Below are 1,153,433 nucleotides of genomic sequence, written 5' to 3'. Positions count from 1 at the left end.
CCGGGCATTCGTCATATCCACACCCTGCCATGGATCGTCTCACTGTTTACCGTGATTCGTCACTCCACAACGTTTTTCCACTGTTCAATCGTCCAATGTTTAGGCTCCTTACACCAAGCGAGGCGTCGTTTGGCATTTACCATTGCGTTGTGTGGCTTATGAGCAGCCACTCGACCATTAAATCCAAGTTTTCTCACCTCCGGCCTATGTGTCATAGTACGTGTCGTGGATATAGATGCAGTTTGGAAATCTTGTGTGATGGTCTCGATAGATGTCTGCCTATTACAAATTACGACCCTCTTCAACTGTCGGCGGTCGGTCTGTGTCAGTCAACCGACGAGGTCAGCCTGTAGTATTTTGTGCTGTACGTGTCCCTTCACGTTTACACTGCACTGTCACATCGGAAACAGTGAACCTAGGGATGTTCAGGAGTGTGGAAATCTCGCGTACAAGCGTATGACACCAGTGAAACCCCATCACCTGACCACGTTCGAAGCCCTTGAGTTCCGCGGAGCGCCCCATTCTGCTCTCTCCCGATGTCTAATAAGTACAGAGGTCGGTGATATGGAGTACCCGGCAGTAGGTGGGAGCACAATGCACGTAATATTAAAAAACGTATGTTTTTCTGGGTGTCCGGATACTTTTGACCCCATAGTGTATCTATGCCGCCCGCCTCATTTGATAGCAAATCTGCCGAAGCTCTGTTCAAAGTACTCTTTCAGTATCTGCTTCAATGTCACTTTATACTTACCCGCTCGCATCTCTGCGTTAAACAGTGGAAATTTATCTTGCGCTCTTAATGTTGGCGGCTTTGCTTTTAATTTAATCCAAGTGGGTATCCACTTTTTTATATGCTGAATCAGTCTTTGCGGCGACCATTTGTTCTTAGATGTCTTCACATCTTTCCTGCGGCCATCTCACCATGGCTTCCCTACACTTTCAGTTTATTTCGTTGCAAACTGAGTTCTACTGCTCTATTCCTTGTCTTCTCTCAACATTTCGGCGCTTACTGGTGCCGTCGGTCAATTTAATTACATTTTCTGTTCCCTATGTTTGTCTGTCCAGCTTTTGTGATTATTCTTTCTAGAGATGTCCATTCCTCTTCAGCTGAAGTGCCTGTTGTGGTATTATAGCAGTATACGTTTGTTTCGAGGGTGTATTATTAATATTAGAAGCGATACGTTGTTTACATCCACTCATGGGCGATGCAACTATTATTGCTTTTGGTCTGCGACTTAGCTCTAAGAATACGACGACGTCTAATGATGGTCACACACTGATCAACATTATAGACGGATCTGAATATCACTCGTCAGTGGGCCGAAACCGGTGATCAATAATGAAAATTTGCGATCTTGACGTGTAATTTTCATCCTTACTTGTGTATCTCCCCACTGACAATGACAAAGAATACTGCAAACACTCTTCCGTTTATTCACAGTAAAACTTTTATAATCTTTCAGAAAATGAAAAGCTGAACTATAAAAAAATATCTATTTTATTCGGATATTTAAAAGGGCCAATACAGTAATTGGTAACTTGGAGGTCTAAGATTTTTTACAGGTACATCTTAGTCACATTTCTAAAGAAGGCATAGATAATTACACAGATACAAATTAATGTATACGTAAGATCAGAAAATATTTACGTATACATTTTTACCATATTAATAATTTCATATCAACGGTTAAATATCACCAGTAAGACATTTCGAAGACATTTTAGGGCCTAGAGTTGTCTCAGCGTGCAGTTTACCTGTACGACCACTGACTTGCTGTGTTGAACGTACAGCGTGTACCAAAACTAATAGCGAAAGCGGACATGGGTGAAAGTATTCGATAAAAAAACAGCAAGCTCCAGTAGACACGTGTCAGCGCGCGCACCATGTGCGAGATAATTGCAGATGTGTGGTTACGGGCGACCAGTGACGTGAGTTTGAAATATTGTCCTAGCCAGTAAACGTGTATTTGAAATGCTAATTACGGTACACTCTGAGTAGCACTTAAATGAAGTGACAGGTGTGTTCAGGATCGTGTTGTATATTTCAGTTTCTTCGCATGATGTAGAATGTTATGCAATGTAACACCAAGAAATAGTAATGGCAATAGATTCGAAGGTCTCTGTGAGCCAAAACTGCTTTAGTATTTTGTTGCTACGCAAAGCTAATGTACCAATGCTGGTAAATCCATTGGGTTTTCCAATCTGTAAAGCGACATTTAACCTTGCGTTGATGTTATTCCAGTAAAGAGAAATGAAGATCAATTTCCGTCCAGTCGTCCTGATTCAAGTTTCCCTCAGTGAGTGAAAACGAATTTCGCGATTGATTCCTTCTTTCAGCCTTGTTTGTCTCATCTAACGATTTGTCTCTAGTGATCTAGAGGTAGAAAGCACTTAAACATTTGTAATTCTTTTTCTCCTCCTCTTCATGAAGCAACGCAGCGGGGTGAAAATTATTTTTCGTAAGACGCACTCTCGATTCTCATTTCAAAAGTAGCAACCTATGTTTATCGTGTTCCTTGGGAACCGGGAAACTTATTAAAGCAGATTGTGAACTGTTTCGTGTTGAGAGACATTCATTAAAAACGGGTGCGTGAGTGGTTTCCATCAGCCTCGCTCTGTTTTAGAAACACACGCACACGCAGGAGTACAAACTACTAAGAGGTCGTGATAGTTTGAGACAGGTGTTTGAGGAACGCCATGCTCCTACCACTCCAGAGCACTCCAGTATTGTATTCTAGATAACAGGTATCTCTTACTCCAACTGCCTCCTGTTAAATTTTTTCGTGTAACATTCAAAGCTTTCTGTTAGTCACAAAATAAAACAATAACACCCCAAGAAAACAGTAGCGTTGCGTTAGCTGTTGTAACTTATAGCCTACTTCTCCAAATATCCTGCACTAACCTTAAAGCATTTGCTAAAGCGAGGAGCTCACGTTTGCCTGCTGCTGAAATCCAGACTGTGCTTTCGAATACTCAATCTGTTCTTTTTCTTTTCTTGTTTATTTAATTTCCTCTTTGGGGTGGGGGGGAATGGCCGGCGGCGGTAAGGAGTGGGGGAAGGGAGGGCTGGCAGCTGTGAGACTATCGCCTCCATCCACAGGATATCAATCACATGATCGGTAGAACACTGAAACGTGACACAGTCACAGTGAAAGACACAGCGATCCAATGTTTAATAGTCATTTCATAATAGGTTTCGATCTATTTGATCATCATTAGATATGTCTGCCTCGCTTAAATAATACTTAAATTTTTTTTTTCTTAATCTTCGGGTCAAGATAGGCACCGTCAAAAGATGCAGGACATGATAAAACTGTTCAATAAATAGACGCAAATGACTCAAGGTGAAGATCCTAATGGTGACTACACACAAATGTAAACAGTAAATTTTTGAGAAGCTAGACTGCAATAATTATAAACATGGATAACTAGGTGTTAATTAAATTTAGACGAGGTAATAATAACGTCGACAGGTAATGTTAGCTAAGTGAACATCGCGATAATGTCATTGTCTTCATTGTTATTGTTCACAGAGCTATTGTTGGTACTTTGTGTGATTTCCCTGTACATAACGTGTCGGACAGTTCAAATGATGATATAAAACGCAACATAAGTGGTCACAAATAATTTACTGGATGTAACTAGTCTTAGATAGTCTTTACTAGTCTTAACTCCTCAGCTTCACTGCACCAATTGGATTTTTCGAAATTTTTGTCATTCTGCCAAATTTCTTTCTCTCGTCTCCTTCAATCATCGTAGATATATCTGACAGAGTGCTCACAAATAATTTACTGGATGTAACTAGTCTTAGATACTCTTTACTAGTCTTAACTCCTCAGCTTCACTGCACCAATTGGATTTTTCGAAATTTTTGTCATTCTGCCAAATTTCTTTCTCTCGTCTCCTACAATCATCGTAGATATATCTGATAGAGTCGTACATCCCGGTACAAACAGCTTCATTGCAATCTAGCTAATACTCAGTCCTAGAAGGGATCACATCTACACATCCTCTAGTCGTGCACTGACATATACACACTCTTTTCCGATTATGTTTTATATGTTTCGTGACATCTGTCGATATTGTCAGATTTAATGAAATCCACTTAGCTTTTCCTCTACAAGTGAGGGTTTCTCTCCTGTTCGTACCCCTCGAGTCCTGACCAATAACTGGATACATGTCCCTTTTTACGCCCCCCCTTCCCAACCTCTCTCTGCCCACTCAAATGGGTACATTTATTTTATTTATTTATTTATTTTATTTATGTATTTATTTTATTTATTTACTGATATTTACAAACGATCTGCCACCCTGTTACTAAGACAGGTCGTACTTTCACAGTATAAAAATGTACATGTACAGAATGTGAAAATTGTTTGTTATTTATTATTTTTAATAAGAATTAATAATAATGCAGCTTTAAATACTTACAGACTTGAAAGTAATCAAGAAACGAAAATCTTAAAATTAACAATTTACGAATATAAGATAAGAATTTATGAAGACAGAGAAGAAGTTATGACATATTTTAACTTTAATACATATTATAAATTGGGAAAATCATTTCTAAAACAAACAAGATTCTTGCATTTAAGATGGATAAATAAAAGATATAAACATTTATGAAATTAACCTAATTTGGAAAATCGAAATATAAACCATAACAACATTTTTAGGAAGAATAAAAACAGAAGCTAGGAAAGATGTTAGTGGAAGAATGTCCCTTCACCAAGTGTGGACGGTGGTGAGTGTCTTGGAATTGTCCATCAAGCCGCCAACCGCCAATCACAGCTCTTCATCTAAGTCTAACATCTACTCCAGATTTCCTAATAACTAAACATTAACCTCTAATAATTGTCATCACAATATGTAGTGTGTTCTTCTTCTGCTTGGGTACAGAGTTGTTGAGATTAATTCTTTTTTTATTTTTATGTTTCAGGCTGTTGTTTTTTTTTTTTTTATTTAGGGCGTTTCTTCATTTTCATTTACGATCGTGTCGAGATCATATCATCACCTGATTCCATGTCGGAATCAGTATTGTTTTGCTCCCTGTGGATTCCTTCCTGTCTTTGCATATGGGCTCATTGTCTGGTTCGAACATACTTTCTATAGGTCACTTTGGATACATCAGTGGTCAGTGAGTGTGTTTAACATTGTCCATTGGTCTTCGTGTCTGAGAATTGCGTTTATGGTGTCTTGAATATTGTTTAAGTGGACTGTCTGTCTGATATTGGTATACTGTCCGCAGAAAAAGACTATGCGTTCTGGGGAGCCTTCTTCCCCACATTTTCATGTTCTTGTCTGCCTCAGACTCACACGGCTTAACTGGGAACGCCAGAAAGCTCCTGAAGATGACACTAACCGGGCGACCTAAACGTAGAGTACTGGAAGAAGAAATCCGAAGAGAAAATGACACGGCCTAAACTCCCAGAAGATTTTACTTCTTAGGTGCAGTGTTCATTCACCATGTTATATTGTTCTATTAATGGTTCGCACCCTATGGCACTACGACAATAGCGTAGAGCATTGGGCATTGATACCACACTAAAATGCGACAATTTCCACAATATTTCAGATAGTTCAGCCAGAGAACGCAAGAGGGTCGAATGCGTAATCTATGTCTATGTGTTCGAAGCACCAAATCCGTCTTCTAAACATGGAAATTTATTAACCAGCTACGCAGGGTGTTTGACTGTTATAAATAAAAGAGTCGAGTAGAGGATACCGAATTAAGAAAATAATCCCAACAAACATAGCTCCAAAAACCAATGGTTTCCCCGGTACGACGTATTACGAGTGTTCACATGAACGCTTAATATAGGTTGCGAGGAACGAAACTGAAAGTACTCTCTTTAGGGAAAGACTAGAAAACCAAGTTTCGCCAACAAAATTTTGATTAAACTTTCTGTAGTAAAAACATCTTGAACTACGAACTTTTTGATGAACTGTAGCGCCCTTGGTATTTGGATGCAGAAAATAATTGTAATGATGAAATTTGTAGAGAATTTTATGCTCACTTGGATAGGAAATAGACGTCAAAGAGCTAGGGGCAGAAGGAACAGAGATTTTTTTTAAATGAAAAATTATAAAATTTCAAAACTTTTGGCTAAAGAAAGTTTAGCCAACATAAATTTCGTTGGAAAAACTTTTCAATCTTTCCAACCATATGAACGAGTGAGAAACGTAAAATCCATTACTACACGTTTTGCGAAGTATACGGGGCGAGTGAATACGAGGCCTGTTCAGAAAGTAAGCTCCGATTGATTGCCAAATTGAAGCCACAGTGAACATCAGAAATGTTTTACTTGTAACAATTAGCTACACCTTTCAGCTACTTCTCTACGTAGTCGCCGTTCTGACTTAGACTTTTGTCATAGCGTTGTACCAACTTTTCAATAGCCTCATCATAGAAGGCAGCCGCCAGTGCTTTCCGCCAATTCTCCACGCTGGCCTACACCTCGTTGTCTGTGTCAAAATGTTGTCTTCAAAGACAGCGGTTCATGTGACCAGAGATGAAACTCAGGGGGAGACAATTGCGGACTGTATTGTGGGTAATCTCACATTTCCATTTGAAAACGATGCAGGAGCATCTTCATTGCCCCTGCAGAATGCGGCTGAGAATTGTCTTGAAGAAGAAACAGCACGACAGTTATGTAATGTTAGCTGCATAGCTTCAGGCGAAATTTCTCACCAGGCCCTCGTACTTGGCGGCAGACACTATTTTCTAGACATCTTTACGCACTCACTGCGAGCTCAGAAATGAGAAGAGCGACGTGATGCTAACTGGGGTTATACTAGAGACACTACCCAACACATCTGTGCAAAGCTTTATCGGATTTTCATAGTCGTTTCCATTTCGCGACCGATCGGAGCTTACTTTCTGAACGCCCCTCGTAGTTTCAGTTTGAGTGCGTTGCTGAGGTGTATATGGAACTTAGCGCGACTCCAGTGAGGGTATATACATTACTGGCCATTAAAATTGCAACACCACGAAGATGACGTGCTACAGACGCGAAATTTAACAGACAGGAAGAAGATGCTGTGATATACAAATGATTAGCTTTTCAGATTATTCACACAAGGTTGGCGCCGGTGGCGACACCTACAACGTGCTGACACGAGGAAAGTTTCCAACCGATTTCTCATACACAAACAGCAATTGACCGGCGTTGCCTGGTGAAACGTTCATGTGATGTCTCGAGTAAGAAGGAGAAATGCGTACCATCACGTTTCCGACTTTAATAAAGGTGGGATTGTAGCCTCTCGCATTTGCGTTTTATCGTATCGCGACATTGCTGCTCGTGCTGATCGAGATCCAATGACTTGGCAGAATATGGAATCGGTGGGTTCAGGAGGGTAATACGGAACGCCGTGCTGGATCCCAACGGCCTCGTATCACTAGTAGTCGAGATGACAGGCATCTTATCCGCAAGGCTGTAACGTAACGTGTAGCCACGTCTCGATCCCTGAGTCGACAGATGGGGACGTTTGCAAGACAACAACCATCTGCACGGTTCGATGACGTTTGCAGCAGCATGGACTATCAGCCCGGAGACCATGGCTGCGGTTACCCTTGACGCTGCATCAGAGACAGGAGCGCCTGCGATGGTGTACACAACGACGAACCTGGGTGCACGAATGGCAAAACGTCATTCGGATGGATCCAGGTTCTGTTTACAGCATCATAATGGTCGCATTCGCGTTTGGCGACATCGTGGTCGAACGTACATTGGAAGCGTGTATTCGTCATCGCCATACTGGCGTATCACCCGGCGTGATGCTATGAGGTGCCATTGGTTACACGTCTCGGTCACCTCTTGTTCGCGTTGACGGCACTTTGAACAGTGGACGTTACATTTCAGATGTGTTACGACCCGAGGCTCTACCCTTAATTCGATCCATGAAAAACCCTACATTTCAGCAGGATAATGCACGACCGCATGTTGCAGGCCCTGTACGGGCCTTTCTGGATACAGAAAATGTTCGACTGCTGCCCTGGCCAGCACATTCTCCAGATCTGTCACTAATTGAAAACGTCTGGTCAATGGTGGCCAAGTAACTGGCTCGTCGCAATACGCCAGTCACTACTCTTGATGAACTGTGGTATCGTGTTGAAGCTGCATGGGCAGCTGTACCTGTACACGCCATCCAAGCTCTGTTTGACTCAATGCCCAGGTGTAGGCGTATTAAAGCCGTTATTACGGCCAGAGGTGGCTGTTCTGGGTACTGATTTCTCAGGATCAATGTACCTAAATTGCGTGAAAATGTAATCACATGTCAGTTCTAGTATAACATATTTGTCCAATGAATACCCGTTTGTCATCTGCATTTCTTCTTGGTGTAGCAATTTTAATGGCCAGTAGTGTAAGCACCGACACGTAGGCAAGGGATCACTGTGGCATTCATGTCTTTCCGACATTCGTGTGGTGAATACGGAAACGTGAACTACAGCAACGTTACTACCAAATGCATTCATACATGACCAATGTGCTGATATCCATTTCTTGGCTACCGAAGGACAAACACCAGAGGAAACCCACCGGAGAATTAAGAATGTGCATGGCACAGCACGTCTGTTGAACACTGACGTTGTGGAATGGAAACTGCGTCAAGAGGTGTTTCTGCTTCGGGATAACACACGTTCCCATACCGCAAATATAAGGCCTAAGTTACGCCAACTCAGGCGGCAGACATTCGAGCACCTGCCCTATAATCCTGATGTCACCCTATGTGATTATCACGTCTTCGGTCATTTAATAATGGCCTTGAAGGGTCGACGATCTCTGTCGGACGAGGATGTTCAGCAAGCAGTTACGGACTTCTTCGCGCAGCAGGACGCAGTGTGCCACCAAAACGGCTATCTTCAACCTGCTCCGTCGACGGGATGATTGCCTCAATGCACACGGCGATTTTGCCCGTTTGGCATACCGATTTAGAACTGTACTGCCTTCGGACGGAAACTTTTTGATGGTCCCTTATAGACGTCCTGTTTGACTGGACTACTTGAGGAGAAACACATTAGAACTAGTGTTCCACGTTTCCTGCGAAGGCAGACTTAAGAACGTCCCCTCACTGATGCCAGTACACATTCAAAAATTTCAGGTGTGTTCTAAATGTATTGACAATCATCCACAATGCATTCCTGGAGTTCATCGGTCGACACTACCAACAGGGCTGGAATACACTGAAAAAAAAGCACTCCGTCTTCAGGCCATGAGTGGCCTACCGGGACCATCCGACCGCCGTGTCATCCTCGGTGGAGGATGCGGATAGGAGGGGCGTGGGGCAGCACACCGCTCTCCCGGTCGTTATTATGGTATTCTTTGCCGAAGCCGCTACTATTCGGTCGAGTAGCTCCTCAATTGGCATCAGGAGGCTGAGTGCAGCCCGATAAATGCAACAGCGCATGGCGGCCTGGATGCTCACGCATCCAAGTGCCGACCACGCCCGACAGCGCTTAACTTCGCCTTACTCACGGGGACCGGTGTATCCACTGCGGCAAGGCCGGTGCCGGAATACACTGAAGCTCTTAAATATCCCCACACACAAAAAATTGGAAAAATTCAAGTCATCAGACCTTGAAGACCATGGTATAGGTGAGTCACTACTGATACACTTCTCGTCAAAGATTCGTTCTGCGTATTCCCGGTACAGCCACACGAAAGTGTTCTAGTTTACCACCATGCGTATACTACATACACATCTTTCGCCATAAGGAATATCATCCAGAACGTAGCATTAGATATTAACAGTGATGAAACACTAGAATGACTATACTTGTGCCTACGTCATGTCAGGGAAACCATTGATTTCCGGACCTGTGTTTATTAGCCTTATTTGCATATTACATTGTGCTCTACTCGCCCGTTTCGTTTGTACCTATATTTATCAAACAACCCGTATATAATTCAGTCCCGTAAGTTTCCTATGAGACCCATGAAACAAGGCACGTCGACAACATGCGCGCTATGTACAGTTACAATGTTGTGATGCGTGGCTTAGTGACACAGATACAAAGAATAATGTTTGGTAATTACTGCTTGTAGAGACCCTCTGCCTATTGGTCCATACGAGGTGTGACAACCAGTATACTCATATAAAATATCGTCATAACTATCATCATTATCACCAACTGTCATTCACTGCTCGTAAAAAGTCTTGTCCAAACTTTCCCGTGCATTGCGGTAATCTATGTGCCTCCCTATCGCTCCTGCAAGTGTTCCAATGCTATCCACCCACTTCCTACGAGACATTCAGCTCGGTCTTTTGTTATCTCTGGGATTTTAGATAGCAAAGAATGTTTTGGTCCACTTACCACCCATTCACATGGCTCCTGACCATCTCATTTAGTTTCAGCTACAGTTGTAATTACACAAGATAAACACCATCTTGATCACTACTTCTCTTATTAGTGGTTACTGGTTTCTATCTGTCTAGCAGATCATCCTCAGAAATGGCGCCTAACGGTATAGTTTTCACCACTGGTAAGAACGACGTAAGGCTCAAGAAGTAAAAGAAATAGTGTTCGCTGACTGTAAGAGCTGACGTCTCTATTGCTGAGGTACAATGACAGTTATGAGTGGTTATTACGTTTACCACTGCAGTCTGATCCCTGGTTCTTTTATTTCTTTTCCTTTCCCTTCTCCTAATTCTTAACATGTATGTCTCCATTTGCCGCTTTGCAGCTGTCACTTTTTAATAGCTTTAGCATTAGAAATTTCTCACTTTTATGAGTTCAAATTGATAATTAGTATCCGTAGTTGTATGTTCCATCTGTGCAACTAATTTAGGGCGCTTTGTTTATTGCCACACAGGTTTCACTTCTTTTATTTGTGAGGCATCTTCAGTGGCGATTTACAGCTCTGTTAGCTCATGCGTGTGGTTCTGGAGATGTCTTCATTAGTCTCCGTGCTCCAGTCGACCGACTTCCGACGTTCTTTCACCCAAATTTGATTCAACGCATCGCATACATCATTTGCATTTTGCATTTTGTGTTCAATATAGTAGCACTGGCTCAAAATAAATCTACTAGTATCAAACATAGGTATTAATTTAGGGAAGAAATTTTTGAGAATGTGCGTTTGATGCACATCATTGTATGGTAACAGGCATGGACTGTGGGAAAACCGGAATAGTAGACAACAGAAGCATTTGAGATGTGGTGCTACAGATCAATGTTGAAAATTAGGTGGACTGATAACGTAAAGGGTGAGTAGGTTCTCCGTAGAATCGGCGAGGAAAGGAATATGTGGAAAACACAGACAAGAAGAAGGGACAGGATTATAGGACATATGTTAAGATATCGGGGAATAACTTTCATGGTACTAGATGGTGTTGTAGAGGGTAAAAACTGTAGACGAAAACAGAGACTGGAATACATTCAGTAAGCAACTGAGGACGTAGTTTATTCTGAGATGAAGAGGTTGGCACAGGAGAGGAATTCGTGGTGGGCCAGTCAGAAGGCCATGGCTTAGAAGGTATCCAGACACCTATTAGTGGACATTAATATGGGGTGTGTCCATCCTTCACCATTATGACACTTCTACTGAGATGTGTGAATATCTTTGGAGGAATGGCAGTCCTTTCATCCTCAAGAGTCGAAACCAGACTAGATACTAATGTTGGACGCTGGTGTCTGGAGAGATGTAAAGTGTGATCGTATCCTTCCGCATTTAGCATTTTCTTAAACGCAGTAGTGGGACCACGCCCTAACCACATAAAACACTCCCATACTGTAACATTACCTCCTTCGTACATCGCAGGTGGCAGTTCTTATAATGGCATTCGCCAAACCCTAACCCCTCCGTTGGATTGCTACTGGGTATAGCCTGATTATCACTCTAAATTCCACGTTTTCAATCATCCGCCGTCCAGTGATGCCGCCCGTCACCCCATGTGAAGTGTCGTATAGCTCTGCCTACAGAAATGTGTGGATTATGAGGTCCTGCTCGATCATTGTACCCCGTTATTTTGAACTTCCTACACAGAGTCACTGTTTTAGCTGTCTACTGGTAGCACTTTGGAATGCACGGGTGACATCTGTGTGGTGAGCGTATGGCTGTGTTCATCTGTCTGTCCACAGCAGTCTGCTTTTACCTTACCTTCACGATTGCAATGCACCGTTCCATCGTTCCCGAAATATATCTAGCTCACTGTTCGAGCACGAGAGTGCTTGTCACCGTACCTCCATCCTATCGAGTAAATCGAGGATGAGATGGAGCGAGATGTGTACGCCTTGGATCCCCATACGGCCGCTCTCCTTGAGTTATCAATTTCCTGATCATGACTCGGAAGGGCTCCTTGTCATTTCGTTATCTGATGGATTCTGTGACATGAAACATCCCCACCACGAGGGCATCAAGCACCGGACTCTACATTCTTGTCCTGCTCCTCATTCGCAATTAAATAGCTCCTACTAGGTAGGAATCTCTGTTCCATTTTTCGCATTAGTGTAAAAATATCTTTTTGTGTTGTTGTGCAACTTTTTAAGGAATCAGAGGCGCAGCCACAGCAGCAGTAACACCTAACAACCAGTAGACTTTACTTCCTTTCCTGTCTTCCTTCAATTTCTGATGGACTTCTGTATCAAAGGAATATTCGACTTAGTTTATGTTGCACTGATGCATAGTCTGAATAAGAAACTGATACTTTAAGTAACCTATATTTTGTACACAACCACACTCAACGCGAGCAAAACGAACTAGGATTTGGCACTGTGCACTAAAATAACGCTGTGTCGACATTTCAGTAACATGTTTTTTTAGGATCTAACGATACTTTAATCTGTAGTGCTATGTGGCTTGCAGGATTTTTTCCGATATACAGCGTACAGTATTCGCACTTACTAGCAGTAGGTATAGAATATTCGCTGATCCTACTGGTATATCAGCAGACATGATTTGTTTTGCAGTACACTTTCTAGCCAGCGTTGTGGATAGAAGGAGTCCACATTATTTGTATCTCTTTAATGGGTCATTCTTTTTCAAATTTAACTGTATGTTGTATTCTTGAAACTTGTTTGTATCTAGTGGCCTAAGTGTTTTTCGGTTTGCTTATTTTCACATTTTAAATTTATGTGTAGTATAAGTAAGTTTGTGACACACTCATAATTTAATAGCTTGACATTGCTAAAAACACAGTATTGATTACTTATTTTAGGTATCTACATGACGGGTTCATGTAGAGACAGCAAAATATTTTTTAAAAAAATTAGAAATTACAGTATTTAATATCCAGAAATTCAGCAATCGAGTTCTAAAGTCAAAATCTTAAACATGGCTGCAAATCAGCAACTTATAAATCTGAAGTGGTTGAAAAAATCAGGCAGAAATATCGAAACCTACGTCAAGGCTAATAAACCTTTGTTTTGCAACTGGTTGGCTAATTTTTCCAACCTCTTCTAATTTTAGTGTTTTTTGTTTTTTATTTTTGTGTTTTTTTCAACTCTTAGTGGATAGCATGCTGATGAAGGTGAACCTCTCCTGAACCATTTAATCAATACGGCCGGAATGTCGCTCCATTACTTTAAAGTGACAAATGAGATGGAAAAAGTGCAGCTAGCTTCTTCTGAGAGTTACGAGCATTACGGGGGAGGGAAAGATCTGCCCAGGTAACAATATGGTGTTGGGCGACAGGCTGAAGCTTGCTTTCAGAATAAAACCCTCGCGGTCGTTGTGAAAAGGCGTTTTGTTGCTGCATGAGAAAGAACGCCCTCTGTACCGATGCATTCAGTATTCACACGCTTGAGAAACTGGCTTCACGGAGGACGGAGCTTTCTGTATGTAGGCCCGATCTCGCTCCTTCTGATTAACATATCTTTGGTCCAACTAAAGATGGCTGTAGAGGCCAGTGATTTACTTCCAAGCGAGACCTGAAAGGGGCAACGCATCGGTTGTTCTCTGCCCAGTAGGTTTTTTTTCTGATATCGTAAAGCGTGTACAGCGCCGGACCTCGTGCGTCAGAAAAAAATGACACTATGTAGAAAGACAATTAAAGATAATACTTATCTTCTGCTACGATAAACTAATACTTTGATGTATCTTGTCGTTGCACAGAAGCGCGACTCTCATGTGTAGACTATCATTTAATCTTAATGTTATGCATATTCTGGACATATGGCTGTTTAATGTGACGCTCTACCCCTTGTAAAAGTATGACTGCTGCAGAGAAATTAACCAAGACAGTGGATCAGTAGTAGATGAGGCATCATAATACATCTCCTACAGGCCGTCATTATTGTACCACACGTAAACTGCTAGAAAAATACGATAACTCTTCAAGGACTGTGTTTTGTGGCAGCTGAATTATAACATGTGCATAATAAGCAGTTGTAATATTAGTGAGTCATTTGTCACTGTCATCGGCGATCAGTTAGTGCTTAGGAGGCCTGCCTATGTTTTGACACTACGGTAGTAGCTGTGCTGAATTAGGTGGTGAACAATGTTTCGAAAATTTAGTCTAGGGTGCAACCATACCCCACTGACGAGTGTATACGCCTGTTGAACGTCTTTACCCATTTTAACACAGTCACATTATGGGCCTACGGGAAGCTGGATGGATGTACTTGTATTATACAGTGATCGCTGAGTATGTTGGGCACAATGTATCGGCGGTGTGTCGCTGCAGTGATGAGTGAAGTTTTGTCTGTATTGATTGAGTGATAGATGTACACATATATGGTGCAGACCTCATGAGCTGCCTTTTCCAGCGTACACTCGCCCACGATAAACAGGTCCCCTCCTAGGCTTCATAGTGTGGGGTGCCGTCAGCTACAAGTCGAGATCACATTTGAATTTTTTTGCAGGTTAAACTAACAAGTGGTCACAGGCTGTTATCCCCGAGTCCATGGCATTTCTTGGGCAGAAAAGCTATATGAATTTTCAGCAGGACAATGCACGTCCACATACGGCTACTGCAGCACGTCATGCTCTTCGTGGTGTATAAAACCTGCTTTGACTAGCAAGGTAACCAGATTTTTGGCCAATTGAAAGTGAATGAGACATGATGAAACGGGAACTTCACCGTTCTCCATAGCCTGCAAGAACCATTCCGAATTGCAACATAAGGTGCAGAGGAGAGTACGCTGTGTACTGACGCCACTGTTTCGGCACTCTTTGCTGTGATGTATGTGTTTCATTTGGTATGAATTTGTTGTCATACCCTCCTGCAATGAAGAACTAGCTATCACCTCCCTTGCCGCTAAAGTGACCTTGTCCTTGATGGTGTTGCAGTATACAATTTACTAGAGCGTGCTGAAAAGTAATGACTCCGAATTTTTTATTCTGGTGTTAAATGTTAGTCGGTTCACTTTCCCGCCTCGTTGAAGCAAGTTACAATCGTCTGCCGCTAGACTGTAGAGTGTAACATGGTGGTGTGTGATGTGAGTGCGTGAAAAACAGTGTGCTGTAATCGAATTTCTAAGCGCAGAAGCGTTCGTTCACATATGGAGCACCCTCTGCTTCAGCATCACAATGCCGGACCACACACATCTGCAACAATCCGACGCCTTGGGTTCACATTCATCCATCATCGCCCGACTTGACCCCGTCACATTTTCATCTGTTTGCAAAACTTAAAGGACTCTTTCGAGCACTTCACTTGATAGCGATGAAGCGATGCAAGCAGGCGTGAGGTTGTGGTTCCCTCAACAAAGTCCAACATTCTACTGACACGGTAACAGTAAACTTGTCTGCCGTTCGGAGCAATGTGTTCGTCGCCAGGATGATCGTGTTGAGAAATAAATATGTAGACACGAAGAATAAGGATGCAGCATGTTACTGAGGCTTTTTCTTTAAATCTTTGAGAGACATAAAGTGTCCATACCATAATCTCCTCTCCAGACTCTAGTGTGTAATAAAAATTAAGATGTATTATAACAATAGAATTAATTTCCATCTCCTCCATAAAATTCAATACATGAAAATCCAGAGCACTTACTTCTTTAGATACCTGAAAAACAAAATATCAGTCAAATTACGTGAAGCCTACAAGCTATATCAAAGAGTAAAGAATTTGGCCCCAAATAAGATATCAAACGTAACCAATAATTCTGAGGGGAATGTGAAGCCTATTAGCTTCCGATGTTTTGGATCTTTACGTAAGGGAAGAGGGAAATGTCTTACATACTGGTTGTGTTGGAGTAAATTGTTGCTATTGTATCGTTCGAGTGCAGCCATTGCAAACATAGTGATGGAATTTAGAAAAGAATTATTGCATCACGTTACATAAGCCATGATGTGTCTTGTCGTTTAACGAAACAGTTCACAGGAAATCTGTTTAAACAATTTACCTTTTACACTTCAATGAATAATCTAACATTCATCTTATGATTGTCTGTTTTTCCACTCTTACAAATCTCGTTTACGTAATATTTTATCTGTTGGCTTCAATGGTTAGCTTGTTTTGATTAGTACATCCAGTCCAGACAAATGCATTGTTATTTACGTTTGGTTGGTGGTATACACTAAATAATTAAGTAACCCATTTCCTCTTAAATATAGAATCTGTGAAGTACTAATCTATCTTTCAGACATGGTACACATGATATTTTCCTCTTATTGATCTACAGTTTCTGTGATTTATGAATCAATTCCTCTAATAGCTTAACATACTTGGAACTCTGTACATGTACTTTTACCATTGTCAATTCACCAGTCGAATGGCGACTCAGTAGCCCATTTGTACTTTTAACTTACGGCCTGCCAAACTGCTTATCTCTTGTTAACTATGTGGTTACTGCTTAGGCCGAGGTAACGTCGATAACAATGGATCACTCCATACTTCAGCTGTGGCCAGCACAGTACTTATATGGGGTAACTCATTCATAAGTTATGCAAAATCACTAACCTCATGGCTTTCTGCACACTACGTCTCCTTATCTGGCTTATAATTTTCTTTCCAAAGGTTTCCCTTGAGGATGGAATCTAGAGACAATTATATGTTTTATTTTATTTTCCACTAAAAGTTATTTAATTTCGTGTGAACTGACTTCCTTTATCTGACAGGAGACACGGTGACTTAAGTAATTTGACAAAGTAACTCGGTTGTCAAAGGCCGAATCACACCTTTTGCAACAGTTATGCTTGAAAGGTGTAGCCATACCAATTTACTCCAACACAAACAACAGACTACCTTCATAACCAAATGGCTTGCCTTACTGCTTTCAATGCGGAAGATTTTTCATGACGTAGGTAAATCCACTCGTACACTGTGAGGCCAGATGAGGAGCTGGTTGAATAAAGAAGCAGAAGCATCATCAGGATTCATCTACTGACCATAACCGCTGGAGGGACTGGCGGCATAAAGATCACATACTCCGCGATTACAGTTCACAACTCGTACTGCCCTGTTGGCAGCAGTCGGACAGTTGAAATACGTCCAAGGCCGAATCATGAGTGGTGTTTACTTACTTACTGTACCCTACACCACTAGTAAGTAACTTTCCCTTACACGAAGGGCCATATAAGTCTAAAGCTACTAGATCTCACATTTCCTTCAGTTTTATTGCGTGCATTTGGTATCGTGTTATAAGTGGCAAATCCTTTACTCTTCACCATAGCGCTCACCCCTCAATTATGATTCATGTAATTCGACTATTGTTTGTACAGAAATAATATTTACTAATACGAGGTGCATTCAATTTCTAAGGCCTCCAATTTTTTTTCTAATTAACTACTCACCCGAAATCGATGAAACTGGCGTTACTTCTCGACGTAATCGTCCTGCAGACGTACACATTTTTCACAACGCTGACGCCATGATTCCATGGCAGCGGCGAAGGCTTCTTTAGCAGTCTGTTTTGACCACTGGAAAATCGCTGAGGCAATAGCAGCACGGCTGGTGAATGTACGGCCACGGAGAGTGTCTTTCATTGTTGGAAAAAGCCAAAAGTCACTAGGAGCCAGGTCAGGTGAGTAGGGAGCATGAGGAATCACTTCAAAGTTGTTATCACGAAGAAACTGTTGCGAAACGTTAGCTCGATGTGCGTGTGCGTTGTCTTGGTGAAACAGTACATGCGCAGCCCTTCCCGGACGTTTTTGTTGCAGTGCAGGAAGGAATTTGTTATTCAAAACATTTTCGTAGGATGCACCTGTTACCGTAGTGGCCTTTGGAATGCAATGGGTAAGGATTACGCCCTCGCTGTCCCAGAACATGGACACCATCATTTTTTCAGCACTGGCGGTTACCCGAAATTTTTTTGGTGGCGGTGAATCTGTGTGCTTCCATTGAGCTGACTGGCGCTTTGTTTCTCGATTGAAAAATGGCATCCACGTCTCATCCATTGTCACAACCGACGAAAAGAAAGTCCCATTCATGCTGTCGTTGCGCGTCAACATTGCTTGGCAACATGCCACACGGGCAGCCATGTGGTCGTCCGTCAGCATTCGTGGCACCCACCTGGATGACACTTTTCGAATTTTCAGGTCGTCATGCAGGATTGTGTGCACAGAACCCACAGAAATGCCAACTCTGGAGGCGATCTGTTCAACAGTCATTCGGCGATCCCCCAAAACAATTCTCTCCACTTTCTGGATCATGTCGTCAGACCGGCTTGTGCGAGCCCGAGGTTGTTTCGGTTTGTTGTCACACGATGTTCTGCCTTCATTAAACTGTCGCACCCACGAACGCACTTTCGACACATCCATAACTCCATCACCACATGTCTCCTTCGACTGTCGATGAATTTCAATTGGTTTCACACCACGCAAATTCAGAAAACGAATGATTGCACGCTGTTCAAGTAAGGAAAACGTCGCCATTTTAAGTATTTAAAACAGTTCTCATTCTCGCCGCTGGCGGTAAAATTCCATCTGCCGTACGGTGCTGCCATCTCTGGGACGTATTGACAATGAATGCGGCCTCATTTTAAAACAATGCGCATGTTTCTATCTCTTTCCAGTACAGAGAAAAAAAATCGGAGGCCTTAGAACTTGAATGCACCTCGTATATGATAAACATATTCTGATCCAAAAATGTCTGTAACGATTGTGGATTTACACTGATCAGCCAGAAGATTATGAGCACCTACCTAACATCCGATATGTCCGCTGTGGGCACGGATAACAGCGTCGACGCGTCGTGACATGGAAGCGATGAGGCCTTGGTAGCTCACTGGAGGCAGATAGCACGGCTGGTCCCGGCGATGGTTCGAGTCCTCCCTTGGGCATGGGAGTATTTCAAAAATTATCCCATTTTCCTATCGTGCAATTTATTTAAAAAATTATTCAACTTCAGTTGGATGATTTCGAGTAATCTCTTTATTAATCATCCCAGAATTAGAGGGTTCCAGCTTATTAATTACCATGCAACTTAGACTTCTGTACTCCTCAATACAGTTTTTAATGATTTTTGAGTATTTAATAGTTGTCTGATTTCACCAAATTTGTCTGATATCAATGTTTTCTGCACCTCAACAACTTATTTTATCATGTCCAATACCTTTCAGATGTAATGCATTGTTACCAACCAGTAAAACTCTTTTGTTAAAGTTTTAAAAATAGTCTCAAAATGGAAATTGCCCAGGTTTTCTTCCAAAAAGTGATTGTTTTACTTGTGAATTGACCCAAATCTACTAGTAAAGCAGTTTTTCGGACTTTTATTGTGATTTTCATTTGTGGTTTCATTTTTTTTTTGTTTTTCAAGTGGTCACTGTGTTTGCATTACGCCATAGACGTCTGAAAAACATGTTTTCGATGTCTTAGATCTGTTATTCAACAGCATTCCGAAAATCAGACATACTGATACGACACACTTGTGTAAAATTTGTTCACATTTTTGAAAATATCGTCAAATCTGTGAAATTAGTATATTTTGGTTTAGAGTAGTCGAGTATCTCGATTTGATTCGGTTTTGGGCACATTGCTGTAAGTTAAAAATTTTGGTCGTGGCCCCTCTAGCATAACTAGTCACATAATCAAATGAAAAATCTGTTTTAACTCACACAACAAACCTCAGTCAAAAAATAGGAAAAACGGAAAATAAAACTGTATAGATTATTTCAGAGGTTAGTGATTTCGGTGGGGTATTACAAGAACTTATCATTCACTCTTAGGGTGATTCCCAAACGAAAATGTGCCATCATAATTGCCTAAACGATGAGCTGCAAGTCTTCGACTATCACATCATCACGAATTCTGCTAATATCGACGATGAATAAATTATACACGTGTCGGAAGAGAGTTACATCATTCAGTGTGACTCACAGGGCTTCCTTTGCATTCCCTGTTTCGTGTGAAGGCCACAAAGGCCTCATTCTGCCTCTGAGATCTCTTGTAGGGGTAATCCTTTACACAGCGTGAAAGCTGCCGTGCCGTACTCCACGTAAGGAGTGATAAGGGATGTATGACGGCGCGGTGCTGCCTTTCTGACAGCTATATCAATCATCCAAGCTGAACAAAAATTAAAAAAAAAAAAACTAACAAGTCTCTCAGCTGCCAAGTATCGCTGGCGAAAGGTAGCGTTAGGGGGTCTTGTTAAGTAAAGAAAAGAAAAGAAAACGGGGAGACGAAGATGAATTACTTGTTAACATGACATTTACGTTATACAGATGGAAGAAGCGGTATTGATTTTAGACGTCGAAATAATTGAGTAATATTTTGTCCGTAGTTAACATTGAAAAAGCGTCATATATAGATTTCAGATGATGTGTTTTGTTCGCAGACGAAGCTACGGAAGACATTTTTAAAATGACAGGGTTAGCAGGTACCAGAATGGCAGTTCAATGCAATTAAATGCTTTTCGTGGAGTAAACGTTTAATTCATGCGCTTAAAACGATCGCACACATTAGTGACTGAAGAAAACGGCAGCCTCGATATTCAGAAGCAGTGTACTGTAAAGGATTACTTCAACTGATGATCAGTTATGTTGGTGTTTTCATATTAGTTAGGCTTGTGCTTTGTTTCAACAATGAACGCTTTGTCAGAAAGGACAAACAACTGACCTTTGCGTTGGAAAGTAACTACTCAATAAAAAAATAACCTCTCCTTTTCAAATGATCTGAAAGATATACACAATACTAACTAAGGCCAAATGATCCCTCTAGATTTAACAAATATTTATAATAACATCCCTGGTCATGATGCTATACACGCTGTTAAACAGAGCCTAATAATGTACAAGAAGCTCTTCCCTACAGAAACTACAGAATTCAGTATCCTCTTGGAACTGATATTGAAATGCAATTATTTCTCTTTCAATTTTTCATTCAATAATGTACTGTCAAACAAATGGGCTACCTATTGGTGCCAGCACATCAGGAACTAGAGCCGAAATATTTCTCAACCACCTACAGAACAGACTTAAAAGAAAGCCAACATGCGTTCAGAAAATTCTGTTCTACAGAAGATACATAGATGATACATTTCTAGTTAAAATTAGTGAGAAAACAGTCTAGATCGCGATGTTACTTTATTAAAATGAACTCTTTCGGCCTAGGCTTAGGCCATCTTCAGACAGCACCATCAGCTGCAGTTGACGATGAGTAAGTGTCAGCTGACCTCAGTCGCAGTTTCAGCGAGTCAGGTCGACTGACTGTGTTGCACATCGTCAACTTCATCTGATGGTGCTATCTGAAGACTGCCTAAACCTAGGCCGAAACCGGTCTTGTAATAAAGTACCATTGCAATCTAGACTGTTTTCTCACCGATTTCATATAAGTTACAAGGTCGGTGTTTCTCGAGAATGATATAAAAAATCTTAATCATTTCCAGTTACTGAAGGGGATAACAAGGATGATGTCGAAGATGTCCTCCAAATCTTCCGACAGAATGCGCAAGAACATTAAATTCATCTGTGAGCAGGAAATAAATAATACTATTAACTTCCTTGATCTAACCATCTGCAAGAAAGATGACAAATATGTCTTCCAAATGTACAAGTAAGATACCACCACCATAACGTGCACGAACTAGCAGCATATAACTCAATGATTCAAGGAGGAGAACCTACGGAATGCAATGCGCATAGTAAATCAAAGAGCTCAGCTAATGGGTGTAAATTCACACTAAAGGACAAAAAAAGAAAATGAGCAAAGTAACCCTCAAGTATCCGGAAAATACACTAATAACTACCATCCCCCACCCCTGGTGATTCCTCCTAAAAGTTGCCGATATATTTCAGCGAAATGACATACAAATTGCTTTGAAGACAAATAATAAAATTTGCAGAGACTACAACACAACCTAAAAAGCAGCCAAGATATATTTCCATCCTCTGGCTCATATAAAGTCATCTGTAATGAATGACCAGCTCAGTACATGGGTAAAAAAGGCCACACCATGTTCAAGGAACTCATCAACAGTTTCCGATACATTACGATGATATGCAATAGCCTCTCATTCAAATGATACAGACAGTGCACAAAGCTACGTTAAATACTAAACACATTAAACGAAGGACACAAGACGTCTCTATATGAAGAATTGTAAATCTATATCCACAGAAAGAAACATGGGGAAAAAGGTTCTCACTGACGGTAACGAAACAGGCTCAACCAAATTTTTCAAAGTTTTAATAAACTACTTAAAACATTTTCATAATTTACAGTTTCAATGCACAGCATTTAATTTCCCCTCTTCCATTAATTTCCCAGCAATTTCAATCTACAATAATGATGTATGATCTGCTGTAAACGGTTTTATATACAAGCACTTAAACATAATAAGTGAATTGTGCACATGTTCATATTCTGTTGCAGCACGACACATTTTTTAAAATACGAGGAAAATATGTATTTACTCGTATATATAACCATCTAACATAATAACTGAATTGTGCACATGCACATGTGTTGTAGCCCAGTCATATTTTTAAAATAAAAATAAAACATATTTCTACAATGTAATAATTTAATATACTAACTGAATTGTTATGTACAGTAACCAATAGTCAAGATCCAACAATTGCATCTTTCAAATATCTCTATACTTAATGTAGGCAAAAATATCTCTGAAATATAACATTATCTACAGCGGAGAGCACGTGCAGCAAGTAACAACATGAAGCATTTTTTCGACTCTACTTCCCTCGTAAGTACATATTTACTTTCACAAATTCATGTTTTTTAACTTTAACAGTGATTTTCTAAAAACACAATTTTATCACCAGAAGAAGGTGTAACGTAACCTGTTTTCCGCTTTGTCTGGTGCTGTGGAAATGTGTCTGTGCTTTCCACTAACACTAGCTATGTATTTAAACAATTTGCACCTGGAGATGACGATGAGAACTATCGAAACGCGTAGTGGGAAAATAAATAAGTCACTGAAGCAGAACAGTTTTATTTGTATTTGTCAACAGTCACAGTTTTCATGATGCCTCCTTTATGGTCGAAATATTCGTCCACGAGTGACACTCCATTTTATCCATGCAAAAGATACATACTCCACATACACTGTAATGAAGACGCTTGTTTCTTAATTACATGGTATGGAAAAACTGGCTTAGGGCTGAAGGCACTTGATGCAGGTGTGGCTGTTATAGAATAAGCACATTTTCCCGTACCATCTACCTTTGTTCCTGTTTGAGTAGTTTAAATTCACTAGTGTCTGGCACTAATACCGTTTATCCACAAGCGATCACGGCCAGGTTTATACTTTTAAAAAGTCTTCTTCGTTACTGCCAACAAGAACAAATGAACATAAAATTACTGATTGTAAGGGAATCAAACGGTCACTTATTTCCTTTGTGTGTGGTAGTAAACAACATTAATAAAATGTGATTTGTTGCGTACCGAAAACGCCATCCAAGTAATAAAATGATAATGTACAGTGTGCTCTAAGAATTCACGCAGGTACTTTGCGAAATGAGTTGCTACACACAGAGTATTTTCTTTTCTGACGAACACGTAAATTTTTACTCTTCTTTGTAAGAGATGTGCATGAGACCGTAAGTTTCTGAGAATAAATAACAACAATTGTACATAAACAAAGTTTTCACTAAAGTCATATTCGAACAAACTTCTAAGATGCTTTCAAATACTCAGCATGTGTGATAGCTTACAAGGGAACCTCCCCATCGCACCCCCCTCAGATTTAGTTATAAGTTGGCACAGTGGATAGGCCTTGAAAAACTGAACACAGATTAATCGAGAAAACGGGAAGAAGTTGTGTGAAACTATGAAAAAATTAATAAAATATACAAACTGAATAGTCCACGTATAACATATGCAACATCAAGGATCTTGTAAAATCAGGAGCGCCGTGGTCTCGTGGTTAGCGTGAGTAGCTGCGGAGAGAGAGGTCCTTTGTTCAAGTCTTCCCACGACTGAAAATTTTACTTCCTTTATTTTCGCAAAGTTATGATCTGTCTGTTCTTTCATTGACGTCTCTGTTCACTGTAATAAGTTTAGTGTCTGTGCTTTGCGACCGCACCGCAAAACCGTGCGATTAGTAGACGAAAGGACGTGCCTCTCCAATGGGAACCGAAAACATTTGTTCGCAAGGTCACAGGTCAACCGATTCCTCCACAGGAAAACACGTCTGATATATTCTATACGACACTGGTGACGGCATGTGCGTCACATGACAGGAATATGTTGTCGGCCCACCTAACTTGTACACTTAGCGAATGGATAAAAAGATTATTCTACCTTGCCCGATTTAGGTTTTCCTGTGGATGTGATAATCACTCCCAAAAAGTGATGAAAACATAAGAGTTTATCACATAAACTGAAAATAAAAAATTAAACTTTTCACTCGAGGGAAGACTTGAACCTAGGACCTCTCGTTCCGTAGCTGCTCTCGCTAACCACGGGACTACGACGCTGCTTGTCTCCCATTGTCCTTGATGTTGCCTATCTTCACATGGACTACTCAGTTTGTATATTTTACTATTTTTTTCCATAGTTCCACACAACTTCTTCCTGTTTTCTCGATTGATCTATGTTCAGTTTTTCAAGGCCTATCCACTGCGCCAACTTATAACTAAATCTGAGGGGGGTGCGATGGGGAGGTTCCCTTGTTAGCAATAAAGATGATCCAGCTTTGTCGAGCATGGCTGGATTGAGTTTCATCGAATGATATGTATCCTTGATTCTGGAAAACGGCTCAGCTATAGTGAAATTCGGATCAGTGTACACCACACTTTTTACGTGTCCCCAGAGAAAAATAAATATGAGTTAAAACAGGGAATACGCTGGTTGTGCAACAAGTCCTGATAGTTAGTTACAGTCGCACATTAGTACGGTCTCATCATGTTAGAACCAGAGGTCGCTATCTACTGAAAGCAATGCTGTGTACAAGATTTTCTGAAGTGTACTGTGTAGTCACTAATGGAAAGCTGCTTCAGTTAAGTGCTCTTCCGGAAGCATACGCCCTACAATATGATTACCAACAATTTCAACGCAAACGTTCGCCAGAAACCTATGTTGGTGAAATACAGCACCAATTGCTTTAGAGTTCACATAATCACAATTGTGGTTATTCGGCTTGCAAAATAACAGATATGTGTCAAGTAAGAGTCGTCTATGTATAACACTTATGTGTAGAAGGCACGACAAAGAGCATATTTATGAATAAAGAAGCTGTACAGATTCCACACTAGATACGAAGCGCGGTGGATCCAGTTGAAAACCACCTGTTTTTTACTTAACTAAGCTTAGCACATAACTGGTATGACTTGAGTGAAAATGCCCTGAAAATATTCCCCTTTTTATAGAAAATTAAGGCGATCTGATTGCTATTTGAGTGTGGTTTAGGGGGAGCCTTAACATGTATTCAAGTGTACGCAACATTAGAGTCAACACATCCTAATTTCCTGATACCATCTGCAAATATACAGGGTGTTGCAGGAGGAGCGGTTATTATATAAGGATAAGCACGACAGCAACATTCATTTGGAGCAAAAAACTTCATACGGACAGATTCCCTATTCCGAATCTTTCCCGAGACAGAACATATTTAATGTGCATGTGTTTCTGGGCTAGTGGCAGGCACGTTTCTGTCTTAACCAACCTCCTTGACATTTTATTCTAGCCTAACACATGTCGTTTCTTTCAGCCTCTTTGCTGGGGATGCCTTCCTTCCATTAAACTAGCCCACCGATAGCGCAATGTCCATGGCGTGTTGTGAGAGATGTAGTGCGAGGGACTCAGTGTGGATCAGAAAAAAGCATCGGTTAACAGCGTTTGGCTAAAATTCCACACGTCTACACTAATGACGAATATGCAGATATGGTGCAGTCTAGTCTTCTGCGATGGTAGTGCTCCTGCTGCTGTCGAAAAATACAGCCGGCTTTTCCGATACGTCGAATTCTTAATGGTTGAAAGTTTACGAGAGCTTTCAGGACAATGCGTGAAACAGGCAGTCTTCCAAGTTACCACTTTCCTTCTGAACGTGTAGTTTAACAACCTGTGCAGGAACAGCAACACATTGTTGAAGTAGTGTGGTGTAGCCCTACAACCAGCACACGGCGACTTTCTGCAATTGTCAATGTCCCCTGAATATGTGTACGGCGAACATTACATGCGGAAAGCTTGTTCCCATTTCATATACAGTGTGTCCAGAATCTCACATTGGTGACAATGCTACACGACTTGAATTTTGTCACTGTTTAATGACAATCGTTATTTGCATCCCTTAACACTATTCACTGAAGAAGCCACGCTTACACGAAATGGAGTCAACAACACACGTAATAATGATCAATGCGGGCAGGAAAATCCACCCACTACAGTGGAAACGACTTTCGAAGTTCGCTTTTCGATCAAAGGTTGGCACGCTCAGTCATTTTAGAAGAGCGATGACGTGCCAGATATTTTTTTTTATTCGTTTCGTGAATACATTGACCAGACGGAATGTATTTCCAGCGTGACAGAGATCCTCCACAATTTACCAGAAGTGTGAGGGAACATCTCAACCTCAGTACCCTAAGTGATTGCTAGATTGGTACTGGTAGTACAATTAACTGGCCAACAATATCGCCAGATGTTACGCTATTAAATTTTTGTTTACGAAGTTGTATGAAGTCTGAGGTGTAAAAACGAAAGTTGAAGAGAGACGAACGGCTTGGCCGCACCAAGGACGCAGGTGCCGCCATTAGAGAACGTTCAGAGCTACCCAGACAACAACAAAATACGTTCTCACAAAACTGCACAAATCCATTGAAGCTGATTGCGGGATATTCGATCACTTATTGTGAACTGTACAACAGCTGTAATGTGACGTGTACGATAATGATTTGTATGAATGAGTTAAAAATACGTATTTTTAATTGATACTTTATAAAACGCATTTTGTAATGTTTGCTAACTCTTGTACATGTGTAAACATGACAATGTATTGAATAATACAGGAAATAGATAACAATATACGAGGGCAGTTCAATAAGTAATGCAACACATTTTTTTTCTCGGCCAATTTTGGTTGAAAAAACCGGAAATTTCTTGTGGAATATTTTCAAACATTCCCGCTTCGTCTCGTATAGTTTCATTGACTTCCGACAGGTGGCAGCGCTGTACGGAGCTGTTAAAATGGCGTCTGTAACGGATGTGCGTTGCAAACAACAGGCAGTGATCGGGTTTCTTTTGGTGGAAAACCAGGGCATCTCAGATATTCATAGGCGCTTGCAGAATGTCTACGGTGATCTGGCAGTGGAAAAAAGCACGGTGAGTCGTTGGGCAAAGCGTGTGTCATCATCGCCGCAAGGTCAAGCAAGATTGTCTGATCTCCCGCATGCGGGCCGGCCGTGCACAGCTGTGACTCCTGCAATGGCGGAGCGTGCGAACACACTCGTTCGAGATGATCGACGGATCACCATCAAACAACTCAGTGCTCAACTTGACATCTCTGTTGGTAGTGCTGTCACAATTGTTCACCAGTTGGGATATTCAAAGGTTTGTTCCCGCTGGGTCCCTCGTTGTCTAACCGAACACCATAAAGAGCAAAGGAGAACCATCTGTGCGGAATTGCTTGCTCGTCATGTGGCTGAGGGTGACAATTTCTTGTCAAAGATTGTTACAGGCGATGAAACATGGGTTCATCACTTCGAACCTGAAACAAAACGGCAATCAATGGAGTGGCGCCACACCCACTCCCCTACCAAGAAAAAGTTTAAAGCCATACCCTCAGCTGGTAATGTCATGGTTACAGTCTTCTGGGACGCTGAAGGGGTTATTCTGTTCGATGTCCTTCCCCATGGTCAAACGATCAACCCTGAAGTGTATTGTGCTACTCTTCAGAAATTGAAGAAACGACTTCAGCGTGTTCGTAGGCACAAAAATCTGAACGAACTTCTCCTTCTTCATGACAACGCAAGACCTCACACAAGTCTTTGCACCCGAGAGGAGCTCACAAAACTTCAGTGGACTGTTCTTCCTCATGCACCCTACAGCCCCGATCTCGCACCGTCGGATTTCCATATGTTTGGCCCAAGGAAGGACGCAATCCGTGGGACGCACTACGCGGATGATGAAGAAGTTATTGATGCAGTACGACGTTGGCTCCGACATCGACCAGTGGAATGGTACCGTGCAGGCATACAGGCCCTCATTTCAAGGTGGCGTAAGGCCGTAGCATTGAATGGAGATTACGTTGAAAAATAGTGTTGTATAGCTAAAAGATTGGGGAATAACCTGGTGTATTTCAATGCTGAATAAAACAACCCCTGTTTCAGAAAAAAATGTGTTGCATTACTTATTGAACTGCCCTCGTACATTAAATGTGTTCTATCTCGGAAACCATTCGGAATGCGCAGATGAAGTTTTTTGCTTCAAATGATCATCCCTGCCATACCGCCGAATACTGAACACTCCTCCTAGGACACCCATTCTTTGTACCATTTCGTGTAGAGAAGACAAGTGCAGTGAGGATGTAAAACCTCATCTTGAATGGTCCAACATCCGTTCAGAATGAACGCGAAGTATAGTAATCATTCCGAACATATTCAGCGTCTGCAGAAATTCTCGCAAGTTATCAGCAACGTAAATCTTCCTTCATACGGTAAAATGCATGCAAAGAAACTGAAAATACTTCCGCTGATGGCAGCTTATCTGAAGAAAGATGCTGCTGAATGCAGAACATGTCTAGCGAATTGTGCTCGCATCAGCCGCCGAATTAAGTAAGAATACATGAGCATTTGGGAGCATCCCAGGAAACACGTTAATTTTCAGAAATGAGTGTAAGATCAATATAACTTAAGACTGATTGGCTAGTTGGCTTGAGAAAAGGGACCAAACAGCGAGGTGATCGGTCCCATTCGGATGAGGGTAGCGTAGAGATAACTGAAGAGAATTTTAGAGTGATTTATCATTCAATAAACAGATGAGTAATGGCCATAGGAAGCTCACATTTGCTCAATGAAAAGCAAGCTCATCTCCAGACCGTTTGAGTCCGAGGGATGTCTACCGGCCGTCGTGTCATCCTCTGCCTTGCGGCGTCATGTGGATGCGATATGGAGGTGCTTGTGGTCAGCACACCGCTCTCCCTGCCATTTACAGACTTTCCAGACCACGAAGCCGCGACAGAGGCGAACATCTGTCGTATAACGTGAAGAATAACGCCGCTCGTCATCTGAAGTGGTGGAAGAGAGTCCTCCTCGGTAGTGCGCGGCCAGCGGGTCGCATTGCTCAACGAAAGAACCCGGGTTCGACTCCCGGCCGGGTCGGACATTTTCTCCGCTCGGAGATTGGGTGGTGTTTTGTTTTTGCATTCATACCATCATAAATGACATTACTTTTGAGATGGCTGAATGGGCACGGCTCGAAAGGCAATAAATTAGAAAAAAAGGCAGTACAAAAAGAAACCTCCCCTCAGTAATAATGAATACGGGGGATAGCAACGTGCGCTATGTGCTACCCAAAATTTTTCGGGACTGGTGCTGCCATCTGTTGAAATCCTTACCTTAGGACTAATGGCCACCATCACCCCCGAAGTAGTTCCCATCTGCACGTACACACCGGTCCCAGCGCTTCTGCCACTGGTGAAACGTTTTCTGAAAGTCCTATTCTTTGAGAGAGTTTATCACCGCCAGCGAAGCTTCTTCAAACCTCTCTAGAGTGTGGAGCCGACGGCCTTTCAATTAGAGTTTCCGTTTTGGGAACAGCGCCAAGTCGCAAGGTGCCAAATGGTTCAAATGGCTCTGAGCACTATGGGACTTAACATCTTAGGTCATCAGTCCCCTAGAACTTAGAACTACTTAAACCTAACTAACATAAGGACATCACACACAACCATGCCCGAGGCAGGATTCGAACCTGCGACCGTAGCAGTCCCGCGGTTCCGGACTGAAGCGCCTAGAACCGCACGGCCAAGGTGCCAAATCAGGCGAGTATGGTGGGTGGCGTACAACGGGCATGTTGTTTTTTGCCAAAAACTTCCTGGTGAGCAAGGACGTGTGTGACAGTGCGCGTTGTCGTGATGCAGCAGCCAGGTCCCTTGACGTCACAGTTCGGGCCGTCGTCGCCGCACGTTTTCACGGAGCCGTCGCAAAACGTCACAGTAGTAAGCGGAATTCACTATTTGGTTGGGTGGGACGAATTCTTTGTGCAGAATTTCCTTGGTATCAAAGAAAACGATGATCATGCTCTTCACTTTGCTCTTCACCTGTCTCGCTTTTTTAGGTCTTGGAGAGCCCGGGCTCTTCCACTGGGGCGATTGTGGCTTTGTCCCTGGGTCATAACCGTAAATGCAGCTCTCATCGCCGGTGATGACCCGTGACAAGAAGGTTGGATCATCAGATGCGGACGAAGTTCCCTGCACACTTCAACATGCTGTGCCTTCCATCGTAAAATCGTCACGCACCGAACACAGAGTATTACGGAGATCACTGTGGACACGCAACACGTCCTCCCAGCTGAATGCCACTCCGCACACTGACTCATCAATTATGCAGCCCTCCCCACCTAGCGGTGCAAAGATCTACTACTCCTACTTTCCAGATGGCAGCACCAGTCCCGAAAATTTTAGATTCCACCTTGTACATTTACGGATGAATAAATAGGATCCCTGCTGATCCCATTAGGCTCCCTGAACATGGAAAAAAGCCTCTCGCTCTCAGCAACGGAATGACACTTTCGATAGGGGACCGAGTCACACGTCAGCACTCGCCCATAGGCACAGACTTCATATCTCTTGAACTATGTGTCTTACAACAACATAATTTTGCGGATAAATTCTGTAGTACATGTGGATATCGTTTGCAAAATTTGAGGCCAATAGAGTAAATAGTGAGGCAGTAATACCTCAAAAATCGCATGAGTGTGAGACTAGGCTCCATCTTGGGGAAAGTTTGTCACAAATAGAGTACGTCCATAAAGTTAAAAACTCTGTGAATGAAGTATTATGTCGATGTGTGCATGCAAGCCACCTTATCACCATAAACTGTATGTTATAGCATATAAAATGGGCATCTAAACGAAACATTAGACAAAGTTAACGAAATAGTGTAGACGGCTTCCTCTTAAAGCATCTAGCCCCAACGCTACCGGAAAAGTAAGTGCGCTTTGTCTGTCCTTTTGCTTGGGTAGGCTTTTCAAACTCTGCCGTGCTGACACTTTATTGATTAGATAGTTACTTCTCCGAAACATAGCGTATACATGTACCTTCGTTGTGCACCCAAAGACGGTGGCATTCGCTACAGACGAAACCTGTGCATAGTGTGTCATTGAACCGGCTAATATCTCGAGTAAAGTTAAAATGACATGAAAGACATCTTCTAATGAACGGTTTCCCCTGTGGCAGCATCTTCTGTACGCTGTATTTGCGTAATACCGTCCAATCGATTATCATCAGCATTAGTGGTACGTGCAGTGGCTTGCAGCATGTGCCACTGTACGAGTACTGGTAGAGGGTGCAATAATAATTCTCTTAATCATCCTCAGAGGCCGCCATTTTCATGTTTAGGCCTCCACCACTAACATGCTCAGAACAGAGACCGCTGCTTTTCGACGATGAAGTCAGTTGCCATCTTAATTTACCAGACTGCAACAAAGCAATACCATTACTGTAGTCTATGTCACAAATAATGTGTGTGATGATGTCAGCAAGAGAACAGCCCATTCCGTCGCCATTCTTTGTGTAGCTGAGCTATTATTATAATGTATGAAATCACCTTTACGTCGTCTGTAAGGTAAAAAAAAAAGTTCAAATGTGTGTGAAATCTTATGGGACTTAACTGCTAAAGTTATCAGTCCCTAAGCTTACACACTACTTAACCTAAATTATCCTAATGACAAACACACACACCCATGCCCGAGGGAGGACTCGAACCTCCGCCGGGACCAGCCGCACAGTCCACGACTGCAGCACCCCTAACCGCTCGGCTGATCCCACGCGGCTGTAAGGTAAATTTTCCTGCCTTTTTCCAGAATGATTTGCTTCCGGAAGATGTGTAAGTCGTGCAGGAACTCGTAACGAATACCGTTACGGATAACCTTGATAACTCTTGAGTTGTGGCAAAGGCAGAAGACACCTTGATTTAAATCATAGCTAAGGTCACAGTGACACGCGTTACTATCTCGTGAGGAATGTTCGGAACTGCTGTTCACACTTTGATGTCATCAGATGTTCGAATATCCGTCAACTTCAAGCCTCAATCGTGTTGAATTGTAGCTGGATAATTCCGTTCGGCAAACATAGCGACACACCTTTTTACGTTAGTACTGTGCCATTCTACAGAGAAGAAGGAGAGGAGATTTGGAGCTAACGTCCTGGAGATAGAACACGTGGGGCGAAAGTGGAGAGGGAGGGGGTGTATATTTCAAAGGAACTATACCGGCATTTTCCTTAATCTAATTAGGAAACAAAGGAGAATCTATATTATTTTGTATGGCAGACGGTAATTTGAACCATTCTCCGCACTTGGTTCTTACTGAGAAATATATCCTGATCATTTACATGGTATTTATCCAGTGTTTTCTCAGTAACAAAAAACTGATATATCGACCCTGGAATACAGCTTTCCTACTCTCATTTGGTCAATATAATCTACATTGCAATTAAACTTCTGTCATATCACACACATTACCACCAAATTCTTCAGCGTTCCAAGCACTCGATTCATGAATATAGCTATTTAAATTCAGAGAAGTTACACACTGAGTCGTTATACGTCACTAATTACAATCTTTCATAATTCGTTATACGTAGTTCGATATGGACACGTTTTTAAGAGTCTTTCTCCGTCGTTTTCCTTTCTTTATAGCTGTAGCAATATTATTAATGCGGTGTAAATACAAAACACATTACCATTAATTGCATTTAGTTTCTACGATAAATTATGTGTTTATTATGCACAATATAATTTGCCTAATCTCCTCTATGAGTGGTACTTACGACCATAATGCAGACAAGATTGTAACAAAATTTATAAAAATATACATAAATTACTTCAATGCATTCACTCTCACTGCATTCACTCTCACTGCAAAGAATTCCAATCAAGGTACAATCTTTATGAAATTATTTTTTATGATAGTTTCACTTCAGCGATTTTGGCAGAATCATTCATTCAGAAAATCTGAAACTTAATACTTCTAAGAATAATTGTGATTAACACACCTCAATAGCACTTGCCATAGTGAGGAAATTACCGAATAAATGCGTCTCTACTGAGCTGCAATGGTATTTGCCGAAATAAATAAATAAATAGAAATGTTTCGGGCTATATGATCATGTCTCTAAAACAACACGACGACATGGTCACGTACTCGGAAAAGTTTCATTCAAGATGACAATGGCTGCGGAAAGCTACGCTCGCTTGGATCCTATAACGCCTCACCCAGACTGGAACTGGTTCCGATACTTCTTTTAAATTCCCTCATCGAAGGTCGCCCAGATCCGATGACGCACAGTGAAAATTCCAGACCGTTTATCAATAAAACAGACTTGTGCACAGTGTATACACCAAAACTTCCACTGGAAGTGGGATTTCCGGAGGGAGGAATTAGCACCTTGGGTAGCGAGGGCTATTAAGTCAGCGCATTCGTAGGACCACGGTTTCTAAGTTGCATACCACCGCAGTGAAGAGAAGATGGAAGGAAATGGGACTAGATAATGACATGTGACTATTGAGCTAAGTGACAGCATCATTCGGAAAAGAAATTTTGGGCGCAATGTCCCGCAGTTCATTTGCGCCTAGAAAGGGTTATACTCAGAACAAGTAACCGAAGGCAGTGAATCAAAATATTGACTGTCTTTTGATCAGTTAGTCACAAGCAGCTACACAAGAAACAAAAACGTGTCTTCACTATTACAAATTTCATCTATCGTAAGAACTGAAATAGGTAGGCAACATATAATTACCTTTAATAGGGGTTGATGCTTAGGATATAATACATATTACAATACATATCACACTTCTCCATGTGAGATACATGTAATTTCCTTTAGTTTGGAGTTGACACTTACGATGTAATATTACACTTCTCCGTGTGGGATCTTAACTCCATATGAGCTATGTCCACTCACAAAATCTTTTCTATTTATCAGTTTCATCTTAAAGCAACGTTTCTGTAAGTTTCCTGCTCGTTATACTCAGGCAAAGCATTGACTCAAGACGACGCAATTGCTTTTATTTTAATACTTAGTTTTGACCGAATGAGGTGGCGCAGTGGTTAGCACACCGGACTCCCAATCGGGAGGACGACGGTTCAATCCAGCGTCCGGCCATCCTGATTTAGGTTTTCCGTGATTTCTCTAAATTGCTCCACGTAAATGCCGGGATGCTTCCTTTCAAAGGGCCGGCCAACTTCCTTCCCAATCCTTCCCTAATCCGATGAGACCGATGACCTCGCTGTTTTGTCTCCTCCACCAAAACAATCCCAACTTAGTTCTGACTGCATTTCGAGTTTGATGTTCACCATTACCTGGTGCCCGTGGATGAGTTCATCCAGTGGTAGTTCTATGTTTTTGATCGCAAAAAAAAGCAAAAACATACAGTATATAAAACAATATAAAAGACCTTTGCGATCAAAAACTGACACAAATTCCACAGTTATGCTTATATACTGACGGAAAAACACTGCAAAACGAAGAAGATGTTGTTGGACGTAAACGAAAGTTAGTAGGCGTGTTTCTACATATGAAAGATGATATCTGTTCAAATTTCGCGCCAGTCGCATAAGAGTGGCGGTAGCAACGCCACTATGAGGATGCAAATCAGGTTTGCTTTAAACACACGCTGTAACCCTCACGAGCGTTAGTTATCTTTGAGACTGGACACGGTGAGTTGATGTTAGTCAAGAATGCCTTTAAGGGGAAAAAAGGCGCCATTATCAACATCTCACTGAGTTTGAAAAAAAAAAAAAAAAATTCAAATGGCTCTGAGGACTATGGGACTTAACATCTGAGGTCATCAGTCCCCTAGAACTTAGAACTACTTACACCTAACTAACCTAAGGACATCACACACATCCATGCCCGAGGTAGGATTCGAACCTGCGACCGTATGAGTTTGAAGGAAGTCGTGTAATAGGACTACTAGAAACCGGTATTCTTTATGCGATATTGCACAAATACTTCGCAGGAACATAGACACTGTGTATCACTGCCCATGGATTGTCACGGGAATGTACGGTTTCAAGAATACAACGACCACGTGACACTACCGAGCGGGAAGACCGTCGTGTCCGGCGCAAGGCAATGACGCATCGTACTGCATCTGCAGCAGCAATTTGAGCAGCAGTTGGCATCACAATGACACTACGAATGGTTACAAGTAATTACTTCAAGGACGGCACTGAGACAGACGCCCTATAGCGTTCATTACATTGACCCGAAATCACCGCCATTTGCGACTTCAGCAGTGTCAAGCGCGAGCCCATTGGAGGGCAGAGTGCAAGGTTGTTGTGTTTTCTGATGAAAGTTGGTTCTGCCTCGGTGCCAGCGATGGCCGTGTGTTGATTAGAAGTTTGCCAGTTGAGGGCCTGCCACCAATCTGTCTGCGTGCTACACACAATGGTCTTACAGCTGTAGTTATGGTCTTGAATGGTTCAAATGGCTCTGAGCACTATGGGACTTAACTTCTAAGGTCATCAGTCCCCTAGAATTTAGAACTATTTAAACCTAACTAACCTAAGGACAGCACACACATCCATGCCCGAGGCAGGATTCGAACCTGCGAACGTAGCGGCCGCGCGTTTCCAGACTGTAGCGCCTAGAACCGCTCGGCCACCACGGCCGGCAGTTATGGTCTGGCGTACGATTTCGTATGACAGCGGGAGTACTCTCGTGGTTATCCCACGCACACTGGCTGCAAATTTGTACATCAGTCTGGTGATTCGACCTGTTGTGCTGCTATTCCTGGTCAGCAATCTAGGGGAAGTTTTCGAACAGGATAACGCGTGCCCACATACCACTGTTGTAGCCCAACATACTCTGCAGAATGTCGACATATTGCCTTGTTCTGCTCGATCACCAGATCTATCTCCAATCGAGCACGTAGGGATATCATTGGACTATAACTCCAGCGTTAACCGACCCCGTATTAACCGAGCAAACGCAACAGCTAAGGAACTCCATCGCACAAAGTAACATTCGGCACTTCTACAACACTGTGCATGCAGGTTTGGTTGCTCGTGTTCAACATATAGGTGATTACAGCGGTTATTAAAGGACCAACATTTTATATTCGCAATGGCTTACCTCGCGCTTACATAAACCTGTGATCTTGCAATGTTAATCAGTTAAATATCTTACCTAGACAAATATATTCCCAAACTACATTATTCTACATTAATCACTTTTTGGCAATGTGATTTTTTTCCGTCGGTGTATTTGGGAGCAATTTATCAGAGCTATGATTTCGTCTTAAAGGGAAAGGCTGTTTGCACAAGTTTCTCATACGAGGAAGAAATACACTGATCTGCTTGCTACAGATATAAAATTTCGCTCGTCCTAAAGTGAGAACAGTTGTTCAAAAAGGAAGGCAGTCTTTGCTGTCAATTACACATTAAACTCGACTCTTACTTCGTTGTGCAGGTGGCACTGTATTATGTACACTGATACAAATCTATACACAGATCTGCATCAGACTGCCACTGACACGAAATTGTAAACTGTAAATCTTTACAGGCGTAAATGTCAAACCTACTAAAATATCCCGGGTTGTTGTACCGTGCTCAGATGAACGTCATGTTAAAATCCCATGTCTCGCTTCCTGTCTGCGGAGGACATCTTCATAGGGGGCTGTAGTTTTTTCGAAGGTCTCATCTACACTCCGGCGTCCTACTGAATGAGTGTGATGTCCGTAGTGAGCCATGGTTTACTCCGGCCATTCAAGGAAGCCACTGCATTCTTTGAAGGTATCCTCCGCAAATGGCTACCAAACATTGGCTTTCAACAAGAAATTCATCCTACCACGCGCAATAGGCTGGAACATTTTAATACTTGTGAATTATACAAAAGCTGGACATTTTTACCATCCGAGACACAGGTGGGTATGATTTCGATCTTTCAGGTGTTCGTAAATAGTCGTTTTGCATCATTGTACCAATAAGTTGGTCACAGATAAGCTTCTAAGTTGCATATTGCGTCCAAACAATGAAGCTGTATTATACACATGTTAAAAAGGTTATGCTGAGTATCACTTTCGGTTTAATTTAATCACAGTATATTCGTAATATGTTTGTATGATGAATAGGTGACTGAGAATGTACAGAACGTACTGTAATGAAGGAAAACCAGTGTTTTATATAGTATTAACATCCGAATAACAGATAATAGGCAGCATCCCAGAAGGAGGTTTCATCTTCTGAGAGACACTGGACAAACTAAACTCTACTCGAAAGTTGAATACTAACAGAAGATACACCTTTCTTTTACTTTGGAAAAGTAAACAAGACGTTCATCTGACCACGGAACAACAACCCGGCATATTTTAGTAGGTTTGACACCTTTCTTTTACTTTGGAAAAGTAAACAAGACGTTCAGCTGACCACGGAACAACAACCAGGCATATTTTAGTAGGTTTGACATTTACACGTGTGAAAATTTACAGTTTACAATTTCGTGTCAGGGGCAGTCTGATGCAGTGTGACACATCAACAGAAGTGACTAACAAATATTTCGAATAGCGTTTTCAAGAACCTGAGCTGGTCAGCAAACTAAAGGAAATGCCAAGGGCAAATTTTGCGGAACGTTTGGGGGACAGAGGACGGTTGAGTGGGACACTCCATTGCTAGGCTAGAGGAGAGGAACTGCACTTTTTCGGGAAAGACAGTCAAGAGTTCATTTTGAGTATAAGTAAGGGATATGATGTCGGAGTTTGATAGAGTTTTAAAAGACTTGCGATGAAACGTGGCAGACAGAGTGGTAAAGCCTCTCTCCAGAATTTATGTGAAGTGGCTGGCAAACATTTGTTCAAGGTAGAGTGAATAATCTGCGCAACTGGTTTCAGTCTTTCGGAAGAATATCACCCCCACAGTCCGTAAAGCAGGAGGGCAGAAGATCAGATACGTGCGAGAACTACCGAATAATCGACTTTAAATTTTTAACTTGTACTTTACGGTTTGGATGACATTGTTATATACACACTCGTAAAGCAGCTACATAAAGTAAATGATGCGTTTTAGCATCTCTTTGGTCATATATGGGCCCACAATAACATTAGTCAGCTTGAGAGCACTTGCTTCTAAGCCGCTATGCCTGAAAACGTCGCATGCAGAACTGCGACTTGGTTGGTTCTTGGCGCTCGGGTGAGCAAGGAACATAGCCATTCGAACATCTATTTCAGTATAGCTGTGTTACGGTATATTAAACAGGGTTTGAATGACAAACCACAGCTGTAGTCCAGGCAAATTGTGCGAGTCGATGAAGTCGTTCCGAAAAAGATTTTAACTTTACTCAAATTAACTGTCAGCTAAGGGCACCATTTGCTTGTGTAACGGTCGGATCTACGTGCAAAAACATGCAAAAGAAACAAGTTTTCTGGGAGCTTTTTAAAGCGTGTCTCTTCCATGTTTTAAACATGTACCAATCGTTTTAAACTTTGTGCGAAGGAAGATAAATTGATAACGTCAAGAAGAATAATTCTATTATCCAATAATATTGTCGAGATACGGTGGTTTAATGACGAGCTGAATGTAGCACATAAAATTAATTCTTATGTAAAGTACATCCGATAAACAAAAAATGCACTCTTGCAATAAAGTTGAAAACTCGCTTTCGAAAATTTAGCTTCATTCGGATTTTACACTCAAAAAACACGTTTTTTGTGAGTTTTTCTACGCGTGCCACTGCTGTGTTTCAGATTTGTACGAATCGATCCAAATTTTGTAAGGAGGTAGACAAACATATGTCATTAATAGTTGTCCTGTTATTCTGCGAAAGCTTTATCTGTTACCACGATATACGGAACATTGTTCGAAAGAAGATAAGAAACCTATACAGGGTCAGACGTCGCAGGAGTTAACAAATTTCTACTTCCGTTTCCAAGCTATTTCTGTCCAATGGCAAAGTTATGGAAGAGTAAAAGTTGGAGACGAGATTGAAAAACGCTCTTATCATAGAAAAAAAATAGACGAATATGTCCTGGGCACAGTTAGGGATATAAGAGAAGGGAAATAGCTTCAATAACATTTAAATCAAAACATGTTGACATGTTCGCGCTTTTTTACGAGTTAACCCTACTTCCCCATCACATTGAGGTCTGTTAGTTGCAAGTTGCTCGCACGCCTTAATCTTGCATTTTATAGCCGAATGTAATTGACTACGTGCCCAAAATTCAGAAGATTCGCCAGCCATAGTAACCAACATATGATATGATATAGCTGAAGAGCTTACACATAACAGCTAATAGAGATTGTCGGTGGGGATAAAATTTCTGGAGATTGATATGATCCTGGGGGGGGGGGGGGGACGTTAAAAACTTTTTAATTTCTTGGTCGGGGGAGGGGGGACTGTTGATTCTTTTCCCCGTGGGGACCTTTCTTCCCCCAAATCCATTATCCGTTACATGTATAGTGAGGGGCGTAAGAGCAAAGAGACATAAATTTATGCGCTTCTAGACAGTGGGATGCATCTGCGATAGGAAGTACCCTAGAGTAGAGGTGCACCTGTAATAGGAATTATCCTAGAGTGGGGACGCATACATCACAAAACCTTAATGATACGTTATGTCATGCTGCACGAGGTGACAAATACCATGTTGAATGACACGATGACATATATCATGTCATACGACATGACATCATGCATCATGTTACTTTACTTGAAAGGATGCTTTATGTTACATGACATGGTTACTAATGCTGACAAAAAGCGCGATTATTTCCAGATGTTTTGATTTAAATGTCTTTGAAGATGCCGGGCAAGTCGAAAGGCAAGCTCCCATGACATATCCTTTCCTGTGCTGTGATAGAAGCGTTTTTCATTCTTATTGCGTAAGACTGGAAAAGAAAACTGAGAATCTGTTAGAAATTCACTTTGGGAAAAGCAAAGGCATCAGAGGCAATTCTGATGTTGTGCTTTTTATGGAAGGGAGAGTTAAGAAAAATCAAGACGCTACCATAGGACCTTTTGACCTGTAAACAGCGTTCGACAACATAAAATGGTTCAAGATATTTGAAATATACTGAAAAATAATTTGTAGAAAAAGACAGGTATATACAATGCTGTCACCAAATAAGCCATTACAATAGATATTTATTACATTCTTACAATCAGCAAAATTAATCCGTTTAATTCGGCACTGATTGTAAACGCCGAACTTCAGCGCAGGTTTTAATCAATAAATGTAATTAATACAAACTATATTTTCTAGCTGGATGGTATGAGGGTCATTCCATAAGTCGTGGCAAGTATGGTAAATCGTGCGAACGTGTGGCATCACAGTAAATACATTCGAAAGTCCATGGCAATCATTACCGAAATCAACCGAAAGATTGCGACGGCATTCGAGGATGGCTAGGTGGCAGCCCCTGAAACATTCAGCTTGAGGCTTGCCGTACTGAAAACTGTATCCCTCCCACCTGCCCATTCACCGGATCTCAGTCCAGAAACTTCGGCAACAGGTGGCACACATTGATGGGAATTCAAATGGCATTCATCGCCTCCACCATCGTTGGCAAAGTTGTGTATATGCACTGGGGAGCTCTTTTGAAGCTCAGCAATTCATTTTGATTCATTTTTGTTCCATTTGTACACATGCTCAATAAATTCAAACAGGGTTCCAATGTGTGTGCTTCATTTCTGCCTCTGCCTTGACTTCCTGTTCTGAAACGTTACTTTCCGTTGGCTTTCAGATATGAGGTTTTAATTTTGCTGGCTTCATACATCCTATTTTCAAAAATATTTTAATGCTATTGGTACAAATGTCCCTGACGTATCTTTGCGTTTTCAGATGTTCTGAATATTTAGTTTCTTGATGAGAGTAGAGAAGATTATACGCGTCTTCGAATGCTCAGCGGATTTTTACTTTCGGAAGCGAGAGATCAAAGAATTTGCATTAAAGTTTCATTGAAAAATGGAGTAAAGTGCAGCACCGCATTCGAAACGTTGTTTGTAGCTTTCGGCGAATCTACTAAAAGTAAGACAAAAGTTTACAAGTGGTATAAACATTTCAAAGATGGTTGGGAGGACGTTGAAGATGGCGACAGCCCTGGACGCCCCAGCACATCAGTTGCTGATGACAGTGTTGAAAAAAAAAAAAAAAGAAAAGAAAAGAAAATGGATCTGGAAAATTAATGAATCACCGTTAGGGAGATTGTTGATGATGTCGGCACATCCTTTGACTCATGTTAAGCAGTTCTATCGGATGTTTTGCGCATGAAACGTGTAGCAGCACAGTTTGTTCCGAAATCGTATTTTTCGAGGAGACATCTTGCAGGAATTTCTCAATGAAGTAGACCGCGGTGGAACTTCTAAAGAAGGTTACAACAGGAGATGAAACATGCGTATACGGGTATGACGTTGAGGCCAAGGTCCAATCGTCCCAATGGAAACTGCCTGACCGGCCGAAGTGGCCGTGCGGTTAAAGGCGCTGCAGTCTGGAACCGCAAGACCGCTACGGTCGCAGGTTCGAATCCTGCCTCGGGCATGGATGTTTGTGATGTCCTTAGGTTAGTTAGGTTTAACTAGTTCTAAGTTCTAGGGGACTAATGACCTCAGCAGTTGTCCCATAGTGCTCAGAGCCATTTGAACCATTTGAAACTGCCTGAAGAGCCAAGAGCGAAAAAAATTTGACGAGTTCGGTCACATGTAAAGGTTATTTTCACTGTTTTTTTTCGATTAAATTGGAATAGTTCACCATGTGTTCGTGTCGTATGGTCGCACGGCCAATAAGGAATACTACCTGGAGATTATAGGCCGTTTGCGTGAAGCAGTCCGAAGAAAACGACCAGAATTGTGGCAAAACCATTCGTGGAAATTGGGTCACAATAATGCTTCCACTCACACCTCAATGGTCGTTCGCGATTTTTCTGCGAAAAACAAGTCGTTATGTTGCTTCAACCATCGCATTCGCCGGACGTGGCTCCATGCGACTTCTGTCTGTTCCTGAGGCTGAAGAGAACGATGAAAGAACATCGTTTTCCCATGACTGATGAGATAAAACCAGAAACGCTGAAGGAGATAAACACCTTAACGAAAAGTGAGTTCCAGAATGTTCAAAAATGGTTCAAATGGCTCTGAGCACTATGGGACTCAACTGCTGAGGTCATTAGTCCCCTAGAACTTAGAACTAGTTAAACCTAACTAACCTAAGGACATCACAAACATCCACGCCCGAGGCAGGACTCGAACCTGCGACCGTAGCGGTCTCGCGGTTCCAGACTGCAGCGCCTTTAACCGCACGGCCATTCCAGAATGTAATGGTTCTCTATTTACGTGACCATTACGGCACTCGAAACCCAGTTCTCGATACCAGTAATATCGTACAACTTTTCTGCGAAGTAACAGACATATTTTCGTGACAATATTCACATTTGGTTTTATTAATGTATAGGTACTCCGATGTATCGATATATCACAGTGATATGGTTCTTGTGTGTATTCATTTCTGTGAGACTGTCATAATCTTTGACTTACTTGTAACCGTTTTGGCGCGAATGCGCACAGGGCAGTCTTTGTTTCACTTTGCAGAAGTTAAGTTGTTATTTCGCGTTGTAAAAGAACAGTCAAGTCCTGTGTTTGGTTAAAGTGGAAATTAAATATATGAAGATTGATACAAAACTGTTTTCTTGATGATGTGACAATTAAGAAGAAGTATAAGTGAATTTACAAGAAGTTTAATAAAAATGTGGATCGTGAACACCAAGTCAAATATTGTTTCTACCATACCATTGTTCTGATCTGGGATTGTTTGATCATTAAGAATTTCCTGAAAAACGTATTTGTAAGGTCTTCAAATATTGCTAAAATACAGATCTGGACCTTCTAGCAGTCAAAGTGGAATCACCCTAGAATCAACAAGATGAGCCATAACAACTTCCGACGAAATCTACGTGGGAATCCATTCAAGATAAGTGCCAAAATTAATGACTTTTTTACAGTGACTTCATTATTTCCATTCTGACGATACCATCCACAGTCAATAACTTTGTTGTTGCCCGATATAGCGAACATATGCTGCGTGAGCAACATTATTAATCTGATTTCTAACCTACTTTGCAAGTGGTGGTATTGTTAGAAGAAGTGCATCTAAGATTGAAAAGAGCGCTGGCACAAGTTTATTACATTACTTTGAAGGGACAAAGTTTATCTTGATGAATAATAAAGGTTCTTTAAGAGAAACAAAAACTTCCGTTACTTTTTAATGATACCTCGTACACTATGCCGCTGCAGTTCAGTTCACATCGTGGAACTCTCATGTTGTCACATTATCGGAAGATGTACCATAGTTGCCGTGACTCATGGAATGACCGCGTGTAATAAAGCCATCACTACATTAATAGCTTCCCAGATGTGCATCTAACAAATAATGACTGCAAAGTGCAGCTCCAAGTATGGCTATAAAAATAATCAGTGGAATAAAGAATCATTCTAAACCTAGATAGCAACTGTTTCCTGTACACATTCTTATGAGAAGTGGCCGGATCACAATTCAAACCGTTTTGAGGCTCGTAAAATTCTGGATGCACAAGTCTTTCGCGTTAAGGCTCGTTCTGTCTCTGCGCGGGCCTTTAGTACATTAGTAGTGCAAGAGTATATTACAATGTTCCGCCTTCAGATGTGCTTGCCGTGCAAAATGGGCTTGTCAGAGAGAAAAAGTCGATTCGACGGGCTGCTTGCGACGTTTCAACCGCTGCGGCGTATCCATCTTCGGCAACTGCCGGGTTCGCGCCGAGCTGACGGGCAGCTGCGCGCTGATGGCCAATTACAAGAGTCTGCGGCCGCCGCGCTGCAGCTCTGCCTTATTTATGGAGCGGGGCGCCTGGAACCGGTACCTGACCCTACACTATCTCGCTGTAATTGGACGGCGACTTTTAATTTGTCGTGCCCACCGCAGTTACAACAATTATCGCACATGTCGTACACTTGCAGTTGCGCGAAGCAAAGGCTACACAGTTGTTCCCAGTCTTTTATCTCGAACTTTCGGAACTCAATAAATTTCAGAGCTGTCTCGACCAGCTTGGCCCCTTGAGAGGTTCGTTCGGTTCTCCATTTTCCCGGTTGCTTTTCAGCTGCTTTCTAAGTCTCCTGTACTGCTTGATGTCTTATTTAAACGTCATCCTAGCCGTGAGGCATGTAACATGTACTGCAGGTAAAAGTCTCATTTAGATTTTTTGATGCTTTGAAGTGCAGGAAAAATTTCTTTAAATCGATTCCCTTCCATTCGCCTTGCTACATGGCCTGCCCATCAACTTTTAATTTTTATCGTCATCATCGAGCTAACGCGTTAAACTTATTGGTCTGTTCCACCCCAGAATTGAATAAATCATCTTTTTAAAAGGTGGCCAATATTTCATTTTCTTCAGACACCACACTTCAAAGCAAACGTAGAGACTCTGTTGGCTTCCATTCATTCAACAGATCCCCCCAGTTTATTCTGTTGAAAACACAATAAAGAAAAAAATCGACACCACCAAGAAATTCTCCAAATGAGACCAAAATCGGCAGATGTGATGTACATGCATAGACAAACAAATGATTAAAATTTCAGAAAAACTGGATTCTTTTCAAGGGATATAGCTACACGGATTAAGCGAATCAATAATGTGTTGGTCCACATCTAGTCCTTATGCAAGCAGTTCTTCGGCTTGCCAGTGACTGATAGAGTTGTTGGATGTCCTCCTGAGGAAATTTCTGCCAATTCCTGTCTAAGTGGCGCTTTAGATGCCAAAATCCCGAGATGATTGTAGAGCCCTGCCCATTGTGCTCTAAACATTCTCAATTGGGGAGAGCCCTGGCGACTTTGCTGGCCATGGCAGGGTTGTGAAAGCATGAAGACAAGCCATAGAAACTCTCGCCATGAACTGATGGGCACTAGCTTGTTGAAATGTAAGCCCAGGATGACTTTTCATGAAGGGCAACAAAACAGGATGTATAATGTCATCAACATACACCTGTGCTGTGAGGTGCCTTTGATGACAACCAAAAGGGTCCAACCATGAAAAGAAATGGCACCTCAGACTGTCATTCCTTGTCGCCAGGCTATATGACAGGCGACAGTTAGGTTGGTATCTCATCACTGTCCAGTGGATCTCCCGATAAATCCTTGCCAGTTATTGGGGCACAGTTCAAAGCAGGAATCATCACTCAAGACAATTCTACTCCAGTCAATGAGATCCCAGGCTGAAGACATCTGGAGATGCCCTGGTCAGCGATGGGATACCAGCCTGACTGTCATCCACCATATGGCCTCAACACCCAGGAGTGATGGTCTGTGGACCCATTTGATTTCACAGCAGCCTCCTTTGATGTCATTTGGGGCTCCCTTAAAGAATTCAGAATGTCGACTATATTCTGCACACTGTTTTCTTGTCTTTCATGCCAAACCATTCTGGGCTTACATTTCAACAAGGTAAACCCAGTCCAAACTTGGTGAGACTTTCTATTGTTTGTCTTCATGCTTGTCAAACCGTACCTTCGCCAGCAAGACCACCGAAAATAGGGGGAAAAGCAGGTTCTGAGGCACTTTTTTTAGTGTGGGTTTGCTTACATTCAGGGGCAAGCATACATTCAGAGGTAAACTTGATCGATTTATGACCTTAACCTATTTTTCTGCTAAGTGGTTTTTCATGTTATCCCTCCTACTCCCCCTCCCCTTAACCTATTGTTCTGTATACTGATTAATGAGCCTCTGGGGATACTCCATCATTCGAAGAAAGCCCCCCACTCTTTCCCCTCACCCTCACCCTCCCCTACTCCTCCTGAAACCTCCAACCCTCTCTCCCCCCCTTCACTGCAAAAGTGAGTTTTTATTGGCAATGTTGAGAGGGGAGGGCTGGAGGAGGAGGGGGAAAAATGTGGAGGTTTCTAAGGAGGACAGTTATCTTCAGTGGGTCATACATCAACCGCCAAGGGGCCATAAACCACTTAGCATAACAATAGGTAAAGGTCATAAATCAATCAAGTTGGCACCTGAATGTATACAACCCACATTAACAAATTTTCTCAGAACCTGCTTTTCCAACTACTGCCGAAATTCTCCCAAGTTGACAACGTTTGGAATATCATGGAAATGACCCATCAGCCAGCTCACGAAATTAACGATCTAATGCGCCAATTGGACAGAATTTGGCATTATATCCCTCAGAACATCCAACCATTCTATCAATCAGCGCCAAACCAAATAACTGCTTGCATAAGGGCCAGAGGTCGACCAACTTGTTACTGACTTGCTCAATTTGTGAAGCTCTTTCTCCTGATAATTTATACAGTTCTTCTAAAATTGTAATCATTTGTTTGCCTGTACATGTACATCACATCTACCGATTTCCATTCCTGACGATAAATAAATAAGCAATGCACACCTGATATAATATTATCAATGTTGCGGAATTGTTGTGTAGAATACTTCATTAAATCAATTTCAGTTATTGTGACAGAAAGTAGTAACATATGGAACATCTCCTGGTATGGGGTACATTGAGCGCTCTTTTCACACAACTGCAAGACGTTTTCCGCTTTTCTTCTCTTTCATTCCATTTAAAAAGTTGTAGCCAGGTGCATGAGTAGTACTAAGAAAATAGTGCATTCATTAATGTTTACACTAATCATGTAAACATCATCCTTTAAACTGAGTGGTCTCACATAATTTCGATAAAATGGGCGTTCAAATAATACATGGAATATGTATCTAATTAACTAACTGACTAGCTTATGGGCCATTCCTGCTTGTAGCCTTGATAAATTTGAATGCTGCCATATCAGTATCACCAATCGAGTCTTGCAGCAGTAACTAACGCAACCATCTGAAGACCACCAACAGCTGCTTCAGAGTAATATTGAGAGACTTATACAGTGTTATCCCAAGACAAACCTGAGAAATAAATCTGCAACCGATCGGCCTAGTTAGACTGAAAAATCATGAGTGATTTACTGTAAACAACTGCATCACAAATACTTATTGGATGTGGAGCATCAAAATTTAGTTGTGGAGCATGAAAATTTGTCGGACGGCGCATGGGATATTTGGTGCACCACGTGACTGTTAGCCCTAAAGCTGGAGAACGCAGTGAGGGTGTCGTGCAGAATGGGCGAGGAGAGTGGCATCAGCACAGTTGATCATGAGCTGATTGTGGCTGGCCGTTGGTTATGTTGTTTCATCTCTGAAGTCAACCTGACACAGATTTTTCAAGTAACCCTGCGTCAAGGGCGTTGTTGATTCGGGGAAAATTGTGTGCTAATGACAGGGGTGAGCGTAGACTTTTGTTTATTGCAACGGTGAATATGCGGGACGCAGTATATACAACCACTCGTCAATTGATTACTGGACAACAAAATCTGGCATGTAGCCATATCAAAGTTTTTTATGCAGGAGCCACCATCCCGTATCTGTATCCATGCGCACTGACTGGCACAGTGTTATGAGATTATCACGAGCGCACGATCAGTGCCCTTGACAACTCAAAACAAGGAAAAAGGAATGTCGGTTGGCAGGTCACGGAAAAATTTGTAATACGCCAATGGCGAGATCAACATGAGGCCATGCCTCCTGTTAACAATATGGAACTGTTTAAAGAGTGGTGGTGGTATTCTTCAAGCTTAGCGTACTATCAAATACCCAGTGTGTTTACTACAGCAACCCGCAAGGTGCCTATAGTTTCAGCAAGGCAGTGCACCAACTTACCATTTCCAAATTCTGTCAGAATAGGTTGACAAGGGCTGCATAGACATGTGGGAGAGAGATGTATGCAATGCTTAGACTCAGTACTATTCAATGGTAGTACAATGTTGGTAATTTTCTACACGTAAATGCCATAAAAGACTGTTCTGTTATATGTTTCTTTATTTATTCAAACTTTTGTCAATATGTATCATTACACTAGTATATGCAGGGTGAGGTGGAATTAGCGCACTCGGGTTTCGCAGCGCTACTCCTCACATGCCAGCTATAAAAAAATGTCTATCCCAAAATTTCGTCTGGATAGAATTTTGGGTTAACGTGCAGGAGATCGATGGCTCGATTCCGGGTTGAGGTGTATGTTTTTTATTTGGTAAATGTAGTTCAGGTGGCACGGTATCTGGCATCTTAATCGTCAACGGCGATTGCAGCGGGTGCTCTATAAAACATTTGTACTTACATACTACAATCGTAGAAATGAAAGACCCGTCAGTTTTGAAAGAAGCCCTTTCCAAGTCGTGGGTGTGAATTTATTGGCACCACTTCATCTACCAGATGCGAAACCTGTTTTCCTTGTACCCTCCTCCAATGTTCCCATAGATTAGTACCAACTATTATTTATGCCTCGTTCAGGTCCATTACATTTCGCTACAGTCCTACACTACCAGTCGAACTAGGAACGTGCTTTGCAAATAATATCCAAACTCGGTTACTGTTAGTATGTGTTATCACAATGGTCCCACTAATTAAGCCTTTCAACACTGAGTCTGGTAACCGCATGCTTTTTAGTACGTATCTCAATGCATTACTATTGTTATTATTATCTTCTTTCCGTTCTCAGACCTTAGGTCTGGTTAAAAATGGAAATTGACGCGGACCTTGATCAAGCGTGACTTCCTTTTAACTGTACGGTATATGTTACATTGCATTTAGGAACTTTCGGGTAATTGAACATGTAACAATAATTACAGATTTTTGTAGTTGTATATATACCTTTGGATGTAGCTGTATTGCGTTGATGTTCTGGTAGATATTGTGTGGCATGACTCCTGTAGTTGATAGTATAATTGGTATAATGTCAACTTTATCCTGATGCCACATGTCCTTGACTTCCTCAGCCAGTTGGATGTATTTTTCAATTTTTTCTCCTGTTTTCTTCTGTATATTTGTTGTATTGGGTATGAATATTTCGATTAGTTGTGTTAATTTCTTCTTTTTATTGGTGAGTATGATGTCAGGTTTGTGATGTGGTGTTGTTTTATCTGTTATAATGGTTCTGTTCCAGTATAATTTGTATTCATCATTCTCCAGTACATTTTGTGGTGCATACTTGTATGTGGGAACGTGTTGTTTTATTAGTTTATGTTGTATGGCAAGTTGTTGATGTATTATTTTTGCTACATTGTCATGTCTTCTGGGGTATTCTGTGTTTGCTAGTATTGTACATCCGCTTGTGATGTGATCTGTTGTTTCTATTTCTTGTTTGCAAAGTCTGCATTTATCTGTTGTGGTATTGGGATCTTTAATAATATGCTTGTTGTAATATCTGGTGTTTATTGTTTGATCCTGTATTGCAATCACGAATCCTTCCGTCTCACTGTATATATTGCCTTTTCTTAGCCATGTGTTGGATGCGTCTTGATCGATGTGTGGCTGTGTTAGATGATACGGGTGCTTGCCATGTAGTTTTTCTTTTTCCAATTTACTTTCTTCGTATCTGTTGATGTTATGTGATCTAAAGGGTTGTAGAAGTGGTTATGAAATTGCAGTGGTGTAGCCGATGTATTTATATGAGTGATTGCTTTGTGTATTTTGCTAGTTTCTGCTCGTTCTATAAAGAATATTCTTAAATTGTCTACATGTGCATAATGTAGGTTTTTTATGTCGATAAATCCCCTTCCTCCTTCCTTTCTGCTTAATGTGAATCTTTCTGTTGCTGAATGTATGTGATGTATTCTACGTTTGTGGCATTGTGATCGTGTAAGTGTATTGAGTGCTTCTAGGTCTGTGTTACTCGATTTCACTACTCCAAATGAGTAGGTCAATATTGGTATAGCATAAGTATTTATAGTTTTTGTCTTGTTTCTTGCTGTCAATTCTGTTTTCAGTATTTTTGTTAGTCTTCGTCTATATTTTCCTTTTAGTTCTTCTTTAATATTTGTATTATCTATTCCTATTTTTTGTCTGTATCCTAGATATTTATAGGCATCTGTTTTTTCCATTGCTTCTATGGAGCCGCTGTGGTTATCCAATATGTAATCTTCTTGTTTAGTGTGTTTTCCCTTGACTATGCTATTTTTCTTAGATTTATCTGTTCCAAAAGCCATATTTATATCATTGCTGAATACTTCTGTTACCTTTAGTAATTAGTTGAGTTGTTGATTTGTTGCTGCCAGTAGTTTTAGATCATCCATGTACAGCAAATGTGTGATTTTGTGTTGGTGTGTTCCAGTAATATTATATCCATAATTTGTATTATTTAGCATGTTGGATAGTGGGTTCAGAGCAAGACAGAATCAGAAAGGACTTAATGAGTCTCCTTGGTATATTCCATGCTTAATCTGTATTGGATGTGATGTGATATAATTTGAATTTGTTTGGATATTAAGTGTGGTTTTCCAATTTTTCATTACTATGTTTAGGAACTGTATCAATTTAGGATCTACTTTGTATATTTCCAATATCTGTAGCAACCATGAGTGGGGTATACTTTCAAAAGCTTTTTGGTAATCAATGTATGCGTAGTGCAGCGACCTTTGTTTAGTTTTAGCTTGATATGTCACCTCTGTATCTATTATCAGTTGCTCTTTACATCCTCATGCTCCTTTGCAGCAGCCTTTTTGTTCTCCATTTATAATTTTGTTCTGTGTTGTATGTGTCATTAATTTCTGTGTAATGACTGAAGTTAATATTTTGTATATTGTTGGTAGGCATGTTATGGGGCGATATTTTGCTGTGTCTGCTTGATCTTTAGGTTTCAAATAAGTTATTCCGTGTGTAATTGTATCAGGGAATGTGTATGGGTCTGTAATGTAATTGTTAAATAATTTAGTTAGATGTGAATGTATTGAGGTGAACTTCTTTAGCCAGAAATTTGCTATTTCATCTTTCCAATTGTGCGTAGAATTAATTGCTCAGGTGACTTCATGTTGCAAAATTATCACTTCAGGCATTTGTGGTATCATCTTGTATGTGTCTGTTTCTGCTTGTATCCACCGTGCATGTCTATTATGTTGTACTGGGTTTGACCATATGTTGCTCCAAAAGTGTTCTATGTCTGTTATGTTTGGTGGATTGTCTATTTTAATGTGTGTGTTATCTATTGTCTGGTAAAATTTCTTTTGGTTCGTGTTGAATGTTTGGTTTTGTTTTCTTCTATTTTCACTTTTTTTGTGTCTTCTAAGTCGTTTGGCCAATGCTTGTAATTTCTGCTTTTTTTCATCTAATTGCTCTATCGCTTCTTGCTGTGAGATTTTACCTAACCTTTTTCGTTTTTTGTCTGATATTTCATTTCTTATAAATTGTGTTAGCTGTCCGATGTCTTTTCTCAGTTTTTCTATTCTGATCTGTAGCCTGTGTTGCGATGCTGGTTTTGTGGGTTTCTTCTGTGTGTTGGTTGGTTCTGAACTCTGCCTAGTGTGTATATTTAGTGTAGTCTGCCCATGACAGACTCCAGTGTACATGCGTACACGTATTGAATTTTCTCATTGTAAACCTCTAAACCAGTGGCAGACGTATGGAATATAGAAAAGATGAATTTGTGGATATGCTTCTAGTTCTTGGTACATCTAATATCCGGGATGGTGTTGTCGCTCTTGATTATGCTGCTAGATATCCTCGTCGACGCCATCCAGATAAAAATGTGTTTGCTCGTCCGGAGCTGCGCCTTCGGGAGTCAGGTTCTCTCCTTCCACCTACGCGTGAAAAGGTCGTCCACGGACTCGCCATATTCCATCTGCTGAGGAAGCTGTTCTGGAGGTCGTACACCAACCAAGAAGCTCAGCGAATTACGCAAAGCGTAGCAAGGCAGCTACGTGTCTCGCAATGCACGGTCGTTAACGGGCTGCACGACCATGGGCTGCACCCCTGTCATTATGCTTTCACGCAACACCTGCATCCTGCAGATCACCATCAGCGGATGAAATTCTGTGATTGGTTCCAACAATAACAGGAAGCCAACTGTGACTTCGTGAGCACCGCAATATGGTCGGATGAAGTAGCATTCACTTGTGAGTGTGTCTTCAATATGCACAACGTTAACCTGCACGTCACCCGTGACCGTAGATATCAATTTAGTTTTGGTATCAACGTCTCGGCCGGAATATTGGGTGACGGATGTATGGGCCCTATATGTTGCCTGACCAGTTGGAAGATGTTCCACTACATATTCGGCAGAGAATATGGTTCCAACATGATGATGCACCTCCACACTCTGGTATTAATATGCAACAGTATTTCGACAGAAGATTTCCAGGGAAATGGCTCGCACGTGAAGTTCCAGTTGTATGGCCACCACGTTCACCTGACCTAAATCCCCTGGATTTCTTCCTGTGGTGACACCTGAAGGAGCACGTGTACTCTACTCCGCCGACGGATGTGGAAGAATTGGTAGCGCGTGATAATGCTGCTCTTGTTACTGTGGATGCATCTTTGCTGCAAAGGGTCCAGATCTGTATCCGTACATATGGTTCCAGTGTTGCGAGATTGCCACTCTTTAACGTACTCTTTCTGCCGAATAAACTCGACGGACGAAATTTTACGAGAGAAATTTTTTTATCGCTGGCATGTGAAGAGTCGTGGAGCGAAGCCCGAGTGCACGAATTTCGCTTCAGCCTGTATAGCAACGTGCAGTCATCGAATTCTTGACAGCAGCAGGTGTCACCCCAAAGGAGATTCATCAGGGAATGAAAGCAGTTTATGGTGAGTGTGTTCAGTGAATACTGTGCGTCGTAGGGCGAGTGAGTTTAAAGATATTGAGGCGGGAACATCTAACCTGCGTGACAAACAAAGACTTGGACGGCCTGTAACAGCAACCACCGAGTTTCACAAGCAAAATGTTGACAGCCTGATTCAGGACGATCGTCGTATCATAGAGAAATTGCGAGAACAATCGGTATTTCACAAGAACTCGTGGGTCACATTATTGCTTTGCTTGACTATCGGAAGTTCTGTTCACGATGGGTATCCCGGATGCTGACTCCTGAGACTAAATCTCACCACCGTACGGCATCCTCTATACAGTCCAGATTTAACACCATCTGACTTCCATCTGTTCCCGATAATTAAAGACGATCTGCGAGGACATTATTATGCTTCTGATGATGCTGAGAGAACTGTGAGACTGTGGTAGCGGAAACAGAGTTTCGACTTCTTCCGTAATGGCTTCAGAAAACTTGTTCATCGTTGGCAGAAATGTATCCAAATGGCTGTGGATTGTATGGAAAAGTGAATATTGGTAATTAAAGATCACATTCTAGGGATTATTTCTACGTTTGATGTATTAAATTATTCATGTCCAAACCCAATTAACGAAGGTGGAGGCATTACTTTTCATTCAATCCTCGTATTAGTCTCTCATGAGATTAAACGTCAGAAGTGTCTACATAAGTTGTTCTCATTATGTCAAGCACATTACGCTTAATTTTGGAAATGTGAACAAGTTGTTGTACTGGCTCTTTTGTAGAACTGTGCTAGACATCCTAAGTCTTTCCTACATTATTACTTTTATGAAGGAAGATTGCATCATACTGCTGAACAACACAGGCGCTATAATATCATCTTTACCCACCGTCACCGTGCAAACGAGATTCATTTAAACTGTCTCCCCTGTAAGGGAATATACATAATGGATGTACGATAGCAAGTTGTGGACAAATGGTTCAAGATATATGGAAGTTTAGGTACGACCATGGAACTTGCTCAGATAGCTTAATGGTAAAGCGACCGTTCGCGATAAGCGGAAAATCCGCGTTCTCCGCCGCCCAGCCTGGCACATTCCATTACACAGCTCATGGTTGTTCCTATTCGCAACTGCGAATATATTTCTTGTCTTATTACTTTTCACATAGAGTCGGATGGTTGTTGGTGCATACATATACACAAGGGTGACATAGCGCGACGTTTACAGTGCTAGATACACAGTCTGATTGCCTTATTTCCTACACCAACAACACGAACTTGTACATAAAATATAATTGGTATTTAGACACAACTGTTAATTAACTTATTTTAATATTTCCAATACACAAACTTACCAGGTCATATGCCTTATTTCATACTTATCTTTAACACTGTATTTTTACCTATCGCATGCGTCACATGCTCCTCACATTGAAGAACAAGAGTAACACTATATTTTAAGATGTAAGATATGTCACTGGTTTTGTCTGTGCATTATGGGTTTAATTTATACGTCTTACCTGCCCACTTCGTACTTACAACGGAAGTTTGCGCAGTTATAATTAATAGTTAACACTGTTACGATGCGTGTTTTTTAAGTAAGTACCGTTTTGAAATTAAAAAAAACGTGCTAAGATATCTCAATAATTTTATTTTTACATGAAAGCCTGTACCTTAATCTACTTTTGTACATAATTCCCGTCAATGTTGAGGCACTTGTCATAACGTTGCACCAGTTTTTGAGTACCCTCCTCATAGAAGTCTGCCGCCTGACTTGTTAACCACTGCATCACCACTGTTTTGACTTCGTCATCGTCTTGAAGACGCTGACAGTCCGGGTGTTTCTTCATGTGCAGGAACAGACGGTAGTCGCTGGGCGCAAGATCGGGGCTCTACGGAGGATGATCTAGAGTTTGCCATCGAAAAGATGTGATGAGATCTTTGGTCTGATTCGCCACATGCGAACGGGCATTGTCTTGCAGCAAAACGATGCCCTTGCTCAACTTCCATGGACTATTGCTTTGATTCTGGTGTGACGTAGGCCACGCATGTTTCATCGCCCGTAACAATTTGGCTTAAGAAATCATTACCGTCATTGTGGTACCGTTCAAGGAAAGTCAAAGCAGTGTCTAAAAGTTTGGTTTTGCGCACATCCGTCAACGTTATCGGTATCCAACGTGCGCACAATTTTCAGTAATTAAAGTGCTCGGTCACTATGCCGTACAAAACACTACGAGAAACATTAGGAAAGTCATCCCGCAAGGAGGAAATCGTAAAGCGCCTGTTTTCTCTCACCTTATTGTCCACTTCCTGCACCAAACTTTCATTAACGACCGAAGGACGCCTACTCCGTTGTTCATCATGCACATTTGTGCGGCCACCTTTAAATGCTCTCACCCACTTTCTTACCATTCCATTACTCATAATGGTTTCTCCGTAAACTGCACAGATCTCACCATGAATATCGATCGCTTTTAGGTTTTTAGCACTAAGAAATCTTATAACAGACCGTACTTCACAGTCGGCGGGACTCACGATTATCGGAGGCATCTTAAACACTCAGTACACAACATTAACAAGGAAGAATAAAATTGTAATGACGTCAGTGCGTAGATTAAGGTACAGGCTTTCATGTAAAAATTAAATTATTGAGATATCTTAGCACGTCTTTTTTTTTTTTTGTTTCAAAACGCTACTTACTTAAAAAACAAGCCTTGTAGATACCAAGCTACAAAATTGATCTGCTTTTTGTTTTTTGACGTTCCACTGTGAAAAATTACGTACAAGACATACGCCAAAGCTCCACATTACACAAGTTTCTAATTTTGTACAGTTTCTGTGAGCTATGCCCATGCAAATGAATGGAAATGGAGAAGCGTGGCTTCTCAAAGCTTTCGATGCCTCATAGGAGTGTCGATGTCATCAGAGCGAAAGGAGCTACACTTTGCGAGTCACGTGTGTCACTCAAATCTTGTCCAGTTTTTAAAGCAGTGTGTTGTTGTGATGGTATTGTCATAAACGCTGCCTTTATTAGTAGCTGGCCATTGGTAGGTTGCACCGCTTTGTTGTGAGAGCCTCGAAGCAATAGGATTGAGCGGCGGACGTTTCCGGGCTGAGCAGCAGCCGGCTTCGTCGTGGGCGGCGTGGCATGGCTCGGCACGGCGAGAGGCGTCAAGGACCAGCGGCGGTAATTACGACCAGGTCGGCACGACCGCGACCCCGGGATAAATATTTATCGCGATGGCCGGCAGCCCTCGTATTACTGCAGCCGAGCGGCTAGCAGCAGCGCTGGCATTTATCATTCCGGCGGCGAACTCTGGAGGACGCTGGTTGCCGCAAGGACTCGACACCGGGACGTCGGACCCAGCGGTTGCGCAACCGCTCATGTTTGCGGTGATGTGCTGGCGGGCGTCGCCCACTAACATTTAAATCGGTGGCCAATAGTTACGTGTCAGAAGGAAAAACAGTGTGCTTGGAGATTTGCGTCTACGTCATAGCCAACACAACGCGTGACAGCGATTTCAACAGTTTTCATCACGGTGCGAAGATGCAGATTGTTGGCTGACAAACGTGTTGTTGTCGAACATTACCGTTGACGTACGACATTTAAAGCGGCTGTACTTTCCCTCGGGAAAACGCAAGCGAAGGCTTCGTGATCGTTTGCATCTATTTAATTTGAAAGTTAGCTGTTAAATCGCAGCTTTCAATGCTCAATTCTAGTTTCTCTATATTCTCATTACTTCGCGAATTACTCGTAGTTATAGCAGCATGATTCTGTACCACAGACATTAGCGAATTTTCCTCTCTGTGAGGATGCCATAAGAATGGTCGTCCACTTCCGGGAGGGTAGGACAATGAGAGTGTAGCCAGGCACAGAAGCATCCCGGAACGTAGCCTTCCAAACAATTTCTGCCTGCTTCTTATCGGTAGTCAACGGCCTTGCCGCAGTGGTAACACAGGTTCCCGTCAGATCATCGAACTTAAGCGCGTTCGGGCTGGGCTAGCACTTGGATGGGTGACCATCCTGTCTGCCGAGCGCAGTTGGCAAGCGGGGTGCACTCAGCCCTTGTGAGGCAAACTCAGGAGCTACTTGACTGAGAAGTAGCGGCTCCGGTCTCGGAGACTGACATACGGCCGGGAGAGCGGTGTGCTGACCACATGCCCCTCAAAATCAGCATCCAGTGACGCCTATGAACTAAGGATGACACGGCGGCCGGTCGGTACCGTAGGGCCTTCACGGCCTGTTCGGGAGGAGTTTAGTTTAGTTTAGTTGTTATCGGTAGCTTGCTGTAGTCCATCTGGTGTCGCATGCGGCGTCGCTGGATTGCTGTTTGGTGAAATGGTTCTCTTTATCTGCGTTATCCGAAGTCATTGCTTATTTGCAAAGTTACCTCGTTAATCATTTGTTACGTAGTTATATTTCACGGTTAAATTTTCGCTAATTTACGTTCCTAAATTTACTGCGAATCGGAAATGGGTCTTCCACGTGCTGTTGGAAATTGTTTGCGTCCTTGTGTAGTCGCTAGACTCGAAGCTTGGTACAATATACGACTTTTGACAGTTAATCCGAAGAGTTATACAGTCAAATCAACCATTCTTTCCTTCACTTTAGCGTATTAAATGCTATGCGTTGTCTATGGAAACATTGTTCACATAATAAGTATGCATCTGCACTTTTTGTAGTGTCTTTTGTTGTATGCTATGGACATCTATTTTTTTTCTCAATCGATTTTACTCTGAAGACTCTTCATATCAAAGTTAAGTCATAATGTTCTGAATATTACGAATCACGTTCTGTGCATGAATTTTTACATTAAAGGAAGCAAGTGTGGCGCTAATATGAATTGCAGAGGCACTGTATTTGATTCTACAGAAGAGCAAATGTTACGTATTTAACTCTAATGATTACAGTTTGGCGTTTACACTCCGTGACCGAGTTGCTAACACACTTCCACTATCGCTAGCACCTTAGATTAAATGATTTTTTTGTGTTCACTTATGTTCAGTTTCATACTAGTCTACCCAATATTTGGCGTTGCGCCATTTCAATAGATGTGAGGCGGCACAGTAAGTTCTGTTTTTGCCGTAGTTAGTTTGCCTTCATTATTTGACCTTGCATGACTTGTAACTTAATCTGTGAAAGAGAACAGCTTCTTCAAATCAGAGCATGTTAGGATTCACTTGCAGTACTAATCTAAACTTTAAACTGAGCAGTCTAATTTAAGCTATTATGTTATTCTACTATCTCTCAGTGACTGCATGTTTCCTTCAGCCAACGTTGTCACTATTCTTTATCACTCACACATACAATATTTGGCCAAAAGTCTTCCGAAGAACCTCTAGGCGCGTGCTGCGTTACACGAAGCTATGCAGAGAAGGTTAGATACACTACGTCGAAATGACAGTCGTTACTCCTCTCAAACTAAAACAACAGAGAGAGATGTATGAGATTTAGAACGGGAAATAATTGTTCCGTGGCTCTAAAACTTCCGCCTCAATGTTTTATTTTATTTTTTTATTTATTTATTTATATTTTTTTTTTGTTAATCGCTCTAGGCAAATAATGGAGTATTTCTGGGTTTCTTTGAAAATGGTACTGCCGGTTCCCTGCCCCCTCCACCTCATTGAACCTCACCGTTCTCACCATTTCTAAGGACTAAGGACCTCAGCGGAGGCGGGATGTCAGGTTATTAGACTCCATCTTCCTTTAAAAAAACGCGCAGTATACGCGGGTGGTGTACGTCGGCAAGGGTGGGGGCGTTGAGAGCTTCCACAAACGTCTGCCCTAGTGAACCAAATGTTAGCAAACGCATAACTCGTGTATATGTTATTGTGTCTGTCATTTAAAGCGCCAAGTATGTTGATCTTGAGCACTAAAATGTGCTAAAAAGCGATTCCAAACAGAAAATATTGCACGTTTAACTTCATTCTGACTTCTCGCACCACAGACTTGTGTTACATAGCATTTCATATCCTCTTCAGCCGTCGATTTCTTCTGTAGAATACTTGTTTTAATTTTGCCCACTAATAATTGTAAATATATCGAGCATGCACACCAGCTCGTGTTTCCGAACGACCTATCCTACGGCCTCTAAATTTTCTGTGAAGCAGACCTGTAATTATCTGTGTGGTATGGGTGACATATCCGCCATGTTGTTACCACACTGACGGCCTTACTTTCAGCGCCATTTCTTCCAGTAACTGCGGCATCCTATCTGTTAAGAACTGTACATAACTGTGAATATTTCTAGTCCTACGAATGAAACAGGTACCAATTATGCGATACTTCAAATGTTCGCACCCTACGTTGATTGACCAAGGTCGATTTTATCCAGTTTACGCAACCAGCAAGGATTTTCAACTGACCAGTGGAGCATATTGCGGTAACTGACTTGTTCGTGATTGTAAACGGTCCTCTGTAAACAAAATCTTGCATTGAGACGCCATATCACACTGCAGTTTTTGTAGATGCCTTTCGGAGAATCATATCCGCTTTTGAATGTCATTGCCATGAAGCTACTGATGAAACGAAATCTGGAAAGAATGAAACTATCTGGAATGTAATATTCACATAACACACTTTTCGCCCATCTAACTCAAATATACAAGCTGTCTCGTTGTTTCATACGGATTACGTTTTACTGCTGCTGAAATGTTAGTTGCATTTCTCTCATCAGCTGTTGTTCTGTGTCGTTGGCGTATTTTATTCCTGCAGTTTCTCGAATTTTAATACTGTTTGATAAGATAAGACGTGAGGGCTTAGCACGATCAAGAGTGCAAGCCTACAACCTCATCGCTGCTCTAATAGTTTGACATTTGCCGTAACCCAAAACCACCGCCCACTGTTTGGTCTGACATATACATTGAGCATTGAGGCAGTCCGAATAGCTTGGCGGTCAGGTTGTTTGACCGCTACAACAGCAGAGCACGAGCGGACGAATGTCAAGTAGACAGGTAAACACACAAACCATACCTGTTGTCACCGGTCCTTGAGGTATTGAATACTGGCTCTGGCATCGAATTGACGCCCCAACTGGTCCCACACGTGTTCTGTCCGGGAGAGATCTGGGGATCATGCTGGTCGTGAGAATACCTCAACATGACACATACAGATCACAGAGATATGTAATGTTGGTGGGCGAGCGTTGTCCTGTTGAAAAAAATGGTACCACAATAACACAGGAGGGTGCAGGATATCCGCGCAAGATACAGCGACCGATGCGCAGAGACCTATTTTCGTCCAAAGCGCTGGACGAATTCATAAGTTTGGACAGAAGAGGAGGCCCACAGTATCTGACACGTTTCGACCGGTCAGCTATGACAGAATCCAGGTGCACGCCCTGCAATCTGTCACAAACGATTTTTGGGAAACTAGTAGGTGAGAAAATTTCAGAAGATGTCAACGACAGAGAGAAATGGAGGAGATATAGCAAAACAGCAGACCCCGCAAGTCGGGATTAATGCTTGGAAAGAGGGAGAGAGAGTCGGTAAGAAAATCATTTTTGAGTTACTTGTATCTTTATATGTTGGGTTCAAGACGATGTGAGCATCATTTCGTTAATGGTCGTAGTTATTGTGATATTTACATAGAAGTAAGACACTGCGAGAAATTCAAAAAAAGTTTGCAAATAAAAATAGGGGTCGCTGTGACTGTGCGTTTGGTGCGTGTTACATAATGCGTTGCTGCACATGAAATTTGGCTAACATACCGAATTTTTCTTTAGACTTGGTTGGAGGTCTCTATCTGTTACCAATCTCGAAAAAATTTATTTGAGGTAGCACACTCATTTGCGATCGAGTCACACCATCGGTAAAATCAGAGTGAAATACACACAACATTCCTCACATTTCCTAAACGATTTGAGATATCGAAAAGAAATTTTGGCAAACGATAGCAATCAAAGAGGAGAATATTTTGCCATGCGTTTATTACGCAAAACTTCATTATCTTCTATGTTATCCCACTAACTACAGACTTTTTCAAAGAAAGAATGTAATTTTTTAGGGCGATCGATAGCTGGTGAAACAAGAAGTGCTGTTGTTTTGGGAACAACATATTTGAACACATACACGTCTGTTTTGTACCAAGGATATGCTTTTTCATAGAAAATTCTCCCGCAATTGTGTCACCACAACATGTTAATGAAGTGACAATTTGTGAGCTCCGCTGTATTTTGGTAAAAGAAGCAAATTTTAACATAGCAACAAGATAAATGTGTATGTTTTACTCAAAATTCACCACTTATGACACTTTTCTGAACGTTACAAATGGTTAGCAAGCCAAGGGAAAATAAATATCAGGATTTTCAGTGGAATTCTTTTTAGATACTAACCAAAGCAGAAGTGACAGATTTTTTTTGAATGGTCACCATACAAGAGTGGGCGTTGAGGGGCTCCAGTTAATATTTACAAAAAAATATGAGCGTCAGCTGAGAACGACAATTCCCCTCGAGCACTCGGAATTCCCCTACAGCGCCTGCCCGTAGTCCCCACCACTACCGCTCTCGCCACAGATGCCCTGCCGGCTGCCCACCTTATTTTGCACGAAGTCTACCCTTACACCATCAGAGTTCCCTGTCACTACCTTCCATGATCAAAAGTCATACCCTGCGGCTACACACAACATGGCGCCAGGAATAGCACCCCTGTGCCTCTCCAAAACACTGGAAGACTGGGATCTTTTCCTCAGATCGCCACCACAGTCGGCAGGCGATGGTCATCCGCAGCAGTGCAGAATCGCGATTCACTTTTGAACAAAATGCAACGCCATTCATCAGAAGTCCGTACATCTCGGTCACAGAGCCACTCCGGACACAGCGGTTTGTGCTGTGATGTGAACGGAAAACTAACCAAGGGATGTTAACACCCGGTACTTCAGACTGCTTGACGTATTTACAGTTCGTTGATGGCCTCCACTTGTCATTCATCCTCATCAAATTTCTGCTTTTATTCTAAAATATGTAAACTATTTTATACCTTTGTATTTGTCCTCCTTTTTTACTGCTATAATTCATTTTTAAGATTTTTCCCTCCTCCTACATACCGTCCATCTTCCCCCTTTTTCAACCTAAAAAAAATTCTTTGACCCTTTTCGATATAACGTGGTGATTGTTAGCTTACACTTCATCTGTTTGCTATGTGCATATATTTTGTGCAGGTACGCCACCTATCGATATTTCCTATTTCGTGCATTGCGACTATTTTTTTTTTATTTTTTCAGTCGCTGGATGGCACACGCCATTTACGGGCCATTTCACTGCCTTTTAATTCCAAGTACATTTTAATTTTAGGTTAAATCCAACTTCAGTGGGAATGCTTTTTGTGGATTTTAGTTGTTGTTACTGACGGTCACACGTACTATGTTCCTTGACTTGAGCTTCTTTGCTTTGTCGTCGCCCATGTGTGATTTTACATGTAAGTGATTTGGGTTTATTATATTTTTATACAGTGGTTTTGTACAGCCTTGCATCTTGATAATTCTTTTTTAATTTTGATGTAAAAAGTACCTCAATAGATACATGTAGGGAGACTGGGGCAGGTTGGGCCACATTTTTCCTAAATTTTTTACAGCCTGTATTTTAAATGTAACCATTGATCTTTTTATATGGAAACATGGGTACTTTGTTTCAGCACCTTTACAGCTAAGTAATTAAGATGTCTCGCTGATTTTCTTTTCATAGAAAAGTACTTAGTACAGTACTAACTGGGCCAACCTACTCCACCCTTGGGGTAAGTTGGTCCATATGATTTTATCATTTAAATAGTTACGAAAGTGGTTATGTATCCGAAAATAAATTGAAATTAATACTCACAGATTATTTTAGTATCAATTCCGACAGTTTTATGGAAAAACTATGTTATAACAACAGTTTGACAGAAAAGTATGTCTAGAACTGTTACCGGATTTCGTCTGAATACACTATACGATCTTCACAGTTCAAAAATTCTTCAAAAAGATTTCTTTCGCTTCATTTTTGACACATGACGATTGTGACCACCGCTTACAACTTGTTCATTGAATCCTTTCATCACCTGGACTGCTGTGAGAAAATGGTTTCAGACATAGGACGCGTCTTCATGTCCTTCGTCTTGTAGAACCTTCTTAGAAATACTTACTTCTTTTCTGTGTTTTATTTAAGGAGCTTTATCACGTAATTTAAACTGACTATGTGCACTTTTTTAGAAAAGAGGTTTTATATAGAATATCCACATCTCGCTTTACAGAGTTTTCTTTTCTGTCTGTGGAGGCTTAGTGAACGCGTTGTAACGCATCTTTCAAAGGAGTGTCTGTCAGAATTGCTGAAGTACTTTGTCGTTAGTTTCCTGTCTATCTTTCTTGGTTGACATTTTTAAAATGGCCGCACTTCTTCAGGCGTTGGATGGTACAGTTGGTCACCTGAAGTGACGATCGACTTAATAGGAGTTCAAAAGTTCAAATGGCTCTGAGCACTATGGGACTTAACTTCTGAGGTCATCAGTCCCCTAGAACTCAGAACTAATTAAACCTAACTAACCTAAGGACTTCCCCACACATCCATGCCCGAGGCAGGATTGGAACCTGCGACCGTAGCGGTCGCGCGGTTCCAGATAATAGGAGTTGTCTTGACAGTAAAGGCCTACCATTGTGTTCTGGTGCAGTTGAAGGGACAGCTTGAGCAGCGAAAATACAGCAAACAGCATTAGCATTACGCGTGTCTTTTACGTGCAAAGGCATCGGTGAAAATAACAAAATAAATCAAAATCAAAATCACTTACTTGTTACCGGTTTAAAATCAATACAAGACACAATTTGCTTTCGAAAATGTTGCATTGGATATGGTTTAGACTTTGATTACGAATGTACCTGTTAAATAAGAGTACTTACTTAATTACACAGGGACAGCGGAGGAGGTTGGTCATGTGGGCCGACGTGCCCCCATCTGAGAGGGCTATTGCGCCCCATTGTCATATTGGAACTATTTTAGTTCGTTTACGAAAACATTTTAAACATTTATCGCTGTAAACAATGTCAAAATAATCCCGAAACTACTGACTTTAATAGTTGTATTTATTTGCTTAGTAAGAATGTTTTTCTCAAGTACACAAAAAATTATCTTGAGTAACCAGAATTTACTTCCAGTTCCACTTGTCCGTCCCCGTTCGACAGCTTTACTGCATTGACCTGTTCGTGGTAAGACGACGGCGTTTTTGCTATTAACGTCCCTGGTCGATGGCGTATTTTGGTGGCAATTTAACGAAATAATACTAATTAGCCATTGTGTCCGTTTGACGAATGTGCTCCGGTCTCCCTACTCCTGAAAACACAATTTTACAGTTGCAAACAAGGTCAAGGGTAGTTAACAAACATTTATACCTGCAATTGCTTGGTTGATTTTCTCAAATGATTTATTTACATTCATCGTTGGTGAACAGCAGCTATGTTCAAAATTTTAAAATGTCAATTCCTTAGTCTGGCTGCTGCTGTTCTCCGACCAATAGTGTGGGAAGAAACAGAATATTGTACGGAGTCCATTACTTCTTCTCCGGTGGCGAGCACACGTATGAAAATGACCTAAGTGCACAACACGGCAATACCCCATTGTGGTGGTCACACACGATCGATAGGAGTCTTGAGGATGAATATGCCTGCTCCACGTTCCCATGCAGTCCAACATCGAGCCACCATGACATGCGAATGATCCACAAATTTGGATATTGGAGGCTCAACCATCCGGTCAAATGGAGTTGCACAATGAGGTCCTTTCAAACTACGTCAGGTGCTGATAACGCAGTCTCACACAGGTACGCGGCATATGCGTTTCCTTCAGAGTGATCACGCAACATCTCGTGCCGTTAATCCCTTTATATATTCAACCACTGTCGGTAACAATACCAACACTAACAACGCTAACGTACTATGGTGGCTCTCTACGTGTCACAGAGAACTGCAGCTCTAAAAATTTATACGAGTATATCAACCCATGGCCTGCACATGTACGAAGTTACAGCGACATCCGCCCACGCATTTTGTGCGCCCCACATGTTTGGAAGATGCTGTAGTTCAGTATGTCTTTCTTATCTACCTCTCCTAATACGAGGTCGCTTGGGATGCGAATATATGTTAGAAGTGGTCCAGTCATATCACAGCAAAGCTGTTGCTCTCTTGATTTCGTCAGTACGTTTCCGAGTAAAAATGATGTGTCGGCAGCTGGGCCAACACCTTGTAGATAGAGGTGGCTTAAAGGGCACGCGAGACTAACGCAGACGGGCGTGAAGTACTGGAACAGGATACGTAATTAATGCTACGAAGAAAAGAACGGAGCTTCTCATATACTTATCTTTAATGTCTTCTTGTACATCTCTATGGTGAACACAAGTGAGACTCTAATTACAATCACTGTAAGGCTAATGGCGCCTTGCTAGTTCGTAGCCATTAACTTAGCTGAAGGCTATTCTGTCTCTCGGCTAATGAGAGAGAAAGGCTTCGTACGTCTAGTCGCTAGCTCTGTCGTCCGTACAACTGGGAGTGAGTTCAAGTCAGTCTCTCGAGACCTGCCTTGTGGTGGCGCTAGGTTTGCGATCACACAGTGGTGACACGCGGGTCCGACATGTACTACAGGACCGCGGCCGATTTAAGCTACCACCTAGCACGTGTGGTGTCTGGCTGTGACACCACAAAAAACGCTTCTCCGTTTGAGAACTGTTTCGATTCCATGTCTCGATTCTAGGCCTTATGGTTGGTTCCCATAGTTTGTCCATTCGAGAGTGAATGTTGGTGAGACTTAGTTTCGATACGGTCTGGAGACATAGTTGCAGAAGTGGTCGGGCATCTGGTCTCTAGTTCGGGACGCTAGGAAGCGTTCACAGTTGAAATAAACGTGGTCGAAAACCGCCGAAAATCCAACATCTGGAGTACTAGAGAACGACTGGAATACACCTGCTGCATTCACACATGCTTTAAAAACACTGAAAATCGTAAGTAACGCCAAACGGTAACTTAACCCGTGCAGAAGTTGTTTGTAATCTGAAAAACAAAAGAATAACAAGGGATATATATAGGATGAGGCATAATATCGAGCAATTTTAACAAGCGCGCGAATCAAGCTCCGTCGGAGAGAAGTGGAAGGTATAGCGTCTGTTACGTTTGGCACAAAATAACATTTAATCATAACGGACCGCTGGACGCCACAGCACCGTGCTTACGCTGTCAAAGCATTTTATCAAAACGGCAGTTCGAACCATCAAGCACGTTGTGCGTTCCGTAACCACTTCAACATTAATCGGAATCGGCCGATGCCATCTGCCTGTGCGATTAAGAAGTGGATTGAGAACTTTGAGGAGACGGGACTGAAGACTTTATTTCAAGCAGTACGGTCATCACTTGTTCTCCAACACAGTCAGCACACACATCTTTGATATCGCAGTGCAGTCACCACGACGTCCGCACTCCAACTGAATTAGCCTGTGCGCACACCTGAAAACATGGAACGTGTAGGAGTTGCCATTGAGAGGAGCCCTCGTCGCTGAGCTCGCCAGCACAACACTACACAAGGGATTTCAAACAGAAAGGTAAGAAGAATTTTACACCAAGATTTGCTCTTCACCCCTAAAAAATCCAAATGATTCAGGCCCTGAAGGAAACGGATTATGTGAGCCGAAGCCGGTTCTGCTTAGAATTTTTGAACATGATTAATGAAGACGAGGGCATTGTAAACCGTTTGTGAGTGAGTGCTGAAACTCACATCCATCTCTCCGGTTATGTGAACAAGCAGAACATTCGATTTTAGAGTGACGTTAATTCTAGAGAATTGCATCAGCATCCCCTGCACTCCGCAAAATTTACTGTCTTCCGCGCCATGTCTTCATTAGGTATCACAGGACCTATACGTAATTGAAGATGGCTTTGGCAGTGCTGTAACAGTGATTTCGCAGAGATACGCAAGTATGCTGGAAAACTTTTTTACTCCACAGCTTGCTCACTACGAAGTGAACGATGAGACGTTTTTCCAGCAGGACAGAGCAACCTCCCGCACTGCTCGAGTAAGCATGAATATTGCCAGCCGTTGTTTTCCAAATCATGTTACCTCCCGCAGTGGGGATGTTGCTGGGCCCCCTCTTTCACCGGACCTCACAACATCTGACTTTTTCTCTTGGGGTTATCTGAAAAGCAAAGTTTACCGAGAAAAACCTCCTCGAATAATTGAAGCCCTGAAAGGACTTGCGACAGGAAGTTGTTCAAATCTCACTGGCAAAGCTGCTCAATGTGATGAGCCACTTTAAGTCCGGATGGAGGAATGTGTGCGTCTGAACGGACGCCATCTTGCAGGAGTTATCGAAAAATAACCGTCCAGGTCCCCCGCGAGCACGCGTAAGTACCACGAATTCTATAGGGCTGTCGATAAATCCGTAAGAGTACGAGGGGTTGGAGATCTCTTCTGAACAGCATGTTACAAGGCATCCCAGATGGACTCAATAATGTTCATGTCTGGGAAATTTTGTGGCCAGCGGAAGTGTTTAAACTCAGAAGAGTGTTCCTCGAGCCACTCTGTAGCGATTCTGGACGTTTGGGGAGTCGCATTGTCCTGCTGGAATTGCCCAAGTCTGTCGGAGTGCACAATGGACAAGAATGGATGCAGCTGCTGAGACAGGATGCTTACGTACGTGTCACCTGCCAGAATCGTATCTATACACATCAACGGTCCCATATCACTCCAACTACACAAGCCCCATACCACCGCAGAGCCTCCACCACCTTGAACAGTCCCCTGCTGACATGCTGGGCCCATGGATCCATACCCGCACACGCCCATCCGCTCGATAAAATTTTATACAAGACTCGTCCGACCACGCTAGGTGTTTCCAGTCACCAATAGTCCAATGTCGGCGTTGATGGCCCCAGGCGAGGTGTAAAGCATCGTGTCGTACAGTCATCAAGTGTACACGAGTGGGCCTTCGGCTCCGAAAGCCCATATCGATGCTTCGTTGAATGGTTTGCACGCTAACAGTTGTTGATGGCCAGCATTTAAATCTGCAGCAATTTGGAGAAGGGATGCACTTCCGTCACGTTGAACCATTCTCTTCAGTCGTCGTTGGTCCCGTTCTTGTAGGATCTTTTGCCGGACGCGGCGATGTCGGAGATTTGCTGTTTTACCGGATTCGTGATATTCACGGTACACTCGTGAAATGGTCGTACGGGAAAATCCCCACTTCATCGCTACCTCGGAAATGCTGAGTCCCACCGCTCGTGCGCCGACTATAACACCACGTCAAACTCACCTAAATCTTGATAACCTGTCACTGCAGCAGGAGTAACCGATCTGACACCTGCTCCAGATACTTGTTGTCTTACATAGGCGTTGCCGACTGCAGCGCCGTATTCTGCGTATTTGAATACGCATGCCTATAACAGATTCTTTGGCGCTTCGGTGTTGTGCCTTACAGGCTACTGAAATAGTTTCGTAAATAAAATAAGCGGAACGCGTATGGCGAAAACCGAGCTGTCTAGCTGCTGCTAGTCGAAAAACAGTGCCTTTATTACAACTGAAATTAAATAGCCACTGTTTTACGAATTTAATGATATTTTTTTACTGGCTTGTGCGCTTCAAATTTAGTTACTCTTCAACTTTTAACTTTTCATAATTGTTTCATAATGTGGGGCCATAGTCATAATATATTTGTTTAAAGTCAGTACCGCCATTAGACTGTTTTTTATTTGCAGTGTTACATTTACACCATCATGATTTCGGGTTTAACGTGCTATTATCAAGTGTTTTAATGTTATACAGTCCCATTATCAAGTGTTTTAATGTTATACAGTGCCTAAGATGGCATACTGTCGTATTTAAAATACACTATTAACCTTTAGGCAATGTGTCTAATAGTGTATCTTAGGCACTGTATAACATTAAAAACTTGATAATGGCACGTTAAAGCCGAAATAATGATCGTGTAAATGTAACACTGCAAATAAAAAACAGTCTAATGGCGGTACCGATATTAAGAAAAAAAGTTTTAACTTTTCATTTGGTTTACTACTGCACTGTCAGACGTGACATTTACTCTGTGTTCATGTCTCAGTCAAGATTAGTATGACATATTCTCCATTGTTGTCTACAAAGATTGTAACTTCAGTCAGATAAACTCTAATGGTAGCGGAGTTAGCAGCAAAGCGACTGACTACATAAAACCTTTATAATACATACAGTCCTGTGCTTTCCAATTTTGTTCCAACAAGAAGCTATGGATAAATCAGTTAACACAGTCCTTGATGTGCCTTGTGGGACGATACTAGCAGGACACACGCCACACGCAACCTTTGCAGTGTGACAAGAACAAGAGAGAATCAAAATAAATATTCGATAATATTCATGCCTGTGTTGTTGAGGAGAAGGATGTAATGATCCTTCGGAAACGCATGCCCCTCCGAAGGAACTGGCACTTCGGTGACTGCAGCCGTTCTGAAATAGATGAAATGTATTCGCAGCTTCGAATACGTTGGACCGTCAGCTGTGTGACGGAATGACGACAATGAAAGTTTGTCCGGAGGAACATTACATCGTTCTTCTTAACGACACTGGCACTGCAAAATTTTATTTATTCGCCGATACCAGGGACCAACTTACAATTAGAGCGTCCTCCCCTGTACGAGAATAACAAAATATGTGTACGAGTAAATGTTGTGACGGAGAAACGACGACATATGGAAGTTTGCGTCTGTCCTGAATCGTGTACGGAATTCTAAAGTGGTTAAGGCGACACCTCGCGCAAACGGGGAGATCCGGTTTCAAGTCGCGGTGCTGCACAAATTTTCATCATCGACATTCAATTATACAGCTGCTGGTTGTTCGTGTTCGCAACTGTGAATACATTTCATGTATAAAATAAATACACTACTGGCGATTAAAATTGCTACACCAAAAAGAAATTCAGTTGAGAAACGGGTATTCATTGGACAAATATAATATACTGGAACTGATATGTGACTACATTTTCACGCAATTTAGGTGCGTGGATCCTCAGAAATCAGTACCCAGAACAACCACCCGTCGCAGTAATTACGGCCTTGATACGCCTGGGCATTGAGTCAAACAGAGCTTGCATGTCGTGTACAGGTACAGCTGCCCATGCAGCTTCAACACGATACCACAGTTCATCAAGAGTAGTGACTGGCGTATTGTAACGAGCCAGTTGCTCGGCCACCAGTGACCAGACGTTTTCAATTGGTGAGAGATCTGGAGAACGTGCTGGCCAGGGCAGCAGTCGAACATTTCCTGTATCCAGAAAGGCCCGTACAGGACCTGCAACATTAGGTCGTGCATTATCCTGCTGAAATATAGGGTTTCGCAGGGATCGAATGAAGGGTAGATGCACGGGTCGTGACACATCTAAAATGTATCGTCCACTGTTCAAAGTGACGTCAATGTGAACAAGAGGTGACCGAAACGTGTAACCAATGGCACCCCATACCACCACTCCGGGTGATACGCCAGTATGGCGATGACGAATACACGCTTCCAATGTGCATTAACTGCGATGTCGCCAAACACGGATGCGACCATCATGATGCTGTAAACAGAACCTGGATTCATCCGAAAAAAAGACGTTTTGCCATTCGTGCACCCAGGTTTCGTCGTTGAGTACACCATCGCAGGCGCTCCTGTCTGTGACGCAGCGTCAGGGGTAACCGCATTCACGGTGTCCGAACTGATAGTCCATGCTGCTTGCAAACGACCCCATCTGTTGACTCAGTGATCGAGACGTGGCTGCACGGTCCGTTACAGCCATGCGGATAATATGTCTGTCATCTCGACTGCTAGTGATAGGAGGCCGTTGGGATCCAGCACGGCGTTCCGTATTACCCTCCAGAACCCACCGATTCCATATTCTGCTAACAGTCATTGGATCTCGACCAACGCGAGCAGCAATGTCGCGATACGATAAACCGCAGTCGCGATAGGCTACAATCCCACCTTTATCAAAGTCGGAAACGTGATGGTGCGCATTTCTCCTCCTTACATGAAACATCACAACAACGTTTCAGAAGGTAACGCCGGTCAACTGCTGTTTGTGTATGAGAAATCTGTTGGAAACTTTCCTCGTGTCAGCACGTTATAGTTGTCGTCACCGGCGCCAACCTTGTGTGAATGCTCTGAAAAGCTAATCATTTACATATCACAGCATCTTCTTCCTGTCGGTTAAATTTCGCGTCTGTAGCACGTCATCGTCGTGGTGTAGCAATTTTAATGGCCAGTAGTGTATCATGAAAACACAAAATCTGTTAGTAGAACATTTGTGGGAGGAACGAGAACTGCTTAAATTCCATTCGTGGCAGACGACGCAACAGTATTTTGTTTCTATGCATGCACACTCCATAACGTACTAGGGTTTTATAACTCTCCTCGGCGCAACGGAGTTATCATCGACGTCACCGTTCCATTCGTGACGTGGATGGCCTGGAGATATCTCTGTTTTGGCCAGACAGTCGCTCCAGTGAAACGAGCTTTGATCTATAATGGACACGCACTGAAGCCTGCACTACATTGTAAACTCTCCGTATACCCTCCGCCTCTGATCTGACAGTAGCGATAAATAAGGGTGTTACCGGACGAACGGCCGGACACGTCACCGTGTCGTTGTCTATAGTGGAGAACTTCCTCACGACTTTATCCCTAAACACTTTATAAGGGGCCAACGGGCGAGTTGCTTCGGTCGTGCGGACCGGAAGTGCCGCCATTTCTGTCGCGGCGGCCAATGGCGGGCGACTTCCTGCGCGAGGAGGCGGTGCCGGGTCGCGCGCCGCCCTCATAAATCAGCGGCTCGCGCCACTGCGGGCGCAAGTACTCATTACGCGCTGCCGCTGCCCGTATTTCATGCCGCGCTGTCTAGCCGCCGCGCCTCTGTGCTGGCTAACGAACCGCTCGCTGCACAGGCACCTGCGCCTCTGCGAGAATATGCGTGTAAGCTGGTAGATGGCGTGATCGATGTCGTCAAAATACTAGCTCTGGACTCTGCAATCGACAGCAACGTCCAATACTGGTTCGCTGCAAGTGTAACGTTGTTGAGATGGGCTCTGTAGCTTCTATGTTCGGTCCACAAGACCATAGCAGCTCCCGCATTGGTTCCAAATGGTTGTGAGCACTATGGGACTTAACTTCTGAAGTCATCAGTCCCCTAGAACTTAGAACTACTTAAACCTAACTAACCTAAGGACATCACACGCATCTATGCCCGAGGCAGGATTCGAACCTGCGACCGAATTGGTCGCGTGGTTCCCGACTGTAGCGCCTATAACTGCTCGGCCACCGCGGCCGGCCCCGCGTTGGTCCCATGGGCTACGGCCCCATGTGTGTTTCCTTTCCACCAGGACATGGGGTGGAAAAAACGTGGCAGGAATTCCAGCAAATGTGACGGCCACGCAGAGCAGGGAAAAACTTTCTGGTAGTGGCAGTGGGACCCTTGAAGCAGGTGCAGCCAAAAGCGAAGCTGAAACGTTTGGTGACGGCGCAGTTTCGTCAGGTATCGGAACTGAGTCCTCACTGCTTCCTGTTGCCCTGCTAAGATTTATTCCTGTATTGCACTGATTTAAACTAATGGAACATTCAATATAAAGCTTTAATATGTCTCAATAACTCACTCTCTCAGCTGAAAGTATGACTGGAGAAAGCCGGCCGATGTGGCCGAGCGGTTCTAGGAGCTTCAGTCTGGAAGCGAGCGACCGCTACGGTCGCAGGTTCGAATCCTGCCTCGGGCATGGATGTGTGTGGTGTCCTTAGGTTAGTTAGGTTTAAGTAGTTCTGAGTTCTAGGGGACTGATGGCCTCAGATCTTAAGTCCCATAGTGGTCGGAACCATTTGAACCATTTGACTGGAAAAGATCATTGGCCTGCTATACAGATAAGACTTCTTATTCTTTGCTGCATATCCACTTCTGCCTTCCTGCCATCTTAAGCTATCCTTTCTGCTTATTCTTTACTGCATATCCACTTCTGCCTTCCTGCATTGTTAAGCTATCCTTCCTGCTTTCCAAGTTTTCTGTTCCTCGTTATCTAAAATAAAATTTATATACATTATAGTACGCTCATTATAATTTTCAAAGAATTTTCAGGTATCTGCGATCAGGAAACTCATTCCGTTCACTTCACTTCGAGTTTCTATTTGGTCGTTCTTCGACTGCACGAATTATTCGCCATAATGAGTGTGGCTATATGGGAGACAGAAAAAAATTCACAAAGCAACCAGCAAAGCCGGCCGGAGTGGTCGAGCGGTTCTAGGCGCTACAGTCTGGAACCGCGCGACCGCTACGTCGCAGGTTCGAATCCTGCTTCGGGCATGGATGTGTGTGATGTCCTTCGGTTAGTTAGGTTTAAGTAGTTCTAAGTTCTAGGAGACTGATGACCTCAGATGTTAAGTCCTATAGTGCTCAGAGCCATTTTTTTTTCTAAGTTCTAGAGGACTGATGACCTGAGAAGTTAAGTCCCATACTGCTCAGAGCCATTTGAACCAACCAACAAAAGAAGATTGTGGGGAAATCAGAAGTATGAGATCGAGTTCAATTTCTCACTGATGGGAAGCACTTCATGATTACAAAACCATGCGGATCTACAAGTGAATTCTTGAACTACAAAAGTTATTTTCAATTCTCCTAGTAGCTGTGGCAGATATCAATTACTGTTTCAGATACATTGATGTGAGAGGCTATGAGCATGAAGAAGATTCAAAGTTGTTCGAAGTAAGTTATACTAGACAAAAAGTGTACACACAGACATCAGATTTGGCACAATAGAAACTTCTTCCAAGCTAGTCTACCGATACGCCTCCTTTTGTGGCTAACGAGGCATTTGCTCTGCGCGAATAAATCTTATCCAGCATAAAACTAGACGCCTCAAAAACGTTTTCACATAGAGTCAGGCGTTGGTTGAATGCGAATTTGGCATTTTAGTAGACACATGGCGAATTTTGCACCGGCCACAAGACGTGAACGTTCAGTTTGTTGACGGTATAGTTAAAGCATGTTGTGTACTTCAAAACTGTCTGAGGACTGTTGACGGATACAACTTCGAGGACACTCTGACATGTCGTATGTATGCATGCGGAACTAGCAGGAACACAAGCGGAAGATATGTCAGAGACCACTTTGCTGGCTACCACTGTTCTAGTCATAGAGCAGGGTGTTGCTAAAACGGCTGCACACAGTTAATCGTAAAAGGTTGTCCTAACTGGAATTTTAAGAGGAACTTGCTTGTAAAGAGCAATGAAGTAGCAAATAAAACTTTTCCGTAGTTTCCTTGTTTACCAACTGTACTTGTTTCTCCGGTTCCATTTTCTCCCACGTTCCCTCAGCAATTGCCATGGTAATTGCTTGCCACGTCTCTATCTTCATACTTGTGTTTTTATAGCCTCGGGACCTTATATCATAAATACATTGATATTATTACACTTCCAGAATTAAGAGACCACTGTCTATACACTTCATGTTCCACGTCATAATTGCGTTTTGGTCCGCAACGCGCGGCAGACGCTGCGTGCGGCCTTGGAAACCCGCCGCACCTGTGCAGCAGCCGCGTGAATGCCAGTGCTGTGTGGCAGCCCTCATTTAGACTCTGTAGTTCCATTTATGCAGCGTTTTTCCAACTCAAATTCTGCTGGAAAAAACAAAGGTGGGGCCGCAGAATTAGGAAGAATTTGGGGATAAAGTGGTGAGGAAGTTCTCCACTGTATACAACGAAAGAAGAAGAAATAGTTAAGTGCCCCATCAGTGTTGAGATTATTGGAGACGGTGTACAAGTCTGGATTCGACGTAGATGGGGAAGGCAACTGGCAATATCTTCCTCGAAGGAAGCGTCCCGGCTTTAACTGTAGCCGGTTCAGGGAAACCGTGAACAACCTGAATCTGCATGTCCATGTGGAGACTTGAACCCAGTTTCTACGAAAAGGCGTTCATCTTACCTCTGCAGCATTTCACTCGGTCACTGAGGATGAAATGGTAGTAGGAGAGAGGCCATCTAACTGTTAATTACTGAAAAAGTGCGGGAGATGGTACAATAAGAAGGGGAGCTCTACCGACCAACGAAACCGATGTTAATACCGACAGCAACAATGAAGAGATATTAGAACCAAAACAAGAAGTGTAAAAGTATCTTACGAAGACCACGTATTCTCTTTTCAGATATTGATTACACACTGACGGAAAAAAATTGCAACACCAAGAAAGAATTGGGTGACATAATCGAAACGTATTACGCGTGTCTCTACAATTGAAAGATGATGACTATAGAAATTTCGCGCCAGTCGCATGAGAGTGGCGGTAGTAGTGCCACTATGAGCATGCAAATCAGGTCATCTTTAAATACACACTGTACCGATCGTGGGAGTTAGCTACCTTTGAGATTGGACGTGGTGAGGTCATGTTAGTCAAGAATGCATTTAAGACGACAAACATGTCATTATCGACACCTTATTGAGTTTGAACGAGGTCCTGTAACAAGGCTACGAGAAGATGGAAGTTCCTTCTGCTCTATTGCAGAAAGACGTGGCAGTAACGTAACTGCTGACAGTGGTGGTCACGAGGATATATCGTCGCAAGGAGACTGGGCTCCGGACGGCCATGTGTCACTACCGGCAGGAAAGACCGTTGTGTTCGGCGTATGGCTTTGGAGTATGAGCAGCACTTGACACCACAGTGACGTAACGAACTACTACAAATCGCTTACTTCAGGGACAGCTCAGGGTTCTATGCCCTGTAGGGTGCATTCCACTGACCCCAAACCACCCCATTTGCGACTTCAATGGTATCAAATAAAAAAAAAGGTTCAAAATGGCTCTAAGCACTATGGGACTTGACATCTGAGGTCATCAGTCCCCTAGACTTACAACTACTTAAACGTAACTAACCTTAAGAGATCACACACATCCATGCACGAGGCAGGATTCGAACCTGCGACCGTAGCAGCAGAGCGGGGCCGGACTGAAGGACCTAGAACCGCTCGGCCACAGCGGCCGGCTCAATGGTATCAATACCACCAAATGTACAAATTTACCTGCAAAATTACACCATTGTACCACACACTGATCTGGAGATATGACGTCGTAAAGAATGAGACGCGTGAAGAAATGCAGCATCATAGATGACATTTAAATTTACGACTTCTTTGCTTCTAGTTCTGTTCGCAACACAATTCGCTGACAGTATTCACATATGCCACTGAATTTACCTACTAAATTATATCGTTGTACGGCAAATAGTTGGGGATATATGACATCATAAGCATTGAGCAGCGTGAAAACGAAACTGCAGGGCGGAATTCTTAAGATACAGGTGAAATATTTGTACAAATATGTGTTAAACATGTTAAATATATTTGACACATATGTCACATGTGCATATCCGGACAGAGCCGCAGATAGATATGCTATTCCTAAACCCCTAGATCGATTTCAACCAACTTGGTTTACATATTACTTACTATCTGAAAAAAAAAATCGTAGGGATAGTGGGGATAAGGACCATCAATGTTCTATTGGGGGTGGGTGCGATAACGTGGAGAAAGAGCAGAAGAAGGAAGACATGGACAAAGGGGAAGGACATGAACACAGATATTCGGCAGCAGCAGATGGGCGTAGAGAGCGGTATGGGAAAATGGACATAGAAAGGGAAGAGGATGAGATGAACAAACAGATGGGGGAGAAGTAGATGGAAAGAGGAAGAAAGAGGGAGGAGATGGACAGAGAGAGGTGGGAGGAGGAGTTAGAGTGAGACAGGGGGAAGGAGGAGATGCAATGAGAGATGGGAGAGGTGATGGACAGGGAGATGGTGGAGGGGGGGAGAGGAAATGGACAGAGGAAAAGGAGAGGGGATGGATGGAGGGTGATGGAAGCAAGAGATATACTCGAGAAGGAAGAGATGGACAGAGAATAGAGGGAGGAGGGGATGGACAGAGAGAGGGGGAGGAGGACATAGAGGGGGTAAGAAGGGTGTACAGGAGGTAGTAAGAGAAGGACTTAGAAGGGGAGGTGTAAATGGAGAGAGAGGAACGGAACAGATGGAAGGGGAGGATCAGTTAGACAGAGAGAGAAGGGAGTAGCAGATGAGTGGGAGGACATGGACAGAGAGAAATAGATGCAGAAGGGGGAGAGAGCAAGGGGAAGAAGGACAGTGAAGAGAGTGGAGGAGATGGACTAATAGAAATGGAATAGATATATACCTGGGCAGTACTGGCTACTCATCTAGTAACCACAATAAAAGAGGGCATAGTTGTCCACCTCCACAAAGTGGGACATGGACAACTGCACACATAGTAGGATACTCTGTTTAACGTCTAAGAGACCGACCTCTGTGGAAAAAAATGACCCTTCTTATTTACAAAGATGGTGGGTCAACAAAGAGTAGCAGTAATGGAAAAAAGAAAAATGTTACTTAAAATCCGTCTTGATTGCAATTTTTTTTATTCGTATGACCGGTTTCGGTTCATTCATGTGACGTAGCATGTGAAAGTTGCTGCATTTGGACGGGTTACTCCTGTAACTGAAATATCAGATCTGAAGATGGTTCTGAATGAACCGAAACCGGTCATATGAATAAAAGAAATTGCAATCAAGACGGATTTTAAGTAACATTACAAAATCACTGATTGCTGTTATCCCATAAGACATTATGTCTGTTTTTGAAAAGTGAAATGTCCAGGAAGGTACACTACCGGCAATTAAAATACAACAGCACAAAGACAGTTTGCAACAAATTTCAAATGAAGTGTACTGCATACTTCGAAGTTTCAAATTGCACGTTTAAGGAATCATGAAATGATTGATGCAAGAGAATCGTACAAACATACCGTCGTTTGACCATCGAACAGACTCTCACGTGAACAACATAGTAATAAGCATCACTGGCGTTTACAAAGAGTACTTACTCTACGACGTTGGTCCCTTACTTAGCTTCCATTTATCGCGAATCTCTCTCACAGCGACTAGAAAAAACTGCAGATGACTCCTGTACACGAGAAAGGCAAAATTACGGACTAGTATCCCTAACTCCGGTTTGCTGAAGAATCCTTGTGTGGTGTCACCGCCAGACACCACATTTGCTAGGTGGTAGCCTTTAAATCGGCCGCGGCCTAGCACTCACCCCAGTTGTACAGCCGACTTTGCTAGCGATGGTTCACTGACTAAACACGCTCTCATTTGCCGAGACGATAGTTTAGCATAGCCTTCAGCTACGTTATTTGCTACGACCTAGCAAGGCGCCATGTTAAGTTACTATTGATATTGTGAATCATTCACCGTCAAGAGCGACGTTCACCATTAATGGATTAAAGTTAAGTATTCCACCAGCGACGTCCGTTTTTCTAAATGCTAATTTCCTTGTCCTATTCCAGACCTCACGCCAGCCTGCGTTAGCTAAAACGCGTGCATTTCGGCCTCCTCTAGTAACACGGTGTTGGCTCTCCTGCCAACCACAACATTGGCGACGAGGCAAAACCGCGTTCTTCTCTAAACTGCCCTGATTTACTTGTGTAATGGCTTCACCACAATCTCCAGATGTACTGTCCGAATTTTATCGCTTACAGAATCAGCAGACGCAGGCAATACTGGACGCCCTTGGACAGCTCGTCCAGGGTCAACGTGCAATGCAAAACGATGCGGCAGCCGCCGCTCCACCGCTAACGCAGCCACAACACGCTGTTGCACCAATTTTTCGACCTTTTGATGCTGCACTGGAAAGCTGGACGGAGTGGTCACGCCAATTTGGATTCCATCTCGCCGCCTACAGAATTCAAGGTAACGAGTGGCAGCCTTATCTCTTATCATCGGTCGGCGTACAAATGTACCGTGTGATAGTCAAATTATTTCCCTGACGCGACGTAGCAACTCTGTCCTACGAAGAAATTTTGTCTGCATTACATGCATATTTCAAAGAATCAGTCAATGTAGTTGCGAAACGGTATACCTTCTTTCGTACAAAACGTATGGCAGGTCAGACTAATCGGGAGTGGGTTGCAACCTTGCAAGGCCTTACTAGGGACTGTGCTTCTGAGTGTCAATGTGGACTCCCATATTCAGATACTATGGTGCCTGATGCAATTGCACAGAACGTTTCTGATGTTCGTATAAGGGAACAGATTTTCAAACTAGTCAATCCATCCCTTCAACAAGTGATGGACATATTGGATCGGCAGGACACACTTGACTTTGCTCAAGAATCATTTGAAAAATGGCTCTGAGCACTATGGGACTCAACATCTGTGGTCATAAGTCCCCTAGAACTTAGAACTACTTAAACCTAACTAACCTAAGGACATCACACACATCCATGCCCGAGGCAGGATTCGAACCTGCGACCGTAGCAGTCACGCGGTTCCTGAATGAGGGCCTAGAACCGCTAGACCACCGCTGCCGGCAATCATTTGAAACTTCGCCACCCGTGTGTCAGGTTAACCAGCCCGCCGGGCGAGTTGCACGGAACAGTAAACAGTCCTCGCACCCGGCCGCGCCGCTGCCACCTGGCTCTCAGCCAAGTGTGCCGCGCCGGCAAGCAAATGCAGTGCTAAAATCATGCCCGTGGTGCGCTACTAGACATTTGGGTGAGAATTGCCCGTCACGTCAAGCTATTTGCTTTTTCTGTAATAAAAAAGGACATATTCAGAGTGTTTGCCAGAAAAAACTCAGATCGGAAACTCACAACATTCCAGGCCTTTTGCTTCGCGCCGGATTTGAACCAATTATACTCAGACTCGTGAAACTTCGACCATGGAAATTCATGTAGTTCATTCCACTCCGCTCAGTGCCACTCTCTCTAACAGTGACTGTGTACGTCCCACAAATAGTGTACGTCGACATCGCCGGAAATCCCGTCAAGTGGCAAGTGATTATGTAATAGTGTCAGTTCACGTTGCACGAGACAGTCGCTCTTGTCGTCAGCAGGACAATAAACTTTTTGTAGACTTGTACGTTAATGGCAAGGTGATACCATTACAGCTCGATACCGGATCTGCAGTTTCACTGATCAATCAAGACACATACAAACAGCTGGGCATACCTCCGTTGCGTCCCGCAAATGTTAAGTTAACTAGTTATTCAGGTCAAGATGTCCCTGTGTTAGGACAGTGCAGCCTTCTTGCAACATACAAAGGACAAACAAAACTTGTGTCATTTGACGTCCTTCGTTCTTCTTCTGCAGTGAACTTGTTTGGTTTCGATTTGTTTCAGTTGTTTAACTTGTATATAGTAAATCAGGTCCTATCAGTGAATCAGACTGTGCCTTCCCTCAGTGTTTCTCGTCTATGTGAAGAATTTGCAGACATTTTTGCACCGGGCCTTGGTTGCGCTAAGAACTATAACGCACATTTGGAACTGAAAGTAAACGCACAACCGAAATTTTTCAGAGCGCGCAATGTTCCCCATGCATTGCGTGATGAGGTCGCAAAAACATTACACGATTTGGAATCACAAGGTGTAATTGAATGTGTGCAGGCTTCTCTCTGGGCATCACCCTTAGTAATTTTGCCAAAACCTTCGGGAAAATTGAGTCTTTGTGTGGACTTCAAAGCAACAGTGAATCCACAACTAGTGATTGCAACTTTTCCTTTACCCCGCCCGGAAGATCTTTTTGACAAACTGTGCCCGGGTAAATATTTTTCGAAGTTGGACCTAGCAGATGCGTACTTGCAAATACCGGTGGACAAAGCATCCCAGTGCGTTTTGCTGGTTAACACGCATCTTGGTTTGTATCGATTCAAACGACTGCCATTTGGGTGTGCATCTGCCCCTGCATTGTTTCAGCAATAAGTCCAAACTGTTTGTGCGTCGGTCCCTACTGCAGCAAACTATCTGGACCATATTGTGATCTCTGGAAAGACGGAAGAAGAACATTTAGCCAATATCAGAACATTATTTCAGGTCTTACGACGAAATGGTCTTCGCTTTCGGAAGGACAAATGTGTGTTTTTTACTCGTGACTTGCCATACCTGGGACATGTACTCAATGCCCAAGGCATACATCCCAGTCCCGAGCACCTCCGTGCCATACAAGACTTGCCTTCGCCGCAGAATTTGAAGCAGCTACAGAGTGTGCTGGGAAAAATAAATTACTGTAACAGATATGTACCACATGCCTCTTCCATATCAGCTCCGCTTCATTGCTTACGCCGTAAAGGTGTTCCGTTCGTCTGGACGACGGAATGCGAACGCGCCTTTCGCCAGTTGAAATCGGCGTTGCTTTCCAATACTTGCCTTACGTCATTCGATCCCCAGAAGCCCCTTTTGTTGATGGTGGATGCATCGGATTTCGGGATCGGTGCTGTGCTTGCGCACAAAGATGGATCGCACGATCGCCCTATTGCCTTTGCTTCCAAATTGCTCTCGTCTGCGCAAAGAAATAATTCACAGATCGAGAAAGAAGCATTGACTCGTATTTGGTGTTACAAAGTTTCATGATTTCTTGTATGGTCGTCACTTTACCATAATCACAGACCACAAACCTTTGACATCGCTTTTTCATCCGACCAAGCCTGTACCTCCACGTACAGTGCAGAAATTCATTCGCTGGTCTATTTTCCTCACGCAGTACCGCTACGATATCTTGTATCGGTCCACAGCTAAGCACGGAAACGCCGATGCGTTGTCCCGGTTGCCTGTTGCTGAGGATAGGGCATTCGATTCCTCCGAACTTGCTTGCATGTTCATTGATGCGGAAACCGATGACGTGGTCGAATCGTTTCCGATTGATTTTCGTCGTGTAGCTACAGCCACAGCTGCCGACCCTGTCCTTACTACCGTTCTGCGTTTTGTTACTCCGCAATGATCCTTGTCAAAGTCACGGATCGGGGACCCGTTGGTTCGCTGGTTTTTTGCTCACAAGGAGAGACTTTTTGTTCGACGTGGTGTTTTGCTGTTGCGTTCTGATAATAATCAGATCAGGGTCGTGGTCCCACGTTCGCTACAGTCCTCTGTCTTACAGCTTCTCCACCAAGGACATTGCGGTATAGTGAGAACGAAACAACTTGCTCGTCAGCACTGTACTTGCTTTGTAATCGATGCCGCAATTACGAACATGTGCTCTTCTTGCATGGTGTGTGCCGAACAACAATCATCCCCACTGCGGAAATTCTTTGCATGGCCAAAAGCCACTTCCCCTTGGCAACGCTTACACATCGATTTTGCTGGTCCATTCTGGAATGCTCGATGGTTGGTTGTGGTAGATTCATTCAGTAATTTTCCTTTTGTTGTCCGGATGTGTTCCACGACGTCATCTGCCACCATCCAAGCGTTATCTGCTATCTTTTGCCTTGAAAGTCTTCCACAGACTATTGTTTCCGACAATGGCCCACAATTCATGTCCGCAGAATTTCAGTCATTCTGCAAGGCCAATGGTATTCAAGATCTGACATCCGCGCCGTTTTCGCCACAGTCAAAGGGTGCCGCTGATCGATTGGTCAGGACTTTCAAGTCAAGATGTTGAAGTTAAAAGAGTTGCATTCTTGGGAGGACGCATTATTGCTCTTTTGGTTCTCGTATCGCTCTCAGCCCCAAGATGGTCGCTCGGCGGCTGAGTTGCTCCACGGTCGCCCTCATCGAACCTTGATGTCTTTGCTACATCCGCCGCATCAGGTTCCTGTGCAGCGGCAGAAACCTGCTTTTGCCCCAGGTGACGTTGTCTACTAACGCCACTACCGAGGTTCACGGCGTTGGCTCGAAGGGCGCGTTCTTCGCTACCTCGGACGCGCTATGTATCTGGTTTTGGGGGCCTCTGGTGAGGTACGCTGGCATCTCAACCAGCTGTCGCACGGGATCTGCCGCTCGCCATCTGCTTCCAGCGATGGTGCCGTCCGTTCAGCGCCCTGGGGACCCATCTACTGGCTAGCCTCAGCCCCAGGTGTTACCGACGCTGTCTTCCATTTTGCCCCATGGCGACGCGCCGCCGCCTGTTCTCCCGCCGGCGACGCCCGCAGTGGACGCATCGCTGCAACCGCCGGGCGCCTCCCTGGGTCACTCGCCGCCGATTGCTTCCCGTGACCAGTTGTCCTCCGACATGGAACTCTTGCCCGCTCCGGACCATATATCGTCTTTGCCCGTCGGGTGCCCCGTCCCAATGGAGGTCGACCCTTCGGCCCCTCCTGTCTCTCTGCGGGCGCATACACCGCATGTTGGCTTTTACCCTGGAGCTGGTTTTCAGGCGTTTCCTAGCTCCCCGCGGACCGAATGGCAGGGTGCGGGTGGTACAGCCTCGCCTGTTGTTAGGCTCCCCACCTCGTCGCATATGTCAACATGGGGTCCTCCCCACGGCGGGCGGAAGCCTTGTGCCACAACCGTACGCCGATTTGCGGGGGAGGAATGTGGTGTCACCACCAGTCACCACACTTGCTAGGTGGTAGCCTTTAAATCGGCCGCGGTCCGTTAGTATACGTCGGACCCGCGTGTCGCCACTATCAGTGATCGCAGACCGAGCGCCGCCTCACGGCAGGTCTAGAGAGACTTCCTAGCACTCGCCCCAGTTGTACAGCCGGCTTTGCTAGCGATGGTTCACTGACTAAATACGCTCTCATTTGCCGAGACGATAATTTAGCATAGCCTTCAGCTACGTTATTTGCTACGACCTAGCAAGGCGCCATGTTCAGTTACTATTGATATTGTGAATCATTCACCGTCAAGAGCGACGTTCACCATTAATGTATTAAAGTTAAGTATTCCACCAGCTACGTCCGTTTTTCTAAATGCTAATTTCCTTGTCCTGTTCCAGACCTCACGCCAGCCTGCGTGAGCTAAAACGCGTGCATTTCGGCCTCCTCTAGTAACACGGTGTTGGCTCTCCTGCCAACCACAACACCTTGAACACATTGTCAGTTCAAATGCAATAAATTTTCTTGAGCTCAAGAAGCTTACGCCCACGAATAAGGATGGTCTTAGGAAGCATCGCTCGTGCGAAACTCACCTTACTCTTTTCTCACATGCTACAATGCGAACTATGGGTGAAGGGCAACAGTCAGATTCCAGGCCGACTCCAGTATTTTTTGATTTCCGAAAAGTTTTTGACCCGGCGTCCCATTGCTGGCTGTTAATGAAGGCACGAGCATATGGAATAGGTTTCCAGATATGTGAATGGATCGAACACTTTTTAAATAATAGAACCCAATATGTTGTGCTCCACGGCGAGTGAGTGTGAGAGACGAGAGAGCTACATTGCAGTGTGATAGGACTGCTATTATTTTATATATACACAAATAATCTGGCTTGCACGGTGGGCAAAATCTGCTGTTGTTTGCTAATGATGCTTTGGTGTAAGCGAAGGTGACGAAGTTGAGTGACTGTAGAAGTATACAAGATGACTTATACAAATTTTATAGTTGGTGTGGTGACATGAATGTCAGCCAGCTACAAATGTAGAAAAACGTAAGTTAATGGCAAATCCCTTTTTTTTTTTTTTTTGGAGAATTTAGGGAAAGTGTGGTTCATCTGTAAAACGGAGACCGCATATAGGATGCTAGTGCGACCTATTCTTGAGTACTGATCGAGTGTTTGGGATCCGTACCAGGTCGTACTGTAGGAAGACACCGAGGAAATTCAGAGGTGGGTTGCTAGATTTGTTATTGGCAGGTTCCAACAACACGCAAGTATTATGGAGATGTTTCGGAAACTCAAATGGGAATCCATGGAGGGAAGGTGGTGTTCTTCCCGAGGAGCACTGTTGACAAAATTTAGAGAACCGGTATTCGAAGCCGACGGCAGAACGATTCCATTGCCGCCAACACCCTTTCCGCGAAAGCGCCAAGAAGAAAAGATACGAGAAAGTAGGACTCGTACTGTGGCATATAGACTAACTTTTCTCCGTCGTTACGTTGCGAGTGGAACAAGAAAGGGAATGTCTATTAGAGGTAAAGGGTACCCTCCACCACTAACTTTACTGTGGCTTGCGGTGTATGTACACACATGTAAATGTAGATATGCAAACGATTGTCATTTTAGCACAAAAGAACAAATTAAGTAGGAGTAACGACATGCACACTCTCTACATAAGGAAAGCCTGATGCCAAACGATTCCATATTCGCATGTCAGTCGTGGGATTCCGACCAACGCGTGCAGTAATATAGCGCAATGATGAATTTCAGCCTTTATGGGTCACGATCCTGCCGCTGTCGAATTCCACGCGCTTCTTACACTATGCACAAACCGAACTTCAGGTAAACGACTTCTATGAAACTACGATTTCGGAATGAGAAAGCCGCTGATCCCGAAGATCTCAACTACCTGCTGCCCCATTTGGCGTAGTGAAATGAGAGACGACAGCGTAACAAGTAAATAGCACTTCTCAACAAAGCGATGTAACAGGCCCCAGAAGCTTCATTTAGTTTTTGGATGTATAGGTGACATCGAAAATACATGATAACAGTATTTTGGTAATAATGACAGCCACTGAAAAAGGTCTAAAAAATTAAAATTGGTGACTGCATCATAGTTCTTTATCTACGAACATATAAAGTTCACTAAAATTTGTTGAGGTATTTGAAAATACACTCATACCAACCAAATATTATGCGCAAAATATCTGAAAACAACCAATTCGTAACAAAACGACAAAATCCATGTGTATTTTAATATTAGACGCGTTGTGAAAATGACATGTCTATTTTTTTCCACCTAGCAGAAATGGACCCATGCGAAGCTGTGATATTTTTGACCGTTACTGCCCATGTAGTCGAATTCATGGTCATCTGATTTAACAGTTTTACGTGGTTTCGACCGTAAAACGACGATAAATGTGTTTACTCGAGCGCCCTCGTACCATTACGCCAGTTGTGGGTCAGCTTATTTCAGGACACCCTTCCCAACCGAATTGGTGCATATATGCAGGCCAGAGGGTGTCCAACGTCATTCTGATAAGTGGACTCATGCTGCAAAGTTCTTTCTGTATTCGATTTTGTACCCACTGAAATAACATCATACACCCTCTCAATTCTTGGCGTTTCCTTTACTGCTCTTGTGAGTGCTTCATATTTTTATTTTATTTTATTTATTTATTTATTTATTTTTTGCCAGGCAGTGTAATAGCATCTATTGTTTGCAAGATATCGCTTATGAATGAAGTAAGCTGTGACTGACTCTAATGCCTTTTTTTTTCGAATACGTGCTAATTCTCTGAGAGCAGCTTAAAGCGGCGCATCACGATGTAATTATCAGAATTGGACGGAAATCGAGAGATGTGATGTACACGTTCAGACAGAAAAATGATTACAATTTCAGAAAACTTGAATCATTTATTCAAGAGAAAAACCTTCACAAACTGAGCAAGTCAGCAACGCGTTGGTCCACTTGTGGCCCCTATTCAAGCAGTTATTAGCGTCGGCATTCACCGACAGAACCGTCGGACGTCCTCCTGAGAGATATCGAGCCAAATTCTGTCCAATTAGTCCACTAGATCGTCAAAATACCTAAATGGTTGGGGCGCCCTGCCTCCAGTGTTCCAGTAGTTCTCAGTTGGGGAGAAATCGGGTGACATGACAGGTCAACGTAGGATTTGGTGAACACGAAGATGCTCAGCAGAAAACCTCGCCGTTTTGGGCCGGGCATTAGCTTGCTGAAATGTAAGCTCAGGATGGCTTGTCTTGCAGATCGACAAAACGGGGCGCAGAATATCGACGACGTGACGCTGTGCTACAAACATGCAGCGAATGGCAACCAAAGGAGTCCTCCTGTCAAAAAAAAAAAAAAATAGCACCCCAGACAATACCCCCTGGTTGTCTGGCGGTGACGGGAGACACGTAGGTTCGTGTTGTAAAGGGACACCCACCTCTAGGGTTACTTTTCCTCAACAGAAATAAGCGATAGCGAAAGATATTTACGAATTTTTAAATAGGTTAACACACTACAGGTCATTAAAATTGCTACACCAAGAAGAAATGCATATGATAAACGGGTATTCATTGGACAAATATATTATACTTGAACTGACATGTGATTACATTTTCACGCAATTTGGGTGCATGGATCCTGAGAAATCTGTACCCAGAACAACCACCTCTCGCCGTAATAACGGCCATTTACGCCTGGGCATTGAGTCAAACAGAGCTTGGATGGCGAGAACAGGTTCAGCTGCCCATGCGGCTTCAACACGATACCACAGTTCATCAAGAGTAGTGATTGGCGTATTGTGACGAGCCAGTTGCTCTGTCACCATAGACCAGACGTTTTCAGTTGGTGAGAGATCTGGAGAATGTGCTGTCCATGGCAGCAGTCGAACACTTTCTGTATCGAGAAAGGCCCGTACAGGACCTTCAACATGCGGTCGTGCATTATCCTGCTGAAATATAGGGTTTCGCAGAGATCGAATGAAGGGTAGAGCCACGGGTCGTAAGACATCTGAAATGTAACGTCCACTGTTCAAAGTGCCGTCAATGCGAACAAGAGGTGACCGAGACGTGTAACCAATGGCACCACATGCCATCACGCCGGGTGATACGCCAGAATGGCGAAGACGAATACATGCGTCTAATGTGCGTTCATCGCGATGTCACCAAACACGCATGCGACCATCATGATGCTGTAAACAGAACCTGGATTCATGCGAAAAAAAGACGGTTTGTCATTCGTGCACCCAGGTTCGTCGTTTAGCACACCATCGCAGGCACCCCTGTCTGTGATGCAGCGTCAAGGGTAATCGCAGCCACGGTCTCCGAGCTGATAGTCCATGCTGCTGCAAACGTCGTCGAATTGTTCGTGTAGATGGTTGTTGTCTTGCAAGCTTCCCCATCTGTTGACTGGGGGGATCGAGACGTGACTGCACGATCCGTTACACCCATGCGGATAAGATGCCTGTCATCTCGACTGCTAGTGATAACGAGGCCGTTGGGATCCAGCACGGCGTTCCGTATTACCCCCCTGAACCCACCGATTCCATATTCTGCTAAAAGTCACTGGATCTCAACCAACGCGAGCAGCAATGTTGCCATACGATAAACCGCAATGGCGATAGGCTACAACACGACCTTTATCAAAGTCGAAAACGTGATGGTACGTATTTCTCCTCCTTACACGAGGCATCGCAACAACATTTCACCAGGCAACGCCTGTCAACTGCTGTTTGTGTATGAGAAATCGGTTGGAAACTTTCCACGTGTCAGCACGTTGTAGGTGTTGCCACCGGCGCCAACCTTGTGTGAATGCTCTGAAAAGCTAATCACTTGCATATCACAGCATCTTCTTCTTGTCGGTTAAATTTCGCGTCTGTAGCACGTCATCTTCATGGTGTAGCAATTTTAATGGCTAGTAGTGTTGTACGCACTTGTTTAGGAACCGTACATTCCGAGCATTCTTCCTAAATTCCAGATTATGCCTCGGAAAATGACGCCTGCAGTGGGTCCTCGCCATGAAGGATGGTGCATGCGAATGGCCAGAGGCCATCCCAGCTCCAGATTCCGGACTCCGGTCACGCAAGTAACGGGGCAGCCCGAAATCTGCCGCATCCGGTTGCGCCACATATCTCGCAGAATTCATCGCCTATCGAGAAACCAGCAATCATCGAACACCTACATGCCTGAAATGCCTCTGACGATATTCAGATATCCACCGGCGCACAATTTTCCAGACTTGTTGCTGGGCACCTACGTCCCGGACGCGGCTTAAAAATTTCCCTGGATGATGAGCCTCGGTGACCGTGTTCCAGCTTCTCAGGAAACCTGACTGTGGCAGTACACTCCGTTAGGTCTGAAAAAAAGGTTAGGTTACAGCACAGAGAAGGACCGCTTATGGCTGTTCGATGAAAGGAATATTCTCATTTCATCCGGAATACTAATTTTTATATTTGACCGAATTTCAGTTGCAAATCAATACGCACAGATGTGTTAAGCAGTCCACGGGGCACATCAAACCTCTGCGGCCCTCCTTCCACCCCCAACCCACGTAGCATAGCTGCCTTACGATGTGTTGGTTACAGGATGATTGCACCTTAAACGTAACCATGCGGTATAGTGTTACAGTTATTGTTATTATGTGGTATATGCCCGTCATCTAGAATGTAAAACTGATTGTAAAATTGTACGGTGAAATGTAAAACACATTTTATTACAGGGGAAAGGAAAAAATCGTTTTATGGAACATTTAGGTGATATTTGTAGACAATTTTGTGTTACTTGTTGTCAATTTATTTTTTGCCAATTTTTGTGTTTTTTCTGCCAATTTCGATATTACTTTCTGTCGACTTATTTTGTAGTACCATACGATTTTTCTGTTATTTAATTGTTTTGGTGCGTTATATACATTTTCTTTTTCAGCGTATCAATTATATGATATTTATTGGTGTCTACATCCAATTTCTTTCCGTTATTAAAATAATAGAACCATTTACTTTAAATCAATCAAATCTAATCGGATAAAGGGAAAGTAGCTCTGTAATCATGCAATAGAAAGTTTTTCAAATTAAAAGTGTTGCCATAATTTCAGAGTTCTCTTCTGAGATAACATACTACCGATCCCTCAACGCTCCACTTTTGCATAAAAATAAATACCCTGAGTCTATAATGTAACACGGAAGTCAAAACTGTCTTCATCACAGCATCAGATATTATACGATGTCCATGTTTCTCCGTGGCATGGAAAATCACTTTTTCATTAAAGTAAATCATCATTTCATTAAGACTTGCTATTACAGGCATAGTACATAACAGACTCTCTGCAGATCCTCACTGACAGAGACCGCCATTGTCGTACAATGGCTGAAACGACAGCTTAAGACTGTGAACAAAGGATTTTCTGGATCTGTGACCGCGAAAGTTGTTAAATTAGTCCGGAGTGCGTTTCAGTGTTTCCGTCAGCTACGTTTGTTGTGGTTGTGCCCGTACATTCCTCGGAAGCTTGCCAGTTTCATCGGCAAAAATATCTTTTCTCACATTAGTGAATCAAATTTAACTTGAAATAGAGTTGAGAGTTTTATCCGACAATGTCGTATATGCCGATAATTTTGCGCAACGAAGGGTACCAACAACGGCGTATTTTGGAGATATCTTTAATGCAGACCACAAATTAAAAGTGAATGTTTTCGCATTACACGAGTACAAAGAAGTAAATCATCAAATACGCACTTTAGCTTCACAATCAAATGGTTCAAATGGCTCTGAGCACTATGGGACTCAACTGCTGAGGTCATTAGTCCCCTAGAACTTAGAACTAGTTAAACCTAACTAACCTAAGGACATCATAAACATCCATGCCCGAGGCAGGATTCGAACCTGCGACCGTAGCGGTCTTGCGGTTCCAGACTGCAGCGCCTTTAACCGCACGGCCACTTCGGCCGGCTTCACAATCAAGTAAATGAACATAGCGCCTGCTCGGGTTGCTTCTATCGGCCAATAACAGCACAGGTCAAGATACGTCAGCAAAAGGTGCCTCTGACGGTAAAACAACATTAAGAATGTTCTTTTCAATATTTGTTGTTCTACAAATGAAGTTCGGGGTGACGGCTTGATATGTTACATAATCAGAAGTGCAGATGAGGTTGAAAAGTGGTAATTTGCTTGTGGGCTGGCAAAATCAATGAACGTGATTCCATGAGAAATCATCATACTATTCGTGTAGAATGATTTAAATTTATCCGTCTATCACAATATGTGCAGACGGTAATGTCTCCATTCCGACATGTCTCCTAAATCACCGACAAGAGCAACCCGAGATGACACCATAATGATTTACCGGTCTGAAAAGCTGTATTGCCGTACAGCCGATTTTTATCGCCATACTTGCCTATTACGAAAATATATAGTTCAGTTGATACTCCGCATTAAATATCTCTCAAAAACAAGTCATTTTTGGTACGATTTGTTGTGGAATAGTGTCAGAAATTGTGCTGTCTAATATTAAGCCTGTTATCGGAATGGAGTTCGTTAGAATCAGAAGATTTTCGTTTCACATCAGATCTAGAGTCTTAGTTCTTTACGTCGGAAATGAACCGTCGGTTTAAGATGAGAAAAAAGTCCGAATCGAGTTTCAGTATTCAATCTGCTAGCATATTAATAAACTGCTGCCCTCGGATCTACGACATTTTTACACGGGAACTCTAGAACTCGCCAATTTCGCATTATCGTCAACACGAAATTTATACTTATTTATTGCGTAATTTATTTCTCACTCATACCTACGAGGGTAATCCCAAAAGTAAGGTCTCCTATTTTTTTTATAAGAACATAGACCTGTTTATTTCTACAATGGTTCAAAAAATAGTTGAAATGGCTCTGAGCACTATGGGACTTAACATCTGAGGTCATCAGTCCCCTAGAACTTAGAACTACTTAAACCTAACTAACCTAAGGACATCACACACATCCATGCCCGAGGCAGGATTCGAACCTGCGACCGTAGCGGTAGCGCGGTTCCAGACTAAAGCGCCTAGAACCGCTCGGCTACATCGGCCGGCTACAACGGTTTACATCAGTTTACAGCTTGAACATTTAGCTATTTTTCGACATAATCACCATTTCTGTCGATGCATTTTTGTAGACGCTGTGGCAGTTTTTGTATCCCCATGTCATACCAGTTCGCCACCATGCTGTTCAGAAAGTTATGAACCTCTTCTTTCACCTCGTCGTCGGTGCTGAATCGCTCTCCGGCCAAATGATCTTTTAACCTAGGAAGTAGGTGATAGTCACTGGGCGCAAAGTCAGGACTATAGAGTGGCTGGGTGATTATGTTCAGCTGAAACTGTTGCAGGAGAGCAACGGTTTGCCGAGCGATGTGTGGACGAGCGTTGTCATAGAGAATGTGTAAGCCCTTGCTCAACATTCTTCTTCCCCGGTTCTGAATTGCTCGTTTGAGTTTGCTCAGAGTCTCATAGTACCTGTCAGCGTTAATGGTGCTCCCAGCGATTCAGCTCCGACAACGAGGTGAAAGAAGAGGTTCATAACTTTCTGAACAGCATGGTGGCGAATTGGTATAACATGGGCATACAAAAACTGCCACAGCGTCTACAAAAATGCATCGACAGAAATGGTGATTAAGTTGAAAAATAGCTAAATGTTCAAGCTGTAAACTGATGTAAACAATTGTAGAAATAAACAGGTCTATGTACTTATAAAAAAATAGGAGACCTTACTTTTGGGATTACCCTCCTATTTACCTGTGGTCACCTTTCTTACAGTAGTTCGAACTGTTGCCTCTAACGTAGCGCTAGCACTCACTGTAGTCACCATTGCTTTTCCAGTGGAAATCGACCCACATGGTGGCAGGTAATACCGGCAGAAGGATCCGGTCCATCTCTCACCGCTCCAGGCTGCCGAAAGGTGACCTTGCCCCATTCAACTCCAGTAACGGCATGTGGCACCCAGCTACGAGGCAACCTGTTGCAGTTCACTCGTTTTGATGAACAAGCACGCCTAGCGAAAGCGCTCTAATGTTGCTACACAAGTCGTTACAAATAGTTCATTGCCCTATTTCACTGCCCTTCTACTTGTCAACACCTACCATCTCTCGCAGTTACCAGGACACCCATATGTCACTATACGGAAGTGATGAGCGTCATAGGATAGCGATATGCACTTATTCAGATGGTTGTAGTATCGGTTTACAAGGTATAAAGGGTGACAATTATTGAAATATATGAAATAAAATCGTCATAACTTCTGAATGGTTTGCTTTAGGATGTTCAAACTGCAAGGACCGAGCGAGGTGGCGCAGTGGCTAGCACACTAGACTCGCATTCGGGAGGACGACGGTTCAATCCCGCGTCCGGCCATCCTGATTTAGGTTTTCCGTGATTTCCCTAAATCCCTCCCGGCAAATGCCGAGATGGTTCCTTTGAAAGGGCGCGGCCGACTTCCTTCCCCATCCTTCCCTAATCCGATGACACCGATGACCTCGCTGTCTGGTCTCCTCCCCCAAACAACCCAACCCAAACTGCAAGGCTGGCGGTGGGGCATTTTTGGAATTACCGTGCACACGATTTCGTTTAGCCCACTGTCATTTGGATGGGTTCGTCAATAAGCGAAACTGACGCATCTGAGGGACTGAGAATCCGCGTTTCGAGATCGAGAAATCTCTTCACCCTCAACGGCTGACTGTATGCTGTGCAATGTCCAGTCACGGAATGATCTGTGCGATATTCCTTGATGGCACGGTGACTACTGAACGGTACGCGAATAGTTTTGGAAGATGATTTTATCCCCATGATCGAAAGTGACCCTGATTTTGACAAGATGTGGTTCATGCAAGACAGAGCTCGACGCCATCGAAGCAGGAGAGCGTTTGATGTTCTGGAGGAGCACTTTGGTCGCCGCGTTCTGGCTCTGGGGTACCCAGAGACCACTGTCATGGGCCTCGATTGGCCGTCATATTCTCCGGACCTGAACACAAGCGACTCCTTTTCTTGGAGCTGTATTAAAGACAAGGTGTTCAACAATAACTACAAAACTGTTGCTGAGCAGAAAACATCCATTCATGAGGTCATGGACAGCATTGATGTTCCGAAACTTCAGCGCGTCATGCAGAATTTCCTTATTCGTCTGCGTCACATCATGGCCCATGATGGCAGGCGTATCGAACATGTAATAACTTAAGTCCGAAAATCTGTAGTGACGTTTACGGGTTGAATAAAGTGTGTGCACCCCGTAGTTTGTAATAAATTTACTTTTTTTCCCTTGTAGTTCAGTAACTGTCACCCTGTGAAAGGGCAGTGCGTTGTCGGAGCTGTCGTTTCTACTCATGTGAAAAAGTGTCCTGTATGATTGTGGTCGGTCGAGGGGAATTGACGGATTTGAACGCGAAATGGTAATTGGAGCTACAGGCATGCGACTTGGAAATTGTCAGGGAATTCAATATTCCGAGATTCAAAGTGTCAAGAGGGAGCCGAGAATACAACATTTTAGACATTACCTCTTAAGACGGAAAACGACCGACAGGAGCGGCATCTGAGTAGAATTTTCGGTGTTAACAGAGAAGTAACACTGCTTGAAATAGCCCTAGAAATCACTGTGCGTTGTATGACAAAAGTATCCTTTAGGACAGTGCGGCGAAATTTGTTGTTAAAAGGGTATAGCAGCAAGTGACCGTGAAACCTCCCCTTAGAAAAATTTGTGAATGACTGTGCTGATAAACCTCTTACGTTATTTGATTTTCAAACAGCTGAGCAAAACTGAACGTACTCAGACATTTCTCTCTTTAGTTATTCTGATCATCACTAAACTGACACACAATATTTTTAGCGCAACGCAATCTGACTTCCAATAATCCCTATAAAAGAATGGCCCTGACTAACAATAACCTATACATTTCATGAGTCACTTACCTCACAAAAATCTTTGTTACTCGAACTACTGCAACACAGCGAGCGCCAATACTGCCAGCTAAATAAAAGATTCAAACTACTGAAGGCACTAACTACTGATAGGTATAGTTAGCAAATGAAAAATTTTGATAGAGAACAAACAATGTATTTACCTTAATAATACCCAAAAGTCATCATATATATATATATATATATATATATATATATATATATATATATATATATATATATATATATATATATCAGTTCATGATATCCAATATTAAAAATTTACTCTTTCTGATGACACACGTCCAGATCGTCCGCTCTTAAAATTCTGCCATCTCTCTCCCAACATCCACCACTGCTGGCGCCTAACCTCCAACTGCGCAACGCTACTCGCTGTTCACATCCAACTGCCCAACACTACAATAGCGAATATTCCAACAATGCCAACCAACCGCAGACTGCACACAGCACAACCAGTGATTTTCATACAGAGCGCTACGTGACGTTACCATCATAAAAACCTAAACAGCCTACTTACAACCGATGCAAGCGCCTTCGCTAACAGCACGAAATCTCCTACAGTGCCTCTTCTGGGCTCGTGATCATGTCGGTTGGACCCCGACTACTGGAAAACCGCTGCCTGATCAGGTGAGTTCCGATGTCAGTTGGTAAGAGCTGATGGTAGGGTTTGAGTGTGGCGCAGACCCTACGATGCCAAGGACCCAAGTTGCCAACAAGCCACTGTGAAAGCTGGTAGTGTCTCCATGCCGACTGTAGATACGTGGAATGGACTGGACGCTCTGGTCCAACTGAAGCGATAACTGAGGGGAAATGGTTATGTTCGGCTACTTGGAGACCATTTACAGCCATTCATGGACGTCATGTTCCCAGATAACGAAGTAATTTTGATGGTCGACAATGCGTCATGTGACCGGACCACAACAGTTCGCGATTGGCTTGAAGAATATTATGGAAAATCCGTGAAAATGATTTGCCCATCCATCGAACACTTATGGGACATTATTGAGAGGTCAGTTCGTGCAAAAAATCCTGCACCGGCAACAGTTTTGCTATTATGGGCGGCTATAGAGGCAGTATGGCTCAATATTTCTGCACGGCACTTCCAACGACTTGTGAAGCCCATGTCACGTCTTGCTGTTGCACTACTCTGGGCAAAAGGAAGTCCGACACTATATTAGGAGTATCCTATGACTGTCATTACCTCAATGTACATCTGGTATTCATTAGGGAGCATTTGATCTCCCATCCCGTTGTGCTCCTTTTTCCTACTGAATATTTACAAGTCTGTAAGAGCGACCAATGTTTAAAAAAACTAAAAATAAAAAAGGCCAGCATTTTGAGAGCTAGTTGCAGAAATCGTAACTTGTCTCTTTCGTACACCACGAAAAATTACAAGAGTTAAACCACCTGCTTCAAAGATTTTCGTACGTGTATCATGATGCTCTTAATTTCACGCTTGCTATTTGGCAGTTGCTACATTCTCTGATTTTTTTTTCTCTTTTGCTTTCTCCTATTCGTAATATGCAGTTCGTATCAACTTAGGAAGTATAAGGGGCGTTCAAAAAGAAACAAACCGGGGGCATAATTACAAAAATGGTTCAAATGGCTCTAAGCACTATGGGACTTAACATCTGAGGTCATCAGTCCCATAAACATAGAACTACTTAAACCTAACTAACCTAAGCACATCACACACATCCATGCCCGAGGCACGATTCGATCCTGCGACCGCAGGAGCAGCGCGGTTCCGGACTGAAGCGCCAAGAACCACTCGGCCACAGCGGTTGGCGCATAATTTCAGAAACCAGTACCTGTATGTTAGAAGTATTGACCCTGGCTGCTGTCGCACTTGTCCCATTGTATCACAAGGCGGTGAATGGCTGTCTCACTGCGATGTTAACCAGTTCCGCAGGTACAGCTGGACGTCGTCGTCCGAGGTGAATCGTTTGCCCCTCAGAGCCTTTTTGGGGGGAACCAAAAATGGCGTATTCACAGGTAGAGAGGTCCGGACTGTATGGAGGGTGGCCGAGAACCTCCCATTTGAATTTCTGCAGGAATGCCGCTACGGTGTTGGCCATTTGAGGCTTTGCATTGTCATAGAGCAGAATGACCCTACGGGTGAGATTGCGTGATTTGATCGCTTGGTGAAGGGTGGTCAAGGTTTGCAAGTAACGATGGGCATTCACTGTTGTCCCGTGCTGCAGGAAGTGAATCAGAAGGGGGCCATCTTGGTCAAAGAAGAGTGTCAGCATAATCTTTCCTGCACTAGTGTGGATGGCCTTGGCTTTTTTCTTTTTTCTTTTTTTCTTTTTTTTTTTTTTTTTTTGACGCTGGTGACCCTGGATGCTTCCACTGGAGACTTTTTCGTTCTGATACTGTTTCGAAGTGATGACTCCATGATTCATCTCCAGCCACCACTCGTGCCAGGAACGCATACGCATTCCCTTCCCAAGCATAGCGCTGAAGATGAGCAAGACAATGGTCCATTCGTCATGCTTCCTGGTGTGGTTGAAGACTGTGAGACACCCATTGGGCACACACTCTGCGCATGTGCAGTCGTTCTTCATGATGGTGTTAAGACTTCCGATGCTCAATCCCACCATGACGGCTATGGCTTTCACTGTCACTCGGCGGTCCTGAGTAATGAGTGCATCCACCAGTTGGACGATGTCATCGATAATGCAGTTTGGTGCTCCAGACCGTGCTTCACCGTCTAACGACACCCGTCCTTCCCTGAAGCGCTTGTGCCACGCCTTGACCCTTGCAAGGGACACGCAGTGTTCGCTGTACACTTGTGAGAATCAGCCATTTGTGTCCGTTCCTCCCACTCCTTCTGCTGTCAGAAAACGAACAACACCTCTTTGCTCTTCTGTTGACCCCTCCGTGTCACTGTTTGCAATGCGACTGGCAGCGTTGGACGATTGATGCATGCTGCTGCTAGCTGTGTATAGTCACGTGACGTGCACGCGTACCCTCTAGCAACGGGCTGTGAATTTCCACGCTCTGTTCGGAACGACACCTCGTTACACACGCCACGATATTACCCTCCTGTCACCGGTTTGCGCATTACAGACTAAGGCTCGTTTCTTTTTGAACGCCCCTAATACAATGTGTTAAGCCCCAATGTAAGTAGAAATTCTCTATCTGGAGTAGGCCCAAATACCAAAATACCACTGAGTTTGGATTTACCTTACATTCATGGCAGGCTTTGCAGTGCTGTACCTGGGGCCCCGAGCTAGACCTCTGTCCATGCGTCGGAGATGTGGGGCCTGCATTACAGTCGGCGGTCGTAATTTCGAAGACTTCCTTTGTTTGCGATAGGTCTGTTTTTTATCTTATTTCTTGGTTTCTGCTGTACTAAAATTAATGAACATGCTTTCTGGCCCTGTTCTTGTTCTTCCTTCCTTCTGTTTTGTGTCGTCACTGCTGCGCCTGTAATCTGTTTCCGACCATGCATATGCATATGGTTTTCTATCTTCTAGGTTTTCTCCATCGTCCCTGAGAGTCTGTAACTGCTGTGCTGAAACACGCTGTGTGAGTACCGGCTAGTGGCATCGTGCGAAGCCTCACGTTCGGCCGCGACCTTCAACTACGCACTCTCGTCGGCCCAGAAGATCCACGCAATGCGTTGCTCCGATAATTAGCTAGGAAACGTTTATTGGCGTACATGAGTAAATTCCGAGATAATCAACCCAAAGGTTTGTAGCCTCGATTTGACCTGGTTAAACTTGTAAGTACACTACTGGCCATTAAAATAGCTACACCAAGAAGAAATGCAGATGATAAACGGGTATTCATTGGACAAATATATTATACTAGAACTCACAGGTGATTACATTTTCACGAAATTTGGGTGCATAGATCCTGAGAAATCAGTACCCAGAACAGCCACCTCTCGCCGTAATAACGGCCTTGATACGCCTGGGTATTGAGTCAAACAGAGCTTGGATGGCGTGTCCAGGTACAGCTGCCCATGCAGCTTTAACACGATATCACAGTTCACCAAGAGTAGTGCCTGGCGTATTGTGACGAGCCAGTTGCTCGGCCACCATTGACCAGACGTTTTCAATTGGTGAAAGATCTGGAGAATGTGCTGGCCAGGGCAGCGGTCGCACATTTTCTGTATCCAGAAAGGTCCGTACAGGACCTTCAACATGCGGTCGTGCATTATCCTGCTGAAATATAGGGTTGCGCAGAGATCTAATGAAAGGTAGAACCACGGGTCGTAACACAAGAGGTGACCAAGACGTGTAGCCAATGGCACCCCATACCATCACGTCGGGTGATACGCCAGTATGGCGATGACGAATACACGCTTCCAATGTGAGACCAGCATGATGCCGGGTGATACGCTTCCAATTCACGTTCACCGCGATGTCACCAAACACGGATGCGACCATCATGATGCTGTAAACAGAACCTGGATTCATCCGAAAAAATGACATTTTGCCATTCGTGCACCCAGGTTCGTCGTTGAGTACACCATCGCAGGTGCTCCTGTCTGTGATGTAGCGTCAAGGGTAACCGCAGCCATGGTCTCCGAGCTGATAGTCCATGCTGCTGCAAACGTCGTCGAACTGTTCGTGCAGATGGTTGTTGTCTTGCAAACGTCCCCATCTGTTGACTCAGGGATCGAGACGGGGCTGTACGATCCGTTACAGCCATGCGGATAAGATGCCTCTCATCTCGACTGCTAGTAGTGCGTTTCAAAACCAACGACTAACGCCTTGTAGCTATCAAATTGCATTCAGGGAGATTCCGAGATCCGATCACTGAACTACAAAATGCACATCGCTAACAGTCAACATAACGGCTCCAGCTGGTTGTTAGTAGCTCCCGGCCATGATCCCCACAAAGACAAGCCAGGACAGGTGGTAAAAGTTATTAGGTCAAAAGTCACACAGAAACACCACACGCCACGTTTCAGAGACAAAAATATAATTTATTAGCTTACAACGTCCTCTTGCTACCTATTTTTGTCCGCTGTCTACCATGAGGCCTCTGAAAATGGCTAACCCGACTTCCACGCTCATTCGAAGGAAACACCCTTGCAATACTTTCATAATTTTCGTATAAAAGGTTTGTTCCTCATTAAAGACATTATAAACTTACTTGACAACTGTTAAACACTTCCAAATAGAACCATCCCCACAGAATACACACTATTTGCCTGCTACAACAGGAACGGCTGCTGGCCACGATTTTTCGAGATCCAAGAAACTCCCAAACTTTGAGCCAGTCATAGGAGCAGAATGGAGGGTATTTCTGTTGTATATGTAGTTGGTATGAGGTGGCGTAGTCAGTTAAGCGCACTCCAAACATCTCTTTAACGGATAAAAAGTGAGCGTATTTATTTAGTGTATGAACAAGTAATCAAAAATATAAGTAACTTAGTCTCTTTTCTCTTCGCCATTAGGTCTCACACTATGACGGAAATGTGCTCGCAATAATGTTGATCATGGGCTATTAGTTTCGACCACTGTGAATGGGGTTGTGCTAGTACGTAGTATCTGTCGCACTGCAAGTCTCCCCGTCACCTGCGGCGTGTTAAAAAGTAGCACGGGCTGATAGATTTCCGTACAGTGAGCCGAAGCGAAGACGGTGTCCTGCTGTGGCGTCTGTGACCCAACCCATAGGAAGACGGTGAACCGTGGACAACGCGAGGCTCATTGGCAGCTTTTTTAAATGTCTCATTACGAAACAAATTCCCATTCTTTGGCTGTACACTGACGTCAGTTGTTTACGAGATATGAAAATTTGTGCCAGTCCGGAACTCGGATTCGGATTTCACGCTAATCTCGAGCGGTTACCTTAACCACTTCGGCTATCCGACCACGCCTCCTGGACCAGTTCAAACTTCCATGTGTCACTTAGTCACAACCATTATGCTGGCATAGGGACACAAATATTATTTCTTCATTTTAGCCCGTTGATACATGAATACATCACTGATGATTACACTGTCTGTTGCGTGTCTGAAGGAAATTGCTTTTTACAGATACAAACATATATATTGTAACCGTCAATGACGAATATCTATGATAAATATCACTGTGAATGATAAATGCCTCTTCTTCCGCGGGGATGTAAACGGCACGTGATACCGCATTTTCGTTGCCAATTTCGTCCTCCCGCTGATAGTATTCGCCTGGAAAGCACTGTTTCTGGCAAGATTATTTCCAATAGGCCCTAGGAAAATGCATGGCGTGATGGGACAGTGAGCCCACCGCAGAGGGATTAGGTAAAGGGTAACCCACCAGATCCAGATTTCTACTGGATGACGAATGGCAGCTCTGGCGTCCCCAACAGATGCCCCAACAATACGCTCGAAAATCGTATGTTACAGAATTGTCAACAACTTATTCTCTTCCCTCAGTTGTGAATAAAATGAGCAGGGCCCAATCGGCTTTTGCCTTCACGCATTTCAATGTGTGATATCCCAGCAGAGATGCGAGGAAAGGCAAAGGCCTTTTCTGAATATTTCTTGTTGTGATATTTCTGTCAGAAAGCAAAGCCGCTTTGAGCTTAGCAACCCCAGAAAGTATGGCACTGAAACGTAGATACTCATCATCTTCTTCGTTTCCCCTCTATTCAACATCTGGTCGGGTTGGGGTATCAATGGAACGACGCCACTTTACTCTGTCTTCCCAACATTCTTCTTCCACAATTTGGTTGCATGGCAGGTTTCTCCTCCTTAAACTCATCTTTATTGTATCAGTCCATCTTGTTCTCGGTCTTCCTCTTGGCCTCTTACCCTCAATCTTGAACTCCATATTTTTTCTTGGTATTCTTCCCTCTCCAATCCTCTTCACATGCCTAAACCATTTTAATATATTCTTTTCAATTTTTCAGTCAACTTCTCCACTCCAGTTTCCTTCCTAACATATTCATTTTTCACTCTGTCTCTCCTCGTCTTCCCTAGCATACTTCTCGGAAACTTCATTTCACTGGATTGTATCCTACTCTCCTCTCTTCTAGTCATAGTCCAAGTCTTTGAGCCGTAAATTAGTACGGGTGTGAAGTAAGTCTTGTATAGCACCAGCTTGCACCTCATTTGGCACTTCCTTTCCCCACACCAAGCCCCTCACACACTGGTAAAATGTACTAATCTGTTGTATTCTTTTGCTAATTTCTTTCTTCAAACGGGAATTCCCCATTAATACACTTCCCAAATATATAAAGTTGTCCGCTATTTCAATATCCCGTCTCTTAATATGAATTTGTCCCTTGCCCTCTCTATCCCCTCTGGTTACCACCATGGTCTTGCTTTTCTCTATACTAAATTTCATTCCATATTTCTCAACCTTATCATTTAGGATGTCTGTTTGTTTTTGTACCTCCTTACTGCTTGTTCCCCGCTCCACAATATCATCCGCAAATAGTAACAGCTTCATCTCCCTTTCTCTATGGGCTTCTTTCGTCTCTAGTCAAAGAGACGAAAGAAGCCCGTAGAGGAAGGGAGATGAAGCTGTTACTATTTGCGGATAATGTTGTGGTGCGGGGAACAAGCAGTAAGGAGGTACAAAAACAAATAGACATCCTAAATGATAGACATCCTAAATGATAAGGTCGAGAAATATGGAATGAAATTTAGTGCGGAGAGAAGCAAGGCCATGGTTGTAACCAGAGAGGACAGAGAGGGCAAGGGACAAATTCATATTAAGGGACGAGGTATTGAAATAGTGGACAACTTTAATTATGTGGGAAGTGTATTTATGGGGAATGCTCGTTTGGAGACGGAAATGCGTAGATACTAAATACGAAAAATGTGTCAAGCACACTAATTGTTAAAATGCAGAGGCATTTCCTGAAGGTTTGTAGCTCCGACTCTTCCCTCAGAAGGCAAAGCCCTTTGGAGAACATCAGCCTCTGGAATTATGTTAGCGAAACGTGGATTCTGAAAGCACCAGCATGTATCACACTAAAGGCGAAATGCTGTCTTTTTCTGGAACCTGCTGCTGCATACACCTGGCAAAGTAAATGAAAGCTACATGCAATACAAGGAGGAATGTCTGCATCATATGGAAAATAGCCAATGTTTGACATAACTCGCAATAATATGAAAGCAGGTAAAAAACATTTCAAGGCTGTGGGCCACAAAGGGGATGGTTTGCGTACAAGACTGAGTACAAGATGAAAATAGTTATGAGGGATTTGGCATGTGCGTGTACAATGAGTAGCCTAACGCATACCTTTGTCATGATGGTCCTTCCTGCCTGAGTTAACCATATACAGATGTCTTAGAATAGTAGCCAGAGTCTTGACTTCTTTCCTCACCTGTTCACTCCAAAATTTCCTCATTTCCTATTAGATATTCTACTTAAATTTGAAATCTGTCTTTGGTTAGAAGAGATACGTCGTTTATGAACATTGCATTGGAACCCATCCCGCTGAACTGTTACTTCTGCTTTGTAATATTTCATCTCTACTCCGATATTTATTAAAAATGGTTGCTACCAAAGAATAATAACAATTAAAAGAACAAATAAAGGATAACGTGATGAGGTTTCAGAAAGGACAGGCGTAGAAAAAAGTCTATGGAATCTGGTTAACATAAAGGCAACATAAGCCAATCGTTTACTCCTCTTCAGTAACTGCGTGCAACACGAAACCACGTCCGGGCCGCAGTCTGCGGGACCCAGTTCTTTACGACGCACGCGATCCCACCGCGCGGCGTAATTGAACCACCGTCAGCGAAGTAACTTTTAATCGACGGACTCTAATCAATTCCTCGCACTTCCATGTTAGTGTAACATTATTAAAGCTTTGATTTAATCCGCTACAACGTTATCAGTCACAATTCTGGCACTATGTAACACCCCTGTAGCAATCCAGTTGAAACCAGATAAATTTCAAAATTCAGCCACTACGCTAGAAACACACAAAACTAACAGTCTCCGCGAACTGGTTCTCTACTGTAAGTGAAAGGGATTACGTCCATCTATGAAACTCGGAACGGCGCTAACAGGCTATAGCCTACCTCTGCCACCCGCTCCCTTCTTTCAAGAGGATTTACGACCTGGTCTACCCTTTCGCAAGTTCCGACACTCTCCAGATTTGTTGACCATGTAGGCGTCTAACCTCTGTTAGAATTGTGGGTGCAGTTTTCTTTGTATATTTCACTAGGGTGTAACGTCTCCGTAGCCGAATGGTTCACCGGCTACATTATGGTCCGGAGGAAGGGGTCTGGTGTTTTGTGCTTCAGCTTTTGGCTCTCTTTTTACGGATGTCGTCTGCGTCTATCTATTCATTCACTTTTCTATACGTGGCCGAAGTTTATTACCCGAGGACGAAACACAATGTCGTCACGTGCATCAGAGGCTACGTGACTCATTATTTGTTTGGAAGTGTTTCATAGCTCTCATGGATATTTGGAACTATCTAAACAATCGTCAGGTTGCTACTGTGAAGAATCCTAAGTACAGCCAAAGCTTTTCGAACTTCTAGAGGAGCATCTTTCACGATCCGCCCCGCAGTTGGATCATTCGTGGGAGGAGACGAACTTCGTACATTCGCAAGTAGATTATTGAACAGATAACGATACCAGCGCGACATTACAAGAATACAGGCGTTGAGAATCGACGCCGCATGTGCGGATTTCAGAAGTGTTCCCTTCCGTTTTTTTCCTTTTTCTTGCGCACTTAGTACGTATCCCTTCTTCTTTTAAAATCCTGGCGACAGAGACATGTCATGGAAAAGGCGGAGTTTTTGTCTGTCAATGAAAAATTAGTATTCTCCAGTGGCCATTTAACGATTCCATTTCTTCCTGTTTGGCGGCGGAGACAATGTGGCCATGCCTCGTATGATGACCCCTGCCCACTTTGCCCTCAGGATCATTTCATCTCTTTCTTTTTCTTCTGTTTTACGACTTCATCGGACAAATTCTGTCCATCATTTCCTGCATCTTCTTCAATAGCTTTTTCTTCTGAAATGCACAGTATCTTTTCATTCGGTCTGATTCTTTTCGTTGTTCCTCATCCGTACATACCGTATTTATTGTTTGTCGTTTGTCTGTTTTTGGTTTAAATCCTATTTTTATGTTTCTCAGTTTCTTTAAATTTTCTGTTTTGTTTGGCAAATCACCATTCTACAGGTAGCTCTTTCATATCCTCCCTGATTTCCTTTATCATCCCACCTGTTGCTTCATGTTCCAAAGTTTGTCTATAATTTTCCTTGATAATCTAGTTTCTGTTTCCTCATAATGTGAACAAATAAAGAGTATAGTATCCGTAATGGTCTCCAGTTCGCTGTACATCACTCCCTTTGGCACTGTCCGTCGTTGTCCATCCTTTGTAACACAAAGTCATCAGAGAATCCCAAGTAATTTACGTTCATTTGTTCTTTCTTGGTCTCAGTTCTTTAGTTTTTATGGTTTTCCTTGTACCATTCCTCCGCCACGTACTTGAGAGCACAGCTGTAAAGTGACGGCGATAAACCATATCCCTGTGTTAACATTGATTTAATCGTAAATGGCTTAGATATTTATCCTCTGAACTTTACTTTAGATTTGGTATTTGTATAGAGTTAAGTTTATGATTTTTATTAATTTGGGATGGATGCCGAAATTCCTCAATATCTTCATCATTGAAGACCTGTGGATACAATTATAAGCTTTTTTAAAGCCTACAAATGTTATAACTTGTTGTTTTTGTCTTCTTTTGTAGTAATCCATTACCGATTTCAAAGTGATTATTTGTTCTGGCCAGTTTCTTTACAAAAAAAAAGGTATCAAAAATTAGCGTCGGCGCCTTCGGTGTGGAAGGACCTGGGTTCGATTCCAGCTACCTCCTCGGGTTTTTCAGATGTAGGGAAGAGTCCAACTGGATCCAGGGAACCTCGTGAGACCAAACGAGGAACTGCTTGACTAAAGAAGCAGTGGCACCACCGGAATTCATCTGCCGGCAATAACGGCTGGAGGAACTGGTAGCATGCTGATCACAAGTCCCACGATCATAGATTGTTCCTCTTACACTCTTGTAGATAGCAGTCGGCCTCTCGGAACAGTCCTAACGCCTAATCCCTGAGTGGTGCTTACGTTACGTCTACTTCACACGGGTATTCATATTGTTTCAGCCGTCTCTACAGCTAACAATCGCCGTCTAGTTGGTGCTCTCGCCCATGGCAAATACTTATAAGCTAATCTGGCAAACTTTTTTTTCCCAAGTGATTATTATACTGATGTGGCCCACCTCGACTTCCTCTATTGTCTTGATACAATATTCGTCTCTGCGTAGCACTTACATCCAAAGTCCTCAGTTATTTGGTGAGCATATTCTAATCTCCGTTTTTACTCAAATTTTCCGCCCTTTATGATCCCCTCTGGTACTTCGGAAGTTATTCCCTGATAACACATAATCCTCTTTCTAGGCAATGTTTTGGTCATATTCCTTTACCCGTCGATTCTGTGGAGAACTTTAATTCCCAGTCTGTTCTCAAATGCTTCGGTTCTCTGCTTTTCCATTTTCCCGTAGTCCATGTTTCACTTCCATGCAATCCTGTGCTCTAGACGTACATTCTAAGAAATTACTTGCCCAAATTTTGGCCTATCTTTGATATCAGCAGGTTTCTTTTGTGTGGGCTACCCTTTTTGAATTCGCTAATCTGCTTCTTACATTCTCCTTGCATCGACGCGTTGCGTATTTCGTTTCCAGGGTAACAGAACTGTTTCCCCAAATATAACGCTAATTTTTTCACTAATATCGTTACTGCTAGCTAATTTTTTCACTAATATCGTTACTGCTACTTTTTCTTCCTTTGATTTAATCTCAGTCTGTATTGTGAATTCATTGGAATGGTAGTTACATTCAGTAGATCCCATAATTATTCGACACTCTCTGTGATGATAGTAATCCGAATCCTCAACCTTCCTTTTACTTCTGCCAAAGCTTCTTCGAAGAACAGTATTGGTGAAAGACTGCAATCTTGCCTAACGCCCTCTTTAATCCGAGAAGATGTCTTTTGTACTCAATTCCTAGTCTCTGGACAAACGACGACCAGAAAAGCACACGTGACGCCACGGGATATCCTGTAAGTAATCTGCGCTCTGAAAGCATTAACGGGTAACATACTACGCTGGAATATGGGGAAAATAACCCCGACTGCCTCGAAGGCTGCTGACAACGAAAGTATCTCTGCTTATGTGCAGTTCTGGTTTAAACTGCTTGACCTTTTCTGTACGGGAAACTGTTGCCTACCACTTAACGCATGTGAAATTGTTCCCCAGGGTGAAATCTGGAGCCGGCCGGGGTGGCCGTGCGGCTCTAGGCGCTACAGTCTGGAACCGCGCGACCGCTACGGTCGCAGGTTCGAATCCTGCCTTGGGCATGAATGTTTGAGATGTCCTTGGGTTAGTTAGGTTTAAGTAGTTCTAAGTTCTAGGGGACTGATGACCTCAGCAGTTAAGTCCCATAGTGCTCAGAACCATTTGAACCATTATGAAATCTGGATCAATAATTACACCTCCGAAAACCTGTCCCTACTTCACAGTAAGAGATAAGACGTTTGGCTATAAAATGACGGCAGTATTGTTGTAAAATAAATTATTTTCATATTTAGTTATTGTCATCCTCAGTATACTTCCCTCGTCTACCCTAGAAGGCTCCACACGAATTTTCCACAACTGTTTCCATTGCTGGAAGTCTTCATGCGTGAGCTCCTTGATGACGCGTGCCGCTTTTTCTTTCACTGCTCCAACGGACTGAAATTTTTTTCCTTTTGATGCAGGTTTAATAATAGATAAAAGTCACATGGTGCTAGGTCAGGCGAATAGGGTGGGTAGTCCAACACTCGGATGCTGTATTTCGCTAGAAATCTCATAATAGACAATGTGGTATGAGCTGGTGCGTTGTCTTGATGCAGAATCATGACCTGTTCTTCCACAATTCGTGTATTTTTTTAATATTTTCTTATTTTCTCTCGGAGCTGAGCAATAACCTCAAGCAAGTTACGTTGATGAAAAGTTTAATCTTTGAAAGCCCAGTGAAGATAAACAGTTCCAGTAAAATCGAAGAAAACAATCATCAAAGCTTTGAATTTTGAAATCTGATGAGAGATTTTTCACTATCGGTGAAGTTGGGCCTTCCCAAAGCATGGACTGGCGCTTAGTTTCTGGATCACAAGTGAAAAACCAAGATTCGTCTCACGTTATCACTCTCTCCAAGAAATTACGACCATTTTCAGTGGTGTTCGAATTGGTGTGAGCACAGACATTTTCACGAGCTTCTGTTTGTTCGATCGTAATAATTTTCAGCTTCAGTTTTGTACACATTTCTTTCGTGCTAAATTGGTTGTGTAAAATTTGACTTACGTATTCTTTGTAAATTCCAACAGTTACAGCAACTGATCGAACAGTCGACCGACGGTGAGATCGAATCACATTAGTTACTTTTTCGATATTTTCATCCATTTTGATTTTGAAGGGTGTCATCGGCGTTAGTCACCTTCAACGTCATCCCGTCATCTTGGAAACGCTTTAGCCACCGAAAAACTCAGGCACGTGATAAACAATCTTCGCCATACACTTCTTTCAGGAAAAAGATTGGTTTCAGTAGCAGTTTCTCCAAGTTTCGTGTGAAACGTCTTGACAATTCGTTGCTCTATTATTACGCTTATCATTTCTCCATCAAGTCGCGCGCAGTGGCCGGTTGGTTTGAGGCGACACGTCACGGTTTGCGCGTCCCCTTCCGCCGGAGGTTCGAGTCCTCCCTCGGGCATGGGTGTGTGTTTGTATGCTGTTCTTAGTTTATGTTAGTTGAAGTAGTGTGCAAGTATAGGAACCCATGACTTCAGCAGTTTGGTTCCTTAGGAATTCACACACACATTTTTTCCGGCAAAACTAAATAACAGCTCTTACACAAACGGAGGTCACGGCCACACTAATTTTTCTATAGATATGGCGCAATCGACTGAGAAGATTTCTTCACGCTCCACAGCTATTGGTCGTTCACCCTCAACGCACGCGCACTTATTCTGTAAAAGCATCAGTCCCGTTACTGCATAGCCACATCTGTTTGGCGAAAGGATAGTGTGAATTGACAAAAGCATTCACAAATAGCTAGGTAACCACTGCGAGGAGTAAGGAGAGCACAGTTGCCGTAATTCTCTTTGCTTTGTGATTACCACCCGTGCGAAGTCCCGTGTCGGAGTGAACGGCACCCACCTAAGGCGACATTAATTCTGCAGTTGATACTGACAACTACGCCGGAAGTAATCCGAGCCCCTAAGCAGCTAGGAGAATTGCTACAAAAGTTAGCTCTATGTATGTAAATGTCGCCGGCTGTACCGGTCTACGGACGAAGTAGTGGGCGTCAGTGGGGAAGAGAGCGGCTATAACGGAGCTGTCAGCGGCGTGAGGGGCCGGTCTACGGTACAGTCCGCCACCGCTACACGTCTTCCCCGCGAGGGCGTAGGCGGGTGAAAACCTGATATATGTTCCCTCTGGCGGCCGGGAGGGGTCGTGGTCGCTGCAGAGTTGTTATAACTTCTTGCTGCCAAGACTGAAACACCAAAATTACTAGTGTTAGAACTACGCTTTCAACGAACAAAACAGCTACATTACCATTATCATCATCCTTATCATTCTACACCGAAGCGCCAAAGAAACTGTATATGCATGCGTATTCAAATGCAGAGACATGTAAACATGCAGAATACGGCGTTGCTATCGGCAGCGCCTATATAACACAACAAGTGTCTGGCGCAGTTGGTTAGATCGCTTACTGCTGCAATGGCAGGTTATCAAGATTTAAGTAAATTTGAACTTGGTGTTACAGACGGCGCACGAGCGGTGGGACACAGCATCTCCGAGGTAGTGATGAAGCGCGGATTTTTCCGTGCGACCATTTAACGGCTGTACCGTGAATATCAAGAATCCGGTAAAACATGAAATCTCCGACATCGCTGAGGCCGGGAAAAGATCTTCCAAGAACGGGACCAACGACAACTAAAAAGAATCGTTCAACGTGACAGGAATGCAATCCTTCCGTATATTGCTGCAGATTTCAATGCTGGGCCATCTACAAACGTCGGCGTGCGAACCATTCAACGAAACATCATCGGTATGGGCTTTCGGAGCCGAAGGCCCACTCGTATATCCGTGATGACTGCATAACGCAAAGCTTTACGCCTCGCCATGGCCCTCAGCACCGACATTGGACTGTTGATGACTGGTCGGACCAGTCTCGTTTCAGATTGTATCCAGCGGAGGGACGTGTACGGTTACGGAGACAACCTCATGAATCCATGGACCAGCAGGGAATGATTCAAGCTGGCGGTCCGGACGCTGTGGCCGAGCGGTTCTAGGCGCTTCAGCCCAGAACCGCGCTGCTGCTACGGTCGCAGGTTCGAATCCTTCCTCGGGCATGGATGTGTGTGATGTCCTTAGGTTACTTTTAAGTAGTTCTAAGTCTAGAGGACTGATGACCTCAGAAGTTAAATCCCATAGTGCTCAGAGCCATTTGAACCATTTTGATCATCTGGGGAGTCATTTAATTTCATAGCAGGACGCTTTTAGTTGTCATCCCATAGCGCTTAGAGCTAAGCCGGCGAAGGCTTTGTAATGGTGTGCTGCGTGTGCAGCTGGAGTGATACGGGACGCTTGATACCTCTAGATACGACTCTGACCGGTGACACGTAGGTAAGCATCCTGTCTGATGACATGCATCCATTCACGTCCGTTGTGCATTTCGACGGACTTGGCCGATTCCTGCAGGACAATCCGATACCCCATATGTCCAGAATTGCTACAGTGTAGCTCCAGGAACACTCTTGCGAGTTAAAACACTTCCGCTGGCCACCAAGCTCCCCAAACACGAACATTAGTGGGCATATCTGGGATGCCTTGCAACGTGCTGTTCAGAAGAGCTCTCCACCCCGTCATACTCATACGCATTTAAGGGCAGCCCTGCAGGATTCATGGTGTCAATTCCCTCCAGCACTACTTCAGACATTAGTCGAGTCGACGTCACGTCGTGTTGCGGCACTTCTGCGTACTCGCATGGACCCTACACGATATTAGTCACGTGTTCCAGTTTCTCTTGCTCTTCAGCGTACTTACTGTTTGAAAGGGGGCTGTCCTATTTGTCATGTCGATTTTCAAGACGTTTTGGACATAAATGTGAATGAAGGTCCGAACTGATAAATGTACTCAACCTCTGTAGCTTCGATTTTACCATATCTTCGTATGTCTGTTCCTGAGACGTCTGTAGTATCGATTGTGCCATATCTTCGTATGTCTGTTCCTGAGATCACAGATGTTGGTCAGAGAGGTTATATCAAAATGGTTCAAATGGCTCTGAGCGCTATGGGACTTAACTTCTGAGGTCATCAGTCCCCTAGAACTTAGAACTACTTAAACCTAACTAACCCAAAGACATCACACACACCCATGCCCGAGGCAGGATTCGAACCTGCGACCGTAGCTGTCGCGCGGTTCCAGACTGGAGCGCCTAGAACCGGTCGGCCACCACGGCCTGGCCGAGGTTATATCGTTCGAAGAGAATAGCAGGTAGTGTGTGTTGGACAGTGTGGAAATGTATTCGGTTTGAAAAGGATGGAAGCTGGGTTGCCGTGTAGTGGAGACAGTATTATTTAAAAAGGATTTTGCAATAATATGTTTTGATGAAAAATATGAGTAAGTTGGTTTGTATTAATGGAGGAATTGTGTAAGCCAACATGTGAGGTAACCCATTTTTTTATATTCGTAATTGAGTAATTTGTAATTGTTAGTACATTGCGTGTGACTGAAGTCTGCAGTAGAAATTCTTTAATGCAAGATGTGGTTTTGTCTTACGGTTGAAACAAGAGTTACGCAGGTAATTGATCGCAGGAGAGCTATAGGGAAAGATTTTGCTATCTTACTGAGGTGTGTGAACTTCATGAAAATATGTATCGTTGTCATGGCTTAATGAAGCATAGTTTACCTTGAGGTCTTTGTTCTCATTTATCAGTCGTTAAGTTTGGTTCCTCATTTTCATTTACTTTTATGATTGTTTGCATACTCGCATTGCACACCTCGAGTTGTGTACTGAGAAGCATTTTTATGAAAAGTGATCAGGTACCGTCTTGCATTGCACATCGCAAGTACGCTAAATGAAATTTGGTCTATATCAAAGTAAGTTTCACACGAATTTTTCAGATACCAACCAGACACTTACACGAGTTTCGACACTGAACCTTGAATTAAGGTTCCTTTCCGTTACATTCGTGTACAAAGCGCAGCAATAAAGACTGCTTATATGCTTAATTAGTCTAAAATTGTTTTCGCAGTCCCTACGGAGACTTTACCTACATAGTTGCAGTATGCTACGGTATTTCTCACTTAATACTATTTCTAGGAACTTTTTATGCAGGCTTTCGCGGGATAGTTAGGATCTATCAGCTACTGACTTAGATACATTATGATTTAATGATTACGAGTGCGAAGTCGAAACCACATCTGTTATTTCTGGCTGCATTGTTGATACAAAACATTCTCTTCTTCCTCAAGTTTCCAACTGAAAACTACGTATCTTCATTGACGTATCGCCAGCTAATACGCTCTATTGCCATACTCCGCTTCATTTACGGAATGGCTCACGAACCTTACTTTTTCACTGCTGCGTTAGGATGGTCCCTATTTCATACTGAGAAGATAGCGTGTTAGTTAGTCACTTAAATTCATGTTGAAAACGTAGCATGTTAGTTAGTTACTTGCATGTTCCGTCCATCATACTTACCATAATTCGTTATGATGTGAAAACTGGACTACAAGTTGACCGTTTACGTAACTGTATTCTTACTTGAATCTTAATCTACAGTGAAATTCAATAAATGTATTGCAACAACAAATACCAAGCGAGGTCGTGCAGTGGTTATATTACTAGACCAGCATTCCACAAGACCGTGATTCAAAATCCACGTCTAACCATCCATGTTTATGTTTCCCGTTATTTTCCTACATTTCTTAAGACGGATGCGGCGATGGTTCCTTCGAAAATAACACGACTTAGTTCCTTCTCCATCGTTGCCCAATGCGAGCTTGTAAGAAAGTAAGTTAATACGTTAATATACACTCCTGGAAATGGAAAAAAGAACACATTGACACCGGTGTGTCAGACCCACCATACTTGCTCCGGACACTGCGAGAGGGTGTACAAGCAATGATCACACGCACGGTACAGCGGATACACCAGGAACCGCGGTGTTGGCCGTCGAATGGCGCTAGCTGCGCAGCATTTGTGCACCGCCGCCGTCAGTGTCAGCCAGTTTGCCGTGGCATACGGAGCTCCATCGCAGTCTTTAACACTGGTAGCATGCCGCGACAGCGTGGACGTGAACCGTATGTGCAGTTGACGGACTTTGAGCGAGGGCGTATAGTGGGCATGCGGGAGGCCGGGTGGACGTACCGCCGAATTGCTCAACACGTGGGGCGTGAGGTCTCCACAGTACATCGATGTTGTCGCCAGTGGTCGGCGGAAGGTGCACGTGCCCGTCGACCTGGGACCGGACCGCAGTGACGCACGGATGCACGCCAAGACCGTAGGATCCTACGCAGTGCCGTAGGGGACCGCACCGCCACTTCCCAGCAAATTAGGGACACTGTTGCTCCTGGGGTATCGGCGAGGACCATTCGCAACCGTCTCCATGAAGCTGGGCTACGGTCCCGCACACCGTTAGGCCGTCTTCCGCTCACGCCCCAACATCGTGCAGCCCGCCTCCAGTGGTGTCGCGACAGGCGTGAATGGAGGGACGAATGGAGACGTGTCGTCTTCAGCGATGAGAGTCGCTTCTGCCTTGGTGCCAATGATGGTCGTATGCGTGTTTGGCGCCGTGCAGGTGAGCGCCACAATCAGGACTGCATACGACCGAGGCACACAGGGCCAACACCCGGCATCATGGTGTGGGGAGCGATCTCCTACACTGGCCGTACACCACTGGTGATCGTCGAGGGGACACTGAATAGTGCACGGTACATCCAAACCGTCATCGAACCCATCGTTCTACCATTCCTAGACCGGCAAGGGAACTTGCTGTTCCAACAGGACAATGCACGTCCGCATGTATCCCGTGCCACCCACCGTGCTCTAGAAGGTGTAAGCCAACTACCCTGGCCAGCAAGATCTCCGTATCTGTCCCCCATTGAGCATGTTTGGGACTGGATGAAGCGTCGTCTCACGCGGTCTGCACGTCCAGCACGAACGCTGGTCCAACTGAGGCGCCAGGTGGAAATGGCATGGCAAGCCGTTCCACAGGACTACATCCAGCATCTCTACGATCGTCTCCATGGGAGAATAGCAGCCTGCATTGCTGCGAAAGGTGGATATACACTGTACTAGTGCCGACATTGTGAATGCTCTGTTGCCTGTGTCTATGTGCCTGTGGTTCTGTCAGTGTGATCATGTGATGTATCTGACCCCAGGAATGTGTCAATAAAGTTTCCCCTTCCTGGGACAATGAATTCACGGTGTTCTTATTTCAATTTCCATGAGTGTAGATATGTAGGAAAAACAAACTCGCAATGTTACTTTTGATTATTTCATATCCCGAAAACTATAACACACATGAAATAACATCCACGTATCCGCACAGACTTATATATTTTTAAAATGCTGTCTAACTTACCACAAGGAGATTATGGAAGTTGGCTGGACAGTATTACTCAGTCTCTCAACATGAAGGAAAAATCGGTCGAAATAAATTCACAAACCCAAGATTTAATGGAACTAAGACGTTCACTGCACTATACATTTCACACCAATCAACAATAGGAAAACATTGCTTAATTCAGAGTCAGACTCGGTAAACCTGTGTAATGACAAATGTTATCAAGTCTTGGACGCAGCTGTCTAACGCACCTTCATTCATCCACGCATCTTGTATAACTCCTTTCACATGATCCACCACCTTTCCCCAGTCTTCTAGTGTCACTTTCGCAACTGTCTCCTTCAAAAGGTGTTCCCATTCGGTCAACGTAAATTTTTATTTCCCGTAGCAATATATCGTTTAACCTAAGCCCAAAACAGTTCTGTTGCGTTGAGGTGGCAAAGGTAAGGAGGCAATCCGAGCACTTTATGCCCGTATTTTATGGCTATTTTATCCACGATGTAAACTGGGTTCTGCTGCGACACAAGTTCTAATAATTCTGCCCTTGTCACGTTACTATCAAGCCGTACCTTGCCTTTTTCTAGCCAGCAGACAGCGTTTATCTTCTTCCTTGCCTTTGTGGGCGCCTTGTCTTGTGTAACCGAATGATATGGAGCGTTATCCACACAACAGTTACAGAGCTTTCCGTTAAGTTTTAAAGTACAGTGTCTTCTAACCATATCACAAAAATATTGTGGTTCAACTATTTGTGGTAGTCTGTGGTCTTGTTTCAACTGAATAACAATACTCTTTGACGAAATCACGTCGTTAAAATATCTGGACGCAACGTTGCAAAGTGATATGAACTGGAACGAGTATGTGAGGATTGTGGTAGGGAATCCGAATGGTCGACGTTGGTTTATTGGAAGAATTTTGGGAAAGTGTGGTCCACTTGTAAAGCAGACCGGATATAGTACGGCAGTGGGACCTATTCTTGAGTAGCCTTTCAATTTTTGGGATCTGTACCAGGTCGGATTAAAGGTAAACATCGAAGCAATTCAGAGGCGGACTGCTGATTCGTTACTGATATGTTCCAACAATGCGCAAGCGTTACGGAGTCGCTTCGGTAAATCAAATGGAAATTCCTGGAGGGAAGGCGACGTTCTTTCCGGCGAACATTGTTGACGAAAGTTACAAGCTGTCTGCAGAATGCTTCTAATACCGCAAACATACACTTAACAAAAAGAAAGGAAGGAAGGGTGGGTTTAACGTCCCGTCTACATCGAGGTCATTTGAGACGGTCATACATTTCGCGTAAGGACCTCGAAGATAAGACGGAGGCATACAGACAGCTGTTTTTCCCTTGCTCTATTTGCGAGTCGAACAGGAAGGGAAATGACTCCTAGTAATACAACGTACCTTCCACCACGCGAACTACGGTGACTTGCGGAACATGTATGAAGATGTTATCCGTCTCGCCTTCGACAGGACGTTCACTCCAATCGTCCTTGTTTCTTCAACCATGAATGTACAATGAAGAGCCAAAGAAACTGGTACACCTGCCTAATATCGTGTACGAACCCCGCGAGCACGCAGCAGTGGCCGGCCGGGGTGGCCGAGCGGTTGTAGGCGCTACAGTCTGGAACCGCGCGACCGCTACGGTCGCATGTTCGAATCCTGCCTCGGGCATGGATGTGTGTGATGTCTTTAGCTTAGTTAGGTTTAAGTAGTTCTAAGTTCTAGGGGACTGATGACCTCAGAAGTTAAGTCCCATAATGCTCAGAGCCATTTGAACCATTTTTGAACGCAGCAGTGCCGCAACACGACGTGACATGGACTCGACTAATGTCTAAAGTACAGGGCTATTACAAATGATTGAAGCGATTTCATAAATTCACTGTAGCTCCATTCATTGACATATGGTCACGACACACTGCAGATACGTAGAAAAACTCATAAAGTTTTGTGCGGCTGAAGCCGCACTTCAGGTTTCTGCCGCCAGAGCACTCGAGAGCGCAGTGAGACAAAATGGCGACAGGAGCCGAGAAAGCGTATGTCGTGCCTGAAATGCACTCACATCAGTCAGTCATAACAGTGCAACGACACTTCAGGACGAAGTTCAACAAAGATCCACCAACTGCTAACTCCATTGGGCGATGGTATGCGCAGTTTAAAGCTTCTGGATGCCTCTGTAAGGGGAAATCAACGGGTCGGCCTGCAGTGAGCGAAGAAACGGTTGAACGCGTGCGGGCAAGTTTCACGCGTAGCCCGCGGAAGTCGACGAATAAAGCAAGCAGGGAGCTAAACGTACCACAGCCGACGGTTTGGAAAATCTTATGAAAAAGGCTAAAGCAGAAGCCTTACCGTTTACAATTGCTACAAGCCCTGACACCCGATGACAAATTAAAACGCTTTGAATTTTCGGCGCGGTGAAACAGCTCATGGAAGAGGATGCGTTCAGTGCGAAACTTGTTTTCAGTGATGAAGCAACATTTTTTCTTAATGGTGAAGCGAACAGACACAATGTGCAAATCTGGGCGGTAGAGAATCCTCACGCATTCGTGCAGCAAATTCGCAATGTTTTGTGCAATCTCACGGTTTAAAGTTTACGGCCTCTTTTTCTTCTGCGAAAAAACGTTACAGGACACGTGTATCTGGACATGCTGGAAAATTGGCTCATGCCACAACTGGAGACCGACAGCGCCGACTTCATCTTTCAACAGGATGGTGCTCCACCGCACTTCCATCATGATGTTCGGCATTTCTTAAACAGGAGATTGGAAAACCGATGGACCGGTCGTGGTGGAGATCATGATCAGCAATTCATGTCATGGCCTCCACGCTCTCCCGACTTAACCCCATGCGATTTCTTTCTGTGGAGTTATGTGAAAGATTCAGTGTTTAAACCTCCTCTACCAAGAAACGTGCCAGTACTGCGAGCTCACAACAACGATGCTTTCGAACTCATTGATGGGGACATGCTGCGCCGAGTGTGGGAGGAACTTGATTATCGGCTTGATGTCTGCCGAATCACTAAAGGGGCACATATCGAACATTTGTGAATGTCTAAAAAAACTTTTTGAGTTTTTGTATGTGTGTGCAAAGCATTGTGAAAATATCTCAAATAATAAAGTTATTGTAGAGCTGTGAAATCGCTTCAATCATTTGTAATAACCCTGTAGTGATGGAGTTAACTGACGCCATGAATTCTGCAGGGGTGTCCATAAATCCGTAACAGTCGAGGGGGTGGAGATCTCTGTACAGCACGTTGCAAGGCATCCCAGATATGCTCCATAATGTTCATGTCTGAGGAATTTGGTGGCCAGCGGTAGTGTTTAAACACGAAAGGGTGTTCCTGGAGCTAAACTGTAACAATTCTGAACGTGCATGGTGTCGCATTGTCCTACTGGAATTGCCGAAGTCCGTCGGAAAGCACAATTGACATGAACGGATGTAGGTGATCAGACAGGACTCTTACGTACGTATCACCTGTCAGAGTCGCATCTAGACGTATCAGCGACCCCATATCACTCCAACTGCTCACGCCCCACACCATTACAGACCCTCCAGCATCTTGAACAGTCCCCTGCTGACACGCGGGGTCCATGGATTCATCAGGTTTTCTTCATATCCGTACACGTCCGTCTGCTCGAAACAATTTGATACCAGACTCGTCCGACCAGGCAACGTGTTTCCAGTCTTCCACAGTCCATTGGAGATGATGACGGGCCCAGGAGAGGCGTAAAGCTTTGTATCGTGCAGTACACGAGTGGGCCTTCGGCTCCGGAAGCCCATATCGATGATGTTCCGTTGAATGGCTCGCACGCTGACGCTTATTGATGGCCAGGTATTGAAATATGCAGCAATTTGCGGAAGGGTTGTCCTCTGTCACGTTGAATTATTCTCTTCAGTCATCGTTGGTCCCGTTCTTGCAGGTTCTTTTTCCGGCCGCAGCGATGTCGGAGATTTGATGTTTTATCGGATTACTGATAGTCACGGTAAACTATTGAGATGGTCGTACGGGAAAATCCCCACCTCGTCGCTACCTCTGAGATGTTATGCCCTATCGCTCGTGCGCTGGCTATAACATCAAGTTCAAAGTCACTTAAATCTCGATAACCTGCCATTGCAGTAACAGACCTAAAAACTGCCCCAGATACTTGTTGTCTTATACAGGCGTTGTTGACCACAGACCCTTATTTTGCCTGTTTACATATCTCTGCATTTAAATAAGCATGCCTATACCAGTTTCATAGGCTCTTCAGTGTAACTCGTCCGTATATAAACATTATCAACTCATAAATTCAAGTTTAAGTAGAAGCAGAGAAAGGCCTCTGTTGGATTCCTTTCATGTTAATTTCTTAAATCTGTTGTCATTTACGGCATAAATTCCACCTCTAAATTTACTGTGGTGTTTCTGACTATCTGGGAAGAGACTGAGCAGTGAAACGCGTAACTTTTACACATAAACAAGAACGATCTGTCACAGTACTACACTTTAAAACACAGTTTATATGTAATTCATGTCACACAGTCTCATACGGAACCTACATCCGCTTTCTTTTATATAATGTATGTGATAAGATACTGTCATCCCCCTTCCCTTCTGTGTGAGAGGATGAATGAGCAAATGTATTTCTAGTTGCATGCTTGAGGGTAGCAGACAAGCCTGTCTGCTAGAGAACAGTAGGACCAACGTCGGAACAGGTAGCTACGCTTTCTAAAAGCAGAGAGGTTTCTACTCTTAGTATGGTCCTGTCCGTCCCTTGTCATGTTGGTATAGGAAGATGCCTCTCTGGTCACTTCCGTTTGTATCTGTTAGCACGCTCGGTAGGAGCCCAGGTCAGTCTGTCCGCGGCGAGCGTCTGAAATGGTAAGATCTTCAGCTAAGCGCGTGTCTGCTAAGTCCGTAGGACAATGGATTTCTTAAGTTCAGCCTAACTGAAAATTTAATCACCTTTATTTCAGGTTTAGCTCTAAAATATCTAATGTTATCTTAAATTGCAACACAGTGTGGTTCGAGTGTGCAGTTCAGAATATCTTCCAGTAGTTTCTTTGTCACTACTTTGTGAGTAAAGTGGAACCACGTGTTGATCAGTAACTCTAACTAAGATCATCAATCTTAAATGCGAATGTGCGTGAGATTATAACGTCTCGTCTTGACAATATTTTTCAATATAGCAACTTTTCTTTATGTTCAACCCACATGGGGTGTACTTTGTGAGACCAGTACCACGTGCTTATACAGTTGTTTGACCCATCAGGTTAATAGTAAGACGATAGTAACCAGTTCGAGGTTTTTCTTTTGTAAATTGCTTTTCGATCTAATTTATTTTAATTATCAAAATTATTGTGGAGTACACTCTTTGTGTAAACCAAGTTGACCACTTGAAGCATGTGGTGTAATCATCAAAGTAGCCCTCAGCTATTCTTTTCGGGAAGAGTTCACAGACAATTAGTATGAATTTAGTATACCAGTGTGTGGTAATTACATGACGGACAGGATTGCGCTATGAACGTAACTTCTTTGGGTGAAAATTGAATCGGTTGGTTGTGGTTCATTTCATCTTGCATATGTTTCAACGTTCTTCGTGTGTTATTTTATGAATGCAGTGTTGTATGCAGTCTCCCAATCGTGGCTCCATATTTGATGTGTTCCGTAAGATTACAAACTCACATTTTCACAATCCTAAATAAGGCACCAATTTAGTTATGAATCAAGTTTAATATGCTAAAATTCCAATGATCAATGTTAAAATAAATTTCCAAATATAAACTGATTTATTTCTTTTTATTTAAACTTTCTTTATATATATATATATATATATATATATATATATATATATATATATCACCGGTTGTCGTATGACGATTAAAAGATTATAATTAATGTTAGTCTGGTTGGGAATTTGGTAAGCTAGACTGGATACCTGGTGAAACAGTTGCTCAGTAATGCAAGGTTAACTTCCCCAGACAGCTCACAGCTTTTAACCCACTTTTATGGTCTTGAATATCAGCACCGCTTTCATAACAAATTAAAGCAACAACATTACAGCAGTTGTCAAGTGAAATGACTCCAATTTGAGACACGTCGTGTTTCATCTGTCAAGAAAAAATGCTGATGAACGATTTTTATTCACAACCAGTTTGATATTCTAGGGGTGCGAAGACACGTTTTATAATTTAACTGCCAATGCAATACTCTGTGGAGGACAGACTCACTAAAGCTCTGCTAATATAGTGTCACGCACTTGCTTAACGTTGTTTATAACACCTTATATGGCGCTATTAAAACTATGGCGTCAGATAGCATAAAAACCAACTTACTTAAATGAGTACAAAACATAAGGTAATGGGACTAACTGTGTTCATAGATACAACAAAATACTTAAAAACAATTCATTTGTACAGTATTACCTGCTGTCAGTAGCAAAATACATTACACACTCAATCCTAATATGCACCAACACTGTTAAACTTCGTCTACGTACTAGTTGTATGCCAACTTTTCGTGTGGAGGCAATCTGCATAATGGCTACTACACAGTTCCTTTCAATTTGTTTTTAGAAATTTCATTATCTTACAGAAGCTATAATCCACAAGGGAGATATTCAAATATCGCTATAATTGCATACTTGACCATCTTCTGTCCAAGAGTAAGGTTAAGTTGTAGACAGTGGAAGCTATATTATTTTGTCCAACTGTGATCCTTATGAACGCTACCACTACTTAAAAATTTTGATAGGTTATTCACAAAAAACTGAGTAAAGGGGTAAATGTATTCTGAGACTGTTTTTAATATGTCAAAACGTTTTAAACATTTGACACTGCACTAGATACATCGTTCGCACAAGTGACCCTGTGAACGGGCTACAATAACTCATCGTTGACGGTATCTTAAACCCAAATTTTCCTTCTGTTTGTATTGCTTGTGTAAGAAAATATAAATTCAAAAATGCAAGTATGTATAACACCAACTAGTTGATGTGTTGATCAGCAAAATCAGCAATCACACGGTGAACAAATGTCGCTGAACTCAAATGTTTGAAGAGATCAATACATGATCTGCAATGCAAGTTGAGATAACTATGGACGAAAAGGAATTTTGGACAGAAAGTACAGATAAATCTTGTATTAATTTAAACTGAACATTCAGTCTGACATACTTTTATATTTGCGTGCTGTTTTGTTATTGATACCAGTATTTCCTGCCTTGTCCTGAATTTAATGAATTGCGTCCTTTCTCTAAGATATGTAAGAGACCATTTACTTTAATCACCACAGCTGTGTTGACTAGGGGACGAGCAATGGCAGCGCGCAGACCGTAATTACCAGACAATGCACCAACGTCATCTGTTAGGACCCACACTTCTCCACAAGACCCCGTGGGCAGAGAGCATTAGATTTTAGCCATTGTGATATGTTCGTTCGATGGATGCATCAATATCGATGGTCCTTTCTCATCGTCACATTCGAAGTTACCGCACTATATCTAGCAGTATACTTACTTTTAACATCTCTTTTATTCCCATAATCATTCACAATAGAATAAACATCGTTACAGTACTTCCAATACTTATACCTTACAATGTCTGGTGTTAGACTATGGGAGGCACTAGGAGACCATAGCGATCTCGGACAAACAGATAACATGCCTGAGACAGGTGCTTTGTTTCTGCGTTTCTTACTTGTTTGTATACGTCTACCTTAAATAAACTTGCAGAGTGTGTTAGTACATCGCCGATCCTACGGAGGCAGTCTGGTCGCTCAGGGCAGCTATCAGGCTTTGTAACAAAAAACGTTGAACATACGAGGGCAGGTGTTGCGTCTGAGTGACTCCGACCGAAAATCGAAAGTCGTGAGTGATGGTAACAGGACGTCCCCGCATTACGTAGGATGCGGGCCGCTCTTTTGCTCTTGAGATATTGATTTAAGCAACTATTGTTCTCAAAAACAGGTAAAGGAATTTCAGATGTTCTACAGCTGCAGTGTTTAGGCTGGAAATGGCCCGGAAGCGGGCGACATCCACCAAAAAACAGAAGCCTGCATTGTGTGTGTCAGAATCGCTGTTAGGCCCATGTTAGTTATGATTTCACAGATACAAATAGCCAAAAGTAAAACAGCTCCTGTTCACCTGTATTTAACGATACTGTGACATGATGTCTGTACAAAAAGATTAATAAAGCGTGGAAGTAGTTAAATCAGTATATTGTAAATGCTAGCACTGACACTACTACATTGAAATTAATTTAGTCTTACGGCAGACGCACAGGTGTTTTGAACCATTCATTGTGTTATTGTGTTATAGTTATTGTCGTCTTAGCTCAGTCTTTTGCGTAAGTTGGTAACATTATTGTATCTTCCCGCATAAGATTTTTTCTGTGACACGTTTGCGGTTTTATACATTGAATTCTTCAGATATTAAAAAAGCTGGTGCTACAACACCCTAATGAAGACGGAGCGCCAAGTGACACAGAAATATTCCCCCCACTGGTTTTAGAAGAGAAGCAAATGTTGCAAAATAAGAACAAAATGCTTGTGTGATTCACGGCAATAATTTTTCAGTAGGAAGCACCAGAAGAAAATGGTTCTTTCGTTTTGCCCCATCTGTGAAATAAATGATTCGCAACGTTAGTGACACGAATGAGCGTGAAGCACACCTTCTGAATACGTTAATCATCGAATAACTCCGCTCATTATACCAAGAAAATAATTTGTCTGACAGTTGATTCATCATGGAACATTAGTCTTCCAGGATAAAGCTAATAATTCATTTTATGGCTACCGAACATCTCAACTATAAGGAACGTAACTATTGGGAGACCTTATGTGCTCATTTGTGTTTCCGTGAATATTAGCAACTGTTCCTGTTCAAGGTTGTTTTGACAGATATCCTCCAATTACTGTTGGTCTTAAAGTTGAAGAGTTTGGTTAGTATGAGGTTTCCTTTTGGTTCTTAGAAGAATGGTAGTAGAAGATGAGATCCCTGGCTACACACGGACGTGGTGTTTCAGTCTTACTTACAATGCCTTTTACCCTTGCAGTTAATAACCTAGATCTGTCGTCCTATTATTGATAGTTTACCTGTATTTAATTTTAGTTGCTCTTGACGGTATCTAACTTCCATTCTTACTATCGGTCCGATATTTGAACCACTTGCTACAGGCACCGCTTTCGTATCGTATATACAGGGTGAACTTCCTAAGAGTCGTCAGGCGCATTTTCTCTGGTGTTTCGGTAGATATTTTCAACGTGCTTTTTTCAAAGTGCAGCTGGAGTCAGCTTAAATGAAGATTGCTTATCACGTCTTACATTCTATGTCCAGAACCGACACATAGCATCGGTTTGTTTCTCGTTAAAAAAAAAAAAAAAATAAAGATAAAAATAAATAGATCAATAAATAAATTTAAAGAGAAATTTTATGTCCTCATTTGATAGGGCTATTCGAAAGTAGTCAAGTGCGACATTCCTTTAATCGATATGTTGTGACAAGGATATTACAATACGGAGAATAGCCAGTACTCCAACAGAAGCAGTTCCGCCCCGGGCCGGGCTGACTGCTGCTGCCTGAAGTGTAGCCATTTATAATTTTTGCGATATTTTCATGCAAGAGTTTTTAGCGACCAAACGAATGAAAATGACTCGATCGAAATGGTGAATTGTCGCACGCAAAGGATACACTACAATAGCCACGGAAAAGAAAAATAATTGTTTTGTATTTGAACATTTTTCAAATTATGCATATTTCTGAAAATAAAGAACATTCATTAAGCATCCATCGGTATTGAATGATTGCATCAGGCCGATGTACAGTGTTGGCTGTCGTCATCGTATGGTAACGTTCGACCTCGTACGTACTTCGTTTTAATAGATACAGGTTAGTACTGCAATCAAGGAATAATCAACGATAGAGAGCACATAGCACTCGATCGTTCTGTTACCAAACAATCCGACTCCATTTTAATTAAAACCGCGAGAAATGTAAATGCATATATTTCAAAGCAAGTGACACACTCCCTTGAATGTAATACCTTTGTTATTGACCGGGTAATATACAGTCTGCGGAACCTACGTCTAGTTCAGACCGCGGAGCTGCTGCTGGCGTACTGGTTATTCATCGTGTTTTACTGTCCCTGCTAATATATATCGACAATACGAATATCGTACTGGACTAATTTAGAAACACTGTATTGAATGGAAACGAAAAATTCCGTCGACACCAGGCATCGCACGAAACGCGTGATGAACACTATTCGTATGGACTTACACCAACTGCACATTACAAAAACGAAATTGCAAATATTTGCCGAAAAATGCGCCTGATAACTCTTTAAAGAGACACCCATTATAATTCTAAACATTTACGTCTGCGAATTGATTCATATTGTTTTCCATTCGTACTTAATATATCCTGGTCAAAAAATAATATTATTACTTTTCTTTACAGGATTCTAATTTACACATACATTTTTAATAACGGCAATTTTTAATTAATGTTCCGCATATTTTGATGTTTCTGTGGTTAGAATTTATATCAGCACCTTATATGTTACAAGTAGAGAACGGATAAATACATGTAGGAAACTGTAATTAAGATATAAATTCCGAAAAGAGCACACTTCAATCGTATGCGAAATTCTATTTCACGTAAAAATACATATTTTTGTAATATTTTACGCAAATAAATATTTTATATAATTTTACTAATAGCACATAATTTGTCACTTTTTTGTTAAATTTTTAAATTTAACAACATTTCTCCTTCATTGTTATGTTACGGCAACGCAGTTTGAATGAACTTCATTTGTAAAATTATTGCGTATTGAGTGACCTCCACTACACGTGCTGCCCTGCCGTCTGAAAGAGGGATCCTTCTTGTTTAAGGCAGAGAATTTGGATTTACTTTGGTACGAAAAGAGATATTCGAAATATAAGTCTGCTTTGAAATAAACTTTTGATAATTTTTCTTGCGATAGTTTAGGGACAAAGGAAAAGTACAGACTTTTTCAGTTTAAAACAGCTAATTCTTTATTCCTTGCAATTAATTCGTTTGTAGGTACACGTCAGCGTTTTTCTTTACGAGTGCTAGTAGGCACTAAGCGGAAATGTAATAAAAAAAAACTAACTGTCACTGCCACTTTCCAGCTATATGAACTTTAAATAATCAAACAAATCTCAGCCTCCTCAGGTGTTGACTTCCGCGACCCGCTAATATTCGAAACTCAAAACACAGTACTCAGTGATATAATAAATGGTTCTTGATTTGTCGTTTAGGGACAAGGGGAAAAGCTGTTAAATTAGCAGTAAACTTCAGACCGTTTCTCAGTAAATAAATATTTCGTTGGGTTATCGTTCTCTTTAATATAGACTACGAATTCAGTGCATCCAACAAGATTTCCGGAATTTACTATATAACGAGGCTCACGCCGAAGTCATACAATAAATCCCAACCGAGTATCGCTATTAGTCACTATTCCTCAGTGCTTGCATACATCCATATAACTACAATAATGGAATGCAACTTTACTAGCGCGCGCTTTAATCCTCAACTACAAAACAACTAAACGACTTCGCGTGAACACGTCTCTTCACATACACCATCCAACGAAAAATCTCCCAAAAATATTGAAACACGGTTCGCGTAAGCACGCGTGGCTATTAAGCAACACAACGTATCATTAATCACAAATAGGGGATTTTATGTCTCCATCTGGTCGTCAAATATGTGGTGTCTAGGAAGCCTGCTTACTAGATTCGCTAAACAAACATACAAACAAATTGTATTAATGAGCTTTATTACAAAAAGTAAATGACAATACTTATCTATGACAATTACACAGACATGTCGCAAGAAAAGGGCGACATACGAAATATTATATATTCTTCAGTATAACATTTCCAAGTCTGTGTTACACAGAGTGTACAAGCGAAGTAACGAGCGTTGACGCTTCTATCCAAGTCGTTAGTCTTGAAGCTGCTATCCAACTGGGCCGCCACCAGCCAGTCATGGCGCTTATGTCTTTATCGCATAGGGGCCGCTGCTGTTGCGTTGTCGTCCTGGAGAGGAGTCGGTCAGCGTTCGATTGGCTGACGTCTTCTCGCAACTATCTCTTCTCTGTTGTTCCCGACTGGCCTGCAGGCGCTTGACTACGCCGTAACAGGAGAAACTAATTTCACACTTCAAAAATCAGAGCTTATCCTATGCAGTTTACACTCTACCAAAATCGGCCTAATAATCACTTTCTACACAAGGCGGTAATCTTCTCAAAATATCTTTCTGAACGAATTAGAATTGCTTTGAACACTCTTGAGTTCTATCCCCGTTGCAGACTAATTCACGTATCGTGCCTGTTAGCTTATCTCATTACACTCTTGGGATAATCTCTCTTGAGGCTCACTACCACAGCAATACTCGGATACTCGGATACTGAATTCAAATTCTAAAAGAACCATTCTCTGTAAACAAATACATCACGCTAATTCTCGTTTAACAATAAGCATTTCTTCTTAGCAGTCACCGGCAAACGTTCCAAGCGGCCAGCTGCATAGTAGCTGTTATCTTTGCCACACGCAGCAATTCAGCAGTCGGCTGGGCGTAGCAAACTCACTGAATTGACAGGACATAGCTTTCCTCGACCATCAGGTGCCACATTTCTACAACATTTTAACACAGACATATATGAAAACTATACAAACAACTCCTCAATCTCCTAGAATATAAAAATCGATAGTAAGTTGAGGCGATACAAACAAGTGATGCGCTTTTTTTGGGTTGAATTACATTACAAAGTTTTTTTACCGCTCCTCATAAAAAATGTATAATAATGGAACATTGCATAAAACATGGAATGTAAGAAAACAAATAATAAAATACAGTGAACGAAACAATGCCCAGCTTAATAAAACAGCAAAGGCAGAACTGCACATCTAAACTCCTATGGTCTTATTGATAGCTTATACAAGTTTAGATTTTCTACAAAACGTCGATCCAGACATTATAGATTCTAATCAGGTGGCTATTTATATTTTTACCTTCAATGATTTAGTAGGTGTATTTAGAATGAAACAATTATTTCCTTGACTTATCTATGACTGTAAGATCTACAAATTTTAATATAAAACATAATCGCGATGCACAACGAAACTCATTTATCTGAAATTGAAGCTTCGGATGTCTTGGCTATTCATATTAAAATTGTATAAAGAAATAAACAGTAAAGGAAAACATTCAGTTCACAAGGCCAGGCTGTGTAAGTTTAGGAACATATGAGTTCCTGTGAATAGGGAGGTTTTCCGAAAGCTCCGTGCCCTTGCGTAGTTGTTCCGCTTACTTTCCAGCAGGGCCGTACGGGCTGCTACCTGCACATTTACAGCATATATCGTCCATCTAACGTTAATATTCCCCGAGCTGCAGCAGCCGTGCTCATACATATTCATGGATAGTGCTGGCTGCCAGCAAATATCCAGGAAAGATAGCATCACGGCCCACAGAGTGCCGCATCGCTCTCACGCCGCATGGATGCGGCGGCCACGTCACCAAGGCGTATCTTCCGCTCTTTCAGAGGTGTAGCGTGCATAGATTGTAAAGTATAGGAAACTGGTTTCCGGTTATAGAAATGCACCTTGAGAGATCCCTCTTCACACTAAACTAATGGATTTATTAATCTAATTAACTATATGCCAGAATCCTAAAAACTGTCATGAAGAAACTGATATCTGAAGAAGAAAGAAGTTTCAAGAAGATATGATCAACTAATGACAATGTTTTCACACTACAACAAATTCTACAAAAGAGGCGAGAATTTAATAAGAAACCTACCTTCTTTTATATATTTTGAAAAGGCATAAACGGATCTATGCTCAAACACCGAGACTGTTATAGATATTCGTAACATAATCACGGGGCTATTGAACACTAGCAAAGGAGTAAGACAGGGATGCTGCATTCTCCAGCATTCTTCAATATATACATAGATCAAATCATTACTAAATGGAAAATGGTGAATCAATAACTAACTGTTTTTAGACCGTGACACTAGACTAAACTCAATCCCATATGCAGATGAGCTAACGCTGATTGCAGAGAATGAAGATGATCTTCAGATGGGAGGCGGTAAGTTGCAGTAGATAGCCTCATTTACAGAGTGATTCAAAAAGAATACCACAATTTTAGGAATTTAAAACTCTGCAACGACAAAAGGCAGAGCTAAGCACTATCTGTCGGCGAATTAAGGGAGCTATAAAGTTTCATTTAGTTGTACATTTGTTCGTTTGAGGCGCTGTTGACTAAGCGTCAGCGTCAGTTGATGCTAAGATGGCGACCGCTCAACAGAAAGCTTTTTGTGTTATTGAGTACGGCAGAAGTGAATCGACGACAGTTGTTCAGCGTGCATTTCGAACGAAGTATGGTGTTAAACCTCCTGATAAGTGGTGTATTAAACGTTGGTATAAACAGTTTACAGAGAATGGGTGTTTGTGCAAAGGGAAAAGTTCTGGACAGCTGAGAACGAGTGATGAAAATGTAGCACGCATCCAGCAAGCATTTGTTCGCAGCCCAGGAAAATCGACTCGCAGAGCTAGCAGAGAGCTTCAGATTCCACAATCACATTGCCACTTGGCACTTATCTGTCCGTAACTACCTGAACGTCAACTACCCGAGGCGATGGATCGGCCGCCAGGCAGCCCGTGACAGAGCACTTCATCACTGGCCTCCAAGAAGCCCTGATCTTACCCCCTGCGATTTTTTCTTATGGGGGTATGTTAAGAATATGGTGTTTCGGCCACCTCTCCCAGCCACCATTGATGATTTGAAACGAGAAATAACAGCAGCTATCCAAACTGTTACGCCTGATATGCTACAGAGAGTGTGGAACGAGTTGGAGTATCGGGTTGATATTGCTCGTGTGTCTGGAGGGGGCCATATTGAACATCTCTGAACTTGATTTTGAGTGAAAAAAAATCTTTTTAAATACTCTTTGTAATGATGTATAACAGAAGGTTATATTATGTGTTTTTCATTAAATACACATTTTTAAAGTTGTGGTATTCTAATCATCTTGCGGTGCAGTTCTTCTTGTTGTCTCCGTGCTTGCTAAGAAAATGGGATGAGAAGTTCCGCCTTATGCAAGACACCTTTTTTTCTCTTGTTTCACCCATACATGTTTCAGCACTTTTGTGCTATCATCAGTGGGTTCATTTTTATTTAACTGTAAATTTGTTGTTATCATATTAACATTTTCGTCGTTTACAACATTATGTAAAAGTTGCATTTATAACTTAATTGGCATTGGCGAAAAATAACATACCTTACATTATATTATTGTCCTCTTATTTTGGTAGCTGTTATGCTACACAATATACAACATGTCATCTGCAAACGGCAAAACATAATTTATTTTCTATTTGCTATGTATTTACGAATGGAAATAAGACTATCATGTTTTCTTTCAGTAACTTACAGTTTTGAGGTTGTGGTATGTTTTCCTGTTTTGTTGGCGAAGTAAATGGGCTTACTTCTTTGCCTGTGTTCGTGTGGTAATGCAGTTTTTTGAATACTCAAAACATAAGCAGAGTTTTCGCTGCCATTACGTGTTGTTGTGGCTGTGTGGCGTTCATTTGTTTCGCAGCGTGTTCTGCTAGCTGAGGCGCGCGAGTTTGAATTGTATTTGGTGTTAGTTGTGTGTGGTTTATGTGGGTTTGCTTGTGTGTGATAAGTACTGGGGCAGAGAGAGAGAGATAGAGAGAGAGAGAGAGAGAGAGAGATTGTGTGTGTGTGTGTGTGAGAGAGAGAGAGAGAGACTGAAAGAATGAAATAAAGAAAGAAAGAAAAGAGAGAGGATTTGTGTGTGTGTGTGTTTTACTTGTATAGTTCTTCTATTGTGGCGAAGAGAGTTTTGTTGCACAGTGATGTGTATTCATTGAGTACTTTCTTTCCTTGGGCTATTGATTTTTGGATGTGGTAGTTTTCTTCTATAGTTAATTTTTGGTATAGGCTGCTGCTAGTTTTTAGGATGTGAAGGTCAGTTTCAATGTTTGTTGGGTGGTGGTTGTGTGCTACCAGGTGGTCTGCAAATGTTGAGTGTGTGCTATTGCTTTTCAGTGCTCTGAGGTGTTCATTATATCTGGTTTTGAAGGTCCTGCATGTTTGGCCCACATATACAGATTGACAGCAGTTGCAGGTAAGTTGGTAGATGCCAGACTGGCTGTATTTGTCAGTGTTGGAGGTAATTCTTCCAAGTCTGCTCTGTATTGTGTTGTTGGTTCTGTATGCTATGTTGAGTCCTTGTTTCTTTAGTATATTACCCACCCTGTGTGTGGCTTTGTTGTTGTAAGTCATTATGTGCCATTTGTTGCTTACTGTCTGCCGATTTGTTGTGTGATGAGTTGTGTTTGTATGTGTGTGTGTTTCATGGTTATGTGCTGTTTGTTTTTGTATTTTGTGGTTTATTTTGTTTACTCTCTTTGCATCATATCCATTCTCCTGTGCAATTTGTTTTATTGTGTTCAGTTCTTGTGTGTAGTCATGCTTATTCATGGGTATTTTGTTCAGCCTGTGAAGTAAATATCTGAAGCTGGCTTCTTTGTGGGTTATGGGGTAATTGGATTGGTTATGAATAATGGTGCTGGTGAGTGTGGGTTTTCTGTAGATTGTGAATTCATGTTTGTTGTTTCTCTTGTGTATAGTGAGATCTAAGAAATTAAGTTTTTCATCTGTTTGTGTTTCTATGGTGAATTGTATTTGTGGGTGGATGGAGTTTATGTTATCATGAAGTTCTTTTATGCGGGACAGTGGTTCATCTATTAAGCAAATTATGTCATCTACGTATCTGTACCAATATATTATTTTGTACTGTTTTGGTATTACTATTTTGTCAAAGATTTGTTTTTCTATCTGGTTGAGGAAAATGTCAGCTAGGAGGCCACTGATTGGGGATCCCATGGGTAGTCCATCTTGTTGAAGGTAAAATCTGTTGTTGAATGTGAAGTAGTTCTGTTCTGTGATGAGCCTAAGTATGGCTAATATTTCTTGTGTGTGTGTTGTGGGTATGTTTCTTTGCAGTTGGAGGTTTCTTTCTATTATGTTGATGGTTTCTTCTGTTGGGATGTGTGTGTACATTGAAATTATATCAAATGAAACCAATGTTGCTGTGTTTGGTATGGTTTCATTTTTTATTTTTTCTATTAAGTCACTTGAGTTCTTTAGACTTCTGTTGTCAGTGTATTTGTATATTGTCTGTAGCAGAGTGTGTGTGTGTTTGGCTAAGTGGTATGTTGGTGCTTTGGTGAAGTTGATTAATGGACGTATGGGTATTCCGGGTTTGTGAACTTTAGGCAATGATTTTAGGGTGGGGGCCTTGGGATTTTTCTGTATCATTTTTTTAATCTGTGTTTCTGTGAAAATTGTTTCTATGTTTCTCAGGGTCTTCTGTAACTTACTTTGGTATCGGTTTGTTGGGTCACTTGTCAATTCTGTGATGTTGTTGCTTTGGATGAAGTCTAATGTTTTGTTAATGTATTCCTGTTTGTTTATGACTACTATTGAATTACCTTTGTCACATTTTGTGATGATGGCATTTTCTTGTGTTAATTTATTTTGTAGTTTTGTGTAGGTTTTTTCTTCGGGAGTCCTAGTGTTTTCTTTTATGGTGGTTTTGTTCTCTTTGATTATATTTCTTATTTCCTCAGCAACTAGTTCTCTTGTTAGGTTTGCATTAAATTCAGGTGTGTTTAGTGTTTCTTGTTGCTTTATGATGTTTTCAGTTTCTGTTATGATATTTTCTATTGTCCTATGTGACACCATTGTGTTAATGTTATGTTTGGGACCCTTTTCGAGTAGGCTGCTTTCTTGTTCAGATAATTTTATGTTTGTTAGATTAATCACTCTTTTGTGAAAGGTGTGTTGGCTGTATTGGTGGTGGGATTGGTGGGTGTTTGTGTGATTTAGCATTTTTGTGAGTTTATTTTGTTGGATTGTCTGTTTTCTGCCTATTATGGTCTCAGTGTATGTTCTAATCCTGTATATTAGTTCGTCAAAAAATGGTGGGTATGTTATGTGATTAGCTAATTCTAAATGCAATCTGTATAATTCAATATTCAGAGTCTGCTTTTTGGAATGCAAAGTTACTGAAAGAAAACATGATAGTCTTATTTCCATTCGTAAATACATAGCAAATAGAAAATAAATTATGTTTTGCCGTTTGCAGATGACATGTTGTATATTGTGTAGCATAACAGCTACCAAAATAAGAGGACAATAATATAATGTAAGGTATGTTATTTTTCGCCAATGCCAATTAAGTTATAAATGCAACTTTTACATAATGTTGTAAACGACGAAAATGTTAATATGATAACAACAAATTTACAGTTAAATAAAAATGAACCCACTGATGATAGCACAAAAGTGCTGAAACATGTATGGGTGAAACAAGAGAAAAAAAGGTGTCTTGCATAAGGCGGAACTTCTCATCCCATTGTGGTATTCTTTTTGAATCACCCTGTAGATAGTTAGTTTCACGTTCCATGGATCATTTGTATCACTAATCGTAATGATGCGCAACGAGTCATTTTACTCACATACAAGACTAAAACCTAAAATTATATGCATATAAACGGAAGTGATGGCATCTCAAACATACTGCCAGTAGTCTTGAATAGTAAAACCTTTTCAGCAAATGTAAATGTTATCATGGAGTGCACCAAAAATTAAATACATTTACTTCCATACATGGAGCGATTACAAAAAAGTTTGCAGAATAAAGTCAGGAAAGAAACTCAACTGAAGTTTTACTAGATCATAGCAGTACCAAACCTTACTCATGCAAGTGAAGCACGGGTAACAACAAGACACTAAGAGAATGTAATACAGGCTCACGAAAAGAGGTTTCTAAGGAAGGTGGAAGGAGACACGAGAGAAATTAATGAAGATGTATCGAAGGAATATAGAAATGGTTCAAATGGCTCTGAGCACTATGGGACTTAACATCTGAGGTCATCAGTCCCCTAGACTTAGAACTACTTAAACCTAACTAACCTAAGGACATCACACACATCCATGCCCGAGGCAGGATTCGAATCTGCGACCGTAGCAGCAGCGCGGTTCCGGACTGAAGCGCTAGAACCACTCGGCCACAGCGGCCGGCAAGGAATATATAATCTGGATGAAAAAATAAAACAAAATAGGAGGAAATGAAGGTATGGGAGGAACATGTAGACTGTATGGGTGCAGAAAGATTCCAGGTAAAAACTCTCAATTATAATCGCACTGGAAGAAGAAATGTAAGAAGGACATACTTGGGATGGAATATCGTAACAAAGAATTTGCGCAATAGAAGATATAAAGAAGAAGGAAATAACTTGAGGACAAATTTGCCTCAGATGGATAAAGGTGAGCCGGCCGGTGTGGCCGTGCGGTTCTAGGCGCTTCAGTCTGGAACCGCGTGACCGCTACGGTCGCAGGTTCGAATCCTGCCTTGGGCATGGATGTGTGTGATGTCCTTAGGTTAGTTAGGTTTAAGTAGTTCTAAGTTCTAGGGGACTGATGACCACAGATGTTAAGTCCTGTTAAGTCCCATAGTGCTCAGAGCCATTTTTTTTTAATAAGGCACTGAAAATGTGAAATGCTGGCACATTAATAACCGTTGTAACCGCCAGAATGTTAAATGAAGGCAGGCAAACTAACATGCTTTGTGTTGTACAGGAGCCGAATGTCAGCTTGTGGGTTGGAGTTCCATGCTTGAAGCATTTCATCGGTCACTATAGGGATGGTTAATGCTGTTTGTGGATGATGTTGCACTTGTCGTCCAATGATGTCTCATATGTGCTCGATTGCAGACAGATCTGGTAATCGAGGAGGCCAATGGAACATGTCGACATTCTGCTGAGCTTGGTGGCTTACAACAGTGGCGTGTGTCCGAGCGTTATCCTTTTGGGAAACATCTCCTGGTATGTTGTTCGTGAATGGCAGCACAGCAGGTCGAATCAGGAGACTGACGTAAGAATTTGCTGTTAGGGTGCGTGGGATAACCACGAGAGTGCTCCAGTTGTCATACGACATCGCTCCTCCAGGTGTAGGTCCAACATGTCTAGGACGCAAAAATGTTGTTTGCAGGCCCTCAACCGACGTGCTCCTAGCCAACACGCCAGCATCATAGATATCCACCCTGACCTCCAATGAGTTGTCGCTTGACATGACTGAAGTAGCAAATGGCGGTGGTTTGGTGTCAATGAAATGCATGCTAGAGGGTGCCTGGCTCTACAGGGCGTCTGGCTCGGAGCTGTCCTTGAAGTAACCGATTTGTAACAGTTCAGTATGTGGCTGTGGCGCCAACTGCTGCTCAGATTGCTGTTTCTGCTGCAGATAAGCCAGAGCCATACGCCGAATACGATGGTCTTCCCTCTCGATAGTGCTACGTGGCCGTCTGGAGCCTGGACTTCTTGCGACCGTACATTATCGTGACAACCGCTGCCAGTAATCATGTAAAGTGGCTACATTCCTCCCAAGTCTTCCCGCATTATCGCAGAAGGAATATCCAGCTTCTCGTAACCCTATTACACGACCCCAATGAAACCCAGTGAGGTGTTGATGGCGCCTTTGTCACGTTGCGGCTATTCTTGACTAACATTAAGTCACAATGTTCATTCTCAAACGTAACTAACGTAACGGCGTATGTTTAGAGCTACCAGCGTCCTCTTATGCAACTGTACGAAAATTAAACATACATCATACACTGCTGGCCATTAAAATTCCTACACCAAGAAGTAATGCAGATGATAAACGGGTATTCATTGTACAAATATATTATACTAGAACTGACATGTGATTACATTTTCACGCAATTTGGGTGCATAGATCCTGAGAAATCAGTACCCAGAATAACCACCACTGGCCGTGATAACGGCTTGGATGGCATGTACAGGTACAGCTGCCCATGCAGTTTCAACACGATACCACAGTTCATCAAGAGCAGTGACTAGCGTATTGTGACGAGCCAGTTGCTCGGCCACCATTGACCAGACGTTTTCAGTTGGTGAGAGATCTGGAGAATGTGCTGGCCAGGGCAGCAGTCGAACATTTTCTGTATCCTGAAAGGCCCGTACAGGACCTGCAACATGCGGTCGTGCATTATCCTGGTGAAATGTAGGGTTTCGCAGGGATAGAATGAAGGGTACAGCCACGGGTCATAACACATCTGAAATGTAACGTCCACTGTTCAAAGCGCCGTCAGTGCGAACAAGAGGTGACCGAGTCGTGTAACCAGTGGCATCCCATACCAACGCGCCGGGTGATACGCTTCCAATTCACGTTCACCGCGATGTCACCAAACACGGATGCGACCATCATGATGCTGTAAACAGAACCTGGATTTATCCGAAAAAATGACGTTTTGCCATTCGTGCACCCAGGTTCGTCGTTGAGTACACCATCGCAGGCGCTCCTGCCTGTGATGCAGCGTCAAGGGTAACCGCAGCCACGGTCTTCGAGCTGATAGTCCATGCTGCAAACGTCGTCGAACTGTTCGTGCAGATGGTTGTTGTCTTGCAAACGTCCCCATCTGTTGACCCAGGGATCGAGACGTGGCTGCACCATCCGTTACAGCCATGCGGATAAAACGCCTGTCATCTCGACTGCTAGTGAAACAAGGCCGTTGGGATCCAGCACGGCGTTCCATATTACCCTCCTCAACCCACCGATTCCATATTCTGCTAACAGTCATTGGATCTCGACCAACGCGAGCAGCAATGTCGCGATACGATAAACCGCAATGGCGATAGGCTACAATCCGACCTTTATCAAAGTCGGAAACGTGATTGTACGCGTTTCTCCTCCTTACACGAGGCATCACAACAACGTTTCACCTGGCAACGCCGGTCAACTGCTGTTTGTGTATGAGAAATCGTTTGGAAACTTTCCTCATGTCAGCACGTTGTAGGTGTCGCCACCGGCGACAACCTTGTGTGAATGCTCTGAACAGCTAATCATTCGCATATTACAGCATCTTTTTCTTGTCGGTTAAATTTCGCGTCTGTAACACGTCATCTTCGTGGTGTAGCAATTTTAATGACCAGTAGTGTATTTCAGATGATGAAATACGCCTGACAGCTTTCGTTTATTTCGCACAATTGCTTCTTGCTGTTGTGTTTTTTTCCCGTCGTTGTATGTGTAGATTGTGGGTCACATGAATAATGTGTCCTCTGGTTTAGTTAGATAAATCTCACCCACCTCTTTTATGAGTTATGAGGTTAGATGGATCTCACCCTCCTCTTTTATGAGTTATGAATCTTTTGATTGGTTTGATGGATCCCGCCACGAATGCCTCTCTTGCTGCAACCTGTTCATATCAGACTAGCACTAGCACACTACGTCCTTAATTATCTGATGGATGTATTCCAACCCTTGCCTTCATCTACAGTTCTTACCCTCAGCAGTTCCTTCTACTACCAAGGAGGTTATTCTCTGAAGGAGTAACACATGTTTGATCATCTTGTTCTCTCTTCTTGTCAGTGTTTTGCGTATGTTCCTTCCTTCGCCGCGTTTACGGAGAACCTCCTCATTCCCTACCTTGTCAGTCCGACTGATTTTCAACAGTCTTCTGTAGAAACACATCTCAAACGCTTCGATTATCATCTGTTCCGGTTTCCCCACTGTCCATCATTCACTACCATACAATGCAGGGCACCAAACGTATATTCTCAGAAATTTATTCCTCAAATTGAGGCCTATATTTGATACCAGTTCACTTCCCTTGGCCAGGAATGTCCTCTTTGCTTGTGCTCGTCTGCTTTTTATGTCCTCCTTGCTCCATCTGTCAAGGGACATTTTGCTTCCAAGACAGAAGAATACCTTAACTTCGTCTACTTCGTGACCAGTTTTGATGTTAAGTTTCTCGCTATTTTGATTTCTTCTACTTGTCATTACTTTCGTATTTTTCCGGTTTACTTTCAATCCATATTCTGCATTCATTAGACTGTTCATTCCAATCTGCAGATCGTGTAATTCTTCTTCACTTTCCCTGAGGATTGCAATGGCATCAGCAAATCTCATCATTGATATCCTTTCTCTGTACGACCACATGCGACCTGTAGTATACCATCCACATACTGCAGGTTAAACGCCTCGGTGGGCTGATGGAGCACTTGAGTTTTTTCTCATCAATAGCGACATATCCAACCGCAGTACACCTGGCGCAGTGCTTTACAGCACAAGTGAAATTTCACTGACATCTCACGCATACAAGACATTGTAACGTTTGTCTGACTTTTCGTTAGCTAGAATTATTTGTGTCTCGTTTCTCTCAAATGGTTGAAATGGCACTAAGCACTATGGGACTTAACATCTGAGGTCATCAGTCCTCTAGACTTAGAACTAGTTAAACCTAACTAACCTAAGGAGAACACAAACACCCATGCTCGAGGCAGGATTCGAACCAGCGACCGTAGCAGTAGCGCGGTTCCGGACTGAAGCGCCTAGAACTGCTCGGTCACAGCGGCCGGCTCTCGTTTCTTTGTAAGTTTAATACATCTTTTAAGACCCATCAAATTATTGAAGTTATTGTTACCATCAGTACCGTGAACAATACGCATGCATGTAACTGCTTTTATGTCAGAATATCTAAGCGCGGTGGAAATTTGTGACACAGCATGGGGACAGATAAACTCTCATTTTGGTGTAGCTGTGCTGCCAAGTAGGTACTACGTCTTTCAATTCAATATTTCAGCATTATTCGAATCGCTTAGCTCCAGGGTTACCGCTATTTACGTTTTGTAGCCTTACGAGTTGCCTTTTGAATCGGTTACGAAAGTAAGACTGCGCTTAGCTTTTAAAGAATTCTCGGGCAGATCCCTGTCATTTGTTTCCACGTGAGCGTTACCTTATTCCGCAGCGTAATCAAAACAAGATTTTGTGCGACATATCACAGCCTTATCAAGGTCAACTTAAATGAAGCTGCTTCGGTGTTACCTACTGCTTCGCTTACAGTAACCAGAGGAGTAATTGCTGAGCTAGTGGTCGCATCTGTCTCAACACAAAATAATTTAGTGGCTCAGAAACCTATTACTGCACACCCTTAAACTGATTTTATACAATCTGACCAAAGGTACTGGAATAGTTCATTAACACAATACCGTCCCAACTGCGACGCCTGTTACTGCGAGAAATATAATGGAACTGTCGATACTTTAAATATGGTGCGAGTGGCGAGTGTGCGAGGTCGCGGGTTTACAGTATAAATGGCCACTGAGGCTAACAGTGTAACAAGTTGAGAGTGGAAATAGTTGTTGCGTAATTCCGCGCGGGTCTCGCTTTTCGAGGTTCTCTGGAGTGTTTACGACTCGTCTGATACTTTCCAACCCACACATTCTCAACTCGCAACACAGTAATAACATTATCCCTAGTACAAGCCGCAGTTTCGCAACGACACCACTCACTCGTTCAATGTCCGCAACTTAGACATAAGGTAATCTCTGACATCAAGAAGGTAAATCGACGCAGTGACATGGGAAAGGCAGTAACTGCCAAAAAGAAAACTTTTCAGGGAACGGAAAATCTAATATATAAATTCCCTATCACTAACATTACTAAAGAAATTGCTTGGAATGGAAGGCGTACACTCATGCTTTGTGTTACATATCACAATTTGGCGCGTTATTTTCTACGGATAGAGAGAAATCAGGTAACGTTTCGTTGATTTATGACGCTCAAAATGACTTTCCTCTGTTGGAAACGACATTATATGCTACTCCTACTCAATGCTGGATCATCGCATTTTCAATCACACCTTCTCCGAATATTCAAGATATTATTGTGACCCATCAGATACTTTCCTTGTACATCAGCTGTCTGTTTCCAAAATTCTGATTCATGACAGATTAAAGCTGTGTACCGTGTCGGGACTCGGACCGCGATATTTCCATTTTATTTTTTATGGACTTTAGGCCGTAGTCCATAGGATAATTCTCCGCATAGTAATTAAAAAAAAGAACAAATCAACAAAATAGTGGACTAGGACCGGGAAAACAAAAAAATGGTTCAAATGGCTCTGAGCACTATGGGACTTAACATCTATGGTCATCAGTCCCCTAGAACTTAGAACTACTTAAACCTAACTAACCTAAGGACAGCACACAACACCCAGCCATCACGAGGCAGAGAAAATCCCTGACCCCGCCGGGAATCGAACCCGGGAACCCGGGCGTGGGAAGCGAGAACGCTACCGCACGACCACGAGATGCGGGCCGGGGAAAACATCAGATTGGTTTCTCTCATACTGCGGTTTTAGCAAGGTCTAATAATTACGACGCTAGGATGTACAGAGAAGGCATAGGAATACAAAATCACAAAAACAAATTCAGTAGAAAAGAAGAGGAAATTAAAATAGCCATCTTCTCCCACAAGAAGCACCGTAGTATACGTCTACGCGACTCCGTGAGTGTAGCCAGCAATCTTATGACGTCACGAACCAACCATTGCGTGGGTAGATAGAAACAATTCGCCTTGCTGAGTTTATTTGTGCTGTTAAAGGCTCTGATGACGTCTCCGACACTGGAAGTTGAAATTTTAGGCAAGAATTATGCCTTGGGCCACGACCTAATGCTCATGAAAACAAATATCAGTAATATGTTGCAAGCATGATAAACGCTCAATTATTTCTCTGAACGTTACAGGTGATATGGATAGCGGGATTTTTTGCTCTGACATACAGGACAGCACAAATACAGTTTGGAGAAAATTTTGGTATCTATATCTGAGAATTAGACGTGCCGAAGTCTTAGTGTAATTCACGTCGGAGGTGGTTCTCCGATGTTCTGAGTGCGTTTCCTGTACCTTGAGTTTTGTCCACTCATTCAGGTTACAGTGAGCAAGAATCAAGATGTGTATTTCATTACTGTCGTTGACATACACTATGTGATCAAAAGTATCCGGACAGCTGGCTGAAAATGACTTTACAAGTTCGTGGCGCCCTCCGTCAGTAATGCTGGAATTCGATATGGTGCTGATCCACCGTTAGCCTCGACGACAGTTTCCACTCTCGCCGGCATACGTTCAGTCACGTGCTGGAGGGTTTCTTGGGGAATGGCAAACCATTCTTCAAGGGGTGCTACGCTGAGGAGAGGTATCGATGTCGGTCGGCGAGGCCTGCCACGAAGTCGCCGTTCCAAAACATCGGAAAGGTGTTCTGTAGGATTCACGTCAGGACTCTGTGCAGGCCAGTTCATTACAGGGATGTTATTGTTGTGCAACCACTCCCCCAAATGTCGTGTATCATGAACAGGTGCTCGATTGTGTTGAAAGATGTTGTCGCCTTCCCCGAACTGCTCTTCAACAGTGAGTACAGGAAGATGCTTAAAACATCAATGTAGGGCTGTGCTGTGATAGTGCCACGCAAAACAAGAAGGGGAGCAAGCCCCCTCCATGAAAAACTCGACCACACCGTAACACCACCGCCTCCGGATTTTGCTTTTGGCACTACACACGCTGGCAGATGATGTTCACCGGGCATTCGCCATATCCACACCCTGCCATCGGATAGCCACATTGTGTACCGTGATTCGTCACTCCATACAACGTTTTCCGCTGTTAAATTGCCCAATTCATGCTACTTACACCAAGCGAGACGTCATGTGCCATTTACCGATGGTGATTACTGGGTGTTGTGTGATGTCCTTAGGTTAGTTAGGTTTAAGTAGTTCTAAGTTCTAGGGGACTGATGACCATAGATGTTAAGTCCCATAGTGCTCAGAGTCATTTGAACCATTTACCGACGTGATGTGTGGCTTATGAGCAGCCGCTCGACCATGAAATCCAAGTTTTCTCACCTCCCGCCTATCTATCATAGTACTTACAGTGCATCCTGATGCAGTTTGGAATTCCTGTGTGATCAGGATAGATGTCTGCCTATTACACATTACGATCCTCTTCAACTGTCGACGGTCTCTTTCAGTCAACAGACGATGTCGGCCTGTACGCTTTTGTACTGTACGTGTCCCTTCACGTTTCCACTTCACTACCACATCGGAAACAGTGGACCTAGGGATGTTTAGGAGAGTGGAAATCTCGCGTACAGATGTATGACAAGAATGACACCCTAACATCAGACCACTTTCGAAGTCCGAGAGTTCCGCGGAGCGCCCCATTCCGCTCTCTCACGATGTCTTATGACTACTTAGGTCACTGATATGTAGTACCTGGCAGTAGGTGGCAGCACAGTGCACCTAATATGAAAAACGTATGTTTTTGGGGCTGTCGGGATACGTTTGATCACATAGTGTAGCGTTGCCTTTTCTTCTGTACCTTAAAAATGGTTTAGGCCACTATGATGTGGATATCACTGTATTCCAAGATAACACTGCAATGTTCTCAGGGCTGTAAGCATACGTTCCTGACTTGATGAACATTGAGGCAACGTATAGCGCCTCGATTGACACGCTAAATCACCCCATTTCTGTACTATAGATAATTCCGATTAGTCCCCCATTCGGATCTCTAGGAGGGGCTGCCAAGGATGAGATGATATTGAGAAAGAGATTGAATAAACAACAAAAGTACAACGTTCTACGAGTCTGCGAATGGAATGTCAGAAGTTTGAACCTGGTAGGGGAGCTAGAAAATCTGAAAATGGAAGTCAGTGAAGTTAAATTGAAAGAAGACAAGGATTTCTGGTGAGACGGAAACAGATTAATATAAACAGCAGCAGAAAATGGTATTCCTAACATGATTAGAATTAGTTATGAACAGGAAGGCAGAGAATGAGTTACTGTGAATAGTTCAGTGACAGGGTTGTTCTCGTCAGAATCGACAGCAAACCAATAGCGACAACGATAGTTAGTGTACAAATGCCGACGTTGCAAGAAGGAAATGAATAGATAGGAAAAGTATGGAAGGATAAGAAACGAGTAATTCGATACTTACAGGGAGATGAAAATGTGATTGTCATGGTGGATTGGAATGTGGTTGTAGGGGATGGAGTATAGGGTAGGATTACGGGAGAATGTGGGTTTGATAATAGGAATGAGAGGGGAGAAAGACTAATTGAGTTCTGCAATAAATTCCAGCTAGTAATAGAGAATACTCTTTTCAGGAATCGCAAGAGGAGAAGGTATACTTGGAAAAGCCCGGGATACGGGAATGATCCAGTTAGATTACATGATGGTCAGGCAGAGATTCCGAAATCAGATATTGGACGGTAACGTATACCCAAGAGGTGAGATCGCAATTTAGTAATGATGAAGAGTAGACCGAAGTTCAAGAGAAGCAGCCGGAAGAATCAGTGTGGAGGGAGGTGGGATATTGAAATACTGTGGAATGATGAGATACGTTTGAAGTAAGCTAAGGATGTGAATACTGTGACAAGAAATACCACTGTAGGCAATTCACGTGAAGTGGAGTGGACATCAATAAAGAGATCAGTCACAGATATTGGACAGTCAAACATAGTTACAAAGGTCAAGAAAGGTAACTGCGACGATGCAATGGTTAACAGAAGAAATAATTCAGTTCATCGATGAAAGAAGAAATAAATAACGTTCAGCGAAATTCAGAAATACAGAAATATAAGTCACTTACGAATGAAACAAACAGAAAGTTCAGGGAAGCTGCCGGCCGCGGTGGTCTCGCGGTTAAGGCGCTCAGTCCGGAACGCGCGACTGCTACGGTCGCAGGTTCGAATCCTGCCTCGGGCATGGATGTGTGTGATGTCCTTAGGTTAGTTACGTTTAAGTAGTTCTAAGTTCTAGGGGATTGATGACCACAGAAGTTAAGTCCCATAGTGCTCAGAGCCATTTTTTTTTCAGGGAAGCTAAGGCGAAATGGCTGCATAAAAAATATGAAGAAATCGAAAAAGAAATGGTTGTCGGAAGGACTGATTCAGCATTTAGAAGAGGCAAAACAACCTTCTGTGAAATTAAAAGCAAGGGCGGTAACATTAAGAGTGAAAAGGGAATTCCACTGTCAATGCAGAGCGGATAGGGGATAGGACTTACCTGATGACGTGACGGAAGAAGAAACAGGAGTCTCCAGGGAAGAGATGGGAGGATCACTATTAGAGTCAGACTTTAAAAGAGCTTTGGACGACTTAAGACGAAATAAGGCAGAAGAAATAGAGAACATGCCATCGGAATTTCTAAAATCATTGGGCGTGAGTGGCAACAAAATGACTATTCGCTTTGGTGTGTATAATGTATGAACCTGGCGACATACCATCTGACTTTAGGAGAAATATCATCCACACAACTTCGAAGACAGCAAAATCTGACTTGTGAAAGAACTACAGCACATGATTCCAGGTTGCTGACAAGAATAAAATACAGCTGAACGGAAAAGAAAACTGAGAATTTGTTAGATGACAATCAGTCTGTCGGTAAGACAAGTAAGGCAACAGAGAGGTAGTTGTGACGTTGCGATTGATAACGGAAGAAAGCTTGAAGAAAATTAAGACACATTCGTACGATTTGTCGATCGGAGAAAGCGTTAGACAGTGTAAAATGGTGCAAGATTTTAGAAATGCCAAGAAAAATTGGGATGTCTGCAGGGAAAGACGGGTAGTATAAAACATGTACAGAAATCAAGAGCGAACAATAAGCCTGAAAGAACCAAGAACGAAGTGCTCGGATTAAAAAGGGGTAAGACAGGGACGTAGTGTACTGTTCGATATATACACTGAACAAGCAAAGAGGGAAAGAAAAGAAAAGTTCCAGAGTGGGATTAAAATTCATCGTGAGAGTACATAAACGAAACGATTCGATGGAAAGTGAAGCAGAATTACAGGATCTGTTAAATGGAATGAACAATTTAGTGAGTACAGAATACCGTCTGAGAGAATCGGAGAAAGATGAAAGTAATGGGAACTAGCAGAAATGAAAACAGCGAGAAACTTGACATCAGAATTGGAGACCACGAAGCAGACGAAGTTAAGAAATTCCTCTACACAGACAGGAGAATAGCCCATTACGGACGGAGCAAGGAGGGCATAAAAAACGGACTAGCATTCACAGAAAGGGCACTCCTGACCAAAAGAAGTCTACTAGAATCTAACATGGACCTTAATTTGAAATTTCCGAGAATGTGTGTTTGAAGCCTAGCACTGTGTGGTAGTGAGACATGGACTGTGGGAAAGCCGTAACAGAAGAAAATGGAAGCATTTGAGATGCCGTTCTACAAAAGAACGTTGAAACCGAGGTGAATTGATAAAGTAGGGAATGAGCATGTTATCCGCAGAATCGGTAAGGATAGGAATATGTGGAAAACACTGACAAGAAGTAGGAACAAGACGCTAGGTCATCTGTTAATACATCAGGGAATAACTTCCTTTGTACTAGAGGCAGCTCTAGGTCGTAGAAACCGTAGAGGAAGACATGTATTGGAATACAATCAGCAAATAATTGAGGACTTCGGTTGCAAGTCCTGCTTTAAGATGAAAAGGTAGGCACAGGAGAAGAATTCGTGATGGACTCCATCCAACCAGTCAGAAGACTAATGACTCAAGACACAGTAACCAATTATTCTCAATTTGGTACCTCTTCGGGAATTAACCATGGCTTCAGCTCGATATGGCGTACCTGTATAATCATATGGCCTCTTCCTCACCGAACTCGTGCCATTACGAAGGCCACAGTCTGTGTTACAACGGCTTTAGAGTAATCTCTTCTGGCGCTTAATGATTTTGTGCCCAGCGTGCTTATTTTGTTCATATTCCAGAAGAAGATGACCTATGGTTTATTTACGTTGCAGAAACGCCTAACGCAGAAGTCCATAGAGCGATGTCTACACTGGACTCGCGCTATGGTGGTTTCTGGCAAAGCTGAAACTTACGAAGGGGGTGAAATGAAGCTGACAATAGTACTCGAAAATCTAACAAGCTTTTATTAACTGCACCACTTGACGCTCATCTCTGGCGAAAGACATATCTCTGCATCCCACCAGCGAAAAATCAGAAAAAGAATGCTGACTGCAACCTGCTGGTTAGTCGATGCGACGTACTCAAGGACTCGATAGTAAAGCTTAAACATATCCAAAAACTTGAAATCTCGCTTTATTGACACGAACAACGCTAATAACAGCATCTGGAGTTCACACCCTACTGTGCTTGGTGCTCCAGCTCAGTTCTCAACGCCCATCTGATGGAAATTTTCCTTGTGTTAGCAGGTTTAGGTTTTTAAATTCCGCCTTTTGCAAAACACAATGTATTTCTTTTTCTATTTACCCAAGCACGTTCCGGTACCTGTGTGTCATCTTCTGTTGTTCTCAATTTGTCTCTGTAAAGTCATATTAATGTGACCAACGCCTATGTTCGAAGTCAGTGTGAATAACCGTGCAAAAAGCAGGTAGCAGCACTGGCAGTGGAGGATATAAAGCGTGATGGGGGAGATGCAGAAGAAAGTGCAGTCGTTGACGCAATTCGGAAACGGAGTGATTTGTCTGATGTCCAAAATGGCATGAGCTTTTGCTTTCAGGCCAAGGGTAGAAGCATTTCCGAAACGTCTAACTTCGTAAGCAGTTCATATGCCATCCCGGCTAAAGTAGATTGCGCAGAGCAAAATGGCGCTATCCAAAACCGGCACCATGGCAACTGAGGTGCAGCTCTGGCCATAGATGACAGGGGTGAACGACGGCTGTGGAGATGTGAACGGGCGAATAGAAGTATAGAAGTGCGACTGTTGAGAAACTGACTGTTCAGATGAACCAAGAGGCTACCAACAGTCTCTCATCAACGACCGTTCAGCGAATTTGGTACATATGGGCATCCCTCTACGATTTTACCCTCCACACTGCCCTCCAATACTAAATAGGTGATCCCTAGATGCCTCAGAACATGTCCTACCAACCGATCCCTTCTTCTAGTCAAGTTGTGCCACAAATTTCTCTTCTCCCCAACCAAGAGGTGAATACACAAAGCAGATTCAGAAGGATGTAGGTTGCAGTAGTTACTGGGAGATGAAGAAGCTTGCACAGGATAGAGTAGCATGGAGAGCTGCATCAGACCAGTCTCAGGACTGAAGACCACAACAACAACAATGGGCATCCCCTGGAGTCGCCTGGTCCATACACCCACACTGACTGCTGTTGATTTTTCGACAAAGGCTAGAACGTGCACACCACCGACTGGACGTCCACTGATTGGCGACAGGTCGCCTTTTCAGATGAATCATGTTTTATTCTCCATCGGACAGATGGCTTTGCCACTTGAGGTGTGAAAAGTCTGAAAAAAAGCAGCCTACGTATGTTATGGTCTGGGGAATGTTTTCTTGGTATTCCCTGGATGATCCCATTATTGAGAAAGGCCCAATGCATCAACACATGTATCATTGAGGACCACGTCAACCCCAGTTTGTTTTGCGCCGGCACGATGGCATCTACCAGCAGGGCAATGCAATGTATCACACCGATCGCAATGTACGTTCGTGCTTTGAAGAGCACCAGAACGAGTTTATCGCCTTCCTCTAGCTACCAGTCTCCTTGGATTAAAACTCATTCGAGAATCTGTGGGATCACTTCGATCTGGCTGTTCGCGTCATGCATTCTGCCTCAGCTGAGAAGCTAGCGCAGTTGGCCTCAGAAATGTAGTTGGCATGACTCCACTCCCTGTCGGTACTTTCCAGGACTTCATAGACTCTCTCCCTGCACGTCTCCCAGCGGTCCACGCTGCAAACGGGGTGCTTATTCTGGCTTTTGACAGGTGATCACATCAATGTGACTGGATACTGTATGATAAGAAGTTCATGGTTGCGTTTCTGCGTTTCACCTAAGAGCTATAACATGTGCATATTTTACTTATTTCTATCGCTCACATTTTCTTTTCTTGAGTCATCAGTCTTCTGAGTGGTTTGATGCAGTCCACCACGAGTTCCTCTCCTGTGCCAACCTCTTCATCTCAGAGTAGCACTTGCAACATCAATTATTTGCTGGATGTATTCCAATCTCTGTCTTCCTCTACATCTCCCTGTAGTACCATGTAAAGCATTCCCTCATGTCTTAACAGATGTCCTATCATCCCCTCCATTCTCCTCTCCAGTGTTTTCCACGTATTCCTTTCCTCTCCGATTCTGCGCAAAACCTCCTCGTTTCTAACCTTATCACTCCGCCTAATTTTCAACATTTGTCTGTAGCACCACATGTCAAATGCTTCGATTCTTTTTTTTATTGTGACCTTAAACTACATTAACTGTTTATCGTTCTGCAGCTTGTCACCTGAAAAGTAGTCGGAAGAATATTCTTAAACAGTTATTAATGTCGAAATGCTTTCACGAGAGTATTAGTAGTGTATGAGCCGTACTTAATACTTCTCGTGCGGTTGTGTATCTTTGGTGTGTTTTCTCTTTGTATTGTAATTACTTACACAGTTTTCCAGCACCTTTTTACACTTAACTCTTACATGTTGTCACACGATCTTTACACAAAAAACGTATTTTTTAGAAAACTCTTATGTCACCATACGTATCGAGAGACGCTACCTCGCTGTCGCCACTCACTTGTTAATCGTTTTGTTTCTGTTCGCCGGCCGCTGTGGCCAAGCGGTTCTAGGCGCTTCAGTCCGGAACCGCGCTGCTGCAACGGTCGCAGGTTCGAATCCTGCTTCGGGCATGGATGCGTGTGATGACCTTAGGTTACTTATGTTTAAGTAGTTCTAAGTCAAGGGTACTGATGACCTTACATGTTAAGCCCAAAGTGCTTAGAGCCATGTTTTTATTTGTTTCTGTTCAGCGTGGCGCTAATTTTGAGTGCTTGGTAAAACTTTTTGTGGTGCGTCTGCTGGGGCAGAACTTATCTGATGTGTGTGTGTGTGTTTGTGTGTGTGTGTGTGTGTGTGTCTGTGTGTGTGTGTGAGTGAGTGAGTGAGAGATGGAGAGAGAGATGGAGAGAGAGAGAGAGAGAGAGAGAGTAAGGGGAAGTGGTTGTAGAAGCTGGTGATTTTGGTTAATCGAGGATGTTTGAGATACTATTTCTTTTTTGAGAACATATCTTTGTGTAGTTTATTAAGTATTAGAAACAATGTTTATTGCGTAATGTTATTACCTTGTAGCACTGCTATTTTGTTTGTAGTTCATCATTATTGTAAGTTTTTGGTAGGGACTATTGCTATCTGTGATGTTTGGCACTTCCCTGAACATACAGTGCGCTGTGACGGGACGACGGCGGTTAACCCTAGGCAGAATGCTGATATGAAACTTCCTGGCAGATTAAAACTGTGTGCCCGACCGAGACTCGAACTCGGGACCTTTACCTTTCGCGGGAAAGTGCTCTACCAACTGAGCTACCGAAGCAAGAATCACGCCCGGTACTCACAGCTTTACTTCTGCCAGTACCTCGTCTCCTACCTTCCAAACTTTACACAAGCTCTCCTGCGAACCTTGCAGAACTAGCACTCCTGAAAGAAAGGATATTGCGGAGACATGGCTTAGCCACAGCCTGGGGGATGTTTCCAGAATGAGAATTTCACTCTGCAGCGGAGTGTGCGCTGATATGAAAATTCCTGGCAGATTAAAACTGTGTGCCCGACCGAGACTCGAACTCGGGACCTTTGCCTTTCTCATTCTGGAAACATCCCCCAGGCTGTGGCTAAGCAATGTCTCCGCAATATCCTTTCTTTCAGGAGTGCTAGTTCTGCAAGGTTCGCAGGAGAGCTTGTGTAAAGTTTGGAAGGTAGGAGACGAGGTACTGGCAGAAGTAAAGCTGTGAGTACCGGCCGTGAGTCGTGCTTCGGTAGCTCAGTTGGTAGAGCACTTGCCCGCGAAAGGCAAAGGTCCCGAGTTCGAGTCTCGGTCGGGCACACCGTTTTAATCTGCCAGGAAGTTTCATATCAGCGCACACTCCGCTGCAGAGTGAAAATCTCATTCTGGAAACATCCCCCAGGCTGTGGCTAAGCCATGTCTCCGCAATATCCTTTCTTTCAGGAGTGCTAGTTCTGCAAGGTTCGCAGGAGAGCTTCTGTAAAGTTTGGAAGGTAGGAGACGAGGTACTGGCAGAAGTAAAGCTGTGAGCACCGGGCGTGCGTCGTGCTTCGGTAGCTCAGTTGGTAGAGCACTTGCCCGCGAAAGGCAAAGGTCCCGAGTTCGAGTCTCGGTCGGGCACACAGTTTTAATCTGCCAGGAAGTTTCATTTAGAAAACTATCCACGAAGAATATGTTTGACTCCTACTACCGAATTAATGAGTCTGGTGGGAATTGTTCATATATCTAACCTTTTTTGTTCTGACATTTTTTATTTGTCTCTATCTCATTCCTTAATTTTGTAAATAGATGTACTGGACACGAGATAATCATAGTACTGTGGAATCGTTTGCAAGCTTAGCCCATACTTTTGAGTGTCATGTATATTTCATGTCAGTTTTCTTACCTGGTTTGTCGTGCAGCACGCACTACAGTCATTTAGCTGTACTGCAGACACAAAGAAACTTTTTGGACGTTGAACGTTCCATCATCCTAATGTTCGTACACTTTTTGGAAGAACACTTTAAATATTATCGGCTTACATACAACAATACTATCTCACTTTGCAAAGAAACACGACACAGAACACTAATGTACTAATTTTCTTCGAAGCACAATGAAGGCAGTTCACGAAACCACTATGGATGCCTTGTTTCTTACTGTATTATTATCCACGTTTGGGCCTTAGTGGACTTCGTTATATACAACAAGGGACATTTTCAGCGCTTTGTTTTAGCTTTCCTTTGTGTCCGCATTACTTTCACCGGCTCTGAATGAGCTCTGCCCTGGTCGTCACGCCAGGTTTGCCGGTCTGCGTGTGTTTTTCCTCTAGATGGAATGTCCAGTAGTCAATTTTCTGCCTAAATATTTTCCTGACTTGTCTATCACGTTGTGTTATTCCTGTTCTTCAGCTCATCTTTTACTCACCTATATATTTTATTGGGCCAGTATAGGGTGATTCAAAAAGAAAGAACAAATTTCAGTTGTTTATTACAAAGAAACTATGAAAGACAGATCACATTGCGCATGTCGCTGCATAGAGGAAGGTTCAAAGTTTTATTCTTCAGTTTCAACATTCTGACAGGAACTAGCAACTTTATTAAATTCCTTATAGCGTTCATTAACACTTGTGTCAACAGTTGCAATATTTGTAGCAGGCGACTAGTTTCGAATCTTACAGGTTCATTGTCAAACTCTGATTTTTACTCGGTAAGAGGCTTGTATGGATTGTGGTATTCATTCTGCAAACATTTATAAAACATGTGTTGCCACTTTGATGTTTAATATGAAGATCAGAGACTGTCAGTGCAGCCTCAATAGGACTGTGTTGATAATGAACGTGTAAGATTCGAAACTGGTCGCCTACTATAAATACTGCAACTTTTGACAGAATCGTAAATAAACGATTTAAGAAATCAACGTTTAATGTTCGCAAAGACACAACACCATACACTCAGCATTAGCGACATGTGTTGGTCGAGGAACATCGAAATGATAGTCCATTTAATTCAACACACCAGTCAACCGGTCCCTGTTGATTGAATCGACAACTTCAACACATCGATTTCTCAGCTCTGCAAGAGTAACTGCTATAGGTGGGATAACTATTCTGTCTATTGTGTACCTCCACAGACAAAAATCGTAAGTTGTGAGGTCTAGTAAACTGACAGGCCAAAAGCCTCCTCCAATTTTGCACCATGTCCAGATAATACACTCCTGGAAATTGAAATAAGAACACCGTGAATTCATTGTCCCAGGAAGGGGAAACTTTATTGACACATTCCTGGGGTCAGATACATCACATGATCACACTGACAGAACCACAGGCACATAGACACAGGCAACAGAGCATGCACAATATCGGCACTAGTACAGTGTATATCCACCTTTCGCAGCAATGCAGGCTGCTATTCTCCCATGGAGACGATCGTAGAGATGCTGGATGTAGTCCTGTGGAACGGCTTGCCATGCCATTTCCACCTGGCGCCTCAGTTGGACCAGCGTTCGTGCTGGACGTGCAGACCGCGTGAGACGACGCTTCATCCAGTCCCAAACATGCTCAATGGGGGACAGATCCGGAGATCTTGCTGGCCAGGGTAGTTGACTTACACCTTCTAGAGCACGTTGGGTGGCACGGGATACATGCGGACATGCATTGTCCTGTTGGAACAGCAAGTTCCCTTGCCGGTCTAGGAATGGTAGAACGATGGGTTCGATGACGGTTTGGATGTACCGTGCACTATTCAGTGTCCCCTCGACGATCACCAGTGGTTTACGGCCAGTGTAGGAGATCGCTCCCCACACCATGATGACGGGTGTTGGCCCTGTGTGCCTCGGTCGTATGCAGTCCTGATTGTGGCGCTCACCTGCACGGCGCCAAACACGCATACGACCATCATTGGCACCAAGGCAGAAGCGACTCTCATCGCTGAAGACGACACGTCTCCATTCGTCCCTCCATTCACGCCTGTCGCGACACCACTGGAGGCGGGCTGCACGATGTTGGGGCGTGAGCGGAAGACGGCCTAACGGTGTGCGGGACCGTAGCCCAGCTTCATGGAGACGGTTGCGAATGGTCTTCGCCGATACCCCAGGAGCAACAGTGTCCCAAATTTGCTGGGAAGTGGCGGTGCAGTCCCCTACGGCACTGCGTAGGATCCTACGGTCTTGGCGTGCATCCGTGCGTCGCTGCGGTCCGGTCCCAGGTCGACGGGCACGTGCACCTTTCGCCGACCACTGGCGACAACATCGATGTACTGTGGAGACCTCACGCCCCACGTGTTGAGCAATTCGGCGGTACGTCCACCCGGCCTCCCGCATGCCCACTATACGCCCTCGCTCAAAGTCCGTCAACTGCACATACGGTTCACGTCCACGCTGTCGCGGCATGCTACCAGTGTTAAAGACTGCGATGGAGCTCCGTATGCCACGGCAAACTGGCTGACACTGACGGCGGCGGTGCACAAATGCTGCGCAGCTAGCGCCATTCGACGGCCAACACCGCGGTTCCTGGTGTGTCCGCTGTGCCGTGCGTGTGATCATTGCTTTTACAGCCCTCTCGCAGTGTCCGGAGCAAGTATGGTGGGTCTGACACACCGGTGTCAATATGTTCTTTTTTCCATTTCCAGGAGTGTACATTCCTGTCAGTTTCCTCTGCAATAAAGAAAGGTCCATAAACCCTTTGATCAGATGACGATGCCAAGATTCTGGAACCCTCAGAATCTTACATCATGGTGTTTTATTTTACCCGATAGATAAAACGTCGATTCGTCCAAAAAGACCACTCATTAGGAAAAAGTGTCCTCTCCCGTCTCGTGGAGGACCGAAATCCAAAATTCGTACCTTCTGTTACTGTCGCCGAGACGTATTTGCTGCAGTTTCTCCAACTTGTAACGCTTCATACGCAGGCCCCGTTCCAGAACACGCCTTACGGTTCTTTGAGGAACCTGAAATTGTTGCCTACCTGCCTTGTGAGCTTTCGAGGGCTCCGAGTGAACGCACGTCCGATACGCTCGACATTTTCATGCTTGACCGACCAGTGCTTTTCCCTTTGCATACGCAACCAACTTCCAAGAATTTGGTATGCCCGTCATAAATCTACTTGTGCAGAGGCGGCCTCTTGCTGAATCGATGACGGAATGCACGTGGCACTTGAACTTCGCATTAATTGCAAAACACAAAATGGTTCCTAGTCACCATGTTACTAAAAACAAACAACAGCGCCGCCGTCTCAAAACTTTGAACCTCCTTCTGTCCAGTGACATGCGCAATGTGTTTCTATCTTTTATTGTTTGTCTTTAACAAATATTTGAAATCTGTGCTTTCTCTTATAATCACACGGTATTTATTTTACTAGGAGTTTCGTAGAATTCCACAACCTCCCAAATTAATACGGTTGGTACTATTCTTTTAATATGCCCATAGAATTTTAGCTTGTTTTTTTTTTCACATCCGACACACGTCGGTATACTTTTCAGTATCTTTATAATTATTTTATTATAATTTACTTATAATTTATTTTTCATTTCGTTATTTACCAGGTTTCGTGGGTCATGGAAGCAGTCAGAATATAATTTACAGATCGTTTATTAGAAACACAGAAATTCAGAATCAACAAAACTCGAAAAAAAAAAGAGTACACGAATCAATAACACATTACAGAAACAGGTTCTCTACTACTGTGAGGAAATCCTGTAAAAAAAAGTAGTAGTGTGTCACATAGAAAGCTTTCAACTTATATTCGAAGAAATAGCTGTTTTGGTTCAAATGGTTCTGAGCACTATGGGACTTAACTTCTAAGGTCATCAGTCCCCTAGAGCTTAGGACTACTTACACCTAACTAACCTAAGGACATCACACACATCCATGCCCGAGGCAGGATTCGAACCTGCGACCGTAAAATAGCTGTTTTAACATCTTCAACATTTGTAGTCCTGTCCTCTTCACTTGCGTGTAGTATTACGGTGTATTGATAATTTTAATTTTTGAACCGTCTGACTACAACTGAATGAAACACAATTTTCGTGCCATACGCGTTTCGCCTTTATTCTGTGCAAGGCATCTTCAGTGACAGGTTGCGCGGACGATTTTCTACATATTACGTTTCTGTTCCAGGTTTGGTGCCGTTCCTCTTCTTATAATTGCCACTTGCGGTTTTTTGCATCAAAACAAGTACCCAGTTCCTAATGCTGTGAAATGTGGGAAAAACCGCAAGTGGCAATTATAAGAAGAGGAACGGCACCGAAATTGGAACAGAAACGTAATATGTAGAAAATCGACCGCGCTACCTGCCACTGAAGATACCTTGCAGAGAATAAAGGCCAAATGGGTATGACACGAAAATTGTGTTTCATTCTGTTGTAGTCAGACGGTACAAAAAGTAAAAATTATCAATATACCATAACATATTCGAAGACTTGATGTTTCTCGCCCTGTGCAATGGGGTGGAGGGTAGTAGAGTTGCTCTTAGTAGGTCAGATGTAAACTACATGCAGGGAACGATTACTACGGCAGCAGAGCGTGTGTGGCGGGTGCAAGGGGATTTTTTAGGTTAGCGAATCCCCGCCCCCATCCCCCAGCCCCATGAGATCGGAGATAAACTACCAGCCAAATTCGAAATTACGTCAGCTACTATGTTCTCAGAAAATGCTCGTCCTCGCAAACTGGATGTAGAAAAGTTAATAGACGTTAGTTAAGTGCGGAAGCATCCAAGGAAATTTCCTAGAATTGGTATCGCTTATTGAAGGCTTAATGCCCAGATAGTACTATGAACAGAAAGTGGGCTGAAACCGTGAGTGAACAGCAATGAAATCCGAAGTTCAAACAGTAATATTTATAGTAAGGATAGGTTCGATGCCAATGGTGGTAGCGTATACATCGCAGTGAAGAATTCGATAACAACTAGTGCGGTTATCATGGAACCAGAATATGAATTAATCTGGGTGAAGTTAAGCATCAAAAGTTAGTCAAAATGATGACCGCGTGCTTTTATAGATTTTTTTAATGAACACACCGCTATTTGAATGTGTTATTGTTTATTTAATTACGTAATTAAATAAACAACAATACAGCCAAATGGCGGTGTATTCATTTAATAATTATTGTATGACTGTTCCTCAGCAACATCAAAAACTTTTATATATCACCTGGGTCGGAAGCTGTAGTGGTAAAGCGCCTCAGAGAGCTGAAATTATCCACACTATATGCGTCCAATGGACTGATGACCATAGATGTTAAGTCCCATAGTGCTCAGAGCCTTTTGAACCATTTTGCGTCCAATGTTTCATAATGTTGGCAGCAACTTCCGACAAACTTTAAGCATTATTCCAAACCTTTTATGAACTTCTTCTGTCACACATACTTAATGTCATATATTAAACACATTAACTAATTTGTAAAGTAATAGACGTTTGAAGCTGTTTTATAACTGGCAGTTTGATTATTTAAAGAACGACCGCTTTACTGATGAAGTACTAAAATAACCACTATAATAATAGTTACACAATGATTGTCTTTGAAACATATCTCGTAATAGTCTCTGAACAGTGACCTGCTACTGCTGCTTAAGGGTCACTTAAAAAGTGTAATTAATTTAGGAAACAAACCCTCAATTTGCAGTCAGTTTATATACAAAACTTGTAATGTGCAATTGAAATTCAAAGGCTCTGTACCAGCGGGCAACCATCTTTCTATCATTTTTATTTAACACCTACCATTTCCTTTAAATTATTTGAAGTTTCTATTTTGATAATTTTGTTTTAACTCATTGTTATTACTTAGATTTTTCTTTGCTGAAAACAATGTTTGCGTGTACAATGAAAAAAATTATTTTATTGCATGACAAAAACTGTAAAATGCACAACCTGTTCTAAAGTATCAAAAAAATTGGAATAAATGGTTGAATAAATGTTGAACTTCATCCCAAAATGTTCCTTGTTATACAAAAGTATTTCTCGATCCAAACAAACAAATGTTTCTGTTAAATCAAAGACAATACTTGTAGTTCTCAGCCTATCGTTTCGTCCTGCTAGCGTGTCACATACAAAAGAACGAACTGCATATTTCTTTCCACAAGCCCAGCTGCCAACTTTACGACAAATTGTGTGAACTGATATGTGCCACTACTTCCTCATTCATTATTTCCTCAAAAACTTTCGAAAAACTGGTTGAATAAACAATGACTGGCTCCTGTCTACATTATATCTTTCACGCTTTTCATTTAGTGAATCCACTGCTGAGTATTTCAATCTGTCTTGAAAGTGATCACACCTCATATTTCATCACAGCTGTCAATAGCCATCGAAAACATATTAAGTGAAAGGCAATATGCTCGCTCTCAGGCGTCCCGCTGGTAAATATTGCTTTGTTATTGCTAAGGGTAGTAGAATGGCTTAGAAATTAACGTGGAGGCCCGCGACTTGTAGGCGTCCAGAGAGTGAGCTTGTAATACGGCAGCCACTTACGCGATCCGGCTGCAAACCTTTAGACCGTTAATACCTCATAATACTGGGCTGGCAAGTGCCCATAAAAAATAAATTGTGTCTTAATGACCGAAGGCCTGCCAACTTTCCGTGATTACGCGCCGGCCGTACTGGTGTACCCACTCTATTTAATTGGAGCCGGGGGAGCTACGCCAACCCCCACGGCTAGCTCCGACATTGTTCTCGGTACCTGGAGCATTTACGTTTAAGCACCGTGCGGTAACGTGAGCGGTAATAACCACACGCTGCGTAAATACGGGACATAACGTTCCGGGCTATCGCTTACATTGTCCTGATTCTCGGGTTGCCCAACGCCGCTATTTTCACCGGGAAATAACGGCCGTGATCGATGGCTTACTCAACCGTATGGATAAAAAAATACTTTTAAAATAGCGTTATAGTTTAGTTAACAAAAAGAGATGCGTGAATTGCGGAAAACGGAAACGTAGCTACGTTTTGGAACGGATTTCTACACTGGTATAAAGAGAACTGGCACCTAAAATGCGGATGGAGCAAGAAAGCTCATAGCAAAACGAAACCTCTTTGAGGAAAACAGTGAAGTGTAGATAGAAAATGGCTCTGAGCACTATGGGACTTAACATCTGTGGTCATCAGTCCCCTAGAACTTAGAACTACTTAAACCTAACTAACCTAAGGACACCACACACATCCATGCCCGAGGCAGGATTCGAACCTGCGACCGTAGCAACAGCGCGGTTCCGGACTGAAGCGCCTAGAAACGCACGGCCACACCGGCCGGCGTGTAGATAGAAAAATAAGGTAAACAGAAGATGAAATTCGAAGGTGAAGTGTTACTGCGGGTAAACCCTATCTTCACCGACAATATTTCTGAGTATTTTGGTTCATGGGCCCTATGCTCGTTAGAGGATAATTGAATTTCGTTTGATTTCTTACGCATATTTATCTTTGTACCTCTGTAACACTGGAAATATCAGGAAAAAAAATGCAAATGTGGATGGTATGCGCTGTGTGTTTTTTTATAGAACAGAAGTTCTTCGATTCACTCACCGTACGTTCTGTTCAAATGTGTCTGAATTCCTACGGGACCAAACTGTTGAGGTCATCGGTCCCTGGACTTAAATACTACTTAAACTAACTTATGACAAGAGCAACACACACACCCATGCCCGAAGGAGGGCTCGAACCTCCGGCGGGAGGGGTCGCGCAATCCGTGACATGGCACGGCCACTCCGCGCGGCTACGAGCTGTTGATAACAGTAACACACATCACGTTCAATATGCATTAAATATTACTTGGTTCTGGGTCGGGTTCACCATGTACAAAGGAATAAACCAGTGGTTAAGGCAAAACGGAATATATTCGAAAAATACAATCCTGCAACTTCGCAACAAAATCGCGTGGTAGTCTCGACGTAAGTACCATAAACACTTAACCTCACATAATTATTTACGCTGTATTTCATCGTTTGGAGGTTAGTTGTTTTCACATAGGGCGCTTCTAACACTGATTTTCTACCGTAGAGCAACAACACACCAAAAATACTTCGCCACAGTGGAACAATAAAGATCGAAAACTGACGATAATGTAAAGTGTATCTTGAAAATCATGTGAACAGCCGTCTGATGATGAACTTGCCAGTTCGAAACCGGTAACGGCGCTATTTACCTAAATAAATAGCAGTATTAATAGTGGATGGTTGCTGTTCTCTTCTTTGTAAGAATTAACCTACATTAATTATGACCCCTACCCACCGTAACGTTGGATGGCGCCTGGTGGCGTTGCGGCAACGTCGGGCACGGGACGCGGTAAGAAAAGTGTGTAAGCGGAGCAGACACGGACGGGAGATCACCGTAGCCAAGATAGGGGCTGCAAACGAGGAAGTCCATTGAGACAGGCGACTTTGACACAAGGCAGATTATTATTACGCAGAGCGTGTGAACAAGTGCGTATCTCGAAAACGGCGAAGCTGGTCCAGTGCTCGCGTGCTACTGTCGTGAACATCTACGGAAAGAATTAGGACAGTGAAACCACCACTAGGCCCTAAATGGTTGGACGTCCACGACTCTTCACAGAACGTGGAGTTCGGAGGTTTGTCTGCTCTGTGAAGTAGGATAGACGGTGATCTGTGGCATCACTGCCGAAAGAGCGCAATGGTGGTGCACGCACAAGTGTTCCGGAGCACACCGTTGGAAATTAGAAATTTGTGGTAAGTTCTATGGGACCAAACTGCTGAGGGTATCAGTCCCTAGTATTACAAACTACTTAATTTGACGTAAACTAATTACGCTAAGGACAACACACACACTAATGCCCATGGGAGGACTCGAACCTCCGACGGGGCAACCGCGCGAATCGTGGCAAGGCGCCCCAGACCACACGGCAGCACACTATTCATCGTACGTTGTTAAACGTGGTGCTTCGCACGATACCATCCCTACGTGTTCACATGTTGACCCAACGACATCGGCTGTTACAACTGCAGTGGACACGGGACCATCGGGATTCGACCGTCGATCGATGGAAACGCGTCGGCTCTTCGGGTGAATCACATTTTTGCTACACTAGGTCGATGGTCGTCACCACATACACCGTCACGAGGAGAACAGCAGTTCGAAACGTGCTTCGCAGTCTGGTGGGAGCATTATTATGCTATGGGTGTTTGTATTCCGTCGAGGTAACGAATCTCATCTGTTGGAGTAGTTTCAAATAGGATTATACCTCCATGAGATGACCTGTACAGCCTGAAGAGGCGTACTCACCAGCAGAAACCTCAGAGACATCGGTGAAGCACGCAGCCGTGAACTACAAATTGTTTCGCACGAATGATTGCATATTGTTATTATTACTGAGCTTCTTGGGCGTTAGACCTGTGGCAACGATTGTTTTGAAATACTTTGGAGGTTGATAACATGTAGCTATTTCCTTAAAAAAAAATGTGCTTTTAGACGCTAACACCAGTTCTCAGTTTAATTTCAGTTTCAGACTATCAGTGTTTTCCTAGGTGTAGACTTAAACACTGAAAGGACAGAATAAATTAGTAGTTCGAACCCACAACGGCCAGGAGAACAGTACTATGAAACTTCCTGTAATTCCATTACAGTAACCCATCTCCTGTTGGTGGAAATAGGCGTTCGTGCTGTCCATGAACTCCACCCGGTCAATATATTACGCAAATTTATTTCGTAATGACATCATTTATACTTCATTTTACTTTTTTTTTTAATTTCAGGAGAACTCGCAATCCATCAGGACGAAAAAGGAAGAGATGACGAATGTTCTGTACAAAGTCAACATCGGAGCAAGAGTTTACAAGATTCTCCTCATCTTCAACATCAGGGAGCGATCGGTCGACGGGGAGCAGTCAGCGAGCAGTAAAACGAACGAAGTTTCTTCACACAAGAAAGCGATACAGTTGCTGGCTGAGAGGTTGAAAAGACTGACGATGTACCAGTAGGAAAACAGACAGCTTTGGAAAGCACGATGAATTGAATAATACGTTTCCAGAAATGATGCATTGAGCTGATGCACTGAGCTGATCCATAATACGCATTCACATGGCTTAATCTCATTAAGAATATTCACGACAGGTAACGACCTGGATTTCATATTCCTGTATCAAAATCCGTAAGGTACGTTTCGATGTGCCGTGTATATTTAGCAATCTCCTATTTCCCATACTAGTTCTAACTACGCTATCATGTTCCCTTCGCGAATTGTGTGCGGTCAATAGTACCCTGAATGACCTTATGTTTCATTTTTTTACGATTATGGTCACTTTATCAGTTACACGTGGGAAAAGGTAATGGAACTTTACTTTTTCCGAATGTGTAGTCTTGAGATTTTAAAAGCAAGAGGGAGTGCTGAAAAGTATTGGACCGAAATTTTTATGTGAAAAATCTTAAACCTTTTTAAATAAAACAAATTTTTTAACATTACACATATTTATTCTTCATGTTTACATATTTATTTCTCAAGATAGCCACTCTGGCTACAAATACATTTCTCCCAACAAGAGACCAGTTTGTTTATAACGCCATTGTAGGATGTTTCACTTTCGTGACAGAATCACAACCTCACCTCTGCTTACACCGCTTTATTAGTGTCAAACTGACGTCCTCGAACGTCTTCTTTGAGTTATGGTAACAGATGAAAATCAGATGGGCCAAGTCGGGATAATATGGAGGATGATCGATGGTAGGGAACCCTAGGCGTGGGACTGTTGCAGATGGTACAACGCTCGTGTGTGGTCTGGCAATATCGTGCTGTAGGAGATAGTGTTCCGTGTGTGGACTAACTCTTCAAATTCTAAACTCGGTTACAGCACGCCGTTTCTCACGCACCGACATAGTTACGTTACACACCGCCATATTACACGTCACAATTCGGAGACCTCTAGCGGCAGAGGCCTGCAAGTACGTAGACATGAAGAAAAAGGTTTAAAGTGTTATTAACGTTTGTTTTGTTTAAAAAGCTTTAAGAGTTTTAACATAAAAGAATTGTGAGGCATTGCTTTTCAGTACGTCCTCCGAAATCTCTCAGTAATGACTGCGCTTCTGTAGCTCCTTACAGTAGGATGGATATCTCTCCAGCTCTAAACATACGAAACCGTGACAAATCGTATAGTTCTTTTTTGAAAGTTTCCTATTTCCTCTGTTAATCCCATCTGGTAAAAGTCCCATGTTATGTTATGTTATATTAACAAGGGACCTAGAAACGACGGAGAGGCTCCGTCCCCGCCGCAGCCGCAGTGGTCCGCAACCCCACGACGACTACCGCAGTCCACTTCACCTCTCCGCAGCCCCACACAGAACCCAGGGTTATTGTGCGGTTCGGCCCCCGGTGGACCCCCCAGGGAACGTCTCACACCAGACGAGTGTAACCTCTATGTTCGCGTGGTAGAGTAATGGTGGTGTACGCGTACGTGGAGAACTTGTTTGCGCAGCAATCACCGACATAGTGTAGCTGAGGCAGAATAAGAGGAACCAGCCCGCATTGGCCGAGGCACATGGAAAACCGCCTAAAAACCATCCACAGACTGGTCGGCTCACCGGACCTCAACACAAATCCGCCGGGCGGATTCGTGCCGGGGACCAGGCGCTCCTTCCCGCCCGGAAAGCCGTGCGTTAGACCGCACGGCCAACAGTGCGGGCAGACGTCCCATACTGACGACCAAATTGAAAAAAAAAAAAAATATATCATGAAGGATTTTTTAAGCTCGTGGTTAACTGTATTTTCTTAGTGTACACGGTGTTCAGAAATTACCGTTACAAACTTCTAGGACTTTTAGAGGATAGTGAGTACATAATATTTTGAATACCATCACATATCCGGAAACGTACCGTTTCCGTTCTATGACGGTTTCAGTTTAGGAACTGAATTAGGTTGACACAGTAAAATTATTAGGAAACAGTGCGAAGGAAACATAACGAAACATGAATTTAGCACTTAAGCTCATTTATTTGCTCTAACAATTAAAAATTGCGTGTGTACATTACTCCAAAGCAAAAATGAATCCGGCATAATGTACGTACAGAACAGTACTGACACATTACAACAGTGGCTCCATGTGGCGACCACCAATGTTATTAGACATTGTACCTACAAAGCTTGTTCTGGTATACCCTCTCCATCCCACCAGGTGTCACCTCAGTTTCTAATAAAGCGGTCAGGACTCGTACCAGCAAAACCTCCCCTCTCTCTACAGGAGTATTGTAAATTGAAATTCGCGTATGACCCCATTAGAAGTACATTCAGCCAGAATGATACTTCCTATTTGCATACTCAATTCTACGATCAATTCCTAATCAATTAGGAGGTGGTATTGCACTATTCTTATCAATTAGAATTCCTATAATTTTACCATTCTACAACAAAACACCATTCCGAGTTATTCAATTTTAGCCTATTAATCAGATTTTATTCTGAATTATAGTAGTTGTCGTATGTTTATCAACATGAATTGGTAAACGACCAGTCGGGGTGGCCGAGCGGTTCTAGGCGCTACAGTCTCTCTTCATCTCAGAGTAACACTTGCAACCTACGTCCTCAATTATTTGCTTGACGTATTCCAATCTCTGTCTTCCTCTACAGTTTTGGCCCTCTACAGCTCCCTCTAGTACCATGGAAGTCATTCCCTCATGTCTTAGCAGATGTCCTATCATCCTGTCCCTTCTCCTTATCAGTGTTTTCCATATATTCCTCTCCTCTCCGATTCTGCGTAGAACCTCCTCATTCCTTACCTTATCAGTCCACCTAATTTTCAACATTCGTCTATAGCACCACATCTCAAATGCTTCGATTCTCTTCTGTTCCGGTTTTCCCATAGTCCATGTTTCACTACCAATACAATGCTGTACTCCAGGCGTACATCCTCAGACCCTCAGAAATTTCTTCCTCAAATTAAGGCCGGTATTTGATATTAGTAGACATCTCTTGGCCAGAAATGCCTTTTTTGCCATAGCGAGTCTGCTCGTGATGTCCTCCTTACTCCGTCCGTCATTGGTTATTTTACTGCCTAGGTAGCAGAATTCCTTAACTTCATTGACTTCGTGACCATCAATCCTGATGTTAAGTTTCTCTCTGTTCTCATTTCTACTAATTCTCATTACCTTCGTCTTTCTCCGATTTACTCTCAAACCAAACCGTGTACTCGTTAGACTGTTCATTACGTTCAGCAGATCATTTAATTCTTCTTCACTTTCACTCAGGATAGCAATGTCATCAGCGAATCGTATCATTGATATCCTGTCACCTTCTGTTTTAATTCCACTCCTGAACCTTTCTTTTATTTCCATCATTGCTTCCTCGATGTACAGATTGAAGAGGAGGGGCGAAAGGCTACAGCCTTGTCTTACACCCTTCTTAATATGAGCACTTCGTTCTTGATCGTCCACTCTTATTATTCCCTCTTGGTTGTTGTACATATTGTATATGACCCGTCTCTCCCCATAGCTTACCCCTACTTTTTTCAGAATCTCGAACAGCTTGCACCATTTTATATTGTCGAACGCTTTTTCCAGGTCGACAAATCCTATGAAAGTGTCTTGATTTTTCTTTAGCCTTGCTTCCTTTATTAGCCGTAACGTCAGAATTGCCTCTCTCGTCCCTTTACTTTTCCTAAGGCCAAACTGATCGTCACCTAGCGCATTCTCAATTTTCTTTTCCATTCTTCTGTATATTATTCTTGTAAGCAGCTTCGATGCATGAGCTGTTAAGCTGATTGTGCGATAATTCTCGCACTTGTCAGCTCTTGCCGTCTTCGGAATTGTGTGGATGATGCTCTTCCGAAAGTCAGATGGTACATCGCCAGACTCATATATTCTACACACCAACGTGAATAGTCGTTTTGTTGCCACTTCCCCCAATGATTTTAGAAATTCTGATGGAATGTTATCTATCCCTTCTGCCTTATTTGACCGTAAGTCCTCCAAAGCTCTTTTAAATTCCGATTCTAATACTGGATCCCCTATCTCTTCTAAATCGACTCCTGTTTCTTCTTCTATCACATCAGACAAATCTTCACCCTCATAGAGGCTTTCAATGTATTCTTTCCACCTATCTGCTCTCTCCTCTGTATTTAACAGTGGAATTCCCGTTTTACTCTTACTGTTACCACCGTTGCTTTTAATGTCACCAAAGGTTGTTTTGACTTTCCTGTATGCTGAGTCTGTCCTTCCGGCAATCATATATTTTTCGATGTCTTAACATTTTTCCTGCAGCCATTTCTTCTTAGCTTCCCTGCACTTCCTGTTTATTTCATTCCTCAGCGACTTGTATTTCTGTATTCCTGATTTTCCCGGAACATGTTTGTACTTCCTCCTTTCATCAATCAACTGAAGTATTTCTTCTGTTACCCATGGTTTCTTCGCAGCTACCTTCTTTGTACCTACGTTTTCCTTCCCAACTTCTGTGATGGCCCTTTTTAGAGATGTCCATTCCTCTTCAACTGTACTGCCTACTGCGCTATTCCTTATTGCTGTATCTATAGCGTTAGAGAACTTCAAACGTATCTCGTCATTCCTTAGTAATTCCGTATCCCACTTCTTTGCGTATTGATTCTTCCTGACTAATGTCTTGAACTTCAGCCTACTCTTCATCACTACTATATTGTGATCTGAGTCTATATCTGCTCCTGGGTACGCCTTACAACCCAGTATCTGATTTCGGAATCTCTGTCTGACCATGATGTAATCTAATTGAAATCTTCCCGTATCTCCCGGCCTTTTCCAAGTATACCTCCTCCTCTTGTGATTCTTGAACAGGGTATTGGCTATTACTAGCTGAAACTTGTTACAGAACTCAATTAGTCTTTCTCCTCTTTCATTCCTTGTCCCAAGCCCATATTCTCCTGTAACCTTTTCTTCTACTCCTTCCCCTACAACTGCATTCCAGTCGCCCATGACTATTAGAATTTCGTCCCCCTTTACATATTGCATTACCATTTCAATATCCTCATACACTTTCTCTATCTGTTCATCTTCAGCTTGCGACGTCGGCATGTATACCTGAACTATCGTTGTCGGTGTTGGTCTGTTGTCGATCCTGATTAGAACAACCCGGTCACTGAACTGTTCACAGTAACACACCCTCTGTCCTACCTTCCTATTCATAACGAGTCCTACACCTGTTATACCATTTTCTGCTGCTGTTGATATTACCCTATACTCATCTGACCAGAAATCCTTGTCTTCCTTCCACTTCACTTCACTGACCCCTACTATATCTAGATTGAGCCTTTGTATTTCCCTTTTCAGATTTTCTAGTTTCCCTACCACGTTCAAGCTTCTGACATTCCACGCCCCGACTCGTAGAACGTTATCCTTTCGTTGATCATTCAATCTTTTTCTCATGGTAACCTCCCCCTTGGCAGTCCCCTCCCGGAGATCCGAATGGGGGACTATTCCGGAATATTTGCCAATGGAGAGATCATCATGATACTTCTTCAATTACAGGCCACATGTCCTGTGGATACACGTTACGTGTCTTTAATGCAGTGGTTTCCATTGCCTTCTGCATCCTCATGTCGTTAATCATTGCTGATTCTTCCGCCTTTAGGGGCAATTTCCCACCCCTAGGACAAGAGAGTGCCCTGAACCTCTATCCGCTCCTCCGCCCTCTTTGACAAGGCCGTTGGCAGAATGAGGCTGACTTCTTAAGCCGGAAGACAGTGGCAGTGGCGGGGATCGAACCCGGGACCGAAGACGTTTTGATTAAGAATCAAAGACGCTACCCCTAGACCACGGGTCATCGGTCCTTACGTTAGTTAGGTTTAAGTAGTTCTAAGTTGTAGGGGACTGATGACCTCAGAAGTTAAGTCTCATAGTACTCAGAGTCATTTGAACCATTTATACGACCAGTTGAAGAACCATATATTATAACAGGACAAATTTTAACAATTATCTACTTTACATACTTCTTAATTAATGTCCAGGTTGCAAATGCATGAGATAAGCTAATTAAGGAATAAAATAAATAAGTTAATTAGGTTAGGAAAAGCATATGTTTTGAAAACATAAAACTGGAAGTTTAACTCTTCTATTAACTTTTCTCAAAAAATTTCACTAAACAAATGAAATAAATAAAATCTTTAAACCAAAAAAGAAAATCAAAAAATTATACCCTCTCCATCCCACCTGATGTCACTACAGTTTCTAATAAAGCAGCCAGAACTCGTACCAGCAAATCTTCCTCTGTCTCTACGGGAGTATTGTACATTAAACTTCGCATATGACCCCATTAGAAGTACGAACCCTGTCGCATACCAGGACAAGGAAATCTGAGACTTTTCACTTCCGTCAACAGATGTGGACGCGTCACACATCTGAAATGAAACCATCGTAGAACGGAAACGGTACATTTCCGGACATGAATTCCTATTAAAAATATTATGTAGTTACGCCATAGCTTGCCCGTATTAAACATCCGCCAAACCAACGATTTCAGTTTTCACTCCTTCGCACTCTGGAAACAGATTTTTTATCTCCACACTTTCGCACAGCCACACCGGTGAATACACACAACCAACGACGCCAATCGTCTCTACGCGACTGCGAACTGCTACTTTTTTGGCGCGCTCGCACGCCCAACGATAATGCATTTACAGTTTATTACACTCTTTGTCAATATCTTTTCCCTGACCAGGCCAGCATGTCTACTTACAAAATGTTCCAAGTCCATGCGCATTCTCTTTCTTAGATAACAAATAGCATTTGTTACTTGGCAACATATTTACAAGAATAATGTTCAGCACAACTGATGAAACAAACTTCGCAAAACACGTAGAAAATGTATGATTATCCACAGAGCTGTGGTGTTATAACCCGGGCAACTTTCCAGTCTTTGGGGTGCGGATCATTCGCCGAGGGAGCTGTTGCATATGATTGTTAAGTATGGAGCCATTGCATCAGCTTACTCTGCAATGGACCTCACTCATATACAGTCAGCACCAAACGAATTGCTTTTATTAAGTAATTTAAGTTGCTCTACTACTCCAAGGATATCTGCTTTTAAGTTACTCATGTTGGCAGCTGTTCTTGATTCGGATTCTAGAATATTTACTTCGTCTACTTTGTGTGTGTGCCTGAAAGGGAAGCAATAAAAGGCACAGAAATCGATCCCAAATAAAGTAAACACCAAACAGTCGAGTAGGTAATTCTTAAGAAAAGAGCATGTGTCCACCATGTTTTAAATTGTTCTATCCTCAAAACAGTCTAACGACGTATATAAATTACATTTCAAAGGTAATACCTCATGGGATTTGATTTAACAAAAGTATGGTATTGAGGTTTCACTACACAGAGAATGATAAGGATGTGAAGTTAAATAAGAAAAAATAGTTTCGTTTTGTGAATAATTTATTCTGAATTTTAAAAAGTCTTCCACTGAACATGACACAGGTTCTCGCGTTGTATGTCGATATTCTCTGCGGTTTCTTCCTGCGTCCTCGGATTCCGCATCTGCAAACAGACGACAGGAGATAGGCAGTGCTCGAAGAAGAAAATATAAAAAGGGAAACAAGAAGAGGAGACCGGACTGGTTTCACAGTTTTCGCGATACATCACGTCGGCAGCGGCTCTATTAAACTGGGGGCGCCATTGGTAATTGAAGGTCCGGTCAGTGAGGGCCGCATAATTGCTTTCCGGAGTAATTGCTCCCGCTCAGAGAACGCCGTATCCAGTGCTCCGAGATCGCCTCTCGCGCCCACCTCCTATAGATGGCACACAAAGATGCGCCGCCGAGGAAATTGAGCCGTAAGAGGCAAGCCTAATTTGCGAACGCCATCAGCTGCCATTGTGCTCTTCGACAGCACTCGCCAGCAGCCACTGAGAAGAGATCGTAATGCCAAGGCCACCACACGGATTTCCACTTATTCGTCTTCCTCCCTGACGAATCATAGGCGTCTTTCCCATACACGACTCTTCTTAGGTCATCCTGCACGTAATTTACCGCTCTTACGTATTCGCATTTCGTGGTTACTTAACTCTTATTACATGTTACTGCCTTGCAATACAAATTTTTGTTTCCTACAAAACTGATTTTTATTTTACATTATTTAATTTATTTTTACGTTTTCTTTTTGGATTTTCATTTCACATTATTTTACTTATTTTTAACCTTTTCTTTTTGGAAACAATTAGTTTCTCGACTGGTTTCATACTATCCTGCATTTCCTCGCAAACGAAAATACATAAATTTCTTGACGTACAGAAGTAATTTTTGACGTTTATAGTTGCTATATTGTGACACTTTGTTCTTTTTAATGGAAGTACATTTTTGTGGTGTTCAGGAGAGCCTCCGAAAGGGACTTGAATGTGTGGAATTTGATCAGATAATAAGATAAATGAGCTGAAAACCATTGACCCTTCGTTAGAACAAAATATTTGAAGCACGTCTACTTTACTAAGTTTATGCACACACACACCTTACGTACAGTGGACACGTTTATTTGTCCATCAGCCTGCTGTCGGTTTAATAAGTCATAGATGCAAAATGCTAACATCAATACTTTACAGAAGAATGGAAAATCTGTGAGAGGCCGATCTCGGTGAAGATCAGTTTGGATTTCGGAGAAATGTAGCAACAGCGACGCAATACATATCCTAAGACTTATTTTAGAAGATAGGTTAAGGAAAGACAAATGGACGGCAGCCACAAGAGTTGAGGGGCATGAAAAGGGAGCTGTGGTTGAGCAGGGGGTGAGACAGCTTCGTACTCCGTTACCAATGTGATAAAATTTGTACAATGAGCAAGCAGTAAGGGAATCAAAAGAAAAATTACGAGCAGAAATTAACTTCAGGGAGGAGAAACAAATACTTTCAGGTTTGCCGATGACACTGTAATTCTGTCAGGGTCAGCAAACGACTTGTAAGAACAGTTGAACGGAGTAGACAAAGTCTTGGGAGGTGTGTATAAGATGAACATCAACAATAGCAAAACAAGGATAACGGAACGTAGTCGAATTAAATGAGGTGATGCCGATGGAATTAGATTAGAAGCGAGACACTTAAACTAGTATGAGTTTTGTTCTCTGGGCAGCAGAATGACTAATGATGACCGAAATAGAGAGGATATAAAATGCAAACTGCTAACAATAAGAAAGGCGTTTCTGAAGGAAAGGAATTGGTTAACATCGAATACAGATTTAAGTGTTAGGTAGTCATTTCTGAAAGTATTTTCTTAGAGAGTAGCGCTGTATAGGCCTAGTAGTGAAACATGGATGATAAATAGTTTAGACAAGAATGGAATAGAAGGTTTTGAAATTTGGTGCTACAGAAGAATGCTGAAGGTTAGGCAGGTAGATTACGTAACTACCGACGAGATACTGAACAGAATTGGGAAGAAAAGAAATTTGTGGCACAACCTGACTCGAAGAAGGGATCGATTGATAGGACATATTCTGAGGCATCGAAGATTTCCAATTTAGTACTGAGTGAAGAGTGGGAGGGGAAAGCTAAAAATTGTAGAAGGAGACCAGCAGTAAACAGATTGAGAATGATATAAGTTGCAGTAGTTATTCGGAGATGAAGACGCTCACACAGAATAGACTAAGGTGTAGAGGTGCATCAGACCAGTCTTCGTGGACTGAAGTCCTGAACACCCTACCAAACTGTGACAGATTATTTTTTATTTTTAATGGGAGAACATACTTTTTTCTGACATTTGAAAGAACTATCGAAAGGAACCAGAGTGTGTGGAATTTGATCAAATAGTAACAAGATAATAGTGCTGCAGAGCATTGTCCTCTAGCCAGGAGAAGAGGTGAAACACCGGTCTACTCTACTAAACGTAAGCACACACACACATCTCACCTAACGTAGATTTGTTTATTCATCCATCAGTGTGCGCTCTCCTGTTGCAAGTTGTAGGCTTGCTCGAGAAGCTATTCACAGAATGTTAGGACAATGGAAAAAGCGGATATCGAATGTCTTCAAGCAGCAGCAGCAATGATGCGGTTGTTTGCTGGATGATGTCGTGATCGTGCCAAACACTCGCGATACTTTTTTTTTTTTTTTTTTTTTTGTAAACGCTATAAAGACGGAATCAAATAACGGTGTAAGAGCGAGGAGTAAAATAAACCAACGAAACAGAACAGCAACTGATGAGAAAATATCGGTCAATATTGTAATACAATATACATGTCACATGGCAGTGGCATATTGTATGGTGGTGTTGTTACGATTTGATCAAATTCCTAACATGTTCCGCGAGTGAAGGTCTCTTGGAATGCTTTTTCCATTGCCACAGAGTAACAGGCAAAATAAAAAAAAAGGAAGTCGTTCTCATAATTCGGAAGCTGCTAACGCTAAAAGCTCCTTACGTGAGTCAGAAAATTCGCCACATGTCCCTTATAACTTACCTGAAATAGTACCTTGATCTGTGTATGCGTTCCGGGTGCATTTTGGATAGCCTGTCTGTGCTCCCTCACCCGATATACAAACGTGAATCTTTCACTGCTGGCGGTGCTGTTTATTTCCCACCAACCACAGTCTCATTCCTTGCCGAAAGTCTTCATATCAGTTTCTGTTCAGGCGCCTTGTCCTCCTTCGCTTCTGGAGAATCTATCTGCATACTCTTTTGTCAGTTACTTCCACACTTCCTCTTGACAATTTCGCACAAAGGTGACTTTTATTTTGAGTGGTTTACTACTGCCACCCTTAGCTTTATACATCGTTTTGTGGTGACACTTCGCGTGCCATACAAATTAGTTCTCCCCCCCCCAAGTATCGGAGTACTTTTCAGGTTAACGCTGCACCTTTCTCTGTCACGTTAATACTCTCATAGTATGACTTTTAGGTCATATACTAGCTGTTTTCTGGGCGCAGATATCTTTGTACGTTGCACAGAGTTGACTGGATGTTATGCATATTTATAGGACTTATATTTCAGTTTACATCATCCATACTTATGACGCAATGATTTCCAAATATGTGCGCGGTTTCCAACTCTGTTTGTAAATCTCCATTTTTTAACCTCATTACCTTAAAATATTGTTTCCTTCGCATTGATTGTCAAGCCCCTATTCTAAATACTCTTATTTCAATTTTCGAATCACATCTCAATAGATCCAGTTAATACCGCTTCATCATCGGAGAAAATGTGATTCAAGCCCCAACTCCACTTGGTATTCCCATGTCACGTCATTTTCTTCTCCTCAGAACTAGATGCAAGTACACTGCTGTATATTAAAATTTCAATACCATGAGGGATTTCAAACAACAAAATCTTAGTTATTGTGTGCATATAGCATAGTAATTAAATCTGTAGGTGATTAGGAGACACGCGGGGTGCGAAATTTAGAGTACAGAAGCTCTGACCCGGCTGAGCACGGAGTCGAAGTGGCCTTTGATGACGGATGTGGGTACTTCATTCCACACTACCTCAGCACCGTGTCAGAGTTCATCAGTTATAGTACACGGCGACACCACTCGCTGACTAGGTGTTACCAGGGTAACAGTTAAGGCACCGTCTGTACCTGGGTAGTTCAGCACAACACGGGCAGCATGCGATTTAGCGTTATCTTGTTGAAAGTTAATGTCATCGAGACTTCGAAGATAGGCCATAACACAGCAGAAATTTAGTCGGCTGCTGCCCATAAGCTGTTACCAGCTATTCGAACCAGACGTATTCGTGTTTTGTACCCGGTAGTAACTCGTAACATGTCGCCAGATGATGTGCACATGACGATGACAAATACGGTCTGTCATTTGTGCCACGTCATGGGAATCTGCAACAACGGTCGCCGCCCTGACTGTGATGCTACAAGCGTCACTGCGCTCCCTACATGCGTACTTGTCTTGCTGGAAACAAACGCATTTCCTGACACAATGTACGTGAACCCTCTGTATGATCCAGTGTGGCCAAGTGGAAATACATTTCTCCTCTTGGGCGCTAGTTGTGTGGGCGGTTGAGATCACGTATGGCGTTGCGTATGGACCTCTGGAAGCCATCGATTCCATATTCGCATGACAATCTTGGGATTCCGATCAACGTCACGGAATGATGAAGTGCTGTACCGAAAGGTCACGACCGTTCCTCGTTCCTTCTTACACACGAGGTATTACATGATCCTCTCAAAAACAACCAACATTTACATGAGATATCCGAATGAGAAAGCCGCTACGTAATCATTCCTTTCTCTATGGAACATTGATGATATTGTTGCTGCTTATTTTATGTGGATGCACGGCAATGCTAAACTTTTGCATCTCCAGACGTGTAGTATACTTCATGCCAATGCGAAATTGTTTCATTACATACCGTCTTCATGACATGCGACTCTGAAAATTCAACAACACGCCATTAATATGCATTATATAACAATAAATAGTTTAATCAGTATTTTTTGATTAGTTCATAATATTAATTATGAACAAATAACACTTATTATACGCACGAAGTTACCGAGTACTTAAGCGGCGAAGAGGCTCAAATAAGGCAACTGGAAGTGCAGTAATATACACTATGCGATCAAAAGTATCCGGACACCCCCAAAAACATACGTTTTTCATATTAGGTGTATTATTGTGCTGCCACCTACTGCCAGGTACTTCATAAGAGCGACCTCAGTAGTCATTACACATCGTCAGAGAGCGGAATGGGGAGCTTCGCGGAACTCACGTACTTCGAACGTGGTACGCGAGATTTCCACACTCATAAACATCCCTAGGTTCACTGTTTCCTGTGTCATGCTGAAGTCGAAACGTGAGGGGACACGTACAGCACAAAAGCGTACAGGCCGACCTCGTCTGTTGACTGACAGGGACCGCCGTCAGTTGAAGAGGGTCTTAACGTGTAATAGGCAGACATCTATCCAGACCATCACACAGGTATTCCAAACTGCATCAGGATCCGCTGCAAGTACTATGACAGTTAGGCGGGCGGTGAGAAAACTTGGATGTCATGGCCGAGCGGCTACTGAAAAGCTACACATCACGCCGGTAAATGCCAAACGACGCCAGGCTTGGTGTAAGGTGCGTAAACATTGGATGATTGAACAGTGGAAAAACGTTGTGTGGAGTGACGAAACGCGGTACACAATGTGGAGATCCGATGGCAGGGTGTGGGTATGGCGAATGCCCGGTGAACATCTGCCAGCGTGTGTAGTGCCAACAGTAAAATTCGGAGGCGGTGATGTTATGGTGTAGTCGTGTTTCTCATGGAGGGGGTTGCACCTCTTGTTTTGCGTGGCTGTATCACAGCGCAGGCCTACATTCATGTTTTAAGAACCTTCTTGCTTCCCACTGTTGAAGAGCAATTCGGGGATGGCGATTGCATTTTTTCAACACCATCGAGCACCTGTTCTATAATGCACGGCCCTTGGCGAAGTGGTTACACGACAGTAACATCCATGTAATAGATTGGCCTGCACAGAGTCCTGACCTGAATCCTATAGAACACCTTTGGGATGTTTTGGAACGGCGACTTCGTACCCGGCCTCACCGACTGACATCGATACCTCTCCTCAGTGCAGCACTCTGTGAATAATGGGCTGCTATTCCCCAACGTATGCCTGCGAGAGTGGAAGCTGTCATGAAGGCTAAGGGTGGGCCAACACCATACTGAATTCCAGCATTACCGATGGAGGGCGCCACGAACCTATAACTCATTTTCAACCAACACTTTTGATCACATAGCGTACATAATTAAGATGCAACTTAACGTTTTCTATTGAACACTCTAAGACAAAAGAACCGTCGCACCACGAAGGAATTATCGGACGGAGACGGAAATGGATAGATGTGATGTACATGTATATACAAACAAATCATTACAATTTCAGCAAAACTGGTTGATTTATTCATGAGGAACTCAGTGACGTGCTGGGCCACCCCTGACCCTTATGCAAGCAGTTATCCGGCTTTGCATTGATTGGTCCATTTGTTTGATGGTCTCCTGAGGGATATTGTGTACAAATGGAGAGTTACATTATCAAAACTCCGACCTGATTACAGGGCCCTGCCCATAAAACTCCAAACGTTTTCAGCTGGGGAGATCCGGTGACCTTGCTGGCCAAGGTACGGTTTGACTAGCACAAAGACAAGCAGTTGAAGATCCTGCCGTATGCGAGCAGGTTTTTCCTTGCTAAAACGCAAGCCCAGAATGGCTTGATGAGAAGGGCAACAAAAGTGGCGCAGAATACTGTCAACGTACAACTGTGCTGTAAGGGTGCAATGGGAGACAACCAAAGCAGTCTTGCTATGGAAAGAAGTGGTAGCCCAGACCATCATTCCTGGTTGTCGGGCCCTCTGTCGGCCGAGTCAGGATGGAATCCCACTGATGTCTGAGGCGTCTCCAGACAAGTCTTCGGCCTGGAATCTCTTTGACTGGAGTATAAATGCCTTCAGTGATGAGTCTCGCTTCGAACTGAGCAACGGTGAGCAACGGTTCGTTGACGCCCCGTTTTGTTGCCATTCATCGCAAGGGATCCTTGGCTTGTATTTCAGTAAAATAATGCCCGCCCACAAACGGTAGGAGCTTCGTCTGCCTGTCTTCGTGCTTAAGAAACTATACCTTGGCCAGCAAGCTTACTGGATATCTCCCCAACTCAGAACGTTTGTATCATTATAGGCAGGGCTCGCTAGCGATCTAAGGCGCCAGTTGGACAGAATTTGGCACGATGTCCCGCAGGAGGCCATCCAACAACTCTGTCAATCAATGCCAGGCCGAATAAGAGCTTGCATAAAGGCCAGATGTAGACCAACGCTTTATTGAGTAGCCGCGCGGTCTGGGGCGCCTTGTCACGGTCCGCGCGACTCCCTCTGACGGAGGTTCGAGTCCTCTCTCTCGGGCATGGGTGTGTGTGTTGTCCTTAGCGTAAGTTAGTTTAAGTTAGATTAGGTAGCTCGTAAGTTTAGGGATTGATGACCTCAGAAGTTTGTTCCCATAAGACCTTACCACAAATTTCCAAAAATTTGTTTGTCTGTACATGTACATCGTACTTATCAATTTTCCAAGCCATTTGGATAATTCCTTCAAGGCACGTCGTTCTTTTTTTTTTGTGTATTTTGTATTTGCTGAATCGTGATTTTGCTTGAATCGGTTGGTCCAACATTGATGGAATATAACACAAGATTATTACAGCTCGTAGTTTTTTTCGCATTTTCCCGTGAAAAACGCTTACGTGTAGTTTTGACTGACGACCAATGCCACTTTTCTCTGCTTAAGTTGTCCATCCCATGAGCTGAACAGTCAGTGCGCTGGAATGCCACGCACGGAGATCCGGGTTCGATTCCCGGCTCGGGCAGGAGATTTTCTCCCCTCAGGGACTGGGTGTTGTGCTGCCCTCATCATCAGCCCCGACTGGGAACTCCCGGCCACTGACGCCATACGCTCGTTTCCATTTTCTGTTTAAATTAAATTTTATGTGTGAGTTCTGCATCACTCAAAAACTGGCATACAAACGTGTCATGTCACATCTAGCACTTGACTCTAGAACTCCTGATTTAGAGACCCTGACAGAAAGATAAAACTATTCCTGGATGTTTTGTCTCCGTCTGCGGGTACGTCTTACGAGGTGGAACGGAAACAGCCGACAGCGCCTACTAAAAGTGACGTTTATAATTCATCTCATTATTGGATTTGACAAATCCCCCTAAGGAGAAGATTTGCAGTTCCAGTGAGCTTTCAGCTTTGATTTTAAAAACTGCAGACAAACAGTCTCTCTTGTATAAATCCGTCGGAAGGGCATGTTGCAGTGTGCTACATACTTTCTTGAGCAGAAGTTGAGGACGTGGTCGCAACTTACCGACTGCTCCTCTGCGTCTGCTTTCGTGAATGGAAACTGACGATTGTTTCTGTTTCATTAACTGACATAACATTTGGCTCAAAAGACTCCAGAATCTAATCGAAAATGTCTAATACAGACAACAACACTACCCACTGTTGCAGAATTCTAGTTCTCAACGGAAGGTCTCAGTTACTGACTTGTCGAGTTGGTTCACAGATCAAGAACATCTACATCTACATCTACATGACTACTCTGCAATTCACATTTAAGTGCTTGGCAGAGGGTTCGTCGAAACACAATCATACTATCTCTCTACCATTCCACTCCCGAACAGCGCGCGGGAAAAACGAACACCTAAACCTTTCTGTTCGAGCTCTGATTTCTCTTATTTTATTTTGATGATCATTCCTACCTATGTAGGTTGGGCTCAACAAAATATTTTCGCATTCGGAAGAGAAAGTTGGTGACTGAAATTTCGTAAATAGATCTCGCCGCGACGAAAAACGTATTTGCTGTAATGACTTCCATCCCAATTCGCGTATCATATCTGCCACACTCTCTCCCCTATTACGTGATAATACAAAACGAGCTGCCCTTTTTTGCACCCTTTCGATGTCCTCCGTCAATCCCACCTGGTAAGGATCCCACAGCGCGCAGCAATATTCTAACAGAGGACGAACGAGTGTAGTGTAAGCTGTCTCTTTAGTGGACTTGTTGCATCTTCTAAGTGTCCTGCCAATGAAACGCAACCTTTGGCTCGCTTTCCCCACAATATTATCTATGTGGTCTTTCCAACTGAAGTTGTTCGTAATTTTAACACCCAGGTACTTAGTTGAATTGACAGCCTTGAGAATTGTACTATTTATCGAGTAATCGAATTCCAACGGATTTCTTTTGGAACTCATGTGGATCACCTCACACTTTTCGTTATTGCCACATGCGCAACACCTCTCGTGTTCAGCGCTCCTGTCAGTTGACTGGTTTACATATTTACAGTCAGTCTCTTGAAAACGAATAGGAGAAGTGCTTTCCTTTGATAAAGTTATCATTAGAGACACAGCTCAAGACAGAGAGGGAATCGGACACGTCCCTTTCAGTGGAACTATCCCGGCATTCACCATTATTTTTTTATGGAAACCACTGCAAATCTGAGTGACCGGACGGAAATCTTAAACTACTCCACCCGAGTGAGGGTCCAGTGCTTTAAAACATTGCGTCACTCCATCTTTAGCTTGGGATTAGCAGCGCTGGCAGAATGTGAAACAGCCAGTGATGTAACGTTTAGGTCGTTGTCAAAGCCAGATCTTAGCTTCAGAGGCGTGAGAACTTAGACGAAGTACACGAACTGACGGAGATGCAAACATACATACTGGCAAGTAGGAATGGTGACTGATTGCGGCGAAAGTTCGACAGCCATGAAGTAAATGGACGCAACTTAAAAGATCCGTCGTCCCCACCCGATGGGTTCGAACCACCGCCCGGTAAACGAGACGTAAGCATTCAATAACACCTCAAGAGCCCAATGCCTCAAGGGTTTATCCCCGACGTGGCAAAATCTGGAGAAAAAATAAGATTTTACTAGAACATGGTTTCCGTCGAGAAAAATGTTATGCTGTTTTACAATTTTTTTCTGTACATCCTCTACAAATGGTAGGTAACTGGAAATACAAGAATATGACCAATAAGTACCTTTTCCCTCCATATTTTCAAGAAAAATGTTCCTATTTAAGACATTAATTAGTACAACAAATGGATAATTTCATAGTTTAAACTTCAAACGTACACACAAACAATAAGTCGGTCTTAACTTCCGTCATTATTTTCTTTATTCCTTATTTTCTTTATTCCTTTTTTTGCTCAACACATTATGTTTTGTCACATTCAGTCGTATTCATTTTATTCTTCCATCTCCATTCTTCCCTTGGATAACAAAGTTACTGCTGTGGTATTAAGTCCTAAGACTGGTTTGATGCAGATCTCCATCGCACTGTAGCCTGTAGCCTACTTCATTTACGAACAAGTGCTGCACCATACAGCCTTCTGAATCTGCTTACTGCTCAGTGGTCTCCCTCTACGATTTTAACTCCCCCCCCCCCCCCCCAGCAACGTCCCTCCAGTACTAAATTGGTGATACTTGATGTTGATGTCTCAGAATGTGTTCTAACAACCGATCACTTCTTATAGTCAGGTTGTTCCACAAATTCCTTTTCTCCCGAATTCTATTCAGCACCTCCTCAGTAGATACTGGCTCTACTCATCTTATCTCAAGCATTAATCTGTAGCATAACATTTCAAAAGTTTCTATTCTGTTGTTGTCTAAACTGTTTATCGTCCACGTTTCACTTCCACACATGGCTACACTCCGTACAAACACTTTCAGAAAAGACTTCGTGACACTCACATCCATATTCGATGTTAACAGATATCTCTTCTTTAGAACCTTTTTCTTTCCATTGCCAGACTATTTTTCAATCCTCTCTACTTCGGCCATCATCAGTTATTTTGCGCCAAAATAGCAAAAGTAATCTACTACTGTTAGTGTCTCGTTTCCTGATCTAATTTCCTCAGCATCACCTGATTTAATTCGAATGTATTCCATTATCCTCTTTTTGCTTAGGTAATGCTCATCTTATATTCTACTTTCAATACACTGTGCATACCGTTCAACTGCTCTTCCAAGTCCTTTGCTGTCTCTGACAGAATTACGGTGTTATCGGCAAACCTCAGATGTTCTAATTTCTTCTCCGTGGATTTTAATTCCTACTCCAAATTTTTCTTTGATTTCCTTTACTGCTTGCCCAATGTACAGATTGAATAACATCGGGGATAGGCTACAACCCTGTCTCACTCCCTTCTCAACCAGTGCTTCCATTTCATGCCCTGACTCTTACAACTGCCGTCTAGTTTCTGTACAAGTCGTAAATGTCTTTCGCTCCATGTATTCTACCCCTACTACCTTCAGAATTATAAAGACTATGTTCCTGCCAACATCACCAAAGGCTTTCTTTAAATGTACAAATGCTATAAAAGTAGGTTTGCCTTTCCTTAATCTAAGAAAAGTCCTAGGTCAGTATTGCCTCGCGTATTCCTGCATATTATAGTAATTATGATAAGCAACAAAAATTTACTTGAGATTGATGTGAAAGACTGTATCGTAGAAATTGGAAGAATATCTCGTGCATCGCTTTCTGCTTCAGGGATCATATATTTTCTTTGTTGACTGGACTCGTAGCTCAAGACTCCTGAGTACTATACTATAAACCAATAAAACTATCCGGAACCCCGAAATTTTGTTATGCCTGTTAGCGGTACTGGGAAGTACCGTGACCCGGAACTACTCGAAAAGCAATGGCTATTTTTACTGGTCGCCCTGTTTTCAGTCTTCTGATGGACCCAAATTCCAGCCGGTAACTAAGTAATAAAAACAATTTCGCATTTTACAGCTACGGGCACCGACAGCAACCGACCGCTAACGGTCTGGGCGGTTTTATAGCGCACACACACGGAATAACGAGGTCGTAACAGCTGGCTACTGCTGCCGATACTTGCGGATGATACGAATCATTTTACGGACTTCATTAGCTGATATACCGTCGTTAGGAAGTTATATAGCTATATAGAAACGCTATTGAGTTTTAGGTGAAATGTTAGCAAGGTATCAAGCGAATAATAGTGCAATTTCAATGCAGTTGCTTGGATAGTCAAGTGGTCATCATCTCACCAGATTTATCTCAGAAAATATACTATATATTACCGAAGAAAGAGAAAACTATAAAAATATAATCATGAAGTAATAAATCAGTACTATAAAATGCTTACAAACGAAAGCAACAACGTATATAGGATACATAATTCGGAACGACTGAGAAAAATACGCAGAGAATTTGATGCTGAGATTAACAGTGATGTTGGAGAACCAGACAAAAAAAGTTTAAACTACATAGTGCAGGACAAAACGTAAACAAATAACACGAGTGCATTTGAGGTCTGTGCAACAGAGAGGAAGTGCTCTTAAGCGTTGCAGCAAAGGGGAAAGTTGTTTAATCATTTGGTTTTATGGTGCTCAAACAAAAATCGCATATACAGCACAAATTTTGAAACTGAGTTCGACTACTTTATGAAAACCACAAACTTCCATTCAAAACATTGGCTATTGCAGAACGTCAGCGAGTTCTTATTTTATTAAAATCTTAATTAATACATGGTCAGGCTTTCTACGATCTTCATGACTGGTCAGATGGCGTGTCATAGTTTCCTTCGTTGTCCTTGTCATTATGCACATGTTCCTCTCGCTAAGACTGAGGCACAAAACCAGTGCACCTCTTATTTTTTGGAATAGCACTCAAAAGTTTGCAAACAGAAATAAAAATTATACAGCTGTGTTGCAGGTACCGGAATCCGTGAAGGAACTGCCGTGCCCTGTTATTCTATTAACAAATATTGTCATTTTATATCTGAAGATAAAAGTGTTTGAACAGATCAACACTAGGACACATAGTTATGAACGAAATTCCTTCCACATTTTTCGTTGATTGCGATAGGTTTCGGTATTAGATGCTACACTCTTTTCATTGTATGTTCTAAGATATGTCATCAGCTTTTCCTGCTGCGAATTCTACATGCGCGCTGATGACCTCCAGTCATATCTCAGTGCAAAACCTGAAGACTCAATACCGGCTTGTCCGCAGCTCGTGGTCGTGCGGTAGCGTTCTCGCTTCCCACGCCCGGGTTCCCGGGTTCGATTCCCGGCGGGGTCAGGGATTTTCTCTGCCTCGTGATGACTGGGTGTTGTGTGCTGTCCTTAGGTTAGTTAGGTTTAAGTAGTTCTAAGTTCTAGGGGACTGATGACCATAGATGTTAAGTCCCATAGTGCTCAGAGCCATTTCAATACCGGCTTGTGTGCACTATCAAAATGGACGCAGATTATATGGTTACAGCTCAACCCATCCAAAACCCGAGTGGTGCTGGTTGCCCATTCTTGGTTCATTATGCCGAAACATCGGGAATCCGTAACATCTTTACCCTACATGAAACAAATATCAACTTCTCTCCTTCAACAAAGAGTTTTGGAGTAACCGTAGATCAAAATCTAAATTAGACTGAGCACGTAACTACAAGGTGCAAGAAGGCATCAGCATCTCTCTATGTCCTATAAAAATATAAAAATCTCTTTTCTCTTAAGCTGAAAAAATCTTGTACAAAACCTCATACTTCCAGTTACTGATTATAGCGATGTTATCCTGCAACGGCTTTCTTAAAAGAGCTTACGACTACAGCAGCTGGTTGTAAAATGCCTATGTTCGTTATATCTGTGATGGTCGACTCTTTGATCGTATTTCACCATCATATGCACAGCTATCCAGGCGCAGAGATTTTCATATACTGTGTCTTCTCTGCTGTGTTATCAAGGTACACTGTCCCGCATACCTCTCCTCGATCTTATAGCTCTTGTCTGAACTACGTGGCAGAAGCACCAGTTCCCATCGGAGCAAAATCCTTTCTGTCTCACTCCATCGCTTAACCATATTTTACAAGTTCTTCTCACAAGGAACGCCCTGAGTGCGAGGTCGCAAAAGGTTAACGATATTTACGGCATTCGACGGCCCACGTCTTGTCTACCATGCAACCACAATATTGGCTGCTAATAGCAACAGGGGGCTGGACTGGGGGCATAGTATTGTGAGCACAGCACGAGGCTACAGAACGTAGTAGAACTGCTTAGTGGCCGAGTAGTTATCAACAGAGCTGCAGTGCTAGTGGTGTTGATACAAAGTAGAGCAATGGCAACAATAAAGAAAGCAAACATTAAATTACATCTACAATAACAGTTGTTGAAACTGACACTTCGTCGGAAAGAAACCCAAGGAATTTTACAGAGTGAGAAAGAAGCGGCAGATGAAAATATTTGCGTTTCTGCAAGATGAGTCAATGGACTGTATGGTGTCGTATACGCTCGAATGTGCTGACAACGTACATGAGGAGTACAATGATGACAATACTTGCTTAATCAATGTTGCTGATACTGAAACAGGTGTTGAGGCATGTAGCTCATCATCCTTGTCAGATGCCACAAATCCCGTCTCCAGCGAAACGCAGTAAACGATAATGGTTGTCCAAGGAGCGGGTACTAAAGATAATTGCCTACATGGAAGATCATCCGCAGCATAGTAAAGAAGCAATTATCAACAGATTTCGATGACGTCCACAGCAACGTGACCATGCAGTGCATAAGAAAAACTACGGAAATACAAGGGATGACAAAACGCACTTGTTACAAAAACTGGTGTTTGTGCGTTTTGGTGATGCTTGATACTATTTACAGAATGTGGGTGATAGTCACATACTACGTTAAGCAGACCAAATTGCGAGCAACATAAATTACAGTGATTTGAAGGAGAGCAGTCAATGCTTGCATAAGTTCAAACAGTGTTACAGAATTAGAATACGTAAGACAACGAAATTTCAAAGAAAGAGTCAATTTAACGATGCACAGCAAACTGCGAAATCGGCCCGAAAATTTGCAAATGAAATGAAACAACCTAACCTATTGTTCAATAAGGAATTTGTTTTCAACTTCGACCAATCGGAATTTGTAGAGTGAGCGCATATGAAAGGAACCCTGGAAATTAGAGGTACCAAGAGAGTTATATCAACATCAACCAGCATCAATGCCTTAACCTATCAGCATACAATGATATCGACTGCTAATCTGGATGGGAAAATGACTGGAAACTTATTTATCGCGCTGCGAGAAGTTGGAGGTGATCTGCCCCCTGAGATTCTTCTTTGTGCGTGTTCTTGCGAGGGCAGTAGGGAATATTTAGTCACAGCAAGCAAGAGTGGGAAAATGGGCGTAAGAGAACTACAACTCTGGTATGAGCTCTGCTTCTGGCCAATAGCTAGCCGAAATAACTTGCTTTTGCTTGATTCCTGGTCTGTGTACAAAAATCCTACTTCTTTTGAGCAAGAATATCCTTTTTATTTATCAGAATGGGCACCGGGAAGGAAGGTCGTGCGAAGCCCAGTTCGCTCTGCTCGTTCACGAGACGCAGAAATCAACAGATATCGACGACCAGGCGGATGTCGTATTTCTTGACTTTAAGAAGGCGTTCGATACAGGTCCGCACTGCCGCCTAATGAACAAAATGAGAGCTTATTTAGTATCAAACCGACTGTGTGATTGGACTGAACAGTGTGTATTAAGTAAAACATAACGTATCATCATCAAAGGAGAAGTATCTTCCGACATAAAAGTAGCCTCAGGCGCACCCAAAGGGGGTGTTACAGGACCATTACTTTTCACAGTATACACACACTGTGCAACAAAATCAAAGGATCATTTTATTGGAACCAGTAATTCCCACCCATTGCAGGGCACAAATTTCAAATTTGGCTCAAAAGTGCCTACAACCTTCCTCTGTAGCGGGGCAAAAGCATGGCGTACTGTGACGTCACCCTCGAGCTCGATGACGCCTCAAACAACAAAGTGACTACATATGAGGAAATGAGGCCTCAGCTCGGAAGTTCAACCCTTTTCTAAGGACATGGTGAGCTATTAACCGCATTAAACGTGATCTCATACCCTTGGTGTGCAGCGTGAGCGTAGTTTCTCTCTGTTGTAAAGGGTGGAGCCACTAGGCACCATTCAAAACCGATGAAATTTGAATATGCTTTTTCAGTGCTCCCGTTCCGTTCCATCCTGTGGTAGGGAACGTGTGTGAATAAAACATCAAAAGGTTCCTCTAAGCCCCCTCCCCTTCATTCTTGAATAACCTTGGGGGCACCCACCTCCCATTTGTTGACAGTTTTAAACACGTGCCTTTACAGGAAGAAACTTCGAAGTATTGTTAGGCACCCTCGGGAGACAATTACGAGGTTTCGAAAAGTGTTTGCCTTCGGGAGACAATTACGGGGTTTCGAAGAAATGGTTCTTTAATTCTGTTCCGTACTGTAAACGACCTACCGGGTAACGTCGGAAGTTCCATGGAGATTTTCGTGGACGATGCTGCTGTATACAGGAAGCCGCAACGCTAGAAAATTGTAACGAAATGCCGGAAGACCTGCAGGGAATCACCCCTAATGGAGAGATTGGCAATAGACATAAAAAAATGTAACGTATGCTTATACATAGACAGGAAGACCTCTTATTGTGTGATTACTCGATTGCAAAGTTTTACATCCACAAAATATCTAGGAGTATGCGTACGGAGCGATTTAATGTGGAGCGTCCACCTAAAACGTATCCCCGATAAAGCAATGCCAGACTGACATACTTTGAAAGAATGCTCATGAAATGTAATTCACACACAAAGGAAGTACCTTGCAAAACTCTCATTCAACCAATAGTTGATTACTGCTTGTCAGTCTGGTGTCCGTTTCAGATAGGACTGATTGATAAATAGAGAAGATCCAAAGAACAGCAGTGCCGTTTCGTTACAGTTACATTTCATAAGTGTGAAAGGGCACCAAGGTGCTCATCCCAATTCCAGTGGCAGACGCTACAGAAGAGTTCTGCATCCCGGTATGGTTAACTGTTAAAGTTTCCAGAGCGTACGTTCCTAGAAGTGTCAACGTATATATTACGTCCTCCTAAACATATCCTGCGAAAAGATCTTGAAGATAAAATCTGAGAGATTCGAGCCCACACGGAGGCTTACCGGCAATCGATCTTCCCGCGAATTCATAGACCGAGCACAGACACTGGCTTGTTGCCATCGTGCAGACAGCTTTTTGTCCCACTCCGGAGACCAAAGGATCGCGCCACGGTGTTATTAGTTTTCCCTTGTTACGTTTGGCTCGCCTGTTGTTCTCGGTTTTTCTTATATGCATAAGTGTTGCGGTGTTTTGTTCAGCGTGAGTGGTACTGGAGTTATTGTGATGTCTGATTAAATTTCCACTACGTTTTGCGTCTCTCTCTTTGCTGGACAAGAGTATTTGTAGTTTGGGCGTCTGTATAGTGATAGCGTACTTGTAATTATGTCTTTTGCGTTCTATCTGAGTTGAAGCAGATGCCGTCCTTACTTCAGTTTGAAAAGTCGAGTTTTTGCAGAGGCTCGATTCTTGTTAAAGGAAAAAGGGCGGCTAACCTCCCGTCAAAAACTAGGTTGTTAGAGGCGTAACACGAACTCAGATTAGGGAAGGGAGAGGAAGGAAATTGCCCGTGCCCTTTTAAAGGAACCATCCCAGCAGTTGGGCTGGAGCGATTTATGGAAATCACGGAAACCTAAACTGGATGGGCGACCATGGATTTCAGCTGTCGTCCTCGAGAATGCGAACTCCAGAGTGCTATCCACTGCACCACGCCACTCAGTCGACCGCTGTGTTGACGTGGTTGCTGTGTGTGAGTGGCTGCAGGTGTGTGGTACTGCGCCAGAGCCGCCGTTTTGTTTCGTTGAATCTGTAATGTATATATTTTTGGTGTGCCTGACAGGGGCGCTTTGACGTACCGTCCTCGGAAATCGCACTACAAACGTCTTCCAAGTCTGTACTGCAGTCATAGTGAATCGTCCGTGGAAGTGGTCCTGCACCTGGCTTGCTGGGTCTGCTGTAATCATCATCATCATCTTCTTCTTCTTCTTCTTCTTCTTCTTCTTCTACTATGTCTACTATGTACGGGGTTACTGCGCCAGTTGTCTAGATGCATCCCGAGGCACTTCACCGTGTTTTTTTTAGTCTGAGTAGTATATCTCGGAGGATTAGCTGGATGTCCCTTTTCTCATGTTGGTGATTTTCAGTGAGGTTTATGTGATGGCAGAAAAGGATAGTTTTACTTTTCGTTGCCACAAAGCCGATTTCCATTTTGACATCCAGTCTTCTAGTCTCTTGAGTTATCACTGCGCTTCTTTATCTACACCTTTTGTCCTCAGTGCTGTACGACAGCGACCAGCTTGAAGAAAAATGAAGGCATGTCTCGGATCGATTATACATACGAACAGTAATGATACTGCCACACCTGCTTGGTACCCCTCTTATTCCGCTCCTGACTACATCTTCCCATTCAGAATGAGCTGATGGTTTTTGTTTGCTAGAAAATCTACAACTCTACTGAATATATGTTTCATTGTTCCTTAAGCACGTATTTTTTTGTCGGACGACGGTGCGGACTGTCAACTTTCCGAAGTCGAGAAACATAGAGTCAACCCACACTTCGCTGCCTATTTGCTTTGAATTCTGAAACTGTCACGGATTAGAATGAGTGTCAACACGTCATTATTCTAAATTACTACGTGACATATGAAGAGTAGAGCAGATATTGTCCAGAACCAACACAACACCGCGACTTTCTTTTGGGACAGGACGCAAGAAAACTATATAAACAATATCAACTAAATCCGTTCATGACAATGCGTATTTCGTTTGAACTCTGGGTGTGATTTCTTTCTTACCTCTTACATTACGAATCATTTTTGCCATCTTTATTTGCTGCACTTAAACGCGATATTTAATTGATTATACTTCGACAGAAAATTACTGATTAAATTCTCCTTAGTCGATTGTACATTTCCACCTAGCAGTCTGCATTTATAAAAATTATGCTGCGCTAATTTTCCGGCAAACTGACTTCTCGATTTCTGTCAGCCATGTTCACTGTGAACAGTAATACGTTATCTGTCGTGTGAAATAATTTTCTCCATCGGCACACAACTGTAGTGTGATTTTTTTTTCTCTCTTGTTATCTGATACATTCATTTACTTCAATGTCCGCCTGTAGAGGAAAGCGTATGCAAAAACATTATTTCCCTGGTTAAGTATCATGTAACTCTTTCCCAGTGACCTTTTACTTGCACGGAAGTAATGTATGTCGTATTCTTGCGACAGCTGCATTAACGCTTACAGGTATACATTCTAACACTCCCTCGCTTCTGTTTATAGCCGTATTCAGAGCATGCAGTTCTTTCGCAAATTAAATAGTCTTTTCTGTTTCATTTAGCTCTTGTTATTTGTCGAAATCATGTTATGCCACCGTCTGCTGCTCTAAAAACCTTTAGTACTGCAACCAGTTAAGAAGTTTTTACAGCGCCCGTATGGCTACATTCAAGAAGATCGTACCATTCAATGGACATAATGACAAAAACAAAAAAAATTTAAACATTGTCCAGATAATTATATATTGAGACCTTTTGTCAACTTCGTGTTTTCGGCACTTAATGGTAGAGTTGCGCAACGCCAATTATCGAGAACATTGTCCATATTGCTTCAGTGCGCCTCATGGAAATCTTGTCCGACTACTGCAATGGCTGCGACAAACTGGTAGGCTGGTAATTAGAAATGTTGACTGTGATACTCCACGGACTCGCACCAGGGCTTGTGGACCGTGTGTGTGAAAGCATGCGTCCCCGATAGAGCTTGTGTCGCGACGTGGACTATCTCCCGTAGAGCACACAGGTCAACGCTCACTGCGTGCGTATGCGTACCGTGAAGCAGGGGATTTCAAAGTCAGCCGATTTTCAGACTTATTTTACATCCAGATGGTGAACGCCGGAGAAATGCCCACGAGATACGCGGACAGCAGGGTCTTTCCAAGTTCTGCTGACAACATCTTTGTCAGATAGTGCCCTGTTCAACAATCGTGCGCAATTTAATACAGGTCATTGTTTTGCCCCACCCTGTTTAGCCAAATAGGGAAAAAAGTGTTAAATGTATAGAGATTTATATTAGCACGTAACTAAGTATTGCTACAGATGGACGTCCAGATCACTTAATCCTCTGTGATAATTTCGTGAGACTGACGTGCATTTTACAGACTACCAGTTATACTACAAGGGTAAGTCAATTATTATCCGCAATTTAGTTATGTTTTTGTTTATTTTGGTAGTACTGTCTTTTTACGTTGATGACGCTTGCTTTGTTTATTTGTCGTTATATCTTTGCATTTTTCAAGCTGCTAGCTTAGTTCCGTTATCGCTGCCGTGCTGTTAATCAGGGCTGCTCCGCTGTCTATTTGCACCAAATGGTAGTCGGAAGACGCATCAGGGGCCGAAATTCACCTAAGACTTTCGGAACAGTACGGGGACAGTGTTTTGCCACAACGGAATGTCTACGTATGGATTGAGAAATTCCGAAATGGTCGCACAAGTGTTACGCACAATGAAGGAGCCGGACGACAGACGATTAACTATAGACGAAGTGGCACATCGTCTGCAAATTAATCACGGTTCTGTCTACGAAATCATCCAAAATAGACTTGGGTTTCATAAAGTTTGTGCAAGATGGGTCCAAATACAACTCACACAGTTGCTTCAACAAACTCTCTTGGACATGTGCTAAAACCATTTGGATCGCTATGGTAACGAAGGGGACAACTTCTTGGACAGGATCATTACTGGTGACGAAACGTGGATCCATCATTACGAGCCGGAGAGTAAACGGCAGAGAATGGAATGGAAACATTCAAATTCGCCGTGCAAGAAAAAGTTCAAGACCCAACCGTCCGCAAGAAAACTGATGCTTCCAGGTTTTTAGGACGCGCAAGGTCCAGCTCTGGCACGTTATGGCGAAAGGGGCACAACAATAAACAGTGTACGTTACAGTGAGATGCTTACTGCCAGGCTAAAACCTGCAATTCGAAGCAAACGCTAAGGATTGTTGTCAAAAAGTGTTGTGTTGTTGCACGACAATGCCCGTCCGCATACTGCTGCCCACCGCTTGCCACTACGTTAGTGAAATGTTTCGTGCAGACACAAGGCGCTCATTCCCACATTACGTCGTTTCTATACACCAGGGGTCTCCAAACTACGGCCCGCGGGCAGAAACCGGCCCGCGAGGGCCGGCAAACCGGCCCGCGTTAGCTGGCCGGACTTCCCCGGTATCCGGCCCTCCAAATACACTCCTGGAAATTGAAATAAGAACACCGTTAATTCATTGTCCCAGGAAGGGGAAACTTTATTGACACATTCCTGGGGTCAGATACATCACATGATCACACTGACAGAACCACAGGCACATAGACACAGGCAACAGAGCATGCACAATGTCGGCACTAGTACAGTGTATATCCACCTTTCGCAGCAATGCAGGCTGCTATTCTCCCATGGAGACGATCGTAGAGATGCTGGATGTAGTCCTGTGGAACGGCTTGCCATGCCATTTCCACCTGGCGCCTCAGTTGGACCAGCGTTCGTGCTGGACGTGCAGACCGCGTGAGACGACGCTTCATCCAGTCCCAAACATGCTCAATGGGGGACAGATCCGGAGATCTTGCTGGCCAGGGTAGTTGACTTACACCTTCTAGAGCACGTTGGGTGGCACAGGATACATGCGGACGTGCATTGTCCTGTTGGAACAGCAAGTTCCCTTGCCGGTCTAGGAATGGTAGAACGATGGGTTCGATGACGGTTTGGATGTACCGTGCACTATTCAGTGTCCCCTCGACGATCACCAGTGGTGTACGGCCAGTGTAGGAGATCGCTCCCCACACCATGATGCCGGGTGTTGGCCCTGTGGCCGAAGTGGCCGTGCGGTTAAAGGCGCTGCAGTCTGGAACCGCAAGACCGCTACGGTCGCAGGTTCGAATCCTGCCTGGGGCATGGATGTTTGTGATGTCCTTAGGTTAGTTAGGTTTAACTAGTTCTAAGTTCTTGGGGACTAATGACCTCAGCAGTTGAGTCCCATAGTGCTCAGAGCCATTTTTGTTGGCCCTGTGTGCCTCGGTCGTATGCAGTCCTGATTGTGGCGCTCACCTGCACGGCGCCAAACACGCATACGACCATCATTGGCACCAAGGCAGAAGCGACTCTCATCGCTGAAGACGACACGTCTCCATTCGTCCCTCCATTCACGCCTGTCGCGACACCACTGGAGGCGGGCTGCACGATGTTGGGGCGTGAGCGGAAGACGGCCTAACGGTGTGCGGGACCGTAGCCCAGCTTCATGGAGACGGTTGCGAATGGTCCTCGCCGATACCCCAGGAGCAACAGTGTCCCTAATTTGCTGGGAAGTGGCGGTGCGGTCCGCTACGGCACTGCGTAGGATCCTACGGTCTTGGCGTGCGTCGCTGCGGTCCGGTCCCAGGTCGACGGGCACGTGCACCTTCCGCCGACCACTGGCGACAACATCGATGTACTGTGGAGACCTCACGCCCCACGTGTTGAGCAATTCGGCGGTACGTCCACCCGGCCTCCCGCATGCCCACTATACGCCCTCGCTCAAAGTCCGTCAACTGCACATACGGTTCACGTCCACGCTGTCGCGGCATGCTACCAGTGTTAAAGACTGCGATGGAGCTCCGTATGCCACGGCAAACTGGCTGACACTGACGGCGGCGGTGCACAAATGCTGCGCAGCTAGCGCCATTCGACGGCCAACACCGCGGTTCCTGGTGTGTCCGCTGTGCCGTGCGTGTGATCATTGCTTGTACAGCCCTCTCGCAGTGTCCGGAGCAAGTATGGTGGGTCTGACACACCGGTGTCAATGTGTTCTTTTTTCCATTTCCAGGAGTGTATTTGAGGTGGTACCTACTATACTGCCAACAATTGAGTTTCGAGGCCTATCGCGACCAATACACCGCGACATTGTCGGAGCTCTATCTTTTCAAAGCGAAGGTCATGGTTAAACTTGTGGCTATCCACAATAAACAGTCAGACCATTATCCGTGCGATAGTGAAAAAAAAAGAACGGTTAGCAGACTAGTTTGGCGAAAGCATTTTAAGTGAAAAAATTGTTTGCATTTTATTCCACTCAAGAGTGTGGTGCAAGTCTTTCAAATGGACGCCACTTCGGCGACTAGCCTTAGTAATCAATCATTATGGAAGATGCTTCTTAAGCGAGGTTTCACTTTCTTTTGATTACGTTGTGAAGCAAGTAAATCGTATAAAATATTTTTATTTAAAGGCAATTTCAAGAAAATACAGTACCTGGTGTACATACTGATATTGGATATTTTAGTTGTAACTGATGTACAAAAATAACTGTAATTAATTTATATCTTGGAAACTCACACCGTTAGAGTATTCACGTAAAGAAATTTAACAATTTAGTGATAATCAGTGACTTTTATGTAGCTGTAACTTTCCTTTCATAATTGCCTCCAGTTGTGGATCAAGTTTACTGGTAGAGATAATCATCAGGGACTTCAAATGCTTATCACTTAAATTTGGTCTGTAAATACTTTTTGCATGTTTCATTTTGGAGAAAGTTTTTTCACACAGATATGTAGTGCCAAAAGCGGAAAAAAAGCCACGGACAAATTTACGTAAATTTGGAAAGTGTGTGGATGGAAGACACTTATAAAATTACAGTAATGTTGACTTTGAATGTTTTTCTTTGAAAAAGTCGCTACATTGCAAATCAATAATTTCAAACTGAAGTTCTGCGGGTAACGCTTCTGTATCAACGTCGTCCGCAGCTCGTGGTCGTGCGGTAGCGTTCTCGCATCCCACGCCCGGGTTCCCGGGTTCGATTCCCGGCGGGGTCAGGGGTTTTCTCTGCCTCGTGAAGACTGGGTGTTGTGTGATGTCCTTAGGTTAGTTAGGTTTAAGTACAGCGCTATTACAAATGATTGAAGCGATTTCATAAATTCTCTGTAGCTCCATTCATTGACATATGGTCACGACACACTACAGATACATAGAAAAACTCATAAAGTTTTGTTCGGCTGAAGCCGCACTTCAGGTTTCTGCCGCCAGAGCGCTCGAGAGCGCAGTGAGACAAAATGGCGACAGGAGCCGAGAAAGCGTGTGTCGTGCTGGAAATGCACTCACATCAGTCAGTCATAACAGTGCAACGACACTTCAGGACGAAGTTCAACAAAGATCCACCAACTGCTAACTCCATTCGGCGATGGTATGCGCAGTTTAAAGCTTCTGGATGCCTCTGTAAGGGGAAATCAACGGGTCGGCCTGCAGTGAGCGAAGAAACGGTTGAACGCGTGCGGGCAAGTTTCACGCGTAGCCCGCGGAAGTCGACGAATAAAGCAAGCACGGAGGTAAACGTACCACAGCCGACGGTTTGGAAAATCTTACGGAAAAGGCTAAAGCAGAAGCCTTACCGTTTACAATTGCTACAAGCCCTGACACCCGGTGGCAAAGTCAAACGCTTTGAATTTTCGGGGCGGTTGCAACAGCTCATAGAAGATGATGCGTTCAGTGCGAAACTTGTTTTCAGTGTTGAAGCAACATTTTTTCTTAATGATGAAGTGAACAGACACAATGTGCGAATCTGGGCGGTAGAGAATCCTCACGCATTCGTGCAGCAAATTCGCAATTCACCAAAAGTTAACGTGTTTTGTGCAATCTCACGGTTTAAGGTTTACGGCCCCTTTTTCTTTAGCGAAAAAAACGTTACAGGACACGTGTATCTGGACATGCTGGAAAATTGGCTCATGCCACGACTGGAGACCGACAGCGCCGACTTCATCTTTCAACAGGATGGTGCTCCACCGCACTTCCATCATGATGTTCGGCATTTCTTAAACAGGAGATTGGAAAATCGGTGGATCGGTCGTGGTGGAGATCATGACCAGCAATCAATGTCATGGCCTCCACGCTCTCCCGACTTAACCCCATGCGATTTCTTTCTGTGGAGTTATGTGAAAGATTCAGTGTTTAAACCTCCTGTACCAAGAAACGTGCCAGTACTGCGAGCTCGCATCAACGATGCTTTCGAACTCATTGATGGGGACATGCTGCGCCGAGTGTGGGAGGAACTTGATTATCGGCTTGATGTCTGCCGAATCACTAAAGGGACACATATCGAACATTTGTGAATGCCTAAAAAAACTTTTTGAGTTTTTGTATGTGTGTGCAAAGCATTGTGAAAATATCTCAAATAATAAAGTTATTGTAGAGCTGTTAAATCGCTTCAATCATTTGTAATAACCCTGTAGTTCTAAGTTCTAGGGGACTGATGACCGTAGATGTTGAGTCCCATAGTGCTCAGAGCCATTTGAACCATTTTATATCAACGTCAAAGGGATTTTGAAATATCTTGATATCGTTTGAATTTGCATCGATATCTGAAAAACGTGATTCAAAATTAATTTTTAAAGCGCCCAAAGCTTCAATTGCGTAAGTTACAAGAAACGGAATCTCAGTTTGCTGATTGAATGTTTGGCATGTATTAAAATGCGTGAAGCATACTTTGTTCAACTGAGATTGAAACAAAGCAATCTATTGTCGAAAGGACTTAACATGTGTGTATAAATCAGTCAGAATCAGGTTTTCACCTTGCAATTTTAAATTAAGGTCGTTCATATGTTTAGTTAAGTCTGTATAAAATGCTAGCTTCCACAACCACCCACCGTTCCGTAACTCAGCCAGAGGGCGATTCCTTTCGTTCAAAAAAATTTCAGTTACTGTTCGGAGTTCAAAAAAACGTGTCAGAACTTTTCCGCAGCTAAGCCAGCGCACCGCAGTATAATATGGCAAGTCGGTTTCCTCAATATCTTCAAGAAACTCGCGAAACTGGCGATGACTGAGTGCATGGGATCTGATATAATTAACAACTGAAATAACTGGCTTTAGAAAGGAGAGCAACAATACCTTGATTTTTCCCACCCATGTTTTTGCAACCATCAGTTGTAATACATTTTAATTTCTTCCACTGAAGATTGTTTTTCTGAACTGGCCTTTCAGCTCCTTTAAAAATATCTTCGCCAGTGGTCGTCCCGTGAATACTGTGAACATCAAGGAGCTTTTAGCCACGTACTACTTATTACAATCTTCAGAAAGACTCACGAAGTAGTTGGGGTATAATATTTTATTTTTGTATTGCAACGAAAAGCTCACATTAACATTGAATCAATAACAAAAGAACTATTTGTATATAACCAAAGAATAAACAATCTGTCCCTTGTGCGCGCCGGCACAGAATAATGCTATCCTCCACTGTGCGCCTACGGATGTTCTGCTGGCGACTCCCACAAGCTCTTCATACACTTCATAATTTTTGTCAATCCCTCGAATAAAAAGTAAAGTAGTACTTGAGCAGTATCTGATACATCTGTTGACTCATCCACGGCCAAAGAGAACCAGTCTAAGTGTTGATTTTTGTCACGCAGTTGTGCTGATATACTTTGTGCAATGTCATCTATTCTTCGAGCCACAGTGTTTGCCGACAAACTTATGTTTTTAAATAAATTAACTTTTTCTGGACATACTTCTTCTGCTGTTGCAATAATGCAGTTCTTAATTAATTCACGGTCGGTAAATGGCTTACACTGTTTCGCTAGTAAATGAGCCACACGAAAACTAGCACGAGTTACTGCATGTTGTTCAGCATTTACTTTCTTAAACAGCGACTGCTGGTTTTTTAGCTGGCGTTTCAGAGACTCATATATTTCTAATCGTTCGCATCCTGTAAACTTGGAGTAATTATGAGAGTGCTTAGTCTCATAATGACGTTTTATATTGTATTCTTTGAAGACTGATATTGCTTCATTGCAAATAATACACATTGGTTTGTTGCTTGACTCCACCACGAAATATTGACATCCCCACTGCTCTTTAAAAATTCTGCATTCACTGTCAACCTTTCGTTTCTTTTCCATATTTGTACAGACCTTCACAAAAGATTGTAACCTGAAAATAAAATTGTGCTATTTAATACTAATAAAACTATGGAGTAGTCTGCCTAAACAAAATGCAATGAAATTATTTTTAAGGTACTTTAATTACTAAATTAAATACTCACAATTACGCTGTAGTTCAACTAAAAAATACAGTGAAAAAGTACTCAAGTCGTGCTATACGTATTTCGATTTTCAGATATTCCTTGTCTCTTCGAATTCGAACTTTAAATTGTCCCACACTTCGTCGTCTCACCTACTAGTACAGCGCATAAAACAATAAACAAACTCGTGAGACACTCGCAACATAGACACAATCACGCAACAGAACTATCAAATATATGCTCTGGCTCTGCTACTCGCTACAAGGCGACATAACTAAACTTACTTTTGCGCTGCTTGAAATAACAATGCGTTGACATAGTCTACGTCTGTTACGTCTCGCAGTAATAGTGTTGCTAACAATGATTTTGAATTTCGTTAACTTTGCTGGACGTGAAGAATGTGCTGTGACATACTTTTTTGTCGGTGAAATTCGCCAGAATAAAATACGACAGAATTTCGGCCAGGTACGTCCACCAATCAAAATTATGCAATCAAATAAAAATCGTTGTTCGTTTCAGTGCTAGCTATTCCCACAACCTTAGATTTTTGCAATTTCATCTTTCCTTTAGCCTTACATTACGGTGATCATGGAGTGCTAGGGTGCTTTAGTTCCACTAGGTAATTCTTGGCCCTTATGACTTCGTGGAGGAGTCAATGTGGCCCGCGGACTAAAAAGTTTGGAATCCCCTGCTCTACACATTTGGACGGCTATTAGCAACCTCTGTAAATACGCTTATCAATCGGCTGAACGTGAGTTTGTTAAACCCTGTACTCTTAGAACAATCTGTGTCGGAATTAACTCTGAGACAGATTTACCCTTAAGAATCAGTACTGGAATACATGTGCACAACGAAGTGAATTAACGTTTTAGAAATTTTCGACCTTAGCAGTGAGACTTAAGACGGCGTGTTCACAATCATTTTATACAGAAGCATTGCTCAAGAGAGAAGGTACGCTAACTACTTTAATTAAAATCATTATCTGTGTGACTGAATTTATTGCAAAATTTTATCTGCTCAAAACAAGAAAAACACATGACATGAAATTGCTTCATGTACAATTAAAACTTGACAAAGAATGCAGCTGAGGTAATATAATTAATATATTTGGTGGGAGAGATTTATCATCTCCTTTCCCAGTGAATTTACTGTAGTCCGTTCCAGCATCAATAACAATGACTGTATGGCCTGAAAGACAAGGTGAAGCTATCCTTGCAACTGCGGCTGTACTATTGAACAAGAGAAGGCTGAACCAGTCTTCACTGCTGAGGGGGGCTGCCTTCCATGTCTGCCATCCCAAATCCCCCCCCCCCCCCCCCAAGTAACTCCTGAAATGGAGATACCAAGAGCCAGAAGTTAAGAGTCAAAGTTAACTATCCTGGAACCAAACGTCAAGTCCCCGTTTTTTAAGAAGTTAGAATGGAACCTCCCTGTGTTTTGTGCCAAGAGGATTTTGTCACTCAATCCTTAGAATGTTACATTTCCTCTGACAACAGTGTAACTTTTTTTTAAAAAAAAATATCTCACCAGACTCCACCAAAACGTCAAATACAATTAGCTCATTCTCTGCTCCTCTGTTCTCGTGTCAGCTCAAAGTGCTGCGTCATACTGACATCACACTATAGCCACCAATCAATAGTCTTTTTTAACTGGTAACATAATTTTCTTTGGCCATGTCCTCGCGACAGTCTGTTGGCCACATGCAACCTACAATTCTCTAGAGTCCTATTTCGGTTCATTTTAGGACGGCCAAGAGGAGGCTATCTTGCAGAAAGTTCTTTTTTGACAAAGTCCCGACGGCCATCTGCTGCTTTGCCAAAATTCCTAGCTGCAGACGTAAAGCTTTCAGTGCACCTTTCTCTAACAGGACACAGACCTTGGAAAGCACCGATCCCCAGCTGGGCCTCGATATTTTCCTATACTTCTCCGCCTTGGCTAATATTGTTGTACACAGACTGGTTCTTAGCCGCGGGTACCATTGCCTCGGTGTCCAGTCCTCTTTTTCCTACAAACAATGTGAGCATTCACATTGCCCTCGGCAATTCTCTGAACACCTTATCATTTAACTATGGGGTTTTCTTCATTTCTGTTTCTCTCTGAGTGTTCTATCCCCAGCACACCACAACTTGAAAGTTCTCCAAAAGATGACATTACAACGGCATGTACTAGGTTAATGGTAGTACAGAAAAGGAAACTCAATATTATCCCTTAACAATCACAGTTTTCGCTTCATCCAACATGAAAATTGTGTTTGCACACCCGGCACAAGTTTACCTATATTAAATCAGATCTGCCTGTAAAACTGAATGAAAAGTGACGAGCTGAAATGGCTTGACGCTTTTCAAGTTGATCTCCATTCCATTAGACTCGTGTGTTTGAAACAAACATCATAAAAAATGCTGACTAGCTACGACTATTTTAATTGTGTCAAAAACTGTCTGATTTTCGTTTTCAGAAAATCAGCTGTATTGGGAAAATATATTGCACATTACGTCTCACCATAAGCTCCATGACCTAACACCAGTCGTCGCCGAATTACGTGACAATGCAAGTTTAATCGTTGGACTGAATGGATCTGTCACGTAGTTCTCCTTCGGATTGTGAGAACGCACTAAAGTTAAAATAAAATGAAAATCGATTGATGTCATATATCATTCGTGTCAGCACTGGAGTTAGGAAGCACAGTGTTTTAGAAGATTGAATCCTTCAAATACGCAGAAGTTTCGTTAATTCTAATAATAAATTGAGGAGACTCATTAGCTGTGTGCAATTAAAAAACCGTTGAAATATCTTCATCTTGCTGTCTGACACATCCGTTTATCTACTTCTGCCTATAGGAAAATGTACATCCAGAAACATTATTTCTGCCGTTACGTTTCTTATAACCTTTTCCAAACAGAGAGATGTGGTTTTGCAGTCAGTACACCATTCATCAGTAAACTGCTAACAAGAACATCTAAAAACCGTATTTGCAAAACAGTTATGCGACTGATCTAAATGAATGAGGCCGGGACATAGACACGAAGCAAGGAGAAGAGGAAAATTATTATTTTGGAAAACAATATGTTAAGGAAAATATTTGGACCCGTGTTTGAGCATGGAGTTTCATAAGAAACCTACGTACTGTACGACGAGCTGAGTGTGACAACAGCAATGAAGAGCAGGAGAACTGGACGGCTGTGTCACGCACTCAGAAGAGAAGAAGGTGTGGCAAAAGGAATGCAACAAGAAAAGCCACAAGGAGGGAGACCTTTGGGTAGACCAAATCTGACGTGACAGGATTGACTCGGTATGAGATGGACGCCCTGCGACCTCACAAGAATATGGCCAGAGACAGAAAACATTGGAAGGGTCTAAAATTGAAGCAATGACCCGACTTCAGTTGAGTCATCTGAGCACACTTCACAGACCGAATTAGGCTTCTTCCTGCCTCCATCAACATCACAGATTACCCCCATTACACAGTGCGACTATGAGCTGTGCAACAACGGTACTGTTTACGCGCGGGGCTATTGTTGAGATGGCTGACACTGGTTAGCGGGTCCGCAGCTCGTGGTGACGGCGGCCGAGTTTAGGTTCGTTCTGCGCATCTGACGTCACAAAACACAGTCAGCCAATGAACAGAGAACGACGTTGCCAGAGCTCGACTGCAGTACAGAGCACGAACGAGTGTCTTCAGTTTTAGAAACGTTCAGTCATAAATAAAGTAACCGAACGAAAGCAATGTCTTGATAGCAGACTTTCTTTTATAGAAAGTTTGGAATAAGCATTCTTTATACCAATTGCTTCATATTCTATTAATTAATTAAACCAAACAAGCAAAAACCTCCTAATTCAAGCGATAGCAAGGAAACGTGTTTGTATCATTCTCACTAACGGCTTTTTCGCAATAAAGAACAGCGGTAATTGTTTATTTCCTACTGTACTTAGACGAAATGTGAGTAATTCACAATCATACCAACAGTGTTTGTCGGTATTTTGCGTCCTACTTTAAACTCCTTGTGTAAGTTTATTGAATGACGAGCCACGTTAGCGTAATGGTTAAAGTATTTGGCTACCAAGTGAAAGGTTCTGAGTCCAAACCTTGTTTGGTGCCTAATGTTTTCTTTATTTAGAAACAATATTGAAGTGTCTTACTTCATGAATTTTATTCGTTTGAATGTAATTTTTTGAAATTTCTAGTGGCAACTGAAATCAACCATACGGTAAGTGTACGCTATGGACTTTTACCTCTGCAAACTCTTCAAAATTTCGTGCAGTGGTTTACTACATTTAATGCTGCGCAATAACTGCGTTGAACATCGAGAGAAAATTAAGTCATTTATAGGAGGAAGGTATCAGTCAAGAAGATATGTAAAAATCAAATTTTTCGGCCAAATAATTTTTGTGAAATCGAATGATAAGTGTGTCAAAGCAGTCGGAACACCATGTGTCTACACAGGCGAGCAGTGCAGTGATGACAAAATCGCACACAGCGCGGAATGCGGGGTGCACGTCTCTGTAGCAGCGAAAGGGTTAATGCGGCCGTGGTGGGTTTACTTCATAAACTGCGCGCTCCCCCCAAAACGTAACTTTGCTTGGCGTGTGCAACTGGCAACGCTGCAATCTCCCGCGTCTCGGCGTGCATGCGCGAACCGCCAACATAAAAGAATTGAACTATAGTGGCTAGCGTTGCTGCCTCTGGATCAAGGGGTCCCGGGTTCGTTTCCCAGCTTGGTTGGGGATTATCTCTGCCCAGGGACTGGGTGTTTGTGTTGTCCTCATCATTTCATCATCATCATCATTCGTGACAGTGACTAGATTGGACTGTGTAAAGATTGGAACTTCGTATGGGTGCTGATGACCGCACAGTTCAGCGCCCGACAAACCGGACATCATCAACTGATTAGCGTTGTATAGAATTTATCAAAAGGGAAGCTAGTAGTTACCTACATATGCCGAGCAATGTAGCTAGTTGGTGCCCAACTGGATGCTGAAATGCACACCTCATAAACAGAACAATGTTATAAGCGTCTTTTCTTATTGTTACAATTTACTAACAACTGGCGAAACTGTGTCAGTCGTATTTATGACATATCCTTCGAAGGTACCAACTAGTTACTGCCTGAAGGTGGTTGTCAAGTATGTTAAATAACGGTCAAACGCCATAGAAATTAAATCAACTGACCTTTTTCAGTGTTCTTAATTTATTCAAAGGAATTAAATTTCCTCTTTAAATCCAAATGCCAAGAAGGTCAAGAAGTTCAACGGAGGGAAGTTTGTTTTTTATTATAGCCAAACAGGCGAGAGAGTGTCACAGATATCACCTGCGAAATGGGGTGGCAATCATTAAAACAAAGAATGTTTCCGATGCGGTGATGTCTTTTCACGAAATTTCAATCCCCATCTTTCTCCTCCGAATGCGAAAATGTTTGTTGACACCCACCAGCACAGCCAGAAACGATCATCGTAATAAAATAAGAGAAACCAGAGTTCGACCGCAGAGATTTAAGTGTTCGTTTTTCCCGCAAGCTGTTCGATGGTGCAACGGTATAGAAATAGTGTGAAAGTGATTCGATGAACCCTCTGTCAGGCACTTAAGTGTGAATTGCGGACCATCAAACAGATGTAGATGCAGAAGGTCAGACTTCCGCTAACTGTCAATATCGAGGTGGATATGCACCCAACACTACCTCAGTTTCGAGAAGCTTATGGCAACAAGAGGCAGCGATATTTTTCTCAGAAACTGTCCCTGTATTCACAGAATGTGACTGTGGTGAAACATGCGTGACAGACCTGGATGTCCAGATAGAGATGTCAGACCATTTCGTCCCATTTTTTTGTCAGTGTCTTAACCAACGCGTTTCCTGGCTCGATAATGTGTTAAATCGGGTTATCTTTGTTGGGAACATCCAATGTATTATTGTTGTCGGACTGAAACGTGTACTGTGTGTAGAATAATGACATTTAGAACTGTGATATCGTCTGCTGAGCCGTTATCCTGTATCTTCGAGACGAAAATGATCTAGCCCATCTTATGGTGCTGGTTCGCCGACGAGGACAACACGCGCGGCCGTCTTTTGGAAGTGTTCCTGTTTTTGTGATTGTTCTGCTGCTGATCCTGTCCGCTTTGTGGTTTCCCTCCGAGCAGAAGACACGCCTCAGCACCATCGTCAAAACCCACCAAATCAATTAGGTTGCGGCGACTTTTTCAGCTTAACAGGATCCGCGTTGCTTGTGGTAAGGGCCACTTCGTTCATAAAGAGCAAAAATAACTGTACCTCATTCTGTTCTTTTCTCTCTAACTGACTACGCGTAAGGCGACGGGATGTTCAACAGAAATTTTTATTTCTCTGTTCCAACCCACCTGTTCCCTCTGACTTGTGCATGTGTATTTGTTTGTTTGTATGCTGAATGCACACGCCCGCAGAAAAACTTCGACTCGGAGGGAAAATGAAATTGGAATTTGGAAGAAATGACATCCATAGAGATCAAGTAATTGATTATAGTCTCTTATTAGGCATACCGGACGTCGTCTTTTTAGGACCCTAAAAATGATCCTGGCGAGTGTTCAGGAAAATTAGAAAATATCCTCTTTCCAGAGCTATGCAACTGTTTCAACTTGAAAGTGCGGAAATACAGCATTCTGAAACTCTCACAGACCCAAACTCTAAAGAATCTGACCTTTCTTCCAACAATGTGATATTTTTTCTAGCTTTTCCTCTTGTCTACACTCCGCGCCAAGCTCAAGTTAGGATTTCAGAGCAACAGATATAACTACCGTGGCAATTATTATGAAATGCGATATGCGAGACGGTCAGCTAAAAGCATTACGGGCCCAACAAAGCAAGATACCTCCGCTTCTAATGAGCTTATTGCACTTTACTTAAAGAGAATTACACCAAAGGCATTTCGCTTTTATTTATAAAGCATCTTTCGTGCTTATTGGTGTTTCTTTACATATTCGGCTTCTTCCCTCCTTGCCAGCACCGGTTGACGACGAAAGACTTCGATTCACATATGCACTTGGCAGTTTTTGAAGTTCTGCAGTATGTCTTGCGCTACATTACTCACACTTCAGTTTTGTAAACTGGACCGCATTTACGTGTGTTTCTCTTTCTGCTGCGGAAGATGGCCATGCAAACATATGTAGGGTGCGTGTTTTCAACTGCTCTAATCTCAGATGCTTGTTGGTTGTTGTGCAGTGAAGCAGTGGTAAATGTTTAATCGAAATCATGCCAAAACGCAAATGTGTCTTTAGTGACACTAGTAAACAGAAAACGCGGGATCACACTGTTGCATCTTCATCCGGAGTTGACGACTTTTCTTGAAAAAAGGATTCCAAACTTCTTGATCTGGCTGAAGCAGCTGAAGCACCCTATCTTTTGACACGGTCAAACAACATCAAATTTCAAGTCAATAAATTGTACAGGAAAACTGCGGAAAGCGTCCTCGCACTGAAACACAATAAGTTATTAATTCTCTAGTTTCACCTCACTCTCTTAATGTGTCTGTTGACGTTTTAGAATGTATATCATGGTTCAAATGGCTCTGAGCACTATGGGACTTAACAACTGAGGTCATCAGTCCCCTAGAACTTACAACTACTTAAACCTAACTAACCTAATGACATCACACACATCCATGCCCGAGGCAGGATTCGAGCCTGCGACCGTAGCAGTCGCGTGGTTCCGGACTGAAGCGCCTAGAACCACTCGGCCACCGAGATCGGCTGTATATCATGTTTTGATGTTGCAACAGACGGCAGTAACCAAGGTTCTGTGAAACGGTTTTCAATTGTAAGTCCATATCATGACGTTAAATCTGGGGGAATTTAAATAAAGCTGACATAACTTAAAAGCTCTCCAAATGAAAAATCTGAAATGATTACATGTTACATATGCGACACTCTTAGAACTAGCAGTACTGATAACAAATGCGTTGCTTAATCAGAGCACATTACGAATACAAATTGTGGTGGAATTAGTGGAATTGCTAAGAGTTCGGGAAATATTGTTTTCGTCCAGCTGGAAAACAAGATAACTGATAAATTAGTAGGAACGGACTGTCCTTCTCAAGTTTTACGTAACTTACTCAATCTGTTACTGATGCAGGACTCACATTAGATATTAATTCCGTAGTATTAAAAATATGTAATTATTTTCCTCCTCAAATGGTACGCATTGAAAGTCTTACTTGTAAATCTACAATATATGGTTCAAATGGCTCTGAGCACTATGGGACTCAACTGCTGTGGTCATCAGTCCCCTAGAACTTAGAACTACTTAAACCTAACTAACCTAAGGACATCACACACATCCATGCCCGAGACAGGATTCGAACCTGCGACCGTAGCAGTCCCACGGTTCCGGACTGCGCGCCTAGAACCGCGAGACCACCGCGGCCGGCAATCTACAATATAGTCAACTATTGAGTTATTCTAAGTAATTGAGTCTGTCTCTTTACCTTTGTTTTACAAGAGTAATTGAAATGTATCTGCACTGAAATCATATTTCATTTCCCAGCATAAAATCCCTATTTTGATTAAAATGTTTTTTTTTTCAGAAGGAGTTTAGCGAAGCGCAATTATCGCTTGTTCATTCTCTTACGTTATTATTTCATCGTAATATTTTGTCCCTAGGAAAAGGAAAAAAATTCAGTTGTTGAAATTGGCTTTTTCATGATCTTAGGTCATTATTTGACCACAATATTTTGTATGTAGAAAACCAGAAAAATTCATTTGTAGAAATGATGTATATTCTTGAAGTTGACTGTTCTTCAAGAAAGACAAATCTAGATATTCAAATCATCGAAACCAAAAGGAATTTTGAGAAAAAAGAGGGGTGAAAGTTACGATAGAAGCACAAATAGTACATCGTCACTTGATGATCAAAGGGATCGCTGCGTCAAGAAGAAATCAACGTGTATCGGTCGCTGAGCACTGACCGTATTTTGACGGGTCCAGAGGTGGGAGTCTTCCCATAAGACGATCAGGGGGCTTGAAGATGGCGTAGTATAGCACTGAAACTGGTTGATCAAATAAAATAACAACTTTAAATTTAGACAGCTGATGGTGTTTTGATTCGACATTTTACGTTGAACAGCCGAGGTCCGCAACCATCAGTGTAAACATGGACTCACAGAGGGGCTAACGTTGTTGTGACGCTGTACTGCTACCCCATCTGCGTCTTTTCAAGGATGCATTCTACTCTGACCTCTTTTTTTTTTGTGGTGACGCGCGACTTCATAGAACAACGCAAATGGAGTTGATGGAACGAGAGGATATTCGGCACATGGATTGGCCTGCTCGTACCTCCGACTTCAATTCCATCGATCACTCGCAGGATGCTCTGGGGAGACGTAGTCCAATACGTCCACTTGCACTAACGACCGTCCACCAGTGTGGTCAGCCGCCCATCTACGCTGTGGAGGAATGGTAATCCCTACCACCACCACAAGAACTCTTTGCCAACCCTTTGGCCACCTTGGTAGGATCTTTCAGGGCATGCACTGTCGTCTGTGGTTATCAGACACACTGTTAAGAACCATATCCCGCGGTTTGTAATGTCCAGGGGGCCATCATAAACCATAGTGTACTTATTGTCTTTGAATAAAATTGTCATTTCTGTTCGTCTGATTACGTGTTTCTTTCAGTTACTTTCTGTGTTATACTGTAGCAGTTCTCTCTGTGTATGGTACCAGTTACGTCGAGTTGCTACTTGGCAGTGACATCGTGCGGAAGTTTCCTTAGTCTTTAAATTTTGCACACCCGTACATACATAGGGGTCCAAAAAATGTATCCACTAATGAGATTTTCACTCTGCAGCGGAGTGTGCGCTGATATGAAACTTCCTGGCAGATTAAAACTGTGTGGAATTGCTGATATGAAACTGCCAGGAAGTTTCATATCAGCGCACACTCCTCTGCAGAGTGAAAATCTCATTCTGGAAACATCCCCCAGGCTGTGGCTAAGCCATGTCTCCGCAATATCCTTTCTTTCAGGAGTGCTACTTCTGCAAGGTTCGTAAAGTTTGGAAGGTGGGAGACGAGGTACTGGCAGAAGTAAAGCTGTGAGTACCGGGTGTGAGTCGTGCTTCGGTAGCTCAGATGGTAGAGCACTTGCCCGCGAAAGGCAAAGGTCCCGAGTTCGAGTCTCGGTCGGGCACACAGTTTTAATCTGCCAGGAAGTTTCAATGTATCCACTGTTTAAAAGTCCATAACGGGCAAACTAAGTGACGCAGTTGTCTCATCTTTGGTAGTGTAATAGTTTGTAGTTTCGGCAATCACCACACAAGCGTTGTATTGCGTTGTTTTGTTTTGTCAGATGACAATCGCCAGATAGTCACTGTTTTTTTCTTAGTTGCACCTAGTTACTCGAGTAAACATGGCTGGCGCAAGGCTTACATTCGATGAAAAGAAGTCAGTTTTGAAGTGGTATTTTCAGTACGAAAACATTAATGAGGTTCAACGGCAATGGTAAAATATCAAACAGAGCCACCGACACGTTTAACGATTCGTCGCATTAGAGACAAATTTGAAGCCGAAGGCTGCGTTAAAGGTGTACACAAACAACGATCTGGACCACCTGTAACAGTAACAAGTCCAGCTAACTCACGTCGCGTGTTACAACAGTTCATTCGCTCACCACAGACGTCTGTGAGACAGTGTGCTCGTGTAATTGGAGTGAGTCGCTCAAATGTTCGGCGAATTTTGAAGACAGCAAAGTGGAAGTGCTACATCCCACGATTGCTACATCGTGGAATGGAGTACTGCGAGTGCTTTACTAACATGGTGCGTAACGATGAAGAGTTTGCAGAGATGATTGTGTGGTCTGATGAGGCACAGTTCAAACTCAATGGTACAGTAAATCGCCAGAATTGCATCTACTGGGCCGCCAAAACTCCGAACATCCATGTAGACAAAGCCGTGAATTTGCCAGGAGCAAATGTGTGGCGTGGGTTGTCTTACCGGGGCTTGATTGGACCATTCTTCTTTGACGGCACAGTTACTGGTGAGGTGTACCTTCAGAAGCTTTAGACATCCATTTTACTTGCCATCCGAGACTTGTATGGAGACGGAAGAGTTTACTTTCAACAAGATGGTGCCCCAGCCCACTACCAAAACCGTATCAGGGCGTATCTCGAGGAAAATTTACCAGGAAGATGGATAGGCCGTAGAGGTGGTGTGGAGTATCCACCACGTTCCCCAGACCTAACTCCTCTGGACTTTTACCAGTGGGGAATACTAAGGGACGTCGTTTATCGACAAAAGCCACGTACATTGGATGAACTTCGAGAATCCATCGTACATTCATTTGCAAATATCCAACTGAACACGTTGCAGTCAGTAGTTCGTGCTGCAGTTCGGCGGCATCGTTTGTGTGTGGATGTTAATGGCGACCATTTCTAACACCTACAGTGATATCTTTGAGTAGGACCTCAAGCTACACTTTCACCAAAAATGAGACAACTCCTTCAATTAGTTTGCAAGTTACGGACTTTTAAATAGTGGATACATTTTTTTGGACGCCTCTGTATGTACTTTTGATACATGTCTCAGGAGCTGATGTTTCCGTTCTTTATGTGTGAAGGCTGTAGTATAAATTGGACAAAACACAAATAAATACATTTATCATTAGTATTATAAACATCTTAAAGTGTCATTCTGCTTGTGTAAAAAAAATTTGCCGGAGGGAAATGCGCTTGTTTTTATTTTTGGTTGGGAGAAAGTAATACAAACTAAACAGCTGGGGCACCGATTAGTAAACACCAGTAATCGTCACATCCCAGATTCTTCAGAAAATTGAACACTCATCTATAACGCAGCTTCAATCGTCTGATTACATTACCGGTGAGTTAATGTGCTAAATATTTGACATTAATGACGTAAAACCTTTATTGTTGAAGATGTATCGTTTTAAGAAAAGCTTGTTTTTCAAGCATGTAAATGTTTGCATCATGTGTTCTGAACTACGTTTTGTGCAATGATTTAATTTTTAATGCAAATTCAGCAGCACAAGTAGATACTGTCTGCGGGAAGTGTTACGAATAAAGTTAGTAGGAAACAAATATTACAGCATGTCTGATGCTGAAGTTTTAATAAATGAACAGCGAAGTTGTAGTAAGTGATATTCTTTTTTCATTTCATTATTTTGTAGAGGATGTCAGCGAAAACATTTTCAAAAATGTTCGAAATTATGTCTAAAGTTTCTTGAAACTCTCTAAATCTCTATGCTCCCTCAAGACATATACAAAATTTCTAACTTCAAAATATTTCTCTTACTGTATTAAACCTTTAATGTAAGATTGTAGCTCTTAATAAGTAGCAGCACTTTAAGTTTTTAATTTTGGTCAATAATTATACAAGATACTGAAAATAAAAATTTTGGTGTAGCTGTTATTGTGTGGCCTGTGTGGCTGAGTGACCATTTTAACCTTTCACTAGTACATATTCTTGTGAACACAACAACCTATGATACACAGAGAAGACCTGTTAAAATATACTCTTAACAGAAATATTCAACACAGTGAGTTTTACACACAAAATAATCTTTCTTGAACGAGTATTTTGTCGCTGTGGGAGCTAACAGAATCGAAGAGTTACCCAATGCAATAAAAATCTCTGATTGTCTGCGTTTGTGAGTTGGATCGGTAGCGTGTCGCATACAGTCATTAATCTTCAGTGTAGGGAAGATAGTTTATTGTACTTTTGGAAATGAGATCCCTGCTGCCGTTACCTATTTAATAATCGCCTCACAAATCGGCAATTGTTACTTGCTCTTGATCTCATACACACAGTTGTGGCATAAAATAAACATCTTCATGACTAATATTCAGCGTGTTGAAAATGGGTATAAAAATATTCGGTTTGGATGTAACGAAACTAATCAAGTAAAGCTAGAAAATGCAGATTATGTTTAACTTTCTCTTTTTTAAGACAGTTCTGAGATATCTGCGGAAAGTGAATCTCCTTTAAATTGCTGCAGAAACTATCCGATTATACAGCTACTGTGGTTTAGAGAAGTCAGATGTAATACAAGTACAAGAAATTGGTTTGACTTTCCTGCTTTCAGCTGTGACTACAATACCACGGCAGAATGGTTCAAATGGCTCTGAGCACTATGGGACTCAACTGCTGTGGTCATTAGTCCCCTAGAACTTAGAACTACTTAAACCTAACTAACCTAAGGACATCACACACATCCATGCCCGAGGCAGGATTCGAACCTGCGACCGTAGCAGTCGCACGGTTCCGGACTGCGCGCCTAGAACCGCGAGACCACCGCGGCCGGCAATACCACGGCAGAAGAAAGTCCTTTTTACACTATTGTGTTTGGAATTATGTGAGAAATCAGAACAATATCACTGTTAGAAATTCGAATGTGTATACCACAAACTTCATTCATCATACACGAGAACAGATAGATGTGAACATTAACACAATGTCGCTTACTTCTGTACAGTGGTCTCGGAAGCAATGCTTTATTCATCCGACTAGTTTTTGTGTCATTTATCACATTAATTTATACTACTTATCAGTAGCTGAATGTCTGCTTGCTGATGCGTTAGGGACTGAAGAGGGATATTGCGATTATGACTGATTTTTCCCAAGGTGAAGAGCAGACTTCCCATTACACGTCGTGACCTCAGTATGCAAATAGTATTAAGTAATCCTAAGAGTCTACGCAATGTCGCAGTTAAACACCTCTGACAAAATGTGCTAAATACATCGTAGCACTAGGAGAAGAAGCAGAAAATATAGTGCTGTTATTCAGTTTTTTACTTTGTCACTAGTCGCCATTCCTGATAAAACGAAGAGTCAATAAAATCCTCGTGAGAGAGTCTCCAGGCTTTCCATACCAAGCGATCCAACACATTGGTGTCTCTTTAGTAACGAGACTTTCCATGTAGTTACTCTCTGTAACCTTTACAGTTCTCCATCCAAGCCTGATTGATGCACATTCCTTGCTCTGGGAACATTTTCATCTAATGGCTGAGCGCTCTCGCTGCTTGTTCCTTTCAGTCGTTCTTATTCTGTTTTCTGAAAGTGGAATCCCGTTCCCATTCATGCTACCCAGACAAGAAGATGCATAGGCATTCGCTGGTATGGTGAGTTATTAGTAGTAATAACACAAAAAGTGTCAGCTATTTCCATTCTGTTCAGAACTACGGCTTTCCGCTCATCTCTTCCTTTGCCTTTCCACTCTTCTCTTCCTTTGAATTCTTCATCTTATGATTTGCTTAACAACAAGTATCACGGGGCTATGTTAAAGTGATTTACACTCGTATTTATTCGATTCATTCTTGCAGACAGTAAATGTCCGAGCATGGTACTGTCTGATATGATTTACTAAGAACCAATACCGAAACATATTTAAACTTGTGAAATAAACTGTGATAATGTTAAATTCCTTTATCGAAACGCAGTTTTATTCTTATTAGTTCTCTGCGGGTTAAGTGAACGGTAAATTACGGTAAATAAACATTCCTACGTGAATAATATCTGGCAAGGAGCAGTAACAGTGTAAAATGTGAATATGCTGCTAGGTCTACAACTTATCTTCCGCCGTTTTTTTTCTCAAAGTTCGAGGCTTTATTGTGAAAAACACAAAAAAATTACTATTCGAAGTACTGGCCATCACTGGTCACTACTTTTCCCCCTCTTTTGGGCAGCATACGAATCCCGCGGCGAAAGTACTGAGGGTGTTTTGAGGAGATCCATGAATCGATCCAATTTTGCACTTGTTTATATGACAAGAAGTACTGGTCAGACAGACCGTGTACCATTGATCGAAAAAGTGGTAGACAAAGGGAGCGACGTCTGCAGAGCACGGCGGTTGGGATAGGTCTATCCATTTCAAAGTTTCCAAGTAAGCTGTGAACGGTTTTGCGATATGGGATCGAGCATTGTCATGCTGCACAATCACCTTTTCATGTTTGTGGCTGCGTTGTGGCCGACTCACAAGCATCATTTGCTTTCGACAACCGTCTCCTGTCTTCGTTTCCGTGTAGCTTCGAAAACCTTCTCTCTCCCACCGCTATTCCAATCTTCGACGTCAAAATCACCGTTCTTGAAGCGTTGAAACCATTCTCTGTAAATTCTTTCACTAAAGATTCTTCACCATAGGTCTTAAACAGCATTTTTTGAGCCTTAGCCTCAACTAAAGCAGAAAAGTAATACTTCCTGCAAATGAAGAGAATTAGGCTCGTAGCTTGACATACTCAGTTGACAATAACTCCATGATTCAATCAAAAACTGACTAAGCTTTTTCGATGACGTTGTGTTTACAAACGTCAAAGCTTATTGTGCGACGCTTACGACCTACCACCTGCACCACCAGTGGCCTACTGCCATGCGTTGCAAAACCGCGGAAGCGAAGCTATAGATCTAATAACATCTCCTCCACGATCAGCTTGTTAAATTAAAACGCAACTTCCTAGCACGCCACACTCGGATCTAATCCCCACGGTGTAATAAGAACGGCTGGTCATGTACATCGCTCAGTCTGAATCTGATTTTGGGTGGTTTTCCAAGCTCGCTTCGGCAAATGCCAGGCAGGTCCTGAAAGTTCACCACAGGAAATACGATACACAAACCGTTTAAATTCAATAACGCACAGAACCAAGTTTACACAGACGAGCGCGCTGGCAGTTTATCTCCCTTAGGTTAACTGACTGTGCCGACAAAACACAACCGGCCACAAAGTTAAAGTGAAACAAATTTTCCTATGCATGAAAAACAGTGGAACGACAGGATAAACCCAATGAAAGAGAGATTAACGTCTTTCCCACAAAGAAAACAAACGACTTCTTCCGATACGCTGCAGTTCAAGTGCAGAAAAACAGAACATTTTATTCCACGTGGTCGAACTTCCTTGCAATCATGTCTCAAGTTGACCGATACCAAATAATCGATGACTTTTTGTAGTTTTTCTTTCCCCGCATAAAGCTGATATTTGGTGAAGATTTCAATGAAGATTAGCTCTCAACATGTCTCCTCTGCGTTACGAATTCTCAACAACAGTGCTTAACTAACGGCTTCTAGGGGCAACATAAATCATATTTTCAGTATTTCACATAATTATTGACCAAGTCTAAAAATTACGTTATATGCTTAACACAGCTACTCACCGAGCGAGGTGGTGTAGTGGTTAGCACACTGGACTCGCATTCGGGAGGACGACGGTTCAAACCCGCGTCCGGCCATCCAGATTTAGGTTTTCCGTGCTTTCCCTAAATCGCTTCATGCAAATGTCGGGAGTGTTCCTTTGAAAGGGAACGGTCGACTTCCTTCTCCATTCTTCCCTAATCCGATGACTTAGCTGTTTGATTCCCTCCCCCGAACCAACCAACCAACAAAACACGTCAAGTGTTAAAGTTAGAAACTGTGTACCTATCTCGAGAAAGAGTAGCTCATGCTGCGCAAATTATCCGGAATATAATCATACAATACCTGAGAATGACAGCCTTTGCGGCTTCCAATTAATTTGATAGTTAATTCTAAGCCTTTTAGAAACTTTTACTCGCTCAAAGGTATTTAACGAGCCATATTTTCGCGCTCTGTGAGTGAATGGAACGGAAGGAAAACCTAATACGTAGTACAGTTGGAAAGACACTTCACAATCGTTTCCAGAGTACATATGTAATTGCAGATGTTATAACGTTTATGCAACAAAAAAAATGTTCAAATGTGTGTGAAATCTTATGAGACTTAAATGCTAACGTCATCAGTCCCTAAGCTTACACACTACTTAACCTAAATTATCCTAAGGACAAACACACACACCCATGCCCGAGGGAGGACTCGAACCTCCGCCGGGACCAGCCGCACAGTCCATGACTGCAGCGCCCAAGACCGCTCGGCTAAACCCGCGCGGCTATATGCAACAAATGTGTAACGTAGCTACAACTAATATATGTATGTTCGTCTGTGAAAATGGACTCGATAAGGAACTTGAGCTATCAGAAAACGGAATCTAACCTGCATCACACTGTGTGCATGTTGTATGAGTGTCAGTTTCACTGTCATTTAAGCCCTCAACAGATCGTTACATGAAAAACTTAGAACTAACATTTGGATAAGCTATCTGACTGCGTATTTGAATATGAAAAACCACAGGAACAAATTAACCTGTGACAATGAATACCTAAGTTATCTGACTGCGTTTCTGAACAATAGTTTGCAAGTGATACAGAATCTGACTTGTGAGGTGGAATTTACTGGAAATGTTTACATGAAATGTTGTATAGTGTGTCAGTGTCTGTTTTGGCCCCAAGTTTTGCGCTCACCTATTTAGATGCCTTTTTCCATGTGGTTTACAGCAATTCGCAGCAGCATGCAGCAGCAGCGGCTAAAGCTTATTGTTACTAAGAATACATTGAATAAAAAGGTGTTTGTTTGGGTCCTGTTAACTACTAAATAACTTGTAAGAAGGGATTTCAAAAATGAAGTGTATTTAAAAGCTTCAGAAATCATCATGGCCTAGTATAAATAATAACAATGACAATAACATAGGTGTCAATAATGGCTGAGTGCCAAGTTAACAAATTATTTCAATTTCAAAGTTAGATTAACATTTAATAACCACAGCATTTCTTTATTAATTAGATGTGGAGAATAATTATTACTATTTGGAGGATAAGGAGACTTCTTTAACTGACAAGCAAAAAATGGGACTATTGCCAACTCGGACTAACAATTACGAGTCTAACGCTGCAACTGTTTTTGCGCTGTGCTGCGAATTTTACCTGGAATTCCATATTCAAGCGTAGTTAATCCATCTAAATCTCTATATAAATGAAATCAGGCCTAGACTTTGGCGAGATCTGCTATCACCGACGTGAGGGCAGCAGACACATCTTCTGTCTTGGAGCTCTCGGCCGACACTACTACTTCCACTCTCGCAGACAGACCTCGTCTCACAACAATGCTTAGAATCGCGACCCCATGTTTCACCCTCAGATTGTTACTATCGATATCTGAGTGCTTACACAATCCAAAGAATAGCGTTAAGTTGGCTATATTGTTTTCAGTGTAATGGAGAGTTCCGACACATTCATTACAATGTGGAATGACATATATGTTCAATTTAAGAACGGCTTACGTTAGAGATAGAGAAAGTGGAGAATGAAAGCGTTGGGATCTATGCCCGGCATGTTTTAGGAACAATTCTCTTATCTCCTCTCTGTCCCCTAGCAATGATATGTGTGCATATCATATGTCAGGCAGCCGAGTGGTTTGAGTATTTTTCGCCACATTATTAATTTGCGTCTACACGAAACTGATCTCAACTTTCGAAGTGATTTCTCTGCCTTCACTGAGAAGTGTAAAAGTTTTTGCAAGACTGTAACTGGCACGATTTTATTCGGAGAGAAAATCAAGGACCTCTGCGATTTAGGTGGCGGTCGCCGCATTTTATAGCGCAAAGAGAGCAACTGCGACGTACTGGAGCGGACTAACGGGAGAAACCTTTCCACTCTGGCGAGATCCAGTTATTCCACTTCATGTCGAGTACTCTGGAGTAATGGGATATTTTTACAGAAACTTAATGAATTTTCTCAAAATGTAACCAACTTAAAGCTTTGCTGTGGTCTGGACCAAAATTATGCCAGCTGTTCTTGAAAACTAGCGGCAAAATATGTTTCGGAAATCTTTCTTTGCCGGTGCCAGTCTAGCCGGTGCCTTCCCTGATTCGACCAACCTGCATAATACTTCTCCCCTAGGTAGGAGAATATTGTTTCTTTTTACACTAGTGTATCATACCCAGTTTTGATGTTAGGAAGGTTGTTATTCTTCTACCTCCCGTGCATCATCACCTTCTTCTTTGCTCTGGTTATCCTTAACGATGCTTGTTAAGGATGTTGAATAAGGATGTTCAACAGGTCTTGTACGGTTTCCGTACATCCAGCCAGAAAGCTACGTCGTCTGCGAAGCATAGGGCTGATATGTTTCATTTGTGTTAGGAAAGTTACTTTTTTTTCCTTTCTGATTTTTCGACGTACAAGTTGAACAGCAGTGATGAAACGCTTCAACACGGGCTTACACCCTTCTTAACGATAACTTGTCTTTCTTGACGTTCACGTTTTATTACCTCCACTTGGGTTTTGAAGACATTTTAGTTTATGTGTCTGGGTCTGTACTTTAGCCCCAATCTAAGTACTGTGAGTATATTAATCCATTCTACACTGTCAATCGTTTCCTTTAGCTACGCAAATGTTATGAAGTCATCCTGATATTTCTTCAGTCTGCTTTCCGTTGTCAAGTTTAATATCGGAACTGCCTCTCTGGAACCTTTTCCTTTCGTAAAACCAAACTGACTTTCTCTGTATGTACTCAAATTCTGCTTCCTTTTTTGTATATTATTCTGGTCGGCAGTTACAAGTATGTTTTGTGGTACTAATTGCCCAATAGCTTTCAGATTTATCCACACGTGAACTAGTTTGTAATGTAATGATCTTCTGGAAATCTAGTGGTCATTCATCTCATTGGCTGACACCAAGTCGAATAACCTTCCAACTGTTGTCTCTCACACGGATTTTTGTAACTCTGAAGGTGTATCAACTTCTGCTGCCTTGTTTGAGTTCAAATCATTCCGTGCTCTGTCAAATTATGACCGGGAGCGTTTCCGTCCTCAGATAGGACGTCATATCTACAGAATATCACGAAGTCTAGACTATTGAGTATTCAAGATATAAGCAGTAATTATCATCAGCTTTCACAACGAGGAATGCAATATTTAAGATGTTTATGTAGTTCTGAATTTAAAGTTATGACTGGGTGTTGTGTGATGTCCTTAGGTTAGTTAGGTTTAAGTAGTTCTACGTTCTAGGGGCCTGATGACCATAGATGTTAAGTCCCATAGTACTCAGAGCCATTTGAACCATTTTGAATTTAAAGCATACAGTATGTGATTTAATGGTGCCATAGTGTATATCCACAACAAGTGTCGCGGGCGACAGTGTTGAACGTCATTTTCGGTGGTGAAAACTTCGTGTCACATTGCAACAGCTCGTTTTGTAAATAGGGCATGGACAAGCCGGCCACTGTGTCCCAGGGAAACTTGCAATAGGCTTCCGAAACAGAACGAGGTCGCCACCATTCTTATTAGAGTAGTATGCAGCTATACTCAAATTAAAGTAATTTTGTGATTGACAGGTTGCAGAGTCGTAGACCAGAGTTGGGGTGGGCGAGAGGCGGGGGGAGTAAGGGGGGTGGGGGGGTGCAGCTAACAACGACTAACCCGGCTCTGTAGGTACTTACTAAACAGCCAAAACACAGAGAGCGCCTGACGCTAGAGACCTGGCAGACCGTGGCTGCTCCCGTCAGAGCCCGTAAGACAGCGAGACAGTGATGCGTTCCATACACAAACAGAATGCTTTGCCGCGTGTCCCGCCCTGTCTCTATCTTTTCCCCTTATCACACGCTGCAGATGTTCTTTATCTCTGGCAACTGGCAACGATGGTATACAATCCACAAGGAAGCACCGTCACCGTTTCTGAAACTGTCTCGACCAACTGAGATACATGTTGTTGTGGTCTTCAGTCTTGAGACTGGCTTGATGGAGCGCTCCATGCTACTCTGCCCTGTGCAAGCTTCTCCATCTCCCAGTACCTACTGCAACCGACATCCTTCTGAATCTGCTTAGTGTATTCATCTCTTGGTCTCCCTCTACGTTCTTTACCCTCCACGCTGCCCCCCAATGCTAAATTTGTGATCCCTTGATGCCTCAGAACATGTCCTACAAACCGGTACCTTCTTCTTGTCAAGCTGCGCCACAAACTCCTCTTCTCCCCAATTCTATTCAATACCTCCACATTAGTTATGTGATCTACCCAACTAATCTTCAGCATTCTTCTGTAGCATCACATTGCGAAAGCTTCTATTCTCTTCTTGTCCAAACTATTTATTGTCCATGTTTCACTTCCATACATGGCTACACTCCATACAAATACTTTCAGAAAAGACTTCCTGACACTTAAATCTATACTCGACGTTAACAAATTTCTCTTGTTCAGAAACGCTTTCCTTGCCATTGCCAGTCTACATTTTATATCCTCCCTACTTCGACCATCATCACTTATTTTGCTCCCCAAATAGCAAAACTCCTTTACTACATTAAGTGTCTCATTTCCTAATCTAATACCCTCAACATCACCCGACTTAATTCGACTACATTCCATTATCCTCGTTTTGCTTTTGTTGATGTTCATCTTATACCCTCCTTTCAATACACTGTCCATTCCGTTCAACTCCTCTTCCAAGTCCTCTGCTGTCTCTGACGGAATTACAATGTCATCGGCGAACCTCAAAGTTTTTATTTCTTCTCCATGGATTTTAATACCTACTCCGAATTTTTCTTTTGTTTCCTTTACTGCTTGCTCAATATACAGATTTAATAACATCGGGGATAGGCTACAACCCTGTCTTACTCCCTTCCCAACCACTGCTTCCCTTTCATGTCCCTCGACTCTTATAACTGCCATCTGGTTTCTGTACAAATTGTAAATAGCCTTTCGCTCCCTGTATTTTACCCCTGCCACCTTCAGAATTTGAAAGAAAGTATTCCAATCAACATTGTCAAATGCTTTATCTAAGTCTAAAAATGCTAGAAACGTAGGTTTGCCTTTCCTTAATCTTAGAAAACGCGAAAGCTCTCTGTTATTCGTCGCCGGCCGCGGTGATCTAGCGGTTCTAGGCGCTCAGTCAGGAACCGCGCGACTGCTACGGTCGCAGGTTCGAATCCTGCCTCGGGCATGGATGTGTGTGATGTCCTTAGGTTAGTTAGGTCTAAGTAGTTCTAAGTTCTAGGGGACTTATGACCACAGATGTTGCGTCCCATAGTGCTCCGAGCCATTTGAACCATTTTTTGTTATTCGTCCAATATTTGTTAAGTTCGATTTACACCATTGGCTGAATGCGCAATACTCCTCATCATACGTGTACGAGCGGGAACGTCGAAGGGTGCAGCTTTCGCAGACGAGACAGATCTCCCCTCTCCTCCCCCTCCCCCTCCCCCCCGTAGCACTTCCACCCCTCTCCCTGTGCAGGGTGCGAGATCGATTTTCGATTTTGTCGGCTCAGGAACTAGGCCAAGATTGAAATTTTCTTATAAAATGTTACCATCTTCGTACCTTTAGGTGTGATGAGAGTATTCAGCAACTGTATTGTTTAGTACAGCCGACATAGTGCAAGGACGTCAGGTATTACATAAGCCACAGCGACAGTAAGCTTACAGTTTTTCTAGGGAGGGTGTAATATTTCTGGCTTATTCAGCCATCATATTAGGCTCCAGGAAGCTATTCCCAGGGCAGTGGAGATGCAAGAAGCATAGAGACGACGCAATGTGTGATGAGGTACCGGTGACAGGTGTTAGATTCGGTACCATTCCCGTGAGAAAGACCGCCTGCATGATGCTGCTGCTCTGTGATTGGCTGCTGTGTTCGGCGGTAGGGCGCCAAAACGTTAAACTTCAGTTGCTATTATTAATTAAACCTGTCATCGAAATTACTTCATTTTTTTAAATAAACATCTCTCAACAGCCAGCTATCAATCAGTCATTTGAAAATTATTAAAGTCAAAGTATTACTAACACAAAAGACTGACGATATTACTGCCGATGCACTTCGGTGGCGTTCGGGTCACGCCTTGCTGGCTTGGCGCGCGAAGTGTCTCGGGCAGTCCGGCTCTCCAGTTCTGACCGTTCCAGTAGACAGACATGTTGTCTGTTACAGCAGTATTTGTTTAATGCAATTTTATTTACTACAGTTCCGACCGTCGCTAGGTACAGACATGTTGTCTGTAATAGTAGTATTTGATTCATGTAATTTTATTCTCCAGTTCTGACGGTTCCAGTGGACAGACATGTTGTCTGTGACAGGATGTATTTCATGTTATTTTAGCCAGATATAATGACTGTGGGAAGATATGTTCAATACGTTGTGATCAAGAATAGTTTCTCGTGTCTACATCAATAAAAACGCGAGTGGCATCGCAAATGAGTTATAGCAGTTCCTTGCGAAGTTAATTTCAGCCTCAAGAAAAAGAATCCACGACCTGCGTGCTGGGGACATCATCATCATGAAGACAGCAGGTTAGTGAAGTGTACAAGAACTGATGTATTCCACACAGGGCAGTGCAAACAACTAGGCACCTCACGTGTACTGCATGCCCAGTACAAATGTTCTCAGTGACGCGTCCTCTGCAGTAATGCAGAGGAGGTAAAGAAGGATGAAAGTATTAACACTATCTCACTTTTATTCCTTTTTTCTTGCCGTAAGGGTCAGAAGCAGAAAGAATGCCCAATGTGATACTTCTCGCAGTACTGACAGGAACCAAGACAGGCAACGGCTGGATCATTAAGCGAGAGACAGATACAGGTCATAATCTGGCGACGCCTCAAAAGTGGTCTTCGCTGCTCTCTGCGCAGAACGCACCAAGCGTCCGTCTTATTACTTGCACGTCACTACAGTAACAGTTTATCTGCGGCTAATGGTACAGAACACTACTGGAACACAATATAGGACTTCGAAACATTATCCCCACGAGGATTCAGGCTGTTCCACAAGGTACTTGGCGGTACGAGGTGGGTGTCCATATTACTTGGTGCGGCCTGTGTATATCACGACAGGCGGGGAGGCCGCCGAAGCGCAGGCGCCGATTAGCGGAGACAAATGCGCGCCTGCTGCACAAGATGGACTGCGCAGATGCTATCGCGCCTCCAACAGCTGCGGCCGCACTGAGCGCTGCTTGCGGGTTTCCTAAACAGTCACACTCAGCTGAAACCACTTAGTTGCTGCAAACGTTCTGCGAAACATCTCAGCACCAGGGAAGATCTCGCAAGCAGGAGCGTTACACCGTCCACAGTCGCGAACCCCTTCCAGTCGGTTATAGCTGCTCAGTTTCAACCTGACGAAGTGTTGTGCTTGGAATGCAGTATTACACTGCCTACAGTGGAGACGAGGGCTAGTAGAAATCCTTGGGTAACAGAAGAAATATTGAATTTAATTGATGAAAGGAGAAAATATAAAAATGCAGTAAATGAAGCAGGCAAAAAGGAATACAAACGTCTCAAAAATGAGATCGACAGGAAATGCAAAATGGCTAAGTAGGGATGGCTAGAGGACAAATGTAAGGATGTAGAGGCTTATCTCACTAGGGGTAAGATAGATACTGCCTACAGGAAAATTAAAGATACCTTTGGAGAAAACAGAACCACTTGTATGAATGAATATCAAGAGCTCAGACGGAAACCCAGTTCTAAGCAAAGAAGGGAAAGCAGAAAGGTGGAAGGAGTATATAGAGGGTCTATACAAGGGCGATGTACTTGAGGACAATATTCTGGAAATGGAAGAGAATGTAGATGAAGACGAAATGGGAGATACAATACTGCGTGAAGAGTTTGACAGAGCACTGAAAGACCTGAGTCGAAACAAGACCCCGGGAGTAGACAACATTCCATTGGAACTACTGACGGCCTTGGGAGAGCCAGTCCTGACAAAACTCTATCATCTGTTGCGCAAGATGTATGAGACAGGCGAAATACCCTCAGACTTCAAGAAGAATATAATAATTCCAATCCCAAAGAAAGCAGGTGTTGACAGATGTGAAAATTGCCGAACTATCAGTTTAATAAGTCACAGCTGCAAAATACTAACGCGAACTTTTTACAGACGAATGGAAAAACTGGTAGAAGCGGACCTCGGGGAAGATCAGTTTGGATTCCGTAGAAATATTGGAACACCTGAGGCAATACTGACCCTACGACTTATCTTAGAAGCTAGATTAAGGAAAGGAAAACCTACGTTTCTAGCATTTGTGGACTTACAGAAAGCTTTTGACAATGTTGACTGCAATACTCTCTTTCAAATTCTGAAGGTGGCAGGGGTAAAATACAGGGAGCGAAAGGCTATTTACAATTTGTACAAAAACCAGATGGCAGTTATAAGAGTCGAGGGACATGAAAGGGAAGCAGCAGTTGGGAAGGGAGTGAGACAGGGTTGTAGCCATTCCCCGATGTTATTCAATCTGTATATTGAGCAAGCAGTAAAGGAAACAAAAGAAAAATTCGGAGTAGGTATTAAAATCCATGGAGAAGGAATAAACAACTTTGAGGTTCGCCGATGACGTAATTCTGTCAGAGACAGCAAAGGACTTGGAAGAGCAGTTGAACGGAATGGACAGTGTCTTGAAAGGAGAATATAAGATGAACATCAACAAAAGCAAAACGAGGATAATGGAATGTAGTCGAATTAAGTCGGGTGATGCTGAGGGAATTAGATTAGGAAATGAGACACTTAAAGTAGTAGATGAGTTTTGTTATTTGGGGAGCAAAATAATTGATGATGGTCGAAGTAGAGAGGATATAAAAATGCAGACTGGCTATGACAAGGAAAGCGTTTCTGAAGTAGAGAAGTTTGTTAACATCGAGTATAGATTTAAGTGTCAGGAAGTCGTTTCTGAAAGTATTTGTATGGAATGTAGCCATGTATGGAAGTGAAACATGGACGATAAATAGTTTGGACAAGAAGAGAATAGAAGCTTTAGAAATGTGGTGCTACAGAAGAATGCTGAAGATTAGATGGTAGATCACATAACTAATGAGGAGGTATTGAATAGAATTGGGGAGAAGAGGAGTTTGTGGCACAACTTGACTAGACGAAGGGATTGGTTGGTAAGACATGTTCTGAGGCATCAAGAGATCACCAATTTAGTATTGGAGGGCAGCGTGGAGGGTAAAAATCGTAGAGGGAGACCTAGAGATGAATACACTAAGCAGATTCAGAAGGATGTAGGCTGCAGTACGTACTGGGAGATGAAGCAGCTTGCACAGGATAGAGTAGCATGGAGAGCTGCATCAAACCAGTATCTGGACTGATGACTACAACAAAAACAACAACAACACCTACTACAACCTTTCTTCTCAGATCTAACAAATGATGACATTAAATGTATTCGAAGTTGCAAATATTGGAAACGATCAGCTGTATAATAGAATGACGACACTGAAAATTTGTGACGGACCGAGAATCGAACCCGGATTTCGCTCTTATCGCGAGCGGTCTTGCATGCATGCATCTCCGAAGCAACTTTGACTCGTAATTCGGAATAACACAGGCACTGCTATATCGTATATAACAACTAACTACACTGTCTAGTAGAATTAAAGGTTCACTTTTTCGAAACCCCGTAATTCCCACCCACTGTGAAGCTAAAGTTTGAAGTTTGGTTCGAAGGTTCCTACAACCTTCTTCTGTAATGGAGGCTCTTAGAGGAGCCATTTGGCACATTTTATTCACTCATATGTCAATGTCGCAATCCCCCATGATCATGCCACAGGACACAAAATAAGACCACAGTAAAGGCATACGCATCCTTTACTGCTTCAGATCATGTTCAAATTTCGTCGAATGGTTTTGAACGGCCCCTAGTGGTTCCAGTCTGTACACAAAAGCAAAAACTGTGTCCGCACTGCTCTCCAAACGGTTGTGATCATGTTCCGCGTGGTTGCAGCCCCACGACGTCCTTAGAGAAGGGATGAAACGTCCGACGGTGTCAGCATTGTCAACCGTTGTGAAGCCATATTTAAAGCTTAAGCGCCGCAATGGGTGAAAACATTGGGGTTTGAAAAAAGTGATCTTTTAATTTTGTTACTCAGTCTACAAGACAAATGGTTGTTTCATGTAGGACAATGCAGGAGCACAAGCCATCAATGTATCTGCGACGGTATTCTGCAACTACTACAGCAACTATACTATGTCTAGATTTTCAAAATTCCAATGTCGATTGTCTGCGAGTTCACACACCCCGATAAATGCAATATTATCGAAGAGTATTCGGGATCAATCTGTCTATCAAGCCCAGACCGCAATAGGCAGTTGCAGGGCGGTTTTCGAGCAACAGTACCTGAACTGGTCAGTCAACGCCCTGGCGTTACCTTCTAAGGTTTCAGTTCGCGTTTTCGCACTGCTCCGTGAGCTGTAGCTACTGACACGCCCGTCTGGAGTGCTAAACGGCAAAATGATTTTCTCGTTCTACCAAGCCTCTTCTTGTTGCTTTCGGCTAAAAGCGATACACCACATGTCAGAGTCTGCGAAACGGGCCGTTGTATTATCGGCGATAGGAAACTACACTACTGGCTATTAAGATTGCTACACCAAGAAGACGACGTGCTACAGAGGCGATATTTAACCGACAGGAAGAAGATGCTGTGGTATGCAAATGATTAGCTTTTCAGAGCATTCACACAAGATTGGCGCCGGTGGTGACACCTACAACGTGCTGACATGAGGAAAGTTTCCAACCGATTTCTCATACACAAACAGCAGTTCACCGGCGTTGCCTGGTGAAACGTTGTTGTGATTCCTCGTGTAAGGAGGAGAAATGCGTACCATCACATTTCCGACTTTAATAAAAGTCGTATTGTAGCCTTTCGCGATTGCGGTTTATCGTATCGCGACACTGCTGCTCGCATTGGTCGAGATCTACATCTACATCTACATTTATACTCCGCAAGCCACCCAACGGTGTGTGGCGGAGGGCACTTTACGTGCCACTGTCATTACCTCCCTTTCCTGTTCCAGTCGCGTATGGTTCGCGGGAAGAACGACTGTCTGAAAGCCTCCGTGGGCGCTCTAATCTCTCTAACTTTACATTCGTGATCTCCTCGGGAGGTATAAGTAGGGGGAAGCAATATATTCGATACCTCATCCAGAAACGCACCCTCTCGAAACCTGGCGAGCAAGCTACACCGCGATGCAGAGCGCCTCTCTTGCAGAGTCTGCCACTTGAGTTTATTAAACATCTCCGTAACGCTATCACGGTTACCAAATAACCCTGTGACGAAACGCGCCGCTCTTCTTTGTATCTTCTCTATCTCCTCCGTCAACCCGATCTGGTACGGATCCCACACTGATGAGCAATACTCAAGTATAGGTCGAACGAGTGTTTCGTAAGCCACCTCCTTTGTTGATGGACTACATTTTCTAAGCACTCTCCCAATGAATCTCAACCTGGTAGGCCGGCCGAAGTGGCCGTGCGGTTAAAGGCGCTGCAGTCTGGAACCGCAAGACCGCTACGGTCGCAGGTTCGAATCCTGCCTCGGGCATGGATGTTTGTGATGTCCTTAGGTTAGTTAGGTTTAACTAGTTCTAAGTTCTAGGGGACTAATGACCTCAGCAGTTGAGTCCCATAGTGCTCAGAGCCATTTTTCAACCTGGTACCCGCCTTACCAACAATTAATTTTATGTGATCATTCCACTTCAAATCGTTCCGCACGCATACTCCCAGATATTTTACAGAAGTAACTGCTACCAGTGTTTATTCCGCTATCATATAATCATACAATAAAGGATCCTTCTTTCTATGTATTCGCAATACATTACATTTGTCTATGTTAAGGGACAGTTGCCACTCCCTGCACCAAGTGCCTATCCGCTGCAGATCTTCCTGCATTTCGCTACAATTTTCTAATGCTGCAAGTTCTCTGTATACTACAGCATCATCCGCGAAAAGCCGCATGGAACTTCCGACACTATCTACTAGGTCATTTATATATATTGTGAAAAGCAATGGTCCCATAACACTCCCCTGTGGCACGCCAGAGGTTACTTTAACGTCTGTAGACATCTCTCCATTGATAACAACATGCTGTGTTCTGTTTGCTAAAAACTCTTCAATCCAGCCACACAGCTGGTCTGATATTCCGTAGGCTCTTACTTTGTTTATCAGGCGACAATGCGGAACTGTATCGAACGCCTTCCGGAAGTCAAGAAAAATAGCATCTACCTGGAAGCCTGTATCTAATATTTTCTGGGTCTCATGAACAAATAAAGCGAGTTGGGTCTCACACGATCGCTGTTTCCGGAATCCATGTTGATTCCTACATAGTAGATTCTGGGTTTCCAAAAACGACATGATACTCGAGCAAAAAACATGTTCTAAAATTCTACAACAGATCGACGTCAGAGATATAGGTCTATAGTTTTGCGCATCTGCTCGACGACCCTTCTTGAAGACAGGGACTACCTGTGCTCTTTTCCAATCATTTGGAACCCTCCGTTTCTCTAGAGACTTGCGGTACACGGCTGTTAGAAGGGGGGCAAGTTCTTTCGCGTACTCTGTGTAGAATCGAATTGGTATCCCGTCAGGTCCAGTGGACTTTCCTCTGTTGAGTGATTCCAGTTGCTTTTCTATTCCTTGGACACTTATTTCGATGTCCGCCATTTTTTCGTTTGTGCGAGGATTTAGAGAAGGAACTGCAGTGCGGTCTTCCTCTGTGAAACAGCTTTGGAAAAAGGTGTTTAGTATTTCAGCTTTACGCGTGTCATCCTCTGTTTCGATGCCATCATCATCCCGGAGTGTCTGGATATGCTGTTTCGAGCCACTTACTGATTTAACGTAAGACCAGAACTTCCTAGGATTTTCTGTCAAGTCGGTACATAGAATTTTACTTTCGAATTCACTGAACGCTTCACGCATAGCCCTCCTTACGCTAACTTTGACATCATTTAGCTTCTGTTTGTCTGAGAGGTTTTGGCTGCGTTTAAACTTGGAGTGAATCTCTCTTTGCTTTCGCAGTAGTTTCCTAACTTTGTTGTTGTACCACGGTGGGTTTTTCCCGTCCCTCACAGTTTTACTCGGCACGTACCTGTCTAAAACGCATTTTACGATTGCCTTGAACTTTTTCCATAAATAATCAACATTGTCAGTGTCGGAACAGAAATTTTCGTTTTGATCTGTTAGGTAGTCTTAAATCTGCCTTCTATTACTCTTGCTAAACAGATAAACCTTCCTCCCTTTTTTATATTCCTATTAACTTCCATATTCAGGGATGCTGCAACGGCCTTATGATCACTGATTCCCTGTTCTGCGCTAACAGAGTCGAAAAGTTCGGGTCTGATTGTTATCAGTAGGTCCAAGATGTTATCTCCACGAGTCGGTTCTCTGTTTAATTGCTCGAGGTAATTTTCGGATAGTGCACTCAGTATAATGTCACTCGATGCTCTGTCCCTACCACCCGTCGTAAACATCTGAGTGTCCCAGTCTATATCTGGTAAATTGAAATCTCCACCTAAGACTATAACATGCTGAGAAAATTCATGTGAAATGTATTCCAAATTTTCTCTCAGTTGTTCTGCCACTAATGCTACTGAGTCGGGAGGTCGGTAATAGGAGCCAATTATTAACCTAGCTCAGTTGTTGAGTGTAACCTCCACCCATAATAATTTACAGGAACTATCCACTTCTACTTCACTACAGGATAAACTACTACTAACAGCGACGAACACTCCACCACCAGTTGCATGCAATCTATCCTTTCTAAACACCGTCTGTACCTTTGTAAAAATTTCGGCAGAATTTATCTCTGGCTTCAGCCAGCTTTCTGTACCTATAACGATTTCAGCTTCGGTGCTTTCTATCAGCGCTTGAAGTTCCGGTACTTTACCAACGCAGCTTCGACAGTTGACAATTACAATACCGATTGCTGCTTGGTCCCCGCATGTCCTGACTTCGCCCCGCACCCGTTGAGGGTGTTGCCCTTTCTGTACTTGCCCGAGGCCATCTAACCTAAAAAACCGCCCAGCCCACGCCACACAACCCCTGCTACCCGTGTAGCCGCTTGTTGCGTGTAGTGGACTCCTGACCTATCCAGCGGAACCCGAAACCCCACTACCCTATGGCGCAAGTCGAGGAATCTGCAGCCCACATGGTCGCAGAACCGTCTCAGCCTCCGATTCAGACCCTCGACTCGGCTCTGTACCAAAGGTCCGCAGTCAGTCCTGTCGACGATGCTGCAGATGGTGAGCTCTGCTTTCATCCCGCTAGCGAGACTGGCAGTCTTCACCAAATCAGATAGCCGCCGGAAGCCAGAGAGGATATCCTCCGATCCTTAGCGACACACATCATTGGTGCCGACATGAGCGACCACCTGCAGATGGGTGCACCCTGTACCCTTCATGGCACCCGGAAGGACCCTTTCCACATCTGGAATGACTCCCCCCGGTATGCACACGGAGTGCACATTGGTTTTCTTCCCCTCTCTTGCTGCCATTTCCAATGACTAATAGCAGAATATGGAATCGGTGGATTCAGGAGGGTAATACGGAACGCCGTGCTGGATTCCAACGGCCTCGTATCACTAGCAGTCGAGATGACAGGCATTTTATCCACATGGCTGAAACGGATCGTGCAGCCACGTCTCGATCACTGAGTCAACAGATGGGGACGTTTGCAAGACAACAACCATCTGCACGAACAGTTCGACGACGTTTACAGCAGCATGAACTATTAGCTCGGAGACCATGGCTGCGATTACCCTTGACGCTGCATCACAGACAGGAGCGCCTGCCATGGTATACTCTACGACGAATCTGGGTGCACGGATGGCAAAACATCATTTTTTCGGATGAATCCAGGTTCTATTTACAGCATCATGATGGTCGAATCCGTGTTCGGCGACATCGCGGTAAACGCACATTGGAAGCGTGTATTCGTCATCGCCATACTGGCGTATCACCTGGCGTGATGGTATGGGGTGTCATTGGTTACACGTCTCGGTCACCTCTTTTTCGCATTGACGGCACTTTGAACAGTGCACGTTACATTTCAGATGTGTTACGACCCGTGGCTCTACCCTTCATTCGATCCCTGCGAAACCCTACATTTCAGCAGGATAATGCACAACCGCATCGCATGTTCCAGTTCCTGTGCGGGCCTTTCTGGATACAGAAAATGTTCGACTGCTGCCCTGGCCAGCACATTCTCCAGATCTCTCACCAATTGAAAACGTCTGGTCGATGGTGGCCGAGCAACTGGCTCGTCACAATACGCCAGTCACTACTCTTGATGAACTGTGGTATCGTGTTGAAGCTGCATGGGCAGATGTACCTGTACTCGGCATCCAAGATCTGTTTGATTCAGTGCCCAGGCGTATCAAGGCCGTTATTACGGCCAGAGGTGGTTGTTGTGGGTACTGATTTCTTAGGATGTATGCACCCGATTGCGTCAAAATGTAATCAGATGTCAGTTCTAGTATAATATATTTGTTCAATGAATACCCGTTTATCATCTGCATTTCGTCTTGGTGTAGCAATTTTAATGGTCAGTAATGTACTTAGAAATTGTAGTTTTTGCGCAAACATACACCTTTTAAATGGATCAATGCCTATTGACATTAATAATCTGAAAGCAAGAAAATTATAATGCCAGCGGTGTTTGTTTCAGGATTTTAATGCGGGCCGCTTACGAGAAACGGTATTTGGAAATTTCCCACACCGACATTTGTACAATACTGTGGTAGCACACACTCAAGAACAGCCCTAGTGCATACACTAGTTATGTTGATTTTGACCAGTAACGAGAGAACTGATCATGACAGGTTGCGTTCAAAATGACCACTGACAGCGGCAATACACGCTCCCAGTCTGGTGTGAAACGACTGCTGCACACGTGCTAGCGTTTCAGCCGAGGTGTTCGAGCAGGCTGCAGTAAAACATAGTAGTATATCATCGGGTGTCAGTTTTCTCCCTAAAAAAAAGTCAACGGGCGTCTAAAATGGTTCAAATGGCTCTCAGCACTACGTGAATTAACATCTGAGGTCATCAGTCCCCTAGAAGTTAGGACTACTTAAACCTAACTAACCTAAGGACATCACACACATCCATGCCCGAGGCAGGATTCGAACCTGCGACCGTAGCGGTCGCTCTGTTCCAGACTGGAGCGCCTAGAACCGCTCGGCCACACTGGCCGGCCTACGGGCGTTAAATCCGGGGAAGTTACAGGTACAGGTCCTCTTCGTCCAGTCCAAGGATTTGGAAACAATTTATGAGGACATGCTGTAATTCCTCGTGGACTATGGACTGGACAGGCATCATGTTGGTAACACAGGTTCCTCCTAATTTTCCACTCTTCTGTCGTCACTTGTTTCCTTCCCTTAACTTATCTAGGTGCCACACTATAACTTTCACGTAAGTGATTGAAGGGTTGATAAATAAATGCCTAGATGGTTGACGTCTGTTGGGATACCTTACCTCATACACCGTACAAGAACGAACTGCATTCTTCGTACACTTTCCATACACAGTGAGCAAGTCGGCTTCTTCTGCGCTGGTAAATCTCATTGTCCACTCACGACCTAATGCTTGGACTGTCACACACTAACTGACTAGCAAGTCGCAATGCACTCAAGGAACAGACACACTGTAAGCAAACATAACAACATCGTACCTAGCAACTATGCAAGCTGAATGGCACGAACAACTGTCGGCGTGGAAACTTTTCAAAACACGGTGTCTCGTAAACGAATCGCACTAGAATCCTGCAACGAACACCACTGACATTCTGATTTACCTTAATTTTCCTTTATTGATGTCAATAGGCATTGTTCCATTTAAAAAAGTTCTTGTTTGCACAAAAAATACACTTTATAAGTATTATTACAATCTGTTGATTGGGTAACAATAACGAACCCCTGACTACCAATCCATTCTATGAAAACCACATATCAATATCGCTTCCATTTCCGCAATATTTGCAGTGCAAGTTTATAACAGTGCTGCCTTACCGTATTTTGAAACTAAAGATACTGTTATAACAGCAGAGCTGTTCGCACTGCCACTTCTTTTCCAGAAATCGAGTAAAAATTTTGGAAACTGAGCATCTTGCAAAACATGTGCCACAACGACTGACAATTTGCGGGGAAAAATTCGCAGTAGCAGAATAATGTTTCAAAAACGCGTTCCGGAATTGTTATAATTGTAACGACTTGGTCCCTGACAATTACGTAACGTTAATGCTTGTTTAAAACACCTGTGCGGCAATAGAACTGAATTACGCGGCAATTTCAGTCTCATAAAATAACGAGATAGTTACTTAATCATATCTCTGACAGTAATGCAAGATCGTGCTGTGTAATAATGACATGAAGTTGTCTGACCGGAAGCAAGGGGCTAATTTCTCAGTAACACGGGAGAGGGAAAAACGTTAACAGCATAAATGTGCAAGCAGAAATCGATGCTTTCACTGCCATGAGCGTAGCTTGAAATGAGGATAGACTGCATTTAGCAGCACTTGTCTTACAATATTGAGACATAAGGAAGCGAAAATTAATAACGGATACGTTATTTATGAAGTGATGCATCTTCCACTCCTAGCTGGTTATCTATTGCACAAAAATGATCAAATGTTCATGAAGAATCGTGACGCTCTGCAGACTACTATTATTCTTTCGACCTCTTTTTCGCAACTCCTGAAAATTTTCCCCTGATCACAAGAACCATGCAAGTGGAATTCCCGAGGCAGCTGGTTTGATTCCCAGCTGTACGAGATGTTATCATCGCTCAGATACGATCTGTGGTTCTTAAAGGGGTGTCTGCGCATAGTTCCTTGTCCACAGATTATGAGCCACGCACAGAAGTCAAATTGGAATTCTCTCCGCAATGAGAGAGTAGCTGTGGTGATTCATACATCACGAAGATAAATTAAAGATGCATGGCCATTGTTCTTCACCTGTAAGCTCTATGTCGGCGCCGAATTTCACAATCTCTCTTCTTTTGCTTTTCTATAACCATCCACACCTATAGAAACAGAATGCCAAACTGCACAAGCGAATGACCACAATCAACTTCCAAGCTAATTCGAGCAGTAGTAGAACATTAGAATCGTATTCGGGAAGAAAGTGATTCGAATCCTCTTCCACTAGAGAGCTTCCTTTGGAAGAGTAATAGCAGTTTTCTTCTCTACACTTCCCCAACCCGAGATTGTTCCACGTCTCTTATTACTTCGTCGTCAACGGGACGTAAAACTCTAATCTTCGTTCTTACCCTCCACAATATCCAAGCCGGCTAGGGATAGAAGAGCGATCATATTTACGTATATTAGTGATTATGTAAATTGAAGGTGGAGTTGGGGAGAAGGAAGAAAGAAATGAGAAGTAACTGATACAGCTGCGTCGGAACTTTACGCGGCATCGGCAGCGACGAGAGAAAATGTTGCCGGAACAGGTCTCGAACCCGGGACTGTCTGCTTACTAGGCAGGTGTGTTAACCACTGAGCCATCGGGACAGTATTCTTCGCGAATGTACGGACTGTCTCGTCACGCTTCCAGGCTGACTCATATTCCCACCTAGCGACGCCTACATGCCCATGTCGTCCATGCTCGCTCGTTAACTTTAAATTCCTGAACGATTCTGTGCATCCGGACATGTCAGAAAGAACAGACACAACACATTCACATGATAAGTATATTAGTATTTTCTATGGACTACAACCGAAATGGTCTTGAAACCCTAGCAATGTGCGTACTCATTCGTTACAAACTAGGTTTAGTGTGACAACCATTATATGACATTTTTCAGTACGTGTGTCAAAAGCAGCCGGTCTTTGTGGCCGAGCGGCTCTAGGCGCTTCAGTCTGGAACCGCGCTGCTGCTACGGTCGTAAGTTCGAATCCTGCCTCGGACATGGATGCGTGTGATGTCCTTAGGTTAGTTAGATTTAAGTAGTTCTAAGTCTAGGGGACTGATGACCTCAGTGTTAAGTCCCATAGGGCTTAGATCCATTTGAGCCATTTTGTCGAAAGCAAACTATGATGACTCTCAATAAATTGAATTTTTGCTCACCAAAAGTTGATAAAAATATAGATCTTTGAGAGTGTCTATAGCAACATCAATCACAACGCTGGAGGAAGACACTGAAAACAAATCTTCTAGGGGGTCATTTTCCGTAAGTTGCATTCTACCTCGTGTTTTGTTGAAAAACCATCGCTATCACACACCTGAAACTGTTAATTTCCGTTAATATTCGTATAGTTCACCTATAATCCGGCGTAACATGTATTTTGATAAAAGAATGCAAGCTTTCTGATGACGAATTTGTAAATTCGAAAACAGTAACTGTTATATTTTGAAAAAGAAGAACCAGAAGCAAATTGCACACTGCTACACGCAAAACCGTTCTGTGTCACATATAAGAAAGTCATTAGTTGAGAGAATACTGTCGCGCGGAATGTCCGCGCGGTTTGAGGCGCCATGTCACGGATTGTGGGGCCCCTCTCGCCGGATGTTCGAGTCCTCCCTCGGCCATGGGTGTGTGTGTTCTTTTGTTAGCATAATTTAGTTTATGTAGTGTGTTAGTCTAGGACCGATGACCTCAGCAGTTTGGTCCTTTAGGAATACAGACACATATTTTCAGAGAATACCATGTTATCAGTAGCTCCTTAACAATGAATCAAAGAAAATGTTTTCAGGTGCGTGCCGGAGGCTACCCTGTACCACTACTAGTCATTTCCTTTCATGTTCTACTCGCAAACAGAGCTGTGGAGAGAGACTGTCTACATGCTTCCGTATGACCTCTAATTTCTCGTATCTTTTCTTCGTGGTCTTTACGCGCACATATGTTGGCGGCAGTAGAATAGTTGGCAGTCAGCTTCAAATGCCGGTTCTTTAAATTTCCTCAATAGCACTTCTCTAAAAAAAGGTCGCCTTCCCTTCAGACTTTCCCGTTTGAGTTCCCTAAGCATCTCCGTAACACTGACGTGTTGCTCAAACCCACCGGTAACAAATCTAGCAGCCCTTCTCTGGATTGCTTCGAAGTGTTTCTTCAATCCGACCAGAGCAGTATTCAAGAATAGGTCGCAGCAGTGTCCTATACGAGGTCTCCTTTACAGGTGAACCACTCTTTCCTAAAATTCACCCAATTAACCGAAGTCGACCATTTGCCTTTCTCAACACAGTCCAGACATGCTCGTTACATTTCATATCGCTCTGCACCGTTACTCCCAGATATTTAAACAAGTTGACTGTGTCAAGCAGGACACTAGTAATACTGTAGCCTAACATTACAGGTTTGTTGTTACTACTTATCCGTATTAACTTAAATTTTTCCACATATAGAGTTAGCTGCCATTCATCACACCAATTCGAAATTTTGTCTAAGTCATCTTGTATCTTCTTACAGTCACAAGTTCGACACCTTACCGTACACCACAGCGTCATCGGCAAATAACAGCAGATTGCTGCCCACTCTGTCCGCCAAATCATGTATGTATACAGTGAGCAACAGCGGTCCTATCACACTTCCCTGGGGCACTCTCGCCAATACCCTTGTCTCGTACGAACACTCGCCGTCGAGGACAAGTTACTGTGTTCTATTATTAACGAGGTCTTAGAGCCACTCATATATATATATGAACTTATTCTATATGCTCGTATCTTCGTTAACAACCTGCAATGGGTACTTCTGGAAATCTAGAAGTATGGAATCTGCCTTTTGCCCTTCATCCGTAGTTCGCAATATATCTTGTGAGAAAAGGGCAAGCTACGTTTCATACGAGCGATCCCTTCTAAAACCATGCTGATTTTGTCGACGTAAACTTCGCAGTCTCAAGAAAGTTTAACATATTCGAATTGAGAATATGTTCAAAAATTCTGCAGAAAACCGAAGTTATGGATATTGGTCTGTAATTTTCGTGTCCATTATTTTACCCTTCTTATATACTGTAGTCACCTGCGCTTTTTCCCAGTCACTTGGGACTTTGTGTTGTGCGAGAGATTCACGTTAAATGCATGCTAGCTGAGGATCCAGTGCCGTAAAGTACTCTTTGTAAAACCGAATTAGGATTCCATCTGGACCTGGCGATTAATTTGCTTCCAAATCTTTCAATTGTTTCTCTAGGCCAGGGATGCTTATTACTATGTTACCCATACGGGAGTGTGTCCGATGGTCAAATGACGGTATGTTTGCACGATTCTCCTGTGTGAACGATTTCTTGAACGTGAAATTTAAAACTTAGGCTTTCGTTTTGCTATCTTCAACTGCCACGCCATACTGGTCAACAAGGAAGTGAATGGAAGCCTTAAACCCGGTTAGCGATTTTACATAAGACCACACATTTGCCTTTGATATGCCTCCCACCTTGCCAGTTATTTTACCTTCTCATTGCCTTCAATAGTACTGTATAGTTTCACACAAATGAGCACCACATTCTTGCCAATTAGTTCTATTCTACTTGGCACTGACAACTTACACTTAAAGTGGTTTTCTAACAGAGACAGAGTGGCAGTCCGACATTATCACGATTTGCGTCTTTTGATGCGTCTGTGTTTTTGGATGCGTGCAAGTTTCCTATCTTATGGGATTGAGGTCCTTCGGAGTGGTAGTAGCTCTGAGGGACACTGCAGCACATGGTGAGCATGTTACTGACTTCAGTCTTGTACTCGTTCATTAACAGAAACACATAAACTAAACAAGCATTCGTATTTTTATCTAGGACAAATTGCCTCAGAGAAAAATGAAGATCACGATCAACCTCTCGATTTCGAGCAATGTTTTTCGGTAGATTTACTTTGGCTGTAAGAAAAGTGCCAGAACCGAAAATGCTCTCCCAAACTTACCCAGTTGGGATCCACTCTGCCCTATTCCTAGCTAATTGGGATTTAGCTAAAATGAACCGAACTCTAGCTAGACTGGATTTCAAACAGCGCCGACCTACCCTACGGTTAGAAAAGGAAAGTAACAAATTTAAATAACGAATAAAGAAAGAAAATAGCTTATAGAAAACCAAAGAGGATCAAATGTGGACTAATCTTCGCAGGCTTCTGTAGCTATTCAGTTGTCTGTCTATGAGAGCACAAACTTAGTGCATGTCAGTCTACAGTAGACACGCGGAATGAATGGTTTACGTAACAGAAGTACGCAAATTTCAAGTATACTTTATGAAAAACACATGGCCATCGCATGAGATCAGAAGGATATTCTAAAACTGCATGTACATTTACAAGCGTGAAGCTTCTTACCTTGTGACAGGCCTCATTTTTATAGTCTCCTTATTAATTGGTTCTCCTTCGATCCCAGGCTAGCATCGTAACTTTTCCTCTGACCAGTCCACCTCACTCACCTTCAAGGACAACCCCGCTTTCTGCCAAAATTAGTGCCAGAAAATTAATTGTTCCTGGCACCTCGAAGGCCAGCGAACATGTTATGAAGGTGAAAACACCGCAGTTTTAGTGCAAAATGCGTGTACAGTCACTCACCGTTACGTTTTACCTTGTGGCTATATCTTAAGCGGGAAACTTTACAATACTTTAAAATGATTTCTGTAGAGCCTTAAATCTCATGTGTTTCTTACTGGTAGTACTGCTTTCGAAACGTTGATTTTTTGGGTTAGTTCTCCCAAAAGCTTTCCTGTAACTGACATAGTTCACGTGAATGGGAAATAGACACCGGTAGAGAAACATTCCATGCCTGGCCAAGCTGCAGCTGCTGTTTCAGTTTAAGGCGTATAATAGGTGCGTTCTATTGCCGTACACAAAGGTATATAAAGTAAACGTTTTCAGCAATTATTTATAATAAGTATTTTTGACTGAATCCGATATAATCCGATAGGTGGACTTAGAAATTCGAAATATACATATACAGCTGTCATAAAATCCTCACGTGTGCTGAAGACTATAATTTCACCTCAGTAACACACGGCGTATTTCGATCCACGGTCCAGATGGAGAGGTTAAGTTCGGTGGCCACCTTCTGTGTTATTTAACTAGTAAGCTTTGTGGCGACACTAATGAAATACTACAATAAACACACGATCGCCATGGTTATACAAATGCTGCATCTACTGACATGTGACGCTACTAACAGGTCGAAGAAAGACATCTGTTGACATTTTATTTGCGGGGGTAATTTTATATCTCCTATACAAATAACCCCTGGCCTGTATTAAGGGAATGAAGGGTTCTGTTCATTCGAATTGAAAACTTGGTCATCTGGTGTCTCATATCGAGTACACTTACATTACTGTAAAAATCGTTGACTCAAAATCCAAATCTTCCTGCATGGATATTACAATACAAATTTGTTCTCCGGTTGCACTGCGTGAACAAGTTCCATGCCTGTTGTTCAAAAAGTAATGTTAGTATCGTTTCAGAAGTGATGAATTTTCTTCCAGGTTATCTGTTTGTGAATTCAGTCAGTTTATCTTTCCTTAATTTATTTAGCATTCAATTAACTAAACATTGTGTCACAAGTAACACACATAAGGCGCTTATGGTTAAGTATCTGAATTAAAGTTTATCCACGGAACATATATATGAGACGTGTGAATTTAGTCAGTTTATGTTTCCTTAATTTATTTAGCCTTCAGTTAACTAAACAGTGTGTCACAAGTAACATACATAAGGCGCTTTTGGTTAAGTATCACCACAAATATATCCAGTTTTGCACTGTGTTGATACTAAATAAATGAAAGTATTACATATTAAAAATATTATCACAGGCTTGTGTTCAAAATAAGAATGTCTGTTAAAGGGAAGCTGTATATTTGCGAACATATCCTGCGTAGGTCGCTGTGATAGAAGTCCGCTCGTAAACTTCAGCATTCACCAGGTTGCACGAGAATTCTTCTCTCTGGTATCCAAGCGATCTGAAAACAAAAGTATTATTGTTAATATCACATAGTCAATTTTCTGGAAGTCACATTGAGTCTAACAAATTAATTATGTGCAGGTTGTTAGAAGAGTAATTAGTAGCGTAAGCAAACTTCAATTTTCTAATAAAAAGTTTTATAGTACTGTAATTACTAAGTTGAAAATTATGTAATCTACGTGGAAAACGAGATTTACACCAGTGACACAGAACGGAACATTTTGGAAGCATATGATCGTTTGTTCCGACGTATTTCAACCATTATCGAAAATTTACCAGGATTTATTTGAAACAAAGGGAAACCTTAAGCAACATTAATCAATCCGTGATGAGATCGAGTATACAACAGGTTGGTATCTATAACGTCAAACGAAGATCTGTTGATGCATTAGGCTTACATGCCGAGCTGATGAGTCACTTTATAACAAGCATTAAGCCGAATATCCTTACGACCAAAGAAATCTAAGATTTATGAAAAGAATATAATTATTCAAGTAATTCAAATTTCAACTGAACTAATGGACTAATCAGTGTGAGAAATCTATACATCTCCGTAACATTGCGTCAGTGTCTATGACTGCAACACATGAGCACCAAGATTCTACTCGGCGCTTCCTATTGAACATAGTGTGAGGGCTGGAATCTTGAGTGAAAAAATAAGAAGGTACACCAAGGAGAGGAATAGATTCCGGTTTCATAAAACGACATGTACGATCGCGATAATGTTGTACTCAAACCCCTTCCATACCTCCGTCCAAGGCAACACTGCGTTTGTCTCCTGGACTTCATCACGGAGTTTGTTCCCGTTGTTCAAGGCTTTCCTTGTATTTAAAATAAATTCTTGTCAAATCTGAATGAGGATTCAGTTCTTTTTCGTTATTTCAGGTACGCAGGAACTCAGTTTACTGAAGAGTTTCTAATAATTGACACTTACATATTTCCTATAATCTTGAGCTGTATGACACTGATGGAATTCTAGATTAGCACGAAGATCTGCTTTGAATGGTATTATTATAAAAGCTTTCCCTTTGAAAATTTATGTTTCGGTTAGACAGTAACTGCTGAAATTCCAGTAACTAGTCCTCTTGAAACAGTAACATAACCAAGTGTAATTAATTTCATCTCCCACGACATATCTCATTTAAAAAATCGTTAATGCTCTTTTAAAGAATAGTTTCGCTCTAGTGTACAAAGTACTACTCTGCTTATGACAGCTCAGATAAAAGTGAAACTTACTGAACATTCTTATGGATAACAGAGCTCGGTTTGGGAGTCCTTGTGACGAAGCACTAGGGACGTCGTTTCAAACGGATGTGGTGTCGCTCAGTGGTAAGTGAGAGCGGAACTGGTGCCTGTTTTCTGTTTTATTATGCTGAATATATTTTCCTCTCAACTGTATTGTTTATTTCGATGTTAAAGTTCTACTAGGATTCATATTTAGGTACCTGAATAATCGAGATGAGGCACAAAAACTCCCGGAAAAAACCGGGTGGAATGTAGGAATGTAAGCGTCAATAGATCCTGAAACACAAGGGTCTGAAACCATCAGTGTTCAAACTGGTTTAATGGCCTTCTCCACCTTTCCCTGCTTTGTGCTAAACTTATCGTCTCTACGTAACTACTACAACCAACAAACTCTGTAATCTGTTTTGCTTTTTCTAGTCCTGTGCTGCCTCTAATATTTTTTCCCCCCTACTCGTTCAGGTAGCGCCAAGCTAACTACTTCTGGATGCCTTAGCAGATGTGCCTGTACCTTCTTCTGCTAAGGATCTTTCGTATACACATTTGATAGTATATTCTTTTCGGAAACCGATGATACTACAAGGTGTACAACTTTGCTTCCGCCGTTTTTTCCCAAATATTTGAGGCTTTAATGAAACAAATTGGTTACACAAGTATCATTCAAAGCATTTTCTATCGCTGGTCACTACTTTCTCCCATCTTTCGGGCTGTGTACGAATCCTGCGTCGAAAAAATTGTTCATATTTTGAAACGATCCAATTTGTGACTTCTTCATGAGATCGGAAATGTTAGTCAGCCAGGCCATGCGCCATTGATCTACACAGGTGTCAGTCAGAGGGAACATTGTCTGGAGAATACGGTAGATGGGGTAGGACTTCCCATTTTAAAGTTTCCAAGTACGTTTTGACCTCATTTTCAACGTGGGGTCGAGCGTTGTCGTGCTGCAAAATAACTTTATCGAGCCTCTCGCTGTATTGCGGCCGTTTGTCTTTTAATGCTCTACTCAAACGCTTTAATTGCGTTCGATAACGAGAAACTGTGATTGTTTCACTTCGTTTTAACACCTCATAGTACACGACACCGAGCCGGTCCCACCAAATGCAGAGCATGATCTTGAAGGCGTGAATATTCGATTTGGCCGTCGACGTGGAAGCATGGTCGGGATAACCACATGATTATTTGCGTTTAGGGTTATCGTAATGAACCCATTTTTCGTCCCCGGTCACAGTGCGAAGCAGAAAGCCCTTCCGTTTTTGCCTCTGAAGCAACTGTTCACAAACACACAAACGCCGTTCAACGTCTCTTGGTTTCAGCACCCAAATTCCTTGTTTCTGAATCATGACCATAGCCTTGAGACTTTTTGAAATGGCGAGCTGTGTCACTCCCACTAATCGTGCCAATTCTTCTTGCGTTTGACGCGAGTCTTCACTCAACAATGTCTCCAGTTCTCCATCTTCGAAAACATTCTCTCTTCCACCGCCATGCCGGTCTACGACATTAAAGCCACCGTTCTTGAAGCGTTGGAACAACTCACGACACGTTCTTTCACTAATAGCGTCCTTACCATACGTACTTTAGAGCATTCGATGAGACTCAGCTGTTGTTTTCTTCATATTGAAACAAAACAGTAATACTTCCTGCAAATGACGAGAATTTGGCTCGTAAACTGACATTTTCAATCAAGAACAGCTTTATGATGCAAACACAAATCGATTAACGTTTGAATGAGGTCATGCTGACCGAGGTCCACGCTCACATCTGCGATCTGTTTCTTTCGACCGCTATCTACCGTTGTCGCAATCTATCGGCAAACGGCGGAAGCAAAGTTGTACACCCTGTAAAATCGGTCCAGTACCATTTGAATATAGCAATAAGTTGGTTCAAATGGCTCTGAGCACTATGGGACTTCACTGCGGAGGTCATCAGTCCCCTAGAACTTAGAACTACTTAAGGGGCTCCGGAAAGGGTCAAAATCATGAAAAGTTCAATTTTTACTTTTTTGCGTTTTCTGAATCTGCAGACTATTACCTTTTAATAGATATATAATTTATTCAATTCCGAAGACTACAACTATTTTTAAATTTTTTTTGAAATGTGTTCTACATGGGCGTGACCCACTGTGGCGCTGTTAAACTGCTGTCAAATGGTGTTATTATTAACGTCCGTGTTCATCAGGTACATTTTAGTGATGTGAGATAAAGTATGTGTTGTGGCTAACCTGTGATGGTTCAATATATATCGCTGGTGTGATTGTCGATTGTTTCATGTTTACTTACTCTGTCGTTATCTCGAAAATATTCGTAATTAATTCTGTTTCTTGAGTCTCTGTTTTGTTGAAGTATAATAATGAGTAAAAGTAAAGTTATTAGAAATCCTCTGAAGGCTTTTAAGAAAAGGAGAAATGTTGGAAAGCCAAAGGTATGTGTTATTACTGTAAACAATAAAGACGATAACCAAGTGAGTGAACCTAACCTCTCAAGTACACCTGCCCTTAGCAGTCAAAGTGGGAAAGAAAGTACTTCACAGAAGAAGCTTGGTTCAATGAGTGGAAACTATGAATGTTTTATGGGCGAATCGGATGTGAATGAAATATTTGATATGTCGGTTCTCAAAGGAATTTTTTCAAACTGTGTAAGATGTATTCATTGTAGTGAAGTTGGTCTGGAACTCTCGATAATAAAGCACGTAGGACTTGCTAGTGAAATACAACTGAAATGTGATAAGTGTTCATACATGAGCACCTTTTGGAACAGTGTTGCAGTAACTGCAACTGAAGAAAATGGTAGCAAAATCTACGAACACAACAACGAGCGATGCTTGCTTTAGACAAGGAACGCCTTCGGGCTGCAGACAGGGCTGTAAAGAGTCTAGAAATACAAGCAAGAGTAAACAGGAGGAGGAACAAGAGGAAGCTGGAGGAGGAGTTTGCAGAGGATGAAGATAATCCATCCTATGGACCTGGAATGCACTAAAAAGTTAATCCAATCTTTGTCGCTCGATTCCCAAAACTTTTATTTTCTCATACTAATTACATGTTTTCTAAGGATCTTCCAAACATATTTGTTTCAAACCTTCAGTAAATGTTACATAGTACCTTCTGCATAATTTAACACAGCCTTCTTCCAAAAAACTGTATATTTTTGAATATATAAATAAGAAATTGCAAAAAAATGTTGTGAATTTTCATTACAATTGAAAAAAAATCATCTTTAATAAATGAACTAAAATTTTGTAAAATCCCTGTGTTAAGTTGTAGCCCATATTCCAATAAATAATCTGTAAAAAGTTCAACTTCCTACCCCAAATACTTTGTGAGGAAAGATGTAATTTATAAGCGTTATTTTAACATTGCAAGTATAGGGCGTTCCGGAGCCCCTGGAACCTAACTAACCTAAGGACATCACACATATCCATGCCCGAGGCAGGATTGGAACCTGCGACCGTAGCGGTCGCAAGGTTCCAGACTGTAGCGCCTAGAACCGCTCGGCCACGCCGGCCGGCAGCAATAAATAACATGGCTGAGAGGCAGCTGATAACTTCAGTGATTGCGCCATCATCAGTGAAATACCTCTCACATTCGCAGCTCTAGCTTGCAAATAGTTCTCACCATCTTGCGAATTTGATCACATGTAACAAATCCATGATGTCACAAGTGATCTTAAAACTTTTGCCTGGGTCATCTGCCGTGCACTGAAGGAATGATCAAAAAGTGTTTTACCGAAAATATCGTTTTTACCTGGTGCTTACCGTAGTAAGTAAATTCTTCTCTCGTTATAATTTGCAAATCTTCATCGAAGAATACGACTGCATCTTGTGTGATAGGACAGTCGCTGACGATTGTCTTGCACTGTTACGACGTAGAGCACTGGCTTGCATTTGAATGGACGACTAGGTTTGTGAAGTGATGCTACAGGGAGTCATGTAGGTCACCGGATGCGGGAGCGTGGCCGTGGTTTAGGAAACTAGCGAACCTCCACTGTCCGCTGGCAAGTCAGTCAGTGATTAACTTTCCCAATCTGGACTCTGCTGTCCTGCTGAGAGTTGGCCGCATAACTCATCCGGTAATTAAGATCGACCTTGCGTCTCCAGCGTCGGGTTCCAGTTGCCAAGAAGTGGTGCGGCCTTTCGAGAGAAACCCGTGCGGACTTACCGGTTTCTGGTTCTCTGCTACGTGTCATACGATAAGAGCGCTTGGGGCGACACTTCTCCAAGACGTCGCCTGGTTTAATTGTAAGTCCGCCACGATTTTCCTGATTGAAGTTAATTCAGTTCACCGTTTTCAGAAACAATTTTACTAATGTGAGGAAATTACTACTGGTCTACTTAGAATCTCTCGCCTCTTGAAAGCGGATATGAATTGCGGTAAAAAGGGTACCTGGACGGAAAGACGGAAAATGATGACAGCGATTAGGATCAAGCAGTTTCCACTCCTGTGCTGTCTGCAGAAAAAATATTGTGGAACACTGAAATTTGCCTTGATGTAGGCACACAGTTTGTCACGACCTAAGTAGCTTCTGCGGGTAATTCTCAGAAGCACATGAAATACAGAGGGATACATCGTGAGATTTAGTACATTATCAGCATGTCACGTGTTTCTTAAAGTTTTCTCGGCAGATGAAATAATCAATAGTCTTTCGGGAATGCAGCCGACACAGCAATATTTCACATTCCGATATTTCGGCTGTTACCCCGTACAACAATCTTCAAGGGGAGTCGGTAACTGAATTAAGGCTACCTAAACAATGATGAAATATGGAGTGAATGTGCATGCAACAGAGGTAACACAGCGACAAGATAGCGTCAGACGATAAAACTTTATGTGGTAAAAGTTACACTACTGGCCATTAAATTTGCTACACCACGAAGATGACGTGCTACAGACGCGAAATTTAACCGAGCGGAAGTACATGCTGTGATATGCAAATGATTAGCTTTTCAGAGCATTTACATAAGGTTGGCGCCGATGGCGACACCTACAACGTGCTGACATGAGGAAAGTTTCCAACCGATTTCTCATACACAAACAGCAGGTGACCGCCGTTGCTTGGTGAAACGTTGTTGTGATGCCTCGTGTAAGGAGGAGAAATGCATACCATCACGATTCCGACTTTGATAAAGGTCGGATTGTAGCCCATCACGACTGCGGTTTATCGTATCGCGACATTACTGCTCGTGTTGGTCGAGATCCAATGACAGTTAGCAAAATATGGAATCGGTGGGTTCAGGAGGGTAATACGGAACGCCGTGCCGGATCCCAATGGCTTCGTATTACTAGCAGTCGAGATGACAGGCATCTTATCCGCATGGCTGTAACGGATCGTGCAGCCACGTCTCGATCCCTGAGTCAACAGATGGGGGCGTTTACAGGACAACAACCATATGCACGAACAGTTCGACGACGTTTGCAGCAGCATGGACTATCAGCTCCTAACCATGGCTGCGGTTACCCTTGACGCTGCATCACAGACAGGAGCGTCTGCGATGGTGCACTCAGCGACGAACCTGAGTGCACGAATGGCAAAAGTCATTTTTTCGAATGAACCCAGGTTCTGTTTACAGCATCATGATGGTCGCATCCGTGTTTGGTGACATCGTCGTGAACGCACATTGGAAGCTTGTATTTCTCATCGCCATACTGGCGTATCACCCGGCGTGCTGGCATGGGGTGCAATTGGTTACACGTCTCGGTCACCTCTTGCCGCATTGACTTTGAACAGTGGACATTACATTTCAGATGTGTTACGACCTGTGGCTCTACACTTCATTCGATCCCTGCGAAACCCTACACTTCAGCAGGATAATGCACGACCTTATGTTGCAGGTCCTGTACGGGCCTTTCTGGATACAGATAATATTCGACTGCTGCCCTGGCCAGCACATTCTCCAGATCTCTCACCAATTGAAATGTGTGGTCAATGGTGGCCGAGCAACTGGTTCGTACAATACGCAAGTCACTACTCTTGATGAACTATGGTATCGTGTTGAAACTGCATGGGCAGCTGTAACTGTACTTGCCATCCAAGCTCTGTTTGACTCAATGCCCAGGTGTACCAAGGCCGTTATTACGGCCAGAGGTGGTTGTTCTGGGTACTGATTTCTCAGGATCTATGCATCCAAATTGCGTGAAAATACAATCACATGTCAGTTGTAGTATAATATATTTGTCCAATGAATACCCGTTTATCATCTGCATTTCTTCTTGGTGTAGCAATTATAATGGCCAGTAGTGTACATAGGACAAACAACACGCATTGCATCAAAAGGGTGCACCGAAAGTCAGCGATACACCCGCCTTCTACAGTACAACATATCTGCAGTGGCTAAACATAGTATTTCCGCTGGCCATTCCATGAATTACAGGAGAGTCACGCTTTCGTTGCATTAGGTTTCAGTGGCCAATGAATCTGTGGAAATACTGTTGGCAGACAATTTGCTCAAGCGAAACAACGATCTGCGTCTCAACAATCCATCGAAACCATTCATTTCTCTTCTTCAGTCTCAAAGAAATTGTTGTTTTGAGTTTTCTCTACCTGGAATTTTAACACATGCCGTCCATTTTAATAATTGACTACATAATGTATAAGCACTATGTATTATCTGATGTGGTGCTCGCTATATTTTATTCTTAGCCGCAAAAAGCTTTATCTGTAACTGACTCTGTTGTGCGTACTGTCTTACCCATGACTCACCCGACTTTTATTGCACAGTTTATTAGACACATCAAAAAAGGTTTTGTATCCCCCCAGTTCCCAGAACTCCTGAAGATAGACGTGGACATTGTATCACAGACACAGTCCATTCTACTGTTCAGAGATGTCAGTAAACCCGCCCAAAGATATAAACAACCATGTATGAGCAGCGCCTAAACGGAGGGGTCCGACAGCCCATCAGTTCCAGTCACTCCACCTGGAAGGAGGTACACGGCTCGTGTTGTCTGTAGTTCAATCATGCCCAGACGATCAATACCGCTGTTCGGTCGCGTCCGCATTTTTACTTTGTGCCAGGAAGGGCTCTCTACAAGGGAAGTGTCCAGGAGTCTCGGAGTGAAACAGAGCGATGTTGTTCTGACATGGAGGAGATACAGAGACACAGGAACTGTAGATGACATGCCTCGCTCAGGCTGCCCAAGGGGGACTATTGCTGTGGACGACCGCTACCTACGGAATATGGCTCGGAGCTACACATTTTTCTCTTACACTTTCCTTATCAATGCGTTAGTGTCAGGCTGTTGGCGAGCGTGAATACACAGTTTCAGACATATCTGGCGGCAGATATTAACCTGCATAGTGGCAGAAGAAATGGGCTTCCATATTTGCCATACACTGGTACTTCTTTGTCAATCATCTGCTTCGCAGTCTGTAGTCTGAAAATTCCCTGTCTACGAGGGCAAGTTGCAAAAAAATCATTTTCCATACAGAACATTTGTTTTGACAACTTTGCATCGCTAACATCACAGATCCGCGAAAAACTGTGTACTGAAGACCAGTGTCACTACTACAAGCCAGATTCCCTTCTTTAATATGGGATGTGTTGTTGTGTGTCCGAGTAGGCTGGACTGAAATATTCCCATGGAACTTGACCGAAATTAACAAAATAAAAATGGTCCCAAGTGGGTTCAAAAAAATGTTCAAATGTGTGTGAATTGTCAAGGGACCAAACTGCTGAGGTCATCTGTCACTAAGCCTACACACTACTTAACCTAACTTAAACTAACTTACGCTAACAACAACACACACACCTATGCCCGAGGGAGGACCCGAACCTATGACGGGGGCAGCCGCCCGGATCTTGGGTAGACGCCTTAAACTGCGCGTCTACCCCGCACGGCCCAAGTGGGTTCTTTAGAAATCTTAATAGTATTTGTAGTTTGATAAAGATGCTTCCTCGGTTAATATATCTGTTTACCTAAATGACAGTTAATTGAAATTTGTGAAATGCATGTTTATTGCTCACAGATTCCCCTGCATCAACAGTTGCAACAGTCCATCAGATTGTTTCTCGGTTAACTCATTGATGGACGAGAGTAATGATTATTCGTGAATTGATTTCTCTAGGCTACTGGCTAGCAGCGAATGCATTCATTATCTTTACCGGAGTCCTTGTGCGTTGTGACAGCGGCTGCAGCTTGTTTCCTGTTGCAGGCTGTCGTTTTCTTAACGCTCGCCACACTCGACGACAGCAATTACTTGTAGGCGTCCAAGCCATATCCAGATAGTCTCCCGTGTTCATGTCATTCTGGTCTCCAATCACACTGCCTTCATCGTTAATGAAGTCGTGGGGCTAGTACCTGCAAAAGAACAGAAAACCAATGGATACTTGGTTTCGGGTTTAATATGACCTTCATTATTTCCTTCTACGACAAACAGCGCACCACATATGCTGCGAACGAGTATCTACATTCTGTGTCATTCATAAATGTTCGAGTCTTACTTAGAAATATGTGTTGTAATTGTTTCTTATTTCTGGGAAGGTTTATCAGTTTATCTCTGCTCTATGTAACCCGAGGATTTAGTTGGACATACAGTATAAATTACAGACATGTAAGAAGGAAGACTTGTGCTTAACGTTCCATCGATGACAAGATCGTTACAGACGGAGCACGAGCTAGGTACGCACAGAAGCAAGGCAGGAAATCGGCCGCGTCGTTGCCAAACGAACCTTCGAGAGCATAGCCTAAATTGCTGAAATCGTAAATCTCTATACTTTGAAGGGGTTTCAGTACTGCCATTCCCGAACGCTACTTACGTGTCTTAACCAGTGTATGGTCTTGTCAGCAGTAGGCATGATGAATGTCAACAAAATTCAGTAATTTCCCGAAATCTTGTATTAGTTTCGGCATTAGAAGCTGTAATAGAGTAGTACAAGATACGAAGGGTGTTCAAGTACTAAGACATTTCATTTTTTCTTCGGCCAGTACGGTTGAAAAGATGCAAATTTTGTTGTGGGACACCGTTGAATATTCGCGCTTCAGTCCCTGTAGCTTCATGACGTTCCAACAGGTGACGGCGCTATACCTAACCTTCAAAATGGCGTCTGTAACGGAAGTGCGGCGTTCCAAGCGGAGAGCTGCACTGAGTTCTTATAGCGGAAAACCGGAGCATCGCAGATATTCATAGGCACTTGCTGAATGTCAGTGTAGGCGTGGCAGGTAACAAAAGCACGTTGAGTCGTTGGGTGAGACGTCTGTCATCATCGCGACAAGGTCGTGCAAATCCGTCCGATCTTACAAGTGCAGGCCGGCCGCAAACAGCTGCGACTCCTGCAATGTTGGAACGTGAGGACACTCTCATTCGAGGTGATCGATGGATTACCATCAAACACATCGCTACGTAATTGGACGTTATTTTTGGTAGTGCTGACACAATCGTCCATCAAATGGGGTAGTCAGTGGTGTGTGGCCACTGAATTCATCCCCGCGTAACAGAAGACCATAAAGAACATCGAAGGACTATCTGTACGGAATTGGTTGCGCTTTACGAGGCTCATCGTGACAATTTTTTTTCGAACATCGTCACACGCTATGAAACATGGGTTCATCACTTCGAAGCGGAAAGAAAACGACAGTCTATGTAGTGGCGCCACACCACCTCCCCTCCGAAGAAAAAGTTAAGGCGGGGATCTTCTGGGACTCTGAATGTGTTATTCTGTTTGATGTCCTCCTTCAAGGTGCAACGATCAATTCTGAAGTCTGTTGTGCTACCCTCAACAAGTTGAAGAAACGATAATGGAAACGAACATCTCTTTCTCCATGACAACATAAGACTTCACACATGTCTGCGTAGTCGAGAGGAGCTCATAAAACTTTATTGGATTGTTCTTTCTCATCCACCTTACAGCTCGGGCCTCGCACCTTCCGACTTTCGTCTTTTTGTCCCAATGAAGGATGCACTCTGCGGCAAGCAGTTAGTGGATGATGTGGAGATTGTTGATGCAGCAGGACGTTGGCTCCGACTAGGGCTGCTGATAAAATATCGATATATCGATATTTTTCCACAAAACATCGATATTTACCGGCGATATTTGCTGGCCCGACATCAGAATGCAACATTGAATGTCGATATTATACTTTTTCACAGTTTTCGGTAAATACTTGAAGTTGTTCTTTTTAAGTTGCAGTAGAACCTATTTTTACTTTCACTGTGTGAGGGGGCCTTGCAACTTTTTGACCTTCCATCACGCCCAATCCTTCTCTTTGACTCTGTGAACCACGTACATGTGGCACTAAAGAGGAAGTCCGATTGCACTGTGTGTGTGGGGGGGGGGGGGGGCGGCGGTTTGAATGGAATAACAAGAGTTCCAGTGTGAAGAGATAGCACATCAGTTGTGTTAAATAACAATTATTAATGCAATTAGTGTGCAGTTTCTTCACATCGGTAATCTTCATAAACAGTTGCTGAAAATTATGAACAAAAATCAAAATGACAAGATTGGTCTTTATGGTGGGCGGAGACGTGTGAAGGGAAATGCTGACGTAATCGGCGCTCGGCCCTACCAATATTAACCGCAATGTTTAGCTTCACTTCGCAACTTTGAGACTGCGACTGCTATGTGGCTGGCGTCAGCAGAAATGAAACAACAGGGAAGTCGACACGAAGAGTTCTGGGAACATCCAATAAGTGACGAAACCGAGCGACGGACCTATTGGACATCCTTTATTGTGCCACTTACATGCAGTTACCGTTGTTAGCAAAGTGTTTATCGCCATGCGTGAAAGTGTATCGCTTTCCTTTCAATTCTTGCTCTAAGGGGGACAGTCCTAGAGATGAATCGAATCGGATCTTTCTTGTAGGAAATTTAATGTTGTCTGATATTGTACTGCAACACGTTTTCACTGGAGGGTTTTTCAAGTTTCCAGTTTTCAAGATAAACGTGCAAAAGTGGTATAAAATATGTTCTATATCGGAAACCATTCGAATCTGGGCGTAGTAGCTATGAAGTTTTTTGATCAGAATCACTATTACTATCACTCCTAAAAGCATGTCCCTTTCCTGCTGATTCACCCTGTATATTCCAATGTAAATGAATAGGGGCTGGACAAAAGAATGCTAAAACGATGTTACTTATAATCCGTCTTGATTGCAAAATATTTATTCTCATGACCAGTTTCGGTTCCTCTAGAACCATCTGCAGATCTGCAAATTTCGGTTAAAGGATCAACCTGTCCACACTCAGCAACCTCCTCATGCAGGATGTGAAGATAACTGAATGTGGACGGTTTACTCCTGTAACCGAGATTTGAGGATCTGAAGATGGTTCTACAGGAACAGAAACCAATCACGTGAATAAATGTTTTGCAATCAAAACGGATTATAAATATCATTGCATAAAAAAGGGATTGGGGTATCCCTGCAGATATTACGTCTGTTTTTTTGCAAAATATGGTAAAACCGCGAGAAATTCACGCTTGAACATGAATACAGATGCTACCCAAGCCTGCAACCGACGCTATTGTGTCTGACGAGGAACAGCACCTGTGCATTGTCCTCGGTATTTTGCAAGTGTCACTCGTGGTCAGAACAGTGTACTGTGTAGTCATGAGTGCATTATTTGTCGGACCTAAGTGAATTCGAATATGGGCAAATATTTGGTGCTCGTCACCAAGTGAGCCGAGGTGTTTGGTGCTGCAACCGGTACCGTATCGAAGGTTTATCCCGCTTATATAAAAGCCGAAAAACATGATCCGCTAAGGCACAACACAGAAGAAAGCATTTCTTGAGTGATCAGGACAGTCGATGATTGAAGAGGATTGTGTCGAAAAATAAGAGAACCACAGCTGCAAATGGCGCAGCAGAACTCATTGTCGCACTCACAAACGCTGTCAGCGCCAAAAAAACACAAAAGGAGCAGCAGAAATAGGGAACTGCACGGCGAGTTCGAATTCCATACCATTCATTAGTGATGCAAATGCCTCTACCAAAAAATGTCGTGCTGAAACCACGAAATCTGGACTATGGAGCGATGGAAGAAAGTCATTTGGTCGGATGAATCTTGTTCCACTCTGGTTCTAACTTCTGGCCAAGTTTACGATCCAAGAGTGAAACGTGGCAGGGTTTCGGTTGTGATTAGGTTAGCCATATCGTGGTATTCCAAGGACCTCATAAATACTCTGCGAGGTCGCATTATTGTCAAGAATTATGTGACCATTTTGGTTGATATGGTCCACCACTTGGTACAAGGTTTGCTCCCCTATGGTGATGCTGAGTTCCCCTGTTAACACAGCTCGCATCGACCAGGACTTGTTTTGTGAGCACGAGGAAGAACTGTCGCACCTTTGTGGCCACCACACTCAACAGAACTCAATACAATTGAGTCTTTGTGGTCTACTTTGGAGAGATGGGCACCGTTGCCTGAACTTGCCACTATTTTGCAGTCAGAATGGTGTAACATTCCCTCGAAAACAATACAGGATCTTATTTATCCATTCAGGGACGACCGGAAGCTGTCCTGAGTGACAACGGCTTTTCTAAACCGTGTTAGGTGTGGTAATATGTTGTGTATCAGCTGTTTCCATATTTAGTCCGGCCCTTGTAGGTGCCTCTGCATCCCTGACCACTGTCGCTTGGCATATTGCTAATCGAAAGTGTTTGTTTGGCATTTTGTGTTCGGCAACTTGGTCTCGATCCTCGAGCAATGGTACTTGCGCTTTATCGACTCCCTTTGAGATTTCTTGATGGGAGACTGCCTACGTCATATCCAGACCGTGTTTCATTCCAGGCTGCGCGCTTTTCAGGCTCTGTCCATGTCAAGGCTTCATACCAAATTATATTCTCAAGGAGAGTTCTATGCTCGTTACATTTTAAATATTTCATGTACTCTGAATGCGAGTTTGACTTCAGATTAGTTAGTCACTTGTATCCTACACTTTATAGATGTTAAAGTTTATACGAAGCCCCGATGATATATTCCCTCTATCGCGAACTAATCGAGGAGTTGTCATTTACTCTCCGATAGAAAAATTAGTGTATGTCTCGCCACATATTTTATCCGCTCACTTCTCTCAAAACATGATTTACCAGTGCTCATATGTGTAATATATTTCTGCGTCCAGTTGACGTGATGGTTTAATGCAACACTTGTACGTAATGTTTCATACATCTCCTTGGTGAAACTGCGCAGGGTGGTGAATGCGTATGGGTGAGTAAATAAATAATTAAATGTAGTTTTTGTGACGACAATATTTCCTACCACAATATCCGTGAAATCCACTAACGGCAAAAGTTACATATCTGATCCAATTCCTTTGTCTGCGTTCGAGGGCCGGCCGGATTGGCCAAGCGGTTCTAGGCGCGTCAGACTGGAACCGCGAGACCGCTACGGTCGCAGGTTCGAATCCTGTCTCGGGCATGGCTGTGTGTGATGTCCTTAGGTTAGTTAGGTTTAAGTCTTTCTAAGTTCTAGGGGACTGATGACCTCAGCAGTTAAGTCCCATAGTGCTCAGAACCATTTGAAGCATTTTTTGCGTTCGAGGGGTAATCATTTTATACACCATCACTGCCTTTTAAATTATTAATTACAGATCTGTTTCATTTGATTATTAGATTATTTCAGGCCGTTTTCCTACTTTATCATTGAAACGTCTCCTTATTAATTACTAAAAACTCACTTGCATGGACTGTATCCCTACAAAAATTAATCAAACAGAAGGCCGGAACATGTTATTTAACGTCGTTTTCTAGTCGCATATGAATGTAATTTATCATATGCTTGTCGGGACCTTATTTGTGGCTGACAGCTCTGCAGCCTTAGGACAATACATATTAAGGAAGCTCGTAGTCCTCCCAGTAATTAAAAACGAATTAGTTCCGTACGTACCCCCCACCTTCACTGAACTTGTTTGAGGAGGTAAAGCGACGGTTTCCGACTGCACAGTATCCAGCTTGAATTCTGACGGTGAAAGCGTTACCCAACCACAGTATTTAGTTGGCAAAGGGTAGGGATGCTTAAGGGTGAAACGTATCCACCAAAGTATTCCCAAGGAATCAGTACTGTATCCACTGACCATTAGTAGCTTGAAGACATCGAAATCCTACTCTGTTGATGGCAATCGCTGCATCTGCCAACTCAAAAGTCAATTAGTTCCTGGGTAATATTTCACCAATGGTTTCCAGATAAATGAATGCTTGTTCGGAAATCGAAGTGAATCAAGTACAGGTACCGAGAGAGCTGGTTTAGTGGTTAAGACACAGGACTCGCACACAGTGAAAGTGAGTTTCAGTGATGAGTACGACGAACATGATTTAAGTGTTCCGAAGGTTCCCTAAATCGTCTCAGTATGACGTTGTTGATTTTTTTCGCTTTTTCTTTACAAGCTTAGCTAGTATTGTGCTAATGCTTTAAGGATTCAGTTGTAACGTGAGGTTAACTTCCAAATTTCCAGTGACTACATTTTGCTCAATCAGTAAGGAAACTCCTATTTATCCGCACTGAAACTCAGATATTCGGGCAGGCCGGTGTGGCCGAGCGGTTCTAGGCGCTACAGTCTGGAACCGCGCGACCGCTACGGTCGCACGTTCGAATCCTGCCTCGGGCATGGGTGTGTGTGATGTCCTTAGGTTAGTTAGGTTTAAGTAGTTCTTAGGGGACTGATGACCTCAGAAGTTAAGTCCCATAGTGGTCAGAGCCATTTGAACCATTTGAACTCAGATATTCGATAGTAAGAGTTGCAGTGCTAACGCCACTTAAGATTAATGTTGTACTTGTACAGCTTGCAGTCGACATCAAGAAACCGAAGTATCACTTGACTTGTCATTCAAATGGTATCTGTAGAGATAATGGTTCAAATGGCTCTGAGCACTATGGGACTTAACATCTCAGGTCATCAGTCCCCTAGAACTTAGAACTACTTAAACCTAACTAACCTAAGGACATCACACACATCCATGCCCGAGACAGGATTCGAACCTGTGACCGTAGCTGTAGAGATAATGACCAGGCGGTTTCCCTAAGTTGGCATACTTCTTTCTAAACAGCATCTATTGAGCGTCTCTGGATAACCGGACAGCGACGGTATTGGCAGCGAAAATGAAGGATTTCGGCAGAATCTCGCTTCCTACATTCGGTTGTAATGCAGTCCACAAGATTGGTTGCAGCACTCGCCCTGCTGAGGACAGAAGAACCAGTTTAGTTCCAAAACTTTTCATTTCCTGTTCTGCATCATGAACACCAGGTTTTCTCATTGCAAATTGTCCAGGTTAAGGTGCTGCCACCAGAAACGAAGAAACTGCTAAGAGCCCTGCCTTGTAAAGGGGCAGTTACGTGACGAAACGTCTAAATGGTGCATCATGAAGGCTTGCAATCACTGTCCACTCACAGTAATGTGACCACCTGTCAGAAGCCTGAATAACCACGTTTTGAAGCGCGGACCGATACGAGACGTGCAAGAAGAGAGTCAGTAGTTTCTGCGAGGTACCAATCGGGGATGTGGAGGGCAGCCTTCAGTGCTGTGGACACCCGCACTAGCTTTCTAGGCTGACGATCCATCTCGAAATCAAATTCGGGGAGATTGGTGGCCAGGAGAGAAAGGAAAACTCATCCTGATGCTGTTCGAATCACGCATGTACACTGTACGTGACAAGTCGCGTTGTCCTGTTGGTAGATATCATCGTGCCTGGAAAAAAAAACTGCATTTAGGAGTGGGCATGGTCCCAAAGGATAAATTCATACCTGTGTTGATCGATTGTACCTTCCAGAATGACAGAATCACACAGGGAATGCCCTCCGGCCTGGACCCTTCTGACGATTGTTGCAGGCTCTTTGCTTTCACACGTTTCACGCCGTACACGCCAACGTTCATCTGTCCAATGGAGCATAAAACGTGATTAATCTGCGAAGATCACCTGTCGCCACTCAATGAACGTCCAATTGAGGTACCGGCTTGCAAATTCCAGCCTCTGTCGCCGAATTACATCAGTCAGTATGGGTGCAAAAACTAGGTCCATACGCAGCAACGTTCGCTGAACTGTAGCTGAGAAGACACTGTTGGTAGCCCCTTGGTTCGTTTGGGTGTTCAGATGGTCAACAGCTGCACGTCTATTCGCCCGCAGACGTCTCCGCAAGCGTTGTTCTCCTACCTCCCAGACTTCACAGATCTCCTGCGAAACTTGTGGATGTTATTATTTAGTTATGTAGTCAGATGCCCTTCCTTGTTCACAAGACGTGAAGTTAACCTAAGGGCAGGAAATCGAGTGCGCCCTCTCTCTGTGACCCTTGCAAACTTTGTTCTTTGGTTTATCGTACCTTGACCGTTCTTTTCTGTGCTATAATTTGGATATCAGACCAGAATTTGCCTAAACGAGCCTAAAAACGACACTGAGGCTGGCCGATGTACCGGCCCACGGTCGGTTAACGGCACGAATCTGATCCGGGTCAAGCTCATTTTCTTGTCTTAAGAGTTAGCTCCCAAGTTAAGACTTCTGCTTGATATTATTAGACTTCTTTTAACGTGGAATGGTCTCTCTGCCTGTGCTGATCCACTTCTTACGTCACCCATGCTTCGTCCGTCACGCAACACTCTGCTTCCAGTGTAGGAGAAATCTTTCACTTTGTCTACCATATAGTTCCCCAGTTGTTATGCTAAACTATGCAACTGCTCAATTTGTTTCTTTTTTTGTTCAATTGCATTCTGAGCTCAGTAGGTTGTTCTCTAATTCCTCCTCTGTTTCACACCGAATACCCATGTTCACTGCCGACCATCAAAAATGGTTCAAATGGCTCTGAGCACTATGGGACTCAACTGCTGTGGTCATCAGTCCCCTAGAACTTAGAACTACTTAAACCTAACTAACCTAAGGACATCACACACAGTCATGCCCGAGGCAGGATTCGAACCTGCGACCGTAGCAGTCGCACGGTTCCGGACTGCGCGCCTAGAACCGCGAGACCACCGCGGCCGGCACCCGACCATCAAAATTTCAGCACTAGGAAGATTAGAAAAAAAAACGAAATTTTACTTACTGTGGGTATGCAGTATACCAGGAATCATAAATTACTAAATTTTACGTTATTTGAGGTTATACAGGTTTCGAAACTCGGTTCAAGTAGCTCTTGCGGCAACAGCGGCGCCAACTCAGTTGAGCACCAAGTCGAACCGAGCTCGGATGACAGACATTTGCTGTTCCGTGTTGCTTCAGCACTGCGTCAGGGCTAATTAGTCGTACCTGTCGGCGATTGATGGCACGCCAGTTTCTCGGCAACCCATCACTATATGTTTTCAGTGGATGAGAAGTATGAAGTACGTGTTAACCAGGCCAACAGTCCAACACCCTTTGTACCGCGGAGCACCGGGATAGTATGGGCGACAAGTGGTCTTTCGTTATCTTGTTGAAAGATAACATTACGCAAAACTCGGCTATAAAGCTCAGACACTGGCCTCAACCCAGCAGAGACAGACCGATGAAAGTTTTGAACATAAGGTTTTTCGAAAATTATCGCAAACGCACAAGGCCAGGTATTGACTTAAGAACTCTTAATCACCAGCCGCGCGGGATAGGCGTGCGGTCTGAGGCGTCTTGTCGCGATTCTCGCGGCTATCCCCGTCGGAGGTTCGAGTCCTCCCTCGGGCATGGGTGTGTGTGTTGTCCTTAGTGTAAGTTAGTTTAAGTTAGATTAAGTAGTGCGTAAGCCCAGGGACCGATGACCTCAGCAGTTTGGTCCCATAGTCCTTACCACGAATTTTCAATTTACGATAATCACCATCCACAACAAAAGAGAGGTGCCATTAAAAGTCTTGCCGATAGAGCCAAAAAGGCTTTGCACTCCGGACTGCACACCTGGCAGCCGAATTAAAACATCTGAAGCAGGGTTTCAGAATACAGTTTCTCTCCCTTTTATTGAAAAAGTAGCACATTACATTGGAAAGATTTTACAGAAACATGACATTAGACCGGTTTCTAGACCAACAAAGAGGATAGGTCAAGCATTCCTATTTGTGAAGGACAAACGCCCTGCTCTGTCAGCATGTTGTGTATATAAAATTCCCTGTACGTGTCGTAAAATTTATTTTGGAACAACCGAGAGAAGCGTGAATACACGCCTAAAGGAACGCAAAGGTCTCTGCCGACTAGGGAAAAGCGGTTGTAGCAGAGCATGCTCTTCAGCCAGAAAGTTACGAAGTGTTCTGATAGAAAACTTTTATCTACGACGACGAACTATTATCCACGTCTATGTAGAGAAGCCGTTGAAATATATAAACACTGGGGTAATTTTAATGTGAAGAGAGAGACCATGAAACACGGAGAGTAGCTCTGCAGAATCGATAAACAGTTTTTTATCTTTGACAAGAAGACAATTGATAGTTAAGTTTCATCTTTGACAAGGATCGTCTTTGGTTACAACGTGTAACTCTGGCAACCCTCCTTTTTTCTACAGTATATATGTCGCTCTCAGACGTCCGACCCTGTCATTCGACAGGATTCAACGGAGAAATAACGCCTCTGAAGATGTCCAGCGCTCTTCTGGATGAAACATTTGGAGCAGAAGAGTTTCGTGGAACATGACTTTATATCTCGAAAGGTTTACCAGCATAAACGTAAAAGCCGTTGTCCAAGTTAACACCTATGCGAAACATAGGTGATCGTCTGCTGTATCGAAAAACATTTCACACGTGCCAGACGATGAGCGACGATGATGACCAATGTAAACTGGCCACTGTGGTTATCCTCGGAACCTCCGTGTACTAATAAGTCCATCGTGATATTATACCCACAACAGAGAATCGTCTGGAAAGCCTTTGTCTACTTACGCGTCAAAGGAAGCACCAACGTTGGTTGCCGTGATGGAAGTGTATGGGCCTCCAAACGTCATAGCACAGTCTGCGTGGACATTTACCTTGCTGCAAACAAGTTCATTTTCTGACTCAATGTACCTGACACTGCTTCGCGATCCTGCTTGCCCGAGAAAATTATATCCTCTCGTGAGATAATCGCATGGAGCCGTTGAGATCGTGTATTGAGTGGAATCCTCTCGCGCGCTAATCGCATGGAGCCGTTAAGATTGTGTATGGAGTGGAATATTCCGCTACTGAATCAGTCGCGGCCCTATTCGCATGGCGGGTGTAGGATACCACTCAACACAACTAGCAATATCCCACAACGATAAACTGTAGTTTCAATGTGCCACAATTCTGCCGCTGTAGGATTCCACTTCGTGCTGGAAGACGTTTCTCCTTCTCACAAGAGGCATAATATGATCTTCTCATGAACAAACACCATCAAAATGTTGGCTCAAAATGAGAAAACCACTGCATTACTTTTCCTTATACATATAATGCATATAACACTGCTCCTACCTATTTTCCACAGTTAAGCTGAAATACTAAAAATTTGTATATTCAGGTATTTAGCACACATCATTCCAATTTGAAATTTGTTACAGTTCACCAGAGTATTTGTGTTCTATCGATAAAATGTTGTTTTCAGAGGTACAAGGTGCAGAAAATATTTTTATAACGCTGTACAGTTCATTACACCATACCCCTCATTTATCTGTAGTTCTCGTGTTCTACAATATTTAGCGTTTTCATTTGAATGAAGTTTTATTCACTTTATACCAGAAAATTGGAAGATATTTTACACTGCTACAATTTTGTGCACATACACGGATGGCGGTAATGTCGCATGCACAGGGTAGACAAGGGTGCTTTGGCGGAGCTGTTACTCTGAGAGGCACCCACATGCCTTGCTCATACTGTGGCATCAAGCAGTCAGGCCTGCAAGATGAGTGGTCTGCCAAGCGAGTGGATTCATTCTTATTTATCGAGTAAAATGAACTCTCATACTCACAATTAAGTTACAAATTATCCTCCTGTATCAATAATACGCAACGGAGACGCACATCTGACCATCAGTAATTTACAGAACTCTGACTGTTCACTACGCACTGGCAATACCACATTTTCTTTTTTTTTTATTTAGTGGCTTTTATCAACACGTGACCATCGCACTGAATATGAGTGGCGCACACATTATAAATTCTGGATATCATGACAACATACAATTCGAAGGAAAAGGCCACCAATCTTTTTCTTTTCACTATCTTATTTATTCCGATAAATTCTATAACCTAAACACACAAATTCTATAACCTACAACAATAACCCATGAGAAATTCCGCCCAGTGGGCATGGCTTTACATTGGTGAATCTCTATCTTATGGTCTCGTAATTATTTAACGCTACATTATTATTTCTCACACTTCGACTCTCACAATCATCATCACGAAACTTTCCTCCAGACCGAGCAGTAAAAAAGGAACATGCATAACCCACTACCTCTGAAACTACCTTGCTACTCTCCCATGCAAACCACACATACTTAAATTACATGACATACACCACACTACAACATGAAATACAACACAGGGAATAGCCACAACATTATCACTTTCAGCTTTCCCACTTCAATTAATATTTATCCCAGTTTCACACGACACTGCCCCACTTCGTAATTCTACTTTCCTACTATGAACTCTGGAGATATATGCACGTCTTCCTGTGCAATGCAAGCCTAGTGGCGTTGCTGGATAGACGGCTGACTCACCTTGCTTCTCTCTCAGAGTATTATAGTTTGAATCAAGCGTCACACGGAAACATATCACGCAAAGTAATATTAAGAACATATTCATCACACACACAAGTCCTCAACTGATACCATGGATGAGTACTTCTCTTTATCCTTTGTCTCATACACAAATTGAGACTCACACAGTACTCACCACGTGGAAGTACTCGTCTCTAATTTCAAATCCTGCACACGTTATTTCTTAAATATTTCAACTTATAGTACACACGCTAGTAATTCAGCTTAACTTAAACACACGGAAGTATTTCAACTTATTGCTACATGTGGTTTCATTGTGACCGTTGGTCACTTCCGAAGATCACTACGATCCCATTAATATTAACTGCCTGACATTTAATTCTCCCCACAAAAGTTCCTGAAATAGAGAAATTATTATTGCAAGCTATTCTTAAGTATTCCACATGCATACCATGTCTCCACTCTTTTGTCTTTACGGAGCACACCTAAGAGAGGTCTTAACAACACAAGATCCAGCGGCAGAGTGCTGAAACATGGCTGTTCTTCAGGTCCTCTCGCACCTCTGCCGAAGTGGGGGAGCACCTTGCTACCGTATTGGTCAGCCACATTTCAGGCGCTCAAAGTTCAGGTAAATTTCATCTCTTTGGTCCCACCAAAGGTGGCCAAAGGATCGTCTCAAAGATGATCATATATTCACATTCACTATCTGCGGTTAGCAGACGACCATACATTCATTCATTTCACAGATCTCACCAAACTGGATGTAGGGATTTATTTCGTGGGAGTGCACATGTGACCAATTAAATAAATAAATTGTCATTCTTTCCCACACTGGTATCCGGCTTCGCTGTATTAATTGAAATTGAGTTATTATTAGAAAAAATATGTTGTTCTGACAAGAATAACGAAGAATGTTGTACCTATTTTCAATGTCGGGCGGTACTGTACCCTTTCACCACCGGCTACCCATGCAGAAAAAAATGGCACAGTACTATCAATGCAATGCGAGGGTAGTTCCGAACATTTTTTTAAGAAAACTGTATTAGAACAAACGTAGCAAGCCATCAAAATAACCAGGAGGAGACCTTAGCCACTGGTGACCTCAAATAGACGACCAAATGCTGTTACTTTACCAAATTATTGACACAGTTGTTGTATTATTGTGTTCTCTACAATCCGGAGTAACGTACACATACAAATTTACAACAATCCACATGACAAATAAAACATTACATCATACAAATAAAAAATAATGTTGAGATATAAATTTGCTTAGTTACTGGGATCTTCGTTATTTTTATGAGTAATCCAAACTTCACTAATTCTATGACAAATAAAAAAATACTAATTGTACTCATGAAATTTTAAATAGCTCACCGTCATACACAGAACAAGTAATCTGACATTCATAAATTGCGTTGTAATAATCTTTACACAGCAATGTCTAAATACAAAACAAAATCAACAAAAGAAAAAATTGCGTACACTAGTTCCATGTATAATGTCAGGCTCCATATCAGTACTCTAAAATATACATCAAACCTACAGAGAAATAAAACTGAGAAGAAAAACAATGAAATATACCACAAGTTACATACTGGTTACGTAATATAGTGAACCTAAGACATCATGTCATACCTCATTAACTATCATCACTTACGCAATTGCCACCACTACTCGACTGTGAGTTTAACCTTATCCTTGTCCACCAGTACAAATACCTGCTGCTGAGCTAGTCAGTACATCAACTTTGATCAATACACGCAATAAATAGTTAGCAATAAGTGCTTGAATCCACCAGTAGCTCTCGTATCTTACTCTACTGCTCATTTCTCTGTTGTTACACATTTAGACGACAAGAACTTGCATTTCGACTAGCCTTCGTTACACTTTGATGTGAAATATCACCACTGTGATAATGAAAATAAGTGGCTTCAGTCAATACCCCAACAAGATCATTACTGTCCACGACATCAAAATGCATCAGTTAATTCCGATATTTGTTGAGCAATGCAAACTCTTGTCCCCTGTGACAACCTTACTGACCAATGCAACAAGAGCTGCTACATTCGTATTACGCCACTGGCTAATAATTAAAGCATCATTGTACCAAATGTTCTAATAAACATGCTACGTGAACTTGATAACCCAGAACAAACAAAAAAAAACACTAACTATTCTAAACACAAATGTTACTGAAATACAATTACACTTGCTGTCCCTTCGGGAATGAAACATTTAAAAAAATTTACACAATTACAAGTACAAATACATTTTCCCTATCTTGCAAGTCACACGGACTCATTTCATTCTGTGATTTTCTTGGGGTCAAAAAAGTTGCTGACAGGTTCCCTAGAAACACTGTCTCGGTGTCAAAGCTCTCCCATGGTTACCCGGACGAAAGTCTTTAGGTCACTCAAATCGGCATTTTGAACACGCACTGAACAGTAAACTGTATCTCACATTAAACACAAATGTCATAGTCACTCTCAGAGTACCATCCACACGAATCTGGTCGTCCAGAAATGGTCCTACAACTACTATTACCCATGGTTCTGTCCTTTCAGTTCATGGTGTAATTAAAAGTCGTAAGTTCCAACAAACAGCACTTATTCCCGCACCAATTAAAGAAATGTCTCCTACTACAAATGCAAATGTCAATGACCCACTTTAGTTTCTTGCGTTCATACAATAATTAGTCACCAAACGACAACTGTCCTCTTTAAGTATACCAAGCGTCCCACATGCAATTCACAAAGCACACTTAACAAGTCACTGCCAAAAGTTTATGGATCCCACCGTTCAGTGGTCAAGACAAAACAAAACAATCGTCCTGTCTGCTAAAGACAAAATCTTTTCCACCACTCACAACGTGGAAACACCAGTCTTTCACTTTCCACCTTATGGAGACGTAATGAGCAGTCATCTTGTTTCACAGCTCCACAGTCCAGTACTAGTTAATAGTTGCTGGTAACAAATGCCCGCCGGACTCTGCTGCGCGTCGTCCATTCTGCCGTGGCGCCGCTGCGCATGCCGTTGAGCAGAAGAAACCACCCGCTGTTGCCTCCGCGGGATACTTTCCCCAGTCGTAAGGGTGGCGGAACTTATGAATGGCCAGTGGTACATGCGTGTCGCCCCAGGCTGTTGACCTGCTGTAGCGGGCGCGTGGAGTGTACCTCGACCGGCAGTGGAGTGGGGAGTGCCGCGGCTCTATCACCCGTCGCCATGGCGACGTCAGCTCGGCCCGCTAGCGGTATGGGCGCTACGACACCCAATCAGTCAGACCCTTCCGTGCATCTCGCAACATTACAGACAAAAGGATAGTCTTACAGCATTTAAATACTCATTGATTACATGTATGATCTATTAGATACATTGGTAATAAAAGAATCTTTGTTCTAAAAAACATAAAATTATACACCCTAGTTTTCTACACATACAACATCAACATTTATCCCTTTTCTATATACAGCCCACACTTGTGCTATTCATTGTACCTGTCGTCCCTCATACAAAACATAAAAGTGTAAAAAAAAAAACAAAAGGAATAATAAGCAATCAATACTGCTCATAATTACAATGTCAAATAGTAGGCTACTCTAATATCCTATCACAGTGAAAATATTTGAAACTGTTTATTCTAAAACTACAATATACAGTGAACCTTTGTGCTTGTGACAGACTGAAATTAATACCCCTTGAAAGTGTTCTAACAAAAAAAATAAGAAATAATCTACACAGCTCACAATTACCTACCACATGTTATTAAATAGTAAACTACTTTAACATCCTAACACAATAAACATTTTAGAAACTGATGACTCTAAATCTACAACATACAATGCACCTTTGTGCATGTGACAGACTGAAATTAGTATCTCTTTATATATTTTACCTTTTTATTATATATAACAACATTTCTAGGACATGTATGAACCATCCACATAATGTCAGATCCTGACCTGCCGTCGAGGTTCATCCAAATCAAACAATAAAGCACAATAATGTTTTAGTTATGGATCGGTAGCATCCTCTTTACAGGAGTGTGCGCATTGATCACGCTACTCTACGACTCTCACTCACGAGACATCACATTTTCCTTCTCATTCAATCAATTAATACACTAACAGAATAGGTCTAGAAGTCAGCTAACCTTAACACCACCACACTCACGACAACATACCATATCTTTGCTCCCTTATACTCAACCACATAACACATGAAGCTGTTTCGGAGATAGCATTCCAGTCTCCGAATTCGTCCTTTCACTCTGGCACCTCTCTCCATCGGCTTACCTCTGCATTCACTTTACCGATTATTCATCCTGCTAAATATCAACTTAGAATTGCGACATTTCATCTAAGAACAAAAAATACACGAATTATTCATCCTGCAAAATAACTGTACACATTCTTGGTACCGTTTTGAATAGTTATACTGGCACCAGGCTTCAACAACAACAACAAAAATTACTTTTTTTCATGTTGCAAATGTTATGGTAAGAATTAGATTTACACTTATATTACATCTTACGTCAGTATTCCACAACGTTCACCACCTGAATCTCATACTCCCTTTATATCCCTTCACATTGTGCAGTTGTCCTCATCTCTTCATTCGTATTTCGGCTCTCCGTCCGTCGATTACTCCATCATTTCAAGGTCTTCCTTCGCCATTAGCATCCATCTCGATTGCAGCATACACAGGCCTCTCTGTGACATACATCTAAGATATCTCCACATTATTAATTCTACTCACCTTCATTTACCACTGTTTCATCACGTCGAATATCTCTTTATTAATCACACTGCTTCACGTCGCTTCTCTCCTTAAATATCACCTTTATCAACTAATATTTATCACGTCGCTTCTCTCACTATCTACCATCTTTATCCTCTCATTACTCATCACGTCGTTTCTGCTTGATCCTTATTCATATGACAAAAAATACGTACATACACCACTCTGTCGACTCCTGTTCATGACTCATTCGACCAGTCTATTCCGTCATACTTCCTGACATCCCGCCTGAAAATTCTTATGTTCGATTTGACCCTGCACAACGTTACACACCACAAATAAATACACTGACTATCTACCATAAATTGCCTACTTTTTATCTATCCATAACTTTTCCATAATTTGATGTTAGAAATGTGATGAAGCCCACGAGATTGTTTTCCCTTGATCGTCTCAATCAGTACAGCATTTTCATGGACAATACGCCTCACTCTGAATGGTCCACTATACACCGTAAAGAATTTGCTAGTTAGGAATCTGTGCTTACATGAAAATTAAATGTGTGCAGAGAATATACAAGCTGGGAGAAATGGGACAGCCCAAGTGTTAGAAACTTTGGTGCTAGTGGCCTCTTTCCCTAACACCAGATTCCGAACAACCATATGCAGCACCTCATAACTGTCACTATGACAATGACATACTACCGATCAGATGGCAGCTAATCTAAAAACTTCGGTCACAATGTTGACTTTTTACATTACGTGTTAAGTACCTGCAATAGTCAAATCGCACTAATTAAACTGGACTCATTGGCATTATTACATAACATTTTTAACAACTGGATTTTTTTTGAGGAAACAGTCCTTTTAATTTAGTGTTCGAAATAAAAAATTGCAAATTTTGCTCTGAGAGACCAGCCTAACAGATGCCATTACTGGTGTTTTATTCTCTGATCAGAAGCATACCTACATATCAGTAGAGTATGTCTGCTACATAGACAATTTTCAGTGCCAGCTGCATGTGTTTTAAGGCAAGATGCTGAGGGCTGATATGTTGGATTAGTTTCTCCTATCCATCAATCTATTACGACAAGAAAGAAATGCCAGGATTCCATGCTCTCCTGTTATTCTGATAGTTTCTGCCGTTCCTATCCTCGACTCTGTCTGACCTATGAGTCGTGTCGCCGTTCACAATGTTGCCCTCATTACCCAGTTCCTGTAACGAGTGCGGAAATGACGCAGAATCGTCTACGCCTCTGCCTGCTATCGCTATATCTCTGTGCAGTTTCACTGGCAACTTCGTTATACAGATCCTAATGAGCTCCCCAGGTTCGTATGGCACATCCAAATACCTATTTCGTCTCAGCATTTCCTGATAGCACGACACTGGATCTCTTATACCACCTTCGTTACAATTTGGCATCATCAATATGCTTTGCTTAACCTGGCCCTGCTTACTTTTCGACCAGAATTCATTTAAAAACTTGTCACAAAATATCTCGTAGCTATTACAGTCTTTAATAACTTCCTGCATTTTCGCTCTAGCCTCGTCCCTCAAATGGTTACACACCATCTTCATTTTGAGGAGCTGTCCCCACAATGAAGGTAATGAATTTTGAAATTGAGACAGCCTTGGACTATACCCAGTTGGGTTTGCCACTTGTTTTATCCGACACAACCGTTCTTCTGACTCTCTGAATTCCTCTTCCTCTTTCTGCCTATTTTCGTATTTTGAATTTATCTCACTCTCCCTCTGCAATCTACCTGGTGGCGTGTCACCTTCGCTACTGCACGCTAATTGCAACTGTGCTAGTTCTTCCCTATGTTTCCTACTTATTTCTAATTGCGCTTCTTTAAGCTGTAATAGTGATTGTATCGCCCCCTGGTTGGCATAAACCTCTCGCTGCGTACTGTCAGAGCTTGTCTCACCTCTTATACTGATCTTTTCTACATCTGCACTAATCGTATTCATTCTGACCACTACCTCTTTGATTCGCTCGTCCGGCAACACGTCCCTACGTTCAGTAGTATCACTCTCTATTACAAATATTCGTACCTCCAAATTATTGGCTTTTTCTTTCATGGCGTCACATACTTGCTTCAACGCACCCAGATTCTTCTCCCCCTCATCTAACCGATTATTAACTGCGGGCAGACGCTCATCGATAACTGAGTGTAGCTTCCTCATTGCCTCTTTATTTCCCTTATCCAATGCCTCCATACTTTCCTTACTATCTTTATCCATCAATTCCAATCTTTCCTTATTATCTTTATCCATCGCTTCCAATATTTCCTTAATCTCCCTATCTCTCTCCTTATAATCTCTATTCATCGCTTCCAATCTTTCCTTATTCTCCCTATCTCTCTCCTTATTATCTCTATTCATCGTCTCCAATCTTTCCTTATTATCTCTATCCATCGCTTCCAATCTTTCCTTATTATCTCTATCCATCTTCTGTAAAAACTGTAGTAGCACATTATCATTTGCTACTTTTGGTTTGCTCACCTCGTTCGCCTGAGAAACGGTAGCTTTGCTAAGGGTAGCTACACTTTCACTGCATACCTGACCTAGTCCCGGCTCGCCCACGTCGTTGGGAAAAGCCCCCGACTGCGGACAAAGCCCGCCGCTTAAAGGATCACCTAGCCGCGGTCCCCTGAACAATTCAGCCCCTTCCGAGTGTTTGCCGTTCTCCCTCATTAACCCAAGGTAGACACCTACTTCCTGCTCCACTGCTACGTTCACCCCAGAATCACTATTCTCCATGGTGACTACACTTTTCGACTGCAACCTAGATACTACGGACATTACGCAAAAAAATTATACAACGATCTTCCAGCCTTGGACTACGTAGCAACCGATTACATAAAAAGTTAAAGATCCTTACCAACCCAGAAAGAAATTGCAAACAAAAAAAAAAATTTACTCCCTGGTGCTATCACAATATATTCCATCAAAAAAAATCTTAACAGCAAACCCTAACAGCAAAATCCTGGCAGGGTCGAAATTATGAGAGGCACCCACATGCCTTGCTCATACTGTGGCATCAAGCAGTCAGGCCTGCAAGATGAGTGGTCTGCCAAGCGAGTGGATTCATTCTTATTTATCGAGTAACATGAACTCTTGTACTCACAATTAAGTTACAAATATCCTCCTGTATGAATAATATGCAACGGAAACGCACATCTGACCATCAGTAATTTACAGAACTCTGACTGTTCACTACGCACTGGCAATACCACATTTTCTTTTTTTTTTTATTTACTGGCTTTTATCAACACGTGACCATCGCACTGAATATGAGTGGCGCACACATTATAAATTCTGGATATCATGACAACATACAATTCGAAGGAAAAGGCCACCAATCTTCTTCTTTTCACTATCTTATTTATTCCGATAAATTCTATAACCTAAACACACAAATTCTATAAACTACAACAATAACACATGAGAAATTCCGCCCAGTGGTCATGGCTTTACATTGGTGAATCTCTATCTTATGGTCTCGTAATTATTTAACGCTACAGTGCACTTTCTGGATAGGATGGTGGATCTTTTATTATTTCTCACACTTCGACTCTCACAATCATCATCACGAAACTTTCCTCCAGACCGAGAAGTACAAAAGGAACACGCATAACCCACTACCTCTGAAACTACCTTGCTACTCTCCCATGCAAACCACACATACTTAAATTACATGACATACACCACACTACAACATGAAATACAACACAGGGAATAGCCACAACATTATCACTTTCAGCTTTCCCACTTCAATTAATATTTATCCCAGTTTCACACGACACTGCCCCACTTCGTAATTCTACTTTCCTACTATGAACTCTGCAGATATATGCACGTCTTCCTGTGCAATGCAAGCCAAGTGGCGTTGCTGGATAGACGGCTGACTCACCTTGCTTCTCTCTTAGAGTATTATAGTTTGAATCAAGCGTGACACGGAAACATATCACGCAAAGTAATATTAAGAACATATTCATCACACACACAAGTCCTCAACCGATACCATGGACGAGTACTTCTCTTTATCCTTTGTCTCATACACAGACTGAGACTCACACAGTACTCACCACGTGGAAGTACTCGTCTCTAATTTCAAGACCTGCACACGCTATTTCTTAAATATTTCAACTTATAGTACACACGCTAGTAATTCAGCTTAACTTAAGCACATGGAAGTATTTCAACTTATTGCTACACGTGGTTTCATTGTGACCGTTGGTCACTTCCGAAGATCACTACGATCCCATTAGTATTACCAGCCTGACATTTAATTCTCCCTACAAAAGTTCCTGAAATAGAGAAATTATTATTTCAAACTACTCTTAAGTATTCCACATGCATACCGTGTCTCCACTCTTTTGTCTTTACGGAGCACACCTAAGACAGGTCTTAACAACACAAGATCCAGCGGCAGAGTGCTGAAACATGGCCGTTCTTCAGGTTCTCTCGCACCTCTGCCGAAGTGGGGGAGCACCTTGCTACCGTATTGGTCAGCCACATTTCAGGCGCTCAAAGCTCAGGTAAATTTCATCTCTTTGGTCCCACCAAAGGTGGCCAAAGGATCGTCTCAAAGATGATCATATATTCACATTCACTATCTGCGGTTAGCAGACGACCATACATTCATTCATTTCACAGATCTCACCAAACTGAATGTAGGGAATTATTTCGTGGGAGTGCACATGTGATCAATTAAATAAATAAATTCTCATTCTTTCCCACACTGGTATCCGGCTTCGCTGTATTAATTGAAATTGAGTTATTATTAGAAAAAATATGTTGTTCTGACAAGAATAACGAAGAATGTTGTACCTATTTTCAATGTGGGGCGGTACTGTACCCTTTCAACTTGACTTCATTCAGGGGATTGATGTGAAAAGGTTTCTGACGTGATTGTGGCCACACTACGGGAATTAACAGACTTCGAATGCGGAATGGTAGTTGAAGCTAGACACATGGGACTTTCCATTTCGGAAATCGGTAGGGAATTCAATATTCCTAGATCCAGTGCCAAAAATGTACCGAGAATACCAAATTTCAGGCATTACCTCTCACCACGGACAACGAAGTGGCCGGCGGGCTTCTCTTAAGGAGCGAGAGCAGTGGCGTTAGCGAGGAGTTGTCAGTGCTAACAAGTGGGCAACACTGCGTGAAATAACCGCAACAATCAGTGTGGGACGTACGACTAACGTATCCGTTAGCACAGTGCTGCGAAATTTGCCGTTAATGGGCTATGCCAGAAGAAGACTGACACGAGTGACTTTGCTAACAGCTTGCAATCCCCTGCAGTGCCTCTCCTGGGCCGGCCGCAGTGGCCGAGCGGTTCTAGGCGCTTCAGTTTGGAACCGCGCGACCGCTACGGTCGTAGGTTCGAATCCTGCCTCCGGCATGGATGTGTGTGATGTCCTTACGTTAGTTAGGTTTAAGTAGTTCTAAGTTCTGGTGGACTGATGATCTCAGATGTCAAGTCCCATAGTGCTCAGAGCCATTTGAACCATTTGTTGAGCCTCTCCTGGACTCGAGACCATTACGGTTAGACCTTAGACGACTGAAAAACCGTCGACTCACGAGATGAGTGCCGATTTCGGTTGGTATGAGGTGATGGTAGAATTCGAGTGTGGCACATACCCCACGAAGCCATGCGCCCAAGTTGCCAACGGGGCAGTGTGCACTTTGATGGTTGTTTTATAATGGTGTGGGCTGCGCTGCCGTGGAATGAACTGGGTCCTCTGGTCCAATTGAACCGATCATTGACCGGAATTGGTTATGTTCGGCTACATTTGCAGCCATTCACAGATTTCATGTCCCCAAACAATGACCTCATTTTACCGGGCTACAATTGTTCGCAAAGAATTTTTAACATGTTGCACCCCTGTCAGCAACTGTGATAAATTAATACGTCAAAGATCCCCCTCAGTTGCGAAAAGTTACTGGTCTTTACCCCGGTTTCAGCTAGAGTAATCTAGTCTTCTTCAGAAGCATAAAAAAAATTAATACTTGTCAGAATAAGGCACTGTCAAACACAACAATTGTTCGCTGTTGGTTTGAAGAACATGCTGGACACTACCAGCGAACGATATGACAACCCAAATCGTCCGACATGAATCCTATCGAAAGTTTTTAGCACGTAATCGATAGGTCAGTTCGTGTACAGCAACGTGCACCGGTAACACTTTCACAGTTGTCAATGGCTATAGACACAGCATAACTGAATATTCCTGCAGTGGATTTCCAGCAGCTTTTTGAGTCGATGCCGAGTTGGTGTTCTACGCCGGGCAAAAGTGGTCCGACACGATGTCAGGGGTGTCCCATGTCTATTGTCATCTCAGTGTAATGCATTAGTGGCGGGCCTACGCTTTCATCCAGCTCGTCGCTTGTGGCTGGGCCACGAGGTTAACCGTCCATGATCGAGACCTGGTCAGGCACACACTTTTAACTTTTCAGAAACGTTCTTTTCTGCTTCTATTTTACTGTAGCATAACAAGATATATAGACAAGTAGGCCCCTGAAAAATGAACCTTGTTAGCTGTCGATTACGCTGTCGATGTAATCAGGCGCATTAAAGTCTTTTGTGGCCCGCATAATCGGAACTGGCGCAGTAGCCCGCATAGTACTTGGACCAGCCGTCGGCAGGTCTGCAGCGGTGGTGCGGCTTTAAGTCGGAGGCGATGGCAGCAGCATTTGGGCACCGGATACGGGTTGCCGCATATGGTGAGGGCAACTTATAAATGCCCCAGTTTCCTCCGCCTGCGTTCTGCATCTGTGTCCGAAGGACACCTTACCGTGCGTGGCGGAGTATAATTCGCGTATTACTCGATTTCCATCTGTCCTGTTCCATACGAAAAACGTGTGAGCCAACGATACTCGCTATACTGTGCGTGAACTAGTTCAAAACGACAGATTACCATATTTTTATCTTGTATAGGACCCCTCGTTGCTGAAATGCAGGGGAATGCTTTTTTTTTGTATAGGACATAAAAAATTGTACACTGTCTGGTTCAAAATATCCGGAGACCCCTATGTAATACAGAGTTGACTACTAGATGACACGAGAGGCGGACCCTCCAGTGTAAAAGGAAGCAAGAAGTATTGTGTTGTCAGTAGAGTAGCAGCAACAGCTGAATTGGTAAGTCAGGTGAGCTGACTTCGAATGTGGAATAATCATTGGATGTCATTTGAGTAATAAACCTGTCAGGGATGTTTCAGTCCCAAAGCTGCCCAAGTCGACTGTTGGTGACGTGATTTTGAAGTGGAAACGTGAAGGAACAACAGTAGCAGTGTCATAGGCCCTTGCTGTTCCTGATTTACATATATGATCTAGGTGATAATCTGAGCAGCCCCCTTAGACTGTTTGCAGATGACGCTGTAATTTACCGTCTAGTGAAATCATCGGACGATCAATTCCAATTACAAAATGATCTAGAGAGAATTTCTGTATGGTGCGAAAAGTGGCAATTGGCACTAAACAAAGGGCTGTCAATTCGACTAAATACCTAGAAATTACAATTACGAGCAACTTAAATTGGAAAGACCACATAGATAATATTGCAGGAAAGGTGAAACAAAGACTGCGCTTTGTTGGCAGAACACTTATAAGATGCGACAAACCCACTAAAGAGACATCCTACATTACACTTGTCCGTCCTCTGCTGGAATATTGCTGCGCGGTATGGGATCCTTACCAGGTAGGATTGACGGAGGACATCGAAAAAGTGCAAAGAACATCAGCTCGTTTCGTGTTATCGCGCAATAGGGGTGAGAGAGTCACTGATACGATACGCGAGTTGCGGTGGCAGTCACTGAAACGAAGGCGGTTTTCTTTGCGGCGAGATCTATTTACGAAATTTCAGTCACCAACTTTCTCTTCCGAATGTGAAAATATTTTGTTGACGCCCGCCTACGTAGGGAAAAATGATCATAATAATAAAATAAGAGAAATCAGAGCTCGAACGGAAAGATTTAGGTGTTCCTTTTTCCCACGCGCCATTCGAGAGTGGAATGGTAAAGAAGTAGTATGAAAATGGTTCGATGAACCCTCTGCCAGGCACTTTAGTGTGAACCGCAGAGTAACCATGTAGATGTAGAACATTAGGCAGCCTTTATGTATTGACGGTCAGACGCATATACTAACTGTCCGTCGAGCAAAGCGGGGTGCGCTTGTGAAAAGTCGCAAGAAATCAGACAAGGAACAAAGTGATATCAGCAGTCCACCTAGCACAATGACTGCCCCTAGGCAGATAAAAAGGAAAGGGTACCATCATCGAGCAACTCCTCATAAGACACAATTTTCCGTAGCGATGCTCTCGATGGTGCGAAAAACGGCTCCACTGAACACTGGATGACTGGAAACGAGTGATATGGAGCGATGAATCACGCTATACCCTATGGTAGTTCGATGGGACGGTTTAGGTTTGGCGAATGTCTGGAAGAAGTTACTTGTCGCCATGCGTAGTGCCAACAGTGAAGTATAGAGGCGGTGGTGTTAGGGTATGAGGCTATTTTTCGTGGTTAGGGTGTGGTCCCTCATTGCGCTAAAGGAAACGCCAAATTAGCAACTGCACGAACATACTTTACAGCATTGAGTACTACGTATAGTAGAGACACAGTTTGGAGAGGATGACTGTATAAGCTTCACAGTATACCCTGTCACAAGGCAATATCTGTGATGTAATAGTTTGTGGACAATAATATTCCTGAAATGGACTAGCTTGCCCAAAGTCCCAACCTGAACCCAATGGAACACCTCTGAGATGACATAAAACGTCGACATCGCCCTAAAACACGGCGTCCGAGTCAGTGCGTTCTCTGGTTTCGGCTCTAGAAGAATAATGGGTTGCCTTCCTCCAAGGACATTCAGACACCTCTCTGAATGTTTCTCCAGCAGAGTTCAAGCCCTCGTAAATGCGAAGGGTTGACCTTCCCATATTAATATCCACTAATGGACGTCCACGCGTTTGGTCAGACAGTGTACTCTTGGCTGTCTTATGTCACTGTTCCTCATTCGCTCTTCAAAGAAATTATTGTTTCTGCACTGACTTTTTGTTGTATACAGGTGAAACTAACGTTCACATTATAACCCTGATATGGCACTCATAATTAGAAAGCAACACCTTCAACTTATTTCTACCTAATATTCTTTTATGTTGATCTTCGCTTTTACTGTAAATGCTTAAAATTAGATGATGAGAAATGAAAACTCACTGAAACAGTGGCGCTCCAAAGTACTCGCTTGCGATTGAAATTTCAGTGCAGTCATTCGTCTTTGTCGCGTACCTTCACGCGTTTTTCTGCTGTGACTTTTGCCACTTCTGTTCCCATTCCAAGTATACATCTCTTCTTGAAACATACAGTAAGTCGGAATACTGGAGCAGTATAAATATTCTTTTCTGTGCCATGTTGCTGTCTTTTCCTACTCCATCTACTTCATTGTGAATGCCTCCTTAATCACGTGAACTGAACGGTTTTGTTTCAGTTTCTGTCTGTCACGATGAATTCCACCACATCATGAATAAAGCTATAGGTATACCCGAGAACATATTTTGGTAATGCTGGAAAATTATCATGTCTCATTTCAGTAGCTAAATCTTCCGCTGAAGACACAGTGATTGTTCCCAGACACGGTATTATCTTGGCAGTAACGTCTCTCTTAGATACCACTGCTTTAGTTTCGCTTTCAGTTGCAAACCCGCCTTCCCAAACAAGCAGACCTGGAGTACTGAGTGTGGTGGCGTAATGATAACACGCTTGAGTCACATTCGGGACGACGGCGGTTCAGATCCTGCCCTGCCATCCAGCTTTCGGTTTTCCGTCGATCCCCTAAATCCTTTAAGGAAACAGGTTCCTTTGGAAAAGACGTGACCGGTTTCTTTCCCAAATCTGAGCTCGTGGGTCATCTCGAATGGCGTCAACGTCGACGAGGCAGACCCTAGTCGCCCTTCGAACTCAGACTTAAATTATCATTACATGACTATTGTTCTTAAAACTTACCATGCTGTCAAGTGGTCACTCGAAAATCTTCAAGGGTAGGTTGCAGACACGTGAGTTATATCCTTTCTGTCGTTCATCATGTGCAGCTCCTGCGAAAGAAAAACAAGTTGCTACAATGCACCACAACAGTGGTTCAAGGTAAATAATTCCTTAATATCTGACACCCCATCTGAGCTACGGTCTACGGCTGTGTAACTCCTGTTTTTGTAACACCTGGTGTCATGCCAATAACTCTAACGACTGGTCAAGCACGCTCTGCTTCTAAAACCATGTAACTTAAACAAGTTCGCTAAATACAGGGTGATTCAAAAAGAATACGACAACTTTAGGAATTTAAAACTCTGCAACGACAAAAGGCAGAGCTAAGCACTATCTGTCGGCGAATTAAGGGAGCTATAAAGTTTCATTTAGTTGTACATTTGTTCTCTTGAGGCGCTGTTGACTAGGCGTCAGCGTCAGTTGATGCTAAGATGGCGACCGCTCAACAGAAAGCTTTTTGTGTTATTGAGTACGGCAGAAGTGAATCGACGACAGTTGTTCAGCGTGCATTTCCAACGAAGTATGGTGTTAAACCTCCTGATAGGTGGTGTATTAAACGTTGGTATAAACAGTTTACAGAGAATGGGTGTTTGTGCAAAGGGAAAAGTTCTGGACGGCCGAGAACGAGTGATGAAAATGTAGCACGCATCCAGCAAGCATTTGTTCGCAGCCCAGGAAAATCGACTCGCAGAGCTAGCAGAGAGCTGCAAATTCCACACTCAACTGTATGGAGAGTCCTACGAAAAAGGTTAGTTATGAAACCTGAACGTCAACTACCCGAGGCGATGGATCGGCCGCCAGGCAGCCCGTGACAGAGCACTTCATCACTGGCCTCCAAGAAGCCCTGATCTTACCCCCTGCAATTTTTTCTTATGGCCACCTCTCCCAGCCACCATTGATGATTTGAAACGAGAAATAACAGCAGCTATCCAAACTGTTACGGCTGATATGCTACAGAGAGTGTGGAACGAGTTGGAGTATCGGGTTGATATTGCTCGTGTGTCTGGAGGGGGCCATATTGAACATCTCTGAGCTTGTTTTTGAGTGAAAAAAAACCTTTTTAAATACTCTTTGTAATGATGTATAACAGAAGGTTATATTATGTTTCTTTCATTAAATACACATTTTTAAAGTTGTGGTATTCTTTTTGAATCACCCTGTATAACACAAGTAAGTGCGTATAAGGTTGTACTTTGTACACTTAAAAATGGCTACATCAACCAAATTATGTAGTGCTTAACAACATAAAATAAAAATATAGTTTAACCATAAAAAACAGAGGGGCAAATTGATATCATTCAAAAAATTTATCATGTCTATGAACGCCATTACAAATAATATATTCACCGTAATTCAACTACTTAGTAGTGCATCTTGCTCCCAGTCACTAGAACTCACTGACCGCTTCATAGATCCGTCATCCCACTGCTCCAATTCGATCTCAGTTGATTAAGAGATATTTTGTTTGTTATGCCTTAATGAGAAGGTCAGTTCTCCTCGCTGCAGTCTTCATAGCTTCGTTCATTAGTTCCAGTTCTCCGCTTAGATCTATGCAGTATGGCGTATGCCAGGTCAGCTTTTTTCGTCTCTCAGCCAAGAACTTCACCGAAGATTTCTTTTTTAATTTTTCCTTCGTTATCTTTTCTAGTGTAAGGCTTAAAAACACTCGTGATAACCATCTCCTTTTCTCAGTCCCGACCTTATATCGAAGCTCATCGGAATTTTACTAGTTAACGATTTTCTTAAGCAGGAAAATGCAATTATATGCCTTCCTGTAGTCCACGACCGGCCTGTGCAATTCTTTGTTACACAGTGAATGCTGTAGCTATATGCTCTTACTTTCTTCGTTTTATCTCGATATTCCACATATATTCACATATATTAAAATCACAGTAACTTTTTTGTTCTTCGAGGGCATCGTTCAAAGATTAAAAATATTTTTGTTTGTTATAAAGGAAACAGTGTTGCTACCTAACAAAGACAAATCAGTGGTGAAAGAGTGACACGGCCAAGACATTTATCAACAAAATATTTTTCTGGTTAAAGTGAGATATACTGACGAGCCAAAACATTATGACCACCTACTTAATAGCTTGATTGTCCGTCTTTGGAACGAAATATATCACTGGTTTTGCATTTCTGGGATCAGACTGGTTGTTGGTAGGTTTTTGGACGCATGTGGCATTAGATGTCTACTCACAGGTCATGTAATTCACGCAAGTAACGGACCGTTGATTTGCGTACGCTGTGACGGCGCCCAATAGCAACACAGATGGGTTCCATAGGATTTACATCAGGCGAATTTGGTTGCCGAGACATCAACGTGAGTTCACCATAATACTCCTCAGATCATTGTAGAACGTTTCTGGCTGCCAGACAAGGACAATTATACTGCTGATAGATGACACCGGCGTCGGGGAAGACGTCAACTATGAAGGGAAGCAGATGGTTCGCAGTTGTCGCCGTGTCTTCGGTCAGTGCAAGTGCAGGAGAGTGTCACACATAACAGTGCCCCCACCAGTCCGCGTCCTTCGCGCGCTGCATGTTTCGAGCCCGCATTCACCTCGATGACGGCGCTTGTGGGGACGACCAGTGACCTAGTGTAGCAGGCATGTGATTCACCCGAAGAGCCAACAAGTTTTCATTGATCGGCCGTCGAATCCAGATGGTTCCGTGCCCACTGCAATCAGAATTGCCGATGTTGTCGGGTTAACATGTGAACACGTAGATGTGGTCTGCTGCGGAGCTCCAAGTTCAAGAATGTACGATGAATGGTTTTCTCCGAAACACTTGTGCGTGCACCAGCATTGCGCTTTTTCGGCAGAGATGCCACAGACTACCATCTGTCCTTCACAGAGCAGACAAGCCTCCGATCCCCAAGTTCTGTGGAACGTCCAACCATTTAGCGTCTCGTGGTAGTTTCACTGTCCATCTACCTCTTTCCGTAGGTGCTCATGACAGTATCACGTGAACATTCGACGAGATTCGCCGTTTTTGAGATACTCGTTCACTGGGCTCTGCTTATTAATAACGTACCCGTCGCCAAAGTCTCAGTGGATTTCCCCATTTGCAGCCCATATCTTCGCTATGGTGATGCCCCGTCGTATTTCCTGCTCTTACTTTTTTTTTTACCGGCTCACGTGCTCTCAATGCCAGCAGGCGGCATCCATCGTCGCAGTGGGCAGTGGTCATAATGTTCCGGCTAATCAGGGTATATCAGATAAGACCAACAGCCACTGTGCAGCAGTATGTTGGCGGACAGACAATAGTGTTGACGCCGTTGTGCTCTTCATGATGCAAATATTTAACAATATTTCGTAAAAGTAAACACTTGTCATTAATTAATCAAAAGATCTTCATCTTTTAATCGTGAATGTCCGTCACAGGTGCTGTAAGTAAGCTAACAACTTTATTTGTGCCGCTTAGCTGTATAAGTTTCCGCTGTATTTCGGATCCGTTAGTCAGACGAAAATCACACAACCTTACCCCGCCTGCGGTCACTGATCGGACACGCCTTTTTCTTGTTCGATCAGCGTTGCCTTCTTTTTCTCTAGTTAGCGAACGGCAGAGCGAAGGTATGTTGACAGCTCCATTGACTGTGGGTGCTGATGTTCTACGACTGCCCTCTGGACAGCGTTGAAAATTGGTTGCCACTGCTCGAACGCAAACCTCTTGCAATCCCTATTCGTTAGGTATCGTGTGAGTCTTTTCTACCGCTGATCTTGAGCATGCCCAGTATGGGTGCTGTGAACCTAGCGAGAAAGATAAGTTCACTTTGGTTCCTTTACAGAGGCCGTCGCTGATTTTTTTCCCCATTCTTGCTGAGTCCCAACTTACACTGCGTCACTAATGTCCACGTCATCGACACAGTCTTAAATCCTAATCCTCTTTACTTCTTTTACAATAAAATCAAAGAGTTGTCGATGGAACAACAGCTACACCTTTCTTTTGTTGCTTAGTGCAGCCGAATGGAGTTCAAAGTATCTTATACGTATTCCACAAATTATTCCGTACACATTACTTTCATGATGAAATTTTGCTTCTTGTACTGGATACCTAAATGCAAGCTCACAGTATAGAAATAGTTAGGAAATACTTAGCTTGTAAGCTATGACCCTCCATTGTTCCGGATGTGAGGCTTCTATATGACAATACAGAGAGAGCTTTACGGTCCCTATCCCACTTCCATTATCTATCTTGCAAAGAATTTTTAATTCAGTAAACGTCCTGTGTGCGTAAATGCCGAGTTGCGCAGTGTTTCAGTTTCCACATTAGAATGCTGGTATGATCCCTTTCCTGTGACTCGCTGGCAGACTCCAATCACAAGTACTTCTATTAAGTAAGAATTTATCATCGTATAGCTGTTACAGGCTGAAATGAATTGCAACTAAAATGATTCAAATGGATCTAAGCACTATGGGACTCAACATCTGAGGTCATCACTCCCCTAGACTTAGAACTATTTAAACATAACTAACCTAAGGACATAACACCCATCCATGCCCGAGGCATGTTTCGAACCTGCGACCGTAGCAGCAGCGCGGTTCCGGACTGAAGCGCCTAGAACCGCTCGTCCACAGCGGCCGGCTGAATTGCAACCATCCCAATGTCAGTGCGAGATTCTGTACTAATTGCGGAGAAGAATGAACTGAAACAACCTCCCTACTACGACGGGGTAAAGCAGTAAGGGAAAAATCTAACACCATCACCTAACAATTACATGATAAATTATACTCACTTAGGGGAAAGAAGTCACATTGTGTAGTTGTCCTCTTTTTTCCGTTTCTTGCGTGACGTGCGTAATAGTTTTCAGAGAGCCACACCTTCCCCAACAAGTTGCAATGATCCAGTTTATTGTAATTCTTCAAGCTTTCCTGGCGAGGCGTTGTCATGTTGATTAATCAGGTTTCTGCCGGTTATTCGCGTATTTCCTGCACATTTCAACTGCGTGACTCGCAGTCTTCTTCAGGTGTTTTGCAGTCTTCTTCAAGTGCTGTCTGATACTGGTTCCAGTGTGGAACGAGTCCGGTATTTATGCCTACGTTGTACTATGCGTTCCCTCTGCCGTGCACCGAGCGAGTTGGCGCAGTGGTTAGACACTGGACTCGCATTCGGGAGGACGACGGTTCAATCCCGCGTCCGGCCATCCTGATTTAGGTTTTCCGTGATTTCCCTAAATCATTTCAGGCAAATGCCGGGATGGTTCCTCTGAAAGGGCACGGCCGACTTCCTTCGCTAATCCGATGAGACCGATGACCACGCTGTCTGGTCTCCTTCCCCAACCAAACAACAACAACAACCCTCTGCCGTCCGCGCCACGTCTTGCGCTCTGTCCGTGGTGTGCGCCGCCCAATAACGGCTGGAGGCTAGCATTTTCTTCTAGCCGCGGCTGTTCGGAACGCTGTGCGCGTACTTCGTGATTACGTTTTGTCTTCCGATTGTCGTCATTTGAGTCCTTCTGTGGATCAGGACGTTCTGTTACCGTGATGTGTCGTGTTAGGCGTTCCGTCCGAAGTTCTTGTCCCCCAGAAGCGGCTGCAGCGTCATTTTCATGCCACTTGTGCTCAAATCGTCGCTCGAGACTCGGAAGAGCGTCCTCAGATACTTTGTCTGTTGTCTGAGGTGCCATTTCGTGTACGTCCTTAGTTACATGTACTAGGCTGTCATCTCTAATTCGATCCTTATACTTGTGTCCCTTGGTGCCTGGATGTTGCCTACGCTGCGTCTTCAGAAGATCGAGTGCTGGGTTCCAGGCCGAGCTCGGCTGGAAACCGGTGTCCCGGTTATTGAGATTCTCAGCAACCTTAATCTCAATAGATTCTTTGATGACGCTAGAATCAGTATCAGACAGCACCTGAAGAAGACTGCGAGTCAGGCAGTTGACATATCGTGCAGGAAAGGCGCGAATAACCGACAGAAACCCGATTGATCAACATGATCCAGTTTATTGTATATGTAGAGCGATTTATCTGTATTACGGGGAGCACTAAACAGGTAATGCAACATATTTTTTTCTTGGCCTGTTTCGGTTGAACAAATACGAAATTTGTTGTAGGATATCGTGGCATATTCCCGCTTCAGCCCTTGCAGTTTCATGAAGTTCCGAAGGTGGAGGCGCTATATGTAACCTTCAAAAGGGCGTCTGTAAAGCAGGTGCGTCCCAAGCAGACAACTGTCATTGAGCTTCTTTTGGTGAAACACCAGAGCACCGCACATGTTCATAGGCGCTTGCAGAATGTTAACGGAGACCTGGCAATGAACAAAAGCACGGTGAGTCCTTGGGCGAGACGTCTGTCACCATCGCAACAAGGCCGCGCAAACCAGTCCGATCTCCCGACGGCCGACCGGCCCCACACAGCTGTGACTCCTGCAGTGTTGGGAGGTACGGATACTTATCATTCGAGGTGATCGACGGATCGCATTGAAATACCTCGCTGCTCAACTGCACGTCTCTGTTGGTAGTGCTGACACACTCGTCCAACATTTTGGGTACCCAAAGGTGTGTGCCTGCAGCACTCTTAACCTCCCAACAGAGGACTGTAAGGAGAAACGAAGGATGTGCGAACTTTCTTGCTCGTGACGAGGCTGATCGTAACAGTTTTTTCGAACATCCTCACAGGCGATGAAACATGTGTTTAACACTTCGAAGCGGAAACGAAACGCCACTCCATGTAGTGGCTCGGCACCACCTCTCCTCCGAAGAAGAAGTTCAAAACCTGGCCCTCAGCCGATAAAGATTAGATTAGGTTAGTACTTGTTCCATAGATCATGAATACGACACTTCGTAATGATGTGGAACGTGTCAGGTTAATAAAAGGTGTCTATACAAGATATTACATTACACAAAATACGAGGGCTATCCACAAAGTGCATTACGTTTTGGAATTAAAAATAAATAAAGCATTGGAAATTTTTTTTATTATATACAGATGAAAGCCCCACTTCAATACTACTTTTCTACATAGTTGCCATTTAAATTAAGGCACTTATCGTAGCGATGGACGAGCTTGGAAATTCCTTCGTCGTAAAATTCGGCCGCCTGCGCCTTCATCCACGTGGTTACCTCTTCTTGAAGCTGTGCGTCGTCATCAAAACACTGCATAGCCAACCACTTCTTCATTACTGGGAATAAGTGGAAGTCGCTCGGTGCCAGATCGGGACTGTACGGCGAATGAGGAAACAACTCCCACTTAAAAGATTCGAGAACTTCACGAGTGGCATTTGCCGTGTGGGCCCGGGCGTTATCGTGAATCAGCAAGATCTTTGAGCCCAACTTTCCCTTGCACTTGTTTTGTATTGCTCTTCTGAGGTTGTCCTGAGTTTGGCAATACCTTTGAGAATTTATTGTAGTGCCTCTTTCCAGGGAATCCACAAAAATCGTATTTCTACCGGGTTACTGATTAACCACGTGGTTGAAGGCGCAGGCCGCCGAATTTTACGACGAAGGAATTTCCAAGCTCGTCCATCGCTACGATAAGTGCCTTAATTTAAATGGCAACTATGTAGAAAAGTAGTATTTAAGTGTGGCTTTCATCTGTATACAATAAAAAAAAAATTCCAATACTTTATTTATTTTTAATTCCAAAACGTAATGTACTTTGTGGATAGCCCTCGTATTACATGACACTTAATATTTGTAATTTTTTTGTGGTGGTTGGGGAAATTACCCACTTATTATATCCCAAAATTCATTTAATGAGTAGAAGGAGTTGCCATTAAGAAATTCTTTTAATTTCCTTTTAAATGCTATATGGCTATATGTCAGACTTTTGATGCTATTAGGTAAGCGACCAGGTGGCAGCATTATTTACCCCCTTCTGAGCCAAAGTTAGATTTAATCTTGAGTAGTGAAGATCATCCTTTCTCCTAGTGTTGTAGCCATGTACACTGCTATTACTTTTGAATTCGTTCGGATTGTTAATAACAAATTTCATAAGTGAATATATATATATATATATATATATATATATATATATATATATATATATATATATATATATTGTGAGGCTACAGTGAAGATCTCTAGCTGTATAAATAACTGTCTGCAGGGTGATCTTGGATGAGCTCCAGCAATTATTCTGATTACATGCTTTTGTGCAATGAACACTCTTTTACTCAATGATGAGTTACCCCAGAAAATGATGCCATAGGAAAGCAGAGAATGAAAATAGGCATGGTAAGCTAATTTACTCAGATGTATACCGCCAAAATTTGCAATGACCCTAGCAGCATAAGTAGTTGAACTCAAACGTTTCATTAGATCCTCAGTGTGTTTTTTTCCAGTTCAACCCCTCATCAATGCATACACCTAGAAATTTTAAATATTCTACCTTAGCTACCGATTTCTGATCGAAGTCTATATTTATCAATGGTGTCATTCCATTTACTGTGTGGAACTGTATATACCGTGTTTTGTCAAAGTTTGATGAGAGGCCATTTGCAGAGAACCACTTAATGATTTTCTGAAAAACATCGTTTACAATTTCACCAGTTAATTCTTGTGTGTTGGGTGTGATAGCTATACTTGTATCATCGGCAAAAAGTACCAGCTTTGCATCTTCGTGAATATAGAATGGCAAGTCATTAATATATATTAAGAACAGCAGAGGACCCAAGACCGAACCTTGCGGCACCCCTTTCTTGATTGTCCCCCAGTTTGAGAGCAACGTTTGAGGGCAACGGTCGTCTGGGACTCTGGAAGGGCTACTCTGTTGGATGTCCTCCCTCATTGTGTACCAGTCAACTCTGAAGTGTATTGTGCTACCCCCAGGGAACTGATGAAATGACTTCACTGTCTTCATCGCCACAAAAATGAAAAAGAGCTTCACCTTCTCCATAACAAGGCAAGGCCTCGCACAAGTCTGCGCACCCAAGAGGAGCTCAGAAAACTTTACTGGACTGTTCTTCCTCATTCGCCCTACAGCCCGGATCTCGTACTTTCAATTACCATATATTTGGTCCAATGAAGGTTGCATTCCGTGAGAAGCAGTAGGTGGCAGTAAAACGTTGGCTCTGACGTCGTTCAATGGAGTGGTACCACGCGGGCTACCAGTCCTCCCAGTAAGGTGGCGTAACGCCGTCGCACTGAACGGAGATTATGTTGAAAAATAGGGTTTTGTAGCCGAAAGAAGGAGGAATAATGTGGTGTATCGGAGTCCTGAACGAAAGCAACCTGCACTCAGAAGGAAATTTGTTGCATTACTTATTGAACGCCCCTCCTATTTTCTCCATAGATTACTGAACAATAAATTAACGATACACATTGTTTACAGTTTTGTAACGCGAAAAACTCGGTGTTCTGAGCTCTATGGGTGGAAGTCTTCCTTTGTTAAAACGGGTAATGTACGAGAAATTTTGAAATTTACTGTGATATAATTTTGCTTCGCAGTCGGTCTACACAAGACAGACGAGATAAGAAATTTTTGCATAATGTGACGTACTAGACTGTCAGCCTAGTGACAGCGCCTACTATAATTGGGAGCTTCCCGTTGTAATGTTTCATGCTCCTGTCACCCGGCGAAGTTTCCAGGCCTATACAAAGCTTACGTGTCTAGTTCACTGTTAAATTTATCAGTAAACATGTCGCACATACATGCAAAGCTACTCGTGACTGTATCATCTGTCAAATAAGTCTTCCCACTACAAGTTTCGCAGTAATCCACGTGACAGAGTGAACTATTACGTATTGTTCTCTCTACGCGCTACGTCTTGTGAGGTCTATTTAGACCTAAAGAGATATTTTGCAAAAGCCATTTTACGTGTAGCGCACCATTTCAATGGCGTGGTCTAAATGCCTGTAAACACTGGTAGTGCAATTTGCATGCCGAAAGGCTCTTCGGTTCAAGATTCCAAGATTTATCGCTAGAGCAGTCTCACTGAATGTATAGTTATATGATAAGTTCTATGCACACCACGCGAAGCAACAGTCTCGGATAAAACACTGTCTAGTCATTATTTGTAAAGCCAAGAGTTGTGACCCATTTCCAATGGTTTTAGAAGCATTCGCTCAAAACGTTAATCAGGAAACATGTGGTTTACTCATTGCAGCGTGTCAGTTCTGTCCTTTGAGCTATTGTTATGCGTGATCTGCAATGTAGTGTTGTTTTCTTGTAGTTGTTACGTGTAACTATGTGAATAAAAAGCCAGCAGAGGATTAAATCGTGTGCATCAAATAGCCTACTCCTCTCGGATTTATGAAAGAGCGATACACATTGCAACAGGGATATATCATAAGAAGCGCATTCTGTCATTTACTTCAGTGAGCGCCTGAATATTTCGAAAGAGCAAGTTCAGCCCGGAAATTCAAGCTGTCCACCGGATACTATTAGTGTTTACAAGCAACCCCGTTAGTGCGAAGTCTCAAGTTCAAGCCTTACTAAGGCTCATTTGAAAGTGTTGTGTTAAAGATTATGACATGAAAAATGTTAGCTGCTAATCACTTTCCATGTGCATCAGGAGGGTGACAGAAAATGAGATCCGGAAGGTTCAGAGATGAACCTTCTATGGGATGTATGTATGCCACAAAACGGATATCGTCATTCAAGGAATATTCAAAACAAACCATTCTTGACCCATGAACACTGAGTGAAAAATGGCATGCCGATGTGATCTCAAAGGTTTTCACCGTCCAGATCGAAGGCGAACTCCTTGGGAGTTACAAACCGTGCAGGACGCTCAGCTGGATATCCTTTCTGAAAGAATGCATATAAAATCTTGTTGCTGTAACGTGATAAGAACTAATGGAATATGTTTACATACGTACAACCGAATGCGAAACAGTCTGTCATGAAACTTATCGTGAAACTGATTACCCTTTAAGGTGTAGCTGTATATAGTGCGATAATATGTTTCACGGGCACCAAAAAAACAAACATCCAGAGGCCGAATTTGTCCATTGGTTCCAGACGGTATGAACTGCAATGTCACACACTTTTCTGGAGGGATAGTTTGCTCTAAAGGATTATGATTTCTATATGCAAGCCAATAATCAAGCGAAAGTAAGTTATTTTGGCCAGTTATTGGCCAAAACCAGTGCTGATACCATAGTTGTAGTTCTCTTAAGCCCATTTTGCCACTCTTGCTTGCTGCAACGTAAACATTCCCTACTGCTCCAGCAAGATCACGCACACGAGAAAGAACCGTAGAGGGCAAACACCTCCAATATCCTGCAGCACAATAAATAACTTTCCAGCAAATTTAACATCCAGGTCAACAGTCGGCATTGCAAAATCCGAGAGGAGTAGGCTATTTGACGCTCAGGAATTAACCCTCTGCCGTTTACTTATTCATATAGTTACATGTAACAACTACTAGAAAACAACACCATATTGCAAAATCACGCATAGCAATAACTCAAAGGACAGAATTGGCGCGCTGCAATGAGGGAACCACATGTTTCCTGTTTAAATTTTTGAGGGAATGCTACTACGAGTAAACCCATTGGAAATTGGTCAGAACTCTTGGCTTTACTAATAATGACTGTACAGTGTTTTATCCAAGACTGTTGCTTCGCGTGGTGCGCATAGAACTTTTGTATACAAATGCGTTAGGGTACTGATGTTAGTTGATCTTGGTACAACTCTCTTGGTAACTTTAATTTCCAGGGTTCCATTCATATGTATTTCCTCTTCAAATTCCGATTGGTCGGAGTCGAAAAAAAGTTCCTTACAGAGCGATGGGATGAATTTGTTTATCTTATATATAGATTTTCTGGCCGATTCTGCAGTCTGCTGTGCATCGTCAGGTTGACATATTGTTTGCAATTTTGTTATCTTACGTCCTCCAGTTCTGTGGCACTGAAGTTATGCAACCATCTACTGCTTCCCATGAGATCACTGTAATCTATGACACACGCAATTTGATGTATGTAACGGAGTAGACGTCTATCACGCACGTGCTGTAAATTTTATCGAGCATCCCTGAGACGCTCAAACACTAGTTTTTGTAACAAGTGGACCTCGTCCTCCCTTGAATAACAATAGCTTTTCTTATGCGCTATACGGTCGTATTGCTGCGCACTTATTCGAGGTCAGTTCGTAATTTTTTTTTTACTATATTCTAGTTGATCTTTCACGAACTTAATTATGTTTAGTAGCCGCTCCTTGGACAACGGTCTTCTTTTACTACGTTTCATTGGTGTCGGGATTTCTGGCCCTCTGTCAGACAAGGATGATGACCTAAATGGCTCGACACCTGTTTCAGTTGAAACTTCTTTATTTAATTTTTACTTAAACTGCTGTAACTGAGATAGAATGCAAGTGTCACTTTGTTAATTTTTTTATCGTTTCATTTCAGACCTACAGAACTATTTCTGACAAATTCAACTCAAACTTTTCCTATTCATTAATTACTCACAATATTCCAGCGCAACGCAATATGACTGCTCAAAAATGATAACCTGACTTCAAATAATTAAAACAAAGCATGGTCCTGAATTAGTAGAAATCCTAACAATACACTTCATAAGTCACTTATCTCACAAAAATCTTCATTACACGAACTACTGAAATACAGCAAGCGCCAATACAGTCAATTAAATAAAGGATTCTATCTACTGACGGCTCTAACTACTAATAGGCAAGTGGTTAGCAAAGGAAATATTTTGTTGCAGAGTGGACAAAGTATTTACCTTAATAATGTGACAACCAGTTCAAAAATTATATACTCGTCCATGACATCCATTTACAAAAATTATATAATCATCGACAAATTATATTTCCATGAAGGACACACGTCCAGATCGTCCGCTGGCGCCAACACTTCAAACCTCTAACCTCCATCACCACTGGCTACTCACTCCCAACTTCCACCACTGCTGGCTGTTCACGTCCAACTTCTTCCATCACCGCTGACTGTTAACTTCCAACTGCAAGTCCGACCAGCTACAGAGCCTCTTACAGAGTGCGCCCAGCTCTGTCAGAGTTATTAATGCAGAGCGCTACATAGCGCTGCCAACATACATACACATAAACAGCCAACTTACACAGTATTATTATCACTTGTCAAGCACGTACAACCATCACTGTACTCGTCGTATACGTTGTCCGCACAGTCGAGCGTATACGACACCACACATCCCACGGACTCAGCTTGGAGTAACGCTAATATTTCATCTGACACCTCTTTTTCACTGCGCGAAGTTCCTTAGATTTCTTTCCGACGAAATATCAACTTCGGAAACTTTTGCTGTAGATATAATGCTATGTTTACTTTGTTTATCGTTGCCATTCCTCTGCTTTGTATCAACATCCCTAGCAGTGTAACACTGTTGTGAGTTACTCGTCGACTAAGCAGTTCAAATGGTTCAGATGGCTATTAGCACTATGGGACTTAACATCTGAGGTCATCAGAACCCTAGACTTGGAACTACTTAAACCTAACTAACCTAAGGACATCACATACATCCATGCCCGAGGCAGGATTCGAACCTGCGACCGTAGCAGCAGCGCAGTTCCGGACTGAAGCGCCTAGAACCGCTCGGCCACAGCTGCCGGCCTAAGCGGTTCAACTACGCTCCGTTGCCTCATACCATGCTCACCGTCAGAAACCTCCAGTCCCACCCCCTGTAGCCATTAGCAGCCAACATTGTGGTTGCATGGTAGACAAGATATGAGGCGTCGAATGCCGTAAACATCACTGAACTTTTGGGACCTCGCTCTGAGGGGGTTCCTTGTTAGATGATAGCGCACGACACTGCGGTTCGATCCTTGCCACCTTCCCTAGTCCAATTTATGGAAACCAGACGAGGAACACGTTTAGCGATACTGTCTCTGGCGGGCCGCTTCAATTTGCTCGCGCAACGGCTTGACTGTCTAACCTCAATGCTAATTACCTCGGAAACGGCGCAAAGTATCTTTTTTTTAAAAAACTATTTCTCAGCACAACCTATCCTTCAAAACCTTTACAAGCTTTTCAGACTATTTCTGACCAACCCTGTAAATGGGAACGGCCTGCCCCGTTTTCATGTCACAAGGTGTGCTTCGTTAATGCCAACGGTCGTACCGCAGTGGTAACACATGTTCCTGTCAGATCACCGTAGTTAAGCGCTGTCGGGCTTTGCCAACATATGGACTGGTCACCGTTCAGTTCTGTCGAGTGCTGTTGGCAAGCAAGGTACACTCGACCCTTGTGAGACCAATTGAGGAGCAACTTGACTCAGATGTAGCGACACCGGTCACGAAAACACAACAGCTGAGTGAGCGGTCTGCTGACCACATGCCTCTCCGTATCCGCATCCGGTGACGCATAAGGGCTGAGGATGACACGGCGGCCGGTCGGTACCATTGGACGGCGTGTCTTTTTTATGTGTTTTTTTTAGGCTTCCTTATTCCGGGACTCTACTACCAACTGTTATTAGAAGAGCTGCCAGTTTTTCCGAATATTCTATCTAGTACCTCGTCAGATACAGTATCCTTTTCTCTAACAAGCATGTGATACGATTTTCATTTACGGCCTTATTTGTTTCTTTTTTGTTATTTTCACATATATTCAACAGTAGAAAGTAGAAATTATGATTTTCTTCCCGACATCCACGTACTGATCTTCAGCGCAGTACGTGACCCAATGGTTATAATCCAGCATTCACAATCACGTGAAGTGAGATTCAGATCGCCACCCGGTCATACTGTCTTGGGTTTTCGGTCGTTTTCCAAAACCATGGAATATCGCTTTGCAAGAAAATGACAGTGCCAACTTCCTTCAAAATCCTTGTTCACTCAAAGCATGTACTCAGTTTATGTAACGGGGCGTAAACACCAACCGTTGCGCTGGCCGGAGTGGCCGAGCGATTCTAGGTGCTACAGTCCGGAACCGCGCGACCGCTATGGTTGCAGGTTCGAATCCTGCCTCGGGCATGGATGTGTGTGATGTCCTTAGGGTAGTTACGTTTATGTAGTTCTAAATTCTAGGGGACTGATGACCTCAGCAGATAAGTTCCATAGTACTCACAAGGGAACCTCCCCATCGCACCCCCCTCAGATTTAGTTATAAGTTGGCACAGTGGATAGGCCTTGAAAAGCTGAACACAGTTCAATCGAGAAAACAGGAAGAAGTTGTGTGGAACTATGAAAAAAATAAGCAAAATATACAAACTGAGTAGTCCATGTGCAAGATAGGCAATGTCAAGGATAATATTAGCTACGAACGCCGTGGTCCTGTGGTTCGCGTGAGCAACTGCGGAACGAGAGGTCCTTGGTTCAAGTATTCCCTCGAGTGAAATTTTTTATTTCTTTATTTTCGCAAAGTTATGATCTGTCCGTTCGTTCATTGACGTCTCTGTTCACTGTAATAAGTTTAGTGTCTGTGTTTTGCGACCGCACCGCAAAACCGTGCGATTAGTAGACGAAAGGACGTGCCTCTCCAATGGGAACCGAAAACATTTGATCGCAAGGTCATAGGTCAGGCGATTCCTCCATAGGAAAATACCTCTGATATATTCTATACGACACTGGTGACGGCATGTGCGTCACATGACAAGAATATTTCGTCGACCCAACTTATACACTTGGCTAATGCGTAAAAAGATTCTTCTACCTTGCCCGATTTAGGTTTTCTTGTGGATGTGATAATCAGTCCCAAAAAGTGGTGAAAACATAAGACTTTGTCACATAAACTGAAAATAAAAAATTAAACTTTTCACTTGAGGGAAGACTTGAACCAAGGACCCCTCGTTTCACAGCTGCTCGCGCTAACCACGAGACCACGGCGTCCGGAGATAATATTATTCAAGAAGTTGCCTATCTTATACATGGACTACTCAGTTTGTATATTTTGCTTATTTTTTTTATAGTTCCACACAACTTCTTCCTGTTTTCTCGATTGATCTGTGTTCAGTTTTTCAAGGCCTATCCACTGTGCCAACTTATAACTAAATCTGAGGGGGGTGCGATGGGGAGGTTCCCTTGTCAGAGCCATTTGAACCATTTGAACCAACCGTTGCAACCTTTTGGATTTACCATCGCAGCCATGTTCGGAGTGACCTAGCAGATAACAACCTAGGCAACATCTTTCTTGGTTAAAAGCTATTACTCTACGATTCATTGACAGACAAGGGTAGTCTTGCGCCGTTTTGCTGCTTATGCTTCGTGACTTCCGACATAGTCCCTGGACTGATATCAGATGGTACTAACATGCATTTTGTTGCGATTAGCTCTCTCTCTAATGGAGCAGTATCAGCCTGTCTGCCACGAGATGTTGTGTGTTTTATTACTGCTGTTGCTAACGATTGTAACTGAAACTTCATTGCAGCGCTTTGTTTGCCTTTAATATCGGTCTATTCCTATTAAAGGTTACCGCTATATTTCCTCCCGTGCAAAATTTTGAAGATGTGACGTTTGCATCAGTGACTTTTGTTCACCTGTGTTCGAATCATGTGCTCCAGGCCGTCTTACTTTTATTTTGTAACATACGTTCGCAGGGCCAATACCTCCTCCAACTACGACTGACAGTGTGCTGATGTAACTCCGTGATTACTCCATAAATTTTTCTGTCATATCGCTGGTGCAAATATTTCTATTATAGTAAGCATGTCAATTTTTAATGACAGAATCCTGTTCTCTTTCTGATAATATTATGGATAGGTTTATCTACATGTCTGATAGTGGCGGCGAATTAATAATGCGAAAGAATGTTAGTATTTAAATGTGAACACCTGATGCAAAAAACTATGAACACGTGTGCTTCTCTGCGGAGAACTCGATCGTTACGTAATCACAGCCAGGTGAGGCGGTCTACTCTCAAGGGCTGCCCCATGGCTGAAGGTCATTCGTAGTCCTCGAATGATCCGTTGATATTCCCAGGAAACCTAAGTAGAATGAAAATATTTCAGTATTTCAAATTAGTATGGCTAAAGGATAACAGATAACCAATACAGTTAGCTCTGTGTTGTGAGGAATCATTCGTTGCTGGATTCATTTTGCCGTTATTAGCTGAGGATCTCTAGGGTAACACTTACCAGTAGCCCATTTTTCCGAGCTGGCAGCAAAAGTAACTTTTCTATATTCATCTATCCGCGTACGTTGACCTGTGTGCAAATTCAGTGGTATGGGCATTGTGATAAGTGGACATTAGATATGAAGCGTCTGGTTTGCTGTTCATTTCAGCCTACTAGATGGTACATAATTAACGCTAAAATTTGGTTTCTATGGCATCGTCACAGACGTGTTCGACAACTGAATCCTGAGGACAGTGGACTTGTGGGGTTTTCTGAAACTGAAAACCGTCTTAATGATAGTCAACCAATATGCAAACGACTTGTACGCTGCCAGAGTTTAACTATATGAGCACAAGTTCAAAAATGTGAAATTGTTCACTTCACAAAAAGGAACAAACATAGTAGACTATGACTACAATATCAGTGGGTCACAGCCGGAGTCGGTCAACTCATACAAATACATGTGTATAAGAATTTATAGGGATGTTAAATGGAGTGATCACACAGGCTCAGTCGTAGGAAGTGCAGGCGGAAGACTGTGATTCATTGCTAGAATACTAGATAAGTGAAATCAGTCTACGAAGGAGACTTCATACAAAACGCTTGTGCGACTCATCCTAAAATATTGTTCGTACGTGTAGGACCCGTACCTAACAGGACTGACAGTGGGTAGTGAACGGCTGCAAGGAGGGGCAACACGAATGATCACAGGTTTGTTCGACTCACTGGAAGGTGTCGCGAAGAGACTTGAAAGAGTTGAATTGACAGACGCCTGAAGGAAGGCGCAAACAATCCACTGAAAAACCACTCAGAATTTTTCTAGAACCAACTATATAACTTATGACTCTAGGAACATACAACGCCCGGCCGGACTGGCCGTGCGGTTCTAGGCGCTACAGTCTGGAGCCGAGTGACTGCTACTATCGCAGGTTCGAATCCTGCCTCGGGCATGGATGTGTGTGATGTCCTTAGGGTAGTTAGGTTTAAGTAGTTCTAAGTTCTAGGGAACTGATGACCTCAGATGTTAAGTCCCATAGTGCTCAGAGCCAGCCAATATACAACGCCCTAAGCATGGCTCCCATAGCGATCTTGAGCACAAGATTAGATTAATTACAGCACGCACAGAGACATTAAAAATCATTCTACCCACGCTCATCACGTGAACGGAACGGGAAAAAAGCAGTAATAACTGGCACAATGGGACAGACTCTCTGCTACAGAGTTCGCAAAATATTTTGTATCATTTTTGTATGATGTTAAAATAGTTAAATGAACAAGTGGCCAATTGTCTTTTGTGGCATGTTTTATATTCATCCCTGTATGAACAGAAGTAATTTTACATAATTTATGTAATATTTTTAATTTTTATGACATGTGTTGACAAATTGCCTGTTGGTTTCTGTCTCGCGTTCTTCGACCGTCGTTTGTTTGACAGTTTTTCTGATGTTTCGCCAGCACGACTGGCTGGCACTGTCGAAGCTTCACCCTTCATTGCTGGTGGTGGACTGGAGACGAACTCCTTGTCGCTGATTATATGCACCTGACGCGCCAGTTTCCGAAGGCTTCGCCGTTATCATTACTGTTTGGGTTCTCCCTTTGCAACCAGCGACGGTCGTTCTCTGTAGCACTAGAAATCCAGATCCGTTCACCTTGAGGCCTTCTTATTCCTCGTTGAATCTACTGTCATGTTTGTGTGTTTCTGTACGTTCCCTGAACAGACGGGTGCGATAGCTCTTCTCTACAGCAAGAACTTCCGTGTCGGCGAATTGAATATATGCTCTGCCACGATCACCTGCAACGGCGCTTATGTTCCGTTATCCAGGTGTTGATCGATCGTCCTGTCATTCCCACATAGACTTTTCCACGTTTACTTAGTGTTTGGTATATTCACGACTTCAGTCCACCACCAGCAATGCCACCTACTCGTGCTGGCGAAACTTCAAAAAATTATCAAACAAACGTCAGCCGAAGAACCCGAGACGGAAGCCAATAGGCAATTTGTGAAGCCATTTTCCTGATCACCTAAGTGTTATGAGGTTAATGTTAAACATATTCAGTGGTTTAGGTTCCACACCATTGACAAACCGTAGGTTACTTCGTTTTCATTTAAACGTACGTCATTGCATACATTAATAATGTACTTTTGTGTGTAATAGAACGCTCAGGACAGACATACTTACCTTATATTAAATTTATTGTGCTCGAAATACTGCTCTTTGTAAATCATAACTTCCTATTTTCGCGTAATTAAAATAAAGGCATTAGAATATATTTGGCCTCTCATTCATTACTGTAATAGAACAACTCCATACCATAAAAATCACCATTGAAGCCACAAATATTTTTCAAACTTGCTCAGTCCAGAAAATGAACTGTTTCACAACTCAGAAAGAACTTCGCCATAAAATTTGTAAACAATTGAATGGAATGTTTCTTGTTTGTCCTGAAAAAATTATCAATCGTGAATTGACTCATTCTAAAAATAAACGATTCGACTGTGCGTATTATAATAAATGGTGCAGTCCATGGCGAAAATGTGGTCGTTCGCAATATTCAATGACACTCCCAACGAGCTGGATGCAAGGACAGGAAAGGAACAGTTCGGATTTATGAGAGAAAAAGGAAAAGAGAAGATAGTAGTAGCCTGTTAAGAATCGTAGGAGAAAATGTACTGTGGAAAGCAGAGAATTTTATGCTGTTTTCATTAATTAGTAAATTGCACTATGAAACAAGCTGATAGGTATTTTGAAGACGAAAGGAGAAAATTAGAAGGAGAGACGATTGGTCCAAAACGTATATTTACAAAAGAGAAGTAAGAATAAGGATTGGAAATGAAATGTCTGAAGGAAGCAGCATTGGAAGGGGCTTTAGACAATAATATTGCCTCTCCCCTTTATTGGTCAACTTATACCGGGAAGAGATTTTTGTGAAAGGCTTAGATGGGAAAAGACTGAGACAGAACAAGTTATTATTAGACATTTAAATATCTTGAAAGTCCGCAGCTCGCGGTCTCACCATAGCGTTCTAGCTTCCCGACCACGGGGTCCTGGGTTCGATTCCCGGCGGGGTCAGGGATTTTCACCTGCTTCGAAATGACTGGGTGTTGTTGTGTCGTCTCCATCACTATCATTCATCCCCATTACGGTCGGAGGAAGGCAATGGCAAACCACCTCCGCTAGGACCTTGCCTAGTAGAGCGGTGCGGGTTTCCCACATCGTCCCCTACGCTCTGCAAGGAGTATGTGACTTCATCATCATCATCATCACGGCTGTTGAAGACTTGAGATGCCATCAGGAGGTGAAAACTCGTGTTGCTATAGCGAAGGTGAAGGAGGCATTCAACGGAAAGAGGAGAGTATTATGTGGCAAACTAGCTGAAGGTTTGAGGAAAGGAAAGAGAAGGGTTCCCAGGTAGATGCCGTGTTTCTTGACTTCCGCAAGGCGTTCGATATAGTTCCCCACAGTCGTTTAATGAACAAAGTAAGAGCATATGGACTATCAGACCAATTGTGTGATTGGATTGAAGAGTTCCTACATAACAAAACGCAGCATGTCATTCTCAATGGAGAGAAGTCTTCCGAAGTAAGAGTGATTTCAGGTGTGCCGCAGGGGAGTGTCGTAGGACCGTTGCTATTCACAATATACATAAATGACCTTGTGGGTGACATCGGAAGTTCACTGAGGCTTTTTGCGGAGGATGCTGTGGTATATCGAGAGGTTCTAACAATGGAAAATTGTACTGAAATGCAGGAGGATCTGCAGCGTATTGAAGCATGGTGCAGGGAATGGCAATTGAATCTCAATGTACACAAGTGTATTGTGCTGCTAATACATAGAAAGATAGATCCCTTATCATTTAACTACAATATAGCAGGTCAGCAACTGGAAGCAGTTAATTCCATAAATTATCTGGGAGTACGCATTAGGAGTGATTTAAAATGGAATGATCATATAAAGTTGATCGTCGGTAAAGCAGATGCCAGACTGAGATTCATTGGAAGAATCCTAAGAAAATGCAATCCGAAAACAAAGGAACTAGGTTACAGTACGCTTGTTCGCCCACTGCTTGATTACTGCTCAGCAGTGTGGGATCCGTACCAGATAGGGTTGATAGAAGCGATAGAGAAGATCCAACGGAGAGCAGAGCGCTTCGTTACAGGATCATTTAGTAATCGCGAAAGCGTTACGGAGATGATAGATAAACTCCAGTGGAAGACTCTGCAGGAGAGACGCTCAGTAGCTCGGTACGGGCTTTTGTTTAAGTTTCGAGAACATACCTTCACCGAGGAGTCAAGCAGTATATTGCTCCCTCCTACGTATATCTCGCGAAGAGACCATGGGGATAAAATCGGAGAGATTAGAGCCCACACAGAAGCATACCTACAATCCTTCTTTCCACGAACAATAGGAGACTGGAATAGAAGAGAGAATCGATAGAGGTACTCAAGGTACCTTCCGCCACACACCGTCAGGTGGCTTGCGGAGTATGGATGTAGATGTAGATGTAGAACTATTGATGTCAGCTGCATTGGTACTTTATGCAGAATCAGCAGCGACGAGTGATAATGTGTGCCACACTGGGATTCGAACCTGGGATCTGCTGCATATTAGGCAGTTATGTTAACTAATTTGCAATCTAGACACAGTATTTATCACAACTGCACGGACTACCTCGGCATGGCTCCTGACCGACTCGAACTCCCCCCTAGCGCCACCTTACAGTAGTCCCAGCCCGAGTCCTCCACTCTCGTTAATTTGAGATTCCCGCACGAGGTCGAACGTAACTGTGCATCTGCACTGAAGGTGATGTATTCACTGTCCATCGAGGCTAATCAGGCATATGAATGGGTGGTATCTGTTTTTTCGGACACGTCCGGCCAAATGGCCAGTGGCGTCCAGGACAGGAGCTTTCGCTCTGGCGCCAGTGGAGCTGCTGCAACCAGCTCGACCGTGTCTTGAGAGCGGCGCGGCGTGGCGCTGCGGCCGCAGTAAAAAGTGGCGCCGTTTTTCGTGGCGGCGGCGGTCGGTCGTTAGCGGCAGACGGGCAGCGCTGGCCGGCTCGGCTGCCTACTCGCGCGGCCGCTTTATCGTTTTGTTATCTGGCGGATTCCCGGGCCGCCAGCGCCACGACCGGCGTTCCTCGCTAAACGCGGACGCGCTGGCCTTGGGCGCCCGCAAATATTCCTGGCGCGCTCCGGCGACATGTGTCTGAACCCCTCGCCACCAAACGGCGCCCACCGTGAGGGTACAGTGTCTGATACCGCCAGCGACGACGCAGGCTGATAGCACTATTCAACATTCAGCATATTCGAAAATTACGTCTATATCTATCTCCAACCAGATGCACATAGCACGGTGTATGTGGAGTAGTGTGACCTGGTGAAACTGCAGTCGTCCGGCCATAACGGTGGGTTCTTTCATTGCTTGGTAAGGCGGCATACAGGAACTGCACTGTCAAGGGAACCTCCCCATCGCACCCCCCTCAGATTTAGTTATAAGTTGGCACAGTGGATAGGCCTTGAAAAGCAGAACACAGTTCAATCGAGAAATCAGGAAGAAGATGTGTGGAACTATGAAAAAAATAAGCGAAATATACAAACTGAGTAGTCCCTGTGCAAGATACGCAACATCAAGGACCGACTGAGATCAGGAGCTCCATGGTCCCGTAGTTAGCGTGAGCAGCTGCGGAACGCGAGGTCCTTGGTTCAAGTCTTCCCTCGCGTGAAAAGTTTAATTTTTTATTTTCAGACAATTATCAAAGTTCAGGCACTCACACATAATCAACTTCGCTCTCCAAAATTCCAGGACATGTTCAGATATGCTTGGACATATGCAGGATTTGACGGTCTACACACGGAAAATTTTGAAAACGTTAAAAACATATGTTTTGACAGAGCATAGGGAAAACTGTGCGACTGTGAAACTGTTGCATTCATTTGTTGCAGTTTATGTGACAAACTCTTATGTTTTCATCACTTTTTTGGGAGTGATTATCACATCCACAAGAAAACCTAAATCGGGCAAGGTAGAAGAATCTTTTTACCCATTCGCCAAGTGTACAGGTTAGGTGGGTCGACAACATATTCCTGTCATGTGAAGCACATGCCGTCACCCGTGTCGTATAGAATATATCAGACGTGTTTTCCTGTGGAGGAATCGGTTGACCTATGACCTTGCGTTGAAATGTTTTCGGTTCCCATTGGAGAGACACGTCCTTTCGTCTACTAATCGCACGGTTTTGCGGTGCGGTCGCAAAACAGACACTACACTTATTACAGTTAACAGAGACGTCAATGAACGAACGGACAGATCACAACTTTGCGAAAATAAATAAAGTTAACTTTTCACTCAAGGGAAGACATGAACCACGGACCTCTCATTCCGCAGCTACTCACGCTAACCACGGGACCATGGCGCTCCTAAGCTCACAGTACCCTTGACGTTGCCTATCTTGCGCATGGGCTACTCAGTTTGTATACTTTGTTTATTTTTTTCATAGTTCCACACAACTTCTTCCTGTTTTCTCGATTGATCTGTGTTCAGTTTTTCAAGGCCTATCCACTGTGCCAACTTATAACTAAATCCGAGGGGGGTGCGATGGGGAGGTTCTCCTGTGAGCAGAAAAACTTCGTGGGATGGCGACATGCACATATACAGATGGTGGTAGTGTTACGCACACAGGGAATAAAAGGGCAGACCTTCGGTGGAGCTTTGTACTCAAGTGAGTCATATGAAAAGGGTTCTGACGTGATTATGGTCACACGACGGTAATTGAACGCGGAATGTTAGCTGGTGCTAGACGCATGGACATTCCACTTCGGAAATCGTTAGGGAATTCAATATTCCGTGATCCACAGTGTCGCAACGCAGCGGCCGATAGCTTTCACTTAACGACCGAGAGCAGCGGCGTTTGAGTAGAGTTGTCAGTGCTGATAGAAAAGCAACAAAAAAATGGTTCAAATGGCTCTGAGCACTATGGGACTCAACTGCTGAGGTCATTAGTCCCCTAGAACTTAGAACTAGTTAAACCTAACTAACCTAAGGACATCACAAACATCCATGCCCGAGGCAGGATTCGAACCTGCGACCGTAGCGGTCTTGCGGTTCCAGACTGCAGCGCCTTTAACCGCACGGCCACTTCGGCCGGCGAAAAGCAACACTGCGTGAAGTAACTCCAGAAATTAATGTGGGACAAACGATGGACGTATCCGTTAGAACAGCGCGGGAAATCAGGCGTTAATAGGCTATGGCAGCAGGTGACCGAAACGGGTGCCTTTGCTAACAGCACGATATCGCCTGTAGCGCTTCTTCTAGGCTTGTGATAATATCGGTTGGACCCTATACGACTGGAAAACCGTGGCCTGGTGAGATGATCCCGATTTCAGTTGGTAAGAGCTGATGGTTGGGTTCGAGTGTGGTGCAGGCTCCACGAAGCCGTGGATCCAAGTTGTCAAGAAGGTACTGTGCAAGCTGGTGGTGGCCTCATAATGGTGTGGGCTGTGTTTACATGCAATGGACTGAGTCTTCTGGATGTTCAGCTACTTTGAGACCTTTGAGGCCATTCATGAACGTCATGCTCTCAAGCAGCGATGGAATTTTTATGGACGACAATGCGTTATGTGACTGGGCCACGATTGTTCGCGATTGGCTTGAAGAACATTCTGGACAGTTAGAGTGAATGGTTTGGCTGCCCAGATTGTCCGACACGAATCCCCTCGTACATCAGTGGGACATAATCTACAGGTGAGTTCGTGCACATCATTCCGCATTGGCAACACTTTCGTAACTATAGACGCCTATAGAGGCAGCATGGCTCAGTTATCTGCAGGTGACTTCCAATGAATCCTTGAGTCGATGCCACATCGAGGTGCTGCACTGCGCCAGGCATAAGGACTTCCAGCACGATATTAGTAGGTATCCCATAATTTTTGTCACCATTTACGTAGATGATAAAAAATATTTACTTAACTTGGCTTAGTTCTCTGTTACAGGAGTGCTTCATAATTTGCGACTGGCGTTGACTGTTAAGAAATCACTTGATGCACTATTAACTGAAATACAATGTGCCACATTTTCAAAAGTACAAGTCCATCTTAAATTTTGAGACACTCGTTAGTCCCAGTGCAGCTGAGATCAAAAATTGGGGCAGAGAGTTTCCATGCTCGGCTCTATATTGACTTCCGGTGCGAGGGCGCTGTTGTGCTGAAAGGGAGACGTGGTCTCCAGGAGCGCCTCCGATACGTCATTCGGGATTGCAGGGAGACCTCACGAACGTCTGTGGTATAAATATGTGTTGCCGAATTTGGCGTGGGACTATGAACTCTCAACGATACCACATGGAGGTTAACTTATACCATTGCAAATCATATAAATCTATATCTACAAAACTATTGCAAAATTCCCACTTAAAAGATCACCACAGGCTTCACCGTACCAGCTTCACACTATTTCTACACCGCTCATTTCTCTCTGTCAAAATGAGAGTAATCAGAATATTTGCGCATTTGGAGGAGAAAGAAGGTAACTGAAATTTCGTGAAACATCTTGTCGCAACGCTTTTGTTTTAATGACTGCCATCCCAGCTCGCATATGAAATCTGTGACACTCCTTCCTATTTCGCAATAGTAAAAGACGAACTGCCCGTCTTTAAACTTTTTCAATGTCCTCCGTCAATTTTACCAGGTAAGGATCCCATATCGCACAGCAGTAATCTAGCAGAAGACGGAAAAGCGTAGTGTAGGAGTCTCTTTAGTAGGCCTATTGCATTTTCTAAATATATTGCCAATAAAATGCAGTCTTTGGTCCAGTTTATACACGGCATTATCTGCGTAATCGTTACAACTTAAGTTGTTCGTAATTATAATCCGTAGGTATTCACTTGAATTGACACCCTTTTAGTTTCATGTGGATGACCTCAGACTTTTCATTATTTAGGGTCAATTGCCACTTTTTGAACCATACCGATATCTTATCTACATTTTTTGCAACTGATTTTGACTTTCTCATGACATTGATGATGATGATGAGGTCCCATACTCCGAGGAGCGTAGGGGACGATGCGGGAAAACCGCACCACCGACTAGGCAAGGTCCTGGTGGAGGTGGTTTGCCATTGCCGTCCTCCGACCGTAATGGGGATGAATGATGATGATGATGAAGACGACACAACAACACCCGGTCATCTCGAGGCAGGGAAAATCCCTGACCCTGCCGGGAATCGAACCCGAGACCTCGTTGCGCGGGAAGCGAGAACGCTATCGCAAGACCACGACTTTACCAGATGATAAATGACAGCGTTGTCTGCAAACAATCTCAGAAGGCTGCGCAGATTGTCTTCTAAATCATTTACATGGACTGGGAATGGCAGAGAGCCCGTAAAACTTCCTTGGGGAACGCCAGACGTCACTTCTGTTTTACTCGATGATTTACACCATTTACTACGGAGCCTGTCCTTTCTGACAGCAAATTACGAATTCAATCGCACGGCTGTGACGATACACTGTAGGCACGCAGTTTGTTTAGAAGCCCTTTCCTGTCCCACTGGTGAACGGAACTAGGGAAAAATTGACGGTCTATCCGCTTTCGTAGGAGCTGCGGTTTCCATTATGTCTTCGCAGTCCTTACGCATGATGTGTGTTGGCTGCTATACGATCGTTCTGCAGTTTGTAGTTGATGCCCGTTCTCTTCAGTTTTTCAATAGCGTGTCACGAAAAGACGTTCTTGCTCTTCCCTCCAGGATTACCTATTCGATGACGACGGTGTTTGGTTTGTGGGGAGCTCAACTGCACGGTTACCAGCCCTCGTACAAATTCCCAATCTTTGCTTAGTCCGATCTCGCCACTTTCGTGAACGATGATGAAATGATGAGGACAGCACAAACACCCAGCCATCTCGAGGCAGGTGAAACTCACTGGCCCCACCGGGAATTGAACTCGGGAAGCGAGAATGCGAGCGCGAGACCACGAGCTGCGAACTACTCATTCGAGTTCACCACGTATAGCAGTAAAATTCGCTTGTTGATCGAACCTACCGGTTACAAATCTAGCAGCACGTCACTGAACTCTTTCGATCAGACATGGTGGAGATCTCAAAACACTCGAGCGGTTCTCAATAATAGCTCGCACACATTGTTCTGTATGCGGTCTGCTTTATAGATGAGCTACAGCTTCCTACAGTTCAGCCTATAAATCGAAGTGGACGGAACTTACTCATACGTAGTCGTTCCATACGAGCACTTTGCTACGTGCAAGTCCTCATGTATCCTCCTGCAGTCGCTCAAACACATCACATGCCGTAGACTAAAGCGTCGTCAGAGAACAGCTCGCCTAACCTTCACAGAGTAAGAGCGGTCCTATCACACTTCCGTGGTGCACTTTTGACGATACCGCTGTCTCCGTGAACACTAGTACTCCAGCACAACATACTGGGTTCCGTTTCCTAAAAAGTCTTCGGCTCGCTAACACATCTGACAACTTTAAAATTCTGAACACAGTTGTTGCTCAGTAACGGTGACTGTAAATGAACGATCTGAGAAAATCATTCGCGTCTGAGACCTTATGCTGTATATCTTCATTAATTATGTAAAAAGATTTAAATGAGCTGAACTTCGTTAATCTGTGCCACTGCTCACGAAACTGAAGTAAAAATTCGCATGTCAGCTCTAGTTTTGGAATTACAGTCTTTACCTGTAATTACATTGTCTTTTATCAAATAGTGCGCCCTCCCCCCCCCCCCCTCCTTACATAAGCAGTTGTTGCCACTGCCTTAGCATCTCGTAATACTCCTTCCGTAGTATCGTCACGTTATAGGTTACATGCTCTCTGCAAGTGTTCATCACGTGATCAAACAGCGTTGTGGCCGGGTAAGGATTTTCAGTTGCTGCCAGTTTTACGCTTCTCAAATGGTTCAAATGGCTCTGAGCACTATGGGACTCAACATCTTAGGTCATAAGTCCCCTAGAACTTAGAACTACTTAAACCTAACTAACCTAAGGACATCACACACACCCATGCCCGAGGCAGGATTCGAACCTGCGACCGTAGCAGCCCCGCGGTTCCGGACTGCAGCGCCAGAACCGCACGGCCACCGCGGCCGGCTTTTACGCTTCTCTAAGTGCTTTAATGGGAATTGTATACAAATCAAATATGTGTAAATGTGAGAAACATCCCGATCAACTGTACGAGATACCAGTGGGTACGTTGCAGGCGTTAAGTTGCTGTCATATTATGACTACAATCAAACTACACCAAGTACTGTTGCTTCTTGTTGGCGTAGGATATCTGAGTTCGGAAGAACGCAGTTCACAGAAACGTTATGTCAAGAGACAGTTATTAATTCCTGGAATGAAAAATGCTGTGCGGGGACCATTAATAGAGTCAAGCAAGGGGTTCTTTCTGGCGCTAATAAAAAAGTCGGTCTTGTGAAGGACGTTGTAACAGTTTTAAATGTAAATGGCTCTGCGTTCGCTTACGTCGACATTTCCTCTGGCTCAGTTCCGAAAAAAAGAAAGCAGGTGTGTTTATCCGTAAACCGATCAGGGAACTTTTTAAAGATATTGAGTTTAAATTAATGCTGAAGGATAGGACAAATCAGTGTGGCAAAGCTTTAAGAATTTTTCGCTAGATTTTCTGCGACATGTCAAACCAGAATTTTTCAGACGGATGATCTAATGCTTTAGTGTGAACGACACCAATGTAAAACATCACTAAAAATTCACTCTATGGTACCACATTTGGATTTCTTCTGGTGCTACGAGCGATGAACAGGAAAACCACTTCACAAGCATATATCAGTCTGTTTATTAATTTCTGTTCGAGTCATTATACAATAGGAACAATAAAATAATTATGAAAAATAATAATTTACAGTATTAAAACATACTTAGTTAACGTAACCGAATCAACACATTACAACATGTTAAACAATATCTCATGTGGTAATGAAAATGGTGTCCGCAAAGGTTTTCCGAAATTAGTCCTGAAAGTAACAGCCTTAATAGCCATGTTATTTGCTGTAATCAAGTTATCTATGACACGCGATTCATCTCATGTTCTGCAGATTAGCAAGTTGCATGGACCTCGTAGTTCATCACATTCCCAGCGTTGATCATCATTATTGAAATTTCTCATATTGAGAAAATGTAATGAGCGATCTATAACGTGAAAAAACTTTTACAGTCAAGATCGCATTAATTAATATTTATTAGTGATGGCCACTTTCGACCGTTGAAACTATCATTTCTGCAGAATTTTCATTAATCACCTTGAAAATAAACTTCTCAACAACAAAGACATAATAACCCAGAAGGTACTACACTACTGTAGGTATGTTGATGACACATTCATTGTATACAACGAAACTGATGAAGAAATAGAAACTCTATTAAACAGATTCAATAATTTACACAACAACATCCAGTTAACCATAGAACATGAGACAGATAACAAAATTAATTTTCTATACATGACAATAAGTAACACAGACCAAACCATAAATATCAATGTATACAGAAAACCTACATACACAGTCATTAATAAATCTTCCACACATCCCAACTCACATAAACAATCTTCATTGAGAGTCTTCGTAAACAGAGCACGGAAATTCCCACTTAATGCTGCCGACTATGAGATAAAAATGCTGTCAAATACACTGCACTTAACAACGGCTATCATGAACATGAAATAGACACACTATCACAATGCACAACTAAAGATAACAACAAACAATGTGACACAGCTTCATGGCACAACATCCAAAAACCCAAGTACATAATGTTACCATATTTAGGTGTCATATCAGAAAAAATAGCCAAGCTGTTTAAAAAAAAACCGACATCAGGGTCTCCTTTGCCACCAACAACAACTTAAAAAAGAAACTGATACATGACACCTCACATCCCACAGAGAAACTTAACAAAGCAGGAATTCATAAAATTGTATGCAGTCATTGCAACAAATATTACGTTGGCCAAACGGGAAGAAATTTTAAAACCCGCTTTAAAGAACACATTGACTGTTTCAGAATTGGCAAACCGGATAAATCAGCTATAACGAAACATATAGATGAAACAGGACACAGTGTTACAATAGACAACGATCTCAGAGTACTACATAATTTAGAAAAGAGCTGGAAAATGGGCATCTTGGAAGAAATGGAAATATTAATCCATGGCCACATAGGGAATAACGAGATCCTAAATGAAATGAACGACTTCAAAAATTTCCATTTCTTTTCTAATGTCACTACAGTACTCCTAGAATCAAAGATACATAACATGACAGTCCTTTGACTCTAGCCCCTGCAATAGCTTTGAAATATGTAAAATAAATAGTTTATATCATGATGTGTTCAGTAATATTGTATCAGGTGCTCAATTTGAAATGTATTTCGTCAACCTATATCTGCAATACAATAACAAGATGTGCAGAAGACATGTAAACATCTGACACCACATAGATCGACAAATCGATAGTCAAATCGAAACCAGCTGTATATCGACCGCCATCTTGTCCACTGCACTACAGATTTGTAATCGTGTTTCCAAGTTACTGGTATGTTAGTGACAATTTGTAACAGTGACCAAGAGAGTCCCGGAATTGGAAACACCTCAACGCATCACAACGGGACTGCCACGCCAGAAGAACAAAGATGACCGCAGCATTTACGAAAAGACCATGTAACATCAGTATGACCTTATTGTAAAGTTGTTTTTGTAATGCCATTTAGTCTGAAGATGAGGTATTCCCTCGAAACATGTCGCTAAATAAATAAGTAATACAGTAGTTGACAAAGTTTATGACTGGTAGCGGTAATTTAAAAAACCTTTACATATTTCTTGAGACTGCCACGGTCGAACAATAGTCACAATGGCTTCAAGTTTAACCATGCTCCTGTTCTGACGATTGCATGGTTCGTCTCCCTAAGCATTACTCGACGCATTTACATGTTCTATGTCAACAACTTAATAGTAGTCACGAATGGTCGTGCGTGGTGGTCCCCGACGTGTATATGAGAGGACTTCAGAAGGGCCGGCCGGGGTGGCCGAGCGGTTTTAGGCGCTACAGTCTGGAACCGCGCGACCGCTACGGTCGCAGGTTCGAATCCTGCCTCGGGCATGGATGTGTGTGATGTCCTTAGGTTACTTAGGTTTAAGTAGTTCTAAGTTATAGGGGCCTGATGACCTCAGAAGTTAAGTCCCATGGTGCTCAGAGCCATTTGAACCATTTTGAACTTCAGGAGGAAATTTACACCTTATTATGGCAAGTCAAGTAACTATATAAAGAAACGGTAAACGCATTCCTGGAGACCGATAGGTTTGGGGTCGAATCCTGCTGGAACCACGAATTTTTCAGTCTTTGAACCTGACATTCACCTCTCAATGGTGTACAGATTCGCCAAAAATGACATTTAGTTCGGATGCCTCGTTACGCTGTAGGTTAGATTGCCGGGGCAACTCAGGGACACGCCGAATTGGCTTCCAATTGAAAGACTTGCACCAGGTCACTGAGACACACAAGCCTCTGCCTCATTCACGAAGGAAAGAAGCATATGGGAAGAACTGAAGACAGAGTTCCTGACACAGACGCATTAAACTACGATGTTGTTTTGCAACAGACTTATTTATATTTGTGCCCTTAGACTCAAATTTAACTACTTCTTCATGTAACACTCAACTTATGCAGCGAGTGTTCCGAAGGATAACTTTTTACGACCCATTAATGTTAGCAGCTGGCTGTTAAGCCATGTTCGATATAATTAACGTACGCGCATCTAGGAAATCGTAGGTCACCATGATTACAATTTACAGCTGTCGTGTTGTACGAGATTAAGGTTAACAGTGTGCGAGCGTAGACTTTCGCGGCGCATGTTATCTTCAGTAAAGCATTTCCGGCTTTGTGACCGTGTCGTTATTTATTAAGCTTGTAAGAGACATCAACAGAGCAAGAAAACTTCAAGAAAAGTGACTAGATGATGTAAAAAAAAGAAAAGAAAAAAACATGGAAGTGCAACATGGATACCAGATGGGGTTATAATAGGAATTCTAAGAATGTGTGATCGACTCACGAAAGAGATCACATCGTTGTTCGAACACTGCTTGAGTATTATTCTATGGTCTGGAATCCTTAAGGAAGTTGAATTAACGAGAGAATTGCACGATATTCAAAGAAGAACTGATCGTTTCGTTAGACTCTACAGTGGGCGTGATACCGGTCACAGAGTGATAAGTCGAAATTTCAGAAAAACAGTCTCAAAGTTCCTTCAAACTGCATTTTTACCTGCCAAATGGCAATGTGTATATGTGTGTCGAAGTCATTAACATTAAGGCTGTATTAATATTTAGGATGCAGTAAATATTATTCCTACTTTATTCAGGACATGTAGTTACGACACAACGGAACTGCAGTTCATTTTTATGGAAGTAGTGTGTAACAGAACGATACAGTTAAGGCTGAATACATTAAATAGGATGTTTAAAGGAACGAAGTGGGCGTAGGGACCCGAGTCTGAAACGTAATCCAATGAGATCGCTGAGCATCAAATTTACGGGAGCTAATGTCTGTCGCTAGGCCGCTCTTTGGGCAATAAACAAGTGATTGTACGTTCCATAAAGTTGTGACAGGTGGACACCTTCGGCAGGACGTAACATCCCGAAAGCTATCAGGCCCGTAAGGAAGAGTTCCACTTTCGGACCGACAGCGTACAAACTTACGTTTGCGTCTAAGAAATGCCCCAGCGGCTGACGTTAGCCCTTGAATTTTCTACGCTCTTTAGCCTCCCTGAATGACATTTCCGAACAAGGTTAACTATCCGCAATTTGTTTCTCAAGACAGCGTCAAAAACCCCTCAAAGTCAGTAGATGCCATTCGGTGGCATACTGTATACGACACCGCAGGGACGTTGTTGTTGTTATTGCTGTCCTCATTCCAACGAATGGTTTCACGCAGCACTGTACTCTAGTCCCTCCTGAGCAAGCCTCTTCATCTCTTCGAAGCTACTGCAAAATACATCCATTTGAAGCTGCTTACTGTATTCTCTCTCGGCCTCCCTCCACAGATTTTACCCCCATACCCCTACGTTACTCTCCATAAACCAGTAGATGATGACCTGATGCTACCTCTCCAAAGAAAAGGACTGACAAAGAGGAGCCTACTTCATGATCATCGCAAACACTCGATAACACACAATCCATTTTCAGCTATATAGGTTTCATCCTAAGCACAATCAGGCACATCGCAAACTTAAATCACATAGCAAGGAAAACAATTAGTAAATACGGCTCTCCCAAAATTACTTGGAGTCACTCTGAATCATTTGCTAACGTACAAGCCGCACTACGAGAGTGAAAATGGAAGCTAGAAGTAACTTCCTCCGCAAGATCAGTGATAGCACGTGCGAGTCTTGACCACAAATTGCCTGATCGACAGCCGCCAATAATTTAAAGTGCTGCAGATTATGCGTGCCTAGTCTGCTACAAATCTAGCAATATATGCATAGCTGCAAAGGTGCTAAACCAAACACATTCTTATGACAGGTTATCTGAAACGTTTGTCACTTCTACAACAACACAGCTCCCAGGCGTAGCAGCACTAAATATTGATCGTGAAGCAACTCCGAATGCGAAGAGAATAAATCAGACTCATCAGGAAACCCACCCATTGCACTGGTACGTCCAACCAGCACAAAGGTTGAGGTCCAGAAGTAGTGTCCTCGAATCCACCATTGCGAACAGCAGCAGCTATAGTAAGGAAACAGTTGTGGATTTCTGGACCTTAGATAGAACCAACAATGAATGCGGAGAAGCACAGGCGATGGAAAACCTACTGGATTGTCAACTACTCCCTGCGCTTGCGCCGGCCGAAGTGGCCGTGCGGTTAAAGGCGCTGCAGTCTGGAACCGCAAGACCGCTACGGTCGCAGGTTCGAATCCTGCCTCGGGCATGGATGTTTGTGATGTCCTTAGGTTAGTTAGGTTTAACTAGTTCTAAGTTCTAGGGGACTAATGACCTCAGCAGTTGAGTCCCATAGGGCTCAGAGCCATTTGAACCATTTGAACCTGCGCTTGCACAGAAGCTCGTTTGCTTGGGTCTCCTTGTACAGCTGAAGTTGCAAGATTTTGGTGAAGAGTAGTGTAACTCGATAATTCTTCCGCTTCTGATAGTAATTACCATGTACTTTACGTATCTCTGACTCGAATAAAAATGTTTTCACTGTTGGAAGCTGTGAGTAGCCTAATACGCATTCGTACATGTTCTTCTTGTTATCGTTATTGGCTGAATCAACACAGCGACGTACACTACTAGCCATTAAAATTGCTACACCAAGAAGAAAAGCAGATGATAAACGGGTATTCATTGGACAAATATATTTTACTAGAACTGTCATGTGATTACAAATGGCTCTGAGCACTATGGGACTTAACATCTGAGGTCATCAGTCCCCTAGAACTTAGAACTACTTAAACCTAACTAACCTAAGGACATCACACACATCCATGCACGAGACAGGATTCGAACCTGGGACTGTAGCGGTCGCGCGGTTCCAGAGTGACGCGCCTAGAGCCGCAGGGCCACACCGGGCGGCATTTGATTACATTTTCAAGCAATTTGGGTGCATAGATCCTGAGAAATCAGTACCCAGAATAACTACCTCTGGCCGTATTAACGGCCTTGATACGACTGGGCATTGCGTCAAACAGAGCTTGGATGGCGTGTACAGGTACAGCTGCCCGTGCAGCTTCAACACGATACCACAGTTCATCAAGAGTAGTGACTGGCGTATTGTGACGAGCCAGTTGCTCGGCCACCATTTACCAGACGTTTTCAGTTGGTGAGAGATCTGGAAAATGTGTTGGCTAGGGCACCAGTCGAACATTTTCTGTATCCAGAAAGGCCCGTACAGGACCCTCAACATGCGGTCGTGCAGTATCATGTTGAACTGTAGGGTTTCGCAGGGGTCGAATGAAGGGTAGAGCCACGAGCCGTAACACATCTGAAATGTAAAGTCTACTGTTCAAATTGCCGTCAATGCGAACAAGAGGTGACCGTGACGTGTAACCAATGGCGCCCATGCCATCACGCCGGGTGATACGCCAGTATGTCGATGACGAACACACGCTTCCAATGTGCGTTCACCGTGATGTCACCAAACACGGATGCGACCATCACGATGCTGTAAACAGAACCTGGATTCATCCGAAAAAATGACGTTTCGCCATTCGTGCACCCAGGTTCGTCGTTGAGTACACCATCACAGGCGCTCCTGTGTGTGATGCAGCGTCAAGGGTAACCGCAGTCATGGTCTCCGAGCTGATAGTCCATGCTGCTGCAAACGTCGTCGAACTGTTCGTGCAGATGGTTGTTGTCTTGCAAATGTCCCCATCTGTTGACTCATGGATCGAGACGTGGCTGCACGATCCGTTACAGCCATGCGTATAAGATGCCTGTCATCTCGACTGCTAGTGACACGAGGCCGTTGGGATCCAACACGGCGTTCCGTATTACCCTCCTGAACCCACCGATTCCATATTCTGCTAACAGTGATTGGATCTCAACCAACGCGAGCAGCAATGTCGTGATACGATAAACCGCAATCGCGATAGGCTACAATCCGACCTTTATCAAAGTCGGAAACGTGATGGTACACATTTCTCCTCCTTGCACGAGGCATCACAACAACGTTTTACCAGGCAACGGCGGTCAACTGCTGTTTGTGTATGAGAAATCGGTTGGAAACTTTCCTCATGTCAGCACCTTGTGGGTGTGCGCCAACCTTGTGTGAATGCTCTGAAAAGATAATCATTTGCACATTACAGCATGTTATTCCTGTCGGTTAAATTTCGCGTCTGTAGCACGTCATCTTTGTGGTGTAGCAATTGTAATGGCCAGTAGTGTAAATACTACAGTAGCACGAAGGCGACTTCCAATATTGACAGAAAGGTTGGTACATTTTACAAGATGACCCCGTCTACATCCCAGAATAAAGTTATGCGAAAGAAGAACGGATATCCTCAACATGTTCGTAAATACTCGAGTGTATCATCGGACGTACGGGCCGGGCTGTGACGTTAAGAGGTCCCGGCGGTTCCCGGATACCTGTAACACATATACGAGAGGTGTCACCCAGCACGCGGGAAAGCGAGGGCGCAACAGAGCCCAATTTCCAGCGACGAGCTGCCCTCGCAGGGCACAAAGGGCTGGCCGGGGGCCCTCAATGGGCTCACCCAGCCCTCCTGCGCCTGCGTGCACTCCAGTTATTCGACTGAGGCCCGCGCCGAGCTTTTTTGTCGCGGTGCTCTCGTGTGCCGTCTGCGTTATACGTGTGCGTGTGTGTGTGTGTGTGTGTGTGTGTGTGTGTGTACTGGTGCAGATGCGGGCCGCCAAAGAGGTAGAGCCTATCTCGCGCCCCATCTGCGCACTCAGCCGGCATAACACGGAGTTGCGGCGTGTTTCGCTTTAGGAATTGGTTTTTCCGGATGACGGGGCAGAGTCATGTGACATGTATGCTCTCCGGGAGGGCCGCAGAGCTGATAGCGCACCCTGGCGCTGGCGAGGGTAATGAAATGAGGTGTCTCTGGGCCTTCTCTGTGTCGGCCGCAGCTCTGCGACGCGACAGAATGGCGTATCACGAACGTGTGTAGCGACACCTTGTTACTTCTTTGTAGCACCGGCGCACATTTTAAACTACTGATCTAGTTCAACGTGTACAATTTCGCTTTAAATTCTACGAGATTAAAACACGCGCCTAAGCGATAGCATAGACAACAGCCTGGCACCAAATAACACATAGACATGTTAAAGATAGTAACTGCCAAAAAGAGAACTTTTCAGGAGAATCAAAAAGCAAATTTATTAGTTTCCTAACAGATTGTTACAGATACTGCTTGGAATGGAAGGCATACACTCATCCTTTGTATTAGATATTACATTTAAAACAACGAAAAAATTTGCCCATGATATCCCACTGTATCTCTCTCTCTCTCTTTCTCCTCTCATATATATCCTATCCACTCAGGATTACTATTATTTGTATTTTACACACAAATTTTGCGGTAAAATGCGTTATATTCTCATCGAGGAAGTTCAACGTAGCCGCAACGTATTTTTAAAATATCCACTACAAACTTTCACATGGTCACTGTCGGCGGTTAAGAAATACGTGAAAGGAACTTTACTCCTAGTTAATGCTCTATCATCGTATTTTTGGATCAAGCCTTCTGTGAATATTCACAGTGTCGGTTAAACTCATCAGATATTTCTTTGTACATCAGTTGTCTGTTTCCAAAATTCTTTACGAATTATGTTCTCTTAAGTGAATTCACGGCACTTATAACGCCACTTACTTTTTGCCTAGGAAAGAATTTTCTGTACAAGCGAGTTTGGTTAGATTCACACGAAATAGTGAACCATTAGCAAAGGGTCAGTAATTTACTTACCATTCTAAATGGAGGAGGTTTTGGCAGTATACTGATTTATAAACACAGTTCTATATCACAACAAACACCACTACTTGTTACCAACACGCGTAGACAGTCTCCGTTGGCGAGGCACTGAAAAGGTAACACTATCTTGTCCGCGCGAACAACTTCGCACATACAACTTACGCTCTCTAGCGACTACGTTTGCAGCTAAGTTTACATATAACTAGACATACTACGTTCTCTGTGCCTTTGGCTTGGCCACATACTTCCTTGTCGATACAATACCCCGAAATTGAAATTTTTGGCCTCAGATGACATTTAGGTGAAGACAGGTTATTTCAGCGTACCTGGTGTTCTATGATTAGTTCAGTTCTTCTCCTACTGAACATAAATAACTTAAAATCCATACCTCTGTTTGTCAATGATGGAATTACTGGGTGTGACGGTTCAGAAGAGGGCCTAAGTAACACAAGCGCAGAGTCCCTCATGATGTTTTTCACATGGTTGTCTGGTCACAAATTGAAGAACTTTAGGAATGAGAAGAGAGTTTTTTAAGGGCAGACACTGCACCTATAGAGAGTTGCATCAAAGATTGTAACTCACGAAAGATTGTAACTGACTCACCAAAGACGAGCAACGTCAGAAATCATCGATAGAGAGTGTTATTTACTGGTGAGGGAGTAGCATTAATTTAGTCCCTCTGTAAAAAATAAAAGAAATTTCCTGGATGATTATTTATTTCAGTCACGGTAGCAATTTAAGGCAGGTTACCGGTTTCGGCCGCTATCGGCCATCCTCAGATTTTTCCAACATCACGTTCACTAAATTGTCGTGTTTGGCTTCTTCAATATCAAAATATTAAATAAGATTAATTTTGAAGCAGCGATATACGGCGACGTAGTTGGCGTGTTACACAGTAACTAAGCTGTATAGATCTGAAGATAATAGCCGAAACCAGTACTCGCGTATATTAAATTGTAGCTCCGACTAAAATAAATAATCAGTTATAAAAGCGAGTTTCTGAGCAGATATTCTTATATTTGCAAGTCACACGGAGAAGGAAAGTTGACACTCATTAATTGTTCTGGCAATGTGCGACAAATGTTTTGAATCAGAGTGAAAAGAAAAATTAAAAAACGGATATTACCAGGCAACATAAGGAGTCTCAGTCGGGGCATGTATATTGGTTCAAGAATGGGGTAAGAAGCAATGTAGGACTAACAGTCTGCCAACCAGCTTTTCACTGGGAGGAAACTTCCTAGTTTTTCGTTTTGTTTTAGTAAAGAAACACACAGCCTGTCGGCGAAAAAATTTTAAAATGCAAGATTGATTTGTGTGTCAGAGTACATATTTATACCCTGTACTTACTGTTTTGCTTGAAAGTTTCCTAGCACCTTGTTAATAAATCTGTGACGTCCTCCGTTCGCAGCTTACTTTATTGCAGACGTCTATTACGTCGGATTTGTCTGCGAATAAACGTTTCACTTTGCTTTCCTGACTCGGAAATTCTGCACAGTTATCAAGGACATTGCTAGCTTTTTGCTCGTGTCGTCGCAGACGGAGGTGATGAATGCTGGCGGCGGCAGAGACAGCCGGTGGCTGTCTGGGACCCTCGTTCAGGCGGGCAGGCAGCGGGCGCCTGTTGCTTTTTCCCGCTCCCCGGGCCCGCGCCCGTCCTCATGCAAATGCCGGCAGTGTGTGTATAGCAATAAATCCGCGCTGTCATCCTCTCGGCGCTATAGTTGTCGCGGCGACCGGGCCCCCTGCCTCTCCTACCTGTACACTCTGCTGCTCATCCAACAGCCACCAGCCACCAGTTACCCCGTGGACCACCAAGTGCGAAGGCATCGACACAGCATATTTGCAAAAAATCACGTCCTCGTGTTGGGTTCAATAAGCATATTTTTCGTGACGCTACTAGTCTCTAACATTCAGTTCATGCGACATTTCACATACAAAGCAGTTCCTTAGCAAACGGCTTTAGTCCTATAACGAATCATCTACTCACATGTGTAACAGTTTTTGACTGATACAATCCAGTTCGTTGCATTGGACAGCAAACGTTCCACAGAAAGCATTAGAGGCGCTAATCTTCTCACTATGCACAAATGAATTCACAAAATGGTTCAAAGGCTCCAAGCACTATGGGACTTAACATCTGAAGTCATCAGTCCCCTAGACTTAGAACTACTCGTACTTAAACCTAACTAACCTAAGGACATCACACACTTTAATGCCCGAGGCAGGATTCGAACCTGCGACCGTAGCAGCAGCGCGGTTCCGGACTGAAGAGCCTAGAACCGCACGGCCACAGGGGCCGGCAATGAATTCACACTTATTAAAAGATTCCCGGCTATTTGCCAGTGATCCATTGGCCATTGACCCTCTGTGACAATTCAGACGCTGGATGAACGAACCACAGCGTAAATCGGACCTTCATAGAAGTTTCCTCTTGAAGATGTCCTCCGAAGATGGAGACGAATCGTTTAGTTTTTCCAACATATACACACGACCACGATGTAATAGTCTAGAATATTTTAGTAAGTCGACATTTCTGTTAGGCTAATTGTCTCTGATAATCATTTCACACGACATTTCACATGATAAACAGTGGTTTACCAAACGGCTTTTGACCGATAGCGAAGCATCTACTGATATGTACAATCATTTCTGACAGATACAATCAAGTGCGTTTCATTGGACAGCAAACGTTCCGCAGAAAGGATTAGAGCAACTAATCTTACCAGTATGCATAAATGAATTCACACTCATCAAAAGACTCAGAGCTATTTGGCAGTTCATATGAAGACTCACTACTGAATGATCGAGCCCGGGTGCAGATTGAACCGTCACTGAATATACAACCTCCTTGTAGATGTCCTCCGGTTGGTTCAAATGGCTCTGAGCACTATGCGACTTAACTTCTGACGTCATCAGTCGCCTAGAACTTAGAACTAATTAAACCTAACTAACCTAAGGACATCACACACATCCATGCCCGAGGCAGGATTCGAACCTGCGACCGGAGCAGTCGCTCGGCTCCAGACTGTAGCGCCCAGAACCGCACGGCCACTTCGGCCGGCTAGATGTCCTCCGGAAATTGGGCGAAACTTTGGAGTTTGGTATTCATTCGACGGCAATGTAATAGTTAAGATTACTTTTTGCGTTAGAGGATTTGTGATTTCCTATCTGAAAGTCATTTAGTAACATAGAAGCTACGTCTCGAGTTGCCTAAAGAACAGTTATAAGCCCTCTACTGTTCTCAATCCGTATAAAAGAGTTAAGAAACAATACGACTAGGAGACAATCTGACTATTTTAAATTCCGGTTGCGCGACAAAGCACACAAATTTAAGATTCGTCGTTCCAGCTAAATACTTAGGGTCTACAACTGTGAACAACTTTTATTGGTATCACCAGATGAAAATGTTATGCGGAATGTGAATCACACTCTGAATTTTATTGGTAGAACACTTATTAACCGCAACAAATCCACTAAGAGACTGTCTACACTATACTTGTCCTTCCTCTTACGGAGAACTTTTGGGCGTTATGGTCGCCTTACTAGATGGGACTGACAGAGGACCTCGAAACGTTTCAAAGAAGGCCAGCACGTTTTGTACTACTGCGAAATAGAGTAGATAGTATCGTGGACATTATGGCGGATTGGGGTTCCAGTCGTTAAAACAAAGGCATTTTTTGTTACGGGGATATCTTTTTACGAAATATCAATCATCAACTGTTTTTACCGAGTGCTTAAGTATTTTTTTGTCTCCGATCCACATAAAAATGAACATCGTGAAAAAATGAGAGAATTCAGAGCTCTGACGGAAAGATATAGGTGTTAATTTTGATGTGTTGGCAGAAGAGCCAACACCGTGTTGCTAGAGGAGGCCGAAATGCACGCGTTTAAGCTCACGCAGACTGGCGTGAGGTCTGGAACAGTTAAAGGAGTTGAGTCAAATAAAGTACGAAGCTCTTGGATTACTTAACTTTAATCCATAATTGGAGAACATCGCTCTTGTTGATACATGAATTATAATCTCAATATAAACTGGTAATGGCGCCTTGCTAGGTCGTAGCAAATGACGTAGCTGAAGGCTATGCTAACTATCGTCTCGGCAAATGAGAGCGTATTTGTCAGTCAACCCTTCCTAGCAAAGTCGGCTGTACAACTGGGGCGAGTGCTAGGACGTCTCTCTAGACCTGTCGTGTGGCGGCGCTCGGTCTGCAATCACTGACAGTGGCGACACGCGGGTCCGACGTATACTAATGGGCCGCGGCCGATTTAAAGGCTACCACCTAGCAAGTGTGGTGTCTGGCGGTGACACCACAAATTTTTCCCAAGTTCTAAGAAAGTATAATGGTGGAGACATGTGACAGTAGCTCTACGCACCCTCTACCGATCACTCAATTGTGAATTCTAAAGCAATCGTGTACCTGTAGGTGTTTACAGTCAGAAATGAATCGCCAACATAATAATCAGCGACACTAATTCCTCACTGATAATACTGTCGTTTACTGTACAAGCGAGCATCTTCGCCGGATGATTGTGAAAAAACATACAAGGACTGAGTTTTTTCACTTGTTTCACTGTATTTCAGATCTCCTTAAACTAGAATAAGGCCTAGATAATGCTTACAAATAAGATAAAGAGCTGATGGTACCCGAGTATAGCGTCGTTTATGTGGGTTTCCATATCTTTGAAACAGCCGGGAGTGACACTGTGATGCTGAGTGAAATTGAGCGCCAGAGGTAGGGAAGGAAAATGGAACACCTCATTTTGCACCGGAGACTCTAGGAAAATAAAGTGCAACTGTCAAGGAAAGTACATACAAGTGTCTGATGTGAAGCATACTAAAATGCTATTCCTGTGTTTGTGCTCTTTATCGAGCTGAAGTCAACATATGTAACTGATGTAGTGTTAGCTCCCGCAGAAGGAGAATACGTAAGTGCTAAAGATGATACAACTCCACAGCATCTTTATTACGACTGTGACAAACATACTCCTTAGAAACCTCTCGATACCCAGCACTCCTTCCATGCGTTACTGACAAGGGAAGTAAGTCACTTCGATAGCTCCGAACCGCGCGCAAATGTACTTAGAACATAAAATCCCGGAAACAACGCTCTGAGCCAGTTTGAATGATCACCTATTGAGGGTCTAAGATGTGAACTTTGGTAATGCCAAGAGACAAAGTATCGATGTAATAGATCGAAAAAAATAAAAATAAAAATGTGTGTGAAATCTTACGGGACTTAACTGCTAAGGTCATCAGTCCCTGAGCTTACACACTACTTAAGCTAAATTTTCCTAAGGATAAACACACACACCCACGTCCGAGGGAAGACTCGAACCTCCGCCGGGACCAGCCGCACAGTCCATGACTGCAGCGTCATAGACCGCTCGGCTAATCTCGCGCGGCCTTCAAAAAAATACATACGAGGATATCAATGTGGTGATTTCTTGCTATACTTCCCTCTTTAGTGTAAGTAAGCTATCTGAGAAACGAACTTTTTGTGCTGACTTGATACTGCATTCAAAGTTCGTGTGTGCGACTTCGATAAAATGGTCAAAGGAAAGTGGAACAGAACAATATACAGATCTCAATAAAAGCCTCTTTTTCACATTCAACCTCACTGTCGCAGTCAAGCAGTCCAGTATCAAACGCCACACTAATTACATTTCCAAACGACAATACTGGACTGCTTGAATGTTGACTGTGGAAAAGCAGCTTCAGTCAGGTGTGCATATTGTTCTTTTCCACTTTGCTTTCACCACTTCATTAAAATCCCACACCCACATTTTAAAGACTGGATAGCTGAGCAATATTATCGGACAGATAGCGTAATATGTTAAGCAGAGGGAAATAAGGCAATAAGACATCGCACTTTAGTCCTATTACATCCATATTTTGTTTCTTCACTTTACCAGAGTTCCTCTCTTTGACATTGAAAAGGCGGTAATTCAAATGGCTCTAGTGGAAAGACGCGTAGTTTTGCATACGAGTGGCTCATAACAATGTTTTTAGGATGAGCGATTTACATTCTAAGCGCACTTTCGTGCGGTTCTGAACGTCCGAAGCCACGCACTCCCATTGACAGTATATCGATCGTGTCACTTTTATAGTTGTTGACATGCATTAATACTTTCACGGCATCTTTGATGACCGACTTCAAGCAATCCGAATCTGTGTCTCCTGAAGCAAGATCTTGTGCTTACTGATAAGGCCATGGCTGGTTACACCGAATTTTCTAGATTTTGCTGCTGGTGTCCGGTGCAGACCTGGGAAAAAGTACCGCTGTCACATTTACAAGGGATATCAACGCCGTCTGCTGGGGCTCTGGCAGCGTGATTATCCTTCGCTGAACGCAACATCCACTGCATTTCTTTTACGCCGGTGACGTTTCATACTATGTAATACGTCGATTTCATCAAGAAAATTTTATACAGCCCCAAGACATGTTTTTACTCTCTGTCAGAAAGATAACCAATTATAACTGGTTTTAATCTTAAAGGAAGTTTCAAGCTGCATTAGAAGTTCACAGGAAACTTTGCTTACACCTCCCTTCAGTAATAGTGTGTGGCAACTGTTACGTACCGCTCCATCTCTCCTTGCAGGCTCACACTTACAGTACTTCTCTGCGTAGAGAACAACAATGTAATAAAATGCCTGGAAGAACCCTTTATCAACCTCCAAGATTCGTTGGGAGCAGAATGCAGAGGTCTGGAATGAGATGATATATACTAAACTTGTGAACTACATTCATTAGCAAAAAATACACAGTGATATCGCTGGTATGGATTTTTCGAAGTAGGTGCGAATTAGCCTATTTTATATAGAAGCCTTAATTTTGTCACTCACACTGTGACTTCAAGTGCTCTGACGAAAGTTATTCCCAGAAACATGTGATTCAGGTCGTTATTAGTCCCTGTTCCGTATGTGAAAAGTAATGACTTGTGTATTTGAAGGATTTAGTCACACATTATTGTTACTGAAATATGTCGACATGTTTAAAAAAAAAATGGTTCTGAGCACTATGGGACTTAACATCTGAGGTCATCAGTCCCCTAGAACTTAGAACTACTTAAACCTAACTAATCTAAGGATATCACACACATCCATGCCCGAGGCAGGATTAGAACCTGCGACCTTAGGGGTCGAGTGGTTCCAGACTGTAGCGCCTAGAACCGCGTGAACACCGCGGTCGGCTCGACAGGTTTTCGAAGGCTGTGGTTTAACCGTAAGTCTTGGATGTTAGTACATTATATTCCGTTCCTTTTTCACCTTATAAACCAGAAGAAAACTCATCATAGCGTAAAACTTGCTCTACAGAATCAACATATATGCGTTTCAGTGAAGAATAGTATTCAAGTCTTCGTTCACTCTGTTTCGAATCGCTTCAGGCGAATTTCTCGGATGTCACGACTGATGTGATTCTCATTCTAGGCATTCTTAGTACGCACCACCTCTAATAACAAGGATGCCAAAGGAACAATAGACTCTAACCTTCGGTCGTTTTTTCAGTATCTTAATAAGTCGCAATGAGGGCATCTTTGACATTCCACAACAACGTGATACAGTTTTCTGTCATTGCCGATATAAACCCCACATTTAGTGTCTGGTCTAACAGACTGCGAATTTTTGCAACTGAAAAAACGTTATGTGCAGCACTTTGTTGTATATTTTGACTGTAACATGTAATAGTTTTATATACGGTCAACTTCCTGTGTGTCAAATATTTATTCTAACTGTAACGTTCAAAGGAAAGTGGGAATAAAGATTAGGGAAGAAATGCAGGCCGGCCGAGGTGGCCGAGCGGTTCTAGGCGCTACAGTCTGGAACCGCCGACCGCTACGGTCGCAGGTTCGAATCCTACCTCAGGCATGGATGTGTGTGATGTCCTTAGGTTAGTTAGGTTTAAGTAGTTCTAAGTTCTAGGGGACTGATGACCTTAGAAGTTAAGTCCCATAGTGCTCAGAGCCATTTTTAGCCAAGAAATACAGGACTTTGTAGCCTATTGGAGAAATCGTAAACAAAGTAATCACAACTAAAAATTTTACTTTTGGGGGGGTTCACAGCCTCAAAGTGTTTTGACAATGAAAACATGGTCCGGTATGCTTTATTCTTTTTGTTATCTATGCGATTGGCCAATTTCAACCTTTGGTCATTTTCAAGCACGTATCTTATGCATCCAGCTTCATTTTACATTACTACACGTCGTTAGCACATGTGGATAGGAATATATCTTGTTTATGTGCGTATGATATGTTTCTGTTTGTGTCGGCAAACAGACAAAACGACGTACAATAGTGTATTGTATTTGTGCCATATACGCACAGACGTAAGGTGTATTCATGTCAACATACACCAGGGATATATTATTATGTAAAACGAAGCTGGAAGTTATTTGTTATTTATTGCTACTATTCATATTATTTATTTAATACATTGATAGGCATTCCGACCATGTTTGATTCATTATCAGGCATTTTTATTTCACATTACTAAAGCAAAGTATATATATATATATATATATATATATATATATATATATATATATATATATATATATATATGTGTGTGTGTGTGTGTGTGTGTGTGTGTGTGTGTGTGTGTGTGGTAAGCTTAGATAAGCTCTCGGTTTTGTTTCTACAAAATTAGTACAAGATAATTTTGAGATAAAAGGCTTTTGTCTTATCTGCTGTATTATAATCATTACATTAGATTTCTTCGGGTCGGACGCAAATTAAGAGCTGAAAGAAACGTTAGTCAAGGAGATTTTATGCAGTCCAACTTCTCTCAACAGTACGACAAAAAGTGTTTATATCCTTAATCGAGAGAAAACGCTGAAGATGTACTTGTTAATCAAACAAACCACCTTCGTTTTTATGGAGAAGTTCCAAGTTTCCCTCTAGCGCAAATAAACTTCCGCATCGAAGCGAACAACTTAAGAGAGCGAGGCAGAGGCTAGCATTTAAAAAAAATGTAATAAGAATAAAGAGGTGACTAGAATGAACGTAGCGATATGTAAATAAAGAAAATTAACATATAAGTCATAGAGCCAGCTGACAAGTTTTTGTATTTAGGGCAGCTGAAGACAACGAATGGACGGATACCAACTGAAATGAACCAAAGAGATAAAAATGGCCAGGTATTCGCTTGTCGAACGGAACAGTGTGATGTCGATTATCTGAGAGAGAGAGATGTGATGAATTTGTAGCAATAACGGGTATACAGTGAGAAACAAATAAAGCTCAATTCTGTTGCTTTTTTCACTCAACTAGCAACAGAATAGAAATCTGAGAAGCGACAAGGAAGGGAGAGAGCTCAAAGTCCCAAAGTCTTCGCCCTCGTAAACATTTCTGGGTTATCTTAAGAGTATCCTTGGAGATATCTGAGTCGTAACAGACTGACAGTCGTCCGTAAATACACAAAGTAAGAAAAAAAACCACATAAATAAGTCACTGTCGTAGAGTGCAGGAAAAGATAGCGCTGTGGTCAAATTTCGGCTATGGGAGGAAATACGGAAAAAAGGGTGTGCTCGTATTCATTACGCTATGCCTAATCACTCGCTTGATAGCTGATTTAGCATTTGGCTACTTCGCACAAAACGCAAAGTGAGCTATTAAGCTTCGTTTCGACGCTGGTATGCTATCTGTTTGGCTCTTTATCGCTTGCGGACCTAGTGACTTAAAATGGCATCTCATTTCGCTCTGCTACCATATACCCTCAGAAAAGAAATTTTAAAATACTTTCGATGCTGTTCTTTTTTCAACAAACTACGTCTTACTTTCATATTGATTTCGACTCAAATAATGTTCCCAGATAAAAACTAATCTTACCCTCATCCCAGTTACTCTCAAAACAGCTAAATAACTAGAAAACAATTCTGGGGGATTAGTAAGGGATATGCATATAATATTATTGACTGGATATTATGTGTGATACATTCGGCAACCTAGAGAGGTGTCCTTTCTCTGCGCATCTTTGGTACCTTTCATTCGCAGCATGTAAGAAGATAACTGTGTAACGTAAGTGCAGAGTATATCATCGCAGGTGTGCTGCTGACCAAGATGAGAGAGAAATATAAGACTCTCATGCAACGCTCGGATCATTCTCACCAGCCGTTAACTACCGAGACACTGCAGGGAATTCTGGGCTACTTGGCTCCTTAATCCGAAGAACGGATCGTCACCGCAGTGTCACATACCTTCTATCTCTCCATCAGGAACTGCATAGTGCTTTGGACTCTATAACATGACCCAGAACTACGAGCATGCGACGTCCCTTTTCATGCCGCACGTCCCTTTTAGCGTCCCGCGTTTCTCTTGTAAGTGTCATCCGTAATAGTTAGTTAGTTACGTGTTCCATTGATTAATAGCACGGAAAACCGTTATGATGTGGAACATGTCAATAACTGCGTGGACACAAAATGCCAAAGAAATACAATACATAAAAGCAGCATGCAAGTATTTTTTTTTTGTATAGCTATAAGAGCGTTGTTATTGGCTACTTAGCAAGATGCGATGGAATTAACGCTTGTGAAACAGTTATTCACGAAGCGAGAGTCGCTAAAACTGAAATGAGACAACATGTGAGTCTATGAATCCTCTATAGTATCCAATGTCTCCAGATAACTTAAGTTTAAGCTGATTGGAGGAATATATATCGTGAGTCGAAGGGAGCCTGTCGCGCTATGTTGACGAAGCTGGTAATTCTGAAGAGTGACATTTAAAATGGCTGATGTACTTGGAGATTATACAGTCATAGAGATGAGGTTCATGATCGGTTAATCACTGCCATGAATTGGCATTAATTACACTGTCTCTGAGTATAACAGTATATCAGTAAATATTCTTCTATTTAACAGAATTTAGTTTATATTTTTATTCGTTTGTTATTCTCAATAATAGAGATGGAAGTATTAATGGCTCATTCCAAGTTATCTCACTATTTTGAAAACTGATGCTTGAAACTGATACTATTTGTTGCCAATAGTTCGAGAATAAAACCGAATACATCTCATTTGACCGCCAGTTCCTAAATAAGCACAATAATTCATTCGTTATTTATCGATTTCACGTACTAAATTATACAGAAAGAAAATACTTGAAGCTCTCTAAGTGAAAACAGACATATATCTTCTTTGGAGAAATCTTCATGGTAGCTGAATGAGTAACACTAACATCTGAGGTGAGTTCCGCATTATTATCTGCAGTCGTGTTTACATTTTCAGTAGCTGGCGAAATTATTAGCAATGCCAACAGGCAATTTAACAACCACCCACATACACACATGTAAGCCTATCGTTAGTTTCGCCAGTTATCGCACGAGGCAAAAGAAAATATCGGTGCCTCCAAGTGACCATCAACCTTACGCCACCACTTGACTTCCCCAAATACCAAGATGCGAGAGGTTACCAGGCGACCACTATTCATGGAGGCGGGCTAGGAACTAGATCGTCACAAGAAATGGAAGAATAGGTAGGGTGACACAATGATCTAAACCATTAATTTGAACTAGAATTCATTGATATATGTCGAAAAATACAAAAATGTAAAACCATCGTAAACCCGAATGATGGTTTGGATGCTGCATTGCTTTAGTATGAATTACGTTATTCGAGAAGGTTTGCTCTTATCTTTCTCCGACCCCTGAAACTGGCATACACAGTCTGTTAAGGAGCAAATCTATAGTATGGCGTGGACCTAGAACGATTGTACAACTTTGCAGAAAAGTTTTGATGTAACTGATGAATATGAAGCAATAGTTTATAATTTTGGCTACTTCATCTTTTTTAACAACGCTGTTATTTCTGAAATTATCTGTTCGATAATTGAAACTGGATGAAATTAGTTCCAGAAATACAATTATATTCTAATGCAGTAATTCTTCGTGGCTTTTTAACTTTTTATTTATTAATAAATGCAAAAGACGGCGTATAGCTTGTTCTTTGCAGTGTGGTGCACATATAGCGTTGGGTGACGTACATTCTATGCATATAAAAGAAAACAGTCAGAACAGCTAGAATGAAAGATTCTATTACGAATGACTTCCGCAACTGTGGAGTGACGAATGGATCCTGTTGTCAATAAGCAGACGGAGGAGCATATTTCAACCAGTGCTCATTTACCAAACGACGTAAGTATTTTCCTCTCAGCTGCAATTATTAACCAACACGCGTTTATTAAACAAGAAGCAGTCGATTCCACGTTTAAAATATTTTCAAGTCGAGGTGTACGTATTACATATCCTGTATCACCTACCATCCTACCGTGCTTCATGTACAGATAACTGATAGCTGCCATCCATGTACGTGGGCTGTGGAAGTATGTCATAAATTTCGCAAAATATTTTGTGCAAAAAAGTGCTTCACAGCTGCAGTGTGTTTAAGGAACCGGATCATGCATCCACAAAAAGCAGTTTCAGTGTATATTTGCTCTCAGACAACCAGTTTTGGTGAAGGGAACATGTTCAAGTCACAGATTAATCCTACATCAAGCCAAAAGAAGTTTCTTTGGCGTTAAAAAAGATAACTGTTTTTATTTGCAACATCTGGCACATTTAAATACCCCCATTAAATGTCACGTTGCAACTGACTGTCGATTTTTGCATTTGGGGATTGACGAAACATATATAAAATAATATATTGACATACATGTGACAAATGCTGCAGCTAAAAGCAAGAAATCATTATTTAACTTTATACAGTGTTAATCTGTGATTTCAAAATGGCCACTTGAGGGAAAGTGGGTTTTTAGTGATTTCACAACGCCGTTTTTTCATAAATACCGCATCTGATATACGATTTGATAAACGTACCTTTCCAGCTGGAAATCGCTTAAAGCGGACATCTGCCCGTCGTCTGCAAAAGGCACTGCAGAACTGAATGTCGCCCTCATGTACCCTGTCAGCACCTAAACAACACGAAGGGAGCTCCATATGTTGGGAACTGCAGAGCGACCGGAATTCGCAAACCACTCTTCACTGATACAAATGTCCGTAACAGGAAAACGTGGAGCCAGCGCCACAAAACCTGGAGTGTGGAGCAACGGAAGAAAGTCATTTGGTCGGATGAGTCTTGTTTCACACTGTTTACAGCTTCTGGCCCACTTTACGTCCCAAGACTGTAACATGGCGGGGTTTCGATGTTGATACGGGCAGGCGTATCGTAGTACTCCGTGAGCCCCATAGAGCAAGGAAGCACTACTACGAAAGTAAGGGTGAAAAGCCCGCTGTCACTATCGATACACATAAATGATCTGGCGGACAGGGTGAGCAGCGTCTACTTTTTGATAATGGTGTGGTGTACGGGAAGGTGTCATCGTTAAACGTCTTTTGGAGGATACAAGATGACTTAGTCAAAATTTGTAGTTGCTCTGATGAATGGGAATCAGCTTAGAGCTGATGTTCGAATACAATATTAGCGGTGTGCTGTTGACACAGTCACCTCGATGAAGTATGCAGGCATAACGTTGCAAAGCGATCTGAAATGGAACGAGTATGTGACAATTCTAGTAGTCAAGGCGAATGACCGACTTCAGCTTATTGGGAGAATTCTAGGAGCCTGTGTTTCATCTGCAAAGTAGACAGCATATAGGACGTTAGTGCGGCCCATTCTTGAGTACGGCTCGATTGCTTGGGACCAGCACCAGATCGGATTAAAGGAAAACATAGAAGCAATTAAGAGGCGTCCGGTTAGAAATGGTTCAAATGGCTCTGAGCACTATGGGACTCAACTTCTGAGGTCATTAGTCCCCTAGAACTTAGAACTAGTTAAACCTAACTAACCTAAGGACATCACACACATCCATGCCCGAGGCAGGATTCGAACCTGCGACCGTAGCGGTCTTGCGATTCCAGACTGCAGCGCCTTTAACCGCACGGCCACTTTGGCCGGCGCGTCCGGTTAGATTTGTTACTGCTAGGTTCGAACACACATCACGCAAGTGTTACGGAAATGCTTCGGAATCTCAAATGGGAATCCTTGGAAGGAAAACGACGTTCTTTTGCAGGAACACTGCTGGGAGAATTTAGAGAAACAGGAAGTTGACTGCAGAACGATTCCATTGCCACTAAGGCACTCTATTTTCAAGTGGAATGGGAAGGGAAATGACTAGTAGTGGTACAGGGTACCCTCCGTCACGCACCGGACGGTGGCTTCCGCAGTTTGTATGTAGATGTAGATTATGTGACCATTTTGCCTGATCAGGTCCATTCCATGTTACGATGTTTGTTCCCCAGTGGCGATGTGTCGCCAGGAGACAACCCTCCTGCTCACATAGTTCGCATCGTCCTGGACTCGTTTTCTGAGCACAAGGATCAATCGTCACATTTCCTCTTACCATCATATTCACCAAATCTCACTATTGTTGAGACTTTGGAGATCCCCTTCCATAAACATTACCTGAAATTGCCACTATTTAGCAGGAAGAAAGGTATAACATTCCCTCGGAAACCATAACTCCTCCCGAACAGGCCATGAGAGTCCAGCGGTACCGACCGGCCGCCGTGTCATCCTCAGACTACAGGTGTCACTGGATGCGGATATGGAGGGGTATATTGTCAGAACGCTGCTCTCCCTGCCGTATGTCAGTTTCCGAGACCGGAGTCGCTACTTCTCAATCAAGTAGCTCCTCAATTTGCCTCACAAGCGCTGAGTGCACCCCACTTGGCAACAGTGCTCGGCAGATCGGATGGTCACCCATCCAGTTGCTAGCCCAGCCCGACAGCAATTAACTGCGGTGATCTGACGGGAACCGGTGTTACCTCGGAAATCATACCTCCACTCCGAGACGACGGAAAGCTGTTTTGAATGCAAACGGTGTTTCGAGACCGTATTCATCATAATAATATGCCTGGTTTTATTGTTTCCATTTTTAATCCACCCATGCGTATCCATAGGCGATATGGATTTTGGAATCTACGTTATTGTAGGGGACTCGATATACTTAGATCTCAACATCGGTGTCATAGGCTCTGAGCACTATGGGACTTAACACCTGAGGTCATCAGTCCCCTAGAACTTAGAACTACTTAAACCTAATGTTGTGTACATAGGTCCGCGTAGTCAGCGCGTACACAACTTTCCCAATAGAGCGCGCCCCGCTAAGCACAACAGCGCAGGCGCAGCGCTCGTCGGTCTCCACACTACGAGATGGCGCTGTCTTAGAGACGGACCAAATTCTGCTTCCGCCGATCCGCGTGTTAATATGTAACGCAGCCAATGAGATTGCTGCTAACGTAGAACCTTTTCTCCGCGCGGATCACACTCGCGCAGTGATACCTGAACGCGCGAGGTATTATAACGAGTGTACAGACCTCCGGTTAGTCAGTCTGCATTAGTCTATAGTCAAGTTTCAGTCTGCGCCTAATAAGATTATCATATTCCTGTACATAGCCATGAAGAGAAATGTATAGATACTTTGTCAAGTATCAGAGATATGTGAGAATAAGGTTAACGTACCAAGACCAAAGGAACTTCAGATTGTCAGTTGTAAACAGCATCCAGAATCAAGTTACGTAATATCTATGCTTTTTATTATTTTAATAAATGTGTGTGAAAATTAATCAAGTTCTGCTTAAAGTTGGTCACCGTCAATCTGCTACTCTGAGTGTGCAAGTGGCATTTCTATCGTCTGACCTAACGGCAGAAGACAAACACGCCACGATAAGACCACGAGACCTATTGCTGCCACTCGCCTGCTTCGTTAGAGAGACAAGTCAAATAATCTGATGGTGTGTGTACCGAAGGTCTTACAGTACGCACACCACACCTAACTAACCTAAGGACATCACACATCCATGCCCGAGGAAGGATTCGAACCTGCGACCGTAGCAGTCGCGCAGTTCCGGACTGAAGCGCCTAGAACCGCTCGGCCACCGAGCCCGGCATCAGTGTCATTAGCTCGTCGCTTGTACCTGAGTATCGCAGACCAAAAATCTCGCTAATGTTTGTGTGACGTACGGTCTGAGTAAATCAGATCAAAGGAGTTGACGAGTACAGTAAATTTCGCGTAATGAACGACGCCGTAAAAAAAAAAGCGCCGTCTGGCAGGGTCCTTGCAAGTCGCCAAGGGTCCTTGTTATACCTCCGCACGTTTTCTTATGGGCCTCCGGTTAAAGGTCGTAAAAGTAGGCGCTTCCCCACACACTTACAGTAACGACGAAAAGAATAAGAAAAGGAGAACATGAGCGGGAGCTGAAACGCGGGGGGGTGGGAGGGGGCTGCTTAGATAGTTAAAACTTTAATAAAGAGGGTCGTGACGATCGTCTAGGATAGTGGCTCGCTGCCGTATTTTCCGTAGTTGATGAGCGCGCCGTGCTGGTCCGTTATCTCTGTCTGCGTTTTTACAGGTGCGTAAATCCACTGAAGCCACGACGTCGCCCAGCGCTCGGTGCCCTGAGCGATACGCGCGTCGACGTTAGAGTGCTTCGTGCCAACAAGGTCGGTCTCCTCATGCTGTTCAGTGGCACGCACCGTCTGTAGCAGAGTACCGACTGCCTCGCGTATGCAGAAATTCGTCATTAATCTTGCCGTCGGATGCAAATTGCTGCAGTGTTATACACGATTCTCATTCTACATCTGCATTCTGTAAATCGCCTTACAGTAGCTGACATAGAATACTTTCTATTCGACAATATGTTCAGTCCCACCCCATTACAATAACAGATGATGCGTGGCAGAAAAAAATGATTGCTTACGAAATGTAGTCATAAAGTAGTAATTATCGCCACGAAGAAATAGTTATGTAATTACGTGATTTACGTAATTAATTACGTAATTTAGAATGAGGTGACAAAAGTCATGGGATTATTGCAGGACTATATCATTTAACAGACGTAGAGTGCGGAATGGTAGTTGGAGCTAGACGCATGAAACCTTGCATTTCGAAGTCGTAAGGGAATTCAGTATTCCCAGATCCACAGTGTCAAGAGTGTGCAGAGAATACCACATTTCAAGCACTACCTCTTACCACGGACAACGCAGTGGCCGACGGCCTTCACTTAGCGACCGAGAGCAGCGGCGTCTGCGTAGAGTTGTCAGATCTAACTGACAAGCAACACTGCGTGAAATAACCGCGGAAATCACTGTGAGTTGTATGAAAAACGTATCCGTTAGGTGAGTGTCGCGAAATCTGGCGTTAACGGGCTATGACAGCAGATGAACAACACGAGTGCCTTTGCTGTTACCTAAGAGCATGACGTCGCCCGAAGCCGCTCTCCTGTGCTCGTGACCATGTTGGTTGGACCCTAGACCACTGGCAAAGCATGATCTGGTCAGATGAGCCCCGATTTCAGTTGGTAAGAGCTGGTGGTAGGGTTCGAGTGTGGCGCAGACCGTACAAAGCCATAGACCCAAGTTGTCAACAAGGCACTGTGAAAGCTGATGTTGGCTTCATAATGGTGTGGGCCATCTGAATTGATCATTGACTGGAAATGCTTGTTTTGCTACTTGGAAACCATATGCAGCCATTCACGGATTTCATGTTTCCAAACAACGATGGAATTTTTATGGATGACAATGCACCGTGTCACCGCTGCACAATTGTTCGTGATTGGCTTTAAGAACATTCTGGGCAATTAGAGATAATGCTTTGGCCACCCAGATCGCACGACATGAAACCAATCCAACATTTATGGGACATAATCTGATGGTCAGTTCTGCACAAACTCTTGCACCGACAACGCTTTCGCAATTGCAGACGCCCATAGAGGCAACATAGTTCAATGTTCTTCAGGAGACTTGTTGAGTACATGCTGGACTACGCTTGGTCAAAGGAGGTTCGACAGGATATCAGGCGGTATGTTGTGACTTTTTTCAGCTCAGTGTATGTTTTGTTTGTTTGTGAGTACTTGTCAGTAGTCCTGATATACACTGAAATCCCCACCCCACAGTTCCGTAGGTCACCACTATAGCGCCGAAAGCAAAGTGGCGCCAGCCCGTTGATAAAGCGGAATATCGTGCGATAATTAGTATTCGGCATTGTTGCAGCTCTGTCACAATCATGCAGATGACTGAAGAAGTCATCTCTATCAACTTGAAACAACTGCATCATTTCCACTGCTGCTGAAAACAAATTATAGTAAGATAACCGATTTTGTCAACGTGTTGGCACCATTTTGTTTTGGCTACCGTAGTGGCAATGACGGTAGTGAGGCATGAGGATTTCGATGTGTAGCAGGACAGAAGAGGTGTACCTGTTAATAAATAATTGCATAACAGTATTTTCGACAGTTTTCTTTATGATTATCCTTCGTATATACTTCAGAGTGTGCTGGTGAGATGCACCAGGTCAAGAATATCTCTGGTAATTACGTAGTAAACCGAAACCTGATACGTTTTGAGTAGGATTTTGCACGATATTACGTACATTTCTTCAAATGAGTGGCAATGCGGGTTTATTTCAGCATTTCCGTTACGTTTTCGCATAATACAAACACGTATTTGACCAATTCTAACGCCAGATTGTATTTGATCAACGTCCTCAATAAGTTCGACCTGACCAGTAGTAACATGATTGTCTTATATCGCTTTGCTATTTTAGTTCAGCGTTAAAGAAGTGCGAGAGATCGGCACATTTTTGCTGGAAGTGGAAAGTATTCGATTTCTCGTCATAAGGGAAACCAGTGCCTCCTGGTGTCAGCCAATTTTCGCGGAAACTGGTCCTGTTTCCCGAAATACTTCCTGGCGCTAACCCGCTCACCACAGACGTCGACCCGCCACTCGCCACAGCTTTCCCCTTAGGGGTGCCTCTTGTGGAAATTTGCCTTTCGTTCACACATCAAAGACGAGCCATCTACCAGCGCTTCCCTGGCATGAGAAAGTCGTTGCTTAGCCCCAAAATTACGGACTGTCCAATCCAATCGAAAATAGCGTCCCCCCCCCCTCCCCCAACAGATGCGACGCAGACGAAAAAGAGACAGACTGTTCGAAAGAAGTACCAACGTCATGAATCGTAATGAAGAATGGGAAGTTTCTGCTGTTTTCCCCTCCTCTTATGTAGGAAAGGGAACATATTCATTTGTTAGATTGGCCTCAACAATCAGTCTCCCATCTGAGAGGAGCTTGGGAACTGTGGGCGTCCAGAAGAGAATTTGGTCTGGAGAGGATCACTTCCCAGCTCTCGTCTGGTACTGACCGACGCTCTCTCACTGTACCTGCACTTTCGCTCAAGCAGTATCATAATTCGTCTTCTGAGCGGGTCGCATTTAACTCATTTGGTTACGCATTTTCAGTGCTCAATTGTCTATATTTCACTTATCTTGCTTTTGCGAGCTGCTCAGATGCGGAGGTATTATTCATTTTCGCTTCCTGCTGTTTTCTAATTAAATGCAAGTCCAGCGTAGTTTTCAGTCATTTCATTTTAGTCTGCTACAATTTTCAGAAAATTGCTCTGTTTTATTCATTATCAATTATTCACTTGGTTACAATACATAATGTATTCTCGATATGACTTACATTTTGACGGCCCTAATGTCGTGCAACTTCCATATGGTTATGTGACCCTTAAATAATAAATACAACCAGCTGCATTTCTAGGATGTTTGCTTCATTGTGAGTTGTTCCTGTACTGTGCGGTGGCCAAGCACTATTTCTATGGACAGGCGCAGAGATGCAGAGGTGGTAACAAGTGTCACACACTTATATGGTTTTACAGGAAGAATAGTCGGTACACAAGATATTGAGCCTCATTTCGACGTCTTCCATGTCACTTAAATGTGTCACTATTCATGTTAATTGTGTCGCGTCCCATGTAGGAAAATTTTGTACACTTCGCATTTAATTTCCACTGGCTCTAAATCAGCTCATTACACTCCGATCTTCGCAACATCTACATCTACGTGGATACTCTGCGAATCACATTTAAGTGCCTGGCAGAGGGTTCATCGAACCACCTTCACAATTCTCTATTATTCGAATCTCGTACAGCGCACGGAAAGAATGAACGTCTATATCTTTCCGTACGAGCTCTGATTTCCCTTATTTTATCGTGGTGATCGTTCCTCCCTATGTAGGTCGGTGTCGACAAAATATTTTCGCATTCGAAGAGGAAGTTGGCGATTGGAATTTCGTGAGAAGATTCCGTCGCAACGAAAAACGCCTTTCTTTTAATGATTTCCGCCCCAAATCCTCTATCATTTCTGTGACACTAAAAAAAAATGGCTCTGAGCACTATGGGACTTAACATCTATGGTCATCAGTCCCCTAGAACTTAGAACTACTTAAACCTAACTAACGTAAGGACAGCACACAACACCCAGTCATCACGAGGCAGAGAATCTGTGACACTCTCTCCCATATTTCACTATAATACAAAACGTTCTTCCTTTCTTTGAACTTTTTCGATGTACTCCGTCAGTCATATCTGGTAAGGATCCCACACCGCGCAGAAGTATTCTAAAAGAGGACGGACAAGCGTAGTGTAGGCAGTCTCCTTAGTAGTCGAAACAAAATTAAGTCATTTATGGGGGAAGGTATCAGTCAAGAAGACGTGTAAAAATCAAATTTTTGGGCCAAATACTTTTTGTGAAATCGAATGATAAGTTTGTCAAAGCAGTGGGAACACCATGTGTCTGCACCGGCGAACAGTGCAGTGATGACAAAATCGCGCACAGCGCGGAATGCGGGGAGCACGTGTCTGCAGCAGGGAAAGGGTTAATGAAGAGACAAAGCACTAAAGTTTCAAAAAATTGCATTCAAACGAATATAATTGGTAAAGTAAAGCACTTTGATATTGTTTTTAAATAATGAAAATATTAAGCACCACACAGGGTTTGAACTCGTATCCTTTCGCATAGATGCCCTACACCTTAACCGTTACGCTAACGCAGCTCGTCTGATTGTAGTACGCCATGAGGACTCTAACACGTCACGGAAAATACTGACAAACACTGTTGGTATGACTATGAATTACTCACGCTTCGTCGAAGTACAATAGGAAATAAACAATTACCGCTGTTCTTTATTGCGAAAAAGCGGTTCGTGAGATTGATACAAACACTTTTCCTTGCTATCGCCAGAATTAGGAGTCTTATTGCTTGTTTGGTTTAATTAATTAATAGAATATGAAGCAATTGGTATAAAGAATGCTTTTTCCAAACTTTCTATAAAAGAAAGTCTATCAAGACATTGCTTTTGTTCTATTACTTTATTTATGACTGAACGTTTCTAAAACTGAAGACACTCGTCCATGCTCTGCACTGCAGTCGAGATCTGGCACCGTCGTTCTCTGTTCATTGGCTGACTGTTTTGTGACGTCAGATGCGCAGAACGAACCTAAACTCGGCCGCCAACATAAATGATGCGCACTTTAGTCGTCCAGTGAAGGGCTCCCATATTTTAACGAATAATGGACATTTATCTACATTAAATGCTGATAATCATCATACAGTGATAATGAAAGCTATGTCATGAGGGACAAGGCACACAAGACGTAAAACACTAAAGACCAGTCAGCCTCATCGTTGTAATGTAATGGATGTTCACCAAAGTATGACCAACTGCTGAGAAATGTATTGAAATCAAACGAAGGAATAAGTCAGCTTTATATGTGGATACAGCACAAAGAACCAGCTCCAAGTCACGAACTAAATTACAAAACAGAGCAATGGCTCAAATGGCTCTGAGCACTATGGGACTCAACTGCTGAGGTCATTAGTCCCCTAGAACTTAGAACTAGTTAAACCTAACTAACCTAAGGACATCACAAACATCCATGCCCGAGGCAGGATTCGAACCTGCGACCGTAGCGGTCTTGCGGCTCCAGACTGCAGCGCCTTTAACCGCACGGCCACTTCGGCCGGCTAAACAGAGCAATGTGCATGAGATACTATTTGCTTTTTGTCAATGATTTTGGAAAAGTATTGGTCTGAAATGCAACAAAACATGGGAAGCGGACCTTCAAAAATAAGGCAATAACTTGACCTATGTTAGCCAGTTGAAGAATATCTACATCAGCAGGCCTACTACAGCTTCATTTAGAATACATGACAAAAGCACTCCATCTTCAGGCCACGAGTGGCCTACCGGGACCATCCGACCGCCGTGTCATCCTCCGTGGAGGATGCGGATAGAATGGGCGTGGGGTCAGCACACTGCTCTCCCGGTCGTTATGATGGCATTCTTGACCGAAGCCGCTACTATTCGGGCGAGTAGCTCCTCAATTGGCATCACAAGGCTGAGTGCACCCGGAAAAATGGCAACAGCGCATGGAGGCCTGGATGGTCACCCATCCAAGTGCCAGCCACGCCCGACAGAGCTTAACTTCAGTGATCTTACGGGAACCGGTGTATCCACTGCGGCAAGGCCGTTGCCCTAGAATACATGAAGATGGTGCGAAATTCAGATATGAAAGAAAAGTTAGCCAAGGAGATATGTCATCATCAAGACTGATATCAGCAGCCCTAGTGGAAGTTTTCAGATCCCTGAACCGGAAAAAAAAGGATTATCTGAAAATATCTGAACCAGAATTGTATTGCTCAGAGTATAGTACTGTTCGACTCTATACAGAAAAATTCCAGTAAGTGGTGGGAGAAAAATAATGTAGCACTTTTGTAAACAGGTGGCACAATAAATTACAATAAGAATATATCAATGTAAGTCCAACACAGAGAAGGAAAACCTGCACAAAATAATAGCAGCACAGAAATACCATCACGCACGCAGAAAACTTGAAAAAGACATGTATTCAGCAGTGGATATTAAGTTGCCGAAAATAATAAATAACCCTAATACACGAAAAAATCTTGATATTTTAAACGAATACGCCATTTTTCCATTGCTCCTACTGTTGTGAGGAGAGAGTAGGTAGATATCCCGCACCCGGTCGCCCCTTTTCGTGCCAGCTGTCAGGAGCTTCGCATGGTTGATGCCTGCCTAAATTAACCAGTCCCCTACGCCATCTTTGTGTGGACCGTCTAAACTGTCAGACGCGTGTCGTTGCGTTACTTATTTTTTCCTTGTTGTTGTTGTGGTCTTCAGTCCTGAGACTGGTTTGATGCAGCTCTCCATGCTACTCTATCCTGTGCCAGCTTCTTCATCTCCCAGTACCTACTGCAACCTACATCCTTCTGAATCTGCTTAGTGTATTGATCTCTTGGTCTCCCTCTACCATTTTTACCCTCCACGCTGCCCTCCAATGCTAAATTTGTGATCCCTTGATGCCTCAAAACATGTCCTACCAACCGATCCCTTCTTCTAGTCAAGTTGTGCCACAAACTTCTCTTCTCCCCAATCCTATTCAATACCTCCTCATTAGTTACGTGATCTACCCACCTCAAATTCATCATTCTTCTGTAGCACCACATTTCGAAAGCTTCTATTCTCTTCTTGTCCAAACAGGTTATCGTCCATGTTTCAGTTCCATACATGGCTACACTCCATACAAATACTTTCAGAAACGACTTCCTGACACTTAAATCTATACTCGATGCTAACAAATTTCTCTTCTTCAGAAACGATTTCCTTGCCATTGCCAGTCTACATTTTATATCCTCTCTACTTCGACCATCATCAGTTATTTTACTCCCTAAATAGCAAAACTCCTTTACTACTTTAAGTGTCTCATTTCCTAATCTAATCCACTCAGCATCACCCGATTTAATTTGACTACATTCCATTATCCTCGTTTTGCGTTTGTTGATGTTCATCTTATATCCTCCTTTCAAGACACTGTCCATTCCTTTCAACTGCTCTTCCAAGTCCTTTGCTGTCTCTGACAGAATTACAATGTCATCGGCGAACCTCAAAGTTTTTACTTCCTCTCCATGAATTTTAATACCTACTCCGAATTTTTCTTTTGTTTCCTTTACTGCTTGCTCAATATACAGATTGAATAACATCGGGGAGAGGCTACAACCCTGTCTCACTCCTTTCCCAACCACTGCTTCCCTTTCATGCCCCTCGACTCTTATAACTGCCATCTGGTTTCTGTACAAATTGTAAATAGCCTTTCGCTCCCTGTATTTTACCCCTGCCACGTTCAGAATTTGAAAGAGAGTAGTCCAGTTAACGTTGTCAAAAGCTTTCTCTAAGTCTACAAATGCTAGAAACGTAGGTTTGCCTTTTCTTAATCTTTCTTCTAAGATAAGTCGTAAGACAAAATTGTTGAGGCTTTCGTGGCCACTTGTTGACAAACTGCCTATTGGCTTCTGTCTCGGGTTCTTCGGCCGACGTTCGTCTAATGATTGACCACCGGCAATGGAGGGTGAAGCTTTGACAATGCCAGCCACTCGTGCTGGCGAAACGTCAGAAAAATCATTAGACGAACGTCGGCCGAAGAACCCGAGACAGAAGCCAATAGGCAGTTTGTCATAAGTCGTAAGGTTAGTATTTTTTCCTTATGGACGTCTATTTTCAAGGAAGTGGAAAAAAGTGTTCTCTTGCTCAAGAAATGCCGACATCACTGTTTCTGGCCAGTGACGTAAATCCCCCCCCAATATTTCGAATACGAGTAATCTTTTAATACTACACTCAGCCTCGATAGTAAAAACAAAATTCAAGATTTCACTTAACTTTGCGGCTTTTCATCGGTAATTTTATAGATACTACATATATTCCTGATATGTTCTACATCCACAGATATATATCTTGGCAGTACAAATTTCCGTAAGTGGTGGAGGGTACTTCAGATTCCACTGTCATTTATCTCGAGTTATTGAGCCAATTACTAATAAAGTGTGCCGCAGTGGTGTGGACGAGCGTCAAGGGAGAAAAACTTTCACTCTATATGAGCTCGAATAGTTCTGCCATTACCATCATTATCTTTCCACGATATACCAGGGTTAGAACTTTAATAGTGGCAACTATTTATTTACAGCTCGTACAAAATAGATACGTGTTTCAAAAAATGGTTCAAATGGCTCTGAACGCTATGGGACTTAACATCTGAGGTCATCAGTCCCCTAGAACTTAGAACTACTTAAACCTAACCAACCTAAGGACATCACACACACCAATGCCCGAGGCAGGATTCGAACCTGCGACCGTAGCAGTCGCGCGGTTCCGGACTGAAGCGCCTAGAACGGCACGATCACCGCGGCCGGCTATACGTGTTTCAAAGTTATACTGACCTTCAAAGTAGTCACCAGCATTGTGTATAACCCGTTGCCAGCGATGTGGAAGTCGTAGGATACTCTTAGCAGTGCCAGTTGTGTTGACAGTGCGAGCGGCGCGGTCTATTGGCAGACGAATTTGTAGCAGATCTGAAGCGAATGCCGTGCAGTATTTCCTTCAGTTTAGAAATCGAGTTGACCTTACGAGGGCTTAAGACAGTAGGTGGTATAGCACGTAGCAGCCCCATCAGTCAAAAAAATTAGTAACAGCTTACTCTGTACGTGCTTGAGCATTGTCCTGCAAAATGATGGTCAGGTCCTGCAGAAAGTGTCATCACTTTTGTCTCTATGCTGTTTATTTTTGGAATACGACCTACGACCAGCTAATAGACAGAAGTGATGACACTTTCTGCAGGACCTTACCATCATTTTGCAGGACAATGCTCAAGCACGTGCAGTGCAAGCTGTCACTGATTTGTTTGACTGATGGGGCTGCTAAGTGCTATTCAATCTACTGCACTCCCCTGACTTAAGCCCTAGTAAGGATAACTCGATTTCTAAACTGAAGGAAACACTTCACGGCATTCGCTTCAGATATGCTACAAATTCGTCGGGCAATAAACCGCGCCGCTCGCACTGTAAACACAACTGCCACTGCTAAGAGTATCCTACGACTTCCACATCGCTGGCAACGTGTTATACACAATGCTGGTGACTACTTTGAAGGTCAGTAAAACTTTGAAACTCGTATCTATTTTGTACGAGCTGTAAATAAATAGTTGCCACTATTAAAGTTCCAACCCTCGTACATGTTAAAGGAAATAATAATATGACTGTACTTGGAACCCACAGTCTCGGAGTTTTAACAGTAAACAACATGGCGCTGCAGAACGCTTCACGTACAGCGTCCAACACTGGAAGAGCATGAAAATGTCGGTTAGTTTGTTAAGGAAATGTAATTCAACCGTGAAAGAAGTGGATTACGAAATTTTGGTAATACCTGTTATTGAGTGTTGCTCGTCAGTCTGGATTCTTACCAGGTTGGGTTAATAGAAGAGAGAGAGAGAGAGAAATGTTGAGTCATTTCGACACGGGATGGTTCAGTCGAAGCTGCACGTCATGGGGACGTTTATTGTTGAAATTATGAAAGCGGACAATGCATACTTCCTCCCACACACGTCTCGCAAAAGGACCATGACGAAAAAATCTCATACTGAAGTTTAGTGCCAACCATTCATCCCATGAGCCGTTCCCAAATGAAATGAGCCAGAAAATGTGGACTAGATACTGGTTGTCACTTAGCAACAAGTACAGCGGGGACATTTCAACCCTGCTAAGTTAGCCCAAGTCGCCTGTTGGTGATGTGATAATGATGTCGCAACTGAAAGGAACAACCACAGCTAAGTAAGACGCATGGGAGATCATGCACTGTCGCACAGAGACCGTCGAGCGTTACGAATCGTGGTTACAGAAAATTGCGTTAAATTAGCGGATGGAATGACTTGTGGGTTCCAAAGTGCTACCTTCAGTCAGCCGAGCACTATGGCTGTGCATAGGGGTACAATGGTCGAGCTAGCTCCTCAAAACCCAGCCATATTTTTTGTAATATGTCTCTTGAGGTAGTGTAAAGGGCGACGCCAGTGGAGAGTGGATGACTACAAACGAGTGATTTGGAGTCATGAGCCACAATGTACCCCGTGGCAATACTATGGAAGTGTTTAAGTTTGAAAAATGCCTGGAGAACGTTACCTGCCTTCATATGTAGCGCCAAGGAGGGGGTAGTGTTTGGGCACAAGTGTCTGTTTCGTCAGAGTCCCGATTTGAATCCAATGGAACACCTTTTGGGTAAGTTAGTTCCCCAACTCCGCTCAAGACCTCAGCGTCTAACATTACTAGTTTCTCTGGTTTCTTTTCATAAGGAAGTATGGGCTTCTGTTCTTTCACAGACTGTCAAACAGCTCAAAGAATGTCTCTCCAGCAGAGTTAAGGTGGTCATAAAAGCGAAGAACTGAATAGATCTTATTAATGCCCCATAATTTGCGTGTGGATACCTGTCACCATCTAGTGTATAATTCGGGTGCCTTCCTGAATTGTATAATTTTTGAACTGTTAAATATACTGATTTAGATACAAGTGATCGTGTTTGTATGCATGCCTAGTAATTAATGTTCTTATTGGCTGAGAATGGCGTGTTGTTTGAACTGTTACTGATACTCCGAGAGGGGGAGGAGGGGTTCTTTGGGGAAGAGACCATACAGCGAAGTCATCGGTCTCATTGGATTAGGGAAGGATGGCGAAGGAAGTCGGCCGTGTCCTTTCAAAGGTACGATCCCGGCATTTGCCTGAAGCGATTTAAGGAAATCACGGAAAACCTAAATCAGGATGACCGAACGCGGGACTGAACCGTCGTCCTCCCGAATGCGAGTCCTGTGTGCTAACCATTGCGCCACCTCGCTCGGTGTTGTTGTTTGACCAAAACATATTTTTAATAAAGAAGCGACATACCGCTATTGCGTCAAATCATGATTTCTCAAAAAATATTTATTTACATCTACCGTCTACTGTCAATATTAGTAAGATGCGCTTAGCAACTGAAGGTTCAAATTGTTCAAATGGCTCTAAGCACTATGGGACTTAATATCTGAGGTCATCAGTACCCTAGACTTAGGACTACTTAAACCTAACTAACCTAAGGACATCATACACATCCATGCCCGAGGCAGGATTCGAACCTGAGACCATAGCAGCCGCGTGGTTCCGGACTGAAGCGCCTAGAAGCGCTCGGTCACAGCGGCCGGCTTAACTGAAGATCTCTTTGCATTTCGTAACAAGCTTCCACACATGTCACCTCCTTCTACACAATTACATCGTTTGCAAACAGGCATACAGAGCTCCAGATGGTATTCGCCAGTGCATTCAGTGAAGAGCGCTACCTCTGCTTCTTCTGAAGCCTCCTAACGAAATAAAAATTATTGTCTCTCAATTGTTCTGCCTGTTTTTAGAACTGGCTGACAGAAGTATTACTGTTCCGGAATGTAAGACGTTTTTGTGGTGTGTTGGTGGAAATTTTTAGGAAAAGCTGTCACGGTTTATACTGAAGTAATCTGTGTTGCCAAGGTACTTGCTTCGGAACGCATTCCAACCGTGTAACATTCTTGCGTTTATCTTAGTTCCAGCAGGTGAGCAACCGCGGTGATAAGAAAATCACGTGGAACAGAAGCAAGGCGGTATGCGGAATGTCGCTGTTAGTCATAGTTTAGCTAGTATACTGATGTCCACTCAGCTGTTGTCATGTCACGTTTCCTTACATTTCCTACATTTTATGTCTCTCATCTTTCCAAAAGTGGACTGGTTGTAAGAAACCAACGCATATAAAATAAAATAGAAATCTGACTACCAGAAAATGCAATTACTCAAAAGCAGAACGTAAAATAAGATTTGATGTGGCATTAAAATCTTTTAACAATTAGAAGCAGCTTTCTCTATCGCCATGTCACTTCTCAGACAGTAGAAATTATACGAGGCAGTTTATTGAAGCGGTCTGCGGGAAAAAGGGAGAAAGAGTGTGGTCCTGCTTTCTCTACCCTTCATCGCGGTGTCATATGGCTGCCGTAAACCCCTTTGATGATATTTAATTCAACGTGAGATTTCCGTTCCCGCATGAAATATGGCGCTTTTTATTCCCTCTGGCCTTTTTGCGATAGACTTTCCCCTCTCTGACATGCCTTCGCACAATATTATAACCCGAGGTTTCGTTGCGCTTTGTGTTTCCCGAGACGGGTGAGAAATTTACAAGAAGAAAACGGCTGTTTGTAGCGCAGCCTTTGAACGCCGCTGTCGCGTTGCCCTCTGCGGACAGAAAAACTGCGAGACGCAGCACCTGCGAGCGGAGGAACGCGGTAAACATCTGGCGCAGTCAGCGAGCAGTCGGCTTAGCGGCGAGAACACACGCCGACGGATGCACTGCGGTCTCAATTTCCGAACGTTAGACTACGATAGTAGTGTTACAATGGTCCACACAACTTTTTGAAGAGCAAAGTACTATTCACAGCGGTAAACCGTACTACACACATTATGCTGTTACCTACGAGGGTCACTCCAAGAGAAATGCACACTATTTTTGTAAAAATACAGTTTTCATTCTGCATGTGTGAAAGTTTTACAGTGTGTAGATACATCCTTCCGGCTAGTTTTGAAACTTAGTTGAACCTGTCCCCGTGAGTGGCGCCATCACAGCATGTCTTCAAGATGGCTGCTACATTTGACGTTCGTCAGAAGTAACGTGCTGTCATAGAATTCCTGTGTGAAAACGAGACAGTGGGAAGCATCCACAAGAGGTTGAAAAAGGTGTATGGAGATGATGCTGTCGATCGCAGTACAGTTAGTCAGTGGGCAAGCAGGTTACGTGATGAAAGCGGGCACGGCAATATTGAGGATAGTCCTCGTAGCTGCAGGCCTCGTACTGCACACAATCCAGACAATGTGCAGAGAGCGAATTGGTGACTGCTGACAAAAGCATCACAGTTAATGAATTGTCGCGCTACGTTGGGATAGGGGAAGGAAGTGTTTGCAGAATACTGAAAGTGTTGACGTTAAAAAAGGTTTGTGCCAGGTGGGTTCACAGGATGTAGACAGGGGCTCACAAAGAAACAAGAAAAACGGTATGCAGCGAACTTTTGGAACAGTACGAGAGTGGTGGAGATGAATTTCTTGGAAGAATTGTGACAGGTGATGAAACATAGCTCCATCATTTTTCACCAGAGACGAAGAGGCAATCAATGGAGTGGCATCATGCAATTTCGCCCAAGAAAAAAATAAAGATAATTCAAAACCACACCTTCTGCTGGAAAAGTTACGGCTACGGTGTTTTTCGATTCCGAAGGACTCTTGCTTGTGGGCATCATGCCAAGTGGAACCTCCGGCCGGAGTGGCCGTGCGGTTCTGGGCGCTACAGTCTGGAAGCGAGCGACCGCTACGGTCGCAGGTTCGAATCCTGCCTCGGGCATGGATGTGTGTGATGTCCTTAGGTTAGTTAGGTTTAATTAGTACTAAGTTCTAGGCGACTGACGACCTCGGAAGTTAAGTCGCATAGTGCTCAGAGCCATTTGAACCATTTGAACCAAGTGGAACCACCATAACTTGTGATGCATATGTGACGACACTGAAGAAACTTCAAGCTCGACTGAGTCGTGTTCGACCACATCGGCAAATGAAGGATGTTTTGCTGTTGCACGACAATGAACGGCCACATGTCAGTCAAAAAACCGTGGAAGCGATCACAAAACTCGGATGGACAACACTGAAACACCCGCCTTGCAGTCCTGCCCTGGCTCCATGTGACTATCATATCTCTGGGAAAGTGAAAGACTCTCTTCGTGGTTTGAAGATGATGACTCCCTTGTGCACGCTGCCAAACAGTGGCTCCAACAGGTTGGTCCAGAATTTTACCGTGCTTGTATACAGGCGCTGGTTCCAAGATGGCGTAAGGCAGTTGAGAGGGATGGAAATTACGTGGAGAAATGAAAATATTGTTCCTAAAGGATGTATCTACACACTGTACAACTTTCGGACATCTAGAATAAAAGATGTATTTAAAAGAAATAGTGTACATTTCTTTTGGAGTGACCCTCGTATAATGAAGTACTGTCTGAACAAGGCAGTATAAATACCCAGTAAGAGCTTGCTAATATTTCAAAGTAGTGTGACGATTACCAGCTTGGTTTAAATGTTCTATAAAAGGCCTTTATCCACGCAGTTTAGATTAGATTAGATTAATTATTCATACCATAGACCCATGAAAGAGGGAATCCTCCCGGGTGTGGAACATGTCAGATAAACACATTACAAAAATGTAATTAGAAAAACTTGAGCTTCATTAATTTTAATGATCCTCAGTCAATAAACAGTAAAATTATGCACACGAATTAAATTCAGTGATCCTCAGTTAAGAACAGTCAGAGTATGTACAAGATTTAAAATTCAACTTCCACTGTTTACAGACTTAAGACTTACATCTCCTTTCCATACGTTCATCATTCACACAGTTGGTAGTTACTTGGCTGTTACAATCAAGTATTGTCAAAAATTAAAGTATAATAAATTTTCATTAAAATGGTCTACTGCACTTGTTGAGAAACTCGTGGATGGAATAGAAGGAGTTGGCCACCAAAAATTCTTGTAAATTATATTTAAATTGTGCCTTGTCTGAAACTAAACTCTTAATGGTTGCTGGTAACTTATTGAAAATATGCGTAGCTGAATACTGGCCTACTTTCTGGGCTAGAGTAAGTGATTTTCAATCTTTATGCATATTGTTCTTATTCCTAGTATTGATACTGTGTGCTAAGCAGTTATCTGAAAAAAGAGACATATTATTTACAACAAACTTCATTAAGGCATAAATATACTGAGCAGCTGTGGTTAATATGCCCAATTCTTTGAATGGGTTTCGACATGATGTTCTTGGATTTACACTACTCATTACTCTTATTATATGCTTCTGTACTCTAAAAATTTTTGCTCTGTTTGTGGAGTTAGCCCAAAATATGATACCATAGGACATAATGGAAAGAAAATAAGCGAAATATGCCAGTTTTTTTAAAATTTATATCTCCTATATCTGACATCATTCGCATTGCAAACACACACTTGTTTAGGCGCTTTAGCAGTTCGTTAGTATGTTGCTCCCAACTGAATTTATCATCAAGCTGTAATCCCAAGAATTTTACACTCTCAACTTCTAGTTCCATGTCATCACAGTTTATACTCACACCAGAAGGAAATCTCTTGGAAGTTCTGAACAGCACATAGTGGGTCTTTTCAAAGTTTAATGACAGTGAATTGGCTATGAACCACTTATTAATGTCAGTAAAAATTTAATTAGCTGCCCTTTCTAAATTTATATTTGATTTACTATTTATTGCAATGTTTGTATCATCTGCAAATAAGACAAACTTGGCATCTGTTAATGTAACAGATGACAGGTCATTAATATGCAAATATGACAGTGAATGTCATATGGTTGATGATAGTGTGAGATGACGACGAGTATTAAAATGAAGTGACACGGTATATTAAAAACAAAGACGAGTTTCTGTGAAAGGAGACCAGTGAGCGTACTGGCTGTATCTGTCCATAGAGTGAATCACGAAAGAACAACAAGTTTTATGGCTTTAGGAGTTGTTGTTGTTGTGTTGTTGTGGTCTTCAGTCCTGAGACTGGTTTGATGCAGCTCTCCATGCTACCATATCCTGTGCAAGCTTCTTCATCTCCCAGTACCTACTGCAACCTATATTCTTCTGTATCTGTTTAGTGTATTCATCTCTTGGTCTCCCTCTACGATTTTTACCCTCCACGATGCCCTCCAATACTAAATTGGTGATCCCTTGATGCCTCAGAACATGTCCTACCAACCGATCCCTTCTTCTAGTCAAGTTGTGCCACAAACTTCTCTTTTCCCCAATCCTACTCAATACCTCCTCATTAGTTATATGGTCTACCCATCTAATCTTTAGCATTCTTCTGTAGCACCACATTTCGAAAGCTTCTATTCTCTTCTTGTCCAAACTATTTATCGTCCATTCACTTCCATACATGGCCCCATTCCATACAAATACTTTCAGAAACGACTTCCTGACACTTAAATCTATACTCGATGTTAACAAATTTCTCTTCTTCGGAAAGGCTTTCCTTGCTTTAGGAGTACTGTAATCGAAATATTTGCTCTGTCTGGTACTGGGCGTCGTGGTCGAGGACCACCACAACTACCTCTATTTGTGTGTGTGTGTGTGTGTGTGTGTGTGTGTGTGATGTGGGGGAGGTGCGGCGAGAGGGGCCACAGGGGCAGGTACGGAGGCGCTCGCTAAACGTGCCATTGTGGCGCAGTGAATGGAAGCAGCCGGCGGCAGGGGACGGTTGTGATTTACGCTGGGAACTGGGCGCGCCAATTACCTCGCCTTCATACCTGCAGGGCGCGCCAGCCAGCCCTTTGCTGGGTGCTGGGCCGTCCTCCGCATCTGGAGCGCCGTCTCTGGCTCGGGATTCTCCAAATGTAAGGGGACAGGTCAAGGACACACCGATGCCGTGTTGGAGGCGTGAACTGTGCGAAAAAAAGAACTTTGCAAGTACGGTCTCTTCAGCGAGGTGGTCATCTGAAACCGTGCATTAGACTGGGATCGGACTATCAGTCCCAGTCATAAAAAGCCCCCCAATCCCCCGGTGGAACCTGAGGAAAGCTGACTGGAATAAATACCGATCCTATGTTGAGAAAACGATAAACCGGATACCACCAAAACCTGAGAACTACAAAAGATTCGTAAACTTAGTACAAAAAGCGGCCCTAAATGCAATTCCACGAGGATCGAGAAAGGAATACACCCCCTGCTGGACGAAAGAGTGTGAAACACTACTGGAGGAATATGAGAAGACCGGGGACGAGGAGACTGCAGACCAACTGGTCAACGCCATGAATGAGGATCGTAGGAGTAGATGGAAGGAGGCGATGGAGAATCTAGATTTTACCCACTCCAGCAGGAAGAGCTGGGGCCTGCTGAGGAAATTAGGCGGTGCCACAGCGCCTAACAGGCCGACTCTTGGAACCAGCGCATCTGAGATTGCAGCTGTCCTGAAACAGACCTCCAAAATCCAGCTAAAAACAGCCGAAAAGAGAGAAATTTCCCAAGAGCTAAGCAGTTTATTGCTTAATAACCCAACCAACATGGGCATTGTAAAAGAAGTGGAGACAGAAGAGATATCCCAGGCCTTGAAGCTAATGAAGACAGGAAAAGCAGCCGGACCTGACAACATCCTACCAGAATTCTTAAAGGAATTGGGAACTTTAGGAAGAAGGTGGCTGGCTAAACTTTGTACGGAATGCATAAGCACGGGGGTTGTGCCTAAGGAATGGAAAGAAGCAAAAGTCATCGCAGTGCTGAAACCCGGAAAGACTGGAGATAATCCTAGGAATTACAGACCAATATCCCTGCTGTGTACCTCCTATAAATTATTCGAGAGAATATTGCTGACTAGATTAACTCCATACATCGAAGCCAACCTCCCAACATACCAAGCGGGTTTCCGAGCAGGTAGAAACTGCTGCGATCAAGTGCTGTCCCTCACAACCTATATTGAGAAAGGCTTCCAGAACAAGATGAAAACTGGCCTGGTCCTCATAGACCTCACATCAGCTTACGACACAGTATGGATTGAAGGGTTACTGCTTAAGCTAACTAGAATCATAAAATGCAAGCAGACTTACAAACTACTCAAGAACATACTAACGAACAGGAAAATCAAGGTCTCACTCCATGGCACGAACAGTAAGAGCATGGTTCTGAGTAATGGTCTGCCACAGGGTTCAGCACTAGCACCCGCTCTCTTCAATCTATACATAGCTGACTTGCCAGAAACTAAATCACGCAAATTTGCATATGCAGATGACCTGGCCATCGCATATCAGAGTAAAAACTACAACGATCTCGACGAAACACTGAATGCAGACCTTGAAGTCCTGAACACCTATTGCTCCAAGTGGCACCTACTTCCCAACCCCAACAAAACAACCAGCACTATAATGCACCTCAACAACAGAGAGACACACAGAAAATTACAGATCTTTTCGAATGGCCAAAGCATAAGACATGAGAATAAGCCTAAATATTTGGGAGTGAAACTAGACCGGACCCTAACGTACAGCTCACACCTCGAAGACACAAAGCAAAAACTAAAATCCCGCAATGCTATCCTTTCAAAACTGGCTGGAACAACATGGGGATGTGGAGCGAGCACTTTGAGAACTTCAGCACTAGCCCTTGTCTACAGTGTAGCTGAATACTGTTCACCAGTCTGGAGGAGAAGTGCACACGTATCTAAAGTGGATGTCCAGCTGAGGGAGACAATGCGAATAATCTCGGGAACACTCAGGGCCACCCCCTGTGCATGGCTTCCTGTACTGGCGAACATAGAGCCTCCAGAAATCAGGCGATCACAGCTAGCCCTAAAAACCTACAGGAAAATTATAGACAACCCGGACCTCCCTATCCACCAAGATCTGACACCGACAAACAGGCTTAAATCCAGATCACCCTTTTGGAAAATCGGTGAAGAACTACAAGCCTTTGAGCCGAGAACGGCCTGGAACGAAGTATGGTCGGCAAGTGAATTTAAGAACAAAAATTTAGTACACGATCCGAACAAGAAGATTGATGGCTTCAACCTACCAAGAAGAGTGTGGACAGCTCTAAACCGGGTCAGAACGAGTGTTGGGAGATGTAAACACCTGATGAACAAGTGGGGCCTGGCAGACAGCGCTGTATGTGAGTGCGGAGAAATACAGACAATGGACCATCTACTCGCGTGCAAAGTGTATGGCTATGGTGGTGAACTCATGGACATACATAGACTCAGTGACTCAGCCATAGAGTGGCTCAAAAACATATCTAATATAGTGTAGAATTATATTGTTTTCTTTTTTAGTATATAGTGATAAGAATATTGTAAATTATGCCTCTGTGATGCCGAACGAGTAAATAAATAAATAAGAAAATTGTTAAGGCTTTCGTGGCCACTTGTTGACAAACTGCCTATTGGCTTCTGTCTCGGGTTCTTCGGCCGACGTTCATCTAATGATTTTTCTGACGTTTCGCCAGCACGAGTGGCTGGCATTGTCAAAGCTTCACCCTCCATTGCCGGTGGTGAACTGGAGGCGAGCTCGCGGTCGCAGACTATATGTACCTGGCGCGCCAACGTCCGAGGGCTTCTCCGCGGTCATTTCCGGTGCGGTTCTCCTCTTGCTACCTGCGACGGTCGTTCGCTGCAGTACGGGAAGCCAGGATCCGTTTACCTTAAGGTTTTCCTCTTTCTTGTTGAAACTGTTCGCGTGTTTTTGGATTTCTACAGCTTCTCTGAACAAGCGCGTGTGATAGTGCTTCTCTACAGCCAGAACTTCCGTGTCGGCGAATTTTATTACGTGGTCGGTCTCATTCAGTGCGTGCTCTGCCACGGCCGATTTCTCCACCTGCCCCAACCTGCAATGTCGCTTATGCTCTTTGATCCTGGTGTTAATGGATCGTCCAGTCATTCCGACATAAACTTTTCCGCATGTGCAAGGTATACGGTATATTCCCGACATTGCAAGTGGGTCTCTTTTCTCCTTCGCCGATCTAAGACACTCTTTGATCTTCCTTGTCGGTTTGAAAATCGTCTTTACGCCGTGTTTGCGCAATATACGGCCGATTCTGTCCGTCACTCTGGGAATGTATGGCAGAAAGGCCGTACCCGACATTTCTTTTTCTGGTTCTTTACTTCGCCGAGTGTTTAGCTCTGTTACACTTCTAATGTAATTTGTGGAGTACCCATTGCTCCTCAGAACAGTTTCCAGGTGTTGCATTTCTCGTTTGAGGTGTTGAGGCTCACATATTCGTCCTGCTCTCGTTACGAGCGTACTAATCATGCCTCTTTTCTGGCTCGGGTGGTGGTTTGACAGTTTGTGCAGGTATCGGTCCGTGTGTGTCGGTTTTCGATACACGCTGTGTCCCAGGTTTTCGCCGTCCCTTGTGACCAGCACATCTAGAAATGGCAGTTTCCTGTCCTTTTCTACCTCCATGGTAAATGTTATGTTGGCATGGAGGCTGTTCAAGTGTCTCAGGAATTCACCGAGCTGTTCTTCACCATGGCTCCACACCACGAAAGTATCATCGACGTACCTGTACCACACCTTAGGTTTGCAAGTCGCCGAGTCCAGTGCCTGTGCTTCGAATTGTTCCATGAAGAAGTTGGCCACCACTGGACTGAGAGGACTACCCATGGCGACGCCTTCCAGCTGTTCGTAGAAATCGCCATTCCACGTGAAATAGCTCGTGGTGAGACATGCATGGAAGAGCTTTTTGATGTCTTGCGGGAACATGGAACCGATGTGCTCCAGAGCGTCGCTGAGTGGCACTTTCGTAAATAACGAAACAACATCAAAACTGACCAGGATGTCGTTTGGCGCAAGTTTCAGTTTCTTCAGCTTCTCAATGAAATGTCCTGAGTCCTTAATGTATGTGTCGGTCTTTCCCACGTGTGGCTGGAGCAGAGAGGCCAAGTGTTTCGCCAGTTTATACGTTGGTGAGCCAGGAGCGCTAACGATCGGTCTCAGTGGAACGTTGTTCTTATGGATCTTGGGTAATCCATACAGCCGAGGTGGTAGGGCTTCTGTGTTGCGCAGGTTTCTCTGTATGTCCGCCGGCAGAGAAGACGCCTTGATTAATCGATTCGTATTCCGAGTGATACGCTGCGTCGGATCTGCGCTTAGTTTTCGGTACGTCGTCGGATCTAATAGGTCTCGAATCTTTTGCTCATAATCTTCGGTCTTCATTACGACGGTCGCATTCCCCTTATCGGCAGGCAGTACCAATATACTCTTGTCGGCGTTGAGATTCTTAATGGCTTGTACCTCTTCTTTCTTCAGGTTGCAAGCTGGTGGTTTTGCTCGGCGCAGTATCCTGGCTGTTTCAGTGCGTATTTCCTCTGCCCTTTCACAAGGAAGGGTCCGAATGGCTGCTTCGGTGTTGGCAATGATGTCCTCCATAGGTATAGTTCTCGGGATGATAGCGAAATTCCCTCCTTTTTGAAGGACTGACACTTCCTCTTCGGTCAATTGTCGTTCAGTGAGGTTGACCACTGTGTGTGACATGTCGGGAATCGCCTTGTCGGTCTGCTTCCGGCATCTTTCAAACTTTTTCTTTTGCCGCTCGGTGCAGCGCTCGAGTTCGTTCTGCATGCTCCTGTGAGTGATGCTGTCGATCTTGTCCCAGTCGTCTCGATGCATTCTGCTACTTAGTTGATAGAAAATGTCCAGAAGTTCCTGATCCGTTCTTGCCAAGTCTCTCCGTGTTGTATGTATTCGCTCACGAAGAAAAGCTCGTTCCATTCTGTCGTAGATACGATGTGCTTGGGCAGTGGTGAATAGGCGCTTGCATCTCAAGAACTTCGGTGTAGCACATTCATCTCGGCACCGTGACAGAAAGGCGAGAGAGGACATCAGTCGCGCTTTCTTCTTCCGTCGTTGGTCAAGGCGTCGGTACAATCTGCAAATCTCCTCCCCGTAGAGGCGTAATACAAAATTGTTAAGGCTTTCGTGGCCACTTGTTGACAAACTGCCTATTGGCTTCTGTCTCGGGTTCTTCGGCCGACGTTCATCTAATGATTTTTCTGACGTTTCGCCAGCACGAGTGGCTGGCATTGTCAAAGCTTCACCCTCCATTGCCGGTGGTGAACTGGAGGCGAGCTCGCGGTCGCAGACTATATGTACCTGGCGCGCCAACGTCCGAGGGCTTCTCCGCGGTCATTTCCGGTGCGGTTCTCCTCTTGCTACCTGCGACGGTCGTTCGCTGCAGTACGGGAAGCCAGGATCCGTTTACCTTAAGGTTTTCCTCTTTCTTGTTGAAACTGTTCGCGTGTTTTTGGATTTCTACAGCTTCTCTGAACAAGCGCGTGTGATAGTGCTTCTCTACAGCCAGAACTTCCGTGTCGGCGAATTTTATTACGTGGTCGGTCTCATTCAGTGCGTGCTCTGCCACGGCCGATTTCTCCACCTGCCCCAACCTGCAATGTCGCTTATGCTCTTTGATCCTGGTGTTAATGGATCGTCCAGTCATTCCGACATAAACTTTTCCGCATGTGCAAGGTATACGGTATATTCCCGACATTGCAAGTGGGTCTCTTTTCTCCTTCGCCGATCTAAGACACTCTTTGATCTTCCTTGTCGGTTTGAAAATCGTCTTTACGCCGTGTTTGCGCAATATACGGCCGATTCTGTCCGTCACTCTGGGAATGTATGGCAGAAAGGCCGTACCCGACATTTCTTTTTCTGGTTCTTTACTTCGCCGAGTGTTTAGCTCTGTTACACTTCTAATGTAATTTGTGGAGTACCCATTGCTCCTCAGAACAGTTTCCAGGTGTTGCATTTCTCGTTTGAGGTGTTGAGGCTCACATATTCGTCCTGCTCTCGTTACGAGCGTACTAATCATGCCTCTTTTCTGGCTCGGGTGGTGGTTTGACAGTTTGTGCAGGTATCGGTCCGTGTGTGTCGGTTTTCGATACACGCTGTGTCCCAGGTTTTCGCCGTCCCTTGTGACCAGCACATCTAGAAATGGCAGTTTCCTGTCCTTTTCTACCTCCATGGTAAATGTTATGTTGGCATGGAGGCTGTTCAAGTGTCTCAGGAATTCACCGAGCTGTTCTTCACCATGGCGTCTTCTCTGCCGGCGGACATACAGAGAAACCTGCGCAACACAGAAGCCCTACCACCTCGGCTGTATGGATTACCCAAGATCCATAAGAACAACGTTCCACTGAGACCGATCGTTAGCGCTCCTGGCTCACCAACGTATAAACTGGCGAAACACTTGGCCTCTCTGCTCCAGCCACACGTGGGAAAGACCGACACATACATTAAGGACTCAGGACATTTCATTGAGAAGCTGAAGAAACTGAAACTTGCGCCAAACGACATCCTGGTCAGTTTTGATGTTGTTTCGTTATTTACGAAAGTGCCACTCAGCGACGCTCTGGAGCACATCGGTTCCATGTTCCCGCAAGACATCAAAAAGCTCTTCCATGCATGTCTCACCACGAGCTATTTCACGTGGAATGGCGATTTCTACGAACAGCTGGAAGGCGTCGCCATGGGTAGTCCTCTCAGTCCAGTGGTGGCCAACTTCTTCATGGAACAATTCGAAGCACAGGCACTGGACTCGGCGACTTGCAAACCTAAGGTGTGGTACAGGTACGTCGATGATACTTTCGTGGTGTGGAGCCATGGTGAAGAACAGCTCGGTGAATTCCTGAGACACTTGAACAGCCTCCATGCCAACATAACATTTACCATGGAGGTAGAAAAGGACAGGAAACTGCCATTTCTAGATGTGCTGGTCACAAGGGACGGCGAAAACCTGGGACACAGCGTGTATCGAAAACCGACACACACGGACCGATACCTGCACAAACTGTCAAACCACCACCCGAGCCAGAAAAGAGGCATGATTAGTACGCTCGTAACGAGAGCAGGACGAATATGTGAGCCTCAACACCTCAAACGAGAAATGCAACACCTGGAAACTGTTCTGAGGAGCAATGGGTACTCCACAAATTACATTAGAAGTGTAACAGAGCTAAACACTCGGCGAAGTAAAGAACCAGAAAAAGAAATGTCGGGTACGGCCTTTCTGCCATACATTCCCAGAGTGACGGACAGAATCGGCCGTATATTGCGCAAACACGGCGTAAAGACGATTTTCAAACCGACAAGGAAGATCAAAGAGTGTCTTAGATCGGCGAAGGAGAAAAGAGACCCACTTGCAATGTCGGGAATATACCGTATACCTTGCACATGCGGAAAAGTTTATGTCGGAATGACTGGACGATCCATTAACACCAGGATCAAAGAGCATAAGCGACATTGCAGGTTGGGGCAGGTGGAGAAATCGGCCGTGGCAGAGCACGCACTGAATGAGACCGACCACGTAATAAAATTCGCCGACACGGAAGTTCTGGCTGTAGAGAAGCACTATCACACGCGCTTGTTCAGAGAAGCTGTAGAAATCCAAAAACACGCGAACAGTTTCAACAAGAAAGAGGAAAACCTTAAGGTAAACGGATCCTGGCTTCCCGTACTGCAGCGAACGACCGTCGCAGGTAGCAAGAGGAGAACCGCACCGGAAATGACCGCGGAGAAGCCCTCGGACGTTGGCGCGCCAGGTACATATAGTCTGCGACCGCGAGCTCGCCTCCAGTTCACCACCGGCAATGGAGGGTGAAGCTTTGACAATGCCAGCCACTCGTGCTGGCGAAACGTCAGAAAAATCATTAGATGAACGTCGGCCGAAGAACCCGAGACAGAAGCCAATAGGCAGTTTGTAAATAAATAAGACTGGGATCAACAAAGAGTTGGGAAAAAATTCGTGTGTCCTGTTCCAAGCAACCACCCTACAATTCCAGCGAAAAGCGGTACACTATACTTTCTAATTTGACTTATTCAATATAATTTTAAAGTAAAAAATTTTTATGCCTAGACCAAAATTCTCAGTGTACAAAATATTAAAGCACGATGACTACTTGCGGATGTTTACTACAAACATCATCAGATCGCTCAAATAGTAAAAAGAAAAATGGCGAACATGCATTGAAAAACATTATCATTAACTAAAATGCATTCGTGTTGTGCCCAACGAGACAATGCCAGTATGTAGTTCAAAATTTCGTCATGAGCAAGCCAAACTGTAAATCATAATCTCGCAAGATGACGGTAATAAAGAAGGAAAATTGCCAGATTCGTTAGCAAAACTTGCACCACATACCGGTTACTTTTGAAGTGTCCTGCCAGTCAGGTTACACTTGTTGACATTTTACTTTTAGTCATCACTTGGGCACATTTTATAAAGATGACTAATTTATGATGGATCGCTTTTTAGTAAACCAGGCTATGGAACAGATGACACTTCCTGTAATGTTGCTTATACTGTTCTCAGCACAATGCCTGATGTACAATTGAAAATCACGGGCATGTGGTACGACTTTTCCTCATGCAACTGACAGTTTTCCTTCCTTATCACTGTCACCTTGCGAGATTATGGTTTACAACCTGGGCGATCATGCTGAAGAGTTTACCTACACACTGTCATAATCTTTTTTGTCGACAATACGAATGCATTTCACAGGATAACTTTAATTAATGATGCATGTTCACTGTTTTCTTTACGATTTGAACGAACTGAAGACGGTTGTAAAAAACAAATGAAAGAAGTCATCGTGCTGTAGTTGTATACAAGGAACTGCTGTTTAGGCATAAAAAGTTTTTTCATTTAAACATGAGTTAATTTCAGGCTAGCAACGTGTTTTTGATCTTGGACATACTGCAAATGAAAATCTGTTTCAAATTCTTTTTCTTCTTCTTCCACACTTAACAAACGCCAATTCACACGTCACATTCACAGTCGGTCCTATCTTTTGCTAACTCTTCCAGGATCTCTTCTTCCATTTCGCGTACAAAGACTTATCTGTTTTTGCAATCTATCTTCAGTCATTCTGTTAACACACACATAAAAAAAAATTTTGCATCACCTGGTTCCCAGAACTCCTTAAGATAGACGTTGACTGAGGAGAGTCAGAGATGTCACTAAATCCGCCCAAAGATGTAAACAACCATGCATGACCAGCGCCTATTAGACGGAGGGGGTCCGAAAGCCGATCAGTCATTCCACCTGGAAGGAGGTACACGGCTCGTGCTGTCAGTAGTTCAACCATTCCTAGACCGTCAATATCGCGGTTCGATAGCGTCCGCATTGTTACTTTGTGTCAGGAAGGGCTCTCTACAAAGGAAGTGTCTAGATGTCTCGGAGTGAACCATCATTCATGAAACTGGCGAGATTGGATTGAGCCGGCCGCTGTGGCCGAACGTTTCTAGGCGCTTCAGTCTGGAACCGCTACGGTCGCAGGTTCGAATCCTGCCTCGGGCATGGATGTGTGTGATGTCCTTAGGTTAGTAAGGTTAAAGTAGTTTTAAGTTCTAGGGGACTGATGACCTCAGATGTTAAGTCCCATAGTGCTTAGAGCCATTTGAACCATTTTTGAGATACAGAGAAACAGGAACTGTCGACAACATGCCTCGCTCAGGCCACCCAAGAGTTACTACTGCAGTGGATGACCGCCACCTACGGATTATGGATCGGAGGAACTCTGACGCCACCATGTTGAACAATGCTTTTCCTGCAGCCACAGGACGTCGTGTTACGACTCAAACTGTGCGCAATAGGCTGCATGATGCGCAATTTCACTCCCGACGTCCATGGCGACGTCCATCTTTGCAACCACGACACCATGCAGCGCGGTACAGATGGGCCCAACAACATGCCAAATGGACCGCTCAGGATTGGTATCACGTTCTCATCACCGATGAGTGTCACATATGCCTTCAACCAGACAATCGTCGTAGACATATTTGGAGGCATCCCGGTCAGGCTGAACGCCTTGGACACACTGTGCAGCGACTGCAGCAAGGCGGAGGTCCCGTGCTGTTCTGGGGTGGCATTATGTGGGACCGTCGTACGCCGCTGGTGGTCATGGCAGGCGCCGTAACGGCTGTACGTTACGTGATTGCTATCCTCCGACCAATCAACCATATCGGCAGCATATTGGCGAGGCATTCGTCTTCATGGACGACAATTCACGCCCCCATCGTGAACATCTTGTGAATGACTTTCTTCAGGATAACGACATCGCTCGACTAGAGTGGCCAGCATGTTGTCCAGACATGAATCCTATCGAACATGCCTGGAATAGATTGCAAAGGGCTGTTTATGGACGACGTGACCCACCAACCACTATGAGGGATCCACGACGAATCGCCGCTGAGGAGCGGGATGACCGTTGTTTTGATGAATTTGTCGATAGTATGCCACGACGAATACAGGCATGCATCAGTGCAAGAGGACGTGCTACTGGGTATTGGAGATACCGGTGTCGCAGCAATCTGGACCACCACCGCTGAAGGTCTCGCTGTACGGTGGGACAACATGCAATGTGTACTTTTCATGAGCAATAAAAAGGGCAGAAATGGTTGTTTATGCTGATCTCTATTCCAATTTTCTGTACAGGTTCCGGAACTCTCGGAAACGAGGTGATGCAAAACTTTTTTTTATGTGGGTATATTCTATCCATTTTCTTCTGTAATCGCCCACTCTTTCCCCAACGTTAAAAACATTAAGTTTCGTTCTCATGTCTTCGTTCGTTTTCTGTCTAACCTTGAGCGTCATTTCACCTTTCTGAAATGTCTCGTTACCTTCTGTGGAGACACACAAGTCTCAATCTCACACAATAAATCTGGTGTTTCCACTACATTATAAATTTTGATTCTTAACTCCTTTTTGCCTTGTTATTCAACGGTCTGTTTATAATATTATATGCGTCCTAAAAACTTTGAATTTTAGTTTCTACATATATCTTGATCTTTATTGTAACTGTTCCCAATAGCATAAATACGATATTTATTCTATGAGTTTTCTGTTGATAACTTATCTTTGAACGGAGTAGGTATTTTCTTCGAAATGCCATTACTCTAGTTTTAGGTATCGAAGATTTCGAGTTATATTTTTTGACAGTTTGTTCAGAGTCGATACACAGATCTTTGAAGAACATCATCTCTTTTTTGTATGACAGTAAGATTATCCACAAAGAGTAAAACATTAGTTGGTTTCATGATGTTTTAATTTCATCCCTGAGCTCGTTTCTGATTTCCATTGTTTAACTATCATGTGCGTTGCATAGCATCATGGCAAACCGACTAGGAAAATAGTTTTAGAGGTGCTCAGTGTACTTAAATGAGATCTGGCGCATGGAAAAATTGCATGTGAGTCATGCTGTCATTTTGCTTATATTAAAATATTGCTTTTAAGCCCATTTATCGCTCTAATAAGGACGGAAGACCACAAGTAACTTTGGGTACAGTAAGACAGAAATTTCTTTCTTGTAAATAAGTATTTTTCTTTCCAGCATAAGGTGAGTTATTAAAGCAATAAACATTAAACATTTGCGTAACGTTTAAGATACAGAAGTGCTGATGAACTGAAAGAAACTCTGCTAATAGAGTCTTAGAACACAGTAGAAGATTGATCGCCATACAGTTGTATCCTGTGCGTGTATTACATGAAATTATGTTGAATAAAGAAAATATTTAGCTGGGAATTAGGTGCAGCATTTTATTTGATTCAGGTAACAGCCACATCGGTGGATAAATTTCTAAGATGAGAGTCGCTTGTTATTCTCACGAACAAGTGACATTACGAATGTTATTTCTAAACGTAGGGGTGAGCAATCTTACAGAAGAGAAGTTGGGAACACTTCAATGTATCGTATCATTAACGTGAATGTTATTATACAGCGATCATTATATTAGATGGACAATGAGGTGAAGGAATTTGGCCAAAGCCCAGTTTATGAAAAGTGGACAATATTTTATCTATTGACACCATCGTTTGAGTTGAAACACTTGTCACACATTTGGTTCTCGTCCTGTCATCTAGTTTTAGTTGTGTGTGGTCTCCTTAAGTGAACTAAAGCCAATGCAGGATGATTCATTCGCAGACGAGACCGTCAGTTTTCTACCCTATCTTTGTCTTATAATCAGTTTATATTATCGTCTTTGATAGGGCTGTAAGCCATAACCGTCCATCTATTTGATTCGAAATTTAAGGGAACTGTTGCACGCAGAACGATCTTCATGCGTCGTAAACGTTCGGATGAGATCTAAATACTTCTAATATATACATCGTCTAAAAACAAAGAAGCGAAAAATAATGGTTTGCTTTGTTAGTGCCAATGAGCTTAACTTTTTCGACAGATATCGTTAGCAAAAGAAGGAAAAGAGGTAATGACGACCACAGAATTGGAATTAAGGTACAAGGGATGAAGACGTCTGTCGAAATCAAGCAATTAGCATAGCGGCTAACAAAATACGGGCATATTCGGGGGTGGGGGGTGGGGAGTGTGGGGGTGTGGGGGGGGAGGGTAGTGGACGTGAGCAGGAGTGCGGGTGGGATCAGATACCCACCAGGCTTTACAGATTTAAACTTTCAGTGGTTATTTTGAATCACTTCAGGCGAGTATAGTGTGGTTTTTTTAAACCAACTCACAGCCAAGTTCCTTCCGGCCTTTGCGCTGTTTTTAGCAATTGCAACGTACCGAAACGTTAAACTCTAACTTCCCTTCTTTTACTTATAGCCGACAGTACGGACTTTGCGGAACAGAAATTCAGTTTAGGACAAATAAAGCATAGGCAAAAATGATGAATGGAAGAAACAAAATGATATGCTAAAACATAGAAACTGGAAAAAGTGTGTAATGGAAAAAGTGAAACAATTCTATTTTCTAGAAGGGAAGATTACGCAATATTAGTCTCAGCAAAGAAGAGACTAAGCAGAGGCTGAAGCATGTCAAAATTACCTCTCCGACGAAGGAATTCTGTAGGTAGAAATTGTTGGATAAAGGGCCAAATGTCTGTTGAGTATTTATATTAAGGAGGAATGTTCATCTTGATGAAACAAGACAGTAAAACTCGGAAACATTTTACGTGTGGTATTACAGAAAAATATTAAAAACTAAGTGGAAAACCAAGTAATAATTGAATAAATATTACACAAAATAGGCAACATAAAGTTAGAAGTTACTTCAGTCGTACTCGTGAGAAGTGTAATGCGACCCTTGCCATTAATGTTGATATTAATCTCCTGGCAACCAATATCAAAAGTAAGCTTACTTTTGATATTGTTTACAGATGATGAAGTTATCTATAATGAAGTTTTATCAGGAAAAAGGTACGTAGGAGTATATATTCAGTCAGATGCTGGTAAGATCCTTATGATTCAAGTACTGACAACTTACTTTAATTAATCAAAAAAAATGGCTCTGAACGTCATGGGACTTAACTTCTGAGGTCATCAGTCCCCTAGAATTTACAACTACTTAAACCTAACTAACCTAAGGACATCACACACATCCTTGCCCGAGGTAAGATTCGAATCTGCGACCGTAGCGGTCGCGCGGATCCAGACTGTAGCGCCTAGAACCGCTCGGCCACTCCGGCCGGCTTAATTAATCAGAAATGAAAACTCGTGCTCTTCACAAAACGCGAAAACGTGATTATTGTACAAGTACGACACAACTGAGAAGTTGAAGCACTCATTTGTCAGCTTGTACGAATCTGTGAGGATATAAAATGTCGTGTGGCTAGGGCCTCCCGTGGGGTAGACCGTTCGCCGGGTGCATGTCTTTCAATTTGACGCCACTTCGGTGCCTTGCGCGTCGGTGGGGATGAAATGGTGATGATTAGGACAACACAACACCCAGTCCCTGAGCGGAGAAATTGGTGGGATATCCTTTCAAATTTGTGTTACACACCAAACTATCGTCTAAGTATGCATTGTGAAAATGTAGTGGGGTGGCCACATTGTAAACTGAAAAACGTCGTTTCTTTTTTTCCCACCCCCCGCCCTCACAATTTACGGAGATGCGGTTCGACTTGCGCTCCATAGGCCTACCTCTCAACTGCAGCGTATTTAATCAGTGAGATAAAAAAAGAATCACCAGTATAGACGTCATATGCACAAGAGAACTGGCAGTGAGAACAATGTCCATTTATAGTTGCAACCAAAAGGTTCTTAGTCGAGAAGTGGGTTGGCTAATATGGAACTGCACAGTACAGAACGTCGCGACTGCATATCCTGATGACGAAGACGTGAATTAACGCAAGATAGCTGCAGAACAGTGGTGTACAATGCGTGGTTCTAGCATTCTAAAAGGTGCTTCTTCTTTTATTTTCAAGACTGCTGATAATATGAAGGAAGTTAAATGATGAAGCCTTAAACGACTGCCCTGAAGCATAGTCTGAATGTGTGCACGTGTGCGATCCACCAAAAGGTCACAGCCACAGTGGAAGATACAAAACCATTAATAGAGATGATTCGAAAATTGAACAGCGAATAGAATGAACCGTAATAATGATTATCACAGCAAATTTTAGGGAATGAAGTTTATCATATACATTGCTCTTCATCTATTAGTTCTTCTCGCTAGTAAGGAGACTCAAGGAGCCGAGGTCACTATGACGAAATAAACTGTCTTTTCCAAAAACCGAGTTGACTGTCATATTGGACACGAGGAACGGAGCTGAACATGTTTTAAGTTCCGTTGTATTAGTGTATGTTTAGATACCGGAAAAAGATAAGGACGAAATATGGTGGTGACGCTCATGTTTAAGCCACTCCAGATTTAAACTGTAAAATAGAATATATTTTTCAACTGACAGACAACAGGAAGGCGTTCCACTAAGCTTTAATTTGTCGGCAGTTTCCGTAAAATTAAACAGTTAACGACGATTGCATAGCACTCACCGGATATTAGACAAGTACTTCTTACGTAACCGCTGGGACCATGACGCTTATCTCACACAGGAAATCGAAATCATGTTGCGTAATATTGTCTGAGATCTTCCTTACACTGAATCACTTCGATCAAACGTGTTTTAACATAATGCAGAATGTATCCTTTCTGTATGCAGATCCCCGAACAGGTAGTTATGACGGCCTTGTAAATCGGCACTGACTGTTTTCGTGAACCAAAGAAGACGATGCACTGACTGCAACCACATCGCGCATCTGTCTTTTAACAGACGTAGTGAAAGACTGAAGGAAGCTGTGGGGGCGAATGTGCTGCATGGTCCTTGGAAACTCGCCCCGAAAACTTGACAGGTTCTACAAGAACAGGCAAGCTGTCCAGACTGGGATCTCAAAGAGGACATCCCTTTTTTTAAAAAAAACGAGTATTACAGAGCAGCCTGCCAAATTTCAAATAATGTCACGGAACTGGTGTTACCACACGGGGAGCGATCAGACAGGCAAGCAATCTTGCAAACGAGAACACCAAGTACCGCGCCGTAATTCTGTCTTTCTGCCAGCGACCAATTAACCGCAATCAGTTTTGCGCAGTAAATGTTTAAAAAATGTAATTCTCAAAATACTGGGTCGGTTACAGATACATACGTTATACCACAAAGTTGATAGAAGACTCATCCATTACGACAATGCTGCAACTGGATTAACTCTCTACGATCATAAAATGTTCAGAGTAAAGAGTGCGTAATCTCCCCCCTCCTTCCATCTTCCATCTATTGTCTACATTAGACAATGATCATTTCAATTAATTAAAAAGCAAAGTATTTTATGAAGATTTGAGAGGGGGCGAAGATTATTGTAAACTTTCAAGTTTGCTTACCTTGTAATGTTGAGATGGCCACAGTTCTTCTTGTCTAGGGGTCTGATTCTTGAAGCTGAAAATCTAACATCAGGTCCTCACTGTTGGTTTGAACTAAATAAATTGGGAGATTGTTCTTGCAGAATTTTTTTTACGTAAATGTATTTTCCACTGATTTTCTCACATTTTCGTATATCATACAGTATTTTGATTTTTTTACATTAACAAAGCCGAAATTACCTATTATACAATAATAAGTCCTGTCACATCAGAGGCAAGCTGACGACTCCCACACTCTGCGGAAATAATATCCCAAAGGGTTACAATTTTTGTTAACAAATGAATTCCTACAAGTTTTCATTACATTATTGATTTGTATTATTATTTCATAAATGAATCCAGAAATAAACATAGTAAACAGTACTGGATAGCGTAATTAATAATAGAAATTTTAAGTGTGCGAATAATTCGAAATTTCAAATGTTTCTAAAAAAAATTAACTGTACATTCAGAACTAGTACTTACCGATTGTAACATCGAAACTAAAAAATTTTATAAAGTAATTTCTTTTCATAAATTTTAGCTTGAAATACAACATACTGTGTACAAAATTATAAAAAAGTTTTGAGAAAAGCAACTGAAATAATACTGACCTGTCCGAAATTCCAAAAATGATACTGGTATCGACAACTACTTTTGAGGGAAAGTAATGCTAGAGCAGGATGTCACGTTACAAGTCTAATACAAAGAGATGTAGCTGGTATCATTAATTTTAACTAAGAGCTCATGAAAAATTGCAAATACACGAAAATAAGAAACCTACAGAGTAGTCCGCTTTTCTGAGCACGGTGCTGATCATATTTAATTAGTTAAAACTGTATGCCGTATTGAGAGTTGGACCAAGTTACCTGTCGTTTGCTGGCACTGCACAGCCAGTGGCGACATCCGAAGATACTCAAGGAAAGACAAGGCTAATTTCTATGTTGTAGTCGCGGTCTAGTACACAGTTTTAGCATGTCACGCAGTATCAGTAAATATCAGAACCTTTCTTTTTCTTCTTCGCAAATATCGTCACGCTCCACATCTTTTACTCATACCTACTGTGCTGGGAGACAGTTTCATAAACCTCTACCTCATTTTTATGTTAATGTTGACATTTTTGCTACCATCCTTTATCGTTGCCGCAGTCTCCTGCTTATGTCTCTCTTGTTTCGGTCAATATGAATAATGACTTGTGTTTTAGTTAGCAGGATTCTCATATATCTGTACTTGTGTCTTCCGAGTTTTGATGTTTAACAAGTCGCTGTTTTTCCTCCTATAACTCTTCATCACATCGTACAATGCTTTGTTGATTCTTGAACCAAATTAAGAACTAAATTAGTCTTCTACTGAATAATTCCACTCAGTGTGTCCACAAATAAGTAAAATACCTTGCGGGTGAAACAAGGCAGCCGGCCGCTGGTGGCCGAGCGGTTCTGGCGCTACAGTCTGGAACCGCGCGACCGCTACGGTCGCAGGTTCGAATCCTGCCTCGGGCATGGGTGTGTGTGTTGTCCTTAGGTTAGGTTAGGTTTAAGTAGTTCTAAGTTCTAGGGGACTTATGACCTCAGCAGTTGAGTCCCATAGTGCTCAGAGCCATTTGAGCCATTTTGAAACAAGGCACCGGTAACTCACTACAGTGAATTCCTTACGACCGTCATGATTAAACTTGAAATGAACATGTTGTAGGTTTCGCCAATATAAATTCAGCAAAAAAAAAAAAACCTGAAAAATAGTTAAAAGTTTAAAAAAAATAATGTGGCTCATCTACACCCGCGCTGGGTGTTTTCGACCGAGTGAGGTGACGTAGTTGTCAGTACACTGAATTCGCATTCGGGAGGACGACGGTTCAAACCCCCGTCCGGCCATCCTGACAGGTTTTCCGTGATTTCCCCAAATCGCTCCAGGCAAATGCCGGGATGGCTCCTTTGAAAGAGCACGTCCTATTTCCCTCCCCATCCATCAGCCGATCCGAGCTTGTCCTCCGTCTTTAATGACCTCGATGTCCACGGGACGTTAAAATGAATCTTCCTTTTTACTGGCTGTTGTCCACGGTGTGTTTTCTTATTTTTCATTCTTTTTTAAGTGGACGTTTAGCAGTAACTTCTACCAGTCACAACTGTTTTTAATTATCAGTTACTGTAAAATCTACTTCTTACTTGACGTATGCACTGGACGCGGGAACTTACGGCTCGAGCAGACTCAACATGTGCTGCAGTGTCACTGACATTAATGGGTGAGTACCTCGATTCGCGAAATACCATGGGCGGACACCAGAGTCCATTGTCGTGGAAAACAACGATTGGTAACACATGGTACCATCGACTGTAGCGTCTTGGAAATGGGCATGGTAGCCCGAACCCAGTTATGGCACTAAAATAAAACATTTAAAAATTACTTTCGGCTGGCTAGTTGCGGCATACACGAACTTCTAGAAGTATTTTTCACAAGGTTGTGGCAGCCGCACGTCCGGTTCTCTTAAAGAAGTTTTCAGTTACACAAATATTTTGATCAACAGCAGGTCGTCTGCACCTATACTGGACAAGAATATCTGAATATTTAATGCCACGTTGCAAGTTGTTTCGCTAACAAAAACATGCTAAAGTGCTTGCGTTTAGTTAGATAAAATGTGAAATAGTTGTATTAACTTACATAAGTTCCAGTAGATGGCGATTTGTTTTGTTGTGGTCCATGTAGTTTTTCAAGTCGATGTTGTAAATAGCACAATTATTGCAAATAAATGACTGTGGCACACTTCATAATATTCTTAATGCCACATGTGCTGTACATTTGACGTATTTGTTTACAACCGAAATATCATTAAGCAAACATACAGAGATTCATTCATTTTCTATTGACCACGGAGTTCATAAGATCCAACATGGGTAGAAGTGTCGAGGCTGTTTCCGCTAAACCGCGTAACGACTTCCTGATGACTCCGTAATTAGGACTGATAGCAACTTCCTTCTGGCATCCGATTGCAAAAGACAATTTGCGCACTTAGAATAAAGACGTGTAATATGTAAAAGAATAATGACAGTCATCAGTGAGTGCCTCATGGAGAAAAGACTGATTTGAAAAAGAAAAGGCCATGCAATTTAATAAAGTAGAGGGGCCTGAGGACAATGCGTGTAACCTTAGACATAAGTCGCACGTCATCTGCTGGTGGAAAATGAAATACCAATACCCAGAAGGAGTTTGAGCGAGATAAACTACACTACTGGCCATTAAAATTTGCTACACCAAGAAGGAATGCAGATGATAAACGGGTATTCATTGGACAAATATATTATACTAGAACTGACATGTGATTACACATTCACGCAATTTGGGTGCATAGATCCTGAGAAATCAGTACCCAGAACAACCACCTCTGGCCGTAGTAACGGCCTTGATACGCCTGGGCATTGAGTCAAACAGAGCTTGGATGGCGTGTACAGGTACAGTCCATACAGCTTCAACACGATACCACAGTTCATCAAGAGTAGTGACTGGTGTATTGTGATATTACAGTTGCTCGGCCACCATTGACCAGACGTTTTCAATTGGTGAGAGATCTGGAGAATGTGCTGGCCACGGCAGCAGTCGAATCTTTTCTGTATCCAGAAAGACCCGTACAGGCCCTGCAACATGCGGTCGTGCATTATCCTGCTGAAATGTAGGGTTTCGCATGGATCGAATGAAGGGTAGAGCCACGGGTCGTAACACATCTGAAATGTAAAGTCCACTGTTCAAAGTGCCGTCAGTGCGAACAAGAGGTGACCGAGACGTGTAACCAATGGCACCCCATACCATCACGCCGGGTGATACGCCAGTATGGCGATGACGAATACATGCTTCCAATGTGCGTTCACCGCCGTGTCGCCAAACACGGATGCGACCATCATGATGCTGTAAACAGAACCTGGATTGATCCGAAAAAATGACGTTTTGCCATTCGTGCACCCAGGTTCGTCGTTGAGTACACCATCGCTGGCACTCCTGTCTGTGATGCAGCGTCAAGGGTAACCGCAGCCATGGTCTCCGAGCTGATAGTCCATGCTGCTTCAAACGTCGTCGAACTGTTCGTGCATATGGTTGTTGTCTTGCAAACGTGCCCATCTGTTGACTCAGGGATCGAGACGTGGCTGCACGATCCGCTACAGCCCTGCGGATAAGATGCCTGTCATCTCGACTGCTAGTGATACGAGGCCGTTGCTATCCGGCACGGCGTTCCGTATTACCCTCCTGAACCCACCGAATCGATATTCTGCTAACAATCATTGGATCCCGACCAACGCGAGCAGCAATGTCGCGATACGATAAATCGCACCGCGATAGGCTACAATCAGACCTTTATCAAAGTCGGAAACGTGATGGTATACATTTCTCCTCCTTACAGAAGGCATCACAACAACGTTTCAGCAGGCACCACCGGTCAACTGGTGTTTGTGTATGAGAAATCGGTTGGAAACATTCCTCATGTCAGCACGTTGCAGCCGGCCGGGGTAGCTGAGCGGTTTAAGCACTACAGTCTGGAACCACGCGACCGTACGGTCGCAGGTTCGAATCCTGCCTCGGGCATGGATGTGTGTGATGTCCTTAGTTTAGTTAGGTTTTAGTAGTTCTAAGTTCTAGGGGACTGATGACCTCAGAAGTTAAGTCCCATAGTGCTCAGAGACAACCAGCACGTTGTAGGTGTCGCCACTGGCGCCAACCTTGTGCGAATGCTCTGAAAAGCCAATCATTTGCATATCACAGCATCTTCTTCCTGTCGGTTAAATTTCGCGTCTGCAGCACGTCATCTTCATGGTGTAGCAATTTTAGTGGCCAGTAGTGTATATTAGAAAGATGACGCCGATTCAGCTTTCGCATTTTTCAATCAATAGTGGCGCCAGTAACGCCACCCTGATGTGGCATAGACGGCTTGCTATTGAAAGCCTTCCGATAGAAACGTCTTCCATGTTAAGTGTCAATACGGAAGCTGCGAGTCACTCGCATGGTTCAGAGACCATACACTGAACAGCCAGAATATTTTGACCACTACAAACGTGACGTTGGCGGCGCTGCGGGTATGTGACGCGGTAGCGAGTAAGTAAGCGGGTATGTGACGCGGTAGCGAGTAAGTAAGCGGAGCAGACACGGACGGGGGATCATCCTAGTGAAGATACGGGCTGCAAATGGGGAATCCATTGAGGTAACCGACTCTCACAAAGGGCAGATTATTATTATGCTGAACCTGCGAACGAGTATCTCGAAAACGGCGATACTGATCGAATGTTCACGTGCTACCTCCGTGAGCATCCGCGGAAAGAGGTAGAAGGACAGTGAAACTACAGCTATGCACTAAATGATTGAACGTCCGCGACTCTTCACAGAACGTGGAGTTCGGAAGCTCGTTTGCTCTGTAAGGTAGGGTAAATGGTGATTTGTGGCAACTCTGCCGAAAGACAACAATGCTGGTGCACGAAAAAGTGTTTCTGAGAGCGTCGGGTCGTAGTACATTCTTGAACTTGGAACTCCGCAGCAGACCATCCCTACGTGTTCGCATGTCGACCCGACGACATCGTCAGTTACCACTGCAGTGGCCACGAGATTTTTGGGATTCCACCGTCGATCAATTAAAACGTTTCGGCTCTTTGGGAGAATCACGTTTTTGCTACACCAGGTCGGTAGAAGTCTCCACAAACGCCGTCATCGAGGTGAACGGCAGCTCGAAACGTGCAACGTGCCACGGAATCAGGCTTGTGGGAGCAGTATTATGCTATGGGAAACATTGTCCTACCTTGCATGGGACCTGTGGTTAGAATCGAAGACACGCTGACATCTGCGAACCACTTGCGTCCCTTCATGGTTGACGTCTTCCCCGACAGCGACGTCTCTTATAGCAGTGTAACCGTCCGTGTCTCGTAGCCAGAACCGTGCTACAGTGTTTTCAAATGGCTCTAAGCACTATGGGACTTAACATCTGAGGTCATCAGTCCCCTAGACCGAGAACTACTTGAACCTAACTAACCTAAGGACATCATATACATCCATGCCCGAGGCAGGATTCGAACCTGTGACCGTAGGAGCAGCGCGGTTCCAGACTGAACTGCCTAGAACCACTCGGCCACAGCGGCCGGCTACAGTGGTTCGAGGAGCATTATAGTGACCTCACGTTGTTGCCTCTGCGATCAAATTCGACTGGTGTCAATCCTATGGAACCATCTGGGTCGCTATCGGTTCAAATGGTTCAAATGGCTCTGAGCACTATGGGACTCAACTGCTGTGGTCATAAGTCCCCTAGAACTTAGAACTACTTAAACCTAACTAACCTAAGGACAGCACACAACACCCAGCCATCACGAGGCAGAGAAAATCCCTGACCCCGCCGGGAATCGAACCCGGGAACCCGGGCGTGGGAAGCGAGAACGCTACCGCACGACCACGAGATGCGGGCGGTCGCTATCGGGCGCCATCACTGCATACGCAAATCAGCGGCCCGTTATTTAAGCAAATTTCATGACCTGTGAGTAGACCTCTAATGCCTCATACCTCCAAAAATCTACCAACAAACTGTTGGGTCCCTGGTACGCAGAATCAGAGATGCATTTCGTTAGAAAGACGGAGAAACAAGCATTTGCGCTGGTGGTCATCAGTGCGTAGCCCATGCTGCAGTCTACTCTAGAAGTCATATCTTGTGAAACACGTGTCGTCAATCTGTACTTTGAATGCAGAGATTTGACAGGTGCAGGGTTTCGAGTACGAATACGGCCATGTGGAGACACTCTTCCCCCGCTCGGTGCCTGGATCTGCTAACATCTTTCTCCCTGCTGACGATTTGTCAAGTTTAGCCATTTTGTCTTACTTTTGTGTTACTGAGATGAAAATTTCTAAGCTGCGGCATTCAGAGTTTATAGTGAGAGCGTTGTTGCTGGCGTTCCACTGGCCTAATTGCATGATTTTCAGTTTTGCAAACGTGTAGGCCTATTGATGTGAGCGAGGCCGGGTCTTTGTTCGTTTCGCGTCTTTGCCTAACTTTGCGAAGATTAGTATCTAATTTTGCTTTAGTCATCCATACACATAATTCAGTTCCCTATTCACTGCATAGTATTACGAGGATCTGAAAGCATATGGGGTTAATTTTCTGCTTTTGTGAATGTACCGTGTCGTACATCCACGTGGTTCTGTGGACGACATTAGCATCTACTGTTCGTGAATCTACGTGACTGTTTACTGAATAATGAGTGAAGTTAATTTGGAATCTGTCATAAATTACTTTCCTGCTGAAGTCATCCTTCGGTTGTACAATTTGTAATGCTCAGCTGCACGTGTGTTATAAACGAGCAGATTATTAGGCGGTGCAAGCACAGCTTATTGCGGACGATATGCCTTCTGGAGAATTAATAGTACTATAAATTGCTCTTAGCAGACAAACTATTTTCTTCTTTAAATGCAGTTTTCAGCTGAACAAGGCACATCGACGTTATTTCAGTTTAGGGATACATGCTTCTTGTCGTTATGTATTAGGCCACGCAAAGTGCAGTCACATCTGCATTGTACGCGTCTTTTCTACAAAGAGAGACAGTAAGTATAGATTGAACTATGACTGTTGGAGGTCTGGGTTGTGATTTGGTTTCCTTTAAAAGATGTTAAAGCCCACTTTACTGATTACCTCATGTTTCATTAACAGTAGCCAGGTTGAATTGTTTCTAATTCATTGGATAAATTTTGTACAAAGGGGAATATTTTCAGGGCATTAATACTGAAAACTTTACTGCTATGGATTCTTAGGTTAAACTCTGACAGATTGCAGCAGCTTTGACTTAATTAACAAGCGATGTGCTCTGCGTATCAAGTATCGCCTGGATTTGACATTTTGAGATTGACGTAAGTGAAACAATCCATGAAAATTATCCGTATTGTTGGGAGCTGTATGCTGAAACTGTGTTTAACCAAATTTCTCCTTAACAATCTCACAACTTGCTGACATAAATTTTCGATTACAGATTCTGATCTAGAATCAGCGCAGCTATCCTACTTCTGAACACGAACTCATTTATGCAAATTACTTTTATGATTGTAATTTTAATTAATCGGAAATGCTTCTGATTGTCTGAAAAATAGACTGCACAAAAGAATGATTCGCAAGAGTACTCAGAAAGACTGATTGTTACTCAATTTCAGTGTGCCATATTACAATAAAACATCTGTTGAATATACTTGTAATTTCGCTAATTGAAACTGTTTCTAGCCTACTGTCAAAAATGTTCATTTACGCCCTACAGAAATTGTTACCTTGGAGCGGAGAACTTGATTCTGTTCTGGCTACACTGCAAATGATCATCTGAAATAAATCACTGTGCGCCAGTCTGCCTTCTTATTGTTATTTATATTTAAGTTGTTCTTTAAGAAAATTAGTTTATATTCTTTTCAAAATTATTGATTATTGTTCACGCAAATGTGCAATGTGTAACAATGTAAATTTTACCGAACATATTTGTTTGAACATTGTGAAGAATTATAAAAATGTGGCCGGCCGGGATGACCGAGCGGTTCTAGGCGCTACAGTCTGGAACCGCGCGACCGCTACGGTCGCAGGTTCGAATCCTGCCTCGGGCATGGATGTGTGTGATGTCCTTAGGTTAGTTAGGTTTAAGTAGTTCTAAGTTCTAGGGGACTGATGACCTCAGAAGTTAAGTACCATAGTGCTCAGAGCCATTTGAACCGGTAACCACTGCAGCAAAAATTTTATATCAGTGCAACTGAGACGGATGCACTGAAAAAAATTAGTCAACCTCTTCAGTACTGGACAGCTGCGAACCTAACAACCCGCGGCAGCATGCATGGGAGGAGCAAGGAAATTGTGTTCAGATATCCACATATCACTGCCAAATAAACTTTCCTTTTCGTGAATATTGATAAGGCAGAATCCTTTAACTGCCTCGCAAATTGTGTTACCAGGACAGAGTGTATCTATCCACGATTAAATTTAAATGTTTTACCGCGGTATAAAAGGCAGAAAATTGTTCACACAATCGGCAAAGAAAATTTGCGAAAACATAGTTTCCCTTCTCCTAGGTGTAAGTAAATATGCGAAACGCGTCTGGGACTTTTTTTCTTCGCTGATATATTTGCCGAAAAGGCCATAAAGCTGGCGAAAAAGCGATAACCGCGTGATACGTCCTTTAATACTAGCCATCGCAGTTGGCGAGTTTACGTAAAGTGAGACTCCTTAATTACTTCATTTCCTAATTTAATGTTAGATAACTAATGTAACTGCGGTAAGACTACATAGAATACTGAGCATATGACTGATAGTTCTCTCTGATTACAAGCGTGTATATATTACTGGACTCAATGAAATCATTGCAAAAAGGTAATTATCGAAGTCGCTCTTGCAGCTAACAAAATCAAATGGTTCAAATGGCTCTGAGCACTATGGGACATAACTTCTGACGTCGTCAATCCCATAGAACCTAGAACTATTTAAACCTAACTAACCTAAGGACATCACAGCGTGCTGTTTGACACAGGTACATCGATTAAATATGTACGCGTAACATTGCAAAGCAGTATGAAATGGATTGAACATGTAAGAGTTGTAGTAGGGAAGGCGAAAGGTCGACTTCGGTTTAATGGGAGAATTTTAGAAAAATGTGGTTCATCTGTAAAGGAGACCGCTTATAGGATATTACAGCGACCTATTCTTGAGTACTAGTTGAAGTATTTGAGATCCAGAACAGGTTGGATTGAAGGAAGGCATCAAAGCAGTTCAGAGGCGGGCTGCTAGATTTGTTACCGGTAGGTCCGAACAACACGCAAGTTTCACGGAGGTGCTTCGGCAATACAAACGGGAAGGGATGGCGACGTTCATTTCTAGGAGCGCTGTTGAGAAACGGCGTTTGAGGCTGACTGCAGAACGATTCTCTGTCACCAACGTACAGTGCGCGTATAGACCACAAAGATAAGATACGAGAAATTAGGGCTCATACGGAGGCATACAGACAGTCGTTTTTCCCTCGCTCTGTTTGAGAGGGGAACATGAAGGAAATGACAAGTAATGGTACAGGGTAACCTCCGCCAAACACCATACGAAAATGTGAATGTAGATGTAGCACAGAGTTCCACAAAATTCTAGAAACAGCATCATCTTCCACATGGACTGTTAGGAAACGTGTTATTTATAATACAGATAGTAGCCTTCCGTACCATACTCAGCTGATAGCTCTATGAAGAACGTATGTTCATAATCGTTCCTTTTGAGGGACACGGTACTCATGCTAACATGGTTGAGTAAATGTATTGAACAAAAATCCAGGCGAAAAAAAATTGTCGTCTAAAATATTGCAGAACTGCGAACGCAAGTAAACAGAAAACAATCTCAGACAATGTTATATGGTGCGTCTACGTCATAAGGCATACGCTTTTGCATGCTTGCATTCAAAATTGAGGCGACTACAATGCTAACATACACTGTGTGATCAAAAGTATCCGGACACCTGGTTGAAAATGACTTACAAGTTCTTGGCACCCTCCATCGGTAATGCTGGAATTCAATATGGCGTTGGCCCACCTTGATAACAGCTTCCACTCTCGCAGGCATACGTTCAGTCAGTTGCTGGAAGGTTTCTTATGGAATGGCAGCCCATTCTTCACGGAGAACTGCACTGAGGAGAGGTATCGATGTCGGTCGGTGAGTCCTGGCACGAAGTTGGTGTTCCAAAACATCCCGAAGGTGTTCTGTACGATACAGTTCAGGACTCTGTGCATACCAGTCCGTTGTAGGGATGTTATTGTTGTGTAACCCCTCCACCACATGCCGTGCATTATGAACAGGAGCTCGATCGTGTCGAAAGATGTAATCACCATTCCGGAAATGCTCTTCAACAAAAGGAAGAAAGTAGGGGATTAAAACATCAATGTAGGCCTATGCTGTGATAGTGCCACGCAATGAAAAACACGGCCTCACCATAACACCACTGACTCCGAATTTTACTGTTGGCATTACACACGCTGGCAGATGACGTTCACCCGGCATTCGCCATTCCCACATCCTGCCATCGGACTGCCACGTTGTGGTCCGTATTAATCACTCCACAGAACGTTTTTCCACTGTTTAATCGCCCAATGTTTACGCTCATTACACCAAGCGAGGCGTCGTTTGGTATTTACCGCCATGATGTGAGGCTCATGAGCAGCCACTTGACCATGAAATCCAAGTGTTCTCATCTCCCGCCTTACTGTCATAGTACTTGCAGTGGATCCTGATGCTGTTTGGAATTCCTGTGTGATGGTCTGGATAGATGTCTGCCTATTACACATTACGACCCTCTTCAACAGTCGACTGTCTCTGTCAGTCAACGGACTAGGTCGGCCTGTACGCTTTCGTGCTGTACGTGTCCCTTAACGTTTCACACGTCACTATAACATCGGAAACAGTTTAGGAGTGTAGAAATCTCGCGTACAGACGTATGACACAAGTGACACTCAATCACATGACCACATTCGAAGTCCGTGAGTTACGCAGAGCGGCGCATTCTGCTTTCCCACAATGTGTAATGACTACTGAGGTCGATGGTGTGGAGTACGTGGCAGTAGCTGGCAGCGCAATGCACCTAATATGAAAAACGTATGTTTCTGAGGGTGTCCTGATACTTTTGATCACATAGTGTAGGTTAATATCAATGAGGGTATTTGTGACCTACAGTATACCTTTCTGTACAGAACCTTCTGTGCCTTGACTCCATATTGTATGAATAGCTACCATTAATAACAAGATGTGTGGTTTTAGAAAGGGTGTATTTGCCCGGAACCGGTAACCACGCCGGCCGGTGTGGCCGAGCGGTTCTAGACACTACAATCTGGAACCAGGCGACCGCTACGGTCGCAGGTTCGAATCCTGCCTCGGGAATGGATGTGTGTGATGTCCTTAGGTTAGTTAGGTTTAAGTAGTTCTAAGTTCTAGGGGACTGATGACCTCAGAAGTTAAGTCCCATAGTGCTCAGAGCCATTTGAACCATTTGAACCGGTAACCACTGCAGCAAAAATTTTATATCAGTGCAACTGAGACGGATGCACTGAAAAAAATTAGTCAACCTCTTCAGTACTGGATAGCTGCGAACCTAACAACCCGCGGCAGCATGCATGCGAGGAGCAAGGAAATTGTGTTCAGATATCCACATATCACTGCCAAATAAACTTTCCTTTTCGTGAATATTGATAAGGCAGAATCCTTTAACTGCCTCGCAAATTGTGTTACCAGGACAGAGTGTATCTATCCACGATTAAATTTGAATGTTTTACCGCGCTATAAAAGGCAGGGCAAAGAAAATTTGCAAAAACATAGTTTCCCTTCTCCTAGGTGTAAGTAAATATGCGAAACGCGTCTGGGACTTTTTTCTTCGCTGATATATTTGCCGAAAAGGCCATAAAGCTGGCGAAAAAGCGATAACCGCGTGATACGGCCTTTAATACTAGCCATCGCAGTTGGCGAGTTTACGTAAAGTGAGACTCCTTAATTACTGGCCGTTGCAATCGTTCGGCCAGACATCTGACGATAAATAACCATTATGAAGTCGCGTTATCCATCTTTCGCTATCGCTTCCAAAGTTTACGTTCACTTTTCGCTTTTTTTTAATTTTTAGATTTTTTTTTTTTTCTTCGCCAGCGGTGCGGCCTTCGAGGTTCTTTTAAATATGCAGAGAGTGGCCACCGATAATTGTGAGACGTACGAGCGCCAGCGAACTAGGTGACGATAGGATGTTTATCTCTGTCAATTAAGCGGCGCAGCCGCACGCGGTCGGCCTTCTACCTGCTGTGCGCCCGGGCAGCCGGGGTGGCGCCCTTCCGAGAAGAGCTACCGGCCCACCGTGCGGCAACGGCGTAATCCGGCCAGCGCGGCGTTTTTATCTTGTAGCCGCCCGATGTAAGGGATGCCCGCGCCACCGACAGGACAGCTACAAATGCGACCGCGTAAGAAAGTAATTGTGCGTGTACGCGGCCACTTACATAAATCTGCAGGGAACCGGTAGGTCGGGTTCCACGTTGGCATCGGCTAATTCTACGCCGTGTCCCAATCCCGATCGCCAACCCGCTCCTTAAGCCGTCGGCACACACGGACCGTGCTGTCGAAGGTTAACGTTGAGCGTGCCGAGTTCAACGTGCTGCTGAACGCTCAGGAACGATTCGACTCGTGCATACGGTACGTGGGCCCCAACGTGGTAACCAGCCGTTGTGGCCGAGCGGTTCTAGGCGCTACAGTCTGGAACCGCGCGACCGCTACGGTCGCAGGTTCGAATCCTGCCTCGGGAATGGATGTGTGTGATGTCCTTAGGTTAGTTAGGTTTAATTAGTTCTAGGTTCTAGGCGACTGATGACCTGAGAAGTTAAGTCCCACAGTGCTCAGAGCCACAACGTCGTATACGCGATCGCAACGCACTCCAGCAACAGTTGAGGGATGTTTCTAGTTCGTAAATCACACTGTTTACTCAACGGGCGCGAGTAAAATTCCCACGTTAGCTCTATTAAAACGCACATTTCCTCTATCGTCCACGAAAAGGAAAGTACCATGTCCAGTCAATAAGGACACAAGCTTGTAAAAGTTCCATTACAAACAGTGCGGTACAAATTTGGAATACTTTTCCGCATAAGATAAACTTTACTTCATCATTCCGACATTTTAGTAAAACCCGAAGTTCAGTCTTGTTTAGCCCGCATCTCGTGGTCGTGCGGTAGCGTTCTCGCTTCCCACGCCCGGGTTCCCGCGTTCGATTCCCGGCGGGGTCAGGGATTTTCTCTGCCTCGTGATGGCTGGCTGTTGTGTGCTGTCCTTAGGTTAGTTAGGCTTAAGTAGTTCTAAGTTCTAGGGGACTTATGACCACAGCAGTTGAGTCCCATAGTGCTCAGAGCCATTTGAACCATTTTTTTCAGTCTTGTTTGCCGGCCGCGGTGGCCGAGATATTCTTATAAACCGTAAACTTGTGACCAAGAGTCGATTACATACAATTCATATGGTCGATTCTCCTCTTTGCACAAACTGTGGACTGTTAGCAACGGAAGAACATGGTTTAGTGTGTGGCGCAGCGAGCGACGTCTGGATGCTGAGGTTTCGAATACTGGCCTTCCTTCGGCGCACTAACTACACAGAAATCACACCGGATGTGCTTTTTTCAACCGGACAAGACTTTGTTCCCAAACAAAAGACGTATGCGGTCAATTGGATCGCTGGACACGCGACGAAATATTTGTATTCGTACGATATTAAGTCCGTGATGGATTATTGGATGTATTTACAAGAACAACACGAGCTCATCCGGAGTCATACGAAATACAGGACTTACTTTTCCAATTTTTTAGGAAGTGTTTTTCACAATCCGCCCGACAGCTGGGGTGTCCCAGAACTGAGAAGACTCCTGCAGCAGAACGACTAGAGACAGTACTGCGCGATTCAATTATGTTGGCATATAGCACACTGAGAAGAAAACTGGCCCCAACCTGTTGGCGCCAGTTATGACTGGATTATGTGATCGTAAAATAAATAAATAAATAAAAATAAAAAAAAACAAAAAACACACACACAACGATGGCAAACACCGAAAGCGCCTCAGATTATGGTCCTTCGAATGGTCGACGCAGGAGAAATACATGCCGCCCACACTGGCAGAAATGGTCCAGATTATTTGGCTTTCTGCCAGATTTATGATGCGACACCGCGTGCTGCAGGGATTGTGATGCAGATGATAACTTTATTTTCACTCCCGCCCGTGACTAGGATTGTCATTTACTTTATTCATGTCATAAAAAAAAGAAAAAGAAGAGGACGGCCTTTACGTTGGTTTTATGGTTTCCAAATTGTTTTTGCTGTCTCGATACTTTTCTTATCCCTAGTACAGCACAATTGTACGAATAAAGATTGTTTGTTTACCCTGCCTTAAAACTAAAAAAAAACAAAAAAGCGGTTCTAGGCGCTTCAGTCCGGAACCGCGCAACTGCTACGGTCACAGGTTCGAATCCTGCCTCGGGCATGGATGTGTATGATGTCCTTAGGTTAGTTAGGGTTAAGTAGTTCTAAGTTGTAGGGGACAGTTGACCTCCGATGTTAAGTCCCATAGTGCTTAGAGCCATTTTTTTTTCAGTCTCCATTTACATCTACATACATACTCCGCAATCCACCATACGGTGCGTGGCGGAGGGTACCTCGTACCACAACTACCATATTCTCTCCCTGTTCCACTCGCAAACGGAACGACGGAAAAATGACTGCCTATATGCCTCTGTACGAGCCCTAATCTCTTTTATCTTTGTGGTCTTTCCGCGAAACATAAGTTCGCAGCAGTAAAATTGTAATGCAGGCAGCCTTAAATGCTGTTTCTCTAAATTTGCTCAGTAGCGATTCGCGAAAAGAATGCCTCCTTTCCTCCAGAGACTCCCACCCGAGTTCCTGAAGCATTTCCGTAACACTCGCGTGACGATCAAACCTACCAATGACAAATCTAGCAGCCCGCTTCTGAATTGCTTCTATGTCCTCCCTCAATCCGACCTCATAGGGATCTCAAACTCTCGAGCAGTACTCAAGAATAGGTCGTATTAGTGTTTTACAAGCGGTCTCCCTTACAGATGAACCACATCATCCCAAAATTCTACCAATGAACCGAAGATGACTATCCGACTTCCCCACAACTACCATTACATGCTTGTCCACTTCATATGGCTCTGCAATGTTACGCCCAGATATTTAATCGACGTGACTGTGTCAATGGAGTATTCAAATGGAGTATTCCCACATTACGGGATTCTTTTTCCTATTCATCTGCATTAATTTATATTTATCTATATTTAGAGTTAGCTCCCATTCTTTACACCAATCACAAATCCTGACCAAGTCATGTTGTATCCTCCTACAGTCACTCAACGACGACACCTTCCCGCACACCACAGCATCATCTTGCTTGATCACTGTTCCTACCCAGTAGCAGAATCTTTGTAAAAGAAAAAGGAGTAAAACATCTTTATACAAGTAGCGCAAGCTGTCCTGTAGATTAAGCCAGTCGAACGAAGTCATCCCTCAAAAAAAGGTGAACTTATATTTACATAACATCAAATATTATAGCATATTGAATGTAATTGATGAAAGGAGAAAATATAAAAATGCAGTAAATGAAGCAGGCAAAAAGGAATACAAACGTTTCAAAAATGAGATCGACAGGAAGTGCAAAATGGCTAAGCAGGGGTGGCTAGAGGACAAATGTAAGGATGTAGAGGCTTGTCTCACTAGGGGTAAGATAGATACTGCCTACAGGAAAATTAGAGAGACCTTTGGAGAGAAGAGAACCACTTGTATGAATATCAAGAACTCAGATGGCAACCCAGTTCTAAGCAAAGAAGGGAAGGCAGAAAGGTGGAAGGAGTATATAGAGGGTTTATACAAGGGCGATGAGCTTGAGGACAATATTATGGAAATGGAAGAGGATGTAGATGAAGACGAAATGGGAGATAAGATACTGCGTGAAGAGTTTGACAGAGCACTGAAAGACCTGAGTCGAAACAACGCCCTTGGAGTAGACAACATTCCATTAGATCTACTGATGGCCTTGGGAGAGCCAGTCATGACAAAACTCTACCATCTGGTGAGCAAGATGTATGAGACAGGCGAAATACCCTCAGACTTCAAGAAGAATATAATAATTCCAATCCCAAAGAAAGCAGGTGTTGACAGATGTGAAAATTACCGAACTATCAGTTTAATAAGTCACAGCTGCAAAATACTAACGCGAACTTTTTACAGACGAATGGAAAAACTGGTAGAAGCGGACCTCGGGGAAGATCAGTTTGGATTCCGTAGAATGGTTGGAACACATGAGGCAATACTAACCTTAAGACTTATCTTAGAAGAAAGATTAAGAAAAGGCAAACCTACGTTTCTAGCATTTGTAGACTTAGAGAAAGCTTTTGACAATGTTAAATGGAATACTCTCTTTCAAATTCTAAAGGTGGCAGGGGTAAAATACAGGGAGCGAAAGGCTATTTACAATTTGTACAGAAACCAGATGGCAGTTATAAGAGTCGAGGGGCATGAAAGGGAAGCAGTGGTTGGGAAAGGAGTGAGACAGGGTTGTAGCCTCTCCCCGATGTTATTCAATCTGTATATTGAGCAAGCAGTAAAGGAAACAAAAGAAAAATTCGGAGTAGGTATTAAAATTCATGGAGAAGAAGTAAAAACTTTGAGGTTCGCCGATGACATTGTAATTCTGTCAGAGACAGCAAAGGACTTGGAAGAGCAGTTGACCGGAATGGACAGTGTCTTGAAAGGAGGATATGAGATGAACATCAACAAAAGCAAAACGAGGATAATGGAATGTAGTCAAATTAAATCGGGTGATGCTGAGGGAATTAGATTAGGAAATGAGACACTTAAAGTAGTAAAGGAGTTTTGCTATTTAGGGAGTAAAATAACTGATGATGGTCGAAGTAGAGAGGATATAAAATGTAGACTGGCAATGGCAAGGAAATCGTTTCTGAAGAAGAGAAATTTGTTAACGTCGAGTATAGATTTAAGTGTCAGGAAGTCGTTTCTGAAAGTATTTGTATGGAGTGTAGTCATGTATGGAAGTGAAACATGGGCGATAACTAGTTTAGAAAAGAAGAGAATAGAAGCTTTCGAAATGTGGTGCTACAGAAGAATCGCGTAACTAATGAGGAGGTATTGAATAGGATTGGGGAGAAGAGAAGTTTGTGGCACAACTTGACTAGAAGAAGGGATCGGTTGGTAGGACATGTTTTGAGGCATCAAGGGATCACAAATTTAGCATTGGAGGGCAGCGTGGAGGGTAAAAATCGTAGAGGGAGACCAAGAGATGAATACACTAAGCAGATTCAGAAGGACGTAGGTTGCAGTAGGTACTGGGAGATGAAGAAGCTTGCACAGGATAGAGTAGCATGGAGAGCTGCATCAAACCAGTCTCAGGACTGAAGACCACAACAACAACAACAACAATACTTACATTAAACTGAACCTAATAAAATCGCGAATGTTAGGAAAAAGAATTTGGTGGATTTAAGACGCGAACAACCGTCCCAACAAAGAATTCGATAGTGGACAGTGATGCCACTCATTACGCTAAAACAAAAAAAACGTCTTGTACCTAATCATAATATGTTAGCCGTTGCTGAAAATGTTAATCGTTGATAAGTTACTAATTGAAATTTAATTAAAACAAAATGTACGAAGAACAATGCGTTTTGGGTGGATCTTCAGTGTGTCGCTGCCTTCAAATACCCTACTCTTATAATACGCAAGTTATAATAATTCTTTTGCCACGAATATGATGTTTCCCATTATTTTATTGGAACGAATCACATAGTTATCAACTGGTTTTCCAGTAATTCTCAATTTGCTGGTGCTCAGAAACGGCATATACAGGGTGTTACAAAAAGGTACGGCCAAACTTTCAGGAAACATTCCCCACACACAAAGAAAGAAAATATTTTATGTGGACATGTGTCCGGAAACGCTTACTTTCCATTTTAGAGCTAATTTTATTACTTCTCTTCAAATCACATTAATCATGGAATGGAAACACACAGCAACAGAACGTACCAGCGTAAATTCAAACACTTTGTTACAGGAAATGTTCAAAATGTCCTCCGTTAGCGAGGATACATGCATCCACCCTCAGTCCCATGGAATCCCTGATGCGCTGATGCAGCCCTGGAGAATGGCGTATTGTATCACAGCCGTCCACAATATGAGCACGAAGAGTCTCTACATTTGGTACTGGGGTTGCGTAGACAAGAGCTTTCAATTGCCCCCATAAATGAAAGTCAAGAGGGTTGACGTCAGGAGAGCGTGGAGGCCATGGAATTGGTCCGCCTCTACCAATCCATCGGTCACCGAATCTGTTGTTGAGAAGCGTACGAACACTTCGATTGAAATGTGCAGGAGCTCCATCGTGCATGTACCACATGTTGTGTCGTACTTGTAAAGGCACATGTTCTAGCAGCACGGGTAGAGTATCCCGTATGAAATCATGATAACGTGCTCCATTGAGCGTAGGTGGAAGAACATGGGGCCCAATCAAGACATCACCAACAATGCCTGCCCAAACGTTCACAGAAAATCTGTGTTGATGACGTGATTGCACAATTGCTTGCGGATTCTCGTCAGCCCACACATGTTGAGTGTGAAAATTTACAATTTGATCCCGTTGGAATGAAGCCTCATCAGTAAAGAGAACTCTTTCACTGAAATGAGGATTGACACATTATTGGATGAACCATTCGCAGAAGTGTACCCGTGGAGGCCAATCAGCTGCTGATAGTGCCTGCACACGCTGTATATGGTACGGAAACAACTGGTTCTCCCGTAGCACTCTCCATACAGTGACGTGGTCAACGTTACCTTGTACAGCAGCAACTTCTCTGACGCTGATATCAAGGTTATCGTCAACTGCACAAAGAATTGCCTCGTCCATTGCAGGTGTCCTCGTCGTTCTAGGTCTTCCCCAGTCGCGAGTCAAAGGCTGGAATGTTCCGTGCTCCCTAAGACGCCGATCAATTGCTTCGAACGTCTTCCTGTCGGGACACCTTCGTTCTGGAAATCTGTCTCGATACAAACGTACCGCGCCACGGCTATTGCCCCGTGCTAATGCATACATCAAATGGGCATCTGCCAACCCCGCATTTGTAAACATTGCACTGAGTGCAAAACCACGTTCGTGATGAACACTAACCTGTTGATGCTACGTACTGATGTGCTTGATGCTAGTACTGTAGAGCAATGAGTCGCATGTCAACACAAGCACCGAAGTCAACATTACCTTCCTTCAATTGGGCCAACTGGCGGTGAATCGAGGAAGTACAGTACATACTGACGAAACTAAAATGAGCTCTAAAATGGAAATTAAGCGTTTCCGGGCACATGTCCACATAACATCTTTTCTTTATTTGTGTGCGAGGAATGTTTCCTGAAAGTTTGGCCTTACCTTTTTGTAACACCCTGTATACATACAGGCTTGAAATGAATGCCAATTTGGCGCCTCACATCTCTGTACTGAAGGGAGACGGCGTGCGTGTGACGTAGGTGGCGTTGTGCCATCTCATTGGTCAACGCTCAGACGCACGCTCAGAATATCTGACATGCCAGATATTGCTCTGCACGTTCGGAAAGACTCCCGACCGTGCTATTCCAAGCTATGACGTCAGAAACTCGGCACGCTCAACGTTCGGATGCGCGGTCCGTGTGCCGACGACTTTAGGCGAATCCTATTGTTCTCGTGCTGCTTGAGTAGCGTTGAGTCAAACGTCACTCAATACTATACAAGTTGTGATGAAAAAGTAAAGGAAATTTTTTAATTTCGTTGTATTTACACATACGATTTAAATTTTTTTTATCGTGGTGGCACACAAGTTCCTGACGCATGTTTGCACTTTCAGCTGTTGTCGAACACGTAGTTTATTAATGAGAGTCGAAAAGGTTATACCAGGTGTAATAGTATGAGACCAGAATTTGGTTGCAATAATTACACGTATGTTGCTTGAAACTGATAAACAATATTTTATTCAAAATAATCTCACAACTCTCCGGCAGACTATGAACGCCAATTCAAAAAAAAACATCTTCTTTTGAAGCGAACCAATCAGCGAGCCATTTTCGTACATTTTCAGACGAACTGAAGCGTTGTTCAGCAAGAGCCTGCACCAGTGATGCAAAAAGATGATAATCGGAAGGAGCCAGGTCTGGAGAATAAGCTGCAAGCCCTAGTATTTCCCAACCGGACGCCTCGATCGTTTCCCTGGCCCGTTTTGCTGTGTGTGATAGGGCGTTATCATGGAGCAATATTACTTTGTGTTGCCTTTCTCCATATTCAGGTCGTTTTGACGTAATACTCGATTGAAATCGATCATATGCTCTTGGTAGCAATCAGTGTTAACGGCTTCGCCCGGTTTGAGCAGCTCATAGTAATGTCACCCTTCTGACACCACCAAACACTTCTTTCCAAATCTATTTGGTCTTGCAGTGGATGCCGATTGTTTTCCTGGATTCACCCACGATTTATGACGCTTAGAATTCTCAAAAGATATCCATTTTTCATCACCTGTCATTAATCGATGGAGAAACGAGTTTCTTTTATATCTGGCGAGCAGCATTTCACAAGTGGTTTTTCGATTTGCTTGCTGTCTTTCATTCAGGTAATGCGGAACCCATTTCCCCCTTTCCCATAGCTTTCAAGCGAAAAGAAACGCTATCTGCGTCTAATTAAGTTGTTCCGCGAGTTCCTGTTGAGTTTGAGTATCACATTCATCCAATAAGGCCTGCAATTCGTTGTCTTCGCACTTTTTCGGTGGTTTTCCGCGCTCGTCGTTTCTCACGTCAAAATCACCACTTTTGAATCTTTTGAACCACTCGAAACACTGTGTTTTCCCAAGAGTATGTTCGCCGAAAGCTTCGACTAGTCTTCGATGCGAGTCTGCAGTAGTTTTCTTCAAATTATGACAGAAAACCAATGCTGTCCGCAAATCGCAGTTTGTAGGTACAAAACTCGACATGTTTACGGCTTTCAAACAGATAACTATTTATGGAACTTGGGTTACTGTGTGTTGACATTCGTCGCCAACCGTTACAGGAAGCAGATGGCGCTGCAGACGCAGTCTCTCGGGCCCTACACTGACGGCTAGCACCATCTATAGGGAAATTCCGGTTTCATACCTCTACACCTGGTACGTGTTTTCGAGTTCTCGGCGAATTTTTACATTCGGAAAAGATGGACCAAAGAATTTTCATTACATTTTGCTCGAAAAATGGAATAAAGAGCAGCACCGCATTCGAAATGTTGACTGTGGCTTTTGGCCGACCTAGTATGAGTAAGACAAGAGCTTACTGGCGGTATAAATGTTTCAGAGAGGATCGAGAAGACGCTGAGGACGAAGACCTCCCTGGACGCAGTAGCACATCAGTTACTGACGACAACATGGAAGAAGTAAAGAAAATGGTTCTGGAAAATCGCTGAATCACCATTGGTGAGATTGCTGACGATATAAGTACATCCTCTGGATCACGTCAAGCAATTTTTCGGGGTGTTTTTGGCACTAAACATGTAGGACCAAAGTTTGTTTCGAAATTATTGTATTTCGACCAAAAACGACGTCGCGTACATATCGCTGAGGAGTTGCTGAACGAAGTCGACAAAGATCCAGAACTTCTAAAGAAGATTATAACAGGTGACGAAACATCGGTCTACGGGTTTGACGTCGAAACTAACATCCTGTCGTCGCAATGGAAACTGCATGAAAAGCCAACGCCGAAAAATATTCGACAAGTGTAGCCTCTTCTCACTGTTTTCTTCGATTACAATGGGACAACGCATCATGACTTACTGCCTCATGGTCAGTAAGGAGTACTACCTGGAAGCTACGCGCCGTTTGAGTGAAGCAATACGAAGAAAATGGCGAAAACACTCTTGAAAATTGCATGACGGCAATGCTCCCGCTCACACTTCAGTGCTTGTTCGTGATTTATTGGCAAAAAATTAAAACGTTTATGTTGCCTTAGCCGTCGTATTCGCCGGACATGGCCATCAGAGATTTGTTTCTACTCCCGAGACTGAAGAGAACCTTGAAAGGACGTCGCTTTGCCACCACTGATGAGATAAAAACAGAGTGGCTGAAGCAGCTGAAAAACATAAAGAAAAGTGTGTTCCAGAAGTGCTTCCATGATTGGAGAAAGGGCTGGTACAAATCGATTAGACCTGCGGAGGATTATTTTGAAGGGGGCTAAGTTGATGTTGATCAATAGATACAGATTCTCGAAGAAAAACTAAAATTACCGTTACTTTCTGATCACGCCTTGTGTAGCGGGTAATTCCTTCATTTATATGCAAAACAAATTCCATTCCATCATACACACATCTCTCTTCAACTTACAGCACCAGAAATTAAGATTTTAAAAAAATTAGCTACAATAAATTGCTTCAGATTGATTATATGATGGTAACGCAGAGATTTCGAAACCGTATCGTAAACCATTCCCAGAACAGATTTTGACTCTGACAATAATTTATTCGTTAAGAATCTGCAGAAAGGTAGGAAACTAAACAGATGGAACTTGGATAAACTAAAAGTACCAGAGGTTGTTGGGAGTTTAACATTGTGCATGAGGCAACTTTGGACTGAAGCGGGGAAAGGAATGCGACAGAAGACGAAAGGATCGCTTTGAGAGATGAAATTCTGATGGCAGCAGGGAATAACATGGAAAAATGTCAAGGCCTTACGGAAATCCTTGGAAAACACAAGAGACGTTGAATTAACGAACTCAACTGACGAAAGAGGAAAACATAAAAATGCAGTAAATGAAGCAGCCGAAAGGGAATAGACACATCTAAAAAATGAGATAGACTGAAAATACTGAATAACTACGCAGGGACGCCTAGAGAATATGCATGACCAGAGGAGAGATAATTGCCACCCATAGGACAATTAGAGAGTCCTTTGGAGAGAAGAGAAGCAACTATACAGATACCAACAGTTCAGATTGCAACCAGTAATGAACAAAGGCGGACTAGCTGAAAGGTCGAAGGAGTATATAGAGGATCTATAAAAAGGAAGTGACATTGAGTGCAATGTTATAGAAAGAGAAGAGAAAGCAGATGAAAACGAGAAGGGAAATGTCTTTACAGCACAGTGGTAAGTCAACGATATTCCACGCTCTCTTTTGTTGCCCTTTATGGCGAACCATCCCAGGATTACATTTCAGTAAGATGATGCTCGGCCATACAAGGGAGAGTGCTTGCTGAAGCCTGGCTTGGCCAGCAGGGTCATCGGATCTCTCCCCAACTGAGAAAGTTTGGAACATTATGGGCAGAGCCTGCCAACCATCTGGGGATTTTGATGATCTAACACACCAGTTGGACACAATTTGGCACGATATCTCATAAGAGAACATCCAACAACCCTATCAATCAATGGCAATTGAATAACTGCTCGCATGAGGGCTAGAGTTAGACAAACGTGTTATTGATTTGTTCAATTTTTGAGGTTCTTTCTTTTCTTTCTTTTGAATAAATCATCCAATTCTTCGGAAATTGTAATAATTTGTTTCCACTCAGATGTAAATCAAATCTGCCGATTTCCGTCCCATTCAGATAACTCCTTCATGGTGCGTTTTTTCCCCCCTAGATTGTATTTGAGATAGGGGAAATACCTCCAGACTTCAAGAAAAACATAATAATTCCAATTCCAAAGAGAACCGGTGCTGACCAGTGTGAATACTACCGAACCATCTGTTTGATAATCATAGTTGAAAAATACTGATAAGAGTTATTTACAGAAGAAGGAAGCAACCGACCTCAGAGAAAAGCAGTTTGGGTTTCGGGGAAATCCAAGAATACGCGAAGCAACTCTGACACTACTTATCACCTTAGAAGATAGACTGAAGTAAGATAAACCTCCGTCTGAAAAATCTATAGATTTGAAGAAAGTTTTTGACCATCCTAAGAGAACTACATGCTTTGAAATTTTGAAGATACCAGAAATAGCATACAGGAAGTGTAAAGTTATTTACAGTATTTACAGAATCAATACTGCAATCATAAGATCGAGGGATATGAAAGGGAAACAGTAGTTGAGCAGGGTATCTAAACTATCCCTAATGTTACTCAGTCTGTTCCGCGAACAAGTTGTAAACGAAACCAAAACGAAATTAAGAAAGGGATTCGAAGTTCAAGGAGAAGAGATAAAATCTTTGAGGTTTGCCGATGATATAGTAACTCCATCAGAGACGACAAAAGATGTGGAAGAGCAGGTGAATGGAATCGATAGCGTCTTTGGAAGAGATCATAAGGTAAACACCAGTAAGAATAAAATAAGGGTGATGATATGCAGTCGCATTAAATCAGACGATGTTGCGGGTATTAGCTATGGCAATGAGACGCTATAAGTAATAGATGGGTTTAACTATTTGGACGAAAAATAACTGATAATGGTTGAAGTTGTGGGGCTATACAGACTGAAGGTTTTTGGCTGGAGTATAGACTAACATGAAAGTGAAACGTGAGCGATAACCAGTTCAACCAAGAAGACAATAAAAGGTTCTGAAATGTGGCGCTGTCGAAGAATGCTGAAGATTAGATGGACAAATTGAATAACACGTGAAAAGGTTATATAAAATGTGATAGTCAGCCAACCGGTTGCACACAACTTTTTTAGAAAACACATAACCAGGTTTCGATAGTTCTAAGACTATCTTCATCAGAATGGTAAAAGTCACCTAGAAAAATATATAAGGTTTAGATAATATACATAAAATAGTTACATATGTGAAAATTCTCAACTAAAACCAGAAAACCGTACTTACACGAAATCGTGTAACAACTTTTAAATTTCAGCAACGGTGCTCTCGTCAAATGACATGTTTGTGTTCCATGAGTCAAGAGTAAAAATCGTAATAAAAAAACAGTTATCACTGAATGATAAAACCAAGCGGCGGCCCAAGTTAACATCTGTAGCCGACTAAGAACGGCACACACACAACGCAAGAGGCATCAGACTAAACGGCATGTAAACCGACATTGCCATGAGATGGACACGAGAATTAGCAGTGTCATCTAGTAACAAAACGGAAAACTTATAAACATCTGCGTTAAGACCAAAATTACATGGCTGTAGGTATACATTAGTAACATATAGTATCCAGATAAAAGGTAATATAAAAGTTTGCAAAAATAGTAAATCAGCCTTTTTACAGGTAGATTTAAATAAAGTAAAACACTGACTATGAATGTTGGATCAGGGAAACCACATTCTCGACGCTTCTGTGAGGAATATTCGACAGTCAGGCAGTTCTAAATAACGGCTCTAAACCTTGAAAGAAGTTTTTATTACGCAACTGCAGTTTTTCGTTAAGAATAAAACCGTCTTTAAGCGAGAGGTGTTTGAAAATTTCCATCTCTTCTAGGACACCAAGGCTGAGACCTTTTTTGTCGGAGTGTAGGCTACTGACATCTTGCGCTTCTTTGAGAATATGGTCTGTGATTAAGAAGTGGTCGGCAAAGGTTGAATTATGAATATTAGTACTCTTTTCTCCTATAAGATGTTCTCTAAATCTTACAGCTATAGCTCGCTCTGTTTGTCATATGTAATAGGCCGGCCAAGAGTCACAGACGATTTTATAAACTCGTGACTTTTGTAAGTGAGACTGCGTTGAATCCAAATTGTAAATGAGATTATTTTATAGAGAATTATTGGTGGAGAAAACTACTATGTAATCATATTTGTTGTGCAGAAGACGCTGTATTCTGTAAGAGACAGGTCCAAGACATGGTACGGAAATTAAATTTTTCTAATCATTTCGGTCATTAACGGAAACGCCCAGAGAGGTGCTTCTGTTTTTCGTTTTTTATTAAAAATGTTACTTACTATGTTGGGTTCGTAGATATTATTAACTGCAATAGTTTTGATCATTTTTATTTCTGCTTCAAGATTTTCGTTGGATGAGGGAATAGAAATAGCTCTATGGTCAGCTGAATGAAAGAAGGCTTTTTATGGGACTGGGTTCAAATGGTTGAAATGGCTGTGAGCACTATGGGACTTAACATCTCAGGTCATCAGTCCCCTAGAACTTAGAACTACTTAAACCTAACTAACCTAAGGACATCACACACATCCATGCCCGAGGCAGGATTCGAACCTGCGACCGTAGCGGTCGCGCGGTTCCAGACTGAAGCGCCTAGAACCGCTCTGGTCCGCATCTCGTGGTCGTGCGGTAGCGTTCTCGCTTCCCGGGTTCCCGGGTTCGATTCCCGGCGGGGTCAGGGATTTTCTCTGCCTCGTGATGACTGGGTGTTGTGTGTTGTCCTTAGGTTAGTTAGGTTTAAGTAGTTCTAAGTTCTAGGGGACTGATGACCATAGCTGTTAAGTCCCATAGTTCTCAGAGCCATTTGAACCATTTTTGAACTGATGACCATAGATGTTAAGTCCCATAGTGCTCAGAGCCATTTGACCCATTTGAGAACCGCTCGGCCACCAGCGGCCGGCTATGGGAGTGGGGGTGTATTGAAGTAAAAGGTATTATTTGATCAGTGCAAGTTTCTTTACAGAAGATATTAAAGGAAATTTTGTCGTCTACTGTTGTCGGAGTAAGGTCTAAGTAGTGTAATTGCCGGTAGTTTTCAAGCTCGCAGGTGAAAGTAATTTTTTCGTGTTGTTCATTGAAAATTTTGAATCGGCGATCAGTGCCGTTATTCGGTCTTCTATAAATAATCAAAATATTGTCAACGTATCTAGAACATGAAATAACGCCTAAAGCAGGAGGTGAACAATTTTTAAACAATTTTTCTTCTAGGGAATGTAGAAATGTCTGTTAGAATTCCTGATAACTGGTTTCCCATCGCAAGACCATCAGTTGATATGACTGTCAATTGAACTCGAAACAGTTACATTTAACTACGATTTGAAGCAAATTCATGAAGTCAGTAATTTGTTAGTCGGAAATGTCTTTTTCGAAGAACCGTAATTTTTTTTCTATTATGTCCAACGCTGTTTTGAATGGCACATTCATAAAGAGCGTATGTTAGTTCCGTCACAGTTGGCCGCCTGCTCAGCCTGCGACATCCGACGTCTGTCATGAGGGGTAGCCATCAAACCCATCGACGTCTGGACGTGGTTTCACCTTGGTTTCGCCATGTTGAAGACACTCACCACAGCACTCCTCGAACACCCAACCAGTCGTGGAGTGTCCGCAATGCTCGTGCCGAGCTCCATGGCCAGCACAGTCTTCCCTCGGTCAGACAGACAGATTGCGCGTCCTCCCCATTCTACACGCGGACAGCACACTGCGCGCGGGGCAGCCGAGCGGCCTTGGGGACCTTGTCACGGTTCGCGCGGCTTCCGTCCGTCGGAAGTTCGAGTCCTCTCTCTGGCGCATGGGTGTGTTTTCTCCTTAGCGTAAGTTAGTTTCAGTTAGATTAAGTAGTGTGACCTCAGCAGTGAGGTCCAATAAGACGTTGCCATAAATTTCCAATTTTACAACACGCTCACTGATACCACATGCTCAGCTTTACGACACAGCAACGAAACTCCTCTGTAAACGAGGTCACGCAGCTTGTCACTCGACTGGGCGCATTTAGAATTAGACGGAGGCTGTCAAAGCCTTTCTGAGTTTCTGCCTCGGTAACTGCAAGGCTGAATTTACAGCAGTTTCGTAGTTTAGACGGTAAAGTTGAAACCATGTCTAGGAGCAGGTGTGTGCAAATTGTATCTTTTTCAAAGTCTTATACCGTACAGTGAGTAAACTGACGAAGTGGTTAAGACTTACACTAGCATATGTCCCACCATAGAGATATACACTACTGGCCATTAAAACTGATACACCACGAAGATGACGTGCTACAGATTCGAAATTTTACCGACAGGAAGAAGATGCTGTGATATGAAAATGATTAGCTTTTCAGAGAATTCACACAAGGTTGGCGCCAGTGGTGACATCTACAACGTGCTGACATGAGGAAAGTTTCCAACCGATTTCTCATACACAAACAGCAGTTGACCGGCGTTACCTGCTGAAACGTCGTTGTGATGCCTCGTGTAAGGAGAAGAAATGCGTACCATCACGCTTCCGACTTTGATAGAGGTCGGATTGTAGCCTATCGCGATTGCGGTTTATCATATCGCGACATTGCTGCTCGTGTTGGTCGAGATGCAATGACCGTTAGCAGAATATGGGATCGGTGGGTTCAGGAGGCTAATACGGACCGCCGTGCTGGATTCCAACGGCCTCGTATAACTAGCAGTCGAGATGACAGGCATCTTATTCGCATGGCTGTAACGGATCCCTGAGTCAACAGATGGGGGCGTTTGCAAGACAACAACCATCTGCACGAACAGTTCGACGACGTTTGCAGCAGCATGGACTATCTGCTCTGAGGACATGGCTGCGGTTACCCTTGACGCTGCATCACAGACAGGAGCGCCTGCGGTGGTGTACTCAACGACGAACCTGGGTGCACGAATGGCAAAACGTCATTTTTTCCGATGAATCCAGGTTCTGTTTACAGCATCCGTGTTTGCCGTCATCGCGGTGAACGCACATTGGAAGCGTGTATTCGTCATCGCCATACTGGCGTATCACCCGGCGTAATGGTGTGGGGTGCCATTGGTTACACGTCTCGGTCACCTCTTGTTCTCATTGACGGCACTTTGAACAGTGGACGTTACATTTAAGATGTGTTACGACCCGTAGCTCAACCCTTCATTCGGTCCCTGCGAAACCGTACATTTCAACAGGATAATGCACGACCTCATGTTGCAGGTCCTGTACGGGCCTTTCTGGATACAGAAAATGTTCGACTGCTGCCCTGGCCAGCACATTCTCCAGATCTCTCACCAATTGAAAACGTCTGGTCAATGGTGGCCGAGAAACTGGCTCGTCACAATACGCCAGTCACTACTCTTGATGAACTGTGGTATGGTGTTGAAGCTGCAAGGGCAACTGTACCTGTACACGCCATCCAAGCTCTGTTTGACTCAATGCCCAGGCGTATGAAGGCCGTTATTACGGCCAGAGGTGGTTGTGCTGAGTACTGATTTCTCAGTATATATGCACCAAAATTGCGTGAAAATGTAATCACATGTCAGTTCTAGTATAATATATTTGTCCAATGAATACCAGTTTATCATCTGCATTTCTTCTTGGTGTAGCAATTTTAATGACCAGTAGTGGATGTATTCAGTTACTACCCTCCCTTTGGAAACGGCTTAGCTAATTCCGTTCCCCTTCTCTCCTCAGTTGGAGTGCCTAATGGTCCCACAGTAGAGAAGATGCTACACCGTAATGTTCCCTACTTCTTCCATTCTGTTCCGCATCGAATTTACGACCAATAGCTTCAAATGATTTAATGTGCGGGCGATTCTATGGGATACGAAAAAAACAAATCAGCATCAAAATATTTCTGTTCGAAAGCCGTACACTCCAGAATCGGTATGCAGATGAGGCAAATCGCCGTAAGCGTTGAGGCAATCACCTCACCGACTCACGAGATTGGATACCCGTCTATCAAAACACCGTGTCCTGCTGCATGTAGAGTCCGTAACTGCCTCGTCCGACATGAATCGTTGACCCAATCAGGCCTTTCCCAAGAACCGAAGGTGTGCTAACTGCATGAGGAGAGGAGACGGTTAAAGGACTCGAGCGACTCCTACTTGCCTTGGCGTAACTTCTGCGTTACATTTGCGATAGAGGGACGTGAGTTATCACGAAGCAGCAGCACCTCTTGTCGTAGCAGCTCTCGTTGCCTGCAACAGTGCACGCAAGGAACGTGTTGCCTTCAACACTGAAACGCATCGGGTGCTTCAGGAAAACGGCCATGGATGAGGCTGAGCTCCCAGATCGAAAATGGTTCAAATGGCTCTGAGCACTATGGGACTTAACATCTGAGGCCATCACTGCCGTAGAACTTAAAACTACTAACGTAAGGACATAGCACACATCCATGCCCGAGGCAGGATTCGAACCTGCGCCCGTAGCGGTAGCGCGGTTCCAGACTGACGCGCCTAGAACTGCTTGGCCACACCGGCCGTCGCTCCCAGATCGACCGGCGTCATATGTCGAATCGCTACCTCTGCGGAACTTGGCGCGCCATTCCAAGGGTCCTATTCTGTATCGTTCATACCGATCGGTGTAGTAGGTTAGTCTTGGTAGTGACGTCATTTTTGGTTGTTTATCGAAATATCCTTTTCAGTAAGCTTCTAAGACCTGTTACCGAATGGTCCTCCCACCGATTTTACGACAATTGTACCGAGACGTTTTCGATTTCGGCGTGGCCCTGTCGATCGGTGAGCGGTGGTTTTCGTACACCAATAATTTGTTATTTTAAACATATTTAGCGGTTTTAGCTTTGAATTTAGTGATGGTGTTACTAAAGAATCAACAGAGGACGCATCCAGTTGAAAAGTAAGTTGATAATAGACTATTTTCCTTTGTTAGAAATATGGTTAGGTTAGGTTCTTACTATGTATAATTACAACCAGAAAAAACGTTTTCGGTCAATATTCTCTCAAAATACGAGTTATTTTTATGCAAATAAGAGTTTAAAGATCATTAAATATCAAGACATCGGCTCTGCTTACATATATTACATGAGTGTGAACTGACGTTACTAGTGAGTTTGTGTACTTTTTCCCACAAATGGTTTAGTTAGTTATTATTATTATTATTATTATTATTATTGAAAGCAATTATGTGAAGCCTGATATCGGAAGTCTTCCAAACTATCACGCATTTATGACTTACACAGCACCGTTTGGCGACGAAGTCACCCTACGTTCATCTACAGAATAATACAAGAATTGAGCGCTATGTTTCTGTTGTTTGTCGTGGCTAATTGGTTAGCGCGCGGGCATGTCATATATGCAACACGTTCTGAGACATTGTTATTCATGTAAGTTAAGATTTTTCTGCAATATTCGTTATTACCTACATGTAGGAGCGCACTTCCTCAGTAATGATTTCGTGATTTGTGTGTGTTTAAAAAGCGAAATATGAAATTGCTGGAGATGATATTGCTGTGAGTGAAACAACCGACAGTGACTTTAATATTTTTTCTTATCAGAAATAATTCACCATTTTTTCCGAATATGTAGCGATTTCCGAGTTGCGGTTAGACAGGAATCTAAGAGCACAACTTAAATTACTGGGAATGTAACTAGCAGCAGTCATCTTCATAATCTCGCTTGTCACAACTGTTTATCTGCAATCGAATCCTCAACAACAGTAGACAGAGATGAAAGATCTCCGGCGAAATATTTTTAGACTGTAGCACTATATACGAAACATTTTCATTCATGAGATGCATGTTATAAACTTCGACAAACTGCAGGAGCTCTCGAAAATGCGTTTTTTAAATTTTGTTTTTAAGACCGAAATCGTTGTCGTATCGTATAGGGAAGTGTGCTACTTAATTATTTGGATCTCTAGGGGCGAGTTATAACCACATTCTGTTTATCTTCTTATTCTTTGAAACTCTCAAAATCAATTTTTGGGGTGTTTTTATAGATGTATTAGTACAATGTGGTAGTACACACTATTCCTAACTCATTTTCCGAAACGTAAAATCCAAAACACGATGTCAGTGTGAATGAGAATAAGATGACATAATGTGGCATTTACGAAATCTGCAGAATACAGTCGAATACGCTATAGTTATTATGCATGCATGGAAACATGCGGTCGGGGAAACTGTAAAAATTTCTATGCATTGCAGCTGAGAGTCATGGAAATAGATATACTGCGCCTGATATTGTTAAGGAGGAGGCAAGAGCGATGAAGGCGGGCACGTTAGCTGGATGAAATGCGGCGTCATGCGTTATGGTAACGTAAACGGAATTTTCTGTACTTGAGAGAATAGCTCGTCTGTGTCGTCTGCTAGCCGCTTTGTGTTCGTGGCGCTGTGCGCGCTGCAGTGCGCATGCGCGGATCTGCGGCCGCTTCCTTTTGATTGGCTTGCGGGACGCGAACTGAAAACAGCGCTTCGGTACTCTACCCGAACGGTATCGCTACCGAAATGCATACTGAATAATGCATGGGCTCTAATTCGTGTACTAGACTGTTCGGTGCTCTTGAGTACCGAAACGATCGGCACAATGGCGGAAAGATACGGAACAGGCACCCAGAACGGTGGTTTTCGACACACGTCCAGCTCATACACATTCTCCATTCCCCGATGGATATCTGCCGGTATTTGTCCTTCGGCAGCCAAGAAAAGAATACCGACACGTTAGTCCTGATGGACACATTTGGCAACGATGTCTCCATATTCCATGTTCCGCAACTATCGCCGGCACGTCAGAAAGACATGAATGCCACATTAATACCTTGCCTAATATTGGTGCTTATATCCTCATGTCACAGTCGCGCTACATTGCATATACGCTACAGCAACGCCCTCAAACGCGAACTTTTTGATCACACCTAATGAAATTGTCCCGAAAAACGTTTCACGCGCCTTACGGCAGACAAGGCACATTACATCATTCACCCCAGGTACAGGCAATAAAACTTGGGATGCATGAAATATTTTTCAGGCCGGTTCTATTTTGCTCACACTATATTTGCGTATAATTTGATTCTAAGAACTGGTGCACTCATTATCTACGTTTCACCCCACAATGGCAGCCTTTAGGAATGGTAGATGTACCGCTCTCACAAGAAGAAGTTTTTCTGGGAACTTTTCACTAGTTTTTTCTCCACAGATTCGCGTTGAAGCAGCGATTCTGATGCTTTTTTCAGGAGTGAAGTTGTTAAATCTACCTAAATGTGTCGCAGGATTGAAATTAAGTGCGTTGATCCGCGTATTTCCCTGCAGCACGTCTAAAAGCGCAGCAGTAACTTGAAAAGAGGCAGAGCTTCGGCGAAACGCGCTCCGTGCCCGAGCCATGAACTCAGCGTAGTGACGAACGAAAACATAATCGCAATGGAAGAGACCTATTACTGTAAACGAAATAGCTACTATACTGAATAGCCAAAGAAAAAGGTGCATCTGCTATTATGGTGTAGAGCCCTCGCGAGCACAGAGAAGTGCGGCAACACGACGTGCCATGGACTCGACTAATGTCCGTAGTAGTGCTGGAGGGAAATGACACCATGAATCCTGTGGGGCTGTACGTAAATCCGTAAGAGTTCCAAAGAATCCAAGATATGCTCAATAATGTTTATGTCTGGGGATTTTGGTGGTCAGCAGAAGTGTTTAAACTCAGAAGAGTGTTCCTGGAGCCACTCTGTAGCAATTCTGAATGTGTGCGGTGTCGCATTGTCCTGCTGGAATTGCCCAAGTCCGTCGTAATGCACAATGGATGTGAATGCAAGCCGGTTGATATAGAAGATACGTACGTGCCACCTGTCGGAGGCGTGTCTAGACATATCAGGGGTCCCACATCACTCCAACTGCACACGCCCCATCACATTACAGAGCCTCTACCAGTTTGAACAGTCCTCTGCTGACATGCTGGGTCCATGGATTCATGAGTTTGTCTCCTTAGCTGTACACGTCAGTCCGCACGATACAATTTGAAACGAGACTTGTCCAACCAGGCAACATGCTTACAGTCATCAACAGTCCGATATCGATGATGACAGGCCCAGGAGAGGCGTAAAGCCTTGTGTCGCGCAGTCATCAAAGGCATACTAGTGGACCTCCGGCTCCGAAAGCCCATATCGGTGATGTTTCGTTGAATGGTTCGCACGCTGACACTTGTTAATGGCCCAGTATTGAAATCTGCAGCAATTTGCGGAAGGGTTGCCTTTCTGTTACGTTGAACAATTCTTTTCAGTCATCGTTGGTCCCGTTCTTGCAGGATCTTATTCCGGCCGCAGCGGCGTCGGAGATGTGTTTTACCGGATTTCTGATATTCACGGTATACTCGTGAAATGGCCGTACGAGAAAATCCCCACTTTATCGCTGCCTCGGAGATGCTGTGTCCTATCGCTCTTGCACCGACTACAACACCACTTTCAAGCTCACTTAAATCTTCATAACGTGCCATTGTGGCAACAGTAACCGATCTAACAACTGCGCCGTACACTTGTGTCATATAAGCGTTGCCGACAGAATACGAGTGTCTATACCTGTTTCTTTGGCACTTCACTGTATTTAGGATATCATTGTTTGTTTACCGCACAGTGCTGTCCATGACGCTCTGCGATTCAATAAAGTGCCCACAAGATGTGTGCCCCATCAGTCGACTGCTGAGAAAAGATATCACAGCCCCGATGCTTGTGGGAAATCTGTGAGTCGGGTCGAAGATAACAGATTTATGGACAAAGTAGCTACAAGATATGAAATCTGGGTGCACTATCACCTGTTTGAAACGAAATGAACGAGCAAGTAACAGTGTTATATCTCTTCACAAAACCGAAAATTTTCCGTACTCAGTCATCACCAGGAAAATTCATGATTAATCTCTGTTGGAAAACAGAAGGGATAGTTTTGGAGCAGGCAGGGGGTTATCAGTGACCAGTAAATGCATCAGTCTGTTACGAAATAACTTTCAGGATGCAATCATGGGTAAATGAGTTGGATTTATAATTTCAGGTGTTTTGTAGCAAGACGACAATGCTCATTTTCATACTACCTGCTCAAACATCTCAAAATTACAAGATATCATATTTTAATTTCTTCTGCACCCCTCTTACACATCAGAGCTCGCCCCAAGTGACACTGTGTGTTCGAAGGGTTCTAAGAACAACTGGAAGGCAAGAATTTAAGAAGCGATTAAAAGATAAAAACAGCAGTGCACGAGTGGCGTCATTCATAATGAAAATAATTCTTCTCGTGACGTACCCATATGATTCAGAAACAGTGGAATGCATGAGTTGCCCATCTTAGGACCTACGTTGGGAAATTATACATGTCTAATTTTTTTGTATTACCTCATGTGCATAACAATAAATTATTAAGATTTTCATTTGAATAACACCGTTAATATGTGCATTTTGTGTTCCCACCCAAAACTGACTGGAAGACATTTGCTCTCAAAGCTTCCAGTTAAACTTTTTTTTTCTCGATCACTCCATCTAGAGGATTTGTCTTGTTTTTTATCCTTATTTGCAACGATTCAATACATATACTTGAAAATGTATTTTCATTGTTTTGTATCCCAGATTTCCATGTCATTTTGCAAACATCACTCTTTCAGGACTGTATGCATGTTTTAATAGGTTTATAGTTACCAGACTCACGGCCAGTTTAAATAATTAATTGAACCTGTCAAGCGTAAATAAATTAAATATACTGTAAATTAAATAGTCACTGTGCATTTAAGACACTAAATTTGGCGCTCAACGTGGGGCAAGTCATAAAAGGATGCAGAAAAATTCTTAGTTTTGATTACCTTTGTCTGTTTCATTTACCGAACATAATATTCTACCATATAAAAAAAATATGAAATTACGTACTGGGCCAGGTCTCAGAGTTGACTATTGACATGCGCAGGGAAAAGTACTTACAGCTAAGCAACCCAAACACACAGACTTCTCGACTTAAAGCTCCAGGCGCCCTCTGATATTACTGTGTCGTACTGTGCGTGGATGACAACTAATGTTATACTGTGATGCATATCATTCAAGTAAAGGCGTATAGAAGCAAATTGTAATTAATTTCTTGTGGCGTGTGCTTGGTTTAGTTTATAGACGCCGTTTTCGCGGCTTACCTGAGAGTTGTGTCAAGGAATCGCCGGAGGGGCTTGGAGCCACGCTGCCACACTACACAAGCTGTGAAGAAAAAGTTTCCACGTTTCGCACACCTACTAAACATGTGATTCGTTCACAAACTCGAGGTCACTTGCGAGAAGCACCCTGGTTGGACTGCTTCCAGGGAAGTGTCTCTATCAAGCTGAAAACGAAATAATGTACGAAGTTTCGAAACAATAAAGAAACATTTGTAAGAAATTTTTTTCATTGTGGGTACACCTCCGTTGTCCTGATAAACACTGAAATCCCAGCGTCACGGTACCGTACACGCTGCAAGAGGAGCCAAAATAAAGTGCACAGCCCACTGATAAAGTGGAGCATTGCGCGGAAATTCATTTTCTACATTTGACTGGAAACAAAGCTGCAACAATCCATGTGGAGTTGCTGGAAGTGCACGGCTATAATGCGCCATCATGTGACGGAATTGTGAGGTGATTATACGCTTCTGTTGTGGTGAAACAAGCCTGAATGACGAAGAACGGGGTGGCAGACCACTTCTCTGTAAACGGCTGGGGCTCCTGGAAGTCGGAGACCTGTGTATCATAATCAAAGTCATAACGAAACAAGCGAATCTCAGTCATGGGTCAGTTTTGATCTTACACGATATTTTACGCTGACTTCCGCGACTGCTCATCCCCATTCAAGCAGCTCTCAGCGTTTCCCTTAGGAGCCTAATCGCCATGGTCAACTATGACCCCGAGATAAAGGAGAAAAGCAAGCAGTGCATTCACTACGTTGGCAAAAGGCGGAACACAACCATTTTTTGGAGCCGCCGTAGTGTGGTGCTAGCGTTATATGTTCGTAAGGGCCAAACCGACACTGGTGCATAATACGAGGGGCGTTTGAAAAGCCCGTGCAAAAATAAAAACTACTTACGTGTTTGGGGTAAACCTATTTTATTTTTCGACTTAGTCTCCTTTGAGACGTATACACTTCGTCCAACGCTGTTCTAATTTGTTGATTCATTCCGAATAATTGGAATTGTCCGAGTCTGCAAAATAGCTATTAGTTGTTGCAATGACCTCCTCCTCTGAATAAAATCTTTGTCCCGCCAGACATTTCTTCAAATTGGGGAACAAACAGTAGCCCGAGGAAGCCAAGTCTGGAGAATAGGGGTGATGTGAAACGAGTTGGAATCCTATTTCCACAAATTTTGCGACCACAACTGCTGTGGTGTGTGCTGGTGCACTGTCATGGTGGAAATAGACTTTTTTGCGGTCCAGTCGCCGGCGTTTTTCTTGCAGCTCGGTTTGGAAACGGTCCAATAACGATAACTAATATGCTCCTGTAATAGTTTTACCCTTTTCCAGATAGTCGATGGGGATTATCCCTTGCGAATCCCAAAAGACAGTCGCCATAACCTTTCCGGCCCAGGGAATGTTCTTTGCCTTTTTTGGTGCAGATTCTCCCTTAGTAACCCATTGTTTAGATTGTTATTTGGTCTCAGGAGTATTTTAATGTATCCATGTTTCATCCACAGTGACGAAACGACGCTTAAAGTCCTGCGGATTCTTCCTGAACAGCTGCAAACCATCCTTGCAACACTTCACACTGTTTCGTTTATGGTCAAGCGTGAGCAATCGCGGAACCCATATTGCGGATAGCTTTCTCATGTCCAAATGGCTGGCTCGGAGCACTATGCGACTTAACTTCGGAGGTCATCAGTCGCCTAGAACTTATAACTAATTAAACCTAACTAACCTAAGGACATCACACACATCCATGCCCGACGCAGGATTCGAACCTGCGACCGTAGCGGTCACGCGGTTCCAGACTGAAGCGCCTTTAACCGCATGGCCACACCGGCCGGCGATATAACCAACATCTACGAAAAGTTATTCATAGTTGAGAGTAATGTGCCGTATTGGGGGTGAATGTGAACATTAAGTTTCATAAATATGCAAAGTGAATATGCACAGAAAACCTGACAGTTTTGTGAATATACAAGGATGAATATACAGAGATGGACTGACAGTTTCGTGAATGTACAAGAGTGGATATAAGGAGAAAGGCTAACACAAAGTTTCATGGGTATGGTTTCATTGTTTTCTAGCTGAAGTTAATTCCTAACGTTCGTATATCTGGAGACAGGTATTATTTTCCTGATCGCCGCAGAAGGAGTGACTGCATAGCCTACACGAAAGTCACTAGCCGTGAGTAGTCACAAGACCAAATGCGAAGAAGATCGTCACCTTAGATAAATGGCTCCAAGTGTGCAGCAGTAATCCAGTCAATCACAAAGAAGTTTCGAACAATGTTCTAAAAAAAAGAAAGTCTCATTTTCGAATGCTGTAAATCATTTAAAGTGTGTAATTATTGTTTGCGACTAATTATTTTTTCACGACGTTATTAATTGAGGCACTTGCACATGTATTAAGATAGATAGTGTTGTATATTAGTTTTTAATTGATGACTCCGTTATAACTTAAGTAATTTACACTTGGCTATTCCACATCAGCACCTTCAAACAAGACGAAAAAACAAATAAAAATTCGCAGAATAACAGCAGAAAGAGGAGGTTTTCAATTGAAACTTCCTAGCAGATTAAAACTGTGTGCCGGACCGAGACTCGAAACCGGGACCTTTGCCTTTGGCAGGCAAGTGCTCTACCAACCTTTTTTTTAAAAAAAAATCTCATTTTGTTCGCTTTTGTTCGTTGCATCTGCTAGCGGCGGACGTCGTAAGACATCCGTTTAAGTTCGTTGTTGATCGATTAGGTCAGTTTTCTTTTATAACAGAGGGCTGCTAAACCTCTGAGCGAACACGCTGAGCTACCGTGCCGGCTACCAACTGAGCTACCCAAGCACGACTCACGCCCCGTCCTCACAGCTTTACTTCTACCTTCCAAACTTTACAGAAGCTCTCCTGCGAAACTTGCAGAACTAGCACTCCTGAAAGAAAGGATATTGCGGAGACATGGCTTAGCCACAGCCTGGGGGATGTCTCCGCAATATCCTTTCTTTCAGGAGTGCTAGTTCTGAAAGTTTCGCAGGAGAGCTTCTGTAAAGTTTGGAAGGTGGGAGACGAGGTACTGGCAGAAGTAAAGCTGTGAGGACGGGGCGTGAGTCGTGCTTCGGTAGCTCAGTTGGACCGGCACCCGGCCAGCGGCCTGCCCTACGGGGGGCCCTAGCCATACGATTAAAGCCGGCACGGTTACTCAGCGTGTTCGGTCAGAGGGTTAGCAGCCGTCTGTAATAAAAAAACTGATCAAGGACGAACTGAAACGGGTGTCTTGCGACGTCCGCCACGAGCAGCTGCAACGAACGAAAACGAATAAAATGACAGTAAAAAAAAAAAGTTGGTAGAGCACTTGCCCGCGAAAGGCAATGGTCTCGAGTTCGAGTCTCGGTCCGCCACACAGTTTTAATCTGCCAGGAAGTTTCATATCAGCGCACACCCCGCTGCAGAGTGAAAATCTCATTCAGGTTTTCAATTATAATTTTAAAAAACAAAGTGCATTTATAGCATCAATTTTCCACCCAAAATTCTAAAAACTAAATACGAGTAAATCGAAAGAGTTTATCAGTTCAAGTATTTAGTAGAAACCACTCAGAAGAATGGCCTAAAAAAGACTGCTTACGAATTTCGTAGTCACCAAATGAACACATCCTTCAAAAAAAAAAAAAATGCGTCTCAAAATACATGAAACTGAGACACTAGACACAATCATCAAAATAGAGCGTCTTTATCCGGAAAGGCAATTATCCTAATGGAAATAAAAGAATAGAGGAAATTCAAAAGACATGACAATAAGTAATTACCGAAAGTTTACGCTCTAAATGTACTGAAGAAGGAGCGTGCAGATTAAGAGAAAATTTTAAAAAATGGATAACACCAACATTTATTCGGATATGAAAAAATGCATCCTAAAATTCTATGGACATATTAAACGATTGGAATAGTCCACATTAACTACATGGGTTGTGGAATTCTAAGAAATTCGCAGTAAACTAAAACAGAAGAAATAAGATGGATCGTTGCAGTAAACGAATACTGAAGAAAGGAAGCTCCGTTGGCCAGGCAGGAAAACGTCAGGAGAACGGACCAAATTCTTCTGACAAGCGGAAAGGAGCGCATTCCCACAGAATGAATATAATACGGGTACAAAGAAAAGCTACAACAAAACGTTGAGTGGTGCTGCAAACGTGAATAATACAAATAAATTCGTTAAATTAAAATGGTTAACCACCAGTAATATGGTTTGTCGCAACCTCTCTCCTACTTTTCCATGTATCAGAGAGGTATTCGTGAACATCAATGGACTAGCACTAACGGAATGGAGGAAAAATGTCTTAACACAATACTGAGAATCTTTCTAGGACGAATATTTCAATCAGCAGTTCCGTTTCCTGGCATCTGCGTGCCAAATCGGTACTCGAATAAACCAGGCACCGTTTCGCAGGAAACTGAAAGGATCCTACGTCCTCATACATCATGTTATTACCGATTTTTGGCATTTTAAGATTTATTCTTCAGTTTTTTTTGCATACTGAGAATCGATAGTGATGCAGTAACAGCTGGTTGAGTGGTATGCAGCAGTAATAATAATCTTTGCCAGCCGACAAAGTTTTTTTTTAATTACCATTGTTGTTGTACTGTGCGCGCTGGGCGTAATATTTGAATCAGCCCTAGTTGGTCCGTAGCGGTCTTGAGATGCAGACGCTATGAGGTGTGTGTTTTCATGCAACCAGGATAAAACTGTACACATCTCGCGGCTCTGTTCGTTTTAATCATTCGCGCCACATACCCAGTATACCTGAAGCGCCAGTGTAAATAATTTCATTTCTGTTGTGGCGTACAGCATTTTTCTGATCAAATTGTAGCTTCAAATAGTTTTTGGAGAAGAAACATTGCAAACAATAAACAATGAATTTTGTGATCCGTCATTAATTTTTCTCTATCAAACTGTTTGTTGTTCCAATCGTAATATGCTATTGAAGGAACACGTATGATTCGCCCATCGGAGACGAAACGGATTTAGAGAAGAGTAACGTAGCACTGTAACAAATACACTACTGGGCATTGAAGTTGCTACACCAAGAAGAAATGCAGATGATAAACGGGTATTCATTAGACAAATATATTATACTAGAACTGATATGTGATTACACTTTCACGCAATTTGGGAGCATAGATCCTGAGAAATCAGTACCCAGAACAACCACCACTGGCCGTAATAAGGGCCTTGATACGCCTGGGCATTAGGTCAAACAGAGCTTGGATGGCGTGTACAGGTACAGCTGCCCATGCAGCTTCAACACGATACCACAGTTCATCAAGAGTAGTGACTGGCGCATTGTGACGAGCCAGTTGCTCGGCCATCATTGACCAGACGTTTTCAGTTGGTGAGAGATCTGGAGAATGTGCTGGCCAAGGCAGCAGTCGAACATTTTCTGTATCCAGAAAGGACCTGCAACATGCGGTCGTGCATTATCCTGCTGAAATGTAGGGTTTCGCACGTATCGAATGAAGGGTAGAGCCACGGGTTGTAACACATGTGAAATGTAACGTCCACTGTTCAAAGTGCCGTCAATGCGAACAAGAGGTGACCGAGACGTGTAACCAATGGCACCCTATACCATCACGCCGGCTGATACGCCAGTATGGTGATGAATACAGGCTTCCAATGTGCGTTCACCGCGATGTCGCCAAACACGGTTACGACCATGATGATGCTGTAAACAGAACCTGGATTCATCCGAAAAAATGACGTTTTGCCATTCGTGCACCCAGGTTTGTCGGTGAATACATCATCGCAGGCGCTCCTGACTGTGATGCAGCGTGAAGGGTAACCAGAGCCATGGTCTCCGAGCTGATAGTCCATGCTGCTGCAAACGTCGTCGAACTGTTCGTGCAGATGGTTGTCTTGCAAACGTCCCCTCCTGTTGACTCAGGGTCGAGACGTGGCTGCACGATCCGTTACAGCCATGCGGATAAGTTGCCTGTCATCTCGACTGCTAGTGATACGAGGCCGTTGGGATCCAGCACGGCGTTCCGTATTACCCTCCTGAACCCACCGATTCCATATTCTGCTAACAGTCATTGGATCTCGACCAACGCGAGCAGAAACGTCGCGATACGATAAACCGCAATCGCGATAGGCTACAATCCGACCTTTATCAAAGTCCTCCTCCTTACACGAGGCATCACAACAACGTGTCACCAGGCAACGCCGGTCAACTGCTGTTTGTGTATGAGAAATCGGTTGGAAACTTTCCTCATGTCAGCACGTTGTAGGTGTCGCCACCGCCTGCAGCCTTGTGTGAATACTCTGAAAACCTAATCATTTGCATATCACAGCATCTTCCTTCTGTCGGTTAAATTTCGAGTCTGTAGCACGTCATCTTGGTGGTGTAGCAGTTTTAATGGCCAGTAGTGTATTTTAGTGGCAGTGTTACAGAAAGCTTTTTCCTACTCAATTACTTTAGCAAGCTACTATGTTCTTTTGAGTGTGAGGACAGGTGACGTAGTCTGTTCTGAATCTCGTTAAAGCGAAAGTGAGCTGTCCAGTACACAAAAACAATTCGACTAGCTCTTACTCTCCTCGTGGGCCTTAAGCTTTATTCGGCAATGGCACAGTTGAAACCTTCCAAACCCTTAGTCCTGTCCGGCTAATGGACCGTTTCCAATGACCTCCCTACTGACGGGACTTTAAAAAATTGTAGGCTCTCTCTTGTGCGTGGCTACAGTGGAAATCAAGTGGGCGCGACTTGCTGGCCGGCAGAACCGGACAGCCGCGGACAGCGGCGACCGCAAATTAGTGGCCTTCCGGAATTAATTAAGGCTGAGAAGTGGCGCTGCTCGGCGAAACACGACCGAGGGGGTCCGGAGCGAGCGGCCGTGTCACACGCCAGCGGGCTCACAGGAGACGTTAGTCACAGCGGGGTAGACGCAAAGTGGGGGGGGGGGGGGGGGTCGTCCGGAAGCGGAGTTACCTCTCACCGATCAGAGATGTCGGCGAGTGAGTTTGTGTGAGAAATGTAGGACATGACTGCCAAATGCGACAGTCGGCTGTTCCCCAATCGGTAACGGTATCGCCTGTGTCAGTGTTTGAAAAGGTGGTGCATTCGTTTTCCCTGTCAACTGTCAGGTTGAGTCTGTGATAGCGTTTTTGAGCGCTCCACCACATAGCGACAATTCATCGTTAGCCCCGTTTAGCGCCCGTAGTTCCTCCTCCACTACACCGATGACACCACTTTCGTAGGCCTCTACCAAACATTCTAGAAGATCCAGTGGTCTCTCTAATTATCTTATGTAGTTTACCACCCTCTGAAAATAGTGGCTCCTTAAGGTAAGCCTAGCTACCAAGTGTAGGACGAAACACGCGCGGCCTTCGTCCTCACGACTTCTTCCTAACCATTCACTACCGTTTACCTCGTTAACAAAAACGTTAAAAAACACTCCTCGAAATGGAAAAAAGAACACATTGACACCGGTGTGTCAGACCCACCATACTTGCTCCGGACACTGCGAGAGGGCTGTACAAGCAATGATCACATGCACGGCACAGCGGACACACCAGGAACCGCGGTGTTGGCCGTCGAATGGCGCTAGCTGCGCAGCATTTGTGCACCGCCGCCGTCAGTGTCAGCCAGTTTGCCGTGGCATACGGAGCTCCATCGCAGTCTTTAACACCGGTAGCATGCCGCGACAGCGTGGACGTGAACCGTATGTGCAGTTGACGGACTTTGAGCGAGGGCGTATAGTGGGCATGCGGGAGGCCGGGTGGACGTACCGCCGAATTGCTCAACACGTGGGGCGTGAGGCCTCCACAGTACATCGATGTTGTCGCCAGTGGTCGGCGGAAGGTGCACGTGCCCGTCGACCTGGGACCGGACCGCAGCGACGCACGGATGCACGCCAAGACCGTAGGATCCTACGCAGTGCCGTAGGGGACCGCACCGCCACTTCCCAGCAAATTAGGGACACTGTTGCTCCTGGGGTATCGGCGAGGACCATTCGCAACCGTCTCCATGAAGCTGGGCTACGGTCCCGCACACCGTTAGGCCGTCTTCCGCTCACGCCCCAACATCGTGCAGCCCGCCTCCAGTGGTGTCGCGACAGGCGTGAATGGAGGGACGAATGGAGACGTGCCGTCTTCAGCGATGAGAGTCGCTTCTGCCTTGGTGCCAATGATGGTCGTATGCGTGTTTGGCGCCGTGCAGGTGAGCGCCACAATCAGGACTGCATACGACCGAGGCACACAGGGCCAACACCCGGCATCATGGTGTGGGGACCGATCTCCTACACTGGCTGTACACCACTGGTGATCGTCGAGGGGACACTGAATAGTGCACGGTACATCCAAACCGTCATCGAACCCATCGTTCTACCATTCCTAGACCGGCAATGGAACTTGCTGTTCCAACAGGACAATGCACGTCCGCATGTATCCCGTGCCACCCAACGTGCTCTAGAAGGTGTAAGTCAACTACCCTGGCCAGCAAGATCTCCGGATCTGTCCCCCATTGAGCATGTTTGGGACTGGATGAAGCGTCGTCTCACGCGGTCTGCACGTCCAGCACGAACGCTGGTCCAACTGAGGCGCCAGGTGGAAATGGCATGGCAAGCCGTTCCACAGGACTACATCCAGCATCTCTACGATCGTCTCCATGGGAGAATAGCAGCCTGCATTGCTGCGAAAGGTGGATATACACTGTACTAGTGCCGACATTGTGCATGCTCTGTTGCCTGTGTCTATGTGCCTGTGGTTCTGTCAGTGTGATCATGTGATGTATCTGACCCCAGGAATGTGTCAATAAAGTTTCCCCTTCCTGGGACAATGAATTCACGGTGTTCTTATTTCAATTTCCAGGAGTGTATCTTCAACTAATTATTTTCAGCCTTAATGGCTATGTTTGTGAACCATGACTGTGTTGGATAATTATTTGTTTCAAGTTCTGCTACCAGTCACTTTTTATTTGATGCTTAATCAACATAATGCAACGCGTTTAGAACATGTTCTGTTCATGTTCAAGCGTTTATACAAACATACATACACACATAGAGAAATGTTACTTAAAAATAAACAGTCTTAAACTAGATTAGCCTAGAACACTTTGTCCATTGTTTTTTACTGTAGCTGCTGGTGTGGCATTTGGGGAGGGGGGGGGGGGGAAGGAGGGGGGCAGTGTATATCTAGAAATCGAAATCAGTGATGTCTTCTGCTGGTTTTCTTCTTTGTTGTTGACTATGCATATCACAGGCTGTATCGAATGCAGATGGATTTCCATTAGTTATGTGTTACGAAAATAGTGTGAAAGGCTTTTATATGACAGTTGATCACTTACAATTTCATCATCTAAATGCTTTACTTGCATCACTGGTGTGATGAAATTGTAAGTGATCAACTGTCATATAAAAGCCTTTCACACTATTTTCGTAACACATAACTGATGCAAATCTATCTGCATCCGATACGGGCTGTGATATACGTAGTCAACAACAAAGAAGAAAACCAGCAGAAGACATCACTGATTTCGATTTCTAGATATACACTGCCCCCCTCCTTCCCCCCCCCCCCCCACCAAATGCCACACCAGCAGCTACAGTAAAAAACAATGGACAAAGTGTTCTAGGTTAATCTAGTTTAAGACTGTTTATTTTTAAGTAACATTTATCTAAGTATGTGTGTTTGTATAAACGCTTGAAGATGAACAGGACATGTTCGAAACGCGTTGCATTATGTTAGATTAAGCATCAAATAAAAAGTGACTGGTATAAGAAACTTGAAATAAATAATAATCTTCAACTGACTCTTGACTGTAAAGTAACATAGAAAACCCACCTGCAAACCTTTTAACAGAAAGGCATCAGGTGACTAAAAGCATGGCCGAATCTGAGGATGGCTTCTTTCTTCCATTTTGCACACCAAAAAAATCTGCAATGTCAGCTGGATGTCCATTGCACTCTGTTTCTGCCGGGACCTCCAAATCCCTGAACGCCACTAATTCTCGCCTACCACAGCCGGTTATCTTCCTTTACTCGTATCCTTTACGAACTCATCAAATTCCTGTTCCTTCTCATCCACATTGAAACTCTCGTACACATAACACAAATTCGACTCCCACACCCCAAAACCCACCTACCCCCTTTCCCCTCCCCCCTGCCCTGTTAGGCCTGTCAATCCTGACATTCTACCGATCCAGCATCGACTTACATATCCTCCATATACACTCCCAATATAACTTTAACCACTCCCGATCAGGTGTCTTCTCAGAGAATGAACTCCACATCGACATTTATCGTTCCTGTAAGATATCCCTTCCCCCTTATTTTTCGCACATCACGGTTGCCTTCTTTACCAACTTATCGTTTTATTTCCTGTTCAGAAACATGGCCTCGCCTTCATCCAAGTTACACCTATTCCCTACCCTTTCTCTACCGTTACCCTCTTCCTCACGCAACACACACCAACCTGCAAACTTCATAGCCATTTCTTAGGACGAATTAACTGTTCTGCCCCCATATTATCATCTACTAGTTCAGAATTACTGCTTTTAGTGCAGTGCAGTCAAGTATTTCAGCCTCATAAAGACGTCAGTAAACATTCATCTTTACAAGACAACAGTTTTTAACCTAATCAATGCACAACCGTATTTTTAATGACACAAATAAATAATGTGCTTTGGCTGAAGAGTTAAAATGAGCTGCTACCCGTTCATGCTCAACCAACAGAACGAGGAAATAAAATAACAATAAAGAGGTGCACCCAATGTCCTGACGATGAACAGAAGTCTTCAAAATGTCCATAATGAAGAATGCAGTGGGTGTCAATGCTGAGTGCAGGTGTTGACTGACAACGGAAATGACCGACAACACATTGCTCGCAGCATAACACAAATTCTGTAGGAGATGCTCTGGGAGGTGTCTGACCACTCATTCTGTAGCCCCATTCTCGCTTACACCAAACTGCATCTTTACTTACTTCTAAATAAGTTTTTGTCCGTCCTACATTCAGTGGTGGAGGAACACAGCGGCGGTCAAAAACAGATTACAACAATCCCAGGCAGACAACTTATGTGACCTAATGATACAAATATTGATCCCACGTTGTGATGACTGTGCGGTAATGCGTATGTTAAGAAGTAGCACAGAGGTTTAAGTCATTCCTCTAAGAAATTTTTCTAGGCAATTATGTTTCCTTTGAATTTAAGGCCCACTTTTTGGATAATCTTAACAAATGCTGAGGTGATTTACATCAGAGGATTCATTTAACAGAGACAGAGCAGTGGGGTAATTTCACTGTTTCATGTAAAGATTCATAACGATGAAATACCTTATTTTAAGTGCAATTCATAATTATAAGAATCTTGATTAAAAATAGAAGAAAATAATTAACCTTAGAAAAATGAGTGGCATGATATTGCAAGCAAACCAGTACTTTGGGGTAGACCCCCTGATGACTTACAAATGTTTTCACTACTCCTCAATGTCTGCAATGTCTTTTAAGTTGGTTCAAATGGTTGTAAGCACTATGGCACTTAACTTCTGAGGTCATCAGTCCCCTAGAACTTAGAACTACTTAAACCTAACTAACCTAAGAACATCACACACACCCATGCCCGAGGTAGGATTCGAACCTGCGACCGTAGCGGTCGCGCGGTTCCAGACAGTAGCGCCTAGAACCGCTCGGCCACTCCGGCCGGCTGTCTTTTAAGTGTACGTGAATAAAATGTATGGCCGAGATGGGTTCATTTGGAAATAGCGTTTCATTACTATGACTGACATTAGAGGTGTGAGAAAGGAGAGAAATCAACCGATGTCAATATAAAACAGGCTACCATCAAGTTTAGCGCCGGACTCGAGGATCAATTATGCTCCCTTCATTGTCAGATTTTTATTATATTGCTAAATAAACGTTAAACACCTTACGTGCGTAGACAAATACTCATAAGTAACTACCATTTATAAAATGACATTTTATTACTGCTCCTAATATTTACGTTATTTGTATAGGACGGACAAAGAAAACAGTGACTACCGTGATTATCGTTTCACTGTTACAAGTCGTTTACGTTTTAATTATTTGCCCTCTTTGTAGCTTCTGCCATACGTCAGGAAGGTACGGTAGGGTTTAGTCCCCGTCGACGAAGAGACAATTTCGAGACGCAATGCAAACTCGAAGGGCGCTAACATGGGGGAAACAAATCGGCAGTGTTCTTTTTGAAGGAACAATTCCATCATTCGTCTTGACCTGTCAGGCAAGCTATGGAAACCTTAAATAAGGATGGCGTAACAGACATTTTAACCACGCTCCTTCCGAAACTGAGTCCAATGTGTTAATCGCTGTGCAGTGTTGCACATCACCTGCTGTCTTCACGGGGAATTCATGCGCTACAACACACCGCACCAGTCGTGGAACCAAAGAAAGGAGATTAGTCGGAATTCACGAGAAATTCGAACGTTAAAGACGAGAGTTGACGTGGCCAGACGGGTCTGAAAGTGGGGTGGCATTGAGGCACTCTGCCAAATGTTTTAGGATTTGGAAAGCTGCTCCAAAGTGCTAAAAGACAAACGAAGGTCTGCTTTTCGCATTTTTGGTCTGGACGGAGGTGGGTCACCTTCTGTCTTCACCTTGGGCACAGTCGACAGGCGTGAGCTGGTGATCTGACCGGTGGGACGGGTTCGCCGGGTGTTCCACATTTTTCGAAACGATTTCCTCCAAACAGTACTCTGAGCTAAGACGGAAACAATCTGAAGGCAATTAAGGTGAATGAGGTTCGCCGTTACCCGTGCACGTACCAAGCTGCTCTTGAGGCAGCTACCAATGGCTTGTAAAAACACTTTCAGGGTAGACATTGAGTCACTTCCTAAGCTAGTGAGTAGTACTGCCGTGCTAACCGGCGAATAGTTGGGTAAATTTGTGGCATCGAAATCTAGGAAGATATCTTTTAATGTCTGTACTACTGTAAGGACACATATAGAACTTTTAGATCATTATACAGACAGTTACAAATGCAAAATGTTACCGATAGTGCCAAACAGCTGCGCCTGACTTCCTGTTGCGCCGCAAGTGAAGAAAATTTTTACTGTGCTCAAAATAAACGGCTACTGTGAGCTCATATCACAGTCTCTCTCCATGTAAAGCTGTGCTGCGAATATAAACTTTCAATTAGACTTGGTTACAAATAAAAGGCGGTTGCGTGTTTTGTTCTGCGTAGATAAAATTAACTTTGAGTTCTGCCTTACGGCAGGTCTTGTCATGGGGGAAGCCTCGTCAGAGAGGTCCACCGCATGAGCGTCTAGGGAAGTGCTTCCAGTGGTGGTTTCCCGTTGCCTTCCACTGATGATGATGAAATGATAATGAGGACAACACCCTGTCCCTGATGAGAGAAAAATCTACGACGCAGTCGAGAATCGAACCCGGGTCCCTTGGCGTGACAGACCGCCGCGCTGACCACTTTTTTTCCCTAAGGAATCTTTTTTGTTTATGCTCTGACCACTTTTTTGTGTTAGGAAAAAGGCGTCGTTCAGTTACGACAAGCAAAATTAGAGTTTACATTCATATCAATAACAAAACAAGAGTACCTTCGAAACTATGAAATAGAATTTGAAACTAATAGTAAAATGATAGATAATAGAGAAAGAAATACAAGCAAATCTTGCACGCCATTCCATGTGCATGGCCCATCTGCGCACAAATGCCATGTTCCAAGTTGATAAACATTTCGCAGCGTGTGGAACTCCACACGGCGGCCATCTTCTGCCCGGTACTCCCCAACTGTGAGGGGGGTTGTCGAAGACACTGCGCAAATAGTTCGCAAATAGCTGTCGGTATCGGGGTGTACGCTCAAGTGTGCTATGACTGTCCTGGAGAAATTGCCAGTAATCAAGGACCATCTTCACATCATCTCGAAAGAGGTAGTATATGGACATGCCTTTAAACCATGTAAGAGCGTGAGTCTTCGCAGGCGGGAAATAAGTATCCTCCGGACAAAGGAGGAGCCATGGCTCAATTGGGCAAGGCGCGATACGTAGGTAGCAGGCGAGGATCTTCTGCACTAGCAGCCATACCTCTAATGCCGATCCACATGTTAAACGGTGTTCGTCAGTATCCACGAGGTGGCAACGTGGGCAAAGGGGGCAATCCGTCATCCCAATAGCGTGCAGCCTTTGCCGTGTTACAACATTCCCGTTCGCAGCCTGCTACCACGTGGCTCGCAATCGTGACAGGTGACAGAAGAGACGCCGGCAGCAATTCCTCTAACAGACGTCCCGCAAGGGAAGCATCTCTGTTGGTCCACAGTTTCAGCGTTGTGCACAAGTATAACGCCGTAGCTCTCACCCGTACATTTATAAGTCCCAGTCCACCTTCACGCGGAGGGAGGGTGAGTGTTTCGTAGCGGACTTTGAATAGGAGTCCAGCGGTAAGGTAGTATCCAAACGCTGCTTGCAGTCTGTGTGCCATCGCTGTCGATATTGGTAGAACCTGAGCCATGTGGATCATCTTAGTCGCCACGTAAAGATTGAGGTATTCCACACGCCGTAGAAGATCCATCCGTTGAAGTAGGTTCCGGCGAAATTCTGTGCGTATCGCCTGTAGTAATCGTTTATAGTTCATAGCAGCTGTGCGGCGCACATCCTGTGTAAATGTTATGCCCAAGAAACGGATCTTGTTGACTAGCTCTCCTGTGGACCTCTGCCAGTAGGCATCGCTGCCGACTTGGCCACATTCATGAGGCTGCCCGCTGCCAATCCATATCGATTGATCCATTGTATCACCGAACGTACCTCCTCACCAGATCGGACAAGTAATAGAAGGTCATCAGCATATATCCTGCAGTGAAAGGTGTGATCCCTCAGTGACATGCCCGAGAGCCTGTTTTTCAACCCTCCGACAAGTGGATTATGGAGAGTGGGCATCCTTGGCGAACTGACCGTCGGATCGGCAAAGGACCCGCAATCCGTCCATTCACCAGTACACGGGATGCAGCTCCACGGAAAAGGCGCAGAAAGATTTCGAGAAAGTCAAGCGGGAAGCCCATGCGGGCCACAACTGACAGAAGGAACTTGTGGTGAACTCTGTCGAAGGCGTGGTCGAAATCAATGGAGATCAGAGCAGCTCGAAGGCGACAGGATGTGGCGATGCCTACTACATCCCTGCATTCGCTGGTTGCCGTTTGCATGTTGGTCACTCCGCCCTGTGTCGTTTGCTCGAGGGATAGGAGTAGTGGCAGAACCTTCTTTATGCGTCCGGCGAGTAGTCGGGCGAAAATCTTATAGTCCGAGTTTAGCAATGTAATTGGCCTGTAGGCCTCGACCCTCTGACCTCTGGAAGGCTTGTATGAGGAGACCTTCGACGAATTCAGGTGCCACGTGGAAACCGGGGGTCATCAGTTCCTGGTACATGGTGATCCATCGGGGCATCATTAGATCGCGGAAAGTCCGATAAAAGTCGAGCGGCAGTCCGACTGGCCCGGGCGACTTGAGTGCTGCCTTGTTAAGCGCGTCCTCGATGTCGTCCCGTGTAAGTCCCGTTAAAAGCGACGCCGCTGCTGCATTGTCGAGGGTGTGCGACACGTGCTGCAGTATGTCGTGATCGTCCGCTTCCTCCGTAGTCACCTCTTCGTAAAAACGGCGATAGTGATCTGAAAAGGCTTCTGCAACCGCCGCCTGAGTCATTGCGACCCTACCATCGGGCAAAATGAGGTCCGTGATCAGCTGCTGTCGGCGGCTGTCGAGCACGTTGTGATGCATAGACGAGTTTTCTCCTCCCGCTCGGTCTTGACATCTCGACCGCACGACAACCTCCTCCAAACGGTGCCTCGAAAGAGACAATATTTTACCTTTAATTCGGTGGCTTTCCATTTTTCGGTCTGGTGACGGTGGTTGGGTGGCGAGTTCGCGGAGCATTGTGTAATAAAAGTCCAATGTGTGACGATGTCACGCTGCACTGTCTTTTCCATATTGTGTTAGTACACGCCGAAACGCTGGTTTTGCACATTCCATGCACCATGCTAGAGTCGAAGGATATCGGGGAAGGCGACGTTCGCAATCCATCCATGTGTTGGCGATAATCCGACGGCACATTCAGCTTCCAAGGTCCACGGCTATGCCATATGCTCTGCTGGTGTAGAGTGAGCGTGCATGTGAAAGCGCTATGATCGGAGAAGCCAAGCGGCCAACGTTCGGCGTCCAACACTCCCGGCGCTAGAGCTCGTGAGACATAAATGCGGTCTAGGCGAATGGCTGAGTGACTGGTAAGGTATGTCGGCCCGGGACGGTCACCATGCATTTTTTCCCAAGTGTCGGTAAGAAGCAGATCTCGAACCATTAGCTGAAGTTCTTGACAAGTCGAGAAATGTGGGACTTGGTCTTTGAGGTGGAGCACACAGTTAAAGTCGCCGCCGAAGATGTATTGATCGAAGTGGCTAATAAAGAGGGTAGCGATATCCTGCGAGTAGAACTGTGATCGCTCGCGGCGTTGGTCAGTTCCTGATGGAGCGTAAATGTTAATGATGCGCGTTCCCAGCGCTGTGATCGCCAGGCCCCTGCCTGACGGAAGGTAAGTCACTTCTTCGACGGCAGTTCCATCGCGCACTAGTATTGCCGTACCGCTGCCATTTCGGTCCGCCGGTGACATATATGTTACATAACCGTAGAAGACTGGGAGGGCCGCTATATACGCTTCTTGCAACAGAGTAATGTCAACATCCGAAGAACGAAGCATCTCACGCAGCAACTGGATCTTCACTGCCGTTCTTATCGTATTGAGATTAATCGTGGCGATACGATACCCTTGTTGTTGAAGCGCATGTGCTAAGTTATCCATTAAGATTGGAATTGTCTATGGAGCTTCCGATTGTATCGGCACCTCTGCATCCCCCCAAACCTCACGTGCAGCCGTTTCTAGAGAGCCGGCGCCAGTGGCGTGGGCCCAGTTGGCGTGACTTGCATGGGGCCGTCGTCGTCGTGGTCATCCGCCCACTCACACGGTGAACTCAGAGCAAGATCGCCTTCCCTAGCTGTCTCAGGACATGGCATGGGTGCCTGCACTCCAGAATGTGGTGGGCAGCATCTGTCCGGCATATCGGCTTCCGATTGTGCCTCTGTAGATATGTGTGATTTGTCCTCAGTTCCGTTCGGTGGTGTCACACTGGAGCAAAATGACGGCTGCCTCTGTGGTAGCGTCGTCATTGAAGGTCGAGTCGTCGTCCTCTGGAGGCTGTGTCGCATCCCGTTCCGAAGTTGCTCTACGCCTCCGCTTCCGTCGCTTCGGAGAGCGTTGCTTCCTGGTGTGTCCTTCCGTGTCAGACGTTGGCAACGACTCACGACGTTCCGGCACAAAGGCGGCCGTTGACACAATAAGCGAGTCTACTGCCATGCTATCGTCATGCCTCACGTCATCCGTCGACGGGGGCGGCGCCATCGGAGTTGAATCTGTAACTTGTAGAACGGATGTGCCGTCATCGCCCTGTATTGGAGGATGGAGTGTCGACTCAACAGTGGATATCGGTCGTCGTGGTGAAGTGGTAGCCGTCGTGAGGGCTGCAACGTAAGTCACAGGAAGCAGCGTCGGTTGCGATGGCGGGTCCGTGTCAGCCGGCGGCAGTTGAGTGATTCTACGTTGGATACATTCGAATCTGAGGCGTCCCTCCTTCCCACAACCAGAGCAGGTCTTCGGTTGCCCGTCCTAGATGACGACGGCACGGCAGCCACTGATATTCAGATATGGAGGTACATGTCCTTTAAGTTCTATTCGGACCTGACGGAGTCCGTTCAGCACAGGATATGTCTGGAATTGCGTCCATTTTTCCGCAATATGATCATGGACCGTGCCGTAAGGGCGCAGTGCTGCCACGACGTCCTCTGCCGGTAGTTCGAATGGAAGCTCGAAAAGTCTGATCGTGCGGAATAATCGACGTGTACAGTCCCCACATTACCACCAGCATGGCAGAAACGGAGGCCCTGTTTCATCTCCCGAAGGATCCGTTCATACGTTGCTTTGTTTATGAGCTTGACATATACGATGCTACTCACAATGGACAAGTGAATGCCAAGAACGTCGGTCGCCGGGATTTTTGCCTCTTCTCGTAGGAATCGTTCGACTGCTTTGGGTCGTGCAAATTCGCTGCGGAAAGTAAATTTGAGTGTCGATTTTCTGTATTAATACGCCATGGTGATCTATATGCTGAGTGCGGCACTCGCAAAACGGCCGAGTACGATGTAAACAAACACGAGCGCTCGCTCCGCGGCAGGAACACAGCGTGTCCTCACCGCAGCTCTGCCAAAGGCCAACACTCTCAGCTATCGGGGCGGACTCAGCGTAGGGAGAGACGGAAAAATACTTGCGGCGCCCTCAGTGTGCTTTCTCTGTCTCAGTCCACACGTGAGTGGTACAGAGGTTGGGCAGAAATATGGAACACCAAAAACACAACACATTACCATATGTAAAGTGATGTAGGAAACCTGTTGGTTATCAAAAAAGCTTCAAGTCGTCTCGGAATGAATAAGAGCTCTTATACTACCATTCCTGTAAAATACTCTCAAGTTCAGTTAAGGCTGATGGAGGTGGATAGCGATCGCGCACCCTTGTCTCCCAAGTAGACTATAGAAGCTCAATCATATTGACATCTGGTGATCGTGATGGCCAGATGAGATGCAAATGTTCGTCCTCCTGCTTACAAAACCAGCACTGGACCATGCGAGCTGTGTGAACAGGCCACCTGTCGCCTTCGAACACAGCATCACCGTTGGCTACCAAACACTGCGTTGTGTACATAGTTCCGGGTAGTCAGCACGTACACAACTTTCCCACTAGAGCGCGCCCCGCTAAGCACAACAGTGCAGGCGCAGCGCTCGTCCGTCTCCGCACTACGAGATGGCACTGCCTTACAAGGGGAGGCCGCCAATTGTGAAATTCAGATTCGATTCATACTGAGCATAATAAAAGCTCACGGCCAGAGGTGTAATGTGGCAAAGCACCAAGATGCACTTCTCAGCCGTTGTCGAGAAAATCGACAGTTAAAAGAAACCGTTGTGGTGAAATACTCTCTACGAGTAGTAAATATTCCTACAGCGTGGTGGTGCAGCGGTAAGCGCTCGGGCTCGTAATCTGAAGGCCGCCGGATCGAATCTCGCCCCATGCAACTTTTTTTTTTTTAGTATTAGTTTTTTGTAATTCAAATATATATATATATATATATATATATATATATATATATATATATATTTACCTGCAATCAGTTGCAACAATTATGCATATAATAAGTTGTTGAAAGTCATTTGTCGTGGAAAAACTGGCGACTTCGAACATCATTATGTTTTCAGCAAACAAAATTGTATTTCACAAATGTTATTAATTGTCTTCATAATGTTAACCACGTATAGTTAACGGAAGACGTAGAAACGATATTCCGAAACGAATACGTATAGCTTAAGTGAAACGTTCGAATTAGAATAGAGACCCCACGAACACAAACTTGTTGTGGCAGGTATAATATATAAACTCCGTTACTCGCTCGTTACACTTGAAGGACAGATGTTGAAAGGGCCGAAACGAGCCGCCGCATAACAGCGTAGTTGCCTGCTAAATTCGAAAGAAGGTAGATGCGGTCCCTAGCGCAACTTATAACATCGTCGAAATTCAGTGCGGACGGGACAGCTTTGGTACACCCTGTTAAACAAACGGAAAAATGGAGTCGGTACAATTGGAGAGCAATCCACCTTCACCAACATGCATAAGCAATTCATTAATAGTATATATATATATATATATATATATATATATATATATATATATATATATATATATATATATATATATATATAACTAACAATAAAAAAAAATTGCGTAGCGTGAGATTCGATCCGGCGACCTTCGGATTACGAACCCCAGCTCTTACCGCTGCGCCACGACGCTGTAGAAAACCGTTAATCGTAGAGAGTATTTCACCGCAACGGTTTCTTTTAACTGTCGATTTTCTCGACAATGGCTGAGAAGTGCATCTTGGTGCTTTGCCACATTACACCTCTGGCCATGAGCTTTTATTATGCGCAGTATGAATCGAATCTGAATTTCACAATTGGCGGCCTCCCCTTGTTAGAGACGGACCAAATTCTGCTTCCGCCGATCCGGGTATTAATATGTAATGCAGCCAATGAGATTGCTGCCAACGTAGAACCTTTTCTCCTCGCGGATCACACTCGCGCGGTGATACCTTGTATTGTTGTTGCTTTAATTTGCTATGAAAACGGTTCAGATAAACAATAAAAGCGGTTTAAAAGCTGTGAGCTATGTGGGGAAGTTAACCTTACATTACTGAGCAACTGTTTCACCAGGTATCCAGTCTAGCTTACCAACTTCCCAACCAGACTAACATTAATTATAATCTTTTAATCGTCATACGACAACCGGTGATATATACACTCCTGGAAATGGAAAAAAGAACACATTGACACCGGTGTGTCAGACCCACCATACTTGCTCCGGACACTGCGAGAGGGCTGTACAAGCAATGATCACACGCACGGCACAGCGGACACACCAGGAACCGCGGTGTTGGCCGTCGAATGGCGCTAGCTGCACAGCATTTGTGCACCGCCGCCGTCAGTGTCAGCCAGTTTGCCGTGGCATACGGAGCTCCATCGCAGTCTTTAACACTGGTAGCATGCCGCGACAGCGTGGACGTGAACCGTATGTGCAGTTGACGGACTTTGAGCGAGGGCGTATAGTGGGCATGCGGGAGGCCGGGTGGACGTACCGCCGAATTGCTCAACACGTGGGGCGTGAGGCCTCCACAGTACATCGATGTTGTCGCCAGTGGTCGGTGGAAGGTGCACGTGCCCGTCGACCTGGGACCGGACCGCAGCGACGCACGGATGCACGCCAAGACCGTAGGATCCTACGCAGTGCCGTAGGGGACCGCACCGCCACTTCCCAGCAAATTAGGGACACTGTTGCTCCTGGGGTATCGGCGAGGACCATTCGCAACCGTCTCCATGAAGCTGGGCTACGGTCCCGCACACCGTTAGGCCGTCTTCCGCTCACGCCCCAACATCGTGCAGCCCGCCTCCAGTGGTGTCGCGACAGGCGTGAATGGAGGGACGAATGGAGACGTGTCGTCTTCAGCGATGAGAGTCGCTTCTGCCTTGGTGCCAATGACGGTCGTATGCGTGTTTGGCGCCGTGCAGGTGAGCGCCACAATCAGGACTGCGTACGACCGAGGCACACAGGGCCAACACCCGGCATCATGGTGTGGGGAGCGATCTCCTACACTGGCCGTACACCACTGGTGATCGTCGAGGGGACACTGAATAGTGCACGGTACATCCAAACCGTCATCGAAGCCATCGTTCTACCATTCCTAGACCGGCAAGGGAACTTGCTGTTCCAACAGGACAATGCACGTCCGCATGTATCCCGTGCCACCCAACGTGCTCTAGAAGGTGTAAGTCAAGTACCCTGGCCAGCAACATCTCCGGATCTGTCCCCCATTGAGCATGTTTGGGACTGGATGAAGCGTCGTCTCACGCGGTCTGCACGTCCAGCACGAACGCTGGTCCAACTGAGGCGCCAGGTGGAAATGGCATGGCAAGCCGTTCTACAGGACTACATCCAGCATCTCTACGATCGTCTCCATGGGAGAATAGCAGCCTGCATTGCTGCGAAAGGTGGATATACACTGTACTAGTGCCGACATTGTGCATGCTCTGTTGCCTGTGTCTATGTGCCTGTGGTTCTGTCAGTGTGATCATGTGATGTATCTGACCCCAGGAATGTGTCAATAAAGTTTCCCCTTCCTGGGACAATGAATTCACGGTGTTCTTATTTCAATTTCCAGGAGTGTATATACATATATATATGAAAGAGAATTTAAATAAAAAGAAATAAATCAGTTTATATTTGGAAATTTATTTTAACATTGATCATTGAAATTTCAGCATATTAAATTTGAGTCATAACTAAGCCGGGGCCTTATTTAGGACTGTGAAAATGTGAGTTGGTAATCTTACGGAACACATCAAATATGGAGCCAAGATTGGGAGAATGCATACAACACTGCATTCATAAAATAACACACGAAGAACGTTGAAACATATGCAAGAGGAAATTAACCACAACCAACCGATTCAATTTTCACCCAAAAAAGTTACGTTCGTAGCACAATCCTGTCCCTCATGTAATTACCACACACTGGTATACTAAATTCATACTAACTCTCTGTGAAATCTCCCCGAAAAAAATAGCTGAGGGCTACTTTGATGATTACACCACATGCTTCACGTGGTCAACTTGGTTTACACAAAGAGCGTAACTCCACAATAATTTTGATAATTAAAATAAATTACATCGAAACCCAATTTACAAAAGAAAAACCTCGAACTGGTTACTATCGTCTTACTATTAACCTGATGGGTCAAACAATTGTATAAGCACGTGGTACTGGTCTCACAAAGTACACCCCACGTGGGTTGAACATAAAGAAAAGTTGCTATATTGAAAAATATTGTCAAGACGAGAAGTTATAATCTCACGCACATTCGCATTTAAGATTGATGAAATTAGTTAGAGTTACGGATCAACACGTGGTTCCGCTTTACTCACAAAGTAGTGGCAAAGCAACTACCGGAATATATTCTGAACTTCACACGCGAATTAAACTGCGTTGCAATTTAAGATAACATTAGATATTTTAGAGCTAAACCTGAAATAAAGGTGATTAAATTTTCAGTTAGGCTGAACTTAAGAAATCCATTGTCCTACGGACTTAGCAGACACGCGCTTAGCCGGAGATCTTACCACTTCAGACGCTCGCCGTGGACAGACTGCTGTGGTCCCTTCCTGAGGGGTAGCTCACAAATACAAACGGAAGTGACCAGAGAGGCAGCTTCCTATACCAACATGACAACGGACGGACAGGACCATACTAAGGATGGAAACCTCTCTGCTTTTAGAAAGCGTAGCTACCTGTTCCGACGTTGGTCCTACTGTTCTCTAGCAGACAGGGTTGCCTGCTACCCTCAAGCATGCAACTAGAAATACATTTGCTCATTCATCCTCTCACACAGAAGGGAAGGGGGATGACAGTATCTTATCATATACAGTATATAAAAGAAAGCGGATGTAGGTTCCGTATGAGACTGTGTGACATGAATTACATATAAGCTGTGTTTTAAAGTGTAGTAGTGTGACAGATAGATCTTGTTTATGTGTAAAAGTAACACGTTCCACTACTCAGTCTCCTCCCAGATAGTCAGAAACGCCACATTAAATTTAGAAGAGGAATTTATGCCGTAAATGACAACAGATTTAAGAAATTAACATGAAAGGAATCCAACAGAGACCTTTCAACCTGAACGCGCGAGGTATTATAACGAGTGTACAGACCTCCGATTACTCTGTCTGCATTTGTCTGCATCAGTCTGTCCCAGTCTGCATTAGTCTGTACCAGTCTATAGTCAAGTTTCAGTCTGCGCCTAATAAGATTATCATATTCCTGTACATAGCCATGGAGAGAAATGTATAAACACTTTGTCAAGTATCATATGTGAGAATAAGATTAACATACCAAGATCAAAGGAACTTCAGATTGTCAATTGTAAATAGCATCTAGAATCAAGTTACGTAAGGTTTATGCTTGTTACTAATTTAATAAATGTGTGTGAAAATTAATCAAGTTCTGTTTGAAGTTGGTCACCGCCAATCTGCTACTCTAAGCGTGCAAGTGGCATTTCTATCATCTGACCTAACGGCAGAAGATAAACACGCCACGATAAGACCACGAGACATATTGCTGACACTCGCCTACTTCGTTAGAGCGACAAGTCAAATAATCTGATGGTGTGTGTACCGAAGGTCTTACAGTACGCACACCACACATTGTATAATTGAATGGACTCGCTCAGCCAAAATGGCCTCATAATCCTTTGCGGTAGTACGACCTTGCATAGTAACGATGAGGAGCGTGGAATGCCTCGATATGGCTCCCCAAATCGTTACCGAACCCTCGCCACGTTTCCCTCTTGGTACGTAAACTCGGACCGAAGTTGGAAACAGCAATCAACAAGAGTCATCCGACACAACGACTTTTTTCCATTGCCCCATGGACCAGATATTATGACTTCGACACCACGTTTCCCTGTTACTGCCATTTGCATCACTGAGGAGAGGTTTTGAAATTCCAGCTTGCTCTCGAACGGTTCTAGGCGCTTCAGTCCGGAACCACGCTGCTGCTGCGGTCGCAGGTACGAATCCTGCCTCGGGCATGGATGTGTGTGATGTCCTTAGGTTAGTTAGGATTAAGTCGTTCTAAGTCTAGGGGACTTATGACCTCAGATGTTAAGTCCCATAGTACTTAGAACCATTTGTACCATTTTAACCTAATGAAGCTCCCTTCGTGTTGTTTCGCTGTGAGAGGGTTCGTGAGTACGATGTTCAATCCTGCAGTGACTTTCGCAGCCGTCGTGCTCTTATTTTTCGTCACAGTCGTCTTCAATGACCACCTGTCACAATCACTCAACACGCACTTTCATCCACGTTATGACATAGCAGAGGATTTTTCCACTTTCTCTGCATCTGGTGTAAGTCTTCCGTACGAGGCTATTAAAACACCAAACACTTCGCCTCCCTTGGTAAAGGAAGCAGACCCCATATGGGCATCAACAAGCTTACCACGTTCGTTGAAATGGTTGAAATGGCTCTGAGCACTATGGGACTTAACTTCTAAGGTCATCAGTCCCCTAGAACTTAGAACTACTTAAACCTAACTAACCTAAGGACATCACACACATCCATGCCCGAGGCAGGATTCGAACCTGCGACCCTAGCGGTCACGCGGTTCCGGACTGTAGCGCCTAGAACCACTCGGCCACCCCGGCCGGCTTCCCACGTTCGAATTCACTTAGTTCCGAGATAATGCACTCGCAACTATACGGAACACAGTTCTGACCTAGACTGACGCTTGCGACGTATTGAGCCGTGCGTGGTCAAATACAACAGCGCAACATGCAGGCTTGACGGGCATCTGTATTTCTCGCAGTGTTCCCATATTTTGGTCCAACCCCTAGGCCTTATAACAGAGAGAAGCGCACTACAAACGAGGCCACACTACAAAAATTTTAAATAAAAAATTATTTGTTTCAACACTATTTTACTGGCGCCCTTATAATCGTAAAAGATTTACATGTAATTACTTTGAATGGACTTATTCGACACAAATTTTCACTAGCCAGCTGCCTTGAATTAAGGCTGCATCCACCGCTTAAATCCAGCGTTCCCGCTCTCCAAATTTCCAGTGGCTGTCGGCAAACGCATGGCACATCAGCTAGCAGAATCGCTAAAACATTTAAAAGAATGGTTAAAGGGATTTTAGTAGTAAGTGAGCTGAATATCAAGATAAGGAAATTTGTTCCATACGTCATGTCATCCAGACCACTAGCGATAACTTTTTCTTTTTTCCCTTCGCGTTACCAGATGCGGGTTATCGAGCTTTTAAGACTGAGTAATTCTGTTTTCATATAACTTTACTAGCTAACGAGATAGTGTGGAAACATACACTGAGGAGACATAAGTCATGAGATAGTGATATCCACATGTACAGGCGGTAGTATCGCGTTCACGCTGTATAAGAGGTCAGTGCATTGGAGGAGCTGTCATTTGAACTCAGGTGAATCACGTGAAAAGGTTTCCGATGTTATTATGGCCGCGTAACAGGAATTAACAGACTTCGAACACGGAATGGTACTTGGAGCTAGACGCATGGGACATTCAGTTTCGGAGGTCGTTAGGAGATTCAATATTCCGAGATCCGCAGTGTCAAGAGTGTAGCGAGAATTCCATATTTCAGGCGTTACACCTTACCATAGACAACGCAAGGGCCGACAGCCTTCACTTAACGAACGAGAGCAGCAGCGTTTACGTAGAGTTGTCAGTGCTAACAGACAAGCAACACTGCGTAAAATAACCGCAGAAATCAATGCGAGACGTACTATTAACGCAAACGTTAGGACAGTGTGGCGAAATTTGGCGTTAATGGACTATGGCAGCAGACGACCCATGCGAGAGTCTTTGCTAACAGCAAGGCATCGCCTGCAGCGCATCTCCTGGGCTAGTGACCATATCTGTTAGACCCTAGACGACTGGAAAACCGTGGCCTGGTGAGATGAGACCCGATTTCAGTTGCTAGGAGGTGATGGTAGGGTTCGAGTGTGGCGGAGACTCTACGAAACCACGGATCCAAGCTGGTGGTGCCTCCATAATGGTGTGGCTGTGTTTACAAGGAATGGGCTGGATCCTCAGGTCCAAATGAACCGAACTCTGACTGTAAATTGTTATGTGAGGCTACCTGGAGACTATCTGCAGCCGTTAATGGACTTCATATCCCCAAACTAAGATTTCATGTCAGGCACCCACAGCTGTTCGCGATTGGTCGAAGAACATTGTGGAAAATTCGGGCGAATGATTTGGCACACAAATCACCCGATGTGAATCCCAAAGAATATGGGACACAATCGGGAGGTCGGTTCGTGAACAACATGCTGCAATGGCAACACATTCGCAATTACACTACTGGCCATTAAAATTGCTACACCACGAAGATGACGTGCTACAGACGCGAAATTTAACCGACACGAAGAAGATGCTGTGAATGATTACCATTTCAGAGCATTCACACAAGGTTGGCGCCGGTGGCAACACCTACAACGTGCTGACATGAGGAAAGTTTCCAACCGATTTCTCATACACAATCAGCAGTTGACCGGCGTTGCCTGGTGAAACGTTGTTGTGATGCCTCGTGTAAGGAGGAGAATTGGGTACCATTCCGTTTCCGACTTTGATAAAGGTCGGGTTGTAGCCTATCGTGATTGTGGTTTATCGTATCGCGACACTGCTGCTCGCGTTGGTGTAGATCCAACGACTGTTAGCAGAATATGGAATCGGTGGGTTCCATCAGTCGAGATGACAGGCATCTTATCCGCATGGCTGTAACGGATCGTGCAGCCACGTCTCGATCCCTAAGTCAACAGAAGGGGACTTTTGCAACACAACAACCATCAGAACGAACAGTTCGACGACGTTTGCAGCAGCATGGACTATCAGCTCGGAGACCATGGCTGCGGTTACCCTTGACGCCTGCGATGGTGTATTCAACGACGAACCTGGGTGCACGAACGGTAAAACGTCATTTTTTCGGATGAATCCAGTTTCTGTTTATAGCATCATGATAGTCGCATCCGTGTTTGGCGACATCGCATTGGAAGCGTGTATTCGTCATCGCCATACAGGCGTATCATCCGGCGTGATGGAATGGGTTGCCATTGGTTACACGTCTCGGTCACCTCTTGTTCGCATTGACGGCACTTTGAACAGTGGACGTTACATTTCAGATGTGTTACGACCCGTGGCTCTACCCTTCATTCGATACCTGCGAAACCCTACATTTCCGCAGGATAATGCACGACCGCATGTTGCAGGTCCTGTACGGGCCTTTCTGGATACAGAAAATGTTCGACTAGTGCCCTGGCCAGCACATTCTCCAGATCTCTCACCAACTGAAAACGTCTGGTGAATGGTGGCCGAGCAACTGGCTCGTCACAATACGCCTCTTGATGAACTGCGTCGAAGCTGCATGGGCAGCTGTACCTGTACACGCCATCCAAGCTCTGTTTGACTCAATGCCCAGACGTATCAAGGCCGTTATTATGGCCAGATGTGGTTGTTCTGGGTACTGATTTCTCAGGATCTATGCACCCAAATTGCGTGAAAATGTAATCCCATGTCAGTTCTAGTATAATATATTTCTCCAATGAATACCCATTTGTCATCGGCATTTCTTCCTGGTGCAGCAATTTTAATGGCCAGTAGTGTATGAACCGCTATTGAGGCAGCATGGCACAATATTTCTGCAGGGGACTTCCAACGACCAGTTGAGTCTATGTCACGTAGAGTTGCTGCAGTACGCTGGGTAACAGGAAGTCCAACACGCGAATAGGAGGTATCTCACGACTTTTGTCACCTCACTGTACAATATGTCTTCAGATAGACAGCGTCTGACAAGATGGCTTGCTGAACCTTCACGTCGTACCTTTTCCACAAGATCACCGTGAGGATTGTAGTGGTAAATTCTAACGTCGGATAAACACTTTTTAACCCTATCGCTACCATAGAGACGTGTGTACTGCACGATACGCAGAGAACCAGCGGGCATTCGCTGCATATTATTGCTATCTACTAATGTTCCGCTGCTAAAGTGAAACAGGCCTACTAATAGTTTACAGAAGTCTTATAATTGCAGCTTGCAGCTATAGGCTGTGCTGTGTTCAAGTCTAAGTGATAAGTCTGTTCCGTTGCACTCTGTAGTGTGGCATCGAATCAGTTTGCGTCTGATAATAGGCAACCCAATGTACAGGTTTGCAAAGCGGACTGCTGTCGCGCTTTCCTGGACAGGTAGTATCGTCGAACTGCCGAGTCCGTCCCTGGTAGCTGAGTGGTCAGCGCGACGGAATGTCATACCTTACGACCCGGATTCGATTCCCGGCTGGGTCGGAGGTTTTCTCCGCTCAGGGACTGAGTGTTGTGTTCCCCATCGACACGCAAGTCGCCGAAGTGGCGTCAACTGAAAAGACTTGCACCAGGTAAACGGTCTACCCGCCGGGAGGCCCTAGACCCATGGCACTTCCATTTCCATCGAACTGCCGTATCACAAACGCTACCCGTATTGAGAACTAGTAATGTGAGTTCCATACATGCAGAGATGCTCTATCCATTAACGTGTGTCTGTTTTCTGTGCGTCCATTAGTTTTTGGGTAGTCATCTTCTGAAAATCCGGAGGTACTTATTAATAGCCCTGCTTGTTCCACACCTCCCCTCCCTGGAAAATGAAATTACGAACAATATAGTTTTTAGTATTGTTACTCCTGAGTACGAAATTAATTAAAATGACCTACATTAATGTCTTTCACTCCGAAAAAAAATTTTAGTGAAAAGGTTAAAATAGTAAGTGTGTTCTTGTAAAATCTATATTTCTGTTGTGTTAGTTACTGTAACTGACAGGAAACCAAAAATATGTCAACATCCCCACCTTTCTGGCTCAATACTAGAACTGATAGACGGCTGTACCCAAAGTAAATCTATTACTGAATAAGAGATTTTTTTACATTTTCTGTGCAATTATATTGCAGACTACCACAAAATACAAAATAATCACCGCAGAAAGAATTAGAAATTTATAATCATAAGTGCCAAACGAAAATTATTTTCCTTTTTTTAAGTGTCTTCAATATTTAATCATAAATTATGTATAAAAATGTAATTAAATAACAAACCTTGAGTTGTGCGTCGAAGGTCTTTGATCAAAAAATTGATCCAAAATGGTAACTATCGAAAAATTTGTCCTGCTAGGACCTACAGCCCAGCTTTAACCTAGGGTGTCCAAGGACTGTACATACGACGCTGCTGCTGCTCCACACACTCCCGCTGTTTCTTTCCCTGGTGCCGCGCAACGCTGTGGTGTGCATTACTTGAGGACTTTTTCTGGTCCTCTCTCTCTCTCTCTCTCTCTCTCTCTCTCTCTCTCTCTCTCTCCAAATATGTATATTCTCCGAAAGCAATAGCTATCACTTGTTAACATAGTATTTCTTCTCTTTTTATCACTAAGAACGAGCACTACAATGGCTGTGTAGTATCACCATACAGAGACTAAAACGAAAATAAGCGCTAACTTTCCTACGCTGTTGCGCACGTACATAAAAGGCAAGCTACAGAAAGGAGCGGCTGAATAGCCTTACGTGGAGCTCTGGGCTTCGTCTCCATGCATCGCCTCCATATGTGCGCTGCACTTTGACTACCTTCAACCAGACAGCACTTTATTTTATCAAATTATTCTGACTACATGGAGAATCAAAAATTATGATGATTTATCAAATTACACAATGATCTCGTCCACACCTTCACGGAAGATGTATATTTCTGGTAGGATAAGAGGATAGTACTGAAGAACTCAAACATTCTGTCGATAGTGCTCAGATGACACAATCGCTAAGGGAAGGTCTGTCTTCGAATATCTATGCGACATTCAGTTCGTTTAACACTCGACAGGTCACTTAGCCGCCTAAGCAGCAATGTAGATTGAAAAACTCATTCTGTAAATATAATATAGGCTTTGACTGTACCTACGTCTTAATTCTGAGGTTGTTAGTTTAGACAGATAAGGAGAGGTATGCTGACAGTCTGGAGTGTCGAATGGACTCTTTTGGTGAGTTCAGTAATTTTTTGGTAAAAGGTAGGACGGAAATCGGCAATGCCCTTCCAAAGGAATCATCCCGGCATTTGACTGAAGCTTTTTAGGAAAATCACGGGAAAGTTAAATAAGAATGGAAGAACGTGTATTTGAACAGCCGTATGTGAGTCCAGTGTGGTAGCCACTGCGCCACCGCACTCGGTAGAGTTTCCTGGTAGAGCGATTTTCGCAAAAGGGAAAGATCAAAAGTCGAATCATGAGTAATTTAACTAAACACCTACTCTTTTCGTCCCGATGGCGGTGGTGACGAGTAATGGACAGAACTTCACGAGGAACTCATCTACGACTGTTAAAACTCCGTCCTCATCTCTCGGTGGCAGCTGAATTCTTCCCTACGCTCCGACATCGCGTTCGGCGGTGTTCCATATGGGCTCATCAATGTGGAAGTGAGTTGACCCACTCGAGCCGGAGGTGACACCGTAATGATCATGTAACACTAGTACAGTGATCCCCAAAGGATTCACACTTGATTCCAGAGCGTAAGAGATGCCAGGTAAATGACTGGTTTTAAATTATCGGGCCATAGGTGTCATGATCCTTGCTTGGTGAATCAAGGTGGCATCCCTATCAGTGGTTCCATTTCATCCCATCTAAACTTAGATCACACCAAAATATCTTCACCAGTTGCGTGAATGGCGCTCAGATGTATCAGATGTAGCGAGGTGGCACAGTAGACTCGCAATCGGGATGGCGGCGGTTCAATTCTCCCTACCGCTACCTAGAGTTAGGTTCTCCGTGGTGTTTCTAAAGAGCTTGAATCAAATTCTGAGATGAGTCCTTTGGAACAACACGCTTGATGTCGTTATCCTTCACCAGTCCCAGCTTGACCTGCGTCTCTAATATCGACGGGACTTAATCTTCGTGCCCAAACATCGCTTGCGACGTACTCATTCACTGCCGTCGGCTTAAACTGACGTCTTCAGAGACTTAGCCCACCTGACGTCTAATGTGCTTCGAGGATGAAGTTTCTTCGCATCCGATCGCTATCAAATTCTTCAAAAAGGAAATATTTAGTCTCGTTGATGCATGTTGCAACCCTGGTACCAACTGAGAAACGTCATTTTTGTCTGAGGCTTCCTTAGGAGCAACCCAATCATATTTAAACCGACGAATATCTAGTTTTATTTGTCATATTATGTTTGTCATAATTATTTCGATTGTTCTAGCATTTATTTGTACGACAAAATTATAGTACAGGGTGATTCAAAAAGAATACCACAACTTTAAAAATGTGTATTTATTGAAAGAAACATAATATAACCTTCTGTTATACATCATTACAAAGAGTATTTAAAAAGGTTTTTTTTCACTCAAAAACAAGTTCAGAGATGTTCAATATGGCCCCCTCCAGACACACAACCAATATCAACCCGATACTCCAACTCGTTCCACACTCTCTGTAGCATATCAGGCGTAACAGTTTGGATAGCTGCTGTTATTTCTCGTTTCAAATCATCAATGGTGGCTGGGAGAGGTGGCCGAAACACCATATCCTTAACATACCCCCATAAGAAAAAATCGCAGGGCGTAAGATCAGGGCTTCTTGGAGGCCAGTGATGAAGTGCTCTGTCACGGGCTGCCTGGCGGCCGATCCATCGCCTCGGGTAGTTGACGTTCAGGTAGTTACGGACAGATAAGTGCCAATGTGGTGGCGCTCCATACAGTTGATTGTGGAATTTGCAGCTCTCTGCTAGCTCTGCGAGTCGATTTTCCTGGGCTGCGAACAAATGCTTGCTGGATGCGTGCTACATTTTCATCACTCGTTCTCGGCCGTCCAGAACTTTTCCCTTTGCACAAACACCCATTCTCTGTAAACTGTTTATACCAACGTTTAATACACCACCTATCAGGAGGTTTAACACCATACTTCGTTGGAAATGCACGCTGAACAACTGTCGTCGATTCACTTCTGCCGTACTCAGTAACACAAAAAGCTTTCTGTTGAGCGGTCGCCATCTTAGCATGAACTGACGCTGACGCCTAGTCAACAGCGCCTCAAGCGAACAAATGTACAACTAAATGAAACTTTATAGCTCCCTTAATTCGCCGACAGATAGTGCTTAGCTCTGCCTTTTGTCGTTGCAGAGTTTTAAATTCCTAAAGTTGTGGTATTCTTTTTGGATCACCCTGTACATTAAAAGATACAAACATCAAAATACGAGCTGTTTAAAGAACCCAACATTCGATAGATTATATCAGTCCTGTATATTTCAAAGTAGACGGAGTATTTAAGTAAGTTTTGAAATACGCTGTTTACCGAAATTTTTACTCGGAATTTACGAATTTACCTGATGTTAGCTCTTCACAACCCAAATTTCAGTGCTGACGAGGGAAGAGCTGAATTCCTTCAGTACTTTCACAGTTTCGTTAAAGAATAATCCCAACGGCTTGTTTTTGGAACCACAAAAACAAAAACAAAACAAAAAACAAAAAAAAACTAGTTCATCTATCTGGGATAAAGCGACCTTCAAAATTTATGTAGAAGCCAACCAAACAACTTTGAGTTTTGACACTACGAGCATACTAGAACTCTGGATGGCCCGTAAAACTTTTGTCTTCAGTTAAAGTGAGGGAACAAGGGAAGAGGAGAATGGACTTCAGTGATAATTGTTGATGTACAAACTGTGTAAAACACGCATGAGGTATTTAGGAAGTTAGTTTCGACGCAATGTGCAAAATCAGTAATAAGAGCAATATTGCACACATCTTAACGCAAACAATTATGAAACGCTAGGGGCAGAGTTCGCGAGCGGCGCTGGCGTATAGTGCCAGCGTTACATATGCGTGCACGCACGGACTAGACTGCAAAGACATTTGCTCACTGTTGACAGTCTGGATAAACTCGAATCCTTATAATTAAAGCCCGAATAGGCGAGTCTGCACTATAGCTTGAATAACCTTCTGCATTACTGCAGCCTATTTTACATAGTGAGGGTCACGTTGGATGCGGGAGAGAGAGGTGTGAGGTAGCGGAAAACAAGGTGAATTATTCATCAACAGAACATTCAGAATAAACATTCACATGTGGTATTAAATTTTCTCCCTGAAACAGTTGTAAGCTGCCAGAGCAGCTGTGTCCTTGACTAGTCCAAACAGATAATTGATTTACCTCATATTTAATCTATTCCACTTACATTTCAGTAAAGCTGTTTCCACAATAGAGGATTTCACGTAGACTGTGAAGGGTACAGTGATCCGTTGGTAGTTACTTTATGTTCTATAGAACCGCTGAACTCATGAACGGGACTCGAACATTTTATATTTTCTCCTGGTCGGGCTGCTGCAAGGACATTATCAAATTGAGGAAACATAAATTGAGCCTATGAGCCGGGAAATGAGATCTCTATTCCACGATTATAATAAAAAAGCTACATGCTTGATGAAAGGCTCGTGTTGAAATCAATGTCACATAATGTAGAAAAATTAGACATAAGACTGAGTTGGTCTCAAAACTTGCAAATCCGTGGATTAAAAATTCGTCGCGATGATAAATGTATGAGCAAATCTATAGGCGTGCTGTGACAGTAATGAGATGTGTCGCTGCGGAATGAGTAAACAAGTCGTGAATCGCTCTGGGGACACTCCCCACACACGCCGCATGCAATACCGGGTTGCGCAACATCTCACAACTCACCACATTAACGACGAAACTCTTTATGTCACATGAAAACGTGAAAATACAGCAAACGTTTTGTGATGTTCCTTATTAGTCTGATCAAAGACGACAGAATAACGTGTTTCACTTGCGGTAAGTGTTATACACTGGTGTCCAAAATTAAAACCAGAAACGGAAACTTTGCGAGGCTGCGTTTGTTTTGCCACAAAACAGTATAAACAGGTGATAGCAAAGCAGAAATAAAGAACACAAAACGTAGGCAGCTGCAACACGCATAACGGTAGACGAAAATGATCTTCGTTTTTTTTTCAACTTAACAGATTTGCACACACATTCCGACAACTGGTTAATGTGCTCAGTATGGAGTGTGACCACCTCTGTCAGCAATACGGGCCTGACGACGACGAAACATGCTGTGAATAACGTCTTCAATGTCATGTTGAGGCAATAACGCCCATTCTTCCTGCGGAGCTGCTTGCAAGGCCTGGAGAGCGATTGGTGGATGCTGGCGTGATGCAACCCGTCTCCCTAGTGCATCCGGACATACTCTATTGGATTCAAATCGGAAGGGCGAGCAGAAAACGCCAAGCGTGCAGTATCTTCCGTTTCCAAGAAAACATCAACCGCTCGTGATCTATGAGATCGAGCGTTATCGTCCGTCAGTATGAAGTCTGGGCGCACAGCATCTCACAACAACCGCACATGAGGTCCCAAGATCTCGTAATGATACCTGTCAGCAGTTAAACTTTTCCGATTCATCCGAACAATTTCATGAAGAGATGTTCGAGCGATCAACATAATTCCTACCCACACCATTAACGACCCTCCTCGATATCGGTCTCTTTCCTCAATGTTCAGGTCCCGAAATCGTGTTCCACATTCCCTTCAGATGCGAATCCGACCCCTCTCCAGACCAAATCAAGATTCATCTGTGAAAATAACATTGGCCGACTCTTCGACTGTCCAGGTGGCATGATGACGACTCCACTCTAGACGTGTCCTTCTGTGAAAAGTGTCAGAGGCAAACATACAGCAGGTCTCCGACAAAAAAGGCCACTCTGTCGAACCCTTCTCTACACCGTTTGCCTCGATACAACACATCCAGTGGATGCTGTGAGGGCAGATGTCAGTTACTGCGCAGTACTAAGACGGTACCGTCATGACCTTAACAGCTAAACAACGGTCCTCCCTTTCTGATGCCACACATGGTCAGCCCTACACTGGTCTATGAGATACAGTTTCGGTTCCTATAAATTGTCACCACATACGCCCGAGAAACAACAGAACGATTCACGTAAGCCATCGGACCACAGGAATTTGCGACTGTCCTGCTTCTATTCACCCTAAGGCCCTCAACCACAGAGAGTCTGGTAGGCGTCTTCTCTGTGCCATACTGCACCGCCTGTGAAGGGCTCAGAGCAGTTGTGGATATGGGACTACCCGAAAAACACTAGTCTGTTTGATAGGTGCCCTGACGTCATAATTGGTGCGGTTTTCCGTCGACCGAAATGCCATCTTCGGTGCAGAACACAGTCGTACAGATATCTGTTGACAGTTTGTATGATTATATCGTGAATTAAACACAGGACGGGAAAATCGCGGTTTGTTGCTTTGATTTTGGACTCCAGTGCACTTCTCTGAAGCACGAGACAATTGGACCATTTTTAAAAGATTTACAGTAATCGAGTGAAATTAAAAATAACAGCATGTTCTCATATTTTCATGCACGAGAAATAACCCATACACTTTTTCGTTCATCGACAAAGTTATTTATTTTGTTGTTTAGTTTACAGTTCAAATGGTTCAAATGGCTCTGAGCACTATGGGACTCAACTGCTGTGGTCATTAGTCCCCTAGAACTTAGAACTACTTAAACCTAACTAACCTAAGGACATCACAAACATCCATGCCCGAGGCAGGATTCGAACCTGCGACCGTAGCAGTCGCACGGTTCCGGACTGCGCGCCTAGAACCGCGAGACCACCGCGGCCGGCTTTTAGTTTGCAGTATTGTCTCCACTTCTTTATGATAGAGTTCGTACGTATCGGAAGCTTTTCTGTTTTGTCAAAGACGCTATTCCCGCTCATTTCGCTCATTTGTGAATGGCTCAGGTAACAAAAGACAAGAAGGCCATCCATTGGGATAAACTATGGTGTTCACTTAGAGACCGATTTTTGGAATAAATCGATGGATGACTGGTGGACTTATGTCCAGACTGTAATGAGCTTACAGTATTTCAAAGACGGAAAAGGACTTGGAAGAGTGTTCGAACGGAATGGACAACTGAAACAAGAACACAACATGAACATCAACAAAAGCAAAACAAGGGCAATGATATATAGTGGTTCAAATGGCTCTGAGCACTATGCGACTTAACTTCTGAGGCCATCAGTCGCATAGAACTTAGAACTAATTAAACCTAACTGATCTAAGGACATCACACACATCCATGCCCGAGGCAGGATTCGAACCAGCGACCGTAGCGGTCGCTCGGCTCCAGACTGTAGCGCCTACAACCGCACGGCCACTCCGGCCGGCGAAATATAGTGGAATTAAATCAGGCAATGCTGAGCGTATTAGATTACGAAATGAGACACTTAAAGTAGTAGATGAGTTTTGTTACTTGGGCAGCAAAGTTACTGATGATGGCCGAAGTACAGAGGATACAAAATGTAAACTGGCAATGGCAAAAAGCGTTTCTGAAGAAGAGAAACTTGTTAGCACCAAATATAGATATAGGCTTTAGGAAGTCTTTTCGAAAGTATTCGGAGTGTAGCCATGTATGGAAGTGCAACACGGACGATAAACAGGTTAGACAAGAAGAGAATAGAAGCTTTTAGAATGTGGCGCTACAGAAGAATGCTGGAGTTTATATGGGTAGATCACGCAACTGGGGAGGAGGTAGTGAGCAGAACTGGGGGAGAAAAAAGAAATTTGTGTCGCAATATGACTGAATAAGGGATCGGTTGATAGGACACAGTCAGAGACATTTAGGCATCACAAATTTAGCACTGGAGGTAAGTACGGAAGGGAGCGGCGGGTAAAAATCGTAGAGGGAGACGGAGAGATGACCAAAGTGAAGCAGATTCAGAAGGATGTAAATTTCCGTACTTATTCGGAGATGAAAAGTTTTTCTTAGGATAGAGTAGAGTGGAGAGCTGCATCAAACCCGTCTTCGTACAGAAGACCACGACATGATTTCTAATGTGTGTGAGAGCATTGTTGCAGAGAATGAATGTCCTATCCTCGAATAATTATCATGTCTCGTGTATTTTCATGTACCGATTTTACAAAATACCCCGGTAATAAAGGTAACATTTTGATCACATGGAACTCTCTCATTATTACTCCATTGGGAATGACGTAAATGATAACACTCGTTCGAGTTTTGATTGAACTCATCGACTATGTTTTTTTGGGGGGGAGGGGGAGAGGGAGGAGAGGAAATAACGTAAAAGCTGTTTTTTCGTGTTTCAGTAATTTGTCACATTTTGAAATACTGACGTCAAAGGAATGTCTGTGGCCTAAGAAAGCACTTAGTAAGTCGCACGGCAATCTTTTTCCGAGATCCTCTCTCGTAGTCTCAGCTTACCTTCCTCTGTTAATGTACTGAGCCTTTCTCGTCTTAGACTATAGTTTACGCTTCAACGCACACAACGGGAACTACTAGAAAAACGATAAACTGTACTACAATTGGCAGCTCACACGTCGCAAATTCTACTTACACTACTCTGGGTTTCTGACAGATTTTTTGCCACGTAAAATGTCAACTTTGAAGTACGATCTTTAATATTCTATAGTCTCTAAGAGACCCTTATAGGTTTCTGACTAGCTTCGTGTTACTAAAAAAAATAGACGACGGTATGTATCAAACTACATCCTTCTTCCGCATGCGCATATCCTAAAGCAGTTTTCAAACTGTTACACTAAACAAACCTGCATGTTGCCAAAGTGCAAATTATTTACGAATTTACCATGGTGGTACACCATTTCTTCTAAAAGTTATAATGCTCATTTTATTTCTGGCCATCAGAGCAGTAAGTACGGTGGCAGCTTATGCTAACAACTGTGAATAACAGATGTGCTTTCGAAGAGTCAGTCGTGAGCAGGCAGTGCTAAGCAGTGGACGTGCGACCGTAGTGTCCCCAAAGAAACTGGTATAGGCATGCGTATTCAAATGTAAACAGGCAGAATACGGTGCTGCGGTCGGCAATGCCTATGTAAGAGAACAAGTGTCTCGTGCAGTTGTTAGATCGGTTACTGCTGTTACAATCACAGGTTATCAAGATTTAAGTAAGTTTGAACGTGGTGACAACAGCCGGCGCACGAGTGATGGGACACATCTTCCAGATGAAGAGGAGATTTTCCCGTTCGACCAGTTCACGACTGCACCGTGAATATCAGGAATCCGGTAAAACATCAGATCTACGACATCACTGTGGCCGAAAAAAGAACCTGCAAGAACGGGATCAACGACGACTGAAGAGAATCGTCCAACGTGACAGAAGTGCAATCCTTCCGCAAACAATCAGATTTCAGTTCTGTGCCATCAACATGTGCGAACGATTCAACGAAACATCATCGATATGGACTTTCGGAGCCGAAGTCCCACTCGTGTACCCTTGATGACTGCTCGACACCAAGGTTTACTCCTCACCTGGGTCCGTCAACACCGACATTGGACTGTTGGTGACTGGAAACACGTTGTTACATCGGACGAGTATCGTTTCAAATTGTATCGAGCGAATGGACGTGTACAGGTATGGAGACAATTTCATGAATCCATGGACCTTGCATGTCAGCAGCGGACTGTTCAAGCTGGTGGAGGCTCTGTGATGGTGTGGGGCGTTGAAACTTCTTTATGAAGTTTTTTTACTTATACTGAAATAACTGGGAAGATGAAACTTCTTAATTTTATTCTGAAACTGCTGAGTGAAATTGCTTACTGCAACTGAATCATCTAAAACTGCTGAGTGAAACTGAAGGTATCGACTCTTTGCTTGTCTTTATCATTTCATTTCTGACCTACAGAATTATTCAACTCAAACTTATTCATTTATTACCCACAATATACAATGTTAACGCAATCTGACTGCTCAAATAATTACGCAAAAGAATAGCCCTGAATTAGAAGACATTCTAACAATAACCCATACATTTTACAAGTCACTTGCCTCACAGAAAACCTTCATTACACGAACTACAGTGACACAGCAAGCACCAATACAGCCAGCTAAATAAAAGATTCTAACTACTGTAGGTTCTAACTACTAATTGGCATGTAGTGAGCAAAGGGAAGATTTTGTTGCTGAGCAAACAATTTATTTAGCAAATTTTTCCTTAATAATGTGACATCCAGTTCTAAAAATTATATAATCGACCGTGACATTCAGTTCCAAAACAAATATAATCATCAACAATCTTACATATCTGGGATGCCTTGCATCGTGCTGTTCAGAAAAAATCTTCACCCTTTCATACTCCTACGGTTTTATGGACAGCCCTGCAGGATTCATCGTGTCAGTTCCCTCCAGCACTACTTCAGTCATTGGTCGAGCCCATGCCACGTCGTGCTGCGGCACTTCTGCGTGCTCGCTGGGGCCCTACACGATATCAGACAGGTCTACCAGTTTCTTTGGCTGTTCAGTGTATATCTACTGTTGACAGTTTTATAAATGTAAATACTATGATGTCAGAGCATGTATTATCATGTAAAATTTGTTTACTTGTTATTTGACGGAAAATAAATGAACCAACTGATGATGGTGAAACTTCACCGAAATATGTTTGGGTGTTAAAGAAGAAGAATTTGAGTTTGCTCAAGGCAGAACCATATTTCCATAATTATTTATCAGGAAGTAAGCAAAAAAACGTGTGCTTCAGACACAGCACGAGTAAGACAAAAGTAGGATATAGAAAATCATATGGCAACTCGTGTGGTCAAACGTCAACAGACATTTACCATAAATGTACAGGCTATTATTGTTCACGACTATCTTCCTGGGACATATCTTGTGCCTAACACGCTCGATGGAAGTTACCATATCTTTCTCAATGGAGTACTTCCGGAAATTCTGGAGGACGTCCCGCTACCAGTCATGCTACGATTACGATTCCAAGGTGATGGGCGCCCCGCGAAACTTTGCCGTTGATGTCAGAGAACACTCAATCTATATTCCGCCAATTGTTGGACTTGGAGGGGTGGGTCAGTACCGTGACCAACACGTTGTTCTAACCTCGCTCCTGTGAATTTCTTTTTGTTGGTGGACATGAAAAGATAGGTGTTCTATACATCTATAGACACTCCAGAAGAGCTGGTTGCACGTTTGGAGGAAACTGCAGCCATTATCCGTGAAACACCTGGGTGTTTTGAGAGGGTTGGACGATCATTAGAACGCAGATGCCAGTTGTGCAGTAATGTAAACGGACGATATTTTCAGCAACATTTTTAAAATATTGTTTATCAGACGACAATTTTAACACCGTCTTTGAACACCAGTCAAAATCTTCAAGGACCCTGACGGGGGAAACGGTGCACGAGTGCCATTTATCTCCTGTAAAGACTCTAAAATTCTGTACGCCTGTACGTTGCGTGCACGCATGGTGGTGTACTTGGCCCCTGTGGACAGTGAGTACCTGGTCGACAACCAGCCTACGGCCTTCGCAAGGCCGCTGCCAGGCAGCGGTGCGGCATGCTCCGTCCAGTCGGCTGGACGTAGAGTCGCCGTTACGCCGGGTCGCGGTTCTGGTCGGACAGGCCGCCGCGGCGTCACCTCTGCCCCTTCCGTGTTTTCCTGAAGCGGTTACACTGGTCACACCAGCTGGAAAGCATTCATCATCCCAACGGTCCGGTCCGGCAGTAACGAGAAGATCAGAGGTGAAACTTCGCAATACGAGTGGAGCTGCAATCACTATTACAATGTAGAAATGTGCCTGAACAATAGCACAAAGGAGGTAATCAGCATATACGCCCAGAACACTGGGTTCTCCTGGTATCATTGGAACTTCTACATTAAAATGTTTGTAAATTAAAAATAATTATCCACGAAAAACATTAACATTATATTTTCTTTGGCACAATTACAAAGAGTTTCAACACGTTAACTGTTTCAGCATACAGGACCCTCATCATAACCAGAGGATGTAAGCAACAACGCTAACGACAACGATAGGCAATGCTTTGTCGTATAGGCTGTAATCTCCTCCCTCCTTCTTTCCTCCAGCTGTTTCCACATGAAACAATGCTCAGTGCCGAACGGCACAATAACCCTAGGTTTGCTGTGGGGTGGCGGTGGGATGCGTGGACTGCTGTAGCCTATTGTGGGCCGGCCGCTGTGGCCGAGCGGTTCTAGGCGCTTTCGTCCGGAACCGCGCTGCTGCTACGGTCGCAGGTTCGCATCCTGCCTCGTGCATGGATGTGTGTGATGTCCTTAGGTTAGTTAGGTTTAAGTAGTTCTAAGTCTAGGGGACTGATGACCTCAGGTGTTAAGTCCCATAGTGCTTGGAGCCATTTGAACCATTTGAGCCAACTCACAAACAGACTCTTGCATTCCAACCTAACCTAAACTTCTGGCTATGCTACAGATCAGTCTGTCACCACAGCTAGCTTTTCTGATTTTCACAGTCGTTGGTATTGCCAACTTACAACCAATGTATCGCCGCCAGAGATCTAGGTTAGGTTGGTATTGAATAGTTTGGCTGTGAGTTGGCGAGGCCAATGAATGTGAAAGGAAAAAACCTAGTTGTGCTGACTGATTTATCTGCAGCATAGCCAGAAGTCTAGCTTAGGTTCGAACGCAACGGTATGGTTGTGAGTTAGCGAAGTCAAAAAATGTGAAAGGTAAAAACTAATTGTGAAGACACACTGATTCGTGACATAGCCCAAGGTCTACGTTAGGTGGGATGCATCAGTTTGGTTGTGAGTTGGCGAAACCGACGCATGAAAAGGCAAAATTCCTACTTGTGGTGACATACTGATCTGAAACGTAGCCACAGGTCTAGGTTAGGCTGGAATGCAGAAGTTTGGTTGTCAGTTGGCGAAACCAACGAATTTAAATAAACAAAGCTGTTTCGTGGATGCACGTTTTGTTGGAGTGCAGAGTTTGGTTGTGGTTGGTGAAGCCAATTAATGTGAAAGTAAAAATCCTAGTTGGGTAGACATACTGATCTCTAGTGTAGCCATTAGTGTAGGTTGGAGGGTAACACTGTGGTTGTGAGTTGGCGAAGCGTAATTCACGTAAAGTAAACATAACAGTGATTGTGAAATCGTAGGAAGTTAGGTGTTCAGTGGAATTACGCGAGTGTTGAAAACGTTCTTCCATTAGCCCGTTCGGGAATATTAAAGAAACGATGGTGCTGGGGCGACGATCTTTAGTGACTGCCTCAGTTCATACAACTCTCAACGTACTGAAGGGTTTCAGCATTGTACAGTGAACAACAGTCTGAAAGTCGTTGATTTGAAAGATCGTTCCTTTCACACAGAGAACGTGGAGAGGATGTGGTGGGACGTCTGCGGCGCCATCCTGTGGTATGACAGAAATACAAAACATTTCACTAGTTAGCTAGCTGAGTATATGTTCCGTGGAGCACATCGCCGAAAAGAAACATTTCATCACGTGTTTGTTGAAGAGGGAACACTTAACCCGCCCGGCGGAATTGTAATGCAATAATTCTTTCGATGAATGTTGCAAGCACGACTAGCGACTATAGTTCCTGCCTTTGCTTGGTACTACACACTTTGTACATCACATTGGACTATCTGCTTTATTCGTTTTCCGTTTTTAGAATTTTTTCGCTCTTCTTGTATTCGCACACTACGATTGGCTGATTACATTCCGTGTAATGTGTTCTCATTCTATGTTCTGACTTGCTGAGAAGATCGCGTGTCCTGTGCCTAGATTGTATAACAAAAGTACATCGTACAGCGCCATCTTGATTTCAGTTTGAGAAGCTACTGTGTCGTATTTGATGGAGTTGGTATTTATATTTGCTTATTCCTCAAATATGCTGTTTCAGTGCTACAGTGCATTAAAGATGTGTCCAACAGACGTCCTTTTCTCTCGGTTTATTGTGCTACTGTGCCTGAAAGTGCGATACGGATACATGAAAATTCTACCCTGCAGTCATTGTATCTTACTTTCGTAGGAATCCTGCCTTTATACTAATTCTACATCTACATACATACTCCACAATCCACCATACGGTGCGTGGCGGAGGGTACCTCGTACCACAACTAGCATCTTCTCTCCCTGTTCCACTCCCAAACAGAACGAGGGGGAAAAAATGACTGCCTATATGCCTCTGTACGAGTTCCTAATCTCTCTTATCTTATCTTTGTGGTCTTTCCGCGAAATTTAAGTTGGCGGCAGTAAAATTGTACTGCAGTCAGCCTCAAATGCTGGTTCTCTAAATTTCCTCAGTAGCGATTCACGAAAAGAACGCCTCCTTTCCTCTAGAGACTCCCACCAGAGTTCCTGAAGCATTTCCGTAACACTCGCGTGATGATCAAACCTACCAGTAACAAATCTAGCGTTGCTTCTATGTCCTCCCTCAATCCGTCCTGATAGGGATCCCAAACGCTCGAGCAGTACTCAAGAACAGGTCGTATTAGTGTTTTATAAGCGGTCTCTTTTACAGATGAACCACATCTTCCCAAAATTCTACCAATGAACGGAAGACGACTATCCGCCTTCCCCACAAATGCCATTACATTCTTGTCCCACTTCATATCGCTCTGCAATGTTATGCCCAAATATTTAATCGACGTGACTGTGTCAAGCGCTACACTACTAATGGAGTATTCAAACATTACGGGATTCTTTTTCCTATTCATCTGCATTAATTTTCATTTATCTATATTTAGAGTTTCCGCCATTCTTCACACGAATCACAAATCTACTATTCTACTCACTACTATTCTATCGGATACCTCCTAACAGCGTGTCGAACCTACTTTTGCCCGTCTTAGTGGCATGGAATCCACGAGTCTTTGGAAGTCCCCAGTAGAATAACTGAGCCATGCTGCCTCTGCAGCGGTCCACAACTGCAAAAATATTGCCAGTGCGGTGTCTTGTGCACGAACTGAGCTCTCTGTTACGCCCCATAAATGTTCGATGAGGTTCATTTCGGACCGTCTAAGTGGCTGAATCATTTGCTAGAATTGGAGAGAATGTTCTTCAAACCAATTGCGAACAATTGTGGCCCGGGGAGATGGTGCATTGTCATCCACAAAAATTCTGTCGTTGTTTGGGAACATGAAGTCCACGATAGGCTGCAAATGTTCTCCAAGTAGCCGAACATAACCACTTCCAGTCAATGATCGGTTCAAGTGGACGAGAGCATTCTCTCCATTCCATGTCAACGCACCCCACACCATTATGAAGCAATCCTGCGCTGTTGACAACTTTGGCCCATGACTTCGTGGGCTCTGCGCCACACTCGAACACTGCCCTCACCTCTTGATAGGTATCACGACGTATAATTTTGGTACCTGCATTTTTGCTATCTGAAGCGATTGTGAGAGAGCAGTGATGTTGTAAGATGTATCGTAGAAGTTCAGTGAGTATCTCTGAGCTGCGCGAGGGCGCAGTAGAGCAGACAATGACAGGAGTCGAAGTTCATCTGTGTTAGAGTTAGGCAGTGTTAAGGGGCTCCGGAACGCCCTATACTTGCAATGTTAAAATAACGCTTATAAATTACATCTTTCCTCACAAAGTATTTGAGGTAGGAAGTTGAACTTTTTACAGATTATTTATTGGAATATGAGCTACAACTGAACATAGGGATTTTACAAAATTTTAGTTCAATTATTAAAGATGATTTTTTTTCAATTGTAATGAAAATTCACAACATTTTTTTGCAATTTTTTATTTATATATTCAAAAATATACAGTTTTTTGGAAAAAGGCTGTGTTAAATTATGCTGAAGGTACTGTGTAACATTTACTGAAAGTTTGAAACAAATATGTTTGGAAGATCCTTAGAAAACATGTAATTAGTATGAGAAAATAAAAGTTTTGGGAATCGAGCGACAAAGATTGGATTAACTTTTTAGTGCATTCCAGGTCCATAGGATGGATTATCTTCATCCTCTGCAAACTCCTCCTCCAGCTTCCTATTGTTCCTCCTCCTGTTTACTCTTGCTTGTATTTCTAGACTCTTTACAGCCCTGTCTGCAGCCCGAAGGCGTTCCTTGTCTAAAGTAAGCATCGCTCGTTGTTGTGTTCGTAGATTTTGCTACCATTTTCTTCAGTTGCAGTTACTGCAACACTGTTCCAAAAGGTGGTCATGTATGAACACTTATCACATTTCAGTTGTATTTCACTAGCAAGTCCTACGTGCTTTATTATGGAGAGTTCCAGACCAACTTCACTACAATGAATACATCTTACACAGTTTGAAAAAATTCCTTTGAGAACCGACATATCAAATATTTCATTCACATCCGATTCGCCCATAAAACATTCATAGTTTTCACTCATTGAACCAAGCTTCTTCTGTGAAGTATTTTCTTTCCCACTTTGACTGCTATGGGCAGGTGTACTTGAGAGGTTAGGTTCACTCACTTGGTTATCGTCTTTATTGTTTACAGTAATAACACATACCTTTGGCTTTCCAACATTTCTCCTTTTCTTAAAAGCCTTCAGAGGATTTCTAATAACTTTACTTTTACTCATTATTATACTTCAACAAAACAGAGACTCAAGAAACAGAATTAATTACGAATATTTTCGAGATAACGACAGAGTAAATAAACATGAAACAATCGACAATCACACTAGCGATATATATTGAACCATCACAGGTTAGCCACAACACATACTTTACCCCACATCACTAAAATGCACCTGATGAACACGGACGTTAATAATAACACCATTTGACACCAGTTTAACAGCGCCACAGTGGGTCACGCCCATGTAGAACACATTTCAAAAAAAATTTAAAAATCGTTGTAGTCTTCGGAATTGAATAAATTATATATCTATTAAAAGGTAATAGTCTGCAGATTCAGAAAACGCAAAAAAGTAAAAATTGAACTTTTCATGATTTTGAGCCTTTCCGGAGCCCCTTAAGCAGTGTTAGTAAAGAAGCTATGGCAATATTATGATTCAAATTTAATGTCTCAGTTTATCATTTTGTTCAATCAACATGATTATGAATTGATTTGTGAAGGAAGAAATCTAATGAGATGTCAGGGAAATACAATGATTATGTTTTTTTTGTTTTTTTTTTTTTTTGTTTTTTGTTTTCACTGTTTCTGCGCCATCGAATTAACATGGTTATTGTACTGATAGTTGCTAGATTTGAGAGGTAGGAAAGTGTATTGTTTGGATGTTAAGAAGTTCATTAAATTTAAAATCTGTCTAGAGCACTTTTACATAGTATACAAAAGACTTAGTGTTGTCGTTTATGTGCATATTTAATTTTCTTATCAACCTTTCCGTTATAATTCTTTTTAATGGATTATCCAACCAATTGTGTTCGAAAAAGAGTTCGATTTGAAATTAACAGAGAACTCATCACACCTCTCGAGTGTCTCTGTGCAGATACAGTAATTTGCAGCTTTAGCATAGCGGAGCGCAAGACAGAGCAGTACTTGCAACGCGTTATCCAGATTTGCACAGAAGAGAGGTAAGGAGAAAAGATTATGATTTCTTTTTATTTGTGCAATCAGGGCCAACTTATGTTATTCAGAGACAGATTTTGTGATCAAATTTTGCAAAAGCCAAGTACTCTAGGTTTCATGTCCAAGTTAACTGGAAGTTTTTGGAAATTTGTGGTAAGGTCTATGGGACCAAATTGCTGAGATCATCGGTCCCTAGGCTTACGCACTGCTTAATCTTAACTTAAACGAACTTAGCTAAGGACAACACACACACACACCCTTGCCCGATGGAGGACTCGAAACACCGACGGGGGGAGCCGCGCGGACCGTGACAAGGCGCCTCAGAACGCACAGCAACCACGCGCGACCCCAAGTTAATTATTCAGGCAGTTTATGCTCTTCAAAATTCTTGCAGTCAGATCGCTAACTTTTACAGTATGAAAGCCTTCCCTTTTCATTACGACAATTAATTACTTTTACAGTGCACCTTTGCTTTCTTATTACTACAGTTCATTTATGAACACAGCATTTAGATAATTTTCACTTTTACCATCTCGATAGGCGACGGTTTTCCAGACGTCTAGGGTCTAACCCTTCCCCATGAACCATGGACCTTGCCGTTGCTGGGGAGGTTTGCGTGCCTCAGCGATACAGATAGCCGTACCGTAGGTGAAACCACAAAGGAAGGGTATCCGTTGAGAGGCCAGACAAACGTGTGGTTCCTGAAGAGGGGCAACAGCCTTTTCAGTAGTTGCAGGGGCAACAGTCTGGATGATTGACTAACCTGGCCTTGCAACATTAACCAAAACGGCCTTGCTGTGCTGGTACTGCGAACGACTGAAAGCAAGGGGAAACCACGGCCGTAATTTTTCCCGAGGGCATGCAGCTTTACTGTATGGATAAATGATGATGGCGTCCTCTTGGGTAAAATATTCCGGAGGTAAAATAGTCCCCCATTCGGATCTCCGGGCGGGGACTACTCAAGAGGACGTCGTTATCAGGAAAAAGAAAACTGGCGTTCTACGGATCGGAGCGTGGAAAGTCAGATCCCTTAACCGGGCAGCTAGATTAGAAAATTTGAAAAGGGAAATGGACAGGTTAAAGTTAGATATAGTGGGAATTAGTGAAGTTCGGTACAGGAGGAACAAGACTTTTGGTCAGGGGAATACAGGGTTATAAACACAAAATCAAGTAGGGGTAACGCAGGAGTAGGTTTAAGAATGAATAAAAAAAATAGAGTGCGGGTAAGCTACTACAAACAGCATAGTGAACGCATTATTGTGGCCAAGATAGACACGAAGCCCACGCCTACTACAGTAGTACAAGTTTATATGCCCACTAGCTCTGCAGATGATGAAGACATTGAAGAATTGTATGATGAGATGAAAGAAATTATTCAGGTAGTGAAGGGAGACGAAAATTTACTAGTCATGGGTGACTGGAATTCGAGAGTAGGAAAAGGGAGAGAAGGAAACGTAGTAGGTGAATATGGATTGCGGCTAAGTAATGAAAGAGGAAGCCGCCTGGTAGAGTTTTGCACAGAGCATAACTTAATCATAGCTAACACTTGGTTCAAGAATCATGAAAGAAGGTTGTATACATGGAAGAATCCTGGAGATACTAGAAGGTATCAGATAGATTATATAATGGTAAGACAGAGATTTAGGACCCAGGTTTTAAATTGTAAGACATTTCCAGGGGCAGATGTGGATTCTGACCACAATCTATTGGTTATGAACTGTAGATTAAAACTGAAGAAACTGCAAAAAGGTGGGAATTTAAGGAGATGGGACCTGGATAAGCTGAAAGAACCAGAGGTTGTACAGAGTTTCAGGGAGAGCATAAGGGAACAATTGACAGGAATGGGGGAAAGAAATACAGTAGAAGACGAATGGGTAGCTCTGAGGGATGAAGTAGTGAAGGCAGCAGAGGATCAAGTAGGTAAAAAGACGAGGGCTAGTAGAAATCCTTCGGTAACAGAAGAAATATTGAATTTAATTGATGAAAGGAGAAAATATAAAAATGCAGTAAATGAAGCAGGCAAAAAGGAATACAAACGTCTGAAAATTGAGATCGACAGGAAGTGCAAAATGGCTAAGCAGGGATGGCTAGAGGACAAATGTAAGGATGTAGAGGCTTATCTCACTAGGGGTAGGATAGATACTGCCTACAGGAAAATTAAAGAGACCTTTGGAGAAAAGACAACCACTTGTATGAATATCAAGAGCTCAGATAGAAACCCAGTTCTAAACAAAGAAGGGAAACCAGAGAGGTGGAAGGACTATATAGAGGGTATATACAAGGGCGATGTACATGAGGACAATATTATGGAAATGGAGGAGGATGTAGATGAAGATGAAATGGGAGATACGATACTGCGTGAAGAGTTTGACAGAGCGCTGAAAGACCTGAGTCGAAACAAGGCCACCAGAGTAGACAACATTCCATTAGAACTACTAATGGCCTTGGGAGAGCCAGTCCTGACAAAACTCTACCATCTGGTGAGCAAGATGTATGAGACAGGTGAAATACCCTCAGACTTCAAGAAGAATACAATAATTCCAATCCCAAAGAAAGCAGGTGTTGACAGATGTGAAAATTACCGAACTATCAGTTTAATAAGTCACAGCTGCAAAATACTAACGCGAATTCTTTACAGACGAATGGAAAAACTGGTAGAAGCGGACCTCGGGGAAGATCAGTTGGGATTCCTTAGAAATGTTGGAACACGTGAGGCAATACTAACCTTACGACTTATCTTAGAAGAAAGATTAAGAAAAGGCAAACCTACGTCTCTAGCATTTGTAGACTTAGAGAAAGCTTTTGACAACGTTAACTGGAATACTCTCTTTCAAATTCTGAAGGTGGCAGGGGTAAAATACAGGGAGCGAAAGGCTACTTACAATTTGTACAGAAACCAGATGGCAGTTATAAGAGTCGAGGGGCATGAAAGGGAAGCAGTGGTTGGGAAGAAAGTGAGACAGGGTTGTAGCCTATCCCCGATGTTATTCAATCTGTATATTGAGCAAGCAGTAAAGGGAACAAAAGAAAAATTCGGAGTAGGTATTAAAATCCATGGAGAAGAAATAAAAACTTTGAGGTTCGCCGATAACATTGTAATTCTATCAGAGACAGCAAAGGACTTGCAAGAGCAGTTGAACGGAATGGACAGTGTCTTGAAAGGAGGATATAAGATGAACATCAACAAAAGCAAAACGAGGATAATGGAATGTGGTCGAATTAAGTCGGGTGATACTGAGGGAATTATATTAGGAAATGAGACACTTAAAGTAGTAAAGGAGTTTTGTTATTTGGGGAGCAAAATAACTGATGATGGTCGAAGTAGAGAGTATATAAAATGTAGAGTGGCAATGGCAAGGAAAGCGTTTCTGAAGAAGAGAAATTTGTTAACATCGAGTATAGCTTTTAGTGTCAGTAAGTCGTTTCTGAAAGTATTTGTATGAAGTGTAGCCATGTATGGAAGTGAAACATGGACGATAAATGTGCTGCTACAGAAAAATGCTGAAGATTAGATGGGTATATCACATAACTAATGATGAAGTATTGAATAGAATTGGGGAGAAGAGGAGTATGTGGCACAACTTGACAAAAATGAGGAACCGGTTAGTAGGACATGTTCTGAGGCATCACGGGATCACAAATTTAGCATTGGAGGGCAGCGTGGAGGGTAAAAATCGTAGGGGGAGACCAAGAGATGAATACACTAAGCAGATTCAGAAGGATGTGGGTTGCAGTAAGTACTGGGAGCTTGCACAGGATAGGGTAGCATGGAGAGCTGCATCAAACCAGTCTCAGGACTGAAGACCACAACAACAACAGGGTCTAACCGAAACGGTCACGAACCCAGGCCAGGCGCTCCAGGCGATGTCGTGCTGTTAGCAAAGGCACACGCGTCGATTCGCTACTGCCATTGTCCATTAACGCCAAATTTCGTCGCACTGTCCTAACGGATATGTTCTTCGTATGTCCCACATTGACTTCTGCGGTTATTTCACGCAGTGTTGCTTATCTGACAGCACTGACAATACTACGCTAACACCGCTGCTCTCGGTCGTTAAGTGAATCCTGTCGGTCACTGCATTGTCCGTGGTGAGAGTTAATGACTGAAATTTGGTAATCTCGGCTCACTCTTGACACTGGGTATTTCGGAATATTGAATTCCCTAGCGATTTCCGAAATGGAATCTCCCAAGCGTCTACCTCCAACTATCATTCCGCGTACAATGTCTGTAACTTTTCGTCGTGCGGCCATAATCACGTCGGAAACCTTTTCACATGAATCACATGAGTACAAATGACAGCTCCACCAATGGACTGCCCTTTCATACCTGGTGTACGCGATGCTGTCGTCATCTGTATATGTGCGTATAGCTGTCCCATGACTATTGTTGCCTCAGTGTATTATCCTTCGTGAAAACCAAGAAAACGATTGGTAGTACAGACAGTCAAAGAACTGTATTCCTCCGCAAAACAAATTTGCATAATATTTTACTTCGTATAACTTAATTTTATCTCTATACGCAGTTACTAATTGCTATTGAACTACCTAAGAGAATGGAACGTTATTCACCACATGTAAAATATGGGTGTTTCGTTTTCCTTGACGTTGTACCGCTTACGTGGACTATCAATAACGGTGTCGAGTTTAATCGTAATAAGTACTGAAAGGTCTAAAAATGGATTTTACTCTTGCGTCATTGGACCGTGTAATAAAATTAACTGGTAGGTTACAACTTCCCTCAGCAAATTCATCGATGCGAACCGCTTTAGTGGTCAGGCCACCTCATTCGTAACCGCGAAAAGCGAAGTTCAAATTTCCGCCTGGCCATCCTCACGTAGCTTTTCCATGTTTTTGATAAAACATTTAAGGTAAGTTCTGTGATGATTTCATCAATAGAGTCACGGCCTATTCTATCCTCCATCCTTGTTCCACTGAGCTAGTGTTCCAGCTGTACAGACCTTTATGTCCACAGAAAACTCAGTTCTAGTCTTAATTGATTTTTTAAAATTCATTCTGCTTTAAGTTAAGCCGGACTCACTTGGTATATCCCCGCTCTTATCTCACTGAAACATGTAGGAAAATAAATAAAGAAACAGAAGTTCTGTCTAATCTTGCCGTGTACAGTCTTTTACACCAGCAGAAAGACTATGTTAAACAGCAGAAGATTGCTTGTCTGATTACAACATTGACAAGTTTTATAAGGAAGCCCATCGATGAAACGGAAAGACTCTATACGTGATTAAACATGTCTTCAGGAAATACCTGTAAGGGAAAAGAGAACGCAGACTCATCCAAAGGTCAGGATACCACAGTAATGGACACTCAACACGAAGAAATATTGTCGGTCTTCTCTTCTCGGAGGTCAGTTCCTGTAAATCGGAGATGCGAGCAAACGAGAGACAGGCAGAAGCATAGAGACAGAAAGATATGTAACAATCGCGTACCACTTGATAGCAGGGATCTGTAACCAGATTTGTGTCAGAAATTACATGAAGAAGATTTTCCGACGGTATTTGTTCTCCTATGTTGCGAATGCAGGCAAGGATCTTACTTTAGCGCACTGGCTAAGGACACAACCTGAAGAAAGAGGCGCCCTTTTTCTCTTTCATGAGTCCTTACACACTTCTTGTACGGAGCCTGGTCGGACATAGCTACGCAATACAAAGGAAATTTATGTTCTCATATAATGATACGGTCATAAATCTTCTGCAGACTTCACGGCTGTCTCGTGTCGTTACTCCGTAATGGACGTGCATTCTACATGGTAGTTCAAGAGCAGCTGATAACACTCCAGGTAGAAGTGTAAGATTAATGGCGACAAAGATTTACGCTTGTTTCACATCGGTAATATTTCCACCTTTCTCAGGAATTCGGGTACTGAACTTGTCATTGGTGGTCCAGTATGTTGTACCGTAGCAAGGTACATGTTCTAAACTAGATTGTGTGCTGTTAGAAACAAACGAACTGTCACCTGTTATCCGGTTAACGTTCAATAATTTTTTCATATGTACATGCGTTCCTAATGGAATTAACTTCTGGTCCCATGCTTGCGGGAAATAATAATTGATTAAAAAGGCCCGCCTTCTTCTGTGAATACCGTGTCTGTAACGTAAATGTGCAGTGAAAAGAGCGTGTAAGTCAAATCACTGAAATAGCAACCAGAATTCGCCAATGAGCACGAGAAAACGTCGCTTTAAACATAAAAGCAACAACAACAATGCATTTAATAGCCAAATACTAATCATGTACAGCTCATAACAGGTCATCTGTAGCAATGAGGTGTGGCTGATTTCGTTTGAGAGCCACAGGACACACATGTGTAAGAAAATAAGCAATAAATGGAAAACTTACGGAAGATGTCACAAGTATAGTGAAACATATTTGGCGGATAAAACGAAATTTTGTTCTTACTAGAAGACAGACACTTTTAATTCGCTAATACGTGAGATTAATTTATTTAAATAGCCTGTGTAAGACTGATTCTGTAATTTACTGTCTGTTAAAGAAATAAAGTTCTAGGGAGCACGCTGTTCAGTTGCATTTTCATAACTCAGATAACTATTCTTTGAAGTCATTGTAGAGAACCAATGTTATTTATTGATTGCTGCCCACGGAACAGTTAACGTAAGATCGGTAGTTGGTGTTATAAACGTTGTAGGTGCGTACCGAATACAAATTACACAATCAGTAACAACTAATTAAGGTTTTTCGTGCCAGCTTATGTTTCTACAATATGAATTTCGACAATTACATGTGTTTCGCTGCAATGATCAGTGTCACTGATTTGTTTACTCTGCATTATCCTTTTTTCTACTTATTACGATTACGTGTTCGTGCAAAAGAACGTGTCTGGTACGCAAGCAAAACAGAGCACTTTGAAAAATTTGTATCTGTATTACAGGGACGATAAAAAATTAGCCTATCACTATTTATTACGGAATTCATCCGTTCTTTTGAATTTTTCTCGAGTGTCCGGGTGGAAGGTGTCTTTTACACGGTGTATGAAGAAAATCTAAAATCACAAATTAATACGTTCTGGTTTGTAATCACATTTATGGATAAACACGAAGATATTGTCACGCAGTTTAATTCAACTAACCCACGGGAACGACCAATATCTCATGTTTTCTACATATTCCCAGCGACCACGGTCCAATCTCGCTGATCGCATGCTCACTACAATCGACACTGACGTCATTGAGCCAACATGGGAACACGCAGAAGTTATTTGCTGCGTAACCCCATGTGCAACAATATGCGCTGAATGGTGTGCTCCGAAACACTTGCGCCTCTACCAGCATTGTAATGGTGTGGCTATATAATAACGGGCCTATTGCTGTAAAAAAATTTTGTTTTAAATACATACATATTTAATTATTGTCAACCTAAATATACACCCCTCCTCTATCCCTACAACGCTCCTTGCGAATTTTCCGTTGATGGAAACAGTGCTGGAACTCTTCTTCTGTGCCGCTTTTTCTTTCATTGCTTCAACAGACAGGAATTTTGTCCCTTTTAATGTATATTTGGCCGTCGGGAAGAGGTAAAAGTCACATGGTGCTAGATCAGGCGAATAACGTGGGATGCTGTGCTTCGCTAGAAACCTCTTAGCAGAGAATTCGGTACGAGCCGATGTGTTGCCTTTTTGCAGAACCTATGACTTTTGCTCCTACAGTTCGTATCTTTGTTTTCTTATTTTCGCACGGAGTTGAGCAAGAACTTCAAGGTAGTAATGATGATGAACAGTTTGACCCTCAGGAACCCAGTGAAGATACACAATTCCACGGATAGGATATGGAAAAAACAACCATTGTCGCTTTGAATCTTGATTTGCTCCCTCGAGCTTTTTCTCTCCACTTTCCAGTGGATGGATCGGTGCTTACTTTCAGGATCATAACTGAAAAAACTAAGATTCGCCTCATGTTATCACTCTTTCCAATAAATAAGAATCATTTTCAATCGTATTCCAAGTGTCAGTACAAACATTTTCACGAGGTTCTTTTTGTTCGATCGTGAGAATTTTGGGCACCAGTTTCTCACACACGTCTATCATTTTAAACTGGTTGTGTAAAATTTGACTTATGCATTCTTTGTTAATTCCAACAGTTTCAGCAATCGATCGAATAACCGATCGACGGTCATATCGAATCAGATTAGTTACTTTCTCGATATTTTCGCCCGTTTTTTATGTTAAGGGTGTTCCACGTTTGTCATCTTCAACGTCTTCTCGGCCATCTTGGAAACTCTTGATCCACTCAAAAACTCGCATATATGATAAACAGTTTTCCCTATACGCTTCTTTTAGTAAAAGATAAGTTTCAGTTGCAGTTTTTCCAAGTTTCATGTGAAACTTGACGGTAATTCGTTGCTCTGTTATTACACTCATCATTTTTCTGGCAAAACAAAATAACAGCTTACGCAAACGAAGACCACGGCTACACTGATTTGCCTGCAGACACCAGAGATACTGCTTTCCACTGACAAGGCTTCACGCTTCACAGCTTTTGATCGTTTATCTTTGGTGCATACTTACTTACTCTGTATCAGCATCAGCCCCATTATTTTATAGACACACCTTGTACTCTGTTGTTAGATCAGCCACAGATTGCCTCCCATCCTGATTTACAGGTGGAGCAAGCGTCCGATCTCTACGTTCGCAGATGAGCTCTGTACGCCCGACACCTTATCGCCCACTCACGGCATCTCTGTGCTTTAACAATTTTCCACAGATGATAACTACAGAAGTAGCTACGCGAACAGGTAACCAGCTTCGTCGTTTCAGAGATGTCCGTCCCCAGGCAACGAACCATAACAAGCTGCCCTTTGACAGACTCGCTTATGTCAATAAATTTCCGTATTTCTGAACACGTGTAGTCGCCTGAGTGATTTCCTACTTGTTTCTGCTCCGCTTTATATTTCCTTTTCCACTTCACGTACTCGAAATGCTGCTAGGTGGTGTTCCATCTCGCTGTGGGTCGTTGTAATGTTTTGGCTCAGCGGTGTAAGCGTGGTGCAAGTGCACGATGGCATCAGCTATCCACAGAAATGGCGTTTCTCACGCAACAGTAGACGATCGCTACGAAAAGAGATGTGTTGTTTCAGTCATTTCACCTAAAATTTCCAAATGATTTGTTTTATGTTGTGTGTGCATGAATTCTACTGAACATTTGGCAAGTTCTCTTGTACTCATCGAGTAATGCTGACATGAAGCAAAATTTTAATTTTTGTTTGGTTGCCCATACGTCTAATTGAACAGAGACCGGTACTTAGCGACGACATGTGGGAGCTGTACAGTCTAGGGAATGACATCACGGATGTGAGTTACAAAACTAGGCGGAAATACGCTATGCGGCAAAAAGTTTCCGGACGCCAATTACTGCCATTCCAGCAACGCCACCATGTAACACGTAGCATGGGAGACTTTTTGCTATTAGTAGTGTTCAGTTATTAGAAAAGTTTTTCCAATGAGCTCTGATGCCATGAAGGTGGAGGTTGTTAGTGGTCTTTCTGAAACATCGTGAATACACGGAGTTAATGCTCGTAACTGTTGCTTAAATAATTTATCACTGGCATGCAGCTTCGAACTGGGTTTCTCCAGCTGTTACAGCCGACGTGAAAAAATTGATAGTCAGACATCTCGTAACTTATTTCATAGTTTTATACAAGAAATTCCTCGAATGTTTTTTGTACGAGAGAAAGTTGTTTAATTTAATAACTGGGCGTGTTGTCAATTCGCCATCTTGCGTTTTCTGATAGCTTATTTACGATTTTTACGTTAAAATTTTGAGTCACTGTTATTACCCACTACTCTGTTGCACTGTTCTGTTTTTACCGTTATTAGCTACAAGTGTTAGTAAAGAGCTCATGCTGTGAGACCTATCACGTTGAATTTTTTCTGAAGCTTCTTTATGATGTTAAATCATCATTTCTGCTAAAATTTCTGCTACCATTTCTTCGCTTTCTTAAGCTAAGTATTTCATTTACATCTCCATTTACATCTACATCCATACTCCGCAAGCCACCTGACGGTGTGTGGCGGACGGTACCTTGAGTACCTCTATCGGTTCTCCCTTCTATTCCAGTCTTGTATTATTCGTGGAAAGAAGGATTGTCGGTATGCCTCTGTGTGGGCTCTAATCTCTCTGATTTTATCCTCATGGTCTCTTCGCGAGATATACGTAGGACGGAGCAATATACTGCTTGACTCCTCGGTGACTGTATGTTCTCAAAACTTCAACAAAAGCCCGTATCTAGCTACTGAGCGTCTCTCCTGCAGAGTCTTCCACTGGAGTTTATCTATCATTTCCGTAATGCTTTCGCGATTACTAAATGATCCTGTAACGAAGCGCGCTGCTCTCCGTTGGATCTTCTCTATCTCTTCTATCAACCCTATCTGGTACGGATCCCACACTGCTGAGCAGTATTCAAGAAGGGGGCGAACAAGCGTACTGTAACCTAGTTCCTTTGTTTTCGGATTGCATTTCCTTAGGACTCTTCCAATGAATCTCAGTCTGGCATCTGCCTTACCGACGATCAACTTTATATGATCATTCCATTTTAAATCACTCCTAATGCGTACTCGCAGATAATTTATGGAATTAACTGCTTCCAGTTGCTGACCTGCATCAGAGCTCATTGGAAAAACTTTTCTAATAACTGAACACTACTAATAGCAAAAAGTCTCCCATGCTACATGTTACATACAATCTTTGTTTCTATGTATTCGCAGCACATTATACTTGTCTACATTGAGATTCAATTGACATTCCCTGCACCATGCGTCAATTCGCTGCACATCCTCCTGTCCAGGAGGCTTATACAAGAGGCACAAGAAAATTGTCTGACAGGATAGGCTGACAAATGGCAGATGTCTATGCAAATGACATGCTCATTCCTGCCAGTTACAATTTACCACATTAATAAGTACACACTAAGTTCTGAAAGACGTTATACAGAATCATATTTCACTGCTCTCATGATGAATTCGGCAGTTACTTTTAAGAAGGCACCGTTTTTATTTACCATTATTGTTATACTACGCCGTTTTATTTTAATGAATCGTACAAAACTGCTTGTCGCTTCCGACAGATCTATGTGCCTCCTTTTTAGTATATTTTCATTGCACGCATATTAAGATGGCTGCCCAGAAAGTAATACACCGCACTATTTCCTCAGCCGAAAACAACGCTACGAATGCGAAACGTTACGTGTCTATTATTTGAAGCCTCCTGAGTGAGCGCTCCAAGTTTCCCTCACTTCCGACAGATAGCGTAGCTGCAGGACAGTTTCAAACTGGCGTCTGTAGGTGGCGTACTTTACAAGCAAAGTGCCGTCACTGAATTTATTGCCGCAGAGAAAGAAACTTTGGGGGATATTCACAAATGCTTGTACAAAGTCTGTGGAGCATCTGCTGTCGACAGAGGTACAGTTAGTCGCTGGGCACGGGGGGCGAAATCATCAGAAGGCGGTTCGGCGGAGCTCCACGATTTGAGGCAGTGGGGAGGGGGGGGGGGCATCCAAGGTTGTCACACCTGACAGCCCCCTTGGAATTCCACTTGTTTGGGCCATTAAAGGATGCCATTCGTGGAAGATATTTTGAGGAAGATGAGGAGGTGATTGACACAGTGAAGCACTGGCTCCGCCACCAATGATTGACACCGACAGGGCATACACGGCCTTGTTTCGCGCTGGAGGAAGGTCATAGAACGGGATGGAGAGTACGTGGGAAAAGAATTGTTGAAGGGGAAAAAAAATGCGGTGCATTTCTTTCTGGGCAACTCTAGTAAAACAGATAATAAGGCAAATACGGAAATTTATCCTCAGAACGATTAAATCAAATATGGCGTCTGCTCGCTCTAGTAATTAGATACAGCAGAGGTAATCAACGGTTGTTGATAACTGATATCGAAAAAATGCTTTAACTCCGACAACTGAAATCACAAAAAATAGCTTAGACTTTAAACTGTCTCTAATACGTTCCGCATTGCCGGTAGACGCGCTGCAGTAATGAAGTCGCTGTGCAGCATCGTAAAATTTAATCACGTGTAGGACACTTAACCTGCTAGGTTCATTTGTGTTGTAGCGCGTAAAATAAATGCCTCAAGCAGTGAAATGAAGTACATCACGGCGCTTGGGGCATGGGGGGTGGGGGGGTGGGGGGTGGGGGGGGCAGCTGCTCAACTGTTTGCGACTTAACAAGTCCAGCTTATAATGGCTCATTCCAAGAGGGCGTTACCTTTAGGCGGCTTATATTAGATCGAGGAGTTAATAATCAGCTGAGGAACGTAATCAAAGAAACGAACTTCGAGAGATTTATTAAAGTAGACAAAAACTGTGACGTTTTCCGGACTTTTCACACGCTGACTGTGCCGTGGACATTACAAAAGCCAACCTTGCAGTCTTACAGAGATTGCTTGTGCAGTGGTCAGGTCTCGGAATTGCTATGACAAGGGAACCACCACAGCTCTAACGGATAAAACAGAATAGAAATGATTTTATAATACGGAGAGGCGTCTGGTGTGCCAGCGTTCAGCATTAGCTAATCATCAGCTTACACAAGCAACAATGCACACTAATGACCAAAAGCATTATAATAACCCTGCTTAGAAGTGTGTCGGTCCACCATTGCAACGCAATATACACTACTGGCCATTAAAATTGCTACACCACGAAGATGACGTGCTACAGATGCGAAATTTAACCGACAGGAAGAAGATGCTGTGATATGCAAATGATTAGCTTTTCAGAGCATTCACACAAGGTTGGCGCCGTTGGCGACACCTACAACGTGCTGACATGAGGAAAGCTTCCAACCGATTTCTCATACACAAACAGCAGTTGACCGGCGTTGCCTGGTGAAACGTTGTTGTGATGCCTCGTTTAAGGAAGAGAAATGCGTACCATCACGTTTCTGACTTTCATAAAGGTCGGATTGTAACCTATCGCGATTGCTGTTCATCGTATCGCGACATTGCTGCTCGCGTTGGTCGAGATCCAATGACTGTTAGCATAATATGGAATCGGTGGGTTCAGGAGGGTAATACGGAACGCCGTGCTGGATCCCAACGCCCTCGTATCACTATCAGTCGAGATGACAGGGATCTTATCCGCATGGTTGTAACGGATCGTGGAGCCACGTCTCTATCCCTGGTTCAACAGGTGGGGACGTTTGCAAGACAACAACCATCTGCACGAACAGTTCGACGACGTTTGCAGCAGCATGGACTATCAGCTCGGAGACCATGGCTGCGGTTACTCTTGACGCTGCATCACAGACGGGAGCGCCTGCGATGGTGTGCTCAACGACGAACCTGGGTGCATGAATGGCAAAATGTCATTTTTTCGGCTGAATCCAGGTTCTGTATACACATGATTGTCGCATCCGTGTTTGGCGACATCGCGGTGAACGCACAATGGAAGCGTGCATTCGTCATCGCCATACTGGCGTATCACCCGGCGTGATGGTATGGGGTGCCATTGGTTGCACTTCTCGGTCACCTCTTGATCGCATTGACGGCACTTTGAACAGTGTGTTACGATCCGTGGCTCTACCCTGCATTCGATCCCTGCGAAAACCTACATTTCAGCAGGATAATGTACGACCGCATGTTGCAGGTCCTGTATGGGCCTTTCTGGATACAGAAAATGTTCGACTGCTGCCTGGCCAGTACGTTCTCCAGATGACTCACCAACTGAAAACGTCTGGTAAATGGTGGCCGAGCAACTGGCTCGTCACAATACGCCAGTCACTACTCTTGATGAACTGTGGTATCGTGTTGAAGTTGCATGGGCAGCTGTACCTGTACATCCAAGCTCTGTTTGACTCAATTCCCAGGCGTATCAAGGCCGTTATTACGGCCAGAGGTGGTTGTTCTGGGTACTGATTTCTCAGGATCTATGCACCCAAATTGCGTGAAAGTGTAATCACATGTCAGTTCTAGTATAATATATTTGTCCAATGAAGACCCGTTTATCATCTGCATTTCTTCTTGGTGTAGCAATTTTAATGGCCAGTAGTGTAAAAGCTATTCTCTGCGGTATGGATTCGACAAGTCCCTGGTACGTTTCCAGAGGAATGTGGCACCAGATGTCTAGGCACAGATCATGCAATTCCCGTAAATTATAGCCTGTTTTTTGTGGGCGCGGAGATAGCCCCTCTATCGCGTTCTGGTTAAGCAAATTTGGTTGCCAAGACATAATACAGTTCACTATCGCACTCCTCAAATCAATGTGGTATGATTCTGGCCTCGTGACACGAGCACTTATCCTGCTGGAAGGCGCCACCGCCGTCACGTAAGAGATCAGGCGTGGAAGGATGGAGGAGGTCCGCAATAATGTTCACATAGTGCGCAAGTGTCACGTTGCCTTCATACATCCACAGGACCCATAGAAGTCCAATGGAATGTCCGATATAGCATAATGCTGGCCCCATCGGCATGCTTCCCTGACCCAGAGCATGTTTCGAGTCGTCGTTTGCCTGGATGGCCCACGTTTTGGGACAAGACCATTGATAAGGAGTAGCAAGAAACCTGATCCATCCGACCAAGCAACGTTTTTCCATTGATTCACGGTCGAATGTCGATGACATCGTGCCTACTGCAGTCATAATTGCCGATTTCCTTGGGTGAGCGTGGGGATACGCAGAGGTCGTTTGCTGCAGAACCCAATGCTCGACAACAAGGTGTGCTCCGAAACACTTGCGCCTCCATCAGGAGTGTAGTCTACCGTTAGATCTGCCACAGATCGCCACCTATCCATTTTATAGAGCAGACAAGTTTCTGTGCTCCACATTGAGTGGTGACGTATTAATGTCCAATAACTTTTTGCCTTCTCATGGTTTCGTCATCTTTCGACCACTTTCTGTAGATGCTGGCTGTGTATCATACATTCATGCTCATAAATTAAGGATAATGCTGGTACATGGTGAAACAACACGCTGGTGGGCGGTTTGCCGGTTTAAATCACCTCGGGGTAGGGCGATGCGGTGTATTTGACCTGCGGTCGTCGCACGGTGGCGCTGGCTGCAGTCCACATACGGAGAGGTGTGTTGGTGCATGTCAGAGTACGGTGCAGCGAGTAAGTTTGCAGACGTTTTCAGACGTGCTAATGGTGACTGTGTGTTGAAAATGGCTCAAAGAACACATATTGATGACGTTATGAGGGGTCGAATACTAGGGCGACACGAGGTTGGTCAAACACATCAGGTCGTAGGACGGGCCCTCTGTGTGCCACAAAGTGTGATCTCAAGATTATGGCAACAATTCCAGCAGACAGGAAACGTGTCCAGGCGCTACAGTACGAGATGTCTACAGTGCACAACGCAACAAAAAGACCGATATCTCACCATCAGTGCCCGCAGACGGCCACGGAGTACTGCAGTTAGCCTTGAAAACCGTTTAGAGTCACCGTAATGTTTATCAAGATTCTCTATAGTCTCCTGAGACGTTTTGCCTTTCATAATGTTTAATCACCACAAGAAATTCTTGGTCGTCCATTTTTTGACAACCACTCGACTTCCTTGATTCACACGAATGCCAAACACAAAGAAATAGATCAATATGGCTGAAACGTGGTGTGCGTTCTTTCCAAAGTTGCTACTAACTAAACATGACCTCTATACGCGCCGGTGGTGCCATCTGTCGGACTTTGCACGAACTTTTCAAACGCCCCTCGTATGTGTATGTAGCACACATATTGATTAAAAAAAAGTGACGAATACGTTGAGAGGCGATAGTACTCATTAAAAGAAGAAAAATATGTTTACTTAACATGGGTCCATAAACGCATGCTTTCCGAGATAAACATGTGTTATAGGAAGCGGTGTGCGGCGCTTGGTTTGCATATACGTATTACGGCAGTCGTTGCACTGGCGCTCCGTCAAATGTGACGGCAGGGTTTTGTGATGTCTTGCTCACAGAACCCTATTGCTCTGCAGTCGCTTGTGTGGTTCGAGTCGTTTTGTAGGGTACTTTAGTTTTCGTGGGTCTTTGTGGGACATTTTGTGCAGTACTGTCAAGCCTGGGTACCCGTCTTAGCGTTTTACCTTATTCCAAACGCGGATTCACTTTTGTGTTTACTGTTAATGCGCTGGTTGTACGTACAGATGGTGTGGTACATTTACATTTTCTCTCTTCCACCACTTGTTAGCAATGGAAGCCCACTATTCGACAAGTGAAACGTAGGATATGATATTCTGCTGTGGTATATCAAATGGACATATTCTGCGGGCCCCTGCCCGCTACGCTGAAAAATATTCGCAGCGCCGAGTTCCCTCTGATAAGCTGTTCACCAGACTTTTCCAGCGTCTGAGGAAGACAGGTACACTTGCACCTCGGAAGACAGATAGTGGAAGGCCCTGCAGAGCCCGCACGCCTGACATGCTATTTTCGATGGAAGAAACCCGTGCGTCGATTGTGCGACGATTAGCAGCAGCAGAAGGCGCGTCTCGCTCTCTTAACTGGGGGATATTGCCTGAAAAATTGCTGTACCCATATCATCTACGGCGCGCTTAGCCCCTAAGGCCAAAGGATCATTATGACAGACGGCCGTTATGTCAATGACTGTTGCAGATGTATGCCGCAGATCCACTGTTGCCGTCCAAGATTTTATTTGCCCATCAGACATAGTTCACAAGAGATAGTATTGTGAACGTCCATAACCAGCACGGGCAGGTGTAAATTCCCAAGAAATTCAGAAAAGAGGGCATCAACACCGATTCTCAATCAACACATGGGCATGCTTACTTGGCGATAGATTAACAGAGCCATACGTACAACCACAATGGTTAAATACGGCGCATTATATAGACTTTCTCATTAATGTATTGCCTACCTCGCTGGAGACTGTGCCACTGCAGCAACGAATACAAATTCCGTTCATGCATGATGGTGCAGCAGCACACTTTCGTGACAGTGTCCGCGAACATCTGACGCAAACATTTCACGTTACGAAGGACGTGAAGGGATTGGTCGGGGTTGGGGGGCTCCACATCTTGGACCGCGCGTTCCTCAGACCTCAATCCTGTAGACGTTTTGTTGTGGGTACGCTTGAAGGAATTCTACGCCACGTCATTTAACGATGTGCCGACACTACAGGGTCGCGATTTCAATGCCTGCCAGCAGCTGCAATAATAACTGAACTTACTTCAAAGGGTGCGTCATTCCTTATGCCGGAGGGCGGACTGGGGGACAACGTAGAACACTTGAGGCATTAATACCACAATTTAAACTGTTGTCTATATCTTATTAATATAGTCTCGAAACTTTTTGGACTGACTGGGTATGTACCTAACGTAAGCTATTAAGACACCCATATTTTTAGCAGTAAATTAATAATCACCCAATGATTCGAAATTCCTTTTTGTGTTTCATTGCATTTCAGTTCTAATTTAGAAGTGAAGTTCGAATGCAGCTAATTAGGTTAAAGCAAGTATTTCGTAAGTTCAGTGATTTCACACAACATTAGACTTTTAAAGCAGTTGTTTGTGCTGAAACGGAAGAAAAAATCGTACTTACTTAAGTATGAGTTCAGAAATTAGAGATTGAATTTTTTGCCGTTAGTTTCACTAATTACAATTTCTTTCTAACCTGTGTTCGTCCGGTTAATGAGTAAAACCTTAGTGTATCACATTACCTGTCTAGTACATATGAAGTATCCATTACAGGTGACACAACATCTGTGGGTAATAGCAAGAGCGCCGGCCGCTGTGGCCGAGCGGTTCTAGGCGCTTCAGTCCGGAACCGCGCTGCTGCTACGGTCGCAGGTTTGAATCGTGCCTCGGGCATGGATGTGTGTGATGTCCTTAGCTTAGTTAGGTTTAAGCAATTCTAAGTCTAGGGGAGTGATGACCTCAGATGTCAAGTCCCATAGTGCTTAGAGCCATTTGAACCATTTGAAGAGCAAGAGCGTGCACAAGACCTCAACTGCAGAAAGGGTTGAAGGGGAGGGAAAAATTAACTTTAATTTCGCGGCGATTTAGTGAACGACTAAATAGACGACAGACTGCTATGGATACACCTGCTACGAGCAAATATCCGTTACATGGTCTGGCTTTCGTCAAACTTGCACTGAGGTAACAAACGTCACGGGATATTGCCTAGTATCCTGTCAGACATCCTTTTGCTCGGCGTAGTGCAGCAGCCCGACGTGGCTCAAATGGTTCAAATAGCTCTGAGCACTATGGGACTTAACATCTGAGGTCATCAGTCCCCTAGAACTTAGAACTACTTAAACCTAACTAAGCTAAGGACATCACACACATCCACACCCGAGGGAGGATTCGAACCTGCGACCGTAGCGGTCGCGCGGTTCCAGACTGAAGCACCTAGAACCGTTCGGCCACACTGGCCGGCCCCGACGTGGCATGGATTCAACTAGTCGTTTGACGACGCCTGCAGAAATATTGAGCCATGTTGCCTCTATAGTCATCCATAATTACGAAAATTTTGCCGATGCAGGATTTTTTGCACAAACTGACCTATCGAATATGTTCCATAAATGTTCGATGGGATTCATACCGGGCGACCTGGATGGCCAAATCGAACTGTCCACAGTGTTCTTCAAACCAGTCGTAAACAGTTGCAGCTCGGTAACGTGACATCGTTGTTTGGGAACATGAACTCCATGAATGACTGCAAATGGTCTCCAAGTAACCGAACATAACCATTTATAGTTAATGGTCAGTTCAGGCTGACCAGGGGACCCACTCCCTTCCACGTAAACACAGTCCTCACCGCTTGCGCTGTGCCTTGTTAGTGTGATGTGCGCCACTCTCGAACGTTACTATCAAATGTTCAAATGTGTGTGAAATCTTATGGGACTTAACTGCTAAGGTCATCAGTCCCTCAACTTACACACTACTTAACCTAAATTATCCTAAGGACAAACACACACACATCAATGCCCGAGGGAGGACTCGAACCTCCGCCGGGACCAGCAGCACAGTCCATGACTGCAGCGCCTAAGACCGCTCGGGTAATCCCGCGCTGCGGTACTGTCAGCTCTTAAAAACTGAAATCGGTAGTCATCCGACCAGGCGGCTGTTTTCCAGTTGTTTAAGGTCCAACCGATATGGTCACGAGCCCACGAAAGGCGCTGCAGGCGATGTGCTGTTAGCAAAGACACTCATGTCGGTCGTACGCTCCCGTAGCCCAGTAACATCAAATTTCGAGGCACTGTCCTAACGGATACGTTCGTCGTACGTCCCACATCTATTTCTGCGGTTATTTCACGCAGTGCTGCTCGCCTACTAGCAATGACAACTCTATGTAAATGCCGCTGCTCTCGGTCATTAAGTGAAGGCCGCGGCCACTGCGTTGTCCGCTGTGGGCGGTAATGCCTGAAAATTGTTATTCTCAGCACACACTTGACACTGTGGATCTCGGAATATTGAATTCTCTAACGATTTCCGAAATGGAATGTCCCATGCCTCTACGTCTGTTATTTCCTGTCGTGCTTCCATAATCACGTCGGAGGCCGTTTTACACTACTGGCCATTAAAATTGCTACACCACGAAGATGACGTGCTACACACACGAAATTTAACCGACATGAAGAAGATGCTGTGATATGCAAATGATTAGCTTTTCAGAGCATGCACACATGGTTGGCGCCGGTCGCGACACCTACAATGTGTTGATATGAGGAAAGTTTCCAACCGATTTCTCATACGCAAACAGCAGTTGACCGGCGTTGCCTGGTGAAACGTTGTTGTGATACCTCGTGTAAGGAGGAAAAATGCATACCATCACGTTTTCGACTTTGATAAATGTCGGATTGTAACCTATCGTGCGTGCGGTTTATCGCATTGCGACCTTGCTGCTCGCGTTGGTCGAGATGCAATGACCGTTAGCAGAATATGGAATCGGTGCGATCAGGAGGGTGATACGGACCGCCGTGCTGGATCCCAACGGCCTCGTATCACTAGCAGTCGAGATGACAGGCATCTTATCCGCATGGCTGTAACGGATCGTGCAGCCACGTCTCGACCCTCAGTCAACAGTTGGAGACGTTTGCAAGACTACAACCATCTGCACGAACAGTTCGGCGACGTTTGCAGCAGCATGGACTATCAGCTCGAAGACCATGGCTGCGGTTACCCTTGACGTTGCATCACAGACAGAAGCGCCTGCGATGGTGTACTCAACGACGAACCTGGGAGCACGAATGGCAATACGTCATTTTTTCGGATGAATCCAGGTTCTGTTTACAGCATCATGATGGTCGCATCCGTGTTTGGTGACATCGTGGTGAACGCACATTGGAAGTGTGTTTTCGTCATTGCCATACTGGCGTATCACCCGGCGTCATGGTATCGGGCGCCATTGGTTACACTTCTCGGTCACTTCTTGTTCGCATTGACGGCACTTTGAACAGTGTGTTACGACTCGTGGCTCTACCCTGCATTCGATCCCTGCGAAAACCTACATTTCAGTAGGGTAATCCACGACCGCATGTTGCAGGTCCTGTACGGGCCTTTCTGGATACAGAAAATGTTCGACTGCTGCCCTGGTCAGCATATTCGCCAGATCTCTCACCTATTGAAAACGTCTGGTCAATGTTGGCTGAGTAAGTGGCTCGTCACAATATGCCAGTCACTACTCTTGATGAACTGTGGTATCGTGTTGAAGCTTCATGGGCAGCTGTATCTGTACAAGCCATCCAATCTTAGTTTGACTCAATGCCCAGGCGTATCAAGGCCGTTATTACAGTCAGAGATGGTTGTTTTGGGTACTGATTTCTCAGGATCTATGCACCCAAATTGCGTGAAAATGTAATCACATGTCAGTTCTAGTATAATATATTTGTCCAATGAATACCCGTTTATCATCTGCATTTTTTCTTGGTGTAGCAATTTTAATGGCCAGTAGTGTAGATGAGTAATCTATGTACAAATGATAGTTCCACCAATGCACTGTCCTTCTATATCTTGCGTACGCGATACCACCGCTGTCTGTATATGTGCATATCGCTATTCTATGTCTTCCGTTACCTCAGAGTATACTGCAGCAACATGTCTATTTGGCAGAGCAGAATGTGAGTTTAGTTTGAGGAGAATTTTTTCCTTCGGTTTAAAGCAGGGGGTGGAGGGGGATGGGAAAATGGGAGTGGTGTTGCCCAGCCGTGCTCCTCATCGGGTATCCCTTTGGCTCAAACGAATTGTCACTCAAAGGCTGGAAATCGTCTACATCCATCTGCGTAGGACTTGTGTTTTACATGACGCTCTAGTCAACTTCCAACTGTAAGTCATTAAGTAGTATTTGTGATCAGGAGTGGTGTGTGTTCGTTTTTTTGTAACGTAGCAGATGCCTTTTAACTTTAGTAGATGCCGCTAGAGATAGCACTTCAAGCATAAGGAAGCCGCCACTCACCTGTCACGAGAGCGGATATGACGTGGATTGACGGCAGACTTCATTCCCACGGTCGCAAGGGGGCTTCTCCTGCGAACAAAAACAGTACTATCGTCACCAAAATATCCCCCAAAGTGTGCACGGAATACTACTGTTGATAATGTGGAAAATGAGATGCAGAACAAGAGGTGACCAGGTAGGTAATCTGAATAGGGTGAGCTGCAGCTACCTGGAGATGTTCTCGTACAGTTTAGAGTAGAATTTTCCCATAGTTTGCATGGTCAGTGAGGAACAGTCAAAAGAATACAGTAAACAAAATTTCGATAGCATAGATGTTGGTGTCACACAGATCTCGTCTCGGATTTATAAAACAATGTACAGGGTGAACCAGAATTCCATCGACAAGCTTTTAGAGGAGGCGCTAAGGACCGAAACAAGAAATGAATGTCTAGTGAACGACGACTCTAAAATGCATCCTAGAGAGCTATGAGCACGTGTTTATCTTGGATACTGTAATACACATCTCCTCTACTGCAAGATCTTTGCCTTCTATATTCTGGGAGGAGGAACAAAACCAGAAAAAATGTCCAGTATAGCTTATGAGCCATGAGCACTTCTTCAGTAGAAGAGATGTGTTTCACAGTGGCGAAGATGAGCAAGCGCTCTTTGCTCTTATGGTATGCATTTTGGAGCCCATGTTTACTGGACATCTTTTCTTGTTTTGTTCCATACTACCTCCTCAGGAAGTTTGTTGGCGGAGCTTTGGTTCACCCTGCGTACGTTACAGTACATATTTTTTAAGTGTCTTATAGTCTGGCACGAGTATTTCGAAGCAAGGTACGTTAAGGTGTAACGTCCTGTTGACAGCATGATCGCTAGAGACAGAATTTGAAGAACTTATTAAGTGCGCGATAGGTGGATTTTATATCTCCTCATTTTTACTATCACACTCTAGATGTTCTCCTTGTCAAGCGATATCTGTTTAAGGGGCTCCGGAACGCCCTTTACTTGCAATGTTAAAATAACGCTTATAAATTACATCTTTCCTCACAAAGTATTTGAGGTAGGAAGTTGAACTTTTTACAGATTATTTATTGGAATATGGGCTACAGCTTAACACAGGGATTTTACAAAATTTTAGTTCAGTTATTAAAGATGATTTTTTTCAATTGTAATGAAAATTCACAACATTTTTTTGCAATTTTTTATTTATATATTCAAAAATATACAGTTTTTTTGGAAAAAGGCTGTGTTAAATTATGCAGAAGGTACTGTGTAACATTTACTGAAAGTTTGAAAGAAATATGTTTGGAAGATCCTTAGAAAACATGTAATTAGTATGAGAAAATAAAAGTTTTGGGAATCGAGCGACAAAGATTGGATTAACTTTTTAGTGCATTCCAGGTCCATAGGATGGATTATCTTCATCCTCTGCAAACTCCTCCTCCAGCTTCCTCTTGTTCCTCCTCCTGTTTACTCTTGCTTGTATTTCTAGACTCTTTACAGCCCTGTCTGCAGCCCGAAGGCGTTCCTTGTCTAAAGCAAGCATCGCTCGTACCATGTTAGAACCTATCTTCATTCCCATATTTCTAAATACCTTGCGCCTTACAATGTTGCCATCATTGAAAGTCGCAACAGCATCATACACACCAAAGTGAAGTGTTTCTATTCCAACAAATACAGTCTTGGGGATTCTCGACCATATAACACTATTTACACTTTCATTGGGGTTTTGAGTTTTTCGTGAATACACTTTTTCAACAGTTCAGGTGCTGCTAAGTCTCTGAAAATAGGTTTTATCACCTCCATTATTGCATGAGGCAGACTATGCTTATGAGTGTACACTTCACCAGTTAGCAATCCTTTGTTATATTTACACCACCTGTCTTCTTCTTTGGGACACAAGCTATGTTGGGGATTTTCATCGTCTTTATTGTTTACAGTAATAACACATGCCTTTGGCTTTCCAACATTTCTCCTTTTCTTAAAAGCCTTCAGAGGATTTCTAATAACTTTACTTTTACTCATTATTATACTTCAACAAAACAGAGACTCAAGAAACAGAATTAATTACGAATATTTTCGAGATAACGACAGAGTAAATAAACATGAAACAATCGACAATCACACCAGCGATATATACTGAACCATCACAGGTTAGCCACAACACATACTTTATCTCACATCACTAAAATGTACGTGATGAACACGGACGTTAATAATAACACCATTTGACAGCAGTTTAACAGCGCCACAGTGGGTCACGCCCATGTAGAACACATTTCAAAAAAAATTTAAAAATAGTTGTAGTCTTCGGAATTGAATAAATTATATATCTATTAAAAGGTAATAGTCTGCAGATTCAGAAAACGCAAAAAAGTAAAAATTGAACTTTTCATGATTTTGAGCCTTTCCGGAGCCCCTTAAAATCAATCAGCAGAAGTATATAACTGGTACTCAGTTTATGTTGTTTGAAGCATCGGGTTAGTTTACGACTATCGGCTTCGTGAAATACACGCTCCTCGTTACGTGACCGTTTATAACCAGGCGGAAGCCCAGTCGGATTAGTTCTGCTCTGCGAAACTGCGTATTTCGCTATTATTTCATTGCAAATCTGATGATGCTGTCAACGCGATTCAAATTTCGGTGATCAGAAGGGAGAATGGTAACCAATAATACTAATTAATATTTATATAACTGTCAAAAACTTTATGACCAAATTATTAAATATGTTAAAGTATTGAATTGTTTGTTTAGTAAACAACGTTTATACGATGATTGGAAGCATTCTACCCTATTCACGATAAACAGTGCGTACAAGAAGAGAGGAGAAGCTTTTAGAGTGTGGTGTGCTTAACATTAAATGGGTAGAGCGGGTAACTAAAGAACAGGTTTTGAATCGAATTGGTTAGAAAAGAGCTTTAAGGCAGAACTGATTGACTTAAAGAAGGTATCGGTCGATAGGGCACAAGGTAAGGCGACAAGGCATTCGTAATTTCGTATTGGCGGGGAAACTGTAGAAATATTTGCCTTTTAAAAATCCGTTTTATGCAAAATACAGTATTTTTCTCTGTGACTCGACCATACATATTCCCATACCAGTTTTTCGTCTGCAATCGATCTCGTTTTACCTCTGAAACTTTGTTTAGTTTAAGGATGAGATTATACAGTTTGGCCTGCGTACGTGCATTTTATGACTTGTTAGCATGTCGTATTTTCCGTTGTACTGTACATCTTTGGTGTTTATTTGCAGGTTGTAATTAAAAGCACTGTTTTTCGCACCTTTTCCACTTCCCTTTCACACAGTATCGCAGGTTTCCATATCCAAAACTACATTTAGGAAACATTTGGTAGCCCCATTCATCCAGAGATCTTTAAAAAATCAAATTTAATTCGTAAACACGGAAAAACTGCAACACGTGTTTCCAAACACAGCAAGATGACTTGTAGAGGGAGAGCAAGGTGCAGCTACAGTAAACAAATACAAATCAACATGGTTGTTCTTCTTATTACAAAAGTCCATTTGCCAAATCGCATAAAAGTACACATTGATTACTAGTTTCAGCGAAATTACATAGCCACATTCAGATCATCTCAACAGAAAAAATTTTTACAGGGCCAATCCATCTAGTCGACATTTCACATTAATTGGACACAACCGTAAAAAGAACAATTACAAAAAATTCTAACGTCAAACCAACATAAATTGCATACGAATTCCAAGTAAACATACCTTATAGAGACGGTATTCCATAATACCGTCTCTCATCAAACAATAAGAGAATAACTGTGCGAATACTGCATAATAGTCACTAATATAATACACAAAACGTGTATAAAGTGAATGGTTTTTCTAAACGTCTTATGTACTTTATTTGCGACTTATTTGCGACTACGAGGGGCGTTGGAAAAATCCGTGCAAAGTCTGAGAGATGGAACCAACGGCGCGTATCGAGGTCATGTTTAGTTATCTGCATCTTTGGAAAGAACGCACGCCAAGTTTCAGCCGTATTGCTCTATTTCTTTGTGTTTGTCACTCGTGGGAATCAAGGAAGTCGAGTGATTGTCAAAAAATGGACGAAAAATAATTTCGTGTGGTGATCAAACATACTTTATGAAAGGCAAAACGCCTAATGAGACTACAGGGAAGCTTGATAAACATTACGGTGACTCTGCACCTTCGATTAGAACAGTTTATAAGTGGTTTCAGAATTTTCGGAGAGGCCATATGGGCACAAGTGATGCTGAACCTTCTGGACGCCCAGTGGAGGTTCGGACTCCAGAAACCATTGATAAAATCCATGACATAGTGATGGATGACAAGAGTTAAGGTGCGTGAGGTTGCTAGTGCTGTGGGCATCTCGAATGAATGGGCACATAATATTTTGCATAAGTATTTGGACATGAGAAAGCTATCCGTAACATGGGTTCCGCGATTGCTCACGCATGACCAAAAACGGAATCGTGTCAAGTGTTGCAAGAATGGTTCGCAGCTGTTCAGGAAGTATCCGCAGGACTTTAAGCGTCGTTTCGTCACTGTGGATGAAACATGGACACATAACTATACTCCTGAGACCAAACAACAATCTAAACAATGGGTTACCAAGGGAGGATCTACACCAAAAAAGGCGAAGACCATTCCATCGGCCGGAAAGGTTACGGCGACTGTCTTTTGGGATTCGCAAGGGATAATCCTCATCGACTATCTGATAACGGGTAAAACTATTACAGGTGCATACTATTCATCGTTATTGGACCGACTGAAAACCGAGCTACAAGAAAAACGCCGGCGACTGGACCGCAAAAATGCCCTTTTCCATCATGACAATGCACCAGCACACACTTCATCAGTTGTGGTCGCAAAATTATTGAAAATAGGATTCCAACTCGTTTCAAATCCCGCCTATTCTCCAGATTTGGCTCCCTCGGACTACTACTTGTTTCCCAATTTGGAGAAATGGCTGGCGGGACAAAGATTTTATTCAAACGAGGAGGTGATTGCAGCAACTAATAGCTATTTTGCAGACTTGGACAATTCCTATTATTCGGAAGAGATCAACAAATTAGAACAGCGTTGGACGAAGTGTGTAAGTCTAAAAGAAGACTATGTAGAAAAATAAAAAAGGTTTACCCCAAACACGTAAGTAGTTTTTATTTTTGCACGGACTTTTCAAACGCCCCTCGTATTGTGCACCGTTCGCACAGATATTCTCCTCTATGATGAGATTATTGGAAAGTACAATGCTACGACAAATGTCTAAGTTAAAGCGACAGCTATGTAGGGAATTCTCTAGAAGGTGTAGCAAACTGTTGTAAATAAAACTTTTTTCATTTTCACTGTAATTTCCATATCGCGACCGATCGCACCTTACTTTCCGAATAGCCCTCGTATACAAGCTTTATAAACGAGGATACTGGAATGTAGTCGAATTAAGTCGGGTGATGCTGAGGGAATTAGATTAGGAAATGAGGCACTTAAAGTAGTAAAGGAGTTTTGCTATTAGGGGAGAAAAATAACTGACGATGGTCGAAGTAGAGAGGATATTAAATGTAGACTGGCAATGGCAAGGAAAGCGTTTCTGAAAAAGAGAAATTTGTTAACATCGAGTATAGTTTTAAGTGTTTGGAAGTCGTTTCTGAACGTATTTGTATGGATTGTAGCCACGTATGGAAGTGAAACATGGGCGATAAATAGTTTGGAAAAGAAGAGAATAGACGCTTTCGAAATGTGGTGCTACAGAAGAATGCTGAAGATTAGATGGGTAGATCACATAACTAATGAGGAGGTATTGAACAGAATTGGGGAGAAGAGGAGTTTGTGGCACATCTTGACAAGAAGAAGGGACCCGTTGGTAGGACATGTTCTGAGGCATCAAGGGATCACAAATTTAGCATTGTAGGGCAGTGTGGAGGGTAAAAATCGTAGAGGGAGACCAAGAGATGAATACACTAAGCAGATTCAGAAGGATGTAGGTTGCAATAAGTACTGGGAGATCAAGAAGCTTGCACAGGATAGAGTAGCATGGAAAGCTCCATCAAACCAGTCTGAGGACTGAAGACCACAACAACAACAACAATCACAAGCCTTATAAGACTTTTTTCCCAGTATTTAATTGTTCACAGGCAAGAGCTTTAAAGTCTCTCTCCTACAAGAGTCGTGCACAAATTATGAATTTAACATACGGCATAGGTCTTTATGACCTTCTTTCGGATTCTTTCATCGCTCCCTGTGAGACACGTGAAAGGAAACGTTATTAATGCAATCGGTACTTGAGATCTGGCATACACAATGTTTTTGAGCAGCGAAAGTGGCAACACGGGCCGCGCGGGATTAGCCGAGCGGTCTGAGGCGCTGCAGTCATGGACTTCGCGGCTGGTCTCGGCGGAAGTTTGGGTCCTCCCTCGGGCATGTGTGTGTGTTTGTCCTTAGGATAATTTAGGTTAAGTAGTGTGTAATCTTAGGGACTGATGACCTTAGCAGTTAAGTCCCATAAGATTTCACACGTGGCAACACGTTGGGAGTCGAGAACGGTAGGCTCTCATTTGCGTATTGGTGACGAGAGCAGTCCACCCCCTAGTCCAGTAGGACCATAGTGCTCGCCGCTTTGCTCGCCTCCGGTACTGGGTTCGACGACCGGGGCGCCTCTTTCCCACGGCTCTTAACGGCGGGGCGCCGAAAGTTACGGCGCGCCTCCTTTTTCCCGCGCCGGGCTTGGGCCCCCACGGCTCGTAAACCGTCGTCCAGAGCTCTGGCAGAGTGCGGGCGCCCCCATTCTGGATCTGACCGCAAGAACCTGCCCCCGGCACTCGGCCAAAATTTCCCTCATTAAGACGCTCACAGTTATAGTCTCTAACGGCGTCTCTGGCCCCTTTGTTTCAGAGTCAGAGTGTAATTACTGCCGCCCACGGCCGCAGAAACAAATTTTGGTAGTTCTGCGAAGGGTGCTACATTTTTGCCGAGTGGAGTGGTCAGGGAAATTGTCTTCCTCGCAGGTGTCTTCGCCGTCCGGAGAAAACGCCTCTTCCGTGCCAGGGTGTCGTAAAACGCTTAATTATATCGCTGACCAAGAAATAGTTACCTTCTGCAGTGTCGAAGAAAGAAATATACCGCGATTTGGCAAATGAGTGCTTCTGAGAAACATGCGTTTAGACTCCGTGATTATCTTTGAAAGAAGGTCCACCACGCCCACTGGACCGAGACACCAAACGGATATCCACATTGTCTCTACTTATTTCTGTTTCTTTCAGAATTTTTAAGTCTGTCTGACATAACAGTGTTGTTGCGGTAGTCTTCAGTCCGAAGATTGGTTTGATGCAGCTCTCCTTGCTACTCTGTCCTGTGCAAGCCTCTTCATCTCTGAAAAACTAGTGCATCCTCCATTCTGCTGAATGTGCTTACTGTATTCATCCTTAGTCTTCCTCCACGAATTTTACCCCAAACACTAAACAGGTGATCCTTTGACGTCTCAGAATGTGTCCTATGAACTGATCCCTTCTTCTACTCACGTTTTGCCACAAATTTCTTTTCTCCGCAATTGTATTCAATACATTCCCATTAGTTGTTGTTGTTGTTGTGGTCTTCAGTCCAGAGAATGGCTTGATGCACCTTTCCATGCTATTCTATCCTGTGCAAGCCTTTTCATCCTCGAATAACTTTCTGAATCTGCTTGTTGTATTCATCTTTTGGTCTCCCTCCCTTCATGCTTCCCTCTTTATTACTAAACTGGTGATCCCTTGATGTCTCAGAACGTGTCGTACCAACCAATCCCTTCTTGTAATCAAGCTGAGCCGCGAATTCCTCTTCTCCCCAGTTCTATTCAGTACCTCTTCATTAGTTACTGATCTACCCATCTAATCTTCAGCATTCTTCTGTAGCACCAAATTTCAAAGGCTTCTATTCTCTTCTTGTTTCTCATTAGAAAACTAAACATAGCCCGAATTGGCCATGAAGGCCCAACGTTACCAACCCCGGCCGTCGTGTCATACTCAGCCCACAGGTGTCACTGGATGCGAATAAGGAGGGGCATGTGGTCAGCACACCACGCTCCCGGGCTTATGGAAGTTTACGAGACCGGAGTCGTTACTTCTCAGTCAAGTAGCTCCTCAGTTTTTGCCTCACAAGGGCTGAGTGCACGCAGCTTGCCAACAGCGCTCGGTAGACGAAATGGTCACCCATCCAAATGCTAGCCCAGCCCGACAGCACTTAACTTCGCTGATCTGACGGGAACCGGTGTTACCTCTGAGGCAAGTCCCTTGGCAGATACATGATCTACACATCTGTAGCACCACATTTCAAAAGTCGCTATTCCCATCTTGCCCTCCATGTTTCACTTCCATACATGCACTCCGCACAGATACTTTCAGAAAAGACTTCCTAACATTTAAATCTATATTCTACATCAACAAATTTCTCTTCTTCAAAAACGCTCTTCTTGCTGTTGCCAGTCTGTACTTTATATCCTCTCGCCTTCGGCCATTAACAGTTACTTTGGTGCCCAAGTAGCAAAACTCGTCCACAGTTTTAAGAGTTTCGTTTCCTAATCTAATTCCCTCAGTATCGCCTGATTTAATTGGTATGCATTCCATTATCCTTGTTTTGCTTTTCTTTATGCTCGCCCTATATCCTTCTTTCAAGACACTGTCCATTCCGTTCAACTGCTCTTCCGTGTCCTTTGCTGTCTCTGACAGAAATACAATGTCATTGGAAAACCTCAAAGTTTTTATCTCTTCTTCCTGGACTTAAATGCCTACTTCAAATTTTATTTGGTTTCAGTTATTGCTTGCTCACGGTACAGATCGAATACCTTTGGGGATAGGCTACAACCTTGTCTCGCTCCCTATTCAACCACTGCTTACGTATCATGCCCCTCGACTCTTTAACAGCCGTCTGGTTTCTGTACAAGTTGTAAATAGCCTTTCGCTCCCTGTATTTTACACCTGCTACCTTCAGACTTTCAAAAAGCGTATTCCAGTCAATATTGTCTAAGGCTTTCTCTAAGTCTACAAATGGTATAAAGGTAGGTTTGCCTTTCCTTAACATTTCTGCTAAGAGAAGTCGCAGAGTCGCGTGTTTCTACATTTCTTCGAAATACAAACTCATCTTTCCCGAGGTCGGCTTTTATCGGTCTTTCCATTTTTCTATAAGGAGTTCGTATTACCATCTTGCAACCATGACTTTATCATTCAATAACTGTAGACAAGATGTCTACCGTAGAGATTGATACATACAAATTTTTTAAAAAAAGTCTACATCTACATCTGTATTTCGCAAGCCACGTTTCGTTGTGTGGAGGAGGGTACTTTGTGTGCCACTGTCGCTTTCTCTTGTTTCTTTTGCAGCCACGAATGGTTTGCGAGAAGGAGGATCGCCTGTAAGCCTCCGTGTGAACTCGAATCTAATTTTATCTTCAAGGTATTTTCGCGAGCAATAGATAGAAGGAAGCAATATACTGGCTGACTCCTCTAGGTACGTACGAAAAGTGGAAACTGAACAGAAAAGCACAGCGTGATGAAGAACGCCTCTCTTGCAGCGTCTGCCACTGAAGCATATCTTTGACGCTTTCGCGCTTACTAAATGAATCTTGTATCTAAGCGCGCTTTCCCTCTTTGGATCGCCTGCATTTCATCTACAAATCCTCTCTGGAATGCATCCCAGTCTGAGGATTAATATTCAACTATTGATTGAACGACGGTTTTGATAGCGATCACCTTAGGATGTGGACTACATATCCTGCGTATTCCTATAATTGTGTGTGTGAACTCCTAAGGGGTCAAACTGCTTAGGTCATCGGTTTCTAGACGTACACACTACTTAAACTAACGTATGCCAAGAACAACACACACCCATGCCCGAGGGAGGACTGGAACCTCCGGCGGGAGGGGCCGCTCAGTCCGTTACATGTCGCCTCAAACCGCGCGGCCACTCCGCGCGGTTATTACTATAATTACCTGCGGTATGTTTTACTTGGTCGTTCCAGTTTAAATCTCTCCGCATACTCCTCATGTCACTACTTCCGCGCTTGTTCTGCAAACGTGTAGTCATACAATAAAGAGTATTTATGCCTGTTTATGTGCAATACGTTCCATTCTTTTATGTTGAGGGTCAACTGCCAATCCCTGAACTAAGTGTCGCTCTTGTATAGGTCTTCCTGCATTTCGCTACAATTATCTATAGTTGCGACTACTCTATACAACATCACCCTCCGCGAAAAACCTCATGAAACTTCCAATGTTATCCACTAGGTCATTTAAATAGGCTAATACACTGAAAAGTAATAGCCTAATATCACGCTCTTGGGATACCTCCGAAGTTACTTTTGCGTCTAAAGTAGAGATGGGAAAAAAGTAAATCTTTTTACGGAACCTTTCGTTCTGAGCCAGTTCTTCTTATTGATCTAATTCGATTAACTAGTGGAAATGAACTACAGAGTTCATTTTTAATGTTAAAACGCCAGTGAATAAGAGCATTTAAAAAAACTTAAACTAATAAAACAGCAAGCAAAATTTTGTTGCCTACAAATACTGATGACCTTCAGGAAGAAAACCAGTGCGCATATTTCCAAGAACGTTTCCTTTTTTTCCTTACATGCATTCTCTTTTGAAAAAGGCGCTTTCAGTTGTAGTCCAGGGCGTTAGATGGGAACCTGGGTAGTGGGGAGCACTAAAGATTAAATTATTCTAATTCTAACCAACAGCACTTATCTGCCGCCTACTTCTTTCTCTTATCTGCTAAGGTCTCGAAAAAGGAATAACCCTTTCTTATTCAAAAGCTCACAAAAATTCATTCTTATCTGGGAAAGAGATATTTAGGCTCAAAAGACATAGAAAATCAATCAAACATTCCTTTATCTCTAGCATCACATCTCAGATACTTCGATTCTCTTCTGTTCCGCTTTTCCCGCAGTTCGTGTCCCACTATCATGCAATGCTGTACTCGAAATGTACATACCCAGAAATTACTTCCTAAAATTAGGGCCTATTTTTAGCATTAGTAGACTTCTCCTGACCAGGAATGCCCTTCTTTGCTAGTGCTAATCTGATTTTTTTGTTCTCGTTGCTCCGTCCACCATGTGTTATTTTGTTGCCTACGTAGCGGGATTCCTTAATTTTGTCCACCATATGATCACCAATTCTGATGTTAAGTTCCTCGCTGTTCTCACTTCTGCTACTTTCCATTACTTCCATCTTTCTTCGATTTACTCGCAGTCTGTACTCTATACTCATTAGACTGTTCACTCAATTCAACACACCCTGTAATTCTTCGTCACTTTCACCGAAGACAACAATGTCATCAGCGAATGTTGTCACTGACATCCTTTCGCAGTTTTAATCCCACTCATGAAACTTTCTTTTATTTCCGCCACCGCTTCTGCGATGTATAGACTGAACAGTATGAGTGAATGTCTACATTCTATCTCACAACCCTTTTAATCCGAACACTTCGTCCTTGGTCTCCCAGTCTTATCGTTCCCTCTTGGTTCTGTCCCATTTTGCATTGTCGACCGTTTGTTACAGGTCAGCATATCCTACGGACATGTCTTGATTTTTCTTCAGTCTTGCTTCCATTTTCAATCGTAGCGTGAGCCAAACTGATCGTCGTGTAATAGATCCTCAATTTTATTTCTCCGTCTTCGGTATACTATTCTTACAATAAATGTAAATAAATTTTTTATTAAAAATAATGTTACCCTTATGTTACTAGCATTAATAAAATATTTACTCTATTTTACACTTTAGAGTTCTGACTATTGCATTACACAAAACGTATTTTAGATAAATAGCTTTTGCGTAACTTATTTCTTTTCTCAGTCATTATTTGACCCGATTAGTTCTCAAGGAACTGAGCTAGCTCGTACGCAGAGTCTTTTCGCTACAATTTTTTTGCTAGTGATTGTATATTACTTTTCTTTGTTCTCACCAAAGTCACAGGTCAGACAGCCTGTGTAGAAGTGGTCCAGTTTAGTATGATCCCTACATGTTCCCATGTTGACCCAACGGTATCGTGAATTACGTTTGCAGTGGACACGGTATCAGCGGCATTGTACCGCGAATTAATGGAAACTTGTTACCTGGGCAGATGAATCACGTTTCTTGTTACACCAGGTAGATGGCCATCTCCATAAGTGCAGTCAACGAGGTGAACGGCGACTAGAAGAGTGCACCACGCCACAGACGTAGGCTGATGGGAAAAGTATTATGCTGTAGTAGACATTCTCCTGTGCTTACATGGCTCCTGTGGTAGTATTCAAAGACATTCTGACAGCTGCGGACCACCTACACCCCTTCATCCTTGATGTTTTCAGCCGGCCGGAGTGGCCGAGCGGTTAAAGGCGCTACAGTCTGGAACCGCACGACCGCTACGGTCGCAGGTTCGAATCCTGCCTCGAGCATGGATGTGTGTGATGTCCCTAGGTTAGTTAGGTTTAAGTAGTTCTAAGTTCTAGGGGACTTATGACCACAGCAGTTGAGTCCCATAGTGCTCAGAGCCATTTGAACCATTTGAACCTTGATGTTTTCCCCGATGTCGAGGTCGTATTTCAACTGTATAATTGTCCGTGTCTCAAAGCCAGAATCGTGCTACAGTGGTTTGAGGAGAATGATAGTGACCTCACGTTGATGTCTCGGCCACCAAATTTGCCTGATGTGAATCCGATGGAACCCATCTGAGTCGCTATCGGGCGCCATCATCGCGTACGTAAATCAGCGGCCCGTTATTTACCGGTTTTACATAACTTGTGATTAGACATTCACTGTCACATACCTCCACAAGCCTACCAACGAACCGTAGAGGAGGTGACAAGCAGAACCGATGGTGCATTTCTTTCCAAAGATGGCCCAACAAGCTGTTAAGCAGGTTGTCATATTTTTTTGGCTCGTAAGTGTATGTGTTCCACATAGGCGGAAAGAGTCATTATTGTTCGATTACCTATATGGCAAAGTATCTATGACTGCAAAGCGGTCAGATACAAACAGAGGGTTATTCATAAATGCCTCTGGGGTTTCTGAAGAACTTCAAAACGTGTAAACACAGAAAATGAGTCGATAAAACAATTCTCAAATGTTTTATATCGCATTACAGGTGCTTAACATGAACACTATTTGAGATGTGGTAAACGCGAAAACGAGCGTTTAATTTATTGAAGTTGCTGACACGAAATGCCTAGGAGGACGCAGCATTAGTTAGCACGGTCCGTAGTGTAATGACGTCACAGCGCGTATTAAGAATCGAAGCTTGGAGAGATGCTCTACCCACTGAAATGTGTCTTTTTCTGTATCTTGTAGTTTTCACGCAGACATCTTTTGAAACCCCAGAGGTACCAACAAATAACCCTATAGTCGTAAGAAAAGCAGATTTTAGAAGAGGTCGGTCCTTGCAGAAAAGGTCAACACTGGAACGTAATGGTGCAGAATTTCCGGCGGCACCACCACCCCAAGGAAATTTCATCATATGGGGAGATAAAAAGTGAAAAGTAAAGTCAACTAACAATAATATAACTGTGATAGGGAAGGTGAATGGTCGACTTAGGTTTATTGGGAGAATTTAGGAAAGAGTGGTTCAACTGTGAAGGAGACCGCGTATAGGATGCTGGTGCGATCTATTCCTGAGTACTGCTCGAGTCTTTGGGACCCGTAACAAGCCTGATTGAAGAAGACACTGAAGCAATTCAGAGACGGCCTGCTAGGTTTGTTACCGATAGGTTCGAACAACATGTAAGTGTTATGGAGATGCTTCGGAAACTCAAATGGGAATCCCTGGGAGAAGGTGACGCTCTTTTCGAGAAAGCTATTGACAAAATTCGACTGCCGCCAACATACATTTCCCGTGAGGACCACAAAGATGAGATACGAGAAATTAAGACTCAGCGGAGGCATATAGACAGTCGTTTTTCCCTCGTTCTGTTTGTGAGTGTAACAAGAAAGGAAATGACTAGCAGTGCTATAGGGTACTCTCCCTCACGCACCGTACGGCGGGTTGCGGAGTATCTATGTAGATATAGATGTAAATGTAGATGAACGTGTACAAGCTGTGTAATGATGAACCTGTCGGTTGGAAACCGGTAACGGCAGTATTTGTACAAATAAATAGCATAACGAAAAGTGACTGGCTGCTGTTATCTTCTCTGCAAGTATTAACCTATATTTTGTTCACAATCACGGGCTCAAAATGTCAGTTTTCGACAAAACAGCAGAAGTCGATTTTCCAGAATACTACTAAGGAGGTTATATTCACTCAAGATCCAAACGATTCTTGAATATTGCCTGACACCCTTGCCAGCATTGTCTAATAGAGGAGACAGGCAAGATTTAAAGGAGAGTAACACATGTTTTGACTGGTCCCTTAGAAGCGGCGAGAGAATTACGGAAGTGTTCGTCAAATTCAGGCAGCAAATGCTGCGGGCAGTCCTCCTTCCGATACGGCAGTCACGAATGGAGCACGAAAGGACGAAATGATGAACTGATAGTACACGAAGTTCTCTGCACCAAACGCCGTAAATTGCCTTGCAGGTTATATATGTAGGAATGGTTCAGTGAAACCACGGAGAAGTCAGTGCTAGATGACTGGAGTAAGGGCGAAACCCGATCCTCATCCTCCTCTCCCCCTCCTCCACCACTCCAAACCGTCCTGTAGTGTTTTACCAACAACGCCACCTTGCTGGATTCTCTACGGAAATGCGAAGAGGTACATTTATTGATCCCCAGTAGTTGCACTACGGACCTGATCTAAGCCTCAAACATCTCCCTGTGGAAATGATGCCTCTCTCTGAATCTCTGGTCGCTGTAGTGCACTCCCACAATAAATTAATCGACCTGTGCTCAGTGTCTCGTGTAATAATGCCACATGAGACAGTTGATGATGATCCGTCCGTTTGATGAGGCATACGACACTTTTGATCCATCTGTTCGATGAAGAAAATGGTACTGGTGATGGTGATCCATTCATTCGATGAGACGTGTGACACTGCTGATAGTGATCCATTTGTTCGATGTGGCATGTCAGTGTTGGCGATGATCCGTTCGTCTGCTGACGACACTAGTATTTTATTTCGTAAGATGTTCATTTTCGGCAACTTTAGCTTTCGCTGACATAGTTCTTCCCAATTGAAATATCACGGTCTGTCATCAGAGCTTTTACTCTGACCGTAGTTCTTTTATAGTTCCAAAGGATATATCAATGCGCTAAACGCTCTGAGAAGACGCTTTTAAAAGTGTATCGTTTCATCCTAGAAAAATTATTGTTAATAACATACAAAGGGGGACCAAAAAGTTGCTGTCTGAGAGCTTTACTGCAGCGTATGTGCTAAGCAGCGCGACTGTGATGTGTATCTACACCAGGGCTTCACAACATACGTGCTCGCGGAGCAAGCTGTGAGCAGCAAGGCGCGAGCACGGAGCAGCGCGAGCACGCTACCCCCACTACCGGACCAGAGCGGAGAGTGGGGAGAGTCACGTGGGGCACACAACAGCTGCCGCCAGTCGATGTAAATCCGCGGCCACCTGCAGGGATATCACTCACGAACTATTACTGCGACAAATGAAAATATAAAGGAGAATGTACACATGCCACATAATTTTATTAGCTTAGTGTATGCCTCTACATTCGCATTAATTTGTGAACTGTTACACAATAAAAGGTGTCACTGAAGTGTGGGATTATCGGTTATCTTGTACTTTTTGCCCTTTACAATTGCGTCTATGTTCGGAGTAATTGTTCTTGTGCATTTTAGGCGCAGCATGCAGTTTAAATTTCGATCAGACAACGCGTTTCTCAGGCGCGTCTTGTTACATTTCATTGCAGAGAACAGTTGTTCACAAACATACGTGGAACCGAACATTGATATTATTGTAGCCGCCAGTTTGTGCAAACGAGGAAATCTGTCCTGAGGGAAGTGTCTGTAGAATTCCAAAATGTTTTTCTCGTTCTGAAATTTGTCTCTGTATTCTCTGTCCCTCTGCAGGTCAATAATTTCTTGCTGCAGCTCAGGACGAATCTCTTAAATATTCGCTGAATATGGAGAGAACAGATCAAAATCACTGTCTAGTGCTGTCAGATCTTGAAAGCGCTGATCAACTAAACTATGTGAATAACGTTCACAGTCTTTGTGAACATCTTGCATGGATGATAATTTAGGAAAATGAGCTAGGTTTCCTGTTTCCAGCTGACTCACCCAAAGTGTCAATTTCACTTTAAAAGCTCGTATTCGATCTATGAAATGAGTAATTAGTAGATCTTTACCTTGTAGTAAAATGTTCAAAGCATTCAGATGGCTAGTTAAATCTGCTAAGAACGCGAGATCACATTCAAACGTGCGCGCGCATTTCCCCTCCCTCCCCTCCATCCCTACTCAGCGACCTTGCACCTGCTCGCGAGCACGTGCCTGAGCAGACGCGAGTACTCGCGCTCAAAATCGGCCAGTTGTTAAGCCCTGATCTACACTGATCAGTCAGAACATTATGACCAATCGATGGTAGCCTGTCCAGGCAACAGCAGCGTTACCTGGCGAGGAATAACTGCTAGTCAGACACACACTATGTGCATGTAGTATGAGTGAGCGTGCTGTCCTTGTGTAGAATCGGGAAGGGGCGAGATCTATCTGAGATTCGAGGGCAGCTTGTGATGGCCCGGAGGCTCGGCACGAGCATTTCGGAAACTGCATGACGCGACTGACGTTAGAGGGGTGCTCTGGTGAGTGTTTTCAACACGTCTCAAAACCAAGGTGAAACCACGTCCTGACATCGTGGGTTTGGATGGCCACCCCTCATTACATTCGGACGTTGTAGGCTGAGCAGGCGGCGAACTGTGGCGGAACTAATATCTGGCTTTAACGCTGGGCAGAGAACAAGTTGTCTAAACTCACACTGCACCGAACACTCCGAACGATGGGCCTCCGCTGCCGACGATCCATGCATGTTCCAATATTAATACCACGAGACTGCGAATTAAATGGGAACGTGATCATTGCCACTGGACGTTGGCGCAGTGACAGAACGTAGCATGGCCTGATGCATTCCGGTACCTTCTTCGTTATGCCAATGGGAGGGCGCGAACCTGTCGTCTTCCAGAAGGACAGCTCCTTGACACCTGTACTGCAGGACTGAGACAAACTAGCGGCGGCTCCATTATGCTCTGGGGAACATTCGCGTGGACATGCGTGGGCCCAATGAAGAATGACGGCCAAGGTGTATCGAACATTGGCTGTAGACCATGTACACCCCTTCACGACGATCATGTTTCCCGGCGGCAGTGGTATTTTTCAGCAAAATAATGCTCCATGTCACAAAGTCAGGAGAGCAATGGGGTGGTTCGACGAGCACAATGGCGACCTCCAGTTGATGTTTTGGCCCCCAAAATCACCAGATCTGAACCCGATCGAGCACATCTGGGATGTTATTGAACGTGACGTCAGAGCTCATCGCCCTCTCCCCGGAATTTATGGAAATTAGGTAAGTTGTGTGTGTCGATGCTGTGCCAACTGCCTCCAGCGACCCACCGAGGTCTCACTGCTACAATGGCACGACTCGTCGCCGCTGTTATTCGTGCCAAAGTGGACATACCGGCTATTAGGAAGGTGGTCACAATGCTCTGGCTGATCAGCATACACTGAGGTGACAAGTCATGAAATAGCCATATGCACGTACACAGATGCGGTGGGTCCGCAGCTCGTGGTCGTGTGGTACCGCTCTCGCTTCCCGCGCCCGGGTTCCCGAGTTCGATTCCCGGCGGGATCAGGGATTTTCTTTGCCTCGTGATAACTGGGTGTTGTGTGTTGTTCTTAGGTTAGTTAGGTTTAAGTAGTTCTAAGTTCTAAGGGACTGATGACCATAGATGTTAAGTCCAATAGTGCTCAGAGCCATTTGAACCAGATGCGGTGGTATCACTTACACAAGATATTAAAGGGCAGTGCATTGGTGCAGTTGTCATTTATACTCAGATGATTCGTGTTTCCGACGTGATTATGGCCGCACGAGGCGAATTAACAGACTTTTAACGCGGACCGGTAGTTGGAGCTAGACACATGGGACATGTTGTTGTTGTTGTGGTCTTCAGTCCTGAGACTGGTTTGATGCAGCTCTCCATGCTACTCTATCCTGTGCAAGCTTCTTCATCTCCCAGTACTTACTGCAGCCTACATCCTTCTGAATCTGCTTAGTGTATTCATCTCTTGGTCTCCCTCTACGATTTTTACCATCACTGCCCTCCAATGCTAAATTTGTGATCCCCTGATGTCTCAGAACATGTCCTACCAACCGGTACCTTCTTCTTGTCAAGTTGTGCCACAAACTCCTCTTCTCCCCAATTCTATTCAGTACCTCCTCATTAGTTATCTGATCTACCCATCTAATCTTCAGCATTCTTCTGAAGCACCACATTTCGAAAGCTTCTATTCTCTTCTTGTCCAAACTATTTATCGTCCATGCTTCACTTCCATGCATGGCCACACTCCATACAAATACTTTCAGAAACGACTTCCTGACACTTAAATCTATACTCGATGTAAACAAATTTCTCTTCTTCAAAAACGCTTTCCTTGCCATTGCCAGTCTACATTTTATATACTCTCTACTTCGACCATCATCAGTCATTTTGCTCCCCAAATAGCAAACCTCCTTTGCTAATTTAAGTGCCTCATTTCCTAATCTAATTCCCTCAGCATCACCCGATTCAATTCGGCTACATTCCATTATCCTCGTTTTGCTTTTGTTGATGTTCATCTTATATCCTCCTTTCAGGACACTGTCCATTCCATTCAATTGCTCTTCCAAGTCCGTTGCTGTCTCTGACAGAATTACAATGTCATCGACGAACCTCAAAGTTTTTATTTCTTCTCCATGGATTTTAATGGTTCAAATGGCTCTGAGCACTATGAGACTTAACATCTTAGGTCATCAGTCCCCTAGAACTTAGAACTACTTAAACCTAACTAACCTAGGGACATCACACACATCCATGCCCGAGGCAGGATTCGAACCTGCGACAGTAGCAGTCCCACGGTTCCGGACTGCAGCGCCTAGAACCGAACGGCCACCGCGGCCGGCCATGGATTTTAATACCTACACCAAATTTTTCTTTTGTTCCCTTTACTGCTTGCTCAAATCCAGATTGGAAACATTGGGGAGAGGCTACAACCCTGTCTCACTCCCTTCCCAACCACTGCTTCCCTTTCATGCCCCCCGACTCTTATAACTGCCATCTGGTTTCTGTACAAATTGTAAATAGCCTTTTGCTCCCTGTATTTTACTCCAGCCACCTTTAGAATTTGAAAGAGAGTATTCCAGTCAACATTGTCAAAAGCTTTCTCTACGTCTACAAATGCTAGAAACGTAGGTTTGCCTTTCCTTAATCTTTCTTCTAAGATAAGTCGCAAGGTCAGTATTGCCTCACGTGTTCCAACATTTCTACGGAATCCAAACTGATCTTCCCCGAGGTCGGCTTCGACGAGTTTTTCCATTCGTCTGTAAAGAATTCGCGTTAGTATTTTGCAGCTGTGACTTATTAAACTCATAGTTCGGTAATTTTCACATCTGTCAACACCTGCTTTTTTTGGGATTGGAATTATTATATTCTTCTTGAACTCTGAGGGTATTTCGCCTGTCTCATACATCTTGCTCACCAGATGGTAGAGTTTTGTCAGGACTGGCTCTCCCAAGGCCGTCAGTAGTTCTAATGGAATGTTGTCTACTCCCGGGCACTTGTTCCGACTCAGGTCTTTCAGTGCTCTGTCAAATTCTTCACGCAGTATCCTATCTCCCATTTCGTCTTCATTTACATCCTCTTCCATTTCCTTAATATTGTCCTCAAGTACATCGCCCTTGTATAGACCCTCTATATACTCCTTCCACCTTCCTGCTTTGCCTTCTTTGCTTAGAACTGGTTTTCCATCTGAGCTTTTGATATTCATACAAGTGGCTCTCTTTTCTCCAAAGGTTTCTTTAATTTTCTTTTAGGCAGGATCTATCTTGCCCCTAGTGAGATAAGCCTCTACATCCTTAGATTTGTCCTCTAGCCATCCCTGCTTAGCCATTTTGCACTTCCTGTCGATCTCATTTTTGAGACGTTTGTATTCCTTTTTGCCTGCTTCATTTACTGCATTTTTATATTTTCTCCTTTCATCAATTAGATTCAATATTTCTCCTGTTACCCAAGGATTTCTACTAGCCCTTGATTTTTTACCTACTTGATCCTTTGCTGCCTTCACTACTTCATCCCTCAGAGCTACCCATTCTTCTTCTACTGTATTTCTTTCCCCCATTCCTGTCAATTGTTCCCTTATGCTCTCCCTGAAACTGTACAACCTTTGGTTTAGTCAGTTTATCCGGCTATGGATAAACATGTGGGACATTCGATTTCAAAAATTATTAGAGAATTCAATATTCCGAGATTCACAGTGCCAAGAGTATACCGAAAAATACTTAATTTCAGACATTACCTCTCATCATGGATAACACAGTGGCCGACGGCCATCACTTAATGATCGAGAACAGCGGCGTTTGCTTAGGAGTTGTCAGTGCTAACAGTCAAGCAACACATTGTGAAAGAACTGCAGAAATCAATGTAGAGCAGACGATGGACTCGAGTGCCTTTGCTAACAGCACGACGTCACCTGCAGTGCCTTTCCTGGTCTCTAGACCAGCGCTTAACAACTGGCCGGTTTTGAGTGCGAGTACTCGCGTCTGCTCAGGCACGTGCTCGCGAGCAGGTGCAAGGTCGCGGAGTAGGGAGGGAGGGGAGGGACGGGAAATGCGCGCGCACGTTTGAATGAGATCTCGCGTTCGTAGCAGATTTAACTAGCCATCTGAATTTTACTACAAGGTAAAGATCTGCTAATTACTCATTTCATAGATCGAATACGAGCTTTTAAAGTGAAATTGACACTTTGGGTGAGTCAGCTGGAAACAGGAAACCTAGCTCATTTTGCTAAATTATCGTCCATGCAAGATGTTCACAAAGACTGTGAACGTTATTCACATAGTTTAGTTGATCAGCGCTTTCAAGATCTGACAGCACTAGACAGTGATTTTGATCTGTTCTCTCCATATTCAGCGAATATTTAAGAGATTCGTCCTGAGCTGCAGCAAGAAATTATTGACCTGCAGTGGGACAGAGAATACAGAGACAAATTTCAGAACGAGAAAAACATTTTGGAATTCTACAGACACTTCCCTCAGGATAGATTTCCTCGTTTGCACAAACTGGCGGCTACAATAATATCAGTGTTCGGTTCCATGTATGTTTGTGAACAACTGTTCTCTGCAATGAAATGTAACAAGACGCGCCTGAGAAACGCGTTGTCTGATCGAAATTTAAACTGCACGCTGCGCCTAAAATGCACAAGAACAATTACTCCGAACATAGACGCAATTGTAAAGGGCAAAAAGTGCAAGATAACCGAGAATCCCACGCTTCAGTGACACCTTTTAATGTGTAACAGTTCACAAATTAATGCGAATGTAGAGGCATACACTAAGCTAATAAAATTATGTGGCATGTTTACATTCTCCTTTATTTGTTTCATTTGTCGCAGTAACAATTCGTGAGTGATATCCCGCAGGTGGCCGCGGATATACATTGACTGGCGGCAGCTGTTGTGTGCCCCACGTGACTCTCCCCACTCTCCGCTCTGGTGCGGTATTGGGGGTAGCGTGCTCGCGCTGCTCCGTGCTCGCGCCTTGCTGCTCACAGCTTGCTCCGCGAGCATGTATGTTGTGAAGCCCTGCTCTAGACCATATTCGTTGGACCCTAGTCGTGACCGCAGCATGGTCAAATGAACCCTTTTTTCAACTGGCAGGAGGTGATGGTAGAGTGTGGCGCAGACCCCACGAAGCCAAGGACCTAAGGTGTCAACAAGGCACTGTGCAAACTGGTAGAGGCTCTAGTATGGTGTGGGCTGCGTATACATTGAGTGGACTCGGTCCTATGGTCCAACTCAACCGATCATTGACTGGAAATGGTTACGTTCGGCTACTTAGAGACCATTTGCAGCCATTCATGAATTTCATGTTCCCAAACAACGACAGAATCTTTATGGATGACAATGCACCATGTTACTACAAAGTTCGCGCTTGGTTTGAAGAACATTATGGATAGTTCGAGCGAATGATTTGGCCACGAAGAACACTCGACATGAAACCTATCAAACATCTATGGGACATAATCGAGAAGCAACACTTTTGCAATTATGGACGGCTATAGAGACAGCATGGCTCAGTATTTCTGCAGGTGCTTCCAACAAGTTGTTGAGTCCATTCCAAATCGAGATGCTGCACTGTGCCGGGAAAAAGGCGGTCCGTTACGATAATGAGAGGTATCTCACAACTTTTGTCACCTCAGTGCATAACCACCGCCACCTAGGCAAGGAGTTAGTGTGGCCTTCGAACGTAAATAGACTTCTTGATCGATCTTTACATATATAGAAGCTAAAATTTTATGTTTGCCCGACAGTCGAACATAGATCACTAACTTGAGCGTGACATCATTTTGGATGCAGTTAACGTAAATGTCATTAGAGTTTATACTTCAACCTGTTTGCCTGCGTGGCTCCATGTTATATCATATTTTTCATTTCTACCTGGTCAGTAGAGATGCATTCACGTATTTGTGTCGGCAGCTACTTTCTGCTGTTCTAGAGGGGTAGACTATAGGACGGCGGTACCCTCTAGACTCGGTAGTCACCGTCATTTGCACTAAGCAGTTACACTTAAGAGGGTTGGGTTGTTTGGGGAAGAGATCAAACAGGAAGGTCATTGGTCTCATTAGATTAGGAAAGGATGGGGAAGGAAGTCGGCCGTGCCTTTTAAAAGGTACCATCCCGGCATTTACGTGAAGTGATTTAGGGAAATCACGGAAAACCTAAATCAGGATGGCCGGAAGCGGGATTGAACCGTCGTCCTCCCGCATGCGAATCCAGTGTGCTAACCACTGCGCCACCTCGCTCGGAACACTTCAAGAGGCCACATTACAAAAATGCTAGAGGGTACGATGAAAGAAAATCTGACAGTTTTGTGGTAGTCTGCCACACGAAATCTGGCAGTCATTACCAGTACTAACTCTTTATCTGACTATACCAGATAGGCAGTTGTTATTGTAACTTAGAGAAGATGACGACAAGGGATAACGCTGGGAGAATGTGACGCTAGTAAGGTAGAACTGATTCTTTAGAAGTTCTCGTTAACCTGCAAACTGTAGCGCCCCATAGATTGCCTCTATGTAGACGTGGCCCAGCCGTCAACAGCAGGTATGGGCGCAAGCTGCTAATCGTAGCCTTTGTACGAAAAAACAAGAAATGAATATTCAAGCGCTCTTGTATACGACCTAGTTAAGGTTCCTGCGATAATCGTATTTTACGTGATACCGTCGTCACACTCTTTAATATTCATCAGCAAAGAGGGCCAGGTCGAACGCAGTCCAGAAACTCCGCAGAGATAATTTGGGAAAGAAAAAAGTGACGTTTCTATGGGACTGCTCTGTTCCCTACAGCTTAGCGGACAGGATTTCACATGTTCCTCTGCGCTGCGGAAAAGATATGTTCTTTACAAAAATTATCACTAAGTTGTACATAGCTTTTTTTTATTTTCTCTCGTTACCAGCAGTTTCATGAGTTCACCGTTACGTTTTTACTCTAGTGACCATTTTGAATGTTTAACGGTGAGAAGATTTTAACCAATCATCCGGCAAAGAATCTGTGGCCTAGTGTAAGAATATAAAGGCAAGAGGAACAGTCCAGGCACACCAGTCACGGAACAAACTTTCAAATTAATTATCAGTCGGACTGTAGTACCCTCATATCAGTAATCCTACGGCAATATAGCAAAATACGTTGGTTAACAACTCTGCTTCACGATGGACTGTTGAGAATAATAAGAAACTGTGTGTACACTAAACATGTGAAAATGATAAAAATTGACTTGAAATACGTATCAGAAATATAAAAATATAGTATCCATAGGTTACTGGAAACGGTAAAGACAATAAATAAATTACTTTATACAAAGTAATTCAAAACGAATATAGCGATGACAGAAGCTATAGCTATTTAATGCATAACGATACATAGATGAGAATGACAGAGCATGTAGAAGAAAGTTCCTTTTTCACATAACTTATAGGTGTTCTGTGTGACTGCTCTTGGTCACATGGACAATATTTAAGCGATAATACGAGTACATTTCATGCCATACATTCTCAAGTATATGTGAAGTTCCCTGCTCAAGCGCATTAGAAATAGCGATTTTGAATCATTTGAATCACGGAACACAAGGCGTTTCACACGTACCAATACAAAGAAATCCGAAGATGCCAGTTCCGGCACACAGAGCGTCGGCAAGTCCAGTACGACGGTGTGAAGGTTTGATTTAAAAATGTGTGAACCTCAATATCCCCAAGGTGAACGCTCCACCTTCCTGAAAGACGTCATCCGTAGAAATCTCTGCACTCTGATGATAGAACTACAGTAGTTACAGTCTAAAACGCATAATGCCTTCTGTTCGGAATCCACCATTTTCATTAATGGCGCAGAAATTGGCACTGGTGCATTATTGCGCAATCGCCGACTTCTGATCCACTATGCTTGCGCAACGATGACATAATAGGCTTTCTCATATATTTTCTGTGATTCTTATCGAAGTATCTCTATGTACTGAATAGTAATAGCAGTTTTTCTTCACTGTACGCATTTTATTTGCCTTATATATTACAGTAACCTCTGCCAGTATTCCAAGTCAACGTTTAGTTAGTCGTCTTCTTTTATGAAATACAGAACGTTCGCAAAAAAAAAAAAAAAAAAAAAAAAAAAAACGCGACAAACAATAAAGACTGCCCGAAACCGATCAATCTCGAGCGTTGTGAACAACAGTGTATCAGCAGTAAGTGATAATATTGCAGACAGATAGTGTAACCAGAAAAATCACTAATGAGCCATTAAAGGAGGTGGAAACATGAAAGAACGTGCATCTCTCGTTGTTGAGCGGCGTAGCTAACAATAGCTGGTACTATGGCTAAGGGCAACACTGGATGAAACTTCCGAAGTATATGAGCTTTAATTAGAAGAGCATCCGCATTTGAGCTTCACAGTAGAGCCAGATTATTGCCCGTTTCAGTTGTAAATAGTTTTATTGATTAAATTTTAAACCGACAAAACTATTTACAACTGAGGCGGTTAATCATCTGACTCCAATTTCATAGGTATAAAGACCAGTCTGAGTAGGAACTGGAGTTTCAGGAAGATTTTATAGCCAGAGATATTGCCCCTCATTCAGGTAACCAGGGCAGAAGGCGCTGCTGTGTCCCTGGGCGATAGGTTCGTTCCGCATAACTGTGATATGTTTGGTTGACAACTTGTTCGTTCCAGTCCTTCTGCTGGTACTGTTGTTTCTTTGTGGAGCCGGATGCAAATCGCGTCACTTTACTGTCCTCTGTACGACACAAGCTGAATCTTGTGGAGGATAGTGGATAAAGACATGGTTAGTGTCCTTCTTTATGCCATAAGCGCACAGGGGTCATTCGGCCCACTATAGTGGATGACGGTGCTATCTAAATATTTAGTGTTTGAAGTTTGGGAAACAAATTGTTACGAGAAAGTTCCAGTGATACATGTCAAAGTCACTTAATGCTTCCGAATGTTTCTTGCACTGCCGTCTCTTACACTGATATGCACTTTACTGGATGTAACTTGCAATTTCAATTGCTGAATTACATCTAGATGTGATTTCTGGTCATCTGGTGGTGGCAGATTCTGTGTCGGAGTCGGTGGTGATCTCCTTCCACTACGTTGTCAACCAGAAGACCGCCATTTCTTAGAGTTTTTCAGGCCGAAATGATGGCGAGAGAACTGTAAAAAAAGTACCTCGAAATGTAGTTGCATGTGTAGAACTAAAAATTTCAGTAATATTAATATTAGCACTATTCACATGTGTATATATATCTTGTAATCTGACTTGTTCCACATCATATCGATAAAATAATCGTGAAAATGATCTACGGAACTTGACATAACTAAACTAAATTAAAACTAAAGCTACTCATACCTTGGTAGTTCGCAATCCACACTTTCACGGGTTTCTTGTCGCACAAAATCGCGGTGTCAGCGCAATTCTTCGGAAAGGATACTCTCTGTCTGCATCTTCTGGCGATGTGCTGGTGTGCTATAGGTAAGCGATTAATTGCAATTAACCGATTGATCATGCATGTCAGAGAAAATCGTTGGATAACACGGGCACAGTTGTCAGCTAACAAGGGAACCTCCCCATCGCACCCCCCTCAGATTTAGTTATAAGTTGGCACAGTGGATAGGCCTTGATAAACTGAACACAGATCAACTGAGAAAACAGGAAGAAGTTGTGTGGAACTGTGAAAAAATAAGCAAAATATACAAACTGAGTAGTCCACGGGTCGCATAGGCAACATCATAGACAAAATGAGCTTAGGAGCGTCGTGGTCCCGTGGTAGCGTGAGCAGCTGCTGAACGAGAGGTCCTTAATTCAAGTCTTCCCTCGAGTGAAAATTTTATTTTCTTTATTTTTGCATAGTTATTATCTGTCCGTTCGTTCATTGACGTCTTTGTTCACTGTAATAAGTTTAGTGTCTGTGTTTTGCGACCGCATCGGAAAACCGTGCGATTGGTAGACGAAAGGACGTGCCTCTCCAATGGGAACCGAAAACATTTGATCGCAAGATCATAGGTCAACCGATTCCTCCACAGGAAAACACATCTGATATATTCTATACGACACTGGTGACGGCATGTGCGTCACATGACAGGAATATGTTGTCGACCCACCTAACTTGTACACTTGGCGAAGGGGTAAAAAGGTTCTTCTGCCTTGCCCGATTTAGGTTTTCTTGTGGATGCGATAATCACTCCCAAAAAAGTGATGAAAACATAAGAGTTTGTCACATAAACTGAAAATAAAAAATTTAAGTTTTCACTCGACGGTAGACTTGAACCGAAGACCTTTCGTTCCGCAGCTGCTCACATTACTACGAGACCACGGCGCTCCTGCGTTCTCAGTCTCCTTGACATTGCATATCTTCCCATGAACTACTCAGTTTGTATATTTTGCTTATTTTTTCACAGTTCCACACAACTTCTTCCTGTTTTCTCAATTGATCTGTTTTCAGTTTTTCAAGGTCTATCCACTGTGCCAACTTATAACTAAATCTGAGGGGGGTGCGATGGGGAGGTTCCCTTGTAAGTAAGACATATCATGAGAGCGTGTACGGGCTATCATTGCAGAACTGCGGTACAGAAAAATGTAAGGACGGTGGGTGCCTCAGTTTTCCCTGATGTGTTCATTAACCCGATTCCGATGAGTCTCGTCGGATGCAGTACGCTACCGTCCACCACGAGTCCTGTCACACTCGTTGAAGATGGCACTACCGTTTCCTTCATTACGAGCACGGACAACCTAACGTCGCTCTTTACTGATTCGATACAGTCATCACGGACACACAGCTTTCATTCTTGTATGGGTTTCAATAGGAGGTACAACTCGGAGCCGCCTAGCGGCGGAGGAGTGCAACGTGCGTCAGCGAAGCGGGAATGTCGATCGAGTAACGTTTATGATACGTAATACCTCAACCGGTATTGAGAAAAGAACAAAAACATTCGGAGGCGCTACTTTTCAGAGTGCCCTCGTACATACTCCGGAAGTCACCACACGGTGAGTCGCTGAGGGTATCTTGTACGACTACTTGTCTTTCCCTTTTCCACTCGCAAATGGAGCGAAGCAAAAGTAATTCTATATGCTTCCGTACTTATTCACTTATTCTTTCTTTGCGTTCCTTACACGAAATGTACACTGTGGGTAGCAAAGTCGTTTTTCAGTCAGTCGCAAACACTGATTCTATAAATGTTATCAAAAGAGTTTCTTCAAAAGAACGTCTTCCATTAACAGATTTCCATTTAAGTTCACGGAGCATTTCCGTAATACTCGCGTGTTGATCGAACTTACTAGCACAAAATCTAGCACCACTGCTCTGAATTGCTACATTGTGTCCCATTAGTCTGCCCTTGTGCGGATCCCAAACTCTTAAGCAATACTCGAGAATCGGTCGCACTAGAGTTCTATATACGGTCTCCTTCATAGGTGAGCTACACTTCCCTAGAATTCTACCAATAAACCGTAGTCGACCATTCACCATCCCTCCTACCGATCTTAAACCTAGATTACTAAACCCTAGTAAAATTTACTGTTGCAAGTTGTTCCTGCCATCTGGTATTGTCAGTATAGGGAGTAAAACAAGACTTTTGTGTTTATTTTGTATGTGACACATACCGTGGGAGACGTTATAATTGTAATTAACTTGTGGAAACCTAAAAATGATGACTTCCTTCGAATGAAATACGGAATAGTAAAATTTAGGATGATTACTAACAATGTAACATCCCCCTCCCCCTTTTAGTGTTCTAGGGTTACCGTTTTGGAACGTCACGCTTAGTTTAATTCGACGTGGCTGTGACAAGCCAACGATCGGGGCGCGAAGCGTAGGGGGCACCTGCGCGCAACATTTGTATAAAGTGCGTATCACAATTAGTAGCGAAAACCGAAATCAGGAAAGAGTAAGAGAGATAACTATGGGAAGACGGCGCCAGATTGTAAGTCGATTGGGTGGAAAAATGGTTTCGAACCTGTTCTACGGACGGCACACACTAATACTGTATTCGTACATAAAGAGACGGACTGTGATACATCGGACCCTCGCGAAATGGGAACAGAGAGTAGCATTTTCGAAACGTCGCGATTACACTGCGATCTTACGCGGCTAGAAAGTCGTGAGATTTATTTGCGTTGACATGCTGTGAAATCTTTCATAGACCCGCCTTGGGAGACTGTCAGGGGAAATCTGTCACCATAATATCATGCACTTTAGACATAAACTTTTAGTTATTAGCGCTAAGCTTGAAACTAGCTGTACGAATAAAAAATAGTAGTGCAACACATAGCAGCCGAGGTAATTTTTTGGCAAGATGTTTCCTGTTTCACTATTAAACAGGTGAGGTCCGAAACACGAACAAACTTGTAGTATTAGAAATATGGGCGAAGCGCCATTGTGGGAAGGGAATTTACTTTGAAGCTAAATAAGGATATTTTGTTCGAGCGTCCATTACCTTTGTCTAACGATAGCATTTCCTGACAATTTTAGGCACGTTTGTAATTGCCTATAGACTGGCGTCACTGACGGAATAGCATTTTGTTCATACATGAACAGCAACAAAATTCTTCGCCCTACACCAAACCTAGTCGTCGCTAGTTAAGAGTCGTCCATCGCTTTGTGTCAGTGCCTACAGCACAGGTAAAGCAGAACGCAAGGACACCCTAGGACTTTGGCTACCAAATCTTTTGTGGCCGAGTGCTCGACAAAAACCTCTCGGTTAACTCTCCGCATCAAAGTCGGATAAATTCCCGAGCTTTCAATCTCTGCATCCCTCATCGTCGTCAGGGAATAAGTCCGACTTAGTCAAGAAATTCATCCAAGGTTTGGGATTTTATGCGAATGCGACGAGACTAGTTAACCGCGAACTTTACAACCCTAGTATTTTAATTGGAATTAGGTTAGTGGAGCTGGCATATTTTACAAGAGAAGCACACAGTCAACATGTCACAGCTGCTGCAGTACGATACTCTTCTCAAACATTTGGTAGAACTCGAAAGTTTTTTGAGCCTTTTCAATATTATACTCGTAGTAGCGCTCTAGCCGTCGTGCAGCAGCGTTCATGGCAACCGGCTAAGCCGCTAAGGAGACATCCATTAATTCCGTGAACTCAAAGTGGAAGGGGAGGGCTCTGTGAAAATCTCACCATATCTCATTTACGGGAATAGTGGAAAACCAGAAACGCCATCCAAACAGTCCCGCACGTTCTAACAGTTTCCTCTGATATGCCAACACTGCTCGGAACTTCATTGTTGTGTAAGACAGCTGCAGCCACAGCCAGTGAAACATGTCAAACATTTGGGAAAAAGGACTCGTTGTGTGAAGCTGGATTAGTGTGAGTGTGTGACAATGCCGTATTAGTTACACCAGCGTGTTGCCATTGTTGAAGCGTTCATTCGCACTGCATCTTTTGTGAAAACGAAGACTTTTGTTTCAGGAGAAATTTCCAGGACGTTCTGCGCCAGCAAAAGCGCCTTACAGGAACTGACTGAAAAATGGCGGCCTACGGTATCGATTGAAAGTGCTCCCAGAATCTGCATACGTGAAGAGGCAGGTGCAGACGATAATGACAAGAAGTCCTCATAAGTCAAGCCAGGAGAGTGAGTCAACAGGTTCATGCGAGTGAGGGTAGTAGCAGACGTGTTTTAAGGAAACTGAAGTGAAAACCTTACCAGCTAAATGTTGTGCAAGAACTGAAGGAGTCTGACATGCAGGACAGACTGCATATCTGTTCATGGCTGTTGAGAAATGTTGCCAGTGGTGTAACCACCCCACAAAATTTGAAAATGGACAATAATTAAATGTTAATGGGAATAGAGCCAAGTGTAACCTTCCCGCAATAATGAAAGATAATTTTTAAATGTGAATATTCATTCTGCTAAATGTAATCTCCCCGTAATTATTATTAAATGATATGAATAGAATGAAAATGCAATTAGATCCAAATGTTACCTTCCCACAGTAGTAAAACTCAATGATAATAACAATGTGCAAAAATATTAAGTCCCCACAAAATTAACGTTAAGATCAACCTGCTACATTTTATAAGGTCATCTGCGCTGACCTTAGGCCCTGTGCAAATCTGATAAATTGATTCTGGCAGGAAAAGCATAGGAAGTATTGTTTCAATTGTAATGATTCTTTTCTTAAAAAAGATTGGTTTGAAAACAAAATTATTATTGGGGCATTCTTGAACAAATTAATTACAGTTAATATACATTACATTATCACATGTGCGCAATGCTGCTTCATTACCTTATTTAAAAATATACCTCGTCCCGAATCTTGACCAGACACCCATGTCGACGCCCGCCGACTCCTCACACACAACTCCCACTGTCTCTCGCGCGCTACTAGCACGAACGAACTACATGCTCTCGCGACTCGCTACGTACCACTACTGCTTGCAACTCGCAACTGCAACTACCGACTCCCTACGCGGTCAAGCGCAGACTAGCAACGATAAATAACTCTCTGGTCAGAGATTCTGTCATGCCTCGCCATCGCTGCTACTGAATACATACGTGTTTCAGTGGTGTCTTGGACCCCCTAAGACTCATCATGAGTGACGAGACGTGGCTCCATCTGTCTGGACACATAAATTTCCAAAACAACCGGTATTGGTGGACAGAAAATCCACACGCGGTCCGCCAGGTAGCCTTTCACGACGAGAAGATCGGTGTTCGGTGCGCCATTTCCGCCACGCGCGTTGTGCGGCCCATAGTTTTTGAAATGACAGTGAACAGTGACATGTATTTGGGTATCCTGGAGGAGTTTTATTCAAACTTGACAGAAGAGGAGCGTCAGTTATGTTACTTTCGGCAACAAGCCATAGGTTAGCTGCATCATTGTCCCGTGTGCACTACTTGTTTACACGAGAGAGGACAATCAGCAAAGATTTGTGGCCACCTCGGTCGCCAAACTTGTCCAGTTGTGACTTTTACTTGTGGGGACTTTGACATGACATTTGATTTTTCATAACTATAGCGGGTTGGCTCTGAGCACCATGGGACTTAACATCTGAGGTCATCCGTCCCCTAGAACTTAGAACTACTTAAACCTAACTGACCTAAGGACATCACACACATCCATGCCCGAGGCAGGATTCGAACCTGCGACCGTAGCGGTCGTGCGGTTCCTGACTGAAGCGCCTAGAACCGCTCGTCCACACTGGCCGGCTAACTATAGCGGGAAAATAGCTCAATGACATCTTATAAGGATGGTTCTTCAGAAAAAATTTATACGCAAACAATGGGCATTTCAACGAAGTACGAATACAGTACCCATCAACTGATGGAGTACCTGGGTATGAATAATGCTGAAATCTTCATGAAGCAGCGTCGTGCTATTACCTGTCAACTGATGCAGTACCTGGTTATGAAGAATGCTGAAATCTTCACGAGGTGATATTTCTCTCTGAACCTGCAACATTGTAATAGTGTCGTGCAATCAGTTCAAGTAATTTAATTTTTCACCAGCTGAGGTAACGCCGCTACAGAGCCGTTGGGCGTTCGGTATGGTAGTCTACCGTTGTGTTCCAAGCATGAGGTACGCAACAAATACCGCCAGATTGCGTCACCATACAGCCATAACCACTCGCGTGGCGTTTCAGCCTTCAGACTGCAGTCACTAAGACGAATCTCTTCCTGCTCCTTCGGCCCTCCCTTCAGTGTGTCGTACATAACCACCGATGATAGAAAGTGCTGTCAACTGCAGACTACGTCGCTTTGGCCTTATACTGACGGACATGGGATTCCTTCAGATGACGTGCATCAAGAGCCAGCAGGTAGACATTTCAGTTGGGTGCCAGCACACAGCTCAGTACAATACTGCGAACAGTCCGTATTTACGGAGAGCTACGACTGGCAACAGTGTCTGGGAACTTTACAGCAGTTATACTGACAATATCATAGGCTTCCAAGAGGTACCAAAGGTATGTAGATATCACTGTGTTAGGTTTAGAAAATAGAACTGTGCCAAATATAAGTAACATTTTGTAACTTATTCCTAATAAACGTTATTCTGTGAGAGTTACAGGCTTGGATGCAGCCGTCTCGTGAACTGGCGCTATCTTGGAAATTTTGGCGGACTGCGGTGTCAGTATTAGGGCTGTTGTAAAAGTATCGAAATATCCATATTTTTCCTAAAAATATAGATATATATCGGCGTAATTTTCTCACCTATATATCGACATCGAAACAGCAATATCGAGTGCCGATATTTTTATTTTATATTTTTTTCGCAATTTTTGATGAATATATGAAATTGTTCTTTTTGATATAGTAGTAGAATATAATTTTACTTCCACTGTGTGAAGGAGATTTACTACTTTTTGAGCTCCCGTCACGTCCAGTCTTTCTCTTTGACTGTGTCAAGTAAGTGTAGGTGGCACAAAGTCCGATTGCACTGGGGGGTAGCGGTGGGAATGGAATATCAAGATTTCCAGTGTAGAGAAACAGCACACCGGTTGAATTAAAAAACAGTTTTTAACACAACTAGTGTGCTATTTCTTCACGTCGGCATTCTTCAAAACCAGCTGATGAAACAGATGACCATCATCTAAAGGGCAAGATTGGTTTTTGCGGTGGCCGGGACGTGTGAGAGGATATGCTAAAGTAATCGGCGCTCGGCGCTACCAACAGAAACTGCAACGTTCAATTTCAAAAATGGCTCTGAGCACTATGGAACTCAACAGCTTAGGTCATAAGTCCCCTAGAACTTAGAACTACTTAAACCTAACTAACCTAAGGACATCACACACACCCATGCCCGAGGCAGGATTCGAACCTGCGACCGTAGCAGTCCCGCGGTTCCGGACTGCAGCGCCAGAACCGCTAGACCACCGCGGCCGGCGTTCAATTTCACCCGGCAATTTTGACACTACAGCTGCTAGGTTGATGGCGTTTGCAGAAATGATAAAACCGGGAAGTCGGCAAGAAGTGTTCCAGACAAATCCGCTATGTGGCGAAAAGGAACGACCGATCAATGGGACACCTTTTATTGTGCAACATAGATGTTGTTACCATTGTTAGCAAAGTATTTATCGCCAAGCGTGAGCGTGCATTGTCTTCCTTTAAATTCTTGCTCTAAAGGGGATAAGCAGGCAGCTAACTTGTTGATGTACAGGATATCTAATAGTAAATCAATACTTAAATATACAGTTCTCAAACCTTCAGTACATTCACAATGTGTAAAAGATATTTGTATAGTGCAGAACGTCGATATTCTTTTTATCGATATATCGATACTTCTCTTCGATATACATTAGGGCGGTTAATGTTATCAAATATCGATATACCGGATTGCCGATACTTTAAACATATCAACTGGCCTACTCGGCATACGCTGGCCGCAGAGCGCCTTCGCGCAGGCATTAGTCGAGTCGTGTCGCTGGTTACCTGCACGGACCGAACTGTTTTCAACGAATGTGGTTTCAACATGGAATTTATACCCATTCGGCTCACAATATAGCCCTGACAAATCCGTATTTATTCGTGGTAGGACGTCAGTCACAGTCCTGACAGGTCGACGTAGCGAGGGCTTTATTATAACTGTTCTTACGAAAATAAAGTAGTATAGATTAACAACTCGGTGTTGACGTGTTTCTGTATCTCATGGACCTAGTGCCTGCATAATCTTAACAAATATCAAGAGAGAACCTCCGCCGAGAACGCCAGACCCGTAATTGCCTCATAATTTGTCATTTCTTTGTGCCGCCACATATCCCTTACAGTGCTGCACTATCAACCAGTGTTTCATTGTAAAACGAACAATCGACCACCTTAACAATCCCCTGCCATTCTCAATTCTTTTAGTTTTCATTATACTTTATTCTTCGAAAGTTTGCTTTAAAAAATTGGAAACTGGTGGACGTTACTTTAAGCGCCACGTGAAAACATAAAAAGCGAGAGAGGAACGCTCATGTTGCTTTCAGTTAGCGGGTGGCTAACAGATCACCGCCATGATACATAGTTACTTAGCACGATGAAATGTAGCGAACGCCGTTGTGGTCTTCTGCCGTAATTTCATGTATAAGGGCCGTGTTTGCGACGAAACCATAATACGAAAGAGATTTACAGGAGAGTCACATTCTCTATCTCTTTTACGAATTCCACTTAATTGCTTAGGCTGCGGCTCGTGTATCTTCATTACCTGACGTCGAGGCTTTGCGCAATCAGACGGCGCCCAAGATGCGGTGCAAGCGCTGAAGATGTTATGAGTTATGGACTGTAATGTGCGCGCCGGCATCGATAAGTGTTGTCGACAGGCGTGGGAGTCGCCGCTTATCGAAACGCGCGCGCAGTGGTCGACCGCCCTCGGCAACTCCCGCCCCTTCCCTCCTACCACTCGGGCGACAGTTACTCCCACGGCTCGCCACCGTCGTCCGCCATCACTCAGAGTCCTGAACTCACCGCTAGGGGCGCCACCTGTCACGCCCAGCTACCGGTATTTGGCCGGCTCTAACACGAAAAATTTCGCTGAGGACGTCTGCGTTAAGTTCACAGAGGAGGGTGATTTCAGATTACTGCGCTCACACGTTTTACACTAAAGCGTAGAAAACCTCACCGATCTCGTCAAGTAATGAAATACAAAAACCTTAAATTGGTATTATCAGTACACTTCAAACGAAAAAGTCTAAACTACAGATAAATTCTGCCTTTCACTTTACGCTCCAGGCTGAAAGTTATTTTTCATTGATTATAATCTTATTAATCATTACACTGGTGAGGTTTCTTCCACTCCTCCTTCATGGAATTAGTGCAACAGCCTACCAGAAACTGAAAATCAGTATATTCCTAACACGTATTTTATTCAGGTTACCTTCCATTCAGAACGCTGTTGCACCAAGCGACTGTTATATTGACTTGTAAATCATAGATCTCAGCCATCAGTCGTCCTTTTTAAATTTTATTGGCAGATCTAGATTTCAGCTAGAAACTAGCCATTCTCAATGCACTATCATCCTTGATCAATGCATGTAATGCCTGTTGGTCGGGCTTCATCCAAAATTCATTCAATGAACTGTGGATGAACCCCATTCAACAGGCATTACATGCATTGATAAAAAATGATAGTGCATTGAGAATGGCTAGTTTCTAGCTGAAATCTAGATCTGCCAATAAAATTTAAAAAGGACGGCTGATAGCTGAAATCTATTATTTGCAATAAGTATTTTATTATTCTGTGCTCTCAGTGAACAATTAAAATTTCTAATTTCATGAAGTCTGAACGTGAAAGTTTTCAGGTGAGAAAACAAACGCGATATAACTCTCGAATTTAACTGCAGCAAATGAAAAGGGCTTTGAGCCTCCATAAGTAGCTGATTTATAAAAAAAAATAATAATAAATTATTGTGACTGGATGAGGTATATTACTGTTAAAATTAATTGAATCGTTTAACTCAGCTAACTGTATTTTCATCTGTAGGCTACAAAACAATGGAATATATTTCGAAAGAAGCTTGGATTAAGCACAGTCTGTGTGACTCGTAGCTTAATAGTTGTAGCCGTTGTATAACAGCAGCTCCACTAAACATAATTAAATATTTTGTGCAGTTCGAAAGCACTATACCGAAAGGACAAGAGCTCCAAACACATTTATTAATTTTTTCCGCATTCTAGTTTGTCGGAGTATACAGCGTGTTCCACAATTCCTTTTGCACTCTTCTTAGGGTTGTAGAGGGCACTTAGTAGCTAAAGTTTCGATAAGGAACCCATGTCCGGAATTGAATCGTTTGGATATAAATTATATGCGGCGATCAAAACGTTTCCCTTCGAAGGCCATACATTCCAGGATCGGGCATGCCAGACAGGCAAAGTCGTCGTGAGCATTGAGGCAATCTCCCACCGTCGCACCAGGTTGCAAGATAACCGTTTATTAAGACACCGCGTCCTGCTGCATGAAGAAGTCTGTAACTGCCTGCTGCAGATTCTCATTCGACAACAATCGTTGATCCTTCGAAGCCTTTTTTTTTAAGAATCCGAAGGCGTGGTAATCGCATGGGAAGAGATCATAACTGTAGGAAGGGTGCTCGAGTCTCGTCCGTAATGGATGATCCTGGCCTCCCACGACTTACTGTGTCGAACCGCGACTAGCACGGCGCACCATTCTTCAGTGATGGTTTCGACACGCATGCAGCCCCATGCACTTCCTTGATTTTCCGATCGGTGTCTACCGATGTTTGTCCTTCGGCAGCAAAGAACAGAATAACAGTACGTTGGTCCTGTTTGGACGTACTCATCGCCATAGTTCACGTTTCCGCATTTACAACACTCACGTCGGAGAGATGCGAGTGTCACACTAATACCTTGCTTACACATTGGTGCCCATATAAGCGCATCGGAGTCGGGTTACATTACATATACACTGGAGCAACGCCCTCAAAGGGAAACTGTTTGTTCGCCCCTTATAATTTTGAAGATCGGATTGCTTTCAAATACCCCTCATCATGGTACGCACTAGGGATGGAAAAAACCGGCCTGTTAAAACTGATACCGGTGTTTTGGTTCCGAATAACCTGTATTTTTCGGTATTTGTTTTGTCTCGCTTATAACAGGTGTTTTTTTTTAATTTTTTGCTAAGAACCGAGATAAAGAAAAACGACCTATCAGTTAGCCATAGCAGTAATGCTAAAATATTTCATTTTAAGTAAATCTTTTTTAAAAAAGGAAAAATTTTTATTCGTAAAATTTGCATTGGTTTGAAATATTGCGTTATTATAGAAAATCGGAAAAGCGATCAGTGCTATTTTAGTAAAAATGTCGACAGAAATGAGCAACAAACACATGGCATAAGAATTGGTAGAGCATTGCTGAGACAATAATGTCCCTGTTGCCGTGTGTCATTGCTCAAGGTGTGGTGGCGTAAGCTGTCGCCTGCACACCGGTGAGCAAAGATGTAGCAAGAAGATCGATAGTAGACGCTGGATCAAGCACGACTATCAGGAGAGAGGCCAAAGACAGACTCGCAAGTAACATGCCACCAACGTCCTCTCGAAAGCAAATATTTAAATCGCCGCCGCGGACCGTAGGGCTCAGTCAGTCAGTTCAAATGGTTCAAATGGCTCTGAGCACTATGGGACTTAACTACTGAGGTTATCAGTCCCCTAGAACTTAGAACTACTTAAACCTAACTAACCTAAGGACATCACACACATCCATGCCCGAGGCAGGATTCGAACCTGCGACCGTAGTGGTCACGCGGTTAAAAAATGACGCACTTAGAACCGCACGGCCACACCGGCCGGCAGTCAGTCAGTCTGTCGCAGTCACTCAGTCACTACTCCAGTTGCCGTTTGTTACTTCACTTCACCGGCTACGAGAGTGTATAGCGACTGGGATAGTGTTTATAGCAGGACCTGTACTTCACCAGCAGTGAAGCTTGTATCAAAACACGTGAACTTTCTTAAAGACAAGTAGCTTCCTGTTTAAGTAAATAAAGAACCCTGTTAATATACACTCCTGGAAATGGAAAAAAGAACACATTGACACCGGTGTGTCAGACCCACCATACTTGCTCCGGACACTGCGAGAGGGCTGTACAAGCAATGATCACACGCACGGCACAGCGGACACACGAGGAACCGCGGTGTTGGCCGTCGAATGGCGCTAGCTGCGCAGCATTTGTGCACCGCCGCCGTCAGTGTCAGCCAGTTTGCCGTGGCATACGGAGCTCCATCGCAGTCTTTAACACTGGTAGCATGCCGCGACAGCGTGGACGTGAACCGTATGTGCAGTTGACGGACTTTGAGCGAGGGCGTATAGTGGGCATGCGGGAGGCCGGGTGGACGTACCGCCGAATTGCTGAACACGTGGGGCGTGAGGTCTCCACAGTACATCGATGTTGTCGCCAGTGGTCGGCGGAAGGTGCACGTGCCCGTCGACCTGGGACCGGACCGCAGCGACGCACGGATGCACGCCAAGACCGTAGGATCCTACGCAGTGCCGTAGGGGACCGCACCGCCACTTCCCAGCAAATTAGGGACACTGTTGCTCCTGGGGTATCGGCGAGGACCATTCGCAACCGTCTCCATGAAGCTGGGCTACGGTCCCGCACACCGTTAGGCCGTCTTCCACTCACGCCCCAACATCGTGCAGCCCGCCTCCAGTGGTGTCGCGACAGGCGTGAATGGAGGGACGAATGGAGACGTGTCGTCTTCAGCGATGAGAGTCGCTTCTGCCTTGGTGCCAATGATGGTCGTATGCGTGTTTGGCGCCGTGCAGGTGAGCGCCATAATCAGGACTGCATACGACCGAGGCACACAGGGCCAACACCCGGCATCATGGTGTGGGGAGCGATCTCCTACACTGGCCGTACACCACTGGTGATCGTCGAGGGGACACTGAATAATGCACGGTACATTCAAACCGTCATCGAACCCATCGTTCTACCATTCCTAGACCGGCAAGGGAACTTGCTGTTCCAACAGGACAATGCACGTCCGCATGTATCCCGTGCCACCCAACGTGCTCTAGAAGGTGTAAGTCAACTACCCTGGCCAGCAAGATCTCCGGATCTGTCCCCCATTGAGCATGTTTGGGACTGGATGAAGCGTCGTCTCACGCGGTCTGCACGTCCAGCACGAACGCTGGTCCAACTGAGGCGCCAGGTGGAAATGGCATGGCAAGCCGTTCCACAGGACTACATCCAGCACCTCTACGATCGTCTCCATGGGAGAATAGCAGCCTGCATTGCTGCGAAAGGTGGATATACACTGTACTAGTGCCGACATTGTGCATGCTCTGTTGCCTGTGTCTATGTGCCTGTGGTTCTGTCAGTGTGATCATGTGATGTATCTGACCCCAGGAATGTGTCAATAAAGTTTCCCCTTCCTGGGACAATGAATTCACGGTGTTCTTATTTCAATTTCCAGGAGTGTATGTGTGCAGTTGTCTTGTAGAAAGAGGATACTGCCAGCCACCAAACAACATTTTCTCCCTTGATTCCTGTGGTACAAGGCTCAACATGAGGTACACGTACGAGATACGCCCCCACATGGCCAATATGATAATTGCTATTGCAGAATGGCACCAACCACTATCTGGAAATATTTTTACGAAGTGACGTAGTAATGAAGCACAATGCATCATTTCCTTTAAATGATTTCTACGAAATAATATAGGAGGAAGCTATTATGGTAACAGTAATAAATTAAAAATTTAACAACGGTTCATTCATAACATACAATAAAAACAGCTAACAACTTTTCTACTGCCTGTGTCTTCATTATAAGCCTTTACGTGCTTGCACAGACAAATGAACACGAGAAACACAGAGTTCGTCAACCTCAGTTTTCACCCTTTAGCACTGCTTGTTTGTAATGCACAAATAGTGGCATGATCCCCGATTACTACACGATTTTTGAGCAGAGTTTCAAATAATTTAGAATCAATGCGAGAATACTTGTGGTTTTTTCTAGTACTTAACCACTTATCACTTTTCGAGAAAAGCAGCGAACAGTTGGTAAAGTTTTTTTTTTATTATCCTATTTAATTTAATATTTTCATTATATGTGTCTTGAAACGGAGAGAGTCAAAGTTCTTCAATCTTTGTTGAATTTCTATGTTTATCACGTGAAATAATGGGAATAAAAATGAGAAAATCAGTTATTTCAGAGACTGGTTACTTTCAGCCGTCTTAACAATATTGTTAAAAATTTGGGGGGGGGGGGAGGGTACCGGTATAACCGCTGAAACCGGTATAACCGAAAACCGGTTGTTTCAGCGATAACCTCTATCTCTAGTGCGCACACAAACTGGTAAGTGGGCACCGCCGTCAGTCGATGTTGCTGTTGTCACATCACATACGATTTTCCTCCAACCACAACGGCTGCTGGGAACTGGTACATTCACAACGAAGATGGTGGTCCACTTTCGATTCTGAAGAGGACGCCCTTCGTCACGCAGAAGAGAACCCGAAACATTTGCCCGTTTCATGATCTACTGTAGACCACACAGTCAGAGCTTACTGTCTCCGGTGTGCGTACGACGCGGGAGATCTGAAACTGATGCAATCATCAAACTTACTTTATATCCAAACGGTACACTTTCTGACGTGGGTTCCATGTTAAAACTTTGCCTGCTAAGTCCCCTCTATAACCTGTATAAGTCTGTAAAATGTATTACGAAACACACTGCATAGAAGATTTATTGCTACTGGAAGAGATTTACGGTATCGATTGCAGGCCCGAACGCCTAATAAAAGCGTTATCTTTCCAGTTTAATCACAAAACAATAGCGTATCTTTGTACAGAGTTATAATTTTCCGTCAGTAGGCAGCTATGTTATCTGCATGAGGCACACGACGGCGTGGCCTTCACATAATGGATGGAGTACCGTGGCGAGGTCGTAAGCAAACGCTGGCGTTATAATGGCGTGTAAATTATTGTAATTATGAGCGATAAGACGTGCAGCGTCTGATCAACGCCTCAGACGACAGCATTATGCGAATTTTGCCCATCAAAGATAAAAAGGATACCATTCGAGATAGAATTAAAGTTTTCCACAAATGCCGTTAGGTAAGGAGGTAAATACGTGTGTGAGATCACGCAGTGTTCGAGTGTGGAGATGTTGACTCAATTAGACACAATGAAAAAGGCTCGTAATGCGGAAACGGTGCGATTTACCTAACGTCCAAAAGCGCAAGGAAATTGGCTTTCGAGCAAATCGTGAGAGTATTTACCAAATGACAAAGTTTTTAAATTTTGTACGTGCCATGGCGGTTAAACTATACCGTGCGTGGCAAAATGGTGCTACCCAAATCCGGCCCCCATACATGACAGGGGTGAACGAGAGCAGCAGGTACGTCTGCTGGCGAAAAGACGTGAAACTTTTCAGCAGCAGACCGCCCAGATTAACGAAGGAGCTACTAACAGTGTCTCCTCGACGACCGTTCAGCAAATGTTGCTGTGTATGGGCTTCCGCACCAGGCGACTGCTTCATGCACCTACGATGATTTCTGGAATTTGCACGCGAGTAGCTCAACTGGACGTCCACTGAATGACGATAGATGGATTTTTCGTATGAATCACATTTTTAATTCCATCGGACAGATGGCGTGTACGGCGTGAAACGTTCGGAAGCAAACACCCTGATTTCAGGAGGGAGCGTTATGATCTGGGGAATATTTCCGGGGCATACTCTGGGTTATCTCGTCATTATGGAAATTCCAATGGATCAATGCATTTATCCTTAGGGACCATATCCACCAGTAAATGCAATTTGTTTCTCCTCGGCGCGATGGCATCTACCAACAGGACAACGCAACATGTCACACAGCTCACAGTGTATGCGCGTGGTTCGAAGAGCACCGCGATAAGTTTACCCTACGCACCTGTCCACCAAACTCCCCGTACTTAAATCCAATGGCGAATCTGTGGGAACACCTCGATCGGGCTGTTATCGCCATGGATCCTAAACTGAGAAACCTCGTGCAGTTGGGCACAGTTGTGGAGTCGGCATGGCTCCACATCCCTGTCGGTACGTCCCAGAACCTTACTGATTCTCTTCCTGCAAGCCTCGCATTGCAAAAGGTAGTTAGTGAGGCTTTTGACAGGTGGTTACATTAATGTGACTGGTCAGTGTAATAACCATTAAGAGTATGGGCCGAGAGAAAACTCGCGCACGCGCTCTTGGCATTAAGTTTCCTTCTTCTGCTTCTTCGCGTGGCCCCTAACGGGACGCCGCGGAATCTTTCACTCAGTGATTAGAGAAACAATACAGGGTGAGTCACCTGAAGTTACCGCTGGATATATTTCGTAAACCACATCAAATACTGACGAACCGATTCCACAGACCGAACGTGAGGAGAGGGGCTAGTGTAACTGTTTAATACAAACCATACAAAAATGCACGGAAGTATGTTTTTTAACACAAACCTACGTTTTTTTAAATGGAACCACGTTAGTTTTGTTAGCACATCTGAACATATAAACAAATACGTAATCATTGCCGTTTGTTGTATGTAAAATGTTAATTACATCCGGAGATAATTTAACCTAAAGTTCACGCTTGAAACCTCCGACGTTCAGTTGCGTGTTGTAACAAACACGGGCCACGGTCGGCGAGCAGCATCTGCAGGGACATGTTTACGATGACGACCGTGTTTACGAGTGTGGCTGTAGTGCACTGTTGTGGTTTGGTCTAGCTGTCGCAGTGTCCGCATGTAGCGCTTGCTGCTATTGTTATTCTGCATTCGTCTCCGCACGCAGACCAACTGTAGTACACCGTGTTACCAGACGTCTGTGATAGTGTACTATTGTAGGAACTGTGACCGTGGTGTATTCGAACTCTGAAAAGGCGGAGATGATACTCATCTATGGCGAGTGTCGACGAAATGCAGCTGAAGCCTGCAGGGTGTATGCAGAACGGTACCCGGACAGAGAGCATCCAACGTGCCGCACATTGCAAAACATCTACCGCCAACTGTATGCAACAGGTATGGTCGTAGCACGCAAATGGGTCCGTAACAGGCCCGTCACAGGAGAAGCGGGTGCAGTTGGTGTGTTAGCTGCTGTTGCCATGAACCCACACATGAGTACATGGGACATTGCGAGAGCCGGTGGACTGAGTCTAAGTAGTGTCATGCGCATACTGCATCGTCACCGCTTTCACCCGTTTCATGTGTCGCTACATCAGCAATTACATGGTGATGACTTTAATCAAATGGTTCAAATGGCTCTGAGCACTATGGGACTCAACATCTGTGGTCATAAGTCCCCTAGAACTTAGAACTACTTAAACCTAACTAACATAAGGACATCACACACATCCATGCATGAGGCAGGGTTCGAACCTGCGACCGTAGCAGTCACGCGGCTCCTGACTGAGCGCCTAGAACCGCTAGACCACCGCGGCCGGCTGACTTTAATCATCGAGTGCAATTCTGTCAATGGGCATTAACAGAGAATGCGTTGAAGTTCTACCTGTTTACCGATGAAGCGGGTTTCACAAACCACGGGGCAGTGGATCTACGGAACATGCATTACTGGTCCGTCGACAATCCTCGCTCGCTCAGACAGGTAGAGCGACAGCGACCGTGGACTGTAAATGTATGGTGCAGAATCATTGGCGACCACCTCATTGGTCCTCACTTCATTGCAGGGGCCCAACCAGCTGCAACATACCTCGCGTTTCTACAGAATGATCTGCCAACGTTGCTTGAAAATGTCCCACTGGAAACGCGTCGACGTATGTGGTATCAGCATGATGGTGCACCTGCACATTGCGCAATTAACACTAGGCTGACCCTTGACAGGATGTTCGACGGGCGTTTCATAGGACGTGGAGGACGCATAAATTGGCCAGCCCGTTCTCCTGATCTTACACCTCTGGACTTCTTTCTGTGGGGTAAGTTAAAGGAGAATGTGTACCGTGATGTGCCTACAACCCCAGAGGATATGAAACAACGCATTGTGGCAGCCTGCGGCGACATTACACCACATGTACTGCGGCGTGTACGACATTCATTACGCCAGAGATTGCAACTGTGTGCAGCAAATGATGACCACCACATTGAACATCTATTGGCCTGACATGTCGGGACACACTCTATTCCACTCCGTAATTGAAAACGGAAACCACGTGTGTACGTGTACCTCACCCCTCATGGTAATGTACATGTGCGTCAGTGAAAAAGACCAATAAAAAGCTGTTAGCATGTGGACGTAATGTGCTGTTCCAGTCTCTTCTGTACCTAAGGTTCATCACCGTTCCCTTTGGATCCCTACGTAATTCGGTGCTCTCCGATACACACGATCGAACAGCGGAGGAGTGGTACTCAAGCGTCAACTTTAGGTTACAATATCTCCGGATGTAATTAACATTTTACAATGCAACAAACAGCACTGATTACGTATTTGTTTATATGTTCAGATGTGCAAACAAAACTAACGGGGTTCCATTTAAAAAAACGTAGGTTTGTGTTAAAAAACATACTTCCGTGCATTTTTTTATGGTTTGTATTAACCAGTTACACTAGCCCCTCTCCTCACGTTCGGTCTGTGGAATCGTTTCGTCAGTATTTGATGTGGTTTACGAAATGTATCCAGCGGTAATGTTAGGTGACTCACCCTGTATATTTCGAGCACTCGTAACTTGACGGTATGAGCAGGTACATACTTGAATGAGATTTTCGCTCTGCAGCGCAGTGTGCGCTAATATGAAACTCCCTCGCAGATTAAAACTGTGTGCCGGACCGAGACTCGAACTCGGGACGTTTGCCTTTCGCGGGCAAGTGCTCCTTTCTTCCAGGAGTGATAGTTCTGCAAGGTTCGCAGAAGGGCATCTGCGAAGTTTGGAAGGTAGGAGTTGAGGTACTGGCGGAATTAAAGCTGTGAGGACGGGTCGTGAGTTGTGCTTGGGTAGCTCAGTTGGTAGGGCACTTGCCCCCGAAAGGCCAAGGTCCCGAGTTCGAGTTTGGTCCGGCACACAGTTTTAATCTGCCAGGAAGTTTCAGGCACACACTTCATTGTTATTGTCAGCAGTTTCGATGTAGGAGTCGTTGAGCTCATTGTACGACAATCCTCGCACTTTCCAGCCCTTACTATAATCGAGACTGGGTGGATGATGATTTTGCTGAAAGTCTAAGTCTCCATACTCATAGAATCTACACACCAACTTGAATAGGTGCTTGGTTGCCAATTCCCTCTCCCCCCTCGCCCCCCCCCCCCCCGGCGATTCCCCCCCTCCCCTCCCAGTGATTTTAGAGATTCCTAACGAATCTTGTCCATCATTCTGCTTTATTTGTTCGCAAGACTTCCAAAGCTCTGTTAAACTCCTACTCTAATATTGGATCCTTCATAAGTTCCATATCGACTTCCACCTTTTCTGCAATCACGTTATCAGACAAGAACTCAGTTATTCTTTCTCCCCTCTTATTCTTACTACCAAGCCCATATTCACCAGCAACTTTTTAGTCTTCTCCTTCCCATACTACCACGTTTCACTTCGTCGTGGTTATAAGATACTCATCTTTTACATGCTACATTACCCGATCAAAAACTTCTTTTATTTTCTCTCTCTCTTCATCTATTGTAATAAATTTCAATTACTTATAGCAAATACACTGTTCAAAAATCGCAGCAGGAGCAAGTATACCCGGAAAATGTCTAACGATGCGGGAAGTTTCTTCCGTTTCTCACGTCCACATGTAATCTGAACTATTGTTGTTGTCGTCGGTTTGCTGTCGATTCTGATGAAAACAACACCGTCATCGATGTGCTCTCAGTTAATAAGTCTCTGTCCTACTTCTCTATTCACAACAAATTCTAATTCTGTTATTGCTCTTTCTGCTGCTGTTGCTATTACCCTATATTTGTCTGAACGGATGTTCTTATCTTCTTCCCATTTCGTTTCGATGAACCCTACTGTACCTAGCCTTTGCATTTCTCTTTTCAGATTTTCTATCTTCCCACCACTTTCATACTGCTGACCTTCTAAATTCCGAGCAGTACCCTTTGTTTTGTTATTCCATTTTTTTCTCATGGTCACCTCCGCCTTTGCAGTCCCTTCCCGAAGAACGGAATGGGTGGCTATTCCGAAATCTTTTGCCAAAGGAGAGAGCATGATGATATTCTTCAGTTATAGTTATAGGCCAGACTTTTCGTGTGTCTGTAATACAGCGGTTTCCATTGCGATCTGCACCCTCATGCCGTTGACAATTGCTAATTCTACAGGCATCTAGTTAACACGCGTCCTGACATATCCTTCAGCTCTTCTTTGCAGTGAATCACACATTCTTTCAGGTACACTTGGCTCTATTCGAACTGCGTCGCCCGCATCTCGTGGTCGTGCGGTAGCGTTCTCGCTTCCCACGCCCGGGTTCCCGGGTTCGATTCCCGGCGGGGTCAGGGATTTTCTCTGCCTCGTGATGGCTGGGTGTTGTGTGATGTCTTTAGGTTAGTTAGGTTTAAGTAGTTCTAAGTTCTAGGGGACTGATGACCATAGATGTTAAGTCCCATAGTGCTTAGAGCCCATCGAACTGCGTCACACCCATTGGTGACAGCCTCCTGTGGCGTCAGCGCAATGTCGATAGGTTGGGCATACACCAGTGCGTCTACGATGAATTACTAACGTTAGTGGAGAACTTTATCCTTGCAGAAACTCCAAGACTAATATTTTGCGCGATAAGGCTTCGTTTCATCTGCGCAGTAGGATGATCTGCCCGTTCTCCAGACCTGAATACGTTGGAATACGAATGGAGCCAGGTGTATTTGAAAGACTGCGTGATTCACTGCGAAGAATGGCTGAAGGATTTGCAGGATGTATGTTAATCACATGCAACGCTATCTATAGTGTCTGTTTCTACGTAAGAGACAGACGGAAATGGTCTATATCTCAACAGATACTGGTTTATGGACATACAATTATAGAAACCATTGTTCTCGTTTTGACCAATACTGTCTCCTATAGGAACTTGTCACACATGTTTAAAAACGCCCCGCATATCGAGTGTCTCTTTTAAAAGTTGTCAGTAACATTCTCTGATGTCTCGGCAGATACTTCCAATTTCGTTATAGCAATGTGTAGGTGCAATCAACACAAATAAATGTTTCTGATCACTTGCTCATGAGACTCCAGTGTCAACGAATAACGTCGATTTGATCTCCTTACAAACGATTTTTTTAGGAGGATTTTTATAAACCCGTTCCTTATAGCGGTCTCAAAATAATCTACTTTCCGCTTACTGATTTGTATTAGTAGCGAGAGCAAAATACGACTAATCCAACAGCGACTGAGTAGCGTTGCTGCATGGCAGTACCAGTCAGGCATTACCTTCAAACAAGACGCAGCAATTCAAGCGAGGAGGACCTGACCAACAATTGAATAAGGGTTCGAGATTGCCCTAAAGACATATCGTTGGTACGAATGTAGAACAGGCGCTTAAAATTTCAGCTGTAAAAGAAAGAAAGTGAAACCAGAAACAAACCTACTTTTACAATGACGCTAGGAGCATGTAAAAGGCGTTATGATCGTGTTTTAGTTCAGACACTTGACGAAATTCTTAATAGGGCTATGTGAATTATTGTAGCAGTGTTAATTCTTATTCATCCAATCGTTTAACAGTCCATTCTAAAACAGCTATCAAAACATTTTTTGCATAGCAACATATGTGAGGAAACGGCACCCTTCCTTGATACACGTAATGACAATAAACCCGATTCTCATTTTTATCTTTCGCGCTAATATTGATGTTCCTTTCAAAGCTGCCCCGAAGGCTACTCACATTGAGTGGTTGCCTTCTACGGCCTCGTGACGTCATATGATGTCCTATGTTTTCAGGCTCCCTTCCACAGATTTGATAACCACATCGATAACTAAGGTTATTCAGTGCTGTAGTTCTGATTTTTCCCACAAGAAGAGTTAGTGCAAAACATGCCTCTGATGATTCGTGGAGAAATGTTGTTTCTACAGAATGGCATATCGGCACATTTTGTAGAGTCTGTCCGAGACGAACTTGATGCTAAATTTACGAAAGCTTGGACTGACCGAGGTGGACCACTTGCCTGGACAACAAGGTCCACAGGTTTGACACGTTTAGCCGCTTTCTTGCTGGGATACTTGAGAAGTTTTGTTTACGAGACTACTGTGCAGTTGAAGGTAAACCTGTATGTAATGATTGTGGGTGCAGCGAAATGATTCACAGTGTATCAAGTATTTGTGGATTATGTGTATCAGAACGGTGAAGACACAATGTCTGAAATGAGCTTGGTTATCGTCACATTCTGAGATTTACTATTCAGTTTAGCACGAGAGTGAAACAGGTGAGCAATTTTCCACTGTTTACATGCCACACTTTACACGCTCCGTCCATCTTACATCCTACAGAAGAGTGTTAAGGAAATTGTAGAACACCGGATGGTTAAAACTATGCACCGAACTGGGTGTCGAATCCAGTACCTTTCCTTTTACCATTTACAGAGTAAGTTTTACCATTCACATGTGAGATACGGCTCACAAGCTCCGATTCGAGATGCACTGGCAGTTGTCCTTGCAGTCAACCATTCCAACACTCCCCTCATCCAATCTACGTAAACCAACAAAGACGTGAAGTATTTTGGTCGCATCATGAGTTGCCCGCAGTCAGAAGAACGAAGTACACGATGAGATGAAAGTGCCCTGTGGACATATGGGAGTAACGAAGTCTTAACAGCAAACATCAGCAATCTAACTGTTAGTAGCAGCAGTGTGATAAGTGGGAAAATGTCGGAAATTCGGCTCAGCGCCAAATGGTTCAAAAGCTCTAAGCACTATGGGACTTAACATCGGAGGTCATCAGTCCCTTAGACTTAGAACTACTTAAACCTAACTAACCTAAGGACATCACACACAGCCATGCCCGAGGCAGGATTCGAGCCCGCGACCATAGCAGCAGCGCGGTTCCGGACTGAAGCACCTAGAACCGCTCGGCCACAGCGGCCGGCGACTGTAGCGGTATACCCACTTGACATGCGTACAAAGTATTCCGAATTCTGCTGGAGCGTGTATGATAGTCTAGCAGAAACGAGACCAACGACAAACTGATCAAAATTGAGGAACATATAGTTGACGAAACAACGAAATTTTTCTGCCTAAGAAACAAAATAGTGCATGACGGACTTAAGAAGCAGACTAATACAGACGAAGAGGTAATTCATCGCCAAAAGAAGTGAATTTGTATTCAACAAATACCTTAACTTAAGATAGAAATATCTAGCAGTTACATCTGGAGCATAGCATTGCACGAAAGTTTATCATGCATTGTGAGAAAGCAGTAAAAGAAGAGAATCAGAGCGTTTAAAGTGAATGCTGAAAATTACACTCGAAGAGGAACGGAACACTTTACAAAATTCTAATTAGATGAAGTGACAAGTTGAAAGGTAGTGGCCGGCCGCGGTGGTCGTACGGTTCTAGGCGCTCCAGTCCGGAGCCGCGCTGCTGCTACGGTCGCAGGTTCGAATCCTGCCTCGGGCATGGATGTGTGTGATGTCCTTAGGTTAGTTAGGTTTAAGTAGTTCTAAGTTCTAGGGGACTGATGACCACAGCAGTTGAGTCCCATAGTGCTCAGAGCCATTTGAACCATTTTTTTGAAAGGTAGTGTGTTCGGAAGTCGAGGAGTAACTTCTGTGATGCTAGCGAGAGTCGTAGGGGCAGACAGAAATTTGAATACATTCAGCAAACAACTGAGGATTTTGGCTGTAAGTGCTAATCTGGGATGGAGAGAGCGAAGAAACAAAAACGTTATCATTGTAGCACTGTGCTTGGTAGCACCTGGCTTTGTTGTCACTACTTTGGGGAAACTACCTTAATGTCTGCCTCAAACTCTTTCGGCGGACTAACGACTTACGTAATCTTGTCTGAGGCTTTGTAAGCGTACATTTGTAGCGGTGATCAGTCCTTACGGTTTGGTGCTCATACTTTCTTTTTTCCAATGTAAGAAGTGCCCATCTTTCGTCAATCGTTCATTGGAGTCGGAGATGTGCTGAATACTGGTGAACCTACCGGCAATGCCTGGTCATCGTTATTAGAAGAGACGACTAAATCCTTCATCGGCTGTGGATGATCCCAAACTGATCTGCCTGCCTAGAAACTTTCACCGCGGGTGCGAAAGCGACAGCGTTCTTTCATTCTCATTAAGTATTCGTCGAGATTCGTTGCGGCTTGCGTAAACTCGCAAATGTCGCGACAGGCTGGCCTACAGCGTTCGTGGTGTGTAGAGGAGTGGCTGATGTTTGCTCTCTGACGAATATCAAGAGCTGTCCTACGTACGAAAGGGGTAACAAAGTTAGAACTGACATCCTACGACTTACCTTTAGAATATTCACTCCGGGAGTTCACCATGGACAATAATTCAGCATCTAATGTCTGAAATTAATGCTATACTTCTTAAATAGCTTGTATTACCCGGGCGGTGAATAATGTTTATTAGAATAGAGACTCAGTTGGTAACTGGCAGCCTAAAGTCCAATTTCGTCCACTCCTAGATAGTTTTCTAGTACTTAATTCAACTTTCTTCTTCATCGTTGTTCTATGCATGTGAAAGTTACTTCAGTTTGTAGTGATAAGATTGATGCCCACGTGTCTGCAGGCAACCTGTTGAAAGATCATAGCAACCAGTGACTCTCGGGACCCATACTGCCCCAACTCCTGAAATCGTGACGTGGGGAGCTATTGGATACGACAATAGGTCTGATTTGATAATAGTTGAAGAGAGGCAGAATGCTCGCAAGTATATGGCAAGAATGGCAGACCCTAGGTGATACCCTTCTTGGCCAGGGTAAGAAGTGGTATATTACAGCAGGCTAAGCCAAGGATACACACTGAGTTCGTACAAGGAACTCCTTGAGTAAAGTACAGATGCTTGACTGAGTTGTCCCATTCGCTGATTCATCACCCACAGAGCATATCCAGGTTACCCAGGTTAGACGTACATTTTTCACACCATCCTCTAGCCTTCGTGAACTGACACAGCATATGATTCAGGTATGGCACGAAATTCCTCGACAAGACATTCGTTCCCGTGCAGCTCAAACCTCATATTAAGGTTTTATGAAGGACATCTGTTCCGAATGGAATGGAAGTTCAATCATTTCATAATAGTCGTAATGGGACGAACATCTCCAGAAGATCTGATGAATATCACACTGGCGTTTCGCGGTGTAACACTTTCCATTTACGAAGTGCATGCTGAAAACAACACAGGTTCTCTCGTTCCCTTAGACACACCCGATGTCTCACAAGCTCGCTAGTTAGAAGTCGAGACCGTTCTTGACGACCTATGATCGAGGTCGACGTCTTAAGTCTAGTTTGATAATACGCATCCCTCGTAACGTCAACGGCAGCTACTGGCGCAAGCATTCTGCAGAAAAAAGCACCACGTGACCACGTCACGTTCACGTGCGCCACTCGTGTTAACCGCGTGCTCGTGGTAGCTTTCCCAATCGTTTCAGATTGTTTCTAATGTAATATCATGTTGGTGGCAGTTGCAACAAAGGAATGCAGCAAAGCAAGATATCACCACGCTTGAAGGGCGAGGTCAAGGTAAAGGATTCACAGAATGTAATGAACAAACGGAAATCGCCGTTCGTTACAAACAATGTGCTAATGGTGCAGTCTCAAAAGACGCACAGCTTAAGCTTTTTTCTGAAATAAATACTTCCTACGCTGAAGTGATTATTGTGCGATTTCCTCACACATTGTATAATAAGAAGGACAGAAATAAGCGGCTTATATACGTCGAGGTTAGTAAGCACAAGTTCGTGTTGGTCAGTAATGAGAAAGGAATCTTTGGGGACATCTTCAAAGGAACCATTCCGGAATTCACCAGAAGCGGCTCAGGAAAAGAGGGCATAATGTAAATCTGAACAATCCTAATCTCTTTTGTTCACTCGAAAATGTAAGGTCCCTTCGAAATTAATGCTACAGAATTCAAGAGATTCCTTTTATCTGAAGGAATGAAATTGGCCAAGATTTACTCGGGAATGCTGAAACATCATAATGAGAAGTGTTTTAGTCAAGGAAACGTCTATGAGTGGATACAAAAGCGTAAATTTGTTCGTAAAAGTATCACCGACTATTGAAGCTTCGAACGAAGTGTTACGAAATCGCACAGACGACCTTATTCACTAAAGCAGAGGTATGAAAACCGTCACAACTGCTGATGATAACTGTTGAAATATTAGCGTTGGAACTGTGCGTTCAGTCGCCCGAGAAAACTTAGCTATAGCGAAAGGTTATTAAAATGGCAACGGCGACAGTAGACTTCAGTTCCGAACGACATTTGTTTAAGTAACAGAAACATCTATAAGTGGAACCAGCAGTGGAAATATATACAAGTGTCAGAAGCACTCGGCTATCAGTTCAAGTATCAAACGAAGTGTTACGAAATCTCACTAATGACATAAACAAAGATACAAGTAGAAAAAACGGTAGATATGCTGCATCTTGAAATGTTGATGTTGGGGCTACATACTCAATTATTCGTGAAAAAATTGAAGCAAAACATACTAGAAAAGGGTTCCAAGACAACAACTTTAGTCTCCAACGACACTTATGTTGATAATTATTATTAACTCAAACAACAGCTTTTAACCCAATGGCTGTCTAAATCGTGTCATATGCACATAGTAGAAATGTCTCTGGAGTGAGCATTCGGATGCACAGAAACAGGTTCTTTGTCCACTGCCCAAGTTGTTTTACCCGTAAAGCAGTCCGCACAGTTATGTGTAAATACATCGCTATAAAAAAGAACAGTACGGACATATCCCGTCGAAAAGTACCGTGGATTGTGCATACGGGTCTCGCAGGTATGTAATAAATTGCATTCGATATCTGGAATGAATTTGGACCTACGTCATACCGAGTTAACCTCTTTCTCCACTGCCCAAGTTGTTTTACCCGTAAAGCGGTCCGCACAGTTATGTGTAAATGCATCGCTATAAAAAAGAACAGTACGGACATATCCCGTCGAAAAGTACCGTGGATTGTGCATACGGGTCTCGCAGGTATGTAACAAATTGCATTCGATATCTGGAATGAATTTGGGCCTACGTCAAACCGAGTTAACCTTGTTGTCCACTGCCCAAGTTGTTTTACCCATAAAGCAGTCTGCACAGTTATGTGTAAATGCATCGCTATAAAAAAGAACAGTACGGACATATCCCGTCGAAAAGTACCGTGGATTGTGCATACGGGTCTCGCAGGTATGTAACAAATTGCATTCGATATCTGGAATGAATTTGGGCCTACGTCAAACCGAGTTAACCTTGTTGAAAGTTTACATAAGCCAAGTTAGGATGATAAAACATAGCGAGTTGATGCCTCAGAATAGGCCCTACCAACCGATCCCTTCTTCTAGTCAAGTTGTGCCACAAACTCCTCTTCTCCCCAATTCAATTCAATACCTCCTCATCAGTTGTGTGATCTATCCATCTAATCTTCAGCATTCTTCTGTAGCACAACATTTTGAAAGCTTCTATTCTCTTCTTGTCCAAACTATTTATCTTCCATGTTTCACTTCCATACATGGCTACACTCCATACAAATACTTTAAGAAACGTCTTCCTAACATTTATATCTATACTGGACATTAACAAATTTTTCTTCTTCAGAAACTCTTTCTTTGCCATTGCCAGTCTACATTTTATATCATCTCTACTTCGACCATCTTCAGTTATTTTGTACCCAAAATAGCAAAACTCCTTTACTACTTTAAGTGTCTCATTTCCTAATCTAATTCTGTCAGCATCACCCGACTTAATTCGACTACATTCCATTATCCTCGTTTTGCTTTTGTTGATGTTCATCTTATACCCTCCTTTCAAGACAGTGTCCATTCCGTTCAACTACTCTTCCAAGTCCTTTGCTGTCTCTGACAGAATTACAATGTCATCGGCGAACCTCAAAGTTTTTATTTCTTCTCCATGCATTTTAATTCTACTCGGAATTTTTCTTTTGTTTCCTTTACTTCTTGCTCAATATACAGATTGAATAACATCTGGGATAGGCTACAACCCTGTCTCCCTCCATTCCTACGAAAATATTTTACATTTTAAAATATTGATTTGGCAGATCTCATGTTTTAGCATCCACTACAATACGGGTTAAAAATCACTTTATGCGAGGCCTGTTCAGAAAGTAAGCTCCGATTGATTGCCAAATTGAAACCACAGTGAACATCAGAAATGTTTTACTTGTAACAATTAGCTACACCTTTCAGCTACTTCTCTACGTAGTCGCCGTTCTGACTTAGACTCTTGTCATAGCGTTGTACCAACTTTTCAATAGCCTCATCATAGAAGGCAGCCGCCAGTGCTTTCCGCCAATTCTCCACGCTGGCCTACACCTCGTTGTCTGTGTCAAAATGTTGTCTTCAAAGACAGCGGTTCATGTGACCAGAGATGAAACTCAGGGGGAGACAATTGCGGACTGTATTGTGGGTAATCTCACATTTCCATTTGAAAACGATGCAGGAGCATCTTCATTGCCCCTGCAGAATGCGGCTGAGAATTGTCTTGAAGAAGAAACAGCACGACAGTTATGTAATGTTAGCTGCATAGCTTCAGGCGAAATTTCTCACCAGGCCCTCGTACTTGGCGGCAGACACTATTTTCTAGACATCTTTACGCACTCACTGCGAGCTCAGAAATGAGAAGAGCGACGTGATGCTAACTGGGGTTATACTAGAGACACTACCCAACACATCTGTGCAAAGCTTTATCGGATTTTCATAGTCGTTTCCATTTCGCGACCGATCGGAGCTTACTTTCTGAACGCCCCTCGTAAAATAGAAAGAGTTTAATAAAAGTGTAACAAAGCCAACAAGCGTTAAAAAATGCATTTCACTCTTCTGAAAAGACACGGTCACACAGAAATAAAGTTTCCACGAACTTCTTACAATATATTTATACTTTACGAAACTAATTTTAGTACTCCAGTGCCACCTGTCAAGTGAAAAGTCAATATTTAAGTAACAGGAGAGGGAACAGAATAACTGTCAAGTACGGCTTCTATGCTACGTGGGTACTTCAAAAAGTATTTGTTTTACGTATTAAATGTGTTCTGCCTTACGGCAGGTCTTGGCATGGGGAAAGCCTGGTCAGAGAGGTCCATCGCATGAGCGTCTAGGGAAGTGATTCCAGTGGTGGTTTCCCGTTGCCTTCCACTGATGATGATGAAATGATAATGAGGACAGCACAACACCCAGTCCCTGAGCGGAGAAAATCTCCGACCCAGCCGGGAATCGAACCCGCCGCGCTGCCTCAGCTATTGGGGTGGACTCAAAAAATAAGTTATACGTTATTATGGCTGCACAAGTAACTCTGAAAACAACACTCGGAACGTTCTGTTTGCTTTCAAGTCATCGATGATCGAAACCCTCTCTTAGGTCACCGAATTGTTCGAGAACCACGGTGTCAAATATCCTCATCTGTAGAAGAGCTGATTATCCTTCAGTTTGCAGGAGAGATGTAAGTCTCATGGTGCAAGATCTGGACTGTATGGCGCATGTTTTCAAACCTCCCACGATAAACATAAAGCAAAGCTTATGACGCGCACGCTGCGTGGGAGCTTACGTTGTCGTGCTTAATTTTCCTTGCTTTGCGCCTTTGCAGGTTATACGTATAGCAAAACTCAACGTCTGCACGACTTCTGATGCTAGTGACGATCTCGGACGATGGTATGATCGCTGCATATTGAGATGGGCATCTGCTGAGCGGTGCCAGCCACAGTAACTGTGATACTGCTGCGAATCAGTCTCTCGGTAGGCTGGGCATTGTCGCCTGTGTCGATGTCGAGGGTCTTCCTTCGCGATCAGCGTCACTCATGTCTGTGCGACCTTGGCCAGACTGTTGACGAACAGACACGACATTGCATTTGGTCCATATACCGCCATAATTTCGCGTTGAATTATGTGTGCAGTTTAGACGTTTCGCCCACTAGTAAAAGTACTGCACCGCCTGTTTCAGATTTGGAGTACATGTCCATCTGCTGCGCCGTTTCACTTCCACACTTGAAGCACCTGTTACACATACAGCAGAAGAACTGTGTCTGCAGGAAACCTGGAACGTCTACGCTCGTCTGTAAATGCACCAGTCACGTTGAGCAATGACATTGACGGCGGACGACATGCCTAACTTACTTTCTAAAGTCGCTACGTATTTCATAAACGAAGATTTTAAGCTTGTTAATCTGCTGAGTAAGAAAGTAATCTGAAGTAAAAATAAAAAAGAGCTTCTAAAATTATTGCACAATATGTTTGTTTTTGTTGATTTCTGTTGCTCATTATTCGGATACTAATTCAGAATTTTCTTATTATCTGTCTCTGTCTGTGTTTGTTTCTCACTCACTCTCTCACACATATCGTGGGCGCCCACGCACTCACACACAAGTGATCTTCGTTCAAATAGAAATACACATACGCGCGCGCACACGTGCTCGCTCAAGTATAAACACACACACTTGTGTACACTTCTTTACCTCTCATTTCAGATTAGAGATCTACGATAAAGCTTTGGTGAAAAAACCGAATGAGCTGTCTGGTGGTTGTATGGACACCCTATCGAATCACTGCTCATTATGGCAACTGTCCACATCACCTGGATCTGAAAATGACTAGTTTTGTATGAATAGCGTTATATTTGTCAGTAGTCGTTTATGCTTACTTCCGCGACTGTCGGCTGAAATGCACGGGCTGTTTTATTTCCACGTTACTTGAGGCTTATTACGCAAATCGTCTACAGTCTGCCCGGCGATCACATCTGGCCGCGAGATCAATGGTTGTGGTCTTCTTGAATTCTGAGAAACAATTTTCATGCGGTATTACAGAGTCTTGCAGCAGACAACGTAGAGTGCAGTGACCGCATCCTGAGCAATATCTACAACAGCGTTTTGTCCTGGACGGTAGTGGTCATCAGAGATTAGGGTATTGTAGGAGTACCGCAGGGTAGTGTGGTAGGACCGGTCATTCTCTCTACACATGCGAGAGTGGTTTGATAAGCCTGGTAAAAAAGCAAGAAAAACTGTTTGTTTAGTAACCAACTCACGTAGCTGCTCGACATAGTCTCCACTGAGGGATACGTACTTGCTCCAGCGATCCTCCAGTTGTTTCATCCTATCGGAAAAACAGATTCTGTCAGATTCCGCAAAATACTCGTTGACTGCAACTATAACTTCCCCATTTGAAGAAAATTTCTCCCCAACAGGCCAAAATTCCAATTTAGAGAACCGGAAGAAGTCACTTGGCCATAATTCTGGTGAATAGGGTTAAGGAGGAATCAGTTCAAAGCTCAGTTCAAGTACTTTCGACATTGTTCTCAGTGATGTGTGGTATGGTGACTATTCGTATCAATGATCACTTTTTTGCGTGCCAACTTTTTTTTTCAGCTAACGCAAGTTTCAGACGGTCCAGTAATCAAGCATAAGAGATTCCAGTTATGGTTATACCTTTTTACAGGTAACCTATGAGGATTAATCCTTGGGAATCCAAAAAGAGAAACAGTGACCATGACCTTACCAGCTGTAAAATAGTTGTTACCGTCTTCGATTCACTTTCACCATTCTTTGTGCATTGTTTGTACCGCCAGCTTTGACTGTGGTGTGTAATGATGAATCCAGGTATCCAGGTTTCATCAACAGTCACAAATCAGCGCAAAAGGTCTTGCGGATTGCGGTTAAACATCGCCAGACATTTTGTTGAAATGTGCCATAGGCGCTTTTGGTCTGCTGTGAGCAATCGCCACAAACACCTCGCGCACAGCTTCTTAACAGCCAATTCTCCGTGCAGGATAATATGCACTCGCTCGACTGAGATGCCTACAGTTTCAGCAATCTCAAGAATGTTTATGCGGTGGTCTTGCATTACCAAATCACAGATTTTGACAGTGGTCTCCTTTGTGGTTATCTTGAATGGCCGGAGTGGGATTATTTTCTAACAGACATTATATACAAAAATACTTGCTTCTGGGTCCGAAGTTCCGTTCTGCCAATAGTTTGTAGCATTGTACCGAAGTGTAGATTTCCCTATAGTTTGTATTGTACACTGGTGAGTCCTTCTTCAATCGTGTTGGTGGTTTTTCAATTGCTGCGTTATTCATCGCGGGTAATGAAAACCCATACGCTGTGGTCGTCTTCGAGCAAAAGAACCGATATCCGGTTTGAATCGTACGACAGCTGACAGGTATTTATATGCTACCACCCCATTTGAATGACGCTCCTTACCTCGTGGATTGGAAGAGGAAGTCCTGGCGCATTGTCTGCGTGGTCACCGGCGTTCATTTGAACATATTTTCTGTCCCAGAGGACTTACATAAAGGCGATGCTGTATGAGAGCACACTGAAAAACCGGAGAGGAACTAGTTGATGGTGTCCAAGCTCTCGTCTCGCTACTCAAGAAGCAAAAAATTTGTGAACTATTGTAATGCATAGATTGAATTGATTGAGGCTGAGACTCCGAACAGTTGTTACGAGTTTAAGCTGTTGCTGTAAGATGTAACCTGACGATGTTGAGAAAAAATAAATATTAGTTTTCGATAATTAGTTTCTTACATCTTCCTTTATTAGCTGAATAATTCTGAACCCAAATTTTTACATCCTGTACAAGTGAGTACAAAGAGAATGATGAATCTCTACAGTGTTTTGATATAACTGTAAATACCTCCTGCTGCTGCCATTAATAAAGATTTAACAGAGCTTCTTGGTTAATCAATCTTAACTTTGGCTTTTACACACGTTTCGCCTTGAGCAGATATGTGTGAGTAAATAAAAATCTGTGAGAGGGAATCTATGGAGATTTTTTTCTGGTTTTTCTTCCACATAGAATAAAAAGTGTTAACCATAATCTTCCAATCTTAAATTTACGATTTAGATACCATTCTACATTAATTTCTCCATGGATTTAGATAGCAAACTGTGAAAGGAAAACAGCTGTAACGCAAAATACAGGAAACTGCAAGAACCAAAGTATGTAGTAACAGAGAGCCTATATATAGAAAAAAGTGTCTTTTTTTTAATTTGTGAATACTTCCCCTAAAAACTGAAATTTCAGATATGTAGAGTTACTAAAGAGTAATTTTATTCTTGTTTAATAGAAAAAGAATAATAATCTTAACTTATCTAATGAGGCAAATTCTTCCGGAAGGCGTAACAACATATAAAAAAGTGTAAATATAGATGAGTGAAGGGAGGAGTCTGCTGGAAGGCAAACAATTAGCATGTCTTGTAGGACTTCCTGTTACCATCGGATGAGTCTGTCTATAAAATTCGTGTAGGGTAAGGATGAATCTCAGTCAACACTGTCTGACAAGAAATTCAGCAGACAAACACTACCGAAGAATCAGTTGATACATCGCCTTTTACCTATTATGTTCTCGAAGCACGTCGCTTGCATTTTTGTGTTGGAGAAGACGTGATTGAAATGCAAGTAGAGATGTAAGCATTCGTGATTGCTATAAGTTATGTTGAACACGGAAACGATTGTGTGTTCTTATAACTCGATACAGAAAAAGTCCTCACTTGTATCAGGGTGTTCGCAACATCTTACAGGGGAAGCATAGCAAGTGACTTATTCATTTTGCATTATTAATAGTTCACTAAAGTTAGTATTATTTTGAGCCTACTACATTTAACAAAAATGGTACTTACAAGGGAACCTCCCCATCGCACCCCCCTCAGATTTAGTTATAAGTTGGCACAGTGGATAGGCCTTGAGAAACTGAACACACATTAATAGAGAAAACATGAAGAAGTTGTGTGGAACTATGAAAAAATGAGCAAAATATATAAACTGAGGCCGGCCGCTGGTGGCCGAGCGGTTCTGGCGCTACAGTCTGGAACCGCGCGACCGCTACGGTCGCAGGTTCGAATCCTGCCTCGGGCATGGATGTGTGTGTTGTCCTTAGGTTAGTTAGGTTTAAGTAGTTCTAAGTTCTAGGGGACTTATGACCTCAGCAGTTGAGTCCCATAGTGCTCAGAGCCATTTGAACCATATAAACTGAGTAGTCCATGCGGAAGATATGCAACATCAAGGATAATACCCGCACCGCAGCGTCGTGGTCCCCTGGTTAGCGTGAGCAGCTGCGAAACGAGAGGTCCTTGGTTCAAGTCTTCCCTTGAGTGAAAACTTCAATTTTTTATTTTCAGTTTATGTGACAAACTATTATGTTTTCATCAGTCTTTTGGGAGTCATTATCACATCCACAAGAAAACCTAAATCGGGCAAGGTAGAAGAATCTTTTTACCCATTCGCCAAGTATACAAGTTAGGTGGGTCGACAACAAATTCCTGTCATGTGACGCACATGCCGTCACCAGTGTCGTATAGAATATATCAGACATGTTTTTCTGTGGAGGAATCGGTTGATCTATGACCTTACGATCAAATGTTTTCGGTTCCCATTGGAGAGGCACGTTCTTTCGTCTACTAATCGCACGGTTTTGCGGTGCGGTCGCAAAACACAGACACTAAACTTATTACAGTAAACAGTGACGTCAATGAACGAACGGACAGATCATAAATTCGCGATAATAAAGAAATTAAAATTTCCACTCCAGGGAAGACTTGAACCAAGGACCTCTCGCTCCATAGCTGCTCACGCTAACCACGGGACCACGGCGATACTCGACTAACGCTCTCCTTGATGTTATATATGTTGCACATGGACTACTCAGTTTCTATATTTTGCTTATTTTTTCGTAGTTCCACATAACTTCTTCCTGTTTTCTCGATTGATCTTTGTTCAGTTTTCCAAGGCCTATCCACTGTGACAACTTATAACTAAATCTGAGGGGGGTGCGATGGGGAGGTTCCCTTGTTAGTCGCTTCGTCTATCACTCCTACGACCGAAACGCTGGTAGCCTTCAACCTGTTTAATCGTCATAGGATGTAATGTTTCGGATTCGCAGCCACTTTGCATCTTCCCCGACCATGTCTGAAGAATATTTGGAATTATCTTTAAATATGACATCCAACTTAACGCTTGCTTCAGTGCAGCTTGGTTCGCTAATATTTTAATACTCTCAGTATTACGAGGGGGGTTGAATAAGTAATGTAATACATTTTTTCCTTGGTTAATAGTTTGATGAAGTTGCGATAGGTAGCGGCACTATACATAGCGTTCAAAATGGCGTCTGTACTGAAGGTAGGTTCCAGTGAGAGAGTTGCCACTGAGTTTCATTTGGCGTAAAGCCAGAGCATCGCAGATGTTCATAGGCGCTCTAGAATGCCTACGGGGACTTGGCAGTCAACAAAAGAACAATGAGTCGTTGGGTGAGGCACCTGTCATCATCGCACCAAGTTCGTGCAAATCTGTCTCGATCTCCCGCCGGCCGCACACAGCTGTGCCTCCTGCATTGTTGTAACGTGCGGACACTCTCATTCGAGGTAATCAACCGATGCGAATGAACTTCTCCTTCTCCATGACAACGCAAGGCCTCTCACACGTCTGTGCGTCGACGAGAAGCTCACAAAACTTCATTAGACTTTCCTTCTTCATTCGCCCTACAACAAGGATCTCGCATCTTCCGACTTCCATCTGTTTGATCCATGGATGGTGGTGAAGTTATTGATGCAGCAAGAGGTTGGCTCGACGTCGACGAGCAGAGTGGTACCATGCGGGCACGCACGCCCTCCCAATAAGGTGGCGTAAGCCCGCCCGGTTGGCCGTGCGGTCTAACGCACGGCTTTCCGGGCGGGAAGGAACGCCTGGTCCCCGGCACGGATCCGCCCGGCGGATTTGCGTCGAGGTCTGGTGAACCGGCCAGTCTGTGGATGGTTTTTAGGCGGTTTTCCATCTGCCTCGGCGAATGCGGGCTGGTTCCCCTTATTCCGCCTCAGTTACACTATGTCGGCGATTGCTGCGCAAACAAGTTCTCCACGTACGCGTACACCACCATTACTCTATCACGCAAACATAGGGGTTACACTCGTCTGGTGTGAGACGTTACCTGGGGGGTCCACCGGGGGTCGAACCGCACAATAACCCTGGGTTCGGTGTGGGGTGGCGGAGGGGTGAAGTGGACCGGAGTAGTCGTCGTGGGGTTGTGGACCACTGTGGCTGCGGCGGGGACGGAGCCTCTCCTTCGTTTCTAGGTTCCTGGTTAACATACAATAGAATACAACACAAGGTGGCGTAAGGTCGCCACGTTGAACGGAGATTATGTTGAAAAGCAGGGTTTTGTAGCCAAAAGAGTGGGGAATAATATGGTGTATTGGAATCCACAATAAAACCAACCTGCTTTCAGAAAAAAATGCGTTTCATTAGTTACTGAACGCCCCTCGTAGCTAGACTGATTCCCCCACTTTTGTTATTGTAACCAGAACTTACAGTAAGTGCCTGATAGTTTCGTACAAGTAGGATAACTGGAGTTACCCTATACGAAGTTTTCCTACATTCAACAAAGCTGCGGTTTCTTCCATACGCTGCAGCTCTCGTCATTGTTCTACGCATTTCACCTGCTGTTTTCTTATGTGTATTTGATATTCTAAGCACAATGCGAAGTTCTGTAACAGAATAATACGTAAAAGAATAACATGGTAGGTGTGAGGGCGGAGGTAAAACAGTGTGTAAACCTCTTTCACCTGAAATGGTTTATCATGAATATTGCTTCAACAATGAAAAACGAAGACAAAACAGGTGTTTGATATGTTAATCCGGAATCCGAAAGAGGACACTTATTAGGTGAAAGGTATGTTGATCTTTCCCTTAATCATATTACTTTTCTATATTTACGAAAATTATCCGAGGCATGTAAAAAGTGTAACACTGATATTGAAAAACACACTTTCGTTTTCTGTTGTCATCACCTGGCAGACGTAGAATTTATACTAGCAGATTTCTCAAGAATATTTATAATTAGCTTTGTTTTGGCTGTTAGTAAATGCAGTCATCACCACTGATAATTCCATAACACTGTTAGCTAACACTACTTTTTGTAAGATGGGCGAAATTGGTAGACAGACATTAATTTTTTAGAAATGGCCCATGAGATGTCAGACGGTATCGATGTTCCTCTTGCGTGAACCATCCATCTTTTGACGGAACGCCATCGTACCATGACTTTACAAAGGAAATCGATCTGTCTGTCCCTTGAGACACATACCAATCTTGCAGACCTTCCGATTCGATAATTTCTGTACTTATGAGTTGAATGTGTTAGTACTTTTCAAATTTTATCTTTTTAAATTGATATCCCTCTCGGCATCACATTTTTTTTTCAAAATTCGTGGAAGAGTACTCCATCAAATCAGACTTAATACACCTGTTAAGCAATGTGTTTCACAACAAGGAAGAATAAGGTCAACAAGAATATGAAGCGTATTGCGACTGAGGCATCGTGTATGTAATCGACGTCTCTTGAAGGTCAAACAAAGATGAATTATCCTTGCTGGCAGGAAATTTCCTTCGCAGGTAATAATCATTGCCAACGCATTATGTGCGTAATTTGCGGCTGGTTAGTACGAGGTTAGTACGAACCGAAGTGGGTAGCAAGAGCAGTGCGTAGCCAGGAGAGAAACCAGAGGAGTCCGTGAGGACGCCCTCCTTAATTAAAATGCGCAGTAATAATCCAGGACGAACCACAGGAACCCTACGTGCTGAGAATGGTAACAAGGCCGGGAGTCCCGGCACCTAGTGCTGGGAATTTCCATCTGGACCGTATAGTTCACAGACATTCCAATTTACGCAAGTTTTTATGACTGCAATCATCTCATGACTCAAAATCATTTAGACGCAAATAAACATGCAAGCGACCGCGCGCGAGCCTACACAAGCGCCCACAGACACACAAGGTCGTCCAGGCTCACATCCAGCACACATGCATGCATGTAGGTACCGTATTTCGCCCATAGTATAGGAGCCAATCTGAATACCTAGTTTTCCTACCTAAAACTTTAATTTTTTTATTTAAAGGAAGAAGTTATACTAGCAACTGTCTAAGCAACTTGTAGCTCCCTAACAGTTCGTCATAACTACGATGAATATAATAAACAGATAAGTCAGCTACATGGCAATTCTGCGCTGCATGTCAGCGAAACAAAAAGTGTTTGTGTTATGTCTGTAATGGCGAAAAAAGTAGCTGTAAGTCACAGAAGGAAAGGCATCTTCAGACTCCAAAGTGCAGCTGATAGAGACGTATTTACGAAGATACGGATGCATTGCACCAAATGAGGATTCGCGAAAGCCTGGAACGCGTCTTGGCACAAATAAGGCTTTCTAAAAAGTGGGTGGGTGCTGTCTTTTCATGTGATTCAAGTAATAAAAGAACATCAGGTACTTCTGGCAATAAATTCACTATGACTAGATGTACAGGCGGATGACTACGACATTTGTTTCGTTTTGTTCATTTTTGTCTTAGTTTTGATTGACGATATCGAACTGGTGCATTACTAGCTTGTCATTATTGACGTCCAAACACTATTAAAAACTCTCTCTTTCATCATGCTAAACATACTCGTATACTTGAATTACTTCTGTGAATCACGGAAGATAAATACAGAATGGAAAAGGCCGAAATTTGTGATTCTGTTGCCGCGCGGGATTAGCCGAGCGGTCTGAGGCTCTGCAGTCGTGGACTGTGAGGCTGGTCCCGGCGGAGGTTCGAGTCCTCCCTCGGGCATGGGTGTGTGTGTTTGTCCTTAGGATAATTTAGGTTAAGTAGTGTGTAACCTTAGGGACTGATGACCTTAGCAGTTAAGTCCCATAAGATTTCACACACATTTGAACTTTTTTTGTGATTCTGTTCTTGTGTTTCTCGAAGACAAACTATGAGCTAAGTTCTCTGAGATACGCAGTAAAACTTTATTCCCTTCTCCTTCATCCTCTCTGCATATCTCTGGTATACGAACGAAGAGTTTCCTGATGATCCATTTTTCTTGTTGTCGCGGCGAAAGTGAATAATGTGAATAATGAGTACTGAGGCCATTTAGCCGATAAAGTGTAGCCCCTGTAAGTTACAATATTGATGTCCGAGCGATTTGTATGAAACAGCCTATTCTCCTAGCGTTGAGTGTTTTTCACAAAGGTATCAAGACGTGATACTTATACACTACAAAGTGCCCAGTATTCTACATCACAGTTTAGTGACCCTGCGATGCTTATACACTACAAAGTGCCCAGTGTTCTACATCGCTGTCTAGTGATCCTGTTATGAAAATGGTTCAAATGGCTCTGAGCACTATGGGACTTAACATCCGAGGTCATCAGTCCCCTAGAACTTAGAACTACTTAAACCTAACTAACCTAAGGACATCACACACATCCATGCCCGAGGCAGGATTCGAACCTGCGACTGTAGCAGATGCGCGGTTCCAAACTGAAGCGCCTAGAACCGCTCGGTCACACCGGCCGGCTCCTGTTATGAATTCTTGTTAGAGGTAATAAACATGTTCTCCTACAACTGATTATTAAATGATGATTTCCGAACGGTTTTCATTCCTAGCGCCTATAATATGACTAATATAGAGACGCGAACAGGTTTCCATTGGCTCATTTTTTTTGTATTTTTTTTTTAAGTGAGTCTTTTGGAAGTCTTCATGTTTCTTCAAAATCTGCACCCCCTGCTGCTTTAATTTCTCTCTTGCATGTGATGGAATGCACGACAATAGGAATCATAAGCAATGCCTGGACAATAAACTCTACTTTCATTCAGAATCCCGTGAGAAATACTCACAAAGCAATAAAATCTTGAGCAGTTCATCAAAAAATACATCTTGAAGAACAAGGCTGTAAGTAAAGCTTATCGTTGTACTGAAAAGCGCCTTGTATATGTAACTTCTGGTACTGTGCACTTCTTTTGTGTCCGTTAGTCAAGCCGAGCAGTTAAAGACCAACTGTGGCATGCCGTCTGCTCGCACTATTGACAACGTGAGCTAGGGTTGCCAGATTTTTTGAGAGAAGAAACGGAGCGTTTTCGAAGCTACTCCACTTCTGGAGGAAAAAACCCAGGATATTTTCGAATTTTCTATATTTTTTTAGAGATAAAATGAGTACACACTAAATGCTTCCACATAGGGCCTACTACAATAATGAGATTTGTTTACAAATACGAAAAACATTTATACAAATTCATATAACTTTTATTGGTATTTTGTAAATGTTTTCGTATCTTTCAATAATCTAACTTCATGTTTTACATAGTCAAAAATTTCTTTACATGACTGATTAAAATTCACCATATTTTGGAGCTCTGGCTTGAACTGCTCTGTACTACATCTATTTCTTGTCTCATTCCATTTGTTATTCATTAATGAGAACACTCTTTACACAAAAACATTAGATGCTGGTATACTGGACAATGGCTTGCACCGTATTTTACTTCAGTATCGGGAAAGAAGATATGGTATTACCGCCAATAATCGATATGCATGCTTAGCCGGTTTTTCCTCGGAGAATGAATTTGAATTTAAAGACTTTGAGACAGTAGTCGAAAATCTTAACCTGAGAGATCACCCTATTATAAATATTTGGTACTTTATATTCTGGTACAGCTGAGAAGGGACGTAACCACTTCGATATATCACTATCATCCTTGTTCACACTTTCACATAAGTTAGTCTTGAATTCAGAGAATTCAGCTGTCAATACAAACCTGATCTCTCGGGTTAAGACTTTCCACTACTGTCCCAAAGTCTTTAAATTCAATTTCATTCTCCAATGAAAAACCGGCTAAGCATGCATATCGATTATTGGCGGTAATACCATATCTTTTTTCCAGATAATGAAGCAAAATGTGCAAACCATTGAAATCTGCTGAAACTTTTCTTATTAGTAAGGAGATAAGCTATCAGATAGTTTTATGGCTGTCTTGCAGCCGTAAAAACCATGCTTCTGGTTCTTTATAAGCTTATCAATTAGAAGATGCATTTGTTTGGAGATCTCCAAGACACACAAATCACAACCTTTTCTAATGTTCTTTTAACTGTATCCAGCAGATTTCCAACATTGCTCACAAAATGGAGTTATATTTCTAGCATGATGTCTTGCACAGGGTTTTCATTAAGAAAAACTGACCTCAGAAATATTGGAAACTCGTCAGTACTTTGGAAGTAGCTCTTGATGGCATCCCAGTTCAGAAGGATCCTGTTTACAGCCATAGTCAAAGAAAGCCATCTTGTGGTAACGTCTCTCAGTATCCCTGATCATTCCAAAAGATTTCAGTTCCTCTCTTATTTTTACTGAAACCTGAAATGATTATAAATGTTTATAATTATTCTTTCTTCATCGGTATCTAATTTGTCAATTGCTCTCATAATTGCATTATGGAGTATATGATTAGTGCACCTCGCCTTTGTAATATTTTTCTTCTTATTGAGAAGTGACTGAGAAACATGTATTCGTGTCAAAATTAGCGCTTGCATTATCAGCACTATATGAAGCAACCTTATTTACACTCAACTTGTGGATATCTTAACTTCGCAGTAGAAATCAGTCACTCCAGAGGAGGTACCATCAGCATTTTCACTGAAGCTCAGAAGTCTGTTTTGTACTCCTTTCTGTGATTCAAAATAGCAAATGCAAATAGGAAATATTTTTCTGTTGCTTTTTTTCGTACGCCTGTTGCCACACTTTTAGAGCCAGCACGGTCTTCGCCAACATTACCACTTTCGTTCGCCCACAAGAAATCTTTGAAGCCATAGTAGAATCTTCAAAAATGTTTGAAACGAGCTTGTTTCAACATCCAAAGTGGAGTAACTGTGGCTGTATTTCACTGCATAATATGCTAAGGCCATTTCACTTGAAGCGACATTATGATGTTCTATTGTATTCTTTTTACTTAAGAAATAATTCTGCAGTTTCTTTGATTCAGCACTACGTTTTTCTTTTAATGCATGTCCCTTACATTCTGCGTGTTGGCGCAAGTCATTTTGTCCGTCGTTAGAAATTAAAAAATCATTTCTGCAGAAAACACAGAACGTCCGACATTCGTTCGGTGCGGTTTAACCTAAGGAAAGGTATTTTCCCCAATCTTCACATACACTTGAGTGTGTTAATATTTCAGTTTTTTTTGTGGGAGAAGGGAGTCTTGTGCGAATCTCCGATTCCACGTCTACTCATTCTAACAAAAACTAAAAGAGCCATTGTACTACAATGGTACGTTAATTGCCTTGTTTAATACTGAACGTGAAAATACGAGAACGTATACTTACCAGTTGATCTCGCAAGAAAACCAGTGAATCGGAAATGCGTCTCGCTCTATCTACAGGTGACTAAAAACTGGTAATACTGACAATAAAGCTTAATAATCATAATAGGCTAAGCAACAATGGTTTGTGGCTACTGTAGTCTGTGCGCGTATCCCCGCCCACGACGTGCGGATAGTGGTTGTTGCTGCGAGGCAACGACAATGAAAAGGAGGAAGTATTTCTGTCTTTCTCTCTCTTTTGCACACTGCTCCCAGTACCTACCCCCACGTAACCGATTACCTTCTATGACAGAAATGACAGACGGAGGTAACAACGTTTTCCAAAAGTGCGCTATAGGGTCGTTTATGTTCATATGTGGTACCTATGTGCAATAAGGAATATGATTAAATAAAACCTGTTGTAGTACAGAAGTGCTAGATAGCTACGGATATCAGCAGTTTAAAACAATACGTTGTAGTCACGAAGCCCACCAAACTGTACCAGTAAGTCTCAACAAGAATACGGACAAAACGCCCGCTCTAAGCGCACAGACTGTAGTCTAACGCTAGCCGCTGTGCATTTTTCTCAGCAAGTGACTGGTTGAAAGTCCGCCCCGATAGATGAGTGGTCAGCGTGACGTATTGCTGTCCTACGGGCCCGGTTTCGATTCCCGGCTGGGTCGGAGATTTTCTCCGCGCAAGGACTGGGTGTTGTGTTGTCTTCATTCATCATTTCATCCCCATCCGGAGCGCAGGTCGCCCAATGTGGCGTCGAATGTAATAAGACCTGCACCAAGGCGGTCGGACCTGCCCCGCAAGGAGTTCTCCAGGCCAATGACGCCAAACGCTCATTTCCATTTCCACTGGTTGTAAGTGTTAAACCAACTCATATCTGCAACCTCCATGAACGTTTACTATACCTGTAACCACCGGAAGAACCAATGTATGGTTCCCTAGCGTTTAAACTTTCTGAAATTTAGGAAAGTACCGGGTGATCAAAAAGTCAGTATAAATTTGAAAACTTAATAAACCACGGAATAATGTAGATAGAGAGGTAAAAATTGACACACATGCTTGGAATGACATGGGGTTTTATTAGAAAAAAAACAATGTTCACAAAATGTCCGACAGATGGCGCTGGACAGCAAAATGTCAGAGACTGCGCATGACAATCGTGTATAAAAGGAGCTGTAATGAGAGAGAGAATCTGATGCGCCAGCAGTCGCAGCATGTTGACGTTACCTGAAAGGCGCTTTTAGTGAAGCTGTATTATCAGAATGGGGAATGTGTTAGTTCAGCGTTACGATCCTATCGCCGTAGGAAGGGGATTCGAACGGGTAAAGGTCCGTTGACAAATGCAGCTGTGGCGAGAATGATTTCGAAGTTCGAAGCCACGGGTTGTTTACACGATAGACCCCGTAGTGGCTGACCGAGCACAAGGCGTAATGCCGCTGAGACATTCAGGAAGAAATGGAGAAAGCAGCGGGTTCGTCTATGCTCGGGGAAGTCAGCGCTCGTGCAGTCGCACCGGCATTCCATAGACTACTGTTTGGTTGGCACTTAGGCGTACCCTCCGATGCTATCCGTACAAAATCCATCGCCAGCATGAACTGTTACCTGGCGATTTAGTGAAGCGGAGGGCATTCGCGGTATGGGCGTTTCAAAAGATGGCGGAAGATGACGATTGGTTGAGTAACGTGTTGTGGACCGACGAAGCTCATTTCACGCTCCGAGGGTCTGTCAACGCCCACAACTGCAGAATTTGGGCTACTGAAAATCCTAGAACTGTAGTGGAAACTCCATTGCACGACGAGAAAGTCACGGTATGGGTTGGATTTACCATATCTACCGTTATCGGGCCTTTTTTCTTCGAGGAAATGCGTGATTCTGGTTTTGCAACTGCTACCGTGACGGGTGAGAGGTACGTCGATATGTTACAGAATCGCATCATTCCCAGCCTGGCTGATAAACACCTGCTGGAACGTACGATGTTTATGCAGGATGGCGCTCCACCCCATATTGCTAGACGCGTGGAAGAAAGTTATATAGTTGCAGAATTCTGACTCCACATTTGTAAGGCCATAAACTCAACATTCTGGAAGCCCTAGAAATTAACAAACATCTAGCTCACAGTCCATATCTAATATTAAATGACCAGATACAGCTTAACACTTCCCCTCTCCTAAACTTCACATGATCCTCTCTGTTTTTCATTACTTGCCACATTGTCTGTTCCCACATATTCTCCAATTTTCCTGTATTCATTGACTTCTTTTTTTATTTCAACTATTAAGAACTTCTTTTAACTGGAACTTGTATTATTTTTCCGTTTAATACCTTTCGTAGTTGTCTCATCAAGTATTGTTTTTATTTTACTAGGTTCATTTATTTAACGCAAACTGTTACACAGACACAATTTTGAATATAGTGTTAATGTTTTTCCAGTTTACTCATTTTGTATTTGTGTATTGTTCAACTTTTTTACTTTTAAATGCAGTACCACTACACTCTCGAAGATTGTTTCCGCACACTCCTCAGTTTTCTTGCATTTATTCATTTCTGTTTATCTTATTGATAATGCTTACGATCCATACATATTCTGTAACTACATTGACAATTCTTTCTTCTTTTAATTTCTTTGTGTATCACTCTCCATATTTTATATCTCATGAAGTAGCGTTGTCATGTACTAATTTTATTTTATTTTATGGGTTTTGTTTATTAATATAAATTGTTATGTAGGCTTCCTGTTCATATTTTGTGAAGTTTTTCCTGTTTACTCTGTTTTTGTTTATTTACTATTCAGCTTTTTACGTTTTACATCGCATTACCACCACACTGTCCAAGATGTTATTTATTGTACATTTATGCTTCAATCTAGGTGTTTAACTTCTCTTCGAATGTCTTTTACAAACTTTGTAACTTATTTGGTGACAATAGTCAGCAGATGCCTGAAGAAGGCCCTGTAAGCCGAAAACCGGTCGACATCATAAAAGTAATACTGTAGAATAAAAGCAAACTAGCGCTTTTCATTTATTTTTTCTTTATGATTCTTGTAAAAATTTGCGAATATGACCTTTGGTCTGCAGCGTACTGGAATACCTGCAAACTGCAACATAAAGCATTTCTCTGGCCGCCTTCGGCACATCGTGTGTTATTCGGAAATTTGCTGTATCCATCTCGAATTGAGAATACAACACCTCGACAGGTGTTATGAGGGAGATAACTGTTTTAACTTTGTTTTTATACCGTATTCTGCTCTTAGTGATCTGACCAAGTTTTCTAAAAGTCTCATTTTAGAAATTGAGTATCATATCGCCTATTGTGTGTAATAAAATGAAACAGTATATTCTAAACGCTGTTTTATCAGACTTTATCGAAATTTCTTCCTTTGTGATCAAGCTGTACACCAGAAAACTCTATATTCAAATAGTCTATTTAACAGATATAAGACGACCTTCATACCATTACTCTTGTTATTACTACTATTGCGTATTTAATGCCTTGAACGTTTAAAAAACTACTTACGTACGAGCTACTTATGTTCTCTGAGAAGCCTACGAACTATCAATATTTCGTTCAAAAGGACGATATTATGAAGACTGCGACTGTTGATAAAAACAAATACAACCGTTTTCTACGTCAGTCAGTTGTATGTTTTGCTACTATTTGTTTCGATGGTTCAAGCCATCATCTTTAGGTAGAGAACTGTTTATTTTGCATATTTGCTGTTGGTGAAGAGTACAGGCGTCTGTTCACAGTAGCAAACCGACGGCAGTGTATGTTATGTTGCTTCGTTTGAGTCGTTTGCAGACTTTCTACGGCTCTGGCGTGCTGTAGGCTCTTCATGGTATGTTTGTGATAATACCGGTATCTGACATTAACACAAGGACGATGTTTGTACGGCTGTACCTCATTTGCCGGATTTCCGTACCTAGTTATCTCCTTATTACTACTGAGTTGCAAATTACGGGCAATCTCTAACAACATGTGACTTTCTCAGATTTATCACTGTCGTGACTCGGCGATTACAACGGATTGTTTTGTAGATTATGATGCTATGGTTCCCAAAAAAATTGAATTATTCATTTTCTACTACGGTGAGAGGGTTTTATCTGTAATATGGGGGAAGGTTTTTCATTAATTGCTTCTGCTCTCTGAACTCGGCGACCTTTCCAAGTCTTTTCGGGTGTTCCTTCGGTGGCAGTGTTTGTAAGGTGTGATAACATCGGCCGGCCGGAGTGGCCGTGCGGTTCTGGGCGCTACATTCTGGAACCGAGCGACCGCTACAGTCGCAGGTTCGAATTCTGCCTCGGTCATGGATGTGTGTGATGTCCTTAGGTTAGTTAGGTTTAATTAGTTCTAAGTTCTACGCGACTGATGACCTCAGCAGTTAAGTCGCATAGTGCTCAGAGCTATTTGAACAATTTTTATGATAACATCTCGCTGTAGTCTCCGTACATCCTGCAGTTATCATCCGTTCCTTGGTCCTTCTGGATATATTTCCGGTAGCTGCTCGTCGTAATGGCTTCATCTTGTATCGCTGACAGAGACTCCTCCTTGCGTGCGCCAGCTAGTTGTTCGATGTTTGGAACATGCTATGATCCTGGCTGAGATCGTTCACAAATTCCCGACGTAATTAAAATGAAATGAATACCCCCAGCTGCATACAGGCGTTGATACAAGTCAACGGGGACAGTTGATAAGGTGCGCCCCGACCGGGACTCCAACCCGGGATCTTCTGCTTACATGTCAGACGCTCTATTCATCTGAGCCACCGAGGAAAGAGAGGATAATACGACTGCAAGGACTTATCTCTGGCACGCCTCCCGTGAGAACCCACATTCGTAACTTATTGTCCCGCACTATAGTCATAGTGCCCCTGCCCATTATACTCACTACTCGCGGCTTTTTGCCGATTCCCGTAAGAGTTCGGGCATTGTTTGTGCATCCGCACAGAAGATGGTCAAATGGCCGGTGAGCCTTATATATACTAGGTGTGGCTAGAAAAAAACCGCACTAGTACTGGTGAAACAATAAAACGAATGCAATAAGGCTGAAAGTCGCGTGGCCTGTCACGTGACCCTCGCTCCGCCTACTGCTCGAGTTTCATCTGCCTCCTGCACTCAGTCTGCCAGTGGCGTCTGTTTTAAGTAGTTGACGTTTTGTCTGTGCGTCGGAAAATGTTGAGTGTACAGAAAGAACAGCGTGTTAACATCAAATTTTGTTTCAAACTAGGAAAATCTGCAAGTGAAACGTTTGTAATGTTACAACAAGTGTACGGCGATGATTGTTTATCGCGAACACAAGTGTTTGAGTGGTTTAAACGATTTAAAGATGGCCGCGAAGACACCAGTGATGACACTCGCACTGGCAGACCATTGTCAGCAAAAACTGATGCAAACATTGAAAAAATCGGTAAACTTGTTCGACAAGATCGCCGTTTAACAATCAGAGCAGTGTCTGAGTTAACAGGAGTTGACAAGGAAAGTGTCGAACAAGTTTACCGATTTTTTCAATGTTTGCATCAGTTTTTGCTGACAATGGTCTGCCAGTGCGAGTGTCATCACTGGTGTCTTCACGGCCATCTTTAAATCGTTTAAACCACTCAAACACTTGTGTTCGCGATAAACAATCATCGCCGTACACTTGTTGTAACATTACAAACGTTTCACTTGCAGATTTTCCTAGTTTGAAACAAAATTTGATGTTAACACGCTGTTCTTTCTGTACACTCAATATTTTCCGACGCACAGACAAAACGTCAACTACTTAAAACAGACGCCACGGGCAGACTGAGTGCAGGAGGCAGATGAAACTCGAGCAGTAGGCGGAGCGAGAGTCACGTGACAGGCCACGCGACTTTCAGCCCTATTGCATTCGTTTTATTGTTTCACCAGTACTAGTCCGGTTTTTTTTCTAGCCACACCTCGTATATGAAGATGGTATCTGTCCTTTCGGACATGTCCGAAAGGACAGATACCATCGGTGACCATGCAGCTCGTTAGAATGAAATTACAATTAAATGAATACCCCTAGCTGCATACAGCCGTTGATATAAGTCAAAAGGGACAGTTGGAAATGTGTGTCCCGATCGGGACTCGAACCCGGCATCTCCTGCCTCATGTCTAAAAGAACAGCTACCATCTTCATATATATAATTCCCGATGTACGTCTTCTCTAATTCAACCTACACTGTCGAGATACATTAATGTGACCGCCACCTATGGTCAAAGTCAACGTGCAATAACCATTAACACATGGCAGGTGACGCACTAACAGTGGAGGGTATCTAAAGCGAGTCGGGTGAGGGGGGGGGGGGGACGCCGCAGAAAACAGTGCAGCCCTTGACGAAATGCGGAAACGGAGCGATTTATCTGACGTTCAGATGCACATGTTCACTGACTTTCGGACTAAAAGCGGAAACTTTTCCGAAACAGCTGACAAGGGGAGGCCGCCAATTGTGAAATTCAGATTCGATTCATACTGCGCTTAATAAAAGCTCATGGCCAGAGGTGTAATGTGGAAAAGCACCAAGATGCACTTCTCAGCCGTTGTCGAGAAAATCGACAGTGAAAAGAAACCGTTGCGGTGAAATAAACTCTACGACTAACAATTTTCTACATCGTCGTGGCGCAGCCGTAAGTGCTCGGGTTCGTAATCCGAAGGTCGCCGGATCGAATTTCGCGTCATGCAACATTTTTTTAATTATTAGTTTTTTGTAATTTATAGCTTATGCATGTTGGTGAAGGCGGATCGCTCTCCAATTGTGTCGCCTCCATTTTTCCGTTTGTTTAACAGGGTGTACCAAAGCTCTCACGTCCGCACTGATTTTCGACGATGCTATAAGTTGCGCTAGGGACCGCATCTACCTTCTTTCGAAGTTAGCAGGCAACTACGCTGTTATGCGGCGGCTCGTTTCGGCCCATTCAACCTCTGTCCAAGTGTAACGAGCGAGTAACGGAGTTTATATTTCATACCTGCCACAGCAAATTTGTGTTCGTGGGGTTTCTATTCTAATTCCAACGTTTGACTTACGCTATACGTATTCGTTTCGGAATATCGTTTCTACGTCTTCCGTTAACTATACGTGGTTAACATTATGAAGACAATTAATAACATTTGTGAAATACAACTTTGTTTGCGGAAAACATAATGATGATCGAAGTCGCCAGTTTTTCCACGACAAACGACTTTCAACAACTTATTATATGCATAATTGTTGCAACCGATTGCCGGGAATTATATATATATATATATATATATATATATATATATATATATATATATATGTGTGTGTGTGTGTGTGTGTGTGTGTGTGTGTGTGTATACACACACATTTGAATTACAAAAATCAAATACTAAAAAAAAAGTTTACATGGCGCGAGATTCGATCCGGCGACCTTCGGATTACGAACCCGAGCGCTTACCGCTGCACCACGACGCTGTACGAAATTATTAATCGTAGAGAGTATTTCACCGCAACGGTTTCTTTTAACTGTCGATTTTCTCGACAACGGCTGAGAAGTGCATCTTGGTGCTTCGCCACACTACACCTCTGGCCTTCAGCTTTTATTATGCGCAGTATGAATCGAATCTGAATTTCAGAATTGGCGGCCTCCCCTTGTGAGTTTCTAAACTTCTCGCGTGCCGCCTAGATTAAAGTATACCGTGCATGTCAAAGTGGTGCTATCCAAAACCACTGCCGAGGCTCCTGTGGTGCACCCTGGGCTATATAGATGACAGGGTGATCAAGCTATGCATGGGCGAATAGACGTGCATCTGTTGAGCAACTGTCCACCCAGGTGAACCACGAGGCAACCAACAGTGTCTCCTCAACGACAGTTCAGCAAACGTTGCTGCCTATGGCCCTCCGCAGCAGGCGTCTGATTCATGCACCCATGTTGACTGCTGTTCATGGGCGAGAAATTTGCACGCCAATACTGCAACGGGACGTCCAGTCAGTAGCGACAGGTGACCTTTTCGGATGAATCACGTTTTATGCTCCATCACACGGGTGGCTGTTGGCGTGTACGGCGTGAAACGCCTGAAAGCAAACATCCTGCAACAAATGGTGGAAGGGTCCCGACCTGAAGGCATTCCCTATGTGATTTCGTCATTCTGGAAGGCACAGTGGATGAACACAAGTATTTATGTATCCGTGGGGACCAAGTCCAACCCTGCATACAATTCGTTTTTCCCAGCACGATGGCTTTTACGACCACGTCTAAGCAAAGCACCAGCACAGCGCTCAGTGTAAGTGTGGGGTTCGAAGAGTACAAGAATGAATTTGCACTAATCCCCTGGTCCCCAAAGTCCCCGGATTTAAACCCATGAGAGAGTCTGTGGGATCATTTCGATCGGACTGTTCGCACTAAGGATGCTCAACTGAGAAATCTAGCGCATATGGCAGTGGTACTGGAATCGGTATGGCTTCACATCCCTCTCGGTGCCTTCCAGAACCTCACTGACACTCTTCCTGCACATCTTGAAGCGGCAAGCGATGCAAAATGTGGTTATTCGGGCTTTTGACAGGTAGGCACATTAATATGACCGGACAGTGTATTACCCTCCTGTCATTTATTTCACTGTGAGGCCTTGCGAAAGTTCCGGATGTTTATTCCAGATACAGTGGTGTTAATCAGTGCTACTGATGGTCTCTGGAGTGATTAATTGCTTTTGTGAAAACAGTTTCTCTGGTTACAAACTTGTTACTAGACTATTAGTATTTTTATCTCTAATATTACACTAAGTGCCTTTTTTGCACGTCATCAAGATAAACATCCTTTTGCAATGAAGTTCCGAACGTACATTTTGATGTTATAAATCTCCACCAGTGTTTGACATTACGCAGAAATTTCTCTGTTTGAGTACATGTTGATGGGTCTCCACATTCTGCAATGTGCTTCACGAGTCAGCAGGTGATTTGTAATGTTTCTAAAATGCTTACCTGGTGAAGGGCGTTTTCTGGGCCAAACTGCCGACGTACAGCAGCGTTGTTTGAGCCTTCCTCCAGCAGCACTGTCTGTTACTGAGTGTATGACGTACGTTTGCTGTTACTGAGATCTTTCTTACCTCTGTTTCCGGGATTCGTTATTGGCTGTGTAGTGTTTTCGGTGAAATAAACAGATGTATGACGACATAAAAAAGTCTTTTGTATGTTTACTGTGGCAAAACATCATGGATTCAGATTCAAGTCGTGTTTTACGTATTTGTAATTTGTGTAATTATTTTGAAAGCAGTGAAGGCACCATAAAAGCCTTCGATGACATTTTGAACGCCAATGAACTTTGACGAAAGAAGTGGATGACACGATGATTAAAATTTCGGTTTCAATTCTGTACATGAAAGAAACGTTTACTGAGTATCACTTTCATTAGTAGGAGAAATGAAGAAATTGGTGTTACCCTTTCAACACCTAGGACTAGCCCACATATAGATTTGTAACCATCAAAGACCTAAATCTGCTTAAAAAAAGTTGATTCATTAATTTTTCAGTATTTCGCGAGTTCAATAAGGCGTTTATTTTCTAATGGATGCCTGGTGTTCTAAATTTTCTTCCTTACTGATCTTACCAAACTGTTATCTTACCATGGATGGCTTAGCACCTGAGCCACTAACCTGTCTATTCTTCTCGTAAGGGTTTCCCATTGATATCTTTGTTCTCCAGTATTTCTGTTAACTCTTTGTTTCACACTTTCTTTACCAACTTTATTAATTTTTAGAAACTTTCTCCTGTTCTCGTAGGATACACGTTTCACTTGTATGTAGTGCTGCATTGCATACACCTGCGTCGCTAATGAAGTCATAAATAATACTGTAATATGTGATACCATAAATTCTATTGTTGTAGAAAGTTTTATTCTTTCATTATAATTTGCCGCAATACCCTCCTTGCTTTGATCATGTCGTGTTGTTTTGCTGCCACTACGGGAAAAAGAGGTACAAAAAAGTTAAGCTGTCCTCGGTAATCGGATATGCATCAAGTTTCTGCACTCTCCTGAACTGAATCCACATTTGTATTAAGGAGACAAACCACTTCATCCGACATCCCATGTGTCATAATATTGTGGACGACTAATACAATAGTTCTTAGATATTTAGCATGACACCTTATTATGACGTTCATTCAATTTGTGTGAACTATTTTTCAGTTTAAAAAGATGAAATACCGGTACATGTATAAACAGGTTTTCTCACCACTACCAAATGCTAATAGCAGACAACACAAGGTTACAAGTTCCCACTGGAAGTTGAATGATTATTGTGAACCAGTTGTTTGAGTGCTGAAAAAACACAGAAGCTAAAATGAATGAACTTTTATGACTTAATAGTTACAATCAGCCACTAAGCTATTACGAAGTTGCATATTTCTCTGCACTGGAAAAACTCGAGACAACAATCACACCCTGAAGGAGTCTACGAAGCCAAGATATAACCAGCGAAGTGCCAGGTCTATAATTTTATGAAAGCGGATATGACTACTTTCAGTTTTACGAAGAATGACTGATATCTATAAGATTGATACGCCGTTATAAAAACAATTATTTTATTTATTTATTTATTCATTTATTTATTTAACTTGATGTTATTAGAGCCATCAGGCCCTCTCTTACATCGGATCCGGATTTCACACATACTATATATATATAACACCATAGTTACCGAAGAAAATAACAATTTAGAATGACAATTACTATTAAAATGATTTGAGTGTCTGTGTTTGTAAAGAACATTGACTGTAAAGTAACAAATTTAATACTGGCATTACTTGTGTTACTACAGCTGCACCGAGCGAGGTGGCGCAGTGGTTAGCACACTGGACTCGCATTCGGGAGGACGACGGTTCAATCCCGTCTCCGGCCATCCTGATTTAGGTTTTCCGTGATTTCCCTAAATCGTTTCAGGCAAATGCCGGGATGGTTCCTTTGAAAGGGCACGGCCGATTTCCTTCCCAATCCTTCCCTAACCCGAGCTTGCGCTCCGTCTCTAATGACCTCGTTGTTGACGGGACGTTAAACACTAACCACCACTACAGCTGCAGCCAGTAATAGTGATAATAGTAATAATAATAATAATAATAATAATAATAATAATAATAATAATATAATCACTTTATAATAATAATAATGAAAATTATTGTGACGTTAATAACAATAATAACAGTGGCAGATAAGAGAAGAATTTCTAAGTCTACAAAACGATGTTTCCTGATATAGTTAGTTTTGGAAAAAGGAAATTTAAGGAGACTACATCGGTTAAGAATACTGGAAAATAAGGACTGTCGGGCTGGAGATGTAACGCGCTTTCCTGAACTATTCTTACAAATTTAAACCTCGATTCTACTTCGGCAAAAATGATTTTACTTTATCGCTTGTTAGTCTTACCCGGAATTATTTATTTGATGTGAAATTCCCAAGATGTTCACGATCTTCAAAAATGGCTCTGAGCACTATGGGACTCAACTGCTGAGGTCATTAGTCCCCTAGAACTTAGAACTAGTTAAACCTAACTAACCTAAGGACATCACAAACATCCATGCCCGAGGCAGGATTCGAACCTGCGACCGTAGCGGTCTTGCGGTTCCAGACTGCAGCGCCTTTAACCGCACGGCCACTTCGGCCGGCTCACGATCTTCGTTGAATTTTTTTACGTAAGGTATATGGTAGTGTTGGCAATGAGGTTTAAGTCACGGGACCGTTAGCTGAAGACATGTGATCGTCCATGGTAGGTCACACAAGAAGTAACGAACCGTCGCTAAGAAGCAGGTATATTCTTCTTGACAACAATTAGAGGTTTTCGTTAGCACATCGCGGTCTTCAACGGTCATCTCCGGACCGCGACGTAACGGCTTCTTCCCAGTGAGCTCGAAAGAATGAAATTGGGCACAAGGGCCCAACAGATACGGTGGCGGTCCGAAAGGATTCAGCTGTGTCCACGAGTCGCATCGCGGCCCAGGTGCCGGCGAGTCGCCTGTTGCGCTTCCCACAGAGATGCGCGCGCCGGCAGGGGCACACACACACACACGCGCGCATTTCAATGACAAAGGGCGCGGCCGAACCGGTCAGCGAGTGACCACTTGCCTCCTCACGCTCGCGCTTTTAATATAAACCGCCTGCCTCTAACAGGACGACCCGGTTCCGCTACAACCGCGGCAGCGGCGGCTACACTGCCACCGGCCTCTGAATGGGATCCGAGTGACCACGGGATCAAAGGGGCGCGCCATCCGCCTTTGCTCCCGACTGGACAGTCCGGTTGCGGAGGGAGGCGCCCGTGAGAACCTGCCGGCGCGAAGGGGTTGCGATGACCAGCTGGGCCTCCGGGAGTCGGAGACTGGACAGTCCAGTTCCGCGGCCAAAGGGCTAGCGCTAGGCTGGGCAGGGCCGGATCGGGTTAATACTTAATATCCATCGGCCGCCGGCAGTTTATTCAAAGCGGAGCGGCAGCCCTAGATGGTGCGATACTGCTGTTGGCTGACTAACCTGTTTCCCCGCCGCGACCACTGGGCCCTACCTGCAGATGACCAACTGGACGAGTTCTGCCGTGGGAAGGCGGCTGCCTGCCCGCTGCTGGTGACTGACCATCCGTTGGCACCCAACGTGAATCGGAGCCGCGTTTAAAGGAAAGAACGTGTTTTCTGTTGGAGGCTGGCGCGACCTTCCGAGAAGGGTTAACGGGAACCTGCCACCACCCGTACAATAGACGGGCCGGAATTTTTCGACCATCGCCTCAGTCCACTAGTTTGCCGCCGGTCCCTTACTGCTCCGTGCCCAAATCTTACAGACGAAATTTCAAAGGGGTGACCTTTCACTTCCGGCCAACGGACTTTACCTCTGTCTCTTCGACAATTCTTCGAGTTGACAGGTATTTTGTTTGCTTCCTCAAAGGATAACTTGGACTTATCTTTTTTCCCTACCGCACTACGAGTACTTTCCCACATCAAATGACATAGCTAGACAGAAAATAACGGCTCCTAACGGCAAGATCACGAACGAAGGCCTCTTAAGTGAGCCGTACAAAAAATTTCAATGTCAACGTACTTTACAGTTCCACAGCCAGAAAATTTCGTTATAATATAGATCTAAGGGCAAAACTTGAAGCGCGACTTTCACATACGCTGGCACGTGGCAAATCCAGTAAGGGCCCTAGCAGTATTAACTGTTATATTGTACTGAAACTAAAAATAGCTTCTGGAAAATGAAGACAAAACTGCCAAATAGCTGCATTATCATTTTATTTATTCTACAACAAGCCTCGAGATCATTATATCATCTAGACGACAGTCATACCGGCTTTCTACTACGAACCACTGTTATCATATACCGCGAAGCGTTACACATTTTAAATATCTGTATATGTATCTGTATAGTTCGTGCAGCCCATTGGTAATATTATGTTAATGACTACGCCAAATGTAAAGACTATTTCCTAGCTCGTCGGAATTCGTTACTTCCTTTTTGAAACAATTAGTAGCTCTGGAGCGTCACCGGAACAAATTACATCAAAGTAGTTCAAATTCCGCGGTTCCGATCAAGATTTTCGAGAGACTTCCCTTAGTTATCTGTCGAACGCTGGAACTGGAAGTCCTCTCACAGATATTCACAATTAAGAACCTTTCAACCATACATCCAGCTTGCAATTCGGCCCCTTAAAGGGCAACATCAAGCACGGAGCCCAGTTTAAAGGACCTTTCAAAATAATGTTACATGTTAACGCACCTTATACCCCTTTCATCAAAAACCTTCGTCAGAAATTGGATCTAACACAGGAATTGACTTAATAATATAAAGCTGGAGAGTCAGTTACACCTGGCTGTGGGGAAAGTCGTAGTTTGTCTACGAAAATGCTTGCTTGCAAATCACATTCTCGACCTGTATTGGTATCATGTTCAATAGTGTTGGATCCATATCTCGCTTAATTAATTCGACTGCATACAAGGAACACTGATGCGAATAACCAGCTGGTGTGACAATGGAAACAAAAGTAAACTATAGGCCACATGAATAAAAAATGCCTCGCGAAAACCTGCATCGAAAATTCAGCGCATGGATATTCAGAATTTTATCTTTTAATATTTTTCAGACATGTCCTTTCGCTCCTTCAGCGGCCCCATAAATTAAATAATAGTTCACCAAACGGCTTGCAAGTTGTTACTCTTCCCACCCTCCTTTCGTTGTTTGAACGAAATGAAATATTGTCACATCCCTAAATTAACACATGATGCAGTGGCTAAGGTAGCCTAGTGTACCCACGGCACATTGCCCTACCCTTGTGCAATTCTTGGTGACGCTCCATCAATAGTGATCATATCGATGACGGGATGTTGAAGCCTAATCTTGTTCTCGAAAGGAAAAATTATTCCTCGTTAGGTGATCGTGAAGTATAGAGAACTGGAATGAGACTCAATTGTAGGTGGCTTACCAATATGGCGTTGCCAACAACAACAAAAAAATATTGAGACGAATGACTCGGTGTCATTCTGAAGGAAAAATTTCGATTTTTACAAGATAGTGAATGAACGAACACGAAAGAGTCGTCACGGCTGAAGACGCCTTCCAGATGGAGGGCGCACGCCTCGACCTTCGCTCCGTGGAACGTGGTCGCCGACTGAGAGTAGCCGAGCAGCCACTTCGACTCTGGTCAGAGGCGAACCGGTACCCGCTGGACTGGCCGGCAAGTCTGCAGAGGCCGGCGGAACCTGTGGGTGGCGCGGCGCGAGGCAACGGGAGCAGGTCTCGCGGGTCGGGTCGTGCAACTGCGGAATTTGGCGCCTCGGCGAGTGGTCCAGAACAGGAAGCGGCCGGCGAGCGGAGTGCCTGGCGGAAGCCGGGAGAGGCCGCCGCGGCCGGCTACTGGTTCCAGGAAACTGGTTGCCTTCGCGAGCCCACGCATCCACTTCCAGATCTGTCCCTCTGCAAAACATTGCCAGGTGCATCCGAAAGAGTACTTTTACTGTTAATACGTTGAAGCTCCAAAGAAACTCGTATAGGCATGCTTATTCAAATACAGAGGCATGTAAACAGGCAGGGTACGACGCTGCGGTCGGCAACGCCTATGTAAAACAGCAAGTGTCTGGCGTAATTGTTAGATCCGTTAATACTGTTTCAATGGCAGATTATTAAGACTCAAGTGAGTTTGAGCGTGGTGTTATAGACGTCGCAAGGTCGATGGGACACAGCATCTCCGAGGTAGTGATGAAGTGGGGATTTTTCGTACGACCATTTCACGAGTGTACCGCGAATATCAGGAATCAGGTAAAACATCAAATTTCCGACATCGCTGCGGGCGGAAAAAGATCCTGCAAGAACGGGACCAACGACGATTGAAGAGAAACGTTTAACGTGACGCCGGCCGAAGTGGCCGTGCGGTTAAAGGCGCTGCAGTCTGGAACCGCAAGACCGCTACGGTCGCAGGTTCGAATCCTGCCTCGGGCATGGATGTTTGTGATGTCCTTAGGTTAGTTAGGTTTAACTAGTTCTAAGTTCTAGGGGACTAATGACCTCAGCAGTTGAGTCCCATAGTGCTCAGAGCCATTTGTTTAACGTGACAGAACTGCAACCCTTCCGCAAATTGGTGCAAATGTCAATCCCGGGCCATCGACAAGTGTCAGCGTGCGGATCATTCAACGAAACATCATCGATATGGGCTTTCGGAGCCTGCACGACACAAAGCTTTACGCCTCGCCTGGGCCCGTCAACACCGACATTGGACTGTTGATGACTGGAAATATGTTGCCTGGTCGAACGAGTCTCGTTTCAACTTGCATCAAGCGGATGGACGTGTACGGGTATGGAGACATCCTAATGAATCCATGGACGCTGCATGTCAGCAGGGAACAATTCAAGCTGGTGTGGAGCGTGTACATTTGGAGTGATAAGGGATCCCTGATACGTCTAGAAGCGACTCTGACAGGTGACACGTACGTAAGCATCCTGTCTGATCACCTGCATCCATTCATGTCCATTGTGCTTTCCGACGGACTTGCACAATTCCACCAGGACAATGCGACATTCCACTCGTCCAGAATTGCTACAGAATGGCTCCGGGAACACTCTTTTGAATTTAAACAGTTACGCTGACCACCAAACTCCCCAGACATGAATATCTGAGATGCCTTGTGACGTGCTGTTCAGAAGAGATCTGTATCCTTTCATACTCTTACGTTTTTTGGACAGCCCTGCAGGATTCATGGTGTCAGTTCCCTCCATCACTACTTCAGACATTATGGGACATGCCACGTCGAGTTGTGGCACTTCTGCATGTTCCGGGGGGCCCCTACACGCTATTAGGTAGGTGTCCAGGATCTTTGGCTCTGCGGTGTATTCTTGAAAGTGTTTCTCCTACAATGAGAAACGCATCTTGAGAGAAGTGGCTACTTTAATAATAATTTTTGACCTCATAATTGGAACGTCAGCGATCTTGTATCGTATGTAAAAAAAAAAGTTCAAATCGCAAATGGCTTTATTTTTATGGTATGATGACCAGTCTCATTCGTATATAGACCATCAACAGACAGGTCATGTCTCTGAAGTTAATAAAGGCCCATACCATTAACGTCGATATGTAGGAGTATTTTGGAACAGATATTGTGTTCGAACATTATGAATTACCTCGTAGAAAACGGTATAATGATACACAGTCAACACGGATTTAGAAAACATCGCTCTTGTAAAACACAATTAGCTCTTTCCTCGCACGAAGTGTTGAGAGCTATTGACAAGAGATTTCAAATTGATTCCGTGTTTCTGGATTTCCGGAACTCTTGACACTGTACAACACAAGCGGCTTTTAGTGGAATTGCGTGCTTATGGAATATCGTCTCAGTTATGTGACTGGATTCGTAATTTCCTGTCAGAGATGTCACAGTTCGTAGTAATTGACGAAAAGTCATCGAGTAAAACAGATGCGATTTCTGACGTTTGTTGAGATAGTGTTATAGGCCCTTTGCTGTTCCTTATTTATGAAAGCGATTTGGGATACAATATGAGCAGCCGTTTTAGACTGCTTGCAGATGACGCTGTCGTTTATCTACTAGTAGTCATCGTAAAATCAAAACAAATTGCAAAACGATTTAGAAAAGATATTTGAATGGTGCGAAAATTGGCAGTTGACTCTAAATAACGAAAAGTGTGAGGTCATCCACATGAGAGCTAAAAGGAATTCTTTAAACTTCGGTTACACGATAAATCAGTCAAATCTAAAGGCCGTAAAATCAACTAAATACCTAGGAATTTCAATTACGAACAATTTAAATTGGAAAGGACACATAGAAACTGTTGTGGAGAAGGCTAACCAAAGACTGTGTTTTATTAGCAAGACACTTAAAAAATGTAACAAATCTGGACTGCTTATACTACCCTTCTCCGACCTCTTTTAGAATACTGATGCGCTGTGTGGGATCCTTACCAGATATGTTTGACGGCGTAAAGAAATTTCAATCACCAACTTTCTCCTCCGAATGCGAAAATATTTTGTTGACGCCGACCTGCATAGGGAGAAACGATCACCATAATAAAATAAGGGAAATCAGAGCTCGAGCGGCAAAAATATAGGTATTCGTTTCTTCCGCGCGCTATACGAGATTGGAATAATAGACAATTGTGAAGCTGGTTCGATGAACTCACTGACAGGCACTTAAATGTAATTTGCAGAGTATCCATGTAGATGTAGAAGTGGACCAGGAATAAAACAGATATCCACCTCAAATGACATTAGATAAACAACGCAAAAAATAAAATGAAAATACTTCGTGTATACGCCTATTGGTGACGCGTGGGTGTGAGAAGCTACTGTCCGCAACTGCTAGCTAGCGTATGGACGCCAACGAGCTATAAAGAGAGAGAGCTGCGCTCATCGATCGGCGAGTGATCAGATGCAGAATCAGTACATCTACATCTACATTTTGGAAAGAAGGATTGTCTGTATGCTTTTGTGTGGGCTCTAATCTCTCTGATTTTATCCTCATGGTCTCTTCGCGAGATATACGTAGGAGGGAGCAATATACTGCTGGACTCTTCGGTGAAGGTATGTTCTCGAAACCTTAATAAAAGCCCGTACCGAGCTACTGAGCGTCTCTCCTGCAGAGTCTTCCACTGGAGTTTATCTGTCATCTCCGTAACGCTTTCGCGATTACTAAATGATCCTGTAACGAAGCGCGCTGCTCTCCGTTGGATCTTCTCTATCTCTTCTATCAACCCTATCTGGTACGGATCCCACACCGCTGAGCAGTAGTCAAGCAGTGGGCGAACAAGCGTACTGTAACCTACTTCCTTTGTTTTCGGATTGCATTTCCTTAGGATTCTTCCAATGAATCTCAGTCTGGCATCTGCTTTACCGACGATCAAAAAAATGGTTCAAATGGCTCTGAGCACTATGGGACTTAACATCTATGGTCATCAGTCCCCTAGAACTTAGAACTACTTAAACCTAACTAACCTAAGGACATCACACAACACCCAGTCATCACTAGGCAGAGAAAATCCCTGACCCCGCCGGGAATCGAACCCGGGACCCCGTGCTCGGGAAGCGAGAACGCTACCGCGAGACCACGAACTGCGGACTACCGACGATCAACTTTATATGATCATTCCATTTTAAATCACTCCTAATGCGTACTCCCAGATAATTTATGGAAGTAACTGCTTCCAGTTTCTGACCTGCTATTTTGTAGCTAAATGATAAGGGATCTATCTTTCTATGTATTCGCAGCACATTACACTTGTCTACATTGAGATTCAATTGCCATTCCCTGCACCATGCGTCAATTCGCTGCAGATCCTCCTGCATTTCAGTACAATTTTCCATTGTTACAACCTCTCGATACACCACAGCATCATCTGCAAAAAGCCTCAGTGAACTTCCGATGTCATCCACCAGGTCATTTATGTATATTGTGAACAGCAACGGTCCTATGACACTCCCCTGCGGCACATCTGAAATCACTCTTACTTCGGAAGACTTCTCTCCATGGAGAATGACACGCTGCGTTCTGTTATCTAGGAACTCTTCAATCCAATCACACAATTGGTCTGATAGTCCATATGCTCTTACTTTGTTCATTAAACGACTGTGGGGAACTGTATCGAACGCCTTGCGGAAGTCAAGAAACACGGCATCTACCTGTGAACCCGTGTCTATGGCCCCCTGAGTCTCGTGGACGAATAGCGCGAGCTGGGTTTCACACTACCGTCTTTTTCGAAACCCATGCTGATTCCTACAGAGTAGATTTCTAGTCTCCAGTAAAGTCATTATACTCGAACATAATACGTGTTCCGAAATTCAGTAATGTTAAGACACACAAAACAGCGTGTATAATGATTATAAAATTTCCATACAGTATATGCGTAACATTAAAACGTTAGGTACAAAAGAATTAAGGTAAGTAGTTGTATTACTCCTGGCCTACTTTATTAATTTCAGAGATATTACTGATCTGATGATGGTCTATGTACTACTGAAACCGGTTACCGTGTCGTAAAAGTGAAAAACACTTGCGATCTGGACTGATTGTTTGTTACATATCTACTTTAATAGCTCTGTACAGTCTGCAGGAGTAATAACATTCGAAAGTCAAGAAAGCTCAGGTGTATGTGTGAGGCTGGGTTTCAGCTTATCATCACGGTTAGATCTCGAAGAAATTTGAAACTTATTGTACTGCTCTTTAAGCACATTTATGAGATCCTGAAGACAAATCGGAGAACGAATTTGGTTTTACTACTAGAATATCGAAAATAAATGCTAATGAAACAGGGAACAGTAACTGCTCTTCGGGACCGATGACCGTAGCAGTCTGGTCCCTTTAATCTCCCAAACCAACCAACCAACTGCTCTTCTGTTGTTATATTTCTCCGTTTATATCCCCTGTTAAATTTTAAGCAAGTATTTCAGATTGTTTGGCTGATGTGGCTGATTTAACAACTCTCGTGTGGGGACTGCAAATCTGTCGTTATATCAACACTATGTAATTGCTCATGAAGCAAAATTTCCTGTACAAAATGCATTTTCGTGTAAATATGTATGATTCAATTGAATATCGTATACAGTTTCCCTAATGCGATTTTTAAACCATTTCACCTAGCCAGTAACACAGAATTCAAAACGTTAACATACAATTTTTCATTCGTTTTCGGAGGTGACAAATTAGAAAAATACCCAAGCGCTAACTGGGGAATGAAAACTGAACCTTCTGAGTACTAGCTCCCATCTCAACAAACTGGCCCGGCAACAGACATACCTTTCCATACTCAGTCCGTCATTGTGTATACGGAAAGTGAGAAATTTCTCAGCGCACTCAACTGATAATTGAATAGTGTTATAAGTCTATGAATTGCAAGCGCTGCACCTAGTGACATTTCCAGGGGCTTAGCTTTTCAAATCCACAAGGCGTTTCGATTAGCTTCACTGGGTGATGAAATAAATGGAGCAACATAACATGGTGTTGAAATATACGCAATATGAGATTCATCAGATTCGGTGTAGTACATTCGTAACCTCTGACAACGAATGATGATGTGAACTGAGTAAGTATTCCTTTTCGATATGAGGACTGGTGCCTCAAAATGCTATGAAAGATATCCTCTGGGTGGAAGCAAAGATATTATGCAAAGAAACTTCTACCCTATTCAGCACCATGACTAATTTATCTGCCAGCTATTATCTCACAGGTAATCTTTGGAGCTAACCTTTGGCGTAGTTGGACAAAAGAGATTAACTATAACTTAAACATGAAGTTGGAAGAGATATCGCAGAAAAAGAGATAAAAACAGGCTTCTTTGCAAGTGAACTGCTGCAAGCGAGGCAAGGTAAGCTGTATAGTTGGAACAGTGAAGTTTTCTCTCACGTTAATAAATGTTTCGATGACAAACACAAATAGCGATACGGGAAGAAATTTCTGAGAGAATTAGGCGCAAATCATTGAGTGAAACTCAAAAACAAGGCTGAGAATGTACTAGAGGCGCAGCATTCGTGAACTAGTACGAGAAAGTTTCAAAACTGCAAGGAAACCACGGCCAATATAGAAGTACTCACCGAAGTTGGTGACGAAAATTGTTTGAATAAAATCTGTTCAAATGAAAGGATCCGCCTAATGGAATGATTCGTAAATCACTCGAGGTAACAGGGCTTGGAAAAGCAAATGTAGACTACAGTTTTTATGAGAAACATTAAAAATAACCAGTTTTAGAAAATATTTAGTTTATGGTAAACCTTCAGAGACAGATGGCAATGGACGGAAGGAAATGTAAGAATGGACCGCTGTCAAAAGTTGATGTAGACAGAATGGTCTGTTAACGGATATTAAGAGCAAGAAATGCGTCACTGCGGAGTTTTGATCTAGCCTGCATCGCACAGTATGACGCGCTGTCGATTTACCATATCCGAAATATTTTAAGTGATACACCCTGTTTGGTTGTATATCAGTTTAAAAATCCACTGAATACTTCAGAAAACAAGACGAGTGTCGTTTTAGAAGTCGAAGAGCTAGGCGCAACAAATCAGTACATTCCAGACATGCTGTTTACTTTTTGCGGTAGGAATACAAATAGAGTTCTGTCGATGCCATTACAAGTGAATTCGTATTGGCACAATTTTTCAAAGTCCTTCACGATAATGGTGCTCCAGAATTTTCTTGGAGCATGAGTAACGATGATAAGTGGATCAATTAATGTGGTAATTGGATAATGTCATCTAAGAATTTTAAAAGGTGTTGACAGATTAATGAAATTACAATTTTTTTTAAAAATATTCGCTATCGTAATTAGCGTTACGACGAGTGTAATATGTTGTATTGCCGAAAGCGTTCTATATAACTCTAAATAAATGGGAACCGGTTAAACAAATTTCAACATTGGGTCCGCATGTACAAGAAGTATTTCACCAACGGAGCGCAATAAATAAATATACGCACCTGACGCTCACAATTTTTTTATCCCATTAGCTTGATTATTCATGAAGTATCCTCAAGTTTGCCTTGAGAATTTTTTTGAAAGTTCAGGAATTAAGAATTCAATTTCCTCGCCAAATTACACCGACGTAAATTTAATTCAGAACTGACGAGAAAAATCTTCGGTAGATCAGGGATGTGAGTAAAACCTTTTTAGGTACATGTGAGTTTCAAATGCTCTTGTAACATTCAGATACTATACTGTCCGAAATTACATGAGTGAGATGATATATTTTACCAAAAAAACGTAGTGAATAAAATCTTACCATACGTAAATGTTGCACTGAGATATTCCCTTCGTCTCCACCAGAGCGGCGTTCGTTTGCGTTTGCACCATGGCGTCAAGAAAAACTGTGAGTGCTTTGTATTGACCCATTTTAAGGCGGCGTAATGCTGAATCAACGTCGAGTCTAAGCATAGCTAGGCATAATCAAAGTGGGTTCACAACAGAGGGCAGTAAAGCGTTAGTCAGATCAATATATTGCACTTTTCGGTGGTGTATTTAATGTTCAGGTTCCACTACAGCTTGTTGCCATGGGAAAGACCGAGAATTTCAACCGCTGTCTGGACCCATAAGTCAAATGGTACTATGCTCAAAGTGTGGTACCTGGCAACCGTTACATGCTAAATACGGCTACTACCGCTTTTTTTTTATCAAAGATGATTAATCAATTAGCCTCACTATATGAGAATACGAGGGTTGTTTTTTAAGTAAGGACCGTTTTTATTTTTTAAAAAAGATACAAATACTTTTGTAAAAAAACTTTTATTTTCTGATTCTACACACTTTTACCTATTTTTCTACATAGTTGCCTTGTTTATTTAAGCACTTGTCATACCGTACAACTAAGTTTTTAATTCCCTCTTCAAAGAATTCGGCCGCCTGCTCCGACAGCCAAGAGTTCACGGCCGCTTTCACTTCATCGTCGTCATTGAAGCGCTGCCCGCCAAGATGGTGTTTCAGGTACCGGAAAAGGTGAAAATCGCTTGGAGCAAGGTCGGGGCTGTATGGTGCACGGTCCAAAACTTCCCAGCCAAAAGAATCAATCAAATCCCGAGTCTTTTGAGAGGTGTGAGGCCTAGCGTTATCGTGCAGGAGCAAAACTCCTTTTGTCAGCATGCCGCGCCTTTTGTTTTGAATTGCTCTGCGGAGCTTCTTTAGAGTTGCACAGTAGGCATCTGAGTTGATTGTCGTTCGGTGTGGCATGAAGTCCACTAGCAAAATACCGCGCCGCTCCCAGAACACAGTTGCCATAATCTTGCGCTTTGACAGCGTCTGTTTGGCTTTGACCTTGACGGGTGAGGTATTGTGTCGCCATTCCATCGATTGTCGCTTGCTTTTGGGAGTGATATGGGATACCCACGTTTCATCTCCAGTGACAATTTGACTCAACATGTCATCCCCTTCTTCCTCGTAACGAATCAAAAAGTCCAATGAAGTGGCAAATCTCTTCCCTTTGTGGTCCTCTGTGAGGAGTCTGGGTGCCCACCGCGAACACAGTTTCTTAAAGTTTAGGTTTTCAGACACAATTTTATACAAAACCGATCGTGAAACTTGTGGAAATTCCAAAGAAAGAGTGGAAATTGTGAATCTTCTGTCCTCACGAAACTTTGTTTCGACTGCAGCCACCAAATCATCAGTGATCACAGAAGGCCGGCCGTCATGGACGTTTTGACGGCCATTTTTAAACTCTCTAACCCATTGACGCACTTTACCTTCACTCATTGCATTCGAGCCATAAACTTCTGTTAACTGACGATGAATTTCTGCAGCTGATAGGCTTCTCGCGGTCAAAAAACGTATCGCTGACCGTATCTCACACGCGGCGGTCGATTCAATTTTCGTAAACATTATAAAGTAGCACAGCGATGCGTACACGTCAGCTACAGAGCTGCAACTTGCATCAGTGTGAACGGGAAGGATGCCGGCAAGTGGCGCGGTGGCTTGTTGCGCGGTCCGCGCGAACTATGGGACTATACGCGCGAACGGCCCTTACTTAAAAAACAACCCTCGTAATTTAGCCTTTGCTTGGTTCACTTTATGCGGGAGCAACCCTAATTAAAAGCAACATTGTAGACAGTGGACAAACAGAACTGCAAGTAATTAAGTTAAGAATAAGCGACATCCAGAAAAATCTGACTCACTCGCACAAGCAGTGATATAGCGTGCACAGCTTGTAGTACAGTTAGATAAAGTTGGAAATTGATCCTGAGAGATAAGCAAACAAAATGACTCACTTACTCTCTCCCACCTCATTCGCGGTGAGCTACAACGTCCTTCTCACACGCCTTAGCACAACGGAGAAAGGGTGACAAGTGCTGTACCTGGAATTAAAACACAAAGAAAAAGACAGAGGAGCTAAAGTAACTGACAGGAAAGTGTGACTGGATGACCATCACAAAAACGAGAGTGAACCAGTCCGTAAAACACCTTAAAGGTGCCAAAACTGAAAGTAAAACAAGAAACACGAGAGAAGAGCTAAAATAGCAGCATAGGTTAATGAGACTGGCTGACAACTTACAAAAACCGTTGGTGAGTCAGCGTCCCCGTTAACATATTAAAAACATTCCCCTTAAATTTTAGGAAACGAGTTTGACATATCACGAAACTCTAACCGCTTTCGTTTGTATGTCACTTAAACTAGAGGGCAGATCTTTCGGCAAGCCTGTCGCTGTCCTCTGGTCCGAAAAGAAACACAGTCTAGTAACATGTCGCGTACAGTGATCTGTACGCCTGAAGCACTACACTGGAGGGTCCTCTCGCCGGGTGAAGAAGCCACGCGTCACACGTCTCTGGCCTGTGTGAAGACGAGTACGGAGGCCCTCATCTCAGCTGTGTGTCTGGAAGAAGATACGCCTGGACCGCGTTGTGTGCTTTACTAGACGCAGTTTACTGTCCGTCACTTCCAGCCAGTCTTCCTCCCATCGACGCATGGCTATGTACCTCAACAGCGAAGTGATAACATGCAGGAGGATGGCACACTGAACTACAGAGTCTGCCAGAAAAATGTATGCACACTTTAAGGAACAAAAAGTATTGCTTACGTCTTTATTTTACATTTAATAACTGATCACTCATGTTATATAACCTTCAGTTTAGCACATGGATACTTTAAGCGTTCAAAATGTTCACCGTTGGCGGCTATACACGTAACAAAGCGACGTTAGGCAATGTTACAGTGGAGATCGCTGCACATGTCGCTGTAATCTCTGGCGAAGTTCTTCCAGCCTGCGTGGCTTACGTCGATAGATGTTATCTTTCACAGTTCCCCACACTAAAACTCCATAGGTGTTGGATCTGGCGACCATGGAGGGACCTTAATGGGCCCTCTTGGTCCAATCCAATGCCCCAGAGAATTGTCATCCAGGAAAGCTCGTACGGCTAGGTGGTAGTGTGGTGGCGCCCCGTCCTGTTGGTAGAAGACGTCTTGATCAGCTCCATAAAACGCACGTATACCTGACAAAATTGGTGTGCATAGCATTTCCAGGTACACTTCTCCAGTGACAGTAGCAACAAAGGAAAAGGGTCCTACTAAGCCCCTAGACAGTCCATACCACACATGAACCGTTGGTAGATTGACAGCTTTATCCACATACATAGGCGGATTTTCCGGTGTCCAGTACACACTGTTATGCAGATACACGGTTCCATTAAGTTTAAATTGTGCCTCGTCACTCCACACTATCTTCGTCACAAATTGTTCGTCATCAGTTACCATTTGCTGATTCCATTCGCAAAACTGCATTCGGCGATCAGGATCGTCATCATTAATCGCATTCAGTAATCGTGGAATGTAAACTTCCCACTTTGCACCTTTTATAATTCTTCGTACACTTGTACTGCTAACCCTCACTTCATGTGCACATTGCGTAGCAGACGTCTGTGAATAATTAACAAACGTTTTCAACAAAAGAGTCGACGAAGCAGGACTTGTAGCTGTACACTGTCTTTCTGATCTTTCTTTGTGAATATCACAACTGTCCCATGCAATTCAAACTTGTCAATGATGCGTTTAATTGTTAGGGGGGTTGGCGGTTCTGTTTCAAACTCCCGCATCCACTGAAGTTGCACTTCATCGGCATTATCAAACTTGAAAAACCACTTCAAAATACATTTTGTTTGCTCGAATGTCAAGCGTGCTCCAGCCATCTTGTTTTCTCAATACCGAGATGAAAGTACTAACATCTATTGAGCCAAAGACCGTACTACAACACACTCGCAACTCAAATCGACCGACAATATCGATATCTCGATAGAGCCTGACAAAGAGGGTATACACTTTTCTGGCGGACTCTGTATATAAATGAGGATCAGGACACACCTCCTTGGCTGCTACAACCACCCTTTAGGTCTCAGCAATACCCATGTGCCTTGGCGCCCAGAAGAAAGGCACCTCCTTCCCCAGCATCTGTAAGCGGAGAAGGGCGTCCTGCATTTTCTGGGCCGGCCGAAGTGGCCACGCGGTTCTAGGCGCTACAGTCTGGAACCGCGCGACCGCTACGGTCGCAGGTTCGAATCCTACATCGAGCATGGATGTGTGTGCTGTCCTTAAGTTAGTTAGGTTTAAGTAGTTCTAAGTTCTAGGGGACTGATGACCACAGCAGTTAAGTCCCACAGTGCTCAGAGCCATTTGACCAATTTTGCATTTTCTGGACCACTTTACCTGCCCGATACGAGCGTTGCAGGGATTGAAGAGCACTAATGGAGTCGGATCAGACAAGGAATTCAGCAGCCGCCGCACATCTCATTTGGTCCAGCGCCCTCAAGATCGTGGATAAATCGGCTTCGGAGACAGTGAACTTTGGAGGCAATCGAATCTTGAGGACACGATCAGGGAAAACAGAAGAGCAGTCGACGGAATTCCCCGTTTAGAAGCAACGGCGAATAAAGCTACATAGTTGTGGTGCTCATTGAAACTGTCAGAAAATATCGTGTTAAAAACATAAACATGAATGTAATCTCTCCTTTAGTGCACTAAATCTAAAATTACTTTGGGCGTCTTTAATTTATATCGGAATACGTCTGCAAACAGAAAAGATATAAGTGAAAATGTTTCGCTATAATTCATTCTCGTTTATAAGACCAATCAAATATGGTTACCATTATCGTAAAAAAAATTCCTAGCTAATCACATATCGGAACTAGAGAATGGGTTTGGTAACTAGGAGGTCAAAGTTCGATTATTATTATCAATTTAAACGTTCAAAGAAATGTATAAAGACCACGTAATAAAACATAACGGGAGGAGAATATCTAGAAACGGGGACCTTAGACCTGGGACAAAACATTCTCACTATGTTCAAAGTAAGTGTGACAAATAAACGCCATTACGACTTAAGTTAGATGAATACTCTTCTCATTTGCCCTATACGGAATTGGTTATGCTCAATATCTGTTAACACGGGTGGGGTTCAGTAAGTAAAGCAACATATTTCTTTTCCTCGGCCGATTTCAGTTGAGAATAATGCGGAATCTGTTGTGAACATCGTGGAATTTTTCTGCTACTACTATTACAGTTTCACGAAGTTTCTATAGGTGGCAGAGCTATACGCAGCCTTCTAAACGGAGATGTGCTGTCATTGAGTATTTTTTTTTTTCGGCGGAAAACCAGAGCATCACAGATGTTCACAGGCGCTTTCCGAATGTCTAGAGAGAGATCTGTCAGTGAACAAAAGGACGGTGAGCCTTTGGGCTTGGCGTGTGTCATCATCGCAACAAGGTCGCGCAAATCTGGCCGATCTTCCGCTTGCCGGCCAGCGGCATGCAGCTGTGCTATCCTCAGGAAATGTAAGGAAAGACTTCAGTTTCTACGTCGCCACAAAAATGCAAACGAACTTCTCATTCTCCATGACAATATTAGGTCTCTCACAAGTCTGTGAGCCCGAGAGGAGCTTACAAAATTTCACTCGACTGTTCTTCCTCTTCCACCCCAAAGCCCGGATCTCACATGTTCCGCCAGCCGGTGTGCCCGAGCGGTTATAGGCGCTATCGTCTGGAACCGTGCCACCGTTACGGTCGCAGGTTCGAATCCTGCCTCGGGCATGGATGTGTGTGATGTCCTTAGGTAAGTTAGGTTTAAGTAATTCTAAGTTCTAGGGGACTGATGACCTCAGATGTTAAGTCCCATAGTGCTCGGAGCCATTTGATCCATTTTTTGAACCTCACATGTTCCCACTTCCATCTGCTTGGTCTAATGAAGGAATGCACGTAGCAAGAAGCTGTACGTGGGTAATGGGGAGGTTATTGGTGCTGAAAGGCGTAGGCTTCAACGTTGACCAGTGGAGTGGCACCACTCTGGCATGCATCCAGTTCCAGTAAGATGGAGGAAAGGCCATCGCATTGAATGGAAATTATGTTGAAATATAGTATTTGTCGCTAAAGGATTGGGAATAACATAGCGTACCGGAGTCTTCAATGAAATCAATCTGCTGTCAGAAAAAAAAGTGTTGTATTACTTACAGAACGCCCCTTCTATTATACTCACCATAATGTCACGTGCACATATCAGGATCTAGAAAGCAGTACATAAGAAGAAATAACGTACTTCGTCTTAATATTGTTAATTTTTAATGCCTCATACTAATATGAAAATTCTTCTGTAAAGTACTTCTACGAGAGGTTGTAGGCGATTCAGTCTGGAACCACGCTGCTGCTACTGTTGCAGGTTCGAATCCTGCCTCGGGCATGGATGTGTGTGATGTCCTTAGGTTAGTTACCTTTAAGTAGTTCTAAGTTCTAGGGGACTGATGACCTCAGATGTTAAGTCCCATAGTGCTTAGAGCCACTTGAAAGTAGTTCTATAAATTGTGTTATGAGCTTTCCTTGGTCACTATTATCGCGGATGATTGATTATGATAAACTTTCATAGCCAAATAATTTAATTATTAAAGAACGTATGCCGTCGATATTTAATCGGACAGTGTAACAATGAGAGTAAATACTATATTTGCATGTTTATGTTGTATAAACAGAAAACTTTGTTACCATTATGCAGGAAGTAGTGCTGTTGTTCAGTTACGTGTCCGCCGTCAGCTCCTGCCAATAAGCGGCGCGTTTTTCTTTTTGGCCACGACAACAATCTAAATTAAAGATCTCAAGTGCCGAGATCAACGGCAACAGGTGCGGAATTGCATTCTCCGTAACCCGCGGACGATATTAAAGATGCCGTACATGGAATGTAGTGAAAATGTTACAGAGTGTTTAACAGGAGTATATACGGAAATGATGAAAGACGTTATGATTTTGGGAGAGGAAGATGAACAAGAGGTACAGCTGGATTATTAAGAGGGAAAGTTATATATCGACATAAACATATAACTTTGTGAATGGGGCAAGATGTTACAGATGTAAAGGGAAAAGACAGTGGATTGGAGAGAAAAGGGACTGATTTTAGAGACCATATCAACATCAGAAAGTCAAGGCATAGAATAGAGAAAAGACAACAAATGAATGCCTAGGTTACAGATGGATCAGACAAGGTTGTTGTCTCCCTCTAATCTAGTACAGTATATCTTTCGGAGAATTGTAAAGAAATGCTATGAGTGGAAAAGCATAAAATGTGTAAAAGTTGTTGACAACACTGTGCTTTCGGATGAAAAAGAGCTGGCACTGAACAAAGTGGTAGGTGATATGAATGCAGCTTGTCAAAGTATTAAAGGGAAAACCAAGAGTATGACCACTGGTACAATAAAAGGGAAGAAACAAGTCTAATATTTTGAATATTTAAACACCTTAATAACAGAGAATATAAAATGTTGTCCAGAAATAGAAATGATAACGTGTCATGGTTATGCAAATATTCAACACGAAGAGGAAGCTGCTAGGTGGAAAACAGAACCGACAACTGAGAAAAATACTGGTTAAGTCCTTTGTGTGGGGTGTGGTTTAGTATGGAGCAGAGACGTGGACGATAAAGAAGAAAAAAAAAAGAGTGGAGGCTTTTGAGGTGCGGACATGGAAACAGATGAGAAGATAAGCTGTACAGAAATTGTTAAAATAATTAAGAATGCTGAAATATTAAGAAATGTTGGCACAGAAAAAATAAATAGTACTGGAGATTTTAAAGGGATAAAAGAACTTGTTATGATACCGTCAAAGAATATAACGTTTATTGACAGGTGCTTGAGATGAGATGGTAAAAGAAAGCAAGGAAAAGGAGGAAAAGATACGAAGGTAACAGTGCAAAACAGTTTGTAATTGCAGAAAGAATAGCAGGACGAGATGGACAGCCAACACTGTATAAATATCTGAAGAGGTCGAAAAACCAGCTAGCCAGTTGCATATAAAGGTTTATTAACTCTTGACCATGGCAAAAACATCTTCATCAGAAGTAGTGATCTTACTACATCACATGATGGCACAATAGATTGGATGAAGCCGAGTGGTTCTTGTCATAAACAAATTTGATAAAACAAGAATTAATGGAAGTCATGGCTTTATATAGCGCCACATTACATAGACCGTACTTCAGAATGAATACTCATTAGTTACATCTGCCTAAATGTCAGAAAAATAGAGTAGAAAAGTGAAAATAGAAGATGATACGCAGACCAGTGACCAGTAGTAGAATATAGTTGGCAAACCTGGAGACTGCAGTTTTATCCGTTTCCTTGTTCTATTTATGTGTTCTAACACACTTCAGAGTTTTAATCAGATGATAAGCACAAATTATTATTAAAGATCCCTATCACAAAGTCTAAAGTATTTACCAATGCATTTGTAGGTCTGACGGTCTAAAATTCCGAATACTCAGATTATCTTCGATGATACTTTAAGACTACAGTTATTACTTTATTGGTTTCTTCATGTTTTATTTTAGATATAAGCTTCATCAAAACAACAATGAGTACAAATTTCAATTTAAAGATTTCAGTTTGTTCTTATTTATAAAGTAACCACAATTTAACCTGACGTTTGAAAATCTTGTACTTGGCTGTATGCGCCATTGCCCGAAGCCTATTTAAATAATTTTTTAAAAACTCAGTCATCATTTATAAAACTCAGTCATCATTTATATATGTTACATGTCGTTCCGTAGTTGATTCTGTATTCGTAAAATGTATTCCTTCTTTGCAACTAACTGAAAGGCAGTTTGCTTTGTGTCATACGAATTTCGTTTATTTGTAGAGCATCTTCAGTCCCGGTAGCACACGTTTGTTTCATGTCGATCGTAACTGAGATGTGTACGAATGACAAACAATATACAAAATTTTTCTTGTTGTTATCTTGTTTTCTGCGTGAGAAACAACTATTGCTGCACAAGTTTCGTGATGTCAAATTTCCATATGGCATTACTTACGATTTCTGATCGTATTAATCCATATTTGTTGTGCTGGAGTCATATTTACACAATTGGTCTGCAACCTCGAAGTGACCGCTTTTCGGCGTTTTTTGGGAAACATTTATATGAATGCTTCACTTAAACTTTTCACTGTGTATTGTGTGTGTGTATATACACTGTGTGGTGTTACCAACTGTTGCTGTGTGTTACAATTCATCTATTGTTCGTGTTGTAATGTCTACAGAAAGTCTGATATTTGATTGATTGCTGTATGTGTGCGTGTGCTGTATGTGTGTGCCGGCCGGGGTGGCCAAGCGGTTCTAGGCGCTACATTCTGGAACCACGCGACCGCTACGGTCGCAGGTTCGAATACTGCGTCGGGCATGGATGTGTGTGATGTCCTTAGGTTAGTTAAGTTTAAGTAGTTCTAAGTTCTAGGGGACTGATGACCTTAGAAGTTAAGTCCCATAGTGCTCAGAGCCATTATTTGTTATGTGTGTGAGTGTATGATTCTGTGTGACTGTCTTTTTGTACGTGTGTGTGTGTGTGTGTGTGTGTGTGTGTGTGTGTGTGTGTGTGTGTGCGTTTGGTGAAAGTTTTCTTGTAATGATAAGAGTCTTCTGTTGTAATTCTTCATTCTGGTAATTTTAATATCCTGTTCCCAGTTAGATGGTTCCTGCCCATGATTTATCCCGTTTTCTGCGAAGGCTGAACGGCTATTTTCATACTTCCAGCTTCTTGTATGCTCGTAGTTTTAAAATTTCTGCCGTCCATTCCCAGATACACTGATTTTCATTGTCGACTTTTGTAACTGGCGTACACCGGCTCCAGATGTTTGGTTTATCTGTAAAGTGTGTTTCTTATTCTATAAGCAATGTGTAATCCTTGTTTATTCAGTATATTTCTCCGTTCTGTGAGTTGATTTAACATCGCTTGATTTATGTAAACAACATCTACATCTACATCCATATTCCGCAAGCCGCCTGACGGTGTGTGGCGGAGGGTACCTTGAGTAACTCTATCGGTTCTCCCTTCTATTCCAGTCTCGTATTGTTCGTGGAAAGAAGGATTGTCGGTATGCCTCTATGTGGGCTCTAATCTCTCTGATTTTATCCTCATGGTCTCTTCGCGAGATATAAGTAGGAGGGAGCAATATGCTGCTTGACTCCTCGGTGAAAGTATGTTCTCGAAACATCAACAAAAGCCCGTACCGAGCTCTGAGCGTCTCTCCTGCAGAGTCTTCCACTGGAGTTTATCTATCATCTCCGTAACGCTTTCGCGATTATTAAATGATCCTGAAACGAAGCGCGCTGCTCTCCGTTGGATCTTCTCTATCTCTTCTATCAATCCTATCTGGTACGGATCCCACACTGCTGAGCAGTATTCAAGCAGTGGGCGAACAAGTGTACTGTAACCTACTTCTTTTGTTTTCGGATTGCATTTTCTTAGGATTCTTCCAATGAATCTCAGTCTGGCATCTGCTTTACCGACGATCAACTTTATATGATCATTCCATTTTAAATCCCTCCTACTGCGTACTCCCAGATAATTTAGGGAAGTAACTGCTTCCAGTTGCTGACCTGCTATATTATAGCTAAATGATAAGGGATGGTTCAAATGGCTCTGAGCACTATGGGACTCAACTGCTGAGGTTATTAGTCCCCTAGAACTTAGAACTAGTTAAACCTAACTAACCTAAGGACATCACAAACATCCATGCTCGAGGCAGGATTCGAACCTGCGACCGTAGCGGTCTTGCGGTTCCAGACTGCAGCGCCTTTAACCGCACGGCCACTTCGGCCGGCTAAATGATAAGGGATCTTCGTTCTATTTATTCGCAGCACATTACAGTTGTCTACATTGAGATTCAATTGCCATTCCCTGCACCATGCGTCAATTCGCTGCAGATCCTCCTGCATTTCAGTACAATTTTCCATTGTTACAACCTCTCGATATACTACAGCATCATCCGCAAAAAGCCTCATTGAACTTCCGATGTCATTCACAAGGTCATTTATGTATATTGCGAATCGCAACGGTCCTATGACACTCCCCTACGGCACATCTGAAATCACTCTTACCTCGGAAGACTTCTCTCCATTGAGAATGACACGCTGCGTTCTGTTATCTAGGAACTATTCAATCCAATCATACAATTGGTCTGATAGTCCATATGCTCTTACTTTGTTCATTAAACGACTGTGGGAAACTGTATCGAACGCCTTGCGGAAGTCAAGAAACACGGCATCTACCTGGGAACCCGTTCTATGGCCCTCTGAGTCTCGTGGACGAATAGCCGAGCTGGGTTTCACACGATCGTCTTTTTCGAAACCCATACTGATTCCTACAGAGTAGATTTCTAGTCTCCAGAAAAGTCATAATACTCCAACATAAACAACCGTAGAATGCTTGCGAGTATTTGTTGTAATCGTGCTCTAGCAAACTACAGCGGATTTCCGTCGAGCTTGATATTGAACTCGATACGTATAGCCACAAGGAGAATCATATGGGCTGAGTGAGGACTACGAGGCTTGGTACCGGTTCCCGCTCGCAGCTGAAACGCTGGCGGGCACCAGTTTCAATTAATTCCAGCGGACGTCAACTCCGAGGCTGTCGGACCGAGCCGGTGAGTCCCCCTGACGGCCAGCGAGGCCTTCCGACAGCCGCTCCAGAGAGATACGCCCGGCAACCAAATGAGAACAAAAGCTGCATGTGTCTGAGAGCCGACAGGCTACCCAACACTCAGATGGGGGCCGCTAGCAGGTGAGTCAGACACTCGCAGGCCAGCCTTGATCCCAACCACACACGAGTTCGGGCAGCTTCCGTTCACTTGTGCGTTCCATAAAGAGCAACTCTGGGCAGTGTACGTGTCACTATCCTATGCAGGCGCTTACAGCTGAAGAAAACACACTGAAACTTTGTTTATTGACTACCAGTCACTTTTATATGTCTTTTACACTAAAGCGCTAAAGAAACTGGTATAGGCATGCATACTCAAATACAGAGATATGTAGACGGGCAGAATACGGCACTACGGTCGACATCCCCTATATAAGACAACAAGTATCTGACGCAGTTGTTAGAGCGGTTACTGCTGCTACAATGGCAGGTTATCATGATTGAAAGTGGTGTTACAGTTGGCGTACGACCGATGGGACACAGGATCTCCGAGATAACGATGAAGTGGGGATTTTCTCGTACGACCATTTTACGAAAGTACCGTGAATATCAAGAATCCGGCAAAACATCAAATCTCCGACATCGCTGTGACCGGAAAAAGATCCTACAAGAATGGGACCAACGACGACTGAAGAGACTTGTTCAGCGTGACAGAAATGCAAACTGTTGCAGATTTCAATGCTGGCCTTCAACAAGTGTCAGAGTGCCAACCATTTAACGGAACGTCAGCGATATGGGCTTTTGGAGCAGAAGGCCCACTCGTGTACCCTTGATGACTGCACGACACGAAGCTTTACGCCTCACCTGGGCCCGTCAACACCGACATTGGACTGTTGATGACTGTAAACATGTTGCCTGGTCGGGAAAGTCTCATTTCAAATTGCATCGAGCTGATGGACGTGAACGGGTATGGAGACAACCTCATGAATCTATGGACCCTGCATGTCAGTAGGGGCTGTCCAAGCCGGTGGAGGCTCTGTAATGGTGTGGAGCGTGTGCAGTTGGAGTGATATGGGACTCCAGATACGTGTAGATACGACTCTGGCAGGTGACACGTACGTAAGCATCCTGTGTGATAACCTATATTGATCATGTCCATTGTGCATTTCGACGGACTTGGACAATTCCAGCAGGACAGTGCGACGTCCCACATGTCCAGAATTGCTACAGAGAGGCTCCAGGAACACTCTTCTGAATTGAAAGACTTCCGCTGGCCACAAAACTCTCCAGACATGAACATTATTGAGCATATCTGCGGTGCCTTGAAACAGATTTGGAAGGATGTGTCTTACGGGACCAGAGTTCTGAGGTCATCGATCCGTAGTCCGCCCCCGGTAGCTGAGTGGTCAGCACGGGAGAATGTCAATCCTAGGGGCCCGGGTTCGATTCCCGGATGGATCGGAGATTTTCTCCGCTCAGAGACTGGGTGTTGTCCTAATCATCATCACTTCATCCCCATCGAAGCGCAAGTCGCCGAAGTGGAGTCAAATCGAAAGACTTGCACCCGGCGAATGGTCTACCCGACGGGAGGCCCTAGTCACACGACATTAACATATTATCGGTCCGTAAGCCTACAGACTACGTAATCTAACTGAAACTAACTTACACTATGGACAACACACACACCCATTCCCGAGGAAGGAGTAAAAACCTCCGACGTGGGGAGCCGTGACAAGTCACCCTAGACCGCGCGGCTACCCCGCGCAGTCTCGTAACATATCTCCACCCCCTCGTACACTTACGGATTTATGGACAGCGCTAAAAGGTTCATGGAGTCAATTTCCTCCAGCACTCCTTCGGACATTATCGAGTCCACAGCACGTCGTATTGCGGCACTTTTACATGATCGCGCGGGCCCTTCAAGTTATTAGGCGGATGTACCATTTTCTTGGGTCTTCAGTATATTTAATTTAACATTCGCTCTAAGACGAAACAAAAACAACGCACCGAAGGAGCTATGCAAATTAGTCACAATCTGATATTAAATCGACGGAAAACGCAAAACTGTAAACTTTGCCGGCCACGGACGGATGAATGTGCTACGCTTCAACGCAGTTTCAGAGCGCAATTGGCAAGGGTAGTAAACAGGGGAAATATCGATACCGGGGTGTAAAGTCCTTGCGAATTTCATTCCGTGTTGTCACTTAGACAGTAACTATGCTTTGCAGACAGGTGCGTGAACAATGTACACTGATGCCAGAATTTGAGAGAGCCTGTTGGTGTAATCGGGGAATCGCTCGACATTTCTGTAGGAGCAATGTCAGTATTCGACGGTGTTGGCATGAATGGGTGAAGAAGCGGTCTACCCAGAGAGACGATAGAACGTGAACACAGAGCAATCGTCAGAGAGGCACTCAGAGTCCCGGATTCATCACTATCATCGATCCGACGTGCAACTGGTGCTGCAGTGACCACAAGGATCATTGATAAGAGGCTCAGAAACGGGAAATGAGCTCACGGCGCCCTTTGCGCCGACTACCATTGACCTCCGTACACCAAAAATCAGTGGTGTCGGACTCATTCGGCCTGAAATCTCATTGAATGGAGTAGAACTGTCTTCAGTGATGAGTCCCGCTTCGCAGACAATGTGTCAGCACTCCAACCATCAACTATCAACTGTGATTTGACAGCCGGCCGCGGTGGTCTAGCGGTTCTAGGCGCTCAGTCCGGAACCGCGCGACTGCTACGGTCGCAGGTTCGAATCCTGCCTCGGGGATGGATGTGTGTGATGTCCTTAGGTTAGTTAGGTTTAAGTAGTTCTAAGTTCTAGGGGACTGATGACCACAGCTGTTTAGTCCCATAGTGCTCAGAGCCATTTGAACCATTTTTTTGTGATTTGACAGTTGATGGTTGGAGTGCTGACACATTATCTGCGAATCCAGTAGTGCTGGCAACTGATGGGTCATGCATGGGGAGCGTATCAACCTGTACCACATCAAAACAGCCTGAAGATGACGCAAGGAAGCGTCGAAACTGGTAGAGACAAAATAAAATAAAATCATAAAGACGGCTGTGTTTTTATTTTTCGTCACGATTTTTTGATGACATTCATGGTGCGTAAAATTACCAAAATTTTTATGACTGATGAATGTCATTGTTGTAATTGGTATAATAAGGCAGTATAGGGTTGATTCTGTTGCCATTCTCATGGAGTGGGACGAACTATGTGAGTCAGTGGTGAGAAACTGTGCTCACATTTCAGAGAATGCCAGTTGAAATCTCCGTCCAGCTATATAGGTTTACGTTTCCCCGCAGTTTCCCTAAATCGCTTAAGGCAAATGGTAAGACGGTTCCTTTAAAATGAACACACGCAGTTTCCTCCCCACGTCTTCCCCAACCCCTTCGTTTTCAACGTCTTTAAAGATTCGTCGTCGACTTGTCGTTAAGCACTAACCTTCCTTCCTACTTGTAGACAGGAACTAGTTACGCTCCACTCATCACACTAACACTTCCACATCTACTAATTTTTATTTTTATACTACTGCATGCAAGAGTGATGTTCTGACGTAGAAAAATGCATCTGTGAGTCGCAGTTTGGTCGGTAGACTGACTTAAAAAGTAAAAAAAAAATCGGTGAAGAACTTAGCGTGTCTGTAGTGCATGAAGCTAAAACGGATGGCTGTAACAGAAAAAGCTCCATAAGTACAAAACTTGGTACAAAGTAAAATTTATTTGCTAATTCAATCTATATTTTTTTCACAGCATTTTAATACACATTTTTCGTCATTAACATCAACTTGATCATAAGAAATATTCGTGAAATCTTCTCGGGTGATCAGCCGAGTAAAGGCGTCGTCTTCTCGCAACGTTTCGAAGGGTTTCGTACCCATCATCTTCAAGCGAAGATGATGGGTACGAAACCCTTCGAAACGTTGCGAGAAGACGACGCCTTTACTCGGCTGATCACCCGAGAAGATTTCACGAATGGAATACGCCGAGAAAGTCTCAAATCACATAAGAAATATAACGCCGAAATATTTACATGGCTATCGGGGAAGAAACTGAATGCAGCCCCACCTTAATGAACCATTCTGTGACTAAGAAAAAAATTAAATAAATAATTAAATAAAATAAACAGAAGGGGTATACGAGGACTCCTCTGTGTTTGTGAGGAAGAACTGTAAATAAAACTTGTTCAGTTAATGCGGCTCTCAGAGCGAAGGAGCTGTGATGTTCTTCAAGACAGTGGAAACGATTTAATGCTATCATTGCCGAGCCTGAATTTGCGTAACAGAGTGTCACAGGACAATTCCCTCATAAAAACGAGTTTAGCACTTAATTTAAAAAAAGTGCAAAAAGTCTGCTGCTCTAGTCCGCTATCCACAGTGACAACACAGCGATCATATCGCTCACAGGTCTGAACAGTAGACGATAATGAATGAGTTGTCAAAGTAATGTCCTCTCACAACTCAAGGTAACATACCGTCGTGAATATACAGACGAGAGGTAAAAAAAAGTGGCTGCGCTGCTACCGCAGACGATATTACTAGCGACCTTATTTCCTAATATTAATAAATCTGAATACGGCACAGCATTTAACTATTATTACTGTTCAACTATAACATGCGTCATTATGACGGCTAAGCAACGCTACTTTTTACCCTCAATGTTTTCTCAATTTTTCTCTCTTCTGCTCTTCTGTTTTCTTCTCTAACTCCTAAGGTATCTATATGTATATCGTATTCTTACGACACTGAATAGCTGTGTTGCCACTTGTGTGGTGCAATGTAACAAATACATGTAAAATTACGCATTGTTAAATTAAGTGAAGCAGTTCTCATCGGTCGTAATACGGCTCAAGGAGAAGCGACTTCTCATTTACTCGCACCAAAACAAGAAATAAAAAGACCAAATACTTCCTTATTTTTATATTTTTTACTTTAAATTCATCAAGTTTCCAGATAAAAAAACTACTACTAAAGTTCTAAACCACAATTTAAAATTCATTTTCTTGGATTCCTGTTGCTACGGCTACTGTCCCTGTCACGGCAACACATGTAAAGCTCCTCGTCTCTCTCGATAACGTTTTCTCTTCTTTATTTTTGTGGCAGTCCGACTCAAGTGTGGGAGCTTTGCATAGAGATTATTTTACATAGAGATTACGCGTCGTTACGTAATAAACCTGATCATGAGCCTAATGTTAATACGTGTCTTTTATACTTCTCAAATATTGAAGTTATCCAATTAATGACTTGAAAATGTCACTTTGAAATATTATCAGCACACGTCAAATTACTTTGGTTTATCGTTCATTTTGCAAGTAACGTACTTCCCTAGCAATGCTTCCGTTCATCCAGTCTCGTTTACCAGTCAAGCTTATTTCACACTCACGTTAAAGTAAACATTGCTACGTTGCGTTCCTAATTAAAGAGGTAGTCACTGATCACGAAAGCATTTTCGTTCACGTTCTACTGTCAACATGTTTCTCCACGACAGTAAGTGATTCTCAAACATGACACTGTATCAACCATAAATATTTTAATTAAGCCGCGAAAGAACTCAAAAAATGGCTCTAAGCACTATGGGACTTAATCTCTGAAGTCTTCAGTCCCCTAGACTTAGAACAACTTAAACCTGACTAACCTAAGGACATCACACACATCCATTACCAAGGCAGGATTCTAACCTGCGACCGCGGCAGCAGCGCGGTTCCGGACTGAAGCGCCTAGAACCGCTCTGCCACATTGGCCGGCCGCGAAAGAACTGAAATACCTTCTCTTACAAACCGACGTAATACTTTTACCTATATGTTCTACTTTCTGCCAAACTCTAAACATTATTTATCCACGGCGCTGCAGGGCGCGAACATTCTATCCGGAAGCTCAACACCGATCCTTCCGCCCATGCCACAACGGCGCGCGACCACCAGTGCTGGGGCATTGTTGTCATTCTACAGCAACACAACGTCCCTCCGCTCGGCTCCGAAAGCTCCAGAAGCGAGCGATAAGTACGGAGTACTACATAGATACGTTATGAGATCAAAGATAGCAGTACGTCTTACAAGTGATAGTAATGACACAAGTTAGTCTGCTGAGACACTCGTTATAAATGCGGCTGCGCGGTCGATCGTGTTTACATTTCATTGTGGTTGTTTGGACACATTAAGGTGGCCTGTGACATGTGTAACTGATTAGATTATAACAGTCAACGTTTTGTCGAAATGCTATTTTATTGAAACTGAATTTCTGTTTCGGCTTTTCAGCCATCATCAGAACTAGTAATTACAGTAGCGACACGTAGGCGCGTATTCAATACGTAGTTATGTTCACATTTTACCTTTGTACTCATTTGTGGTTCATCTGTTTTGTACCTTCGACATGGATATTAAGAGTGAGTGAACTGAAGATTTTAACAATGGTAGGTTACTAATTTCGAGAGCGACTCACGCGAATGATCGTAGACACAAGACAGAGGGGCTGTAAGAAGAAATTCAAAACTCTGTCTGGCCATCTAAATTTAGGTTTTCCGGGTCTTATCTAAATCTAAAAAGGCAAATGGCCCGATAGGTCCTTTTAAGACGAAACTACCTTTTTTGTTACCTTTCCTCCTTAAGTCTACGCTTTCGTTCCCTCTGTAATGACCTCGACATCTGTAGGACCACCTGACATTCAGAACGCAATGAGGCTTCATTATAGCGTCACTGAAACAATTCGACATCTTCAGACATTGACTGAAAGGCTCTGATAGCTCATGACGCACGGTTTGTAACAGCAAGCGAAAGGCATTTTGAGCATTTGTGAGGAGTTTATGCCTTGATAACATATGAAAAGTTTTCATAATTTGCTGGAAGAAAAAAGATGATATATGGAACATTTTAAACGACGAACTCGCCTCCTCACTCCTACTATACCCTATTGTTGCCGCTGAATACGGAATATTAACAGTCTTTCTGTTCATTTCATCTCTCGGGGAATGATTACATAACTAAATGTTACGCTGATAACTACTCGTATCTCTGTTACAGAAAACATCGCAAAAAGATACAGATATATATCTCGTATGATGAAACACAAATATTTTTCTCTAAAAAACCTGATTTGTCGATGAGCATTATTTATGACATAGCCAATTCATAGTGAACATGAAAGTCACCCTTTGTTTCATTCAGCTTACATAATTACGACTCGAATCTGTTGAATTCTATGTGCAGTGTAATGTAAATGCACCCGTTTGTTGTATATGGAAAAAGCCATGCATTGTAGGGTAGATGAGTATATCATCTCGGGGGGAGAGAGAGAGGGGCGGGGAGGGGGGGGGAAGAATGGGAGTTGAGCACATCATCTCATTATTTTCGCTTCTTAACGACCCACTTACGTTTCTAAGTTCCAAGTATTTCCTCATCTCTGTGTGCGAAAAGGAATGACAGCTTAATGTGCTGCTATAGAACAGCATAATGTTGTATCATCTTTGAAAAATAGTTGACTGTCTACACGTTCTTTTTCTCGTTGTCGGAATATTTTACTTTATATTTTATTTTTCCTGGCTGACTGTCGTCGAAAGACTTAGCACTTTACCCTTAGCGAGATGTGTCTGAAAGTGAGTGACATGAAGGACACAGAAGAAAATAGTTTTGAGGTTACCCGAAAGGCGTCTCGACGGCGTTGCGTAAGTAACAGCGAAACTCTTCTCTGTATATTTATTGATGCTTGTTACGCTGTAGTACAACATGTCTTAACACTGATGCTAATACATATCGAATATATAACTTGAACAATTACATAATTGCACTGTTTCCGGTAGAGATTCTGGTCACGTCGGCAGTCGTTGATTTCGTTCCCTCTTTGCAAAACAGCGGTGGGTTTTGGAACAACTTTTTCGTTTAAACTTTCGAAAATTCGAGATAGTTATAGTCCGAAAAAGTGAGGATTGAAATAGCTGTTTTAAAAAGGGAAGTAGACCTTCGATAATTGCTTCTCCACAGATTTGTTTTTTGAATAAACGTAGAGCGTTCAATGTTGCTAGGGAAACGTCTGAACCAAGCTGTCAGATTGTGTTACATTATGTAGTAGTATGAGAAAGTGAGCTTTAAATATATTTAACTGGCAACATATTTTGGATCTGTAGGCTCCGGTTAGTACCTCGCAATCAGTTTGCGCCCTAAAAGAAATAATCTATCATTGCGGCTCGAAAATACGTAGCAAATGCTTAAGTTGGTGTGTGTTAGTTTTCACTAAGTACACGATACATAGAAGAAGAAATTACTTAAACTGCAGTTGTTTCAAAGATTATTTGTTTACAAATGATCAGTTTTATGTGTTAATAACTATTATTACTAATGCACTTTCTTTTGGCACTCTTTTTTTGTTTAAAGAATACGCGAGTTTCAAGAAATTATTCTCATTGTCAATTTGTTTCGTTATTTCGTAACATCTCAGACATGAGATCCACCATGTGCGAGTGACTGCGACATTTTGGTCAATTCACATTACACTGAAGCTCTAGTAACTATGCAGCTGTTTCCATAAAACAAAAGTCGCTCTGACATGTAAAATGCTCTTGCAGTTTCAAATAATTTCCGAAACACGTCCAGCGTTGTCTGAAAATAACTTAATCTGCTAGCAGCAAAAATCACTATTTTTGGAGTCACGAGCTTTCAACAACAGTTCTTATAAAACAGAGTAGGTTGACTTCATTGTAAAGTGTTATTTTATTATTTCATTTGTTACTTAACACATGCAAATGTAATACTGTTTACTGCAGTAAATTCCACGGAAAAATTTCAGCTGTCGATGTAAATATTACACAGTAAACTGATTTTACTGTTATCTATAACACTTATTATATGGTTACGTTCATACTGAGTAAAAGCTGAATATAATTTCATAATCGTTTTACTATCTTTGGCATTTTTTTCCATAATAAGTCTGCGCTGCATAAAGTTTCGAAAAGATGTGACTACTTGCCATATGGTTACCATGAAATAACTTCTTTCCGATTCATGCGGCAGGTATTAAATATTACGAATTTTTGCATAAAAGTGTTATTCAAGTTCTCAACCTCATTAGAGTGCGTGATAAATATATACGAATAATTTTTGGTTTGCATGTACTGTCGGAAATCTGAAATGAAGTCCACTGAAAAACAGAACCACAAGAAATGATTTCTTCAATATTTTTCAAAAATATTGAGTGTTATGGTAACAAGTGACAAAACTATTAAACATTAACCGTAGCTTCGCATCTTCGAAGAAAAGTCAATTAAATAGATATTTTACACAGATTCAGGCATTCGAAATGTGTTTCTTCGGATAATTTTTTCATAATAACTACGTTTTATAATATTTAGATGATTTGACTGAGAAAAGTAAATGCATGTTCTGTTGATAATTACCAGGACAAATAATATAGAATACTTTTCTCCTAGAGGTACAATACTTTCTGTGAGATGGTGTAGCATCATGCAAAGGATTTTGAGTGAATAAGATAATAAGTAGTGGAGTACAACAGAGGACGGAAGTCTGTTACAAAATAATTGTGGTGGAGACGTGTGGCAGCGTTCCAGTAGTGATTGAGGATAAACAAGGACTGTTTGGTTGTGGTTATATAAAGACAGTCAAGTGATCACAACATCTGCGATGAAGGCGGTTACGTACTAGCGTAACTGAGCAAACTCGAGTAGATCTACGATACCTTCTGAAAATTATTCGTGCAGTCGTTTGAAGAGAGGCAGCTTTAGCCTAATCATCATTTTATGCCAATTGAAAAAAATAAAATAACGAACTGAAGAATGATACATTTTGTCCGAGTAATTCGTTAACTTTTCGTTAATCTTTATGACAATAAAGAATGCAGTGCTCTTGGTTAGCACGCTGAATTGTACAAGCTCTATTAAAATATGAAAACATAAAAAAAATTTCACAGTATTACTAGATTAGAATAACTGCTATTAAATTTTTACGACAATGTGTGTAGTCCACATACCTCACGGAAATCATGAAAAGAAGAAGACATTAGGTTATCCTTATGTTGCACAACACGTAATTTTTAAAGTTCATGGCTTTCATGCAACGCCTCGCTTAAACATATTCACATTAGGATAAAAAAATGGCAAGTGATTTCTGTTTTGAATGAAAAAAAATTGCTGGTGTAGAGGTAGAATATCTAAGACTATCGTTTTGTCACAGAGGACCGTCTACCCCATTCTTGTACAGCGTTAATGTTCCGGAAGGTAACCCAAAACAGAAGCTCGCTTGATATCAAAAGATTGTATACGACGAATTGCTGTTTTAATCACAGGTAAGCAGGTCGACAAGTTAAAATATCATTTGCAAGAAACGGAACGCAGATCGCGAACCAAGAATTGCGCAGAACTAGCCATGCAACTGCTCCTTAACGGAGGCAAAGATGCCACTACTGGGCAATGGAGAGAGCAGTTGAATGCAATTTAGTCTTAAGCAGATGTATCTAGTTGTAGCAAATGGCTATCATTTATTCGCTAAGCAGGAGCGTATCAGTTATTACCTAGGAAAAAGAGCGGTAACATCAATAAATACTCGAATCATTGTAATTAAAAGGGAAGTTAGACCGCATAGGGGTAAAATGCTATTGGACCTGGTGTGCTCTTACCTTTTTCTCATCGTAGAACTGGCTTACCCACCCAGACCTGTAGTCGAACACGGATTCCCGGCAGAATGTTACCTGCTGTTTTTCTCGGGACCTATTTACTGTAATCCTACACACAATATAACGACTGCAATCGTTTTATCAACACTGTTCGTAAGTGTACTTGGCTGAATGTTCTTTATCAATGAACATCCACTGAATGTCAGAATTTCGGTTTTTTTTATTGAACCTATACATCTTTCAGAGCCGAACTTCTATTCTCTCGGTTCACAAATTTTTTTAGGATTTGGACCGTTAAAGCAATCGTAGCTGAGGGAGGTTACGTTGATAAACGACACATGAACCCTAATATAAAACATACTACTTCGCAATTAAACATCGGCGTTATACAAAAACCATGTCGAATTTCCGATTCATTGATTCATCTGTAAGATACACAAAACGCCAAGACAGATGAATTCATGAAAACTTGACATCATAATATGTTTACTTCATAGAAAATAATTTTAAAGTAGTCTCTTCTGATGATACGCCACATTTAGGGAACAAGACTTCTGGCGAAGAAAGTCCATTTTATTGTTAATTACACTCATTGACGTGGACTGTATATAAACTGGAAAAATAAAGCTTTTATAAATTGACGAGAAAATGATGCAAATAGGAGAATAAGTATGGTTTTTAACGCAAATTTGAGAATTACAGTGTGCTCGCTGTAAGTAAACCTTGGGCAGGCGTTGAAAAACTCTTGAGGCGGGAACAAGTTACACTTTGAAAATCCTCAGAGAAAGCCACAGACTCCTCTTTGTATAAACTTACACAATAAGACAACAATATAAACAAAGAAAACCTAAAATGAAAGGACGGGAGACATTCAGATTTTGCTTTAGGAATACGGACTCTTAAACTTCATAAAATTCCAGCAATGGAAACGAGCAAAGACAGTAAAAGACTCATGCTACGAGCTCAAGCATGTTTCCAGGAGAATAAATTAAGTCCTGGTATGATTTCTCTATGTGTTTTCATTGGTTGTAATTTACGAGCGTTGTTGCCTCTTCCTTCCTTACACTTTCGAATTAATGACTGTCTGACAAGCTCGTACGAGATCGGAGTTTGGTGAATAATTTCGGCGGCTTCTGCAGGCTTAGCAAACAACACTTCGCAATCAGTTACCTGTCTCTCACACGAAACGCTTCTACAGCTGATAATCCAACGATTATGGAAAACATTTAAATATGCCACTAACACCAATATCATCCAGACATGGAAAATTTCACGCAGGAACTATACATCATTTTCTTCGCGGAGCACGCTTGCGACTAGTTACTACCTTTCAAGAATACAGTAAAACATGTTGGATATAAAATATTTTTATACGTTTCTGGAGCTTCCACCATTCCTGAAATTTTGTGAAAGAGTTTTATTTATGTTTTTTATACGGAAGAAACTGACAAAATCGTCACTGCTAATTTCTGTCCAGGACTAGAGACAGCATGCAGTGGTAACAACAAATCATTATTTCTGAAAGTAGAGAAACAACAGAAGTCAATTTTTGCGATATGCATTTTTCTGCGCTAATTACGGGGCAACATGTCAACGTACCGATTACATTCAATTTGCACATCAGGCAAACTGAGCGAAAGAGTCGCGCCGTTAGGCGGCGAATTATAGTTTGAAAATCGTGAATCCTCTTGCGTGCAGTGCCTCGCGTGCACGGGTTTGGAGCTCAGAAATTGTAGAGCTCCTCTCTTGTGATTTAATAAGAAAATTGCGTGCCGAGTTTTACAGTAAGAAGTGGCACTTAGAACACTGTCCTCAGATATCTGAGCTACAAACTTCGGGTTATCAGCTCGCACGTGTTCGGCTCGATGAGTAAAAATGTTGATTCTTGGGCGAGGCGAAGACGTCCGCAAGAGTGGCGACACGAACGTGTGTGCAGTCTGGAGAGGGGGGGGGGGGGGGGGGGGAACAGGTCTGAAAGTAATTGAAGGCTATCCTTCTTGCTTTATGTTTACGTTTGGAGCACGATACGCTTCTTTTCTCAGTCGAGCAAAATCCTCTACAGAGCAAACATGTTCAGCATGGAGAATCATGTTTCACTTTAGGCTTTATGCTGTTGACGTTCATGTCAGACGAATATTTCAGAATAAATCTCTCTTACACAGTCTCTCTTAGACAAGTGCAACCTTCAGGATTTACAGCGTATGTATGCCGAAACTTACGGTGACACATGTTGAAGGCGTAGTCTAACAGAAAATCCATGCGTTACGTGTTGCTGTTACATACGCTTCAATTGTTGAAACTAGTTGACAACAGTTAGTATACTGTAACACGATAATGTGTTCAAATTCTGATTAAAAAAGTCTTAATATTTCAATTTTCAGTGTTTATTTCTATTTTTTTTCTTTTAATTATAAGAACAGTTAGAGGAGACACTCCTTCAACTGATGTTCGTGAAGAAACTAAGTTGAAACACTTAAGAGAGATCGGGTCACTAATCTAAATCAAAGCATAAAAAGCCTGAAACTGGCACAATAAAAACATCAGTATCCCAGAACGCAAAATTAAGGTACCACGCCATAATAACCAAGCTGAATGCTTCGACGCATCGCAACAGTGATTACAGACATACAAAAAGAAAGAAAAAATATAAGGTAAATTTTTCACCTCAGTGCGTACAGAGAGCATATATATAACAAGAAAATCCCACAAATTATACAAATATTCTGAGAAAATCACCTAAACTTCCAAAAAGAAGCGACTGACATTTCTTTCCCACACGATGAGAATGAAACGAAGTTGTCAAACTTTATTGAAAATGCTGTCCAGGCACGTTTATCAGTTTAAGGATACGGATAAAAAAAATGAGCGCCCCTTACTGTACACGAGATTACAAGTATTTCACTACATTACAGTTTCAGTACAATTTATTGTTTTATTCCCAAGAACGATACAACGTGTTTTACAAATCAATCTTCACAGTTTATAATTTTGTTTTTAAAACTTCTTTGATAAGTTCTATCAGCACATCCATCATCCAGCTCCTACACTTGTGCCTTGTTCAGGTATCTCGAAAACGTCAAGTGCGATGGGCTATGTATATTTGCGTAAGAAGGGCACGAGGAAATCGATGTTAGGCTCTTTAAGATTGCCGTTTTTCTGCAGTAGAGGAATTTTCTGATACTTCAGAAACATATTCATTAGGACATTCTTGGAAAACATTCAGCTTATTTGCCAAATTGTAATTTTTCCGGCGTTTAAGTCATACAGATCTTTAAATGAAAGCTAAAGAACAAGTTCACAATTCGTTTATTGATTTATTGACCGTTCTAAGCACATTAGAGCGCGTGTAATGATACAAAACTGAGAAAAACGTCTTCGGAAATGTTCCCTCTTTACTTGTGTTATATAACTCGTTATTTAGTAGCATTGATATGTGTAATCCTCGTCACGAACTATTTGCGAATTAGGCTTGATAGAATCAACAGAATGAAGATACGTGGGTGTTCATTGGAGTGAAAATGTGTTTGGTGTGGGCGTCAATGAAGATGTGACTGACAGAGGTGATTCTGTAGTGAAACAATAGGATCATATTCTTAAGCTCAAGGTTAAAAGACCTTTCCTGATTCAGGATTTTTTATTTTTGTTTGTTTTATTTTATTGAAAGGCATCTTCATACGCAGGTGACTTTAATGGAACAGAAGAGAAGGTTTCAGTTTTTTTCGCAGGAGCTGCCTTAGTTTGGAATGTTCCAGTCAGCTGTGTTTGTTTTTGCTGTTCATTTTTAGAATATTTTATCGATTTCGGAGTTATACAACTCCATCGTCAGCCAACTCTACGATTGTTTTCTTTGTACTATGCAAATAAAAAAAGAGAATTACGAAATGATAACATCTCTGCTCATACGGGAAAGTAGAAAAAGTAGAAAAATTCCTGTCTCGATAAAAATGTAAATCAAATAGACAGTACTCTCTCAGAGGATTTTTGTTTTTTGCTGTAAAAGAATGGAAAAGATGCCTTATTTCTGTTTAAGCGTTGTGATTACCAATTGCTACAGTCAACCTTCCAGAAATCTGTTTGCGGTCTATTCTTTTTTCTTCCCAGAAAGTGTTTTTCTCACGAAGTCCAGCTACTTCGTTTGAGGATAGTTTGTTAACTGCAATATTAAATTTAATTATAAAGATCGCTTGGAATTAGATTAATTTCAAAACTATGCCAAAACATACAACAATGCGTAACGTGAAGTTATTTTACAAATTTAAAAAACATTCAGTGTCTCGTAATTTATAGTGTATACTCATGCCCTACACGGGCCTCGAAGCCTCTGCCTATATTCATAAGGCAGCAAGGTTTGTCTCAAAAACTCAGAAACCTATTATTTGGTGCTGTTCTGATGTCTGCTTAGAGTAATAGCTCGAATGAAATTAAATAAATAGATAAAATAGCCCAAGCATCAAATAACTGTTTGTCACGAGCAAAACAAAAAAATACTGCAAGGTAATGTTGTGAAGCTACGAAGGGAACATTAACCAGCATAACTGCTTTTCTTATAACTTCATTCGTTACGAAGATACGAACAGCAGTACTTTTTTGTAACTGCATGTAATGCTTTTTATTCGGTAACCCACTTCTTCGCCACAAGACTTGTCAGAAATGTATCATAGTGTACCATTCACGTTAAAGTGACGTTATTAAAAATATTACGCAATATTAACTTAGGCTCACTGCAGAGATTATCCGAGGTAATGTAACTCGTTCACTTGACGGAGCTGCCAGTAAAGAAATGTAAACACATGGAAAATGCATATCATTCATAGAATCAACCACCTTCAGCTGAAGGTTTGTGTGAATTAATTTTACATCAAGGAAGAAGAACTAAAAATGTTACTCATTTACAAAAAAATCAGTACCTCTCAAGGATGATTCTGTATCACGTAAAATACAGTACCTGCCAAAATAATATATTCCACATCCTTATTCACATTTAAAACGGTTCGTCGCTTGTTAGCTGCATGAATATTAAACTCAAAACAGTTGGTGGAAGATTCCATGTTTCCTAACCAAGTAGGCTCTGTATTCTCCCCTGAGTTTACACAAAACCATCAGCACTGTAATATCGTTTGCGACTAAGTATACACCACTAGAACTCGAATAACAAGATTGAAGTAGCTCACAAATAATACTCCTTGACACCAAGATTGCATCAATTAACATAAAAAACCTTACATGTTTATCCGGATGGCCATTTTCCGCAACAACTCTTGTATAACAGTGACTATTTACTTTTTGTCCGTCTTCAGCTCACTCCAGTTTTAATATACTGTTGTGCCAGACGTTTCGCGTTTATTGTCAAGATATCATCAGTGGTGAATCTGTAAATACTTTGCAAACATATACGTTATTACATTTTGATTCTTCTGGAGTTAGAAACAGTTTTGCATATGAATTGGGATCCACGTTACGTACTGCCGATAACGAGAGAAAAACCTGTTGTCTTCGAAACGTGTAGAAATAAGCAGCAAGAAAACAGTAACAACTTTAGGAACTTCCAGCATGCTGGATAAACTTGGGTCAACAGCTTCTGTTAATCAGTAGCCGGAAAACCAGTCCAAGTTGCAAACATTTTGTTGACATCATGCCATTTTCGACTCTGTTGCGTTGATTTTGATTTGGAAATGAGTCTCGGCCCGAAACTAGTAATCTAATGAAAAATAAAATATTTGAAACTTGGACTGGTTTTTCGTTCTATTAAGTAAAAAAAGGGTTAAAAGGGTTCTGAGCACTATGGGACTTAACTTCTGAGCTCATCAGTCCCCTAGAACTTAGAACTACTTAAACCTAACTAACCTAAGGACATCAGACACATCCATGCCCGATGCAGGATTCGAACCTGCGACCGTTGCGGTCGCGCGGTTCCAGACTGTAGCGTCTAGAACCGCTCCGCCACTCCGGCCAGCTCCATTAATTAACTTGTGTTACAAATACACCATCTTACTCTAGAGGAGTAATGCAGTTGCGGCGGTACCACTATTGTGTAACTGAATCGCGGCGGAAAACAAAATAAAGTAGACCTCAACAAGGTGACAGATGGAAATATATTAAATGAAAGGAAAATAGGGGTCATAGCTGCAGTTTTACAATTTAATTATACAGTTCTCTGGACAACAAATATTTTCGAGACGCGTTCAGCTACTCGGCATCTATAGGACACGAAATAGATCGATAAAAAAGTAAGAAACTTCCTGGCAGATTAAAACTGTGTGCCGGACCGAGACACGAACTCGGGAACTTTGCCTTTCGCGGGCAAGTGCATTACCAACTGAGCTACCCTAGCACGACTCACGCCCCGTCCTCACAGCTTTACTTCTGCCAGTACCTCGTCTCCTACCTTCCAAACTTTACAGAAGCTCTTCTGCGCACACTCCGCTGCAGAGTGAAAATCTCATTCTGATAAAAAAGTATTTTGTTGATCTTGCCGTTATAAATCAAAAGTCTTTGTACTTATAATTTTTACAGTCAGCATTGACTATCCGTTTCATGTCCTTTTGAAGAATCAGTCAGTCTCGGGGACTGGGTGTTTTGTCCTTACGCTCGTATCGTAATAACTCATGTTACACTGTTGCGATAGCGGAAAGGCCACGGCCCGAGAGCCAATAAACTGAAGAAAAAAATAGTCAGTAGCAGAATCGCGTTGGGAAATTAACAAAATGTTTGTTGTCCCTCCATACATATGAGAAAATTATAAAAGCGTGAAAGTTGGTGTTTTCTTTTTCACCAAGCCGCAACATTGTAGTAGAATTTTTGTTAGTTCTGACCCCGACCACTTAGGCAAATTAAAATTAATTAGAAGCGCCAGTGAGGAGCGTATTAGTATTTAAGGGGGTTGGGTTTTTTGGGGAAGGGGACCAGACAGCGTGGTCATCGGTCTCATTGGATTAGGGAAGGATGGGGAAGGAAGTCGGCCGTGCCCTTTCAGAGGAACCATCCCGGCGTTTACCTGGAGTGATTTAGGGAAATCACGGAAAACCTAAATCAGGATGGCCGGACGCGGGATTGAACCGTCGTCCTCCCGAATGCGAGTCCAGTGTCTAACCACTGCGCCACCTCGCTCGGTATTTAAGGGGGGTAGGACGTCAAACGGGCCGACTTGGAGCAGGAGAGGCACCACAGGACATTTTAATTTCCACTGTCTATACTTTTACAAATAAATTCATAAAACTTTGAAATCATGATCAGGAAGGATTCAGGAATCATACTCATAGTAGTGGAAGCTCAAAAACGTAACAAAATACATTTTTTTACATGTGAAATTTCATCATTTTTTTCTCTTACTACTGGCTGCATTTGTTGTAATAGGTACACTTTTCTTCCTAAGTGAGAGAGATTCTTCGATGAATTTTGCACAGCGTACTAACTATAGTTATGTGTATGAAACTCTAGAGTTTATTTAATTTATGAAAAAATGAATGAACTGTTACATTTTAAAGTTCTTGTTTAGAAAAAAACACAAATTTTAAAGTTAATTATCTCAATTTTTACCACAGTTTTTAACATATTTGGAAAATTCTAGTTTCATACACCTGTAAGTAGTGCTTGTATGCTGTGCAAAATTCATCCAAGAATCTGTCTCACTTAGGAAGAAAAGTGTACCTACAGAAACAAATGCAGCCAGTAGTAAGTGAAAAAATGATGAAATTTCACATGTAAAAAAAAGGTATTTTGCTACGTTTTTGAACTTCCACTGCTATGAGTGTGAGTACTCAATCCTTCCTGATCATGCTGCCAAAGTTTTATGAATTTATTTGTAAAAGTATAGACAGTAGTAATTAAAATGTCCTGTGGTGCCTCTCCTGCTCCAAGTCGGCCCGTTTGAGGTCCTACCCCCGTTAAGACAATCGTAACTGAATCGAAGCTTTCGTTTCGTTTCTTTGTATGTGTGTTACTCTTCTCAGTACGGGTGAATCACAGCCGACAGCCTGCGTTTGTCTTACGATAAAGTGTTAATTTCTAATTTGCTGTTAATGGAAATGCTCCGGCAACATTCCGCAGCTTAGCGAAAGCAATTCGTTCGCAGTTAATTTAAATACAGTGAGATGGTAATGAAAGAGGCCACAAGCAGTTTGGGGGTAATTATCGCATCGGGAAAGAATTGCCTGGCTGCAGTTCCCGGATGCTGGCGACACATGGCACAGACCTCCCGGCCCGCGAGGCTATAATTCAGCGGCGGTGGCAGGCGAGCATGCAAAGGAGGCGGTCGAGCACGGCCTTTTACAATTGCGGAGCGCTTGTTCCGACTTCGCCGTCCGCCACACCGATAACCGCGCGCAGGCGGCGGTTCAGCTGATGAACGGCGAGCGGCTGCACCGCTGACGCAAACGGCCGCCTCCGAGCCGTAATCTGCGGCAAACACCCAGCTGCAACTGCCCTCGCGTCCGATTTCCATCGATTCACGTCACTCCGCGTTCTGCGCGACACTGTGCAATAGCCGCGACAAATGCCGGAATTTCTGCGTTTAGTGGAGCGAGCCATTACCGACGGTCACGCGCGTGCAGACAAGTGGGCAATAAATATGGCCGGTTGCGAGGAAGCTGCGACTCGCGTGCTGGATGCAGCCCGCAGCTGGAAACACAGTGCTTCTGTGCGACCGTCGTCATTGATGAACTTACACCTGACATTTCATAGCTATAAAGGCCTGGTATTTGACAACGGACGCTGCAAACAGAAACAGCTGCACCGACTTGGACGAACTTACTTCCCCTACTGTGAACTGAAGAGGAAGAAGATCTGAACATTGAGTTACTTGGCGTGTCGACGACGGAAAAAAGTGACGGACGCCCTAGTCCTGCTGCCGAGGAACATGAGACAGCGGACTATTCAACGTGGCCGGCCACGGTGGTCTAGCGGTTCTAGGCGCTCAGTCCGGAGCCGCGCGACTGCTACGGTCGCAGGTTCGAATCCTGCCTCGGGCATGGATGTGTGTGATGTCCTTAGGTTAGTTAGGTTTAAGTAGTTCTAAGTTCTAGCGGACTGATGACCATAGATGTTAAGTCCCATAGTGCTCAGAGCCATTTGAACCATTTTATTCAACGTGAAAATGCTGACGGCAACAATAGCTATCAAGATTTTCAGATCATTTTCGAAATCGTGGTCTGCTTTCGGATGTTCAATTGACTCCATGTTATGTAAGACTAGTTGACCTGTGCAAATGATTCGGGCACTATTTTGACCAGACAAATGGTTCAAATGGCGCTGAGGGCTATGGGACTTAACATCTATGGTCATCAGTCCCCTAGAACTTAGAACTACTTAAACCTAACTAACCTAAAGACAGCACACAACACCCAGTCATCACGAGGCAGAGAAAATCCCTGACCCCGCCGTTAATCGAACCCGGGAACCCGGGCGCGGGAAGCGAGAACGCTACCGCACGACACGAGCTGCGGACTTTGACCAGACACCAATAAGTAAGTTAGTAATGGACGTATAACATTTAAAAAGCAGAGATTGTGTTTGTCAGATTAATTTTATTTCTTAAAACTTTTTTTTTACAAAAATTCTTTGAAAACAATTTTAGCAGTTATAATGTGACATTTAGTTTTTGATTGTGTGTGTGTGTGTGTGTGTGTGTGTGTGTCACTGAATGTGCGAACTCGTGAGAAAGCCACTTGTATGTTCAAATGTGTGTGAAATCTTATGGGACTTAACTGCTAAGGTCATCAGTCGTTAAGCGTACAAACTACTTAACCTAAATTATCCTAAGGACAAACAGACACAGACACACACACCCATGCCTGAGGGAGGACTCGAACCTCAGCCGGACGAGCCGCACAGTCCACGACTGCAGCGCCTGAGACCGCTCGGCAATCCCGCGCGAAAGTCACGTGTGAAAAACAGTTTCTGGTTAATACAAACGTGCCCTTTGAAGCGTCTTACCCTTGTGCTTTATTAATGGTCATAGCGAAGGGTACTATTATTGGAAATTGCTTTCGCATCATTTGCAAAGCCGTGGTTTCTTCAGGAGGTGTGAGACGAAGGCAGAGTATGACCAGAGTCTCATCGGAGTTTGTGGATTTAGCAGTGATGATTACTAGCATTAGAGAGTTAGCACTTATCTTGCACCATTAACTAATCCCTGATTAACGTTAAAATTTCTGATTAATATAATAATAGCGTTTTTAATTTAAAACCAATTGATGAGTAGGTAAATTGGATGAATTTAACGAAATCAGGAATTCTACAGGATGCAACTGAAACAGTGTTTATTTCTTCAAGTTGGACAGTATCAGAAATCTTTCCCTCTCCAGGTAACAAAGTATAAATGACATGACAATAATCATTTTTAAACATAAAATTGCTTTTGAATACAACTGCAAAACATTTTGTTCATTGGTTTCTCTGGCATTGACTATGATGGTAATAAAATTATCATAATTATCATGACAACGATTAGGAATTTTGAACGTTTCGTTGAAGTAATCATTCAGTAAAAGCACGATCACAATTTTATCTCATATTTTGAGTCAACTTGAGAATTTTAACATGAGAACATATGGGTGATAGTTTACCTGTAGTTTCGACAAAGGCTTTTTTATTGTCATGTCTAATGACGAGTAATACTTGACGGAAATCTCTACCAATCAGAATTATTTTGCCTCAATAAGGGAGATTATTAGTCACATTGTCGTAAAAGTTGATCGACAATACTTAGCGCGTGTTTGGAAGCAAACAACTCCAACCGCTGTTGCACATTATACTAAAATTATATTGTCAATAGATGGCGCCTTCTAAATCCTTTACACCGACGTGTATGACCGAAATCACGTGGCAGCCAATGCTTGCGCGAAGAATTTTAACAATAGTAAGAGCTGTCGTGCATGTTAGTTAAACAGATTGTCAAATATGGCACCTTCTACCTTGTTTTTTTATATAAAATATAGACTTTAACCAAAAAATTATTTTAAACTGTATATGTATTTTTTGTCATTTGAGGTGAACGGAACCTTGAAAACCTTGTCTCAATCATTAACTTTGACTAATTAACATGGGATGTACTGCGTACCGGCAAAAAGAAACATCGGTGAGAAGTAATATGTATGACATTTGTAAGTATCGTACATAAAAATAGAATCAACAATTTGGCTTAACACCCAAAGGCACATTATCAGTCAATCACGATGAGAAAACCTGAGAGGTCATGTTGTTGAATTACTTTGTGAAATTCTTCCACAGCTGAAAGATAAAACCTTTAGGGAAACTAAACTTATTAATTATAATGATTGCACGTTACTATATGAAGGCAACTAGTGTTATTCAAATACATCAAGGCAAACTCGCGAAGTGGATTTGAAAATTCAGTGATAACCTTTGACTTGCACAATAGATTGTCTGAGTAAACAAGAATGTTTTTCATATGTTATAGGCAGCCGTCTGATTGCAAAAAAAAAAAAAATGGAATTAATAAAACAAAATGAAGCGTTCCTCAGAATTTCTGTATATGTTGGTATACTGCATACAACTTACGTCTGGGGTTTAAGCTCGTTTTCTGTTGTTCCATTGTAACAAAGTAGTGGTTTTTCTTTATAACACAATCATTGTGCCAATAGCGTAAGACGATGTTTATAAACGGAAAGAGAGTGCTTGTCCAACGCGTTAAATGTTAAAACATATGCACCGTTATATAAAGGGGAAAGATTGTTAGCAAAAATCTCGGAAAGTTTTTGACTGTGAGCACTATGGGACTTAACATCTGAGGTCATCAGTCCCCTAGACTTAGAACTACTTAAACCTAACTAACCTAACGACATCACACACGTCCATGCCCGAGGCAGGCTTCGAGCCTGCGGTCGTAGCAGTCGCGTGGTTCGGACTGAAGCGCCTAGAACCGCTAGGCCACGAAAAGTTTTTGATTGATTTACTTCTTACTTTCGGGCGAAATTATGGTATTAACTTTTTAAACAACAACAACAACTTAAGGGTTTTCTATTAAGTCGATTGAGAGGAGAAAATGCAGTGCTGTGTTGTGAAAATTTGCTATTTCGTTTTCTTCTCGCAGTCAATTTCAGCTACGAAAACACCATTCAAACCACTAAACACAGTTTGAGGCTTAAATGCGGCGTTCCAGTAATACTATTACGCAACCAAAATTGTTCAAAAGTCGGTAATGGTACACATTTGCAGATTTAACCTATGAGAAGTGATGTCAGTTCTCACAGATTCAGCAGCTCGAGAGGTCGCTCTCATACCTTGCATTCTAGTTATCCCAATCGATTTACCCATTCATTTTAAGCGATTTCAATTCCCAGTCAACGTTTCGAATGCGATGATAATAAACAAGGCGCAATGTCAGAAATCCAAATACATTGGAAATGATTTATGCTCAGAGTGTTTTCCGCATGATCAGTTGTATGTTGTCCTTTCACGGACTGTTAGTCCAGAAAACCAGTTGACACTCTTACCACAAAGCAACCAAAAAACTAAAAAGTTGTATATTCTAAAGTCCTCTAATTTTATTGAACAAATCATTTAAAAACACCTCAAAAACTATAACAACAAAGAATAAGGCAAAGGACCCATACATATTTAGCAGTTGCGAAGCTTCGCCGGTTTCATTAGTACATCTTTATATTGCAAGGGATGCCTCGGCAGCTACAGAGTAGGTTAAAAAATTATTAATAAAATTACATTGTGGAAGCCAGAAAGAATGGAACCCGATAACAAAACAGGAAAAGATAATTTTTACACTCATACGCCCGATGGTAAATATAATCTGGATGTAAAACTTCGCATTTCAGTCCTGTCACAATCTAGTGTTCTGTAAACAACAGTGAGTTGTGTAATCAACATATAGTTTTTAAACTGAAACAGAACAATGACGGTGATCATATAAAACAATGATGGTTACCCATCAATTGTACTTTTATTTATATATTTTGAATTTCCTCAGTGGAGTGAGTATTTGCATATTTGCAGTATTTTGCCTACAGGGAACTCGCTTTTCAGCTTTTACCAGACGATGCTTCAGGTGAAACGTGACCGTTGCTGTTTTTAAGGTGCTGAACTGCTATTTAATTTCCTGATGTCCTTTTCTAATGCATTGTTACCATCGTTGTACCCTTCTTAGTAGCAAGAAGAAATTTGACAACATGATTATTAATCATGCAAAAATACATACGAAAGTAACTATTTTGTTGTCAAACCAAAATTACCGTTGTAACTTTTACTAAATGCTACATAGAGCCAAGTAAGGTGAACTTTCGTTAACGAACGAATAACGTAATAAAAAAAATTAGAAGATATTTACCAGGTCATCGACTGTAGAGGGAGGCCGTCAGTTTACCACGTAAAGGAAACTACCTACACCTCACGTACTGTGTTGTTAGTAATTATCATAAACAATTCTCTTATGATACAAGTGTAAAACTGGAACAAAATTATATCATTAACAGTTTTAATAATTACCATAATATATAAAATCGCTGTTATATTTGTATTCTTTCCAGGCGCCACAGTAGGAAAGATATCTGAACAGAAATATAGTTTATATAATTTAGAAAACGTGCGTTGATAACTAATAATCCAAAGAAGCTAATAATCGAAAGAAATTCACTTATACTTTGCAATCCACAATCAACAACTGTGGACACGAAATCAACATCCTACATTACTAAATAGCTATTCCGTGGGACTATCATCCATTCCCAGCTGCAGGTTGTCTACTAACGGTTTGCAGGGGATATAAAAATTTTATTTTAAGTATTTCATATAATCATTAGCCGAATTTAAAAATTTAAAATACTATCATACTCTACTCATTAAGACGTATGATCTGACGCTAAAGGCTTAACACAGTAAGTTTACTATTACAGTTAAGAAACTGTGTATATGTCTTGAGGGAGCGCAATTCACAACGCGCAAATTACACAGAGTTTATTCATTCAGATTTTAAGAATGAGAGCAGTTACCTGCTTACAACAAAAGTTACACACAATTTCAAACCTTTGTGAAACTTTCTGTCGCTGACATCCCTCTCAAAATGACAAAAGTGAAAAAGTTTATCGCTTAATACATTTTCGCCGTTCAAGTAGTAAAACGGTATTAGACACGACTTTTTAATTTATTACTTCTTTACTACCTACTCTATTTTGCAGGCAGTATTCATATACACTACTCGATGTACTCACAAAGTTATAACATAGTACGACTCACAGTTCAAGAGATATGACGTCATAAACACTGAGATGCGAGAAAAACAAGCGGAGGCTTAAAACGAAGCGCAAATTACCCGGACTATATTCATCCACTGTTTGTTAGTGAGAGTACATAGCGACTTCAAACAAACTTTTAAGACAATTTGAAACCTCTGAAAAACTTTGCTCGACTAGATGCTTAAGGTCAAATGTGTAACACATTAGTGAAGTAATCAATGTTTGAGAATGTTTTATACATGCGAATTGGATTCAAGAATCGGGGGATAACTGGTATGTTGCTAGATTTGGAATGAAGAATTCTGTTTTAGTTGCTTACCTAGATAAAAAATGTTTTCCCCAGACTCCCTAATATTTAGCAGCAAATTTCCTTTTGTGCATGTGGTTTCTAGCAGTAACTAGATTAACGCGCCAGCGTCAGTCTTACAGAGGAGATCAAATCCCTTTCTTTTTCCAGATTGTGAATCGCTCTTAATCGCTTTAAAGTGTCCATATATTCGATTAAATATTTGGTTACTACGTTTGGCTCAAGAGTGTATTTTAATAATATACGTACGCGACAAAATAAATTCTTATCTATTTAAGAGGTCAGACTCGTCAAGTATGTTATGTCACAACAAAATAATACAAAGTTTGTATGTAAAAAAAAAAGAGAGCGGAGGAAGCAAGTTTCCAGCCTCGAAAAGGTCAGGTAGGAGCAACGTGAAACAATAAGAACGAAAAAAATTGGGAAGAAGAAGCAGAATCAGAAGGAAATGGAGGAGAGGGAGGGGGGACGATGACATCATAATCAACGATTGAGCAAGAAACAGGCAACCATTTCAATGGAAAGAAAACATGGTACTAAGAAGGAAGAAAAAGGCCATCGCCTTCGCATATGAATTAGCCGAGCGAAAAAAAAGATGTGAATCAGAGATGTTGTTATCCTCCCGATCGAAGCGAAATCAGTAGTTCCACACACAGATAGAGACCGCAGAGTGATCAAGACACTGTACGCATAATTGTTCCACCCTCTGTTAGGGTTTTTTAACATCATTGTATTTCAGATTGCACTAGGAGTATGACAGGATGACAGAAATATTTGTTCTGGAGGTGGGACGTTGTTTCAAGCAACAACTGACTGATCAGTGTTTGAGGCCTGCTTTGAGATAACAAAAATACATATCAAATGCTGTTCAAAATTGGTATCAGCGTCAGAGTGGCTCTTAGTATGTTGTTAGGGGAGCCTTGTGATAATTTCAGTTAGGATCTGAGTTACGGAAATAAGATTTTTTGGTGCTGTCTTCAAACAAAAATAAAAAAAAGCGTGGAGGAAAAAAGCTGTGAACATTACGAAGCGGGAAAAATAGAGAATTAAGGAGAAAAGTTACAACGAAGGTAAGGTAGTCCTATCGAGGATTCGAGTCTCATCAATTCTCATGTAGTTAGTTTCTATGACTACCAATTCGCTAGGACGTGTTAGCCTATAACATATTTGATAACATCTTTTGTTCATCGGAGCTCAACGGCAGCTGACTAGGTCATTCCATTTTTGCGCGGCATGCAGTTAATTTCCATCTTTAGCAAGCGCATTAAAGAAACCAAAATTACGAGAGCGTGCTGAAAAGTAATGCCTCCGAATCTTTTATGTGAAAAGTCTTACAACTTTTTAAATAAAACAGACATTAACCTTCTACCTCTTTATTCCTTATGTCTACATGTTTGAAACCCTCTGCCGCTAGAGGGCTCCGAACTGTAGTGTGTAACATGGCGATGTGTAACGTTAGGTACACTGGCGTGTGAAAAACAACGTGCTGTGATCAAGTTTCGAATTCGGAGAGTTCGTCTACACATCGAGCGCCCTCTCTTCCAGCACGACAATGCTAGAACACTGAGCGCTGTGATACCTACAACAATCCCTCATCCGATGTTCATATGTTTGCAAAACTTAAGGAACACCTTCCTAGCCGGCCGAAGTGGCCGTGCGGTTAAAGGCGCTGCAGTCTGGAACCGCAAGACCGCTACGGTCGCAGGTTCGAATCCTGCCTCGGGCATGGATGTTTGTGATGTCCTTAGGTTAGTTAGGTTTAACTAGTTCTAAGTTCTAGGGGACTAATGACCTCAGAAGTTGAGTCCCATAGTGCTCAGAGCCATTTGAACCATTTTTTTTTTACACCTTCCATGACTTCATATACTGATGAAGCGGCGCAAGCAGGAGTGAGGTTGTGGCTTCGTCAACAGAGTCAAACATTCTACTGTGACGGCATCAACAAACTAATCTCGTTGGGAGAAACGTGTACGACGCCAGCGTGACTATGATGAGAAATAAATATGTAGACATGAAGAATAAAAAAAGCAGACTGTTAATAACATATGTGTTATTTAAAAACCTTAAAGAGTTTTCGCATGGAAAATTCGGAAGCACTACTTTTCAGCTCGCCCCCGTAGGAAAGGGCGAGGCTGTTTTTTATAATTTCACTAGAAGCAACGTTGTCTGAGTTGAATGTGGTGGAATGCCAAGGAGACAATGGTTACCTTAGTGAGGCAGGTGCACTCTTTCATCGACTGCTGGTATGTTAAAGGAGCAGGAAAGAGCTGTGGAGAGACATGCCCGTCTACAGAGATGGCTCTTTTGCATTTCTCTCCCTACTGAGTTCATTGTAGGAATTTGTCAGAGGAGGATTTAGTTCTAGGTTAAACATCTGATTTAATAAAACGGAAAATATGAAAAGTTGAACTGGAAGCAAAGAGTGGCGATAGTACTGTACATATTGTGGCCGCTAACATTTTCCTTCAGAATAACTTTTGATACTTTGAAGAAAGCGACAGTTTAATTTCGTATATTTCAGCTTGATTAACTGTCACGAGAGAGTAACATAAAAAACAATGTGTTTCCGTAACTTTGTTGCCCACTAAGCTACAGACATACTTTTTTACAAATTGAAATATGTTGCTTTTAGTTTGATAACAGTGATTCTCGATAAGACATAACAGTTCGAGAAGATTGTTTTGTGGTTAAAAGGAAAAAAAAAAAACAAGTAAATACGCTTTTAATGCTTTGGTTTTGTCGTGTTCTGCTCGAATGGCACAACATTCGAAATTTTACAGATGGGAGACACGAAATCACAAATTGTTGCTCGGAGGGTTTGAAGCTAATATAGTGGAACGAATATCTCTATAGATGAGGTTTGTTGGAAGGTATGACATAATGTGTTTACTGTGCATTGTTCTTTGAAGAAGAAAGAGAGGAAGATTAACGTCCAGTCGGCTGTGAAATCATTAGTGGCGGAGCACAAACTTGAATTACAGAAGGATGGCGAAGGAAATAGATCATTTCCCATTCAAAGAAATCATCTCGGTATTTTCTTGGAGCTATTTAAGCAAAACACAGAAAATTAAAATCTGTAAGGCTAGAAGGGAATTTTAAATGTCATCCTCCCGAATGCGAATGCTGTGTGCTAGCCACCTCACTCGGTTTCTTGTAAGATTTGTGCGTTTGACAGTAGTTGGTGCGCGAATATATTACATTAATTTCAAGAACCTACTCTTACTGCTTCTATGCTCACTCTTATTACTTTTCTAGAAGAACGACTTACAGTTCTGTAAAGTTTTTTCAAAGCTTCGATGGTGTTGGGACAGTACCTACCCACAAACCATTACGGTTCTGTTTCACTGTTCTTGATATATTCTGGAGATATTGTTCACAGGTTAGTAGCAAGGCAGCTGAATATTCGTTCGTGAAAATGATTTTAAACATAAAAAATATATCTTAGAATTAGTGACAGTATTTCAACATAAATATTTTTCACAGAACAAAAAGCAACTGAATTTCTGCTTGGCTCTCAACAAACCCGATTTATATTGAAACTGATTTCCAATCAAAGCAATAACTGCTCGAGCATTAGCTATCTCGGCGAAGGACCTTACCGTCAGGAGAGACACTAGCTTCTAGGCCGTGTGTCGTTCAATTTTTACTCCCAAAGTTTTTTTGTGTTGAGCGTACAAAGAAGTAACATCAAGTTTTCTAATACGGTAAATTTTACTTATGAGTTAAACGGCGGAATAAATACCCGTGAATCAAAATATACACTATTCATATATTCCTCTTCGCAACGTAGAGCAAAAAAGACAGAGCGATACGCCGCTACTGTGTCCGGGCGAGCGGCTGACTGCAGGCCGGCAGTTGGACCGTCGTCGGCCGGCTCGTTTCGTGCCGCGCGCCCGCACTGTCGGCCACCTTCCGCCCCAAGCCTCAATCGCTCTCCCATCTAATCGATTCACTAGTCAATACCGTTACACCGGGCGTGATTGCAGGACATTCCTGCACGTGAGGGGGAAATTAAAGTGGGTGATAGCTGTAGACCGCTTCCACTCACATGACGAACGCGGCACAGAGCTTGTGTACAAGCACATGACGTATGAACGAAGGAAAAGTTCAGGACTGTGAGATTTATTTTACTACGGATTCCGTTACTATGTTGTTTCCACTATAATTCTTATTATTTATTTGTTTGATTGCTATCGGTTACGAAGCTCTACGGTATCGTCTTTAGAAACTTACACATCAGTACAAAATAAAATACTGTCGCCACCACAGCCGGAGGACTGTTTCAGGTAACTGCAGTTAATGTCAGTAGGAGATTACGACGTGTTACGGCTAGCTGGTGTTATATGTTGAATCATAAGTATCGGCAACTTAGTATCGCAACTAATAGAAAAGTTTCTGGTTATGAACTATCGACACTACCTCTATTTTCCGTGAGTGACATTACTGTTTGTGGCGGAGCGTAGAACTATGGTTCCACATGTTTAATTTAAACTAAAAGATGTTATTACATGCTCAAAAACTTGAAACTGCGTGTAAAGTCGCCACTAAGGTTGCAATCACGGCAATAACTCCTAAAATGACCTTGAAAACGGTATTTTTGCGACAGTACTGCTGCACCCTTACGTTCCGAATGACTAATCGAGAATAACAATCCGAGTGAGTTGAATATTCGTTAACATGTACTAGTAATCAGTAATACGATGCCGCCAGTTAATGTTGATGTTATACAAGTATTTATTTTTAAAGTTTCTAACATCGCAATCTGACTCCAAGGAGGTGAATTGCGGGAGGTATCTTAGGTGCGAATAGCCATTCCGCTTCTAGCGGTTTCTAGAACTCGGAAATTTGACTTTAGACTACGCCGATGTATTGCTAAGCAAATACTGAGGATTTAGTCGGTGAATCGCCGCATTCACATTCAACAGGAAAAATGGGAAATTTAATTTCATGGTTGGACTCTTCTTTGCAGAGTCTTCGCTGGACTGAAGTGCTTCGTGTGAAAAACGTACTGCTTGTGGTACGTGCGATCGTTCCACAACCAATGGAATCAGTAGGGAGAAATTCTGACCTTCCAGTTCCCATGCATGTCTCTCTAACTTTGTCTTTCTTACATTTTCTTGGGCATGTAAGAAAAACTGAATAGGAAACACCATTATTTAATTTTACATAAATGACATAAATTGGGGTTAAATAGCAGTTTGTAGGCAAGCTGTGTGCTGCGCTCATTAAATGATTTAAGACTTTAGTGTAACATAAGCAAATGACACTATCACAATAGCCCGGGCAGTCCACGCACCAAATGATTCAGCTCAGTTTGAGGTTCATACACAATAAGAAGGTATAGTTGTATCACTCTCGCTTTACTAGTTCTATGAACACAGATAACAGAAAGAGCGAATAAAATAACAATTCAAAACGTGTCCGCCTATGACTGAACTATATGTTCAATTTTGACTTGACCCTAGTATCTCCTGCAAGTACGTTCTACGAATTTCTCATTAAAAGTACTATAAACTTAAATTACACAACTCAAGAAACGTAGGAACGTAAAAATAGCAAATTCATTATTTTTCATTACTTTACGACCTCTATGTAAGTCCATTCTCTGGAACGTAAAAATGTATGAAAATCTGCCGGTGGCGACGTAATTGATTATACAGTCGAACAATTAAGAAATGGAACTTGTAATTTTACTTGGCGAGCTAAAATATAGAAAATAAAATATTTTGGTTTCCGCAAATTATTGCTTATCGAATTTCTTATTGACGCATATCACGGGAATATGTAGCACGTTTAATAATAGTAAGTGCTTGTCTTACCTGTTACTGAGGTTTGACAAAACGACTGTTACAATTTCGAGAATATTGCTTAATGACTGTGGTAAATAATGGCGTCTAGCTCGAACCAATACAAGGTAGTTATAATTTCGTGTGGTTCAATGGCTTGGTGCAAGTCTTTCAATTGCACGCCACTTCGACGACTTTCGTGGCCCTAACCTACCCCACTTACCCAGACCGGGAAAGCGGACCTACAGTTCAACGTGGAATCCGAAACACGTGTAGTTTATGGCGACTCCCGCGTCGTTGAGAGGTGAAGGATATGTTAAAACGAACACTAAAAAATCCATAGTTCGACAGAGATTCAATACCGCGATCTCTCTGTTTGGAGGCACATACTTTTCTACTTTTTTTACCTCATATTGTTCGTTGTTGTTCGTTGTGTTTGTTCGGAGCCGAGTCCCATGACACCCGTTCATATTCATCGTTGATCCGTTTCAAGTCCATCGTTGATCCGTTCACTCAGTCTTTTATTCCAGAGGGCAGCTAACCCTCTGACCGGACACGCTGAACTACCGTGCCGGCAGTAATATACCACCAGACTCTGCTAATACATTAAAGCGAAGATGGGAGACGAATGGACAAAAAATAATGGAAGTTTCTCAGGCAATGAAGTTTCTTGCTCATGGTATTACTCTCATTGGAAAACTCACTGTCGAACTTGTGTGTAAGGAGTAATTGATACAGTGGGCAAATAATATGTTTTTTGCCTCTATTGTCTAAGAAAAGGAAAACAACATATCACACCTGCTTACGGCGAGTTTGGTGTAGGTAATCTACAATCAGCTACTACTAAAAACTATCGAATAAATTAGTTTGTTCTCACTAACCACAACACTTCCTCATATTAGTGTCTTTATATGCACGCAAACGTCTTGGTTATCCCAATAGATTAAATAAATTCACCACTAATAATATTTAATAAATGGTTTTGTGTAGTGACTGCATAGTCCGTATTTTCTCACAAAAAAGCAGTTTGTCGTAATCTTATACGGATGTTTCACATGTAGGAACCGTAATAGTTTTTTTGTAATAGTTTCATATTTTGCTTTTAAACATGTTTGTTGACAGATGTGCGACTCCATTTAAATTCCTTACGAAGTTTACGTCTTCGGGAATTATCATTTCACAGACTATTATATACAAAGTGTCAGCTGATTACATTCACAACAAGTACATTCTGATGAAACTGACTACAGAAAAGGAAATGTCAGTGAACTTTGGTAAACTATTCCGAAAACAATGTGGAAAGTTTACAATCTATTCTTATCCAATGTGAGAACTTTTTTACTGTTATGGTTTAATACTAATGTTCATTTGGCTGCAGAGTGCTGACAGTTCTTCGGTACTGCAGAGAACGATAGTTTTAGAAAAAACAAAAATAAGTTAGAAACAACTTAAATATAATAAGAACGCAGCTACGAAGAGTTTCGTTATTCTACATCACTTCGTACGATTGTCTTCAAATTTTTATAAGTGACCGCTCTTGAAAATAAGCAGTAAATGTTTGGTGTGCATCATTCTAGCTGAAACTCTGAATTTACAAATAAGATGAAAGTTAACGGAAAGTTTAAACATTCCGTTTCTTCATTTTTGTTTACTCGCCACATGAGAACTGTTCACGAGAGGAATTTCAAGTGTCAAGCTGCTGCACATCAGTTGTCCGCGTGCAAAAAGTTATCAGGGTACGGCCTTTGAATGTTTCAAACTTAAAAAGCGTTCGTGTAGTGACGATCTATTCTGTCGTAACTAATTGGCACATCTGTTGAAATACACACGTATTAAAAAAATTAAATAGATCTGGGGTAAACTACACTACTGAAATAAATAATAAGAGAATGAATACTCCGTAGGAGGCGACACAGTATCGCTTTTTTGGGGCTATTTCTAATCTTTTGGAACTAACATGGTTTAAGATATTTTAAAACCATACAATGTTGACTCTCATGCGTGGTACCTGCAAGTTTGATACCTCGGTTATATGGCCCTTTGACTAAGGCTTAATACCCGAATAACTAAAATCAAAAGCGATTTTTAAAATCTTGTTAATTGCACATGTAGTTACCCTGGCTCTCAGAGCAGTACTGGTATGAAAGTTGTAGCAGTAGGATTACTTAGGAATCGAATATCTGTAATTCGATAAGGTGCAAAATGATTTAAACAAGATATGGTGTGAAAAGTGGCAGTTGACCCTGAACAATAAGAAGTGTGAAGCCCTCCACATGAGCACTGAAAAAAAATCTATTATATTTCGGTTGCATGTAAATCACACAAAATTAATTGTTGTAGTTAAGTTAAATGCTTAAACTGGAACCATAAAGCAGAAAATGTTGGGGGGAAACTGGCGCAAACACTTCGCTTTATTGGAAGAATACTTACGCAAAAAACCTACTAAAGTGAGTGTGCCTCAACGCTTTTCCTTCCTCTTCCAAAGTGTTGCTGCACGGTATGGGATTCTTACCAGGTAGGGTTGCTGAAGGACGTCAAAAAATTCAAAGGAGGTGAGCTCGTTTTGTGTTATCGCGAAATATGGGAGAGGGTGTCACGGCCGCTGCGGTGAGATGATGTCGCGAAATACGTAATTAACTTTCTCCTCTGAAAGCGAATATATTTTTCTGACTCGCACCTACTTAGGAAGAAATGGTAACAGATATCAGAGCTCTCACGGAAAGAGTTAGGTGATCATTTTTGCTATGTTCTATTCGAGAGTGGAATGAACGAAAAATAGAAAGTGTTTGTATGAACCCTCTGCCAAGCACTTAAGTGCGAACTGCATTGTAGTCATATACATGTGGAAAGTGTCAACCCCATCGCTGATACCGAAAATTTCGCCATTCTCAAAACTGAATAGTAATAGCTTCCCTAAAACAGAATGATTATCATTGGAATTGCTCAGGAACACGGTTTAATTGAGCTGGATTCAGTGACGAAGAGAGTGTGTATTTGCCACCTGAAAATCAAATTATTATTTCCTTAGCTACTATCGTCATGGATGAAGCCACCTCTTTTTCATTTTATGTAACCATAACTACATTTTCCGCCTCTCCAGTTAGATAGCTGTTGCAGGAGGTAGTTTTCCTGCCTCTTCTAACAAATTCCAGCATGTTATCTTATCTTTGCGTTGCTAGCTGAAAAACGCTTAGTCTTTGAAATGGAAATGTTGACGGCGAATAACTGAACTTTAGTACCATTTGTCTCAAATATCTCGTGGTCGTGCGGTAGCGTTCTCGCTTCTCACGCCCGGGTTCCCGGGTTCGATTCCCGGCGGGGTCAGGGATTTTCTCTGCCTCGTGATGGCTGGGTGTTGTGTGCTGTCCTTAGGTTAGTTAGGTTTACGTAGTTCTAAGTTCTAGGGGACTGATGACCGTAGCAGCTAAGTCCCATAGTGCTCGGAGCCATTTGAACCATTTGTCTCAAATATCAATACCTAGAGAGCAATATAAATGAGGACTCGCCACGGTATTTCATCATTTTAATGTCCTCGGTTTGCACTGTAATAGCATGTGAATAGTGCGTCATCTTCACTTGTCCGATACGATCTCATGGCTCTATCGAGAATCCCGGATGAAGTGTTTCACGGAATACGTTGCTGCGAACGAGTGCGCAGAGTAACATCTGCTCTTCGCCGAGGCCACATATAAGGCTGGGAACCAGTTTGCCTATCCAACGCTCTGTAAGCAATGGATGCGAGCAATTGTGCTCGCTCAATTTGCCCTTACATCGCATGCTCGGCTGTGAGTACGTGAGAGAATGGACTGAACTCTAGGCGGGCGACACATCGCAGTGTTCAAATGATATAGGGGTTCTTTTCATAAGGGGAAAGGTGGGCAGATACTTGCAGTAGTTTATAATTATCGCTATATGTAAGAGGCAATGTGGCGACTAACGGACTCAGTGACTCATCATCGCTCAGCCGAAACCACTAAGGATAGAAACTTGAAATTTACGGAGAGTGTTGATCTTATATTGTAGGCGTCGTTTAAGAAGGGATTTTTCGATATTCTACCCCTAAGGGGGTGAAATAGGGGATGAAAGGCTTTGCAAAAAATGTGATATTTAAGAAAATTTAGAAGCTGATTTCTTCGTCATAAATAATAAAACAAAATAGTTATGTAGGCAGTTTTAGAAATTTAACTCCTAAAGAGTGAAATAGAGGATGAACGATTTTTTGCAAATATGCTGCTATTAAGGCAATTTTTGAAGCTAGAACTACGAATATTGGTGTTTGGATTTTCGGTCAGAAACAAAAAAAATATGCTTAAACATTTTTGGAATTTCAACCATTAAGGGGGTAAAATAGTGCGTGAAAGATTATTTTGGAAATAAATCATTACTGAGGTACTACTAAAGCTATTTAAAGCTACTTATGTGGAAAATGGTATTTGAATTCTTGGTTAGAAATAAAAAAAATACGTGTTTAATTATTTTTGTAAATTCAACCCCTAGGTGAAACAAGGGATGAAATGAAACTTCCTGGCAGATTAAAACTGTGTGCCCGACCGAGACTCGAACTCGGGACCTTTGCCTTTCGCGGGCAAGATGGTAGAGCACTTGCCCGCGAAAGGCAAAGGTCCCGAGTTCGAGTCTCGGTCGGGGACACAGTTTTAATCTGCCAGGAAGTTTCATATCAGCGCACACTCCGCTGCAGAGTGAAAATCTCATTCTGGAAGGGATGAAATGTTTTACGAAAATAGCATTTTTGAGGCCAAATCTATGAAGATTCGAATTTGGCTTCCGGGTTAGAAGTAAGAAATTACGCGTTTCAGTGCTTCGAGAAATTCAACCCCTTAGGGGGTGAAATAGGGGCTGAAAGTTTCACTAACTCATCACCGGCCAGCCAAAACTGCTAGGGATAGAAATTTGTAGAGGGCGTTGCTCTTATACTGTCAGCATCGTTTAGTAAAAGCCTGTTCGAAATACCAGCCCTATGGGGGAGAGCAAGGGTTGAAGAGTTGTTTTGAAAAGATATCGCTGTTACGGTAATTTTGAATCTAGAACTACGAACATTTATATTTAGTTTCTCAGTCAGAAATAAAAAAATAAATACTTCAGCAGTTTTAGAAATCCAACCACTAAGGGGGTGAAACAGTAGGTGAAAGTTTATTTTGAATATAAATCATTATTTAAGTGCTACTAAAGCATTTTTAAACTTACAGACGTGCATATTGGTATTTGACTTCTCGGTTGCAAGTAAGAAAGATACGTCTTTCAGTGGTTTTGTAAATTCAGCTCCTAAGGAAGTGAAACAGGAGGCAAAAGGTTTCATGAAAATATTTCTTTATATTAAAATATTTTTAAAGCTAAATATATGAAAAGTGACATTTGACTTCTAAAGAAATATGTGTTAAGGGATGCAAATTTCTGTGGAAGTATCACCACAATAATTCAAAAGGCAGGATTAACAAAGACGTCTGACTCCAGTTACCAGAATCACTTTTTTGTCAGAAGTATATTCTGAAAAGACCATGCTTCTATAACCTTAATCAGCGTTAAACGCTTAAAAGATGTGGCAGTTTGCTGAAGAACATATAAATTCTTCATAATCATTACACACTTTTGCTAGTGAAATAATTTTTTCACGTCGCTACGAGCTTCGTCACAGACTCTGGAGACTGAACCACTGTGCTGAGTCCTCACAGAACAAGAGTTGCGCAAAGTATTTCTTTCAGAGGGCGTCAGTACGCTCATACAACTATCTTATGAGGAAACAGGGTGATTTAGCAAAATCCTGTGAACGACTGCAGACAAGACTGTACTTTCCAGTTAAATTATTGTTGTGACATTATAGTGCCGATAAGTGACCAGCTACTGTAGCTGCCTGATAGAGATAAATTTCAAACGGGCGCTTGGAGCAGCCTGTCGCTACCGCCTTACTGGTCCAGTGACAAGTTATTCCGATTCGTTCCGCTACTTGGGGAAAACTAATCTACATATTGTACAAGTGTCAAGAAGAGAAAAATGCTGCGGTATCTGGGGTGCAGCACGAAGGGGAGTCGTAGGTTGTGTAAACTTTCTCTCGCAGCAAACATACAGATTCGTATACAGCGGGTCGTTAGAAATTAGGCCGAGTGAGTAAGGTTTCGAATATGGAGTTTTATTAGGAGATATTCCCTTTATCGGCTACGGTTAATGCAAAATGTAACGAAGTGTATAATTTCTACACTTATGCTGACACCAAAGATTTCTCACAAGCGTGAGTTTTGTCGTGGCGTAACACGGAGGCGTACTACTGCATCTGACAGCTGCTGTCTGCAGTCATCCCGAACAAACGCCTGGGGCAAGATGAATAGCCTGAGAGGGATCAACTGTGGACCTCCCCGGTGTCCGCATTTAATCTAACTTTATTTTTTTCCCGTGAATCTCTTGAAATATGTAACTAACGATGTCCCAATAAAAACGGAAACAGATTGGCCCATATAAAATCTTATCTTAGGAGTCGCGCTCTACATCATCAGAATCGAGAGGTTTAAACAAACAATTCAATTTTGCCATGTTTATAGCAAATAAATCGTACTTTCCGGACCATTCGTTCTCATTCAATATGTCGTACACAAAGGATTGACTACGAAATAATGTTTGTAATTCGAGTATCATAAGACCGTTATCGTCATTGGTAAGTCAATGGAAGATGGCTTCTAAATAGGCTCTTCAGAATTACTTCGAGAGCCGAATTAAAGCAAACTTAAGACAATTAAACAACAAGACTGGTTTCTGTGTTTCAGTTTTGTCCATCATTAGATCGAGTACAATATCAATGTGTTCAGCATTTTGCTGCTTGATTGTTCTAAGTAGAACTGCTTTCTTGTTTACCAGCAAAGGAAACTTGCAAATAATACGACAACGAGTGATTTCTAGCAACTGTTGTTCTCACTGTTTTGTCTAATAAATAGATGTATCGTTTTTCTTTAAAATATGAGGAACAGCTAATTGTTACATTGGAAACGTTCTTTTGTTTTCAGCATTCAGTTTAGTTCCCAGTTAGTTTTACTTGGTCCTTCTCCAGAGTTTAAGTATTTCTTTAAAAACCTACGTACTTCTTGCTATGCATTATCCTCTTAGTTCAAATGGCTCTGAGAACTATTGGACTTAAATTTTGAAGTCATCAGGCCTCCAGAACTTAGAACTACCTAAACCTAACTAACCTAAGGACATCACACACATCCATGCCCGAGGCAGGATTCGAACATGCGTTCGTAGCGGTCGCTCAGCTCCAGACTGTAGCGCCTAGAACTGCTCGCCACCCCGCCAAGCTATCCTTCTTAGTCTCCCTTTCATCTCTCACACGTATGCGTTACTCCGGTATCATGTGACATTCCGTAAAGAATACATTATTAGACTGGCATGGAACGCTAGACTGATGTTCGGGATTGTTCACATAACGTTCGATTTTATTTCTTCCGTAAAACAGGTCAGCCAGGGCCGCGATCATATCGTCAGCAGCACCACAGTCAACTCCACGCTATAGTCATCTCCAGTGAAATCATACCATTGACGGGAGTTTAAATTGCAATATATTTCGTTCATCTAGGCGTATTTGATGATGTATCTACATCAAAATATAGGACGTCTGTTTCTTCAGCTATTTCTTCGTATATACTTTCCTTCGTCAGATATCATATACAAGTGTGAGCATGGAACACGCCGCTCACGGCAGTTTTGCACTGTTGCTTTTTTTCGTAACACAGCTCTACCTATTACCACTCGATCCATTTTCTTGCACAGACGCTCTTGTCTGGCAAATTCGTCCTAAAATTCACGAGTGTCAATTAAATCAGTCGATTAAAAGTGCAGTAAACGTTCTTCTCTTTTAGAAATGAAAATAACTAAAATGTAAGAATAAGTGCGTGCACTGTACGTTGTCAAAATTAAGCAAAGAAACTGAAAAAGAAAAGAAAATAATGTAGATTTCCGAAAGCATACGTCACGGTTAACCGAAACAAAGAGTAGTCAACAACATGCAATATCTTACGTCAGTTAGATGGTAAACCCAAATTTATGACCGGCCTTTGTGGCCGAGCGGTTCTAGACGCCTCAGTCCGGAACCGCGTGACTGCTACGGTCGCAGGTTCGAATCCTGCCTCGGGCATGGATGTGTGTGATGTCCTTAGGTTAGTTAGGTTTAAGTAGTTCTAAGTTCTAGGGGACTGATGACCTCAGATGTTAAGTCCCATAGTGCTCAGAGCCATTTGATCCATTTTTGAACCAAATTTGTGTTAAAGTTGTTGTCTAGACCAGGTGTTCCCAAACCTTACCGCTGACGGAAAATTTTGAGGATTGTGATACTATAATGGAACACCGTGTTTATATTGAAAGTTACTACAATTTACAAAAAAATTGAATATCTTGTTCTATTCAATAATTACTTCAATTTTTAATCATAACTTATAACACAGTTATCATAAGGGAATTTGAAAGAAATAACTGAATATGCCTAAAGAAAAGCCATGTTATTAATAGTTTTTACGATGCCCTTATTCACTTCCCACGGAACACCAGTGTTACGTGGAATACAGTTTGGGAAACCCTGGTCTAGGCACCGAGTGTCGAATTTACTGCTCTGTACTCGGAAAACGTGCAACGCAACATCACCGAGGATGAGATTTTGAAGTAGGGAAATTACTATTGTTGTAACGAGGAGTGGCCCACATCCTTTATTGGCGCTTTATTGACACTGACAGAAGTTGAGGTACAAATATTGTTCAAAGAGAATTACTTGTTTTATTCAGTACGACATTTTTTGTCGCGTCTAGACGACGCTCATTGTTAAAATATCTCATGCGATTACGTCGGATAGTAAAAATAATTTTAAGAACAGTGTGTGCTTGCTTAACGGTGATGGTTATTTTTACCTGTTTGAGACCACAGAGCCCAACATACTTTAGTTTCCGCTTTTGTAGCATTGAGTGGAATCGGTTTAAGGTGTCTATTTTTTGTTTGGGAGTCAGAGATGTACATATCATACCGACTCCAAGTATCCTTGGAAATCAGTGCGAAAGTGAACTGAATAAAAAGTCTTTACCAGACCATTAATCTGAGTAAACACGAATTCAGCAGTGTTATTACAAGAAAAAATAAAGGAAAGGAAATTTTAGCTCACATTTGAAACTAGAATCTGAGTGTACGAAGCTTACCTAATACGAATCTCAAGAGGTCGTCTGATGTCATTAAGTAGGCACTTACTGGCAAATTGTTTAACGGGACCTCCGCTTGCACAGCAAGGATTAGCGTTGTCGTAAAGTGAGTAGCAGTGACTACAGAGTACTATTTCGGCAGTGTGATGAAAGGACCAGTTCATACATTTTGGTGTAGATGTTTAGAGGCAAGAAATGACAGAAAGACAAAGGTATGAAATGAAGTCTTGTAATACTCAAGCTTCGATATTATCTGGCAATATGAGTGGTAAAAATTTAAAATCATGTATACAACATCCAAGAAATCTCGTTCGAGTAAGCAAGTCAACAAGGGACCTAGGATTGTACTGAAATGAAATGTTACTGGAGCGAAAATTGCATACTTCCCATTGACACCGACTCAGGCTTCAGAATGAACAGGATGTGACGTTCGCAGAGTAATGATCCTTTTCTGTTATTGAACGCTCTTGTCTTTGGTACGTTGAAGATACACACCAATGGCCCGCAACTTCCTATTGTGGCAATGCAAAAACTTCTCATTAATTCACGAAACAGAATATCGCACTTTTTCACTAAAAATATATCTTGTGGATGAATTATAAAAACCTGGTAGCGTGTCATAAAACGCGGAGATCGTGGAAAAATTAAAATTCCATTCAGCTGGTGCATATTTCTGATTGAAACAATTACAGTTATGTAAATAGATCGGTTATTACAAAGGGCTGTCGAGAAACTTTTTCATTCTTCTTTTTTTCCCAAACCTTCGCAGAGACTCTTCAACCCATATGCGTTATATGTCGGTGTTAAAGTTAATTTTTTCCTGTTCGCAGGGTATTTTCAGCTTACAGTTTCTCCATATTGACGGTTTCACTACAACTCGCATATTTCGTTCCTCAATCAAAGTGCTTATTCGTAAAATTTCTTGCTAATTGCTTTTAACCCACAGCTTGCATTAATTGCGCCTGTAAACGTCTCGTTGAAAGGAGATTTGTTGACATAGAGCTTGCTAACGATTATGTTCCTATTTGTGTCGCTAACTGAAATTTCAATTCAACCGTTTAGTTCATCTCACATTGATCAGAACCGACGCTTTGTCAGTATTTTTGGACTGCGAATAATACTAGAGCTCACATCCAGTTCTCCGTTATAGCTTTCTTTGTGTGCACTGTTTCTTGATTTTTTTATGTTTAAGCGCTGTCCTTTCTGCAGCTGTTGTGCAGGCATGCCTTCCACTACAATCGATATGTTTCTTAAAAAGTAGACATTTTGCTTTAAAAGAAAAGCCGTGGCAGTGTTTCAATAACATTTACTGTTTTAGCGCTCAGAGGTCGCCAGTTTTCTTCACAACTGACGTCAGAATTGTCACTTACATTACGCCTTTTACCTCGACCTTCTCCTGCATAGGAAGTCTTCCATCGGACACACATTCGTTAGGTGACATTGTGGATTTCGATCTCATCAGCGCTCATTTTATAATTTAGATGTTCTATTATACTTTTTGTAATTATTGAACTCGCATTTCTAAAGAAGAGATAACATATAAACTATTAACCTTAACTGCTTGTCTTAATTTCGTTTCTGAGAATGCAAGACGCGTCGCGAAGACTATTCCAACAAAAACGACATAATAGGCTCAAATATCTTGCGAGGATCGTTGATTTTAAGGAAAATGAAAATAAAAATAGTTAATTGGTGTTCTTGTGTGATCCATCGCAAGAATTCGTCTTCTATAATCACAGTTCTCATTTCGTAAAAAAATTAATAGCTATCGTTTCAATGAAGTGAGCTACCACACTTCCCAATCTTCTATTACTCTATTTTCCTGCCGCTTCAACAAGGAACCTTTCCGCAGGTCTCAGCTAAACGTCCACTGGGGGAATTTATGTGCAGCCATATTGGCCTTTATGAACATCAAAACTTGTTCTGTTAAAGTATTTCTGGGTCTACCGGTATTTCTTTTCTTTAGATTCCTGCGCGGCGTTTTCTCTTTTGTAAAACGTGTTGTCGGCTTTTTCTCCCATCACACTAAGAAAGATCTCATTTAGGAGTGTAAGCTGAATTCAGTATATTAAGAGATGTGTAGTATCAAATAAGGAATAAATGGAAAAATGTGTGCTAGTACGAATATTATTCGCTACATAATAAAGTTAATCAATAGGTAAGGAAAAATTCCATTCCCACTCAAACTGAACTGCGTTATGAATACTACGCAACTCGGTATGTGCTGCTGTTTCAAATGTTACATAATACCTAAAAAAATTGGAATCTTTCTCTAATGACTTTGCATTTATTGAATCTCACATAAAGAGAAGACCTACCAACTGATAATAGTGAATCTATAATTAGAACTCCGTACTACCGTTTGAAGCGTCATAGAGAGAAACTTCCTCCACCGCTAACATTCCTGGCGCAGTGTAATCGAAATTACTCCATTAACTGCAATACAAACAAATTATTCAGATTTAAAATATTTGCTTAACTGAGGATTCACGTTTAGTCATGCTAGAATACATGCGATAGAGTTTCAAAAGGATTCAAGGAATTTGTCTGCCGGATTATTTTGTGTGCTCTTCTGCAGCGCCCGCATCTCGTGGTCGTGCGGTAGCGTTCTCGCTTCCCACGCCGGGGTTCCCGGGTTCGATTCCCGGCGGGGTCAGGGATTTTCTCTGCCTCGTGATGGCTGGGTGTTGTGTGCTGTCCTTAGGTTAGTTAGGTTTAAGTAGTTCTAAGTTCTAAGGGACTGATGACCATAGATGTTAAGTCCCATAGTGCTCAGAGCCATTTGAGCCATCTTCTGCAGTGGCTCGCAATTTGTGTTTGCTGATACAAAACAAAACACTAGCGTGCGAATCTCATTTACATTTCGTGAACTTAGTGACATGTCCGCAGTCAGATCGGGCTAACTTTGTAAGTACCTGAAGGAGATTAGTACCTGGATGCAAACCGGTGACCAAGACAGTAAGAAACAATAGAATCAATAGTTATTTTCGAAAATTCAGCAATTATCTCAATACCTCAACTGTTAGGACGGTAATAAACACTACACACTTTTAGGTTTTTCTACAAGACCGTTAAAAATATATAATGTAACGGTCAGTTCGATGGGAACACTGTTGTCAGAATCTGTAATCGAACTTCGAATTCAAACTGTACTGCTATATTCTGAGTATGAACAACTGTACATATTTGACTTTCCGTATACAATATAAATGCAAACGTCATGTAAGTACAGCTAACGCCATCAGTAACACCATCCCAAAGAAAAAGACAAATGCCTGTGCTTGTAAAGTCAATGGAGACAAATTTGTCTATAAGAGCCTATAGACGATAAAGCCTGTAGCTTTTCGTAGTGATTTACGGACGTTTAAAGTGAATGCCAGGATACATTGATTCCACTAACAAAGAGCTACAAGGTAAAAAAAAGGAATGCAATAGAAACCTGAAGAAAATTCCATGCTTACAAATAAAAAGTGTCAAAACAGTATGAATAGTACTAATTCAAAGTCAAAACGGAACGAGTTAACACTTCATGATCAACCCTGATCACTGTTCGGCATGTTAAAACAGTATGAGCAACATTAAGCTAAAGTCAAAAGGGCACGAAAGAACCCTTCATCACCCAGGCGGTCGGGAATATCAGTAAGGGCTGTGTTCCTTTCGCTGCTTCATAGAGAAATATCACTACTTCACCTGTTACCATTGTTTGTATCTCATCACTTTCAAGTTTTTTGCGCTTTTTGTTCGTACTACGTATCCATTTAAGGAATTCTGCTACAACGGCATGATGTACGGAGTAAGGAGGACATAAAAAAGAGATCAACAATGGCGAAAACGGTGTTCCTGGCCAAAAGAAGTCTGTCAAACATCGGCCTCAATCTGAGAAAAAAATCTCTGGAAATGTACGTTTGGAGCGCAGCACTGGATAGTAGTGAAACATGGACTGTGGGAAAGCCTTAACAGCAGAGAATCGAACCATTTTAGATGTGGTGCTACAGAGGAATGTTGAAAATTGGGTGGACTGATAAAGTAAGGAGAGAGGAAGTTCTGCAAAAAAAATGGCTCTGAGCACTATGGGACTTAACATCTATGGTCATCAGTCCCCTAGAACTTAGAACTACTTAAACCTAACTAACCTAAGGACATCACACAACACCCAGTCAGCACGAGGCAGAGAAAATCCCTGACCCCGCCGGGAATCGAGCCCGGGAACCCAGGCACGGGAAGCGAGATCGCTACCGCACGACCACGAGCTGCGGACAGGAAGTTCTGCGTAGAATCGTTGAAGAAAGGAATATATGGAAAACACTGACAAAAAGAAGGTACAGAATGATAGGACATCTGTTATGACATTAGTGTATAACCTGTTCAGTATTACAGGGAGCCGGCCGGAGTGGCCAAGCGGTTGTAGGCGCATCAGTATGGAACCGCGCGACCACTACGGTCGCAGGTTCGAATCCTGCCTCGGGCATGGATGTGTGTGATGTCCTTAGGTTAGTTAGGTTTAAGTAGTTCTAAGTTCTAGGGGACTGATGACCACAGATGTTAAGTCCCATAGTACTCAGAGCCATTTGAACCATCTGAGAGAGTTTTAGAGGGTCATAACTGTAGAGGAAAACTGAGCTTGGAATGCATCCAGCATATAATTGAGGACGTAAGTTGCGATTACTACTTTTAGATGACAAGGTTGGCATAGGAGAGGAAGTCGTGGCGGGCAGCATCACGCATCAAACCAGTCAGAAGATTGATGATTCAAAAAAAAAAAAAAAAAAAAAAAAAAAAGAAAAGAAAAGTCCGTGAACGTCATGTTACCCAGTCTTATAATCGATAATAGGTGACGTCTACCGCCAGTCCAATCCGTAAACCATGATTTTCAGTGGGAAATAAATTGTAGTTACAATATTTGCATTCTTCTATCCACCTGTTATGCGTCCCAACCATATGGTCGGGTACAATGACATAGATGTTAATGAAGAGCATCTGCAAGTATGTTGTCAATCTATATGAAATCATCAGCATGGCTGAAGAACAGCTGGCGGGGTCCACCGGGGAACAGAATTAACAGGAAAATAAGAACGCTGTAGTTCCAAACTGTTTTTGTCGCAGCAGAAGTTATGTCACGCAGACCGAAACGTGTTTAGAGCAGACATGGGCGAGACGGTGACTGCTCATTGCTTTTATGCGGCATTAATAAGCAAGCAACACCAGTCGTGGAGCTATAGTGGTGTTAAATATTGCTGCTGTAACAATCAGCCGGGACAACTGTGACTACGAGAGACGGGGGGAGACTGTGTGTGAGATGTCCCGCGGCTGATCTGGCCGGACGCGAGTGATAATAATGGGGAGGGTCAGAGGCACGGTTGCACCGCGCCTCGGGGCAGGGGCCGGGTCCGGTCTGCCCGGCAGCCGGCAGACAGGTATGCGGGAACACGGCTCTGCTCCACTACTGTCAACAGCTGCCCTTCCGCAACCATCAACTACCTGTTAGGTGCCGCTGTGCTTATAGGTGGACTCAAACGGCACGCGAGCGGAGAGGTAGCTTCACTTCATATGTCTCGGGAGAGACCTCACACGTAATATACGGCACACAGTTGCTATAAATTACAGAAAAAATGTAGTGAAATGATCGTATGGCATTGGCGGTCGGGCATCCCCACCTGACGAAGTAGACCGCCGAGTTGCAACTCTTTTAAGTTGACGCCACACTGGGTTAGGTTAGGTTAGGTTGGTGTTTAACGTCCCGTCGACAACGAGGTCATTAGAGACGGAGCGCAAGCTCGGGTTAGGGAAGGATGGGGAAGGAAATCGGCCGTGCCCTTTCAAAGGAACCATCCCGGCATTTGCTTGAAACGATTTAGGGAAATCACGGAAAACCTAAATCAGGATGGCTGGAGACGGGATTGAACCGTCGTCCTTCCGAATGCGAGTCCAGTGTGCCACACTGGGTATCGATGATGATGAAATGATGATGAGGACAACACAGCACACATACCCCAAGTAGAGACATTATCCGACACGACCATGAATCGAACCCGGGCCCGCTGCATGGCAGTCAGACGCGCTGAATCCTTTTTTTCTTTTTTCGGCATTGGTCACGGCATTTGGTCTGGGTGGAATGTCACATGACAGCAGGTTCAAGTTCTTCATTGAATACTTCAGAATGGTTCAAATGGCTCTGAGCACTATGGGACTTAACATCTGAGGTCATCAGTCCCCTAGAACTTCGAACTACTTCAACCTACCTAACCTAAAGACATCACACACATCCATGCCCGAGGCACGATTCGAACCTGCGACCGTAGCAGTCGCGCGCTTCCGGACTGAAGCGCCTAGAACCGCTCGTGATTACTTCACTCAGTTTCTTTTATTACAGAGGCAGCCAGCTCTCTGACCGGAACAAGCTAGGGGGGCAGACATTGCGGAAAAATACTAATCAATATACTGGCCGGTATATGTCAGCACAACCTAAGGAATCTTGACGAAATACAGAAAGTGGATGTGGTAAACATCTAAATAACATCCAAAATAAATTATGTGGCACAAGTCCCGCCACTGCCGCTGTCGGTCACTTCGTTAGCTGCGGACGTATGTTTGAAGTTAAATATGAAACAGTGACACTGTCCACAGACAACGGCGATTTAAATCTTACAGTTGTATACAATAAACAACAAGTACCGAACATTTGTAAAACAGTGCGGTTCTATGCGCTGCAGTCTGAAACCGAGCGACCACTACGGTCGCAGGTTCGAATCGTGCCTCGGGCATGGATGTGTGTGATGTCCTTAGGTTAGGTAGGTTTAAGTAGTTCGAAGTTCTAGGGGACAGATGACCTCAGATGTTAAGTGCCATAATGCTCACAGCCATTTGAACCATTTTGTTAAATCATGTGACAGCTCGTTTATGACGAGTAATGTATTAGGACTTGTGTCTCTCCCTCCTCCACTCCCCTGTCCATCAGTAAAAAGACCGTACTTTAACAAAAGTGTAGACAACAAATGATGAAATTTTCCTGCTGGACTGTGCTGAAAATTCAGAACAGTGTGTATTCTTGAAGTTGAACTGATCTTTTAGCAATTATGTAGTGACAGTTGTCATTCCAGAATGACATAATAGGCCGAAATCACGATCACGATCAAATGCGTTTAATAGTAGTGCAGACAGAAGACAAAATATTTTGTAAATTATTGCAGGCTTGTGGACGTAGATAAACACAAAATTTAATTTTAAAATCATGTTGTTTATGTTGATAAGGTACCAACTACCACATTTTCCAGAAGTTGTGTGGGTTTCAGTTTTGGACTACGGGACAGAGTAACAACATCACTGAGTGTATATTTAAGATACTTCAAAGACGCTGTATACAAATCGGGAACTTACAAAAGCAAATATCTTTCTCTCTCTCTGTTGCCGGCCGCGGTGGTCTAGGGGTTCTAGGCGCGCAGTCCGGAACCGCGCGACTGCTACGGTCGCAGGTTCGAATCCTGCCTCGGGCATGGATGTGTGTGATGTCCTTAGGTTAGTTATGTTTAAGTAGTTCTAAGTTCTAGGGGACTGATGACCACAGATGTTAAGTCCCATAGTACTCAGAGCCATTTGAACCATTTCTCTCTCTGTTCCCACGCGTTTCTCACTGGAAAATTTGTTTATCGGCCTGTCAAAGTTTCTTGATTTCCTTGTAACATTTCTCGTGTCCCTGTGATGTTAACGCATGCCTGACAATATACCGTTCACGCTGTTTCTTTAATTAGGATTTTCCCGATTATTTCCCACACACTTCAGAATATTAAAATATGCTTGAGAAACATTTGATGGCTGACTCTGAACTGTCAGCGCCTTCTCTTCGTTCATGCTACCAATTTCTACGTCTGACACTACGGTATTTACACATAGGTTGCCGTAAATGCTGAAAGGCCAAATAATTACACCATTTAAATCAGGAATAATTTCTTTTATGGTTTCCATTGCTAGCAATATTGACAGTTGTATGCTTCGACGTTATTTCACGCATTAGTTGATACTGTACTTAATCATACCTCTTCCTTTGGACTAATTAAAACTTGGAGGAGGGTTGTTCAACGTCGTTCACAGCTCAGAAGTAACGTTTCCAGAGAGTTGGCCACGTAGCAGTATTTCTGTACCTCTAGGCTTTGTGCCAGTTCAGTCTGCGACTTCTTGTGGTTGGCAGCATAGAACTCATTTCGGAAATTTTTCATGTTTAGGTCGTATATGTTCTCCATAACGATTAAAAACTCATAGGAAAAGAAATGCCAGCTGCTATCCTTTGACGGCACGGGGGATAAAACGTCTAAGATCACAACAGCAATATTAAGCACAAAACTGATTTGACATTGAGCAGGATGCAAGTGGATTTTATTGTTTAAGAGCATGAAACTGCTAGGGCAATTCCACTTACAGCTACTCTGACGGCGGTATGGTTCGTCAATGCTATGTGGATGGTACAAATGGTTCTGAGCACTATGGGACCTAACTTCGGAGGTCATCAGTCCCCTAGAACTTGGAACTACTTAAACCTAACTAACCTAAGGACATCACACACATCCATGCCCGAGGCAGGATTCTAACCTGCGACCGTAGCGGTCGCTCTATTCCAGACTGAAGCGCCTGGAACCGCTCGTCCACAGCGGCCGGCGTTCTATGTGGAACCTTGTCGTATGCTACTACACATATGTAGACTACAAACTGAACATAACTACAGGGAAAATATATGTTTGTGAGGCAGTGAAACGCAGAGTAGAAAATTGTACACTGACTATAGGAGGTATTACGTAATAGTTTCTGAGTCTGATGCACGAGACACGTGCGAAATGAAAAAAAAAAAAAAAAAGGCCAGGAGTGGAAAGGTCACTAGTGCACGTTGCGGCCGAACGTGTGTGTCATAGTGGAAGAGTGACGTAATGCACAACGACCGTCCATAGTACTAAAATCAATACCACTAAGATCCGTGGTGATGTATCATTATCTCGTATACGTTAGGTGACACAAAGAAATTTACTTACTGTAGTGACATAGTGGTGCCATGTCATTAAGAAAAACAACACCAAAATTAGTACTGAAGAGGATTTGAGCGCCGGCCGCGGTGGTCTAGCGGTTCTAGGCGCTCAGTCCGGAACCGCGCGGCTGCTACGGTTGCAGGTTCGAATCCTGCCTCGGGCATGGATGTGTGTGATGTCCTTAGGTTAGTTAGGTTTAAGTAGTTCTAAGTTCTAGGGGACTGATGACCACAGATGTTTAGTCCCATAGTTCTCAGAGCCATTTGAACCATTTGAGGATTTGAGCCGAGGGGGATGGTGTAAGAGCAATTGAGTTTCGCCGTGAATATCGAAACAGTCTTGAGATTTTACGGCTATTGGATCTACGTACATTCGTTACTAGTAATCACCTCTGACGTATTCTGTATTTGTTCAAAGTTACACTGAACTGATACGTCTGCCTGAGTGGTGAGGCAGGAAGCGAGTTCGGTTGGCGATTTTAGTTTTGTTTGTCAACACTTACGACAAAGTTGAAATTATTCGAAGAAATGCGAACGGGATTTTTTAGGAAATGATTTTTTTTATAAAGGATAAAGTCAGACAGTAAATTTTTATGATAATGTTGCTATGTTTACCCCGATATTAGAAAGAAATCGAAAAGTTTTGTTTGCAGAAGTTACTAGAGCCGATCAGCTGTCTGAGAATGTAACATGGTTACTGCTTGTCGTTTTATGGCGAATAGCAATTTGATGGCCAGTAATTTGAATCTGCGTATTCCAGCTTTCGAAATTAGCTGCATTAATACGGAATCACCTTTCACATTCTTTCACCCTTAACGAAGAACGACAATACAGAACTAAATCCATTGAATGTCGCATATAATTGGATATACTCTAAATCAGTTCACTTCAAACACCGTAGTTTCTTCTTAATTTCCTTGTCATTAGACAGTCTCTTTGTAATGGTATTCTGTATTGATCCATATTTTTATCATATTAATTTGTACTTCTGTCACTTCTTGGTAAAACAGTTTCATCTCGAAGGTTGAAAAGCGAATGGCTTACCTTTTATTCCGTTGAAGTTTCTTTATTACGAATATATCTTGTGTTAATTAGGTCCTAATCAGTCGACATCTTTTATCATATCTAATTTAATTATATTCGTTACCTTAGAAAAATTTTAGATCCCGTTACTGTCAAATTAAACTGTGAACATCAGGTCGAATTCTTCCACCGTGCTTGTTCCGTGGATGTAATCCTCAGTCCATAATGCCCTCTTCATTGACGTGACGTTAAACTGTAACCAGTCTTCCTTTATTTATTCTATTAGACGTTACTGTATCTTCCAAACTGCGTTGACCTTCGCTAAGTAATTTCAAGGTTGTATGAAATAAACATCAAATTTTCTCACTGATCCACGAGAAAAGTGAAGTATTAAAAAACATTTGATCACTCACATTTAGACACTGCTGACAGTGTCCAGTATGCGATTCTTTGTCACGAAAAACACAGCGCGTATCAAAAATGTGTTTAAAAACTTTTGGGGAGGGGAGTATTCATCAAACCAAAACAGGAAAAAAACGTTATAAAAACGTATATCTGAAAATGGTTTGTTTTTAGTGATTAATCATTTTACTGAGGTCTTTAGCCAGAAAGTCATAGCAAATGCTCAAAATATATCGGCTGTTTCCACATTTTCATGTAATTGTCAGATTACTCACTGTCGCAGTTTTTAAAGTACTTCTGGACGGTATGGAATAGTTTTGCGCGCTTCCATTGCCCGTTGTCGAAGACACTCTGTATCAGCAAAGTGTGCTTCATAAACAGTAAGCCTCTACAAGTGTTCTGAATGATGTTTTCGTAAGGGAGTATAAATCAGAGCTAGGAGAACGTATTAAGCTACCAGCCACTTTCAATTGCGGTATACACTTTAATTTTTGGCAGCTTGTCTTGTGTAACCCGGACTGTACTCTGAGGATTTCCATCCACCTACAGGAGTAGTTGGGAAAATTTGTTATTTCAAAGGTAAATACGTCTCTATAGCAACGCGTCGTCATAGGGGATACACTTAGGAACTTAGGACAATTGACTTGTATCGATAACACCCCTAGATTATCTAGCAAAGTGAATTTTTATTTTTGATTACTAGGTTAAGTTTTATTTTACCTAGAGATGCGTTGGACGCAAACTTTCCGTAATAATTCACAACGGTTTTCGGGCCAATTTTTACCCGTTGTGTTGTGAAAAGTTCGAAGCCAGTTCTTATAAAAGTACTTTTGATTAATCCTGTCCAATATCATTCAGATGTGGGTCTCGTACCTCAGAAGTACTAGGTGTATTTTCTCGTTCTGTCATCTCTTCAGGCCAATAGAAGATTAAAATTTTCCATCAACAGCAGGACGGATACTTTTTTATCGCCTACTGAACCTACTGAGCCTACTGATAACCTTGACGTCGCTTGCACATTAAATTATTCATCTCTTTGAATGAAACACATGTCCAGAGTACGTCAAAAAAAGCTATACTGAATAAGCACAGTGAAAGATTTGTGCAGGAGTTCTGTACACGAAATTAGTATTGAACAGAGGCAGATGAAATGTACATCTGCAGGGGATGAATTTAAAAAGACTGCCTTTCATATATGATAATGTAACTATTGTTTTCCTTCTTATTCTTCTGCAGATTACCTATTTTTCTATGAATTTAATACTGTCCTTAGTGCGTTTTGGTGTCTAAATTTTTGTTGCCAGATGCAGTCTTTGACTTCGGATCGGCTTATCTAACTGTCCTCAGTTTCGTAAGCAACTCACGCATATCACATTGCTGCAATTAATGCAGTCTCCGTTCAGTGCATAGTCATTTCCTTTCGACTGTACTATTACGAGCCTTAGAACGGGGAACGCGGACACTGCTTGCTTAAATCAATCTGGAGACCCGGTTGAAAGTTGCAACCGCACTGACTCTTGTATCTTGTCAGACATCGTTAATCGTTTTATCACTACCTGCTTTCGTTTCCTTTCCTCATAAAATAATGCTTAATACTTGGTGTTACAAGAGCAGGTTGCAGTACGTCGAGGGTCAAACTAAAATAGCGAGTGTACTTTCCCTGATGATAACTGAGTAATGGGCACTGTAGTACATACCGATGAACATGTGTGCAAGACGAAATATGCAGAACGCGCGTCCGCACAGGCGTACGTGATTGTAAAGGCACACAAAATAGTTAGCTCTCAGTCGGACTGTTGCGAGACAGGAATAGTTCTCAGTTGCGTTCATTACCATGAACAACGACGTATTTCTTCGAGTGTGTGATAAGCTGTAGAAAAGGACGCGTATAATCATGTTATTAGTTCTTCGACTATTTTTCCCTCTATCGTTCTTCTCTTCCACCTGATATTATGTATTATTAAGTCGAATATTTTACGCCATGTTGACTGAGCTTGGTGAGCCAGATAACGGTTGACATGTCGAAGCAAATAACGAATGACTTCATACACCTGCTAAGTGTACAAGCGAAGAACACAGTGATATAGGAAACAATAACTGCGGCAAGAGCAAGGAAAGACTGCAAGTACTGTTATCTGTTTACCAAGTTCTCCTTTCGGTTACTGCTTCAGTATTAGCGTGAAGTGTTCATGATTTACTTACAGTTTTGTGGACTGATATTACGCAATAAACAGCAAAACATAGAGAATCCTGGAAGATAAGACCACTGTGAGATAATGAATGTTGTGTGGCCGAATTTTTTGAAGTCGAGTCACAGTCCACTATTTACATGATTTTAAAGTGATTACACAGGCAGTGCCAGAAATATACAGAAACACCTCTTCCACTCAACTCTTAAGCGTTTACAACAACACTAAAATAACTTAGTCCAAACTGGGTCATTAATATTTATTAATCTATAGGTACATTAATACTGATGTATTTTCTCATAATTTCAGGGTATGTGCATTTCGTAAGTAGTGCTCTGACGTCGTACCAACCAAAAACGCAAACTCTCACTTTTCGAATTATCTACCGTGAACATAGAGTTTAGGAGGAAGAATAGATCTATAACAGTGACAAAACAATGCTGTTAGACGTGTTTGTAGTCACTATTAGTAATGCAGCGAAGAATGTCTTTGTCCTCTGGTTTGCATCTTACTTCACGACCTACAAAAAAGATAATTTGAAAAAAAAATTAAAAAATAATTTTAACACAGATCAAGCGTTCTTTTCACGTTATCACTTTTCTTTGTGAAGTGAAATATTTTTCTGTTACTTATTAATTTTATTCTCATTCATTACACGCACCTTTTCAGGAGAAAAGTTCAAACTGTCTCCATATTAATAAAATGTTTGTGCTGGGAACTGCGTGTGTCACCTTCTTAGAGTTTCAATGTAACACACGCCACGTAATCGGATTAAACACATTATAACAGGAAAAAACATAAAACCACATAAACAAACGTAACCTACTGCGCACAAATGGGCGGAAAGATTCATAATTGGCAATTTCACAGTTACCAAACAGACACTGGGCATGACACATCCATTAGGCATCAGAGAGTATGCGTACACAGTGATATAAAGAGGAAGATCCATATAAAACTAATCGTAGACACATGCACAGGCCAGACAGATTCATTGGAAGAGACCTCAGGAAGTGTAGTTAACCCAAGAAGAAGACAGACTGAAAAACACTCGTCCGACACACAGTTTATTGTTCGTCCTCTGGAACCCTTACCGGATGGGGCTAATACAGGAAACAGAGGAGCCCCAAAGAAGACCAGCGCGTTTTGCCACACGTTCATCTAGTAAGCCCGAAAGCGTCGTGGGGATGCTCATGCAACTAACTTCAGTGGCAGATGCGACAATAGAGACGTTGCTCATCACAGTGTAGTATATTGTTAAAATTTTGAGAGCGTATGTTATATTTCACATGCCGACGGCCTTGCCGCAGCGGTAACACCGTTTCTCGTCAGATCACCGAAGTTAAGCGCTGTCAGGCTGGGCTAACACTTGGATAGGTGACCGTCCGGTCTGCCGAGCGCAGTAGGCAAGCGGGGTGCACTCAGCCCTTGTGAGGCAAACTGAGGAGCTACTTGAATGAGAAGTAGCCGCTGCGGTCACGAAAACTGACAGCGGTCGGGAGAGAGGTGTGCTGACCACATGTCCCTCCGTATCAGCATCCTGTGACGCCCCTTCGCCGAGAGGATGACACGGCGGCCGGTCGGTACCGTTGGGCCTACCTAGGCCTGTTCGGACGGGGTTTAGTCATGTTATATTTCACGAGATGACCACGAAGATATAATTATAGACATTCAAGGTCACACGGAGGCTTACCCACAATCTTTCAACCCGCGCACCATTGGCGGCTGCAACATTGATAGGGACGGTGGAGAGGGCGAGTGACAGTGTACATAATGTACACTCTGCCACATTCTATAGCGCGGTTTGTGGTGTATTCAGAAGCAGATGCACTATCGTTTAATGTGCCGTACTACAGTCTGGAACCTCGCGACCGCTACGGTCGCAGGTTCGAATCCTGCCTCGGGCATGGAGGTGTGTGATGTCCTTTGGTTAGTTAGGTTTAAGTAGTTCTAAGTTCTAGGGGACTGATGACCTCAGAAGTTAAATCCCATAGTGCTCAGAGCCATTTGAACCATTTCGAATGCGCCGTAAGCGTCAAGGTCACTAGAAGCGCAGTACAAGCTCGGACTGACGAACAAAGAAATCGGCAATTTCATTTTCAAAGGATCATCCCAATATTTTCCATCAATGTTTCCTGAAAACGCACAAAACCAAAAGCTAGTTGGTCTCTCTAAATCTCACTGGAAAATCATATTTTTGGTCACTACACGTTGAACTAATGAAATTTTCGAAGGGTTTAAGGCAGACGTGCTCATTTGCTAGAAAGGACATTTCACAACACAGACAATTACTTTTGCGTGCTAAGCGACTACATGCTTCGCGACCAGTTTAAGCAGAGCCCCATCATTATATTTCATGTAAGATGTTTGTAATGCACGCATCACTGAGTGAAAGAGATACAGAGATCTGTATTATTTGTTAAATTTTTTAACAGTCTTGATAGTATTCCAAAATATAAAAACATGATTTGTTGATTACCGGTTTCGGTTGACTAACAACCATCTTCAGATCCATGAAGACAATCAGAAAGCTGCCTTTCACTTAATGTGAAATTAACGATCTTTAAAAAACGTGCATTATTTGAAAAGTATTGAAGCATAAAAATAGTAAGAAACATACAATGCTTACTGAAGAATCTGTACCTATGTACAAAGTTGGCAGCAACATTGTCGTTACTAACTGTAGCTTTCTTTAGTAAGGGTGGTACATGTTTCACTATTTTTGTGTTTTAACAATTTTTAGAAATCTATGTTTTCACATTAATTGAAAGACAATTTCTGTTTATTTTCACAGATCTGAAAATGCTTTTTAACAGGCGAATGCGGTAATTAACGGGTTGTAATCATGTATTTTTACTGCGGTCAAGACTGTCAAGAAATTTAATTTTTTTAACACATCATATTTTGATGATAGAAATGTTCTCAATTTTTTGTTGTGGTAGCTACACTAAACAACAACGATATTGACATTTGAAGCAGTAGTGAGCTGTATCTTGGTACTTCTGGCTTCCTTCGTTTACTCTTGTTTTACCGCATAATGGCTCTCAGCACTATGGGACTTAACATCTGAGGTCATCAGTCCCCTAGAACTTAGAACTACTTAAACCTGACTAACCTAAGGACATCACACACATACATGCCCGAGGCAGGATTCGAACCTGCGATCGTAGCGGTCGCGCGGTTCCAGATGTTACCGTATATGACACAAAATTACTTTTATTGTTATATACCGGACCGAAATAGAATAAGTATAATGACCAACTAATTAAAATATTAATTTTGTCGATTTTCATGAATTACTTCACTTCAGTTGAGTAACTATTTACAGCAATCAAATGCTGATTATTTAGTGAAAAATGTAGATTTCACAGCGAAACAGAAATAAACCTATGTTAATTTTCTCAAAACTACAGAGTTTAGATGTAAAAGCAAAAATACGTGTCAACTATTTTCCTGTGATGATAATCTGTAGGAAATTACATCATAACATGTGACCCATGACTGTCCGTCTCCATTTGTCTTCAAAGAGTTCAGTGCAATAAGCGGCGAGACAGTCACTCACCGACGAGTAGCATTCTTTGAAAAACAGAGACTTCAGGGCACAATGGGAAACTGTACAACAAGAAAGCTGATGGAAGCCTTGAGAAGAAATGGCACATCACCTGCTTGTTCGTCTCCTCATTTTTACGTGCGAACAATACCATACGTCAGGCATATGAACAGCACAGAAACTTATTCGTTAAAAGTGATTGTCTGCTAGTGATAATAATAGTAGCCTAATAATAATAACTATAACGATGATAATGTTAGTCAACGGTGAGGGGAAGATTATTGACCATATGTCAGCTAATGCGTCAAAAAATTAATTTTTGTCGAATGTGTAATTATGTATCTTACGTCTGTGTACAGAAAGTATACACAAATGTAGAAAATGGCTTTACCAAAAAAGGATATACTGTCAAATTTAAAACTATACATAGCCACTGGAGAATACAATTCGGCTATTATTGTAGTTCTGCCACTGACAAGGAGAAGATGGTTCACAAAGTTGCAGGGTAGCAGATACTGGATGCTACTTAGGTCAACGTGGTTAGACTTGCCAAACTTTCCTAAGACTCTCTGAGTTGTATGTTAATCTTCCTCCCCGGCACAACAACTCGTAGCCTTGTATAACGTTCATTGTACAGTCATCTTTTAATGAAGTAGAGAACTATGAGATCTGATAATTGTGGTCAAGTAAAGGCAGTTTGTTCCCTCATGATCAGTTGCACCCACAGAAGCGACAGGAAAGAAACACGTCTGTTGCTACACAAACGGCCAGTATATCATTTTAGGCTGACTAGGGTATAGGACGTTGGTTAGTGTTACAGCGGTAGCTTATACAAGAACATTGAATCATCAGCTCAGCATCACCACACAGAGTGGTAACGCTTATGACTTGTTACTTGTTTATCAGTGCCAATTAACGGCGTGAATAAGAAGAGCGGGACAGCAATCCATCAGAAAAACGTTCATCCATTACTGTGCCCTGTCACGTATTTGAGTTGCCGCAGGGTAAATGACGAATGCTTAGTGGTCAAGGAGTTCTCCAGCAAGTAATGGTAAATTGTGTCATTTTCTCACAGACAAGACCGTGGAAGGCTAAGACAGTCAATTAGCGCTTCAGGAGCATACAGCGAATTCGAACCCTGAGACGTGTCGATAATGACAATTATTGTGATTATGCAATTCCACATTTCTGTCTCAGCAGACACTGGGCTTATGATCACCTCGTAAGGTTTGTTCCAATGTATATGAGTAGTCTCCTACTGACTATTTGTTAAGAGTCCTGCTGCATGTATGATTTAGAATCAAATCTAGCGACACAACAGCTGTGGTGTGTATGCAGTGTCTTAAATTACTTTATTCTGTAAGGACGATGCCATACACGGACTTTCACTGACAGAGAGACCGGACAGCAATTGGCTTTTTTGTGATTTTTTTATATTTACGGCACTTGAAGCTCAGAACCAAACAGCAATGGTCCATAGCAATTCAATGCAACTCTCAAAATTTCTGGAGAAAATCGACTTTGAATTTTTCCAAGCGTCTTTAATACCCCAAAGTAAGACCGACTTTTCGACAAGCAGCCTGGCTGTGTGCTAGAGTGCTTGCCTGCTGCGTGGGTGGTCTGTGTTCGGTTCCTAGCCGATGCAATTTCTTTTAAAAAAGCATTCGCGGCAAGCGTAAAAATATAAAGATGGAAAAAAAAAATCGATAGTACTTGAGACTGGTAATGGCTGGTTGGAGCATCATTTTTTCATTATGTTTTTCCTTATTTTCCATTCAGTTGGACATAGAATTCATAAAAAACATGATAATAAACACATATCGTTATATTTACGAAAAATGCGCGTCATGTTATTTCTGATTACTTATCACGTATGAAAATTAAGTTTTCATTGAATTCGTCCTTAATGTCGGTCTTTTATAAAAGACTCTTATTATATTTTGTCTCCATTTAGAAAAGATATTACATATTACATTTTTATATCTTTATATATTTTACTCTTTAAGGAAATGCTCGTACAATATGCATCTTTGTTTATAACATTACCATAACCAGGAATCGAACATATACCGTCCGCCCACGTGGCAGGTGAACCTTCTATCTCAGAGTCACGCTACCTATCGAAGACTCAGCCTTACTTCAACGTATTTAAGACGCTTGGAAAACATCGAAGTCCATTTTGTCGAGAATTTTTGAGAGTTATGTTGATTTGCTTTGGGTGATAGCTATTTGAGTTCTGAACTTCACGTACCATGAGAAAAATCCGATTGCTGTGTGTTTTCCTCGTGAGTGTAAAATACGGTATTGCAGAAGGAACTATTTATTAGCTATGTACTAGCTGTCAGTAATGACTCTGAATTCGGAAAATTTGGTTTCAGCAATCACAGAAATTCCTTTCCCTAGTTTACTACTATGCTTCCTGTTGTAAAACAGAACGTCCTTTGTAGTCTAGTATCATTCCTTTTCATATATACCCTTGCCGAAAACAATATTCCAAAAAATTAAGTGCTCATGTCTATCCTTTCAATTTTTAAAAATCCTTTTATTCTTAAGTTCATTTTTGTTCGTTTATTTCGCGTTGCCATCCTTATGCTTTGATTGCTTGTCAACTGTTACATATTTTCTTCGTGTCTCAGATTACTCATCTCTAAAAGTTTGTTTTACATTACTACTTTATTGCCTATCAAGGAACACTTTCCTATAATTTGGTCATGGCCGGGTAACATTGTTCAGAAGTTGGAAGAAGATGAGGGCACACCACATCCAATATAACCATAACCAGTAAAGCGTTGCTTTACTTGTTAGAGGAAAACGGTCAAATTAATCAGGGGCTAGCACCTGTCAAGCCGGCCGCCGTGGCCGAGCGGTTCTAGGCGCTTCAGTCCGGAACCGCGCGACTGCTATGGTCTCAGGTTCGAATCCTGCCTCGGGCATGGATATGTGTGATGTCCTTAGGTTAGTTAGGTTTAAGTAGTTCTAAGTTCTCGGAGACTGATGACCTCAGATGTTAAGTCCCATAGTGCTCAGCGCCATTTGAACCATTTAGCATCTGTCAAATCAAACGTCAGCCAAATAATCATTTTTCGTAGTTCTTTATCCACCTGTGAACCATTCAACTGGTGTCAGCAGCCGGTCAGAATAATTATTCTCCTTTAGATTCCATCAGCAAACTTCTAGTTGCGATAACTCACAACATCTGGTTCTCGCACCACTACACGGAAGCACAAATTTTAGTCTAGGAAGTTGATGCAAACTAGGCAGCTGAAATAATATTTCATGTCAGCGACAGTTTATTCCACGGAAAAATGCAGACAACTGACGGAACTGCAACTGACACACCCGTCTTGGACATGCATTTCAAAATTAAGCAACAATTGTTGGGAGAAGGTGACGTCATGGTTGATGTCCCAGTCAGCTGTTCTCCCCATGTTGACTTGATTTAGAAATCTATATATAAATGAAAATAGAGCCAATTTGGACTCCGGCAGTGGCTACACCTTGACCCAGAGGAAGAAATGAAAGCAAGGGTTTGCTCAGTTTTGACATTCCAGTTATTATAAAAGATATTAAAAGATATTACAGAGAAAATCTAACAGCGTGTTAGTTAACATTACTTGTTGGACGTAATTCCGCAAATTCTGTAACAGAATTCGTGTTATATAAATTACGCTCCAAACACCGGAGAAATACAGAAACTGTTACTCTGAATCATATTTACTGGTAGGCATTTAAGATTACCTATACCGACTAAATAGTACAAGATGTGAATGTTAACGGCCAGATCAATTGCTTGTAAAATGATATGAGGGTCTTTGGGAACGCCGGCCGAAGTGGCCGTGCGGTTAAAGGCGCTACAGTCTGGAACCGCAAGACCGCTACGGTCGCAGGTTCGAATCCTGCCTCGGGCATGGATGTTTGTGATGTCCTTAGGTTAGTTAGGTTTAACTAGTTCTAAGTTCTAGGGGACTAATAACCTCAGCAGTTGAGTCCCATAGTGCTCAGAGCCATTTTTTTTTTTTTTTTGGTCTTTGGGAACATAATACATAGAGTACATTGTAAACAATATACGAAAGTACAATGGAAGGCAAAACAGAGTTAAATGGGAGAATTTTTGATAGAAGTGTGTTCTAAATAAGACGTAATAATCAATATGTAGGTAGATTACAACAAGAAACAACACGTGAGCTTTGTTCACTTTAAAACAGGATTAAAGACTGTGAATTATTTTCATATTGGAATCGTCTCGTCACCAAACAATAAAGGGATGCACTGCGGTAAATGGAGGATAGCTGTGCAATAGGTCAGTCATAATGTTAAGCATAGATGTAACGACGACACCGAAGGCCTTTGTATATGTGACTATTGTTGGCAGAATTAATGTTCACAGGCCAGAGACGCATATTCTGAACAAGAGCCAATGTAAATAGTGGCATGTTTTGATGCATACAACGTGCGATATTTCACCGAAAAGAATGTAGGCCATTAGGATTACAGGGAAAATTTTGACCTGAAAGGATGAATGAAAGTAGATAGAATTAATAATGGAAATGGATTCTCTCTGTGAGAAGGAAGATCTGACGCCAGCGTAGAAGCTCTTATGGAGATGTCTGTAATGTTATGGTCTCAATAGGACTCAAAGAAGGTCATTGGCAGGAAAACAGCAGCTGGAAGTCAAAAAGCGAGAAGATTACCATTTTCAAGTATTTTGTGTAGTAAATCTGCACATCACTTTGAAATTGTGACTGTAGTCCCCAAAATAAAACATGAGACGTTAAGTCTCGTAAAGAAAGTGAGCTCAGTTGCCGCTTCCGACGTTTAGTGAGATACCACTTGAAACTCAAAAGAAAACTGGTTGGTCACCTTCCGCTCCCATCCACCGTCTCTGTTTCAGAAGCCTCCGACCTCGGAAAGAACGTCCACATCCGGTGTTCGGGGAACCCTTTGCACTCGCGGGCCCTCAAAGCGCCGAGGCTGTGACCGCCACCCGAAAAAACTAGTCTACAGTCCCGGCGCGCTTCCGAGCTCAGGTAGTTGGGGCGCAATCCACACTGTGGCATAAAAGAAAACGCCCTTAAACACTCGGTCCTCAAAGGACCATTGAGAAGGCATCCACTTTAGACACTGTATTTTCGGAAGGTATACGTGAGGCAAGGCCCTGAACTCTGACAAGATAGCCAAGCGCATCGTGGCAACATTTTCTCGTGAGCACCATTGATTGGCAGGGTATCCTGAAAGTGTGGAGAGTAATATCAAAAAGTCCTCTGTTAATTAATTGACTTAAATAATCACTTATAGATGTGGTGGACGACATGCTCGCGTTTATCTTTACCTAGTCGTACATTTGTAATGATACACATATAGCTCATGTTTACAAGTAAACAAGGAAACAGCACATAGCAAAAGAGTCATCACAAATTGAATGACAGATTTCCAGACACTTGACAAAATTTCGGAAGAAAAAAGAAATTGGAGTGAATCATTTTCTAACAACTTCAGTCAAAACACGATACGGCGTCTGAAACTTAATTGCTCGTTCTTTCAGAAACGAAATGTCTCGCTTCGCTCAAAATAATTGTATGTAACATAATATGAACATTGCAAGACAGCGGCGACATATAAAGCAGTCGGCTCGTCATCAATCAGGACAACTGAATGCGGATAAAAATAAATGTTGCAAAACAATGTCGATGTATATGTGAGGCCGAACACATATGTCATGTATATGTGAGGCCGAACACATATGTCGAAGTCGATTCTTGAAAACGGAAAACTCTGTTGGTTACCTATTCCATAGGTAGTATGCTACCTGGTCTGTACTGCGTTCCTACAATGATATTTTCGTTTAACTGATGACGAACTGATAGTGCGAAATGATGGTACACAATGAAATAAATATAAAAGTTAGGAGTTTTCAACAGTGGGAATTGTATATTAGTACGTCAGGATGAAATTAGTAACAGGAAATTATCATAATTAGCACCCTAAAGGCCTTCAATCATTCTCAATTGATCTTCGTGAACTAAGTGTTCTTTTTAAGTTATCTGAGTTTGTTATCGTAAGAGAAATATAAAAAAGAATAAGAAAGGAATCTGTTCGCTAGAATTCCTCTCTTTAGATTGGGTGTACGTAACTACCAGTAGGTCTTCTAAGGAAATGACAAGGAAGCGCAAAGTTTTCCATTGCATGAGGTACGGAGTTTCTATCGTTTGGAGATGATTGTAATTTCTGTACTGGATGAAGTAATTTTCACATCGTGACCCAATCACATTTCTATTTTTAGACGACCGCTTCCGATAGTCCCAAACACTGCGCTGCTGAAGAAGACCATGGTTTGTATAGGATAAAGCTGAACAGCTTTTAATCTACATAAACGATTTCCGATCGAGCTACATTTTCATGATTCCCAACTTTCGTGTAATATAACTTCCTAAACTCTTGTAAGTGACTGTGGAAGAGCTATAAGCCCCAATATTCCGTGGTTATCTGTGTGCCCATCAAGCGAATTCCATGAACCGCACTCTTGCCATTACCACAGGCTAAGACATTTTCGAAACCGCTCTGGTGAAACCGGAGTGTATACAAAACCGCGCTGCAACGTTGTATTTTCAATCCGTAAATCTGATCAAAATCAAAGCTGCATACCGATGGTCCATCTTGAGCAGCGAGAATATTTTTGATCGAATAAAATGATTAAGGCAAAAAACTTTTTCAGGATACTTGACTCTTGTGTTAAGCAATAAGCAAGTAAATGGGCTCCCTCTTTACGCCACTGCAATTAAGTTACTTCTTAATAGATTACAGTGGTGGCCTACTCGATCAGCTTGATGTTAAGGATAGGGTTTCCATATACAAGCATTCTCACAATATTTCGTGACGCTGAAAGTCGGTATCGTCTATAGAAAAGATTCGTGGAGGTGAAAAAGGCAAAATTCACTATGTTTCGGATACCACTTTGAATTGTAGGGTCCATCGTAACTGTCTAGGTCAACCAGTTATTACTTTCGGGAAAGACAACTTCTAGCAGAACTGTGCCCGTAAGAACACTGTTGTTTCCGGATCAGCCTTTGAGATAATGATTTAATTTACTTAAGAATACGCTGGAGGGCCGTTGTGTATATTCGAGGATAGAAAAGTAAGGGAGACATTCAGAAAAGAAGCTTAGGAAATTCACACTTAAAGCAGATATAAAATATTTAACGATGGGCGTTGTACACTCACAAGTCTCCAGTGTTTGGCACTCGACTCACAGCCGCATGGTTCGTGGTTGGCACTACCCCCACCTGCGACGAGAAATTCGGTTATTCACACTATCCCTAAATCACTCTCAACAATTGCTGTGATTATTCCTTTCACAAGTACACGGTCAATTTCGTTTCCCACCCTGTCCAACTGTAGTTGCCCTGTGCCTTTAATGACTTCGATGTCGACGGGGCATTGGACTCCAGGCTTCCTTCCTTCTTCGGGCAGATTAAATATGAGGCCGACGGAGAGATCGTTAAAGACAGGCACAATAAAAGGTAAGAAGGAAACACACCCGAGGTAATTTTAGTGTTGTGCTCCAATTGCATAACTGCCCCATTGGTGAGTTAATCGTAGCTGACAGATACTTGTAATTCGCGAACACTGTGATGGATGGCTGTTATTACTTGACGGCGTGTGCACAGTGATTTACTGGCTGGGTTAAGGAACCAACCAGCAATTTGCGACAAGCACGCCTCAGGGTTCCACACACCGAGCTTGCATGAGCTGTTCGGCGAACACGTTTTCAGCTACGTTTTATGCAGACGGTACTGGAAATACGGCGAACAAGGCTTATGAATCACTGTATTAAATTTGTGGACTCGAAATTTCTTCTAGCAGTAGAAAGAGGAAAATCCTAACGGCCATAGTTTATTTGTCTAACGAAATTCACTAGAGCTTTTTGGCGTAATGATAAAATTCTGGGTTACTAGTTCTGAGGACTCAGCTCGGTTAATTTAATTTAGTCTTTACGATTTTTTCCTAATATTTAGGACCTCATTTCACCGATATATCCTTCAAACAGATCACTGTCACATAGGATAGTGAGGAAAAGCATTGCAATCAAGGCCATGTAAACCAAACCCAAGCATCCGATTGCTAAAATAAGTGACGTTAGGGTACAAATAGCTACGATGTCGAAGTATTTGTTGGCTTTTAAGGCGCCTGGTAAACTTCCTAGTAATGCTATTCGTTGCCAACGTGCTGCCCACCTGCAGTGTCCTCATTTCGTAGGCGTGATGCGAAAATAATATTACACGTAAGAGTATTTACAAATGTTCAATGAGCGCTCTGGTGTTCGGTGACTTCCTTACGGAAGAGAGGACTGTGGATGCACTGACAGAAAAAATCGTTGTTCATTCCGTATGCTTTTAAATCGCTTGTCCACAGTATTTGTTCTCCGGAAGCCACAGCTGATGTGCGGTGAAGAGTATTTATACCAAAGTTCAGCATTTGACGATGCGGAACTGTATCTAATTCTTTCTGGAAATGAGGTAATAAGGCATGAATTAGAGCTACTGCCTTCTGAATATTAGGAAGGAACACAGCGAGATGGAGTTTCATACGACCGGTTCCTGAGAAAACTATATTGCTTCCTATACGCGAGTTCTTCGACGACCTAAAATGTCATAAGTGAGAATAAAATGTCTTTTATTATTCTAAAACACACTGGTGACAGTAAGTCAGGTCTATAGTTCCATGCATCTTATCAGTAAACCTTAATATTGAAATGAATGCTATGCATTGTCTTTAATTATGCAGTATATTGTAAGTCCTTGTAATAGAGTAGTTCAGGTGTGCCATTTTGAGACCGGAAGTAAAAGCAGAATCCAGAATGCTCACAGCAGGTGGCTGCCTCCACTCCCTTTCACTTCGTGTATTAGCGCAATAGGGTCCCCATTTGCATCGTCGGTGATTATTCGCCGAATCTGCTGTTCAAAGTGTCCTAAGAAAGTTTAGCAGAGTGGAGCTCTAGGTTATCTGGCCACGACCTGGGTAACTGACCATACATGCACTGAAGCCAAACCGTCAAACTGCTTTTGTTAGATTACAACAGTTACTTTTGAGTGTGATTAGGCAGGTGTCGCAGTGAAAAAAATAAAGTTGTGACAAGTTTTACGGTAGTATTTGTATATGGAGTCACATTCGATCAATGTAGCAAGGAATTTTCTGTTCTGTTTTTTGTAAAATATGCATAACTCTGCAATATTCAGAGGATTCAGCAATTATCGAGAGGGTAAGATAAACTTCGGAAGCGTACCATCATCACGTCTGAGCTCTTTCTTATACACTGAAGAGTATGTTGAAACAGTATAGAAACAAGTCGCGGAAGAACAAGAGAGAGGGAGAGTGAGACAGAGAGAGATAACAAACAGTTGCCTTGTATGTATCAACAAAAAAATGGTTCAAATGGCTCTGAGCACTATGGGACTCAACTGCTGAGGTCATTAGTCCCCTAGAACTTAGAACTAGTTAAACCTAACTAACCTAAGGACATCACAAACATCCATGCCCGAGGCAGGATTCGAACTGCGACCGTAGCGGTCTTGCGGTTCCAGACTGCAGCGCCTTTAACCGCACGGCCACTTCGGCCGGCATGTATCAACAATGCCCTCTGTTCTGCGCTATAACATTATAATGAATTACTCCTATTATCTCGTATAAAACGACGACAAGAAAAAAAAGAAAAAAACAAAACAAAACAAAAACAAAATCAGAAATGATTTTCAAAAAAGAATCTACATACCGCTCCAGCAGGAGAAAAATATCGGTCTGAAAATTTCCGTATGTGAATTCATTCGATCGCATACAGTACGTTGTCATCTACAGTATAGTGAATTCTGGGCTATAAATGCGATATTGCTCTCGCCTTGAGAACCGAACTGTCACAGAAGGCAAAACGTACCTCTACTGCAACGCTGTTCTAGCCGTGTCGGACAAAGAAATTGCTGCTCAAAAACAAGCAACCTGTCGGCTGATTTCTTCTTTTCACCGTAACTTATGTGTGCGAAAGTGTTGCATCCGATTTTCATAAAACGGCCATAATTGGCGGGCCGAACAGTGAATGCTTTAATTCGCATAGGCACACAAAAACATTTGCACGAAGTCCAGAGACGACAATGGGAGAACGATACCGCAGAGCAAGGCCACTCCGACGACGTTTTCATCGGCGTTACAGTCCTATGTATAGAATTTTGCGTGATGTTAAAATAAAGATGGATTTCCTTTGTAGAAAATAATTGGAGGTCCATATGTATTTAGAGGATAACATTTTGATTTCCCCATTCTGATGAATACAATTTTTGGAGGAAGCACAGGGATGACTAGCAGTTGTAGCTGATTCATACGAGGATTATGGAGGTTTAGAAGCATTTTAAGAGAGATATATTGTAGCATGGTAGACATTTAGAATATCAGAGACAACCAGAACATTACAAACGTCGCCATATGGAGTGATACCTGCAAACCACTGGCTCTCACAATAACGAGGAGAAGAAAAATTAATGGGGACTAATACACGTTTATTTGATGTAGTGCTGGTAATAACAATTGTAAACAAATTTTATTTGCTGATCTAATTGTTTAGTACAGACAATAAAAACTATACACTTATCTTGCCAAAAACCGAGAAGCGATTTTTCTTAGCGTTATACAGTACTTCTTTCTAGGCCCCTGACCTCTCCCTGGGTCTCTAGATTCTTCCTTTCTTTCTCAAGAGATACGACAACAACGATATAGCGCAGTGGTCAAAAATCTATATTTCGTATTGTCCTGATGTTTATCCAGTAGCCCTTTTTGACTTCCAGAAGTGAAGTCACGAGGTCAGAAAAAATGAACGAATTGAATCTGCTCACACTAATTAGTAAATATTTGTTATTACATATTAATGATCAAGTATTTTTTCCACCTCGAACTGTACCCTTAACCTGAGACAAGTCTTATAGACACAGTCCAGCTTAGTCTTAGTTGACGAGTGGTCTGCTACAGACGTCTTCCTTCTCACCACGGGAAGAGAGGAGAAAAAATACTGAGCTCCTCCACAGACTCACGATAAACGACAGACAGAAATACTTTGAGAAGTGAAACGAACGGATGCAGCCGAGTGCGAACTTCAATATTACCGGTATCTTCTCTTGTACACGTGCGGAACTTTAATCTGTTGGCAGCAGAGTCGTCTGAAAAGACTTACGTAAGCTATCTATTTTTAAATTTTGCGTTGCCGAAAATGTAGAGAACCTAATGAGTAACCAGCTACGCTTGCGATAGCATGCGGGATCGGCCTTCTCCATGAGAAGTGCAGATGTCCTTCTCCGAAACACACCGCTTACCACTGTTAAACGCACATTTTCTGGGAGTTTCACGTTCTCCTTGGGAATCGCGGTGTAGTTTCGCAAAGCTCAGTGCCGCGAAGAACATCAGATTAAAACGAAATTCACGCCAGTGGTTCTCTATCTGCACACACATTACGAAATAACTTTAGAATGTTCAATATTCAAAGGCATAGCGCCTGTTTTTAAAAATCGTTTGGAAAACTTGTTTAAATTTGCTCATGCGTTGATCTGGCCTAAGTGATCGCTAACTTAAAGTCGGGGAGGTAGTGCTTGATTCGAAGTCAGGTGGATCACATCCTGATGATTGATGCTATTTTTACCTTTCGTAATTGACCGGAAAGAAATGTGGTAACATAAATAACCAGACTTTGCCTCAACGTCATGGTTTGAGCAGAAACGTCTGTTTCATCGAGGCGGACATAAAATACTGTCATGTTGATCCGTCTCTCGGCTGCGGCGATTTCTCCCTTGCTTTAGATGATTACGCTATGCGCCAGCTTGGTGTCCCTATCAGAAACGTTTCTAGCAGACAATAGGCGACATAGGAAGTAAGTAGGTACGGGGTGACAATTATTGAACTATATGAACAAAAACGTAAATTAGTTACAAACTACAGCGTGCACACTATTTATTGATCATGTAAACGTCACTACGGATATTCGGATTTAGGTTATGACATGTTCGATATCCCTGCCACCATTGGCGATGATGTGGCGCAGACGAATTGCGAATTTCTGCATGACCCGCTGGAGTGTTGGAACATCGATGCTGTCGGTGACCTCCTGAATGGCTGTTTCCAGCTCAGCAATGGTTTTGAGGTTATTGCTGTACACCTTGTTATAATATAGCCCCACAGAAAGGAGTTGCATGTGTTCATATCCGGAGAATATTGCGGCCAATCTAGGCGCAAACCGGTGGCCCCTGGGTACCCCAGAGATAGAATGCTGTCCCTAAAATGCTGCTCCAGGCCATCAAACAGTTTTCTTCTTCTATGGGGCGAGCTCCGTCTTGCATGGACCAGATCTTGTCGCAATCAGGGTAACTTTGGGCAATGGGGATGAAATCATCTTCCAAAACCTTCATGTACTGTTCGGTAGTCACTGTGCCATCAAGGAATATCGCATCGATTATTCCGTGACTGGAATATTGCACACCACACGGTCACCCGTTGTGAGTGAAGAGACTTCCAGATCGCAAAATGCGGATTCTCAGTCCGCCAAATGCGCCAATTCTGGTTATTGACCAACCCATCCAAATGAAAGTGGGCTTCGTCACTAAACCAAACCACACAGCGCATGATAATTTCCATCATGCTCCGTGGCCAACAGTCCTAACGCAAACCGTTTAGAAGTTATGACGATTTCATTTGATATAGTTCAACTGTCAAAATGGTTCAAATGACTCTGAGCACTATGGGACTTAATACATAAGGTCATTAGTCCCCTAGAACTTAGAACTACTTAAACCTAACTAACCTAAGGACAAGACACACATCCATGCCCGAGGCAGGATTCGAACCTGCGACCGTAGCGGTCGCGCGGTTCCAGACTGAAGCGCCTAGAACCGCTCGGCCACATCGGCCGGCAGTTCAACTGTCACCCTGTGTATACCCCAAGGATCAGCGTCCAGTAATTCTAGATAATGTCCCCCGTGAAACAATGTTATATGCATTAATTCCGAAGGTAAGACATATCTCGAATACTTTCACATTACTAAAAGACAGAGAAGTCTCTGCAAGTGTCAGAGTGTGAAAGGGAAACGTTTCGGGCATAAACATTTTGTTGATATTGTAGCTGCCTTTACAATTTTGCAGAAATTGTGCAGCTAGTCGTTGTGGCTCTTATTGAACTGTTATCAATCGGTCATTATCGAAGACCTTTCCTGATTTTCAATGTATTTTTTACTACTCTATCATTACCACCGTATGAATTTTCTGATTCGAAACTTGAACTCAAGACACCTTTTGCTACTGACACTGAGTTAACCCAATATATTATCAAATGTTCCCGACAGCGAAAAAGTTCTAGATCCAGTTGCAGCTGTGGTTGAAGGTGAAAATGGTCTCCTCTTGCCCTCACTCGACTGAATAAGAACAGAAGTTGCTGTAGTCACGTGATATGGCAATATTTTAGTCATATTGTTAGGCTTATGATACTTGTTCCTAGTGTGAGAGTTTTCTACGAAAATAATACTGGGTCTCATTTTCCACTATTTTCGTAAAGTTTCAGACATGCGTGTAGTTAAGTTTTGTAGTTGAAAGTACGTCATGTTATAATACATTGTAGTGATGTAAACAGGTTACTCCATTACGCGTATTATATAATGAAATATTTTCAATATTTGCAGGCTGCAGAGCGCTACATCTATAAGACAATTTTTTTAAAAGTGTAACTGAAGCTAGACTACTGTAATAACTATCCCTATTCAATGACAGTGCACATAAGAAAGAGAAGCTTCGGTAGATACAACACTCATAAAAGAGCTCTCATAAACTAGAATTTTTTTTTGTTTTCATAAAATCGTCATTCTTAGCGGCAGAATAAACCTGCAAAGGAAGTGTTTGTTTTTACAGCCCTTGGGTAACTTCTTTCACTAAATACTAAGCCCTACATTTAATTCGTATATATAGATACAATGTAAAAGAGAAATTGCAATGTGGACCAGTAAGCACTCTTTAATTGTGTTGTTTTAGATGACTACGACATTATTAAGATGAGGAGCACATGTATTCAAGTGCTTAAGTATGTAATAAAAGTCTTTGCAAATATATTTAAGTGGTACAGTCTTCAACCTAGTTGGTTTGCCAAAATACTGTTCGGTTTATGAACTGACGAATGCAGACATTTGTAGGAATACATACCGTTAGCACTGTGTGTGAACCAAGCAGCGTCTGGAATTTTTCACACAGAAAAACTGTAGTTCAAGGTGATAGTCAAATTAACTACCAGAGAGAGAGAGGAAGAGAGAGAGAGAGGGCCGGGTGAAGGAGGGGATTAATAAGAAAAGCTACGTAGAACGGGAATTACACACTAAGGTAGGGACAAGGTCATGTTGGATAATTGGTTTATCCTGTGCGCAAGCGTTGCACAAAAAGGCAATAAGTACTTACTCCAGCTACGACAGTATTTACGGTGGCGTCGTATAGATATAAACTCGTAAAAAGAGATCGGTATGCAAATGAGGGAGCGCTGCAGTCTTAGTAGACATCATATTTCTCTCCTTCCACTGTAGTTCATTCCTCTGGATGTCTACCAGAGCATGTTCTGTGATTACAAACTGAAGATGCTTTCGGGTGAACCTCAGTCTCAAATGACAATTTCAATTTAGGTTTTCCGTCATAGTTTCGCATGTTTACAACGAAAGCGGAAATGGTTGCATACCCCAGACAACGATTGTCCACTTATGACTGTAATAGTATATGATACATCGACAGGACGCGAAATACTGATTTATTTAAATCCTGTGTTGTTAAGAGACTCAGCATCTCTTCCATTTAAATACAGTATTCCCGCAATGCAGACAGCAGTCCATCGAGAGCAAAATTCTTCCAACGACGTAAAAGAGACACCGGTTAAGAACATGTTTAACAAATTGCATCGGGATCACATAGTCTGCCATTTTTAATACGGCCTTTTGCTCGTATAAATGGCTAGCAATTGTTGCTAGAGGAGGCTGCATAGTTTTGCTTTTATCAAATCATACCCCTATATTTCACAAATAGTCTCCTGGAGTACTTGCAGAATGGTTTCCCTTATTAATGAATTGACAGACGTAGCTGACGTAAATGACGTACCTGCAGGCCAAGTCATCAGTTGCTGTTGTTTTGTTTTCTTAATTAACAGGACCACCTTAGACAGTCGACGACCTTGAACGGGTTGGAGGCAATATTCTCGTCTGAATGTTCAACACAAAATATTGCAAAAGACAGTGTATAATAGGGCCAAGTCTCGTGAGAAAACGCACCGGCAGTTATGGAATCACTCTCTAACTTGCGACGGATAAGACTTCGAGGCACTGAGTGTGTAAAGCCTTAGTTCCGATAAGATCATGAAAATAAAACAGAACTCAAGCTTTTCATAGGGGAGGCTGATCTCGCCTTTAACTTTACTGCTCTACTTGTCCGTCTTGAGGCCTAGCGTACTTTTCAGAGAAGGTGGATTTTTTTTTTTTTACCACTACAGTGCCCTGTTTTTAACCCGGCCCCTAAGTAAGTGGTCGTTTAACGGATCAGCGGACGCGCCAACGCTTTTCTAAAACCGACCTCGTTAAGTAGCCGCCCGTGGGTTGCGAAGCACTCAGGAGTCCTGCCCGCTGCGCATCACAGCCAATGGGTGCGACAGCCGAGCGTGAACACTCCATTAGCGCGAGAGCTGCTCATTAGATCCTGATCAGCGATTTGCTGCCAATACCGGCATAAACCCCAATCATGCAAATCATGCCTTACATTTTAGTCGCGCTCAGCTAGTGAATTACGTTATTACCCGTATAAACCGAGGGGAAATTTGGAAAGGGGTATCGACTTTCAGGGAAGAGAAATTAAACATTGAGATTTGACGATGACACTGTGGCTCCGTCAGAGAAGGAAAATGATTTTGAAAAGCAATTGAATGAAATGTTTAATGTCCTTGAAAGAGGTTATAAGACGACGATTAACAAAAATAAAACAAAGGTAGAAGTAACATAGAGGCAGTTTTGACGTTGCGGTGGAAAATGGAAGCAAGACTGAAGAAAAATCAAGACACGTTCATAGCATTTGTCGACCTAAAAAGTGCTCGACAGTGTCAAGTGGTGTTCCAAATTCTGAGAAAAATAGGGGTAAGCAATACGCTTAGAAGGATTAATACGCACCATATATAAGAAACAAGACGGAACAATAAGAATGGGAGACCAACACTGAAGTGCTCGTATTAAAAAAACGCGGAGGATAGAGATGTAGTCTTTCGCCGCTACTGTTCAGTCTGTACACTGAAGAAGCAATGACGCAAATAACAGAGAGGTCCAAGAGTGGGATTAAAATTCAGAGTTGCAGAATATCAATGATAAGATTCGCTGATGACATTGCTATCTTCATTGAAAATGAAGAAGAATTACAGGAGCTATTGATTGGAGTGAACAGCGAACAGCCTAATAAGTGCAGAATCTGGGTTGAGAGTAAATTGAAGGAAGACGAAAGTAATGAGAAGTAGCAGAAAAGAGAACGGCGAGAAACTTAACATAGCGTTGGTGAAACGGATTAGACGAAGCTAAGGAATTCCGCTAACTAAACATCAAAATAATCTATCATTGACAGAACAAGGAGGGCATAAAAAGCGGATTAGCACTGACGAAAAGGTCATTCCTGGCCAAGAGAAGACTGCTAATATGAAACATAAGCCTTAATTTGAGGAAGAAATTTCTAAGAATGTACGTTTGAAGCAGAGCATTGTATGGTAGTGAAACGTGGACTGAGGAAGGGCCAAAACAGGAAAGAATCGAAGCATTTGAGATGTGGTCCTACAGAAGAATGTCGAAAATTAGGTGGATTGATGAGATAAGGAATGAGGAGGTTCTCCGCAGAATTGACGAGGAAAGCAATATATGGAAAACACTGACAACATGAAGGGACAGGATGACAGGATATTTGTTATGATATCAGGGAACAACTTCCAGCGTACTACAGAGAGCTTGAGGACTTCGGTTGCAATTGCTGCTCTGACATGAAAGGTTGGCTCAGCAGAGGAATTCGTGGCGGCCTCATCAAACGCGTCAGAAGACTGAAGACACCAAAAGAAAAACATCTGTCCAGGAAGACTGCAAATAGTTCGAAATTATTCGTTTTTGAGAGAGGAACAGCTGTGAAGTGTGTGGAAGAGGATACTTCCGATTGCACCACCTATTAGAGCCTCTGTCCATTCCATTCACTGATAGAGAGCGGGAAGAATGATTGTTTAAACGCCTCTGTTTGGACTGTACAAAATTGTTCAAATGGCTCTGAGCACTATGGGACTCAACTGCTGTGGTCATAAGTCCCCTAGAACTTAAAACTACTTAAACCTAACTAACCTAAGGACAGCACACAACACCCAGCCATCACGAGGCAGAGAAAATCCCTGACCCCGCTGGGAATCGAACCCGGGAACCCGGGCGTGGGAAGCGAGAACGCTACCGCACGACCACGAGATGCGGGCTTTGGACTGTACTTCGTCTAATTTTGTCGTCTCGATCACCACGGGAGGAAATCCTCCGAAACGCGTCGTAAATAAAAACCAGAAGTTTAGAGTCTGCTTACGTCGTGTTCTTTGACTCACAATTTAAACTGCCAGTCACGGAAACAGCCTTCGAAACACATTTATAGTGCATTTTTCTCGACAAGAAGAGAATTTATGAGAGAACAAAATCATCACGGGTACTAGAAATACTGGAAATAAAAACGCAGTAAACCTTAACTACATTTGGATTTGGCGAGGAATGAAGAAGACGGAAAGGATAGCCTTAAGAAGACGCCACTCAGAAATGGAATACAGTGAAACAGAATCGGAAACACTGAGAGGCAGACAGTGACAGGAAGAAAACGGTTGAAGGACGCACAGGGTGATTTCACTTAATATTTCAAAATAATATACTTGATAAGTTAGATTGAGATGAGAAAGCACAATATATTTAATACGTATTTTGTGTAATCTAAAACTTCAGCTCTACTACTACATTGAAAAAAAAATTCCGCTACACGACATTTTACCTTTGTTGGACTTTAGGACACACACACACACACACACACACACACACACACACACACACACACACATACACTCACACAGGCAGAGAGAGAAAGAGAGAGAGAGAGAGAGAGAGAGAGAGAGAGAATGGGATCCGGAATAACCTCTTGCAGATCCTCGTCTTAAACTTGTGGTACCCTGCGCCTAGCTTTACTAGCTTCAGGTACGAACATGCGTTTAACCCCCAGCACTTGCCTGTGTCTCCGTGTCACCTAAAAAAAAAGACTGGAAGAAAGGATAAGAAATATAAGCAAAGTGGCGATCAGCTACCCGATTACATCGACATAGTTTCGGTGTCATTCTTTATGTATGAATATTCCACGTCTGCCTGTCGCAACGTGAAGTGTATGAATATGCATGGTGGTAACTAAAAACGATCAATCATCCGCTCCGTCTGAGGGCCCGTTCTATCACGGGGGCTCTTTTTCCGATGGCACGCCGCTTAATGCCCCTCCGTGAAATTAAACTCCAATTTTCTTGACACAGCTGTCGTTCGTTCAGAGTACTAAACTCGTAGTCCGGAGAAAGCAATTGCAAATCCTCGTTCCGAGCAACTGAAGGGGAACCACTGGACAAGGCTAAGACCGATTCGCAACTCGAAGCCTGTCATGCTCTACAACGACCTCGCTATTTTCGGGAGGTTAAACACCAGCGACAGGAGTCGAGATAATGGGACATTTTCTGCACGGTTCCTTTTCCGTGACACTATTTCGCACAGCGCCTTTTTAACAGCACCTTTATCAAAACTTTGTTTTACCGAGGCCAGCCTTGTAGCCTTGCTTATCTTTGGTGCCGTACCACGTGTCCTTCGTTGTTCGACTTCCACTTGTCGTTACAGCGTCCTAGAAGAGGGCGCAGAGGCTATTGAGAGTGGTCAGATCAGCAAGACATTGTGTCATTCGACATGTACAGTTTATGTCATAATTTTGATAGTCACAGATATTGATGTTACTGGTAATTAGCGGTGTATTAGCGCCAAAATTTTTGTCGGAAATAGAAAAGGATTTACTTGTGAATCCAGACGCTGTCAACTTGTAAGGAAACTGTGAACCAAACACCAATCGTTGCATAGGCAGAGTCTTTATATGGTACTGCAGTAGAATTGCTGATGCGGAATGCTTCGTGTTACGAGAGCTTACATACCTGGTCACGTTGAAACGGATGTCATCTGAAGACATTAAAAAAAAAACAAGACTTGAAGGTCTACATGTCCCGATACCTTCTCATTCAGAAACCACCGTTGGAACCGAGCATGCACATGTTCATTTAGAAGCTTTAGTTCATCGACAACAGAAAATTTCTGACGATGAAGATGCAGCACCTTTCTGATACGGTTCTGAGACTACGATCTTTTAAGTCCTGCTTGCACAGTTATCCGATGTTGTGCTAGTCGTAGATATTAATATTACCTGTAAGTAAAATTTTACAGACATCAGAATCTTTGCAGGAAATAGAAAGATATCTACTCGTAAAGCCGCATTGTTCTGCAGGATATCGTTGACTGTTTTGTAATGCTAGCATTCGTTTCTGTTGTGTTTCTATCGCTGTCTGTGCAGACTACATTATACTGTCACGAAATCCCGGAAACACGTTTATTTTTCACACCCTATATATTTTAAACGATGCTTCACTTAACGATTCAACATGTGGTTAGCACAACAAAAATGGCATAAAAATGATGGGCAATTTTTTTCTTGAGAGCTAATCAGATACAATCAAAATTGTAAAATACAACTTACGAGAAATCAGACTGCTAGAAAAATAGTGGTTATACAACAGTGTAAACGATAACATGCGAGAAAACGTTAGTCACTTATCTACGAAGAGCATAAAACAGAAGGGAAGACAGATGATACAAAGTATTAACCACTACCAGTTATGAAAATTACTGCCGTAACAGACTCATTGTCAGTACTTATAGCAACATCTAGGCTCGCCAGAAAAAGTTTCTCCCGACGTTGTAATTGACAGGTATCTCAGTTTCATCTCGGCTATTTCACAGACGACGTATCCGGAAACAGTACTGTCAGTTACTCAATGTTGTAAATGTGAAGAAACTAGTTACTCGTGGGCACACTGAATAATAAAAAGTAATCCTACAGCTAGACATTCTCTACAATATATTTTGTATAACTTATTATGAGGTATGCGGAAAGTTATTTATCAACTGCGCGCTAAACAGAAGTAAGGACACTGAAAAAAGATTTCGTCTCCCACATGGCATGAGACTGAGTAAACATCAAAAGTGTCTTAACGGATAAAATACTTTTCTCATCCAACATTCATCACGCATTTGATGACACAGTGGACGTGGAAGGAGAGAGAGAAAGTGACACTGCACGAAATAACTTTTGGCGATCTGGACGCCATAAATGCGAATGTATTAATTCAAGCAGGCAGAAATAACACCGGACTCGAAACACAACAGTAAGTGCTTAATATTGCAATACTATAGCGCACCTGAACTAAAATGATGGAACTAGGATGTATTTATCCACGATGGAATGCAACCGAAGGAATGAGACGCCTGTCCCCTTCTTTACTGGTACGGCGATTGGCTTAAAAGTTGTACCCTCCGACTCACCTTTAGGTGCAACAACCTTCGCCTGTATCTAAGGTTGAGCTCTGCAAAACACTGCCAAATACACCTAACATAATACTTTTTGTGCTAGCAGAATGGTAGGAAATGGCTGCTTATTTTCTTATCAAGTAGACATCGGCAAAAGATACCGAACTAATTCAGAGAAGCGATGTTGCGATAGTAAAGGGTCGGCACAGCACACACGGAAGTGTAATACTCGGGGGAATGTCAGTGGAAGAAGTAAGGCGTAGTTCTCACGAAATCCTGTTGGCGAATTTTGAGAGCCTGTATTCGGTGAAGACTGTGCAACACTTCTGCAGCCACGATCATAAATTTCGTTTAGGGAGCACGAGTGTAAGGTAAGAGACATTAAGTTCATACGGTGCTTATGGACAGTTACTTCCCCTTTGCTCAGTGTGCGTATGGAATAGGAAAGAAAATAATGTTGATAGGCGGTACCCTCCATGTTGCTGTGTAAATTGTACAATAGTTTTATAAGTACTATGTCGCGTAGGCCAGATGCAGTTTCCAAGACTTCATCGTAACGGCGTTACGGTTTGGGTAAGTCGCATGTAAGTTCACTTAGTATCCTACTTATCCTGGCAACAGTGTGAAACCATTTGTCATTTACAAGAGAGAGGACTAACGAAACCCTCGTGCAACTCGTCACACAATTTGATATAATATGCTGATCCGAAACCATCTACGACACGCAAAGAGATTGTATGTGTGCAAACAAGGATGTGTTGATGGGTGTATAATTTTAGGTTTAATGTGAAGTTTTCGAGAATAAATACATAAGTAAACCAGCTCAAGAAAAGATCCGACTGTTTAATTAATACTTCCTTGCGAAATTTCAGAAACCATTGGTGGGTTATAAGATTACTCCAACAGGATGTTACAGGAGAAATCACCATGTGCTAAAGGCCGTTAATAGTCTTAATTGAAAGCATCACGTAACCATATACTCTATTCTCAATGATGTTCGAAGTACAGAGCTACTGAAACTGTCAAGAATGCTAACGGCGTTGGTGGAAATAATTTAACAAATTGTTGTTTGATGTGTCCGTTGCCAGACTGACCTGACAGTTCATCAAAGACGCAGCTGTAAATTTGACTTCATCTAAACACAGCTGTATTGCTAACAGTATCTGTACTTATATTTTTCTGTAGCGCGAGGGCAAGTGTTTAAAAGACGGAAATCAATCCCTCAACCGGTTGTAAATTTCAAATCTGGACTATAGTCTGAAACCGCGTCCATAAACAGCAATTCCGTGAAGGATGGCTGAACATGTTCACGTTTAAGCGACCAACACGACTAATATCGTGAAGTTCAAATTGCTTTATCTTGGAAGAGCTGGAATATGGAATACATTTTCATGATTTTCTCTTCAGGATTTTCCCTGTTATTTCATCATCCATCTGAAACGCTGTATTTCATCGCACTCAAATAAAGATAAGCTTATTCATCTCGCTCTGAGGGCTTCTAGTTATATGGAAGGAGGTATCTATTTGGAAAGGAACCTGTTTCCGGAAGCTTAGCACCTCCACACAACGGAAACTTGGTAAGTTTTTTTAACTGATACTCTTAAAAGCTAAGAGAGTGTTTAGTATCAGACACTGATACCAAGTTAGTCGATTAAAGTGTATGTTTTCTCATTGATGGAATAAACGGAAATCAGTTGTTCGTTTTGTCAGTATGCAGACTATGCCATCTTCAAGAAATGCCAGTATGTGTTACGTCTGTACGTTTTTGATTTTGACGACCTAACAGAAATCCAGGTTTTAAATTGCAGGACATTTCCAGGGGCAGATGTGGGCTTTGACCACAATCTATTGACTATGAACTGTAGATTAAAACTGAAGAAATTGCAAAAAGGTGGGAATTTAAGGAGATGGGACCTGGATAAACTGACTAAACCAGAGTTTGTACGGAGTTTCAGGGAGAGCATAAGGGAACAATTCACAGGAATGGGGGAAAGAAATACAGTAGAAAAAGAATGGGTAGCTCTGAGGGATGAAGTAGTGAAGGCAGCAGAGGATAAGTAGGTAAAAAGACGAGGGCTAGTAGAAATCCTTGGTAACAGAAGAAATATTGAATTTAATTGATGAAAGGAGAAAATATAAAAATGCAGTAAATGAAGCAGGCAAAAGGGAATACAAACGTCTCAAAAATGAGATGGACAGGAAGTGCAAAATGGCTAAGCAGGCATGGCTAGAGGACAAATGTAAGGATGTGGAGGCTTATCTCACTAGGGGTAAGATAGATACAGCCTACAGGAAAATTAAAGAGACCTTTGGAGAAAAGAGAGCCACTTGTATGAATATCAAGAGCTCAGATGGAAACCCAGTTCTAAGCAAAGAGGGGAATGCAGAAAGGTGGAAGGAGTATATGGAGGGTCTATACAAGAGCGATGTACTTGACGACAATATTATGGAAATGGAAGAGGATGTAGATAAAGATGAAATGGGAGGTACGATACTGCGTGAAGAGTTTGACAGAGCACTGAAAGACCTGAGTCGAAACAAGGCCCCGGGAGTAGACAACATTCCATTAGAACTACTGACGGCCTTGGGAGAGCCAGTCCTGACAAAGCTGGTGAGCAAGATGTACGAGACAGGCGAAATACCCTCAGGCTTCAAGAAGAATATAATAATTCCAATCCCAAAGAAAGCAGGTGTTGACAGATGTGAAAATTAACCGAACTATCAGTTTAATAAGTCACAGCTACAAAATACTAACGCGAATTCTTTACAGACGAATGGAAAAACTAGTGGAAGCCGACCTCGGGGAAGATCAGTTTGGATTCCGTAGAAATGTTGGAACACGTGAGGCAATACTGACCTTACGACTTATCTTAGAAGAAAGATTAAGGAAAGGCAAACCTACGTTTCTAGCATTTGTAGACTTAGAGAAAGCTTTTGACAATGTCGACTGGAATACTCTCTTTCAAATTCTAAAGGTGGCAGGGGTAAAATACAGGGAGCGAAAGGCTATTTACAATTTGTACAGAAACCAGATGGCAGTTATAAGAGTCGAGGGGCATGAAAGGGAAGCAGTGGTTGGGAAGGGAGTGAGACAGGGTTGTAGCCTCTTCCCGATGTTATTCAATCTGTATATTGAGCAAGCAGTAAAGGAAACAAAAGAAAAATTTGGAGTAGGTATTAAAATCCAGGGAGAAGAAATAAAAACTTTGAGGTTCGCCGATGACATTGTAATTCTGTCAGAGACAGCAAAGGACTTGGAAGAGCAGTTAAATGGAATGGACAGTGTCTTGAAAGGAGGATATAAGATGAACATCAACAAAAGCAAAACAAGGATAATGGAATGTAGTCGAATTAAGTCGGGTGATGCTGAGGGAATTTGATTAGGAAATGAGACACTTAAAGTAGTAAAGGAGTTTTGCTATTTGGGGAGCAAAATAACTGATGATGGTCGAAGTAGAGAGGATATAAAATGTAGACTGGCAATGGCAAGGAAATCGTTTCTGAAGAAGAGAAATTTGTTAACATCGAGTATAGATTTAAGTGTCAGGAAGTCGTTTCTAAAATGGCTCTGAGCACTATGGGACTCAACTGCTGAGGTCATTAGTCCCCTGGAACTTAGAACTAGTTAAACCTACCTAACCTAAGGACATCACAAACATCCATGCCCGAGGCAGGATTCGAACCTGCGACCGTAGCGGTCTTGCGGTTCCAGACTGCAGCGCCTTTAACCGCACGGCCACTTCGGCCGGCGAAGTCGTTTCTGAAAGTATTTGTATGGAGTGTAGCCATGTATGGAAGTGAAACATGGACGATAAATAGTTTGGACAAGAAGAGAATAGAAGCTCTCTAAATGTTGTGCTACAGAAGAATGTTGAAGATTAAGTGGGTAGATCACGTAACTAATGTGGAGGTATTGAATAGGATTGGGGAGAAGAGAAGTTTGTGGCACAACTTGACCAGAAGAAGGGATCGGTTGGTAGGACATGTCCTGAGGCATCAAGGGATCGCTAATTTAGTATTTGAGGGCAGCGTGGAGGGTAAAAATCGTAGAGGGAGACCAAGAGATCAATACACTAAGCAGATTCAGAAGGATGTAGGTTGCAGTAGGTACTGGGAGATGAAGGAGCTTGCACAGGATAGATTAGCATGGAGAGCTGCATCAAGCCAGTCTCAGGACTGTAGACCACAACAACAACAACAACAGAAATTGGTTTTAATGAAATCCTCTGCCCACAATTAGTGACAGATGCCTTATGACTACCATAGTTTTGATGTACGATCTTCTATTGGCTACGATACTATCAGAACCCCACAGATAGTAATGTATAATTGACGGCATACTACTATCTTCGTTAAAAATGGCAACATGATACTTTATGACACCTAATGATCATCAAAGGAGGAAACTGATAGCAAATATCATAGTGAATATGCTGCTCTTTTAACAAATGCAATTTTATGAAATAGTTTATTACCACTTGATAATAGCCCAGGGGCCGAAACTGGTCGTGAAAAGAAATACAAATTTGAACTGAAGGAGCTGCTATTTAATGAAGTTGATAACAACAGTTGCAAATGGTCTGTGTAGACCATGTTGGACCATACAAGAGGTAGAAATCTAGTAACAGAGTCACGTTGGATTACCGTCAGTCCTCAGTTAACCGACTCAGAAGAAAGGAATATATTTTTTGTATTCCTGTTCACAGGAACTACATACCCGTCCGATTAACACTGGAGGCCCTCAAAGTGTGACTTCAGAAAGCGTCTGTGCGCACTTGATCCTCTGACTACCTGTTTGGGGACAGTGAATTTATTAAAATGTTTATCCAGCCAGTGAAAAAGCCTTCCAGAAAGAACACAGAAAAGCTACAAGAAATACGTTGTTGTGTAGGTTCATCTCCGTCTTTTGCAAGTCTTATTAAGACCAGATGCTTTTCGTTTTATTCTGAAGTATCTTCAGTGGTCAGGTTTTTTGTTGTTTACTTGATTCTTCTTTGAATGCCTCTTCAAAGAAACCTTGCGTCGTAATCAGAATAAAACAGGCACGGAAATATCGTATTTATCTGCCGATATAGGGCAAGCGACTCTCGATTATAACGTCTGACCTGTACGGGGATATACATAGTGGATGTACGAGTACAGGTAATAGACATATGGAAGTTTGTATGTGGCCGTGAGTCATGCACGGGTAGCCAAATGGTAAGTCGAAGCGGAAAACCCGGGTCCGGCGCAAATTTTCACTGTCGTTCCATTCAACTGCTGATGGTTGTCCTTGTTCGCAGTTGCGAATACATCTAATGAAGAAGGATGAAGTGACCAACAAAAAACCTGGCCGCTGAAGGTGCTTTAGAAGAAAGCGCAACACGTCTGGTCTTAGTGAGACTTTCACTACAGGTTCGAAAGATGAAAATTTAGATACACAACTTCTATATCTGCAACTGCGGAAAGAGAGACCGAAAATCAAGGAAGACAACAAATACGTTCTGCATAGCGGGTGACTTATTCAGAAAATTCCATCTGACGTTCGAGTAGCAGTGAAAGATCACACTTTTTGCCCTATGTTTGTCGCATAATCTAATAATGCTGAAGTTAGTGATGTTCGAACTGGCACACTGACCACTGGAGATCTTCCATTCCGTTTACCATCCGCGAAATGAACAAAAAAACAGGTGGGGGAAAGGGGAGGACATTCGATATCCATATCGTACGATGGCTTATGGATTAAAGATGTAAACTAATGTGGTACAATGAGAAATTCCGTCTGCTACTTACATACTTCAGGGGGGTATAACGTCAAAGGGGCCGACTTGGAGCAGGAGAGGCATCACAGGACATTTTAATTTCCAGTGTCTATACTTTCGCAAATAAGTTCTATGAACCAGGAAGGATTCAGGATTCACACTCATTGCAGTGGAAGTTCGAAAACATAACAAAATAATTTTTTTTACGTGTGAAATTTCATCATTTTTTCACTTAATAATGGCTGCATTTGTTACTATAGGTACACTTCTCTTCCTAAGTTAGAGAGATTCTTCGATGAATTTTGCACAGCATACATATCATACTTACAGGTGTATGAAACTCTAGAATTTATTTAATTTATGAAAAAACGAATGATATGTTGTATTTTAAACTTCATGTTTAGAAAAAACACAAATTTTGTAGTTATTTCCCTCAATTTTTACCATAGTTTTTAATAGATTTGGAAAATTCTAGAGTTTCACACACCTTTAAGTATGGTTTGTATCCTGTGCAAAATTCATCGAAAAGTGTACCTATAGCAACAAATGCTGCCATTAGTAAGTGAAAAAAATGATGAAATTTCACATGTAAAAAAAATTACTTCGTATGTTTTCGAACTTCCACTGTTATGAGTGTGAATTCTGAATCCTTCTTGGTCATGCTGACCAGTTTTATGAATTTATTTGTAAAAGTATAGACAGTGGTGCCCCTCTCCTGCTCCAAGTCGGCGTATTTGACGTCCTAACCTCATTAACTTAGATTTACGGGCTGTGAGGTATTTGTAGGCGTACAAGGAGTTTGGTCTGACTTTAAACATTTTACACACGATAATAATGAGCGTATGGCATTGGTGGCCGGGAGACCCTTCGCGGGGCGGTTCGGCCGCCGCTCCACAAGTTCTTTAATGCCACTACGGCGATTTGCGAGTGAATGAGGATGAAAGAGACACAACACCCAGTCATCTCGAGGCAGAGAAAATCCCTGACCCCGCCGGGAATCGAACCCGGGACCCCGTGCGCGGCAAGCGAAAACGCTACCGCAAGACCACGAGCCGCGGACTTAAACGCGATGATCGATAAGTTACAAAACAGTGTGTCAACTGTTCGGGATCCCTGCTCCTAGCGCTAACGACACGTATGCCATTTGTCGTAAGGCAACGAAATTAGATTCACTCACACGGAAACAGATCCAAAGGTCACACACATCACGAACGGTGCATCACGCGGTTCGATTTAGAACGCACTCACTGTGGTATGAAAATAAATAAATAAAAAATAACAGAAGGGACAATTACGAACAGAAGTAAAAGAACAAAGTGGCGCTGGTAGCAGACCGGGGCTTTCGCGGTGGCTGTAGGCGCAGGCGGCGTGCGCGCCGTGTGACGTCACGACCACCACCAGCAGGGCAGGCGGCGGCGGCGGCGGCGGCGGCGGAAGCAGCAACAGGTGAAACGGGCCGGCCCCCTCTTTGCGAAGAGCGCAGGCGCGGAGAAGGCGGGTCGCGGCCGCGTCGCCCCGCTAGCGTCACCATCACCATCTGCGCGGCAGTCGGCGTCGGTAGCGTCGGCGAGCGGCTCGGGTCGGCACTGCGAGATGCTGAGCCGCGCTGCGGTCCAGACGAGGGCGATCCTGCAGCTAGCGCCGATGCTGCTGCATTCTTCGCCGGACTCGTTCCAAATAGCGCCTAGCGAGACCAACAGGTTTTCGGGTCCGGCTCCTCTCTGCTGCTGCTGCTGCGGCGGCGGCGACGTCCGCCCGAGACGAGACGGGACCGACTCGCTACGCCAGGAAATAACTTAACCAGTCTCCACTTTTATTTATCACGATTCCGGATTTTCCGGTAGTGGCGGCGGTAGTTGACGAGACAGTAGTTATTGCTTTCGGGATGGCTGCCGATACCGCTCCGGGCCATGCCTGTTCCCTCCCACAGATACACTGAATCTAAATAATATCTCCGGCTTAACGAGGGGACTTTATGCCCCTTTTTAGGACGTTATCCTCCTACCTCTCTCATTCTCTCTCTCCCTCTCTGTATTCCTAGTTAATTATCACTATCTCCCTCTCGCCTCATCTCGGGACCCACCAATTACTGGGTGTTCAGATAATGGGCAGAGCAAGTCAGACCAGTTCCTCCAATTAAAAACCGCCCGCGCAGCATAAAAAAGATGTCGAATTCCTCCAGCCTCGCCCTTGGCTGGACGTATTCAGCGGTGAGTCATTCAGAAGCAGTAGCTTCTTTTGTCTCCCACGTCATCCGTGCTCCCCCTCGTATTTTAATCATCGTTTCTTTCTTCCTTCTTCCATTCAGTAGGAGGGGATTTCCAGTACCCGTACCATCATCCAGATTTACTTGTTCCGTTGTTTCGCTAAATCATTTGCCGGCCGCTGTGGCCGAGCGGTTCTAGGCGCTTCAGTCCGGAACCGCGCGACTGCTACGGTCGCAGGTTCGAATCGTGCCTCTGGCATGGATGTGTGTGATGTCCTTAGGTTAGGTAGGTTTAAGTAGTTCTAAGTTCTAGGGAACTCATACCTCAGATGTCCCATAGTGCTCAGAATCATGTGAGCCTAAATCATTCAAACTAAATGCTTGGAAGAGTTTCTTTAGAAGCACATGACTGATTTTCTTCCTCTACCATTCCTCCCAACATTAATGATCACGTCGTAGACGGGTAGCCGAAAACCCTTTTCCTTCTATCCGTTTTCCTTACTGTGCCACTAATCTTCGAATTACTTTGATGTTTTCGTTTATGTCCTCCTGTTCAGAAATAAATACTGGAGTTTTGAGTGGTTTTCTTACAGCCATCACCTCGTTTTTATTCCCAAAGCACGGCATTCTGTGGCATATTGAAACATTCATGGTTCCTCCCTTTATCACATTTGCTGGCGTAGAACATTTATCAGTACCTTCCCCCTTCAGATGATTAAGTTTTTACATATACTTATTTCTCCTCTAAATTTATGCTGTTAGCTGTAGATTTACATTTTGTCTGCCACATTCACCATTATATAGTTCCACATAATCGCCTCAGCAGCAGAGATTGTTAACATACGTCAAGTCTGTCTCACTTTCATTTTCTGGTGACAACGTGTGACGAGGTCCTCCCGTCGGGTAGACCTCTCGCCTTGTGCAAGTCTTTCGATTTGACGCCACTTCGGCGACTTACGCGTCGATGGGGATGAAATGATGATGATTAGGACAACACAACACCCAATCCCTGAGCGGAGAAAATCTCCGACCCAGCCGGGAATCGAACCCGGGGAGGTAGGATTGACAGTCGTTCGCGCTGACTATTCAGCTACCTGGGGCGGACCATTTTCTGGTAAGGTGATAGGTTGGTCGTGTGCATTTGTGCGCCACATGATGGAGGAGCAATGCATTGGGAAATATTCACATATTTCGACAGTATTACCCGGATGAGTAACAGAACGCTGCTTGTAATTACTTTACCAGGCACTGGTACAAACTCAGGAACCATTGCGATAAACTTCGAAATAATTGAGCTATGGGCCCACACCCCGCTTCATATTTTCCGATTGTTTCATGTCATATTTCATGCATTTGACATAAATGCAACGCTATACTCCACAGATATTTGTTAGATCTACAAACAACTGCCCATTAGAAGATTTCATGTCGGTTTCTTTAGCTTTGAGATAACATCCACCGCATTACAAAAGACATCGGACGCATCCGCTTGTCAAATTTTAGTGCAAAGTTTTTTCTTTATATTTTTCTTCCGATAAACTAGGACACGTTATTAAATTTCTCGATGGCTTCGGCCGGAATATATAGTTTTTCTTTATAAAGAGCAAAGATCTTTCCTACTCGTCAAAAATATAACTTCCAGGTTTTATCGACAATTACGCACCATCTTCGCGTCAATCCTTTAAAAAAAAGTAGCATTTTATTTAATATGCGATCCATTCTGGCTGCAGCAACAGTGTCGATATTTCAGCCTAAAACATGAGCTTCTACATCAATTACATCAATTAATGCGACTCTCTAACAACTTTCGTATCGCCCAACAGAATCAGACAATAAAATGCCCAGGAACAATGTTGTAATATAACTGAAGTTCATAAAATAAATGTCTCAACAAAGTAAAATCCTCTCCATACCAGTACACGGTACTGCCATGTTCTCTGAGTCACTGTCAATATAAGGATCCCAACTTTGGAACAATCTTCCTCGAAAGATTAGAGAAATTTAAATCATTTCAAACTTGAAGAGACAGCTAATGGCCCACCTTCTGTCACAATAACTGTTTCTTCCGGAGCTCGCTCCCATTAGGTACAGAGTTCTCTACAGAAATTGAGTTCTTTCCTAGCAGCCATTGTCACTATCATCCCAATCCTCGACTCTTTCATTATTTCTTCCACTTCTCCTAATACCAAACAAAGCTTCAAAAGTGCCAAACTAATCAATATCATACTTAATGCCTACATTATTTTACTGTGATGGTTAGTGTTCTATTATTATTATTTTCAAATTATTACTTTTTATTAATAATGCAATTATTATTATTGAATTTGTTGTGTAATAACTAAATAATGTCATCCACTATTTTATCATCATTTTAATTTTATTATTATTTTTATTATTATTAATGTCAGTTATTATTTTTGTTAATAATTCGAATTATTATTATTGCCTGTAACTACATAAAACAGCAACGAGTCACTTTTTTTTTGAAGTAGTTACTTATTCATTCCATGAACCGGTTTTCGAACCTTTTCAGGCTCATCGTCAGATGATGTACAGGATGTTATATAGCTGTTTCGAGCATAATGCTGGGTGAAGAAACAGGACTGGACAAGAATGGGAAAGGAAATCGACCGTGTCCTTTTCCAAGGAATCCTATAGACGTATGGTTTAAGAACGGAGTTCTTAAATGTGGATGGCTGTGCAGTGATTTGAACTTTTCCCACGTGTTAGTTAGTCCACTGTCTTAAGCACTGCGATTCCTCACTTGACCTTTGTCAAAATAAGACTCATTCCTATGAATAAATCTTCTGGTGTAGTCAGAACAGAGAGAGTGAATTAATACACAGAAGAACAGCTGTACTAGTGGCCGATAGGACAGGTACAATGAGCCGGCCGTGGTGGCCGTGCGGTTCTAGGCGCTTCAGTCCGGAACTGCGGGACTGCTACGGTCGCAGGTTCGAATCCTGCCTCGGGCATGGATGTGTGTGATGTCCTTAGGTTAGTTAGGTTTAAGTAGTTCTAAGTTCTAGGGGACTGATGACCTCAGATGTTAAGTCCCATAGTGCTCAGAGTCATTTGAACCATTTGACAGGTACAGTGAGAAAAAGGCGAGCTATTTTGTCTGCCGTGTGGTCAGCCCAGGCAGTAGTAAACTTAAAAATTAATTTTAAGTTGTGTTTTCAACGCCGCCGATATGGTATTATCAGAATAGGGCGTAAAACAGGACATTTTGTACTTATTTTGAATGCGACATACTATTGGAGAACTTGTAATTAAATTATTGCGTAAACTATGATTATGACTGTCTTTGAATAAAGTACGGAGTCCTAAAATTTACACTGGTTTAATAAGGATGGAACATTTCCCCCCTTTAGTGTTCTATGGTTAAGAACTGGAAAACGGAAACTCGTCGATCCAAGGAATAACGAACGATACGAGACGAACGCGTTTAACAGAAGATATGACGCAAACCCAAAATTGTATTTAGGCACTTCACACAAAATTTAGTGGTGTTTGACGAAAAGAGGAGAGTAAAAAAATGCTTCTGGATGAATGAAGGGAGGAAAAATGAAGTGAAAGGATAAAGAGAAATTCGCAACTGAGAAAGGAAGTGGGAAAATGACGGAAATTAGTGGTTTTCCTCCATTCCGTCGCAGCCAAAATCGAAAGATGAAGAAGAAATGGATTTTTTAATGTCGGGTATACACGGTAGTCATTGGGTCACATTATCACTGCCCTTGCTGGAAGAATATTCGCTTGATGTAATGTAGAAAACTCACGAGCTGTATCACCTGTATCCGCAGCCGACCGTAAGCCCGAGATTGCCTCAGCTCATCTGGCAATAGGTCATGTAAATCTTGCAGTCGATAACAATTTCGCTAACGATTGCCAGTGCTCAATAACGCAAATTGATTTGTTCAACAGCAAATTATTTTGTAGCGGTAGTTTTATTGGTAGTGGGCACTGATGCACAATATGTACACACACAAACACACACACACACACACACACACACACACACACACACACACAAGATATGCCCAAAGTTGAAAATAGCGGATAAGCAATGTCAGAAAAACCTCCGAATCCTTGTTTGTGTAGCCTGGTCCTTGCCTATTCAACCCCAAAGCTACAAGATGCTTCTCTACATAACCAAAAAGGGAAGGCAAAACGGCTAAATGCGAAAAAGAGGTAAAGGAGCCAGACGGTTTTCGCGCATCACAAGGAGCTAATGGTGACGTGCGAGACATCTTTAATAGTTATTCGCGCGACCTCTCTGAACCGTCTGCATAAAAAGATGTTTATGAGCCCACGGCTGCCCGGACAGTCTCTGGAGAGTGGCCAGCGGATAAAGTCAGCGGCCGTGACATGGCTTAAGCCCTCATTACGCGCGCTCATAAAGAGAGGCACTGGTAACGACTCTCCTATACGCTGGAATGAGCGAATAAGCAGATCCCGACTGGAATGGCCGCTTGTCGCTTCTCCGGCGTTGAATGCCGAGAATCTGTGCCGGACAGCAGCGTCTAGGGACTATTTTTTATCTTGTCATACACTGCATTTTTATCGTTCCTGTTTTTGTCTCTCAAGGTTCCAAAGTGCTGGTGACGTTTTACCAGCACACTTTTCACATTGTTTGTTGCACACTTCTCTGCAACAAGTGACACTTAGCAGTCGCTTCACACGTGCAAGAAGTCAGGAAGCTTTGAATAAATTAACATCTTTATTATTTTCGCCATAGTACTCTTTAAAACTGTCAGAGAGAACGAACCCTGCCAAGGGTTACAAACTCTCTGGAAATCCATCGAGGACACTGGGTTAGCAGCCGGACATGAAGAACTTGAATAATGATAGTTAAAACGAGCAGCTGTGTTGTAATCCAACGTCGTTTATTCAAAACATGCTACCAGTTTCGACGCCGAAAAGCTTCATCTTCGGGCCTCTGTATACGAAACATGCGTAGCATGATAGTAAATATGAGAATACTGACAACAGAAATCATAATTTGTTACTAAAACAGTAATAAATCACATAATAAAAATATACTGTCGTTAGTCATACAAAACTAAATTCAGCATCTAATTTATGTTACCTTATTTCTTTAAAATCCAATAATCACACACTCCAGTGACGTCATGTACCCGAGGGGACCCACGCATACAACGAATTACACCAGCAAGCAACCGAAGTCTCGTATATCTCCTAATGGAATACCTACGAATGCGGGATACACCAGTCATAAAAAGAAACAACTTAATAACGTAATACCAAATGGTTGGAACAAAAAAATGCAAAAAAGACCTAGTTCAAAGGTTCATTGTACACTACGTGATCGAAAGTATCCGGACACCTCCCAAAACGTACGTTTTTCATATTAGATGCATTGTGCTGCCACCATCTGCCAGATATTCGATATCACCGACCTCAGCAGTCATTAGACATCGTGAGAGAGCAGAATGGGACGCTCCACGGAACTCACGGACTTCGAACGTGTTCAGGTGATGGGGTGGCACTTGTGTCATGCCTCGGTACGCGAAATTTCCACACTCCTAAACATCCCTAGGTCCACTGTTTCCGATGTGACAGAAAGTGGAAAGGTGAAGGGACACGTACAGCACAAAAGTGTACAGGCCGACCTCGTCTGTTGACTGACAGAGACCACCGACAGTTGAAGAGGTCGTAATGTCTAATAGGCAGACATCTATCCACACCATCACACAGGAGTTCCAAACTACATCAGGATCCACTGCAAGTACTATGACAGGCGGGAGTTGAGAAAAATTGGATTTCATGGTCGAGCGGCTGTTTATGAGCCACACGTCACGCCGGTAAATGCCAAACGCCGTCTCATATGGTATAAGGAGCGTAAACGTTGGACAACTGAACAGTGGAAAAACGTTGTGTGAAGTGACGAATCACGGTACACAATGTGCCGGTCCGATGGCAGGGTGTGGGTATGGCGAATGCCCGGTGAACATCTGCCAGCATGTGTAGTGCCAACAGTAAAATTCGGAGGCGGTGGTGTTATGGTGTGGTTGTCTCATGGAGGTGGCTTGCACCCCTTGTTGGTTTGCTGGCACTATCACAGCACAGGCCTGCATTAGTGTTTGAAGCACATTCTTGCGTCCCCTTTTTGAAGAGCAATTCTGGGATGGCGATTGCATCTTTCAAAACGATCGTGCACCTGTTCATAATGCACGGCCTAGGGCAGAGTGGTCGCACGACAATAACATACCTGTAATGGACTGGCCTGCACAGAGACCTGACCTGAATCCTACAGAATACCTTTGGGATGTTTTGGAACGCCGACTTCGTGCCAGGCCTCACCGACCGACATAAGTACCTCTCGTCAATGCAGCACTCCGTGAAGAATGGTCTGCCATTCCCCAAGAAACCTTCCAGCACTTGATTGAACGTATGCCTGCGAGAGTGGAAGCTGTCATCAAGGCTAAGTGTGGGCAACACCATATTCAATTTCAGCATTACCGATGGAAGGTACCACAAGCATGTATAACATACACGACCACGAACTTAGAAACGTCCATATGCAATTCCAATGGAATAAAACCAAGAAGCACATGCGTATTAACGTACAAGAGCAAACAATGATCTCCGAAGAGCCCTAAGAAGGCAACCTCAGATTATAACTTACACAAACGTGACAACCGCCGAGCATATCCTTTCATGTCCTTGCTGACGTGGAAAAATGTGGTGCCATTCCTCATACATAGTCGCGTTCGGCGTGAAGTAATATTAGCCGAAGTGCGTAATACATATGTTGAAGTTACACACACCTAAACTACACTGTGAGAGTGGGCCCATAAGGCACTTCATACAGAGAAAATCGACACTGAACCCACTCTCAGTTGCTAATGAATCAAACTCAACCACACATAAAAAAGAAAGAAAAAAAACAAGTGGCAGTTGAAGTCATCCACCGCAACGAAGTGATAACCGAACGCTGCATAAGTACACACAAATTAGTAAGAGCGCGAACTAATTTGCGAAACAAACGATACACTCACACACCTTAAAAACAGAAAGTGGTCGTTAAAAGTCCAGACTAAATGATCCAAACAATCATTCCAACGTCCGCAGCTCGTGGTCGTGCGGTAGCGTTCTCGCTTCCCACGCCCGGGTTCCCGGGTTCGATTCCCGGCGGGGTCAGGGATTTTCTCTGTGTCGTGATGACTGGGTGTTGTGTGATGTCCTTAGGTTAGTTAGGTTTAAGTAATTCTAAGTTCTAGGGGACTGATGACCATAGATGTTAAGTCCCATAGTGCTCAGAGCCATGTGAACCATTTGAATCATTCCAACGCCACATACTGGGAAACTTGTACATAACACACCCACTAACCTTAAACTAAAAATGACCTCAGTAGCCACTTGCAAATAACCAGAACCACTGTACATGTGTTAACCACCACAATAAACATTTTTAGACAAGCATCCTAAAAAAACCTGAAAGCATAAAAGCTTTAGGAAAACTAAAAACTAAATACATATACAGACCGTGGACGGCAAGTCATAGGAATCATACGTACTTGTTTAAAAACTCAGGACGACAAAACTATTGAATATCTGCAGAGCAACTAGTGGCATACACATAATCAACTGAAGCAATAACACGAAAGTACATCTCAAAGGTAAAATGACACCTCCGGGTGCGAGAAACTATCCACAACGCGATGCTTAGTGATAGACAAACAGGACACCATCAACTCAGAAAGATCAGAAAAATAATAGACCTGCACTGTGAGCCATGACTTAGTCCAGTGCAAAACTCCAGGAGGCCATGTGTGCCATACACAAAACCTACGACTCGGGAAACACCCAGCTGCCACAAACAAAAACGTAGTAATCACGCTGTTGGGACAAATATAAAATACAGTAGAACTGACATCTATAGACGTAAGGCTAAATAGTGCAATAAACCACTATCCGTACCATAATGCCGAAAAATAAACAGTGTCATATAAGCAAAACTGTTAAAGGTTAATACAGCAAAGGATTCTACGTGATCATTATTTATGGACCACTGCGACCGAGCGGTTCTAGGAGCTTCAGCCTGGAACTGCGAGACCGCTACGGTTGCAGGTTCGAATCCTGCCTCGGGCATGGATGTGTGTGATGTCCTTAGGTTAGTTAGGTTTAAGTAGTTCTAAGTTCTAGGGGAATGATGACATCAGATGTTAAGTCCCATGGTGCTCAGAGCCATTTGAACGGGTAGATACTGACGCTGTATGTTACTAATGATTACCACAGCCATCGACACTCTGGTCTCTCCACATGATTCGCCCATGATCAACAAGAATGACTTCGTTAACGCGTTCGTCGAACACTACCGGCATACTTACAGGGAAGAGGATGCTGACGCAAGTCCGGACGACTCAATCTTAGAATATGTCACGTGACCTCACTCACACGGAGCCGATTTCGTTAACAGTGCCGGTCACACGAGACGAAGTCGACTACGCAATCCATAAGTGTGCAGACGGCTTACCGATTCAGTTTTACCGAGCCTTCCGGGGGCTCTTGGCATCGTAGCGGTCGACTTTGTTCCAAGAACTGATGATGTGACCAAGCAGTCCTCCATCATCATTCCGGTCCACAAACCATTCCGCAGTTCGACGGTCACAGACTATCGTCCACTCAACCTACTCAACGCAGATTACAAGATGTTCATCTCACTGGCAGTGCGTCTCCGAACGCTACTCCTTCGCGTCCTTTCCCTAGTGCAAATGACGCCTGGGGGACAGGTTAACATACAGACTGCCACAGGGGAATGCCGCGACTTATTTGCGATGGTGGCGACTTGCATTCTCAGCGCAGCGTTCGTCACTATAGATTTCGATAGCGCCTTCGATAAAATGCGACATCGTTTCCTACTTTCGCTGGCAGTCCGCATGGGCACCCCACCTCCTTTTATCGATGTCCTCCAGTGCCTTTACAGCAGTGCCATTTCCCGAGCAAGTCAGAGGACATTTGGGAGGGCCGGTACCCATCTGCTGCTCTGTACGGCAAGGGTGCTCGCTCTGTACTCTCCTGTATATTATTGCCATAGGGCTCCTCATTGGGGCCCTGCCGTCCTTCATACCTTTCATTGCTGGCCATATGCTGATGATCTGCTACTCCCTGTCCGCTTCGGCTCCTAGATCCGAACTGTCCTCGAAATAATTACGCGTTATGTGCCTGCCGCAGTCAGTGCATTAACGTAAATCATCTGCGATATACATCGGACGAGGCCTCTAAGGTGAAGTGGCACCCCTGTTCCAAGCGCTGACTTCCCAGTACTTGGGCGGTACTTTTACCTCTACCGTCACATGCACAGCAGCAGCGAATACATGCAAGAGCCAAGAGGGAGCAACAACAGTGGAAGATTAAGAACGAAGCGCTCAGGTTAAAAAGGGTGTACGAACTGTAGTCTTTCGTCCCTACTGTGTAATCTATGCTTCGAAGAACCAATGAGGCAAACAAAATAGAAGTTCAAGAGGTGAACGGACATCAGTGATAAGATTCGTTGATGAATTGCTATTCTCAGTGAAAGTGAAGAGAAATTACAGGACTTGTTGAAAGGAATGAACAGTCTAATCAATACGGAACATGGATTGAGAGTAAACCAAAGAAAGACGAAACCAATGACAAGTGCCAGAAATGAGAATAGCAATAAATTTAGCATCAAAATTGGCCATCACGAAGCAGACGAAGTTAATGAATTCTTCTACCTTGGAAACGAAATATCCTTGACGAACGAAGACAGGAGGACACAAAAAGCAGACTAGCATAGACAAAGAGAGCATTGCTTGCCAAAATAAGTCTTCTATTATCAAAAATGTGCCTCAATTTGAGGAAGGAATTTCCGAGTATATACGTTTGGAGCACAGCATTGTGTAATAGTGAATCATGGACTGTAGGAAAACTATAAGAAAAGAGTATTGAAAAATTTGATATAGGGTGCTACAGAAGATGTTAGAAATTAGGTAAGGAATGAGGAGATTCTCCTCAGAATCGGCGAATAAAGGAAAAAAGTGACAAGAAGAAGGGATAGGATGATAGGACATGCGTTAAGATATCCGGGAATAGCTTGGATAATACTACAAGGAACTGCAGAGGGTTACAACTGTAGAGGAAGACAGAAATTGGAATACATCTAGCAAATAATTGAGGGCGTTGACTGGTAGGTTGCAAGTGGTACTTTGACATCGAGAGGTTGGCACAGAAGAGGAATTCGTGGCTGACCGTATCAAACCTATCAGAAAACTGATGACTCAAAGAAAAAAGGTACCTGTATTTTTCGTACGTTTCAATTGAGAAGACCTTCCATACCAACCTGGAGGAAGATGGCGTATTGGCAAACGGCTTCCAACGCCTCTTCATGGACCCAGACTTCGCAGTGATGGATGGTTATGCTCGACCTCATAGAGCACAGGAGGTTGATGACTTTTTATTTGGGGGGGGGGGGGGAGGGGGGCAACGGAAGTTACTGCATGTATGGCGTTGCCTGCTCGCTCTCCCGATTTGAATCCCGTAGAGCATGTCTGGGATGCACTAGGGAGACGGGATGCATCACGACACCATCCACCAACCACTCTCCAAGACTTGTGAGCAGCTATGCAGGAAGAATGGGCGTTATTGCATCAACATGAGACTGATGACATCATTCGCGTCGTTGTCAGGCCTGTATTGGTGCCAGATGGGGGTCAGACCCCATACTGAGCACGTTAATCATTTGTCAGAATGTGTGTGGAAATCCGTTAAGTTGGAAAAAAATGAAGAACATTTTTGTCTATCGTTATGCATGTTGCCGTTGATTACGTTCTGTGTTCTTTACATTTTTTCTACTTTACTATCACCTGTTTATTTTGTTTTGTGGCAAAATAAACGCAACCTTGCAACATTTGCATTTGTTGCTTTAATTTTGGACACCAGTGCATTTCTATCCTGGAAACCTGATATGATTGAACCTTATCATTCACCATCAAACCATTTATTTGGGACATATGCAGTTTCCTCTTAGTTACAGCAGCAATCAGTAAAATAGAGATAAATTACTACTTCTACTTCTTTTTTTCCTCCGCATGAATACTATCAAGTATGGGGTCCTCTGTTCTCCAACATTTGGCAGATTTACTTTAGTTAACTTCTATCGCCGTAGTCGTCAATACCTGAGGGAGGGGAGTCGTGTGAGCTACCTGTCTGTGAATCGTGTCTTTTGTTCTGTATGTGAATGTATTTTGACTTTTTGTGTATCGTATTTTCTGAGGCGGAAACTGGATATCATCACAGCATTTGTGTAAACACGTATGTGCATGCCCGCCACTCCTCATCCCCCCCTCCCCCCATAAAAAACTCCATTTGGATGTCCTGTGGACTGCGCTTAGTAAAGGGCGAGGAAATGTCCACTACCTATTTGTCAGAACTCCTCAACTTGCCCGGCAGGTAGAACAAGAGGGGTCTCTTACGTGGTGTTTCACTTTATAACGACTGCTGATAAGAGCACTGGAGATTCTCTAACAAGCACTGTAATACCAAAATTTTTACAGTCGGAAACTACCAATGTTTCTCGTGCTCTCTTCTTCACCTGAGTCTTTTGTACTTTTAAACAAACGTCACCTGAAGCTCAATATTGACGATCGTTTGATCTAAGCACCTTGCAGTCTTTGGTCTCACGCATTCCTCGGAAATTTCAGTTTGGAACAGTTCCCAATCGCAGTCCTGTCTATTCTGTTTCTCTTTATGACATGCGAGCCAACTTCTTAGTGGACACTTGGCTTAACGCGGATTGCCGTTTACGCAGCTGTAAGCACTAAAGCTCAGTAAAAGAAAGTTACGGTCGTACTAAGGGTGATTGTTCAAGGGGTCATCCACTGCAGTGGGCAAAGACATTCGGAGTGCATGTAAGCCATAGCTTACAAGTGGATGAGGACTTATGGGGAGCAGATAGATCTTGACTTACGAGCAATTTCCAGGACTCATTGAGTCCTCGGTCTTCTGACTGGTGTGACGCGGCTTGCCACGAATTTCTCTCCTGTGCCAACCTCTTCATCTCGAAGTAGCACTTACTCTCTAAAGTTGCATGTTCTATGAGGTTTCGGGATTGCAGCCGTATCATGTTGACTTCTTGCCGCAATGTTCAGGCTGGCGATTTTTCTACCATCTTCAGGTGAATGTGGCGGATACTCACCTGAACATGGCTCAACAGTTGCCAGCCGAGATATTGCGGCAAGAAGTCAACATGATCCGGCTGCAATTAGGAACCCTCATAGAATATTCAGTACGCCGGGAATACTTCAATAATTACACTTGGATGTATTCCAATTTCTTTCTTCCTCCACAGTTTTAACCCTCTAGAAATCCCTGCAATACCATAGAAACTATTCCACGACGTCCTAACATACATCGTATCATACATTCCCTTCTTCTTCTCTTTTCATTGATTTCTTTCTTCGCCTAATTTCAGGAGAACCTTCTCATTCCTTACCATACCAGTCCACATAATTCTTAACATTCTCTGTAGTACACTACCTCAACCGTTTCGATTCTCCTCTTTTCCTGTTTTCCTAAGTTCATGATTCAGTACTATACAATCCTGCGCTCCAAACGTATATTCTCAGAAATTTCTTCTTCAAACGAAGGCCTTTGTTTGATACTAGTGGACATCTTTTCACCACTAACGTCCTCTCCCCCTGTGCTAGTCTACCTTTTATGTCCTCCTTGCTTCATCTGTCATGGGTATTTTGAATGAAAGGTAACAGAATTCTTTACGTTCATCTATTCTGTAATCACAAATTTTGATGGTAAGTTTATTGCCATTCTCTTTCATGCTGCTTCACATCACCTTCGTCTTCCTGCAGTTTATTCTCAATCCGCATTACGCACTCATTAGATTGTTCATTCCTTCCAATAAGTGCTCCATTTCTCTTCACTTTCACTGAGGAAAGCAATATCACTAGCGAATATTGTCATTGATACCCTTTCGCCTTGAATTTAATACCACATTTGAACTGTATATTTATTTCCGTCATTGTTTTTTCGATGTTTTGATTAAACAGTAGGGGCAGAAGTCTACTTCCTGTTAGACTCAGCCGGCCGGTAAGGCCGAGCGGTTCTAGTCGCTTCAGTCTGGAACCGCGCGACCGCTACGCTCACATGTTCGAATCCTGCTTCGGGCATGGATGTGTGTGATGTCCTTAGGTTAGTTAGGTTTAAGTAGTTCTAAGTTCTAGGGGACTGATGACCTCAGATGTTAAGTCGCATAGTGCTCAGAGCCAGCCTGTTATACTCAGTTTTTAATCCCACCATACGAGGATGAACCTGTCGATTCCAAACCAGTAGCAACACTGTTTGCGTAAATGAGTATCTTTATTAACAATTGCCGGTTGCTGAATTGTTTTCTGAGATAATCAAATTTTATTTCCTACACTGCCGCGGTTTCAACAAAGACGGTTTGCGACAAAATAGCAGAAAGAAAGTATTTGTTCAAGTTGTCACTAATACTGAGGCACTATGTTTTATTTGTTATAACACAAGAGCAGAAATACAACATTAAGTTTTTTACAAGTAGAAGTGTAGAGAAGGAAAACTTCTTCTCATATCTTTCAAATTTTGGATATCGATAGGGAAGCGCAGCTTGGCACGTAGACGACGAGCCATCTACTAACGCATAATAATAATAAAAAAATTCTCCATGGTTTGACGGCCGGGGTGGCCGAGCGGTTCTAGGCGCTACAGTCTGGAACCGCTTGATCGCTACGGTCGCAGGTTGGAATACTGCCTCGGGCATGGATGTGTGTGATGTCCTTAGGTTAGTTAGGTTTAAGTAGTTCTAAGTTCTAGGGGACTGATAATCTCAGAAGTCCCATAGTGCTCAGAGCCATTTGAACCATTTCTCCACGGTTTGGCACCTCAGTTAAATAGCGGGACATGCAACATAGTCCTTAGCACACAACAGCACTGAAAATGCGTTAGAACGTTTTCCGTTTCTACTCTTTAGATTTAATTATGGATCATCCTGGAGAACCAATGAGGCTGTCACGGCAGAGGTCACCGGCACCGCGCTGGCCTTCCGAAGTGACGTCGTCGCTTTCGGTTAGGCGGTTCCCGCTAGCGACGCCGTCGCCAGCGCCGCCTTGCCTCAGTTTTTACCGGCTCGCTCCAACGGTCTGCCCGCAGACAATACTGAAAGTGGGAGCGCTATGGCCGCGCGTCCCTTTTCTTGCGCGGCGTCCCGTCGACCTCTAGTTAGGAGCTCCGGCACGCCGCCGTCGGGAATCGCGAGGCGACCCGCGGCCCGCAGTAAATACCCGAGCGCAGCCGCAGCCGCAGCCGCCGTTTCTTTGGGCGCCGCCGCCTCCGTTCCGAGAAGTCCGGCCGACGCCCTACATGGCCGGCGAGCGTGCCCCGGCGACGCGTCTTCCATTATTCAACACCGCCGGCCGAAGCAGCAGCAGCCACCTCCTCGAAAATTGATGCCTCCCTCCTACCCCTCCCATCCCCTTCTCTTCCTCCTCTTCTCCTCATCCTGTGCCTACTCCTCCTCCTCCTCCTCCTCCTCTTCATCCTCCGCCGCCGCCGCCTCCGCCCCGATTACGTCCGCGGCAGCACCGGCGAGACTTTAATTTCCTATTAAAATATGCGGCGGAAGAGGCGGTGCGCCTTGTTCGGGACTCGTATAATCGCCGCTCCTATCAGTCAACAAAATGCGTCCGTAATTTCGGCGCGCTGCTTGCGTACGTCATCGTTGTGCGCTCACCCTTACCCCCTCCCACTACCCACGTAAAATTCAGAGTATTTCGGGGAATAACGCAGTGTCCTATAGCTGCCAGCATCGGATACCGTAAACGGCGTACCATTCACATCTGTCCACAAACTACGAATGTGGCCCTTTGCTTACAAACGACCATGGACGTCACTGTTGAGAAATGACAAAAAAACAAAAAAAAAAAAAAAAAGAAAAAGGTTCAAATGGCTCTGAGCACTATGGGATTTAACATCTGAGGTCATCAGTCCCCTAGAACTTAGAACTACTTATACCTAACTAACCTAAGGACATCACACACATCCATGCCCAAGGCAGGATTTGAACCTGCGACCGTAGCGGTCGCGCGGTTCCAAACTGAAGCGCCTAGAACCGCTCGGCCACATCGGCCGGCGGGAAATGACATTACTACGGTTATTTGTTGCTGTTAAAATATCACCTCATATTCAACAAGATTTCGGGCTTGCAGCCGGTCGTCGTTAGCTTTCATCCACGATATTTCGACTGGACAACGGCCAGCCATCCTCAGGTGAGCCATCGAAGACTGACGAAGACGTCCTCCGTTCCGCAATATGTAGCGTGCAGCGAGTATTCCGCACAAGCGTCAAAATTATATTGACAGACGAACCACACGTCCCGCCGGCAGCACCCTCGCTGGTGGAACTGCTGTCTTCGGCGTTGTCAATTGCCGCGGCCATCGGAGTACTCTGACGTCTTCGTCTGGAGCAGATGTTAGAGATGACGGGGTTCCACGCATTATCTAGCTAGTAGCCATTGTCACGGTTCATAAGATTGTCTGTCATGCGAATTTCCACTGATTCTTTTATGACGGAGTCCCAAAAGGATGTTGCTGCGGCCAAAATTATTGTCTTGTCATACTCCATTGAGTGTCCAGTGGAAATACAATGCTCAGCAATTGCAGACTTGCTAGGTTGCCAAAGGCGAGTACAGCGTTGATGTTCAGTGCAACGTTCTTCCACTGTTCGCAATGTTTGTCCCATATATGACATGCCACATGGCTGGCAGTTGTCCAGTCGAAATATCGTAGATGGAACCTAACGACGACCGGCTGCAAGCCCGAAATCTTTTTCAATATTTCGTTCGCCGGGAAAATTTTAAATTTCATATCACCTCATAGTTTGGTCAAGCAGACTGTTTACAATGAGCCTTGTAAGTAACAGTTGTGTAAAGGATTCGAAATTTATCGCGAAGGTTTTCGCTGAGTGAGTCTTTTACGATTTTCATAACTTATCAGTAATGCCAGAATGAGATTTTCACTCTGCAGTGGAGTGTGCGGTGATATGAAACTTCCTGGCAGATTAAAACTGTGTGCCGGACCGAGACTCGAACTCGGGACCTTTGCCTTCCGCGGGCAAGTGCTCTGGCAATTTTTTTTTCGCGCTACCACTTTTTTTACAATATCCAAATTTTTGACAAATATTTGCTAATTAGAAATTAACCAAGTAAGGAAATGAATTAAATTGAAAATGTCCAAATGAAAGTGACATGATGACATCGCTGATAGTACAAATACAAAAGAAACATGCTCCTCTAGCAATGAAATGAAATTCGTGTCGGGGGCGACACCTGTTCTTCTCGAAAATAAGTAAGGTTCCGTTAAGTGTGATCGATGTCTGTCTCGGCTTACTTCGTCTGTCTCATCTCTCAGCCGTCACACCCCATCTGGCCGGCGGGCCGGTAAATGTCCGCCGCAGATAATTAGTAAAGTCTTGCCTATATTTCTTATGCTGTTGCAGCTTCGCGTGTCCATCCAGGAGAAAATGTCAAAAATCCATTTTGTCATTTTCCGAATCGTTGTAGACGTAGCCCACTACCATTCCCCGTACCCATGTCACTGCATTTGTTTTATGGACCGGAAAATAAGATTCTTGGGGGAAAAGGAAGGTGTCCGATGAAATTGTGTGAGGGCCGGTGCGTAACTGGAACGCCAATATCTGTTGTGCCAAATGCCACACCGGATCCGCCCCATTACATGCTAAACGATGTTCATCAGTGTCCGGTGTTGCACAGCTTAAACATAATGGAGTGTGTGCCAAATGAATCGCATGCCACCTTCGGTTCGTTGCGAACTTCCTATTTACCACCACATACCATGTTGAGCGTACCGACGTTGGGAGGTAAAGGTTCCGAATAATGCGTCACATCTGTCGCCAGTTCTTGTCTGGGTACTTCTTTTCCAGGGTATTCCAGGGGCACCGGCGCAGTAATATTTGGTACACATCTCGCGTTGTTGGTAGTCGTGTTGTTGGGAAGGCGTCTCTTACATAGCTAAGCTCCAAGAAGTAAGACTTGAAATGTGACATCTTCGGTGAAATATGGCCCACATTGACTGGCAGCACCACTGACGTATGCACCACTGCATCTGCCAACGCACTCGAGATGCTGCGAAATTGACCGCGTCACTGTCGAAAAACCGTACTGACGAATAACGCCCGTGCCTTTTCATATTGTAAGTAGGCTGTTTATGTTTTCTTATTGGCAACGTTACGTAGCTCTCTCTATGAAAATCACTGGCTGTGCTGTGTGCAGTCTGCGGCTAGTTTGCATTGTTGTCTGCCATTGTAGTGTTGGGCAGCGGCAGCTGGATGTGAACAGCGCGTAGCGTTGCGCAGTCGGAGGTGAGCCGCCAGCAGTGGTGGATGTGGGGAGAGAAATGGCGGAGTTTTGAATTTTGTAAGACTGGATGTCATGAACTGCTATGTACATTATGATTTTTCAACACTATTAAGGTAAATACATTGTTTGTTCTCTATTAAAATCTTTCATTTGCTAACTATGCCTATCAGTAGTTAGTGCCTTCCGTAGTTTGAATCTTTTATTTAGCTGGCAGTAGTGGCGCTCGCTGTATTGCAGTAGTTCGAGTAACGAAGATTTTTGTAAGGTAAGTGATTTGTGAAAGGTATAGGTTAATGTTAGTCAGTGCCATTCTTTTGTAGGGATTATTGAAAGTCAGAATGCGTTGCGCAAAAAAATCTTGTGTGTCAGTTTAAGCACAGTCATGTATAAATTTTTCTAAGGGGACGTTTCATATGTCGAGCCTTAGCTGAGGATACCTCTCTGGAATCTTCTGATTTTTTCTTGTAGTTTGTGTAATTAGTGTAGCTTTTGTTTATTGCTAGCGCGTAATTATAGAGAGAATTTCTTTTGTAGTTGTAGTTTTTCATTGTTGTACAGTAAAACAGTTGTGGCATGCATGTAGATTTGCAGCAAGTATTTCGCAGCTGCGCTTGCAATTAACGAGATATTATTTTCAGTGCTATGTTAATGTGTTCTCTTATTTTTGCTCTTCAAATTGTGCTTTTCTGTGTTATCGTGTGAAATATTGTGACAATAATGGCGTGTGAAAAACGTAATACTAGGCTCCAAAGTAAACTGAGAAATGACAGTGAAGACGAAAGCAGTGTGTTAGCGCCACCAAGTAATGAATTAACTAATATTCAAAGTAGTAATTTGGTAATTGTGCATAGGGAAATGGAGCGGGCGGCAAATAATGGCGTAGACAGTGAAACAATTAGTGAACAGGAAAGCATTATCGATCGATCGATCGGCAATAGCTCGCCTCAGGAATCCGAAATGACAGGACACAATCTCGCAAATACTGTAGATACAGGTTTTGCGTCCTCACCGTTTTCTCAAATAAGTCAAGACACATTTTCTGCTTGTCAAAATGTGAATGTTACCGGTGCAACTTCACTGCCGAAAAGCACTGAGGAACATGTTTCAGACACCAGTGCATTGTTATTACGGTTAATGCAACAAATAGGACAAAGGCTACAAAAGTTAGACATAATGGAACAAAATCTTCAAAAGTTAGACACAATGGAACAAAATCAGACACAAACACAGCAAAAGCTTCAAAAGTTAGACACAATGGAACAACACCAGAGACAAACACAGCAACAGTTAGACGCAATGGAACAAAATCTTCACACCACGCTTGAACAAACACGTGAAGATTTAACTACTGAGTTACATAAAATCGAATCGAAATGTCAATAAGTCTGTAATGACGTAAAAACACAAATTTGTGAGCGTTTTCAACCTATTTTTCGCGTCATGAAAATGCATTGCAGAATCACGAAGCAGCCATAAAAGAACTGCAAACTATTGTTCATGAAAATCATGAGACATTGCAAGCTAAAATTGACTCAGTTGCATCTACCGATTTGGTTACGCAACTTGCAAAAACTCAGGAAAACTTAAAGGGCACAGTAGATGCTCTGAAAATTAGTTCAGAAAGACACATGGAGGAAATTAGTTCATTATCAGAGAAAGTAGTTGAACTTTCGGATCAGCTAAATAATTTATCTACAAAGGTAGATGATAATCTGAATGACACAAAACCGGTAGTCTTTAATGACGCAGAAGAGTGCGAACAAATTAGGAAATTGAAACAAAATCAAAATCAAATTAATACGCAACACCAAAGAGAAATCCGGAAAGTACAAGATCAGCTGACACAGGTAATACAAGAATTACGTATTTCAGAGGACACTCGCGCCCCAATACGGAAAGAGGGACATAGAAATACAGAGCAGCCACAAAATAATAACACAGCGCACTTCGGAAATTATGAAAGAAATTGGCAAGGTACACCGAATTTTGAGATGGAACCGCCGAAACGACGTAACAATGACCGACATGCGACTCGCCGACATGATGATTTTGACTATAAGCTGTTCATTACTACATGTAAATTCAAAACATTTAAGAATTCTGGCAACGACATTTATCCACAAGCGTGGCTCCATCAATTCTCTCATTGTTTTCCTCGCAACTGGTCATTGCAGCACAGATTAGAATTTGTGTGTGGCTACTTAGAGAATGAACCAGCTGTAAGAATGCGATCGGTCATTCACGATTGCCACAATGAAGGAGAATTTTACCATGCCTTCCTCTCAGCATATTGGTCTCAGGCCACACAAGACCGAGTAAAACATAGCATCATAATGATAAACATTTCGAACAATCTGAATTTTCCAGTCTTGTCAAATATTTTGAAGACATGTTGCACAAGAATTAATATCTTTCAAACCCATACAGCCCTTCAGAGCTCATCCGCATTTGCTTCATGACATTGCCTGAACATTTAAGAAATATTATTTTGGCAGGACGTTGCAAAGACGACATTGAAGGTTTTCAGGGACTCTTACAAGACTTAGAAATTGACACAGACAGTCGCGGGATGCCAAAACAGGAAAACAATCACTACAGGACCCATCCGTCACAATTCCGTGACGACAGAAACAATAACTGAACACGACAAGTCTATTCTTACAACGCAAATCGTGACCAAAACAGACACCACCCATATGACAACCACTGGCATAGTAATAATAGTTACAGAGAAAGATCGCATTTCTGTAGTAATGAATATGACAGAGATTACCATAGAAACAGACAATATGGGAACAAAAACAATTATTATCAAGGGAGACAGAATAACTTCAGACGCAACAGTTCAGCGCGCAGTTACGATGCCGGGAGAAATTCTCCACCACATGACCGACAAACAAGAAACTATGTAAACTATCAACAAAACGACAGACCTGAATTCCATCAGAACTGGTGGGATTCAAACAGAGCAGGGCACTCTCGACAAGGTGAATTTGTAGAAGTTAGGTCTCCTAATCCCAATAACGACGCACGCCAACAAAGAGATAGCAGACAATGACCCACACCGCAGGAAGCCATGTGTGCCGGCTGGCTCAGAGAAAAATAACATAGACGCTAACATTGAGAAAAATTCCAGTATTCTTTACTGACGTATACCGTATGATAATTTGCGTTCAAGTTGAAACTCTGTGTACTAGGAAGAGTAAAGGTTTACACCACATTTCACATATAAAACCGTTTATTGAGAGATAATTTGTTTTTTAATTTAGTCTTTGTTATAAAATTTTTCACTTCACATTACTAGTACTCTTTGTAAGACTTAGAATCTGTTAACATGCAACAATGTTTGAAGTTAAATATCCAATCAAGAACCAAGAGAACTTATTTAAACAGAAATTACGAATTCATTGTTATTGTGAACAGACGACACAGTGTTATTGTGTGTGTACATTCTTGCTTGTTAGTTGCACGATTACGTAACGACTATAAGACTTACATACTTAGAACATTTACCAGTACTGCTAATGAGATTTTAATGCAACATTTTGGTTTACTTGAAAATACATTCTGGATTTAAAGTACTTTCTGTGAGATACCAGATGACACAGTGGTTAGTTTATGTGACAGATACACGATTTTATCACGACGCCACTAATGAGTGACAATTTACAATGTTGCTTTTGCGGTGTTTCTGTTTTATATCTGCACAGTTTTTCTGTATTATTCTGGAAAGTAAAACATGTTGTAGTAGTAACTTTTGTGGTATAGCTTCAATGAGACAGCCTTTTCCGTAGCACAATAATATGTTACAGCACAGTACTTTCTTCATCATGGCACTAAGCATAATAACTAAGATGTCTATACGCAAAGCATTTCACTTTTGTTTATCATGAGGTAAGTACATTGGCTTCTGCAGAACTTAGCTTTCGGAGGACAATAACTACCACACTTCCACAGAGATTATCTTACAGCAAGGCGCACATTTAGTGCTACAGGACACACATTTGAGTGATTAATTTTGTACTTAAACCATTTATTTTTCAAGATTTTTGAATTACAAACAAAGTTTTCCGTGATACATTTCATTCCATTGCTGTAATCTGTAACACCTGAGGGTATAATTACATTTATCCTCAGGGGGTACACGCCTACATCATGTACTATGAGTTTGGCAAGCACAAGGAGCCCTAGCTAATATGGTATTTGCTTTTACAACTTTACACATCGGTACCATATTTCTCTAACACATAAATTACACAGCTATCTGATCATTTAACTGAGACACAAATTTTTTTTTTTTTACTACATCAGTGACAGATGTTCACGTAATTACACAGTTGGATAACTTCACACTTATGAAATTGTATTTTGTCTGTACTTTGTGAACTGTTCATATTTTTTCGGAACCATTGTGATACTATGAGAGCTTTGAATGATATATTTGATATGGGATCATGATTTTTATAGTATGTTTGAGGTAGATGACACTATTTAAATGAGCAGAGAATTTTCTTTAGGTTTTGAAATTATTGCAGAAAGCTACGACGTTTTCAAGATTTGACTGAGGTGTTATGATGTTATTATTACGATGACGATGTGTATTATGCTGCTGAGGTATGTTTATGATCAATAAGATGCTGCTACCGTATATGAGGAATTTGATTATGCTACGTATTTCTTATGATGCAATACTGAAGAAGTGTCGACGAATATATATATGTGTAATAAGGTAAGGAGTAATGAATAGTGGTTAGGGACTCTGACTTGTGGAAAAGGATGTTGGAAACCAAGAATCGTACTTTAAGAGTTATGAAATGTGTGTAAATGCGCGAATGTATCACAATGCCGACGAAAACTTTTTGAACACTGTTATATTAATAGGATTTTGTTTCTACATATTTGCAACACAAATTTTCGACCTGTGAAATTTTCATATGAGACTGTCACTGTAGCGGAAACTGGTGTAGTAAATATTTCAGTAAGAAAGTTAAGTGACCTTCACATAATGCGTCATGGGCACAACGCATTACTTGGGCAGCTGCGCGACAGTCACCTGGAAAAAAGCCATTAGTGTGTGCCTTTCAGAGGCACAGGTGAAGAAAAAAAAGGCCATTATCCTCGCTATTGACATTCCTTTGTAGAAAGCATCGTAAATACGACACCCTTAAACTTGAAAACATGATTACACTGTAGAGTTCTTAATTTATGATACTTACTTAAATGAAATAATGAGAAACATTTCATGTCTATTGTCTTGCTAGTTGAAAGATTGTTTACTGCATTATGAAATGCCATATGCCTAGTGAATGACGTTTCACGCCTGGCTTTGCCTATTTCGTTTAATATCTAGTTTCTAGCTGCACTGCAGCATTGGTTAAAATAAAATTTTATAGATGTACTAATATAAATATTTTCTGTCTACAGATCGAGTGAATAATAATTTTTTTCAAAAAAATTAGGGAGCACAAAAAGACATTTACCTTCACAGGAACTGCATTCATAATTTTCTTTTCAAGTATTTGGTAATTTATTTTGTAGAATAAGTTGTGGTGCACCACTTTAATTACATAGACATTACAATGTAAATATACATTTCCCTTGTCTGCATTGGTGTCTTTAGTGTAATATTTTTTTCTGTTTGAGATTTGTCATGTTTAGATATAAGTTATTGCATTTGCTGCTGCTGTTTTCCAGGCATAATGTTACTGAGTTTGACTTTGTATTACTCTGTTAAGCCAGTTTTACTACGAATTTATTTTTCTTGTTTGCTGCGCAGTGCCTTATATTAGTTGTAATATTACAATTGCTTTGCTAATTTATGCTGCTTGCTTTGCCTTTTGTATTTTTTATTATTGCTGTTTGTGTTAATTGTTTTGTGCTGCTGCATTGCCTCGTTCCTTAGTTTAGCATCTGAGCTCAGTAGATTTAAGTTAGCTTAAGATAGGGTAGGCTATATAAGAGAACGAGTTGTGATGAATTCGAAGAAATGCATTGATAAGCTATAAGAAAATGGTTTGGCCAGAAAAGTATTTTGAAAGAGGATATGAACAAAAAAGTAGGGTTTAGGGACAACAGATTTAGGTAGGACTTTCTTGGAAATAAATGATGAGGTAAGAAATATGTGACCATATAAATTTATTTGGGGGAAAAATGTTGAAATAAGACGAAAGATCTATGGGATGAAGTTCTGGGTTGGACTGCAGTACCAAATGTCACACTGAAAACAAACCTTGTCCTGTATTTTTGTGTTATTACACTACGTGAATTTGTGTTTTTCCTGTCTTTATGTGTTTAGCTAATAAGAGTTATGTTGTAGAATTTTTGTAATACTATGTTATTTACTTTGTAAAGATGTTTAGACATTATTTATTCTGTTCTGTTTTAATGATCATGTGTGAAATTAATGTTTCAAGAACTATTCTCATTATTTTATGTATGTACTTATGTCATAATTCTTGTAACACTGATGTATATGTTTATTTCAATTGTTTTGTAAAGCCTGTACTACAAGTGTTATCTGTATTGTTATGTTCTTTAATGATGTATTTTGTACCTTTGTAATTGTATTCTTATGTTATAAAATTGTAATTGACACCAGTTCATCATATTATTAACTTGTAAGTTCCATTCACTGCACACGTTTCTGTTGGTCATAGTATATGGACAATATGTGAGAAGTAGGGGCTGTTAGTGTTTGCACGTGTGTTAATAATTCAGCAAGGGACTGGATAACAGCATTGCTGGTTCTAAGGACAATTCCAAAAACTTTGTGAGTGCACAAGTGGTGGTTATGGACTTGCTATATTATCCGCAAGACTCTTCAATGGTGATTGTGCACCTGCACAGTCACAACAGATGGCTGCTGGCCATCTCTACAAGGACTACAGTGGGTCTGCATCTTTGATGACCCACAAATACCATTATTTCTACAAGGACTACAGTGGGTCTACACCTTTGCTGACTCACCAGTACCATTATCTCTACAAGGACTGCAGTGGGTCTGCACCCCTGGTGGCCCACCAATACCACAATCTCTACCAGGACTACAGTGGGTCTGCACCTCTGGTGGCCCACCAATACCGTAATCTCTACCAGGACTACAGTGGGTCTACCAATATTCTTCAAAACTGGTACTGACTCTGTGGTGGGTTTGCTCTGTTGTGGCCCATTACCTGTCTGCATGTCAAGAGTCAGCACTGTCTTTCCGTTGGAAGGACAACACTACTTCTTCAAGACTGCGTGGAAATCCACTACTTCCGTGTGCATTCTCTTTTACTGCTCAGACTTTGAAAAAAAACACTGCAATTTTACTGTGATGAATGATCGGGACTGTCTTTATGGACTGTGACAAAGTTTTAGCTTTTGACCAACATTGTATCAATAAGTGTGTGCATTTAATTTGTTTGTTATTGTAATTATGAAAAATTTTATCAAATCATTATTGGCCACTGCCCAAAACAATTTGTAAAATTTTTTGTGGGGAGCATGGGGGCTATGTAAGTAGGCTGTTTATGTTTTCTTATCAGCAACGTTACGTAGCGCTCTGTATGAAAATCACTGGCTGTGCTGTGTGCAGTCTGTGGCTAGTTTGCATTGTTGTCTGCCATTGTAGTGTTGGGCAGCGGCAGCGGGATGTAAACAGCGCGTAGCGTTCCGCAGCTAGAGGTGAGCCCCCAGCAGTGGTGGATGTGGGAAGAGAAATGGCGGAGTTTTGAAATTTGTAAGACTGGATGTCATGAACTGCTATGTATATTATGATTTTTCAACACTATTAAGGTAAATATATTGTTTGTTCTCTATTAAAATCTCTCATTTGCTAACTATGCCTATCAGTAGTTAATACCTTCCGTAGTTTGAATCTTTTATTTAGCTGGCAGTAGTGGCGCTCGCTGTATTGCAGTAGTTCGAGTAACGAAGATTTTTGTGAGGTAAGTGATTTGTGAAAGGTGTGGTGTCACCGCCAGACACCACACTTGCTAGGTGGTAGCCTTTAAATCGGCCGCGGTTCGCTAGTATACGTCGGACCCGCGTGTCGCCACTATCAGTGATTGCAGACCGAGCACCGCCACACGGCAGGTCTAGAGAGACTTTCTAGCACTCGCCCCAGTTGTACAGCCGACTTTGCTAGCAATGGTTCACTGACAAATTACGCTCTCATTTGCCGAGACGATAGTTAGCATAGCCTTCAGCTATTTTGCTACGACCTAGCAAGGCGCCATTATCATTTGTTATTTATCTTGGGTTGCATGTACAGTCAGACCGATGTTCACCAATTGTGGATTGAAGTTAAGTATTCCAGCAGCTACGTACTTTTCTTGCTACTATAAAGACCTTGTCCTGTTCCAGACCTGACGCCATCCTGCGTGAGCTTAAACGCATGCCTTTCGGTCTCCCGTCCATTGTGGATTGGCTGTCTTGCCAGTCCACAACAGTTGGCGCCGAGGATTTTGCGTTCGTCTTGCTCTGCCCCTGATTTACTTGTGTCATGGCTTCGCCACAATCTCCAGATGTACTGTCCGAATTTTATCGCTTGCAGAATCAGCAGACGCAGGCCTTATTGGATGCCCTTGGACAGCTCGTCCAGGGTCAACGTGCAATGCAAAACGATGCGGCGGCCCCGCTCCACCGCTACCGCAGCCACAAAACGCTGTTGCACCACCTTTTCGTCCTTTTGATGCGGCACTGGAAAGCTGGACGGAGTGGTCACGCCAATTTGGATTCCATCTCGCCACCTACAGAATTCAAGGTAACGAGCGGCAGCCTTTTTTGTTAGGATGCGTAGGCGTCCAGACGCACCGTGTGATAGTGAAATTATTTCCCCGACGCGATGTAGCAACTCTGTCCTACGACGAAATTTTGTCTGCATTATATGCATATTTCAAAGAATCAGTCAATGTATTTGCAAAAAGGTATACCTTCTTTCGTACAAAACGTACGGCCGGTCAAACTAATCGGGAGTGGGTTGCAACCTTGCAAGGCCTTACTAGGGATTGTGCTTTTGAGTGTGAATGTGGACTCCCTTATTCAGATACTATGGTGCGTGATGCAATTGCACAGAACGTTTCTGATGTTCGTATAAGGGTACAGATTTTGAAACTAGTCAATCCCTCCCTTCAACAAGTGATGGACATATTAGATGGGCAGGACACACTTGACTTTGCTCAGGAATCATTTGAAGCTTCGCCAGCCGTGTGTCACATTAACCGGCCCGCCGGGCGAGCTGCATGGAACAGTAAACAGCCCTCGCGTCTGTCTGCGGAGCTGCCACCAGGCTCTCCGCCACGTGTGCCGCGCAAGCAAGCAAACGCAGTGATAAAATCATGCCCGCAGTGTGCTACTAGACATTCGCGTGAGAATTGCCCGTCACGCAAAGCTATTTGCTTTTTCCGTCATAAAAGAGGACATGTTCAAAGTGTTTGCCAGAAAAAGCTCAGATCGGACACTCACAACCATTCCAGGCCTTTTGCTTCGCGCCAGAATCGGAATCGAACCAAGAATACTCAGGCTCGTGAACCGTCGCCCATGGAAATTCATGTAGTTCATGCCACTCCGCCCAGTGCTACTCTCTCGAACAGTGACTGTGTTCGTCCCACAAATAGTGTGCGTCGAGGTCGCCGAAAATCACATCAAGTCGCAAGTTATTCCGTACCAGTGCCTTTTCACGTTGCACGAGACAGTCGCTCTTGTCGTCAGCAGGACAATAAACTTTCTGTAGATTTGGACATTAATGGCAACGTGATACCATTCCAGCTCGATACCGGAGCTGCAGTTTCACTGATCAATCACGCCACGTACAAACAGCTGGGCACACCTCCGTTGCGTGCCGCAAATGTTAAGCTCAGTAGCTATTCCGGTCAGCATATCCCTGTGTTAGGACAGTGCAGCCTTCTTGCAACATACAAGGGACAAACAAAACTTGTGTCATTTTACGTCCTTCGTTCTTCTGCTGCAGTGAACTTGTTTGGTTTAGATTTATTTCAGTTGTTTAACTTGTCTATAGTCAATCAGGTCCTATCAGTGAACCAGACTGTGCCTTCAGAAAGTGTTTCTCGTCTATGTGAAGAGTTTGCAGACATTTTTGCACCGGGCCTTGGTTGCGCTAAGGACTATAAAGCACATTTGGAACTGAAAGTAAGCGCAACCGAAATTTTTCAGAGCGCGCAATATTCCCCACGCATTGCGAGATGAGGTCGCAAGAACATTACACGTTTTGGAATCACAAGGTGTAACTGAACGTGTGCAGGCTTCTCTCTGGGCCTCAACCTTAGTAATTTTGCTAAAACCTTCCGGAAAATTGAGACTTTGTGTGGACTTCAAGGCAACAGTGAATCCACAACTAGTGACTGCTACTTTTACTTTACCCCGCCCGGAAGATCTTTTTGACAAACTGTGCCTGGGTAAATATTTTTCGAAGTTGGACCTAGCAGATGCGTACTTGCAAATACCGGTGGACGAAGAATCCCAGCGCGTTTTGGTAGTTAACACGCATCTTGGTTTGTACCAATTCAAACGATTGCCATTCGGGTGTGCATCCACCCCTGCATTGTTTCAGCAATATCTACAAACTGTTTGTGCGTCGGTCCCTACTGCAGCAAACTATCTGGACGATATTGTGGTCTCCGGAAAGACGGAAGAAGAACATTTAACCAATCTCAGAACATTATTTCAGGTCTTGCGACAAAATGGTCTTCGCTTGCGGAAGGACAAATGTGTTTTTTTTTTGCACGGGACTTACCCTATCTGGGCCATGTAATCAATGCCCAAGGCATACATCCCAGTCCAGAGCGCCTCCGTGCCATACAAGACTTGCCTTCGCTGCAGAATTTGAAGCAGCTACAGAGTGTGCGGGGAAAAATCAATTATTATCATCGCTATGTGCGCCACGCCTCTTCCATTTCAGCTCCTCTTTATCGCTTACGCCGTAAAGGTGTTCCGTTCGTCTGGACGACGGAATGCGAACGCGCCTTTCGCCAGTTGAAATCGGCGTTGCTTTCCAATACTTGCCTTACGCCATTCGATCCCCAGAAATCTTTTTTGTTGATGGTGGATGCTTCGGATTTCGGGATCGGTGCTGTGCTTGCGCACAAAGATGGTTCGCACGATCGCCCTATTGCCTTTGCGTCCAAATTGCTCTCGTCTGCACAAAGAAATTATTCGCAGATCGAGAAAGAAGCATTGGCTCTCGTATTTGGTGTTACTAAGTTTCATGATTTCTTGTATGGTCGTCACTTTACCATCATCACAGACGACAAACCTTTGACATCGCTTTTTCATCCGACCAAGCCTGTACCTCCACGTACAGCGCAGAAATTCATTCGCTGATATATTTTCCTCTCGCAGTACTGCTACGAGATATCTTGTATCGGTCCACTGCTAAGCACGGAAACGCCGATGCGTTGTCCCGTTTGCCTGTTGCTGAGGATAGAGCATTCGATTCCTCCGCACTTGCTTGCATGTTCATTGATTCGGAAACCGATGACGTGGTTGAATTGTCTCCGATTGATTTTCGTCGTGTAGCTACAGCCACAGCTGCCGACCCTGTCCTTGCTACCGTTCTGCGTTTTGTTGCTACGCAATGACCCTTGTCAAAGTCACGTATCGAGGATCCGTTGGTTCGCCGATTTTTTGCTCACAAGGAGAGACTTTTTGTATGACGTGGTGTTTTGCTGTTGCGTTCTGATAATGATCAGTCCAGGGTCGTGGTCCCACGTTCGTTACAGTCCTCTGTCTTACGGCTTCTCCACCAAGGACATTGGGGTATAGTGAGAACGAAACAACTTGCTCGTCAGCACTGTACTTGGTTCGGAATCGATGCTGCGATTGCGAATATGTGCTCTTCTTGCATGGCGTGTTCCGAATAACAATCCGCACCACCGCGGAAATTCTTTGCATGGCCGAAAGCCACTTCCCCTTGGCAACGCTTCACATCGATTTTGCTGGTCCATTCTCGAATGCTCGATGGTTGGTTGTGGTAGATTCATTCAGTAATTTTCCTTTTGTTGTCCAGATGTCTTCCACGACGTCATCTGCCACCATCCAAGCGTTATCTGCTATCTTTTGCATTGTAGGTCTTCCACAGACTATTGTTTCCGACAATGGCCCACAATTTATGTCAGCAGAATTTCAGTCATTCTGCAAGGCCAATGGTATTCAACATCTGCCGTCCGCGCCGTTTTCGCCTCAGTCAGACGGTGCCGCTGAACGTTTGGTCAGGACTTTCAAGTCTCAGATGTGGAAGTTGAAAGAGTCGCATTCTCGGGAGGACGCGTTATTGCTCTTTTTATCCTTGTATCGCTCTCAGCCCCGAGATGGTCGCTCGCCGGCTGAGTTGCTCCACGGTCGTCATCATCGAACCTTGATGTCTTTGCTGCATCCGCCACATCAGGTTCCTGTGCAGCAGCAGACGCCTGCTTTTGCTCCAGGCGACATTGTATCCTATCGCAACTATCACAGTTCATGGCGTTGGCTCGCAGGGCGCATTCTTCGCTGCCCCGGCCGCGCTATGTATCTGGTTTTGGGGGCCTCTGGTGAGGTGCGTCGGCATCTCAATCAGCTGCGCCTCTGTCGTCGCCTGGGTTCTGCCGCTCCCCGTCTGCTTTCAGCGACGGTGCCGTCCGGTCAGCGCCCTGGAGACCCAACTACTGGCTCGCCTCAGCCTACCTGCAGAAAATTCCGCTCTGTTATGGCTAACAGGTGCATCGCAGTGTGCGAGTTACATGTCGTGGCAACTGGAAATGTACTCCAAAGTTAAAGAACTCGGGACAGTACAGATCTTGTGGGCGAAACGGCTGTCTTTCATACAGACTACCAGCGGAGTTCTGGCTGTATATGGACCAATTGCAATGTCGCGTCCCGTCTTAGTGGAATGGTGCCAACAATTTGACCAAGGCTGAAAAGATAGTGGGGCAGTTTTCAGTCCCGAACCTTAACATTTGGCAGAATTTTTTTTCTCTTTTTTTTATTTGATAAAGGAATATGCTAATGTTGATGGATGCCACTTCCGCATCCTCGCACAACTTTTAAGACGTAATTTCATTCAGGGTTATGAAATGTTCCAAGGAATACCTGTTAGATTTTAGCCTGTATGCATAGCAGTTATGACTCCAGTACTAGTGCGCAGAAAATATTCCTCCGTGATGGCTGGGTGTTGTGTGCTGTCCTTAGGTTAGTTAGGTTTAAGTAGTTCTAAGTTCTAGGGGACTTATGACCACAGCAGTTGAGTCCCATAGTGCTCAGAGCCAAATATTCCTGTTCTTGTACAAACTTTTGAGCCCTGAATGAACAACAACACCGTCTGACTATTGTCGATGAAATTTTAGGTAGTAAGCACATTTTCATATCTCAACAGAGTATTCGAAGGGGTCTTTTAACATGTGTTGAAATAATAGAAAAGTATACGAGAGTCATTCAACCAATTCAACATAACCTATACGTATAGTTGCGTCTTGTAGAGAAAACCCATGGAATACAGATGTAACCTGAACCTTGTATTGCCTAATTCCTTATAGCAAGAAGCATGAATCACGAAATATATTCACGACTGCAACATGTGTCTCAAAGCTCTCTACTTTATAACACCTGAAAATTGCACGCGAATAAGAAAATGTTTATCTGTTGAAAGCAGTTTATGCATTACGTGAGAAAGAAAATGATGCACCCGGATGACACAATCATATGTCAACGCAACGTTGTACACATAAACACCATCGGCGGGTATGTAAATAACCAGAACTGCAATTCTCTGTAACATATAGAACGCCTACCAGAGTGCATTAGTGTTATTCGTAGGGAATTAACTGTGTCAGATGTAGAGTGATCACAGAGACGCCGCACCGAACGAGGTGTCACCGTGATTTGGACACTGGACTCGCTTTGGCGAGGAGCGCTGTCCATCCAAATTCAGGTTTTCCATTATTTCCCAAAACCGTTCTATGCAACTGCCGGGATGTTCATTTGAAATGGCACGTCCGATTTACTTCTGCATCCTAGAAACATTCCGAGGGTGTTCTCCGTCTCCAATGACCTCGATCTCGTAGGACATTAAAATCTAACTCTCCTGCCTTCTATACAAATCAAAAAATGTTTTGCATCACCTCGGTTACGAGAGTTCCGGAACCTGTGCAAAAATTGGAATAGAGGTCAAGATAAACATCATTTGCCCCCCTTTTATTATTCATGAAAACCACACATTGCATGTTGTACCACCATACAGCGAGACCTTCAGAGTTGGTGGTCCAGATTTCTGTACACACCGGTACCTCTAATACCCAGTAGCACGTCCTCTTGCATCGATGCATGCCTGTATTCGTCGTGGCATACTATCCACAAGTTCATCAAGGCACTGTTGGTACAGATTGTCCCACTCCCCAACGGCGATTCGTCGTAGATCCCCAGAGTGGTTGGTGGGTCACGACGTCCATAAACAGCCTTTTTCAATCTATCCCTTGTACGATAGGGTTCATGTCTGGAGAACATGCTGGCCACTCTAGTCGAGCGATGTCGTTATCCTGAAGGAATTCACTCACAAGATGTGCACAACGGGGGCGCGAATTGTTGTCCATGAAGACGAATGCCTCTCCAATATGCTGACGATATGGTTGCACTATCGGTCTTAGGATGGCACTCACATATCGTGCAGCCGTTACGGCTTAACACATTGTACAGCCGTTACGGCGCCTTCCATGACTACCAGCGACGTACGTCGGCCCCACATAATGCCACCCCAAAACAGCAGGGAGACTCCACCCTACTGCACTCGCTGGACAGCATGTCTAAGGCGTTCAGCCTGACTGGGTTACCTCCAAACACGTTTCCGACGATTGTCTGGTTGAAGGCATATGCGACACAAATCGGTGAAGAGAACGTGATTTCAATCCTGAGCAGTCCATTCGGCATTGTTGTTGGGCTCATTTGTACCGCACTGCATGGTGTCGTGGTTGCAAAGATGGACCTCTCCATGGACGTCGGGAGTGAAGTTGTGCATCATTCAGCCTACTGCGCATAGTTTGAGTCGTAACACGATGTGCTGTGGCAGCACATAAAGCATTATTCAACATGGTGGCGTTGCTGTCAGGGTTCATCCGTAGGTAGCGGTCATCCACTACAGTAGCAGCCCTTGGACGGTGTGAGCGAGGCATGTCATCGACAGTTCCTGTCTCTCTGTATCTCCTCCATGTCCGAACAACATCGCTTTGGTTCACTCCGAGGTGCCTGGACACTTCCTTTGTTGAGAGCCCTTCCTAGCACAAAGTAACAATGCGGACGCGATCGAAACGCTGTATTGACCGTCTAGGCATCTTTGAACTATAGACAACACGAGTCATGTACCTCCTTCCTGGTGGAATGACTGGAACTGATCGGCTGTCGGACCCCCACCGTCTAATAGGTGCTGCTCATGCATGGTTGCTTACATCTTTGGGCGGGTTTAGTGACAACGGTCAATGAGACTGTCTGTGACACAATATCCACATTCAACGTCTATCTTCTGGAGTTCTGGGAACCGGGATGATGTGCGTATATCTAAATCTACCTCTACAAACATAGATACATCTACATAGGTACTACGCAAGCTACTGTACGGTGCGTGGTGAAGGGTACCCTGTACCACTATTAGTCATTTCCGTTCCTATTCCACTCACTTATAGAAGGAGGGCAAAACGACCATCTGTATGCCTCCGTATGGGCCCTAATATTTTGTATCTTATCTTCGTGGTCCTTACGCGCATTTTATGGTGACGGCAGGAGAATCGTTTGGCAGTCAGCTTCAAATGTCAGTTCTCTAAATTTTGTCAATAGTGTTTTTCGCAAAGAACGTCTCCTTCCGTCCAGGGGTTCCCGTTTGAGTTCCTGAAGCATCTCCGTAACACTTACGTGTTATTTGAACCTACGGGTAAACAAATATACCACCCTGCCTCTGAATTGCTTCGAAGTCCTCCTTGAATCTGGACTGATACGAATCCCAAACACTCGACCAGTGCTCAAGAATAGGTCACACCAGTGTCTTATATGCGGTCTCCTTTACAGTTGAACCACTATTCTCTAACACTCTAACAATAAACCGAAGTCGACCATTCACCTTCCCTACCACAGTCCCCACATGCTCATACCATTTCACATCGCTTTGCAACATAACGCCCAGATATTTAAAGGACTTGATGTGTCAAACAGAACAATATTAACGCTGTATCCAAACATAACAGATTTTTTTCTTCCTACTCATCCGCATTAACTAGAATTTTTCCACATTTAGAGCAAGCTGCCATTCATAACACCAACTAGAAATTTCTCTTTGTCGTCTTGTATCTTCTTACAGGCACTCAACTACGGCACCTTACCGTACACCACAGCATCATCTGCAAACAACTGCAGAATGATGCCCACGCTGTTCGCCAAATCGTTTATGTATATAGAGAACAACAGCGGTCCAATCACACTTCCCTGGGGCACTCCTGACGAAACCCTTGTCTATGATGAACACTCGCCGTCTAGGACGACATACTGGGTTCTATTACTTAAGAAGTCTTCGAGCTGCTCACATATCAGTGAATTTATTCCATACACTCGTACTTTCTTTAACAGCCTGCAATGCGACACTGTGTCAAATTCTTTCTGGAAATCTAAAAATTAGGAATCTGCCTGTTGCCCTTCATACATAGTTCGCAGTTTTTCTTTGGAAAGGCCGCATACCCATATGAGACAGAGTTATCAACATCTGAAAAAGTTTGAAAGTATCCTCATTGTTGATTTCCATTTGGGCGACAGATCGAATCGTTCTTTATCTACGTTTATGGCACATTCGGATGTGACTACCGCCCAGTATTGGATTCCACGGTGTCGTGAGCATAGGCATAGCTATCGTCAAGGTTCCGGTCAACCACATCTGACCACCACAGGAAAGGAGGACCTTATTGGGCATCAAGCGCATCCTAACTCATTCCAATCTGCACTTGCCACCCGAGAAAAAGTAATGGACTTCCTGCAACGTTCTGTGCCATCTTGCACCATTGGTTGGTGAGTAACAACAGCCGGACTGGGGAATTATCTCCCATGCGTTTGGGGTGGTGCCGTGATGGGGAAGCATGGATAGCTGATAAATGGCTTCGCATTGTGTTCAGCATTTCTGCACTACACCGGACAATCTTTATCGGCAAGCGGCGGCGACCTTGGTCGACGTCCCATTCTTTGAATGTTTTGGAGAGGCAAAGCAAGGTTACTTCTGGCGTCACGGTGTGGGAAAACTACTGAGTATGAATTCGGGTCACGTTTAGCTGTGACCATAGGAACTCTGAAGGCACAGAATTGTGTTACGAAGATCAAACACTGTCATGTGTTACCTCTCAGGGGCCAGTGTCGTGGCGTAAATTCTCAAAAGGACAATGCTCATCTACACAAGGCACATGTCTGACAAATAAATGAGGGTTCTCTGGTGACCAGCGAGATACCCCGATCTCGCCCCAATAGAACATGTGGGATAAACTCGCACGTCAAGTCTGTCCCAGGGCCAGTTGCTACAGCAGTCAAAGACGTGTTTGAAGGCGATGAATAGGAAATGCAGATCTTTGACAGCATAAAGCGGCGATAACTGCGCAGAGTACTGGAAGAAGTTGGTGTAAGTGCTAAATTAACAAGTCTAATCAGAATGACAATGACAGAGACGGGTGCAAAAGTAAAGGTCCTTAGCAGAACAAGTGAAAGCTTTGACTTTAATACGGGCGTGAAGCAAGGTGATAGTCCTTCCACTGTCCGATTCAAAATAGTCTTGCATAGTGTAGTAAATAAAATAAACAAAAGAGGCATCATATTTGTGAAAACTGGCCAGATATGTGCGTACGCTGATGACATTGCTATAGTACGAAGGAATATCAGTACAGTCCGAGAAACATACCGGGCAATGGAAAGAGAAGCCTTGAAAATTGGCCTCATAGTAAATGAGAACAATAGAAAATATGTGGTAATGTCACAATCTGAGGCCTGAAGAACCCCTAAAGAATTAAACGTCAATGGGAAGTGCTTCAAACGAGTGTCCTCTTTTAACTACTTGGGATCCATAATAACAAATGATAACAGTATTGGAAAGGCTATAAGGGAAAGAACACAATCGGAAAACAGAGCTTACTTTGCAAATATGCAACTTTTCAAAAATAGCCTTGTTACAAGGAAAACAAAACTGATAATATATAACTCCCTAGTCCGCCCAGTTATCACGTACGGGTAGAGATATGGACGTTGACAGAACATGATAAAAATGGACAAAGAGCCTATGAGCGGAAAATACTACGCAAAATATATGGCCCAATAAGGGAGGAAGAGGGCTGGAGAATACACTGCAACGCCGAATTACAGGTGTTAATACAAAGTAGGGACAAAGCAAAATTTGTGAAATCACAGGGAATACGATGGCTAGGTAACGTGGAGAGATTGGCAGAGGATAGAATTCTAAAGAAAACGATCAAAGGTGTGATGCATTTAGCTAGGGGAAAAGGGAGACCTAGAAGAAGATAGACTGACGACGTAATAGTTGCTCTCATCAGTATGGGAGCTCGGGGGTGGAAAAGAGCAGCAATTAGCCGAGAAATGTGTAGGAAGATGGTTGAAGAAGCTAAGGCTCACGAAGGGCTGTAGCGCTACTGAAGAAGAAGAAGAAGAATTTGCTACATCAGTTGTGGGCCTCAGGAGAGGAGATAACGAAGTTCAAATACCCTTCCCAACCGAATCAATGCATGACTATGCCAACGGTCTTACTGAGAAGTGGGTCCATAGTGTCAAATTCTGTGTAAATTTACCCTATTTTTTAGTCATTGAAATAACATTACATACACTGTTCAAACTTGTTATTTTATTTCGTTTCGTAGTACTCTTATTGGAGCTTAACTTCCGTTGTGGGGCAAAATATTATTTATTCTGCTGAAGGCAGGTGCTCGCCTCAGCTACTGAAGTGATTAGAGGGCAAACGAGCTGATGTAGATTAAACATAAAAGTTGTAAACCTGAGAAATGATTTCAGGGGAAACGTGAGATGAGAGCCATGAATAAGCATGAAGGTTCAGGAACAGTAGATTCAGTTTCGTCCAAAGGGCTGTATGGAAATACAGTACCACACACTCTGAAAAACAGAAAATATCCCACATATACTTTCAAGTCGTCGTAATATTATTTATTGAGTAAGGAAGTAAAACGGAAAGCGATTAAAAACTGCAGACCGCTCGAACAAAAATAAGTACAAATCCTCACTGTGTAAGACAAAGAAGCGTCCTAGACAAAAACCCAACCTTGCTTACAATCAAAACACATCTGCGAAGCTGAAAAAATCATTTAATGTGTACAATTACGCCGCAGGAACTCTCACCATGACTCTTGAATACTGTAGCCTAGAAATGCCCATCACAGCAATAGAAAAGACAATAACGTCTGAACTTCAAACGAAAACGATGTTAGCTCCTTCAGGGGCGAACCAGGCTAAGAAGCAGAGAAAGAGAGTATTGCCAAAGGGCCTTCTTTGAACTGCATGTGACCGCCTAATCACGTGACTGGTCGTCAGGGAGTACAAACTGCGGAGATGCTTTACCCAGCAACCAAAGATGGGACTTCCCTGACACACACAAGAGCTCTTAATAGTTTGTCTCTGAGCCACGTGATTAATTTGTAACTCTCCTGCCCATATACACTGAAGCACCAAAGAAACTGATATATGTAAACACGCAGAATACGGCGCTCCGGTCGGTAACGCCTATATAAGACAACAAGTGTCTGGCGCATTTGTCAGATCGGTTACTGCTGCTACAATGCAGGTTATCAAGATTTAAGTGAGATTGAACGTGGGATACTTTCTGTATAGTCAGCGCACGAGCGATGGGACACATCATCTCCGAGGTAACGATGACGTGGGATTTTTACGTCCGACCATTTCACGAGTGTACCGTGAACATCAGAAATCCGGTAAAACATCAAATCTCCGACATCTCTGCAGCCGCGAGAAGATCCTGAAGGAAAGGGGTCAACTACAACTGAAGAGAGTCGTGAACATGAAAGAAATGCAACCCTTCCGGAAATTGCAGTAGATTTCAGAGCTGAGTCATCAACAAGTGTCAGCGTGCGAATCATTCAACGAAACATCATTGATATGGGCTTTCGAAGCCGAAGGCCCACTCGTGTACCATTGATGACTGCACGACACAAAGCTTTATGCCTCGCCTTAGCCGGTCAACACCGACGTTGGACTGTTGATGTCTGGAAACATATTGCATGGCTGGACTAGTCTCGTTTCAAATTGTATCAAGCGGATGGACCTGTACAGGTATAGAGAAAACCTCATGAATCCATGGACCCTGCATGTTAGCAGGGGACTGTTCAATCTGGTAGGGGCTCTGTAATGGTATGGGGCGTATGCAGTTGGATTGATATGGGACCCCAGATACGTCTAGATACGACTCTGACAGGTGACACGTACTTAAGCATCCTGTCTGATCACCTGCATGCATTTATGTCCACTGTGCATTCCGGCGGACTTGGGCAAATCCAGCAGGACAGTATGACGCCCCACATGCCCAGAATTGCTACAGAGTGGCTCCAGGAACACTCTTCTAAGTGTAAACACAACCACTAGCCACCAATCACCCCATACATGAACGTTACTGAGCATATCTGGGATACCTTGCAACGTGCTGTTCAGAAGAGCTTTCTACCCCCTCGTACTCTTATGGATCTATGGACAGCCTTGCAGGATTCATGGTGTCGTTCCCCTCCAGCACTACTTCAGACATTATTCGAGTCCATGCCACGTCGTGTTGCGGCACTACTGCGTGCTCGCGGGGTCCTTACACGATTCTTTGGCTCGTCAGTGTATAAAATGGCAGATGTTTAATCCAACGGATTTCACTGTGCACAGCCATGATTGCCGGCCGCTGTGGTCTCGCGGTTCTAGGCGCTCAGTCCGGAACCGCGGGACTGCTACGGTCGCAGGTTCGAATCCTGCCTCGGGCATGGATGTGTGTGATGTCCTTAGGTTAGTTGGGTTTAAGTAGTTCTAAGTTCTAGGGGACTGATGACCTAAGATGTTAATTCCCATAGTGCTCAGAGCCATTTGAACCATTTGAACAGCCATGATTGAAGAAGATTGTCATGTGATTTACCCTCTGATATAGACCTTTTTAAACGTATATAAGTCTGCAGTACATTCGAAAGCTTATAAAGAGGCTCGTGTCACTTGGTGTAAGAAAAAGCTCAAAAAATCTGACTGAGGAAATGCAACATCTTAACAGAGGGCGAAGGTTAGATACGCAGGGATTCCAGATAGGTAATTAAAATGTTGTCCCATGCCAAGACCATTGGCGACAAGTGTCAACTCAGAGGAGAGTACGTGTTGGGAATTTCCTGCAGACAATTCCGCTCTGTTATGGCTAACAGGTGCATCGCAGTGTGCGAGTTACATGTCGCGGCAACTGGAAATGTACTCCAAAGTTAAAGAACTCGGGACGGTACAGATCTTGTGGGCGAAACGGCTGTCTTTCACACAGACTACCAGCGGAGTTCTGGCTGTATATGGACCAATTGAAATGTCGCGTCCCTTCTTAGTGGAATGGTGCCAACAATTTGACCAAGGCTGAAAAGATAGTGGGGCAGTTTTCAGTCCCGAACCTTAACATTTGGCAGAATTTTTTTTCTCTTTTTTTTATATGATAAAGGAATATGCTAATTTTGATGGATGCCACTTCCGCATCCTCGCACAACTTTTAAAACGTAATTTCATTCAGGGTTATGAAATGTTCCAAGGAATACAGAAAAATAATTAATTATTCTTTAAGAAAAATAACAAGCCAGAAGGTTTTATGTGTTTACATTTACAACTACATTCTATTTTTGTATATCAGAATATTGCTGTAATACTATACGTCTGACAAGCAAAGTGTCAACAAAGATAAAGCAATATTAAAATACTGCCCGCTCTGTGTTCTGTTTACCATTATATTTTGCACATAATGTTATGGTACCAGTAAAAATTTTCCTCAAATGTGTGATATATCAAATCGTGAATACCATCGTCAACACCACTTCCAGCACTGCTGATTGAGTTCATGCTACTTCTTGTGGCTCTACGAATATTCGTACATGTCTCTGACGATGCATATTTACAATATGTTTAGCAAGATAGATTATGAGCCCGCCCGGCTAGCCGCTCGGTCTAAGTGCTTGGCAGAGGGTTCATCGAAACACAATCATACGATCTCTCTACCATTCCACTCCCGAACAGCGCGCGGGAAAAACGAACACCTAAACCTCTCTGTTCGAGCTCTGATATCTCTTATTTTACATTGATGATCATTCCTACCTATGTAGGTTGGGCTCAACAAAATATTTTCGCATTCGGAAGAGAAAGTTGGTGACTGAAATTTCGTAAATAGATCTCGCCGCTACGAAAAACGTCTTTGCTTTAATGACTTCCATCCCAACTAGCGTATCATATCTGCCACACACTCTCCCCTATTACGTGATAATACAAAACGAGCTGCCCTTTTTTTGCACCCTTTCGATGTCCTCCGTCAATCCCACCTGGTAACGATCTCACACCGCACAGCAATAATCTAACAGAGGACGAACGAGTGTAGTGTAAGCTGTCTCTTTAGTGGACTTGTTGCATCTTCTGTCCTGCCAAAGAAACGCAACCTTTGGCTCGCCTTCCCCACAATATTATCTATGTGGTCTTTCCAACTGAAGCTGTTCGTAATTTTAACACCCAGGTACTTAGTTGAATTGACAGCCTTGAGAATTGTACTATTTATCGAGTAATCGAATTCCAACGGATTTCTTTTGGAACTCATGTGGATCACCTCACACTTTTTGTTATTTAGCGTCAACTGCCACCTGCCACAACATACAGCAATCTTTTCTAAATCGCTTTGCAACTGATACTGGTCTTCGGATGACCTTACTAGACGGTAAATTACAGCATCATCTGCGAACAACCTTAGAGAACTGCTCAGATTGTCACCCAGGTCATTTATATAGATCAGGAATAGCAGAGGTCCCAGGACGCTTCCCTGAGGAACACCTGATATCACTTCAGTTTTACTCGATGATTTTCCGTCTATTACTACGAACTGCGACCTTCCTGACAGAAATCACGAATCCAGTCGCACAACTGAGACGATACCCCATAGGGCCCGCAGCTTGATTAGAAGTCGCTTGTGAGGAACGGTGTCAAAAGCTTTTCGGAAATCTAGAAATTCGGAATCAACTTGAGATCCCCTGTCGATAGCGGCCATTACTTCGTGCGAATAAAGAGCTCTGCTGCGTTGCACGAGAACGATGTTTTCTGAAACCATGCTGATTACGTATCAATAGATCGTTCCCTTCGAGGTGATTCATAATGTTTGAATACAGTATATGCTCCAAAACCCTACTGCAAATCGACGTCAATGATATAGGTCTGTAGTTCGATGGATTACTCCTACTACCCTTCTTATACACTGGTGCGACCTGCGCAATTTTCCAATCTGTAGGTACAGATCTATCGGTGAAAGAGCGGTTGTATATGATCGCTAAGTAGGGAGCTATTGTATCAGCATAATCTGAAAGGAACCTAATCGGTATACAATCTGGACCTGAAGACTTGCCCGTATCAAGCGATTTGAGTTGCTTCGCAACCCCTAAGGTATCTACTTCTAAGAAACTCATGCTAGGAGCTGTTCGTGTTCCAAATTCTGGAATATTCCATTCGTCTTACCTGGTGAAGGAATTTCGGAAAACTGCGTTCAATAACTCCGCTTTAGCGGCACAGTCGTCGGTAACAGTACCATCAGCACTGCGCAGTGAAGGTATTGACTGCGTCTTGCCGCTTGTGTACTTTACACACGACCAGAATTTCTTCGGATTTTCTACCAAATTTCGAGACAATGTTTCGTTGTGGAACCTATTAAAGGCATCTCGCATTGAAGTCCGTGCCAAATTTCGCGCGTCTGTAAATTTTAGCCAATCTTCGGGATTTCGCGTTCTTCTGAACTTCGCATGCTTTTTCCGTTGCCTCTGCAACAGCGTTCGGACTTGTTTTGTGTACCATGGGGGATCAGTTCCATCTCTTACCAATTTATGAGGTATGAATCTCTCAATTGCTGTTGCTACTATATCTTTGAATTTGAGCCACATCTCGTCTACATTTGCATAGTCAGTTCGGAAGGAATGGAGATTGTCTCTTAGGAAGGCTTCTAGTGACCCTTTATCCGCTTTTTTAAATAAAATTATTTTGCGTTTGATTCTGGTGGATTTGGAGGAAACGGTATTGAGCCTAGCTACAACGACCTTGTGATTACTAATCCCTGTATCCGTCATGATGCCCTCTATTAGCTCTGGATTGTTTGTGGCTAAGAGGTCAAGTGTGTTTTCGCAACCATTTACAATTCGCGTGGGTTCGTGGACTAACTGCTCGAAATAATTTTTGGAGAAAGCATTTAGGACAATCTCGGAAGATGTTTTCTGCCTACCACCGGTTTTGAACAAGTATTTTTGCCAACATATCGAGGGAAGGTTGAAGTCCCCACCAACTGTAACAATATGAGTGGGGTATTTATTTGTTACGAGACTCAGATTTTCTCTGAACTGTTCAGCAACTATATCATCGGAGTCTGGGGGTCGGTAGAAGGAGCCAATTAATAACTTAGTTCGGCTGTTAAGTATAACTTCCACCCATACCAATTCGCACGGAGTATCTATTTCGACTTCACTACAAGATAAACCACTACTGACAGACACAAACACTCCACCACCGATTCTGCCTAATCTATCTTTCCTGAACACCGTCTGAGACTTCGTAAAAATTTCTGCAGAACTTATTTCAGGCTTTAGCCAGCTTTCTCTACCTATAACGATTTCAGCTTCTGTGCTTTCTATCAGCGCTTGAAGCTCAGGGACTTTCCCAGCACAACTACAACAATTTACAACTACAATTCCGACTGTTCCTTGATCCAAGCACGTCCTGTATTTGCCATGCACCCTTTGAGATTGCAGCCCACCCCGTACTTTCCCGAGGCCTTCTAACCTAAAAAACCGCCCTGTCCACGCCACACAGCCTCCGCTACCCGTGTAGCCGCCAGCTGAGTTGAGCGGGAAGGCGTGCCGGTCCATGGTACGAATCCGCCCGGCGGATTAGTTTCGAGGTCCGGTGTGTCGGCCAGCCTGTGGATGGTTTTTAAGGCGGTTTTCCATCTACCTCGGCGAATGCGGGCTGGTTGCCCTTATTCAGTCTCAGTTAAAATATGTCGGCGATTGCTGTGCAAACACTGCCTCCATATAGACGTACACCATAATTACTCTACCACGCAAACATTTGGGGTTACACTCGTCTGGTATGAGACGTTTCCGTGGGGGTCCACTGGGGGCCGAACCGCACAATAACCCTGGGTTCGGTGTGGGGCGGCGGTGGGGTGGGCGAACAGCTGTGGCTTGCTGTGGGGTTGTGAAACCACTGAGGGCTACGGGGGGACGAAGCCTCTCCGTCGTTTCTAGGTCCCCGGTTTAGTACACAATACGCAAAATAGATTATAAGATTTGCAGCTGCAGTTACTTCGCATGCATGTCATACATCTACATGCTACTGGCTCCATAAATTCAGGAGGGACTACAGAACTCATTGTGGTTTAGAGCATCCATGAGTGATTTCCCACTGTGACAAACCTTAGGATCCAGTTTATGATTTCGGTGTCTCTGTCTGACAATGATGTAATCTAACTGAAATGTTTCCTTATCACCTAGTCTTTTCAAAGTATACCTCCTACTCTTGTGGTTCTTGAATGGAGTATTCGCTACTACTAGCTGAAATTTATTACAGAACCTAATTAATCTTTTTCCTCTCTCATTCCTTGTCCCAAGCCCATATTCTTCTGTAACCTTTTCTTCTATGCCTTCCCTCTAACTGCGTTCCAGTCCCCTATGATTATTACATTTTCACCTCCCTTTATATATTGTATTACTATTTCAATATCTTCATATACTTACTTTATGTCTTTATTTTCAGCTTGCGACGTTGGCATGTATATCTTAACTGTTGTAGTCGGTGTTGGTTTGCTGTCGATTCTGATAAGAACAACCCTATCACTGAACTGTTCACAGTAACATACTCTCTGCCCTGCCTTCCTATTCATAACGAAACCTACTCCCGTTCTACAATTTATTTAAGAACGTGTAACGAATTCATCTCTCTTTGTTGAAAGAAAATTAATAAGCAACCATATATCTTTCCTGATTCATGAATTTCCTTCTTTTCAGCTGTAATGCTTTTCTTGTTGGTAGCCATGGTTGTCTTTCTTTATATAATGCGAGTAAGTATTTTGTTTTTGAATGTAGTGACCATTCTGCAACCAATAGTAGAGCATCGTGAACATTTACTCTTTTATCGAATATCTTCCCAGTGACAGTGTTGACCGAAGTATCTTGTTCAACTAATAAAGGATGCATGTGTTCTCAAAGAGCGAATGTTATTATCTTGTTGTCGTGCGTATCTAAATTTGAGTAACATTTCCCGTCTCTTTGTGAGAAGTGACTGCTGTTCCTCTTAATGTTCATTGACGTGGATACTTCATTATATGTGTGCTGTGAAAGTACCCATCCAGCTATTTGATCAGAAGACAGCGTCACACCTACAAGACCTTTCCCATAGTGCACACAAATCTGTTCACCAAACTTGTCAAGAGGTACAGAATTCTAAAACCGGGGTTTGTGTCAACATACTTGTGCTCCTTTCCTCAGAAGAATTTTCATATGTCCTGGCAATATATTTTCCATTTCTAGTTCATGAATTGTCATGTACCTTGCGTAATTCCAGTGGCCGGCTGCAAAAAGTATGGATGTGCATGCAACGCATTTCGAACAACCAGGGATAAATAAGCATACTTACCCATAACTTATCGGTGGGTTTATCTCTAATTGTCTCCAACGTTTTCTGAAGTTTACGCATATTAGAAAGATAGGTAGTGACCAAAGTACGAAAGAAAGCTGTAACTACCATATGCAAAACTCTAACTCCTTTTGGTCATGCTTTGCCTGAAAACATAATGGCAATACGCGTATGCAAAAAACTAACATCAAACATAGGTCAATTCCATATAATTTTCCAAGGGAATCTTAATCTGCAACAAAAAATAAAAGGTATAATTTACTCCACTCTTAAAGGGGAGGGGGATGGAAAAATGTTTCTGTCATTCTCTTTCCCACTGTGAGTCTAACACACTTTATGAATGACTTTCTTTGATACAACGAGTCGTTTTCGAGATATTTCAATATCGCCAATAAAATTGACCACATCATGCGTTATATAATAAAACAAACTGTATGAAGTCATAGAAAATTATGCTTAAGAGCGCCAAAGTGGCACCCGACAGTATATGAATTCTTTCACGTCTAACTATCATCTAGAAACGAGAGAAGCCGGCCGGTGTGGCCGTGCGGTTCTAAGCGCTTCAGTTTGGAACCGCGTGACCGCTACGGTCGCAGGTTCGAATCCTGCCTCGGGCATGGATGTGTGTGATGTCCTTAGGTTAGTTAGGTTTAAGTAGTTCTAAGTTCTAGGGGACTGATAACCTCAGAAGTTAAGTCCCATAGTGCTCAGAGCCATTTGAACCATTTTAGAAACGAGAGAAAAAACTTTATGTTAAGGCGTCACTAATTGTTACGTTGACCACTGCCGGACTTCGTGGTTGCATTGTTTGGAGAGAACAGTGACTATCACTCACGTTTTGCACAGGATTTCTGGTACATATTATTGAAATCTGAGATACTGTGGAACCTGTAAGTTGTTCCATAAACTGGCAAAAAGGCCGTCGGAAATATGTCGGCATTCGTTGTTGAAGAGGTTAGGTATTATAAAGAAACCACAAAAGCAGAAATGATAAGCTACCTTCACAGTACAGTCGAAATAGTCCCGGCTGGTTGACTAGAACTTCTAATAAAAAAAAGTCGTCTTTCAGGTGTTTACACTGATCTGCCCAAAAAGGGTGACAAATATGAGCCGAATTATTTGTGCTTTTCTTAAGAAGCGCTGAGGTGGGAAGATGCAATGGCTAAGACACTGGCCCCTAATTTTGGGGAAGTACGGGTAAAATATCCATCCAACTTCTCTCATTTAGGTTTTCCGCATTTTCTCAAATCACTTCAGGTGAATACGTGAATGATTTCTGGAGTAAGACCAGACTGATCAACTTCATCTTCGTCTAACCGATCAACAGCACTGTCTCTTACTACTTGGGAGTTGACGAGACTGTAAGCCGCCGTCCTCCTTTCGAGAGGTAGAGCTTTATTTTAGCACGTCATTTTCATTTCTCGGATGGATGCTACCAACGCCGAGACAAAGTAGAAGTATCAATTCGCTCCCTGGCCTAGTAATCGCACAGCCTACAAGACTTTCTCCGCCGAATGTTGAAAATTTCAAAATCTGTCGCAGCCGTTCCTCATGTTCCTTTGCTCCTAGTGTTTTATGAGAATCTAAGTTGTGACTCGGTGAACTCCAGCGTAATTTTTTGATTTTGCATCTTTACTTCTGGGACTGTGAGCAGTCAGTTTCCTTGTTACAGGCGTCCATCTAATTTCCTTGTCAGATACCTAAGGTTACGACTATTAGAGCCTTGCTTTTGAATACGTTAAAACAACGATGATGGGCATAGGGTACGAATTCAAAAAATGGTTCAAATGGCTCTGAGCACTATGGGACTTAACATCTATGGTCATCAGTCCCCGAGAACTAAGAACTACTTAAACCGAACTAACCTAAGGTCATCACACACATCCATGCCCGAGGCAGGATTCGAACCTGCGACCGTAGCAGTCGCGCAGCTCCGGACTGAGCGCCTAGAACCGCTAGACCACCGCGGCAGGCTCATAGGGTACGAATTACTCGATTAAAACTACGCTAATAACAAAAAGTTTTAAAACTACAATTCAAGTAAGTTTGGCGACCACAAACATATATAACGAGGAAAAAGTCAGTAAGTCTGAAATACGACAAAACTATCAGATGCAAGACTGCAACACACACAATCGCGCGCTCACGCACGCACACACACACACACACACACACACACACACACACACACACTCATTGCATTCACATGCGCGCACCGAATCTTACGCACCATATAATTATAGTGAATATGAGATTGTGTACACAGTTTATATCAAAACAGAATATAAGAATAAAAGTAGGAAATGAAATGTCTGAGGGAAGTATGATCGTAAGGGGATTGATGTAATGCTTCTGTCTTTCTCCGTTGGTGTTTAACAATGCCGAGAGGAAATTATTGGGGAACGCCCGTTTGGAAAAAGTGGGTGGAAAGAGAACAGCATGTGTTCGGGCCTCCGGATGGTATGGCATGAGCCGCGCGGGATTAGCCGAGCGTTCTAGGGCGATGCAGTCATGGACTGTGCGGCTGGTCCCGGCGGAGGTTCGAGTCCTCCCTCGGGCATGGGTGTGTGTGTTAGGATAATTTAGGTTAAGTAGTGTGTAAGCTTAGGGACTGATGATCTTAGCAGTTAAGTCCCATAAGATTTCACACACATTTGAACGTTTGGTATGGCATGAAGTGTAAGTAGCGCAAACAAAATGTTACAATGTCTTAATGAGGCCTGTTAATAAAATAGAATGAGGATGAATGAGAGAGAAAAGAAAGTGCGTTGTTATTGTATAATGAAGTAGTACTAAGAAGAAAAGGAGAGAGAAGTCAGTGAGAACTTAAAAAGAAAAAGAAAAAACCCACTTGGTCACATGTTGCGTTGGGACTCTATTATAGTGTACGCATTAGTAAGAGTAGTGCTTGGGAGAAGAGTGAAATGAACGGAAATATAAAAGATGGTGGATGTCATTAGTTGTCCTTGGGACAAGAATGAAATGAACGGAAATATAAAAGATGATGGATGACATTAAAGAAGTGGAAACTATGTGGAAATGAAGAGAGCAGCAGAAGACCGATGGAAATGGAAAACAACCTCGTGAAGAACTTTCTGAAGCCAGAGCGCCACCAATACGTCTGCTAAGATAATTCTTAATTAAATTCCAACATCTAAATAAGAGAAATGTTTTCAGGTATGTGCGGCTGGCTGGCCATTGGACCTCTTATATATCTATATTCCCATAATATCACCAAATCTGGACTATCGTCCTCTACTTCTCATCTTTACGTTGTGTGGGTTTTTTAATTCCCATGCCCCGTCAACATGACAGTTACACACAGACATCGTTACGACGTCGGACACCCGAGGGTTTCGAGTGTTACACTTTTGATGCACCGCTTCCCTTAAAATCTCCTATGACGCCATTCATTTCTCGATATTGTGAGAAGGGGAACGTATAAAGGGAAAGAGACGGCTGTCACGTGAAGTAGAGCATGACCGTCTGTTCTACCGGACAGCTGCGGGCGCCTTTTATCTGCATGGACGTTCTCGGTAGTGTCAAGTGCCACTAGTCGTGACACTCTAAATGTCCGCTAGCTTGCCGTTTTGGTATAGAAGCAGCAACGTTCTCTGTCTGTAGTCGCTGGTTCGAGTGCTGCCTTGGGGACGGTTCTGAAGTGTGCAGTTATCGGGCGTCTATCACTAACTGTACTGAAAGAGTAACAGAAATGATAATCAATAGGGTGAAGGAGCTAATGTAGGTCACCACAGATATGCCCAGAACAAATAACTGGCTGAACCGTATAGTAAGTCCCTGGTCCATCCTGCAGCTACGCTACACTTCTCCTGCGTTGCCAGAATTGCTGGGCATTGCTTGGCCCATTGATGTCAACACAGCCGTAGCAGATGTGTTATTTTCAGGTTAGAACCCAAAACAGTGGCGGTACTATATTTAAGCTGTTGAAATTCTCTTCGAAGTCTCTTTCTAATCCCAAGAGAAACGTACCTAGTTTCGTTAAAGAAATGCAATCGGTGTCATGATTGGGAGATGTAAGTGATAAAATTATTTGTGTACCTCAGATAATTCGCCACATTTGCCTCTGTACATTAGTGAAAACTGCACTTCGATGTATTTGCTCTTTTTGCATGTATTGGTAGTGGACTTTCTTATTTGCCTGACACAATGTACAGTTACGTGAGCTACTGATTCAGACCTCTTCCTTAGTATAATTACGTATTTTCACCCTAATGAAGGTGGTGACTTGGTGTAACATCGAAGCCACGAGACACCAAAGGCTTTGGGAGGTCATCCTGCACCATAATCGCACCATTTCTTCCTGTACGATACGGAAATGGGCCAGAGTTCGATACAATGAATATACATCCGATTCGAATGCGTCTCAGAAAGACACAATAGAGTCACGGTCCTTTGATCTGGAGACTACAGGAGCACCGTCGTATCTGTTGAGTGGCCCTCTAATCAATCTGACTCAGTTCGAGGATGATGAGGAGGAGGTGCGTTGTCTTGCTGAAAGTAACGAGTGCCTGTGTTGTGCTGTAGGCGATTAGCGAATGCACATGGTTAGAGAGTAGGTTTCTACATCATTGGCCCCTGAGGAACAAAAGCAGATGCATCAGTGGACCATCTGAACATTTACCACTTGACAGAATGGTGCTCACGTGGCAAAAAGAATGTCTCGCATAAAGTGGTTTCCAAATCATCGGTGTATACCGATGGGTACTGCCAATTGTCAAGTCAACGAGATCTTTCTGCAAGATTCGAGCTGCCAATGGCGGTTTGCCTTTTGTGACTGAGATGTGAAATGAATTTTGGTACACAAATATGGTGTTGGCTTCTTTGTCCAATATCGAGTTGTTTCAGTATGGCAATGGCTGCTCACGTCCAGCATCGAAATGGCTAGTGATGTGTTGCTCTCTGGCCCTTCTATTAGCTGACGACGACCCATTTTATCTGCATGTTGGCATCAACAGCGCTCTGACAGCGGCTATTTTTTTAAGATGGTGTACCAAGGAAAGGAGAGTGCCTGCTAACTTGCTGTTTGTTGCGCATCGACGTTAAAACCCGCAAATTTCGTGCTTTTAACATCTTGAGCTATAACTGTTGTAGCGTTCCAAAGTTTCCTGGTGCCTTCAGCATACTCAGTTGCTGCCAAATTGCTGAACCAATAACTATCATCCTCTTTCAGTTCGTTGCCATTTCCATAGTGCTTTCTGCCCAAAAACCCTTCAAAATTGATAAAAGATCACTGGGGACAAATCATGGGGCTGTAAGGTGGATGTTGTGAAACTTCCCAAGTAAACTGACGAAGCAATTCCTTGGTCAGCGCATCAAAATGCCGGCGAGTGTTGTTTTGAAGAAGGACAATGGGGCTGGACAATAGTCTACGCAGTTGGTTTTTAAATGTGCAGTAATGTCAGTGCATGGTCTGACAGTGGGCTGGTGCATTTATGATCTCTCCTTTAGGTGTAAAGACAATGAGCAGGGAGCCGTTTTAATCACAAACACTGTAACCTTATTCTGCTTGGTGGTCAAAATTTAAAATTTATTTGGTTTTTTTATTTTGTCGGGGTTATGAATGGCATCATTACATTAACCGGCGTTTTGCTCCTGGACTTCTATGCGAATCTGGGTCCCGTTCTAGCACTAATGCGGTTCCAAAACCCTTCACCATTATTGTACCACATGAGAAAAATTAGTACAGCTCCCATTCATTCTATTTTTTGTGTATGTTTCATGACTCGAGAATATTTTAGTTAAATGTTGGAGTATAAGTGCAACAGCTTAGTACAACACTTCTTGGCAGTAGCGCATGTGTGTACGTGCGGAGTCGCACACGCGGCCAGGACGTTTGCTACGGTAACGCTCTGGACACAGCTAGAAACGGTTATCACTTGAAAGTCTGTCAGGGCACCAGCACGGGATTACCACTCGTCAAAACGCCAACTAAGGTGATAATCGAGACCACTTTCGTGATACGAAGCACCCAACCACCATTATTGGCTATTAGAAGGAAATCAAGGCGAATATGTGTAAATGGAATGTTTAGAAAGATACTGAAGCAGGCCATGTGTAACCCGATCCGAGTGGACAAAAGTTCTTAATAAGAGTATAAAGGGAAAGCTATGGGAAGTACGAAATCAAGACTAGAATACAGTAGAGAAATAAATTTCGTGTGACTAGGACCTCCCGTCGGGTAGACAGTTCGCCGGGTGCAAATCTCTCGATTCCACGCCACTTCGACTACTTGCACGTCGATGGGGATGAAATGATGATGATTAGGACAACACCCAGTCCCTGAGCGGAGAAAATCTCCGACCCAGCCGGGAATCGAACCCGGGCGCCTAGCGTTCTGTTGCGCTAACCACTCAGCTACCAGGGGCGGACCATAAAGTAGATGAGAGCACACCACAAGACAGTACTGCACTGAGGTGACAAAAGTCACGTGATAGCAACATGCACATACACAGATGGCGTAGTATCTCATACACAAGGTACAAAAAGGCAGTGTACTGGCAGGGCTCTCACTGTACGCAGGTGATTCATGTGAAAAGGTTTCCGACGTGATTATGGAAGCACGACGTCATTTAACAGACTTTGAACGTGGAATGGTAGTTGGAGCTAGATGCATGGGACATTCCATTTAGGAAATCGTTAGGAAATTCAGTATTCCGAAATCCACAGTGTCAGGAGTGGGCCGAGAACACTAAATTTCAAACATTATCTCTCACAACGGACCACGCAGTGGCCTACAGACTTCTCTTAAGACAGAGAGCAGCGGCGTTTGCGTAGAGTGGTCAGTGCTAACACGAGCAACACTCTGTGAAATAACGGCAGAAAGCAAAAAATGGCTCTGAGCACTATGGGACTCAACATCTTAGGTCATAAGTCCCCTAGAACTTAGAACTACTTAAACCGCACTAACATAAGGACATCACACACATCCATGCCCGAGGCGGGATTCGAACCTGCGACCGTAGCAGTCGCGCGGCTCCGGACTGAGCGCCTAGAACCGCTAGACCACCACTGCCGGAGGCAGAAAGCAATGTGGCATTAATAAGCTACGGCAGCAGACGACCGACACGAGTGCTTTTGCTAACAGCACTACATGGCCTACTGCGCCGCTCTTGGGCTAGTGACCATACCACCGGCCGTGGTGAAAGAGCGGTTCTAGATGCTTCAGTCTGGAACCGCGCGACCGCTACGGTCGCAGGTTCGAATCCTGCCTCGGGCACGGCTGTGTGTGATGTCCTAAGGTTAGTTAGGTTTAAGTATTTCTAAATTCTAGAGGACTGATGACCTCAGATGTTAAGTCCCATAGTGCTCAGAGCCATTTTTTTCGTGACGATACCGGTTGGACCCTAGACCCCTAGGCGACTGGAAGACGGTGGCCTGGGTCAGATGAGTCCAGATTTCAGTTGGTAAGAGCTAAGGGCAGGCGCATACCCCACGAAGCCATAGGCCCAAGTTGTCAACAAGGCACTATGGAAGCTGGTGGTAGAAAAAAATGGTTCAAATGCCTCTAAGCACTATGGGTCTTAACATCTGAAGTCATCAGTCCCCTAGACTTAGAAATACTGAAACCTAACTAACCTAAGGACATCACACACATTCATGCCCGAGGCAGGATTCGAACCTGCGACTGTAGCAGCAGCGCAGTTCCGGACTGAAACGCCTAGAACAGCTCGATAACGGCGGCCGGCCTGGTGGTGGCACCTTGTAAGTAGGCTGTTTATGTTTTCTTATTGGCAACGTTACGTAGCGCTCTGTATGAAAATCACTGGCTGTGCTGTTTTATGTTTTCTTATTGGCAACGTTACGTAGCGCTCTGTATGAAAATCACTGGCTGTGCTGTGTGCAGTTTGTGGCTAGTTTGCATTGTTGTCTGCCATTTTAGTGTTGGGCAGCTGCGTGCGAACAGCGCGTAGCGTTGCGCAGTTGGAGGTGAGCCGCCAGCAGTGGTGGATGTGGGAAGAGAAATGGCGGAATTTTGAAATTTGTAAGACTGGACGTCATGAACTGCTATATATATTATGACTTTTGATGACTATTAAGGTAAATACATTGTTTGTTCTCTATTAAAATTTTTCATTTGCTAACTATGCCTATCTGTAGTTAGTTTGAATGTCTTATTTAGCTGGCAGTAGTGGTGCTCGCTGTATTGCAGTAGTTCGAGTAACCAAGATTTTTGTGAGGTAAGTGATTTGTGAAAGGTATAGGTTAATGTTAGTCAGGACCATTCTTTTGTAGGGATTTTCGAAAGTCAGATTGTGTTGCGTAAAAAAATATTGTGTGTCAGTTTAAGCACAGTCTTGTATGATTGTTCAAAGGGGACGTTTCATATGGCGACCCTGCCGGGATACCTCACTGGAATCTTTTGATTTTTACTTGTAGTTTGTGTAATTAGTGTAGATTTTGTTTATTGCTAGTGCATAATTGTAGAGAGAATCTCCTTTGTAGTTGCAGTCTTTCATTGTTGTACATTAAAACAGGTGTGGCACACATTTAAATTTGCACCAGGTATTTCGCAGCTGCGGTTGCAATTAACGAGAAATCATTTTCAATGCTATGTTAATGTGTTTTCTTATTTTTGCTCTTCAAATTGTGCTTTTCTGTGTTATCGTGTGAAATATTGTGACAATAATGGCGTGTGAAAAACGTAATACTAGGCTTCAAAGTAAACTGAGAAATGACAGTGAAGACAAAATCAGTGTGTTAGCGCCACCGGGTAATGAAGTAACAGACATTCAAAGTAATAATTTGGAAATAGTGCATAGGGAAATGGAGCGGGCGGCAAATAATGGTGTAGACAGTGAAACAAGTAGTGAACAGGGAAGCATTATCGATCGATCGGTCGGCAACAGCTCGCCTCAGGAATCCGAAATGACAGAACACAATATTGCAAATACTATAGACTCAGGTTTTGGGTCCTCACCGTTTTCTCAAATAAGTCAAGACACATTTTCTTCTTGTCAAAATGTGAATGTTGCCAGTGCAACTTCACTGCCGAAAAGCACTGAGGAACATGTTTCAGACACCAGTGCATTGTTATTACAGTTAATGCAACAAATGGGACAAAGGCTACAAAAGTTAGAAACAATGGAACAAAATCTTCAAAAGTTAGACACAACGCTTGAACAAAATCAGAAACAAGTGGGACAAAACCTTCAAAAGTTAGACACAATGGAACAAAATCTTCAAAAGTTAGACACAATGGAACAAAATCTGCAAAAAGGTAGACACAATGGAACAAAATCTTCAAAAGTTAGACACCACACTTGAACAAACACGTGAAGATTTAACTACTGAGTTACATAAAATCGAATTGAATTGTCAAAAAGTCTGTAATGAGGTAAAAACACAAATTTTTGATCATTTCCAACCTATTTTTTTGCGTCATGAAAATGCATTACAGAATCACGAAGCAGCCATAAAGGAACTGCAAACCATAGTTCATGAAGATCACGACACCTTGCAAGCTAAAATTGACTCAGTTGCATCTACCGATTCGGTTATGCAACTTGCAAAAACTTAGGAAAACTTAAAGGACACAGTAGATACTCTGAAAATTGGTTCAGAAAGACACATGGAGGAAATTTGTTCATTATCAGAGAAAGTAGTTGAACTTTTGGATCAGCTAAATAATTTATCTACGAAGGTAGATGATAATCTGAATGACACAAAATCGGTAGTCTTTAATGACACGGAAGAGTGCGAACAAATTAGAAAATTCAAACAAAATCAGAATCAAATTAATACGCAACACCAAAGAGAAATCCGGGAAGTACAAGACCAGTTGACACAGGTAATACAGGAATTACATATTTTAGAGGCGACGCGTGCTCCAATACGGGAAGAGGGACATAGAAATACTGAACAGCCACAAAATAATAACTTAGGGCACTTCGGAAATTATGAAAGAAATTGGCAAGGTACACCGAATTTTGAGATGGAACCGCCGAAACGACGTAACAATGACCGACATGCGACTCGCCGACATGATGATTTTGATAATAAGCTGTTCATTACTACACGTAAATTCAAAATATTTAATAATTCTGGCAACGACATCCATCCACAAGCATGGCTCCATCAATTCTCTCATTTTTTTCCTCCCAACTGGTCAGTAGAGCACAGATTAGAATTTATGTGTGGCTATTTAGAGAATGAACCAGCTGTAAGAATGCGATCGGTCATTCACGATTGTCATAGTGAAGGAGAATTTTATCATGCCTTCCTCTCAGCATATTGGTCTCAAGCTACACCATAGCATCATAATGATGAAACATTTCGAACAATCTGAATTCTCAAGTCTTGTGAAATATTTTGAAGACATGTTGCACAAGAATCCGTACCTGTCAAACCCATACAGCCCCTCAGAACTCATCCGCATTTGCTTAATCAAATTACCTGAACATTTACGATATATTATTTTGGCAGGAAGTTGCAAAGACGACATTGAAGCTTTTCAGGGACTCTTACAAGAATTAGAAATTGGCACTGATAATTGCGGAACGCGAAAACAGGAACACAACAATTACAGGTCACATCCGTCGCAATTCCGCGATGAAAGAAATAATAACTGGACTCGACAAGGCTATTCTCACAACACAAATCGTGACCAAAACAGACACCATCCGTATGACAACCGTTGGCAGAATAATAGTTACAGAGTAAGTTCGCTTTTCCATAGTAATGAATGTGACAGAGACAACCATACAATCAGACAATATGGGAACCAAAATAATTATTATCAAGGGAGACAGAATAACTTCAGACGCAACGGTCCACCACGCAGTTACGATTCTGGTAGAAATTCTTCACCACATGACTGACAAACAAGAAACTATGTAAACTACCGACAAAACGACAGACCTGAATTCCATCAGAACTGGCGAGCTTCAAACATGGCAGGGCCTTCTCGTCAAGGTGAATTTGTAGAAGTTAGGTCTCCTAATCCCAATAACGACGCGCGCCAACAACGAAACAATGACCCGCACTGCAGGCAGCCACGTGCGCCGGCTGGGATTGAGAAAAATAACATAAGCTAACCTTGAGAAAAATTCCAGTGTTCCTTACCGACGTAACCACATGATAATTGCGTTGAAACTGAAACTCTGCGTACTAGGAAGAGTAAAAGATTGCACCACATTTCACATGTAACACCGTTTATTGAGAGATAATCTGCCTTTTAACTTAGTCTTTGCCATAAAACTTTTCACTTCACGCTACTAGTACAATTTGTCACAATGAGAAACTGTTAACATGCAACAATGTTTTGAAGTTAACTATTCAGCCTAGAACCTAGGGAACATTTTTAAACAGAAATTACGAATGCTTTGTTATAGTCAATGGACGACACAGTGTTATTGTGTGTGTACACTCTTGCTTGTTAGTTGCACGATCACGTAACGACTATAAGGCTCACATACTTAGAACATATACCGGCACTGCTAATGAGATTTTCATGCAACATTTTGGTTTACTTGAAATGACATTCTTTATTTGAAGTACTTTCTGTGGGATTAAATATGACTTAGCATTTGGTTTCTTTGACAGCTACACGATTTTATCACGACGCTACTAATGAGTGACAATTTACAATGTTGCTTTTTCAAAGTATCTGTTTTACATCTGCACAGTTTTTCTGAATTCTTCTGGACAGTAAAACATGTTTTAGTAAATTTTGTGGTATAGCTACAAGGAGACAGCCTTTTCCGTAGCACAACAATACGTTACAGCATAGTACTTTCTTCATCACGGCATAAGCGTAATAACTAAGATATCTATACGCAAAGAATTTCACTTTCGTTTATGATGAGGTAAGTACATTGACTTCTGCAGAACTTAGCTTTCGGAGGACGATAACTACGACACTTCCACAGAGATTATCTTACAACAAGACACACACTTTAGCGCTACAGTACACGTATTTGAGTGATTAATTTTGTACTCAAAACATTTATTTTTAAAGATATTTGAAGTACAATGATACAATGGTTTTCCGTGATACATTTCATTCCATTGCTGTAATCTGTAACACCTGCGGGTATAATTACATTAATCATCAGGGGGTACACGCTTACTTTGTGTACCATGTGTTTGGCAAGCACAAGGAGCCCTAGCTAATATGGTATTTGCTTATACAACTTTACACTTCAGTACCATATTTCTCTAACATACAAATTACACAGCTATTTGATCATTTAACTGAGAGATAAACATTTTTTTTACTTCATCAGTGACAGATGTTTACGCAATTACAGAGTTGGATTACTTCACACTTACGAAATTGTATTTTGTCTGTACTTTGTGAACTGTTCATATTTTTTCGGAACCATTGTGATACTATGAGAGCTTTGAATGATGTATTTGGTAAGGGAGCATGATTTTAAAGTACGTTGGAGGTAGATGACACTATTGAAATGAGCAGAGAATTTTTTTTAGGTATTGACATTATTGCAGAAAGCTATGACGTTTTTGAGATTTGACTGAGGTGTTATGATGTTATTTTTACGACGACGATGTGTATTATGCTGCTGAGGTATGTTTATGATCAATAAGCTGATGCTATATGAGGAATTTGATTATGCTACGTAATTGTTATGATGAAATATTGAAGAAGTGTCGACGAATATGTATATGTGTAATAAGGTACGGAATAATGAGTAGTGGTTAGGGACTCTGGTTTGTGAAAAATGTTGTTGGAAACCGAGAATCGTACTTTAAGAGTTATAAAATATATGTAAATGCGTGAATGTATTACAATGCTGATGAAAATTTTTTGGACACTGTTATATTAATAGGATTTTGTTTCTACAGATTTGTAACGCGAAAAGAAAGGTAAGTGACCTTGACGTAATGCGTTTTGGGCGCCCAGCTGAGAGGTAGTTGTCTGACAAAAGAAAGCCATTAGGTGGAGAGAAAAAAAAGGCCATTATCCTCGCATTTGACATTCCTTTGTAGAAAGCATCGCAAATACGACACGCTCATTACTTGGAAAGATACTTACATCTGCACACCTGATTATGACAAGCGTCTTTCTACGAGAGTTGAGAGAATTTCTACTAACTTATGAAATGTCACATGACTATTGAATGATATTTTTATGCTTTGGTTTGCGTAATTGCTTATTTCATTTGATATCTGGTTTCCAGCTGTGTTGCAGCATTGGTTTTATAAAATAAAATTAAATGCATTTGTTAATGCGAACACTTTCTGTCAACAGATCTATTAAATAATTATTTTATGATCCACATTCTTTGAGAAAGGAGCACTTGGAAAGGAAAGAACAATAAGAAGGGATTAATAACAGTAGCTGCATACATAATTTTCTTCTCAACTACTTGGTAATTTTTTTGTTAGATTAACTTGTTGTGGTGCACCACTTTAATTACATAGACATTAAGTTGTGAATAGACATTTCCCTTATCTGCATTGTTGTCTTTAGTGTAATATTTTTCTGCTTGAGCTTTGTCATGTTTAGGTATAAGTTATTGCATTTGCTGCTGCTGCTTGCCAGGCATAGTGCTACTAAAATTGACTTTGTATTACTCTGTTAAGCCAGTTTTACTAATGATTTATTTTTATTGTTTGCTGCACATTGCCTTATATTAGTTGTAATATTGCAATTGCTCTGCTAATTTAGACTTAATGCTGCTAGCTTTGCCAATTTGCATTTTTTGTCATTGCTGTTGGTGTTAATTGTTTTGCGCTGCTGCATTGCCTCGTCCCTTAGTTTAGCATCTGAGCTCAGTAGATCTAAGTTAGCTTAAGGTGGGTAGGATAAGAGAATGAGTTGTGATGAATGGAAGGAAATGCATTGAGAAGCTATAAGCAAATGGTTTGGCAAAAAAAAGTATTTTGAAAGAGGATATGAACCAAAACAGTAGGGTTTAGGGACAACAGGTTTAGGTAGGATTTTCTTGGAAATAAATGATGAGTTAAGATAATCGAAAATAAATAATGAGGTAAGGAATGTGCGAACTATAAATACAGAAAGCATGCTTGGATAGAATTTTTTTGGTGGAAACAAATGTTGAAATAAGAGGAAAGATATATGGAATGAAGTTTTGGGGTGGACTGCAGTACCAAATGTCACACAGAAAACAAACCTTGTCCTGTATTTCTGTGTTGTTACACTACGTGAATTTGTGTTTTTCCTGTCTTTATGTGTTTAGCTAATAAGAGTTATGTTGTAGAATTTTTCTGATAATATGTTATTTTCTTTGTAAAGATGTTTAGACATTATTTATTCTGTTCTGTTTTAATGCTCATGTGTGAAGTTGATGTTTCGAAAGTTATTATGATCTTTTATATATGTACTCATGTCATAATTCCTGTAACACTGATGTATATGTTATTTCGATTCTTTTGTAAAGCTTGTACTACAAATGTTATCTGTATTGTTATGTTCTTTAATGATGTATTTTGTACCTTTGTAATTGTATTCTTATGTTATAAAATTGTAGTTGACACCAGTTCATCATATTATTAACTTATAAGTTCCATTTTACTGCACACGTTTCTGTTGGTCATAGTATATGGACAATATGTGAGAAGTAGGGACTGTTAGTGTTTGCACGTGTGTTAATAATTCAGCAAGGGACTGGATAACAGCATTGCTGGTTCTAAGGACAATTCCAGAAACTTTGTGAGTGCACAAGTGGTGGTTTATGGACTTGCTATATTGTCTGAAAGACTCTTCGATGGTGATTGTGCACCCGCACAGTCGCAACAGATGGCTGCTGGCCGTCTCTACAAGGACTGAAGTGGGTCTGCACCTTCGATGACTCACCAATACAATTATTTCTACAAGGACTGCAGTGGGTCTGCACCTATGGTGGCCCACCAATACCATACTCTCTACCAGGACTACAGTGGGTCTGCTCTGTGATGACCTACCTACCAATATTCTTCAAAACTTCGACTGACTCTGCTGTGGGTTTGCTCTGTTGTGGCGCATTACCTGTCTGCATGTCAAGAGTCAGCACTGTCTTTCCGTTGAAGGACAACACTACTTCTTCAAGACTGCATGGAAATCCACTACTTCCGTGTGCATTCCCTTTTATTGCTTAGACTTTGAAAAAGAAAAAAAAAAACACTTCAATTTTACTGTGATGAATGATCAGGACTGTCTTTATGGACTGTGAGAAAATTTTATCTTTTGATCAACAATCTATCAATAAGTGCGTGCATTTGGTATCTTTGTTATTGTAATTATGAAAATTTTTATCAAACCATTATTGGCCACCGATCAAAACAATTTGTAAACTTTTTGTGGGGAGCATGGGGGCTATGTAAGTAGGCTGTTTATGTTTTCTTATTGGCAACGTTACGTAGCGCTCTGTATGAAAATCTGTGGCTGTGCTGTTTTATGTTTTCTTATTGGCAACGTTACGTAGCGCTCTGTATGAAAATCACTGGCTGTGCTGTGTGCAGTTTGTGGCTAGTTTGCATTGTTGTCTGCCATTGTAGTGTTGGGCAGCGGGATGCGAACAGCGCGTAGCGTTGCGCAGTTGGAGGTGAGCCGCCAGCAGTGGTGGATGTGGGGAGAGAAATGGCGGAATTTTGAAATTTGTAAGACTGGATCTCATGAACTGCTATATATATTATGACTTTTGATGACTATTAAGGTAAATACATTGTTTGTTCTCTATTGGTTCAAATGGCTCTGAGCACTGTGGGACTCAACTGCTGAGGTCATTAGTCCCCTAGAACTTAGAACTAGTTAAACCTAACTAACCTAAGGACATCACAAACATCCATGCCCGAGGCAGGATTCGCACCTGCGACCGTAGCGGTCTTGCGGTTCCAAACTGCAGCGCCTTTAACCGCACGGCCACTTCGGCCGGCTTGTTCTCTATTAAAATCTTTCATTTGCTAACTATGCCTATCAGTAGTTAGTGCCTTCCGTAGTTTAAATCTTTTATTTAGCTGGCAGTAGTGGTGCTCGCTGTATTGCAGTAGTTCGAGTAACGAAGATTTTTGTGAGGTAAGTGACTTGTGAAAGGTATAGGTTAATGTTAGTCAGGGCCATTCTTTTGTAGGGATTTTTGAAAGTCAGATTGCGTTGCGCTAAAAACATTGTGTGTCAGTTTAAGCACAGTCTTGTATAACTGTTCAAAGGGGACGTTTCAACCTTAATATTGTAGTCTGTGTTTAGGGGAAATTGACTGGGTTCGCTGGTCCAGATGACCCGATCATTGACTGGAAATGGTTACGTTCAGCTACCTGGAGACTATCTGCATCTTAACAACGATGGAATTTTTTGGATGACAATGCGCTCTGTCACCGGGCTACAGTTGTCCGCGATTGGTTTAAAGAACATTCTGGACTAACCGTTCGAATGATTTGACCACCCAGATCACCCAACATGAATCCCATCGAACATTTATGCGAATTAATCGAGAGGTCAGTTCGTGCACAAAACTCTGCACCAGCTACACCTTCGCAGTCATAGACGGCTATAGAGGCAGCATGGCTCAATATTTCTGTAAGGGTGTCCCAACGACTTGTTGAGTCCATGCCACGTCGAGTCGCTGCACTACGCTGGACCAAAGCAGGTCCGACATGATATACGATATTAGGTATCCCACATGACGTTTGTCACCTCAGCGTGCTTGGCCGGCGAAACTACAGCTGATGAAGAGTAGCAGTTTTGCTGCTGACTTTATATATATATATATATATATATATATATATATATATATATATATATATATATATATATATATACTCCTGGAAATGGAAAAAAGAACACATTGACACCGGTGTGTCAGACCCACCATACTTGCTCCGGACACTGCGAGAGGGCTGTACAAGCAATGATCACACGCACGGCACAGCGGACACACCAGAAACCGCGGTGTTGGCCGTCGAATGGCGCTAGCTGCGCAGCATTTGTGCACCGCCGCCGTCAGTGTCAGCCAGTTTGCCGTGGCATACGGAGCTCCATCGCAGTCTTTAACACTGGTAGCATGCCGCGACAGCGTGGACGTGAACCGTATGTGCAGTTGACGGACTTTGAGCGAGGGCGTATAGTGGGCATGCGGGAGGCCGGGTGGACGTACCGCCGAATTGCTCAACACGTGGGGCGTGAGGTCTGCACAGTACATCGATGTTGTCGCCAGTGGTCGGCGGAAGGTGCACGTGCCCGTCGACCTGGGACCGGACCGTAGCGACGCACGGATGCACGCCAAGACCGTAGGATCCTACACAGTGCCGTAGGGGACCGCACCGCCACTTCCCAGCAAATTAGGGACACTGTTGCTCCTGGGGTATCGGCGAGGACCATTCGCAACCGTCTCCATGAAGCTGGGCTACGGTCCCGCACACCGTTAGGCCGTCTTCCGCTCACGCCCCAACATCGTGCAGCCCGCCTCCAGTGGTGTCGCGACAGGCGTGAATGGAGGGACGAATGGAGACGTGTCGTCTTCAGCGATGAGAGTCGCTTCTGCCTTGGTGCCAATGATGGTCGTATGCGTGTTTGGCGCCGTGCAGGTGAGCGCCACAATCAGGACTGCATACGACCGAGGCACACAGGGCCAACACCCGGCATCATGGTGTGGGGAGCGATCTCCTACACTGGCCGTACACCACTGGTGATCGTCGAGGGGACACTGAATAGTGCACGGTACATCCAAACCGTCATCGAACCCATCGTTCTACCATTCCTAGACCGGCAAGGGAACTTGCTGTTCCAACAGGACAATGCACGTCCGCATGTATCCCGTGCCACCCAACGTGCTCTAGAAGGTGTAAGTCAACTACCCTGGCCAGCAAGATCTCCGGATCTGTCCCCCATTGAGCATGTTTGGGACTGGATGAAGCGTCGTCTCACGCGGTCTGCACGTCCAGCACGAACGCTGGTCCAACTGAGGCGCCAAGTGGAAATGGCATGGCAAGCCGTTCCACAGGACTACATCCAGCATCTCTACGATCGTCACCATGGGAGAATAGCAGCCTGCATTGCTGCGAAAGGTGGATATACACTGTACTAGTGCCGACATTGTGCATGCTCTGTTGCCTGTGTCTATGTGCCTGTGGTTCTGTCAGTGTGATCATGTGATGTATCTGACCCCAGGAATGTGTCAATAAAGTTTCCCCTTCCTGGGACAATGAATTCACGGTGTTCTTATTTCAATTTCCAGGAGTATATATATATATATATATATATATATATATATATATATATGGACTATGTCTCTGAGGCAGGCACCCCAGCTAGAGCATTCAATAGTGATTGGAACAAGAAGCCAGGTGGCTGTTGCATCTTCCTCTTGACAGCATGATAAAAGGGGTTTCGATAGTAAAATATTTGGTATCAAGTGTGGCTTACATATATATGTTAAGGGTATTTGTTGGTCATACACCTCACCTAAAATCTATCTAATGGTAAGTAAACCTGATAAAAGATTCACGTCACTTTCCGACTTTTGCAGATCATGATCCCTGTCAAATATCCTTCCCTGTTTCCAACACCAGTGCTAAACATCCAGTGAGGTTATGCTCCCTCTCGACTCCGTTGTAAAAGTTAATGAGGGAAACACAGTCGAACAATATTTTCGTTGACGTCCTGTATTAAAAAATCACAGATAATTAACGACCGTTTCTTCTCTCCGTTAGCGTCGTACTGGTGCCAAAGATTACTAACGCCTACGGATACGGAGGTGTTGGTGGGGTCTTTAGTTTTAGAATGACCCTCGTACAGGATGTGACGACGTCTCAGTCACGTGAAACGCCAAGCTCTTCCATTTACCGTGGCAACTTCATCTAACTTAATTATACATACGTGTAAATGCGTCTCTATAAAACGAAGCTGAATGCGCGTTTGGGTTTTAATTGAACTTGACGAATCATTGTTAACACTAGTAATTAAACAGGTCATCAGAGCGATAGAGCTATTTTTAAGAGCACTAGAGTGCACTGGGACGTGTGATGAAGCAGGTGAACTAGTTGAGGCATAAGTGGATTGTTAGAGCTTTGCGCTGACCACAAGAAATACGGCATAGTCGACGACTGAAAGCGGTAGGTGATAGCTGCCGGTTTAGCCATATCAGTGGTGCAATAGAAATATAAATGTGTCGACAAAATGTAACCTACAAGCACAAGGAAGCGATGAAAGGTAAAGAAGTGGCCGTTGTCAATAATGAAGTGTAAAGGCCGTTACATTAGAAAGAATAGAACGATGTCAGTTAGTTTTTGGTGACGGAGCTCTCAAGAAAAAATACGAGTCAGTGCTTATGTCCTCTAGATTATAGAGAAGAAACTTTCACAACTGAGTGGAGTGTGTTACTAGAATTTTGGTCGCTCGAGCTACGGCCGAAGACTCAAGCCAAAGGAACACTGACGGAAAAAAAGCTCCGCGGCGTGACGGATTAGAGCGTACGCCCACCCGCCCACCGTACAGGCGCAGCTTGTGGTGTTCAGAGGGAGACGCATAATCAATCGGAAATTACACGCCTGTATACATGGTGTTGCGTGGCTCGGGATAGGGCCTTGATTTACGGCGAGGAATCTGCGTAAATTGCCGCACCATTAGTCGGCCCGATTCAGCTGCGTTTACCGCCAAACCACGCCGATTCAATTAACATGGTATTACGCGCGACAGCGCAGTTCAGATTCCGGGTCGTAATTTACGGTCGGGTCACCACGCCCCGCTGATGAATTGCTCACCGATTACATAAAAATATTTACCTTGGACCGTCCGCCAGATGATCTTGAACACGGGACATGTAATGAAGACGCAAGCGCCATGTTCTACCAGACGCCGCGTACTCTCAAGCCAGAGGTCTGCACCGGCTGTTCTGGGAACTAGTGTTATCAGGAATGATGGAACTAGGTGACGCAGTGGTTAGCACACTGGACTCGCATTCGGGAGGACGACGGTTCAAGCCTGCGTCCGACCATCCTGATTTAGGTTTCCTGTGATTTCCCTAAATCGGTTCAGGCAAATACTGGGATGGTTCCTTTCAAAGGGCACGGTCGACTTCCTTCCCCACCCTTCCCTAATCCGATGGTACCTATGACCTCGCTCTTTGGTCCCCTACCCAGGATCAACCAACCAACTAGGAATGTTTGTTTCGAAAATTAACTGGGTCGTAAAATCGGAACAGAAGCAAAATGACAGCCATATGTATCTTGCTAGGAACTGAGTGGATTACCACTTCATATACGCACAAGTTAAATATACGTCGTCCCCAATAATAAAGCTCATAAACCGCTTGTGGGACCATTCCTAGAGTACTGCTCCAGAGTTAGAAATCCTTTTCAAACAGACACGAGGCATGGCAGCAGACATCAGATGAATTTAGAAAGATGTTATGAGGGTCTTAACGGAAATATATTACAGATATTCACGAAAATAAACTACGAATATCAGGAAGAGAGGGGACCTCGCGGGTAAGATAAGAGAGATTAGGGCCCCTACCAAGCCATGGAAGCTTAGAGACTCATTTTTCTTTTGTACATTAGGAGAATTAAATGGGATATCAGTAATACGGGTGAGAAGTACCGTACACTACGCATTTTACAAGTATTGTGGCCTGCAGAGTATATATACGTCCAGTTCATGAAGGTCCAATAGATATCGACTGGCTGCCGTGTCACCCTATGCCATGCGACGTCATGCAAATGTGGCACGGAGGGCATGCCATTAGCACACCGCTCTCCCGGGTGTTTTGCCAACTTTCCAGAATTTGGAGCCGCTACTTCTCAAAAAGTTAGCCCCTCAAGTGGCATCACGAGGCTCAGTGCACCCCGTACTATTCCTCCCACCAAGGATAAATCCTTGGCAGTGCTGTGACTCAAAACCGGGTCTTCTGTATGGCAGCCATGTACACTGACTGCTCAGTTACGGAGGCAGATATACGGGGTGTTAGGGGGATAGGTGAAGATATTTTGATAACTGGTACTTAAATATGCGACTACTTCAGTGTGTTAGCTGTTTTCCTTTTTCTCTTTTTGTCTAACAGTCTTCCATCAAACGGTGGCCTCGCGGTTCTAGGCGCTCAGTCCGGAACCGCGCGACTGCTACGGTCGCAGGTTCGAATCCTGCCTCGGGCATGGATGTGTGTGATGTCCTTAGATTAGTTAGGTTTAAGTAGTTCTAAGTTCTAGGGGACTGATGACCACAGATATTAAGTCCCATAGTGCTCAGAGCCATTTTTTTCTTCCCTCAAACCCATCACACAATTTATTACCTGATGTTTTCTGCACAGTTGTAACTGTGCTATGAAGTGAACTACTGCTGCCAGTGTAGACTAAAAATTTTGCTTCCACACATTCACACTTCAATACCTGACCTGGTGAACAGGGGAAAATAATCATTAGTAACGTACCTGTGCCGCACATACTTGGAGGTACTAACCAACTTAGAAACATACCACTAATAATAGCTATAAGAGTTAGTCTGCAAATAATCACTCAGTCCACTGTCCGCAGTCATCAATCGAAATATCTACACTTATATCGCCGATAATCTGTATATGATGTCCTATTTATCATTGCCACCCCAAATGACCTTTTGTCTAGGAGTAAGATACAAAATATGTAATGTTTAACAGGAAGATCGTTTTTATTTTTTGTAACTTCCTTCGTTAGGAAAATGTGGACAGCAGTACGTCTAATTTAAATATCATCCTTTATTTTTTTATTTGTTAATACACTTCCTCTATTCAAGACCAGTTCAAACACTCGTCACAGTGTGCCATTCGTCTAAAATGCAGTTATGAAAAACATAATACAAAACTGACTTTGACTCTCTTGTACACGTATACATTGTAGCTACGTGGGCTAAAGTAAAGCGTACACTTGTTGAAGTTGACAGAAAACAAATGGCCCGACGATAGTGCAAATTTACAGTCTTCATAACTGAATAGCATTAATAACTTCACTTCACTGAAGGACATTGCACTCATACATACCTGCAACTCAAGACTTGACTGAACAGCCCGTGTGCATATTTCTTGTTTCCATTTGTTTACTGTCAGCACCAGCAAGTCCAAGAGTTGCCTCATTCCAGGTACCTGGAAAATGTGCTAGTATGAGTAAGTGGATTAACGTATGAAAAATATAGGACATTATTAAAAAAAGACGTACTGCTGTTCATCTCTTCCTAACATACTGGTTAATGTCTCCTTGGTAGCTAAACTACGATGGCAACGACGTGAGGAAATTGTTTACATCCTTAAATATTTAGAGGTTCAACTCGTCTAGACGATGTGTTTTTCTGGAAGGACAGAGGGCATTTCCCTGTGGCGCACTATACCAAGGGTTTGTTTATTCAGTATTCTTTTGTATTTACCTTTCGGATAGAAGACTGATACTGACTTAATAAGACGTTACTCCTTTGGGAACAGTATACGAAAGGCTACAACTGATCTTTTTTTATGTCATACCCTGATACTAACTAGGCAATCTCATGCAGATCCTTAAAGTGCTAAAATATAGAAATAATCGACGTTTCGGCTGTATTGTAGCGGTCTTCTTCCTGTCACAGACTAGATCGGCAGGAAAGTTCGGGTAGTATTTTGATACTTTACGTTTCTGATACCCTTTTAACAATATTAACGTTTTAAGTATTTTATAAGATGACGCAGCAGCACAGACAGAGGGACTTTAATGAGACTGGCTCCGGCGGCAGAAGCCTAGATATTTATATCCTTAGCTAGGCAGGTCATCGCTGCCAACCGGCTGGGCGTAGAGACCAAAATCGATTCAAAGTCAACGTCTGAAAATGCTGTAGAGAACGATCGCTGTGACTACAGGCAACCTGAGCCTAAATCAGTACCAATTAAGGCAGAATCGTCTTATGAAACGCTGTACAATCGCACAGAATTTCAAATCTAAGGCGTGGATATATGCGCAGTACGTTTGGAGCACAGCATTGTATGGTAGTGAAACATTGACTGTGGTAAAACCGAAACAGAAGAGTATCTAAGCATTTGAGATGTGTTGCTACAGACGAATGTTGCAAATTAGATGGACTGTTAAGGTATGGAATGAATGGTTCTGCGCGGAATCGGAGAGGAAAGGAATATGTGGAAAACACTGACAAGGAGGAGGGACAGGATGATACGGCATCTGTTAAGACATCAGGGAATGACTTCCATGGCACTAGAGGGAGCTGTAGAAGGCAAAAACTGTAGAGGAAGACAGAGATTGGAATATATCCAGCAAATAATTGAGGACGTAGGTTGCAAGTTTTACTCTGAGATGAAGAGGTTGGCGCAGGAGAGGGATTCGTCGCGTGCCGCATCGACCAGTCACAAGACTGATGAAAAAAAAAAAAAATCGCCGCGTTCTCCGAGTGTGCTTACATATAGCTGGAGTGGCGGAGTGTCTTCCCGAAGCGCAACTCTGTGCAGCGTTACCAACACGCGCAGGAACATTATTTGCTTAGTGTGGCTATAGCTCTTTACAAACTAATTGAAACATCAGGTTCGTTTTATAACTATTTCTTACTCACACACAACACGGAATGCTAGACAAACACTGGCGTATTTCAAAACTTAGTTGCGTTTGATCATAAAAAATAAGCTCAGAAGGAATGGGTTTTACTGACAGTAATATTTTACTGCATACCCACTTTACTTTCTTACATAATCACCATTCACATGTCTGTAACACTGCACCAGCTTCTTTAAGCCCTCTGCTTAGAAGTCTGCCGCCTGGGAACTGAACTAGTTTGTTACGCCAGTCTTGAAATCATCGTCGTTTTGAAATACGAGGGATATTCGGAAAGTAAGTTCTGACCGGTCTCGAAATGGAAAACACTGTGAAAAATCCGATGACGTTTAGCACAGATGTGTTGGGTTGTGTCTCTAGTATGCCCGTCGATCGCGCTTTTGAAATCTGAGGGCACAGTGAGTACGTAAAAATGCCTAGAAAGTAGTGTCTCCCACCAGGTATGAGGGCCTGGTGAGAGATTTCGCTTGATGTTGTGCAGCTCACGTACGGTCAGGCGTTTCGTTCTTCGTGAAAAAACTCGGCCGCACTCTGCAGGGACAATGAAGATGTTCCTGCAGCGTTTTCGATGGGAAATGTTTGGCCACCCACAATACAATCAGTAATTGTCTAGTTCATGGTTTCATTTCTGCTCATATGACCCCCGGCTATGAATACAACATTTTGGCACAGATAATGAGCTGTAGACAAGCATAGAGAATTGACGGAAAGCACAGGCGGCTTCCTTCTATGACGAGGGTAATGGAAGGTTGGTAAAAAGCTACGACAAATATCTAAGTCGGAGCGGCGATTATGTAGAGAAGCAGCTTTAAGGTGCAGCTAACTACTGCAAATAAAACTTTTTGATTTTCTTAGTGGTTTCCGTTTTGCGATCGAGCGGAATTTACTTTCCCAATAGCCCTCGTAGTTCCCCACCCAGCCATTTTTTCAAACGCAAAAAGAGGAAATAATCGCTTGGTGCTAGGTCGGGACTGTACGGAGAGTGCTCAGAAAGTTCTCTACGAAAATCTTTAGTCTTCTCCTTGGTTTTGGCATCGCTGTGGGTGCGTGTCTTGTCGTGAAGGATTACACCAGACGACAGTTCCCCGCGGCGTCGATTCTCTATCGCAGGTCTCAGTTTGGTTAGCGTTCCACGGTATATGTTACCTGTAATTGTTCACCCTCGGTCTATGAAATCAATCAAAAACATGCCCTGTTCGTCCCAAAAAAGGTAGCCATCATTTTTAGATTCGAGAACGGGGATTGCTCAAATGTTATTTGGTTTTTGTGAAGTTGAGTGGCAGCACTGCATTGACTGTTGTTTCGATCTGCGTTGTACAATATCCACGATTCGTCGCCCGTTAAGTGTTAGAAAAACAAGTCTTCTCCCTCTTGTCTACACTGTCCAAAAAATGTCATGCACCACACGTTCTTTGGACCGATCATTTTTGGAATCAGCCTCACACACGTTTTGTGATATCCGAGATGTTCAGTGACAATCGTCTAAACTGAATTCGAGCAATATTTTGAAATTCCTTAGCCAAATCATTAATTGTCAATCGACGATCATTTCGAAGTTTTTGATTCACTTGATCAACAACGTCTTCGCTCCGAATACTGGCCCTACTACTTCGCTTTTCATCGTGAACAATTGTGCAGCCCTTTTGAAATTCTCCACAACAATTTCGAATTTATTTGTCATTCCTTATTGCAGATCCATATACTAGGCATAACTGACGATGAATTTCAGCATCCGACGATCCTTTTACCAGCAAACACCTAATCGAACTGCGCACTTCTCAACAGGCGGGAACTACGATTGTCTTTGCCATTGGAGTATGTTCTCACTGAATGGCAAGCGACTACTGAATCAAAGCACCAACAGAGTCGGTAGACAGCGCCCATGCGTGAAACTTCATTCACAATTACCATCAGTTAAATATTGCTCACCGGACATTATTTCTGCTATACGTCTCGTAATATCAGGACGACTTATTCACTTAATACTGTAATATTATAAAACTATTTATTCTACATACATACTCAAGATGCTAAAGAATACTATGATTAATTTCCCGAAAATTTTGACAAGTAACAGACACAGTTTTGGCACAACGTTGCTTTAATTTTGTCCTCATTCCAGATTCGAAAAAGTGTTTCTGCATTAAATAAATAAAAACCTGTAATTTGCAGTTAAGACATATAAACTATGGAAAGTGACACAGAAATGCGATATAAACAGGGATGAACACGCTGTGTGTCTCTAAAATGGGAGAAATGGGTGGGACTGTTTAATCTTCTGAGCTCATCTGTCTTGATGCAATGTATCGAATCTGTGAGGACGCTGTTCCACACCTCTGGGATTAACAGAAATGTATCTGCATCCCATTATCTAGATACAAGCCGATATTATGCTAACCTGTGTGGTGGAGGGTACATTGTGCATCAAAATTATTTCCTCCATTTCTAATTCCATTGGCGTACACTACACAAGGAAAAAGAACTGTCAAGATCCTCTGTATGAAAGCGAAATTTTCTAATTTTACCACCGTGGCTTGCTTAAATGTTCCCGCAGCCTACGCGCTGTGCTAGAAAGTTAGCTAGTTTTCTCCTCATATTCCGTGTAGTAATGTAACAGGTATGCTACCACATCCGTTGGACTTTCCTCTGTGTATCGAACTGAGCTAATTTTCAGTTTCCGTTTCTGTCACTTCGGGTATACCCCAACAGTGGAATTTTTGTATTAACGGACGTGATATACTTTTTCTTCATGTTTTATCAGCAGTATTAGTGAAAGAGACAATTACCCAATAGCAAGGACGGTGTAAATTTCCAGAGAAACACTGCAAGCCCGACAAATATTGATTCGGGCAAGTTTTTAGTTATATCTATGAAGAGCTGAACCCTTAAAAATGGAGTGCTAAAGTAAATATAAGGATACACCAATATAAAGATTAAATCTCAGCCAGTTTCACGTTAGAGAACAGAGATTCACATTCGAGTCATTTAGTATATAAGCAAAAATCCTAGATTTCTTGAAGTATGAGTGGGAGTGAAGAGGTTTTTTATCGACGTATATCTCACGGAATCCATGTAATTACTGCAAAATACGTAGGCTGTTCATAATGTTTATTCTCTTTGCCGAAAACCATGGATCTTTCCATGGTGGCATTTCATATGTGCCCCAACAATATATTCAGACTGGACGAATTACGGTTCCTTAAGAGGGATTTCAGCATTTTCAGAATGCCAATGGTCAGGGTGATTGACTTATCGGGCCCTGTAATGTTAGACAAGACGATCTTTTTGTATTGGTAATGGGCCACAACTGAAAGGAACTGAAAACAACAGCCACAGTAATTCCCGAAGCTCTCCAGCTGTACCGTATGGCTTAATGACGAGTACCCTCTTGGGTAAACTGTTCTAGAGTCAAACTAATCATCGATTCACATCTCCGAGCGGTAACTACTGAGAAGAATGTTACCACCAGAACTAGTGGGAAGCTGCGTCACACATCCTCTAGACTGAAGACTACAAACTAATTACAACATCTGAAACCTTTGTGTCGTAAAACGTAGAACTACGTTGTTCCATAATTGATAGGTTCTAAGAATTAAACGGAAACAGATATAATTTTCGAAAACACTGGTCAGACAGTAAAAATAAAATTACATTTCCGAAATGCTTCGTACATAAATGAGAAAAATAGTAGTTCTGACTTAAGACAATGCATTACTACTGACATATTTATAACTTAGAAGCGACGCTCAGAGGCAGCTATCAACGGCGAAATATCTACTTCTGCACTATAATCCAGTATTACGCAGAGTCGAAAATAAAATCGTTCCTTGAGCGAAGAATTGTAAATTGCGATAACGGTATCTTAAGCTCAGTAGATATAAGATGGGAAAGAAAATCTGTTTTTGCCAAAACTTCACTTGTTTTGTCTTTTACATTTGTCAGTACACTGTTTTAGGGGGCAGTGCTGTTTTGTGGATAAGAACGTCAGGATTTTGATTTATAGCGCCGATCGTCCGAGGGAGAATGGCCGCTAGGATTTCATCGCCGGCGTTAAGTTGCGCAGAACGTAGAGCAATAGAAGCTGCAAGTGGTTTTTGAAACCGGTATGATCCGACACTTACAGCAAGTTTTTGAAGGTAGTTGGGTCGTTGAAGTTGGCTATCCCTATTTGTTTGCGGGAATCTGATATTTCACAGCACTTAACCGTGAAAAGACTATTTTTTCATAGAGCTCATTATGGGTATGTATTAACTTATTTTGATAAGCGACTGACAGTCTTTCTCTTAGTGGGCACCAAAGACATAAAGATCCTATATGAAGATGTATTTTTCGACTTAGGCAGTAATGTTAATGAAGAGCTCTTTTTAGATCCGCATGTAGTTTCAGTTTTAAAAGCCCATTTCCAGTGTTCATACAGAGCAAGGTGTTCTAACAATACCACCACTTGCAAAGTAGGTTAGAAATTAGATTAATAATGTTGCTCACGCAGCATATGTTCGCTTTATCGGTTAACAACAAAGTTATTGACTGTGGATGGTATCGTCAGAATGGAAATAACGAAGTCACTGTAAAAAAAGTCATTAATTTTGGCACTTATCTTGAATGGTTTCCGACGTAGATTTCGTCGAAGTTGTTATGGTTCATCTTGTTGATTCTAGGGTGATTCCACTTTGACTGCTATAAGGTACAGATCTGTATTTTAACAAAATTTGAAGACCTAACAAATGCGTTTTTCAGGAAGTTCTTAATGATCAAACAATCCCAGATCAGAACAATGGTATGGTAGAAATAATTTTCGACTTGGTGTTCACGATCCACATTTTTATTAAACTTCTTGTAAATTCACATATACTTCTTCTAAATTGTCACATCATCAAGAAAACAGTTTTTTACCGGTCTTCATATATTTAATTTCCATTTTAACCAAACACAAGACTTGAATGTTCTTTTACAAAGCTAAATAACAACTTAACTTGTGCAAAGTGAAACAAAGACTGCTCTGTGTGCATTCGCGCCAAAACGGTTACAAGTAAGTCAAAGATTATGATCGTCTGACAGAAATGAATACACACAAGAACCATATCACTGTAATATATCGATACATCGGAGTACCTATACATTAATAAAACCAAATGTGAATATTGTCACAAAAATATGTCTGTTACTTCGCAGAAAAGTAGTACGATATTACTGGTATCGAGAACTGGGGTTGGAGTGCCGTAATGGTCACGTAAATAAAGAACCATTACAGTGTCATACATATGAATTTAGTTGCGAACTCGCACGATACGTTAGGGCTCGTGGCTGTTTGTAAATAAATCAGCATGAAAGGTACAACATCAAATGAATTCGCTGCCATTTTCATGCGAGTGACACCTCGCTCTGGGTTACCATTCGAAAATGGCATTCTAAGTTGAAATTCGTTGTGTGTGCAACAAGTAGAAAAATGTCGTCTTTATTTAGGTACAGAGCAGTAGTTGACTCTTGTAGAGTTCTGTGTACGCAGTTTCTTAAAGTAGTAGCACTTTGGGAAAGTGTAGAGCATTTTACTAAGGAGCGAACGCAACGAGAAATATAAATATCGCACACATGCGCAACCACGAAGTTGTCGCGGTGCGTGATAAACAGCCATGAAGGAAGGCAAAATGGCGCGTGTGAAGAACATTACGCATGCGCTTGAGCCACGGCCTGATTGGGTGGGGAAGTGGAGGTGGCAGTGGCTCAGTAAAAATGTGGAGTGGGGCTGGCTAGGGGAGGGGAGGGGGAGGGGGATGAGGAGAAAGGACGGCGAGCATCACTGAGAGACGAGTAAAGACGTCATATACAGTCGCACTGTTGGGCACGAAAGGAGGAATTACTGTTGCATTAGGGGATTGTGGTATATTTGACAGCTGACAAAAAGGGTTCAGATGGCTCTGAGCACTATGCGACTTAACTTCTGAGGTCATCAGTCGCCTAGAACTTAGAACTAATTAAACCTAACTAACCTAAGATTATCACACACATCCATGCCCGAGGTAGGATTCCAACCTGCGACCGTAGCGGTCGTTCGGTACCAGACTGTAGCGCCTAGAAATGCAAGGCCACTCCGGCCGGCCACAGATGACCCTGAACTGTTTCGTAAATAGTTGATTACAGTCCCCGATTGTGTATCGTGACAGTAATAGTTCATACCACTGACTATGTAGTTAAAAGTCCACTAGTGTGACTTAAAATTCAGTTTGTGATCTCCGTCCGTGAAGCTGGTCAGATGTGCCGCCGAATACCAAAAGACCCATTGCAGGACAGAACTCGAAAGCGCGGCGGTTAGCTATTCATAGGTCACACGGAACCGGCAGAACAAGTTTCTGGTAAGTTATACTCGGCGAAGAGTTACCTGTCTCGCTAGAAGTGGCGCATCCACCGATCGCTCCTTCCGGTCCCGGCGGGCTCCAGGTGCGCCTGTAGAGGTCCCTGGATGCTGCGCGCGCAGCGTAAAGACGCGCCCAGACACTTGCTCCGCTAGAACCAAACTAGACACGGCTGCGCGGGTACAAACGAGAAGCATTTGGTCTGAAGGAGAGCTATCAGCGCGACTGGTCGGTGGAAACTAGCTAAACCCGCTCGCCCGCATACAGGACGGCCGGTCTTAACGGGCTGCACGCGCCGATCCCGGCCTTTATTGGTTATTCGGCATTTTCCAGCTAGCAGGTGGCAATCGGCCTTCCTGCGGTTCCTGTCGGTCTCCCGGACCGGCTACCGTTCACTAGCCTAGGCCTTGGACGACATAGAGCCACCCACGAACGGGACAGGTTTAGCTCGCTGGGTGCCCTTCCAGCGTAGAGGTCTAAACCACCAACACTAGTACACGCCCGTTGCGTTCAAAACGTCTTTCGCTCATTAAAAGCTACAGTAGTCAAAATAAATGTTGCATGTTGCCGAAACTTTAATACTTAATGTTAAGATCCAGAAATACACTACTGGCCATTAAAATTGCTACACCACGAAGATGACGTGCTACAGACGGGAAATTTAACCGACAGGAAGAAGATGCTGTGATATGCAAATGATTAGCTTTTCAGAGCATTCACACAAGGTTGGCGCCGGTGGCGACACCTACAACGTGTTGACATGAGGAAAGTTTCCAACCGATTTCTCATACACAAACAGCAGTTGACCGGCGTTGCCTGGTGAAACGTTGTTGTGATACCTAGTGTAAGGAGGAGAAATGCGTGCTATCACATTTCCGACTTCGATAAAGATCGGATTGTAGCCTATCACGATTGCGGTTTATCGTATCGCGACATTGCTGCTCGCGTTGGTCGAGATCCAATGACTGTTAGCAGAATATGGAATCGTTGGGTTCAGGAGGGTAATAAGGAACGCCGTGCTGGATCCCAAAAGAATGACAGACATCTTATCCGCATGGCTGTAACGGATCGTGTAGCCACGTCTCGATCCCTGAGTCAACAGATGGGGACGTTTGCAAGACAAAAACCATCTGCACGAACAGTTCGACGACGTTTGCAGCAGCATGGACTATCAACTCGGAGACCATACCATGGCTGCGGTTACCCTTGACGCCGCATCACAGACAGGAGCGCCTGCGATGGTGTACTCAACGAAGAACCTGGTAAAACGTCATTTCTTTCGGATGAATCCAGGTTCTGTTTACAGCATCATGATGGTCGCATCCGTGTTTGGCGACATCGCGGTGAACGCACATAGGAAGCGTATATTCGCTGACGTGTCACCCAGCGTGATGGTATGGGGTGCCATTGGTTACATGTCTCGGTCACCTCTTGTTCACATTGACGGCACTTTGAACAATGGACGTTACATTTCAGATGTGTTACCACCCGTGGCTCTACCCTTCATTCGATCCCTGAGAAACCCTACATAATGCACGACCGCATGTTGCAGATCCTGTACGGGTCTTTCTGAATACAGAAAATGTTCGACTGCTGCCCTGGCCAGCACATTCTACAGATCTGTCACCAATTGAAAACGTCTGGTCAATGGTGGCCGAGCAACTGGCTCATCACAATACGCCAGTCACTACTCTTGATGAACTGTGGTATCGTGTTGAAGATGCATGTACACACCATCCAAGCTCTGTTTGACTCAATGCTCAGGCGTATCAAGGCCGTTATTACGGCCAGAGGTGGTTGTTCTGGGTACTGATTTCTCAGTATCTATGCACCCAAATTGCTTGAAAATGTAATCACATGTCAGTTCTAGTATTATATATTTGTCCAATGAATACCCGTTTATCATCTGCATTTCATCTTGGTGTAGCAATTTTTGTATGTAGTGATTTGTTTGTGTGTATTTCTGGCTGAAACAGCTTTTTTCTCTTTTTTTTCTTTTCCGTGAGGGGTAGATTTTTCACTCTATGGCAACACTGTCACCTGGAAGCATTGCAGAACTTGTACGTGTTGCTACAGGATAGTTCGGACAAGAGTAACGTTAGATCAGAGACTCCGTATATTCACTCTAATGCAGCAGGGAATGAAACAGGTGAACAGTCAAGTGCCAAAGTTTGTGTTATCAAGACGGATCTGTAAAATAAAGTATCAAAATATGATCACGGACTCATTTTCAGACTTAATGACTTCAATTGATAAACCAATCTTTGTCGACTAGCCAGCAGCAGGAGACAATGCTCCTTCCGGATGAGACCTAACTGTATCGTTGAACCGTCAGACTTATAAAGGGCCTTGGGGAGTAGCCGTGTGGTCTTAGGCCCCTTGTCACGGTTCGCGCGGCTTCCCCGTCGGATGTTCGATACCTCCCTCGGACATAGGTGTGTGTGTTGTCCTCAGTGTAAGTTAGTTTAAGTTAGATTAAGTAGCCTATGGACTGATGACCTCAGCAGTTTGGTCCCATTGTCCTTACAACAAATTTCCAATTTATTTATAAAGGCTTTTCAATCATGTTTTCGTATGGAATACGGTATGGCCGCAGGAAACACCTTGTACCAATACGTGGGAGGATGATGGTGTAAAGCATCGGGACATCATCCTTGTTCGCGTAGTGACTTCAATTGGTGAACTTACTGGAGCGGGGTTCACGCTGCTTCACACGCCCGGGTTCCCGGGTTCGATTCCCGGCGGGGTCAGGGATTTTCTCTGCCTCGTGATGACTGGGTGTTGTGTGCTGTCCCTAGGTTAGTTAGGTTTAAGTAGTTCTAAGTTCTAGGGGACTGATGACCATAGATGTTAAGTCCCATAGTGCTCAGAGCCATTTGAACCATTTTTTGGTTCACGCTGATGGACGTCAGTGCGCCGCCCCATAGCCACGACCTTGTGAACGCCTTCCCAGTGCAGCACATAATCAGTAAAATCGAATGACTTCCATATTCTGCAGATGTGAGCTGCATTAGGAAAGCATGGGTCATACTAAATCGAGCGGTTTGCAATCGTCCTGTCCCACCAGAGACCTTACAGGGCGTCATAGAGGCCGACGTTTGGGAAATGACACAATATTTCTTACGCTCATCTGGACAACTTGGTAAGGAGTATGCCTAACCGCATTCAGAAGTGTCTCCAGTGTGTTATGCACGATTACAGCGAGAAGAAACTGCACCGTTTGCAGTGGAATGTTTTGTAAAGTTTCTTTTTGCTCTTATTTGTTTGTCTTTATTAATGGAAATGTGTTTATCTTGTTAATTTTTGTTGTCTTGTGACTGTATCTGACACAAGAAAATTTTTTTTGTCGCCTGTTATGTCCAGTAATGATAATAAAGCAATGTGCAACATTTATTTTCACCACTGTATATTTATTACAGCTAAACTTAACATGGATAAATAGATATATAAATGGCACGCTGTGGAATGAAAGACCTGCTATACAAGACGACTCAGAAAACTTATCTTATTGGGAAGGCGTTGTGTGAAGCGCAATCGGAGAACGCGGTTACTCATGGAAGCATAAAATGACGGCTACTCTTCACGATTTGCAGCGTGTCCCAAACCACAAGCGTCAAAATTATACAGAGGGTAGAACGTCCCAAACAGTATTTTGGTACAATGACGAGCCAAAAGATCATGATCACTGGCCACGAAGAGATTGAATGCTGCCTGGTGGCGTTGCGGACGTCTGATGCGGTAAAAAAATTACATAAGCGGAGCAGGGGCGAATGGGAAATCATTCCAACGGCGATAAGGACGCATATGGGTAAACCCACTTATATAAGATTTTTGACAATAGGTAGGTTATTACGCCCCGGCGGCTGGGGACGAGCATCACGCACAGTGCGAATGTACTTAATTCATTAGATGACAAATTAGAGGCTATTGACTTTTCCGTGACCTGTCAGAAGCCTTTCACTGTGTGAATTAGAATATTATGGCGTCACCGGCAGTGCTACGAAAGGGATCGAGTCTTACCTAACAGGAAACACAGGGTGTCATTGCGAAATACCTGTAGATTAAGCAATCAGTCTTCATCTGATTGGGAACTAATTACGTATGATGTTCTTAAAGGTTCCATCTTGTGTATATTAATGAACTATCGTCTGTTACAGTGCCAGATGCTAAGTTTGTTGTGTTTGCAGATGATACAAACATTACCTTATAAACATTACCATACATAGAAAGTCAAGTATAGATTTAGAAATGGCTGCTAATCAAATTTTCACTGATATTAATAAATGGTTTAAAGCTAATTCATTGTCATTAAACTTTGAAAAGACTCACTATACGCAGTTCAGACTATTAAGAGATTTTCTTCCAGCATAACATATGATGACATGCAGATCGAAGAGGTTGACAATGTTAAGTTTCTGGGATTACAACTCGATAATAAATTGAGCGTGGAAGGGCTTACCACAGAATTGCTGAAGTGCCCAAACGAGCCGTATCTGCAATGCGAACGATGTCAGACATAGAAATATAAATATAAAAAACTTGCAAGTTTTGCTTGCTTTCACTCCATTACGTTATATGGGATCATATTCTGGGTTAACTAGTCAAACCGAGCAAAAGTTTTTAGAGTGCAATAGGGTGTAATAAGACTGATTTGTGGTGTAAATTCAAGAACATCACGTAGAAAACTGTTCAAGGACCCAGGTATTCTAACCACTGTTTCTCAGTATATTTATTCCTCAATGAAATTTGTTGAAAATAATTTGTCTCTATTTCCAACCAATAGCTCAATACACAGTATCAATACTAGGAATAAAACATAAAGGCCTAAAATCACATACTTTATTCCAAAAAGGGTCCAGTATTCAGAAAGACACATTTTCAATAAATTACCAGCTATAATTAAAAACTTGGTTTCACATAAAGCAACATAGTTTGAAAGACTGTTTGATAGACAATTTCTTCTACTCTATAGACGAATATCTTAACAGGGAATATCAGATCAAATTAAGTAAGAACGTCTGTTAAATTTCAGTTTCGACAGCACTTGGGGCACAAGAGTCAATATTAGATGCCTTGTTTACGATATATTAAGAGTGCATAACTATGTTTCATTCTAACATTGTGCTAATTCTGTAGGTATTAACAGTTCCAGTTTACTGTAATGTATTCACATATTTTGACAGTCTCTAGACAAATGATCAGGGAAGCGAGAATTAAATTCAAATGTTCTATTTTTTATGTTATACTTTCTGACATGGCCACGAAAGCCTCAACAATTTTGTATTTCTGACATGTACCATACCCACGAGAATCATCTCATTCTTGGATATGTGGAACGAAAACTGAATCCAGTCTAATCTAATATAATCTGTTCGGCTGTGCGCGTGATGAGGTGAGCATATAGCCTATGGAAACTGACTGAAGGACAATGAAACCAAGAGTAAGGGGGAAAATGCTGGCCATAGACGCCTCACCACAGAACATGGTTTGTTCGCTCTGTCAAAAGGGATGGACCACGAGCCGTGCCAGATGTGACGACAAATCACAATGCTGATGCAGGCAGAGTGTTCAGGCCCGTTCAGCGACACGGTTGAACATGGAGCTGCACTGTAAACGACCCAAACGTGTTCCCATTATGACTGCAGTGGGCACGACATCATCGAGATTGGACCGTGATGATATTTCCGGATATGCCATCATCCATGCGAACAGCAGTTCTGAACGTGCTATGTACCACAGCCGCAGGCTTTGTGCTATGGAAGACATTCACCTGGGCGTCCATGGTACCTGTGGTTGTGATCTGAGGCACGACAACAGCTACGCACTACGTGAAAGTTATTGAGAACCACCTCCATCCCTTCATGCTTGATGCTTCCCTGAAGACGACGGAATTTTTACAGCTTCAGACTTTAATGCCTTTAAAACTATACTGGATATTAACAAAATATTTTCAACATGTAATAAGATAACTAATGAAGTCTTGTTTCCTCTTTCATACACATCTTGTGTGTACCCTTCGTGACACGGATAATGTCTACTTGGAAATTAATTTCTCTCAACTTACGGTACAAAATCTCCACGGTGACACGGTCAGATGCACTGCAAATACGTGTCTTCAAGTCCTGTATGTCTCCAACCTGGGTTCGGTACACCAAATGCTTTACAAATCTCACACGAAGAAGTCTTAAGGTGTGAGGCCAGGGGATCGTGGCGGCTATCGAATTGGATTATCTCGTCCAAGCCACTAATATGGAAGATTTGCAGCTAGAATTTGACGGGTATTTAGGGACCAGTGGGGTGGTGCTCCATCCTGCTTCAATATGACGTCAGATTGCAGGTGTTTTAATTGTGGCACAGCAGACTCTTGTAACATGTCCAGGTAAACATCACAGTTGGCGGCATACTTGATGAAAAAGAATGGAGAAATGATGCCATTGCGCATCAGGCCGCACCAAACATTGACCTTGAGGCTGTCTCTTTCCATTTCACATGTAACATGAAGATGCTGTGAATATCTTTGACGAACGTTATTATGATTCAGTTTGACCGATACATGAAACGATACCTCATCGGAGAAACAAATCTTTTCCAAAAAGTCGTTGTTTGAATCAGTGCTGCCTAGCATATCCACTGCAAAATGATTGCGCTGAGGTTCGTCTGTAGGCTTTAATGGCTGAAGCAGATGCACCTTGTAGAGATATATCCATAACTTCTCATCCATGACATTATGCACCGTTGATCGTCTCATTTCCAACTCTCTGGCTGCCGTACGCACCGTTTTTGTCGAAATCCTTGCAAAAGCCTCCCGTTGGTGTCTGAAACAAATGGGCGACCCACCCCGTTTTATGGAGAGCACGTATGCCAAGCCTGAATATTTAGTCTAGTCGATGGTTACCTTCCAAACGATGTTCAAAAGTTTTATTGCACTTGGGTATCGGAGGACGTCTGTACAAACGTGACGTCTATATTTTATCGGGTTTTCAGGTTCAACTTTGCGTCAAAATTGCATCATCTGGAAGGTATAAAAATATAAGTATCACAGGTTGAAAAAAACCTGCTAATATCTAGTTTAGTTTTAAAATTATTAAAGTCATAAGTTGTAAAGGTAATTTATGGACTGCCTGTAAATAGAGTGAATCCGATGCACATCGAAAAAAATTCAGAGATGTTTTCTGAGTATTTTGATGTATGAAACATGTTGTTCCGTGTGTTCATCACAGAGTAAAAATGTAATTACGATTTATTGGGTTTATTATCCCATTTGCATTTGTTTCTTAGAAAATCGTTTCAGGACAGTGAAAAAGCCTGTAATGTGCTATTATCGAAATGTACAACACAAAGTAGACACATGCAGCGCTATTGTGATGTGGCTGCTGTAGCTGAGGGAACTGCTGAGCATAGCGTTGCTGTACCACCCTTCATTGCATTTAGTAAACTCATATAAGAAGTGTACATAGGACAACTGTTCTTCCGTAAACGTATCCATACTGCTGTTAATATACAACTAACACTGCAGGACAAACAGACCCATGACAGGGCAGCATAGTACCGAATGCTGACGTGAGGGCGAAGACCAAACTGGGACTTACTGTTGTTCACAGCAGGCATTATGAGTCAATAAATCAAGATTGTTTCCACACACTCTGTGCATTCAGTCGGAAACCGCACTGTTGTGCAGACATTTTCAATGCTATTCAGATACTAATATACACTGAAGAGCGAAAAAAACTGGTACATCTGCCTAATATCGTGTAGCGCCCCAGCGAGCACGCAGAAGTGCCGCAACACGACGTGGCATGGACCCGACTAATTTCTGAAGTAGTGCTGGAGGGAACTGACACCATGAATCCTGCAGGGTTGTCCCTAAATCCATAAGAGTACGAGAGGGTGGAGATTTCTTCTGAACAGCTTGTTGCAAGACATTCCAGATTTGCTCAATAATTTTCATGTCTGGGGAGTATGGTGGCCAGCGGAAGTGTTCAAACTCATAACAGTGTTCCTGGAGCAACTCTGTAGTAATTCTAGACGTGTGGGATGTGGCATTGTCCTGCTGAAATTGCCCAAGTCAGTCGAAAGCACAATGGACATGAATGGATGCAGGTGATCAAACAGGATTCTTAAGTACGTGTCGTCTGTCAGAGTCGTATCTAGACGTATCACGGGTCCCATATGACTCCAGCTGCACACGTCTCACCAATACAGAGCCTCCACCAGTTTAAACAGTGCCCTGCTGACATGGAGGGTGCATGGATTCATGAGTTTGTTTCCAAACCCGTACACGTCCATCCGCTCCAATATGAAACGAGACTCGCCAGAACAGGTAACATGTTTCCAGTCCAATGTCGGTGTTAACAGGCTCAGTCGAGGGGTAAAGCTTTGTGTCATGCAGTCATCAAGGATACACGAGTGGGCCTTCGATTCCGAAAGCCCATATCAATGGTGATTCACTGAATGGTTCGCACGCTGACACTTGTTGAAGGCCCAGCATTGAAATCTGCAGCAAGGGTTGTACTTCCGTCACGTTGAGCGATTATCTTCTGTCGTCGTTTGTCCTGTTCTTGCAGGATCCTTTTCCGGCCGCAGCAGTATTGGAGATTTGATGTTTTACAGAATTCCTGATATTCGCGGCACACTCGCGAAATGGTCGTACGGGAAAATCCACACTTCACCCTGCATATTTCAGACGGTACGGAATCATGAATCAGTAATCCCTACAAGGCTAGTGTTTGTAAGCAGACGACCAAATATTCCAGTGACGATCGAATCCACTGGCGACATTTTAAAAGGAAGAAATTTATCTCGGTAGACAATATCCAGTTATTAGTTAGGCGGTTCAAGCTTTGGAGGGGTGGCAGAGGTCGTCGGAATGGAGCTGTGCGCAGAGTGGAATGTGAGAGATGGTATTGGATCGTGTGGTAGAAAGTGCATCACTTTGCCAATGAAATACGCAATTCGACGAACAGATTACCCACGGAGCAGCCGTTACAACCCAGGCATTAAAAGAACCACGTGAAACATGGGCATCGGCAGAAATTTTTCAAAGAGGAGGCAAGATTGTAAAATTACAGTTTTTGATGGAACTGATTCAGTGAGTTTGAAAATATGTCATGCCTGGGAACTAAATTTGAAAGAAGTGCACAATACCTGTTTCATTTCATGTGATAGGTTGTTATCCACTTACTACTCCTAAGGTAGATTGCAATTCAAACTTAGTGTTCAATAATGTGCACGGAGTACAGAGTGCATCTTATGTTCTTAAGTCAATAAAGATGACACATTTTTGATTAACAATTTAAAATTACGACCTTATTTGTTTAAATCGAAGGTATCTAATAAATTATGTGTTATAAAGCCAGAAAGCCTTCACAAAAAGTCATATTTCTATAATATTAGGATGAAACTGAAAATTACAAATGTGAAATAGGAAAGAAAAATCAGAAGTGTTGAGAAAATCCTGTTGGATACCAACAAAAATAACCAACAAACAAAGCAGCATTAATACTCCCCAAAGTGAAGAAAAAGGAACAAACTTCTAGAAAGTCTTATTCAACCTTAATGCCATCTACGACACTTCAATCACATCGCTTCAAGTCTTACTGGATTTATTGCATTACTTTAATGCTTTCTGTTCTTTAATGTTGACGGTGACATCTATATTTTTGGGGATGGTTAAGTAAAGTATAACCTAGGACCAGTATAGGACTACGACTACCAGTATTGAGTTGAGAACGTCCCAATTCCTCGGAAACACATATTATTGACCTTTAAAATTTGACACTTATCCCCATTCTTCCACAGCAAAAATGACCTTTTTATTTTTTCAGCTGATGTTTTTGGGCCCATAAATTGGGTTTAACGTACCGTCGACATCGAGGCCATCGGGGCCCATAGATTAAGTAAAGGTGAACGCACATACAGTATAGCCAGACTGTGTTCTTCAAAGTCTATTACAGTAGCTTTGCGGTGCAAAACTGAATGTAGACTCTGTAGAACCAACAAATCGACTTTGATCTTTTTTTTCGTCCACAGTGAAATGATGAACTACTGTTGTGCATCCTGCGGTAGGGGTAGGGGAGGGGGAGGGGGGCGTCTTGTGAGAACTGGAGACGGATGACGAGCATGTATGTACTGTTGCTAGAAATCTGCGCATGTGGATGCAGATCGGGAAGGGTTGTGCGAGGAAGAGACAGAGAAAAGGTTGAGAACATTATTTCGGCACTGTTCTATGTAGGTTCGCTTCTATCTTGACAGCAGAATAGCTTCGTAAACGCCGCCGTACCATGTAATCGGCATAATTTCCCGTGAACAGCATGACAACCAAAAAATCCCGAGGTATGTACACTCATGCTCATAAATTAAGGATAATTGCAGAATGTGGTGCCACACATCTGGGCACCTCACAAAACTGGCGCTGATAGCATAGGCACATAGCGAACACACACGACACAGATATGTAAGTCCACGGTATTGGTGCTCATGTATCCCGCCATCAGTATGGGATATGATATGTACAACCTGTGTAAGTGTGCATACACGTACACAGGCCGCACAATGGGTTGGCATACTCTGGATCAGGTGGTCGACCAGCTGGTGGGGCATAGCCTCCCATTATTGCACCAGTGCCTCTCGGAGCTCCAGAGGTGTCGTAGGTGTTTGAAGACGTGCTGCGATACGTCGACCGAGAGCATTCGAGACGTGCTCGATGGTGTTGAGGTCTGGAGAACAGGCAGGCCACTTCATTCGCCTGATATCTTCTGTTTCAAGATTCCTCCACGATGGCTACTCGATGGGGCCGTGCGTTATCATCCACCAGGAGGAAGGCGGGACCCACTGCACCCCTGAAAAGGTGGACATACAGGTGCAAAATGACGTCCAGATACACCTGACCTGTTACAGTTCCTCTGTCAAAGACATGCAGGGGTGTACGTGCACCAATCATAATCACCCCACACTATCAAATCACGACTCCATACATGTCTCTTTCAGGGACATCAAGGGGTTGGTATCTGGTTCTTGGTTCACGCCAGATGAAAACCCGGCGAGAATCACTCTTCAGACTGTACCGTAAACATAACCTGGGACCACTGTTCCAATGACCATGTACTGTGTTCCTCACACAAGGCTTTACGGGCTCTCCTGCCACCAGGGGTCAGTGGAATGCGGTTTGCAGGTCTCCGGGTAAATAAACCATGTCTGTTCAGTCGTCTGTAGACTGTGTGTGTGGAGACAACTGTTCCAGTGGCTGCGGTAAGGTCCCGAGCAAGGCTACCTGCAGTACTGCGTGGCCGTCTGCGGGCACTGATGGTGAGATATCGGTCTTCTTGCGGTGTTGTACAATGTGGACGTCCCGTACTGTAGGGCCTGTACACGTTTCCTGTCTGCCAGAATCGTTGCCATAATCTTGAGATCACGCTCTGTGGCACACGGAGGGCCCTTGCTACGACCTGCTGTGTTTGACCAACCTCGTGTCGCCCTTGTATTCTACCCCTCATAACGTCATCAATATGTGTTCTTTGAGCCATTTTCAACACGCAGTCACCATTAGCACGTCTGAAAACGTCTGCAAACTTACTCGCTGCACCGTACTCTAACATGCACCAACACATCTCTGCGTATGTGGACTGCTGCCAGCGCCACCATACGACGACCGCAGGTCAAACGCATCGCATGGTCATACGCCGAGGGGATTTAAACACGCAAACCGCCCACTAAAGCGTTGTTTCACTATGTATCTGCATTATCCTTGATTTATGAGCATGAGTGTAGTAAGTTACTGCTGGAGTCACAGCGTTTCCCGTCGCTCACAGAAATGTTACATTTGCAGTTTAGTAATGTCACAGAAAATCGTTGCTAATAATTCGTGAGAATTATACGATGAATAAAAACGTCTACACTCCCAGATTCCAGGAGGCTGCAAGCGTCCCTTTTCCACACCCCCTCTCCCCGTTGCGGATGCCTCTGAGACGAAATGATTTTAGAATAGTATTTCAGTTCCTCCAGGGGATCATCTAGAGCGGTGGTTGTAGTGTCGGACTTCGTACTATTTGCGTTTTTCAAGGAGGTGAGACCTGTTTCGACCGTATGTCGGAAATGCGAGATGATTTGTCGATGGCTGATTTTAAGTGAGTAATGACTGAACTGCTGCTTACGACACGTTTTGTAGCCGTGAAACTCATGTCGTAAGCAAACCACAACCTCGTAGTGCCCAATGTATCGCTTTGTTCACGGCGATTAGAGCTAACTTCTCCGAGTAAAGTCAAGACAGAAAAAAATCAGTTTCAGCGCTAAAAAACGAACTGTAGTTTCTTGCTATCATTGGTTACTTGAAACTATCTTCACAGTGGCTACACGAGCCACCGCGTTACCAACCGATGAAGAGACCTCATTGGTTGAAGGTTCCATATTATAAATGACACACGCAGATCCCAAACGAAAGGAGAACGACGGTAAGAAAAATAAGAGCAAATACACTCAATACTACGATGAAAATGTCGCAGCAAAAAAATAGAAATAAAACAACTCATTTAAACCAATTATTTGAGTAAAATTATAATAAAAGTCTTTTGATTAGATGTATAAAAAATAAAATAAAAAAGTTTTTACAGTATTTGCCTTCATCTTAACCAATGACCTTTTTCACATGAGGATTATACGCTAACGTTGCGCCACGCCACAACACTTGGTTAAGCAATTAGTAGCTTACCTAATGTAAGCCGATTTCTGTGATTATGGTAATTATGTATGTGACGCTGGATTGCATCTTGCACGGAAGTATCCAGTTGTGTTTGCTTAGTGCTGTGTATGAAACGTGTGTATCTTGTTCAAATGGTTCAAATGGCTCTGATCACTATGGGACTTAACATCTGAGGTCATCAGTCCCCTTGAGTATTTTATTAGCATTATTGTGTGTGTATGTGTGTGTGTGTGTGTGTGTGTGTGTGTGTGTGTGTGTGTGTGCGTGCTGTTTCTGGAGTGATTATCATGTATGATGAAATACGAAATGAAAGCTCCAGACCCGTGATCCAAACCCATCAATTAATGCTAAAATCAATCCTAAAAAACATAAAACAACACTGGAAATCTTAAGGAATGCATTTAAAATACGTATTGATTGGATTTCTGCTGACGTTCACTCTCTTTGCGAGCTCATAATCTATCCCACGTATCAAATAGAGAGACGCAATGACAAATTGACTACGTAGGAAAAATTTAATAGATAAAGCAAATGTTTCAAAGGTTTTCGGTATGTATAAATCTATATGAGAAAAATACGCGGATTTAAAAATTTATGACTATCTCATTTCAGCTACATTGGCCCTTTGTTTCGTTTCATGTCCTGTAGGGAAAGATATCACATATACCTACCAAGATGAAAGAAACTTAAATCCCCAGAAAACTATTTTAACAACCAGCCATGGAGTGATGCACACAACGTAGCGTTTGCTTTTGACACATACTGGAAACCGTAATGAGATGACGGTTCGATGACTAGAATTTAACAACTAATCAACGTCGATACGGACTGCTAGTTCCGACTGTGCCGTAATGAACAAACAATTGGGTGTGATACTGGTAAACAAAACATCTTAACATTCGTTTGATGTAAATTATGATGGCTTCACCAGAATTTGAACCCTTCTTCTCTCGGACTGGAGACGATTGCCTTAACCTTAGGACAAGCTGTACTAAAAGTTAGTTTGATGCAAATAAGCACGATCCTCAACGCTTGAGTCACTGTAGAATGCATATTTATTGACAGTGCCGGGATTGTAAGAGTGATTATGTAGATGACTTTCAGCGGAAAGGTGTTTCTTGTCTATCTGATTATCTGATAAATGTATGTCGCTCCCAGTAATATCATGCAGATTAGTCATCCTGCCTACGCTTTTAAGAAATTTGTGTACAGTCAGCTGAGGTAATCCCTGGTCGTTTCAACACTCTTGATCAGGTAACAAGCTAGAAAGAAGTCATTTAAATTCCGGAAGGTTTAGATGTTAATTTCATGCCAGTAAATGTGAGTTTTTGCATTTTCCTAACCTCAGCTTTTAAAACTGTCTAACATTTATGGATATGAATCTTGAAAATAATTTTCTTAGCACTCAGAAAACTACTTAAGCATAAAGATTATTACCATATGTCATCAACTCATTTTAAGCAGAAAGTGAGCCGCATTGCAGTAAGAGATTTCTGTTGTTGGAGCACTGACACAATGGCACTACTGTAGCACTGTGTAATTTCTAGTGTAATGACCGAGAAGTAATGCGCTGATTCACGCTCTCAATCACAAACTGTTGCCTTAGTCTTGCGTCCTTATTGGCTATCTTCGATTGTTGTTATTTGGCTCTGAAGCTACGACAGCCATCAGTGTGAAAACGGATAACGAATCTTTTTAGTGTTGGAGTCAAATGGCACTTTCGAATCGTAGCGATCTAAGAAATGTACCGAATGAGAGCCGATGTGCCAAATAAGCAACCAGAACGGTGAATTTATACAATGAACGGTGACCGTAACAGTAGTGAAAACACTTGACATGGAGATGTTTGGAAGTTCGTAGATTTTCGTGGCTGAAGTCAATTTCCATTAAGTACTTCTAAATTCTAGATCGTGTCATTTTGTAAATTTATGTACCAAAGTTTCGGCCACTGCCAATATATCATTTTACAACTTAATGCGGGCTACAACGCAGGGGAATTTCATTGAAAATGGTGAATGTTGAGTCTCTTTATGTGAATATAGTTGTACTACCGTCATAGCGTACCAAAAACAATTGGTAATACACAAATCCATCCGAACTTGGAGATTATTTAATACGTGAAGTATGGTTTTCGATGCTTTTGGGCGTTATCTGTTACGAGATTCTGTGCAGCGCTGCTTTTCTTGTTGCAGATAACAGTGTAATAAGCTACGCACGGAGATGTTTGCAGTTAATTATTATGAAAAGCGAATACTAGAAGCAAATAGTGACGGAAAAAAAATCGGAACTCTATATTTACGTCCATAACGTCATGTCGTTATCGGAAGCTATACTACTTAATGGCTAATCTAACGCACAATCTCAGTTGCATGTTGCCTATCTAAAAGCTTCGAGGGGAAAAAATTGAATTTGGATATTTCATGTAGTTATTGGCCAAAGTTAAAAATTTTTAAATGCTGTCGTAATCTACCTATTAATTGCTGCACACTGACGTGACAAAAATCAAGGCATACCTCCTACCATCGTGTTTGGCCTCCTTTTTGCGTGGCGTAGCGAGGCAACTCCACGTTGCAAGGGCTCAACAAGTCGTTGGAAGTCACCAGCAGAAATATTGAGCCATACTGCCCGTATAGCAGTTCATAATTGCGAAAGTGTCGCCGGTGCTGGGTTTTGTGCACGAAATGGCTCAAATGGCTCTAAGCACTATGGGACTTAACATCAGAGGTCATCAGTCCCCTAGGCTTAGAACTACATAAATGTAACTAACCTAAGGACATTATGCACATCCATGCCCGAGGCAGGATTCGAACCTGCGACTGTAGCAGCCGCGTGGTTCCGGACTGAAGCGCCTAGAACCGCTCGACCACAGCGTCCGGCCTGTGCACGAAATGACATCTCGATGATGTCCCGATCTGGGTTACCAAATCATTCACTCAAAGGGTGAACAACTGTGACCCGCTGACAAGGCGAATTGTCATCCATAGGAATCCCATCGTAGTTTAGGAACATGACGAACATCGATGGCTGCAAATGGTCACCCAGTAGCGAAACATCCAGAGGACCCAGTGAATTTCATGTAAACACAGCTCACACATTATCGATCCACCACCAGCTTGCATAATGCCTCGTTGACAACTTGAGCCAATGGCTTGTGGTGTCGAATCCCGCCATCAGCTCTGACCAACCGAGCGAGGTGGCGCAGTGGTTACCATACTCGACTAGCATTCGGGAAGACGATTTTTCGAACACGATTCCGGCCATCCTGATTTAGGTTTCCCGTGATTTACCTCAATCGCTCCAGGCAAACGCCTTGATGGTTCCTTTGAAAGAGCACAGCCGATTTCCTTCCCTTTTTTAGATCAATCCGACCTGCTGTTTCGTCTCTAATTATCTCGACACCGATGGGACACTAAACACTAATCTTCCGTCTTTTTTAGCTCTTACCAACTGAAATCTGGACTCATCTGACCAGTTCACGGTTTCCTATTCATCTAATGAATGTGGTCACGAACCCAGGAAACGCGCTGCAGTCCATGTCGTGCCGTTAGCAAAGGCACACGCGTCGATCTACGGCTGCCATAGCCCATTAACGCTAATTTTTTCCGCATTAATTTAAAGGACACGTTCGTCGTATGTCCCACATTTATTTCTGGGGTTATTTCACGCAATGTTTCTTGGCTATTAGCACTGACAGCACTACGCAAACACCGCTGCTCTCGGTCGTTAAGTGAAGGCCGCCGGCAACTGCGTTGCCCGTGGTGAAAGGTGATGCCTGAAATGTGGTGTTATCGGCACCCCCTTGACACTGTGGATCGCGGAGTAATAAATTCCATAACGATTTCCGAAATGGAGTAGCCCATGTATCTAGCTCCAACTACCATTTCACATTCAAAGACTGTTAATTACCGTCTTGCGGCCATAATCACGTCGGAAGATTTTTCACGTGAATCATCTGTGTCCAAAATACAGCTCCACCAGTGCACTGTCATTTTGTACCTTGTGTACGCTGTACTGCAGATATCTGCGTAAGTGCGTATCTCTGCCCCGTGACTTTCGCCATCTCATTGTAAGATATGTTAAATGTTTAACACAACAAGTCAAGTGTTACAGTTAGTAACTGTGTTTATGTTTTGAGGCAGTGTAACTCACGTCGTGCAAATTACCGAGACTACATTCATCCAGTATTTGAGAATAGGAGCATTTAGCGACTTTCAACAAACTTTACACATGTTTACAAACCTTTAAGAAATTTCTTCTCGCTGACACCCCTCCCTACTACCATAAAAGATAAAAAGGAAAAGAAGTTTATCGCTTACTAAATTTTCGCTGTTCATGGAGTGAGACATCAGCATGGGCATGACGTTTTAATTCATTAATTCTTTACTTCAAATTGTAGTCTGAACGCATTTTGCAGACAGTACCCACGTATACCGCTAAATGTATGTGAAAAATTATGTCAACTCTTTAAAGAATTGTGGTTAAGGATCTTCTGTTGTTGTCAGAGACAGCAAAGTAGAACCGAAGGGGCTTGGCTCACATCCAGGGTAGTAATTATTACTGTATATATTATTAAATTCTATTGCCCTCAAGTGGTCTAATTTGAGTACTGTTTAACCCATTCTCATATTTATGAATTTATATGGCATCGAGAGCAATAGTGGCTGATGACCTCCGGCACAGAAAAGTCACCCTCCTTCTGCCAAAGCCCATGTCAAAATGGGGGGGGGGGGGAGAAGCGGAGAGAGGGTCAAAGGGTAAGGACACTCTCTTGCCCTCGGGGTGGGAAACAGCCCCTAAAAGGTGGATGAATCAGCAGTGAGCAGTGATCAACGGCATGCGGTGCAGAGGGCAGTGGAGCCCAACGCATTAAAGACCCATGCTGTGTATCCATATGACATGCGGCTTGTAACTGAAAAAATGTCATGATAATCTCTCCACTGGCAAAAGATTCCTGACTAGTCCCCCATTCAGATTTCCTGCAGGGGACTGATATAGCGGAGGTAACCATGAGGAAAAAGTGAATAACCAACTAAATTTTAGAATTCTATGGGTCGGGACGTGGAATGCACAAATCTTGAACATGGTAGGAAAGCTAAAAACTTTGAAAAGGGATCTGAAAAGCCTCAATCTAGATATAGTGGAGGTCAGTGAAGCGAAATGGAAAGAAAAAAAAGGCTTCTTGGTCAGACGAATATAGGGTAATATCAACAGCAGCAGAAGCTGGTATAACGAGAGTAGGATTCGCTATGAATAGCTTGGTGGTAGGGTTGTTCTCATCAGAACAGACAGCAAACCGACACCGACAACATAGTTCAGGTATACACGGCGACGTCGCAAGCAAATGATGAAGAGAAAATACATGAGAGAATACTGAACGGGTAATTCAGTACGTGAAGGGAGATGAAAATCTAATGGTCAAGGGGGACTGGAATGTTGTTGTATGGGAGAGAGCAGAAGAAAGGGTTACGGGAGAATATGGGCTTGGCAACAGGAACGAGAGGAGCTCTGCAATAAAGCAATTTTCGTTTTTCACACTTGGTGTTTTGTAGATGATGGACACTAGGTGACTGACAGATTCCGTTTTCATACATTTCATAAAGGGACCGTGCCACACAACCGACAGAGAACAAAGATACATACCCAAAGAGCATCTTTGTAAACATATGACTGTTACGGAGCTGAACAAAGCCGATAAGTTATTTTAGACAGACAGTAAAGCAGATAACGAGAGCAAGGTACCCATAATGTCTACTTGCTACTCAGTTTTTTTTACGGGGTACAGTCCATATAAAATGACTCCATGGTCATTCGGAACGAAATGAACTATGTGCAGCGAGCCTTCAATGTAAGTGGCTCCAACATAATTTGTTGGATAGGAATGAAAACCCGATGGCCCTGAATTACAGCATTAGTATTAAGGCGATGTACACTGTCACATAATAAATATAAAACTTGAATATCCAGAAGTAATGTCATGAAGAATAATGAAGTGGAGAAAGCCATAAATTTTATTACATTGTGAACAAACTTCGATTTGCCTACAAACTACAGATCATCTTAAAAAGAAATTTTTTTATTGAAATTACTCCACTGAATGAAGCCCCAAACTGCAGACCCTTAGACGGAAACATGATGAAGGTTCACTATACGGACGCTCGACGATTAAATGGATGTCCAGAAATGGAATCTTTTCTCTGGAATAATGCTGTAAAAATTACATTTGTCTAAACCATGATCACATCAAATACTAAGGCCATGTTTTGTGGAACAAACATTCTTTATTGGAAGTTCAGATATTTTGCCCTGTTTTCTTGTATAAACAATATGGCAGATAACGTTTGAAGCCCCATGGGGATGTTCGCAGCAATGCAGCTCTATGCAGACAGAGGTTGTGATATAAATTAAGTGATTCCGTGGACGATACAGATTAATTTTCAGTTTGGCAATCTTTAGTTACAGACTTTAGATCCCATATACCCAAGGACACAGAGATTACTTATTTTGATTAGTATTGTATGAGTACGTTTTAGCCAAAGTCAAAAATTTTATCACGTTTTCTTACCTGTCTGACAGAAGCAGCATCGCTAAGACCGTGAAGTTGCGTTGATGAGATAGGCAGAAGCCCTATCCAATAGATGTGGTTTAACGGAAGACTTCTGTAGAGATCTAGCTTTTTTTATAAAATAAGGGGCTTATCTAATACTCGTACAACTTATATTTGAGTCTCGCCTGTCGGTATTCGTAGAAAGAGTGAAAAATACAAAAATTATATAAAACACAGCTGCTATATCGGAGATGCATGTAACTGGTGTGTACGAAGGCATCACGGAGATCCCAAGAAAAATCCAACAAAATATGCTATAGCGAGTGAAGACATGACTCCCACATTCAGAGGGCTGTAGAAAGAGATACAGCTGTGGGTGGGTCTCGTTGTTTAATGACACACTGCGATTTTAGCCACTGACACTTTGAATATGTCGGATGAACTTCATAGGTTCATTCCTGCAATGCCATTCAAGGACACCGCAACTGTGACACAGAGTATTGGTCGAGATATTCCCATTCCTGATTGAAGGTAGAAATCTGCTGCGTGCTTTGTGCGTAGCAGCTACAGTGTAAGCTTAAACAGAAAGCTATAAACCTAGACGACCTCGAGTACTTACAGAGTAAGAGCGGCTGGAAATATTTAGACGCTGAGAGCATCGCTCGACCGAGCTCCAAGGCATTCGGGAATTCTACACGCCTGTGCCCTTGGGATTTCCGACTGAAATGTGGGAAGTAAGTTGTTATAGGACCGGGAGATATTTTCGAGACGAACCTAACGCCAGAACTGAGGGTGACAAAGGTTTCCACATGAAATTTGACAACGCATCACCCGTGATTCTTTTATTGTTTGACGGCGTGATGTATTAGGTTTTCTTTGCGCAATTGAGATGTGCTTTTTGGGTGTACAGCCGATTCAATGATTCCATTTTGTGCGCAGTATTTGAATGACCGACCTACGAGCAGTATTCTCCTAGCTGCCTCCCCGGGAGGCGAAGTCGGCTGTAAACGGCGGCGCGACGACAACAATACTTCAGAGCATGGTTGAAATCCAGGCAGAGAGTACACGTAACCGAAATTCCAACATAAAATTATTTTGGTTTCAATCTCGGTAAAATTTCTGTGCGTGTAATACATCGTCTTGTATGGTGCAGTAGTCTGTGAATATCAATTGTGAGAAAACAATTGAAACTTGCAACACTTGAAGATAATGTTACCATACGTGAAATGGAAAGGGATACTTTTCTGCCGATGCGTACTACAATTATTCATTGACTGAAAGAAGGTAGTCGTTGTAAAATGTACGGGCGTTGTACCGTTACTCTTTAGGTGACGAGGCATTCTCACAAATTTACAGTCATTTAGGCAACTGTTCAGTGAAAACAATAAAAGAAATTTACATCTCGAGAACCTCAATGTAATTCTTGAGACTGAACACCAAAATAAGGGTGAGAACGTAAGAATAATGAACATGTAGTTGTTGAAGACGGTTAAGTATTATTAAATAATTTAAACTCGTAATGGGCTTTGCAATAATATGCATCTCCTAAACAGTTTTATTCATTGAGCAGGCAGTTCATAATTGCTTTTCTGTCATCTGTTAATTAAGCAGGTGGCACCAAATGGTATGAAGACACTCACATTTCATGAGACACGTATGGCGGACAGGTTGTAGTTGTAAATAGCGATAGCTGTTATTTATAAGTGAAAGCATTTCGGGGAAGCTTATTTTTTGATAACATACCTTAACTATGTCTCATATTCTATGTAAAGTAATTTCCGCGTCTGCATTTTTTTCTGTGATGTAAGCTCTACGGGCCGACTAAATTGTAATGTCTTTTGGAACGCTCCAAACACTGTACTGCGTGAGAAGTTGATGAGTTGTTTCTCCAGGAAACGAAACCTACTGTAGTAGGGTTGTGACAGGTTCCCTGCTACCTTCATTAAAATTCCAGCAAAAAAACAATGGCGTTACTATCACATTGTCATGCCGATTATTAATTAATAAACAATATGTGATGCGGCAGGTAAACAAACCGTCGAAATGTGTTCAGTAAGGAAATAAAAAAATCCAGCCAGCTAGTGCCTTTGTGTGAAGACGAAACAATGCATAAAAATGCATGACTACAAAAGTATCAGAGTTTATCTTGCAATAATTTCAAGTTTTGAAGCAGCAAGTTATGTGCAGAATTCACATTTGGGGAACCTCACTTTTCACCCTTTTATTGAGCCTCTACACTATTCCTTTCGCTACCACTTGGTCTCTCTCGCACTGTCACTATCCTCTCTCTCTTTTTCTCCTACTGGAACTCTCTTCTCTCTCTTCCACAGTCACTGTCTCTCTGCTATTCTCTTATAAAAATGCGCAAATATATTCACCTGCCAAAATAGGTAGTAAAGAAGGCGGAATGAGGACTAAGGCAACTGGTTCCCCATTTTTCTCTCAGTCTTTTAAAAAGGGACATATTCGCCTTTTCTTTGCTCCAGCATGAATTTTTTTCCGATTGCTCCCTTACTTTTTCTGGCACAGCGGGGTGTGCTGGCACATAAAACGAATTCTATAGTTCAATAAAGTTTTGACATTTTATTTATATACTTTGACACAAATATATACTTTGACATGTAAACAACGAATAAGTATGCGTAATGTAAGGTTAACACAAAATCTTTGGCTTTCCATTTTGTTCTGGAAACTTTGCTCATCGACCGCCGTCTATCGAAAACGCCCGGCTTGTGATTTATGTCTTAAAACATTAAAAATGTTATTAGAAATATTTTGCTGAACTTGCAGCATTTCTAGTTCAAATTGGTTCAAATGGCTCTGAGCACTATGGGACTTAACTGCTGTGGTCATCAGTCCCCTAGAACTTAGAACTACCTAAACCTAACTAACCTAAGGACATCACACACATCCATGCCCGAGGCAAGATTCGAACCTGCGACTGTAGTGGTCACGCGGTTCCAGACTGTAGCGCCTAGAACCGCACGGCCACTCCGGCCGGCATTTCTAGTTCAATCTAATTTTTGTTAATGCTTTTAAATTCTTTTTAGGCATGTTAGGACACTTGTTTAGACATTTCTTGTCACTGCAGTACCACTTTGGGCATATTGGTATAGGCGTTAAGTGCCCACTATACAGAGCAGCGCGTCATGACGTTTTATGGGTGAAAAAATGCTGACTAAAAACTTAGATCGGTAACCTCAGAAACCCTTTTGATGGCCCGAGAACCCCTGCCATGTGTTCGTTATGTCATTTAAAACTGCATTTACGCCTCAGACCGGGTGTTACGTACATACACTCCTGGAAATTGAAATAAGAACACCGTGAATTCATTGTCAAAGGAAGGGGAAACTTTATTGACACATTCCTGGGGTCAGATACATCACATGATCACACTGACAGAACCACAGGCACATAGACACAGGCAACAGAGCATGCACAATGTCGGCACTAGTACAGTGTATATCCACCTTTCGCAGCAATGCAGGCTGCTATTCTCCCATGGAGACGATCGTAGAGATGCTGGATGTAGTCCTGTGGAACGGCTTGCCATGCCATTTCCACCTGGCGCCTCAGTTGGACCAGCGTTCGTGCTGGACGTGCAGACCGCGTGAGACGACGCTTCATCCAGTCCCAAACATGCTCAATGGGGGACAGATCCGGAGATCTTGCTGGCCAGGGTAGTTGACTTACACCTTCTAGAGCACGTTGGGTGGCACGGGATACATGCGGACGTGCATTGTCCTGTTGGAACAGCAAGTTCCCTTGCCGGTCTAGGAATGGTAGAACGATGGGTTCGATGACGGTTTGGATGTACCGTGCTCTATTCAGTGTCCCCTCGACGATCACCAGTGGTGTACGGCCAGTGTAGGAGATCGCTCCCCACACCATGATGCCGGGTGTTGGCCCTGTGTGCCTCGGTCGTATGCAGTCCTGATTGTGGCGCTCACCTGCACGGCGCCAAACACGCATACGACCATCATTGGCACCAAGGCAGAAGCGACTCTCATCGCTGAAGACGACACGTCTCCATTCGTCCCTCCATTCACGCCTGTCGCGACACCACTGGAGGTGGGCTGCACGATGTTGGGGCGTGAGCGGAAGACGGCCTAACGGTGTGCGGGACCGTAGCCCAGCTTCATGGAGACGGTTGCGAATGGTCCTCGCCGATACCCCAGGAGCAACAGTGTCTCTAATTTGCTGGGAAGTGGCGGTGCGGTCCCCTACGGCACTGCGTAGGATCCTACGGTCTTGGCGTGCATCCGTGCGTCGCTGCGGTCCGGTCCCAGGTCGACGGGCACGTGCACCTTCCGCCGACCACTGGCGACAACATCGATGTACTGTGGAGACCTCACGCCCCACGTGTTGAGCAATTCGGCGGTACGTCCACCCGGCCTCCCGCATGCCCACTATACGCCCTCGCTCAAAGTCCGTCAACTACACATAAGGTTCACGTCCACGCTGTCGCGGCATGCTACCAGTGTTAAAGACTGCGATGGAGCTCCGTATGCCACGGCAAACTGGCCGACACTGACGGCGGCGGTGCACAAATGCTGCGCAGCTAGCGCCATTCGACGGCCAACACCGCGGTTCCTGGTGTGTCCGCTGTGCCGTGCGTGTGATCATTGCTTGTACAGCCCTCTCGCAGTGTCCGGAGCAAGTATGGTGGGTCTGACACACCGGTGTCAATGTGTTCTTTTTTCCATTTCCAGGAGTGTATTTTACATGCGTAAGTACATTAACTTTCACCCTCTGGATAACGTAATAATGGTATCAACGTTCCCCAAGAATGTGATCGTAGGAATATATGGTGAAAATTTCGACGCTCTGCCATGAACAGAAATTGCAGACGTTACCATCCCCACAATGAATATTTTTCGAAACCAAAAATCACGGGGCCGGCCGAAGTGGCCGTGCGGTTAAAGGCACTGCAGTCTGGAACCGCAAGACCGCTACGGTCGCAGGTTCGAATCCTGCCTCGGGCATGGATGTTTGTGATGTCCTTAGGTTAGTTAGGTTTAACTAGTTCTAAGTTCTAGGGGACTAATGACCTCAGCAGTTGAGTCCCATAGTGCTCAGAGCCATTTGAACCAAAAATCACGGATTTTGGGGTTTCCTCAGGTACCGTCTATGAACAGATGATGCTTATATATCTCGTCTAAGGTTCACCATTCATCACAACCAATGCAAATCACCAATCGATTTGTCCAGTTTGCATGAGCTGTAGGAAGTGAGTAAGTGAGTAATATTTAAATTTCGATCCTGTATTCTAGGACAGCTACAGTATGCCCCTTCTTCCGATAGTGACTTTTACAAATGGTCGCTAGGTCAAGGGTTATCTAAAACGCTTAATCCCATATCTCTGTAATCAAAGAACCTGAGATATGAACCCTCGAAAAATCGCATTTTCGCGCGTGGCTTTTTGGAACGCATTTGTACAGAGCACTAAGCAGAAAGAAGGATGTAAGCGGTCTTTTCAACCTGAAGGAATGTTGTACAGGGTGTGTATAAATTAGTTATGCAAAAGTAATCTTTAATTGTGAAAAAGGTAAATGATCTACAGAAATGTTTGAAACTGCACTGAATGCCGTATATCGTCAGGTTTTATTTACAAATGTTCCCTGTGGCTACCTTTCCTGACACTACAAATATCCCATATGTAATCAGTTTCTTGCCAAACTCCATGAAGCAAGTCTTGATGTATGGTGGCAACTCGTCGGCATTTCCTGGAAGCGGAGGAACCAATACTCTGTCTTTAAAGTAACCCCATACACAGAAGTTCGTTGGGGTTAAATTAGGTGGTCGCGGTGGCCAGGATATTGTTGTACCACGTCCAGTCCAAGTCGGCATGTTCCTATGGAGATGCGCTACAACTTCACAATGATAATGTGGTGGCGCTCACATTGCTGGAAAATAAATTCTGTCCCCATAACGTGTTATAATTGAGACATTACATAATATTACAGCATGTCCAGGTAAGACACGTCAGTTACAGTTGGAACGGCAAAAAACAAAGGACTGTAAATCTTGCTACAGCTTACAGCGAAAGCAACATTCACCTTAGGCGAATCCCATACATGTTAGATTACATGACGTGATTTCTGGTCACCCCATATCTCAACATTATGCTGATTTACTTTAGTACAGGTATGGAAGGTGGTTTTGTCGCCACAAAATTACACACAAACTGCACCGTTATACAACTCCATGATGACTGTCGGAATAACTCATTTGTAGATGCCACCTAGCGGGAACGCGGGAACTAACAGTGTTAGGCGGGAATAATAGTTTAAGATAATGTGAATTCAGTGAACTATCAAACATACCTGTAAGGTGATCACCTTTGCCATAGTTAAAGGCTACTTTCGTATAACTAATTTATAAACGCCCTTTACTTTGACGATATACGTGTCATATGGGACAAAAAGATACACAAATAGAATTAAATATTTACTATATTATTAAAGAGTGAACGAATTACTATCATATAGGACCGTCTTTTAGTTCTTAGAGTCATGGCAGTATAAGTAATAAAGAGCAAAACGTTAATGAACCAACAGGGTAACATAAATTGTAAATGGAAAATACAATAATAATTTATGGAGGACGATGGTTATGTCTTATAATTGTCTTTTCTGGAGGCGTGTTATTGTGAGGAGGATGTCTTGAAAATTTTAGAAGAAAAATGCCTGTGTTGCTTCACTTTTTTTTAACGGTTTTTCGAGGTATTAGTAGCTTCTGAATGTAAATCTCTCAGTGTTCAACAAGATTCATCTGTAGCTCTTTGTGAGCAATGTGTAAGACAGAAAAGACTACTAGGACGCAGACAAATTGTCACGTGTGCCACCCAGGGTGCTCATGATGGGCTATGTACGAAGAAAAGCTGGACTCGTATAATTATTTGTCGTAGTTGGTTAATGCCACAGAAACCAAATTTTAAAAAGCGACTGGTTTCATATTAAATGCACATAAATCGATATCATATTAATCAACACATGTCATCCTGCACACGAATCTACGAAAAGTTGGATCTTTCAAACCAAAGAAAGGTGAGCAAAGTTCTGAACAGGGAAGTGTTGACCCAGCAGAATTTGAGAAGATGATGTTGGATCGTGTGGGACAGTATTCACCAGTAAGCGCCCGTCAACTTTTACGTCAAATGTACACTTCAAAGAAAGCAGTTCGCAGAATTCGTATAAACGAGAAAGTGCACACCTAACATAAAGAAATGTGTAAGTCACGGAGCCAAACAATTTTCAATCCAGAGTTCATGTCTGTCAGTGAAATATTCACCGCAGATAACTGCGGTGGCGGAGCCGAACTCCCCGCAAACGGTTTTGTTCATGGATGAGGCCTCTTTCAACTGCGATGAGTTTTTTTATTTCCACATTAACAACGTCTGTATTGATGAATATCAATATGTAACCCTTGTCTCAGACCACAGCAACGGTTCTCTCTGTACGTATGTGCTGGTGTTGTCCAAGGTTGACTTCATAGGACCGTATTTGCTGGACAGCTTGTTTCAATGCTGCGCATCACTTACAGTTCACTCAGGATGTCACCACTCTTGTTGGAGATTGTAGCTCTTGTTGTCTCCGCGAAAATGTCTCAGCACGACGATTCATCATTCTGCTTCGGTAATACACTGAAGAGCCAAAGAAACTGGTACACCTGCCTAATATCATGTAGGGACCCTGCGAGCACGCAGAAGTGTCGCAACACGACGTGGCCAGAACTCGACTAATGTCTGAAGTAGTGCTGGAGGGAACTGACACTATGAATCCTGCAGGGCTTTCCACAGATCGGTAAGAGTACGAGGGGGTGGAGATTTCTTCTGAACAGTATGTTGCAAGGCATCCCAGATATGCTCAATAATGGTCATGTCTGGGGAATTTGGTGGCCAGCGGAAGTGTTTAAACTCAGAAGAGTGTTCCAGGAGCCACTCTGTAGCAATTCTGGATGTGTGAGGTGTCGCATTGTCCTGCTGCAATTTCCCAAGTCCGTCGGAATGCACAATGGATGTGAATGGATGCAGGTGATCAGACAGGATGGTTACGTACGTGTCACCTGTCAGAGTGGTATCTACACGTATCAGGAACCCCATATCACTCCAATTGCACACGTCCCACACCATTACAGAGCCTCCACCAGCTTGAACAGTCCCCTGGTGACAAGCAGGCTACAGGGATTCATGAGGTTGTCTCCACACCCGTACACGTCCGACGCTCCATATAATTTGAAATGATACTCGTCTGACCAGGCAACAAGTTTCCAGTCATCAACAGCCCAAAGTTGGATTTGACTGACCCAGGCTAGGCGTAAAACTTTGCATCGTGCAGTCGTCAAGGGTACACGAGGGAGCCTTCAGCTCCGAAAGCCAATATCGATGATGTTTCGTTGTGTGGCTAGCACGCTGACTCTTTTTGATATTCCTTTTATTCATGGTACAGTCGTGAAATGGTCGCACGGGAAAATCCCCACTACATCGCTACCTCGGAGATGCTGTGTCCCATCGCTTGTGCGTCGTCTATAACATCACATTTAAACTCATTTAAATCTGGATAACTTGCCATTGTAGCAGCAATAACCGATCTAACAGCAGCGTCAGATACTTGTTTTCTTACGCAGGCGTTGCCGACAGCAGCGCCGTATTCTGCCTGTTTACATATTTCTGTATTCAAATCGCAGGCCTATACCAGTTTCTTTGGCGCTTCAGTGTAATATACGTGAGCTCTTGATGAATAGACGATTGCATTGTTGATTTACGAGGGATGATCATGTTGGAATGCCATCGCTGTCGTTGAGTCTCACTTAAAAACTCTTTCTCCTGGTTACAAAACGGTTAGTATAAAAAACAGAAAAAACTGGAGTGGTGCTCTTTGGTACGGTCCTTGAGTAACAGATAGCCTACCAGCTACCTGTGTGGTGTGGTAAAATTCAGGTGTCACTGCGGCATATGCATTTAGTACTAGTGGGCCCCACTTCGAGCAATTGCTATGAGCTAATTTTGTTGCCATAAGGTATGAGTGGTTCGCGTAAATATAAAGAAAACAAATGTTCATCTCTGATCACTAGTTCCATACCTCAAAGCACTAAGTATATTCCTCTGATAACTGTATTCCTTTGGCCTGAAACGTTAGGGACCCCATGTAACTTACTTCGCATATCATTATACAGGGCGAACTCGAAATCCGCCCACAAATTTTGGAAGTTGTTCAGGTATGTTTATTGAGTATTTTGGTATTACGATTTTGTGGTCTCTGGTGACTCGTTACAGAGTAATAATGTAAATACGATTTATTTGGTTTTTTACTCTAATTATATTTGTTTCTGTGAAAATACCTTCAAAAGACTGATAAAGCCTGCAATATGCAGTCACCAAAACAGCACATCGCAATACATCGACTAATGCAACAACGCACAGAGGAAACAAACGGTAGACCGATCCGAGCAGTACTGAATACAAGTCCGGGACCGAAAAGAAACTTTGATATTACTATAGCCAACAGCAAATACCGCAAATGAATGGAATAAATTTGTATCCAAACGAGACACGCAGTGCATAGACGGATATTTGTACTGCTGAGCAGATATTTTCAGATATAGAGATTATTGGGGATGAGAAATCGAACACAATGCAATTACTCTGTACTAAGCCACTGGAAATTCCGGGTCCTTGATGTCAAATTACTAAAAAAAAAGGAATAAAATGTTGTTAGTGGTGTTCGGGTTCGCCCTGTAGTTATGCTCTCTTTTCACAAATGCGTCAAGGCACCGCTGAACTGCTTTCCCCCAGTAAGCCCTTAACGCCTCCTGGTAGTCAACCGTCGCATAGCACGGGGTGAGAGACACAAAAACTCACCAGAGCGCACCACCGTCCAGGTGGCGTAGGGCTTGCGCGTTTAGTTTACACACAGCGTATTACAGGCACTCTGTCTGACCAAATTTCACACTGTTTACTGCTTATTTATTTTTAATCTTATTTATTCTATCAACATCAGGAACGTCAGGCCCTCTCTTACTTCTAGCCAGGCATTCGTTGTACATATTTTATAATCATTACGACACATGTTATAAGACGTTTTATACGAAGGCTGTTCATTTTTTAAGGAGAGGTTTACTATCTTTGGCCGAAAAAAGCATGCTCTTTGAGAATTTTTCAATGGGTATATATTATAGATATCAATACCAAATTTGGTCAAAATGTTTATTGATATTTCCTCGATGAACTGGAATTTTTTCGTCCGAAAATGTCGAAGAGCAAAGGCGGAAGTGCCGTCGGAACGAAACAAAATTTTGATGCAGGCCTCCACGTGCGGTATGTCACAGGTCAGCCGGCTCTTTTAAAATCAAAACTGAGTTGACGTTAGAGAAGTATATAAGATTCTTTAGGAATTGTACCTCGCTTAAGTTATTTGGACCATAGGAAACAAAATGGTGGCCATTTGAAAAAAAAGGGTTTTTTCATCCATTTTTTGACTTTGTCGGCCAAGTAAAAATATTTATACTTGATGGATCGGAATAAAATTGGTACAACTCCTTGACAATTTAGTTAGCTTCGTCGGAAAAAAAGAATCATGCGAATCGTTCAGTAGATTTGAAGTTACTACGCCGGGCGATAAAGAAAAGGTCATTTCGAGAAGATTTGACTACATATAAATGCAATATTATGCAACGTACGTTCAATCTGCTATTCCGGGTCCATAAACTAGCCCTTCCTCTTCCTCATAGAGGACGTTCTGCTCTATCTGGGCCATCCTGCGCTGCTCCAGAGCCACTCGTACGGCCGGTGACAAGCGGTTTTCGGCAGCTTGAATCCGATGGTCGTCCGAATGCTTGGCGAACTGCGTCGAATAGAGTCCCAGGGTGACGTCCATCGTTGTCATGGTCTTCATAATTTCTGAATACTGAAGCTGCTCACTGCCAGGAAAGTCGCAGTCTCCACAGTCTTCGCACCAGAATGCAAATGCTTAGGGGCTAACTTTCAAACACACGTGTCCAAATTGTCATTTGAATTTTGTGTTTCCTCCCAAGCACCGGTGCAATAACTCGTCCTCCGAAAGAAGAAAACTAGTGCGTGGAAAAGGCCGATTTCAGGCAGGTGCATTTTTTTGTTCAGTAGCGAATAATAAACATTTCCGTTTCAGTGGTGGATTCTAAACAATTTTATGGATTCAAAAATGCAATTTTTAAAAAATCGATTTTTTGAGCCAAAAGATAGTAAACCTCCCCTTAAGGTCCGATCGGTCTCGAAATGGAAAGCACAGTAAAAATTCGAAGAAGTTTTGCACAGATGTGTTGGTCAGTGTCTCCAGTACGCCAGTAGATCGCGCCACGTCGCTCTTTTCAGTTCTGTGTGCACATGACAATTCTAGGCCGCATAGTGCAGGGGCAAAGAAGACGCCCCTGCAGCGATATCGAGGGGAAGAGTCTGACCATCCACAATAAGAGCTGCAGACCATCGTAGAGAATCGGTGGAAAGCACAGGCGTCAACCTTCTATGTCGAGGATATTGGAAAGTTAGTACGACACTACGACAGCTGCCTAGTCGGAGATGTAGCTAACTGTTGCAAATAAAACATTTCTGATTTTCAGTGTGGTCTCTATTGCGCGACCAATCGTACATTAATAAACGAATAGCCCTGTTATACATTAGTGAACCCAACACTTAGAAATAACTATGACATAAATACTAGCAGCATGATCAGCTACAGCGTAGCTACAGCAGCATATCGTTCATGAAAGGCATAACAACATACACAAATTACCAGCAGGTAGATTTAAACTGGGAACACTGGCTGCAACGGACGCGAGAAAAGGAGTAGGAGAGGAAGACTCAAATGGCTCGAATGACTCTGAGCACTATGGGACTTAACTTCTAAGGTCATCAGTCCCCTAGAACTTAGAACTACTTAAACCTAACTAACCTAAGGACATTACACACATCCATGCCCGATGCAGGATTCGAACCTGCGACCGTAGCGGTCGCGCGGCTCCAGACTGTACCGCCTACAACCGCTCGGCCACCATGGCCGGCCCGGAGAGGAAGAGAAATAGGAAACCAACAGAACACGAGTAATGAAGAGATGGGAAACAAAATGGATTGGCTGATTAAGAAACAGAAAAAAAATTGCACAACTGCTTTACTGTTTGACGGATGGGATAGGACGTGCATGTCACTCTTTTAGAGAATTGTTATAGAGCGACAAAAGAAAATGATTCAGTTTTTTCTTAAATGAAAAAAGGCACTCAACTGTTCGCAGAGTGAACAGTATCTTGTTCCAGAGGCGGGCAGCAGCAACAGGTGAGTCTGCAAATATTTTTGTTTGATGGGTGTGTGCAGCTATGGTACGAAATACGTGACTTTGTGTTGCGATTATGGTGAGAGGACACATAGTTGATCTATGATGCGACACACTGGGCGAAATGAGCATGGAGGAGTCGAGGAAACAGATGTAACGCTTGGCAGTCACGTGACTTTTTTGACTTAGGCTGAGAAGAAACAACAAAATACTTCTTTAATAACAGTTAAACTTGGCACATTGAAATACAGTCTTTACTAGACTGTACCGTCACGTGAAAGTGACCAACTGTCACAACCTGAGTAACTATCTTTTGCATCGCGTACCGCTGAGAGACGTGCAAGAAGAGAGTCGGTGATGTTATGGAAGGCACCGAGAGCATGTGGAGTCGTGCCAACTCCATTGGCGTGGCTAGCTGCACTAGGATCCGTGGCTCGGACAGCCCGATCGAGATAGTCCCAAATAGTCTCGACTGGGTTTCAATATGGGGAACTCGGTGGTCAGGAGAGTTCGGTAACTCAATCCGGACTGTTAGAACCACGCACGTACAGTGCGAGCTGTGTAACACGTTGCATTTTGCTGCTGGTAGATGCCATCGTGCTGAGGAAAAGTGAAATACATGTGGGGTGGACGCGGTCCCCAACGATAGATGCATCATTGTGTTGATCCATCGTGCCTTCAAGAATGAGATCGCCGAAGGAATGCAACGAAAACATTTCCTTAATGTCCCCTGCTCCGGCCTGGATCTGTCCGACGATTGTTGCAAGGAATTAGAATTACCGTCAGCTGCTCACGGGCGTTGATATATATCAACGGGGACACGTGTAAATGTTTGCCCCGACCGGGACTCGAATCCAGGATCTGCTGCTTACATGGCAAATGCTCTATCCATCTGAGCCACCAGGGGCACAGACCATAGTGGGACTGCAGGGACTATATTGCGCACGCCTCCCACGAGACTCCTATTCTCACCTTGTATGTCCACATACTACATTCGTAGTGTCCCACCCCAACACACTCATTAGTCGTGGAAGACATTCTTGCCAAGTCCCGTAAGAGTTCGGGGAATATGTGTGCATCCGCACAGAAGAAGAAAGTCATGGCCGCTATTGCCAGAACTATATACTTATATGTGTCCGAAAGAACAGACACCATATAAATATAAGTATATTGCTGCAAGGTTTTTGCTTTCAGATAACCGTTTGTCCAGTGAACATAAAAGGTGATTGTTCTGAAAAGGCCACCTGTCGCCCCTCTGTGGACGTCAGGTTGCGGTATTGGCGTTCAAATTCCAGCCTTCGTCGCCGATGAACAGCTGTCAGTATGGGGGCATGAATCAGACGCCTGTTGCGGAGTCCCATAATCAGCAACGTTCGCAGAGCGGTCGTTCAGGAGACTTTTTGGTAGCCTCTTGGTTCATCGAAGCTCTCTGTTGCTCAATAGCTGCACGTCTCTTCGCCCACACACATCTCTACAGTCGTCGTTTAATCCTGTCATCTAAGGCCCGTGGTGGAAAAAAGTTGCCTTAAGCGACTGTTTTGTATAGCGCTATTTTGACAAGCACGATATACACTCATGCTCATAAATCAACGATAATGCTGATACAGGGTGAAACAACTCTCTCTTGTGCGATTTTCGGGTTTAAATCACCTCGGGGTATGACCATGCAGAACATTTGACCTGCAGTCCTCGCAAGTGGCGCTGGCAGCAGCCGACATACGCAGAGGTGTGTTGGTGTATGTTAGAGTACGGTGCAGCGATTAAGTGTGCAGACGTTTTCAGACGTGCTAATGGTAACTGTGTGTAGAAAATGGCACAAATAATACATATTGATGACGTTACGAGGGGTAGAATACCAGGGCGACTGGAGGCTGGTCAAACACAGCAGGTCGTAGCACGAGCCTCCGTGTGCCACAAAGTGTGATCTCAAGATTATGGCAACGATTCCAGCAGACAAGAAACGTGTCCAGGCGCTACAGTACGGGCTGTCCACAGTGTACAACACCACAAGAAGATCGATATATCACCATCAGTGCCCGCAGACGGCCACGGAATACTACAGATAACCTTGCTCGGGACGTTACCACAGCCGCTGGAGCAGTTGTCTCCAGACACAGATTCTACAGACGACTGAACAGACATGGTTTACTCGCCTAGAGACCTGCAAGGTGCATTCCACTGACCCCTGGTCACTGGAGAGCCTGTAAAGCCTGGTGTCAAAAACACAGTACATGGTCATTGGAACAGTGGTCCCAGGTTATGTTCAAGGACGAGTCCAGGTATAGTCTGAACAGTGATTCTGGCCGGGTTTTCATATGACGTGAACCAGGAACCTGATACGAACCCCATAATGTCTTTGAAAGGGACCTGTATGGAGGCCGTGGCTTGAGGTGTGGGGTGGGTTTATGATTGGTGCATGTACACCCCTGCATGTCTTTGACAGAGAAACTGTAATCGGTCAGGTGTATCGGGACGTCATTTTGCACCAGTATATCCGCCTTTTCAGGGGTGCAGTGGGTCCCACCTTCCTCCTGATAGATGATAACGCACGGCCCCACCAGGAGAATGGAGTGGCTTGCCTGTTCTCCAGACCTAAACACCATCGAGCACGTTTGGGATGCTCTCTGTCGACGTATCGCTGCACGTCTTCACACCCCTAGGACACTTCAGGAGCTCTGACAGGCACTGGTGCAAGAATGGAAGGCTATACCCCAGCAACTGCTCGACCACCTGATCCAGAGTATGCCAACCCGTTGTGCGGCCTGTGTACGTGTGCATGGTGATCATATCCCATATTGATGTCGGGGTACATGAGCAGGAAACAGTGGCGTTTTGTAGTACATGTGTTTCGGGACGGTTTTCTCAACTTATCACCAATAGAGTGGACTTACATATCTGTGTCGTGTGTGTTCCTTATGTGCCTATGCTATTAGCGCCAGTTTTGTGTAGTGTCACGTTGTATGGCATCACATTCTGCAATTATCCTTAATTTATGAGCCTGAGTGTACTTTAACGGCGGCGGCACGCGAAAGGTTTACAAACATTGCCGTTTCGGAAATGCTTCCACTACTGGTCCGAAAGCCAATGATTATGCCCTTCTGGACGTCAGATAAATCGCTCCGTTTCCGCATTACGACAACAACTACACTGTTTTCCGCGTCCCCCTCCCCTCCACCCCCCCCCCCCCCCCAACACACCTCATATACCCTCCACTGCTAGTGCTGCCACCTGACGTCTGTGAGTAGTTATTGCACATAGACGTCAAACATATGCAGTAAGATTAATGTGACTGGACCGTGTAGAATGCTTAACGCTTCTAAATGCACATTAACAGAAGGAGAACTATTGTATCTAGCCCAGAATTACAAATGCGAAAATGCTACAGTAACTGTTAAAGTATCTCGAAATCCGCGGACAGGACATACGCTGGTTGCAGTTACGTAGTAAGTACGTGGCCATCCCATATCTACTAAGGATAATATTTCACATTATACGTACTTCTCAGACTACAGAACCTCCACAAAGGTCTTCATTTGTACCATGTTGTTAGTGTTATGTCAGGTGATAATTCTGGACGTCATCAAATTAACCTTTGCCTCTGATGTTCGCACTTGCTCAGATTCCATAACGTAGACACAATCATTTATAAGGGCAGAACTCCTGCATATCATATTCAATTTGGACGATACTGGCATCTCAGGCAGTACGTTCAAACTGCTGTCTCATTTGGAATATTCTTATCATGTCTTAGATAACTTTCTTTACTACACACACAATTTTAAAAAAGAGTCGTTTTAATATCACAATTACAGATTCAAGCCGAAAAGAGTGCTAAATAGTTGTTACTCCCTAATTACGCGCTCATTAGTCGTAAATCTGTCGTAGTAGACTATCCCAATTACACTCACTCCTATTGAAATTTTGTCTTTGATTGTGCTTCGACGACGAAAGCTACAGAGCTGTATTCAGTACAACCTCTCAGTCTGTAACGCAGTTTTTAAATCATTTAGACCGTTAGCAGAATGGTTAAAACTATTGTTATGTCTGCAACAAGTGCTTTATTTATCGTAGTAAGTAACTAATTACTTTATATGATGCAAGACGTGAAAGAAGGGTGAAAACGAAAGAGTGCCGCAAGACTATGATTACTATTATTTTTATTTTATTTACTTCTTTCCTTGTTAAAGCACTCATCCCTTCTTTCCGATCTTCACATCTGAAGTAACTAAATGAAGTAGGTGTAACAGACGTTTGAGAAATAGCACTCTTGCTTCTAGCACTTGCATTGGTACAGTTAGATATGTGTTCTGTTCATTTTCTACACAGCTGTGTTCCGCTACCACTAAAAAATGAGTAACTTTATTACCGCTCTGCTGTTTGCTCACAATACATACCTTTTAAATCACGCACGCTTATACGAATTTTAGGTGTCACGAAAAGTAACGAATCAACACTATATCCGTTCATATTGATGACCCTTGTCACTAATGCTCAGCAAATAGTCATATCACTCCACAACAACTATTCACTCATGGCATCTGTTATATGTTACAATCCAGATGTCTGGATTTTAGATTTCCTCAGTCCTTTGTGATATTGCAGACTGAGATCCAATATTCTACAATCATTATTCAGCAGCTACAAAAAAAATGTTCAAATGTGTGTGAAATCTTACGGGACTTAACTGCTAAGGTCATCAGTCCCTAAGCTTACACACTATTTAACCTAAATTACCCTAAGGACAAACACGCACACCCATGCCCGAAGGAGGACTCGAACCTCCGCCGGGACCAGCCGCACAGTCCATGACTGCAGCGCCCTAGATTGCTCTAGCAGCTACAGACTGTAGGATATTTTCGAACATAAGACGTGGTACAGCAGAGGAAACTGTCCATCATCATGTGATAATACATCTACGACTCAGCAGCGACATTTTGAATTTCACGTGTGGTATTTTAGCTTGTTCCACAGTTTCGTCTAATAATGATCACTTGTTGCAGGTGTAGACAAGTAAAATACAAAATTTCCTTGTGGCCTGCTTTTTCAGTAACTTATATTTAACTTTCACATCATATTACTTCCAGAAAACATTCAGTGCCTTACTTAACTTTGGTCATTACCTTTTTAAAACATACGGAAGACACCATCCTTTAATGTCGGCTTTTAGTCATCATTTTATTTTGTACGTTTTTATTTTCTTTCAGGTGTACTTTCCATTGCTGCTTTTAAGAATATAAGCCTGGTACACTAATTCAAGTCAGTATCTGAGTTTTAGAAACTTGTTCCAGCTGTATGATCATGAGTAAATTTTCAATATGGCTTGATGGGCTATGTGAAGCAGCTAGCGGCACCTAGTAGACACCCCTCTTACCGCGAGGGGTGAGTGACACACAAAAGGCCCGCCAGGGTGCAGCAGCTGAAGGAAGGGTTGTAACCCAAGGGGTCCAACTGTAGCCGCACGGTTATGAAATCAAGCTCGCATCTGTTTTATATGTGTTTTGCGAGTAGGCAACATTTGATTCAAGTGTGTGAGACAATATTGAGAAAATAGGTAACAAATAATACTTTAAATTCTTAATGTCCAAGCTATGCACAGTAATTCAGAAGTAATACGCCATTTAGCAGCACTACTACGTATCAACTGCACTGGAAAAACAATTTAGTGTGAATAAAATTTAAAATGTCGTCGCTTTCTTGACGCAGGTAGAACATCTAAGCGAAAAGTATACACTGTCTTACAAATATTTTCACTGCAGGTATTGGCTGCACGACGTACAAATCACAAAATTAAAATATAAGTATGTCTCGTGAGGAACAAGTACAATGAAATTGCGGCGTAAGTGACGCTGTAAACTGTACGTATGAGCTTAAACATCTCTTATTGATCCTGTATCCTCTACCCTCCATCTCAACATCGGCACTCATGTGAGTTGTTGCTCAATATTCGGTATGATGAGTCTCCAAGAACCAGTACGTAGTTACAGATGGGGGAAAACGGCAAGTAAGGGCATTGAAAGACGCAGGAATGGAGCTTTTCTCAAATGTTTCTCAACATGTAAGAAAAATATGCTTTTCTGAATATTCGCACTTTGTTTCGTGTAATAACTACCGATTGCAGTACCAAGTACCGTCATCAGGCTACCCTACGCTTAAGAATTGAGACTTTTTGCTCTTAGAATGGCCTGATGGTAGTATTTGCTATCGAAATATATATATATATATATATATATATATATATATATATATATATATATATATATATACTACGTTTTCAAAAGTATCCGGGCACCCCGAAAAACATACGTTTTTCATATTAGGTGCAGTGTGCTGCCACCTGCTGCCAGGAACTTTATATCAGCGACCTCAGCAGTCATTAGACATCGCGAGAGAGCAGAATGGGGCGCTCTGTGGAACTCACGGACTTCGTACATGGTCATTTGACTGGGTGTCACTTCTGTCATACGACAGTACGCGAGATTGCCACACTCCTAAACATCCCTATGTCCATTATTTCCGATGTGGTAGTGAAGAGTGGAAACGTGAAGGGACACGTACAGCACAAAAGCGTACTGCCCGACCTCGTCTTTTCACTGACAGAGACCGTCGACAGTCGAAGAGGGTCGTAATGTGTAGTACGCAGACATCTATCAAGACTATCACACAGGAATTCCAAACTGTATCAGGGGCCGCTGCAAGTATTATGACAGTTAGGCGAGATGAGAAAACTTGGATTTCATAGTTGACCGGCTACTCTTTAGCCACACATCACGCCGGTAAATGAGAAACGACGCCTCACTTGGTGTAAGGAGCGTAAACGTTGGACGACTGAACTGTGGAAAAACGTTGTATGGAGTGGCGAATCAGGGTCCACAGTGTGGCAATCCGATGGCAGGGTGTGGGTATGGCGAACGTGTGCAGTGCCAACAGTAAAATTCGGATTCGGTGGTGTTATGGTGTGGTCGTGTTTTTCATGGAGGGGCCTTGCACTCCTTGTTGTTTTGCGTGGCACTATCACAGCACAGGCCTAAATTGATGTTTTAAGCAACTACTTGCTTCCCACTGATGAAGAGCAATTCGGGGATGGCAATTGCATCTTTCAACACGATCGAGCACCTGTTCATAATGCACGGCCTGTGGCGGAGTAGTTACACGACAATAACAGCCCTATAATGGACTGGCCTACATAAGGCACTGATCTGAATCCTTTGGGATGTTATGGAGCTCCGATTTCGTAGGGGGGGGGGGGGAGGGGGGGGGCGGTTCACAGATCGACATCGCCACATCTTTTCAGCGCAGCACTCCGTGACGTATGGGCTGTCATTGTCCAATAAACTTTATAGCACGTGATTGAAAATATGCTTGCGAGAGTAGAAGCTGTCATCAAGGCTAAGGGAGGGCTAACACCATATTGAATTCCAGCATTACCGATGGAGGGCGCCACAAACTTCTAAGTCCTTTTCCGCCAGGTATTCGGGTACTTTTGATCACATAGTATATACAGGGTGTTACAGAAAGGTACGGCCAAACTTTCAGGAAACATTCCTCATACACAAAGAAAGAAAATATGTTATGTGGACATGTGTCCGGGAACGTTTACTTTCCATGTTACAGCTCATTTTATTACTTCTCTTCAAATCACATTAATCATGGAATGGAAACATACAGCAACAGAACGTACCAGCGTGACTTCAAACACTTTGTTACAGGAAATGTTCAAAATGTCCTCCGTTAGAGAGGACACATGCATCCACCCTCCGTGGAAGAACATGCGGCCCAATCAAGACATCACCAACAATGCCTACCCAAACGTTCACAGAAAATCTGTGTTGATGACGTGATTGCACAATTGCGTGCGGATTCTCGTCAGCCCACACATGTTGATTGTGAAAATTTACAATTTGATCACATTGTAATGAAGCCTCATCCGTAAGGAGAACATTTGCACTGAAATGAGGATTGACACATTGTTGGATGAACCAATCGCAGAAGTGTACCCGTGGAGGCCAATCAGCTGATGATAGTGCCTGCACACGCTGTACATGGTACGGAAAGAACTGGTTCTCCCGTAGCACTCTCCATACAGTGACGTGGTCAACGTTACATTGTACAGCATCAACTTCTCTGACACTGATATTAGGGTTATCGTCAACTGCACGAAGAATTGCCTCGTCATTGCAGGTGTCCTCGTCGTTCTAGGTCTTCCCCAGTCGCGAGTCATAGGCTGGAATGTTCCGTGCTCCCTAAGACGCCGACAATTGCTTCGAACGTCTTCCTGTCGGGACACCATCGTTCTGGAAATCTGTCTCGATACAAACGTACCGCGCCACGGCTATTGCCCCGTGCTAATCGATACATCAAATGGGCATCTGCCAACTCCGCATTTGTAAACATTGCACTGACTGCAAAACCACTTTCGTGATGAACACTAACCTGTTGATGCTACGTACTGATGTGCTTGATGCTAGTACTGTAGAGCAATGAGTCGCATGTCAACACAAGCACCGAAGTCAACATTATCTTCCTTCAATTGGGCCAACTGGCGGTGAATCGAGGAAGTACAGTACATACTGACGAAACTAATAAGAGCTCTAACATGGAAATTAAGCGTTTCCGGACACATGTCCACATAACATCTTTTCTTTATTTGTGTGTGAGGAATGTTTCCTGAAAGTCTCACGAAATAAGCGTCAAACGAAAAAACTACAAAAAACGAAACTTGTCTAGCTTAAAGGGGGAACCAAATGGCGCTATGGTTGGCCCGCTAGATGGCGTTGCCATAGGTAATACGGGTAGCAACTGCGTTTTTTTTAAATAGGAATCCCCATTTTTATTACGTATTCGTGTAGTACGTAAAGAAATATGAATGTTTTAGTTTGACCACTTTTTTTTGCTTTGTGATACATGGCACTGTAATAGTCACAAACATATGGCTCACAATTTTAGACGAACAGTTGGTAACAGGTAGGTTTTTTAAATTATAATACAGAACGTAGGTACGTTTGAACATTTTATTTCGGTTGTTCAAATGTGATACATGTACCTTTGTGAACTTATCATCTCTGAGAACGCATGCTGTTACGGTGTGATTACCTGTAAATACCACATTAATGCAATAAATCCTCAAAATGATGTCCGTCAACCTAAATGAATTTGGCAATACGTGTAACGACATTCCTCTCAACAGCGAGTAGTTCGCCTTCAGTAAAGTTCTACATGCATTCACAATACACTGACGCATGTTGTCAGTCGTTGTCGATGGATCACTATAGCATATATCCTTCAACCTTCCCCACAGAAAGAAATCCGGGGACGTCAGATCTGGTGAACATGCGGGCCATGGTATGGTGCTTCGACGACCAATCCACCTGTCATGAGATATGCTATTCAATACCGCTACAGCCGCACGCAAGCTATGTGCCGGACATTCATCATGTTGGAAGTACATCGCCATTCTGTCATACAGTGAAACATCTTGTAGTAACATCGGTAGAAAATTCCGTAGCAAATCAGCATACATTGCACCATTTAGATTTCCATCGATAAAATGGGGGCCAATTATCCTTCCTCACATAATGACGCACCATACATTAACCCGCCAAGGTCGCTGATGTTCCACTTGTCGCAGCCATCGTGGATTTTCCGTTGGCCAATAGTGCATATTATGCCGTTTTACGTTACCGCTGTTGGTGAATGACGCTTCGTCGCTAAAGAGAACGCGTGCAAATAAACTGTCATCGTCCCGTAATTTCTCTTGTGCCCAGTGGCAGAACTGTACACGACGTTCAAAGTCGTCGCCATGCAATTCCTGGTGCATGGAAATATGGTACGGGTGCAATCGATGTTGATGTAGCATTCTCAACACCGACGTTTTTGAGATTCCCGACTCTCGCGCAGTTTGTCAGCTACTAATGTGCGGATTAGCCGCGACAGCAGCTAAAACACCTACTTGGGCATCATCATTTGTTGCAGGTCGTGGCTGACGTTTCACATGTGGCTGCACCCTTCCTGTTTCCTTAAATAACGTAACTATCCGACGAACGGTACGGGTACTTGGATGTTGTCGTCCAGGGTACCGAGCAGCATACATAGCACACGTCCGTTGGGCATTTTGATCACAATAGCCACACATCAATACGATATCGACCTTTTCCGCAATTGGTAAACAGTGCATTTTAACACGGGTAATGCATCACGAAGCAAATACCGTCCGCACTGGCGGAATGTTACGTGATACCACGTACTTATACGTTTGTGGCTATTACAGCGCCATCTACCACAAAGCGAAAAAAGTGGTCCAACTAAAACATTCATATTTATTTACGTACTACACGAATATGTAATAAGAAATGAGGGTTCTTATTAAAAAAAAAACGCAGGTTGATATCTGTTTGGCCTATGGCAGCACCATCTAGCGGGCCAGACATAGCGCCATCTGGTTTCCCCCTTCAAACTAGACGAGTTTCGTTTTTTGTAGTTTTTTCGTTTGATCTTTATTTCGTGAGATATTTGGCCTGGTCACTATCAATGGACCACCCTGTATATACCGATCTCTTTTTCAAGCGGCATTCGCTTATCAGTAAGAAAAAAAGACGAACTGCAGAATGCATTATCGCAAGAAGAAATTCTAATACAAAAGTATGAGTATCAGTAGAAGAAAGAAAAGTGAAGTTCACAATAAGTGGAAAACAAAATGTAATTACGTATTCTGAATGTGAAACTAAACATATGAAACTACGTTTACGTACCGTAAATAGGAAGTTGTATCACAGTGGATGGAAGTCCTACAACGGATATGAAAGCAGAATAGTGCAAACGAAAGCAGCGCTTCTCCTCAAAAGAACGGAGCTTACATCCAATTGTGCCGCCGTGAAATCTAAGAAACGATATCCGAATAGGTACGTGCGTATGGAACGTATCCACGTATGGGCGCTGAGCAAAGCGCAGAAGAAAAAACTACAGGATCTTGATAAGGGGTGCTGGAGGAGAAAGTTAAAGATACTGACGACAGACACTCTAAAACATAGAAATAATGTAAAGTGTAAAGAACGAAGGAATTATGCACATTCTCATACCAGTCACCGACGAGGGAAGCAATGTGAGTCAGCATCTATTCCACAATCCACGTCGGTACACTACACTGTGTGAGTATGTGAGAAACCAGCAAAGATAACGACGGGTGGAATTCTTGGTCGAGATTACAGCTGCTAATAAATTTGAGAGCATCAGGAGTCTAGTTACAGCAAGGGAGGAAATGTGAGGGTGCCTACCAATGTCCGTGTTGAGCAGAAAAGAAAGGGTTACAACTTTAATACGTCTGGACGTTGATGTTTCACGTTTTCTATTTTCAGAGCAGTGCTATGAAAATATTAACGGACTGTGTTATAGAATTGGGTACTACGTTTAGTGCAGATATTCACCATCTTATCAACAGCTTGTGCCTACATTTAGTCCTGTGCAACAAGTAATCATACCGACATCTCATGTAGCACGTCAATAGGAGTCAGTAGGTAGGGCGGAAGGCTACAAAGTTTTGGGTACAGGTATTGACGAAAACTTGAACTGGAAGAAACATATTGCTGAGCTTCTCAAACAGTTATGTTCAGCTACTTTTCCTCTTCGTATAATTGATCATCTTGGAAACAAACTAATAACTGTTGTGACATATTTTGCATATTTCCACTCAATAATGTCTTGTAGCATAATTTTACTGAGTAACTCACCACTGAGAAAAAGTGTGTTGATTGCACAAGAGCGAGCAGTAAGAATAAAAATGGCAAATAATGGTGTATCACACTCAATGGTGTTATTCCCTACAACACAGGAAGAAGTCTATAAAGCAGTCAGCAAACTGAAAAACAAAAACTTAGCTGGTCTGGATGAAGTCCCCATTTTTATAATTAAGGACTATATCAAGAGCCTACTTCCACCTTTAGTTGATATTATAAATCAATCTTTCAAGCAGGGCTACTTTCCAGACTATTTAAAATATGCTAAATTGCTACCTATCTTCAAAAAAGATGATGCAGGAAAAATTGAAAATTATTGGCCAATTTCTCTACTCTCATGCTTTGCAAAAATATTAGAAACTATTATGAAAGATAGGCTAATGAATTATTTAAATAAATACAACTTACTGTCTGTTGACCAGTTTGGATTTCGATCAGGGAAAATCACAGAATGGAGGATGAGATCACTCGTTCGTTACGATTATCTGGAGAAATGTGGTCACGGAACTTAAAGCTCTTATATTTGAAATAGCCCTTCTTACCATCCTTCTTGCCGATCCGAACTGCAATGTGCAAGCCGGAGGGCTTTCGTCTGTTTTATGGGTAGGCCTAGGCGCCGAAGAGAACGTCGCTTATTGCCGTATTTTATGAAGCTGAGCACATATGAGCAGCAGATGATGGCCAATTAAGCTAACGAGCTCAAGTCTTAGAAGAAACAGGGAACGAAGCGGCACCTGCCCACATGGAGCCCCGAGGTGTGTCCTTGAGACATCACTGAGGTCACGAGTCTGATTACAGAAAGCGGCCGTTAGCTCCGGCCCAATTACTGCGCCTTCATGTCTGCTGTGCTGTGCGGGAGGTCACGCCCGTCAAGTGCTTCAGCTGCTGGACGCTAAACCTCACTGCCAGTCATCGATAGTGGTGCTGACTGCTACCAGGATTCAGCGTATCAAATATGGGAGTTGGTAGTTAAACTACATACAAAGCATGCTGCGTTCTTAAACCTTGTTATTTGGTTTATAAGCTACCCCCTACAGCGATGAGTTAACATCCAACTGCGAAAACCCCCCAGTCGCAGCTGGATGTTAGCGCATCAGAAAAGATCGCTAAGTTCTGTAAACTGTTCTGACCTGCCGCCTTCATCCCGAGTACAGTGTGTAGACAAAGTGTGCAAACACCAAAAACACATCACCATGCCTAATACAGTGTACGAAAAACGTTGGCATTCAAAACATCCTTCAGGCGTCTCGGAATAGATAAATACAGGTCCTGCATGGTTTTCAAGGGAATCTTATACCGCTCTTTAAGTAACGATGATGGAGGTGGATATGGATGATGCACCTATCTCTCGAAAAGAGACCATGAAGGCTCGCAAACATTGAGGTCTGGCGACTATGGTGGCCAAGGGAAATGCGACAATTCATCTTCATGCTCACAAAACGAGTCCTGGACGACGCGAGCTATGAGGACAGGAGTTCTGCGTCTTGGAACAATCAGCAGGGGGTTGGATCTGAACAGCCAGAATGCTCACATGATCCTTGGCAGAAATGCGAATAACTATGGGACACAGAGGATACCTCGATACGACTAGCCAAATCATCACGGAACACCCACCGTGTTTTGTCACGGGACGTTATCTCGGCCAGAATTTGGGAACATTGTGAAACAAAACTCATCCGACCAAATGACATTATTCGGTTGTTCCTAAGTCCAGGTTTGGCACAAACTCTTCCTGCAGTTCCCCGCAACTGAAGCCCCACTGGTGTTGTTTAGGTGCTGACAGGATCTGCGAGTGTGACATTCAGTTCTGCAGTGGCTTTTTCTCCTGTCGTCCTCTTATTGTTTTGTCAGAATCCTCCTTACTGACAGTCTGTCACCATCGCTCAACACAGACTTCCGCTTTGTATCTTAGATGATGATGTTCTTCTGCTTTCCCTGTATGCGATATACACTTTCGACACGGTGCCGCTTGAAACAACAAGCACTTCGCCTATCTTGGTTGCAAAAGAATCCACCATACGAGCACCAACAATTTCCCCATGTTCGAATTCACTTAGTTCCAACATAATGCACTCACTACTGTACGGAACGCTATTCTGACCACGATCGACACTTGCAACGTATGGAGGACATTGGGAAGGTGCCGTCCGTGGTCTAATACAGGCTTGGCTGGCATCTCCATTTATGTTCATGCATGTTTTCCCCGCATTGTTTCCATATTTTTGTCGAACCACTGCAGTTGTCCCTGGTTACAGAAAGACGAGGCGTCGTTTCTTGATCAGGTGCTGTTGGCTGAACTAGGAGAACTAACTCAGATACTTAGGTGGAAGGAGACTAAGTGATATAGTCGAAATTTGAAAAGTAACACCACTAATTTTACTTACTTAGTGGTTAAAATAACAAAACCACAAAGTTGTGGGCTCACTTCAGTAGGTGGGCCACAAATCCACGAGCCAGATAATTCACACTTGTAATTAATATACTCTTCATACACAAATGAACAGTCGACGGAAATTTCCCAGTGAGTAAGTGACCTGCTTGGTCGCAGACCCACAGCACGAAATAAATCTTGAATGTTTTCCAGCATTCCGAATGAGACTAGTATCGCGGTGCTATCCTGGTATCAGGATTACAGGACTACACATGCGGGGAGCAGAAAAAGAGACATAACCAGGTTGGTTGGTCGATTTCCTATCGGATTAGGGAAGGAAGTCGGTTGCTGTTCCAAAGGAACCATCCCGCCATTTCCCTGAAGCGATCTAAGAAAATCATGGAAAACCTAAATCACGATGCCTCGACGCGGGTTTGAACCGTTGTCCTTCCCAATGCGGGTCGAGTGTGCTAACCATTGCGCCACCTCGCTCGCCATAACTGGGTTTGATCAGCGTAGGGAAAGTCGGATCGATCATAAAATGCCTAAAAACTGCAGGTCCTAAATACACCGTTATGGAGCTGTAGCAGGAAACGGCAACCACACACTGATGGTTGGCGGTAAAAGTCAAGGCCTGTAAAGCACTATCAGAAGAATTTGTGCGGAAGCGACAGTTATTTATAACATGCCAGAAGATCTGCCAGTCATTTCTTTGAGGATTTCAACTTTGCAGAAATTTAGAGCATTTACGTTAAAAAATAATATTTGGGAAAACTAGAATGTCAACAATCTGATTCCTGTAGAATGATTTATTTTAGTACTTTCTTGATGGAATCAGGCTGCAGTCCAAGGCATATATGAGTGCCTATCGTTTTGGTTCCTAATGCTGCAGACATCCGTAGAGGCTGTGAATGCGTAGTTAGATGATTGTAAGACCTAAAAACTCTCAGAAATCCGATCTGTCCATTCGTAACGCTGCAACGTTCCGTATCCTGCCAGAGATCGTGGAGGCGTGCTGACCAGTGTTATGGAGCTTGTACTGCAGAGGAATTGGCGCTAGCTGCTTTTTTTTAGCAAATAATTTCGACAACGCTAATGTCAGACCTTTCATTATGTGTTGAATTTGCTTCCGTGTTTTCTATTTGCTGTGGTTTCTTCGAATTTCCTGGATCTAGATTGAACTACACAGGGGTGCAGATCTTAAGGACAAACGAAAGTAGCGTTCGCATGATGTGTCACTACCAAGTAAGATAGCTTGATGAAACTTGGATAATACATAGAAAGAACTGCTACAGTATAGTACAAATGGTAACTGAAAGAAATACACAATGAGACGAACAGAAATGACAGTTTTATTCTGCGACCAGTTTCGCACCACTTATCGATGCCTACTCAGGCAATATACGCTATTTATAACACAGTAACGTTGAACATTGCCCTGTAGCCACTCCCCACCGATCACGTCTAATATACCGCTCCAATACGTCATCCCAACTAGACAGAACTGGCAGGCCAGTTCATTCGCCGAAAAACCTCCCGTTCCAGCAGCTCCTCCACATGCGCTGTTCGATGGGAGACGCATTGTAATCCATAAAAATGCAATTAGGGCATAACGCACCTCTGAAAAGACGCGCATGGGAAACGAGCGCAGTGTCACAGTAACACTGACCGATGAGTGTTTCATATTCAGAGATTTGGAGGTCAATACGCGCAAGCAACATCCTGCTTCCCCATCTCATAACATTCGGATCACCAATGCGATAATGTTCGACAATATTCCTAGTTGCCTTATGTGTTCCCACTTCTCACCAAAAGAGGGCATGTCCAGCATTAGTCGAATATTATCGTTTCAGTGCTCCAGTTGTGATGTTGTGGGGAGACATAATGTTGCAGTCTGGAACCGCGCGACCGCTACGGTCGCAGGTTCGAATCCTGCCTCGGGCATGGATGTGTGTGATGTCCTTCGGTTAGTTAGGTTTAAGTAGTCCTAAGTTCTAGGGGACTGATGACATCAGATGTTAAGTATCATAGTGCTCAGAGCCATTTGAGCCATTTGACTACTGACCTCCAAATCTTTGAACACGATACAATCAACGATTAAAATTATTGTGACACTTTACTCCTTTCCATCTTTCGCCTTGTCAGGGTTGCAGTCGATCCTGACTGCATTTTTATGGATGAAACCGCGCGACCACATCGAACAGCGAATGTGGAGGAGTTCTTGGAATGAGAGGCTGTTAGGCGAATGGATTGGTGTGCTCGTTCCTCAGACGTAACTCCCATCGAGCACGTTTGAGATGTGTTTTGGAGACGTATTATAGAAAGTCCACATGCACCATCCAGCAGTGGTCAACCGCGTTGTTGGAGAAATGAAATTCCCTACCATTTACGAACCTTGTGGCCAACATGGGAGCATATTGGAGAAATACGCTGCTGTCTGTGGTGATCCCACATCCAATTGAGAACCATGTCCCGCCTTTTGCAAGATCCAGAGGAAGATAATAAATCGCGTCGACTTCAGTGAAGTGTTGTCTTTGGATGTAAGTGTCTCATTGCTTAAAACATCTTCTTTCAGTTACGTTCTGTATTATACGAGGTGCATTCAAGTTCTAAGGCCTCCGATTTTTTTTCTCCGGACAGGAAAGAGATAGAAACATGAGCATTGTTTTAAAATGAGGCCGCGTTCATTGTCAATACGTCCCAGAGATGGCAGCACCGTACGGCAGATGGAATTTTACCGCCAGCGGCGAGAATGATAACTGTTTTAAATACTTAAAATGGCGACGTTTTCCTTACTTGAACAGCGTGCAATCATTCGTTTTCTGAATTTGCGTGGTGTGAAACCAATTGAAATTCATCGACAGTTGAAGGAGACATGTGGTGATGGAGTTATGGATGTGTCGAAAGTGCGTTCGTGAGTGCCACAGTTTAATGAAGGCAGAACATCGTGTGACAACAAACCGAAACAACCTCGGGCTTGCACAAGCCGGTCTGACGACATGATCGAGAAGTGGAGAGAATTGTTTTGGGGGGTCGCCGAATGACTGTTGAACAGATCGCATCCAGAGTTGGCATTTCTGTGGGTTCTGTGCACACAATCCTGCATGACGACCTGAAAATGCGAAAAGTGTCATCCAGGTGGGTGCCACGAATGCTGACGGACGACCACATGGCTGAGCGTGTGGCATGTTGCCAAGCAATGTTGACGCGCAACGACAGCATGAATGGGACTTTCTATTCGTCGGTTGTGACAATGGATGAGACGTGGATGCCCTTCTTCAATCCAGAAACAAAGCGCCAGTCAGCTCAATGGAAGCACACAGATTCACCACCAACAAAAAAATTTCGGGTAACCACCAGTGCTGAAAAAATGATGGTGTCCATGTTCTGGGACAGCGAGGGCGTGACCCTTACCTATTGCGTTCCAAAGGGCACTACGGTAACAGGTGCATCCTACGAAAATGTTTTGAAGAACAAATTCCTTCCTGTACTGCAAAAAAAAAAAAAAAAACGTCCGGGAAGGGCTGCGCATGTGCTGTTTCACCAAGACAACGCACCCGCACATCGAGCTAACGTTACGCAACAGTTTCTTCGTGATAACAACTTTGAAGTGATTCCTCATGCTCCCTACTCACCTTACCTGGCTCCTAGTGACTTTTGGCTTTTTCCAACAATGAAAGACACTCTCCGTGGCCGCACATTCACCAGCCGTGCTGCTATTGCCTCAACGATTTTCCAGTGGTCAAAACAGACTCCCAAAGAAGCCTTCGCCGCTGCCATGGAATCATGGCGTCAGCGTTGTGAAAAATGTGTACGTCTGCAGGGCGATTACGTCGAGAAGTAACGCCAGTTTCATCGATTTCGGGTGAGTAATTAATCAGAAAAAAAATCGGAGGCCTTAGAACTTGAATGCACCTTGTACTGCAGAAATTCCTTCTATGTATAGTCCAAGTTTCAACGAACTACTCTGCAGAGACACATCATGTAAAAGTTACTTTCATCCCTAAATTTTGCACACCAGTGTATATTGCCTGAGAATCGCACTCTAAGCTGCATAACAAACGTCGACTGTACTTCACGAACTTTGCCAGCGATGGCGTGCGTTCCCAACGCTCTGCGGTTCCTTTTAATAGTTCGGCTTGCTGAGTTTCATTAAGTTGGAAAAGCAACTAAATGTGCTGTTACAGCCTCTGAAGATGTTCTCAGGTAAGGGGACAAAATATTAAGTCATAAAACATGCCTTTGACCACGGCCTAAGGCCCATAAAACAGAAATCTTCAAGGACATAAATACCGGCCATGAAAGCGTGCATTGTACGATCTTCAGTTTTGTTTCTGCGTCACAGATTTTAACCCTGCAAATTAAAGTAGTTACGATACGTTTAGTGTAACTGATTTGGTTGTCAAGCTTTACGCATTAAATACCACAGTAAAATCATACTCAACGAGACCAGCTGTGGATGAGAATTTGAATTTGCTCACCTTTAACAACTGCGTGTGAATGCAATATGAAAGCATGGCCCCGCGGCAATATGAATAAATAGAAACTTCTCGGGCTTCCAGCCGTGTCAGATGGTTCAAATCACACGAGCTTTCGACTGACCTCCCCTCGGCCATTGTCAGGTGCTAAATGACTGCCGGGTCGCCGTGGCCTCGTAGTTACATAGCCACACTGCTGACTGTGACGTCACTGGTGCTCTCTTCCTCGCAAAATGTGGTAATGTTTTCGAGCCGTGTTCGTCGCGATCACTTCAACCTCGCTATGATCGAGCCCTCTCTGATTAGTCTTTTGAACTGCACGAAGTTTTGAAGAAATCTTACAATTAATACTCATTCTGTATTCATTCAAAATTTGTAGGTAATTGTCTGTGCTACATCCACTTCTAAATCCAGCTTGTTCCTTAACTTGGTTAAAATCAAATGTTTTGATTTCCGTCTAACCTGTAATGACTGCAGTCACTTTCTTATACATTATGCAAGGGAGGCTACTGGGTTTGTGGATTTTAATTTGTGTTGTCTGTTATTCCAGTTTCGTGGAGATGTGTTCCTCTGCAGGTATGCGGAACTACTCAACAATCGTCTCTCTGTTTTTACTTACTGTGCAGTCTGTCACATTTACTATTGTAATGTAATATCCATCCGAAGTGTTTTGTTGTTTTCACGCTTCTGTCATTTACCGACATTTTTCTTGTAAATTTTTCTCCTGCACTTTCTCACAAATGGTTATGTATAATTCAGCATATTTCGCTTAATACGGAATCGAGGTCAGATATGATGAAAAACTGGTAATGTGTATGCGGGGGAACCATCATAATTTACTTCGCTTTGTCTGGCACTAAGCCGTGACATGAGTTATGGTTTCTTCCACACCTGTCACAGAAGTTTTGCGACTTAGTATGAATTTCATGTCACGCACTGTGCGAGCGACTGATTTCTTTAGCACACATTAAATTTATTGCTGCAGTTTCTCATAATTTGCACAGATGAAAAACTGACTCTTCGCTCCTTTAGGCAAGTAGACCGCGAGTGACATACTTACCAAATACTACACCTGTCTGTGGTGGTATTAGCTGATGAACGAATTTTGTGTCAGCGCGGGGTTTTATGAGGCGAATTGTGCAATATTTACATCAGTCTTCCATAATTCATTTTTGACTGGTAATGATAATTTCCATAGAAACAAATATGCGTAGCACCCAACAGCAACATAATGAAGGCTATGTAATATTATGCTGCACGAAAATACACACGTCAGTGCAACGGTGGATTCTTTGGTTTGCTCCGGGAGATGAGTGAAACTGTAAAACATAAAATTTTAGTTCACCTTATTACAAAATAGTTATTAAGCTTTATTTAATTTGGTACAATAATTTTTCCACAGGAATGTTCTGAGTATTTACAACTCTCTCTGAATATTGAAGTATCACTTGATATACAGATATTTAGAGCCTCGCCAGGCGGCCGCTGTGGCCAAGCGGTTCTAGGCGCTTCAGTCCGGAACCGCGGTGCAGGTTCGAATCCTGCCTCAGGCATAGATGTGTGTGATGTCGTTAGGTTTAAGTAGTTCTAAGGGACTGATGACCTCAGATGTTAAGTCCCGTAATGCTTAGAGCCATTTGAACCATTTGAAGAGACTCGTCACTTGAATTACAACTGAGTGAAGGTTAACATTAAACTTCTGCGTAAGACGTTTAATACACTGACTTCCTACCTAAGACGACGCTGTCGTCCTTATCGGTGACTGTGATCTAGGCTGAGGTTGCTGTACTCAGCCATAAGTAGACCATCGATTGCAGTGTTGTAGGGAAGGTATAGGAGGAGTAACTACGCCGACGTTCTCCGGACAACACCACACGTAGTTTTGAACGTAAAACAAGTATTTCAAAATGCTTATTACAATCAAAGATCTGAAATGGGTCAGATGATAAAGCAACTTTAATTGTAGTTTTAGTATTTTATGTTTTAAAATGCTCCTTTTAGCGACGTTGAAATAAATTAGAAATTGCTTGAAACCAGAATGTAAGGGACAGCATACTACTGCACGTAACAGGGCGTTGATAAAATACTGCCACGCTACTTTCCGAACGAATCGTTAATTTGTATGCCAGTATTATGTCCACGAAAAGATCTTTTTCTTTTCTATTTCATGTTATTGCACTTAGTAACAGCTGCTGATAGGGAAAAATCCTAGTAAGGAGCTACTAATGAAGTTTCCTTGGCTGCTGCTAGAAGTAGGATTTCAGTATTTTTATCAAAGAGTCTTGGCTTTTTAGGCGGAGAACTTATTAAATGTAAAATAAAGTGCTACAAGGAAAGAAATGAATTGGGAGACGTGCATAATTTTCAAGGATAGTTTCTATGTTTCTGAAGAAGTTGAGTTTGGAAACATAATTGGAGAGTCAATTAAGTTAATGGCTCACTATACGCAAATGTAAAAAAAACTGAGAATGGACATTGTCATTAACCTAGAAAATTTGCTACGTCTGCTTGGTTGAAAGGAAGAAGATTCTAAAGAAAGAGAAAGATTACAAAAGACGAAAGGACAATTCCGGTTAAGGACGCTCTCTTATTGGAAAGCGATTGGCAAAGGAAGACAGCAGAAATTAGTTTCTGAGAAAAACAGAATACACAATAAGAGACAGGAAAGAGAAATGTAGCAACATTGATAGATTTGCAACTACACTGCCGGAAAAATATGCAACTTCCTCAAACACTCTGTTCAGTGGCATCAGGGTGTAGTAGGTCCATACTGAAGGGTTGTAATATTGGTGATTCATTTCTCATTGTCATCGGCGACCAGATGGCACTCAGGAAGTATGTCTGTGCACCCCCTATTTTAACTTTACGGGCAGTAACTGTGCTGAGTTTAAAGGAGAACAGTGTTTGCAACATTCCTTCTATAGCACGAACCTGCTCGCCGACTAATACGTACTCCTGTCGAATAGCTTCAGCCATTTCAACGTGGTCGCATTGCGGGCCTGTGGGGAATTCGATGGATTTATCGACGGACTGCCGTATATATTGGGTACAGTGTATCTCTGGTGTGTCCCCTTTCAGTAGTGGTCTCTAGGACATTCCCACACCTGAACACCACGTCATGGACGTCTGCGCAGTGCACACACACGTCAATGTACCAGAAACGGTGGTCGACCGAAAATCTTCCTGAGACTCATGTTGCAACTGCTGTATAGTATGGGACCATTGGGAACCACCTGCTTGCAGCAGGATTACAATCACGTCTGCCTCTGGCCAGCATGCCCCTGACACCATGATACCGTCAAGCATGGCTATTCTGCTGTGGTGAAAGAATTGACTGGAAAGAGAAATGGCGTTCTAATGTCTTCAGTGATGAGAGTAGGTTCTGTCTGTGTGTGAGTGATCGACGTACACGTGTATGGCGTAGACCTGATGAGCTGTCTATTCCAAAGTGCATCCACCCACTACACGGAAGTCCCATCCCAGGCCTGACGGCGTGGAAGGCCATCAGCTACAACTCCCGGTCACATTTGGTGTTTCTACATGGTACAGTAACCAGTGCCCGCTTCATTGCAGGGCTGTTATCCCCATGCTATTGCTATTTCTCCGATAGGAATGTGCCGCACTTTTTCAGTAGAAGAATGCACGTCCACACATATTTCTGGTACAATGTAACGTGCTTCTCGTGGTGTACAACAACTGCCCTGGTCAGCAAGATCAGCGATCTCTCGCCAGTTCAACACGTGTGGGAAATGATGAAGCGGCAGCTTACTCGTTCTCCAGGGCCTGCAAGAACCATTGCCGAACTGGAACGAAAGACACACGATGCTTGGGACAGTCCCTCGCAGGATACTATTCGTCTTCTTTATGATAGTATGCATACGAGAATACATGCCAGCTTTGATGCCGAAGATGGGTACGATATTTAGTGATATGACTGTTTCGCAACTGTGACATGTTTCATTTGGTCTGAATTTGTTATCATGTTGTTGTGATCTTCAGTGCGAAGACTGGTTTGATGCAGCTCTCCACGCTACTCTATCCTGTGCAAGCCTCTCCATCTCCAAGGAACTACTGCAACCTATATCGTTCTCAACCTGCTTACTGCATTGATCTCTTAGAGTCCCTCTGTTATTTATATCCCCCACACTTCCCTCCAGTGCTAAATTCGTTATCCCTTCATGTCTCAGAGCATGTTCTACCAATCGATCCGTTCTTTTATTCAGGTGGCACAATTTTTTTTACTTCTCAATCCTATTCAGTAGATCCTCATTAGTTACGTGATCAACCCATCTACGAGTAATATTCAGCATTCCTCTGTAGCACTACATTTCATAAGCTTCTGTTCACTGTTCGTCTGACTCGCGGAGTAGCCGTGAGGTTTGAGGCGCCGTGTCACGGATTGTGCGGCCCCTCCCGCCGGAGGTTCGAGTCCTCCCTCGGGCTTGTGTGTGTGTGTGTTGTTCTTAGCAGAAGTTGCTTTAAGTTAGTTTAAGTAGTGTGTAAGTCTAGGGACCGATGACCTCAGCACGTTAGTTCCTTAGCAAATCACACACTTCTCGTCTAAACTGTTTATCTTCCACGTTTCACTTTCATGTCTGGCGACACTCCATACAAATACTTTCAGAAAAGACTTCCTGGCACTTAAATCTGTACTCGACGTTCAATAAATTTCTCTACTTCAGAAACGCTTTTCTTGCCATTGTCATTCCACATTTAATAGCCACTCAATTTCAGCCATCGTCAATTACTTTGCTGCCTAAATACTAAAACTCATCTACTACTTTAAGAGTGTTGTTTCCTAGTCTAATTCGCTCAGCATCACCTGTCTTAAGTAGCCAACATTCCATTAACCTTGTCTTACTTTTGTTGATTTTCGTCTTATATCCCTCTTTCAAGACACTGTCCATTCCATTCAACTGCTTATCACATTTAGCATTCAACCGCGATTTTTATATATATTTTAACAACGCGTTTCGAGAGACAATGCTCTCATCATCAGGTTGTAAAATCTATGTCGCGAAATTAAACGTACTAAAAAGACAAAATACCATCACCAATAGTTGGTGGGTCCATAGAGTAAAAAAGAATTAAAAGTATATTGGACTGTGGGTCCTCGTCTTACATTAAAGTTGTTGACGCAGGTCGATGGCCGTCCCATAGCTACCAAATATGCTGTCGACTGCGCCGGCCCGGGTGCTGTTGTCCGGGTGCTGTTAGTCCACAACAGCACCCGGGCCGGCGCAGTCGACAGCATATTTGGTAGCTATGGGACGGCCATCGACCTGCGTCAACAACTTTAATGTAAGACGAGGACCCACAGTCCAATATACTTTTAATTCTTTTTTACTCTATGGACCCACCAACTATTGGTGATGGTATTTTGTCTTTTTAGTACGTTTAATTTCGCGACATAGATTTTACAACCTGATGATGAGAGCATTGTCTCTCGAAACGCGTTGTTAAAATATATATAAAAATCGCGGTCGAATGCTAAATGTGATAACCAGTATAACGACAACTGCTACCTCGACTCCATAATGGATTATATCAAACCATTCAACTGCTCTTGCAAATGTTTTGCTGTCTCTGACAGAATAACGATGTCATCGGCAAACTTCAAACTTTTTATTTCTTCTCCGTGAATTTCAATTCCTACTGCATATTTTTCATTTGTTTCAAATACTTCCACAATGATGAACTACCTGGACATCACTTGTCAATATAATGACCTCTTCCTTGAGGGTGTAGCATTTTTTTCCGGTATTGTACGAAGAATGAATGGTTATTTGCAGGATTAAGGTGCAAAATGAGGATACAAAACAATATCTGAGCTATTCGCATGGAATTTTGAGAAGTTTCAGGGCACATCACTTGACAAGAAAGTATAAATTATGCTGAAAAAGTTGTAAACTGTAATATTTTGCTATTTTCCAGGTGTTACTCCCTTACTTCCTTTTTATGTTTGTTTCATCTCATCAAATAAGACTTACTTCGCGATTTTTCTGGCTTGCACGTGTAGCTCTTTGCTGATAAATAGGACTAGCAGCCTCCATTACAACTGTTTGTTGTCCTTCATTATTTAACAAATGGTTTTGTAGCTCCCACTTTATGTGCTCATCCAGTATCCGTAAAAGTAAAAAAGCGCCATTATTCCGGTGGAGTTGTCAGAGTTGTCAGACCCATGTCGCTCTGTACTAAAATACTTGGAAAGTGTGTTAGTCCAGCATACTGCTACAGGAAGCATGTGGTACTTCCTGTAGTTAGCACGTGTCATTTTATTCTGCTCATTTACCAAACACACATAGAAATTGAGGCGTGGTCCTTCGCAACAAGTTTTACATGAAAAATATTAACCAACACGTATTACCTTGCTGCTAATGAAGTTCTGCTTGAAAAGTGTTCATCTTTGATACAGCATCATAAGTAGTAGAGATGTCTGCTTCCTTTCACGAAGAATACAGTGCATTGACAACTCACAGCTTATGTTTATTTCCATTGCTTTCCACTAACTCGACCACAAGAGGAATTTATATGAATTAATGAGACATGTATGTATTGTGTATATAGCTTTTTGGTAATCAAACGTCATACGTAAAATACCTACAAATGTCATACACTGATGAGCTAAACCTGTACGACCACTGCCCACTGCGAGACTAAGTGCTTCCTGGTGACATTGCAGGCGGGCTGTACACTAAGGAAATGAAAATCATGCTAGTGACGATACAGGCCGGGAACTGGGAAATTCACTGATATCATTAACATTGACAAAGGGCAGATTGTTACGGTCTGACGCCTGGGAACGAGCACCTCGCAAGCGGAGCTAGTCGGCTGTTTACTTGCTACTCTCAGGAGTATCTGTGAAAAGTGGTTGAAGGACGACGAAACCACGAGTAGGCGACGCCTCATCACAGAACGTCCAGGTCAGAGGCTTACCAGCCCTCCAGAACAAAATAGGTGGTGATCTGTGGCAGACCTGATGACAGGGTACAATGCGATTGCAGTGTCCGAGGGGTCAACGAGGACACGAGGACGAAATGGAAATCCCCTAAGGCCGAGCTATAGTTGAAGTTGATTTTAGATCGGAGAGAGTGAAACAGTTCTCTTGCATCTGTCCAACAAATTCACCGTGCATTGCCTGGAGCCAGCTAACGCTTGCAGAGCTAGCTGCAAAAATAAAAGGCATTTTATGAAACAACAATGACTGTGGTGGACTCGCTGATGAAATCAGTATCGCTCGGCTATGTTCAGCTTAAACATTTCAGATAGCATCGGTTTCATCAATGACGCACTGGTTGAAATTGTTGAGATTCGTTGGACGCATCGATATCAGCTTCACGGAAGTCAGTAACCACAATAAGTTATCTTCCGTTTCGACGGTCCTAAACGTTACAGCTAGTAATAAACCTCTCCATGTTTCTGAGCCGGTAGGTGACGATTACGATGGGAAATTCAACACGAAAATCCAGCAACTTCAGCTGCCGTTGACAATGAGTAGGGCGATACCTGCTTACAATTCGCTAGGGCTTGCTTTGCATTCGGGTGTGGTTTGATTGGGCAGTCGAATATCCGTAACTGGTCAAGGCTATGTGATGTTGAGCACGTTTCGATCTTTGGACTCTTTTTTTCGTTTTTGATGATATTGTCGAAGCTCGACTGTTCTAAAGCTGCCCCTCGCCAGAAGTTGTCGAAGAATATGCGCATGTGAGAGGCCTTCTACCGTTTGACACAGGGAAGCACCTTAGAATAAAAGGTCATCCTAAAACTAAGATTGATCTGCTCTTTCACGTTGACAGTAGCGAGCATGTGGTCTACCGTCCCAAGACCTGAACAAGTTATCAGAATTACACTTCTCATCAAATTAGAAATTGTGGATTTCTTTCTTTCGCACTGAAAAAATAAAATAAATATCATATCACAGATTAAATGAAAGTTCTCTGCTTTCTTTTGATCTATGTACTCTTAATAATAATAGAATACCAACAGATATTTAAATACAGGGTGATTCAAAAAGAATACCACAACTTTAGGAATTTAAAACTCTGCAACGACAGAAGGCAGAGCTAAGCACTATCTGTCGGCGAATTAAGGGAGCTATAAAGTTTCATTTAGTTGTAAATTTGTTCGCTTGAGGCGCTGTTGACTAGGCGTCAGCGTCAGTTGATGCTAAGATGGCGACCGCTCAACAGAAAGCTTTTTGTGTTATTGAGTACGGCAGAAGTGAATCGACGACAGTTGTTCAGCGTGCATTTCGAACGAAGTATGGTGTTAAACTTCCTGATAGGTGGTGTATTAAACGTTGGTATAAACAGTTTACAGAGAATGGGTGTTTGTGCAAAGGGAAAAGTTCTGGACGGCCGAGAACGAGTGATGAAAATGTAGCACGCATCCAGCAAGCATTTGTTCGCAGCCCAGGAAAATCGACTCGCAGAGCTAGCAGAGAGCTGCAAATTCCACAATCAACTGTATGGAGAGTCCTACGAAAAAGGTTAGTTATGAAACCTTATCGTCTGAAATTGGTTCAAGCACTGTCTGCAGCTGATAAGATTAAAAGAATCGATTTCTGTGATATTATCCTTGCTCAAATGGAAACAGATGAATCTTTCGTTTCAAAGATTGTGTTTAGTGATGAAGCAACTTTCCACACTAACTGGAAAGTCAACCATCACAATGTCTGTATATGGGGCACTGAGAATCCGCGGGAAACAACTCAGTATGAACGTGACTCGCCTAAGGTGAACGTTTTCTGTGCCATTTCAGCCAATAAAGTTTTTGGTCCCTTTTTCTTCGAAGGTGCTACTGTAACTGGACTACAGTATCTGGAGATGTTAGAGAATTGGCTGTTCCCTCAGCTCGAACAAGAAGCACAACAATTCATATTTCAGCAGGATGGAGCGCCACCACATTGGCACTTATCTGTCCGTAACTACCTGAACGTCAACTACCCGAGGCGATGGATCGGCCGCCAGGCAGCCCGTGACGAGCACTTCATCACTGGCCTCCAAGAAGCCCTGATCTTACCCCCTGCGATTTTTTCTTATGGGGGTATGTTAAGGATATGGTGTTTCGGCCACCTCTCCCAGCCACCATTGATGATTTGAAACGAGAAATAACAGCAGCTATCCAAACTGTTACGCCTGATATGCTACAGAGAGTGTGGAACGAGTTGGAGTATCGGGTTGATATTGCTCGAGTGTCTGGAGGGGGCCATATTGAACATCTCTGAACTTGTTTTTGAGTGAAAAAAAACCTTTTTAAATACTCTTTGTAATGATGTATAACAGAAGGTTATATTATGTTTCTTTCATTAAATACACATTTTTAAAGTTGTGGTATTCTTTTTGAATCAGCCCATATATTGTATTTCAGTATTTCTGAACACACCTAGTTCAGAAAAATCAAAAAGTTTGAAAAAATGACAAATGTTTTGGAAATCATTTGTCTAAAAATAAGAACTAAAGCAGTTTAGGGAAATAATTGATGTGCCTTTGAATTATGTCTCAAACCATATACAGAAAATGCGATGCTGATTGAGAATTTAAAGTTCAATGTTAACTCAAAAATGGTTCAAATGGCTCTGAGCACTATGGGACTCAACTGCTGAGGTCATTAGTCCCCTAGAACTTAGAACTAGTTAAACCTAACTAACCTAAGGACATCACAAACATCCATGCCCGAGGCAGGATTCGAACCTGCGACCGTAGCGGGCTTGCGGTTCCAGACTGCAGCGCCTTTAACCGCACGGCCACTTCGGCCGGCGCAATGTTAACTCAGAATTATTTTAAAGAGTGTGTGTATTTTGTATTAAACTGGGGAACTAGGAACGACGGAGAGGCTCTGTCCCGCCGTGGCCCTCTGTGCTTCACAACCCCACAACAGGCCGCAGCAGTCCACCCACCCCACCGCCGACCCACAGCGAAGCCAGGGTTATTGTGTGTTTCAGCCCCGGGAACGTTTCATACTAGACGAGTGTGGCCCAAAATATTTGTGTGGCAGAGTAATGATGGTGTACCCATACATGGAGACAGTGTTCGCACAGCAATCGACGACATAGTGTAACTGAGGCGGAATAAGGGGAACCAGCCCGCATTCGCCGAGGTAGATGGAACCATCCACAGGCTGGCCGGCGCACCGGACCTCGACACTAATCCGTTGGGCGGATTCGTGCCGGACCGCTCTGGAAGCAGCGCTTTAGACCGTGTGGGTAGCCGGGCGACTTATTTTAAAGAGTACAAGAGGATACTTACGTGGTGAGTTATGTAGATTATGCACTCTGCTGTTGTGTGGCCTTGATATATTTCTATCACCTACGCCGGATGGCGTACGAATCTTCCAACAATTTTTCAGTCTCAAAAATACTTCTATGGAGAGTCCATCAAATATCAGAAAAGAGAATATATGTGATACAAGAAGTAACGTCTCCCATGTAAGTACTGTCATCATCGCTATTCTCAGTTACTCACTTTTCCTGATAATACTTGGTTTTGACCACCATTCAAAGGCATGTCACGTGTTTCTCTCACTGTAGTTCTTACTTTTGGACAGCATGATTTCACAAATCTTTTGACTGTTTTTTTTTTCAGTTATCTTACGTCTCATTCGCTTTACTCCCGTGTTCACACTTCCAGGCATGATATATCGAAACAGATACACAGACAAACAAACAAACAAATAAACACCCACACTCTCTCAGCCACCCATCCATTCACCCACCCACCCAGCCGCCCACCCTCCCACCCATGCACATACAGACCCATTATTGTAGACTGTTGTTTGCATTGGCTACTTCCAGATACATGCAAAAAGGCCTTTCATTTTTTCTATCGAAAACTGTCCGTAAATATTTTTAATCCAGACATACAGAAAGAAGACGACCTGAACAGGATCGATATTTCAAACTATAGTGGCCACCACGAAAACAGGTCTTCAAGGTCATTTCGCCATCTTACAGCATTGCCAGTTTTTTTTTAATAGTGATAATTTCAAATGTTCGTAAAAATTAAAAAAAATTGGGCAACTCTATTTTTAGTCTATAATATGATGGAGTACTTTCCAAAAGGAAATTCTCACTAGCTGCTAGGGAAAAAAATGAAAACTAGCGTTACAAGAAATTTTGGAGGAAAATAATATTTTACTTCAACCAGTAGTAGTAACAGAATCACTAATGTAATTGGACTGAAAAAAAATGAACATCCTCAAAGTTTACGGACGAATATGCTGCGTCTTTTATTTCGGAAACATAAAAATATTGTGAGATAAAAAATAAAATATTGTAATAGGTGCGAAATCTGTGCCGACTGCGTAGCGAAAAATGTAGTCGCTGATGAATTTTCCTTCTGTAGGACTGCGAAGAAACTTCCCGCGAGAAAGTTGTTAAGAAAACTACAAAATTATTTTTGTTAACATTCCAAACATCATTATTGTATCGTATCACGTACAGAGGCAAATTACTTCTGCGATATTCCGTGGGCAGCAGCGCGCGAGTCGTTGTAGGCCGTCACCAAGAGTTTTGTTCGGACGGCTCGCTTTAACATGACCGAGAACATTCCCTACTTCCCGAAGATATTTTACTGGCTGCTAATAGATATCCTTCGCCAATACACGCCACGTAAAAGTAATTGTAGTTATTTTGAACCCAGTAATTTCACTGAAGTCGAGCAAAATATTTGTTCGAAAGATTTTGTGAAACCCAAGTTTTATCCTAATTTGCTGTAAGCCTATTATTCTCAGCAAGCAATACGTGCTTGGTACACAAAAACCTCGTTCTTACTACTGCAATGTCCCTGTCTTGTGTTACGAATTTCGTCCATCATTACAGTTTCTGAATTAGAGACCAAGTTGGCGGAGAAGACAGTGCATTGAAGTGACTGTCCAGAATAATCAATTTTATCACGGACAGTACCCTGTATTTCTCTAGCCATCGGATACTATCCTCTGTCATACAAAAGTAATACAATTCTACGTTCTAGCTTTTCGTAAAAGTCGTCAAATATCATAGATTTCTATGCTCTTCTCGGAGAATCCGAATGGTTGCTGGGACTGTTTTGATGTTATTGGACTGTTTGTATGTACAGTCGATACAGAAGCACCACAACGTTTTTTCATTTTATGAACTGCATTACCCTTACTATCAAGCAACCATTAAATCCTTCTATGAAAAAAAGGAGTTAAACATCGAATGTACAAGTTAACCAAATGCAGTCAGATTATATCCGAATGTTAAGACATTCGATACAGGTTTTTAGGAAAAACTGTTGTTCATTAATGCGGAATTGACAATCTTATTTTAATTGACAGTTACTGTCGAGTAAACTAATCTCCACCACTAGTATGTAATAAATTTATCAGACGTCTACTGCAAGGAAAAAACATTTGCAATATGTGCTCTACAACTGAAATGAATAGATAAACGCTTAAATCTTTAAATCAAGTCAGCTTTTTACATAGACGGTACTTAACTAAACTGACCGATCTTCTGGCTCCGTGTCTTCAGATTCACTGTCGCTTGTTTCAGCCAGATGTATCATCACAGATTCCACTACGGTGTCTCTTAAACCCTGGTTCAAGAAATCAGTTTTTTGCAATGCTTCTGCGTGTTTTGCGCACCTCTCCCAGTCCTGCTGAGTAACATCGTCAAGAGCTTCGTGTGTTAGCTTCTCGACATCAGCAAGTTTGAAAGTAGTATTTCTTTTCGCTACTTCTCGCTTTACTTGGGACCATATCAATTCAGTGGGATTATACTGGCAGTACCATTTGGTGTCCCATTTAGTTTGCCAGTTGATCTAATTTGTATGTCTTTTTGACACCTACGATTTCTTCCTTAGACAGTCTTCATTTCATCGACTGAAAATGAAACATTCTTCTCTTCTCCATAATATCTGCCTTGCGCCAATTTGAACGTGACAGATTTTCAATCTGAATGGTGAGGTAGCTGCCGTTATCCATCACGATAATTGAGTCATCTTCCAGCGCAGACAACAGTCGAATAAACCAATTCTTAAAAACTTCTCCATTCACTTCTGAATGGTAATCGGATTGGCAAGAACTTTTCTCACCACGAAAAACAAGTTTGGCCTCTGGTATGAAGACTGTGGTTAATGAACCAGCGTGGGCGATGATTAATCGGCCACCTCTACCAGTAGGCACTTCCAAACCGCCGTTTCCTTTGGAGTCCTGCCGTATATATATTATTGGTGTGGTTCCGTGAAACCCAAGTTTCATCCAAGTGCACTACAGGCCTGGTGTCTTCAGCACGCAAGAAGTGCATTGTACGCAAAAACTTCGCTCTTACTGCTACAATGTCTCTGCGTTCCGTTAAAAATTTACATCCGTCATTACACTTCTTGAATCGGAAACCAAGGGAGCGGGGAAGACGAAGAACAGAGGACTCTTAGCCCGTGTAATTAATTTTTTCATGGAGGTCAGCCTGTAGCTTTTTAGCCATTGGATACTCTCCTCTGTCGTAATATCCAAGTACAGATCTACGCACGTGCTCTTTGTTAAAATCGTCAAAGTCAGTTGATTTCCGTTCACTTTCATATACCTTTCTTGCCAATGACACAGATTTGCTTGAGCTGTGTGCGGCTCGCGTTCTTGCCGCTCATAACTTGGCGTCTTGTAATAGCGATAGTGGCGTCTCGTTTCCCTCTTGTGTTAATGGCGCCGCGGAGTTCGCTAGTATTGTTTGTCCGCAAGTGGCAACAGAAGCGGTTATCGATAGCCAGTACTGTGGTACTAACTTTGGAGTGACCGCTCGTATTTCCGGGTCGTCGTCTGTGTCAGGCAGTGGGCCTTCAGACGGAACAGCGAGGAGGTCCGCAGCGCGAGGGCAGGCTGAGACTGCTGGCGGCGCGCAGACACTGTCGGATCGAGGGGCTATAGCTGACGATCGAACCAAGGATGTTTGATGTTGAGCGAACCTTATCCAGAAGCGAACCCTTCACTGCTTGAAATCTCGCTGTTGTTTGCGTGTTGCTGCTTCCGGGGTCAGTGAGACCAACCGTAACGAGTGGAGTCTGTCAGGTTGGCGGAAGCTATTAGCCACCTTCTACTGCTTGATACTAGTTTGAATTTGGTGTTGTTATGGGTCAAATACAACCAGCGGTATCTTACTGTCTAGTGGCCGCTAACGCCCCAGCCCTGCCCTGGAGGTTAGCGTAATTTGGGGCAGTGTACTTTTCCTCGACTTGCCAATGCTGTCTGTCATGGCATGTAATTTGACAACTTCCCCGACTGGGGTATGGAGAATTGTTTTCCTTGTCTACCTCGGTTATAGTGGTTCCTTCTGCCTTTTGGTGTGTTAAATGCTGGATTCAGGAGAGGCAGTGCTGTCTGTCACTTTGCCCTCACCTGAATTATTCCATTGGTTTACTGGTTATGTGGCGTTAGGTGGATTTGGTAAGAGGGCTGATTGGTGTTTCAACCGTCTCTAGTTTGAATTGCCCTCCTTAGGTGAACACTACTCTTGGCTGTCAGTCCGACCTCTTGCACAGCTGTAGCGACGTTCCTCAGGTCGATCCGTGGAGCACTGTCTGTGGATCACTCCGTCTTACTTGGTCAAGTTGTCATAATTCTTTAAAATTTACCTTCATGTTTTAATGTGTAATTGCCTATCTCACTTGTAATTCGGGCCTTCAGCCGTTAATTGTTTATAATATTGCTTCTGGCCTTCAGCTGACAAATAATTTTCAATTCTGTCGTAATAAGACCTTCAGCCATCACAATACCTTGTTACAGTTTATTGAGATTGTTTAGAAAAGATTTTAGTGTTTTTAACATGTATTTCCGAAATTGCTTGTGGCCTTCAGCCGACAAATAATCTTGAATTCTTTCTTAGTAAGGTCTTCAGCCGTCAGTGTAGTAAATTCCTTTAAAAAGATTGTTGAAAATTATTTCCTCAAATAAAGTGTATGTGTTTACTGTAGCCAACGGTGGATGATTACGACCCCATCCACAATCGCTGCCTTATCCTGCCTCCCCCTGACTACCAGGTCACATTGCTAATACGACCTACGGTTGCTTGGAGACACCACATGCTTTAGCAGTAGGTTTATGAATTTGCACAAAATTTAAGTTATTCCTCGCTTCTTCATTGTCGGCCAGATCAGTAAAAATCAGTAAAAAACTTGAGTACATTCGATATGATAATTTTCGATTGTTTACGAACGTCTTTCCGCTCTTTACGCACACCGACCGGAGGAGTACTGTAAGTAGGCAGTTGCTCCTGCATTGTTGTTCACCACCGAACACACGTTAAAGCATCTTTCTAAAGACAGATACTGAGATCAGACGTGAACACTCGATATAGCACGGTAACATTGAGCCTTCAGCTGCTCTGACCTGCCGCACCGCTAATGGTACCTACGTGGCAACAAAGTCGAGAGGCGGGCGAATCTCAGCCCGCAGGCCCTGCTCGCGACAGGCAGCGGTCGTGACCTTGAGGACTCGACTTGCGCGCCGGCCACTTTAGAATTTAAATGTACTGCAGTAAGCCGGCCGCTGGTGGCCGAGCGGTTCTGGCGCTACAGTCTGGCACCGCGCGACCGCTACGGTCGCAGGTTCGAATCCTGCCTCGGGCATGGATGTGTGTGTTGTCCTTAGGTTAGTTAGGTTTAAGTAGTTCTAAGTTCTAGGGGACTTATGACCTCAGCACTTGAGTCCCATAGTGCTCAAAGCCATTTGAACCATTTGTACTGCACTAACATCTCCAGCCGTTTTCAAAGGCCGAAGAAAATATAAACGATCCTTAGGTTCAGCAGCGAAATTGCAGCACTACGTCGAATCTTGTTATCAAGAGGTTGAACGCCTTCTGACATATTGTAGACAATACCTGCTGAAAATGATAACATACTGAACGAAAGGAAGATGCCGTTGGGGTGTACTGGACAAAAACAGAGAGGAAGTGTCTTGGAGTGTATTTCTTCACGTAACGTAAATACTTCGTTTCTGGAGAGGCACTTCATATCATCCCTTCACATAATTATCTGCAGGCGTAAATAAGGACTTGGTACGCCTTCATCCCGAGCTTCCTCGCATTTATTTGAATATTTCTTTCCGGTGCTGACGGGGGTAATTTCTCACGCTCACGGAGCGACTGGTAAGCGGCGTTTAGCACTGGAGGGCGCAGTGTTTAAGCGGGCCGGACAACCTGTTTTATGTTCTCGGCTGGGAGCGAGCATCCGTCTCCCGCTGCGGAGTGCGATGAATGGCCGTCGCTACCCCGCGGGCTCCTATAATTAATTGTACGCACTCGCGGCCGACACGCAAGCTGCCGGCTGCGGTAGCGGCGGGCGCCGCTGCCTCTGCAAACACTCCCTACCCGTTCCCGGCCAAGCTCCGTGGAAGAACGACGTACAAAACCCGAAATGCGATTCCTTTAAAATGTGCAAAGTACGCAACCGTACTTCAGCGAAACAAACGCGAGTTCTTTCGCGCGCGAGGAGAATCTAATTTCACCCGAAAATGATGTTTAGTTGTCCAGCGCAATATTCGACTGCTGGACCGCTGTTGAGTTTCGTGCTGGCACTGAATTTTACGGAAGTTAGATGTGTGTGTGTGTGTGTGTAGAGGGGGGGGGGTCATCGTTGAAGCAACCCTTTACTGTTATACCATTATATTCCACGCCAGTTTAACCTGTTAGAACTGGTCAAAATAACCAGTTTCTGAAATTATCGATTTTCGGTGTATTTTTCCAATTACATCCCGTATTCAACGTAGAAATCTAACGAAGATTGAAAACTTTTAGCTCACTCAGTTTTAAGATAAATAGAATTCAAATGTGAAGTTTAACAGGAAAATACACTGAAGCGCGAAAGAAACTGGTATAGGCATGGGTATTCAATGTAAATAGGCAGAATACGACGCTGCCGTCGGCAACACCTATATAAGACAACAAGTGTTCGACGCACTTGTTAGATCGGTTACTGCTGCTACAAAGGCAATTTTATCGAGATTCGTTTGAACATGTTATCGTTGGCTCACAAGCGATGGGACACAGCATCTCCGAGGTAGTGATGAGGTGGGGATTATCCCGTACGACAATTTCACGAGTGTACCGTGAATATCAGGAAACTGGTAGAACATCAGATCTCCGACGTCGATGAGGGCGGCAAAAGATCCTGCAAGAAAGGGACCAACGACGACTGAAGAGAATCGTCCTACGTGACAGAAGTGCAATCCTTCCGCTAATAGCTGCAGAAAACACTGCTGGGCTATCAACAAGTGTCAGCGTGAGAACCAGCCTAAGAAACATCATCGATGTGGACTTTCGGAGCCAAAGACCCACTCGTGTACACTTGATGACTACACGACTCAAAGCTTTACGCCTCGCCTGTGCCCGTGAACACCGACACTGGACTGTTGAAAGGAAACATGTCGCCTTTCGAACGAGTCTAGTTTCAGATTGTATCGAGCGGATGGACGTGTACGGGTATGGAGACAACATCATGAATCATTATACCTATATGTATATGGTGTCTGTTCTTTCGGACATATCTGTTCTTTCCACCATATCCATATAAGTATATAGTTCTGGCAATACCGGCCATGACCTTCTTCTTCTGTGCGGATGCGCACATATTCCCCGAACTTTTACGGGAATTGGTAAGAATGTCTTCCACGAGTAATGAGTGTGTTGGGGTGGGACACTACGAATGTAGTGTGTGGGCATACAAGGTGAGAATGTGGGTCTCGCGGGAGGCGTGCGCGAGATAGTCCCTGCAGTCGCGCTATCCTCTGTGCTCTCGGTGGCTCAGATGGATAGAGCGTCTGCCATGTAAGCAGAAGATACCGGGTTCGAGTCCCGGTCGGGGCACCCATTTTCACCTGTCCCTGTTGATGTATATCAACGCCTATTAACAGCTGTAGGTATCAATATAATTCTAATTTCATGAATCATTGGTCCCTGCATGTCAGTAGGGAGCTGTTCAAACTTGCGGCGTCTCTGTAATGGTATGGGACGTGTGCAGTTGGAGTGATGTGGGACGCCTGATACGTCAAGTCTCTGACGGGTGACACGTACGTAAGCATCCTGTCTGATCACCTGCACCCATTCACGTCCATTTCGCATTTCTACAGACTTGCGTAATACCTCACACGTCCAGAACTGCTACAGAATGGCTCCAGGAACACTCTTCTGAGTTTAAACACTTCCGCTGGCCACCAAACTCCCCAGGCATGAACATTATTTAGCATGTCTGGGATGCCTTGCAATGTGCTTGCCAAAAGAGATCTCTACCGCCACGTACTCTTACGGATTTATGGACAGCCCTGGAGGATTCGTGGTGTTAATCCCCTTCAGCGCTACTTCAGACATCAGTTGTGTCGATGCCACGTCGTGTTGCGGCGCTTCTGCATGCTCTTCTGCGGGGGCCCTACACGATATTAGGCAGGTGTGCCAGTTTCTTTGGCTCTTCAGTGTACGAAAAAAACTTAGTACGTCCACGATTCAATGCTTTTCTCGAAACTTGGGAAGTGGTTCAATAGTACAAGACATCAACAGTGTTTGCCTGTATTGTATTCATGTACGTCTACATCATAATCCGCAAGCCACTTGAAGGTGTGTGGCGGAGGGTAGTTTTGTACCTCCAACTCTGTTCCATTCGCGAATAGCACGTGGGAAGAATGATCGTCGGTAAGTCTCTGTGTTGGCTCTAATTTCTCGAATTTTCTCCTCGTGGTCATTACGCGAGATATATCTGCGGGAAAGTAATATGTTGTCCGACTCTTCCCGGAAAGTGCTCTTTCGAAATTTCAGAAGTAAATATCTCCGTGATGCTTAACGCCTCTCTTGTAACGTATGCCAGTGCATTTTTTTGAGCATTCTAATTTTTTAAAACTTGGCTCAAAAATCGTGTTGTAATCACGGCTCATACCAGTGTATTGGCATTACGAATAGCTATTGCTAAAGGGGGGAATCTGAAGAACTCTGCGGAATCTGAGGTTGAAGAACTGTTTTTTATTTTTCGTGTAAATTTGTCCGTTTTCAAGGGCTACAAGCAAATAAAGGCACATTATGTAGACACAGGCAGTAGATCGGCTACTTTATATTTTTGGTGTATACCATGAACGAGTTGCTGTTAAGTTTATAATGTCTTACTTTTACCATAATTTCCTTCCTCTTTTATTATTTCATATAAGTGGCAGACAAGTCTTCAGTCTTTCAGAGCAATGGAAGCGTACTTCATTACTGCGTCAGTTCGTAAAAATGTTTCCAGACTAGGGTTAATGCCATTCTGCAATACAAGGAATGTTAAGCGACAGTAGCGAGAAATTATCGCAAAGACCAAGTGGGGACAAGTCTTGCACATTGCACGTACACTGTGTTTTCCCGACCGCACGAGGTAGCCGTGCGGTCTCAGGCGCCTTGTCATGGTTCGGGCAGTTCCCCCCCCGTCGGTGGTTCGAGTCCTCCCTCCGGTATGGGTGTGTGTGTTGTCCTTAGCATAAGTTAAGTTAGATTAAGTAGTGTGTAAGGCTATGGACCGAGGACCTCAGCAGTTTAGTCCCATCTGTACTCACCACAAATTCCCAAAATTTCTTTTCGTTTTTTCTATAACAACGTAGTATTTCAAACCAATCCAGATTTGACAAATAAAAATTAGTGACTTTTTTTTAAAAAAAGCTTTATTAAAATCGAAAAATTTTTGCACAGCTGCTATGGCTAATTGATAGTTCGGTTCTTTTAGCAAAAATACACTGAGGAGCCAAAGAAACTGGTACACCTGCCTAATATCGTGTAGGGCCCCCTCAGCGCGCAGAAGTGCCGCAATAGGACGTGGCATAGGCTCGCGTAATGTCTGAAGTAGTGCTGGAGGGAACTGGTACCACGAATCCTGCAGGGCTGTTCATAAATCCGTAAGTGTACGAGGGGGTGGAGATCTCTTCTGAACAGCGCGTTACAAGGCATCCTAGATATGCTCAATAATGTTTATATCTCGGGAGTCTGGTGTCCAGTGGAGGTGTTTAAACACAGAAGTGTGTTCTTGGAACCACTATGTAGCAATTCTGAACGTATAGGGTGTAGCATTGTCCTGCTGGAATTTCCCAAGTCCGTCGGATTGCACAGTGGAAATGAGTGGATGCAGGTGATCAGACAGGGTGCTTACGTACATGTCACCTGTCAGAGTCGTATCTATACGTATCAGGTGACCCGTATCACTCCAACTGCACGCGTCCCACACCATTACAGAGCCTCCACCAGCTTGAACAGTCCCCTGCTGGCATGCAGTGTCCATGGATTCATGAGGTCGTCTCCATACCCGTACACGTCCATCCACTCGATACAATCTGAAATGAGACTCGTCCGACCAGGCAACATACACTCCTGGAAACTGAAATAAGAACACCGTGAATTCATTGTCCCAGGAAGGGGAAACTTTATTGACACATTCCTGGGGTCAGATACATCACATGATCACACTGACAGAACCACAGGCACATAGACACAGGCAACAGAGCATGCACAATGTCGGCACTAGTACAGTGTATATCCACCTTTCGCAGCAATGCAGGCTGCTATTCTCCCATGGAGACGATCGTAGAGATGCTGGATGTAGTCCTGTGGAACGGCTTGCCATGCCATTTCCACCTGGCGCCTCAGTTGGACCAGCGTTCGTGCTGGACGTGCAGACCGCGTGAGACGACGCTTCATCCAGTCCCAAACATGCTCAATGGGGGACAGATCCGGAGATCTTGCTGGCCAGGGTAGTTGACTTACACCTTCTAGAGCACGTTGGGTGGCACGGGATACATGCGGACGTGCATTGTCCTGTTGGAACAGCACGTTCCCTTGCCGGTCTAGGAATGGTAGAACGATGGGTTCGATGACGGTTTGGATGTACCGTGCACTATTCAGTGTCCCCTCGACGATCACCAGTGGTGTACGGCCAGTGTAGGAGATCGCTCCCCACACCATGATGCCGGGTGTTGGCCCTGTGTGCCTCGGTCGTATGCAGTCCTGATTGTGGCGCTCACCTGCACGGCGCCAAACACGCATACGACCATCATTGGCACCAAGGCAGAAGCGACTCTCATCGCTGAAGACGACACGTCTCCATTCGTCCCTCCATTCACGCCTGTCGCGACACCACTGGAGGCGGGCTGCACGATGTTGGGGCGTGAGCGGAAGACGGCCTAACGGTGTGCGGGACCATAGCCCAGCTTCATGGAGACGGTTGCGAATGGTCCTCGCCGATACCCCAGGAGCAACAGTGTCCCTAATTTGCTGGGAAGTGGCGGTGCGGTCCCCTACGGCACTGCGTAGGATCCTACGGTCTTGGCGTGCATCCGTGCGTCGCTGCGGTCCGGTCCCAGGTCGACGGGCACGTGCACCTTCCGCCTACCACTGGCGACAACATCGATGTACTGTGGAGACCTCACGCCCCACGTGTTGAGCAATTCGGCGGTGTGTCCACCCGGCCTCCCGCATGCCCACTATACGCCCTCGCTCAAAGTCCGTCAACTGCACATACGGTTCACGTCCACGCTGTCGCGGCATGCTACCAGTGTTAAAGACTGCGATGGAGCTCCGTATGCCACGGCAAACTGGCTGACACTGACGGCGGCGGTGCACAAATGCTGCGCAGCTAGCGCCATTCGACGGCCAATACCGCGGTTCCTGGTGTGTCCGCTGTGCCGTGCGTGTGATCATTGCTTGTACAGCCCTCTCGCAGTGTCCGGAGCAAGTATGGTGGGTCTGACACACCGGTGTCAATGTGTTCTTTTTTCCATTTCCAGGAGTGTATTTCCAGTCATCAACAGTCCAATGTCGGTGTTGACGAGCCCAGGCGAGGCGTAAAGCTTTGAGTCGTGCAGTCATCAAGGGTACACGAGTGGGCCTTCGGCTCCGAAAGCCTATATGTATGATGTTTCGTTGAACGGTTCAAAAAAATGGTTCAAATGGCTCTGAGCACTATGGGACTCAACATCTTAGGTCATAAGTCCCCTAGAACTTAGAACTACTTAAACCTAACTAACCTAAGGACATCACACACACCCATGCCCGAGGCAGGATTCGAACCTGTGACCGTAGCAGTCCTGCGGTTCCGGACTGCAGCGCCAGAACGTTGAACGGTTCGTGCTGACACATGTTGATGGCCCAGAATTGAAATCTGCAGCAATTTTTGGAAGGGTTGCACTTCTGTCACGTTGAAGGATTCTATTCAGTCGTATTTGGTCCCGTTCCTGCAGGATTCCGGCCGCAGCGATGTCGAAGATGTTACCTCGGAGATGCTGCCACCCTTCGCTCTTGCGCCAACTAAAACACCTCACTCAAACTCATTTAAATCTTGACAACCTGCCATTGTAAAAGCAGTAACCGATCTAACAAGTGGGTCAGACTCGTGTTGCCTTATATAGGCGTTGCCGACTTGTAAAAACAATTGTTAAAACCAAGGCCAAACAAATGCCGAAAAATACTGGTTATTGAGAATCAAAATGCTGATATCGGTTTTAACCGGTCGGTTTTTCCCATCCCTACTCAGTAGTGGAGTGGCCTGCATTTGAAGGGCCACTATTGTGAAGAAGTTGATGTCCGACGGGTGGTGGAGATGATGGTGCTGGCCGTTGGTGGCTAGGAAAACCCAGATGTAAGGCAAACGCCTTTAATCAACTTTCGATGCTACGACACTCATAGAGCTGTGAAGTCGCGGAGAGGCCCCCTATGTGTGCGGCGTGGAGACTTCGCAGCTGGCTATGACGTGCGTGCCCAGCAGTGTTGACACTTTTTTAGTCGTCTAAGCAATGCGTGTCACAGTTTCCACAGTGTGGCGTTTTACAGAAAATGCCGTTGGCACGTACGACTGTCGTAATAATCGCAGAGACCCTGAGGCACTGGACGAAGAGAACTCCCCAGCGCAGCGATCGCCCCAATGTTGGTGTGGGCTGCCGCACCGTCCTGCAAACAAAACCGCTGCCCTACTAGGCAAAGTTTTGCTGCTGCTGTAGAGAGCCTGCAAGCGGCTCACCTGACGCTCAGTACTAAGTCCCTTGGTGGTGAACGTACTAATGGGAGCTGGTCTGGCGGAGATGGTGGCCCAGACCGGCGTCAGCTGCTTGTTGACTCATAACATGGTGGCCCTCGCCTTGTGTTGTGTGCTGTTAGACTGTTCATCTCTCTGTTAAAATTAATAGGCATTTTTACTAACTAATGGCATGTTTCTAATGCCAACGCAGTCCTTTTAACCATGTACGAATAGACACCTCCACAACAATTTAGTAACCATCTAGCTCGTCCCTCGGCTGCACTGCAGTTCCGTCACGTCTTCAGAATTTCGAGCTCCGGCATGGCCAGACCCGTGGTAGGTCAACAGGCCTGTTGATTAAATTGGTATACCAATGCCTCACAGCTTGTTCGCTGCACATAGCTTTCAACACAGCTATAGCAGACCTGCTATGATCAGTCTAGGGCGCAAACATCATCGGCAGCACTACAGCAATGGTGAGCTGAGGTCTCCCGTTTAATGATATGGTACCGTGATCTACAACTACATGGATGGTCTGCAAATCACACTTAATTTCCTGGCAGAGGGTTCATGGAACGACCTTCACAATAATTATCTATTAATCCACTCGCGAACAGTGCGCGGAAAATCTGAACACCTACATCCTTCCGTGCGAGCTCAGAGTTCCTCTATTTTATTTTGATGATCGTTTCTCCCTATGTACGTCAGGCCAAAATAATATTTTCTCATTCGAAGGAGAAAGTTGATGGCGGCACCGGACGTTGGCGCAGTGGCAGAGCGTTGTATGGTCTGATGAATCCCGGTACCTTCTTCACCATGACGATGGGTGGGCGCAAATCCGTCGTCTTCCAGGTGAACAGATCCTTGATACCTGCATTGCGGGACGGAGCCAATCTGGCGGCAGCTCCACTATGCTCTGGGGAACGTTCATTTGGGTATCTATCGGTAGGTCACGTACACCCATTCTTGACGATCATGTTTACCGACGGCAATGACATTTTTCAACAAGATAATTCGCTTGTCACCCGGCCAGGAGTGTGACGGAGTGGTTCGAGGAAAACAGTGTCGAGTTCCAGTTGATGTGCTGGCACCCCAACTCGCCAGACCTGAACCCGATGGAACACATTTGGGATGTGATTGAACGTGGGGTCGGATTTCATCGCCTCCCACGGGAATTAGGTGACTTGTCTGTGTAGAAGTGGTGACAACTCCCTCGAGTGACCTTCCAAGGACTCATTGCGTCCATTCCTCGACATGTCACCGCTGTTATCCGTACCAAACATGGACATACCAGCTATTAGGTAAGTGGTCATAATGTTCAGGCTGACCGGTGTGAATGTACTTAGTGGGTGCGATTTTTGTACGTGCAACAACAACAGATAAGAAATACAGCATGAAATTCAGACAGTTATTAACAACCATTAGTTTGCAACATGTAGTAATTATTCTTCCTTTCTCCTTTAGGCTAAAATCAAGTGCGCAACCACAAGCAGATTGTCAATCTCGGCGTTACGGGATTTAGGTTAAGCTTAGCGCATTAGTGTAATACGTATTCTTAATTGCTCTCTGACGATGATCTGAGGCTCTGATTACGGAAAGGCATGTTTTATCAAACGAAGAAATATTATTAGTAGATTGTAGTATTTGTACCTGTACAATACAACATTGTTTTTCTCAAAAATCTTCTAAAATACTGGTACTAAAGAAATTCGCATCTAATTTCTACGTTATCGAATACTTCCTTTCTGTGAAGAGTGCAATATACAGTGGTATGCGTCCGCAGCTGAATGGTCGGCGCTGCCGACTGCCGTGCCGAGGGCCCGCGTTCATTTCCCGGTGCAGCCAAGGAGTTTTCCTGGATGAGAGAATTGTACGGGGTGGACTCAGCCTTCCGATGCTAACTGAGGGTCTACTTGACCGAGTACTGCGGCTCCCTGTCACAAAAACTGACAATGAGCGGAAGAGCGGGTTGCTGATCCCACGCCAACTATACCGCATCCAATGACCTCACTGCTGGAGAAAAACACGGCGGTCGATCGGTATCGATGAACCGGTCAGGGCCTGTGGACGAAGTTTACGCTACAATGTTCAGTTATGTGTAACGTGAAACCAGAGTTCAAATTCTTGACGTCGATTAGGTTGGTGCATAAGTTCTTAGGATCTTTGTTTGCCATGTAGGTATTTCGGCTGCTATAGCTTTTTTTAACGAGTGTTATTTTTTTATTTGTAGTTCACTGGTGCTATTACAGTTTACATATCGTCATTTTCTCATTTGGAGATAGTGAGAGGAGATGTGGACGCTAGAAATGGAGAAATCGGAACATTTCTGACATATTCTTCTGTTTGATTTCGGTAGAGAGGTGACAGCAGCATAATACCAATGACATCACACGGCAAGAAAAGGCTTTCCTCCTTTTAAGGAGGATCGTTTTGACATTAGTGATCCTACACATTCAGGACGACCTTAGGAGTTTGATGAAGATCGTTTCGCCGGCCGGTGTGGCCGAACGGTTCTAGGCGCCTCAGTCTGGACCCGCGCGACCGCTACGGTCGCAGGTTCGAATCCTGGCTCGGGCATGGATATGTGTGATGTCCTTAGGTTAGTTAGGTTTAAGTAGTTCTAAGTTCTAGGCGACTGATGACCTCAGATGTTAGGTCCCATAGTGCTTAGAGCCAGTTTTTGAATATCATTTCAAGGCATTAACCCACAATGACCGACGTCAGTGTACTCGAGAAATGGCAAATGTGATGAACTGTAATCATTCCATCATCTGACGACATTTGCATGCAATGGAGAAGGCTCAAAAATCGCGTATGTGGGTACCGCATGCTCTAAGCCAAAATCACAAAGATCAGTAAGTGCCAGCAAATGCATCTCTGCTTGATCGTCATAGATTGCCTCGTGAGAAAAACCGACCATCCCTACACTGTATCTCTTTACTCGTGACGATAAATGGTGTCTTTATGATGACCTAAGGAAAAGAAAGGAATGGTTGAGGCCAAACAAAGCAGAAACACCCATTACAAAGACCTTTGCGCATCCAGAAAAGATAAAGTTATGACTCTGGCGAAATAGCGACGATGTGGTGTATTATGAATTGCTTCTCCGTGGCTGAACCATCGCTGCTGACAACGACCAGAAAGACTACGTGGAATTCTGATACTCCACAATAACACCCGCCCACGTTCTGCTAGACTGACAAAAACATTATAGAGGACTGGGTAGAAAGTCATTCCGCTCCCACTTATTCACCTCATATTGCGACCTGTAATTTTCACCTTTACCGCTCTCTATCGAACAAGGAACTTCCTGTTCGGATGAAAATGCGCTCCAAAAATGGCTCGACGAGTTCTTCAATTGAAAACCATGTGATTTCTACACTCGCAGAGTGGAAAAGTTACCGTAACATTGGCTGATTCTTGTAAATAGTGAAGGAAAATATTACTGACTAAAGGCTCTGTCGTGCGTATCTATTGCGTTTATTAAAATTATGGAAAAACGCCATGAACTTAAGCACCAACGTAATACACACATAAAAAAAAACGTACTGCATCACCCTGGTTCCCAGGACTCCTGAAAATAGACGTTGACTGCTGATATTGTATCGCAGACACTGTCCCTTTGACTATTCAGAGATGTTGCTAAACCCGGCCAAAGACCATGCATGAGCAGCGCCTATTAGACGGAGGGGATCCGGCAACCGATCAGTTCCAGTCATTCCACCAGGAAGGAGGTATACGGCTCATGTTGTCTGTAGTTCAACAATGCCTAGACGGTTAATAGCGCGGTTCGATCGCGTCCGCATTGGTACATTGTGCCAGGAAGGGCTCTCAACAAGGGAAGTGTCCAGGCGTCTTGGAGTGAACCAAAACGATATTATTTTTAAGGGTTACTACCGCGGTGGATGACTGCTAGCTACGGATTATGGCTTGCGGGAACCCTGACAGCAACGAGGCCATGTTGAATAATTCTTTTCGTGCAGCCACAGGACGTCGTGTTACGACTCAAATTGTGAGCAATAGGCTGCATGATGCGTAACTCCACTCCCGCCGTCCATGGCGAGTTCCAACTTTGCAACCACGACACCATGCAGCGCGGTACAAATAGGACCAAGAACATGCCGAATGGACCGTTCAGGAATGGTACACTTTTTCTTCACCGATGAGTGTCACATATGACTTCAACAAGACAATCGTCGGAGACGTGTTTGGAAGCAAACCGGTCTTTCTGAACGCCTTAGACACACTGTCCAGCGAGAGCAACAAGTTGGAGGTTCCCTTCTGTTTTGGGGTGTCATTATGTGGGGCAGACGTACACCGCTGGTGGTCATGGAAGGTGCCGTAACGGCTGTGCGATACGTGAATGCTATCCTCCGACCGATAGTGCAACCATATCGGCAGCATATTGGCGAGGCGGCATTCGTCTTCATGGACAACAATTCGCGCCCCCATCGTGCACATCTTGAGAATGACTTCCTTCAGGAGAACGGCATCGCTCGACTAGAGTGGCCAGAATATCCTCCAGACATGATCCCTATCGAACATGCCTGGAATAGAATGAAAAGGGCTGTTTATGGATGACGTAACCCACCAACGACTCTGAGGGATCCACACCGAATCGCCTTTGAGGAGTGGGACAATGTGGACCAACAGTGCCTTGATGAACTTGTGGATAGTATTCCACGACGAATACAGGCATGCATCAATGCAAGAGGAATTGCTACTGTGCTGCTGGGTATTAGAGGTACCGGCGCGTTTAGCACTCTGGACCACCACATCTGAAGGTCTAGCTGTATTGTGGTACAACATCCAATGTGTGGCTTTCATGAGAAATAAAAAGGGCGGATATGATGTTTATTTTGACCTATATTCCAGTTTTATGTAAATGTTCCGGAACTCTCGGAACCGAGGTGATGCAGAACTTTTTTTGATGTGTGTATTTTGTCGCGCATGTTCAAAACAGGTAGTATCTCGAAACATAAATATATTAAATAAGTTTTATTTTTCCTTTTGACTAGATGCATACCCTTCAGAGATGAGTATCAGTGTTTATCCGACAGGCTGTGTAAACTGAGGCGATTGCAACACGAATCACAGATCTCAGTTCACACACGGTTGGGTTTTCTATCAATGATACCATTATAAACAATCAATACGAAAAATACACAACACAGAGCGGGCTCGGAATGGCGTCATTTTGTTCTGCTTGAACCACAGGTACTACAGCGGATGAGCGGAACTGCGTTCGTAGCAGTGCTGCGGCGAAAAATCGAAACGGAACTTACTTTCCGAACTACCCTCGCGTCAGAATATATAAAAACAGGAATGTCACATACAAAAATTAAAACATCGTAAACGTCATGGTGGTGAATATAGAAGGCCCAATCTCCATAATGTTGATAGAATGGATAGTCATTGAATAAAAAGTTGGACAACAGGAGAACATCCTATGCCAAGCAATAAAGCAACGTTTTATTTACTGACTATCCGTCCTATGGACATTGCGATTTTAACTACAAAGATTTGGCCTTCTATATTCTCCGCTATGCCCTTGACAATGTTTAGTTTTTATAAGTACAATTTGTGGTTTTATCTACTCTCATTTCTAATCATTCACTGTCCGTCCTATGGATATTACGGTTTTAACTATGGAAGTTGGGCTTTCGATATTTTTCGCCATGTCCTATACCACGTTCAAATTTTTTTAAGTAAAATTGGTGTTTTCATCTGTTCTCATAATTAGGTGCTCTTGGCTGTCGTATTACTTTGATCTGTTGGGGTTCCATGCTCTGCCATTGCTTGTTTCTCGTTATTCAGATATGCAATTGATGATGTGGCTATAATTGACGGACGCGTTATTCAGATATGCAGTTGATGATGTGGCTATAATCGACGAACCCGGCAGTGCCTTACTAAAATTGTTTCATGATAGAGCTGTTTGTGGAGCTTTTGCTACAAAATGTACCCGACAATTTTGGATGCTCCGACCAAAGAGTCGTTTTTGTATAACTGCCGTTTATTCATCAAATACAGAGCACCTTTCTGTTCGTGGGCACTACCATCTTACACTCGCATCAAACGGGAGCAGTATTAAATCCGGATGAACCGGAGTTCTGGATTAACGAGGGCCAGATAGACGAGGTTCCACTGTATACTGGAAGTCTTCTAAACTGTCATAACATGTAGCACACGTGCGCCATAACAACTTTAGCGAGGTCCGTGACGTTAAAATCGGCAGCTTCCTGGACGTTAAAGCAGTAGCCAACAGAACACGTGGCCAGATCTAGGAAGTGCGCTGAATGTGAATCAACACGATCCAACACGACTTGTCGGAGCGGCAGGTCGTTATTCATTCCGTGGGAGTGACATTCATCAGGCGTCACACGTCATCCAGATGCGAGACTCGCATTAGTCTACGGAACGGGCCTGCGCCGTCTCTAACGAGATCCGTAATTGCTTAATTACTGATTCGGCTCACGTAGTGCAGACCTCCCTGAACCGGTCGCGCGGCAAAATCGATCATACATGTACGGAACTACGAGGCGTTTTCAATTATGACTCGAGTGCAATTTAAAATCTTATCCCCGTAGCAGACTAATGCCTGTTTTTATTGCATTTCATTATCAAAAGCGTTACCGGCGAAAGCACATTCTTCATTTTAAGCATGGCTGACCCGTCATTCAATATCAGAGAAGTAATTGCTAGAATCGCTATTTCTTTGAGCGTCTGACATGAATTATCTTTTAAATCTTGAAATTTGTTGTAAAAGGCGCATCTTCTGATCGTCTTCACATGGAAGAAGTCTAAAACCTCCAGGAAGTCTATACTAGCAGCAGGTTTCATTCTTCGTTAATATACCCTGAATCGCCAAAGAAACTGATATACGCATGCGTATTCAAATACAGAGATATGTAAACAGGCAAAATAAGGCGCTGCGGTCGGTAACGCCTATATAAGACGAAAAGTGTCTGGCGCAGTTGTTAGATCGGTTACTGTTTCTACAAGATTGGAGTTTGAACGGCGCACGGGCAATGGGACACAGCATCGCCGAGGAACCGATGAAATGGAGATTTTCCTGTACGACCGCTTCACGAGTGTACCGTGAATATCAGGAATCCGGTACATCAAATCTCCGACATCGCTGCGGCCGGGAAATTATCGTGAAAGAATGGGACCAACGATGACTGAAGAAATTCGTTCATCGTGATAGAAGTGCAGCCATTCGGCAAATTCCTACACATTTCAGTGCTGGGCCATCAAGTGTCACAGTGCGAACCATTCAACGGAACATCATCGATGTTGGCTTTCGGAGCCGAAGGCCCACTCGTGTACCCTTGATACCTGCTCGACACAAAACTTTCCGCAAAAAATGGTTCAAATGCCTCTGAGCACTATGGGACTTAACATCTGAGGTCATCAGTCCACTAGATTTAGAACTACTTAAACCTAACTAATCTAAGGACAACACACACATCCATGTCCGAGGCAGGATTCAACCCTGTGACCTGCCGGCCGGTGTGGCCGTGTGGTTCTAAGCGCTTCAGTTTGGAACCGCGTGACCGCTACGGTCGCAGGTTCGAATCCTGCCTCGGGCATGGATGTGTGTGATGTCCTTAGGTTAGTTAAGTTTAAGTAGTTCTAAGTTCTAGGGGACTGATGACCTCAGTAGTTAAGTCCCATAGTGCTCAGAGCCATTTGAACCATTTTTTCAACCCTGCGACCGTAGCGGTCGCGCGGTTCCAGACTGAAGCGCCTAGAACCGCTCGGCCTTGACGGCCGGCACAAAGCTTTACGCCTCAGCTGGGTCCGACAACACCTAGATTGTTGGACTGTTGATGTAAATGTATAGAAGTACACAAATAAACTGTCAAAACTCTACTGACTCATAGAATTATTTTTACATAAGCAGCACCACCTACCGCAGCAGGGAAAAGATGGGAACCAGCTGAAAAATGCAACTGTAGGAGCACAAATAAGGCAACATGTTCTGACAGAAAAGCTGGGAACCAACTGCCTCATCCTTGATTCTCCATCTCCTCACCAAAAATTTTGGCATGCGAACACATTAGGCCTTTTTGGTGATGAAAGAGAGTAGCATAGAGGAAGTGACCGTGGAAGAGAGAGGTGACGATGTCAGTAGAGGGAAAGAGAGAGGAAACAATGATGGTGGGAGAGAAAATGGCAGTGATAGAGAGAGAGAGAGAGAGAGAGAGAGAGAGAGAGAGTGATGGATGAAGACAATAGCAGTTCGAGCCAGAGAGAGAGTAGGTGGTGATGGTCAGTGCCACACAGTGGAATGCACTTTAGAGTTCATGTTTACTGAGCATTTTTTTCTTATTTTGTCCATAGTGCCTCCTTCCAAAATATTTAAAGCAAAGAGCTTGCAGTAGAAGAGGTTTTTTTCACAGTACCGAAGATGAAGAAGTGCACATAGCTTTTAAGGTATCCGTTTTAGAACCAGTGTTTACTGAGACTTCCTTGCTTCTAGCATAATGTACTTTCAACTGTATGCGTTGTCGCCATTAATTATGAAGCATCTTTTATACAAAGAGGGAGAGGGGGATGCTGTATTTGAAGGCTTGGCTACAACGAGAGAGTCGATAAAAGGATTTAGTATGTTCTATGTTAAAAAGCTTGAAATTATTTGCACGCCAAAATCTTTGATGAGGAAGGCGGAATGAGGGTTGAGGATGCTACTTCCATACTCTTCTGTCATTTTAAAGAGGAGTATCTTCCCTTGTCCTGGTGTAAACTTATTGTATTCGCGTCTCAGTTTTAGGTGATAATCCTCTTTATGAAAACTTTTACCACCAGTATCTAGTTCTAGTCAAACATTTGTGCTGAGATGCCGCGGCCAATAAATAAAACTATTTACGTATGGTTACATATATCGACTACGACGTAGCAGTATAGGAGTTTTAGAGTAAGTGAGAATCCTTTTCTTTACATTCACAGTGTAAAAAATTTTTGCAGCAGCACTCCCAACACCACAATTGTTGATCATCGTTTTCAGTCACGTCTCGATCCCTGAGTCAACAGATGGGGACTTTTGCAAGACAACAACCATCTGCACGAACAGTTCGACGACGTTTGCAACAGCATGGACCAGCAGCTCGGAGACCATGGCTGCGGTTACCCTTGACGCTGCATCACAGACAGGAGGGCTGCGATTGTGTAGTCAACGACGAACCTGGGTGTACGAATGGCAAAACGTCATTTTTTCGGATGAATCCAGGTTCTGTTTACATGATGGTCGCATCCGTGTTTGGCGACATCGCGGTGAACGCACATTGGAAGAGTGTATTCGTCATCGCCATACTGGCGTATCACCCGGCGTGATGGTATGGGGTACCATTGGTTACACCTCTCGGTCACCTCTTGTTCGCATTGACGGCACTTTGAACAGTGGACGTTACATTTCAGATGTGTTACGACCCGTGGCTCTACCCTTCATTCGATCCCTGCGAAACCCTACATTTCAGCAGGATAATGCACGACCGCATGTTGCAGATCCTGTACGGGCCTTTCTGGATACAGAATATGTTCGACTGCTGCCCTGGCCAGCACAGTCTCCAGATCTCTCACCAATTGAAAACGTCTGGTCAATGGTGGCCGAGCAAGTGGCTCGTCACAATACGCCAGTCACTACTCTTGATGAACTGTGGTATCGTGTTGAAGCTTCATGGGCAGCTCTACCTGTACACGCCATCCAAGCTCTGTTTGACTCAATGCCCAGGCGTATCAATGCCGTTATTACGGCCAGAGGTGGTTGTTTTGGGTACTGATTTCTCAGGATCTATGCTCCCAATTTGCGTGAAAATGTAATCACATGTCAGTTCTAGTATAATATATTTGTCCAATGAATACCCGTGAATCGTCTGCATTTCTTCTTGGTGTTGCAATTTTAATGGCCAGTAGTGTATCACAGCCTAAACTGGCGGTAAGTCGGGATATGCGTTATTCTGGATCTGGCTCTTACACTGTTACACTCTCCAAGCCCTTTAACACTGTGTGGAGAGAATTTCCATGTCTCTGGATGTGCCCCGACACTGATGCCTTTTCTCGTCTTAATGCAACACAGTTTTCTTGCAAACTATTTCGAAATGATGTGGAGGAAAAATATTATGATCTGAGGGCTCCTGCTTGTCGAGCTCTTACACTTCAATGTATTGATCTAGGAGCATCACGGTTTCACAAAGCATCGCTAGAGAGGAGGAATGGCCATGAGGGATCTACGCCGAATCGCCGTTGAGGAGTGGGACAATCTGGACCAACAGTGCCTTGATGAAATTGTCGATAGTATGCCACTACGAATACAGGCATGCATCAATTCAAGAGGACGTGCTACTCGGTATTGGAGGTACCGGAGTGTTCAGCAGTCCTGAGCACCACTTCTGAAGGTCTCGCTGTGTGGTGGTGGAACTTGCAATGTGTGGTTTTTATGAGCAGTAAAAATGTTGTTTATGTTGACCTCTGTTCCAATTTTCTGTACAGGTTCCGGAACTCTCGGAACCGAGGTGATGCAAAACTTTTTTTGATGTGTGTACTTTGCTAAATGAAAAGCTTACTTTTATATCACAATTAGTATCTCTTTGTATCTTTTGATTATCCATTATTATGTAAAACGTGAAGTACGCGTCGTCGTCTTCCTCCCATCGTCAGACTGAAAGGTTCTGTATCTTATGTAATTGTAACTTTATTGTGAATAATAATGCATTAAACGAGCTCTTTGTTATTACTCAGTGGAATTGAATATATCCATGCGAATTACTTATGATTACGTCTTTTGTATATTTTTCAGTCTGTTAAATACATTTGAAGGCGTCGGTTTGGTGACACACGATCGCGTGTCATCATCACGCTATCGCTTGGAATCTAACATGTTTAAGGAATTCGGTTATTACTGTTGTCATCATGCAAATAATTTCATTGCATTAAAACTTAAGATTAACAGGTTTTGTGTCACCAAGTTCCCAGCCTTACGACCACGATTTCTGTCACTGTACTATCCATGGTAAGAAAAGTATTCCATACAGAACAATCAGGCAGATAATAAAGGAAATATTTCACTTAAAGGTAAGGTGCATCATTCTAAATGATATATCTACATCCGCATTCATAATCCTCTTGCCGCTGACTATGTAATGCTGACTTCCTTCATTTTATTTTACTCTCATGCTTAAAACCTTAACATGGAAATGTCAACCCAATTAAGGAGCCGGCATTTTACTGGTGACCTGTGTCCAGGACAATTATTTCATAAATATTCTATGTATGAAACTTTTTGTAATTGCATTGTTAAAATTTTTAGTAACTGTTTCGTGTAGAATAGAAACGGTGAACACCACAAGTAAACCTATCTGAAATTTGAGGACGACAGCTAATGTGGAAAAACATATAGTAACAAGAAATAATTAATTGAAAATTTTAAAACCAGTGCCTAAAATAATACTTTTGGAATCACATCCATGACCTTCATCACAACGATACACACAAGATAAGGAAAACATTATCTCTCCTGCTTTGCCTATGCGTAACATCTTAACTGGCCGTTAATTTGCTCATTCGGTGTACGTATCTTATCAGCAAATTAATTATTGGATACTGTGTAGTTACGTGTAATAATCTTAAAATGGACTGTACATGGCAATTTTCGTGGCGTGCTAAAATACCCGATTCTACATACGTAAATTCAGCCATCTTTTATATTGTTGTAAAAATAGGGAAGCCCACAAAAACGTACTCAGAAACTCGTAATGAGGTGTAATCGAATTGCGGTGATGGCGCATTCGTTGATGCGGCAATTGAAAACACAGAAACTTCAGTTCGCTTACTTAAAGCGGGGAAATTAATCTAACCATCACTCTTGCGGCAGATCCATTTGCAACATTGTACCGTAGTTTGGAAGCTATGATAAAAACAAACTTCGAACTTTTGTTATTAAAACAGGATGCAATGTCATCAAGTTCAGTGACTAGTCAAGAAAGTGATATATCACCAAATCTGACGATCTGGCAACTGAGGTAACAAACTTATCGTTACAAAAAGTTTCGATGTTGCCTAAGCTGACGAAAATAACAACAGATATCACAAATTTGTCAATACAACAAGGTGCATTAACCACTGAAATAAAGGATCTAAATTCCACAAATAAATGTCTTCTTGACAAAATACGACACTAACCTGATAAACATGCCCAACTAAAAGCATGTGTCGTAAGCTGCACGCAAAAATAAATATTACATTTGAACAGGGCATTAAAATGGGGCAACAGTTTGATGGTCAAAGAGAAAGTTTCTTCCAGGATTTTTCGCAGTGGATTTACTGGAAAGACACACAAATTAAATGGACTCACAACTAAGAACTGTTATACAACAATCTGCCACTGAGTGTTATGTCAGAAAGGCATTTCGGAGTAAATAGTTAAAACCGAATTAAATCAGATTAAAACTGCGTTAAGTAAAGTTTTACCAGAATGGAGGGTCTGTGCCACGTCTCAAATTAGTATCATATAGCAGGAGCTGTCTTTAGTAGTTGTCACGCTGCCCTCCGCTGCTAGGATGAGAGGTGAAAATATTAGTCCTATGCTATATGAGGAAACATATCCAAATGACACTGATCATATGGGTATACTACTTAACCATGTATCCTACAGTGTGGGGGCGCTACCTCCATTACCTCCCATTCCCTGAGACGAGATCTTATTACAATAAAAACAATTTCATATTTTCACACCAAACAAGAAAAATAACAACAGTCGCGGCACAGAATACTCCTCTCCACTGTAACTTTTATTTTACACCCCTGGCAAGCCGAAATGCTGTTGCATAAAGTAGGTAATGCAGTTGGTGTGGCCCATGTAGTTTTAGTAGGAAAAGAAGGTGTAATAACAGATATTACACTGGTTACTACGGTGATGGGACAGGGCAGCGGGAGAAAGTAACAACAGCCATGACTGGATCCACAAATGGGACAGTATTCAAATGCATGAACGTCCAGTACAAAACCATACCACTGACAGAAACTGGCGAACACAAAATCTTACCATAAATGTTACTGAGGTGGAGGTAGAGTTCCACCCAACATTATGAGTTCAACAAACTCAATAATGCTGAATTATGCTCTCCAACGACGATCGTAGGATGGAGTAAGTAACAAATGTATTGCGATGTAACAATGGTACAGCCATTAGAGATGTACTAATTACTGACCGCTACAAATGCCATAATTATATCAGAGAAATAATTCAACCAAAAACATGTACGTTTGATACAACGTAACTGACAGTAGCCTACAACACATCCGTTAGAATGGAAACGGCATGCAAACGTATATTTTTGCCCTGTACTGAACTTTTCTGACTGCGAGAATAAAAACTGTCGATAACTTTAAACCAAACCAAAACTGCATGACATAAAAACTGAATCTGAAGGAAGACTATTGATTTGAAATTCACCCTGGTAATAAAACAACACTTGATCAATTTGAAAATAATGGTCCCTGTGCTTAATGAATGCTATCCCTAATACGACAAAATTTCTCACCTTCATCTGCGCAATGGGAAGGCTCTTCTCACTACTCTCTGTTAGTACTTTAAACTGTATAGTTAGCAAAAAGCTATTGTGCAAGGCTGTTGCTTAGCATACATTTTAGTTAAATCGAATATGACTGAGACAAAAACTTCTTGAGCTAAATAGTTAAGCAAACACGACGTGGATCAGGGAACTGGTATTGACTTGTGGTAAGTAACAATATGGCACTAACCTTGAAACTTGTATTTTGACTCTTTGAAAATTAATAATGCTCACAATTGACACACAATAAACTGATTATACAGGGTGATTCAAAAAGAATACCACAACTTTAAAAATGTGTATTTAATGAAAGAAACATAATATAACCTTCTGTTATACATCATTACAAAGAGTATTTAAAAAGGTTTTTTTTCACTCAAAAACAAGTTCAGAGATGTTCAATATGGCCCCCTCCAGACACACGAGCAATATCAACCCGATACTCCAACTCGTTCCACACTCTCTGTAGCATATCAGGCGTAACAGTTTGGATAGCTGCTGTTATTTCTCGTTTCAAATCATCAATGGTGGCTGGGAGAGGTGGCCGAAACACCATATCCTTAACATACCCCCATAAGAAAAAATCGCAGGGGGTAAGATCAGGGCATCTTGGAGGCCAGTGATGAAGTGCTCTGTCACGGGCTGCCTGGCGGCCGATCCATCGCCTCGGGTAGTTGACGTTCAGGTTTCATAACTAACCTTTTTCGTAGGACTCTCCATACAGTTGATAGTGGAATTTGCAGCTCTCTGCTAGCTCTGCGAGTCGATTTTCCTGGGCTGCGAACAAATGCTTGCTGGATGCGTGCTACATTTTCATCACTCGTTCTCGGCCGTCCAGAACTTTTCCCTTTGCACAAACACCCATTCTCTGTAAACTGTTTGCCCGCATCTCGTGGTCGTGCGGTAGCGTTCTCGCTTCCCACGCCCGGGTTCCCGGGTTCGATTCCCGGCGGGGTCAGGGATTTTCTCTGCCTCGTGATGGCTGGGTGTTGTGTGCTGTCCTTAGGTTAGTTAGGTTTAAGTAGTTCTAAGTTCTAGGGGACTTATGACCACAGCAGTTGAGTCCCATAGTGCTCAGAGCCATTTGAACCATTTTTGTAAACTGTTTATACCAACGTTTAATACACCACCTATCAGGAGGTTTAACACCATACTTCGTTCGAAATGCACGCTGAACAACTGTCGTCGATTCACTTCTGCCGTACTCAATAACACAAAAAGCTTTCTGTTGAGCGGTCGCCATCTTAGCATCAACTGACGCTGACGCCTAGTCAACAGCCTCAAGCGAACAAATGTACAACTAAATGAAACTTTATAGCTCCCTTAATTCGCCGACAGATAGTGCTTAGCTCTGCCTTTTGTCGTTGCAGAGTTTTAAATTCCTAAAGTTGTGGTATTCTTTTTGAATCACCCTGTACATTAACAGTTAGCTTTACAAAATCATTGAATGTGAGTGCTATCTATTGTCTCAATCATCACTTATGAATACGCGCATCGGATTGTAACAAAACAACTTTCCTTAGCTTAAGTATTTCCAGTATGGTATCTTGCAAATTGAATGTCATTACTGCCCGTAGCGAGTAAGTATATATCCAGCACGCATCAGATACAACACGTCTTCACACTTGACAGTCCTCCATACATCTCTCTGTCTAAAGTTACTCTAACACATTACTCATAAAACCTTAAACCGGCAATCGCTGTTGAGCAGCGACGCTACTACACAATTGACGCTGCATTTGACCATCTCTAGTTCAATAAAAATTTTCTTAAATAATTTTACCCTGAATACTTACCTTTCATACTGTACATATCATTGCAGCGAAAATGCTGATTACAGTTGTCCTGAGCACAGGTGCTAAGGTGAATGTCAGCCACTTTAGCAAGATTGGTAAGATCAAAAAGGTACCAACATTTCCTGTACAGAATTGTAAGACTATTGGAGCAGTTGGTTCAGGTTCACAATGTCAAATTGCAGACACTGGTTGAAGTCGTAACAGGAAATGGAGCCATAATCTGTCCGTACCTAATTGTAAGTGGATTAATTGTAGAGTGCGTATTGGTTATGGAGCTGCTAAGAGAGAAGGATGCAGAGATCCACTTCTCCTAGGGCAAATTCTTTTCCTGACATCGATGGAAAAAATATCGTTGTTGACTAACATGGGATCGCAGCTACTCGACATCAAGGTATCACCCAGATTAAAATTAAATGCAGAACTTGGCCAGAAATGAAAATGACGGAAGTGGTAGCTGCAAATGGTCAAGCATTTAAAACAAAATAGCAGGCTGAGCGATGCATGTGGCATTTATATTCACAAAGTTTTCAGCCAGCTGTTAGGTCAGTGGAAAGAACACAGAATAGTAACCTGACGTTCTTGAGGTCCGTCCCCTTTGGGCCCAACATCTTTTATTTTGCATTTTTACATTATTTGCGCGGAAAATAAATCGAAATGCTTAATATACTGTTCGAGGATTGTCCACAAAATAAGGTTTCCAATTATTTTTTGTAATGAAAACATATTTACTGGCATTGAATAATACATGTGTGGAAAGCTTAGATTTTTACCTTATTTTAGCGCCTAATCGCCGGTGAGACCAGTACATTTTTGCCTGTGGTGTACCATCTTCCTTTTGTCTGAAATGTAGAAATCTCCTCAGTGCCACAAACTTAGCTTCAAAGCTCTTCTTTCAGTTCCTCTCTAGATCTGAAATGCATCCCACCCAGGTCTTTCTTCGCTTCAGGGAAGAGATGGAAGTCGGGGCTATGTCTGGGCTATAGGGTGGGTGTATGATAGCATACCATCCAGATATATTGATGAGATTGGTCGTGACAGGGGCGATGTGCCGACGTGCGTTGTCCTGATGGGAAAGCGCTCCCTTCGTGAACATGACTCTCGTCTTTTTTGGATCGCACCACGAAGGTTCTTTAACATTTCACAGTAGCGGTCAGATTAACTGTTGTACTGGAAGGCAGAAATTCAGAAAACAAAAAACCGCTTCCTGTCCTAAAACAAGTTCACCATCACCTTGTCAGCTGACACTGTTTAAACTTCTGTGGCGACGCTGTGGTGACGCTTGAAATTTCCATCGACTAGGTTGTTGTTTGGTTTCCGGTGTTGTATAGAGAACCCAGGTCTCGTCCCCAGTGACAAAAGAGTACAAGAATTCTCCGCCATCAGTAGTGCAGGTCTGAATAAATTCGCGAGCTGCTTCCACCCGTTTCCATTTGTGGTCTTCTTGGGACCCACCTTGCACAAACCTTGGAATACCATAAATGATATGTCAAAATTTTGCCCTTGCTGGGCTTACCGACATCAGTGACCATCTCGCAGGGCTCCCACACGATCTCCCTTCGGTCTTTCAGCGTTACTTCTTCCACTTCCGCAATCGTTTCTTCTGAAACCAATAGCTATCGAGAATGCTGTTGATCACGGACGTCTGTACGTGCGTCTTTGAATTCTCTGCACCATTTGCGCACATGTTGTATGCTCATACACATATCTCTGTAGATTTCACACAGTTGGGAATGAATTCCAACTTGCACACAAAAAACGAATCACAGAGAGTAATTCACACATGACATGAGACGAGTGGGACCTCCTCCTGTAACGGCTGCAGAGTCGAGACTGAGCTTCGCACACAGCTCACCGGGGCTGGAACTGCCAGAGGGAGAACAAACTACACGCCGGTTTTTCTGGATCCCACGTAACAGCCTTCCTTGCGACTGCAGGTCCTTGGGACGCTTATTTTACGGACACCCCTCGTATTTTGTGATATTTTCATAAAAGGTGTATAAAGGAAAGACAGAGGAAGATATAGGATACCAAATAAATTTCCTAGAACGCATTGTGCTCACAGAATCCACGAGGACTTTGTAAATAACTTTCCAAGATGGGATTGTAATTAAAATGTACAGGACTTCATATTCCGTTAGTTACATTTTGACCTTTGAGCAGTGACGTGCATGGTTTGCTGCGAACTATGCAGTGAGAGAGAAACATTGATGAACGGTAAACCAAATTTGTTTTTGTATAGAGAAATTTAACATAATCGTATAATTACAAAACCGCAGCATTTATGATGTATGTAAGTTGCTGAGAACATTACTGCTACCCCTGTTTTGCGATAAGTATAGTTTCAGCACGTGTAGATCATCTATTGCAGAATAATAAAAGGATCTAATTTTTTATACGAAGTTGTCATGTATACCTTACAATCCTTTCCTCAAAAGTAGTTACTGAGTCCTCAAGGACGCTACCTTGGAAATTTATTTTCTACCCAAAATTTTCCTTTACCTTTCCTTTTCATGCCTATTATGAAAATATTAATAAATACAACACAATGAGCTTTGTTCCAGTTTATTTGCAGCGTATGTAACATAAAAATTTAAGATAAAAAGTGGTTTGTTTGGTGATTCGATCCCATGACCTTTTGATTACCATTCTGTGCTCTATCTAATACACTAACTGCTACCTGGAGACCACTCTAACCTAAATCTCTCATGCCTTCCCTGACCTGCGCCAAAAATGTTAGTTTTTTCTAAATAGTTATGATTATTATTCTCAGACTTCCAGCACTTTGATTTCTGGCCAAGCCCTGCATATACTATACATATGGGCGAAATCGATGACAAGGAGGAGGAATGGTCCTCTTATTAGTAAAAACAAAACTGAGCGTGGTAAATACTGCCAAGGCTTGAAGGGAAAGTTAATTAAAACGGAAGTCGCACGCATCAATAGTACGTATTCCCACTGTAATTCGGTCCAGAATAATTAAAATCCAACAAGGAGTAACATTATAGAGTCTACAATCATTGTCCTCTCGCAGCAAGTAGAGCTAAGGGATTTGCTTTTAAAGAACGTACAGGTTTTTTTAGATAAAAAAGGGTACTATTAGGACATATCAGCATCAAAAGGATGTTCACCCCCATAAAGTATAGTGTCAGAATATGTACTCCAACCTATGGAGGAACAAGTGGCGATCACAAAAGAAAAATCAAAGTGCCTGGGTGGAAAACTATTGAAATCTGAATGTCACCAGCCTCTTGCAAGCAGTAGCAAACACCGGTGGAAATGTTTAACTAGTACTAGATGAAAGTGCCATCAGCAAAGTCATTATTCCTGTTCAAATTGGACCAGAGAATTTAGATGAACAGAAGCAAAAGTGCCGTGGTGTTAAGTACTACACCAGCATCGATCTTAGAGCTTCATATTGGATGGTGAGCCTGTGAAAAGAATTCAGAAAATTTACTGCTTTCATATTTGGAGAAAAGAGTTATCAATTTTGTGTATTGGTATTCAAAGGCCTGACTTAGTAGAAAAAGTAACATTGTATGGTGATAATCTATTGCTAGCTACCCATTTGTGTGAAGAGCATATAGATTTATTGGAAAGTACATTACAGTGAGTTTCAGAAACAGGAGTTACAGCAAATCTGCGAAGTCAAATTTTGTCACAGACGTCATTACATTTCTAGATCATATGATTTCGTCTACAGGAATAAAACCGGATCCAGACAAAATTAGCGCTATACAGAATTTTCGTCATTCTAGAACTAAAAAACAACTTACGGAATTTTTAAGATTGCGCTCACTTTTCAGACGATTTGTGCCTAGTCAGGATTTGAATAAAAGCTTTGCTAAACCTATTAAAGAAAAATGCATCATGCGTCTGTTCAAAGGACTTCCAGCAGGATTCTCATTCAGTCAAACATCCATTAGCCAACTCCGAAATTTGTCATCGTCCAAATCTGCCCAAGAATTTCTGTGTTGTTCTGGAAGGACAAGGTAACACAAACCTTGAGCAATCTTAGAGAATAAGCGCAATTAACGAAAAGCTATTACGGTAAGAAACTACACCATATACAAATATATCGGGTAGGGTAAAACATAGTATTGAAATTTCATCCAAAATCTTCACTACTACACTACAAAAATCGTAAATAGCCACTACTTCATACAGGTCCATACTATATTTGATCCCACATGAAAGAGGTTACTTGCTGGCCTATTCCAGAACCCACAAAGTAAATGGATTGTGCTCACATCAAGATCTTACAAAATATCATAAGTGATGATAGTGTTTGTCATTTTTTAATGTTTTTAATGAAAGTAAACGAATAATTGATTGTCTTCTAGTAAATAGTTTAACTTGTGAATTATGGAGAAGGATCATGATATATTTACACATAGCAGCTTGGAAGTTGTCTGTGTAGGTACTGTTTTTTATGCTTTGACACTTGTGATGACGGAAAAATTCAAACTTCTATTGCTTAAGTTAATTATCCTCTGCCACAGAATATACAAATACTGGAGAGATTGAATACTTGGCACTGCACTGGATATGCCACAAAATGACTAACTGCAATATACTTGTATATATGTTGTAGTTATTAGAGATAAAAAAGAAGGGGCTTTACTGTACGTTATCTATAGACTGTGCTGTATGAAAATGGGGGCTACATGGTGTGATGCTACTGTAGCTCCATATACTGAAGCATAAAAGTGAACAAGGAGTCACACTCCCATTAGTAGCTTAGCAGAAATAATTCTGTTCCATTTTAGGTGATAATGGCTTTTTTCAAAAGGGAAAGAAGACATGTGTACATGTGAAGCCAGATGTTTCGCTACACAAGCAACGTAGTATATGTTAGTTTAGAACACTAAATATTTAATTTTGAAAAACATCTTTTAGTTTTTTCGTAGCTCTTCAGTATCAAGTGAAATCCATGATTGGCATACATAACCAATGCATTAGTTAGTGATTATTTATAAATGTGTAACTTATTGCTACAATACTTATATAAGCATTAGATTATGTACTAATAGAATCCACAAACACATGAATAATTACATTACTATGCATGGGCAGATCTTGAGTGAGATCGATTTTGCACTTTCAAATTCTAAAGTAGTTATTCTGCTCTACTTTGACCTTATTTTTTGTCTTTTGTCGTTTGCTGAGTTTTCGTGTTTTGGATTTGACTGAAAGCAAATACAAACTGGCCGATTTTGACCCTTGAACAGGTAGGCCACTACAGATGATGAAATGCCAAAAAATCTTAGGGCTTCACTAATTTAGGCCTGAACAGGGTTGCCATAACTTCTGTCTGACAGATTGGGAAATTTCTCTTAAATGAGTAAAAATGGATGTATTTTAGGAAGCAGAAACTGGAGAGAAACCGGAACACTTCTCTGAAGCTTAAAAAAGTGAAAGATGCAAGCTAATTGCCCCTTTTAGTAGGAAGATTGTGAACTGCTGCAGCGAGCCGCTCACGGTAAGAGGGAAATGGGCCACAGAAACATGTCCTCTCCCCAGGCACCTCAAACAAATAGCTGCCCTTCACTCAGTGAGTAACGCTATGTCCGAGGTAAAAGAAATAGCCACTGCTGTGGCTGTGGTCGTACTAAAGAAAATAAAAAAAAAAGGAAGAGAAGAAGAAGATTGGTTGGTTGGTTGGTTTTGGGGGAAGGAGACCAGACAGCGTGGTCATCGGTCTCATCGGATTAGGGAAGGATGGGGAAGGAAGTCGGCCGGCCCTTTCAGAGGAACCATCCCGGCATTTGCCTGGAGTGATTTAGGGAAATCACGAAGAAGAAGACAGATGCAGATTCATCACATTACTGTTACAAGACTGTAGAGGATGTAGCTGAATAAAAATTTTAATGCAAAGGTATACTTGCATATTTTTTATTATTTATTATTTTGCCGATCAACTGCACTCGGAGGCAGTCAAATTCACGGTGCATCAGTTGGCAATTTTAGGGTTAACTAGTAGAGAAAGTGTCTTTTGCCAATCTAACTGTCAAGAAGCAGTACAGACACGTTATCTGTTATCCCAGCTGTATAGAATTTGGAAGTGGCACTATTCCTATATACCGAGCGAGGTGGCGCAGTGGTTCGACACTGGACTCGCATTCGGGAGGACGACGGTTCAATCCCGCGTCCGGCCATCCTGATTTAGGTTTTCCGTGATTTCCCTAAATCACTCCAGGCAAATGCCGGGATGGTTCCTCTGAAAGGGCACGGCCGACTTCCTTCCCCATCCTTCCCTAATCAGATGAGACTGATGACCTCGCTGTCTGGTCTCCTTCCCCAAAAACAACCCAACAACTATTCCTATATTGTTTGAATTGTCGCGCTTCCATACTAGCGCGTTCATGTTAGTGCGCCTGCTCACACGGTCAGCGTTGCAACTGGTAATCAGTCTATTACAAGTTCGTTCGTCGTTGTAATGCGAGTAGCAGGCAATTTGCTTTACATCTGTCAAGTCAGCTACAGAGCCGAAGCACGGCCTGTCGCCCGCTCTTCAGAATTCTCTCAGTTTATTCAGTGTATTGAGGATTAATTCCTTTAAATGCAATCAGCCCGCATTCTTTCTCGAGGAAGACCCAAAGATGCATTCAACTGATTTAGTGAAATAAATAAATCACAGTTAATACTACTTATTATTAATTTAATAAATCCAAAGAAGAAACGTGATAGTGACAATAGCTGCGACAACATAATAAATCACGCAGCTACTATTTTTAATATCTTTGCAGTATAAGCCACAAAATTAAATAATTAATAATGTTGAAATGTAAAGTTTTGGTTGAATACAGTTAACATAATTTCATTTAAAATTTTCTACACTTACCGGATTTCTGAACTTTCAGGACAAGATTCTGTCTGTGAATGAAGTATAGTAAGCATAAACGCCCGAGCAGCTCCTTTCATACTTAAAAAGATATTTTACTATTGCCTCAACTGGTGATACGTGTAAAGTATTTTGTTCCTCAGTCGAATGGACGTTCATGAGAGAGAATAAGCGTTCGTTGTTAGCTAAAGATGAATTCGCACAGATTTTGTAATTTCGAATACTGGTCTACACATTCACACTGTTCTATGAAATTGGTCCATTTCTTCTGACACGATTTACTAGACCAGTTATCGCCATTCTTTCTGAGCTGTGGTACAGTGAACTAGTTAAGGAAGCAATTCTTGTCCGACATTGACTATCATCTATTGGTAATCCTTTATCTTGTAGAAATATTACTGTCATTGTTATTTCATTCTAAACATGCTCTGAGTCCAGCAACGCGAACCGGGCATCCAACTCCTACAAGATTTTCAGTTGCTTCAGTTTCCAATTTCGCGAACGTATTGTTTGTACAATCTCGTTGGACTCCTCCAAAATTAGTGTTGGCATTGTCACCGCAAAACGCTAACCACGTACTTGTTTCACTTCTGTTTTCCTCTAAGACAGTGACCAAGACGTACTTATTGTAGAGGTAGTTTCATTTGGCAGAAAAGTTAATTTTTCGGTGTAAAATTCTGAACAGTTTATGGAAATACTCGTATTTTCTCAGCTTTGTGATTACTAGCATGTGTAGCCATACTAAAATAAAGGAGCTTTGAAAGATCATTGCATATGGGCTAACACATGTTTCACAATTGCTGTTGATTTTATTCTGATCAATGTCACATTTTTGCTGCGTCAGAATCATTAAACACTTTGGAGCTGCCGTTATTAGTTTGCCCTGTTTAAATACATTTGAATCAAAATCATTCCAGAGTACATGTTTGATTTATGCTTTACCCTAGCGAAATGAGCCTTACCCCATGGGCAATGGAAACACAGCACTTACAAATTAGGCATAATAGTTCAACACTTCCCCCTCATTTTATGGAGAGATATTTTTCTGAATATTTTTCCTGGAATGACTCTTCCTCTTTGGCATGTTGAGTTCACTTGATAGAATCAAACACTTTAATAACAAATTAACCGCATTACGATTCATATAGAGAAACAGAGAACCACATTGTTGCAAATCTTAAACTGAACTGAGATAAGGGACAATAATGGGAACTCAGTAGTGTTACAAAGCAATAATATTCCTTATGGCACTCCTTCGCCTGCAATACTAAAAACTCTCGGTATTTATCTCAACAGCAGGATTTGAAAAGTAGATCCACCCAAAAAATAGATAGTATGAGAACATTTCTCTAAAATTCGAAATCTGGGACAAGCTATCGTTCTGAAAGTATTTTTTAGGACACCAGTTTCTTTCTTTAATCTGAAACTGGGACTAGCGTGACTGGGCATCTGGCAACCCCAAGCCAGAATCATGAAAGATGAATTGTATGGAATGCTATATTATTATGAACTAAGGAATGTTGTTGTTATTGTGGTCTTCAGTCCTGAGACTGGTTTGATGCAGCTCTCCATGCTACTCTATCCTGTGCAAGCTTCTTCATCTCCCAGAACTTACTGCAACCTACATTCTTCTGAATCTGCTTAGTGTATTCATCTCTTGGTCTCCCTCTACGATTTTTACCCTCCACGCTGCCCTCCAATACTAAATTGGTGATCCCTTGATGCCTCAGAACATGTCCTACCAACCGATCCCTTCTTCTGGACAAGTTGTGCCACAAACTTCTCTTCTCCCCAATCCTATTCAATACTTCCTCATTAGTTATGTGATCTACCCATCTAATCTTCAGCATTCTTCTGTAGCACCACATTTCGAAAGCTTCTATTCTCTTCTTGTCTAAACTATTTATCGTCCATGTTTCACTTCCATACATGGCTACACTCCATACAAATACTTTCAGACACGACTTCCTGACACTTAAATCTATACTCGATGTTAACAATTTTCTCTTCTTCAGAAACGCTTCCCTTGCCATTGCCAGTCTACATTTGATATCATTTCTACTTCGAACATCATCAGTTATTTTGCTCCCCAAATAGCAAAACTCCTTTACTACTTTAAGTGTCTCATTTCCTAATCTAATTCCCTCAGCATCACCCGACTCAATTCGATTACATTCCATTATCCTCGTTTTGCTTTTGTTGATGTTCACCTTATATCCTCCTTTCAAGACACTGTCCATTCCATTCAACTGCTCTTCCAAGTCCTTTGCTGTCTCTGACAGAATTACAATGTCATCGGCGAACCTCAAAGTTTTTATTTCTTCTCCATGGATTTTAACACCGACTCCGAATTTTTCTTTTGTTTCCTTTACTGCTTGCTCAATATACAGATTGAATAACATCGGGGAGAGGCTACAACCCTGTCTTATTCCCTTCCCAACCACTGCTTCCCTTTCATGTCCCTCGACTCTTATAACTGCCATCTGGTTTCTGTACAAATTGTAAATAGCATTTTGCTCCCTGTATTTTACCCCTGCCACCTTTAAAATTTGAAACAGAGTATTCCAGTCAATATTGTCAAAAGCTTTCTCCAAGTCTACAAATGCTAGAAACGTAGGTTTGCCTTTCCTTAATCTTTCTTCTAAGATAAGTCGTAAGGTCAGTATTGCCTGACGTGTTCCAGTATTTCTACGGAATCCAAACTGATCTTCCCCGAGGTCGGCTTCTGCTAGTTTTTCCATTCGTCTGTAAACAATTCGTGTTAGCATTTTGCAGCTGTGGCTTATTAAACTGATAGTTCGGTAATTTTCACATCTGTCAACACCTGCTTTCTTTGGGACTGGAATTATTATATTCATCTTGAAGTCTGAGGGTATTTCGCCTGTCTCATACATCTTGCTCATCAGATGGTAGAGTTTTGTCAGGACTGGCTCTCCCAAGGCCGTCAGTAGTTCTAATGGAATGTTGTCTACTCCGGGGGCCTTGTTTCGACTCAGGTCTTTCAGTGCTCTGTCAAATCTTCACGCAGTATCGTATCTCCCATTTCATCTTTATCTACATCCTCTTCCATTTCCATAATATTGTCCTCAAGTACATCGCCCTTGTATAGGCCCTCTATATACTCCTTCCACCTTTCTGCTTTCCCTTCTTTGCTTAGAACTGGGTTTCCATCTGAGCTCTTGATGTTCATACAAGTGGTTCTCTGATCTCCAAAGATCTCTTTAATTTTCCTGTAGGCAGTATCTATCCTACCCCTAGTGAGATAAGCCTCTACATCCTTACATTTGTCCTCTAGCCATCCCTGCTTAGCCATTTTGCACTTCCTGTCGATCTCATTTTTGAGACGTTTGTATTCCTTTTTGCCTGCTTCATTTACTGCATTTTTATATTTTCTCCTTTCATCAATTAAATTCAATATTTCTTCTGTTACCCAAGGATTTCTACTAGCCCTCGTCTTTTTACCTACTTGATCCTCTGCTGCCTTCACTACTTCATCCCTCAAAGCTACCCATTCTTCTTCTACTGTATTTCTTTACCCCATTCCTGTCAATTGTTTCCTTATGCTCTCCCTGAAACTCTGTACAACCTCTGGTTCTTTCAGTTTATCCAGGTCCCATCTCCTTAAATTCCCACCTATTTGCAGTTTCTTCAGTTTTAATCTACAGGTCATAACCAATAGATTGTGGTCAGAATCCACATCTGCCTCTGGAAATGTCTTATAATTTAAAACCTGGTTCCTAAATCTCTGTCTTACCATTATATAATCTATCTGATACATTTTAGTATCCCCAGGATTCTTCCAGGTATACAACTTTCTTTTATGATTCTTGAACCAAGTGTTAGCTATGATTAAGTTGTGCTCTGTGCAAAATTCTACCAGGCGCCTTCCTCTTTTATTTCTTAGCCCCAATCCGTATTCACCTACTACGTTTCCTTCTCTCCCTTTTCCTACTACCGAATTCCAGTCACCCATGACTATTAAATTTTCGTCACTCTTCACTACCTGAATAATTTCTTTTATTTCATCATACATTTCTTCAATTTCTTCGTCATCTGCAGAGCTAGTTGGCATATAAACTTGTACTACTGCAGTAGATGTGGGCTTCGTATCTATCTTGGCCACAATAATGCGTTCACTATGCTGTTTGTGGTAGCTTACCCGCATTCCTATTTTCCTATTAATTATTAAACCTACTCCTGCATTACCCCTATTTGATTTTGTGTTTATAACCCTGTAGTCACCTGACCAGAAGTCTTGTTCCTCCTGCCACCGAACTTCACTAATTCCCACTATATCTAACTTTAACCTATCCATTTCCCTTTTTTAAATTTTCTAACCTACCTGCCCGATTAAGGGATCTGACATTCCACGCTCCGATCCGTAGAACGCCAGTTTTCTTTCTCCTGATAACGACATCCTCTTGAGTAGTCCCCGCCCGGAGATCCAAATGGGGGACTATTTTACCTCCGGAATATTTTACCCAAGAGGACGCCATCATCATTTAATCATACAGTAAAGCTGCATGCATGCATGCAACTATGGGATGAGTTCAATAAAATATGTGCATATTCATCTTGTAAATAAATTTTTCTTTCTATTCCATTTGAGCAGAATACTGAGGTCTGTGGAGATCACGCAGAAGCCCAAGTTGAAACAAATGTGTACTGATAGACTATGATACAATGTACACAATTTCGAAACTGTTATTGTTTTAATGGGCACACGATGGAACTCGGAAACGGTGGTGAACAGGTCGGTGCTAATATGTGTGCTGAGAAGGAAAATCAAAACTAGATTACCAATAGAAACTCCATGGAATATTTTGCACTTACGTAAGCTGTAACCAGTGAACTCGGATTCACTGGTGGTGTTAAATCCAGTGTGACGGTTTTCTTCAAGTGGTAGTTCCATACAGAATACTCTGGCTGGTACTGCACCCCACTCCACTCTTGTAACAAGCGATCTGGAGCTTGTGTGGGAGCAGGGTAAGTGGAGGTCGCCATTCTTGCAGCACCTAGGAGGTAGGAGGTAGGGGAATGGGCAGACGGAAATCGTCTATTGGAATTGTATGCTGTTGCCGGAGGAATCTGGCCATTGCCTCGGAGAACGGGTTGGAAGACTGATCTTGGGGCGGATCGCACAGAGGTGACTCAACGCTGACTCGTTTGGGACTCCCCCATCGACGCGCACCTGGCTGAGACCACAACAATGTGTTCCTAGTCAGAGGACGTAAAGACGGGGTGGCTATTGATTAATTTATGGTCCTTCCTCGAACCAAGGGAGTGGAGAACAGTACGATGCCTAATCGGTTCGAGTGGCTTGCGGGGAAGGGGAGTTTTGGGTCTGTCGGGAGGAGCGAATGGGTAAGCGTTGTTCAGGTGCGAATTTGATCTATCATGAAGAGACGCGGTGGCCTTCTGCAACACAGTTTGCACGCTGCGCTCATTTGGGAGCGGCAAGCATGAATGCACCGCTGCGGCAAATGGGGCTGTCTCAATGTGCGTCCCTTCGTCTTGTGTCTGCAGGTTGTCTTCCCCTTCGGGAGGGAGAGCAGACGTCTCCACATCCATCAGGGACGACACGCTCTCCCGCACGTTGGCGGGGGGCGTGGCTGTCTGGTGGAGGCATCCACCCCCACTGGCTGTCTCACAGTGGACATGCCGGCAGGGGCAACTGTGGCTGGTAAATGCATAGATGGCAGGGCAAACACAGGGGGAATGGTACAGGTGGGGGATGCTGGCAGGCGCTGTAGGAGAAATGCTGAGCGCTGGAGGGGAGGTGCTGTTCTAAACTGAAACCTACACCCACATTTTTTGTAAATATTCGGCCGGTCCACACTTGCATAGCGACCATTAAAAAAGATTTGTCACCTCTGCTTTGATTAGTATTTAAAAAGATTTTCGCTGAAAATGCAGTAATTGATTTTGGCTTGGATTGTTAACTATTTGTAACTCTTAGAGAAGTGTCACGACAGGCAAATTTTGAGTAAAATCTACACATTTCTCTTGGTGCTACGTTAAAATTTGGTAATTTTGTCAAAACACAGTGGAGCTCACACAGTTTCTTCGCACTAGCAAGTTGTGTAGATGCAACTGCGAGATAATTCTGAAACAGCTGTTTATTAGGTGAGGAACTGTAGTGACTTCCCTCTCTTAGTTTATATATTTTTTTAATTTATATTACATATGGTTTAAGAATGAATGATCGTATTGATCTTACTTGGTCGGTGGTTACGCGACCGGAATTGTTTGTAATGATTTACATATACGCGCACCGCAGCTCCTCGGCACGTGAAAACTATGGAATGAATAGAGCGACAAAGAACAGATTATTGCTTTGCGTTTGTCACTGTTGACATTACGTGAGCAAAAGGTTTTGAGGTGTTGCTAAAATTAATCTTGCGAACCAATACGTCTGATAAAGCTGCGCATATATGACGCCCATAATATGAAATTGTTTAGGTTTCCCAACATACGAGGTGCGGCTAGAAAAAAACCGGACTGATGCTGGAAAAAACATTTATTTACAATTATTTACAATTTCATGTTATCTCCTTCAATGTACTCTCCTCCTCGGTCTCTACACCGCTCCATACGAATTTTCCACTGTTCATAGCAATGCTGCAGATCATTTTCGGTAAGTCCATACATTACTTCCGTCGCTTTTTCTTTTACTGCTTCAACAGTCTCAAATCTAATTCCTTTCAAAGCTGACTTGACTTTAGGGAAAAGAAAAAAGTCACAGGGACGTCTTCACTGACAACGCACTGTGAGCTGAGGCATTGTCTTGGTGAAGGATCCATGACTTTTTTCTCCACAAATCTTTCCGTTTTCTCCGTACTCGCTCACGTAGGGTAGCCAGGACGCTAATGTAGTAATGCTGATTCACTGTTTGTCCCTCTGGTACCCAATCAATGTGCACAATCCCTTTGATGTAAAAAAAAAAAAAAAAAAAAAAAACAATCATCATTGCCTTGAATTTCGATTTTGACATTCGTGCTTTTTTTTGTCGTGGAGAACCAGGAGTTTTCCAATGCATCGATTGGCGTTTAGTTTCGGGATCGTAAGTAAAAAACCACGATTCATCGCAAGTAATAACATTTTGTAAGAAGGTGGGATCACTTTCAATGTTTTCCAGGATGTCAGAACAAATCATTCTTCGGCGTTCCTTCTGTTCAATTGTGAGACACTTTGGAACCATTTTTGAACACACTTTGTTCATGTTGAAACTTTCATGAAGCATCTGCCTAACACTTTCCTTGTCAACTCCTGTTAACTCAGACACTGCTCTGATTGTTAAACGGCGATCTTGTCGAACAAGTTTACCGATTTTTTCAATGTTTGCATCAGTTTTTGCTGACAATGGTCTGCCAGTGCGAGTGTCAACACTGGTGTCTTCGCAGCCATCTTTAAATCGTTTAAACCACTCAAACACTTGTGTTCGCGATAAACAATCATCGCCGTACACTTGTTGTAACATTACAAACGTTTCACTTGCAGATTTTCCTAGTTTGAATCAAAATTTGATGTTAACACGCTGTTCTTTCTGTACACTCAACATTTTCCGACGCACAGACAAAACGTCAACTACTTAAAACAGACGCCACGGGCAGACTGAGTGCAGGAGGCAGATGAAACTCGAGCAGTAGGCGGAGCGAGAGTCACGTGACAGGCCACGCGACTTTCAGCCTTATTGCATTCGTTTTATTGTTTCACTAGTCCGGTTTTTTTCTAGCCACACCTCGTACAACATACATTATCGAGAGAGATTGCCAATACAAACCGTTACGTAACGAAAAATTATTTTAATGAAGTAATTCTTATTCTTTGAGCATCCAGAATGAAAAAAACTCCACTGTTATCTGTTCATTATTTGTCTTCAAGTTAATTCTTTAACAAAACATTCACTGTTATCAAATTTCGTCAAGTGAAATCGATCAGGTCAGAGCGTTTTATTTCGTAAGCAAAAAGGATAAAAAATCTTGTGTCGTTACTTTTTATTGTATCATTAAAAGACCAAGAATTCTACTGGTAGAGTTATTCAAGAAGACGGGTGAAGTCCGCAAACTATTTAATAAATATAAGCTATTAGCGGTTTACGGCCGCGATCCAGCAATGGTCTGCAATGGCTTATGGCTATTAGGAAACTCTTATGTATTTGTATTGTATTTTATTGGACAGGGGACCTAGAAACGACGGAGCGGCGTCACCCCAGCTGTAGCACTGAGTGGTACACGACCCCACAACAGGCTACACCAGTCCACTCATGCCAGCGCCGCCCCACACCGAACCCAGCAGTATTGTAGCGGTTCGCCCCCATTGGCCAGGAAGTTTCACATCAGCCCACACTCCGCTGCAGGGTGAAAATCTCATTCTGGAAACATCCCCCAGGCTGTGGCTAAGCCATGTCTCCGCAATATCCTTTCTTTCAGGAGTGCTAGTTCTGTTAGGTTCGCAGGAGAGCTTCTGTAAAGTTTGGAAGGTAGGAGACGAGGTACTGGCAGAAGTAAAGCTGTGAGTACCGGGCATGAGTCGTGCTTCGGTAGCTCAGATGGTAGAGCACTTGGCCGCGAAAGGCAAAGGTCCCGAGTTCGAGTCTCGGTCGGGCACACAGTTTTAATCTGCCAGGAAGTTTCACATCAGCGCACACTCCGCTGCAGGGTGAAAATCTCATTCTGGAAACGTTGGAAGTGGTCAGTTTGGTGGCATACGATCATGCGCCATTGACGCGCTGTCCTTTACGCCACATTTATAAGTGGAGCCTGCAATCAGATGTCTTCAACGAATTCCGATTACTATTGTTATCATCGTACAAATAATTTCATTGGATTGAAACGTAACATTAACACGGTTTTGTGTCCCCAGGCTCCCCGCTTGTCAAGGATGATTTCTGGCATTGAACTACCCATCGGCATTCGAAGAGAAAAATCAGGCCCGCAAAATATGAAATATTTCACTTGAAGATAAAGTACATTGTTATTAATTATATGTCTATATGGGCATTGATCGTCCTCTTGCCGACGACTATGTAATGCTGACACCTTTCAGTTTATTTTACTTTCATGCTTAAAAGCTTAACAGCAAACAGTCAACCCAACAGGAGGCCAGTGTTATATTCTTTACCTCTTTAACAGCTTTTTTTATTTCACCGCTACTGTGTTTCCTTATTTCCTCATTGCCGAAAGTTGAAAACGTTTTCTCAGAAAGGTGCCACTTAAAAAATTTAGAAAAAGGAATCCACTGTAAGTTTTCAACACATAATAGTTCTGGAACGTTCTTTCGACAAAAAAGTGCCGCTTCTGATCATAAAGTTTTCGAAACAAGTCATGATCAAGTAATTATTAATTAAAGGGAGAAACGCAATCAACTGTGACATGGTAGTAGTTATTGAATCACTTTCAAACCATTTAATGTCAGTCAAGAATGTAGAAAAATGCTTAAAGAAATAACAGACATTCTCCAATTTGCATTTGTCACTGGTTATATACTTTGTATTTGCTCGATAACGAGTTGCGTGTGCCACAAGGACTTCCCATACCTGTCAGGCAACTAGTGGTATTCGCAAGCTCGTTATAGACAGTAATTCGCACTCGCTAGCAGGGACTTCCCAAGCTTCGATTGCCACACGAAACGTGGATTCCCTTGTGTTTCATCATTACAACTGTAGCTCGCGTCTTTCGCACAAAACGTCATTATGTAACATTTGAGTGAGCTGCTAGTGATATTTCTTTCAGTGCAAAATTTACAGTTTTCCCCGTGCTAAACCATTGGCGATTTCAAGAATTATGTAACAGAAGTGGTGCCACGCGACAGTGATCTATCCTGTGCAATATCTTTATCATTGATCTGTGCTATGAGATAGACTGTGATTGTCTGGAAAATGTAGGCTAATGACTTGTCCAGATTCTATTCGAATAGCCATCGGGAACGCACATTGATACCCATGCACCTTGAGCTCCGTAAGGCATTCGAAGCAGCATCACACTAACATTAACTAAAGAAAAAAATACATGTGTATCGATTATAGGGAGAAACTGCTGCTGGACAGAACTCAAGGCGTCATTCCCGACATGACGAATTTTACAGACAAAAGTGAAATTTCGGGAGTGTCCCAATATCGTGTCATAAGTACGTCATTGTTTACAATGGATGTAAATGATTTCATGGAGAATGCCAGAAGCTCCGTGAGACTGTTGGTAGATGGTGTAGTCTATAGGAAGACTACGATTCCGGAAGGTAGTGACAAAATTCAAGAAGACATGCAGGGACTGGCTGTTGATCATAAACGTAAATAAAATTTATCACATTCTACATAATTATGCTCATGGAGCCATTAATATTTGATCACGCTATTAGTGCCTAAGTCTCTATAAATTATAAGCAGCGTAAGATAGCTAGGATGAACTATTCGGAACCACCTAACGTCGAATGACTACATAAAAGGAGTTGCAGGAGGAAGAAGATGCCAGACAGATTCACTAGACGAATCTTACGGAAACGTTGTTTATGAAATGTGGCTCGTAAAACACTTATTCTACCGGTTCTTCTGCTCGTCTGTATGGGACCCGTAATAAGTAGGATTACTAGAAGAGATTCTGAATATCCAGCAACGAGTGATGCATTTTGTTGCAGTTCACTGAGTAAGCGCGAGATCTTTATGCAAATGTTACAGCGGGGACTTTTAACTGAAGGGAAAGCTTACTGTAAAAGTTCCAAGAGGCAGTAACGTACTAAAGGAGAAGCCCAATACACCGCGGTCCGATAAACCGCGGATTGTATATAACGTGGTGTAAATTGTGTGCCCCAAAATAAAATACCATTTATGAATGGTTTTTGCACACTCTGTGTATTTTATGAACTTGAAAGGTATCTTATTACAGTCTGCATGTATCCTTTCTGCACCATAATTCACTCCTGCAACTTCCGAGCTCTCTAAACAATAATCAAAATAGATGGACGTAATTAAACTCAACCTTGGATTTGTCTTATCAACATATCAGGATTGTTGCTGGAGAGAAACTTTGAATACATAACTTGCGGTTAAGATGTGATGGCCGGCCGAAGTGGCCGAGCGGTTCTAGACGCTACAGTCTGGAACCGCGCGACCGCTACAGTCGCAGGTTCGAATCCTGCCTCGGGCGTGGATGTGTGTGATGTCCTTAGGTTAGTTACGTTTAAGTAGTTCTAAGTTCTAGGGGACTGATGACCTCAGAAGTTAAGTCCCATAGTGCTCAGAGCCATTTGAACCATTTTTTAAAGATGTGATGCAGTCAGTTTAGTGACTATGTAATAGTGCTAGGTAATAATCGAAATAAGCACAACCATCATGTGGATCGTACATTATCTGTCTTGATTTCTGTGTTCTTGTTACGATGTCGCAGAAACGCAAAGCGTATTCTGTAAGTAATGAACTAAAAATTATTGACGATGTGAAAAATGGTAAAATTAATCAAGTTTATCACGTGAGTGTGTTGTGTCTGAAGGAACAATCAGGGGATGAGTGAAAGAAGAGAATAAACTTAGAGGGTCGGTAACCATAGTTGGAGGTGATGTGTGAATGGACAGAAAAAGGACTAGACTGGGAAAAGTCACTGAACTTGACGAATGCCTTTATAGGTGGTTTTTAATAAAGAGAAGTGAAGGTGTGCCACTTTGTGGGCCAATTATTAAAGCCCACGCTGAAAATCTTCGCTTTGAGTTACATACCAACAAAGAGTTTACAGGTTCTGACAGATAGTTTTCAAGAAGGAAATGTTGCCATAGAATTCGCCAAACGACCATCAAAGGAGAAGCAAAGTTTTTCGACACTGAATCTGCGTCACAGTTTCCTGAAATTCTACACGAACTAACGGTAGATGAAAATTTAAACGCTCATCAAATGCATAGTTGCGATAAACGACGCTTCATTGTCGATTGCTTTCAAGTAGAACTCTCGATATAAAAATTCAGGAAATAAAACCGGTTTAAATATGAATAAAGAGAGAATAACGCCCACCCTCGCCCCTCGCCTGTATGCCACAATTAAATCGGTGAGCCATTAGCTGAAACCCCTTTGTATAGGTAACAATCCGAGATGTTTCTTTGGTATCACAGATCGATACCGCCACCACTGGCGTCTCACATTTGGCAGCAGAAACACACCTTTCGGACAGATCAGGTGGATCCAATGATGTGTGCCCGCTGAGCCACGCCTTCAGCAGCTCCGACTTACGTGCGCTCTCTCCTGCCTCAGTGAGGTTGGCCACAGTTGCAGTCGTTGACAGTCTTCATCTTAGACAGCCTTCGACAGTTCGCTCGTGCACTGGTTAGTGAGAGCCTCACACTGGATTATGCTCTTTGTAATAGGTGGACTTTATTGCTGTATGTTCTTTTGCGAAGTTTCTTCGTAATGCTTGGAGAAAGCTATAAATTACGTAACACTTCTGTTTGCTGTACAGGTTTGAAAATTACACACATCAAAAAAAGTTCTGCATCACCTCAGTTTCGAGGGTTCCGGAACCTGTACAGAAAATTGGAATAGAGATGAAGATAAACATCATATCCGCCCTTTTTATTGCTCATGAAAACCACACATTGCTTGTTGTACCACCATACAGCGAGACCTTCAAAGGTGGTGGTCCAGATTGCTGTACACACCGGTATCTCTAATACCCAGTAGCACTTCCTCCTGTATTCATGCATGCCTGTATTCGCCGTGACATACTATCCACAAGTACAGACTGTGCCACTCCTCAACGACGAATCGACGTAGATTCCTCAGATTGGTTGGTGGATCACAACGTCCATAAACAGCAATTTCCAATCTATCCTAGGCATCTTCGATACGGCTCATGTCAAGAGAACATGCCGGCAACTCCAGTCGGTCGATGTCGTTATCCTGAAGGAATTCATTTACAAGATGTGCACGATGGGGGCGCGAATTGTCGTCCATGAAGACGAATGCCTCGCCTATATGCTGCCGATATGTTTGCACTGTCGGTCGGAGGATGGCATTCACATATCGTACAGCCGTTACGGCGCCATCCATGACCACCAGCGGTGTACGTCGGCCCCACGTAATGCCACCCTAAAACAGCAGGGAACCTCCATCTTGATGCACTCGCTGGACAGAGTGTCCAAGGCGTTGAACCTGACTGAGTTGCCTCCAAACACGCCTCCAGCGATTGTCTGGTTGAAGGCATATGCGACACTCATCGGTGAAGAGAACGTGACACCAATACTGGGCGATCCATTCAGCATGTTGTTAGGCCCATCCGTACCGCTTGGTTGCAAAGATGGACCTCGCCATAGACGTCGGGAGTGAAGTTGGGTATCACGCCGCCTATTGTGCACAGTTCGAGTCGTAACACGATGTCCTGTGGCTGCACGAAAATTATTATTCGAGATGGTGGCGTTGCTGTCAGGGTTTCTCCGAACCATAATCCGTAGGTAGCGGCCATCGACTGTAGTAATAGCCCTTGGGCGGCTTGTGAGAGGCATGTTATCGACATTTCCTGTCTCTCTGTATCACTTCCATGTCCCAACAACACCGCTTTGGTTCACTCCGAGACGCCTGGACACTTCCCTTGTGGAGAACCCTTCCTGGTACAAAGTAACAATGCGGACGGGATCGAACTGCGGTATTGACCGTCTACGCGTGGTTGAACTACAGACAACACGAGCCGTGTACCTCCTTCTTGGTGGAATGACTGGAAGTGATCGGCTGTCGGACCCCCTCCGTCTAATAGGTGCTGCTCATGCATGGTTGTTTACATCTTTGGGCGGGTTTAGTGACATTTCTGAACAGTCAAAGGGACTGTGTCTGTGATACAATACCCACAGACAACGTCTGTCTTCTGGAGTTATGTTAACCAGTGTGATGCAAAACGTTTTTTGATGTGTGTATTTCTGCCCCTGTACAGGTTCCCTACATCCACATCTGCTACACCACTCTGTAGTCCACCTTTCTTTGCCGTTGTGTACGAAGTACTTCACAACAGTTTCAAGCATGTGCACACGTCATCATTACAATACACTCAAAGCCATTCAAAGAATGCTTGGATGATGTGTCACATTTCACCAATTGGTTTCAAGAAGAGTTTGTCCCTTCGGTGTGGAAGCACCTTCGGTTACTTAAGTTGAGAGAAGATGCTCTACTAATCTTTGATCACTCATCCACCCGCTGATGTGTTGCAATCAGAAAATGGAAAACTAAAAACTTTGATTTTGACAAAAAAACGTCTGCACTAATTCAGCCGCTGGATCAGGGCATCATACGAGCATATGAAACTCATTATCGCCATCAACTGCTCATTTAAGTAGTAAATTTAGATGAGTAAATGGAAATGATCTTGAAATCTGTCTGTCTTGTGAGTGTTGCGCATTCAATTGGCTTGGCAAGGCAAAGCGTCGGCCCGACCACTATCAGTAATTGGCTCAAATGGCTCTGAGCACTATGGGACTCAACTGCTGAGGTCATTAGTCCCCTAGAATTTAGAATTAGTTAAATCCAACTAACCTAAGAACATCACAAACATCCATGCCCGAGGCAGGATTCGAACCTGCGACCGTAGCGGTCTCGCGGTTCCAGACTGCAGCGCCTTTAACCGCACGGCCACTTCGGCCGGCATCAGTAATTGCTGGAACGAGTGTTCCACTGAATAAGATGCAACAGATGCACGCTGTAGTGACATAGATTTCAACGGCAGTAACATCCAGCCTGCATGAGGAGAGTGCAATATTAATTGTGAAGCCTTGAACCGTTGGGTAGTCATCGACAACGAAGAACCGATTTCTGAGATTGTACATGACAAGAACGTGATTGAAGCTGTCTGAAATGTGAGTAGTGAAGCAGTCGAGGATGAGGATGATGAAGCTGAAGAAGAAAGAATAGATGATGTCCCCAGTAAACGTGAAAAATTGGACAATATAAATAAAGTGATTACGCGTAAAAAGCAACAAAGTATATCAAACAAAAATGGAGTTGTTGCACTTGATGAGTATTAAACATGCACTGAAGAAATTGCGTGAAATGACCAACCAAAGAAAGCTAAATGACTGCTTTAAAGCAGTGAAATAATGGCGTACTGTAGCCTGCAGACTTTGTAAATTATCATACTATATTTGACAGTTGTACTTTATACATCGTTGTGAAACTCGACTTATTGTTTGCTCGACGTTTGAGTGAAGGTTGTCTGATTGTTGTTTGGTAAGTCTCTGAAATGTTTTATTTCTTATGTACTTTAAATTTAAATACAGTATAGTACAGTATATATAACACTGCATTAAGCGTTTTCCATAACTTTGCATACATGTTTGTCATTATATAGCTCACTCTCGATACACAGCGGGTACGCCATAACGAAGAAGTAAAGCATGTCCCCCGACAACCGCGTTATATCGGGCTGCTACTAGACTTCATTCCGCATACAGGGTGACCCAAGAGTCCGTTAACATTGGAAAACCCACCATTTCACGAAACAATTTAGGTAGAGAGGTAAAACTTGACACACAAGCCTGAAAAGACATGGGGTTTTATTGAAACCAAAAATGAGTGCAAAAAAAAATGTTTAAAATGGCTCTAAGCACTGTGGGACTTAACATCTGAGGTCATCAGTCCCCTAGAACTTTGAACTACTTAAACCTAACTAACCTAAGGACATCACACACATCCATGCCCGAGGCAGGATTCGAACCTGCGACTGTATCGGTCGCGCGGTTCCAGACTGAAGCGCCTAGAACCGCTCGGCCACAGCGGCAGGCGCAGAATTCGGGAACTGTCGTGGAAATCCTATCGCTATACGAGAGAGGTCACAATGTGTGTGGATTTACCGCATCAGTAGTGACCAGACCATATTCCTTCCAGGAAATGCGGGATGCTGCTTTTCAAATAGTCAGCGTGATTTGTGCGAGGTACGTCAATATGTTACAGAATCGCATCATCCATGTTGGAAGGTACGACTTTTATGCAGGATGGCGCTCCACCCCGCGTCGCTACACATGTGAAATATCTCTTGTGCAAATCGTTTAGTGAGGACCGCGTACGGTGCCGCCACTTTCTCATGCAATCACAATCTGTGTGATTATTGGTTTTGGGGTTACCTCAAGTCGCAAGTCTACCGCGAAAGTCCGACTTCATTAGGGACAGTAAGGACAACACCCGATGACAGTTTATCACCATAGCTACTGATATGCTCTACGGTGGTCCCTCGATTTCTGGTATTGTTGATGAATGGCGTCCAGCATGGCGAGCATTTGCTATAAAGAGCAAAATAAGTTGTTATGCTAATTATTGCAAAAAATGGTTCAAATGGCTCTGAGCACTATGGGACTCAACTGCTGAGGTCATTAGTCCCCTAGAACTTAGAACTAGTTAAACCTAACTAACCTAAGGACATCACAAACATCCATGCCCGAGGCAGGATTCGAACCTGCGACCGTAGCGGTCTTGCAGTTCCAGACTGCAGCGCCTTTAACCGCACGGCCACTTCGGCCGGCTTAATTATTGCATTTTTATTACATGTAGCGCTATGTGCTGGTCATTTTGTGCACTTTTTGGTTTCAATGAAACTCCATTTCAAGTATGTGTATTAATTTTCATGTCTCTAGGTACGTTATTCCGCGATTTATTGAGTTTTCATATGTTAACTAACTTTTAGGTCATCCTGTACGACCCACGAAATGGCTACGACGAGAAAATCAGAAAAAGTAGTGGTTATATGGCGGATTACCGACTGTCTTCCATGCACCATTCTCGAATGGGGTAGGAAATGAGAAATAATATGGGTACACTATTTATATAGCGATACACACCGTATGGCTGTTTGGAGTATAGATGCAAGCGGAGTTAATGTTGTTAACGAAGAAGCAGTTTTATGTTGCGTAGGCCCACTTGTTAGAGATTAACAGTGTGAGAACAGAGAAAATATAGACCTGCAAAATTTTTGATGAAACTCTCATGGATATTAAAGATGTTTGAGCTGTAAACTACATTTAATGTAAAGGGTGTTTCAAAAAGATTCACTTGATTACAGATAAATATATCATCTTCGTGATTGAAGACAGAAAATTTGCTGTACTGTATTACAAAGTTTTTATTTCAAAATAACAATCAAGTCTTACAAGGGTATATCTTTTACATTCTTATACATAACAGCCTTGGAGGACTTCTCACAGTATCGTTAGAATCAAAGTTCTCGTTTACCTTTCACCCATGGTCAACGCGCCCTCCACCGGAAACACGAAAACCGTCCAGATGATAGTTAAATTCATTTCCATCCACGATGACTTTTTTTCAACAAGGGTTACGACAGTTACGAAACACGTATTCGTACATCTGGTCGGTTTTCTCGGCAGTATCTGCCATGGGTCATAAGCACACCGAACAAAAAGCTTCTGATCCATCACAACAATACCATTTGAAGCCGGCTGTAGCCTACATAATAGCCCCAGTTTGGCGAGGAATATTTTCCATACACAGATGAATTCATTCCGAGCGAGATAGTCCCAGCGAGATAGCGCAAGCTGGACTTACATTCGGGAAGACGACGGTTTAACTCCCTGTCCAGTCATCCGGAATTCCCCTAAATTGTTCCAAGCACATGCTTGGTATGGTCCCTTTGAAAAGATAGAAAAACGGAAGTGGACATTTTAACTTCGGCGTTTAGGTATCTTGTAAACTCCCCACACGAAATATTTAAATGTTTTTAAATATGAATAATGAATGTGATTCTAATTTAGTGTTACCTCAGAACAAAATTGGTTCCCATTTATAATCTCCGTGCACAAATGCATTCCCATTTAATGTACCCACAAAATTCTTTTCTCATTTAATATAAGCTCGAAATAGAAAAATTCCTAAACCTCGTAATAAAAAATATATCCAGTAACCTGGTAAAATGTGGACGACAGCAGTGCTGCGTCGTGGCCCTGTAAGATCATTCTGAATAAAAAGCAAAAATTCTTACCTCAATACAAACGGCGAATATATCTGCTCTTACATAAAAATTTTTTCGGCACAGCTCCGTGCAATGCTGGCCTATACATTTGTGATTTGTGAAAGGAAGCAACTGTTTTTTTTTTAAATGAATGCTTTTTTTAAAATTATTTTATATTACCAAAGTTATTATTAGGACATTTTTAAGACATTTGGATGACAGTTCAGATACATTACTAGATATGCGCGACGCTGCTTCTTTACCTTATACATTAATACTCCATCTCCAGATTCCCGACCAGAGCAGACTGCAGACAAGCGCAGACAACCTCAGACTAGCGACTAGCAACAACTAACTGCTACAGTTACACAGTTCGTACTGCAGTCAACACTGCTCTCTGGTCAGCGATTCTCATATCGCAGGCAGCGCATACCTCTTACATAACCCTCCACTGGGGGGGGGGGGGGGGGGGGGGGCAAAAATTTGGCAGCGATGGTGAGTCAATTGGACTTGCCATGAGCAACAAATTTTTCTTAATTAACTAAGTTTACAGTCACAGAATATATACATATATATAAGTGCAGAACATGAAATAAAATATATTGCACATGCACTGAGTACAGAACATATCAAGAAATCACAAAATGTATACGCAATGAGTACAAATCATATAAACAAATGACATAAAGTGCGGGCACTGTAGTACAGAACATATCAAGAAATCACAAAATGTATGCGCAATGAGTACAAATCATATTAACAAATGACATAAAGTGCACATGCACTGTAGTACAGAACATATCAGGCAATGACAAAATGTATACGCAATGAGAACAAATCATATTAACAAATGACATAAAGTGCACACGCACTGTAGTACAGAACATGTCAGGTAATGACAAAATGTATACGCAATGAGTACAAAACATATTAACAAATGACATAAAGTGCACACACACTGTAGTACAGAACATATCAAGAAATCACAAAATGTATACGCAATGAGTACAAATCATATTAGCAAATGACATAAAGTGCATACACACTGTAGTATTTTTTTTACCATTTTACAAGAACTAGGATAGGAAAGGGAAGGATTGCATCATGGTTGTAGCACAGTAGGCTGCACGTAGCTGCACTGAAAGTCCATATCTTTCTACAGAAGCACAACACCAAGTGAGACAATCTGAAGTTCTCTTCCCTGAAGTATTAATCAGTGTAGCCAAGACACTGAAATGTCGTATTAATATTCAATGTTATCATTTTGGTAGTTCATTAGGTACACCAAACAGTGGGACCATAATAACATCTCCATCGCTCAACGTGGTGGACAGCATGTCGTATCAACACCACGTTCTTGTAAGGTACACCAACGTAGAATTAGTGCAAAAACCAAATATAGTGCTCCATGATCATGAGGATAGACAGGACAAACGGATATTCCAGTAATTCCTGGTAATTAGGTCAGAAGGTGAAGGAAATTAAGTCTTATTCCAGTAATCATTGAGAATTACACTAGTCTATCAACTGATTTGAGTAATTGGTGGCACTCATCGCCTAGTTACAGAACATTTCTGTACTATGTATGAAGTATTACAGAATAATGTTCATAAGTCATCTGATTATAGTGAACATTGGCACTCATTGCCCAGTTACAAACCATTTTATTGATTATTCAAAAGTGATCATTCAAAACAAGAGTTAATTAATGGCATACTATTTACATAATTCAGCTAGTTATAGCAATCATTGGCACTCATTGGCCAGTTACAAACCATCAGAAGTCATCCTTCAAAACAGGAGCTAAAGAGTGTAGCATCAAGCTACTAGTATTCATATATAATAGCATGTAGGTGACATAATACAAAATTAAAATAAGAAACAGTGGCATTCATTGGTCAGTTACTAAACATATAGCAAGTATTGAATACTACAAATCATTTTTCATCATTCAAGTGACATACGACATATTTAAAATAATTATTGGCACTCATTGGCCAGTTACAAATCATCAGAAGTCATCATTCAAACGGGCATTCAAGTGACATACGACATATTTAAAATGTAACACACTGTAACTATTACTCAAGGTCTGTGATTAGAAAAACATCATTCAGTATTACTCAGAACTCTCTTAAACTGGTAGCATTATTTGGGACTGGTAACACATTTTTTAAAATTTTTTTATACTAGCAATGCATTGCGTTGGGATCGATAATTAATTGCTGGGGCATAACAATATTTACTCTTGACTTATTGATGAAAATGAGGATAGGTAACGTCATTCGTCATGAGTCAGCTGTAGCAAGGTTATGAAACAAATAGAGTATATGTGATCACATTCATGAATGACACACACAAATGGGAAAAAAATGAAAGTACTAGAACAGGTTTAATGACCAACTGCTTATAGCACATTAATTTCATGAATAGCTTCTCCTGGAAAAAATGCAAAATGGACTATTAAGCTGAAAGAAGAAACGCATATTATGCTGAAAAGTAGTGAACTTCGAATTAACAGGTAATGAAATGTGTATTAAATATATATGTTCTCTAGCTGTCCTATCCAAAACCTTCAGTCATTAAACCATGCGACATAAGACATACCGTCAAAACGAACTGCAACAAATACTTAAATAACTACATAGCATTTCTTAACTAACAGTAAATATATAAACTTCATCATTATCCTCATCTGCAAAGAAAAACTTAAAAGTAGTGCGTTTAGTGGCCATATAAAATTTATCACTATCAACACCGGTAAACAAAAACTTCATTATTCATATCACCATAACTTCATTATTATCATCACCTGCAAAGAAAAACTTCATTATTCATATTACCATATTCTTCATCACTATTCATCACCATTCATTATCATCTGCAAAAAGACACTTCATTATTCATTATTCATATTACCATTTACTTCATACAACTATTCATAGTATAGAGTTTCTTATTTCTAGCATATTTCATCACTAAAACTAAGATGTGTAGTTCTGTTTGACAGCCTGCATCAATCGCCTCGTATTCTGAAAGAAAAAATTAGTTAAGACCGCTATCATACGATGTGTATAGTATATTCTTGTTAATGCTTGTTAATTCTGATCCATTTACTCTTCGTGACGAGGTATTGCATCTTCTTTCGTTCATTCCGAAGGTGAAATTCCCATTTCATAGTAATCCACTGTGGTTTGTTTCATTTATTTCATTTACACGTTATTGATTTCTGAAAATGATGAACAATGATTAATGTCTTGCATTTAAATCATATACCCATTAAATGAAAACTGGTTTCTAGTGATATAATTAAGCATACAGCATAGCATGACGGAAAACGTAATATGTCAAAAACATAGACAGTGTTCAGGTGCAAAAAATGTACACAGATTATCACAATGTAGCAGCAAAAAAAATGTAAAAATAGTCACGATGTTGAGATATCATAAGGCAAAATGTCAAAGTCAACTGGTGTTTGTTATATCTTAAAGATTTCATAGTGCATACAAACAAAACAGGAAAACAATCATACATACATGAAGAATGGAAAATGTGCACGGTCTGATGTGTAACGACAAGAAAAGCGATCTGCTAACCTTACCTTGCCGGGCACTTGCCAAGAAAAAATACGATAATCATCAGTAAGTAGTCACATAAATGTAATTGCATCATTGGTCATATAAAAATCAGGAAATGGCATTACAGTGTGATAAATGATAAAGTATATTCATTTAATAAAGGTTTTAATATTGGAGACATGGTGATTGCCTTTACTTTCTCTGGTTCTCAAAGTTTCGACGTGTACTACATTGGGGTGGGGAATGCTGCGTATTCGATATGGACCTGCGTATAGAAGCTCAAATTTACTACACCTATTCTTTCCTCTGTTGGATAAATAGTGTGTACGTACTAATATCTTCTGTCCAATGTGAAAGTCACGGCGTGTACAAACCTGTTTTTGCTGTCTTCTCCGGCGCTCTGCGGCACGTTTGATGTTGTTCAGCGCAATGTCAATTATTTCATGGTGTCGTAGTCGACGAGATGTAGGAAAGGTTACTAATTCTTTAATTTTGTTAGGTTGTTCAACATTTTTCAGTATAACATTCGGAGATAGCATAGTAGATTCATTTGGTATGGAATTAATTACATCTTGGAATGAGAGTATGTGTGTGTACCAATCAATATGTTTTTTTATGGCAGTATATTCTACACAGTTTACCAATTTCTTTCATTAGTCGTTCACAAGGGTTCGAAGAAGCATCGTACCTGGATATATAGATCGGAGAAATGTTTCTAGCTCGTAACATACGTGTCCATATAGCAGATCGAAACTGTGATCCATTATCGGAAATTACTTTCTATACATGCCCTACATGAAATAAAAAATGTTTTACAAATGCTTTCGAAACAGTTTTAGCAGTAGCTTTGCGTAACGGAGTGAAGGTAACAAATTTTGAAGTGAGTTCAACAGCGACAAAGATGTAGCAAAAACCTCTATTAGTTCTGGGAATCGGACCAAAAATATCTACAGCGGCCATGTGTCTCAATTTAACAGGTACAATGGGATGTAATGGAGGAATATGTGGAGTCGTATCTGACTTAGCTCTCTGGCAGATTTTACATGACACTAAAACTCGTCGAATGCATTTCTCCATGTTGTAAAATAACAGTTCTGTCTCAGTATAAGAAAACATTTTCTGGCTCCATAATGTGCGTAACTTAAATGAGTATACCAAATTAATTTGTTAACAAGCTCGTCAGGAATACATAATAACCAATTGTTGCTGTCAGGGTGAGAGCGGCGAAACAGAATATTATTCCGTACAGTGTAATGGTTTCTAATGGTAACATTATTCCTATCTTGCCAAAGGCGTTTAATTTCTTTCCATACGTTTTCTTTACTCTGCTCTTATGCTATGTCTTGAAATGACGACGAAATGAAATTTTCAAATGCAACTTGTTGAATGTACATGACGCTGAAATTTGCTTTGCAGAAGTTGGTTGCGATGTCTTGCTGATTGTTGCTGAGAGAACGGGATAGTGCGTCTGCTACAATATTTTATGTGCCGGGAATGTGAACAATTGTAAAATTAAATTCCTGTAAATAAAGTTTCCATCTGCTTAATCTGTCGTGTGTAAATTTAGCGGAAAGTGAAAACTGTATAGCTCTATGATCTGTGTAAACGGTAGTGTGTCTGCCATTAAGAAAATGCCGAAATCTCGTAAATGCCCAAACAACACATAATGTTTCAAGTTCTGTAACAGAATAATTGCGTTCAGCAGGTGACAGAATGTGACTCGCAAAGGCGATGTTTTTAATTACTGTAGTTCCATCTTCTTCAATTTCCTGAAAAATGTGTACGCCTAAAGCGGTGTTAGAACTGTCAGTGGCAATGGAAAAATTTCTAGTAAGATCTGGATATGATAAAAGTGGTGCGTTCAACAAAGCTTCTTTCATATTCACAAATTCAGAATGTGCTTGGCTATCCCAGGACCAAATAGTGTTTGTACCCGTCAATGGACATAATCTAGGGGTGTCTAAAGCAGAGTAATGAATAAATTTACGAAAAAAGTTAATTAAACCCAAAAAGCTGCGTACTTGTTTCTTCGTCGTAGGAACAGTAATGTCACGTAAAGCTTGAAGTTTTTCCGGGTCAGGCGCAATGCCCCCTGCTGAAATTACATGTCCAAGAAATTTTATAGAACTTCTGCCAAAGTGCGATTTACTGAAATTAACTGTGAGACCTTGTGCACGAAAAGTTCGTAACAGTTGTTCAAGAATCAGATTGTGTTCAGACCAGTTAGCTTCTGCAATAAGAATGTCGTCTACATACGTTGTGATTCTGTCTTTTAATGAAAAAGTGTGTATCGGATGTCGTCAAAAGTAATAGCATTTTCGTGAACAAGATTCTGCGTGTCAAAAGCATTGCTTGCGTTACTGTAAGATGCAACCTGTACTGTATCTAGTCAAATTCTATCTGACGTGCTATTATTTTCGGGAGTATGCTCTGGCATTTCCACTATTTGTACTGTTCTGTTATTTCTTCCTGACGTATTACGTTCGGGATGATATCTACTGTCTGGTTCATTCATGATAATTTGTTGTTGCGGATGACTCTGCTGCTGGTAAGACCGACTGTTATTAAACGTACACTGAAAATTGTGCTCATTACTTTTACGTCTGTCATGATAGTCATTTCTATACGGTGCGTTGCGATAGGAATTGAAATGATGTGTTTTCTGTACGTACTGGTTTCCTTGTTGCGGTGCGTTACTATTTGGTGTGGCCGACGCTATATGTGTAGGCGGCGAAACATTAAAGCTCGGTTGACCTTGTACATTACATTGTTGGTTAGGTATGCTAACCAGCTGGTTTTGTTGCTGTTGTTGGGAAAAACCTCTATTGTTACCAAAATGTGGTTCCTGTTGCTGATAATTTTGACGATACTGATAATTAAAACTTTGTCTGTTATTAAAGTTAGGGTGATAGTTCTGGAGTGTCTCATGAAAACTGTCACTTTCGGTAAAACTCGTCATATCAGATTTCTTTACTCATTCTTAATCCTAGATAGACCGATAGTTGAAGAGTTGTTGTGATAGATATAAAGGATAGTAGAAGAGAAGGCAGCAGTGCAGAAAACTAAAGATGAAATAGCACTACTACGGCTCGGGGCCCTGTGCGCGCTACGGCACATATTCATTGAAGCGTAATGAATCCCCTGAGGTCTATTACGCGCTACAAATAAATTTTAACTTCTGCATTACAGGCAATACCGGTGAAAATTCAATAGCAAATTGTTGTATCCAGTCCAATTCTAGTTTCTGCGTTACAGGCAATGCTGTTGAAGATACAAAAGCAAATTGTCGTATCCAGTCGAAAGAGGGAATCTGTGTTCTGTCATTATTAAGTACCTTAAATTTTTTTACGGATAGAAAATGCTTGTAATCAAAATTATCGTCTCTGAGTGTCTGAACTGGTTCAGGATTGTATAAGAATCTATTTGTCTGTGACTGTTCTGAATCTAACTCACGTTCTCTCTGTAAATTATTTAAGTTATACTGGCTGTGTGGGTGTGAGAAATGTTCGGAACGTGGCGTATGCTGTGACGTGTTAGTGACTGAAACAATTTTCATTTCTGTCACTTTAAAACATTCGTCAATTTGGATATTCCGTATCCAGAGTGCGTGAAACTTCTGCTGACAACAATTTAAACTCGTCGCGTATCTGTGTTGCGTTTTCTGAACATTGTTCTGTGACTGCATTAATTTCATCTCTAAGTGATTCTGTTGTGCCTACATGTGTACTATTTAATTCTTGTGCAACAGGTCTAATTTCTCCACTACTGTTCCTAGCACAAGCCTCAATTTCGTCACGTAATTGTTCTTTAGTATCATGACGTTGCACGGTAACGGCTGTAATCTGTTCACTAAGTTGTTTGTTCTGTTCATTAAGTTGTTTGAGAAAGTCGTCTTGTTCTTTCTTGATTTTTAGTAATAATGCTACAACTTGATCCCAGCCAAAATTTGCGGCTCTATTCTCTGTACTGTGTGATGGTGTATCTGCTTTTGTCGCGTTTTGTGTAACCATTTGGTCATTCTCTGATTCACAAAAAGGTTTGCCAATCGGATGTGCACTGTTGGTCACTACACCGGAATCAAATAAATCTAACGTGTTTTGTGAATATTGTTCACCTTCGTTAGAAACAATTATCTGTTCACTACGTAAATTTTGTAAATTAGGCTTGTCAGACTGGGCAGCGTTCATTGTATCAGAACGTGGCGCGTCATCAATTGTCGTTAAATTAACAGAGGACACAATTGAATTTGTTTGCTCATAATTAGCACTAAAATCATTATTAGTGATCGGTACGCACTGATTGTCTGTAAATGGAGGACTATCATTAAGACACTGAGTGTCGCAAGCACAAAAAAATGGCTCTGAGCACTATGGGACTCAACTGCTGTGGTCATAAGTCCCCTAGAACTTAGAACTACTTAAACCTAACTAACCTAAGCACAGCACACAACACCCAGCCATCACGAGGCAGAGAAAATCCCTGACCCCGCCGGGAATCGAACCCGGGAACCCGGGTGTGGGAAGCGAGAACGCTACCGCACGACCACGAGATGCGGGCGTCGCAAGCACAGGGTTATTACAAATGATTGAAGCGATTTCACAGCTCTACAATAACTTTATTATTTGAGATATTTTCAAAATGCTTCGCACACACATACAAAAACTCAAAAAGTTTTTTTTAGGCATTCACAAATGTTCGATATGTGGCCCTTTAGTGATTCGGCAGACATCAAGCCGATAATCAAGTTCCTCCCACACTCGGCGCAGCATGTCCCCATGTTCGTTGATGCGAGCTTGCAGTTCTGGCACGTTTCTTGGTAGAGGAGGTTTAAACACTGAATCTTTCACATAACCCCACAGAAAGAAATCGCATGGGGTTAAGTCGGGAGAGCGTGGAGGCCATGACATGAATTGCTGATCATGATCTCCACCACGACCGATCCATCGGTTTTCCAATCTCCTGTTTAAGAAATGCGGAACATCATGATGGAAGTGCGGTGGAGCACCATCCTGTTGAAAGATGAAGTCGGCGCTGTCGGTCTCCAGTTGTGGCATGAGCCAATTTTCCGCGGGCTTCGCGTGAAACTTGCCCGCACGCGTTCAACCGTTTCTTCGCTCACTGCAGGCCGACCCGTTGATTTCCCCTTACAGAGGCATCCAGAAGCTTTAAACTGCGCATACCATCGCCGAATGGAGTTAGCAGTTGGTGGATCTTTGTTGAACTTCGTCCTGAAGTGTCGTTGCACTGTTATGACTGACTGATGTGAGTGCATTTCAAGCACGACATACGCTTTCTCGGCTCCTGTCGCCATTTTGTCTCACTGCGCTCTCGAGCGCTCTGACGACAGAAACCTGAAGTGCGGCTTCAGCCGAACAAAACTTGATGAGTTTTTCTACGTATCTGAGGTTTGTCGTGACCATATGTCAATGAATGGAGCTACAGTGAAATTATGAAATCGCTTCAATCATTTGTAATAGCCCTGTATTATCGGTCAAATTATTCGAGTCGGCTATTTCACTCATTGCACATCGCGGTGTACTGTTAACAGTTTTTCGCGGCATTTTTACACAAATCAAAATTAAGCACAAAATGAAACAAAGACGAAGCAAATAATGGAACAAACACATTACAACAAAGAGCAATAAATTGCCGATGATCTGTGAAAGCAAGAGTGACAAATTAGTAAATGCGTTGCGCAGATGCAAACTACGTTTAAGTAAATAAGAGCAGATATATGACTATTTCTCAGAGATTCACAAAGAAATACGATCCTGGCCGGATGTCGCCAAGTGTAACCTCCCCATAAAATATATTGAGATTTAAAATAATTATTATGGATAGCGATTCTAATTTTTGTGTGACCTCAGAACAAAATTGGTTCCCATTTATAATCTCCGTGCACAAATGCATTCCCATTTAATGTACCCACAAAATTCTTTTCTCATTTAATATAAGCTCGAAATAGAAAAATTCCTTAACCTCGTAATAAAAAATAAATTCAGTAACCTGGTAAAATTTGGACGACAGCAGTGCTGCGTCGTGGCCCTGTAAGATCATTCTGAATAAAAAGGAAAAATTCTTACCTCAATACAAACGGCGAATATATCTGCTCTTACATAAAAATTTTTTCGGCACAGCTCCGTGCAATGCTGGCCTATACATTTGTGATTTGTGAAAGGAAGCAACTGTTTTTTTTAAATGAATACTTTTTTAAAATTATTTTATATTACCAAAATTATTATTAGGTCATTTTTAAAACATTTGGATGACAGTTTTACATACATTACGCTGCTTCTTTACCTTATACAATAATACTCCGCCTCCAGATTCCCGACCAGAGCAGACTGCAGACAAGCGCAGACAACCTCAGACTAGCGACTAGCAACAACTAACTGCTACAGTTACACAGTTCGTACTGCAGTCAACACTGCTCTCTGGTCAGCGATTCTCACATCGCAGGCAGCGCATACCTCTTACAATCTTTTACGCAGCAGAATCGTACAAACATGGCGTCATTTGACAATCGCACAGTACCCAGTGTGGAATAAGCGTCCCTGCAGTAGAGAAAGAACTGAAAGAGTTGAAAACAAATAAGTCTCCAGTTCCGGATGGAATCCCTCTTCAGAACTGAGTCCTTACTTAGCTTGCATTTTTCGCAAATATCTCGCCCAGCACAAAGTCACATGTGACTGGAAAAAAATTGCAGGTGGCTCCTATATATAAGAATGGTAAAAGAACATACACGCAAAACTACATATCAGCATCGTTAACGTCGGTTTTGCTGCAGAATTCTAAAACTTATTCTGAGTTCGAGCGTAATAAATTTTCTTGAGACCGAGAAGTGTATTTCCACGACCCAGTACGGTGCTAGAAAGCGTCGGTCGTGTGAAACTCATCTTGCCCTTTTCTCACGTGATATCCTGAAAACTATGGATAAAGGGAAACAGGCTGGTTCCAAATATCTAGATTTCCGAAAAGCCTTTGATACGGTGTAGACTGTTAATTAAGGTCCTAGCATAAATAATATGTTTCCAAATATGTTAGCGGCTCGAAGATTTGTTAAGTAATAGATCCCAGTATGTCGTCCTCGATGGCGAGTGTTTATCAGAGATAAGAGCAGCGTCAGTAGCGCCCCAGAAAATTGTGATAGAACCGCTGCTTTTTTCTATATACGTAAATGATACCGCGGACATGGTCGGCAGCAATCTTCGGTTGTTTGCTGATGATGTTGAGGTGCACGGGAAGTCGTCGAAGGAGACTGAGTCAGGATGAGTTAGGCAAAACTTCTTGGTGTGGCGAATGGCAGCTAGTTCTAAATGTAGCAAAATGTAAGTTAATGCGGAACTGTAATGTTCGGATACAGCGTGAGTAGCGTTCTCCTTGACACAGTCTCGTCGTTTAAATATCTGGGCGTAATGTTGCAAAGCGATATGAACTTGATACTGCATGTGAGGACTGTGGTAGGGAAGCCGACTGGTCGACTTCGGTGTATTTGGAGGATTTTAGGGAAGTGTGGTTCTTCTGTAATGAACGTAGAATGTAGGACGCTAGTACGAGCTATTCCTGAATACTGCTCGAGTGTTTGGGATCTGCACTAGGTCGGATTAAAGGAAGTCATTGAAGCGATTCAGAGGCGAGTTGCTATATTTGTTAGCGTTAGGTTCGAACAACACGAAAGTATTACCAAGATGCTTAGGAAAATTTAATGGGACTCCTTGGATGGAAGTCGACGCTCCTTTAGAGGAACACTATTGAAAAATTTTAGAGAACCAGCATTTGAAGCTTACTGCCGAACGATCCCACTGCCGCCAAAATACACTTCACGCAAGGATCACGAAGATAAGATACGAGAAATTAGGGTATATTTTTAACTCGATCTGTCTGCGACTGCAACAGGAAAGGAAACGTCCAGTAGTGGTGAAGGGTACCCTCCACCAGGTATCGTACGTAGGCTTGGGGGTTATGTATGTAGATGCAGGTGTAGATGTAGGTGTAGAAAAGGGTACGCCGAATTCCTTTACACCCTTTCGTAATCCGAACTTGTGCTCTATCTCTGACGGCGGTCTTCAGTCTTTCTTGTTTTGTCTTTTGAAGCCTGTCATCAACCATTAGGTCATGCAGAGCTACTAAACTACGGGGACACTGACCGCTATGTTTCAACCATTGTTCCAAATAGTCCCAGACATTCTCTGTGTGGTTAAGATCGGGTGCCTTGGCAGGTCATTCGAGGTGCTATAGGGTGCCACACTGTTCTTCAAACCAGGAAAATATGCTCGCTGCCCTACGAACATGGATCTTGTCATATTCAAATACGGGAGTGTTCACATCCTACCTACCATGGAGGCGTAGAAGCAAAGGCAGTACTTCCGCACTGAGAATGTTGAAATAAACTCCCTCTTTCTCGCTCCATTAAATTTCGGAAGTGAAACAAGGCGCATAACTTCCTCGTCTACATCCAATATTTCGGCCGTATACTTCAGAGTGAGCCAAAAATTGACGCTACAGCACTCTCTCCATGCGTTTAAACATTCGGCCACAGATACACAGGTGCCAGAGACATTACTCGGCCGCAAAGTATTGTACAGCTCCAACGTCGCTACTACAGCGCCACCAGCCACTTGACATGTGTAAACAAACTGTGAAACTGTTGGATACTATGGAGTGGTGAAGCCCATTGAAATTGGAGTGAGGTCATATTTCGTTTCTTATTGTGTGTTATAAATATAGAAGGGCGTTTTATATGCTGGGATGAATAATATTTTTATCCTTTTTTGAGGCACTGTGGTACCGATAACAGAGAGAGAGACGGAAACCCACTCTGTTCCTTGAAAGTAAATTAGAACAGTCTGTACTGGTATATTTGCATCACAACAACAAGGACAAGGATGGGGCCCCTCCACGCCCACACCAACGTGGTGACCAAACCAAAAGTTCTACTGTCACCTCCGTAAACATGTTAGTTTTTGAATCAGGCGTCACAGGATGCGGGCTGTGATGTTGTCCATGCGTCTGGGTAAGATTACTCATTAACATGGTCCATCAGGAGATAGTAGTGGTCGAAAACGATTGAAGGGTAGCGGTTGTAAGGGCAGAGGAAAAAAAGTGCCAAGGCAAGAGCCAAGGGAAAAAAACCTCTGCGACAGTAGGACGGGTAGTAAGGGCAGTAGCGGCTTGCTATCTGCGACAGTGCGTGCAAGGTGTGGTTGTGTTAGTTCGAGGTATCGTGCATCGTTACCTTTGTCGTTGTTGGAGCTTGTTGCGGCGCTTGCTGCAGTTGCTGCGTCCCTGCAACAGTTCAAGGTCGTTGTGGATTAGTGGGCGATCGGTCATAGATCGGCTCACAGACGGTGTAGGGGGTGTGTGGCTGGTTTGCGTGCTGTGTACAGTACGGTTTCCCTGCGGTTGCCTGTTTTTCGGCTAGTCGCACATCTGGGTTTCCAGTAATAACTGTGTTGCAGGGGCTCGCCAGTACTGTCGTGTTAGCGTTCTATAGACCATAGATGTTCAGTTCCTAGCCAGTAATGTTTTTGGTCTGTTATGCTTCCATCTATGGTTGTGGTCGTAGTTACCCAGAGAAAGGATAAACGGGTTGCGCGAGTGTCTCGTGTTATTGTACAGTCGTGTGGAGAGTTTTTGGAATACCTGCAAGATAGTATCTAGCCGGTATTCCCGGTGAAGGTCCGCGATGCGTGTGTAGCGCGGAGCGTTGCTTATGATTTTGAGTACTTTGTTCTGTATGAGCTGCAGACGGCGCAGGCGAGTTGGCGCAGCGTATCCCCAGACATGGGCTGCGTACGTCATGAGGGGTCTAATAAGTGTCATGTGTTGTGTCGATTCCCTAAGGTCTCGACACAATGAGTGGCTAGGTGCACGCGAAACTAACGCAGACGGGCGTAAATTCTGAAACAGGAGACTGGATGAAAACTATAAAGAAAAGAAGAGAGATTTTAATATACTTAACTTTAATGTAGTCTTGTTCTTGTTGAAATACATCTCTTGCATAGTAGTAAGCAATTAGCAATGATACACATGGCGCCTTGCTAGGTAGTAGCGATGGACTAGCTGAAGGCTATTTAATCTGTCTCTCGGCAAATGAGAGGAATACTTGGTAGGTCTAGTCGCAAGCTATGTCGTCCGTACAACTGGGGCGAGGTCAAGTCCGTGTCTTGTGACCTGCCATGTGGTGGCGCTAGGTTTGCGATTACATAGTGGCGACACGCGGGTCCGACATGTACTACAGGACCGCGGCCGATTTAAGTTACCACCTAGCAAGTGTGGTGTCTAGCGGTGACACCACATTCCTCCCCCGCAAATCGGCGAACGGTCGTGAGATAAGGCTTCCGCCCGCCGTGGGGAGGACCCCATGTTGACGTATGCGATGAGGTGGGGAGCCTAACAACAGGCGAGGCTGTGCCACCCGCACCCGGCCATTCGGTCCGAGGGGAGCTAGGAAACGCCTGCAAACCTAGTCCAGGGCGCACGTCAACATGAGGTGTATGCGCACGTAATGAGACAGAAGGGTCGACCTCCATGTGGTCGGAGCACCCGACGGGCGAAGACGACATCTGGTCCGGAGCGGGCAAGAAGTCCATGGCGGAGGACGGCTGGTCACGGGAAGCAAGCGGCGGCGCGTGACCCAGGGAGGCGCCATGCGGTTGCAGCGAAGCGTCCGCTGCGGGCGGCGCCGGCGGCGGCTGCGGCGGCGCGACGCCATGAGGCAAAATGGAAGGCATCGTCGGTAACACCTGGGGATGAGGCGAGCCAGTAGATGGGTCCCCAAGGCGCTGACCGGACGGCTCCGTCGCTGAAAGCAGACGGGGAGCGGCAGAACCCAGGCGACGACAGAGGCGCAGCTGATTGAGATGCCGACGCACCTCACCAGAGGCCCCCAAAACCAAATACATCGCGCGGCCGAGGCAGCGAAGAATGCGCCCTGCGAGCCAACGCCGTGAACCGCGATAGTTGCGATAATAGACAACGTCGCCAGGAGCAAAAGCAGGAGACTGCCGCAGCACAGGAACCTGATGTGGCGGATGCAGCAAAGACATCAAAGTTCGATGAGAACGACCATGAAGCAACTCAGCCGGCGAGCGACCATCGCGGGGCTGAGAGCGATATGAGGACAAAAAGAGCAACAAAGCGTCCTCCCGAGAATGCGACTCTTTCAACTTCAACATCTGTGACTTGAAAGTCCGGACCAATCGTTCAGCGGCACCGTTTGACTGAGGCGAAAACGGCGCGGATGTCAGATGTTGAATACCATTGGCCTTGCAGAACGACTGAAATTCTGCGGACATGAATTGTGGGCCATTGTCGGAAACAATAGTCTGCGGAAGACCCTCAATGCAAAAGATAGCAGACAAGGCTTGGATTGTGGCAGAAGACGTCGTGGAAGACATCCGGACAACAAAAGGAAAATTACTGAAAGCATCGACCACAACCAACCATCGAGCATTCCAGAACGGACCAGCAAAATCGATGTGCAAGCGTTGCCAAGGGGAAGTGGCTTTCGGCCATGCAAAGAATTGCCGCGGCGGTGCGGATTGTTGTTCGGCACACGCCACGCAAGAGGAGCACATATTCGCAATCGCAGCATCGATTCCGAACCAAGTACAGTGCTGTCGAGCAAGTTGTTTCGTTCGCACTATACCCCAATGGCCTTGGTGAAGAAGCCGTAAGACAGAGGACTGTAACGAACGTGGGACCACGACTCGGGATTGATCATTATCGGAACGCAACAACAAAACACCACGTCGTACAAAAAGTCTCTCCTTGTGAGCAAAAAAACGGCGAACCAAAGGATCCTCGATCCGTGACTTTGACAAGGGCCATTGCGTAGCAACAAAACGCAAAACAGTAGCAAGGACAGGGTCAGCAGCTGTGGCAGTTGCTACACGACGAAAATCAATCGGAAACGATGCGACCACGTCATCGGCTTCCGAATCAATGAACATGCAAGCAAGTTCGGAAGAATCGAATGCTTTATCCTCAGCAACAGGCAAACGGGACAACGCATCAGCGTTGCCGTGCTTAGCAGTGGACCGATACAAGATATCGTAGCGGTACTGCGAGAGAAAAAGTGACCAGCGAATGAATTTCTGCGCTGTACGTGGAGGTACAGGCTTGTTCGGATGAAAAAGCGATGTCAAAGGCTTGTGGTCCGTGATGATGGTAAAGTGACGACCATACAAGAAATCGTGAAACTTTGTTACACCAAACACAAGAGCCAAAGCTTCCTTCTCTATTTGTGAATAATTTCTTTGCGCAGAGGAGAGCAATTTGGACGCAAAGGCAATAGGGCGATCATGCGAGCCATCTTTGTGCGCAAGCACAGCACCGATCCCGAAATCCGATGCATCTACCATCAACAAAAGGGGTTTTCGGGGATCGAATGGCGTAAGGCAAGTATTTGAAAGTAACGCCGATTTCAACTGGCGAAAGGCGCGTTCGCATTCCGTCGTCCAGACGAACGGAACACCTTTACGGCGTAAGCGATGAAGCGGAGCTGAAATGGAAGAAGCATTGCGCACAAACCGATGATAATAATTTACCTTACCCAGCACACTCTGTAGCTGTTTTAAGTTCTGCGGTGACGGCAAGTCCTGAATGGCACGAAGGTGCTCTGGACTCGGATGTAGACCTTGGGCATTTATGACATGCCCCAGGTACGGTAAATCACGAGCAAAAAACACACATTTGTCCTGTCTCAAGCGAAGACCATTCCGACGCAAGACCTGAAATAATGTCCGGAGATTCTGCAAATGTTCGGCTTCTGTCTTCCCTGAGATCACAATATCGTCCAGATAGTTCGCAGCCGTAGGGACCGACGCACAAATAGTTTGTAAATATTGCTGAAACAAAGCAGGGGCGGATGCACATCCGAACGGCAGTCTTTTGAAGCGATACAAGCCAAGATGCGTGTTGACCACTAAGACGCGCTGGGAGTCTTCGTCCACAGGTATCTGCAAGTACGCATCTGCCAGGTCCAATTTTGAAAAATATTTTCCCGGGCACAGTTTGTCAAAAAGATCTTCCGGGCGGGGCAAAGGAAAAGTAGCAGTCACTAGTTGGGGATTCACAGTTGCCTTGAAGTCCACACAAAGTCTCAATTTTCCGGAAGGTTTTGGCAAAATTACTAAGGGTGAGGCCCAGAGAGAAGCCTGCACACGTTCAATTACACCTTGAGATTCTAAATCGTGCAATGTTCGTGCGACCTCATCACGCAATGCGTGGGGAACATTGCGCGCTCTGAAAAATTTCGGTTGCGCGTTATCTTTCAGTTCCAAATGCGCTTCATAGTTCTTAGCGCAACCAAGGCCCGGTGCAAAAATGTCTGCAAATTCTTCACAAAGACTAGAAACACTGGCGGAAGGCACAGTCTGATTCACGGATAGGACCTGATTTACTATAGACAAATTAAACAATTGAAACAAATCTAATCCAAACAAGTTCACTGCACTAGAAGAACGAAGAACATAAAATGACACAAGTTTTGTCTGTCCCTTGTATGTTGCAATAAGGCTGCACTGTCCTAACACAGGTATGTGCTGTCCTGAGTAACTAGTTAACGGAACATTTGCGGCACGCAATGGCGGGGCGCCCAGTTGTTTGTACGTGTCGTGATTGAGCAAGGAAACTGCAGCTCCGGTATCGAGCTGGAATGGTATCACTTTGCCTTCAAAGTCTAAGTCCACAAAAAGTTTATTGTCTTGTTGACGACAAGAGCGACTGTCTCGTGCAATGTGAACTGAGACAGGTCCAGAAGCACTTGCAACTTTATGGGATTTCCGGCGACGTCGACGCACACTTTGGGTGGGACGAACACAGTCACTGTGAGCTAAAGTGTCACTGGACGGGTGGGAATGTACTACATGGATGTCCATGGGTGAAGGTCCACGAGCCTGATTGTCCTGGGTTCGATTCCGGCGCGAAGCAAAGGGCCTGGAATTTGTGTGATTGTCTGACCTAAGCTTTTTCTGGCAAACACTTTGTACATGTCCTTTCTTTTGACAGTAAAAGCAAATAGCTTGGCGTGACGGGCAATTTTCACGCGAATGTCTAGTTGCACACCGCGGGCAAGATTTCACTGCATTTGCTTGCTTACGCGGCGCACGTGGTTGCCAGCGAGGCGGCCGCTGCGAAGTCGGGCGCGAGGGCCGCTTAGCGTCCCGTGCAGCGGGCCCGGCGGGCCGATGAATGTGACACACTGCTGGCGAAGTTTCAAATGATGCCTGAGCAAAGTCAAGTGTGTCTTGCCTGTCCAATATGTCTATCACTTGTTGCAGGGAGGGATTAACTAGTTTCAAAATCTGTTCCCTTATGCGAACATCAGAAACGTTCTGTGCAATTGCATCACGCACCATAGTATCTGAATATGGGAGGCCACATTCACAGGCAAACGCGCAGTCTCTAGTAAGTCCTTGCAAAGTTGCAACCCACTCCCTGTTAGTCTGACCGGCCGTACGTTTTGTACGAAAAAACGTATACCGTTTTGCAACTACATTTACTGTTTCTTTGAAATAGGCATCTAAAGCCGACAAAATTTCTTCGTAGGACAGAGTTGCTACGTCGCGTCGGGGAAACAATTTCACTATCACACGGTAGGTAGACACACCGACACAAGAAAGCAAAAACGGCTGCCGCTCTTTACCTTGAATTCCATATGCTGCAAGGTGAAAGCTGAACTGGCTGGCCCACTCAGTCCAGCTTTCGGTTGTGGCCTCGAAGGGCCTAAATGGCGGTGCGACAGCGTTGTGTGGCTGCGGTAGCGAAGAAGCGGCTGCCGCCGCATCGGTTTGCAGCGCACGTTGACCCTGGACGAGCTGTCCAAGGGCTTCCAATAACGCCTGCGTCTGCTGATTCTGCAAGCGAAAAAATTCGGACAGTACATCTGGAGAATGCGGCGAAGCCATGACACAAGCAAATTAGAGCAAGTATAACACAAAGACTGCAACGTGGGCGCGGCACCACACCTCGTCGCCAAAATATTGTTGTGTCGATTCCCTAAGGTCTCGACACAATGAGTGGCTAGGTGCACGCGAAACTAACGCAGACGGGCGTAAATTCTGAAACAGGAGACTGGATGAAAACTATAAAGAAAAGAAGAGAGATTTTAATATACTTAACTTTAATGTAGTCTTGTTCTTGTTGAAATACATCTCTTGCATAGTAGTAAGCAATTAGCAATGATACACATGGCGCCTTGCTAGGTAGTAGCGATGGACTAGCTGAAGGCTATTTAATCTGTCTCTCGGCAAATGAGAGGAATACTTGGTAGGTCTAGTCGCAAGCTATGTCGTCCGTACAACTGGGGCGAGGTCAAGTCCGTGTCTTGTGACCTGCCATGTGGTGGCGCTAGGTTTGCGATTACATAGTGGCGACACGCGGGTCCGACATGTACTACAGGACCGCGGCCGATTTAAGTTACCACCTAGCAAGTGTGGTGTCTAGCGGTGACACCACATCATGTACATGGACCTAGACACCCTCCTGTTCAGTGTGCTACGCCTGTTAAGTTGCATCACAAGTCGAAACAAGGAGAGATATAATGCAAGCTGATCGTCGCCAATGATATTCCTATTTCTTCGTTGAAAAGGAAATGAGCGAATTAAAGGACTGTTGTTATTTGTTAAGGACAGACATTTAGCACAATATGATTCACTGAATATGCAACATTAGTAGCCGAAAGTGAAGAGGAATTGGATTTTGCACGAAATATAACGAAACACGTGGTAGCTGTAGGTTCAGATATGAACGCAAATAAGAAGAAAGCGTCACAGGTGGGCATGCAGCCAACAAAGCAAATCTTAAGAGATACACATATTTTGATACCTGAGAAGGAGAGTGGATAAACATGATAAGCACACGCCAGGCACAAGAACATAAAAACTGCGCCTTGTTTTGAATGTATTAAAACGAGTCTGCAATCCGTAAAGAAATTCGCGAAGAGAATTACGTTTTGCGACAAAACATCAGAAAGTACGTGGCAAGCACGCACATGTACTCCGTATTCAGTTGCTTTTGAGCTTAAAACACATCAGGTCCCAATTCATTTCCCGTGTCAAAGGATTTTCGGTGATATTATTAACGACTCGGCTTCTGTGAACTTCCCATTTCAAACTGCACTCACAAGGAATACCTTTACTACGAGATCGGAAAATCAATCTTTAGTGAGGCTCATTTGACAGTGTTATGTTAACAACTACGAAGGGAAAAATAATAGCTGCTAATGACCCACCATGCGTATCAGGAAGGTAACAGAAAATTAGCGTCCGGGAAGTGCAGAGATCAAACTTCTATTGGCTGTGTGTATTACACTTCACAGAATGGACATCATCGTCATTCAGGAAATGTTCAAAATAAACCATTAACTTACACCATAAACACCGAATGAAAAATGGCTCGCCACAGTGATCACAAAGATTCGCTCCATTTAAATGGAAGGTGAACTCCTTGTGAGTCACAACATGTTCAGTTAGGTATCTTGTAAAGAATGCATATAGCATCATATTGGTGTAACGGGGTGATGTGAATTGATAGAATATGATGGCATGCAGCCAAATGTGAAACAGTCTGTCGTGGAGCTTATCGTGGAACTGGCCATCCTTCAACGCGTAGCTGCAGATAGTGAAGCCGGCCGGAGTGGCCGTGCGGTTCTAGGCGCTACAGTCTGGAACCGCGCGACCGCTACGGTCGCAGGTTCGAATCCTGCCTCGGGCATGGATGTGTGTGATGTCCTTAGGTTAGTTAGGTTTAATTAGTTCTAAGTTCTAGGCGACTGATGACCTCAGAAGTTAAGTCGCATAGTGCTCAGAGCCAGAGAGCAGATAGTCAGGTGATATGTTTTATAGGCAGGGAAAAATCGAACGTTCAGAGGCTGAAATTGCCCAGTAGTTCCAGATATGAATTGTAATGTCACGCACTTTTCAGGAGAGATAAATTGCTCTAAAGGAGCATGGTTTTTTTATACACTGAACAGAAATCAAAAGCAAAAGCAAGCTATTGGTCAAACATAGTGTACATACCATAGTTGTAGTTCTCTACGTCAATTTTCCCACTTTTGCTTGCTGTGACGTAAATATTCCCTACTGCCCTTACAAAGGTCACGCGCACAAGAAAGAATCGTAGCGGGCAGAGCGCTCCAACTTCTCGCAGCACAATAAATAACTTTCGAGTCGATTGACCATCCATATGAACAGGTGGCACAACTTTTTACGTGTGCGTGAATGGGTTGATTTTAGTTTATCTTCCTTACAAGCGACTATTAATCAAATTGCGTGCATGTGGCGTATCGTCACAGCTGTGTGGCCGGATTCGTGATTTCCTCTCAGAGAGGTCACAGTTCGTAGTGAAAGACGGTAAATCATCGAGTAGAACAGAAGTTATATCTGGCGTTCCGTAAGGTAGTGTCATAGGCCCTCTGCTGTTCCTGATTCACATAAATGAACTAGGTGATAATCTGAGAAGTCCCCTTAGATTGTTTGCAGATGACGCTGTAATTTACCGTCTAGTAAAATAATCAGACGATCAATTCCAATTACAAAATGATCTAGAGAGAATTACTGTATGGTGCGAAACGTGGCAATTGACACTAAAAAAAGAAAAGCGTGAGGTCATCCACATGGGTACTAAAAGAAATCCGATAAATTTTGGGTATACGATAAATCGCACAAATCTGAGGGCTGTCAATTCGACCTAGGAATTACAATTACGAGCAACTTAAATTGGAAAGACCACTTTGATAATATTGTGGGGAAGGCGAAACAAAGACTGCGCTTTGTTGGCAGAACACTTAGAAGATGCAACGAACCTACTAAAGAGACAGCCTACGTTACACTTGTCCGTACTCTGTTGGAATATTGCTGCACAGTATGGGGTCGTTACCATGTAGGCTTGACGGAGAACATCGGAAAAGTGCAAAGAAGGGCAGCACGTTTCGTGTTATCGCGCGATAGGCGTGAGACTGTCACTGATATAATACGCGAGTTGGGGTGGCAGTCACTGAAACAAAGACGGTTTTCTTTGAGGCGAGATCTATTTACGCAATTTCAATCACCAACTTTCTCTTCCGAATGCGAAAATATTTTCTTGACACTCACGTTCGAGGGGGTGAAAAATAAGAGAAATCAGAGCTGGAACAGAAAGATTTAGGCGTTCCTTTTTCCCACGCGCCATTCTAGAGTCGAATGGTAGAGAAACAATATGAAAAAGGTTCGACGAACGCTCTGCCAGCACTAAAGTGTGAATTGCAGAATAATCATATAGATGTCGATGTAGATACATTTCTCTTGGTACCGTTAATTTCCAGCGTTCCTTTCATACGCATTTCCTTTTCAAATCCTGATTGGTCAGAGTCGAAAACAAATTCCTTACTGAACGATGGGATAAATTTGTTTATCTGATCTACAAAGTTTCCGGCTGAGTCCACAGCTTCCTGTGTATTGTCAAGTTGCCGCTTTTTTTTTTCTTTAATTTCGTTATCCTGCGTCTTCCAATTCTGTAGCACTGTTTGAAGTTATGCAACCAGCCACAGCTTCCCTAGGCATCACTGTAATCTATGTCACGCGCAGTTTGATGTGCATGACGCAGTAGGTCACTACCAGGCGCATATTGTAAATTGTACCGAACAACCTTGAAGCGCGCAAACACCAGTTTTTGTCACAAGTGCGCCGTGTGCTCCCTTGAATATCCGTAGTTTTCTTATTCACGACACATTAGTATTGCTGCGGACTTACTCAAAATCTGTTCATAATGGTTTTTTACTATGCTGTGGTTGATCTTCCTTGTACATAATTATGTTTAGTACGCGCTCGTTTGACAACGATTGTCCTTTACTACGTTTTACTGAAGACGGGATTTGCGGCTTCCTGTCCGACAAGGATGATGACCTACATGGCTCGATACCTGTTTCAATATATTTTCACTTGTTACGCACGTATCGTCATGATTTTACTTCTCAGGTTCATTGTCCGCACAGTTGAACGACGACACCACACATTCCACTAACTCATCTGCCACTTCTTTCTCACTCTGCGAAATTCCTTGGGTTCCTTTCTCACGAAATCCCGACTTCAACAACTGTTGTTGAGATATAATGCAAGTTTGCTCTGTTTATCATTGTCATTGGTCTGTTTTGTATCAACACCACTAGCGCTGTAGTACTCTTGTGAGTTACACTTCGACAAGGGAGCCCAACTGTGGTGTACGTACTATAAGACCTTCGGTACACACACCATCAGATTATTTGACTTGTCGCTCTAACGAAGTAGGTGAGTGTCAGCAATATGTCTCGTGGTCTTATCGTGGCGTGTTTATTTTCTGCCGTTAGGTCAGACGATAGAAATGCCACTTGCACGCTTAGAGTAGCTGATTGACGGTGACCAACTTTAAACAGAACTTGATTAATTTTCACACACATTTATTAAAATAATAAAAATCATAGACATTACGTAACTCGATTCTGGGTGCTGTTTACAATTGACAATCTGAAGTTCCTTTGGCCTTGGTACGTTAATCTTATTCTCACATATCTCTGATACTTGACAAAGTGTCTATACATTTATCTTCATGGCTATGTACAGGAATATAATAATCTTATTAGGCGCAAACTGAAATTGGCTATAGGCTGGTACAGACTAATGCAGACTGGTGCAGATAAATGCAGACTGACAATAGGAGGTCTGTACACTCGTTATAATAACTCGAGCGTTCAGGTATCACTGCGCGAGTGTGATCCGCGAGGAGAAAAGGTTCTACGTTAGCAGCAATCTCATTGGCTGCGTTACATATTTATACGCGGATCGGCGGAAGCAGAATTTGGTCCGTCTCCGCTCGTAGTGCGGAGACGGACGAGCGCTGCGCCTGCGCTGTTGTGCTTAGCGGGGCGCGCTCTAGTGGGAAAGTTGTGTACGCGCTGACTACGCGGAACTATGTACACAACACCAACCACTCTTCGTAACCTCATACTGTGCTCACCATTGGATACACCTGTTGCCATTAGCAGCCATTATTGTGGTTCCCTCAAGGGTTTCTTAGCAGATTTTGTTATTATACACTGAGGTGATGAAAATCATGGGATACTTCCTAACATCGTGTTGAAGCCCCTTATTCCCCATGTAATGCACTAGCTCGACGTGGCAACGACTCAACAAGTCGTTGGAAATCCGCTGCAGAAATACTGGACCATTCTGCCTCTACAGCCGTCCATAACTGCGAAAGTGTTTCAGGTGCGGGATTTTGTGCACGAACTGATCTCTCGATTAAACAGGGTGATTCAAAAAGAATACCACAACTTTAGGAATTTAAAACTCTGCAACGACAAAAGGCAGAGCTAAGCACTATCTGTCGGCGAATTAAGGGAGCTATAAAGTTTCATTTAGTTGTACATTTGTTCGCTTGAGGTGCTGTTGACTAGGCGTCAGCGTCAGTTGGTGCTAAGATGGCGACCGCTCAACAGAAAGCTTTTTGTGTTATTGAGTACGGCAGAAGTGAATCGACGACAGTTGTTCAGCGTGCATTTCGAACGAAGTATGGTGTTAAACCTCTTGATAGGTTGTGTATTAAACGTTGGTATAAACAGTTTACAGAGAATGGGTGTTTGTGCAAAGGGAAAAGTTCTGGACGGCCGAGAACGAGTGATTAAAATGTAGCACGCATCCAGCAAGCATTTGTTCGCAGCCCAGGAAAATCGACTCGCAGAGCTAGCAGAGAGCTGCAAATTCCACAATGAACTGTATGGAGAGTCCTACGAAAAAGGTTAGTTATGAAACCTTATCGTCTGAAATTGGTTCAAGCACTGTCTGCAGCTGATAAGATTAAAAGAATCGATTTCTGTGATTTTATCCTTGCTCAAATGGAAACAGATGAATCTTTCGTTTCAAAGATTGTGTTTAGTGATGAAGCAACTTTCCACAATAACGGGAAAGTCTGTATATGGGGCACTGAGAATCCGCAGGAAACAACTCAGTATGAACGTGACTCGCCTAAGATGAACGTTTTCTGTGCCATTTCAGCCAATAAAGTTTTTGGTCCCTTTTTCTTCGAAGGTGCTACTGTAACTGGACTACAGTATCTGGAGATGTTAGAGAATTGGCTGTTCCCTCAGCTCGAACAAGAAGCACAACAATTCATATTTCAGCAGGATGGAGCGCCACCACATTGGCACTTATCTGTCCGTAACTACCTGAACGTCAACTACCCGAGGCGATGGATCGGCCGCCAGGCAGCCCGTGACAGAGCACTTCATCACTGGCCTCCAAGAAGCCCTGATCTTACCCCTGCGATTTTTTCTTATGGGGGTATGTTAAGGATATGGTGTTTCGGCCACCTCTCCCAGCCACCATTGATGATTTGAAACGAGAAATAACAGCAGCTATCCAAACTGTTACGCCTGATATGTTACAGAGAGTGTGGAACGAGTTGGAGTATCGGGTTGATATTGCTCGAGTGTCTGGAGGGGGCCATATTGAACATCTCTGAACTTGTTTTTGAGTGAAAAAAAACCTTTTTAAATACTCTTTGTAATGATGTATAACAGAAGGTTATATTATGTTTCTTTCATTAAATACACATTTTTAAAGTTGTGGTATTCTTTTTGAATCACCCTGTATTCCATAAATTCTCTATGGGATTCATGTCGGGCGATCTGGGTGGCGAAATCATTCACACGAGTTGTCAAAAATGTTCTTCAAACAAATCGCGAACAGTTGTGGCCTGGTGACATGGCGCATTGTCATCAGCAAAAATTCCACCGTTGTTTGGCTGCAAATGGTCTCCATGTAGCCGAACATAACTATTTCCAGTCTATGATCGGTTTAGTTGGATCAGAGGATTCAGTCCATTCCACGTAAACACAGTTCACACCATTATGAAGCCACCACCAGCTTGCACACTGCATTGTTGATAACTTGGCTCCATGGCTTGGTGGAGTCTGCGCCACACTCGAATCCTACCACCAGCTCTTAACAACTGAAATCGGAATTCATCTGATCAGCCAGCGGCATTCCTGTTGTCTAGGGTCCAGCCGATATGGTCAGCAGCGCAGAAGAGCCGCCACAGGCGGTCGTGCTCTTAGGAAAGGTATTTGCGTCAGTCGTCTGCTGCCATAGGTAATTAACGCCAGATTTCGCCGCACTATTCTAACGCATACGTTTATCGCACGTCCCACATTGATTTCTGTTGTTACGGCTTTCCAGGCACTGTCACTTGTCTGTCAACACTGACAACTCGTCGCAAACACCGCCGCTCCAGGTCGTTAAGTGAAAGCAGTCGCCCGCTGCGTAGTCCTTGGTGAGAGGTAATGCATGAAATGTGTATTCTCGCACACTCTTAACTCTGTGGATCTCAGAATATTGAATTACCTAACGATTTCTGAAATGGAATGTAGAAACATTGTCACATGAATCACCCGAGTGCAGATGATAGTTCCGCCAATGCACTGCCTTTTTATGTCTTATGTCTGTGATATTAACGTTAACTGCATATGTGCGCATCGCTATCCAATTACTTCTGTCGTGTATGTTAACATTAGTAAATTTTAATTACATTTTCCTATTAGTATTGGAAAAATCACCAACCCGTTTAGCGAATGGGAAATAGGGATGTAACAAATTAAAAACAGCATGGTCTCAGTTAATATCAAGCCATTAATCTGTTACTACATGGCAGCTCTTTGGAGCACTTCCATCGCTTCGGCTGTCAAAAGATTGTGTTCTTTTTGTTCCATAGGGTTTTGCGACTGCGGACACAGTGCCCCATCACCCACCCTCCCTCCACCCTCACCTCAACACGTGCGACTATTCTCACCTTCTTCGGAAAATATGAACTCTCAGTCAGTCCTAAAAGATGTATGCAAGGACGTATGCATAGTATGGGTTACGTGTTGCAAAATATTTAAATGTGAACTATTAATTGTAATCAACCTGTACTATATGCCTGTAATTCACACAGAAAATCAAATGGATACATGAAAAGGACATAAAATGAGTGGAAACGTAGAAGTGGCAACAATATAGTTGTAAATAGGTACTGAAATGAGCTGCGAAGATTCACTACAGGCCTCTCAACAAAATACACTCCTGGAAATTGAAATAAGAACACCGTGAATTCAATGTCCCAGGAAGGGGAAACTTTATTGACACATTCCTGGGGTCAGATACATCACATGATCACACTGACAGAACCACAGGCACATAGACACAGGCAACAGAGCATGCACAATGTCGGCACTAGTACAGTGTATATCCACCTTTCGCAGCAATGCAGGCTGCTATTCTCCCATGGAGACGATCGTAGAGATGCTGGATGTAGTCCTGTGGAACGGCTTGCCATGCCATTTCCACCTGGCGCCTCAGTTGGACCAGCGTTCGTGCTGGACGTGCAGACCGCGTGAGACGACGCTTCATCCAGTCCCAAACATGCTCAATGGGGGACAGATCCGGAGATCTTGCTGGCCAGGGTAGTTGACTTACACCTTCTAGAGCACGTTGGGTGGCACGGGATACATGCGGACGTGCATTGTCCTGTTGGAACAGCAAGTTCCCTTGCCGGTCTAGGAATGGTAGAACGATGGGTTCGATGACGGTTTGGATGTACCGTGCACTATTCAGTGTCCCCTCGACGATCACCAGTGGTGTACGGCCAGTGTAGGAGATCGCTCCCCACACCATGATGCCAGGTGTTGGCCCTGTGTGCCTCGGTCGTATGCAGTCCTGATTGTGGCGCTCACCTGCACGGCGCCAAACACGCATACGACCATCATTGGCACCAAGGCAGAAGCGACTCTCATCGCTGAAGACGACACGTCTCCATTCGTCCCTCCATTCACGCCTGTCGCGACACCACTGGAGGCGGGCTGCACGATGTTGGGGCGTGAGCGGAAGACGGCCTAACGGTGTGCGGGACCGTAGCCCAGCTTCATGGAGACGGTTGCGAATGGTCCTCGCCGATACCCCAGGAGCAACAGTGTCCCTAATTTGCTGGGAAGTGGCGGTGCGGTCCCCTACGGCACTGCGTAGGATCCTACGGTCTTGGCGTGCATCCGTGCGTCGCTGCGGTCCGGTCCCAGGTCGACGGGCACGTGCACCTTCCGCCGACCACTGGCGACAACATCGATGTACTGTGGAGACCTCACGCCCCACGTGTTGAGCAATTCGGCGGTACGTCCACCCGGCCTCCCGCATGCCCAGTATACGCCCTCGCTCAAAGTCCGTCAGCTGCACATACGGTTCACGTCCACGCTGTCGCGGCATGCTACCAGTGTTAAAGACTGCGATGGAGCTCCGTATGCCACGGCAAACTGGCTGACACTGACGGCGGCGGTGCACAAATGCTGCGCAGCTAGCGCCATTCGACGGCCAACACCGCGGTTCCTGGTGTGTCCGCTGTGCCGTGCGTGTGATCATTGCTTGTACAGCCCTCTCGCAGTGTCCGGAGCAAGTATGGTGGGTCTGACACACCGGTGTCAATGTGTTCTTTTTTCCATTTCCAGGAGTGTATGTGTAGTTAATTAATCTTCTTGTATGCTATGCTGGGTGTATCATAATTAATGGCGTAAATCAGTTGAAAGTACACGATACTAGAAGCAAAAATTCTCATTAAACGTGGACTCTTAAAACGCATACCTTAACAGCTGTGAGCCCTTATTCAGTAGAAGAGATGTGTTTCACAATGACGAAGCTGAAGTAGTGATCGTAACTCTTAAGGTTTGCACCTTAGAGCCCATGTTTACTGGACTTTTTTCTCTTATTTTGGTGCATGCTACCTCTTCCATAAATAATGGAAAGCAGAGACGCTGCAATAGAGGATATTTGTTTCACAGCATCGATGATGAGGAAGTGGTCATAGCTCTTAAGGTATGCTTTTTAGAGCCCACTGAGACTTTTTTGCTTATAGTATCATGTACTCTCAGCTGTACCGTTTACACCATTAATAATGACACACCACTGAAAGATACCTAGCATGAATAGGGGAAACAAGTTTCCACAGTCAAATAAAACATGCACTTGCAAAAGACGGACATTTTCTTTTCTCTATGACAAAGTGTAATAGGAGTATACGTTCTTTTGAAACCTTTCATAGATGAAAATTATCTACTCAAACGGCACACCACCTGGATTATTGTCTTCTACGGGCAATTCACGCTTAAGGTCTTTCACAATAGCCACATTGCGCTGCAGAACTGAAAAATTCATTTGGACACAAAAATTTGGCATTAGCTAAGCAAAATGGTTTCTTCCAGGAGGAGAACTTCGGGGAAGAGGTACCGACAGAATTGATGCTGTGAATATTAGGCATGCCTGATTCGACAAACACCCGTGAAAGACATGAATCTGGGTTCCATTCCCAATCCAGTACAGTTTTAATCTTGATTGTAGGCTCATAAGTAGAGCGTCTTCGCTCATATCTCAGGCTCTATTCAGCTTACGCTGCATTATTTTGCATTCATTGTTCTTAATCTTAATAACATTTCTTCTACAAGAGGGACTTTAAATAAAGCTTCAACCCAAAAAAAAGAAAAAAAAGAAAAAGAAACGCGTAGTATAAGAACAGAAGACGAGCAGGACATGGCGAACGTTCTTTCGATCACAACAAAATGGTTCAAATGGCTCTGAGCACTATGGGACTTAACTGCTCAGGTCATCCGTCCCTTAGAACATAGAACTAATTAAACCTAACTAACCTAAGGACATCACACACACCCATGCCCGAGGCTGGATTCGAACTTGCGACCGTAGCGGTCGCGTGGCTCCAGACTGTAGCGCCTAGAACCACTCGGCCACTCCGGCCGGCCTATCACAACAAAGGCGTTAAGTATCTATCAGCGCAAGTTACTTCGTGATATGTGTGAATGTAATGCACTACACGTCTGATGTAGTCGAGTGAGAGACCTTGAGTCAATTAAACCCGTACGTCAATTCGATTCGACTCCCGATTGGGCTAGTCACCAAATTCCAGATTCCTACGATCGACTGAACACGTCATTTAGAAATCTTCACATCATTATAGAAAAGACGAGCTCCATCCTGATGTTACCTGGCACCACACGACTTCCTAGGAAATTCATCATTATTAGAAGAGGAAGCAACTTGTCCTTTTGATAATCACCATGCGTTTCCAACACACAATTACCTGACGAACCACATGAAAACAGCTTTCTGATCTGAAATTGGGAACAGTGACGATTCTCATTTTATAGGATGTCGCAGGAAATGTGCAGCAGCTCGTTAAATAGGAAGGGAAGATCATAAAACGGGGGATCCAACCCACGATGTGCCCGTGGACGAGAAAACGGTACCTTGGTAGGCGCGTGGAGTCAGGAAATGTTACCGGACGCATCTCCACCAACTGCGTACCTTAGCAGCTGCGTTGTCGTAAAATTTTTAATTGGGTCACGAAAGTGAAACGCGGACTCCCGGACAAGAGCGTAAATCAACGCCTTAATTAGTAATTACAAAATAAAAAACTCTTAGGTCTGTTGCTGTTTTTGCTACCAGAGTGCCTCTTGAAATGTTTATTTTGGCTCCTTTTAAAAAATACAGAGCATGTGACGTATTTAATGTCAGGAGGCAGCTATACATCAAAGCGGCTAGGAGCTAAAAGGCGAGTACTGCTACACGCGCTTGTTAAGATAAAGGCATTAGCATGCGCCCAAGGACAGAGCCGGCCTGCTCGCCGAGACCTCTGCTCGCGTCTCATACCCGTTGCTGCGTGCTTGTTCAACGATGTCTTTGCAGATGGTGTGCAGAACATTTTGCGTGACAGGCTCCAATATCTGTTTTCTCCTGCAGTTCCTGTCCTCTATGATTCCCTCTAGCACCATGAGAGTTATTCCCCGGTAATCCATGTCCTACCACCCTATCCCTCCATCTACAAGTGTCACTAAAGAGAAATGCACACTTTTTTGTAAAAACACAGTTTTCATTCTGCATGTGTGAAAGTTACACAGTGTGTAGATACATCCTTCCCGCTTGTTTTCAAAATTAGTTCAACCTGTTCCCTTGAGTGGCGCCGTCACCACATGTCTTCAAGATAGCTGATACACTTGACGTTCGTCAGAAGCAACGTGCTGTCATAGAATGCCTGTGCTGTGTAAACGAGACAATGGGAAACATCCACAAGAGGTTGAAAAAGGTGTATGGAGATGCTGCTGTCGATCGCAGTACAGTTAGTCGGTGGGCAAGCAGGTTACGTGATGAAAGCGGGCTCGGCAATATTGCGGATTGTCCTCGCAGCGGCAGGCCTCGTACTGCACACACTCCAGACAATGTGCAGAAAGTTAACGAATTGGTGACTGCTGACAGACGCATCACAGTGAACGAATTGTCACGCTACGTTGGGATAGGGGAAGGAAGAATACTGAAGAATACTGAAAACGTTGGCGTTAAAAAAGGTTTGTGCCAGTTGGGGTTCCCAAGATGTTGACAGTGGCTCACAAAGAAACAAGAAAAACGGTATGCAGCGAACTTTTGGAACAGTACGAGAATGGTGGAGATGAATTTCTTGGAAGAATTGTGACAGGTGATGAACGTCTCACCAGAGACGAAGAGGTAATCAATGGAGTGGCATCATGCAAATTCACTCAAGAAAAAAAATTCAAAACCACACCTTCTGCTGGAAAAGTTATGGCTACGGTGTTTTTCGATTCCGAAGGACTCTTGCTTGTGGACATCATGCCAAGTGGAACCACCATAAATTCTGATGCGTATGTGACGACACTGAAGAAACTTCAAACTCGACTGAGTCGTGTTCGACCACATCGGCAAAAGCAGGATGTTTTGTTGTTGCACGATAATGCACGGCCACATGTCAGTCAAAAAACCATGGAAGCGATCAAAAACTCGGATGGACAATAATGTAACACCCGCCTTACAGTCATGACCTGGCTCCATGTGACTATTATCTCTTTGGGAAACTGAAAGACTCTCTTCGTGGAACAAGGTTTGAAGATGATGACTCCCTTGTGCACGCTGCCAAACAGTGGCTCCAAGAGGCTGGTCCAGAATTTAACCGTGCGGGTATACAGGCGCTGGTTCCAAGATGGCGTAAGGCAGTTGAGAGGGATGGAAATTATGTGGAGAAATGAAAATATTGTTCCTAAAGGATGTTTCTACACACTGTCAAACTTTCAAACATGTCAAATAAAAGATGGATTTAAAAAAAATAGTGTTCATTTCTTTTGGAGTGACCCTCGTAGACAGTGGTTTCCACGTATTCCTTTCCTTGCCGATTCTGGGTAGGAATTCCTCATTTTTTACCTTATTAGTCCACTTTATTCTCTTGGTCCATCAATCGCACATCTTAAATGCTAAGATTCTGATCTTCTCAAGTTTTTCACCAGTTCAGGATTCACATCCACCGAATGATGTACTCCAGGTGGAAATTCAGAGAAAGTTTTCCCTCAGGTTGAGGCCTGTGAGACTGGTAGATTCGTTGTAACGATGAACGACTTCTTGTCCTATAATATCCTGATTCCTTCGTCCGTCACGTGTTACTTTGCTTCCAAGGTGGCACAATTGCTTCAATTTGTCTACCACACAGTCCCCGATTTTCTTGCAAGTTTTGTTGATGTCGTTTTTGATGATCGACAATATTCTCGTCTTTCCTCCGTTTACTCTCAATCCATTCTTTGTGCTGAATAGACCGTTCAAGCCATTAAACATGTCCTGCAATTCTTCCTCACTACCACTGAGGTTAGAAGTGTCATCAGATTATCTTATGATCGATATCCATTCACCTGAAATTGTAATACCTCTCCTGAAACTTTCTTTTACGTTCGCCGTTCCTTCCTCGGTGTACGATTGATCTAAACTGAACTAACAATGCATAATTCGTAATAAATGATCCTGACAAATATTATACTGCGAATTTTCCCATTGCTGGGAAGTGAAAGGACGACGAAAGTGTCATATAAAATACATGCTTAATCATCAGTTGCTTTTTTATTTAAAACCCAAATATCGACCGGTTTCAGTCACAGACCATCTTCAAGGATTACGGTTAAAACAGTTTAGGTCTCAACATCTCATCTCTCAATACTTAAATAATGGCCACATCTCATATGTAGAGCGTGTTATGAATTCCAATATAACGTACAGGACATTTAAAGGCAAACATACTAATAACATGCGTAACATGGCCATTATTTACATAATGACGGGTAAGATGTCGTGGCCGGAACTGTTTTAAGCGTAATACCTGAAGATGGTCTGTGACTGAAACCGATTCAAATAAAACCGCAGCTGTGAAACACGTCAATCAGTACTTAGAAGACAATACATGCTGATTTTACGTTATCCAGTGTAGTCTTTTGGACCCACTGCATTGTATATCTCTTTTAAGGACGTAATGTAATTAAGATTCCAAACACGCTTCAAAGTCAGGTTGATTTATTCGTTGCGGTAGGCCAATTTCGGCAAATATTCATCGTCAGGTTATCTTTTGGTAAATGGTGCATATCTTTTATACAGTATTTCTAACATTATAGGTAAATATTAATTAGAGAACATTATTATAAAATTTCTTGCATACGTCAGATGGAATTGAAATCCATACATTATCGTGGTTCTGTCGCTGTCTCTTTGCTTTAATTATACTCCATAGTTTTCCTGCAGTAATAACAGTTGGTTATACTATATGCGACTTGGTATCGGATATAATTTTCAGAATGTCTTCCTTTTCTTTAGAGAAATAATAACAGCTTATTTGAGAAATGTACCAGCGATATTGTATGGTTACAATCAGTCTTGTTTATCATGCCCATTTACCTCCAATATCATGCTGTAATTTCGGCAATCTATGTTAGTGTATCGTTGGTGGTCTTGTGTAATCTCAATTATTTCGTAATATCTTGTGTCTCTATGCGTTATTTCAAAAATTACATCGAAAACTTAATCGAAATTAGCGGTCAAGAAATCGAATAGAGACACAAAATAATTTGAAACTACCGGAGGTTACACAAGACCACCAACGATACACTAGTAAAGATTACCGAAATTACAGAAAGACCTTGGAGGAGTAAACAAAACTGATTGTAATCATAAAATATCGCTGGTACAGCTGTCAAATAAGCTGTCACATAATTGTTGCTCTAAAGAAAAGGAAGACAATCTGAAAATTATATCAGATACCAACTCGTATCCAGTAAAACCAACCGTTATTACGCCACTAATGTAGTGTAATTAGAACAAACAGACACCGACAGACGCAAGACAACGTGTGGATGTCAAATCCATCTGAAGTATGTAAGAAATTTTATAATAATGTTTCCTAATTAAAAATGGTTGAAATGTCTCTAAGCACAATGAGACTTAACATCTGCGGTCATCAGTCCCCTACTTAAACCTAACTAACGTAAGGACATCACACACACCCATGCCCGAGGCAGGAGTCGAACCTTTGACTGTAGCAGCAGCTCAGTTTCGGACTGAAGCACCTGGAACCGCCCGGCCACAGCGGCCGGCTCCTAATTAAAATTTACCTATAATGTTAGAAATATTGTACCACAAGTATGTACCATTTACCTAGCGATAATCTGACGATGGCTATTTTGCCGAAGTTGGCGTATTGTAGCGACCTGACTTAGAACCATTTTTGGAATCATTACATAATCTATCCATTTTGTTTTGGTTTCTTTCTCAGTGTCAAATGAAATAAAAAACTGTACTTTTCTCCTTCAATAGAGCTGACTGTTGCACCGTTTTAATGAAACTGTTTCATCTACATACGTTCTTCTTCATGCAAGGTGTGCACATTTACATTGTGGAGATACTGGTAAAACCTAAATAATTTTTCGCTTTCAGATATTTGACCAAGTTGATGGAAGATCACTGATGGAAAAAAATCCTTATTCAACCTTCGCAATAGGCCACGAAAACGAAATAATAAAACATTGATTGAGAAGCCACAAAGGCACAAAATCCACTACTGAGTAAGCGCGGCCAGAGTATGGTAGCTTCCAATGCCTGCAGAAGACGGCCCTGTTTCCCGCCAACGTGAACGTCATAATTTTCTTCCCTAGAAAACTTTGCGTCCCATTTTGTTTCGTCGCGGTCCGCTCTTTTCCATTCCGTGGTCAGTCTGTGTGAATTTAGACAGTTGAAACTTATTCTAGAATGTTTTGACATTCCGTCATTATTGTTTCCTGACGTCCGGTGTCTCCCAGCCCTTAGGAACGTTTGCAAAACTTCTTCCCACGTAGGTAGCTGTAGGAATAAACACACATGGCGAGGAAGAAGCAATAATTTTAGTATGACTTTCGCAACTGACGGAGAAACTAAACGCTCCCGTTTAATCGCAACAACAACAGCGATTCGACGTGACGGGGGAATAGAGTGAAGATTGCGTAGGTTTCCATAAGCTAGTGCTTAGTGACCGATAAGTCCTGGGACAACATTATAATAGAGTCTTCTAATTATGGACACATTTTACCAAAGATTGTAGACTTATGACTGTACTTAGGGACACTGTTTTCCTGTCATTATGTTTCTTGATTTAACATTTCATTACGAACAATGATTTTAAAAATTTACTTCCCTTTACAAGCTACTCCGAGCTATCCAGTTCTTTCACAACATGGTAACTGACCAAAGTCTCCCCTCTACAACCAGCTGAAAATTATGATGCTAAAGGCCAATAACAGTTGATGTGCGCGTAGTCACATCATCGTTGAACGTAAAGTGGAGGAAAGCCTCTTCAGACAACTACACATTAACAGCTAACTAAAACTATTTAATTTGTATTTCTTTATGCGTTTTTGAATATTTTTTTCATATCTTTTATAATACATCGTCACCAACTTCGTAAGGGCCTGGTCGCCACTGCTGTGGTGGCCGAGTTGCCACTGTTGTTACGGTAGTCCGAGTTTGTGAGTTCGTGAAACGGCTTCTGATGAAGAACGCAGCTAAGACAATATCCTCTTCCCACCATTACGCAGCTATGCCCGAGGGACAGGTAACAGAATAGGAGAACGAAGGTTCTACAACACTCCAACAACTTAGTAACGAAGTTACACAAATGAGTAAAAAAGGTTTACTTATCATTGTGATTTGTTGAATAAATCGCCGGCCGAAGTGGCCGTGCGGTTAAAGGCGCTGCAGCCTGGAACCGCAAGACCGCTACGGTCGCAGGTTCGAATCCTGCCTCGGGCATGGATGTTTGTGATGTCCTTAGGTTAGTTAGGTTTAAGTAGTTCTAAGTTCTAGGGGACTAATGACCTCAGCAGTTGAGTCCCATAGTGCTCAGAGCCATTTTTTTGTTGAATAAATCGGTCTGCAACACCCCTAGTAATATAACACAAAAAAAGGCCATCAATGTCTAAGTGCAAATAATCGTAGGTAAACTTCACAGCACACAGCAATTCAATTACACTATTGGCCATTAAAATTGCTGCACCACGACGATGACGTGCTACAGACGCGAATTTAACCGACAGGAAGAAGATGCTGTGATATGCAAATGATTAGCTTTTCGGGATATTCACACAAGGTTAGCGCCGGTGGTGACACCTACAACGGGCTGACATGAGGAAAGTTTCCAACCGATTTCTCATACACAAACAGCAGTTGACCGGCGTTGCCTGGTGAAACTTCGTTGGGTTGCCTCGTGTAAGGAGGAGAAATGCGTACCATCACGTTTCCGACTTTGATAAAGGTCGGATTGTAGCCTATCGCGATTGCGGTTTATCGTATCGAGACACTGCTGCTCGCGTTGGTTGAGATCCAATGACTGTTAGCAGAATATGGAATCGGTGGGTTCAGGAGGGTAATACGGAACGCCGTGCTGGATCCCAACGGCCTCGTATCACTAGCAGTCGAGATGACAGGCATCTTATCCGCATGGCTGTAACGGATTGTGCACCCACGTCTCGATCCCTGAGTCAACAGATGGGGACGTTTGCAAGACAACAACCATCTGCACGAACAGTTCGACGACGTTTGCAGCAGCATGGGCTATCAGCTCGGAGACCACGGCTGCGGTTACCCCTGACGCCGCATCACAGACAGGAGCGCCTGCGATGGTGTATTCAACGACGAACCTGGGTGCACGAATGGCAAAACGACATTTTTTCGGATGAATCGAGGTTCTGTTTACAGCATCATGATGGTCGCATCCGTGATCGACGAATCGCGGTGAACGCACATTGGAAGCGTGTATTCGTCATCGCCATACTGGCGTATCACCCGGTGTGATGGTAGGGGGTGCCATTGGCTACACGTCTCGGTCACCTCTTGTTCGGACTGACGGCAATTTGAACAGTGGACATTACATTTCAGGTGTGTTACGACCCGTGGCTCTACCCTTCACTGCCGGCCGCGGCGGTCTAGCGGTTCTAGGCGCTCAGTCCGGAACCGCGCGACTGCTACGGTCGCAGGTTCAAATCCTGCCTCGGGCATGGATGTGTGTGATGTCCTTTGGTTAGTTGGGTTTAAGTAGTTCTAAGTTCTAGGGGACTGATTACCACAGATGTTAAGTCCCATAGTGCTCAGAGCCATTTGAACCAATCTACCCTTCACTCGATCCTTGCGAAACCCTACATTTCAGCAGGATAATGCACGACCGCATGTTGCAGGTCCTGTACGGGCCTTTGTGGATGCAGAAAATGTTCGACTGCTGCCCTGGCCAGCACATTCTTCAGATCTCTCACCGATTTAAAACGTCTGGTCAAAGGTGGCCGAGCAACTGGCTCGTCACAATACGCCAGTCACTACTCTTGATGAACGGTGGTATGGTGTTGGAGCTGCATGGGCAGCTGTACCTGTACACGCCATCCAAGCTCTGTTTGACTGAATGCCCAGGCGTATCAGGGCCGTTATTACGGCCGGAGGTGGTTGTTCTGGGTAATGATTTCTCAGGATATATGCACCCAAATTGCGTGAAAATGTAATCACTTGTCAGTTCTAGTATAATATATTTGTGCAATGAATATCCGTTTATCATCTACATTTCTTCTTCGTGTTGCAATTTTAATGGCCAGTAGTGTACATCAACTGACTGCTCAATTCCAAAAGTTCACTATACAACGTTCCCTGTCCACGTCAGCCCTGGACGATGATCTATAACGTAGTGGGCTAGAGCTGCTCTTCTGGCCGTTGTTGTCTAGTTATTGGCGGATTGTACTCGGCTGGCAATTGGCAGAGTTGAATCGATATTTTCATCCTGAGCGTCGCCCGTAGCGCAGGTAGATATCGCGCAAATGGCGAATCTATGGCACTGGCACCAGTTCGCATCTTTGCGCTTTTGCCCTGGCTGTGTCTTGTTCGCACAACACAGCAATATAATTTTCAGCCAAAAATACAGAACACTTCCGTCGTTCTTTAAAACTGGAAGTCTGGTTTGTAAGTAATTTCGCATTGAGTAAAAGAAATTTAACTTATTAGAAGTACCCTAAAAACACGCCAGGTCATAGCATGTATGGCAGGTGTGGCTTTAGCGGCCGTGCTGTGTGTCAGCCTGTAGCGCGAGCACGCTCGCCTTGTTTACTTCATTCGGCCGACAATAATATGACGCCGTAGCGCGACGAGATCGTGGCGAATCAAAACCGAAAGTCAACAGTGAGATTCGCTTTGAGAAACGACTTTGTTGGACGAAAAGCACTCGATGTCGAGCTCTTTTTAAAGGAAGAGGCCAAGATCTCAACTGACGACGCCGTTGGCATCCAGTAACACAGTCTATGTGTAACTTTTGCTACGTGCGACAGCCGGCCGGTGTGGCCGAGCGGTTCTAGGCGCTTCAGTCCGGAACTGCGCTGCTTCTACGGTCGCAGGTTCGAATCCTGCCTCGGGCGTGGATGTGTGCGATGTCCTTAGATTAGTTAGTTTTATGTAGTTCTAAGTCTAGGGGACTGAAGACCTCAGATGTTAAGTCCCATAGTCCGTAGAGCAATATGAACCATTTCAGCTACATGCGACAGGACTTTTCGAGAAATGAAACAAGGATTACGCTTCTGTCACTCAGACGGAAATGTTGCATTATCGGGGTTACTCACGCCGGACTGGGATTGCGGACTATACGCATATTCGAACAACTCGTCGAACTTCTGGCGGCAGACGTCATGGCGGCGCTCCGCCCTTACGGTACAGAACAGGAACACGAGGCAGAAAAGTGGACGTATCCGGTCCTCAACGGAGTACGCCAGGTGTACGTTGAACTCCTACGGCACGTACCATCATACCTTCAAATAGGGGACTGCCGGGCTACAGTAATTTATATTGGCCAGCTTAAAACGTGTTCCGGATGCGACAAGGAAGATTACATACGTTCCGAGTGCCTCAAACGTCAGATCATACAACTTCGACCGCAGGACGTGGCACCTCGGCCGATGCGGACAATCCACCCAGTAACTACGCGGCGGCGCTCAGGACGTGTCCGTCCGTCCAGACGCAAGAGACCGACGTTGCCGTACCAGAACGACCCGTCACAAACCGAAACCCGGCCGATCAGCCAGACTGGCGGAAGTCCGTCCAACGCCATCGGTACCATGTGACACTACAGGCACCGCCGATAGCAAGAAGGCAATCGGCGCACTTATCGTACGAGCGGAAGCCTTTGTGCCGGTGAGGCGTGAGACAATGCCATTGTCCCACACGGAAGGTCACACACGAAAACAGTGCTCTCCGAAAAGCCGAAAACGACGCCGTAGGACCATGTTAGAACGTGGCAATTTCCAGTCACAGAAGGAAGACGAATTGATCCTCCAGGACGCCAACCATGAGGCTGACACCATTGCCACTGCCTCCACCCCTGCAGAACAGTCGGCGGGGCGAGCGGAGTCCGTCTGCCCATCCTCTGCGCCGAATGGAGATCAACGGAAGGTTCCGATGCAGGCTGCGAAGCCGCTCGATCCCTCCCTATCAATCACCACAACCTTATGGAACATGAACGGACTTAAGAGCCCACATAATGGGCCGAGGACGTCGAGAGTGAGAAGATCCTGGAACCGGTGCTCGCTAATGTCTGAAAATTACAGGGGGGGGGGGCGGTCGACGGGGTGTGGCGTCACTGGCGACATCCACTTCTCTCCACCACCACCCCACCCAACCACAGCACCGCCAGGCTTGCCGCCTGGCTACGATTAATATCAACATGATTAGCTCTCCTGCCAAGATTCACCCTCTGAAAGAGGCAATGCGAGCCATAGGAGTTAAAGTTGCATTCCTGCAAAAAGTGCGAATGACAGCACTCCCGAACTTTTATGGCTACGCAACGTACGTGACGTCACGCGTCTTCCCCTCCTCACGAGGATCAGCGGTAACGGCACTTGACACCAGATTCATTAATGTTTATGCACCATCGGGCAGCACCAAACGTCGTGACTGGGCCAGGTTCTACTCCACTGACATTGCCCCGCCCCCTTTTCTAGGACGGTACGAACACAGCGTCTGCTCAGGCGATTTCAATTGCGCCTTCATTCCAAGGACAAAACCCTTGAGTACGGTGATTCTCAGCCTTCACGTGTGCCGCACGTGGGATACCCAGCGACAGCTCTTGATACATGCATCGGGTAGGAGACGAGTTACTGGCGGAATTGAAGCTGTGAGGACGGGGCGTGAGCCGTGCTTGGGTAGCTCAGTTGGTAGAGCGCTTGCCCGCGAAAGGCAAAGGTCTCGATTTCGAGTCTTGGTCCGGCACACAGTTTTAATCTCCCAGAAAGTTTCACATGCATCTTACCAGTCATTTGGCGAGCCGACTGGATCGCATGTACGACACAAGGTATTACGCAGGGAGTGGTAGCGGACGAACGATGGCCTCTGGCCTTCTCTGATCACAGTGTGTGCACCTCCACCCTCAACAATTCTGACATAGTAGCGGCCTATGGAAGATGAATGTAACACTCCTCCAGTCCGCAAGACCTTTATGCAGTTTAGCAAGGAAACGGTTGTGTGGCACCGGCAGGCCTTGGATTTTTACTATGCCGCGTTCAGGAACCTCGACGCTCTACCCCCATCGCCGGACAGACAACGAGAACGATACCAAATCAAGGCTCACATATTGTCGTTGACGGATCGCTGCCTGGAAGGCTCTGTAGTCCACTCGCGACGACACGACCGAACAGCTGCATAGATCCCCACCAAGCACCACATTGTGGCTGGCATGCACTGACATTGCCGACAGTTAATCATACGCCTTACTCCGCAAGAGGGTCGCTCCTGTACTACCAAAGCAACCATAGTGAAAGCTATGCTGGATCTTTTTCGTTATCTTTACCAGGAAAGATCCGTAGACGCCGAGGCCACTGTGGAAGCATTACAAAAGGTGACACGCACTATTGACTGGACAGTGGCGACGATATTAATGGAGAAAACCTCGTCTAAGGGAGTGGTGGACGCCTTGGACAATGGTGCGGTCAATAAATCTCCGGGGACCGACGGATTACCAGTCCAGTTTTAGTAGATATTCTGTGACATCATGACGACCCGCTGGGTGCCATTGTTCCGAGAAATCATGCCCCTGGACTGCACAATACCGCCTTCTTTCGTCGAAGGACTGTTCATATGAGTACACAACCAGCAGGAGGGCAATCACTCAGTGACTATTGGCCACTTAACAATGTTGAACGTCGACTATAAGATCTTCACCAGGCTTTTGGCAGAAGACTTTGCCAATGATTCTCACCCAAATTAGACGTCTCAGGGAGCTATAGAAGACAAAACCTCCAGAGGAAGATAGTGACTGGAATACGTTCGGCAAATAATGGAGTCCTTATAACAGTTAGTGATAGTCACATATGCCAGTGGAGTCTTAACGTGGTGATAAAATTATCATCCCTGGTAAAGATCAACAGTGAGCGCAAATTGTATTCATTGTCGGAATACATAATTATAATTAATCGTAATTCACTATAAGAACTAATCGATATTGTGTCATTCTTTTCTCACATGGAGTTATTCCGTGTATGGTGTGGTTGTTACAAAAAGTGCGCCAAGTCAGTCCGAAAATAATTTTCACATTCCCTAGCATTCTGTAACTTCTAACAAATATTAGGATAAGTATTTTTCGTTGTACTACCTACTGCACAAAATGGACCTGAAGAAAATTAAAAACGAGGATACATACATTAGTTTTGTTTGGAGAACAAGATTTACATAAATGGAAATGTTTCACGTTTCGATACTGACATACTGCTTAAACTGTAAAACGGTCCCATACAATGAGAATAATGAGTGGAACCGACGTCCTTATGCCAAAATATCGCAACATGTAGACGACGTTACCCGTCTTAGCACCCGAGCGCAGTTCAAGATTATTTGTAGTCACAACTCCGTTTGTTATTTAGCCATCACATCTTTAGAAATCCATAATATGTCCTCAGACTTCTTCTGGTACATGTATCCAGACGGTACCACACAGCTGTTGCTCGTTTATGAATACACACGCACAATAAAGTAATTATGTTAGATGTTCTGATCTCTTTCATCTTTATAAATATTTGTTAAGGGAGCTTATTTGAGGAATGTACGAATGATACTTAAAGTGTTTTAATTTCAAGGGACTTTAAGAATTTCACATATGTACGCTTCTTGGTTAGTTCACTCAAACAACAAACAACAGAAGTTCACAACAAAGGATGTACCCATCGAGGAGCAGCGAGCGGGGGGGGGGGGGGGGGAGGGGATTCTCTGTGTATGTGTGTGTGTGTGTGTGTGTGTGTGTGTGTGTGCTCACGCGCGTGCGTATGGGCGGGGGGGAGAGGAGACAAAGATAGGATGTTGCCCTACGTTGTAATTCTGACGGAAAGAGCCACAGAATATCGCGTGAGATTCACTGAAGACTTATTCGATTCAGCTTACTGACGTAGTCGATTCAAGGCCACTATTGGTCCATTACTATGAGGGGGTACTGTAATGTAATTCCTCCAAATGTGAAAATTCTTTAAGTTTTTTTTAAAAATAAAACAAACGTTATTAACATTCTACACCTTTATGCTTCATGTCAGCATATTTATTTCTCAAAGTAGTCACCCTGTCGACGAACACATTGCTCCCAACGAGAGACCAGTAGACCAGTTTGTTGATACCGTCGTTGTAGAAGGTCTGACGTTTTTGACGGAGCCACACTCCATCTCTGCTTGCATCGCTTCATCGATACCAAAGTGAATTCATTGAAGGCTCTCTTAAAGTACTGAATGGGGCCGCATCGAGGTTGTTCGACGGCAGTGAAACCAAGGCATCGGATTGTTACGGATGTCCGAGCGCTTGTGTGTGGTCTGGTATTGCCATGCCGAAGTAGAGGGTGCTTCGAATTCTAAACCCGATACAGCACGCTGTTTCTGACGCACCGGCATAAATACGTTACACACGGCCACCTCAAACGCTATAGTTTGGATCTCTCTAGCGCCTGAGGGTTGCAAATATGTAGACGTACAGAATAAAGATGTACAATGTTGATAATGTATTCTTTTTTTTTAAAGCGTTAAGCGCTTTCACATCTACATCTACAACTACGTGATTACTCTGCTCCTCACAATAAAATGCCTGGCAGAGGGTTCTATGAACCACCTTCAAGCTGTCTCTCTACCGTTCTACCTGTCTCTCTACCGTTCCACTCTCGAAGTGCCAGCTTTTCCCGAGTGATTTATCGTGTAACTGAAGTTTAACGGATTCCTTTTAGCACTCATGTGGATGACACTTATCGCTAGTTAGAGTCAACTGCCAATTTTCGCACTATACAGACATCTTTTCCAAATCGTTTTGCAATCTATTTTGATCTTCCGGTGATATTACTAGTCGATTAACGACAGCGTCATCTGCAAACAACCTAAGGCGGCTGCTCAGATTGTCACCCAAATCGCTTGTATAGATAAGGAACAGCAAAGGCCCTGTTACACTACTTTGGGGAACGCCAGAAATCACTTCTGTCTTAGTTGGTGACTTCCCGTCAATTACTACGAACTGTGACCTCTCTGACAGGAAATCACGAATCCAGTCACATAACTGAGACGATATTCCTTAAGCACGTATTTGCACTACAAGCCGCTTGTGTTGTAAAGTGTTAAAAGCCTTCCGGAAATCCAGAAATACATAAGCGATCTGAAATCCCTTGTCAATAGCAGTCAGCACTTCATGCGAGTAAAGAGCTAGTTGTGTTTCAAAATAAGGATGTTTTCTAAATCCATGTTGATTGTATTTCAATAGACCATTTTCTTCGGCCGGCCGTTGGTGGCCGAGCGGTTCTAGGCTCTTCAGTGTGGAACCGCGTGACCGCTACGGTCGCAGGTTCGAATCCTGCCTCGGGCATGGATGTGTGTGATGTCCTTAGGTTAGTTAGGTTTAAGTAGTTCTAAGTTCTAGAGGACTGATGACCTCAGATGTTAAGTACCATAGTGCTCAGAGCCATTTGAACCATTTTTGACCATTTTCTTCGAACACAGTATATGTTCCAAAATCCTGCTGCATATCGACGTTAATGACATGGACCTGTAATTTAGTGGATTACTCCTACTACCTTTCTTGAATTTGGTGCGACCTGTAGCTTTCCAGTCTTTTGTTACGGTTCTTAGTAAAGAACACGATACGCTTATTTAATTTACATCGTGATCTATTGAAGCTTCATGCATAACTTCTGTCCACATTACTATTCGTAGCTTAAGTGTCATCTAAAACCAGTGTGTGTGCGTATATACATATATGGAAGTCTACCACATAAAAATCTCATTTGCAGTCGAATAAAGTTCTTTCGAGAAAGTTACAAAAATTATTTTATTTTGTTATGTAACTGGAAGTTTTCATTGTTTAAATTACATTTGCAATTATCATTACTTTTTTCAGCCAACTAGTGGCCACATCAATGCAATTGTCTCTTTTTCTAATCTCTGACTTCTGCGAAGTTTTCTCCATTCGTTTCCAGCGTTGTTCTAATGTTTTTGGGGCCCCTGTTTTCAGATTCGGCTTTTCCCGGATATCTTTAGAAGGAATGTCCAGTGCTCACATACATTTTTGAGCTTTTGTGAATCACGAAAGTAAGTTAATAATCTTTTAGATATCCTTCCTGGGCTCACTCGTGTGACGTAATCATAAAAGTCAAATTTCATTTTCTGAATAGTGTCACTTACCTACTCAACGTTCTCGTATATTAGTATTATTACAGTTAATATGGTTGTTATTATTATTATTTTATTCCGATTATCTCAGTATGGTGCTATTAAGAGAGAGATTGTAAGTGACATAACGGTTGCTGAGTTTGACGCTGAACCATTTCTCAAAAGTATCCGAGAAATGTACTAAAATCGAAAATCTTGCGGCTGGAATAGGTTGTTTCAGTGAGAATGCCTTGGATGGGGCCCTCGTGCCATACTTCGTCATCATATGCAGCAGGGAACAAGGCTACGCTACTACGATAAAACGTGTGTCCTCTTGGCACGCATTATGCAAAAAAAATGTTCAAATGTGTGTGAAATCTTATGGGACTTAACTGCTAAGGTCATCAGTCCCTAAGCTGACACACTACTTAAACTAAATTATCCTAAGGACAAACACACACATCCATGCCCGAGGGAGGACTCGAACCTCCGCCGGGACCAGCCGCACAGTCCATGACTGTAGCGCCTTAGACCGCTCGGCTAATCCCACGCGGCACGCATTTTGCAAGCGACCGTTATATGGTAACCTGTACTGCCCCAGATGAGGCTAAGGACTACTACTTCAAATGAGTGAGCGCACTTATGTGTAAGTGATCAGAATTCGCCAGTCGAAAGGCCTGATACGAAAGCCCCACTTTACATTGCAACAGCCAATTTTGGCCATTTTGTCTTAATTTTATCACGATTCTACTATAGTTTTGTGAAACTACCAACGTCATCATCAACAAGCGTTTTATCGCTGTATTTGTCTTTTCAAGAGCTTTCCAAGCCTTTTAAAAAGGGTATCGTACTACTTACAAAACCAATACAAGCTTCACTAATTTGGTTGATAGCAGAGTTCAGGGCGCTTAAACAAAGAATAAAATTACACATTGCTCTGTGTACTTTCATTTGATCGAAACCGCGTTTCAATACCTTTAACAGTTCACACAGCAAAAGGGCTGTTATGTGTTTCACCACTCACCTCGTACAACAACCACTTGTGGGTAATTGTTTCCATCGTGAAAAAAATCATATCAGAAAACTAAAAGGTAAGAAGAAATTTAAGTGAAGAAACCGAATTTTTTTACGACAGTTTGCTACAGAGTTTTTCGGGTCATTAGAAGCCCTCGTTACAATAGTAATGTGAGTACTAAAATCGACTTTTTAAATGCAGCCTCACAGAACCAACTAGCTATAAAGCGACTTCAGATCTATTTATGTACTTTTACATTAAGACGTAGAAACAACACAGAGTTCTGGTTTCTGGCATTCTGGAAATTTTCCTAAATCTGAAAATAATCTATTGTCTGTCACAATGGCGAAAGTTTCAGAGCGAAATTAGCTGTTTCGGTCGTCACCAGTCCCCGTCAGATCATAAAACACTTGCTGCGGTTCAGTCCCATTCCACTACAGAAACCACTGTGTGACAATCTCCTTTATTTAATCGCTTATCTAACTGTGAGATTTTTTCTTTAACTGTGACTTATTTTAAGTTAAGTTTATCACACTAGTGGGAACGTCGTACTTACTTGCACTTGAGAGTGTAAAATTTCGAACTCCAACAAGTTTGAAGCAAGACCTATAACTTTTCCAGTACCTTAATGAGTCTCTAAAAGACACACTGGGGTCCTTAAAAAATGGCTCTGAGCACTATGGGACTTAACATCTGAGGTCATCATTCCCCTAGATCTTAGAACTACTTAAACCTAACTAACCTAAGGACATCACACACATCCATGCCCGAGACAGGATTCGAACCTGCGACCGTAGCGGTCCTGACTGAAGCGCCTAGAACCGCTCGGCCACACCGGGCGGCCTCACTGGGGTTCTGTTTAGACATGTGCTGAAGTATGTATTTGTCTTTCATGCAGACTATTTCTTTGCCATGTTTCATATATTAGGGTTGGTAATGTGGTGGCACGGGGAGGAGGAGGAGGAGCGGGTGGGGAGCAGCCGGAATTCTGCCCCCGGGATCCGGACAAACGCAAGGAGCCAAAGCGTCAGTCAGTTGCACCAACTGCACATCTGATGCGTGAAATAATGTGAATGAAACACAAATGAGTGTTAAGTTACGAGTGGAATACTATCTTCTCTGATAGAAAGTAGTGAAAAAGGGGAACACGAGGCCCTGTAATACATAGCGTATATTTTCTTCGTTTGTGAACCTTCCATGTCACTAAACTCGCAATTGTAGCACGTAACAGATGAGAGGGGAAATGTGATTCCTTTGAGCCGGTCCAACTTTCTTTGTCTTTATCGACATATTATTACGAAGGGGGCTAAATGGCGTATACGCACAGTTGGGGTACTCAAATTATAAGTAATATATGTAATGCATTTTTTGAAACTGACCGTCGTTACTGAAATTATTATTTAATGGTCCACTTGCAGACTCCCAAAGAAAAGGAAATGTTAACAAAGATATGAAATGAAACTTTCTGGCGGATTAAGAGTAGTTGCTAGACAGGGATTCGAACCTGGGTCCTTTGAGCTCCACTCCCCCACAGAAAGACTTCTGGCAATACATCTGTCTTCCAAACTTCACCGTACCAGGTCGGGTTGACAGAGGAGATAGAGAAGATCCAAAGAAGAGCGGCGCGTTTCGTCACAGGGTTGTTTGGTAAGCGTGATAGCGTTATGGAGATGTTTAGTAAACTCAAGTGGCAGACTCTGCAAGTGAGGCGCTCTGCATCGCGATGTAGCTTGCTGTCCAGGTTTAGAGAGGGTGCGTTTCTGGATGAGGTATCGAATGTATTGCTTCACCCTACTTAATTCCTCCCGAGGGGAACACGAATGTAAAATTAGAGAGATTCGAGCGCGCATGGAGGCTTTCCGGCAGTCGTTCTTCCGGCGAACCTTACGCGACTGGAACAGGAAAGGGAGGTATTGACAGTGGCACGTAAAGTGCCCTCCGCCACACACCGTTGGGTGGCTTGCGGAGTATAAATGTGGATGTAGATGAAGTTCTCCTCCGTACCCCGCTGGGCTAGCACTCTTGGAAGAAAGAATATTGTGGAGACATGGCTTAACCACACATTGTTTCCAGAAAGAATTTTACTCTGTAGCGGAGTGTTCGCCGATTTGAAACTTCTGGGCAGATTAAAATTGTGTGGCAGACTGGGACTCTAGTCCCGCAAGTTATGCAAGGTAACTTCTTTGAAGTCTGGAAGGTAGCAGATGAGGTAATGACGGAACTAAAGGTGTAAAGGGTGGGTCATGAGTCGTGCATGGATAGCTCAGTGGGTAGAGCAATTGCCCACGAGAGGCAGAGGTCCAATGTTTGACTCCTGGTCCGCCGTACGATTTTAATCTGACAAGAAGTTTCAGATCAGCGCACATTTAGCTGCAGAATGAAAATTGATTCTCAAGGTGTAGAATACTCGTGTAGTCAAGTCAGGAAGCCCAACAAAATCTACTCCTTGATTCGTCCTGGCTCTTCAGCGACCTGTGTAGATATCTATAGCGGAATGTTTCTTGAAGTTCGTCCTTTCGTCTGGGAACTATAAAACGGTGAGTTGTTAAAGGTTTGAAAGTCATTCCGTCACTGAGCGATGTGTCCCACTGTTTAAGATATTGGCATGGTATCCGGCAACAGTGTGGTCACATCTTCGGTAGGCCGTCCTGGTTCAGAGTCGTCTTAATTTGCCTAAATCACTCAGACGGACTATTTGAGGTCAGGGCTGATTTCGTGCGCTGCTTTTGCCCAGATGAGCTAATACTTCGTCTCTGTCGACATTGGTGACGACGATATTTTTAGCTTCCCTTCCTTCCATTTCACCATTCAGTATTTAACAGTCCATCTGATTTCACTGTACACTTAACAACTCACGGAATGCATTCATGCACGAAGAATATTAGCCACTGTAACAAGCTCTAGCGTTGCTGAATTCTGCATGTTTCTTCGAATCTGTTTCCACCTTCATAAATTTTTTTAGTACACAACTCCGTTTTCTTTCATTAGAGCTCACTGTCCGCGTTCCAGGAACGGTTCCGTTTGCAAGGGCGCAGCGTAATCCAGTATTGTAGAGATGCCAATCAATAATGAAAATATTTATAGAAACGTCCGTGTAAGATTCCTCGATCAATACTAGACAGGTGCAGTATACATAAGAAGTAAGCACAGAGTTAACACTGCTTGAGACACACCGAAACTTGCCGTGTGCGCCTTCTACAGGGCCTTTTATAGGCGGCTAGAGCCCGGCGCGACAGGAAAATCAGGTATTTCTCCCGAGTTGTGAGACATTCGGTGGCATGACAGGACCCCGTAACGCGAGATAGCTGTAACTTGTTTCCAGACGAAAGCCTGGCCCACCTACAAATCATATCAAGGGCAAGATGGGGAAATGATCCTTTTGTCGAAAGAGTAGAAGTTATAGTCGATTGCAGCACCATGTCGCTTCAGCGCCCCCCCCCCCCCCCCCCTCTAATTGGAACGATACGAGTAAGTTTAATATGCTGCGCGTTACCCATCTTTATTGTGCTAGTATCTCCCATATACTGCAAAGGCTGTGTCCTGTAGAGAAAGCAATCAAAATGTCTATGCCTTCCAATATATATTTTTTTAACTCTAAGTTCGCAAGGTGTAATTCTGCATGGTGAATGGAAGATTTAAATAAACGAAAAAAAAACCTAGTTTAAGATATGGTCTGTATTAAACACAAAGTAGGAAAAAAGACCTAAACCTCGCCATTAACTTCCACTTAATTCTTTGATAACCATCGGACAAAAGTTAAATAGTGGTGTCGTTTCAAACCTCAATTATTTTTGACGATATTTCGTCATTACTATTTACAAATTTACTTTATTAATTCTAAACACTTACTGTATACTTTAAAGAACATTGCAGAAGTATAAGTTACTGTGCCAAACCAGTCTTTTTTCAGATATTTCTTAGAACTGAATAGTTTATGTGGAAGTAATCTCATAAGTTAAATAGTTATACGTTAAAAAGCAAGCTGAAAAATTTGAAAAATATTTGAAAAATAATCATTCAATTTAGTTCCACTGATTCCTCACATCTCTCACCCCTAGTTTGGCAAAACTATGTTCACTCTACACGAAATTATCGTAGTCATTACATATTGTTCTAGTTTTCTTATCTCTGATTCTGGGACTAAATTCATCGTCTCCATTTGGATTTCTGAATGTTGACTTCACGGTGTGACGTCTGCAGCACCTCTCCAAACATTCTTATTGCTGCACAGATGTGAGCATGCTTTCCTGGAATTTCTTTTCCTTGTCTGAGTTATGGTTTTATCATCTCTCGTCCAAGGTTCATGAGAAGTCTACGCAATGGATTTGCATTTTGCAAATCTGGATTAACATCATCTGTTTACCAAACATGAAAGTTTGTGCTGTACAGGGACTGGAACTCGAATTTCCCGATTATCATGAGCGGTCACCTTGACAAATTCAACTATCCAAGCACGCCTCCAGGTCCGACCCAAACTTCGATACGTCACGTAGTCCACAATCATTATGCTCGCACATTTCTTGATTCCCGCTGCACAAATTTTCACATGTCCCCAACAACTGACGTCAATCCAAATTCGCAAAATGCGAATTCATTTCGTATAATTTACCACAACCGTTGTCAAAACAGTGTCTTTTTATTCAGAAGTGCTTGCATATCTGAAGGACATTGTAATATGAAGACACAGACACTGTATAAACACAGACACTGTAACCATCTATAAAGACATTTGTGCCTTGCAGCAGTGAAATTTATGTGGCTCGTATTCAAAGTGGTTTATAAAATGTATGAATTGTTTGGTGCACTATTGATGATGTGGTAGTAAAGAGCAAGTAGGCATCATTATTTTTTCTCTGAAGTGAATTCTGTTTTCCAAGCTGATTAAGTGTGTCTACGTCACCGTCTGTTCAGTCGTAATGAAGTATTATTTCTGGCTTACATGTGCAGCTGTCCATTTTGTCGTTGTGATGTTCAAGAGGAAATAGATAAACAGATTTGCTCTTTTTGGGTACAAAGAAACTAAAGTTGTGTCCATCTGAAAGCCAAAGGTAGGCGACAGTACAGTTGTGTTCCCTGCTAGTTGAAGTAAGCGAGGAATTTCCTGTTTGGTCTTTCGGAATGTTCTATACAATGTAAGATCCTTCTTTCTCAACAGGACACTTGTGAGAATGTTCTCAGTAGTTGAGTCAGACCAAGATAATACACCACGTCTTTTGCCACTGGAGTACATAGGACCTTTTTTTCTGGAAATCCTTGCTTCCCCAAATAAATTTGAGGCGTTGCACAATCAGCCAGTGCCCAGACTTTGTTATCATATATCCATGATTTTGTCTAATGCACAGTCTAAATGGGGTTTTTCTCCTGAATGCGATTAGTTGCTCATAGGTGGCCAAAGATCCATTCTTTCAATGCGGACGCATGCCAAGCCCAATGTTTTGCGGGAAGTAGAAACGGCTAGTGGGTCTACGCTAGGACCGTGCAACAGGCTGGCAATTTGGATAGAACTGTTGCAAAAATGATTGTGTGGACGATGTGGCCTATTCTACACCTTGTTTTAGATCTATGTGACGATGCTGTGCTGAGTATATTTATATGCCTGTACGGCCTTATCACCTTCGCACATGGTGTAGAAAAGCTCTGAGGATGGTCATTACTGACTGAAACCGGTCATCGTCAAAAGAATTGATATTGTGATGAAAGACTGGAATAAAAAACATTTGACAGTATTGGATCACTGTTCATATACTCGACTATGTCGCAGCTGGTGGGACGGAAAGTGTGCTCGGATGGTCGAAGCAATTAAATCGTTAGCAGTACACCCGGGCTCGAGGCCCGATGTGGCAACTTGAATCCTGCAGGGTTTTTCCATAAATCTGTAAGAGTACGAGCGGGTGGAGAGCTCTTCCGAACAGCACGCTGCAAGACATCCCAGGTATGCTCAATAATGTTCATGTCTGGGGAGTTTGGTGGCCAGCGGAAATGTTTAAAGTCAGAAGAGTGTTCCTGGAGCCACTCTGTAGCAATTCTGTACACGTGGGGTGTCGCATTGTCCTGCTGGAATCACGCAACTCCGTCGGAATGCACAATTGACATGAATCGTGAGTGGATACAGATGATCAAACAGGATGCTTACGTGCGTGTCACCAGTCAGATTCGTACCTAGAGGTACCAGGGGTCTCACATCACTCCAACTGCACACGCCCCACACCATTACAGAGCCTCCACCAGCTTGAACGGTCCCCTGCTGACATGTAGGGTCTTTGGATTCGTGAGCTTGTCTCCATACCCGTATACGCCCATCCGCACGAAACAATTTGAAACGAGACTCGTCCGACCCGACAAAACGTTTCCAGTCATCAACAGTCCAATGTCGGCGTAAAGCTTTGTGTCGTGCAGTCATCAGGGGTAAACTGACACTTGATGGCCCAGCACTGAAATCTGTAGTAATTAGCGGAAGGGTTGCATTTCTGTTACGTTGAATAATTCTCTTTAGTAGTCGTTGGTCCCACTCTTGCAGGATATTTTTCTGGCCGTTGCGATGACGGAGATTTGATATTTTACCGGATTCCTGATATTCACTGTACACTCGTGAAATGGTCGTTCGAGAAAATTCCGACTTCATCGCTACCTCGGAGATGCTGTGTTCCATTGCTCGTGTGCCATCTATAACACCACGTTCAAACACATTTAAATCTTGCTGACATTGCAGCAATAGTAACCGATGTAGCAACTGCGCCAGACACTTCTCTTACATAGGCGTTGCCGATCGCAGCGCCGAATTCTGCCTGTTTACTGATCTCTGTATTTGAATACGCATGCCTATACCAGTTCCTTTGGCGCTCCCTTGTATTTTCTGAGTCTTCTAGGAACGGACGCTCTCAGGACTTTGACACTAAACGATACCCTCTTTCAGCGTTTGCCACTGGTACTTATTGACCATCTCTGTGACGCTTTCGTATTTAGTGAATGAACCTGTATCTCCACTACTTCCTCAGTCAGTCCTATCTGGTCCAGATCCTACACTGACGAGCAGTATTCAAGTATTGGTCGAACGAGTGTTTTGTAAGATACTTCCTTTCTTGGTGGACTACATTTTATGAGGATTCTTCGAGTTAAGCTCAGTCTGATTGGTGTGAGGGACCCGAGGTATGTGGTGGCTATTTAGAGAATAATTTCATTTAGATTTACTACTTACCTGAATGTACCTTTGAACATGCATTTCACTGAAAATATCTACACAACTTGACATGCCACCATATACGCTGAGTCTTGTTTGAGAACAAACGTGTTCCATTCACTCACACTTATGGTGATTGCTTATTACTGGCTTTCTTACTAATGTGAAGGTATTTCCAGAGAAAGAAAGGTAATTGGGAAAAGAAATGGGATAAATCATAATTACTTTATTAATGTGTAAACATACGCCGGAAACAACAGTGCCATTGAGCCAAAGTACTAAGAATATGTCCCTGAATAAACTGGTAAGATTTGTTGGTGAAGTTTGGATTCGCAGTGTAAATTATCTTGGTGCATTTGAAAATGATTTTCAAGACCGTACACATATTTTATCCAATCTTTGTTGAAGTTTAAGTGGATGTAAAAGTAAATATACACTGTTGGGAAAAATGCCGCACCCTCAAGGGAGAGATCATTTTATTGACATGTGATGTGATAAGTACTTCATCATTGTACAACAACAAATTCAGACGAAATGAAACGCATATGTCTCAGTAAAGCGTTTCCAGACAGTCGCATCAATTCACCATGTAACCCCCACTCCCTCCCCACACTCTGACTGCAGCGCTGGGTATTGTCGCACGTAAAAGATCATTAAGGTGCGGAATGGTGTCCTGCGGTATAATGTCCCAGGCATTTTGTAGAGATTCGGCGATGGTTCTGATAGGTCCTGGAGAACGAGAAAGTTTCTGCTCCGTCATGTCCTATACGTGTTCAACTGGCAAGAGAATCTTGTGATCTTTCTGGCCAGGGCAATTGTTATACATTACAACAGCGCGTGGTATCGCTGCAGCCTATGTGGACGTGCACTGTCTTGCCGAAAAAACACATCACCTTGCTGTCGGAGAATTGGCAGTGGCGCGGGGACTACAGCCTGTGCAATGTAGCGGGCATTGGTTAGTTTACCCTACAGAAACACCAAACGTGACCCCGAGTTGCAACTGATGCCGCCCGCCGCCCCCCAACCCCCACGCAAAGAAGCCTGGGATGGAGCCTGTGTGAGAAGGACGAATGCACTCTGGAATAGGCAGCTCACCATGTCTATGCCGTACACGTGTACATCCATGCATCACTGTGCCTGCTCTCATCATCATTCCACCTCCCAGTCAATTCTTTCACCACACAAGAGTAGCCTTGCTTGACGGAGTGGTGGCCTGTCTAGAGGCACACGATATCTTAATCTTGCTGCAGGCAGACAGTTCCCAATGATACCTGATGATCCATCAGGTGCAACATGTGCCCGGTTACCGTCCGTGGATGAGGTTCCGTCGGCCATCGCCGCTCGCACATTGCGTCGATCTGGACGTGTGTCTCTACGACGCGGACGTTCAGTACCTGGTCTACCGGTGTGGAAATGTTCCGCTGACCACTCTTGAAAGAAATGACATACCATAGTTATATTGCGTCCAACATGTGCATCCGTTTGTCGATGCGTCCACCCAGCTTCCCACAGGCTCACAACGTGATCCCGTTCAAGTGGCTGAAGCTGTTCAGCAGGAGTAAGTACTCTTCGGTGCGGCATGATTGTACACTAGAATGAATGTTGCCCGTAGTGTTCGTCTCTAAACTCAGCACTGTTACTGCAAAGTCAAACAGAGGGTCCACAAAAAATGGTTCAAATGGCTGTGAGCACTATGGGACTTAACTGCTGAGGTCATCAATCCCCTAGAACTTAGAACTACTTAAACCTAACTAACCTAAGGACATCACACACATCCATGCCCGAGGCAGGATTCGAACCTGCGACCGTAGCAGTCGCGCGGTTCCAGACTGTAGCGACTAGAACCGCTCGGCCACTCCGGCCGGCAGAGGGTCCACAGACAGGCCTCCTGAGGACCACATGATGGTCGTGTCAAATGAAGTACTACATACAACCCCTCAGTGTGCACATACACTAGGAGATCAAACGTATCCGGACACCTGGCAGAAAATGACTTACAAGTTCGTGGCGCCCTACATCGGTAATTCTGGAATTCGGTATGGCGTTAGCCCATCCTTAGCCTTGATGACAGCTTTGACTCTCGCAGGCGTACTTTCAATCAGTTGCTGAAAGGTTTCTTGGGGAATGACAGACCATTCTTCAGGGAGTTCTGCACTGAGTAGAGGAACCGATGTCGCTCAGTGAGGCCTGGCACGAAGTCGGCATTCCACAATATCCCAAAGGTGTTCTACAGCATTCAGGGTAGGACTCTGTGCAGCCAGTCCATTACAGGGATGTTATTGTAATGTAACTACTCCGCCACAGGCCATGCATTATGAACAGGTGCTTGTTCGTGTTGAAAGGCGCAGTCGCCATCCCCGAATTGCTTTTCACCAGTGAGAAACAAGAAAGTGCGTAAAACATCAATGTAGGACTGTGCTGTGATACTTTCACGTAACACAGCAAAGGGTGCAAGCCCCCACCATGAAAAACACGACTACGCCACAACACCACCGCCTCCGAATTTTACTGTTGGCACTACACACGCTGGCAGATGACGTTCGCCGGGCATTCGCCGTACCCACACCCGACCATCAGATCGCCACATTGGGTACTGTGATTCGTCACTCCACACAACGTTTTTCCACTGCTCAGGCGTCCAATGTTTACGCTCATTACACCAAACGTGGCGTCGTTTGGCATTTACCGGCGTGATGTGTGGCTTATGAGCAGCCGCTCGACCATTAAATCCAAGTTTTCTCACCTCCCGCCTAACTGTCACAGTTCTTGCAGTGGATCCTGATGCAGTTTGAAACTCCTGTGTGATGGCCTGTTACACATTACTACCCTCTTCAACTGTCGGCGGCCGGCCGGAGTGGCCGTGCGGTTCTAGGCGCTACAGTCTGGAGCCGAGCGACCGCTGCGGTCGCAGGTACGAATCCTGCCTCGGGCATGGATGTGTGTAATGTCCTTAGGTTAGTTAGGTTTAATTAGTTCTAAGTTCTAGGCGACTGATGACCTCAGAAGTTATGTCGCATAGTGCTCAGAGCCATTTGAACCATTTTTTGAACTGTCGGCGGTTCCTTTCAGTTAACAGATGGGGTCGGCCTGTACGCTTTTGTGCTGTACGTGTCCCTACAGGTTTTTACTTCACTATCACATTGAAAACAGTGGATCTAGGGATGTTTAGGAGTGTGGAAATCTCGCGTACAGACGTATGACACAAGTGACACCCAATCACCTTACCACTTTCGAAGTCCTTGAATTCCGCGGAGTTTTACTCTCTCACGATGTCTAATGACTACTGAGGTCGCTGGTATGGAGTACCTGACAGTAGGTGGCAGCACAATGCACCTAATATGAAAAACGTATGTTTTTGGGGTTGTCCGGATACTTTTGGTCACATAGTGTATTAGACCAGGTTCCACTGATCACAGTTCTTGAGGGTGGTGGACTTTTATTCCGGCAGTGTATAACGGAGCTGTCAAATGAAAACGAGACAGACAAAAAAAACCGTTCTTTATTTCAAAAACATTCGCCATAACGGTTAATCAGAATATCCCACTGTGAGACAAGACGGTCAATGAGAACAAAGTATTTCACGACAGCACTGTCGCATAAAATATTATCGGACTTCTTGCCGAGTCAGTTGAGGTTAAAACCACGAGCTTTCCATAATTAGCTCCATCGTCTTCGTCAGGAGTAACTGACAATGTAAGCTGCTGCTGTGGTGACCGTATAGAGCCCTGAGACGGCTTGTCATCGGTCGGCAGTTACATAATGCTGTCGCAGATGGCGTCAACGTAGAACTGGTCTCGCCAACGCTCCCGTATCTGTATCGAGAGCTCGTTTCCAAGCACTGCAAAAATTATATCCGCTGTCCCAGCTGAAGTTCTTCTCGCACATTTTTCTTTTCAGAGCCTCTTTGTATACAGAAAGCTAGTATGTAGGAGCCTGGGGCAGACATTTTGTTTCTTCAAACAATTTTTTGTGTTTGTTCGTAAGGCTGTGCTCAGCAACTGCAGATTTCTGTTGACGAAACCAAAGTGTTGTCCTAGACTCCTACATATTGGTATTCTATAATTAAACCTTGACAGCGGATATAATGTTAGAGGCGCGTGGAAACAAGCTCTGGATACAGAGAAGAGGCAGAGTTACTCGTTGCAGTGTTTACGCTACTACGGGAGCGGTAACGACACAAGCGGAGACGTTGACTGCATCTGCGACAGCATAACATAATTGTCGGCCAATCACGAGCCGTATAATGGGTACTTAAGGTCAACACAGTGGCAGTTTAGACGTACAGTTGCTCTTAAAGAAGACGATGCAGGTTATCATCGAGTGATGGAAGCGTTTAAAAAAATGGTTCAAATGACTCTGAGTACTATGGGACTTAACATCTGAGGTCATCAGTCCCCTATAACTTAGAACAACTTAAACCTAACTAACCTAAGAACATCACACACATCCATGCCCGAGGCAGGATTCGAACCTGCGACCGTAGCGGTCGCGCGGTTGCGGACTGAAGCGCCTAGAAGCGCTCGGCCACCGCAGCCAGCCAAGCTTCATCCTGAATTGGCACGACAAGAAGCCCGAGAATGTTTTATACAAGACGGTCAATGTCTTCATGGAAAAATATTTGCGGTAGCCTACAGAACCATGATAGTTCTAGGCATGCACCTCTCCGACAGAATCAAATCGTTGGGTAGGCCACGAATGTCTTCAGGGCTGCAAAAGTACGGAAATTGCACGAGGGGAGGGGGAGCGGGGGGGGGGGGGGGGGAGCAGATCGGGACATTATGGAGGACGTGTAAGGGCATTCCTGTGAACCTTTTCTGCAACGTAGTCGAAAGAAACTTGGGAACATTTGCTTCGGACGAAAAGCTGCACTCTTGGTTACAATCATGGATCCGTAGGCAACTGCAAACATTTTTCCATTTTATGTCGGCATTCAGATAGACACTGCTATACCGGTTCAGCCCACATCGTGGAATTCTCGTGTTGTCGCATTATCGCAAGATATACCATAGTTGGCATGACTTATGAAATGACTCGCATATTCGTCAGACGAGGCAAATCTTTTGTGCCAGCAGCTCTGGCCGAGCGGATCTAGGCGCGTCAGTCTGGAACCGCGTGACTGCTACGGTCGCAGGTTCGAATCCTGCCTTAGGCATGGATGTTTGTGATGTCCTTTGGTTAGTTAGGTTTAAGTAGTTCTTATGACCTTAAGTCCCATAGTGCTCAGAGCCATTTGAACCAAATCTTTTGTTGATAGAAGAGTGATGGATTTTATTGCACCTGGTCCTACATGCAAGCTGGCGCTGAATGTCTATCGCAGTAACAGTTATAATGGTCGTAATGGAACTACGCTGTACGCGTGGATTGCCCGGCAGACCACGGGAGGCAGCTGCGCAACGAGAGGTGGCCGCTCCGTCCCCGCCCACCTGCTGCCGACTCCTGAGTGACACGCAGCACTTTTTTTCTATTTTCCGTTTCCTTGTTTTATTTCCCGACGTGTAACCGCTCCCACTTATCAGATTAACTGCCGCCGGCCTGCGCCGTGTCCGACAGAACGCCGCGCATCAGTAATCGGCCCGATGTAGATTAATTCCTGCGCTGAACGCCCATGAGCGATTGGACACCGAAGGGCGGCTGCGCCTCGCTTTTATTTTCTCGTCGGGCTCATCGGCTGAATAGCGGCACCAGGGCGGACCTGGCGAGGAGTTCTGCGACCTGCAGCCGCTGAATATGGAGGAGCGAAGCTCAACTCAGTACGGCGGTCCGTCAAATACAAAGTTGTCCATATTCGTTGAACCATTATGCAGGATGACTTAACTAAATGGGGACAACCAGAACGAAGGTTACAAATGATTGGAAAAGAGCACAGGTAGCTCCAGTTTTCAAGAAGCGTCGTCGAGCAGATGCGCAAAACTATAGGCCTATATCTCTGACATCAATCTGTTGTCGAATTTTAGAACATGTTTTTTGCTCGCGTATCATGTCGTTTCTGGAAACCCAAAATCTACTCAGTAGCAATCAAAATGGATTTCGGGAACAGCGATCGTGTGAGACCCAACTCGCTTTATTAGTTCATGAGACCCAGAAAATATTAGATACAGTCTCCCAGGTAGATGCCATTTTCCTTGACTTCCGGAAGGCGTTCGATACAGTTCCGCATTGTCACCTGATAAACAAAGTAAGAGCCTGCGGAATATCAGACCAGCTGTGTGGCTGGATTGAAGAGTTTTTAGCAAACAGAACACAGCATGTTGTTCTCAATGGAGAGACGTCTGCAGGCGTTAAAGTAACCCCTGGCGTGCCACAGGGGAGTGTTATGGGACCGTTGCTTTTCACAATATATGTAAATGACCTAGCAGATAGTGTCGGAAGTTCCATGCGGATTTTCGCGGATGATGCTGTAGTATACAGAGAAGTTGCAGCATTAGAAAACTGCAGCGAAATGCAGGAAGATATGCAGCGGATAGGCACTTGGTGCAGGAGTGGCAACTGACCATTAACACAGACAAATGTAATGTATTGCGAATACATGGACAGAAGGATCCTTTATTGTATGATTATATGATAGCAGAACAAACACTGGTAGCAGTTACTTCTGTAAAATATCTGGGAGTATGTGTACGGAACGATTTGAAGTGGAATGATGATACAAAATTAATTGTTGGTAAGGCGGGTGCCAGGTTGAGATTCATTGGGAGAGTCCTTAGGAAATCTAGTCCATCAACAAAGGAGGTGGCTTACAAAACTCTCTTTCGACCTATACTTGAGTATTGCTCATCAGTGTGGGATGCGTACCAGGTCGGCTTGACAGAGGAGATAGAGAAGATCCAAAGAAGAGCGGCGCGTTTCGTCACAGGGTTATTTGGTAAGCGTGATAGCGTTGCGGAGATGTTTAGCAAACTCGAGTGGCAGACTCTGCAAGAGAGGCGCTCTGCATCGCGGTGTAGCTTGCTGTCCAGGTTTCGAGAGCGTGCGTTTCTGGATGAGGTATCGAATATATTACTTCCCCCTACTTATACCTCCCGAGGAGATCACGAATGTAAAATTAGAGAGATTCGAGCGCGCACGGAGGCTTTCCGGCAGTCGTTCTTCCCGCGAACCATACGCGACTGGAACAGGAAAGGGAGGTAATGACAGTGGCACGTAAAGTGCCCTCCGCCACACACCGTTGGGTGGCTTGCGAAGTAGAAATGTAGATGTAGATGTAGAAACAGTCCCTGAGAAGACAAGGAAAAAAAAATGATAATTTGGTCAGCGTATTTGCACTGAGGCGGCAAAAGGCGTGGAACACCTCCTAATATAGCGTCCGACCTTCTTTTGACCGGCGTGGTACACCAACTCGACGTGACATAGACTCAACAAGTCGTTGAAAGTCCCCTGCAGAAATACTCAGCCATGATGCCTCTTCAGCCGTGCACAAATGCGAAAGTGTACGATTTTGTAGACGAACTGACACCTCGACTATGTCCCACTAATGTTCGATGGGATTCATTTCGGAGGGGAATTGTTCACAAAACCAGATATTCATCCAACCCGATGAAGTTTGCTGTTGACGTCTTTATGTGTCTGTGTGAGAAATAGCATTTTGGGAGGTGACCGACTAAATTTTCATTGCTTGCGGTTCCTGTTGCAATGTTCTCCTGCTGATGTGTGGGGATGAACCTTCATTCACTGCCTGCAGCAATTGCTGTCGCGTTTGGGAGCGATTTTGATTCACAAGCCTTGAAATGCGTATCCGATCCCTCTGAGTCAGGATCCTTTTCCCATCACAAATCTAATGTCGCGTTTCGTGGGCACGTAGTAGTGGAACACCTTGCCGCATATAAGGCAGATAGTTTGAGAGGAATGCATAATACCTTCGTGCAGTCAACTGGTCAAGCAACATGTACGGGTCCAAATACCTGTCGCCAAGTATTCTGGCCAGACGTGACGTGTGGGCATAGTGCATATTGAAGACACCCTCACGGGTCAAGGCTGCTTCATCCGACTGTGTCCACAAGATCATCATTGGCTTCCTGTTGTTGTTGGAACCATTCACAGAATGGCATCCACCGATGGTGATCTGCACGATGCAGGTGTTGCATGAAAGCATAATGATAGGGGTGCACCCATGCCTGTGGACCATGTTAACGACTGTGTGTTGCGAGACACGCAGCTGTCTTGCTACGCTACTTGCACTTGGTTGAGGTTCTTGGTGTATGACCACCAGAATAGCTTCCTCAGTAGCTGGAGGATGGCGAGTCCATGGACAACCTCTGTCACGCGATCGTGGAAGGAGACAACCTGACTCCTGAAGGCGCATCTCCAGATGACGAAACAGATTTTTACCTGGATGGCGTCGACAAGGCTATCTAGAAGCATATTCACGAGCAGCAACACTAGCCAAGTTATCAGACGCACCAAGGACCAGAATCATATCCACATATTCATCATTTGTGTATGCCATACGTCTGCCACACTGGTTTAGAGGTTTACAATGAGAAAATTCGATACGTGTGTGCATATACATTGTAGTCTGTCAGGTGCGCGTTACTCCGCTCGTAACTAGTTTCTGTCTGGTGGATAGTGCATACAATATAAGCACGGCATCAGTCCAGCGCGCTGTTCCACCTAACTCGCATTACCCCTCTGACAGATATCGTTCAGCACAATTCATCCCAACACCGCTAATTGAGAAATGTTAGGTTTCGAATTACACTGTTTCCCTAACGGTAAGAGACGTGATGTTTCCACAATCCTATTGATAAAATAATAATAATCACAATGCATTGAGATATATGCGAAACAGACTCAGTGTTGAAAGGTATAATTAGTGGGACCATGGTGATAACACATACAAATAGTAACCGAATTTGGATAATATTTGCCGGCCGCCTTTGGCCGTGCGGTTCTAGACGCTTCAGTCTGGAACCCCGTGACCGCTACGGTCGCAGGTTCGAATCCTGCCTCGGGCATGGACGTGTGTGATGTCCTTAGGTTTGTTAGGTTTAAATAGTTCTAAGTTCTAGAGGACCAATGACCACAGATGTTAAGTCCCATAGTGCTCAGAGCCATTTTTTGGATAATATTTGCAAAGCACGTCGCTAGTCCTACAGGTAATGTAAGGCTCTAACAAAATGTAATGGGCCTGAACGAGGCAAGAATAATGGTTGGTACTAATCTATGGGACCATTGGAGGAGGGTACAAAGAAAACAGGTTTCATATCTAGTAGATGGTGCGAATAAATTCACGCCCACGACGTGAGAAGAGCTTCTTTCAAAGCTGACCAATCTTCCATTTCTACGATTGTTGTATGTAAGCGCAAATGTTTTCTAGAGGACCCGCTGCAGCAGCTGCTGACAATTAAGATCCCCGATACTGTACCATCTGGACTACATTTACAAAATAAAAACCATATGTCTCAACCCAGGATCGAACCATCGACCTCCTTCATGCTAACCCAAAACTATACCCACTGCTCCCTTTGTACGGCACGATTAACACCTGCTGATCGAGATAGTTGCCGGCCGCTGTGGCCGAGCGGTTCTAGGCGCTTCAATTCGAAACCGCGCTGCTGCTGCGGTCGCAGTTTCGAATCCTGCCTCGGGCATGGACGTGTGTGATGTCCTTAGGTTAGTTAGGTTTGCAAATGGCTTTGAGCACTACAGGACTTAACATCTGAGGTCATCAGTCCCCTAGAACTACTTAAACCTAACCAACCTAAGGACATCACACACATCCATGCCCGAGGCAGGATTCGAACCTGCGACCGTAGCGGTCTCGCGGTTCCAGACTGTAGCGCCTATAACCGCTCGGCCACTCAGGCAGGCCTAGTTAGGTTTAAGTTGTTCTAAGTCTAGGGGTCTGATGACCTCAGATGTTAAGTCCCGTAGTGCTCAGAGCCATTTCCAAACGTAAGTAACCTAAGGACATCACACACGTCCATGCCCGAGGCAGGATTCGAAACTGCGACCGCAGCAGCAGCGCGGTTCCGAACTGAAGCGCTTAGAACCATTTGAACCGAGATAGTTGCCATACATGTGGTTACATTGTTGCCAGATTGCCACTCTTGAACGTCCTTTTTCTGCCGGATGCATTCGCTGGACGAAATTTCGTGAGAGAAATTTTTTTATCCCTGTATACCTGGCATGTGAGGTGTTGCGCTGCGAAGCCCGAATGAGCGAATTTCGCTTTACCCTGTGCACTTTATATTTTTATTTCTCTCCGTAGGGCATAAGAACTGATTTTTTAAAAATTTTCCCTATGTTTCATTTATACCGAACCAGACTGTGGCCGAGCGAATTCTTGGGTTCTTTTCTGTGGGTGAAGCTGAAAGGCACTGTCTCTAAAGACATACCAACGACATCAGATGATACGAAACGGCGTATTACCGCTGCCTGCGCTGCAGTTCCCGCTGAAATGTTAGAACGTATGTTGTAATCGTTGCATGAGACACTGCAAGCTTGTACTGATTCCGGTGGTGGTCATTTTGAGAGCAGGCTTTGAGTGTATGATGGTTCCCAACGTTTCAGAGCCCACAGACTACTACATTGATCTTTGTCTTTCATTTGTCGTAGGCAATGTCGCATTTAACAACACGACACCTCCGGAGACGTATTAACATCTCTGCAGGGCTGCACATACGCAACCGTGTATAAATCACATTTGTTTCAGCTACCACATGAAACAACGGACTGTCTAGTAGACTCCTTGCACTAGACTCCTGCAACAAACACCACTGATATTCTAATATACTCTCCTTTGCTTGTGCTGTTGTCAGCAGGCATTGTTCCATTGAAATATTTGTACCTTTTGAAAATATGTACACATTCGAAACTGGTAACACTGTGAGTGGGCTGCAGATGCGGGCCCTGACTAGAATTCCAATTCACGTATCAATGGTGCCTTCCATTCCTGAAATATTTTCGATGCAAGTTTTAGGTGATGACCTGAAAGAAGCTACTACTTCTGATGTGGCTACCCTCATCATAGTCACCTCCAAACAGGAAAACATGCCGCATTCCAAATTCAACACTCTCCATTCTCATAGACCACCTTCACGTGTTCCTGACTGCAAGAAAATTGGAACCGGTGTACTGCCAAAGCTCTGCTTTTGCTTCCTGGCGTTTCTTCACCGTCGGTTAGAGGCAGCGCTCTCTCATGTCAAAGAGCTCCTAGTCAAGGCGCCGCCGCCACCTCATCCAAATTGTATCGATACGAAAGTATTAAAAAGCTCGGGAAGGAGAGATAAAAACTTTGGGTTATGCCGAACTATTCATAGGGAGCAAAGGCTTTGGAAGATCAGTTGAACAAAAAAATGGTCCAAATGGCTCTGAGCACTATGGGACTTAACTTAGGTTTTCCATGACTTGTCTAAATCGTTTCAGGCTAATGCTGGGATGCTTTCTTCGAAAGGGCACCGTCGATTTCCTTCCCTGTCCTTCCTTAATCCGATGGCACCGATGACCTTGATGTTAGGTCCTCTCCCTCAAATCAACCAACCAACAAAAGTGAAAGAACGGTAATACTGTGAAGTCAGATTAAAAGTCGGATAATGTGGTGGCATTAGATTAGAAAATCCAAGAAGCATTCTCAAGTAATGGAGACACATTTTTTCTCGGCCATTTTCTGTTGAAAAACTGTGGAATTTGTTGTGGGACATCGTGGAGTATTCTCGCTCCAGCCCCTATAGTTTCATGGAGTTCCGATACGTGGCTACGCTATATATAGCCTTCAAAATGGCTTCCATAACGAAGGTGCGTTCAGAGCAGAGAGCTCTCATTGAGTTTAATTGAGCAGGAACTGGAGCATCGCAAATATTGATAGGAACTTGCAGAATGTGTACGGAGACTTGGCAACGAACAAAAGTGCGTTGAGTCGTTGGGCGAGGGGTCTGTCGTCATCGCAGCAAGGTCGCTCAAACCTGTCCGATCTCCCGTGTGCCGGCCGTCCGCTCACAGATGTAACTCCTGCAATATTGCAACTTGCGGACACTGTCATTCGAGGTTGATCGAACAGATCACAGTCAATCTCCTCGGTGCACAACTCACCTCTGTTGGTAGTACTGACACAGTCGTCCACCAGTTGGGGTACTGAAAGGTGTGCAGACACTGGGTTCCTCGCCACCTAACAGAACACCATATTGAGTAACAAAGGATCGTCTGTGCGGAATTGCTTGCGCATTACGAGCCTGATTGTTACAATGTTTTGTCAAACACCGTCACAGGCGATGAAACGTGGGTTCATTAAGTCCGACAGGAAATAAAACGGCAGTCCATGGAGAGGCACTACATCACCACTCCTAGGAAGAGAAAGTTCCAGAGCCGCATACTCAGCCGGTAAAGTTGTGGCGACGTCTTCTGGGACCCTGTAGGGGCTATTCTGATATCCTTGCTTAGTGTGCAACGATCAACCCTGAAGGGTACCGCCGGCCGGAGTGGCCTAGCGGTTCTAGGCGTTTCAGTCTGGAACCGCGTGACCGCTACGGTCGCAGGTTCGAATCCTGCCTCGGGCATGGATGTGCGTGATGTCCTTAGGTTAGTTAGGTTTAAGTAGTTCCAAGTTCTATGGGACTGATAACCTCGGAAATCCCATAGTGCTCACAGCCATTCGAACCATTTGAAGGGTACTGTGCTACCCTCAGAGAAATCAATGTGTTCGTCGTCACAAAATACAGTAACAAGGCTAGCCCTCACCCAAGTCCGCGCACCTGTGAGTTCACAGAACTTTATGGGGCTGTACTTCCTCAGCCGGCCGAGTTTGCCGAGTGGTTCTAGGCGCTACAGTCTGGAATTGCGCGAGCGCTACGGTCGCGGTTTCGAATCCTGCCTCGGGCATGGATGTGTGTGATGTCCTTAGGTTAGTTAGGTTTAAGTAGTTCTAAGTTCTAGGCGACTGATGACCTCAGAAATTAAGTCCCATAGTGCTCAGAGCCATTTATTTTGTACTTCCTCATCCTTCCCAAACGCCGCGTGTCGCACCTTCAGACTTCCCTCGGTCTGGGGGGAAGCAGTGGGTGGGTGATGGGGAGGTTATTAGTGTAGCACGACACCGGTTCTGACGTATTCCGGTAGAGTGGTACCATGCGGGCACACAGATCCTCCCAGTAAAGTGGTGTAAGGCTGCCGCGTTGTATGCAGATGAAGTTGAAAAGTGGGAGTTTGTAGCCAAAAGAATGGAGAATAATGTGATGTATTGGAATCCTGGCTAAAATCACCTATTTAATGTTACATTACTTATTGAACGCTCCTCGTAAGTTGCTGAGGATTGAAGATTTTTGTGATCTTGCCAGCAACGTAAATGCGGGCAATGGAAGTAAAAACAGATATAATATGCGAACTCACAATTGCAAGAAAAGCTTGTCTTGAAAATGATAAGTACGTTAGCAACGCCGGAGCTGAGAAGTCTTGCCACGTATGACAACGAAACTTAGGCGATAAACAGTACTTACAAGAAGCGAACGGTAGCATTTGCAATGTAAGTCTAAAGACCTACTTGTGTAGCGTATAACCCAGGGCGATAGCTTGCCAGAAATGGAGACGAGTCAGACACGGATTGAGTTCGCGCGGCGGTTTAACAGCTGTTGATGTGATACACCGGCCAGCCTGACAGTGGTTTTTAGGCGGTTCCCCACGCCCGTTTAGGCAAATGATGGGTTGGTCCACAAATTTTGTCTCACAGAATACGATCACGAACAGCTGAAAGGTAATAACACACTGAACAAAGTTTACACGATTCGCAACATAGCGCAAACTACCTCTCTCCCTTAAGCCGCCCACACACATACCGTGCACCCGAATGTCTGCTTTCAACGTGAGAGTTCACCGTGCAGCTCCAAGTCCGTAGAAGAATAAGATTGGCCAGTAAGAGTTCTATGCTGCTATTGGCTGGCACTGACAGCATGTGTCATGGGACCAGCACCACATGTGAGCTACACAGTTTTGTGATATATTAAATACCTACTGATATAATGAATGCAAATTGCTGTTCTGCTATTGCTAGAATGTTACTACTACTGTCTGTAACTTGCCTAGCTTTTAAACAGACGTTGCTGTATTTTTTTTTTTTTAATCGTGCATCTGTTTAATCGATACACGAATAAAAAGGGCTAAGTGTGATCTGTTTTTGCAGTTTTTTTGTCATAGTAAATGTTCGAATTTGGTATGCAATTTTCTAAGCTGAATCTGAAAAAAGTTTCAGCGAGTAAACAAGTGCCTTGTTTGTAGAAAGCATGTGGATTAGCCAATCTGACTAAAACATCTATCAAAGTATCTGGCGGGCAAGTGAAATTGCAGTTGATTCAAGAACGCGAGGTTCACAATAGAGGTAGAGGATATAAGTGCTTTTCCCTGAAAAAAAAAAAAACAGTGCGAAATGGCGGGCAAAATCATCGATTTGTAAACGTCCTCTTTGACCCATCGAACCTTATCGGTCCTTATAAGAAAACTTCTGATTTAAGATGGCAAAATATTTTGCCCAGTATTCGAGTAATTTTTATTAACTGTCATTATCGTGCAGACGCCGTTTCGTTGATGACGAGTGACTTCTTAGATCTCTACTGCGCGCTCGGAATTGCATGCGCGTGTTTTTGATATGGTCATTTCCCCTCTGTAATACTTCTAAGGAATTCTGCACACTGGCTTTATGTGAGTCATTACAAACAAATTCATCTGTAAATGTACTTTTGACAGCACCCTCCCTCCGCGGTGAAAGATTTTCGAAGCCTTCTACGCCTATTTTATGCATCTCATGTTTGTCGAAACGTTTCTGTCTTGCTTCTGTTGCACGTTGTGTGCCATCACTGGCTGTGCTACTACAAGGCAAGTTACATGATGGAAATACATCGCTCTTTAGAACTTGTTTCCGCTATAAATTTAGCAGCTTCGAACGTAAATCTCTCATACAATCACTTTCTTTGAAATGACGAGAGCATATTCAAGCATTTTCAACATACACGGTGTTTTCTCTACAACATTCCGACAGCAAAGTTGTGAAAGCAATAAGCACTACTTCAATCCCTTCAGTGTTGCGATTGTAACAATTAAAGCTGAGAATAGCACAACCTGGCATTGCTTGCCCACACTTCAATAGCAGATCACTCACTCCCTACACGAAAGTAAGTAAAGCGAAAACAACAATAACCACAAAATCATACATCCAGCAACATACAAATATGGGCGCGAAATGTTTCTCTCTGACGTCATGCGCACAATGGCAGAATCGCGTTTGCTTCAGCGCAGCGTTTACTGCGCCCCCTGGAAAAATGGTGCTGCTGAACGCACAGAGACGAGGTGGCTTGCGCATGCGGTACGTGCGCCTCGGCGTCGTATATGCGATGGCTGCGCGCTCCAGCGGCTGTTGAAGCCCAAGTATTTTGTTAACAAAATGGACGGACATAAAATTCCTACGTTAGCTCTACTAAATCCATTGCCTCCCTTGTCCATACACCAGACATGTTGTTCTGTCTGCACTGCACATAAAGAAAAACTTCAATACCCATGAACATGTTATAAGGCAAAAGGGTAATTTCCTTGTGCACTGAGTAAGGACGTCACCTTATAAAAGTTCCATTACAAATAGTGCGATATAAATTCACAATAGTCTTCGACGTAAGGGCAAAATTATTTCAACATTCTCAGTTCTTAGTAAAACCCTAGGATCATTCTTATTTGATCGTTGTTTCTATTCACTTGCAACATATTTAGAATACATAAAAAACAAAAATACAAAAAAGTGAGTGCAAAATATCTTGCTGCGAGTAGTGAAAAATCTCTTGAAGATAAAGCCAATCGAACACACTCCTGAGACACAGCACACTTATATTAACATAGCATTTAAGATAATAGAACGTATTTGTGATATATTAATAAGGAAGTCTCAAAACCTATTAGAAAACACGGTTTTATAACTCTGTACCTCAGTCATTATGCTATGCTGAACCCGTCTAACATGTGACCATGTCTGTGTATTGATACATTATGAACGCTTTACTCACAAATATATTATTAAATGACATTTAATTATAACAAATCGTACCAAGAAGTTATTGATCGGTGTTCAGTGTGTCTTTGTCTTGAAACGGTATACTACCTTAACAGGCAGTTTACAAAAAGGAAAATTTTTAACCACCAATATAGAGTTTCAAGTCATTTGAGGGGTGTGAGGTCGGCGCACCGCTGATTTCTCGTGACCGGAGGCGTTAGTTCTCAGTCAAGTAGCTCCTTAATTTGCCTCAGAAGGGCTGAGTGCACCCCACTCGCCAACAGCGCTCAGCGGACCGGATGGTCACACATCCAAGTGCTAGCCAAGCCCGACAGCGCTTAACTTTGGTGATCTAAACCGGAAAAGGTGTAGTCACTGTGGCAAGGCTGCTGGCATGCCGCAACAAAAAATGGTTCAAATGGCTCTGAGCACTATGGGACTTAACATCTGAGGTCATCAGTCCCCTAGAACTTAGAACTACTTGAAGCTAACTAACCTACGGACATCACACACATCCATACCCGAGGCAGGATTGGAACCAGCGACCGTAGCAGTCGAACTGAAGCGCCTAGAGCCGCTCGGCCACCGCGGCCGGCATGCCGCAACAAATCGTACCAATAAATGACGGGCTGCCAAAAGATCCTCAATTTGCTGTTGCTTTGAAATGGCATACATTCGTAGGACGTAAGTTATAATACAAAACCCACCAGAAAAATATGTGCTTCAACTGGAAGGTAACAAGGCGTCTCCCAACTTCGTACGGGAGAGAGAGATGATGCATATGTTTAGTATGTGACATTCTGGCAGCTGACTGGTCTATAAACGCACATTCAGAGTATCTGTCATGCCTGATATAACTCCGCAGATTCGCAAAGACTTACCTAAGTGGTTTTTCCACGCTATGCGTCAGAAACACGGCACGCTCAACGTTGACGGTCGAATGCTCTATCCGTGTGCCGACGGGTCGTTTATTAAAAATATGACCGGTTTCAGTATCTAGTAGAAGGCTATCTTCGAATCATTCACCATCTGGTTTCAAAACTGCTGACCCAACATAGCGGTTCCAAGCGTCATCATCGTCAACCGGATGGTGCATTATCTGAAGATGGCCTACTAATAGACGCCGAAACCGCTCATATTTTGAATAAATGAATGAACGATCAAGACTGTTTTTTTACTACTTACTCATTGACAGATCGCTGCTCCCAACAATGTTATCTAAATGCGTGGAAGTCTGCGTGAAACCAGTCTTCGAACTGAAGACTCAGACAACAACTAAATTTATGACACTTAACAGTTAAGAAGGTATCCGTTTGAAACTTCGAATAAAACCTTTGAAAAAGTCACGTTTACCGACAGCCAAGCTGCTATACAAGCTGCTATACAAATTTACCTGTATTTTTATAAAATTTAACAGATTTGTCAATCCACACTCTTATGCTGAAGAAGCATACTAATGCGACGGATGACAGATACGCCAGGTGGAAGGTCACAATTCCCACTGACTGAGTAACTGTTGGAGAACGAGGACTTTAATTAGTAAACCTCACCCTGAGATTTACGCTACAAACCTCACCCCTAGATAGCCGCCCGAAGTGGCCGTGCGGTTAAAGGCGCTGCAGTCTGGAACCGCAAGACCGCTACGGTCGCAGGTTCGAATCCTGCCTCGGGCATGGATGTTTGTGATGTCCTTAGGTTAGTTAGGTTTAACTAGTTCTAAGTTCTAGGGGACTAATGTCCTCCGCAGTTGAGTCCCATAGTGCTCAGAGCCATTTGAACCATTTTGAACCTCACCCCTAGATTTACGCTACTCGGATGGTGTTTTTAAACAATATGATTGAAAAACATTGACTAGATCATCTACGGCCATCGTGATATAGGTTTTCCGTGATTTTCCTAAATAGCTTGAGGCAAATGCCGGGATGGTTCCTGTGAAAGGGCACGGCCCACTTGCTTCTCCATCCTTCCCTAACCCGATGGGACCGATAACCTCGCTGTTTCGTCCCCTTCCCCAAAACCAACTAACCAACTAAATCGTCTACGCGGTTAACTATAGAAACTTGAGGTGAATTTTAACTTACACGTCGAAACTAAATGTTTACCTTGTCGCCCGTTGCACTTTGTAACCTCTGTAAGTTGTTGGTTCGCTTGGCTGCCAATAGCGGATCTCCATGACGCAGTTAGTTTACTCGCTCGTTCATTACTTAATATGCGCCGATGTCACAGTGTGATTTCTCTTTTTTTACTATGTAAAAGACTTCGTCTGTGAGAAAGGTGTCTGTTATAATTGGCCAACTTCCATGTATTGTGCACTAACTTGCCTACTAATCGCCAGCAACCTCTGCTGTCAAATCTGCGCCCCCTGATCGAGTTTTCCGTGTATTCACTGCTGCGTTTGCTGACCTAGTTTATCTTGCCTGAAAAATCTTTGAGACAATAGTCGTCTCAGCCAATGTGAAACACTGCACATGGCCTGCACGTCTGAGGGAGAATATAGTCATTTTTCGGTGCTTTTCGCTTCGATCTGTTCGGAAGTAAAAGTCGGGTTTTGATTGTATGTGATATGGGGTGCTTTTGAGTACGGCTGGATTGAATTATACGGAGAAAGATGAAAAACAGCTTCTGGTTTGTATTCAAGAAGTGACACTGAAAATTGTAGACACAATTTTTCCATATGTCTATTCTGGAATACAGAGTAGTTTTTTTCCTTATTTACGACTTAGTGAGCCGTATTAAAAAAAGAATTTAAAAAAATATTTCGTTGTTACTAAATCGGAATGAACAGCTGAGTGATTTCGTGATTACGGTTAATATGGGGCAGCTTCCATTGTACTGATGTGCTGTATTCCTTCAAATTGAGTTTCCCATATAGTATTTCTTTCAATAAAGAGTTTCTGAAATTACAATGAAATGAATACCTCTAGCTGCATACAGGCGCTGATATAAATCAACGGGGACAGTTGAAAATGTGTGCCGCGATTGGGCCTCGAATCCGGGATATCCTGCTTACATGGCAGACGCTCTATCCATCTTTTTTGTTATTAATCTCATTTTGTTCGATTTCGTTACCTGCATCTGCTCTGGGCGAACGTCGTAAGACACCCGGTTAAGCTCGGTGTTGATCGGTTAACTCAGTTTTTTTATTACAGAGGGCAGCTAACCCTCAGACCGAACACACTGAGCTACCGTGCCGGTATCCATCTGAGCCACCGGGGACACAGACGATAGCGCGACTGCAGGGATTTATCTCTGGCACGCCTGCCGTGAGACCCACATTCCCACCTTATTGTGCCGCACTATATTCATAGTGCCCCAGCCAGTTGTACTCATTACTCGCGGTTTTTTGCCAATTCCCGTAAAATGGTATCTGTTGTTTCGGACATGTCCGAAAGAATAGATACCATCTTCATAAATATATAGAGTTTCTGCACTTACTATATCTCATGACTACCCAGAAGATAGTGGCTCGTGCACCACAAGATTCGTGTAATGTTAATCTTCTTTTCCTACGTAAAAACTTTTGTATTCATAGGGAGTTCATAATCGTAAGTCAAAAGAAAATCAAGTATTGTTATATTTCATCGGTTAATGAAATGAAGTATACTTTTCATGATGGTGGTTCTGTGTAATCATGAGTACTTGAAATAATGCCTTGCACAGAAAGAATAAGGGAAATGATCTTGTGCCTTGAACTCAGTCGTGAGTTTGGTGATAACCATTTATCACGTCGTATGAATTGTACGGCCAACAAGAATTTCTTTTATTTTAATAATTTGTTTTCACATTACCGAAGGTACGTTTGCCTCGAAAATTACATACCAGCAGTTGTTCGCCGTACTGATACAAAGTTTTGTGTGAATGATGTGTTTCCAGCTGCGAACAGTCAAGTGTTATAAATCGTAATTTACTCTACGACATGATACATGTCCTTCGTTTCAGAGGCCAAAGTATATCCGTTGCGCCAAGCACGTGTGTTTGTATCGAATCATGCCTGAACGGCATAGTGCTAAATTATATTATCCTTTCTAGGTTTCATTCACTTATTAAAGAAAGCATCTTTAATTAGGGCAGTTTTAACTGGACCATTCCTACAGCAAAATATTTAGGGACACGATACAAGGCCACACTGAACATTTCTGAAAGCTACATGAAAACACTGATCATAATCTAAACTGTACAAAATACTCCAAGTGCGTCAATATGAAACTTGTAACCTTGTGAAATCGGATACGTCTTCCGCAAATGAAAACTTCCTTCTACCGTCCGTAAGCTCAAATTCACTCAAAGTATCTACATTCATTCTTGTAGGTGATACAGTCTTTTGAATTCGGTCGAATTAGTTTCAAACACACTGCGTTCAGTATACGCATCTGGTTCAGCTTATGTTAGGGATTTTACTACCATCAGTTAACATAACACTGTTCACATCGTTTTGTCCCAAGTGACTGAATTCACACGAAATCCATTACTCAATTACTGCAACACGCTCATGTATGTAAACCACATCTATCGAGGAGAGTTTGCGATATTTGAGTGTAAGCACAAAGTGCATACTTGCTGACGCTAAAAGCAAGTTCTTTCGCTAATATGTAAGGTTATTATTATGAACAACTGTCTGTACTATGTTCATTTATTGCTAATCACAGAACTATTACCTTGTATTTTAAAAATTGGCATCACACAATAGCGTAAACTCTTCCATGTTACAAATAAGTTTTGTTTTCAGCAAAGAAAATCAAAATAAAAATTAAGTTAAGACAAACATAAGCTGTAAATTAGTAAAACTAAACCTAAGGTGTTATGTAAAAATGTTAGTAACTTAGAAGAGGTTAGAACAATTCGATTTGACAAGTTTCGTGTAGTTACACCATATATTGAGGATAATTTTTTTTATTACATATACTGAGTTGTGTAGATTGCTTGTATTGTTAGTTTTCTAATTTAGTCGCACTTTTTGAGTTACCGTTAGGCAAAAATAGCTTGTCACTGTATACAGACTATTAACGTTGGAAAATAGCTATCATAGTCGTTGGTGCTGTCTCAGCTTTACGGGACTTATCAGAGAGACACATCTCGGAATGGAGTCACCGAGTTATGCGTTTATGAGCATTAGCTTCTCTATAAAAAAAGTCTCTGTGTATCTGTGTTTAAAGGTATTTCTACATCTTTTATTGCAAATATTATACTCATTTACGCTGTTTAGTAGCTACCTTTGCCTTTAGTGTAACATTATCTTAGTGAGTGTTTGCTTCATGTTCTGCTTCAGTATCACTATATGATGTGTCATTTCCCCTATCAGTACTGCTGTGATTTAGTGTTTAATGGTAGAGAAGTAGTATGAAAATGGTTCGATGAACCCTCTGCCAGGAACTTAAGTGTGAATTACAGAGTAACCATGTAGATGTAGATGTAGTGTCATTGTTACGTTTAGCATGTGTGCGGATCTATAAGGCCTTTCTCTAGCATCTCCTCATAATATTTGAAATAATATTCTGTCTAGGTCTGCTCACTGCTGTTAATTCCGAATGGAACTATGTACGTTGTTTGTCACTCTTTTTTGTCTGTTCGCCGGCTGCCGTGGCCGAGCGGTTCTAGGCCCTGCAGTCCGGAACCGCGTGACTACTACGGTCGAAGGTTAGAATCCTGCCTCGAGCATGGATGTGTGTGATGTCCTTAGGTTAGTTAGGTTTAAGTAGTTCTAAGTTCTAGGGGACTGATGATCTCAGATGTTAAGTCCCCGCCGGCCGGAGTGGCCGAGCGGTTCTAGGCGCTACAGTCTGGAACCACGCGACCGCTACGGTCGCAGGTTCGAATCCTGCCTCGGGCATGGATGTGTGTGATGTCCTTAGGTTAGTTAGGTTTAATTAGTTCTCAGTTCTAGGGGATTTATGACCTCAGATGTTGAGTCCTATAGTGCTCTGAGCCATTTGGACCATTTTTTTTGTTAAGTCCCATAGTGCTCAGAGCCATTTTTGTCTGTTCGGGGATACGGATTCTTGGCTGGGACCGACGTTCATCCGTGGTAACTTTGTTGGATGGGGGCTACGTCGGGTTTGGAAATGTTCACTAGGTGATCAAAAGTATCCGCACAGCTATTAGTGGACGTTAATATGAAATACACCCACCATTCGCCCTTACGACAGCTTCAGCTCTGCTGTGAAAACTTTCAGTGAAGTTTGCATATCTGTGGAAAAATGTCAACTACTCTTCCTCAAGAGCCGAAACTGAAAGGTGGTAGTAACGTTGTAACTGATTCCAAATGTGTTATGTTGAGTTTATATCTGAACCCAGCGCATACCACTCCCTTTCTGGAATTTTATGGCCCAAAACCCATTCCCGTACATGTCCATTTCATGCTGGTGCAGTCATCGTCTCCAGACTATTCCTCTGCTGCACACGGTATTAATACCGAAAACTGGGATCTTATCATACCACGTTTAGCGTTTTCTTAAATGCAATACAAAGATCACAACATATCCGTAAAAACAACCCAATACTGTAACACCACCTCCTCAGTACTTTACTGTTGGCACTAATTTGATGGCAGGTAACTTTCTCCAGGTTCTCTTCAGACCCAAACCCTTCCATCGGATTGCTACAGGGTACGGCGTAATTCATCACTCCAACTCACTCGTTTCCAGTCCTCGACTGTGCAGTGGAGACGGTCTTTTTTACACCACATCAAGTATGGCATAGCGTTGATTACAGAAATGTGTGGCTCATGAGGAGCCGTTCGACAATTTTATATCGTCCCTTGTAACTGCCACAGCACAGTCACTGCTAACTGGACTGTTGGTCGTACTTTGGGATTGAGAAGTGATTCTGTGGTATCGCTGAAAAATCTCTGTGCCACACGTAAGTCGGCAAGCAGCGACGATACCACAGAAGTTATCGATGTCTCGCTGCAATCCGCGCCGATGAATTGGAGGTTTCGGCTGTCCACACCCTCGTTCCCAGTTCCGCAGCGTCACCGCACAGAGGCCGATATACCGTCGAGCAGAGGAAGGCTCTGCCCAGTTCGTGACTTCGGAACAAGAAATCGTCTAGATGGGACACACGTGTTACTCATGTCCTAAACTGACATTGTGAACTTCGTAATTCAAGAGAAACGTTCTGTAAACGTGTGTGTCGAGTGACGCTTTAAGACTCAAAGACAACTGCAAATCTGAGAGAATTATATTTTGCCGGAGAGATTTTGAGTCCACAAGGAGAGAAGCTGAAGCAATGAATTACAATTTATATCAAGGCAAAGACGTGAACCCAGGTCTTCTGCTTACTTTTTTTTTCTTTGATCTCATTTTGTTCGACATACTTTTCGTTGCATTTGTTCGGTGCAGATATCCCATGACTCGCGTTCAAGTTCAGTTGAGCCGTTAACTCAGTTTTTTATTACAGAGGGCAGCTAACCCTCTTCAGAAGATACTGAGATACGCTGTCGTCAGGCAGATGTGCTATCCACTAGACAACTCTGGCCTTGTAGCTAACACATCGGCACAGATTATACTAGCTCAGTATCCTCCCTAATATATCAATAGATCAACTACCCCTGAGGTCAGGTAGATTTCCTCATTACGTACAAACCTGGGGTGCTAGTCCAATATCAGAGAGCCTCGGCAGTACTGACGCTTTAAGAACGAGGGAATCAGTATGGGCTGAGGTGTGAATTGAACTTTGATTGAAGAGTGCAATGGAGTGGAATAACCAGTGCAGGTGTGTTTGCCACAGTGTAGTGGGTAACACTGAAACGTCCTCTTTGGAAAATTATGAATTACTGTGCTGGTAAACTTCTACGTTATTTGATACAAAGACAGCTGAGTAAAACTGAACGTACTCAGACAGTTCTCTCTTTACGTATTCTGATCATCACTAAACTAACACACGTTTATTTTTTTTATTTTTTTTTTTTAGCGCAACGCAGTCTGACTTTCAATAATCCCTACAAAAGAATGGCCCTGACTAACAATAACCTATACCTTTCATGAATCACTTACCTCACAAAAATCTTCGTTACTCGAACTACTGCAATACAGCGAGCACCAATACTTCCAGCTAAATAAAAGATTCTAACTACTGAAGGGACTAACTACTGATAGGCGTAGTTAGCAAATGAAAAATTTTGATAGTCAACAAACAATGTATTTACCTTAATAATGTTCAAAAGTCATCATATATATATATATATATATATATATATATATATATATATATATATATATATATATATATATATATTGAAAGGGTACAGTACCGCCCGACATTGAAAATAGGTACAACATACTTCATTATTTTTGTCAGAACAACACATTTTTTTTGTAAAATAACTCAATTTCAATTAATACAGCGAAGCCGGATAACAGTGTGGGAAAGAATGACAATTTATTTATTTAATTGATCACATGTGCACTCCCACAAAGTAAATCCCTACATCCAGTTCGGTGAGATCTGTGAAATGAATGAATCTATGGTCGTCTGCTAACCGCAGATAGTGAATGTGAATATATGATCATCTTTGAGACGATCCTTTGGCCACCTTTGGTGGGACCAAAGAGATGAAATTTACCTGAGCTTTGAGCGCCTGAAATGTGGCTGACCAATATGGTAGCAAGGTGCTCCCCCACTTCAGCAGAGGTGCGAGAGGACCTGAAGAACGGCCATGTTTCAGCACTCTGCCGCTGGATCTTGTGCTGTTAAGACCTTTTTTAGTTGTGCTCCGTAAAGACAAAAGAGTGGAGACATGGTATGCATGTGGAATATTTAAGAGTAGTTTGAAATAATAATTTCTCTATTTCAGGAACTTTTGTGGGGAGAATTAAATGTCAGGCAGGTAATATTAATGGGATTGTAGTAATCTTCGGAAGTGACCAACGGTCACAATGAAACCACGTGTAGCAATAAGTTGAAATACTTCCGTGTGCTTAAGTTAAGCTGAATCACTAGCGTGTGTACAATAAGTTGAAATATTTAAGAAATAGCATGTGTACCATAAGTTGAAATATTTAAGAAATGGCGTGTGCAGGACTTGAAATTAGAGACGAGTACTTCCACGTGGTGAGTACTGTGTGAGTCTCAATCTGTGTATGAGACAAAGGATAAAGAGAAGTACTCGTCCATGGTATCAGTTGAGGACTCGCGTGTGTGATGAATATGTTGTTAATATTACTTTGCGTGATATGATTCCGTGTGACGCTAGATTCAAACTCTGAGAGAGAAGCAAGGTGAGTCGGTCGTCTATCCAGCAACGCCACATGGCTTGCATTGCACAGGAAGACGTGCATATATCTCCAGAGTTCATAGTAGGAAAGTAGAATTACAAAGTGGGGCAGTGTCGTGTGAAACTGGGATAAATACTAATTGAAGTGGGAGAGCTGGAAGTGATAGTGTTGTGACTATTTATTGTATTGTATTCCACGTTGTAGTGTGGTGTATGTCATGTAATTTGGGTATGTGTGGTTTGCATGGGAGAGTAGCAAGGTAGTTTCACAAGATTAGTGGCTTATGCGTGTTCCTTTTGTACTGCTCGGTTTGCAGGAAAGTTTCGTGATGATGATTGTGAGAGTCAAAGTGTGAGAAATAATAAAAGATCCACCATCCTATCCAGAAAGTGCACTGTAGCGTTAAATAGTTACGAGACCATAAGATAGATGTTCACCAATGTAAAGCCATGCCCACTGGGCGGAATTTCTCATGTGTTATTGTTGTAGGTTATAGAATTTGTGTGTTTAGGTTATAGAATTTATCGGAATAAATAAGACAGTGAAAAGAAAAAGATTGGTGGCCTTTTCCTTCGAATTGTATGTTGTCATGATATCCAGAATTTATAATGTGTGCGCCACTCATATTCAGTGCGATGGCCACGTGTTGACAAAAGCCGTTAAATAAAAAAGAAAGAAAATGTGGTATTGCCAGTGCGTAGTGAACAGTCAGAGTTCTGTACATTACTGATAGTCAGATACGTGTTTCCGTTGCGTATTAGTCATATAGGAGGATAACTTGTAACTTAATTGTGAGTACTAGAGTTCATGTTACTCGATAAATAAGAATGAATCCACTCGCTTGGCAGACCACTCATCTTGCAGGCCTGACTGCTTGATGCCACAGTATGAGCAAGGCATGTGGGTGCCTCTCAATATATATATATATATATATATATATATATATATATATATATATATATATATATATATATATATATATATACTAATTGAAGTGGGAGAGCTGGAAGTGATAGTGTTGTGACTATTTATTGTATTGTATTCCATGTTGTAGTGTGGTGTATGTCATGTAATTTGGGTATGTGTGGTTTGCATGGGAGAGTAGCATATATATTCATGACATTCATCTTTACAAATTTCCTAATTCTGGCGACACACGTCCAGACCGTCCGCTTATAGTAACCTATAAGACTCTGGCATCTCTATCTACACATCCACCACTGCTGTTCACATCCAACTGCCCAACACTACACAAACGAATATTCGAACAATGATTCCAACCAGCCACAGACTACACACAGCACAGTCAGTGATTTTCATCCAGAGCACTACGTAGCGTTACCAATTTAAAAACCTAAACACCCAACTTACAACCCCTGTATCTAGTAAGCAGAAGACCAGGGTTCAAGTTGCGCCTGCGGTACAAATTTTAATTCGTTACTTACGCATTTGTCCTTTTCGAAGATACACTTGTAAATATTCGGCACATTCCTATGGCAATGGGTTGTCTAGAGTTAAGTAAATCTCTTTATCATTCTTGTAACAAAATGGACTACTATTTCGTATGTTGTAGTTCCGATCAACCATCTCCAGGTCATAACAGGTTCCTTCCGCTGATTTCACGCAGTTCTTTACAGTCACACTCTGCAGTGCTCGACGGGCCCTGTTCATTGGTAAGTGAGGTCTGCCTGGACACGGCTAGTCCCGGCGGAGGTTCGAGTCCTCCCTCGGGCATGGGTGTGTGTGTTTGTCTTTAGGATAATTTAGGTTAAGTAGTGTGTAAGCTTAGGGACTGATAACCTTAGCAGTTAAGACCCATAAGGCTTCAGACACATCTGAACATTTTTTTTCTGCCTGGACTTGGTTTCACTGTGGTTGTTTGTTCGTGTTCCCATTTCACAGTCACATCACTAATAATTGACGTGAACAGCCTTAGAAGTTTAAGTGTCTCTAATGGATTCGTTACTCATGTGACATTCAATGCCTAGTCTAAGTTCGAAGTCATCGAGCTCTCATGACCGACCAATTTCGCTTGCTTCTGCTCCACTGGCCACACAATACTATCTACCTTCTTTTATACGGTGGATCCGCATCTCGTGACATATAGTGACCAATTGTGCATTAAATAGGAGTGTCCAAATACTTCAGACTGTGTACCGCTCCACGACTACAAGAGAAGAATTCCGAAATGGGTCGGAGCGGGCGATGCAGCTGCGGCCTGCAGCGTTTTGTGCATCCCTAGCATTGCCCCGGCCGGCCCCCGCAAGAACGGCGCTCTGTGCGCGTTCCTTTTGTTGGTCGCAACCAAATTTATGCGCTGCCGCCGCCGCCGCACAAAGCGTGCGGCCGCCGCGGGCTCGAGTTCGAGGCCCACCGCCGTCGCGGCCCCCCAAAAAAGCTTCCGCCTCTCCTCTCTCCCTTCTCGGTACGGGCGAGGCAGTAAGTCTTGGCCGTTCACGATCTGCGCCGCAAGAAGTTGACGTTACAAGGGGACACAAATCCGGCGGTCCGGCTCCGTGAGAGAGAGCTGAGCCGCAATGCGTGTGTACGTGGAGGCCGGGCGCTGGCCGCTGGAGCGCGGCGCTTTCCCAGGCCGGCAGCCGGTGCGCGCCCTCCGCGGTACCGTTGCAGGCGTGACCGGTACACCAAATATCTGGAGCTGCGAACAAAAAGGGCCTGCGCGCTGCAGGTAGCTGGCCAGCGTACGGGTGAGCGACCCCCTCTGAGCTACCGTGGCGCCTACACAACTTCACCGTCCACTACGTCCGGTCGGGGCGAGACGTATTTCTCATCTTCGCTTGTCGCGGTGCAAAATTTCGCTCCCGTTACTTCTGTTCACATGCAGATGAGCGACCCAAATATCGGAGCAACTTTGCGCGTCGCATCCGGGACCTGCTCTCCAGATTTGGCCAACTAGATTGCTACGTGTCCTGCTCACATTTGACTGCCGCGTGTGTGCTGCCTGGTTCGGCAGGTGACGAGTTCCGTGCTGGTTCTGTGGCAAGTGGCGCAGTGCTTCAGGAACTGGATTCGTGCTCAGCAGGTCCTCGAGTCATTTCTAAACCGGGCCGTTCTGATAGACCCAGACTGTGTATCACATATGAACAGGAATGGGAATCCCTCGAGGGAGGTACTGGCAGACAGGTGCTATGTAGCCCGTGTAACAGGCCCAGATCTATGAATGTATGGATTCTCCGCCCTGTGAACTTTCCGCCCCACTAGAAATCTGCAAACTCTCCGCCTCGTACCTTCGTCCATTATGGATTGGATTGGATTGTTTGGGGGAAGAGACCAAACAGCGAGGTGATCGGTCTCATCGGATTAGGGAAGGACGGGGAAGGAAGTCGGCCGTGCCCTTTCGAAGGAACCATCCCGGCATTTGCCTGGAGCGATTTAGGGAAATCACGGAAAACCTAAATCAAGATGGCCGGACGCGGGATTGAACCGTCGTCATCGCGAATGCGAGTCCAGTGTCTAACCACTGCACCACCTCGCTCGGTTTCGTCCATTATGTCCCGTCCTATCTGCAGCCGGACCGTCCTAGTCACCTTGCCCTACTGTTCCCTGAACTGGGCCGAACTCCACCCGCACAGTCCCGTCCGCCTGTTAGTACCGCTCTAGTTTTCGTAGACTTCACATCGTGCCACTTGGACATTACCATCTCTGTAGTTGTGATATGGAAGTGTCAACGACAATTCGCGTTAAGCCTAGTTGCCACTATGAAGGTTATTCTTACACAGTGATGAAAACGAAGGAAGATTGGACTGTGATTTGGCACTGTTCAAAACAGAAAGAGATGCATTGCCGAGGAAAGCTTAAAACCAAGGATTCTACAGTGCTCTTTTCGCACGAACGTCAATGTGGAGCTCCGGATGGTGCAAGGTTGGAAGTACACAGGGCTCTGAACCAGGCAAAGAAGACGGCACGAAAGGAAAAAATGTCTATTTCCCAAATCTATTCAGAGGAGCTAGGTAGCTTGCATAATCGAGGGTACGACTCATCATTATCATGATCATCATCATCATCATCATTTAAGACTGATTATGCCTTTCAGCGATCAGTCTGGAGCATAGTCCCCCTTATAAAATTCCTCCATGATCCCCTATTCAGTGCTAACATTGGTGCCTGTTCTGATGTTAAGCCTATTACTTCAAAATCATTCTTAACCGAATCCAGGTACCCTTCGGTTAAGAATGATTTTGAAGTAATAGGGTACAACTTCTTGACAGAAATCCCAGAGCAGCGAACAACGAAGAGGACGTTATACATGCAAAGGGCAAAGTCGCAGGGAAGTGAGAGGGATCCAGAGACAAGAGAAGAGATTGAACTTAAAGCAGAGCTATGGTATTAACTAGGAATGATGGCAGCAGATTCCTGTTAAGTGACGAGAATTGAGACAGGATAATAGGTTATGCTTATCCATTATGGATATTTTAGAACCGTGACTGAATATTGAATGTAAATAAGTTATACAAAATTGCAACCAGACACTTTTTTGAATAATTATATTTCATGAACCGGTTTTCGAACCTTTTCAGGTTCATCTTCAGATGGTTGCAGGAAGTTACATCATTATTGCTAGCATAATGCTGCGTGCTGGCTTGCGACAGTATAGGCGGCTTTTTTGGGTTATTGTCCATTTGTCTGCCTCCATTTTGATGTCCAGTTGTTGTATCTCTGCACGCAGTTCCACACAAAAAATATTAATTTACACTCTGAGAGCGAGACTTTTCCAGCATCCAGCTTGTAAAGCGCATGCTCTGGGTGACAACTTCAGGGGGCACCAGACTCGTATTCTCGAAAAAAAATATATATATATTCTTTCACACAGCGCCTATTATCCAGTGTACGTTGGTCTATCGATTATTCATATGATTTTGAAACGCATGCCTGTTGGTTTTTGCACATTTTTGAACACATTCTATGTTGATTTCTGAACGAATGATAAGTTGATTTTTGAATGCGTGCCCAGTGTACGTGATGTCTCTGCTTTTGTATACAAAAAATGAAATTTTTGACAGAAAATGTTTGCCACAAGGCTACACTACTAAGGGCCAGTTGTACAGTCAAACCGGCCGACTGGGAACAGGAAAAGCACCACAAAACATTTTAATTTCCACTGCCCTGGATATAGGTTTGATGGTTTCCATTACTTACACTCCAGAGTGAAATACAGTGATGTGCGATAGAAAAATGCCATGTGAAGAGGTGTGGCACTGCACTTTGACATAATTAAGAGTAAATTTTGTCGAACATGTATGTTTTATATATCAAACTCTTCAGAAAGATGTGCCCTATAAAATGAACATATTTTTGAAAAATCGTTTTTTGTTAAATTCTCAAACACTCGAGGAGGGAGGGGGGCGCTACTATCAAGTTATTGGTTCGGATATATCGTAGATCCATAGTTGCCGCGGGAGGCAAGGCTCTGGGTTTGAATCCCGTACCAGTACATACTGGGTGATTCAATAAGGAGTAACAGGTTACAATTGTTTATTATATAGAAAATATGGAAAATAAGAACATTACACATGTCGATGGGGACAGAAAGGTTCAAAGGTTTATGCCTGCACAGACACTAACCCGGCCGGTCGGGGTGGCCGAGTGGTTCTAGGCGCTACAGTGTGGAACCGCGCGACCGCTGCGATCGCAGGTTCGAATCCTGCCTCGGGCATGGATGCGTGTGATGTCCTTAGGATATTTAGGTGTAAGTAGTTCTAAGTCCTAGGGGGCTAATGACCTCAGAAGTTAAGTCCCATATTGCTCAGAGTCATTTGAACCATTTGAACACTAAACCATACGCTCAACTTTTCAAATGGTTCAAATGGCTCTGAGCACTGTGGGACTTAACATCTATGGTCATCAGTCCCCTAGAACATAGAACTACTTAAATCTAAGTAACCTAAGGACATCACACAACACCCAGTCATCATCAACTTTTCCACCACGCGTTGCTCGTGATATATCGAAACGGCACTCCATTTCATTCCATACTCGAATCAACAGGTCTCCGTTTATTGAATCGAAAGCTTCAAGAATTCGATTTCTCAGCTGTTGCTGCCATAGGTGGGAGAAAGACTCTGTCGCAAGGTGTGAGGTCTGGTGACCTAGGAGGACAAATTCAATAAAGAAGATCTTGTTTTCCACCTCTTCCAGTCCAACATTGTGGGATGTTAGTGTTAAGATAACGCCCCTCAAGGTGAAAATAGGCGGTGCCGTCATGGTAAAAAAAAATGAAGTCACTGAAATCTTCGTGAACCAACCAGTTTTGCAGCATGTCCAGTTATGACATTCCTGTCAGAGTTTTCTCCGCAAAAAAGTGGTCCATAAACAGAAACAGCACAAACAACTTCCAATTTCGATAATAATAATAATAATGTCGTGTGACGAGGGCCTCCCGTCGGATAGACCGTTCGCCTAGTGCAAGTCTTTCGATTTGACGCCACTTCGGCGACTTGCGCGTCGGTGGGGATGAAATGATGAAAACACACAGGCCCAGAGCGGAGAAAATCTCCGACCCAGCCGGAAATCGAACCCGGGCCCTTAGGAGTGACATTCCGTCGCGCTGACCACTTTTTTTTGTGTCAATACCTATCAGAACCTGCTTTATAGCTACTCAGGCAAATTGCTTGTTTTAAGGTCTATACCTTAATTAATGGAGAAGTGAACGCTGTTCACAAGTGATATTTAAAATATTCGATTGGTTTTAAGGCGACAAAATTGCCCATATTTGAAGCTACCCAGAGAAAAAGTAAGTTGCTAGAGCCGCTGTTAGCAAATGTCTGCAGGGAGTTCCTAATTGCTACTGTGGAAATTTAGCACAGAGACCCTATAGTAATCAAGAGGTTCATTTCCTTCATACTCATTACCCTGGCATGTGAGTCTTAAGTGAAGAACAATATCGAAATTCGTATCGCTGATGGTCGATTCGAATTTCTTCAGAGACGCTGGTATTGCGAAGCAGCTTGGCAGTCAGAAAGCCAAGGTCTATGACCATTAACACAACTTACTGAGTCGAGCTACCAAGAGAATTTGATGTGTAAAGGTTTTCTTCCGATTTCGATACAGTATTTTTTCTGGAAATTCGCAGCTCCATAAAGTATATCAGAAAAAAAAGCTCGCATACGCTAGCCCCTACCACGGTTACAACTGACGACTGATTGAGCCGTTCTGACCCGAGACACGGGCGGTACGACCCTTTTTTTTTTTTTTTAAGAAAAGAAATATAAATTCTGGTTAAAGAAAAAGAAATGAAAAAGGAAAAGCAAAAATAAATAAAATTCGCGCAATCTGCGACGCGCTCTCCCATCCGCGGAGGTCAGAAATAGAATAGATCGTAGGCGGTTGAAACTCAGACACCGCCGGGGGAGGAGGGGTTGGTGCCCTCTGAGCCAGGCATCCCCCAATTCAGTGGAGGTCTAACAAAGACCGCTCGAAGATAGTTAGCAAATAATGTTCGGTAACGTGGCGTGTTTTCGAGAGCTGCATGGGCTGTTCGTAAATAGGTCCAGAAGTCGAGGCGGGATTTAGGTCCCTCATGAAAGAGATAAGCGACCGCCGACCCTTTGACCCATGTAATAGCATGACATTTGGCGGCGGGAAAATGTCTGTCCTCCGGGTATAGAAACATTCGAGGTTCGATTGTGTCTGGTGGCACCTGGAGATAGCAGGAAATGATTTGCTGCACGAAGCGCCATACATCTTGCGATGATGCGCATGTCAGACGGTGTTCATCGGTGTCCAGTTGCTGGCAAAGGAGACAAATAGGGGATTCTGACAAGCCAATGTTGTGCAGTCGCTGCTTCGTAGCAAATTTCCTGTTGACTATGTGATACCACAGTGCCCGGACGTTTGTAGGGAGGAAGGTCTGGTGGACGGTAGTCCACACTATGGGCCACTGGATGGAGGGATGTTTGGTCTCCATCACATTCCGGGGAACACAGCGCAGCAACAGGCTGTAAAAATCCTTAGTCCTGGGTGGGCGTGTATCTGGGAGACTGGTATGTATGTAACTGTAGTCAACGAAAAAGGTCGAAATATGGGACAAATGAGGCACGATATGGCCGACAGACACCGGTGGTGAGGTGGAAGCAGGTAGGAGGACCTCAAGCAAGCTGCGTTTTAGAGATGTACCCTGGCCCATCCACTGTTTTCTCATGGTACTCATTTACAAGGCTGCAGCTCGCATACGGACATTGACGAGCCCGACGCCACCATTCCGTGAGGGCAGGTTAAGTATCTCATAACGGACTTTAAAAATTGAACCAGCCATGAGATAATAGCCAAAAGCCGCCTGAAGGTTGCGCCCAATTGCAGTTGGCAGAGGGAGAACTTGCGCGATGTGAACCACATAAAGATTAAGAAAATTCGTTGCTGCTGTGTGTGTGACCGTGGGGGTAAAGGTAATGCCCAGGTACCGGAAAGTCCGCACAAGCGGCAGGGGTGCCACTTCACCCTCCTGGAGGCCTCGTCCAATGTGCATTGCAGAAGATTTTGCGACATTCATGGCACTGCCAGAGGCAGCCCCATAACGGGTAATCAATTCGAGGACTTCTCGAATCTCTGAGCCGGAGCGAATGAGAAGGAGGAGGTCATCAGCATATGCCCTACAGCGAAAAGTGTGTCGGCGTAGGGCGAGGCCAGAGAGCTTGGTCGTCAAGCTCCCAATAAGGGGCTCAAGGGCAATGGCATACAGGAGGGTAGAGAGGGGGCACCCCTGCCGTATCGAACGGCAGATAGGTACCGGCCCTGCTAAACGTCCATTGACTTGGACACGTGAACTGGCACTGTCGTAAAGACGCCGGATGACGTCGAGAAACGGAAGGGGGATGCCCATTCGGGCTGCCACCGAAAACAGGAAACGATGACGCACTTTATCGAAGGCGCTGTCGAAGTCTATCGCGACGACCGCTGCACGGAGTCTGCAGGCCGCCGCCATCGCAATTAAGTCGCGGCATTCCCCTGTGGCAGTCTGTATGTTAACCTGTCCTCCAGGCGTCGTTTGCTCTGGCGAGAGGATATGAGGGAGTATTGTTCGGAGCCGCATTGCCAGTAAGCGCGCGAAAATCTTGTAATCGGCATTGAGTAGGGTGAGCGGTCTGTAACTCGTGACCATCGAACCACGGGCTGGTTCGTGGACTGGTATGATTATGCCCTCAGCAAAGGCGGGTGGGATTGCTTGGTCAGATGTCATCAGTTCTTGATACATAGTCGTCCACTGTGGTGCCATGAGGTCCCGAAAGGTACGGTAAAACTCAATCGGTAAGCCGTCAATGCCGGGCGATTTGTTGACAGCACCCTTGGCGATTGCGTTGTTGACTTCGTCTAGCGTGACCGCCACTGTCAAAGCATCCGCCTCCGTGTGGGGGAGGGTGCGCGTGACGTAATGCAAAATGGAGTCGCCTGCTGCAGTTTCATCGTCTTCCTAACTATATGTACGACGGTAGTGCTCGACGAATGCATGGACGATGTCATTCTGAGTGGTCACCTGCGTGCCATGAGGCGTGGTCAGAGTGCTGATGATCTGCCGACGACGCCGACGTTTGACGGACACTATATGATGCATTGATGGAATTTCTAAATCCGCATGATCGTGGCGTCGCGTCCGTATCACGACCCCTTACAGTTTCCGGCGTGCCAGCGCAATTATCTTCGCCTTAGTTCTTTGCCGTTCCAACTGATTGTCCGGGGTTCGCGGTTGAGCGTCCAGATCTCGGAGAATCGCATAATAGAAGTCAACAGTGGTGCGATGCCAGTCGGCCATGTCCTTCCCGTATCTCATCAGTGTCCTCCGGGTCGCCGGCTTGGCGCAGTCCAACCACCATGTCAATGTCGAGTGGTAGCGGGGAAGGCGTCGTTCGCAGGCTGTCCACGTTTCAGTGACTCGTTGGCGACACGCCAGGTCATGCAAGTGTGAGGTATTGAGTCTCCATGGCGCACGGCTGCGCCATACTGCTTGCGGCGGAAGGAGGACCGTACAGATGTAAGCGCAATGGTCGGAAAAGGCCAGCGGCCAGAGTTCGGCGCCCCGCATCGCAGATCTAAGAGTTTGTGAGACATATATCCTGTCTAATCGGCTTGCGGAATGACTGGTAAGAAAGGTATGGCCAGAACGGTCGCCGTGTTGAACTTCCCAGTTATCGTGAAGCAGGAGGTCTCGCACCACTATACGTAGTTCCTGGCAAGTAGTATAGTGGGGAATCTGATCTTTAGGATGCAGAACGCAGTTAAAATCACCTCCTAGTAGGCAATGGTCATAACGCCCTAAAAACAGGGGAGCGATTTCCTCGGAATAAAACTGGGCTCTTTCATGCCGTCGGTCGGTGCCTGAGGGAGCGTAGACATTAATGATGCGTGTCCCCATGGCAGTGAATGCCATGCCCCGAGCTGATGGAAGGAAGGCGACATCGGTCACAGAAATCCCGAGGCGGACGTAGATGGCCACTCCGCGGCCCATAGGATCACACGCGGAGGCATGTGCGGTATAGCCATTGATATCCGGGAGACTAGCCAAGTGAACTTCCTGCAGAAGGGCGAAATCAATATCCGAAGCCCAGAACATCTCCTGCATAAGGCGGATTTTCACCCTGGAACGGATGTTGTTGGTGTTGATGGTTGCTATCCGGTAGGCCTGGTGTCGGATTGCTGGAGGCTGGTCCACTCCGCTGTCCGCGCAAGGGTGTGGGCGTCGCAGCGGAACGTTATCTCGCTGGCCCGCAGGGGAGTCTGGGGAGAGTATGATTAGTGGTGCGGCCCCGAAGGCGCAGGGTCCCGTAACGGGTCCTGCTCCTCGACCTCCTCGTCGTGCCACGCCGTGGAAGCGGACACTGGTGTATCTTCCATTTTGTCTGCAGAAGATGTTGTAATGGTGCGTGGTGTAGTGTCGCCTGTGATACGTTCATGATTTAGTTCAGCGTCAGAACGGGGCGCAGGCACACCGACAGATGTCTCCGCGCTCATAACGTCTTCGTCAGCAGTAGCGGGTTCGTGCTGGTCGACGGTTGCGTCATCCTCGACTTGTAACGTCTCCTCCTGGCCGGAAACAGTGCGACGTCTTCGCTTGCGACGTTTCGGAGAACGTTGTTTCCTTGTGCGACCCTCCTTGTCCGACGACGGAAAGGAGTCGCGTCGTTCCGGCAGAAAGGCCGCTGTAGGAACGATGAGCGAGTCGATCTCCATCGTGTTTCCGAAGTCAGGGTCAGCGTCCGGTTGCGTCGGCATCGTCGCAGTGGCGTCGTTGGCCGGCCGAGGCGGCGGGCCGTCCGAGGCGCTCTCCGTCGGTGTCTGGTCGGGCTCGTTGGTGGCGTCGTTTGTGGTGACCGGGCGACGTTGCGAAGCGGTAGGAGACGCTAGAGCAACGGCATAGGTCACCGGTAGCACTGTAGTTTACGACGTGGGTGGTTCTTCGGCAGCTGGAAGTTGCGTAATACGCCGTTGTAAGCATTCGGATCTAAGGTGAACTTCTTTGCCGCACCCGGAACAGGTCAGAGGCTGGTCGTCGTATATAATTATTGCACGGAATCCGCCGATCTTTAAGTAGGACGGGACGTGGCTTCAGAGATCAATGGTGACCTGTCGGACCCCGTTTAGGACAGGATACGTCCGAAACTGTGTCCACTTCTCCGCAGTGTGGCCATGGACTGTGCCGTATGGGCGTAGTGCCGCGACGACTTCCTCAGGAGGAAGTTCGAATGGCAATTCGAAAATGCGTATCGTTCGCATACCTAAGGCTGCGTGGTTGACGGTTACCTCCCCCACATTGCTATCAGCATGACAGAAGCGGAGCCCCTGTTTGGTCTCACGTAGTATGCGTTCGCACGCCGCGTCGTTAATGATTTTCACATAGACCGTGCTGCTCACGATTGACAAATGTATGCCGATAATATCGGTCGCCGGGATCTTCACTTCCTCTCGCAGAAAACGCTCCACCTCGAGTGCTTTGGGTCGGGCATAATCGTTACAGAAAGTAAATTGGGTCCGCAGCTCGTGGTCGTGCGGTAGCGTTCTCGCTTCCCACGCCCGGGTTCCCGGGTTCGATTCACGGCGGGGTCAGGGATTTTCTCTGCCTCGTGATGACTGGGTGTTGTGTGCTGTCCTTAGATTAGTTAGGTTTAATTAGTTCTAAGTTCTAGGGGACTGATGACCATAGATGTTAAGTCTAATAGTGCTCAGAGCCATTTGAACCAAAGTAAATTGTGAGAGGCACCCACATGCCTTGCTCATACTGTGGCATCAAGCAGTCAGGCCTGCAAGATGAGTGGTCTGCCAAGCGAGTGGATTCATTCTTATTTATCGAGTAACATGAACTCTAGTACTCACACTTAAGTTACAAGTTATCCTCCTATATGATTAATACGCAACGGAAACACGCATCTGACTATCAGTAATTTACAGAACTCTGACTGTACACTACGCACTGGCAATACCACATTTTCTTTCTATTTTTATTTAACAGCTTTTGTCAACACGTGGCCACCGCACTGAATATGAATGGCGCACACATTATAAATTCGGGACATTATGAAAACATACAATTCGAAGGAAAAGTCCACCAATCTTTTTCTTTTCACTGTCTTATTTATTCCGATAAATTCTCTAACCTAAACACACAAATTCTATAACCTACAACAATAACACATGAGAAATTCCGCCCAGTGGGCATGGCTTTACATTGGTGAATCTCTATATTATGGTCTCGTAATTATTTAACGCTACAATGCACTTTCTGGATAGGATGGTGGATCTTTTATTATTTCTCACACTTTGACTCTCACAATCATCATCACGAAACTTTCCTGCAAACCGAGCAGTACAAAAGGAACACGCATAAGCCACTAATCTTGTGAAACTACCTTGCTACTCTCCCATGCAAACCACACATACCCAAATTACATGACATACACCACACTACAACGTGGAATACAATACAATAAATAGTCACAACATTATCACTTTCAGCTTTCCCACTTCAATTAGTATTTATCCCAGTTTCACACGACACTGCCCCACTTTGTAATTCTACTTTCCTACTATGAACTCTGGAGATATTTGCACGTCTTCCTGTGCAATGCAAGCCAAGTGGCGTTGCTGGATAGACGGCCGACTCACCTTGCTTCTCTCTCAGAGTTTGAATCTAGCGTCACACGGAATCATATCACGCAAAGTAATATTAAGAACGTATTCATCACACACACGAGTCCTCAACTGATACCATGGACGAGTAATTCTCTTTATCTTTTGTCTCATACACAGTTTGAGACTCACACAGTACTCACCACGTGAAAGTACTCGTCTCTAATTTCAAGTCCTGCACACGCCATTTCTTAAATATTTCAACTTATGGTACACACGCTATTTCTTAAATATTTCAACTTATTGTTCACACGCTAGTAATTCAGCTTAACTTAAGCACACGGAAGTATTTCAACTTATTGCTACACGTGGTTTCATTGTGACCGTTGGTCACTTCCGAAGATTACTACAATCCCATTAATATTACCTGCCTGACACTTAATTCTCCCCACAAAAGTTCCTGAAATAGAGAAATTATTATTTGAAACTACTCTTAAATATTCCACATGCATACCATGTCTCCAATCTTTTGTCATTACGGAGCACAACAAAAAAGGTCTTAACAGCACAAGATCCAGCGGCAGAGTGCTGAAACATGGCCGTTCTTCAGGTCCTCTCACACCTCTGTCGAGGTGGGGGAGCACCTTGCTACCATATTGGTCAGCCACATTTCAGGCGCTCAAAGCTCAGGTAAATTTCATCTCTTTGGTCCCACCAAAGGTGGCCAAAGGATCGACTCAAAGATGATCATATATTCACATTCACTATCTGCAGTTAGCAGACGACCATACATTCATTCATTTCACAGATCTCACCAAACTGGATGTAGGGATTTACTTTGTGGGAGTGCACATGTGATCAATTAAATAAATAAATTGTCATTCTTTCCCACACTGGTATTCGGCTTCGCTGTATTAATTGAAATTGAGTTATTTTACAAAAAGAAATGTATTGTTCTGACAAAAATAATGAAGTATGTTGTACCTATTCTCAATGTCGGGCGGTACTGTACCCTTTCAATCGGAGTGTTGATTTACGGTAACGGTTCGCCATGAATCGTACACGGTAAGCCGGCACTTAAGCAACGGCCGTCAGAATGTAAACAAGGCGAGTTAGCGTTCTGCTCTGCCGAAAGCAGACTGCGTCCGCTCAGCTACCGGGGGCGGACTTCAATTTTGATGACTCTTTATCATGTTCGGCGTAGACAGCAATTTGTGACCCTAAATTCTTACAGCATGGCGGTTTGCTTAACCGGATATATGAAACGTGGATTCGTCCGAAAAAATGGGTCGTTCGGAAACCGTGTCCTGTGCCATACCCTGGAGACCTGAAATGGAAAATTCTTTCCTTCTGTTATGGTTGCTTTGATGCAGTAACTGCAACTTGTAAGGCTTTAGATGCGGGCGTCGTTTCAGAACACGCCGCACCGTTGTCTGAGGAAGTTGAAGTTTATGGCCTGCCCGTCTTGTGGACTTCCGAGGGTTTCGTGTGAACGAATCTCGGATACGCTCGACATTTTCATTAAACGTGCGTGGCCGACCAATGATCTTATCTTTGCTTTTACAACCATCTTTCAATAATGTTGTATGCCAGTCGTAAATATGCTTGTATTGAAGCAGCTTCTTGCTGAATCGGTGGTGGAACGCTTTTGTACTTGAACGATGGATAGACTTCACATAAATTCCAACACACACACTTTTTGGTGTAGTCGCCATGTTGCTACGAAAAAAAATATTTAGGCTTACTCTAAATCATTCTTTAACTACAAGGGCAAGCTGAAAAGAAATGCCTTCGAATTATGTGCTAAAACTCTTCAGGGTTTTAAAATAGAACAAAAGCTATCAACATTCTACATCAGTGATACCCAAACTTTTTCTACCTACCGCCCACTTTTGTATCTCTGTTGGTAGTAAAATTTTCCAAACCCCCACCAGTTGCAAAGTAATGTTGATTCATAAAGTAGGAAAGTGAGATTACCTTATAAAATTTATAAAGCAGAATAACAGCAAGGTAAAGTTATAAGTACTTACCAAATGCTGTGTCAAACCTTTATGGAAAAAATAATGATAATGCTATCATGCTGGACTTTTGGAACCAGTTCTAATGCTTGCAGAAACATAACAATGAATGTAGGATGGGTCTGCCTTTTTGCAAGTACGCAAGTTATTTTTTATTTTACAGTGTGACTGTCCTGTGGCTGCTAACGGGATTCAGCCTAAGATCTAAATTAGTACACCATGGCATCTGCAAAACACGAGGGACGTGAGAAAATCGTCTGCATTGAAGTTTTGTTTATTATCCTATCTTGAAAATATATGTTCTTATAGCATTCGTCGCCGTATGCCCGTTTTTGACCTCACCACTGTAGTAGTTGGCTAGCCATAATTTAACATGATACGTAAATCGCATATACAGGGTGAGTCACCTAACATTACCGCTGGATATATTTCGTAAACCACATCAAATACTGACGAATTGATTCCACAGACCGAACGTGAGGAGAGGGGCTAGTGTAATTGGTTAATACAAACCATAAAAAAATGCACGGAAGTATGTTTTTTAACACAAACCTACGTTTTTTTAAATGGAACCCCGTTAGTTTTGTTTGCACATCTGAACATATAAACAAATACGTAATCAGTGCCGTTTGTTGCATTGTAAAATGTTAATTACATCCGGAGATATTGTAACCTAAACTTGACGCTTGAGTACCACTCCTCCGCTGTTCGATCGTGTGTATCGGAGAGCACCGAATTACGTAGGGATCCAAAGGGAATGGTGATGGACCTTAGGTACAGAAGAGACTGAAACAGCACATTACGTCCACATGCTAACACCTTTGTATTGGTCTTTTTCACTGACGCACATGTACATTACCATGAGGGGTGAGGTACCCGTACACACGTGGTTTCCGTTTTCAATTACTGAGTGGAATAGAGTGTGTCCCGACATGCCAGGCCAATAGATGTTCAATGTGGTGGCCATCATTTGCTGCACACAATTGCAATCTCTGGCGTAATGAATGTCGTACAGCCGCAATACATCTGGTGTAATGTCGCCGCAGGCTGCCACAATACGTTGTTTCATATCCTCTGGGGTTGTAGGCACATCACGGTACACATTCTCCTTTAACGTACCCCAGAGAAAGAAGTCCAGAGGTGTAAGATCAGGAGAAAGGGCTGCCCAATTTATGCGTCCTCCACGTCCTATGAAACGCCCGTCGAACATCCTGTCAAGGGTCAGCCTAGTGTTAATTGCGGAATATGCAGGTGCACCATCATGCTGATACCACATACGTCGACGCGTTTCCAGTGGGACTTTTTCGACCAACGTTGGCAGATCATTCTGTAGAAACGCGATGTATGTTGCAGCTGTTTGGGCCCCTGCAATGAAGTCAGTACCAATGAGGTGGTCGCCAATGATTCCGCACCATACATTTACAGTCCACGGTCGCTGTCGCTCTACCTGTCTGAGCCAGCGAGGATTGTCCACGGACCAGTAATGCATATTCCGTAGATTCACTGCCCCGTGGTTTGTGAAACCCGCTTCATCGTTTAACAGGTAGAGCTGCAAGGCATTCTCTGTTAATGGCCATTGACAGATTTGCACTCGATGATTAAAGTCATCACCATGTAATTGCTGATGTAGCGACACATGAAACGGGTGAAAGCGGTGACGATGCAGTATGCGCATGACACTACTTTGACTCAGTCCACCGGCTCTCGCAATGTCCCGCGTACTCATGTGTGGGTTCATGGCAACAGCAGCTAACACACCAACTGCACCCGCTTCTCCTATGATGGGCCTGTTACGGACCCGTTTGCGTGCTACGACCATACCTGTTACATACAGTTGGCGGTAGATGTTTTGCAATGTGCGGCACGTTGGATGTTCTCTGTCCGGGTACCGTTCTACATACACCCTGCAGGCTTCAGCTGCATTTCGTCGACACTCGCCATATATGAGTCTCATCTCCGCCTTTTCAGAGTTCGTAAACACCATGGTCACAGTTCCTACAACACTAGACTATCACAGACGTCTGGAAACACGGTGTACTACAGTTGGTCTGCGTGCGGAGACGAATGCAGAACAACAATAGCAGCAAGCGCTACATGCGGGCACTGCGACAGCTAGACCAAACCACAACAGTGCACTACAGCCACACTCGTAAATACGGTAGTCATCGTAAACATGTCCCTGCAGATGCTGCTCGCCGACCGTGGCCCGTGTCTGTTACAACACGCCACTGAACGTCGGAGGTTTCAAAAAATGGTTCAAATGGCTCTGAGCACTATGGGACTTAACTTCTGAGGTCATCAGTCCCCTAGAACTTAGAACTACTTAAACCTAACTAACCTAAGGACATCACACACATCCATGCCCGAGGCAGGATTCGAACCTGCGACCGTAGCAGTCACGCGGTTTCGGAGGTTTCAAGCGTCAACTTTAGGTTACAATATCTCCGGATGTAATTAACATTTTACAATGCAACAAACGGCACTGATTACGTATTTGTTTATATGTTCAGATGTGCTAACAAAACTAACGTGGTTCCATTTAAAAAAAACGTAGGTTTGTGTTAAAAAACATACTTCCGTGCATTTTTGTATGGTTTGTATTAAACAATTACACTAGCCCCCCTCACGTTCGGTCTGTGGAATCGGTTCGTCAGTATTTGATGTGGTTTACGAAATATATCCAGCGGTAACGTTAGGTGACTCAGCCTGTATAAATTAAATAACAACAAAATCTGGTTAATGATATTCCATAACTTAAACACAATCTGTATGTATGTATTTTAGGCACATAAAAGAAAACAAGCTACCGAGGATGCCACAACTGTGGTGAAACATGTTTGAGTGATTAAACAATAATTTACGTTGTTGCAGAAAGACGGACCCTTCCGTAATTCATTATGACATTACTGGCCATTAAAATTGATACACCACGAAGATGACGTGCTACAGATGCGAAATTTAACCGTCAGGAAGAAGGTGCTGTGATATGCAAATGATTAGCTTTTCAGAGCATTCATACAAAGTTGGCGCCGGTGGCGACATCTACAACGTGCTGACATGAGGAAAGTTTCCAACCGATTTCTCATACACAAACGTTGTTGTGATTCCTCGTGTAAATAGGAGAAATGCCTACCATCACGTTTCCGACTTTGATAAAGGTCGGAGTGTGGCCTATCGCGTTTGCGGTTTATCGTATCGCGACATTGCTACTTGCGTTGGTCGAGATCTAATGACTGTTAGCAGAATATGGAATCGGCGTGTTCAGGAGGGTAATACGGAACACCGTGCTGGATCCCAACGGCCTCGAATCACTAGCAGTCCTGATGACAGGCATCTTATCCGTAACGGATCGTCCAGCCACGTCTCGATCCCTGAGTCAACAGATGGGGACGTTTGCAAGACAACAACCATTTGCACGAACAGTTCGACGACGTTTGCAGCAGCATGGATTATCAGCTCGGAGACCATGGCTGCGGCTACCCTTGTCGCTGCATCACAGATAGGAGCGCCTGCGATGGTGTACTCAACGACGAACCTGGGTGCACGAATGGCAAAACGTTAATTTTTCGGATAAAAATGTTTCAAATGGCTCTGAGCACTATGGGACTTAACATCTGTGGTCATCAGTCCCCTAGAACTTAGAACTACTTAAACCTAACTAACCTAAGGACATCACACACATCCATGCCCGAGGCAGGATTCGAACCTGCGACCGTAGCAGTCGCGTGGTTCCTGACTGCGCGCCTAGAACCGCTAGACCACCGCAATTTTTCGGATAAATCCGGGTTCTGTTTACAGCATCATACTGGCGTATCACCCGGCGTGATGGTATGGGGTGCCATTGGTTACACTTCTCGGTCACTTCTTGTTCGCATTGACGGCACTTTGAACTGTGGACGTTACATTTCAGATGTGTTATGGTTCAAATGGCTCTGAGCACTATGGGACTCAACTGCTGTGGTTATTAAGTCCCCTAGAACTTAGAACTACTTAAACCTAACTAACCTAAGGACAGCACACAACACCCAGCCATCACGAGGCAGAGAAAATCCCTGACCCCGCCGGGAATCGAACCCGGGAACCCGGGCGTGGGAAGCGAGAACGCTACCGCACGGCCACGAGATGCGGGCGCAGATGTGTTACGACCTGTGGCTCTACCGTTCATTCGATCCCTGCGAAACCATACATTTCAGCAGGATAATGCACGTCAGAATGTTGCATGTCCAGTACAGGCCTTTCTGGATACAGAAAATGTTCGAGTGCTGCCCTGGCGAGAACATCCTCCAGATTTCTCACCAATTGAAAACGTCTGGTCAATGGTGACCGAGCAACTGGCACGTCATAATACGCCAGTCACTATTCTTGATGAACTGTGGTAAAGTGTTGAAGCTGTATGGGCAGCTGTACCTGTACATGCCATCCAAGCTCTGTTTGACTCAATGCCCAGGCGTATCAAGGCCGTTATTGCGGCCAGAGGTGGCTGTTTTGGGTACTGATTTCTCAGGATCTATGGACCCAAACTGCGTGAAGATGTAATCACATGTCAGGTGTAGTATAACATATTTGTCCCGTGAATACCCATTTATCATCTGCATTTCTTCTTGGTGCAGCAATTTTAATGGCCAGTAGTGTACTAATGTCAATGTTTTTAAAATCCCTTGGTCTAGCGGTTCTAGGCGCTCAGTCCGGAACCGCGAGACTGCTACGGTCGCAGGTTCGAATCCTGCCTCGGGCATGGATGTGTGTGATGTCCTGAGGTTAGTTAGGTTTAAGTAGTTCTAAGTTCTAGGGGACTGATGACCACTGATGTTAAGTCCCATAGTGCTCAGCGCCATTTGAACCATTTAAAATTCCTACCGCCTGCCGTCCACCAGGAAAGCTGGAAAGCCCACTAATGGGCGGTAGGGACCGGGTTGACTGTCACTGTTCTAAACCTTTATCCTTGATGTCTACATTCTTGCAGACCTCTGCCGCTAGAGGTCTGAGAATTGTAGCACGTAACGTTGTGGTGTGTAACGTAAATATGTCGGTGCGTGAGGAACAGCGTGCTTTAATAGAGTTTCTAGTCGCAGAAGAGTTCGTCCACATATGGAACACCCTTCGGCATGACAATGCCAGACCACACACGAGCTCTGGGTCATCTGAAACAAGCACACACCATGGGTTCACTGCCATCGATCGTCCTCCCTACTATCCCGACCCACCTGATTTTCATCAGTTTCCAAAAGGTAGAAATCACCTACGAGAATTTCGTTTGGACAGTAATAAAGCGGTGGAGGCAGAGGTGTGGTTTTGACTCGTCCACAGATTTCAACATTGTACAGTAATGGTATCAACAAATTCATGAAATGTGTTCAGCGCCAGACTGACTGTCTTCAGAAATGAAAATCTAGACATGAAGAATTAAGATGTAGAATGCTAATAACGTCTGTGTGATTTAAAATGCTTTAAGACTTTCCACATAAAAAACTGCGATACATTACTTTCCAGCACAGCCTCGTAAAAACCCTTTTTCTGAATCTCATCTTTGTAGTCAGTGTTGTGCTCCCTTGTTTCTGATAATAAGGTCTATGCTCCTTTGCAAACTGCATAGGAGTTAAAGTCTCCTTGAATTACAAATCCTTTCATTGTTCTGTATAATAAACGCTTATGCTAAACAAAAAAATTGTGTGTAATCTTATTGGACTAAACCGCTAAAGTCATCAGTCCCTAAGCTTACACACTACTTAACCTAAATTATCCTAAGGACAAACACATACACCCATGCCCGAGGGAGGACTCGAACTTCCTCCGGGACCAGCCGCACAGTCCCTGACTGCAGCTCCTTAGACGGTTTTTTTTAAGGAAAGTAGGAGAAACAGAAACCTTTATTATTCACAAAATTAACATAGTACGTCCTTACACATTATAACTGTCCTGGAAGAAACCTGCTGTCCTACCATGCAGCGTGAAATGACAGCAAAGTCAGAGTGGGGCCACCTCCGGCACCCTAAAGAAAAGTATTTATAGAATGAAAACAACATTTGAAGTACATCCCATTGCTAACTGTGCAAGCGTTAGTTTTTCCTAGGTCGCATACTCGCACAGTAGTTCCTACAAGGGAAGCTCCCCATCGCACACACCTCAGATTCAGTTATAAGTTGGCACATTCGATAGGCCTTGAAAAACTAAACACAGATCAATCGAGAAAACAGGCAGAAGTTCTGTGGAACTGTGAAAAAAATAAGCAAAATATACAAACTGAGTAGTCCATGTGCAAGATAGGCAACATCAAGGACAGGGTGAGCTCACGAGCGCCGTGGTCTCGTGGTTAGCGTGAGCAGCGGCGGAATAAGAAGTCCTCGGTTCCAGTCTTCCCTCGGGTGAAAAGTTTACTTTCTTTATTTTCGCAAAGTTATGATCTGTCCGTTCATTCATTGACGTCTCTGTTCACTGTAATAAGTTTAGTGTCTGTGTTTTGCGACCGCACCGCAAAACTGTGCGATTAGTAGACGAAAGGACGTGCCTCTCCAATGGGAACCGAAAACATTTGATCGCTAGGTCATAGGTCAACCGATTCCTCCACAGGAAAACACGTCTGATATATTCTATACGACACTGGTGACGGCATGTGCGTCACATGACAGGAATATGTTGTCGACTCACCTAACTTGTACACTTGGCGAATGGGTAAAAAGATTCTTCTACCTTGCCCGATTTAGGTTTTCTTGTGGATGTGATAATCACTTCCAAAAAAGTGATGAAAACATTAGCGTTTGTCACATAAACTGAAAATAAAAAGTTAAACTTTTCACCCGAGGGAAGGCTTGAACCAAGGACCTCTTATTCTGCAGCTGCTCACGCTAACCACGTGACCACGGCACTGCTGTGCTCAAGTAGTCCTTGATGTTGCCTACCTTGCACATGAACTACTCAGTTTGTATATTTTGCTTATTTTTTCATAGTTCCACACAACTTCTTCCTGTTTTCTCGATTGATGTGTGTTCCGTTTTTCAAGGCCTATCCACTGTGCCAACTTATAACTAAATCTGAGGGGGGTGCGATGGGGAGGTTCCCTTGTTAGCTGATCACTTTACTTTGTCGGTTTCACAACAACAGCACCGCCGCTTATCTGTGCGCACCCGGCACACCCCTAGTATCGGCTAATCTCGCGCGGCTGCTGAACAAAATTAAGTTGCAACTACCTCTCATTCCATTGCTGAATTTTGGGAGTTCATAATGGTTCAAATGGCTCTGAGCACTATGGGACTTAACATCTTAGGTCATCAGTCCCCTAGAACTTAGAACTACTTAAACCTAACTAACCTAAGGACATCACACACATCCATGCCCGAGGCAGGATTCGAACCCGCGACCGTAGCAGTTGCGCGGTTCCGGACTGCAGCGCGTAGAACCGCACGGCCACCGCGGCCGGCGAATTTTGGGAGTGGCTGCCGGTGTCGAATGGCCATTAGATCATCAAAGACAGAGTGTTCAAAGAAGTCAGCGATCACATACGCTTAAAAAATATTTGCTCATATTAACTGAAAACAGCGCGTTTCGTCAGTTTGCCGTCATCAGATGCAAGAAGAAATAATCTTTACAGAATACATCGTCAAATTTTGTGCTGAATCATAAGCGCCGGCCGAAGTGGCCGTGCGGTTAAAGGCGCTGCAGTCTGGAACCGCAGGACCGCTACGGTCGCAGGTTCGAATCCTGCCTCGGGCATGGATGTTTGTGATGTCCTTAGGTTAGTTAGGTTTAACTAGTTCTAAGTTCTAGGGGACTAATGACCTCAGAAGTTGAGTCCCATAGTGCTCAGAGCCATTTTTGAATCATAAGCATGGCAGTACTTGTACAGTCTACAGATTCGCATAATTTGCAGTTGAAGTGGATAAACAAAGTGAAATCTAGAAAATTCTTGATGTCTTTGGGAACTTATGGCAGCGGCAGTTGTCGATTTGAAAGTCACGCTGCTTCCTGTACTTGCATTTCTTCCATATTCATTTCTACTTCTTGGTTCCAGCACACTTCGGTTGTCTAGTTCACAACAAACTTCAATATCTGATGTGAAAATCTCCCGTCTTCCATTCTAGGGTAAGGTCCTCTGTATTTGATTATAAAGTGGTTCGTTTGTCTTCTATATTGACCGGCTCCTGTTTTCGATGTCGCATTATCGTCCCGAGAATCGGTCGTTTCATAAGCTATATGTTTCTAGGATGCTCTGTTCTTAGAAGGTTCAACCTTTCTGCTGCGTCTAACGCTTTAGGGCGGATCTCTTTCTGGTAAAGTCTCAATCTTGAATTAATCGAAAGCAGGGTTTCTGATTAAGTGCTCCGTGGAAAACTGTTAATAACATGGTGTTTTTCGACATTTTGTCGATACTAATAACTTTTTTAAAATTTTGTTATGACTTCTGTGTTACTAGTAATGATTTATAATTAAAGTGATCACTCTAGGACTAGAAACCATTTGAACATGACCTCCTTTCTGAATGTGAAATGCCATCTTTGGTCTTCAGTCCGACTAACAGCTTTGAGTTTTACCACTTTTGTCCTCCTATCTGCCAAATGTTCATGATTTGTACATATTGGCATTGGAGTTTTTCGTGGTGACATGTATGAATAAAATTTTCTTGATGTTCAAGCCGTCGTATCAATTTAAATTAGAGCTTTCGAAGACACTCGGCATCTTCATAGTCTGGAGCTTTCTTATTGCAGGGACTCGTTGAATTCAAGGGAAGTGGTTGTGCTCGGGGCGTTCTCTTCTGCACCATAATTTTATCCTTGGGGATAGGGGAGGAGGAGAGCATGTACCCTCCCAAATATTCATTCCTTGTATCTACTCATTCAAATCCCTTCTAAGTGGTGACGTCACTTCACCAAGAGTATTTCAAACCACGACGATAGAGGGTGTTTGGCTATTACAGGTACAGACCAAAGGAGATGAAGACCGGACAATTAAACAAGCAAATAATTTTAATAATTGTGGAGTCGGAAACTAATGGTTCCTTCCCCCGACACGACGTATTACGACTGAGTACATAAACACTTTATAAAAGATTCGCAGAGGATACGAACAGCAGACATACACTTGAGGACAAAAACATTACAGGAAGTGTTCCACATGACCACCGCTGATGTGAAGGCAGGTTTCACCGTGTCCCCTCATCGATGTCCTTACATGTCCAAAAATTCCAGTCGTGTTCCGAATGCATTGACAACCGTCCACGATGCGTTACTGCCGTTGGTCAACACTATCAACAGGACTGGCTAGCTCTGAGCACTATGGGACTTAACATCTGAGGTCATCAGTCCCCTATAACTTAGAACTACTTAAACCTAACTAACCTAAGGACATCACACACATCCATGCCCGAGGCAGGATTCGAACCTCCGACCGTAGTTGTCCGCAGCTCGTGGACGTGCGGTAGCATTCTCGCTTCCCTCGCCCGGGTTCCCGGGTTCTATTCCCGGCGGGGTCAGGGATTTTCTCTGCCTCGTGATGACTGGGTGTTGTGTGATGTCCTTAGGTTAGTTAGGTTTAAGTAGTTCTAAGTTCTAGGGGACTGATGACCATAGATGTTAAGTCCCATAGTGCTCATAGCCATTTGAGCCATTGCGACGGTGGCAGTCTCGCGGTTCCGGACTGAATCGCCTAGAACCACACGGCCACCGCGGCCGGCAACAAGACTGGAATAAGCCCAAGATTTTACATATCCACATGGATTTCTATCTGCTGAACCTGAGATGCTGTCGTTTTGGAGAGCCACGACCGATACACTTATCGAAAAGTTATTTACCAGTAGTTTGGTATCTGGAATGATGATGAAACCAAACGAGTGTGATTTATCATTTCGTAAAATTCTTTCTAGTTGCGTGCTTCGAAATAAACTTAGCCCGGAGATTAGCGGTATGTTAATACACAATCATATACTATCATGTCGGATCTCATAGTCCAGCAACTCCACGTGGCAAGGACTCAACAAGTCGAAAGTCCCCTACAGAAATGCTGAGGCATGTTGACTCAATAACCGTCCATAATTGCGAAAGCGTTGCTGGTTCAGGGTTTTGTGCATGAACTGACCTCTCGATTATGTACCATAAATGTTCGATGGGATTCATATCGGGGGAATCGAGTTGCCAAATCATTCGGGCGAACTGTCCAGAATGTTCTTCAAACCAATCACTAACAATTGTTGCTCGGTGACATGGCACATTGTTATATGAACATGAAGTCCATGAAAGTCTGCGAATGCTCTCCAAGTAGCCGAATATAACTATTTCTAGTCAGTGGTCGGTTCAGTTAGGCCAGAGTACACAGTTGTTTCCATGCAAACACAGCCCAAACCGTTATTAAGCCATCAAAGGCTTGCGCTTTGCCTTGCTGACAACTTAGGCGCAAGGCTTTGTGGAGTCTGCGCCATACTCGAACCCTACTATCAGCTCTTACCAACTAAAACCGTGACTCATCTGACCAGGCTACGGCTTTCCAATCGTCTGGGGTCCGGCCAGTAAGGTCAGGAGGCGTTGCAGGCGATGCCGTGGTCTTAGCAAATCCACTCGCGTCGGTCGTCTGCTGCCACAGTCCATTAATGCCAGATTTCGGCGCACTGTTCAAACGCTCGTTCGTCGTACATCTCACATTGGCATCTGCTGTTATTTCAGGCAGTGTTGCTTGCCTGCTAGCGCTGACAACTCTGTGGGAACTCTGCTGCTCCTGAGACGTAATGCCTGAAATTTGGTATTCTTAGCACACTCGTGATACTCTGAATGTCGTAATACTGAATTTGCTAATCATTTCCGAAGTGGAACGTCCCATGCGTTTAGCTCCAACTGCCATTCCGCGTTCAAAGTCTGTTTATTCCCGTCTTGCGGCCTTAATCAGGTCGTATACCTTTCGGCTTGATTCTACAGTTTCAACATTTTGTTGACAGGGAACCAGCAACTTTATTAAATTTCCCAAAGTGTTCATTAAACCAGTGGTTTCAGCGATACGGCTCATGCACAAGCGCAGTCATGCTAATACACTGTGGGGAGAAAAATATAGGAATAGCGAAATGCACTCAGGTGAGTCATGTGAAAAACGTTTATTAGCAATTCTTTCAACAGCTGCAGTTTTTATATCGGGTGACTAATTTCGAAACTTAGAGGTTCATTTTTAAGCCTGTATTGTGGCATTCATTCTGCAAATATGTATAAAGCATGTGTTGCCACTTTGCTGTTTAATACGGGGTGTTCAAAAAGTCTCTCCGCAGTGCCGTATGACTGTTAGCCGCGCGTGCCGTATGCCGCAGTGAATATACTGATATGAAACTCAGTGAAATACAAGTTATTAATTTATTGAATATTCATTTTTACTTACAAATTTTCACATTATATGTTAAAAGTGTCCCCCCCCCCCTGTTCTTGAATACACAATTCAATTCGTCTAATCATACGGCACGCGTGGCTAACAATCATACGGCACTGCGGAAAGACTTTTTGAACACCCCGAATTATGGCCAGGCACTGTCATTGCAGCCTCTGTAGGCCAGGCTTGAAAATGAATCTCTAAGGTTCGAAACTAATCGCCTGGTATAAACACTGCAACTGTTGACAGAATCGTTAATAAATGCTCTTAACATGACTCATCTGAGTGCACATCGCTATCCCTATACTTTTGCCACCCAAGTGTACTGGCGTGACTGCACCTGTGCATGCGCTGTGTCGCGGAAACCACTTGATTTCGGTCGTATGTTTCTCGGATGATTTTCTTCCATTTTCCTGTAGTCAGCTCTTTTGTTTATACCTATAATAGCCAAACAGTCTGTAAAATGAAAACATGCAATCTCAGCAGTCGTCTCCTGGCTATGAAGATGGTGAATAACAGCGAAATGGCTGTTGATATACTTTCCGGGATGTGAGGTCGTGGTCCAAGAACTTTTCTGCTCCTTACGTTTCGTCCAGAACTGCGCTGGACTTCCTCAGAGGAAGTCCAGCGCAGTTCTGAACGAAACATAAGGAGCAGAAAAGTTCTTGGACCACGACATCACATCCCGGAAAGTATATCAACAGCCATGTCACCCGGTCGTGAAAGCCTTCATTCTACAATAACGGCGAAAGCCAGGCTTCAATTCAGCCATGATGCGTATTGTTTTCGGAAGACTTTCAGTCAGCGTAAACTTCGTAAGCGCAGACTACATCAAAAATTTTGAGTATATATTACCGTTTTCGACTTAATTATTAAACGCCGTCACTCATTTTTTTAATTTATTGTGAATGGTACCCAAGGTGCAGAGTACAGTATCTTTCGATCAATTGGTTGTCACAGCTGAATATTTGTCTGTAGACTAAAACTGTATCTGTTCAGGTAATATCGAAACGGATGCATCTAGTGGTAAACTCCGTCCACTAGATCTTTCCAAGGTAATAAGAACAATAAAGCAAAGTGCTGATTATGAGGAACAGAGTGCACTTTTATTGCCTTTTAAAGAAGCATCTCCCGGCGGAGGTTCCAGTCCTCCCTCGGGCATGGGTGTGTCTGTTTGTCCTTAGTGTGTAAGCTTAGGGACTGATGACCTTAGCAGTTAAGTCCCATAAGATTTCACACACATTTGAACATTTTTGAAACAAGCATCTTTTAACGCTATGCGTATGGATACGTACTGAAATGTTTTTACTGTCAGGCTTCAAGACAGACTTTTAACGGTTTTGATCGTGGACTCATTTTGTCCCGAGTATTTCAACTTGTGGCCCGCTATGCAAACCCGCCCCGTCACTCATTTGCAGTCTCCTTCAAGACGTGACCTAATTAACTTAACGAACTGCCGAACGCCCAGCCTGCTGTTCGTAGCGGAACAGCACTTGCTCGGTCCCGTTTTCGGTGTCGAAATACGAGTGCTTCGCAAGTCAGGTCGTAGCTGACGGCATCCAGAAGCGGACCCTGTCCAGAGGCAGTTAACGCCAGCAGACATTCGCTAAAAAAGAAGCAGGGAGAGGAACGATCTTTAAGCTGACACAGACAGGTCGTCTCTGAAGGACCAGGAGGTGCACACGTCATTCGACTCCAGCAAGCTGTAAAATGTTTGAGGAACAACCTACACAAAATATCAGGGCTGGAGAGGCGTTTTGAATAAGTAATGCAGCACATTTTCTTTCTCGTCCAGTTTCGGTTGAAAATATGTGAAACTCTTTGTGGGCCATCGTGGAATATTCACATTCGGCGCATATAGTTTCATGAAGTTCCGATAGCCTTCAGAATGGCGTCTGTAACGGAGATGAGTTCCAAGTAGAGAGCCGCCGTCCAGTTTCTTTTGGCACAAAACCAGACCATCACAGATTTTCGTAGGCGCTTGAAGACTGTGTACGGAGACCTGGCATTGAACAAAAGCACGGTGAGTCGTTGGCGAGGCATCTGTCAACATCCCAACAATGTCGATCAAACCTTGTTCAATCTCCCGCGTGCCGGCCCGCCGCACAAGGGTGTGATTCCTGCGAAGTTGGAGCGAGCGGACACTGTCATTCGAGGTCATCCACTAATAGCAATCAAACACCTCGCTGCACAACTGGACGTCCTCCACTTAGGATAGTGATGTGCGCCTGGTGGGTTCCTAGCCGATACGAGTAATGAAGGACTATCTGTTGGTTATATGAAGATGGTATCTGTTCTTTCTGACAGATAAGGCTTACCGGCCAATGATCTTCTTCAGTGCGAGTGCACTCACATTGCCCGAACTCTTACAGGAATCGGTACATTGACTGCCGCGAGTAATGAATGTAGTGGGCAGGGGCACTACAAATGTAGTGTGTGGACAGTAAGTTGAAAAATGTGGGTCTCACTGAGAGCGTGACAGAGGTATGTCCCTGCAGTCGCACTATCCCCAATGTCCTCGGTGGCTCAGATGGATAGAGTGTCTGCCATGTAAGCAGGAGGTCCCACGTCGAGTCCCTTTCGGGGCACACATTTTCAACATGGTTCAAAATGGCTCTGAGCACTATGGGACTTGACATCTATGGTCATCAGTCCTCTAGAACTTAGAACTACTTAAACCTAACTAACCTAAGGACATCACACAACACCCAGTCATCACGAGGTAGAGAAAATTCCTGACCCCGCCGGTAATCGAACCCGGGAACCCGGGCGCGGGAAGCGAGAACGCTACCGCACGACCACGAGCTGCGAACTTTTCAACATCTCCCCGTTGGTATTTATCAACGCCTGTATGCAGCTAAAGGTCTGGATTTCATTGTAATTCCATATTTGTTTGTTGGTTGGCTGGTTTGGAGAGAAATGGACCAAACTACAGGGTCATCTATACCGAAGGACTGCCTGTGCGGAAGCGTTTGCGCTTTACGAGGCTGATCGTAACAATTATCTATCGATCATCATCACAGGCGATGAAACGTGGGTTCATGCCTTCGCAACGGAAACAAAACAGCAATCCATGGAGTGGCATTACATCCCCTCTCCTTGGAAGAAAGAATTTCAAAGCCGCTCCCTCAGCCGGAAAAGTCATCGCGACGGCTTTCCGGGACTCTGATGATGTTATTCTGTTTTATGACCTCCCTTATGGTGCAACGATCAGCTTGGAAGTGTGTTGTTCTACCCTCTTGAAATTGAAGAAACGACTTCAGCGAGTTCGTAGCCACAAAAATGCAAACCATCTTCTAGTGCTTCTCCTCGACAACTCTGCGCATCCGAGAGGAGCCCACAAAAAATTATTGGACTGTCTTTCCTCATGCACTCTACAGCCCGGACCTCGCACCTTCCGACTCGCATCTGTTTGGCCCAATGAAGGCTGCACTCCGCCGGAAGCAGTACGTGGTTGATGGAGATGTTATTGAGGCAGCAATACGTTGGCTCCGACATCGACTAGTAGAGTAGTACAATGCCGGCCGCACGGGATTAGCCGAGCGGTCTTAGGCGCTGCAGTCATGGACTGTGCGGCCGATCCAGGCGGAGGTTCGAGTCCTTCCTCGGACATGGGTGTGTCTGTTTGTCCTTAGGCTAATTTAGGTTAAGTAGTGTGTAAGCTTAGGGACTGATGACCTTAGCAGTTAAGTCCCATAAGATTTCACACACATTTGAAGATTTAGTACATTGCGGACATACAAGCCCTCCCAATATGGTGGGGTTCAGATTGAACGGAGATTATGTTGAAAAGTACGGTTTTGTAGCCAGAAGAGTGGGGAATAATGTAGTGTCTCGGAATCTCGCATAAAATTAACCCCCCTTCCGCAAAAAAAGTGTTACATTGCTTACTGAATGGCCATCGTATTTGAAGACACAAGTACGTAAAAACATGGAATTATATAGCTGGATAGCGGCAGTCTGTGTTAAAATGTAAAGATCACCTCAGAATGGCTAGTCACTACCGAATGATTGTGTATCATGTGACGTTATATGAGCCACGTTTCCCTTGACGCGGCATCAGAGAGCGGTGCGACAAAGAATGCCTGCACGTCATATGTCCAGTATACAACGTCGCGTTAGAGGTATCCGTGTGTGGAGGATCCGACGAGAACCACGGTTGACGGATTGCATTCGTCAGCCTCATATGAGCCGGCACACAGCGAAATGGTTAGAGGTGCCACTGGGTACACAGCACGACCACCTCTGGTTCGCATAACCAGTAACGTGGACAGCAGTCGTTGCATTTCTCATATGTTAAGGTCTCCGAGGCGTTACCTTTCAGCAACATTAAGCAAGGCCGAATGTTGCCCGTGTTGTGTTGGCTGAAGAGCCAACACCGTGTTATGAATGGAGGCGGAAATGCACGCGTTTTAGCTCACGCAGGCTGGCGTGAGGAGGGAAGGACTGTACTGACGTGAGGTCTGGAACATTACAAGGAATTAGAATTCAGAAAGCGGACGGAATTAGTCTGATACTTTACTTCAATCCATTAATGATGAACGTCGCTCTTGACGGTCCATGATTCACAATATTATCTGTTCAGAATTCATTCTAGTAACTGAATATGGCGCCTTGCTAGGCCGTAGCAAATGACGTAGCTGCAGGCTATGCTAAAATGTCGTCTCTGCAAATGAGAACGTATGTAGACAGTGAACCATCGCTAGCAAAGTAGGCTGTACAACTGGGGCATGCTAGGGAGTGTCTCTGGACTAGACCTGCCGTGGGGCGGCGCTCGGTCTGCCATCGCTGATAGTGGCGACACGCGGGTCCGACGTATACTAACGGACCGCGGCCGATTTAAAGGCTACCACCTAGCAAGTGTGGTGTCTGGCGGTGACACCACAGCCCGTACTATCCCCAACGCAGACGGTGTTCGGATGTTCATTGGTTCAGCAAGTTCGCAGCATGCCTCACTGCGACATTGGCTCGTGGTTTGCCCCTGAGACTGGCACACCACCACTTGTCACTCACTATGGCTGATGAACTCTGGCGTAGAGTTGGAACTGTGTGGAATGGCATACCGCTATCTGCTAACCCTCAGTTCGAGTCGTTGACCAGCGGTGTTAGAACCCAGGGCGTACAGTGATATGCAATGCTGATTACGGTAAAAACTTATTGAAGGTATCGCAATAAAGATTCAGTTAATCACAGTTAAGATCGCATTTATTGATACATACTTGACGTTGAAACGCGCCGGGCTTTATTCAGTCTCGTCTTTCATTTTTTTTTTCTGTGCTCAGCACACTTAGTCCAGCGTCATTATAGGTCTAATTAATCAATAAATTCCGATGTATATGCAGAAGAGCGGTATTACCCCTGGGAGTGGGTGGTGAATGTAGAGGATTTCCTTTAATTTATCTTTATTCTAAAGTACATGCTTAACTCATTCTGGTGGTTACTGGGAAGTGAAAACATGACCCTAACACTTCCTGGCAGATTAAAACTGTGTGCCCGACCGAGACTCGAACTCGGGACCTTTGCCTTTCGCGGGCAAGTGCTCTACCATCTGAGCTACCGAAGCACGACTCACGACCGGTACTCACAGACTTACTTCTGCAGTATCTCATCTCCTACCTTCCAAACTTTACAGAAGCTCTTCTGCGAACCTTGCAGAACTAGCACTCCTGAAAGAAAGGATACTGCGGAGACATGGCTTAGCCACAGTCTGGGGGATGTTTCCAGAATGAGATTTTCACTCTGCAGCGGAGTGTGCGCTGATGTGAAACTTCCTGGCAGATTAAAACTATGTGCCCGACCGAGACTCGAACTCGGGACATTTGCCTTTCGCGGGCAAGTGCTCTACCATCTGAGCTACCGAAGCACGACTCACGACCGGTACTCACAGACTTACTTCTGCCAGTATCTCATCTCCTACCTTCCAAACTTTACAGAAGCTAAGCCATGTCTCCCCAGTATCCTTTCTTTCAGGAGTGCTAGTTCTGCAAGGTTCGCAGAAGAGCTTCTGTAAAGTTTGGAAGGTAGGAGATGAGATACTGGCAGAAGTAAGTCTGTGAGTACCGGTCGTGAGTCGTGCTTCGGTAGCTCAGATGGTAGAGCACTTGCCCGCGAAAAGCAAAGGTACCGAGTTCGAGTCTCGGTCGGGCACACAGTTTTAATCTGCCAGGAAGGTTCACATCAGCGCACACTCCGCTGCAGAGTGAAAATCTCATTCTATGACCCTAACAGTTTAAGTTGCCCTTGCCTTGCCACCTTCAGAGGATGAGGTGGACGACTGGATGCACGCGGGGATGGGGAGGGGGAGGAGCGTTCCTGAGCTCTGCCACCTGGGTCCTGGGGGGTCCTGGGTCAGAGCCAACAGCTGTCGCATTCACGGCGGGCGTCTTGGACGAGATTAGCACTTGCGTGCTGTTTTCAGCGATCTCGCCTTGTCCACGTCAGTCAGCGAATATGAATTCAAAGGGTTTCCCCGAAGAATAGACCTGCAACGCAAATGGCGTGTCCCTTAGGGTAAAATTGAAATGTTATGCAGTAGCCACGGGGCTCCTCAAGTGTGTTGTCAAGTGCTGACTAGCCACAGACGCCTTGAGAATGAACACTGAGAAGGCAAAGTTACGGAAAGTCTTTGACCTGCTGCGCTTTGATAGATGGGAAATCGTAAACTTCGGGAGTGGTGATGTGCCGTAGGGCGACACACGCAAGTTTTTGGAACGAGGAGTTGGGATTGGTTGGCGTTCAGAATCTTCCATAACGCGACGCAGAACCTTCCAGAACAAGCTTGTTAGGAGCTTTCGGATTAGAGAAATAATGTACACGGTTTCAGGTTGGCCAAAAGGGCTCACACCCTGAAGGACCATGAGAGAAAAGTAACGAGTACTTTCTGGTTGCGAGGCGTAGAGAATAGGCTTCTTCACCGCGAGGCGTGGAGGGAAGAGTCTCGGTCGGCGCGGGAGAAGAACAGACCTGGAGAGGAGCATTCGATTCACGAGCACACGAAGAGCACCATGCCAGCGTCCATCTCCAACTGCGACTTCATAGCGCCTCGTCTCCCACAAATGATGTATGAGTAGGTGTCGCAATGGCGTACGAAGTTTGTACGGGATGATAGGCGCGTTGTTTTACACCTTTCGGCCATGATTTCACTTTTTGGGGTTCTATTTCTCGCTACTCATTAATCTTCCGACACAGTTATCACCAACACTTCCACTTCGCGATTAACAGTCAGTTAACACCATTTCTTGTTCTTTCACCTATTTGATAAGAACTTTTCCAGTCCATCCCCTCGCAATAGTCACAGTTATAATTCGTTCATGTTTGTGTATGCACTCGTTCTCCAGTGATGTATCTTTGATCTCTGTTTGTTCTGAGTTGTCATAGGTTCCACAACCGATAAATGTGCATGACTTGCAAACCTTGATTCATTACAGTGGCTGACAGTCCCCGTCACCATTAGTAATTATTAATGTTTAATCAGGACGCACAACTACAGTCCACATGTTAGGGCCATCCTTTCCTTCCGTTCCCGTGCGCACAATTGCTTTTCATACACCTAGAACACAGCAGGGCTTATTTCTATATAAACTCCGTTCTTCTTTCTTGCCTGATGAACTCAGTGATTACGTCATCCCTTAGATTGAGAAGAATATCCGCTTGTATGAACAAAGTGCTAACCCGAAAGACGTTGTTGAGTTTGTATAACCCTTTGGTACTATTTCATTCTTCTTAAAGCAGAGTAAGATGCTTCCGCTGACGCAGTTGTGCTTGGGACAGTAACAATAAGTAAACCTAGCCTTAACACATCAGGCAGAGTTGTAGAGTGAAGTGCCCATATTTCTGGTGGTTACCTAATTCCGCGTAGCTTGTAAGTAGCCTGTTTAAGTTTTTAGCTTGGTAACGCCACGTAGCGCTCTGCATTAAAATCGCTGACTGCGCTGTGTGCAGTCTGAGGCTGGTTGGATTCGTTGTTGGAATATTCGCTTGTGTAGTGTTGGGCAATTAATTGGATGTGAACAGCGCGTAGCGTTGGGTAGTTGGAGGTGAGCCGCCAGCAGTGGTGGATGTGGAGAGAGAGATGCCAGAGTTCTGAGATGTTAATATGAGCAGACGATCTGGACGTGTGACCGTCAGAAAAAGGAAATTTCTTAAACAGGATGTCACGAAATTATATATATATATATAAATAAGTCATATATATATATATATATATATATATATATATATATATATATATATATATATGACTTATGAACACATTATTAAGGTAAATACAATCAATACCAAAATCTTTCATTTGCTAACTATATGCTTATCAGTAGTTAGTGCCTTCAGTAGTTAGAATCTTTTATGTAACTGGCAGTATTGGCACTAACTGTATTACAGCAGTTAGAGTAACGAAGATTCTTGAGAGGTAAGTGATTCATGAAGGGTATAGGTTATAGTTAGTCAGGGCTATTCTTTTGTAGGGATTACTGAAAGTCAGATTGCGCTGCGCTAAAATTTGTGTTTCAGTTTAGTAATGATCAGAATAAGTAATGAGTAAACAGTCTCAGTACGTTCAGATCCACTCTGGAGTTTGAAAATGAAGTAACGTAGAAGTTTTACCAGCACAGTCTTTCTTTTCATTCAAAGGGGAAGTTTCATAAACTAAATATCTCCCTTGTTTGGTGCTCACTCCGACAACCAGTGGCGAAGGTCATTCTGATACACCTTTTTGAGTTTAGAGCTGATGCTGTTAACTTTTCGTTCTGCACAGCTACTTTTGAACTGTGGTCAGGGTAAACATTTTCTACAGAGTTCAGTTGGAAGTCCTTCCTCAAACCAGGTAAGAAGCACTTTCAAAATATTTCATAAGAGACAGAAGTTTGCTCTTTGTTATTTAATTGATAAAAGGTGTCGTTTTGGGCAACTATATTGCAAACAATATCGCTATAGACAGAACTTTGCCAGTTAGAAGGAGCATGTTGTGTCTGTGTTCTCTCCAAATCGTTCTGGTTTCTGAGGTTCAGCTTTTCTCTTTTGGTATTTTACGTACAATACGGAATATATAGATGTTTGCACTGAATGATATTGAAAAGTACATCACTGAAGCAAAAAATTCTGCTGAACGTCAGTTACAAAATAGTTGTTTCAGGATAGCCAGAAATTTAAAAAAACCCTAAGCTGCAATTACAGTTTCATTGTCTGAATTTGAACTTTCAGTCAGTACGTGATGGAAGAATTCAACAAAAGACGCTCGGTGATCTACAGTGTGAAACAAACGGATGAAAAATTACATCGTGTTAGGGGAGTCTTTTCGCTGCAAATGTATTTAGTGCATATGTACTTTTTGGGGCTCTGTGGAAAAATGAACCCAAACCTGTTAACGTCTGAAAAAATAGTATGAATTTTTTACGCAAGAAATGGACTGAGATAGAATTAGAGTATAGCTGTGGCTAGTACACAGATATAGCCTTTGGATATAATTCTTTAACTTTAGCTCTGAGTCCACCCGAATGGCCTGGACTACACCGCGAGATGTTTGCGCAACCAACATAAGAATTAGACCGAATTCGTCAACAATCTCAACAACGTGCTGAAGCAACACATTGGCTGTGATTCTTTCGTTTCTCCCGCGAATTTGTTGATCGAATAGTCCTCGGGTGCACATCATTGGACACTATGAACCGGTAGTACACCGGTCGACTGTCAATCAACTCATTTGCTGTTCTATCTGCACTCACATCAGAAATTTAGATGAGCTTATCGAGAACTTTACTAGTTTCAGAATCGACGTGCCTTAGAGTAGAATTCATTATATCTGATGTGTCGTCTAATAACAAAGTAACAAATGTTGATTTTGTAATTTCTTCTTTAATCTTTTCTTGAAAGTATCACACTGACAGCAAGTATTATGTCATTTTGAGTTTTGTTTGAAGTTCTGCAAAGTATTGTGGACATCTCAAGATGATTACTTAATATTAAATCACACTGCGATAGCAGCTCCATAAGGTCCAAGTAAACACCATTTCTGAGAGAATCTTCTCCCTCATCCAGTCCGCTAAAGGGAAACTCACGAACAGCAGTGACACAGTCAACGTTAATTAATCTCTCCAGCACTTCTCTATTTTTTTCTAACATATTGTTTATGATGTGCAATATCAGTGCGTAACTGGGTATCAAGCTGAATGTCTATTCGAGTAGTGCCGAACATTTTCAGCAAGGAAAAAAATGTGACTGAGATTTCTCGTACTTCCTTACGGTACTGTGTAAATTGTTCAGATTATTATATCCAGTGTTTGACCATACACTTGCTTATTTTGCGAACAATAAACATGACAAGTAAAAAAGTTTCTTAGGTTTAGAATTCCCTGCGATCCATTCTGTCCTGTTATACTGAGACGCATGGATACGTCGAACGAATTCTTGACTTTTGTCTTTATGAGCTGCCTTGAGTTCAAGCAAATCTGGACAGGGTCTATCAAAGGTCTTTGCAACAATTGTTCTATTGCACACTACGACTCTATCATACTGCAAACAAAGAATAAAGAAGAATGTACCTATTGATTGTATTATAATCAAGAAATCAGGGTAATCAAACGTAAAATAAAGAAATCCCATACTTACATTTACTGATACTGTAATACAAACTTGTAACGTCCGGAAACAATAATTGTAATTGAAACTTCACTTTCACTTGAAGAAATGTTTCGCCATGCGTAAGCTAACCAGCTGGCCAGACGAAGACTCGCAGCTTTTCCGCGTCGCTGATTACCATGCCTGGGGCGCATGCGCTCCACCACGTATATCGCACGACAAACAGCTCTCAGATCAGCGGTAACCTCTATATTTTGAGAAAATAGGGGCATGATCAATAGTAAAATTTCATTTCTTTTTCATTCATTTTCAAAATTAGTATGGGCAAGCGGTGATTACTTGCCACCCTCCGGCCGCTGTGACCGAGCTGTTCTAGCCGCTGCAGTCTGGAACCGATCGACCGAGCTACAGTCGCAGGTTCGAATCCTGCCATGTGTGTGATGTCCTTAGGTTAGTTAGGTTTAAGTAGTTCTAAGTTCTAGAGGACTGATGACCGCAGATGTTAAGTCCCATAGTGTTCAGAGCCCTTTGAACCATATGAACTTACCACGCTCGAAATGTACGCTGCTGTTGGTACCATTCATACTGCTAAAGATTGCAGTTCTGCGTACAAAATCTCTGTGTAGTCAATTTAGCACTAATATACAGGGTGTTACAAAAAGGTACGGCCAAAGTTTCAGGAAACATTCCTTACACACAAAGAAAGAAAATATCTTATGTGGACATGTGTCCGGAAACGCTTACTTTCCTTGTTAGAGTTCATTTTATTACTTCTCTTCAAATCACTTTAATCATGGAATGGAAACACACAGCAACAGAACGTACCAGCGTGACTTCAAACACTTTGTTACAGCAAATGTTCAAAATGTCCTCCGTTAGCGAGGATACATGCATCCACCCTCCGTCGCATGGAATCCCTGATGCGCTGATGCAGCCCTGGAGAATGGCGTATTGTATCACAGCCGTCCACAATACGAGCAAGAAGAGTCTCTACATTTGGTACCGTTGTTGCGTAGACAAGAGCTTTCAAATGCCCCCATAAATGAAAGTCTAGAGGGTTGAGGTCAGGAGAGCGTGGAGGCCATGGAATTGGTCCGCCTCTATCAATCCATCGGTCACCGAATCTGTTGTTGAGAAGCGTACGAACACTTCGACTGAAATGTGCAGGAGCTCCATCGTGCATGAACCACATGTTGTGTCATACTTGTAAAGGCACATGTTCAAGCAGCACAGGTAGAGTATCCCGTATGAAATCATGATAACGTGCTCCATTGAGCGTAGGTGGAAGAACATACTGACGAAACTAAAAAGAGCTCTAACATGGAAATTAAGCGTTTCCGGACACATGTCCACATAACATCTTTTCTTTATTTGTGTGTGAGGAATGTTTCCTGAAAGTTTGGCAGGGCCTTTTTGTAACACCCTGTATAACCCGAAAATCACATACTTTTTAGCCATATATTTGCGTAGCATACTGAATAGGCAAAATAAACAAAATTTCGTTATTTGATATACCCCGCCGCTTTGTTACGGTAATGCCACTGGTGTATTAATCTCTAAGCTTAATTTGATACGATTTATGTTTCGAATAAACTCAATTTACAAATTATTTGACTAAAAATAAGTAGCGGATAGCAATGGCTCTCACTTTGCTTGTTGAGGTGCTGCAGTTTTCCACGTCTTCACGAAGTCTAGTTAAAACGAGAGACTATACGCATCAGGCACGCAAGACAATTGACAGTAACTGAGCAAGAACTGTAGAGTTATCTCAAGATTTTGTGCCATGTCTTCCACTTGAATGATCTTGGAAATCAATCGTCTTCTTTTTTATCTTGTTATTATATTTCGTTTTGGCTTACACTTGTGCTACGAGTGTTTTCCCGTTGGCGAATCATTTCATGCTCATCTCCGGACGCACTTTTACGGCTGTTAGTGACTAGAGAGAAGCAGATGATCTGATAAATATACTGTAAGACAAAAAAAAAAAAAAAACCTCGAAGGAATCATCCGCGTGGGACTGAAATCGTTAGATGTGTTGCAAATGTACAAAGAAACAAGTGATCACGATTTCAGGATCATTAGATGATTTATTCAAGAGAAGGAACTTCATAAATAGAGCAAGTCAGTAAGACGTTGGTCCACTTCTCTCCCTAATACATGCACTTATTTGGTTTGACATTGATTGATAGAGTTGTTGAATGTCATCTTGAGGCATGTCGTGCCAAATTCTCTCGAAATGGCGCGTTAGATCTTCAAAATCCCTAGCTGGTTGAAGGGCCCCGCCCCTAATACTCCAATGTTCTCAATTGGCGAGAGATCCGGCGACTTTGTTGGCCAAGGTAGGGGTCCGAGTCACCCCGGACAGCTATCGGAACCAACCCCCGACGGTCGCCAGCCATATGGCCCGACAACCGGGAATGATAGTCTTGGTTTCCATTTTTTTCCATAGCACGACCCCATATGTTGCCGGCACCCTTATAGCACAGCAGTACGTCGATGGTATTTTACGTCCCGTGTTGTTGCTCTCCTGGCAAGACATCCTCGGCTTACGTTTCTGCAAGATAATGCCCGCCTGCACGAGTTGAGAGTTTCTACTGCACTTCTTCGTCTTGCCCGACACTACCTCGACCAGCAAGTTCGCTATATCTCTCCCCAGATGAGAACATTTGGAGTATTGTGGGCAGGGCCCTCCAATCATACCGGGATTTTGACGATCTAACTGACGAGTTGGACAGAATTTGGCACGATATCCATCAGGAGGACCTCCAGTAACTCAATCAATGCCAAGCTGAATAAGTGCATGCATTAGGGCCGAAGGTGGACCGCCATCCCGTTATTGATGTGCTCAATTTGTTAAGCTCTTTCCTCTGAATAAGTCTAATTTTCTTGAAAGTTGTAATCATCTGTTTCTTAGTACATGTACATGAAATGTACTAGTTCCCGTCCCATTCGGATAACACACACATAAAAAAATTTTGCATCACCCCAGTTCCCAGAACTCCTGAAGGTAGACGTTGACTGTGGCTATTGTATCACAGACACAGTCCCTTTGACTGTTCAGAGATGTCACTAAAACCGCCCAAAAATATAAACAAGCGTGCGTGAGCAGCGCCAATTGGACGGAGGGGGTCCAACAGCCGATCAGTTCCAGTCATTCCATTAGGAAGGATGTACACCGCTCGTGTTGTCTGCAGTTCAACCAGGTCTAGACGGTCAATACTGCGTCCGCATTGTTACTTTGTGCCAGGAAGGGCTCTCAAAAGGGAAGTGCCCAGGCGTCTCTGAGTGAACCAAAGCGATGTTGTTCAGACATGGAGGAGATACAGAGAAACAGGAACTGTCGATGATATTCCTCGCTCAGGCCGCCCAAAACGATGTTGTTTTTAAGGGTTACTACTGCGGTGGATGACCGCTACCTATGGCTTATGGCTCGCAGGAACCCTGACAGCAACGCCACCCTTTTGAATAATGCTTTTCGTGTAGCCACAGGACGTGGATGACTGCTACCTATAGATTATGGCTCGGAGGAACCCTGACAGCAACGGAGCCATGTTGATTAATTCTTTCGTGCAGCCATAGTACGTCGTGTTACGACTCATACCGTGCGCAATAGGCTGCATGATGAGCAATTCCCAACGTCCGTGCGCAGGTCCACCTTTGCAACCTCTACATCATGCAGCCCGGTACAGATGGGCCCAACAACATGCCGAATGGACCACTCAGGACTGGCTTAACGTTCTCTTCACTGATGAGTGTCGTATATTCCTTCTACCAGACAATCGTCGGAGACCGAGTGCAGCAAGGTGGAGGTTACCTGCTGTTTTGGGGTGTCATTATGTGGGGCCGGCGTACGCCGCTGGTGGTCATGGAAGGCGCCGTAATGGCTGTACGCTACGTGAATGCCATCCTTCTACCAGTAGTGCCACCATATCGGTAGCATATTGGCGAGGCATTCGTCTTCATGGACGACGATTCGCGCCCCCATCGTGCACATCGTGTGAATGACTTCCTTCAGGATAACGACATCGCTCGACTAGAGAGGCCAGCATGTTTTCTAGACATGAACCCTATCGAACATGCCTGGGATAGATTGAAAAGAGCTGTTTATGGTCGACGTGACCCACCGACCACTCTGAGGAATCGCCGTTGAGGATTGGGACAATTTGGATCAATACCGCCTTCATGAACTTGTGGATAGTACGCCACGACGAATACAGGCATTCATCAATGCAAGAGGACGTGCAACTGGGTATTAGAGGTACCGGTGCGTACAGCAATCTGGACCACCACCTCTGAAGGTCTCGCTATATGGTAGTACAGCATGCAGGGCGTGATTTTAATGACCAATAAAAGGGAGGGAATGAGGTTTATGTTGATCTCCATTCCAATTTTTTTGTACAGGTTGTGGAACCGTCGGAACCGAGGTCATGCAAAACATTTTTGGTGTGTGTACTTTCGTCGTACGTCGTTTTCTTCCGTAGAGTGTATCATGTCCTGATATCTGTTGTGAATGTCGCTGTGGTCCCTCTACAGGCAGTGCTGAAGAACCTTGACGTGAATCTCCTGTTGTCCATCATGGCTGTATGGCCACAGCTGCCATTTTCGCTCTTGATGCTGATAGAGTTTTTAGTAGTGGTTGATTCTGCACACACTATTAGAACTAAACAAGATTTTTCTGGAATAGCCCCTGTAGTATGGATTAAAGACTGCGTCGAAGACATTGAGTAAAATAATACAAAAATGGCTCTGAGCACTATGGGACTCAACTGCTGTGGTCATAAGTCCCCTAGAACTTAGAACTACTTAAACCTAACTAACCTAAGGACATCACACACATCCATGCCCGAGGCAGGATTCGAACCTGCGACCGTAGCAGTCGCACGGTTCCGGACTGCGCGCCTAGAACCACGAGACCACCGCGGCCGGCAAAATAATACAACGAATGCAAGACAAGTATCATCGAGCGTTACTTGTTATGCTGCGTTGATCAATGGCGAACCCCAAACGGCAGAACGAAAGCACACTTAAGAAAACGCTGCCCACAGATTACAGTTTCCAAATAATATTAGTTTAGATTCTGTCGCTGGTAGTGGAAGCAACAGTAGTCAATTAAATGTTCCCCTTTTCTTTTTCAGGCTACATATCTTCACTGCCAAGAAAGTTGATTAATTCGGAGAAATCACTGAAGGTGATTTGACGTGAAAGTAGTTTCCACACGACGCAGGCTAAATGACAGCTGTTCTGTAATCCAGTATCATGCGTGAGGAGTGACTGTAAAACTTTTCATCTGCACAATCTGACAATAAAACAGGAAATCAAAATAGACTATGTGAAGTGACCCCTGGGACTATAAATCTAGTCCTCGTAATTCCCTCAGGAGCACGTCTTACAGCTGCTGACCTCGCGCAGGGTGGCGGGCTATAGCCAGCGGCGGTCGTTAAAGTAGGAGAACAGGAAGCACTGACCGCCTCACAGGTGGACGCGTTGCCCTAGTCTCGGGCTTTTATTGCCGGATGTTTGCGGTTTGTGGCCATGTCTAGTTAATCAGGTACTCCTCCTGCAGTATAAGATAGTTTTACGTTATTTACATTACCTGCTGTTTTCAGTCGTAAACAAAAAGAATGGTTATCCTCATGTACGAGGATATTAACATCGAAATGAGCGTGTACTAGACTATATGATACTGCAGTATCTGTGTTATTCCGACGTGCATGCTTGTCTGAAGGAACAGGCACTGCGGCCACCACAGCCGTTAGGAAGTACATGAAATGCATTTGCAACTGCGAACATGGGCTACGGTTAGACATATAATTGAGTGACGGCAATGAAAATTCGTGCCGTACCGGGACTCGAACCCGAATTTCCCGCTTATCGCGATCAGTCGCCTTACCATTTTTTTTTTTTTTTTGTAATCTCATTTTGTTCGTTTCAATTGTTCGTGGCGGACTTCACCTGACGCCCGTTGAAGTTCGTTATTGATCCATTCACTCAGTTTTTTTATTATTATTATTACAGAGGGCAGCTAACCCACTGACCGAACACGCTGAGCTACCGTGCCTGCGTTTTTTTTTTGTTCGTTTTTGTTCGTTGTACCTGCTCTGGGCGGACGTCGAAAGGCACCCGTTTCAGTTCGTCGTTGATCCATTAACTCAGTTGTTTTATTACAGCGGGCAGCTAACCCTCTGACCGAACACGCTGAGCTACCGTGCCTGCGTTTTTTTTGTTCGTTTTTGTTCGTTGTACCTGCTCTGGGCGGACGTCGAAAGGCACCCGTTTCAGTTCGTCGTTGATCCATTAACTCAGTTGTTTTATTACAGCGGGCAGCTAGCCCTCTGACCGAACTCGCTGAGCTACCGTGCCGGCATACCATTAGGCTATCCGAGCACTACTTACGGCCACACCCAAACTTCCATACGTGCTCAACCACGTGTCTACAACGTGTACTCGTACGTACGTTAAATATAAATAAAGAAGGGAGGAAACTATACAGGGTGGTCCATTGATAGTGACCAGGACAAATATCTCATGAAATGAGCATCAAACGAAAAAAACTACAAACAACGAAACTCGTCTAGCTTGAAGGGAGAAACCAGAGGCGCTATGGTTGGCCCGCTAGATGGCGCTGCCATAGGTCAAAGGGATATCAACTGCGTCTTTTTAAATAGGAACCCACCTTTTTTATTGCATATTTGTGTACTACGTAAAGAAAAATGAATGTTTTAGTTGGACCATTTTTTTCGCTTTGTGATAGATGGCGCTGTAATAGTCACAAACGTGTAAGTACGTGGTATCACGTAACATTCCGCCAGTGCGGACGGTATTTGCTTCGTGATACATTACCCGTGTCAAAATGGACCGTTTACCAATTGCGGAAAAGGTCGATATCGTGTTGATCATGTTTGGCTATTGTGATCAAAACGCTCAATGGGCGTGTGCTATGTATGCTGCTCGATATCCTGGACGACATCATCCAAGTGTCCGCACTGTTCGCCGTATAGTTACGTTATTTAAGGAAACAGGAAGTGTTCAGCCACTTGTGAAACGTCAACCACGACCTGCGACAAATGATGATGCCCTAGTAGGTGTTTTAGCTGCTGTCGCGGCTAATCCGCAGATCAGTAGCAGACAAATTGCACGAGAATCGGGAATCTCAAAAACGTCGGTGTTGAGAATGCTACATCAACATCGATAGCACCAGTACCATATTTCTGTGCACCAGGAATTGCATGGCGTCACGGACTAAGCGGCTGATCCCGGCGGAGGTTCGAGTCCCCCCTCGAGCATGGGTGCGTGTGTTTGTCCTTAGGATAATTTAGGTTAAGTGGCGTGTAAGCTTAGGGACTGATGACCTTAGCAGTTAAGTCCCATAAGATTTCAAACACATTAGCAAATTGCATGGCGACGACTTTGAACATCGTGTACCGTTCTACCACTGGGCACAAGAGAAATTACGGGACGATGACAGATTTTTTACACGCGTTCTATTTAGCGACGAAGCGTCATTCACCAACAGCGGTAACATAAACCGGCATAATATGCACTATTGGGCAACGGAAAATCCACGATGGTTGCGTCAATTGGAACATCAGTGACCTTGCGGGATTAATGTATGGTGCGGCACTATCGGAGGAAGGAGAATTGGCCCCCATTTTATCGATGGCAATCTAAATGATGGAATGTAAGCTGATTTCCTAGATAATATTCCATCGATGTTACTACGAGAAGTTTCACTCCATGACAGAATACCGAGCGAAGTGGTGCAGTGGTTAGACGCTGGACTTGCATTCGGGAGGACGACGGTTCAATTCCGCGTCCGGCCATCCTGATTTAGGTTTTCCGTGATTTCCCTAAATCACTCCAGGCAAATGCCGGGATGTTTCCTTTGAAAGAGCACGGCCGACTTCCTTCCCCTTCTTTGCCTAATCCAATGAGACCGATGACCTCGCTGTCGGGTCTCCTTCCCCAAAAACAATCCAACCCAACAACCCATGACAGAATGGAGATGTACTTCCAACATGATGGATGTCCGCTACATAGCTCGCGTGCGGTTGAAGCGGTATTGAATAGCATATTTCACGACAGATGGATTGGCCATCGAAGCACCATACCATGGCCCGCACGTTCACCGGATCTGACGTCCCCGGATTTCTTTCTGTGGGGAAAGTTGGAGGATATTTGCTATCGTGATCCACCGACAACGCCTGACAACATGCGTCAGCGCTTTGTCAATGCATGTGCGAACATTACGGAAGGCGAACTACTCGCTGTTGAGAGGAATGTCGTTACACGAACTGCCAAATGCTTTGAGGTTGACGGACATCATTTTGAGCATTTATTTCATTAATGTGGTATTTACAGGAAATCACGCTGTAACAGCATGCGTTCTAAGAAATGATAAGTTTACAAAGGTACATGTATCACATGGGAACACCCGAAATAAAATGTTGAAACGTACCTACGTTCTGTATTTTAATTTAAAAAACCTACCTGTTCCAACTGTTCGTCTAAACCTTGAGCGATATGCTTGTGACTATTACAGCGTCATCTATCACAAAGCAAAAAAAGTGGTCCAACTAAAACATTCATATTTCTTTACATACTACACGAATATGTAAAAAAAATGGGGGTCCTTTTAAAAAAAAACACGCAGCTGATATTCGTTTGACCTATGGCAGCGCCATCTAGTGGGCCAACCATAGCGTCATCTGGTTTCCCTCTTCAAGCTAGACAAGTTTGATTCTTTGTAGTTTTTTCGTTTGTGTCTTATTTCGTGAGATATTTGGCCCAGTCACGGTCAATGGACCACCCTCAATAAAGTATCTCAATATTATTGATTATTTCTTACACCGATCACTTCTAAGTTCTTTGAACTACAAAGCCCGTAAATGAATACATTCGCAACAGCCGGTCTCTAAAATGAGATTTTTAAGGGGTCAAATTTCGTGTTCTGTCATCTCCGGCGGTAATTCGCAAGAATACCGCCCTTCGATTGCGACATTTGGTCACTAATCGAAGCGATAGGTTTTTGCAGGTGCCAACAAGCCAGCGAGCCAGCCAGCAGCGGTCCAGCCAGCAGCCAGCAACCAGCAGCCAGCAGTGGTCCAGCCTAGCAGCCAGCAGCGGTCCCAGCCAGCAGTGGTCCCTGCCAGCAGCGGTCCCTGCCAGCAGCGGTCCCAGCCAGCAGCAGCAGCAGCAGCAGCAGCAGTAGCGGCGACGGCGTCCCCGCCAGCCAGCGTCCCCGCCAGCCAGCGTTCCTGCCAGCCAGCGTTCCTGCCAGCCAGCATTCCAGCCAGCCAGTGTTCCAGCCAGCCAGTGTTCCAGCCAGCCAGCGTTCCAGCCAGCCAGCGTTCCAGCCAGCCAGCGTTCCAGCCAGCCAGCGTTCCAGCCAGCCAGCGTTCCAGCCAGCCAGCGTTCCAGCCAGCCAGCGTTCCAGCCAGCCAGCTTTCCTGCCTGCCTGCCAGCCAGCGTTCCTGCCTGCCAGCCAGATGGGTCGCCCCCCGCCAGCAGCAGCAGAGTGGGTCTTCGGCCCCAGTCTTATTCATCGCTCTACATCCTTTTTCTTCTGTTTTTCGTCCGCTTGCCCATCCCTCGTTTGCCTTTGTCCTTTTGTCCTGTCCTGTGTCTTTCTCCTTGTCACAATGTCCACCCCCACCACCACTACTACAGCCACCACTACTGCCATCATCTACACATCGCCCTCCTCCGCCGCAACCACTATCACGTGGTGTGCCCAATCACCCCTCCCCCCCCCCCCCTCAGTCCATCCCCCACCCCTCACTCTCCCATCTCCCTCACTTTTTGTCACCCCATCCCCGACTCCTCCCTCCTGCGCCTCCTCTGATTCCTTCCCTCCACTATCTCCCTCTGCTCCTTCCGTTTCCACGGCTCCCACCCATGCTCCACTTTCACCTTCGCCCTCTTCGTCCTCTACATCATCGCCATCACCATCGCCTTCGCCCTCACCATCTCCGGCGCCCACTCCAGCACCGGGACCTGCCACTCCACGCCTCCTTCCAGTTGCCCCCGTCCCCCACACCTCCTCCGCCACCTTCAAACGCTCCAGTGGCACCCCTGCCCACTCTGCACCTAAAAAGGCTCCGCCTCGACCACCTTCCCCTGCCAAGGATGCCATGGATGTCTCCCCACCTGTACCCGCCCCCTCCTCCTCCTCCACCACCTCCTCCTACCGCTACCTCCTCTCCCGCACTGATCCCTCCCTTCTTGAGGCCAGGAGCCTCACTCTCTTCATTTGTCAGCATTTTTCCAGTGCCCCCATCTCCCTCCTCACTCCTCGTCATGACTCAGTCCTCATATTCTCTACCAGCCCTACCCTTCACACCGATATCTTTTCCCACATCCCCGTCAACCGGTTTGGCCCTAATGCTTCCCTCACCCCTGCCCCTTCCCCAACTCCCTCCCCCCAACCCCTGCGTTGCCCACTGACCCTCACCGCCATGATCACTCGGCTTAGTCCGACGATCTCGGAGGAGGAGGTGTTGGTGGAGCTCAAGACGCATCCCCATCTGGAGGTGCGTGCAATTCGCAGAATTCACAACTCTGCCTGCCTCACCCGCCTTATGTGGGTTTTTTCCGAACACGCCCCCTCCATAGACTGTCTCCTGAAGGAGGGTGCCCTCCTCTTTAACCAACGTTACCAGGTTGACCCCTCCCGCTCCCCTTCTCAATCCCTCTGCTGCCAGAGGTGTTTGCAGTACAACGCACACCCAACATCATGGTGCTGCGAGGCCCCCACCTGTCCACACTGTAAGGGAGCACACTTCCTACGGCAGTGCCCCAACCTCCAGTCCCCTCCCTCCTGTAACACCTGTAACCTCCCTCATCCTACGTAATCCCAAAAATGTAAAGCCCTACCCCCTCCTACCAACCCTGAACTCACCATCCCTGTCCCCCTCTGGACGACCCCACCCCTCCTGGCAATTCCCTTCGCCCCCCCCCCCCTCCTACTGCTGAGGACATCATCAGATACCTTACGATCGTATTCCAAAATATTAACCCTTTCCAGCACCCCCACACCCTCCAACAGATATCCCTCGCCGCCCGTTCCATCTTCCACCTTAAAATGTATGCCATCTACTCCCACAACCAGACCCATTTCACCTTTTCCCATCTCGACACCCTCGTTTAAATCCTTGTCATGGCATGACAGCACCTTATCCTGTTCAACAACATCCGCTCCCTTCCCACCAACAAGACCCTCTTCCTACACACTGTTCCCACCCACCACGTGGATGCCTTCCTCCTAAATGAAACCTTCCTCCAACCCCACCACACCATCCACATTTCGCCCTACCTCCTTCACCGCTCCGATAATCCCTTCCTGATCGCGCGCGGCGGAGTTGCCATTGGTCACCACTGCCAGATCCCGGTTCGGCTCCAACCTCTCCTTTCCAACCCCACCAAACACCTGATCCTTAGTCTCTTCTTCCCCGGCGTTACCGTCACCTGCGCCACCATCTATGTCCGCCCTAACACCCCTATTCCTTTCGACTTCCTCTCCCACAATGACCGTACCTTCTCCTCCTACGTGATCGCCGCCGACTTCAACATCCATAGTTAAGGTGGTAGCATCGGTTCCTCTCCTCCCTCCAAGGCAACCTCATCCCCATTCCCCAGCACAGCCGCCCCGAATCCAACTCCACTCCCGATGTCATCCTCTCCGCTGCTAACCCCCTTGGCCGCATAGCGGTGGATGTCCTGGACCCCATTGGTAGTGACCATCTCCCTGTCCTCCTCACCATTTCAGATGGTCGTCGCCCCTGCCCCAACCCTCGTAATGACCCTCCTCCGAAGTACGTCCATGATTATTCCCGTGCTCACTGGAATGCCTACCGGGATACCCTTTCCACCCAGGTCGATAGCCACCCCTTCACCTACCACCACCCTGAAGATATTACCCATGCCGCCTCCTTTCTCCAGCAGACCTTGTCTGAGGCCGTGGAGGCCCATGTCCCTACTTTCGCCATCCACCCCCACTGTCCTACCTTACCCCCACAGGCCGTCCTCTCCTCCGTGAATCCCGCCGTCTCTACTGTGCCTTCCTCCACACGCATGACCAAGACACATTACGACACCACCGGCAGCTCCAGCGACACGTCCGAAATTTGCTCACGGCTAAGAAACGCCGGGACTGGCGACAGACATGCACCCATTTAAATACTACCCTTCCTATAAACTCGTCCAAGGTCTCGTCAGCCTTCTGTCGCCTTACCGGAACTAAACCCTCCCCCTACTATCCTCTTCTCCATGATGATCACCCCTTCCCTGACAACCTTATTAAGGCCAATCACTTTGCCTCCTACCTCTCCGATGTCTTTTCCATCCCTGACGATCCCCAGTTTGATCCTCTTCCCGGATGTCCGCGATCGAACTGACACCTCTGCCCCCCCCCCCTCCTCGCACGTGGTTTCCAGTAGTTGGACACCATGGCACACACAGAACTCAATGCCCCTATCACTACACAGGATCTCATTGCTACACTCCGCACAAAACGCAACACCGATCCTGGTCACGATCGAGTCACCTACCGCCACCGTCGTGAAGCTTTTGTCTCTTTCCTCTCCATCCTGGCCAGGTTCTACAATGTAGTTCTGTCCACCGTCTACTACCCCGACCTGTGGAAAACCTCCCATATCCTGATGTTCCTTAAACCCGGTAAACCGCCATCCGCCATCTCCTCCTACCGTCCCATCAGCCTTACCTCAGTCTTCAGCAAGGTCCTGGAATCCATCCTCACCCGCCGCATCCACCAGCATCTCCACCAGCACCGCCTCCTTCCCGTTACCCTGTTTGGCTTTTGGCCATCCTTCTCTTCCGATGACCTTCTCCTTCACCTCACTCATCTCCTTTCCGAACAGCTTAATTCCCGTCACTCCGCTATCTTCCTCTCCCTGGACCTCGAACGTGCCTATGACCGCGTATGGCAGTCCGGTCTCCTCTTCAAGCCTCAAACCTTCGCCATTCCCATTAACTACGTCCGTCTGATTTGCTCCTTTCTCTCCCAACATCCTTCCTACGTCACCATCCATAACACGGATTGCTACACCTTTTTTCCCTCCGCCGGTGTGCCCCAAGGCTCCGTGCTCTCCCCCCTTCTGTACCTTTTGTATATGGCGGCCATGCAGCCGCCGTCACCCCCCGGCCACCTTCTCCAGTTTGCCGATGACACCGCCTTCCTTGCCCTTGCCCCCTCCCTGCAGCGTTCCGAACACCTTCTCCAATCACATCTTGATGGATTCACCACTTGGTGCAACCAGTGGTTGCTTAAGGTCAATCCCTCCAAAACCCAGGCGATCATTGTAGGCAAAACCACCCCTTCCTTCCGCCTCCTCGATTTCTATCTAACCATCTATGGCCATCCTATCACCCGCACCCCCACCCTTAAGTATCTTGGCGTCACCCTCGACCGTCACCTCTCCTGGACCCCCCCATCTCCAGACAATCCTAGCCAAGGCACGCTCCCAACTCAGTCTCCTCAAGCTCCTTTCCGTCCGTACGTGGGGTCTGGACCCATCCACCATACTCCACACCTATAAATCCCTCATCCGCCCTATCCTCTGTTATGCTCATCCTGCCTGGATCTCGGCCCCCCCCCCCCCCCTACCTTTTACAAATCCCTTCAGCTCTTTGAACGCCATGCTCTCCGCCTCACCTATCGCATCCGTCTCCCCTCCCCCACACGGATCCTGTAGGACCTAATTCCGTTCCTCCACCTTCTTGGCAGGTCCCCTGACTCGTACACGCTTAGTGGACTTTCGTGCACCGGAAATCATTGCCTCGTGTTTCTGTGAGTGACGTCGTTCGTGCTCCAGTGTTCCAGTGTTATTCGTTTTGTGCTCCAACGTTCGCGTGTTCGAATTATCGTCTCTGTGTGTGTCCACGTGTCTGAACAATTTTATCTTGGACTCTACGCCTGTGAACGTCTCCGTGTATTTTAAAAGTGTGTGTCTCCGTTTATATATCCACCCTGTTTATTCTATGATTGTCTTCATGTGTATCTTTTGTTTTCTCTGTGGCCGAAGAGCGGCGTACTCTGCCGCTGATGGCCTATCTGTAACAAGTATAAAAATAACAATAAAGAAAAAAAATCGTGTTCTGTTGATCTCAGTGACGAAAGGTCAAATTTTTTGTACAGCCCTTGCCGTATTGACCATTTGTATACCTGTCGAACGAACCGGCATACTGTACCTGTCCTACAGTACAGGGCCACAATAGGAACAATACAAACCCAGCCCAGGCACACTGAGCACATAGGTTGGTTCTTTTGCATTAGATGTGGTCTACGGGAAGCTTAAGGCAGGTGATAAAAGCACCTTTTCTTGAAGAGCAGGTCTGAAAAACCCCGAAGACCATGATTCTTGGGTACAAAATGTTCCAGTTGTGGGGATGGCCACTTCTATAATTTCTGTTCATGGCAGAACGTCGAAATTTTTACTATCTATTATTAAGATGATATACTCGGGAATATTCAAAACGTTTCGTTGTCATTATCCCTATCGGGATCCAGAGACTCAGATTTACGAAATTGACGCAGAAACGGCAAAAAAAAGGGTTTTTGTTCTTTTAATACCGTGGGCCCCATCTATCTGACTAATTAACGATAGCAAGTGGCTAAAAGTTTAACTTTACATTGCTTACACATCCATCTAGAAACACTGCTATTCCGTTTTAGCAAATTTGTATCCTTTATCAAGATACACCTGGAAAACTATGGGTTTAGAGTACATAAAGCATCCATGAGTTCGGGGGTGGACACTTTTGGATTTCTATTCATGGAAAATCGTCGAAATTTGTTACTATTTGTCCTTACGCTGATTTTCTCGGGGTACCTTGAAACTTTCTTCGATATCATGTCATTTACGAGATCCAGAGCTTCAAAATTACCATACGTATGCTCGTAAAATACGGTATGAGTCGTAAATGTACTTTTAAGTGACGTGGTGAAAACATTCCAAGGGTTCTGGGGTCATCAGAGGGCTTCTGACATCACCGAACTATGTTTTTTCACCAATGAAACTTTATGTTGTGCTGTGTCAGCATGATAAGCACTTTACGCCTATACAAGCAGTCTTGACTTGAAAATTATTAGAAGATGACACCTGGAGGCGAAGGCACCTTACAAAAATTTATTTTTCTATACAAAATTCTTTGTACTTGCAAATAAAACTCAGAATTTTTTATGGTATACTGTAAGTGTAGCCTAACGAGTTACGCATTTTTATGTAAAAGGAGTGAACTTGCATTGGGCGGGAGTTCTGCGCTCACGTTAAAGTAAAGGAAGCATCTGTTTTGTGGTGTAATCACTTTACACTGTACTTTAGTAGTCTCACTTCAAAACATTTTCTTTTTATTCATCACACGGCGATTTCAATTTTTTTTAATTTGACGTAGGGCTCAATTTGTATTTGGACGAAACGAACGACAATTCCCATTTGACAGAAAAGTTCAGCTATTCTGCGTTTTCTGCGTTCTGTGTTGACGTTATATTAAGCGTACCTGTTTGTTATTTGTTTGTGTCAAAGTATATAATTGTGCCGAAGTACACAAACAGTCAAAACTTTGCTGACCTATACAATTCGTTTTATATAGTTCGCTTACCCCATGAACCATGGACCTTGCCGTTGGTGGGGAGGCTTGCGTGCCTCAGCGATACAGATAGCCGTACCGTAGGTGCAACCACAACGGAGGGGTATCTGTTGAGAGGCCAGACAAACGTGTGGTTCCTCAAGAGGGGCAGCAGCCTTTTCAGTAGTTGCATGCGCAACATTCGGGATGATTGACTGATCTGGCCTTGTAACACTAAGCAAAACGGCCTTGCTGTGCTGGTACTGCGAACGGCTGAAAGCAAGGGGAAACTACAGCCGTAGCTTTTCCCGAGAGCATGCAGCTCTACTGTATGGTTAAATAATGATGGCGGCCTCGTGGGTAAAATATTCCGGAGGTAAAATAGTCCCCCATTCGGATCTCCGGGCGGGGACTACTCAGGAGGACGTTGTTATCAGGAGAAAGAAAACTGACGTTCTACGGATCGGAGCGTGGAATGTCAGATCCCTTAATCGGGCAGATAGGTTAGAAAATTTAAAAAGGGAAATCGATCGGTTGGACTTAGATATATTGGGAATTAGTGAAATTCGGTGGCAGGAGGAACAAGACTTCTGGTCAGGTGAATACAGGGCTATAAACACAAAATCATATAGGGGTAATGCAGGAGTAGGTTTAATAATGAATAGGAAAATATGAATGCGGGTAAGCTACCACAAACAGCGTAGTGAACGCATTATTGTGGCCAAGATAGATACGAAGTCCACATCTACTACAGTAGTACAAGTTTATATGCCAACTAGCTCCGCAGATGACGAAGAAATTGAAGAAATGTATGATGCGATAAAAGAAATTATTCAGATAGTGAAAGGAGACGAAACTTTAATAGTCCTGGGTGACTGGAACTCGATAGTAGGAAAAGGAAGAGAAGGAAACTTAGTAGGTGAATATAGAATGGGAGTAAGGAATGAAAGAGGAAGCCGCCTGGTAGAATTTTGCACAGAGCATAATATAGGCCGGCCGCGGTGGTCTCGCGGTTCTAGGCGCGCAGTCCGGAACCGTGGGACTGCTACGGTCGCAGGTTCGAATCCTGCCTCGGGCATGGATGTGTGTGATGTCCTTAGGTTAGTTAGGTTTAAGTAGTTCTAAGTTCTAGGGGACTGATAACCACAGCAGTTGAGTCCCATAGTGCTCAGAGCCATTTGAACCATTTTTGAACCATTTGAGCCATAATATAATCAAAGCTAACACTTGGTTCAAGAATCATAAAAGAAGGTTGTATACATGGAAGAAGCCTGGAGATACTGGAAGGTCTCAGATAGATTATATAATGGTAAGACAGAGATTCAGGAACCAGGTTTTAAATTGTAAGACATTTCCAGCGGCAGATGTGGACTCTGGCCATAATCTGTTGGTTATGAACTGTAGATTACAACTGAAGAAACTGCAAAAAGGTGGGAATTTGAGGAGATGGGACCTGAATAAATTTAAAGAACCAGAAGTTCTTCAGGGAGAGCATTAGGGAACGATTGAAAAGAAAGGGGGAAAGAAATACAGTAGAAGAAGAATGGGTAGCTTTGAGAGATGAAACAGTGAAGGTAGCAGAGGATCAAGTAGGTAGAAAGACAAGGGGCAATAGAAATCCTTGGGTAACAGAAGAGATATTCAATTTAATTGATAAAAGGAGAAAACATAAAAATGCTGGAAATGAAGCAGGCAAAAAGGAATACAAACGTCTAAAAAATGAGATCGAGAGGAAGTGCAAAATGGCTAAGCAGGGATGGCTAGAGTTCAAATGTAAGTATGTAGAGGCGCATATCACTAGGAGTAAGAAAATACTGCCTACAGGAAAATTAGAGAGACCTTTGGAGATGGTTCAAATGGCTCTGAGCACTATGGGACTCAACTGCTGAGGTCATTAGTCCCCTAGAACTTAGAACTAGTTAAACCTAACTAACCTAAGGACATCACAAACAACCATGCCCGAGGCAGGATTCGAACCTGCGACCGTAGCGGTCTTGCGGTTCCAGACTGCAGCGCCTTTAACCGCACGGCCACTTCGGCCGGCAGACCTTTGGAGAAAAGAGAACCACTTGCATGAATATCAAGAGCGCAGATGGAAACCCAGTTCTAAGCAAATAAGGGTAAGCAGAAAGCTGGAAGGAGTATATAGAGAGTCTATACAAGGGCGATGTTCTTGAGGACAATATTATAGAAATGGAAGAGAATGTAGATGAAGATGAAATAGGAGACATGATACTGAGTGAAGAGATTGACAGAGCAGTGAAAGTCCTAAGTCGAAACTAGGCCCCAGGAGTAGACAACATTCCATTAGAACTACTGACAGCCTTGGGAGAGCCAGGCCTAACAAAACTCTACCATCAAGTGAGTAAGATGTATGAGACAGGCGAAATACCCTCAAACTTCACGAAGAATATAATAATTCCAATCCCAAAGGAAGTAGGTGTTGACAGATCTATCAGTTTAATAAGCCACAGTTGCAAAATACTAACACGAATTCTTTACAGACGATTGGAAAAACTGGTAGAAGCCGACCTCGGGGAAGATCAGTTTGGATTCCATAGAAATGTTGGAGCACGTGAGGTAATACTGACCCTACGACTTATCTTAGAAAATTGATTAAGGAAAGGCAAACTTACGTTTCTAGCATTTGTAGACTTAGAGAAAGCTTTTGACAATGTCGACTGGAATACTCTCTAACAAATTCTGAAGATGGCAGGAGTAAAATACAGGGAGCAAAAGGCTATTTACAATTTGTGCAGAAACCAGATATCAGTTATAGGAGTCGAGGGGTATAAAAGGGAAGCACTGGTTGGGAAGGGAGTGAGACAGGGTTGTAGCCTATTCCAGATGTTATTCTATCTGTATATTGAGCAAGCAGTAAAAGAAACAAAAGAAAAGTTCGGAGTAGGAATTAAAATCCATGGAGAAGAAATAAAAATTTAGAGGTCTGCGGATGACATTGTAATTCTGTCAGAGACACAAAGGACCAGGAAGAGCAGCTGAACGGAATGGACAGTGTCTTGAAAGGAGGATATAAGATGAACATCAACAAATGCAAAACGAGGATAAAGGAATGTAGTCGAATTAAATCTGGTTATGCTGCGGGAATTAGATTAGGAAATTAGATGCTTAAAGTAGTAAAGGAGTTATGCTATTTGGGCAGTAAAATAACTGGTGATGGTCGAGGTAGAGAGGATATAAAATGCAGACTGGCAATGGCAAGGAAAGCGTTTCTGAAGAAGAAAAATTTGTTGGCTCTGAGCACTGTGGGACTTAACATCTATGATCATCAGTCCCCTAGAACTTAGAACTACTTTAACCTAACTAACCTAAGGACATCACACAACACCCAGACATCACGAGGCAGAGAAAATCCCTGACCCCGCCGGGTATCGAACCCGGGAACCCGGGCGTGGGAAGCGAGAACGCTACCGCACAGAAATTTGTTAACATCGGGTACAGATTTAAGTGTCAGGAAGTCGTTTCTGAAAGTATTTGTATGGTGTAGGCATGTATGGAAGTGAAACGTGAACGATAAATAGTTTAGACAAGAAGACAATAGAGGCTTTCGAAATGTGGTGTTACACAAGAATGCTGGAGATCAGATGGGTAGATCACATAAGTAATGAGGAGGTATTGAATAGACTTAGGGAGAAGAGAAATTTGTGGCACAACTTGACTAGAAGAAAGGATCAGTTGGTAGGGCATATTCTAAGGCATCAAGGGATCACCAATTTAGTATTGGAGGGCAGCGTGGAGGGTAAAAGTCGTAGAGGGACACCACGAGATGAATACACTAAACAGATTCAGATGGATGTAGGTTGCAGTAGGTACTGGGAGATGAAGAAGCTTGCACAGGGTAGAGTAGCATGGAGAGCTGCATCAGAGCAGTCTCTGTCTCAAGACCACAACAACAACATGTAAGTTCGTACGTTATCATTTTGCATTTTGGTATTCCGTTTGTTGTGGATTTATTTATCAACTGTCATTTTCTATTTGTAGTTCACTGTAGCTATTTGAGTATACATATTGTCATTTTTTCATCTGGAGATAGTGAGTGGTGCCGTAGACACTAAAAGTGTAGTGCCAAGAAGAGAAATCGGAATATTTCTGTGATATTATTCTGTTTAAGTTCAATAGAGGAATAACAGCAGTGGAGGTAGTCAGAAATGTTTGCGCTGTGCATAGGGATAATGTCACTCGACAGAGCACGGAGAGAAAACGGTCTTTTCGTTTAATGGGTCAATAGCTGAGACGTTTTGCAGAACAACGGCCAGGATGACTGCGGGAAGTGATGCTACTCCACCATAACGCTCGCCTGCATTCTGCAGGACTGACAAAAAACACTATAAAGAAGTTGGGTTGGGAAGTCATTCAGCATCCACTTTTTTCACCTGGTCCTGCGCCCTCAGATTTCCATATTTTGCGCTCTCTGTCAAACGACTTTCAAGGGACTTCCTTTCCACTTAAAAGTACACTCCGAACATGGCTCGACGAGTTTTTCGCCTCAAAACCGCGTGATTTCTACCGTCGCGGAATCTAAAAGGTACCTCAGCGTTGACAAACTATTTTAAATAGTAAAGGACAGTATATTATTGATGACTTAAGTCTCTGTTATGTGTTGCGTATGGAAAAATGCTACGAACTTATGCACCAGGACACCCTGATGTAACAGGTAAAAGACGGGAAAAGCTCTCCTGTCAGAGCGCAAACAAGCGAGATATGTTCCTCTTCAAAAGACTCTGTCTGAAAAGTGGGGAACGAGCTGCTCCAATCGTCATTCCGCCATCCTCACCAGAAATTTTGGCATGCGAACATATTCGCGGTATTTTGTGCTGAAAGAGACTAGCAGAGAGATTGTGCTGGTAAAAGAGACAGTAGATGGTGCCAGTGGCAGAGAAAGAGAGAGGAAACGGTGATGGTAGGAGAGAGAAAATGGTAGTGAAAGAGAAAATGAGATGGAGGAAGTCAAAAGCAGTGGGAGCAAAAGAAAGAGGAGACAGTGGAAATGAAGAATACGGATGGGAGAGCATACATAAGGTTGGGTAGGGGGTGGGGAGGGGGTTTGGATCATCCGAGGTCAGCGAACCTTAACACTTAGGTAAAGGGAAGGGGGCAAATAGGGGAAAAATAAGTTGGTAAGTTGGACCTCCCTCTTCGAATGGTTGAGCTGCTAAGATATGGTGCAGACAGTGGCAGTAGGAAGGAAAGACAAAAGGAAACAGTGCAAGTGAGAGAGGAGGCAGTGTCAGTGGAATATTTGTAAATCAGTGCGAGGAAAAGGAGATATGGGAGGGAGACCTACGTAGACAGTGGCAGTATGGAGATGCTGGATTTGAAGGCATAACTACAAAGAGATACTGGATTGAGAGTGTTCTGTGTTAAAAGAGCACGAATATGTTTACATGCCTAAATTTTTGGTGAGAAACGTGCAGTGAGGATTGAGGTAGCTGGTTCACCACTTTGCTGTTAGTTTTCTAAAGAGGAAAGTATTCGCCTTTTTTGTGCTCCGACAGGAGCATTTTTACGTTGATTTCTTATGCTTTATAAATGGGATCATCAAAAGGTACTGTAAGTTTGGAATTGTCACCTGGCTGGTTCCTTAATTTTTTAGGCTAGAAAAAGTTTAAGTTTTAATGGCACAGTTTTCAGTTTCTTTACATGCATGAAAACAAAATCTAGGAATATTAATTTTTACAATCTCGTGTTCATGACCTATGAACAAATTAACCACAGTCAATTTTTATTGATATTTATGTATCTTACCATGGGTTGTAAGTAGCATTTGCCAAAGACATTTAACATAAAATAAAGAAATTAAACAAAATACTGTCGAGTCCCATTATTATATGTATCTGTTCGATGTGATATTCACAGATACTGCATCATTGTTTACGTCAGATAATGTACACTGAAGAAGTTGGTGTGCCGAGGTTTTTGTATATAACAATATCAAAAACCATATGAGTCAAATTTCGAAAGCGTGTACCAGCAATAAGTGACTGAAATGGCGCAGCTACATGTAGGCCGACCGGAATATCTCTTATAGTAACATAAAGATCAGCGTTACATCTAGCTACACCGATGAAGTGGATGTAACGAACGTAGTGACAGAACCCCCTTAAGAATTCTAAGGGTGCAGTGTAGGAATAAAAGCCACTTCAGCAGAGGTCGAATGGTCTTCAGGAAAAGGATCTGTCATTGTGAGATTTCAGCTTTCATAGGGTGTAGGTTACAGGTTCAACAACGAACCATCTAAGTAACCATTATATAGAAGATGGTCTTACGCATTATGAGAGAATGAGATGACCGCTGTCTTTTCCATGCGGTCGTAACGAAGCGTACTGTTTGTACACTATGTTGGTCGACTTTTTAATACTGTGACGAGTGTGAACTTCTATACATGGACGAGTCGTTGGGTACTGCTCCGTGTTAGAGTCGTGGCAGAAACGCCTTGAGTCAGCTTCCATTGTTCAGAAACGACAAACTTTTCGGACTGTAAAGGCTCTGTGAACTCTGTCGGTGGAATGCTGATAAATGACCTGTTGTCCGACGTGCCCCACTGTAACTTATCCTACAGTGACGGCCTCTTAATCACCGCTGCTGTGATCACAGTCTCGACACTCCTGTTGAGTAACACAAATGCTTTGGAGCACTACTAAAACGTCTTGGCACGGAGAATCAGACAAAATGGCAGATATGTATACAGGGTGAGGCAACTAAGACAGGCCACCCCGATACCCAGAAAGAATAAAAATACATCGAGGTGCAGTTTTCACCAAGTTACAGTGGACAATTTGGCGAATTTCCTGATGTCCGCAAGTATTTTTTATCGTTTATAGTCGCCGAATTTCTTTTTTTCTAATGGAAATACATGCTTTTTGTGACATTTGATAGAAGCTTGTTAGGTAACCTCGACGCTACAGCACGTATGGGGCTTGATCAAACAGTATCAAGGTAACATCACCGCAAACCACTGTCCCGCCGTCAGGAGGAGACGTTCGATAAATGTTTCTACTCTTCTCTTCACTTACTTTTTTCCTTCTATCTCGTTTTCATTTAGCTGCACCTTATATAAGTTACCTGATTTTCCAATAGCGAAGTAGCTACATACTTTTGCAGTGAGTATCCCGTGTATATATAATGAAGTGAAAAAATAGTGTAAAGCAGAAAATAGCGTATTAATGCATGGATTTTTTTATACTCCAACAGGGACTAACGTTACGTCGCTGAACTCTCCAAATAAATGTTTGAGTGACGGGTAACTATTGTCAGTTCAGCATAGGCAAAACACGCTGTTTGAGAGGTATATTAAATATTTTACATTTCAGATACGAGTTTTGTTGCGATATTAGTTAGTGAAAGTATAGAAAACGTAATTAAATAATTAACTTTGCGGCAGGTAAGGCTTTCACAAAAAATTACTCTTTTCAGAGCAACTGTGATTTTACAGTCTACGAGCTGTAATTGCGGAAATGTGCTGTAATAAAATATAAGTTGATAAACCGTAAATGGTGCGTCGAAGAGATGCTAATTTGCGTGCTATATTATTATCGTGGTAATTTTGAATCTTAAACAGAATAACAACAGATTTTTCTCCAGATGTATAAATCAATCGCTTGGACTCCAGATGTGTTAATAATTTTCACATGGAGTCCATATTTCCAAGGTGTCAAGTGGTCGGCATATTTCCTCGTCGCTCATGGACTGTACAATCAGTTGCTCTGAGATGAATTTTTGATGAAAGCCTTACCTGCCACAAAGTTATTTACTTAATTACGTTGTCTATACTTTAACCAACTAATATCGTAAGAAAAATCTGAATCTGAAATATAATAGCTAGAAATTTAATCTATCCATCAAACAGCGTGTCTTACCTATGACAAAGTGACAAAATTTACCGTCCCTTCCGCCCGTTATCTCACTCGCCACTTTATGGATGCACACTTTTGCATAAGGGGCGTTCAAAAAGAAACCAGCTGTAGTCTGGAATGCTCAAACCAGTGACAGGAGCCTAATATCGTGGCATGTGTAACGAGGTATGGTTCCGACCAGGGTGCCTATTCTGTATCTTTCCGCCATTGTGCCGATCGTTTCGGTACTCAGGAGCACCGAACGGTCTAGTACTCGAATTAGAGTCTCTGCATATTCAGTATGCATTTCGGTAGCGATACCGTTCGGGTCTAGAGAACCGAAGCGCTGTTGTCGGTTCGTGTTGCACAAGCCAATGAAAAGCAAGCGGCCGAGGATCCGCGCATGCGCACTGCAGCGCACACAGCGCCACGAGTACAAAGCGGCTAGCAGACGACACAGGCGCGTTGTTCTTCCAAGTACCGAAAATTACGTTTACGTTGCCATAACGCATGACGCCGCATTCCACCGAGCTGACGTGCCCGCCTTCATCGCCCTTGCCTCCTCCTTAACAGTATCAGGCGCAGTATATCCATTTCCATGATTCTCAGCTGAAATGCATAAAAATTTTTACAGTTTCTCTGACGGCATGTTTCCATGCATGCATAATAACGATAGCGTATGTGACTGTATTCTGCAGCTTGTCGTAAATGCCGCATTATGTGATCTTATTCTCATTCACAGTGACATCGTGCTTTGGATATTACGTTTCGGAAAATGAGTTAGGAATAGTGTGTAGTACCACATTGTACTAATACATCTATAAAAACACCCAAAAAATTGATTCTGAGAGTTTCATAGAATAAGAAGATAAACAGAAGGTGGTTATAACTCGATCCTAGAGATCCAAATGATTAAGTAGCCCACTTCCCTATATGATACGTCAACGATTTGGGTCTTAAAAATGAAACTGAAAAAAAAAAGAAACACGCATTTTCGAGAGCTACTGCAGGTCGTCGAAGTTTATATCATGCATCTAATGAATGAAAATGTTTCGTATATGGTGCTACAGAATAAAAATATTACGGAAGGGACCTTTCATCTCTGTCTACTGTGGTTGAGGATTTGATCGCAGATAAATACTTAGGACAAGCAAGATTATGAAGATGACTGCTGCTAGTTACACTCGCAGTAATTTAAGTTGTGCTCTTAGATTCCTGTCTAACCGCATACTTGGAAATCGCTACATATCCGGAAAAAATGGAGAATTATTTGTGACAAGAAAAAATATAAAAGTCACTGTCGGTTGTTTCACTCACAGCAATTTCATCTCCAACAATTTGATATTTCGTATTTTAAACACACAGAAATCACGAAATCATTACTGAGGAAGTAATAACAAATATTGCAGAAAAATCTTAACTTACACGAATAACAATGTCTCAGAACGTGTTGCATATATGTAGAGGAAAAAAAATTTTTTCCTTTCACCTACGCGCGATCCCGTATCCTTTGGTATTGCAATCCCGCGTGCAAACCAGTTAGCCACGCCAATCAAAAGCCACGTAGTGCTCAGTTCTTGTAGTATTGTGTAGAGCAACGTAGGCTGACTTCATTGCCAAACGGTACTGCGTAAGTAATAAATGCGTGATAGTTTGGAAGGTTTCCAATATCAGGCTTCACATATCTGCTTTCCATTGTTACTTGAAAGTTGTTAACACGTTTCGATAGTTACTAACTAACCCATTTGTGGGAAAAAGTACACAAAGGCACTAGTAACGTCAGTTCACACTCATGTAATATATGTAAGCAGAGCCGATGTCTTGATATTTAATGATCTTTAAACTCTTGTTTGCATAAAAATAACACGTGTTTTGAGAGAATATTGACCGAAAACTTTTTTTTTATGTAATCATTCACAGTAAGAACCCAACGTAACCATATTTCTAACAAAGGAAAATAATGTATTATGAACTCACTTTCCAACCGGATGCGTCCTCTGGTGATTCTTTAGTAATCCAATCACTAAATCCAAAGCTAAAACCACGAAATATGTTTAAAGTAAGATATTATAAGTGTACATAAACCACAGTTCACCGATCGACAGGGCCAGACCGAAATCCAAAACGTCTCGATACAATTGTCGTAAAATCGGTGGGAGGACCGTTCGGCAACAAGTCCCAGAAGCTTACTGAAAAGTATATTTCGATAAAGAATCGAAAACGCCGTCACTACCGAGCCTAACCTACTACACCGATCGGTATGAACGATACAGAATAGGGCCCCAGAGCGTAGAAGTTCACAGCCCGTCGGTATAGGGCACGTGTGCACGTCACGTGACTATACAGAGCTAGCAGCAGCATGCATCAGTCTTACCAACGCCGCCAGTCGCACTGCAAACAGTGACATGGAGGCGTCAACAGAAGAGGAAAGAGGAGTTGATCGTTTTCTGACAGCGGAAGTAGTGGCAGGAATGGACATTCATGGACGAATGTCGCAAGTGTACTGCGAACACTGCATGTCCCTTGGTCAAGGCGTGGCACAAGCGCTTCAGGGAAGGACGGGTGTCGTTAGCCGATGATGGACGGTCTGGAGCACCACACTGCATTACCGATGACATCGTCCAGCTGATGGATGCACTCATTCCCCAGGACCGTCGTGTGACAGTGAAAGACATAACTGCCATGGTCGGATTGAGCGTCGGAAGTGTTCACACCATCATGAAAGAACGACTGCTCATGAACAAAGTGTGTGCCCAATGGGTGCCCCACAGTCTTCAACCACACTAAGAAGCTTGAAGAATGGCCCACTGGTTTGCTAATCTGCAGCACTATGCTCGGGAAGGAAATGTGTTCCTGGCATGAGTGGTAGCTGGAGCTGAGTCATGGTGTCAACACTTAGAACCAGAATCAAAACGTCTAAGCCTCCAGTGGAAGCATCCAGGGTCACCACTACAAAAAAGTCAAGGCCACCTACACGAGTGCAGGAAAGGTTAACTGACGTTCTTCTTTGACCAAGATGGGCCCCTCCTGATTCACTTCTTGCAGCTCGGGACAACAGTGAATGCCTAGCGTTATTCGCAAACCTTGACCACTCTTCGCCTAGCAATCAAATCAAAACGACCAGGAAATCTCACCCGTGTGGTCATACTGCAACACGACAATGCAACACAGTCGCTGCACTCCTGCAGAAATTCATATGGGAGGTTCTCGGCCACCCTCCATAGAGTCCGGACCTCTAACCCTGTGTTTACGCCATTTTTGGTCTCCTTAAAAATACTCTGAGGGGCAAACAATTCACCTCGGACGACGACGTCCAGCTGTACGTGTGGAACTGGTTAACATCGCAGCCCCAGGAATTTTATGAGGCAGCCATTCACCGCCTTGTGTCACAGTGGGACAAGTGTCTCAACAGCCAGGATCAGTTCTTCTAACGTACAAGTACTAGTTTCTGTAATTATGTCTCTGGCTAGTTTCTTTTAGAACGCCCCTTAATTAAAGATTTAGTACAGAGGCTAATACTGAAAATGTTGTATGGAATAATAAAGAAATTTGTCACCTGGATTCACTCGTAATTATGAACATGATCTCAAATTTCTTATTACCGACATAATAAGTTCGTAACAACTGAAAAGCTTAACTCGGTATTGTAAGGTCTGCAGCCAAGCGTATAAGTACAAATTTAATTCTAGGCTTCGAAGAAATACTGTGGGCGGGCAAGTGGCAGAACTGGCATCGAACTCCGTTCTCTTTTAGTGGCGGACCTATCCATGTGAGCGGTCGGAATAGAGTTCATAGTCGAACACGACGCTTCACTAACCATTTCACATGTAGTTTCAATAAAAAAATAGTCCTCAAAAATGTGTTATTAATTTTGCATCCTGAATTATCTAGCAAAGCACGTAGGGTTTCGTAATGAAATGGCACACGACTGCAATTTAGTGTAAAAGAAATACTGATAACGAAACACATACTATTCATCGCTTCTCTTAACAAGAAATTACTGCTATCATGGCAGTAGTACCGAAATTCAGAATGCAAAAAGACTTGTGAAGACATTTTAATGCTTGTTTTTCACCAGACATTGACAGAAAAGCATAGTGAATGTTACACACTGAAATAATTAGTGAGCTTACTTGGAGCCAGATTCGTTCGTCGCCTATGTACGCCACGATAACGCAGGCGGCTCACCAGTATCAGTTCTGCCGAAGTTGTTTCCGCAAGAGTTCCAAAATTAACCATTATGTATGTCGATTTGTGTTGTTTCTTCTGTGCCTGTCATATTATCTCCAGATTAGGCGCTAATTTCATCTGATAATCCATCATCGCAATTGTCATTTTCTGCAGACGAACAAGCGGCGAAAATTTCAGCATAAGCCAACATTTGTAAAGAAAAGTCATCAGTGTCATTCCGGTTATTTTTTCAGTCTGATACCGTTGAAGTTTCAACATCAAATTGAACAACAGTTTTTTTTAAATTCTCCCTTATCCATCCTATCCATTGTATCCAACTTTTTGTCCTTGCACACATTTACATTATTTCTCTGTGACAGTATTTTACACCCACAGCAAACGGGACTCAAAAGTACTGTAAAGCTCACGGTTAACATGTTAATTGTCATAATACCAGGATCAGTATATGGTGTCTGGCTGAATTTGATTTTAATACATGTCGTCGTCGAGTGTTGCCGCTATCCCACCTCACAAAGACATTACTTGCCTCTCCTTGGACTCTTGGTAAGACCTCTAAATATAAATCTGATACTGCTGACCGTGGAAATTTATTGTTTTGAATTAAGTGCTTCAAGGTCATTCTTCTGTGACAAAATACACTCCTGGAAATGGAAAAAAGAACACATTGACACAGGTGTGTCAGACCCACCATACTTGCTCCGGACACTGCGAGAGGGCTGTACAAGCAATGATCACACGCACGGCACAGCGGACACACCAGGAACCGCGGTGTTGGCCGTCGAATGGCGCTAGCTGCGCAGCATTTGTGCACCGCCGCCGTCAGTGTCAGCCAGTTTGCCGTGGCATACGGAGCTCCATCGCAGTCTTTAACACTGGTAGCATACCGCGACAGCGTGGACGTGAACCGTATGTGCAGTTGACGGATTTTGAGCGAGGGCGTATAGTGGGCATGCGGGAGGCCGGGTGGACGTACCGCCGAATTGCTCAACACGTGGGGCGTGAGGTCTCCACAGTACATCGATGTTGTCGCCAGTGGTCGGCGGAAGGTGCACGTGCCCGTCGACCTGGGACCGGACCGCAGCGACGCACGGATGCACGCCAAGACCGTAGGATCCTACGCAGTGCCGTAGGGGACCGCACCGCCACCTCCCAGCAAATTAGGGACACTGTTGCTCCTGGGGTATCGCCGAGGACCATTCGCAACCGTCTCCATGAAGCTGGGCTACGGTCCCGCACACCGTTAGGCCGTCTTCCGCTCACGCCTCAACATCGTGCAGCCCGCCTCCAGTGGTGTCGCGACAGGCGTGAATGGAGGGACGAATGGAGACGTGTCGTCTTCAGCGATGAGAGTCGCTTCTGCCTTGGTGCCAATGATGGTCGTATGCGTGTTTGGCGCCGTGCAGGTGAGCGCCACAATCAGGACTGCATACGACCGAGGCACACAGGGCCAACACCCGGCATCATGGTGTGGGGAGCGATCTCCTACACTGGCCGTACACCACTGGTGATCGTCGAGGGGACACTGAATAGTGCACGGTACATCCAAACCGTCATCGAACCCATCGTTCTACCATTCCTAGACCGGCAAGGGACCTTGCTGTTCCAACAGGACAATGCACGTCCGCATGTATCCCGTGCCACCCAACGTGCTCTAGAAGGTGTAAGTCAACTACCCTGGCCAGCAAGATCTCCGGACCTGTCCCCCATTGAGCATGTTTGGGACTGGATGAAGCGTCGTCTCACGCGGTCTGCACGTCCAGCACGAACGCTGGTCCAGCTGAGGCGCCAGGTGGAAATGGCATGGCAAGCCGTTCCACAGGACTACATCCAGCATCTCTACGATCGTCTCCATGGGAGAATAGCAGCCTGCATTGCTGCGAAATGTGGATATACACTGTACTAGTGCCGACATTGTGCAGGCTCTGTTGCCTATGTCTATGTGCCTGTGGTTCTGTCAGTGTGATCATGTGATGTATCTGACCCCAGGAATGTGTCAATAAAGTTTCCCCTTCCTGGGACAATGAATTCACGGTGTTCTTATTTCAATTTCCAGGAGTGTACACTTCTGACTCGTACTCCAAAGCTAAATGCTAAAAGTCGCCGCTTGCAGTGCATTCACAAAGCTGCGATTTTGTGAAAGCTGTTGAGGGTGGAAGGCTGAATAGTGTAGTCTCTGCTGTATACGTAATTATATAAAGATCGCATTACTTTTACTTCTTTGATTTCAATCCTAACTGCTGATCGCAATAACGAGGAACTGAACTAGTACAGTTAGGTTACAAAAATTGTAATTTTTTGAAAGAAGGAACTAAATTTGGTCACACGTTAATAAAACAGTCTCTTGCCTGCACATGAAGGTTCAGATGTTGAAGTGACAGTTGTAGCTGTAGTGAGGACATCACCAAAGCTCACACTATTCTTATTTTGAGAAATAACGTCTTTACAGGATTTTCTCTGTTTGAAAACGGCGTTTTTAAATACCCTCAGTTTGGTTTTAATTGTCGTTAATTTTTTTTCTTTTTTAACACATACGGCAGACAGTTCCTTTTCCAATTATAGTTGGTTCGTCGTTATGAGGACAGTTAAAATACAGAATAACATCACCAAATTGCTGGACGACCATATTCTAGTAATTAGTGTGGAACAAGAGCACTATAGCCGGCCGAAGTGACCGTGCGGTTAAAGGCACTGCAGTCTGGAACTGCAAGACCGCTACGGTCGCAGGTTCGAATCCTGCCTCGGGCATGGATGTTTGTGATGTCCTTAGGTTAGTTAGGTTTAATTAGTTCTAAGTTCTAGGGGACTAATGACCTCAGCAGTTGAGTCCCATAGTGCTCAGAGCCATTTGAACCATTTTTTTTGAACCAAGAGCACTATAACCCGCCAGGGTAGCCGAGCGCGCTAACGCGCTGCTTCCTGGACTCGTGTAGGCGCGCCGGCCCCGTGTCGAATCCGCCCGGCGGATTAACGACGAGGGCCGGTGTGCCGGCCAGCCTGGATGTGGTTTTTAGACGGTTTTCCACATCCCACTAGGTGAATACCGGGCTGGTCCCCACGTTCCGCCTCAGTTACACGCATCGCAGACATTTGAAACACGTCCGCACTATTTCACGATTTACACTCGACGCACACAGTTGGGGTACGCTGATTCCGTACTGGGGGGGGGGGTACAGGGTGGCGGCAGGAAGGGCATCCGGCCATCCCTAACACTAACGCTGCCAGATCGGTTGTAACAGCGCCGACCCTGCGATCGCTGCGGGACTATGGCGTAAGCGAAAAAAGAAAAGAGCACTATAGTAACACTGTAGTCTGGAGTCAAGCATGGCGACCACATTGGTCGGATGTCACTGCCGGCTATGCAGCGGGAAGGAGATGAGGAAGGCGACACAGTTGGTTAGGGCGCGACATTCTATGTCTGTAAACAGTTTATTCCTCGTGAATTAGAACTGGCACAGTTTACGGCTATTATTCTGTGAAGATAAACTGCTGTTTATTAGGTATCCAATCTGAAGCATTTCAATCATGCCATAATGGGATGTTAACGTTCACGCTTTTCACTCTATGGACGTGGGTGACAGCACCAATTTAAACTGACATGCCCGTCACTGACATGGCGTGAAATGACGAAATTTGCAGTAAGCTCCGAGCCACACGAGATTTATTATTCCTTTATAAATAAATATGGTAACAAAATTTTCGTTATTACATACCGTGTCTGTTTTCACAACTCGTTACGAAACTACTTGTAAAGAATTTTTGTACTTGGGGCCTCTCTAGACCTCTTCTCAGCTTGGTGCCCCAAGCAGCCTGTTGCGTTTATTGGGCCTTAAAGTAGCCCTGCAAGTTGGAGTTCTTCACTCATGATGTTTTGTGTAACGGTTTTGCGTGAAATGTGGCACCAAGGTCGTTCAAATGGTTCAAATGGTTCTGAGCACTATGGGACTCAAATGCTGTGGTCATTAGTCCCCTAGAACTTAGAACTACTTAAACCTAACTAACCTAAGAACATCACACACATCCATGCCCGAGGCCGGATTCGAACCTGCGACCGTAGCAGTCGCACGGTTCCGGACTGCGCGCCTAGAACCGCGAGACCACCGCGGCCGGCCCCAAGGTCGTAACAAAATAGCCGAAATTTCTTTGGATTGAGACATAGGCATTTTCGGTGGAGATGAATGCACTACAGTGGTCAACAGCGAAACACACCTATATTTATGTCTGTATCTGTACTTCGCAAACTACCTCATGGTGTACATGATTTATTCACAATTCATACTGTAGACAGTTGTTTAAATACAGGTGTTAAAACTATTAAATATAAAACTAAACGAAGCGCACAGTAGTCCGCTACAGCTGTACTTATTCACGTCGATTGTAGACACACACACAACCTGTTTCCCAACTTTTAAGTTGCATCTTCTGGTGTATATCTGTGCACAATAATTTTTTTTTAAATTAATGCATTGATAATGAGAAACTGAAGTTATCTAAGTATCTTAAAGTACTGAGTGACTAGGTTTTTATCATAGAAGAAAATATTACGCATCAGGTTAGGAAACCAGGTGTGGATCACACACTTCGCACAAAGAACACTACTGGCCATTAAAATTACTAAACCAAGAAGAAATGCAAATGATAAACGGGTATTCATTGGACAAATATACTATACTAGAAATGACTTTTGATTACATTTTCACGCAATTTGAGTGCATAGATCCTGAGAAATGAGTACCCAGAATAACCAAGTCTGGCCGTAATAACGGCCTTGATATGCCTGGGCATTGAGTCAAACAGAGCTTGGATGGCGTGTACAGGTACAGCTGCCCATGCAGCTCCAATACGATACCACAATTCATCCAGAATAGTCAGTGGCGTATTGTGACGAGCCAGTTGCTCGGCCACCATTGACCAGGCGTTTTCAATTGGTGGGAGATCTGGAAAATGTTCTGGCCAGGGCAGCGTTCGAACATTTTCTGTATCCAACATGCGCTCGTGCATTATCCTGCTGAAATGTAGGGTTTCGCAGGGATCGAATGAAGGGTAGAACCACGGGTCGTAACACATCTGAAATGTAACGTCCACTGTTCAAAGTGCCGTCAATGGGAAGAGGAGGTGACTGAGACGTGTAACTATTGGCACCCCATACCGTCAAGCCGTGTGATACACCAGTATGGCGATGACGAATACACGCTTCCAATGTGCGCTCACCGCGATGTCGCCAAACACGGATGCCACCATCATGATGCTGTAAACAGAACCTGGATTCATCCGAAAAAATGACGTTTTCCCATTCGTGCACCCAGGTTGGTCGTTGAGTACACCATTGCAGGCGCTCCTGTCTGTGATGCAGCGCCAAGGGTAACCACAGCCACGGTCTCCAAGCTGATAGTCCATGCTGCTGCAAACGTCGTCGAACTGTTCGTGCAGATCGTTGTTGTCTTGCAAACGTCCCCATCTGTTGACTCAGGGATCGAGACGTGGATGCACGATCCGTTACAGTCATGCGGATAAGATGCCTGTCGTCTCGACTGCTAGTGATACGAGGCCGTTGGGATCCAGCATGGTGTTCCGTATTATCCTCCTGAACCCACCGATTCCATATTCTGCTGACAGTCATTGGATCTCGATCAACGCGAGCAGCAATGTCGCGATACGATAAACCGCAATCGCGATAGGTTACAATCCGACATTTATCAAAGCCAGAAAGGTGATGGTACGCATTTCTGCTCTTTACATGAGGCATCACAAGAACGTTTCACCAGGCAACGCCGGTCAACTGCTGTTTGTGTATTAGAAATCGGTTGGAAACTTTCCTCATGTCAGCACGTTGTAGATGTCGCCACCGGCGCCAACCATGTGTTCAAATGGTTCAAATGGCTCTGAGCACTATGGGACTTAGCTTCTGAGGTCATCAGTCCCCTAGAACGTAGAACTACTTAAACCTGACTAACCTAAGGAATCACACACATCCATGCCCGAGGCAGGATTCGAAACTGCGAACGTAGCGGTCGCGCGGATCCAGACTGTAGCGCCTAGAGCGGCTCGGCCACTCCGGCCGGCTCCGACCTTGTGTGAATGCTCTGAAAAGCTAATCATTTGCATATCACAGCATCCTCTTCCTGTCTGTTACATTTCGCGCCTGTAGCACGTCATCGTGGTGTAGTAATTTTAATGGCCAGTAGTGTATTTAATAAGTACAGTTCGTAATTTCATACCAAAAGAAGGTTACCTACAAATTCTATGTCATATGGTGTGGGGAGTAGTTACAGAATGTCGCAGAATAACATTTGGCGGGGCTAGGCAAAGATCTCAGCCCTCCTCAATTGATAAAAACCATGAACAGTTGAATAGAAAACCACCATCAGTGGTCATCTCTAGAACGAAAGAATAGAGGTATAAAGCAGAACTGATCCTTGATTAAAGAACAATGAAGCATTAACTCATCGTGGGTGGCAAAAGTACTTGTGATACCAACATCAATTCCCGCTTGCGCGATTCCCTTCTCGAATGGTGCAGGGGAAGAACGGAACTCGGTAAATATTCGCATGAGCTCTAATTTTATCGCATTTTACGATACATATTTGGAAGTAATGTGTTGCCCAAATCCTCTTGGAATGTACTAGCACGAAATATGAACAGTAAACCTCTCTGAGATGCGCAGTTCCTGTCGTCTATATATCCCCTTGGAGTTCCATAAGAATATCTTTGATGCTTTCCTGCTTGCTAAAGGATCCTGAGACGACACTCATCGCTCTTCTTTGGACCTTCGCGGTCTCGTCTGTAACTCTACCCATAAGGTTTCCGGATTGTCGAGCTTTGCTTGAGAACAGTTCGATCGATTGTTTTGTAAACCACTTCCTTAGTGAATGCCAAAATTTTACTTAGGATACTGCCAAAGAAACTCAGTTGGCATCGGCTTCTTCTACGTATGTGGTACTTTCACTATTCTTTCCCTAGAATGGGTAAATGTAGACGAACCTTGCTGGCTCGTATCCGTGGCGGTTGTCCATTGTCATCTGTGGCAGGTACTCAGCAATGGGTTCGGCTGCGTCCGTGAGAGGTCGCGAGCTGTCGGTCTGCGAGGGCTCGCTTCTCAATTCGTTGTTTTGGTGTTTGGAGTGGTGCGGAAGAGCAAGGCAGCACGTGCCGGGGTCGCGCGCCGTTGTTGCGCACACTTAGCGAGAGGAAGCGGACAGTTGACAGCACTCTATTCTGCGAAAATGTACGAGCTTCCGAGAGTGCAGGCTAGCGGTAGGCTTTCTCTGGAAGGATAGAGAAACTTGCTGCTGCTGACTCGCATCTCACGTGTCAGCTGCCATCACCAGGGGAATTAAAACTGGTGAGCACGATTGCTTCCGACGTTTCTGCCTTCTGCAAAGCGTGCCTGTTAACACGCATTCTGGCCATGTTTGGGCTGCTACGCTTCGCCAAGTCACTCAAGCGAGCGTTGCGGATACTGAATCGGGTGCCTTGCACAGCCTTGCTTCTTGTCGCATTAGATGCCTGAGAACTTGGATTAATTGACAACGTTATGTGGTTTGGAGCTTGACAAGCTAATTAACTTCAACCTATGTTTTTCCGTAAGATCAAGATTGTTATTTCATTAATTCTGATGGTTATTTTGGAGCTTAACAAGTTGGTGTATTTTCTTACAAAGCTCAAAATCGTAATTTCATTAATTTTAGTGGTTGTTCCCAAGGGTCAGGCAGTCTGCTGATTATATTAATTACGATAAAGCGGTTTCAGTGATATTTGTCGATGTTTTGTTAAGTTTTACGTACTTCTGGTGCTTAAGAGTTCATGAAGATGTTCACCCTGTGTCTTTTGTGTAGAACTATTATGCCTAGGTTTTAATGAACTGTTTTGCAATGTTACAGTACGGTCAGTTACTGCGGAAACTTATCCAGAGAGCCGAGCAGATTTCACATCCAGTACAGGAGCCAGGGGTCGGCTGGTGGTTGTGTGAATTATCCACCTTTCTTTATTGTAAGCCTTTGGGCAATTATTGGTGCTTCTTATGTGATTAATGCAGTGCTCGCCTAAGTCAATAAAATTTTAGTTTCTTTTGGGAAATTATGCTTTTGTGTGACTCTTCAAGCTTCCCCGGCGGGTGTGTTGCAAATAGTCTTCACGGGTTTGCCGCCGGATCACGTTGTGCAAATTCCACAATATATACTCGGAGCAACTGTCTGACATCTTCAGGTGGTTCAGCCTTGCTCGTGGCCAGATACGACTGATGGTATCCGCACACCGACGTCCCGTTTTTAGAACACGCGCGCGAAGAATGCGCAGCCGCGGAACCTCGCGCAAGCACAGTGATTTGCCATATTCAAACTCCCTCTGTCGAAAATCGCAAAGCGGCTGTCCCGCGCGTGCGCTGTACGCTGCGTTTGTCAACAGTGCGGCCAGACGTTACTCACCAACGGCCGTACTAGGCTAGTGTTATGACGGACCTGTTATCGAAGAATCTTGATTTTCGCGTCGTGATTTAATAGCAGCCAATGCAGGGTTGCAGGCTGTGCTCAGTTGAAATCCCGTATCCTTGTTGAGGAGATTATGGGCTGTTCGGATTTGTATTGCTTCCTTAATGACGCAGCTCCAGAAAGATGATGCCGGGGACAAAAATTACGTCTTCTCATGAATCGTACGATGTCCTGTATTCAGGCTGTGTTCCGCAATTGCCTACTTCTCCGGTTGACGAAGGCGTGTATGACGCTGATGTTCATCGCAGAATTCTTGTACTGTGCGGCATGTCTGGCCTATATACGCTGCCCCACACTGACTAGGAATCTTGTAAACACCACATTTCCTCAGTCCAAGGTAATTCTTAACCGAATCCAACAGGTTTCTTAATTTTGCAAATGGTTGAAACACACACTTCATTCCGTATCTCCCGAAGACTCTTCCGATTCTTGACGACGTGGTACCAAAATACGGCAAAAAGGCCAAAGTGGTGGGTGTCTTCGTATCTTCTTTTTGCTACATAGAATGAACTCGCCTGGGCCTGAATGCATTACCTATCTGTCTCTCACAAGGGAACCTCCCCATCGCACCCCCCTCAGATTTAGTTATAAGTTGGCACAGTGGATAGGCCTTGAAAAACTGAACACAGATCAATTGAGAAAACAGGAAGAACTTGTGTGGAACTGTGAAAAAATAAGCAAAATATACAAACTGAGTAGTTCAAGGGAAGATAGGCAACATTATGGACGATGGGAACGCAGGAGCGCCGTGGTCTCGTGGTAACGTGAGCATCTGCGGAACGAAAGGTCCTTGGTTCAAATCTTCCATCGAGTGAAAAGTTTAATTTTTTATTTTCAGTTTATGTGACAAACTCTTATGTTTTCATCACTTTTTTGGGAGTGATCATCGCATCCACAAGAAAACCTAAATCGGGCAAGGTAGAAGAATCTTTTTACCCATTCGCCAAGTGTACAAGTTAGGTGGGTCGACAACATATTCCTGTCATGTGACGCACATGCCGTCACCAGTGTCGTATAAAATATATCAGATGTGTTTTCCTGTGGAGGAATCGGTTGACCTATGACCTTGCGATCAAATATTTTCTGTTCCCATTGGAGAGGCACGTCCTTTCGTCTACTAATCGCACGGTTTTGCGATGCGGTCGCAAAACACAGACACTAAACTTATTACAGTGAACAGAGATGTCAATGAACGAACGGACAGATAATAACTATGCAAAAATAAAGAAAGTAAAATTTTCAGTCGAGGGAAAACTTGAACCAAGGACCTCTCGTTCCGCAGCTGCTCACGCTACCACGGGACCACGGCGCTCCTAAGCTGACATAGTCCATTATGTGGCCCATGGACTACTCAGTTTCTATATTTTGCTTATTTTTTCACAGTTCCACACAACTTCTTCCTGTTTTCTCAATTGATCTGTGTTTAGTTTATCAAGGCCTATCCACTGTGCCAACTTATAACTAAATCTGAGGGGGGTGCGGTGGGGAGGTTCCCTTGTCAGAATAACCGTTTAGTCGGAACACTGTCTTCAAATGTTGTATTTCACTCGACAGGCTCTCAGGACCAGACACCATATGTGGTCTATGAACTAACGTACGGCGCGACTGCTACGGTCGCAGGTTCGAATCCTGCCTTGGGCATGGATGTGTGTGATGTCCTTAGGTTAGTTAGGTTTAAGTAGTTCTAAGTTCTAGGGGACTGATGACCACAGATGTTAAGTCCCATAGTGCTTAGAGCCATTTGAACCATTTGAACTAACGTACGTAATGCACTACCGCATTGTGCAGGATGATGGCAGCTTGTGGCCTACAGATATAGATCTGTGTGCGTTGGATTGCGGTAGGCGGCTGGTCCCGGCGGAGGTTCGTGTCCTCCCTCGGGCATGGGTGTGTGTGTTTGTCCTTAGGATAATTTAGGTTAAGTAGTGTGTAAGCTTAGGGACTGATGACCTTCGCAGTTATGTCCCATAAGATTTCACTCACATTTGAACAATTTTGCTTGCGGTAGACGCTGTGTTCCAATGTTCCATCTGCTTTCCTTCAAATGGCTCTATGGGACTTAACATCTATGGTCATCAGTCCGCTAGGACTTAGAACTCCTTAAACCTAACTAACCTAAGGACAGCACACAACACCCAGTCATCACGAGGCAGAGAAAATCCCAGACACCGCCGGGAATCGAACCCGGGAACCCGGGCGTGGGAAGCGAGAACGCTACCGCACGACCACGAGCTACGGACTGCTTTCCTTCGTACCAAGACATCAAGAAAAGGAAAAGTACCATTTTTTTTCCACTTACGTTGTGAAGCTTATATTCGGATGGAGCGAATTCAGATGCTGAAGAAACGTAGGTAGAGTACCAAGTCCATGTGGTCACACCACAAATGTATCATCCACATACCGCAGAAAATTGTGGAATTGTGGAATTTGCACAACGTGATTCGGCGGCAACCCCGTGAAGACTATTTACAATTGTGCTTTTCTTTGGTGTGGCATCTTCCGCTCGCAGCTCCTCGCTCCCTACCGATCACTAGGTATGTTTTGAGTAATTCATCAGCAGTCGTGTAGTAAAAAAAGCAACAGATCTTTCCGTATATTTACGCGCAATACGATAACATTCATTTAAGTTCACTGACAACTACTAATTCGTGCATCAACAGTCGTTTCTCTAAAGATCTTTCTGGACTTTCCTAAAGTATTCTGGCGTTTGGAACATTTTTATACGCATCAGCAGCGTCCGCGAGAGGTCCCTAGGAGCTTCTGACATTATCCAGTCATTTGTACAGAGTAATTATGAAGTCGACGAAACAATTCAAAAAATCGGTGCAGATAACGACAACCTAACGGATGATACACTACGTAAAAGACCAACTCCCAAAACTTTATTTTACTATAACAGAAACCATAGAAATATTCGTTTTGTAAATAGAAACTGCCTTTTTACTGTCGCCACGTAATTTGTTGTAGACGCGTTTGGTCTTATACTTCAAGGCACAGGTAGGCAATGAGAGAGCCGCCTTCCCGGAGCCACTTGCATGAGTGCGGGTAGAGCCGAGGAGCCAACGACTCGAGACCAGCTGACGTCTATCCAATAGTTTGTGCCGTAAACACTAAATGGCGATATGCGTAGTCAAGGCGCAAGCGTAGCCACAGTAATGTTCCTGGCTGAGTATACAGGGTGATTCAAAAAGAATACCACAACTTTAGGAATTTAAAACTCTGCAACGACAAAAGGCAGAGCTAAGCACTATCTGTCGGTGAATTAAGGGAGCTATAAAGTTTCATTTAGTTGTACATTTGTTCGCTTGAGGCGCTGTTGACTAGGCGTCAGCGTCAGTTGATGCTAAGATGGCGACCGCTCAACAGAAAGCTTTTTGTGTTATTGAGTACGGCAGAAGTGAATCGACGACAGTTGTTCAGCGTGCATTTCGAACGAAGTATGGTGTTAAACCTCCTGATAGGTGGGGTATTAAACGTTGGTATAAACATTTTACAGAGAATGGGTGTTTGTGCAAAGGGAAAAGTTCTGGACGGCCGAGAACGAGTGATGAAAATGTAGCACGCATCCAGCAAGCATTTGTTCGCAGCCCAGGAAAATCGACTCGCAGAGCTAGCAGAGAGCTGCATATTCCACAATCAACTGTATGGAGAGTCCTACGAAAAAGGTTAGTTATGAAACCTGAACGTCAACTACTCGAGGCGATGGATCGGCCGCCAGGCAGCCCGTGACAGAGCACTTCATCACTGGCCTCCAAGAAGCCCTGATCTTACCCCCTGCGATTTTTTCTTATGGGGGTATGTTAAGGATATGGTGTTTCTGCCACCTCTCCCAGCCACCATTGATGATTTGAAACGAGAAATAACAGCAGCTATCCAAACTGTTACGCCTGATATGCTACAGAGAGTGTGGAACGAGTTGGAGTATCGGGTTGATATTGCTCGTGTGTCTGGAGGGGGCCATATTGATCATCTCTGAACTTGTTTTTGAGTGAAAAAAAACCTTTTTAAATACTCTTTGTAATGATGTACACTCCTGGAAATGGAAAAAAGAACACATTGACACCGGTGTGTCAGACCCACCATACTTGATCCGGACACTGCGAGAGGGCTGTACAAGCAATGATCACACGCACGGCACAGCGGACACACTAGGAACCGCGGTGTTGGCCGTCGAATGGCGCTAGCTGCGCAGCATTTGTGCACCGCCGCCGTCAGTGTCAGCCAGTTTGCCGTGGCATACGGAGCTCCATCGCAGTCTTTAACACTGGTAGCATGCCGCGACAGCGTGGACGTGAACCGTATGTGCATTTGACGGACTTTGAGCGAGGGCGTATAGTGGGCATGCGGGAGGCCGGGTGGACGTACCGCCGAATTGCTCAACACGTGGGGCGTGAGGTCTCCGCAGTACATCGATGTTGTCGCCAGTGGTCGGCGGAAGGTGCACGTGCCCGTCGACCTGGGACCGGACCGCAGCGACGCACGGATGCACGCCAAGACCGTAGGATCCTACGCAGTGCCGTAGGGGACCGCACCGCCACTTCCCAGCAAATTAGGGACACTGTTGCTCCTGGGGTATCGGCGAGGACCATTCGCAACCGTCTCCATGAAGCTGGGCTACGGTCCCGCACACCGTTAGGCCGTCTTCCGCTCACGCCCCAACATCGTGCAGCCCGCCTCCAGTGGTGTCGCGACAGGCGTGAATGGAGGGACGAATGGAAACGTGTCGTCTTCAGCGATGAGAGTCGCTTCTGCCTTGGTGCCAATGATGGTCGTATGCGCGTTTGGCGCAGTGCAGGTGATTGCCACAATCAGGACTGCATACGACCGAGGCACACAGGGCCAACACCCGGCATCATGGTGTGGGGAGCGATCTCCTACACTGGCCGTACACCACTGGTGATCGTCGAGGGGACACTGAATAGTGCACGGTACATCCAAACCGTCATCGAACCCATCGTTCTACCATTCCTAGACCGGCAAGGGAACTTGCTGTTCCAACAGGACAATGCACGTCCGCATGTATCCCGTGCCACCCAACGTGCTCTAGAAGGTGTAAGTCAACTACCGTGGCCAGCAAGATCTCCGGATCTGTCCCCCATTGAGCATGTTTGGGACTGGATGAAGCGTCGTCTCACGCGGTCTGCACGTCCAGCACGAACGCTGGTCCAACTGAGGCGCCAGGTGGAAATGGCATGGCAAGCCGTTCCACAGGACTACATCCAGCATCTCTACGATCGTCTCCATGGGAGAATAGCAGCCTGCATTGCTGCGAAAGGTGGATATACACTGTACTAGTGCCGACATTGTGCATGCTCTGTTGCCTGTGTCTATGTGGCTGTGGTTCTGTCAGTGTGATCATGTGATGTATCTGACCCCAGGAATGTGTCAATAAAGTTTCCCCTTCCTGGGACAATGAATTCACGGTGTTCTTATTTCAATTTCCAGGAGTGTATAACAGAAGGTTATATTATGTTTCTTTCATTAAATACACATTTTTAAAGTTGTGGTATTCTTTTTGAATCACCCTGTATTATGTTATCTACAGAGCGTTGTGTAATTGAAATGGCTAGTCAAAGCAACGCGGTAAACCGGTGTTCTATTTCACAGTTCTAATTGGGAGTGTAATTACTTGTTCACCGATAGCGAAGGAAGAACACAATGTTTGGTATGTGGTAAAATATTTGGCATAAAGAAGTACAGTTTCGAGCGTCACTATGAAACGCATCACTTCGAATGGAAGTGTAGGGAGTGAAATACGACTTAATCTTTTTGAAGAAGGAACTAAAGTAGAGGTATGTATTATAATGCTGTAGCTACATACGATATAACTTAATTACGGTGCCTAATGAACCAAATTTTCCTTTGAAATGACAAATTCGTTAATTTTCCGATGTAGCTGCTGGTGCTGCTTACAGAATATCTTTGCTGATCGCCCGTTCTTCCTGTAGTGTCGGCAGACTTGCCAACACTACGCACACTAATTGAAAGAGGCGGCCAAGATGCACGCGCTAACTCACGAAGGATGGAGTGAGGTCTGAAACAGGATACGTAATGAATACTATAAAGAAAAGTACGTAGTTTCTGGACTACTTAACTTTTAATCCATCCTTTGTATACATCGTTCTTGATGAGACATCTGGAGATTCTTAAGATACATGCAATGTTACAAATGGCGCCTTGCTAGGTCGTAGCCATGGACTTAGCTGAAGGCTATTCTGTCTCTCGGCAAATGAGAGAAAGGCTTCGTCAGTGTAGTCGCTAGCAACGTCGTCGTACAACTGGGGCGAGTGCTAGTCCGTCTCTCGAGACCTGCCGTGTGGTGGCGCTCGGTCTGCGATCACTGCCAGTGGCGACACGCGGGTCCGACGTGTACTAATGGACCGCGGCCGATTTAAAGCTACCACCTAGCAAGTGTGGTGTCTGGCGGTGACACCACACTTCCCGACCATTTTTTTGCGGCGAATTTGTGAAACAAGAGTTCAGAAGTCGTAGCAGACGAACTTTGTCCACAATTATCACGTTCTTTCGCAAGTTTAGGTCTGTCGCGGCGCACTTCAACTTATAGTATCGACCGTTTGTCAGGCGAATCATGGACAATTAATGGATGCCATACCGAACGTCTAGGTACTTTCTATTGCATTTGACGAGAGTACCGACTTATCAGACACAGCCCAGCTAGCAATATTTATAAGAGCTGTTGACGCAAACTTCGTAGTAAGGGAGGAACTCCTTCATTTATGTCCTCTCGAAGGCACCACGACAGGTGATGGCATACTGCACTGCGTGACGGATGTATTTATCAGGTTTAGTCTATCGTGGGAAACGGCTGTTTCAGTTGAAACTTCCTGGCAGGTTAAAATTGTGTGCCGGACCGAGACTCGAAATCGGGAACTTTGCCTTTCGCGGGCAAGTGCTCTACCAACTGAGCTACCCAAGCAGGAAGTTTCATATCAGCGCACACTCCGCTGCAGAAAGAAAATCTCATTCTGGAAACATCCCCCAGGCTGTGACTAAGCCATGTCTCCGCAATATCCTTTTTTTCAGGAGTTCAGGTCCGCAGGAGAGCTTCTGTAAAGTTTGGAAGGTAGGAGACGAGATACTGGCAGACATAAAGCTTTGAGTACGGAGCGTGAGTCGTGCTTGGGTAGCTCAGTTGGCAGAGCACTTGCCCGCGAAAGGCAAAGGTCCCGAGTTCGAGTCTCGTTCCGGCACACAGTTTTAATCTGCCGTGAAGTTTCATATGAGCGCTCTGGTTGTTTCAGTTGCCACTGGTGGAGCACCCTGCACGGTCGGTTGCAGAGCAGGGATCATAGGTCGTCTGAGAAGCAAACTACTGCAACACGAAGTGAGTTTCATACCTGTGCATTGTTTGATTCATCAACAAAAACTTTGCACGAAAAACATCACAATGGCAAATGTAACGACTGTAGTAGTGAGTACAGTTAAATCTATTAAGAGACATGGACTGAACCATAGATAATTTACAATTCTACTGCATTATATTGAGTGTGAATTTGGTGATATTTCGTACTTTTGTGAAGTTCGTTGGCTCAGTAGAGGTCATATGTTGAATCGCGTATCTTATTTGTTGGACGAAGGGGCGTCCCGTCCACCAGTTCAGTGATACTGTATGTATTAATGAATTAGCATTTCTGACCGACATCAGATCCCACATGAATAAACTTTATCTTATGTTGCACGAAAGCAACACACGTATTTCTCATGTTGTATCAGCATTACTACTTTCAAGCAAATGTTGGAGTTTTGACAGCGTCAGATGTTGAAAGGTGAGTTGGCTCATTTTACCAAGTTATCAATGCGGAAATCTAGTTTAACTCAAGATCAGTTGCAGACATTTTCATTTACTCCCATGAGTCTTGTGACGAAATTTTCCATCCGATTTAGAGATTGGACGATATATCGATGGGGATGAAACGGTTTGGTTTGCCCTTTTCGGTTACTGTAATAACAGATGACGTTCCGTCTGTTCCGCGATGCGAGTTAGCCGGTCGCTGTGCTCGAGCGGTTCTAGGCGCTTCAGTCCGAAACCACGCGGCTGCTACGGTCGCAGGTTCGAATCCTGCCTCGGACGTGGATGTGTGTGATGTCCTTATGTTAGTTACATTTAAGTAATTCTAAGTCTAGGGGACTGATGACCTCAGATGTCCCATGGTGCTTAGAGCCATTTGAACCATTTTTTATGCGAGTTGCTCACAATTCGATGTGATAGTGAATTAAAGGCTAAGTATGAATTACGAACAAGTCCATCACATTATTACGAACATTTTTCGCAAACAGATTTCCCAAATAGGCACAAAATGGCTGCCAAACTGCTATAAATGTTCGGCTCAACATATCTGTGTGAAAAACTATTCTATCTACAGAATATAAACAAACGTCCACGAACAGCCACTCAGACACACATCTCATTGTAGTCCTGCTAATTAGAAGTGCGAGATCAGTCGCACCAAATATACGAGGGTCATTCAATAACTAATTCCCCACATTTTTCTTTTCTCAGCACATATTTATTGTTAAGAGTCAGGATTTGGTAACAATCTGCATTAACAAATCTTGTCCATATTTTATTTTTCCATGTAGTCTTCATTGCGTTGTATGGCTCAATGTTTTCACTGCATGACTGACACTCTCGTAATCTCCAAAGTGTGTTCCCCGTAGAGAATCTTTAAGCGACAAAAGAGATGGAGGTCCGAGGGTGCCAGGTCTGGACTGTAAGGTGGATGAGGCAATGATGTCCAACCCAATTTGGCAATGTGTTCCCTGGTTCTCAGACTTGTGTTTGGGCATGCTTTATCGTGTTGGAGCATGATTTCAGCTGGATTCTTGTCCGATCGAACACGTCGGAAACGGTTCTTTAGTTTATTCAGAGTCTTCGCGTATTCCTCTGAATTGATGGTCGACCCTCTTGGCATCACATCCACGAGAGTGACACCATCACAATCCCAGAAAGACTGTCACCATGACTTTTCCGGCAGAGGGGGTTGTCTTGAATTTCTTCTTTTGTGGTGAATGAGGATTATGCCACTCCGAGGCAGCGCAAAGTGGTGGAAAAGTGGTGGACCCAGCTTTCGACCCCCGTAACGACCCGTGACAGAAAGGCCTCTCCGTCGGTCTCAAAACGTTCCGACAATTCAGATGAAATGGCCTGTCTTTGAATCTTGTGGTCCGCTATGCGCATTCGTGGAACCGATCGTGAGCACCTCTTTGAATATCCGAGAGTCTCGGTCATTGCAGACGCACTTCCAATGCTGACCGACAACTGTAGAGCCAATTGTCTAGTTGTGATGCGCTGGTCGGCACGAATAATTGCATCCACACGATGTCTGGAGCAGTGGATGTGACAGGACGTGGCTGATCATGGAGCTCTTCAAATGGTTCCAATGGCTCTGAGCACTATGGGACTTAACATCTGAGATCACCAGTCCCCTAGAACTTAGAACTACTTAAACCTAACTAACCTAAGGACATTACACACATCCATGCCCGAGGCAGGACTCGAACCTGCGACCGTATCTGTCGCGCGGTTTCACAATGAAGCGTCTAGAACCGCTCGGACACACTGGCCGGCCATGGAGCTCTGTTTCTGCATTTCCTGAGGCTGTAAATTTCTTTACCCATCGTCTAACTGTACTCCTGTCAACTGCAACATCGCCATACACTGCACACAAACGTTTATGGATGTTCACCATGGTTTCTTTTTCTGCACACTAGGATTCAATAACATCACGCTGCTTGGTTCAAATGGTTCAAATGGCTCTGAGCACTATGGGACTCAACTGCTGAGGTCATTAGTCCCCTAGAACTTAGAACTAGTTAAACCTAACTAACCTAAGGACATCACAAACATCCATGCCCGAGGCAGGATTCGAACCTGCGACCGTAGCGGTCTTGCGGTTCCAGACTGCAGCGCCTTTAACCGCACGGCCACTTCGGCCGGCACACGCTGCTTGTAACGTGAGTCGGATGTAGACGCCATTTTGACGCTGTACTACGGCTCTGCCATCTGCCGTATGGTTCGAAACTTCACCGGCGCACAGAACAAACATCAAATGTGAAGCATCAACAAGGACGTCTGCTTATGTATATTAATGGCTTTTTAAAATAATGTCGATCATTACGTAATGAAAGACGCTCGTAAATCATCTTCTTCAGCGAAAAGAGATGCACGCCTCCACATCATCTGCTGAGTGACATTTCAGATATATAAGAACACACAAGTCTATGTTTTGTTTATGATGAATTATATTTATTTCTGTGCTTAACCTAGGGTTAGTTTGTCGTCCATTGCTTTTGCCGTATTCTAAACATGCTTTTATGTTGGCCTACTGTATTTGGATGACTGGATGACTACAGCTAGTATAGTCAGTGGAGTATTTACTTGTCATATGTCATAGTAATTAGTTTTGTTTCCTATGCATAATCAAATGACAGGAATATAATTAAGCTTATTGATTTAGCACTATAATCTAATGCATTGAATAGAATGAGACATTAGACACCACAACAATGTAGCAAGTTAACATCTAGTTTGATACGCGTCCTTTCTCCAGTCGTTACGGCAATCTGTGCAAGCTGCTACAAGGTTAACTTCCACTAGAGCGCAAACTCTCCTCTTTTTCCTGCCTGAGCTGGAGCGCTGCTCATTAAGCCGATTTCTGCCCGCCTCTGCTTTAAGGCATCCTCAGTGTAATCTACGTAGAAGCATACAGTTTTGTTTTGATATGCGAGATTTGTAGATTATAAAACAGTTCGCATCTTGTTTTTTACGTAAATAAGTGATTACTTACAGTTATTCGAGTTTTTGGCTGGCATCTGATTTTCCTCTCATCTGGCCACGTTCTGGAGGTATCACTTTAATTTCGCTTATGAAACGTTGCACATTTTCACGTTAGGAACGTTTTTCTTCGCACTTTTCATGCCGTTCGCGCTAACTGAAAATTATGAAGAAAAAAGTTCGTGACCTGAAAAAGTGCACTTATAGTGCGACCTCCAGAATGTGAACAGATGATGGAAACGCAGATTCCAGCCGAAAACTCAAATAACTGTAGGTAATCACTTACGCAAAAAGCAAGTTGTGAACTGTGTGATAATCCACAAGTAAAGCATATCAAATCATAACTGCATCGTTCTAGAGTCTACTGAAGATGCCTTAAAATATAAAGTGAAACGCGTCTGGAACAAATAACATATACTGCATCAAGAAAAAAGCGGTTTCTATTTACAAAATGTAAACGTTCTAGGTTTCCATCTTCTTCACAGAACACACATCTGACCGGTAGTCTAGTTCTGCCCATAGGCGACCTATCACATTAGGTGGGATCGTATGAATTGCTACTGCGATTCGATAAGGCAAGGCTTTGTTCTGTGGCAGACGTGGGGAGTAACCTCAATCCTTGATGTACACCCCTCCGCCCCTTCCCAAGAACAATAGCAAAGGGACAATTTCGGCAACCATGGTGGTCCTAGAGTAGTGTCAGGTGAGCGGGTGCAATACGCCCTATCCACCAACGTTAACAATGTCTCATTCAGGTAGTCTCGTACAAAGTTTTGGGAACGTAGAGGGGCGCTGTCTTGCTAAAAGAAGATATCCCTGCTAACAGTTTCATGTTCTGACATAAGCCACAATTCTATCATGTCGAGATAGGTGACACTCTTTACAATTTTCTCAGCGAAGGAGAAGGGTCTTACACTGTCTTGTTCGACACGACGCAGAACATGTTAACTTTCTCGGAATCCCGAACGTGTTCAACAACTGTCCACCATATGCGTGTGTCGTGTCATTTGACCTTTCCCGAAAGATGAAAAGTGGCTGCGTCGCTTACAATTAATTTGCTTGCGGAGTCGTCATTTTCGAGACGGTTCTGCATATGAATACATAATTGCTGACTCTTTTGGATTTCAGGAGCTGCAATTTATACGTTTCACTCTTAATTATTTACGAAGGATTTTCCACACTGTTAGGTGAGGGATGTTGAGTTCTGCACTTGCTTGACGGGTACGCTTTGTGCGACATCGCAACATCACGTCCCTCACGCGGTTCGCTTTCTGTTCTGATACGACCGGTTGACCCGAACATTTTGCATCGCACAAAGAACTATTCTCCTCGAATTTCTTGTACCGCTTAACTATGCTGTTGTAAGTGGTGCCTTGTGAAACTTGTCACGAAAAGCTCTTTACACACACGCTCAGATTGGAAACGGGCAAATTCTAGCACGCAAAGTGATTCTTCTGTCTGGTTCGCCACCATTTTCAGCAACAACGATCAATGACTCCTTGTCGGTGGTTTACCAAACTAACTTGTCAGTGCCACGTCAAAAAACTTTGATGTTTCTCTTTCACGTACTGTATCATTTTTTACGCTCCCCTTATGGAGCATGATTTTCAGTTCTATCTAGTAGCAAGTCCTGAATCCGGTCAAAAAACTAGTCTGTCATTACGTAAGCTAGGATAGTGATCACTAGGTGTCACATCGGACTGCATCGAGCGCCTTCTGGAATTCAAAGGACACGGTATCAAACCTACGTGCCATTATGTACCACCCTCTTTATGTAGCGGACGAAGCGGGCGAAGTATTCATCGATTTTTATAGATGAGGTTCTCGTTCCTCAGAAAGGTCATAACTCTTGAACTTTAAGCATGTTTTTTAATTCTACAACAGAATGGCATCAGCGATGTAGTCCTTATTATAATATGCATTTGTCCTACGACCTTTCTGGAAAACAGGAATGAGCTGCACCTCTGTTTGCAATCGCTAGGAAATCTTCGTTGCTGCAGCGAACTACCATAAACTGCGGATAGAAGGAAAACAAATTCTTTCACAAAATGTACATAGAACCGTTTGGTTATCTCATCCCGTCTAACTACTTTTGCTGATGTGCAGGTAAAATACCTTCTGCACCATCCAAAATTTTTCACCGTTTAATATCTCTTGATAACTAGTAACACACTAATATTTCTGAATCTGTAAGGTTTATTACAGAAACAATATTTAATACGTAATGGATGTAATAGTGTATTTATTCGTGAATGTATATAACTGATGGTAATTGTAAATATTGCAAATCACTGGCTAATCGCCAAGGGAACTTTATTTGAATGTGTCGATGTCAACGACGAAATGGCAGTTGCTGTGCCGTTGTTTATCCTTGCGTAAGAAGAGTCTCTATGGCTCTGAGCACTATGCGACTTAACTTCTGAGGTCATCAGTCGCCTAGAACTTAGTTCTAATTAAACCTAACTAATCTAAAGACATCACACACATCCATGCCCGAGGCAGGATTCGAACCTGCAAAAAGAGTCTCTGTCGCGCTATGAGCATAGAGGAGAAGCAGCATCTTGAGACTTGAAAGAGTGCCGAAGTATTTGATGGGCGCTCCTGTAGACGCGGTGTGCAGTTATAATCGTCCCAGTGTAGGTGCACTTACTTAACGAGTATTAGGCAGCGAATATTGAGAGCACGGTCGGAGTGGACAGGAGGAGGAAGCTGCAGTTCTAAATATGGAAAATAATTTAGTTAAATGAAGTTGCTGGTTAAACAATAGACTAGCAATAACTGTTACGTAAAAAATGACTTTCAGTAGCCTCAGCGTAACGTAATGCAAAATTTGGAAAAGGGAATGCAATTTACCTTTCATTCGTGAGCGATTGAATTGTATTTAGTTTAAGCAAACGAGCAACCGATTTACTTTTAACATAACATCAATAAAATACGTACCAAGTCAGCAGACGTCACTCGCTGAGCTAAATACAGAATATTAGTTTCGGCAGTGAACCTTTACGTTACTTTGAGCGAGCGGATGTAACACTCAAAATTGCGAATTAGTTAAGCCTACGCTATGCAATACGAGAGCCGGCCGCAGTGGCCGAGCGATTCAGTCTGGAACCGCGCGACCGCTACGGTCGCAGGTTCGAATCCTGGCTTGGGCATGGATGTGTGTGATGTCCTTAGGTTAGTTAGGTTAAAGTAGTTCTAAGTTCTAGGGGACTGATGGCTTGAAAGGCTGGTCCCGGCGGAGGTTCGAGTCCTTCCTCGGTCATGGGTATGTGTCTTTGTCCTTAGGATAATTTAGGTTACGTCGTGTGTAAGCTTAGGGACTGATGACCTTAGCACTTAAGTCCCATAACATTTAAAAAAAAAGGCTCGAAATGTTAAGTCCCATAGTGCTCGGAACCATTTGAACCATTTTGCAATACAAGAGTAAACAGTTACTTAGGCACTAAAAGTTTTTATATTAAATATTATGTTGTATCCTCCCCCTCCCCCCTCCCGTCCTCCGCCCCACCACCCTCTGTGTAATTCGTGAGCAATTGCACTAAATTCCACCGATTCCAAAATTATTATCCGTATCTAGATTAGGTTCAGAACAGATCCTTCCTCCAGAAGGCTCTGTTGCACATTTTCCTCCTACTAATTGGTATTACTTTCCTTCGGTAACAATAGCCTTACTCACCGTAAAATTTCATTAGGCTTACGGTATCACAGTCATTTAAATCGCAATCCAGTAAGTCGCTTAGGACTGGGGAGGTTACACTATGCTAACCGATTACAGTTTATATTCTGTTATCGAATTATTTTCTCCGATACCTATCGTTATGGCGTTCGTGCCATGGTAGAAACGACCTGGCTACTGTCTTCTGCAGCGAAACGAATCTGAAGACTGAATTCAGTATTTCGGCTTTCTGTTAGGGATCTTCCGGTTCTCCACCAGTATGATCACCAAATGAATAAATATATAATTTAATCAATTTATTGGCAAATCATTTTAAAATTTTCATTAGATCCACGGCCAAAATTTTTGTTTCGAAACACTGCGCATTTTTCTACTTGTATTAATTTTAATTCTTCCCGTCCACATCGTGCTCATTAGAGACGGAGCACAATCTCGGATTGTTTCAAGGATGGGGAAGCAAAGGGAACGTAGCCTTTCAAAGAAACTGCCCGGCATTTGCCTTTAGCGATTTACTAAAATCTCGGGAAACCCAATTCAGGATTGTCGGACGCCGATTTGAACCGTCGTCCTCCCGAGTGCGAATCTATTTGGCTAATCACTGCGGCACCTCCCTTAGTAACAAGGTTTTGAATTCGCTTAAATGTAAACTGCAGCTCACTTTGCTTTCATAGCAACTTTATAACACCTCTTAGATCACAGTGGTTGTTTCCCACCGTTTAGTCTTTCTCGGCAAGCGTAATTTTTCAGAAGTCCTGGATGTTACTCGTCTCCTTTGTTAGTGTCCCTAATTCGACTACAGTCGTAATTCAGAAAGCCAGTCAGTGCCCACTGTCTGAGATTTACCAGAGCGTTTTGGTAGGCTAGTGTTACAGGCTTTCCCTTTCTATCAGGCGAATTATCTTTGCGTCATTACGAGAAGTATCGTAGCTAGAGGTCCTTGAAGTCGGCAGTACATTCCGCATAAGTGCGGTTATAGGGGGAGACGGGAGGGGGGGCAGAGCCATTGTGGTTGGCCATTAGTGAGTTAAATTGCAATCAAACTGTTGCCACAGTGCTGACTGGCCGTAACATCAAAGATTGCATAAACTTCTGCTGTTTGCTCGTGGCTCGCGAAATGAGTATGACCAAATAAGGCGGAGCGCAGATTGGAAACCTTCGGGAAGTACCGAGGATAAATAGTCGTTTTCAGAAGTTTCTTATTTTTCTAAGTCGGTACTGGTGGCCCACAGGGATCAGCAGACACAGGTGTTGATATTACATTGCCTTGTACGGACATGTCTTTATTAGCAACTGTGAAATTCGTGGCAAGAATGGTGGTTTAGCCTAGGCCTGCACAACTTACACCGCGATTCGTTGTTGCTTCAAATGGCTCAAATGGCTCTGAGCGCTATGAGACTTAACATCTGAGGTCATCAGTCCCCTAGAACTCAGAACTACTTATACCTAATTAATCTAAGGACACCACACACATCCATGCCCGAGACAGGATTTGAACCTGCGACCGTAGCGGTCGCGCGGTTCCAGATTGAAGCGCCTAGAACCGCTCGGCCACAAAAACTGGCTCGTATTGCTTGATTTTGGCAACAGCTAGCAGGTAGATGTGTTAGACGAAGAAAACGAATTGTTGATGTTTGATCGCACAATGCAAGCTTTCCCGACTGGTATTTATAGCCTTCGTAATTTTCAAACGTGAACATATTTAGCTTTCCAAGCCTGCCAAACTCTTTATTGAGAACCGCGGAACGGTCGAGCTGAGATGTCATCCGACCGCTGCTAAGGATCACAGAGTTCGCAAGCGTGTGCTATTGAGTATATACTGGAGAAGAGTGGCTCCGTTTGCGTTATTTATCGTTCCGGCCAAAAAAACTTGTCTAGTGTTGGTCCTTCTTCGTTTTTGTTAAATTTGTTTTTTTTTTGTTTTTTTTTTGTTTTGGATTGCTGTAGACTCTCTAAGTATCTGAGCATTCTAACGATTCGATCATTGACAAAAACTTAGGTCGAGGAATCGAATTTCATGGTTCCCTGGTCCCAAGGTATGATCTGCTACTGCCGATTTATTCTTGTTGCCCAGCCAACAACTGCTCTTGAATTCTTTTAATTGGAAGCTGATGCTTCATTTAGTAATTCTTTTGTTTACCTGATTTATTTGATAGAGATTTTGTATGTTTCAGAGGTGGCAAATGGGATATGTAGGTCCTTTGCAGTGTTCAATTACTCATACACCTTTCTTTACGGTGTCAGTTCCACGCTTTCTTATCACTCTGCTCACTCGATCTATGACTTATTAGGAACGGGAGGAAAACAGTACCTTCAGCTGATCCCTTTTTGCGCCAGAAGCTCCAAATCTTTTAAGCTCCAGAGTCCTATTTATCATAAAGCAAATCTTAAATGTTCGAGGCGTTCCTCCAAGTACTGTCGCCAAATATTATTTAGCCAGGTCCACCAGTGACTTCTCTGCTTCTTCCTGTTTGGCACGGCGATTGAAATTTTGCGAGGTGCCTGTGTGGAGAAGTGTGTGTAAGACTTGGATTCAACTGAATTCGTATGAACTGCCCAAACACTCAACCCCTCTCCCCTTAACTACCACCTCAACATACGCACAATAGAGAAATGAACGCTAAGAGAATTAACAAAATGACCCTGTAGATGAGTAGTGGAAAGAACTGCACAAACGATATAATTTAATGACAAAAGAGATTTATTTCATCTAATAAATATGTAAATATGCGATTTGCTGAACCATGCTTTAGTAGAACAAGGACACGAAATAGTGGTGTTGAGAATAAGTAGTGGGTAGATTTTTTAAAGGGGCCCCTACTCCAAAAAACTGAATACGGTGATGAGGGGGTCAATCAACAGCGACCATGCAAAAACCCGATTGTGGGACGGAATGCCAATCGGGAATGAGAAATCTGTGAAAAATCCACTTGCAAATTCGTGGGTACTGTAGCGCGAAAACGAGAGCATACGATGCTGAGAGCGTCAGGGAAGAATTACAGGTCACTATTACATCGGTGCTGTAAACACCTTTACCACCAAAATGTCAGGCAGTGTGTAGACAGCAAACAGCAGTCGGATGGTGCAGCCGCTGACCATAGTACCGGCCTTTCTGATTATCAATGACAGCGGATAAAACCTGGTGTGATAAATTCTGAAAAGAATCTAATGTCTGTCCGGACTGCTGTGACAAACCTACTCCCAAATCTGTGCAAGAGTACCTCCAGGGAGAGACAATACACCTATTCTCTCAGGTGGCCTAGAGGAGACTATCTCGTGCACAGTATACTGACACCGAAAACTAGAGCTTTGCGGTCGACCACACTTTAATGCTTCCAGTCACTTGCGTTTAGTACACTCCGCAAAATCCCACCAAGCTGGACTGCAAAATTTTTGTACCCATTGTGGTCGTCGCTGCAAATTTTCAGTGGGCCTCTCTGACATCACATCACATCTTCTTGAGTTGTCCAATCAACTCCCTGCGTTCTGCGGGACGCGTGACGTCAATGAAAGTTTAACACTGGCTCCAGAAAGTCGCAGTCGCCGTCGCTTCATACCTAATACCATGGCCAAGAACAGGCTGGCCACCCTGAGGAGCCGCCACACACACATCTACATCTGTACTCTGCAAACATCGTAAGGCGCATGGCAGAGGGTACGTCACATTGCACCAGTTTTTAGGGTTTCTTTCTATTCCTTTCACGTATGGAGTGCGGGAAGAAAGATTTAATAATTTTTTCATAATGCGGGGACACAGTCATAATATATTTCTTCAAAGTTAGTACCGCTATTAGATTGTTGGTTATTTACAGTGTTACATTTACACTTACACAATCATGATTTCGGCTTCAAAGTGCCATTATCAAGTGTTTTAAGTGTTATAAATTGCTTAAGATGGCGTACTGTCGTACTGAAATACACTATTAGACACTTGTCTAAGAGTCGATTTTTCTGGCGGAGAGTACTGCTTTTTTTCATTACTGAGTACACCATCTTGACTAAATGACAGTTGGCTAATATGACAATATGCCATCTTAGGCAATTTATAATACTTAAAACACTTGATATTGGCACTTTGAAGCCGAAATCATGATTGTGTAAGTGTAAATGTAACACTGTAAATAAACAACAGTCTAATGGCGCTACTGACTTTAAAGGAAGAATGATTGTTTGAATGCCTGTGTACGTACAGTAATTATTCTAATCTTATCCTCGTGATCCTAGTGTGAGCGATATGTAGTGGGTTGTATATACCAAGAGACATCATTTAAAGCCGGTTCTTGTAACTTTGTTGATAGACTTTCTCGGGATAGTTTACGTTTTTTTCTTCAAGAGTCTTCCAGTTCAGATCCTTCAGTATCTCTGTGACACTCTCGCATGGATCAAACAAACCTTTGACCATTCGTGCTGCCTTTCTCTGTATACGTTTAATACCCGCCATTAGTCTTATTTGGAAGAAGTTCCACACTTAAGAAATATTCTAGAACTGGTCGCACGAGTGAATTGTAAGCTATCTCCTTTGTAAACTGATTGCACTTCCCCAGTATTCCAGCAATAAATCCAAATCTACCACCTGCCTTACCCACAACTAAGTCTATGTGATCATTCCATTTCATATCATTACAAAGTGTTACACCTAGGTATTTGTATGAGTTGGCCTATTCGAACTGATTCATTGTTATTATAGTCATAGAATACTAAGTTTTTTCTTTTCGGGAAGTGCACAGTTTTACATTTGTGAACATTTAGAGCAAGTTGCCAATCTCCGCACCACTTTGACATCCTATCAAGACCTGACAGAATATTTATGCAGCTTCTTTCAGACAACATTTTATCACAGATAACTGCATCATCTACAAAAAATACAAGTTTACTATTAATACTGCTCCGTGATCATTAATATACAACGTGAACAGCATGGGTCTCAACACATTTCCCGGGGCAGATTTTAATTCTACATCTGACGATGACTCTCCATCCAAGATGCGCCCTACCCACTAATAAGTCATCTATCTTGTCACAAATTTCACTTGATTCCCCATAAGATCGTGATTTGGACAATAACACCGAGGCCAATGTTTTTCGGAAATCAAGAAATATTGCATCTACCTAACTGTCTCAAGACAGTACGTCATGTGAGGAAACTGAGAATTGGGTTTCACATGATTGATGTTTTCGGAATCTATGGTGGTTGAATACAGGAAGTCATCCTGTTCAAAATGCGTCATTATCTTTGAGTTCAGAATATGTTCTAAGATTCTACAACAAATCGATGTCAAGGATATTGGATAGTAGTTTTGTGGATCACCTCTACTACCCTTCATGTAGGCGGGTGTGACCTGTGTTTTTTTTTTCTTCCAAGAACTGGGCACGGATGTTTGTTCGAGTGATCCATGAAATATTATAGTTAGAAGAGGGGCTAACTCAGCCGCAAATTCAGTGTAGAGTCTGATAGAGATACCATCGGGCCCTGGAGCTTCGATCAACTTTAACGATTTCAGCTGTTTCTCAATACCACTGATACCATTACTTATTTCATTCCTCCTTCCAGTAGTACAAGCATTAAATTGGTGCAATTCTCCAGGGGTTTTCTTTCTGAAGGAACGTTTGAAAACCGAGTTAGGCATTTCAGCTTTTGCTATTCTACCCTCCATTTTAATTTCTGTCTCATTCGCTAGGGGCTGCACACTAACTCTGATGCTACTAACAGACTTTACGTACGACCAGTATTCTTGGTTTTTTGGAAATATTAGTTGACAACATTCTGCTACGGTAGTCATTGAAGGCATCACGATTGCTCTCTTGGCAACCAAAGGCATTTCATTCAGCATCTCTGTATCTAGAGACCTACGCATTGTTTTACACCTATTATGCAGTAGTCTCTGTTTCTTTAGCAGTCTCCTTAAAGTGACTGTACACCATGGAGGCTCCTTCCCATTATGAACTACTGGGCACATATCTATCCAGTGCATAGTCAACTATTCTTATAATCTTGAACAATAAGCCACAATTCCTGTACATGCGCCTGCCCTGTGCTGAAAGTTTCGGGCTCCTCATTAAGCTATGAAACTACTGATTCTTTTATCTAGTTACAATATTGCCCATTCCCCATCGTATTCGCTAAAAAGCCGGCCCAGCTCGCGGTCACGTTTTCCTGCCAGACTTAACGCAGGTGCCTCGTCCACCTTCAGACCACCCGCACAAGGACAGAAGAGCAGGTAATATCTCAATAACAGTTGAAATATCACGAATAAAAATGGTAGTCACCATTATCGGTTTCATTTACAGGAAAGACATTTCTCGGTTTGCTGCCACTGAAACACACTAATAAAATGGTATCAAATCAAAAGAAATTGAGAAAAATGAGAGGAGACAGCCTCTCTGTTTTCGTGACAGCATCTCTCTGTATCAGTGGGCTTCCTGTAGACTTTGTGCCAAAAATTAAAACACAACTTCAACAGACAAGAAGAAGACCTGATGGTGGGGAAGGTGTGCTAAATAAAGCAAACAGTGCTCATTGTTCACTGTACAAACTCCATACAGACGTGAACACGAATCCACGATATTGGGAGAGTAGGATTACGTCCCACGTATCAATAAATAATTGGGCAGTTTTGGGAATCTGAACAAATTTACGAATGAAAATAGACTGTCTTTATTATCTCTACAGTAGAGGACGAAACATAACGCAGGCAAGCATGCTTTGGCCCAGCGCCTACTAGCCTGAAAAAGCAATGTCATCCTGTCGTGGTCTGTTTAATACTGAAATAAATCCCGTTGGTTCAGCGAAAACTTTTGTATTCGATTTGGTGTCACCTTTAACCTATCTAGAACTCTACCGCGACTGGAATAAAACTTCTCGGATTACTCGCCGCGCCCGATTCGGATTAAATCAGAAGGTTTTCGATGATAGCGTCCACCATCATTGTCTGGAGCGAAGTCTCTCAGACATGAAACTGGCGAGGTTTCTACTTTTTTACCCACAGGATGGTATCTGATTTGTTAGATTACGTAATCGTGTCACCACAGAGAAGGGGAATGGGTTGAAAGAATGCCCTAGTGTCCAATATCAATTTCATATGTTATCAAGCATCAATTATAATGAAACTTCCAAAAATGTAATCAGGAAGAGATGCTAACAGTGAGGGGGGGGGGGGCACATTGGAGGATTATGATGGTTAGATACCTAGCCATTAGGCTGTAGCATCTCGCCGTGTGGTGTCGAGGGTGGCTGGCGGTTGTTCATGAGGTCCTCTGCAATGGTACGTGTAGACTGCTCCAGGACACAGACTCTGTGAGAGTTCTGAGAGAATGCTCCGTATCTATTGGGTTGGTGTTACCTGGCTGGTTCTAGGTGCCAGCTGTGTCCTGGGAATGTATCCGTGCGCTCCTGGCGTGCTTCTACAAACCATGGAGCATCTCCGACGGACACCGCTTTGTCCGTGACCACCAATAGTTACTGTTCGAAAGGCGTTGCTTCAAAATTAACGTGGCCCAAAATTACTTTTGTACAGAGAGATTGATGGAAACGGCCTTGCCGCAGTGGATACACCGGTTCCCGTGAGATCACCGAAGTTAAGCGCTGTCGGGCGTGGTCGGCACTTTGATGGGTGACCATCCATTCCGCCATGCGCTGTTGCCATTTTTCGGGATGTACTCAGCCTCGTGATGCCAATTGAGGAGCTACTCGACCTCATAACGACCGGGAGAGCGGTGTGCTGACCCCACGCCTCTCCTATCCGCATACTCCACTGAGGATGACACGGCGGTCGGATGGTCCCGGTAGGCCACTCGTGGCCTGAAGACGGAGTACAGAGAGAATGATGTTAAGTAATAAACGTCTCACCGTCGTGTCAGGGATACACAGAAAAGAGGGATTCAGGGTTTTTATTTCAATTTGTAGCTCAGTTCTCTGATATAATATATGCAGTATCATAATGGAATTGGCCGTACCTAGAATAGGTTTTTCCACTCTGACGCGGAGTGTGCGTCATTATGAAACTTCCTGGCAAATTAAAAGTGTGAGGCAGACCGAGACTCGAACTCGGGACCTTTTCTTTTCAAGAGCAGGTGCCGAGCTACCCGAAGCGCGACATATTGTACGCTAATTTTGACATTAATTGCAAGTCATCTTCATGATGTAGCAATCTTAGTAACCAGAGTTGTATTTGAAACGAAATTACTGCGTCAAATGTTGTAGTTTTCCACAGATAGTTGGTGGCCATGTTACATACGCATACTCGGAATATTTCAGCTGGCGAAGAACACAGAGGGTGTTTTAAGCTTCGTCGTATTTATACGGTGCAGACCAGCGGCGGCGAGAGCGGCACGTGTTGGTTTACGCGTGAGCTCAGAGCTGGCGCCGCCCACGTCGCGGCTATCTCGGGGAGGCATCTGGGCTGCGGTGTGCCCGAGAGACACCTGCTGCGGCTGGCCGCGCCGGGGGCTTACGTAACGCAAGGCCGCCGCCGCCGCCGCGGCGCCACGCCGCTCGCACAGCGGCGCAGATAGCATCGCCCGCGAACGCTGCCTGCCACTTGCCAGGCGTTGCGCTCGCCACGCACCCGTAAATACCCTCACCACCGTGCTCTTCACTTCTGGCGCGCGGACGCTCGTACGAGGGTAACACTTTGGAAATATCCCGAAACTTCGTTCTGCTCTGGTTTATTACAAAGTAGTCCGCCACGCATCAGAGGCAACCCGTACGAACTACACTACTGGCCATTAAAATTGCTGCACCAAGAAGAAATACAGATGATACACGGACGAACGGACGTACAGTATTACAGAGAACCTTGCCAGCTGCAAGATATGTAGTGTAGTATATTACACTACTGGCCATTAAAATTGCTGCACCAAGATGAAATGCAGATGATAAATGGGTATTCATTGGACAAATATATTATACTAGAACTGGCATGTGATTACATATTCACGCAACAACCACCTCTGGCCGTAATAACGGCCTTGATACGCCTGGGTATTGAGTCAAACAGAGCTTGGATGGCCTGTACAGATACAGATGCCCATGCAGCTTCAACACGATACCACAGTTCATCAAGAGTAGTCACTGGCGTATTGTGACGAGCCAGTTGCTCGGCCACCATTGACCAGAAGGGTTCAGTTGGTGAGAGAACTGGGGAATGTGCTGGCCGGGGCAGCAGTCGAACATTTTCTGTATGCAGAAAGGTCCGTACAGGACCTGCAACATGTGGTCGTGCATTATCCTGCTGCAATGTATGGTTTCGCAGGGGTCGAATGAAGGGTAGTGCCGTCAATGCGAACAAGAGGTGACCGAGACGTGTACCCAATGGCACCCCATACCATCACGCCGGGTGATACGCCAGTATGGCGATGACGAATACACGCTTCCAATGTGCGTTCACCGCGATGTCGCCAAACACGGATGCGACCATCATGATGCTGAAAACAGAACCTGGATTCATGCGAAAAAATGACGTTTTGCCATTCGTGCACCCAGGTTCGTCGGTGAATACACCATCGCAGGCGCTCCTGTTGTGATGCAGCGTCAAGGGTAACCGCAGCCACGGTCTCCGAGCTGATAGTCCATGCTGCTGCAAACGTCGTCGAACTGTTCGTGTAGATCGTTGGTGTCTTGCAAACGTCCCCATCCGTTGACTAAGGAATCGAGACGTGACTGCACGATCCGTTACAGCCATGTAGATAAGATGCCTGTCATCTCGACTACTAGTGATACTTGGCCGTTGGGATCCAGCACGGCGTTCCGTATTACCCTCCTGAACCCACCGATTCCATATTCTGCTAACAGTCACTGGATATCGACCAACGCGAGCAGCAATGTCGCGATACGATAAACCGCAATCGCGATAGGCTACAATCCGACCTTTATCAAAGTCGGAAACGTGATGGTACGCATTTTTCCTCCTTACACGAGGCATCACAACAACGTTTCACAGGCAACGCCGGTCAACTGCTGTTTGTGTATGAGAAATTGTTGGGAAACTTCCCTGATGTCAGCAAGTTGTCCGTGTCGCCACCGGCGCCAACCTTGTGTAAATGCTCTGAAAAGCCAATCATTTGCATATCACAACATCTTGTTCCTGTCGGTTAAATTTCGCGCCTGTAGCACGTCATTTTCGTGGTGTAGCAATTTTAATGGCCGGTAGTGTATGTACGCACAGGGTGGGCGACAAGTCCTCGTACCTCCTAGTATCGAAAGCTAATTGATTTGATTTGTTTTAAAACAAATACTTACTTACGTATTAAGTGTCCAATACATCGGTATGTTCTGCATCATGCTGAAAACACATTTATATACGCCTCCTTGTTCTCCTTGACATATTTTTGAGCATGTCGGGTGCTGTAATGAGAAATGTATCCCTAACATCCTTGCGTAGTTCATTGTTTGTAACATAAAGACAGGGTGACAATTATTGAACTACTTAAAAAAAACATAGATTGGTTACACACTACGGCTGGCACACACTATTCAGCATGTTGACGTCACTACACACATTCAGACTCAAGTTATGACATGTTCGATATGCCTGCCTTCATTGGCGATAGCGAAATTCTGCGTGACCCGTTGAAGTGTCAGAACATAGATGTTGTCAATGATCTGCGAAATGGCTGTATTCACATCAGCAATGGTTTTGGGATTGTCGCTGTACACCATGTCTTTAATATAGTCCCACAAAAAGGAGTCGCATGTGTTCAGATCTGGAGAATACGGCGGCCAATCGAGGACCGTACCAGTGGCCTTTGGGTACCCCAAAGTCAGAATGCTGTCCCCAAAGTGCTGTTCCAGGACATGAAACACTTTGCTGTTTCGATGGGATCGACGTCCGTCTAACATGAACCACATCTTGCCGCAGTCACAGTCACTTTGGAAAATGGGGATGAAATCGTTTTCCAAAACCTTCATGTACCATTCGGTAGTCACTGTGCCACCAAGGAATATCGCACCGATTATTCCGTGACTGGAAATTGCACACCGCACACTCACCCGTTGAGGGTGGAGGGACTTCTAGATGGCAAAGTGCCGATTCTCTGTCCCCCAGATGCTTATTGACGAACCCATCAAAATTAAAGTGGACTTCGTCGCTAAATCAAACCATATTCACGTCAAAATTCCCATCGTGTTCCGCACCCAACCATGCAGTTGGAATGTCCTAACACAAACTGTTCAGAAGCTATGACGATTTTAGGTATTTCAATGAGTGTCACCCTGTACACGCGCGTCAATGACTCCCTATAACTAGTTGTCACGTGTGGTGCGATGAAGACTTCCTGGTGACCATTTCAGTGCAAAGTGTTCATTCAGGACCTCGCGCACTGCGGGAGCATAGTGACGAAGCGCACCGTTTTACTCCAGCCTGAGCATTCTGTGAGGCCCTTCTGCTCAAGCTGAGATATTAGTAATGTTTGTAATATGTGTAAATAACATGGGCCATTCAAAATGTTTTCAAAAAAATACGGTCCAAATAGATGTTGTGATGTCATTGCTGTCCTGAAGGGGCTCCGGAACGCCCTATACTTGCAATGTTAAAATAACGCTTATAAATTACATCTTTCCTCACAAAGTATTTGAGGTAGGAAGTTGAACTTTTTACAGATTATTTATTGGAATATGAGCTACAACTTAACACAGGGATTTTACAAAAGTTTAGTTCAGTTATTAAAGATGATTTTTTTTTCAATTGTAATGAAAATTCACAACATTTTTTTGCATTTTTTTATTTATATATTCAAAAATATACAGTTTTTTGGAAAAAGGCTGTGTTAAATTATGCAGAAGGTACTGCGTAACATTTACTGAAAGTTTGAAACAAATATGTTTGGAAGATCCTTAGAAAACATGTAATTAGTATGAGAAAATAAAAGTTTTGGGAATCGAGCGACAAAGATTGGATTAACTTTTTAGTGCATTCCAGGTCCATAGGATGGATTATCTTCATCCTCTGCAAACTCCTCCTCCAGCTTCCTCTTGTTCCTCCTCCTGCTTACTGTTGCTTGTATTTCTAGACTCTTTACAGCCCTGTCTGCAGCCCGAAGGGGTTCATTGTCTAAAGCAAGCATCGCTCGTACCATGTTACAACCTATCTTCATTCCCATATTTCTAAATACCTTGCACCTTACAATGTTGCCACCATTGAAAGTCGCAACAGCATCATACACACCAAAGTGAAGTGTTTCTATTCCAACAAATACAGTCTTGGGGATTCTCGACCATATAACACTATTTACACTTTCATTGGGGTTTTGAGTTTTTCCGTGAATACACTTTTTCAACAGTTCAGGTGCTGCTAAGTCTCTGAAAATAGGTTTTATCACCTCCATTATTGCATGAGGCAGACTATGCTTATGAGAGTACACTTCACCAGTTAGCAATCCTTTGTTATATTTACACCAACTGTCTTCTTCTTTGGCACACAAGCTATGTTGGGGATTTTCATCGTCTTTATTGTTTACAGTAATAACACATACCTTTCGCTTTCCAACATTTCTCCTTTTCTTAAAAGCCTTCAGAGGATTTCTAATAACTTTACTGTTACTCATTATTATACTTCAACAAAACAGAGACTCAAGAAACAGAATTAATTACGAATATTTTCGAGATAACGACAGAGTAAATAAACATGAAACAATCGACAATCACACCAGCGATATATATTGAACCATCACAGGTTAGCCACAACACATACTTTATCTCACATGACTAAAATGTACCTGATGAACACGGACGTTAATAATAACACCATTTGACAGCAGTTTAACAGCGCCACAGTGGGTCACGCCCATGTAGAACACATTTCAAAAAAAATTTAAAAATAGTTGTAGTCTTCGGAATTGAATAAATTATATATCTATTAAAAGGTAATAGTCTGCAGATTCAGAAAACGCAAAAAAGTAAAAATTGAACTTTTCATGATTTTGAGCCTTTCCGGAGCCCCTTAACACTACCTGAGATGGGATCCTTTCTACCTCGACTGTATGATGACGATTCTTTTTGGTCCAAACAACAATATACCTACCGGGTGAGCTGCGATGAATTGCACATCCATCTGAAAACAACCTTCGCACGGTTCACTGCATTTCGATATCGAGTTAAAAAAGCACGGCATACTAAAACGCGCTCATTTCAGTCTGTATCTGGTAACTCGTTTACGAACGTCGGTAGAATGGGTCTAACGTTAAGGACTTTTTTCGTGTGATCTCGCACTGTTGTCCTCTGTATACCGAGTTTCGCAGCACATTTGTGTGTCGACTTCATAGGAGGCTGTTTAATCGAAGCAGACTCCGGCACGTTTTTTTTCTCGTTTCTTCTTGCTTGTACTCTGCGACATGTCTTTAATACCGCCAAACCTCCTCTTTCCCAATTTAGAAACGGAGAAAGGTGGTGCAGTGGTTAGCACACTGGACTCGCATTCGGGAGGACGACGGTTCAAACCCGCGTCCGGCCATCTGTTTAGGTTTTCCGTGAGTTCCCTAAGTCGATTCAAGCAAATGCCTGGATGGTTCCTTTGAAGGGGCACGGCCGACTTCCTTCCCCATTCTTCCCTAATCCGATGGGAGCAATGACCTCGCTGCTTAGTCCCCTCCCCCAAATCAACCAACCAATCTAGAAGTGTTACCTTTCGTAGTGGAGACATATTAAACAATTCCTCGAATGCTTCTTTAAGCCGTCCCATTGTCTGCCCTGTGTGTTGTCATTCGTGCACCAACACACTTGTCACTAAGCGATCCTCAGCAATGTAATTATGACCGCTCACATCCACCGTGACCACAGATTAAAGCTCGACTGCCCACTGCATAAACATGTAAACATAAATTCCAACAACTGATAAAAAGTAACAATGCCATCGATCGGCATAATAATATTTGATAATAAACAAGTGTTACAGACGTACAGAGACTTCTCGCCCATCCAGCACATCTTCCGAGAGTCATGGGACGACGGCTGTTACTATACAGGATGATTCCGTGATGACGCTACGAACTTTTAAGGATCATCGAGAAGGATTAAAATATCAGCCTGAGGTTAAGGACTCCTGTCCGGTAGAAACAAAGTTATAATCTAAAGTCATTATGATATAACTGGCAGTGGAATGCATGTACGGCTACTGTTGTTGCTATGACTGTAGAGAAGGCCACTTTCGGAGATGGTAATATGTACCAAAGTGTCTAGTAATCTTGGTCTGTAAAATGCGTACCGTAAGAGCTCTGGCAGTTGTTCAGTAGAAGATATGCATTTCACCGTATCGAAGATGAACAAGTGCTAATACATCTTGGAGTATATCTTTTAGATCCCGTACACTAGACATTTTTGTTGTTGTTTCTGTCCATAAAATGACCTCAGGAAGTTACCTAACCTACAGCCTTAGCAAGAGCAGTACCGATATGCGTATATATTCCACTGTCAGAGGTATCAGAACGAATTCCGCTTTTACTTTTCGACTGGGTCATTTCCGGATCAAGGTTCCTTATCTCAGATCGATAAATTTATCCTTGATGTGTCGGCAGAAGTGCCAACACCGTGTTGTTTGAGGAAGCCGAAATGCACGCTATAAGCTCACGCAGGATGGCGTGAGGTCTGAAACAGGATACTTAATGAATGCTATAAAGAAAAGTACGTAGCTTCTGGAATACTTAACTTTAATCCATAATTGGTGAACATTGTTCTTGTTACTGTACATGCTTCATTAGATACATAGCAAAGGATAAATGGCGCCTTGCTAGGTCGTAGCAATTGACTTAGCTGAAGGCTATGCTAACTATCGTCTCGGCAAATGAGAGCGTAATTCTCAGTGAACCTTTCCTAGCAACGTCGGCTGTACAACTGGGGCGAGTGCTAGTAAGTCTCTCTAGACCTGCCGTGTGGCGGCGCTCGGTCTGCAATTACTGACAGTGGCGACACGCGGGTCCGACGTATACTAATGGACCGCGGGCGATTTAAAAGCTACCACCTAGCAAGTGTGGTGTCTGGCGGTGACACCACAATCCTTCTCCATCATCCATGAAAATTTTTTAACATCACCACGCAATCCCCCTCTTTATGTAGTAGGGATGACACCTTCGGCCTGCATGGTGTCTGTATAGTGACATAGATTGAGGTGGCAAAAGTCATGGAATACCTCCAAATATCTTTTCGGAACTCCTTTTTCCCGACCTTGCGCAGCAAAGCGACGTGGCATGGGCTCAACAAGTCGTTGGAAGTCCCCTGAAGAAATACTGAGCCATGGTGCCTCTATAGTCATCCATAATTTCGGAAATGTTGTCAGTGAAGGATTTTGTGCACGAAGTGGCCTGTCGATTATATACCTAAATGTTCGATGGGATTCATGTCAGGGTGGCCAAATCATTCGCTAGACTTGTCCAAAATGTTCTCAAACCAATCACGAACAATTGCGGCCCAGTGACATGACATCGTTGTTTGGGAACGTGAAGTCTATAAATGGCTGCAGATGGTCTCCATGTTTGTAGCTGAAAATAACCATTTCCCGTCTATAATCGGTTCAGTTGGAACAGAAGACTCACTCTATTCCGTGTAAACACAGCCCACGCCATTATGGAGCCACCACTAGCTTACACATTGTCTTGTTCACAACTTGCGTCCATGGCCTCATGGGGTCTGTGCCACGCTCGAAACCTGCCATCAACTCTTACGGACTGAAATCGGGACTCATCTGACCAGGCCATGGTATTCCACGAGTCCAGGAGGGGTGTTGGAGGTGCTGTCATGCTGTTAGCAAAGGCATTCGCGTCGGTCATCAGCTGTCATAGCCCGACGCCAAATTTTGCCTCACTATCCTAATGAAAACGTTCGTCTACGTCACACATTGATTTCTGTGGTTATTTCACGCAATCCTGTTTGTCTGTTACCACAGAAATTTCTGCGCAAACGCCGCTGCTCTCGGTCGTTAAGTGGGGGCCGTCGGCCACTGCATCGTCTGTGATGAGAGGTGATGCCTGAAATGTGGTATTCTCGTCACGCTCTTGACGCTGTGGATCTCGAAATATTGAAATTCCTAACGATTTCCGAAATGTAATGTCCCACGCGCCTAGCACCATTTGCCAAATCGCTTGCAAAGTCTGTTAGTTCGCGTCGTGTAGTCATAAACACGTCGGAAACCTTTTCGCATGAATCACCTGAGTACAAATGACAGCTCCGCCAATGCACTGCCCCTTTTACACCTTGTGTACGCAATACTACCACCATCTGTATATTTGCAGATCGCTATCGCATGAATTGTGTCACTTCGGAGTACTTAACATCGCAACACTCGGTGGTGACTGAGTCCCAGATGAATTTTGCTCTTCCTAAAAAACTGAATTAGCCTCAATTAATAAAATTCAGTCTGACTACTCTCAATTACGCTTCTCAGGCATCTATACTTAAGTAGCACAATGGACATTATGTTTCACATCTGAAATAAATTCATATTGCCCATTGGTTAAGTTACTTTTACAAAACTAAATTGAATCTTTCTAGTGTTTAGCTTTTCTCTGATTAATAACATGTGGTCCAAATTCGTGCATTCAGACATCTGTAAATATCTATAGTTTTTATGCAACCCACAATGACTTCAAATACCACCAGGAAGATATTCATATTCTCTCATTCTCTACGTGTGTACTACTAATCCTACAGCAAAAATGAACAGGACCTCTTTGCGGGAAATGTAATGTAATTAAATTCTGTAGAGGGATATGTCTTCGCTAGAAGCCGTAGTTTTCGAATTATTGAAGCAAAGCTTACAAAAGTGACTCTTGGTGCAAATGGCTCTGAGCACTATGTGACTTAACTGCTGTGGTCATCAGTCCCCTAGAACTTAGAACTACTTAAACCTAACTAACCTAAGGACATCACACACATCCATGTTGAGGCAGGATTCGAACCTGCGACCGTAGCGGTCACGCGGTTCCAGACTGTAGCGCCTAGACCGCACGGCCACTCCGGCCGGCCAAAGTGACTCTCAAATGGATTTTTTCTTGAACGATTAGAAAACAGTTGCTCCCAGTGAAAACGTATCCCAGTACAAAATTTAACAACATTAAATTTCCTACAAAAAATTACTGTTCATTTTTTCTATAGGACTAACTCTTTGTGCGTAGCAAGTGTGAGAATATGAAAAGATTGTGCTTCGTTTTTGAAGGCATTGCTGGTTGCAGCAAACCCATAGGTAGGGGCAGCTGATTCACCCTGTTTATAACGTGACCATCTTCCGCTATGATGAGCTTGTAATATCATCGTATCACACGACATGTAATCAGAATATGATGCAGCTGCACTGTCGATGTTCTTGATGTGAATTACTATGCATCACCAGCAAGAAACTTAATAATACAGCGAGTGGCTTATTTCTGAATATTCGCTGCGAGCAAGAGTAATGAATGAAACATTAATGGAACTGGCCACGAAAATATTTAGTTAATTACTCTCACACAAAGCATTTGTGCAAGGCCTTGTAGCTACTCGCACGTGTTGCCTCCAAAAACTGTAGTTCATTGAACGGAATAAATCAATGGTATGGATTTGAAAAAAAATCAGATTTATTCTAACTTTAATTACTGTTGTGCCTCATATATACTAATCTGTATAGGTCACATCGATTAAAGTGACATGAAACACGTTCTGTCTTTCCCACACGAACACGAAGATCAGTTCTTCAGCGTTCATTGAAAAATTATGTAACACAGTGTGTTTGGTGCAGAAATATCGACTTGGTAAACCCTGTAGCGAGATAAATGCAGTTCATAAAAAGAACGGAAACCACCCCACTGGATCCTATTCCCGTCAGCCACATTGCCACAACATTCAGTATTTGAGCTACATACGTTTTGACCAGCCAACGCGGCTCACAGCTCGCCCAGATCTAGTAACGCAGAACTGTAACATTTTGTGCAGAATCGTCGCGTCAGAAGAGCGTTGTTGTAATAAAATATCTCACACAAACAACACTGAGGTGAGGAATGTCATGGGATAGCGATATGCACATATACAGACGGCGGTAGTATTCCATACACAGGGTACAAAAATTCAGTGCATTGGCGGAACTGTCAGTTGTACTCAGGTATTCATGTCAACAGGGTTCGGACATGATTATGGCTACACCACGGTAATTATCAGCCTTTGAACACGAAATGGCAGTTGGAGGTATACACATGGGACATTCCATTTGGGACATCGTTAGGGAATTCAGTTTTCCGAGATCCACAGTTTCAAGAGTGTGCCGAGAATACCCAATTTCAGACGTAACGTCTCACCACGGACAACGCAGTGGCCGAAGATTTTCACTTAACGACCGTTTACTTAGAGTTGTCAGTTCTAGCTGGCCGGCTTGGCCGAGCGGTTCTAGGAGCTACAGTCTGGAACCGCGCGACCGCTACGGTCGCAGATTCGAATCCTGCCTCGGGCATGGATGTGTCTGATGTCCTTAGGTTAGTTAGGTTTAAGTAGTTCTAAGTTCTAGGAGACTGATAGCCTCAGAAAAGTCCCATAGTGCTCAGACCAATTTGAACCATTTTTTCAGTTCTAACAGAAAAGCAACACTGCGTGAAATGAGCAAATCGATGTGCGAAAATTAGTACGAGTATTAATGGGTTATGGTAACAGACGACCGGCGCAGGTGCCTTTGCTAACAGGACAACATCACTTGCAGAAACTTTCCTGGTCTCATTATCATATCGATTACACCCTAGACGACTGAAAAACCATGGATTGGTCAGACGAGTCCCGATTTCAGTTGGTAAGAGCTGATGGTAGGGTTCGAGTGTGGCGCAGACCCCCATGAAACCATGGACGCAAGTTGTCAATTAGGCACTGTGATAGCCAGTCATGGCTCCATAATGATGTTGGCTGTGTATACGTGGAATGGACTGGGTCCACTGATCCAACTGAACAGATCATTCACTGCAAACGTTTATGCTCGCTATTTGGAGACCATTAAAGGACTTCTTACTCACAAACAACGACATCACGTCACCTGGCCGCAACTGTTCGCGATTGGTCTGAGGAACGTTCTGGAGAGTTCGAACGACACTGCTCTCCAGACGTGAATGCCATCGAACGTTTATGCGACATAATCGAGAGGTGAGATACAATTTGACTGTATTTCGTGAAATTCGTGAATATTTGAAGGTTTGCCTCATTTGCGAACGAAATTCTAGCGAGTCTGTAATCAGAGAGTCTGTTTAAACAGACACTCGATGCATTCAACAATATCGGCGGATTGTTGGTACCTCTGCTAGAATTTATACTTGAAATTAATATTTTCCATCATTAACAGACGATATTATTCTTTCCCAAGTAACCCGAAAGTAAGCTTTTCATACCAACCAGCGTTCATCTCTTTCCTTCTAAACTCCGAAATATTCTTTGGTAAGTACTCATAGTCGAAATATAAATCCAAGGATATACTTCTGGTTTTTAACACATTTAAGTGTTAAACAATTTTTATACGCATCTAATCGGTTGGGTTAAGTTTCATAATGGATAAAATCAGTGCAGATTTTCTGGAAAAATGTTAAATGGTTCTCCGAGTGACCTATTGCTAATGGATAATGTTTAAAAATTATTGACGTAAGAAACTATAAGGTACACAATCGACACTGTTTACAGAAGTAGGCCCGCACGTGAATGGAAGATTTCCGGCACACTATTTTATTTCCACACTTTTTCTTACTTTCATCACCTCTGCCATTTTCATTGTCACTCTCAAAATGTATTTCGAAATCTGACCGCATAATAATTCCAATCCCAAAGAAAGCAGGTGTTGACAGATGTGAAAATTACCGAACTATCAGTTTAATAAGTCACAGCTGCAAAATACTAACGCGAATTCTTTACAGACGAATGGAAAAACTAGTAGAAGCCGACCTCGGGGAAGATCAGTTTGGATTCCGTAGAAATGTTGGAACACGTGAGGCAATACTAACCTTACGACTTATCTTAGAAGAAAGATTAAGAAAAGGCTAACCTACGTTTCTAGCATTTGTAGACTTAGGGAAAGCTTTTGACAATGTTAACTGGAATACTCTCTTTCAAATTCTGAAGGTGGCAGGGGTAAAATACAGGGAGCGAAAGGCTATTTACAATTTGTACAGAAACCAGATGGCAGTTATAAGAGTCGAAGGACATGAAAGGGAAGCAGCGGTTGGGAAGGGAGTGAGGCAGGGTTGTAGCCTCTCCCCGATGTTATTCAATCTGTATATTGAGCAAGCAGTAAAGGAAACAAAAGAAAAATTCGGAGTAGGTATTAAAATCCATGGAGAAGAAGTAAAAACTTTGAGGTTTGCCGATGACATTGTAATTCTGTTAGAGACAGCAAAGGACTTGGAAGAGCAGTTGAACGGAATGGACAGTGTCTTGAAAGAAGGATATAAGATGAACATCAACAAAAGCAAAACGAGGATAATGGAATGTAGTCAAATTAAATCGGGTGATGCTGAGGGAATTAGATTAGGAAATGAGACACTTAAAGTAGTAAAGGAGTTTTGCTATTTAGGGAGTAAAATAACTGATGATGGTCGAAGTAGAGAGGATATAAAATGTAGACTGGCAATGGCAAGGAAATCGTTTCTGAAGAAGAGAAATTTGTTAACATCGGGTATAGATTTAAGTGTCAGGAAGTCGTTTCTGAAAGTATTTGTATGGAGTGTAGCCATGTATGGAAGTGAAACATGGACGATAACTAGTTTGGACAAGAAGAGAATAGAAGCTTTCGAAATGTGGTGCTACAGAAGAATGCTGAAGATAAGGTGGGTAGATCACGTAACTAATGAGGAGGTATTGAATAGGAATGGGGAGAAGTTTGTGGCACAACTTGACTAGAAGAAGGGATCGGTTGGTAGGACATGTTTTGAGGCATCAAGGGATCACAAATTTAGCATTGGAGGGCTGTGTGGAGGGTAAAAATCGTAGAGGTAGACCAAGAGATGAATACACTAAGCAGATTCAGAAGGATGTAGGCTGCAGTAGGTACTGGGAGATGAAGAAGATTGCACAGGATAGGGTAGCATGGAGAGCTGCATCAAACCAGTCTCAGGACTGAAGACCACAACAACAACAACTCATCTACATCATCTTTTTATTCACTGGGGATGAGGAATACTGCATAATATTACTATTCACTTTGAATCCAAAACTCTAATAAAATTAACACTTCGCCTTAATCTCTTCAACACTGAATATGGAGATGAACAAACAATATTAGATCACTGCAAAACAACGGAAGCAGTGCCTTCTCAAAATGTATTTCGAAATCTGACCGCATAATACTACCGTTTATTTCTGTGGCTCTCAATATTTACATGTTGAACGATTTCAAGAATATTGTGCAGCTTGATATTCCAGTCACGTTTCGAAAAGGCTGTGAGACTGACTGTCAGAACTCCTAAAAGGAATACCAACATACATACAATTTGCAAATGCCCCAGATCCAGATACAGACAAAATCTAATATCGTCACCTGCTTTTGGTAGTCATCTCATTCATGGACATTTCTGCATTTTAATATAAATAAATGTAGTTACCCCCAGAAACACAGCACTTGACAAAACTGAAATAGTATTCTTCTTGGATAAATAGGGTAGTATATATCATTCATTGACTATTAGTTATTTCCAAACACTTTTACTCCGTTTATTTTCACCTACGGTGTGAAACAGGCCACGTAACAAAAGGTCTTGACTGATTCCACAAAAATGTACTAATAGGGGTAAAGAAAAGAATGGATACATTTTTACTGTCATTCATCATATTTCAATATATTCTTTTATTTCATTATTAGATCTTAAGTGTCGCAGCAGATGTGGTACAGCCTCAGGCTTCTCGTTGCGGTGGATGGGTGTCGACCATCTGACTATCATATCTGGCGACGTAACAAGTAAAACGAAACGAAATACTGAATTGTTTGCATTAAACAGAATCTTATTATAATAAACTCATCAGGTTAATTATATACTAGACTACATATGGTGCAGCTGGAAAAGTTATCTGTGATACTGCGCAACTGCTGTATCAGTACATCATTACGCATAGCGGCCTAATCTTATGGAAACATTGTCTGCGATACGTCGAATCCACTCTTAACACCACTGATCTTATCAGGAAACAGTGTTCTCGTGTAATCTCCGATATGCCGCGACCCATGCTTCTAGCACCGATTATTATCCTAAGTGAAAGTAAAAAACTGTTGATATGGTGCTATGTTCACTATGCGCATGTCTGTAACAGAATGCTCCGATATCGTATCAACTTTTAAGCAATTTGCAACTTTTATAAGCAACGTTCAGATGGCATACATGGCTCATCTTCAAATGGGAAGACATTACCTGAGACCTTTGGCTAGTCAGCAGGGACTAACTATAAGCCTCCGACGGGTGGCACGGTTAGTCATACTTGATATCGGATCTGACTCGTTGGATTCCAATACCGTGCGGTTGGCCCAACTTCGCTCTGTTGTTTGGCACATGTGTAGAGCCGCTAGCTCAAAAAACTTCCATGTGCAGTGACGGACGGAGCTGGAAAGAGCTTCCGTTTGCACGAGCCTCTGAAGTTCTTCGCCCCACTCCTGTCTCGTGCGCAGTGATGAAGTCCCGTGGTTATTTCCCGTTTAGTTAATATGTCTCTCATAAAAGTTAATGAAGATGGATACCGATGAATCTGATGGTAAGAGTGCAATGAATGCAGTAACTGAATGCCGGGAAGGATACATATGCAAACAATTTGCTGTCACCATGCTCCGTGACTTGCATGAATTTCAGGAGTATCTTATTTCAGCTGTAATGAACATCCGTATCGAATAGATAACATGTTTTGTTAGTCTTGTACCAATGTTTAGTTGCTATCGCAGTAGGTCAGAGGCAAAGTTTTCCACTTGTTTGGTATTTGTTCTTTTGTATTTTCTTCTCTGTCAATCTCCAAAGTGATGTTCTGGGCCCGAAACATGTCAAACAATAAAGTTTTTAACGCAGCTCAGAGGCGTTTCGTGAAATAAGATGTCCTACCTGAGAAATATGTGGCTTTGAGACCAAGTCAACCCTCAGTATCACAAGAGACATACGAAATAAGGTCTACAAAGGTCTTTTGCAAGTGCATCGTAAAATGTAAGCTATAGCTGCTTTATCGGATTGGATTTGAAAACGAAATGCCATGACTCGATACGAGGAAGGAACACATTAAAGTAACTGCTCATCCACCATCCTTCTTAAATAACTCATTTTAAGGCTCGCATGTATGGGAAGTTTCAGATTGTAGTGATACAAGAACGTAAAGTTATTTGATGTGGATGCACAAAAAAAAAAAAAAAAAAAAAATGTTCGCTACAACTAATGTGAAACTTTTGAACGAGACGGCAAGTAAAATAGAAGAAGATATTATATTATTATCATCGCAGCACCGAAAAGAATCTCAAATTTATTACAACTCGTTGCAGTTCATGCACAGAAGGCAAGGGCGTGATTAAACAGGAACTTTTCAACTGTCCGTCCATCAGCACCCTGATAGTGCGTCTGACAGATAGTAACATGTTTGCAGTTGGACAAACTGACATGGATCCGACAAATCAGCCGTTTGCGTGGACCTGTAAACTGGGGAAGTGTACACTGAGGGTTATTAGGTAGAACTGCATTAGGACAGTGAATAGTTGTTCCCATAGCACCAGTCTCCATCACCTTGTCGCTTGAGGAGGGATGGATGACATTGATGTCTGGGATAAGTTTGCAGCATACGACGAAAGAGCCTGACAGTCAACGTCCTAATCAGTAAAATATTTTAGTAAAACTTTTCGGAAAAACAATGATGATTGGTTGGTTGGTTGATTTGGGGGAGGGGACCAAACAGCGAGGTCATCGGTCCTGTAGGACTAGGGAAGGATGAGGAAGGACTCGACCATGCCCTTTGAAAGGAACCATCCTGGCTTTTGCCTGATGCGATTTAGGGAAATCACAGAAAGCCTAAATCAGGATGGCCGGACGCGGGTTTGGGCCGTCGTCCTTACAAATGCGAGTCCACTGTGCTAAACGTTGCGCCACCTCGCTCGGTGAAAACAATGATGTCAAATTACAAGGACGTAGGCGAAGACCTAACACGCATTTGTTGATGTTACCATCTGTGTATGGATCTGTTACGACTGAAGAGGTAAGAAGATTGGAGATGGCTCAGATTTTTCCAGGGGTAGCCCACACAAAATGAGCAGCGGGGAAGCTCATACGAAACGAGCACTGGTGTGTGTTATAGAATGTAGCATCTTATATGTGGTTCTGACAAGTAGGTATTATGGCCTTGTAAATGTGGACTATGGGTGCATGTTGTTGTTTTGTACAATTGCAGAGCGGGAGCCCATAAGGGCGTCGTTTCTACTTCTGTGCTTTCGCCGCTGTTATCCACAATGCTCTTGTGCTCGTATAGATTTAACACTTCATAACAAGTTTGAGGTAGGCAATGGAAAAGGGCCTACACTAATGCATCACCACAGGGTAAGAATCCTGAAGGTATTGAAGGTAGAAGAAGGTGTGTCCTTAATGCTCACTGGTGGGAATGGGGTTGACTTGGACTCTAAATATTGCACCAAAATTATTTGGCAGTAGGCGAAGTGATCGCAAGAAATGACTTCGAATAACCTAAATATTGGATTCTCGAAGATGCTAACACGCGTCAGCCCATAGCTGGACTGGCATGTCTCATGTATCACTAATAACTGATTTAAAGTCAATACCATCTGAATTATACGCCCGTCAACGATTAAAATATTTAGTGCTTGTAACGAGTAACGTGAGTGATCGTTATGTTTAAGCCGTCTGCTTTTGTATTAATTCTTTCTCTTTACTAATGGCATGTGCACCTGTGACATTTTCTTTAGTTTAGTTGGGTCCATGAGAAGCCATGGGTGGGAGAAAGACACAGGCCAGTGACAGTGTCCGGTAGGGAGTTATGGTTTGGCTTTCCCAGAAGAAATAGTGTGGTATGAGACGAAGCATTCGCTAGTGGCGGATACGCGCGTCAAATCAAGCTTTATTTTTGCCAGGCATCGGGGTGCTGGCAGTTTTCTACACTGAAACGCCAAAGAAACTAGTAGGCATGCGTATTCAGATACGGAGAATGTAAACAGGCAGAATGCGGCGCTACGGTCGGCAACGCCTACATAAGACAACATGCGTCTGGCGCAGTTGTTAGATCGGTTACTGCTGTTACAATGGTAGATTATCAAGATTTGAGTGAGTTTGAACGTGGTGTTGCAGTCTGCGCACGAGCGATGGGACACAGCATCTCCGAGGTAGTGATGAAGTGCGGATTTTCCCGTACGACCCTTCCACGAGTGTGCCGTGAATGTCAGGAATCCGCTAAAACACCGAATCTCCGACATCGCTGCGGCCAGAAAAAGACCCTTCAAGAACGGGACTAACGACGACTGAAGAGAATCGTTCTACGTGACAGAAGTGCAACCCTTCCGAAAACTGGTGTAGATTTCAGGTCTGGGCCATCAACGCCCGAACCATTCAAAGAACCGTTCAACGAAACTTCACCGACATGGGCTTTCGGAGTCGGAGGCCCACTCGTGTAACCTTGATGACTGCATGACACAAAGCTTTACGCCTCGCCTGGGCCCGACAACACCGTCGATGGACTGTTGATGACTGGAAACATATTACGTGGTCGGACGAGTCTCGTATCAAATCATATCGAGCAGATGGACGTGTACGGGTATGGAGACAACCACATGAATCCATGGATCCTGCATGTCAGCAGGGGACTGTTGAAGCCGGTGGAGGCTCTGTAATGGTGAGGGTCTAACATTCTGCTTGGTGTCTGTTGTTCTATGTTGTGTCTCCCTACCACTTTCGCGCAACGACGCTCTGAGCGTGTTTTTTAGGGAATTGACTAGTTTGAACCTGGGACCAGTTGCTGGTAAAGAGACGCCAGACCACACATGACATGTAGAGTTCAGAAGAGTTCAGTGAGACTAGCGATGAAATAACCAAATACTTAATGATTTCAGTGTCAGCTCCACTGCACTCCCTGTAAAAGAATCTTAATACTAACTAAATTTAGTGGAAGGGGTTCAAGGCTTTCCTATTTTTAGTTAGCTGATAAAATAACGTCGAAAAAGCAGTTAAGTTTACCATTGGAAATTTTATTCTACCCACAAAACATTGTTTATAAATTGCACTATTGATAAAAGGAAATGTTTTAATACAGGATGATAAAAACCAACTGTGTTCAACAAAAATGTGAACGAATATTCCCTGAATGGGTTTCCACGTTCTACAATGGATGGAAGGATGACCTATGCCATATCACATCTATAATCTAGGTTTAAATTAAGTTTCACAAAAGAGAAAACTCTCAAAATGGTCTACAGTGACCCTCAATTATCTTTAATTACTTATCTAACTTGTCGTAAATTACCGTGGCTGATGTGGCTTCTCAATAATTATGTAACAGAAAAATCATCGCATTTCAGGTTTTATCTTACGTAGTAAATGTGAATACCATGAGCTTCAATTGACGATCGACACTAGTATTACTTACAAAGGGGATGTAACAGATGAGACTTTTGCAGTTCTGAGTGAAGCCTTATGCGCTCAAAAATGCAGCATCGCATGCATTCATTGTCTTGTCGGTGTTCGTCAGGGGGCGTCGGCCGGCGCAGCTCCATCCAGCTCGCCGTCTCCGAAGCAACTCCCTCCTAACTTCTCGTTACTACAATTTACCGAAGTTGGTTAAAAAAAAAACTATCTGGCTGTGTTTTCATCTCACCAATCAGGGTCTCAATGTTAACCTTAAGCTCCGCCTCCAAAAATTCTGTCTATCCAATGATAAACGTTATACTTTTCGTGGTGGGGCAATGTTTTTAAAGTTAACAATGCAACAGAGACGCGAAAAAAGTCTCACGCTAAAACTTGTAGCTGGTGTGGCCCTTTTAGTGTTATCGTAAGATCTATACTGTTCTTCTGGAGGGCTCTAGCTTTTAACATGGGCTGCAGGGTGGTCCTGTCGGTTAGCTGACGACGTGAGTGTCCGTCCCTTATCGTAGGGCCTTCTAACTTAACACAGTTCTGCTCTCGGCTTCTGTTCTCGTTTCTCCCCTCGGAACTGCATCTGTCTCACGGTGGGAAGGTATGACATGCATTTAGGCATTCTTGTGTTAGTCTGTGGTATTCCATTTGCTCACTCGTTACTCGTATTACTTTGGTTAATTTAATGTCACGATTTATTTGGAGCTATGTGACATACCACTGGATTTGCTTATCATGTCAGGGTTTTCATGGAAGGTGTTGGATTTGCCTGACATCTTACATATCACCACCCTTCGAACTTAATTTTTGCACTGAAGTTGGGCAATGATTGAATCGTTGTCTAAGTCAGTCAAAAATTATTTCGTTATCTAAATTTTGTTGCCTACTGTTCAGCCACGTTATTCTGGTTCTATGCTAGTTTGTATTACTAATTTATATTTTTATATTCTTCCACATTATTACCAAAAATATGTTTATATTGACAAGAGAAGAATATTTTTATATTATTATTATTATTGTTAATTTGTAATTATTTTCTTTGTTTATTTAAGAGTGAAGTTTGTTTTCTAACAAGTTTGTTATCGAAAGTGAGGAGTCTTTCACATCGATTTTCTTAGAAATATTTTTTTTATAAATGTAGTAATTAAGTAAAATCTATTCCTAACAGATTTTTTAAATATCATGTACAAGTAAAATGTTTTTGTTTCTAGACACTCATTTCAACATTGTTGCACTAACAAAAATAAGAATTATTTTCAAGAATTGCTTTTACAAAGAAATATACATACACAAGTATTGAGATATTATCCTAACAAATGGTACAAATGTTTAAAAAAAGGGAAAACATCCAACAAGATAATTTTTTATTCTTTGTTTTTATAAGGAGAAAATAAGTAAAATATAGTTACTCTTTTATTTTTATGAGGAGAAAATAAGTGGCATATGGTTTTAGTGTTTATTATGCCTTACTTTTGTTCTTTATATACTGTCCATTTCAGAACTAATGACTTATTTTTATCGACAGTCTATTTTTTACTAAGTCCATAGTCGATGAGTGTTATTTTGTAGTTTATTAACTGTCTGATGTGCTTAACTTATTTAATTTTTCACACATTTCTTTTTGCACAATTCCTACATCAGATAATTTGATTTCACACATTCACACAATCCTATGAATGTTTAGGCATGAGGTTGGCGAATGTTTTTGCATGGAGATGATGGACTTGAGTGAGATGGATGTGGGCAAGTATTTGATGTACAGCTTCGTTCGTCGTTCCTTGTTGGCTTTGCAAGTGTGTGTTGCTGTTGTGGAGGTCCCATAATGGAATGAGGCTGTGAGTGCAGAATCTCGTGATTTACTGGCTTTGTATGCGTGAAAGTCATCGTTATGTGTTGCTGAAAGTGGTCTTTTTCGTTGTAATACTTCGCAGACGACTAGTTTTCAATAGGATAGGGATTTGGGAAGGTATGTCGTCTATTCTTCACCCATCTTCTTTCTTGGTCTCAATCTTGCGAATTTTCGACTTCTGTTCTTCCTGCTTTTTCTCTGCTTCTTACTTGATTCTTGGTTCTTCTCTAGGCAGGATATGGAAATATTTATTGATAACTAGTCGCTTTGAAGTTCTCCTCTTAGTAACAGTTTGATAAATTGTTTGGGCGTGTCATTTTTACTTTGTGGAAGTTTTCTTCAGTTTCGTGCATCAACGTGCTGTTTAATAGCAATAGTGTGACTTTTACACATATTTTTTGCCGATGGTGGCTTGCCCAAGCGGTCTTCTCGTCAGGGCGTTTCTTTCTCACTCCGCTGAGCTGGGGCGTTCCGAGACCCTTCTGGCGTTCGGTGTCCTGTCGTGTCTCTACAGGTTTCCGCCACTCTGTGGTTCCGTGTTCTGTCCCAGCAGGGTTACGCTTAGCGGGCAGATTTACTGCCCACTTTCGATGCAAGGGCCTTATGTTGGTCTCGCTGTCCTTTCCCTTCTCTTGACGCTTCTGCCTTGTAGGAATTGTGTCTTGCTAATTACGTCCATTTCTTTCTTGAAACTTTATTGAAACTACTTTCTTTTTCCCACCTTCCTCTCTCTTCATTCTTCTTTCTCCTGACGATCTTATCTGCAACATAATCTTGAAATATTGTGCTGATTATTTACCAGTAATAAAATTAATCTTCAAACTTTTTGATATGGCTCACATGGTGAAGTCCTAGGGTTTTGCCGGTTTTACTTCAAACTTGTACTGAAAGTGTTTAATACTGCCAGTCTTAGGTAAAAATACCTCTGCTTTATCTCGTAAAATACCCTCTAATTCTCTTTTACTGTGTTCCGAAATACCTTGAACTTCTTGCAATTTTTTGTCGATTTCTTTATGGACTTCTAACATGAGTTGAGGCGATTCCCCCTTTTGTGCATACCATTACGTCCATTTCTTTCTTGAAACTTTATTGAAACTACTTTCTTTTTCCCACTTTCCTCTCTCTTCATTCTTCTTTCTCCTGACGATCTTATCTGCAACATAATCTTGAAATATTGTGCTGATTATTTACCAGTGCTGATTATTTACCTTTGTGCATACCATTCTAATTCTTCATCCTCTTTATCTCACATCATTCTTAATTGTTTGTTTATAACTGGTTTTCCTTCTAATTTTAACTTTTGCTCAAAGAGAAGTGTGACATTCCCGAATGTTACGCTACCTTTCCCCATATCTATTATCGCTCGTCTCTCATTTAAAAAATCTGCACCTATAATCAAATCTACAGTTAGTTGAGGTATAATCACGAAGTTGGCTTCGATCTTTTGACCTTGGCACGAAAGAGTTAACCCTGTTTGTCTCGTAACTTCCGCAGAATTGTTTCTAATAGGACCTCTTACCTTAATTTTACGTGTTTTCAGAACTGTCAATTCCTCATTGGCATTACACTGCATGAATAAATTTTCTGAGATCGCAGTCATTTCACTTCCGCTATCAATTACAATATTGACTGGGATATGCTTTACCATGGCCTTCACAATTGGTTGAATTTGAAAGGGTTGGTTCTGTTCTTCTTCTTCTTGCATCAACGAATCCTCCACTGAATCATACATGAGTCTTTTCAGGAATTTCCCTTGTTAATTCGAACTTTCTGTAGGATAAGCTTCGACTGCTACTTCTCTCTCTTTTATTTCCTCTTCTCTATTTCATCCTTCACTTACGCTTTCTTCAACATCCTCTACTTTTTCCTCATCCTCGTCTATCCTCTCCTTCTTCGTCACTACTTCCACATAATCGCATCTAAATGCTCTAAATATCACTTCATAACTTCCTTCATTATATACGTTGGGTTGCGTGCCCACTAGTAACTTTATTTTTAAATTCTGTCGACTGCGCATTATCCTCATTGAATTCGCTTTCCCTGGTTTCGATCTCAAATAGCTCTGCAATACTCATTACTTCGTCCTTTCCTCCTACATTCGTTGTGCATGCCTCTGGTAATTCATCTTCCTCGTCAGTGTTCTCCCAATTAATTTCGTCCCAACACGATATTGTTATTTTCCTGTCTTCGTATTCATCTGGTCCCTGGGGTTTTGTTTCTTCCTTCTTCTCTTCTCGTGATAGGGTATTTACTTCTCTGTTCAAGGTGCTGCAATTGTCCTGGGTCGGTGCGTCATTCTCTTTGGCATGGGCGCTTACCTGTCAATTCGAACGTTTTTCGGGGTTTGGTGGTCTTACCTCCACTTCTTCTACTGTATTCTCTTTTCTTGCTCCGCTTGTTGATATTGGTTTCTTTGTTGATAATTTGTCGGTCTATTGGCGCTCCAATACCCGTTCCGGTTGTCGTTATTCCCTCTGTAATAGTTGTTGCCGTTCCTGGGTGAATTATAGTTATTGCCATATTCTCTTCTAAATCCATAACCGGTTCTTTGTTGAAATCTATTGTCGTTTATTGGTGCGAAGTTATCACGTGGTTCGTTATTATTGTTTCTTCGTACTGTGTCTTGTGGATTCCACTGCTTTTTGCTTTCGCTTTCACGTGCGCTTCGTCTTTTTCTTGCATCATCTTCCGAAAATATGAACTCTAGTTCCCTCTGAAATTGTTGCTTCGTTTGCGCTTCCATTTTGACTATGCGGTTATCATATCTTTTCCAGCGCTGCTTTTGTGATACGTTTGTGTAACACACTGTTTTCAACAATTTCGCGCGCTGTACCTGCTGCTTGTCTAGTAATTACGTTTATCTGTTTCTCTAGTTTCTTGGCTTCTCCCTGGGTGTTGTTACGTTATGTTTTGATCTCGTCCTGAATGTCATTACGCAATGTTTGTACGTCCACTTGTACCTTGTCAATGTCTGTTCTCAATTGATTGTGACCCGTTATTAAGTTTCCTATCACTTCTCGAGATTCTTTTGCCTCGTCTTCAATATGACTTAGGTGTAACTGAATTTTTTTGTTTTGTTCTTTAATCTCACGCATTTGTCTCGTGGTTTCTGCATTCTGAATTTGAATATGGTTCGCTATGTCTTTATTTTGCCTTGTCATGGTTTCCGTAATTTGTTGTAATAATTCTGCCAAATTGGTGGGTCCTATTGCGTTTTCTTCCGACGTCCTAAGCTCTGTGTTTTCGCCCAAGTGTTGGTTCGCAACCGATTGCATTGAACTGTGCAGTGACACGTTTCTGCTCGCATTCCTTGTACTCTGTGGTGAGGGAGCTCTGATTACTTGTACTATGGGTTCTACGTATTCAAGACGCAAGTTAGAATCCTCATCGACTGTCTCTCTACTTTCCTGCTCCTCTGTCGTATGCTGACTTACGTTTTCTATGCCTTGACGTACATTATCCTCGTTATGGTGCGTTATACACTCCTGGAAATGGAAAAAAGAACATATTGACACCGGTGTGTCAGACCCACCATACTTGCTCCGGACACTGCGAGAGGGCTGTACAAGCAATGATCACACGCACGGCACAGCGGACACACCAGGAACCGCGGTGTTGGCCGTCGAATGGCGCTAGCTGCGCAGCATTTGTGCACCGCCGCCGTCAGTGTCAGCCAGTTTGCCGTGGCATACGGAGCTCCATCGCAGTTTTTAACACTGGTAGCATGCCGCGACAGCGTGGACGTGAACCGTATGTGCAGTTGACGGACTTTGAGCGAGGGCGTATAGTGGGCATGCGGGAGGCCGGGTGGACGTACCGCCGAATTGCTCAACACGTGGGGCGTGAGGTCTCCACAGTACATCGATGTTGTCGCCAGTGGTCGGCGGAAGGTGCACGTGCCCGTCGACCTGGGACCGGACCGCAGCGACGCACGGATGCACGCCAAGACCGTAGGATCCTACGCAGTGCCGTAGGGGACCGCACCGCCACTTCCCAGCAAATTAGGGACACTGTTGCTCCTGGGGTATCGGCGAGGACCATTCGCAACCGTCTCCATGAAGCTGGGCTACGGTCCCGCACACCGTTAGGCCGTCTTCCGCTCACGCCCCAACATCGTGCAGCCCGCCTCCAGTGGTGTCGCGACAGGCGTGAATGGAAGGACGAATGGAGACGTGTCGTCTTCAGCGATGAGAGTCGCTTCTGCCTTGGTGCCAATGATGGTCGTATGCGTGTTTGGCGCCGTGCAGGTGAGCGCCACAATCAGGACTGCATACGACCGAGGCACACAGGGCCAACACCCGGCATCATGGTGTGGGGAGCGATCTCCTACACTGGCCGTACACCACTGGTGATCGTCGAGGGGTCACTGAATAGTGCACGGTACATCCAAACCGTCATCGAACCCATCGTTCTACCATTCCTAGACCGGCAAGGGAACTTGCTGTTCCAACAGGACAATGCACGTCCGCATGTATCCCGTGCCACCCAACGTGCTCTAGAAGGTGTAAGTCAACTACCCTGGCCAGCAAGATCTCCGGATCTGTCCCCCATTGAGCATGTTTGGGACTGGATGAAGCGTCGTCTCACGCGGTCTGCACGTCCAGCACGAACGCTGGTCCAACTGAGGCGCCAGGTGGAAATGGCATGGCAAGCCGTTCCACAGGACTACATCCAGCATCTCTACGATCGTCTCCATGGGAGAATAGCAGCCTGCATTGCTGCGAAAGGTGGATATACACTGTACTAGTGCCGACATTGTGCATGCTCTGTTGCCTGTGTCTATGTGCCTGTGGTTCTGTCAGTGTGATCATGTGATGTATCTGACCCCAGGAATGTGTCAATAAAGTTTCCCCTTCCTGGGACAATGAATTCACGGTGTTCTTATTTCAATTTCCAGGAGTGTAGATCCTGTAATAATTTCTTATTCATGTACATTTTAGCAGGGAATTTTGTGATGACAGAAAAAGCACCCAGCGCCCCCTTAAACTAACCACGACAAATCCGACCCTGTGAGGGACAAAGGCGCAAGAAAGCTGTTTTATTTCATAGTTAGATGACCAGCCTGCTTGTCATCTCTTGTGAGCGGTAGCAACCATGTCCCAAGGTTGCGAAGGCCACCGCCGTCCTATTGGTTATCCGTGGTGTGACACCTTCTTAGATGCATATGAGCACATGGGAAGCGACTTGACTAACAGCCAATCCAACAGACACAGGTAATTCTGACATCTATTGGGTATGTCAAAAGCTCAGCTGTACCCTCACAACGCTTTGTGTAGCTATGGGGAGACTGGCGATATATATCTGGGACAAATAAAGACACGTTTTGCATATAATGCAGGAGGAACAATGCAGAGATACATGAAGCCCAAGCTGTTCTTGGATGCGACAGCTACCGTTATCAGACCACACACACGCGACAAAACTATCTACTTTGGCTGAAATCTCAAACAACATATTTTGGTATGTCGTTGCAGATTTCTCTTGAAATTTCTCTTCAGGTAACTCAGAAATGAGTTCGGACGGCAGAAGTACAAGATACTTCGTGTTAATTAACCAAATTATCTGTAACTAGCTGAGAAACCAGGTGTTGGCAGAGTCAGAATGTATGGCTTGGGAGAAAGCTTGGGTACTATTCTAGATGTGAGATGCTTACAGAAGTATATCCCGTTAAGGGTATAATTAATGCAGTTAGCCTGTTAGTAAGGTGGTTTGGTCGCGGTGTGTGGTAGTGGGTGTGCGTGGAGGGGAAAAAATTCGCGAAATATGGAGCATGAAATGCTCTCAGGTAAAGATAAATAATATATCGCTTGCGAACTTTACCGTGTATATGAATATCTTTTTATCGTTTCATTCACCATGCAGTGTAATGGTGATAAGTCCTAAACGTGTTTCATGCATACTGTGGTGGGTGGAAGCAGGTGAATGTCGTTGGCAGTTATCTCAATATAGTGTGTGATGTGGAACATCGAGTTCTCTCAGAAAAAGCTAAATTCTCTACGACTTCTGAACTTTACCGTAAACTCGCTTATAAAATCCTAACCCTGTTCCTTCCATACTGGCATTAACATTGCGTTACGGAGACATATTTAACAGCGGGCAACATCACGGGGCCAGTGCTAATTTAGTAATAATGCCTTAACATAATAGTATTTAAGTGAGGCTGGAAGGAAATGGATGTTAATTTCACTAGGCATTTATTTTTCATTGCTCATACACATAAGACTGTGTGAACACAGTTTTACGCTTCGGCATCTTGTTTGGAAAGGAAATTATGTAACGAGTAATACTGAATTATCCACAGTAACTATTAGAAATTTAGTAAGGATTATACTAACGAAGAATAGTGCAAAAGAAGAATAAGAGAAGTGATGACTAAGTAACAACCTCAGCTGCCGACAGGTGTTGTTGATATACCTCGATTCGGACAGCTGAAAATGCGTGCCCCGACCAGGACTCGAACCCGGGATCTCCTGCTTACATGGCAGACGCTCTATCCATCCTTTTTTTAAATTTTCATTTTGTTCGTTTTAGTTCGTTGCATCTGCTCGGGGCGGACGTCGTAAGACATCCATGTAAGTTCGTTGTTGATCTGTTGACTCAGTATTTTTTATTACAGAGGCACGTTACCCTCTGACCGAACACGCTGACCTACCGTGCCGGCGTATCGCTTCCCACGCCCGGGTTCCTGGGTTCCTGGGTTCGATTCCCGGCGGGGTCAGGGATTTTCTCTGCCTCGTGATGACTGGGTGTTGTGCGATGTCCTTAGGTTAGTTAGGTTTAAGTAATTCTAAGTTCTAGGGGACTGACGACCATAGATGTTAAGTCCCATAGTGCTCAGAGCCATTTGAACCATTTTGCCGGCGTATCCATCTGAGCCACCGAGGACACAGATGAATAGCGCGACTGCAGGGACTTATCCCTTGCACGCTTTCCCGTGCGACTCATATTCCCAACTGTCCACAATTCTACATATGTATTGTAGCGTCCGCGAGTAATGAGTGAGTGGGCAAATGTCTATAAGGTACAATACATATGTATAATTGTGGACAGTTGGGAATGTGAGTCTCACGGGAAGCGTGCAAGGGATAAGTCCCTGCAGTCGCGCTATTCATGTGTGTCCTCAGTGGCTCAGATGGATAGAGCGTCTGCAATGTAAGCAGGACATCCAGGGTTCGAGTACCGGTCGGGGCACACATTTTCTGCTGTCCACATCGACGTATATCAACAACACCTGTCGGCAGCTGAGGTTGTTCGTTATCATTTATTCCAGGGAAAAGCTGCACGGTCATCAACAGTAACTGTTCTTTCGAGAACAAGTTACTGTCTTCATATATAATAAGAGAGTGATTGACGAAACCGCGCTAAATTATGCAAAAGGATCATAAACACGAAGAATGAGTGAAATGTTTATTCGAAATCACTGTAATGTGCCGTTAGATTACTCATTTGCTAGTTACGAATATTTTTATATTTGAGTCAATATGGATTTTTTTTTTGCGTCTCTGTTTATCGTCAGTAAAGTGTTATTGACGAAAACGCGCTGAGAGATTAAAAACTGATCTATTTGATATTATACGTCGTTATTAAAATCTGAATGACAGAAAAGCGGAGGCGTCCTATTATGGCGGACGAATGAAACAATAAACACATTTTCACATGTACGGTAAAGTTCGCAAGTCACAGAGGATGTAACTTTCCCTAAGAGGCTTTATTGCTCCATATTTCGCGAATTTTTCTCGCGATACTCATCCACTGACACGCACCGCTACTAAACTCCCTTGCTAACAGCAGGAGGCCAAGTGCTATCTACCGCCACAATCACGATTGGGTTATAGTGGGTGGTCATGGAGAAAACTCTGTCAGCCTTTATTATATAGAACGTATAGACTGTAACCAGTTGCGTTCCTAAATTTTCGCTACTGTAACGATTCGGAACGTTTATTAGTCACGTGTATGGAATGCGGACTGTTGGCTACTGAAGAAATCGAACACATTATTCCATGCACTTCACTGTTAGTAGTTCCTAATTTTCCGATGTAACTGTAGTCGCAAGACCTCCTCAGAGCGCCATGTTATACTTCGCCGGCCAGAGTGGCCGAGCGGTTCTAGGCGCTTCAGTCTGGAACCGTACAACCGCTACGGTCGCAGGTTCGAATCTTGCCTCGGGCATGGATGTGTGTGATGTCCTTAGGTTAGGTTTAAGTAGTTCTAAGTTCTAGGGGGACTGATGTCCTCAAATGTTAAGTCCCATAGTGCTCAGAGCCATTTGAACCATTTATGAATTCATGCTGTCTGTTCTTTCGTACATGTCCGGAACAAAAGACACTACGCATTGCTGTAACTGATTTTCCTCGATCGGCAATAAATCCACAAACTTCTACGTTCGATCTCCAGTGGGAATTTAAAATTAGCGAGCATGGAGGAAATGGAGAGGGGCTGGGAAATGTGGGAATGTGGGTCGGTCGGGGGTCATGCCGAGATAGTCCGCACATTTGATATAAACACTGCGTCTGGCTTGCGCAATACTTAACACAACTGCCTAACAAGCAGGAGATCCCTGGTTCGAGTCTCAGTGCGGCACACATTGTCCCTCATCGGCGCCGATGAGGATTATATCCTAAGTTCCTTTCTTTTTCTTTCCTTTCCACTCCTTCCACCTTCATTTTACATAAAATGCAAATATGTCCTTGGCCAGAATTTTGCAGAGCCTTCTTCACTGGTGCATCGGAACGAGCGTGTAAGAAGGAGGAAAGAATTTTGCTCTGGCAGACAACACTTCCGCTGGAGACACGGAACTATACAGTTGACCTTTGGACATAGAGGAGAGGATAGCAGCTGTAGAAGCAGGGGTGATCTGTGTGAGCAATCGACAGCATTCCACACTACTGCATGCGCAATATGGTGAGAAACTGCACCTTCGGCGAGCAAGGAATGAGAATTACTGAGGGTCGGTAGGCACGTTGCTAGGATCGATTACCTTCTGTGAACACTGAATGGGGTTTTATGCCATTCAGATGAACTCTCCAATCTTTGTTGGCACATTCAAGCGTTTGATTAGTACTGCACCATGTCAATAACTGTCAGCTTTCTTATTTTTGGCATTTCTTCAGATTAAATAGATCCTGTAATAATTTCTTATTCATGTACATTTTAGCAGGGAATTTTGTGATGACAGAAAGAGCACCCAGCCGCCCCCTTAAACTAACCACGACAAATTCGACTCTGTGAGGGACAAAGGTTCAAGAAAGCTGTTTCATTTCATAGTTAGATGACCAGCCTGCTTGTCATCTCTTGTGAGGGGTAACAACCATGTCCCAAGGTTGCGAAGGCCACCACCGTCCTATTGGCTATTCGTTGTGTGACACCTTTTCTTAGATGCATATGATACAGGTAATTCTGACATCTATAGGGTATGTCAAAAGCTCAGGTGCACCCTCAGAACGCTTTGCGAAGCTATAAAGAGACTGGCGATATATATCTGGGACAAAAAAAGACACGTTTTGCATCTAATGAAGAGGAAACAATAGAGAGATAAATGAAGCCCAAGCGGTTTTTGGATGCGACAGCTACTGTTATCAGACCACACACACGCGACAAAGCCGGCCTGTGTGGCCGTGCGGTTCTAGGCGCTACAGTCTGGAACCGCGAGACCGCTACGGTCGCAGTTTCGAATCCTGCCTCGGGCATGGTTGTGTGTGATGTCCTTAGGTTAGTTAGGTTTAAGAAGTTCTAAGTTCTAGGGGACTGATGACCACAGATGTTAAGTTCCATAGTGCTCAGAGCCATTTGAACCATTTTTTGAACACTCGACAAAACTATCTACTTTGGCTGCAATCTCAAACAGTGTATTTTAGTATGTCGTTGCAGATTTCCCTTGAAATTTTTCTTCAGGTAACTCAGAAATGAGTTCAGATGGCAGAAGAACAAGATAGTTAGTGTTAATTAACTAAATTATCTGTAACTAGCTGAGAAACCAGGTGTTGGCAGAGTCAGAATATATGGGGTGGGAGAAAGCATGGGTACTATTCTAGATATGAGACGCATACGGAAGTATATCCCGTTAAGGGTATAATTAATGTAGTTAGCCTGTTAGTAAGGTGGTTTGGTCGCGGTGTGTGGTAGTGGGTGAGCGTGGAGGGGAAAAATTCGCTAAATATGGAGCAAGAAATGCTCTCAGGTAAAGCTAAATAATATATCGCTTACGAACTTTACCGTGTATATGAATATGTTTTTATCGTTTCATTTACGATGCAGTGTAATGGTGATAAGTCCTAAACATGTTCTACGCATGCTGTGGTGGGTGGAAGTAGGTGATTGTGGTTGGCAGTTATCTCAATATAATGTGTGATGTGGAACATCGAGTTCTCTCAGAAAAAGCTAAATTCACTATGACTTCTGAACGTTACCGTAAACTCGCTTATAAAATCCTAACCCTGTTCCTTCCATACTGGCATTAACATTGCGCTACGGAGACATATTTAACAGCGGGCAACATCACGGGGCCAGTGCTAATTTAGTAATATTGTCTTAACATAATAGTATTTAAGTGAGGCTGGAAGGAAATGGATGTTAATTTCACTAGGCATTTACTTTTCATTGCTCATACACATAAAACTGTGTGAACACAGTTTTACGCTTCAGCATCTTGTTTGGAAAGGAAATTATGTAACGAGTAATACTGAAATATCCACAGTAACTATTAGAAGTATAGTAAGGATTATATTAACGAAGAATAGTGCAAAAGAAGAATAAGAGAAGTGATTGACGAAAACGCGCTAAATTATGCAAAAGGATTATACACACGAAGAATGAGTGAAATGGTTATCCGAAATCACTGTAATGTACCGTTCGATTATTCGTTTGCTAATTACGAATATTTTTATATTGGAGTCTATACGGATTTTTTTCTTTGCGTCTCTGTTTATCGTCAGTAAAGTGTTATTGACGAAAACCCGCTGAGAGATTAAAAACTGATCTATTTGATATTACACGTCATTATTAAAAGATGAATGACAAAACCTCGGAGGCTTCCTATTATGGCGGACGAATGAAACAATAAACGCATTTTCACATGTACGGTAAAGTTCGAAAGTCACAGAGGATGTAGCTTTCCCTAAGAGGTTTTATTTCTTCATTTTTCGCGAATTTTTATCGCGATACTCATCCAGTGACACGTACCGCGACTAAACTCCCTTACTAACTGCAGGAGGCCAATCGTTATCTACCGCCACAATCACGATTGGGTTATAGTGGGTGGTCATAGAAAAAACTCTGTCAGCCTTTAATATATAGAACGTATAGACTGTAACCAGTTGCGTTCTTAAATTTTCGGTACTGTAACGATTCGGAACGTTTATTAGTCATGTTTATGGGATGCGGACTGTTGGCTACTGCAGAAATCGAACATATTATTCAATACACTTCACTGTTAGTAGTTCCTAATTTTCCGATGTAACTGTAGTCGCAAGACCTCCTCAGAGCGCCATGTCATACTTAGCGCATGCAACACTTGTCCGTACCTTACTGCCCTGGTCAAATAACAAGTGTGGCAATGCAGTAATCAGCTTCATGATGAAGTGTCACCAGTTCGTCATTTCAGATTGAAGCCTGTACGCTATTTCTCGGAATAGTCCTTTACCTAGTCACCAAGTTCAAACCAAAGTTTAATTGTCTGTTCCGTTTTATTCGGTTTTTGCTTTAAACACTAATCCCAAACAGGTAAACAACACCTAGAGCGCAAGGTTAAGGCAATATCGAATGGAAAATTCACACAGTTTTTACTACATGTAAGGCTTCATATGGGAGACATAACCTGCTGCAAATGGAGCCAGTGGGGAAAGCAGAATATTCATGAGCGATGGCATAGACTAATTACTGTCAGCAATGGACGCCTGAAATGCGCAGCTGAGTTTGACAAAAACTGTTATACCGTATCGAGATCAGTGTTGAACATACTCTGAATATTCTACTTTACCTGATCCATTAAGGATCACGCCAACTGTCACCTGACATTTGTACTAACTCCGTCGCCCATTTATAAATGAGAAGTTAAAAACTCTGTTGCCCCCCTTTCTGAAAGTCATGTAGAGATACGAAAGAGCAGATAGTACGAAACGTATCCGTTGCGAAACTATTTAAGAACTCCATTTTCTCTGCCTGCGCCCGTAACCTGGAAAAACATCTGATACACGTTATGCCTAATATGTCGAATGTCACTTACTCTTTTCAGTACTGTATGAGATATTAGATATTTTCTCACGAGAGAACACTGATGGATCACGTAGGGCGCTTACTTCAGGGCCTGTCCTTCACGTACGGCCTTGTACTCACAGACATCTGGCGAATGCCTGGCGACGGAAGTAGGTCTGAATACACAAGCGACCTAAAATTTCGCATTAATTAATAACGTGGGAAGGCGACTCGCGAATAATGAAACAGGTTGGCCTTTTACGAAGTTTTGTTTCCAAAGTGCTGCCGGCCTGCGATTCGCACCCTTGACAAAGTCACGATGGCCGCCTGTTCCGACATTTAAACTTGTCATTGAGAACAGCTGCTTTTACTCATTACCTTCACTTCCAAATCATTTCTCTTGTTCAAGGCTTAAGTTTTTTTGCACGCCTCATATCATACAGATGACACATGACACCATTCACCGTCTTCTCCTTGACATATTTTGCCAGTTATCTTCTTTTTCATGGTATACAAAAAATTATTTCAAATAAAACGTATTTGTAACTCTTCTATGTTCTAAGCTTTCTGCACACTGCACAAATCTGAAATTCCACAGGGTATTCATTGTTTTTTGTATTCCTCTTCGGTACAATGTGCGATTGAAGGACTGCTAATGCAAACCAGAATGAAAAATGCCGCCTTAGCACAAAAAGGGCAAATATTCCTGGGCAGAGTTAGGGATGAAAAAGAAGAGAACTAGGTTTTTGACTTGTCTGGCATCTTCAAAGAAATTTAAATCAAAACATCTTGATATATTCGTGCTTTTAATCTGCCCCACAACTTTTTATACTATGCTCTCAACCATATGATACCAATATTATTTACTATGGCTGGCGCATCTTCTGGATTTTTGGCACAGGATCAGAGACTTTATCCTATAAATTGCAAGATGGAGCTGTGTCAAAAAGTTGCAGCTAAGAGAGCTCACTGCGTCTGGGAAGTGGGAATAACTCATAAAAAAGGAAGAATATTTCTAGATGTTTTGATTTAAATGTCTCTGAAGCTGCCTGATAATTAGGAAAGCTAGTTGCCTTCATTTACATCCCTAAAGCTGCTCACGACATTTCACCTTTCTTATGTGTTATGGTAGGAGCTTCTTCTTATTCTGGTTTCCAACATTTACTCTACCATAATTTGGGCAATAGACCGCCATAATTTGGCAACAGCTGTACATTTTTTCGATCCGGTATCGATTTTTTTAATTGTCTTTCGAATTGCGTTTGTTGTATCGTGGCAACAGATAAGGCTTTCACAAATGACTGAATGACCGTTAATTACACTACTGGCCATTAAAATTGCTACACCGCGAAGATGACGTGCTACATACGCGAAATTTAACCGACAAGACGAAGATCCTGTGATATGCAAATAATTGGCTTTTCAGAGCATTCACACAAGGTTGGCGCCGGTGGCGCCACATACAACGTGCTGACATTAGGGAAGTTTTCTACCGATTTCTCATACACAAACAGCAGTTGACCGGCGTTGCCTGGTGAAACGTTGTTGTGATGCCTCGTGTAAGGAGGAGAAATGCGTACCATCACGTTAACGACTTTGATAAATGTCGGATTGTAGTCTATCGCGATTGCGGTTTATCGTATCGCGACATTGCTGCTCGCGTTGGTCGAGATCCAATGACTGTTAGTAGCAGAATATGGAATCGGTGTGTTCAGGAAGGTAATACGAAACGCCGTGCTGGATCCCAAAGGCCTCATATCACTGGCAGTCGAGATGACAGGCATTTTATCCGCATGGCTGTAACGGGTCTTGCAGCCACGTCTCGATCCCTGAGCCAACAGATGGGGACGTTTGCAAGACAACAATCATTTCCACGAACAGTTCGACGACGTTTGCAGCAGCATGGGTTATCAGCTCGGAGACCGTGGCTGCGGTTACCCTTGACGCTGCATCACAGACAGGAGTGCCTGTGATGGTGTACTCAACGACGAACCTGGGTGCACGAATGGCAAAACGTCATATTTTCGGATTAATTCAGGTTCTGTTTACAGCATCATGATGGTCGCATCAGTCTTTGGCGACATCACGGTGAACGCACATTGGAAGCGTGTATTCGTCACCGGCGTGATGGTATGGGGTGCCATTGGTTACACGTCGCGATCACCTCTTGTTCGTATTGACGACACTTTGAACAGTGGACGTTACATTTCAGATGTGCTACGACCCGTGGCTCTACCCCTCATTCGATCCCAGCGAAACCCTACATTTCAGCAGGATAATGCACGACCTCATCTTGCAGGTCCTGTATGGACCTTTCTGGATACAGAAAATGTTCGACTGCTGCCCTGGCCAGAACATTCTCCAGATCTCTCACCAATTGAAAACGTCTGGTCAATGGTGGCCCAGCAACTGGCTCGTCGCAATACGCTAGTCGCTACTGTTGATGAACTGTGGTATCGTGTTGAAGCTGCATGGGCAGCTGTACCTGTACGCGCCATCCAAGCTCTGTTTGACTCAATGCCCAGGCGTATCAAGGCCGTTATTACGGCCAGAGGTGGTTGTTCTGGGTACTGATTTCTCAGGATCTATGCACCCAAATTGCGTAAAAATGTAATCACATGTCAGTTTTAGTATAATATATTTGTCCAATGAATACCCGTCTATCATCTGCATTTCTTCTTGATGTAGCTATTTTAATGGCGAGTAATGTACATGTATTTGTCTAACTACTTACAAAATTTGAACCGATTCGTGATAGTTGGAAACACACAAAGAAACTCACAAAAAACGCCTTTTTTGCACCTAAAAGTAGAACGTAGCATGGTTCTGGAAAACGATTTTTGAATTAAGATCAAATTTTAACTCTTAAATTTAGCTCGAATGTAAACCATCTTATCTCGACGACGAATAAAGATTACGGGATAAAACATTTCGTTGTGACTTTATCCATGAGCTACCTTCGTGCTAAGTGTAAAGAATAACAGTGGCGAGTTATAAAAGTCTCAGAAGAAAACGTATTTTTTACACGGAAAATCCAAAAGAAGCAAGACAGTTAAAACTTATCTTAGGGGAAGGTCCGATGCATCCGTGGAACAAATTTGAACCAAGAGTCTCTTACAGTCCGGAGATACTAAGGCTGACTGTTTTCACACGTCAAATACGTTGTTACAGAACTTCCGCGCTCTAAAGATTAAAGACCACCACAACAAGAGTTGTCAAGTTTCCAACCAAGACGTCTCGTGCTGTATGTGAGTAATAACACTAGCTGTGAAATGATGCGTGTTATGCTATCTACAGCTGCCATGCGCTTCCGTGTATCTGGCACACCGCGTTTGTAGGAAGATTTTTGTGGTATCCTCGGAGCGGCTTATAGTATACTAAACTTCAGACCAACAAGTTTGAAAGCCGTGCCCGTGCTCAGAAAAGCAAAAACTACTGCTGCAAGTAAAGATAATTAATTGCTGATAGCTTCAATCTATGCAAGATGTATAAATTTCACGCCCTAACATAACAATTTCGACACATTGTCTGACCCGTGAAGTTCAATAGAAAACACAAATAGTCTCATCACAGTGCGCAGCTAATGGACTTGGGCCTGCGTAGTTACTAATTTAAATATTAAACACTGACTACTGATTTGCAACATTGTTCAATCATACTGAAGAGTGTTCGCTTTCTGTTTATAGTTTCCAGCTGTGCAAAGAAGCTGTTTCCTCATCTACGTAGACGTAGATTTGGTACTCAAAAACGCATTATCTTAATAACAATCTAAATCATGAGTGTCGTTATTACGTAAAACACAGTAGTCAACAGGATTACATTGCACAGTGTCTTACAAACAGCAAAGCAGCACACGTCGACCTGCATTTATCAGCACCTGATAGCTAATAGCACGCAGAGAGTGGTTGCTTGTTACCAATATTTCTCAGTAGCAGCTGTGGTGATTGCCTACCCATCAGAGCGCATGTGAGTCGAGTAGATAGCTCACACAAATAAGAAGATTTTAGCAAATATGAAGCACCGAATAACAGAGAGTGGCAAGATATTTTGAAATAAATCCGAAACGAGCTAATTAATAAAGGTCTGTATCAACCTCAGCACAAAAGTAAGAATATTTCAAAATGCTACAGACATTCAAATTCACAAAAACGATATTCTTATTCTCGACGAACGAATGGAATACCATGTTCGTATCTCTTAACAAGAAAAAAATTATTTTCTGCTTCAGTAGTGGGCATCAATCTTGAATTTACAACATGACGAAGAGAAAATGTAACTTACGGTGGTATAATCAGCTTCCATTACGACGAATATGTGTAACTTCTAGCATCCATTCTTACGAACATGGCCCCATGTCTCCTCGCGGAGTGATCGCAGCTAAGCAGTGCCAATCTTACATCGTCTGTCGCAACAGGTGTCACGTCGGTAAATAAATTGAAGTTATCTCACCCAGATCTTTGCTCATTGTGGTAATCGACTCAACAGCATATCCAGACAAAGGTGCTCTTTCCTCTCAACACCAGAACAGGCCAGAATCGTCGGCTTCAGAATACAGCACAGAGAGCAGAGAGACGCGAGTTCCCTTCAAACGATCAGAACCATATGGTCCACAGCTGTGAACGGATCCCACCGGTCGCAAAACAAACTGACTCGCCAAAGATACAGAACTGTTACAGTAACTGTGAAACGAGGTTGCTGCAGCGCTAGTATCGATTAATCGAAACTTATTATAGCAAATTCTTATAAACAAAGTTCTCATAAACAAAGCAAAGATAGCTGTCACGATTTCAAAAAAAAGAAAAAAAACAAAAAGGAAATAGGTACAAGTAAAGTACCAAATGAACAGTCAACTGTCGAATTCTACTTTTGATGTCTTCTCCACGTTACTAATTTTTATTCCGTTTCCATTTTAAACTGAATTAGTTATCTCTGGTTTCCAGTAGCTTCGAGGCAATGTGCCTTTATCGGTTCATCTCAAACGCATTTTTACCTCAAAATACCCGACAAAAGATCAGTGCACTAGGTCTGAAGGAGCCCGTACAAAAGTGTGCTTCTGAAAGGTAAGGGAACGACGTGAACGGTCCAAGTATTCATGAATAATCACAATAAAAATATTCACATCTAAAGTAAGTGAGGGTTTCTCTGTCACCCACAGAGATGTCATGACTGACCATGAAATTTGGTACACATTGCTTGATAAACTATTCGTAATGTATCTGCTTCGTTCAAATGGACATATTATAATACATTATAACTTTTTTTGTCCGTTTTAGACGGTAGATTGCCAATAGAAGAGCATACATAATTCGTGAAGGTTTATAGGGAGTTCGCCCCCTAATTTTCAGCAGTTAGGGAACAGATACCCAAACTGAAATTTTGGGCATTCTTCACCGTTGATCGAAATGAAGTGCAGCCACAACCGAATGAAAGTGCACAAAATGACGAAGGAAGGAAGTAAAGAAAGGAACGGTTTACGTCAACGATGAGGTCGTTAACGTTTTAGCAGGAGTTCCGATTGGGGTGGATGGAAAAGGATACCAGCAGTGATCTTTCAGAGGAACTACTTCGGCATTAACACGATTTAGGAAATTTACTGACGACCTACGTAAATCTCGAATGCCGGGCGGGTATTTGAACCGGCAATCCGCTGATCGCAATTCCAATATCTCTTGTTTCTTGTAATATGAATACCGGATACTCTGAAATCTTTTTAAATAGAAATGCAGTCACCATTTTAAAAATATTCCGTCTAAAATGACATAAATTGAAACAGAATGTATTGCATTTAGTTTCGGGTTTGCAACTAAGCCAAACATTGGAACTGACTCCTAGTGATGGAAAAATGTCTCTGAAACATGTCGTAAATAAAAAAACCTTATGATAGTTGTAATACGAGTATAACTACTGGTCAGGTTACAGTTTTATTAACGTTTTAAAAAGACAGTCACGGAAACGGCCTATCAAACTATGTGTGTATTCCACAAAATTTTGCACGAAGATTTGTTAATCTGGATGAGACATGCGTTGAATACTTAATTTTTTCCTGTGGAAACGTTACGACCAAAGATTTCTGGGATGCAAAAGAGGTATTACTTTACCTGTCCGTGTATCCACATCTTTGCATACATTTACTGCTGTAATGAAATTACTGCCTTTGTCTGACAAACATCAGATGCTAAGAAAAAATAAAATGTAGCTTGCTCTCAATATTTGCAGTTTACTTATCTGTCCCCGTCCCAATCACGAAAGTCAGTCAATCACTCAGGTCCATGCTTCACATTGAAAGTTGCCTATTCGTTTTTACTTTCCCTTTTCCCTCATAAAATTTTCTTCTTCAGTTGCGACCTTATCTTTGCAGTGTCTTAGCTGTACATATTATAGTCATCTTCAAAAATGGCTCTGAGCACTATGGGACTTAACGTCTATGGTCATCAGTCCCCTAGAACTTAGAACTACTTAAATCTAACTAATCTAAGGACATCACACAACACCCAGTCATCACGAGGCAGAGAAAATCCATGACCCCGCCGGGAATCGAACCCGGAAACCCGGCGTGGGAAGCGAGAACGCTACCGCACGACCACGAGCTGCGGACCGTAGTCATTTTCGGTAATTCCACTGATACGAGTACATTTCGTGTGTTTGGAGGCCTGTTTAGGCCTTCTGCCATTGGGAAACGCTCGCGATTGTGGACCCACTGCGGTACGCTGATTATAATTTTCAAAGCATTTTCAGGTATCTGCGATCAGGAAACTCATTCCGTTGACTTCACTTCGAGTTTCTATTTGGTCGTTCTTCGACTGCACGAATTATCCGCCAAAATGAGTGTGGCTATATGGGAGAAACTTAGAAAAAAATTCACAAAGCAACCAGCAAAGCCGGCCGGAGTGGCCGAGCGGTTCTAGGCGCTACAGTCTGTAACCGCGCGACCGCTACGTCGTAGGTTCGAATCCTGCTTCAGGCATGGATGTGTGTGATGTTCTTAGGTTAGTTAGGTTTAAGTAGTTCTAAGTTCTAGAGGACTGATGACCTGAGAAGTTAAGTCCCATAGTGCTCAGAGCCATTTGAACCAACCAAGAAACGAAGATTGTGGGGAAATCAGAAGTATGAGATCGAGTTCAATTTCTCACTGATGGGAAGCACTTCATGATTACAAAACCATGCGGATCTACAAGTGAATTCTTGAACTACAAAAGTTATTTTCAATTCTCCTAGTAGCTGTGGCAGATATCAATTACTGTTTCAGATACATTGATGTGAGAGGCTATGAGCATGAAGAAGATTCAAAGTTGTCTAAACTAGTTTAGAATGGGTTTCTGAACTCTGTTCCTTGTTGTACGTTTGGTAGGCTGTCCGGTCTATTCCGTTTCTTGTTTCGTCTGGTGTCGATACGAGCTGGTTCGGAGTTCCGGCAATGACGAGGTTTGTGGGAGAGATCTTTTGGGTTAGCTGCGGTGATGTCAAACAGGCGACGAATAAGTTCTTTCAGACGTGCGTTCCAAGGAAAGGTAGGGAAGAAATTAGGGTTTAACGTTTCACCGTCAGTGCTGCCATTGGAGACGATTGCAAACGGAGCACACGCCTGGATATTTTTCCGGGGCAAGGAAATCGACAGTGTCCTGTTCAATGGAACTATTCCCACTTTTGCCTGAAGCGATTTCAAGAAATCACGAAAAACTTAAATCTGGAAGCCTGGGAGGGGATCTGAACTATCGTCGTCTAGAATGTGAGTACAGTGCCACCTCGCCCGCTGCATTTTCCAAAATCGCACAGTTGTCTTGCGGTCACTGCACGTACAGAACTAGCAATGGTATCCTTCTGGGCAGCGGAACCAAGGTCCTGCACTTGTTCACTTTTCTTAAAATGGAAGCTGATTACAGGAACGAATAATATACTGTACATTCAAACTTATAATTCTCTCCTGCACTATACATTATTTATTGTCTTGCCAGAATTCGAGTTTAGTGACTACATAATTTCTTGAAGAAACATATTTTTTGTCAGCTACCTTGAGAACCCATATGGGCGCTGTGAATCATATGCACTAATCTCAGATCAGTAAAAATGATTCACAACGTGTATACGGGTCCTCAATACATATGCAGCATGTTAGGGGTATAAGTACAGATAATTTTGTTGATGACTGAGGGCAGTATACTGAACAACATTACATCAGTGTTTACTTCATTTGTACATTAATAATTATAGGTATGAGGAGTAGTATGTTTTTAGGTTAGTTACCCCGGAGTATATGTGGGAAGAGCAAAACCATTGATGCTTATTTTCGATTGGGCTGCAAGTCAGGTGTTGAAGAGTAGACGAGTGGGCGCAGAACTATTAGTCTGTACTGGCTGGCGTAGTCCACTTAATGGTGCAGCTACGACTGAGCATAAAACATCAGATGGTAAATTAGGTGACGTTTTTCGTGAAGACAGACGCAGAGAAAAGTCAACTATCGCGTTGAAGTGGGTACATATAGGATAACAGTGAACTCAATATCTGCTCTTATGACTCAAAAAATTGAACAACGAGAAGGAGCTGAGCAACGTAAACTTAAGCTGAGAGGCGTGTTTCTGCATCAGAAAGATGATGTCTATTCAGCTTTCACGCCATGAGCATAGGAGTGGCTGCAGTAGCGCCACTATAAGGATGCAAATCAGGCATGCTATAAATACGCGCTGTAACGGTCGTGAGCGTTACTTAGCTTTGAGAATGGATGTGGTGAAGTGATGTTAGTCAAGACCGCTTAAGGCGACCAAGACGCAATTATCAGCACCTCACTGAGCTTGAACGACGACGTATAATAGGGCTACTAGAAACCGGATATTCTTTCTGCAATGCTGCAGAAGGACTTGGCAGGAATGTAGCCACTGTACGTGACTGCTGGCAGCGGTGGTCACGTGAATGTACTATCGCAAGAAACCTGGACTCCGGACGCCACGTCGCATTACCGAGAGGGAAGACCGTGTTCGGCGTATGGCTCTGTCGCATCGTACTGCACCTGCAGCAGCTATTTGAGGAGGGCCTGGCGTCACAGTGACACAACGAACTGCTACAAATCGGTTACTTCAAGGACAGCTCCGAGCCAGACGCCCTGTAGCCTGCATTCTCCTGACACCAAACCGCCGCCGTTTGCGACTTCAATGGTGTCAAGCGAGAGTTCATTGGAGGGCAGGGTGAAGGTCTGTTGTGTTTTCTGATGAAAGCTGGTTCTGCCTTGGTATCAGTGATGGTCGTCTATGTTGGTTAGAAGGAGGTCAGTCGAGGGCCTGCAACGAACCTGTCTTCATACTACACACACTGAACCTACGAGGTGCGACAATAAAGTAATGAGACTGATGTGAAATAAATGTTGTTTACCGTTTTAGTCACGTTCAGTGTTGTCTCCTTCAAAGTACACTCCTGGAAATGGAAAAAAGAACACATTGACACCGGTGTGTCAGACCCACCATACTTGCTCCGGACACTGCGAGAGGGCTGTACAAGCAATGATCACACGCACGGCACAGCGGACACACCAGGAACCGCGGTGTTGGCCGTCGAATGGCGCTAGCTGCGCAGCATTTGTGCACCGCCGCCGTCAGTGTCAGCCAGTTTGCCGTGGCATACGGAGCTCCATCGCAGTCTTTAACACTGGTAGCATGCCGCGACAGCGTGGACGTGAACCGTATGTGCAGTTGACGGACTTTGAGCGAGGGCGTATAGTGGGCATGCGGGAGGCCGGGTGGACGTACCGCCGAATTGCTCAACACGTGGGGCGTGAGGTCTCCACAGTACATCGATGTTGTCGCCAGTGGTCGGCGGAAGGTGCACGTGCCCGTCGACCTGGGACCGGACCGCAGCGACGCACGGATGCACGCCAAGACCGTAGGATCCTACGCAGTGCCGTAGGGGACCGCACCGCCGCTTCCCAGCAAATTAGGGACACTGTTGCTACTGGGGTATCGGCGAGGACCATTCACAACCGTCTCCATGAAGCTGGGCTACGGTCCCGCACACCGTTAGGCCGTCTTCCGCTCACGCCCCAACATCGTGCAGCCCGCCTCCAGTGGTGTCGCGACAGGCGTGAATGGAGGGACGAATGGAGACGTGTCGTCTTCAGCGATGAGAGTCGCTTCTGCCTTGGTGCCAATGATGGTCGTATGCGTGTTTGGCGCCGTGCAGGTGAGCGCCACAATCAGGACTGCATACGACCGAGGCACACAGGGCCAACACCCGGCATCATGGTGTGGGGAGCGATCTCCTACACTGGCCGTACACCACTGGTGATCGTCGAGGGGACACTGAATAGTGCACGGTACATCCAAACCGTCATCGAACCCATCGTTCTACCATTCCTAGACCGGCAAGGGAACTTGCTGTTCCAACAGGACAATGCACGTCCGCATGTATCCCGTGCCACCCAACGTGCTCTAGAAGGTGTAAGTCAACTACCCTGGCCAGCAAGATCTCCGGATCTGTCCCCCATTGAGCATGTTTGGGACTGGATGAAGCGTCGTCTCACGCGGTCTGCACGTCCAGCACGAACGCTGGTCCAACTGAGGCGCCAGGTGGAAATGGCATGGCAAGCCGTTTCACAGGACTACATCCAGCATCTCTACGATCGTCTCCATGGGAGAATAGCAGCCTGCATTGCTGCGAAAGGTGGATATACACTGTACTAGTGCCGACATTGTGCATGCTCTGTTGCCTGTGTCTATGTGCCTGTGGTTCTGTCAGTGTGATCATGTGATGTATCTGACCCCAGGAATGTGTCAATAAAGTTTCCCCTTCCTGGGACAATGAATTCACGGTGTTCTTATTTCAATTTCCAGGAGTGTAGTTCCCTTCTTCAAATGGTTCAAATGGCTCTGAGCACTATGGGACTTAACATCTATGGTGATCAGTCCCATAGAACTTAGAACTACTTAAACCTATCTGACCTAAGGACATCACAAAACACCCAGCCATCACGAGGCAGAGAAAATCCCTGACCCCGCCGGGAATCGAACCCGGGAACCCGGGCGTGGGAAGCGAGAACGCTACCGCACGACCACGAGATGCGGGCAGTTCCCTTCTGATTGCACACCCTTTTTCCAGCTCTTCCGTCATTGATGGTAACATTTCTGGAACTCATCTTCTGTAATATCCTCCAAGACCTTCGTCACAGCTTTTTGGACATCTTGTCCCTTGACAGCCGTTTTGACTCTTGGAAATAGAAAAAGTCACCCCATTTGAACTGCCGAAGGTATGGCCGATCGGTTCTAGGCGCTTCAGTCTCGAACCGCGTGACCGATACGGTCGCAGGTTCGAATCCTGCCTCGCGCATGGATGTGTGTGATGTCCTTAGGTTAGTTAGGTTTAAGTAGTTCTAAGTTCTAGGGGACTGATGACCTTAGATGTTAAGTCCCATAGTGCTCAGAGCCATTTGAACCATTTAAACCATTTGAACTTAATATTGATTACTCACTGTCTGTTATTAAGAGGGTCTATATTAAACGTGAGATAATACGTGAACACAACGAACACAATTATAAGAAAACGTGACGATATACAGGTTTGTATGAAACTGAAGTGGACTAATGGTATCCATACGTAAAGCACCTGTGACCTGGAAACACATGGTCGACAAATCATTGACTTTACGGTCTCACATACACTAACGGATACACACCCTCTCGGTAGACATTCATATTATAGCCGAGAAGCAAATTACAAAATGCTCCACTCCCCTATTTCGACGAACGTTTCGGAAGATGCTTCTCTTGATCGTAGGAACATGTCGAAAGTTGTAACCTCCCCCTAAAGATTCCCAGTTGATAATCTATCTGTACACTTCCAGCTCGCCGATGACTTGTTAAACGGACCTGTAGAATATTCTTAATCTCTATCAGTCCACCTTGTTCTTCAGGATAAGAACTGTAACGTATTTAAAAAAAATAGACTGAAGAATATCAGACAAGGTCCGAAATCGTAATATTGTAGTTGTTGTTGTTGTTGTGGTCTTCCGTCCTGAGACTGGTTTGATGCAGCTCTCCATGCTACTCTATCCTGTGCAAGCTTCTTCATCTCCCAGTACCTACTGCAGCCTACATCCTTCTGAATCTGCTTAGTGTATTGATCTCTTGGTCTCCCTCTACGATTTTTACCCTCCACGCTGCCCTCCAGTACTAAATTGGTGCTCCCTTGATGTCTCAGAACATGTCCTACCAACCGATCCCTTCTTCTAGTCAACTTGTGCCACAAACTCCTCTTCTCCCCAATTCTATTCAATACCTCCTCATTAGTTACGTGATCTACCCATCTACTATTCAGCATTCTTCTGTAGCACCACATTTCGAAAGCTTCTGTTCTCTTCTTGTCCAAACTATTTATCGTCCATGTTTCACTTCCGTACATGGCTACACTCCATACAAATACTTTCAGATACGACTTCCTGACACCTAAATCTATACTGGATGTTAAGAAATTTCTCTTCTTCAGAAATGCTTTCCTTGCCATTGCCAGTCTACATTTGATATCCTTTCTACTTCGACCATCATCAGTTATTTTGCTCCCCAAATAGCAAAACTTCTTTACTATTTTAAGTGTCTCATTTCCTAATCTAATTCCTTCAGCATCACCCGACTTAATTCGACTACATTCCATTATCCTCGTATTGTTTTTGTTGATGTTCATCTTATACCCTTCTTTCAAGACACTGTCCATTCCGTTGAGCTGCTCTTACAGGTCCTTTGCTGTCTCTGACAGAATTACAATGTCATCGGCGAACCTCAAAGTTTTTATTTCTTCTCCATGCATTTTAATATCTGCTCCGAACTTTTCTTTTGTTTCCTTCATTGATTTCTCAATATACAGATTGAATAACATCGGGGAGAGGCTACAACCCTGCCTCACTCCCTTCCCAACCGCTGCTTCCCTTTCATGTCCTTCGACTCTTATAACCGCCATCTGATTTCTATACAAATTGTGAATAACCTTTCACTCCCTGTACTTTACCCCTGCCACCTTCAGAATTTGAAAGAGAGTATTCCAGTCAACATTGTCAAAAGCTTTCTCTAAGTCTACAGATGCTAGAAACGTAGGTTTGCCTTTCCTTAATATATTTTCTAAGATAAATCGTAAGGTCAGTATTGCCTCACGTGTTCCAAAATTTCTACGGAATCCAAACTGATCTTCCCCGAGGTCGGCTTCTACCAGTTTTTCCATTCGTCTGTAAAGAATTCGTGTTAGTATTTTGCAGCCGTGGCCTATTAAACTGATAGTTCGGTAATTTTCACATCTGTCAACACCTGCATTCTTTGGGATTGGAATTATTATATTCTTCTTGAAGTCTGAGGGTATTTCGCCTGTCTCGTACATCTTGCTCAGCAGATGGTAGAGTTTTGTCAGGACTGGCTCTCCCAAGGCTGTCAGTAGTTCTAATGGAATGTTGTCTACTCCCGGGGCCTTGTTTCGACTCAGGTCTTTCAGTGCTCTGTCAAAATCTTCACGCAGTATTGTATCTCCCGTTTCATCTTCATGTACATCCTCTTCCATTTCCATTATATTGTCCTCAAGTACGTCGCCGTTTACTTCCTAATATGGAGGACGTCTCTTCGTGTCATTCTCAGACATGGAGGTGTATCAAAATGTGAAACGGACGAACTGGAAAGGTAAAAGGTAGTAAGAGAAGTTGAAGACTGTTGTGTGTAATGAGAAAGCAGGGTGCGTGATACTAAATTCCCGGAAAAGTAAAGGTACCACGTCACGGTAATCGATGTAGGAAATAAAGATAAGAAGTGGAACTTCTCGTCAATGGTGGTGGCGCGATACTTACTCGGCGAAAAAGCAAATGTACCACAGCGGGCCAGGTCGATATAGGAAATAAAGATAAGAGTGGAAAATCTCGTCAATGGTCACGGCTGTCCAACCGGAAACATTGAAACGTGAAGTCGAAAGGCACGTCAGCCAATCAGCGAGTTTCACTTTGAGGTCGAGTGACTACGGAATTGTCGCTTAACGAACGAGGAGGAAGCGGCGCTGGTCGCGGCTGAATGTTGGAGACTTTATACTCCTCACTGGTCGTAAAAGTCGCCTCTTAAAGGGCGTCCGCCGCCGTAAAATATTTTACGACCCTATGTTTTGGTGCGCAGGCGCTTTCACATGGCGCGAAGGCACCGCCACTTGCCAAAAGTCCGCGTGTTCCGGCACTGACGAAATGTGGATCTGGCTACCTCATATATGTGAAAGTTCGTATATTACGACAAGTCATTTCTGAGTTATTGCTATAGTATAATTTGAGATTTTGTTGTGCAATTAACTTCTGAGTTTACTTCTGATTTTATTGTTATTCTGTTTTGTACGGATTAAAGCACAAGGTACAACTTCATTTTTAATTTCTTGCGGTGGAGGTATAACACTGTCTGATTGTTCAAGAATTCGGACGCAAAACCTCAACAGCAACGAAGGTGGAGAAAAAGTACTTCGATATGCTGGAGCTGGTACAGCGGCGACATTCAATAGGGGAACTTGGTCTCTTAACTCTAGAAAGTCAAGTAATCTGGGGAAAGAACACACTGGCAGAAAATCAACTGGTCCTCCATACTTTCGGTTGAGATGATAGGTTTGCAATCACCGCTAAATTAAAGAAAATAGACTGAAATAAAAATTAGGAAGTAGAAAAAGAATAAGCAAGAATAAGCAAAATTTGCCAACAAAGCTTAGGAAGTGGATTACAAAAGGTGAGCAAAAATTGACAAGGAAACAGACTTTAAGATTAGAAACGCGGAATATTCCAGCAATGTCAACTAAAAGGGGGCCGCGCGGGATTAGCCGAGCGCTCTAAGCCGCTGCAGTCATGGACTCCTCGGGCATGGGTGTGTGTGTTTGTCCTTAGGATAATTTAGGTTAAGTAGTGTGTGCGCTTAGGGACTGATGACCTTATCAGTTAAGTCCCATAAGATTTCACACACATTTGAACATTTTTTTTTTTTAACTAAAAGAGAAGGATTTCAATAATTAGAACGTTATGATATGGACACAGTAGCTCTCGCGGAGACGAAGGAAAAAGGGAAAATAGCAGAAGAAAGATACGGACACGTGCATATACACGGTGTCCCAGTAAGAACGGTCAATACTCAGCGATATGACAGGAACGATCATCTGAAGCAAAAAACTTAATATGGACATATGCTGTAATCCGAATGGATTCCAATACAGCATTTAACGAACATTGCTATTAGTTGTCCGGTATACACATGTATACAACAGTCAGTAAACGTTACAACAAGCGTTTTAAAATGTATTAATTCAAAAACACGTATTTTTAACAAACGCACCTCTTAGCATTATCGTAAAAATCCCAACAATGCATCATTTCCACAATGTGTTTTTATCCCTGCACAGGTTATTGAACACCACGCTGAGAAGGAAAATGGGAACTTCGAAGTCGCATTGCGCTAAAAACCTTGATAATCACCCTACGTTCAGGAATTCAACGTGTAAGAAAGCGCCGACGGTGTTTTTCGACAGCAGCAGGTGCACTACAATCGCAGAAGCCGTAAACATACACCCTATCCGGAAATTCTTCATTTGTGTAGATGTGTGGCATTTTAGCCAGCGCGTGCACAAACACAGTTAACCGCTCTTCAGTTGAAACTTCCGGGCTGAGAGGCCGTGGTCGATATATAAAATTTCCACCTACTGCTTCGTCTCCATCTTTCGGGAGACATCTTCTGAGATCGTCCGGCTAATGCGAGAGTACCTGGAGGCTCAGGGCAGTAGCCAGACGACCTCAGAAGATGTCTCCGGAAAGATGGAGACGGAGCATTAGGTGGAAATTTTATACATCGACCACGGCCTCTCAGCCCGGAAGTTTAAACTGAAGACAACACCGGCCGTGAAAGCCTACATTGTATGACAGTTAACCGATGTTTTTCTCTTATACACTCTTAATCTCTCACATTACTTTACTCACAACACACATGGACTACTGCGCTTTCAGCAGGCTAGTTTAATGGCATGAAGACATCCCGAGAAAAGAGGCTGAAAGCAACGACGTAGGTTGGGCAAGAGTAAAGCGTCAAAGAAGTTGGGTGGATAAGGCACATACGTACGCGCAACTATGCTGGAAACAAATATATATTAAATGGGTTGTCCCTTGGAAACCATTTGGAATAGGGCACATGTACATTCGAAGACTTTTGCTTCAAAAAAATCGTCCCTCTCTTATCCATGAATATGGACGATTCCTCCTAGGGCATACTGTATGCATTGATGGAAAAAGGAATCACAACAAAAAGGAGTTCTGCGAGATGAACGTGTAGGCGTGTGCTGTCATGGTAGTGAGCGTTCGTTACCTTTGAGATTGGACGTAGTGAGTCACTGTTAGTCAAGAAAGCCCTTAAGAAGGTGCCCTGATCAACAGCTCACCGAGTTTGAACGGGGTCGTATAATGGGGCTACAGGACGCTGGATGTTCCTTCTGCGTTGTTGCAGAAAGACTTGTCAGGAATGTAGCCACTGGACATGATTGGTGGCAGCGGCGATCGCGGAAAGGTACTGTCGTAGGAAGACCGAACTCCGGACAGCCAAGTGGCACTACCGAGAGGGAAGACCATCGTGTTCGGCCTATGGCTCGGGCGCACCGTACTGCGTCTGCAGCAGCAATTTCAGCAGCAGTTCGCACCACAGTGACACAACGAGCTGTTACAAGCCGATTACTCTAAGTACAGACGTCCTGTAGCGTGCATTCCGCTGATCCCACACCACCGCCACTTGCTACTTCAATGGTGTGAAGCGAGTGCTCATTGGAGGGCAGGGTGGTGACCTGTCGTGTTTCCTGATGAAAGCTGGTTTTGACTCGGTGCCAGCGATGACCATATGTTGATTAGAAGCAGGCCATTTGAGGACCTGCGCCCAACATTTCTGCGTGCTAGACGCACTGAACCTGCGCGTCGAGTTATGGACTGGAGTGTGATTTCATATGACAGCAGGAGCGCTCTCGCGGTTATCCCACGCACTGTCACTTCAAAATTGTACTTCAGTTTGGTGATTCAACATATTGTGCTGCCATTCACGTACACCATCCCTGGGGGGGGGGGGTGTTTTCAAATGGTTCTCAGCACTATGCGACTCAACTGTTGTGGTCATCAGTCCCCTAGAACTTAGAACTACTTAAACCTGACTAACCTAAGGACATCACACACACCCATGCCCGAGGCAGGATTCGAAACTGCGACCGTAGCAGCAGCGCGGCTCCGGACTGGAGCGCCTAGAACCGCACGGCCACAGCGGCCGGCCGGGGGGTGTTTTCCAACAGGACAACACTCGACCCCATACCACTGTTGTATACCAACCTGCTCTACAGTGTCAACATGTTGCCTTGGCCTGCTAGATCACCAGATCTGTCTCCAATTGAGCATATTTGGTACATCATCGGACGACAACTCTAGAGTAATCCACAAGTAGCATTAACCGTCCTCGCATTGACCAACCAGGTGCATGGAACTCCATCCCACAAATTGACAGCCGGCGCCTGTACGACATAATGCATGCACGTTTATATGCTAACGTTCAACATTCTAGCGGTTACGTCGGTTATTAATGTATCAACATTCCACATTTGCAATGGCTTTTCTTGCGTCTAGATTAATATGTGATCATGCAACGCTAATCTCTTAAATATGTTATCTAGACAAATGTATTCCCGAAATTTCATTACTCTACATCGATTATTTCTTGCTGATAGGATTTTTTCCGGATTGTATTTGGCATGGTACATTTATTCTGGGGAATTTTTAAAAACGCAGCCTGACAACACCTGCAACTATCTCGGCCACAGTATCAGGGGAATATGTTCAAATGATTCAACGAGCCGCCCGGGTAGCCGAGAGCGGTAACGCGCTGCTTCCTGGACTCGGGTAGGCGCGCCGGCCCCGGATCGAATCCGCCTGGCGGATTAACGACGAGGGCTGGTGTGCCGGACAGGCTGGTTGTGGTTTTTAGGCGGTTTTCCACATCCCGCTAGGTCAATACTGGGCTGGTCCCCACGTTCCGCCTCAGTTACACGACGCAGACATCTGACCACGCTCGCACTATTCCATTAATTGCACTCGATGCAGACAGTATTCTAACCTTACCAAATCAGTTCCTAACAATGCCGACCCTCCGTCAGCGCAGGACATGGCACCAGTGAAAGAAAGAAAATTCAAATGGTTCAAATGGCTATAAGCACTAAGGGTCTTAACATATGAGGTCATCAGTCCCCTAGACTTAGAACTACCTAAGCCTAACTAACCTAAGGACATCACACACATTAATGCCCGAGGCAGGATTCGAACCTGTGACCGTAGTAACAGCGCGATTCCAGACTGAAGCGGCTAGAACCACTCGGCCACAGCGGCCGGCTGGGGAATGACGAATAGGGCGCAGGACACAAAATGATGCAATGAGATATCTTTATACCCTACAATAATCGACAATAATCATACATGCTGAAAAACGATGGTAGATATCATTTATTTTAAAACTGATACTTGAAAGCAGCGAAACCGTTTACAAGAGATTAATGTTCCGCTCAACGGATGAAGTACGCCAATGTCCGCAGTAAAATAGATGCTATCGAACGCCACTTCCTGATTTGCATATAGACTTATGTAAACGAAATTAATGGCACGCGCAAAGTGTCACAGACGGTGATAGCACAGCTCTGACATTATCGAGTTTATCTGACAGCATGCCAGCAAGAAGATACCAATGTTAACTACTGCGAGTGGGGGTCGTGAATCGTCTCACGGAGTGATCGTATAAGTGGGCCACGTAATCATAAATGACTCAGACGGAACGCAGTACAGACACACATGTTGGATGTCACCGATGACATATTCTGTTACTGCGTATTGATCGTAGGAACATAGCCTGCACTGGGGAAAGCACACCCAAGCGTGAATGGGTGTGATCAACTAAGAGACAGATAATAGAAGCCGAATCTGACTCCTAGCAGTAGGGGAGCGTGAGTTCTGGGCTGATAGCGCGCATTTCACCTGACACTCATTAACAACTGATTTATTAAACTGTAAAGTCTATGAACGATACTTAAAATATTTATGCTGGCCGGCTTTATTTGATCCAGATCTAATACTTAACATTCAGACAAATAAAAATACTGAACTCTGATAGAGTGATAACTTCTACCGGATTGGTGAACAAGTTCGTACCGCCTTTCCATATGTTTAATAACACAACAGACACACATAACACAGACTTAAGTCGTCAGCGATGTTATCTACTTCACTATTTACGACAGTCTGCCAACGGTGGGGTAACTTTTAAATTCCGCGACGACAGAAATCAGGTTTTAGGTGAAGAACTTGTCGAGCCACGTTCGGAGTGCATTTTCATCCGGAATGAAAGTTCCTTGAAGGATGTTCGACAGAGAGCGTAAAAAGGTGAAAATCTGAGCGCGCAAGATCAGGTGAAAAAGCTGGACGCCGAACGTCTTCCCAACCTTACCACTGTAAAGTGTTTTTCGTCAGTCTAGCAGAGTATTCCTGATAGTCGTTCTTGGATTGCTTCTGCAAGACATCTCAGTTGTTGACAATATACGTATATCAGCAGTGATGATTACAAGTCGAGGAAGTACACTACTGGCTATTAAAATTGCTACACCACGAAGATGACGTGCCACAGACGCGAAATTTAACCGACATGAAGAAGATGCTGTGATATGCAAATTATTAGCTTTTCAGAGCATTCACACAAGGTTGGCGCCGGTGGCGACACCTACAACTTGCTGACATGACGAAAGTTTCGAACCGATTTCTCATACACAAACAGCAGTTGACCGGCGTTGCCTGGTTAAACGTTGTTGTGATGCCTCGTGTAAGGAGAAGAATTCGTACCATCACGTTTCCGACTTTGATAAAAAGTAGGATTGTAGCCTATCGCGATTGTGGTTTCTCGTATCGCGACATTGCTGATCGCGTTGGTCGAGATCCAATGACTGTTAGCAGAATATGGAGTCGGTGGGTTCAGGAGGGTAATACCGAACGCCGTGCTGGATCTCAACGACCTCGTATCACTAGCAGTCGAGATGACAGGCATCTTATCCGCATGGCTGTAACGGATCGTGCAGCCACGTCTCGATCCATGAGTCAACAGATGGGGACGTTTGCAAGACTGCAACCATCTGCACGAACAGTTCCACGACGTTTGCAGCAGCATCGACTACCAGCTCGGAGACCATACCTGCGGTTACCCTTGACGCTGCATCACAGACAGGAGCGCCTGCGATGGTGTACTCAACGACGAACCTGGGTGCACGAATGGCAAAACGTCATTTTTTCAGATGAATACAGGTTCTGCTTACAGCTTCATTATGGTCTCATCCGTGTTTGGCAACATCGCGATGAATGCACATTGGAAGCGTGTATTCGTCACCACCATACTGGCGTCTCCACCCGCGTGATGGTATGGTGTGCCATTGGTTACACGTCTCGGTCACCTGTAGTGCGCATTAACGGCACTTTGAACAGTGAACGTTACATTTCAGATGTGTTACGACCCGTGGCTCTACCCTTCATCGATCCCTGCGAAACCCTACATTTCAGCAGGATAATGCACGACCGCATGTTGCAGGTCCTGTACAGGGCTTTCTGGATACAGAAAATGTTCGACTGCTGTCCTGGCCAGCACATTCCCCAGATCCCTCAACAACTGAAAACATCTGGTCAATGGTGGCCGAGCAACTGGCTTGTCACAATACGCCAGTCACTACTCTTGATGAACTGTGGTATCGTGTTGAAGTTGCATGGGCAGCTGTACCTGTACACGCCATCTAAGCTCTGTTTGACTCAATGCCCAGGCGTATCATGGCCATTATTATGGCCAGAGGTGGTTGTTCTGGGTACTGATTTCTCAGGATGTATGTCCGCAGCTCGTGGTCGTGCGGTAGCGTTCTCGCTTTTCTAGGGGACTGATGACCATAGCTGTTAAGTACCATAGTGCTCAGAGCCAATTTTTGTCTCAGGATGTATGCACCCAAATTGCCTGAAAATGTAATCACATGTCAGTTCTAGTAAAATATATTTGTCCTATGAATACCCGTTTATTATCTGCATTTCTTCTTGGTGTAGCAATTTTAATGGCCAGTAGTGTAATTCGCAGTACACCACACCACTGCGCTGGAAGATCCGTAACGCTATCTTTTGTGGATGCACGCAGATCTGCGTACGGGGTGATGCTGCTTCGTTTGGGCTCAACCATTTCTTTCGGTTGCTTATGTTAGCATAAAGACACCATTTCTCCTCAGTAGAAGCTATGCAGGATAGGAATGGTCCGTGTTGTTCATGAGTCAATCGATGACGAGCAAGCAGAGATGCACACATGGCCGCCTGCTGATATTTGTGATTTTGGCTTAGAACATGCGGTACCCCTACATCCGATTTTTGAACCTTCCCCATTGCATACAAATGCCGCACGATGGTGGAATGGTCACAGTTCATCACATTTGCCATTTCTCTGCTATACTAACGTAAATCATTGTGGATTAATGCTTTTAAACGCTCTTCGTCAAACCACGAAGGTCTTCCTGAACCTTGATAGTCACTAATGTCAAAACCATCGTCCTTAGAACGAGAAAAACATTTTCTTGCCGTGCTGTGGCCAGTGGCATTATCTCCATGTACAGCGAAAATGTTTCTAGCTGCCTCCGCTGCTGTCACCCCTCTACTTAACTCAAACAAAAGAATATGTCGGAAATGTTCCAATTTCTCCACCTAGAACTCCATTTTCTAGCGTCCACAGTTCCACTCACTATCTCCAGATGACGAAATGGCAATATGTAAATTCAGACAGCGACAGTCAAGTACAAATAAAAAATAAAAGATAATCGATAAGTAAACCTAAATCAGCCGCTGTACCAACATGCATAACAAAAGCGCTACAAATTTTTCGCATCAACCTAATAACACACACAAAAAAACCTTGAAAATGAGAGGTTGCTTCTGATGACAGCAAAATAAGCCTGCTTTAAAGGAGACACTAGGCTGTGAAACTCGTTTCTTGAAATCAGCAATCAGTGTTGCGAAACTAGTTTCGTGAACTTCGTATCTCCACCATTGTGACTGAAATTCTAAGAGACTTCGGACGTTCACTTATGCAATAAATGTAAATCTGCAGCTGTCCTTTCGATATTGTTTGCTATATGCATTATTGGCGATTGAAATTGCTACACCAAGAAGAAATGCAGATGATAAACGGGTATTCATTGGACAAATATAATACACTAGAACTGACATGTGATTACATTTTCACGCAATTTGGGTGCATAGATCCTGAGAAATCAGTACCCAGAACAACCACTTCTGACCGTAATAACGGCCTTGATACCCCTGGGCATTGAGTCAAACAGAGCTTGGATGGCGTGTACAGCTTCAACACGATACCACAGTTCATCAAGAGTAGTGACTGGCGTATTGTGACGAGCCAGTTGCTCGGCCACCATTGACCAGACGTTTTCAATTGGTGAGACATCTGGAGAATGTGCTGGCCAGGGGAGCAGTCGAACATTTTCTGTATCTAAATAGGCCCGTACAGGACCTGTAACATGCGGTCGTGAATTATCGGGCTGAAATGTAGGGTTTCGCAGGAATCGAATGAAGGGTAGAGCCACGGGTCGTAACACATCTGAAATCTAACGTCCACTGTTCAAAGTGCCGTCAATGCGAACAAGAGGTGACCGAGACGTGTAACCAACGGCACCCCATACCATCACGCCGGGTGATACGCCAGTATGGCGAAGACCAATACACGCTTCCAATGTGCGTTCACCACGATGTCGCCAAACACGGATGCGACCATCATGATGCTGCCATTCGTGCAGCCAGGTTCGTCGTTGAGTACACCATCGCAGGCGCTTCTCTATGTGATGCAGTGTCAAGGGTAACCGCAGCCATGGTCTCCGAGCTGATAGTCCATGCTGCAGCAAACGTCGTCGAACTATTCGTGCAGATGGTTGTTGTCTTGCAAACGTCCCTATCTGTTGACTCAGCGATCGAGACGTGGCTGCACGATCCGTTACAGCCATGTGGATAAGATGCCTTTCGTCTCGACTGCTAGTGATACGAGGCCGTTGGGATCCAGTACGGCGATCCGTAATACCCTCCTGAACCCACTGAGTTCATAGTCTGTTAACAGTCATTGGATCTCGACCAACGCGAGCAGCAATATCGCGATACGATAAACCGCAATCGCGATATGCTACAATCCAACCTTTATCAAAGTCGAAAACGTGATGGTACGCATTTCTCCTCCTTAGACGATGCATCACAACAACGTTTCACAACTGCTGTTTGTGTATAAGAAATCGGTTGGAAATTTTCCTCATGTCAGCACGTTGTAGGAGTCGCCACCGTCACCAACCTTGTGTGAATGCTCTAAAAAGCTAATCATTTGCATATCACAGCATCTTCTTCCTGTCCGTTAAATTTAGCGTCTGTAGCATGTCATCTTCATGGTGTAGGAATTTTAATGGCCAGAAGTGTAGCTACCAGTTTCGGTGATTCAGTACACTATCTTTCTTAACTGAGGCTGAGAGGGTGAACTCCAATCGTATACACGACCCCGTCAACGGAAAACATCTATGAACCACGGAAACAAATTTGTAGATTTCAGCCACTGATGGGATCCTTCATTCCATTAGACTTCTCTCCCCTCAGTGTTACTTAAGGTCGGAAGATGGTGTAATAAATCACGGAAACTGGTAGGTATGTAATAAATAACATCGAAAGAACGGCTGCAGGTGTTCCGTTTTATTACGTAAGTTTCGTGGCGGGCTGTTGACATAGCAATATGGCTGTACATTTCCGGTTCGACATTTTGTGGGTCCCGGGGCACTACTGGTCTATCAGAAATAAAAAGTGGCCATTTAAATTAGTAGTGGAGGAATTCATGCCTGTCGGCTTGTAATTCGAAACAGAAAAGAAAGTCTGGATTCAAGACTGGGCAGGTAGGGTGCAAGTAGGCTGTTTAGGTTTTTATATTGGTAACGACACGTAGCGCTCTGTATGAAACTCACTGGCTGTGCTGTGTGCAGTCTGTGGCTGGTTAGCATTGTTGTAATATTCGCTATTGTAGTGTTGGGCAGTTGGATGTGAACAGCGCGTAGCGTTGCGCAGTTGGAGGTGAGCCGCCAGCAGTGGTGGATGTGGGGAGAGAGATGGCGGAGTTTTGAGAGCGGATGATCTGGACGTGTGTCCATCAGAGACAGTAAATTTGTAAGATAGATGTCATGAACTGATATATATATATATATATATATATATATATATATATATATATATATATATATATACTACGACTTTTGAACGCTATTAAGGTAAATACATTGTTTGTTCTTTATCAAAATCTTTCATTTGCTAACTATGCCTGTCAGTAGTTAGTGCCTTCAGTAGTTAGAACCTTTTATTTATCTGGCAGTATTTGCGCTCGCTGTATTGCAGTAGTTCGAGTAACGAAGCTGTTTGTGAGGTAAGTGATTCATGAAAGGTATAGGTTATTGTTAGTCAGGGCCATTCTTCTTTAGGGATTATTAAAAGTCAGACTGCTTTGCGCTAAAAATATTGTGTGTCAGTTTAGTGATGATCAGAATAAGTAAAGAGAGAAATGTCTGAGTACGTTCAGTTTTGCTCAGCTGTTTGAAAATCAAATAACGTAAGGGGTTTACCAGCACAGTAATTCACTAATTTTTCTAATGGGACGTATCATAAGGGTACCGTACCTCAGAAATTAACTTCTGTGGAAGACTGCAGAATCTACTACTGCCGTCTAAGAATGACGTCAGAACGGATTCTGTTAACAGAGTTCACGATGCATTAAGCAATTAAAGCACTGAATACGGGCAGCATTATGGTCGAAATTGAAACTGCAGATCACATTTGTTTATTGTGGCAGGTGGGAAATTCTCATTCGTCTCTACAGTATCCATATCGCGTTCCAAGCTCTGTAAATGACTACTTAGCTCCAGATACATGTGATGCTGTGTTTCGGGAAGCTCCTTTTCCCTGATTTTCGGATGTAAAAAGCTTGTCGCCTCTTGAATATTAAGTTTTCTATTTTCACCGTTAAATTGACATTGTATTCTTTGAGCAGCTGTGCTTTTGTGGAAGTGAGTTATTTTATACGTCGCGTCAGTATAGCTGCATATTAACCTGAGAGCGTCTACAGCATGTTCCAAATTCAGAAAGCGATCGTATTAACCTTAGAAGTGTTGTTATTTCTTACAGAATGTGTTTTTTTCTGTAACTCCGATATATTTAATGCTTCAATGTTCATAGCAACGAGAATTGTATCAAGCATACTACCACAGCAAATTTTATTCTTGTAATGATTGTCATTGTCGTCTCTCATCATAACTGCCCAAAAATCGACAGTATTCTGAGTTCTCAACTTAATACGAGATGACTCAGACAAAATTTCCAGTTGGTGTGAACAATGGCAGCTAGCTCTAAATGTGGAAGAAAGTAAGTTAATGCAGATGAATAAGAAGAACAAACCTGTAATGTTCGGGTACAGTATTACTAGTGTCCTACTTGACACAGTCAAGTCGTTTAAATATCTGGGCGTAACATTGCAAAGCGATATGACTTGGAAAGAGCATGTGAGAACCGTGGAAGGGAAGACGAATGGTCGACTTCGGTTTATTGCGAGAATTTTAGGAAAGAGTGGTTCACCTGTGAAGGAGGCCGCATATAGGATGCTGGTGCGACCTATTCTTGAGAACTGCTCGAGTGTTTGGAATCTGTAACAGGTCGGATTAAAGGAAGACATCGAAGCAATTCAGAGGCGGGTTAATAGATTTGTTACCGGTAGGTTCGAACAACACGTAAGTGTTACGGAGATGCTTCGGGAACTCAGATGGGAATCCCTGGAGGAAAGGAGGCGTTCTTTTCGGTGAACAGTATTAAGAAAATTTCGAGAACCGCCATTTGAAGCAACTATTCTACTGCCGCCAACACACATTGCACATAAGGACCATGAAAGTAAGATACCAGAAGTTAGGGCTCACAGAAATGGATATAGATAATCATTTTTCCCTTGCTCTATTTGCGAGTGGAACATGGAGGAAAACCACTGATAGTGCTACAGCGTACCCTCCTCCACGCACCGTACGGAGCCTTGCGAAGTATCCACCTAGACGTAGGTGTATATGTCGCATTTACTGGAATGTCACCTAATCCCAAAACACACGCAACTGATAATTTCGTGTCAAGAAAGCTGGAACGCCTCTAGAATGAATAGTTTTGCCAGCGACTTTCGTCACTGCACAACGCGTATCCGCTGGCTGGCGAAAATTAATTTCTTGACCCAGTGTCTCCGTTAAAGTAGGCTGTGCACAAGGAACAGCTATGACATGAACAAGATGCCTGCAACAGAGCAGAGCATAAGGAAACATTAGTTGAGGCTGCATTGTAACTGGTAACTGTAGTGACCCAACGGAACTGATTTAATCAGCCGACCGCTGTGGCCGAGCGGTTCTAGGCGCTTCAATCAGGAACAGCGCTGCTGCTACGGTCGCAGGTTTGAATCCTGCCTCGGGCATGGATGTGTGAGATGTCCTTAGGTTAGTTAGGTTTAAGTAGTTCTAAGTTCTAGGGGACTGATGACCTCAGATGTTAAGTCTCATAGTGCTTAGAGCCATTTGAACCATTCTTTGACTTAATCAGCAGGGCACTACGAACAACAATCCACCAGAAATACATTTAACTGCCACGGAAGCATCCCAACAGCATTCTATGGGGGCATCGCTAACACGTCGAATTCCGAAGTGTTAAATCAGTCATCGTCAATACAGTCACTTGCAGTGAGGTAATCAGACCTGCTGGTTGATGTCTGGTTGAAATCCGTGGAAGATGTCTCCATGGCGACCCATAACCTCGGTAAGGCGATGACAACAGCGACTTCTGTATCACCCGGTAGCCTCTCTCGGCAGAGTCGCAGGGCAGGTTGAATGGTGCCGTGCTCATCACGGAAAACATTGAAAGGCGCCATGTTCATCACGACACTGAAACCAACAGCTTCTGTAATGTTGTGGGTTTGAATGCCAGGGTTAGAGGCAAGGGACGATTGATAAGGTATTTGAGGAAACTGAGTAGTTAAATGAATAGCAGCACGAATTTTTTTCTGAACGGGTGTACCAGTCGGGCTGAATAGTGGTGCCAAGAGGGTTTCTCTAGCACAGAAGTGGAAATCAATAAGGGTGGAAAGAACGGACAAGAATTAGACCACTGAAGAAATAATCTTATCTAAAAATTCAATATAAACGGGTGAGCCGTGTTCACTCCAAACTATGCGTTTCCTTGAACATGGCTGTCTACCTGCGTTTGGTTTCCCGCTGTTGTTGCGTGTGGCAGCAGCGATGTGTATCGATATTTGCACCGTGTACCTACTTTGGTCTTGTGCATATAGTTTCCGGCTAGGGTGTGTGCGGGCAGTCGGTCGGTTGGTGCAGACCAAGGAGGATATCTCCATGCAGCGCAGTAGGCTGGGTCCGCTGGCTGTTCCTGCACAGTGTCGGAGCGTATGTGGAGCTGTCCGATCGCTACGAGCTTCGTGGCTCACCGACCCAGCACGTCAAAGTTGAGTGGTGTCTTGAGTACCCAAGCCCCATCCATTCATGTTGTCTCGTTCGTTTCGGCGATTTGCTGTTGGTGAGCTTTTCCTGTGAGCAACATCGAATGGTTGTAGTGGTGAAATCGAGCCGCCGTGCGGTGGAATTAACTGTATTGGTTCACTACAATTCAAGTGCACCAGCGGAATTTTCTGCCTTGTGGCCGTTAGTGTTCCGGTTCCGTGCCATGGTCACTAACGTAATTTCAGGCGGTTTTCTTTCCTCACCTGTTGTTGCTGTCCAATATGGTGTGTAGTTTTGACAGCTTAATACATATTTCATTGTGGATAATCACTTCCTTAACAGTTTGGTCTTTGAGTTTTCATGTACCGATTGATGGCTAGCAAGTCGTTTGATTGGTCGGTCCGTGACTGTCTCTTGGTTGGGTTACCGACGGATCAAGTGTAGCTGGGCCCACCACCTGTCTCACCCAAGTGAACGTTAATGTTTCGAGGGCAGGCCCACCGTCCCCTGGAGGCGTCTGAGTGCCATTGTCTAAACTGTCCTTTTCATAGGTGTTTAATGGTCTGTTGGTAATCTCTTATAGCCGATGCTTTAAAAGAAAAAATTTTTATTGTGTTCATGTAAAGTAAGTTTGAATTCTGGCAAGGGGCTATTTTGCTGAAAGTTACTGTTGTTGTGCTATCTTTTCATTTAGTGCGCTGTCAGCCACTTAAAACTTAAAGGTTTAAGGTATTTTGAATTTTTGGAAAATCAATTGTGGCCTTCAGTCGCTTAAAACCTTATTCTTAAATTTAGTTATTGTCGTTGCGTTGCTTTTCATTTACTGTGCGTTTTGCCACTTAAAACTTAAAGGTTAAGGTATTTTTTGAATTTTTGGAAAAAAATCAACTGTGGGCCTTAAGGCTTAAGGCTTAAAGCCTTATTCACAAAATTTACCCTTAAGCGAAAACATTGCGACCTTCTGCCTTAAAAGATTATGGTAAAATATTTTAAAATTTTGCCGGCCGCGGTGGTCTCGCGGTTCTAGGCGCGCAGTCCGGAACCGTGCGACTGCTACGGTCGCAGGTTCGAATCCTGCCTCGGGCATGGATGTGTGTGACGTCCTTAGGTTAGTTAGGTTTAAGTAGTTCTAAGTTCTAGGGGACTGATAACCACAGCAGTTGAGTCCCATAGTGCTCAGAGCCAGCCATTTTAAAATTTTGAAATTTAATTGTGGCCTTCCGCCGTTTGTATTGCACCTTATATATGTTTGTTCTATCACTTTTGCCTTGAGGCTTTCAGCGTAGCTGTGATTATTTCACTTGCAATTTGAACTGCGTGTCTTGAGTCACTTGAAATTTATCTTGTTGATATTTAAGATATCTTGTTTGGAGGCCTTCAGCCGTGAAAGAATTGAATTTTGAAACACGTAGTTGTAAAGGTTCGGCTATGTGCCGTTTCGATTTAAATGTGTTATTAAATTACAATTTTGAAGTGAAACTGACTGTCAGCTTATTTGGACCTTTCCACAATCCTAATCACCTGTTCTGCCCAGCGTGTTTAGCGGGCGTATCGAGGAGTATAAGAGTACTCAAACTGTGATAGAGTGTCAGAGGTGCATTTTGTAGAACGTCGTATACAAAATGAAATCTTAGTACAACATGAAGAGGAAACAGGAGAAAAAAATTGGCCAGGTGCAAGTAGGACTGCGGCCCTGGGGGTTCTGTACAGACTGAATTATGTACATAGCCAGTCCATCCATTCTGGGAATTGATTTTTGACTGTTATCGATATTGATACTGGCAATATATCAATCCCGGTGTTTATAAGACTTTCGAGAATATTTTAATTTCAAGTTTGAAGACGGGCAAGGAATGGAAACAGAAACATTTTGTGTGTGTGTGATATAATTACTGATAAACAAATTTCGGATTTTTTTGTTTACTTGTACTGCGAAACCTTGCTTCTTGTCAAATTTCATGATTCTAGGTTAACAGGAAGCACTCTGCAGGGTTCAATGAATGAGTTTGCGAGTGTCAAAATATGTGACATAAATGGTCGTATCTTTTAAAGGCACTGACTTAGAATTTAAACTTTCTACACCGCCAAGGGATCACAAATCTCAGTATGTGACATTAATTTGAGCTTAGTATATCTGACCGTTCCTGAGAAAAAGGAAGAGAGATGAGATGAACAGAGAGAGGCAGATAACGAATGACAAAAAGTTTTTTCATATGGTATAATTACAAATAAACAAAAAAAAATGTTCAAATGGCTCTGAGCACTATGGGACTTAACACATGAGGACATCAGTCGCCTAGAACAGAACTACTTAAACCTAACTAACCTAAGGACATCACACACATCCATGCCCGAGGCAGGATTCGAACCTGCGACCGTTGTGGTCGTGCGGTTCCGGAATGAAGCGCCTAGACCCGCTCGGCCACTGCGGCCGGCTACAAATAGTTTCGGATTTTTCTCTTTACTTGTACATTGAAACTTTTCTTATTACCAAGTGTCGAGACACTAGGCTAACGGAAAGTACGCTGCAGATTTGATGAGTGAGTTCAGGAGTATCAAACTACATGCCGTATATCGCTTTTGACTGCACTGACTTAGAAGCTAACATTTATTACAACATCAACAGATCAAAGACATTCGCATGACACACTCATTTTCATAAGTCTAGCTGTTCCTGAGAGAAAGGGATCCTAACATACAGACGGCCAGATAGTCGAATAACAAAGGGTAAAAAAAAATTGTTTTGTGATTTACTTGCAAATTCACAATTTTTGGATTTTCCCCATACTTGGATTGTGCAATTTTTCTGGTCACCAAATTTTATTATTCTAGATCAACAATATAGTGACAGAAATGGCCGAATTTTGGCTGCATTGACGTAGAAGCTTACATTTATTACACCACGAAGGGATAAAGGTATTAACACGTGACACAAATTTTAACTTCGTACGTCTAGCCAATCTGAGAAAAAAGAATCCTAACATACAGACGGACAAACAGTCGAGTAACAATGGGCGAAAAATTCATTGGACAAATATATTACACTAGAACTGGTATGTCATTACATTTTCACGCAGTTTCGTTGCATAGATCCTAAGAATTCAGTACCCAAAACAACCAAAAAAATGGTTCAAATGGCTCTGAGCACTATGGACTTAACATCTGAGGTCATCAGACCCCTAGAACTTAGAACTACTTAAACCTAACTAACCTAAGGACACCACACACATCCATGCCCGAGGCAGGATTCGAACCTGCGACCACAGCAGTCGCGCAGTTCCCGCTTGAAGCGTCTAGAACCGCTCGGTCACCACGGCCGGCTAGAACAACCACCTCTGACAGTAATAACGGCCTTGATACGTCTGGGCATTGAGTCAAACAGAGTTTGGATGGCGTGTACAGGTACAGCTGCCGATGCAGCTTCAACACGATACCACAGTTCATCAAGAGTAGTGACTGGCGTATTGTGACGAGCCAGCTGCTCCGCCACCATTGACCAGACGTTTTCAGTTGGTGAGAGATCTGGAGAATGTACTGGCCAGGGCAGCAGTCGAACATTGTCTTTATCCAGAAAGGCCCATACAGGACCTGCAACATGCGGTCTTGCATTATCTTGCTGAAATGTAGGGCTTCGCAGGGATCGAATGAAGGGTAGAGCCATCGGTCGTATCACATCTGAAATGTAACGTCCACTGTTCAAAGTGCCGTCAATGCGAACAAGAGATGACCGAGACGTGTAACCAATGGCACCCCATACCATCACGCATGGTGATACGCCAGTATGGCGATGACGAATACACGCTTCCAATGTGCGTTCACCGCGATGTCGTCAAACACGGATGCGACCATCATGATGCTGTAAACAGAACCTGTATTCATCCGAAAAAATGGCGTTTTGCCATTCGTTCACCCAGTGTCGTCGTTGAGTACACCATCGCAGGCGCTCCTGTCTATGATGCAGCGTCAAGGGTAACGGCAGCCATGGTCTCCGAGCTTATAGTCGATGCTGCTGCAAACGTCGTCGAACTGTTCGTGCAGATGGTTGTTGTCTTGCAAACGTCCCTATCTGTTGACTCAGGGATCGATACGTGGGTGCACGATCCGTTACAGCCATGCGAATAAGATGCCTGTCATCTAAACTGCTAGTGATACGAGGCCGTTGGGATTCAGCACGGCGTTCCGTAATACCCTCCTGAACCCACCGATTACATATGCTGCTAACAGTCACTGGATCTCGACCAACGCGAGCAGCAATGTCGCGATACGATAATCCACAATCGCGATAGGCTACAACCCAACCTTTATCAAAGTCGGAAACGTGTTGGTACGCATTTCTCCTCCTTAGACGAGACATCACAACTACGTTTCACCAGGCAACGCCAGTCAACTGCTATTTGTGTATGAGAAACCGATTGGAAACGTTTGTCATGCCAGCACGTTGTAGGTGTCGCCATCGGCGCCAATCTTGTGTGAATGCTCTGAAAAGCTAATCATTTTCATATCACAGCATCTTCTTACTGCCGGTTAAATTTCGCATTTGTAGCACGTCGCCTTCGTGGTGTAGTAATTTTAATGGGCAGTAGTGTAATTACGAATACACAAGTTTTGGATTTTGACTTTTTTTTTGTATAGTGAAACTTTGGTTCTTACCCAGTTTTACGATTGTAGGTCAACAGAAAGCAACATATAGGTTCTGATGAGTGAGTTTTCGAGTATCTTTTGATGCACTGACTTCACCGCCGAGGGCTCATAGATCTTTAGTACATGACATATTTCATCCTAATACGTTCAACGTCCTGGTAAAAGGCGGTCTTAACAGGCGGACGGATAGACTGACAGTTGGATAAGAAATGACAAAATTTTTTTTTCCGAATAATATAATTTCATATTAAGAATCTTAGGATTTTCTCGTCGGCTGTACTGTGAAATTTCATGAGTGTAGTTCAGCTGATAGTACCTTACATGTTCTGATGAGTTCAATGCTTAAATGTTTTACACCAGCAAGGTATCTTAGATCGTAATGTAATACACATATTTGAATTTTATATGCCTACCCATTCTTGAGAAAGAGTTTTTAGGAGTTGGACAGATTGGTAGAAAGACAGACAGACAGACAGACAAACAGACATACAACAAAGTGATCCCATAAGGATTCCTTTTTTACCGATTGAGATGCAGAACTGTAAAAAAAATGAAAAATGATTTTTGGAAAAACTGAAGGCACATAACGTGAGATCTATGATGAAACTAAACAGCTTTTAAACTCGTTAACTGGAAACTGCGTGGCTATGGCTAGTAGTGTGGAAGCAAGTACTTTTAAATTCCGATCACAGTGTCTGATCTAAAATCCCTTTGCTACCCTACTGCTGAATACGAACACAACTATACAAATTACTGTTGATGTATATGATACCAATGAAACTAAACTTCATATGGTTATCCGATGAAATATAAATAATGGTCATTAATAACATACAAAATGGCTTTGGTATGAAGCCATTACATTCTGTGCGTAATTGTTGCGTAACAAAAATGTACCCTGTTATAAAACTAATCTTCTGAAGTTATATGAAAATTTTTAAATACTTACTGTTCTTACTTTTCTCTCAAAAGTTCATTTAGGCCTTACAACATGTTCTTCAGTTGTAACGGATAACTCATCATATCTATCTGCACACTGCAAGAACGTGAAGCGCTAAACAGTATGTACCTGAAATAAATCACTGCACGGCAAACTGCCTTATTTTATTTCTTATTACTTTCGTAAATTAAACTTTGTTCTCTTTCAAATGGTTCAAATGGCTCTGAGCACTATGGGACTTAACATCTGAGGTTGGGGATTGTTTTGGGGAAGGAGACGAGACAGCGAGGTCATCGGTCTCATCGGATTAGGGAAGGATGGGGAAGGAAGTCGGCTGTGCCCTTTCAAAGGAACCATCCCGGAATTTGCCTGGAGCGATTTAGGAAAATCACGGGAAACCTAAATCAGGATGGCCAGACGCGGGATTGAACCGTCGTCCTCCCGAATGCGAGTCTCAGTGTCTAACCACTGTGCCACCTCGCTCGGTAACATCTGAGGTCATCAGTCCCCTAGAACTTAGAACTACTTAAACCTAACTAACCTAAGGACATCACACACATCCATGCCCGAGGCACGATTCGAACCTGCGACCGTAGCGGTCGCGCAGTTCCAGACTGTAGCGCCTAGAACCGCTCGGCCACCCTGGCCGGCTGTTCTCTTTCAGAAAATATTATTCACTCTCTACGCAGTAAGCAAAGCGTGTCACTGCAGGTCTTATCAGGTACACTTTCCATCCGACAGTAACTATAAGCCTCAGTCCAATACTTATTAGTCAAAAAGGAAAGTATTCTGCAATTATAATGAATCTTTTTAATGGGGCAGAAAAGATACTCGAACTAGCATGAACTGTGACTTTTCCTTAGCACTGTCAGAAACCTTAAACATTTGTACGCTAGCTTTAAATTAAGTAAGATTTACTCTTTACTTTTCTTAATGAAGTACTTTAACTAACAGTGGATGGAGGTAGCTAATTAGAATATATTATACATTACTGATAATTCACCCTTGATACCAGCATGTAGATATTGTGAGACACAATGAAATCTATACGCTACAATGTTTTGCTATCACCGCTTGCTGCAAATAAAATTTAACGTTGTTAGCTTCTTTAAAAAAGTGTTGTCTCTCTATGAAATAATTAAAAAATATTTTTCTGTCCTCATTCACGTCAGGGAGCATCTCAATTCTCTGTGCCGCCCTTCCGCCATCCATGCTGTTCACTCCACCATAACACAACACTCTGTCTCCCTCCCTGGCTGACAAGTGCTTGTGGTCAATAATACCATCACTAGTAGCCACAGAATATGTTATCACTTATGTGGTCAGCCAAGCAAAGATGCTTATAGTGGCAAACATACCAAACAAATTAATATTTCTCATGGTATACACTTCTATCATAACCACTTGTCATGATTTGTACACCTTACAGTGAGAAGGGAAGGTGTTAATATCTCAAGGACCAACAGAAAGCTAATGTGAAAGGCTTATAAGTAAGCCTACAAATGAAAGAATATCTGAATGATATTCCAAAAGTAGATTGAAAGATTTAAACTGAAACAGTGTACCTATTTTCAGTGAGATTCTCTGAGTGACATCGTATTTGGGCAGTGATAGGGTGCGCAAGCAAACAAACGGAAGATACGATCTTCCGTGCAATACCAGGTAGAAATGAATGTTTGGTAAACATTTGTTTTCTGAATTTATTCTTTCAGAATCAACAAGGGCATTAATTTTTAATGAAGCCCTATCCCAAATTTGTCCGTGAGCAGAGGAATTGTTATTGATTTTCCTGAATATGTTGAATGTTTCCCATGTTTTGTGAAGCGGTTAAAAAACAGTGTTTTCTGTTCTCGTATTTTAACGGCTTCTAGCCCACCTTCTTTCATAACTACAGTTCGAAATTAATCAAAGAATGGTTAAGGTAAAGGCGTTGCCCATCTGTCGAACGCTGCATTGTATTATGTCGAGCTGACCAATTTCAGGTTGTGTCGCTAATCTTCAGATCATTTCTCATAGTCAACGTAACACAGTTTCGCTGTCTTATACTGTATACCTGTCAATTTGAGGTAGTAAAAAAAAAGGATGATGAGGGTGTTACTTACATATTTATCAAATTTATGTACTTGAAATAAGCATCTCATATAACTCCCTACTGACTACCATGTTCACATTTGACCGAGACAGTTTATTCCTTGTAATATACAGGGTGTTACAAAAATGTACGGCCAAAATTTCAGGAAACATTCCTCACACACAAATAAAGAAAAGATATTATTTGGACATATGCCCGGAAACGCTTAATTTCCATGTTAGAGCTCATTTTAGTTTCGTCAGTGTGTACTGTACTTCCTCGATTCACCGCCAGTTGGCCCAATTGAAGAAAGGTAATGTTGACTTCGGTGCTTGTGTTGACATGCGACACATGGCTCTACAGTTCTAGCATCAAACACATCAGTACATAGCATCAACAGGTTAGTGTTCATCACGAACGTAGTTTTCCACCTACGCTCAATGGAGCACGTTATCATGATTTCATACGGGATACTCTACCTGTGCTGCTAGAACATGTGCCTTTACAAGTACGACACAACATGTGGTTCATGCACGATGGAGCTCCTGCACATTTCAGTCGAAGTGTTCGTACGCATCTCAACAACAGATTCGGTGACCGATGGATTGGTAGAGGCGGACCAATTCCATGGCCTCCACGCTCTCCTGACCTCAACCCTCTTGGCTTTCATTTATGGGGGCATTTAAAAGCTACCCCGGTACCAAATGTAGAGACTCTTCGTGCTCGTATTGTGGACGGATGTGATACAATACGCCATTCTCCAGGGCTGCATCAGCGCATCAGGGATTCCATGCGACGGAGGGTGGATGCATGTATCCTCGCTGACGGAGGACATTTTGAACATTTCCTGTAACAAAGTGTTTGACGTCACGCTTGTACGTTCTGTTGCTGTGTGTTTTCATTCCATGATTAATGTGATTTGAAGAGAAGTAATAAAATGAGCTCTAACATAGAAAGTAAGCGTTTCCGGACACATGTTCACATAACATATTTTCTTTCTTTGTGTGTGAGGAATGTTTTCTGAAAGTTTGGCCGTACCTTTTTGTAATACCCTGTTAACTGTAAAATCTCTTGCCTTTTCGGTATTAATCTTTAGCATTAAGAATGAACTTTATTTCCTCATTTCAGTATTTTCACCTTCAGGTCTCCGGCTTTCTGAGAGAAAAGACGGATGTTGTCAAGAAAGAGTACATTTTTGAGTGTTCGTTTCATCTCTCTACACTTCTATGCCGTTACTTGGTTTGTTACTTGTTCTACCACCAATCGATATAAAATAAGAGAATGGATATAAACACGTAGCACAAGACACACAGACGCGCTTAGTTAATTTTCTCTCCCAGGCGCCTTGTTGATCTCATCATTCATACTTACAAACTATGTTGATAAGTTGAATTTCGTTGGAGTTACTAAGCATTGTATCCATAGCTTCGTAGGGAACGAAAGATTTGTTAAGAAATAAAATTTCTTTGTGTGTCACAAGTTGCCCGTTTCGGTCATGGAAATAAATGCCATGTGATACTAAAGAGCAACCAAAAAAATCAGTATTTGGTTGTTTCTTGGTAAGACTTGGCACGAAACGGTCTGATAATGACGTACAAATATTATGAACTTATGTCAAACCGTTATCTACAGAAGAAGGTGCATCCTAATGACTGTTCAACTTTAATGGGGCAATAAAGAACTATCTATGACCACCGAATGATTCTCTACAGTCACCCACGACGTCACACCCGTCTCCCAAGCCATAAAATCAACCCAGGACACCCAAGGTATGAGTCGAGTCTATCGTGACGCACAGTCAGACAGCTTTCAACAACCAGTAGCGGTTTTTTGCGTTCGCGAACCATGTCATTTTGGTGTTAGGAGTGGTGTGGCTTGGAGGCGTAGAAGAAGGCACGCTTCATTATGATGAAAGAAGAGTTCTATGATGATTGGAGAGCAACATAGGTATCAGCGAAGACTTTCGACTTTCACTCGTGGAATCGGTACATTCTGGAATCTTTGCATCCTTTGTATCCTTGTATATTTTTTTCTTTGTATCTTTAAATCCTTGTATCCTTGTTTTTCGCTATGACGAGTTTAGACAGTTGTACTTGGTATGGGAATGAGGGGTGAGCCACTAACTCCGGTAACATGTACACAATGCAATTTATCAGACCACACAGCCTCGTGTACCAAGTTGAACAATGCAATTTGTCGGGTTTGAGGATAGAAAGGGAATTACAAGAGTCAAGGCCAAGAGTGTGTCGGGACAGGAAACCATGGCTAGTGAGAGGACTTATGAACAGGCCAAAATATCTGTAAATAGTTCCTGGCAATAGGAATTTTATAAAGTAGAGTGAGCGTTGATAATGAATGATCTGTGAGAGATGATAGAGGAACTGAGTGTCGATGTCTTCCATGTCAAGGAACCATAAGTGACCATATTAGTTGGGCATCAGAATGCCAATGCAGCAGTCACCATTCTCATTCTAGATACTTTGTAACTTTGGTCACACAGTTATGTGATGAGCATGCTGTAACGGCAGAGATGTGTGCTCCCCACTGTAAGTGTATTATTACCTACATACACAGGTAGCACTCCCACATGATTGATTCATAGCTTGAGAAATTAAGAGATGCAGCATCATACAGCCGTGGTGCATATGAATTTACTGGGTCTGATGTGTACCAAAGTCGGTGATATGTGGGACTTAGGGCAGGCAGAAAAAAGGTGTGGACGGGGCCTAATCAATTACCGTTGGTTGCACAGTAAACACGTACACTTTATTTAAGGAAATAATTTTTTAAAAACAATCATTTAAAACACTGACTGTAACACAAGCTACACTGACTGCTGAAGGCCTTATTAACAAGAAATTCAAATAATTTGTCGGCTGAAGGCCACAAGCAATAGGAATAATTTAAACAAAATATTATTTTTAAACAATTGACACAATGAGACTAAATAAAGACGGGAGTGTTCCACAGACAGTGCTCCAAGGATCGACCTGAGAAACGTTCCTACAGCTGCGTAAGCAGTGAGACAGGCAGCCAAGAGTTATGCTCACTTAACGAGATGGCAACTCAAATTAGGGACAGCTTAAACGCCGACCAGGACACTCGCAAAATCCACCTAAGGTGCGATAACCAATACGCCGATAGAATAACAGCCAACATCGTCAAATGACAAACATTTAATTACACAAATTGGCTCGACCAAATCCTAGTACGCAGACCCAACAGCCTATTTAAAATCTGACTAAATGTACATGGAACCGCAAAAGACAATTCCACAAACAACTCAAACAATGTTAAAACAGTCACTATACAGCAACAAGACAAACTGCACGTAGACATGAACGCTAAGAACACAGAAACGGTCTGAAGACCAGATACACGTCGTCCACTGAGACGACCGACCTAACGACAAACCATCGGTCGTTGCCAATCAAGTCAGGCAAGGGAAACATCGGAGTATATAACCACCAACCGCAGCTTGATGGCATGAGGTCACTTCGACGGACGGACACACACACAAGTGAAAATTGCACTACTCGAGTATAACGATTCATTCAACTTAAACTCGCTGAATCCGTACTTCGAAGAGGTCGTGCGCTGTCGCGACCACATCCTTGCATCGGGCAGTGCATACATCGCCAGCTCCTTCGGCGAGTACTGGCGCTGTCGGATCTCACTGCTGCGCACTCCCCACTAACTCCGACACACGACGACCCGGAAATACTAGAAGTCGCTTCAAAGATCGTACCTTAGTACTCGCTATCGATAAACGCCGCTGCTGCCACTCACGGACAGACAAAGCGAGCAAACGTAGTGGCACCAGTGAACGGACTAAGAAAACGAGAGGTCACAATCCGAATACACGACGCCAACCTGTCAGCGGCACAAACACGAGCTGGAGCGCGGCTCAGTCGGTACTTAGCAGAATGACAGCTGAACGGGATGTGATGCGGCAAGACTTGAAGTGAACCTGATTGTGAAAAAATAAAGAAGGGCAGCCTAGTACATTTTCAAAAAGTAGCAGTGCAGAGACCGACATTACCCTGCCAAATTGGGCAACTGCCAATAACTTTATATCCTGGGGTGTTATGACGGCAACGACCTGTTAATCGGCCACTGTGGCTGGTAGTGATAGGTAGATCGACGTTAGGACGTCGATGTACCACGACTCCAGGGTGAGGGTAAGCAATTGCGAGTTGAGTGGATGCCTGTTAGGCACCCGGTGAAACGCCAGTGAAGCACTACCGACGATGTAAACATTTATTTTTCGGAATAAAAAAGTAGTTTGAGGCGTCACTCCAGGCTTTCGTCGCTCGCAGGTTTAGAAGCAACACGCACCCAGTCGGGGGTGCGGTTGACAGTCCGTGGCCTCTGAAGCGGTAGGTCGCTCACCGCGGGTAACCTACAGTTCACAAGACGCACTTGTCGAAGACCGCAGAACTGCTATCGACTTTAGTTAGCTTGCGATGCTGGGGGCTGGGAGACATTAAATTGGATTCAGTAATTTCGTGTCGTAACTTGTATGGTTCAAATGGCTCTGAGCACTATGGGGCTTAACATCTGAGGTCATCGGTCCCCTAGAACTTAGAACTACTTAAACCTAACTAACCTAAGGACATCATACACATCCATGCCCGAGGCAGGATTCGAAACTGCGACCGTAGCGGTCGCGCAGTTCCAGCCTGTAGCGCCTAGAACCGCTGGGCCACACCAGCCGGATAACTTGGATGTTATGAAAGTATAGCATTTCAAGGCAACGGCACGTTGAATATTTATAAAAGCACGTCGTTCTTGGTACGATCTGTTATAACTGAAAGTCATATAATGACGCATAGGCACTTAAAACCTTCATAGGATGTAAGCTACATCGTCTGAAATTTTCCTAGTTCATAGTGGTGCAGTCGTTGTAAGTGTGAAGATGTTACTTGAAGTGTAGCTGGATCGTGTCGTCCTACATCAGAATTTTTTTTAAATTTTTTTAATAAAAGGTTCTGAGATTTCCTTATTAATTTAATCGAAGTTTGTTCTGTAATATTCGATGTTATGTACATATTAGTGTGCTCTCTCTCCCAGGAGTGAGTTGTCATTGTCAATAACCACAAATTAAGTACGGAACAAGCAAATGTGAATAAATATCCAAAACACGGGACCACATAGTAAGACAAACTACAATTCAGAATAAATAGCGTAGGAAAGACTAACGTATTCGCAAAAGAATTAAAAGGTGACATAGTCTCAGGCATGTATAAAGTATAAAAGATAATTTACGAGATAGTTCATTTACAGCACATATTTTCCAAACATTTTTCGACAATACTGAGCCACTGTCCGCTGTTCCTTGATTATATTCTCAATTTTTTCATCTACCATTTTGAAATTTTGGGTGGTATCCCTAATATATTTATCCAACCTATCACCTGTGCTCTTGTTAAGTTCTTTTACAATATTTATCATCCGTTCTTTAGTGTCTCTAGCTCTTTCCTCTATTCTCTTATTAGTTACTTCGAATTTTTTGTTATTTTCTTCTAGTTTCTTCTTAGTTTTCCTAGAAGTTTCTTCTATTTTGTTGTTAACCGCTTCCAGTTTTAGGTTCAGCTATATAGTTTCCCTAGCACTTTTCTCTAGTTTACTCTTCAGAGCTGAAAACATGGCTTGCATATTAAATTATGAAGCATTAATTTGTTTACGGTCACTTTCTGTCGTCATAATTTTCTTAACCACTATCTGAGTGTCTGATTCAGCAACATTTTCTGTGGTATCTAAAGTATTTAATGGTACTTCCTGCCCCCACGTTACCTACAATATCATTCATCCTGATTACAGGATTTTGCAAGAGCAAATACGTATTGCTTCTCTGACAAGTCAGAGGTTTCCTGAGCCACAATCTCGCTAATATTTGGTTCTCTCATTTTAGTTTTAGTTGTCCTACCGCTTCTAAGTAACATTAACTATAGACAACGGTATTTTATCAGTTTACATTACTTTGAAAATTTTATGTTTTACTGGTCGCAGTCGCCGTTCGTCGAACTCCGGACCTCAGGTAGAGCGCCTCCATCGCACCCCTTCTCTGCTGCTGTGCTGCGATGAGTGCTATCCTCGCGATGTCGTCGCGTCGGGTTCTTTACTCCGGTTACGCCGCATGCCTCGCCACTTTGGACGTCGCTGTCTTCTTTCTTCTGCTACGATCTCTTCCGAACGATCGTTCGCTATTCCAGTAACGCGAACTGTATGTTTCGCTAAGCGAAACTCGTCACTTTACGTGACACAGTTCCTGTTTTATTTGACTCACACGATTTTAATGTTACACATTACAGTCACTTCTGACAGTTATTGTTCACTTCTCGCTTCTTTTCTCGTCATGTTTTTTCATCGAAACTGCAGTTCATATTCTGCCAGTAAATTTGCAACAAACACAATTTTTCGTCGCAAGTTATTTTTCTACATTCGGGTTTCACTCACAAGATGACAAGAGAAAGACGCATCCACTGCAAATGAACCAAATTACGACAGCGTGCGAGCAGCATCCACTGTAATCTATCGAAATTTGAGAAATATTCATCTCCCCACCTGGGATGACAAAGCAGGAATCCTGCCCCCCCCCACTTCCCCCTCCCCCCCCCTCCCCCCTCCCCCCCCCCCCTCCCCATCGCCGCCGCCCTCTAGTAATGTCTCAGTTTAGCCGGTGAGTTCGTAGATGGTGGTGTAATGGGCGTACAGTATAACTGGCCACGCTTTCCCACCCAAGTTTTGCTATAATTAAGTCAGTCCGTCCTTCAACTGACTTAAGAACCACAACGAAGGAGTTCTTCCTGCCTGTTCTGTAGAGATGCTCTCGCGGTTTCATGCCCCTTGCAGAGCTATAGCAGCGCCGTCAGTTTCTGAAAGTGTAATACTACTGTTTATGTTTTATGTAATGAAGTGGAAATAAGGTATTTTATGCAAATCATTGTACACCGGATGCCATTATGGTGCGTTTATTTAAGAATCACCATAAAATGGCCTTGTTCACATTGATTATAAGCTTTATTAACGGTACGAGAGTATGGTCTACCGCATGACTGGATCGAAAGGCATCGTATCGACGACTGACGACTGCGGCGTACGTCTGTAACTTGAGCGTACAGTCGGTACCGTAGCTCGTATAAGATCATACATCTTCGGTTGTGCCAAAATTATTCATTTACTTATTAATATCAAAGTTTCCTGGCATTGTAAAATTACTGAAAAGTAGTATTTATGGCTCGTAGACACCTCCTAATGTCTGAGTGGCAAAAGGCAACGTGATTCGGGCCCGAATAAATGTATTTTGCCTATGTATTTCTTTGCTGGCGTCACGAGCGATTTCTACATAGGCATCTCAATCACAGTCAACACTGGTCCTAAAAAGGACCGTTGATTTGATGTAAGATGGAGAACTCAGAGAAATGGGCTACGACAAGGCAGCGTGCTTGCGCCGCTATTATTCAACATCTATACCAACAGTCAACCTATACCTGAAGGAACTCGAAACTTCATTTATGCTGATGGAGAAACTTCATTTATGCTGATGGCTGCGCTATCACTACTCAGGCTGTCTGTTTTGAGACTGTAGAAGATACGCTATCAAAATCTTTGGGAGAATTCACTGTGTACTATGGTGGGAATTACTTGAAACTTAATCCTGCCAAGACTCAGATCTGCGCTTTCCACCTGATTAATAATCAGGCAAATATATCTCTAAATATATCCTGGGGAAGCATCGTACTCGAACATAATCCTACTCCCAAATATCTTGGAGTAACTCTGGATCGCGCGCTAACATATAAAAAGCATTGCCTAAACACCAAACAGAAAGTGGCAGCCAGAAATAACATAGTGCGAAAATTGGCAGGTACATCATGGGGTGCTAATCCATACACTGTACGCTCAAGCGCGTTTGCTCTACATTATTCCACTGCTGAATATTCATGTTCGGTATGGTACCAGTCCAGTCATGCCAGAAACGTAGATGTGGCTCTAAATGAGTCTTGCCGGATTATCACGTGTTGCTGTCCGCCCCCAGTAGCTGAGTGGTCAGTGCGACAAATCTTAAGGGCCCGGGTTCGATTCCTGGCTGGATCGGAGATTTTCTCCACTCAGGGACTGGGGGTTGTGTTGTCCTAATCATTATCATTTCATCCTCATTGACGCGCAAGTCACCGAAGTGGCGTCAAATAGAAAGACTTGCACCCGGCGAACGGTCTACCCGACGGGAGGCCCTAGTCATTCGACATTTACATATCACGGGTTGCTGAAGACCTACTCCTGTGGACAAACTGGCAGGCATAGCTCCTCCTGAAATCAGACATGATGTAGCTGCGAGATATGAGAAAAGTAAGGCCACAACGAAGGAAGCCCATCGACTATATGGTCGCCAGCCCGCACATCCTAGGTTGAAATCAAGAAAGAGCTTCTTGACAACTACTGAGGCTCTCATCGAGAATCCACATATGGCAAGGATCTCGCGATGGCGGGAGAAATGTCAGTATTTGGGAGAATGGATGACTCCAAAGGAAGAACTTCCCAATGGACATTCGGAGAGGTAGTCAATATGGGGGTCTCACAATAGATTACGATCAAACACAACGAGATGCAAGACCAATCTACGGACTTGAGGTTTCTCCTTGGACTCAGTTTTCTGTCAGGTTGGCGTTGAGCAGACTAACAGCCTTTTCCTTGTGTTGTTCATCAGCAACCACCTGCACCATGCAAGACCTTATGAGAGCTACACCAAAAAAACTTGAAGTGCCCAATTTTTGGTCTTCTTTTGTGTAAAATTATGTCAACACTCATACGTATTATTTCTGTACTTTTGACACGATAAATAAATACCTCATCCCAATGTCCTCTGAAAGTGCCAGATGGCAAACCGCCTCTGCTAGCCAGGGTGGGAACCTAGCTCTCGCTTCTTACTCCGCACGTACTGCTGCGCTGATGCATTCACTTCACAAAACTGGAAATAAAATAAAATGCGCTCCTGCTGGTTGTGTTTCAATAAACAATTTTACCAGCTCTTAGCGGAATTCTTCCAGACATCAGGACGACAGTTGTTAAATTCTAACGCATAGAATATTTTGTGTGAAAGATCCACCATTTTCACTTAGGACATGTGCACCAAACTGCACACGCGCCTACTTCCGATTCACTGTCCTTGTGGTGATAGAAATTTTGAACTGTATTTTACAGTCTCTGTAATTCTTATCGACATATCATTATGAAATAAAAAGTTACAGCCATTTGTAATTGGTAATTTCATTTTGAACTTCCCTGTTCAGTTAGTAGTGTTACAGAGCGATTGACCTCAGATATCTGAATTAGAGAGCAGTTGTATGACAATAGAGCCTCTTGTCCACTCTCCGTGCCGTGTTACGACGAGAGGGTGTCGGCTCGAACGTGAACTCTCTAGCGCCACGAAAGAGTTCGTTATCCTTTCTTCCCACGTCTGTCCCCCATTCTAGTTTATTGACTTGGCGTCTCTCAGGAAACGGTGTACGAATATCCTCTGAGCGTTATTTCCATTTCGGTGAAATGAAACGAATACGCGTTGACAGTTGAAATGGTTCTTCGGTCCAGAGTGGCTCACCGAATACGCCAGAGCCGTTTCTTAATGGGCAATGCTTGTAACTCGTGTCGCGGAAGACGGATGAGCGGGGGTCTGCGACACATCCTGGTGCGACGTAGGCGTCGGCCGTTGCCACACTGCGTGAAGCACACGTGTAGCAGCGCCGCAAGCTGTCAGGCAGGAAGCTGTTCGCTCATTCTGTCCGCAATCTCGCCTCCCATCTCGAATAATAAAACAAATGTAACCCCACACGGGCTACATCGCGGCCATCGCCGTAGATCTCCTCCGGTTTCCGCAACTAGAGAAGGTGAATGGTCAGCTAGCAATGTACGTCTCCGTCCGTTTAAGGCAACTGTGTCCAGCATGCGTACCACTGGAAGTGATTAGCTTTTGCTTACTAGCTGAATTAATAATGTAATTGATCTTGTGGTAGGCAGAGTGGCGATTGACTAAAATAATCCATTTCAAATATTAAGCCGTGTATGTATAGGGTGTTTCAAAAATGCTTCACAAACTTTGAGGACATGTTATTTATACCAAAAAAAAAAAGGTAAAGCTCTTAGGGTAAGCATGTTTACTGGAAACTTTTTTCTTCCTTTTCTGCAAGGAACTTGTCCCCTAAAGCATATATTATACGTATATATATATCCCACAAGGCTTAACAACTCTTAAACGCCACAGAAAGTGGTATAGGCATGCGAATTCAAGTAGAGAGATATGTAAACAGGCAGAAAACGGCGCTGCGGTCGACAATGCCTACATAAGACAACAAGTGTCTGACACAATTGTTAGATCGGTTACTGCTGCTGAAATGGTAGATTATCACGATTTGAGGGAGCTTGAACGTGGTGTTATAGACGGCGAACGAACGATGGGACACAGCATCTCAGAGTTAACGATGAAGTGGGGATTTTCACTTACGACCATTTCACAAGTGTCTGTGAATATCAGGAATACGGTAAAACATCAAATCTCCGACATAGCTGCTGCCGGATAAAGATTCTGCAAGAACGGGACCAACGAGAACTGAAGAGAATCGTTCAATGAGACAGAGTCGCAAGCCTTGCGCAAACTGCTGCAGATTTCAGTGCTGGGCCTTCAAATCTCAGCGTGCGAACCTTCAACGAAACATCATCGATATGGGCTTTCGGAGCCGAAGCCCCAATCGTGTACTCTTGATAACTGAACGACACAAAGCTCTACGCCTCGCCTGGGCCCGCCAACCCCGACATTGGACTGTTGATGACTGGAAACATGTTGTCCGGTCGGGAGGGTCTCGTTTCAAATTGTACTGAGCTGATGGACGTGTACGGGCATGGAGACAACCTCGTTAATCCATGGACCCTGCATGTCAGGAGGGGACTGTTCGAGCTGGTGGAGGCTCTCTAATGGTGTGGCGCATGTGCAGTTGGAGTGATATGAGACTCCTGATACGTCTACATACGACTCTGACAGGTGACACGTACGTAAGCATCCTGTCTGACCACCGGCATCCGTTGATGTCCACTGTGCATTCCGACGGAGTTGGACAAATCCAGCAGGACAATGCCATACCCCACACGTCCAGAATTGCTACAGAGTGGCTCCAGGAAATCTCTCAGTTTATACACTTCCGCTGGCCACCGAGCTCCCCAGATATGAACATTGTTGAGCACATCTGGGATGCCTTGCAACTTGATGTTCAGAAGAGATCTCCACCCCCTCTTACTGCTACGGATTTATGGACAGCCGTGCAGGACTGATGGTGTCAGTTCCCTCCATCACTACTTCAGACATTAGTCGAGTCCATTCCGCGTCGTGTTGCGGCACTTCTGCGCCTCGCGGGGACCCTACACGATATTAGGCAAGTGTATCAGTTTCTTTGGTTCTTCAGTGTATTTCTTCAACGGTTACACATATCAAAACACAGTTTTCCGCAAATGTTAGAGCGTCTAGGGCGCTTTACATTTTGTCTCGTTTATGTTTTTAGCGCTGGTATGAGCGGAGATATTGAAGCAAGTAGGTTTTTATTTATTAATTAATTAATTTTTTTTTCCAAATAGAACCGTATACTTTTCATAACTGAATTCGATAGCTCTTGAAAGGGCAATTACAGTGATATAGCATTTCTTAATGTTGACTTTGAAACATATCGTAAAAAATTCGAGAAATGTCCTAGATTGTGAGAGCACGGTGACTGTAAATGACGTTTGCTATGCTGGCACCTCGAACCAGGCTGCGTAGTTTTATACCGTAAGGTAGGCCTGCGCTACGAGAATAAAGCTTTATTTCCCTTTGAACTAACTTAGAACGTAGATTCAGATTCATCTACGAGTGTCGTATATGGAAATACGACATAGGCTAGTGTCTAGTGCATCACAAATGGCTTAGGAAAACTGTTTCCCATTTGTGTATCCTCCCAGGTCCACGCGACCCGAAACAGAGAAATCAACTGTTCATTCTTCAAAAATAAAGAGGTCTTATACGCTGCAAAAAGTAACTACTGTATTAAATATCTAAATATTAGAAAGAAGGTATTACCTATATTTTCCTGCACGCAGCGCTGTGCTTCTTAGAGGTAAAACATGCTGTCGGACAACTGTCCCTATCTACACTGCTCAAATTATATCATATCGGATACATTCATAGAACTAAAAATTTTATTTAAAACGCTTTGGTGAGCACCTGTACACCGCAAAATGAATATTCTTCTTAACGGAACGTCATTTCATGCTCAACATGTAAGCGCATAGTGACGGTGTTCCCGGCTATGTGCAATACACGCTGTCGACATATTTGACATTACAGTACTATTTCGTACAAACGTAAATGAAATAAACAATTTACTAACAATGATTTGTAACCACACAAATCACACAACATAAATGTTGACTTCCAAACAAGATAACTTTATCCTTTATCTATTTCATCATGTGTTCAAACTGTTAACCATGGACTGAAAGACAAATCTGCAATCACTATTCGAAAGAAAGATGAACAGATGTAATTACAGTGGATAATATGCATTAGCGATTCGACGACACATATTGTCTGGCATTGTCGCAGCTTCGTCATAGACTGTATCTTTGAGTGCTCCTCAAGGAAAGAAATCAAAAGGAGCGAAATCATCGGAACTCGTAGGCCATTTGGTAACAGAATTTCGTCCTATCCAACATTCAGGAAAGTTCTCATTCGGTTTTTCAGTTGCAACTCGGTACGAGTGAAAACTCCAGTACAGCACTCGTGGCTGCCGCATCACGGTCGCGAAGTGGGGCCGAGGCAGTTAGGCAAGTTTTTACAGTCTGACGATAATTTATGGATTTGTAGTTTTAGCTCGACGATGTCCACTATAGACCAACGGTACTTACCGTTATTCTGAAGAAGGTTGGGTTCCCCGACTGAAACCTAGGTAAATTCTAGGTAAACGGTGCAACTGAGGCTGTTGATTATTAAAATTAAAATGAAACTCCTTTATTTAAATGTGTGAGTCTGTACTTAAACTGCTGAATAATTGAAACCCTCCCCCAGCCCCCCAAAAAGCTGACTTCAAATAGTTAATTCAAAGGAATGGCCCTGACTAAAAAGAAATCTTAACAATAACCTATACATTTCATTGACCACTTACCTCACAAAAATCTTAATTACGCGAATTACTGCAATACAGCGACCGCCAATACTGCCAGCTAAATAAAAGATTCTAACTACCAAAGCCACTAACTACTAATATGTATGCGGTTAGCAAAAGAAAGATTTTGTTGCAAACCAAATAATGTATTTTTTTACCTTAATAATGTGACATCAATTTCAGATACGAATATAAATCGTCATTGAGGAGCTCTAGTACAAAGGTATACAGGGTGTTACAAAAAGGTACGGCCAAACTTTCAGGAAACATTCCTCACACACAAAGAAAGAAAATATGTTATGTGGACATGTGTCCGGAAACGCTTACTTTCCATGTTAGAGCTCATTTTATTACTTCTCCTCAAATCACATTAATCATGGAATGGAAACACACAGCAACAGAGCGTACCAGCGTGACTTATAACACTTTGTTACAGGAAATGTTCAAAATGTCCTCCGTTAGCGAGGATACATGCATCCACCCTCTGTCGCATGGAATCCCTGATGCATTGATGCAGCCCTGGAGAATGGCGTATTGTATCACAGCCGTCCACAATACGAGCACGAAGTGTCTTTACATTTGGTACCGGGGTTGCGACGACAAGAGCTTTCAAATGCCCCCATAAATGAAAGTCAAGAGGGTAGAGGTCAGGAGAGTGTGGAGGCCATGGAATTGGTCCGCCTCTACCAATCCATCGGTCACCGAATCTGTTGTTGAGAAGCGTACGAACACTCCGACTGAAATGTGCAGGAGCTCCATCGTGCATGTACCACATGTTGTGTCGTACTTGTAAAGGCACATGTTCTAGCAGCACAGGTAGAGTATCCCGTATGAAATCATGATAACGTGCTCCATTGAGGGTAGGTGGAAGAACATGGGGCCCAATCAAGACATCACCAACAATGCCTGCCCAAACGTCCACAGAAAATCTATGTTGATGACGTGATTGCACAATTGCGTGCGGATTCTCGTCAGCCCACACATGTTGATTGTGAAAATTTACAATTTGATCACGTTGGAATGAAGCCTCATCCGTAAAGAGAACATTTGCACTGAAATGAGGATTGACACATTGTTGGATGAACCATTCGCAGAAGTGTACCCGTGGAGGCCAATCAGCTGCTGATAGTGCCTGCACACGCTGTACATGGTACTGAAACAACTGGTTCTCCCGTAGCACTCTCCATACAGTGACGTGGTCAACGTTACCTTGTACAGCAGCAACTTCTCTGACGCTGACATTAGGGTTATCGTCAACTGCACGAAGAATTGCCTCGTCCATTGCAGGTGTCCTCGTCGGTTTAGGTCTTCCCCAGTCGCGAGTCATAGGCTGGAATGTTCCATGCTCCCTAAGACGCCGATCAGTTGCTTCGAACGTCTTCCTGTCGGAACACCTTCGTTCTGGAAATCTGTCTCGATACAAACGTACCGCGCCACGGTTATTGCCCCGTGCTAATCCATACATCAAATGGGCATCTGCCAACTCCGCATTTGTAAACATTGCACTGACTGCAAAACCACGTTCGTGATGAACACTAACCTGTTGATGCTACGTACTGATGTGCTTGATGCTAGTACTGTAGAGCAATGAGTCGCATGTCAACACAAGCATCGAAGTCAACATTACCTTCCTTCAATTGGGCCAACTGGCGGTGAATCGAGGAAGTACAGTACATACTGACGAAACTAAAATGAGCTCTAACATGGAAATTAAGCGTTTCCAGACACATGTCCACATAACATCTTTTCTTTATTTGTGTGTGAGGAATGTTTCCTGAAAGTTTGGCCGTACCTCTTTGTAACACCCTGTATAATCATGAATAATGTTCAATCTCCAAGTCGAACGTGTACAGACCGTTAGCCTACGTTAACACTTCAGACCTCTACCCTCCATCAATACTGACTTCTCACATCTAACATCCATCACTGCTGGCTGTTCACCTCCAACTGCGCAACAGTACTTCCATCACTGCTGGCGACTGACTTCCAACTGCCCAACAGTACTGGCGATTAGCTTCCAACAACGAGTGCGACCAACCACAGAGACTCTTACAGAGAAAGCGCAGTCAGAGATCCAATGCAAAGCTCTACACAGCGCTGCCAACACAGAAGTAGCGCACTTACACTCTTCCCGCAGACGCTCACGACAATAGCACATGAACATTTGACCTGCTTCGGCGTTTTCAAGATACTCGTTCACAAGCTCTGCGAAATAATAATCTGCCCTTTATCAAAATGGCTTATCTCAATGGATTTCTGCATTTGCAGTCCATATCTTCACTATGGTGATATCCCGTCCGTGTCTGCTCCACTTACATACTTTCGTTACCGCGTCACGTGCCCGCAACGCCACCACACGTCATCCAACGTCGCCTTGAACACTGGTCATAATATTTTGGCTTAACCTTGTAAGACAAGTCTTCTTGTATTTAAATCTGTTTCTTCTGCAGCAAACCATTTTCTCTAACAAGGAGTCGAAGCATGGATAATTTGGACGTAGAAGATTAATTTACTTCGCGGAAACATTTTGCGATATAGTGAAACGAACGAAGACTCCGTGTATGGGCAGTGGGCAGTGGCCATAATGTTTTGGCTCATTAGTGTATCCAAAGCACAAAGGAAATCATAAATAACACATGAACCGCTGACCAAGATGATTCACACCTTATAAAATTCAATCTGTGGACGAGAAATTACAAAAATAAGAAAATAAATAAATTAAATTGACCACCACTAAACGTTTTTATTGATACTCGTGGAAAAAATGAGATGCTATACAAATTGAAACAAATATTGAATCGACGTCATTTCCGAGTACATGCAACAAAAGAATTTCACAGCACATCCTGCCACAAATTTTACAAGTTACCCCAACAATGTATAGCCTGCACGCGAGAGTTTACTTTCATTTCCATTTGAAAGAGGCTAGTCACACGAGATACGATACTGATGTACGAATATCGCATGAATAAACTGATCAAGGTGGCCGTTTCGTGCAAAATCATTGACAGAATTTCTATGTCCGGGACCAGTATCAAAACGCAGTCGCAACGAAAAATGAGAGACTACGCAAAGCCACTGTATGAAAAGACAGTTACAAACGATAGGAAAATTAGCTGCTGGACGCATTTCACAGTCAGTGCATAGCTAGGTTTAACCAAAGGAAATGGCTTGCATGATTGTCAAGGTCTTCGTCCTTCTCCAGGCACTGCAACCCAGTTCTACCGAACTGAAAACGTGCGGTTAAAGGCGCTGCAGTCTGGAACCGCAAGACCGCTACGGTCGCAGGTTCGAATCCTGCCTCGGGCATGGATGTTTGTGATGTCCTTAGGTTAGTTCGGTTTAACTAGTTCTAAGTTCTAGGGGACTAATGACCTCAGCAGTTGAGTCCCATAGTGCTCAGAGCCATTTGAACCATTTTTGAAAACGTGTTCGCGTGGCGCACTTTGCCTGAGTGCACGGGCCGAAGTCTTCAATTTACTACCCTCATGATCAGCATAAACAGAACACCTTGAACGACTAGTGATAAGACGATTATATGCACAGGACATGTAAATTAGGATGTTCTGCGGAAATGGTTAGCCTTTGAACCATGTCGGTCCGCGGGTTCAAGGTCAACATTGATATCGCGGCGCAACACCACCTACCGGTAAAATGTGCCTGAGGCTCTCGTGCTGCTATACACCGTAGCTAAAGGGTCAGTGTGACTTACGCAGATACGCAAGATGCGTTGCAGACTTATGCGCGAACCGTACCGTCAAACCAGTGAGTTTTAAAGAGGGCGCACTGTTGACATGAGAGAATGTGATGCATCCATCCGGGAATCTGTTGTACGTGTGCGACGAAGTGTTTCGCCAGTGCAACGGGCGTGTAGCGAATGGTTCACGGAGGCAGTAGAACAGGTTGCACCAGCCTGACCACCTCCCGAGAAGATCGACACATCATCCGAATGACAATGCAGGAAAAACCTGCATCCGCCTCGGTTCTGGCGCAACAGTGAAACAGTGTAACACATCGTACACTATCAGGAGTGACAGTCCGTCGCCGTTTATTACGGCAAGGATTACGAGAGCGTTCGTGCGCTTCTCCGCCTACCTTTGACGAATGTGCAGAAACATACTAGACGGCAGTAGTTTATGGAACGACCTTACTGGGGACAGGAATGGCATCAGGTAGTGGTTTCGGACGAATCCAAGTTTTGGTTGTTTGTAAACGATAGCTGCATTTTGATTAGTCGCAGACAGGGGGAACAGCGTTACAGTGGCTGCATTCGCGCAAGACATACAGCGCCAATTCAAGACCTTGTGTTGTGGGATGCTACTGGGTACAACCACAAATCACAACTGGTCCGTGTCCACGGCATTATGATCATTGTGATCTACGTGAATGATATCCTAAGACCCTTATCCATACCCTTTCTGCACACCACCTCAGACGCCATGTTGCTGCACGAACACCTGCCTTCTTGGTGTCACAGGTTGTCAGCCTTTTGTCCTGGCCCGCCATATCACCAGACTTATCACCAATCGAAAATGTGTGGGATACAGTGAAATGACGAGTTTAGCACTGTAACCCGCTGCCAACCACGGCAGATAAAATCTGGAACCAGGTGAATGCAGCATGGATGGCTATAACACCGGACGCCATTCGTGCCTGATACGCATCGATGCTATCATGAATGGAACAAGTTATCCGGGCTCATGGCGGAGCCTGTGCTTACTAGGCAACAGGACACTTGCTGAACAGAGGCGATTGAAATGCTAATCATTTCTGCAGAACATACTAATGTGCATGTCCTGTGAATGTGAGCGTATTATCTTTGGTCGTTCGAGGTGTTCTGTTTTTTTCTTCCTTTTTTGTGAACGTGAGTGTACTTTCCACACCCGTGTGCCGATTGAAGGAGCACGCTAGAGGATCTACCATCGCTGTCATCTTCGAAGGCGGCAGACACCAGTGAACGCATGCGCGAAGCAGCTGTATTGTAGCAATGAAGCGAAGCTAACAGACACGGTTCGACATTTGCAATAAAAAATTTATTTTCCAGTTCTGAAGACCTCACTAGTGTCTGCTGTTGACTTTCTTTTCTTTCCGGCCTTTTTCCAACGTTCTTTAATTGGATTTGTGCTCTGAAACTACAGGCAGTGATACATTCCTTCTGCGGTTGTCACTGTCATATATTTCTACCAAATTTTCATGTGTGATACAAACGTTGGAATGTTTCATGTCGTATAATCGATTCAAAAACGGTGCAGGGAGCTGTAATCGCTGAAACGGGCGTGAGCCACAACGAGATATTCATTATTTTTGGGGGGGATGGGTGGGCGGGAGGAGGGGGAGAGGGGTATGGGAGAACATTACATAGGGCCATTCAGGTAAATGAACCAGACGTACTAACTACGAAGGGCGTTCAGTAGGCAATACAACAATTTCTTTTTGTAGGCCAGTGAGGTAGAATAATTCGAAATTTGCTGTCGGGCATCATGGAAGATTCTCGCTTCAGTCCCTAAAGTTTCATGAAGTACCGACAAGTAGCGGTGCTACACTTAGCCTTTGAAATGTCGTCTGTAACGAAAGTGCACTCCAAGCACGCAGCGGTCATTGACTTTCTTTTGGTGGAAAACCAGAGCAAGAAAGATATTCAAAGGCGCTTCGAGAATGTCTGCAGAGACCTGGCAGCGAACAAAAGCACAGTGTGTCGTTGGGCGAGGGGTGTGTCACCATCGCAATAAGGTCTCCCGTGTGCGGCCGGCCGCTCACAACTGTGACTCCTGCACTGTTGGAACGTGCGGACACTCTCATTCCAGGTGATCGACGGATCACAGTGGAACATATCGCTGGACAGCTGGACGTCTCTGTTGGTAGTGCTGACACACTCTTCCACCATTCTGGCTGCACAAAGGTGTGTGATCACTGGGTTCCTCTCCTTTCGATTTACATCTGTTTGGCCCAATCAAGGAAGCAGTACGTGGCTGATTGGGAGGTTACTGTTGCAGCAAGACGTTGGCTCCGACGTCGACCAGCAGAGTGGTAATATGCGAGCATACAAGCCGTCACATTCAACGGAGATTATGTTGAGAGATAGGATTTTGCAGCCAAAAATGTGGGGAGACAATTTGTGGGTGGGGTAACTGTTATTCACTTGTAAAGTCAGACACACATGCCGTTTTTTTTTTGGGCGTTTGTCAGCAGGCTTAGAGGGTGGGGCAATTCCACCCAGATCTAGTCTCTCAGGAGTGCTTTCACTGCATGAAGTTACTAGTGACGTTACAAGAATTTTCTTGGTCATTGGTTTGAAATTACGGGTCGTTGTAGTAGAAGGTACACAGAGTCATTGAGAAAAATGCAAACATTCTGCAATTACAAGAAGTGGCGTAGTTATAGTAATTGACGGCCAGAACAAATGTAGACTTGACGTCTCGGCTCCGCCCTCCCCTTCATCTCTCCAAGAGCTCCATCTTCTTTTGTTTAATCCTTTCCGCTTCTTAGTTTGTTCCTTCGTGTATTGAAATCAACACAGCTTTCGAATGAATTTCAAAATACACATCGTTGTAGTTCTGTTTTATGTGAAACAGGTAAATACATGGAACGACACACAGTCCACCTTCGCAATGACAGCACCATAACGCAATTTCATTTTTACTGCCGACGAATGAATGAATAGGTATAACAGACTAAAACAACATACAAGCATATGCTTTACACTCTCTGTACTGCAATTCACGTCACGTAACGAGAGTTGGCCCTTCTACGAGGTGACTTTAAAAAGAAAGTTACACATTATCATAGCATACAAAGTAGGTTATTGAAGCCCGCCCGGCTAGCCGCGCGGTCAAACGCGCTGCTTCCCGAGCGGGAAGGCGTGCCAGTCCGCGGCACGAATCCGCCCGGCGGATTACTGTCAAGGTCTGGTGTGCCGGCTAGCCTGTGGATGGTTTTTAAGGTGGTTTTCCATCTACCTCGGCGAATGCACGTTGGTTCCCCTTATCCTTTACACTATGTCGTCGATTGCTGCGCAAACACTGTCTCCACGTACGCGTATATCATAATTACTCTACGACGCAAACATTTGGGGTTACACTCGTAGGGCTGTGAACCACTGAGGGCTATGGCGGGACGAAGTCTTTCCGTCGTCTCTAGATCCCATACAATACACAAGTTATTGAATGTTGTGCTACATTTCAAACAGAAACGTTGTTACGCCACTGGCAACAGGGTTCGTTGACTAAGACGTCCGAATATTCAACCAGTGTAGGGGCTGCGTCAAATTCACAAAGCCTGGGAGTCAGACCCTCGTGGATAGAATGAAGCAGACCCAGTGAGGCGTACACATTGAGCATTATCGGCAGTTCAGTTGCCTGGTCGAAATTTAGCGTTGCGTCTCACAATCACTCGCAAAGTCTTATGACAGCAAATTTTCTGAAGTTATATCGGATCGACAACAGTGGCTTTCAAAGACGTAGTAAGTACGTTGTTTTACCTTGAGCTAGCGTTATTACTAAGCGACCGTTATGTGTCAGATTAGGGAGCTAGTGGTTATCGGAACAGGATGCAGTCCGAAGAACCGGACTTGGCCCAATTAATTGGAGAAAACTCATATTGTTCCCGAAGAAACAAGCATATTATGTTTTGGCGTGACATTCTGACTCTTACATCGTTTAGCCATTGTTCTGAGACTTTTTTTTTATTCGCTCAGACCGCCGAATACATTGCGAAGAGTTACTTAGAAATCATTTTCGGACCAGTGGTTGGATTTTGGGATTTTTCTGACACATTCAGAGCATTTATCGATTCTCTCAGAGTTCTGAGTTATTACCTTTGTCCTGTGGCTTGACGCCATACCGGTGATCTAACGCTGTTTCACCAGTATAGCCTTGTGGAGAATTGATGCGAGAGCGCTGATTAGCATATCGTCCGCCGGTATTACACCTGTGTAATTATGTTATGTAGGGGGATCGCGTGCATCGCAGAAAATTAGAGCTTATCGACAACCCACGGACATGCCTCACCAACATAATGTTGTTAACCGTTTGATAACAAACGTACAAAAGGTAACGTAAATGACAAGTACGGTGATTTCACAACTCCAAGCCTTTTGACGATATTTAATTACTTCTTATAAAATTATCGTATTAACTATAGGCATTGCTTATATACATTTTCGTTCCAAATCAGTATGTTGTTTATATAACCTATTCCTTTCTAAATTGAATATACACACGTCATAAAAATTTTGCATCACCTCGGTTCCCACAGTTCCGGAACCTGTTCAGAAAATTGGAATAGAGATCAACATAAACATCATTTCCGCCCTTTTTATTGATCATGAAAACCACACATTGCATGTTGTACTACCATACAGCGAGACCTTCAGAGGTGGTGGTCCAGATTGCTGTACGCAACCGTACATCTAATACCCAGTAGCACGTACTCTTGTATTGAAGAATGCCTGTATTCGTTGTGGCATATTATCCAGAAGTTCATCAAGGCACAGTTGGTCCAGATTGTCCCACTCCTCAACGGCGATTTGGCGTAGATTCCTCAGAGTGGTTGGTGGGTCACGTCGTCCATAAACAGCCCTTTTCAATCCATCCCAGGCATGTTCGATAAGGTTCATGTCTGAAGAACATGCTGGCCACTCTAGTCGAGCTATGTCGTTATCCTGAAGGAAGTCATTCACAAGATGTGCACGATGAGGGTGCAAATTATCGTCCTTGAAGACGAATGCCTCGCCAATATGCTGCCGATATGTTTGCACTATCGGTTGACGGATGGTATCGGCCTATCGTACAGCCGTTACGGCGCCTTCCATGGCCATCAGCGGCGTACGTCTGCCACACATGATGCCACCCCAAAAAATCAGGGAACCTCCACTTTGCTGCACTCGCTGGACAATGTATCTAAGGTGTTCAGCCTGACCGGGTTGCCTCCAAAGACGTCTCCGACGGTTGTCTGTTTGAAGGTGTATGCGACACTCATTGGTGAATAGAACGTGATGTCCATCCTGAGCGATCTATTCGGCATGTTGTTGGGCCCATCTGTACCGCCCTGCATGTTGTCGTGGTTGCAAAGATGGATCTCGCCATAGACGTCGGGAGTGAAGTTGCTCATCATGCGGACTACTGCGCACAGTTTGAGTCGTTACACGACGTCCTGCAGCTGCATGAAAAGCGTTTTTCAACATGGTGTCGTTACTGTCATGGTTCCTGCTGTCAGAGTTCTTCCGACCTATAATCCGTAGGTAGTAGTGATCCACTGCAATAGTAGCCCTTGGGCGGTCTGAGCGAGGCATGTCATCGATAGTTCCTGTCTCTCTGTATCTCCTCCATGTCCTAAAAACATCGCTTTGGTTCACTCCGAGACGCCTAGAAACTTCCCTTGTTGTCAAGCCCTTCCTGGCAAGAAGAAACAAAGCGGACGCGATCGAACCACCATATTGACTGACAGTTTGACCTACAGACCACATGAGCCGTGTACCTCCTTTCTGGTGGAAAGACTGGAACTGACCCTCTCCGTCTAATAAGCGCTGCTCATGCATGGTTGTTTACATCTTTGGGTGTGTTTAGTGACATCTCTGAACATTCAAAGGGACTGTGTCTGTGATTCAACATCCACGGTTAACGTCTATCGCCAGGAATTCTGGGAATTGGAGTGATGAAAAACTATTTTTGATGTGTGTATCACAGTGATAAGGAAGTTAAACAGAGACCAGACAACTCATTATGGGGAATGGCTACGTCGTACTTGGCACATTGTCGAACGTAAGACTAAGGACGAATTGTGCAAATGTGTTGACGAAGGCTGTCTTAAACAGAACCACAGTCGAAACTCTACCGCATTACCGAGACCCACGTCAGGCGCCAAAAATGAAGTAACTCGCATGATATCGAGCAGCGCGTTGAGCATCAAAAATGGTGTAACTCCCTATATTGAGTCATACTGAACGCTAAAATGTGGTGAACTGGAATTTTTAGAGGGAATATAAGGAAAAATTTATTCGTAAATTGTTTTTTCGGTACAAAGTTTGATCATAATTAGTCAGACCAAAAGTCACCTCTCCGCTGGATGTGTGTAAGTCAGCAGAATGCTTGAGAGGTGAACGAAGGTATTAAAATCAAAACAATTATTGAAACGACCAAAAAACATCTTTTAATGGAGCTTCACAGAGCACTTTGATGGGGCAGGTACGGCGCAAACGGGTTCTCTGGGGAGCTAACCTTCGACCATCGGCACTGCAGAGTTGGTTATCGATGGGCGTCATCATGCGGCGGCATGTGTCTTCGACCGCTGTCTTGCGGTTCATCTCTGCGAGTGGACAGCAACTCGCTGATGAATAACAGCTGTCGGTGGTTGAATGGCCAGTTCTTTTCGTGCAGCCTCAGATCATTAACGCTTCGGTCCACCGGTCCACCAGCCAGCGCTATATGGCCGGCCTGTTCGTTCAGGTTCTCTGATCGTGGTGTAGTTGTGGCCAGATAACAGAGATGGCATACAAGGAATAGGATTTGAACCGAATGATACAGGTTATAAGAACGACTCGTTGGCAGCAGATTCGAAATTTGGGTCAGTAATTCGAATAGGTATTGGAATCAGATTGCAAAAGGTGCGGGATGGAAGTCTAGCTTCATGAAAGAAAACAAAGTCGCATGCTTGTAAGAATAAACATCGACTGGAATGTAATTCAATAAGATTGGAATGGGGCTCAGAACTACATGGAGGAGACTCAAGTCGGCATGGGATCAGATCAGTACTAATGGCATGTGCAAAGCAAGTCCTGACTACAAAGCCGTGAGATGAAATCCCAGCACCAAGTTTCTCAAACGAATCCTAAAGAAGTCTCACTCACAACTCTACACTATGCAGCTCACAGGTTTTGATCCATCTATCTCCTGTCTCACGCTTCCAGAGAGTGGAAATCTTGTCATGACATCTTATCACTGGCTGACAAAGATCAGTGCCAGACAATAGACGATTCATTCTGGGCAGTTCTTATTCCCTTGATTCCTCCTTTCAGTGTGCCAGCTTTTCGATGAACTGTCTCAAGCCGACCGGTGTGGCCGATTGGTTCTACACGCTACAGTCTGGAACCGTGCGACCGCTACGGACGCAGGTTCGAATCCTGCCTCGGGCATGGAAGTGTGTGATGTCCGTAGTTAAGTTTGTAAGTTCTAGGGGAATGATGACCTCAGATGTTAAATCCCATAGTGCTCACAGCCATTTTGAAACTGTCTCAAAAATCGGTAATCTACACGCCCCCAGCAAGTGTTCTCACAGTTCTGTCCCGTAAGATTACAGCTCACGTTGTCGCGGAAACACGTTTATCCCCTAAAGGAGACTTGAAATGGCTTCAGAGTGGTCGCTCGTGTGCAGGAAGATTGGCTCCCATGCTATATTTCTCGCGGAAGCGCAAGGAGCTGCCGGCCGCTGTGGCCAAGACGTTCTAGGCGCTTCAGTCCAGAACCGCGCTGCTGCTACGGTCGTAGGTTAGAACCCTGCCTCGGGCATGGATTGTGTGATGTCCATAGATCAGTTAGGTTTAAGTAGTTCTAAGTCTAGGGGACTGATGACCTCAGATGTCAAGTCCCATAGTGCTTAGAGCCATTTAAACCATTTGGAAGCGCAAGGTTAGGGAAAGAGGGTATTTTCCTGGTCCAGAAAGCCAGCAGGTGATGAGTCCCCTCTGTCAGTCATAAGCCTTTCATTGTAAGGTCTCTTCACTGAGCAACAGAGTTCTCGGCGTGTCTGCATTGCCTGTGCTTGCGTTTCGAGGAAGAATTTCTACAGACTACCAACAAGTAGCCTACTTAGCGATTCTTTTTGAATGTAAAGCCATCGTATCTCAGTCACACGCTACATCTATGTTATACTAAGGCATTCACTACACAACTGAGATGCCCTGCAAGATGACAAGGGTAACACGAAACATACATTTCTGTGTAAGGCATGATGTCTCTTATAAGAATCCGCTGGAAAAATACCTTCTGTTTGTAAATACTCCAACGTACAGTACAATTTGCTGATCTGACTTAGAGGTACGGAGGCATACCAAACGCACTGTACATGTGAATGAACATTCTCGTTTCATTGATGAAAACCATCATGGCAAAAAGATATAAATATAGATTTATTCCTCGGCCATTAGCTGGGAAACTTATTCATCATCATCATCCTCTTCATCTTCTTAGGTGCCCAACTACCAGTTTAGTTATCAGCAGCTCACCACGATTTTCTATCTTCTGCTTTCCTCCTGAAAGTGGTACAGAGGGTGATCTGGTTGATATATACCTGCCCCGTTCTGTCTCTTGTGGTGCTCTCTTCTGCTGTCCTTCTATGACAGTTTTAATTACATCATATCTCAACATATGGCCGATCTACGAGGGTTGTCCAGAAAGTAAGTTCCGATCGGTCGCGAAATGGAAACCACAGTGAAAACCAAAAACGTTTTATTTGTAAGTTAGATACACCCTTCAACTACTTCTCTACGTAGTCAACGCTCCAATTGTTGTCTTAGTGATGTATGAACTTTCCAATATCCTCGTCATAGAAAGCAGCCGCCTGTGCTTTCGGCCAGTTATCTGCACTGGTCTGCAGCTCGTTGTCTGTGGAAAAAATTTGTCTTAATAGCCAGCGGTTCTTGTGAGCTGAGATGAGACTCAGGGGGAGCCAATTACGGACTGTATTGTGGGTGATCAAACACTTCTCATCAGAAACGCTGCAGGGGCGTCTTCATTACCCCTGCAGTGTGCGGCCGAGAATTGGCATGAAGGAGGAACTGCTCGACAGTTGTGTTATGTGGGCTGCATGACACAGGCGAAATCTCTAACCAGGCCATCATACTTGGCGGGAGACGCTATTCCCTACGCATCTTTACGTGCTCACTGTTCACTCAGAACTGAAAAGAGCGACGCGAGGCTATCGACGTGCCTACTAGAGACACTGCCCAACACATCTGTACAAAGCTTTACCGGATTTTCCCAGTGGTGTCCATTTCGCGACCGATCGGAACTTACTTTCTGGACAACGCTCGTATATATCCCCTCTGTGTTGGATAACTTGCTTTGATTCCGTATCAGTCCAGGCATTCTTTAACATTCTGTGGTAGCACCACATCTCGGAAGCTATTATTTTGCATTTTTCTGCTTCCCTGAGTGTCCATGTTTGACTTCCCTACAGCAGCACACTCCAAACAAACGTCTTTGTGAGGCCTTTCCTGAGAGGTCTAATTAGCTGGATGTGAAAAACTTTCTTCTCTTGCTGAAAGCTGCCTTTGGCTGGATAGATTCGGCTCGCAATATCCTTCTTTGATTTTCCATCTAATGTAATTTTACTCTCTAGGTAGGCGAAGATGTCGCCGCTGTCCACTCGCTCATTGTTAAGTGGGCATTGGGCAACGGTGTTTTTCTTGCTCAGCACTAAGCTTTCTTCTTATATTTATTAATTTCCATGCAATAGGAAGAGCTGAGTGTGGTTTCCACCTGGGTTAGCATCGCTTTCTTACTGTTCTACATTTTCACTTATCGCTGCAATATCAACAGCAAATCGCAACATGGCTATTTTCTTTACCGCGCACTTCATTTTCTCCTATAGCGCCTAGTTCCACTCGGACTTCGTCTATTGCCCTCTGAATGTATCCACTGAACAAGACAGGAGAGACTGAGAAGCCCTGTCGTACGCCTTGCTTAACGGTAGCTTCTTCTTCAAGTTCCATACTTTCTTCACAGCCACTTGTTCTCTATACAGTGTCTATTCTATTCTTCTGTCATACTTTATGCCACTCTCTCTCTCTCTCAGAAACTAGAAAATCAGTCGACAGTCTACCTTGTCACATTTTTTTCTATGTCGACGAAGGTAAAGTATGTGTTCTGAGCCTTGTATAGTGTTTTCCAAGCATTGCATTTGTACGTCTCGGTAGCTTGGTGGCCAGTGTGTCTGGTTTCTCCGTGGAGGACCTAGTTTTAGTTCTTGCTACTCGGAGAGCCTTGGTGGGACAACTGGACTGTGGTGCAATGAGCGTCGTGAGGCTACTTGAATGAGAAGCAGCGGCCGGAGTGGCACTTCAGTCTGGAACCGCGCGTCCGCGGGCATGGATGTGTGGGATGTCCTTAGGTTAGTTAGGTTTAAGTAGTTCTACGTTCTAGGGGACTGATGACCTCAGATGTTAAGTCCCATAGTCCTCAGAGACATTTGAACCATTTTTTGGCACCAAAGTCAAGAAGGCTGTCAACGTCCGGTACAGTGGTGTGCAGACCTCACATCCCTGCATACCGCATCCTATGGCGCCATTGGCATAGGATGACTCAGAGATCGGTCGTGATTGGACCATCAGGCACAGAAAGCGGAGCTTTGTCTGCTTTGTGAACATTGCTTCTCGTGTGTTCACACCTCTTCTAAAGCCATATTTGTTCTCTCTTAATAATGCGTCGAACCTGACTTCGATCCTCCTTAGACGGTTAGAGTGCAGCATCTTGAGACATACGTTATCAAACTAGAGGTCCTACACACCGAGGCGACAAAGGCCATGGGATACCTCCTAATATCGTGTTGAACCTCCTTATGCCGACCTAGTGCAGCAGGACGTGGCATGGACTCAACAAGTAGTTGGAATCTCCTGTAGAAATATTGAGCAATGCTGCCTCTATTGCCGTCCATAATTGCGAAAATGTTGCCGTTGCAGGATTTTGCGCACCAACTCCGCTTTCAATTGAGTTCTACAAATGTTCGATAGGAATCATGTCAGGCAAGAGGGACGGCCAAATCATTTGCTCGAACTGTCCAGAATGATCTACAAACCAACTGCGAACAGGTGTGGCCAGGTGACATGGTGCAGTGTCATCCGTAAAATTCCATCGTCGTTGTTTGGGAACATGAAGTCCATGAATGGCTGCAAATGGTCTCCAGGCAGCCGAATATAATCATATCCAGCCAATGATCGGTTGAGTTGGACCAGAGGACCCAGTCCACCCCACGTAAATACAGCCCACGCCATTGTGGAGCCCACACCAGCTTTCCACATTGCCTTCTTGACGGGTTCATGGTTTCGTGGGGTCTGCAGCACGCTCGAACCCTACCGTCAGCTACAAACAACTAAAATCGGTACTCATTTGACCAACCCACTGTTTTCCAGTCGTGTAGGGTCCAACCGACATGGTCACGAGCCCATGAGAGACGCTGCAGTCGATGTCGTATCGTCTACTGCTACACCCCACTAACGCCAAATTTCGCCCCTGACCTCGCGGATACGTTAGTCGTACGTCCAACATTGATTTCTGCCGTTATTCCACGCAGTGTTGCTTGTCTGTTAGCACTGACAAAAGGCGATGTTCTCTGACGTTAAGTGAAGGCTGTCAGCCACTGCATCGCCATGGTCAGAAGTAATGCCTGAAATTTGGTGTTGATTGGCGACTCCATGGAGTGTCCTGTGCACCACGACCAGATAATGGGTATACTTGGAAGGAGAGACAGCTTTGGTCGTATTTCTTTGTTTTATTAACCGCAAAATCGATTTTCGGTCACTTAGTGACCATCTTCAGTGCTAGAAGTTAAAAATTTTTTCACATTACGATCAGATAGTATAAAACAGAAAATCACAACTACATCTGCATATGAACATAACTGTTGGTAGGAACCTGTAATATATAATTTAAATTGGTAGGTACTGGTGTCAACAAGATTACAGCGATCACATAAACTGAGGCCGCTGTTTACATGCACTTGTTCAGCAGACCTCGGTGTGACAGGGCTTGGTACGCCCTCTATGTGACATGTGTCACGTGAAGACTTAATATTACTGTTTTTGCGAGATATTAACACTAAATAACTCTTGTGAATTTGTAAATCATGAAGTAATTCAAATTTAAAATGTACGTAAAACACATAGCAGACGAAGGGGGAAGGAAACATCTAAAATACATTGGCGTATTGTTTTTAAAAAACAAACTTATAAAACATAAAACATCGATGATAAGTTGTCAGAGTGCAGACAATGAAAAAGAATAATATATGAATAACATGAAATGAGGTATAACACAGGTTTAAAAAAAAATGTTGGTGTTCTCGGCACACTCTTAACACTCGGAATATTGAATTCTCTAACGGTTTCAAAAGTGGAATGTCCCATGCATCTATCCCCAACTACCATGCCGCATTCAGAGCGTTTTCATTCCCATTGTGTGAAGACAATCAAGTCGGAAAGCTTTTCAGATGAACCACCTGAGTACAAACGACAACTCCACCAAGGCACTGCCCTTGTGAGAGTTTGCAGGGCACTTTCACTTCTGATTTGGTGTTATGCCACTTCATGTTCTTAGGGAAAATGACCTTTATTGCACTTTTGACTTCATACATCATGATGAAATGGTTTGCAGTAGTTTATGCTCTTGCTTGCATGCTCTAGGGAAGGAATAACGGTAATCTTTACCTGCATTCAAAGGAATAGGGTGCCGATTTCAATGACTGCAGTAAAAGAGCACGGCGACAGTGGGCCGAGGGAAGCGCGTTTTTTCTGCGGAACCTGGGTGGAAACATTTACGGACGGCCGAGTTCCGCGGTCTGATTGTCCATCCACATTAGTTGGCATTGGTCGGGATGCAGCCACGTCCAGGTAGACTAGCGCGGAGAAGTCACCGCTGCAATGGCCAGCGCATAGTAGACTGGCAATAAAGCAAAGGATGTGCTCTTGATAGGCAGGGCGCTGACGAAACAACTGTGAGCATTCTGCGAATTTCCATGGGACAGGTCACTAGCGCCCAGACGCCCAGTCTCTGTTACAAAACATATTTGTGAAAGCATGACCCTCTTAACGAGTTTATGGCTGTTCTTTGGAAAGTTTGAAATGGACACAACAGGGGAGATAACAAGCTTTTTATGGAGGGGTGTGGTTCCATCCTGGTCATGTTGTTAGGAAAAGACACGGCGGGAACGCGCGGAAAAGAGGCTGCGAAGCTGAATCTTTTTTCCTTTTCTCCCAATTAAATTTAAAGTCTCTCATTGGTCAAATTGGTGTATCCAGAGCAAGAGGCGCTGTCCGAGGTTCGAATGCCACGCAGCAGCTCGTGATTGGCTTGTGCTACAGTAGGGGAAGTCTAAGACGTAAATAGGCTTTTTGCTACCGAGCTAAGGAGGAAAGCGCACAGAAAGAGAAGATCACTCTTGTACTGGTGCTTCGCTAGTAAAGAACTGCAGGTCTCTACCTAAACGGTGAGACTTGTTTCCTTTGCCAGTGTGCCACTTAGAGCTTGTGCCAGTCACCTTCTGTACTGTCAGAGGTACTGCTTCTAGCATCACACACACAACAAGTGATGCTTGGCTGTACTTATTTGTCTTGAGTCGGCTGTCTAAACATTTGACATATTCCGTCATGCATAGTCGTGGCACGGAGTCAAATTTGTTTGGCAAACCAGCAAACTGGTCCACCTGCACACTGGAATCCACTGGGGTTTCAGAGGCTCACAGGAAAGTACCTGCGTTCCGAATTAACCGAACGCGAGACCGCATTCTTGCATACTTTGGGCGCGCGCCATTAATAACAGATTGTGGCCGTCCATGATTTCAGTCGCCGAACGCATCGCGGTGTACCGCCCTGACCAGCAGGAGGGTAAGGTTTTCTCTGCTACGGTGTAGGGCTCCAATAGATGTTTCTCAGCACCCTGTTCTTTCGAACCATATTTTTCTTTTTGAAATGGTAGAATATAGATGCTTGATGGTGGCATAGTTTTTGTGCCATAACTCGAAATCACTTGTATGAAGTCAGATAAAGCGATTGGTGTTCTGGTTAATGTCGTGTGTGGATTTCCTGCTGATCACTTTGTCCACCGTAGACCCCATGTTGTATGTTGAATCTTGTATGTTAACCGGGGACCTAGAAACGACAGAGGGGCTCCGTCCCCGCCACAGCCGCAGTGGTCCACAACCCCACGACGACTAAAGCAGTCCACTTCACCCCTCCGCCGCCCCACACCGAACCCCGAACTCAGGGTTATTGTGCAGTTCGGACCCCGGTGCCCCTCCTCCCCAGGGAACATCTCACACCAGACTAGTGTAACCCCTATGTATGCGTAGTAGAGTAATGGTGATGTACGCGTACGTGGAGAACTTGTTTGCGCAGCAATCGCCGACATAGTGTAACTGAGGCGGAATAAGGGGAACCAGCCCGCATTCGCCGAGGCAGATGGAAAACCACCTAAAAACAATCCACAGACCGACCGGCTCACCGGACCTCTACGCAAGTCCGCCGGGCGGATTCGTGCCGGGGACCAGGCGCTCCTGCCCACTCCGGAAAGCCGTGCGTTAGACCGCACGGCCAACCGGGCGGGCGACACCATGTATGTCAAAGTGTTTGTGAAACGAAAATGTTTGTGTGACAGTTCTTTAGTCATTTTTTTTGTCTTGTGATGTTAAGAAAGAATAAATCTGTTGTTATTTAGATCACAACTTCTCCCTGAGTTCTGATTAACAGTACCTTCCCATTTTATTATTAAAGTCTAGATTGGAAATGTAAGTAGAAGGTTTTCACTTTTATACCTTGTTTACGGGATAGTACCCCTATCTGAACATGTGCATATCGCTACCCTATGACTTTAGTCACCTCAGTGTTCGTAGCCGGTTTCTTTGGTAGTGGCGCTATAGAACTTTGTTTAAAGTCTGTTCATACATTAGTTGTTTCGGAGACCTGACGGAACAGTTGCTGCAATCCCGGGTCCACAATACGAGGCTCTCTTGTTGTAGGGCGTGCGTGTCTGGATGGGAGCCAGCCCAGCCGGCGTGCCGCTCCCACAGTGGGGTCGCTACGTGGGTCTGGCCGGCCGATCATCCATCATCGTCCTAATTGACGCGCTGAGCCTCGCCGCGCGGCGCTGACTGCTTGTGCTGCACCAAGGACGGGGGCGCCAAGGGTACGCCGGGATCTCAGCCGTGTGCATGGCCTCTGGCCCAGGGAAAGGCGTTTCTCTGGCCCCGGCCACATGTGCATTCCGAGACCACGTCGAGTGCCTGGAGGCGGTCACGTGCTGTTTGTTAGGTGGGGCAGACTTTCATCTGCAGGGCGTAAACCGTAAGTGTTTACATCGTAGCACAGTTGTGTAGGAGAGCTCGGGACCAACAAACTGATAAAGGACACTTGTGATCAATCAACAGCCTCAGATTACTCTGCAAAAGGCATCTAAGATACAGAGAATGCGCGCAGCTCGAAATTTCCGCTAAATTCGTGCTTGAAAACTAAAAACTCTTCGTTCTTGAACTTACAGAATATAAATCTGACGTTTATGTGAATTTTACATCAAAGTATTGAGTAAGTTGACAGCACAGCATTAAGGCCGGTATTACACTATCAAATTTCTTTGTCAAATATCTTTGTGAAAAATCTTTGTCAAATGTGGTCCAATATTTGATCAAATCTAAGGCCTCGTTGTAGATCTGATCAAATAAGTCACTTGTCTTCTGTTGACTTCAATGTGACATGTTACCACATGGAGCGCTAGCATCGCTGCAGCGTTCTGTCGTCTATAGTGTTTTTATAAACATTGCCGTTAAATTCAACTGGTGTGTGCCGACAACTACAAAATTAATATAGATGTATGAAGCTGATGAGGGGCTTTACAACGTGAGGCACCCTGAATACAAAAATTGATTAAGAAGATTGGAGACCTGACATGACCTGACCTGACCTAAATTAACCTAACCGAACCTAACCTAACCCTCTCCTGTAGCAAGGAATCAGAGTGTTACAGTGAGCCTGTCTTCTGCAGATGTAGCATTTCTTAAGTGAATATTGTGCTTTGTGATATGAGGATACACTTCACTGAGCACATACAGAGATGTATTCTCATCCATTTTTAAGTAATTGATGTACGACTTGACGTCCTCCACTATAAGCTCACGTAACAAGTTTTGTTGAATGCTTTTATCAAAAAAGGTTCAAATGGCTCTGAGCACTATGGGACTTAACATCTATGGTCATCAGTCCCCTAGAACTTAGAACTACTTAAACCTAACTAACCTAAGGACAGCACACAACACCCAGCCATCACGAGGCAGAGAAAATCCCTGACCCCGCCGGGAAGCGAACCCGGGAACCCGGGCGTGGGAAGCGAGAACGCTACCGCACGACCACGAGATGCGGGCATGCTTTTATCGTGCCGTCGTAAAACCCACGGCTTCACCCAGGTATGTTTCCTCTTTTTTTCCCCGCTTCTCCTCCGCATGTACACACAGTGCTATTGTGGTACATGCAACTACTGCGGTTAATAACAAGTTGTTGTTGTCAGCCATTTGAACTTTGACGAAAAATATGATGACAGTGTAATACCCCTTCTAGCGCTACGTCAAAGATCTTTGTCAAATATATTTGACGAAATATTTGATCACATCTTTGATCAAATCTTTGACAAAGAAATTTGATAGTGTAATACCGGCCTAACAACTACACTCAAGAGCCAAAGAAATTGGTACACCTGTCTAATATTGAGTAGCAGCAGTAACCGACCTTACAACTGCGCCACATACCTGTTGTCTTATACAGGGTGCCGCAGCGTTCATAGTAGGATATTAGAAACACACCATCAGGCAGTAACTGTAATTCATTTATTACCTCTTGAAACGTCCCCTTAGAAAAATTATGAATGACTGTACTAGTAAACTTCTATGTTATTTGATACAGAGACGGCTGAGTAAAACTGAACGTACTCAGACATCACTAAAGTGACACACAATACTTTTTTTAGCGCAACGCAATCTGACTTTCAAAAATCCCTACAAAAGAATGTCCCTGACTATACCTTTCATGAATTGCTTACCTCACAAAAATCTTCGTTACTCGAACTACTGCAATACAGCGAGCGCCAATACTGCCAGCTAATTAAAAGATTCTAACTGCTGAAGGCACTAACTACTCATAGGCATAGTTAGCAAATGAAAGACTCTGATAGAGAACAAATAATGTATTTACCTTAATAGCGCTCAAAAGTCATTATATATATATATATATATATATATATATATATATATATATATATAATTTTACGACATCCAATTAAACAAATTTCCTTTTTCTGATGGACACATGTCTAGATTGTCCGCTCAAAACTCTGGCATCTCTCTCCCCACATGAACCACTGCTGGCGGCTCACCTCCAACTGCCCAACGCTACGCACTGTTTACATTCAACTGCCCAACACTACATAAGCGAATATTCCTACAATGAGTCCAACCAGCCACAGACTGCACACAGCGCATTCAGCGATTTTCATACATAGCACTACGTGGCGTTACCAACATAAAAACCTAAACAGCCTACTTATGTCAATTAATAGTTAAAGGTACGCCATTTACCAATGTGTAAGTCAGTGTCCATTGCGTGGATTACTTTTTGAATATGACTGTTTTCAAATGATGCCCCCTCTGTACAACACATTCATCTAGGCGGCTTTGGAAGCTTTCCATAACTCGGCGCAACTTATTCCCTGGGACATTGCCGACGGCAGTTCTGATGTGATCCTTCAAGTCAGGAATGGTGGCACAACGTGTTCGGAACTCTTCTTGCTCCAGGTAGCCCCAAAGGAAAAAGTCTGCACGTGAAAGGTCAGGTGAGCGAGGCGGCCAGGAAATGGCACCAAAATGGGAAATTACTCTACCGGGAAATGTCTGTCGCAAGAAACCCATGCAAATTCTGGCTGTATGCGTGGTCACTCCGTCTTGTTGAAACCGTAATTGTTCCACATCGACCATACCTAATTGGGGAAGAACGAAGTCTTGCAGCATTTTTAGGTAGCGTTCACTGAGGGGGCATCATTTGACAGGAGTCATATTCAAGAAGTAATGCACCCAATGGACAATGACTTACACATTAGTAAATGGCATACCTTTAACTATTAATTGACATAAGATGTCAATTGACATAAGTTGGTGTGTTTTTAATATCCTACTATGAACGCTGCCGCTCCCTGTATATGCGTTGCCGGTCGGAGCGTCGTATTCTGCCTGTTTGCATATCCCTGTATTTGAATACGCATGACTACACCAGTTTCTTTTGCCCTTTAGTGTATACCGTTTTGTTTGGTCTTCGTACTACCAAACAAATGGGCTTGTAAGAGTCATGTGTAGATAGAGCTGTAAATGTAATTAGTTTTTACCGTTAAAGGAAATTTTAAAGTAATAATGTTACGGAAATAGCAGACTAACAAGGGGAGGCCGCCAATTGTGAAATTCAGATTCGATTCATACTGCGCATAATAAAAGCTCATGGCCAGAGGTGTAATGTGGCAAAGCACCAAGATGCACTTCTCAGCCGTTGTCGAGAAAATCGACAGTTAAAAGAAACCGTTGCGGTGAAAACAGTTCGGCGCTAGCGGCCGTGCGAAGCGGAGGTCCGATACTTCCGCCTGTGCGAGTGTTTGTTTACTTGTGGACTTAGTCTGCACGCGGGCTAGTAACAACGATCATGGCGAACAAGTGCAGGAAAACTACACTACGATTCAATTTCTGCAAAGGCTACGAACGACCAAAGGCTTTAGCAGTGGAACGATTCATTCGAGAGGACGTCAAGGTACCGCCAAACGATATTATCGGATTTCACCTATCCATCGTTAGTCCCACGGTGTATGTTAAGATGGTAAATGACGCGGCGTGTGAGAGAATTCTACAGGCGACAAAAGTAGGTCTCCGATTTTGCCATAGTGACGGGAATGTCGGCACGGTAACTATAGAACATGCTGGTCTGGGTGTACGGACAATACGTGTTTTTGAGCTGCCATTTGAGCTCCCGGCTGACGAAGTTATCGAGGCTTTTAAGCCATACGGCACGGTACATGGTCACACAGCAGAACGCTGGACACAATTCGCCACATACCCCGTTCTTAACGGAGTGCGGCAGATCACTATTTATCTTCAGAAACATGTACCGTCCTATCTGACAATTGGTGGTTGTCGGGCGGTGGTGATTTACGATGGTCAACCACGTACATGTTCTGGATGTGGCCAGGAGGGACACCTCAGGTCGAACTGTATGCAACGGCGGATTACGCAACTGCCTTGAGATGTGCGGGAGCCGTCGCCGGCGATGACAGTACTACCGATCACCTATGCCAAAGCCCTCACTGCGTCCGCTGATGACCGAAAGGACACAGCCCCGATGGAAGATCAAGAAGGCACTTTCCGAAACCTTGTAGCAGACGTCGGGATGACAGAGGATGCTGCTCCATCGAGCATACAATCTACGGCGACAACATCAGATGAGACCGAACTCCCACCAAGCACACCGATAGTACACGAAGCAGTTCCAGCCACTACGGATGCTGTTCCATCTGGAACGCACGCTGTGACGATAACATCAGTTTCGACCGAACTCCCGCCAAGTACAACGATGGGATTCGAAACACTTCCAGTTCCTACGGATGCTTTTCTGTCGGGCAGCCGTGATTCCCTACAATCTGAGGACAGGGAAGGAAGATCACGCAAGCAACGTTCCCCGAAAAGAAGGAAACGGCGTCGTCGCACGACATCTAATAGGGATGATTCCCCTTGCCCCGACGACGATGTGCCTGTGGACCAAGACGACACAACAGCCTCTACGAAACAGGATGAGGCAATGGAAACTGTTCGATCAGACCCGCAGTGGTCTGTCACATTAACGGTACCGGGACGTGGTGATGCTGAAGAGGAATCACAACGATTTGGCTCTCCAGACGCAGATGCTGTGGCTATGGACACGAATATATCACTGCCTGCAAAGATGTGCTATGAGGATATTGAGGAGGCGCCGGACGTCATACAGAGGCAGCCGGCACTCACGAAGACGGCCTAATAATTGCTGAAGGTGAAGGGAGAGGGGCGAGAGAACGTCTTCTAACTCAGCCCCCAGCGCCGATGCAGGGAGATGTTGTTGCACCTCGACAGAGTGGGATTCAACGCCATGCGACATTAAATATAAATGACGTGCGTTCACTGGCCAAAATACACCTACTGAAGGAAACGATTTGGGCATCTGATGTGGATATTGCTTTGCTGCAGGAAGTCCACATAGCTGCACTCCCATACATCGCAGGCTACCAATCCTATTCGTCACATGGAGATCACAATGGGAGTGGGGTTGCAGTTTACGTGCGAGATGGCTTCCCAGTGGAAAACGTGTGTTATCTTCCGTCGGCCAGGGGAATGGCTTTCACGACGTTTGGGACACGCATCATCAATCTTTATGCACCGTCGGGAAACAATCGGCGGCGGGAAAGGGCGCGATTTTATGCAGAATACATTGCCCCACTATTCCATGGACGTTATGAATGTGTAATAATTGGTGGAGATTTCAACTGTGTTCTCAGCCAGAAACACCAATGGCCGCAAGCAAACATCCGCCAGGAGTTGCGAATCGTAGTCAACGACCTTGTACTTAGTGACACGTGGGAATTACGACATGGGGATGCACCGGGATACACCTATGTGACAAGTCATTCGGCGAGCAGGTTAGATCGCATTTACATCTCACGGGCTCATGCAACTGATGTCCAGGACACGGAACGCTGGCCATTGGCAATTTCCGATCACAGCGCTTACATCTGTACGGTGCTTCTTCCCTGTAGAGAGGTGTGGAACAGTAAGGCCCCGTGGAAATTAAACATTCAACATCTACATGATCCTGAATGCCGTCAACGGATCCTTGAGACATGGACGATGTGCGAGCGAAGGATTGGAAGGTATGCGACGAAGCTTGATTGGTGGCTGACTTGTGCTAAACCGGCGCTTCGCCGTACGTTCATCTCATATAGCAGGGAGATGGCAGAATGGCGCCGCCGTACGACCGGCTTTTGTTTTGCAGCGCTGCGCGACCTGGATGATGGTCCGCCGGGACAGGACATCTGGATCGAACGCAAAAGGATAAAAGCTAAACTAGTGGCTTTAGCTCGGAAACATCTTCAGGGAACCATGGTGCGCGCCAGATGTCACGATACGATAAGGCACGAGATTCCTTCCATGCACCACGTCGTGAATGAACGAAAGCACCGACGACGCAATTTGGTACGGGAATTAATTAACCGCGAAGATCGAAGAGTGACGCGTCAAGCGGACATTGTCTCTGCATTCGTCGACCATTACCAATACATCTATCGGGAAGAAACAGCCCCTGTCGATGACCTCGAACGTATACCCACGTACGTCTCCCGTACACTGACGGTGGAAGCCGCGGGAACCTTACTGGAAGCCATTAGCTGTGAGGAAGTACATGATGCGATCGCAAAGGGTGCGTTGAATCGGTCCCCAGGCATTGATGGACTTCCTGCTGAAATTTATCGAGAATTTCGCTACGAAATGGCACCGCGATGGACGGAAATGTACAACGAGATGTTAAATTCCGATGCGCCTATTCCACCGGTTTTTATGGAAGGCCTCTTGGTGCCAGTACATAAACCGAAGCCAGGAATTACGGTCACACATTATCGCCCCATCACCCTGCTTAATGCCGACTATAAGATCTTTGCACGGTTGCTAGCGTCCCGATGTCGTATGTTAATTCGTAGCGTTCTCTCTCCAGAGCAGACGACACCGGGTGGATCGGTGAATGTGCAAACAGCTACTGGCGAATGCCGTGATGTGATAGCGCTGGCGGAGGAGTGCCGGCTTAAAGCGGCGATGGTGGCGGTTGATTTTGACAGTGCTTTTGATAAGGTGCGCCACAACTATCTATACGCTGTACTGGAACAAATGGGATTTCCAGACCGTTTTACTGGTGTCATTAGAAGGATTTATGGGGGCGCACAATCCTTGGTACAGGTTAATGGGCGTTTAGCAGGGCCCATTCAAATTCGACGATCCATTCGCCAGGGCTGCCCTCTTTCGATGCTGCTGTTCGCGATAGCGTTGGAACCATTAATTGGGAGGTTAACAAATTCTCTATCTGGGATGGAACTGCGGGGCTACACCTTCAAACGTCGTGCCTATGCGGACGACCTCCTGCTGCTCGTTCGTTCTGAGGAAGAGGTGAAGACGGTCCTTGAACTGTTGTTGGACCACAGTGTGACGGCGGGTAGTGCAGTGAACATGAACAAATCGGCAGCAATGCCGGTTGGAAGGGGCCTTACGCCGGAAGAAATCAGTCCGTTTCCTTATGTGCAACGGTTCCGCTATCTCGGCATAGACTTTACCTCATCTGTAAAACATACTGCGGCAGTTAACTACCGACGTATTTTACAGACAACACGTACCATGGTCCGACAACATCTCCTACGGTGCCTTGATCCTTTGCAGCGAGTCGAATATCTGAACACTTATGTGGTTTCTCGAATGGTGCATATTTCCCAGATCCTGCCCCTACCGCTCACGCTCGGACGTCGACTTCAATCAGCACTAGGCTATTTTGTGATGATTGGGTCGCCCCTCAAGGTGCGATACGCAACGATCACGCTCCCTACGGAAAAGGGGGGACTCGGACTTACGAATGTTCACTGCCGAACGACGGCGCTCCTTCTAGCCACGATGTACAATCAATGGCGTAGCGGGCGTGATTCCCTTACATCCCATCTACTGGATCTCCTAGTTCCAGCGTCCCTCACACCTCTGGTGGCGGTGGGCAACATTACGCCACATTTTGCGCATGTATCAACATTCATCGTGGAACTTAGTTATATCAGAGACGAGCTTCCGCGCACGAGACCGCCATGCGCGATGGATTTTTATGTTTGGCTGCTACGAGGGATAAGTCGTAATGTCATTGAACTCAAACACCCCAAGTTGCACTGGCCGAAGATTTGGAGACATGTGCACCAAAAATTCCTTCCTACCTTCGTTCGGGCACTGTGGTTCTCTGTCGCCTGTGGCAAGTTCAACATCAACCAACGGCTCCATGCAATTGGACTAGTGGACACTCCACTATGCCCGAAATGTCGCCAAGTGGATGACGACCATCACCGCTTAACTTGTATCGCGGTGGAGGACATATGGCTCCTAGGAAGACAGATGGTGGCGTGCTACCTCCGTGTGACCCCGCAACATATTACACCTGCTTCCTTCTTACATCCGGAGAGTGACTACCTTCCGGTGACTAAATCACAGTCGATCATCTAGGCCAAAGGTTGGACGATCGCGTACCTCTATGGGGATGCTGCCAAGTCGCGACTTGACTTTTGGTATTTCTTGCAGCAAGCCCACAGTGAGGTTCATAGATGTTCACACTATCGGAAAACCTTTGCCAACTATCTTCAGGCAGTCTTCCTCGACCCCCCACGCAGTTGGGATGTTCAAATGGTTCAAATGGCCCTGAGCACTATGGGACTCAACACCATAGGTCATAAGTCCCCTAGAACTTAGAACTACTTAAACCTAACTAACCTAAGGACATCACACACGCCCATGCCCGAGGCAGGATTCGAACCCGCGACCGTAGCAGTCCAGCGGTTCCGGACTGCAGCCCCAGAACCGCACGGCCACCGCGGCCGGCAGTTGGGATGTGCCGGGTGCAGTCGGTGTGCACATTTGACAGCTGATAATGAACCTCACGTTTCTCTCACCGCTCAATATGTAATGCACATACTATACCATGAAATGATCTACATGTTCCTTTTAACAGAGTGATCTTTATGGAAAATAAATAAATAAATAAATAAAAACAACATCCCTGTTCCTTTAAACTTGTGATTTGTTTTACAATGATTTTTTATTTTTATTTTTTATTTTTTTTATTTTTTATTTTTTTATTTTTTATTTATTTTTTTTCAGAGGATGCATTTCATTTAGTGTTTGTGAACTGCCTCAAAAAAAAATGTCTTCCCTCGAGTGAAAAGTTTAATTTTTTATTTTCAGTTTATGTAACAAACTCTTGTAATAGACGGGGAAAAAAAAGAAAAAGTGGTCAGCGCGACAGAAAAAAAATAGTCAGTGTGACAGAATGTCAATCCTAAGGGCCCGGGTTCGATCCCCGGCTGGGTCGGAGATTTTCTCCTCTCAGGGACTGGGAGTTGTGTTGTTAAAAAAAAAAATCGAATCTCGCTCCATGCAACCTTTTTTTTTAGTATTTGTCTTTTGTAATTCAAATATATATATATATATATATATATATATATATATATATATATATATATATATATAATTCCCGGCAATCAGTTGCAACAATTATGCATATAATAAGTTGTTGAAAGTCGTTTGTCGTGGAAAAACTGGCGACTTCGAACACCATTATGTTTTCCGCAAACAAAGTTGTATTTCACAAATGTTATTAATTGTCTTCATAATGTTAACCACGTATAGTTAACGCAAGACGTAGAAACGGTATTCCGAAACGAATACGTATAGCGTAAGTCAAACGTTCGAATTAGAATAGAGACCCCACGAACACAAATTTGCTGCGGCAGGTATGAAATATAAACTCCGTTACTCGCTCGTTACACTTAAAGGACAGATGTTGAATGGGCCGAAACGAGCAGCCGCATAACAGCGTAGTTGCCTGCTAACTTTGAAAGAAGGTAGATACGGTCCCTAGCGGACGGGAGAGCTTTGGTACACCCTGTTAAAAAATCGGAAATATGGAGGCGGTATAATTGGAGAGCGATCCGCCTTCACCAACATGCATAAGCAATTCATTCGTAGTATATATATATATATATATATATATATATATATATATATATGAATTACAAAAAACTAATAATAAAAAAAAATTGCATGACGCGAGATTCGATCCAGCGACCTTCCGATTACGAACCCGAGCGCTTACCGCTGCGCCACGACGCTATAAAAATTTATTAATCGTAGAGAGTATTTCACCGCAACGGTTTCTTTTCACTGTCGATTTTCTCGACAGCGGCTGAGAAGTGCATCTTGGTGCTTTGCCACATTACACCTCTGGTCATGAGCTTTTATTATGCGCAGTATGAATCGAATCTGAATTTCACAATTGGCGGCCTCCCCTTGTAAGAGTGAGAGAGGATACTGAAAAACTCACGCGACATGCGTATGCTGTAGCTTAATTGGCTTTTGTAAGTCAATTTGAGGTTTTTTCTGGTTTAGTAATAGCAAGCATCGTATACCAAATTGTTCGTCTCCACTTTCGCTGCGTCACTTAAACACTTGCGATTTACACCTGTGTATCAGCATGTACAGAACTGATCTCCAGTTCTACATCTACACCTACATCAACATACATACTCCGCAAGTCACAGTACGGTGTGTGGAAGAGGTTACTCTCCACCACTACTAGTCATCTCCTCTCCTGCTCCACTCGCAAAGACAGCGAGGGAAAAACGACCCTCTATATGCCTTGGTATGAGCCCTGGTTTCTCGTACCTTACCATCGCATTCCCTATGCGAAATGTATGTTGTCGCCAGTAGAATCGTTCTCCAGTCTCAATATGGATCAGAAGTGCTAGAAGACTACAGGGAGAAAGCACATGAGAAAAGCACAGCTGAAAAGATATGGTAACAAATGGTGTACTGCTAGGTGGAACAAGGGGAAACAACACGGCGTATTAAAACTCTGGGCTCAAACCGGTGCAAACTGTGAATCATCGAGACAAAGCTCTAGACTATGAGGTACTGTAACACTGCGTGCATGTAGGAGAGTTATCCAATCGCCAAGAACTGTCAGGAGGTAAGGAAAAGTTTTTTTTTGTATAATTGTATGCTAAGCTGGCATGCTGAGATCGCGTTGCGGCGAGGCCAGCCAGAGCGAAAGTTCAGAAAATTGAGGCACAACCGTCTGTACAATAATTTTTTCAGTATCTTAAAAACTACAGAAGTTACTATTTTGCAATGACTAAATATTTTCGGTATGAATGTTAAAATTAACCACTTTGAAATGCTTAATGCAGTTTTAACAAATGATATCTCAGATCATAGCGTTGTACAACAGCATTCAAACCTGAAACCCACATACGTCAGTCCTGTTTTTAATATCTTTTTTACGCTGCAAATCTTTGCCAGAACGTCGTGTTCTTCATAATAACACAGCAAATGAATGCAGTATGAATTGATATCTTATAATACATGCAGGGAAACTTCATTTAGATATAAATACGGTCGATGCTGCAAAACTATGGCAATTAGGAAGTGGCTGGTTGCATGTGATAGCTGACATCACAAGTAAAGAGAGGGAAAAGACACTTCTACCAAGGAGGCATCATTTATTGTTTATATAATATTTAACGACAATCTGTTGTATTTAATATGAGCATATGTGCATTAGAATATAAGTTTATTTATGTAAGAACAAATTGTTATTATATTTATTGTGAATGATCTGAGTGTGACTGAATGCCTATAACATTGCTTTATTTAAACATTATTGTAATAGACTAGTTTAGTGCAGAAAGTGGTCACGTTGGGTCAAGTTCATGTCCATAGAATGTAAGAAGAATGTATTTTTCGTGGGGATGGTCATCAGCCAGTGGAGAAGCAAACAGTGGGGCGGACACTTTTGGAGTCATGTAGAGACCAGGCATGCACTCAACGGAGCTGCTGACTTTGACGTTTCATTGGAAAGAAGACAAACTTGCCTGTGGTAGTGTGTGTTATTTAGTCATTTTGGTGCTAGTTCTGAGTGTCCTGTCCTATAAGTTTTCTCAGTAGTTCTTCTCGAAGGAAAAAAAAAACGACGCCTCCGTCCAATGATTCCCATTTGTGTTCACGAAGCATCTCCGTAATACATGCTTGCTGTTCGAAGCTACCGGTAAAAAATATAGCAGCACGCCTCTCAATTGGTTCGGTGCCTTCCTTTAAGCAGACGTGGTGCAGATTCCAACAATGGGACACACCATTGTCCTACACGCAGTCCTCTTTGCAGACGAACCACACTTCCCTAAAATTCTCCCAATAAACCTGTGGTGTGCGTACTGTAAGACCTTCGGTACACACACCATCAGATTATTTGACTTGTCGCTCTAACGAAGTAGGCGAGTGTCAGCAACATGTCTCGTGGTCTTATCAGGGCGTGTTTATTTTCTGCCGTTAGGTCAGACGATAGAAATGCCACTTGCACGCTTAGAGTAGCAGATTGACGGTGACCAACTTTAAACAGAACTTGATTAATTTTCACACACATTTATTAAAATAATAAAAAGCATAGACATTATGTAACTTGATTCTGGTTGCTGTTTACAATTGACAGTCTGAAGTTCCTTTAGTCTTGTTACGTTAATCTTATTCTCACATATCTCTAATACTTGACAATGTTTCTATACATTTCTCTTCATGGCTATGTACAGGAATATGATAATCTTATTAGGCGCAGACTGACACTTGACTATAGACTGGTACAGACAAATGTAGTTGGCCGAAGTGGCCGTGCGGTTCTAGGCACTGCAGTCTGGAACCGCGAGACCGCTACGGTCGCAGGTTCGAATCCTGCCTCGGGCATGGATGTGTGTGATGTCCTTAGGTTAGTTAGGTTTAACTAGTTCTAAGTTCTAGGGGACTAATGACCTCAGAAGTTGAGTCCCATAGTGCTCAGAGCCAATAACAGACAAATGTAGACTGGTACAAACAAATGTAGACTGGTACAGACTAATGCAGACTGGTACAGACTGGTGCAGGCAAATGCAGACTGATACCGACTGATGCAGACAAATGCAGACTAACTAATCGGAGGTCTGTACACTCGTTATAATACTTCGCGCGTTCAGGTATCACTGCGCGAGTGTGATACGCGAGGAGAAAAGGTTCTACGTTAACAGCAATCTCATTGGCTGCGTTACATATTAATACGCGGGTCGGCGGAAACAGAATTTGGTCCGTCTCTAAGGCAGCGCCATAATCCTAGTGCGGAGACGGACGAGCGCTGCGCCTGCGCTGTTGTGCTTAGCGAGGCGCGCTCTAGTGGGAAAGTTGTGTACGCGCTGACTACGTGGAACTATGTACACTACAAAACCTAAGTAGACAATTGACCTTCCCTACTGCACTCCTAACATGCCGTTCCATTTCATTTCCCTCTCTGGGTTCTATTACTTAAGAAGCCTTTGAGCCACTCACACATGTCTAGGAAACTATTCCGTATGCCTGCACTTTCGTTAACAGTTGGTAGTGTGGCACTGCGTCAAATGCTTTATGAAAAAGTAGATGTATCGAAACTCCCTGTTGCCCTTCATCCATAGTTCGCAGGATATCGTGTGAGAAAAGGGCAAGCTTAATTTCGCAATTGCGATGCTTCCTAAAATTTTTTATGATTTGTGGACAGAAGCTTCATATCCGAAATGAGAATATGTTCAAGGATTGCGCAGCAAACCGATGTTAAGGATTTAGGTCTCTAGCTTTGCGTGTCAGTTCTTTTACCCTTCCTATCACCTGCGCTTTTATCCAGTCGCTTGGCACTTTGAGCTGGGCAAGATATTCGCGATGAGTGCAAGCTATGTAAGGGGTCAATGCCATACAATACTCTGTGAGAACCAAAGTGGGATTCCATTAGGACCTGGCAACTTATTTTCTTCTAACTCTTTCAGTTGTTTCTCTATGCCAGGGCATATTACTATGTATGTACTCAAAAGTGGGGTCTGTACGATGATCAAAGGACGGCATGTTTGTACGATTCTCCTGCATGAACGATTTATTAAGATCAATATTTAAAACTTTGCCTTTATTTTTGCTATCTCCTACTGCCTCATCAAATTGTTCAACGAGTGACTGGATAGAAGCCTTGGACCCATTTAGCGATTTTACATAGGACCCGAATTGTTTCGGGTCCACTGCATGGTATGCTAAGGAATGACGATAAGAGTTGTTGTAAGCTTCTTGCATCAACATTTTAACTGACGCTCGTATTTCTATTAACTTTTGCCTGTCGACATTAGTGCTTTCTCTTTTAAACCGAGAGGACAATAGCCTGAACTTCCTCACGATTTCTGTAATTTCGTTAATAAACCACGGTGGGTCTTTTTCGTCCTTAATCCACTAACTCGGAACATACTTTCTCAGAATATGGTTTACAATCCATTTAAAGTTTGCCCATAATTCCTCTACGTCTATCGTACTGGAACAAAATGAGGTCATTTCATTGCCTAAGTGGGTAGCTAACAACTGTCTATCTGCTCCTTCTAGCAGAAATACTAACCTAGGGTTCTTGATTGATTTGTTAACTTCAGTAACCATTCAGCATTTTGCCGTCCCGACTAGACAACACGCACTCTACATATGGAGAGATGACAAATGAAGTCGGCGACCACTGAATGGAACAGTTTGTCCATAATTCTTATTGAGTACAGAATATGGATTCAGAGTAAATCGAAGAAAGAAGAAAGTAATGAGAAGTAGCAGAAATGAGAAACCTAACATCAGGATTGATGCTCACGAAATAGATGAAGGAAATCTACTACGAAGGCTGCAAAATAATCAATGAATGACAGAGTAAGGACGACATCAAAAGCAGACTAGCAATGACAAAAAGGTCATTCCTGGCCAAGAGAAGTTTACTATTACCCAACGTAGCCTTTAATTTGAGGAAGAAATGTCTGAGAATTTGCATTTGGAGCACAACATTGTATGGTAGTGAAACATGGATTGTGGGGAAACCGGAAAAGAAGAGAATCTAAGCATTTGAAATGCGGTGTTCCAGACGATAGTTGAAAGTTAGATGGACTGATAAGGTAAGGAAATTGGACAGGAAAGGTTCAAATGGCTCTGAGCAGTATGGGACTTAACATCTGTGGTCATCAGTCCCCTAGAACTTAGAACTACTTAAACCTAACTAACCTAAGGACATTACACACATCCATGCCCGAGGCAGGAGTCGAACCTGTGACCGTAGCAGTCGCGCGGTTCCGGACTGAGCACCTTAACCGCGAGACCACCGCGGCCGGCGGACAGGAAAGGAATATGTGGAAAACACCAGCAAGGAGAAGGGACAGGATGATGGGACATCTTTTAAGACATCGGGGAATGTCTTCCATGGTACTAGAGGGAGGTGCAGAGGGCAAAGCTGCAGAGGAAGACAGAGATTGGAACACATCCAGAAATAATTGAGGGTGTAGATTGCAAGTGCTACTCTGAGATGAAGAGGAATTTATGGCGGGCAGTATCAAATGGGTCAGAAGGCTGATGACTAAAAAAAAAAGATTACAATGACACATCATTTTGGAAGTAGGTCTAATAAAAATGAAGCATAGTGAAACCGACTCTTCATTGAAGTTTGATACAAGAACGACGTGTCTTAAGCTTTCAGTAACGTCATTAGGAAAGAGGATTATGGATTTCGATACTTTAATACGTGTTAGCGTTTGATTCACATTAGAACAACAAGAAAAACGTAATACATAACCAAGTTCTACTTTCAGTGATCTTACGACACCAGATTCCTGAGCAGTGCAGCCAATGGCAGAGCATACGTTTGTTTACGTGAGGTTCCAACGTGGATGGACAGATTATAGCTGTGTACAAACAGAAGGAGTAATAACTCCAGCTCTAATCGTGATTTGTTTTTTATTTACACAGCAGATACAGTACCAACTGAAAGTTGGGAGCAGCAGAAGTACTGCAGGGGGAAGTAAGTCACACATCTCTTTTTTGTTTGCATAGTCGACAATGACAATGTTAACTGGAATACCCTCTTTCAAATTGTGAAGGTTGCAGGGGTAAAATACAGGGAGCGAAAGGCTATTTACAATTTGTACGGACACCAGATGGCAGTTATAAGAGTCGAGGGGCATGAAAGGGAAGCAGTGGTTGGGAAAGGAGTGAGACAGGGTTGTAGCCTCTCCCCGATGTTATTCAATCTGTATATTGAACAAGCAGTAAAGGAAACAAAAGAAAAATTCGGAGTAGGTATTAAAATTCATGGAGAAGAAATAAAAACTTTGAGGTTTGCCGATGACATTGTAATTCTGTCAGAGACAGCAAAGGACTTGGAAGAGCAGTTGAACGGAATGGACAGTGTCTTGAAAGAAGGGTATAAGATGAACATCAACAAAAGCAAAACGAGGATAATGGAATGTAGTCAAATTAAATCGGGTGATGCTGACGGAATTAGATTAGGAAATGAGACACTTAAAGTAGTAAAGGAGTTTTGCTATTTAGGGAGTAAAATAACGGATGATGGTCGAAGTAGGGAGGATATAAAATGTAGACTGGCAATGGCAAGGAAATCGTTTCTGAAGAAGAGAAATTTGTTAACATCGGGTATAGATTTAAGTGTCAGGAAGTCGTTTCTGAAAGTATATGTATGGAGTGTAGCCATGTATGGAAGTGAAACATGGACGATAACTAGTTTGGACAAGAAGAGAATAGAAGCTTTCGAAATGTGGTGCTACAGAAGAATGCTGAAGATAAGGTGGGTAGATCACATAACTAATGAGGAGGTATTGAATAGGATTGGGGAGAAGAGAAGTTTGTGGCACAACTTGACTAGAAGAAGGGATCGGTTGGTAGGACATGTTTTGAGGCATCAAGGGATCACAAATTTAGCATTGGAGGGCAGCGTGGAGGGTAAAAATCGTAGAGGTAGACCAAGAGATGAATACACTAAGCAGATTCAGAAGGATGTAGGCTGCAGTAGGTACTGGGAGATGAAGAAGATTACACAGGATAGAGTAGCATGGAAAGCTCCATCAAACCAGTCTCAGGACTGAAGACCACACCAACAACAACATAGTCGTATCTCCCTCCAGTCCTAGATCGGCAGAAATCGGCAACAGTAGGAATCCTTCGTTCAAATAGCACAGTGTGCTTCAGGATCTGCTCACCGATCTTTGGGGCAAACCGTAGAGAGGTAGCTTTAATAACTCCATTGTTGAACGTGAACGAGCCTTGTCGGCGGTAGGTGCGTGAATCGAGAACGTCTGCTCGGGAATAGTCGCTTACTTAAGCCGTCGGCACACGGACCGTGGTTTCGAAGGTCAACACTGAGTGTTCCGAGTTCTGGTGCTAAACGCTCAAAAATGATGTGACATGTGCAGACGGTACGCGTGCCTGAACGTGGTAAACACGATCGCAGCGCGCTCCAGCGGCAGTTGGCTGTACCTGGCTCGCATGCCATACTGTTTACGAAATATATGGGCATTAAATTACTACGTTAGTGCTATAAATATGAGCATATCCTCCCTTGTCAGTATGCTAGTAATATAGTTCTGTCTGCAATATACATAAATAAAATCTTCAGTATCCCTGAACATATTATAAGGCTAAATGGAAAGTAACACGTTCAGTCACTAACGACATCGGCTTATATTACAATAGTTCTCCACCCAAGGTAAAAATGATATCGTCATTCTCACTTTTTAGTAAAACTTTAAGCTCATTCTTACTTTATCGCTATTCTTATTCAGTAGCAACATGTGTAATACAAAACTTAAAAGAAGACAGTGCTAAATATCTTACTACAAGTAGTGCAAGCTGTCTTGTATATTAAGTCAATCTAACAAACTCACTCCTCACTTATACTTAGCCGGCCGCGGTGACCGAGCAGTTCTAGGCGCTTCGTCCAGAACTGCGCGACTGCTACGGTCGCAGGTTCAAATCCTGCCTCGGGTATGGATGTGTGTGATGTCCTTAGGTTAGTTAGGGTTAAGTAACTCTAAGCTCTAGGGGACTGATGACCTCAGATGTAAGTCTCATAGTGCTCAGAGCCATTTGAACCAACTTATACTTACATAACATCGAATATACTTTTATTAAACCAGTAAAAAGTATCAGAACGTATTAGAAAACGCGAAATCTAGTAATATTTTGTTTTGCAACCGGTGAGATGCCAACCAGCAATGCACCTCTCGATACCTTACAATATTGCGACTCTACTCCTTATATTTTATCGACGATGAGGGATGTACGGCCATGCTTTGCCTGTCTCCATGTCCTGAAAGTTTTACTCATACGTATGGTATCAACTGACATTTAACTATAACAAACTGTAGCAAGAACAATACGTTTCTGATGGATCCTCAGCGTGGCGTTGCTTCGAAACGGCATGATTTCATAATACGGAAGTAACAATAATTCTTTAACCAGCAGTATGACAGTTGTCGCCATTTTATCATAACAAAGTTACAATTAACGACGAATTTTAAAGATATCCTCAGTTTGCTGGTGCTTACAAGGGAACCTCCCCATCGCACCCCCCTCAGATTTAGTTATAATTTGGCACAGTGGATAGGCCTTGAAAAACTGTACACAGATCAGTCGAGAAAACAGGAAGAAATTGTGTGGAACTATGAAAAAATAAGCAAAATATACAAACTGAGTAGTCCATGGGTAACATATGCAACATCAAGGCATATCTACGCACAGGAGCGCCGTGGTCCCGTTGTTAGCGTGAGCAGCTGCGGACTGGAAGGTCCTTGGTTCAAGTCTACCACTGGGCGAAAAGTTTACTTACTTTGTTTTTGCAAGTTATGATCTGTCCGTTCGTTCATTGACGTCTCTATTCACTGTAATAAGTTTAGGGCCTGTGTTTTGCGACCGCACCGCAAAACCTTGCGATTAGTAGACGAAAGGACGTGCCTCTCCAATGGGAACCGAAAACATTTGATCCAGGAAAACACGTCTGATATATTCTATACAACACTGGCGACGGCATGCGCGTCACATAACAGGAATATGTTGCCGACCCACCTAACTTGCACACTTGGCGAATGGGTAAAAAGATTCTTCTACCTTGCCCGATTTAGGTTTTCTTGTGCATGTGATAATCACTCCCAAAAAAGTGATGAAAACATAAGAGTGTGTCACATAAACTGCAACAAATGAATGCAACAGTTTCAAAGTCGCACAGTTTTCTCTGTGCTCTATCAAAACATATGTTTTTAACGTTTTCAAATTTTTCCCTGTGTAGACCGTCAAATCCTGCATATGTCCAAGCAAATCTGAACACGTCCTGTAATTTTGGAGAGCGAAATTGATTATGTGTGAGTGCCTGAACTCTGATAATTGTCTGAAAATAAAAATTAAAACTTTTTACTGGAGGGAAGACTTGAACGAAAGACCTCTAGGTCTGTAGCTGTTCACGCTAACCACGGGACCACGGTGCTGCTGGGCTCAAATTGTCCTTGATGTTGCATATGTTGCCTACAGACTACTCAGTTTGTATATTTTCCTTATTTTTTCATAGTTCCACACAACTTCTTCCTGTTTTCTCGATTGATCTGTGTTCAGTTTTTCAAGGCCTATCCACTGTGCCAACTTATAACTAAATCTGAGGGGGGTGCGATGGGGAGGTTCCCTTGTTAGAAATGGCATAAGTAGCGTACATGTTGGCTTCAATCGAAAGCCAGTATGACGTCTCGTGACTCTCAAGTGAAGAGAGATGGCGCGCATATGACGTAGATGGCGTTCTTTTATCTCGTTAGTCTACATACAAAAGCACGTTCAGAATATCTGACATGCTAGACATTGCTTTGCACGTTCGGAAACACTCCCCAATAAGCTTCTTCCACGCTATGACGTCAGAAACTCGGAACGCTCAATGCTCAACGTTCAAATGTACGGTCCGTGTGCCAACGACCGCTACTTCGGCGAAATACAAGTGTAGAAATGACACAGCGACAACAGTTCACGTACAGTAACAGGCCGAATAACAGTGACCTGTATGCGGCGGAGACGTTTATTAGCCTCCGGTGTGTCTTTCGATGATGCAACGTGGTCTCACGTTAGAACTAACGAGTTTTTACCCAGCCACGTGACGCTGAAGGAGTACACATTTCTGAGTCACGTCACATCAGCTGGCCACTAAGCTGCATCGCGTCCTGTGGAAGTGCATCATGTCTTTCAGCTGCGGAAGCTTCCAGCTCACTAGTCACGCTTCTATGCTACTTGCTATGAGCGAATCAGCCTGACAATGGGAAAACTGCGGACTAGTTATGCAGTGTCCCCACTTATGAACTGTCCACAGTTTCCAGTCTTTCGACAACACTGTCGTGCGCGGTGCCAGTGTCTCCCAAAAAACCACGCACGAAAATGCGGATTTTCAGGGCGTCTTATCTCTGGTTCTATTGATCACAGAGATAAGAAGTCGAGTGTTTTGGATAGTCCTTGGCCAATGATCATTTGTATACGTATCGGAAAAACGAGAATACTGCAGCTATTCTACAGCACAAAGTCGAGATTTAAACATTACGTACTTCCTTCAGCACAGCAAAATTGAGCAAACCGGTTGGTTCTCCTGAATTAGGTGTGGTCTAGGGTGGACCTTAGACAGCTTGTAAGATCACCATTTGTTCGCGGTCGGTTCCTCACAAAACCTCAAAAAACTATGATTTTTTGGGTTCGGAAATTACCAATTATGGGGATAGCCACTTCCATAATTTCCGGTCATGGCAGATTGTCAAAATTTTTACTATACGTTCTTCAGATCGTACTCTCGGGTGTTTTCGATATCACTATTTGTTGCCGCGATCCAGAGATTCATAGTTATCGTACTTAAGCATGCAAAATATGGACGTAATATCCGTTCTGATAGGTAAATGTTGTTTTAACTGACGTACTGACTACATGGCAAGAATTCTAGGGCCATCGCAAGAGTTCTGAGGTCACGAGACTGTGTTTTTTGTCAGCATTTTTTCACCAATAGAACTTTGTGACGCGCTGTTTCCGTAGTCTGTAACGGTTACTTCACGACTATAAAAATATATCCAAAGTCGTACTGAGGTGACAAAAAATTGGCTATAAATGAACTTAAAATGCCAGAGGAGATCTTGAAATGACTTCCAAAAATTACGTAATATGGGAAAGATCGCAAATTCAGTATTTTAAGACACAAATCATAAGTCGAGTGGTTTCGATTAGTTGTCAGCGGTGAGCAAGGTGTAAAGCAACGGTTCTGTATTAACCCAATATTATGTGTATTTATTTGTTGTTTGTAGAGCGGTCTAAGGCACTGCAGTCATGGACTGTGCGGCTGATCCCGGCGGAGATTCAAGTCCTCCCTCGGGCATGGGTGTGTGTGTTTGTCCTTAGGATAATTTAGATTAAGTAGTGTGTAAGCTTAGGGACTGATGACTTTAGCAGTTAAGTCCCATAAGATTTCACACACATTTTTGTTGTTTGTATGTGTCGAAGCACGTAGCTGTGCCGAAGTATGAAAATAAACTTTGCTGACGTATTTAATTAGTTTTATATAGGCAGCACACTTCGCTGCATCAGGGAAAACAGGGAATCCATTAAGAAAATATTGCTTTCGGAGCAAAATAAATAAATAAATACGAATAAGTTCCTCTTTAAAAAATAATAAAGTGGGGAACCAGTTGCCCCAATCCTGATTCTGGCTTCCTCAGCAAACATTTTGTCATTCGAACATATTCGCGCATTTTTGTGCTGAAAGAGAGTATCAGAGAGGCAGTGACGGCGGGAAAGAGAGAATACAATGGCAGTGGCCTGCACTCTAAATCAATGGGAGAAAAAGGAGACAATGAGAAAGAGTGGCAGTGAGAGGGAGGTGCTGAGTGTGAAGGCTTAACTACAAACAGAGATTAGATAAAAGGGTTCAGAATGTTCTTTGTTAAAAAGAAAGCACAAATATGTTCGCATGCCAACATTTTTGTGATTTTTATGAAGAGGGTGGGACGAGGCAGCTGGTTCGCCACTTTTCTGTCAGAGTCTTTTAAACAGGAATATACTCGCCTGTCTTTCGATCCGACAGAAGCATTTTCTGCTAGTCTTTTATCATCCGTTAAGTTCGGTCCACAATCCTGCAATATTACAGAAAGGATAACACTTTCCTCGTTGATTGTTATTGAAGGTATGCATTCATCTCGATCTCATTTTCGGCCTATTAGGCCTACGTCATACTAAAGTGATAGCTCACTACGAAGAATATCAGTGCTTATCGTTCCCCTTAAGAGGCCACCGTTCAAGCGTCAACTGTGTTTCCTTGATACATGTGTGCAGTAGGTAGGAATCTTTGTTATTTAAATGAAGTGCCACGGTCCACGGAGGAAAGAGGGAAAGAGAGAGAGAGAGAAAAGGAGAGAAAACCTTGCAAACTTCACAATATATTTTCCACGGGACAGTTGCTAACGTCGGCTGCTGATACTTATAATGAGAGCAAGATACAGTGGCGCGTATTCCTTAGTGCTTAGCTTGAAAGGCGTGCCAAGTGTGTGTGGCATTTTTCGTAATTAAAGCTTTGTAATGGGTTGGTTCTTGCTAGCGCGAGACTCTGGAAAAACAAGTAATAGAAATAAAACTTTTGTATGATGTAATTAATATTGTCAACAGTACAGATGACAGATTTTGACGATGGTAGCCGCAGCTGCTCGAGTCCTATCGAATGAAGCTGTGGGCTGTTAAAATTGATTAGGTGAAGCCAGAAGAGTTCTAGATGGTATGAAGCCTGTTTAGGCACCATGTCAGATTAGGCAGTGATGTATTCTTAGTGCTGAGACTCCCAAGCAAAAAATGCTAAATGACTTGTCAGCTGATAAAGTTTTTCAGCCTTGTGGGCTATATGAGCCTCTGGGTGAGAATCCTCCGAGAACAGGCAGCATACATTCGGAAATGTAGACCCACCTACTGCATCTTTTAGGATGCAGCAGTTCGTTGGTTCAAACGGAGAACGTTGTCGGGCCACATTTAATGATGGGAAGCTACAGTTCTCTTGGTCGTAAAGGAAATGCGAATAATTTTAATGTCTGAGATAGTTCCACTTCCGCTGAGTTTGTGGTCAGTAAAATCTTGAACTGGTAGCCTTCTTTTTAGAGAGCTGAGGCACGTGGTAGTTAGCGCTGACAGCTACTCGAAGTATGACGATCGCTCACGCATAGACATTTTCGTCATTAATACTTTAATTAATTACAATGAAAGATCACAGCATTTTATTAATCGACGAAATTTTCTTCCCTAAAGTATGATCAGTATATCAAAACCATTCTGCGTATTAATAACGCAGAGAAATCGTACTCTTCCCGTATAGCTGTTTCTTCACTCACGCTTTTTCTGCTTTCCTTACTTATATCTCTGCATACTTCATTTATTTAAACCTCTTGAACATGGCATCGAGAACGAAGAATATCACAACTTCCAAATTCAATGAATTACCATTGAAATATGAGTCTATACATAATAGTTAAACTTAAATATGAGCCATTATAGATATGCTAAAAAGAAGCATAATAATACCCAAATATTGAAAAATTTAATGCACGTAATTTGTGCTCATGCGTAGTACAACAAGATGTGACGTAGTGTTCTAGGGCTACACCAGTCTGGCAATAAGAATAATCAGAGGGGTCACACATACAAAATCACTAAGTAAATTTTCGTAGACTTTATACTCTATCTGCATTTATGAAAGTTTATATTTTATCAAGAAATATGTGGATTTTGAGTGTCAAACAGTTAAGGCATTAACTTTAAAACAAGAGCTAGAAATGATTTCCATAGATAAATCACAAGAAGGCCATGTCAATAAAGAGTAGTGCATCGGCAAAAAATTATATTTACTGCATCACCGAAGGAAATGAAAAGCATAACAAAAGTGAAGCTCAGCATTCTGGCGCACACTGGCTATTCAGGGTCGACCGACTACCGTGTCACCCGCTGCCTCTGCGCTCCGCTCACCCCGCTGTTGTCAGATTTCGTGACCTGGAGCTGTTACTATTCGGTAAAGTAGCTCTTGAGTAGGAATCACGAGGCTGACTGCACCTCGTTTCTTTCCTCCCACCAAGCGAAAATCCCAAGCTGTGTCGAGAATAGAATCCGAATCCTTTGCTGGATCCACTGACCATTGGACTGCAGAGGCGAGGAAAAGAATATCAGAATCACACACATTAAAAAAAGTTAGTAACAATTAGTATAGTCAGCACGAAAAGTAGAGTGCTTTGCTGCTTGATTGTGGTGATCTGAAGGGCTTGTATTTAAAAATGATATAAAATTTTGACTATGCTAATTTATATTTTGTTTGTTGCTATGTGTGTGACATGTTGTAAATGAGAATAATTTATTAGAGAAAACATCATCCTAAAATTGTTTCATGTATTAAATTCTACGTCCAGTCCTTGACCATGATATTAATAAAATGACCTGAATTGAATTGAAATAACAAACTTGGAAGACACAATTATGTAAGGTGAATGAAAAGAAGTGTCAAATATTCCTACAGGAGGTAGTATTCGTCAAAGCTAAGAGTTACTGTAATTATATGTCAAAAAAGCAGTACCATAAATTTGGTGAACAGAAAAAGTTTTCAACTTTTGAAAGAAAAAAATCAATAATCTGAAAAAGAAATTTGAAAATAAAAATTCTATTGGATTATAGGTCTTGTGCTTAACTTTATAATTATAACTACACATGGGATATACCGCATGCTTTTTCAGCATTAAATAATGAAAAGTTGGTATTTATATTCATCCTTCTCAGCATTGTTAACCTTATTATTTTCCGTTTTTATTGCTCTTTAGGGTGAATAGGGACATGTCAAACTCTGTTTTGCCTCTAGGAGAATAAGAAACAAAAATTATCAGGTTCAATAAAGTTTTATTAAACACAAAAGCAAAAATTATTCATTGAATTATGATTTTTTTATTCTGTTCTCAAAATAAAAATGGGTATGTCTCTAATAACTGTATTGTAACATTAAATTACTGAACTTCCTTTGTTCATTAGTGCATTAAGTTAGTGACATCAAATTTAAAAATGATGTCTTTGAATCCAAATATCTTACTCCCTGAAATAACAAAAAGCTTTCGAACAACGTCCCCTTGACCAAAAATATGTTCAAATTAAAATGTTTAATCTCCATTGTTTTATTTTCTTCAAAAAACTATCACCAGTAATCTTTGCTTTGGCTGAGAAAAGTTCAGAGGATTCTTCCTTACCGTCAAATTCTTACAATTGTTGTTTTCGTTCACCACATACATTCCGAAAATACAACCTTACATTGTCAAGTATCCAAACACAAGTACTTCAAAACTGAAGTACTGGTTAATGAAATGGATTGAAAAGTTGCTTATCATGGACTCAGATTAGCACTATTTGACTGGTACTTATAAATATAGTTCGAAGTAAGCAAATTGAGCATCACGTCCGATGTTCGTCATAGAATGAACAAAATATCAATTGACAGCGTCGCTAAATTTGAAATTCATGAATTTCGTGTTGAAATGGTTCACTGCCAAACTAGATAAAAAAAATTGGAATAGTATTCTCACTTGTCTTCCAACATAAGAGCATAAAATTCTTTTTGCAATCTTCTTTTCTATTCATCCCATTGTTTCTATTCTCCCCATTTTATCAAACCTATTGAGATATGTGTCGTCCTCTGATTTCCATCTGTCTGATACGTAGAAGCAGATTCTATAGACAGTACTGCATATGGTTACCGCATATCCTGACATATCCTTCTGCTCCTCTTAGCAGTGAATCATGCACTCTCATAAATATACTTAATTTGGATTGAATCACCTGTAGTGGTTATTCGTTCCTGTGACGTCTGCACATTGCTGATGGGTTGGACATACATCTATGACTTTAAATGTCCCCATAGCTACAAATTCAGTGGATTTAGGTCTGGTGAATGGTGAGACAATGCTATTGGGCCTCCTTGACCAATCCATGGGACGTTGCCCTGAGGTACTTTTGCACAATCTATATAAAAAAAAAAATTGTCCACCTACTTAGCTGAGTGGTCGGCGTGTATGGCTGCCATGCTGCGGATTTGGATTTCATTCAAGCCAAGCTCCCCCAGGTGGGGACTCCCAGCCATCAATGCCATATGGTCATTTCACTTTGTAGAAAATGGGAACGTGTCCCATCGTGCATAAAACACAGACGTTGTCTTTCAGCAAGGATTACAATCACCAGCAGTCTTGGTAATTCATCAGGCATAAATCGGTGATACACAGCACCTGTTAATACGTTTGATAAAGGGTATAACCAATACATTTATGCTGAAACAATCCAAATTCTTCACCTTCATAATTCCTGGAGGATTTGCAATTGCCTACATGTCTATATTGTGAAGAATTATGATGTCATCTATTGTGAAATGTGGCTGTGAACTGTGGATCTCATCAGGTATAGGTTTCCAGATATATCATTACAAGAACTTTTCTTCTAGTGGTGGTACCCTATAGGAATATGTGATTCCTTTATTTACCGACCTGAAATGTTTGAGGTCACATCAATTTGTGGGTTGGAGTGTCACTGGTAATAAGGATTATTATGGGTTCGTTAAAATGCTTTGTCAGTATGTCCTTTAAGGAGAGCATGAGATGCAATGATAGTTTTAACTTTTTGTGTTTAGTTTAGTAAGAGTCAAGTGAAGGAAAAGCCACCAGTGGCGGTATTATATAAATGCATGGTGTCTGTTCGTTCAAACATATCTGAAAGAACACACAGCACACAGAATCCTCAGCTGTTATTGACTTAGAATCACTGCAGTTATGGAACTGAAGACTCCATTTATTTCCCAAATGTGGCAGAGAAACGGAGTACTATGCATATACCTTCATTAATATAGAGGAGAATGCCAAAATAGATTTTCCATCGCTCTGGTGGACATGATTTATCATACATGTGTTGGAGGTCCTCTGCTCACTGTGGTATGGGGAGGTTTGCTGTTAACGATTGCAGGTAGGTAGGGCTCTAACTAACACACAGAACAAGCCGTTGTATACGAGTCGAACGCAGGTTACATCACAAGGCTGATACTGCCTGAGAGAATAACGGCAAAAAATGTTTTAATTTCCTATAAGTGACCTGCCACAAATTCTCCATCTATTTAGAATGCTTCTTGAGCCCACCATTAAATTCTACCTCGTTACAACTCCTCTTAACTGGTTACTGCTTCTCCTTTCTATGTTCTTTAACGCAGACCCATGTCAGATTATAGGCAGATTTTTTTCCTTTTCTAGGAATACAGCAGTCAACTACATGTATTCCTATTACCTCAGTAAGCATGCAGGAGATTGTTGTTAAAAACATTGCATCAACTGTTCTGGAAGGAATTTGTTAGCTGACACCACATGCTTATGGGTGGTAGAGGGTACAGAGAAGCACATTGTAAATACTGTTTGTTAGACTTTAAAACAGTTATTCAGTCTTGCACAGTGTCAAACACACGATCCATATGGTACTTGTATGTTGCAGTCCCCAAGTTGGTAATTAAATGCTCTTTAGCTAAGTAGTATCATAGTCACATGTTCGGACACATTATAAAAATGTATAAGGTTGTTGCCAATAGCTCTGGGGTCGCTTGGGCTTGTGATCCAGATATATAAATTTATTACTTTATATTTGGGAGTCATCCTTAAACAATCTATTTGAGCCATCTTTTCACCCATCATGAACAATAACTGTTTGCCTGGTCCATGTCGACTTTTTCTCGTATTCTTCTTGCTGTCACACACTCGTTCCCCTGTACCAGAATTTTCCTGCACCAAGGAAGTACCATGGAAGTACTTCCCCATTCTCCCTCAATTTCCCTGAATTTTGGCGTAGTTTCCCTAAAATTATACGTATTTTCTGTAAATTTTCGTAGCTCTACCAGTTTGATGTCGCTTCTCCTCATGTGATCATGACCTCACTCCTTACCTTGTATTCTATAATTGCTTGTAAATGTAGGACAGTTGTCAACACTTAGCACCTAGCACATGTACGTTATTTTTTTGTATATGCATACGTTTGTGTGTGGTGTGTGTGTGTGTGTGTGTGTGTGTGTGTGTGTGTGTCTGTGTGTCTGTTTGAGTATCAGTTTCATGTGGGGTGATCCCAGACCCTACTTTCATCCACTGCTGATGAATCCACCTTCAAATACTGCCCCAGACATATTGTGGGTGGATTCACCTTTGAATCCTATCCAGGCCATAGCATATGGTAATCCATCTCCAAATCCTATACTGGCCCTAATGGGTGGTGAATCACACATGGAAACGTGTCCCAGCCGTAACACATAGCGGATCCACTCACAAGCTCTATCCTGGTCCTATCCTGGACATACTCTGTGCCGTGGGGGCCCCTCCATGTGAAACCGATCCACATAAACACAAACGCATGCATGTGTACTCACACACACGCACACGCACGCTCACACACACACACACATACAAACATATATATATATATATATATATATATATATATATATATATATATATATATATATATAAAATAGCGCAGTAGCGCTGGGTGTTGACGATTGAGTTGTGATCTGTCGGTACAATATTTCGTTCGTTTTCTAACAACCATAAGAAACACTTACTTTTTGGAGATTGCATCGATTTTGTACTGTATTCGCTATTTTCACTGTTCCCATGTCAATATTCTCAGTGCTTTAAAAGAATAAGACTGCCCCTTACACCATAGGAGGTGAGGTCTGTCGGTCCAATATTCATCACAGCACAAGAATCACACGTGGAAAATAGATGATGGTAATACTTCAGGCACCAAGTGAATGTTCATGTTTATTCAATCAATTTTCTTAAAAAACGTGAGCTGACATTACAGCATCGGAGCTGCTTAGAACGACAACACTTTAGTCAGACTGAGAAAATTCGGAGGTAATACGAAGATTTTTAGTTAGAGACAATCAGCAGCAGAAGTTCTGTCTTTTGTTTTCTTGATAACTAGGAGAAAACACTCTTCTGTGAGTTTTGTGTGTCTGTAAGTGGATGGAGTGACTTGTGAATAGGTATACTAAACTTATATTTACATCTGTATGGTTATTAAGCAAGCTGTCATATGTAGTGTGATGTAGGGTATCCTCTACCACTACTACTCATTTCTTTTCCCATTCCACTTGCAAATAGAATGAGGGAGAAAGACTGTCTGTATGCCTCCATATAAGTGCTAACTTCTTATCTTATCTTAATGCGAATTGTATATTGGCAGCGGCAGGAACTTCCTACAGTCAGCTTCAGATGTCGATTCTCTAAAATTTCTCAATAGTATTCCTCGAAAAGAACATCTCCCCATCAGGGAAACTCAAGTGAGCTACCATGTGAGTGTAATTCGACTGCAGGAAAGAAACTACTCGCCATGCAAAGGGACTACCATGATCAATTTAATTAATTAGTCAATACGTTTGACATCAATAACGTGCAGCCGGGAGGGTGGAAGCGATGGCGAGAGTACTATGGACATAATTCGTGAGATGGAGCAATGATGAGTCGTTTTTCGTTGCAGCGAGATCTTTTAACGAAAATTCAGTCTCCCATAAAAAAATCAGCTTTTTACTGAATGTATGAAGTGATACTTAGTATACAACATTTTCAGCATAGAGGTATGCTGCTACCTTAAGAGCCGGCCGAAGTGGCCGTGCGGTTAAAGGCGCTGCAGTCTGGAACCGCAAGACCGCTACGGTCGCAGGTTCGAATCCTGCCTCGGGCATGGATGTTTGTTATGTCCTTACGTTAGTTAGGTTTAACTAGTTCTAAGTTCTAGGGCACTAATGACCTCAGCAGTTGAGTCCCATAGTGCTCAGAGCCATTTTTTTGCTACCTTAAGAGACTTTGTAGGTGATGGGGCCCCTGACTATTTTAAGAGAGTTCAAAAGTGAGTACGCATCCTGTGACAGATGTAGAGCGTGCTCTTAGAACTCTGTCATGACCCAAAAATGAATTTAATATTCTAGTCCTGTGCGCAGGATATAACAGATATTAAAATGATAAGAATAGATTTCTTTTACCTGATGAGAGAATGCTTAGAGGAAGTATACCCTTTGCCATACTGTTGTACAGGGTTTGTAGAAAAAAGTAACAATACTTTAGCGATGTGAAAATCGGTGTATGGTCTGATTACTTCTGTCGTCGAAAATAACTCGTATAAAAGGGAGGGATCCACATATTGTGTGAGAAATTTTTAGGTGTATGGACAACAAAATCCCCATTTCGGATTAGGTGAAGTGGATTTTTTTAAACTGGGGAGTCTGCATCAGAGTAATACACCTAAGCCACACCAGCTTGTCTCACAGTATCCATGGCCAACAGCCGACAAGAAGCCACAGCTTAGCCTTGCATGGCTGTAGTGCACAAATATTGCTTTGACCTGTAGACAAGATCTGGCGGTGGTGCCCTCTGGGTGCCTGCGTAGTGAAATAACCAATACGCTGGTTGAGTGGCGACAGAAGTTGCATGAGAAGATTCAGTGTGGCTAATATTTGCCCTGCACGATTGTTCCCCGGATGCAAATTGATTGGTTGACTGCTTGGGTGCCATGGTGACAGTTTCTCCGGCCTCTGAGCATCTGGTACAGCTGGAGATGTGCGCACAAGTGCTAGCATGGCCTGTGCAGGTGTGACTCTCTAGTCCTCTCCTTGTTGGTGTGGCTAGGCTCTCTAGCTATCAGTAGAGAATATGGGCTTTGCAATCGTCAGTGTGTGCGATCAGAAGGTTTTATTTGACAGACATGTTTAGTGGAAACGTTGTGGTGGAGGAGGGTGCCTTTGATCTCAAATGTCACTGGATCCAAGACCTCAGATGTAGCCTAGTTAGTGCTACGATCTGTGGCAGAAGTTGAAGTATTTGATTTGCAGAATGTCTGCATGTAATTCTCAAACGTTGAAATATGTTTTATTATGAAGAAGAATTATCATAAGGTGATGAGAACTATAACCAATCTATTTGACTCCAGTGAGTTATTTAACAATTAAGTTGATAGTATATGGACTATTGCTCACTATTTTTGATATCACAGTTGCGCAAGCTCTCTTTTTGTCCTCAACATTAGCCAACAGGAATATTCCAGAATGAAATTTTCACTCTGCAGCGGAGTGAGCGCTGATATGAAACTTCCTGGCAGATTAAAACTGTGTGGCAGACAGAGACTCGAAATCGGGACCTTTGCCTTTCGCAGGCAAGTGCTCTACCAACTGAGCTACCCAAGCACGACTCACGACCCGTCCTCACAGCTTCAATTCCGCCACTACCTCGTCTCCTACCTTCCAAACTTCGCAGAAGCCCTCCTGCATACCTTGCAGAACTAGCACTGTTTCAACCGGAACATTGTTAGGAGGCATGAAAATTTCTCTCTGTGTGTTTGAACATATTGGTTCATGCATGTGCTCCCACAAGCAGGAAGTAGACGCCTGAAAAAGACACAGACAAAGACAGGAAAGGAGTCTGAAGTTTCTAAATCAATGGTATGCAGCCATCTGATGCATTGTTCGGGGCTGCGAAATCAAAAGAGGCCGATGTCTTGTGTGGTCGGTGGTTTTTAGTATCATGACAGTAGCCGGTTTTCAAACTCTGTGACAGCATCCTGTCGACAGACATACAAGTGGGTGACCCACATCAGCGACCAATATATTGCACTTCAGTCCATTCCTCGGTGCTTTCAGTTATTATGTCATGGGAAGTGGTGTGGAAAGGGCGGGGGGGGGGGTGCGTTGCAGATGAGAGCTCTATCCAAATGGAGAACATCCAGTCTCTCACAAGCTGGTTAAATAAAATATTTGCAGTAATTTATTACTGACATTGCTTTAAATTTAGTGTTGTGAGATCCTTCACAGCAAGCACAGACTGGCACTTTTTCCAGCCAATTCCCAACTAGGGTAGGGGCAGGTGGTTATGGAAAGTGGGAGTTGCTGTAGGACAACTGTATATTACACAAGTGAACACAGACAGTACCTTAAGTTCTTCCTCTCCAGCACTTGAGCACAGACTGAGTCTTTTTCTTTCTAATTTCCAGGTGAGAGAGAGGATGGGGGAACTGGGAAAGGGGATGGGATGGGAGGGGAGCAGTGGGGGATATCCCAGAGGGGGAAAAAGAGGATCAGAGCTGGGGAGGGGGTGACAGAAAATTGTCCTTTTCCCAGAGAGGTGGGGGAGGAGAAGGGTGGGGGAAGTGTGGGAGTGACAGATTTCTTAGAAGGAAAAATTGTCCACAGGGGATCACAAATCATTCCTTAGGGGTCATAAATCGACTAGCATAACAGCAGTTTAAGGGGGGGGGGACTGGTAGGGGGATAATTTTACTGTCAATGCATGCTTGCCCGTGGATGTAAGCAACCTGTATATACAAGATGTGCCAGAACTCTCTTTGTGTCACTACTACAGGTCTTTTTGAAATTAACATGCAGTTTTTCTTTCTTTGTTATCCCACTCGTTTCATGGGACACAATTTTAGTAGAATTTTTCCTAGTGATGGTGCACTAGCTCAGGGACGATGCACATAACACATGCTCTATCGTGTCAGCAAATTAAAATCTTGCTCTTGAACCTAATATAAAGGATGACCTGTTAACGATACTGGATTTCCAAATGTAACATGTGTTATGACATTACAAGCTCCCTCCAAAAGAAATAAACTTGGGTTCAGCATTTCAGTGTTTTCTTGTTAGATGAACAAAAATTGTGCTGCTCCCGTATATACCTTCTAGTCACGTCTTGTTAGTATTGCTAAAAGCGGAAGATATGCAGTATCGTCATCTGACACAGGATAGATCTGTTACACTTAGTATCACTTACTGAAAGAACGTCGTTCCATGCATATAACTACGTCATATTCCCAAACGCCGCTACGATACCGAGTTTGCGCTATAAACGGATGTTTATTGAACGTGTGGAGAGCGTCATTAGCCTCAGTGCCGATCATAAAAGAGACTTAACCACAATAATTATCCCAACCATTACATCCATCATGGGCGGCGAGCTTCCTTTAGCGCGGCCCATAACCATTACGGTAATACCAACACTCCGGCCCTGCTGCAGGTGTGTTTATCTACTAATGAACTAATTAGCATATCGGTGTAATTTAAGCTCCGCTAATGGGCCAGCGGGCCCAGCCTACCTGAGATGGGTTTCTTGTTTTGTTTTAAGTTCCAGGCCGAAACGTCATTCATAAGAAAGACGGGATGCGACGAGAGAGAGACACGCGAGGAATTTTTTCCGATCGGAGGAGGAATCCTGTGTTGTTGCACATACACGTATTTCCACTCTCGTTCTCTAAGGACGAGCCAGGTGACAACTTTGCTACAGAGAGGACATTGCTCTCCCATTATTTCCACTGTTTTGCTACGAAAGAGAGAGTACAGTAGGCATGTAAAGCTTATGAGTCAGGCACATTTCAAGAGATTGTTATTTGTAATGACTAATGTGACTTCCCCACGTTCAGCAGGTGGCTTCTGCTCTTTGCTTATTATATAGCCATGCCTTGGAGGAGGATTACGTGGGGAAGCAATTTTACCAATTTTATTTCCCTTCATTTCATAACAGCCGCCTGTGTTACCCCTAATCACGGTTACCTCTGTGACGTATAAGGGAAGTGATTAATTGGCAATGCGTGTGTAATAGTGGAATCAGTGCCGCTTTTTCGTTTTTCCTTGTGGGAGCGTGGGCAAAGCATCTTAATTTTTAGTTTTAAAAGCTGGTTTGTGGCTCTCGTAGGTCGGGGACAATAGCCTGTCCCGCTTTTTTCAAATAGTACGTCTTACGATTCGTCAGGCAGAACAACGTGCGAGCGGAGGAAAATTCCATGGAACCTTTGTTCAGCTTTTGTACGACGAACTAGTGGGAGACTTGAGCAACGGCGACTGGCATTTTTATTTGCTTGCTGTATAACTTCGTAGTTTTTTCCACAACTGTAATGAATGCAACAGATACGCATAATATCACTATTTACAGCTGTCTGCCAACGCTGGGATAAGTTTTCGCTTCCGCGACTGCAGAAATCGCACGGTTTCGAGGCAAATAACTCGTCGAACTACATCCGGAGCGCTTAATCAACTGGAAAGGAATAGGTGAAAATCTGAGGGAGCAAGATCAGGCGAATAACGTAGGTGCGGAAAGACGTCCCAACCAAACTCCTGTACTGGGTTTTCTGTCAGTCTAGCACAATGCACATGGGCGTTACCGTGGAGTAGCGTCGCTTGACGCAGTCTTTCTAGTCATTGTTCTTGGGCTGCGTCTGCAAGGTGCCTTAGTTGTTGACAATGAATGTCAACAGCAATGGTTACACCACGCTGAAGAATTTCGTTATGCACCACATCGACACTGTTCTACCAAACTCATAAAATAACTTGTGTGGGTTCGCGAACGTCTTTGCAAGTGGAGTTGCTTCTTTGTTTGGCCTTAACCAATCCTTCCTTTTCCTTATGTTAGCCTAAAGACACCATTTACCGTCACCAGTAACGATACAGCAGAGGTACGTTCGGTGTTGTTCACAAGTCAACTGACGACGAGTAAAAAGAGATCCACATATGGCCACCTGCTGATTTTAGTGATTTTGGCTGAGAGCATTCGGTACTCAGAGACCCGACTTTTGAACCTTCTCCGCCGGCCGGTGTGGCCGAGCGGTTCTAGGCGCTTCAGTGCGGAACCGCGCGACCGCTACGGTCGCAGGTTTGAATCCTGCCTCGGGCATGGATGTGTGTGATGTCCTTAGGTTAGTCAGGTTTAAGTAGTTCTACGTTCTAGGGGCTGATGACCTCAGAAATTAAGTCCCATAGTGCTCAGAGCCATTTGACCATTTTGGAACCTTCTCCAGTGCACGCAAATGTAGCAAAACGGTTGAATGATCACAGTTCGCAACATTTGCCAATTCTTGAGTACACTAAAACAAATCATTGCGGATTAATGCTTTTAAACGTTCTTCATCAAATCCCGAAGGAGAATCATCAATGTCAAAACGATACACCTTACAACGAGAAAACCATTTTCTTGTTGTGCTCTGAACACTGGCATTATCCTCGTACACGACGCAAATGTTTCTGGCTGCTTCTGCTGCCGTCACTCCTCTACTGAATTCAAAGTGTTCAGATTTTCCCAGTTGGCACTCAACTGTCCAGCTTCCACAGTTCCACTCGCCACCTTCAAATGACAGTATGTATATTCAGATAGCAACAGTGAACTACAGAAAATGACGATTGATAAATAAATCGATAGCAATCGGAATACCAACATGCAAAAGTAAAACGCTACGCATTTACTTACCAACCTAATAGCATCCTCCCGACTGGACAGGGGCTTGTCACCGCGATGTCGTTTCTTGACGATTGGCTGACATCTACGCTTCAAAATGAGGCATGAGGCGCCAGGTCACTGCGCCTGGGCAGTTTTAGAAAGTCTGAGAGTTAGTTAGTGGTGGACTGATGCTGTGGTGAGTAATAATCGCCGCTTTCGAGTTCATTTAGGATAAAACTTTTTGGTGGGGATTCCAGTTAGACGTTTTGTTTAATAATGTAGGAAATTCATGCTGTGGTTAAATTCAGCTATCAAGAGAATTACGTGGCTGAGTTTTGCATGTGTAAAGTTTATCGACTTTCATCTGAGTTTTTGAAAGGGCGATTTGGTTTCACTTATCCATCCATGTTATGATAGATTTACTGTGGTCTACAGATTTTCTTGAGCAATATGATCAAAAACTAGGTTTGACGCGAACCACACATGATTTGTAGGAATTATTACGATTTTGTTTGATAGGTGATCACATCTTCCAGAGATTTCCTTTTCCCAGCAATAGCACATGTTTGGGTTTTAATGCATTTACCGGAGAGGGTATGCCTCGTCCTTTATGAAGGCACATTCTTTTTCTGCCATAAGTGTGACCAGAAAGTTTGTTAATAAAATCACCTTTCACAAGGAACCATAATATTGACATGATTTTGATTCTGGTACTTAATAAATGTCCCTTTTAATGCAGAATAGTTTGTTATTCTTTCCACCCAGCTGCATTCTGTCACTCCTTTCCACCTCCTCTAATTACTGGCAATAGCTGTCCTTCTTGAGAAACTTCTTTTTGATGTTTAGTGAAATTTATTGCCCGATCAGTGGTGCTGAAGCCGTTGTAGTCAGATACCGTTGCGGATTACAGGTTAATCGGTGGGCCAAAGATATTTAAAGTCGCTTGGTGACTTCCGACGACGTTGCACTCAGTAGAACTTTCAAATAGTGATGCGTTGCCTGGTCAAGGTAAGATGCACAGTGGCTTCACCAAGCTCATGACATATAGCAAAAAGGTGGACCCATATTGTAATGAAATCCAGTTGCAGAATCAGTCACTAATCAGACGAGTGGAAGCATAAGTTTGTAAACTAAATATAAAAGTAAGGGACATGTTTTGACACTGTAGGCAAATAACTGTACCTATAACTTATTTTTGTTCGTATAAAATAATAATTTTCTTTCCGATACTTAATTTTGTGTAGCTCTATAATTATGGCAGTGCAGTTAGTGATAGTAAAAATCAAGACTTCTAGCAGGCATGATGGCGCAGTGAAAATACGCTGGAACTGTACTCGGGAAGACTGCGGTTATAAACTGCGGGCCGGCAGCGGTGGCCGTGCGGTTCTAGGCGCTTCAGTCCGGAACCGCGTGACTGCTACGGTCGCAGGTTCGAATCCTGCCTCGGGCATGGATGTGTGTCATGTGCTTAGGTTAGTTAGATTTAAGTAGTTCTAAGTTCTAGGGGACTGATGACCTCAGATGGTAAGTCCCATAGTGCTCAGAGCCAAGCCATATAAACTGCGTCAAGCCAACCACATTCTAGTTTCCGTCGTTTGCCTAACTTCCTAAAGGCAATGAATTCGATGTTTCCTTGGAAAAGGATATCGCCGGTAATGGCACGTTAAAACGCATGCCTAATTTCATCTACATGATCCCTCTGGTTTCTGCGCTGAAAGATGGCTCTTGGAGTTCTCCAAGCACGTTCTTGTAGAATGTGTGGCATCTCGCTTCGAGTCTTGCGAATTAAGATTATTTAACATTTATGTTACATTCTCTCACCAGACGAACAAAACTGTGGCCATTCGCGCTGCGCTTCTCCTGTTGATAGTACTGACAATCCGGATAACCATGAATGGTTCATTATAAAACGCAAATATTTAAAGAAATACGAGTAATTTTTGCAACAGCCGTAGCTTTCATGCAGAAGATCATGTAGTCCGAGCAGCCACAGCCTGGATATGCCAGTTCGAAGATAAAACCGCTTCGGCTGCAAGTACTTTATTTATAAGCACAACCAGTTTCGCAGCATTTGAACTGCGTCGTCAGGTGCAGGCGGCACAAATTAACACACAAAATATCGTACAAGGGAAGAAAATGTAAGTAAGCTGGGAAGACATGCTGGATGAATATACTCACAAAATCGAGTCATGTTCTGATAAAGAAAAGATAATGGGATGATGAGCCAGCGTTCACGCGAAGTGCGTTTTCGCTAAGGAGCTGAGATAAATTTTAAAATAGCATAAAACGACACAGAGTACCCCCGTGATACGCTCCCGTAATACCTGCAAAGGTCGAAAGATGAAATAAGAACTTCCTAATAAAGTATCTGGTAGGTAGAACAACGGATTTATTACTAGTATGTCGTATGATTCTTTGATACTTGCTATTTCTGACAGAAGCTGAGAAATATGCCGCAGTTGTAAGGTTCTGGACTCACATTTGCGAGGAAGCCGATTGAAATCCTCGACCGCCCATCCGGATTGAGGTTTTCCGTAATTTCTCCTCAAATCATTTGAGGCAAATATCGAGATGGTTCCTTTGAAAAGGACAGGACCGATTTCCTTAACAACGGTCTTCCTAGTCGAGTATGCGCTCCGTCTCTGACCACCTCGCCGATGGAGGATTAAACCATAATCTTCTATCTTTGTTTCTGAGGGTGCCGTTTGAGAAGTCACATGCAGCTGCAAACGTTCGTATTCGTATTGCAAGCCCTTACGCACTGTTGTAATTCTTGCTGGTTGTTTATAGAGTGTGTTCCTGGAGTCCGCAACAACCAATGGGAGACACTCCAGACGACACGCCTCCCTCTCAGCATAGCAGCGCCCTCACACTGAAGTCAATATAGCGTCGAGCGTACAAGGGCTCTGCCCAGTTCCCTACAGCAGGCAGCATCATCGTGTAGGTCGGTAACAGTTAAAGTTTCTGATGAAACGTACTTTCGTAAATATTACAGTTTGTACGGCAAGAGAACTGTTTGTTGATCTGTACATGAAGTGACAGTTCTAAATTATCAGGAAATCCTGTAGCAAAGAATCGAGGCAAAGCTAAGTAAATCTTTTATTAATTAGCGTGACAAAATGAAATAAAATTTCGTTTGTTCTAGTGTGATGATCCATCTCCCAAAGCAATCAAAGAACCCACAGTTATGGCCGGACGATTGTAGTTTCGTGTGGCCACAATAGCTCGCTATTTTAATTTTTTTCTAATTTTTACTCATTTTTTCTTATCATCGGAAAAATTGCCTCTGCCGTGCCAGACTAGCTACGTCTCTGATAATGTCGCTGGCGTATGGTGCAGTTACTGTTACCCGCACATGCTCTTACGATTGCAGGCCACGATGTCGCGATCACACATTTACCTCAGACTTTGTACGCCTTTAATAGGCCATTAAAACAGAGTAATGTGCAAGTGGAAGGTGCATTGCTCTGGCAATTCCGAGAAAATCACAAGAGACGTTTACGCGCCTATTATGTGACTGATGTATCTGGGCGTACGTACTGAGTGTTGACGCTCATGGTGGTCAACTGGGTAGGCTTTCAACTACGTAGGACGAACGTGATCGAGGTGATGGTTCGACTCCCGGTCAAACTTAATTTTTAATCCATATTTTTTCTTCAGTGGTCATATTAATTAATTTATATGTCACTTGAGAGCTAATATAATTTTAAAAAAACCACATGTATTTGCATGAAGTTTTAGTGAATTTCGTTTTATTTGACTGCTTACTAGTTTTAATTAAATTTAATTATTAGAACAAACATATTTATCACTATCGACAAGTAAATCGAGAAACGCATAGAGTTTTCCTGAAAATGAAAAACCTGTCGGCATTGTGGAATGGCTTAAACATGCAATCTCGTAAGGTAGCCGGAGCTACTTTCGACCTAGACGCCTCGAGCTGCAGACGCAGAGACAGGCCCCACTTGGCAATTAACCTGCGTCGCAGTAGAGGCGTTACTAATGTGGCAAGAAGGAATAGTGTAGGTGCAAATTTTTTGAATATGACAGTATTTACATTTCTACTGCAAAACTTAAGGTTTGAGCTGGAGTGGAACTATCACCTCATACGTGTTAGTATAATGAAGCTCGAAAAATAACCACTTTTTTTTAATCACATTTTTTTCGTTATGGCTAGTTGCATTTGTCCGGGGGCGGACGTCCTATGCCATCCATTCAAGTTCATAGCTGATCCAGTCACTCAGTTGTCTTTTTATTACAGAGGGCGGCTAATCCTCTGACCCAACATGCTGCGATACCGTACCGGCGACCACGTGACCACCATGAGCTCTAACCACCTGGTACCTACGCAGAGATACATCAGTTACATAACAGACGCGTAAATCTTCTATTGCGATTTCGCGGAATCGGCAGAGTACTGCACCTTACTACTTTCACATTATGTCGTTTTAAAGGCCTACTAAAGGTGAACAAAGTTTGAAGTGAATCCGTGATCACGACGTCGTAGCCGCCTATTCTTAAAGTGACATTTCGCGACGTGACGCAGTTCCCAACAATACTGTGGTCTCAGCAACTGCCAAGACGTTGCCTAGCATCAGTCTGAGACGAAGCGACAGGCAAGCTACGTGAATGTACCTGTTCTCTTTCAGCAGTATGCAAAGAAAACCAGAAAATGCAGTAAGAGAGAGGGGCAACAATACCAATCAGAAGGTAAGACATCAACGAATATCTATGTTCTGCTGACGCACGAAACACACACGTCATATCGGCTGCAACTTTCAGCGGACGCATAACATATGTAACGAAAGAGCGGAGATCATAGATGTTGCAGTTATATTCATGGTAATTTGATTTTGCAAACCAGCCATCCAGACTCTTTAGTTTGAAGCAGTTTGTGCTGGAAACACGCGAAATTTATAAATCTAGTAATTATTGGAAAATGGAAATTCTATAAATTATACAATCTTCTATGAAATTTCCATGCCGAGTAATGTCTGTATTCGCTCGTAAAGACGGTGTTCGACAAGTCAGATGTGTCTCCTTGGCGTCTTGAAATAAATGTTTTTCCGTGCACATACCACCCAGCAATAATATATTTTGTAAGAATCTCTAATGAATGTAGATGAATTTTAAATATTAAGCTGTGTTTTCGTGAGAAAACTAATTTATCTTTTAAATCATACGTGTATTATAAACGGAATGAAACGCGACTTGGAATTGTTGTTTCTGCTTATGTGCAACTATATAACGAGGGTCTGCTTTCAGCCTTATGGCAGTGCAGTTCGTGTCCTCAGTCCCAGTACGCTGAGCCAACACTTTCATAACAATAATGCTGACCGGTGAGGGTACAGTATTCAACGTTTTCGAAGTCAGTACGCCCATGCTACATTATGCCTCCCTACACCAATACACATGGACCACCAAAACGATCATGTTCGATAATGCTCCTGGGTGCATTTCGTGTTCCCACTTCTCGCCATGTAAGGGTCCGTATAGTATTGTCGAATATGATCGTTTTGGTGGTCTGGTTGTTAGGGTGCGCGGAGGCAGAATGTTGCATGGGCGTACTGGCCTCCAAATCCTTTAATACTGTACACTCACTAGTCAGAGTTTTTATGAGGCTGTACTCCTTGCTCATGGACGTCTTTTCACAGCCGCATTCGCTCCTGACTTAATTTTCGTGGATGAAATGAGCGATCGCATCGGCGTGCGTTACTTTCGCCCTTAAGCTCTGTATACAAGTGTATACCGATGATGTATTGAGAAAGATGTATTGAGACAGTGGCTAAAAGAAATACAATCCTCCAGCCAAAAATTTGACCAATGAAATGACCTGATGTCCAACTTCTTGTAGGACACCCTACAAAAACGCATTTATAAATTGAATGTAGTCTTCCGAAATGCCTTCACAAAAGAAGACGAAGTAAATACTCCAGAATTCGAATCAAGAACAGCTGCCAACATGAGTAACTTAGAAGTAAATATCCTCGGAGTAGTGAAGCAACTTAAATCACTTAATAAAAGCAAGTATTCTGGTCCAGACTGTATACCAATTAGGTTCCTTTCGGTGTATGCTGATTATCTCCTTTCGGTGTATGCTGATTATCTCCACATTTAACAATCATATGCAACCGTCGCTCGACGAAAGATCCGTACCTAAAGACTGGAAAGTTGCACAGGTTACACCAATATTCAAAAAAGGTAATAGGAGTAATCCAGTAAACTACAGGTCCATATCGTTAACGTCGATATGTAGCAGTATTTTAGTACATATATTGTGTTCGAAGATGATGAATTACCTTTAAGAAAACTGTCTATTGACACACAGTACACATGGGTTTAGAAAACATCGTTCCTGTGAAACACAACTAGCTCTTTATTCACATGAAGTGTTGAGTGTTATTGACAAGGGATTTCAGATCGATTCCGTATTTCTGGATTTCCGGAAGGCTTTTGACACTGTACCACGGAAGCGGCTCGTAGTGAAATTGCGTGCTTATGGAATATCGTCTCCGTTATGTGACTGGATTTGTGATTTCCTGTCAGAGAGGTCACAGTTCGCAGTAATTGACGGAAAGTAATCGAGTAAAACAGAAGTGATTTCTGGCGTTCCCCACGGTAGTGTTATAGGCCCTTTTCTGTTCCTTATCTACATAAACGATTTGGGAGAAAGTCTTCGGTTGTTTGCAGATGACGCTGTCGTTTATCGACTAATAAAGTCATCATAAGATGAAAACAAACTCCAAAACGATTTAGAAAAAATATCTGAATGGTGCGAAAGTGGCAGTTGACCCTGAATAACGAAAAGTGTGAGGTCATCCACATAAGTGCTAAAAGGAACTCGTTAAACTTCCGTTACACAATAAATCCGTCTAATCTAAAAGCCGTACATTCAACTAAATACCATTACAATAACGAACAAATTAAATTGGAGTGAAAGCATAGAAAATATTGTGGGGATGGCTAACCAAAGACTGCGTTTTATTGGCAGGACAGTTAGAAAATGTAACAGACCTACTAAGGAGACTGCGTACTCTACGCTTGTCCGTCCTCCTTTAGAATACTGCTGCGCGGTGTGGGATCCTTACCAGATAGGACTGACGGAGTACATCGGAAAAATTCAAAGAAAGGCAGCACGTTTTGTATTATCGCGAAATATGGGAGAGAGTGTCACAGAAATAACACAGGATTTGGACTGGAAATCGTTAAAAGAAAGACGTTTTTCGTTGCGACGGAATCTTCTCACGAAATTCCAATCACTAACTTTCTCCTCCGAATGCGAAAATATTTTGTTGACACCGACTTACATAGGGCGGAACGATCACCACGATAAAATAATGGAAATCAGAGCTCGTACGAAAAGATATAGGTGTTCATTCTTTCCGCGAGCTTTACGAGATTGGAATAATAGACATTTGTGAACGTGGTTCGATGAACCCTCGGCCAATCACTTAAATGTGATTTGCAGAGTATCCATGTAGATGTAGATGTGGAATGTTACTGGAAAGGACTTTAACTTAACAATCTCGACACAAACAACTAATCAGGTTTCTAAAGGGCAAGATTCCGTCACAAGCAACACTTGACAAACGAAAAGAAAATAGAGAAAGTGGCGAAGTCACCATCTTGGAAAATACAATCTCTTTTACACACAGACACAAACAAAGAATTAGCAAAAGTAGTTGAAAATTGAATTATATCAGTGGTACGGTGTAAAGAACATTGAATGAAATTGTGAGAAATGAAACCGCAACAAATTTCTATAGAACAAAGGCAGTACCATCCATAGTTGAGAACAGTGAGGCTTAGGACAACAAAACGTGAATATGAACGGAGAATACGAGCTGTGGAAATGAGGGTTTTAAGAAGAGCAGTTATCTTATATGATAAGCAGTACAACAGTCATCCATGAACTATGACTTAAAAGCATAAATGAACATATCAAGGAGTATAGAAATGAATGAAGAGATCATGTCACAAGATTGAAGGAAAATAGAATGGCCAAAATAGCAGTGAATTACCAATCAATAGCAAAAAAGTCAGTATGTAGGCGAAAAAGGAGGAGGAGATATGAAACAATAACTAGCCACAGACAATAGGGCCACTGAACAAGAGGATGTAAGAGGAAAATGCGTAACATTTCAAGAAAGAAGAAGAGGAAAAAGTCTCCAAATCTTGTAACACGAATAGAAGACAACTAAATTTGAAGTTTATGTTGGTTTCACTGTGGGAACTTGGCCTAACATTATTTTACAAAAAACGCTTGGGGCAAATAACTATGTTTTTCATATAAAATATAACTAATTTCGTTGTATTGTCTCTCCGATTTTAGTTCTGTGCTTACTGTTACTCAATGTCTAGCTGAGTTTTTAGTCTTCAGTCATCGACCCCCCAGTAAAGTCAGATCAGTTACATGCTACCTTTAGTTCACCTGTACTCATGAACTTCTATGAGCGATCGCCCGTTTCTGCTTAAATGTTGCTCCTACGCAGGACTTGCACTCTGGAAGATACTACAAGCCGTTTTTGTTTGTAGAAAGTGATGTAAAACTTGTAGCTTCACAGTTAACGACAGGGAACTGAATCAGCTGATCGGTCAAGAAGTTACTCTGCTCTCAGAGTGTTGATGTTATACGAGCGGAAACTTTGTGTTACTGTACAAGAGCAGAAAATGAAGCGCAAGGGCCACTTAGATGACGAACGGAGCTAACAACATAACATGAAAGATACGCTTCTGAATAAGGAAATAAAAAAGTACATCACATTAATCTGTCATAATATAGCTTCTACATCACAATGAACAACTTGTTCTTGTATAGGAATCGAATCAAATAGTCTCTGGCTGTTTAGGATTTCTAGACCTGTTCGAGTACAAAGGCCTGCGCTGCCAGTAAACTTGCGAGCCTGTACCTTGCAAGGCACATTATGCACCCTTCACTATCACAATCTCCTAAATACAGAAGGTAGCAACACACATCACAAAGAAAGACAATTTTATCTTATATAAGGGCCGGTGAAGAATAGATCAACTGTGCAATCTTGTCAGCAGGTTTCAAGTATGCCGCAACGGAAAAACCAAGAAAGAAAAGATGAATGCTTCTGAAGCACGTGTTGCTATTTTATAACTATCTAATCGTGTTCATAAACGATCACAGCATTCCTAAGTAGAAACAGGTCATCACTGCAGTAAGAACTGTCAGTCTAATTGGCGAGGTATTTACTCTACAGCTGAAACAAAGTATTTTTTTCTGCTACCTTAGGAAAAACTGTACAACCCTGTTAACAAGCGTTTTCCTAATTGTAGTCGACTAAGTAACGCACTATTGGAAAAATAAGAATCAGCCGCCTACATTTGCGGTGCAAATAAAGGGCAGTGAAGACGACCATATAAGACACTCTGATGGAACAGAAATAGGCATCTAAGAGCTACAGTTAGCACCATTAGGTGCATTTCAGTGACGTCGTATTATGAGCTGGCGCGTGGCTGGAAGGTTCAGCTGAAGAAGGGCTTAATATGTTGGGCGTTTGGTGTCAGCTGTTTATCTGTGCTACTGTCGCTGTTCACGTAGAGGTTCTAACATTCTGCGTGGTGTCTGTTCTAAGTCGTGTCTCCCTTCCACCTTCGCGAAACGACGCTCTGAGCGTGTTTTTTAGGGAATTGACTAGTTTGAACCTGGGACCTGTTGCTGGTAAGGAGGCGCCAGACCACACATGACATGTAGAGTTCAGTGAGACTAGCGATGATATAATCAAATACTTAATGATTTCAGCGTCAGCTCCACTGCACTCCCTGTAAAAGAATCTTAATACTAAGTAAATTTAGAGGAAGGGGTTCAAGGCTTTCCTATTTTTAGTTAGCTGGTAAAATAACGTCGAAAAAGCAGTTAAGTTTAACATTGGAAATTTTATTCTACTCACAAAACATTGTTTATAAAAGGAAATATTTTAATACAGGATGATAAAAACCAACTGCATTCAACAAAAATGTGAACGAATATTCCCTGAATGGGTTTCCAAGTTCTACAATGGATCGAAGGATGACCTATGCCATGTCACATCTATACTCTATGTTTAAATTAAGTTTCACAAAAGAGAAAACTATCAAAATGATCTACAGTGACCCTCAATTATCGTTAATTACTTATTTAACTTCTCGTAAATTACAGTGGCTGATGTGGCTTCTCAATAATTATA

The 1,153,433-nt window shown here is 43.2% G+C and overlaps 1 protein-coding gene and 1 pseudogene across 9 annotated transcripts; both read right to left on the bottom strand.

The window, feature by feature from the left end:
* Nucleotides 1-233,551: 233,551 nt before the first annotated feature.
* On the bottom strand, nucleotides 233,552-722,044 carry LOC126263179 (uncharacterized). 9 transcript variants are annotated; one of them, XR_007546855.1, is made up of 5 exons: nucleotides 721,864-722,044; nucleotides 460,800-460,868; nucleotides 270,488-270,576; nucleotides 243,294-243,489; nucleotides 233,552-233,958 (listed from the first exon to the last, which is right to left on the bottom strand). XR_007546855.1 is itself a non-coding variant. In XM_049960232.1 (3 exons), the coding sequence occupies exons 1-3, from the start codon at nucleotides 722,032-722,034 to the stop codon at nucleotides 233,908-233,910; spliced, it is 324 nt and encodes a 107-aa protein (XP_049816189.1). In that variant the 5' UTR covers nucleotides 722,035-722,044; the 3' UTR covers nucleotides 233,552-233,907. The 9 variants fall into 9 exon arrangements, 2 of the variants coding, with proteins under 2 accessions (XP_049816189.1, XP_049816188.1); XR_007546856.1 differs by lacking the exon at nucleotides 270,488-270,576; XR_007546853.1 differs by lacking the exons at nucleotides 243,294-243,489; nucleotides 721,864-722,044 and adding an exon at nucleotides 646,872-647,098.
* On the bottom strand, nucleotides 330,077-330,194 carry LOC126263890 (5S ribosomal RNA; annotated as a pseudogene).
* Nucleotides 722,045-1,153,433: the final 431,389 nt, after the last annotated feature.

The sequence above is a fragment of the Schistocerca nitens genome, chromosome 6, assembly GCF_023898315.1.
Source record: "Schistocerca nitens isolate TAMUIC-IGC-003100 chromosome 6, iqSchNite1.1, whole genome shotgun sequence".
In the NCBI taxonomy this organism is placed as follows: domain Eukaryota; kingdom Metazoa; phylum Arthropoda; class Insecta; order Orthoptera; family Acrididae; genus Schistocerca; species Schistocerca nitens.
This window is presented reverse-complemented; position numbering and strand designations above follow the sequence as displayed.

What these genes read in the sequence shown, in the direction of transcription:
- LOC126263179 (XM_049960231.1), bottom strand. Translation starts at nt 647,074, where the DNA reads ATGGTGATGGTGACGCTAGCGGGGCGACGCGGCCGCGACCCGCCTTCT. An exon ending in CAGCCACCGCGAAAGCCCCG is followed by an intron (nt 460,869 to 646,871) that starts GTCTGCTACCAG and finishes TTTTGTTCGCAG; the next exon opens with GAGAAGCCCCCTTGCGACCG. An exon ending in CATATCCGCTCTCGTGACAG is followed by an intron (nt 233,959 to 460,799) that starts GTGAGTGGCGGC and finishes TTTTGTTTTCAG; the next exon opens with ATCGCTTGGATACCAGAGAG.